This window comes from Astatotilapia calliptera, chromosome 14 (assembly GCF_964374335.1).
Source record: "Astatotilapia calliptera chromosome 14, fAstCal68.1, whole genome shotgun sequence".
Classification (NCBI taxonomy): Eukaryota; Metazoa; Chordata; class Actinopteri; order Cichliformes; family Cichlidae; genus Astatotilapia; species Astatotilapia calliptera.
Window position 1 is genome coordinate 10,180,001 of NC_137435.1, and position 917,500 is coordinate 11,097,500.

At 40.3% G+C, this 917,500-nt stretch overlaps 9 protein-coding genes, 4 long non-coding RNA genes and 1 pseudogene across 36 annotated transcripts in view; 8 read left to right on the plus strand and 6 right to left on the minus strand.

Annotated features, from left to right (window-relative positions):
* LOC145420214 (uncharacterized) overlaps positions 1 to 12,368 on the plus strand; it is a 76,426-nt gene extending 64,058 nt beyond the window's left edge. The window contains exon 3 of the long non-coding RNA XR_013901518.1: positions 11,284 to 12,368. This is a non-coding gene — a long non-coding RNA (uncharacterized LOC145420214). The remainder of the gene's footprint in view (positions 1 to 11,283) is intronic.
* On the plus strand, positions 5,709 to 9,642 carry LOC145419975 (uncharacterized). The gene is made up of 4 exons (XM_080288562.1): positions 5,709 to 5,818; positions 5,938 to 7,987; positions 8,072 to 8,260; positions 9,024 to 9,642. The coding sequence occupies exons 2-4, from the start codon at positions 6,631 to 6,633 to the stop codon at positions 9,248 to 9,250; spliced, it is 1,773 nt and encodes a 590-aa protein (XP_080144688.1). The 5' UTR covers positions 5,709 to 5,818; positions 5,938 to 6,630; the 3' UTR covers positions 9,251 to 9,642.
* A 27,137-nt stretch (positions 12,369 to 39,505) lies between the features above and the next one.
* On the plus strand, positions 39,506 to 331,342 carry robo2 (roundabout, axon guidance receptor, homolog 2 (Drosophila)). 12 transcript variants are annotated; one of them, XM_026191421.2, is made up of 32 exons: positions 178,162 to 178,719; positions 178,857 to 178,958; positions 191,357 to 191,683; positions 271,689 to 271,846; positions 272,146 to 272,266; positions 272,741 to 272,879; positions 283,962 to 284,098; positions 285,293 to 285,304; positions 289,096 to 289,220; positions 290,748 to 290,919; positions 293,598 to 293,803; positions 294,721 to 294,802; positions 294,907 to 295,072; positions 295,169 to 295,335; positions 296,615 to 296,736; positions 298,314 to 298,545; positions 301,364 to 301,488; positions 301,573 to 301,744; positions 302,775 to 302,963; positions 303,832 to 303,858; positions 306,585 to 306,627; positions 310,422 to 310,549; positions 311,329 to 311,601; positions 312,584 to 312,709; positions 317,425 to 317,584; positions 319,809 to 320,072; positions 320,980 to 321,197; positions 325,142 to 325,324; positions 325,808 to 325,966; positions 326,080 to 326,346; positions 327,756 to 327,947; positions 328,381 to 331,342. In XM_026191421.2, coding segments are annotated over exons 2-32 (4,749 nt in total). In that variant the 5' UTR covers positions 178,162 to 178,719; positions 178,857 to 178,903; the 3' UTR covers positions 328,383 to 331,342. The 12 variants fall into 12 exon arrangements, with proteins under 12 accessions (XP_026047204.2, XP_026047207.2, XP_026047212.2 ...); XM_026191419.2 differs by lacking the exons at positions 178,162 to 178,719; positions 178,857 to 178,958 and adding an exon at positions 39,506 to 39,984 and having other exon boundaries at positions 327,811 to 327,947; XM_026191416.2 differs by lacking the exons at positions 178,162 to 178,719; positions 178,857 to 178,958 and adding an exon at positions 39,510 to 39,984.
* Positions 331,343 to 334,437: 3,095 nt separating this feature from the next.
* On the plus strand, positions 334,438 to 376,494 carry LOC145420199 (uncharacterized). Its single transcript, XR_013901500.1, has 3 exons — positions 334,438 to 334,577; positions 369,770 to 369,979; positions 376,347 to 376,494. It is a non-coding gene; the product is annotated as an uncharacterized LOC145420199 (long non-coding RNA).
* On the minus strand, positions 362,017 to 589,916 carry robo1 (roundabout, axon guidance receptor, homolog 1 (Drosophila)). Of its 7 annotated transcripts, XM_026191730.2 has the most exons (32): positions 589,618 to 589,916; positions 565,234 to 565,358; positions 507,554 to 507,643; positions 475,088 to 475,414; positions 404,488 to 404,645; positions 399,989 to 400,109; positions 398,208 to 398,346; positions 397,927 to 398,054; positions 392,835 to 392,959; positions 392,483 to 392,654; positions 390,669 to 390,874; positions 388,796 to 388,877; positions 388,439 to 388,607; positions 388,185 to 388,351; positions 387,951 to 388,072; positions 386,026 to 386,257; positions 385,084 to 385,205; positions 383,400 to 383,571; positions 381,101 to 381,301; positions 378,283 to 378,309; positions 376,340 to 376,382; positions 374,598 to 374,752; positions 372,356 to 372,742; positions 371,525 to 371,641; positions 370,286 to 370,430; positions 369,795 to 370,025; positions 368,544 to 369,037; positions 368,270 to 368,431; positions 365,528 to 365,620; positions 365,117 to 365,392; positions 364,840 to 365,033; positions 362,017 to 363,271 (listed from the first exon to the last, which is right to left on the minus strand). In XM_026191730.2, exons 2-32 carry the CDS (start codon positions 565,319 to 565,321, stop codon positions 363,257 to 363,259), a joined length of 5,160 nt encoding a protein of 1,719 aa, XP_026047515.2. In that variant the 5' UTR covers positions 565,322 to 565,358; positions 589,618 to 589,916; the 3' UTR covers positions 362,017 to 363,256. The 7 variants fall into 7 exon arrangements, with proteins under 7 accessions (XP_026047515.2, XP_080145308.1, XP_080145307.1 ...); XM_080289182.1 differs by lacking the exon at positions 589,618 to 589,916 and having other exon boundaries at positions 381,113 to 381,301; positions 565,234 to 565,445; XM_080289181.1 differs by lacking the exon at positions 589,618 to 589,916 and having other exon boundaries at positions 565,234 to 565,445.
* Positions 589,917 to 711,523: 121,607 nt separating this feature from the next.
* apbb1 (amyloid beta (A4) precursor protein-binding, family B, member 1 (Fe65)) lies at positions 711,524 to 739,168 on the minus strand. Of its 4 annotated transcripts, none has more exons than XM_080289247.1 (15): positions 739,009 to 739,152; positions 737,771 to 738,423; positions 737,028 to 737,233; positions 736,883 to 736,942; positions 735,909 to 735,988; positions 735,767 to 735,833; positions 735,366 to 735,512; positions 734,943 to 735,070; positions 732,521 to 732,635; positions 732,308 to 732,392; positions 732,143 to 732,223; positions 731,913 to 732,028; positions 731,000 to 731,176; positions 730,699 to 730,832; positions 711,524 to 711,542 (listed from the first exon to the last, which is right to left on the minus strand). In XM_080289247.1, exons 2-15 carry the CDS (start codon positions 738,399 to 738,401, stop codon positions 711,539 to 711,541), a joined length of 2,031 nt encoding a protein of 676 aa, XP_080145373.1. In that variant the 5' UTR covers positions 738,402 to 738,423; positions 739,009 to 739,152; the 3' UTR covers positions 711,524 to 711,538. The 4 variants fall into 4 exon arrangements, with proteins under 4 accessions (XP_080145373.1, XP_080145372.1, XP_080145371.1 ...); XM_080289246.1 differs by lacking the exon at positions 711,524 to 711,542 and adding an exon at positions 729,952 to 730,095; XM_080289245.1 differs by lacking the exon at positions 711,524 to 711,542 and having other exon boundaries at positions 730,150 to 730,832; positions 737,771 to 738,418; positions 739,009 to 739,168.
* Positions 739,169 to 741,037: 1,869 nt separating this feature from the next.
* LOC113036077 (scaffold protein ILK) lies at positions 741,038 to 756,434 on the minus strand. Of its 2 annotated transcripts, XM_026192124.2 has the most exons (13): positions 756,281 to 756,434; positions 755,064 to 755,320; positions 749,021 to 749,186; positions 745,832 to 745,927; positions 745,647 to 745,743; positions 745,449 to 745,532; positions 745,137 to 745,222; positions 744,935 to 745,044; positions 744,592 to 744,719; positions 744,265 to 744,386; positions 744,081 to 744,180; positions 742,594 to 742,724; positions 741,038 to 742,474 (listed from the first exon to the last, which is right to left on the minus strand). In XM_026192124.2, exons 2-13 carry the CDS (start codon positions 755,150 to 755,152, stop codon positions 742,325 to 742,327), a joined length of 1,359 nt encoding a protein of 452 aa, XP_026047909.1. In that variant the 5' UTR covers positions 755,153 to 755,320; positions 756,281 to 756,434; the 3' UTR covers positions 741,038 to 742,324. The 2 variants fall into 2 exon arrangements, with proteins under 2 accessions (XP_026047909.1, XP_080145375.1); XM_080289249.1 differs by lacking the exon at positions 756,281 to 756,434 and having other exon boundaries at positions 755,064 to 755,680.
* A 1,759-nt stretch (positions 756,435 to 758,193) lies between these two features.
* rrp8 (ribosomal RNA processing 8) lies at positions 758,194 to 764,238 on the plus strand. Of its 2 annotated transcripts, XM_026192123.2 has the most exons (8): positions 758,197 to 758,392; positions 758,511 to 758,628; positions 758,755 to 759,010; positions 760,467 to 761,271; positions 762,856 to 762,985; positions 763,071 to 763,177; positions 763,262 to 763,358; positions 763,697 to 764,238. In XM_026192123.2, exons 2-8 carry the CDS (start codon positions 758,524 to 758,526, stop codon positions 763,808 to 763,810), a joined length of 1,614 nt encoding a protein of 537 aa, XP_026047908.2. In that variant the 5' UTR covers positions 758,197 to 758,392; positions 758,511 to 758,523; the 3' UTR covers positions 763,811 to 764,238. The 2 variants fall into 2 exon arrangements, with proteins under 2 accessions (XP_080145374.1, XP_026047908.2); XM_080289248.1 differs by having other exon boundaries at positions 758,194 to 758,628.
* Positions 764,239 to 764,578: 340 nt separating this feature from the next.
* On the minus strand, positions 764,579 to 778,028 carry LOC113036975 (uncharacterized). The gene is made up of 14 exons (XM_026193632.2): positions 777,942 to 778,028; positions 775,336 to 775,650; positions 774,822 to 775,130; positions 771,242 to 771,526; positions 771,020 to 771,155; positions 770,060 to 770,223; positions 769,693 to 769,974; positions 769,262 to 769,561; positions 768,880 to 769,164; positions 768,637 to 768,799; positions 767,572 to 767,732; positions 767,338 to 767,413; positions 765,733 to 765,760; positions 764,579 to 765,626 (listed from the first exon to the last, which is right to left on the minus strand). The coding sequence occupies exons 1-14, from the start codon at positions 778,006 to 778,008 to the stop codon at positions 765,480 to 765,482; spliced, it is 2,718 nt and encodes a 905-aa protein (XP_026049417.2). The 5' UTR covers positions 778,009 to 778,028; the 3' UTR covers positions 764,579 to 765,479.
* Positions 778,029 to 798,371: 20,343 nt separating this feature from the next.
* LOC145420153 (uncharacterized) lies at positions 798,372 to 808,862 on the plus strand. Its single transcript, XR_013901454.1, has 3 exons — positions 798,372 to 799,272; positions 799,367 to 799,439; positions 807,309 to 808,862. It is a non-coding gene; the product is annotated as an uncharacterized LOC145420153 (long non-coding RNA).
* A 4,925-nt stretch (positions 808,863 to 813,787) lies between these two features.
* Positions 813,788 to 850,085, minus strand: nectin3a (nectin cell adhesion molecule 3a). Of its 2 annotated transcripts, none has more exons than XM_026192113.2 (6): positions 849,733 to 850,085; positions 827,413 to 827,760; positions 823,529 to 823,828; positions 821,459 to 821,576; positions 820,040 to 820,191; positions 813,788 to 817,736 (listed from the first exon to the last, which is right to left on the minus strand). In XM_026192113.2, exons 1-6 carry the CDS (start codon positions 849,818 to 849,820, stop codon positions 817,081 to 817,083), a joined length of 1,662 nt encoding a protein of 553 aa, XP_026047898.1. In that variant the 5' UTR covers positions 849,821 to 850,085; the 3' UTR covers positions 813,788 to 817,080. The 2 variants fall into 2 exon arrangements, with proteins under 2 accessions (XP_026047898.1, XP_026047897.1); XM_026192112.2 differs by having other exon boundaries at positions 827,413 to 827,763.
* Positions 850,086 to 854,624: 4,539 nt separating this feature from the next.
* LOC113036932 (diablo IAP-binding mitochondrial protein-like) lies at positions 854,625 to 859,228 on the minus strand. Its single transcript, XM_026193547.2, has 6 exons — positions 859,065 to 859,228; positions 858,525 to 858,657; positions 858,299 to 858,421; positions 855,683 to 855,793; positions 855,435 to 855,531; positions 854,625 to 855,096 (listed from the first exon to the last, which is right to left on the minus strand). Exons 1-6 carry the CDS (start codon positions 859,106 to 859,108, stop codon positions 854,891 to 854,893), a joined length of 714 nt encoding a protein of 237 aa, XP_026049332.1. The 5' UTR covers positions 859,109 to 859,228; the 3' UTR covers positions 854,625 to 854,890.
* Positions 859,229 to 881,731: 22,503 nt separating this feature from the next.
* LOC145419907 (uncharacterized) lies at positions 881,732 to 889,203 on the plus strand. The gene is made up of 2 exons (XR_013901165.1): positions 881,732 to 882,161; positions 882,291 to 889,203. It is a non-coding gene; the product is annotated as an uncharacterized LOC145419907 (long non-coding RNA).
* A 7,322-nt stretch (positions 889,204 to 896,525) lies between these two features.
* Positions 896,526 to 897,464, plus strand: LOC113036495 (odorant receptor 131-2 pseudogene; annotated as a pseudogene).
* Positions 897,465 to 917,500: the final 20,036 nt, after the last annotated feature.

The following is a 917,500-nucleotide window of genomic DNA, read 5'->3' on the forward strand; positions in this document are numbered from 1 at the left end:
CTAATGAGTGGCCTTAGTTCAGTTTGCCATTTACTGTCCTCACTTAGGTTAAAGCAGAGTGTATTTGATCCCCTCTATGGTGTGGTGTATAGTAAAGGAGATTCACATGTGTACTACCTCCTGTTACCCTTGTACCATTTTGGGCCCCATTGACTTCCATTATAATCACATATTTTCCATATACTGTAATCCTGACATGTGATAAGGCTTTTCTCGTGGATACCTAATGGATCTAAGCCTCTGCCTTCAAAATAAAGGAAAAATAGGTTTTGGATCAAATGAGCACAATATTAGGCACAGCACCACCATAGACACTCAGTGGTTTTGAATGCAGGACATGGTTATCTTACCTTGCAAAATACATGGTAACAAAACGGCTAATCACCATAAAATAGTCTTGATGTAGTGGAACTGATATAAGAGAGTGGTGTGAATGTGATTGGCCCGTAGAGCCGCCTCCTTGAAGTGAACAACGGCAGCCTGCCCCGTTTTTTTTTTTTCCTTTCTCTAAATCTCTCTAAATGTTTTTTTTTTTTTGCTTCACTCTGGACATGAGGCTTGTGTTTGCTCTGAGCAGTGAGGGGGAGGGGCAGTCGTTACACTCCCAGTGGCACATCAACAGAGCTGGAGGGAGAGAGAGAGAGATCCTTCTTATTGGATTCAAGTGCACATTTGAGTTCTGTGAGAATAGTTTGCAGCCTTGTCTTACTAGTCATTTCTACACAGACGCCATGAAATGCACAGACGCGGGCACGCACAACACGAAGCACATGGTCAATTTAGGGGAGGCTTAGGTTAAAGCAGAGTGTATTTGTGTTAGAAACGTCCCCAAAAGTTACAAGTGTGAGACCTAATGATGACTGTAGTTGGTGATGTTTTTGTAGTTGTAAGTGAAGTCATGTCTCTGTTTTTAGGATAAGTCTACTCTAGAGATCAGCAACCAAACCGGTGATCTTGAACACTGCATTCAGGTAAGTGTTATGTTCTCATCAGTATCTAATGAGTATCTAATGAGTGGCCTTAGTTCAGTTTGGCATTTACTGTCCTCACTTAGGTTAAAGCAGAGTGTATTTGTGTTAGAACCGTCCCCAAAAGTTATAAGTGTGAGGCCTAATGATGACTGTAGTTGGTGATGTTTTTGTTGTTGTTAGTATGGGTGGGTTTTAATAATCGATTCATTGATTAAAATCGGTTCAGGTTTGGATAATGTGATATCGATTCATTAAAATCCGGAATCGATTTTTTTTTTTTTTTTTTTTATATAAATGTATTTTGCCCAAAATCCTTCTCCTTCTTATTGGATTCAAGTGCACATTTGAGTTCTGTGAGAATAGTTTGCAGCCTTGTCTTACTAGTCATTTCTACACAGACGCCATGAAATGCACAGACGCGGGCACGCACAACACGAAGCACATGGTCAATTTAGGGGAGGCTTAGGTTAAAGCAGAGTGTATTTGTGTTAGAAACGTCCCCAAAAGTTACAAGTGTGAGACCTAATGATGACTGTAGTTGGTGATGTTTTTGTAGTTGTAAGTGAAGTCATGTCTCTGTTTTTAGGATAAGTCTACTCTAGAGATCAGCAACCAAACCGGTGATCTTGAACACTGCATTCAGGTAAGTGTTATGTTCTCATCAGTATCTAATGAGTGGCCTTAGTTCAGTTTGCCATTTACTGTCCTCACTTAGGTTAAAGCAGAGTGTATTTGTGTTAGAACCGTCCCCAAAAGTTATAAGTGTGAGGCCTAATGATGACTGTAGTTGGTGATGTTTTTGTTGTTGTTGTTGTTAGTATAGGTGGGTTTTAATAATCGATTCATTGATTAAAATCGATTCAGGTTTGGATAATGTGATATCGATTCATTAAAATCCGGAATCGATTTTTTTTTTTTTTATATAAATGTATTTTGCCCAAAATCCTTCTCCTTCTTATTGGATTCAAGTGCACATTTGAGTTCTGTGAGAATAGTTTGCAGCCTTGTCTTACTAGTCATTTCTACACAGACGCCATGAAATGCACAGACGCGGGCACGCACAACACGAAGCACATGGTCAATTTAGGGGAGGCTTAGGTTAAAGCAGAGTGTATTTGTGTTAGAAACGTCCCCAAAAGTTACAAGTGTGAGACCTAATGATGACTGTAGTTGGTGATGTTTTTGTAGTTGTAAGTGCAGTCATGTCTCTGTTTTCAGGATAAGTCTACTCTAGAGATCAGCAACCAAACCGGTGATCTTGAACACTGCATTCAGGTAAGTGTTATGTTCTCATCAGTATCTAATGAGTATCTAATGAGTGGCCTTAGTTCAGTTTGGCATTTACTGTCCTCACTTAGGTTAAAGCAGAGTGTATTTGATCCCCTCTATGGTGTGGTGTATAGTAAAGGAGATTCACATGTGTACTACCTCCTGTTACCCTTGTACCATTTTGGGCCCCATTGACTTCCATTATAATCACATATTTTCCATATACTGTAATCCTGACATGTGATAAGGCTTTTCTCGTGGATACCTAATGGATCTAAGCCTCTGCCTTCAAAATAAAGGAAAAATAGGTTTTGGATCAAATGAGCACAATATTAGGCACAGCACCACCATAGACACTCAGTGGTTTTGAATGCAGGACATGGTTATCTTACCTTGCAAAATACATGGTAACAAAACGGCTAATCACCATAAAATAGTCTTGATGTAGTGGAACTGATATAAGAGAGTGGTGTGAATGTGATTGAGAATATATATATATATATATATATATATATATATATATATATATACTGTGTGTGTGTCGGTGGCAAACAAAACGGCCCGTAGAGCCGCCTCCTTGAAGTGAACAACGGCAGCCTGCCCCGTTTTTTTTTTCCTTTCTCTAAATCTCTCTAAATGTTTTTTTTTTTTTTGGCTTCACTCTGGACATGAGGCTTGTGTTTGCTCTGAGCAGTGAGGGGGAGGGGCAGTCGTTACACTCCCAGTGGCACATCAACAGAGCTGGAGGGAGAGAGAGAGAGATCCTTCTTATTGGATTCAAGTGCACATTTGAGTTCTGTGAGAACAGTTTGCAGCCTTGTCTTACTAGTCATTTCTACACAGACGCCATGAAATGCACAGACGCGGGCACGCACAACACGAAGCACATGGTCAATTTAGGGGAGGCTTAGGTTAAAGCAGAGTGTATTTGTGTTAGAAACGTCCCCAAAAGTTACAAGTGTGAGGCCTAATGATGACTGTAGTTGGTGATGTTTTTGTAGTTGTAAGTGAAGTCATGTCTCTGTTTTTAGGATAAGTCTACTCTAGAGATCAGCAACCAAACCGGTGATCTTGAACACTGCATTCAGGTAAGTGTTATGTTCTCATCAGTATCTAATGAGTGGCCTTAGTTCAGTTTGCCATTTACTGTCCTCACTTAGGTTAAAGCAGAGTGTATTTGTGTTAGAACCGTCCCCAAAAGTTATAAGTGTGAGACCTAATGATGACTGTTGTTGGTGATGTTTTTGTAGTTGTAAGTGAAGTCATGTCTCTGTTTTTAGGATAAGTCTACTCTAGAGATCAGCAACCAAACCGGTGATCTTGAACACTGCATTCAGGTAAGTGTTATGTTCTCATCAGTATCTAATGAGTATCTAATGAGTGGCCTTAGTTCAGTTTGCCATTTACTGTCCTCACTTAGGTTAAAGCAGAGTGTATTTGTGTTAGAACCGTCCCCAAAAGTTATAAGTGTGAGGCCTAATGATGACTGTAGTTGGTGATGTTTTTGTAGTTGTTAGTATGGGTGGGTTTTAATAATCGATTCATTGATTAAAATCGATTCAGGTTTGGATAATGTGATATCGATTCATTAAAATCCGGAATCGATTTTTTTTTTTTTTTTTTATATAAATGTATTTTGCCCAAAATCCTTCTCCTTCTTATTGGATTCAAGTGCACATTTGAGTTCTGTGAGAACAGTTTGCAGCCTTGTCTTACTAGTCATTTCTACACAGACGCCATGAAATGCACAGACGCGGGCACGCACAACACGAAGCACATGGTCAATTTAGGGGAGGCTTAGGTTAAAGCAGAGTGTATTTGTGTTAGAAACGTCCCCAAAAGTTACAAGTGTGAGACCTAATGATGACTGTAGTTGGTGATGTTTTTGTAGTTGTAAGTGAAGTCATGTCTCTGTTTTCAGGATAAGTCTACTCTAGAGATCAGCAACCAAACCGGTGATCTTGAACACTGCATTCAGGTAAGTGTTATGTTCTCATCAGTATCTAATGAGTATCTAATGAGTGGCCTTAGTTCAGTTTGCCATTTACTGTCCTCACTTAGGTTAAAGCAGAGTGTATTTGATCCCCTCTATGGTGTGGTGTATAGTAAAGGAGATTCACATGTGTACTACCTCCTGTTACCCTTGTACCATTTTGGGCCCCATTGACTTCCATTATAATCACATATTTTCCATATACTGTAATCCTGACATGTGATAAGGCTTTTCTCGTGGATACCTAATGGATCTAAGCCTCTGCCTTCAAAATAAAGGAAAAATAGGTTTTGGATCAAATGAGCACAATATTAGGCACAGCACCACCATAGACACTCAGTGGTTTTGAATGCAGGACATGGTTATCTTACCTTGCAAAATACATGGTAACAAAACAGCTAATCACCATAAAATAGTCTTGATGTAGTGGAACTGATATAAGAGAGTGGTGTGAATGTGATTGAGAATAAATATATATATATATATATATATATATATATTATACTGTGTGTGTGTCGGTGGCAAACAAAACGGCCCGTAGAGCCGCCTCCTTGAAGTGAACAACGGCAGCCTGCCCCGTTTTGTTTTTCCTTTCTCTAAATCTCTCTAAATGTTTTTTTTTTTTTTTTTTTGCTTCACTCTGGACATGAGGCTTGTGTTTGCTCTGAGCAGTGAGGGGGAGGGGCAGTCGTTACACTCCCAGTGGCACATCAACAGAGCTGGAGGGAGAGAGAGAGAGATCCTTCTTATTGGATTCAAGTGCACATTTGAGTTCTGTGAGAACAGTTTGCAGCCTTGTCTTACTAGTCATTTCTACACAGACGCCATGAAATGCACAGACGCGGGCACGCACAACACGAAGCACATGGTCAATTTAGGGGAGGCTTAGGTTAAAGCAGAGTGTATTTGTGTTAGAAACGTCCCCAAAAGTTATAAGTGTGAGGCCTAATAATAATAACAGTTGATGATATTTGTCAAAGCTGAGCCCAGGGCAAACTAAGCTAAATTATTGGTTTTAGCTAATAGCTACAATAAGCATAACAGTTACTGTTAGGCTGTCATTTGTTCGCATGATGCTTTTTCTTATACACGCAATACATTTATTACCCAACTAATTCAACAAAGTTCTGTCCATACAAGTACTGTGTAATTGAAAACACAAAGATTGTTTATTATTGTTAAATATGTCTGCTATATAATGAATTTCACAAGTACACTGCTGTGCAGTTTAGGTTTGTTTTAATATTAATTTTCATATCCCTCTTTAAAAATACCCTATGCAACCTTGTTTTCTAAATGACATATTATTTTTTTTCAAATGTATATCCTCAAACCAGTGATTCCAGTGTTGAATTTTATGCTATAACTAGTATTACTTTTACAGTTTAATATTTCCTTATTTGGTTTTATAGATATCAAAAATATGTTGTAATAATATGATACTTTTAGAAACTCAGTTTTTGTTTTTTGTCCATCCTTTAAGGCTGCAGTTCCTCCTATAGTTGCCACAACATCATTACTTCAACCAGCATCTGATAATTGCTTCGTTGAATACTCAAAAAAGAGGTCCTCAAGACAAAAACAGGTGGAAAATGTTTAATATACATGTTTTATTTATCTTTAAATAGCTCTAACTTTTAATCTGTCACAAAAAATACTTCTATCATGTCTTAAATCTTAAAGAGATGTTATTTTTTCCCCAAGGTCTCGACATATACAGAAACATCTTCTGATGAATCCGATCACACAGACTATAGTGATGCTAATTATGTTCCAGACACTGAAGGAAGTTCCTCTCAGCTAGATGAAGATGAACCTCTTTATCCAACTGCACAGAAGTCTCTGCCTTCTCTGCAATACCCCGATTTATCTCCACAAAAACTAGATAATTATTCAGAAATTTTAAATAAAGGCAATGGTGCCACAACTTTTAAGAAGAGGATCTCAAAAACTCCAAGAAAGAGAAAGCTCTCGTCCCACAGTGCAACAAATAGTAATGAAAGTACACCGAAGAAAAGCAGAACTCAACAGATTTTGGACTCGATCAAAGTGTTACCACCTTCAAAGTCTGGAAGTCGCCGTGTATATGATAAGAGAAACTATTGTTTGTTTTGTCTCCAGCCTACATCAAAAATTGCACGACACCTGGAGACTGTACATAAAAATAAGGAAGAGGTTGCTCGTGCATTTCAATATCCCAAAAATTCAAGAGAGAGGCGCAATAGGTTGAACATCCTTAGAAGACGCGGAAATTTTGCCCATAATGCCAGTGTTGTGAAGAGGGGGGCTGGTGAGCTACAGGCCTGCTATAGACCAAAGAAATCCACAGAGGGCATTGATTACATTCATTGTTATCACTGCCAGGGACTCTATTCTAAGAAAACACTGTGGAAGCACATGAGAATATGCCCAGCAAAGAAAGAAAGTGAAGAAGACTCCCAGAGTGGGAAGCAGCGGGTTCGATCCAAATGTGCACTGAAAACTGCTGTTGTTCGTGACATTGGAGAGGGCTTGAAAACTGTGATTTCCTGCATGAAATATGACGAGGTAACTCAATTAATCCAAAATGACCAACTTCTTCTTCAGTTTGGACAGCACCTTTATGATCTAAATGGTTCAAGAAAGAACAGACATGACTACATAAGGCAAAGGCTTAGGGAACTTGGGCGACTGCTGCTTATAGCTCAGAAGAATACCCCCATTCAAAAGGCAGAGGAACTGATTTATCCTGCAAACTTCAACCATTTGATATCTGCAGTGAAAGAGGTGGCTGGGTACGATCCTGAAAGAAATACGTTCCAGAAACCTACCTTAGCTCTAAAAATTGGCAACAATCTGGGAATTATCTGTGAGCTTGTAGAGACTGACAATTTGTCCTCAGAAGACGGAGACTCAAGCCTTGTGCAATTTGCCAGAGAATTTAAGGCTATCAAAAATTTTAGATGGAAGGGACTGATCACCAGAGGTGCAACAACAACCATGAAGGAGTCTAAGTGGAATGCACCACAGATTTTACCTTTAACAGCTGATGTCAAATGCTTGGATCGCCATATGGAGACTGTTAAAAGCAGTGCTGAAAGAATGCTGAGGTTGACTCCAACTCCATACAGCTATGCAATGCTTGCCAAAGTGACACTAGCTCAAGTGATCATTTTTAACAGAAGAAGAGAAGGAGAGGTATCAAGAATGGAGGTGTCCACCTTTAAAGACAGAAAAAAGTCAGAAATCAATATGGACATGGCTGCTTGTCTGACCTCACTTGAGAAAAAAATGTGTGATTTCTTCACCAGAGTAGAAATCCGTGGAAAACGAGGGAGAGGAGTTCCTATTCTCCTAAAACCATCAATGGTCTCTGCAATGGAGCTCCTTGTGGAAACTCGTGAATCTTGTGGCGTCCCCAAAGAGAACATTTACATGTTTGCTAGACCAGGAGCTTTATCTGCCTATCGAGGAAGAGACTGTATCCAAATGTTGGCAAAGGAGAGTGGAGCAAAACACCCTGAAATCTTAACATCAACAAGGCTCCGAAAACATATCGCAACAATGTCGCAGGTGCTTAATCTTCAAGAAAATGAAGCAGATCAACTAGCAGACTTTCTGGGTCATGACATACGTGTGCACAGGCAGTATTACCGCTTGCCTCAAGGAACACTTCAGCTTGCTAAGATGAGCAAATTACTTTTGGCACTGGAGAACGGAACTGTTTCACATTATAAAGGCCAAACACTTGATGATATTGAAATTGACCCCGAAGGTAAGAGTGTAAATTTTATTAGGATGCTCTAAAATATAATAATTGATTTTTTTTTTAATTATTAAATGCTCTGGAAACCTTTAGAAAAAGTTGATCTGGAAAATTCAGATAACTCAAGCGATGAGAGTGAGCCTCTTCAATCGGCTCTGGAGGCAATAAAAACACCAGAGAATGAGACAACGGATCAGGATGGAGACAGAGGGCCATGGACTTCTTCATCTCCAGGGACGTCTTCATCTCCAAGGACTTCTTTCAGTCCTCCCTTGAAAAAGGGTACTGACCAATTTGTTTTGGCATAAACATAAACTTTATACATTGGCACAGAAAAATAAATATGGTTCAGTGAATTAATGAAGTGAAAAGGTGATAAATAAATGACGGTCACGATCATCAACTCGGCGAACAAATAATTCAGAATTCATCCAATATGCACAATTTTGCTTTTACTTTGAACAGGCTTGTGCCTACCTTTAAATCTTTTTAGACCGGTCTGTTGTCCGCCTCATATCAGATCGTACCTTAAGGTCCAAATTAGACCTCTCAGCCGCAAAAGAATCCAGGTCATGGCACCAATTATTAAATTCATTTCTTTGTATTCTTTTAACAGCGAAGAAAGACACGGCTCAAAGTGGTCTAACTCAAAAAATGATCTTTAATTTTACATTTTCCGGAAAATGGAGACTGAGCACACAGACATCAGCTCAAGTCTGAAGCAGCAGCAGGCAGTCTGGTTATTTATATACTTCCTCTAGACGTCACGCACACTTTTAAGTTTCGATCAAACACTCTACTTAGTTTCACTTTCTGCCTGCAGCTCATATTCTTTGCAAAAGCATGCAGTTTCCTATCAGCCTGCGACCTAGTTTACACTCAACGCTGGCCATCTCTTATACGTAAAAGAATATAATCAGCAAATAAGCACTAATAATATATATATATTAAATACATGACATTATTCATTGAGTAGAGGAGGAAAACATTTGATATTGAAAAAGTTTTAAGCAGTGTATTGATGTCTGTTTTCTTTTCTTCAAAGGCAACCGAAGTAACGCCAAATGTAAGTGGGAAGATCATGAGGTACGTGCAGTTGAAAAACACATGATGCGTTTCATCAACACATGCAAGTTGCCTCAGAAGCTGGACTGCACTCAATGCATCAATGCAGAACCCTATGCACTGAAAGACAGAAACTGGACTGGGGTAAAAAATTATGTTAGAAATCGCATTACTGCCTTAAAAAGAAAAGCTTGTGCAAAGGACTGAGGGCTGTTTGTGATTTCAGTGAGTTAAAATTTCCTGTTTCTCTGGTAAAATGGTTCTGAAGATGTTTTGAAGATGTTGCACTCCAAAAATTTCAGGTTCAGTAAGCAGGTGTAAGTTTGTTTCCTAAAACCTTTTGTCATTCTGAGAGGAAAAAAACAAATCTTTTCAAGTTGACATTTTTTTCTTAACATGGTTTTCATTGTGTCCACTTCGCACTGTATGAGATGTATTTGGAATCAAAGTTTTTTACATTTGCAGGTAGAAGCACTTAATGAATTGTGCAGATATTTTGTTGTTTCTTTGTTGCTGCAAGTTCCTGTGTATACATGAAGTGCATGTAAAGTGCTAAAAACAACACGGTAGAAATAAAAGAAGCAGAATATTTAAATGTTTCTGTGGCACAATAAGTTGTGATTTCTTTCATAATAAGTAATGACCTGACTTTGAAGTTCTGGCAAATCCATTGGATTTTGTCAAGTTAGCAGACCTAATTGCAATGAATATTGTTAGGTTGGGTAGAAAAAGATGGCTTTTAACATTGTGACACTGAGCAGCAGCAGCATCCTAAAACATTTCTAGATGGTTAAATCATAACATTACCTTGTACTTACTTTGATGAAGTAATATCCCCAAAACTGAAGTTATGTGTGTATTGCTGAAGACCCCAAATGGAAGTAACGACCCCAAAAGTGGCATAACATAATTTGTGTATGTGTGTATTGCTGAAGACCCCAAATGGAAGTATGGTCCCCAAAACTGACATAAAATAACTTGTGTATGTGTGTATTGCTGAAGACCCCAAATGGAAGTATGGTCCCCAAAACTGACATAAAATAACTTGTGTATGTGTGTATTGCTGAAGACCCCAAATGGAAGTAAGGTCCCCAAAAGTAGCATAAAATAGTTTGTGTATGTGTGTGTCGCTGAAGACCCCAAATGGAAGTAAGGTCCCCAAAAGTAGCATAAAATAGTTTGTTTATCTGTGTATCGCTGAAGACCCCAAAGAGGACATTAAACATTCCCAGTCCCCAATGTGAAGGTAAAAATACTGTCTGGACAAATGTTGCTTAAAATGAAAATCTCAAGTGATTTTTTATTTCTGTGGTCTTGGAGGAGTAAAACTGAGTTGCCAGCTTGCTTCTAAACCATACAGAAAGTGGTGTCCCCAAAGGGTGGGAGTTAAGATATGCGACCCCAAACGGGACTTAAGCGAGTATGTGTGTGTGTGTGTGTGTGTGTGTGTATAGTAGCTTTTTGAATGTGTACTAAATTTGTGCTAAAATTGCACAGATAGTATCTGACACGGGGTGCTTTGAGTGCAATCTGACCTCAGTTTTCAGTTGGTTAAACTCTGACCAAAGTTTGACTGACAGCTTGTATATCAGCATAAAATAATTGAACTAAACAAGCGGCTGCACCAATTTGATCGATATGCACTGTTAAACTGCACAAATGCAAAGTTAGATGTGAGGCAAATTATTTAAAGCAGCATCAAACATTAACATTGAAGTGTGTGTACTAGAACTTGCCTGTAATTCTCTTGATTGCAGGATCTCAAGTATTTCACATGGCACCATTATGGTGATCTACGCCATACAGAGCAAGACATTTCAATTGGATAGAAAAGCCTCTTCCTTTTCCACATTTCCTCTTTTTAACAGTGACAACTCTAATCATCAGAAATTGATATTTTAAATGCCAAGTCTTGAGCTTCATTAAAGTGGTGTCAGGGGCAATAATAAATATCTTTAAAGTAGAAAGAAATGTGTTTAATAATGACTTTAATCTAATTCATATCAGCATGTTCTCTTGGGGAAACTGTTTAATTTTTATGATTTACACATAGTTCCTTGTCTGGAGGCGAAAATGAGCAATGGCCCATATTTTTGTTAGCATGATATGAAAGCATTAATTTTCACCCACAAACCTGACAGAACAGGGCTCCTAGAGGCAAGTTAATACAAAATGATCACATTTTCACTCATAATCAATATTGGTCAGTGACAGTAGTCTCCTATTTTTCATTCCACCAGTTGTCTGGAGAGAATGATATGTGGCTCTTTCCTGGTAAAGGGCCCTCTCAGCGACTTGGAGATGGAAATGGCGTTTTTAACAAGTGGCCTGGGAAGCTATTGATTATAGTGCCATTTCTGGAGCTGCAGTTTCTACGCCCTGAGAGCCTCTCCAGCCTTCTACGCCGGTTGGTTCTTAACAGTGTGAAAGTAGGAATGTTGAAACTGTTGCCACTGTTGTGTGATGCTTTATTTTCAATATTTGCTGTGCAAGTTGGCTTTGTGGATTTGTCAGTATCTCCAGTATGTTGTTAGTTGAGGTGACCACTTATTCATTTCTTTCATTTTCTGGTTTTTGATTTTCTGTTTTTTTTGTTAGTGGGATGAAAGTCATTTTTAGTGTTTGGAACTATTAAATTGATTTATACTATTTTCCTTAGCTAATTACTAATTACTAATTACTAAGTGACTTTTCTAATGACTTTTACTACCATTGAGCTTCCAGTTGTGTATGTTACTGTGGCATGTACAATCCACATAAATGTTGTCGTAAACCAACCCTAGGCCCCCAGCCCCAAGGGAACAATGGTCCTAAGCAGCAGCCAGCTCCTCTAGCAGAAAATGCTGAGGGCCACCTCAAGGAACAAAACAAAGAGACCTAAACTTTGATGTGCAATCTTACGCTGAGAGGCCACAGACACAGCTCATAACATCCACAGCTACCACTTTTAACAAGGAACCTCAGAGGTGTCATTGTCGTGCTTGATGGGAAAGGCACACGGAGGACCTAAACATTATTAGGTAGATACTGATCAGTATATATGTCAGGATCTTGGCACACCTACTTAGTACAAAACTAATATTGCTAGATTATTTTCATATTTAAAAAAGATAAAAATATCAAAATAAAATGTCATCAGTGATTCAGGATATAAGAGATGGTGATTTTCAGCCCATCCTTGTACATGCATATAGTAAGGCTAAAATAGTTTTTCTCTTGTAACTTGGGCGTAACATGTAAGTAGACCTCAGGGCCTTATTATTGACCATTATTAGCTGTTTGGCATTTATAACAACTGAAAAATGAAAAATAAACTAAAAGGAGACAGGAGAAACATCCTTCAACTGTGTGTGAATATTGATGTTGTAATGTTTGTCCACCAGATGGCACTCTGCAACTTCCCTGTTGGAAACTCATGTGTTGGGAACTGCTGATCCGGGTAAACAATTTTTTAAATGACCAAATAGAATAAGTCTTAAAAATCCTATATCAGCCTGGCTCTGCATGTAACAATACAAGACAACACTTAAGACAGAAATGGATATCACAGTTTGTTGACAAACAAACATAACATAGCAGAAACAAACTTCAAAGTAATAGTACTACTTAGTGATAGATGGGAGGAATAAAGTAATTTGTAAAAGTATATAGTAACTACTGATATGTAAATATACCAGAATATGAAGTGCATCACTAAGAGATGAAAGCATAAAGCTCCTCTTAATTTAAAGCGTAGCTTGTCAGTGTCTTTCTGGACCTCCATCCATTTTTGTCTGCTTGTTCAATTCAGACTCCCAGAGTAAGGGTGGAGCTCATTCCAGCTTTCATAGAGAGGGAGGCAGGATAGACGCTGAACAGGCTAACACAGAAAGACTGACTAAGGCCAGTTTAGAATCACCAACTAAGCTAACGACATGGATGTCCTTGGACTGTGGGAGGAAGCTGGAGGACCTGGAGAGAACCCACGACCTTCTTGCTGTGAGGCAACGGTGGTAACCACTGCACTGCTGTGCCGCCCACAATGCAAACATACCGTACAAGACTGTAAACATGTCTGAGTTAGCTTGTTGAGTCTCTTGATGCAAAGAAGGACCCCCGAGGTGTTGAGGAACCTTAATGCGTGGGAGAAGAAGCTATTGCAGTGTCTCATGGTGGTGGCTGAGATGCTCTGAAACCTTTTTCCAGGCAGCAGAAAAGTGAATGCTTCTCACACACGAGGGGTCTGCAACAATGCTGGTAGCTTAGCGCACAGAGAGTGTTGTTCCTTAGGGGAGCTTAGAGCCATATAAAAAAACAAACACTATCTTCCAAAATTGTTCTCTCATCAATGTCTGGGTACAGGTTTTCTTCGCTTTTGTTAACAGATTAAAATGGTTAGTCTTTTAATATGGGTATTACAAATCTGTTAAGATTGAGTACACACCAGAGGATATGTGAAAACCTCTCCACACGGTTTAGTTGCTGTATCCCAACCTCTCCCAAGCTGTGCATCTTAGGTGACATCAGTGAATTAGATATGGAAGTAAATACATCACATATACTCCTTAGTTTTCTTAGTGATGCATAAATAAATATTTTCATGGACTGGAAATCAAAAAACAGTTTCTATGGGTATCTATGGGTGGTTGACTGTAGGGATGGTTACCGGTATCTGACATAAACGGTAGTAACCAGACCGAAAAGCAGCGCACATTTCGGTGCTTTATTTTGGTGCTTTTTTTTTTCCTGAGATGTCATACACTTTGGATTCCAGCCAATCATTTTACCTTTGCAAGGATAGTAGTCGGGCCCAGGTACGTACGTTCTTTTAGAGCTACAGATTAAAAATGCCCAAGGCGAAGCGGTCAAAAGTCTGGCTGTACTTCACATGCAAACTCAGCAGCCTGCAACAAGTGCTTTAAGGTGATACTGTGATACTGTGCAAAGGAGGTAACACCTCGAATCTGACGACGAACCTGGCGACGCATAGCATTTTTTTAAAAGCCGAGAAATGTACCGAGTTAGCAACATCCCCCAAGAACCCGAAGAGGAGAGTCCTGGCCCCTAGCCCTGTCAGTGTAGCAGAAATGATGATGGCAGCAGCAGCCGTTCTTCTCTGCGTGAGTAGCTTAATGTTGTTCGTGTATAATTTATGTTGAGTAGGCTAACCACGTTATTAAATTAATGCATGTAAGGTGAACTAGCAAACACCGTCGTAGTTACATGCAGCTGTCTTCTTGTTTGATGGCAGATACTCCCTTCACCCTGGCCAAAAAGGCTAAAATGACCAAAGAAAAAGTGGAAAACAGCTAAACATGAGAGGTTTTTGGACAAAGTTTGTGTTTTTTCCATTGTTTAAGCACTGCTTCCAGCCAAGAGTGATACCATATATGCCCTATAGCTGCAGAAAAAGCTAACATTGTTATCTTTTTACAAAAAAACAGCTAAAAATAAGAGGATTTTGGACAAAGTTTGTTTTCTCTATTCTTTAAGCACCGGTTCGAGCACCGTTTAAGCACCGGCACCGTTTCAAAAGTACCAGTTTGGCACCGGTATCGGATAAAACCTAAACGATACCCATCCCTAGTTGGCTGTAGTCTTTTTTCCGCCTTCATCCACCTTGCAGGTGTTCACTGTGTTGGGTGGGTTGGCCAACGCTGGGAAGTCCGTTCCGCACCTTGGAGGCTTGTGGGTGCACCAAAGACCTATGGTGTGGATTGCTGGGTGAAGCTTGTCCCAGACCCAGACCTGTGTGTGTTGTCCCTCTTGTAATAAAAGGATAGCGCACAAATAGAAATGTTCACGCCACTAAATTACATCTTCCTGAATCCCCCCCCCCCCTTTTTTTTTGCCTGTCCTGCCTTAGACATTGTCATACTGTATGCCACATGTAATGTAATAACGTAAATAACACGACTAGAAATGAAGAAATAAGCAGATAAACCCTGAAGAAGAGGAGCCTATAGAGAATTTATACAGCTGATCTTGGAAAAGCAAAATGTATTTAGCACAACAGTGTATTCAGATCATGATACTGATTACAAAAGCTGCCAGATAGGACAGGATTTTTTTTTTTTTTTTTTTTTTAAAGATTGAGTTCACAGAAAACGCTGGTAATAAAAGTTCTTGTGTAAAGTCATTGTTAAGCTGACTTTAGGCACAGCACATTTTTGTATCTTATTTCCTCTGTGACACCTTTACCCCATTGGTCCCAAGCTTACTTGATAATCTTGTAGCAGCTCAATAACAACTTACAATGTGTTTGCAATATCATAACCTGAGCTGAAAGTAGAACTAGAACCTTTGGATACTTAGAAATGTTGGGTCAGGTACTGGTCAAGGTTGGCAACACATAAAATTCAATCCAAAGATAAATTATCTACCCCTTTTATGACTCTGAGCCTCAAGTCCATTTGTTTGTGTTGAAGATTGAAATCTTAAGCCTTAGAGCTTCTTTTCCTCCCTTAATATACTACAGAGACTATACTATATACTACACTCAAGCTACAAAAATAAAATAAATCCATCAGCTTTAGAGGGATCACAAGAAGTAGCCAAATTAACAATTTGGTATATTTTGAGAATAAAGACAGTACTAGTGGGCACACTAGTAACTTAAAACTAAGTCTAAAAATTGTTGTAATTCTTATCAGAATTTTATTACCTTTTTAATGATCATCACTCAATCAAGTTACGTAGGTAAACATGTCCCAGTCTGCTCAGAGCCCACTGTGTTTCTGCAGGTTTAATTACATTCTTGTTGTAGATTTTATTGGCCACACAGAAAGAAAACAAATATTTCAATCATAGATGGGCAGAAAAAATGTGTCATTAGTCTGTCGAGCTTCTCCCAAAGCCTTTTTTTTTTTTTTTTTTTTTACCTTGGAGTCACCTTACCATTGTATAAATTCTTACAGAAGCATCTATTTTCATTGCTCATTAATTGCCTAATTACTCCCCAACTGTCTTTGTTTCAGAGGATGGCTTACTGACCAAGGGGGTAAGTCTTCCAGCTGGTGTCTCAAAACAACCTATTAATCCTGTGTCACAGCAATTCTATGAACTTGTCAGCATTAGCAATTCATTCAACTCTAATCACAACTTGAGCTTTATTTTTAAGAAATTTCAGGTTGCTGAGTTGAGTGGATCTGGTGTTATTATAATGTACCATTGGCTAATCCTCTACCTCTCTAAAATATTTTAAAAACTGAACAAGGAGATTTACTGCAACTTGCTATAGGAAAGACCGTATTTTAATATATACCCAGGTTATAAGAAGGGGAAGTTTTTTTAGTTGCTACAACAGCTTTAATTGTATGCCATAATTAATTGACTTTCCTTGTATCCTTATTTATTACTTGATATTTTCTGCTTGGTCTCTTCATTTCCCTAGAGATTTGGTTTATTGGTGTAGACTATAATTAGGCTGAGTTTTGATTCCTGTGCGTTTCTTTTATTATTCCTGTTTCTTGTATTTTAGAATTGTAGTTACTGTGTAGTGTTTTTGAAGTTTTGGTTTCTTTGGTTTTCTCCTGGTATTTTGTTATTTCTAGCCTTCCCAGTGTTCTCCTGTACCTTGTAAGGCTGACTTTTGTCTCTGTTTGGTTTAGTGTTCTCATTATTTCCTATTTTACTTTGTTTGTTAGTGTCTCTTGTGTCTTGTTTGCTTATACCACCTGTGTGGTGTTCATCTTGATTTTGTTCAGCGGTGTCTCGATCACTTCCTGTTTCCACTTCCCCAACTAGCCCTAGAGTATATAGAGTCCTGTCTTTCCCTTGTTCACTGTCAAATATTTGTTGTGTTTTTGTTGTTCATTCCATTTTCACTTTTTTTGTCTCTCAGCTTGCTTTGTGAAATTTTGTGTGCAGGACTTCAGCTCTCACCCTAAAAAAGGTTATTTTTTTCTTTACTGTGTTTGCCTTGGAGTATTGTGTTTGGATCCACTCTCTGCTGAAAACATAACAGATGAGTGTGTGTAGATCATTAAACTATTGTTAGTAATTTAAAAAAATATATTAATAAATAACACCAACACACTTCCACACAGTTCCGATTGGGGTGAAGAAAATGGATGCATCCCCTGGCTTTTTCTTTTAGGTCTACCAGTCTCCACACTCCATGGAGTGTTGATGAATGATTTGCTTGGCTGAGCGTACTAACAGCAACTAGATTATATTTATCACATAGTGGTTACTCTCATTGGCTCACTGTAAAATTCAGAATAAAATTTAAAAACCTTCTCCTCACATACAAAGTCCTGAGTGATCAGGCATGATTATGTATTTAAGAATGCATGAATTCATAGTAGGATTGTTTCTCAGTAGAAAATATTACTTTCAGAGTGAAGGTTCCTAAAGCTTCCAAAAGTAGAATGGGAGGTAGATCTTTCAGTTTTCTGCCTCATTTCCTGTAGAACCAGGGCCCATTTGAGGTTAGGAAGAACTGTGTGTTAAGGTTCTCAGGAAGAACGTTCTCTTCTTGTCTTAGAACTCATGTTTGTCATAAAGCTTAAAGTCAGGGCTATATCAAATGCCCCTGAAACATCCCTTACTTATGTTGCTGTAAACTACTTTAACTTAGTTCATATTTATATTTAAAGTATTTAATACTTAGTAAACATATGACATACGGTATTTATTTTTAAAAGTTTGACAGTGAAACCATGATAAGATGTTTTGAGCCTTTCTAACTAAATCCATTTGTAGATTGAACTTTAGACTTTGTGTTTGTAATGGACCATGGATAGTCTTGATAACAAAAATACCCCCTCTCTAGACCCCAGATCCCAATTTGATCCAGCAGATGCATGGAGACCTCACATGATGCATTGTGCAGTGTATTTTGCCTCCACTGCTTTCAACATGTGTTGATATGCTACTATTGCATGTTATTGGCTTTGCTCTTCTCATCTGTACATACTTTTGGCCTGGCTGTTTTTCACAGTCTGTCTCAGTCATGTCAGATAGCTGAAGCTCTCCGAGTGTGGTTTTGCCTGAGGTCTCTTCCTGTTAAAGGGAGTTCATCTTCTTCTCTGTTGCCAAGCATTTACTCACAGAGGATCATCACATCTCTATGAAATCGCTGAATATGAAACACCTTCAGATAATTGTTGTTGTAAACTGCTGCTGTATAGATAAAAGTGAATTTATAGCAGCTCATCAGTCTACATTTGATTAGAGAAAGTAGCAATACAGCTATACTATAAGCCATTACAATAAATCCAACTGGCATTTGAGGGGAAATATGGACCCAAAAGCAGATTTACATGCAGACAAGATTAACGAAAGGCCTTTAATAATAGTCCACAAGATGGGAGTTCAGAAATCTGAAGAATAACACAGTCCGACTCTTACTGAAAACTCAAGGGGCAGGGTAACATTGGATGACTAGAAACAGACAGTACAACAAGACAAAGGATAGACTCAAATTGAGGGTTTAAGTACACAAAGATCGATTAGGGGCAAAGGAAACAGGTGGGTGAACAAACAGGCAGAACCAATCAAGGGAAACAAGAGAAAAGCCAGACATGGGTCAAAATACTATCAAAATAAAACAGACAGCGACAAGACAACAACCACCTAACAAAGAGACTGAGACCTGACAATAAGATACAGGCAACACAGGGGAGTCCAGATAAACTGAAACTGAAGAATTCTAACCACAAACAGTTAGTCTGCAAAAAGCTAAGAACAAGAAAACAGAGACAAAACTGAGACGACTAAAAAACAACAACCTGGAATTAATTCTAATCACCATAAAATTAATCTAAAAATAATTAGAGAAGTCTAAACTTGTGCAAAAAACCAGGGACAATTAACACCAAAAAGCCTTGAGGTAAGTTATCTCGATATTTAATGTGATATACACATCACAAATGGATGACTGAGTTTTGTGTCTTGAAAACAATTGTAATTAACTGAGGAGACATAGATTATGTGAATGGGCTGTTTTGTACTGTTGAAGATGAGTGGCAGCTTACAACTGCAGATCTGTTAATTGCCACTGATAATGCTGGTAACATGCCAGAGGCTAAACAACTAAGTAACTTCAAACACATGAACCTAGCTGCTCAGTGAGTTCTGTAGCAGACCTCTGTGTCACCATTACTTGGAAGGATTAAACAAATCTCCACAGCTAATCATACCTTGGTGGTAAAAGCATCAGCTGCAGCATATGCCACTTGCTGTTTAGCTTGAAATTTGAATAGAACCTTTAACATAATGGAGAGGCATTTTTTTTGTTTTGTGCAACAACCTGCCATTTGTGTTGCTCTCTTCTTAGTTGTGAAAAAGCAGAGCTGATATTAACACTAATCCAAATTACCATCAGTGGCTTTTAAGCCACTGAAATTAGTGGGCATCATTGCACCTTTCCATCATCTGAATTATGACACATGAACAGGCTTTGGTGGTACAGCCACATAGGACTTTTGGGAAATTATTCCAGATATATACGTTGGGTTAACTGACTCACATAGCCTTGTTTAACCTGATGTTCATGTCATTGATGTTCAACTGGACATACACTTGGACATTGGTTTTTTTTTTGCCAGTCCCGTTTGGTTCTTCTGCCATCAGAATTGTTGTCTAAAGGCAAAGAAAGATGCCCAACGGATTTACTTTACCAAATGGACCATCCCAGCCTTGCCATATTGGTCTATTTGATTCACCTTTGCTTTTATTGTTTATTTTATTATCATTTGCTGAAGACGGGACAGACTTGACTGGGGAAAAGAAAAGGGAGAAAGAAAGAGGGAAAGAAAAAGAGCGGGGAACATTGTTAAATATCCCAATTCTTTGATCTTTGGGCTGAAGGAAGAACAACACTCAGTGCGCATGCGCCAACCAGCGTGCAGCCTGTTACAGTCGCTCCTGCTTTTCTCTTAGTTTAGCTCTTTTTTCTTACGTATTCTTTTTTTTTCTGACTTGTATTTTCCTCCGTTGTCTATCTCTTACTCAATCATGTGGATTGAGAGAGTTTTTGTTCTTCTGGTGGCCGTGGAACTGTTACTTTTATCATGGAACGGGACCGCGGCACATCTCCTACACGCACGGACTGTTTACTCCAGAGATCAGCTGATCGCCCTGATGCCGGCCGGCTCGCTGGCCAGGCCCGCAGAAGTGCCCGCAGAAGTACCAGCTGAAATTTGGAGGAAAACACATCGGGGATGCAGAGGTCAAGGACAGAAGAGAAGAAAAAAGGTGACGGTGAGACAGCGGAGGCTCGAAGCGAGGAGGAGGTTTAAACCGTGTCTGCCGTCTATCGTGATGGGAAATGTGCGATCGTTGGCAAGTAAAATCGACGAGCTCTCAGCACTGGTACGGAGTCAGAGGGAATACCGAGAGTGTAGCCTGATGTGTTTCACCGAATCATGGCTGCACCAGGTCATTCCCGATGAGAATGCTTCCGTGGAAGGCTTCCACACTGTTCGGGCGGACAGGGACAGCATCGCTAGCGGTAAGCGTAAAGGAGGTGGGCTTGCTGTTTTAGTTAACAACCGGTGGTGTAACCCTGCCAACATAACAATCAAAGAAAGGATTTGTTGCCCGGACACTGAACTGTGTGCTGTTGGACTCAGGCCGTATTATTTACCCAGGGAATTCTCTCACGTCATCTTGGTGGCCGTTTATGTTCCTCCCTCTGCTAACCCCACAGCTGCATGTGACACTATCCACTCTGCCATAGCTCGGCTACAGACTCAGCACCCGAGTGCCTTTATTGTGATCTCGGGTGACTTCAACCATGTATCACTGGACAATACACTACCAACATTCAAACAATATGTGGACTGTCCCACCAGGGGAGAGAAAACTTTAGACTTACTGTATGCTAACGTCAAGGATGCATACAGCTCCTCCTCCCTCCCCCCACTTGGTAGGTCAGATCATAACCTGATTCACCTCACCCCCCGCTATGTGCCAATTGTGAGGAGGGAACCTGTGACCACCAGGACTGTTAGGAGGTGGTCAGAGGAGGCAATAGCGGAACTACAGGGCTGTTTCGAGGTGACCGACTGGGAAACACTCTGTGAGCCTCACGCCGAGGACATCAATGGGCTTACTGAGTGTATCACAGACTACATAACTTTCTGCACCGACTCCATTGTTCCAGCTCAGACTGTTCATTGTTACCCAAATAACAAGCCGTGGGTGACTAAGGACATCAAAGCCCTCCTCAACAACAAGAAGAGGGCTTTCAGAGGGGGCAACAAAGAGGAGGTGAGGAAGGTCCAGGTGTTACTAAAGGACAAGATCAGAGAGGCTAAGGACAATTACAGGAGGAAGCTGGAGTGGAAACTCCAGCAGAACAGCATGAGAGAGGTGTGGAGGGGCATGAAGACCATCACTGGATTCAGGCCAACCAACAGCAGGGGAGCTGAGGGAGGTGAGAATAGAGCCGACGAGTTGAATCTGTTTTTCAATAGATTCGACACCACAGTGTCTGCTCCCACCCCCACAACCTCACCTGTAGTCAGCCTGGAATCCAGAGCCACACCACTGTGCCAGCCTCTCTCTTCACATGTTGCCTCCTGTGAGATTCCTGACACCCCTCCCCCACCCATCACCTTCACTCAATACCAGGTTGAGATGCAAATGAGGAGACTTCACTCAGGCAAGTCTGCTGGACCAGACGGAGTGAGTCCCCTTGTCCTCAAGGCTTGTGCCCCCCAGCTGTGTGGAGTCTTTCATAAACTGTTTATGCTGAGTCTGAGTCTGCAGAGGGTCCCGGTGATGTGGAAGACATCATGCCTCGTCCCTGTACCAAAGACGCCTCGTCTCAGTGGCCCCCAGGATTACAGGCCCGTGGCACTGACCTCCCACATCATGAAGACCCTGGAAAGGCTCATCCTGGACCAGCTGCGACCCATAGTAAGACCACATCTGGATCCCCTTCAGTTCGCTTATCAGCCTCGTCTCGGAACAGAGGACGCCATCATCTACCTGCTCAATCGTGTCTACACCCATCTGGACCAGCCGGCGAGCACTGTGAGGGTCATGTTTTTTGACTTTTCCAGTGCTTTCAACACCATCAGGCCGACCCTCCTGGGTGATAAGTTAGCAGCGATGCAGGTGGATGCTTCTCTGGTGTCCTGGATTGTTGATTACCTGACAGGAAGACCACAATATGTACGTCTCCCACAGTGTGTGTCTGACAAGGTGATTAGCAACACAGGGGCACCACAGGGGACTGTCCTCTCCCCCTTCCTCTTCACCCTCTACACCACAGACTTCAGCCACTGCACAGAGACCTGCCATCTTCAGAAGTTTTCTGATGACTCTGCGGTGGTTGGATGCATCAGCAGGGATGATGAGACAGAGTACCGGGCTGTGGTCGACTCCTTTGTCACGTGGTGTGAGCAGAATCATCTGCAGCTCAACGTGGCAAAGACCAAGGAACTGATCGTGGACTTCAGGAAGACCAGGAACCACTTGACCCCTGTTTCAATCCAGGGGGTCAGTGTTGACATTGTGGAGGACTATAAATACCTTGGAGTACACATTGACAATAAACTGGACTGGGCTAAAAACACCACAGCACTTTACAGGAAGGGCCAGAGTCGTCTCTATTTTTTGAGGCGACTGAGGTCCTTCAACATCTGCCAGAAAATGCTGAGGATTTTCTATGAGTCTGTGGTGGCCAGTGCGATCCTCTATGCTGTTGCATGCTGGGGGAGCAGGCTGAGGGTCGCAGATGCCAACAGACTTAATAAACTGATCCGTAAGGCCAGCAATGTTGTGGGGATGGAGCTGGACTCCCTCAAGGTGGTGTCGGAGAGGCGGATGCTGTCCAAGATAAAGACAATGTTGGATAACACTTCCCACCCACTCCATGACATGTTGGTCAGTCACAGGAGCTCGTTCAGTGAGAGACTGAGATTACCGAAAAGCACCACTGAACGACACAGGAAATCTTTCCTGCCTGTGGCCATCTCCCTGTACAACGCATCCACTTAACACACTGTTTGCTGCTACAACTACACATGTTTCTTTTCCAAATATTTATTTATAAGTGACTTATGTATGTATGTATGTATATATATGTATATATTGTACTATTCTTAGTTAGCGTATTGTCTGTCTTGTCTTAATGTTGGTTTAAAATGGAGCACTGTAACAAAAAATAATTTCCCCCAGGGATCAATAAAGTATTCTGATTCTGATTCTGATTCTGATATAAATGCTCAATCAACAATCTCTTTATTCCATACAACACTTTGAGCTTTAAAAACGTCTAGACGGGAGATGTGGACAGGAGGGTGTCCGCCAGATCTCGAAGTGTCTGACTGTTTCTCACATTCTTATAGCTTCAGCCCCCCTCCAAACTAAGCATTCACATTCTTTCTCTCTTACGGCGCCTAAATGACAGCCTTGGCTTTCTGTTTTATCTCCTGATGAGATGGGGCAGAAAACCTCTGTTCTGTTCTTTCTAATCAGACAAATAAGGCCATGATTCTCTGAAAACAGTGTTTCTTATAAATCCGCAGTATAATGCATCATAAAACAATGTCATTCATTCACAATAAATCAGCAGTCTACTGTAATACAAATCAGTCTAATAAATGTAATAGTTATCACCTTCTTCTAAGTCAGGAGTATAATGCAACCTAAAACTACATAATGATTTCACAATCTTAGAGGTATAACGTGGCATAAGATAATATAATAATCTCACAACATACACTTTATAATGAGAGCTTAGACTGCAACACTGTGCAGTTTCTGCATATTTTGTATTATTTTGTATTTTTGCATTTTCCATTGTCACAGGAGGCGACCAAGGACAGTTCTGAAAAACTAAATCTTTTATGATTATTTGATTAGGTTTAAGATGAAGGGCATGCACCAAAATGAAGAGTATCTTCTGAGATGGATAAAAGTAAAAGATTCAGTGAGGTTGGAGTAACTGCGACTGCCAGCTCCCACTCTTTTTTTTTATTCTTTAGTAAGACTCTTGGGTGGGTGTCTTCAGCACACTTAAAAATACTAGATACTCCTGTGCAAAAACATACAAAGATTTAAGAGATTTAGGAGCTGTTTGCTTTTTAACTCTCAAAATATGAGGTGATGAGGTTTTTCCATTTCTCTCTACATCCTATCTGCTGTTAGAAACATACTATTTATAATTTATTGTTAATATTTTTTTAATCACAGACCTTGCAAATGTCTAAGAGCCTTTCATATTTCAGAACCAGCTAGTTGGAAGTAAATACAGATTTCAGGCAGTTCACATTCAAAGAATTTCTATTCAGCTGTAGCAAACACTTGAACATCGCCATGTGTGTGAGATTATAATCACCTTGTCATTGTGTCCTCTGTTGTTGTTATGTGTTGATCATAAAGGTGCTTAGTGTGGGGCTGGGCTACAGCTATACACATGTGGCCATATGCAGGGATCCTTCTGTCCTCTCTCCTGTTTGACATATAAGCTCTGTTGGTGCCAGATGAGCTCTCACTGAAAACTGGATGTAGGCCGGTCAATCCTCACGGGCTCACCTGTCAGCCTGTGTTTCTCTTTCCCTTCTAAAGCAACGCTGACACTTCCTCTGTCCCTTGTCTCTACTCTTCTGCTGTCACTCTTTCTTCTCTCCTTCACATTCTTACTGACTCAGTGACTAGTGTCACCAGTACAGGGTTAATCATGTACCTGGCACAGGTATTTCCAAGATGCCAGATCCTACCATGTATCAGTCTTGTCTGGGTCTATATCGTTGGTTCTCTTTAATCCATATATGCCGTGATTTTGGGCAGCAAACAAATTTGTACAAATTGATCAGTAGGAAGGTTGCTAACTGGCCTTTTATACTTCTTCTTCTTTCTTTTTTCTTTTTTTTTATCTTGCGCAATATTCTTGTTGTTGGTGGTTGTGGCTGTCTTTTTCTTTAAAACCACATATTTCTAAAAAAAAAAAATCTTAAATACATATTTCAGTACAATCTATCAACAGTGCATACTGAACAACAAATAAAATAGTAGTCAAATAGTATTTCATTTCTGCTGGAAGTACTTAATTGTTTATCCACTAGTCAAGTCAAGTTTATTTATAAAGCACATTTAAAAACAACCGAGGCTGACCAAAGTGCTGTACAATAAAATACAAATATAAAATACAATAAAACAGAGCCTTTCATATTTCAGAACCAGCTAGTTGGAAGTAAATACAGTTTTTAGACAGTTCACATTCAAAGAATTTCTATTCAGCTGTAGCTGTAGTTTGTTTAGGTTGCAGTAGCTCTGGTTTGCATTTGTTTGAGCCTTGCTTCCCTGTAGTGGTGCAATCATATACTCTCCAAGCGCATTTTAAGTTAGTGGGACTCAGTACTTTTTGTCATAGATTCAATCCAATTACACTGTTGGAAATATTCCTTTGAGATTCAGATTCATGCTGACAATTGTGATTGCAATACAATTTTTGCAGATTTGGCTACTGCTTCTTCATCCTGATAATCTCCCATTCTGCCACATCCCATTGGGTTTTATTGGATTCCGATATAACCACTGAAAATCACGAGAGTCACTGTCATGATATAGCTACATAGACATACACATAGCAGACAATAGAATTTGACTTTGGTATTTATGCCGTGATTGATTTGTATTTATTCCATAAAACCTTTGTTTCCACAAATGTGCAGAAGGCTGAACTTTGACACTAAACAGGTTGGGATCAATGGATTCAAGCTGTTGACACTAAAGTCTGACCCTGCCATCTGCATGCTATAGCACAAATTAAGATTAATCAAATCCATGCAACCAGTGCAGTCTGTGTGAGCATTTTAAAGAGTGTGAATTTTGAGTAACTGTGTGCCAAGCTCAAAACAGTCTGGCTATTCTCCTCTGACCTCTTTCATAAACAAGATCTTAGACAGCCGGCTATCTCCAGGTTCTGTTGATTCTTTTGCTTTAGATTGCACACAGATTTCTGTTTCACCCCTTTGCATGTTGAGATGAAGTGCTGCTATTAAGCCAGGCAGACATATTGGAGGAAAAAGGAATGAAGCAGCATCAAAGAATAACGGTAAGATAATACAGTAATAGAGAACAGCCAAACCTGAACAAGCAGGCTATTGGCAAGCAATTATAACTTACTGATCAATGTGCGATATGACACTACACAATGGTTTAATTGCTTGATTAAGCATACGAAACTGTATTACTTATAAAAAAGCTAAAACAAGAGAGTGTATCAGGTTTTTATTTGTTTATTAGTCTAAGTAATTCTTTGGCACATGTTTTGTGAGGTGATCTCATTCATCTCACTTAATTTGTTAATGTTTCATATGACCACTTTGAAAATATTTATTTTTCTGCCAAATCCTGAAATTTTTCAGTTGATTTAATTCATGTAACATAATGTCGTAATAATTAATTGACCTATTTTTTCAGCATAATATGATTAACTGCTCCTCTGCAGAGTTTCTGTGTAAACAAACAACATATGGGCATGTCATTTATCAAAAAAACCTGCTGTGGGTATTAAAGTTCAAAAACAACATGAGGATAATTGATGATATTATGTTTAAAAACCAAGCAATAACAATAAAACTACTGAATGTATTTTACATTTGACTATAAGTACAGTAAATGCATGCATACATACACAAAACTATATTGATTGCATGTAAAATGCAATTATTAAAGCACAGCATATCCAGCTTATTGCTACAAGCTGCAACAACCCCCCCCCCCCCCCCCCCCCAAAAAAGAAAAAAAAAAACCCCAAAAAAAACAAAAACATTATGCAACATGTAAAACTTTACATATGGATTCAGTTAGGAGACTTTGTTACTAGTACTTTTGAAATCCTTACAGGGCTAGAAATTAAATATAAATAGATACTTGAACCTGGTGGAGCAAAAATATTTAATCAGTATATGAGTACACACTTTTTGTATCAGTTAGATAAGAGCTTGTCAAATGATGAGTTTTCCACCTCTCCTATCACTATATCTCAAGTTCATCTTCGATTTCCTAGCTGCAGCCTGGTGTTAATGCTAATGTTATGTGGTATCATTGGAGACACTAAAGTTGATGGCTAGCTTTAGTGGACTTGTGTCCTGTATAAAACCCTGTCTCCAGATATACCAAGAAAGATTTAGTGAAGAGCGAAGGGGTCTTTTAAATGAATAAGTGCTGGAAATGTGGTGACACATCTCTACACCCAGCCATTTGGATTGAAATTGCAAAGAGGTGAGCACTGAGGTCCTGTCCATTTGGAAGACTGACAGCACAATCAGGGACGTCTTAATCACATCTGGTTGTCTCATTAATCAAAGGAAGTACTATTGTTAAATGTTATGCCTGTGTCCATCACTTCACCAGTACATTTCTGGTAATAATTTGGCTAGCATTCAAGGAAAGTTCTTTGAATTGACACAGCATGTAGCTGACCTGCTGTCTGTTTTAATTTTTAGTTTGCAAATATCATATGGCTACATTTTCAACTACTGAGAGAGGGGTAGTAATCAAGTCCACAAAGTATATGTGATTGACATGACACTGGAGGCTCTGTAGCATGAGTATTTTCCAAAAAGGCAAAAGCAAAGTGTGCTTACTGAAATAGTTGCTGGGGTTTTTGCCAAGTAGAATTTCCAAAGTATTTTTATTTGATTGAAAAGAAGTCAACACTCCCTTAAACGTTTAAATGTTGCATAAGCTGTAGAAAGTGAGCAGCCATCAACATGTATTTGACATCTCATTTCAGTATTTTTTACTTGGTCCATCATATAAAACTTACATGATTGATCAGTTTATTAGGTTGTCCTTACTATTATTTTAAAAGTTCAGAAATTGCTAACCAACTACTCCCATTCCCAGAGCAATGCACCACAAGATGGGTAAAATGAATTGCATAGCCAATAGTTCTATTTATCATTAAGTTGACGTAACCCTTGTGGTGTCCTCGGATCAAAAATGGTCCCTAGGTGAATGGCAAACAAGCATATGGGAATCCCGAGGACACCAGTGTCAAGAACTGGAGAGAGAAGTATCATCAAGAAAGCGAGAGCCACGCTGTACAGAACAAGCCTGGCAAAAATATTTCAACTAGTCAAAAATGTATCTAGGAATCTCAGAACAACAAAATCTATCTTAAATTCTGTACTATGTTTAACAGCATTTGGGAGATAATTTAAAAAAAATCATGGAGGCTAATCTGTCCTCTATGGTATGTTTTTTGGTTTACACTTTAGTTTACATATTCCTTTATCTACTCAGTCTAATTGACTTTTATTGATATGCAGTATTGTCTCAGGGTTTTGGCGTAATGGAAATATTTGCTGTGGAGCATGTTATTTATTGCATTGTTTAACGATTCATTTATCAAAGTACATGAATGGCCGCTAACACCACCACCACCCGCCGCTTAATCCACCACAATTAGAATCTAATTGTTCGAAAATCCCTGCACAGTATTATTGAGAAACTCTTTTGTGAATGACAAAGGGTTATTTTTTTGTTTTTAGTTTCTATTTGACCTGCAGAATATATTTGCCATTGCATGTTTATACTTTTATTATGCATGCTGAATACAGACTTTTCAGTGCTGTGAATTGTACAGTGGAGATTTCATGTTTGGTATTTTTTTTGTGTCAGATACCTGTATCAGCACAGCTAATAACATTCTGCCTCCATGCTTGGGGTCGGCCATCTTTCTAATTCACTCCGATGTACTTTCAGTTACAGTATACTCATTTTCACAAACTGCACTAATCTGTCCAACTACTATCCCGTCTCACCTCTGGACAAAGCAGGCGTCTGACTGCCCAGAAGAGTAATTCTTAAAGATCCTGCTGAATGCTTCCCTCTTTTGGCTGAGGTAGCTTAATCATTACAGTTAATGGAGATACTTGACTGTCTGTGGGTTTAATACTGTACTAGATGGAATCCTCAAATTTTTAAAGCAAAATTGACTTGTAGAGTCAGTTGTCGTTGATCCTTTCATTGCAGTGTGGCACAAGAGTCCAGGGTTGTCAGTTTCAGGATCCTCCTCTCCTGCTCTTCTGCTCCCGTTGTGACATAGCATGCTGTTGATATGTTGTAGGAGAAATGTCATTTTTAAAAAAAATATATATATATAACAGGTTGCCTTCAACTAGTGTTGACATTTCGATGTTCAGCTGAGGACAAACACTCCATAAACCCATGATGAGGGTCGACTTGCAGAAAGCTATGACGAGCTAACAAGCAATCTCTTCATATTCAGTCTCGCATCATCACTGCAATGCTTATGATAAATGCATAGCGGTCAGCATTGTTTCAGGCAGGTTACTGCTGCGAATGGGATTTATTGACTAAGACATAGTTGTTTGTATGAATTAAAGAATAATTGTTTTTTCATGTGTAAGGTTTTTGATGAAAACAGTGCAGTAAAATCATAATGTTAAACCCTCTTGAACAGTTTGTAGGCAACGATTGACTGACTTTCTGCAACCTTCAAGTTGGTCTCATAAAAGCTGGCTAACTGTCACCCCTGTCAGCACAGCCCGAGAGGTGGACGAGACATGTCATCCCAACAAAATTTAAAATGTGTTTTGAGGCCCCTTAGTAGAGTGGCTGCCACTCTTTCTCATCCCCAGGCAGATTTAATGCCCAACACTACTCCAGAGAGCAATGTGCCCACCCCAGCACATCATGGGGTGTATTTCTGTCTTTCTCAAACTCTCTCTCTCTCTCTCTCTCTGTCTATGTGAAGGGACCCAGGTGAGGCTGTTATAGAGCTGAACCTTGAATTCCCTCCAGAATGTTTCTGTATATCAGAAGTTTGACCTCTCTGCTGTCCATTGAAGGCATCTGAATAAGAATTATTACTGTAGGAATTTGTTTGCTTTACCTGAAACCATAATAAACTGTGTGTGCCTGTGATGGAAATATCCTCAGAAATGCACATTCATTGCTTAAATAAATGTGAAAATTTTGAAATTGCATCTGTGAAACTTCGTGCATGGAGCAGTTTGCCTTTTACCGTAATTTAGTTTATAGTACAGGCAGGTTTAGCTGAAAAGGCTCTGCTCTTTTTTGGGAGTTCTCTACGAATTTGAATAGGAAAAACTGTTTAGCTTGTGAATCACTTATTTTTATTTGGAATAGTTTCCTCATTTTCTGAATGCTGGAAATGAATTGCCATCTTAATTTGACCAGAAAAGTCTGTTTCTGTCCTCGGAAATCACTTAAAGACGTACTATGTTTGAGAGTATTCTCACCTAATATACTCTTCTCTCTCTTTCTTTAGTCATCCCCCCACCACAGCCAATATTTTGTAATAACATTCTAACAACAGTTTCGTATTCAACAAAGGAACATATCCTGAAATCATAGCTAAATAATTAACTGATTAATCAAAATGTTCTGATTCTTTTATTGATAAAGGAAATTATTGCTATTTTCAGTCATGCTCTAATATGGTCACTGCCAGTAGCAACATTTAAAATTGCGGAAAAGATTGTGCCATTATTAAGAAAGCAGTCCAGAAGCCTTATGTTTTATTTAAACTACCAAATGCAAAACATTAAATATGCCAGCTACGTGCAGCCGTTGAGCTCATGCTGTTGATTTAGATGCATGGCAATACAAGTGTAATTCGAAATGCGTCACTGCCAGTATACCTGCTCTAAGTATTCACAGTAGTCCGTATTATCAACTAGGACAGGTATGATCTGTCAGTTAATCAGCTTTTCAAGTGTCAGAATTTATAGGTGTGATACAAATGTACTAGTACTAGTACACCTTTCATGTGTGACTAAGTGTGTGGTGGTAGACTACACTTTCTTACCATGTGACAAGTGTCCCTTTTTCCTGATGGTGAACATGGAAGTTCAGGGGAAAAAGAATATCATTATGGAAACATCGAACTGAGTCTGAGTGCACCTCTCCACTGCTGATTCTGTGTAGTCATCATTTAAACAGGATAGGGGGATAAATTTCATATTGACTGGCTGATTATACTCATTCAATTTGCAGTGATCAAACGGAAGGATGAGCTGTAGGCTTCGGTGACTGTATGGTTGCTGGGTTGGCAGCTCAAATAAAGCCTGAGGTGCCTCACATCTACCTGGAAGTCTCTGTGAGATGATGTGATTGTTGGTGATGATATGGGGTAATGGATGTGTATAGCTTTCAATCTATTGGCAGTCTTTCTTACTCCTGTGCCTGTTGCGGGCAAACTCATTTTGTAAACACCTCAAGAAAGTTATTCAGAGAGACAGGGGTTCTTACTCCATCCATCTGACTAAATAGCACTCTGACAAAGCTTTGGGTGTGTATTTTTATAATGAGAGCTTCTTTCCATGATCCCAAACCACCTTTTGGCATTTCTGCCACAGTTATTTTGTATTTGATAATAAATAACCCCCACACAGTTACTTTATATTCTTAGAGCAAACAAGCCCATGGACTGTATACACCCGATGATCAATTGGCTACCAGTCTAATAGTCTGCAAATGTACAGTATTCAAATGAATGAGACTGTGCATCAGCCCGAAGCAGAACTGAGCTAATGATTTATGTCTGCTGGCACAGTGACTTCAGTGCAGCCCATTTCTCACCTTTCCATAACATTACCTACTATGGTTCCTCTCTACAACTATATGATAGGCAGTATGAGTAGAAGTACTGTGTTTCTCTATGCAGTAAAATGATAAAAATCCCCACATGAATATTAAAACTTTCACAGAGGGCAAAAGATGTAATGTTTTAATCTGGAAAGGGTCAGAAGCAGTTATTTAGGTATTCATAATTCTGAATGGGCAAGTACTAATAATTAAAATTGTGTTCTGCTTAAAGTAAAATGTCATCCCTAATAAATAAAAAGAAAAAGCTATAATCGAAGCTGAAGGTAACCTTTATCTTCTCTTGATTTTCATGACTACTTAGTTTAGTTTTCTGCAGGGTCAAGTACCAGTTCACCATGATGCTTACTGAGATATTAATATTATCACTCTTTTCACACTTTCCTGGAAACCATTACCTAAATTAACAATTGTCACAAAAATTTAAAAAAGATAAGCGTTTTCTGTATTTCTGCCTTTATTAGTTACTGTAATTTAAATGATAAAGTAGTTCAATAGCCAATGAGACTTATAGCTCTATAATATAGAGCCTGGGAGACAACATTATTGTGATAATGCCATATGTAACTCAACTCAATTTTACTCTTGGAAATAGTTAAAGCTGGCAAACTAGTTATGTATTGATCTGTGGTGCTAAACTGTGCAGGTTAGTTTAGCAGAACTATACAGCTCCATCTAGCATTAGACTATAATTATAATGCAGCATAGGTGTAACAAAACCACAGCAGGAGAGAACTCAAATGCAAACCACCAGTTGGGACAGATATCCAAAATGCTGGTCTTTTAATCCAGGCAGGCAGTGCATGCACAAGTGTTTATTACATCAAACACGTCCAGCAAGGTACCAGACACGGCAGAGACCAGAAACAAGCAAAAGGTTATACACGAAGAAATTGCAGTTTGCACGAGGTAGCACAGAACATTCACTAGGAAAACTACAAACACTGGTGATGATGCACATATGAGGGAAAGAGAATTTTGACAAGGGAAAAGGGCAAGATGAATATGAATTATGAAACTGAATCAAAGGTTGAAATTGAAAAAGGCAGTCTGGCAAGTGGGAGGGGAAGGACATTAGATATACACTGAGAAGACAAATTGGCTAACTAGAAACGGGTAGGAGAAATTAGACACAGGTGAAACTGGTGAGGAGAGGGCAAACAGCTGGAAAGGAAGAAAATCTAAGAGCGACAAGAACCTGAGAGACCAGGGGGTACAAAATAAAACAGGAAATCACTTGAACAAAAAACCCAGAGCCATGCTTAAATTTAAAAATTCCAGTAGTCTGATGGCAGCTTTTGCCCCAGAGTCTTGCCCCAGAGCACCAAAACATGCTCATGTGGTTTTATTGATGTATTTTGCTTCGCTTGGTGTCGCTTGACGCTTTCTCTGTGTGACTGGAAACCAAAGCATGGGAAAAAGGTACAAGTTTGCAGTTGGTGTGAAGACAACCTAAACAAGATTGCAACTCGCATCTTCTTGTCAGCACTTTTAAAAGAAGCATTTACTGTATCAAGATGCCGTTTTGTTTTTAATTGCGCCTAGATTAACATGTCTATGATAATCACCACCTTGATGATATCACCTGGTGATAAAATGTCTTAATTTTACCTAAATTGGTGCTTTACAGTTTTGACTTAACTTTGTCTATTTTTCTCACATAAGGCAGCATACGCTCTAAGCTTTCAGTTATGGCAAGCAAAAATAGTTTAGTTGAGGAGTTTGTTACAGTAAAAGAAATAATTGTAGGTCATATTTTGTTGAGTTTTAGATTTATTCTAAAAAATTATAACACTTGACATCTCTACATAAACTACATTTACCATTATTGGAACTTTGCAGCAATGCAACAGTGGTGGGATTTATTTATTCTACATTATTTGTTTTTTATTTGTTACACTCTGTGCCACCATTGTCTTTATGCCATTCTAATAGCGTCATTGTGTCACTATCTTGCAGGACTTTGTTGTGAACAAGCGAGTAATTGCAAAGTACTCATGTGACATACTGCTAATGGGCCCACTCAACAAAAAAACCAACAAAAAAAAAAACAAGCTGAAATGCTGTGTTGAGCTGTAAGAGGATATAGTGATTTGAAATATGAGTGAGGCAGAGAAAGAGACAGAGAAGGAGAGAAAAACCGTTGAGAACAAGATTGTTGAAACATGTTATTAAATTGATTGTGTGATATAGAGTGCACAGTGCTGTTGGTCTGAGGAGCTTGTGACCTTCAACAATGAGACCATTGATCAGGTGAGTGGAGATAGGAGACTTGACCACATGTACAATAGTCTGTCCTGCTAGTGGAGAACAAAGCACCGATAGACTGATTCATGCCGTTACAGTTTTGTAATTGTTGCCAACTTTTTTGTTGCCCCAGTGGATTAATGCGGGGTACAAATTATTTAGATTTTTACTTTGATACTGTTGACTAACAAAGCTGATGGATATGAATTTAATGCATGCTTTTTCGGTTATGATGTATTTTCTTCATCACATGAAAATAGATTTTGTTAAGTATAAAGCAGTTGTAGCAGTATCATTATTCTTATGACTTTGTATTAGCATTAAAATCAATCTGTACAAATTCACTTGTTGAAAATGTGTTTCCAGTTTCCACCTTTTGTTGGATTACAGATATTAATACAGATGTTACAGACATTTTTAATTGCCATTAAGGTTGTTTCTGTCAAAGTGTAAAAAAATAAATGCAATGGTCCTTGTTAACGATGCGCATATAAGAGAGAGCAAAAACACCAATACCAAAGCAGTTTTAGCTAATAATTCCTATATTAAATAAATGTGAATTTATCTGCTGTTGCAGTTAAAGATAAAGACAGCTCTTTTTAAAATTAATTTAATAAAGAATATGACTCACTTGCTGTTAAATTCAGAAAGTCAGCTTAGCTTCATAAAAATGTTATGCAAAGGGTTTTATTACTACCCATAAAAATCTGATATGTTTAAAAAGTATCAGAACAATAATGTCCCAGTGGCAGACAAAACCTTACAACCACCTGTTGTGCAGGTTATTTCAATGACAATTAACTTAATCTAAAATAAAGTTAGGGTTGAGTGCACCGTAAGTTATGTGTTTTGTTAACCGGTCAGTCCAAAGTTGTTTCTCTTGGACTGCAACAGAAGATATTTTTAATATGTCCCCACCTTCTACTAACACTAAGATGCATGCCAACTTTTTTGCCCATTATTCAAAATCAGCTTTTCTTTCCCCCAGTATAGGCCGATTGAGGATAACACTGCATTAATACTTGATTGTGTTTTTTAATTGAGGATGAGAAAACAAAGGAAGACCTGAGCACGAGGCAGCAGTTTGGGTTGGTCTCAGCTGCATTTTCGAGTCACGCTGCCACCAGTGTTCCATACAAGCATGGAGCTGTTGCTTTTTTTAGCGCCTGCTTTCCAGTTTGCAATGCTCTATTAGACAGAATGTCCATCTGCCAATATATTCAAAATGCACAGCGTAGGGTATTAACATGCCCTTGGAAAAAAGGGTTTGGCTCTGTAGGGCAAGCATTTCCATAAATCGCAGCAGAGGCAGTTTTATTACAGGTTGTAAATAGAAGTCTCTGCCATATTTTATGACAGCCATCACTAACTCATTCTGATTCTTATTACCTCTCTGTTCTTTGACTTGCAGGACCATTCATAGACACATTCTGTGCACAAGTTTATGCGGCATAAAGGATTGATTGTAAAGGAATTTATTCCCAGTGTAATTGCGCCTTTAGCTTGAGCTACACTTTTGTCTTCAGCTGCTGTTTTCACGTGCATTATAACAGGACCAGGCACTTTTTACACATAAAATTTTCATACGGATGCCATATGTACATATGTACTAGGAAATTGATTGAAGAGCCATCAAGTACAATATGTTATGAAGGCAGGGAACACAGTGATTAGATTACAGATTATTAAATCTACATTCGGCTTGAAGGGAAAAGTGACTGTTTGATTTTTACTGAATTGATATTACTATAAAGCACTTTATTGTATAGGGATAATTGTTTGTGTAATTTTGTGATTAAGAATTAGCATGACCTTTAATTAAAATTAAACTACAATATCTAGTCTTGTTAGACACTGTGCCCTTGCATTTATAATTTTTACGCTGATAAGTCATCAGCCAGACCAGCCAGGCTCATACATATGTGCATTGCAAATATATTTGCTAATCGTTTTTTAGAAGCACTCCACTTTTCTAGTCTAGCTTGTTTACTTATTTGAATTGGCTGGCAGAGCCATAATCAGCTTATGATCTTTATCATTTTGTTGCCAGGAGCGATACTGAGATTATTGCTTTATTCAAGTATGGTGATTTGTTGACCATAATCTATACGTTTTAGTGAAAATATTAACAAAAAGAGAGTGGCATGACTTTCTCAGCTTTGCTATCTCAGTACAGTTGAATTTAAAAATTAGGGAAAGGGCAACATTCAGCTGCTCAAAGAAGAACAGCTCTACCACTGATTATTTGATTGTTGTTGCTCTGATTCTAGCGAATTATAATTAGAATGTTGATCATTTCCCAGAAGTTAGCAGTGCAGGGGAAATAATCATTTTAGTGCTGCGTTTCAAGAGAGGAAAACAACAAAATCTCTTCCATTATAGACTTCCAAACTACACCCCTGTTTTGTGCTGGGACACACATGGGTGGAGTGAATGGGGATGGATGGCTGGATTAGGAATGCCGGGAGCGAGTAGATTATCCAGTATCTGGGCAGGCAGATGCGCAGAGAAGAAAATGACTACACAAAGAGCCAGATCTCCATCAGGGGATCAATTCATGTTGCTTGGTCTGTCACTTCCTGTGAAAAAGCAAATTTCATGGTGTGTTTTTCACAAGGCCAGCTCTGAAAATAAACATCACAAAGACAGTTTCTCGCTCTCTGTCTCACTCGTTTCCTCTGTCCTCCTCCCTGTCCCCACTTCAGCTATTTCTGCTCCACACTCACCTACCACATTCTTGGAGTAATAAAATGTGCAATCAAATATGCACACATGCACAGTTACACTTGAGACACATGACCACATGCGTGCTGTCACCTATATTTGCTGAGTATGGTGAATGCCGGTGTGTAAATTTTTTAAGAGGTTTAGCCAGCAAGAGCTGGAATGAGCATTGCTGTTGGCTGAGTTTCTCAGCCTGGGGCCCCTTGCTTTGCTCACCCATTTCGCCCAGTAGAGCTTCGTCCTTATCGCTGTCCTGCACCCCATCACTGCTGAAGCTGGGTTCCTTTCCTGCTTGACCACATTTATCCAGGGGGCTCTTGTCTGGGGGTGATAAGCTGTTAGACTTACCAGTATGGACGTTGGGGTTCCCACATCCTCTCCTTCACTCCACTCTACAACTCTTTACTTCTTTCACAGTAGTGAGGACCGTTTTGGGGACACTACCCAATTCAACAATACTTTCACACTTAATTTTTTTCCTGCTTTGGCTATTACACACTGCACAGGTTCCACTCTCATCCCACTTATCCCATCTCTTTCTTTCCTCGTCTTTCTTGTGCTAATGTGATAAAGCACCTAAAAGTGAATGAAACAAAAACTACTTTCAGTGATTAGTTGTAATGAACACATTGTGATCATATTGTTCAGGTACTCAAATTTGTATCTGTGTGACAACAGATTGCGCAGACCCCACCTTTTTGGGTTCTGAAGGCATGCACAGTTTGTCTTGAGTTATTTTCCTGTGAAGTTTGCATTCAGCACTTTCTCACGTAGTTTAAAGTCTTTGTCAAATTTCTTGTGTGGTTGTGTCACTTTGCTGTGTTTAAAAGGGATTGTGATGGGCAGAAGCCTTGGTTTTATAAATATTTAAAAATAGGGGAAAAAAGACTCCTCGTCTTTGTTGTAGTGTGATGAATCCTTTGCTTAGTATGGGAATGAGAGCTGTAATTATAGCCTTAAAAGTGACAGTCAGAGTTTTCAAGGTTCTTGCTATCCAGCCTTGGGTTAAAAGCAGCAAAGCCATGTGACACAATCTCTAACAAGTTGTCAGTGTAGACCACTTTCTATTTAGCACAAGCCATACCACATCCTTCATGTGTTTTCAGGTTGTCCTCCACTAACCGCTGGCATTGGAGTTACTTGTTGCTTAGGCTTGCCAGCTTCATTTAAATTTGGAGCCCAAGGAACCATCCCAGGCTTTTTATGTGTAAAAAGAATAATCTCTGAGTATTACTGCTTAACAAAAAAAGCTCCAGGCATTTGATGAAAAAGTACTGCTTAGAAGCGTAGACATGCAACTAGATTTATTGTGGTATTACAGTTTGAGTTTGCCTTTTCTAGTCCCGATTTGCTTTTGTAATTTTATATCTCAATTAACAGGAGACTGTCGTACTTTAAATGATGTACTTTAGTTATTGTCTAATAGCCCGTAGAGAGACAAACATTGCACTTGTTTATTTCTCATTGGAAATGTGTATTGCCAACATTGTAACGAGATGTTACAAACACATGCTCCTGCTGGTGTCATCTCTTTTCTCATGTGCAGGGAGCTTAATTATAGTTCTTCGTGTTGTTGCAGGTTGTTATGAAGAGAAAGCGAGATAGCGTGAAGAAATGGGAAAAGGAGAGGGTAAACCATTAAAGACTGTGTGCAGATTCAGAATGTTAATTTGGGCTGTGTATAAAAAAAATTATGGACTTGATCATGGGTTTCCTCAGAAGCTGTAATTAGGACATTAAAGCCATGGTGTGTGTACGACAGCCTGTTCTCACTCCCCACTTGTGAAGTACTTGTTTTATGAACTTGGAAGCATACTGACCTTGGAGCTTTGAGATATCTAATATCTTGATCAGCTACACACCACCAAATATTCAGAATAATCTGTTTATCTACTTAAGATTTTGTATTTTTGTTTTTATCTGTGTGTCTGCTTAATTTAGGCACGTACTGGAGGACCTGCGGTTTTTACAATTCTTTTAACTTAATTGTTAAAAGCTATACTGTAGAATACAGAAACTAGTTTCTTTATCTCAGTGAGCAAAATCGCTAAAATCATCAAGTGTAAGTTGTAGTTTTTGGGCCTATGGAGTCTAAAGCTGATGTGATCAGCTGTTTGCCCAGTCAATAAAAAGACAATCCAGTCACTTAATCTTTATTAGCTGTTTGTGAAGAGAAAATGGCAAATGTCCTCAGGTTTGGGCTTGCTGCTTTTTTCAGTTTTATGCAACACTGAATCAAAATATTTTTGTGTTTCGGACTGTTGATGGGGCTGACCGTACGCTTTGGAGGTGTCACTTTTGCTACTTAGTTTTAAATATTTCAACCCAAAAAAAATGTAAGCATCGCAACAAATAAGAATAAAAATGTAGCTGCTTAGGTTTCAGATTGATTGAAAGATTTAGTTTGACTTCATCAGCAATGTTTCCGGGATGTCTGTCACAGCTTTTCTGAAGAGCTGTCACTAAAGGGGTGGGACAAGAGGTGAAATCCCTACAAATTCCCTACCAGAGTGCTCCTTGGTGATCCCTCCTCTTTTCTATCTGTTCTTTTGCCCTTTAGATCCCTAGACCTTTACATTCTCAACGGAGAAACAGTCTCCATGCAAATTCCCTGCATCTCAACAAATATGGACCTTGTTCCTCTTCTGTCACCTTTTCTCACCATGCTCCTGTGTGCTGTTTACGGTATCAGACAGCCTCAGTCAAACACACCCACGGAAACTCCTTGCCACAGCGCTGAAGGTGGATTGTGCTCCTACCTCTTGTTTTCTCTACAATGTGAAGCTCTAAGCCAAAGACAGAGCTCAGAGGAATGAATTCCTCGTGAAACCCAGAGTGAGGAGAGCAGGAAATAATTCAGCAGCAGCTCCAGCAGCAGCATCAGCATCGATAGTGGTGGCAGCAGTGAGCGTGAGAGAGACGGAGAGAGAGGGAGTGTATGTGTGTGTGAGAGTGTGTGAGCAAGCTTGAGTGAGAGCGAGTTCCTATGCACTGAGCCGAGCGTAGCTGAGCCGTGCCGTCGCATGGCAAGCTGTGTGTTCCCCTTTGGTTCCCGCGCGCTCTGATCAGGCAGAGCTTACAGAAGGGAGAGATGTGGCTTCACTCGGATCTCCAGCGTCAGTGAAGACCAGCACCCAGCCGGGGCATCACACAGCAGCATGGTAGGACTAGAGACCCACTGCTGACACCAGCGTGACTGATGATGACAGCCCACGCGTGGGTTACCATGCGCCACAGCCGCGCCGCTCTAGGAGGAAACACAGCCATGTGAAAGTGACTCGGCTGCCAGCAACTCTTGGACATGTTTTCCAGGGCAAAGTCTGGATTTCTTTCTGTTTTGAACTTGTTTGTTTTTCTCTTGGTGCTGTCTGGCTGCCCCGAACTCACCTATCAGGCAAGGACTAAAGGCAGATGGAACAAGGGGGGTAAGTCATGATGGGCAACCGTGATTTCGATTTATTTTGATTATTAATTGGAAAATTGGAGTAGTGTCATTGAACTGACCTGTACCAGGATATTTTATAAATGAGACATTGGACATTTGACTGTGATCTTGTGTGGGATAGTGTTAAAATCTCATCACAGACTGACGTTGCCTTTAAACACATTTGGAATAATACAACTGTGGATTTAACTGTCATGCTTCTTTTGCAATAACACACTCTGGTAGAAGTGTGTGCAAAGAAAGTTTACCCTTTTTTTTAACACAGCACAAAGTGATGATCGCTTACAACCACAGAATGGTAGCTCCCAACTTTTCAGAGCTAGCCATTGAATCGCTGTCCAACACAGAGGTTAACATTTTTCATAGACGGGATGTTATTTTAACTGTCTAACTGTGATCTTTTAGATTTTTAAAGATCTAGCTTGAAATCCCTTCACATACACGCACACCATTCTGTCTCCGTGTGGCGAAGGTGTGTTGCGTGAGATCACATTTATCTTTGCACCCTGGAATGTTTGGTTGGCAGGACATGCCACCGGTGTCTTAGAACTGTGATTTTTGGTTTAAAGACTTAGATCACTAGTCTTGAGGGGAGGTGTAAATAATTCATCTCAGCCCCTCCGTGGGAGCGGTCCTCTCGCCTCTCTTGTAGCATTTAATCCCCTTTGTCGGATTAAAGGAACCTCTAATCTTAGTGCTAGTGCTCAGCGAGAAGGCTGAGAGATGCTCCCTGCAGCCTATCGGCATTGTTAGCACTCAAGGCTCATGCTCAGTGGGTGTGTGTCTTCAAAGAGGCAGTGTCACCACTGTGATCTATGTAATGATTCCTTGTTACTTTGCTCTTTTTCTGCCTCACCCACTCTCCACTTAAAATTTCTTGAAATCCAGCTCTTTCACACCCACCTTGTACATGAACTTCTCACTGAGATGCATCATTAGCACCCAGCAGTTCTAAATTAATGACTTGGACCAAGCTTTCAGGTCACTAATACACATTTTTAAAAGAATATTAGGTAATGAAAGAATTTCTCTTTCCATTTCCAGTGCCTCTCACGTAAGCCGCTCTACATATTCATCGTTTAATTTTTCATAGTTTCAGCTATTGGTGTATTTTCAGCCCAGTTTTGAATCACTTGAAATGATAAAGTGTGCTTAAGAGTAGAGCTTGATTTTTATTTTTTTTTTGCAAATATGAATTAGCAATCAGTAAACCAAGAGTAAAAGCAGTTACACTATGAAATCCCAGCTATCACTGGCCTCTGGTGAAATGGAGGGCAGTGACCTCCCTCGGTGTAATTAGGCCATAAACTCCATCCCTATCTGTGCACTGTTGAACAAATCATTCCACAGGCTTGCTCTTAATTTTAACCTTGGTGGCTTAAACCGGTAGTTTTGTGACAAAAAAAAAACTAATGTTTCTTCATATTTAAGATAAGATATGTGTGGAGTTAAGAAATGTTTATGGATGCTGTTTCATTCGCTGTAAAGATACTAGTTGTGTGTAATTTGTGTACCATCACAGTGTAGCTGGATTTCTCACATGATCATATAATTTGCCAGAATTATTTAGGTTGTCAACATTTACCCTGCTGTTACTTATAGCTAACAGTCCTTTGGAAAAACGTGTGCACACTGCATAGTTTTATATGTTCAGACTGAGTTTCCTGTTGCAAAAATACAGCATGAGCAAAATATAAAATGATATAAAAAAACATCAAAAAAACATCAAAATGACCCAATACATTGAGGTTATTGGCCACCCAATATCTTATGAATGTCAGACACTCGCCATCCACCTTCCAGAGGAATGAAAGCTGTTTATAGAAATTTGGATTCCACTAGGGGCAAGTTGTCACAGTGGAAAGGTGATCAAAACTCTCATAGAAATATCTCAAAGCACTTCTGCAATCTAAGGAGACTGGCTCCCATATTGTGATATCTCACTCCATGAGCTTTGAAGCTCCGCTGAAACACCACTGCTACTGTTTTTGAGTGAAGGAAAAAAAAAAGACTATAATATTTCTCTGCCTCCTGTGATAAGCGGAAAAAGACTTGCGTTGCGTTGATTTGGGTTGCATTGTACTGTAAAGGTTGGCAACTGAAAGAAATGTACTGATATAAAACTGAAAGTCTGTAAGTTAGAACTTCCAACAAGAAAGTCCATCCATCCATCCATCCGCTTATCCTTTTCAGGGTCACGGGGGGCGCTGGATCCTTTCCCAGCTGTCACTGGGCGAGAGGCGGGGTACACCCTGGACAGGCCACCAGTCTGTCGCAGGGCTAACACACAGAGACAGACAACCATTCGCACTCACATTCACTCCCGCATTCATACCTATCGGCGATTTAGACTAATCAATTAACCTGTCCCCACAAACTGCATGTCTTTGGACAGTGGGAGCAAGCCGGAGTGCCTGGAGGGAACCCACGCAAACACGGGGAGAACATGCAAACTCCACATAGAAAGACCCCGGCCTGATGGTGGAATTGAACTCAGGACCTTCTTTCTGTGCGGCAACAGCACTAACCACCGTGCCACCAAAAGAAAATCCATTTATCTATAAAATTACAGCAGAAAAACTTGCATTGCATATTTTTGCTGTCAAATTTCAAACGGACTCGAGCATCGGGCTTTGCTTTGCAGCTCAGTGTGGCTGTAGTCGATATTAGAGGTGCGAACTTCTTCCCACAGATTGATGTCTTAGTCAGTGGTATTCTTTGGTTGTTGCTTTAATCGTTTATCTTAAAGGTAAGAGTAGTTAACCCTACCTGCTCGCATGCCACTGATGGGTATTTCACTTGTCATTCCTGCAAGTTGCTAAATTTCTTTGTTAATTCATCCATTGATCACCACATGACCTCTAATCTCTTTCTAAAGGTCTATCATATTTTAGACATAGGTACAAGCTAGATATGATAACTTATAAAACAACCTTCATCTTTATCTATATGTTGCGTTGCTTTTATCTGTTCTGACACCTGACTTCAAAGGTAAAAAGAACACAGACTATTCCCGACTGCCAACTAGCATTATGACAGAAGAATGTGACAGAAGTGAAGGCTTTTTGTAGACACATATTACTAGTAACTTTTAGCAGGATTTTGAGATCAAATCAGAACTGGTTGGTCCAACTTGTTAAAAAATCTTAAATCAGTGTTGTCCAATAAAGCTGCAGTCGGAGCATCTTTCATCCATCTTTCCGCAGCCTGGTTTGTGCTGACGGTGTTTAGCCATTTGATTAACACCATGTGTACAAGGTGTGCTGCTGTGTAGGTAAAAATCAATGGTTAAACATTATTTGCTTTCATCCAATCTCAAGAGAGTGCTTGTTCTGAGTGTCTTGTGATCAGGAAAGATTCCACTTACTTCCTATCCATGATGTCTGACACGACACTGGAGAAAATCCAACAAATTACTATTCCTTCATATTCTTACACCACCCTGCAGAGACATCCTCCATAACTAATATCACACAGGCACCCAGATCAGGGACAGTAGAGATTGAACTGAGCCCAGCAGTGGGGGAGAAATCCAATTGAATGTATTACAATCCCACCAAACTACAATAAATGGAAATGTGAAGACAGTACCAGGTGGAGAGAAGCCTGGCTGTGTTAACACAAAGCTATGAAGACAAATGATATTTGGAATACTCCAGGTTTAGAGACGGGGTCACTTTTTGTAATGTTTTCAAAAACTGATTTACTAAATGGGGGGCCTGCTGAGGTGGTCAGCGATGAACACACATTAGAGAAATAACACACACTCCAACAACAGAGTATCTCTGGCGTCTGGGATGATAGTGAGAGTATCAGATTTATAGAGCAAGAGAGGAGATGGGGAATTAATATCATCACTTCCTACTCACACAGGAATAATATGTAGCCTACAGATCAACAGCACAAATTGCTTGCTTTATCACTGTGTTTGCACATGCTCTGCTTCATAACTGTGCAATTAGTAAGTGCCGGTCAAGGCCGATCAGTCCATTAGAAACAATAAAGCGATCATCTGAAAACGTTGCATACAAAACAAAATTAGCCAAACAAAATGACCTTTTTACAGATTTATGTAGGTAGGCACCCTATTTTAACAGACAAGCGCTGTTATGGGATAATTTGTCTGTTTTGCACATATCAAATTCATACATTCAAATTATGAAAATACACGTTCATACCTTACTGACATGACACTGGGATATGGATAAATCAGCTTCTATCAAGAAAAAATGACGCATCACTGCATAGGGATCGTAAATACATTAGAGGGTAAAGTATACAACTGGAGCCTGAAATATCACCTAATGACCAACCACCAGCGACAAAACAGGAAATGATTTCCATTAAAATCGGATAGGTGCATTAGTGTTCTTACTTTTAGAGTAGTTAAATGTCCCAGGAATCCACAGGGTAGAGGCTTCTGGCACAGTTTGACCTGCGTGCAATGTGGATGGAGAAGATTAGAAAGTCTTGCTCCAGCAAGTTACTGCAAGTTTATTGTTTAAAGGATGTGTTGCAGCTTGTGGCCAGACAAAAAAAAAAAAAAGAATTACTCCTCTCTCATATACTTACACTACCTACTCTATAAATCAACCCTTTTCCAGACATTTCCGCTAGAGAAATCAGACACGGGCACATCAGTGGGCTGAGCATAGAGATGCATTTTGTAGTGTTTCCTTTTCCCCCACATCTTTGAAATCACAGCTCATGCAAACTTTGTCTCTGTTGGCTTGCTCACAGTTATGAATAGAGTCAAATCACAAATACTCCCCGAAAGTTTAATAGTTATTCTTTATTTACTACCGACAGCCACCACATTTAACAGCTCAGTTATAAGGCAGAGCTCAGCTGACTATTCAGCAGCAGAGACTGCCCGATGTTGTCGTGTTTATGCTGTTTACCACAGTTCATGACCTCAGTATAGCATTTCCATACGAATTTGATAGAAAGAGAAGCATTTATTTTTGAAGGTAACAAAAGTCAGTAGTATGAATAATAGATGATAGTATTGAAAAAAAAATGCTTTATGTTGGTACTGTAGTAGATTTAGTCTTCCGTTTTCCTCAGAATTGGGTGTATTTTTTGTGAACCAGTCTTTATGTAAAATTGCTATTAATGGATATGCCTGAACCCCCAATGTGCCAGTCATGCTGTGGCCCTAGCAGGAAGTCAGAGCTGGCTGCAGGGATAGAAATATTATACAAACTAATGGGGGGAAAATTAGGCAACAGCCTGACAGGAAAATTAAATCACTGTCATTATTTTTACAATTAATAAGCTTTGACTTGTGTCTTGGGGCAGGGAACACATGAAGGACTCTCACAGAACAAGCAAAAAAAATTAAATAAATAAAAATCACTCACTATCTGTTCCTGTGACGTTTTGCTGACATTCTGTGACTCAGTTTGATTTCATTATAGAGATTTCTCAGAACAGTTTTCACCCTCTCGTGTATGCTAATGTGAAAATGTAGGCCGAATTTTCAGTTCTGCTAAACACTTGATTTTATTTTAGAAAAAAAAAATGCTTACAAGACAGCCAAGCAAGTACATCTGTAATGAGTGAAGTAGCTCTCCTAATTACGCAATCATGAAAAAGGCTCAAAAGGCAAAAAAATATGCCTGCTGTTTCTTGTTCATTCCAATTAGATCATTAAGCTGTGTGCCACTGCAAGTTCAGAAGAATCGTTTTCTCAAATGTACTTGCCTTATGTACGCCTACATGTGGTTAGGAAAAAAAAATGCATTTGTACAAGCTGAAAAGTGTGGGCGAGATTACAGATACAGTGGTAACAGGATTGAGTCAACATTAGGTAAATGTTGTTGCTACCCAGTTTAGAGTGTTAGAGGGTTGATGATAAATGAAAGCAAAGAAAATTATTATTTTATGCGTTCCGACGCTGCTTTCTTTACTGTAATGTATTTTTTTTAAACATAAAGCATACAATGGCAAACATACACACACAAAGGTAAAAAATTCAACATTGTTATTGAAATGCAAATTTTAGAAGTAAATATATAAACACATCTATCGCTGTTTTAATTTGTGATTGTGTGGGTGTCACAATTTGTCGTGCAGTATGTGTTTATTTATATTATCTAACAATCTTTGTGTTGTGACTCATCGGGTTGTAATGAGGGACTGAGGCTATTCATTTATAGATAGGCCAGTGTTTTTTCTCTCTTCTGTGTGAATAGGAGTTTGTCTCACTGTAGTTCGGCCTTCAGACGAACACAGAGCTTGTTTTGAACCTTCACCTTTCTTTCACCATTTTTTTTTTTTATTGATGGGTTTTTATGCCACGAATCTTGTTGCAAGAAAATTGCCCGCTTTTGTCACTGATTTGGCTTTTCTTTTTACACCTATGGGAACAGAAGGATCAGGAAAATTGTAATCTTTTAATGCTTGTATGGGTGTTTTGAAAATGATTTTACAGGTTAAATACAGTTAGGTAAAGACAGAAAATGGTAAGGACATTTGTGGGATAATAGAATTCAATAGTAATATTCAGTTATCTGTCATTCCCATTTTGGTATGGTTTAAATAACATGTATGAAAATGTGCCACTAATTTTGCTAATGTGACTTTGGCTGCCAATCAAAATAATAATCCATCTGTCTGATTAAGTCATCTAAATATTATGCAATTAAATATGTCAGTCCCTGTGTTGTTGTTACCCCTAGCTATCTTAAACTTTTAAGTGAAGGGGTTTATCATTTTTGATAAACCTGAGGAAGATTATTTACTGTGGACAATTACAAAGGAAGAGGCAGTGAAATAACTAATTCTGTAAATGGGTAAAGTGTCATCACTGTACTTATTGCTCTTTTGCCACTTGCCATGTAAACAGCTTAGCTTAATTTCCACATTCTAGTCTTCCAATGAAGCTGACTTCTAATAGCAGAAGAAATTACACAGTACAATAACAGTGTTTGTGAGTAAATTTCACACCGTAAATATGACAGCTTAGCTTGACGGATAGAAGAGGGCACATTTTATAGCTGCAGATCCTTTCACCCTGTCGTTATCTGACTTGGCTACAGCCACGTTGCAGAGTATCTGCTTGATCACATGTGAAGATGGTCCAAGTATAATAGTGTATGCATGATTGCTTTACTGCACACAATATCCTTTCCTCTTGCATCTCGCTCTCTCTCTAGCTTGGTCTCTAGAGATGATGATGGCTATGATGTGATGATTGTGACGAAACGCAAGTTTTGCTGTTTAAACTTTGGATTTAAATATTGTATTGCAGCAGAAAAACTGTGCTAGTCAGCAGAGAGTGTGGAGAGAGTGTAACGCCTTACTGTTCAAGGTAATTGTATTGTAGGGATTCTTTATTATTTCTTTGGAAATGTCAGGAGCTAAGCTCTAACATCAGAGTCTCTGGCCAATTGAATTTTTCTACTGTTGCCAGGAAGATGACGCTGTCACGGTCAGAAACAGGAATCCTTCACAAAGCATGTCAGTAGACAGAACTACATCTCAGTAAGCTTTTCTTTTCTTTCTTTTTCTTTCTTTCTTTCTTTCTTTCTTTCTTTCTTTCTTTTTTTTTTACCTTATCTGTGACTCTCTCCTCCACTCTAACTCACTTTCTTTTGATATACCTCCTTACCGCTCTTTGCTCTCCCCAATAAAACTTTAAAGAGATAAGAAGCTTTTTTCTATTTCAGGGTCACCATTAGCCTGAATAATGCATTGACAAGAGAAGAGCAGTTTGAGTTCTGTGGAGGATAGAAGCACAGCCTTCAATTAAATTATACATCATTATCACAGCTGGCAAGCCTGGTGCGACCGTACCCACTCCATCCTCCTCTAAATGTTCCATGTTACTGCCTTGTCCAATATTGTGTGTCAAGCAACAGCCTCTTCTTGTGCCAGCATAGAGCTGGGATGCAGATAGCACCGCCTGTGTTGGTTAGAGGAGCACATAAAAAATGGGAACAGTCTAATACAGCAACTTAACTGAAAGTACTGTAGTGGTGTTATTCTGACTTTCTGATTACGCCCATCTTTAATGGACCGTGGTATGCAGATTGTTAAGTTGTTCCAGTCAGTCTGTAAAATAATGCAATATGCAGCAATATGTTTAAAAACAACGTTAAAGCAATCTCCTGTTTGTTTGGGTTTTTTCAAAATTTCCTGCAGTGTGTCCTTGAGTAGTGTATTTGAACCTGTGACTGCTAATCAGTAAGGACATTTTAAGAATTGGGTCCATTATTGTTTCTGGTCTGTTTCATTCTCATGTCTGTAAAATCTCTGCCAAAGGAGGGAATTTCTTCAAATTTTGCACAAACAATAAGCTTGTCTAAAAGATAAATTCATTAGAATTTATGGACTATGGTCGACAGTAAGTATTGTTGTGACTTTACAAAACCCATTTTGTCCCACTGTCACATCTCAATGAGTGGCACACATTATCGGCTATCATGTGTGACATAAGCATAAATGACATACTGCGTTTTTGTTTGTTTTTTAACTGTTGTTTTTTGACTGCAGCAAACACAACAGATTTTAATATGATACCAGGCATCTCTTAGCCGTACATTTGTGGCAGCTAATTGCTTCTTTCGTAAAGAAAATGTCAAATGTAAAGATCTTAAATTGTTCGCCAGCATATTAAGAAGTCTGAGCACTCATTTGAACAGCATCTTGGACAATAATCTGTTTGCAGGTACAACAGTGTATATTTTTATTGCAGATTTATTAATGCCAGTGGCTTTTAAAAGCCACTGTTGTATAAAATGATAACTTTCATTGTACATCCTACTTGTAGAAAAACTGAAAGCTGTAGTTGAGAAGGACATTCTCTAGTGTGTTATTACCTGCCCTATATTAGTGCTGCATTATTAACATTGTCCTTAGCCCACTAGTTAATTAACCCCAAAGACCTTAATTTACAGACGAATAATGCATAACAATGGATTACCTTCCTGTTCTCATTACTAAGATTGATTGATTAAAATCACAGTTGTGTTATCGGTCATGCTTAAATATGAACATATTATCAGTGAGTTGCCATTATTGAGCTATTACTAGAAATTAACTCTAGCGTACTGTATTCAGCGTTCTCATATTCTGACAAAGCTGGTACGTTAAGCAGTTTTGACTATACAGACATGACTCCCGCCCTTTGTGAATTATTTCAAGTCAAGCCGTGTTAATACAGTTTAATCTCAGAGTTGTCTTGTGATTAAATATTTGTAAAACACATATGCCGTACCATGGTACTGTAGAATTAGGTGTCATTAAAAATCTACGGAGTGTCATTAAGCAAGGGAACTGAAATTTTAATATTTTCATTAGCAGTCCAAGTTCTAATAACCAATCATGTTTCCTCAGGCTACATGCATAGTGAATAAAACAAACAGAATTTGCCAAATAGCTTTTTTGAAATTGCCAGCTTTAATCTGACTTCAATTTGACCCTAGTGGATAGCTGATGCGTTTCCTGGCTAATGTTAACATTTCAAACTTACAAATTATACAGTCTTATATGCGTTACTACAAGACAAAAATAAATAAGAAAATGCAGCAAATTATTTGTGGAAATTTTTTTTCGTTTCTCTGTTAAAAGGAAAAGCAGCCTTAATAGCAGTCTTGTTAAAAAAAAACAGTCCTTTTTAAATATGTACCAAAGTAAAAAAAAAAATCTATCTGCATGTGCTCATACTCAGTTTTAATACCATATAAAATTGTTAAAATTGTAAAAAACATCCTTCTGAAACAGGACACTGCATTTTTGTTGCATTGAGCTCATATTTAGTGCAGCATTATTTCTCTGTGCACTTTTGTGTCACCGGATTAGTGTGTTTATAGTCCAATTTATCATGTTGGATTTACCTGCCATGAAAAATCTCTTCCTATCTCTGAATATGTAATGGCTCTGCTTTGCAAATACACCGAGATGAATATTAACAAGTGGTCTCTGCAGTCTTCCAGCTGATGCCCTGCAAAGGTTTTAGAGCGTGATGTCTTGCAGAGACTAAAATAACTTGTAGAATATTAACCCAAAGCCAACAAATGTAAAACAAAGTAATTCCCAGGATCTCACTATACCTACCAGAACCCCTTTTCCTTAAGCATATAAAATACAAAAAGTTGGATCACTGGGAGCTGCAATCTTTTGCTTTTTGTCTGCCATAAATGATCCAACAAAGGTTTCTCACCTTTGCTTTCTGACAGAGTGGGTGGCTATGATGCAGTGGATAAAATGAAGTGATATGTGACCATGGATGCTTTGAAAGATGAGGTGGAAGTCTGCACAGTGAGGCTGGATTAAGAGTTTAATGACTGGTAAAATTGTGGCATTTCGTCCAAGGTGACCCCTGTGGAGAGGTGATCACGCCAAAGCTAGATGGAAAGCGAAGGTAATCCTTCCTGCCTCATTTTCAGATAGATGTCACCAGCACAGGCTTTGTCACCAAAGCCCAAGGCATGTAATTACACTTTTATTGGCTTTAGGGAGCCTGCATCATTCATTTAAAGAATAATCTCACTTCTGAGCACAAGCCACAGTACATATAGATCATACCTGCATGAAAGCCTCTTGTTCTTACTTGCTGTGGCTTAATGGACTTCTATGAATATAGGTTGGATTCATTGCTAACAGCACGTAGGGCGTTAATACCTGAGTGTTGCCCAGACGTTAGCCCTCTCGCTTCCTCAGTTGGGTGTTTCGTGAGTTGAAGAGCAAGGCCATATGAGTATGACAGCAGTAGCATGTGAGTGTCTGGATCTACTGCCAACCAGCCTTGACACCATTAGCTCCGGTGACACATTAAGGTTCTGTTTGCCTTGTAATTTGTTTTGTCTGTCAGTTTGATGGATGTCTTGTTTGCCGGCACTTCCTCACACATTGGAAAATGGTGGCTCGAGGACATTGTTAAACGAACTTCAGAAAGGGAGGCAGAAAGCATTTGTTTTCTTCAAACAGGTTTTTTTTGTGCGTGTGTGTTAATGGGTGTGTGCAACAATGTCTCCACTCCATACCGCGTCACACGCTGGGTAATTAAAGGTGAAAAGCTCATTTGAGGGCAAAGGCAGGGTAGGTACAGCGGTATGAGTAAGCTAGAAATGGAGATGGCGGTGACATTCCTTTGAGTAAATTTCCTAGCACTGAGATTTAAGTCATATGCTCAAATATGATTTGTACTCGAGCGTGAAGACTGTAAAACCACAAAAATGTCAATCTGATCCCATTTTATTTCCTATAAATATATGCTGGTAAGCACCGCTTTTAGTAATTCCGCTCTGCTATGCTTTGTTCATACTATTGACCTTACGTCTGTGACTGAGCAGCATGGCAGTATCCGTAAATGCAGTTTAGCACACTTGAGGAAGTGTAGCAGTATGCCAAAGAATGGTTTCACCTCTTTCTGCACAGCAGGTCACGCAAACGGCAGCATAGGACTGTTGAAAATTTCACTGCCTGACCACTCGCCCCCAGCTGTGCAATGTGGGAAGCCATCAGAGCCTTCTACCTCGACCACTCGGCTGTGGAAACATTTCTGCTACAGCACCAGCTCAGCTTAATGAGCCTCTTCGTCATTACCTACAATATATGTAGTGCCCCCAAAGGTGGGTGAATGAATAGATCTACAGTCAACACACTTTATTTGGTGCTCAAGCTTCAAGGATGTTTCAGATATGGGACATGCCATAACATCGTTGATGTTGTTGTTTGTCCTGTCTAAGTGTGGCCAAATATTGGAATCCCATAAATAGCTTAATATGAATGAATTTAGATACATAATTCTTACTGTTTAACACTGCGCTCATATGGTTTGATGTTTACTCAAAGTGGCAGTAAATATTAATATAAATGTAGCTGGTTTCAAACAAGTTTTGGTAGATGGGTCCAGCTTAGATTGATTCAGAATTTGGATTACTGAATTTTATGTCTAGGTTGTTTATAAAGGTGGACGTAGCTACTGTGATACTATGTATTGGTAAGTGAAATCCTGGAGTAAAGTCTCAAAATGAGTTTTTCTTAACTCACAGCTTCCTGTTTATAAATCAGATGTGACAAACGAGGGGCACTGACTGCACATAGACTAGCAAATCAGTAACAAGGTACTCCCACCCTAAAACATAACTTGCTTTATCCTTCTTTTTGACTTTACTGAGGCCTGTAATTTACAAAATGAACATCATGTTGTTTGAATAAGACTTGAAAACAGTGATTTAAAACCACGCAGTTATTAAGAAACTGTTTACCGAGGTCTTAGACAAAGATAGGTGGAGCACCATTTTCAAGAACAACTAAATAACTGGAATCTATTTTGCCAATGTTCCTTATTATGTGAGAATTTTGGTAATTACACTCTAAAGAAACTGCAGTATAGTCACCTGCTCGTCTTCAGTGCACAGTGATGTTAGTATGGAGCAGGTGAGCAGTCTGTGATGAAATGCTGCTCAGGTGCTGCTCTGCTGTTTTCTTCTGTCAGCCCCATTGACAGTGTACTCAGCTCACTCAGTCTCAAAACTTGACTAAAGTTGGTAAGCCCCGTGTGCTATCACTCTTCCCCTCTTTTCCTCGCGTGGTTTCATTTGTTACAACAGACCTTGAAATTTGAGAGACTGTGAGAAGAGCGGTGTAAGACTGTAACAGACATATCACAGTCTGGAAGCCATGGCTTCTCTTCCATTTTTCCTCACACGTGGAGAAGATAATATGTTACAGCTGAATCTCTTCACCACTCTAATCCACGGAGCAGGGGATGAAATCTTATTTGGGGATCAGCACCAGTGCATCACTGCCATGATAGCAACAACATGCAACTCTGCAAGCTCTTTTTTAAGAGCATTAGAGCCTAGGAATGAATCAGTCAGCAAAAAACCCCAAAAAACAACTTTTTGGCTCAATTATTTACTTATTTTTATTTTTTCAATTAGAACTGAAACAGCTGGATGCTGGTTTCTTAAAGTGTGTCACTAAAATAGCCATGCCTTAATCCCTCCATTCATTGAAAGTATCAACTATACTCGCCATTAAATTATGGATGTCTGTTTGAAACGCTATAGCAAAATATTTGAGACAGAGAGCGTTGGATTATTCAAATACAAAGGCTTGGTGAATGAGCTTTCCTTTTGTATGTGTTTGTTTCCTTTTCTGTCCTTTTAAATCTGAAGCCAAGCTTGTCTCAGAAGGATATGCAAATTTAGAAGAATAGCTGTCTGGCTCCCTGAGAAGCTCTTATCCTGCACTGTAGCTTCAATGGTGAATAGAGCTGGAAGATTTTAATGTGCTATAAGGGGCCGTTTTGACAAACTCTTCCTTTTGAACGATGGAATAAGCGTCTGTTCACTGTCTGAGCAACATAACTGGACCCTTTGGTAGAGATTAAAGCATTTCTGTTTCTCTGTTCTGTTGTTGATGGCCTAAATAACTTTGGATTGTCTATAAATAGCTAATATCTGTTATCCAGCATGCTGTCACCAGTTTAAATCTCAAATCTTATTTTAGATTTTGACAAGCTAGTCTTAGTCTGAATAACACCTGCTCACGTAAAAGAAAGGAGGGCACCTTATTTCCTATCATGTTGAATCACTGAGGGCTGAACTTGCTCTCCTCTGTTAAACTTGCATAGCAAATAAGGGTCTCCGAGGAGCTATGAAAAGCTGGAGGAGATTGTCACAGCTCATAAACAGGAGCTCGGGAGAGGTATTACAAAGCAAAAAAAATCGGAGAGGTAAAACTGCAGAACTGCAATTTGACAAGCAGGTTCAATCTTCATTTCACTCAAGTAGCTGCTGACTGTGATTGTTCTCCACAAAAACTCAAATGGTGTCGCTTTTATTTTCTGCTTGTAATGCTTACAGTGTTTCCAACACTTGATTTGCGCAGAGATGTAGTGATGCAGTTATTCAGTTTGTGGATGCAGCCAAAGTGTTTTTGCTGTAAACATTTGTTCGTGATTAAGAAGACACCATTAGCATATTGGAACTCTGTTCCAATTAATAAAGATAATTTCATCCATGCCCACACATGCCCCAAATCTGTGCATGGTGGCAGCCTACAGTAACAGCTGAGAGGATAGATTTTGACTCAAACAGATGAATGAGCAGATGTGAGTTGACAGTTCGCCACCACAGGTGAATCTGATGTTGGGGATATCATAGAAAAAAGCAGCCCACCCCAGAATCATTTTCAACAATGCAATCATTTATTCTAACAGGATTAAAAGCTACTTATGAGCCAAACTATCACTCGATTCCATTTTTTTCTTGGCTGGTTCCTTCTTTCTGCTACGTTTTGTTGCAGTGATGTGTATCAAAGTAAATACGGACCTTTTTATTACAAGAAGGGCTGATTTTGTGTTTTTTAAAAAGCTGTTCACGTGTTAATTTGAGGACCGAGTACAATATATATTCATCATACTTACATAGACTGCTTGTGCTTTAAGTAGATATCAACTATTAGATGATGGCCAAACTTCTCAGTCTCCTCAGCTGGACTGCACTAGGATGAAGAAGGTGTGGTGCTTCTGTGCTTCAGGCCATCGTGATCACATACTGTATGAATATTTTATTGTATGTGCTCTGATGGGTTACTTCAGTAAACCACAAGGACAGACCATTGCTAGCTGTAGATACACTGTAGTTTTGCCCATCGGAAATGATCTTTTATTATTCTCGTGACTCGATGGGTATATAACCATAGCTAATGATGCTTAGAATGTTTGTACCATTACTTTTGCATTAATGACTCCAGTATCTATTGTTTTTTATAGTCTGTAATGGTGTTTTTATGAATAGAGTTTAAAAAGGTTTTTTTTTTTTTAAATAGCAATTTCAGTTGAATAGTAAAACTCCATTACAAAGATTATACACTTATAGTTATGCAACAAAAAAAGCTGTCCCTTTATGAGAGTCACATATCCAGGTATTTCTACGTGTAACTGACTTGTTGGATAGTCTACTTGTGGACTGACCCTAATATATATATGAATTCTTTTCATGTGGATAGCAGTGGTATTTAAATTAAAAATTAGTTAGGAAAGGAAATGTAAAAACATTTAGGTAAGATTTCAAATTTCCCACACTATACTTTTGTTAACTTAAGCCCCCTACTCAGTAAAAAGGACTCAAGAGGCAGAGGGGGTGTTTTTTCTCTTAACTTTGTCCCATTGGGATGACACGCTGTCTTTGTTATCTTATACCCAACATCAAACTCCTGATCCCAATCATAGCCTCTCTTTTTTTTTTATCTGACTGTGCACACTATTCTCCCACGTCACCCCAGCTGCTCCAGCACTGCTCCTCAGATTAGAGAACTCGCCAGCTCTCAGCTTTATCTACCATTGTTCCCCACCAAATAAAATTGGCTCCAGCGGGGAGTGGGAAGGAGAGTCGCTGGGGTTTATCTTAATCAGGAGCAGACATTAAAAAGTTACACAGAATTAGTTTTTTTTCTTGCTCCTCTCTGACAAGGGTCATTAGGGTTAACGCTGTAAAAAAAGGGGTGGGATGAAGTAGAGATTTGTCTCAGCATGTTCTGGCTTGAAGTACAAAGCTTCAAGGACAGTTGTGAATTGAATACACCTGGTAAGACATGGTGGGACAGAATGAAAAAGAATCAGCATGACGCTCGACAGCAGTTTGTATTTTGGATCTGTGTCAGAGGCTTTCAAAGGATGGTTACTGTAAAATGTTGTTGTGTTTTGTCATGAAATATCAATTTCTCAACTTAGCTTGTTTTACTCATGTTTTCAATGTAGATAGTTGCATGGTTGAACAAAGTGTCCTTTATCAAAGTCATCATATCGAAATTCTGCCATACTGAAACTACAAAGCCTTGTATTACTGTACAGTTTATATCTGAGCATGATATCTGGATAGGGAGGATTAAATGTTAAATGCTGATGTAATTAATTACAGCACATTACAATCACAACGTGGGTGGATAGTTCAGACAGGTAAACTTGACCACTAGACAATATTGGACAATTTGACCTAATATTCAAGATAAAAACCTTCTCAACATATTAAAAGGTCAACTACATCATCCACCTGTGAACTTTGTTTTGTATTGATATAAAGACTGAAAGTGATTCAAAACTCAGTCTTTTTTGTAATAGTGGGGCGACCGTGGCTCAGGGGGTTGGAAAGCGCATCTGTAACCGGAAGGTCGCCGGTTCGTTCTCTCTGTCCTGGTCGTTGTGTCCTTGGGCAAGACACTTTACCCTACCGCCTACTGGTGATGGCCAGAGGGGCCGATGGCGCGATATGGCAGCCTCGCTTCTGTCAGTCTGCCCCAGGGCAGCTGTGGCTACAACCGTAGCTTGCCTCCACCAGTGTGTGAATGCGAGAGTGAATGAATAGTGGCATTGTAAAGCGCTTTGGGTGCCTTGAAAAGCGCTATATAAATCCAATCCATTATTATTATTCAGCCACCATCTTAGGGTTATTGAATCCCTCCATTTGAAACCTTTGGCCCATTCAGAGTTTATTAAGTGAAGAGCATGAAAGTCAAAGTAAAATAAACATGTAGTCTGGAGCACTCAAACAGTGCCATGCAAAACTAACAAATTTAAGAGGATGAATATGGGTGGTATTTGTCTGTAGCAAGATTTGAGAAATGTACAATAGGTAGTCTAATGCAAACTCAAATGAAAAAATGGTTATAATGAGCTGTGTATAAGGCGAGACAAAAGAGAATGGACAAAAGGACTTGTAATAACGGGCTCGACGAAGAGATTTTCACTGGAAAGGATGTGCAGTAAGTTAGGTTGAAGGATTGAAATGGATATGTGCTAACAAGTAAGGAGTGTTGAGAAAATGGAAGGAGTACTCTGGGAAGTTGATGAGACAGAAGGAGATGTGACTGTGTCTTTGTGGATCTCTAGAAGGCATTTGATAGGGTGCCAAGAGAGGAACTGAGGTATTGCGGGTTTAAGTCAGGATTGGCAGAGACGTACAGTATGTGAGGCAGTTGAAGGACATTTATGAAGACAAACAGTGGAGAGGTGTGGTAGTACTAACGGATACTTTCAAGGTGGGGATAGGATTACAACAGGGATCAATTCTGATGTTGAGTTGACAATTTTATCTCAATTTTCATATTATTTTCATGACAACACAATACATTGCACTGCATTGAGTTATTTGTCATTGTCGCAAAAGTATTGTTTTTAATTTGAATTTTAATAAAGAAAATGTTTTTCACACTTTTTTTTCAGAGTTTTAGATTAATTTTAGTCCCATGTTCCCTGTGTACCAGAACTGTTGGTACTCAGTGAGCAATTCTGGCTCAAAATATCTTCTCTTCCACACTGGCCCAGTTGGCATTTCCCTGCCTGCACCTGCACTCCTATAATTAGTCATGTCAATGTTTCCTAAAAAGTTCAGGTGTAGACTGAACTATCCGTGTTAATGGCTACCAACTATATATTGTTTGTGTGCATATACACATTTACTGTACAGGTCAGGACAGACTGGATGAATTTGTGAAGAACAAATGCCTTTGTATGCATTCACCCATAGATTGCAAGACATTAGCTCACACAAATGGAAAATTTAACTTGGACATTTACTGATTTACTTTTGTAAATGGTCACATATGCTACAATTCTGGTCACAATCTGGAGCTCTGAATTTAAGTTTAGATTGTTTTAATTGGATGGTGGATGTAGATAGAGGAAGCTAGTTTCTTTAACCTTGACATGGGACCACCAAATCCATCAGATCCAACTAGGCTCATATGATACTGAGATATGACTGTAATGTAGGCAGCACTGATAACGAAAACACTTATTAATACCAAGATGAGGTAGGAACCAATGATCTGATGTCATTATGAGATAAAGCACCCCTGATACAGGTTCATCATTTTTAATTCATAAATTTAGTTGGATGTTTTGTTTTGTTTTTTTTAAACCTGGTGATTTTACCACACACCCATGTCACGTTACAAGTTTCCTGTGAGTGTGGACCTTAAATGGTTCTGATTCTTATCAATTCTCACTATGTCCTGGTTTCAGTCCTGACTCACACAGGGACTAAATGTGATGGAAAAAGTGAGTGAAGGACAGCCTGTATGTCCCTGTGGCCAGTGTCCAGTAAGATGGACTTCAAATATGACAGTGAAGGGCAGGGGTTATGGACAGAACCAAATCCCTCATCAGAATTTTGATTGAAACCATAAGACAGTGACAGATTCACTATGACCCTGACCCAAGCTGACATGGCCATGGTGAACTATTCAAATAGATCAACCACAATGAGCTTTTGGTTTTCTCAAAGAGCTGACCTAACTGGCACGTTTCTCTTTCAGTCTTTGTCAAGACACAGCTTACACTTCCTGTATCTCCTCTACTTATCCTTCATAACTCCATTCTCTGTAACCCCTCACGTCAAACCTCCCATTTGGCCTAATTTTCCCATGAGCTGCGTGTATTAATCAAGCTTAAGGCCTGATTGACAGGAGTTATCACCAGTGAATCAGTTCAGCCCTGCCTATCTAGCCCTTTCTGTCTGACTTGGAGACTATCAGAGCTTCTGCTATCTCTTGCGCCTGCAGCCAGTGTCTACCATGAGGAAGGGCTGCTACATCTGTGGCTCCCGCTTATCGCTTTCATTTTTAAACATCCCACAATCAAAGAGCCTGTAGCATTTCCTAGCTAATTGCCAGAGGATAATAAATTGCAAAATCCCACAACACCCCCGTCCTCTCTGTTAACCTCCATCTATGGTGCTTACAGTAACTGGCAGCAGGTAGCTAATAATCTGCTTCATTGGCGCCTCTCTTGATCGCCTGACTTGAGCATGTCCGCTATTCAGTTACAGGCTGAGTGACCCACTTTAATGGAAATTGTACCTGAATCCCTGGAACTCATCAAAACAAATGGTAAGTTATTCCAAGCGATGTGATGGTATACTGGTACTCTATCTGCCAAGATACAAATATGGAGCACTGTGGCTGAGCTGCAGTTTTCATTTAAAGATATTGGTCTCTGTCATTGCCCCAATTTACAGGATTACTATCTTTTCATTATGAACTGGTTATGTTAAACCAGATTTACTGTATTTAAACAGATGGCATACGAGGGTGTCAATTTTGCATGACAGGATTAGGCTCATCTCGCCATTTGGGGGTCTTTTAAAAAGCAGCAGAATATTAAAACATGAGCGCATTAGGAAAGATGCTTTCATGCAGAGTTGCTGAGTGTAATACTAAGGGGTGATAATTGCTGGGGATACACCCTTGGTCCTAATAATGTAAGGCTTAATTATTCCATGAAAAAGAAATGTTGCCTGATCATCTCGACTCCAGCATTTAATCTAAGCCTTATCTAGATTCCTATAGCCTTTTCTGCATTTGTAAGCATCCTGATATTAAACAACATTGGCCCGTTGAGACTTATCTGGTTCAGGATGTTCTCTCTGATTATCACTTTAACAAGAAGATTCTCAATTTTGAAGCAAATGTGTCAGTTTATTAACTGCATTAACTCCACACATGTATACTCACACAGAACACTGTGGTACACACAAAAGTGCACATTACTCTCTCTTTTTAAAAAATATCTATTTACACATAGAGCATTAAATTATTATCTAATGTTTTGACATGTAAGTGGAGGACTTTTTTATGTTTTTCATAACACAACGAACCTCACATTACCCTGACGTTTGTGTCATACAGTTTTCAGATCTCTAAGATTTGCACAGAAAGTGTTTTGACTTGGGATCAAAGCTGTTGCAAAGTGTCTGATGAATATGTGCATTTAGATTGGTTACAGTGGCGTAAATATGTTTTAGCTGGTGTTTTCTACTCCTGGAAGGTTAAACTTCTAGGAAATTTTACCAATATTTTACCGATAATTTTCCATAGTTATGAAATTTTACGTCACCAACAGATAAAGTGTTTGTGAAGGAAAGTAGGAAACAACCCATAAGTTGGTTTCAGAGATGATTTCATCGTAATTGAGAAGACTTATGGATTAACAAGCTAGTATGTGAGAAATAGAATTTTTGAATATTAAAAAACACCAGCACAGCTAGTCTCAGAGCACTAACTGTAACATGAACATAGGATTATAGAGTGAGAATCTACAGTTTTCTCTGGAGTATCTACTTTGCTGTACCTGTCATTAGGGGATCCCTCTTGGAACCCTCCAGTCATCCTTCTCACCATTCCTGTGTCCCAGTTCCCACTCCTATTTTTCCTCTGGGTACTAATTATTGTGTGGAGGAGGCTGAGAAGTTAACCAGCAGATACATTATAACAGTATCCCTATGTCTCTGTGACTCCTCCCAGGGACACAAGATACTACTTTTGATATCATTTCAAATCAGAAACACATACTGATACTGGTGTTTACATATATTTCTGGTAATTTTTTTTTTACTTACTTTGCATTAAAACCGATGATGACACAATTTCATATAGTTTCATACAATAAAACTTTACCAAGTGCCTGCAGTTCAAAAAAGTGCCCCTCCGACAGCCAAACTCATCTGTTCTCTGATTGGATAGTTGCATTTGTGATTGACATGACATTGGCCAATCAGATGAAAGGAAGAAAAACAGGGTCAAAATTCGTACTTTTAACTTGAAATTTGTGTGCAGAGTTTCCCACGTATTTTTTGACTAAGTTCACACACAAATCGTTTTTACGCACACACAAATTCTTTTTACACATACAAATCTTTTTTTACACACACACAAATTCTTTTTACACATACAAATCCTGATTTACAAGTGCAAAACTGATTTACAAGTACAAAATATGTATGACCACAATTTGAGCCCATAATCAGGTCCTCTACCATAGGCCTAGTTTGAGGGTCCTGCACAGTATTTTTGCACATTTCCTAGTATCTGTTGGAGCCACTCACCTACGTCCAAGTCCACACACAAATCTTTTTTACGCACACACAAATTCTTTTTACACATACAAATCTTTTTTACACTCACACAAATTCTTTTTGCACATACAAAACTGATTTACAAGTACAAAATATTTATGACCACAATTTGAGCCCATACCTGATCTTGAAGGATAAAGGCTGCCAACAGCTGCCCAATCACATGGCAACCTGTCGGTGCATTTAGGCATGTTCACAAGGATGTTAATCCAAGAATGTGTAAGACAGGTGATTTAAGTGACTGAACGTAGCATAGATGGTGGTGGCAGATGGGCTGGTCTGATCAGAAACCTCTGATATACAGGATTTCCTGCACAGCCATCTGCAGGGTTTAAAATACCCATGAGCAGAAACTCTTCTTCAGAAGCTCTTCTGCTGGCAGTGTAATGGTGTGAGGGAGTGTTTTTATATATATTTAGAGAATACTCTCAGTCACTATTAGCACTAACATCTCAGTGTGTTACAGGTTAAAGCGTTAAATCTGAAAAATATTAAAACATACCAAAACCAGCTGACCTTGAAACTATGTTCAGTTACCATATGGGGAAAAATAGCTACTTGAACAAAGATGCTAATACATACATAATCCCAGTAATTCATAAAACATGTAACATTAATGGGCATGCGTAAACAACCTTGTTTATTCCACCAATGTTTTAATGACTCACCTTTGTTTTGACCTTAGTAGGCCATATAATGTGCATTTTTAATGAGGCCATAACATCCATTTTAACATAAGTAAACATATTTTTGATTCATTTAACACGGAGGCTTGTTTGTATGATAATGACCCGGATTTGTGTAATTGATCCGTTGTTATTGTTATTCTAGTTTATCATTAATATAGTCACTTTTATATAGTTTTGTGTGTAAACATTTTTCTGCCACTGGATGCATAAATAACAATAACCATTATATGTTTAAATCACAGTCATGTGGTGTCATGGACAGCACACGATAATAATCACATTTATTATGAATTTTAAATTTGGCGCTTTCATCCAAGTCTATATGGCACATAAAGAATGCAGCCACTTACGAAGCAAGTTGTTTTCTAATCTTGGTGTATAGCAGTTGCTGGATGCATTATTGAAGTTTTACCAATCTGTGTGTAATAAATCCTCTTGACTCCTATTATTCATTGCATAATGGCTTCCATTCATCACTGAAAACATAGGGTAAATTAGCTGCTGGAACCTGGTGTTTGGCTCTAAGGCTTTATTGAAAGAATCTTTCAGACTCTTTGTCTATTAGTTCATGTCTTTAAGAAAAGGAAAACTTTACTTTGTGTAATGAACCCTTTTAAAATATTGCTTTTGAACTTTAACAATAAGATATCCCCATGAAGTGGCAAACTGTTCTTTCGAATATGTTTTTTAAGACCTCACACATTTGAGATAAACTTCATATTTTCTGTTCATGAGCACTCCATGTTTTAGATCATCACATTACACAGTTGTGTCTCCTCCCATTACTTTCAACCCTTCCCCCCCAAATGATAATTAAACAAGGAATGCGTCAGAAAGCACAGAATTAACGCACTTGATTATGCATTCTTCACACATTAATCTTTCATGATTTGGGAATCAACATTCTTAATTATTCAAAACTGCAAAATGTATGAAAAGTTGAATGTGGAATAGGCAAAACACATGAATACAGGAATAAGAAAAACCAAATGCACGTGGAAATGGAGAAGCAAAAGTCTAATACCACATAGTGTGAAGCAAGCTTTCTCTCAATTCTCTCATCATTAAGTCAAAAATGTGCATCAGGGAAGAAGACTGGGTTTAATAATTACCTGATAAAATTTTAATGCAGGGCAGAGAACGGAATGGCCTAAGTGGTGTGGAAGAGATCTTTGACCTGAAACGGCAGTCCTGCAGGGCACATAGACCAGTAGGGATAGAAGGGCCTATTTAGCTATCATGTTGGATCAAAGCGAAGTCAAGTTAAATTAGGTGAATAGAATGTGTCAAGGTACCCATAGTGGTTTTTCTCATCTGTCCAGTTTCAGTTAATCTTATCTAGGAATTAGAGTAAACTTCACAAGGGATTATTTTGTGTATTTTTTACTGGAAATTGTTTAGCTCTAATTAATAGAGAATGAGAAGTGATTAATTTAATCCATTTTAAATGTCTGCAAAAGATGAAAGGCCACGTTTTAATCCACCCATATTTCAACAAATAAACAATCTCTTGCATGTTTGCATAAGGTCACACTAATGCTGTGTATGCTCTTTCAATCTGCTTGTGTGTATATATACTGTGCATTGTGTTTGTTTTTGGCTAACCCCAGTTAAAAAACCAAATCAATTAGTCACTGTGACAGTGAATACATTTCGACCCCGCTCTATTGTGGCCATAAATTGGTTTCAAGTTTATGTAGTCTAAAGGTCCTTCTGAGAACAAAACACTGACCTCTGCCTCTGAAATCTTCTGTAGTCTGACAGTGACTCTGTAAACCACAACCCTAGGAGAGAGTTGTTACTGTGGCTGGAGGTCACCCAGGCAAGTCTGCTGGGATGACACAAGGGCTCCCGGCATGTTTTCTGGCCACTGTTGCTTCCACTCCCGGTCACCAAAACAAAGACAGTCGCTAGAGCCAGCACTTGGCCTCTCTCTCCCCGGCCCTTGAAGGCAGTCACAAACATATGCACTATTGTGCGTGTGCATACACACATAACTGTGCATTGGAGTTGACCAAGGTTCCCCATGAGGGTCTTGGCTTGTCATCTGACAAAGCCTAACAATAGCGGTGAGCAGATGCCTGGGTTCCAGGGCCAAACAGATGGATTGGCCAAGTGGCTTGGATAAAGATCACCTTCCTAACCCATAAAGGCAGCTTGGGGTTCTGACTGTCATGGTGTTGTGTTTTTAGATAAATTAGCACAGTGAGAAGAAAAACAGTGGGGTTTGGGTTTGCAAAGGTCCAGCAACAGCTTGCAGGAAAGCAGGCATAAAAGAGAAGCTTGCTTAGGGCCTAGACTCCTACCAAGTCTAATCCTTCACCCATGGCTTGGAAGTCCAGAAGGGAGGACTGGTATCTCTCAATGAGGGTTTGAATTATTAAAGTAGATTTAAACCATCAGGCTGGCCTGTTCTATGGCTGATGGGCTGGTTTGAAATGACCTTTAGATGTAACATGCTATAGGCAGTGTGTCAGTAACCACGGTTCCCACTACTGCAACTGTGCCTGAGAATTAGGGATTAAATATATATATATATATATTTATTTATTTATTTACTGTGTGTGTGTGTGTGTGTGTGTGTGTGTGTGTGTGTGTGTGTGTGTGTGTGTGTGTGTGTGTGTGTGTGTGTGTGTGTGTGTGTTTTAAACCCTGAACAACATTTTTGGTACCTAAAACATGACCAACAAAAAGTAAAATAAGCAGCTAGTGAAAGGGAATTTTTTTAAACGGTCCAACACTAACTCCAGTCTTTGTGATATATAGTCTAGTTTGTGATATTTCTACCCCATGTACCTCCTAACATGGAATTTGTCACTCTCTAAAAATTTAAACACACTTGTGTATCTTTTATGGAACACATGGGTCTTTTGGGTTGTTCCGTTGTGTTCATTTATATACAGGAGTATTTCTGCACAAAAGATGCAGCAAGAGTTGCACCAGCCACACAGCTCCCTTGTGCCAGCTGTGCCACCCAGTAGGCATTATGGGAGGTGGATAGTGCTCTGTTAAACTAGTGTAAAATAAAAACTAGTTTGGGCTGTTTCCAAGCTGCATTTTTTGCTATTATTAGTATTCATATTATAATTTATACATTTTCTCTTTGATGTTATCCTTGTTTCACTCTATACTCCAAGCCTACTCCAACCTAAAAAAAAAGTTATTAAGAGATTAGTGAAGGAGAGTCTTTGCCTTCAAAGAGCCCCAATGTGCTGCTGATGTTACAGCTTGGCTTGTAATGATGGCTTTGTTGGCTGGCAGCTGTAATTTGAGGAAGAGGAAGTGCTGGTGTCTGACCTCTTGGTTTTCAGGCAGCCCTCACAGCACATATAGTATTAAAACTCTGGCAGTCAAACAGGGAGGGGCAGTCGGTGTAATGGTCCTGAGTAAAGTAGAAGAGGGTGCTTAGCCAGGGTAATTTAAGAGCAGGGCATACGGATGGAATTGGGGGCAGAGAAGAGACTCGGCAGGGCAGCAGTGATTAGACAGAAGGGCTCTCTTAAATGCAGCAATGGATCTTGCCACCATGATAGAAGAGCCACGAGAACAGGGGAACCCTCCTTGTGACGTCATCAAAGGGGTGAAAATGACCATGAGGTTTGGGAATTCTATAATTAAAGGGCTCAGTGAAGTCCTTTTGACAACGCTGATCATGCTGTTTGCTAAAAAGCAAGTAGGACACCGGGTTGCTATGCTCAGTAAAAATGTCCTCGTGGTCAGCAATGTACAACAAAGGTTTTCCCAGAGGATAAGAATACGGGAAGTTAAACGTTCAAAAGCCAAGTACTTTAATGCTACACTGCTGCATCAAGCCTTGTGCACACACAATCAGAAGAATTAGCAAAAAGCACAAGTCATCATGCAGTGGTGCTGCACCCTCAGGTTCAAGAGGTCGCTGTTGATAGGGTAGGTAAGCACTGAAGGCATGCAAATGTATTTCAGATGACTTGATGACAGGATGTTACAGACCTTCCTTGCCAAGCAATGAGTACACAATGCCTGCGGTCCTTATGCTGCCTGGCCCTTATTTATCTGAAGGTAAAACATAAATGGAAAGCTGCAAATGGCACTCAGCACCTGTGTGCATGTCTGCTTGGGCATTTAGTATAATGAAAGCCACATGTCTCCTGTCTGGACAGGTTGGAAATGATGCAGCTCAAATGAACCTGCCTCTCAGTTAAATGTTTTTACACTTCACACTCCATTATAGTGGTGCTGATGTGAGCAGCTCCAGGTGAGTCGCAGGGATGAAAGCTGTCAGTGGAGGAGAGGGGCGGAGGTCCTTGGAGTGGGAGTGGGAGAAAGGAATGAGAATGGAGCACAGCTCATTGGGAACATCAGCCTGCTACAGGGAGGACAGGGAACATGACTCATTAGGTATGGGCCTCTGCACTTTCTATACTGAGCTGCATGCTAATATAGGGAAGACATGGCTGTACTGGGACTTCAGTCATGGATTATTACAATGCTAGAGAGTGGGAAAAGGTTGTGGCTTTTCTTTGGAGCATATGTTAGATATATCACATCACCTTGCAAGAACCAATTGCATGTGATACAGTCAACAATGTTCATATTGTTATAAAAGATCAACTTTTCTGTGAGTTTACTGGAAACATAGTAACAACCACATGATTGATTTGAATAGTTAATGAGAAAAAAAGCCTTGGATCATATACATTATGACCATCGAAAAGCAAGTGAACCCTGATGGAGAATGAAGGAGAGTGAAAACCTTTATCATACTAATGAGGGATATTAGCCATACTTTCAGGCTTCAACGACATTGACAATTTTACACTTGACATTAATTGCCTATCTCAAGTACTGAAAATCTTTTTTAACCTCAAGAGTGCAATTTTATGAGCCCGAGTTAAATATGGAGGGGTTGGTAGTGAATGCAGACAGCCAAAAGTTTCCTATTTGCAACTTTGGGTTGTCAATAAAATGCTTCTGTGATGGAATTAATATATAAAAGTACATATCATCCCTGGGTGTCATATAAAAAAAAGCAAACAACACAGTTCTATTTAAGTCACATTCAATGTGTGAAGCCACCCTGTAAATTATCATTAACCACTAAACACAGCACATGGGGATGGACTGTGTTTAAACACCACAAAACAAATGAGGGTTTATTTGCTCTCTAATTTTCTTCCTTTTCCTGACAAAGACTAATTAGATGCTTGAGGATACATCCAATTAAACAACATGCCGCTCTCACAATTAAATGTCATGTGCAATTACTATGAGAGAAGTGACCATTCCTCATATCTCAGAACCCATTTCCATGAATCCCTCTGTCATTCTACAAGCTCTTCTTTTTAGATTTTGATTTCTCTCCTGCCCTTTGTAAATGCAGTAATTGCATCAGAAATCTGTCTGATTACTCATGATGTAAACTGTGTAAAATGTTCAATAATACTAATAATTTTAAAATACCATATCTTAAAAACAAAATGTTAGTAACTACTTGAATAAGAAGAATAAGCTATTTGTTAGTGGAAAATGTTCATTGTTGGAATTTGTTTTCTCACATGATTTGTTGGCAATGTTAAATATAGAATATCAACACACATATGTTGTATTAAGAAGTAGTACTTTAGATAAGTTTATGTTTTGCCTGTGGTCCTACATTCTTAACAGAGGTGTCCCAGTTTTAAAGAGATTTATGAGAGATTTGGTCCCCAACTAAGGCAGAAAACATCCCCTTTGGGCAAAACTCCCACTCACTCACACCAAAGTGAACAACAACAACTGAAAGCGAAGCCCCTTTGAAAGTTGCCTCGAGACCCGCGAGCTTACCTCTGCATTGTTGTTGTGTTTTGCTTGTTGTTCACCTGCAGTGATTTATGTGTGTATCTGGCGGCGTGTTTGCTACCATATTTTAAGTTCCATTTTTGGGGCATTTCAACTTTATCCTGTCATCATGTAGCACAGGCTAGACTCGAGCCTCAGTGCCCCAAGAAGCAGGTAGAAACCTGACCTTGCTACATGACGGCTATTTCCTAAGTATCAAATCATTCAATCCCATCTGGAGTACTTCTGAAGAGGCAGCTCATAGTGAAGTGTTTTTGATTTGGCTCACATGATGTGACCATTTCCTTTATCAAAGTGCAGGCTGTTTCAGTTAATCTCAAGGGTGCTCCTTTAGAGAACCCTCACCCACCCACACACACACACCCACACACCCATGCTGCTGCACCCCTGTGACAGTCACCTGTTTTCTGTTTCACACAAATCTTGCGTGGGTAGTGCAGTGTTCATCCGCAGTTGCTGCCGTGTCACTGGGAGAGGGTGTATTCTCCAGAGTAATCCAGATCTACTCCTCCGTAGAGCCCGCGCACTGCTGCCTCGATGGCTGTGGAGTTGAAGCACAAAGCTAGTTCCACCATACTCTTCTTCTCTCTTGCGCACTACTCCACCCATCTTACATGTTCCTCATCTGTTTCCATAGGTGAGATTTGGAATCGGGTGGGAGTGTGTCCAATGGCATTAACCCACAGTGGAGGCTGAATCAAAGATTAGAGCAGTGGAGGGACTATGCAGACTGGTGCTGGGTGGGAGGTGATACTGTGGTGAGATGGGGCTTCAGGCGCCTGGGAAGGGTGGACAGCTCTCATCTGGGCCAGCAGGGAAAGAGAAATAATACAGAGATATGGGGCTTGAAATCCAAAAAGGGATAGGCCTAAATCTTATGCTATTGAGATGAAGCTTTGGGGCTAATAAAGGATTCCCTTGAAGAAAGAGTGAGAGCTCGGCAGCTTTCAGAGTTTGTAGTGTCCCTGCTGGCGCCATAGTAGACCAATTTATCATCTGTGTTCCTTTTGAAAGCTGCTGCAGTCATGGAAGAGGCAAATTTTCCTTGATGTCAGTAAAGTTTAGTTAAAAGTTTTACTGACTTGTCAGCATGTTCGGAAATTTGTCTTTTTAAACTGGCTTTCTAGTGCTGGGTTGAGTTATAGAGATATTGAAGCACTTTAAATTCAAGAGCTCATAAAAGAACAATTATTTGTCAGTGTCCTTCCCTTTCCTTTGCTTTCCTTTCCTTTCCTCTTTGCCCTTGCTGGTATAAATCTGTTTGATGGGGCATTAAGCGACGAGACACTACTCAGAGTACCATAATATGTGCAATGAGTAAATCGTCAATTTGAGGGCAGCACTATACCACACCGATTTCACAGGAAAAAATAATCAGGGTTTTTTTGTTTTTTTTTTCAGATTCTTGTAGGTCGTTTGACTTTAACTGAATACCTTTAAACATCATTGGAATTCTTAAAATATTAACAAAATTTGTGAATATTTATCAGTGCCATAGCCACGATACACTCCAGCATTACAGGTAAAAGCATGAAGTACTTTTACTTCCTCTGCTTTTTTACAATATTAATGTCAGTCAGTAGTAAAAAAATTACCTTTACATTTGGGTGAACTTTCAAAATGGTAAATACATCAATCTTGAACGTTCTGCTCTTTCTGTCTCAGTGAGTGTGTGTGTGTGTGTGTGTGTGTGTGTGTGTGTGTGTGTGTGTGAGTTTGCTTGTGTCAAAATTGGGGACTTCTGTCAGCTCACACACCAGTCAATTGGGGACACCTCTACCTTTGGGGACCAAAACCACCGTCCCCAATTAGATTTACCTCTAACAATGTTCAGCATGCTCTAAAACATATTTTAATCCAAAAATCTCGCCTGTCCTCAAAAGTGACATTTTTTAGATTTTTTGTGTATGTGTATGACATTGCCCCCAAAAATTTTTGCAATCTGTGTATAACTCTATGTTGCCCCTAGTGGAAGTGTGTGAAATTGCAAGAATTTCCACTGTCCCCAAAAGTGACATATCTTGGATTTTTTTGTGTGTGTATTACCTCTCCCTAACCCTTATATTATTATACTGTAAGATTTCTTTTAATATACTGATCTTTTTTGAAAATCTTGACATAAATTACTCTAATTTCTTGATACTTTTATTGCAAAATATTTCAGATGTTTCTTGAATTTCTGTTGGATGGTGCAGGGATCCAAAATTTGGTGAAACAGCTGAGCTAAATTTAAATTTCAATGTTAATACCTTTTAGGCAGTATGTAAAATACTGCCTAAAAAGCATAAAAAGTCACAAGCATATGGCATAAAACTTAATTCTCACCAAAGTTTCTTTAAGAGCTGATCAAAAACTGTGTAAGACAATGGTCATTACATATGGATCATGACAGAAAAAAAATTATATCCTGGATACAAGTGGGAAAGATTAGCTTCTGTAGCATGGTTGACTGGGCCTTAGAGATATGTGCAGAGCTTGACTCAAGTCAAGTTCAAAGTCAGCTTTATTGTGAAAACCCACATGTACAGATGATACACAGGAATTTTAAATTGTAATGCTCCCACGGTCTACAGTGTACAGTGAAAACCTTAAAGATAAAAACAAAACAAAAGTCCTATGTACAACATAATACAATGAACACTAGTGTCATACAATCAGAGTGCTTTCGGGAAAGAGTTTGTGTGCAAGTGGGGGTGGGGCAGTAAGTCAAAGAACGATGTTTAGAGTTTTGTATGTCTGTCGGGTGGGGGGGCTCAGAGGAAAGAGATGAATGCAGGTCTGGAGTTCGTGTGTGTGTAAGAGTGAAGAGGGACAGAGCAGGGACAGCCTAAAGATAGGGGAGGTGAGGTAAGACCTCTATGTCACCATAGGCCTTGATCGCAGCCATGGAGGTGTGTGCAAGCAGCAGCATGTAGAGCAGCTTTAAAGGTATGAAAAGTGATTAAAACTTTTTTAGTTTTTTATACCTATATCTTAAGGGTTCTGCTGACAAGTTTCAGCATTTTCTGTTTGAATGTAAGAAAGTTATTTAGTAATAACTGCTAATACTGGTTTGCTAGATGTGCCCTTGATGATTTGGGGAAAAAAAGACTTGAGCTAATTAGCCCGAAAAACCTAGCCACATATAAGTTACACATTCAGAGCCGTCTTGGATTAAACATCAAGGGATGTTTGAATGAACCAAACTTTCAATATTTTAGGGGATTTAATTTTTTTTATGCTTTTATGATTCTAAAATAATAAAGGATGTTTATTAGCATCCTTAAGTTTTTCATGTGCAAGCTAACAATGAGGATTATCTTGTTAATTAAGAGAGGCTAATGAAACGGAAAAAATAAATAAGCTTTATAAAGAGGAATATTATGCTATTTGTTTAATTTATTTATTTATTATTCCGAAACAAAGAAACATAAATAAGCTGCAGGATTTTGAATGTCCCCATTTAGGTTAAAGTGGAGTGTATTTGTGTTAAAAACGTCCCCAAAAGTCATAAGAATATGGCATACTAGTGACTCTAGTTGGATATAGTGTTGTATTATTTTTTTTTGATATCATGTCCCTATTTTCTGTATAAACCTATCCATGAAGTCAGAGAACAATTTATCAATGATTCCCACACTCAAGTAAGGGTTATGTTGTAAAATCCTTCATTATGTCTAAGATTTGAAAATATGGAACAAATACCAATCAGAATGAGGATTAAGATAAAGCAATCCATCCCCCACATCATTAGACATACCTCAACATATGCATATGTTTAATAATCAGAGTTCATTGTATTTCCCAGTTCCAGTTATTTACCAGTTATTGTATTTTTAAAAATAGTGTCATGTCCCTTTTTCAGTATAACTCCATGCATGAAGTTCGAGAACAATTTATCAATGATCCCAACACTCAAGTAAGAGTCATGTTAAAAAAAAACAACCCCTTCATTATGTCTAAGATTTAAAAATACAGAACAAATACCTTAATATATGCGTGTGTTTAATAATCAGAGTTCATTGTATTTACAAGTTCCCTAAGGAAAGTTTCCCATTGAATGTCCCCATTTAGGTTAAAGAGGAGTGTATTTGTGTTAGAAACATCCCCAAAAGTCATAAGTATATGGCATACCTATGACTATAGTCGGATATGTTTTTGTATTGTTTTTTTAAAAATAGTGTCATGTCCCTTTTTCAGTATAACTCCATACATGAAGTTCGAGAACAATTTATCAGTGATCACCACACACAAGAGTTATGTTGTAAAATCCTTCATTTAGGTTAAAGCGGAGTGTATTTGTGTTAGAAACGTCCCCAAAAGTCATAAGTATATGGCATTCTAATGACTATAGTTGGATATGCTTTGGGATTTTTTTTTTATCATGTTCCTTTTTTCTGTATAAATCTACCTATAAAGTCAACAAACAATTTATGAGTGATCTCCTCACTCAAGTAAGGTTTATTGTTGTAAAATCCTTCATTATGTCTAAGATTTGAAAATATGGAACAAATACCAATCAGAATGAGGACTAAGATAAAGAAATCAATCCGAAAAGTAGTTACACATACCTTAACATATGCATGTGTTTAATGATCAGAGTTCATTGTATTTACCAGTTCCCTAAGGAAAGTTTCCCACTGAATGTCCCCATTTAGGTTAAAGAGGAGTGTATTTGTGTTAGAAACATCCCCAAAAGTCATAAGTATACTGTACGGCATACCTATGACTATAGTCAGATATGTTTTTGTATTGTTTTTTACAAATAGTGTCATGTTCCTTTTTCAGTATAACTCCATACATGAAGTTCGAGAACAATTTATCAGTGATCACCACACTCAAGAGTTCTGTTGTAAAATCCTTCATTATGTCAAAGATATGAAAATATGGAACAAATACCGATCAGAAGGAGGATTAAGATAAAGTAATCCATCCCCCAAATCATTACACATACCTCAACATATGCATATGTTTCATTATGAAACATATGCATATGTTGAGGTATGTGTAATGAGTTCGTTGTATTTACCAGTTCCCTAAGGAAAGTTTCTCATTGAATGTCCCCATTTAGGTTAAAGCGGAGTGTATTTGTGTTAGAAACGTCCCCAAAAGTCATAAGTGTATGGCATTCTAATGACTATAGTTGGATATGCTTTGGCATTTTTTAAAAAGATGTTATCATGTTCCTTTTTTCTGTATAAATCTACCTATAAAGTCAACAAACAATTTATCAGTGATCTCCTCACTCAAGTAAGGTTTATTGTTGTAAAATCCTTCATTATGTCTAAGATTTGAAAATATGGAACAAATACCAATCAGAATGAGGACTAAGATAAAGCAATCCATCCCCCAAATCATTACACATATCTTAATATATGCAGATGTTTAATAATCAGAGTTCATTGTATTAACCAGTTCCCTAACGAAAGTCTCCCATTGAATGTCCCCATTTAGGTTAAAGCGGAGTGTATTTGTGTTAGAAACGTCCCCAAAAGTCATAAGCATATGGCATACTAATGACTATAGTTGGATATGTTGCGGGATTTTTTTTCTAAAAATAGTATCATGTCCCTTTTTCAGTATAAATCTATCCATGAAGTCTGTAAACAATTTATCAATGATCCCCACACTCAAGCAAGGGTTATGTTAAAAAAAGAACAACCCCTTCATTATGTCTAAGATTTAAAAATACAGAACAAATACCAATCAGAATGAGGACTAAGATAAAGAAATCAATCCGAAAAGTAGTTACACATACCTTAACATATGCATGTGTTTAATGATCAGAGTTCATTGTATTTACCAGTTCCCTAAGGAAAGTTTCCCACTGAATGTCCCCATTTAGGTTAAAGAGGAGTGTATTTGTTAGAAATATCCCCAAAAGTCATAAGTATACTGTACGGCATACCTATGACTATAGTCAGATATGTTTTTGTATTGTTTTTTACAAATAGTGTCATGTCCCTTTTTCAGTATAACTCAATACATGAAGTTCGAGAACAATTTATCAGTGATCACCACACTCAAGAGTTATGTTGTAAAATCCTTCATTATGTCAAAGATATGAAAATATGGAACAGTTACCAATCAGAATGAGGACTAAGATAAAGCAATCCATCCCCCAAATCATTACACATATCTTAATATATGCAGATGTTTAATAATCAGAGTTCATTGTATTAACCAGTTCCCTAAGGAAAGTTTCCCATTGAATGTCCCCATTTAGGTTAAAGAGGAGTGTATTTGTGTTAGAAATATCCCCAAAAGTCATAAGTATATGGCATACCTATGACTATAGTCGGATATGTTTTTGTATTGTTTTTTAAAAATAGTGTCATGTCCCTTTTTCAGTATAACTCCATACATGAAGTTCGAGAACAATTTATCAGTGATCACCACACTCAAGAGTTATGTTGTAAAATCCTTCATTATGTCAAAGATATGAAAATATGGAACAAATACCAATCAGAAGGAGGATTAAGATAAAGTAATCCATCCCCCAAATCATTACACATACCTCAACATATGCATACTGTATGTTTCATTATGAAACATATGCATATGTTGAGGTATGTGTAATGAGTCTGTTGTATTTACCAGTTCCCTAAGGAAAGTTTCTCATTGAATGTCCCCATTTAGGTTAAAGCGGAGTGTATTTGTGTTAGAAACGTCCCCAAAAGTCATAAGTATATGGCATTCTAATGACTATAGTTGGATATGTTGCGGGATTTTTTTAAAAGATGTTATCATGTTCCTTTTTTCTGTATAAATCTACCTATAAAGTCAACAAACAATTTATCAGTGATCTCCTCACTCAAGTAAGGATTATTGTTGTAAAATCCTTCATTATGTCTAAGATTTGAAAATATGGAACAAATACCAATCAGAATGAGGACTAAGATAAAGCAATCCATCCCCCAAATCATTACACATATCTTAATATATGCAGATGTTTAATAATCAGAGTTCATTGTATTAACCAGTTCCCTAAGGAAAGTTTCCCACTGAATGTCCCCATTTAGGTTAAAGAGGAGTGTATTTGTGTTAGAAACATCCCCAAAAGTCATAAGTATACTGTACGGCATACCTATGACTATAGTCAGATATGTTTTTGTATTGTTTTTTACAAATAGTGTCATGTTCCTTTTTCAGTATAACTCCATACATGAAGTTCGAGAACAATTTATCAGTGATCACCACACTCAAGAGTTCTGTTGTAAAATCCTTCATTATGTCAAAGATATGAAAATATGGAACAAATACCGATCAGAAGGAGGATTAAGATAAAGTAATCCATCCCCCAAATCATTACACATACCTCAACATATGCATATGTTTCATTATGAAACATATGCATATGTTGAGGTATGTGTAATGAGTTCGTTGTATTTACCAGTTCCCTAAGGAAAGTTTCTCATTGAATGTCCCCATTTAGGTTAAAGCGGAGTGTATTTGTGTTAGAAACGTCCCCAAAAGTCATAAGTGTATGGCATTCTAATGACTATAGTTGGATATGCTTTGGCATTTTTTAAAAAGATGTTATCATGTTCCTTTTTTCTGTATAAATCTACCTATAAAGTCAACAAACAATTTATCAGTGATCTCCTCACTCAAGTAAGGTTTATTGTTGTAAAATCCTTCATTATGTCTAAGATTTGAAAATATGGAACAAATACCAATCAGAATGAGGACTAAGATAAAGCAATCCATCCCCCAAATCATTACACATATCTTAATATATGCAGATGTTTAATAATCAGAGTTCATTGTATTAACCAGTTCCCTAACGAAAGTCTCCCATTGAATGTCCCCATTTAGGTTAAAGCGGAGTGTATTTGTGTTAGAAACGTCCCCAAAAGTCATAAGCATATGGCATACTAATGACTATAGTTGGATATGTTGCGGGATTTTTTTTCTAAAAATAGTATCATGTCCCTTTTTCAGTATAAATCTATCCATGAAGTCTGTAAACAATTTATCAATGATCCCCACACTCAAGCAAGAGTTATGTTAAAAAAAAGAACAACCCCTTCATTATGTCTAAGATTTAAAAATACAGAACAAATACCAATCAGAATGAGGACTAAGATAAAGAAATCAATCCGAAAAGTAGTTACACATACCTTAACATATGCATGTGTTTAATGATCAGAGTTCATTGTATTTACCAGTTCCCTAAGGAAAGTTTCCCACTGAATGTCCCCATTTAGGTTAAAGAGGAGTGTATTTGTTAGAAATATCCCCAAAAGTCATAAGTATACTGTACGGCATACCTATGACTATAGTCAGATATGTTTTTGTATTGTTTTTTACAAATAGTGTCATGTCCCTTTTTCAGTATAACTCAATACATGAAGTTCGAGAACAATTTATCAGTGATCACCACACTCAAGAGTTATGTTGTAAAATCCTTCATTATGTCAAAGATATGAAAATATGGAACAGTTACCAATCAGAATGAGGACTAAGATAAAGCAATCCATCCCCCAAATCATTACACATATCTTAATATATGCAGATGTTTAATAATCAGAGTTCATTGTATTAACCAGTTCCCTAAGGAAAGTTTCCCATTGAATGTCCCCATTTAGGTTAAAGAGGAGTGTATTTGTGTTAGAAACATCCCCAAAAGTCATAAGTATACTGTACGGCATACCTATGACTATAGTCGGATATGTTTTTGTATTGTTTTTTACAAATAGTGTCATGTTCCTTTTTCAGTATAACTCCATACATGAAGTTCGAGAACAATTTATCAGTGATCACCACACTCAAGAGTTCTGTTGTAAAATCCTTCATTATGTCAAAGATATGAAAATATGGAACAAATACCGATCAGAAGGAGGATTAAGATAAAGTAATCCATCCCCCAAATCATTACACATACCTCAACATATGCATATGTTTCATTATGAAACATATGCATATGTTGAGGTATGTGTAATGAGTTCGTTGTATTTACCAGTTCCCTAAGGAAAGTTTCTCATTGAATGTCCCCATTTAGGTTAAAGCGGAGTGTATTTGTGTTAGAAACGTCCCCAAAAGTCATAAGTGTATGGCATTCTAATGACTATAGTTGGATATGCTTTGGCATTTTTTAAAAAGATGTTATCATGTTCCTTTTTTCTGTATAAATCTACCTATAAAGTCAACAAACAATTTATCAGTGATCTCCTCACTCAAGTAAGGTTTATTGTTGTAAAATCCTTCATTATGTCTAAGATTTGAAAATATGGAACAAATACCAATCAGAATGAGGACTAAGATAAAGCAATCCATCCCCCAAATCATTACACATATCTTAATATATGCAGATGTTTAATAATCAGAGTTCATTGTATTAACCAGTTCCCTAACGAAAGTCTCCCATTGAATGTCCCCATTTAGGTTAAAGCGGAGTGTATTTGTGTTAGAAACGTCCCCAAAAGTCATAAGCATATGGCATACTAATGACTATAGTTGGATATGTTGCGGGATTTTTTTTCTAAAAATAGTATCATGTCCCTTTTTCAGTATAAATCTATCCATGAAGTCTGTAAACAATTTATCAATGATCCCCACACTCAAGCAAGGGTTATGTTAAAAAAAGAACAACCCCTTCATTATGTCTAAGATTTAAAAATACAGAACAAATACCAATCAGAATGAGGACTAAGATAAAGAAATCAATCCGAAAAGTAGTTACACATACCTTAACATATGCATGTGTTTAATGATCAGAGTTCATTGTATTTACCAGTTCCCTAAGGAAAGTTTCCCACTGAATGTCCCCATTTAGGTTAAAGAGGAGTGTATTTGTTAGAAATATCCCCAAAAGTCATAAGTATACTGTACGGCATACCTATGACTATAGTCAGATATGTTTTTGTATTGTTTTTTACAAATAGTGTCATGTCCCTTTTTCAGTATAACTCAATACATGAAGTTCGAGAACAATTTATCAGTGATCACCACACTCAAGAGTTATGTTGTAAAATCCTTCATTATGTCAAAGATATGAAAATATGGAACAGTTACCAATCAGAATGAGGACTAAGATAAAGCAATCCATCCCCCAAATCATTACACATATCTTAATATATGCAGATGTTTAATAATCAGAGTTCATTGTATTAACCAGTTCCCTAAGGAAAGTTTCCCATTGAATGTCCCCATTTAGGTTAAAGAGGAGTGTATTTGTGTTAGAAATATCCCCAAAAGTCATAAGTATATGGCATACCTATGACTATAGTCGGATATGTTTTTGTATTGTTTTTTAAAAATAGTGTCATGTCCCTTTTTCAGTATAACTCCATACATGAAGTTCGAGAACAATTTATCAGTGATCACCACACTCAAGAGTTATGTTGTAAAATCCTTCATTATGTCAAAGATATGAAAATATGGAACAAATACCAATCAGAAGGAGGATTAAGATAAAGTAATCCATCCCCCAAATCATTACACATACCTCAACATATGCATACTGTATGTTTCATTATGAAACATATGCATATGTTGAGGTATGTGTAATGAGTCTGTTGTATTTACCAGTTCCCTAAGGAAAGTTTCTCATTGAATGTCCCCATTTAGGTTAAAGCGGAGTGTATTTGTGTTAGAAACGTCCCCAAAAGTCATAAGTATATGGCATTCTAATGACTATAGTTGGATATGTTGCGGGATTTTTTTAAAAGATGTTATCATGTTCCTTTTTTCTGTATAAATCTACCTATAAAGTCAACAAACAATTTATCAGTGATCTCCTCACTCAAGTAAGGTTTATTGTTGTAAAATCCTTCATTATGTCTAAGATTTGAAAATATGGAACAAATACCAATCAGAATGAGGACTAAGATAAAGCAATCCATCCCCCAAATCATTACACATATCTTAATATATGCAGATGTTTAATAATCAGAGTTCATTGTATTAACCAGTTCCCTAAGGAAAGTTTCCCACTGAATGTCCCCATTTAGGTTAAAGAGGAGTGTATTTGTGTTAGAAACATCCCCAAAAGTCATAAGTATACTGTACGGCATACCTATGACTATAGTCAGATATGTTTTTGTATTGTTTTTTACAAATAGTGTCATGTTCCTTTTTCAGTATAACTCCATACATGAAGTTCGAGAACAATTTATCAGTGATCACCACACTCAAGAGTTCTGTTGTAAAATCCTTCATTATGTCAAAGATATGAAAATATGGAACAAATACCGATCAGAAGGAGGATTAAGATAAAGTAATCCATCCCCCAAATCATTACACATACCTCAACATATGCATATGTTTCATTATGAAACATATGCATATGTTGAGGTATGTGTAATGAGTTCGTTGTATTTACCAGTTCCCTAAGGAAAGTTTCTCATTGAATGTCCCCATTTAGGTTAAAGCGGAGTGTATTTGTGTTAGAAACGTCCCCAAAAGTCATAAGTGTATGGCATTCTAATGACTATAGTTGGATATGCTTTGGCATTTTTTAAAAAGATGTTATCATGTTCCTTTTTTCTGTATAAATCTACCTATAAAGTCAACAAACAATTTATCAGTGATCTCCTCACTCAAGTAAGGTTTATTGTTGTAAAATCCTTCATTATGTCTAAGATTTGAAAATATGGAACAAATACCAATCAGAATGAGGACTAAGATAAAGCAATCCATCCCCCAAATCATTACACATATCTTAATATATGCAGATGTTTAATAATCAGAGTTCATTGTATTAACCAGTTCCCTAACGAAAGTCTCCCATTGAATGTCCCCATTTAGGTTAAAGCGGAGTGTATTTGTGTTAGAAACGTCCCCAAAAGTCATAAGCATATGGCATACTAATGACTATAGTTGGATATGTTGCGGGATTTTTTTTCTAAAAATAGTATCATGTCCCTTTTTCAGTATAAATCTATCCATGAAGTCTGTAAACAATTTATCAATGATCCCCACACTCAAGCAAGAGTTATGTTAAAAAAAAGAACAACCCCTTCATTATGTCTAAGATTTAAAAATACAGAACAAATACCAATCAGAATGAGGACTAAGATAAAGAAATCAATCCGAAAAGTAGTTACACATACCTTAACATATGCATGTGTTTAATGATCAGAGTTCATTGTATTTACCAGTTCCCTAAGGAAAGTTTCCCACTGAATGTCCCCATTTAGGTTAAAGAGGAGTGTATTTGTTAGAAATATCCCCAAAAGTCATAAGTATACTGTACGGCATACCTATGACTATAGTCAGATATGTTTTTGTATTGTTTTTTACAAATAGTGTCATGTCCCTTTTTCAGTATAACTCAATACATGAAGTTCGAGAACAATTTATCAGTGATCACCACACTCAAGAGTTATGTTGTAAAATCCTTCATTATGTCAAAGATATGAAAATATGGAACAGTTACCAATCAGAATGAGGACTAAGATAAAGCAATCCATCCCCCAAATCATTACACATATCTTAATATATGCAGATGTTTAATAATCAGAGTTCATTGTATTAACCAGTTCCCTAAGGAAAGTTTCCCATTGAATGTCCCCATTTAGGTTAAAGAGGAGTGTATTTGTGTTAGAAACATCCCCAAAAGTCATAAGTATACTGTACGGCATACCTATGACTATAGTCGGATATGTTTTTGTATTGTTTTTTACAAATAGTGTCATGTTCCTTTTTCAGTATAACTCCATACATGAAGTTCGAGAACAATTTATCAGTGATCACCACACTCAAGAGTTCTGTTGTAAAATCCTTCATTATGTCAAAGATATGAAAATATGGAACAAATACCGATCAGAAGGAGGATTAAGATAAAGTAATCCATCCCCCAAATCATTACACATACCTCAACATATGCATATGTTTCATTATGAAACATATGCATATGTTGAGGTATGTGTAATGAGTTCGTTGTATTTACCAGTTCCCTAAGGAAAGTTTCTCATTGAATGTCCCCATTTAGGTTAAAGCGGAGTGTATTTGTGTTAGAAACGTCCCCAAAAGTCATAAGTGTATGGCATTCTAATGACTATAGTTGGATATGCTTTGGCATTTTTTAAAAAGATGTTATCATGTTCCTTTTTTCTGTATAAATCTACCTATAAAGTCAACAAACAATTTATCAGTGATCTCCTCACTCAAGTAAGGTTTATTGTTGTAAAATCCTTCATTATGTCTAAGATTTGAAAATATGGAACAAATACCAATCAGAATGAGGACTAAGATAAAGCAATCCATCCCCCAAATCATTACACATATCTTAATATATGCAGATGTTTAATAATCAGAGTTCATTGTATTAACCAGTTCCCTAACGAAAGTCTCCCATTGAATGTCCCCATTTAGGTTAAAGCGGAGTGTATTTGTGTTAGAAACGTCCCCAAAAGTCATAAGCATATGGCATACTAATGACTATAGTTGGATATGTTGCGGGATTTTTTTTCTAAAAATAGTATCATGTCCCTTTTTCAGTATAAATCTATCCATGAAGTCTGTAAACAATTTATCAATGATCCCCACACTCAAGCAAGGGTTATGTTAAAAAAAGAACAACCCCTTCATTATGTCTAAGATTTAAAAATACAGAACAAATACCAATCAGAATGAGGACTAAGATAAAGAAATCAATCCGAAAAGTAGTTACACATACCTTAACATATGCATGTGTTTAATGATCAGAGTTCATTGTATTTACCAGTTCCCTAAGGAAAGTTTCCCACTGAATGTCCCCATTTAGGTTAAAGAGGAGTGTATTTGTTAGAAATATCCCCAAAAGTCATAAGTATACTGTACGGCATACCTATGACTATAGTCAGATATGTTTTTGTATTGTTTTTTACAAATAGTGTCATGTCCCTTTTTCAGTATAACTCAATACATGAAGTTCGAGAACAATTTATCAGTGATCACCACACTCAAGAGTTATGTTGTAAAATCCTTCATTATGTCAAAGATATGAAAATATGGAACAGTTACCAATCAGAATGAGGACTAAGATAAAGCAATCCATCCCCCAAATCATTACACATATCTTAATATATGCAGATGTTTAATAATCAGAGTTCATTGTATTAACCAGTTCCCTAAGGAAAGTTTCCCATTGAATGTCCCCATTTAGGTTAAAGAGGAGTGTATTTGTGTTAGAAATATCCCCAAAAGTCATAAGTATATGGCATACCTATGACTATAGTCGGATATGTTTTTGTATTGTTTTTTAAAAATAGTGTCATGTCCCTTTTTCAGTATAACTCCATACATGAAGTTCGAGAACAATTTATCAGTGATCACCACACTCAAGAGTTATGTTGTAAAATCCTTCATTATGTCAAAGATATGAAAATATGGAACAAATACCAATCAGAAGGAGGATTAAGATAAAGTAATCCATCCCCCAAATCATTACACATACCTCAACATATGCATACTGTATGTTTCATTATGAAACATATGCATATGTTGAGGTATGTGTAATGAGTCTGTTGTATTTACCAGTTCCCTAAGGAAAGTTTCTCATTGAATGTCCCCATTTAGGTTAAAGCGGAGTGTATTTGTGTTAGAAACGTCCCCAAAAGTCATAAGTATATGGCATTCTAATGACTATAGTTGGATATGTTGCGGGATTTTTTTAAAAGATGTTATCATGTTCCTTTTTTCTGTATAAATCTACCTATAAAGTCAACAAACAATTTATCAGTGATCTCCTCACTCAAGTAAGGTTTATTGTTGTAAAATCCTTCATTATGTCTAAGATTTGAAAATATGGAACAAATACCAATCAGAATGAGGACTAAGATAAAGCAATCCATCCCCCAAATCATTACACATATCTTAATATATGCAGATGTTTAATAATCAGAGTTCATTGTATTAACCAGTTCCCTAAGGAAAGTTTCCCACTGAATGTCCCCATTTAGGTTAAAGAGGAGTGTATTTGTGTTAGAAACATCCCCAAAAGTCATAAGTATACTGTACGGCATACCTATGACTATAGTCAGATATGTTTTTGTATTGTTTTTTACAAATAGTGTCATGTTCCTTTTTCAGTATAACTCCATACATGAAGTTCGAGAACAATTTATCAGTGATCACCACACTCAAGAGTTCTGTTGTAAAATCCTTCATTATGTCAAAGATATGAAAATATGGAACAAATACCGATCAGAAGGAGGATTAAGATAAAGTAATCCATCCCCCAAATCATTACACATACCTCAACATATGCATATGTTTCATTATGAAACATATGCATATGTTGAGGTATGTGTAATGAGTTCGTTGTATTTACCAGTTCCCTAAGGAAAGTTTCTCATTGAATGTCCCCATTTAGGTTAAAGCGGAGTGTATTTGTGTTAGAAACGTCCCCAAAAGTCATAAGTGTATGGCATTCTAATGACTATAGTTGGATATGCTTTGGCATTTTTTAAAAAGATGTTATCATGTTCCTTTTTTCTGTATAAATCTACCTATAAAGTCAACAAACAATTTATCAGTGATCTCCTCACTCAAGTAAGGTTTATTGTTGTAAAATCCTTCATTATGTCTAAGATTTGAAAATATGGAACAAATACCAATCAGAATGAGGACTAAGATAAAGCAATCCATCCCCCAAATCATTACACATATCTTAATATATGCAGATGTTTAATAATCAGAGTTCATTGTATTAACCAGTTCCCTAACGAAAGTCTCCCATTGAATGTCCCCATTTAGGTTAAAGCGGAGTGTATTTGTGTTAGAAACGTCCCCAAAAGTCATAAGCATATGGCATACTAATGACTATAGTTGGATATGTTGCGGGATTTTTTTTCTAAAAATAGTATCATGTCCCTTTTTCAGTATAAATCTATCCATGAAGTCTGTAAACAATTTATCAATGATCCCCACACTCAAGCAAGAGTTATGTTTAAAAAAAAGAACAACCCCTTCATTATGTCTAAGATTTAAAAATACAGAACAAATACCAATCAGAATGAGGACTAAGATAAAGAAATCAATCCGAAAAGTAGTTACACATACCTTAACATATGCATGTGTTTAATGATCAGAGTTCATTGTATTTACCAGTTCCCTAAGGAAAGTTTCCCACTGAATGTCCCCATTTAGGTTAAAGAGGAGTGTATTTGTTAGAAATATCCCCAAAAGTCATAAGTATACTGTACGGCATACCTATGACTATAGTCAGATATGTTTTTGTATTGTTTTTTACAAATAGTGTCATGTCCCTTTTTCAGTATAACTCAATACATGAAGTTCGAGAACAATTTATCAGTGATCACCACACTCAAGAGTTATGTTGTAAAATCCTTCATTATGTCAAAGATATGAAAATATGGAACAGTTACCAATCAGAATGAGGACTAAGATAAAGCAATCCATCCCCCAAATCATTACACATATCTTAATATATGCAGATGTTTAATAATCAGAGTTCATTGTATTAACCAGTTCCCTAACGAAAGTCTCCCATTGAATGTCCCCATTTAGGTTAAAGCGGAGTGTATTTGTGTTAGAAACGTCCCCAAAAGTCATAAGCATATGGCATACTAATGACTATAGTTGGATATGTTGCGGGATTTTTTTTCTAAAAATAGTATCATGTCCCTTTTTCAGTATAAATCTATCCATGAAGTCTGTAAACAATTTATCAATGATCCCCACACTCAAGCAAGAGTTATGTTAAAAAAAAGAACAACCCCTTCATTATGTCTAAGATTTAAAAATACAGAACAAATACCAATCAGAATGAGGACTAAGATAAAGAAATCAATCCGAAAAGTAGTTACACATACCTTAACATATGCATGTGTTTAATGATCAGAGTTCATTGTATTTACCAGTTCCCTAAGGAAAGTTTCCCACTGAATGTCCCCATTTAGGTTAAAGAGGAGTGTATTTGTTAGAAATATCCCCAAAAGTCATAAGTATACTGTACGGCATACCTATGACTATAGTCAGATATGTTTTTGTATTGTTTTTTACAAATAGTGTCATGTCCCTTTTTCAGTATAACTCAATACATGAAGTTCGAGAACAATTTATCAGTGATCACCACACTCAAGAGTTATGTTGTAAAATCCTTCATTATGTCAAAGATATGAAAATATGGAACAGTTACCAATCAGAATGAGGACTAAGATAAAGCAATCCATCCCCCAAATCATTACACATATCTTAATATATGCAGATGTTTAATAATCAGAGTTCATTGTATTAACCAGTTCCCTAAGGAAAGTTTCCCATTGAATGTCCCCATTTAGGTTAAAGAGGAGTGTATTTGTGTTAGAAACATCCCCAAAAGTCATAAGTATACTGTACGGCATACCTATGACTATAGTCAGATATGTTTTTGTATTGTTTTTTACAAATAGTGTCATGTTCCTTTTTCAGTATAACTCCATACATGAAGTTCGAGAACAATTTATCAGTGATCACCACACTCAAGAGTTCTGTTGTAAAATCCTTCATTATGTCAAAGATATGAAAATATGGAACAAATACCGATCAGAAGGAGGATTAAGATAAAGTAATCCATCCCCCAAATCATTACACATACCTCAACATATGCATATGTTTCATTATGAAACATATGCATATGTTGAGGTATGTGTAATGAGTTCGTTGTATTTACCAGTTCCCTAAGGAAAGTTTCTCATTGAATGTCCCCATTTAGGTTAAAGCGGAGTGTATTTGTGTTAGAAACGTCCCCAAAAGTCATAAGTGTATGGCATTCTAATGACTATAGTTGGATATGCTTTGGCATTTTTTAAAAAGATGTTATCATGTTCCTTTTTTCTGTATAAATCTACCTATAAAGTCAACAAACAATTTATCAGTGATCTCCTCACTCAAGTAAGGTTTATTGTTGTAAAATCCTTCATTATGTCTAAGATTTGAAAATATGGAACAAATACCAATCAGAATGAGGACTAAGATAAAGCAATCCATCCCCCAAATCATTACACATATCTTAATATATGCAGATGTTTAATAATCAGAGTTCATTGTATTAACCAGTTCCCTAACGAAAGTCTCCCATTGAATGTCCCCATTTAGGTTAAAGCGGAGTGTATTTGTGTTAGAAACGTCCCCAAAAGTCATAAGCATATGGCATACTAATGACTATAGTTGGATATGTTGCGGGATTTTTTTTCTAAAAATAGTATCATGTCCCTTTTTCAGTATAAATCTATCCATGAAGTCTGTAAACAATTTATCAATGATCCCCACACTCAAGCAAGGGTTATGTTAAAAAAAGAACAACCCCTTCATTATGTCTAAGATTTAAAAATACAGAACAAATACCAATCAGAATGAGGACTAAGATAAAGAAATCAATCCGAAAAGTAGTTACACATACCTTAACATATGCATGTGTTTAATGATCAGAGTTCATTGTATTTACCAGTTCCCTAAGGAAAGTTTCCCACTGAATGTCCCCATTTAGGTTAAAGAGGAGTGTATTTGTTAGAAATATCCCCAAAAGTCATAAGTATACTGTACGGCATACCTATGACTATAGTCAGATATGTTTTTGTATTGTTTTTTACAAATAGTGTCATGTCCCTTTTTCAGTATAACTCAATACATGAAGTTCGAGAACAATTTATCAGTGATCACCACACTCAAGAGTTATGTTGTAAAATCCTTCATTATGTCAAAGATATGAAAATATGGAACAGTTACCAATCAGAATGAGGACTAAGATAAAGCAATCCATCCCCCAAATCATTACACATATCTTAATATATGCAGATGTTTAACAATCAGAGTTCATTGTATTAACCAGTTCCCTAAGGAAAGTTTCCCATTGAATGTCCCCATTTAGGTTAAAGAGGAGTGTATTTGTGTTAGAAATATCCCCAAAAGTCATAAGTATATGGCATACCTATGACTATAGTCGGATATGTTTTTGTATTGTTTTTTAAAAATAGTGTCATGTCCCTTTTTCAGTATAACTCCATACATGAAGTTCGAGAACAATTTATCAGTGATCACCACACTCAAGAGTTATGTTGTAAAATCCTTCATTATGTCAAAGATATGAAAATATGGAACAAATACCAATCAGAAGGAGGATTAAGATAAAGTAATCCATCCCCCAAATCATTACACATACCTCAACATATGCATACTGTATGTTTCATTATGAAACATATGCATATGTTGAGGTATGTGTAATGAGTCTGTTGTATTTACCAGTTCCCTAAGGAAAGTTTCTCATTGAATGTCCCCATTTAGGTTAAAGCGGAGTGTATTTGTGTTAGAAACGTCCCCAAAAGTCATAAGTATATGGCATTCTAATGACTATAGTTGGATATGTTGCGGGATTTTTTTAAAAGATGTTATCATGTTCCTTTTTTCTGTATAAATCTACCTATAAAGTCAACAAACAATTTATCAGTGATCTCCTCACTCAAGTAAGGTTTATTGTTGTAAAATCCTTCATTATGTCTAAGATTTGAAAATATGGAACAAATACCAATCAGAATGAGGACTAAGATAAAGCAATCCATCCCCCAAATCATTACACATATCTTAATATATGCAGATGTTTAATAATCAGAGTTCATTGTATTAACCAGTTCCCTAAGGAAAGTTTCCCACTGAATGTCCCCATTTAGGTTAAAGAGGAGTGTATTTGTGTTAGAAACATCCCCAAAAGTCATAAGTATACTGTACGGCATACCTATGACTATAGTCAGATATGTTTTTGTATTGTTTTTTACAAATAGTGTCATGTTCCTTTTTCAGTATAACTCCATACATGAAGTTCGAGAACAATTTATCAGTGATCACCACACTCAAGAGTTCTGTTGTAAAATCCTTCATTATGTCAAAGATATGAAAATATGGAACAAATACCGATCAGAAGGAGGATTAAGATAAAGTAATCCATCCCCCAAATCATTACACATACCTCAACATATGCATATGTTTCATTATGAAACATATGCATATGTTGAGGTATGTGTAATGAGTTCGTTGTATTTACCAGTTCCCTAAGGAAAGTTTCTCATTGAATGTCCCCATTTAGGTTAAAGCGGAGTGTATTTGTGTTAGAAACGTCCCCAAAAGTCATAAGTGTATGGCATTCTAATGACTATAGTTGGATATGCTTTGGCATTTTTTAAAAAGATGTTATCATGTTCCTTTTTTCTGTATAAATCTACCTATAAAGTCAACAAACAATTTATCAGTGATCTCCTCACTCAAGTAAGGTTTATTGTTGTAAAATCCTTCATTATGTCTAAGATTTGAAAATATGGAACAAATACCAATCAGAATGAGGACTAAGATAAAGCAATCCATCCCCCAAATCATTACACATATCTTAATATATGCAGATGTTTAATAATCAGAGTTCATTGTATTAACCAGTTCCCTAACGAAAGTCTCCCATTGAATGTCCCCATTTAGGTTAAAGCGGAGTGTATTTGTGTTAGAAACGTCCCCAAAAGTCATAAGCATATGGCATACTAATGACTATAGTTGGATATGTTGCGGGATTTTTTTTCTAAAAATAGTATCATGTCCCTTTTTCAGTATAAATCTATCCATGAAGTCTGTAAACAATTTATCAATGATCCCCACACTCAAGCAAGAGTTATGTTAAAAAAAAGAACAACCCCTTCATTATGTCTAAGATTTAAAAATACAGAACAAATACCAATCAGAATGAGGACTAAGATAAAGAAATCAATCCGAAAAGTAGTTACACATACCTTAACATATGCATGTGTTTAATGATCAGAGTTCATTGTATTTACCAGTTCCCTAAGGAAAGTTTCCCACTGAATGTCCCCATTTAGGTTAAAGAGGAGTGTATTTGTTAGAAATATCCCCAAAAGTCATAAGTATACTGTACGGCATACCTATGACTATAGTCAGATATGTTTTTGTATTGTTTTTTACAAATAGTGTCATGTCCCTTTTTCAGTATAACTCAATACATGAAGTTCGAGAACAATTTATCAGTGATCACCACACTCAAGAGTTATGTTGTAAAATCCTTCATTATGTCAAAGATATGAAAATATGGAACAGTTACCAATCAGAATGAGGACTAAGATAAAGCAATCCATCCCCCAAATCATTACACATATCTTAATATATGCAGATGTTTAATAATCAGAGTTCATTGTATTAACCAGTTCCCTAAGGAAAGTTTCCCATTGAATGTCCCCATTTAGGTTAAAGAGGAGTGTATTTGTGTTAGAAACATCCCCAAAAGTCATAAGTATACTGTACGGCATACCTATGACTATAGTCAGATATGTTTTTGTATTGTTTTTTACAAATAGTGTCATGTTCCTTTTTCAGTATAACTCCATACATGAAGTTCGAGAACAATTTATCAGTGATCACCACACTCAAGAGTTCTGTTGTAAAATCCTTCATTATGTCAAAGATATGAAAATATGGAACAAATACCGATCAGAAGGAGGATTAAGATAAAGTAATCCATCCCCCAAATCATTACACATACCTCAACATATGCATATGTTTCATTATGAAACATATGCATATGTTGAGGTATGTGTAATGAGTTCGTTGTATTTACCAGTTCCCTAAGGAAAGTTTCTCATTGAATGTCCCCATTTAGGTTAAAGCGGAGTGTATTTGTGTTAGAAACGTCCCCAAAAGTCATAAGTGTATGGCATTCTAATGACTATAGTTGGATATGCTTTGGCATTTTTTAAAAAGATGTTATCATGTTCCTTTTTTCTGTATAAATCTACCTATAAAGTCAACAAACAATTTATCAGTGATCTCCTCACTCAAGTAAGGTTTATTGTTGTAAAATCCTTCATTATGTCTAAGATTTGAAAATATGGAACAAATACCAATCAGAATGAGGACTAAGATAAAGCAATCCATCCCCCAAATCATTACACATATCTTAATATATGCAGATGTTTAATAATCAGAGTTCATTGTATTAACCAGTTCCCTAACGAAAGTCTCCCATTGAATGTCCCCATTTAGGTTAAAGCGGAGTGTATTTGTGTTAGAAACGTCCCCAAAAGTCATAAGCATATGGCATACTAATGACTATAGTTGGATATGTTGCGGGATTTTTTTTCTAAAAATAGTATCATGTCCCTTTTTCAGTATAAATCTATCCATGAAGTCTGTAAACAATTTATCAATGATCCCCACACTCAAGCAAGGGTTATGTTAAAAAAAGAACAACCCCTTCATTATGTCTAAGATTTAAAAATACAGAACAAATACCAATCAGAATGAGGACTAAGATAAAGAAATCAATCCGAAAAGTAGTTACACATACCTTAACATATGCATGTGTTTAATGATCAGAGTTCATTGTATTTACCAGTTCCCTAAGGAAAGTTTCCCACTGAATGTCCCCATTTAGGTTAAAGAGGAGTGTATTTGTTAGAAATATCCCCAAAAGTCATAAGTATACTGTACGGCATACCTATGACTATAGTCAGATATGTTTTTGTATTGTTTTTTACAAATAGTGTCATGTCCCTTTTTCAGTATAACTCAATACATGAAGTTCGAGAACAATTTATCAGTGATCACCACACTCAAGAGTTATGTTGTAAAATCCTTCATTATGTCAAAGATATGAAAATATGGAACAGTTACCAATCAGAATGAGGACTAAGATAAAGCAATCCATCCCCCAAATCATTACACATATCTTAATATATGCAGATGTTTAATAATCAGAGTTCATTGTATTAACCAGTTCCCTAAGGAAAGTTTCCCATTGAATGTCCCCATTTAGGTTAAAGAGGAGTGTATTTGTGTTAGAAATATCCCCAAAAGTCATAAGTATATGGCATACCTATGACTATAGTCGGATATGTTTTTGTATTGTTTTTTAAAAATAGTGTCATGTCCCTTTTTCAGTATAACTCCATACATGAAGTTCGAGAACAATTTATCAGTGATCACCACACTCAAGAGTTATGTTGTAAAATCCTTCATTATGTCAAAGATATGAAAATATGGAACAAATACCAATCAGAAGGAGGATTAAGATAAAGTAATCCATCCCCCAAATCATTACACATACCTCAACATATGCATACTGTATGTTTCATTATGAAACATATGCATATGTTGAGGTATGTGTAATGAGTCTGTTGTATTTACCAGTTCCCTAAGGAAAGTTTCTCATTGAATGTCCCCATTTAGGTTAAAGCGGAGTGTATTTGTGTTAGAAACGTCCCCAAAAGTCATAAGTATATGGCATTCTAATGACTATAGTTGGATATGTTGCGGGATTTTTTTAAAAGATGTTATCATGTTCCTTTTTTCTGTATAAATCTACCTATAAAGTCAACAAACAATTTATCAGTGATCTCCTCACTCAAGTAAGGTTTATTGTTGTAAAATCCTTCATTATGTCTAAGATTTGAAAATATGGAACAAATACCAATCAGAATGAGGACTAAGATAAAGCAATCCATCCCCCAAATCATTACACATATCTTAATATATGCAGATGTTTAATAATCAGAGTTCATTGTATTAACCAGTTCCCTAAGGAAAGTTTCCCACTGAATGTCCCCATTTAGGTTAAAGAGGAGTGTATTTGTGTTAGAAACATCCCCAAAAGTCATAAGTATACTGTACGGCATACCTATGACTATAGTCAGATATGTTTTTGTATTGTTTTTTACAAATAGTGTCATGTTCCTTTTTCAGTATAACTCCATACATGAAGTTCGAGAACAATTTATCAGTGATCACCACACTCAAGAGTTCTGTTGTAAAATCCTTCATTATGTCAAAGATATGAAAATATGGAACAAATACCGATCAGAAGGAGGATTAAGATAAAGTAATCCATCCCCCAAATCATTACACATACCTCAACATATGCATATGTTTCATTATGAAACATATGCATATGTTGAGGTATGTGTAATGAGTTCGTTGTATTTACCAGTTCCCTAAGGAAAGTTTCTCATTGAATGTCCCCATTTAGGTTAAAGCGGAGTGTATTTGTGTTAGAAACGTCCCCAAAAGTCATAAGTGTATGGCATTCTAATGACTATAGTTGGATATGCTTTGGCATTTTTTAAAAAGATGTTATCATGTTCCTTTTTTCTGTATAAATCTACCTATAAAGTCAACAAACAATTTATCAGTGATCTCCTCACTCAAGTAAGGTTTATTGTTGTAAAATCCTTCATTATGTCTAAGATTTGAAAATATGGAACAAATACCAATCAGAATGAGGACTAAGATAAAGCAATCCATCCCCCAAATCATTACACATATCTTAATATATGCAGATGTTTAATAATCAGAGTTCATTGTATTAACCAGTTCCCTAACGAAAGTCTCCCATTGAATGTCCCCATTTAGGTTAAAGCGGAGTGTATTTGTGTTAGAAACGTCCCCAAAAGTCATAAGCATATGGCATACTAATGACTATAGTTGGATATGTTGCGGGATTTTTTTTCTAAAAATAGTATCATGTCCCTTTTTCAGTATAAATCTATCCATGAAGTCTGTAAACAATTTATCAATGATCCCCACACTCAAGCAAGAGTTATGTTAAAAAAAAGAACAACCCCTTCATTATGTCTAAGATTTAAAAATACAGAACAAATACCAATCAGAATGAGGACTAAGATAAAGAAATCAATCCGAAAAGTAGTTACACATACCTTAACATATGCATGTGTTTAATGATCAGAGTTCATTGTATTTACCAGTTCCCTAAGGAAAGTTTCCCACTGAATGTCCCCATTTAGGTTAAAGAGGAGTGTATTTGTTAGAAATATCCCCAAAAGTCATAAGTATACTGTACGGCATACCTATGACTATAGTCAGATATGTTTTTGTATTGTTTTTTACAAATAGTGTCATGTCCCTTTTTCAGTATAACTCAATACATGAAGTTCGAGAACAATTTATCAGTGATCACCACACTCAAGAGTTATGTTGTAAAATCCTTCATTATGTCAAAGATATGAAAATATGGAACAGTTACCAATCAGAATGAGGACTAAGATAAAGCAATCCATCCCCCAAATCATTACACATATCTTAATATATGCAGATGTTTAATAATCAGAGTTCATTGTATTAACCAGTTCCCTAAGGAAAGTTTCCCATTGAATGTCCCCATTTAGGTTAAAGAGGAGTGTATTTGTGTTAGAAACATCCCCAAAAGTCATAAGTATATGGCATACCTATGACTATAGTCGGATATGTTTTTGTATTGTTTTTTAAAAATAGTGTCATGTCCCTTTTTCAGTATAACTCCATACATGAAGTTCGAGAACAATTTATCAGTGATCACCACACTCAAGAGTTATGTTGTAAAATCCTTCATTATGTCAAAGATATGAAAATATGGAACAAATACCAATCAGAAGGAGGATTAAGATAAAGTAATCCATCCCCCAAATCATTACACATACCTCAACATATGCATACTGTACGTTTCATTATGAAACATATGCATATGTTGAGGTATGTGTAATGAGTCTGTTGTATTTCCCAGTTCCCTAAGGAATGTTTCTCATTGAATGTCCCCATTTAGGTTAAAGCGGAGTGTATTTGTGTTAGAAACGTCCCCAAAAGTCATAAGTATATGGCATTCTAATGACTATAGTTGGATATGCTTTGGGATTTTTTTAAAAGATGTTATCATGTTCCTTTTTTCTGTATAAATCTACCTATAAAGTCAACAAACAATTTATCAGTGATCTCCTCACTCAAATAAGGTTTATTGTTGTAAAATCCTTCATTAAGTCTAAGATTTCAAAATATGGAACAAATACCAATCAGAATGAGGACTAAGATAAAGCAATCCATCCGCCCAAATCATTACACATATCTTAATATATGCAGATGTTTAATAATCCGAGTTCATTGTATTAACCAATTCCCTAAGGAAAGTTTCCCATTGAATGTCCCCATTTAGGTTAAAGCGGAGTGTATTTGTGTTAGAAACATCCCCAAAAGTCATAAGTATATGGCATACCTATGACTATAGTCGGATATGTTTTTGTATTGTTTTTTTAAAAATAGTGTCATGTCCCTTTTTCAGTATAACTCCATACATGAAGTTCGAGAACAATTTATCAGTGATCACCACACTCAAGAGTTATGTTGTAAAATCCTTCATTATGTCAAAGATATGAAAATATGGAACAAATACCAATCAGAAGGAGGATTAAGATAAAGTAATCCATCCCCCAAATCATTACACATACCTCAACATATGCATATGTTTCATTATGAAACATATGCATATGTTGAGGTATGTGTAATGAGTTCGTTGTATTTACCAGTTCCCTAAGGAAAGTTTCTCATTGAATGTCCCCATTTAGGTTAAAGCGGAGTGTATTTGTGTTAGAAACGTCCCCAAAAGTCATAAGTGTATGGCATTCTAATGACTATAGTTGGATATGCTTTGGCATTTTTTAAAAAGATGTTATCATGTTCCTTTTTTCTGTATAAATCTACCTATAAAGTCAACAAACAATTTATCAGTGATCTCCTCACTCAAGTAAGGTTTATTGTTGTAAAATCCTTCATTAAGTCTAAGATTTCAAAATATGGAACAAATACCAATCAGAATGAGGACTAAGATAAAGCAATCCATCCGCCCAAATCATTACACATATCTTAATATATGCAGATGTTTAATAATCCGAGTTCATTGTATTAACCAATTCCCTAAGGAAAGTTTCCCATTGAATGTCCCCATTTAGGTTAAAGCGGAGTGTATTTGTGTTAGAAACATCCCCAAAAGTCATAAGTATATGGCATACCTATGACTATAGTCGGATATGTTTTTGTATTGTTTTTTTAAAAATAGTGTCATGTCCCTTTTTCAGTATAACTCCATACATGAAGTTCGAGAACAATTTATCAGTGATCACCACACTCAAGAGTTATGTTGTAAAATCCTTCATTATGTCAAAGATATGAAAATATGGAACAAATACCAATCAGAAGGAGGATTAAGATAAAGTAATCCATCCCCCAAATCATTACACATACCTCAACATATGCATATGTTTCATTATGAAACATATGCATATGTTGAGGTATGTGTAATGAGTTCGTTGTATTTACCAGTTCCCTAAGGAAAGTTTCTCATTGAATGTCCCCATTTAGGTTAAAGCGGAGTGTATTTGTGTTAGAAACGTCCCCAAAAGTCATAAGTGTATGGCATTCTAATGACTATAGTTGGATATGCTTTGGCATTTTTTAAAAAGATGTCATCATGTTCCTTTTTTCTGTATAAATCTACCTATAAAGTCAACAAACAATTTATCAGTGATCTCCTCACTCAAGTAAGGTTTATTGTTGTAAAATCCTTCATTATGTCTAAGATTTGAAAATATGGAACAAATACCAATCAGAATGAGGACTAAGATAAAGCAATCCATCCCCCAAATCATTACACATATCTTAATATATGCAGCTGTTTAATAATCAGAGTTCATTGTATTAACCAGTTCCCTAACGAAAGTCTGCCATTGAATGTCCCCATTTAGGTTAAAGCGGAGTGTATTTGTGTTAGAAACGTCCCCAAAAGTCATAAGCATATGGCATACTAATGACTATAGTTGGATATGTTGCGGGATTTTTTTTCTAAAAATAGTATCATGTCCCTTTTTCAGTATAAATCTATCCATGAAGTCTGTAAACAATTTATCAATGATCCCCACACTCAAGCAAGGGTTATGTTAAAAAAAAGAACAACCCCTTCATTATGTCTAAGATTTAAAAATACAGAACAAATACCAATCAGAATGAGGACTAAGATAAAGAAATCAATCCGAAAAGTAGTTACACATACCTTAACATATGCATGTGTTTAATGATCAGAGTTCATTGTATTTACCAGTTCCCTAAGGAAAGTTTCCCACTGAATGTCCCCATTTAGGTTAAAGAGGAGTGTATTTGTGTTAGAAACATCCCCAAAAGTCATAAGTATACTGTACGGCATACCTATGACTATAGTCAGATATGTTTTTGTATTGTTTTTTACAAATAGTGTCATGTCCCTTTTTCAGTATAACTCAATACATGAAGTTCGAGAACAATTTATCAGTGATCACCACACTCAAGAGTTATGTTGTAAAATCCTTCATTATGTCAAAGATATGAAAATATGGAACAGTTACCAATCAGAATGAGGACTAAGATAAAGCAATCCATCCCCCAAATCATTACACATATCTTAATATATGCAGATGTTTAATAATCAGAGTTCATTGTATTAACCAGTTCCCTAAGGAAAGTTTCCCATTGAATGTCCCCATTTAGGTTAAAGAGGAGTGTATTTGTGTTAGAAACATCCCCAAAAGTCATAAGTATATGGCATACCTATGACTATAGTCGGATATGTTTTTGTATTGTTTTTTAAAAATAGTGTCATGTCCCTTTTTCAGTATAACTCCATACATGAAGTTCGAGAACAATTTATCAGTGATCACCACACTCAAGAGTTATGTTGTAAAATCCTTCATTATGTCAAAGATATGAAAATATGGAACAAATACCAATCAGAAGGAGGATTAAGATAAAGTAATCCATCCCCCAAATCATTACACATACCTCAACATATGCATACTGTATGTTTCATTATGAAACATATGCATATGTTGAGGTATGTGTAATGAGTCTGTTGTATTTACCAGTTCCCTAAGGAAAGTTTCTCATTGAATGTCCCCATTTAGGTTAAAGCGGAGTGTATTTGTGTTAGAAACGTCCCCAAAAGTCATAAGTATATGGCATTCTAATGACTATAGTTGGATATGTTGCGGGATTTTTTTAAAAGATGTTATCATGTTCCTTTTTTCTGTATAAATCTACCTATAAAGTCAACAAACAATTTATCAGTGATCTCCTCACTCAAGTAAGGTTTATTGTTGTAAAATCCTTCATTAAGTCTAAGATTTCAAAATATGGAACAAATACCAATCAGAATGAGGACTAAGATAAAGCAATCCATCCCCCAAATCATTACACATATCTTAATATATGCAGATGTTTAATAATCCGAGTTCATTGTATTAACCAGTTCCCTAAGGAAAGTTTCCCATTGAATGTCCCCATTTAGGTTAAAGCGGAGTGTATTTGTGTTAGAAACATCCCCAAAAGTCATAAGTATACTGTACGGCATACCTATGACTATAGTCAGATATGTTTTTGTATTGTTTTTTTAAAAATAGTGTCATGTCCCTTTTTCAGTATAACTCCATACATGAAGTTCGAGAACAATTTATCAGTGATCACCACACTCAAGAGTTATGCTGTAAAATCCTTCATTATGTCAAAGATATGAAAATATGGAACAAATACCAATCAGAAGGAGGATTAAGATAAAGTAATACATCCCCCAAATCATTACACATACCTCAACATATGCATATGTTTCATTATGAAACATATGCATATGTTGAGGTATGTGTAATGAGTTCGTTGTATTTACCAGTTACCTAAGGAAAGTTTCTCATTGAATGTCCCCATTTAGGTTAAAGTGGAATGTATTTGTGTTAGAAACGTCCCCAAAAGTCATAAGCATATGGCATACTAATGACTATAGTTGGATATGTTGCGGGATTTTTTTTCTAAAAATAGTATCATGTCCCTTTTTCAGTATAAATCTATCCATGAAGTCTGTAAACAATTTATCAATGATCCCCACACTCAAGCAAGGGTTATGTTAAAAAAAAGAACAACCCCTTCATTATGTCTAAGATTTAAAAATACAGAACAAATACCAATCAGAATGAGGACTAAGATAAAGAAATCAATCCGAAAAGTAGTTACACATACCTTAACATATGCATGTGTTTAATGATCAGAGTTCATTGTATTTACCAGTTCCCTAAGGAAAGTTTCCCACTGAATGTCCCCATTTAGGTTAAAGAGGAGTGTATTTGTGTTAGAAACATCCCCAAAAGTCATAAGTATACTGTACGGCATACCTATGACTATAGTCAGATATGTTTTTGTATTGTTTTTTACAAATAGTGTCATGTTCCTTTTTCAGTATAACTCCATACATGAAGTTCGAGAACAATTTATCAGTGATCACCACACTCAAGAGTTATGTTGTAAAATCCTTCATTATGTCAAAGATATGAAAATATGGAACAAATACCGATCAGAAGGAGGATTAAGATAAAGTAATCCATCCCCCAAATCATTACACATACCTCAACATATGCATATGTTTCATTATGAAACATATGCATATGTTGAGGTATGTGTAATGAGTTCGTTGTATTTACCAGTTACCTAAGGAAAGTTTCTCATTGAATGTCCCCATTTAGGTTAAAGCGGAGTGTATTTGTGTTAGAAACGTCCCCAAAAGTCATAAGCATATGGCATACTAATGACTATAGTTGGATATGTTGCGGGATTTTTTTTCTAAAAATAGTATCATGTCCCTTTTTCAGTATAAATCTATCCATGAAGTCTGTAAACAATTCATCAATGATCCCCACACTCAAGCAAGGGTTATGTTAAAAAAAAGAACAACCCCTTCATTATGTCTAAGATTTAAAAATACAGAACAAATACCAATCAGAATGAGGACTAAGATAAAGAAATCAATCCGAAAAGTAGTTACACATACCTTAACATATGCATGTGTTTAATGATCAGAGTTCATTGTATTTACCAGTTCCCTAAGGAAAGTTTCCCACTGAATGTCCCCATTTAGGTTAAAGAGGAGTGTATTTGTGTTAGAAACATCCCCAAAAGTCATAAGTATACTGTACGGCATACCTATGACTATAGTCAGATATGTTTTTGTATTTTTTTTTAAAAATAGTGTCATGTCCCTTTTTCAGTATAACTCCATACATGAAGTTCGAGAACAATTTATCAGTGATCACCACACTCAAGAGGTATGCTGTAAAATCCTTCATTATGTCAAAGATATGAAAATATGGAACAAATACCAATCAGAATGAGGACTAAGATAAAGCAATCCATCCCCCAAACCATTTGTGTTAAAAACGTCCCCAAAAGTCATAAGCATATGGCATACTAATGACTATAGTTGGATATGCTTTGTAATTTTTTTAAAAATAGTATCATGTCCCTTTTGCAGTATAAATCTATCCATGAAGTCTGTAAACAATTTATCAATGATCCCCACAGTCAAGCAAGCGTTATGTTTTCATTATGAAACATATGCATATGTTGAGGTATGTGTAATGAGTTCGTTGTATTTACCAGTTCCCTAAGGAAAGTTTCTCATTGAATGTCCCCATTTAGGTTAAAGCGGAGTGTATTTGTGTTAGAAACGTCCCCAAAAGTCATAAGTATATGGCATTCTGATGACTATAGTTGGATATGCTTTGGGATTTTTTAAAAGATGTTATCATGTTCCTTTTTTCTGTATAAATCTACCTATAAAGTCAACAAACAATTTATCAGTGATCTCCTCACTCAAGTAAGGGTTATTGTTGTAAAATCCTTCATTATGTCTAAGATTTGAAAATATGGAACAAATACCAATCAGAATGAGGACTAAGATAAAGCAATCCATCCCCCAAATCATTACACATACCTTAATATTATGCAGATGTTTAATAATCAGAGTTCATTGTATTAACCAGTTCCCTAACGAAAGTTTCCCATTGAATGTCCCCATTTAGGTTAAAGCGGAGTGTATTTGTGTTAGAAACGTCCCCAAAAGTCATAAGCATATGGCATACTAATGACTATAGTTGGATATATTGCGGGATTTTTTTTCTAAAAATAGTATCATGTCCCTTTTTCAGTATAAATCTATCCATGAAGTCTGTAAACAATTTGTCAATGATCCCCACACTCAAGCAAGGGTTATGTTAAAAAAAAAGAACAACCCCTTCATTATGTCTAAGATTTAAAAATACAGAACAAATACCAATAAGCATATGGCATACTAATGACTATAGTTGGATATGCCTTGCATTTTTTTTTTTTTAAATGGTATCATGTCCCTATTTTCTGTATAAATCTATGCATGAAGTCGGAGGACAATTTATCAATGATTCCCACACTCAAGTAAGGGTTATGTTGTAAAATCCTTCATTATGTCTAAGATTTGAAAATATGGAACAAATACCAATCAGAATGAGGACTAAGATACAGCAATCCATCCTCAAGATCATTACACATACTTTAACACAGGGGTCCCCAATCCCAGTCCACGAGGGCCGGTGTCCCTGCAGGTTTTAGATGTGTCCTTGATCCATCACAGCTGATTTAAATGGATAAATTACCTTCTCAACATGTCTTGAATTGTGATTCAGGTGTGTTGACTCAGGGTGAGATCTAAAACCTGCAGCGACACCGGCCCTCGTGGACTGGGATTGGGGACCCATGCTTTAACATGAGCAAATATTTAATAATCAGAGTTCATTGTGTTTACCAGTTCCCTAAGGAAAGTTTCCCATTGAATGTCCCCATTTAGGTTAAAGCGGAGTGTATTTGTGTTAACAACGTCCCCAAAAGTCATAAGTATATGGCATACTAATGACTATAGTTGGATATGTTTCATAATTTTTTTCTAAAAATAGTATCATGTTCTTTTTCAGTATAAATCTATCCATGAAGTCTGTAAACAATTTATCAATGATCCCCACACTCAAAGGTTATGTTAATAAAAAAAACCTTCACTATGTCTAAGATTTAAAAATACGGAACCAATACCAATCAGAATGAGGACTAAGATAAAGAAATCCATCCGAAAAGTAGTTACACATACCTTAACATATGCAGATGTTTAATAATCAGAGTTTATTGTATTAACCAGTTCCCTAAGGAAAGTTTCCCATTGAATGTCCCCATTTACGTTAAAGCGGAGTGTTTTTGTGTTAGAAACGTCCCCTCAAAAGTCATAAGAGTCAGGTATACCAATAACTATTGTTGCATATGTTTTTGCAATTTTTAAATGGAGGTATATTTCTGTATTTAGTATTAATCTACCCTTGAGATCAGTGACAAAACCGTTAATGGTCACTGATCGTTAATGACGATCAGTTAATGATCACTGTACTCTGGTACTATATCAATTCAATTTTATTTATGTATATCCTTTTGATTGTCCTCATTCAGGTTAATGCAGTGCATTTTTGTTAGAAATGTCCCCGGAAGTCATAAGAGTCATCTTCTTTGGCAGTTTTTAATTGTCTCTTGTCTATTTGTTATTCATGTTAAATCTACTCGTAACATCAGTGAAAACTAAAATTAAGATATCCATTCTAAAATCGTACAGCTTGTCTTATCACTCACAGATCTTTAATACTGTACTTATTGGTGCCCTGATGTAAAGGATATTTTGATTGCTTCTAATGTAGGTTAAAGTAGTGTGTTTATTAATCATTAAATTAAATCTTTTATGATAGGTTTGGATAGTTTCTAAAAATCAAATGAACTCTTGGTAATTGTGTTCAAATTATCTGTGTTAACAATTCATAGGTGAAATTAGAAATTTCTTTTAGTTTAAATATAATATAAAAACTAGTTTAACTGTCTAATGTTTGCCTTTTTAACTGATGGTTATCTACTCAAGACTAACCAAGCTGAAGCAGCATCATGAGAAATGCCTGAAATGTAAAAAAAAAAATTGATCTGCAAAATCCAGATTCCTCAAGCAATGAGATTGAGTCTCTTCTGTCAGGTATGGAGCCAACAAAAACACAATAGAATAAGAAAACGGATCAAGATGAAGACAGGGGACCAGGGACTTCTTCCCAGTGAACATATTTGGAAGCAAAGTTCTTGCCTTACAATTTGCTGGTAACAAACACTCAATAGTACAGATTATTTTTTTTTATCCAAGTTTCTCTGCATTAATGATGTGCATATAAACTCCCAAAACAACACAGTAGTAATAAATGCAGTCAAAAATTTAAATTGTTCTGTGGCCGAGACATTGGACATAGTTTTGATTTCTTCAAGATAAATAGAGACCTTAATTATTGTTTAGATTATTGTTAGATTGGGTAGTTAACATTACATTGTACTTTGAAGGAATTGCCTTTAAGGGAAGTAATATCCCCAAAACTGACATAAAATAACTTGTGTATGTGTGTATTGCTGAAGACCCAAAAGGGAAGTATGGTCCCCAAAACTGACATAAAATAACTTGTGTATGTGTGTATTGCTGAAGACCCCGAATGGAAGTAAGGTCCCCAAAAGGGGCATAAAATAGTTTGTGTATGTGTGTGTCGCCGAAGACCCCAAATGGAAGTAAGGTCCCCAAAAGTGGCATAAAATAGTTTTTTTTATCTGTGTATCGCTGAAGACCCCAAAGGGGACATTAAACATTCCCAGTCCCCAATGGGAAGGTAAAAATACTGTCTGGACAAAAGTTGCTTAAAATGAAAATCTCAAGTGATTTTTTATTTCTGTGGTCTTGGAGGAGTAAAACTGAGTTGCCAGCTTGCTTCTAAACCATACAGAAAGTGGTGTCCCCAAAGGGGGGGAGTTAAGATATGTGACCCCAAACGGGACTTAAGCGAGTATGTGTGTGTGTGTGTGTGTGTGTGTGTGTGTGTGTGTGTGTGTGTGCAAGGTTGAATGAGTCCATCAGTCTTCTTTGCACTGATTAATAAGGGACACGCTGAGAAATATGAGAACTGGGAGGGGCTGGTGTTTGTATGCCAGTGGTACCTGCATGTTATCAGCACATTACACCAAGTAAAAATGCACTTTTTGTTTATACAAGTTACCGCGCTGTTTACTGAGAATCCCTGGGAGATCTGTCAATGATGAGGACCGGTCTAAGTAAGATAAGTGGCAGGAAGGTGATTCAAAATGTTTTAGTTATTTGAAAGCAGGAGCAAGTTGCGTCAATACAGAGGATGGTTCTGTGAGCATTAGGGTAAAGTGCATGAGCAATAATAATTTGGACTATTTCCTTGGAGGAATGTAGAGATGGTTGGTGATGAGTAGAGGGGTTTGCGTTTATGAAACAGCATTCAGTGATGGTTTGATAAGGTATCTAATCGAAATGTACCACTCACTTATTTCTCCTGCAAATCGATCCCCAGATATTTGGCTGCTATTACATCAAGATCAGCAATTATTTAATCTGATTTTTTCCCCTTTTCAAAAGTTCATAAATGTCTTTAATGTCTTTGTCTTAATATTTCCCCTGGCAGAAAATCCGTATGTATTGATTTACAAATGAGGGGTCAAAGGTGTTGTTAGAACCAGCAAAGATTTAAGATAGTTTGACTGATAACCTTTAAATGACATAAAACTAATATATTTAGTGGTGTTTAATTTAGTCAGTGTTGATGATTAACTGTGCAGTTATTTGAGTACTTATTACCTGTATCAAAGGTGTTCCTCTGTATCACTATAAACTGAGTACACTGCTGATTAGAACCACTGGGCTCGAGGAAATTGTGATCCCTATTACCTACTTCTGTGATTCAAAATCAGCAGATGACTTAATAGGGAAAATAATTACAAGTGGCAGCTGCATTTCGAGTTGGGCCTTCTTCAGATCACCTGGAATCGGTTATACCAACACTGATTCCATAAGGAGCCTAACCTGTCTCCTAACAAGTACTGAAATTAGGACAGTTAGCCTGCACCAGCCAGTTATTTACACTGCACTGAGCCAAGTAGTCATTATTATGCAAATTCATTCAATTGCAAAAGTGGGGAGAGAGTGGTCTTGTGAAGATGAGGAATTGAAGATAATTAGCAAGAAGGCATTTTGTTTGAACCCAGCCACTTCGACTTGGGATGCACTACGAAGATTGGGTGATAAACAAGCAATGAAAACACACAAGGGGAAAGAGAAAAAAGACAACAAGCGCTTTCATCTAAACCCACACAGAGATAAGTCTAAGGAATACTCGGCTGTTGTGTTGCTAAATGTTGCTGGTAGACAGCTTTGGAATTAGCCATCTCCAATCTGATTGTCCCCAGCACTTTAATCTGTAATGCAGATAAATATGGCTCCAAACTCTTTGGGAGAGTGGCTGCCGATGCCCCGGGTCTGGCCATCTAACAGCGTCTCTCTAAATGGCTTTGACTGGCAATGAAACGAGACTGTGGCAGCAGCACTGATGTGATGTTAGCTCGCTCTCTCTGTTTGTCTGTCTGCCTGCTTGTTGTTCGCTATAGGTATCATTGTTTCCATTCCATTTCACAGCAATCGGCCTTGGTGAGAGAAAGTGCTTTTCTATCCTTGAGCTGTGTCTTTGTCATATCAAGGCCTCTAGCTTGAGCTACAGATTTTTTATATAAGCGTAAGAATGTGTGTATTTGTATGCTTATCTAACGTATGTGCCTGTAGTTAGAGCAGTTTAACTTTACAGTACATAGATTTTTAATGTGTGCAAGTGAGTATGTGCAAAAGTGTGTTTGTGAGCACTGAATGGTTAAGAATGCTGATGGATCTATTTTAGGCTAAAGGCTCTCTGTCAAACGAAATTGCATTAGTATGACAACAGACATTCAAGGCTTGTTGAAAGCAGTCACTAGAATAAAGAATCTTTTATCAAATCCAGGCTTGCACATTTTACAAATTGTATGCAAAGACCTTTCTTCTGCTCTTTAATTTTTCAAAACTGACAAAACACATTTTGTGTGGCAATTTCAATCGGCTGTTTTCTCTTTGTGTCTTTTTTGACATATGCATATTTTGGGTACCTACTAACAGTGGCTGGCTTTGATTTAATGAGTGTGTCGTCAGCAAAGCAAAATTTTAAGAAAACACATTTATGCACTGTGCAGCTCTGACAGTGTTAGAAGCCGATTCCTTTCAGTTTTAATTGCGTCCTGATAACATAGGTAGAATGATGCTAGGAGTAATTAATCACGCAACTCTTTTGTAAGTACATTTATAACACACACACACAAGTAGACTCACAGAGACGCACACACACACACACAGGGCTGTGGCAAGGTGATCAATCAACCTACGGCAATGTTCCAAACACACCATCATTCCCTCCATGGCTGCCTTTATCAACAGGCTAATTTGTCTCCCTCTGCACCTCAAACATTATGAGTCCTCACACATTTAGCCCCACACCTTTCCCTTTTATCTTTCTACCCACCACTTAATACAGCAATTAGAGAGCTGTGGAGGTTGCAGCTTCCCATTAACTCATGCCAGCTCAGGGTAGTTGCCACAATCACATACTGTAACCTGTAGCCTGCTGTGACAGCTACAGTGTTCGGAAGACAAGGCAATTGCTACCTCAGCCCAGTTTCCCTCCCTCTACCTTTTCCCTGTCTCTACTTTTCATAACACGTCCCACAGTTACTCTTATTACATTATTTCTTGCATACCAGTCTCATCGATCTTCCTGCTTGCAAATCTTCCGTCTCATATGCAGGCTCACTGGGTTGATAAAGCAATCAGCACTACTGTAGCATTAAGTAGGTAAACATATTATCACTGCCGCGCTGTGCTCTCTCTCCTCCCCCTTTTCATTTCCTTATAGTTGCCCACACCTTGTGTCTCTCCCCTTCACTCTTTCCTTGCTCTCGCATACTTTTCTGCTTTCATGTGCTCCCCCTGCTCTTGTTCTGCCCTCATCCTCCAATCTTTCATGTTGATTTCAAAACTGGCAAGTCCACAGATGAAAAGTGGAATGGAGTCAGTTGAAGAGAGCCAATTTCCTCTTCTCTTGTGAAGATTAGCTGAGGCTCATTGGAACGTATGCTTTGTGTTAAAGAGCCTGCCAAATGACAGAACACGGTTGGGGAATTCATAATTATCTTTTTATTACACTGCATGTATAATGACTGCCCCTATTATAAAGCTCAGGACGATGTACACAATTACATTGCCCCAGACAGTTGTGAAACAGGTGCATCTATTGTACATTATAGCTGATGTCTTTTTGATAGCGAAACCATGTATTTTGGCCATTTTCTATATTTGTTTATTTGCGATGCATGGTTTACTGCGAAATGTGATATTTTGCAAATAACATTACGGAGAATCAAACGGCATTGCCTATTAATGTGGTTAACATCGTCATAATATGTGCGCACACTATTGGAGCTTTGGAGGTGAAATGAATGGAATTTCCTTTATCGAAGCAGCAAAGCTGTTTGCAGTATTTACCATATTATCTGAATTATGTGCAATTTTGAGAAACAGTGAGACCTAGTGGTGAATAAAATATGAGGGCTCATAGAGGGTAGAGCATCTGTTATAGATGTAGCCTGAAGGCATTAAGAATGACTGTGGATTACCATACAGTGCTATACCAAAGTGTTGTCTTCATTCCTGGTTTACGTGCAGCTGCTGTATTATTTAAAGGTGGTATGGGAATATGCACATTTTTCCCGACTAAAGGTTTAAAAGGTTTGAGGGATCACAGGAGAAAAAGAGGACCATTTCAAAAGCAGGAGTGTGTCAGCAATACATTGAGAGCTTTTGCAGTCTTTGCACTTGTCACCTATGCATTTTTATTTATTTTTTTGCACGCAGTTTCAGATTAAATTCCAAGTATTTTTCTTAAAATTGAATTTTTTCCTGGTCCCATTCTTGCAGACCTTGAAAATTAAATTGGAAGGAGAATTCCAAGTTTGTAGTAGTGTTTGCCTGGTTTAGGGAATGTGTATAAATGCAATTGAAGGGATGCTTTGAGTGAATATTTACAAATACCTACACATGGTCTTATCCGTGATGCCAAATGGTACAGAGTTCAGCAAGGGCTGGGTTTATAGGTTTTTAAATGAGAGTGGATCAGAACAAATGGGTGGTTTGGCTGTAGTATTTCTGTCATCCCACCACAAACAGAAAAACAACAGGACTGCAGGCTTGTGAATAGACTCTGTTATTAACCCCATAAATCACAGGACTGCTGATGGATGCCATATATGAAACAATTCATCAGATTTTCTCGCTCTCTTTCTCATTTGCAGTCTCTCACACACACACATAAGCCCATACACACAAGCACATGTACAAACACGCAAGCTCGAAAAGTACTAAATGTTTCAGCTCTTTCCCACAGTGTAGCATGACATTGCATTTTGGTCACGAAGAATGTTTTCTTTTTCTTATTTTTTTCTTCTGCCAACCTAAACAGGAATGGATGATTCCCTAAAAACTGTTCACATCCTAACTGTCCTAACAACTTGTGTTAGACAAGGTATTTGCTGCTTGGCGAGCAAGAGAAAATATCTCTCCACGAATAATCCCGTTGACTCTTGTGGATTGTGTGAAGGAAAAAAAAATAGAGGGTAGATAAGATTATAGGTAATGAAGAGGAATGGATTGAGGCAAAGCAGATGGAAAAATGGAAGGAGTCTTAACTCCATGACCAGCAGCTTTGTGATAGTGATTTAAGAGGTCAGAGAAGAAAGATAAAGGCTTGTGCATTATTAATGCTGAAGGGATCTAACTGATGTGACTGCAAGTTTCTGCTGGTGTTCCTGCTGCAGAAAAACGATAATTCATCAAAGTGTGTTATCACTGCCTCATGCAATAACATGTTTGAATCTGTATCTGCTCTCATTCCTGTTTCTTCATATTGTAAAAATAGAACAAATACCTGCTTTTTTAGCTAGCTGTCACTTTCCTGGGGTGGAAGTATACATGAACTGAACTAAATGCACCAAAATGAATTTTTAAAGTCAGTTCTGCAGGAATTTGACCTCTTTCTCTGTGGAAGTGCTTGAAAAAATATTTCCCTTGGTGTTTGTGAAACTGGAGAATATTTATCTACAAGTGTGGAAAGTTTGTGCAACGCAGGCTGGTGAAACTGCAAACACTGTTACCAGTACACAGTCGGGTCCTTGCGCATGTGGCGTTCTCCTAGAATTGTGTGTTTGTGTCTGTTGCCCGTATTTGTACGTGCATGTTTGCGTGCGAGATTGAGTGTAAGCTTGATGTTTGCTGTCGCTCCCAGTGTAGATTGATGGCTTATGGACAGGTAATTTATGACCTCTTTGTGGCAGGCGGAGAGAATGGTGACATGTGACTTTCCCTGCAGAAAAAATAAATGTTGCTGTGGAGCCCACATCACCTTACCCTCACTTGTTTTTGAAAGAACAGATTTTGTTTTTCTGTCTTCTCAAAAGCTCTGTTTTTATGCAGTAATAGTATACTAATTTCTCTTTCCTAAACTAATAGTTGTTAAAAAATTCACCCTCAGTGATTGATAAATACATGAAATATAGCCAATGGTTTTTTTTCCATATGCTGCTACTAAATGTTTTAAACCATCATATTATAAGACACATGCTGAAACTGAAGAACAAAGAGAACACTACAGGACTTAATCATTATAGAAGTTATATTGCAATGTAATAATAATACTGATGATGATGATGGGGTCAGGGTTGGAACCTTGGTCTTATGTTTGGAGTGGAGGAATGGAACAGGAGAGAAACCAGCTGGGGCTCAGGTGCTAGAGCGGGTCATCTACCAATCGGCAGGTGGATCAAACGACGACTCTTACAGCTCATGTGCCAAATTATACTTGGGCAAGATAGTGAACCCCGATCTTGTCCCCAGTGCATCCATCAGTGTGTGAAAGAGCGTGGGAATGTTGTATGAAAGTGCTTAATTATAGATAAAAGCAACGTGTGTGTGAATGAGATTTGCAGTAGAAAGCGCTCCGAGTGCTCAAAAAGGCGCTATATAAGAAGCACTTCATTTAACATTTAATTATAAGCTATGTTTAAGATTGTGACAAATGAGATACTAACACTATGGCACTGGCACTATGAAATTGATGACCTAAAAATAGGAAAATGCATCAAAAATAGTAAACACCACTAATTTTATTGGTCTCTAAAATCTGACATCAGTAAGTGCTGCCAATACAGTTCATCACTTTATTATTTTTTGCTCTAATTAGAGTTGTGCAAAAGTTGTACTCCACCACTGCTGGCAGATTCTCAATGACTTAGCTAGTTTAGGGTTACTGCATGTCTCTGATAGCTAGCTAAACTGGACAACTGGCTGAGAAACAGCACAAACTGCCACAGTCAACGTAGCCTGAAGGGCCTTACATGTATCACATGTCTTCATCTTATTAAAGTTGAAGAATCTGAACTTGTTGTTGTAGCCAGGAGTGATACCAAATCCACAATGCATTATCTGGCAGTTACACGTGTGTCCTTTGTCCTCTGCAAGATTGGTTGAAATATTTTCGATTAAATAATTTATTAAAGGCAATCGATACACTCTTAAAATTACACTATAGTCCTGAAACCACACAGTTGGACTCATTGATTAATCATTAGCTGCCTTACATTTCACCACAGTTTTTTCTCTGTGCCCATTATTAACCATGTATGTCTGACCCTTACCTCGCTGCTCAGATTCCACCTCTAGCTGTCTTTGTTTTGCCTCTCTCTCAGTAGGGAGCTGGGGACTTTGACATGCCAGCCATCATTTACAGGAATATGGTGTAAAATCGATCTCATGGAGAAGTCTACTGCAACAGTAAATTTGTGAGGGCTGCAGATTAATTTCAAGGTCTTTTTGGGGGAACATATGGTCTGTCTGAAATGGGGAGAACACATGAAGGTGTGATATCATATTGTAATTTATCATGTGGCTATATTCTCTGTTGCCTGTGCGTCTGTGCCAGAGGTTTATTGAAAGGACAAGACAGTTTCATTTGAGCTGAAATAAACATCAAATGGTGGCCCAGCTCAATCAATCGCTTTGTCCGTCCAAGTAATTCTTCCCCAGAGATGAAGGCTGTAGTGAGAGGAGCAAGAGCAGGAAGTAGAATGGCAGAGAGGGAGAGAAATGTGTGAGCAGAGGTTGCCTGATGGATGGGCAAGTTATTACACCATGGGGAGGACGTGTCATTTATTGCCAGTTGCCTGTCTCTTGTTGCCTCTTGTTTCTTTTATGGCAGTGATTACAGAGCGGATGCATGGACAAACAGCTCCCTCAGAGATCCCCATAAGCCATATAAAACACATGCAGACAGAAACACAAGCAAACTGGATTCTAACCTTCCACAGCAAGCCGGTGCACCGCCAGGACAGACAGGGCATGTTGTGGGTAAGAGTTAGATTAGCGAGGTCTACTACAGGATGTGTCTGTCCCTAATATGATGTCTTGCTAAAGCCAGAGTCCAACAGACCTTGAACAACTTCTTTTGTTTCTTGCTACCAGGAACTGTAAACAAATACAAAATCTGCTGCACACAGAAATCGTTAGTGTGTCTGCGTAAGACTGTGGCTCATCCCCAGATCAGTCGAGCAAAATGTCTGTGGTAGAGCTGGAAAAACACAATCACAAAAACAACTGTCTGAAGAATGTAGCTGAAGGAAATGAGTATTTATTTTATTGCATTTTTTTCTTTTTTATGGGTACATTTTAATCTGAATAAAAATGCAGACCAGGCCAGCCTTAAAAAAATATAATTGTATTTGCCCAGACTTAAAGAAACTGATAATAGACTGTATTGTTGAATACCACATTGTCTATTTAAAGGCGATCACTGGAAGATATGAATTGCCTCCTTCTTTACACTTTACATTTCCATTATACAGAATTTGCAAACTTCTACCCATAAAAAAAGACTTAAGTCGCTGCTCGGGAGATTTGTGCCCATGTTCATTGTCTCCTAATCACTCAGCTATCAAGCCAGCCCCACTGCTCCAACTTTTTTATCCAAGGACAGTGGCAATTTAGTGGTGCCTGTTCCTGACACTGTGCCAAGCCATGCTCTTCTTTGTTGTCCTATTTTTCATAACGCCACTTTCTTCCGGGGCTAAACAATAACAGAAGGGAGGGCCTTTAATAAGCCTCCATCTCAGCACTGTGGAGCTCAGGGGCGTGTGGCAACAGTAACTGTGTGTATATATTATTGATGGCTGGCACCTTGGCCCTATGTTTGCAGTGGAGGAACGGAACAGGAGAGAAACCAGGTCATCTACTGCGCTATGGAGAAAGTGCCGGAGGCCCAGCTGACTCACCCAACCAACATTATTGCATTATTATTGCATTTCTTTCATTACTGCTATCACCTGCTTTTTCAGTACCTCTGGCTTGGAGTCACAATTCCCAAAGAGTTTTCCTCATGGCCTTACGGAGAGTCACTTCTCACAAATTTACCTGTTCTGTTACACACACAGATGCTTTACTGTTTCTCTCAATCCTCCCAATCTTAACAGCCCCCTTTCTCTCGTCCGGTGTGTGAAGTGTTTTTCACATCTTTGAAGAAAAGTAACATGATTAGCCTTTGAAAAAACATCACTTCAATTCAATGTTGTTGAGTTGCTGCAAGGGATAATTTGCTGGACCAAAAATGTTTTGCTACAAATATTTAAACAATCTTTTACTCTAGGGTAATATTTTAGCCTAGTAGATGGTTATTTCCCATTTAATAGCCTGGTTTTACACATGCATTTGTGTTATGGGATGCAATTAGGATGGACAGAATGTTGTTGTTCAGAATTATGTTTTGAGGTCAAAAGCACAGTAAACACCTCAGATATATCACATTGACCCCCAGTGTGTTTTTTGTTTTAGAGGGGTGCATTAATTTGTGCTGCCGAAATTATACTGCACTACATGTAACACCCACATGTTTAAAGTGAAGTAATTATAATTTGTGGGTTGAGTAGAATGGTCACAGAGTTTGTAAACATTGATGCAGAGCATTTGTATCCTAGTCATATTGCTCTTTCTGTCTCCAAGAAGGCAACTGTGGGTGTTTGATCTCATTAATGTGGTGATTAAGTGTTCATTGTCTCATATTTCTCTACTAGAAAAGATTCTACTCTCTTTATGTGGCTGTGAATTGTAAATGTAATGGGACTAAATGATACTATCACATCCTGCATGAGCCATTACTGTTTCAGGGTAAATGTGTTTCCCAGAATTAGCAGTAGGTCGGCCCATTGTGTTATCACACGTAGTGATCACGGGCATGAATGCCTCACTGAAATGTTTCCTATTCAAATGGTTAAAATACACAATTAAAAGTGCATAACTGCAACTTTATTCAGTAAAATGTTCCTGTCTGATTTCAGTCACTGATCCATTTGATTGGGCTGATACAACCATGACACAGCCTACCATGATATTTATGTACTTGGTATATTGGTACTATGAACCAGAAATTTAGTAGGTAGTACCAATACCACAGAATTGCATGATTCTCAATACTGGCATAATGTTAGTTTAAGCAGTTATATAATGTTAGCCACTGTAAACATGTTAGCCTATGAAAGGCTATGCATAGTTGATTTTTACAAAGACATTGCCAGCTGCCTTACACAAGATGGTAAGCTGTGTTTCAGGAAAATAATGCTTTGACTGCTGTTGGATGTTGAGCTAAAACTGCACCAATTTCACCTTGAATTATTTGAACACATCTAGGTTTGGTCTTTTAGGTGTTTCTCTGAACTGGAAGCCTTTCCTTTTGGTATAGAAAGATATGACAGTTTCCGTTCTGGTGGCCTCCATGGTTTGTTTAAACCATCACCTGTTGGATTTATGTCATACAATATTATGGAATTTTGATCTTTGTTAAATTCGCAATTATATATTAAATTAGAGCTTTTTAAAGTTTATAATTACGCTGTGTTGTAAGGTGGAAGTAGTTTTGTTGCTTTTCTACTGAGTATGGCGATGTAATCTATAACTCAACAAATTATGTTCATGCTTAGCCACTCACTGTGTATGGCATATTTATTACCTTTATCTAACCAGGATGTTCTATTGATTTCAAATCTCTTTTACTAGGGAGAACTGGTCAGGAGAGCAGCCGTAGAAACTCAAAACATCTAAGAAATCCAAAAAATACGACATGGTTGGAAATGGAAAGAAATTCTGTGCTTAAAACAGAACATTAATACTGAAAATGTATCTGTTTTAAAACACCAGCACTCCAGCTGACTTTGTGTATTGTACATCAAACAAATAAATAGATTAAAGCATTTCTTTTTAATCTAGCATAGAGTGATTTTCCAAAGTATTTCTAGATTTTCTAGATTTTTGATTGATTGGTGGATTGAAAGGAAGTTCAGCAATTCATCACCATCACATTTATTTTGATGGATTTAAAAAACACATGTTTTCAAACATGTACTGAATATCTTCACGATTTGGGGAAAAAATGTATTGCTGGGAATGGTGGGATATTCGCTATTTTCTGATATTTCATGGACTATTATTTTTTACTATACCCTAGTTGTGCTCATGTAGTGGCCGCTTTCTTTTATTTATTTTTAAACTGCGTGTGTTTGTGTGTGTATGTGTGTGTATGTGTGTGCATGCTCTGTCTGACAAACCATCGCTGGCCTTGTTTAATGGAAGGGTCACTAGAGGTCATTCAGGGCCAGAGCCGACCACGGGCCACGCATTCCTTGGGTCACTCATAATTACCCGGCTTGTAGCCTGGGGGGGCGCCATAAAAATGAGATAGGCCATCTCAATCTCCACTCTTCTTGGCCAAGCCTTTTCCTGCGCTAGTTTTAAATGTGTTCAGCGACCCCCAACAAAATACTTCCATATACTACAGTGAAGTGTCCCTGGGTTGTCAGTCATGTTTTTTTGTTTCCCTTTTTTCCCCATCAGATATGATGTAGGAAGTTATATGAGCATATTAGCCAAGACCTTTAATGTTTTTATGGACCACCTCTGAAAATTGTTTGTTTCAGTAGTTGTGTTTTCCTCATCACACAAGTATAAAATATTTCATCCTTATTAGAAACCTGCATAGCTCACTAATAATTGATAGCATGAAGGCAGGGTTCCATCAGAGGAATAGCAATGAGCATTATCTCTTACACCTTTTATGGGGAAGTAAGTGCTCAGGAGTTGTCTTGTTTTGCATTTGATCATTAAGGCTATCATGAGCTCTGCACAACAGATAGGGCGGGGTTTTTTATGGGTTTCATTTATAGCACTCAAACTAAAGGATCTAGTACATTAAATTGGGTAGACAAATAGCTACAACACGTAGATGCAGAGTGTAACTATGTGTTTTACATGTCAGGATATGTAACTGAAGTTGAAATGAATGTCTTTGTTGGTGGTTTGGGGCAGTGAGGCTCCAGAATAATGGTTGACTAATCCACATCCTCAACTTTACATATTTCATGGAACTATAGTTAATTTTTTCCTCAAGTACATCATTTTCTTTTCAAATCTTCAGCTCTTTGTTGTCTCGTTCTGACTTGTTCCCCAAATGTCATTTTCAGCGTGTCTTGTATGCTCATCATTCATCTTCAGGCTCCCATAAAATTGAGACAGTGATTTCTTTTATGGCTATTATTAGGGATGGTGTCTGTCTTCAGAAGCCTGCACAAAAGTGTGAGTGGTCCCTTGTGCACTGTTTCATATCAAGGTTAACTTGTAGTGATTAGAATAAGGAGATGAGTAGTTGCCATGGGGATGAAGGAAATGGTAGTGGAGAGGATGATAAGCCTAAAGTGTCTCAAGTCTGATGTTTGTGTTGCACTGCAAACAAAGCTAATCTAAGCATTGTTCATATGTATCATTTTTTTTTCTCCTTTTGCAGTATGGTGTGATGATGTAACAGATTCCTCTTACATGATTATTACTACAGTTGAACCGTAGTCTAATATTGTAATTACTTACTTGAATACAGTATTTTATTTTTTACTTTTTTATACCTACAGATGATGGAATGTATTCACTTATGTATTTCTTTATTTCTGGTTTAGAGGGATAATTGTAATTATTATGAACGATAATGAGTAATCAAATGTTATTTTATATTATAAATGTTTGCATTCAGCGATTATACAAGCAAGATAATTAAGTACTTTTATTCATTTTTGCTGTGACTCTGTCATTTTGTCTTATGAATCCAACACACACTTTTTCTTTGTTGTAGTCCACTTTTGCACCTCCCTAAAAACAAACAAAAAAACACTCACAGATCTCCTGCTTTGTAGGCGTTGCCCAGCAGGGATCATTGTTTGCCAGTGTAGGACAAAAACATTAAAAAACACCCCCAAGTCATTTAGTTATTTGGTTTTCGGTTAAGCCCTAAGAAAATCAGATGTTTCAAAGAAAATGTCAGAACAAAGATCAATAAATGCATAATGCTTCTAAAACTGAGCAATCTGAATTGTAAACAATCATCATCTCAGTATTTATTATAATATTTGTGATTATGATTTTGGCTATAATCATAATCAAAGCTAGCTTGTAATATTTTCCATTAACCGATGAGTTTTGGTTGGCCGTCTGAACTGTTGCTTTGGGAATTCTGGCATCTGTCTTTGAAAAATATGCATCCACAAATAGTATTCATGTGATATTGAACAATTTTCTCTAACTTAACCTCTTAAACAGCACTTTGTTTACAGTACTGCCAACTATTTCAACAATCTAGGCTCCATCTTGGATGGAATTTCTGTTCTTTGACATATTTTTTAAGTAACTGTTTAAGGCTCTTTATAGAAAATCCCCTTGAAATCATAATCGCAAATTATGTAAAACCCTAATCTCAATCTGTTGTTATCAACTGGGTCATCTTCAGTCATTACAAAAATTGTGTCTTTAGTGAAGGAAATTCTCAAAGTTGTGTTCATTTTGTTACAAAGACTGTATAATTGGTGATTTTGACCATTTCTATAGCTCCATGGCATCCGCTTCTTCTATGGAGTTAAGCCAAAATCCTATTCAGTGTATGTTTCCCTTGGCAGTGCCTTGAACATTCAATCTATAATCCTTGGAGGAAAGGGCTAATGCCCCATGATCGCCCCCGTGAGAGGTACTATCCTCACATCCCTAATGCAGAGCTTCTTCTCCCTGCTGCCGTCCCCAACAACACAATAATTAATGAGCTCGAACAGCCTATCACTGTACAAACCTCCCTGCCCAATCTCAGTTATCCACATCATGGAATGATAATTTGACTTACGTAGGTGCTAATTTCATATAAGTTAAAAGGCAATTAGGAAAATGTGTCTTTTTGACAGGCAGAGGGATTAAGGCTAAGCTGTGATGCCACCAGTCTTCAGAGGCTTCAGGCTTATACTGGGTATGGAGGCCTCTGCTTGGCAACAACATTATCGGTCATCACATTAATAACCCCATATTTCACATCTCCATTTGATGTGCTACATTTAATTAAAGTGTGAGGTTGTGTGACGAATTAATGCCTAATTGGAAAGCACCTCTTGAACAATCTCTTTGCCCTACACCAGATGTGGTTAGTTATGTGGTGAGATAAGTTGCCTTTTCTTGTGTCCAAGGCTAAAATAAATAAAACTGGACACATTTTATGGATGCACATATTTCTTTTGATACATTACTAGAGTATGTCACCTGCAGAACTATGCATTTCAGAAACAAGGCGTCTTCAGTGATGCAGTTTGACACAGCAGTGTTTGTGTGTAGGATAGAAGGTCGTTGCATACAAGAGTATCAACTACACAGGTAAAACTCACCTGCCAGCTAAAATTAAGGGTAAAAGCTCTGAAAATGTGGACAACTGGACCCAATCTTCGGCTTAGAAACCTCAAACATCTGCTATTCCACATTATAGTCATAGTTCAAATCTCATAAAAATGTAAATTTGCCATAAGGTGCAGGAGAGTGCTTAGAAAATGATTTATAAATACCTCTGACATACTGTGTATTTTCTATGCATATATTTCTCTCTTTGAAAGCTAGTGGATGGGAATTTGAGCTAATCTGACATTTCATATACCTCAGACTATTTTGGGAGATACTTAAAGATAGAGGTTTTCTCTCCTACCTCAGCATTCCCTGAGCGTAGAAATGATGATTATTGTGGATTTGCATAGAAGTGTTGTTAACGAGTTTACTCATACCGTTTAGAGCCTAAAAAGCAATTTTCACCTAGGCAGTAACCATGCAGGATATTGAAGTATGATATATGCTCAGTTCCTTGGTTCTGCTTATTCCTGAGGACATTTTGACTGTTGTTTAACTTGCTGTTCTCTCTTTAGATCAGGTTTTCTGGGCCTGATTGTTTGTCTTGTGCGTGTTCTGCTCTAAAGGAGACCTAACAAATTGAATTTGTTTAATAGTGGCAGACAAACTAGCTCCCATTACAAACAGGTTAGCCCCATTTACCCTTTTCCTTGTTTCAAATTAAAGCATCAATGTTACACTTGAGCTTGTCAGTCCACTGAACTCCCTCCTGCTGCACATCAGGCAAGTTTTTATTTTTTCATTGTGTAGCTGTTTATCTCCACTAGATATGTTCTCGTGCCGGCATGTTTTTCATCATTTGTACCTCATGCTGTAGTAATGACTCTCAGGAACTTGATTAATGCGAGTATTGATTTCATTGTTAAATGCATGGACTCCAGTGTAGAATTCATCAAAATACAGTTGCATATAATTAAATTGTCTGTTTATATTTAATGGCTCTACATAATTATAAATTATTAAAACTGACACTGGTATTTTTAACACAGGATAATGATGCTGTCTGTTAATATGTTTATTATGTTAGAAATGAAGGCGAAGGTTCATCCAAATTCAAACACATGGTCTCATTTCAGGTGTACAGTACTACAAGGAGCATTCTGGGCTACATGAATGTAATAAAAAACGGCTGGTAGGACAATGAAAGACCAGTACTGAGAATGCGTATATTAATAAAGACCTTTATTATTGAAATGCATCTTCTTCAGTAATTTTTTCAGGTGGCCTCATGTGGATATCTGTATATAAATGTCCTTTTTGTAACTGGCATTTAAAATACAAGCACTTAAACTGTTTTGACGAAGAGGGGAGGTCACTGGGACTGGATTGAAGCTTAATGTGACATTTCTTTCTTGTATATTAACAAAAAATGTTTCATTAAGACCACAATCTTTAAGAATGTTGAAAAGTAATCAAACCTGAACTGTTAAATAAAAGATAACGGAAACATCCTCAATTTTTAGAGTCAGCTGTGCTTTTTATCTCTAATCGAGTCAATGATCCACTTTCCTATTCTTGGTAGTATTTTCTGCTCTTACTACTCTCTCCGTTGTCCATCATCCCTACTATAGCTATAAAAAAAAATCCTACACATACCCACCCCCACACATACAGACACCATTTTTGGGTAGTGGGATTATGGACTGTGTCCCAATGCATCCATATTTCAGGGTTGTATCTCTAGTGTCACTCTGCATCTTGTCTGTGGAAGCAACAAGAAGGATTCAGCTTGTGTTTAAGCATGTTTATGTTGCTGACCCAGTTACTGGATTCTTGCAGCGTTAGATATGTGGGCAGGGTGGGGCAGAATGTAGACATCATTTATTTCAGTTTAGCTTTGCATTGTAATAGAGATTTACACATTCACACATGAGCACAAATGAACGACAATACATAGGCATTCAGTGGTGCACACACAAACACACACACCTCTCTAAATTATATGTGACGAGCGCTCAATCACTTGACCAATCCTTGAACTTTATGTGATTCTCATAAATGGCATTAGAAAAAGGCACAAGCGTAGAGCTTCTTCAGATGCTTTAGAGTAGCTACATTGTAAAAATACAAATTAGCTCCCAGTGGATGGGTAATGGAATACCTACGCTGAGCAGAGAAAGTGGTTAGATAACCAGGGAGACACAAAACCATGTGGAATGCTTTAGAGTTTCGTTTAAAATCCAAGGTATTCAATAATGTAGAGAGAACTTTGAAAGCTCAGCCGAGTATTCAAGCACAGAGGATGTCAACAGTGTTGGGAAAGTTAAAGGTACAGCTCGTTCTGAGCAGCGACTGCGGTGGGTGTGTGAGCCTGTGTGTGACGAAGATGCAGACGCAGCGCAGAGCGTGTGGGAGCAGGGATGCTGTTATGATATGGTGAAATGACATGAAAACAACAATCTGGTATATTTTCATGTTCAGGTTTTTGGGCATTTCTGTTGCATTGCCTACAGTCAGGTTAAAACTGAACTTTGTGATGTCATGTTTACCAGAATTACTGCAAGACGTCAGCCTGTTATTTGAACATTCAACACATGAAGTAATACAGAGCTCTTATTGAGTCACCACTCTTCATTATTCCCTTTCTCATATTTTTCAATACTCATTTTACATCATCTTTGTATCAGATGATGTGAAATCTGTTTACAGTTCTTGTTGTTCATTGCAATATACACTTACCAGCCACTTTGTTAGGTACACCTGTTCAACTGCTGTTAACGAAACAAACTATTTAATCCTCCAATCACTTGGCAACAGGTCAGTGCATTTAAGCATGTAGGTATGGTCAAGACTTTGAATGTGGAGTGGTTGTTGGTGCGTGATGGAGTGGTCAGAGTGTTTCAGAAACTGCAATCATCTCTAGGCTTTGGAGAATGGTCCAAAAAACACCCAGAAAATATCCAGAGAGCAGAAGAACACTCCTGTCATTCAGGAAACGGAGGCTGCAACTTGCAGAGTCTCACTGAAATTGGTTAATATAAAATAGGAAAAGTGTTCTGCTGCAACTTTTGTTATCCTGTTTAAGTGTCCTGTTTCGCTTCAAGGGTTCAGGCCGATCGAAGTGATGTTTTCGTGTGGGGGATATGTTCTTGGCACACTTTGGGCACTTCAATAAAACCGAGCATCGTTTAAATGCAACATCCTACCTGAGTACTGTTGCTGTCTATAATCATTCCTGTACCACGGTGTGCCCATATTCTGATGGCCGCTTCCAGCAAGATAACAGAGCATGTCACAAAACTCAAATCATCCCAAACTTGTTTTGAAGTGGCCAGTGAGTGCCTCACTTCACAATACCTACCCCGCTGGGTTTTTACATCAACTCATGCACATCTTTTGTGTACTTAGTAAAGGTTAAACCACCATAATTATCTTGCAGCAATTAGGGGATAATAGATACATAAATACATTATCATGGCATCAAATTTAATACAAAACTGTATTTATTCGTTATTCTTTTATCCCTCTTCTTCCTGTTGCATCTGTGTTTTCTGTGGCATAAGCTACTCTAAACTCTACTTGCTGAGTGAGTAGTACTTTCAACTTTTTGTAGACTCCTGATAGACTGCTGGATCCCCCAGTAATGAGCCATGTCACCACCACATGTGAAGAAGCTGCTGTCTGTTCACTGGAGAGATGTTCTGCTGCACACACTAGCACACAAACACACATGCTTCATTCACCATCACTGAGAGTTCTTCTATGACTCTTAAAAGAATGATGCTTCCTCTCAAACAGGTGCAATGTCTCATGTGGAAAAGCTACGTCTGTGAAACCTGTGTATCAGCTTTAAGACACATTTTGCACACATCTAATTATTAAATGATACTAGCTGCATTCTTTACCTCCTTGATCTCACTGACAACACCATCCATCTGTGTGTCCTTCATAACTCTGTTGTCAGTGAACATGTGACACCACTTGTCCTTGTTGCGAAGCTTGTTGCTCTGACAGTGCTGTGAGATTAATGTATTCACAAACCTTTACTGATGTCTCTCTCTCACTCTCTCTCTCTGTATTGGTCCTACAAAGCTGGAGAGCTTGGTCTGTAGGCGTTATGAATGTTAAGAATATTTTTGTCATCACTGGGTTTTGTCTCTGAGGCTATCTTCAGGTTCCTTTAAGTCTCTGCAGTAATTCTCATGATGTTCTTACTCTGAAACTAACCCAGGCAGCAAACATAATTGAGGTGCCCCCTTTTCTCTCTTATGCTGTCAGGATGACACTGTCCATCCTTCCACTCTCAGCTAAGAAGAAGACAAAGGCAGTTATCTGGTCTTGGCATGGTTGGCTGTGAAAGTAATTAGAATGCACACTTCTTAGGTCCTTACATAGATATGCTAATTCACCCTATTAATCTTGTCCCCCTCCATGTAAACATGGGAGCCAGATGCTACACCAGTTGCTCCTTGCTTTCAAAACTCAGCTAATGCTGCTTTACTGAGATAGAGCAATCTGCTGGAAAATAATCAACAGTGCCTGACCAGAACATCGCTCTGGAAACTCCCCATGACCTCACTGGCTAAGTTCAGAGCCCAAATATCGCTGGAATAATTAGGGTGACTATGTATCTTCCCCATTCCCTCAGCCTTTATCAGTAAACTTCATCCTGTTTATTTAGTGACACTTTAATTGGACGGGTTTTTACTTCAAGCGAAGGGCTCTTTACACATTAGATGTTTATGGAAACGTTCATCTAAAGTGAATATGTTAAATCAGTTTTCAAATGCTGTCTATGAAGTAGCTTCTGTGGTGTTCAAAGTGAGCACAGTCTCCTTTTTAAGCACTCTCGTAGTCTTGTCCTTCCATATGGCATAGACATTTATTATTTAATGGTATTTCTTCTTTGTCTCTCCATTTCTTAAAAATATTTAAGTTTTGCAACAGTGGAGTACACAGTACTGGGAAAAAATTACTTGCAGCAGGTGAACTTAAGGAAGGGATTTCACTTATTTATTTCCTTCAATGGCATGTGCTCACACAGTGAAGGGCACAGTTAAGTTGATTATCTTGTTACAAGTGCTGGAGCCTCACTGTATACATTACTGCATACTGTGGATCCTCTACAAAAGAAAGAAAAAACTCAGAGAGATATAAAACAGAGAATGCGTAAGGTGGTAATGTTGTTACTCTAATAAAAAAAGCCCCTGTGCAGCTAGTTCATCTTATTCATCACTCATAGAGGAAAACAGGAAGAACCCTTGTTTTCTAGCACTGTAGCCCCACTTAATAGTCAGAGCTCTGTTGAACCTTTTTCCTTTAGTTGTAAGTAGAAATAACTTCATTATTTATTTTTTTTGAATAAAAATGCAGTTAGAGAAAAGAAAATCATAGCATGGATACATCATTAAGCACAGCAAATGTAATAATTGCTTGTATTTATTAGGTCTGCTTCTCTCCTATTGATCTTCCTGAACTGTCCTCAATACTTACTTCCTCCAAACCATCAACATTACTTTTAGAGCACATTCGCAAACTCTTAAAAGACGTTTTACTACTAATCTCTACTTCAGCTTTACTACTACTTAAAAAAGACCTTGCTAGATCCATCTGTCTCACTTATTTATATACTGATTGCCAAGTTCTTTCCAGAAGGTCTTAATAGAGTGTTCAAACAGTTCTGTGACCATTTCCAAATGGTTTATTTAAAGAGCTTTAGTTAGTATGTAGAGGTGATGGCACAGACACTGCCCTACTGAAGGTTACTTAATATCTTCTTATGGTGTCTGACAGTGGAGAGTGGCCCTTGCAGACTTAATTGTAGCATTCAAAAGCAGTGATTACATTTTACCACATTAGAACTAACCAGTATTAAATGAAATACAGCGATCTGGTTTGAATTATATCAATATGTATCCACAGCGTCCCAAATGGTTATGTAAACGAGGGGTGTTCCTAGCACACAAAGTTCTCTGGCTGATCCTTTTCACATTATAAGTGTTTCCCCATAGATAATGCTTAGATAACAATGCATATATTTTCATTGCTACGCAGACGATACCCAGCTGTGTTTATCAATGAAGCCAGATTAAACAAATCAATTTGTTATGTCTGGATGATTTTTAACTTCTTGCTTCCAAATGCTGATGAAACTGAGGTTTACTATTAAATCCAGAATTTAATTTAAATTCTCATAACATTCTTCTCCCTCATATCCTTTTAAAGTCTTTTTAGTATCATATTACCACCAAAAGTTAAGTTATGTGATCCAGAGTTTTCAGCTGACAGGACTCTGTCCTGTGGAGTCAACTCCTTGCTATCATCTCTGCCTTTACATTTAGGCTTAAACCTTTCCTTTTTTACAAATAAAATATACTATAGTTAGAACTGGATCAGAAAACCCAGAATAACCTCTTAATTGTGACTCTGTAGGCTCAGGCTGCTTGGTGGGCTTTTGATGATGCAGTGAACCCTTTTTAGCTACACCTGATGAATTTGCATGCAACTACTGCATTTCATTAACTTCTTTTTCCTACTTTCTTCCATAGTTTGTGTTTTTCCTTGTCTCTCTGTGCTTCTGTCTTTCCATTGTTCCCTCAACCAAAAACGCAGATGACTGCCACCCCGTGACCCAGATTGTCCTGGAGGTTTCTTCCTGTTAAAAGGGAGTTTTTCTTTCCCATTGTCAACAAGTGCTTGCCCACAGGACATAGTTTGATTGTTGTGGTCTTATTGTAGGGTCTTTACCTCGCTATATAAAGTGCCTTGAGATGACCGTTACAGTAAATTGGGCAATATTAATAAAACTGAATTGAACTCAATTCAACATATAACATACATGATGTTTGTATTGGGTAGAACATTTCATGGTTACAGAAAGAAAAAGTTGTCACTACTCTGGAAAAAAACACAGCATTTATGCTGTTAAATTTCTTCTTATTAATTAACGTGTCATTCAGGAGATGAAATACATGCCAATAAATATATCTCCGATGAATATATTAACTTTAATCATTCAGACTCAAGCAAAGCTGTGTCAAGCAGTACTGCAGTGTTGTCGGATTTGTCGAATTAAGTGTGTGGCAAGTAAAATGAAACTGTAATGAAACTGTCATCAATATCATTAGGAAAATTGGCAACTTTGTTATTCCAAGTACATTTCTTTCAATATTTCAGACTGACATGCTAAAACACACACACACACATCGATACACAATGAATACATGCACAAGGGTGAGAGAAATATGCAAATCTACATTTGCAAATCTTATTCTGAACGATGATGTACCCTACTGCTTTTAGAAATGATATGCCTTTCCGACATATATATCTACTTTACTATAAGGCCTCCTGTTGCTGCTGAAAGTTCCAGATATATCTTTCAAAAGTCTCCTACGTGGCTCTTAAAAGCATTTAATATCTCTGTGGCTGTAGCATTAAATCATATCCACATTTTGCTCTCTCTCCAGTCTCCATGACAATAACTATTTCTAAATACATCTGTAAGATTGCAGGGATTAATGTTTATAAAAATTAAGACCATGGAGTATAAGATTTATTTGGGTAATTACAAGCTGGTTAGTACATAACAAACATTGCCCTGCTGTTTATCCACTGTGTAAATTTGTTATCATCAATAGTTGTGTAATTTGTTTTACCAGATGCAGGTGGAAAGTATATGGAGTGCAGATTTACTTCAGTGAGCCCATCCCCTCTCCGTGGTGTTGTAACCACTCTGGACCACTGACCATCACTGGTAGCTGGTCATGTCACTTTATCAGCTTTATCAGGTGCTATGTCATGTCACTTGTTTGGTGTGGGGAGTGTGTGTGTGTGTGTGTGTGGGGGGGGGGGGGGGGGTTCTTTTTTCACTTCATGCTTTGGTAGGCACGGCTTTGTTGACCAGGGTCTGCCTGCATGTGTACTTTGGGCTTGACATGACGACTGTGCTGGATCAGTGGGAGAATCAGTGGAACAGAACTTGACAAGAGAACACGAAGGTTCCCTCTGGAGGACGTTAGACAGAAAAAGAGTCTTTCTCTGTGGGGGAAACATTTCATTCATTGTTTGGCTGATCCATTGTTTTACCCCAGATAAGTCCTGATGGATGATCACAGACGTCTCAGATGTCACTAAGATGTAGTGGATTGCTAAAGGCTAAGGATAAACTGTCAAAGGAGAACTCCACACATTTAACACATGCTTAATTTACCTGTGTGTGTGTGTGTGTGTGTGTGTGTATGTGTGTGTGTGTGTGTGTGTGTGTGTGTGTGTGTGTGTGTGTGTGTGTGTATCTTTGGTGCATATTTTAGTGAGTTATTCAAATTAGAGATGGACCGATCCGATATTACGTATCGGTATCGGTCCGATACTGACCTAAATTACTGGATCGGATATCGGAGAAAAATAAAAAATGTAATCCGATCCATTAAATATCACGAAAGCACCTCACAAAACTTGCAACACGCCGTAACTCACCTCAGAACGTATGCATCACGTGATAGAGCAGCTGTGGCATGCAGGACCTGTCGGTGGTCTGGATAGCATGTGGAGCTTCGCTAGCAACCTGGCATTTCATCTCCGACAAAGTTATCCCCGAGAGAAGTAAAGCAAGTGTGTAAGTCCATCTCTGAATGTTTGTAAAGCATTCCCACGTTAAGCTTAACAAGCGACTGCCTCTAGCTCTCCGGCTGCTACTTCAATCGTGAAACTGCTTAAATCAGCTGATCGGCTTTTCTGTCACGAGTCTGTCTCTCGTTTGTTTTTGGTCCACTTTGCGCCAGAAAGAGGAAACCAGCGGCTGAACAACAGCAGCACGTTTAAGCTTGATAAGCTGTTGTTAGAATGTATTTAATATTACTTTCTACACCAGGATCTTTTTCTACGTAGCTGACGGCTGGTAACTGTGCAGGGGCGGATCTAGCAAAGTTTAGCCAGGGGGGCCGATAGGGCATTAACTGGGAAAAGGGGGCACAGACATACTTTTCTTTCTTATTCTCATTTAAAATGTCTAGCTTTTAATAAATAATTATCTGACACCCAAAGTTTTAATTTGATGTAAAATGAATAGAAGTCAATTACTGTATATAGTGACTATTAAGTCTAATATATATACCCTAATAAGCTATAGTACTTTTTACTTTGGGAAGGTACCATCTGTGCAGTCTGCAATTTTGTTGAAGAAAGATGTTGAATCTATTTAATATTTCTTGAAAAATAATTGATTTCTGTGCATTTTTTTTCACACTGCATCAAATTAAGGTTGATTACGTCGATTAAGCATCATGAGGTGGCGCGTGAGGGGTGGTTCCCTATTTTTTATTTATTTAATTTTGTTGTTGCTGGGAGTTGGAACCCTATTAGTTAGGTTGCTTAATATTTACGCTAAGTACTCTTTAAAATACCAGAATAGGGAGGATGGTGTAGGTCTAAGTTTATTAGATTGATCAGTATTGCTGAACTATGAAATATTTTTTTTGTATACAGGTATAACAGAATAGCTTTAGTGTAGTTGTTGTTTTAAACTTGAGTATGAACTTGCAGACTTGCAAAATGCAGCAAGATATTTTAAAAAACAGTTTTGTTGATTAAAAAACACTATATCGGATTCATATCGGTATCGGCAGATATCCAAATTTATGATATCGGTATCGGACATAAAAAAGTGGTATCGTGCCATCTCTAATTCAAATGTAAGACATTTTTTTAATTGACATTTGTTAGGTGTTTAGGCTTTCAAGTTTGAACTCAAGCATGAATTCCCCAACCTTGTGGAGTTTCAGGTCCTCATTAGAAAAATTATTTAGGTCCTCTATTTATTTATTTTTTGATTCACCAACAACAATCCAGTAGTTTTGGCTAATTTGATGCTGGTCAAAGGTCAACAACTAAAATCTCTACTCAATCAGCTTTTGTGGTTTCAGTTTTTTTTGACAGTGTTTAGCATCTCAGTAACAGAAGCCCAAAGAAAACATTTATTTCATTTGAGAAAAGTTCAGTAGCAGCAAACTAAACATGAACACAGCACACTTTATTTGTTTTGATGAAATATGTGCTCTTGACATTAATCTGAATACTGTTACTTTAGGCTCTGGAGCTGCATGCAGCTCTTCTTGAGTGGCTTCCTGTGTCTTTAAAAAATTCTGGATGAACACGAATATGGAAACATTTTCTTTTTACATTTAAAATTTTATTTATCATTCATTTTAGTAATTGTATTCTTCAGTTATTAGAATTTTTAGCCTATACCGACACCAGGTTAAAAAAAAAAGTTTAGTTAACTATACTGTGTGTCATACCCTGTCTCTTTAACCTGCTGCCTTATCTTCTGTACTAAACCTCAGTAACATGGACTGTTATCAATATGTACAAATACCTTCACTTCATAATTGGCAATCATTTTTGCTTTAATTTCATAGATGCAACAAAAGAAATGCTTTTTGAAAACACACATTAAAGGCACTAAATATCCCTGAATAGCCCACTTTAGAGTAGTCACATGTTAAAAGATTAATTATAAGGCTCAAGTAGTTTTTTTATGTCTCTACGTTTTTTTGGGTGGAGGTTAAAAATTGCTCAATAATGATTCATTTGATCGTAAAGGTTGCCAAACTCTGGTCTAGTAGAACAGGATCATTACTGGTTTCATATTCAAATGATGATTACCTTTTGAAAGTTTACTGACGTGCTCTGACTACAGAAACACGGAGAACACTGACGTGTGTGTAAATATAATCTGTTCTGCAAACCCAGATTTGTCACTTGGCTGCAGGATCCCTTGTACGGCTGGCAGTGTCACTGTGTGAGATGGCTGCTGTTGTGATGGGTAGTTGATTATGGCTCATCTGCCTGCCAGCACCCTCAATCAACATCCACAACTAAATGGATGAGGAAGAAGGATGTTTATTTGGGCCTGGATTTCGTAAATGCTAGTGTGGAGATATAAGCCCTGTGCCTTATTTCCAAGCTTGACTTTCTCTGCTTTCTCTCTCTCCGACTCTTTCTTTCTTTCACACTTCTCCTCATTCTCCCCCTGTCAGCTTTCTACTCCATTTCCCCCTCCTCAGTCCCTCTGCCACAATCACAGAGAAATGTTTATGAGTCGAGCTTGAAATCGTGACCCAAGCCACCCTGTCCCATGTCTCCGTCACCTGCTGTATTTTTCTCCAATCTCCTGTCTCTATGCCAAAGTCAAATTGGCGAACCCTTAACATCTCCTACAGCCCCACCAGACAACCTCCTCCCTCTCCCCCTAGCCTGGCTCAACCCATTCTGCCAGTCTGCTGTGCTGTTCTGTGCTCTACACGCTCCAGTGCGCTGTCGGCTGGTGACAGGCTATTTGGGATTTACCCACTGCTGCTGTGCCTGTCTCTTCATCTGCAGCCTTTCATGGCAGTAAAAAGCAGTCTCTCCTCCCCCTTATCCTTTTCCTCCCCTCTCTCCCCCCCCTCACCCTTCATCTCAGCTCATTCCAGCCATCCTCCCCCTCCCCTCCATCCATCTCTGCTCGTAATCCCATCCTCCTAAAGACTGTAATTGAGCAGCGTGGCATGCTGGGATTAGGACTGTTATTGGGGGTATTATCATTACAGGAGAAATTTGGGTGAAAGTACAGGCAACCGGAATCTAGTGACACCAAGATGTGAGCAGATGGTTGGGGATTGCAGGGTGTAGGGTGAGAAGGAGGGGGATGCATATTCAAAGGCTGGGTTGGCTGAGGGAACTGCCATCACTGGACCCCAGTTCTGACAAGGTTGATCTCCAGGTCACTGCTGATATCCAACAAGCTGACAGGAAATCCATAAAGCCATCACGCTTAAACAATAAAACATCAGCTCCTACAGACCAAAATGACATCATATCACTGAACAATGATGGTCATACAGTATTCTCCATATAGCATCTAACATTTGGAATTACATTTCACATGAACCATGGGGGCTATTTGAGTGATGGATAGCTTTAATGGCAATTATGAATCCATGTCATACCACCTGATATGCTATGTGAAGAGAAAAACGTGTGACCTGGCACAACTGGCTCTGTGATGGAAATTTACAGCTTTGTGAGAGGAGAGGCTTGTTGTTAAAAATGTGCTTGCCAATTTATATTGGTCAGGTCTTTGGGCCTTGATCCAACCTTGTTTTTAATGTTTTCAAGAGATAAAAGTGAAAGTTACTTCAAGTGGACCGAGGTGGAGTTCATTTTTCCCTCACTTTCCAAGTTAATTGAGGGATTTGCCATGACCCACATGGATATTGATTCCTAATGGAAACTAGATATCAACTGGCAAGTAGGTGAAGCAGGCCACTGAAGCAGTCAATAAAAGATGAAGCTTCAATTTATCTGGTAGCATCCAAAACAATTAATCAGCTTTAGTTTAACAAACGATGGCAGTTTTACATTTGCGATCAAGTGTGCACGATTTTGATCGTGCAAATTGTCGTGTGGACAGCATGAGGTGGGATGTGTATTTAAACTCTTTAGGATTTAAAAAAGTCATGCAAACTGCTGTGGAATCATCAAGTTTATTTCCCTGTACTTTGTAAGCTGCTTAAGTCCTGTGCCAGCTTAGCATTGCCATATTAACATCACCCAGTGAGACAGCTCTGACAAGCTCCCTTCCTCCACAGTTGCCTTCTGCTCCTACTGCCTGACTGGCACTGTTGGAGGAAAAAAATAGTCTTAAAAATGTCTTATGAACTGATACACACACACCTTTTGCTACACATGCAGATCCTGCTTAAATGCGCTTTAAACAGACGCGTCTTTTTACTTCATATTGAAGCTTTACGATTTGATACTAAACAACATTTGTCCGAACTGTAACGTTTGCCAGGATTAGTACCTAAATCATCAAAAAAATACATAGCTGAGGTATGTACATGTGATGATTGACATAGCTTAAAGTCATTTTACCAGATGATCAACACCATTTGCTTACCCTTGTGTTACTGGCTTGGTTCCCTGTTTCTTCACTGTTGAGTTTGTACTCCTGTGCCTGTGTAAAAGTAGGCATGTGGAGAGTGAGGATTATGAAGTCACTGTTAAGGAAAGGCATGAACACAACATAGTTTTGTGCATTAGGCGATTAGTTAATGACATGTCATTAAGTAGTTTGCCTTACATCTTCTTATATGATGAAACCAGCTGCCCTGCGACTTTGATAAGTCTGACTTTTTAAGTCTGGTTAGCTGTTGGATACTCGTTATTACTGTATGACTCTGGTTTGATTACAATTTTGGGAATGATGAATCCTAAGAGAACAATTGCGCTGCCTACCAGATGTAGCTGGGCAGTAGCAGCTTTTTATATAAAGACTTATGTAAAGGAACAAATTTCTTCCTAGGTTTTGGCCCTTGGCACTAAAATTTAGTTCCATATGTGACTGTCCTCGGGCTCTGCTCTATAGTAGTGAGTAAGCATGCATCTACTGTTACTAGTTGTTCACTCTACTTTAGATAAAACTTTCTTTCACTTAGTTTAAGGATAACAAATATCAGGTGTTTAGGGAAGAAGAGCTCAGTTGAATATTTAAAGTTACTGATTGGATTGCTGCCATTTCTTTCAGATGTAGTGTGTCTTTCTCTTTACCAGCTTTTGTTTGCTTTCACATTAAGATGCCTTTACATCTGAAGTTGAGTAAGTCCTCTATCTTTTGACATATTGCGAACATGGCACATGTTTCAGACGGTGACAGGTCCAGCTTTTTGTCAGTGACAAAATTTAACAGCACGCATAAGCCTCTTACTACTGCGGCAGCAAACAGGATGGACCTTTATTGGTTGGTACAAAACAAAGGTATCATTATTATTGTGTGAAGAAATATGCCCGTGAAAATTATGTTCGCCTGTCAGACTGATTTCTGAGGCAGCGCAAAGCAATAAATTTGGAAACTGAAAATGTAATTCTATTCATGACATTCTATATTCCCTGAGTAATGTAACATTTATATTATGTAGCAGTCTGGTTTTTCCCTGGAGTCTCTCTCATATCAAAGCCTTCAGTTTTCATAATAAAGACCTTATAATGGAATAAAGAGTACTCACACATTTTGATGTTGCCTTCTACAAAAGCATTTGCCACTTTTAAGCTATTGCTGTTGGCCACGTTTTAGCATAAAACCAAATATTTACTAGAGAGCGAATGATGTTCGGCACATTGGAGGCCAGGGTTGGTATGCGATTTATAATATGGTATGTATGATTCATCTGGGTAATGAGAACAGAGCTCTTTTCTAAGTCGTTCCACCCACCGTATGCCCTGATTGATTAGGCCCTGGCAAAACAAACTCAGTGGATTCATGTTCCCTTAATGCTCTGGACCCCAAGCTGGAATATTAACCTAGATGCATTACAATAAAATATTCACCTTCTTGGGCCTTATAAATCACAAAGTGGGCAGAGATTACAGTGAATGTGCCGCTGATGTGATCAGGGTCAGTCCATTTTCTCCTTTCTTACTGCGTCTCATCCTTCTCTGTTCGCCTTCCTCACTGCCGAATCAGTAAGAGCATGTCATAGACAGACCACAGGGTGGGGTAGGAGGACACATAAACAGCCATATGTCTTCAATCTGCAACACAGCAGCCCTGGGGGGAAATGGGAACACAGCCCAATGCATCACACAGTTTGTGTAGAAATGGATATAAAGATGCCATTTGTTATTCTTTTTTCTTAAAGCTGTGTTTTATATTTTCTGTCTGCCTTAAATAAGAATTAATAAAATGGGATTGTGCGTTGGAACTTTGGTTAAGAGTCTTCTGGAATAAACAGTAAGATGTCATCAGTCATCAGTACTTATTAGACTTTGATAGGCTTATGCATTCCTTTTATTTAGCAGTATATCCCATCATGTGGGTGCTACATCGCACCCTGTGGCTGTATTGTAGGTGAATAATGAGGGTGTAAATCTAAACGCTGGGTTGGAAAGCAATCGTGGGCACACCTTTAATATTCATCTGAAATTTCAGTTTGGCGGAAACTTTCATAAAATTGACAAGAGAGACATATTAACACAGCCTTTCCCAGTAAGAGAGGGAAAAAAAGAGGGCTGAACAATGCCCAAATACACACACATGCACAGAGAATGAGACAGGAAGACAAACAGTTTCCCCAATGAGCGTGCAACATTAATGCAATTTAGAGATGAGTAACAGCGAGAAACAGACAGCATATTATCAACTAATGGCTTTGGTTTTGCAATCCATCTCGCAGTGAATGTGCATGCTGATATAAATAACATTACTAACCGCGCTTGGAAAAAGAAACGTCTCCACTGCAAAGAAATGATCGTGAAACATCAAATAAAAGAACAGGGCTTTTTTTTTTTTTAATGAAATGAAATGAAGAGTCAAGGTTGTGCCATAATGTTTCTATTAGACCAAGAAAAATGTCAAAGGTGGTTTTAAAAAGCAGCTGCCTTGTGTGTGATGTGGCTTGAGACATCTAACATCAAAACAGCATAATAAGGTTTGTCTGTGAGTGTATATATCTTGACACCAGTCAAATCTATCAGTCAACAGTATAGATCCCCTGAGTTTTCCAGAGTGATGGGTTTTATTGCTGTCTCGCTGTTGTTGCAGTGATGATCTAATAGTTTGTTGTTATTATTAAGTGTAAAAAAAGCTGCAGTTAAAGCTTTGTCATTGTCCTTAAATCCCTCCTTTGTTGGATATTATTAGATTCTTTTTTATAATTATACATCTTCACATTAGGTTCAGTTTTTTTATATTGACAGATTCAAATATTCATTTTGGAACTTTCCTTAGGGGCACACTGTAAAAAGAAAATTGTTTCTCTGTAGGTAGATTTTCTTCTTGGCAGTAGTGTAAAATTGTGCAGCATGTATTTTAGTTTTCTCTCACTCAGGGATCCAGCAATCAGCAGTATTCATTGTAGTGCACTAGACTGCTAGACTTGAAAAGCAAAAGGTAAAAATGCAGAGTTGCATATTAACAAGAAGGAATGAGATGTATGTTTTGCAGGCTGACTTCAAGCCTGCAGCAGTAAGCATCCCTGAAAATGAGTATCTGAGTGTCTCTGGGTTATTATTGTGCCCGTCCTCCCAGGATTGGAGATGGTGGTAGGAGCTGCTCAGAGGTATGAAGAAACTAACAGGATTAACAACTCTATCCCCCATGCACGCACTTTGGTTCATGTAAGTGCATATATGTGGTCATTTATGCAGAAATGTTGTTTTATTAATGGAAACATTTTTCTGGGCCTTTTAGCTGAAAAAGAAACAAAAAATCATGTGGTTTTTCTTTCCCCATCTTCACCAGATTCCTCTCAGCTTTGTTCTGTTTTGCTTTACTTTTGGAAAACAAATTGATTTACACACTCTTGATAACACAGTAAATAACTGGAGTACAATCTTGCCATTATCTCAGGAAGCTCCAACAGCTTTTGTATGTGTTCATATTTCTAGACATGGAAGTCATTATTATTTTGTCCATGTTCGTCTTGGAAACATTATTTTTGTAAATGGTTTTCCAGCACATGTATAGCAGGCCTATTCTTGGTTTTCATTACATGGATGTAATCAACTATAGACACATGTAATGGACCCCAGCGAAAAACCTAGTAGACACTGATGAGCTGGGGCATCACAGAGAAAACATACCAGTGAGGTGCACAGTCCTCGTGGTAAACTCCATTCCAAACAACATATTTAGATTGTTACTGAGACGTGTCTCAAAACTGTCTGTTGTTTTTATTATTTTCTGTTACTATCAAGTAAGAAGGGTTATGGGACAGCTGTGCAAAGAAACATCTTGCACTGCTAACAAGAGATGGGCAGTAACGCGTTACTTGTAATCGGATTACAGTAACGCGTTACTTGTTACTCTGATCAAGTAACGAGTAAAGTAAGGGATTACTATTGCAAAAATTGTAATTATATTACCGTTACTTTCCCGTAGGAACACTGCGTTACTAAAACCTTGAGTTTTTTGCGAGAATGTCTCATGACAATGACGTAAGCGAGTGCGACGTTCGTGACAACAGCTGTCTGCAGATCAACAATGGATAGTATAAGGAGTGCAGGAGAGAGTCCGAGCGTGCAGCGTTTAAAGCGTGGAAGTACTGACCTTACTTTAAGTTTGATTCCATAAAAAGTGACAAAAACATTAGTGTCCGTTGTGCGTGGGAAGAAAACTTCCAAGCAAGCACCGAGTGCACTACCACGTAATGGGAAATTCACAGAGAAACTCGCGGATTCTTCAACTGACCGCTGCGGCACACCTGCACCAGGGTAAACCACCGCCTACCCTACTCCTGCTTTGCAGGTGAAAATAGAGCAACAGGACCGCTGAGTCTTTTACTTTATTTATTTTCTGCTGTGTTTTACTTGCATCTATTTGAAAGAGTGAGTGTAAACACAAAAAAATATTTTATTTTATGTGCTGGAATGTGCAGAAAATAGGTTTAAATGTTAAACAAATTTCTTCCAGTCAGAGAATGTTGCATATAATTACATTTTTGCTTGATGCATAAAGTTAAAAGGTTAAAACTAATAAAACAAGTTTTAAAAAGAGACTTTTCCATTTGATTACATTTTCTATGATGGATTATGCAGAAAAAGTGGAATTGGGCTGAAAGATCTATCACTTTATCACCTATTCAGGTTGTAAATCGTGTTTTTAAAAAGTAACTAAGTAATTAATTACTTTTGAAAATAAGTAATCGGGAAAGTAACAGGATTACTTTTTTGTGGAAGTAATCAGTAATTAGTTACTGATTACTTTTTTCAAGTAACTTGACCAACTGCTGCTAACCATAAACCCTGCTGCCTGACCACATTACTGCTTCACAAACCACAGTGACATTCTGTATCATTTCTTTTTAATTCTTTTGTAATGTTTTAACCCATTTTGATCGTACTATAAATGAGTGAAATGCCTCAGTTGCAGTCTAGACTCTGCATGTTGGTTAAACAACCCCGAGGGCTTAACCAGGTTGGCATCGCTCTAAATGGGGGAAAGACTGGTGAGTTGGCTGCTGTCATGTCTGCTAATAAAGACATCACATCCAGTGGGCACGCATGCTCACGTCCTTGGTTGGCATGACAAATAATACCATTAACCCTGCCTCCCAAAGCAGCCATTTTGATTGATGGCAAGCAAAAGTGAGTGGTGCATGTGTGTATTTGTGTGTAGAATAAACCAGTGCTGGTATTTATTGTTGACCATTCTGTTTTTGTTTTTTTATGAAGCTGGTCAGCATTTCAATTAAAAGCTGAAATGCTGGATGGGCTGATTACCTAGCTGAAACCCCGATCAGATCTTTGTATGATATTCCACAGATTTACCGAGCAGCTTTACTGCAGGCACATGGGGTGCCAGTGATTTATCACCAGGTGGCAGTATTTATGTACAGAATAACTGGGAGCTGCATTGGTTCTGAATTCCTGCACTGTAGACCCCTTTTGCTTGGCAAGGGTATGGTGTATTATTTTGCACATTGCTCACAAGAAATTAAAAATCTAATTTCTGAGGATGAAATACTCCAATGTCTCATAATTAAAAAATGGAGGACATTTAATGTGAATAAAAATTTAATGGCTCATCCATAATTTAGAGAAACAGATGGGCATTCTGGCACATGGGACTGGCTGCATGTGAAATGCTGTCACTTTTCAGGGGGTGCCGTGTGCTTTGTATGATTTGTATGATTATCGAGTGATTGGGTCATTTTGTTTTGTTTACTCTGAACACATCCCCTCTTGCAGGGCCTTTTGAATGTGAAAGTTGAATGTTAGAGTTTCTGAAGGTCACATAAGAACTGTTGAAGTCGATGCACAATCACAGCTGGTCAGATGTATACAGATATGAGAGCAACAGTGCTCTTTTTTTGTCTTTTTGTCTTGATTTCCCTGACCGTTCTCAGGTTCATATTAGCTTAAATTTTCTTATTATCTTATTAAGTCATCGAAAAACACTCTCACTTATAGAAATAAGGATTGCAAATACACAGTTTATCTCATGTATTACTTGTCGCCAGTTCTAAGCCGGTAGTTGCGCATACATTTTATTGTTGTATTTACAAGTAGAATTAGGGAATCATGCTCACTTCCAGATCCTTTTGTGTGCACCAGCAAAACTGTCATGAAAAGGACTGCCAATTAACATCTCCTGAATTTCACTCCCATCATCTCCAACCACCCCCCCTCCCATCCTCCTCGACTGCCCTTCACTCTGTGGATGACCCAGGATCACTGAACAGAACTGAATGTCTGACTGTTTTAATAAAGGAAATTGCAGTCAGAACACTCTGGACCCAAATCAGATTTGAGTGATGATGATTTGAGTTACGGCGGAGCATGCTGAGGACTCTTTGTGTTCCGTGCTGCATGTATGTGTGCGTGGACACTCACTCCCACACACATGGAAACGTATGTGTGATTTCAGGGGCTGATTGCATTAGGTGCTACAAGTTAGTCCCTGTGGAGGAGCCACATGCTCGTTGTACCCCAGCTGTAGCTGAGATCTAATATTCCTCCACCAGCACCATTATGCCCTTGATGGGCCAAACCCAATCTTCTGCTCTTTGTGTCTGCCTGGCAGGGTGGAGGACAGAGTGAAAAATTGTGTGAGGAGGCACACTGTATGCAATATTAAATTGCAATGTAGACTTACAAGACTGACTTTAAGGCAACTCCACCTGAAGAGCCTTTGGTTCTTTATACTGACATTTAGCTTTGTGGGAAAGAAGAGAAGTCAAACACCAGTCTGAAGAGTGACTCTTTAAATGATTCATCTTCAGTATTGCGTTTTGTCTACTGAGGTAGACAGAAAACCTTTCAGTCTGTCCTTTGTTAATTTTCTCAGTTCAGAGGACAAGGGAGCATCCATTTCTGTTTGTAGCTGATATTTAGTTGATGTTTTTTTTCCCTCTCTCTTTTGGCCGCAGTTGATGCAAACACATGCTGTAGTGTGAAGCGGTCAGACAGTGGGCACTCTTGTTACCTCTCTTAAAATGGCCACTGTGAAAGCCTCTATTAGACAGCATTCAACTTGTGCTCAATATGCCAAAACAGCAGCCCTGACAAACAGAGAAGCCTCACTCTCCACTCCAGTATGTGCACATCAGTTTCAGTCGGCCAATTCACTCTTCATTTTAATATGCCCCACCATGCCAGATGGTCTAAGTGCAAGCTATATTCCCCATTTAGGGTTAATTCTACAGCTGTTGTGTTTGTTTAGCATATAATGAAAATCCTGTCTGTTTTAACAGACACAGGCTCCTCTCATTGCTCTGTATGCTTCTGTTATAGAGAAGAAATTGACCTTTTCGGGCTGTAATCTCACTCCATTGTCTCTGCTGATTACCATTATTGTCATCAATTCATAAGCAGTTAGGATGGTGCCATGTTAGATTGACAGTAGCAAGCGGAGAAGCAATTAACACAAACAGCTGGTTAGAGAAAGAGACAGGGACTGTCATTCACGGGGGACAAAAACAAACACCATCATGGCAAACGCTTTGTCATACTGGAGCAGCTTATACAAGTTCCAAGATTACGTTGCACATTATGGCATGTATATTAAAGTGTATACAACTTGTGCGATGAAATTTGGTCTTTGTGTATTCATACTTGAAAAGAAATTCCGCACCAGTATTTCAAAATCTGTATTGTAACGGGCAGAATGACTGGATATTTTCAGTACTGAGACAGCATCTTGGCTGCAGCTTAAATTTAGCCATATTGTGTTTTATTTATATAAGAAGAAAACACCCTGAGTGTTCTGAGCAGGTTTGGTGTATGGGAAGCAAATGTGATGTAGTTATTGTTTATCATAGAGTTAACACAGAGGTATACACGCACAGCTGTACATGTGTGTTTCTTCAACAGCAAAGTCACACTATCCCAGTGTGGGATGGCTGATTGTATGCACAGCTTGTTTTTATGGCTGTGCCATTTTAGATCCAACACTTAACTTTCCCTTTTTAATTTTCGCTGGTCATTTATGTGAGAATTTTTAAATAGGTCTTTATTCACTGACGTGACACAGGCTATTATACTCTATATGAAATATTTAATGGAAATGCTACAGAATAAAACACTGATTCATTTCAATCATGAGTGGTGGGGTGGTGGGCAGTTGAATAATTCCCCCTAATAGTAACTTTGTTGCCATGGTAACACTTCATTCTGGCAGTACGTCAAAGGCTATTGAAGAGAAATTAAGCAACCCATTTGCCACATGTTGCCTCTTTTGCCATATGTGCTCATTTCTGACACCAGATTTATGTGCTCATGTGAGCAGCAGTTAAGATACTATCGTTTTTTTTATTTTGAGGTGCAGATTCATTTCATCAGTGACCTGCTTGTTTACCAACATCTGCTTAATTAACCTCCTGCCTTGGCTGCAGACTAGTGAGTGCTATCTCCCAGTCCAGGACAGCTGCCAACTGGCCGGCAGGTGACTGCATAAACCAATGGACCCAGGACAAGATTGATCACTCCAATAACACCTCCGGATTCAAATGTGGGAGATGATTGCTGTAGTGATTGGATGCCTCTGATAAACAGCAGGCTTTTTTGGGAGCTCTCCTGCTGGGTCGTTTAGAGTCTTCTGGGTCCAACATGGCAGCTCTGTGTCCAGATGTTTGATAAGTGAATGCCCTTCATTAGGAAGTTTTGGAACTTTACTTGTTTGCTTTTGCGGCATTTCTATTGTATGTAGGCTTTTTTGTGTTTTGTTCTTTTTTTTGCATCAGATATTTGCAGATATCAATATCTTGCTGTACACTGTCTTAATGCATTTCATGGATGACACTCCTAGGTAACGTTATGGTATTAGATATAATGAGAAATCGCCTATTGCTTCTAATCATAGTATATTAAAAAGAGCAGAATAATTATTGAGAAATGATCACTCTCAGTATTCACTTCATGTGCAGAAATTCTATAAAAATGATTTAAGTCCCCCTCAGATGTTTTGATCGTTGCTTTAGGACATAGATGTACTCGTACTGATTATAAGAGAAAAGGCAACGAGAACAAAAAGTGGGAAGTAACCTTTGAAGATGATCTTCTTTGTCACCTCTCTTTGCTACCGGCGATGTCTCTATTGAGGCAAAAACTAATTTCATTAAGATGTGGGGGATGGTTTGTGTTTGCCTCACAGTTGAGCCCACATTATATCATTAAAGACTTCATCAGTGTTTCAGATTGAGGAAAAGAACGATCAATACATAGTTCTGAAACAGTGTACCTTGCTGCCCGAAATCAAATCCTACGTACATGATTCAGCCACGAAATCACAGCGAGTGGGGACCTCACCAATTCAAGGTGTTGGTGTGGGCAGTAAAAGTAGTGAGAGGCTCTGCTTTCTTTAATCTACTTTTTGCCTCTCGTGCTTCTATCATTGTGCTTCCAGCACTCTGCTGAGCAGCACGAGGTAGATTGGAAGGGGAAAGCACTCAGAACATGACTTTATCTCTTTTCACCAGCTGCTCTCTGCTCCCATCTATAGAGGGAGCAGGGGAGGAGGGTGAAATGCAGTCTTGTGCTGCTGCTTGCAGGCTAACTCTAAAAAACGACAATGATCGCAAACCAGTCATGGCTTACCTATTCTGTGTGTCGCACTTCCTGTTTTTTTATGTTACTCTGGGACGCTGATCTTACTGTACGCACAAAACGGCTCCAAGTGGGAATAACAATTATAGAAGTTATGTTAGTTAAGTTAGTTAGGTTAATTTGCAGGGTTGGGACATTTATGTAATGAAAACGTTGAGCTGCTACAACAAATTAAAGGGTGATCAATGGTGGAGTTCATATGTAGACACCAACAAATAAAGCCTTCTAATGCACAATTTCATGTCAGTTAAACTTTAAATATTTTAATTACTCTGCTTAAATTTAAATTAAAACTCATATCTTTAAAATAAAAATGTATATTTAATGTTACTGTGGCCTTGTGGTAATTCGTGCATGTGTGTGTAAATGACTATAAGCCTGCAGACTGGCACGGGGGAGGGAATGGTGCCCTCTGCTACTCCTAGTCAACACGTTAATTAAAGAATTATTAGCAGTGTTCCACATGTAGCCAGACATGGGTGATTAAAATGAAGAGAAAAAAAACTATGTTCAGCCTTTTTTGTTCTAATCTATGAAGCCAAGTCTCTGATATATAATTAAAGCCGTGGTATCATTTAGATTAGAATTATGCTGACATTAAAACATCTCATTTAAATAATGCCACTGTCAGAGCCAAGTTTAGTTTAATCAAAATGTACTTTGCTCAGGCTGACCTGTAATATTGCCACACACGGGATAAAGATGGTAAACTCATGACATCAACAGATCAACCTAGCTACGCATGCTTTAGATAAGAGAACTGTGCTGACTGGAATAAAATAAGCAATGGCTACGTTCTTTTCATGTTATTTGATAATGCAACCCTGAATTGGATAAGCGGTTAAGAAAATGGAAAGATGGATGGACGGAAATTAAAAGCAAAGCTAACCTTTACTTTCATGCATTTTAGGACAGACGGCACCCTTCAGCAAGCCTGATTTTTACCCACAGGCCATAAATCGAGGATTACTATACTGTAAGTGAGGCAGATTGTGTTTCGCTAAAGATTCTTTTTCACTTAAAATATGATCAGTGTTAAAAGCGAACACAAGCATAAAGTGTTGAGCATTTTAAAGTTGGGTATTTGTTTGAATGTTTTAGCTTAAAGGCTGATGATCGATATATTTTTGGATCCTTTTTTTCATTCACGGTTAAGAGGAAGAGACTCAGCAGAAATGGGATTGAGTGTTATTAGTGCTTTAACATCACAGGATTTGCTACTTAAAGTAAATGTGGGATTAGTGCAGAGAATTGTCAGTAGCTTGCAGAGATTTTCAGGAATACAAATATTTAAAACAACAACATGTTGTCTGTGTTTATTTCACACGTGTGTGACTGCAGATTTATAAGCTTGAAGATTGTTTGGACGTGGGTATTTTTCTTGTGCATGATCAAGCATCCTCGGTTTTGAAGTTATGACAGGGCAGCCTTTCTGTCGTGGTTGCATGGTCATGGCAGAGCACCAGTCACTTCTCCTCTCTCACACCAGCTACTGTCACACTCTGACTGATTTGCTTTATACCCTTGACTGCTCATAGATCTCTTCGGGCTTTTCACCTCTCTTATGTATTACCAAATTGACATCTCTGAATATGAAGAGGATAAAAGTACATGGCTCATTGTTTTAAGAAGAAGCCATCAATGTTCCGAGCAGTTTAATAAGTCCAGAACTTCATAGCGATCAAACGACAACCTATTTACATATCCAGCAGACAGGAAGTGCTGGATATGTCTCTCAGGAGGTAAAGCAGGTCGTCTAGTAGGGGTCAGTCGTTTGATCCTCATCCCTTCAGTGCACATGTTGGAGTGTCTTTGGCCAAAAACCAATTTGGGCTGAACCCCAGATCCTCATGAATGAATCCATTGTGTCTGTTAAAATTGTATGAAAAGAAAAACATGGATTATAGCTTAAAAGAGCGTATAGTGCTCATGTTAAGGCAGAAAAGTGGTATATAAATATCAGTACAGTTATGATGGGCTTTGGGTTTTCACCGATTTGGAAGTAGACTTTAAGAGAGGATGTTTCTTGCTTGGAAAAAGTTGATGATTGTGGAAAAAATGTCAAAATAAAGTCTTAATGAACGTTACTTTTTAATGTATTGAATATGATATCATATTTAATACATAAAAAAGTATCAAGTAAAACTTTCACTACAGACTAGAGTTAGGTAATATGGCCAAAGATGTTCATATTAATGAATAGGGTATAATTCCTCTCTTAATGGATTCCCTTCATCTCTTGCAACAGATATCTGTTTTTCAGAGTTAGAAATCTCCCCCCAAAAAAATCTGTTGTGTGACTATTCTGCACAACAGTTTCCTTATTTTTTGAGCTAATGTGTGACTTTCCCCTACGGCTCTTAGCTCTCACTTTTCATCATGTTTTCTTTTCTTTCCTGTTTTTGACCTTACAAATAACAGTTATCCAGTAGCAAAAGGTGATTGTACATCAATATGTCAGATTCATATTTTTTTTAAAAAGAGTAGCTAATAAGCTCATGTTTTCTAGGCTTCATTCATTTTGTTTATTTATTTTTTCCATGTGCTTGTACATTTTGTCATCCGGCAATGCTGTGAAGATTCTTTTGAATCTCAGTGACAATATAAGTTGCGTAATAATAATAGTAGATAGCGCACAGAGAAGCAGGATGAGATCGCTTTACCATTCAGTTTTCAATGAATCACATAAACTCCAGTCCATTTTCCATAAAGACAGGAACAAAAAGCTAATATAGATATATTTCTTAATATTGTCTGAGACGCTTTGGGGATTTGGTGAGAATAAGAAGGTTTTATTGGTATAACACAACTTGAGCTGGAGTGCTATAGGTTATTTAAACAAACCCCCTTCAACCAAACACAGCTCCGTTTCTGTTTACCAGCATTAATGCTGTGTTATTTAGTGCCACGGGCCCGTAGGGAACAGGGTTCGTCTACAGGGTGAATATGCATCTGGGACTGACACCTGAGACACACCAGCTTCTTCTTCAGCCCATCCTTATTCTTCATTAGAAATGCAGTGGATGACACATATTGACTACATTGTTTCAGAAACAGCCACTAGAATCAAGACATTAATGTTTATGTAGCTTAGTAGAAGTGTGTGTAGTAATTAAGATATGTTGCATATTGTAGTTAAAAACTAAGGTACAGTAAGACTGATGATGTTATCGTTAGGAAGGGGAAGCTGGAAGAGTGTTTTATCTTACAGTATTTAGATTTAAGAGTATTTCCTTGATGCTAGTGTAATCCAGTGTATTGTGAAGCATAGAATTGCAGACGCCATGCTTTTGAGCTTCCTCAGGCTTCTTTGTGTGCAATATAATGAAGGCATTGAGCGTTTTATGAAATCCATTTCCCTCTAGATCAATCTGGCCTAATGTCATCTGTCTCATTCACATCTAACTGCCAAGGACTGTATTAATAATTGCATCGGCTGTATTGATTTCTATTGACTGTCAGAGCAGCCTGTGTGAAACACTGTAGACTTCAAGCTCCCTGACCCTAAATCAAGTGACATCTCATTAGAAAAGACAGTGGCTTTTAAACAGATCTTTTTCCAGCTATAAAAATGGAAATGGGGCCGGGCCACTAACATAAAAGAGGATTGTTTCTTCATTCTTTGCTTATATGTCATCTCCTGAATGAGTCAATACATCCTCTGAGGCTGACAAAAGCCACCTTGTTCTGTTTTTGTTATTATTATCAAAAAATAAACATTCCCACTGGCAACTTTATTAGGAACATTTGCCTTCTATTTTATAATCACTTTCAGGGTTAGATTTAGGAAACAGCTTTGTTTGCCCCAAATTTTGACAATAAACATGCATTTTTCATATATTTTTGGATACATTTTTACTTGGAATCAAGTATTTTTTAAAGATGTATTTAACTGTTTTATGTAGACTTGCTGCAGAAATTAGAAACTCTAAGAAACATAAATAGCTGAGTGAAATACACACTATAATGTCTGACATTATTTGAAGTCATCATTTGAGATTGATGTTGTTTGAAGTGCAGTTGGGGGTTAATTGGATAACAATTAGAATCACTCTTGCAGTTAATAGTAACATTACAGTCATGCTAATGCACATAGCACACTCATTGCTGAGGTGAATAGAAATTTAGCAAAATTTTGTTTGCAGTGCAAGCCTTCCGAACATTAAGAAATTGTATATGTATTTCTTTAGGTAAACACAGAAAAATAAACATAGAGTATAAACACAGGAAATAATTACCTGAATTTTTTTTTTTTTAATTGTTAACTCTCATGGCACAGTGGTGCAGCAGAACGGTCCATGGATTTGAATCTCCTGGTTGGCTGGAGCCCAGGACTTTGCCTGGATATCGAGCCTCCTCCCAGAGTCCAAAGACATGCATGTAATGTCTAAGTTGGCCATAAGTGTGAATGTGAGCATGAATATTGTCTCTCTGCTACCTGTCCAGGTTGTACTCTACTCAAACAGGCTCTAGCCCTCCCTTGATAAGTGGAAGAGGATGGATGGATAGATGGAAAAAGTATAGTAAACAGAAAGAAAAAGGGTTTTTGGGCGGGACCACACTTGAGTTTCAAAAGCAGGCATTGCTTTGATTATACTGGTGGATAGTATTCATAGTATTTAGCAGGAATGATGTTCTAAACATGTAAATCTTTGCTGTCTCAGCTGTTTCTGTCTCTCCATGTAATCCTACACCGACTCTACAGTCCTGAGACTGGCGTTCTTTCAGATGTATCTGTTTTTTAACTCCTTATTCTTCTGAGAAGACTTCTTCTGGCAAGTCTCATGGCATATTTGAGATCACAGGCTTGAACTGATTAATTAATTTGCACTAAGCTCACTGATGATGTTGCATCTAAGCAAGTTTGTTGTTTAGAATTTCTGGGCCATCACTGTACTATGCAGAGGCTAATTGTTCATTTTCACACACCGATTTGTTTATATTTATGAGGAGTCTGAGGGTTATTGCTCGGTTGGACCTAAAGTTTAGGGCCATTGTTAGTTTATATTGGTCCTTTAATTGTTGCTGAGCATTTCCAGCATAATCACTGACATTCATATCTTTCTTTGTTTTTTCTTTTTTTTTTTCCTGCCTCAATGGACCTCATCCAAAATAGGTAAGTTCAAAAATACATTTGCCACATTGCATTGCCAAAGCTTCGGTTTGTTTTGTTTATGTTTTGTAATCTAATGAGATTCTACGGTTTCATGCAGGCTAGTCTCCATTTTCTAAGCACTGTAAAAATAAACCAAAATAGCTTCAGCTTGTGTGTTCAGCTTTATACCATCTTTGTTGTCATGCATTCTCTAGAGTATTGTTAGCAAGCTAAAATAATCAGAGCAATTAAGAATTTTAGACTTGTGTAATTAGAAAAAATAGTCTAACGCAAGTTCCTCTTTCTTGTCTTAGTGCAAGCAGTCAGGAACATCAGTACACACACAACACATTTAATAATTAAACACAATTTCTGTTTCAGTCTGTGTATAACAGATAAATTAAAACTCTCTACATGTCAGAGTGATTGACAGAATAGGTGTTGACTTGTCAGGATTACCAGTTGGAACAATTATTCATTTTGTACAGTGCTGCCCAGGCCAGTATAGAGGAAAATCTGTTCCTGGTGTTAAATTAGTGTTTTATGATTCAGTGTGGTTCTCCCATGGCTGAGCTGCATTCAGTAATGAGTTAGTAATGAAATTTGGGTTGGTGGGTGCTGGGTAATGTGGCTAAGCAATGCGCTGGAGTCCATGGTGTATGCTCACTTGCTTGTTGGGCCCTGGGCTCTTATGAAACCCCCACAGGTTTTAATATTAGAGCAGAGGCCAGCTCTGTGTAGTTGGACTAACGTGACCTTATTGCCTTCTGATAAAGAATATTGACAAAGACAGGCATTTTCCACATCTCACCGAGGATACACACGAGGAGTGATTAATGAATAACGAGATAAATAACCCATATAATGTCCAAAATAATTCTCTCTGATTTAACATTATGTCCGTTCGGTCTTCTAGCTACCCTTTCTATCACTTCTCCTCGCTTACTTTCCAATCTTTTCCATCAGACCATTCTGCTGAAAGCAGCAAAATGGGAGCCCTCGTTTTCAACTTTAATAGTCATTAGATTTGTAACAGAGTGACAGCTTCATGAATCCACAGCGCTCCTTTATTGTGTTAGTATGCTCAACCTTGTAAATTCCTTTGTGAGTCTTTGTAAATTTAAAGCATCAATTACATTGTGTAGTGACGATCTGTGATAAATCCATGTGGGGAAAGTGGCGCTGTGAGCTCAGAAGGAGATCGCTGTTGTTGCATATATCCTCCAGCTGCCATGCATCCCAAAACAAATCTTACTCTGCTGTCAGTATGTAAATGCATTTGTATTCATGTCACTACTTCCGTGACTGATTAACTATAAAATTTAAATAACTACCTTTGCATAGATTATTCACAGCACAATTTAAAAGTAGTCTTGTATAAAGTTGCATCAAGCCTGAAGTTATTGCATGTGTTTAGTGAACAATACGTTCTCACTCTGTTACCTGTAATTAATGTAATTACCTTGTTGCAGTTTTCAATTTGTTTTGTTGTTGTTGTTTGTTTGTTTTTGTTTTTTTGCTTTGTTGTGTATAAAATTTATTTTGAGAATAAGAAGCTGTTTGTGTCAAAGTCAAGCCAATGTAGGTACTGTTCTCTCTGCAGTCCTTTGCTTAAATTTAAGTCTCTTTCCTGCATTGCCCGAGTCAGTATAGGTACAGTACTGTTTCCAAATTCCACCTAATCCACTGTGGATTTTTACCTGCCTTCCTAGCTTGCTACAGCAGTGACGGTAACACTAGACATATATATACAGCCCAGGGCCAAATAAAGAGCACCTCTACCTAAGGGAAAGAGGAACCTCCATAATAACTAGTTGAGACAGCTGGATGAAAGAAGCACAGCAGAGAAAAGAAAGCAGAGAGCAGAGCGTGGCTGACCTAAGGATCACGCACTGGTTTGGCCCTGTGGGGTTTAGATCATAGCCAATTGTAGTGGCCCCACTGCCCTGGCCTCACATGCAGCATTTCCTGAGCAGGGCCGTTCACAACCTTTCTACAATACTGGCACTGCTTATATAAAGTATTAAAGACGTATTAGACCCTGACTCTTCTTGGAATAAACCTGGTGATATTAATGTGAAAATATATATTTATCACATCATTAGAATCTAATTTATTTTACTATAGTGTTTCAAAAGGTGTAGCTTAGTTAATGTTTTGTTGCATGACACTGTCAGGGCCCAGGCAACTCTGTGCTCCAGCCGTGTTTGGTGCACCTCATTTAAATGGAAATTGTACAGTTATAACTCCCGTGTAACTCTACCGCTGTGATGAGAAAATTGAGACTTTTTTTTGTGTCAAACATGCATTTTTGGTTAGGCAATTACTGATTTAGAGTTTCTTCCTTTTTTCCACAGGAGGGGAAACTGCTTAAGGTGTGGTTTGCCTCTAAATGCACTATAGCAAAGATAATGGCAACTATCAAGCTATCAAGCTTTTTATTACATGGGGCTCACACACAGGGAGCCCATAAGACTGAGTTCTAGTAATCTTCTTTCCTGCGTGACTCCAACCCTTAACTGGGTTTGGCAAGGCCTGCTGGCACAATAGCCTCAACACTTATCATAACCACCTGCCATTTACCTGCAAACACAATTCCATTCTCTGACTAGGTAATTACTCTGTTTGCTTCCACATTGTTGTGCCTCCACCATGCTGATAGTCATGTCTGAAACTGACAGCCACTGCTGGTTCTCCAAAGCCTCTACAGCAATGTGCCGTATGTGCCTAGCCAGCATTGTTTATCTTTTCGTTGAACGTAAAGCACCCTAAAGAGACAAGCATGCATCACATCTTGTTTTTAAACTCTTGTGCAGCCTTTGCACCTCTTTTCGTTTTATTGCTTTTTCTGTAAATCGAGTCAATGAGGCAGAGGGGGTGTGAAGATCTGTGAGCGACCATTTATCCCTTGCAGCACAGTACAATTGACTCAGTGGATAGAGATGGAGTCAGAAGTAATATGAAGGACTTCACAACCTGTCTTTGACCTGGCAGGACAACAGCTGCAAGATGTTGACTTGCACAAATACAAGTCCTCTACACTGGCTGGGATTAGCGGTGTGGAGAGGCGAGGTCGTACAAAAAGGGCTGGGAGTGGAATGTGGTTTTGAGGGGTAAAAAAGCAGCTGTTTGAGGACTGTAAAAGCTTTCATGATGTAGGCCCTGTGTGCTCGATAATGATGACCTTGCATCCTATTACTCCAGAATGAGGGACTCAAACAGTCATTCCCTACCATTTAGGAGCAGGATTCCAGTGTGTAATGAGAGGCCCCTGGTCTGGAAGACATGGAAACAGCCATGTGAAGCAGGAAGTCACCTTGATTCCAGGTCACACAACAAACACACTGACCTTAACACTCTTAAATCTGATAACTAAATACAGTTTATCCATTAAGTGTGTGAATATGATCCTTGTAAAGAATATTTAAGATTACAAAATCACTGCTGCTCATGTTTTAGGATAATCTTACCTTACCTCTAAACCCTACTAGGTTTAATAAATAAACCTAACAAGTATCCATATATTTAAAGATTTAAAGTAAATCACAGAGCATGGTGTTATCAGGATGACAGCCTGTGTTTGTCATCTCGGAAGGAGGGTGTAGGGATGGGGGCTGATAAAATCATTTCAAGGAAGGACAATTGGTCTCTGCTGAATTTTAAAACTCATTTACTGTCTTTTGCCAATTCTTGACAGATGGGAAAGCTGATGTTAAGCTCCCCAAAGACTAAACAAATGAAATCCAGTGAGGTCACTGACGAGTTCCTGTGACTGAATTAACTCAGCCTCTTCATAATTGCTCTAGAATATGTGTTGTGAGTTTCAGGTGATAAACATTGCCTTATTGTGCACATAGATTTAGCTTAGAGCCTGACCCCCTACAGCTGTAATTCACATCAGGATTAGATTTTCCCCACATGCTTCTTCCCTGTTTTTATATATTTGAAACTCCATCTAGGTGCAGGCATCATCCACAGTAAGTTCATAATAGAGTTTATTAAAACCCACCATGGTGGGTTTGGTGGAATGGAGGTCATATAAGAGAGTCTAACCTGTGTCATCTATAATTCATTGTCAGAATATGCTCTTCTTAGTGGGATTAAAGTTTAATAACTTGACAGACTCTGTAAATACCTCTTTGTGCAGAGCTAGTGTCTTGCCTGGTGCAGGGACTGGTGCAGGAGCGAGAGCTTGTGCTGAGTAGGGGGCTGGGAGAGATGGGGAGTATCTGCTTTGGAAGAAGAGGTGCAGTAAGCCCAGGTTAAGCCCTAAGAGCCCACCGTCAGCAGGCCGTTCTCGTGCGTAACGACAGGCCCGGCTGAAATGTGTTTCCCTGCAGATAAGGTCCAGTCCAGAATGGGGGCATGGAAGAGATGTGGCCCCTATCTGTTATGGTTCTTATTGTGTGGGCAAGCGATTAGGTTAGGGGAAATGTAATACCTCTGTGAAAGAGTTTTGCAGCATATCTAAATACTGTAGTAACTTTAGGTGAGGTTAGACAGGGTTGAGCACGTGTGTGTGTGTGTACAGTTGTTAAAGTCATAGAGTTGCAATTTTACAGCCTCATCATCACAGCAACATATTTAGCAAAACTGCAGGTTGTGTATAAAACACACAACACATGGCACACATCTTTGTGGAATAAGTACATGCTTTCTTTTATAATATGTCGTGGCTGTTTCTGATTTTACTGTCTCAGGAGAGTTTGGCTTTGCAGCGAGAGCCTTGATTGCCTTTGGCTGGCTCTATTATTAGTAGATAAGTCTTGTTTATAGCTACATACAGGCTTTGGACTAGGTGGGGTCACAGAAAGCAAAGGAAAAGAAACAAAGTCTATTTGGCTATCACTCAGTTCTTGTTAAAAATTACAGCTCTGGCTCAGCACATAACGCACTTTTCCTAGAGTGCAGTACTGCTAAAGTATCTGTAACTGATCTGTTATATTCCTGCATTTCATAGCACTGCTTCAGTGCAGTGACTTTTCTCATGTATCGAGTTAAGTAGTGTATGTTTTTGATCAGACTTTTGTAAATTAAAGTGCCTGAATGCTAACTGGCATTCATGCTAACTGCTTCTTCACGCCTACAAATAATTTCTTATAGTATGTGCACAGACTTAGCCTTCACTGAATCTGTTTGGCACCAGACCAAGCAATTAACCTCCCTAAATGGCAGTATGGATTGTTTGAAATCCTTTTTGTCACATTTAGACCCCCTGTGGTTTCTATCAAGGAACAACGGGGTAAGGGGTGAAGTCTGAGTGTATTGTGTGTGTTTGTGTGTGTGTTTTTGCATGCTATTATTGAACTGAAAGTGTAAGGCATAGTCTCAGAGCTATTCCCTAGTAATTCCATTTTCTCTTTAATATAGCTTGAACTCTCGTTAAAGCTATGGATATGTACGTATATTTCTGCCATTTCCCCCCTCAGTGGCCCCTCTCTCAGGTTTATGGAGCACATTACAGTCTAATTGCTTTGATTTGGATCCCTCTTGTAAAATCAAACCCGCTGTAGTGCATTTCAGACCGTCTTCTTACTTTAAAGAAGAACCATCTGTCCCTTGCAAATGCCCTGTTTGCTGTGGTGGCAAATAGGTGAGCAGGAGGAAGTGCTTCCCTTCAGACTCATCTCACTGATACATACGAGTCTGCAATTATTTGTAATGGATGAGTTAAAAAAAAAAGCTTTTCTTTTTCCCCAAATTTCACCTCCATCCTGTTTTTGTGTATTTTGTGTGAGTATTGCAAATATGTGCGTTTTTCTGAGTGTGTGTGTACATGCGTGCACACAGTGGTGGTCTTGTGATTTAACCACATAAAACAACCTGTATTCTTGGCCTCTCGGGGGCTGTCCTTTGACACTGAATAAATTAAACAGTGGAGGAGATGGTTTTGTGTGCTCCGTTGGGCAAGTGTTACAATGGTCAGGTAATGCTAGTGTAATGCATTTCCACCACACCTCTTTTACAGGTCTGAGTATATGGCCAACAGCAACACTGCAGCATTGTCTCTAACTATTGTCTTGTGACTTGGCTTGTGTGGAGAATTTACCAGCAGAGTGCTCAGGGAAAACACAACATTTAAGTGAAAATGTCTCAGCCTATTAATATATTTTCAGCTGAAAAAAAACCCTGTCTATATACCTATATATATTGCGTACAAAAAAAAATCGAATCTTAAATTTAAATCAAAGGTTAGGTAAAATAATTTCCAATTAACCTACTTTTGTCCTTTAAAATTGATTTCAGGAGAGTAACTGATATATTTTGATAAGACTGACACTGCAGACACTCATGTATGAGCAGATAATAATCTTTTTTTTTTTTTAGATTAAAATACCTTATTGATTTAAAGAGTGCTTTTGTCTGTATTACAAACTTAAAAGAAGCAAAAGCCCACATAAAGGTGGTTAAAAGTATTAAAGTAAATAGTATTAAAAAGTATGTAATTATGTATGATACATTCACCAAAGGGTATGAATGTTTCATGGACGTTATGGCAGTTAACAATCACAAGACATTAAAATTGCACCACTTTTTCTAAGGTCTGTGACCCTACCTGTTGTACAGCAATATGAACACGTACAAATTAAAAATGCATTGAATATTGATTTCACTGTATTGATTCATTTGCCTTGTCTACACAGATCTTAGCCTTTCCTCGTAGGGAAATACTGAGTCTTACCTTTGTTTTTGAGGTTGATCAAGTGGGATTGCTTTGTCAAAACATGTGGCTGGCTATTTGTCTTCATTCAGTGAACAATTGCAGTGTTACCATGGGGCTTCCTGTCTCTATTGTTTCCTTCAGTTTTATTCATTTTTCTCATCTACAGTCATTTTTTTTACTCAGTGTAGAGACTTTGTGCAGGTATACAAACCCCAGAATGCTTTGAAAAACCTGATTACATACTCTTGCAGGGATAATAAAAAAGAGTAATTCCTTCTGATTGTTCAATGGCGATCTGTTCTGTAGTATACTTTGTGGACATTACTGTCAGAATCCAGTAGAGGGCATGTTTTGCCAGCTGCTTTAAGTTTCAGATCACTTTGTTTTTTAAATTTACCACACTTTATTCTCTCTAATGCTCTGCTGTTACCAAATAGCTAAAAGGAATACTTTTGAACTCACAAAGCAAACATAATTGGGTTGAAGCATGTTTAAACATTTGGGTTTCAGCATTTTGTCTTTAAAAGGTTTCTTTTTCTGACTTTTTTGCAGATGTTTTTCAGTATTTCTCTGAAAAAGAGAAGGTGGGAAGAGGATTGTCTAAAGAGTTTTAAAGTTTTTTCCCTGGATGTCACTGATCGTAAATCAATTCTGGCGTACCAACATTTAGGTTTAAATGTGAGAAGCATAACAACCACCTTGGCCATCATTCTGCACACATGCACACACTAGATTTATGACTGAAGTCATAGAACCCCTGGGAGAAAAGCTCAACATTTTGTCAACACAGAACAGGAAGAATATATAGCACTCCCAGTCACTGAAAGCTCAATACTTGAGTCTTAGGGAGAGATTTTCAGTGCTGAACTTTCACATCCTCAGAATATATGTGTATCTAGCCTCTTGAATAAGATGTGTTCCTGGTTTCTTTTAGTATTGCTGTGTTGCTTTTTTATAGAAGGGAAATGCCACACAGAGTTCATGGCACTCATTAGAGGAGAATCACTGGCCATTTAAAGGGATATTTGTGTGGGTTGAGACTCTTCCTGCTATTGCAGTAGCTTACAAGTACAGCTCTATCTTTCCTTACAGTATGCTTGGCTTGTGGCAGAAAGAAAAAAAATATTTTATTGCATTTACATTAAATTAGTAATATCAGCTACAGCTTCAGAAATGCTTTAACTTTGTTTTTTTGGTGATTTTCTTTCTTTAACATATTAGCACTAAGAATTTAATTCGTGTTCACATTTCCAAGAAGTATAAAAGTACTATACTTCCTACATCTTGTTCTTTCTTTGTTTCTTTATATGGTGGATAAGTGATGTCTGCACTTAAGTGTAGCCTTACTAAACCTGTTCTGCAGATGCTGAATCATCCTTCAACATACAATAAAGACTGTGGTATACCGATGCCTTTTTTTCACCCTTTTTTCTACACAAAGCTGAAAAGCACTTTGAAAAATAAAAAGGGGGCAGGGCGACTGGCTATGTATTATGTAATCTACTCTATTTTAAGGAATAGACTTAAATTATAGTTGGAGAGAGGATTGTTTAGAATTCTGCAGATGAATAGTAAAGATTTGAAAGCCTGTGGCGTTGACATGATTTCTCAAAGCCAGTGTTCAGGAAAGACGGCATGCTGTGAGGATGGGAGAGGGCAGCAGATGAGGTACACTAATAAAAGATAAAGAAATGCTGCCCAAAATACTGCTTGAATAGGATGTAGTTTGTAATAGAAAAGATGCCCAATTCATATTTTATCTAAATGTAGTTTGTTTAACATGTAGAGAACTCATTCTTTGCATGAACATACTGTGAATAATAGTCTTTCTAATGTGCAGTGCTCGGCTAATAATGATTATAATCATAATAAGAATATCATGAGAAAAAAACACTACAGTCTGTTACAGAATGACACCAGGGATCTCTGGTTATGAGAACCATCAGTCAAATGCTAGATTAGACATCGACATTAAGCCAATAAGCTAAACTGTTTCTTCAATATATTTGACATGCTTCTTCACATAGACTGCAATGACAAGCAGGCACCCAACATCAACAACAATACCTCTAACATGCTAACTGCCTCCACTGAACATGTGTATAAGTAGCTAGGAAAACTTCACCTAACAATTGGTGCTCTCCAGCTGTTTGTCACACCTCCAGCACCTATTTTGGCCGATGGGTGGCCCCACTGTTGTGGGAGACCTCCTTCCTAGTGCCACCAGTGACTACATGTCATTGTCATTAACAAAAAATTAAATTAACATTCATAGAATACCCTTCAAATAATTCTCCATTTTGCCTACTAACCAGATGGAGTTGATGACAGTAGCATTATAAACACAGTCTATTGTGCCTACAATCATAGGTCAGGCCAGTGGATGCTGTCAGAATCATTTGATTTGATTTCTCCACTAGCTTTTAACACATTTTAGCCTACACCACTGAGAAAGAAGATGATTGCTATGTAGGCAGCTCTTAGATGCATCAGATGGGAGGATGTGTCAGAGTACCAGAGGGTGGTGCACAGCTTGTGGACTTTAGTGAAGTGAACCATCTGCTGCTTAACATTAGCAAAACACTAAAGCTGTTGATAGACTTCAAGAAATTCAAGATTTCTACTAATTCTTTGTCTACTAGGGAAGAAATCAGAATGGAAAAAGTACAAGAAGAAAAAAGCTCACTTTGACCACAGTCTTAGCCAATGTAAGCTTTTTTTTCCTGGCCTGTCCTCCAAAGTATTGAACCCTCACTGAAGTGTTGAGTCTGTGGTACCTAGTGTTGGTCTGCTGCATGCTCATTGGACCTTTATTTGTATATCAGTTCAACTACTCCTTAAAGCAAATATCTAATAAGCTAATAACATGGCAGTAGATCAATACAGGTGTGTAGATATAGTCAAGATGGACTGCTGAAGTTCAATTTAAGCATCAGAATGGGGAAGAAAGGCGATGTAAGTGACTTTGAATGCCGTTCCAAACAGGCTGGTCTGAGTATTACAGCAACCACTAATCTTCTGGGATTTTCACACACAACCTCTAGATCTAGGCTTTAAAGAAAAGGGTCAGAAAAAAAGAGAAAATATCCAATGAGTGGCAGGTGTCTGGACAAAATTGCCTTGTTGATGCCAGAGTTGTCAGAGGAGAATGGCCAGACTGCTTTGACCTGAGAGGAAGGGAACAGTAAGTCCAATAACATAAGTTCATTACAATCAAGGTATGTAGAAGACCATGTCGGAATGCACAACACATAAAACTTTGAGGCAGCATAAGACCACAACTGGTGTCATTCCTGTCAACTAATAACAGCAAACTGAGGCTGCAGTTTGCACACAGGCTCACTACAATTGGTCAACATAAAAACAGAGGCTCTGCACGACTACAGTGTACCATTTACTAATGGGAGCTTCCAGCAACACACCTTGTCATAAATCTCAAATCATCTCAAAAGAATGTTTCCAGCACTTTGCTAAATCTGTGCCATGAAGAATTAAGGCAGTTCTGGGTTGGACACCTGAAAAAAGGTGTCCAACCCAGCACTCGCAAGGTGTACCTAATGAAGTTTTAAGTGAGTGTATATGTAGCAGAAAAGAAAAACATGTCAAAAACTCGTCTCTGTGTTAGACAACTTCTCCCACCTTCTGGGTGGTGTTCTTGCTGGCCGTAGGAGCTCCTTCAGGAAGTTACTAATATTGACAAAATGTTTCATTGAGCATCGCAGGCGGGTTTTCCTTCTTGTGGACAGGTTTTTCAAATTACACACAGTAATTTTCTGTCTTTTATTTTCAGAATTAATTTATATTTTAGTTTTCCTCCACATTCACTTATGTTTTTTTTGTTATAAAAAACCCTAATAATTCTTATTATTATTATTTAATATTATTTATCAAACTTTTCTAAGAATGTATTTATAGTCTATTATGTTCACTGCTTTGATACTAAATATTTGTAACTTTTCTTAAACAAAGCGTTCTTGGTTAAACAAAATAATTTTCACTTTTTAACACGAAAGTGTGTCAATATTGATTTTTTTTTTCTTTAAAGACTGTTGGTGCTTTATCACGAGTTATTTGTGTTACTTTAATTTTGAAATGGTATAAATATATAAAAAAAATCGTATTGTCTATTCTGGGTTGATCAATCCTTTTGTAGAACTGCAAAAAGTATGTCAAAAGTAAAAATGGAAAAATGTTTTTATTCCTTTGCTGATGTTTGTCTCGAGGCTGCATTGTTGAATTTGTTTGAAGTAGGTCACCAAAGCAGAGCAGTGTACAAGCAAGTTTCTGCATGAAAACCTGTGTCCTACTTTAAATTGGTACTGCAATAATGCATATATTGTAAATTTAAACAGCTGTTTATTTATACAGCGAATCACATTTCTGAATGTTAGTTTAAATATAATTCTGTAAAGTGCTTAATGTATTTAAAGTAAAAGACCGATTCCACCAAAATTATGGCCATGCTCTAAAGAGAATTCAGAGTTCATCAGGTGCAAATAAATTTTATACATATCCCTATATTTGCTTTATCGAGGATGAAATCATTAACGTTATTTGTGCCTCTTAGTGGAGTGTCCAGAGCCCCAAATGACTTATTTGTAAATATGCACTAGTCTTTACAAGCCAAAGCAACAATACGACTTATTTTCACTTTCAGCGATGGTCAAAATCACTACCTCGTATTATTTTTATTACAAAAAGGATTTAGAAGCATTTATCTTCATAATGACCAAGAGCCTCTGTCTTTATGGTGAACACTTTCCCATAATAAGTGGTGTTCACAGGATGACAACTGCTCTTTTTCTGCATCACCGTCCGTAATCACCATCTCCAGTAAAGCATGTATCCCATCATACCGTTACAACCACCCTGCTCACATTACAACTGCAATAATGCCACTTTTTAGTGCTTGATTATATCCTTAGGACAGATCAGACAGTGACCACCTTCCTGCTGCAAACTAATCAGCTCCAAAAAATTACTTATTGATCCCAGGCCAGACCGAGAAAGGGGGATTTAGTGGCGGGGTCAGTAGGAGGGCCGGTAGTGCCTGATTGCCAGCCAGCTTTTCTGAATCACGATAAACATACACTCACATTGATATGCACACACATAAATATACACACATTCATGCAACACATTGAAAATTTTCGTTTCCCCCCAAAATGAATCAGTTACAACCCAAACATGCACTTGTAATGTTTTTCTTTTGCAAAATCACATCATGATAGATGTGACAGTAACTGGAACTGGTTTCAAATAAAATACTCCCCAGGCGTAACATCTCCTCCCTTTAAGATACATAAATTGGAAATGGATTTTTTTATATATATACACTGTGCATGGCATTTAGCTGGGGAGAGTAATACGCTGGGACTGGAATTGAAAAATCATCTCCAGTAGTAATGCTTACTGTATGATCCTCTTGAGTTTTGTAATAGCTCACCGTTGGAGCGCAGACATATATTGAGGCACTGAGGGCTTTGATATTGTTTTTCTGTTAAACCTATTTCTTATTTCTATATATTATTGATGTTACAGAGTATATGGGCTAATACATACCATTGCAGTTCACCAAATTAGTGTTTTGTCAATAATTTCATTCAGCCTAGTTACAGCTTTAACCAACCTGGTCTACATGGTTCTCCTGTACTATTCCCCTGGCATGGCATTCCAGACAGCATTGATCGGATCTTTTAGAGATGAATGGATTAATTACAAGCAGTGAGAGGAGACGAAATATAGTTTGGCATGGGGACGAATGGAATTGAGGACTGGGATTGAGAAAGCCATTAACTCAAATTGAGGGCATTAATGACTGTAGCACTGCCAGGGGCCCCAGTGGCTCACCCTTTTCCTTGGCACTACGGCTGTGTAATGGCTTTCTTGGGTGCTCTTTTCAGGGATTGGTTGAACAGTGGCTCTGTGGTAGTGTGGCTGACATGATGTACTTTTCTACACCTCTAAACCTTTGAGATTTTACAGTGTTCCAAAAAAGCTGCTTCCAGAAACCACATGAACCACCTGCACTGGTCTTTCTTATGTTTATGTTAATATAAATTGTACTTCAAAAAGATAGGGTTAAAGGTTATGTCTTGAAGCAATATGTTTATGTTTAAAAGGGACAGTTCACATTAATTACAGTACTGTGTGAAATTCTTAAAACTCTCCGCATTTCTTTAGATTTTGCTTGCAAGGAGGCTTCTTTGTAATCTTTTTTAGGTCATCTTGAGCTATAGTTCTCCAGGCTTTCTGAAGTTTTTCCTTCAACATTGGCTGATTTTTCACTCACTTTCAGTCCATTCCCTGCACTTAATCATTTTCTATCCACAACTTTGCAAAGAAGCAATAAATGCTCACAAAGAAAACGGCGGCCGTTACAACTTATGTCTAAAAATGTATAGTTTCATGCATCTGTTGAAACACTCGACTCCAGCTACATGACGCGCAGCTGGAAACACTTCCCGCAAGTCGAGCTGCCCAAGATTCATAGAATTTACAGAAAATGTTACATTTTTGTGATTTATATCGTTATCGGGACGATAGAATTCTTATATCGGGATATGAGATTTTGGTCATATCGCACAGTATCTAAAAATCAAGTCCTTAAAAAATCGGAAGAAATCCAACCTTTCACAGGACATGAGAGATACATCTGGCCTTTCGGTTGATCCATCTACCGCTCACTGAAGCCTCGTCAGAAATGGTCTCAGTGGGGGGATGGCTGTCGAGAAGCCGTTCTTAAGGAAGAGAAACAGAGAGAGAAGGCAATGTGTCAATGCAATGGTCTGAAAAGCAATGTCTTATGACTGAGTCCAAATTTGAAAAATGTGGATCAAATCATTGTCAATATATATGGTAAATGGCCTGTATTTGTATAGCGCTTTTCTAGTTCCTAAGGACCCCAAAGCGCTTTACACAACCAGTCACACAAATAAACACACATTCACAGGTGATGGCAAGCTACATTGTAGCCACTGCCACCCTGGGGCGCTCTGACCACCACCAGTAGGCAACGGGTGAAGCGTCTTGCCCAAGGACACAACGACCGAGACTGTCCAAGCCGGGGCTCGAACTGGCAACATTCCGATTACAAGGCGAACTTCCAACTCTTGAACCACGATCGCCCTATATGGAGAATGTCAGGAGAAATGTACAAGAGTGAGTGTCTATAGCCATCTGCAAAACATGTGGAGGCTCTGTTTTGGTTTGGATCTGCATTTCATCTAGTGGTGTTGTGGATATTGTCAAAGTTGATGAAATTTTAAACATAGAAAGTACCCTCAATTTTTGATCCATCATTTAAAACCATCTGGGAAGTGTTTGATTGGTATTTTTCAGCATGTCAATGATCCTAAACATACTGTCAGTGTGATAAAAGCATATCTAGACAGAAAGACACAGTGGGACGCGATCAGTAGTGGACTGCCCTCTTGACAGAGAATAAAACAAAAGGCAGCCAACATCCAAAGAAGAGCTTTGAATGTCCTTCAAGAACCCTAGAGAACTATTCCTGAAGACTACTCATTTCAACAAAGCTAGTCCAGCAAAGTTCAGGTTGTGTTTAATAACAGGAGTGATACCAAATACTGACTTTCCAAGCTTGTTAGATTTATGCAAACCATTTTTGCCTGATATACTGTATTTCCATGTTTCAACAATTCGCCGCACCTCTATTTACCAGCAAAATATAAAGAAATGAGGGGTGTCTCAAGACTTTTGCACATCGTGTTTAGTTCTTTTTGTAAGACTTTTGTAAGTGCTTAGGTCGATCATTTAAATGTACCAGATTTGGCCATACTGGGAATCCCTGGCTGTCTGCTGGAATTTATGGGCTTTACAAGATAACCTACAAAAGCATTCGGACACACATAAAAACAGATGTGCAAATACAAGCTGAAACAGTGACATAACTCTATAACAGATTAAAGAAACATAAGAGAAAACTGAAGCACATACGACTGAAACAAAGGCATTTACTGAAGTACTGATATAACTACTCTATCAAACAGCATGTTTGATTTTCAATTAGTCCGTTTTATAGATTTGGAAAAGCAGCTTTTCTCAATGACATTAAAATGGTAGCTATATTTAGATTTCATTTGAAAATGCACACAATTGAATAGTACAGGAAACACAGGCTCTCTTTTATCTAATTGTTCTTGTTCATATTTTGTGTTTTTTTTAATAAACAGTTGTGTTTTACTTGCAGGCTTTTAACACACCACACAGGTGCATCTAAAATCATTTAACGACAGTTTAGAATTTAGCCACAAGAATAAACATATGTATTAAAAATGCTAGCTGGTGCATTTTGTCACCAAATGTTATGCACATGAGGTCCAAGTACGGACGTAACAATTAATAATAATATGAAGAATAATTATAATAATCATGGCGTTTGTGCTCCTCTTTGTTCTTCCCTTTTAAATTCGTTTCACCCCTTCTCATTGCCTGGGCTGTTTAAATCTAATCTAGCTGAACACATTACTCCATTCGCACGGCCGCCAGCTGAATGTAGCAACTCATAAAAGCCCAATATTTCAGCCATATTGATTCCTCTGGTAAAATTGGTTTGAGCTATGAATGCGCTGCAACACTGTTCACTGAAATGTTTTGCTGCCCGGGGGGGGGGCGAGGGTGACCTTGAATGTTTTTTCCCCCTCCTCTTACTTTCATATCAGTTTTTCTCATTCTGCCTTTGAGCACTGTTTCATGGCTTTTCTGATATCCTTATATACGCTCTAACTGGAGTGACCTGTGGTACGCTATTCACATTCTCTCAACCCTGAATTACACTCTCTATTCATGCCTTCTCAAAAGAAGAAAATATTTGGATTTGTTCCTAAATTTGATTGAGGAAATGACATGGAGCAGCTCTTGTTTGATCTCGGGTTCAGATCATTCGTGTGATGGTTTCTCTGCATCCTTTCATCTTTTTAGCTATTTCAGCAAGAGTTCACTCAGATGGAAAGTATTTTATGTGATCTTTGACCAGTATTTCAATAGCATGCTGCTGCATTACAGCTTACAGCACACTGACTATACAGTATGCATCTGAGATAGGAAATGTTGCATGGTAAGACACCTAATGCCTACAGGTTTTCAGTTATGAATAACCCTAAAGAATATCCTCACACAAGCTCAAGCATGTGTAAACATATTTGTCTGTATTTACTGTAGTTAACAACAGCTCTAGCATCATTTGCACTTTATCTTCCTCTTATCTTGATTAGTGCAGACAATGAATGATCACTGCTACAGCTGGCTGTTTAATTTTTACAATGATCCATTCACTCTTTAACAGCAACAGCTGCAGTCTTATCAGTACTAACGATGGGTCTAGTTAGGATTTTATAGATACTGCCATTTATACAGTCACTGTCAATGCTGCTCTTAGTGCCTTAATGCTAAGGGCAATTGAAGTTCTTTTTCACAAAGGGATCATGGCATACAGTGAAAACAGGTGAATAGGTGAGGGCTTATACATTGAATCAAGTTCGGCACATATGCATGCAGATAGTTTTGGTTAACCAGTTAAAGTAGATTTTATCCATTTAGCATGAATTCAGAAGTCATCTCGAAGCACTTAATACCACGGTTGAATGAGAAAGCAAATAATTTCCTATGAACAAGCACTTAGTGATAATGGGAGGGGAAAAGCCAATTTTACAGGAAGAACTCTTCAGCAGAGCCTGGCTCAGGCAGGACAGCCATCTGGCCCAAATGGCTGGGCTGAGGGAAAAGAATAATAATAAAGAACATCATAGAAAAGCTATAGGCTCACATGCAGCACATCAGATATAGGAAAACAGCTGAAATGCTGTTATTGCATATTAAGGAACAGAGCTGCTTAATGCCATATGAACATCAGACGACATATCATATGCTAAAGTTACTGTTAGCTTTTAAAACCTTTTATTTAGGCCTTTTTGTTTGGAGTTTTTAGGTTCTGGCTGAATGAGTGTATTGAATGGTGTTCCATTGTTCCATCCATCTGTCCATTAAGACTTCCTTCTACAATGCAAAAGATTTGCTTCTTCAACTAAATAATTGGTCAGATTTTAGAGAAGCGTGCATGAAGTGATCACCTAATGGGTTTTTACCCAAACCTTGCTCAAGGACAAACTAGTTGCTTTACAGGCACTTCCCCATTTTCACAAAACTTGCTGCTCCTCCTCGAGTGTTGGTCAAATTATAATGGAAGATTAATTTGTCCTGGGTATGATGGTTGGTGAGCCTCCTTGACCTCTCAGTGCATTTAAATTGTCTTCAATACAGCCAAACAGTAACAAACAAATTATAATTTTCTTTCTGTAATCTACCCTGTGAGCTCTGATGAGTTACATTTGCCAACTGAAACAAGCAGAAGTGATAATATGATTCCTGAGCAGCCACTTTGCACTTGATGGGGGGTTTTTTTTGTTTTTTTTGTTTTTTGTAATTCTGCATACATCATTGTGCAAAAATATACAGTATTGCCCTTTAAATTAATAGTAGGCAGTATTGCTTCATCATGTCATGTCCATCTCACATTGGTATTTTAATGCTGGTATTTTAATGCTTGCTTTCACCTGCAGAGGTCCAGTAGATTTGACAGTAGGCTGTCAGTGGAAACACATGTTCCTCTAACATTTTTGCTAGTTGATTTATGTCCTAAAAAGAGAAAGAAAGAAAACTCCGCTCTTGTTTTCTTGAACATGTGCTCCTCTAGGGCAGACTTGTAAGTATAATGCTGAACTGTAATAAAGCAAAGGGGTAAGACCTAAACTCAGTGGAGGGAGATGGAAGGAAGTAGGAAATTGTGTGCCAGGATCTTCAGCAGCAGGTTCATTGTGGCAAAATTGTGCTGCTCCAGAAAAAAAGTTCTACCTGATGGAAATAAATTGGCTGCGGGAGTCAGTGCTGAGCTGGAGTCTCTAAAGACAGAGCCAGCTTCTAAATGGCTCAATTTAGCCTTTGTGGGAGCCAGGAACCAAAGCAGGTCACGGGCCCACAACCTGACACAGTAAAAATCAATAGGTAGTTTCAGAACAAGGGGCCTTATTAAAACAGGTCCTTTTTCAGTGAGGTCTTACGATGACACCGTCGCACAGAAATCATTAAGCTCAGCTCAAACTACTCACTCGCGTTTAAATTGTTGCAATCCTTTTGACCCACACATCCTCTCGTGTTGTCTCTTATATCCTCTTTTTGATCCTGAAGATAGTGGGAGCACAATTACGATCAACTGTAATTGGATACTAGAAACTGGATCATGAATTTTCCAGTTTATTACCTGGAAACAACAGCAGTAATAACTAAGGGAAAAAATATTTTTAAGGAGAAGAACAACAAGATAACTTCGATAAACTGGTGCAGTTTTTGTTTTTTCGGATTGTTGTTGATTTTTATATATGGCTATGAAAAAGAACAGGTCTCCGAAATAAATAGTGGGACCATGGGAGACTTCACTGAAGCAAAGTAGGTTGTATTGTGTGGTGGTTCAATTATGTTAATAGTAATACCATGTTATCTGAGCCTCCAGAGCCTTTCAAGTGTCCAAAACTCCCAGTAAAGTAAAACATTCATGACAGGACAAACATACCTTAAAAACTCTACCTGTAATGATGTAAAGCTTTATCGGCACACTGGGATTGTAGATGCACAGCTGCTGGAAAAAATCCCAAGGAAAAAGTTGGATCCTTTTCTATTACCTTCTCTTTCTCTCTTTTCCCTGTCTTTCTTTCTCTTGTACATGTAACAATCTCCTGTTTTTAGAGCAGTGATGACCTTTTCGATTTTATGTGTTAGACCTCGATAGCACACTGTAAAGTCTCAAGGGCAGCAGTGCTGCACATCAGAGCTGGTGTAGTAAAAATCCAGATGATGTTGTTGACCAGAGACCATATGCCCGTACACTCTCTGCATCAGCCACAGAAACACAAGCAGTGTTTTGGACATGCAGGAGCTTTCAGATCCATGAAGTTCTGAACTTTTATTTTCCTTGATCATTTTTTAAAGAGATGATTTCAGTCACAGACTCACCGGAGAGCACATTCACTCCCTCACCACATTGTAGTATTATTTCTTTGGTCTACCTTTATTCTGAATTCATGATCTGCCCCAGCAGGAAACCATTTATAATAAATGGCTGTGTAGTGTAACATTCTTGCACATCTGTGTCTGTTGTGTTTTTGTTAGCTGTAATTAAAAAAGAAGAAAATAGATACACCGAAGTAACAACCTAAAGCATTACATCAACCTTATCCCCAATACTAGTGCTTTGTTTGGGGGGTTTTGTGTGTGGACATATATAAAAGTACACGCTGTACATTAATCTGTCCAATAAACCATAATGCTGCCACTAAGCGCATGCCAAGGAATGACAATTTTTCCACCTCTGTAAAGTGGGGAAAAGGGTGTTTTACTCAGTTTCTGCTGTTTCCATGCAGGCACGGTATGGGTAAATATAAGGTTGGGTAAATATAGAAATGAAACACAATCATTAATATTCATAAAACCTCCACTGAATATTAGCCTACTGTCTTGGTTCATGTGCATGCACTTCTTTCTTACTCTGAAATAGACAAAAGTTTAGAAAATGCATCAACTTTCAGCCATGCTATGGGACAGGGAATTTACTTTTTCTTTGGGGGGGGGGAGTCAAACGGTTGTCAAAGTGTCTTTGACACCATAGTTAAGTAAGCATCTATCAGCAGTACGTAAACCTGAAATCATTCCTCGTTCATATTCTCATTGCCAAAAAATCAGCATGCGCCTCAGAAGCTCTTGGAACACAGCAGCTGAGAGTAGCTGTGGGTCAACATTGTGAAGGGAGGGAGATGGGGTTACACAAAGATGGTGCCAGAAACCAAATGGTGCTGAGTTCAGTTTGAGTTGTAACAACAGAGAGTCATGCAGCAAAATCAGCATCTAATTTTATTGTCCAGATGTGTCCGTCTTGTGCTTGGGTGGTAGTACCAGATGTCTATTTTCAATTATTTTCTGGTGGTACTTTATTTTGCTTACACTGCTTAAATAATCTCTACTGTGTGACATGTATACCCATGTCCAATGAATCACTAGCACATTGAATTAATAATCACTGGTACATAATGAAAGGTTTCAATCTTCAGCCGTTGTCCTTTGGACCGTATGCCAAAATATCCAGAAAGCGTGCCGTCATTGTGTGAAAACCTAAACGCCTTCAAATGTGATTTGAAATGGAAAAAATAACTGATGTTTTTACAGCTGGAAATTGCAATGTGACTGTAAACTTCAGTAGTAATATGTGGACTCAGTGTTGTAAAGAACAAGTATTTGAATCAGAATTTGTACCAGGGAGTGATCATCTTTTGTCTGCTCTGCCAGCTTAGAACAGAAGAAAAAGCTATTCTTGGAGGTAGGGATATTATAATACTGTATGAGTTGAAAGTAAGCCAGATTAGACAACAAAGGCAGCAAAAACAGTAATTTATTGGAGCATTAAAGCGGATTATGGAATTTGCAAAAATGTTCTTTGATGATTCCTTGCAACTGAGATGTTTACCAGCTCCAGTTAATGTATAATGTACAGTAGCTGTAAAAAAAAAACATCTTTGATGAATGTTAGATTTTAAGTAGAAATACAGTCTCACTAAGCTGCACATTGTTTGGCCTCATTATATTATCTTTTACTGTGCTGTGCCATAAAAAATAAATTAGAAGAAAAAGCGGCATTGCCTTTTCTTCCTGCCATTTCAGTATGGAAATGAGAAGTTTAACTAACATGCTTTGTTTCCTTTTCTAATTTGGCATCCTGTTTGCTGCATAAAGCAACTAAAGTTCTTGAATATCACTCAGTACACATTCTATAAAATGTTTGGAGAAGATTACAATATTTAAAATACAATAAAACAACATAAATAAAGCGAAATTATGATTAACGTGCCGTGTAACCATAAAACTTTCTGAGTACCAGAGCAGCATTTCTGTATTGATGGCATCGTGGATTTATAGGCTTCCATACAGCCTTTGTGTATTCATAGCTTTCAGGTCTGTTTGGCTTAATGTCCCAGTGCTGCCGACAGTATTTGTGGCACGGTGCGAAATCTGACTTCTTCGGTGCTCAGACTAGGCCTGTAATGGCTCTGCTGGGACAGAGAGAAAGTGCTTCTTCAGCGCTCATTAATGGAGCAAATTGAACAGGTCTCCTGGCCTAGCTATATAATGAGGGCCTCCCTCTTTTCTACCCCCCTTCCTACTATCATCCTGCAGTCTATTGTTCACCTGCAGTTAGGGTCAGAGCTTCCGAACCATAATTGTATCACTCTGACCCTCTTTTGGTTCTTGTTTTGTCACAGATACCTGCTCTTTATTGGATGCTGACTATCCTTCAGGTTGTAAAAGCCAGTGCCCCTCCTCCCATACCTAGGGACAAGGGTGCTGCCTGCCTGCCTGCCTCCCTGTCCGCCTGCCAAGGATCAATATGCCACTGTCGTTAACTGGATTTGTTGCTGTGGCGCTTGCTTATGAGGCAGCAATTAGAGTGTGAAGTGGCAAGGCCAGGGTATGAGGCAGCGACCATGTGAGCGTTGGCCCTGGGGGATGGAAATGTCAGGGGCACAAGCCCAGTTTCATTAGGGCTTGAAGAGAGTATGACGATCCATACTGTCCGTGTAATTCATTCTGCCGAGGGGGGTTTATAATTATTTGTTGGAGACAGTTAGCAAACACAGAAAGAGGTCACAGGTTAGGAGTGGCTGTGGACACTTGCTCACTGTGAAATCCACTTACACCATGTGGAAGCCACTTACATGCCTCCATTGTTTTATTACCAGATCAGTGCTTTGAGGGGAGCTTAGCCTGAATAGTGGAGCTGATCTACAGTCTCTTTTCATGTGTCAATTCAACATCACTCGTTGCCATTTACAAATCAATCTGTCCTCCATTATCCATGTGTTCCAGTGTAAATGTTTCTTAAAGCTTTGGCAGTCATTTCAATCTGATTGTTGATGTATTTTGCTTTTCTGTTCTGTTTTTGCTTATAAATAATTATAGGCCAGCATGGTCATGTCCAGCGTCATTTGTGTCAGACCATCACTCATCTCAAATTGGAGACATCGAAGACTTTATGGTAGATGGGGGCCCCTGTCTGGACATTTTCCTCCCTCAAAAGGGTCACGGTGTCCCTGGTCAACCATGAGGATGGGGTGCCCTAATGTGTCATTTGGGACTACTATGACCTACGGCTCTAAATCACTTTCCTTTTTGGGGGACAATTAAGTTTGAGCCTCTGATGTATATGGCCTTTGGCTGATTCTGTCGATGGCACTCAGGGGTGGGGGTCATTTTTTATTTTTTTGTTTGGTCGATGTTTTTTAAAGTGTCAATGTGCTTTGTTTGCAAGGCGGTCAGATATATTGATGATTGAGTCAAATGCGACAACTGAGCAACATTTTAATTTGGCATTTACACAGCCTAGGTGAATTTATATGTGAGGGTTTTTTTGTAACCCCTTCTTTTTGCTCCATATGAGCTTGCTACTGTAATTACGTCTTCATTCATAACTCCAAAATGCATCTTTGGTAATGCCAGTTGTCTTCATGGAAATGGATTTGTTGTGTCGGGCAACAGATATCTGATTTCTGAAAATTGCCTAGAGCCTAACAGAACTAGCCCAACCAAGAGTTAGCAGATGTGAACAATGTTATTCAATTCTCTTAACATATGTCTCCTGTGTGGTGCAAAGGAGACAGTTTTGTGTGAGGGTTAGGCTGTTTTTCTAGTCCACAGTCAGTTTGCCGAGGTTACGAGGGATGAGGAGAGTGAAAACATCTGAGTAGGGGTGAGAGAGAAGCTGTGAGAGGAGCAGTTTTAATTCTAGGCTCTGTTCCAAAAGTGAGTGCATTGTTGAGAGTGTAATGGGTTACATATTTTAGGCATAGTCTAGACTGTGTCCAAAAAAGTGCAGTCTTTTCACTGATAAAAGCCAAAATTCATCGACATTATTTTCCCTCAAAATGGGCTTCTGGTGAAATAGGTGGATTATTATGTTTACCATTCAAATTAAACCCCAGCATATTGGACTGAGTGCTGAAATGGATAAAATATAACAATTGCAATTTGCTAATTAGAATTAGGACCATTTGGAATGATTGGACGCATCCATAAAAGAAGTGAATGCAGTAGATTTACAGTACCTATCCTTTAATGTATCCTTTAATGTCTTCTTCTTTCTTGTTAGAGTAAATTAGAGTATGCTACATTGCTTAGTATAGTACTAAGTCTAGTGGCATCGCTATCTTCCATTATAGAGCTCTGTGTTGTCAATAAAAAACTTGAATCTAAGACATTTTCAACATTCTGGAATTAAGGGCTAGCTGCAAATTCCCTACATAACTAACTTTAAAATCCCTTTTCTCAGAGCAGCAATCTTTTCCATGTCAAAATACAGTTTTTTAAGTAACTACTTATATAGTATATAGCCACGTCTATTAGTTTTCAGCCCCATTACCACAGGTACAGAGTTGCACAGTGCTATATAAAAGTCTTGTTCTACTGATCAGTTCTTTATATTCTGCTAGGAAAATGGGAAATAGGTGCAGCAGTTTACTGAAGCATGTGCAAACAGAAATGAAAAAATAGTATATATCTTCAGCTCAGCCTGAACTCTATTAGGTAACCTTTTGTCTCTCAGGTACTATGCCAATTCTATGAAGGGTTGTTTCTATTTTGTAAGGGCATTTTTTCAGACACTGTTCATCTGAAATTAAAATGATATGTTTTTGGGACAGGCTGATGGTAAAATGTACCAAAAAATAGAATCTAAAATTGGTTCTTTGTTAAGTTTTCTGTTATGTGTAGACACAACACTAGCCTTTTTTATTCTTGAATGATTGATAAGTCAGTGTTAAGTGGCTGAACAAAAAAAAAAAAAAAATCTGAAAATGGTCATGCACAGGGCTTAAAATAAGTGAAAAGTAACAACAACAACAACAACAACGCAAAGAAAAGAAAAACAAAAAAATGTGCCTCTGAAAATGGTGAAATACAAGGAATGAACTAAAAATTAGTGAAAAAGCAACCAATGTTGAAAAGGGTTTCAACAGCTTTGAAAGAGTTTCAGTATTGCTCAAGACCACTTTGGAAAATTCCAGGAAGGTGTTATAAAAAAAATGTGGGGTGACTCAAGACTTTTGCACAGTATTGGACAGAATCAAGGATCTAGTCATAGTTATAAACAATTGTGAAAGAATGGGTCTTTGTAAAGAACTCACTAGTTTTGAGCATGGTACTGTAATACAATGCTACTAAGCACAACAAGTCAGTTTGTGAAATTTCTTCTTATGAAAGAACCACATCAACAGATTGACTCAATAATTGGTGAGTTCCAAACATCCTCTGGCATTAACAGCACAAAAACTGTGCGCTGGGAGTGTCATGGCATTAGTTTCCATGACCAAGCAGCTCCTGTACAAGTGGTGTGTAGATATAGCCCAGTTCTTTTGTTCATAGAGTGTATGTGGTTTTCTTCATTAGTCATATTCAAATCAAAACTGTTTTAAATATGAACCTCCTGATCTGTAAAGTGCAGGTAGTGAACCATGCATATCTATACATGCTGTGTGCATTTGTACATTGAATGCCAAATATACAATTTAATGTAATTCTAACTTCCAACAACAGGACAGTGCAAAAACCTTAAATACTGTTTATTGATCAGATGTCACCACCACAAAAGGAGGTTTAATGAAACCCATAGTTCATGCTAATACCCACTCTGCTTCCTCTAACAAGGAATAATAAATATTTACAGTACATGTCCATACTATTGTATGGACATGTCTCTTTCATAATAAATAATCAAACTTGCTGCATTTATATATTTACAACTCAAGCTATAACAATGTACAAGTCTTACAACCTGTAATGTGGATGCAATTAGTTACTGGAAGCTCACACATCCATTTAGAGATAAAAAAGAAAATATTAACAGTTGATAGTACGGCATGTATGAGGTAATCATTCTTGCAGAATACTAAATGCTAGCGGTGAGCACCAAAAATAGACTTGACAATCTTCCTCTAAAAGTCTTTTTCTACAAAAAAATACTTCTCCTGTTAAATTACAAGCCAAAACAAACAGTAAAGTAGGAAATATATGCTCTATGTATTTATTGGTTAAATCATGTGAGAAATAAGGGTGTAATTGATTAAATGAGGCATATCAGACATCAGACTTTTAATGTATTATTTCTGTCTTATAGAGTTTATTCTACCCACCAAAATTTGTAAAATGTTATGTCCCAGTTGAGACTTTTCTTTCCAACTTACTGGGAAACTTGACAATTCTTTATAATGATTTTAATGAGCCAAAAGGAAATGACAATGAATACGTTTTTTTGTATATACAGTCAAACTGCGACTGTAAAAGGGACTGGTTTCCTTATGTCAATCATAAAACCTGTCTTCACTTTTTTATAGTCAGGTCCTTTATGTATGGCTAAGGGATTTATGAAGCACAGGAAACAGCGTCTGTTCTGAGCTTTGCTAATGATGGGTATAGCTGTGGAGGAGGACTGGAAAGAGGAAGGACAATGTCCTAACTGATAAGCAGGTTTGAGAGATACTTGAGACCCTCCCTTCCTCTCATTCCCTCCTTTCTTACTCATCAGGGCTCAAGTATTCTCACTCATTAGCCGCTGCTGCCCATCGTTCACTGGACCAAACTGTTTACCCTGCACTGTCATGAAAATAACGTGTACCCTGTTGTCAAGTGCTGCCCTAGGTGGGGAGTGACAGTCATGATGAGTTTCCACAGAGGCAGATTAAGCAGCTGCGTTCAGGAAAAAGTAGGGCAGCTAATTAGCTACAGCGATCAAGACCATGGGAGTGGGCTGTTTTTTCACCTAGACAGGGAAATTCCGTAAATGGCAGGAATGTATTTAAAGAAGTGGGGCTGGAATATCTAATAAGAGTGGGAGGAAAGCAGAAGATGACATAGAATAGAAAAAGTGAAGGAGGGAGGCAGATTGTGCTGGAAAGTTTGCTCCGAAAAGGAACTTATAGTGTCATTTAAGCCTTTTTTTTGCCATGTGTGGGTTTGTTGATAGGGTTAGGGTTATCTTTTGAAATGTGTTTTTCAGAGGAAAAAATGCGTGCATTACAGCGTCTGTTCAGGACTAAATATAAATGTTTCTGTAACTCATTAATTTTTATTTTTGTTCAGTCATTAAATCTGAATTGATAATGTTTTGCTTTTCATTTCACTTGAAAGATAATTGTATTTTGCTAGTCTTTATTTAACTTGTTTGGTGTGGACAGGGCTCGGGATGTGGTGTCACATTTTTGTACGCCACAGTTCAACAACATTTGAATTTAAATGTGATTAGCTCTGAGCATTTTTGCTCAAAATGCTAGACCACTGACAGTTAAAATCTGATCAAACAACACCCCAGAGCCTTGATGAAATGGATAAACTATTAGACCCCATCTAAAAAATATCTAAGAATGTTTATCTTTGATTGCTGCATATTTAGTCATGAATTTTTGATAAAGAAATAAAAATGTGAAATTAAGTTTTATGTTTTTCACACTTTACATGCAGTGCTGTGAAAAGTACTCACCCCCATTCTGATTTTGTTTTTGGCATATTTGTCACACTTATGTGTGATCATCAATCTAAAAAAATCAACAACAAAAAAAAGCAAAAAAAGCAAACACAGTTCTGGAAAAACATGCATTGGACAGATGAAACCAAGATCAACCTCTACCAGAATGATGGCAAGAAAAAGGTATGGAGAAGGTGTGAAACGGCTCATGAGCCAAAGCATACCACATCATCTGTAAAACACGGCGGAGACAGTGTAATGGCTTTGGCATACATGGCTGCCAATGACACTGTGACACTAGTGTTTATTGATGATGTGACACAGGACAGAAGCAGCCAGCTGAATTCTGAGGTGTTCAGAGACATACTGTCTGCCCAAATCCAGCTAAATGCAGTCAAACTGATTGGGCAGCATTTCATAATACAGATGAACTATGAACCAAAACATTCAGCCAAAGTAACCCAGGAGTTAATTATGCCAAAAAGTGGAAAATTCTTGAATGGCCAAGTCAGTCACCTGGTCTGTTGAAGACTAAACTTTGGACAGAAAAACCCACAAGCAAACAACAATTGAAAGTCGCTGCAGTAAAGGCTTGGCAGAGCATTAAAAAAGAGAAAACCCATCACCTGGTAATGTCCATGAGTTCAAGAGCAATTATCCACAAATGGAGACACAGTAGAAGACCTTTCCAAGAGTTGCTGGCCTATAAAAATTTCTTCAAGAGGACATCAATGACACATCCAGAAATTCACAAAAGAACCGAGAACAATATCTAAAGAATTGCAGGCCTGCTATATCTGCCATAAAACTAACACAGCATTTTATAAAAAGAGCATCATACCAGCAGTCAAATATGGTAGTGGTAGTGTGATGATCTTGGACTGCTTCAGAACCTGGACAACTTGCTGTAACTGATGAATTCTGCATCAGGTCGTGCCCTGAAGCTCAAGCATGCTTTCTTTATGCAGAAGTACAATGAAACACACCAACAAGTCCACCTCTGAATGGCTAAAAAGTAAATAAAGGAAAATGAACAAAAACAAAATGAAGGTTTTAGAGTGGCCTAGTTAAAATCTGGAATTAAATTCAATAGCGATGCTTTGGAATGACCCTAAACTGGCAATTATGCAAAGAATAGTGGGCCAAAATTCCTTCACAGTGTTGTGAAAGACTTATCACAAATGTTTGATTGCAGTTCTTGCTGTCAGGGATGGCACAACCAGTTATTAGGTTTAGGGGGCAATTACTTGTTCACACAGAGCCAGGTAGGTTTTGATAACTTTTTTCCCCTTAATAAAAATCATCACTTAAAAACTACATTTTGTATTTTCTTGTGTTATCTTTGTCGGATATTAAAACTACATTGGTGATCTGAAACCTGCAAGTGTGATGTGGATGGATGAATATTGAACAGTTAAAAAAAACAGCAAAAGAAAAACCCCAAGACAAAACATTTTACTACATAAAGTTCGTCCTAAACGAAATCTGTACAAATAATAATCCACTTCACAGCACAGATTTTTTTCACTTCTGTTTTTTTTGTCTCCTCCATGTCTTTCAGTCTTCTGTGCTATTTAATTCTTTCTTTGCGACTTGCCTTTGTTTGATTTACATCATAAGGTTAATTTTTCTTTTTCTCTCTTTCTTTCTGCTCCTCTGCCAGTTCTTTCTGCACTTGATCGGATATTCTTGATCTATCCCTGTCCTGTGTTCTTTTTCTCCTGTTTTTTTTCCTTTACCTCTTCAAGTTCTGCTTATTTTACTTATCCATGACAAATTCCTTATTCTTCTTTATCAGCTCTTTATTTCCATCCTTCAGTTATTTTTTTTTTATTTTTTTTATTTCTCCCGTGTTTTTGATTACCTACTTTTCTTTTTTCTTTACCTTGTTAAGCGCTTTCTTCTCATCCAACCGTTTTTTTCTTATTTTACTTCTCCAAAGTCGCCTTCTCCTCCTATGGTTTTTCCTCTCTGTCACCTCCTTTCTCAGGCTCTTCTCCAGAGCGTTACATTTTGGCCTGCTATTTTTGAAGGTTTTCAGTTAGCCCTGCAGAGAGGCTCTCCATCTCCTTGTTGAGTTCTAGTACTTTACTATCCTTCTCCCTGAGCAGCTCTTTCAGGGTTTTTACCTCTTCCTGGCAGGCACTGGATTGATTCTCAGTCTCTAAACAGTCCTTGTCTTTCTGCTGGTTGTTCGTTAAGTTTTTTTCTTTCTCTGCCTCCAGCAGTGTGCTGAGTCTGTTCAACTCTTGTTGGTGTGACACTGGAAGCTTCTCCAGCTTGTCTGTTTTCAGTTTGTCCTCATGCACATTATGGCACGTAGACAACCTTTCGGCCAGGAGGTATTAGATGAACTATGTGACTCTGTACCCTGTTTCAATTGGTCATTTTAACCCTGGCGGCATCAAAAACCTCAATTAAGTAGCCCATGATATTTTCCTAAGAAATGTTCACAAATCCTCGTTTGCATCATTGATAGTTCGTCTTGGCCACAAATAAAAGGGCAACTGAAAGCAACAATTTCTTGGTATCATAGGTATCTGTAGTTTTTACCACACATGTGTGAAGTATGGGTGTGTAGATATGAATTTTTAAAAAAAAGCTCCAGAGTCCTACGGCAGTCGGTGCTATTGCTCAAATGTGACTTGTTAAGATTTGTATCTCCGTCATTAGTAATTGTAATGTCAGGTGGTGGGGCCGGGGCATTGGCAATATATGCCAATATTAAGTATTGGTATACTGATAAATGAAAATTTAAAAAATAAATGAGAGATAGGAGAAATCTAAAATCATCTAAAAAACAAAACAAAACCCAACAATATTGGCCATTATATTGGATTTTAAAAACACCAAATATCTTTATTGATGTTTGTCACAAAGATATTTGGTTATTGGCAATGGGTTCCATTCACAATAGGCTAATATCCAGTGTTTGCATCATATATATCTCAATTCCTAACACATGTTTGATTGAATGCTTAATTGGATGCTTTTCATTTTTAAGGATAAGTAAATTTTATCCACTTTATACATCTAGGTAGTTTAATTAGAAACAATGTAGTGAAACACATCTCAGCTCGTAATCTAGTAAAATATTTTTAGTAAAATACTTGAAAATAATTAACACATTTACACTTAAAGAGTTTAATTCCCCAAATAATACAGGCAGAGGACAGAATGTGTATATGTTTACTTAGCTGAGATCATAATACATAAATAAAGACATTTTTAGCATAAGTAGATGCTGTAAATGTAGAAGTAGTTGCATTAAATTCAACCAGAATGCACAAAAGTGTGTGTGATGCTCAGCATTTGAGGGAGAGCTTCCTCAGACTCTCCGTTGATGTGTCCGCCTTCTGGTTTTGTTTGTTTGAATCCACTCGTATCCAAAATTTGTAATATGATGTAAATAGCAATGTTCAGATTAAAAAATAAATCACTTCATCTTTTAAATATATATTTTGGCCACAGAACTTGACATGAACTTCAGAGTTAATCACATAGAGATTCCAGTATTTTTTTTTAAATAGAATTTAATAAAAAGTTTATGTATGACTATGAAAAGGTGATTCCCTTGTAAGTACCACATTAAAACTTGCAACCAAAATCACAAACTGATGACCTTTTTAGTCACATGAAAATAAGAAAGTCAGCAAACTGTGGAGCTGAAGTAGATGTTAAAAGAAAGAACGCCTGTACAGTTAATCTTCTACTTCAATTTTCCAACATTTGATAGGGTTCCCCTATCTCGCTTCCTGTACCTTTCAGTGAACACAGAGGAAGAACAGACGATGCATTACATGCAAGGTTTATGTCCTGCTGATGGAAGACTCTCTCTACACTGAGCTCAAGTGTCATATCCTCCATACTCTCTCCATCTGTCTGGCCCCTTACTTAGCTTCTCTCAGGGAGTATCAGAGAGTACAGGTTTTAACTGGTGTCATGCTGACTTCCATTAAACATTTTATTGTCCCGAATAAACCCAAAATTTGGATACCTATAAATGTCTCCCCGGTTCATGTACCTTATTAAAGAAGCAAGTCTAGATTGCAAAAGCAGCCCTAGTTTAGTCTTAGCCAATATTTGAGGGGTATTTGCTTTTAGCTGGCCTCATTTCTAGACAGAGATTTCACAGAATCTGTACTCAGTAGCCATTCAGTGTGACCTTTTTAAAACTGCATGGGTCTTATTCACTGGTGACTAGAGTGATTTGCATTGTTGGACGATACATCATAGTGAAAGGTTTGTCACTTTTTAGGCTTAATGTGATATTGGGCTGTGTGTATTAAAGAGTAGAAGGAGAGGAGGGAAACAGTGATATCTAATAGATCTATGGACTCTTTGTCACGCTGAAACAAAATCAGAAAAAGTTGCTAAAGAAGGAAGTAATATTTCAGCGAATGTTAATGCACATGTGGTGATGTGTTTGCGAGTTCTGCCTGTGCCACACTCTGCCGTGTGTGTTTATGTCTGTCACTGGATTGTATAGGAATGTGTGTGTGTGTGTGTGTTTGTGTGCCCGTGTGGGCGTTATTGCCAAGGCTAGTGCGAAGCGGAGCACAGCTTAATATCTATGTTTGACATAGAGGCCCATTAATAAGGGCCTGATCCGAGCTGGGTGACAGGACTGCTGACAGAGGAGGATCATGGGGAAGAATCATGCCCTGCTGAGGGAGCCTGGGCTGCAGGTAGGCCCATTCTGCCTTCCCCAGGTGTCATTACGGATGCTGGGTAGGGAGCATAGGAGGAAGGGCCACTACTGACATCTACATTAATCACCCCTCCACACATCAAACCCCCCACCCCACCATCCTCTGCACACCACCTCCTCCCACCTCCAGCTCCTAATCATCCCCACGCAGAGACCCAAACCCAGTAAGGGGATACTCAGCCATGAAAGATATCCAGCTAAGAGCTCCCCAAATACCACTCTGATCTGATCATGAGTGATGTTGCTACCTGAACCTCTGACCTGGCGCACAATTAAAAACACTTTTCTTTTTCTCCCTCGGACACGCAGGAGAAGCACTTCTGATGAAACTACACACTTTGTCACTGTCTGCATGTGATTCATAGTTTGCATTTGGATTACGCCACAGTTACATGCAATTAAAGTGTTGCAAATACCTCTGCTGGAACGTGTAGCCTACAAACCCCCAGAGTCCGCAGATGCTGTTGTACACACTCCTGATCATCTCGTAGATATCACTCGGTCCACTTGGGGACCCGCTATTGATTCTCAGCCATGCTTTTATCTGCAGAAAACAACCACACTGTAGCACTTTGTGTTCGCAGCGCTTTAGTATAACCTGAGCCTCATCATGGACAATTCTTAGTGAGAAAAAAACTGCAATAATTAAAGGGTGGAGCATTTCATATGTAGGCTGATCATGTCAGTTGTTGTATTGATTTGCAAACTAATATTTTGAATACTTATATTTGCCATAAAAGTAAGTGGACTTGACCAATTAATGCCATGTCATTTGACAAGTAGACGAGGATGGATGAATGTAGGTCAACCGTCCCAATGAATGGCTCCACCCATGGATCCGTCAATGAGCAGATGTTCTGGGGACATTAATGGGTAATTATCTGATTGATTATTAGTTTTGATTTAATTAAAAACACATAATTGCACACAAAAACATGACAGAAATTAGTTTAGGTCAAAACAAATGATTCATTTCAGCATCTGGTGGTAAATTCATATATATGTTGTCTCTTTGTGGAAAATAAGGTGCACTTGCATGCTTTTAATATATTGGAGTCCTGCGTTTTTAATGCACTCGTTCCAAACCGCTGCTCCTGATTTGCTTTCCCCCCACTGACGTCAGCCTCATTTGTTTGTGGTTACACCTCATCTGCAAGCTTTCAGTTTTTGAAATGAAAGAACTAATCAACCCAAGCAAACCTTGTTTGTCAGTAATATTATAAATGTCACCCTAATGAAAGATTTGTAATGTACTTCCAGCAGTGGAATGAAGCATAATCAGAATCAGAATCAGAATCAGAAAGGGTTTTATTGCCAAATGTTGAGCAGGTTTACAACATTAGGAAATTGCTGCGGTGCTTCAGTGCAAACATACTGTCATAAAAATATAAAAATAAGAATAAGAATTAAAAGTGCTAAGTGGATAGATATATACATGATATATACATGAGTGCAGGTGGTGATCAGTGCCAAACATGGAATGATGCAGTGAACACAGCGTAGGGTCATGTGTTAGTGGTGGGAACAGTCATACGGTTATTGTTCATGTGTCCGACAGCAGAGGGGAAGAAACTGTTCTTATGGCGAGAGGTTCTGGTGCGAATGGACCGGAGCCTCCTGCCTGAGGGGAGCAGGTCAAACAGACTGTGTCCAGGGTGAGAAGGGTCTTGTATCCTGGTGTCCGTGAGTTATCAGTCCGTTGCGTATGCCCCCCAAACTCATTTTTATGTAACATGCCTTGTCCTGAGTAAACACAGCCTCCAGTTTAATTAAAATAAATCCACTTTGAGCTGATATTTAGAAAGCCACAAAATATCACTGCTTGTGCTACAGATAAAGTGATTGAGAGTGGGGAATAAAAGGCTGGGCTTGGGGGAGAATTACACTCTACTTACTTTTCCATCAATGAAGCCATACACTCCATTGTTTATGTTTGAAGTGGGCTTTTCTTTTTCGTAAATGACCTTTCTCCAGTTCCCTTTTTTCTCCCTCTCCTCTCTTTTATTTGCCTTCAACCCTCAGCAACACTGATGACACAATAAATTTCTGTTTGCCTCTTTGTGTGTCTGTTTGTGGCTGCATGCATTTGCTAGAATCTAGGACACTGGAGAGACACTGAGAAGACAGCATTTGCATGCAGCTCACAAACATATTAAAATATGAAGACAAATCACTGTGTCTGGCCAGCTGACAATGCTCCCTGCAACGAGAGCCAGCTAGCAAACTTACAGCATGTCGCAGTTCCCCGTAAGGCCTTTACAGGGCAAGCTTCGACATGTAGCTCAACAAACAAACAGAAGAAAAAAGTGGCCGTGAGCAGTCAAAGCTATCATTAAAGGCGGTGGAAGTGTTTCCTTCTGCCACAGCTATTCGATCATGTGCCTTAGCCTGTATATTGTTTTTAGTGGGAGAGCAGGGCTTTCAAACACATCTTGGGGGCACATATGTTGGGCTTTGTTGTATGGCTGACTTTGATGTAAATCACAAAATGAGAAATCCAAGCCTTTCAGCCCACACTTCTGCTAATGTTGCGTCCATTCAGAGGAGAAACAAAGCACCAACTTGTTAGATTGTGCGTTCCATCTTTTTACACTGGTGTGCCCAGAGCTGTATTCTTTAATTTGCAAGCATGCTTATTTATTGCTTTGTGCCATTTTTGCTTTCTGAAAGTCGTTTGAATTACACAATATACTGACTGGGGAAATGAAATGATAATACTTTGGTACAAATTTTGGAAAACAGTTTGTCAGCGTAATCATAACTTTTTGATGTAAAACAGTGCATTCGGCTTGTTATTTCCTAACATAGAAGATTTGAGATTTGCGTGCTGAAATTGCCCCTTAGGTGTGGCATTTATCAAATCATGTGAATTCATCTACTTGATATAACACAGCAATGCACGCAGTCTCCAAGTTTTCTTATATCCGTCACACTCCTGTTGGGTCTCCATATGCTGTACCATGGCTGTATACGGCTTCGTAGGCCGGTATTAAAAAAAAGAGAGCATGGTAACAAGAAGGTAGCCATAGCTGACACCAGTAGGGGGAGCTCACAGTTCATAGCTCCCCCGTAATAAACCCTGTACGGAAACATGCAGAAGGCTGCTGCGCGGTAGTTCAGACCACATACACGAACCTCCCCTCTATCTCTGACCATCAGCACATCTCTGGTCCTCCTTGTTGTTTCCAATCATGATTTGGCCATGATTAAAATTGGACTGCAATAATGTTGTTCTCTGCATTCCGTGTGTGCGTCTGCATATCTCGCCCTTAAAAAGACATTTGTGTATTTATTTGTTGGTATGCAGAGCTGCTCCTCTCCTCATCCTGGGGCAGGGCCTCGGTCAATCAGTCATTGATTTCTGACAAAGATCATATTTACAATTCTGCTTCAGTATCTCAATGGATTAATATCCTCATGCTATTCAGCTTATAATTTCCCAGCAAGTGTAATTTGCCTGCGTTCAAATATGGAATATATTGATTAGCAGCTTTATCATATGATGAATGAATTCCATTCATAAAATAACGTGATTCTTATGTTATCCTGTTTTCGTTTTCCACCCTTTTACCGCTGTTGCCTGTGCAGATGTAGTTGTTGGCCCCACTAGGAAATGTTTCAGTAAATAAGATGCTTAAACTCCTTGATGTCTTAAGATAACATTGTTCTCCAACATCCAGCCCTGTGGTGAACAATGACTGCACTTGAGGCTGTAAACGTATAAAAAGTTAAACTCCTAATGTGTAAACATTCAAATATGTGTAAAGTGGTTTTATGGCTTTATTATCCTCCCTCTTTCTCTCTCTCTGCTTGAAATGCTTATCTTGATTATCACAACTTAAGAGAGATTCGGGCTGACATCCAAACTCTCCTCGTTCTCAAACCACTAGGCTGCTCTCTCTTCGTCTCGCTCCTGATTTCGCGAACCGATCCTTGTTTTGTGCGAGTGCGTCGAGCTTCAGTGTGGTGGGCTGCGGGCTGTGCGCAGAGACCGTGCGCTCCTAGCGGCCGCGCTGTTGAAACCCAAAGGCAGAAAGAGAGGAGGATGTTGAACTGTAGAATGACTGTACATTTACAGCGCTGAGCACATGGGTCTTTCGGGAGCTGCTTCTCGCTACAATAACACAACTTTCTGGAAATGCATGATAGCTGAAGTTTGGTTTGCTGCCGAGTCGTCTCTCCAACTATGGAGACGTCGCTGAAGATTTGAAAGGTGCCAGAGACGCGTCTCAAGGACCCGATAACGAGCGGAGAAGTATAGATACTATGCTGTGTTTTCCAGTGTGGACTTAAATTACCTTTCTTTCAGACTCTGTTCGTTACAGCGTGTACAGTAGGTCATCTTGTCAAACAGCAGAGACTGCAGAGGAACTCACGGGGCAAGCAGGGATAATATCCAAAGACCGAGAGTTTGGATTCAAGGTTCGCTGTGTATTTACATCCCGCTCTGCTCCGGGTAAACTACTACTTTAAATGGATCCTCTCTGTTTCTGGACCTTAACACTGGCTTTTGTCAGTAAATAGGGCCCATCCATAACTCCTAGAAACACGGAATTGACTTGATTGTCATTTTGGACATCTTTCTTTCTGTAGTGAAATCGAGGATTTACGCGCCCGCCGTGGATGGTTAATATGCTAGTATGGGTCCGCTAGCGTTCATCCTTGTCAGTGGACTACTGTATTTTCAAGTTGATGGTAAGTTACTAAACGCGTTGTTGTGTAAAACTCCTTAAATATATTATAATGTTCTGTTCTTCCCTGACTCCGCAAGTCCCTGCCGTGCAACACCCAGTTTAAAGCCAATTTTGTTTCTCATTTATTTTACAGTTTAATTATTATAATAATAATAAGTCGCCATCAGCATTGGCTTTTGGGTGATAACATGACGAGCTTGTGGAGTTTTTATTTAAATGAATTTACATCTCCTCAGTGCTTATTTTTCATTTTCTTCTCTTTTTTCATCCACTAAAGTCGAAGCAAAAAAAACGAAGAAATGCTTAAAACCAACAAAAAAGCTCCTCCCAAGAGGCTAAAATCGGAGCAAAGATTAGGTGTATTTTCTTTTTATATGCAACAGATGAGAAAAAGCTGTTCAATATAATATAGAACCATAGCTCATACCATGACAGAACACTTTAAATGTGTTTTGAAACACTTCTGACTGTGACACAGGTTTTAGAGAAAGCTGAATATAAATGATTTCCAGGTTCTGTCACAGCGGCTACAGGTATTTCCATTGCAGAGGTGAGAGAGACCCTTTTGGAAAAGGAAAATACAGAACGTATCAAACATATGAGATTCGATGTGGTATAAATGGAAGTAGTGCTGTATAAAACAGACAGTAGCCTAGTTCTGCTCTGTAAATTTGGGGGTCATTGGCCTGCTTCTTATATATGCTATGATTGTACAATACTCAGTGTCTGCACTCTGCACTACATGGCGTGGTTTCTGTGCTTTAGGTTTTCAGAGCTGTGGTTGTGCATTGTGGTGTAAGCTGACCTAAACCAAATCTGGAACAGTGCCACAGTTTATTATTTCCATTTGTTTGATTAATGTTTAATGATGATGTGGATTACAGACAAGATTGATTCATTTCTGCAGCCAAAAGCTCCTGCCCTCTTGATCCAGTCTACCACTGAGTGCCCAGTCAGCATCTTTATATTACATGCTTCTCAGGATTCTCTGGCCTACAAGGGAACTAGTTTAATAGAGGAATTAAAACAGCTTCAGCTAGAGAGTTAATGTAATGACTCACAGCAATCATCAAAATAGGACAGCTTAGGTGACGGAAATCGTGATTGGAATGGGTCCAACCTGTGACTGGCGAAACGATAATCGGTATTAAGATGTATTACCTTCAAATTCCGTGGTCTGCTTTCATTTTAGTGCTTCTTTTGAAAAGGACACACCTTTTTTTCAGTGGTCTTGCACACTGTCTGCACAGACAATCAGAGGCTTATAATCAAAGAATGAGAAAAGAATACTTCTGACGAGTCTCGTGCTGGGTCATTATATTATCATACGTGAGTGATGATTCACACATATGTTTGTATTGCATTGTTTGCTCAGCTTATCCATATGTGAACCAGTTTTTTTTGTTGCCCCTGAATGCAAGAGTCTGTAAGGTCCCATTTTTTCTTTTCTTTTGCCTGTCAACCCACGCTTTTGTTCCTCACAGCTGCAAGTTTTGGTTCTGAAGCGTCTTAGTTCAGTGTCCACGTTTAGTAGTTTGCAAATCAAGTCTCCTTTCTTCTGGGAATTGAATTTTTTTCCCCTTGGCCTTTTTTGGTGTTTTTTACTCTGTTCAGCCACTGGTTGCTAAGCAGTAGCTGATGGCATTGCTAGCTGGACAGAGAGAGAGAGAGCACATCTCCCAGGGAGCAGTGGATCTTCCCAATCATTTGCCTGTCACCCTCCTCCCCCCTCTGTCTTGCTCTCCTATTCCATCCCAGCAGAACTCACCCATCACCCAGCCTTTTAAGAGGTAATCTTAGGGTCCATGGAGAGGGAGGAGCTTCCACTAAGAGTCCACTTGGGCAGACAAAAAGGCCTGGAGTTGCATTCACTGGGCTGCATAGCCAACAAAGCCAAGACTTGTGAATGGCGTCAGTCACTGTTTAGTGTGCTGTGATTAATACTGCTAGTGTGCAGGAGAGGACTGATACTGGGAGGGAATAGGTGGAGAAAGTGGATGTGTGTTGGCTGTTGTTGGCCAGAGTTGGAAGACATTTAGTGACCCGAGACAAGTTGTGCATCTGAAAACAGTTTTTTTTGTATGAAAAGGCCCACTGCAGTAGGATATACTTTCTGGAATACACATGTCTGCAGCTGTTTTTGTTATCTTACAAACTCTGCTGTGTTGCTTTTGAAGCTGGTTTAGAACATGCTTTGCATAGTGGACATGCACTCCTGACCCTTTGCTATTTTGAGATCTCCTGCATGCCTGTGTCTGATGTAGGAGCTGGTGACATCACATTCATCCTGGGTGATACACCAAGAGGTGCTGAAATAAGGACCAACTTAAATATGTCAAGGAGGCTGTTTAGATGGCCGTTTGGGGATGGGGTCGTTTCTGTGGATAGTGTGTAGTTTTTGATTCACCAGCGGGGTTGGGGCTTCACTAATGCTGAGTCAAGAGAAACTCAAACCAGGAGAGCGCGCGTGTGCGTGTGTTATGGAAAGGAGGAGGGACAGAATGGGTGCAATCAAATCTAAAAACTGAGAGAAGAGTGGTTTAACAATACAATCTTTTAAATATAAATTGCAAGGCTGATGCTTTATTACCGAAGAACACTGCAAACTAACAACTCTGTTGATGGTTATGATTAAATGAGAGAGGTTTATAGTGCTGGCCTATAATGGAAAGTAAGCCCAGATTAAAATAGTCTAGGTGAATGATGAGGCAGGCTGAGGTCATTGTGTAAGAGCCATTGCGATTCGTGCCCCAAATGTGATTGTTCTGCTCGAGCTGGCAGTGTTTAGGCAGTGTTATTGTAATTGCGGTTCATTTGCTGGAATGGTGTTGCTGTAATGGTGAACCTTCATCTCAAATGTACAGGAAAGTCCCCTCTCTACTGTCTCCCATAGTCTCATCACTGTCAAGGAAGTCGCCTTGCTCTTCGCCATGAAGCGCTACTGTTTATTCTCTGATTAACATCAAAAATGAGTTAAGACAACAAGACTGAAGCTGGTAATCATAATACAAAGTGACAGAATAGGGAACGAGGAAATGGGATGCGGTGAGCACTTGTCCAGTAAAAATCAGCTTCCTGATCCTTTTGTGCCATTTAAGTGATAAGTGTTACTTGGCCGGTAACGTTGTCATGTCATCTCCTATGATGTTTTAACAGCCAAGTCTGGCTGCTCAGTGGTTCGTGTTTCAACAGCGATCACTTCACACATTCAACACGTGATAGAGTAAAGTTTGAGCTCTCCATAATTCTTTTAAATCACAAAAATAATGCCGTGTGATCACTGAGATATAAGAGGATTCACAGCTGTTTTAAATTCTTGAAACACGATAGGTAGTGTCTTTGCAGTTTCATGGTGCAGATGTGGGAGAGAAAATGTCAGCTTCAGACAATGCACATGGCTGGTTTTCCTCTAAGACCAGCAAAATGGAGGGAAGGTAATGCCACTTTTCCCTGTTTTACCTCCGCTTTATTAAGCCCCAGTCAAGCATACCCCTGACATTTACAGAGCAGAATTGCACAGAGAAAAAGACAAAATAACTGAGAGATTACAACAGGACCAAGTAGAGGTTTAACACTGTTAGGTAGACAGCTAGTGTCTTTCCTCCCACAATATATATTTTCAGATCTTCCCACAGTCTTGCTCTTCCCCTGTATCTCACGTACACACATACTGTCATTGCTCAGGTATCCCATCAGTGGCGGTGTCAATGAGGGTGGAATTCAAACAATGAGGAGTTTATTGTACACCTGTGATAGGAGCATAAAGTGGGAGTGTGTTTAGGTTGGGGTGGGGGAGGAGTGATATGATGACTAGAGATGACTAAAGCAGGTAAAACAAGTGGTAAGGGCCTTCACCTGTCTCACACACCTGTACTTATAGAATACACACCTGTGCTTACCGCCTGGGCCCCAGAGCACAGATATAAGCCTCAGTCTGTTCTGTCATCGTCTTTGTTTCGCAAACAGCAGATTAAAAGTTGTAAGGGGGCCAGCAGTAAATAAAGGTGCCGTTATATAAATCAGGATGTGCAGGATGTGTTACTCATTTACACTGTGGAGTTGATGAGCAGTCCTATCAGGAAAAATGTAACTGTCGTAAGAGCACGGCAAAACAACATGACATAAGGACTGAGTATAACAGAAGCCGGTAGTGATGTGAACATGGAAGGGACTGAGTGTTTGTCTTATCTGTGTTTTCATGTTCCAAGCTGCACTGAAATGTTTTTGGGGAAAGCATTTATTTACTCTGTGTCCCGTTGCCCTCACCCTGCCCTCTGTTTGGCTGTCTCACAGCAACCTTCAGATAGGAGGAAGGGATGTCAAGGTTGAGTGACTCATGGAAGTACATGGAACTGTATAATCCATGCTTTTAGGATAAAGCCCCCTACACAAACAAACACAGATACACAAATCCACCGTAAACTTACAGACCATACAGATCTATACTGGCAAACATAAAGTGATTGCAGGAGGATAAAGCAAGAAGAAATAATGCACAATTACAACATTGGGGGGATGTATGTGTTTTTAATTTTTGACGTTTTAAGCCAAAAAACAAAACATACTCTCTTGTTCTTCATTGTTAAGACTTTGTGTGACAGTTGTGCCTGAGCTGAGTATCTCACCAGTGTTTTAAAGATGAGGTCAGGTCTGGTGATAAAAATGCATGAGCTGTCTCGCAGTGCAAGACATATGAAGATGGACAGCCAGAGTACGACACTCAAGCACACATCCATCACGCGCAGCAGTAGTCCAGCACAGCTGTAATGCTGCTCAGAGTGGTGGAGCCACTGAATAAGTGTCTTGTTCCACCGTCTTCATCTCCTGCTCGGTCTATGGATCACCTAGCCATGACAGCTATCCAGCTTTTCTTACCTGAAGCTAACTGGAGGATAAAAACCTTTAGAAATACAAAGACTCCAGACTATAGACCATCACCTCATTAGAGTAGTGTTTCAGAGCAGAGGCTATCACTTTGATGATGCACAAATGAAAAATGCACGCATCTCTCTCTGTCAGTACTGTAGGAACCTGTTCTTGTCGTGTCCTTGCTGGGAAAAGAAAAAAATGGCACCCCACTGCTTTGTAAACCTAGTCACCATGACCCGGGGCGAGTTGATTTACTGTATATAATGACTCCTGGTGAGACTGGCTTTGTGGTTGAAGTTTCAGTGTGGAACGTGGCATCAGCCAAGTGTCACAACCGTTTCGGTGAAGAGGACAAAAGCCCTAATCACATCCTTGAACATTTGAACTCTCCACTTTCACTTCCAGGATGGTGGTGATTTTTTTTTCTGCATAGCTGCTCCCGGGCATTTGTCACTGAGAGGCTATGCAACACAGAGCCAGCTCCAGAATTATGAACTGCTGTAGGAGTGTGCGGGTAAATGTGTTTTGGAAACACTATTAATAACCATCAAAGTCTTGTTTTGTGTTAGCGTGGATACATGGGCCTCAATAAACTGAATGAGTCCTCTTCCACTTACTGCTGGCACCCTTGACCCTGTATCCCAAAGCAAGACCACACTAAATGTCTTGTGGTATAAAAATTTAATAAATCTTATTCTGACTTGCTTGGCTGCACCTTAAAAAAGGAAGTATCAGAGCCGGTGCTTTGCTTTCTGAGTTTATCGGTTGGATGGTGTGGTTATAGCTCTTATTTTTCATGTTTCCATCTGGAGTTAAGCTTATCTAAGGACCACTGGAGTGCTTGACATGCAGGGAGGACCAATGAGTTTTTATATTTCCTTGCTTTTTTTACAACTTGGGTAAGAAATCCTCTTAAAAACATTTTGGGTTTGACCTCTGTCCTGTGAAATAATATCATTCGTTTTGAGAAAATACTTATTTTTTGTTTGTGCGCTTACATAGGAGGCTCAGGTTAGTTATTTACCTTCTGACTACCTGATGTCTCTGTGTGACATACATATGCTCATCCTGAAGAGGACTCAGCTGAATGAAATGCTTGTGGTTAGATAGCAGAGAGATACTGTTTCTGAACACATCAGTCCTGGTTTTGGCCTTTCTGTTTAGTCTCTTTTTTTTGTTTTCTCCTGAAAAACTCCACAGCTAAATTTAAGTTAAATTAAGGTTTCTATTATTTGAATAGCTTATTATTTTGAGTGCTTTATGAAAAGTGTGTCAGTATCTCCCAGCCTAACTGTAGGCAGCTAAATAAGTCTATTTAGGATTAGTCAGTCCACTTACTGCAAAGTCACACAGTCACAGCTCAACACCATGTGTCACCTACACCCTTCTCTATCCCCCTCCACATTTGATCAAAATCTATATTTTTTAATTTCTGTTAACACCTGAAAGTGATTTTGAGTCAGCTGTCTTTACAATTACACGCACTCTGCACACACGATATACCATGAAAAGATAGATCTAAACACTGCTGCTTTCTTATCTAATTTGTAGAACATTTACAGAGATTAAAATGACCAAAGAAAATTGGACTCTATTACGATTGCTTATTACTGATGATCATTGCATGACTGGAGCAAGTGAACATTACCTTAACTGTAAGGGATTCTTTGTAGTGGAATAGGAAGGGGAGACTGGGCTGGAATTGAAATCGTTGAGTTTCCAAGCACACAACTTTAATATCAAGGTTACTGTCATGGTGCAAAGCAAAGGCCAACAGTCAAATGCTAGAGCAGAGGCTCTTCAAAAGGATCTGCAGGAAAAAAGAGAGGTTTGAAAAAGGTGGGGTGGCGCAGTGAGCTACACGCTTCACTGGCCCAGGAATCGGAAATCATTTAATCTGCATCACGCAGTTTAGTATCCCTACCAGTGGCCTGACAGCCCCACAGAACTAGCACTGTACTCCTTGTACTAATCAGTCCATACAAAGAGAGGAAGCAGCACGCTTGTCAACACTTTTCCCTTTACAATAAAGCAGTCTTAACTGTTTTTACGTTATCCTGCTCTTCCTCCTTTAGTATCTTGTTGCAAGTCAGCGATCTCCGCTCTTTTGAGACGAGGCAAGTGCTGAAAAGTGATAACATCGCCTTTTCTGTGCATGGATACTCATAGTAGGGTGGAGAGTAAGAATGGGGGAAAACAAGGTTGAAACTCCTTGAAATACAAGCAATGTGAATCAGCCCTTTGCAGTAAAATCAGATATTCTGTTTCCCACAGTTATCTATTTATATATTCCATCTGCATGGGGGAGAGAGTAAATACATGGATGCAAAGTCAATTTGACCCCACCTCGACATTGCCTGAAATACACTCAGAATGGAATTCTATCTGATATTTGTTAGAGGCAAGCATGGATACATTGAGGGGTTGGGAGCAGCTCATAGAATTACCCCTGTGTTTGCTTTCAAAGTATGGATCCTAGCAGGAGAAGAGAGGAGCAGTATGCGGAGCACTGAGGTGGAACAGACTCCATCATGTGAGCCAGTTACCTAGTTGAAACCCCTCCCTCTCTTGAAACAGAAGATGAAGCGGAGGAATCTGCTCTGCACCTGTGAACACTCTTCATTTCACTCTGTGTGTCTTCAGTTTGAGGATTCTGCTGTATCGAGTGGCTGGCCGGATGCGCTGGACTGGGCTGGGCTCCAGCAGATACAGCAGGATGTCTCCAGTGACACCTCACTGAGATGGGCTGTTTGTCTGGTATTGGAGTATACTGGCGCTCATGCGCTGTGACGCCACTGACAGCTTGGCATAAAGAAGATGAATTTCGGGTGCAGAACGGGCTGCTTGGAAGTGTCACGGCAGGGCCGGTGCTGAGGCGTAGAGGGCCAGTAACATCCGTCTTTCACCATCACCAGTTTCCCCCTGCTGCTTTATCGTATTTCCCCTTTGATGACATGACGGATATGACTCAGTCACCCTCACAGTGAGGACAGCATGTAACAGGACAGGGAGCAAGTGAAATGGACAGAGGGATATGGGGAGGTAGAGGCGGAGATGCATAGAGAGAAGGAGATCGAGTGGGAGGTTGAAGAGAAGTGGAGAGAGTTGGGAGAAGTGGGAGGCAGAGGGAGGGTATACTTCAGATTGGACAACATGGATCTAATGCATAATTCATTCACTCTGAAAATTCTTTGAGGTTTTCTTTTTTTTTTTTTTTTGGACACTTTTATATTCACTCAGTCCACTGGGTTTCAGCACTTTCTGCCCGAAATACCTCGGCCTTTTCCACATTATAATATTACTGCATTCCTGGCCCGGACCTTGGTTTTTTCTGTTTGATGTTTTATGGCGCTTTGGTGACCAAAACTTTTTGCCTTGGTCTGGGGTTGCCATTGGTTACCTCTGATTAGCATGCATCTGTTGGTAGAATAATTAATATCTCTTTGGGGAGCCCTTCCTTCAGTGCTCTTCCTGTGACTGGTGTGTGTATTGATTTGGTTGGTGGGAGAATTTCTCCTGGGAGCTAATAAAAATAATTACAAAAAGATCATCAAAGGCCTGGCCTTCTGTTGCACACATGAATAAATATGTGACAAAGATAACAGAAAAGACCAGTTCTAGGTGTGTGGTCAGTGGTAATGCAGGAGAATGAGTTGTAGTTAAGCAGCTTTTTATCTCGGATTTAAAGGACAAATGTTACCCATCTTATCTTGTTTAACCTATATGTTTTTCAGTTATATTTCAATGCTAACGTCACATATTGGTTGAAACACTATAGCGGGAGAAAAGCGGGTGCTCAAATACTGCACATTTCTTGGATAACAGCACAGCGAAATTGCATCCATTTCAGTGAAACTGACATAAGTAGACGGGAAGAAAAAAGGCAGAAAAGAATCAGCTTCTGGTTCAGTAATCCCTCTCTGATTTAATTCCCTGTCTGTGTGCTTGTTTGTTTGTTCTGTGGTTCCTACTTTTTTCCAAAAGTGGATGACTGCACAGCAGTGGTGAAAAGTAATGGCGGTATTATTGCAGACAGGGGGAAACACAGCATTTTGATTGGAGCGTGTGCCCTGAGACCCAGTGAAGTGCACTCGCCTCAGCTCAGAGAGCACTTGATTGCACAGCACCAATGATCACATTAAAAGGGCAACAGAAAGCCCATTTACCGTAAAGAGAGTGGGAAAAGGGGCCCAATAGGAAGCTGAAAATTGACTTTCGCTCCTGTGAGGAGTTAGGTCTGATGGCTCAACAGTGGGAATGTATATAAAGTTTTTTAATTTGATATTTTTGGACAGTGCACATTCAGGGACATTCATGGAAGCCACATGAGGGCTGTAGTAGATACACTCGCTTAAGCTTGTGCAAATATTTTCTTTGCACTTTTCAAAGTGAAACTGCTCACAAGGTTTATGTGTTGAAGTTTTTCAGTATTGAGATTAATGGGTCATTTTCAAACCATATTCCACAGCATATGGATGTGCTTTTAACCTCTACACCTGACTCAGGAAGGACACTGACCAGTCACGTCTGGCCTTCTGTGCACCCAGCTTAGCTTTTTTTGGCAGTGAAAGGACAATTGTAGAGGCATCTGCTGTGTTCATTTCCACAGGAAAGAGGAGACCAGATGGAGACTCAAGGTTTAAGTGATTAGAAAGCAGTAGATTGGAATACAAATTGGATTCAAAGAAATTAGACTGATAGAAATCGAATAGAGTCACTGCAGTTTAGTCATGTCCATTGGCCTTAGCGGAAAGCCACTGCACGATTTGTGGATTATTGGGGAAGCAGATGCTCCAATGAGATAAGAATAAATGTGCGTTTGACACTGGATCTGAGGGAGAAGGGGGCCTACATGACTGTCCTTTATCTTGCCCTCCATTTATCAATGTCACAGTGTTAATTACTGCTTAATCTATTAAGTCACTTATTGCCAGAATACAAACTTGCTCTTTGCCCTCTCTGTGACAGGAAAATTGGCTGCTGGCTAGGTTATTGTTCCCTACTTTTGGTGAAAAAGATAGCAAGAAAAATACCTTAGATTTTTGTTCCAAACACCAGCTATACTTCTTCAGTTTTCCACATAATACCAATGAGATTAGATCATGGACTCTGGGGACAGAATATTACCTACCCCTCTACTACAGATCGCTGTCTGTGGCACCAGTTAGTGCAAGACACCAGGCCTGATCACTAATCAATGACAGGGAAATGGAGGGAATTAGCCCAAATTAGGAAGAAGAGAGAACAGACTGCCTCCTGTTCAGGGGTCAATATGTCCCTATCTGATCCCTGATTCCTGACATTTTGTGGACTAGTGCACATTTCCAGACTAAATCTGTGTGTTTTGTGTGTGTTTGTGTGTACATATGCACACACATCCACCACACTTGGTCTTTGAAGTGGATTTTATGCTGACCAGCAGGTTTCTGCTGGCTCGTGTCCCTTTGCCTGTAGACTCATGAGGAGAAAAGACCTCGGTACAGCTTGTCCTGGTTTCCCCTGGGAGGTTGAAGTGTAACGGGTGGTGGGATGTGCAAAACCCAGCCAAACAAAGAGCTGAAACCACCGCTGTTATGCTTGCATCCTGTGTTCAAATTACCCCTTACATAAGCACAAAGGCCTATGTGGTATACTGCACTTCTGTGCAGCAGGCATCATTCTATTACCCCACTGTACTGCCCCCAGGGAAGGGCACAATCATCAACTCTGCTCAATCACATGCACACCTGCAACAGCTCATTTTAAGACAAAGAGCTGAGCTCTTAACTTAAGGCAACACTGAGTGGTTAACATTTAGCTGTCAACTGAAGCAGAGTTATTGATGAGGTATTGAATGGTTCAAAAGAAAAAAGGGTTGTTGGAAAACTGTGCCTCATTCCCCATTCCCTTTGCTGTGTCTTTGATTGCTGGATCAGACTGTTTGATTGTTGCATGGTTCCCATGGCTTCCTTGATATAAGAGTGTGTGCGTGCGTTTGTGTGGCCTACAGCCTCTTATCACCATGGGTAAGACCTGGTCACAGACACACTGCGCACTCTGACTCGGGGAGCATTATCTTAACTGCCAGGCTCCAAAAGCTTACCCACTGTAAGCTCTAATGAAAAGGAGTGGGCCAAGGTTTTCAACCACAGGGGATTAGCATTTGACATTAGTCTGGACCCCAACATTCATATTCACATCACATGCCTGCTTTTTGCATAGTGAACTCCCACTTTTCCTGACTTTTTCTGAAAACCAAATATAGAGGGCAGATAAACAGCATAATGTGGGTCTATGTGTGTAATTCTAATGTAAGCTAACTGTATGCCTTCATTCACTGTTTGCCTGTAAGTTCCATTACTCTCAAGCTCTTGCATGGGCTGAGAAGAGCAGATAGAATTTTTTTTTGACTAACCTGTTATGGTTATTAAAAGCTTTAATAGGCTTTTATTACAAGCTTCCATCCCAAGTCAGATATATAAAGGCACTTACCTCTGCTATTTGGGTCCAGGCAGCAAGAAAAATAGCAAAAACAACTGCTTTTGTCACCTGGTTTTTGAACAATGTGAATCAAAATTGGGGGGGTTTAAATGTGGATACATGTAGCCAGATTAGCTGTTTTGTGTGGGTTTTTTGTATATACCTATTGCTGTTGAGTTGAATTGTAGCTTGATGGTTTTAGATGTCGCTTAGTGAGTAGTAACTGCATTTGTAAATTATGTATAGGCTGCCAAATCAACTCAGTAGAACACAGTGGATCGCAGTGGATATTGGATCATTACACAGAAAGTAGAAGTTCTGTTGTCCTTCTTTTCCAGTATATATTAACTTGAGTTTACTTTTTATTTGAAAAAGTGGATTACCAGAGTTTCTTTTCCTAGTTGTTACTATTTGTTTGTTTTTTATGGGATACTTAACATTGAATTATATATGTCCATCAATTTTCTTAATCGCTTTTCCAATCCAAGGTCACATGGGCACTGGTGCTTATCCCAGCTGTCAGGAGCAAGAGGCAGAATGCATTCTTGACAGGTCGCCAGTCAATATAAATGGCCAGAGCATGGAAGCAGACAATCATTCACGAGACATTCACACTTACAGACAAAATCCCCAGTTAACCTATTATGCATTTCTTTTGACTGTGGGAGGTAAAAGGCAGTAGGTACCCAGTGGGCACTGGGTAAAAACCCCACACATAAAGGCCACAGCTGACCAGTGGGTTCACCCTGGACCCCTTTGCTGAGAAACAACACTGTTTATATGTGCTTTCACTGTGCCACCTGTTTATATGTTTTTCTTCTTTAAGAGTAAAAGTTGTCAATTGATACGTTGGAGACCGCTTCAGAGCCACACCTCATAGCTTTTGCTCTGGGCAGAGGTCGGTCTTCCCGACCCAGACAACTTATTTATTTTGTTGCTATGAGTTGTGTTTATTAATTAAAACCCCATATTCCCACTATTTTTCTATTGTTTGTTATGAAAGAGGTTCTTAACTTTATAAAGCTTATATAATAACATCACTGAACATAAAACATCCTTTTTTTTCCTCAGGATCCCGTCTGCGCCAGGAGGACTCCCCACCCCGGATTGTGGAGCATCCCTCTGACCTGATCGTATCCAAAGGGGAGCCCGCCACTCTCAACTGTAAAGCAGAGGGGCGGCCAACCCCGACAGTGGAGTGGTACAAGGATGGAGAGCGGGTGGAAACAGACAAAGATGACCCACGTTCCCACCGTATGCTGCTGCCCACTGGCTCGCTTTTCTTCCTGCGCATCGTTCATGGACGGCGGAGCAAACCAGATGAGGGAGCCTATGTCTGCGTGGCCCGGAACTACCTGGGAGAAGCTGTGAGCCGCAATGCATCTTTGGAAGTAGCATGTAAGTCAAGAGTCTCTTCTCCTCTTTGCTGGAGTTCAAAATGATTCTGCTCACATTATGTAATTTATAAGGACAGATAAAGAGAAATCCTGATCTCACTGCTTACTGATGGAAAGACTGGATTTGCATTCAGCACATTCAGAATACATTTTTGATCTAATCAAGCGTTGAAACATCGTCTCTACTGTAGGTACTTAAAGTAAACAAGTCAACAATTTCTGGCACTATTTTTAGTTAATTTCATTTTTCTTCTCCATTTACAAACAATACTAATTTCCTGCTGGTCTAAAAGAGCCACTTAAACCCTATTACGACCTCACATTGTGGAATATTGGTCGGAGTTTTGGATAATGAGTTTTTTCTTCCATGCACTTGATAAATGTGATCCAAGCCCAAGGGATATATATTGATGTTGTGTGTATGGGTTGGAGTATGTACGTAAAGCTGCTGGGAGGCTTTATGATGGGAACATGATGGCATGGCTGACATGGCTCTCTCGCAGGTGAGTGGGGGTCGAATGACAAGCACAGTTTGTGATGGACATTTAGCACAGGCCTTCTGAAGTCTGTTGGTGAATGGTGACAGGCATAACCTGAGCTGTGTATCGAATTACCTTTGAAGATGAGCCTACCCCCCAGCAGTCTCAGGATGGGCTTCCTATACAGCCACTCCCAGGCACCTCAAAATGCCCATAAGGTGGAGGGGAAAGTCCCTATGTCCTTATGTTGTGGAAGAGGAGAATTCTTATCATGAAAGTGACAAACTTTAGACAGTCTCTCAAAATGTTGAGCTGGACTCCTTAGACAACATAAAACAAGCAAAAATTGGAAATCAAATGTTTTAGATTTATAGACAAAAGAGAGCAGGAACAACATCCTCTGCCTGTAATTGTATTTCTGAGGTGATGACAGTAAAATTCATAGTTAGTTTTTGATCCTTAGGAAATGGGTTGGAGGGGGTTGGTCTCTGCTTCTGATCCACTGCCCTGCCTTCCCGAGGGCCTTCCAGTGGCCCCCAGGTGCTAACTGTGTGACAGCAGCTTGATCTATCGATTGCTGTAAGAGGCCTCTCCCACTCTAAATGAAAATTCATGAAAAATTGATGAACCCTCTCGATTATTTTATTTTTTTCCTTCTAACACGGTTTCTTAGCCTTTCTTCTTCAGTATTCTCTCTCTCTCTCTCTTTCTCATGGTCTCGCTCTCCCTCTTTCTCATGTAATATGGACTGAGGAGCAGAGGGGGTTGAATAGAGGCATTGACTACTTGAATGGCTTAAAGGTGAAGGGTGAGGGGTCACTAGGGCAGGAGGGAAGAGCAGAGCTAGGTGAAGAAATATGTATAGCGCACATCTGATGGGTATTAACAGTGATGCCAGGTTTGAGAGTAGGGTTCAGCATACAGGCAACAAACAAGTGTACAGAACTGGACATGTTTGTGTAGCTCCATACACTATACAAGGTATAACAAAAGAATGGTGTAAAAGTAATCTATACAATACACCATGGAGCACTGTAACAAAAAATAATTTCCCCCAGGGATCAATAAAGTATTCTGATTCTGATTCTGATTCTGATTCTGACACCATCATAAGACAACACTGCTGGCTAAAAAAACAAATACACTGAGTTTTTCACTCAGTACTTTGAGGTCTTTACTTTTTAAATTACAGTGAAGACTTCTAATTGGAGTTTGGTTTATTTTAGCTCTGCTGTAAAACACTTAACAAGGACCAATTATGAAAACGTGAAATAAGCTGAACACTTCAGTATTCATTATAGTGACAGCATACTGGCCGGAGCCTGTATGAGGCATAGCAGTTTGAGAATGACGGCAATGGTGGCCTGACAAAGATGGAGTGTGGGTGCAGGAAAAGGCTCTGTTTGACAGTCATTCACTGTGCTACTTGATTACAGTGTGATGGTGCACAAATGTGACTTTTTGTTAAAGTAGGGTAATTTTGATTTAAATTATTTTAATAGTAGGAGATCAAAGCCCTCAGAGGCATGTTGAAGAAAATGGAAAAGGTGAGGAGAAGGAAAAAGATGTTTAAATATTCAGGTAATGTGTTATATGGAGACATTAATTATTTGTTTCAATTTTAATAATACTGTAGGTAATCCTGAGCATCTTGAGGAAGAATTTCCTGAAGCTGATTGGCAGCATTTCTTTCTGAGCTAATCAAGTATCTGGCTTAAGGTACCAAAATGGTCCGAAACAGTGCAGAGCTCCAGAGTCTTTTGCTATTGTACTTTTGTCATGGTTAGAGCGCACTATCTTTTTCCGTCTTTTAAATATAGACTATTTTTGGTCTTTTAAATGTGATTAGATGACCAAATAATTATGTTCCTTTCCAGTAAACTTTAGGTATTTGTTGACATCTACAAAGTGATGATTAGAAATTTAACCTCCGTGATAAAAAAAAAAAATGTGCCCATTTTGCAGCGTATTTCCTCTGTGTGTTTCATTTTTACTGAGATAAGGGTATCATAGAGCCTGAAGAAGAGGGAGGGGCACTTTGCGGCACGCTCCATGCCTGGTCTGTTTTGGGCCCTGGGCTTTCTCAGTTTTCTTTCACAGCCAGGTCTTCAGGGGACTGCGGGGGCAGAAGGGGGGGCGATGTGCTAAATCCCTCTGCATTCGCTTTACAGCAGTGATTAGCTTTATCAGGTCCTGACATCCGTCCAGTGATTGTAAAGCCAAAGCTAATCTCACAAGAAAAAGTCTTAAATCTATATCCATGTTGAACTGGATTTGTGTTTATGATATGTCTTGTAACCCCCCCAATCCTCCCCCATCCCCTGCCTCGATCTCCCCCTCCATTGTATTGAACGCACCTTTGCCCCCCTTCCATTCACGAGTGGTTGAACAGGACCCTGGTGAGATAATTGAATTGCAGTTCTGAAACAGATTGAACTCTGTGTCCACTGAACAGAGTGGCGCTGCTGCATGCCAGGCATCAAGCTGGGCCGGACTCACCACTCTCTCTTTTAGAGGAGGAAATGTGGAGTGAAGAGGCAAAGGGGGAAGAGCCCTCCAAGAGGTGCCAATGCATTATTAATGTGGGCCCGAGTGGGCAGGGGCACTTGTGCCTTTACTGGGCTTAGGTCTGCAACCTTGTCTCCTTTAAGTGTTGGATGTTGAGCACAAATAGATGGACAAGAACATGGACTGCTTTGTGTTATCTAGCTCCATGGTGCATGTGCAGAGTGTGGGGATAATGCCCAGACATCACTCTGCTGCATTTGGGAGAGATTTCATTATAGCTGTTGTTCACTGTCCTGTACTTCAGAAGATAAGAGAACTTGTAAATGTGTTGCCTAGAGGGTATCGGAGCAGCCTGCCTTGTAATCTTACTCCTCTTCAAAACTGACTCCAGGCCAGCAATATGGGATATACTGCATATAAGAGAATGTGCCCCTTTTCTCTTTTCAGGATAAACTAGGTCAATGAGCAGGTTCATAAATCATTGTGAAGCCTGTGTCAGAAATGCAAGCTGCAGCCATCGCTGCTGCATAAATTGCTAGCACTGCGAGTATCTGTGTATATGTAAGTGTGACAAGGCACACCTGGGGCAATAGGATCCCAAGGAAAACGTTAACTAGCCCAATCTTTTCAGGTGCTTGACGCAAACTACATCCACCTGAAACTAGCACATATCACTTTTAATTGAGTGCCAACTGTGATATAGGCCCTCTGACATGTCTACTTGTGTATTAACTGTATGTAATCATCAGGGGAAAGGCACCACATATAAATGAAGACAAAAAAAATGAGTTTTAGATGTATACCTTTGCAGCTTTGTTCGGTTTTAACCTTTAAAAATGCAAATGACACTGAAATGAAACAGATGTCTTGGGTTGGTTCTAAATGCCGCTTGGAATGGGATTGGATGACTTTTAAAAAGGTCCTTTGATATCATCTAATGTACCACTTCTGCAATTAAGTGAATCGTTAGGTAGCAGTTGGTACTCGTACAACAAGGTAATTAGCAGGAAAATTGAGTTGGGAAAGGTGCGAGTGTTGAAGAGAGGAGGAGGGTTACCAAGCTGTTGCTGTTGTGTCCAGCATGAGGGGGGGAGCTAATAAAGGGATGGGCCAAAAGGAGCAAGCCAGGTGGGGAGTCAGGATGAGCTGCACTGCTGAGCTCATCTGGACTCATTATTCCAGTTCAGAAATGAGAAAACGGGGTGACAAGTGCACACAAACAACAGACACTCACGCACTTACACACGCGTGTTCACAAACACCTGCCCTCGTGCTTGTATAAACCCCGGTAGACTGAGGTTTAATCTGTGCGGGAGTCCTTGAGAAATAATGAAGGGTAATGAAGAAAACAGCAACAGCGCAACCATTACAGCGCATTAATGATGCATGCTATAGTTAGGAAATACAACACAGTCTCAGAAACTCTCATTTGTAAGTGTAATATCTAAGTGTTTTATTCATACCACACATCTTGACGTGTCTGTTTCTTTATGTTCTTAGATGTGTAAAACACAAATTTCCGGGTCCATCTAAAACAGTTTGTCTGGTTTTTCAATAACTTGCTCAATAAATAAAAGATCAGTTGCTCACACAGATAAAATAAACATAAATCTGCTGCTCACACCACACCAAAGTATTTTCTAGTTTATTACATTTTCATATAAAAAAAGTAAAAAATAATTTAAAAAACCTTCCTGCTGGAGCTCACTGTTGTCTGAGCTGAAACAAGCAGCGATGTGATGGAGGAAAAGCAAAAAGCATACATGCAGAAAAAGTGGGAATGTTGTCCTGTGATAAGAGGGATGGGGAGAGAGGGCAAGCATGTGAAACATATCTTCTCCTGATAGTGTTAGAGAGGAAAAAATCCCTGATTAAATGTGTCAGCTGGAGTTTGCTGACCTCTGTAGAGATCTTCCTGTCTATTCATATGCACACACACATACACACACACATATTCAGATGCACGGCTATAGTGTTTTCCAGCCATATACAGCGTCACGCAGCTTGATCGTATCACCTTTATCAGTCACAGATGGTCACAGTAAATGAGGAGCTCCTACAGATGCCTAACTCCTGTGCCATGCTTGGAAAGAGGCCGGGCTGCAGAAATGGAACAGAAATTTGGAAAGTCTCACAGGAAGATAAATCATAGGGATACACTACGGTCACTAACATCCTCACTGTCTCTCTCTCATACACGCACACGTACACATCCTGAGACTGCACTTTTACTTTCCTCAGCGGGCTTTGTGTCCCAGCTCTGACCTCGCCAGCTCCACCTAGGGAAATAGATTACCTTTAGATGAAGCGACAGCAGTACTCTAGAAGGGAAATACGGTGCACATACATTGTGGCTGAATCACGACAACAGTAATGTAGAGGTGTGACAAAAGCTGCAGACAAAGATGGAAAATGTGGTGAGTAGGTGGCGAAGAGATCGAGTACTTAGATCCAAGTTTGGGATGACCTTTGACCATCTTTCTCAGCCTATTATCAGTCTTTTTGTCTCCTTTTCTTTCAAACTTCACCTCTCTACTTATACCATTATGTCACCTTTGAGTGTACAAACTGGATTAAGTAAGTGCGTGGCGCTCTGTCAAGGATGCCATGGCCTGTCACAGGAGGAGTGAGCCATCAAGCAAAGAGTGCTGAACCAGCCGCTTCTCACGCCCATTAGTGGCCAGCAAGATGAAGCACCAGTCGCACCAGGTTTTGTTGTGTTTCTTTTATATACCCCGCTCTCGCTTCTTCACACTCTCCCTCTTTCTCCCTTCATAGTGACACTTTTATTGATGGCCTCTCCGCTCTGACAATGCAGGTCTATTGCTTTGTCTCTTCTCCCTGCCTGCCTGTGTTTTGCCTCGTCCTCTTTGCTCCACAATGTCTCTCATCACCCATGCTACATACCCCGGATGCTCACTCACCAGAAAAAAAAAGTTAAAAAAGAACCTTTGCATTAACATAGAGTGTATAAATTTTACAAATCGGACAGCACTGTGGAAAGAGAGCCCTTTTAGACAGGTATCAGACAGTTTCACATGTAGACTGAGCTCTAAATTATTGAAACATGTCTGCAGGCTGATTATTGATTAACTTTAAAACACAGACTGGGTGACAAGATCTTGCTTTCTTCACTGTATTGGTCTTTGATTTCTGTTGTCATTTTTTTAAGTGATGGTTCAGGTTTATTTGAATTGTGTACATTTTGCAAATTGTTATGTTTAGCATTAAAACAATAAACCCTTATCACCGTATTAATCTAGTCTTCAGTGTCTATCTGTTAATAACACATGAAGTTTCCAATTTTAAGTCTATTTTAATTTGTTGCACAGGTGTGCCATTTACCAGATTTGGATTAATATGTGTGACACCACTCTATTTTCTGGCAAGTGGGCGAAAGGACAAGTGAGTGATAATAATATTAATCAAAAATGTGACCCTGAGTTAAATCCCTGTAGACCACTGCATTTTGAGGGTGGCTTGCCATTGCGTCCAGCCGGGATTGGATCCTCTGACCCCTGAAAACCCCTTTGCCCTCTCCTATCCACCCCAGATCTCTGTCATACCATAATTCCTTAACCTAGCGCTCCCTTCCGATGAATATGTCCCTGTCGTAACTGACCTCCCCCACCCACCTTCCCTTCTCTCTAAGACCCTCTGAGGCTGCCAGAGATGGTAATCCATCATGCGGAGCCAGGGAGGAGGTGACAGGATGAAGGGCTGAAGTTCAGTCACTAGCTGTTGTGGGTTTGAATCAAATGTTACCGAAATTGATTCAGGCTCTGGTGTGTGAAGTGCCGTGTTTGTTCTGTGTTCAAGTTCCTGGTTCAAATGTCCATTATTCCTTATACTTTCCTACACACCCTTAAAAAACACATTTATTCACATGCATGCATGCCATCACCATACGCTGCAGGGTGCACAATGCTCTTGTGAAAGGGTCAGGACTCAGCCAGGTCCATATTTCAGTGTGTGTATTTTGGGCTGCATATGTCACACTGCACACTGGTGTTCTGATGGATATGTCCTGTTAAATACTGTTGTGCACACAAAAGTACACAGGTACATTTACACAAGTACATAAGCAAACTTAAAAATGCTTAAGGTAAATGGCTTTTGTGGCTGTTTTTCTTGTTGTTCAAACATTAAGGACATTCCCTCCTTAAAGTAGCCCTTGGGGAATGTAGGAGATGCAGCAGTTCAGCTTCATTACATTCTTAACTGAACTGTGGGAGAAAGAAGCGAACCGGGGAAGGGAGGAGGAGAAAACACATACTGCAAACTGACCATAAGAAGCACAGTATTCATAGTATATTGCTTTTCTAGCCTTGTGGTTTTTAGGGGGAAAAACAATCACCAGTGGAATATTCTTCATTATTAATTCATATGTTTATGCAGTTATTTGTTCTCTTTTTTGCACTGAGCTTTGTTTGCCCCTGCATCACGCTCGTTATTGAGGATCCGGATGTGTTATGACTGTGATTTTTTTTCCATGGCGTAGACAGATAATGTGTTTCACTTGGATTACGTTTGCTGTAAGGGACACCTAGAGCCCTCAACAGCTGCAGACCAGCGTTGAAACCTAATCATCCAGTCTCTGCTGTCTCCATCTCTTTCCTTCTCTTTCCCTCTCTCTGTGCTATCTTTCCCTTTTTCCACTCCCCCCCTCGCTCACTTCCTTTCCTGCTGTTTGAAACTGATACTATAAGTATTTTAGTCACTTTCAAAAGTGAGGGGAGACAAGATCAAATGTTTGAGAGGACTTTCTAAAACAGCTGTGGTTCCTTTCCACTTTGCAGCTTGGCCCCTACATGATTGTGCTGCTCCGTCCATTGCACGCCAGCAAAGGAAGTTACATAGATGCTGTGTGTGTTTTGAAGGTGACCTTGTGTGTTCCAGAGCTAATAGCTTCCCATTTTGATGTGGATTGGGTGCTAACTGCTGCCTGTGCCTGTTAGACTGCTGTGGGATCCGTCCCAGACTTGGCCAAGGTGTGGATGAGTCACAAAAATGTGATCCGTTCACTGAGTCACCAATGCACCACAGTAAGCTGCCCATCTACTCCAGTGAGAAATAAATGTCAAAGGTTTTGCGCTTCAGGGACAGACACTTCGTTTAACAGGGGAAAACTATCTTGCTCATTTATATGTAACGCAGTATGACCAGGTGCAGTGAAATGACATCACATGGTGAATGAGACTGGGAGCTGTGGTATGTGTGGCCACCTGCTTCTGCAGCTGCGAGGATGATTAGCAGCTAGCCAGGCTGATTATTAACCGGCCAGACACTGATCCAGCCAAACGGACAGACAGACAGACAGACCGGGACACTGACAGACGTTGCACATTGCCAGATATGAGCCTGCATATTTGCTGGCACGGTGGAGACCAGTCACCAGACAGACTTGCCCAGACCACTTCAGTACTAGCATGGCCAAAGGCCAGCTGAATAGAAATCAGAACTCTCTATTCAAATGCTAAGCAGAATCTTATCTCAGTGCCTCTTGCTGCTGGCCCCTGTGCACTACACTGTACAGGGCAAAGTTATTAGCGAACATGCAGGTGCCGAATGTGTTTGTCTCTGTTTCACTGCGTCTGTGTGTGTGTGTGTGTGTGTGTGTTCAAATGGTTGGACGGTTAGTTGTCTTTTCTTTTTGCTTCCTGATTTAGTAAAAAATGTGGAAAATAAATCATGTCATGTCATACTGGTGGTGTGTTTCGAATGAATCTTGTTAGTGTAACAGTCTAAATTTAATAATACCACACGCAACAGCACCCGCCACCCAGTAAGGATGAAATGAAGGCAGTGAATCATCTGAAGTGTTGCTATGATTGCAGGGATTTGTCTGGGATCTACCAAGATCCTCTTATTCCACAGGAAATGAAATCTAATGACACTAAGTGATCACCAAAGGGTGTGTGTCTAACTGATGAGCACGCTCATTTGACTCCACCGATCTTTAGAAGCCATTAGTGTTCTCCTGTTTCACGCACAAATTAGACCTCCACACACAAAGGCACACAGGAACAACGGTACATAGCTGTTTCTCATACACAAGGCAAGGTTTGTAAAGGCACATATGCACTAGCACACACATGCCTGTGCCCACACACTGTAACAGACTCCAAATTCCCCCTTTGTTGTCCAACTGGCACAGTCAACATTTGCCCATTTGAGCCCTAAATTGCACAGTAAGGGAAAAATGAACCCCAAGACACAGCGTTGTAATGGAGCTGAAAAGAACAGCTTAATTGGCCAACATAAGCCATGCCCAGGCATTAACTGTGAAATTTACATGTTAGCTGTGCTGCCATCTTTCTTTTAAAGGTCCCTGTGGTGTTTGTGCGCAACAGACACATGAATTGCAACTCTGACACTTCATGAATATCGATCTAGGCTTCTGTTGCTGTAGGGGCAGGCTATGGAAAACAATATTATTCAAAACATGCTGAGTGGGATACATCTGCAATTAGTCGGTTGATAATTTATGCAGCTAATGTGTTATTAGTTTAATTGCCTGTTTTTGGCAATTTACTTATCCCCCCCTTACACAAAACTGCACAAAAAAAAAGTCCTAAATGGCAAAAATTAGCTCTGATTTAAAAATATCGTTCGCTTGTTGTTCTCATTTTTTAATTATAAAACATTAGTTTAAAAATGGGGCAAACTGCTCTTCTTATCAGGTTCTCTGACTCGAAGCAGAAGGGAGCTGTCCACATAATTTAGTTCCATTCATAGCAGTTAAGGGGTTGATAGGCCTGTTGTACCTTTGGGTCCAGATAGGCTGACCTTTGGCCAGGTCTGGATGTGACCTCCCATTGATTGACCATCATCTGACCTCATGGCTTGAAAACAGAGCTGCATTCAGGTCCATTTGGCAGTCTGGAGAGCATCTCTAGCATACACTGCTAATACAGTTATGCTAGTGTTATTGGGAGATGTATGAAAGGAGAAATAGCTCAAGAAGGCAGGGTTATTCCTGTGTCAGAGGAGGAAGAGCTCAGATAATTTAATTATAGATTAAGGGATATGAGGATCTGTCAGCTTTTTCATTCTTATAGTACGCCCTACTCAAGTTCTGTTATTAGTGGTATAATCTCGAAAGTAGAATTGTTATTACCAGCTCTATGGCTGACTGGGCTCATGTAGGTATTATGATGTTCTTTAGTAAGTTTTATTTACCCCACAAAGACATTTTGTGAAACTAAACCTAAACAAGTGATTGTTTTTTTTATTTATTTTTTTTGCATTTGCTACGGGCTATACTGGATTTTGTTATCTTTCCCTCAGTATCTTGCAGCTCTTCAACCCACACCCCTCCTCCGGTTCTCCCTTATCCCTTAAATTGATGCTCACTCTGCTCTGAAACCAAAATGCTGATCGCGTTCCCCTTCTTGCTATCACAAACCAAATAGCGACCTTGTGATTGACTGCTAACAAAATTAGCAGAACTTCTCATAAACCTTAATTAGTAATTTGACTCGATAAAGCATGCTGATGAAGGCAGGAGACAGCCATGTAATTGAGAAGAGAAAAAAAGAGGAGGGGTATACTGTATCATTCATGTATCACTCAATAGTGCCAAATGGGGTGTTGACTGTCATAAATGTTCTCAGACCCTAAATTTTCACCAATGTGCCACACCCCCCCACCTTACAAGAGCATCTCACCTCTTCTCACTGTTTCCATGTGCCAAGACACGACACCCTCAGTCGCCTATCTCTGTCTCTCTTTTCTCGCACGCAGCAGGGGGATGGTTGGCCCAAGAATGTGGCATCATTAACTTACTTGAGTGGCAGACGTTAGACGTGCAGAGGGCTGTCCTGTCCCACCCCCCTGCTGGGTGTCCCTCAACCCCCATCACTCCTTCCTGTCATCCTTCATTTCTGCATTTCTTGATTCCTCACCCCCCGAAAAAAAGCCATCCACAGATTTCGTAAACTTGGTGCTCCATCAACCGTAGATGAGTGGACGCATTAAGCCATGCATTTATAATTTCAGCATGATGGGCGTGCCACATGATTATTTATGGGGTTTTTTTAAAATACAATTTTAATACAATTTTGCTATATATGAATGTCAATTTTGATATTCCGCCTATTGTGACTAGCTGTTTTAAAGTGTGACAAGTCCACAATCCCTCAGTGTATGGAGTTTTTGTTGTTGCCACCAGTGCGGCACGTGCTGCTGAGCTCCTTGTGGCGCAATGCCCTGTGTCATTAATCACAAGGCCAATGCTGCCTGGAGCCCTGACAACTCACAACCTGGTGGCCTACCACCTCCCCTCATCTATACTGTGAAGGCTGCGCCATTATCAGCTCACATGATGAAGGTGCCACACTAATGACAGCTGTTGGTGGTCATATGAACCAGCCCCATTTTTCAATTGAAACTCCTCATTCATGTATCCCCCACCAGGCTTTTTGGTTTTCACTTGTCTCGGGTTCACAAGTTTTGAAGCACCAGGGCAAAGGTCAGTGGATTTTCCCTGTCACCACAGCAACTCTCAACACCATCAGATGTCAAGAGAGTTGGTCGACCATAACGGAGCCAGGCAGAGAGCGCTGCTCAGCCAGCCACTTCCTTCTGGAGAGCAGAGGAGGCAGGACAGAAGGGGAGAGAACATCTTTTGTTAAGCATACACTCTCCCTCTCTCTTGGCTTCAGTTCGGGGTGTTGGGGGTTGTCATAGATGGGTATTTAGGCTTTTATGGGTGGAGTGTTAAAGGCTTGTTGGGGTCCAAGTCAGGCTTGTACTGTGGGGTGTGGGGGCTCAGAGCAGTGCTGTGGTCTAGTTGTGTCATGACCATGAAGCTGAGCTGTCACTTGCGTCTAATTGGCTTAGATCAGCCCACGAGTGGCTCAAAGCTCACTGACCCACCCTCTGTCTTTCACTGTCTCCCTCTCGCTCTACTCTCTCATTAGCTATTTTCCTTCTGCTGACCCAAAACAATGGTCTCCACATGGTTCTTACCATCATTCTGCTTGGTCCAAAAGTTCTCTATTGTTCCAGAAGGCCTGGCACTTTCTGTGTGTCCAGTTATGTCTTATTATGAGGAAGAATCCTTGTGATGAGCAAGTTACTAGAATGATGGGGAACGATATAAAGGCTTGATCTAATCTTGATTTGAGACCTCATTGATCTGGAAGCTGGGGTCATCACAAGGTCAACATAAGGAATGATGATAATATTGTTCATCTTTAGGGAATAGGCCTATCATAGCACTTGTACATGCCATTAACTCTCAAATCTGTCCCAACAACAACTTGTCTCTAACAGATTCATCCTGAAAATACTACTGAGTATTCTGTCTGCCTTTCTGAAGCCTGTCAGAGTGGGGGTTCTTTCTTGGGTACTTGGATTTACTATGTGTTACAATGGTTCAGGCAATGACCCTGCGGTGTGCATCCCTGATGATGTTCTAATTGGATGGAGTGACCTTTCTACACTGTAATTTTGAAGCGTCCTTGGTCTTTGGGGGTGGAAACAGATTAAAAAGCAGCAGGAGCGGGATGATTGATGTGTGCTGTGGGTGGTATGGTTGTGGATGGACAGTGGCAGGTAGTGCGACAGTAACATATGAGTCCACAGCTGTTGAACGAGGGTGTCCAGACTGATACATGGGAGGTGGCTACACCCAGCCTGACTGATTGCTGCCTTTTGGTACATCAGCATTTTCTAATGGCCGCAAAGTCTACATCTGCTTTGATTGAAGGTTGGTTATTGTGTTTGCTTATTCGTCTGTGGTGTCTCATTTCATGCAGCACCTTTATAATTTTTAATGTGAGGGATTTTTTGTACTTATTTTGAAGATCAACACGGTGAATAATATTCTAAAGGGTGGAAGTGGTTAAAACCTTGCACATGACTGACATGAACCAGTTGCTTGAATGAACTGCATTTTTTTTCCCTTCATTGTAAGAAGTCAGAGAAGCATGTCCGAATGTTGAAGGAGGAAAAATGTAAGCATTGCTTGGGAAAAGTCAAATGTGGCAATGAGAAAAAATCAGCACGCACAGTACCTATAAGCATAAATATTTGTAATCAAAAGGAGTATGTTTATCCTTGAATTTTGTGTGTGTTTTTGTGTGTGTGTGAATATGACATTTACTCTGCTTTTCTTTGTAGCCAGAATGAAGTGAAGTGTGGTGAATGGGGTTGTTTTGGTGCATTGACTGGTGGATCCTATTTTAACAGCGTGTGAAGCTGGAACTAATTCCTGCATATTTATTTGGCCTGGTCTTAGCAAACTAAGCACTTACCCTACTTGAAATTCTACACAGTACTAACAGGAGCAGACTGTAGGTGATAGCAAAACAGCTTTATAGTGCCTTCGGAAGACTGAGCAGAAACACTTGGAAACCTCAGAATGTAGAAATCATAGAAGTATTTAATAGAACATTTTAAAATTTGCTTTTCCAGCTTTTAATTAGTTTATGTCATTTAGTCCCCAACCTACTCTGAATGCTATGCTAAAATGTAGTGTAGTATTAACTGCTACAATTATTGTCAAAACTTGCTTGATGAGTTCAGTTTGGTCGCTCAAAATAAATGAGATTTTTTTCTGCATTGGTTGTTTCGTCTAGGTTCAGCTAACCCCTTTGTCTTTGTATTTCCAACTCTTCGTCCTACATTAACTGAAGAAATGTAAAAGAAAAAAGATCAGAGTGTGCAAGTCTGATCCTGTTCCCTCAGCCATCTCGACCAAGCTTGAGGTGCTTTTGTTGTGGGCTGCATTTGAAAAGATCAGCTTTAACAACCAAAGCAAATATCCATGGAAAGGCTTGTGAATGGAGGACTTTGAACCTTCTGTAGAACAGGTGTGTTTTATAGCACTGTGTTTCTCCTTTGGTCTTTAATGCTGTACGGTCGCATGTTGTGTGTGTATGTGTGTATTTCTCAGTGGCTGAAGCTCCACTGTAGCGATGAGCCAGTCCCTGCAGGAGGGCCGCAGTCAACCCTGTGCCATGTGAGAGCTGCAGGGAGCGGGGCTAACGAGGTGTCCAGGCAGCTGACAGCTTTGTCCTGCCGCCTGCGAGTGGCGATGGCACAAAGAGGGTCCTGCAGAGAGTACTGTCTGTTCTTTGTGTCTGCCTTTCTCCTCTGCCCAGGACTTGTGTTACAAAAGAAAGCCACGCAAGAAAGCATTATGGCATCAGGTGGATGAGGCACTGTGCCTGTTCTCCATTTCCCTCCTCCCCATTTGCCTCTTCTCTAGACCAGAAAAAAAGAAAAGCATACATTTTAGCCTTGGATTGCTTTCAATGTGTTTCTCGTGTAGCTGTTAGATTTGAACAGTTGTTCTTTTCTAAAGCTTTACCAAATATTTAAATCAACAATTATATAGTTTTATTAGCCTTCCCACATCTTCTCTTGCTGTTTCTAGCTTTTCCTTCTCCCTCTTTTCTGCCACATTCTCTTGAGTTGAGTGACAAGCCAAATGGGAGATAGTTTTCTGTCATGTGTTTGCTGCTTGTATTTGCTCAGTCTCCCTTCTTCCTCTCTTTGCTCATGTCTTTAATTTATGAACTGCTACACTTGAGTGGGCCTAGTGTCTGTTTAAACCAGTACAGTGCCTGTGTTTGTCCTGGCTGTCACAGCTCCACAGGAAGCTCATCTAGAGCCTTCAGTGCTTAATGTCACTGCAGGAGGTGAGCAAGAAACACGCAGACTTCCGTGGATCCTCTGCACACTGGAGGGAGAGGTTTGACGCTTCTTTTAAAAGGCCAAAGTCGTTTGTCTTTGTTGTTTTTTGTCTCCTAGGAATTGTTTAGAGAGAAGAAGACAGCCAGAGAGATAAAGGGTGAAAGGAAGAAAGAGCAAGCAAGAAAACATGTCTTCCTCCCAGGAATTTCTTTGTAGAAGTTGTGAATGTTTCTCATCTGGGCAACAGCTCTAAAGCTAGTTTTTGCTGTGTTCTGTACTCAGGAGCCTCTGATGAGTGTTGCTATCATTATGCATTTTTCTCTCCTTTGGTTGTGTACTGTTTCATCCTCTGAGTTTAAAACATCAGATTCAGAAAGCTGAACAGATTTGGTGTTTATGTATTGAATTTTTTTTTCACATTTCTCACCTTTTAGCTTTATTTACTGCTGTAAAGCAAACTTAGTCAACACCATATGTGTGTTTGGCTCTGCACATCTCTGCATGATTAATGTTTAATCATGTGGACAGTAGCTCTGAATATTGGTTTTTGGATTTATGGTCCATCAGCGCAAACATTCTTAACTTCGGTCTTTTAACCTGTGTGCTACATTGTGAGTGGACCGAGAAATAGTGTTTGCTCTGTGAGTGAGCATCATGAGCTGAATATCCACATCGGAATCAAGGAAGCTCAATTAATGTTGAAGCAGACTTTCATTCTGATAAACAATCCACACCTTTGGCATCGACAAACACCACATTCGTAGTGAATGCACAGTGTTGCTGCTTTGCTTCACATATGAAATTCAGTTGCTTAGCTCATCCGAGTGTTTCCATATTGTAGAAGTAATCGGATTTAAAACAGAGGAACACAGAGGCAGACAACCAAGAGAGAACCACAAAAATCACAGAAAGGTTAGGATGGAATCCCAAAGGACTACAAATCCCTTCTCTGAAATCTCATTGTTTGGAAACCATGAAACCGGATTCCTGTAACAAGTCTCTGATCAGTGGAGCCTCGGCCCAAAGGACTCAATTAGACCAGAACGGCCCTTTCTGACCAGGCCTTTATTTTGCTTCCTTCCCTCTCCCAGCATGCTGTTACCACTGCAGAGGAGCTGCCTAATGCCCTAGACTGGGAGCAAAGCCATACAGCACACCGAGCAATCACATCACTCAGCCTTTGCCCCTCTCATTACACACAAACGGTATAAATCCGTACCAGAATTTGTGCATGCCCGTTTCTGTTGCTTCACAGTGAACCTGTAGCACTCCCCTTGACTTAGTGTTTTAATTGGCGGAACGAGTATAGTAAACATATATTAAAAAAGCTGGCAGAAAATAGCAGTTACTGAAACATCCTTGCGATCGGAGGCTGTAATCCAGAATTTAATTTCAGTCATTTTGCCCTCCTTCACTTATGATTAGAGTGAATTATGATAATTTCTTGATTATGGTTTGGCCCCTGCCTGTGAGGACACCACTTGTCTGAGCTCAACAGAAGAGTGCAACCCACTGGATCTGCAGTATTAACCACTTGCCTCTGAGATGGTATAAACACAAGCTGTACTCGGTTCTGTTTGTCTTCAACTTGCCCTGCAGTTATTGAAGCACATTTAGCTAATGATGCAAGGATATGCTTTTATTCTGATCCATGGTTGCAGAAGTGTTTCACTATCCATCTGTAGTTCAACATCGGTTTTTAAAAGTCTCATCTAAAGGTGCAAACAAAGAACCAAATGAAAGCGGTAGATGAAAGATATGAAAGCGCTTGGCTTAAAGGCGTGAATTAATGTATAGATGACAATGAGGGAGGACATGTGTGACACAGAGGAACATCAGCAGTCGGGCCAGCAATCTTCCATGGTGTGCAAACACAATACCATATCACTAATTCACATTCAATCAGGAATTCAAGTAATACAAGCTGGATCAGCCACATTGCTTTCTCCACACGAAAGTCAATTAGAGCTCCATTTAAAAAGCAAAATTAGTTGTTATAGATTTAATAAGTGACCTGGGCTGTGGCAGACTGGGCAGAGGATAGGAGACAGTGGCTGGAGGTCCATGGGGAAATGAGCACCACATCACCAAAGCCCACTCGTAATGACTTCTGTTGAGTCTTGATAATGTCTACTAATTAGTTAATCAAAGACAATGGCCCTCTACATACACCTCCCACCTTAACAGCTTCTGTCTGCTTCACTGAACAACAGCTCGGCGTCTAAAGCCTTGAAATCCCCATTCACTCTCATCACTGGCGGACACACCTGGTTGGGCTTGGTGTATGCCTGCAGTAAGATGTACAACACATTAATTTGTTGAATTAATGTTAATAGGTGCATGCACACAAAAATATGCAGTGTTCAGTGTTATAAAGCATGTAAGAGGATAATGAAATATAAAGGTAATAACACTTCATCTCATGCCTGGTGTCCATGCTGGTCAGAAGGTCGATACAGACCCTCAGGGCTGGACAGACTGGGAAAACAGTGCATTGACAAAGTGTCTCAGCACCCCTTGGAGCTGCCATCATAGGGTGAGTAATACTCTGTTTTCTCCCTAATCAATTAGTAAGCCTTCATTAGCTAGGCCATTCATTATGTTGCTGTGTCAGGGACGGGACATGGTGCTGTGGTTGCCCCTGGGATGGGCACGTCAGTGGGTGCTGATACATGACAAGGCTCTCACGATTGCTCTTGCATCTAAAGAGGACACAGCTATTACTCTGTTCCACAGTCAAGGATTAACCGTGGACAGCCAAATCAACAACACTTTGTTGTTACACAGCCAGCCAAGTAAACATTATTCATTTTAATCGCAGCCTAGGCAAATATTATTTACTGCTCTTACACAGCCAAATATTCATTACACTGTATTGTTTAAGCCATTTACTCTCATTTATTTTTCAACTAGAAATGCTATTTCTGTCCAACAGCATATGGGAGCTAAAACCTACACTGCATATTTGGGGATTTTTGAAGTAGCAAAGTGCAAGAAGCCCTGTTTTTAGTGTAGTACTACATAGTTACACTTCCTAAACATATCCCAATTACTTTGGTTTCTCATAGCCCTTGTGAATATTACAGTAGCTTGCGAGCTGTGCTACGAATCATTAATATAAAACAGATGTTAGGCACATTCCAGTGCACCAGCCCTCATTGCTGGAGTCAGTATCACCACAGCAGCCTCAGCAGTGCTTGTTTGATGCATAGTTAATAGAAACACAAATTATTGTGCTATACATGGCCAGGAGAAAGAGATCATATGACTGTTCTTTGACTACGTGTGTGTGTTGGTGTGTCAGCGTTTGTTTGTGACCAGTGTAAAATATGCCCATAGCACAATGTGAGCCTTCTCTCCATGTGTAATGACCTGTGCAGTGGAATAATGTTGAGGGGTAGACAGAGATTAAAGGAGTTAGATATTGAATAGTCCTATGATGGATGAGAGCTGTTTGGAGATCAATTAAACAATAAGAAATTAATTCTGCCAGCGACATGCTCATTAGAGACTTGGTGAAAAGAAGGCAAGGGGGGGGTATAAGTGTCATTTTTTAAATTTTGTTCATCTTGACCCAATCTAAGGCTCCTGGAGAATATGGATGGCATTCATTTACAGTTTTATTTCATTTGATTTAAACATTTATTTATTAGCACTGAACCTGATCACATAACAATACCCACAGTCAGTCAGCTACTTGGCAAATGGTATTCTGCTTGCGTGCTGCCACTCTCTGGTGCTATCTTTTATGTTTACCATATTGCTGACCTTGTTTAAAGGCCAACACTTATGGCTTCTCTTCCTTTTTGTGCTGAAAAGAAGCTGTTGTCAACCTTGTGCCCTGCTCTGCAATGTTGCCTTTGTGCTGCCCACTGCTGCTAGAGTAGGCTAAGCACAGAAATAAAGGAAAGTCAGCTAGTTACGATAGCAGCTCATATCAAAGGGCTGCTGTGCATTGCAGATTCGGGAGCCAGCAGATGTGAGTAACAGCTGCCATGTTGAGTGTCAACCTTCTCGCTGCTGTCATTCTCCATTTGCCCCGTGCACGGGTAAATAACGTGTTGTCTTAATTCATTTGCCTCCACTTGCAACAGCCGGAGCGTAATGGATTCTAATATTAAACACGATCCCATTCCAGTGTGCAATTAGTTTATAGCTCCACCTTTTAACACTTACTTATTAATGACGTCTCCCAGGATTTGCTGAATAGATGTTGTGGGCAGGAGTGGGATACAGCTACTGGCAGGTGCCAGTGGTTGGGGATCCTTCAGTCTAGCTGCCAATTGAAGGCACTGTGGAACCTCTGTGGTCCAGTGGCAAAGCCAACCTCTCTCCTCCTCCATGGGGAAGGCTAACCTGATGTGCTGGCTCGGGGGGTGAGCACACAGACGGACAGGCGGAGCTAGTTGCCAAGTCGGGCCAGGCCTGCTTGGTATGTGGGGGGGTTTCAATGTGGATAGACTACTAAGTGGAATTTGAAAAGATGGTGTGGGGGTGTGGCTGCTAAGTAGTCAAGGGTATACTGTACAGATGGGGTATATAAAGTTTGCATGGCGAACAGATGTTTTAGGGGTCTCTGTTTGTCTTGAGGGTGCGACATGGTAAGTGAAGGGCAGTCGAGAGTACTGTACAGAGGACATTTGTTGTAGAGCCTGCTGTTTTTCAGGGGCTATTCAGAAAATGTTTGATAAAGCTTGTGGATTGTACTTTAGCAGTTAATGATGGTGTTACAGTCAGTAGCCCCGCAGACATTTCTTTTCTGTATTCACATGTGTTAACTTGTTGTTTTGTCCTGAAGACGGCAACGCTGGCACTGGGTTAGCAGGGAACTTGCATTTTTGTAGTAAAAGGGCTTGATGATGCACATTCATCATAGCACTCCTTTCATCCCTAGCCTTTTTCTCTGACTGCTTGGCACTCTTTCCTTTGGTGCATGGCAGAAAAAAGCAGATTGGAGTTTTCATTAAGGCAGAAAAATGTCAGATTCTTGACAGCTTTTGGTCTGGACATATGCTCTGTTATAGCAAACACTAAGCCTAGAAAATCTCCCTCTCTCATCTCTATCACTTTTTTCCATCAGCCTGTTGCGCTATGTTTCTGTCTATATTTTTACTTCACCTGCAGTCGAGGAGAAATGCTTGCCTGGATCTGTTTTTCATATTTGCTGGAGCTTTTTTTTTATAATTGGTAGATAGAGATGGGTCTTTGAGTATGGATCATGGCTCTGTAATGACTCTCTCCGTGTGTATGGGTGTGAGTGTAGGGTGTAGACTAGCACTGAATGGGAATGAGATGAATGCTGGGTGGAAATGAATTTCTAAAGGCCATGGTGCTTCATCACTAGCCTACCACTGCCTGTCCCACTCCTGCCTGAATAACACCAGAATTATCACTCAGAGGGAGGAGAGAGCGATGAATACCTCCAGCTACTACACCCTGGGGATTTGGGTACCCCTCACCCTCCCTGTTGCTTTCATTTCTACACATACACACACACACACACACACACACACACACACACACACACACACACACACACACACATTTGGATGTGCTGCACACTCACACAGGTAGAGATTGGGAAGGGGGGCCTAACATTATCCACTAATGGTGTGCTCCATTAATCATACAATGATGAAGGCCATTTCCTTTATTTAATTGGCTCCCAGTATCTCTGTGCCTTTGTTGCATGTCATTTCAGACTCACTGGCAATATGCTTGTGTATGTGGGCCACTTTTAGCTAGCAGAGTGCAGCATCAGGGCGTGGCTGAGAGCTCTGTAGACATATCAAACAAGTGTCTTTTGTATCTGTTCACAGCATATCTCTAATAGACTGAGCAATATTAGGAAAAACAACCCCCCTTTATTCCCTTTTGTGCAGTTTTTCTACACACAGCATTAATATACACTTGTTCTAAAACCATCAAATTTCCTTGAACAAGCAATTTAGAATTTTCATTTATTTTCGCATTAATGGTACATGCTTGCTTTTGTTTAAACGAGATCCTGACAGAGCACCTGCAGTACTGTGCGCTGTGTACTGTTTTTAAATGTTTAGATCTTACCCATCACAGAGTGTCATTAGCAAGCATCTGGTTAAATTCATTCTATAGCATCAGCATCAATTATACAAGTTATGCTCATCAAAAAGAAGTACTCCAACAAAGGGTATGCCATAACAGAGCACTGATCTAAAAATCATCTTTTAAGTCTTGGATTACTTGAACAGACAGAAGTAACTGAGACAGCTTAAATCCATATAAGAAGTTCCTGAAATAACCTCCTCAGTTTTATTTACATAACACCAAATCACAACAACAGTTCCCTCAAGATGCTTTATATTGTAAGGTAAAGACCCTACAGTAATACATACAGAGAAAAACCCAACAATCATATGACCCCCTATGAGCAAGCACTTTAGCGACAGTGGGAAGGAAAAACTCCCTTTTAACAGAAAGAAACCTCCAGCAGAACCAGGCTCAGGGAGGGGCGGGGCGGGGCCATCTGCTGCGACCGGTTGGGGTTAGTGAATAACTTTTTTTTAAAGCATCCTTTCTCTTCTTTAACATTGTCTGAAGTACTGAGTAATATGTTGAATGCTGATATGTAAAATGATTCCTGCTTCAGTGTAAAGTTAAAGTTGGGTTAAAGTTACTGGGCAAATTAACAAAACTGCTCAGAATGAAATATGCTTTGGGGCAAAGCATAGAAACAAAATGCTAGTTGGAGTTCAAATTAACAAGTGATACCAGGCAGATGTAAATGGATCAAATATGTGCTCGGTAAAGTCAAACACCAGGGTCTTGCATTGAACGGGTTTCTTTATTGCTGCCACATGGAAAGCATTTGCTAGAGTGTATCCTGTATTAGATATACACCATAATTACTGTGATGATTTTTAACTTCTGTAATTTATGGCATACTACAATTGATTTTTGGTCAGATTTACAGGCTGACCGTGGTAATTAGGCTTCATTCATTGTTTACTCACCAGAGGAAATGGAAGCATTTGTGTACCGCTGCACAGTTCTGACTTATAGGGATCATATTTACCACTGCTCATCCATTTATGGAGCTTCGACTTAATAAAATGTTATTGTTTGTGAAATGTCTAAATGTGGTTGCACTTTTTTTTTCGATTAGAAGCTTTGACAATATGAAAGTCAAATGTAAAAGGATGATCATTAGTACCAATATTTATTTTCTTTTTGGTCTTTCTTTGATAAAACAATACAATAAAATAGCAAAAATACTTTTCTGTTTTTAGGCCTTAACTACTTAGTCGCAAATATTTGAAGGGTATTGAGTAGAAATGGTACTCCCATGGATCATATTGCTTCAAAAGACAATTAAGACAAATAAAACCATCAGTAAAAGATATTACAAAGTCGAAACTTGTTTAAGAGAATTGCTGTTGTTGTTTATGTTAATTTCTGAAGCTTTCAGTCTACTCAGTCCTTTGTAGTGCTTCTAATTAGACAAGACAATTGCTCTCACATTGCAACAATAAGGGAAACAAAAAAGTATGCCATTGTGTACTGCTTGCAACAGCCTTTTTGATTTACAAAACCCAGCAGCTTTACACAGGCATGTCTATTACCATAATGCCTAGTGCCTGTTCACTGTGCAGAGAGTAGAGCAAGACAGGCAGAATGCTGCGGTTGGCTTGTTTTGCTCTTTGAAGGCTGAAGGAGGGCATGGCAATATTTACTGAGAGAGTGCCCCCCTCTGTCCCACCCTGCTAGCCTTGTGTTTGAGCTTCACAGCCGGGGGATGTGTTTTGCACCAGTACATCACTCCCCCCCTCCAGCTCACCCACCCAAGTCCTCCATGGGCACACTGCACAGGGACACCCGCTTCCTCATTAAAAAACCAACAGCCATTAATGTTAGATGAGGGCAAGAGGAGCTGGAGGAGGTAGAGTCGGGAGAGAGAGGGAGGTGTTTTCCCCTTGATCGACTCCTAAGGATGCATGATGAATCCTCACAGACACAGGCCAACATGCTGAGGAAGGGGAGGAGATGAGAGGCTGTAGACATTTTTCCCAATGATAGACTGACAGACACAATCGAGGTCCTGCAAAGCGACTGCAGAATCTCCTAGACTGACACACAGTTGGACATAGTGGTAAATGCATCAGAGATTCATACAGAAGAATTGTAAATTGCAGGATTTGCATGACTGCAGGAAGCATAATTAATGCCAAATTTGTTAAAAAGCACTGTCTCCCTCCCTGTCTCCCTTACTCTCACATACACAATCAATGTGCCCCCACCCGCTGCCCTTTGAGATGGACTGTTAATACTCAATACATCCCTGCTGTGCAGTCTTAAATTGGTAGGCTCCCTTGGGTGGAAAAAGTGGCAGGGGGCGGAGGGGGCAACACCATCCCAGCCGTAAGTCTTGGGACTCAGCAATAAGATGCAGCTTAGGCTTAGAGCTTAAACATAAACAGGCAAGCTCAAATGCTAAAAAACGAAGGCTTCACAAATGTCTGCCTTTGCCTTTTCATTCTAAGTAGGCTGAAAGTTCCTTTTACCTGCAGCTATCCACCAATGTACGCAATGATCAATTCTCTGAGACCCTCCACTCAATTGCACTTCTACTTGTACAATTTTTATAGACAGTTTGGTCCAGGTAATCAATCCCATCAATCTTGGGATTGACTTCAGCTACATAGACTATGACACAGGCTCAGAAAACAACAGCAGTTTTGGACATTTACATTTCACTAGTTTATGCACATTGTTGAAATTTTCCTTTGCTATGGTCTTTATTCTGCACTGTGTGTCTGTGTGTGTGGTGAAATTTGGGTCATTGTTATTCTGCTGTATTTAGAGAGAACCTCCAAGAAGACGGGATTACCGCCCAAAGCAATGTCGGTGAGTGTTATAGTGGGTGTGTATTTAGTTGCTGTGCGATGTATGTGCGATTATGTGTGCGTGTTCGTCTTTTCTTTCCAAATATTCATCCAGAGTTATTGGGGTTGCGTGGAGAGTTCCAGAGCCCTGATGAGCTGTAGAGCTGTAGCCCTATAGCAAAGGCTGGTCTATGGGGAACCTACTGTGTGTGTGTGCGTTTGTGTGTGAGTGTCTGGAGGCCCTGTCTGTTGCGTAGAGCTGTGGGAGACAGAGATAGAGAGTGCGGGCAACAAGAGCTATCTGACTGGGTAATGAATTTACTCCTGCGGCACTCTTTAAAGAATAATTACACTCATCAAAGCCAGGAAGGTTTCTCTCGCCCACTGACTCTTAGCTAAAACAAAGGCAGAGCAAAAACACCACTGCTTAATGTTCTTTCCATATTAAGGTACCACAGTCATCATTACAAACCGCAATATAATTTTTATGTCTTTATTTTGTCTTTAGGCAGAACACAGACTGGAAGTCGGATTTTTCTGTGTAGCAGTAAATGACCATAGCGATTTGTGGTCAAAGGGCGTAAATACTCCAGAGTTCAGTTTAAAATGTAAACAATACAGACAGTCTTTTTATCCATACCTTTTAACCTCCGCTTTTAGTTAGTCACACATTACATTTTAACCTTAATACTTTATTCCCAATCTCCCTGTTTGACCCTCGTTCTCAAATTCAACCCCACGTTTCTCTTGCGCTCGCTGTCTGCCCCCTCGTCTCCCCTTTGATCTCCCTTTCACCTTCGATTTCTGTGGAAAAAGGTCAAGGTTGTGTGTCCATGCACCCATGGGGTGTGGGGTTCCTGTGTGTGGTTAGAATACAGAGAAACCCTGCAGGGAGTGCATGAGCTCACTTACACCTGTACTAGCTCTGGTGACGAACTGCATGCTTAGTACAGCTTCCAGTTCGGAGACTTGAATACAGACAGTCTGACACTGTTGGGACCAAGTGTGCAAAAGCTAATATTGCTGAATGTTTCATTCATCTGTCTTTGCAATTTTGTTGTGAGATTCTTTAGGACTTAAAATTCTTGATTTTACAAAATGCATAAGTATGCTGTTGTAGCAGTGGCTTCTATTCAATGTTTGGTGTCACTGGGACACTCATGAGCAACCTATCATGATAATGACTACAAACCCACTACACAGCAGCCCACAAAAATTCGCTAGAGGACAGATGTGGCTGACATCTTTGAGAATACTACCATTATACCCCTTCAGATAAGTGTGTCTCTTTGAAGCCTTGCTTGTAGAAGATTTAGGAGAAGAACCACAACTTTGATCAATTTAGAATCAGTGAGTTTATGATTTGAACCACTATGATTCAACATAATAAAAGTCCACATTTGGAGACCGATGAATTAATTACGAGCTGTCGCTTTTCAGCTCACATAGTTGTGGAGAGAATACTGTAGGTTGTATGTGTTTGTGACTGTGAATTACTGCCGAGGAGCAGTCGTGTCTTGGTCATACTGTGTGAGGGGAGACATTAAAAGCAGTAAATACATTATGTGTGCTTTTGTTAGGTGTGTGCACAGGGTGTTTGTTCAGTCTGCATTTAGTCTAATTACCGCGGCCCCTCTGCTTGGTGAGGTGATTTACACATTGTTTTTCCTCCACCAGGTCTTTTGGTAAATTTGAGATAAGCTCTCTCTGTTTTCTTGCCCTCCAACTCAACATAATAAACAGTTTCATTGTCTTGTTTTCCTCTGCAATGCCTTTGTGTCTCTTGGGAATTTATCATCTGCCTACAGTATTTTAGGGGTCTTAATCTCCTACCATTTGATTACTACCAGCTAATTAAAGAGAGGGGATGCCAAGCAGGTGACGGAGCGATGGAACAGTGAGACAGCAGCAGTCGCCGCACAGAAGACAGGGCTCCTCTTTTGTTCTCTGTTCCACTTTCCATGTGCATAATACGACCATACTTGTAGAAAATTTAGTTTGCACAGTGAAGCACAGTATATCTTCAGATCTGTTCCATGAGCTGAGTTGTTTTTCTTTTTGGTTTAGATAGACACAGTCTTTATTTTGCTTTACCCTTGCTACCAGACTGCCAGAGGCCTGTAAGAGGGAGGGGTGCTGGGTTTCAAGGCTCTGTGGCTAGAAGTAAAGAGCTGCTGACATCAGCACCCAAAAGCTATATTAGTGAGAAGAAAAATAGTACAGTGGAAAAAAAAATCTTATAGATTTTTTTTGGTTGTTTTTTTATTTAAAAAAACAACATTTAAATCGCAGGGAAAAAAATCTTTTGTTCCGATTTTCTCCCAAACAAAGTTCCGCGTATTTAAATTTTTAGTCGCTGATGTGGCTCTTTAACTCTGTATCCATTTGCAATGACGCCTTGCCACCCATGAGGTTGCTTTAACTGAGGAGTGAAATGGTGGTTTGCAGATATGAGAAGGACAGTGATAAATGTCACAGATGACAATGAGTTTGTCACAGCGCAGAGATGCCCTTTTCCCCAATCCCTCAGCAGAGATGCTCTCTTCACAGGTCTCAATCCCTTGTCAAGTGGTTGAACCTGGACATACATATGCATGCTGCTACACATGAAACAGAATGCATCTGCTTGTCGTACTCTGCGGCTGCCCTCGTAGACAGGCAGACAGGATGTTCTTAGCCGCAAGGCCAGGGAGACAACACACGATCTGCTGACCAGGAGAAAGGGGCCACGGAGATCCTCAGGGCAGACGGATGCGCTGCTGTGACTGTGGATGAACTACTGTAGCTTGTTGACAAAGTAGACTCTGTCAGCATATCAGCAGAGCGATATTCAAAATGACCTCTTCTGGCGATTCACCAATTTTGCTCTCGTATGGGAATGCACGTTCTTTGAGGGGATAAGGATTGTGGTATTTCTTACTGTAAGCATGCTGAAGAGCCTCTTACGTATTTTGGGATTATATTCTTATAGAAAGCACGGAGCATAAATATATATTTTTATGATTAGATGTAGTCAAACACATTATCCACTGAAGAGATGTCAAGCTGTACAATATGTATTTAATACAGCTTTTTCTGGTGTTAAGTATGAGCAATGAATCGCTGTTGTTTTTTGTAATTAGAACAAAATACTTTTGCTCTCTGCTATTACAGGATGTTGCTTTCTATTTTAATTGTCCAGAAGATATATATTCCATCCGCTTTTGTTTCTTCTGTTTAATCACAACCAGAATCATCTGTCATAGTGTGGATTGGTGCCCATTAATCATAGGAGAAAATGGGATATCTTTTTCATAGGAAGTATCTTGATAATGATGATTTATTGGACAACGGTATAACCTTTTTTTTATTTCCAAGTTTTGTTTAGCTTTCTAAATGAGTTCTTTTTCAATTGTTTTTGTATGGCTCTTTAATGTGATGCTTTACTGATTTGAAACAGTATCTCAAATATGAATTGCCTCAGCGACACTTAATTAATCCTAATTGCTTTGAAACAAGCCAGCCTGCAGAATCACCTCGTTTTTCTAAACGACTCTTCCTTCAACAATATTGCATGCAACCATTTTTCCCCTTCTCTCCTGGTGTGATGAAATGCGCTTTTCTTTGCTATCTATTCCTTATCCACTCTGTTCCGCCACACACTCCTCTCTCCGGCTGAGGAAAAGCTTTCGGAGGCTGCCAGAGCAAACCCGTCATCCGCTGGCAGTCTATTTGCTGTTGTTGGTGGGGGATGAGTAATGGCAGTACCACTGTCCTTATCACCAGTCCACACACCTGCACTTCTGCCTGTGCCACACACTTAATTGCTCCCCATACCCCCACCCCTGCTTCAGGCCCTGATATCTGCTTATGCTCTGCATTCCTGGATAGAGGCCTTATGTCCATTAGTGCCATGGCTGCATAGGATTTATAGCTTTGCTAGAAATCCAGTGCAGCCAGAAAGCTAGAAATCAACATTTGTGGTGTGATGAGGCTGGAAAGGTTTTCATCTTGATGGAAGATTGTTTTTGGTGCGACAGATGGGGAGTCAGCATTAACCATGTTTGCTGTGAATTTGCTGAAGAAAAGCAGTGGTGATATTTGCCTTGATTTTCAGAACTGACAGATCCCTCATGCTCAGGGTCACAGCTGGCGTGCCACTGAGGAAACAATGAGGGACAGAGCATCAAACAAATAATACCAGAATTCCTTGAGGAGCATTGAAGTGATGTCCACATAAAGCCAGGCAGGCTATTCCAAGGTGAGGGTGATAACTAGGTGTATGCAGATATATATGTTTTTATAGCCAAAAAACCATGGAGTTATGAGCCTGACAAAACAAGGCCAACAAGCGGAAGTGCCTATAGGCTATAAGATATATCTAAAGGAACATTACTTTGGGCTGTTGAAAGGTAATTGGAGAGCTATTTGAAGTCCTGTGGTTGTAGATTCCTTAGGCCCACTCCACCACTGACAAGCCTGTAATAGCCTTGTCTCTCAGTAACTGTGAGAATAAGGAGGGGATACCCAGTCATTCTTTCCACGAGGAAAGAACTCTCACAAGAGATCATGATTGTAGCTTAAGAGATTATGTCTGTGTATTATTTGTCTTTCTAAATGTGGAGGACTTGTATGGAGTTATTGGTCTGAAAGGCTTTTTTTTCCTACTGGTAAATGCACTTGAATGCATTTATTCCCCCTATTTTCTTTGTTAAATTGCAAATGTCATATTTAAAAGGAATGAATATTTTTGTGCTCTAGCACTTTGTTTTTTTCTCTTCTCGATGTGTCACTACACAAAGGAGTTGGAGCGAGAACTTGAGACATGCAAATGATTCCTGTTTGTAAAGACTGATAGAAGAGTGCTCATTCAAGCCAGCTGCCTTCTCAAATAGATGCAGTGGCAGCATGGGCTGCAGCTCTGGCCTATAAAAATCAGCAGCAGCAGCAGCTTTAGTATCTATTTAAGAGTATCCATCCTCCTCTGGACGAATACCCCAGAGAGAGTCTCTATTAGGGCTCCAGCTGGATACAGTAGCAGCTATGGTTATACTCTTATCCTGCTACCAGCCTCCCAGGTCAAGGGGGTGCTAAGAGGTTCCTATTGGCAGCTCACCCCTCCCCGGTGATAAATATCCACAAGCCTACTGGATGACACCAAATTTTTCATCATTAATCCGGGCCATTATGAGGCTGTTTCCTCGGCATTGATCCCCAGTCGAGTCCAGCTGACGCAGCCACTCCAGGGTTGATGGGGGGGCTGGGGACTTGTCACCAGTGGAACTGGGACACAGCCAGGCTGCCCAGTCAAGTGCAGGGTGGAAAGCAAGTATAAGCATGAACATGAAGCTTTGTTTGTGCATGCTAATCATGTGCACAAACAAACTCAGGTGAACACCTTCATACACACATACATAAATATAAACACAAAAATGCGCTTGTGAGGACTGGGTTATTATGAATCAGGGCCAGATGTCCAGGTGTTTGCTGATAGTGAAGTCTTAATTATATTCACATGTGCTACAGAGAGGCTGTTGCCTTTATGCATGCACTGTACCCACACACCACTGAGCTCAAGGGGGCAGATGCACAGCTTTTGTCTTAATTTCATTGCAGACTTTTCCTTGATCTGCTCTCCTTTACCCTTCCTGTCTGGCCCAGTTGTGATTGGCCTGCTGTTGCACACTCCCAGTGTTTCAGAAAATGAGATGAGCAGAATGCATTAGATCCCACTGGAGACACACGTAGAACAGGGAGATTCACCTTTTTTTTTTTTTTTTACAAATGATATCGAATCAGGGAAAGGAAAGTCTGTCAGCTGTGAAATTACTGATCATCCGGGTCTTTCTTGTTTCTGTTCACTGAGAGTCACAGAGACTGTAGAGAGAAACAACACAGGAAAAGCGAATGGGAGGTGTTGGGCTCAGCATGTGTTCCTCATCCCTCATTTTTTCTTCTCTTTGTAATTATCTTCTTTTTGTCATTAGTTGTTGAGGACAGTCTTGCCAGGGGTGACACATTCTTTGATGAAGCAAGGCACCGAGATTGTCCTAGAGCCACACAGAGGCTCCGAACTTTACCTCCAGGTTAACAGTGGGGACTGCTGCGAGTCACACCCCTTTAAATATTTCTCTTTTATTGTTCCCGAGGTAATGGCTTCATGTACTTCATGAAAGCTGAAATGAGTGTTGTTTCCGAGGCGGTACCGTCAGCCTTAGTTTATAATTAAAAAAACATGGCGAGTTGATCTTAGGGTGGCCTTTTTAATCGAGTAACCATATTGTCTATATAGCTCTCCCAGACTCTTCATTGCAGTAGTGACAGCCACCTCGGTCAGAGTGGTGTGGAGGTGGTGTTGTGTCTGTGGAGAGAGGGTCAGATGGACGAGGTAATTACTCGGATCAGTGAGCATGAAGGTGGGGCCATGGACCGCTGTCATCACCAGGCTAACAGCTGGAGGCTAAAGCCTCTTCAACAGCTGGGTGATTACATACACACTCCAGCACCAACACACACACAACCACTTGAGCACAGTCCACAGGAATTATCTTCACCTGTACTGAAAAGAGTTTGAAGCTGTGATAATTGAAGGCACGGTCAGCCAACAACTACTCTTTGCTTATTGAGCTGGGCACTCCGCAAAGAAAGCAACGAGCACACAAGGTCCTCCCTCTGTCCTGCTGTTCATATCGTCATTAAGACCGTATGAGAATGTGACCTCCCCCATGCCCTCCCGTTTTCTTGTGTTTTTGAAATGTTGACATCCCTGTCGCTCTCTTTTATCCTCCTACATGTAGAAAATAGAGACATTAATGGAGCAGGCAAGCCTACTGTGTGAGTTATTATACTGCTCTTTCCCTAATGGAGAAAAATTTAATTATCAGCTAATTTGCTGTGTTGTCTCTGGTGACATGAAGTTCCCCGTAGTGTCGGCTCCCATTAACTGCTCTGCCATGACTCCTTTATTCAGACACTGTGAGTGTAGAATACAGGTAGGCATGCTAAAGTGATAAGTTCTTTTGCCTGTTGTAGTACACGCTGTGTGGATGGCCGCATTTCAGGAAAAAGAAATGACTTTCACTGTTTAGTTGAATACCAGTGTCAGCTTCACATCTGATCAGACACATTGTAAAATTAGAAAACATAAAATCAGGATAATTGGATATAAAGTATCGGAATTTCAGGACTGGGACCACGACTCCAAACACGCTCCCTCTGGTTCTTATCGATATATGTTCCCCCAGTTCTACAAGCTGTTCATTCTCGTTTACGTGCCCCACCCTCACTCCCCTTTTCAATTCTTTAACTTCTTCACTTCTATTTAGAAAATGGGGATCTGCTAGGCCCGGGAGCCGCCAGTTTGGCCCTCTCCAAACCGCAGCTCAATTCATGTCCAAGCCATTCACCTTTATCTACTAAAATGCTGTCAAACCTAAGATGAGGACGTGGGCCCAGCTAGTAAACTGTATGTAAAAAAACAGTCAGTTGTGAAGACTATTATTGATAGCCCTCTTTTAAAAATAAGTAACCTGTATTAAACCTTTGCATAGTTTGTCATATTTTTATCTACTAAGTGCGTTCCTCATTTATCTGTCTGTCTCTGCTCATAACCACTGGGTATAATAATAGTCAGCAGTGGAGCCGTCTTGCTTCCATATATATTGTTGATGTCATCCAGTGGGACCATTAAAACAATGTGTTATGATTGGGCGTCTTGAGCAGTGAAAGGGATTGATTTCCATTTACCCCCCATTAAATCCTCAGACATCTGGCATGCCTTTGCCAGCATGTTACCAACTCCTCCTTTTTGTTTTCTGTTGAAATATTCAGGAGTACCTCTTGGTTCTTTGCACTTACTACCTCCCTGTCAAAATACGCTCAGTCTAATTTATTTATATATTTAGTGTTAGGGTGTGAGTGTATACTATGCGGGCTTTGTGCATAATCCGTTGACAGCTGAATTGAAATCAAGTGATATTATGTGATTATACGATGTGACTCCATAATTGCTTTACCCCCCAGTGTGTAAGTGTGGTTTTGTGTACCTGCATGCATGTGGTGTCTGTAAATGAGTGAGTCTGTGTGCAAGTGGTTGTGCCAGTGCTGTAGTGAAGCTCTATAGATGCTGGTATTGTGCTGTTGTATGTTAGCCCTGCAGGTCAAGCGTAAAGACTGAGAATGCACATGAAAAAAACATGATAATCATCCCACCACAGTGCACACAAAAGCTTAATTGGAGAGAGGGACCCCCTCCTTATTTGGGTGTTACTGTCAGTTCATTAGGCTTTAGTTTTTATCTTTATGTCAGATGTATAGCTTTGTTTTGTTTTGCTATCGATAAACATTGCATTTAACACAAGGATTCGGTGCTAAAACAGCAGATAATGAATGTCACAGTACAGTGAGGGTGCAGTTTAACCAACATTATTTATGGTTTTGGCTATGTGTATGTATCTCATTTTATTCAAGAAGCACAATTTTACTAAGGACAGTGCTCCAGTTTCACCATCTTCAATCTGAATATTCTAGTGGCTGTTATTGAATTTGGCTAGAGGCACTGTCAAAAGGGGTATAAATATGTGGGTCAGAAGTGAGAAGTGTTTGGCCACCCCCGTCTTTGCTCTCATAGCCATTAGAACAAACACCACACAGATGTTTATCCATGCGTACCTCGCCTGCAACACAATATCTTATCATCAGAGAATCCGCAGTAACCAAATCAATTAGAGCCTGTGAATATCTATGGATCTGCAGTGCGAAAGCATAAACATCCCCCAGCTCCTCCTGAGAACAGCCAAATTAATAACTCTAAGTGGATAATGCCCTTGCTCCTATCAGCATCAAAATTGAATTTTTGCAAACAGCTGAAATATAGCTAGGGCATGCTGCATTGTGGTAGTCAGCAATACGGGCATTTGCTTTGATAGTTGGGTATCCTAGGGTCCCGATCTGCACATTGAAATTCAAAATGCAAATTCTTAACAGTATCTAATTGGCAGGGGGTGCTTAATGTAAAAGTGTTCCTGGAGCCATTTCTTTCCAGACACTCTCAGTTTAGCATCGATTCTCCACTGAGCGACAAAGAGACTATGAGTACAAATAGTGTGGTGAAATAGTTGTCGTGAGCAGAAATGGGTCAAACGGAAGTCAGGTCTACTGGTTAGCTGTAAAACTGGGGACTCTTGGGGATAGGAAGCAGCACTGTTTTGAAAATGAGTGCAAAGGACAGCGTAAGTGCTTTTTCATAATACATAGTAACATGAGGGCCATCAAAGTCCAACCCCCTCCTTTGTTTTTTTTTGAATGCCCATCGACTGTTGAGATCTCACGGCAATCGGTTATTTTCACTGTTTTATCCACTGTGGACCAACTACAGTACAGTGACAGGAGCAAAATAACACACTTATTTAAAGAGTCCTTGTGCTGGCACCACTTAGACATTCACCATTCACATTGGCTGTGTGGGTATGGTTAGGAAGAATGCATTTGAATAATCAGAGAGATAGAGCTGTTGTACTTGGTAATATCAACCAGTCTTTGAAGCAGCAGTACATCAGCCTGGACTCGCTCAGTTGTTTGTCCCTGGAGTTTGTTAAAGTAAATCTGGCACTGATTAGCTCTTTTAATAAGATAAAGTGTCTGTTCTCTGGAGTGGTTCATTCTTCCTGGAGAACAGGCTTCTATGTGTTTTCCGTGTTGTACTTTCCAAGGACTTTGTCATAATTTACTTCCCATCATAAATTTAAGTCGGTACTGACCCTGATTCACACACATCCTTTCTTATCCTGTTCAGACTGTTCTGCTCGATGGAATTTTGCTCATTTTAAGGCCATTTCAAAGCCTTCACTGATTACTTTTTCTACCTCCTCGTTCTTTTTTCTGCTTTGTCCTCCTGTCCTTTTTGTCCTTCTTCATTTCCTTCATCATTTGACTCTTCTCCATCATGAGTGGATAGTTAGACTAAGTAGTTCTTGTCTGTGTCCAGTACATCATCTACAATGGCCCTTGAAGCAGCCAAGAAAATGGATAAAATGTCAGAAGTAGCAACATGAACACAGAGGGCACTGCCCTCTTTCTTTCAATGTCAAAAGCAAAGCAGTGGCAAATAAGCAGCAAATAACTGAAGTGGAGGCAAATGAGATGCCATTGAGAAAAATGCAAATCTGCGTATCTGACAGGATGCTTTTTAAAGAAAACACTTGAACAATGTATTAAACATTTTCTCAATCAGTATTTCCAAATGTTTTAAATTCACAGAAATACAGCAGTGTTTTGAAAGCGGTCAGTGGAACACATGAAAGGTTACAAAAGCTGCGGTCTATCCTCTCTTTTGTCCTAGCCGTACCGCAATAGTACGTGAAGTTATTGGGGTCCACCGTGATCTGATACAAGGGGAGATAGGGTCAGGTAATCCACTAGCCTCCCCGCAAACACTCTTTCATGGTAGACTGCCTTTCAATAAATAAGAAATGTTGTCTCCTTCTCCAATATAATATTAACCTGATCCCCCCAACGGAGAGTGTGAGGGGTGGGGGTGGGCACCTCCTGGGTTAGTGGCAGGAGAAAGGCCTCCAGGCCACACTGCTAATGGATACACACGTACACAGTGTTTGAGGATTAGATGAAAACCCATCTAGGGGGAATATAGTCCAGGAAAGAAGAGGACGGGCATCTCATTTGTGTTCATTTCCAAAAGAAACCCCATCACATCTTTAACTCGTGGTCATGCAGTTCGCAACGCAGAATCAAGAAGAATTTGTATATAAAACGGCACACTGAAATGTCAGTGTGATATCATCAGGACTTATATATGACTTTCCTGTGCTTGTTTCTTATTGATTATAAGGTTCACTTTTTAAATTCCATCTTTTTGGTCACACTTAATACCACACAGCACAGCTTAGCCCACAGAAGATGAGATCCATTCCAACCAAGTACTACTGGACCCATTGTCATTCAAAGAATACCCCAAATACCAGCACTACAATTCAGCCGATTCAAATGATTTTGAGGATTATACAAGATAAAATATTGTGCCGGAGACACAAAGAATAATTGCTAATGGTGGATTTAGAATGGCCTCATTCTTGAAATGAGAATGAGGCTGACAGATAATATTTCAATTCTTTATCTTGAGCTGCCGTTAATGCAAGTTTAATGGAAAGGATGCTGAGAGAGGAATGTTAATTATCACTATTCATTTTTTGCCAAGCAGAAAGCCCGAGAAGGTTCCACCGGAACAAAGATGATTCAGACGTGATGTTCACATAACCTGTGAATGCATACCGACAGATCCAGCCTGGTTTATTACGTGTTAATGTGACCCACCCTTGGCTTTTGACAAGCATCTGCGTTCATACATTCAACTCTTTATTTTTAGTCCCAAACCAACTTGCACGAGGCTTTTTATGTCTGTAGTCAATCAATAGTTATGTAGAATATTGGACTACTTTTTGAGTAATGAGAGTACAGAGCCTTTAATGTCAATCTTTTATTTATGTTTCCACTGGGTTTTGATATATGTATGTATATTAAAGAAATGTGTGCTTGTGTCTTGGTTTGTAGAGGAATGCAGATGTAGTGGTGAATGCAGAATTGATGCTCCATTGTTCACTGTGTGGAACTCGTCTATAATTTACAGGGTCTCCACCCCTCTATGTCACTAATGGATAGGGGTGTCTTCCTGGAGACTGAGGGGGTTGAAATAGGCTCTAGGATTGCCTCTTAAAGACCTCCATGGACAGAGCAGATAAAGAAAGCCCACTTCAATGTGTTGCATGCCTAGTGGATGCAGTGGGTTACCAAAGACACCGAGACAAATCTTGAATACATCGCTATGGTTTTGAGGTGGGACAGGTGGTAGATATTTGAGGGAGGGATGATGGAGGTACAGAGGGGAGGGGTGCACAATGCGGAGTGTACACAGATCATTACCATCTCCTATAGCTCTGGGGCTTGTCATGCTGAAGGCAGGCAGATTGAAAGAGCTAATGGGAGCTGGGGTGATGCTGTGTGAAGTAATTTAGTGCAGGAGGCGTGGTGGCTGAGAGAAAGGCAGGGGGAGACGGAGCCCCTAATCCTTCCCATAAAAAAGAGATATACCCTTTCACCTTAGCGTAAAATAGCACCTTTGATACATTTGGGACAGGTGCTCAGCTCCAAGAATGAGGGAGGCTACTGTGGCCCCTAGGCTACATTGGAGTGACTTTATACCAAGAGCTGCCTATCTTTCTCTGTGTAGCATCAACTCAAAAGAGGACTTTGTTGTTTGCTTGTTCAGAGCCTTGACACCAGATGTGTGTCACCCTCAGGATGAAGAACAGCTGCTGTGGGGTTGGAATGGTATGGCCTGGGTAAAAATAACTTGCATCTTTGCCTGTGAAGTTCAGTGGCTATATGCTGATAGTATGTGGATGCTGGTATGGCTTAACTGAACAGGCTGGACTAAAATTTGGGCTCAGTTAGATTTGTTAGGGATTTACTGAGCTAGCACATACAGCAAGCGATACAGTGACCAAAGCACTCAAATAGGTTAAATGTTACTATAAACTCATGCTGATTGACATTTGAATTTCTTTCTATTATTCATTTATTTGCTCTGCTCTTAGATGGACTAACCACACTCTTTACTTATTTATAAAGACAGAGAGAGAGACTGAGACATTTCTCTCCTGCTGGCAGAGGATCAAGTAACAGGGGTTCCATCCAGATAGCTTTAGGCAGAATGGTGTGATGAGAGGGCTTGATGAAATCATTGTTTGAATCTGAAGGACACAGAGGAAGCTGTCTGAAACAGATTCAATTTAATTTGAGCACTGGGATCAAAGGCAGGCCTCTGGGCTGCTCAGTATTTTTAGTGCTGCCTTTAAAATCATCAGTCATTTTCAATCCTGATTAACTTATGGAAATCGTACGATATTTTTGAGGTGTTAATTCTCATTAGATTATTGATAAGCTGATGATGACTGATGTATAAGCCATCGCTGTTGACTAAGGTTCCATTGATTTTCTGCTTTTTAATATACACCATGTCACGCGATTCTTTTTCCATTTAGTAAAAAGTTTTCGCAAGCCGTAGGCTCATGTGGTTTTATGTTTAGTAATGGTACCAGTGTGACAAAGCCTTTGCTGTAGTCACTCAGTGATTCATAAGAAATTGCTCTTTAGTCAAACACTGAGTAAAAGCTTTCCTGTTTTAAACACAATGTTCGAGGTATTGTATATAGTATTTTTTAAAAGGTCTATTGTTGTGTCTGACCTATTAAGACGTGGCCTGAGGACACAGTACTTTTCTTGGGAATGACTGCATGGCTTGGACAAAGCGGCTGATATAATCTCCACCATCTTCAGGAAGATCAGAGGTGTCATTGAATGTGTACCTGAAGCCAAATGATGTAGAAGTGTGTTAGCATTCATAAAAGAGAGTAAGCACACTTCAGTGCACCAGGATTAGCTCGTAGGTCCTTGTGGGCAGCCTGCTGTTTTCTGCATCATTTCCAGCCCGGGTGTTTTTAGAGAAAGATTAGGACAAGACCAGATTGTTGAGTAATTGGTGGAGGGAGGCCACAGCTCCCTATGATCCCATCACACCCGTCACACTTCACTGGCGTCCCCCCCGAGACCAGTCCCATACGGATAGCACGAGAGCCATACATGTAGATGTATGTGAATGTGCATTTGTATTCATGTGTGTTCTTGATCGTGTGTGTCCATAATGTTAGAGCACAATGGCACACCAAAGTGCAGATTGCAATATTTAAATAGTGTTTTAATGTTTTTGATGTTGGTCGAGCGATCTTGTGTCAGTGCTGGAAGTCTGTTAACCTGTGTTCCTGTCCCGAGGTTCATGCCTGGATATGCAATCTTTCCTCAGCTATATCCTATTGCCCCCTAAACCCTTTCCCCTTTTGATCTTAGACAGATAAATTCTGCCTGGCTGCCCCTCCGTCAGAGAAAACCCCAGTGGTGGGTTAGCCAAGGTCGTGTGGAAGGAGGGACAGAGAGAGGGGTAAGGGAAAAGGATAGAGCGCAAAGAGACAGAAATAAGCTCAAGGGAAAAAAAGGTGTTACAGAAAGTTTCGCCTGCCTTTTAAAAATATTGCATCATCAGCAGACATTAGTTTCATTACAGATTTAAAGTTAAGACTTTCTTTGCTAACAGTGAACAGGCTCAAATTCCTTGTTAAGCGGATCACACAGATTAGCAAGGATAATACTAATAATGGGCCAAGGGAGTATATACACTTACCGTATCTACTTCAGTTACCTTATCTGCGTTTCTTTTTTCCTCCCTTTTCCCGGCCTGCCTTACCTGCCAGCCCATATTGATTGTCCTTATGTATATTTGCTTAGTGGTTAAAAAGACGCTAAGGCCACTGTCATGCTATCATCCTGCTTTGCTCTGTATTTATTTATTTGGCAAGCTATCCTTTCTGATTCTGCTCATGTCTTCCCTCCGTCCCCGACTCTGTTCCTTTTGAAGTAGGTCATTTTATAGATAGGGAAATGTCATTCCCCTTTTTGCTCTGCCCCTCTGGTTCTCTCTGTCTCCCTCTGTCTATCTATGTTTGTAAGAAAAAAAGCCAACTGGTTTGAGATAGTGGAAGAGAAAGAGGCTGAAGCATAAAATATTATTGGAGAGCAATGCTACCATGTAGACAATGCATATATCACTGTGCAGTAGTCCTGGTGGTGAATGAGTGACTGTCAAGGCTCTGCTTCTCTGACAGGCCTGTTGACAGAGTCTACACACATGTGTGTATGTGCGTGTAAAACAGGGGGCAGCTTAGCTTTGTCACTCTCTCAGCACCCAGCCTTGTGGGTTGGACACATGGCCGCATGCCTGCAATTAGCAGCATACAGACACAAATATATTTTTATCTCCCATGTGCCTGTGTGTGGACACATGCATGCTTTGCTCCTGGCATCCAAGCCATTTGCGTGGATGCACAAAAGCACACAAATTCCTGTGTGTACTGGTAATAAGACATACACAGACAACTTAAACAACCTGGGCTGGCAGGCACGGCGATGCAGTTGTGCTTTGGGATGTGGTTGTATTTTGAATAAATACATTTGAGGAGTATTAGAAAATAGTGTTGAAATTCCACTTAGTTCCAGTGAGTCATTATATTTTATGTTAGGCATCCTATTTTCAACAGATTCTTATAAAGTCTCAAAAGTATTTTCTCTTTAGTTAAGTGTTATTTTCTGTTTTTTAACTAAAAAATACCCCTTTGAAAAATTTTGTTGTCGTTTTTTTTTTTTTGCAACAGATGCAGACATAGATTACCCTCTTATGTCTGTTGTTTATACCAGGAGCATTTGCACAGCTACAGGCAGACAGGAAGACACAATAGGTGTGAGGTTGGAGGTTTGACCCAACCACCAGCAGCTCCATGCCCCCTCCACCTCCCAACACCTGCCCCTCAAGTCCTCCACCATCCTGACTGACATCCCTCTATGGACCTGTACCCCCAGCAGCAATGGTCAATAAATCCCTACCTGATTCCACACTTCAAAAACAACCAGCCCCAGTCCATGCTCAAGCCAACAGCATCATGAATAACAATTAACACCCTCCAAAAACAGCAGTAACCTCCGATAACTCCAGTCTATCTAGCATCTGCGGTGCATTTGCATTAATGATTTCTCTCCCTCCCTTAGTCTCCCTCTCTGGGGCTTGTTCGCTTTGTTTCGCTGTGCCTTTTTGTGTATCTTTTTCCATTTTCTTTTTTTAAACAGTGTATATCGTAATTACAGCTTTAGATGGATAGCAGTGTTGTAGCTACACAAATGCAGTGATATGAGTTGTTGTTTGGAAAACTGCATCTTTTTTTTCCCACCTTTGCTTTGTGTCAAGAAAGACCGAGTAGTAAACAATTTTAAGTATTCCAGATTTTATGCAAATCCAGTCTGTTCCACAGCAGCGGGCGGCATCAGTTACAATGTGAACATAAAATACTTACACTGCGTTTCCAATGCACTGTTTAATTCTCAATCTTGTCTCTCCTCCATGCCACTCTTGCCTGGTGATTTCATCTTCCAAAATCTTCTCATTCAGGTAAGTCATTTAAAAAAAAAATCCAATTAAGTCATTTCAAATTTAATATTTACGTAAATGCTCTTAAAACTAATTGTATTTCATTCTTACTTATTTAAAAAAAGTCCTTACAATGTCATGAGGTTTCCTGTAAGCCACACTAAGCAGGTGTAGTTCTAGTAATGTTTCACCACACAAGCGTGGTATCAAACTCAGAAACACACACACACGGAGTATGTGAACATGCAGACACGCACGCCTCAGTCACACCAGCATCCATAACGGCTTTCTACATAAGCCACTAGAATTGTCTCAAGGGATCCGACTAAAATAACTGTGATATTCCTTTGAAGGCCCCTTTAGAGTACAAAGAAATGAACAATCAGCATGGAGTCTACATGTTGTGCTGTGAAATTGTCATGAATTAAAATGAACAAAAAGGGATTCATACTGGCTTTTCGGTGGAAACAAGAAACGTCTCCACTCCACACCTACTTCACTTTTTGTTTTAACAACTTTGCCAATCTATCTCTGATACCTGTTCTGTCCTCCTCTGTTTCCTCTTTTTCCATCACTCCTCCTGCCTGTAGCGTCTCATTTCTCTCCCCCATCCTCGTTTCCATATACATCTCCCTTTCTTAGTCTTTCTCCTCTCCTCCTCCTCCTCCCCTCCATCCTCGTCTCCATATGCTGTGTCTGGGCTTGTTTACATGGCTGGAGGAAAGGAAAGGAGAGGAGAGGGCTACTTTGAATTATACATGCAGCAACAGTGGTGCACCAATCCAGTTGGGACCCACCAGATGCTTGCCCTCCAGATTCACTGCTTTTGTCTCGGTTGCTTCTCTTTACATGCACTCTGTGTGTCTTCTGTTGTTTGTATTTTTATGTGTAGTCTTAGTAAACAATTTTAGAATAGTTGCAGCATTCAGAGTATGAGGACATCCGTTTTTGGACAAAAAGAACTGATGTCTTCATCACCTTTTGTTTGCTTTTCAGCCTTGCATAGGGCAGCGATTACAATATAATTGCATTTCCTGTCATATAACTCCACTTCTTCATGTTTATCATATGCATTAATCCAGTCTTTCTGCTTTGTCCCGGGGTTAGTGGCTCCCATTTCTCAGGTAAATGTGATTGGGGAACCCGTCACCCCACCTTCTCAGATGTGTCTGCAGCATGTGTGTATGTGCATGTGTGCCTATATGTGTGACAGGGAGATTTACATGCTCTAATGATGAGGGATCAGGGTGAGGACGGGGCCTGTCAGCACCCCTAATGAGAGAGGGCCTGCCTGTAGCCCGGGGCCAGGGTAAAGAATTGGAGGGGAATATGGGTAGAGGCTGGGGGTTGCACTTTGCAGTTGTGGGGGGTCCTAGGTGACAGGCTGGCATCTGTCTTCAGTGTCACTGCCCTCATCTGTAATTCAGAGCACCCTGTCCTGAATACCTCTGTACAGAAGTGATGTGCATACAAGAAGAGGTGTCTCCGCTCTGTTGAGGAGGACTACTGATTGGGGCTGTGTTAGACTCTGCAAGGGTTGAAGGCTTTTCACTCAGGCACACAGTGTCATCCTGCTGTTTCAACTCTGGTAAATGATGCTGCTTATTGATCCAGAATTCAGCTATAACAACCCCATGCTGAATTATTGAATTCAGACTGAAAAATATAAATGAATCAAATTAAGGACCTGGAGTTTGTTCTGCTCTTTATAATTTATTAACACTTACCACTCGTTATTGATTTCAATCAGATGCAGATCCACCGTTTGTAGATGAAGGGTGTTTTTCCTAAATTGTTTTCTAAAGAAGGCAAAATCCCAAAGATTATCCGAGTCTTATAGAAAGCCTCTAAAGATGCCCTGTAGGCCTGAATTGCCTCTCTAGACACACCCTCACCTGAGGGAATTTTCAGCTGCTCAGCTCTGCATTAGTGTGAGGTGCTGCTGTAACATCACACCTATGGTATTTCTCTACTTGAGCTACTTAAGCCAAATGTTTTCAAACCAAAAATGGCAAGACTGACCTCCCACAGGATTCTCTCCCCCAGATAAATCCATATCCACAAAGTGCAAATTCTCACTGTGTTTGTCTGCAGTGTATTTTAGATCAGATTATTACTTTCCAATCATTAATCATATCAGACTGATACTCTGATAGATGCTGATGCATTTGTTTTTCTTTTGTTATCACTTATAATCTCTTTAAGGCTGTCAAAATCACCCTAAAGTCTCTAATGGTATAGCTGACAACACATAGTGCATCAATGCAGGCCATTGACTTGACCTCTGACATCAGAATCGTCCTCAGGGCATGCCCTGGCTGTTTGGAGACCTCCCATGACACGCTGATGCTGTTCTGTGTCCACACGTGTTGGAGTGTGGCTCTGCTAAGTCCATTGATAATTCAGCTAATGAGTGTGACAGGATGACCAGGATTAACCCTCTTTAGCATCCCACTGTCTACCTGCCTATCTGGCTCTGCCTCACTGAGCTGTAGCAAAAAGATAATCAATAGCACAAGATCTGTCACACGGGAACCAAAAGAAGAGGTATTTTTAGGTAAAGAAAGTACATGTTTTCCTAACAAAAAATGACACACATGTATATATTGCCATGCTAGAGTTACAGTCTGCTCTATTGTTGTCCCATAGTTTGGTAAAAGACATAGCGGATAAGCATTAGAGGGCTTTTTGCAGAGAGCAGCCAGGGGTTGCCACATGCAGCAAGCAAGGCCCTGTTCAGGGACATGTTCTGTGCCTGGCTTTACCACATCAGTAGAGGAGTCCTTATTCAGCAGCCCTGCCTCCTCGCTCCTCTCCACCTCCTAACCCATAGACCAAACCCAGGCCCAGCCTCCACTGCTCTAATTATAACGGGAGCTCCACAATCTGTAATTTATAAGTCTAAAACACTGTAATTAACTACAGCTTTTATAGGGAGTCATAAATAATGCCAGACCTTTCTTTTTTTCATAAATCTGACTTCTCTACACTCTTCTTTTTGGCCTGCTCTGGGTTTGTTTCAAGGTAACACGGGGAGACCTAAAATAATTATTCCAGCCTCCTACATCATACAACCCTCTAAAATCCCACTCATGTAGACAGCCTTTTTTCTGTCTGGTATGGGGGATTTTGTGGGGTTACCCAACAACATTGAGTCAGAACATTTTGTCAAGTCCTGCCAGTTTTGGGATGGCTGACTCAGAGTTGGGGAGGTGGGGAGGGCAAGAAGCACAGCTTAATATGTGTTTGGTGTTCCTGGAAATGAAAGTGCGGTGAGGGATCCCTCTGAATGATCCTGATATACTTGTCTTAAGCATAGTGATGTAATTAATGACTCTAACAGAGTAAGACATAAAAGCACCAAGGACAGGAAAATGTTACCATATGGCTGAAGTGAAAGAGTTCTCTGTAACGCTCTGAGAAAAATATAGGATAGAATCACAACACATACAGTTTCCAGGTTGACAGTTAAGCAGCAGCTATAGCTTATGTGGTTGCAATACAGTCTGGTCTCTGTGCAGTTAAAAAACAAATCCCTGCTGCCCTCCCACAGCCGCCTTCTTATGGATGTTTTACTCAGGCAGCAGCAGATTTTCCAAGATAGTTGAGATAGTCAGATATGCAAGGGAGATGATGGTGCATATGGATGATGGTTCCTGCTGTAATCAGTCGCATTGTCTGACGGCTGTTTTCTTTCCCGCTTGTTTGGGTGGCTGGTGATTTATGTGGTGGTCTTTATATTCAGTCCTTAGGGAGGGACTGCCACCAAACAGGCTGGAACAGCTAGACTCAGCATTCGTCTCCTGTCACTACCAGCCTCCTTACTTGTTACTCAGACAACACAAAGCAGCCTACCCAGAGAAAAATGACCCCCACCCCACCCAAAACGAATAAAGAAGAAAAACTCTTTTAAAAGTTAACAAAAGTGAGATACATAGTGAGGCACAAACCAACAGCAAACAAAACAAAGTGTAACAAAGCAAAAGACTGAGGGGAGGCATGGAGGTGAAGTACGGGATAAAAAAATGGGCCACCCTGGGCACAAGGAAAGCTCTTAGCACCCACTCCCCAGGACTCAACAGACAATAGTCCATCTGCTGGAGACACACAGGCGCTTTCAGTCTGCAGAAAAGCCCCCTCGTTTGGATTCAGCCTCCGAGTATCTTCCACTCCCCTCCCTTTCGACCACCCAGACACTGCCGCCACCATCTCCCCACTCTTGCACATCGCACATATGCAGGAGATGATTATAGTCCTCCCTGTCTTACGGCCCTGCCTCCAGTTTTTTTAGTATCCACTAGAGACAGATCCTGCTGATAGTTCAAGGCAGACAGAGGCTCTGTTCTATTGCTGCTTAAACCCTTCTCTTTAGCAGACTATTCAGCTTGGAATCAATTAATCTCAAGCCTGCCTGGTAAAAAGCCTGCAGGTGGGATTTTAGTTGAAACCAGCATTCTGGGTTTTTTCCAAGAAAATTCACAGCAGAGAATTTAGTTTTAGGTGTTATGAAGCGCTAAATAGAATACTGATCAATTCCACAGTGTGTCTCAAGAGATTTTTTTTTAATCTTGTTTTTTTTTCCTCTTTACTTTTGAAGATGCATATAATGAATGTGCACACATATGCCTGTCTGCCTGGCAGTCTGTGATTCTGGCTGTTTATTTGGGCTTTTGTTTGAGCAGTTCTGTGGCTGGAACTGAGTGTAGTCCTCAGCGGAGTAGTTAGGCCTCCTGAGATGTGGCTCTGGGGTTTCCTGTGCTCCCTTGCTATGCCAGGGTCTTTAATGACAATATGGTGGCCCAGGCAGTGGCAGCTCCTCTGAGAGAGAGCGAGAGAGCGAGGGGAGGAGGTAAGGCACGGCAGGGGCTGATTAGCGAAGAAGCCAAAGATGTTTACGAGGCTTTACCGCTCACTGTTTTAACCCCTATCAGGCACTCTGTGGAGATTAGGCATGATTTTGACTCCACTAGAGAATATGCAGATTATCTTAGCTTAGGTTTCTCACCTTTAGTGATCCCTCACATGTTAAGAAATAATGTGATTTCAAAATTATTTTAATTTTAATTAGGCTGAACCATGCCGTTTCTTCCTAATTTACACTTGTCGTATTCAAAGCAGTACTCTATCCACTCTCGGTACAATCCATGAGGCTCCTAAGGAATCCCGGGATGTAGTGGCCTGGATTCCAAATGTTTTAGTGGGTTTACGAAAAGGGTTTTAGTCTTAATGTGGTTGGCAGCTTGCCACTGGTCCCGCACTGATTCGGTTGAGGATAACTAAAGTAATTGTGTGTATGTGTGTGTGCTTGTATGTTCTTGCGGCTGTTACAACCCGAAAGCTCTTGACGTGAAGTAGATTTTAATCCTCCCTCTAACTAAGCTGCCAGCTCTTGGGTATAATTTGAACCCATCCAATCTAAATCTCAGCGTGCCTCTTCACTAAGTGGTAGGTTGTGGACTGCAGCTTCTTTCTGTGCGTGGCAGCTTTTCCTCTGATGACATAATGTGCTGACCCGCCTTCTTGTGTTTTATGCAGTGGGCTGTTGGTTGTACAATCACATAATCCGGAAATAAGTAAGTGGCAGGGAGTGGGGATGTTCTCTTTAAAGCTTAGCTGTCTGCCTAGCAGTGATGAGAGGTTTCAGTGTGAGGATGAGGGGATCTCAGCATATCCCAGTGCTCTTACTCCTGCCGTAGCCACTTTTCAGGGACAGACTGAATGGGTGCTGGCAGGTCTCCCCCTGTTCCTACTTCGCACTAGTTCACCTCGTCTCTCTATGGCAACATACACCTGTGGGAGTAATAGGAGCTGCGTGCTGACTGCTAATATTGTGTTTACCAGAAAGCACAACAAGCTTCTTATCACTGCACTGTATGTTTTATATCTCAGATATAAATGCAAATGTATTCCTTATGGGGTCTAAATAATTCTCTACTCTTTTTATGAAATACCAACCAAACCCCGTAGTGCTTTGATGGATTTGTGTACTACGTTCAGTGATGCTGCAGAGTGGCTCCGTGTATAATAACCATAATCAAATCAGTGCCAGTAAATATGTCTCTTGAGCTGAGCAGGCTTGGCATTAATGTCAAAAGTGTTGAGATGTTGAAGAAACAGACTAGATGATTTATTTGCTGAGGAAATCGCTGTCACAGCAGCCCTGCTCTCAGCTCTTTCCCTAGTGCCCAGTGGGCCAATTAGACCAGCCTCTAATCCAAGGTACAACACCTAACTATGCCACCAGAGAGTAGAAGCATACACAACACAGATCAGCTGCTGTCATGCACATTTCAGTCACTCTCCTGTTTGCCTATTTTGCATTCTTATCCGCCTCCCTTCCATCTTAGTTCCTTCTCTCCACTTTCTCTCCCCTGTGGTATCTGCCACACTGTGGGCCAGTCAGGCAGGATGGCTGCTCGGCCAGTGCCGTATGGTCGCTGCCATGCTCAGGTGATTAGGCCTAATTATGAAGACATTTGTGCTACACTAATTAACGAGCCTGTTGTGTTTCCTCTCAACCTCTTCTCTCCTTCCCTCTTATGTCCCCGCTTAAGTTCAACCTGTGGTCTCTCACCTGCTCCGCAGCCTGACGTATGCCCTTGCACTGTAGCAGCAAACAGATTGTAATCTTCACACTGTGGCTACACTCCCCCGACCAGGTGTTGACAATTAATTTCACTTCACCTTCATCAAGAGCAACAATAAATCTGAAATGCTCTGACAGTCAATCAGCATGCACTGGCAGTGTGTCAGATATGACAGCACTGATGTTTGACTCTGTCTTGTCAGATGTACGTCTGTATGCTTTCATCCAGTGAACCGCCAGTGGTGCATGTACATTTACAAATAGACACTCAAACAGACAGGATTTCCATGTACACGTAAAAAAGAGGCCTGATCTTTTCAATCTAGCCCATAATGTATTAGAATATCCAAAAGAGGCTTCACAGAAAGATCTCAATGTTCTCTTGTTGCTGATGGCTTCCTTGACAGTGGCACTATTAGCAACTGGTGTCAGGCTAAGGGCAAATCTGGGCGGGGATGGATGGTCTCCGGGGAGAAAGCGAAGAGCTATATGGTGGCTAGGGACGAGGGGGATGGGTGTCATATTGCAAGTCATCAAACAAAGCAATGAGATTACTGCCAGTAACTGGTTTTAATATCAGAGCTAGGATATTGCCAGAATCTCCACTGTGGCAACTTAAAAATGTCAGACATGATTTAAAAGGTTATTCCAGTGCCCAATGGGGAGGAAGAGACAGTCTCTCCTTTTCCCTTTTACTCCTTTTCTTTGTCAGCTGTTAGATTTTTATCTGGTGTATTATCTCCACTTTAGCCATCTTGTCTAAATTCTGACAAGTGTACCAACAGTATCATTTCTCAAATGATTGATCTGGGAGAGAAAAAAAAAATCAAACCATTTTAGACTCATTTCATAAAAAAAATCAATGCATCTCCTGTTTCGCTCCAAAACAACTATTTCAACTGGAAGTCTCAAGAAAACTCAACAATATCCTGCATTGATCTCATTGTGTGGTCTTTGTAGTCTCATTTTGGCTCTTGTCGTGATACGAGCCTATTGTGTTCCCTATGAGACTGTGCTATGATCTAAATTCATAGGGAGCCCTCAGTCCTGTTGTCTCCCCATGTTGTTGCCGAGGGGGGCCCTGTTGGAACCAGCTTTTCCAGGGGCAAGCTTTTGATACTCACAGGAACCATTAGATGTCTTGTTCAAGCACATTAGTTCCAGTGTTGACTAGGGAAGACTCAAGAGGATGGGGTGGACTGAATCTTAATGTTGCGCTCCGGAAAACCTTAGTTTGGCTTGTATAACAGGTTTAACTTCCAAAGTTGTGGCTAAGGTCAAAAAGGCTTTAATAACAGTGTCTCAGCTGAGCTTTACATTGCTGTATAAGTCTGATATCTTGCCTAGACAATGTTTTATGAATGCTCATGCACCTGCTCTCTTCTTCCCCACTGCTCCCACACATCTAGGCCCCTCAGGGAGGAACAAAACTGATATTCTTGGCACCCCACCCCACCCTCACCCTTCCACCTATACTGCCAGCCACCCGTCAGTTTCCCTCTCATCGCTCATTTTTCTCCAGTTGGAAAGCAAACAGGATTTGGCAAAATACAAAAATAAAATTAAAACAAATTCATGCATGGTAACAAAACCTCCTGCCATTACGCTACCAGCTAACAATCATCATCTCTTTCTTTTCTTTATAATCAGAGGGTGTCGGGTTTGTTTTTTCTTCCTTAACCCATTTTAAAGAATGTCTCTTCTTTAACACCTGCATTCAGTGAGTAGTGTGCCTTGGCAGCTGTGCCAGGATGTTTTTCTTGTTTAAAGCTTGATTTAATGTCATCTTCTTAATGGAGAAGTGAATGATACGAGGAAGCTTTTTGCTTCCTCGGAGACACAAGTGTATATGTCTGTGATCTGAGCCAGCAAGCTGTACACTGCACTTTCTGCTCTTTTTGTCTCCCATCAGCAGGTTTGTGGTGTGGCAAGCTGAAGTGGTGTATGCTCATTTACAAATTTGTTTGCTTCATAAATCATTGGCTTTCTTCATGGTAGATGTACTATAGAAGGGAAACTGGCAGGGAGTGAAAAAGTGCTCTTTAAGCACCCCCAGCTGCTCAGCTGTCCTACTCATACACAAGTGAAGACTGAGGCAGTGCAAATTGAACCAATCCATCAAATAGGGCGCAATTTGTTTAACCTTCTGATTCAGATATTTAATGGCTTAGTTATTCCATGTAGGAAAAAGGCCGCATATACTGTTCAGTCAACTTAAATAGTTACAGAAATGAATACAGGTACACAGATGCACATTGCATGCACGCACACATTTCGACTAATGCAGCACCATTAAAGGGAATAGAAAAGTGCTCCAGAGAAGAGTGCTAGACGAGAACCAAAGAGAATAGAGGAGAAGATAGTATGCAAAGAAATTGAGAAAAAAACGGTGTAGGAATAATAAAACACTTTCTCTGGCAGGCATCCAGGCAGAGTGTGAGGGCAGGGTTCAGATAAAAAGAGGAATAGGAGACTTGGAAGTAAGCCAGTCAGATTTCACAGTTTTTTACTCCCCCTTCTCCACCCCCCCATTTATTGTCAGTGCCAAGATCTTTTGCCAGAAAGTAATGGAAACTCCCTTGTAGCTGGCGTTCAAATTGTGGAAGAGAAGAGCAGGTCTGCTGAAAGGCCATTTTTGATTCTCTTACATGTTCAGTATATATATGGTTTCCTGCAATAATCAAAGGAGATTCTCCACCATACCCTAAAAACCCTTTGACCAACTTGTTTTTAATGCATGACTCATACTTTAACTGCCCACTTTAGATGTCACCAAGCCCATCCTGTCTCAGTATAACTCAAAGTGACCCAGCAGATTTTAAGATAGGGTTTCTATGCTTTTCACCACATGTAGCCATTTTAAGTCTTAATGCCAAAAAGAATCCAAGGGAAGTGAGCATTGAGCAGGAAGGTCCCCAGTTTTTTGAGTGGGAAAGAAAATAGGCAATATTCAGCAGCAATCGCTGAGATAGAGACTTTCACTCCCAGCTGTGGAAGCTTTTTTTCTATAAAAAAAAACAGCAACAGACTGGGCAGCTTCCATGTGTGAATGTGAAAGTGTGAATGTGCAGCAGAGAGGTCCTGCAAAACAGCACGCTCAGTTGACCTTCCCCGTGTTAATAAAGGATTGAGAGGGGAAAAAATAGTGCATCATGCTTTTCATAACATACACCATTAACATGTAGAGAATTCATGTTGTGAAAATTGCAACCTGCTTGTGTGGTTGACATAATGCCCCCAGAATGACACAATTAAACCCTAACAAGCATGCCCTTGACACCCTGTCTTTTGCCCTCACAGCCTACTTCCAGAGCCCAGAGGTTTGTCTGAGCACCAAGAGGAAAACGCTGACATTGTGGGCTGCTGCTGTTGCTCGTTATAGCAACCTACATCTCAGAGCTGTCAGGAGCTCGCTCATGGTGACACGGGGAAATTGGACTGACTGATTTCTGGAGGGCATTCCCCCCTGCTATGCTCTGACCTGAAATACGAGAGAAAGTGCACTAGTCAGTGGACCATCACCTGCCTTGAGATACAATGGCAATTGTACCTTAACTAAAAGCAGCAGTAGCCAGTATTTGGATTTCAAAGTTTGTTTAAGAAAGAATCATACGGCTAAGCAGTTTTCCCCCTTTGCATTCTCTTCCATTGAGGCTGAAGTGAGAGGATTCTTGAGAGCAAGGGGTATTGAGCAAGACTCACCAGTGGAAAGAATTTATCAGCGATTAGTAGGAGATTGAATGAACTAATCCTTGGGAGCTACTTCAAGACTTCTCAGTCCCCTTTCCTTGGGGATAGAGTCCTGTCTCCACTAATGTGTTACAATCCACATAAACACACATGCTCCCACACACACACAAGAGCTCTTATTAACGGAAATACAAAAGGAAAAGGTGCCATCTTTAAACTCAGCTTTACAATGATGAAAACGTATTCAGATAAACTCATGTTCACGCACATTCACACAATGAATCACACACACTTATGCACTAGCCACAAAATCCTTTCTCCACCACCTGCTAACCCACATCCATAATGTTTTCCTCTCCCCTGCAGCTCATCAGGGATTAGGGAAATTGCCTGGAATGAAAGAAATATGTTCTTTGATGGCCCCCTTTTCATGCATATGGTGGCACAAGACGCAGCTGGAGGTTCTTTCAGGAGCCAAAGAAAAGGTTCAGCTGTGGAAAAGCCAAACAGTGAACGATGAGGCGTCGTGTCCCGCTTCCTCTGTGTTTAAAGATGGGCATTTATAGCTTGTGTTTTCAGTAGCAGTGAATTTACCCACTATTTATATTCTGTAGGGTAGTAATAGTATGGATTATGCATCAGTTGTCTGCTGGTGAAGCTGTGCCATGCTCCTTCAGCAGATGTTAAGTGAATTGGGACATCCTGTAACCACAGTTTTACATTGGTCTAATCTAATTGGCCTCCCAGCCTTCCGAGCTGCTGGAAAATTTTGCTGCGGTGTTGCATGATGCCGTTTACTTTTCACAAAGCGCACATGGCTTCCCCCTCAATTGCACCACATGTAGGCACCTCAGCTCATAACCAACTGGATGCCAGCGGCCTGATGGTGAGGGTAGAGGTAATGACCCCCTGTTCATGCGTGGGTGGGGCTGAGAGGGCAGACAGGAGTGTAGTTGCCTATAATTTACCCAGTGTGACTACATGTTGAGGGTTTCATCTGTACTTGATGGTCTACGAAAGCCGTGCATCCTGTTGGGGGCGTTGAAGGCAGGGGAGTTAATTGACTGGTTTTAGCAAGGACTGCCGTTCTACACACAGAAGTTCAGGTTTATCACTGCAGGAGCATAAAGCATAAGACCTTTATCAGAGGTGTGTGAGGAGCATGTTTGTAACTGAACCTCACAGTCCCCTGAAAAGGATAATTACACAAAGAAATGTAAGTTTTATTTTTTAAGATGATATGCATGTATGTATACTGCCATGGCACATTTATTTCCACTGTGATTCTGCAAGAGTCAGCTTTAGCTTACATCAAGTTACTGTACTAACATTGTGCTGTGGAGTGATATACATTCAAAAAACTACAGAGAGCCTGCTCTCACCCTTTTCTTAAGGAGTTCATGCTATCATAAATTTAATCTGATGCTGTAAGTAAAAGCAGAGAAGAGTACACAGATTGACCAAGTTAAGGTCATCGTGTAAAATTACAGAAATTGATCTATCAGCTTAACCGGTTATGGGTCAAATTCAGTAATATTTGTCCTCAAGTAATTGCTTTTGGGATTACCTTGACTACATATGTGGGTTCAACTGATGAAATATATTTCCTGCTTTTTAGATGTAATTACCAATCAGGTTTCCTTGTGTTTCATTTCAAACTGTTCTTTGCTCTCCTCTCTGTGCCTCCCTTTCTGTGTTTTTCACTTAAGGATAAACATACCACTTTGTGTGTCTTTCTGTGGGAACAACTTCGATTTTGGCTTTGTTTTAACCACAGCAGAGAGGCTTTGATCATTTTGAGATGGACTCTTATTTTAGGACTTGTCTGTTAATGATCAGCACAGCAGCAGATGTGTACAGCACATGCACAAAGAGTGGGGAGAAAGACGCAAGCTGCATGTGTGCAAATACCTTTGTTTTCCCTGTTGGTCCTTTTCTTCATTGTGGAAATTATACAATCGCAGTGGCTCTGTACCCTACAGTGGGGCTGTTTCTTTGCCCCCTCCCTAAAATGAAGGGAAAGCAAGGCTGAATTTGAAATGGACTCCCAGCTTGGGACTCAGGACTTTGTCCAAGAACCACAAGCAAACCGGAGTTACTCCTCTGTGGTCAGCCCAGCCTTGTAGCATCCTGGCACAGACCAGTGGCACAGAAATAACAGCAAAGAAAAGGGAAGTCATTATGGGGCTGTGTTACTGTTCACGTTGAATTATTATGATAGTGTCCAAAATAAACATGCACACCACAGTCCGTTGGTTTATGAGAAAAGGGAAAAATAATCAAAATTGAAAATTGAATGTAATTATAAAAAAGTGGCATCGTGTTTCCTTTGAAGTCTGTCATTTTCTAATTTTGTTTTAATTTCACTCTTTCATCCAGTTGGCACTAGGTCCCTGCATTTCTTGATATGATGATGGAGTGCTGATTATAGAAATGAAATGTGTGGAAGAGAGCTATTACAAGACTTTGACTTAATGGATCTGTGAAGCAATCAGAGAAGAAATGTTATGTAGAGTTTAGCACAGGAGTGCCATCCACATGTCCAGTAAATCATGCCCCAGTTCTGCCTTTTATTCTGAACTTCAGTCTAAGTGGCAGAGGCATAATCCATCAGTAACAGAGAAGCCAAATCCACACCCTACTGTGCTAATGGAGGGATTGTATCTTCTTAGTCCCACAGGGAAGTTGTGCCATATACCTTCCCATTGTGAGGCTAATCTCTGGTTTATGGGCCAGAGAATATCTTTGCAACCACAACAACTACTTTCCAAAATCTCTCTCACAAACCACACAAGGTCATATCTCAAGCAATTAACCGAGTTCAGCCAACACATAAGCTGCCTTCTCCCAGGCATTGAGAAGCGAAAAGCCAGCACTTGCATGGGGTCCTGGGATGGTGACTGCCCTGGGGGCTATTGGAATTGATTGGCTATCCTTACTTAGGAATGACCGAGCTTCTCTAAGCGCTTAGCATTCTGACCTAAGAAAGATGAGGTTAGTGTCCTCTTGGCAATTTCCACACAAATCCACTTCACTTTACTCCGCTGCAGCACTTGACTTCAGTTCACAGGTTCTATTCACTTTAGTTCTCTGTGCTCTGAGAGAGAGAAGATGCATGAAATGAGATTAAGTTGGTGGCTCTCCCTTTTCGTCTATCCTACCCCTCTTTTTGTTGTGGCGTGCCATAATACCCACCTCAGGGTCACAGCAGCAGAGAGCAGTTTGAAGGTAAATAACTATGGAGGGTAATGAAGTAGATGAATAATAAACGTGGGAGTGTGCCATGTGGTGCCAGGATTCAGGGGCAGCCAGGATCAGTGGGTTGTATGAATGCGGGCCCTGGGGTCATAGTCCACACACTTGGGTAGGTGCCAGGCAGCAAGATCACAGCAACAACAGGAACATCTGGATGTTCCTATATTACAGTCAGCATAGATCTTTATCTTCTAGGAGCATATCTTGATCTTCTGCTTAAATATAGTCTCCAAATTAGTGAGGATCAGGTTGGAGTTTGAATCTGTTTACTTTCAAGATTGCATTTACATGGTTTTGGGCATGATAATCATGACAATCACAGCATCTTCATTTCTTCTAGGCAATATAAACCAAAGCTTTCAGCATTTCAAAATCTATTTTATCATCTTTTAGTCAAGTAAATGTGACCCAATGTAGTCATTTTATACTCATGCTGCATTGTGGTGTGTCATTTGATGTTAGAGCTATCTGCTCTTTCCTTAGAGATACAGATGCAGTGCTTTCATCTATGAATTATCTACTCAATGATTGTCTGTGACATTTTTAGGCCATTGACAGCTGTCTAAATTTTGAACTTTAAAACCTCAGTGCAAATCTTTCTTGCCCTTTCTTTTTTACTTGATTTGAGATTTTTGAGTTGTTTTGAAGTTCACACAAAGAAGAGATATAAATCTTTTTTTATTTATGTGATAATGTGGTAAAGAATCCACATGCTGATCCTTGAGCGGCTGGAAAATAACAGCAATATCTAAGCATTTTGTTCTTAGGGGGGCAAAATGTATACACTCTACTAGCTTCCAGCTGGATCATATCTCACAAACACTATCAGCATCATTGGAGCACATCATTTATATGAAAATTCCTGCAGAATGTGGGTATTAGGTAAAATGCAATCCCTGTAAATGTATGGTGGAAGTGTGGAAGATGTCTTTGACAGCCATAAAATATAGAATAAATAGTTGTCTCTGGATAGGTCAAAGGCACAGTACATGCTTATTATTGGGTTTGGTTAAAAAAATCCAATAAATTCACACAGCCTGACTATCACTCCATGGACACAACATCTTTCAGGCCCACATCCAATACACAGCCCCTTTTTCTTTAGCCTGAAAAAGGATGTCAGTTCACAGGAATTTAAATTGTTTTTCTCGGCCTGAGACAATGAAATGATAACGGATAATGGTGATCCACGAGGCATAAAGAGGGAAAAAAGAAGAAAATGGTCAAGGTTGAGAGAGTAAATTTCCTGGGGTCAGAGGTCTAGGGATTAGCAGATGTTAGAAGGAAAGCTGGGAGTATGGGGTGATACAGCCATGGTGGTGGGGAGACGAAGGGGGCAGAGAATATGATAGTGGCCTCAGACATGATCCAGTAGTAACCCGAGGTCACCATTACTTCCTCTTAGACCTACATGAAATGCATTGCTTTCTTTCTTACTGGATGTTACTGTTGCTTTCTATTTGCTTCAAACTAACCAGTTCTTTTCTTTCTTTTTTTTTCCATGTCTGCTCCTTGACCACCCCTTTGTCTTCTGCTGCATCCTGAACTAACTGTACACTCCACAGGTGAGTGAAAATAATTTAACTGAATTAAAATAGACATACTAATTAACAATACAGCCACTGAACTATCAACAACATACACAAAACCAAAACAAAATTAATTAACTGGTAGATGTATAGATCACACCTAGTGAAAGCCTGAGAAGAGCATTTACTAGATTAAGAACTAATGCCATAAAGAGGATTTTCACCATATGATCTTGCTCCTCATTTGACACACTCTAGCAAGGATCCTATGCAATCCTCTAAATCTGAGCTGTTAGTATTTGTTCTGAAGACCCGTCTGTGTGTGTTTAACCCAGCTGGGATCCCACTGAGTGCTGCTGAAGAGAAAATAAAATCGAGAAAATCGGCTTAATTGGCTTAAATTAAAACAGCACAGGAGAAATTGGAGCGGATGTGGTGTGAGGTTATCTGGAACGATGCACTTGTACAAATATGTGTGCGTATGTGTGGGAGGGCACCGCAGCACATTGTAAGTACTGCCTCAGTTCCTTCCTCTGGGTTGCTTGGCACCAGATGGCCTCCCTGAGCGAGGAGCAGCTGAGGAGTCTGACGAGCCCTCACGAGGCCATGTGCAGAGATGTGAAAGAGGCTCCACCTTTCTTACATGTAGCTCTGTTGGAAGGGGTGAAGGTATATGGGCCTTTGGAGACCCGTTAAACTTTCATCTGCAGTCGTCCTCCCACTCTACAGCTGGTTCAGCCCACATCCGTGGTCCCAGATAGGCCACGGCCAGGGTCACAACCTCTCTACAGCCATAAAATATACATCACTCCCACTGAAGGAGTTCCTCCAGTCCATTTTCCCATCCCATTATTCTTGACACGGTTTTCTTTGTACGCAAAATGATCAGGAACAAACTTGTTCCTCTTGATATATTCGTCCTTGTCTGGCTTTGTTCCACCTCTGTTCATTTACAGTGTGAATTCACTCCCACTTTTGCCAGAGAGCAAATGAAGGTCTTCGCTGTCGTTTCCACATGTTGAGTGTCACACTCTGTTTCCCTCTGTATCTCAGTTTCTTAACAGCAAATAGCATTTCTCCTAGCCTGGTGTTATCTCCTCACTCCTCACTGTTGAGGGAGAAAGGGAAGTGATCCAGACTGGCTTGATCTGGTTGAACTTCTCCCTGATAGCAGCAAGTCAGGGCATCCTGGGATAATGTAATTCTCTCTGTACACTATTAGAAACATTGAGAAATAAAGGGAGCTCTTTGTGGGGAGGGGGGGGGGGGTTGCAGTCCTCGAGGTTGACTGATTTACCTTGCATGCCGTTATTACCATGTCTGTGAACTTCACTGGCGTAGGTTGTTCAGCACAGGTGGTTCTAGTCACCAGGCAGCAGTGGAGCATATACTGTATGAAGTGTCTCAATCCAGAACAGCATGCTGGCAGTTAACTGATAAAACTACAGCAGTGTGGTGGTAGAGCTGATGAGTCAGGAGACGTTTCTTCTTCAGCTGAAGTTCAATCTGCAAAAAAAACAAACAAAAAAAAAAACAATAAAAGTGAAAAGTCTAGCAACTATGCTTGACTGCATTCATGTACAACGAACGTGGGGTGGGGGGGATTTATGAAGTCTGGACTTGTTCTTACTTCACCCCAGAGGCTCATGATGACATAACCAGAGCAAGTGAGAAAAAGAGAGAGGAAATGACCATCTATAAACACAGCATGTTTCATCTGTTATGTTTTGTTTATTGGAGAAGGCAGAAGAAGTTGTCTGAAGAACATTTTTAACAGCCGTCTTCACATTTCTGGTCAGGTTGACATGCTGTATCGAAGCTATCCGAGTCTGCCAGCAGGGATTCGTTCAGACTGAATCCTTTGGGTGTGTGTGTCTGTCTGGGTGTGTGAGTGTGTATAGACTTCTATAATATGTGAACAAATTAATATGGATTTATATTAGGTTAATATTGAGGTTTATTGGTCCTAAATTTGACTTGTGTGTATAAATCATAGTTATGCCACACATATATACACACTGAGTAAGTGTGTTACACTGCAGCTGCCCTCACTTACACTCAAAACCAAAGAAAAATTAATGGGTTTTTCACCAGCTATGGCTGACCATGTAAACCTTTTCTGCTGCTACTATTATTAGTAATATAATAATGACATTTACATATTAATATATTTACACCTTTTCCATCTAAATGTGTAGTTAAGTTAATTGGTGACATATTCAGATCTGCACTGAATATGTATTTGCAAACCAATATATCATATACATATATGTGTTTTTATGTTTTTTTTCTCTGTATCTATTATTGTACAATCTACTGTATAATATAAAGCGCCTTGAGGCGACTGTTGTTGTGATTTGGTGCTATATAAATAAAATTGAATTGAATTGAATATTACCATGCATTATGTTTATGTAGCACACAGGAGCAAGAAGGCAAGAGATTGAGTGTCAGCTAGTCGCTTCTCATTTTTGTATTGCTCTTCTGTGTTACACTGCACTCCTTATTGCTTGAAAAAAAGCTTCCTGTTAAGAAGATAGAAGGCAGCTCAACCATATGCTTGTTTGTTATTTCTGCCAACTTATGCCAGCTTTTACTGTTTGAATAAAAGTTGATAGAAGTAAATTGGAACTCCTGGGGTTCCCTTGTCTGTTTCCTGTAGCTCTGATTCCTCATCCGTCTCTGACGGATTGAGAGGGCAGGAAAGAGTCTTAGATGTGAACAGGTTTTCTCACCACAGCCAAGTTGCACTATGTGAACTGTGTGCGAGTGAACCCTGTCGAGACTGGACAGAGCAGGACTCTGTTGGAATGAGACCTGAGGATGACTTGTGCGTCACTGTTGGCTTATTTCCTCTCCCTTTACTGTTTAAAAGCCACAGACTTAGTGATGAGGCATGCTGAAACACACGATGTGGGGAGTAACATTCCTGACATTGTTGCCTCAGCCAGTCAGAGGTAATTGTTTATTTGAATATTCTGGTGCAAGACTGCTTCAGCATGTCAGCTGCTCAGAAACAAATTGATGAGCAGCGCTGTTGTGAGAAATTGGCTGATGAATGGAGCTGCAAGTCCCAGGGTGCAGAACTTGGCAGAAAAACCTACAGTTCATATGCCACAGTTGTATATACAGACTGCGTTTTTCTGTTACATGAACCCAAACTTCGTACTGACTCTACATACTTCCACACTTTGTTTACAGAGTTTAACCTGCAGGGTAAGGAAAGCACACAGAGAGTAATCAGCAAAATAGTCCGAATAAACACCAGAGACCTTGAATTGCCACATTTCTGTAATAGCTAACTACGCTACACCTGGGGAGAGTTGCCCACTGGTCTTTCCTTTGCTCTGACGGTCATGTACACATAGGGCGTCAGTGTCTGGCAAGGATCACATCAAAGACTGTTTACCCATCCAATAGTCAATGCAGACTGGGTGATGTTTATTTGGCCCTGGGCTCTCGTTCAGTTAATAGGCAGGGCTGCACTCTTGATGAATTATCAAAAAGAAAGTGCCACATTCCTCCTCTGATGGCACTTTGAAAGTGTTATAGCTTTTTTATTGCCTTCCTCCCTTAATGAGTAGAAGGGAGCCCAATTACCAGCAGAGGCCATCAGGTTTCATCTCCGTAACACATTTCAACCGGAGAGTATTATTATTGTTCATTAGGTTAGGGCCAGAATCTGCGTAGCTAATGAGAAAGCTCAGTAGCCAAGAACCCTCCTGTACACCAGCAAGACCACAATTCTATTAATCATAACATATTGCCTAATACTGCCTTGAGAAAGAAGCATAATCATCAATTATTATGTCCCTTTTCTTCTTCTTTTAAAGACGCATCATAGTAAGCCACACTGTGAGGAGTGTTTGTTTAAAGAGCAACTCTCAGAAGGAGTTGAGTCCAGTTGAGTACTGTTGAAAGAGACCTCTTTGTGTTTGTTGGCAGTGAGAGGAGATTGGGACTGTAGGAGGCCTGCCAACACTGCTGTTTAAGTACATACAACGTTACTGGGTTACTCCAGAGGGGGTGGGCGTAGACTCGGCAGGCTTGGATTAGCATGGGGCCAGAGAGCGGCAGCTGGGTGTTTCTGGTGGCACAGGATGGGGGTAGGCATGCGTTTATGTGTGTCCCTGAGAGGGAAGCATCGGGGAAGACGGTGAAAGAGAGAGCATAGAGAGAGCATGCACAGCCGCCGCTCAACCATTTTCTTCGCGACATTTACTCCTTTTCCTTTTGGGGCCATTTCTCTTTTATAGTCTGTGGCATAAACAGGGAACTGCTTCCCTGAGTGTAAGAGGGCTTCAGGTGAAAAACAGAAGCTATTGCCTCCATCATCATCCCCAGTGACTCACCTCATCTTCCAGTCTACCAGTCCCAAGTTCCCAATGTCTAATTAGCTCACCGGCACAGAACACAGGCAAAGTAATTGCGCTCAGTGTGGAAACTCAGCCCGTAGCAACCTGGCGTGTGTACACACAAGACTGCTCAAATAACGTGGTGCTGTGGCAGGCGGCCACCGCAATCTTCTCTCCTTTATTTATTCACTTACTCATCCATTGAGTCACTTAGCCCTGCTTGCCATCCTCGCTGTGACGCTTAATCAGATTTACCACGCAGTTAAGACTGTTTCAGTCTTCATGTTGTTCTCTGTGGCTTTACTGCGTTTTTATTTGAACCTGTCAATCGTTCTCGCCTCTCCTCATACTTTCTTGTTGCCACAGGTCTTTTTTTCTACTGTTTTCTTCTTGAGGACTTTTTTATGATAATCTTATAATCTGAGTCAAACATTCAGCTCTCTTTGATCCATTAGATACTCGAGAAAACTTTCTCACTTGATTGTTATACTATGTTTAGAAAGACTGCAGTTTGAGTCACTGAACGGAGGACCCTGGAGGTTGTCAGCCCTTTAAGCAAGGCTCAAAAAGTGAAATCCTATTTCGTACTGGCATGGGTTCACACGAATATTAGCAGATATTTATACAACTCTTTCAGTGTTATCACACAACCTTTTAGGGATTACAAAGAGTGGAAGTGAAGTGTACTTAGGAAATTGCATTGTGGCTTTGACTGTGTTTTGTAGGCTTCAGGGTTATTACAGTTTTTCCAAATAAAAGACCACAAATCCTTCAGACAAAAATATTTTTGTGTGGATTGCAGATTCAGAAGAAGACACAACGTGCAGACTTGTATACTCGCAAACACAAATACATAGGGGCTCAGTAACTCTTCTCTGAAATAAATGGAGAGACTATTCACTTCCCTCTAGACAGCAGTATTTAGTAATGTCACCTGGGGCAAATGGGGAGGGGTCAGGAGTCAGGGGGCTGAAAATGGACCCATCTAACCTGCACCATCGTTCATCATGATGGCTGGGTTAAGGGAGAAAGAAACAAAAGAGGAGGCTAGATCGGAGAGGAAGACAGCTTGAGCATGGGGGTTCTCAGACCAGGTTTCCCACTATGATGGATAGAGGATGTTTAAAGAGTATAGTGCACTTGATGCTTGTGCGGCTGAAGAGCGAGGGAATAAAAAAACGAGGCTGAATGAAATGATTCATCACTAGTGAAAAGGTATTAGTTGAACTGAAGGACCAGTAAAGAGGGTAAAAAATGGGGAGGAGTAGACAAGGGGGGAAAGCGAATGACATAATCTCAGAGGTTTAAAGGTGAAGATTTGGTTAAAGAAGGGAATTAATGCCAGCTAGCAGATGGAGGATCTGCCAGGCAATGTTAAATAATCATGCTGAGTTTAAAGAGGAGTGGGTGGGATGGGTATTGTTTCGTCTTATCCCACCCCTTCAAAGTACAATTTTTTTCCTGCTGTCTGTCTAGTGGTGGGTCTTGGGTGTTACGGGGATTATGAGTTTTGCCAGGCAGGCTGGGGTTAAGATGAATCGTTGTCCTTTTGGATCCAAGATGGTCATTATCATTCCCACATGGTGCCGCCAGATAAAGCCCCCGAAGCCTTTTTGATTCACATGGGTTTGTTGTCCGTCTCATTTTTCTTTTGTTTCTTTGTTTTCTAAGTAAATGCAGCACTGCTTTATTCCACCTCTTGAAGCTGAGTGAGGCCCCCATAGCTCATTTGTAAGTTTAACGCATATTGTTTTTGGAGCTCAGTGAGTGATAGCACTAATAAGGGAAATAACATGCACTTTCCAAAATGCTGCACTTATAGCACTTATATACTTCACTTTTAAGTGAAAACCATGAGTCATAATGATTAAGCAATTACATTGTAACAAACAGCTATTTTTTTAATATCAAAGCATTTGTCATTTGTCAAATAAACACGGCAATTTAGTGTTTAATGTTATCGGATTTACTTTTTTTCCAAATGAATAGAATTACTGCGGGTGGTACTGCTGGTTTAATTGTAAAGTCAGGATATTTGCAAAAAAGAGTTAGTATTCATCATCTTTCTCGTCTGCGGCATAGATGGTCCTTGAACAAGCACTATTTTTGTCCATAGCGAGACACAACAATACATGTGTTTCCATCTGTCGCCTTGGTAGCAAATAACAGGGTTTAAAACCATTTCTCACATGGATTCCCTTAATGGTTGTCTCTGTCTCATTCTTCTCCAATCAGAGGCCAGTGCGATTAGCCATGTCAGTCACGAATAAAAGCCCCTCGTATACAGTGGCTCTGCAGTTTTCAGAATGAAAAGACTTGGGGCGGGGGGACTCTCCAGTGGCAGTCTGAACACTGGAGACATTCAAATTCACATCCGCTTTTGTAGTGTCACTTCAATATTGTAGTATGGAGAAACATGTTGACATTCCTCTCCACAGGATTATTGTCAGTCTTTGTGCTGTCCATTAAGGCCACGCTACACATTATTCTGGGTAAATAATAATCCACCCAGGCTCACTGCATGACTCTCTCAGATGCAAATAGGTTTTAAATGACAAGGAGATTAAATGTCAGCTTGTCTGGTCAGCTCACTAGCAAATTTAGCTAGTCTGGACAATATCAGTTTAGAACAGTTTTGATCGGTATGTGAAAGCTGTCAGCAAGTGTTGGTGATCTGAATATGTGTGCTTATACTAGGTCATGCATGCCGATGCGAGGTGGTGTGTTGATTTTAAGGAGACGTGCTGTCCACTCTGTTATGCACTTTGCTGCAGCAAAGTGTATACACTACCCTCTTCCCATGTGCACCCATGTTTGCACAGCAGTGGACATGAGCCTTGGCTAAGAGCATCTAGGGTGCTATGATTAAGTATTAATTCAGGCATGTGATCGATTTCCTTCCAGCCTCTGAAAAAGCGCTGAGCACGGGGGGGGCAGTGTTCAAACACTGACTCGGATTAGTGTTCAACAACAGATCTTTTTTTTTCTCTTTTGCTCTGGGTGCTATGTAGAGCATTCACTGCTGAACTGACCAGACAGACCACATGCAGTTAAAGAATTATGTTCTCTTTAATCACCATCACGTGATGCTCTTTAATTTTTCCTCTCCAGACACAAAGTTATCAGAAGGGTCACAGAATGTTACTGCTGCACACTCTTCATTTGATTAAAGGGAAAATGTGTTGTTTCTCTTTGATTGTAGGGCGAAACATATCTTTCGCTCTTTGCGAGAGTGGCAAACTAGAGATGCGTCCCTATCCCTTCACATCTCCCCCTAGCAGATCACTTGATCTCTGACCCATGCTCAGGATAGATTGACACTCATGCCACTCTGTCAGTGGAAAGGCCTTTCGAACCCATTTCTAACCCTGCAGGTCACCAATTAGGCTCTACGTCCATCATCCAGCTGGCCATCCCAGACCCCCCTTTTCCTATAGATGATAGCCTGCCACAGGGAGACCATATTGGTCCTGTCCATTTGTCTTCATCAGGAGCTATCGGAGTAGAGGCCTTCCTAACCCCAGAGGGGCCCCAACCTCTGCTCATGTCTCACTCACTGCCTCTAACTTTCCCTGAAAGGTCCATGCATATTCTTATAAACCATACCTTGAGAAGCACTTGATGGTCGGCAGAATGGCACCCTATTACAATGAAGCACTTTGTTTTTAGCATGACAATGAAGAGTGGGAATGGGGCGCAAGCAGCAGACAGCACGCTGAATAACGATAGCTTCAGAGGGGCCATGGTGCACTGAAGCGTTAGTAGGGCTTCGCCAGTATATTTCCCTGGAATTGGACAGGGTGAAACAAGACTGAAATGGCAGTCAGAGGTCAGTTAATGGGTCTGTCAACACAGCCAACATTGCGTTTGAGTTTACTGTTTTAGAAACATTTTCTACGGGGGTGTGTGCATACGTGTGAGAGTACTCGCTGGCCATCTACACCAGTGCACATACAGTTTGTGTGTATGAGGGCCTCCTTCCTCATCACTCAAATCGAATGGACATCAGGCAGCAGTGAAATTAGACTGTCTCTCCTTGAATGGTGGACTGTCACTGCTGAGATGGAAGCAAGGTGAGCAGTCTGGTCCCAGGGCACTTTTAGTGGAGGCCCATTTTGAAGCATTTAATGTTTGACAGACAGTGTCAAAAGCACGATGACCTACAAACAGCCACACTGTCTATAAAACAGGTGTGGCAAGGCCACAGCAGGAAAGTCACACACCCATTAAATCAGGGAAGCAGTTGCTCTTTATTTTGTCTGAGGGTCTGTATTTGGCACCATCTAGCTACCAAGTATCAACTAAGGCAATTGATGTAGTTGTATAACGAAGGGGCCCCTCTTTTTAGAGAAGCTTTGGATAGATAAATGTATATGGCAGTCAGACCTTCATGTTACTAAGATATGACTAAAGCTATGCAGGCATGCACATGAATTTGCACATGAATTTTAAGGTTAATCTCAAGACCACCCCCTCCCTTTACAAGCTCGTGATTATAAGGTTTGGTAATTACTGTGGAGGTAATCTTCATACTTTTCTGTCTCTCTCACTGTTGGCATTTCCCATCACTCTTTATGTTCCCGACATGTAATATATGACTGCTTTACTCCTTGTCTTTTTTTCAGACCTACATACTAAACACGTCTGTAAACATTCCTTGTGTTCATTTTAGTGTGCAGAAAGGCATACATGAGACTTAGAAACAGCTGGCAACACACACAGCATGTTGTGACTTTATGGTGATATTGCTCATGCACTCCCTGAAGCATCTCTTTGTCTGATGGCTAAGTGGAGTGAGGTTACAGTCTCTTATTTTATCAGGCTTTTACCACTCCTCCGCTTCCCTCTCTCCCATTACAGGTCATCCTGCAGCATCTCCCGCCGCTGTGCTTAAATGTTTAAAAGCCTTTTCCCCTTCAGCTTTACTGTTTGTTTACCTATTTATTATTTTACCATTCCCTTTATACGGCCGGTTATAATATTACTCTCGCTTCTTTTTCTCTCTTTGTGTATGACTTGTTTTTTTTCCTCACTTTGTGTCTGCTCTGATAAGTGTCTAGCCAGGTGCTTGGCCTCCCAAGTCAGTCAATGGTCCTAACACTCACAGCAGATCAAATATGTCCACTGAGTGCAGAAACAAAACTGTATCTATATCTTTTCTCATGCCCCGTTCTTAGCATGCCTTGTGATCCCCTAGTTTATACAAGGTCTGGTTGTCCTTGCAGATTTAGCCACTTTAATTTGCGTTTGCCCATAAATGCTGTGTTGATTCACGACCAGTAATTTAGCGTGTGGCCACAAGAGGAGTGGATAAGGCCTGGTTCCTGGCCATTAATACTGGAGCTGCACACGAGTGAGAGTGGAAAGTCCTCCAGACTCCATTGATTCACCGTCTCCATGCTGCATACTGATGCAAGTAGCCCTGCCTAATGCTGTAGTTCAACAACCAGTGGGTGGGCAGGGTGTTAGGGTTGAGAAAAAGATTTTCAAAATTGCCTTGGATTGACACAGATCACAGTCTACACTGAGTAGCCTTGCTGGTTGCAACTCCAGTTAGACCCCTACTCTCCAGAGGAGCGCTGAACTATAGAAAGGCCATGTTTTTTCCTCTTAAGTTTTCACCAGCTGTCGGTGACTCTTAGTCATCTCTCAATTGTCTGTTTAGACAGAAGGCTTCAGAACAAAGTGGTGGGTATAGCAGGTGTCTTCCAGCATGCAGGCTTACCTCTAGTTTATAATGCCTTAGTAGTACATTTGTAATTTCAGTCATGATGAAGATTAATAGCTCATTCCCATCAACTAATCACTGTTGATGTTCAGTGAAAACAGTCATGACCTTGATGGCTCAGTCAGACACCCAGAGGGTTCAAGCAACTTAACCCTGAGGGGTTAAAGGTTGACTAAAATGGTTAACAGAGCATAGAGTAACACCTGATCTAACCTCAGTGTGACCTGAGACCAAAGATTGACCACCAGTTGGAAGCCCAGCTAATTTGTCAGTTGGACTTTCCCACATTGCTTCAGCACACATGTGTAGGTGACAAGGTCATGAACACTATAAAGAGGCAATAGTGGCATCCTGCTGTGAATAGCATGAATAAAAATTGAAAATGCATAATGTTTTCTGGCAAAAAGAAGGGCTGAAGGTGTAGAACTTAAGTAAAAAAGAAAAAAAGGACTTACAAGGAGTTCAAAAGTCAAAGTGTTTCTTGAGTTATATCTTTTGTTGTCTAAAAGAAAAATAGACTTTAACCAGTAAGCTTAACAACAGATTCACTTTAAGCTGAGAAACATGTGCATATGTTTGTTACGGAGGCCCCTTTCTTCTCAAACAAAGAGTCTAATGCTGCCAGCTTTGTTGAACCCCTGTGCTCCAGTATGGTGGCTGTATGTGTAGCTGGCCTATGTGTCAGCGCTGCTGAGGCCCTGTCTCCTCTCTGGGGAGTCTCCTTCCACTTGCTCACTTTATCCTCCTGCTGTTGCTGCCTTGTGGGACACACAGGCACACAGAGCCCAGATTGAGCCACTCTTGCTTGGCCGTGCTCCATTCCTCCAACAACGCTAATTACATCTCAAATGGTAATAGATGAGGCCTCGTTAGCAGCTCTCACTCCCTTGAAAGATTCACAAACATACATCAGAGGGCCACTGATCGGCCTGAGCTGCCTCCTTCAAAGCCGGACTTCTCAGGGAGCTGGGGGCCCGGTTCGCTAATTACTCCTGCAGTTCCACACTGTTGCCCTGCACACCGCCTGCACAGAGAAGACAGCTCTTCTCGCATCACCGGTGCTATTTTCAGTTATGCCTGCCCTCAAACCCAACCCAAACTGCATAGGCGTGTTAAATCTATAATTCAATGATTAAATTAGTTCGCTGTCTATTTTTTTTCTTTTCCGTAAACCAGCTGCTAATGTAATGACATTGCAGAAATCAGTTCTCTCATAGTCACCAACAGTTTTAACCCCAATTATAGAAACTCTGGCATGTTATCAGATAGACAAAGGATAGTTCATGGGGAAATTCTGTCTCATGATCTTACCACACTGTGTGAACAGTTTTGCATAAAACAGATGTAAAATTCTGGTTCTTCCTTCAAGTATCTCATTAAAATACACGTCCATGTTTGCACCGTGTTAATATGCACAGAATATTGCATTTTTGTGTATATTGTTTAGTATTACAAGGCTGTATTTTGCATTTGCTACCATTGCCTTACCTGTTGAAAGCTGCCACTCCACATGATGTATCACCGTGAAGAAAAGCTGCTCTGCAAGCTTGTTAAGCTTGGGTGCATATAAGATATTGATTGGTATATACCCCTATGTGGCTGGATTCTCTTCATTGTTTAAGTGATTTAATTCCACAGAATCCCATTAGATTTCATTATCATTTGTGTTTCATTCGCCGGCTGCTGTGAAGGAGATGAAGTCAACAAGAAGATTACATGCCGCTCTAATTGTGGTGTGGTTTACAGTGTGCCTGTTTGACTGCATCGATCCGCTGCGAGAAATAATAATAAAATGAAAGTAAAGCAACGCAGGGAAGGAAGAGGAGGCAAGCGAGCAGGCCCTTGTTACTGAAGGAATGATGTATTGATCGCGTCTGACAGGGTACTGTGGACTGATCAATTCTGATGGGCAAGAGGAGCCTGTTAGGAGGTCTCCTGGGTCGTTAGGGTCACTCAGGCAACAGGCAATTTGAGAGAAATTAACTCATCAAGGAAAAGAGGTAGGTGGAAAAATGGAGGGTGTGCGTGATTAATCGAGATAAAAATGTGAGGATTATGTTGAAAATGAGGTGAGCATTTTCATTTCTGTATGAATGAATAAGTGGGCCATGAACCTCCTACTCCTTACCTGTTCCACTACGTGAATGGAACCACACCTTATCTTAATTTTCAGGTTTGCAACTGAAAATAGAAAGATGTAGCAATAGTGTCAAATGAAGTATTTGTGTCTGCTGTCCAGCATCCTTCCAAGGATGCTTTTCCCTTGTGTGCACTACGCCTGGTCTTCCGAGCTAATTGATAGCCTGTACATTAATTTAAGTCAGACATGAGTGGCTGCTATTAATGAAGGTAGAATTTGCTGTCCTGACAGTGAAGTGAGGGCTCACGGGAGAGTGATCTACAGCTTGAGGCACAGTCTAGAGGCAGATGCTGGAGTGGTGTAGAGTGAAGCAGCCATTACATTTCAAAAAGGTATTCACTGTGAGCTGCGAATGAATCCATTTTCACACTAAAATTGCCTCTATAAATTGGTCTAGGACCCATTTTCTGCATGTAGAGCAGAAACATGAGCAAAGTTTAACTCCTCAATTGCTTGGACAAAACTCACAGAGGATAATGACGAAGCGAGCAGCGGGGGTCACTCCACAGTGGCAAATGTACGATCGGGTTTGTTTATTGCTTTATATGCTCAGATCGATAGGTCCATCCACACTGGCACCCCATTTGCATTTAGCCTGCGTAATTGCTGGCATTAATAGCACACATTTACAAAGTATTGTCAGCCATGAAGCGATTATGGTAATCAGCAGACGGATTTGAAAAGGCAATTTTAAACTGCATTTTTTTTTCTCAAATGAGTTGATCGACTTCAATCATCTGAGTGCTCTGCGGAAGAGTGGCCATCAATTATCTGTGTTAATGACAGGTTTTTAGCTGGACAGGGGTGTTTGCACAACGATGTGACAACGCAGTTACACACGTGTTGTTTTCTTCATGGGTGTCTGTTATTTGCACAATGCTGGAGGGTTATGTTGACATAAAACATGCAACAGTTACCTGGTGGGATCACACTTTTGTGGGCATGGTGAGGTCAGGGGGTCATCCATAGCAGAGTGCTTACATGTCACCTTTCTGCTATTTAAACTGAGGCACTTTGCCCCATCCCCGCGTCTCCCCCTTGCCCTCATATTTAATTCAGTAGCTGCCCAGAGAGCAGGACCACTGTGTCTGGGTGACTTCTCAAATGTTGTGCTAAAGCAGGGACAAATAATTTTGCCCTCCTTTTGACAGTATCTCTAATAGCTATGGTTTTACCACTGACCAAACACTCCTACTGACTCATTAATAAAGGACAGATATCAGAAGTGGATACTTTAGCCATCATTATTTACTTTTTGTGTTGACTAAGGGGATGAGGTGCAGACGTCCATGCTGAAATTGAGGAAGCAGTCAAGCATAAGCAGAGCTCCTGGCTCTATATTTAACGACCGTTTTTGGAGGAGGAGGATGCCTTCTTGTGGCTTGTTATGCTTCCCCCACATTCAGACCTGCTGTATAAAAATACAGCTCTCCGTCCCTGCTATCGTGGATTCAGATATTCAGTTATTCATAGCTTGAGGCTGAATAATGAAAGACGGTGAAAAAACACTTCAGTCTGTTCCTCCCTCTGCCTGTCTCTCCCCTTCTGTCTCTTGACTGGATTTCTACTTAGTTCTTAAGTCCTATTAAAGAGGTGCACCTCCATCTCCAACTCACTAACATGGCATTTGATATTCAACAGCGTTAATGAAATTTGAAAATTAGTAGCGATCTTTGCTAATCAAAGATTAAGATATAAGACAGTGAATCCTCCTCTGTCGATTCACACAGAAGGCATCCTATATATCTTTTGACATGGTTTTTCAGCCATACAGTATGCTAGGTGGGAGCCTTGGCATTTTGACAGTGATCCATGCCTTCAAAAAGCCCAGAGTGATGCGGCATATGCATACAGAAGTAGCTCTTTTGATGGCTGCGGCGGAGCAGAGGCTTGCACAGCACGGAGGCTGCAATTGCTGCCACTCTGTTCTACTCTTTTATGTGGCTGTGAGAGATGGAGGTGTTAGAAGACATGCATAAGGCTGTGACTGTGACACTGCTTCATTCTTAAGTTGTGGTCACTTATTTGTTTATTTTATTGTATTGTATTTTTTTTGGTCCGACAGCACAGCTACATATTTTGAAGCAAAGAATAGACCTAGTGTTAAAAAACAGCCTTTATTTTTGCTAAACTGCATATAATACACAAGGACACACTTTGCTTACATCTTCTGAAAGCTAAATTTGATTATTTATTAACAGTTTTAAATCATAATTCATTCAGATCTTGTTGTGTAGTGGATCACCTCTGTTTCTCTGTTGACAGTTTGATTCTATACTTATTGGTGTTGATTAAGCCTCCTGTGGAGAGCACATTACCCCAGTAATTTATTCTCCATAGTTCTTATTTTTCCACTTGCACCTGCTTGGTTGTGTGTGTCCAGAAGGGGGCAGACAACCAAAAAGGCAAATCAATGTTTTGCACTGTGTTATCTGTGTGTGTAGCTCGAAGAGAACTGATAAAAGCGCACACACTAATTGGGTTTTACAGCAACCACAATCTCACAATGCTCTTTCATTACCCAGGGGACACAGTGTCTAGTTGTTTCTGTGTTCATACAGGGGGGTTACACCATGTGTGCATGCAAGTTAATGTTTGTATGTGTGGGCTTGTATCATATGTGATGTGCGTCAGCCCCCACTGATCTGAGACTGCAGTGCCTGCGTGCAATCAGGGATATCAGCAGAGGCAAGAAAACAACTCAAGTGGTGTCTTTAGCCGCACTACAGTGAATGTCCACCCCAACAACAGGGGTTCCTCCTAATGGCTCCACAATGTTGTGCTTTGTGGAGTTAGATGAGATTTCAAATGTCATTTTATCATCACAACCTTTCAAGGACCTTTTTAAATTGAAAATTAAATATTGAATTTGAAAATATTTAAAGAAAAAAAAAAGGTTATGTCAACCCCAAATAGTCACCTTTGTATGGCGTATTAGTTGGTGATTTTCAAATGGTTTAAAGTCTGGTGTTTATACTCCAAATGATGCATTTTTTATTGATTGTAATTTCCTAAAAATTTTAGGGAAAAAGTTGTGAATTTCTTTGTAGATATCCACTCCTTAACTGTCTTAACTATAGATACATTTTGAACTTATCAGCTATCGACTAAATGAAAGACAACCAAAGTAATCTTTGCACTTATTTGGAAATAATTACTCAAGTGGGCACAAATTGAACCCTGTCTTGATTTTCCTTAATAATGGCTATCTAATTACATGTTCCACACAGTAAGTAATTAGTGCTTATTGTTCAAAAAGTCTCAACTTAATTATTTTATTTAATTGTAATTTATTTAACTTAAAATAAAAATAAAATAAAGCTGCACTGATATTTCCCCATGTCTAAAATTGGTCTGCAATCTAGTCATTGCCAGCAAGTGTCTTTCAATGCCCTTAATGTTCTTTGTCTCAGAACCAGAGCACAGATTTGCATTTACTTGTTCTTGCTAGACACATCAGTGTCAAACAGTGGCAAGCATCCTACAGAACCTACATATTGTGTTGCCAGACTAAACCTTATTTCGTTCTGTTTTTACCAGTTCTTGCTCAGTGGGTTTACCTCATTTAATCATTTGCTAATTGCCACATTCAGTCAGTGCTGATTGATTACTGCACAGCAGCTCTTGGTTAATAGCATTGTGGGCCTATTGCTGGTCACAAACTGGATTCTCCTGTGTGGTCACATCTCTATAAAAAATGGGGACTGTAAAGATAAAGAGCACTGCATGGGTGAAAGTTGAAATGCATGTCCATGCACGCCCACACAAACACACCACAGTATCTTTTCACTGCTCTGTCTGTGCTGGAGAATGTTTGCCCTGGAGAGCTCTGGGATCACTGTGCTGTGCTGCTGTTGAGCCACTGTCTTGTCCTTGTAGGTCACTGGTGCCCTCCAACGATATCTTATCTCATCTGCAGTGCAGTCGATACTGTTGACAGAACTCCAAATAGCTTCTGATTAGAAGTTCCCTCATTAGCTTTGTTTCTTTGCCTAAATAATTAACCCCACATCCCCAGCCTACAGAGATGTTTATGGTACCAGCGTGGTATGAAGCAGTGCGGTTTTATCTCCCTTTTGATGGAGGAGAGAAATGGAGAGGCTGAGGAAAGGGAGGGTTGAGGGATAGAACGGGAATGGTTTAGACACACTGCTCTGCACTGATCCTGAGCATGGCAGCCAGTGGTGTGTTTCAGATTGTTTTCCATTTGCATGATAATATGAGCATGGATTGACTCACACAAACACACACAGACATTCACACATACACACACACATAAATGCACACCTGGGTTATTACATACAGACTGCTGCTTTATACAGGGCAGATTACCTGAGTGAGCATCCTTGGTTTTACTCCATGCCCTGAAATGAATGAAATTCTCACCATTAGCACACAGGTTACATAAGCCCGGTGTACAGGTATATCCAGCTGCACTAATGCTGTAAGCTGATTACAGATGGAATTAAGACAATTACTCCTCTGTACAACAGTTAATGTGACTGAGACAGTGGAAAAAAAACTAAACTAAACTGTGATATGGATCCTCTCAAAAATCCACAAAATAACACTGAAGAAGCTGTAACTTTATAAATCCTTTAAATGCTCCAGTAAGCTGGTTAATGTCAAACATCTAAGCATTGTTCATGTATTTATAAATGCAATTTCAGATTGCATTCATATGCAATTACATGTCAAGCATAAACATGTCAATTATTATGTGCTTCTTGTTGTGTGATATTTTTGAAATTTCTTTTCATTCGCCCCCTTCTCATGGTGAATATAAGTTTTTTTTTTTAAATTTGGTAAAGATCTTCACTTGTACTCAGGGTTAAAGGGATTAGATGCCAAAAGTTAAGATCGCTTTGTTTGTCTTTTTGTTTTTTACCATACTCAACAAACATGTGAATGTGATCATGTGAGGAAATGTATACCAATGTGTAATAGGATGTAAAGGGATAAGGTGATGTTTTTATATCCAAAAAACTGAAAACAAAACATATACAGGCCCTGACTAATCATTAAGAACAAAGTGAGACTGTGACCTTATTTTACATTGGAGTCTTTGGTGCCCACTTATTAATTCTTTTAAAATCTTCACTGTATGATATAAACAGCTGCTTGACTAGTTGGTCTTATGTCCTCAAGGTGTTAATTCTGGTTTTATCTCAGGAGCTTCAAGGGAATGTGCAGGAGAGCAATTTCTGCCATTTCAGTGAATTATAGAGTGATCATGCTGTTATTAGTGCTGTTGGTGCATAACTCTGCTGCGTGCAGGGCAACTGCTTTCCATACAAACTGACAGACTGCAGCACAGAAACTTCAAATGCAATTTGTATATGTATGAGTATGTGGTACTTAGGTGAGGCTAATGTAGCAGTGATTTGCTGAGCAGGCAGAGGCACTGCTACAATTTATTCCAAGTATTTAGATGTTATGTGCAGCATTCAATCATGCTTCAGCAGACACACATAAAACGTATTGGGGATAATAGTTGCGCTGGTTGTACAAAGGGGAGTTTTCGAATGCGCTGCCTAAGTGGTGAATTGCTTTACTCCCTCCGTCATAAACAGCGTACACATATATACAGTGGAACATGGAAATGATTAAAAAAAATACCTGCCCATGGATGAGGCTGTTGTAAAGGTCATCTCTGTATCCAGTTTAATTTTTGCTCTCCCTCAAGAGTTAAGATCTATAAAGCGATCAATAAATCTCTTTAAATGTCTCTGCATCCAGGCTGTGTGTGTGATTTAACACCCTGCCTCTTCTGCTTTCTGTTCACCTCACTGACAGACCTCAGCCTTCCTCTGCTCACAAATCTAACTGTATCACCTCCTCCCTGAGCCATCCACATAGAAAATGGTCAGACCTTTACATTTGATGGATAACAGACCTGGTTCAAAGTCCTCTGGAAGGTTCTGATTCAGAACCATCAGATGATTCCTGATACAGAAAATGTGTCACCTGTGATCTACAGTGGGGAACAACGTGTCCTTAGGTGTGGGATTCTTACTTTCAGGGAGTATTGATTGAAGGACAGATGATCTGAAGAGGCCATTAGGAGGATTGAGGAGGGGAGAAAAGGCAAGGGAAGACTGTGATGAACATGCACCCCTCTAATCATTATGCCGCGTCCAACACTGCCTACAGCATCAACCTTACATGCCGATCTATACGCCGTAAAGTAGAATTATTTCAGAAGTTACAGCAGCACTGTGAGTGTTCTGTTCAGTTCATTTAAATTCTTGTTTGTAGCCATTTGCTGTTACCATGTTGCAGGGCTGGCTCTGCATCTGCACCAATACACACATGACTGCACACCACTGATGGGTGGGGCTCTGTCACAATGAGCACAAGGAGACACAATAATGGCATACATGCACAAACACACCAAATTTTTTACAATGTCTCCTAGTATCTTCTTAGTCCAGGATGTAGATTGGTGTCAAGGGAGGACAGCTGAGTATAGTAAACTGGGCTATCTACAGCTGTTGCAAACGCCTCCTTTCCTCCTCCAGCTTGTCCTGCAGAATGTTATGAAGCACACTTGCACTTGGGGCTCATCAGGCCAAGCTAGATAAAAGCTGCTCAACTCCAGCAGAGAGCTTAATTAAAACGGGGCTGCCATCGCAGAGTGACACCTTTTACAAGCTCCTAACGGCGTTCTGCTCGCCGTTACTGCCAATCCAATTATAGAGCAAAACAATAAAATAGACACACAAGGAGCTGCAGCAAACAGGCTGGCATAAAGAGGAAGACAGGGATGCTGTTAAAGGTTTTATAAAGATTTGCAGAGTGGACATAGGTCTAGACTGCAGAGGTTTCCTTTTTCACCAGAGATGCCGATGTAAGTATATGCCACACTGGATAAGAAACTACTTCCGTGTGTGTTTCTGTGTGCATGTGCACACTGTGTCTAAGGTAGTTCTGCACTGTTCTTTCAGTAGGGACACAGTTCAGCAGCTTCCTGGGATTATATTTCCCTGTGGAAGGACACTACCTCAATGTCATCAGGCCAGAACTTACACAAATATGCTGAAGAGATGCACACACAGCACCATTATCATCGCACAGTACCCACAAACAGCATATCAGATGTTCGTTTTTTCAGGGCCAGCAATGGAGCTACTCTTTCGGTTCGACAGCGTGTCACAGCTGGACTTGTGACATCTGTTACACTTGAACAGCTACATGGAAAAAAAATCTGTGGGGGGTAATACATATTAACTCTAACCCTGCAGGTAAGAGGGGGTGATGGTGAGGATAAAATGTAATAAGATATTCGGTAGTATAGAAGGAGAAGATGACAGGCAAAAGATGTATGAATTTTAGTATTAGAGCCTGAGCGAACTCTGGAATTCAATTTGTATACTGGGCACCTTGTTTTAGCGAATCGTATCCCTGATAAGAGCTAATGGAGTCAGTCTCAGCTAGTGATTGGGAGCCGCTTAACTAAGTTTGCTTTTCCAATTGTTTCAAAATCCAACTTATGACTCACTCCATGTCATATATACCGAGATAGGGCTGATGCAATAGGAGACTGATTTCTGCTGGAGGAAACATTAACAGGGGCATTTGCCTGCTGCAATACTTCCGCTCTTCCTTTTTAGCTTCTCACTTTACTTCCTCTCTACTCTTGCTTTACCCGATGCAGGAAGCAGACCCACCTGCTCAATCATGATGCCTCACTACCTCTGTCCGTGCTGTCTCTTTGCTGGAATTGGCAGAAAATCAATCCCACTCTCATCTCCAAACCCCCCACCCTTCATCGCGTTCCTCCTTCACGTCTCACTCCCCCTTCTGGCTGCAAAGTGTCCATTCTGGACTGAGCACAACCATCAGCACAACATCATGCCTTATCAGAGCAGGCACAAAGGCCCATGGGCACATTGTTCATCAGTATCAGCCAGCTCCAGTTTCAGCACACTGCCTGCATCTGCCAAGCCCCCCAAACACAGTTATGACCATAAACAAGACAACAGACTGAAAACTGGAGCGGCCACCAAAATCTTTTTGGGGAAAAATGCATCTTTAATTGTAGTGCCTGTTAATTACGGAGTGCTATGAGAATGGGAAAAGATAGAGATGAGGATATAGCCCATCATCATTTATTATGTAAATGTATTCCATTTGAGACACAATTAAGTGATTAGAAGGCTGTCGCTCTCTGCTCTTTCTTCTCCTTGTCCTCACTTGTCTTTTTCTTTGCTTTTCAGCATATTACTGTAATGAAGCCATTACTTCTTCAAGTGAATTTTAATGAGTTTTTAAATAACATTTTAATGAGCTATACATTACCATAAAGCATGGATTAGGCTAAATTGAATTTTGTGTGTGTGCGAGCGTGTGTGTGTGTGTGTGTGTGTTAGTATTGTTAAGGAAAGAGGTTCATTAAGAGTTAATTATATTGTTTCTCAGGAGCCACACCACAGATTTTTCTTGGCCTCAGATTTGCCCACTGTCCTCTTACTGTCATTACTGTGCTGCTCAGGGGCTTGTTAGGCCAAATTAGGGGTGCTGTTTGAAAAATTAGCTTTGATTGGGGCTGCTGTTTAAATAAAGATATTTGTTTCGGCTTATCTACTTAATCAGAGGTCGAAGCTCCATATGAGGCATGAGTGTGATGGAATGCGCTCTCTTCATTTACATTCAGCCCCATCTATTTAGTCCCTTTGTACTCCTCACCACCTCTTCAGTTTGACCTTGATCAGGCATCCTCTCGTTATCCCCTGTTGTTTTGTGTTATGTTCATTCTTTTTTTCTCAGTGCTCTCACCAGGGCACAGGAGCACTGTCTCTTTTATTCCCTCCGAGGCTCTATTAAAGATCCACATTTCATACGGTATCCCCCCAACTATAATATCACTGGCAGCCATATGAGTCTCTTTACTTTCACTATTTTCCATATTCCGCGAATCTTATCTGCGAAAGTGTCAGTGTTATTTACAATCCCTTAGCGCAGGATTTGCAGATAGGGAGAATGGTGGTGATCATATCAGACTTGGCCATGGTCCGTGGAGGATGACTGGGTGTGAATGTATACGGCTTCATCTGCAGAACCTCATCTGCAGTCAGTGCAAAGAGAGAACACTGACAAGTCAGTGAAAGTGAGTGTAGGGGGCAAGATGCAATTCATTGGACAACACTGGGATTGGAAAAAATGATTAACAGAGAACGCAGCAGAGTGACCCCTGATGATGGAGAGAATAAGGCAGACAGAGAGATGGATATTATTTGTGCTAATGATGAGAGTCTCTATCAAGCTCTCAAAGGAGGCACAGCCTTGGGCATGGCCAGACAGTCATATTTTCGCAGCTGTTTCTGTGGTCTGACCTGCAGCCCCTCAGTGGAGGGATATAGGGGATATGTGCAAACCTGCTGTTTGCCTGCCTGCTGAGGGGGTAATTTCTGCATCTGGATGAGGGGCAAAGGTTAGCTCTGGCCGGTGGGAGGGCAAATGAGCGAGTCAAACCTGGAGAAAAAGCTTGCATCCAGACAAATGGAGTATATCTCCTTTCAGTGTGGTATAATATAGTGTGGCATTATCCTTCTCCTGCCTTCAGCATCAACAGCAATACAAAACATCAGTGACAGTACATACAGTAGGTTTGCTTTGTCAAGTGAGATATATATTGTCTATCTTCTCTAAGGGTGGGATTGAAAGTGGTGGCATTGTAAAAGCACTCTACCAGATGAACCGCAAAAACCACTCAAATGAAATGATATTATAGCTTGGAGCTACCTCTCTACAGCTCTCCTAGTTTGTGTGTGCATGGTTTATTTTCTAATCAGAGTGTGGGTGCCGGGGTGTGGCCCCAGGCTTCTAACTGTTGTAATCTCACTGTGCGTTTCTGAGCCCCTGACCCAAGAGAATATCTATGAAAGCACGGAGGGTCTGTTCTACCATTAACGGGGAGGGAAGAGTAATAACAACCACACAAACATACAAAAATATTCATATTTGCAGTATCACAAAGAGATATGAAAGCCGGCGGCTTTTAAGACTGCTTCACAGTTTGTCAGGGTTGGTGTGTAGTTGTTTGTGTATGTGGGGAGCATCTATCAAGGTGATGTGAATGTCAGAAATAGGTCTCAGACGTCTGTGGTGTTGTGGCAGTGAGCACAACCTTTGTGAACCAAACCAAGGTGCGCTCCTGTAGGTGAATGTTTGTCGGCACTTATCTCGGTATGCAGGCTGGACGCTTCAGTCAAGGCTCCCCACTAATCTTTCTGACAAGCAGTGTCACCCTCCAGTGACTAATATCTTAGGTGGAAGAAGAGGGGGCACTGCACAAAATATTTCCCCTCATGCTGTCCTTGCCCTGCCACCCCTGTGCTACGATGCTCGTTGTGTGAGCTGTCATCTATCTGCGTCCAGCTGATTTTTGTGTGCTGAGTCTATCTTAGCTAAAAACACGCCTGCATATAGACCTTTCTAATGGTTGCTGGCATCGGCCTCTCCTGCCAATGTAGCACAGTCTGGCTTACAAAGTAGCTGTGTGGGTGTCTCCTTTGTGTTTTTGTGTTGGCAAAGACCTCCACTCTCAACCCGTTGGCTGTTTTACAGCACAAGTTGCAACCTGACTCCCTCCCCTTTAAGTTGGAGGTGTTGAAACCGTGCCAGCCGAAAGAGCTGCAAATTTGCCATGCTTTGCCCCCTGCCTGATGCTCTTTCATTCAAATCAACCCACTCCTCTGATATTTAGGATATAAATAAATAAATAACACACGAGCGGGAAAGGCATATTAATATTTTTCAGACATGGGTTCTTTTTAGCCCGCAGCCAGATCGACAGATGTAGCACTAGTCAATAGAGGGAAGGGAATGTAAAAATATATAAATATTAATAAGCAAGTAAGCGAGCGAGCAGAGTTTGTGGCTTCCTGGTACTTCATGGGAGGTGAGGTTTTTCGGCTGAAGAAGAGCTGAATGTTTCAGGGGAAGAGAAAGGTAATTACTTCACATCTGTTGGCTGATTCAGGCCTGAATGCCTACAGGGCCTCAGAGTTGGAGCAAAAGTTCAGCTTCTGACGGATACATACAGACCCACCAGTCGATGTTAAGGTACTAATATAAAATCATTCCCTCACAGTAGCAAGCATTGTTCCACCCATTGCATTGCCTCTGGGCAAATGAAGCCATGGTAGAGTTACAGGCTGAAATTGTAATAAAGAAGGGCAAATGTTAAACGGAGAGGATGAAAATCTGAGCTGTAGGTGTTTTTTAACTGTAGGCTGATGACCTTGATGACTGCAGTTAGGATTAGATAGTTTACCAAAGTGTATTTGGGTTGGCCCATCCTCTCATTTACCTAGTAAATGTGTCTGGTGAGTATTTTCTTGGTATCAGCAAGCCCCGAACCTGCACACAAAGCATAATCCTCTCGCCAGTGACATGTCTGTTTATTTGCTCCTAGCTGTTTGTAACCTAATGTTTATCCTGCCTGCAACAAGTGCGTGTGTGTATATCTGTTGTTCTTTGTTTGCTGGAGTGTGTGACTACTCTGTTTTTATTTATTTATTTTCCCATTTCTATTCATCGCATATTTATTTAGATTGCAGTGCAGCGATGCATTTACTGTGACGTACTGTGCCGTATTAGATTAGATTAGATAGCGTGGCACAAGCACCGTAATGATGCACCTAATGCGTGTTTCTTTTGTCACTGTTCTGTTTCAAAGGAAATTGATTCTGACAAAATCCCATGGGTGCTATCAGCAATGAATGGAAAGGAGCAATTAAATCCAATGTGATCTTGAAAACAACAGCCTATGTATGGTCCAAACCAGACTATGATTTTAAACAGCAGGGCATCTGTTTGTAATGCAAATACAGAGAGCCCATTGGTGGTGGCTGTTCTAGCCACACTGGTTAGGGGGACCGGCACACTGGAGCTTGCTAATTACCTTAGCTTTTTAGATTAGAGGTCAGCCCTGCATAAGAGAGAGAAAATCTCTATCTCTGCCTACTCTGTATTCTCTCTTATTACCCCTGTGTAAAGGTTTCATTTGAATTCATGTCACACTAAAGTCCCACTCTATACCCCTGTGCATCCCCAGGATAATTGGGTTGAAAGCTTCCTCTATTCCTCCACTCTCCTTCCCCTTGGTCTAAATAAATAAATAAGAAGACAATAGCTTTGTGGCTTTCTGTAGATAGGGTAAGAAAAGTGAATGAAGAGATGAGAGAAGCCTGGAGTGCAGGGACCAGTTATCCCCTCTTATAATCCTGGCGCTCCCTGCCATTGTCCCTTGTGCCACATGGAATTTACATAAGGACCTGTGGTGCTGCCCTTAATTCAGCCCTCCTGAAGATTCTTCAAATATCTCCCAACAAGCTCAGTGCTTTCATCAGCAAGCTTAGTCAGTCATCAGAGGGATCGTGTCCCTCACCGCTGCACTGATAGTTACACTGCTGATACCAAACTTCCTAAAGTGCTACTCCAATTTATTAGATTTATTAAAGCCTGAATAGGGAAAAATAGTTTCATTTCACACATCAGGGAAGCCCCAGCTATTTTTTGAGTACATTAGGTCTATGTTATTTTCATTCATTCATACGGTAGGTGTGTGTTCTGAATACATCAGTGACTCAGGGTTTAATTTCTCACAGTTAGTTTGGCATGATTGTGCTTTCATGTTTGTACTTCGGTGCTTCTTGGTGTGTTTCACTGTGACAGTGACTCCCCTTGTTTGTTAATGAGCTGCTGTTGTGTGTTTCGCTGAACACTTTAGAGGGGGAGAGGCTATCCCCGCTATGGCGGGCCTACCTGAGGGTGATTAGATGCAAGGCCACAGTTGTTCAATGGACCACCCACTGTTTTTGTGTGTTAGCACATATGTGGCTGTGTGTAAGAGTACATGCCGAAGTGAAGCGCTGTTGCACCCCTGTGAGCTCTCACAAGTGAGTGACACCAGGCTTTAGGGCATTCTGACTCTGTTTGTTCTGCTCCCTCCACAGGGACCTCCATTAGCTCCAATTAGCTTTCACTTGTGCTCTCCCAGTCAGATGAAGCTGTGCATCCCATTTAAATAGCCTAGATAACCAATGCATACGCTCACACTATGTTGTGCAATTAACATAATACGCAGAAAGGCAGTTTCAGAATGGTAAGCTAGATTTCATTCAGGCAAATGAAAAATCCAGCCAAACCGTATCTACTAACACTGTACTCTTACTCAATTGGCTGCTCTTTTTTCCCCTCAGTGCTGAGAGATGACTTTCGACAAAACCCTACGGATGTAGTGGTGGCAGCAGGAGAGCCAGCAATCCTTGAGTGTGTCCCTCCCAGAGGGCATCCTGAACCCACCATCTACTGGAAGAAGGACAAAATTCGAATTGACGATAAGGATGACAGGATCACTGTGAGTATCGTAGCTATTTTTTTTAATAACAGGACAAAATAAGAAGAACTATTATCAGTGTCTACCGTGAATGTTGCTATTAGTGTCTGGGAACACAGGAAAGAGCTTTTGCTTCTGGAAATGTCTGCCACTGAGCACAGTTGGCTGGGCATTCATGTGTTTGAAGCCAGTGAGGGGGAAAAATGCTGCTTTTGTGTTGTCCAATGATTTGACAAGGACAGAATTCAGATGTGTAAAATGTACAAGCTTTTAATTTATGAGTTTTTTAATCTATTTATTTATTCATTTTATTTTTTTAGATTCGAGGAGGGAAACTAATGATCTCCAACACAAGAAAGAGTGATGCAGGCATGTACATCTGTGTGGGCACCAACATGGTCGGCGAAAGGGACAGCGAGACAGCACAAGTCACTGTATTTGGTAAGGATTGCTCCTTCAGGCCTCCTGAAATTTATCTTCTCAGTTATTTGGCAGAGTGACATCCATCCATGTTACTGTATACTCCTGAAAAGAAATACATTGAAGCCAAGTTTTCTCAAAGCTTAATAACAGTGTTTCTTTTGCTACACTCTCCCATCTGAGTTGCATGCAATCTGGAGCACATTTTTGTGTTGCTCATTAAACTGTCATGAGGTTATAAAGAGCCAGAGTGAACGGTAATAAATAGGTTAGTTCAATAAACGCCAGTTCTTATATTTCCAATAAAGTTACAGGTCCATTTAGTGCACTATTGCTGTATATTTGTGCCTCACGGAGGAACAGAAATATCAGATAATGAACAAAATATGAGTAATTAGAGGGATAATTATATAGGAACTGGGCAATGTGAGAAATAAAGCAAAGCCAAATCCTAACATAATGAAATTGTGCTTTTTTTTTGTGCCCATGCTGCAGAGAGACCAACCTTCCTCCGGAGGCCAATCAACCAGGTGGTCCTGGAAGAGGAAACGGTAGAGTTCCGCTGCCAGGTGCAAGGAGACCCCCAACCCAATGTACGCTGGAGGAAAGATGACATTGATGTTCCTCGTGGGAGGTATGTACTTTTACCGGAATATTCTCCAAATGGCAGCGCTTTAAGTAATGAGATGAATATAAGCAAGCAGTTTAAATTGCATGTGTGTGTGTGTCTGTCTGTCTAAATGCCAGCTTATGTGTTAAGTTCTAATGTGACAGACTGCACTTACTGCAAAGGCACTAGTGTCAGTCTAAGTGATTGTTTCAAACTAATGATAACTCACACTGCCAGCTCTCACCTGGTGTGGCTGCCAGGGAGCAATAAATACCCCCATTAGGCTGTACACAATGCACATTAACCATTCTGAGGAAAAAAAAACATTCTACCTGTCGATGCCAAAAAAGTCAGGCAGTGTCTCATGTCATGGACGAGGTCTGCATGAAGACAAACAGATACGGAGCTAAACAATTAAATCTGACTGACAGGTAAGTGGGCACGGGATGCTGAAATGTAGACATTTAGAGAAGCAGAAAAAAAAATCTGCCAGGTTGTGTAACAGACAGGTAGAAACCGATAGAATGACAGGAGATACAAAGAGACAGAGTATAGCAGCTGACGTGACCCTCAAGTGTCTATGTACAGGTGCAGCTGTTCAGGGGAATTCTTGGCATAGACACCAGAAACCTGGAAGATAATCATTACCTCCTATACACGTTTAACCCCGTTCAGTTTGTGTATCATCACAGACATGATGCACATGTTTACTCACACTTGCAGAAATAGAAACCGATGTAAGGAAAAAACAGTAAAAATCTACAATTTGGAGAGAAACTCTAGCACCACTGCCAACTTTAGGCTATCTGACTTCCTGTAAAAAGCCACTGACGATATAGTGATACTGTTCGTTCTGGGTCCTGCGTGTTGGCCTGTTTCTTCCCATGAGTCACTTGACTTACAGTCAAAAGCAGTGTCATTGTTAGAAGTGGACTTCAAAGAAACCGGTATACTGTCCCCAGCCAGCAGGCAAGTCACACACTGCTTGGATCACCTCATAACACGTACACACAGTGGACCTGTCCTCTCTCAAGGCTAGCTGCAGAGCTGAGCGTAGGCGGGTTGTTTGTGTCTGATAAGGATTTGGTTCACTGGGCAGTGGGACATGAGCTCTGTGCCAAAGCAAACACATAAAAGTATTTCACTCATGTCTTTGATAGGGAGTTGGCTCTGGAAATGAGTTCATTTTGTACACTAATTAACAGATTTATAACGGAGTAGGATGAGTGTCATGTGCCTGCGTCCTTGCTAACTGTTCCATCCCTTTGAAGTTTGGCCTTATTTGGATACGATGCACATGAAAAAGATAATGCCAAAATTAATAAGAGATAAATATTGCAGTGTTACTAATTACAATATGTGAACGGTTGTTTTTTCTTGCTATATTTAATTCTCCCAGTTTTGCTTTGAAGCAGAAAAACAACCGTGAAGACAGACGATATTTTAATTCTGACATTTTCTTCTGCCTTTGTTGCCTGCCAAAAAGAAGACTGCATTGTATATTGTTAAGTGACGATCTGTTCCTGCTTTCTCTGCTGCTTATCTTCACTTAATAAACATCAAACAGAACTCCTTTTATTCTAATTAACAGAAGAGTGGTTAACATTCTCACTCAGGACTAGTGCCTAGTTTGCCTTTGGGCCACTCCAGCTGTATCGGTATGGGTTTCCATCACAGGAATGTAGATGACTAAGGATCAAGTAGTTCTATATGCAGTGGGAAGTGGTCTTTGATTGCTCTTTAACCGAAAAGGTTACAGTGTCCTTATTATTATGATAAGCTGTAGAAAGAGGGAGACTTAGCAAGGCCCGTCCTCTTTACCATTAAATTGTTTTAACTTTGCTGGTCCCTTTATGTACCTGCATCTCTATGTGGATGTCTCTGTGTGCTACATTTATACTAGGAAGAAGGGAAATGGAGCTTCAGCTGAGTAAACAGGTTGTTAATATGCTCAGTGGCTCCAGCAGCCTCCCAGGCAGCCACACACACACACACACACACACACACACACACACACACACACACACACATTGGCACATAGACATAAAGCATGCCAGGATGGCGCTGGCTTCGGTCTCTCTGTGGGATAGAAAAGAAGATAGAGACAGAATGGTTTCAATTAGAGGACAAAGACAAATGTGATGCTCGTTTACCACTGTTTGGGTATTTTACTGTGTTTGCAATAGAAAAATAAATAATTAATCACCAAACAGCTACATCTACTCTGGGATACTAGTCAACAGCCCTTGATAGTGCAGTGTAATGAAATAGGTCAACTCTTCTGTTGTCGTGTCATTATACAGTATGATACTGAAACCCTTGTAATCTCCAAGTGAAACCTTTTAATTTACAGTCTGGCATATGTCAGAGGAAATAGCCTGAAACTGTAAATTTAAAGGTCAGAGGACAACAGCTGCAGTATAATGATAAAGAATCCAGATATTCCTTTTTCTTTTAACATTTACACTGAGTCTTGATCTTATTCTAAGTAAGATGAGAATTAGGTAAATTTATACACTTGTTATCTTTGGACTATTTTTTATTTTTTTTCCCGGAAAGTCCAGCTCAGATAGAACTGATATTCCTGATGAACACACAGTTGCACCAATCCTTCTCTGCTGAATCCCAGAGAACCATGATCTGTAAGATGATAGAGTTAAATACATTACATGTGTTTACCACACATTAAATTACTTATAGGATGGTCACTTTATCCAAACAAAAAGACCAAAACAATAAGCTATAGCTAAAATGAGATCAGCCCATCTTTCTCTAGTTATGTTTTTCCTTTTGTTCTTTATCATCTGGGCTCCCAGATAGGAGTGGATTTTGCTGTCAGGTCAGAAAAAAAGAAACACTTCCACTTCCTCTATTGTTACACAGAAATTCAAACAGTGTGCTGAACTAATTAAACTAAATTTCAAGGTCTCTCTTAGGACAAGACCTAAATTATGAGCAAACCATTAGGTGTGCTGAAAAACAGTGGGTAATGGGGACTTTAATTATTACCAGCATAGGAGAAGAAAATTAACTTAGATGTGCTCCAGGTGGGATTAAAACCACTGACCAGTACATGTAATATTACAATTATCCAACTTCCTCTTTTTAAATGTGTTTCAAATTGAACTTTTTTTTTTCTTTTCGTCAACACAAAGCATTTAAGATTCAGCTCAGATGGAAAAGCAGCATGTCCTCTCCAGGAAAAACCTCTTGCAGATGTCTTCAAGCAGCTGGATTTCTGCGCCTAAAATCCACACAGTAGTAGAGTCACCCATAATTTGTCAGAACTGACATAATTCTTATACATTTGTTTACGCTTAAGCAGTTCTTTCCAATTATAAAAATGTCTTGATGTGGATTAAATTAGTATCAGATTAATGTCCATCAGTTGGACGTTGTGCCAAAAGCACACAATAGCTTCTCCCACATCAGAGAGCCTGGAAATGAGTGCTGGCAAGCTTCATTTTTCAAAACAGAAAGGATTCTATTCTAGCACAGTCTATGAACCCCAGTGAAAAGACTTGGGCAGTGTGTATTATCTCCCGCTGCCTACTAGCAAAGTGTGTGGCCCATGTCTTTCCCTGCTTCGGTATAGCTCTCGCTCTTCATTTGCTTTGGAACCTTGTACCCTCTCCTGTGCCTTATCAGAGCCCCTTTGGTCCTGCAATCCATCTGTATTCAAGGCACCTTTCCCTGTTGACCTCCACAGCACAGCCCCTGCAACATTCAGCAGAAAAGCCTTTCTTTCTGACTCAATTCCTTCGTGGTGTGTTCATGTGTGGGGGTTCGTGTATGATAGAGGTGTGTGGGTCATTCTTTTTGAGAGAGCTGTTAAAGCTAGTGTGACAGGAGTGCCTGTGTTATGCTGACCACCCAATTTCAGTGATTTCTCACCTCTGCAACTCAGCAGAATGAAAAGATGACAAGCTATGGTTCCTGTCTCCATTACTTGCCTTGATATATAAGTGGATACATCTAGTATTTATGAGTGGGTCTGTAAGGGGGTGGGTGAATGAAATATTATTCATTTGTTCAGGTGTATTTTCTTTAGGATTTCTTAACAGTAACTGTGTCACCAACTAAGCAAGCTAAATAGATAACTGACTAATAGTTTGTAACAAGAATATGACATTGTTATGCATTATTAAGAACATCTACTGGTAAGCGACCATAAATATGCCATCATATATCAAAAAAGGCCTCCAGGCATTGGTTAGCAAGGTCCAGTTTTATGTTTTTTCCATTAAAGCCATAGTGCCTGCTTTAAATAAAGTTTGAACTGCTTGCTAAGGCAATGGGGAGAAGAACTATTCGAAAAAACATAATAATGGTAAAAGGGTAATTTTTTCCCCACTAAACTGCCAACCTAATCATAAATTTTGGAATCTTGCTTAACCGTTGTGTGATTAAAGTTGGACACAGTGATGAATGTTAGTTGGACTGTTGTGAAGGCCCTTATCCTGCTAACACAAGAGGTGTGCCAGGGACCAAGGATTGGAGCTCTGGCTCAGGGCCTTAGTGAAGCAAGATGAGAAGCAATAGTGGTTAATTGATTCCCTCTTATGGGTGACGAGGCTTGGACAGGTATACTCCGGTTGCTTTGATCAGCATGAGGTATAGTAGCAGTCAGATGGTGTAAAACTGGATCAGACTGTCAGAGCGAAATGGAGCAGAGAGGAGACTGTGTGTTAGAGCAGTGAGGCCAGAGAGCAAGCTGGAATTAGTCCTTTACTGTATCTGGAGTCTGACTCATGTGCTTAGAGTTGGCACACAACCCCTCTCCCTCCTCACAGTTCCATTCACATGCACTCGCAGAGGCGAGGCAGATAAGATCCTCTCCTGTTGAATCATTTTGTAGACACACTCATCCAGTCATACATACAACCAAGATAAGATTCTCTTAATGTGAGTGAATTGGCACAAGACTGAGGGTCGAACATGGGTGACTGTGTTCGTGACAGACAGTTTAAAGGCAAATCCTCTAAGATGATCTGGAGGATTTTTGAGCCGTAATCCTTTTAAATTATGTCCAGTAAAGTTGTCATCTCTGTGCTGCTTTCTACATTCAGCATTCAACACATCAAGTTGACAACTGAAAAATGCCGCTTTGTTTCGCCATTTGCTTACATTCCTATCACTCCTCATCTCCCTTCACGAGTGTGTGTGTGTGTGTCTTCGTATTTCTTCCATCTCTGGTTTAAAAAAAAATGGAGTCCAGCAGGGTGAACTTGGCTCTCCTATCCTTTCCACAGCACTTCTTCATGTGCAATCACATTCCTCCTCTAATAGAGAACAGAACTCTCCCCAAGTTCAGTCACAATAAAGAGCTACTGTTCCCTCGCTGTGCGTACGTACGTGTGCGAGTATGTGTGTGGGTGTGTGTGTGTGGCAACAACTGCCTCTTATCCGTGAGTATTTCCACTCATCTTGTCATTAAGGTTGATATCATATGGGAAGTTGATTACAGATTGATTGTACTCATGTTCCTCTAATAAGTCATGGACGGGCCTAAGGTCCTGTTTTGAGAGTCTGACAGAGATGGGACCAAGAACAATAAGAATGTTGTCCAATATGTGCATACCTGGGTTGTCCACAAGGCAAGGGCTCAGTCAAGACTGTGGGAACCTCTCTAAGCACTTTAGCTGTTACAGTAGCGTCTTTATGGCTGATTACATTGTCTATAATATGCATCAGTGCTCTTAATATATAAAATGAAAAGTGTAAAATCTTGCCGAAGGCATATATAATGTACTTTAGACTTTAAAAGATCACATAATTAGTAAAATTAAATAATTTGCTAAAGTCTAACGATGACTGCTGGGTAAGACCTCAGTCATACTAGTGCAAAAATAGGAGGGCAGCCTCAGTGTGACCAGGGAAAACTGATGGTTGATGAATGATTGCATTTCATTTTTTGGCTTTCTGGGATTTTGAGTAGTTGAAGTGACCAGCTTGCAACCAACAATTTTGATTGGTCCATCACTGTCTGACTTCAGTCCCTCTCAAACAAACTAGTGAAGGTTTCCAAATGATCACCATCAAATTCATAAATGCAGACACATTGCCAACATGTTGTAATCACTCTGAGTAAGTTGGAGTCAGTCTAGACCAATGAGCAAAACTCATCTGCGCTATCAACTAATGAAATGCACAAACCCAATTTGCTAAGGTTTGTGGTGGGCAATTTACTGTAAATTGCACTAAATTTAATACAGAAAAGCATATCTTATTTTGCACACGATATGTGAGAGGGGGAGATGTTATCAGAATGAGTGTGTAATTGACGCCACTAGAAAGCTCAAAACTGTGAGCCCAGTGCCAAAACTTTGGCTTTGCCCTGATGCTCTTTACTTAGTGCTTACTTTGAGTGTTTAGAGAGAAGCTCCACATATTCCTGCTTCACAATGAGATTGGGATATTGTTGAAACAGAGAAGAACTGAACTGTACTTATTGGAGCATCTGAAATGCATACAGTACATACAAATGCATGTCTTCCTTTTTGTGTTTCAGGCTTTTAGTCACATTTGTAAATTTCTAAATTGGTACACAATGAAAACACATCTGAAAGCCTTTTATGAGCAGTTCACATAGAGAAACATCCATGTTTCTGTGTTATTCCATTTAATGTGTTAGTGTGTTAGATTAATGTCTGAATGTAACAGTATGTTAGGGTTAGGGTTTGTTAAATGATATATTTCCAGACTCATGCTTTCCACTTCAGACCTGGCAATCAAGACCAACAAGACAAACGGTAAACCATGCCAGCATTATAGTCCCCATCTACTTTGCACTCTTTGGGAAGCTCTACCACTTAACTGTAATATACAACATAAAATAATGTCAAAATACAACAGCACAAAATGCTGTCGGATTAAAGAATTATTATGACACTACAGTAGATTCCTGAAAAAAAAACAAATTTGCTCTGACAAGAGATTTTTTATTTATTTTTTGCGTTACTGCAGAGCATCGTCTGCAGCGTATCACCTTTATTATTATTATTATTGGGGTTTTTTAACACAGCTATAATTTTCCACATAGATAACTAAGGTTCATCTAGTAAATTAATGTTAATTCTGTAACATACAGCATCAGTGATGCAGTGAATAATCTCACATTAACATTGATGTTTTCACTCAAGAGTGTGTGTCTTCCTCTCTATTAACCCATCACAGCAGCTGTAACATCAGTTGAAAAACAACAAACCGTGTGCGTAACATTTCTTTTGAAAAGCCTTTGTAGCTGCAGGATATGTGACACCAGTGATGGTACGCAACTCCAGGTCATTTTCTCAAAATGCAGAAAAACCAAAGCAGTTTGTGTATTTGGGGACATGGCACAGTAGCGCTAATTTCATTAACACATAGACAGCTTAGGATCTGCCAGTAAAAAATATTTTGTGTTCTTCTACACGTGCATGCCAGCTGTTATACATAGATTCCAGATTTATATAGTTTGTGGTAAAGCAGCTCAGGATAAATCCTGTTCTCCACCTGATTCTCGGTTCTCAGGACTACAACTAGTTCCCTATAATTTTTAACAGAAGAGTTCCCCCTTATGTAATAGACATATTTCTTTGTCTTCAGCCTACTCTTATTTATCATTTATCAGCAAATTTGTGCTGCTCTTGTTAGAATGATGGTCAGTAATGAAATTAATTACCTGCATCTGTTTGTTTCTAAATTTATACATCTGCCCAATTTAGATCTGGCCCAGTCTGTGTGGATTCTGCCAGGTCTAGTAGTAGCACGCTGGTACAGCGCTACACGTTTGACGTAGATGCCAACATATTTGCAACAGTCTGCAACAGATTTGAGTTTCCTCACAGTTAATCATAGTATTATCAGAAACAGATTGTATTTAAATGCCAGCTTGACCCTGTTCAGTCAAAAACTGATAGCAGACTTACTTTGTCTTATTGCCGTTTTATCACATTCTTGATGCACCAATGTGAGTGTGAAGAAACGAACTCATACAGGTGTCGGACCTGGACCCTTCATTCAAAGTGACCATTTAAAAAGCAAGAAGATTGTAAGTTGATTCACACTGTCATAATAATTTTAGTTGCGCAGTGGTCTCTAAACACTATTTCTGTAGTGTAGCTGTAGCCTAACAAATAGAAACTGTAGCTCTGAGTGTGACAACACAGAGAAAAGGGACAGATTTACCATTAACTACTGAACGCTTTTGAATGTGCTAGATAATTATTAGTTATATACTAAGTAACCACTGTTGTGCCACAGACATATATGTATACAACTCCCGTACTTTAGAGATGTGCCTTTGGATCCTATAGTTAAATCTATAATGAATGTATTTTTTTAAACTCATATGAAAGATTCCTACAAATAGCTGAAAGCAACAAACACAGTGCCAGTTGCTTTTAATGTTTTCTCAAATCTATGTTCATTATTGGTGAGTCCTTCTGTGCTGACAAAACCTTTCAGAAACGATTGAGACTGGTCTGGCCAGTGTTAAAATGTGAGAAACAAGGTGAAAGCGCATGTCGTGCAAGAAGTTTGAGAGCCAGCCTCGGTTGAGAGTCGTTTTGCGTAGCTTGATTGAAAACGGTGGAAACTATGTGTTATTCACTTGCTCACCTCTCCTTTTGTTCAGGAGTCGTGTTGTTTTGCATAAGCCCTAACTTGTCCCACCACTCTTTCACCTTTTCTTCCAAGTAAGGAAATCACGTTGATCCTTACCATCCGGAGGGAAGGTACTGGAGGATGCTTTCTTTATTAGCTTGTTTGTTTTTCATCTGACAGCAAGCTTGCCACAGAATGTGCTGCCTCATTCCTCTGGATGCCAGGCACTCGGTTTCAACAATAAATGCTTTATGCACATCCCCCACTCTTACCTGAACTGTACATCACTTCTCTCTAGAACAAAGCAGTCAGTCATGACTCAGTCAAATAATCATTATGGCTCCTTAAATACATGTGTGGAGGGGTGGAACAGGCATAGTTGAGGAATTTACTTCAATAAAGCTGCCATTGAATGCTTGCTGAGGAAATGTCATAACAGCAGGTAAAAAAAAATAGACATGGATAGACAGGATAGATTAGTTTTGCAGCTGCCAGTGGAAAACAGCCATCAGTGCACCTGATGGTTGAGCAGAGAGGTGTTTTCCACTCTCAGGGAAATGGACCATATCATACTCTTACCTTAGTTACAAAGTACTACTGTTAAACACTGTTTGTCCTTATATCCAAACTTCAATTGTGGTATCCAGAGTAAATGTTATCCTCTTTTTTTATAAAAAAACAAACACACTTAAAAGTATAATTTCATTTTTTATTGACGATCAAAAGCCAAACTCAAAACTTTACACCTTTAACTAGTATCATCTGTAAAGCCAAAGCCTTATATGGTGTATTTCTCTGTGTTGTAAAGTTCTATTGTTATCAAAAAACCATTAAAAACACATAAAACAGTCAAACTGTTGGACTGGGTAGTATTTTTCTTCATTACAGAGAACATGACCAGTGTAGTTTGTTCAGAAACAACTCTGCTTTGGCATTTTCAATCTCTGTAGGGTTTGCTCTGTAACGCAGACATTGCGGTTCTTTATGTGTTTTTAATAGTTGTTGGAGTGCAAGTGTGGAGCTTTATAGCACATGGGCATGTGCTATAATAAAAGAGTAATATGATGTCAGGCTTTTTCTTTAAAGCTCCTGTGTGGATTTGAAAAAGTCTGAAAATCTTTTGCAGACTTTGCAGACTTCGACAATGATCCCTCTTCGACAGTGGTGTTGACTTGGTTGGATCTTATGAAATTGTATTTTTTAACTCTTGAAATAATTATTTCATGGTGTGCTGTGAGTTATATTATATGACAGCTAAAACTCTTTCAGGCCCTCATTCATTCTTTTTAAGAAATTACCAGATGTTGCTGATTTGCTCACTTGTAGTAGTTGCTGTCTCTCTCATTTATTATTATTCTTTTTTTTTCAGCCTAATGATGCCCTCCCTTACTGGCACAGGCATTTATATGTGCCTCATACTCAAATTGACAGTGAAAAGCTATTAAATAACAATTCAACACATTGAATCAACTTCACATATTATGTCTGCTTCATTTGTCATGAAATAACAAGGGAACAGGCCTCACCTGACCACAAATCTGCTTGTCAGTTAATTGTCCAGTTAATGCAGATTTTTTTTTGTAAAGCCTGTTTAATTAAAGCTGGAAGTCTGCACTTTAACCAGATACTGGATGTTTAATCCGTTTAATTTGAAGTCCACTGTGGCAGTATACAAAGGCAAAAATACAAAAATTGTGACTTTGTCCAACAAATTATTGAACTAACTGCACTGCATCAGTTCTACCAATATTATTGTTTTCTACATGCTAATCTTTTAAAATATCTGTAATCACATTCTTGTCTAATGCAGATCTAACATTAATCTTTTGAACTGATGCCTGTTTTTGGCCTCTGTGAGTGACAGACTGTGGACAGGGAAGGACTGTCAGCCTGACAGACCACCATCACACAGCACTACCACCCCTCAACTAACATACTACTTACACACTGCCAGAACAGGCACCCTCTTCAATTACAGACTGCAAAAACAAACCATACCAGCATTGCCGGCTTGTCAACTACCATATAATTCACAAAGGTCTGCAGACACACATCAACACAAATATTTGACTACCACAATGAAATTGGAAACAACCTTTCCCTGCTATACTTGATATATTGATTCAGTCAGTTAACATGTCTTACACTAAGAAAGTGTAGTGTCGATAAAAATCATATAGAGCTGAGACACACACACACACACACACACATGTATATATACACACAGTTATTGAAAAACAGCTCATGAATATTGCACAGGTTTTGAGCGTTTCCAATTGAATGAATACGTCTCTGTGTATTGCCGTCATTGTTGAATAATTGATCCTGCTCCTTGCGATCTCCATTTGTCAAAACGACCAGTTTTGCTTCCCTGTACCACTCCAAGAGGGGAAAACCTTTAACATCTATTGTCATACAGTTCTAAAAAGAGTTTTACTTGGTTAATGCTTCTTTTTCATAGCATTTGAATTAAACGATGATCAGGCAACTTGAATATTAGTGTTATGTTTTTGTTAACAGGTATGAGATCAAGTATGACAAGGAGGACTATGTGCTGAGAGTGAAGAAGGCTTCCATTAATGACGAGGGCACATTCACCTGTGTCGCAGAAAACCGTGTGGGCAAGCTGGAGGCCTCCGCCACCCTCACAGTCAGAGGTATGAAACAGATATATATCAATTTAAACAATTAAATCAGTCAGTTAAAAACACACAGAGAAACTGTTGAGCGTATTGTTCTTATTCTTCTTATATACAAAGATGAAGTTTTGGATTGATAATTCACTCGTTACTGTCCCCATTACACAAGTGGAAATGCAGAATGCTGAGTACTATAGCCAAGAGAGATGTAGGCAGTCCATGAATCTGTTTAATTATTTACATTTCCAAGTGCAGCGTCGACACACTCTGCCACCCTCCCCCTGTTGTGGTGGCCTGCAAGCCACACTGCCCTCCATGCTGTAACCACCCAGTCAGCAAAGCCATTTCACAGATTACTGGTGCACACCACACCTGGGGTTTGCAAGGTTAATAAAATCATTCTAACCATTTTTTTTTCTATTTTCACCACTCTTCTTCCCATTAAAGTCGAGTGCTTAACGTCTCTGTGGAGCGCTTTACAGCGACACAGAGGACCAGAGGAGGTAAAACAAGGTCTTGGTTGACTACTTGTTTATGAATCCAGATTCGTGAGAGCACCACCTAAGTTTTTTTGTTTACTTCACCATGAGTACCCATACGGCAATGCAGAGGAAACATTGGGAACAACTACCAACAACTACTTCTCTGTGACACTTTCAGAAGACTCATCCTTTGGATATAACCTACATGCCTGACTTTTTTTTTTTGGTTCTTTTTCCTCCTCTTTCCTTTTTTTGGGTTCTGTTCATCAGCATTTATGGCAAACACATCTTTGCCTCGCTACTACAAACATACACCACCCATAGAATTGTAGATTTCATTATTGCAGAGAAGGTCCAGCAGTGTATTTGTCCCTGAGGAGCAATAATGACTGCCCACACTGAAATTTGAATGCAATTTAAGACTTTTGACTACCAGTGGGTATTCACATCAGACGGCCTCTGTCATTCAGGGGTCTGAGAAACAGATGATGGGAGCTCATCAGCAAAACTGTCCAGTGGGCAGTGGACAAAACCTACTGGATCCTCTCTTTGTAACGCTTACACTGTGCTAGAAGTGTGTTTGCCCAACACAACATGTCATTCATTCTGATTTTGATTTCCCTTGTCTTATTTTATTATGTTCTGTTCCTTTTGTGTTGTTTTATGTTTGTGCGTCTGTGTCTTAATTTGTTTCTTTTGTGTATCCACTCCACCATTGTCGTGTTTCCAGCTCGCCCCGTCGGTAAGTACCCATCCTTCTGATTTGATCCCATGCTGCATGCCTTCTCCATACACCCTGTTGCATTTGACTGCTTGACAATCACTAACCATCGCTTTAACATTCCTGTACTTGACTAACACATTTGTTGCATAAGTTGTCCTTTCCTTTCAGTTGTTTTTTTTTTGTACATCAGATACTTGTGAGATATTTGCAGATTTTAGAGCTGTATCTCTTTTCGTTAACTGGCTCTTGTATGTACTTTAGAGTTCAGAAACTATACTAAAACTTTTCTGTCTATACATCAGATATAGATTTAGACAAATCCTTTTTTTTTGTTCTCTCCACGCTGTGCTCTTTAGCATATCCAGTTTAAAATGAATGAATGAATGAATGAATAAATGATGTTTTCTAGTGGCAGTTCTCAGGTTTAATTTCAGGAGTGTTAGGTACATAGAAATTCCTTGATGCTTTACGACTTTACTAGAAATGCTTTCCCGTGGATAAACAGCTGTCCTAAACTTTGCATTGTCACAAAGTTACTATTCATTTTGTATTTTTATCGCATATACTTGAGCTCTACTCGCAGCTGATGAATATTGCGTATGTTGCTTTATTATTATAGATCAAGGCTTATGTTAGCATTGTTCCTCTAAACTGAAGGTTCTTTAGATTGTAGTCTCTATTCTTTACAGTGAAAGAGTGGGCTAGCAGTGTAATTGACTCAGACATTGTCATCTCATATGGTCCAGAATGTGTTTAACTTGCGAGTCTTGAGGCCATCTGTGGATTTTTGGATCACAGAGCTGAGATCTGTTTAGTTTTGATCAGCTTCTTTCCTTCTGAGCCCAAGAACACCGGTCTGGGAATGTCGTTTTATTTCCCAATAGATTGGTGTAGGTCAACAGAAAACCACATTTGGCACACTTCATATGTGAGATTGTTAGAGGGAGTAAGTGAAAATTGGCATCTTGAGAGAAAGACGTGCTTTTGAGTGCAGAAATGGGAAGAATGCAATAATGAGAAATATGCAGGAGGAGAAAGAAAGGGAAAAGAAGTGTGTGTCAAGACAAGCTTGACTGGTAGAAAAAAACAGACACTGCCTCAATGGCAGGACTTTGGTTGGCAAAACAGCAGTGGCGGTTCTCTGATTGTCAAACTGTCAGTTTCCAAGAAGATGGAGGAAATTACACATTCACTCTGCCTGTGGGAAGAGACAGTAATTGCTGTCAACTTTTGAATAAAATATGATTGAATGTGGGATTTTAAAGGAGGAAGAAATATTTGTGCTTGAGTGTGCTGAATGGATCGCTGTCTCTTTGTCCATTTGTTCTTTTCACCCTGACTGCTGTTTTATGCCGAGCCCTCTCCAAGCCAGGCAGATGTGACTTGTCATGAATTAAATATGGGCCCCTGATCGTGTGTTTCCTTAGGAGGGAACAGGAAGGAGCTTCTCATATGTCATTAAGGGTTTCTGAATAAAAAACAGGGCCAATGTCTGCTAGCCCTGAGCCAAGCTGTGAAACTGTCGCACACTAACTTCCCCTTGATTTGTCGAAAGTTTTGATCTGTTCTTCTCCATTGGACCCTGTCTACCTTTTGGTCATTCTCAATCACATTCCCCATGACTATTTTATTCAAATATAATTTAAAGATAGAAAGAGGGATGAAAAGTTGTGAAATATGTAGTTGACTAATAGAAAAGCAGTAAAGACAAAGCCGAGCCTTTTTGTTTAAATTGCAGTTTTAACTGGAGTCACCAATCACACAACTGAGATAGGATGGATTGGATGTTTTTGGCACTTATTAGTAAATCTAACAGTTTAGCACACTTGCACATTAGGAAGCTTAACCATTAATAAAAAGATATCTCAGAAAATGCCCCCAAGATATCTGTGGGTCATGACAAAACTGGTTTCCAAACAGATTGCTTCCTTTTATTTGGTATGTTAACATTGGCTGTAGATAAAAGAGGGTGTTTTTTGGTCTGCCTTTGGAAACAATGAGTCATACCTGAAAAACAGTTCAAAGCATAAGAATTCAGGCCCATTTAACATGACTTTAAATCATAAATAGTGGGGAAAAAAGGAAGTAAGCATCCTTTTTCTGCTTAAGTGTGTAAACAAAGAGTCATTAATGGGAATTGAGAAAGTGACAAAGGACCATGCTGGGTAGTACAGTGATAGGAGGCATTCTGTAAGGTGTGAAACCACATTTTAGTGAGTTGTTAATAATGCAGTGTGTGGTATGGAATGGAGCAGAGAAGGGAGGGAACTAAGACCTTGCCAGAGCAGGATTTAAGAGCTCTGTATCAGGCCCAGCATTGTGAGAGCCACAAGATATCCAAGCAGCAGAAGGCCAAACGGCAAAGCAGTAAATCTGTTGCCATCTGCACCATTCCCAACTGTGTGTATCTTTGACAAATACACACGCCCAAAAAGGGATTACATGATGAAACCAGCCAAATGGGAAGAGTTTGGCCTTACTGGAACCAGCTGGCTTATCAGAGAAAGGACTTAGAAGAAATCAAAAGAAACAGAAAGAGTGCAAGATGTTGCATTGCAACAATTCTTGTCAGAATTTTGCAGAAGTCTTGGTGTTTCTCATTGTGTTTCTGCAAAGAAAATGGTCCCTCTAATCCACTCTCTGTGCTTATTTGATAGTATGGCAGTGACTCAGGGCCCTTAATGTGTTGACTTTCATTATCTCTGCAGGAGCTGTGTTTCCTCTGTAAGAGTTTTTGATTTTTATCTTGGCAAACATGGCTCTTGTCAACATGACCCTCAATGACATTCACCGAAGAAACAAGTAGAGGCCCTGGGTCAGGCAGTAATTTACTCAGATAATTAAAATGCTTTCTTGCACTTGTACCGATCATCATCTATCAAATGATAGATTATTATGTCTGGATACTAAAGTTTTTCATGCATAAGGACACATGCTATATCCCTTTTTTGTGCCATCTATGCACTTGGATTATGTCAGCTTTTGCTTGTTAAATATCTCATTAAAAAGCAATTGAAATATCTGTGAAACAAAGTTTGGTGTGAAATTCTCCCTCCTTCACCTGGTGTCACGTAACGGTCAGAAAGCAAAAACGGCAGCACTGCACGCCAATAGAAGTTGTATCCAGTCCGCTGTCTTTGTTATTGACCTGCATCTGTCAAGTTGTCAGTCAGAAATGTCTCACTGTTCGTCTAGCTGCTGATAAACGTGTGAATGTTAACTGAGAAAGCTTCACAGTACAGTTTCAGACTTTGATAGCTTTTCAAGTGTTAGCTTGTTGTGTGGTAAACACTGAAGTAGTCTTTTCTTTCTCTCACTCACTTTTGATACAGCTTTGATCAGAAGTTGTATCAAGCTGCTCACAATCTTGACTTTTATATGAGATGCATTCTGATGCAGAGTAAACCCTCCATATGGAAAGTCAGACACAATTAACCCTGTCTATTCCTGTTATAGTTTTCGATGTTTCCAGGGCATGGGTGTGCCTATGTGTTGTCTCAGATCTAAATGCCTTTGTGACTGAGACGCTTCCTTGTGTGAATGCCACTGTGACTGTCATTCATTCAGCTTCAGTCTCACCTGGATGAATGGCCAGCCTTGTTACCATGGCAGTGAGAGTCATGATAGTCACTGGTGTTCAGAGCAAAAGACAGATATGATGCTGCATGGAAGCTCTGTACAGCACTCCCATTTTGATTTTACCATGTGGTATATTGCTTGTTTTTGCTTGAAGTCCTTAAGCCTTAATGTTCGGCTTCACTATGCACCACAGGTCCTCTAACACTGTTGTTCTGGCCCTTTGACTTCAGCTCCTCCCCAGTTTGTCATCCGTCCAAGGGACCAAATCGTGTCACAAGGCCGTACTGCTACCTTCCCATGTGAAACCAAAGGAAATCCACAACCTGCTGTCTTCTGGCAGAAGGAGGGGAGTCAGGTACAAACACAGACTAATCCAGTTTAATGTTGTTTTTTAATTACTTTTTCATTATTATTTTTTACATGTGAAAACATATCACTCTCTTTTTAGGCGGGATTTATTATCTACCGTACATCTGGCGTTATCAGGTTTCGATTCTACCAACTGTACACACAGTCATTGTGTTTTTTGGATTCCCCTGCTTTGCGCACACACACACAGACAGCACTTCTACACTATCTGCGATCGGTATCTTTACCACAGACACATAGATACACCTTTGTTCTCAGGATCCGCCAAATCAAAGTGTGCCTGGCAAAGTGCTAATTGGTTTTCTGTGACCCTGTACTGATAAGAACGATCCTAACCCTCACTCAAGCAGATAACCCATTCAAATACCTGGGTGTCCTCACAACGGTCAACAACAGTGCCAATTAGGAACCTGTTGAGGCTTGTAGATGAGCCACAGATATGATTCAGCTCTCGCTAAGGTTGAAACACGCTCACGCATAGCCTGCAGGCCAACAATTAGAACAGAGTTTTCTGAAAACAGTGAACAGAAGTGAGACGCATGCTTACAACTTTGCACAGGTATGATACTCAAATAACAATATGTTACCTAAAGCATTGTGAGTCAGTGCTATTGAGTAATGTGAACTCAAATTTTGTGTGTGTCTCACTTTGTCATTAAAGTTGAGGCTTTTCAAATGACTGTTCGTTCTTGACATTTCTGCACTTGTTGGCACTTGTCCTTGTGTTTATTAAAGCTTTCTATTCTTTATCCTTACTGTGATGTGATGTGATGGTATTTGTTAAAGCTAATTAAGTATATTAGTTAAATAACATTAATGCATTTCTTCCAGTTGAACATCTCATATGTTCTGGAGACCCATAGAGTCTAATAGAAAAGAAACTGTGCAGTTTGCTACATGTAAGTGATTAGATGTAATTCAATCCAGCTGTTTTTGCTGGTTCCCTCTGGGGATCCTAATAAAAGAGTACAGGAATAGCTGGGACAAGGTGGGAACTACTCAGAAAGAAGTACTTTTTTCTGTGTCATTAGTCGTCTAATTCTGTGTATTTACTCTGAAATGTGTTACGCTGATTATGTCTTCCTTTCTAAATTCAAGATTACATTATATTTAATAAAGTCTAATTTACATGAGGTGGTCTCCTTTTAAAAAAAATACATTTAAAAAAAAATCTCAAAACCACTGTGGAATTGAAACAGAGAGGAAAGTGGTCATGAAGCCAACAAGAGCAAAAAGTTCCCTTCCTAAGAGAGTGGAGCCACTGGCTTGGCCCAAGAATAAGTATGAAACCAAGTCATCAAACATGTTTTGCAGCTCGTGAAGTCGGTTCACATAGTCAAAGAGAGAATTGTTCATGCTGTGATTACACTAATAGTCGGATGTGTTTGCATGTTAGTGTGCACAGTATATGTGTGGATTCAATGGTGATGGATGTGTGAGCATTTTTGTAATTCTTCCAGGTTGAACTGCTTCCATGTTCTCACTAATTGGCTGTTTGTTCCATTTCCTGCAGAATTTGCTCTTTCCCAACCAACCCCAGCAGCCCAACAATCGCTTTTCGGTGTCGCCCAGTGGAGCCCTGACCATCTCATCTGTGCAGCGGGCAGATGCTGGTTACTATATTTGCCAGGCCCTGACCGTTGCAGGCAGTATCCTCGCCAAGGCTCAACTGGAGGTCACAGATGGTGAGGAAAACCTGACGTGTAACTTCTGCCATGCCAGCACACTACTACACACTGACACATTGCTTAGTACCACTGCAGATGGGGTGAGGCAGGTGAACCATCACCAAACAAATTACTTATACTGACACTGATGGCATCTGACTTGAGTTTGTCAGCTTTTAGCTACAACACGGCTATTGCCTGGTTAAGTGCAAGTAGGAATTTGGCCTTCAAGACCTTTGTGTGTGCAGTAGGTGCACAAGTACAAATGAATTTTTTAAACAGTCAAAGTGCAAAGAAAATTCAACTACTGTTGAAGAAATGTCAGTATGTCCATAACCTTCAGTTACTGTGTTTTTGCTCTGTGCACTTATTTCTTTCTTTCCTGATGCAATTTAATTAAAAATGCCTCGTCTTCCTATTGGAAAGAAAATAGAGCATTGCCCTTGAGTTTGTTCAAGTTTAATGGTCAGCGGTTTGGTGAGTGAGGGAGCCACATGTTTGTGTTTGAGGGCGGGAGCAGGAGAAGGAGACTGATAGAGTGACAGTGGCTTTCTATGAAATGAATTATTTTTGTCTTGCTAGGCGCGGGAGCATCTAATCAGCTGTTGTGATGGCAAGATAGACGGCTATCCATATGTCGGCTAAAGTACCTGCTAGCAAAAAGATTAAAAACACAGCATGGGCATTTTTTTGGTTTTGTTTTGCAGTCGGGTGCAGGTACATAATTGAAAGTGCCCTTCAAATTCCTGCTTATCACTTTTTCAGCTGTATTTGTATTTTTATTTAAACAAACATTTTGTACACATGGCATGCGGGTTTAACAGTCACAAGTGTTAGAACTCTGATTGGGCTTTAAATTCTTTATGAGTGTCTCAGACAGACTGAAGAACTCTATCAAAGTCTTACAAAGAAAGATACAGATATCCTTTTTGGATATTAGTGATACTACTTCCAGCTCACAATTGGCAGTACCAGGGCCACAGGGTGATCAACTTAATGGCAGTATAGTGGACAGGTGGTGGCAACAAATAGGATGTCTCCATAACTCAGTGTAGACAGTATGGTGAAAAACACATTCACTTTGGAATGAAATGTGTAGCATTGTTATAGTTAAGGTATTTTAATTCCCACTTTTATTTTTGCCAAGATATGCTATTGAAGACATGTTAGCAAAATGAATAAAATCAGTGGAAAAGGAGGAAAGAGTGTGGTGTGGGTCAGGGTGAGGTCATGGCCACACCTGCTGCAGTCTTCATGTGATTTACTGCCCGGAGTCCCGCCAGCAGTCTGTGGAGTTCAAGGAGATCTGTAATGAGAAATTCCTGATCCAGAGACCCAAGGCCTTAGTCGAGCTTTGCCTCCTCCCTTTGTCACTCCCACATGCCATGGACACATAAATTAAACGCATCAAACCCCTTGACCAAACCATGCCTTCTGTTTGCGCTTTAGCTTCTGTCAAACCGAGTCTTACAGCAGTGTACTGTACTAAGTAAGGACTGCATTAATGTGAGGGACGTTGCTTTAAACATCTTTTAACAAACATGGATGCACATTATAATTTAATGCATCTTAATTTGACAAACTATGCTATCAGAAGACAAACTGTATCTTACTGAGTCCCTGGCTAGAAGCAAATGCTTTGAATCGTCTCTTGGCTGGATTTCAACTTTACATTATTACTTTTGATTCATTTGATCACATTTGCCCTACTTACTTATTATAGAGGCCTAAAAACAAAAAGGTGGAATTAATGTAGTATATTTGGCTGGTGGATAACATATCAGGTTTCTCTCCACCTTCTTGACCCGAAGCATCTACGAAAGTAGAGAGAATAATCTGGAAACACTTCCTTTTATCAGATGTAACTGCGGGACAGAAACTAGGGTTGCAAGCGAGGTGTGATAATGTGTTGAAAGGTTACTGAGGTACTTGGTAATTAGCCCCTGCAGGTCTGACATCATTAATCCATACTTTCTAATTAATGTAGGTTCTGCGAAGCCAGGGGGACTCCACATTATTCAACTCTAAATATATAAACTGCCTTTGTGCTACAGTACTAAATCTCTGAGATCGCCTCTGACACATCCCCTATTTTACAGATGTTACCCAAAGGCTTTTCTGGCACATTAAAACAAATGAATTTGCTCATATAAATGGAATCCATCAAAGTTGTAGCATTTAAATTGAAACTGGAACCAAATAATAAAAAAATTAAGGTTGCCTTCTCTGATTCTTTTGAAATAAAGAGTCCAGTTTCCGTACTTTCTAAAATTCACCTTTTATTGTGCCCCACACTGCACATAATGAAGTATTTATCTGAACCATACTGGCTCAATAGGCCAGTGTCTCACCGCCAAACTGTACCACAGAGTCTAGAGTAGTGTGTAAAAATAAAGCTACCCAGGCAGTAACTGGAAACCGCTTAGCATCCCTCTGCCACATCAATGAAAGAAGAAAACACTACTCAGCTTTTCTTTCCTGGAAATACAGGAATCATTGTTCTGTGGCACAATTACAAGACCTGCAGAGAAAATAGTCTACTTTATGATAGATACCAATATCCGCCCCCCGCTGTGTGTTTTATAACCAGTGCTATCACTCAGTTTATTTTATAGTCATGCGCATTATATGAGCATCATCATTCATCTGAACTACAGAATATGGATAACACTCACATTTTCCTCTTTGTTTCACAGTGCTCACAGATAGACCTCCGCCTATTATTCGCCAAGGCCCATCCAATCAGACCCTGGGGGTTGACAGTATGGCGCTACTGAAGTGTCAGGCTTCAGGAGATCCTATCCCCTCAATCAGCTGGCTGAAGGATGGGGTCAGTCTACTAGGAAAGGACCCCCGCATGTCGCTGCAGGAGCTGGGCAGTCTGCAGATCAAAAACATCAGGGTAAAAGATTTTAGTGTTAAAGTCACAGTTACTACTACTAACTGCTACTATGTGTTAAAAGTTTTGTGCTTTCTTTGTAGCAGAGCTTAAAACCAGCATTAACATAAAATGTTAATGCAGTTATTTGCAACCGCATGGTCATGTTTTCAAGACTCCAGGATACAAGGTTTTTCCAGTGGGCATACAAGAAGTACCAAACCCCCCTGTTTAACCCGCATGATTGTATCACTTAGTGGCATGGTAGCTCCATTTGAGTTCAGCTGTGAAGGGTTGGATGGAATCCAGCTGTGGTTCAGAATATATACACACACATTTATGCACACGCAAATGTATCAAGTAGATTAAATTTAGAAGAATCGCATCTCCCTTTCTGCACTCTGTGGCCTCAGTGGAATACCTATTACGCTTGACAAAACCGGTGACCACTGACATGTTATTTAATAAATGGAAGGAAGGCACAGGGACAGAAACCAACAAACAACCAAAGTTCCTAAGAGGGATGGAGAGACAAGCCAGCTGTCATCGGTCCAGGGGGTTCTTGCAGCCCATCCTAAATTAATTAGCCTGTCTTTGTTGTGGTCGGCAGGACAGTGGGGAAATAAGGAGGGGGAGTGGAAAAGTGATGGAAGGGTGGTGAGTAGAAAATGGAATTCATTAGGAAATTAGCGTCAGCACTTTGAGGCACTCACAAATGACACACGGTTCTTCCAGCGCAGGGCCTAGCCGGAGAAGTCCCCCCATCAGTTTCACTGTGTCAGCGATAGGAGGAAACACGTATTCAGTCACTGCTGCTTTTAGGAGGGGGAACTAAAATGTCCCTTTCGCTAATAGTGTTATTAATGGAATCCTTACTACTGCTTATATTGTTTGCTGCTTGTTTTCATTTATATATATGTCTTTATTCCACTGTGTTCTAGCTTGCAGACTCTGGGATCTACACATGTGTGGCCACCAGCTCCAGTGGCGAAACCTCATGGAGTGCCTTCTTGGAAGTCAAAGGTAGGTCGAGGGAAGATGACATGATATTGACGCGATATTTGTTTTAACTTTACTGTTTATTGATGAAAATGGCTGTTTGTTGTATTCTTCACTGAAACTTTCAGAATCAGGTGGAGTGATTGTAATGAAGAACCATGATGATAATGAGCTTCCAGGCCCACCATCTAAACCTCAAGTTACCGATGTCACCAAGAACAGTGTGTCCCTGTCCTGGCAGCCTGGGCTGGCTGGAGCGTCTCCTGTTTCCTCCTATGTCATTGAAGCGTTCAGGTTTGTTTTACCACTCCCATTAAAGGGCCAGTCACTAGCTATCAGCTTTGGTATGCTATGGATTGCAGATATAACTTTATTTCTCTTGCACTGCAGTCAATCAGTGAGCAACAGTTGGCAAACAGTGGCAGACCACGTCAAAACCACCCAGTTCACTGTCAAAGGTCTCCGTCCGAACACCATCTACCTGTTCATGGTGCGAGCTGTGAACAGCCAGGGCCTGAGCGATCCAAGCCCCATGTCTGATCCTGTCAGAACACAAGGTACCTTACATAACACTAATATAAAGCAACTTCATTACATTCACTGCATGTATGCATAGGTTCTTCATAAGCCACAAGCTGAATTTGATTTTTGTTTCTAAGGATAGATTAAGGTCGCTGTGTTCCACTCCAAACTCTGGTACTTATCAGCCCATCTCAGCAGTCTGCAGTGAACAGTTATACTGACACTAACACTGCACAACTTTCAAGAGGTCAAATTTTTCATTGCAGTTCAGCTCATTAAGGCTGCACTTAAGCAATTATGTAAAATAGCCATGTCTACTTTTGGAAGGCCTAACAGAGTTAGTGCTATGCCTGCTATGTTAATCATCATAACAGAAGAAAATGACTGTCTCCAAACCCAAAGATGATTTGGTTACAGTACTGGACAGTCTGCAGTCAGATTGCATTGATATGATAACACCCTCCCACAAGCAATCCTTTGGCCGTGCTCTGTCAAATGTAAGCTAATACCATCCTAAAAAAGTGAATTTGATTTGCAGCCTATCTCTCTCATGGTGAGATGAAGACCTTCAGATGATATATAGAAGTGTTGATTGACAATAGCATGCACTGATGATAAAGTGATTTTTTACTACTTTTAACTGTGTTTGGCCTGTCTTGCTCCTTTGGTGTGTCCATGTTATTTATCACTGCGCTGGGTTGTGTAAATGAGCCATCTTTTTTTTAAATATAGGAAATGATATTTGTGGCTTTTTTTCCTCCAGTAAATAACTCAAAATGTGGCTCATTTCAGCCACACTCAGTATCTCATATGCTGGATTTTTTTTTATTGCTTATAACTTGAAACACATGCATGGGAGAAATGAGCTGGAACATAGTGTCATGTGTCCATTCATCTTCCATCCAGTATGTCTAAGGGGTCATATATTCAGAGTTCATTCAGTGATGTGGTTTTTCAGTCAGATCCCAGTAAGTGCAGACAAGTCGCACGTCTAAAGAACTTTGCAAACCCAACTCTGCTTTCTTTTCTTTAGATCAGAAAAGTGCTTAATACAAAATGGAATGAGGTCATTTTAATGCAGATGAAGTTGCTCCTTTTTAAATGAAGTCGTGATTACCAAGTGTACACGTCTTTGTTAAATCTGGCTTGTCTATTCATTCTTTCTTTTGTTATTCCACTTCTGATGGTGATGAATCAAGGTTTATTGTGTGGAGCTGAGTGAACAGAGTTTAAGAAGAGTAAGAAACATTTTACTCTCTTTGACTTTACTTTGGGACTTCTCCTTCTCATTTTTACTTTCTTGTTCTCTTGTAGATATAAGCCCTCCAGCTCAGGGTGTGGACCACAGGCACGTACAGAAGGAGCTCGGCGAGGTCATAGTTCGCTTGCACAATCCTGTTGTCCTGAGTCCCACAACCATTCAGGTCACATGGACAGTAAGTATAGCTTAGCATACTCAGACTTTAGCTGAGTATTTTCACTGCAAGAGCATATATTGTGATTCTTTGATTGTGCAAAATTGAGTCACAGTCAAGATAGTTGGCATTAAATATTCCTCTTTGAAGTCAGAAGGTGCTCCTTGAGGCTAGGATTTGTTTTATGCCAGGAAATTTTTGTCAGGTTATTCCCTAAGACTGCAGCTTTGAAATTGTAAATGGGAATTTAAAAGTAACTGAACATCAGATAGCTGTAAAATGGTTTTATTAACCACAGTAACATCAAAAGAGATGTCAGAGACATCTGGTTGTTCATCTATCTTCCATATGTCTTCAGCTGCTTCCTGCTTACATAAAGGACTACCGTACTCAGATAAAAGCAGATTGAAATTAATTTTTGTGTAATACAGTGTAGTAATCTGCAAACAGGAACCTTTGCATCCACTATATCCTATATGCACTTTCTGATGCTTCAAAATAAGAATAAACTTTTGGCCAAGTTTAGAACATTTTGCCAAATGTGAAACACTTTAAAAAAAAATTTATATCTGTTTAATAATAAGAACAGAAACACTACGGTGTTTAGACTGTATAATATGTACATGGTTATTTTGATTGTGGTCCTATAAATCCCTTGGTGGCAAAGGGAGTGCATTTTCAAATGATCCACATTAGCAGTTTTCCTGGTGACATCTTTATTGACCCCTGTGGACTTGTTCGCTAATTTAATGCTAAAGCATTGCTTTATGATTGCAGTGTACAGTCAACACAAAACACGGCTGCCTAATCAATCAGTGGCTGGGACCCTTTAAGTAAACAGAGTGGCCCCTTTCAGAAAGCTTTTATATTCCCAAATCATTCCATTAATAAAATTCGTGCACCAAGAACGGAATCCATTTTGCTGATTTACTCAAGCTACACTGGTGAAAAACAGCTGCTTAACATCCCACTTGAAAGCCCTGCTCACTTCTTCTTCTACTGTTAACAAGCCATTACAGTGAGTTATGCACCCGTTCCTCCTCTGCATAAATTCAGCTTTTTCTGTCTCGCTAAATGGTTCCAAGTTTTAGACGAAGGACCCGTTGTGGATTTCAGGGGGCTACTACAATTGCTGTCTCTCCATCTTTTCTATGGGACATATCTCCTGTTACCATCTCTATTGTGTATCCTCCTTATTTCCCCAGGGTGTATGTATTTGTTGCTGCATGAAATTCTTATATTCATACCACGTCCTAAATATAGTAGGACTTGCTTTATGGTGCCACTATTTAGCATTTATAATACACATGAGACATTCCTATGTCCTTCATGGAATGCCTTTTTAATGTTGGGGGGACCACTTTGTGGTAGGATCTATGGTATGAGATGATGTCAGTGTTAATTCAGAAAAGTGTAGAAGTGCTGGTCATAAAAGCCTCTAAAGTGTTATACATGCAGCCCTGTAAGAATTGCAGAAAAACATCAATGCATATTATCTATCAAATGTCCCAAAGTAGCATCCATTAATCTCCTCTGCACAGTTCTCTTTGAAATAAAAAATAACTAAATGAAAATAATGCCTTCTTTTACCTCTTTAGGTGGATCGTCAGTCCCAGTTCATCCAGGGTTACAGAGTTCTTTACAGACAGACATCGGGACTGCCATCACCAGGACCATGGCAGACCCAGGATGTGAACGTCCCCTCAGAGAGAAGTGTGATCCTCTCTGGTCTCAAGAAAGGCATAGTTTATGAGATCAAGGTCCGGCCTTATTTCAATGAGTTTCAGGGCATGGACAGTGAATCCAGGACTGCAAGGACCACCGAGGAAGGTAAGTGGAAGAACTTGCTGATTATATGTATATTACTGTATGTCAGGAGCAATAAAATCAAACTGTGGCGCAGCCACTCAAATGATGAGTGACACGATCCCATAGGCTGCTTCCGTGCCAGTTTTTGCTGCAATATCATTGGTGCCCCTCTTTAAAACTAAGAACAGTATTTTGTTTAAACATGCTTCCAGGATATGCTCATCTTTTTGACCTTCCAGCTGTTTTGTTTTTTTGATTGGTGGTGTTAGTGCCAACCTTCGTCTAATCCATCACCCAGCAGCCACAGATCTGAGCTGTGATTGGGCACAGCTCACACTTCCTCCTGTGAAGATGATCTGTCACCTAAAGCTTGATTCATACAGGCTCTGACAAGGCCACAGAGCAATGCGGTGCTATATTATAAACAGGCGCACAGACAGATATGTATTTCGATCAAGTTTATTGTAATGAACTAAAACTGAGCGACCAAAGTGAAGCTAAGTGTAAAACTGCTTTTGTTTTAGTGCCTACTACAAACTACATTACAATTAATTACACATTTTTTTAAAAACCTGCAATAACACTGTTTTGCTTTGATATAAACCTGAACACAAATACAACCACCAACCTTGTTTCAACCTTTTAACCATATAACTTTATACCTACAGCAGCACAAAAAGACAAATGCAGACGCTTAATACTGGAGGCGAAGACTGTCTTTCCACTGCATATTCAGGCTGCATGGACAGGAGACAGTTCACATCCTGTTGGGATGACAGGCCCATTTATTTTCCCTTTCTCAGAGGGACCATATCTCCTGTGGTCAGCTAGTGCATTCACTGCAGCAGTCGAACTGCCATCAAGTTACAGCTGTCGCCAACACACACTCTGGCACAAACACACACATACCTTAAAGTCACACATGCCAAGGTACATCTCCCTAAGGTTTCCTAAATCCACATGTCACAGCTATTACCAATGCTGATAATATTCCCTATCTGCATCCAGGTCCTGCACAATCTCAACAACTTTCTGCCATAACTCTGCTGCTGCGCTTGGTCAGAGTTAATGCACTGTCAAACACAGGGCTCTAGGCTCTTCAGAGTCCCTGGGACTACTGAGAAAATGTGGCTAGACAGATAGAGAAATCCGGTTCAGAGTGTGATTAAAACTTAGGTTGCTATTAGCACAATTAAAGAATCCCCAGAGTACGTCCAGGCAGATTCAGGGTTATAGTATGCTCAGCGCGCCAGTGCTGTGTCCATCTTTTTGGTCTCCCTTTGCCTTTTTCACACGTCCTCTCACTCTCCATCTGGACAGCCATATCATGGCTGATAAATGAACTCTGACTGCCATCTGATTCCCACTGCATAATTGTCTAAGAAGTCACCACAGAGGATCATGTTTTATGCAGAGTAATTCTTATTTAAGGAGAAGGGAAATCAGTAATGTTTGTATAAATGTTCATTTCTAGACTAATGATCTACAATACATTGATCTCTAGGGAGATCCCACTCCCAGTCTTTTCAATAGCTATTGGCTCCTTTTTTGTATGGATGACATGTTTGTATTCCTTCATCATCCAGCACAGCATGCCATGTGCATGCGAGACAGAGGGTCACATTCCTGCCTGCCATACATCACTCTGCTAATGGCTCTATTAGCGCAGCCTCTGAGGCCTCTAATGAAAAATGTGTATTGTTTAGCACAAATATGCATGATAATAAGCTGCTAAATCATTCATAACATTAACTTTGAACGACATTGCTTCTGATGACTGCCATGCACAAATCCAGCACTTCGTCACCTGAATGTAATTCGGTGTTGGAGAGCCCAGAGCTTGATGGTTGATCAGATGCTCCCTTGGAAGATTGTTTCTAATCTGGCTAAGGTGTTGGGTTCATCATTGGACCCATTCATCTTCTACCATGCCAGGGCCTTCTGGCTCTCTGGGGGTTGGTGTGGCCAATTGCACTGAGGGATGAGCACAGATTTACAGGGTGACACGTGCCATTTTGGATGGAGGTGAGGTGAGAGAGCGGCAGCACAGGAGTAATTGACCTGTCAGTATTCTGCTGTGGTGCTGCACCCCTGCCAGCCACTGTGGAAATGAGAAAACATTATTTTTAAAACGTTATTTCCAGTTGGGCCAACTGTTATTTATTTTTCCTTTTACCCCTTGTGGGGTCAGAAGATTGTTGCCATCAGAATAACAACAGAGGTTTATGAAAGCTTGGACCTGTCTTGTTTCTATCCACTCCCAGGCTGCCTGTGGATTGTGCAGATTCCACTTAGATGGGCATCACCCCTCTGATCCTCACCTACTGGCTTTAGTTTCATCTCGCTGATCGATGGAATCAGTCAATATGTTTACTGAGACTTTGTTTCCTTTTCCTAAAATTTATTTTTTTCACATTTCCTTCTTGTCTGCACTTCATCCTATAAGCTCATTGACCCGTGTGCCACCCTGGTCAATGCTAGAGTCTTAGTGTGACTGAGAGTGCTTGCCTGACTATGCCAGGCCATTATTCTACAAATCAATACCAGTATTTTCTGTGCAAACCTACCAAGCTGGAGACAAGGATGATATATTAAATCAATGTGATGTATTAAAGACAGGTTATAGCAGTATCGGATGTGCTCTACTTTTTATGTAAATCCCCCTCTAATGAAAGATCATGGCAAGCTTCGGTCACCTGGGTTGTCCTTATAGAATATCATGGCGAACAAAAATCTGTGTCTGGTATGTGCATCCTTGTTTCTGTTTTGATTCTCTTTGCCATAACTGATGGATAGTGTATTTGACTTTTGACATCGATATTTGCACCTCTTCTTTCAGCTCCCAGTGCCCCTCCTCAGCAGGTAACAGTTCTGACCGTTGGAAACCAGAACAGCACTTCCATAAGCATCTCCTGGGACCCCCCGCCACCTGATCACCAGAACGGCATCATCCAAGAGTACAAGGTTGGTCCCAGCACATCAGCATGGATTCTCATTTAAGTCACACAAAGCGAAAGGCATCACTTATTTTTGTCCTTTCCGTTTCAGATCTGGTGTCTTGGGAATGAGACGCGTTTCCATGTTAATAAGACAGTGGATGCAGCCATACGCTCTGTAGTGGTGGGTGGGCTGCAGGTAGGAGTAGTGTACCATGTGGAAGTGGCTGCCAGCACAAGTGCAGGGGTTGGAGTGAAGAGTGAACCCCAGCCTATTATTATTGGTAAGACTGACTTAAAGACATCAAATTTCCCTTTCTTTTTTTAATCCTTAGTGAATGATATTCGGGTATCGAATAATATTGTTGCAATAAAATTGTATTTCAGCATTAGTGTTTAATCTCGGGAATTGAGCAAATATCATTACTTTTTGTCATGAAAGTCTAGGAATTACCAAATGGATGATATTGTTAAAATATTTTGATATGTGGTCTGACTGGATATGATTTATGTGGAGCTATGGCAGATTGTGCCTGATTTGACCCATAACTGATGGCTTGGCCCGCAGCATGCTCTTATTTCCCCAGCGTCACTCACATAATCCATCTCTGAGAGCAGAGCCGTGAGCTTACAGTTATGATATGTTGTGTTTGCCTGTCTGTGGACGTGCAAATAGTTGTGTTCATGTGGTTGGTAATGTAAAGAACACGAGCATTTGAGCATCTTTGCACGTGCATATGCAGACATATGTGTGTTGTTATCCTTACAAGTGTACATTTTTTTTCCTGTCACTGTATGGGAATGTTAATAGCGTGCGGTTTGCACTTTTCCTACCATGCTGCAAGAGATATCGTCAAGCACACTGGTCAGGCTGCAATTGGAGATCAATACAGACCAGGGTCCTCTCATCTCATTTCACAGTGTGTTTTATCAGCTGTGGAGGGAATTGGGGGCTAAACTAAGCAAACAACCTGCTCACCTGGGGATTTGTTATAAGCTTTTAAGCTTTGTCTTTTTCAGTCTGTAAAATATATTTTACTGCACATCCTTTAGATCGACAGTATGTCCTGCTTCTCTGGTCAATACCTCAGCTGAAATGTAACAGACACACTTTCTTTCAGCTTAATCTAGCTAACCTTTATGTTTCTGTTGGTGTGGGGGAAAAGTGAAATATTTCTAAGCTTGTCAGTATTTGTGCATTAACCTTCACCTTGAAAAATCAAATGATACAAAAAGGCATAAATCTTTGTTTTTTCTCAGTAACTATTCAGCCAGCATTATATAAGTGCCGCCTTTGTGTTCCTGCACAAACAGGTAAAGAGTTTCGGGACGTGATTATACATGGAAACCGGAACAACAGCATCACAGAGCAGATCACAGATGTGGTGAAACAACCTGCTTTTATCGCCGGTATTGGGGGGGCCTGCTGGGTCATCCTCATGGGCTTCAGCATCTGGCTGTACTGGAGAAGGAAGAAGAGAAAGGGTCTGAGCAACTATGCAGGTTAGATTGATCACAGTTTCACGCATTCTGGTGCCTTAACACACTCTTCTAACTTTAAAGTGATTTTCTTCCTCTTTCAAAGCAGGAGTATTTTACCACGACTACACTATCGTTCTTCAGTTTTAATGAGTGCAGTCTTGATGAAATATATCAGAACGCTGCGATGAGATTGAGATGGCTACTGTGTTAAAGCTCAAAAGGAAGACAGATGTCAGCATGAAACATTTCCAGAGGGTCACAGTTTTTGACAAATCCACCCACTGTGTTGGTTATTAGCCCAGGGTGATGGAGCTGAGTGGGCAGGCTGGACTCTCTGCTGGTCACTGAAGCTTGGGTTTGTCCAGTTCTCCTCCCACACACTGACCCTGACATCTTACTGAGAGACCCCCCTGTCAATACTAGCAACCACCAAGTCCACATAATCTGCCAGGAGTACAAGATTTAATTAGAGAACAGAAAATGGTAATGAGCTGACAATTTAGTGTCGTATTCTCTGAGTGTTCTCGCGTTATTTCTTTCCTTTTAAATAAGTCTAAATCCTTATGATGTTTTCTGATCAAGTCAAGAAGTGCTACGATATGCTGACTTGGTTAATTTACTCTTCATTTCTGTTTGTTACATTTGTATGTGTGTGTGTGTGCGTGTCTGTTTTATTTTGTTTATGCCACCCTCTTTACACCTCTGTGGCCTCTGAGCTGGCTGCTTTCTGGCTGTCGCTCTGCACACTGGGTGACGTTGTGGTCTCCCATTCTCTGACCCTCAGCACCTCTCAGCTTGACCCAGTTCCTTGTGTGCAGATACCCCCCTAAAGCGCTGCTTACCTCTGCAGGCTTTTAACACACAACTTCTCTGTCTTCTTGTTTTGCAGTTCAGTCCTTCACCTTCACCCCTGCAGGTACTGTTCATTTGTCCCGTCTCCTCCCCCCACCTAAGTACAGCTTCATCTCCTGCCCGCTTCTAGTGCATATGTTTGAACTGTCACACTTACGGTCATGGCTAATGCAAATTGAAACCTCATGCTGGTGAACGCAATGTGTGCCATCAGAGAATCAAAAATAGAAGCGAAAAAACATTTCAGTTTGTTATTGGCCATGATCTGGGCCCTGCAAACTTAAACTCTTTTTTTCCTGCTCAAACCACAACTTTATTCCATGTCGTGTTGTATTTGTGTGTATTTCTATTGAAGCTGTCCGTTTCTGAATGGCGAGTCATTCTGATTTGTGTAGCTTTGTTTGTGGCATTTTTGTGGGGTACGGTTAGACTGTCCATTTCCTTTCTCCTTAAACAAACCCTCTTTGTTTTCTCTTTTTTCGATTTCCGAGCATCTGCTTTCCTTTGATGTCATCTAGTCAGCTGGGTGCCGTTTCCTTTCTGAGTTTTGTGTTCCTTATTTGTGACGATTCCTCTACTACTGTGACAACACATGTTTGCCTTCCTTGAGTGGCATTACATTCTTAATGGGCCAATTTCGTGAGTGTATGTTATCATCTTCCTTTTAGCTAATTCAGCTTAAGAGGAGTCCAAAGTGTATAAATGATTCATCTGAATAAGAAAAGGGAGAGAAGAGTAGCGGTTGGAAGTTTTAAATATTTAAAATATTCTAAAAAATTAATCCTTAAAAAAACTTCAGTAAAACTACAGTTTTTTTCCTTCACTAATTAATTACTTTTGTGAAGTATCACAGCATCCCTTGCAGGACATTTGCTTGGAAAAACTTGGAAAACACTCCTTAGAGATGCTAAAGAGAGAGCAGGTTTTTTCACAAAGAGTGTTGAGTAACAAGAGCAAACAAGGGCAAACACAGCATAAATTGGAGTGCTATATTTTGAATGGGAGTCAAAGTGGTGCTGAAGAGTCTTACAGTGCTCTTGTCTGCATTGACAATTAGTTGATGTGTTGAGCGTGTCCAGTCTCAACCCTCTAAAGCTGTCTCCACAGGAGTGGTAAATCACAACTATGTTAAGGCACGCGGCCAGCAAAAATTAGATTTGATGGAATTTTTATATGCTGATTATGCCACTCCCACCCCCACCTCCACCCACGATCGGTGCTTATTAAAGGGGATTAATCTGTATTCATATTGGGGGGGGAAAAAGTGCTTATCTTGAAGACGGAGGCGAGAAGCACAGCCCTGCCGCCATGTCACTCTGGCTAACATAAAAGTATTCCACAGCAGCCCAGAAATGTGCCCGAGTACAGATAGGGACTTCAGAGGCCTTCCCCGCTGCACAGCCTCCCCCTCACACCCGCCTGTCAGTCCTCACTCAAACAACTGAGTATTCTTTAATGCAAGTTTGGTGGTGGGGAACAAAGAGAAGCGGCTTTGGATTTCACTGAATAAAGACTGCGGTTTCTGTCTTGAGCTCTCTGAGATCTATTTTATTCTAGCAGACTTGCAATGTTGGCTCTATCTGGGTAAAACAAAGTATTTTAATTCCACCTGCTGGTGTTCACTTGCTTAAACCCTAATGTAGTAAATAAACGTTCAACTCTCCAACATGCATGCTTGACAGAATTTAAATTGTCTCGCTCTCATTTGAAAGCCTGGAATTGTGGTTACGAGAGTAAAAATTGGATTAAGTAAGCTTAGGTAATGTTGGTGATACATTAAAGTGTAGCAGTCTCTCTAATCTATTGTGGGAGTTTCCTCTGTCTGTCTTCTGTTACTACGTCACCCACAGAAAAGCCCCCTCTTTTGCCCATGCCTAGGCTTGTTGTGGAACCGACTTGAATGAAACAGAAAAAAAGGGGGAATGTTCAGCCTTCTTCTCTCTTTAATCTCCATCTGTGGAACAAATGAGCCAAATTACTAACAGCTTTCCTTTGCTCTCTTAAGTAAACCAGCTCTCTTATTTCCCCCCCTTTTCATTCCCCCCCCCTCATTGGTACGAGGTGGTTTCCAAAACTCTTGCTGCTTTTCTGTGTTTCCTGTGATCCATTGAAGTTCTTACATGCTTAGAACTCTCACTGCTGCTTTGCCATCACAACAGAGATGAAATGGATCCTTCACAGTCGGCTCTCACTTTCGGCCACGCAGTTTTACCAGCCTCCGACTAAGAGCGGCCCTTGTTATCTGTAGATCGCTGTAATGAAACAGGCCACATGCATACCTTCTGGGGAGCCCTGCCAGCCAAAAAGCATCAGCAACTCAGCCTCTACGCTTGTAGATAGAAAACTCTGTGTGATTAATGAAGCCTCTGCCATTTCTAATCTTTCTTTTTTTTGGTTTGAGATTTAATCACAAATCTGATAATAACACAGCAGCAAAATAAAAAAAAAATGAAATGAGTTTTCCCTCTCATCAGGCATCTTGTCCTTGAGGAACACATGACGTCTCCACTTATGCAAAGCAAAGCAATATGCAGTCCTCTTCATAGCTGTTAAAAAAAGAGAACGACATTGGATGCAGACGGACATCTGCACCCCTTTGTGAATCCATCAACTATCATGTCGTGCATGAAAAAAATGAATACATTGCTATTGAAGCACAAGAGCAAAATGGGCAATGCTAAAAAGACAATATTTCTTTCTTCTTATGGAAACAAACCCTGGTTTGCTTTATGTTATACCTGAAAAACTTAATATCTGGTATTTTTTTCCCTTTTTCTTTCTTCTCTTTAGTGACATTCCAGAGAGTTGATGGGGGGCTGATGAGCAATGGAAGGTGAGTATCGCATGAAAGTGAATCTCACACCCATTCTACACATTTGTGCGCAGTCTCATCTAAAACGAGTAAAAAAAAATCCTTTACTTTATAATTATTTACTTCCCTATGTCATTGGCTTTACTCAGCCTTTCCTCCATAGTTATGCATGAAGTCCTCAGCAAGCTGCTTTTGATCCCAGCACTTCTAAATGTCTAATAGATTGATTGATAACCGATACCTGTTGTGTGCCTACCATGCAAACACGCATAGAAATATACATTTCAACCACATCTCCATTCATGCATCGGTAGATGAACTCATAAATCTCCTCAGCGGAATTAACAGAAACAATTTAAGCATAGAGTGCTTTTATTTTGTCATTTATCTTCCGCTGCTGGCTATAGGCAACCCCAAAGCCCTCTGGAGTGATAAATTTGCCTGTCACCTTGCGTGGGCGGCTGGGATCTGAGCACATGTAATAATGTAAAAATAATTACCCAGGGGAGAGGTGTGTGGAGGTACCCCTTATGCACCCCCATACAGCCTGCTCCATTTCACTCTGTGTTAGAGGGGCTATGGTGACTAGGGCACATCTCAATGACACCAGTTACAGAGCCTTTGTAGGTATTCAAGAGACTCCCTGGAGAATCCCAGGCTTCTGTCTATCTACTGCTTATCACACCTGACTAGGTAGAATCTCCAGATCTCAAACACTCAGTGAGAGTCTGCAACTAAATTTGACCCTGAGTGTATCTGGGCGTTTGGGAACGTGTCTGCTCTGCAGTCTATTTGCAACAATTTGTTTTTTAATATTTATGCTCTTTTTTTTCTCCAAATTTTCCCATTTTCTGTGCATACAACTGGATGCTACTGTGGACAATTTTGTTTGTATTGTTCTGTCAGCTGCCAGCAATCTCTTAATGAATTAGCCACGCCACTTGCCATGCCGTTTCTCATCTACTTTCTGCTGAAGTGTTTTTCCTTCAATTTTCCACATAAGTGGTTCTGATTCTCACTCCAGCGAATGGGATTTGAAATGTCTGTATTTTTGCTGCTTTATATTTGTCATATTTTTAGTCAGAAGCAGTGACTTCCATAATTTTCACAACACTGGGATGCAATCTGGAGCCCTAGCACAAGCCTCTGATCCATTAGTCACTCTATTGTCATCAAATCCCAGATGTTGCTACTTCCCCATCTGCCCTGAGAGTGAAAATGTGGAACAGAATATCTTGGGGAAAAAGTGTTCATGTGTTGCCTGAGATGTTTATTGCATTAATTAGACAATAGCAAATTAAACCACGTCTGTTTCTAGTTTCTCATTGGCTCCTGCCAAATTGTTCTGACTGAACAATTACACTTAATCGATCACAAAATAAATGATTCATGGAAGATGAATAGGCTGCAGATTGGTAGACCTGGACCATTTGACTTTGGCTGCTCAGCTGAAATTGATAAAAGCTGATAAGGGTTCATTTCTTATCCCCCTGCCAATAAGGAGATGGTAATTAGAAGGTAGTAATAACTTCCTATCTCGGCGCTGATCAATATTTTAGCACAGCAGATTTACTCCGATCGGCAGGGAGCATGGGATGAGCACCGCAGTGAACAGGTTTCACTGACACTGTTGCTATGGAGATTCCTTTACATCCCAGAATACTAAATGACAACATGTTCTCTCAGAGTTAATCTAGAAAGTAATCTGTGTTTCCCCTTGTGCTAAGTGTTAGCTAATGTCTAGACTTTTAATCCAAGTTCTATTCACTTGTCTGTGGTACCATAAACGCTTGATTTATGAAGTTGCTTTGGAATTAATCTCTCTCACTTGGCTTATTTATGGGAAGCTCCGTGTCAGGCATCTTAGGCAGTATTTATGGTTTCCTTCCTCCTCATCACAAGTAACTGAAATATCTAACAAGAAGAAGAAATGCTCCAAATCAAATTTCTTCTGCCAAGGTTGCTATCCATTCTAGGATAGGCATGGATTAAGAGTTAGGTGTCAACTTTTCATTAAACGTATGACCCTGTGTCTGTCCTCCAGCCCTTCTCCATTACCCCACCATTGGAATACACACATGCACACACAAACACATATAGCGAGTCCGTGGCAGAAATCAGTCTTATTCTAATTATCCTTAGAAGAAATGCTGCTTTGTGATGAATACAAGGACGATGCAGCCATTTCCTCTGTCAGCTCCTTGTCTTTCAAATGGTCTTCCTCAAGTGGGCTGGGGGAGGACATGCTGGAGCACAAGCCTATAGCTGCATGCATTTCTGTGCTATTGCTGGAGTCAACAAAATGAACAATGTCTCTTCTTTTTCAGCTGTTTGTAGTTTTGCCCCAAAACAGGTGAAAAATAAGGTTAGAGAAAGAGAGTGTGGCGAGAGAAAATAATGGCAATGGAGTAACAAGACAGCCAGAAACAGAGGTAGAAGGACGAGATGGCTTGGAAGATGTATTACCCTATAAAAGTGCATGTGTCTGATGCACAGCCATCAATTTGAATGACTTGTCTCCCCCGAGGGCCTGTTTTGGCATTCAGGAACCACAACGAGGGCTCTTAGCTTGCCAGGGCTGCAGTTCATTTGGACTCCCCCCACTGTGGAATCGGTGTCTCCTCATTAGAACTTGTGGCTTAGGAGAGAGTGACTGCAGCAATGCCATTACCTGCCCTTGTCCTCAGGGCCTGACTCCCTGAGAGCCAACACATCACCCCTCTGGAGCTAAGGCAAAAAAAATCCCATCAGGCAGCTTGACTGGTAACTACTGTGTTACACAGCTTCTCAGAGTGCACACATATCTGCAGTCTGCTGCTAACTGAGGGGTCTGCAGTATACGCTAAATATACCGGCTGAGGATCATTTGTCTAACGAGGTACACTAGTGATTACGCAGTTAGAAATTTTGTTTTGCATTTTAATCAGCTTCACAAGTGGCAAGTGGTGTGGCAGTGAATTGAAAACAAAGGCATTTAACAGCATCTTTCATTCTCATTTTACTCCATCTGTGTTCCTCATGGTAACGAGCCTTAGACGTGATTGTACAGTAAAGTGGCCCTAATGGCCTCCCAGCAGTCACCCATGACAGGTTAAAGTCGTGATGACTGCTTTTATAGCTCTTACACCTCAAGAGGGACACAACACCTGTTAAATGGACCTGCCCTCTCCCTTAGACAGACATCCCACAAGCCGGTTCCAGGACCGAGGTCTCACTCCCTATCAAATAAGATTTAGACTGTCTGGACGTCACCACAAGGGGTTGATGGGAAAACACAGCAGAAGGGGCAAGATATTAATGAATTAGGAAATATATACATGTGGGTGTCAGCATGTACTGCTGCACTTTTATGCAAAGCGCAAATGCATGCATTAGTCTGCCCACGGTGTGCTTTTGCATTAATAACTCAGAAAATGTGACAAAGGCTCAGCAGGAACAGAAATTAAAGGGCCTGGAGGAATTCCAACTTTGCGGGAGAAGAAATGTATCTATATAGCGTTTCCCCCCCATACTGAAGACTTGTTTCATCAGCTTCAGAGGTTTATGGAAAACTTATCTCCCACAAACACACATGCGTGTGGACAGTAACATTTGTTTTAATTTTTTTGATGTCTTCACAACTTCTTGCTGTTGATTGCTGTCATATTTTCTGTATGTGTGTGTTCCAGTAACATAATAAAGAATTAAACAGGGTATAATGTGTAATTGGGGATAATCTTGTATGAAAAAAAAAACAAAACAAAACAAACCTTTTGTAGTAATATAGTTTTATGGCCTGTATCTAATCTGTTGTTTGATCCTTTGTTTCCGCTTAGCCGCCCAGGCTTGCTAAATGCCAGTGATCCAGGCTACCCCTGGTTAGCAGACTCTTGGCCAGCAACCAGCCTGCCTGTCAACAGCAGCTCCGGGGGACCAAATGACCTGAGTAACTTTGGTCGAGGAGGTGAGCGCCCCGGTGCTTTCCCACTTGCTTTGAGAAAAAAGACCATGAGAGATGAAAGATGACTGCTCTGCCTTCCTCGCTGTGACGCACATATATGCATTCAGGATGTATACATGCATGTACATTACATTTGTGTCTGGATATATATTTATCACACCAGAGGACAGCTACAGCATTAACAGCAGGGGCTTCACTGTCACCACGCTGAGTGATGGCATATAGTCCAGCCTGGTGTCAAAGCCCATACCTCAGAGCAAGCGAATGAGAGAGGAGAGACGGGCAGAGGAGCAGGGGGTGGATGGCTGTTTGAAAGGATGGTGTTGAGCAGCCAGTCGTGAAGGACAGGCACAGCTTGACTGGCGCAGATGCGGACACTTCCGCCACGGCTTTACATCATCTCCCCTTCACTGGGCATGCAAACCATGCACTACGGAGAGAGAAGCTGCCTGCTCTCCTCCTAGCTCTCCCTCTTTGACTCTGTTAGTACACACACATGCAGAGCAGCAACATTATGCCTAATGTGTAGGAACACATAGGGAACCTAGTGAGATATCCAGAAGATATGTGGAAGGAGAACAGGAATGTCATAATGCTACAGTAGAATTTATTTTCAACAAATATATTTGTTAAAATGTGCAACTGATGGCAAGATATACCATAGATATTGCAACATTTTTGCTTTTTTTCCATTTTCTTTTGTCAGTAATGCAGAGCTACAGGTGAGGTGGGCATTTTTTAAAAGGAAGCCTTTCATGTAATCTCTCCATACTCTTACCCAGATCTCCCCACTGGACAAGGGGATAAGACGGGCACCATGCTCTCGGACGGAGCCATCTACAGCAGTATAGACTTTACCACAAAAACCAACTACAACAGCCCTGGCCAAACATCCCAGGCCACTCCCTATGCTACCACTCAGATTCTCCACTCCAGCAGCATCCATGAGCTGGCTGTGGACCTGCCTGAGGCCCAGTGGAAGGCCTCGTTGCAGGCCAAGCAGGAGATGGCCAACCTGGGCTACTCCCTGCCCGACAAAAACTCCTGCAACAACAGTAAGTTGCAAAAGTAAATGCAGTCTGTAGGGATTTGTGTGTATGTGGGAGGCTCACCAAGGTTTTTTTTGTTTGTTTGTTTGTGTTGGGGTTTTTTTTATAGAGTATGATAATATGTCAGCCAGAGCTATTGTTCCAGTGACATTAAACTGAAAGCCAGATTACAAGCCACAGGTTTACAGTTGTAACAAGACAGCCTGTTGGTATTGAAACTTTTCCCTCAAAAGTCGTGGAGGTCTTTGTTGCGCCACTGTGGTGGGAAGAGGTTGTCTTAAAAAGAGCGGTTTCTACCTCAGCAGACATCATCTTGGTTTTTCTCCAAGGCTGAATAAACATCTCACAAAGGAATACTGCACTTAAGCGATCCATCTATTTACCCGCTGAGTTTTCTTGACGGTACCGCAGCTCCTTCAGTTTCAAAGTAATTGGCAATCCATTTTAGCTTGACTAATATTTAAGAAAATAATCCAAATTAATTGGATTTGATGCAGGATTTTTCATGGCCGAATGGAGTTTGATAGTTTAAACGTAATGAGAGTTCTTTGGCCTTATTCTAATACGTATTTATGATCTGGTGATTTTCCAACAGTCTAAAATAGATTAATTATAGTTTTTACACATTGCAGTGACTCTTTCAAAATGTTTTGTAATTCTCCCTGAAATTATTTCAAGAAGTATGCTCAAACATGATTATGTGTGATTATACCTCTCTGAAGCAGGACAAATAGTGAAAAAAAATCTCTACCACTGAGTCATTCATCAGTATTGTGAAAGCTTAGCTTGGTGTTTATCAAATCAACAACAAATCAGATTGGTCTGTTGCATACGAATCAAATAGTGTTAAATAATTCAGCTTTTTGAACATATGAGTCCTGATTTTATCCTGCTTGCTTGATGCTCTAACTGCATGTTTGCATGTGCTTGTGCTAACTGCCAATCACCTGATGCCACTGTGATTTTTGCCCTTTAACCCCCACTGTAGCCCTCCTATTCATTCCTGACTACCGATTGGCCGAAGGATTGTCTAATAGAATACCACACAACCAATCACAAGATTTCAGCACCACCAGCTCTCACAACAGCTCAGAGCGAAGCGGCAGTCTCTCAGGTTGGTTTACGCAGCAGAGAATTAAGCAGACTGGGACACGCTGCTCCCCAGCCAACTTTATGATCGACTGATGTCTTAATTGCTTTATTTATTTGTTATTTGCATGTACAAACTTTATATCCAAAACATTCTTAATAACACAATTCCCTCACCATCACCAGTGATACTTGGCTCACACAGCTCTCCCTGCTTCTAATTGATCACATATGAATGGTATGGTGTTATTTTTGTTATGTGGGGTTCTGAGCGCAACTACTGCTGAATGTAAAGATGGATGTGAGTTGAAAAGTCTTTCAAAGCATAATGAAATAGGAAACTTAAGTCAAAAGAAAGAACAGCAATATAATCAACTGACAAATTATGGCTGCAATTGCTAAGGCTGGGTTCATGCCATTACTGCTGGTCTTTGGGAAGGCTTTGTCTCTCACTGTGTGAGTGAGCAGACGGGAGTAGGGGCAGAGGGAGTCTTTCAGACAGAGTGGACTATATACACACACAGACACCATTAGAGATGCTTGGCTGGGTAAAGTGGCAAAAATACCTCCCTTTTTCCCTCTTCCTCTAATGGTGGCCAACTACACTAAAACCCATGTTCAGAGAATTACAATGTCATTTATAGGACACCAGGGCATCCCTCTGACTGTCTCCCTTCCACTCTCCTCTTTTATCTAGTTTCAAGCCACTGCTTTAACTGGTCTCTAATTCAATGCTGAGGCACACTGTGGGTTGAAGAGAAGGATGTGAAATGGTCATGCCTTACAGGCAAATTCCTCCTATAGAACCACAGGTGACTTATGTCCCTGTTTGGGCTTGCCACATAGTAGTATAATTTAATAAGATGAAAAGAAGTAATTAAACGCATAAATTTCTGCTTACACTAAACAAACAGATTGTGCAAATATGCTTTAAAGCAACATTTTGCAATCATTTCGGGAAATATATCTAGACGTAGATGAGAAGATTGATGCAAAGTAATAAAATCCACACAGCAATTAGTCACTCATTAAACCACAACCTGTTGTTCTTTTTCAGTTTTTCAACCTATTAAAGAAATGGAAAATATTGTGTCAAATAATTAACTTTCCATATGCTAATAGACAGATTTTCTCATATATTCAGAGCTTTCTTTACTCTAGGCAAGCTATTGTCTCCTGGCATATGTTTACAGTTACGGTAGACAGATTTAGATAATCTGTTTACCTAATCTCAGCAAATATTTGCATATTAATGCGCAGAGTCTGTGGGCAAGGGGCAAGAAGCTTTCTGGTTTCCACTTGAAGTCTGTTTGTATTCTGTGACCAATATGTCCTCATTTGAGAAGGAAGTACAAAAAAGAAAAAGAGTGCATTCCCCAAAACATAATTTTAAACCATCAGCTCCTATGTAAACCGTGTTTTTTCTTTATCAGCTTTTTAATGGTATCTAAATTAGTAAACGATGGCCAGCAGTTTGAACAGGAAGACTTGGCTAAGATATCCACTGGCTAGACCAGAAGTCCTGAAAGAGCAGAGGTTAAGTCTGAAGACAATAGCAGACAGATATCCAAATCATTTCTACTTCTATCCGATGACTTGAAAGTAAATACAAATAATTAAATCATTAAGAATTAAGTCAAAAAGACGGCAGAGGTGTAACTATATGTGGATTATTTAAAACAAAAATGTTTTAAGAATTCTCCTCATTAAGAATCTTTCAGTTATTTTTAAATAGATGTCTCTTTTTTAATATTGTCTAGTATATACCCAATATAATGTGCAGTGAAATAATTATGCTTACTGATATTAATGATGCTTTAAAAGTGAATTGATCAATAACAGATATTCTGTGAGGTGAAACTTAATGATATTTTGAACCAGCACATGCTAAGCTTTGATTCAGACTTCAACCAAAGTAAACTCAACATATGAGGGGAGGGGGGCTGCTGGAGTTTCTGTGCTTTGCTCTCTCTCTAAGGACATGGAAGGAATAATGAATGTCAGGTCTGAAGGAGGAGAGAGCGGGATAAAAAGAAACCGAAATAGAGCAGCTTTCATGACAGCATGGATCTCCACTGGGACATGAAGCTGCTCATTAAAACCTTTCTTAGTGTAGGGGAGAGGAGGTAACTGGTGTTTTCTGTAGTAGTTAGAGACCCCAAAGACACCTTGCTCTCTTCCTACACTCTCACCCATCCTGTGAAGCTGCAAAGTCTGTGATTATGTGAAGTTCATGGTTGTGCGTTACCTGTTGTGCTCCTGAACTCTCTGTTGTTGCATCTCCATTCATTATGTAACATGTTGCCTTATTTCTTTTTAACCTAAACTAAATATGATGATACAAGACTTTCAGTTATATATTTTCCCCACTCATGAGTTGTATTTGGCTGTATAGTCTTTCTCAAGTCTCTCTGTGGCTTTTCCTCTCAGCACTAAGGCACCCAATGAAAACAAAGCAAGCTCAAGGCTATGCAGCCCTACAGTTATAGAATGGGAGTGCCCAAACCCTGGGTATAAATACCCAAAGCTCCATCTATATTTAGTATCACTTCCCCTTTGAAGAGAGGCCCAGTTTTGTCAGAGGAGATGAGTGCGCTGTGTAATTCTTGTATAGCTCCTAGCCACAGCTTCTCTCTATATTTTTCATATTTGGGTTGAGCTGTTGCAATTCCAGCGCCAGACCATCCTTCCCTGGAAGAGGCTCATTTACAATATTGATGGCTGGTCTTGTGTAGAGGGACTAAGGATGACTGAACAATCACGTCAGCTCACCATTTATTGGTAAAAGTCAAGCGTTGCCCAGAGGTACGATTAGGAAACCCAATTACTTTCAGACTATACTTACACTGTGCTGCCACCTGCCTTGGGCTTACAGTTGTTTCTTTTATTACTTCCATTCTTTATTAATCTTATTCTGACACTTCTTCCATATTCTCATTTTTAATTTGTTCTCTCTAGTGCCAGTATTATTACTTGTTTTGGGTTTGTTTGTTTTTAACCATGCTCACCTTTCATTAAAGTGTTTTTGTCATTCTTGCAGGTAAGTCTTAATAGCAGAAAAATCTATACTTTTTGGATTAAAAACAAACTGCCCACTGTTTCTGATTTTCATGCTGTCTGGTATTCATAAAAAGAGATGGTCAAGATGTACTCTATTGCTTCTGTAAATGTCTTTTGATGACAGATATTTTTTTACCATGTCTGAGCCAAGTTACTTCATTACATTACGTTAGCGTGCGTGATGTTACATTGCATAAAATGCCATACTGGCAGCTTTTTGGGCCAGTGGAAAAAGTGATTACAGGCCTTTGGCAGCAAAGGCTAACCAACAGATGACAAAAACAAATGCGTTTAGCAGAGATTCCCAAAAATAGCTTTCAGTATTGGTGGTGATGTCAGGCTGAGGTTATTTTATGGATTGCAAGGTGTTTACTTGTAGGAAGAGCCTGACATAATCCACAGAAGATTCCAGTCCCCTCGCCCATGCACAATCTGACATTCAAATACTAATATTAATTCCCACATATTGGTTGTGTGCTACAGGGTTGTAAAACTCAGACATATGCATGGTGAACCTTCAGATGAAAAGACATTAAAATGTTCTTTTCTCAGAATAATACAAAGTAATACTAACCACCAATAATGTTATAAAAAACATATTTACTGTGACTATTAAGTATATTTTTATTTTCATTTATTTAAAAATTGAAGCAAATTTAATATGCATGATGGGGTAAATGTGCAGAAGACCTTTAACCACAGTATAATGCAGTTTAGTATCTGCTATAATCTCAATATCATACACGTGGAATTATCATGTTTCTTAAAAGGTGTCTGCAAAACCTGAAAAAGTAGGATTCATGGCAGAGCTGTTGAATTGCCCCTAATGAAGTGGTAGATATAAGATACATTACATATAAATAAAAAATTATTATAGAAACTAGATTAAAAAAAATATTCAAATAGCCATAAAAAAAACAGGAAATCTTTTTCCAGGATATATTTTTGGTGGTTTTGTTTTTAAGATTTGAAGTCAAATATCTTTTAAAGAAAAAAAAAAAAAACAAATAAAGGTTTCTTCCAAAGTGACCAAATCATATAAAACTTGGTATTGAACTGGCTGGCAGATTTATAAAGATGGATGGGACCAGGTAGAATCTGGTGTTGGAGGGATATGAGTGGAAATAGATGGGGTTAGCGGCTCTCCGGTGTAATAAAAGAAATGAAAGTAGTAATAGACTCTCAGTGAATTCCATTAGGGACACATCGACACTACACAAGCCATTCATTATGATGATGCTGTGAAGTGAGATATTTCATTGTGGAACCCAATGCCCGGTGTGAAAGGGGACGCTGAGGGATGGGTGGAGCACAAAGGTCTGCCTCAGCCTCGTTTACTGCAGTTCTCTTCTGTTTCTATGGAGATTTGAGGCTTTTCAGCCAATCAATCAATGAAAGCATGCTTTTCATCAGGCAACCTTGAGGTTTTCTATGGAAGCGCTGATAGGCAGGAGCGCATTGAAATCTTGTGTTTGAAAATGTGTACGACTTTGCAAGGCTGTGTTGAAACAGTCCAAATGGATTTGTAAACCAAGTAGTGTGTTTAGAATAATTTGAGTTTATTTATAATAGACATTTGTCAGATGGCAAATGCTCTCCCAGTTGTTTATTCGTTTTTAATTGGTTATTGTATACAGTGTCGTTTTCATACAGTTTCATACTGTGTCTCATCTTTTCTAGGTGGAAAGGGAGGAAAGAAGAAGAAAACAAAGGCTGGCTCTAAACCTACTAAAGCCAATGGGTCCAATTGGGCCAACGTTCCCCTGCCCCCTCCTCCTGTTCACCCTCTCCCTGGTACTGAGATGGACCATTATCCCAATGATCACCACGACGGGGGAGGGTATGTCTGCTAATATAAAAAAATACACACAAATTATTCCATCTTGAATGGATAATGAAAAACCATTTAAATGCATAGAAACAACATACACACTTTACAGCTCAGTTTTCAGTAGAAAATGAAGCGCGACACAAGTTTTATTTTAACCAAACGATCAGATACAAAATCTTTCAAACTGCTCTCCTTTTTTGTATTTGTCATTATTTTTCATTAACTTTTACAGCCCATTTGACCCAATTATGTTGTTTTCTGGATCACCTCCCATTTCACACTGGGCCTCCTGTTTTTTGGAGCAACCAAATGTAATACGTCATTCTATTTTAGTCTACTAATCCTGTCTATACCCAGACAATTAAGACATTACAACGTTTAAATTATTTTTTGAAAGTCAGCTCAAATACAAGTCATGCTGTCAAGAATTTGTTTAAAAATATTGTGTCCACTGTCATTGAAAATCTGTTGTAGCCAAGTTAAGGCTTTTAGGAAAAATTTAGGAGGCTAAGAAGCCATACACAGAAGCTTTGTAACTGGCAATTCTGATATTGAAGAGAAGAAGCATGAGCTCATGTGGAAGCGCAAGAGGGAGAAAAATAAACCTGTTCCAAGTAATATTTTGTGTGTTTTGTGGGCAGCTAGCTACACACAAAATAAAAATGGCAGTACAAAAGAAATGATCACAGAAAGCAAAACGATATAGATGATGTCCAACAACTTCTTGTATAAGCAACACACTAAATCTGGTTGCATTCTGCATTAATGTCATCTGACTGTACCTCACTGAGTTTATTGACTTAGTACTGCAAATCTGACGAGAAGCAAAGAATCAATGTGTGTATAGTCTCTACAGGCAGCACACGTGCTCTTTTGCACAGGGCTCTTACACAAAAACCCACATACAGATGGGTGCCAATCAAACTATCTGCTGACCCGTTTTTCTATCTATAAAATAAATGAAAATAAAACATGTCTGTCTTTGTGAGTTTGTAGACATACGGGTAGCTTTGGCTTAATCTCGCTGATGAATTCCATAGTGGGGAAAAAACCCCTCCTAATAGTCCTGTTTTATAAAGATAGATTTATGTTATCCACACACACTGAGGCTGAAGTTGATATAAAAAGCTGGATTCTTATAAATGATTAATGCCGTACCAGACATCTGATATTTTTTGTTTAATTTTCATTTAATGTAATGGTGCAGTGGTTTGCACTGTTGCCTCACAGCCTTTCTTTGTAGAGGTTGCCTGTTGCCTTGTTTTTGCGTTAGTTTCCTCTTGAATCAAGCTTCCAGCCACGGTCCAAAGAGATAGTTGTTAGGTTAATTGGGGATTCTACATTAGCTGTGGGGGTGAATGTGATAGTTTACCTGGTAAACATGGATGGAAATGGATTTTGTGTGGTAAATGCAGTAAATCAACACTGTACTTTAAGTGTGAACTAACAGTAACTTGTGTAAGTGATTGTGAGAGTGTCTCTCTTTGGTCCAGTTGGCACCATGTCCTCTTACTCCCATTTCCAATCTGGGAGAGTCATCTGCTTTAATAGGCTATCTGGCAAATGAAGAGTCTCATGCACTGTAAATCTGAGGCTGCTCTTAATGGCAGCAGATTAAAACAGTTATGTCCTATGGAGTGTGCCCTGACAAATTTCTATAATGAACACCTTCTTTATGGCTAGTATTATTTCAGCATGTATAAGCACAGCTATGAGGAATTGAAGCTTGACACCAACTGTAATTCTAATCAGGACTGTTGTATAACAAATTGCTGTCCAATGAAAGTTGGAGAAGGTCACAAAACTGTGTTAGCACATATCAGTTTCTTTTGACATATATTTTTTTATGCTATCTACTTTTCTCAATCGTCTTTTACTTGCAGACACTGACAATATCACACATCTACAGTAATGCCATTACTATGTCTGTCCATACTTTCCAGTTTGATTTCTATAAAACATGCATAGCTTTAAAATCAGCAAGCTGTGCTAAATTAAATTAGTAGATTATCATTTTCGGTTGTGGTGATTAAACCTCCAAGCTCCTTATTTTTTAAGTCCATCAAATGCTTCTGGTATTTTCAGATAAACTCATTGGTTGATAATTGGGAAAATACTAAATAGTAAAAATAAGTCGATATTAATCAGTAACAAAAATAACAGCTTATAGCTCTTGCTCAGGCTATATGTAACCTTAACTACATTTGTGTGGTAAACATGCATTTTCCCTCAGGTATGAGAGCGATGGTTGGGGACCGCCCATGCCTGTGCAGACATATCTCCACCAGGGCATGGAGGATGAGCTGGAGGAAGAGGAAGAAAGGGTTCCCACCCCGCCTATCCGGGGGGTCGCCTCATCCCCCGCTGCTGTGTCCTTTGGACAGCAGTCCACAGCCACCCTGACCCCCTCTCCCCGAGATGAGATGCAGCCCATGCTCCAGGCCCATTTGGATGAGCTGACCAGAGCGTACCAACTGGACATGGCAAAACAAACATGGTAAACACAGCAGCATTAAAAAGCATTGTAAATATTTAAATTAGATACTGCAGTCCTATCAATCTATTTATCTAGACAGATATACTGTTGTAGTCGTACATGCATTGTTTTTATTTTACAGTGCTTACTGTACATTGTGTTCCTGTTTATTGCTTCCAGGATTTATTCTGTTCCTGCAGTATTCCTCATGTCAACTGTGTGTGCAACGGAGATAAACCCATTAATCATTCCATTTTAATGGGCCCATGCTACCACTTAGGCGACTACTGTATTTTGCTCACTCTAAGAGACACAATTTCGTACCCATGGTTGTTTACTCCCCCTACACTTGTACGGTGCATTCCATTGTTGTGCTCATGCAAGTCAGATGAAGACCATGCTTCATTCTGTCAGCAACGCGCAGAGAATGAGAGACTGGCATTCATTCATAATAGTGAAGTGGGTGGTAGTGGGAGAGCTGGGAAGCCCTGTCAGGAAGGAGATGTCATGTTACCCGGTAATGACTCTGTTGGTTAGAGAGCATCTCTGACAACACCAGAGGGCCAGTAATTACAACCAATTCCCACTGCAAACCGCGTCAAAGACTTTGCACTCCTCTAACAAACGTGACTGTCAGCAGAGCAGGCTGCCACTGAGGTGACAGCCATGTGTCGACAGGCCTGGAGAGCATCCCTTTATACCATCCACAGCAGCAATTAGTAGGTCATTGTGTTAGCATACAAGCTGCACTGTGGAATTAGTGAAATTGTCCATATTTATTCAGCGGCCCACATAATACAGGTCTCTGTAATTAGCTCTACATTTCCACATGCAACCACATGTTATACGTTCGATAGTCATCACCGCTCCACATTCCCCAATATCAGATTATATGGAGTATTTATTTATTTAAATTTTTTTTTACCAGGCACATGCAGGGAGGCTCTCTTCCTCCCCAGGCTCCAGCTCCTCCAGTGGGCTACGTGTCGAGCACAATGGTTTCCGACCTGGAGACTGACCTGCCTGATGATGAGGAGGAGGAGGAGGAAGATGAGGAGGAGGATGAAGGCTATGGAGCCAGGCATCCCCGCGGAATTGAGCACACACCAGGGTCTAGCATGGACAACCTGGACAGCTCTTTAACAGGTAAGGCTGTTGGATTTGTATCTGGAGCCGGCGGGGCTTTAACCTAATGTTGTTAACCGCAGTATAATTTATTTTAATGCATAAGTAAATGGGATTTGTTTCTTTTTATTCAAATGTCCATAAGCAGGTAAAATGCATTCAACTCCCATCGTTGTTACATCTTGTTTAACGGCAAATGGATTGTTGTTCATAACGCGTTCTTCATGACTTTGGTGTGTTAATTTTTGGCCCTCAATCAAGTTTTTTAAGCACCTTTGGCAGGCTCTGGGGAATTACAATTATCATTTTCAAAAAAGAAAACAGATAAGAAAGTCCATGAATTTTAAACAGGATAGTGAGAGGGAAATTAAGAGGAGGGAGAGGGTAGGGGAGAGTGACTGTGATTTAACTTGCACACAGCTCCGGAGCCAGAGCCAACCGTATCTTCCCGAGGAGATTTGAAATAAATTTCACGTGCGGCATATTCCATTCCAGACTAGAGGCACCATTTCCATTTTTACAACTCACTGAAAACTTTTACAGCCGTCTGTTGAGGGGACATATGAAGGGCATGACATTGCAGTGGAGGAGCTGGGTTCTGGATTGCTGCTATCATACTGACCAGGCCTGACTATCCATCTGCAATGTAAAGGGGTAAAAGTGCAAAAATGGACTTTTATGATAAAAGTGACATATGGGGAATAGGTTTGGTAGAAAATTCTAGTTTAGTGTTGACCTGTGATACTGTGTATCCATCAGGTTATGTGTGTAAACACTGAAAAATAAAGGCTATATTGAGACATTTATGGGTGGTAAGAATAAGGAAGAGAGCAAAAAATCGAAGGAGCTGGGCTATCTGAGAGAGAAAGCTCAAAAATAAGAAGACAAACAGTGCTGTATATTGGCCTACCCTGTCAGTAGAAACATTAAAGAGTGGTTTTCCAGGGGATGATGGAACAGTGGTTTTGGTAGCACTGACACATGCTGCTGCTGATGTATTTAGAGGAATATAAAGCGGCAACGGGGCCCTAATCTGCTGCATCTCTCCTCCACTGTATTACTCTGAAGACAGCACTATTTCTTTTTATCTCTCTCCAAGTCTGCCTCTCACCCCATCGTTTGACAACACAGACACAGCCCCAGCTCCGGGGTGAGCAGGAGGAAGAGAGGGAAAAGGGGAGACGCTGCTGAGATTTATTGTAGCCACCGTTTTAAGGCTACACAAACAGGGGAGGGGCAGGAGTGAGATTGCTGTCAAGCGTCGCTTGATGGATTTGTCATTGTTTTAATAATATGGAAATAGGTCTGTTTTCATAATGTTACACCAAAGGCCAGTAAATCTAACCTTTCAGTGATGTTCCAGAAAAAAAAAGAAGAAAAGAACCTGCACTCTCCTCAGGGGCATTTTTCACCAGCGGACTGTCTGCACAGGTTTTCCAATGCGTTATTCCATGCTCTGAGTTAAGGCAACTTATTTTTAGCTGATAAATGTAACTCCTCCTGTTGTGGTGGTATTGCAGAGCGATTGCTTGCACAAGCTACAGAGTTGAGGTGAACACGTAGGTATTACTTGGCTCTATATAGGTCATGCACAGCTAAGATGTGGTGGCAGTGAAGCTGTTATGCGTACAATGACTCGAAAGCTTGGCTGTTCTGGGCGATTACTCACCCATAAAGTCTTGCCAGGTTTGCGAGGTGTGGGGTCAGATCTCCTGGTGGCAGGTAGACGCCTGCTCATCAGGGGGAATGATTTTCCTACTTAACGACATGCAGATTAGGGTTCCCGTCAGTGTAAATCAGTTTTAGTGGCAGGAGGGAGGCAGCCTGGGTTTTACTGCCCTCCATCCGCCTAGCGTTTACTGGTCTTGCTCTATCAGTGCATGGAACATGGAGGGTGTCGGCCAGCGTTTTTTCGAGAACACAGTTTGGCCCATTGCTCTTGTTCAAGATGTGATAAAATGGCAGATATGTAGAGCAAACCTTGGTCTGGAGCCAAAAAAAAGTTATATTTCTAGGGCAAAAAGAAAACTAGATTGAATTTTTATCAAATTATGTTAGAATGATCACAGTTTGATTGGATTGCTGTTTCTGAGAATAGAAGTGCTCCAGAGGTTCTGCAGTAGAAAGTGGCAGTTAGAGCAACTGAAAAGTCATTCTGTGATGTGATTTGCTGAGGCAGTGTTCCTTCGCTGAGCCGAAAGGACTTGGAAGCTTCAGTGCTTTGGCTGGCACTGCCTATACTTCATTATCTGCTCTATTCTTTGTGGGAGGATTGGACCCAGTGGAATTGCTGTCTTTCTTTCTTAGTGAAAAACTCTTAGAAAAGAATTTCAAAGAAAATGGCCAGGAAAGATGGAGGGCTCAAACTAGTTGCCTTCGATTTCAGTTTGCTCTGTGAAAATGGGATGTGTAAGGGGGTACTCTACCTTATGCAAGCCTATATTTTATAGAAGTTTCCATTAATCTGAGAGAATTTCCCTGCAATAGGAGTGAAAAGATGTTGCAATCTCTTCTGTTGAAAGTGCAATTCCATAAAGTCACAAACAGTGACTAAGTTACAGTCTCTTTGAGACATCTGGTTACAGACAAAGAGACTCACAGATGGGGAAGTTGGAGAAGCCTTTGAAGGGGATTTCCCAGTGTGTCTGGTAAAATAAACCACAGTGATATTAACAAGTTTTATGTCCAATTGTTAATGTGCTCTATTGTGTTGCAAAGGGAAGTGCCATCTGAGAGAGCACACTCATGTGTTAGTTGTGTTCATTTGAATCACAGCCTGCAATATGCAGCAGTCCTGGGCCAAGAATCTGCTACCCTTTGTATTATCCTGACCTTTTAATGAATCCTGCTGCTAACTTTTGTCCCCACCGTTCTCTAAACAACCTTTAGCCTCACATCTCCCCAATTCTGTGTTACACCAGTTTGTCCAATCACATCGCTCTGTGTGAGGGAAGGATAGTGTGTGTGAGCTGAGTGCTTGGGTTTATGCCACTTTAGCAAAGACTGCCAAACCAGTCCCACTGAAAGCTGTCACATTAGCCGACTGTTCTCTGTGTTTTTGCTTGCCAAAATGGCATATTTTTATTGGCAGAGTGATGCTTTTATATTTAAAGTGCTGGCCTAGCTTTTTATGCGAAGGAAGAAAAATGAAGGCATAAAGAAATATAGTAGCATATAATCCAAAAGCCTGACAATATATACACATTTTATTTATTTGTGCCCCTTTGATCCTGTAAAAATACTCGCTTGTGTTGTTGTAGCTTATTGAGCAGTATATTGATTAATGCTCATAGAATTTTAAATCATTAAAGTGCTGTGCACATAGAAGTTAAAACCTGTAGTTTTCTTAAAACTACTGCACATTTTTAGACAGCGATGGTTGTGCATTTTTAAATGGGACTAAAAAAAAAACTGTGCGCATACCTCCAGGTGTTTGATTCAATACGATGTTTTGTGAGATGTCACCTGAGGCAGTCGTGTAGCTAACTCTGCTCTGCACAGGTGCGCTCATTGTTCTTTATCAAAAGACGTGCAAAATAAGTTGATGACAGTCCTGCTGTTCCACTGTGTATATTCTGGTGTGTGTAAATGTGCACTTTTGTGTGTGTGTATGCAATGTGTGTGTTTATAATAGATGAAAGAGGGCATGCCAGAACAGAATGACTATACAAAGCGCTCACCTGCAAGAACAGAAATGCCCCACAGCAAATTTAATTCATTTAAGTGTACAATATTCATATTGCTTCTTTTTTTTAAGACCACTCAATAAGTTTATTCATCTAAATGTCTAATCAAAGCACAGATGTTCAGAATGTGAGCTCATATATCCATAGAGGCTATAGCTGTTGAATCTGTATGAGCTTGGGATTTCAGCGTGAGTGTTTCAGATAAATAACTATCCATTTACACACATACTCACATAAACACACACAAACATCTATGCTGAAACCTTTGGTGTTCTACAGGGTCCATGGTGAATGGGTGGGGCTCGGCCTCAGAAGATGACCGTAATTTCTCCAGCCATAGGTCCAGTCTGGGCAGTTCATCTGATGGCTCGATTTTTACCCACTGCAGTTTTGCCCAGGCCCTGGTGGCTGCTGCAGACAAGGCAGGCTATCGCCTTGAGGGCACTAGCCTCAGCAAGAGAGGTTGGTGTGTGGGACCAGATATCCATTGCTGGGCTGGACCGTCTGCCACTGACAAATTATCTTTTCATCTCTGTTCTAATTGTTCCTCCTGTCATCCATTGGCTGATGTTTTCCCCATAATGCTGCCTTGTTATTTTCTTTTCTGTTGCTTTTGGATGCTGTGCCCAGGTTGTGCATGGTACCTGCTCTATATGGCTACATTGCGGGTATCTCCTGATCCTTAAATGTGACTTAGCTCTGATCTGTCTCTGCTTTCTTTGGTGCATTGTGTAATATCTGGGTGATATGCTATGCTTAAAACCTTTTAAGGACTTCAACCAAATGCTCTCCCTTCTAATGAAAACATTTACCTTTTTCCCCTATTAGGCTTGCTGGATCTTGATTGATAACTTTTCCTTTTCCTGATGACTGTTTTGACTTCACTGTTGGCTCCGTAATATCTTTACTAACCATCTGGCCTGTGGTCCTTTATCCCTCCTGCAGGTAAAGGCTTGTCCCATAGGCCTCGGCCCAGCAGTCCATTTTCAACAGATGGCAGCACAGTCGGCACACACAGCTTGGGCCACCAGAGGGCCACTAGGCCAACTCGCAAACCCAGAAGTCAGGGCACAACACCCCATCGGAGAGATGCTGGTGCAGACGGTGAGGGAGGAAGCAACCAAAAACACATTTTGAAAATTTAAAAAAAGGGGTTATGGTAATATATACATAACTCATGTATTCAGTTGATTTAGTGTGGTTTTCTCTTGGCACAGACCTACCTCCTCCACCTGAGCCTCCTCCCTGTCAGGGGCAGGGCCGTATCCAGGGGGGCCGCAGTATAAACAGCATGGCGCCCCCAACAGATAGGAAGGCTTCTTCCTTAGAGCGCCCGCCTATTTCAGGATCCCTGTGTGGGCCAGAAGACATGAAGAGCTCTATTGACAGACAGACGCGCACTTCTTTGGAACATCATCGCCAGGTTCAAGACAGGCTGGGCTCTGCAGACCGAGCTGATGATGGCCGCAGGGGCCACAAAACAGGTGCAGATGAAAATATTTAGCCATAAAACGGGAACTGGCATTAATGCATTAAGGCTAACACAGAGATAAAATTTCACTTTAAAGCATAGTATGCAACAATGTGTGCGCTAATGGGTTACAACAATTGCAAAAGCATTAGGCTGAAAGTCAGGTGAGGCTTTCCATGTGGTTGTTAGGACTTAAAGTTTTTTTTATGAATTAATGTAATAACCAATTGGAAATGTTTGTCTTGCTGCTGTTGTTCAGGAAAGCACATTACATTTTGCTCACATAAACAATTCATCCTTTTTATTTGTTAAAAAATGCACTTTGCAACCTAAAACAAAATCTATAAAATAATTATACTCACATAAAACCATTCATTAGCAAGAAAAATAACATTATTTTCAAAGCAAGTGAAGTCAAAAGGGAAGTGGAATATTTCTTGTTAATGACTGAACTATTTATTTTAATACAAAGATAATTCCTTTCATTATGGCCAGAAAACAACAATAACACAGGAGTTTAGCTGCTGCTGTGCCTTTGCGGTTGGGGATTTTTCTCTAAGTGATTGTGTTGAAGTTAGTCATGCTGCTTTGAGACTGGGCTCCCATGAACAGATTGCACTGTCTGCCACTTGCTCTGGTTTCCAGAATGCCCCCCCTCAGCCCTCCCTCAGCCACCGTAATGCCCCTGTAACTGTTGCCAGTACCAGCCTGCTCCACTCCAAGTAAGGCAGGAGGCCCCAGCAACTGAAATGCACTCTAATCGCTTTAGCTTTCTCTTCTCACACAAACAGCAGCTCTCTACACTCCATCTGTGTGTGTGTTCATTAATCTTATGTGTGCACACGCCTGTTTGTTTGTGACCGTTAGAGCTCTTCATGCTGCGCTCCTTGGACTCTTTGTGCCAGGAGTTTCTCAGACAGTTAATCTGAGGCTGTGAGACAAAGACAGGTGTCACAATCAGCATTTTTACGAAAAACACTGTAGGTGAATTCCCTCATGTTTCAGTGCACTGACTGATTTGCAGTAGGCTCCAGTGAGGTCAGGGAAGGCTATATTACAGTCATTAGCAGAGCAGTGGGGAGCAGTTTGATGAGATTTCACGCAATGATGGAGACTACTGAGGGTCAATGTTATGTTGCCCTGCAGCAGGAGGTGCCACAGCAGCCAGTAGTCCCCCTGTTATTGTATTTACCCTCATCGTAAGGGTGGTGGCTGCAAGGCCATGTGCGAAGCTGAGAGTCCTCTCCATGGCACGCCCTGGCATTGCTCGTTGGCACGGCCACTCTGCAGATGTCAAGAGTGTGGGGTGGTGGTTGCAAAGTGTTCTTTGTCTCCATGCATCAGATGCAAGATGTGTAACACTGCAATAATAAAAGTTCAAACTTAAAGTATGCCTCTCGGTTCCTATGTGTGTGTTTTTAGAAGAGGGGTGTTTGCCATATAGTAAACCATCGTTCCCTTCCCCTGGTGGCCACAGTTCTGGCACAGGCTCCTCCAAGGGCTCAACAGGGCCACGCAAGACTGAGGGTCCACGACAACCACAGCAGTGGACCGCCACAGAGCATGCTGAATTTCTGGGGACCAATGGACAAGGACAGTACTCAGGAGAGTTATGTGAGTAATTTAGTACTTTGATGTTTGACAGCAGTGTTTTATGGTATATGGCACGGCACATATACTGCAGTAAAAAAGGGCAAGTTTTGTAGTGCAGCAATGCTTACCATAAAATTACTATAACTGCATCTTGCCAAACAACAGTTTATCCACCCTACTTGTGCACACTTCCTGTGTTAAGTGTGTCTGGCTGTTTCAGTATATATTTCCTGCAAAAGCTTGTCAGTGTTTGTGTAAGTGGATGGATTCAACTTAGATTTTATTATACTGGCAGTTATTGTTTTAACTTGGGAAAGAGTCAGTCCAGCTGTTTCCTTTGAATTCCTGGCAAAAATGCCTCCCAACATGTTTATTAGGTTCTTTACTTAAAGAAAACAATTTTTTTCTCTTTTTTTCCCAATCCTAATGTTTTCTTTTATTCCTCTTCTCACAGAGTGATCTGCCTGCAGTTTAAACTGGAGAGAACCTGTTCTCTCTTTGGAAGAGTGACACCCTCTTTGCCGGGGTAGTGAACTTTGTCCTTACCTGTGTGTTCTCAGAGGGAAGCAGTGCAGCAATGAGAACTACGGAGAAAAACAGTGTCACAGAACTGTAAATGCGATGTATAGACACAGACATACTGTACATCTTACTATGTTTTTTGTCCTCAAGAAAATATTTTCCACCTCCTACCTTACTCCAATTTTCTTTTTGTTAGAAAAAGGCAAGTTAAAAAAGAAAAAAATCAAAACATCTATAAGAGAACAAATTTTCTGGTAACTGCCCTTGAGGAAAAGGGGATTTTGTTTCCTGTAAATATATTCTTTAACTTGTTGTTGCATTGCTATGCAAGCCTGATTCTGTTTGAGCTTTTTATTTCCATATACAGGAACAGTTGGGTTTTATCTGGTTATTTGTATTATATGTGAAATGAGTGGCTGTTGTGCCATAAAATAATTGTTTTATAATCCATTGTTTGTTGATAGCTACCATTAATTATTATCATTATTATTGTTATTATTAATTATTGTTTTTGCACTGCAATTTTTGGTGATAAGCACAAAAAAACATAGCTCCTGCTGACATGAAGAACCGGAAGAATATGTGAAGAGGAGTTTCTGTACTGTAAAGTAGAGAGAAGAAAAATATATGCTAATGTACAGAGAGATATTAAAGAGTAATGCTTTGCTCACAGACAGCAACAAATAAGGCACCCATTTCCACAGTTGAGACAAATTGGGTGGCAGACACACAAGGTTCCTGAGGGTCTGAAGGACAGATACGAGGCCAAAAGAAGTACAGAAAGGATTCTGTATTGCTGTAGTTGGTTATTTAACCCCTAAAATGATAGAAATATCTAGTTTTCGATGTTTGGGGGCAACTCCAAGCATTGGCTCCATTCTAGTACAAGGGTTTCCGAGCATTTCAAATTCTTTTTCTTTTTTTCATTTCTATTAGGTTTTACTACCTAAATAATTCAGTAAAACAGCACACTTAGAATAAAACGGTTAAAAGGGAGGAGTCGCTGAAATCTATCCGCATGCTGCAGTCCGGTCGGAGCACTTACAAAGGCAGATTTGTGATTCTTCTATGGCCTTAATAGGTAGGAAACACAAACAAAGGAGCATTTATTGTTATTAGTTGTAATGTTACTCCTAAATCATGAGTGGAACAACAGCAATTGTTTACATCTTTTGTGTTTTTGTTTGTTTGTTTCATTTTATTGTCTTTTGGTTACTAATATTTTTTTAATTGTTTGATTTTTACAGCACTTACTCTTTGATGTTTGTGATGTTGTCACTGGGTACAGTATGATCCAGGAAAACAACACACCGACCTGCTGGGTTCAGCTGGGTGCTGTTCATTAATGAAATCTACAGAAGCGGCGGTTGGCCTCCAGTATGCTAAGATCAGCACAGTCTTGTGTCAGTGATGTTAAGGGATAAAAATGAGTGCGTATGTTTTACAACGTAGCTGTGAGTGGAGCGAAAATGGAGAAAGGCCTTGTATATTAACTAGTAGGTCTCACTGCCTCCATGTGTGCAACCCGAGTGTGGAGCAGAACACTTTCTGTCTGCCCGACTGCCACAACACACACACACTTATGTTTTGCCGCTTTCAACTTCTCAGCCTCTGATTCTCAATTGTTGTCTTTTTCAATGACTTTTTTTTTCTTTTTTGGTTGTCCTTTTTTTAATGAGAAGCTTGTTTCTTTGTATGCCTTTTATGGACTCCAAAACGCTGCTTAAAACAATGTTTTCAATATTAATGTTCAGGATTTTTGTGGTTTAATGACTGTTTGTTTTGTCTTTTTTTGTACTGCTAATGTTGATAAAGGGGGGGTGGGAAACTAAAGGCCATCAGATGCTGTTGTACTGTTGTCGTCATGCCATGTCATTTTGTTTTTTTTACCATCCACCCAGTGGCCAGTGTTCTGGAAATGAGGTGCAAAGAGTATCTCAGGTTATTTTACATTCTGGTGGTGTTTATGTATGTGTATATATGTGTATATATCCATACGCATCTCCACTTGATTATGCCATTCCATTTCCATTGACAGTTTATCCCTCTCATGTCTGATTCTGTCGTCCCCTCTTTTCTTTTCTGCTGTGGACTTTGAGTATAATGTGCTGGTTCATCCACCTTAAGATGTCAGTAAAAGAACATACCAAATTAAGATTGTCTAATGCGTTTTAGTGTCTCTTTAATACTCATTGTTTTCTTTTAAATCACAGTGTCGTTTTGTATTTATTAAAATGATAATAAAAGTATATTGTGAAATATGCATAAAGATTTGTGAGATATAAAATGTGTTTTTTTTTGTTCCTTGTAAAGTTTGGTGTCAGAGCCGAGCAGCGAGGCCATATTGAGATGAAAGGCACACTGTGCTCACAGCATGGTGAAGTGCCGGGTCAGTAGTCGTCACTCTTCGTCTTGCATGTTCACTGCACTGCTCTTCTCATGTCAAAACTGAAGAAACTTACAATCCTTTCAACACAAGGAGTAAAAATGCTCACAATTTGCTTGTCAGGAGGACAAAGGATAAAAGTGCTTTTCCTCTCCTTTGTTCATTTTCTCAATATTGTTGGTTCTTTGTAGCCTATCTGTGTGTTGCCTTTTTTGCTATAAAAGAGGATTAAAAATGACAAAAAGAGAAAGGTGTTGGGTGAAGTCTTTCTGTACAGTAAAGGGTGAGGTCGACACCCTGATCCAATGCCATTTCTACAGTACAGTACATTCTCCTTTTTTTCCCCTGTAAACCACCTTCTGTATTCACTTGCATGTCCAAGAAGAGAGTGGATCAAGAAAATAAACTTTTACAGCTTCATTCCCACGTCCTGTAAGATAAATCCATGTTCTTTTATTTCCTTGTACCTGGATCAATATCAAATAAAATATTTTTGAAAAATGGAAAATGGCTTTGTCTGTGATAGAAAGACTATAGCGCGGGAGGTCAGATTCGACACAGTATGACAGACAAAATACATACAGTACATACAAAAATACAGTCAAACAAGATTATTTTCAAGGTTAAATATTCAGTTTTTCTTGGATACTTGCACTGCAGCTGCAACATTAAAAATGCAAGTTTGCCTTTTTTCTACAAAACATGGCCCTGCTAATATCTTAATAGTGTTTGACTCAGCAACAGCACAAGTGTAGTTTATTTTGTGCTGTGTGTGTATGCAGTAGAGTTGTTTAGCTCACTGTGTGTTTAAAAGGGTTCCTGACTCAGCTGTGCGTTTTATGTCAAACCAATCCCTGCCTTGATCCTTCCAGAAGAGCAGCTTCAAACACAAACCCAAATCTCCTAAATCACTGAGACAGGCAGCTTGTTTTCAAGCTCTCTTGCACAGAGCTCAAACTAAAATCTGTGAAAATTCTCCAAAAAACTTGTGAAAGAAGTGGTGTAGAACGGGGTGCATAAAATTAGGAACAGCCTCTGTATCGGCATTAACATTCAGGTATAAACAAGCAGGCTGCATGGTGGTACACTGTCAACTAAAGCAAGAAAGTCCAGGGGCTGAATCAGCCAGCCAGAGCCTGGGGCCTTTCTGTGTTGAGTTTGCATGTTTGCATGTCAGGTAATTGGTGATGTTAATCTGGACATAGGTGTGAATGGCTGTTTCTATGTGATAGCCCTGTGGTGGACTGGCAGCTTGCCCAAGGTGTATTCCACCTCTCAAGCTATCACAAATGAGATAAGCTCCTACCGTACTGGGATCCTAAATCACATAAGTGGTTAAGAAAATGGATAAAAATTAATTACATTGCCACCTAAATCTATTAAAAAGCCCAACAAATAATTCTATTCTTACTTTTTTATGAAGGAGTAGTTCACATACCGGCACCGGCAGTACAAACTACCTGCTCTGGTCTCAAATAAGCAATATTTTGGGTATAACGGTGGTTGTTCTGGATTTTCATGAAGGTGCCCATGGAATGAATCATAACCACAAAAAATGAGCTATTTAGACCATTTGAGCCCTTAAAAATGTTCCACGTAGATGTGATATGTTCAGAATGTGTTACCAGCTCCATAGCCTTGGCTTTTAGCCTTGGCTAGCCCCTGACTGGCTGAATCTCAAACAGAAGTGGTTGGCACTTCTATGATCACAACCAGAATGCTATATGTTTGACATGATCATGCTAAGTGTATTAGCAGTCAGTGACCTCACGGACATCCAAGAACAGAAAAAAAAAACCCAGTCTGAAACCTGAACATACAAATATTTATTGCCAGATGCAAATATAACCCACGTGAGGTGGGACCAGACTGTAAGTTTGTAAGTGCAGTAGTCATACTGTATTAATCCTGGTACATATTGTGGTGTGTTGGGAGCGGCTAGTTATCTCCCATCATGCCTTGGGAATACGTGTTGCTGTTTAAGATGTTTATTGTTACGTGACTCTTAACTGTTCTCTTAACTGTTCTTTTAAATGCTGCAGTATAAATTCACCGACAGTTAGTGTTGATGGAAAGAATGCTGTACCATGAGTGAAGTCACCAAGAAAAAGTTCCCACACAGTTATTCCTGACAAAAATATTTGTGAATCTCCTCTTTCAATATTTATAAAATCTCTATAAACACTCACAAACAATGAGCTCACATTTTAATCATTATAGTCCATCACTTACTTCCTAAATGATACCAAATATATGTTATATGTGAGCTTAATAATAAAAAAAGATTATATCTGTATCGATAAATTACATAATGAGGAATAATTCTTTTTGAATGACGTATTAAGCACTTGCTGCATAGAGTTTATAATAAGTCCTGACATTTCTGTCACATCATGATCTGGTCTACTGAGTTTTCTGCATTGACTATGAAGATCCATATAGCTCCTCCAGAGATTGATGAAGCACCCCAAGCATTTTCATCAATACATGTTCAGTAGATAAACTACTATATAAAGTTATGGGGGGAAAAGTAAAGTTTTTTTGGGAGGAAATTTAAAGAATGACCTTGGTGAACTCACAAATTAGAGTTCACTTTGTTCAATCTGCATGGTTATTCCAAACACACAGCTGTGATCTTTTTATTAAACCATGTACTGTGATGTCACTTGTTCTGTGTTATTTTTCTACACCTCAGTTGCACCATTGCGCAGATGTAGATTTCACCATTTAGGCACCAATAACTATGGAATTGTATATAAAATTGTGCTTCCGTTTTTATGCTAACTTTTTACTTATGTTACTCATGTATAAAAAGAACCTGAAAGCATTTTCTTCCATCTTTTTACCAAATTCGGTGTCAGCAGTTTAGCGGCCTAGTGATCGCTGCCTAAAACTGATTTCCAATGTTTCCGTGTATTTTTTATGTGTAATATCTTTACGTATGTTGGTAAATAGACTTCGGTGAAAAGGGTTTACAAAGGGGTTATATATAAAAAAATTAAATTACCTGGTTTTCAAGTATCTTTATAACTCTGTGTTATTGTACTTACCATAACCAATCTGGTCCTTTTTGTTCACTTAGAATATGTTTACAGAACTATTGTTATATTTATTGCAATTTCTGCTGTCCTGTTGTCCAGATTACTCTTAAAAAATACATTTTTAATGTCAACGACATTTTTTTAACTGGATAAATAAAGGATAAATAAAAGTCACTGCCAAAAACTGATTGGCTTCTACCTTGTTACAGGAATGTTGTTTACAGCTCAAGCTGAGTTGATGTCATTCATGAGGGATACACTTGACATATGTTTGACATATTATAGAAGTTATTTATAGCAGTTTAAATACGAGCAATCAGTTTTGGCAAATACCGGAAATCAGGTTTTGGCAGGCGATCGCTTTTTGGCACAACAAGCACGAGACCAAACACTCTCAGTCACGTGCATCTGAGGCTAAGGGGGGGCAAGAGGCCCACATTTCTGGAATTTATGAGTCTAACGTGACGCAAGTGGTCAACAAATACTAAAAGTCAAATGTTTCAAGTTTCAGTTTCAAATGAAAGTAGGACAATTTCTGTAAAGCTGCCAGTGGAGACACGATGTGAAAATACCGAATTTTGCGCATGTTAGCTTAGGACTTCTGAGTTATCAAAACCATGTTCTTGAAAATGCCCAGCGGGTTTCACACAGAAGTCGGATATTATTTCCAGAGCTGGTTGAGCAGAGGACACGTGATTTGAGGTAAGACTATCCACTACGATAATGAGACACTGTTTGTTAAATGGGTACCTGTTGGGTCATCGTCGACAAGTAGAAAGCTTGAGAAGTGGGTGAAGTTTGTAGTCAGTTTTTACGTCATCTAAGATGTTTTCAGTTTAAGTAAAAATTTGGTGTTTAGCCAATGCTAAATTAGTTGGTGCCAAGGACCTTGTGTAATCTATGCTCCATTCTGCCAAAAGTGATGACTCCATTAAACAATTGCTTAATAATACTTATGCAAGAGGAGCTTGATCTGTTTTTTCCTTTCCCACTATTCTTCCGTGGGTTATTATTTACTTAATTGCTAACTGCCAGCCACACGTTGTTTTTTGTTTTTTTTTTAACGTGTAAGATGTGCCAAAATCAATTGAGGCTGTCGCCAGTTATTGAATTAGTGAAATCTGATACTTAAGTTTGAAATCAACCACTTTTGGTTTCATCTTGTAAATCTGGTTGAACATTTGCAGTTGCATCTTTTTTGGACACTGATCTATGCCTCGTGCAGGCTTGTGATACTTCATGCGTGGTTTCTCGCCATGAATGATTATGGCCTATGTAAAGCAGACACTTTTAACAGTTTGAACTTCTTTACTTCCTCAGTTGCTCATAAATGTCAACAATTACTCATATCAGTGTTCTTTTTTTCCCCCGCCTCTCATCTTGCACTCACTTTCTTCTTGCTGCCGGATTTTTCTTGACTCTCCTTCATCTGAAAAACATACTTATGCAGAAAAACAACCAGTTTCTCTCTAATACTGGTTCTTTTTTTTTCTTTAGTGACACTGAAGCCTGAAGAGTTTATTTATGTATTTGTTTGTTTGGTTATCTGTCAGAGCGTTTGGACTCATGGTGCAGTGGGAGATCGAGCCCTGCAGTTTCTCTTTGGTGTGTTGTGGCAGAGGCTTTAAAAATATCAGGCTTTACAGATCATCTTACTTATACTTGCTAACTTAGTTTTTGATATAGCTTTACTTCCATTAATTTAACTCTTACCTTCATTTTCACAGTTGTCGCAGTTATAATCTCCTGTGCACTATTATAGGCATGGCAGGAAACATACATTAATCATGTTTTTCTGGTGTTAAACTGTATTATTTTGGAAAAGCACTGGAAAAAAAAGATTTATTTTATTGACATAAGGTCATAGAACAGATTCATGTAGCGTTGAGATAAAAATTCTTTATGAAATATTGGAACAGCAAGGCATAAAATTTAAAACACCCCCCCACACAGAATCAAAGAATAATGTGTAAATAACCCATTTTCATGATATTTCCTTGGAATGGTTGAGAGGTTTTTGCATTCATATTTATGAAAAAGGTTCACCGATCTATCCTGACCTTTTAAACAAACCCATCAGTGCAGACTGGGAGGCAAGCGCTGCTGTTTCGCAGCTCTTCCTCTCCCTGTGCCTGGGGGGTAGGACGAGTAATGACTGCTCTGTTCCTTGCCAACAAAGCAACTTTCCCCTTCCAGTCCCATTTTTTATTTCCAGCTGCTTACCAGTGTGTACTTCACCTCTTATTCATTCTCTCTTGCAATGGGATGTGTAGCAAATATGCAGTTTATGGTGGAATACCTGTTTTTTCGCGTAATCCCAGAAGCCCTTGGTTTCATATGGTTGTAATTGTTGCATCAGGCATTGGTGGAGACGGTCTGGAGAGAGCGAAAACTGGTTAAGCAGCCAGAAAGAAAAAGGCTTTGCTCAGCAAATACATACTGCAGTAGGATACAAGTTATCAGGGTGTGATAACAGGAGTGAGTGTGCATTTGAATGTGTGTGCGCTTTGATGTTGGTACCAGTGGATTTGTGTGGGGAAAAGGGAGCGTCTGCATGTGTGTGTGCGCACGTTTGTGTGTGAGGTGATGAAAGGAAGCATCTACTGCTTCTGCTGCTTGTGCTGCAGGATGTTCCCCCCCCCCCCCCCCAGCTTTTTTCCTCTTCTTTGTCTCTAGACTGGTGACAATGAGTGGAGGTGAGAGGCCAGCAGTACCAGTGCAACACCATTCATCACACATGTCAAACAGTTAGACCAGCTGTGTGGGACAAGCGGCAAAAATTAGCATTTCATCCCTCTCCCTGTCGCTCTCTTCTGTCTGTCAAGCTGTATCTCTGTTTATTCCCATTGTAGCACCGAATGTGATAAATGACTTCAGAGGCTATATAATATTCCAATTGTTTGAATGAAAACATGGTGTTATTGACCAGCACTTCCACATATTGAGCTTGTTTTACAAAACAGACTATCCCTGCATAGTACTTCTGATAATGGGTGCTGTTTAGATGTGGGTCTGAGGACTTGTAGTCTGTAATGACAGTGTTGGTGAAAATGAAAATGTTGAGGATGGTAAACTGGCCAGGATGTCTCTGACTGTCAGGCAGTAGAAAACTTGATTTTCTGCCCAATTCATTGACAGTTAATTGAAGGGGAAAAAAAACCCAACCTAAAAATGTAGGGAAGAAATAATATAATATTAGATCTGATCTGATTAAAATCTGGATTAGAACTTCATTGTTTATATGGACCCTAAGTAAGGTGATCTGATCCTGATGTGCATCTAACATGTGAACAGAATAAATAATTTTGACATGTGGGAAAACAGTATGTATGGCTGATGTGAAAGACAAGCACAAGTATTTAAAAGCAAATGTTGAAAACAGATTTACCAGGAAATTCCAAAGGATGTGATGTTAATGCATCTCCTGCTCTACTACAGTGACTATTGTGCATTTCTAGCTGACATTAGCTTAAAAACATGCGATGCATCACACCCTCTTCATGGTGAATAGATCTTAGTATCATCAGAATGCAGGTACAGTCTCACACCCAGAGGCTGTTTATACTTGCAACCTCACTCTGTTGAACAAATCCAGATGATATAATATCACTGCAATAACTTTCGCTGCAGTTATTTCTGGTTCTTTAAGTTCTTAACTGTGATGTTTTTATTGTTCTTGTTATATTTGTTCGACAGTTGCAGCAAAACAAACCAGAAATTTCTCATATGGTGATTAAAGAGTGAATACAAACATTAAACAACAACTAGCTTAGCACAACACTACTCTAAACCAGACTTTGAATGGTTTAAAAAAATAAACATGGAAAAAAGGTCAGAATTAAGGAAGTGTGCAAGGATCCTAGGGTTTGCTATAATTTAGCTTGGTTGTATATTAGTTTGTACTGTTTTCTGGTAAACTACCAAATGCCATATTCATATAGAGGAACTAAAATACAGCTAGCTTGCTACCCCTTGCTTTCTCACTACTCTTTTGTGAATGGATATACTGCATAATTCCCACCCACTAATCCCATGGTTTCGCCATCTTTGCATTATGCTATTATCTATTGATTATTAGAATTAGAATTAGAATTCAACTTTATTGTCATTGCACATGCACAGGTACAGAGCAACGAAATGCAGTTTGCATCCATCCAGAAGTGCTTTAGTGATATAGATGTATTACAATATATATTAGCAATAATATAGATATGTGAGTATATTACAGTAGTGCAGTTAAGATAAGTGAGATATAATTCCTACAGAGGTTATATAAAGTGCTAGTGGTTGTGAGTGGTGGTTCAGTCCATGTTATTATTGTGTGTTTGAGGGTACAGTTGTCCATTGTGGGTGTGTGTATGTTCAGTCCATGTGTTAACGTGGGTCAGATGTCAGGAGGCAGAGTTCAGGAGTCTGATGGCTGTGGGGAAGAAGCTGTTCCGGTACCTGGTGGTCTTAGTCCCGAGGCTCCTGTAGCGCCTCCCAGAGGGCAGGAGGGTGAAGAGTCCATGTGATGGGTGACTGGGGTCTTTGATGATTTTCCCAGCCCTTTTCAGACACCGCTTCCTGTAGATGTCTTTTATGGCAGGAAGTGGTGCTCCGGCGATGCGCTGGGCAGTTTTCACGACCCTCTGCAACGCCTTCCGGTCCGAAGCTGTAATAGATAAAGTTGTACCAATGGGTAGTAGCCATGTCACTATCCAGCTAACTGGTAATGTTGGTAATGGTAATGATAATGACAATCTTGATTTTTAGATGCCATGTCACTGTTTTGCCTGACGCCCAGGATCCTTGGTAGGAGGTGTAAACATGGATGGACTTCAGTCTCAAAATTGATGCAGGTTACAATATGTTTACTACAACAACAGCTCTGTCCATTCTGTTGTTATACGTTAATCACAGTCATCATCAGCTTAACAATTGTGTCCCACAGTTAAGCCTCAGTGGGAGCTTGCTACTTGTTTTATGTTGCTTTTACAAATCGCTTATTAGATTGGTAATTACCGAACCTTCTTTTATATTTTAGTGCTGCTAATTAGCAGTCAAGCTAATGGGAATGTTAGTGTTTGCAATTATGCTGCAAGTGTTAAAATTCTCTTTTTGTTTAAGTTGTTTTGAATGTGTCAGTTTAGATTATGAACAGTATTTATTATTTCTCTGTGTTGAATACCCAGAGTTCATCTTTCTATTCAACTCTTCTGGCTAATTTTCCATCCCACACTCTTCTTTATCACATCACCCTTGCCTGCCCACACTTTCCTTTCTCTTCACTTATCTGCTCTCCTTGAGATTTGTGGTTCAGTTAGGTGTGGAGTGGGAGGAGGCGTTACATTTCACCTTGCAGTCTTTTCAAAAAGGACTATTCATACAAGCTTAGAGCAGAGATGTTCATGAAAGCTGGGGGATTTTATTCAATAGAAAAGAAAACTGTTGGCAAAAATAAGCAGCAGTTGGTTGTCATGTATTGTAATGGCATCTAGGGAAGGTAGAAGCAGTTGAAAAGAAACTACTACATGCATTGTTATTACTTTGCTAACTTGAATAGCTTGTGTGGATATGTCTGTCTGCTTACCCCAGGATATTTGAAGCTAAGTACACTTGTAATCGACTGCTAGCACCAGTGTTTCCAAGTAAAGGGCTGTAGATGGAAAGCATCCTATCCTAAGGGTTTTAAATGTGCCAGTGGCTGCTAGTGGGATGACTTGATGAGCAATCTCTTAATCAAAGCTTAATTGTTTAGCATGATCCTGAGTGACCTGCTTAATGGAACCCCCCCTTGATTAATGATGTGTGTTAACAAACACAGTGGGAGACACCCCAAAACCTTGTCTGATTGTTGTTAATTAAAGACAAGGTCCAACAGTATTCGAAAGTAGATTATTTATTATATAACGTAACAAAAGTAAAGACAAAAATAGCCAAGATTCCTCTTGTGCCTGTGTGGCAGTACCAGCATATTAGATTTTTTTAAAAATTTTGTGTAGCATTATATATTTCCTGTGGTGTATATTTAAATGAATCAAGGAATACGCAAAGTAAAACAACAAAACAAAACAGCAACAACATACATTAAGACATCATTTCTATCACTGTGAACCACACTGTGTCCCTCTGTTCAATAAAATTCTGACCACCAAAGAAAGAAGCGTTTCTAAAACCTTCAGCTTGAAAAACACGCTGAAGGAAAACGAAGCAGCTTTGCCAAGGCCAGCTTTTGTCTCTGGTTGAATGAAGTGGGGCAGAAAAATATGCCAAACCATCCTTTTCAGCCCACACATGCACTCAGATAACACATCAGACTAACATTTCATTTCTTTCCCATATCTAGTAACTTCTATGCAAGTTTGCTCACGTTTTTTCACACAGCAGCACTTGAACACATACGATTTCAAGTCTTTGCCAAGAACCTCACCGAAACTCTGACCCTGCCTTTGAATGCTGCAGTAATAATTTCATGCTTGTATATATTAACACTAAGCTTTACAATAGAAAACAGATTAAAGCTGTTTAATTTGTGTTTAAACAAGATGTGAAATAGTTTGATAGATGGTCATTCAATGCAAAATACCTCATTCGATATATGCTCATTGTAGATGTTAAAGAAATCTCACTGCTACATTGCATGTGAGGCTGAAACTCTCTTTTTTTTTTTTTTTTCTTTCCCTGTCTTGCTGATAATGTTCTCTCTTCTTCACCTGCTGCTGTTCCTTTGAAGGAGGACAATTGCTGGCCTCCAAGCATGAATGTCACCACTCTCTGAGGCATAATGAGTTAATCACCCCCAGATGGGCAAGGTCACACACTGCCCCACCACTTATCTTCTATGGCTCAGGCCACGCAGGAGGCAGAAGTAAAGCTGGAAACGAAGAGGAGGAGGAATGACTAATGCCAGAGATTATATTATCCTGCATCTTTAATCTGTTTTGGGTCCTTTAAGCTGAATGTCATCTTTGCTTAATTGCTTAAAAAGCCTCTGTCATACTTATTACACAGATTGGAAAAAAATAAGTGTGGTTTGACCCATCTTGGCACTTTTGCAGGTCCTTGGCGTTTATAAGCCTAAGAATGTATGCATATCGCTACCTTCCCAAAATTCCTCTTAGACCTCTTTTTCCACTCATTACTTTGGTCACGGACAATGGCAGATGGTGCAGCTGCTTGTTTAATTGTCTTTATTACAGAGGCATCTGCTTTCTGTTTTTTTTTAATCCAGAACACCGTGGCATCGTCTAGGCAGTCAAGGCTGTATTTGTGAAATTAGAAAATAAACAGAGACAAAGAAAAACAGTTTCTCCGTCAGGTTGTAGCGATACAACACGTTCTCATGTAATGGTCTGCATATTATAGTAAGTTGTCCTGCATCTCGGTTTGTGTTACTTTAACATAACGCATAACTGAAATAATAAACATTATTGTGTGGGTATGTTTGGAGCTTGCCATCTGCCTCACATGTGTTGCTTATGCTAAAAAGTTTGTAAATGAGAAAAGGAGAATCCCTGTGGCTCTGTTCAGTTATTTTCTTAGCTGCCTAGATGTGTTGTACTGAGCTGAGGCTAAGGGAGACAACAGCAGATGTTGGGCTCCGACAATCTTTCTGCCTTGGATCTGCAACAACAAAGCAGCTAAGGGAAAATGTCATATGCGGATCATCCCTGACGGCCCTGCGTGAATGAATAATTACTTTGACTCAGGTCAGGGAAAAGAAGGTAAAGAAAGCTCTAGCCCCTCTACCTTGAAACCCTTTTAAATGAGAAGCTGTGCATCATGACATGCGATAAGACACTGAGGAGGTTGTGACACACAGATCCTTCAGTAATAAAAAGATTTTTCTTGTGGCAAAACGTTCAGGAAAATGAAATGATTTACCTCAGCACCCCAGTACGTGCTCTTCCTCAAAAAGATGAGATGGGGACATGGGGTTTATCTGTGAAGAGGGTTGGGGGGGGTAGGGAAAATGTCGGAGGATTGGTTAGCTGTGTTGAGTTTACCGCAGTCATGTCAGGAAGCAAGGAAAGCTTTAGAAATGCATCATTTTCACCATTATGCTTAATAATTTGAATGACATCTTAGCGCATGACTCAAAGGCACTTGTACGGGGGCAGGCGGGGTTATTAGAAATGACTCCCCCAATGATGCGTGTCACTGAAGCAGCAAATTAACATGGGGAGATGGAGGCATGTTAAAAGCAGCTGAAAAAAGGAGGGAAAAGCTGAGCCGGAGAGAGGAGCGGGAGTGAGATGTGAAGAGGAACAGTGATAGATGCGGAAAAAGATGTTGCTATTTTCGCCCTCTTTGTTAGCTAAGACGCTCTGGTTGTGGTGTTCCAGCTCCTGCTCTGTTCAAGCTTTTTCTGAACACCAGGTGCTCCTATTGTGATAAATGATTCTCAACTGTGCCGAACAATGGCAGAGGCACCCACACATATCCCTCATCAAACAGTTCCACAGCTCCTCTTCCACAACTACACAATGAGCACACTGGATTGTGCTGGAAGTTGTTTGTCTTGCCACCACACACGACTGAAGGCTATTTTTGCTTCCTGTTTACCATGGTGAACAGGAAGTCACTATTATAAGAGCTGACAGTTAGGGCTGTTCGATATAACGATATATATCGGATGACGATCTAAAAACGTCTATCGTTGCATTTTACGCTATCGTTTGTTTCGTGGTGTCGCAAAATAAACTGTTTACGGCAATATTTTTTTCATTATTTTGGTCACTGTAGTGGCTATATTAATTTCTTAAAGTTCTCTCTTTCTCTTATATTTAATATAACTACACTACAGACAGACAAGCGCTTGTTTTTATGCGTTGTCGTTAGCGTAACGGTAGCATAACGGTAAAACCACCGCGTGTCTGCTTGCTTATTTTCCACATAAACCTTTCACAATAAAGCTCAAGATCCTGTTGAGACTTTTCAAAAATAAACTGAATCACGCGAAAGATGCAGAGTATTTACGGATGAGAAGAAAAAAAGAGCCGCCAGGTGCTAAAAAATAAACCTTAGACTCAAACGTTAGAACAGGCTTTTCCCCTCAGAACGCTGTGTAATAAATACTCACAAAGAAAACTGCGGCCGTTACAACCTATGTCTAGTGTTTAGTTTCATGCAGCAGTTAAAACACTCGACCCCAGGTACGCAACGCTCAGCTGGAAACACTTCACGCAAGTCGAGCTGCCCGAGATTCACAGAATTTACAGAAAATGTAAAATTTTTGTGATTTATATCGTTATCGGACGATAGATGTCTTAATATCGGGATATGAGATTTTGGTCATATTGCACAGCCCTACTGAAAGTCCCTTAAAAGATGCTACTGTATGACTTTTCTACCTATTGGTCAGCCAGTGTTTTGTCCAGCACAACTGGCTGGTCTTCTTATCCCCTCTAACTGCACATTTTACATCCTTGTCTATTTTTTTGCTCAGCCACTGTGGGTTCCTTTGTTTCCCTGTCTGCTGTCTTTGACAGCAGACGAGGGTTGATACATGTTCAGCGCCTTCACCTTTTTCCGCCCAGTAATTTATGCTGTCAGAGGTTTTACTCTATTTGGATGGCCAGGCTTTCATGTGTGTGCAGAACAGTATTGTGGGTTGTTGACACATTCCTTCGTGTTCAGCATGAAGCAGATTGTAGCAGGTAATTGATGGGGGTTTACTGCCACAGGCACAGAGCACAACCAGGGAAGAACCCACCAGTTTTCAACCCCACCAATTAGATTTGCAAAATGTGGTGTGGTGAGCTCAGCAGGGTGCTGATAATGTAAACTTTCAAGTGTTTTAGGTACAGCTCAATTTAAACAATTAGTACTGATAACAATGCTGCCACCTGTAGTATACTGTTTGAGACTCAGAGTGTAATGATTTTCCAAATCTGTGGTTCGGATAGGACCACGATCTTTAGCAGGTTGGTGGTGCGTGTATTGTGGATTTGGTCTTGGTTTCAGAACCATTACATCACTACTATAATCCCTCTGTGACGGTTGTATCTCAGTTTTTGTTGCCTACCACACCAGAGAAGCCTTAATCTTCCAAATCATTAATAATAATGCAGGGCAGTCCAAAAATGACCATGTAGCTGTTAAGAAGAAATATGGGACTTTAAGCTTTAGCACTTGATTTTCCTCTGGAAATGGAGTTCATTTAAATTGTAGATGGTGAAAGTTCTCTTTACATTTTGAGGACTGTTAATATTGAAATGGAGTTCTCTGCTTTTGATCAAGAGTTCACCTTCATGGTTGCTCTTTCCTCACTGTGCTGACCTGCCAGTTTCTGTCTTATTTATTAGTGTGAAGAAACTTGCCTCTTTGTTCTTGTCATGCAGAGGTATGGCAAGAGTGGTGATCAAATTGTAAATACTGAGTGAGCTGCAGTGGAACACAGCCTCCTAGAGAAGATTCAATGGCACCTGGAATCTAAACAAAACTGTAGAACTGAGTTTTTTTGGGATAGTAGTTGTTGCACATTTTCCGGAGTGCCATTTCCCCTCAAACAGCTAGATACCCTTGCTGTTGGGCAGTTGAATGCTTTAGCTATAGAAATACAAGCCCATCCAAACCTGTACTACAGAAATTTATAGACTTTGTTTTTTTGTGATGTACAGTCATTTAATTTAATTTTCTTACTGACTCACATATTGGTATTGTCATTAACCTTCAAAATCCAGTATTGATTTAGCCCTAATTTTAAGATGTGCCGAACGGATTAGTCGATATATCAATTACCTTTTTCCACACTAATTACTTTTCCAACTATCTGAATAATTGATTAATCATTTAAGTAATTTCAGTTTGCAAAAGTGGCAGTTATTTTCTGGTGCCAGTTTCTGAAATGTAAGTATGTGCTCCTTTTTTTTAGTTTTAAAGAATGGCTCTGATAATCATTCTTAATTTCCTTATGTGAAGTTTGTTTATCTTTGACCTGCTTTAATCCAAAATCCACTGTACTGTAGCTAGAGAGGAGCTTACATTCATCTTCATGTTGGCACAACACCTTCGTGCTTAATGGCATCAGTTCCTGCACACCTCCTTGTCCTCAGAGTAAATCATCTTGCCATTCATCCTCACTCCCCATCTACACAATAGTCCTGTTCAGTATTCAGGCAGGCATACTGGCCAAGATTCTGCCGAAGTGATAAAACCCCATTTATCAGCGGGAAGTGTTCACAGACTGCACATATATCCAGTCTCTATGCTTTCTGGTCGCACAAGTATGATTATTACTGCCTTACTGAATCCCCAGTGGTTAACTGCTCAGGCACAAGATCTCATTACCATTTGGTGCTATTTCCTAATGAATCTGTGTCTAATCATGTTATTTGTTAGTTGCCTCACATAACTTTTGGTAAATCATGCAACAGGTCTCCAGGAGCAGGACTGGATATAAGCCGTCCCTCTGGATTTTATAGTTTTTAGAAAACAACTCTGCAATCTGTATTCTCTGTGGTTGATTTGGCACTTTATTTTGGAGTATTTAATAGAAATCCTAACTGGAATGCTCCTGAAACAGTTGAGCGATGAAAATCATTTTCATTTTTATTATTTATTTATGATCCATGGTCATTTATCATAGTGCCAAAGCCGCCATTGTAAACGTAACCTTTTTCCCCAGCTGATGGTAAGCTTCGCATAATACTTACCACCTTCAGGTTGATTACTGGAGCTGTTAACATTCAATCATAAATGTGTGAAAATGTATGTAATAAAGTTTTTTTAAAAATGTGCAGCCGCAGCATTGTTCTAATCGCTTTGCAAACATTGCCTCAGAGGAATAAAAACCGCATCACGCTTAGATCCAATTTGTGCTCCACTCACCAATTACTTTCACGGTCCACTTCCCATCTAATACAGAAAGGCCAGATTATCCGCTGGATGTCTGGGTCCTGCACACCCTAATTACAAACACAAATTGGAAAAACGCAACTTGTGACAAAAAATTTAGCATGCGATTTGTCCTTTTTCCAAGAAAAATATTTGCACTAATTTGCTTCGACTCTGTGTCCTCAAGGAGATACAGAAGGCCTACTTATGTAAAATATGAAGAGTTTTTCATCTTTCCATTGGTCTTGTAATCAGATAAAGCTGTAGCATCGATGTACTGTGTCTAATTGGGTTGATGTATAATTAATCCAAACTGTAGCACCAGTGTCGTTCATTACATGACTGATTAAGAGGATATACAGAAGGAAGAGACGGAACATCAGGTTATCAGATATAGTGCAATTCTTTGAAGAGCCGTGTAACTCTACAAAGCCTGGATGCTGGAAAATTAGGCTTTCAAAAAAGCCTCTGTAACCCAGTATTAACTGACTACCGTGTTTCACTTGCAGCTTGTTTTGCTCTTTCTTGCCGCTGCGCAAACTCATGCAGTTTCTGCTGGCTGCACACATCTCGTCCTTGGACTCACACAGGACTCGACTAGCGAATAAGTCACGGGTGATTGATGGTTGTATAACTGAGGATCCAACCAGTAGCTTTGAGTATAAGATTAATACATGTGAATTTGAAGGGAAATCTAATGATTTGTGTTTAATAAGGAGTCGAACTGAGAGACAGATCCAAACTAAAGAAACCAAAATGATGACACAGTGAACTTAGATGAGTTAGATGATGAACACGTCACAACTTTTCAGCAGTTTTCTTCTCCAAACCTTTAAAGTTGAAATATAAAGTTGATTTGGGACAGTAGCTAAGCACTGTTGCTTGTTTGTTTTTTGTCAACCTCATGTAATCATATGGTAAGACTTGAAGTTATCAGTCTGGTGTTTTTGATTTATTTTTCTTTCTCTTCCTTTTTACAATTTTATCGACAGAGTTTCTAGGTTTAGTCAGAGGTGTACACTGTTGGGTTCGATGGTTTCAGGCTGTCCTCTGTCATCTTTGCTGATCACGTGGTTGTGTTGGCTTCATCGGGTCATGACTTCCGTCTTGTGCTGGGGTAGTTTTCAGCTAACTGTAAGGCAGCTGGCATGAAATTGGCAGCAAGTCTGAGGATATGGTTCTATTTTGGAAAAGACATGAGTCACTTTTAGCTTAGAATGCATTGCTACCCTAAGTACCCTAAGGATTTGGAGGTCTTTTTCAAGAGTGAGGGAAGTGGAGTGGTGGAATGTCAGATCGATTGGCATAGGATCTGCAGCATCTGGTGTGGTATCTTCAGTGATATAAATGCTGTGTTGGTGTGTCGTGGTGAAAAGAGAGCTCAGATCTATGCCCTCACCGATGATCACAAACTCTGGGTATTGACTAAAAAAATTAGATTGAGGCTAGGGCTGTGCGATATGACAAAAATCTAATATCTCGATATAAGACATTTATCGTCCTGACAACGATATAATCACAAAAATGTAATATTTTCTGTAAATTCTGTGAATCTCGGGCAACTCGACTTGCGTGAAGTTTTTACAGCTGGGCGTCGTGTACCTGGAGTCAAGTGTTTTAACCGATGCATGAAACTATACATTTTTAGACATAAGTTGTAACGGCCACCATTTTCTTTCAAAGTTTGAATCTAAGGTTTATTTTTTAGCACGGCTCTTTTTTTTCTTCTCATCTGTAAACTCTCTGCATACTCTTTCACTTGATTCAGTTTATTTTGAAAAGTCTCAACAGGATCTTGAGCTTTACTGTGAAAGGTTTACATGGAAAATAAACAAGCGGACAGCGGAGCCACGCTATGGTTTTACTGTCACTGTTGCTAACGACAACACGTAAAAACAGGCGCTTGTCGTCCATAGTGTGGTTATATTAAATATAAGAGAAAGAGAGAACTTTAAGAAATTAATATAGCCACTACAGTGACCATCAAAACGATGAAAAAATATTGCTGTAAACTGTTTATTTTATGACACCACGAAACAAACGATAGCATAATAGGAAACGATAGACGTTTTTATATCGTCATCCGATATATATCTTTATATTGAACAGCCCTAATTGAGGCTCATAGAGAGGAGCTTGAATTGCTTATCCTCTACATTCAAAGGTTGAGTTGAGGTAATAAAGGCATATGGTTATAGGTTGTCTGCTGGACACTTTTTGCATCTTTAGTGGTCCTTCACCCTTTGTATTTCAACTTTTTAGGCATTATCTTTTGAAACCATAGCTTAATTTTTTATTGTTATGCAGATGATACCCAGCTCTCTCCATGAACCTAGATGACACACACTATTTAGTTAAACTGCAGGAATATCTTGAAGACATAAAGACCTGGATTTCTAGAGTAGAATGGAGGCAGAGCCTTCAGTTTTCAGGCCCCTCTTCTGTGAAAGTTTAGATTTGGGAGACAGACACCCACTTTCCTTTTAAGATTAGGCTTAAAGCTTTCCTTTTTAATTTTTGTAGGGTCTACCTTACAAAATAAAGCACATTGAGGGTGCTGTTGTTGTGATTTGGCGCTGCATAAGTAAAACTGAATTGAAGTTTATAGTGAGATCATATGATGAGATCAGGTGACTGTGAACCCCCTCTTAGTTTTGCTGCAGTAGGCCTGGGATGCTTGGGGCTTCTTCTGATGCTGATGAGTGTTTCTTCTTCACTCACCTTTTTAATTCTCTTTATGTTTATACATCACTTTGAATTTAATGATTAGTTATTGTTAAAGTGTGGCTCTCTTTTGCAATGTGTCTTTTGTCCTGTCTTTCTCCCCTCAACCTCAACTGGTCATGGGAGATGGTCTCCCTGAGTGATTATGAATATATTGTCTAAACAGTGGGTTTTGGAAACATTTTGTGAGGAAAATTTGTGAGATGTTGCAGACATCATGATAGTGATGGTGAGATGAAAGAGGAAAGGTTGTATGCTCGATAGGGTGAGGACCAAAGGGATCATGATTTCAGGTGAAAAATTGGAAAAGGCCAAAGTAATTGTTAAATGTTACATAAAAGGCTTGCTAATGAGAAATACCAATTGTTTTGGAGTAAAAGAAAGAAAAGAAAAGATAGAAATGAGTTAGATTGCGTTAACAAAGAAGCACAAAGGGCGTCAATTCTCCACTTTCTATTACTGAATAAATCTGCTATACGGTGAACAGTGACCATTTATTTAGCAACAACTGTGATCATTACTGCGTTCATAATGACTATGTTGTTAGTTTTTTGTGCCCTGTGTGTGCAGCCCGTCACATGTGAATTGCATCATAAACACTACAGCAACCTCAGAGCTGAACCACGACTGGCTTGAATTCAGAGTAATAAAGGAAAGAGCCACACTGTAGAATAGTAATTACTCAAACAATCAGGCAGGTCTGATAAAATGAATAAAAGCGTATGACTTGGCAAACCAGCTTCATGGTTAATTCAGGACTTCCTGGATGGAGTTGGAAGTTATTGGAGGATTGTTTCCCTGCGGGATAGTAAAGTGATTTGGCCGTACTCTGCAGATGTCGGTCATATAGAAGAAGAGATAACGGCTGTCCGCCGCAGGATGGATGAGATGAGGAAATTAGAGAGACGTAGACCACAGATCAGTCTATGACTAGGATGCGAATGACATTATCAAAGGAACAATGCCAAGACTGGTGAGTAGAGGAAAGATGTAGTGGTTTCATCTCCATTTCTCTTCTAGTTGCAGGAAGTCCAAGATCATATTCAACCATTTTGGAGAATCACCCGCAAAAGACAGAAGATAAAGTGGCATCTTAGTTATTGTCAGAACAGGCAGGAAGTGATCACATGACCCTGGGAGGTCAGTTTGGCCTCTATCATAGAACAGCATCAGCTATTGACACACGGCAGTAATGACCTACCTTAGGGCTGGAAGCTTCACACAGAGTGATGATGACCCATTCCTGCCTGCAAGCTACTGCTTCCCTTCTCATCGATGCAATTACTGCACTGAGGCACGGCTGGTCATGGTCTCTTCATCTTTGCCCCCATGGCAAAGAGGAAGATCAGTTCCCTGCAGTGGCTTTTACCACTGGTCTTACAGCCAGAAATAACACTAAGACAGTGACTGTGTAAAAACTGTAAAGCTAACTGGTTAATCTGTAGCAGTCTGTAGAGGGATATCAGGTGTATTCTGTACACAGGTCGTCATGATGCATTAATTACTGTTGATGTTCATGTGCGTGTTTAGCCCCTCACCAGTGAAAAGTGAGATGACAAAGGAGGTAATTTCCTCTTTCTCTCAAGCTGGTGTTTAATTGTGTGAGCTACAGTATAGGTGATGGGGCGGGGGGTGGTGTGTGTGTGTGTGTGTGTGTGTGTGTGTGTGTGTGTGTGTGTGTGTGTGGTGGGGGGTGGGGGGGGGGGGGGGCTACTGGTAGGAAGGAGTCTGTGTGAGGCTTCTCCCTCCTCATTCCTTCTGACAAAGATTTTAATTCACCGTAATTATACAGATGGATTGAAATATACAGCAAGACAGGGAATCACTCCAATTATGCAGAGTTGATTAAAACTTGGACCCCATGCCAGGGTACTGCAGGAGCATGGGGGGAGTCAAGATGTGCACCACTGAAACACTGAACACATAATACCAGTTAACATCTGCAGAAAAAGTACCAAAACACTGAATATTATTTCTGTAGCTCTTGTAAGACAGATGTGTTTTTTTGTTTTTTTTTTCTCTATACAACAAAGCTGAACATTAACAGTTTGATGGTGTGGCGCATGGACACAAACATTTCTGGTCTGGAATGAAGGCAGAATTCTTATAAAGAAGTCTCTTTACTTTCTAATTAAGATGGATCCATGCTATTCATTTACTGTCAACTGCCCACTCTGTGCAGCACAGCACATCTCTTGCATTGTGTCATTGCATATAGCTGCAGTATTGACAGACAGAAGGGGAGAAAGTCCTTAGCATCTAGAGGCCATGGCCAGCGAAGGAGAACGAGGAGGAGAAAATAGGAGGGAGGAAAAATGGAAGATGGAGAATAAGAAACAAAGAGAATGAGAGGGAGAGAGAGAGAGATCACAAATGGGGAGGGATGGAGTGAAAAGGGCAAGACATTTGTCACCCTCTCCTACAAGACCATAGGAAGAAAGAACAATATCATTAATCTCCTGACATTTCAATATTGTATTAACCTTTCTAGTGGAATTCTGTGTGCTCATTAGTCTTTTTTGAGAGAGAGAAAAATAATAATCGATAGAACAAGCTCTGGACACGATTTAGAAATACACTGCAGTCAAATAACATCTAACCTTAAGCCAGTCACATGCTTTTGCCCTGTCTTTAGCAATCTAGGTCTTTGTCTACATGAAATTAATTGGTTAAAATACAAACATATCAAGTAAAAGATACATTTAGGTGAAAGGTTGCTCTCTCAAGTAGGTTACAGTCATAAAAGAGAAAGAATGGCCTGGCTGTAAAACAACAGCTTAAGATGGCAACATAAGCACTTCAGCCATCTTATGTGAGGAGGAAAAAAAAGCCCCAAGGCCACACAAAGCATGATGTCTCACCTCCACCATGCAGTCTGTCAGCAATGGAGAGAGAGAGAGAGAGAAAGAGAGCGAGGGAGAGAGAGGGCTGATCCTAAAGGTGCCTAAAGCCTTTAAATTCCACCAACATGATCCTCCCCTCCCTGTAACACCTCCACTGCCCACTCACCCTTGTCCTCACCTTCCATCTATCAATGCCTGGAGAACACCCGCCATTCAAGTACCCAACACTCCCTAGGTCATTTGACTAAGAAAACACTCTAATTTATTCACATTATGTGCCCTTGGTGAACATCAAACACTGCCAGACCTTTTGTCTGTCATCATTTACTTTTGGCCTCCATGATTGGTCATGTCAGTGTTTTGCTGAACGTGTTCGGTGATGCTGTTATGGAAACATGTGCCTTTTTGAGCACTGTGATTGTCTGTTTGTGTTGGGCATTCAAAGCCCAGAGGAAAAGTCACACGGGTTCAAGGTTATTTCCAGTACTGTAATTATGGGTCTAACAAACACCTTGACTAACACTAAAGGTCTTTCAGTGGGATTGTTTGACTTCACCGGGAAATGAGTGGGAGGTAAATTCACACGCCTACTATGTATATAAGGATTTTAATCTGTTTACTTTTTCATAATGTTGCAGAAAAGAATCATATTAGTAAAAGTAGTGTATTAGGCAGGAGCCTGAGTTACAATCTATAAAGGACCAAGGAGCACATGTAAAGATTGCTCTACAATCTCTGAGTTATCTCTCTTTAATAATGCAGGTTGTATTATGTCAATGCAGACCCAGTGTTGCAAATCAATTATTTGGACTGCTGTGTGGCAAAATGGGATTTACATGACTGTTGCATCAATGTGATTAAGCACCTTGGCATGTATTTAATTTACTGCATTAGCACAAAATCAGCCATTCTAGTATTATTGTTAAATCCATTTCCAAAGAACAGTGTAATGATGGTAGTGCTAAGGTGATTATTGCATTAGTTAATTCGTCAAATGATGGGCAGCTACCCAAAGATTGGTTTAATCTGTTGTTCAATTGAAAACAAATGTATTCAGTAGATATATTAAAAAAAAAAAAAAATGGAGTTCAGTAGAATGCAGTAATGAAGTGAATTTTCACACTTATCTTTAGTCTTCTAGAAATGCCATATGAAGTATAACGTGATTATTTATTTATTTTTTAATGCATAGCAGTAACTGTACATCATCTCATGTGTTAGAGCAACTTTAAATGTGTTGAATGTTTTTTGTAAAACCAAAAATTTCTGTGTGTGGTCTTGGGTATAGGGGGTTCAAAGTCAGGTGAAAGTGATTGTGGTGGAGTTTTCTGGTGTTATTAAAGTAAGGTTATGTCACCAGCAGCATAGAATGGTCTTTATGCAGTGATCACGGGTAGTCATTATTATCTGAAATGCTGTGTGGGTGCAGGCCATTTCAAATAAAATGACAGTAATCCAAATTATTATTATATAATATTAATAACTAATAATAATATTATCTTTCATTAATATTCTCTAACTTTTTTGAAAAAATGGGTAATGTGTGTGATGCTCTAAGGCACTAATGTTAGTGTTGAGGGAATGGGTTATAAATCATTCACATACTTAAAAAGAAAAAAAAAACTTTCTTTCTCCCTCTCTCATCCACACCACTAGGATTTACAGTAATATCAGAGTGTCATTTGGACTGGAGAAATGTAGTCAGATGGCAATAAGGAGGGAAGATAGTCAGAACTGAGGAAATTGTTGCCTTCTTATTACTTTTAGTACATTGCAGACACTGAGAAATCCCACAGGCAAATGGGAACCATGAAGACATCACTAGGAAAGCTGCAACCACCAAATACCCGGAGAGATGAAGGCCAGTCTTGAGGAGTCAGGTGAATGAAAAGAACAAGAAGAACAATCAACACCTACGTCCTGAGAGTCATTCAATACCCTGCTGGGATAATCAGCTGACCAAAGAATGAAATAGGAGGCAGTGACATCAAGACAAGAAAGTTCATTACTGTGCAGGGTTTTACCCCAAATCCAGCACCCTGAGACTGTATGTTAAGTGGAAGAAAGAAGGCCAATGACTAGCCGGTGTTTCTCAGGATGAAACAAAGATCCATGCACTTCAAGCAACCTGTTCATACAAGAACTTTTTTTATGCTCAAGTGCTAACATTGACACATTTACACTCTTTTGGATGCATCTGAGAGCAACTTGGGGTTAGTATCTTGCCAAAAGGTATATGGCATGCAAACTGGAGCAGCCAGGGATTGAACCACCAACATACCGATTAGATTAGATCAGATCAGATGACCTGCTCTACCTCCTGAACTATAGCCACACATTGTCTGGACCTTGTTTTCTGCATATTGATTAATGGAACTAAAAACAAGTAATTCTACGTCCTCTTTTGACTGATGTGCCTGTAATTGGTTGACCTAGCCTCCTCTTCTAACGTCGCTTCTGTAGAGATATCAAAGTGGTGATTATAAGGCATGTCTTATAGCTCACAAATACTACCAGCTGGCATTCGATCTAAAATAACCCATCTTTGTGCAAGTGTTTGGGTTTTTTTGCTTGAATAACACTTTTTTTTTATCTTCCTTTTTTAAATCTTTATTATATATATATGTAAACATCACTGAGCCAACAACTGTTTAATAATTATAACAAGCACTTTGATAAAGTCCATGATTCACTGGTAGTGTTAAATGCTAGATTTTGAGATCAACTTACGGAAGCAAAGCAGAGAAAAAGCTGAGGGAAGAAAGATTCCAGGGGACAGCATGAGGAGGCTATATTCCTCTGGGTTAATTGTGCAGACCCGTCAGCACTAAATAAGGATGGTTAGAATGACTGGCTAAGTGACAAATGGATGTACAAATCATCCAGATTACTTCTTGGTTATTAAAAAAAAAAAAACCACGCACAACTTGGATTTGGCAGGCTTCCACGGTTCCTCTCTCATTACGCCTGGCAGTCTCTCACACTGACGGCCATCCTTTACAATAACTCTCATCAGTTTAGTTTTCACAAGTTTCACGAGCTTAAGAGTTTAACACTGATTATAAACAACTCTTTTTGTAATGGCATGTAATTGTGATGAGCTGGTTGGTAAGACTGTTAAACCTAAATTAGTTTTGATTGATTGTCTGAAGAGATGGCGTTTGACCTGCAGCTGTAGTGTAAATGGCTGTGGAGAGGTGCTGGTAAGCCATCTAAACGCTGCGCACCTGTGATGATGGGTTCCTCGCTGGTGTTTTCACAGAGGGTAGTGACAGTATAAGATGAGTTGTCAGACAGAGCACAGCTGTTCACTTAATTACCTTCTAGTATGGGAAGGAGGTTAATGAAGCAGTTTTGCGATCAGAAATGAGAGACAGCCTGAATGTGCACAAAAGAAATTAGTTTTTGGCTGCTGGGAAAGCAACAGCAGTTTAAATTATTGATTGCAAAAAGTGAAACACTGAAGGCATAAAGATGGGAATTTAAAGGAGGGGGAGATGTTAGTGTGCTTATATTCCTGTATAGAGTCACAGGAAGCAATGTAATGCATGCAATAGAGTACTGAGAAGGAATTGCCTTCTGCAATTTAATCATTCACTTGTTCTCTTCAAAGTTAGGCAAAGGCAGTGAACCCAATGGCTGGTATTTTGCAATCCTTAGAACTTGTAAAAATTGCTTAGATTTGTTTTGTAATCTCTTCATTGCAGTCACCATAGACTGCTTATAAAAGATGGTTGTAGTCATTATAAAATGACCTAATAGTTAATAGTTCTGTTGTTAAGTTTTGAGCTCAGTGTTTTCGCCTTTACAATGTCGGTGTTTTGAAACCATATGTGTCTCGAGCGAGGGGTGGATCCACACAATCTCTTCTTAATGATATGTGATTGATTAATCATTAGGTAATGACTCTGGGTAATCCTCTTTCTGACTTTCAGAATGACCAATAATTTAGAAAATGTTAAATTTTGATTCATTATGATCTGAAACTACTGACTGACTTAGTAAACCATTATGACTTTATTGAGGCCAAAAAGCAGGCGAGCACAAGAACTCGGACTTCTGAGCAACTTTTTGCAACCAGGGGAGTCGCCACCTGTTGGCAGTTAAAAAGACTGCAGGTTGAGGGGACTGAGGTTGATTTAACTTTTTAAACTCAAAAGTTCTGACCCTCCTCTTTTACTGTTTATGCCTTGAATCCAGTGCCCAACTGCCTTAATACTGTATTTTTTCAATAGATCTTCTGCTCCTCTTACTGGGAAATATTTTGATTGCATAGCAGTATGTGAGAAGTTGAAACTTGTTTACTGGTCCTGTGGTGCAAATTAAGACTTTTGCAGATGAGTTTGAGCTTCTCAGTCACTATCATTTTGTATTTTGTGGTTCCCTTGTCAGCCTTGAATCTCACCAGGTGTGCAGTATGGCGTTATTTTTGTGCCACTATTCTGAGCGCACGTAAAAAAAAGTTTGTAGGTGCAAGTGTTGTATTTTGAGGAGAAATTTATTTTGAGCGAAGACAAGCTGAATTTGAGTGAACAAAAGTCATTCCAGCGTGCAAAAAATGTATTTCAGTGTTTGCTGTTGGTCTCCAATCAGCTCGAAATGACGAAATGCAATATCCCAGAATCCATTTCGTCCAAAACTCAAACGAGGCAGTGGCGGGGGAACACAGAGTGGCGGAGTTTGAAATATTACTCTTTCTGGGTCACAGAATAAACTTTTAAGATATTTTCATGCGAGAATGGTGCTGTGTAAACTTCTAATATCTGCTCGATTCATCAAGACATCACATATTTGCATAAGTGCTCTAACGTTTTCGGAGATGCCTGTTACCCACCAGCTGACCGGGTGGTCACTCGGGTTAAACACAATATATAAGGCTGAACTGACAAAAAGATCATAGACTACACCACCAGGTATTATAGGAAAAACCATAAAGCCTTTGAACTAAAACAAACGCTGTTGTGACAGTGATGTACACTGTCTTGTTGGTATATATGTATGATTTGTATCACCTTCATGTTTCCAAACCGATATCATGAGCAGCAGCTTTTACAGCTGTGGCTCCAGCCAACATCAGCTGATACTAGAAATTAATTTTAAATAAATTATAACAACAGCTTATCAAGCTTGAACGTGCTGCTGTTGTTGTTTAGCGCAACATACGCTGGTTTCCTGTTTCTGGCGCAATGTGGGAGATAAACAAACAAGAGAGATGATCAGCTGATCATTGATCAGTTTCATCATTGAAGTAGCAACAGGAGAGGGAGGGGGAGAGAAAGAGGGGAGAAGAGGCAGCTGTGCAACGTAAAGACAGAATAACTCCAGCGTTGTCTTTTTTTCATTCTAGCTAAAGTACGGGACTCTTTTTCCCTTCAATACGAATGTATTGTAATTGGTCCAGCTCAGAGTTGATCATGACCAATTGGCTAATCCACCACCTTTCATTGTTTATACCGTTACAAAAACAAACAAACATAAAAATGAAAAATCATCATCGGCCCACCGGGCAAATGTCCGGTATGCCCAATGGCCAGTCCAGCTATGCGGTCAGCTGGTGGGTAACAAGGCATCTCCGAAAACGTTAGAGCACTTACAGAAATATGTGATGTCTTGATAAATCGAGCAGGTATTTGAAGTTCTCGCATGAAAATATCTTAAAAGTTTATTTTGTGACCTAGAAAGAGTAATATTTCAAACTCTGCCACTCTGTGTTCCTCCGCCACTGCCTCGATTGAGTTTTGGACAAAATGGATTCTGGGATATTGCATTTCGTCATTTCGAGCTGATTGGAGACCAGAACAGCCAATCAGATTTTTTTGCATCCAAGTCTGTGATTGGCTGGTTTTATGGCACAAATATAACGGTGTAGAGAAAGAGTTGAGCACGCACGGGCAGAAATGTTGAGCGCGCCAGCAACACATTGTGAGCGAGCGCAAATGCAAAAACTGAGCGAGAGGGGCTGCTATTGTGTGTGTGTGTGTGTGTGTGTGTGTGTGTGTGTGTGTGTGTGTGTGTGTGTGTGTGTGTGTGTGTGTGTGTGTGTGTGTGTGTGTGTGTGTGTGTGTGTGTGTGTGGATAATAGCAAACACCGAAATAAATTTTTTGCACGCAGGAATGAATGTTGTTCCCTCAAATTCAGCTTTTCTTCGCTCAAAATAAATTTCTCCTCAAAATACAACACTTGGACCTACAAACTTTTTTTTACGTGCGCTCAGAATAGTGGCACAAAAGTAACGCCGTAGTGCAGCATATTGTTTCGGCTGTGGCGTGCCTGTTGGAGTTGCTTGTGCCCTCTCAAGACAATAATTACAATTCCACTAGATGCACTTCAGTGTCCCAGAAGTGCTTTCCACTCACCAAAAAACACTGGAGCAAGTCTATTTTTGATGGAAGTTGAATTAAGCTGTAGAGAGGAGAAAGTCCGACAAACAATGCAACCGATTTGATTCTGTGGCTGCCTTGTGATTTACAATAGCAAATTAGTTTGGAGCTTCTTAGTCAGATCCATCCTGCCCTTTTGATGTCACAAACTAATAGGTGATCAGCCAGTTAATGGCAGCCCAGGCTCACCTGAAATTTGGTGAAGTCGCCGCTGAATCTGGGAATTACCTACAACCGTTACCTTTTACAGTTTAACCCTATGTGGCTCCATAGTGCAGTGGTTTACACATTTTCCTAACAAGAAGAAATATCCCCGGTTTGTTCCTGGGAGCTACCGGTGCTGTGGTGAACCCTGTGATTGGGGAACAGAAAGTATCTTTCTCTCTTATCAATTGCTACCATGCAAAAGCTTTGATGTCCTCCTAATTATACTTTTATAGTATAGAAATATTTAATTCAGTAATATAGAAATTCTAATGTAGTTATTTTACTGGTAAAACTTTTTATTTTATAAGCTTGGAACTGATTATATTTTTGCAGTCAGTAAAGGCTGCAACTAGCAGTTAAAATATTTTTTATTGTCAACCAATCTGCAACCTGTTTTTGATTAATGGAGTCATTATTTGTTTGTCCAAAAGCTCAATAGGTCCTTTTTGGCCAGACAGTAGAAAGAAATAGGGCCAAAATATACAACATAGAATTATTTCAGATGCACATATATGCACACAGGTTGAGTAACTGTAAGGACCAGACCAGAGACAGTTCACCCTCATTGTGCATATTCATGTCATTATGGGGTGAATAACCCTGGCTGCCCGGGTATCCACTTAAGATCTTTAATCACCTGCACTTCGTTGTGAGAACAGGACACACCTCTGCTCATTAAAATGATGGATGGAGGCATGAGGGGATGCTCTCTCCTGTTCCAAATTTGTTCTTATTTAGAAAGGTGCTTATTAAAGAACACCTGGGGGAATGAGGGGGGAAGGGATCTCCGAGAGCTGAGGTGGTGGAGGAGGTGGTTGAGGAGCGAATCACCTATTCTGAGGGTATAGCTGCAATTATATTGTTGCTAAGTAATACAGATATCTTTCACATTTTAATTTATGTGTAAATGTTAAATGCCAAACAAACTATGTTCTCTTATTTTTAAAGAAAAAAAGTACAATTTTATTTAAAAAAAAAAATTTAAAAATGCAAAAAGAAAAAAAAAATCAACATATTCATAAATGGTAAAAAAAAAAATAATTAAAATTACTCCAATAGTAGATGCAAAATCCTGCTTCTCAGCTAGAGGCATACGTCTCTTGATGGTACAGCATGTTGAGGTGGGCAGCACTACTCATTAGCTTGTAAAAACAGGACTTAATTCCAGTTCTTTGAGGTTCATGAGGGAGTACAAAGGGGAGGAATCATCTCTATTTCTTCATCACTGCTGTTTGAATAAGCCAGTCAGACAGTGCTTGACATTAAAGACTCCCATAGGCCAGGTTATTGCCTCTTTGAGAACAAGCAGTAGGCAGGTTAGATGTAATAAACTGGAACAAATGTATTTCCGTCTCCAATTAGGATAAGTCGCTGTCTAGAGTCCCTCTGTGGTGCCAGTGTCATTTCCTGATTCTTTTTATGGATATTTTGTTTTGTTACATCAGCAGCCACCCATCACCGAGTGAGTGACGAAAAGGGATGAGTACTGTATTCACTCTCTTATGTAACCTCATTGAATTCTCCTTACACCTAATTGGCAGCAATCTAGGCCTGTCAAATTGAATATAATCCCTTCGCTGTTGGTTTTAGCTTCCCTCTATGGTTCCAAATGCCTTTACTGAATGACATGGCATGCTGATATTGTGAGTAATGGAGAACACTAATGGAATTGGCATTAGGTAATACATTTGAATAGCTACAGTACAGAACAGAAATGGCTATTTAGCGACTGAGCCAAGAATATTGATAGTTCCCTCCTTGATGGTGTTGTTGAAGTACATTGTATACTTTTGGTTGAGGTCAGCTCATATTAGTTCTCATTAAAAGTGTTTAATGTAGCTGATGCAATTACACTTGGGTCATTATGATCAATTACATTTATGGTAAATATATCATTAAAATAAATGTGTGCCTTTTATGAATCATTTATTACACCAGCAGAAATAGTTTTGTATACTTCGCACACATTATTGATTAGTCAGAAATGGGAAATTAATAGAAATCCTGTTTATGTTTTTGAAAAGTGCTAAAAACGAATTGAACATCTCATTGCTTATGTTGTGCAATACTCTAGAAAATGCTCTGGAAATCCTGACAACGTTTTGGGGGGTTGGCAGTGGGGGGTGTCAGCTATATGCAACTGAGAGATCAAAGTGGAAAGTGGATCACATTTTGCACATTATTTTAGTTTCTTATTTTGAAAAGTTAAAATGTGGTGTTGGCTGTATTTAGCAGCCTGGGAGTTATCCAGTATTTAGTAATGCAAAAATAATATAAATGATTAAAAGCTGCATATTGTCAACATGCTTTACTCTGTTTATAAGTCTGTGGTATTAGAGTTGCACAACATGTCCTCAAAATTCTGTTCCGATATTTGGAAAAATGTTGGCTCATGTTCCTGATGATGCAGTGAAAAAAAATTGTTTATCTGCATTTATAAGTTATTTTATCTTTTGGTTTTAAGTAAAACCGTAAAGAAACCCTTTAGTTTAACAGTCACTAAAGTAACTTAACCTTTCTAACTTGTCAGGAGCTGCACAATATTGTCACATTATAAGACTGAAAAGTATTTTCCATCTAGGATCTAGTCAAGAACGGTTGCCTCATTGTTTTGTGCACTATAGGAACAATATTGCGATATGATGCAAAAACTTGCAAATGACTCCAAATGATTTGATGTAGCACAGACCTGTTACAGTATAAAAGGCTAAAACTGCCATTTAGATATTTGACCCAATAGTGACAAAATGCTTGCTGCAGACGTGCAGAGAGTATCACAGTTTTTCAGTTCTTACTGCCAGCAGCAGCTCCTTTTGTGCCGTGATGAAAGATGTGTGCGCAGGTGGGCAGATTATAAAAACTTGGTTCTGTGTTCCCTTAACGGTGATGTGTGTTGGTACACAATACTGTTTCTTAGTGTGTTTCTTACTTGCAGACAAGAAAATGGAGGCAGCTTCTTAGTAGTGATGTGCAGATCGATACTGAAATATAGATTCCTCCGATACCAGTCATTTATGTTCTAGAATCGATTCTCATAATAAAATGTAGATATTTTAGTAATTTAGGGTAGATTTGTAGTTTATCATTAACAGGAACACAGTGGAAAGAAACTATATCATTCAGATTGTCTACATTGGAAGGAACTATTTCCTCTTCCGCCTTTCATAATCATATGCGACTGTATAAATGTGTCGCTGCCCCGAGTGCGCACTCACAACAATGACTGATCGTAAATGGAGTCATGTGCGGACGTATTTTACTTCCACAAACAGCCGAGTCGTGGTTTGCGATACAGGTGGCAAGACAGTGAGGTGTTGTGGCAACACCACTAACCTCGTCAAATACCTCAGTAAATCATATCACAGAATATGACGAGCTTATGTTGAGGCGAACTGAAGAGGAGGAGAGGGATGGGTGCTGCTAGGGCGAGACAGACGTCTCTCACGGAGTCCTTTAGTACCGCAGGCAGGAAACGTGTTCAAATAGCACACAGCTTCAGTTTTTGAATTTCTATATGATAATTCTGCATTGTCAAGCGATAAGAACAAGTAGTCTAATGTCCTGTTATCATTATGAAGCTATACAATAGCAATACAATAAATAAAATAATTTTTTGTACTTGGTATCGGATCGGAAAGGAAATCAGTGGAATCGCACATCACTACTTCTTAGGAAAAGAAAACAGGGCAATACATAGGTTGTTGTTTTTTGTTTTTTGTTTCCCCCCCCCCCCCCATTCTTATGCTGAGGGGGCATAATTGCACATAATTGAGTCTATGGTGCGATCATCTGTGTCATTATGACATTGTCTTTTTTTTTTTTTTTCTCCCTGCCTTGTAACGGTTTCGATATGAGTTGTACAAACTTTAGCTTTGTTTGGGGGTTTTCCAAAAACACCAAACTAGGAGGCCTGGGAAAGCCTCAGGATCCCTGCAGGAGTTGGAAAGTGTTCCTGGGAATAAATTCTGGATAAGCGGTAGAAATCTGATGGCTGGAAAGATTCTTCAGTAGGAGTGGGGTTGTGCCAAAAACACCAAAGGAAAATGGATGTTGAGTCATAGAATAACAAATTGTTGGTCTTAACCTTTTTGTGGATTTGAGCTTTTAAAAAAAAAAGGATATAGGCTTATCCTTTCAGAAAATACTGACAAATGACCAAAGGAACATTTATAATTTGAACTTTTTTTTTATTCATCTTTTTTTAAAGTTCTTTTTACTTTTTTGCTTTACGAAACAAATGTTTGCAGATGTCCTATGAATAAACAACAGCACCCTTTCTCCTTAAAACAGGGCTCAATCAGCCCTTTAGTATCAAGAAAAGAGACTCTTCTTGTCCAATTACAACCTCTCCAGATTCCCAAAGTGACATTTTTCCTGTATTTGACATTCATTTAAGTGCATTCGGAGTCAGCATTACCATTTCAATTAATGTGCAATAGCTGAGTTTATGGTCAATGTGAAAAGGTATTTACATTGCAGCTATGACTCACATTAACTGTTGTTGTCATCACTTGTGTCAGAACTGGAGAGGAAGACAATCACAACATAAGGAGTCTCCTTTCAAGCACAGCCTTTGTAAACGGCAATCTTTACCTACAACATCATCATCATCATCATCATCATCATCATCATCAGGATTAACTAGACTCTTTTGTCATACCTGTTTTCCTCCAGTAAGACAAAAAGGTTAATAGATAGAATGGTTTAAAATAAAGTTTAGTGATTGTGCTTTTAAAACCAAAGTAAAACAAACAACAAACATTGATGACAACACAAAACATAACAGTGCATTATAAAAAAAAAAGAAGGAAAAATCCCAAAGTGGCACTTTCTTGGGGAAGCTAAATAATATAGCAATTTACAACATGGATGGAATTGATAAAATAATTATATTTACTGGCATAATAAAATTAGAATTTGCAAAAAATAAAACAAGGAAGACAATTTTGAGGTACCACAATGGGTAAAACAAGAAGACATCATGTATACATGTATATTTACAGACAGTCCACCTCTCTCTGCTTGCAGCTAATTTATTACAGTAACATCTCACTGTATGGGCTTTCCAAAGTTCTTTTCAAGGCAAGCTGAGTCATGTCAATATCTGGAGTAAGAGTTCACTCCATATTGCATTGGAATTATACATAAATATACTACTGTGTATTTTGTTTTGAATGCACCATTTTATTCTTCACTCTTTCGTTTTTTTCAATGGACATATAAAATGATAAGTTAGAAAAAAAACAACATTGGTCTGTTTTCCAGATGTAAAGAAACACTACTGATGTACAGTATGAGGGCAGCCAACATGATGGTGAAATACTAAGATATTTAAAACTGTAAGAGAAACAATGGTGCTCCATTCTTGGACAAAAAATCAGAACAGTCTGTCCTTTTCCTCCTCCTTCAGCTTTCTACCATCTGGGAAAAACAAAAACATTTTGGTTAGCACAAAGGTCAGCCAATATTGACTCACTGTAGATCTGTATCTGTGTATCCCATTGTTGGAGGACAATTTAAACAAAAGTATTTTATATACGAAATTATTGGCTGCAAAGGATTTTGATTCTTTGCAATCAATACCTTATTAAAGTCATAGACATCACCAAAAGCCGTTTTGTTCAGCCAGGCCATCACTGGCCATGTAACATTTTCTGTAAATTCTGTGAATCTCGGGCAGCTCGACTTGGGGGAAGTGTTTCCAGCTGCACGTCCTTTACCTGGAGTCGAGTGTTTTAACTGATGCATGAAACGATACATTTTTAGACATAAGTTGTAACGGCCGCTGTTTTCTTTGTGAGTATTTATTACACTGCGTGCTGCGGGGAAAAGCCTGTTCTAACGTTTGACTCCAAGGTTTATTTTTTTAGCACCTGGTGGCTCTTTTTTACTTCTCATCCGTTAATAATCTGCTCTTTCACGTGATTCAGTTTATTTTGAAAAGTCTCAACAGGATCTTGAGCTTTATTGTGAAAGGTTTATGTGGAACTTAAACAAGCGGACACACGATGCTGTTACTGTCGTTGTTGCTAATGACAACGCATAAAAACAGGCGCTTGTCCGTCCATAATGTGGTTATATTAAATATAAGAGAGAGAGATTTGGACTGTGAAGTGGTGTCTGTTGGCTGAACCTGAGCTGAGAGTATATCCCTGTACAGAATGAATCCATCTACTTCTATCAGCAGTCGCATCATAAATAAACGCTAGCGACCCAGTTTCATTGGCGGCTGTACGTACCCATTTTTGCTGTGTTTTTGATCAGGAACTGTTGCAATCCTACTAATTACTTTCCTTTTCACGCCATTCTGGTACAAGATAATTTTGGTTTTATTTTTTTTTTCTTTTTGTCCAGAAGAACTGTGCTCTTTTATGTGATATGTCTACCTCCTTAAGACTAGCTAACTATTGCATAGGGTTTTTCCTAACCAAGGAAAGAATTTTGTGGTCATTCACTTCAGGTGTTTTCATTGGTCTTTCAGGCCTTTTGGTATTGCTGAGCTGCCTAGTGCATTCCTTGTTTTTAACAAATATGGATTTGGGCCATTACTATAATTTTTGCTTTCTCTCTGATAGGTTTATTTTGGCTTTTAGCCAGTAGTGTCTTTCCCTCTTTTGCATGATGATCTTTTTTTCCTCATGTTAAGACTTCCAGTTATTGAGACTTAACCTGCCTACTACACTATTTGTCAGTCAGTTGTCCAATTCCTTTTCAGCCTCTGAAAATTGCCAAACAACTAATGCAATATGTTTGGTAAAAATACCTTGATTTAAAATATAGAGCCGTTGAAATAAAGTTGGCTCTATGCAGTCTGATGGTGTAGAGAGCCAAAAATGACAAAGATTGTGTCATTGTCCAAAAACTGTATTCAATCTCTTGCCAAAATTAACAGATGCAAACATGGGACATTGTCTTTGACATTACTCAAGTAGAATGCAGATGCCCATCAAGTATATTTCAGAGAAGTAGAGTCTAAGACTACCCTTTACCTCTATCTCTTCATCTCCTGGTTGGAAGGCTCTGGAGGTGTTGAGGCCCATATCTGCAGGGTTCCTTCGCCCTCCTTCTCCTCTCCGCCGGCCCCCTGAGCCCCGGGAGGACATGGAGCTAGAGGAGCTTGGGTCTCGGGGGCTGTTGACTGTAGGGAACTGTGGTCGGCTATACGGCATAATGTCTTCTGAACCTATAAACAGGGAACAATAGTTAAGAATCAAGGTGCTACCCATCGGACTGAAGAATTCCTTTATGCTGTAACTATTGTAGTACCTGCATGCTGGCGTGCTTTGTTGGTAGTGCTACTCTCATGTTTATTCCCTTTCCCTCCGTGAGCAGTCTTTTGTCTATCCTGAGCATCTTTGCGTTCAGATGAGCTGGTTCTGGGGTCCGAGTCCTCTCGGGCTCGATATCCCCCTGTTCCTCCTCTCTTGTCTCGACCTTCACCGGCTTTGGGGGAAATCACTCCCCGGCCCTCCAGAGCTACCTTGGAAGGGTGTGTAGGGGACTTGAGCACTGCTGGAGGGGGGATGGGTGGAGGTGGGAGATCTGAAAAATAAACACAGGAAGCAAAAGCACATTAAAAACAAAATAAAACCCCACAAGAGTTTAGAAAATTGCAACAGACTGGAGAACAAGATCTGTGTACTTATGAAACTTTAGTGTGTATCATCTGTCACTCACTTGTCTCACACCTGCAAGGTGATGCACAAACACAGCTGTGATGTGTGTACATACACCCAGAGCTGCAGACATAGCCATGCTGAACGGAAACTCCTCCAAACAGACAGTAAACAGAACAGATGACATTAGAGAGGCTGAATCTGCCAGAGAGTTATGAGATTTGAGCAAGAGAGGAGGGGAGTGTGACGGTCAGCAGCTGCCTCTCTGGCCTATTCGACTTCTTCTGTCGATGAATCAATGCTGCTTGTCCTTGAGCCATTATTCATATGAGACCAGCCAGTGAGCCGCCTGGCCTCTCACACATCACACGGCTATCTAAACAAAACGCAGAGCAAAAGCCTTGTCTGCTTGCGATCAATGGCATTTCATCTTCTAATCAGCTACCAACCTGGAGGATGGTTTTGTTGGCAGCCAGACCCATAATCCACATTGGATTAGAACGTTATTAAACATAGTGAGCGTCAGCTCTTACACTTAAGATCTCAGTGGCTACCTCACAGACTTTAAGACAAAACTGGATTAGAAGAATCAAAGATTTTTATTCTTTTTTTTTTTTTTTAAACACAACAAGCTAATGGGGCTGGTAATGTCTTTGCTGTGTTGTTTTAGCAGTATAGTGAAGCTTCAATACACTTTCCTGATTATCCTCCACTCCCCTTGAATACAAAAGGGATGGTCAATATCATATAGCAGAGAGGCGTCTGCAGTTTTTTAATATCTGTCTTGCCTCCTGAGTTCTGCCTCAGTCAGAGTCCGATCAATGCCACAGTCTTTGAGCTATAGCTTGCTACAACGGAGGAGCTGAGCGCCTTTTAGATTTACGAGGAAATATCGGCGAGAACAGAGCTCAGATCTGAAACTGTCTCAGAGCTTGCCAAGGAGGATTAATCTGAGGGTCTGGTGGTTAATTAGGCAGGCAAGGCTGAAGCATATCGGAAGAGAAAGGAAAGGGTTAAGTTCGGTGAGGAAGCAGACAAAGGCATCAGAGTCAAACATAATATGAATCATGGAGAGAATATAACTTCACATCAACTGTGCAAACAAAAGAAATGACTAGGTCAAAAAAGGATAAGTAGTAGGGAAGTGAGGCTGCTGAGGTGCAGGGGTAGAGGTGTTGATTTTTTTTTTTTCTGGTTAGCAGTCTTAACCTAAAGAAATTAGGACACCTCAGGGATATATAAACAAATGACAGATATGTGTTTGCCTCTGTAAATGTAATTTGTGCCTAGAAAACAGGGTTTGTGTTTCCTTTCTTTTAAATTTCATTAAATCTTTTTTACCTATCACCTCAGAAGCAGTATTCCAAACCACAGACAGGGTCTGTAGGGTGGGAGGGTGGGTGGTTGGGGGCAGGGGAGGCAATAAACTCTAAATGAAAAACAATCCATTCAGATCAAATGTAATCAGCAGGAGGACTGATAGGCAGACAGAACTGCAGAGCTGTCAGTACGCCCCCTCCTTGCTCAAACAAAGACGGAGCAGAGCAGGAAAGGAGAGGAGAGTGGAGTGGGATGGAGAGATCACGCCAATGGGAGGGGCAGCGGATGGGGAGGAAGCCAGGATATAAGGATGATGGGGGGTTTTTTTTGGGGGGGGGGGGTTCTGCAGTGATATAGCTGGTCTGGCTCCCAGTGAGCTGGATATTAAATCTCCCTGTCAAGTGCTTCCAACACTCAAGGACACCTGACACTAAGAGGAGAGCCAGCTCTGGGACAGCACATACTGTACACACAGGAGTGACAATGTGCACATTCTCAAATACAGATAAATAATAATAATTTAAAAAAAAAGATCTTTCCACAAGATCAAAGCAGAAAGGAAGTGGGGAAAAACAGGTTGGTAGGCTTCTGAGTTTTAAATGATGGTGCTATAAAATGTTAATTGCTCTGTCCCTTAACAAGGTTAAAGCTTTTCCTTCTCTGTGCAGCTGTTCCAGTATTTAGCCTCTTTTTAGTTTATGTTCCACCCCTACTGAGCTAGGTGATGCTTCAGTATGAGCCACAGCACCTTGATCCATTTCATTAGTGGCTAGAGTAGAGAGACATCCTAGTGTCAGCATCTCCAAGCTGGGCAGAGCCCCCGTGAGACAACCCCCCTCAATTTCTTCCCACCATGGCCCTGGCCTCCAGCCCACCACTCGCCCGATCTGTTCAGCCCTGCCGCAGATTAGGAGTGAAGCCACGTATGCATGCGCATAAACACATGAGAGAAGATGATTAAAATTCTGGCTTACAGCACACCCATACTCAGTCATTTACAGACACTCTGTCACAGATAACTGCACTTCTCCCTTCCATATCTTTACAGGAAATATAGGAGCAGCATTGATACAAACTGACCATCTGTGTACTTGTGGGATACAGCTAAACTGCTGCCACTTGTCTGTGTAAATAATGATAAGTGATAAAGAGACTGTGTGTGACCGGATGGAGATGATAAACATTTAATTTTCTTGATAATTGATCATTTTTAGATGCTGCATAACACACACACACACACACACACACACCCACACACACACACACACACACACACACACACCCACCCCATAGGCTTTAAACAAAAAAAGACCTGAAAGAAATATTCGTTAAAACAAGACTTGTAATTCTGGATGACTATTACTTGAACCTGAAATGTTTTTACTTAATTGTCAGAAAGGATTTTTACTATTTTATCTTAGTAATCTACAATATCAAATGAGCCTGTTTTAAATATAACTAGATGTAATTAAAAGATGTGTACCTTCATTGAAAACTTCACGTCTCTGGTTCGCTGGATGACCTACTGGATGTTGTTTCTGCTTTTTAGGAGGCCTCCTGTGTACAGCGGCCATACTCATGTTACTGTCTGTAGACACCGGGCTGCCAGGACGGTGACTTGATGGGTTTATTTGGTATTTTCGTGCTGACAAAAGAAACAGAACAATAGTTTTTTTCCCCTCTTTTTCTTGGACAGCAAGAGAATAAAATTATTGCAATAAAATTAAATTATTTCCTATAAAAGTGGTCTACTTTACCCGACGCTCCCCCAACTTCTTGGCCCTGTGAATTAGGGTACTTTGCCACCCTGAGGCCTGAATACTCTGCAGCTGCAGCAACCGCTTGAGCAAAGTCAGCGTCTGTGAAGAAGGATCCATCTGATGAGCTGACTGCACTGGATCTCCCCGAAGAGACATTATCCTCTTCGGAAGCTGACCCCCATCCGTTGATCATGGAGCCCGTCACTGAGCTCTCCAGGTCCCCCATGCTGGATGCAGGCGTCTGTTCTAGCCCTCGTAGCAGCAACCTCCGTGGATGCATCTGGGGATGGTGAGGGTTTGTGTGGGGGTGGGTGTGGTGGTAGTGCATCTTAGCCACCTCTGCATCTGTCTCATCGCCGTCCTCCTCTTCCTCCAGTATGTCCTCCTCCTCCATACCATCCGTGTCCAAGGCTAACGGGGTGTTGATATACCCATATGTGTGTGAAGGAGACATGGGCCTGGGAGGGGGTGGGGGGCTCACAGCATGGCGCCTATAAAAAATGAGAAGAAACTCATAAACTGTAGAGTTTTTTGCATCATTAAATCATAGTTACCCAGTTATGGAAAAAACAACCTAATCGTCCCATGTTTTAGCCAATTGACTACAAATGAGGTGCTTTACTGTTGATGATGCTGATGATCTTCTGATGTCACATTAGAAGTTAAGTTTTGATCACCCCAATGATGTGAATTTGCTAATTTATTTTAAAATGGCTTCTCTGTGGAAGATGAACTTCAAATTCATTATGGCATCCCCCCCCCCCCCTTCAGGCACAATAACAGGGATGAGTTTTCCAAAACAGTTCTATCTCACAGCTGGATTTCTGCACAATTATAATCACTGACAAAAATACATTTGACTAAATTTACGCTGATGTGCTACCTATTTGAAACACATTTAAAAAAAAAAAAAAACAACCCTAATGTTCTACTGCTTGAATCCCCATACTATACTGAAATGAACTGCAACAAATGACTCCCTAGAAGGTAAGAAATCAGTCTAAAACCTAAGATATGCTTTTGAAAAATGGCCAACGGTGCACACAATATACAGACGATATACATGGAGTTTAATGGGCTCAATCAGGAAAACAGCCATGAATTTCAAATGCAAAGTAAATCATGTTTCTTTATGAGGCTTTAGAGAATAGATACATTTCTTGAGGATTTTTTTTTTCTTTTCAGCAGCTGAGTGCTCTTATTCTGCTACTTTATTCTTGCAGACAGCTTGACATCATGCTGCTGTACCTGCGTTCATGGCTGTCTGGGGCATCCTGGAGCATCGGCTGCATCTCCTCCTGGGGTGAGGGGGTGAGAGTGGCTGTGGACTGGTGACTGTAAGACACGGCAGCAGGGGAAGAAGCTGCCCCACGGATGGGAGGAGTGGGCCCCCTCTCCATCTCTTCTTCCTCCTCCAGCTCATCAGGCTGCAGGTACATGTGAGAGGGGGGCATGGGGCACTGCATGTCTGGATCACAGCTGCCAGCAGAGAGAAACAAGCCTCATTACCTTCATATCGCTCAGCAAAAACATGAATGTTTTTTTTTTTTTTATTGAAGCCAGAAAACATCCTCTAAATATTCATGTCAGCCTTCTATCAGAGTCTGACATGAACCTAGCACTAATGGACAGAAAATGCTCGGGGCAATTGTTTGGAATGAATGTGGAGAAAAGGCAGCCGCAATGAACTAGTATTTAAATATACTGTCAGATCAGATGACCATTTAGACATGTCCCACCTTTCTTCCATCGGTAGAGAGTATTCCTCTGTGTTCCGAGTTGGGGGTGGGTTTGCAGGAGGAGGGGGCAGAAGGTCAGCCCAATTCATTGTGCTTTGTTTGGGTACTTTGGGGGTGCGCACTCCCTTCTTTTGACCCTGACTCCCTGTTCACAAAAGGGAAAACGATCATTCACAGGACCGCTACAGATACACATACTCTCTGTCTCTAAAAATCACATCAATTATTAATGCTGGAGAAATCACAAGGTAACAAAGATACTGACAGCAGAGACAATTGACATTAATAAGGCTGACTGACAAGAAAACGATAATTTTACATGTGAGAGTGAAAAGGCTAATGCAACTCTCCAATTTATGTAAGTATGCCGATACTGCTCAGAAATTAAATGAGGGGAAATACTATAAAACAGCTATTTCCCTGAAGGGGTATAACCCAGTATGAAGAGAAAAGGTAGAAGGAAAACAGCAGAAAAGGGTCCAATTAATAGAAAACTATTAAAATTGTGAACCAATGAGCTGTGATGTGCAGGCAGCACTAAAGGCTGCTCCTTAATGGCTTGAACTTCAAACGCAATATCAGAATGGATACATGGCATTAAGGTGGCAGTGTTGCATGCCGTCTGCAATGTGTTATCATTTGTCCTTGTCCAAAGACAGACATTGAGGCCATGATGAAATTAGGCTGCTCCATACTGGAATTAAAGTAAAGCCAATTAACGGAAGTAATGCAAAATAAGCAAGGACAAACACAGAAATAAAAAGTACAAAGCAGAATAACAAACACAAAATAATTTGAAGATGCATTTCCTTTTATCTAATTTGCTTTAAACATCCTTGGATGATGTTGCATAAAGAAAACAAAAAACAATGGAAACATGCTCTCATGCCTTTGTTTCAAAGTACTGTTGGCACTTGTGTTTTATTCACCATGTTTCCACACTGAAGGCTTTGCTTCAAGATGGGCTAACATGCAAATTAATCAAATTACAATTGAAAGCATATTTTATTAGTGGCTCAAAGTGATTTAAAGCCTTTGAGAAAACTGGGATTTTAAAATGGAGCTTGAGGGTATATGTGATTATAGAATTCATAGTAATAATTTAGCTGGAAAAATAATATTTTGCCTTTTTTTTTTTTTTCTTCCTGCGAACATCGAATGAGAGTCTGTGTTGATTTGTATAACAGCCGACTGCCCGACCTGAAAAAACTCCTGTCCTTGATCCTCTAACCATCTTACCGGAGGTACTACTGCTGCCCCGGTCAGAGCTGTTGTAGGAGCCCCCAGTGTGGCTGTCATGAGTCTGGCTGTAGGGAATTGTGGCTGGCATAGGGCTGTCACCTCCTCTGTAGCGATCTGGTGGTGAGGATAGTGAAGGATATAGTTATTGCAGGGAGGCAGGCAAACAGGGACACCACAAAGACGACTACTTTGTACTAAACAAAGATCACCGCTTTACATTAGAAACGTTAAACAATATATGGAGTGAAATGAGATTACACCGAGAACTATGTATTTAGCTACACATGAGGCATGCAGGTCATGCTTTCATATTCATTCTCATGTGAGTATGTGAACACATGCAACAGCTGCACTGAAATCTTAAAACTATCACACCAGCTGTGGTTCCTTTCTGCAGGTACGACCAGGTGATGATAGCTTCATTCAAAGCATCTTTAAAGATCTTTGAGTTATCTTTCCTTTAGAAATCTGACACCAAGGATAAACTCTCACACCTGCTTTCGTTATAAAACAAGACACCCCAGATACCAAAAGATGATAGCAATTCAAGCCTGGCCCTCATTTAGCAGTAAAGATTCTACTTGATTGCGTGGAGAGGTTGCATGAATGCCATACAGACAGGCAGAAAGACAGTGATGGTGCTTTTGTTGAATGAAAAGGACTGAGACAGAGCCAAGGGATACATGAGCATGAAACTCTTCTACACGTATCCAGAGTGGGGCGAAACAGCCAGGAGAAGAGAGAAGTGAGGGAAAAATCGAGTGGAAGAAGATCATGGCTTGGAGTTGGCCTCTCTAAAGATGGCTGCTGGCTATTCCACACACTCACCCTTGTTCAGCTTGTTTTGCTCCATGATGTTGTACTGCAGCTGGGAGCTTATTTCCTGTTTCTGCTGCTGGACTGAGGGGGGCTTCCAGCAGTGTTTCTCATTCACCTCTCCTCCACCCACGAGTCCACCTCCACTCCCTCCAGTCACTCTGTCTGAGTTCATGTTGTTTCCCATAATGGAGGACTGGATGAGCTGAGTGGTGGCATAAGGTGTCGGCTGGCCCCCTGGACCTACAAAGCGGCCATCTTTAAGGTTTGGGCTGTTGAAGGTCTTCATCTCATTGATCTTGTTGGACAGGTCTACATCTCCATAGACTCCTGACTCAGGCACCATAAGGTTGGTCTGCTTGTTTTCCATCTGGTTGTTATAATTGGCGATACAGTCGGCTGAAGAACATGAGGAGGGCATTTAGTCAGTCTTTTCTACTGCTGATCAGCTTAGCAGCAGTATGCCAGTTTGGCAAAAGATTTCAAACAATAAGGCATCATTTCATCTACTGTCGAGCTGAAAAAATTAAGAAAAGCAACACATTTTTCATCTCAAGCTTTTTGAATGATCCCCACCTTCCAGAGAGACATTTCTACTTATGCTTTAAGTCTCAGTTTTGTTTGCAAAAATGACGATCTGCTCTAGGTGACTGACACAGGTTATGTTACCCCCTTCTCAGTTTCACCCATGACTCAGTGTAGGTGTCATCTGTGTTCTTTTTCTTCTGATGGTTGGGAGCGTCTTTGCTCATTGAGAGGGACGGAGACATGTCTGTATCAAAGACCTGGAATGAGGCGTGCAGTAAAAGCACAGCTTCACTGACAGATCCAATTTTCCCTGGCTCATAAAATATTCAAATCCTCCAGCAGATCTGAGAGCCAGCCTTGCGGTAAATACCAAGGACGGCCATAGGTGCGCGCAGCTCGTGCCACGTAACTCATGTTTCAGCTGCATGGAAAAGCTCAAACACTTCAAAAGGTTGATGTGTGAAAGCGCCCCTATGGCTGAGATAAAGGGACCTTAACTCGTATTTCTTTGCTCTGTCACCTAGTCAGTGATCCTTTTAATGTTCAGAATTTAGGTTTGGCACACACACAAAGCATGCGTCTGGCAAGCTCCTTAGTGTCATACAGCAGGGTGTCATGCGAGTGAGGGCTGCCTCTAGCCTGTTATTCCCTGTTAAACATCTCAGACCATGTTAAGGTAGAGTTAAACACTTCAACCTCAGAGGGGTGATTAGCACAAAGAAAAACTCAACTTGACTATAGTCTACAAAATGAATTATTAATCCTCACTGGAAAGGTTTGAAGTCAGGAGAAACTATTTAGTGGCTGGATGGATATTGGATTGAACAGCTGGACAGGAATTATGTGCTGCCCTTAAAGGCATAGTCCCAAAGTGCATAATTTAGAACATAAAGCATTTCATTGCAATCCAAGTTCCAGAGGATAGAGGTTTTTTGGTCATGGCTGTTAATTATTAATATTACGTCCTACATCATACTCTGTGTGTGTGTGTATGGTTTGGCAGCAATGCATAAGATTCTGAGGCCAAATATGCTTCCCTTTGTTGATAACTGTACTAGTGCTAAATAAACTAGAGGCCACCTGGTGGTGTTCTCTTTTTCCCCCCCTCACCCTACTTATCTTATCTTTGCTCTGTATTTATGCCAATACATCTCACTGTAACATACACTTATTCTTCATCACTACTTTTTCCATCTGTATTTCCAGGTACACCCTTCTCCCTCTATCATTCTCTTTTTCTCTGCTTCTGGCCATCGTCTGCAGTCCAGCCTTGACCCCTTCGCCCGCTGCACATTTCTTAAATAACTGAGCACTTAGGGGAAATTACATTACCGGGTATAACAACTGTATGGAAATCAGCAGAGCAATTTGATTAGCAACAGAGTAGAGCTATGAGCCCTGCTCAGTGTGCTCCTTTTATTTCCTGCCTAAAACAGCTCTACTTTAACCTCAGATAAATCAAACACACAAGCGCACAGCCTCTCTTAATCCTAATATTTCTCTAGGTTTTTCTTGTGGAGACCTACAGAAGGGAGCGATACACAGAATAACTCTCCAGGGAGCTAACCTAGATATCAGATTTTACTTCCTTTTGCACTGCAGATTCCCCCAGCTCCCTACATTTCTTATCTCTACAGTTATTTTGTCAAATGATTGCATTGTTGCCTTCGAGAGGAGGGTTTATTTTGGTTGTTGACTACATACGGCACTGACAAAACATGCATACCTGGTCGGCTGTATGTTGCCAAGTTGCTGTCGCTGTTGCCATTGCCAGCAGTGCAGCAGTTGATGCTGCAGTCATTGTGGTTGGAACATGAGTTGGGCCATGTGTCGGCCAGCCAGGGTTGAGTGGCAGAGTCCCCAATGTTTAGTAAACCAGGCCTGTGGACAAAAAAAAGGAGGAGGGAAAAAAACAAAAAGGGCACCAAATGGTTAACAATAGTAAGAAACCAAGCCAATGCCGCAGTGACATTTATGTGAATGAACTGCAACACCCACAATAACATAATATTTGAAAGAGAAGATTATGTGAGTTTATTTATCCAGCTAAGAAGGGGAAAAGTAGAAATCCGGCTTTAGCACTTTTTGCCTTTCGGCCACACACAGGCCCAGGGAGCACATTAGAAAAAAGCCCAGCTAAATAGATTGTGTGTGCTTGGCTTGGCCATAGCCGATGACACTTTCCCTGAGCCCTCGTGAGCATTAGCGATCCGCCTGGATTAGACAGCTAGATAAAATTCTCTCCCAATGCTGCGAAATCCACGTCCTGAACAGGCAGTGAACCACAAATACTCACAGAGTAGATTCCACAGTGTCACACAATATCTCTATCATTGGAAAGTGTTTTCTTTAAGCTGTACACAAGGAGAACAGACTTGAGCAACGGAAGAAAAATGCATCCTTATCATTGTTTTGCCATCCATCTCTGTCTTGTCTCCTGTTTTTCAGCTTTAATTCAAATTCAAATCAAGCTGGCTCATTTAACAGGATTCTACTGTACTACTGGACCTTAAGCCAAGTAAAGACAGTCTGTTTTTGCTCATTGAACGAATCAATTTAGTATACAAAAAGAATGCAGGAACATATATTGTGTGAGTATCCAAATCTCTATAGAGTGACTCTGGGTTCGCGTATCGAAACAGTGAATTAGCCATGACTTACATTTTCTTATTCCCTCTTAAATGACTCATTTCTTGGATTCGTTTTGGGTAATGAACACATTTGTCTTGTACAGCCAAATACAATCTCACAATGACTCCTCAATCACCCTGGCAGTTATATGTTGATACTGAACAACCATTGTCTTTGTGCAGAGCTGACAATTCAGTCATACAACTGAATAATATAATGATGGCTTCAAGCTAACTGTTCATTAACAGAAGAACAACACACGCATACATTACAGTATTAACTATGTTTTGGACTAGAGTAAAGAGCGCATAATGAATGAATGCATATTTTCCTGTTTTTTCCCTGCTATTTACCAGTTATGTGAACACATGCCAAATGCCATCCAATGGATATACAGGTCCAAGTCCAGACATTCTTGCTGTTTATGCAAAATGCACAATTCCACTACATTAGGCGGCGTGCTGTTGCTGCTGTGTACATGCATGTAGCTCCATTAATGTTTTATGGTGATGCTACGGCACAGCCTGGTGGTTGCATGTGGTTCTCCACCATTTGGGACAAGGATGGGCACTTGGCAGACTATATGGGGCTTTGTTCCTGTAGAATTATTACATACTTAATGCAAGTCCTTACCCCTCTCCTCTGCTCTGTGCTACCTTTGAAAGGCACAGCACTCCCCCTAGTGTTTGTCAAAGAAAAGTACACAAGGCACACCCTACTAATATATTCCGGAGGTTTAAGGATTCTTTGTATTTGAAATTACATTCTTAGCATTCATTCACTTAATGCGCCTGTTTAAAAGATATATTTTTTCAAAGACACTAAACAAACTCTTACCTTCCAGCACTGCTGACACCTTCTCCACCTCTTTGATATGCCACTGAAAGAGAGAAAATGAGTTTGTCGTGATTCCACCAACGTTATGATTGTCGTGATGTCCTTCTTTTCACCACAGCCATGTAAGTTCAACATAAAATTCTTTATTTGAGTTACTTATTTTCTTATTGAATTGTTTATTTATTTTGAATTGCCAATTTTGTGAAAAATGATTGGGAGAAAACTGCTTTTAAGCTAGTGCTGTGTTTTTGTGTTTTGTATCAGAGCAAGTGAGTGTGTGATTGAATGCATGTGTCATCATTTCAGCTGAGTCATAGACACACACGCACACACGAAGCAACAGGAGCAGGAGGATGTGTAAGAGGCTTATGAAGAACAAAGATGCAGAGCTCTTTGGTTGTCTGGCTCGGGTTCAGCGTGTTTGAAGCTCTGTGTGCTGCAAGTTGGACTCTTTCAAGGAGCTCTAAGCTGCCGGTGTGTGTGAAGGCGAGATAAACTTCTAACTTTAATTACAATCTCTTCCCTGAGAGGAGAGAAGGTGGAAGAGGGGTAGGTTGGGCCTTTGCTGTGTTGATTCCATGTCTCTCTTTCAAAACAGGAAGTGTGTGGTTTGGTCTCTGCATGTAGCCAGAGGAGATCTTATGCAAAACTAAATTATCGCAGTCTGGTTAAAGATGAAAATCAGTATAATGCTCAGTAAAATCCTGGTTTCACACAGAGTACCAGGGCAGGGAATTTCTCTCTAAAGAATCGAACCTAAACGCGCAAGCAAGGACTATGTTTCAGCTGAAAGATTTCCATGAAACAAGCCTGCCACTGCAAAATTATTCTACCTGATTGCAAGCCTCAAGGCAGACACAAAGCGCACTGCTACCGTGTAGATACAATCCCTGCACAGACAGGATCAACCAGTAGAACAACAAACACAGAGTGCACTGGATTGTCTCCTTCACTGTTACTTCCTCTTATCTATTCACACGGTTTCACATTTGCCATTTCGCTAAACACCGCCAACACCCTTTTGCACACCTCAAGGGAACAAGGAATTTCCGAGGGATGAAAGTCCACGAGTGAAAGAAGAAGGTGGAGAGAACTGTAAAGACAGACTTGCAGGGACAGAAAGATACAGATATACAAGGAGCTTTTCTTTTATCTGTTTTATGCTGTGTCACTTCAGCTCACAGATAACCTCCTTAGCTCTGCTGCCACTTGCCTGTTTAATTGGTGTGTTGGAGACTCTGGTGGTGTGTCATTCTCCTAAATCCCCTCTGAGGTTGCCAGCAGCCCTTTGATCAAGTTACCACTACTATAAAACAGATTCTTGGTACTGTGGCCTCTCTTTTTTGAGCTTTAAGTTCTGAAACAGCTCAAATATTTGCTGGAATATTTATGTGGAGGTAGACCATTGCTGTGCCAATTAATTGGGCCTTTCTTTGTTTTTTAATCAAGTGTTCCTCACCAACTTCTCTACAGCTGGTAATTTCTCTAATGATTCTATTAGGACTGTGGTTGTTAAAGCCATTAAAGGACGCTTTCCCCAACGGCAGTGAAAATGTTTCTGTTGTTATAAGATATTCTGGTTTGGTTTGTATTTAAAAGGAAACAAAGAGGACAACCTTCCCACTGAAAGAATAACATATTGAAGGACAAACAAGGGATCTTTGAATAGGTTTAGGAATCTTTTTTTGGATTTTATGGGGGATGTGTTTCTGTCATTGTCAGATTCTGATTGTTTTCTTGTGTTGTTTTGTTTGTCCTCCTTTTTTCCTGAATTGGCCTTTTTCTGTTGGGAAACTGGACTGAGATGTGCTTAAGGTTTTGAGCACACTGTTTGGTATTTTTATGTTCCAAGAAGTTTGTGAAAATGGGAAAAGGCCTGTGCTGTAGTACATTGAGTTTATAAAAACATAGATACTGTATGTACTGCAGGAGAAGGTGCTTACCTGTTGGTGTAAAAGTGAAGGATGGCACTGTTGGAAAAGACAGAGAAAGAAAGTTATTGAATTATCAGAACTATCTTTCTAAATATTAACTCCACAAAATGTATAAGTTTCGCAATACACTTCAATAGCCTGTATTCACACGCTGCATGCTAGTCTTTGATCCTCTCAGACATCCCAGAGGGAAAATGAATGTTGAGCCAGCTGCTGGTTCAAGTCGTGGCCCAGACTGTCGGAGGCCTGCTGTTCAGAGGTCTCGCACTGTTGAGATGTCTGTTGCTATCTCAACACTCACATCATCACCCTCACAACTTAATTGCTCGCACAGGCATGGAAGGGGTTCTTTATTAAACATCCATCTACTGTAGTAGGGTGCCTGTTTTTGAAAACTCTTGTAGAAAATAGGATCCTAAGTATCTGATAGTTACTGCAAAAAATTACTGATATCATGCTATAGTTTTTAACTTTAACTTTGTGACTTTTTCAATACAACATGTGGCAGGCAAAGAAATGCATCAAATTCTGTTTTGTTTTTTTTTTTAAGATTATTGCAGCCCAACAAGTAATTATGGCCTGGTCATGAAAGCCTTAGTACAACATTATTTTCACATTTTCATTTTTATTTATTATTACTTTTTTTTTAAAGCATTGGTTTATGAAATGGTTCAGAAACCCAATGAAAGTGGATTAAATTCTTTAATAACTTCTATATTTTTATGGTCTTTAAAATATAGTTGAGTCGTTTCCCTGTTTGAAGAAGTTAAGAATGCTCCAGTAAACACTCCAGTTGATGCAACTTTGCCCCATGCTGGTAGTCATCCAGCACACTGCCTTAAATATGTGCATTTTTTAGAAATGTTGCACTTTGCCTTCAGACTAAAACTGCTTTTGCGAAGAGACATCTAAGAAGCGGATACTACTGCTGCTGTCACATTTTTATTTCCTCAAATAATTACCTCATACAGTACCCCGTGCGAACAGATGTCCTTTAAACATCACAATCATCTTATCACGTTTGAATCTTTCCCCTTGATGCTCAAACAAATCGAAAGATATGAGTGGTTGGAAAAGATTATCTGTTTGATAAGCCTTTGAAGAAGAGACGTACCCAAAACAGTCGTGAGAAATAGAAACGTGACTAACATGCATAAATCAAGAATCAGGTTCCCATTCTCGCAGATGTTTGTTCCCAAGAGCGATGAACCAGTATGTAACCTGTGACTGTATGTAACTGCTGCTTTCTTTTCTTAAAAATGACTTGAGCTAAAAGATGTGAAGGCTTCTGTAGCATCCCATAATAACATTTGTGTTACACAGTGATGTCATTTGTAGTATTTCGAATAATGACAGAGCGCCATGAGGTCATGAGGGAAACAAGAGAAAGCTGTTTAGACTAATTTTGCATTGACAAAATAAATGTAATCTTTTAGAGACGGCGCTAGCATATACTGTCATACACAGTAATGCAAATTCAGCTTAGCGAAGATTGTTGATTCATGTGGTTGCAATTATACTCTTTTCAAAACAAAGACTGTGGTCTGGGAACACCAGGAGGAGAAAAAGGGGAGGTATGTCTGCCTCCTGGTTTTCTAAAGAGCTTCCATCTTCCTTTCTTTCTTTTTTTTTCTTCCAAATTTGACCAAACATCAACATATATGATTCACAGCGGGACATGAGGTAACCTTACGCTACACTGTCTTCTCATCTCTTACCTGACCTCAGATCATGACTGCATTCATTAAATATTGGTCTTCACTTTGTTTTCTCTGTAATCTAAGACATAACAAAAAAAAACCCACAATAGCTCTCACAGACCACACAGGTAAATGTGCAGGAGATCAGGATAAGCTTAGCTGAGGTCTCTTTTACTTTGAGAGACACTGCTCCCACTTTTATCATGGCTGGAGTAAATTGAGAGCACAGATAGCCACAGATTTACAGCTAAAATCATTGTTTGTGTGTGTATCAAGGTTGAAGGGTCTATCTTCTCTAACCTTGGCAATCAGCAGTAAACCTAAACCTGGAAGTGAGGCTGTAGAAGGTAGCACTCACAGGCAACAGCTGCACAGCCCAAGGCCACACATTAAGCCAGCCAACACATAAATGAGACTCTGAAAGAGGGGCTAATGGCTCTCTTTATACTCTAAATATTGCGGGCAGAGGCTGGGGATGTCATGAACCTCATTACTTTAAGTCGGGTAAAAAAAAAAATGAATGAGTTAGGCAGAGGCTATGCCAACATCCTTGAAATACAGTCTTTGAGTTTTTGAAACAAAGGTATGAGGTCCTTATTAACCAGAATGAAATAATTGGCTGCTCTGTATCTGAAGGCCTCTCTCTCAAAAGTACTTTGACCACGTGAGAATGTGTCCTTGAAAAAGCGAGATTACAGCCAGACATTATCCCTTTCCCAGCGCAGTCAGAAGGGAGTTGGTAAAAGGAGGAATTTTGGATGCCAAAATGTACTTGACTGCAAACACTCCTAACACACTCCTGCAAAGACAGCGTGACAGAAGTATGAAAACAAAATAAAAGAGGTGTTTATGCAGTACTCTCAGCAGGAGCTCACACTGCATCTTAAAGTACTCTACGGGAGACCTCACCTCCAGCGCTGCTCTACAAAGAAATCTTTGTGTTTGACAGAGAGAATGTGAGGTAGGTTGGCGTCATTTAGGGTAAAGACGATGGGGAAGACCGAATTGCGTCGCACTCGCTCACTAAATGCAGTGAGAAAACCTCACTGAAGTAAACCGGCGCCTTGAATTTGAAATTCAAGTTGATAGTTCGGTGATTGTTGAATTTGTTACACTCGTGTACTGACCTTTGCGTATACCTGCATAGCTGCTGGACAGGCCATTCCGCTTCTTTCGGTGTCTGTACAACCAGATGCTGAAGACCATGAGGATAATCCAACAAGCAGCTCCTATGCCTGCTATAAATGCCGGCTGTTTGACCACATCTGAGATCTGCTGGGACAGGGGGTTCTCCTGGTTCACTGTGTCGGTCATTCGGCCAGAAGCATCTAGAACAGTGAGAACAAAGTAGAAGTTATTTTTTGTGCTTTTTGCGATTATTAGACAGCATATTAGTAGACAGAAAAGCAGTGAAAGTGTGTGGTGGGACTTGACCCCAGGCCGCTGCATTTCAGCCATGTGGCAATGCTAAAACTGGCACCCACAAAGTAGAAATGATTGAAGAAGCAGTATATTTTGACTTGCAAATTTTGGATGGGACAAGTGAAATAATGTGAGTTGGGAATGTGAAAACAACATTATTCAAAGCTGAAACTAAACCAAGTGGAAAAAGACTGAAATAGAGAAATACATTTAAAATAAATGGAGCCTGCACAATACATAAATAGGGATATTCTTTCTCCTGGTACATAAAAAGATTCTTCATCTCAGCGGGTATGTATGAGGCTGGGGTTGTTGTGGAAAAGGAGTTGTTTCTATAATTCAAAAGGCTTTCATTGCAAATCCCAGTCAACAATAGCAGGTGAGCATATAAAAGCAACCAGAGACATTCAAACAGAGCCTGTGCAGCATAACAGCCTGATGGAAGCGGATAGGAAAAAAGAGAGACATCATTCACACCGAGCAATAGTGGTATCATAATCATATAAATAAATCCAAAGAGATCAAGCTCAAACACAGATACCACAGTAATTAGTCTGTGGAAAAACTGAGGTGTGAATGCCTTGAAGCCTGTTTCACTGTGAAATGCGCTGCTGCAAAGATGCTGGCTGTACAGCTGCTCACAACAACAACCTGCTCTCGGTCTGTTTTTCTCATCGTGACACATGAAAGATTTCTTTGACTTGCCCCAACCCCTGTCACTCTGAAATTTCTTCATGTTCTCGTTACTTTGTCTTCGTCTCTTTTTCTCGCGTCTTTCATGTTGTAGCCACTCTTCTAAACTGGCACTCTTAGCCAGAAGCAAAAACACTTCCCAAAAGAAACCAGCTCGCTGCCTTTACCCCTTCTGTATCTTTCTTTGTCTCAGGCACTGAGGCTACGTCTCCATTTGGCTGCATCCCTTCTTACTTTGCAGTCTTCTCAATTTGTGGCTCTGTCTGGCCGAGGGAACGCAGCATGTCAATGTGACTAAGCAGCCCACAAGGGACTGTACAGGTATCTAGGCCGGGATGACGCATACAAGCTCCGAGTGTGACAAATGCATTTGGGTGAAGCGCTGGTCCCCGAGGCACATTGTTCCAGTGCAGTGTTGGAACATGGCAACAATCACCACAGGAACTCTTCAAGTGAGATAAATTGTATCAGTCACAGCCAATGCTTCTTCATGCCCATCCCAGCCCACTCAATCACACATTTGAAACCAGATGGAGCTCTTTCTCTCTCTGCCTCATCCTGCTATTCATGTGTTTTCCATCTCTCCCGAGTAGGCCAGCTCAGAGCTTTGGGGAATAAAAACTGACAAAATATCTCCAAATATTTGTCCATCTAGACTAAAAGAACAAAAAACAATAAGTAAATTACAACAACTGGCCTCTGAAGCAGGCTCCGCTGTGTGTCTTAGCATTAATAACATGTCATGTCTGAGCCCGGAGTGCACGATTCATTATTGCCTTTGTTGTCTGAAGCGAAGCAGAGGCAGAAAACATTGCATCCTTGACTGGAGAATGGAGCAGGGTGCGGCAGTCAGTTCAACAGCTCTGCCACACAGGAATTTAATGTGCCTGTGTTGATCGTACTGCCAGCTACTGTAAACTAAAGCTATTTCAGACTATGCAAAAGCTGTATAAGACCCCCTGTCATTCAGACCCATCAGACTCCCGTGTGGCAGGTTTGATGATGTTTTTCTAACAATAATCACCCCAATTATAGTTTTAAAACATCGTTGATGATAAAAAAGAGAAGACAGGCAGAGGCTTGCACATGGCTGTTCCCATAAAGAAGGGCATTACATAACTGTCTGTTTACTTGGCATTAAGTCCTTTCTCTCTAAAGCTCTTAATTTAAGATGTCTGGATTAATGCCATAATTATTTGTCAAATATTTGGACTTCACTCAGTTGTGAGGATTGGCAGAAGACAAAGGCACTGAAGTAATGTTTTTAAAAAAGGAAAAGAGGGGAGAGAAGCAACAGTTGTTTCTACTCACCGAGCTGAAAGAAAGTGACATCACTCTTGACCCCTGGACCTGCACCAGTGCTGGCTGCTACCTCCACACTGTAGCGGATCCCCGGGGCCAGACTGGGAATCAGCACGGAGAAGGTTGAGCCATCAACTGTACGGTTGATGTGGTACCTAGTCTCATTCCCCAAGCACCAAATCTGCCATAACAGAGACAAAGATGAAGTGGAGATTGAGGCAATGTTATGAGCGTTTCGTGAGAACATTTAGTTTGGTAGCTGCCACTGGTCTTGTGCTCTTATAATAGGCTGGGGCCATTTTAGCACAATCTGGGTATTGCGTTTCATCTCTGAGGCAGGAAAACATGTTATAACTTACAACATTTTACAGAATATGCTCAACACAGGGTTGTTATTACTTGAGGTAGTCATAACATGTCACGGAGCAGTCTCAAACCAATTAAAAACAGTAATCATCTCCTTAACCCAATTTTAGCAGAAGCTTAGAGCTGCGAGTCCCTAGAAGGGCAGCTGTCTCACAGACAAACTCCAACAGGGTCACAGAAGTATACTTTAACCTGGGATTAGGACTCAGAGACATCTCTGTCAGTCTGTTTTCTTTACCCCTCACCTCCTTCCACCAGTTAACTGTGTTAATATGCTCACTTCATCCAGCGTGTGTGTTTTTGCACTTCTGTGATGAAAACTACAAAGGCTTAAAATTTCCTGTGCATCTTAAAAATTGTGGTGAGAAGCAGTGCCGCTGGGGACTGAGCTCAGTAATGAGCAGGGAACACTCTCGAACTGTACTTAAAAACCATGAAATTACTCTAAAGTCTATCAGCAGAAAACATTTACCTGGAAAATTAACAGTGGCTTAACTTTTTCACAGGCTCTGCCTCATCTCCCTTTTTGCCACTCACCTATATCTCTTCTGACTCATAAAGGCTTTCCAATTAAAATAAAGGACTTCCACAGCATAATGTATGACAGGACAGTGCTGTCCTATATTGGCCATTGTTAAAGTGTGAATATTATCTGGTAAAGAGGTAGGACAGGGGACTAGAGTTGTTACAGAAAGAAAGATACTGAGGTCTTTTGCCAAAAGTTTACTCTCATTCTTATACACACACTACACTGATGTTCTACTACATCTTTATTGACAGCAGGAAATAAAGGCAAGTAGTTTGTTCTTCAAAGGAAACTTCTCATTTTCATTAATACCACTACAATCATATATTATAAAATACATAATCTCCCCTAAACTCCTAAAAAACTAACATTCCATCTCTACTTCACAAACACATCTGTAATCACAGCTTAAAGCCTCACTACAGCCCAGCAAATAATAAAAGATAATAATAACATTTTGGTGAAAAATATACAACACTGATAGATTTTTACTTTTGAAATGCCACAAGATGTGTGAATTTACCACCTCCACCAGATGGCACTGTTTCACAACTGTTTCCACTAGCTTTCCAACTTTCCTGTCTCTGAGCTTTTGTCAGCAGACACAGAGGTGTACAAAGGTATGCCTCATCTAGGAATTCATTACCTTTCCATGTCTATGTATTGTCTGTTTCTCTGTTATTCTTTTATCTGAGCATCTTCACCTCTGTTTTGTCTCCTTTGTGTCTCTTTCTGAACAGTCCTACTTGCTCAGACCTGAGGTAAGTGCTGGCTGTTTGGGTTTTTTTTCTTCCTTGTTACCTTGTACTCCTGGACCACCCCATTCTGCTCCTCTTCTGGAGGGGGTTGCCAGGAGACGATGATGGCAGTCCCATTGTCCCCACTCTCTGTCACTGTAACCTTACGAGGAGGGGCACTGGGGGCTGGGGAGGTAGACAAAAGAAAAAAAATGTTCATATATGATAGGGGGAAAAAAAAGCCTAAGTGCCTACAGTCTCTCCCTGCTTTCTCTGTGCAATTTAGCTGTCAGAATTTCTTCTGTGCGTGACTAAAGCTCATGTGTGAACAAATGACTAATTATCAAATTTATAAGCATTTTTTAAAATCTGAAACATCACTTTGCTAAATGTAAGTGTTTTTTGGGGGGTAAAAGCAAACAACTGTTATTCAGAATAGACAGTTATAGTGCTGGGGCATATGCTGCTGTGTGAGCGCCAACCTGTGATGGTAACTAAGCGCACACAAAAGAAAAAAGAAAAAGTCACAGTGTGCGTGAGTGTTACAAACACACATCATTATGAGAAAACAAACGTTATGTTTAAAACTCCAGAAACAATTATCGACACAATTGGAAACAAAGGAGAATCCAGCAGAAAAAGATCAAAACACTCCCACACATGCAACACAGAAAAACGCACGCACTCCAGTAAACACTCTGCACTACAAATTAAAATTTGCAGTTGGGTTTAAACCAAACCTCACAAGTCTGCCACAACCACACCCTTATGAAAAATGAGTATAACACTTGCAACTGGGGTGTCGTATATTGCTCGCCATACCCAAGCATGCGTGAATATAACACAGTTAGCGATAACATAATCCTGCCTGCTGCCAGCAGCTGTTGTATTCTCTCACACATGCAAGCCGTGCATATAAAACTGTGTAAACATGAAAACATGCATGCACACATGCAAGCACTGAAGCACTCTCGCACACAGCCGTACACATTTACACCCTCCCCACCTTCCTCCAGCGTCTTGCCAATTTTGACATCACTGTCTGTTCCCTGGAATTCATTGAAGAAGGGGCGGACTTTGAATTCGTATGTGACGCCCTTCTGAAGGTGCGGCACGACGGCGCTGCCCTCCCCAGGGGTTCGCACCTCAAACACGGCCCATTCACTCCTCTGTTGCCCCTCTGGTGAAGGCCTGTACATCACCTTGTAGCCCTGGATGTACTGTGACTGCTGCTCCACCTAGTGAACGCAACAGGAACAGAGGCAAAGGTGGTGTCAGCTTAACTGGATCATGCATGTCACAAGTAACAGTGGAAAATGATACGGCAGCGTAATAAACTGTAGCATCACTGGACAGCCATGGATTCATGCAAAGAGGTTCGCCAGACGCAGATGGAATGGGGTGCTAACTCATCACATCACCCCTCTGTTTATCCATCCCCATCTTCTACATTTCTCCTTTCGAAAGTCTGTCTATGCGCCATTTGGAGCAGCAGTGATTTGTGCAAACCACACTATGAGGTCATTGGCCAAAGGTTCCTCCAAGTCTGGAGCTGCTTAAATAGGGCCCAGACTCCCAGAACTGCCTGTCTCATCCTGTCCTGCTCTCTACTGACTGCTAAAGTCAGGAAAGAGAATAAAAAGTGCACCTTTATACACGAAGTAGTAGTAGTAGTAGTAAAAAACAAAACAAAAATACAAACAAACAAAAAAATGGTGTGTAGCTGAATAAAGACATTTGTTTAAATCATAGTGATAATTAATGTTACTTCCAACATGGAAAAGAAAAGAATAACTGCTAACCAGTATGCTAATATCCCTATGAGTCCCTGTGGAAGGCAGGCAGCACTGGCTTGTAAAGATTTTAGTGATTTCTTTATCCCTCCCCCATAAAATATGCTGCTGGCTCAGGTGGTCTTCATTAAGCTGAAAACTGTGCAAGCATTTACCACAACACAAAGGAAAATGTAAAACCAAGAAACTGCACATTGAGAATAGATTTAACCCCACAAAACAAGGAAGTTGTGGTGCTCCCTCCTGTCATGTCTTTTACTGGAACATTCCAGCGAGACAGAGCAACTGGGCAGTAATGGTTTAAATCAGTCTTGACATGTCAGTATCCTTTTTACATTTCCTAAGCCCCATTTATCACTCACTATGGCACTTCATAATACCTGGGAATGCTGGGGTGGCCTTGTGTCAAAAGACAGAACTGGGATTGTTTTTGCCCCTTGGTGACCCCCATCCTATAGTCTAATATCTACTATGCAAGGAAGTCGGTGGAGCACAAAAGCGTATTTGCATTGTTCCAAAAACATACATTTGCCAGATTAGTTATAGAAGGCCATTGGTACTTGTTATTTAGCTTGTACCAGAAAAGAAAAATCACCATGAGCTGCCGTTTCTACTTCTTCCTCACCCACCTATCCATTTTAACATCTGTAAGCCATTTCTACTTTAGAGCATGAGTTGGCAGCTTCTTCCTTCTCACTCGTATTATTTTAACAGCCGTCAACTGTTTTCAATCTTAGATGGCACAGTCTGGCATGGCACACACTGCTATATAGCACTACATGGCCTGTTGCAAGAGGTTGTGCTCTGAAGTCTAGCTTTTGGGTGGATGAGTGGTCCGCTATAGACAGAACTGCAAATCTTTGGTTTCTGGCCAGCTGACCAGTTCAGACTGATGCCAGATGGACACTAAGAAAACTTGGATTGTGTTCCAGGCTGCTTTCTGCAGTGTCCTTTCTCTGTACGATGCTAGGATGTTAGTGCATCTGCTCGGCTGAGTGGTCTGACAAATTGACCATAGGCCTATAACTAAACTAACCTTGAAGCTCTAGTGACGAGCTATACCAGCGATCCACTCTGCAATCTGATCCTGAGAAAAAACAAACTACAACAGTCCATTCATTGCTAAAATTATACTCACTGTCCACTGAACCCTGACAGATGAGGAGGAGAGAATAGTGGGGTTGTGCAGGTGGATGACAGCATCTCCTAGCTCCCTCTGAATCTGACGATGGTCCACACCCTGACTGGTGGGAGGGATATCTGTGTGGAGGCGAACAAAAATGAAAAATAGTGGTCATATTTTAAAACTCCAAATGTGACATTATTATATTTTTAAATTTACATCAATAAGAATTTATTATATAGTTCTCACCTTGTGTTTTCACAGCATCAGTGATTGGACTGGGATCGCTCAGCCCATAGGCATTGGCTGCCCGTACTAAGAAGAGGTAGACTGCACTGGGCTTCAAGCCCTTCAGTACAAATGACTCAGGTTTCACATGCTCTGCCAAGGTCTGCCAGCTGCTTCCTGATGCATGACTGTGGACACACCACAAAGAGAATTAAGATTTAAAAAGCTTTAAATGAAGCCCTCCAGTTATTAGTTTGTTCTTGGCCAAGCTTTACCTGAAGGCTTCTATGATATAGGAAGTGGGCGTGGCTCCAGCATTAAGGTTTGGTTTCCAGGAAAGCGTGACAGAGCTACGGGTAACATCAGTGACCTCAGGTTTGGAAGGAGCGCTGGGGATCAGGTTTGGGTCAGTAGGTCTGTTTGGCTGGAATTGGGCCCCAGATTCTAAATGCAGATCAGAGAAAGGCAAATAATAAGGAAAACATAGTCTACTGCTGTTTTCCAACAACCAGGGGAATGTGGAACATCTCCAAGGCTTATGTCTCGTGTTCGCCTTCAGTTTAAATAAACACAATCACCAAAATAAACGAGAAAAAAAAGAATACACTTGTTAGTAAAGTGGTTAGGCTTACCTTGGACCTCTAAATAGGCTTTCCAAGAGGCCTCTCCACTGGGTGTGGAGGCAGTGCAGGTGTAGGTGCCAGTGTCACTGAGCTGAAAGAGGAGGAGGAGAAGGGAGGATGTTTGTTTAAATGGAAATTATTTAAATGTGTCCCACGGTTTCCTGAACTGGGCTCTGCCTCTTGTTATCTTCACCCTACCATCATTGCTTTTGCTTATTGACATGCCGAAGGAGTCTGTAGCAGGCAGCTGTCATTGCCTGATAATCTCAATATCATCTCCTTTTGAGCAGAAACTGGGGGAAAGCAGCTGGAAAGGCCAAAAGTGGCGGAGCATTCCTAGTCAAATGGAAAAGATTTTCACAGGATCATACACTAATTGGAGACCTTTTCTCCCTTTGCCATCCACCTGAATGCCAAACATGAAAGTGACTGCTCTGTGCAACACATGTGGTATATGTTTAAACCTTGATTCATGATTCATGTGCTTGTAGATGTACTGTAACTTTGCCAGACAAAGACAAGGTTCACTTGCATTTTGGAAAATGTGAACCATTGTGCAGCAAATGGGTAATTAAGTATATTTGTGGAACTGGGCATAACTGGAAAAGGGCTTATTTGTCTTTCTTTCTGACTAGTTTGTTTTGAATAAAAATAAAATTTTAATAAAATTCTATTAATGCATTAGATTCAGGGGAAAGAGTTCTTTCAGTTAAAATGCAGCAGTTTAAGAAAAACTGAAGAAACACATGTTCTCTTTAAAAAATAAAGTCAAAGTTCCAGACATCTGGATCTGGATCCAACCAAAAACAAATCAGAATTTCTTGGCTTGTAGCCTGAATTTCCTCCTAATTTAACTGAGATTTGTTGACAAGTTTCTAAGATGCTAATAAGCCAAACATGAAACATAAACATAATGGCACAGATTACAAAAAGGTACATTTTTAAAACTGTCTGTTCTGTCAGCTGGAGTCTATGCCTCTGCTTGATACTAATGACTCTGTTACGGTTTGTTAGTGATTGATGCTATTCTGACACTACTGTGCTTATGTTTAGACAGTAAAACAGAAAAAATGAAAAAGATAAATGTTTGAATCATGAAGTATAAGGATATCCTGTCAACAGACCTCTGTTTTCCCCCCACCCAAATAAGAATAAAATTCATTAAAAAAGTAACACCCGCAAAACAATATGAATAAAATATATCATCCCAAACATCTTCATTAAAATATTGTCTGGTATAAATGACAAGTTCATTAATGTAAAGTGCCTGCAGAGTTTACTCTTCTACAGCAGGGGAAGGGTTCAAATGCATCTCCTTTCCTGCCTGGCGGCCCAGTCGCACTGCAATCTTGTCACCACAAGACGTGCCGGCATTCATCAGAACGCCGCAAAATGACGTGACCTCTGACCCTGTGACGCCTCCATCTGGAAGACACGTCGTTACCCCCTCCTTGTCTCTACCTAGAAGTGTGTTCAGCATCACACAGCTTGCCATGACACATAGACGTGTGCGCGCACACACACACACGCAGCCCACAGCGCCTGCTGACTGACAAGAACTACAGACTGTTCAACTTCACAGACTCCATTTCAGATCCGCGGCAACTGACTGACAGCCTGCTGAGGGTTGGCTGCTGGCAGGCAACACATGCTTTATTTACCAACCAGCAGGGGTTTGCCAAGCACATTATGCATGTGATATGGGTAACCTTGAAGTCTATTTTAAATGGATTGAAATCATGTATTATATATAGTGTATATAAATACATGGCAATTTAGCAGATTTTGAGTGAAATTATGAACAGCAGTGGGTACTACGCTGTCCTTTAACTTTGCTTGACACTAAAAACAGACTTTTTTTAAATGTGTCCAGGTGTCTCACCTTTGCATAGCGTATCTGCAGTGCACCTGTGTCCAGTTGCTTGACCCTGGAGTCATGTGTGGACACTAAGACGCCGTCCTTCCTCCACAGGATGGTGGGTGTAGGGTTACCAGATGTCACACAGTTAAGAACAACCGTGCCATCCACAGCCACCGTCTGATTGGTTGGGCCTTGGCGGATGACTGGTGGCGGGCGGTCTGACACAACTGTGGAAGCAGGAAGGAAAATGGGCAATTATGTGGATGGCGCTAATCTGTGAAGGTTTCATGTGGTGTAGCGGGGAAAGAAAAGACACGGGATTCAGTCAGTTATATCCAGCTTGTGGGAGTAAACACACAAAAGGTATAGAACGGTGAGAATTGGGTAAACAAGCTTGTAACAATGAAAGAATGGGAAAACTGCAATGGTAGCAGGAGAGGAATTCAATTCAATTTTAAGAACTGGAAGCAATTTTCTAATCATTCAACAGCAGGAGTCCAACTTAGCCAAATAAAAACAGTGTAATTAAAATGAAAGCAGCTCAGATACTTCAGTCCTCTCGCTGCAGATCCACCATAAGACTAGCAGTATACATAAAAACGCTTGCAGCCAACAATTCCCTGGCCCATCCCCCTGCCATAAAACACCAAACAGGGAAAAAAGGCTTAAAAAAAAAAACATCTAGCCAGAACAGACAAAGGTATTAGCATGAGGATGTTTAAACTCCTCCCTGTCTCACAGCCTGTGAACCCCGGGTGTTCAACACAAATCAAACAAAGACAGAGTAAAAGCGTGTGTTTGACAGAAAAAGGATGTAATGCACAAAAACGGCGGAAGACTTTAAATAATTTCTGCCGTTTGCGATTCATCATATTCCTACTATAGGTTTTCTGCCTCCCCCAGATTATCATTATTATTCATAGCACTATTGATGACCACTGCTGTCAGCCCCACTGATTTACTAGCAAGTTGCATTCAGTGAGAAGAACTCAAATTAATATCTAACACAGTGTAAAAGCAACACATAATGATATATGTATGTGTGCGTAGATCTTCAGAACCATGCTGTGGTGTAATCTGTGGGCTGCTTTGTCTTTGCTTTTGTGCCGGGGATGGTGCAATTACTAAAACACTGTCAGCATGACCTGTAATTACCAAATCTGCCTGCGGAGAAGTAGTGGCCTCAGAGCGGCCTGCTCACTTTAATAACTGTTATTATTATCCAGAGAGCACGACAGAATGAGAGAGAGAGGAGGACGTAGATTTGGAGCACGCCATTGTAGGTCTTAAATGAAGAAGGACATTTGTTAAATGAAGGGATGAATCTAGGTGTGTCATAGACAAACTAATAGCTGCCCAGATTACTGTGGGAATGGTGGAAGTGAAGCCAAGGTTAGTCCACCAGGCTTGTCAGGGATTGGCTAGAAGGGTAATTAGAGGACCCAATCCAGACCTCACCACATGGCTACAGTCTTCCAACAGTAGACAGCAGCAAGCCAGCCATGGAATACTGAAGGAGACTTTAGCCAGTGTGAAGCCAGCGAAGCCAAGTACTGCGCCACGGTCTGGGTGCACAGGCACCAGAGAGTCTCTACCTCTGACAGGAACACAACGAACTGGCCAGACCAGACCTCACAAACCTCACTTTGGATATTAATATGCTCTGAAGCAAAGCCACAGCATTACATTTGAACAGCATTATACCAATAAACCAAAGATTATCTGAAATTCCGAAGTATTATCCGACATATTCCTCTAAATGTCCTCCTAGTGTTCCTAATTCTCTCTCAGGCTTTGTTATATGCAAAAAGGGTGTTTAAAAAAAGTTTGCCTACCATCTGTGACCTCTAGCAGAGCCTTGGTGATCACACTGCCAGCAATGTTGAGGGCCTGGCAGCTGTAGTATCCCCCATCTGAGCGCACAGCATCAGTGATGGTCAGATCCCCAGTCTGAGACACTGAAAACCGACTGGAGGGTTGAGGAGGTTGATAGGAGAACAGCAGGTTCTAGAATGGATGAAAAAGGATTACATGTGGTCACCATTTTAGTATTTCCTTGAGCAAATCAACTGGACAGATGGAAGATTTCATTCTAAAATGATAGCCAATCATGTGAAATAAGCTTACAAATAGTTATTTACAAAGCTTTTTGAGATGAAAACTTTTACTGCAGTTTATTTTATTTACCTGACTGCCTTCCCGCTGCCAGAAAATGGCCGGTTGTGGGTTTCCAGTGGCCTCACACTGGAAGGTGACAGTTCTGCCAACTCCAACCACCTGGTTCTTCGGTCTTACCACAAATGCTGGCGGTACTGGAGGACAGCCATGAAAATGGTTAGCCAATGAATAGACAAACACACTACTGCCTATTACATTTATCACAGTATTATAGTTACAAGAGGGTCTGAGTTCTATGAATAGAAGACAAAGGAAATGTAAGCGCAGGCCAATGTGCTTGTATTTAATCTGTTATTGAATCCGGCTCGTTTTCAAAACTTTACATGATGTGTGCACAGCAGATCAAACAGTATGCTGATCAAATGCAAAAATGCAAGCATATTATTGTTGTAATGAATAGAAAAAACAAGGCTCACTCCTGTGCCCCTCATTTGCATGGGCAAGGGCATGGACCATTAAAATTTACATGGAAATGGGGAATAAATTTAAGCCATCTGTCCATGCTGACACCCTCCAGTAGTGCAGACCTCAACCACAATGCCATATCCATGCATGTTAATGACAAAGTCCATCTCAGACAAAGTGTGGTGACACAGACCAATGTCACATGGTGACACTAGTCTCAGTCTGTGAGGACAAATAACCTGTATGTAGAGGTCGAGAGGCAGCCCAGTTTACGCTTTTAATATCAAAAGTGCTGTGGATATGCCCTCAAATGATACAACTCTGCACACATTTTCATATTTTTTACACAGTGGCTGTATAATACATAAGAAAAGCAATCTGAAAACTGTCACTTGAAATACAGAAATAATTTGTCCATGAATAAGATGGGGTTTGGTAATGCATAAAAGGGGGAAATAATAGAATGAAATGGTGCAGCTTTACCTTGGAGGCCCAAGCTGAGTGTACTTTTTTTTTTTTTTTTTACCCATTAATGTCCTTTTGCCACTGTTGCCCGTGACAACTGAAACATGAGTGCTGATTGGATGGTGGAGAGGTGATGTGAGGAGAATGGAGGGGGGTTGTGACAGCTTCCTGTCTCTGTCAGGGCGGTGAATAGGTGACGGGTGACATTTCAACTTACCAGACACAACTAAAAAGGAAACAAAAACACAACAACAACCCAAAGGTGAATAAATAAATATTAAACAGCATGACACAAAGAGGAGAGACAAGGAAAACAATGTGATGTCCACATGTACAAATAATCATGCCATCATCAGTAAAACATGTCATATTTCATACTTCACTCAAACCCTAGGGACCACACGATAACATGCAAAGAATAATTCCTGTGAATGAGTCAGAAAGGCATTGAAATGCATCTGATTCAATGTGATTTTAATTTGGGAAGGTGTTCAAGGACAGGAAAAATGGCAGACTAAGTGAAATAAAAAGGCACAGCGATATGAAGCACACAGAGCAGATGTTTTATGCTCAGCAACATCAAGCTTTGTTTATCCTTTTTCCTCTTGTTCCAGGTGTTGTGTGAAGGTGAACATCCCTACACCCTTAATGAGGTTTAGAGCACCCTTAGGAATGGCTACACCAGTCTCTTAAATGTAGCCTTGCAAATGTACCCCGGGACTATAAAAACACAAGGTGAATGTTAACTGTCACTCTCCGGTCATAAATCTCCCCCAGCCAATCACTCACCTTATCTAATCTGTCTGCTTCAACGGCTCCCTCGGAAACATAAACGCTGTCAGTCAGAGTAATGACCAACCTCTTCCTCCTCCCCCTGCCTATCGCTGGCCTTTAAAATGCAAATAGCACGCACATCAAACAAACCTAGAAGACGCTCAGCACTATCCATGTGCGAGATGCTCCAGGAACACACAGTAATGTGAACATACACAACACCCCCTTCACCTTGCAACGCTTCCACACACCCATTCATGTGTGTCTAAGCCTTTAATTAGGTAACCCTACCTCTCCCATGCTGCTGTGATCACAATTGTGGACCTGGTGGGAGAGGAGATCTTTAAACCTGACCTGGCTACTTTGTTGTGAGCTTTCTTCTGGCTCACAGAGCAGAGGTTAGTCTATCGATAAGCTGATCAGAGCAGCCGAGGAAAACACACCGAGCACTGTGGCATCCAGCCCAATAGGAGGCAGACTATGTACCGAAGACCACAGCAGAGATATTTATAGGGGTTTGATCGAGGCTGCTGTTCAGTGGGCCTGTCATCAACACAAGACTCAGGCTGCATGCAGAGGATTTGGCCTGATTAATAGCAGCTCCCACTGGGAGATGTACATCATACTTTATTCTGTCCCTCGCTGAGATTTTGCATTCTGTACATGAGCCGAAGTGGAGATCTCACAACAACAGGCAAATATTTATTATCACAGGTTTTGGTATTTATTATAACTCGAACTGCACACACAAAGCCGGCGGGAAAGTTCCTCTCATTCACTCTGTTTTGGCACCAGTTCCAAGTCTCCTTCCAGACCCTTTACATGGGTTATTAGCAGCGCTGCTCTAGGGACCACCATTGCATTCATGACCTTTCTGCACATAAATCATGGCTAAGGACAAACTTAACCAGCTCAGAAATAATAACACATCGACTTTTTTAAAATTCTGTGCACTACAATGTGAAACAATGTTTAAATTCCATACTGCATAAACATTGTCCCCATGCCCACTGTAGTGTGTTTTTTTCTAATTCTTAAACCTTATAGATTTTGTATTTTCATAACTTAATGAATAGCTGAACAAACTATCTCAGGACTACATTCTCAAGTGGCTTAGATTAGCTATTTTACAATCAATGTATAAATAGAGCTGGTGACTTGGCCAATTCTGTGTTTCTTCCATCAATCAAATGAATATTTCACTTGACATATTTATAAGACCAGAGGAGCTGTAGCAGACTGACAAACACATGTGTAAGACAATAATTCACTGATTAAGTTAGTAATGAGAGCAGAGCGCATTGAAAGAAAAATAGCCCCAGGCGCCACTTTCACAATGTCGTCATTGTTCGCTGACAATCCCACCACAGAAAGCGTGAAAATCTCCCCGTCCATACAGAACAGCATTCTTCTCAGAAACTGTCCCGCTCTATAATAGATTAGCTTTGAAGGCCAGTATCTTTAATACTGCGTGTCTCGTTATAGTTCTAATATTTTTTTTGTTCAATCAGCTGCAATGATAAAGACATTTCATAATGACATTGTAGGAAATGACTTCTACATTGAACCGTTTTTTAAATCCAGTTTTAATTAAACTGGTTTTATCTTACATTTACACATGACCACACAATTAGAAGAAAAACTTCAATTCAAAGAATATTTATATTCATTTCATTTCAGCCTTATATGCCCCTTTACTTTTCAGGCTTAGCAATATTGCCCTACTTTGAGTTTTGATTCAGGGCAACAGCAATGCCCACTGAACCCACAGGCTAAACGACTGCCCCCCATAATGCTGTTGTCTTCAGTACTATAGCGGCATCTTACTACCTATACATCATTTACTCTACTTTGGCCTGCTCAGACCTACAATTACCCAGCTTTTCTTTCCATTCCTGTGCCCACATCTGTAATTAGAAGCATGTCATTTCCGGGCGTGGGACTGTGGCCTGCTAGTCTTTAATTAGCTGGACTACTCAGTGGCCACAACCTCGATGGCCTCCTCGTGTCCTGGTCTGAATAAAAGTCATGAAATTCAAGGATAAATGGAAATGATTCTTAGAACTTGGGTTTAGGCATCAGCCATCGTTGGATTTAACCATAGCATTAGCTCAAGGAGTCATATGATTCAAATTACATGCTATTCACCTGGTGTTACACTTGGAGAGAAAAAATTGGTTTCTAACTCTGTGGAGGTGGTTTTTCTTTGTAGTTTAAGTGTTTTTTTGTACCTTTCTAACTCTTATAATATGTGGGCAAACAGTAATGTATTAAAAGAGGGTCAGGGCTTTGCTTCTCTCCTTCTCCACACAGCAGGGAACTGGCCCGAGGTTAAGACATTTAATTTCCACTCAGGACAGGAGAGGTTTTAGAATTTCAAATATGACCCTTGCTCAGGAGAACAGCTTATTGAACTGGTGCATCAATGCTGTTCCCTTTCATTAACTAAGCTTTCATCAGGGAGAGAGAAAGAATGAAAAAAGGCAATAAGAGAAGTAGATTTATTGACGGGTTTATTGGCAGGTGTGCCTAATCTTGCTCCTCAAACCAATCTAAAGATCGCTGTCTTGTGGAGAAAAGCAAGAAATAATTGCAAAGGGTAGCCATGTGAGGATGAAGTATCTTTTTTTAAACATGTGGGGGTTGGCAGAGGAATAGAATTGCCTTGTCTCCTTAAATCTCGGCTGTGCAGACTGCTGGTAGTGACATTAATATGACTGACCTCACTGGAGAATTCTTTCTCCCCCTCTATCCTCTTCACCACAATTGCCCCCAGCCCCAAATCCCAACCTGTTCTGCATCATTGGTGAGGCACCTCCATGACCAACATACTCACTGCCCTTCCATCCAACACCACTAAGCTCCCCCCTCCTTCCCACCCGTCTTGTCTCACCCGACTCTCAGCATTCCCCCTTAGTTTGCCGTTAAATGGTCTCTGTGTTCCTCTGGTTCTCAGGAGGGTTTGGGGGGTGATCCCAGCCCCCAATTCCTCTGAATGGTTTCTTTCTGAATGTTCATACTCTGTGACCAGCTGCTTTATATTCCAACTGTGTTAATAAGACATCCAGTAGAGACGGCTACTGGAGGCACTGAGATATTCCATATTTTCACAAATACTATTGTACATCTTAAAATGTGAAGGAAGACAGGCCTCCGGAGTAATGCCACTTGTATAGGGCAAATGAAATCGATTACAGCCGAGCTCCCATGTGCTCTCTACAGCTGTTATGGATTTTTGCGTTTTGTTTTATTAGAAATCAATCAGCTAATTGAGAGAGAATAGCTGAAAGTGATGACCATGTGGCGCTAAAGCTGAAGACCATTATTGCACCGTAGCTGGGCTAAACTGCATTTAAATCAGGCAGCACAATAACCCAAAATGGAAATGAATTCAGAATAGCTGTCCAAGGGGCCATGAATAACATATTTGTAGGACTACAGGAGTATTTTGTCTTACCGTGGACAGTGAGCGTAGCTGATGCCTCCGCCTTGCCCACCATATTTTCTGCCACACATGTGTAGGAGCCCACATCAGCAGAGACCAGACGACGGATCTTCAGGGTGTGGTCCTCGCGAATTTCATACCTAGATTAAAACAGGTACTCATATATCACATGTTGTCAAAGACAAAAACAGTTGCAGACAAAGACAAAAGCGAGGGTGGATCAAACAAAGACAGGGAGTGTGTGACTTAGGCAGGTATTGTGGGATGAAAGGGGACCAGTTGATGAGTCAGACCTTCCTTTCGGCAGATCACCATCATCTTTCCTCCAGCGAACAGTGGGAACTGGATCGCCACGGGCCTCACACCTGAACTCTACGCTTTGGTCCACTAACACCACCTGGCTACTCGGGCGACGGACAAAGCTGGGACGCTCTGCAGAGATGAAAAAGAGCACGTAAATGAACACACAGCAGTCCTTCAATCATGTTTTTTTAATAGAGCTGAAGCTTTGATTCCATAAAAAAAACATAAAAAAATCTCAGATCCGTCCAAAAAAAAAAAAAAAACCAACTAAAAATAAATCACAGTGGAGAAAGTTTAAAAACAAAAAAGAAAAGAAAAGGCAAAAACAGTCGTTTTGTATTTATTTAAACCAAGGTGTCAGTGTTCATGCTAATATAATCTCTCATTATTATTCAGTTTCTAGTACGTGTCAGTTCAGTAAATGAGTTTTCTGATTTGCCTTCCTCTGCTGTTCACCATTTTCTCTCTTTTTAGTGCAACTTCCCTTTACTTTGCCCTACTTTACCAGATAAGCGCCACCACAAAGATTCAATGTAAGCTCATTGAATCTTTGTGGTGGCGCTTATCTGGTAAAGTAGGGCAAAAAGTAAAGGGAACTTGACTTGACTTTTGAAAGTCAAATTGCTTGGGAAATCAATTTAGAGCACCTGCATGTGCCCAAATATTGATGTTTGGTGCTAGAGTATTTTTATTTGTAAATCCATCATGGATCCAAGCTATAGCAATATTTGAATCCCACCCCAACAAAGATAGACACCTATAAGACAAAATCCAGTATACTATAGAAGCCAGATGGTATATACCACTCTCGGTCCGACTCTCTCTGCTCAACAAGTCACAAAAGTTAAAAAAAAAAAAAAAAAAATTATATTAGTAATTTATAATATTGAAAAATAAGAAATTCATATCTCTTAGTCTTAACACATTCCATCAGATGGGACATGGTGAATGGACTGGTTCTTATATAGTGCTCTTCTACTCGAGCAGGCAATGCACTTTTTATATAGGTCTCATTCAGCTTCTATCTAACATTCACATACACACCCGATTAATGCATTTGAGTAACTCTGGGTTCATTATCCTGCCCAAGGATACTTTGGCAAACAGACTGGAACATCCAGGGATGAAACCACCAACATTCCAATTAGTAGATGACCTGCTGTACCTCCTGAACCACAGCCACATACCATGGTTAGTTGTTGTTGTTGTTGTTTTTTAATTTATTTAGAAAGAGGGGCAATACATATTAATGAACATTTAAACAAATGTAAGTTGTAAGGACAACTAAGAACTTAAATGAAGAATTTCTTGATTATGACACTCAGAAAAGTAGAAGGAGTAGGTAGCCCTTATGTATTCTGAGTTTATTTCACTGTAATTTTCTTATCTTGACAAGGTTTCTGGGGAAAGAAAATAAAGGAAGTGAAGAAGATGATGCTAAAAATCAGGAGTCTGGACATGTTCTGTGCTTAGGCCAGAGAGAGTCAGGGTCAGAGGTCAGTGACGGTGAAACAAGATGCAGCTGGTTTGCAGGGAAGCTGCAGAGAACAGCCTGAGATTCATAATGAAGTGTGAGATTGGAGGTAATCTCACACTTCATCTGATAAAGGTCAGTGACACCATTTAGTAACCTGGGAGGGAGACGATCATAGCTTAACATCTGGACCTTTGTTTTTATTCTGCAGGCCAAAAAAAGAAAAGTGTGTGGCTGTTGCATGTTTTGGGGGTAGCATTAGAAGCAGAAAAATAGACAAAAATCTGAGGTACATACCAAGCACTGTAAGTTCAGCTATTTCGCTTTCACGTTCTCCAACCATATTTGTGCCGACGCACACATACTTCCCAGCATCGCTTTTCCGGGCATTTGTAATCATCAATTTCCCTCCACGTATCTGTGAAAGCAGAAGAGAAGGTGATAGGCTTTGTATGGAGAGAAAAATGGCAATATTAGTCTGAGAGACACTTGGGACTTGTTGTTGACACACAGAAAACAGCAAAGCCCAAACATTAGGAAACATTTCCTGATTGCACTCAAGAATTCCAGCGAGCATTTATGCACCAAAAGCCCATTACAACACCGTGATAAAATGCACTCACAAACATATAATGGCTTGATGGGAAAGAGGCTTTTCACTGGGTTTTTGCTTTGAGCTTACGGAGACACAGTCCAACCGGATGACTTTAGTCTTTAGTTGTTTTATGCCGTTTGCAGTCATATTGAACTTGACTCTAAGCCACTATCAGCTGACCTGTTTCTCGCCAAGCTAAAGAATACTTTTCAAATCCAGCAGAACCACAGCTCACTGAGGCACCTGAGGCATTTTTTTTATTATTTTTTATGTACGTTCATACAACTACAAGTGAGAGCAAGTGGACGTTCATTCAAGCACACATGAACTACATACACGTATACACACCCACACACAGAGGAGAAAATGTGTGTTTGTCCAGGTGAATGTCATGTCTGTTATTTCCCAGGGCTTTGATTACAGGCCAGAGGAGATGCTTTGTTCTCAGGCAGTCGGAAAAGCAGTCCTGGTCCCAGCACAGGCCCCTCAGCCCTTCTCTCTGCTGACAACCGTGCCAGTCAGCAGAGATGCACACAATAGCACGGTGCACGGTGATCTCTGTGCCCTGATAAAGCTTAAGGTTTTAAATGCACACATCAGCCTGCAAGACCAGGACCACCCTCTGCAAGCATGTAATGGATAGCTTCATTAGGGAACACCTGACAGAGAACTTGACACACAATATTGCAACAATCTGCTTCAGCCATGACCACCGTGTTAAGCCCAGTTACACATGTAGTCACATGCGTGCTAGGGCATCTCATCTATACCTCAAACAGCGTGTTTTCATCTGTTTTTGTAAAGTAGTTGCAATAAGTTTAACTTTCTTGAAGGACAACTTTGGACAGCAGACACATTCTTCTGGTTCTGCGGCATTCCTCGGCCCTTCACCCCTGATTAATATTCATGGTAAAGCAGGAGGCAGAGGGACTTGAAGAGGCTTGGAAGCCTGGCTTATTTAGGGCACCCTGTGGTGCTGGAGGGGTTTGAAGTATCATTATGTTACTGTTTGTTTGAGGAAAGGCTTAACAGCTAAAACACTGTGACACTCACAAAGGCCCAAGGTCAGGGCAGACCATGCAGCAGAGAAAGAGGGGGTGTACTGTTGGTTCCACAGGGCTTTGACATGAGGAACCACTTAAGGCCCCTGTTCCCTCTATCCATATCCTTACCTCTGTGAGTCTGTGGCAGTTTCCCATTCTCTGCAGGCATATTTGGAGTGCCAGAGCAGCAGGGACTCTGAGAGCTGGCTAAAGTAAATGAATGTAGCAGCGGCCCTCTTTTTTTTCCTGCATGCATATCCTCTCAACACAACACAGTGCAGCACACTGGCTGCTGAAAGCCCCAACAATCTGACCATTATCCCTGCAGTAGAGGGAGATGGCACTATCCTGTTGCCTTTTGTCTCATGTCATTTGGCAATGCTGATAATGCAAAAGCCCCCCATTCAGCACCAACTCTGTTGGTATTCACACAGCAGTTCATTTTCCAGGCCGATAATTAGCCACAACTACAGCACAAAACGAGAAGGACAATGTGCTGCATTTTGGCCATTTATGATGCTGCCGGCAGACTCTCTCTCTAACGAGACAATGGTCTAGGCTTAAATACTGGCATTTTCTCTTTTTCTATTTAGTTGTCCCTCCCTTATTGTTCCTGGAAGACCATTTAGACAGAGTTGAGAGGGATGTGGCCAGCTGCTGCTAGTGGCACAGCAGCAGGGTAACTTACTTTTTATGGCTGTGGGAAACCTTTTGCATGAAGTCATGAATATATGTGAAATGGCGCACAAAGTAGGGACGTATACAATATCAGGCAGGTGGTTTTAATGCCGTGCTGGATCCATGTGTGTCACGGCACGCAGTGTGCAGTAGGTGTTTACGTATAGCTGGCTAAAATAGATAGCACACAGAAGAATTCCGTGCGCTCTCTCTTCCTTTCTGGAGTTAATTCCCTCCTTTTTAAGCTATATCCAGTAAATCCAAGCCATCCCAAACCCAGTATAAAGTGCAGTGCAGAGAGAAAATCCCCACTGCAGGTGGTTTGGGACCTTGCTCTGATCAACAATGATCACCAAGGAGACTGCACGTTTAAGCATGCTGCATGGTGGGAGAAGTGGATTGAAACAAACATAACAATGCAGACTAGATGGGGTGGGGTTTGACGAGCTCAGCTGTTCATTACATTAAAAAGACCTCTGCTTCTCCCTCTATGGTCATTCATTGCAACCAAATTTACTATACCATAAACAAGCTTGCCGTATGATTTTTCTATTTCTAATACAACTTGATCTGTTAACATCTGTCACCACAGTTGATTACACATATTCCGATTGCCATTCATGACGTCTGGCGCTACTTTTAAAATGGTCATTTGGGAACACTCAATCTGTACGGTTTTGTACTTGACAGGAAGTTTACAGTGAGCAACACCAGCTGGTCCAGACTGTTTTTAGTTCCTCAGAAGGCCCAACATTGCTCCAAGCTACAAGGACACAACTGAGTCATCAAGCAGCAGCATTGAAAACGTTTACTCAGAGAATTTCATCCAACAGCAGACAAAAGTCATAGCTTCCACTATTCTGGGTGTAAAATCAGTATTATTGCAGAAACAGGAACAGTTTATCCGTGTTGTTCTTAAATAGGCACAAACATGATTAGGTGGAAGAACGTGTGTGTGAGGCATGCATGACACGGAGATGAAACAGGACTGCTTTATCTTCAAAGTATGAGGTAGTCCAGTAGATAATAACCAAAACTGAAAGGGTAAAGGATGACAGAGATTAACATTCCTTTTATTTTACAGAAGATCAAATGCTGAACATGAATAGTTTTGATGTCAGTTTAAGGAGAGAACACTATCTGTGATGCAACAGCGGGCAAAGATAGCTGCTGTGCATACAATGGCCAGATATGCACTATTTGAATGAGCAAATACTACACTAAATTCCTCCAGTCAACAAGGTCCACTGTGTAGTGAAATTTTTGTGCTCCTCAGTGACAACTGACTAAACTCAGAGACAGATATGATTTAATTCTCTTTAAACCAGATTATGCGCTTGTTTCTTTCAATTATGCTGTGCAGCGTCCAGATTTCCTGAATGTGCGGCTTAGGAAAAAAAACTGAGAAAGAACAGCTACACTGTTAAAGAGCTTGGGACTCAATATATCCAACCTCAACTCACCCTCGCTGTGCAAAACTGTGTTCAGTCATGAACAGCTCTCCGCTAAAGATAGCCAGCAGCGATAAATCACAATTCTGACCTGCCCAGAAAGTTTTATTTTATTGTGCACAAGTAGCCCAGGCTGGTTTTTCAGCGACAGACTGCAGACATACTGAGTGGAACATCTTTATTAGTAGCTTATATTTATTATCTGGGCAAGATTAGATTTTCCACGACTGTACAGTGAAGTTCAGCACTTTGTCAGCACTTGGGGGGCCAAATTCTTTGATTGCCTAAAAATTGTACAATGTGCAGCCAGAATCTTAAAATCCATCTAGTCAGATTGTTAAAATGTGATCCAGGCGCACTACTAACTACTGCCTACTCACTGCCTGCTTATGTTAGCCAACTGCTGAGTTTGACTTACTTCTAACGAGCGCAGTATAATTAAACCCAAGTAAAAATCTCCTGCTCAAGAACAATTACTACAGACACAAACTTGTGTTTGCCACAAAGTGTTTAAGCTAGGGATAATCAAGAAACATCTTCAGTAAGCAAGCATGTAGAGCTGACTGATACTGTTGTGCTGGCCTGGGTGCTATTTTAATTAAACTGAATAATTGGTGGTTTGGTTGTAAATGCAGATAGTTGTTGTTTTGATTCTGCAGTCAGTCCTGCTGCTGCTGAGTGCAACTTTCTTCGATTCCAGTCAGCTCATTTCTCCCCTCCTGATCTACACTTCTCCTGGTTGATTTCACCAGTAGGCCATCCCTAATCAATGCAATGCTGCCAGCTAATGGAGCAAGACTAATTCCATACCTCAGTTATTAAGTGCAGAAGGCATCAAGATTGGGTATTTTGGGTTTGGGAATTGCTATTTGAGAATAATGAGCCGAACAAATCAATCTTTCAACAAACGCTGAGGTGGTGGTAATGACTTGACCTAGAGTACTAGGTCATTCTCTCTCATAGATTTAAACAGACATATACAAAGCAGTCTCTAAGCTTCAGCACATGTCAGCGATAACAGTTACTTACAGTGATTCTCTCATCTCTGTCATCAATATTCACTCCATCTTTTTTCCATGATATGGTGGGTTCAGGATGTCCACGAGGAGGTTGACACTCCAGGACTGCCGGCTCCCCCGCAGCCACAATCACATCTGCAGGATTTTGTCTGAAGTCGTCACGTAGAACTACGAGAAAACACACAAAAAAGGGAAACATTTAATGAAATACTAAAATGTTTCCCTCTGGGGATGGTATGAAAAAGAAAGAACGAAAGAAGCACGCTATTGAGGTGTGTGTTTTTTTTTTTAAAAACAACAACAACAACAAAAAAACAACACTTTAAGTCAAGTTGTCTTAACACACAAAACTGGCTCTGCATCAAATGACAAAATGTTGAGCATATCTTGCTTCTGATTTACTCCATGCAGAGGATCATTGTGTACTAAAGAGTGTGTCTGTTATTGCATCTTCATCTCTCCTTGACCTTTCATATTTAGATATTCTGAATTCATGCACCCATTCTATTTTAACATGCTTGAAAGCCTGCCGTAGATCACTGCCACTCCTGTCTTTTTGATTTCCCCTGCTGGAGTGCTTTAAAATAGATGACACAGCCATGGATTTTGATTTTTTTTGGATACACGAGTTCCACTGTTTGTCATTTAATTATTTCTTGTGGAGAGTAATTTGATAACGAATAGATGTGGAGGTTTTAAAATATGAACTGAGTAGTTCTGTATACGTGGCTGCACCTAAAAATCATTAGTCTTTGCCTCCCTGCCTAATCAGACTAGTAGATTAATATCATTAATAAGTGGACGTCGCAACAAAGTAGATCAATGCAAATCCACTTTCTGAGAGGCAGACAAACTTCATATCAATGAGCTCATAATGTGCAGTGTTAAAGATAAACTGGAGGTTTATTGAGCGGAGAGAAGGTTATGAAAAAGCAACAAGCTCCTTTTGGCAGACAGTGTGTGCCAGTAATCATGTTTCCAGCTCCAATGCATATATACATATAAAATATATAAAAACAGTGTCTGTATCCTGAAATTCAGGCCACACACAGAGTAGGGAAGATCAAGGCACTGTGTGCGTGTGCATTGCTATCTGTAGGTAAAACCTGAAAATTATGTGCAAGTTGTTCTGTCTGCATTTTGAGGATAAAAGTTGCACTTTAGCTATCTTTTTGTCTCAGGCTCCTTAGCTTGCTCTCAAGTCACCGAAGGACCCCTCACCTACTGACAGCCTACAAATTCCTGACTAAACCCTTTAAGCACTTAATTGGTCATTGGCAAGCCCAGATACTGCTCTCTGTTTCTTGTAACACTGAGTATTCAGTCCATTAAAAGGAACTTTGTTTTAGAGGAAGATGGCCTGTAATGGCTTCCACAGTCCTGTTGCCTAATCACACCCACGCCTCCCCAGAAGCATCTAAATTCCAAAGCATGCGGCAGCATTTATCAGAAACAAAGCAAAAGGATTCACTGGATATTTTGTGAGTTATTTGCCATTGCACCATCAAGAGAAGGCATGGGTCCGCAGATCTATACACACTGTGCTGTATACAGTTGAAAGGCAATTACGTGTGTAACTCCCTAACTTTTCAGCCTCTCACTCTAATTCATCTCACACTCAGCAGTGCAGCTGTGGGCCGAGTTCATGCTGTATGGTTAATAGCAGATCGAGTCATTCAGGAATGTAAACACCAAACATCCGATCCATTAGAGCACCAGCTCCATCTGAAGAAACTGTCTCTGTTTGTATCAGCAAATCCAGCTTGTCCTTAAGAGGATTATTGTAAAAGTCAACCTAATGTACCAAGGTATAAATATGCTGCATCAGTTGGAGACAGTGATTGATACTGATCAAGAATCTGTACATTGAAGATATGAGGGAAATCATATTTTTCCTTTGAGGTAAATACAGTCTTTCAGTGCCAGGGAGCTAATATTCACAGGCATCTGTCCCTCTGGAAAATAAAGAATGATATGCTCGGAGGAAAAGAGGGAAAAACGATGCTATATTGACTTGTTGGAGGCCCGAGGGAGAGCTGGCATCATTCAGTGTTTACACCAACAGTGCAGTGAACCCCCCCCCCCCCCCCCCCAACGGCACTCACTCCCCCACCTCACGGCCTTTCTCCACCTCCAAACCAACACCTCTTTGTTATAAACACAGCTGAGTGCAGCACAGCAGACAACGCTGAACATCTGCGTAGTGGAAAACAAAATCCTCTGGGATTGAGGAGGAGTGAGCAAGAGGGAGACAGAGGCAGCCAGACAGTCTGTGAGATCGACAGACAGACCGAAATCTGGATGGGGTACAAAGCCCCAACTCTATCCCCAGAAGCCCCATCAGATCTGGATCTGGGGCTGTGGCAGAATCATTTTGCCTGCCCCCTCCAACTCATGTAAATAAAAGATCCAGTATTGCTCCTTCCTGTATTCACATATATCTCTGCTCGCCCCTTACAGCTCCTGTTTTGGGACCCAGAATTCTGGTGGGGGGAAGTGATGCAAGGCGCTCACACTACGTGCTGTCCTGTAAGTGTGTGCGGTGCAGTCTGTATCTGTGTTTGGGATAATGAGCCTACTCTACCATTCTGTCTCTCTAGTGAGCCTGCAGCTGTCCCCTTGCAGATAATATTTCCTGGGCTATTAACAGAGGGGCCAAACTTGGTGTGTGTGTGTGTGTGTGAGAGAGAGAGAGAGAGGAGTGTATGCGTGTACATAGAGATTTTCAGTTTGTAGCTTAATATGTGGAAATGAGCCAAAGTCACAGGTCCCAGCATGAAGACGCCTCTTTGTCCGTCCTGGATTTGCACAAATATGCTGATGATGGGATGGAACAGAGTGGATATCCGGACCTGGACAGATATCAATACGCTTTGTCAAGGTAAAGGGATGCATTCTGCCCTGCATTTCCTCTTTTCAGGAGTGGAAGAACAAAACATGTTTTACCTCACCTGGCTGACATGGCTTGCTGCAAGACAAATTGCTGACTATGCATAAAAAAGGGGGAAAAAATCATTCATCAAAGCAGAGTCTTAGCTTGTAGTGGCAAACATCTGTTGGGCTATATTGTACTGTATAATAAAGCTGTCTCCAGGTCCACAGTAGCAAATTGGAGCTGTGTTGAAGCTAATGCAATTAGCTGCCATCATTTCTTGCATTCAAACCCTCCTTTAAAGGTCAGCTGAGATGGCTGCTCTCAGTTCTGAAAACTAACAGGTTCATCACCCCCATAAGCTATCCCCTGTCCACACACACACACACACACACACACACACACACACACACACACACACACACACACGCTCATTCACACACATAAACACACACTCTTTTCCTCAGGAAATTGAAAACAGATGTTTAAATGTCAAATTAAAATGAGATTCCCGTGCTGCCCTCCAACATTAATGAAAATGAAGACTTAATGCCACACACCAGTCTGGGTGGGAAGATCAGATGAGCTTTGTTCTGAGGAAATTAAACCAAGTAAAACAAGCTCTTCACAAATCTTTAGAGGGATACAAAAAACAGACCCACCAGGGAATTAAAGGTTTATCAGAAGGCACCCGCACTCAATCCCACAGAGACACACAGCACAGCGTGGGTCTCGCCTTTGGCTTTTTCCTCAAAACAGAATGGACATGGCTATCTCCACAACGGAAGCAGCGGGAATGACAGGAGAGGAGAAAGTGAATTAATGAGAGGAAGAAGAAAAGTAGAAACAAAAGGAAGAAGAGACTCTGCTCGATGTATAATGCAGGACCGCTTCCTTTTTATCCATCCTGGTTTCCTCAAGGTAGTTCAAGTTCACAAGCGGCAACATTGTCGGGCTATCAGGGGCCAAATATCATCAAATACTACCTGAGGATAGTAGACAGAGATGAATGTGCAGCGCAGCGAACACCAAGAAAAATATCAAATGGCTAAGCAGCCCCAGATGTTCCTGGTTATAGGTGACTGCTTAAATCCTCAGCTGTAGCAGAAATCCATTCTTTTTTTTATTTTGCACTGCAGGAGTATTTACTATTAAAGTGTCTCTATGATTCAACATGATTGAGATGTTAAAGTCTTTGTACACGCAAAATATGTACATAAGAAATGTTTAAAAAAATGGAAATATTGAATAATAGTTTACAAAGAAAGAAAACATCCACTAAATCTCTCCTTTTCTGGTCAAATAACGGATTTATGTGCATTAAACTAAAGCTTACAGTGGATGAGCTCCCCTCCAGTCCATTTCTACTGACTATTCAACATAAATCCTCTGCCCCATCATGAGTGTTGTTTACGCCATAAGCACAAACCTGGCCTAATCACAGTGTGGCTCTGTTGTATGCTTCCGTACTGATGCTCTTCACCTTGCCTCCAGCACTGTCCTGCGATACAGACAGCGCTCATTCGCTCACTCAATGCATCTCCAACTTTGTCTTTAAATTTCTCTCCCCCCTCTCAGCATTTGACCCCCTTATCTTACCTCTCTTTCGGCTCACACACATTGAGCGGCTTATATCAAAGACAGGCTTATAGCAATGGTGTGTTAACCCATGGCACTCCACTGCAAAGGCTGTTGCAGGTGGATAATTTGCCAGAGGCGTGCATACTGTGTGTCTCTGCTTGCACTGTATAAATCTGTTTTTTTGCTGGTGGGTGTGAAGATATAACAGGACTCCTGGTGCACTCTGGAGAATCACTGCCTCCCGCCTCCTTCTTGTTTCTTGCTCCCCTCTGACCCCACCACCAGAGAGTAGAGACTGGACACAGCAGACGCGCCTCTCTTTCTGGATCTGACTGGCGTTCTTCTGCTCTGAGCTTATTTCCTCTTGCCCACTGTGCAGAAAGTCTTATCCGTCTGTCCAACAGCAGGCAGATAATGCTGTCTAGGACAGATGATTGCAGATACAAACTTCCAACTCATGAATATATATCCAAATACAGAGATAAAAACTGACAAACAGGGCAGCTGAAAAAAAGAGCTGACATCATCGTGAAGCCATCACAGATTTTCCACTTGTAAATGTTTTGTTCTTTAAAGAATTGATTCATAGCTTTCGCATTTATATTTAAAGTCTGGGTTTATAAATCACATAGAAACCAATCAAAGCTCCCCAGACAACCGTGACATTCAGTATGAGGTCACATCTGCAGAGTCACGTCAGTAAAAATGCTTGACAGCCTATGTGCATGGTTGACCATAAGATATCTCATGCACACCCGTAAATATGTCAACAAGAGCAGAAGGACTATTACCCCACTGGCCTTTAGGGTTTGCACCTGCACGCCCCGAACATCATGAGGTCATCCTACAGAATGTGATGTCATGTCACGGAGCAGAGACAGGATGTCCCGATTACTCCTACAAACAGAACTAGCTTGAACAATAAAGTATGGGAGTCCTTTTGTAAACAAAGAAAACTCAGGCACAGCCCTCAACATGTATTCACAGCTTGTCTTACTTGTCTTTGGTATCAAGATACAAAGGAGGAATCACTGCGGTTTAACATTACTGGAAGATTTCTCAACAACTGGTTTGTTGAGGGTGACACACAGACACATAAATACAAACCAAGCCATGTAGGGAAATATGCCAGCTTAGCCGATGTGTTTGCGCGTGTTGGATAAAGGCATTTTTATTACACTAGGCCAAGTGATTTCAGTAACTGACACTGGCAGGCAGGGCAGATGGCTTTGCGAACCCTTAGGTGACATACCAGAGGGCTTGTCCGAGCTTGCTCTGGCCCAGCGAAGCTGCCAATGCAGAGGGTTCAATCTCGGCACCTCACCCTCTACACACTTTAACACGCACATGTAGGCCTCATGTGCAGCAGTATCCAACAGTAATTATGTCCGTACATAAAGAACACAAACATGTGCTCACACACAGGCGCGCACACATGCACCACATAAAGGAAATTCTGCCCCACAGCCGCACAGACAGAGAGGCCATTGAGTGCCTGTGTTTGTTTAAATGGTCATAAGTCTTCTCGTCAGGCTTGGAGAGCGAGATGGCGTTTGGCGAACATGGCAAAAGGCACAGAGGGCAGCGGGGAAGCAGGTTTATGTGAGTGACTGAGTGAGTGAGTGACTTGGCACCTCATAGTTCAATAAACAGTGCCTGTTTGATTGGAGTGCTGGGTGAGCATGAGTTGGACTAAAATAAAGAGTGTTTCAAGTGCCGGGGCAGTAAAGCCAGGAATGTCAGAGGAAAAAAAAGAAAAGAAAACTCGAGAACAACTCTTTCGGTCCAAAAAAGTTGTGAAAAAGGAAAAAAAAATACAAATCCAATAAAATCCAGATAAGAACACCCACTGCCACAATGCAAGCTGTGCAATAAACATCTGTGTAGGATTATCGCATTTTCATTTAATGACTGAAAAACATTGACAAGCTCCTTGTGGATTTGTGAGCTGACAGATCACTCACTGTCTACATATGAAAGTAATCAAGGCTGTTTGGATTCTCAGGGAGAGCCTGTTACCTGTTGTGGAAACTGCATCAGATATTGTGGGTATTAAATGCACTCAAATCAGTATCAGTACTGGTCAGGCTTAAAAAAAATCCAAAACACTTTTCCAAAGCATTATGCTGCTTCTATTGGAATTCATACTTTTTCCACTCTTGCTGGTTTAGAAGTTTCACTATGCACTAAAACAATAATGAGGGAGAAAGATGGGAGAAACAAGTAAATGAATACACTTTATGAGCAGTGATTTACCTTCACTTTTGACAATAGATCACTTAATTACCACTACAGCAATTCTGCGCACACCTAACTGGTGGGTTCGGGATTTGTCCAGCCTCACTGGACTGTGCTCTACTTTTAAATGTACGTCATCTGAGTAAAACTTCTACTTTGTATTCATAATGGTGTCTATAGGTGGAGCTTTGCATCCAGAGGAAGACGAGGAACTGAGAGCTGGTGTAACTTAACTCTCACCACTCACTGTATAGCCCCGAGCCTGCAGCTCTCTGCACACAGATAAAAAAAAAGAACAGGTGTAACACTATCGTCCACACAAGCAGGTACACCTGTACTGTGTGCTCGCTCATTCTTTGGCTCTTTCTCCCTCTCAAACACAACAGAGAGACATATTGCAGCCCTGCTTGTCATTTCTCTGAATTGAAGTTTTACTGTGGCTTCCAAATGCTTTCTATTAAAACTGCATAATGTAGATCCTAAAAGAATTCTCTAGATTTATTATTATTTATTATTATGGAAAAGACATTGAAAAGACATTAAGCTTTTAAATTTTTTAAATGTAATTCTTCAGCACTGTGAGCACCAAAAAACAAAATTCGGTTACTTTGTACTCACGGGTAGAGGCAGAAATCTCAAAGATGGATCTCAAAACCTCAAACCACATATACGCACAATGAGATACTAGTTGAAGTAAGTGAGAAAATGTGTTATTTTGCTGCTTGGGTGAACCTGATCCTTTATGAACTCTTTTCTCCCTCTCGTTGCGTTTATAGTTTCACTCGCTGCTGTTCTTTCTTCTCACCCTGTGCTCAAGCTAGACTGTGCTAGTCTGAGTCTTCACAGTGTAATAGGATTTTACACAACACACAACTGGTGAGGATATGCAGATCACACATTTGTCACCACAGAATGCTCATTATAGTAAATCCCTTTACTTCGAGAAAAGCAGGCGTAAACATGCCAAGAGCCATGGAATATCTCTATCCACAAGTGCCTAAATCCCACTATGTGTCTAACACGGCTTAGTTCACATTGTGTCAGTTATGTTTTCTGACAATATCGCGCTGTGAGCTGCCCTCCTGTCTGTGTGGCCCCAGCAGCTAACCCTCTCCCAGCATCTGCAAAGATGAGAACCTTATTAAAACAATCTTCCCAATTAACATTCCTGGCACTTGGAGCCCCATCCCCCAAGGAGCAGGACCTCCTCAGCCTCTCCTCCAAACCTGACCCCTCCTCATCTCTGTGATGACAAAGAAGCTGTGTAGGACCAAGACCAGCCATGAGACCCTTGAGCATGAGTGGTGAGAAAGGGGATGTGAGGCAACTTGTTTTCCTTCCTGCTGCAGAACAGAGATCCGTGTGCTTGTCTGTTTTTACACGTGCATTTGTTTACGTCTTCATCTGTGTACCGTGCGTGTCAAAACGAGAGGGAAAATACAGTTACGCATAAGCGAATTACTACCAATCAGGACAGCACGGTCATCGCAAATAATCCTGATTTGATGTGACGTGCAATGACACGGGCTTATTTGCACAGGGTGGAAAACTCATGATCCTGGGCTCAAAGAGGTACTGTAAGATCAGGCTGTCCACTGCAGCTAGCACACATCAGAGAAATTACATCCATAAACACAGCATGCTTTCCCGTAGAGTGCCATCTGACCCTTTGTGACCCTGTCAGAGATTTTAAAACACAAACATCTGCTGCAAATCTTTTCACTTCTCTATTATCCTGAGATCTCACAACCAGATAATCATACTCGTTCCAATCTCTTGCCCATCTTCCCAAAACAAAGCTATATCAGCTATAACAGCAGAGACTAATGGACACGGAGCAGAGGTATTCTATAGCAGTGCTGTGCAAACAGCACCGTGGTGAGGGGAATGAGATCCTGATGTTAAAAGAGGGATGTGATGTTTACAGTGACTGAGATTCTGGCTATGCTTCATGTGAGTGTTAATGGAAATCACAAATATTAAACAGCTCCTGCTCACCATACGTTGGCTGAACCTCCCATTGTCTTATATACTGAAGCATCTAGTGTGTTTATATGAGTGCTCATGTGCAGGTAGGTGTGTTTGCTTGGGTTTTAGTTCTCCTGACTCACTTTGCTGCCAGTCTGTTTGGACTACTCCTTATTAATGCATGCTTAATGAGATCCAGCATACACACAACTTCACCGATGCCTTTGTAGCATATGTCAAACACACTAATTCAAAGCTGAAAAGTTAGAATTCAGCCTTTCATCTTAAATTGGTGTAATGGAAATCTTAGCCTAATACCCTTAGTTTCCAATGAAAGTCTAATTTGTTGGAGGTTTAGGAAACAGTAGGAGTGAGCGATTGTTGCAGTGTCTTGGTCGGTCTGAACTATAAACTGGAATTACATCAGTTGGTGTTGCAGAGGTGACTGGGGAGGAGTAATGTGATAGTGGCTGCGTCGAGGGAAACAGGCGCTGAGGAAAATGGTGAAAGAAAAAAAAAAAAAAACGCTAGGGAGTCCAATGTAATGTTACAGCAGATCTCTTAGCCTTTCGTCATGGCCACTTTCATTTCCACTATCCCGTTCCCTCACCAATCACTTTACCAGGCACAGAGGAGATGGGAAAAGAGGAAAGGAAGAGCGACAAAGACAGGAAGAGTTTGTAGAGGTCAAGTAAAAGTTGGGAAGTGGGGATAAGGGGATAGAGATATAGGGCACAGGAATGTTAAAGAGGGTGAGACAAAGCAAATGAGGGTACTGGTATCCAAACATGTGTTGCAGCTCCAGAGGGGCACATCTTTGTCTGATCAGTTGCCGTCCCCATTTCAATGGTTTCCACATGGACCCTAAACTTTCCCAGATGAACCCTGAGAAGATGAAAAGCTGTCCACATCATATCTAAGAGGAGATCTGTTACAGTGGGAAGTGTTGCCGAAAGGAATGGAATGAGGGAATGCTGTCAGATACGGTGTGCCAAACAGAAACAGAGAGTTGAAATTTCATCTTTAGCACTTGCCTACTAAGTGCGTACTCCTATGTGATCGCTGCCAGATACTTTGGCGCTATAGCTTTTCACTACGCTTGTCAACTTGTCCAACATGCAATATCGAGCTTTGCTGATACCAAAAGGTGGTTTTGTAAATGTGCCAGAAATTAACCTGATCTCTGTGAAATTGACAGTGTGTAAGGTTTCAAGACTGATAAGTCCCCCATTTTCCAAATTTCAATTTTCACAGGATTGAGCGTGCAGACAAAAGAAATGTTTTGTCATAGTTTTTCTTCTTTGTTTTATGGGATACTTTGCTACTGTTAACATGCCTGAAACATCCTACTGAGCTGATTTATGATAGTCTCCCCAGGGTACAAAGCCAAGCCCCGTAGAAGTGGAAATTTAAGGCTACTGCACTCACAGAGTTGGCGCAGTAGCCTTACAGTAGATTTATAGAGGTGGGAGCAGAATCTTTTCCACCTCTGTGGCAATGCATGCCTGTTGCATAGACTGAATTTTCAAGCTTGGTACCCTGAGACTAGAACAAAGCTGAGTGTCGCAGTGTTTTCCACCTAAACAAATTTTATGTGGGGAGTTTGATTTTGTTAATTATATTTTAACTGAGGTCATTCAGAGTTAGTCATCTTCATCTTTTTATCACAGACAATGCTGTCGTGAAGCTCATTTTTCATAAAGAAGATTTGTTTGACTTTTTCTTAAATATAATTTTCAAGAAAAATATATCTGATTAAAGAAAACAATAAGTGTCTATTAAAATCACATGGTTTAACATCATGTCTGTCCTGTAAAATTGTTACACCTACGTGATGTGACACAAAGTTATAAAACCACATGCGATAAAGCTATTAAGTGATTCGTAATTGGAAATTCTCGAAATAGAAAATATAAGAGGGAAAATTGCTCAGAGATGATAGACATATCCTGGCCTCATTGGGTGACAGCAAAGGATAATACTAAATACTGGTCTCATATCTTTTGAGCCCCATTCCCTGCAGGCTTTCTTTGCAATACAGTTGGAGATGAGTCTTCAAAACACAGACGTGAAAAATTCATCTATGAACATCTAATCACACTAAAGAAATTTCCTCTGGCAGTTAATCCTTTTGGGAAGAAGAAAAGCAGTGACAAGGATGGTGTAAAACCCATCAACTGTACAATGTAATGGACTTATTAAAGATCAGGGACGTTTCAATTGTCTTTTAATAAGGGCAGCTTATCCTGCTGGTTCTTCTTTCTGTTGTTTTTGTCATTTTTCTTTTTGTTTTCTAAATTGTTTCTTTGACTTTCTGTCTTTATTAATCATTTAAGAGTATTTTATTTATTCCTTTAATTTGAAACACTGAGAGCCTTTCTTCTCTTTCCTCATCTTCTGAACTATTTTGCTGACAGACAACAGAAGTGCAACCTCTCTTTCACCTCTTTCATTAAAAAAAAAAATCCTACTCAACACGGATGCCATTCCCAACATCCAAAGGCATGTGGTCAGCCCAAAGCCCCCATGCATCATAGACAAATTATCCTGAAAGCAAGAGAGGAGCCCATCTGGTGCAGAGGAGGGGCAATGAGCAAGAGGAAAGGAAATTTAAGAAATGAAGGAGAAAGAACTGGTCGGCCGATAAGAAGGATAAGGGAATGGAAGGCAGAAAGGCAGAGGAGTGTTTGGGGGGGGGGGGGGGGGGGGTGGCAGATGTTTGAATTTTCTGCCAAAAGGGAGAAGCAAAGATCCATGAGCTGGGTAGCTAAAGCACTAACTGGGGTGTGTTGTACAAATGAGTCTGTGAGAGGCAAGAACTGGTGAAATAAGAGTTCGTGTGAACACCATTTAAAGCTTGGCAGTCTGGATTATTTAAGAGGGGAATAAACACTCTGCTATAGGTGAAATATAACTAAAAGACATTCAGCATGGTGGCAAACTGTGTATTGCCGGCTGCTAGATGAGGAGCGCATTTGAGGTCAGAAGCCACGTGTACACACACAACGTTGTGTTCAAAGCTGTCAGGTTGCGTGGTCAGTAATACAACTCATTAGCACTTGCTAACCCAACTGCTTCAGTGTACTAATAGAGCAGTGGAGCTGCGGTGTAAAACAAGCAAACATGAAAACTCTGAAACTGTCCCTTGGCAAAACAGAGCATGTGATTGTGAAATCAACAAGCAAGACAAGAAGCCCCCACAACCATCATCCGCTCCCTCAGCATCTCTCCAACAAACTAACAATCTCATTTGCAGAGGTAAAGACTCAGCGAGCAGATAAACTACCTCCATTCCTCCCAGTTCTCCTGAGATAAGACCTAACATCTAACATGCCTCACAAAATACTGCCGCCGCCTCCCCGCGGAGGTAATCACAGAATAAACTATGTTTGGTTTCTACCAGGTACAAAAAAATGCCAACAAATCTTTGATAAGAGACCGTACTACTAAAAAGCTACATTGTGCAAAAAAAAAAAAAAAAGGGAAAAAAAAGAAAGAAAAAAAAATCTGAGTCAGGATGTGAAAGGGCTTGTTGCCCTCTGGAGCGCCAGATGAGGGCAGTTTGTTGTGGAGAAAAGCAAAATAATTCAGAGTTCATATTATGTGGGTTAGACCAGCCTGGAGGCAGAAGCCATAAGGGTGACATCAATAAAACATTCCTTCACCATTTTTCTTGAGCACAGGGATTTTGGCATAGTGCAGCTCAAATGCAATATGCAACACTGGAATTGGAAAATACAATATCAGCCTGACAAAGCTTGACGGTTACTTTTATCTTGGTATATTGGTGTTACGTTGCTACAACAAGCAGCATCTGGGTGACATTATGATTCTGTCCCAACAAGAAAAGTTAACATGCGACGTTTTATGATACTGGCCAATTGGAGCTTCCTTTGAAACACGGTGACTCAAAAGAAGTATGGCCCCCTAGCACCTAGTTTCAGATCAACTACAAAAAACACGATGAGAAAGATGATATTACACATCTGGTGTTCAACAGCACAAAATACTGTGCAGTTTGATCCTGATACAGCACAGCCAGAGCTGCAAAAGCAAATTGGGAGTCTTCCTTCCCTGTAATTTGCATCTTTTTGAAATGTAGGATGAAACAAGCAAACCTGGGTCACATTATGCTGGGAGAAAAACTCAGCTAAACACTGCACATATTTTAACTTAGCTAAAAACAAAACATTACATTCCCTTGCAAACAACTGGATCTGTCTGCAATTTTTGAAGTGATTGCAAACACACAACCCTCCTGCAGTACCAGAGACCACATGCCTTCTATTGTTTGAGTCCCCACCATGTTGTCTGTATCTGGGAGAGATAGCATCTCTGTAGAGCACTGTGGCGTTCAGAGCCTGTGGGAGGCAGCACACCTGCACAACAGAGAATAGCAAACGCTTCTATGGATACTGGGAGTCTTTGAAGTGGAGATGGATTCTAGTTCAATACCCAAGACCCTCTTTTATCACACAAATCACTCTGTGGTTTCAGTGCGCATTCTTTGTCATGAGAAATGGCTTTGAGACAAGTCAACTGGAGCTTTTAGGGATGTTGAAGTGTTTGGCTGACCAGCTACTGAGACATGAGAGAACGCGTTCACACGGAGCATACACAAAAAGTCAAAAACACTAAGATCTCTGAACACCAAGGTCGGCTTACTCAAATTTTTATTGCACAGTTAATTTGCAAAGGTTCAGGTATCAAAACAGAGACAGTGTAAATACACACATTGGGTAGAGACTAATTAATGGAAGATGAACTGAGAGTTACAGTATGTTTGGGTTGGAGAGGGAAAATACCACACACACACCGTATCAAAGTATCACAGCTACATCTCCAATATCTACCTTCAGTCTCTGGGCTTTTACGGGCATCCTGAGTATAAACTAGCTGTGAAATATGACATCATAAAAAGCAGTCAGTTTTTCAATTGTGAAGAACCTATGAATTATTCAGAGGCAACTACTGGCAATATATTTCCCCTCTATCTAGCTGCTTCCATCCTTATTGCATAGCTCTCTCTGCTTTTCATCTCTGCCGCTCTTTTTAACTTTTGTATATGTGTCAGTTTTTGTCTTATTTGTTCATCTCTCTCAATCCCCGTATACTGAAATGACTAGCGTAACTGCGGAGTGACGATGACAGAAGAAAAATGGAGCAGAGTCTGGAAAACATGAGAACACCGCATTGTGAATGACTGGTGTTAAAGTGGACACCTCACCCTTTGACAGATCTACAACAAAGTTAAGTGAGTGGAAACCCCGACTAGTAAACAGAGACATCAGAGCACGCAGAGACGATGTTCCAGTGTCAGCTCTGTCATCATGTGGCTAAAAACCCAGCCAGTGTTGTCCTTGCAATCCCAGTGTCTGACCCTCCATCTGTCACCATCTATTTTACCATACCTCCTTAACTACACACCATGAGCACGAGGCCCTAGAAGTAACCCTCTTACTGTACATCACAGTGGTTTACTGTGCTTGCTTAAGCATGATACAGTAGGAGTCTCTGGGGAGTGAACCAGTCACATGACAGCACCTTCCCTCTGTGGTGACAGATAAGGCCATACTGTATGTCTGTATGCACAGTGATGAGTTATGATCTCACCGGGGCTCTTTGTCTCGTATCCTATTTTCTATCTATACAATTCTGCATAAAAAGATGAAGCACATTTCCCGTTAATGGTCCACCATCAAAGCGTGCTGCTGATATCACTAATTAAAACCATTAAATCTCAAAACTACCATATAACGTTTGAGGGTAAGAGAGTGCTTGGGCTAAAGGTCAGAATTTTTAGATTTTTTTTTACTCATATTTAGACAAAACCTTATTAGTTGTCCGTGGCTGGTGGTGGGTGTTTCGTGCAAAATCATTGGGGTGGGGGGAGGGGATTTATTTTAATTCAAATTTGGACGCCGCTCACGACTCAGGATTCAGGAAGTGGGAACAAAAAGGAATAACAGCGATTTGTACAGTAATGAAAGATGGCCATTTGATGAGTTTCCAAGATTTAAAAGATCGGTATAGTCTAGAGAAAACCGATTTTTACCGGTACCTGCGACTCAGAGACTACTTTTCAAAGAAAGTACGAAGTTCGCGTACGTCTTATGGCATCCTGAATTGCGTAATTAAATCATACAGGGGCCTCCAATTCAAGGAAATTTCTGTACTATATAAAAATCTAAGAGAGAACACGACAACATCAACTGAATACATAAAAAAGAAATGGGAGCAGGAAATAAAAACTGATATCTCAACTGAGGAATGGTTAGATATGTGTGAAACCCAGAACACAACGACTAAATCAAGATGCTGGAAAGAATTTGGATGGAAACACCTTACTCGATTCTTTATTACACCAAAAATCAAAAGTAAACAGACCCAAGACAGTTTGCCATGCTGGAGAAGATGTGGTAACATGGAAACACACCATACGCACGTGTTTTGGGAGTGCCTGAAACTGCATAATTTTTGGAAGAACGTGACTCTTGTAATAGGCAATATCTTGGGCTATCAATTTCCACACAATTTTAAAACTGTATATCTTGGGAATATTAGAGAGTATGTTATGTACGACGACTTGTATTTGACAAAAATCCTATTGATAGCTGCAAAGAAAGCTATAACAAGAAACTGGTACAAACTGGATCCGCCTTCTTCAAAAGACTGGTTAAATATTGTTGGAGAAATCTATGCAATGGAAAAAATGACTTACATTCTCAGATTAAAGGAAGATATTTTCGTTGCTAAGTGGGAGAAGTGGTGGTGGTCAGAGGGCCCGGTGGCGCCTGTGTCCGGCAGCCTCGCCTCTGTCAGTGCGCCCCAGGGCAGCTGTGGCTACAATGTAGCTTGCTATCGCCAGTGTGTGAATGTGTGTGTGAATGGGTGAATGACTGAATGTAGTGTAAAGTGCTTTGGGGTCCTATGGACTAGAAAAGCGCTATACAAATGCAGGCCATTTACCATTTACATTATATGGCACCAAGGAAAATTAATGAACGAACAAAACATTTAAGGTCTATAACTCTGTATATCTATTGATGCATGCCCGTATAAAAGTACGTATATAAGCTGGAGTATGTATGCTGCGGAGTAAAGGCAGGCATGCATACGGTAGTTGATTAGAATTGGCACCCACACCTTTTGTTCGCTTTAGTTCTGTTTGTTTTGACTGTGTGCTTGCATGGTTATTTCTCCTGTAATGCAATACATGTTTGTGTTTAAACTGTGACAAAACTATCAATAAAAATTTGAGTGTCAAAAAAAAAAAATTTGGACACCACTCAGATTTTTCTTGTTTGCATTCTGACACCAGCTTGAACTTTACACTGAAATGAGTGAATATTTTCTTGGCTCATTTGCAGTTACACATTTTGGACTGAAGTCAGGGTTGCTAAGGAAATGTTTATTATGTGTGTTTGTTATGCATTTATGTTTCCGGATTTTCACTAATTGCTCCCTCATTTAATAAGAAATGATTACTGGGCCAGATGTTGAGTATGTTGGACAGTAATGAAGATTATACAGATACAGTCTATGAAAACTTAACTTCCTGATCCAAAATACATTACCTTTATATAATAACAATAATAATGATAATAAAAAACCCAACTTGTAGGAATAGATGAGCCATGACATCCATTTCAACTGGCTACACAGTCCGATTCTTCCATTGTTTCACTACAGATGCCACATGCACATGCAAGCACACATACTGCATTACATATACCACACGTGTAACTTTAACACCGCTGTGAAAACGCAGCTGTGTGCACCACTAATGTACTCCAAATTATGTCCTTGAAAGAGTTACCACCACTAACAAAAGCCATTGTTTAGAATGGCTGGAGTAAGGACTGGCAGTGATCAACTTGAATGATGTAGTAAGAGCAATCCATGGCCACTCCACAGGAGATAGAAGAGCACTGCCCAGGCTGAAGAGGCCCTCCACCTTCTCATCTGTCCACTAAAAGCCCTCTGTCACTGCTTCGTGCATGTATCCTCATCCACCCACGCCCTGTATGAGGCCATAATGAGCCCTGGGCTAATGCATAGAAAAACACAATTAAAGTCAAAATGGATACTTCCCCACTCAGTCCATGCATGAGCATGCAAGAGAGCACTCTCTGTGTTGATGTGTTTATGTAGCTTACAATGTGAGCTTGACCACTTGTGTACTGTCCGTGTGTGCGTTTGCTGTAAGAAGCTAACAGAGCCGACAGCTCCAGCCAGCAGGCCTTTGAACTGTGGCCTGAAGGCCCAGCAGAAGACAGCAGCACTCGCTTGTAGTTAGTCCCTTCTTTTGGCGCGGAATCCTTGGCAGGTCACTATAAAAGGCCATGTGCACATGGACCTGATCCAATATGCATCGCTTTGTTTGATCTCTCACTTGGCACACACACACACAGAGGGAGAAAAGTCCCTGTAGAAGATCCATGAAAGTGACCTGAGGGAGAGTCCAGCAGTGTGCTTCACTGTAGTCAAAGAAATCCAAGTCCAAGATTTCCACTCTGAAAGGCCAACTCCAGCTCCCAATAATAGTTTGACAGAAGCAATATTTGCTTCCAACTGCACTGTATGCAAGTTAAACTGCCTACACAATGGTACATTTATTATAGCCCTGATATATTTGTTTCGTCTTTCTCTTTTTCTGTGAGCCAAGAAGAAAAATCATTCTTGGTTTCTCTGCTTCCTTGCCTTTTCCCATTTCTGTCACAGCTATTATTTCATGAAATCTGACTCCTGGTATTCAGTTTCTTTTCAATTTCCTTTTCAGCAAAGCCCGACTGTTCTCTCCTCCCATGTCAACCATGTCTTAGTGCACATTACAATGTGCCAAAAATATCTCCGTACCAAGAAGCAATCTTAAAACTACATTCAGCTACATTTGTCATTTCATTTCAGGAATGAGCTTTCATGGAAATACAAAAAACAACTCATCTGAAGAATTCAACTTGCCTTTGTTCTACATCTCATGTTGCTGTTTGTTTACTCATCTGAGTGTGTTTGACCACTTGTTTTGGACAGTCAACAAGAGCTCCACAGACTTCTACTGAGTCCCAGACAGCCATCCTTTCCCCAAGGATAATATACACTCTTATGTAGAAGTAAAAAGCAACTAATTGACCAGAAATCAAAGCTAATTGGCTCTGTTTAGCCTCTTCCTGTCCCATAGCAGTATGGACACTGGGGAAATACAATCTGACCCTATTCACAGACTACCACCAACAAAGAAGCAGTAATGAGTAGTGGAAGTGTGATACTGGATTGTATTGGTACCTGCAGGGTGTGGTGGCCCCTGGCTGAGCTGTTGGCCACTTTTGACTTGCTGACCTGTGTCTGCCAAAAGCTGCCTGGGAGGATATTTCTATCAGCTTCCAACATGAGAGACATTTAAACGTCTGTAAGTTCCGTGGATCTTTTTCTTGATTTCTCTCAGGAATCATGCTGTAACACATCTTTAGTGTGTGCATTATGATTTGAATTTGGTGCATTTACTAATCTTTATCAACAGTAAGATTTACACGAAGCAAGCAGACTTCTCTGCTTCTAATATGTTCATGCCGTGTATTTTAGTGTACTGGGCAACGTACAAGCTAATTACATGATTATATTTCCACCGGCTGTGACAACCGCAGTGGAAATAAGCAGTGAGCAGACGAAAGTACCTTCATCCGATAGCCACATTAGCTGTCTGTTAAGTTATCATTAAGGTAGCGCCTAGCGGCTATGGCTAATAATAAAATGGTAATGTTAATGTGGAGGCTAGACACCAAGCGCCATCAATCCTGCTGTCTGTAATGTTATAATAGAGAGTGTTCATTTACGAGGATAACACAATTATTGTGCCCCAAAACTATTATGTTTCTCTTAAATCCCACATGAGCTGAGAAAAGTCTACCAGCAAGAGGACAGCAACAAACATGTGGAGCCAAGTTACCAGAAGCACAGCACTGCTTCAGACAACTTGAACATTATAAAGACGTTATAAAAAATGGTTCTTGATTTTTTTTTCCATTTTTGTCCCACATGGTAATGAAAATGGTACAGAATATTTTCTTGGGTATCAGTATCGAGATTGAAATTCTAATATCGTGACAACCTGACTTGATATTAGAAAATAAATTATCAAAAAGGTGGAAATACAATATTATGTGTCAAGCAGTGTTGACTCCCTGTGAAGATGTTTATAATACATTCTTGAAAAGTTACTTAAAGGGGGACACTCCTGTTCAAAAATCTATTGTGTAAATGAACACCGTGTTAACTTTTCCAGAGATTTCACACCAACAATCTCACCAGGTCAGTCCTTGTGAGATTCATGAATCACATGAAAACATGACAAAAGTCTGACAGGGAGACAGAGAAAGAGAGAGATCCAGCTTTTAGCAGCAACAAGATCACTAAACCTTTGAAAATATGGTTAAACTTAAGTTGGTACGTGCAACAGCTGCCTCAATTGCAACAAGTCTTTTGTGCATAAGGCAAAATCTCACATGCACACCGCGGTGCTCTCAGTCATGCTCATTTACTCTGTTCAATTGACGTCTCGAGGAACATTAACTAAAATTTAACGTCCCCACACTTCTAATAGCAAACACAGAATATTCTCTATTGTAAATTTGTTTTAGGGAATTATGTATGCATTTCCCAAACACAATAATGTGGTTTTATCTCAGCCAAGTGGAAGAAAAAGAGGCGCAATGTACTCAATTTCATCTATGAGGTAGAGGGGCAGATAATCCACAATAAACAGTGATGGGTCATAAAACAAATGAAGCAAGCCTCAAATGCTGCTTGCACTGCTGTGGCTACATGACCTACATCTGTAAAGTGGAGGAATGCCGATCCTTATCTAATGTAGGATAGAGCTGGAGGGCAGTTCATCTTGGCACAAAAACCTCACTGTTATTCACCGTAAACTTTCTATTCACAGTGTGTTGAACTACAAGAGAAAACCCTCAGAGTTGGTGAGTGTACTTTAAGTATTGCAGTGATAAAGATTGATTTGTGTTACATCCTATAAGGAGAGCCATGGAGTATCCGATGAGAGCCCTGGCAAGGTTACATTAAAGGCATTCCAGTGAACCCTCAGCTCTCCACAGCACAAGATCCCAGTTTCTGTTTCTCCCTTCCAGACAAATGCCAAAGTCATTGTTTTTTCTGAGCCTGCTTTTCGGAGGGAAAACTCAATCCTACTGGCTGCCGGTGTCACCAGTGGCCCCTTGTCCTCCCCTGTCATTCAATCCCATCTCTCCTCCTTTCAGGAATGCACTTCAGTCATTCTTTTGTACTCGCCTTCCCTTTTTCTCCAGACCACTGTGCCCTAGGCAGTCTGGGGGCAGTGTGTGTGTTTGGTTGCCCCAGATCTATTCATCCTCTCTGGTGAAACAGGATACAGTGACCTCCTCTGTGTCCGGTGGTCCCCATCCCAGGCTCCTGTCTGCTAAGTGTCAGAGACCGGGAACTTGTGAGAGGAGACGAGGTAACTCAATGGCTGATCAGGAGGAAAGCCAAGAACGCACGCCTGTTGGGCATCACAGATAGATGATACTGGATCAGAGTGAATAGACCAAAAGTAATATCAGTTTATGTTAACACTCTGGACCGAATTCTCAGAGCCATCTGGTGTGCTGTCCTGTTCTGACTCCCTTGGAGAAAGCCATATATCTAGGTTCCAAACCGTGACTCATAAATGATGCAGAGTGATGGAATATGCCATACTGTACCTCAGCAGGGGATATACACATAGATGTGTTGATTTCAATGCCATTTTACAACACTGTGTCATACGTCAATGCTACTAGCAAACCCCTCCCTTCCCATTATGGAACAAAAGTGGGAGCATTTTAGGAAAGGTTCCTTCATTATACAGGGGAATACATGACACCCCCACCTCACGAGACATGACAACCTCTCTGCACCTCACATTAGCATAATCGACTTTTACCACGTGAGCTGCAATTTGTCTGGAAAATCTTTCCCCTACAGGTTCATTATTGAGAGTGTGTCCATTAAAAATAACTGAATTACCATCACAATTGGTTCACCATAAGGTACAGTGTTGGCAGTCTTTGAAAGAGTAATTGGATCCATTAAGGCAGGAAAAAATCCTGCCGCAAGAGCCAGTAAGATGCATGTTCTTTTGTGTTCAGTGTGTGCAAATGTGTGCGTCAGTGTCTCTGTAAATGCCACTGCATGGCAGTTCCTCTCGGCTCTCTTCTTCTGCTACTTCTTCTCCGCAAAGGTAGATTGGGACCAATTAAGATTAAGTTTCATAATTAAATTTAGTATTCTTTAGAGCATATAATGTAGGCAACGATTTATTATAATGACAATTTGCAACAAGAGATCCTCCGAACAGAAATTTGAATGTCACTCCACTAGTCACAAGGATGTTTCTGGCAGTATAAACAGCCACACGGAAGAGTCCCGCTGTATTGATTTTTATGCAAAATAACTTTAAAAATGGAATGGAAATGTAATTTCTATTGCAAATTTCATTACACATAAATGCGATATGCTTTACTTAACAATAGAAATAAAAGCATAACCATAATAAAACAAGTGACAGGCAAAATAAACGTAAGCATGGTCGAAAGTCTGAAGAAAAATCTAGAAAAAAATCAAATGTACACCATCACAAACTTGTGAAAGGAGAAACCATTATGAAGTGCTGGCCTGTTACATACTGTCAGCGCAACTTCAAAGCCCCTTTGTATTGATTCTCCAAGTCTCTCGAACTCTACTGGAGGGATGGAAGACTATCCTTACAGAAGATTTTCCTTCATTTGGTGCTTTAATGATGGTGCTGGAAAGCCCTAACATCTAAGATCTCCATCCAAAGTCTCCCAGAAGTATTCGCTTGGGTTCATGTTTGATGACTCTGAAGGCCATAGCATATGATTCACATTACTTTCTTATTCAAACTATCGAGTGAGTGGGCTTGACCTTTTAAAGGACACTTTTCCGTCAGTATAGAAATATTTAACCACATGATAAAGGTGATAACACTGAAATTTGCATATACCCATCCCTCATAGACTATGCCAGCAAATGCACTGCACAGCATAATAAACACCTAAAATCTGGGACTCTCAACCAGTAGCTCTTAGAACTGAAGAAGCTTCTCAGATGAGAGGTGAAACATCTTCAAGAAACTTAAAGAAGTCTAGTTGCTTTTCTTTCCAAGCTCCTTAGATTACCAAGACCTGGATGACAGAGTACCTTCACAAACAACAGCCTAATTCCTTTACTATAAAGGTAAATGTTTTTCCATTAGTCTGTCACTCATCTGTACATCCCGAGCCTTCATTTATTTTTATTTATTTGTTATATAAACTTGAGGATACAGGCTGAATTCATACAATTTTTGATGAATATTGCATTGCTTCTGCAGAAACACCTGTGTTGTCTGCTGACTCACAGAGGATAGCGTGTACAAATAAGAGCAGGCAAGCAGGATGATCCATGAGAAAACTGCTCTCCCGTGTAAAGCACCTCAGTCATGCGAATCCATTTACAGTTTAGCCTTAATAAAAGGCTCTTTAACTTTGCCGCACCCAGTATGCTGGACAACTTATCTAGCTAATGTTAACAAGCTGAGCGGGAGTTGTGCTCCGTGATAAATCTGGCCACAGCCAGGGAAAAGCTCCACCAAACAGCCTCTACCTTATGATGAATGAACAAACCAGCAATAGTCCTTGAAACATGAGGGTAACTAGAAAGTGCCACAAACTAATCTGTCTCAATTGTGTTCAGCTGCCTGTGATTTCTATGGGTCTACGCAGGAATGTGTGTGTGCGTCTGTGTGTGTGCCCAGAATAAAATGCTGTAACGCCATTACCTGTCCGAAATGGTGGCCCAATTATGACAGTCTCCTTCAGCATGCAGCCTTGCAAAACCAGCCTCCATGAAATTGATTACCTGCACACCTGGACCTCATTTGAGACTATTTTTCCCTCACCCCCCCCCCCCCCGTCTCTGCTGGGACCCTGTTCATTTCCAACAACAGGGGAAAAAATGTTTTTTAAGGATGCATGCATAAAAAAGTATTTGTATATTAATCGACCAATGCAATCTCATGTTGGAAGAGAGAAAGTGCAAAAGGGAATTAATTTTTGCTGAGATGTGAGAAAAAACCAATTTAAGACAAATTGGGAGAGAAAATGAGAGGGTGAGGAGGAGTGATACAGGGCAAGGAATGAATTTAGAGATACTGAATAATCACCTGACTCCCAGTGTTGCCCTCCCTGCTGCTATCATTAGCAACCGCAGGTCTTTTATTCCCTCATTCTATTTTGTAATTCTCTTTTAAAAGAGTACCCGCTCTGATTCAAATTGACCTCCTCCATTGGGCTCAAGGTTACTGGGGTAGGCACAAGGACAGCGCTGTGAGAGAAACAGCAATGCTTGGCTGCCATTGAATAAATAGAGACGTTTTATGAGTGCTGGTGACAGTAAAACTGAATGAGATGACAAATCTGCCAATTGGGTTATTCTGAAATGTATTTTATTGCTGAAGTAAAGATGAATGTTTAGAGGTTTTACAACAGTTAATAATTTTTTCCCAGATATACAAGTGTATCATGCTCTTATTCTATGAGATAATATTATATATATCTGCCATATTGAGAAATAAATTCAATGGTTGTTAGTGATGGCACTTCACTGCGGCTGCTGTTCTCATTTTGGTTCACTTTTATTTGGTCTTTGCACCTCTGCCGTGCTTATTTGAGGTCTGCTATAAGGAGGCCTCAGTTCTCATTGACCGATAAGGTTGGGAGGTGGAGGTAAAAGGGGTGGGAGCTAGTTGGTGATGCTGTCTTACTCCCTTACGGCTCCTGGTAAAAAAAGCCCATTTGTGTTCTGCTGTTGACCTCAGTCTCTCAGTGGGAAAATCTCTGGGGACTCCCTCTGCTCTCCATCTCTCCATTTCTCCATCTTTTTAGCTATCCATTCTTCTCTTTATCATCCACTGCCCAGTAGCAATGCATTTCTGCTGATAATGTTACAAGGCTTTTCCCCTCACAGGGATACCTTTATGGGGAAGTGGGATGACAACCTAGTCAAGTAAAATTGCAGACATATGGCTTATATCATTGGCAGTTTTAAAGCAACCACAAATGTCGAGTTACTTTTTTTCTTCTTCTGGGTCCCAGTTTCTAGCCTGATCTTAGTTTTTTCTTAGATGTACTCCAGGGATTGTCTGAACTCCCACTCAATGAGCTCAAATGTGGGTGGATTTAGTCTTGCCTGCTGGCTGCAGTTAGAGCAATGCTTGGTTGCATGGTGCTACAACCACAATACAGGGCTGTCAGGTTTGTGCAATGGCTATGTTAATACTCAAACAACCAAGAACACAAAGCAGTGTTAGTTTCAAAACAGGATGGAAGAGGAAAAGTTCTGAAATCTGAGGTGGTGAATGTAGCGAAGCAGTCACGCTGTGGTGGGTCCCGCATATCTGTAGCTGGTGAGCAAGCCCGGCGTACGGATGACTGCGAGGCAACCTCTCCTGTCTCTCTTGACTGTTGTTTTGCATTCTTCATAATTAGAAGTGCCCAAGCATGCGAGACATTCCTAATAGAGGTGTTTTACTCTTGTGGCTGACACCATCACTCAATCTGAAGCCAGTGGTCCTTTCCCAAAAGGTCAACAGCGCAGTCTTCCCCTCTTTCAAGCTGCCTCCTTCCAAGAGATGGGAGGCCCACGCGTCAGAGGGACAAAACCGCACGCCGCCTTCTTTTGTTCCAGTGCTCCTGTTCTACCTCTGTGAACCCCAGGGCTGGATACTAGTTAAACCTAGCTTCCCTATAGTGACAGATGACTCCGCTGCTCTCTATACCAATGAAGACGAATGCTACGCATGAATTATTAAGGGCCGGAGCAGTTCAGAATATTTTTATATTGAACGTCTCATGAATAATTCCAGCAAGGCTACACCAAAATGAATTACCTTGTTCTTAATGTACTGCAAGGAGGTGCTACTCTTTGTCTCCAGGTAGTGGAAAAAGATGCTGGATGTAATATCTCGGACATAAAAATTCATCTCATACTGGTATTTGGTATTGGGAGTGAGGCGAGAGCAACCTGGGCTGTGATGTGTTTGGACAGTGCGGGATTGTATATTCCCTTTGATCTAGTGGTTGAAGATGGGTCCACCGAGAGACTCACACTGGGATGCGAAGTATATGGAATGCAGAGGGGGCTAGAGAGAGGCAGTGATTGGGAGGGGAGGGATGGGGTTGCATGTCCAATTATCTAGCAGCCAAGGAGAGAGGGAAGCTGGCCAATTAGAGGAAAAGGGGAGAGACCTCTGCCAAAGACCCCAGATATACCCCACCGAGAGAAAGGCCGACAACCAGACAGAAAAACACAGCCTACAGAGACAGAAGCAGAAACTGAAAAGTTAAAAAACTAATAAAAAGAAAAAACAGAGCAGGGTAGATAAAATACATTTCTATTATACTGTCTTGGGAGGTGAAGGAAAGGCAAGCTGAAGATGAAATGATTTATTCCCTCATTGCTGCAAGAGTATTGTTGCATGGTTCCTGCTTAGGTTTACAGTACTGAATACTTTATTATGATAAGCTCAGTTCGGCTTGTGTTACATGAATTCACTGAATTTGGATAAAATCAGATTTCACTTGTTTTTCATTTTCCAGAAGCATTTCAGGAATTTGTTATTTTGTTCACCGGTGGTAGTGCTCGTATATGATGAATACTGTAAAATAATTACTATTTAGTACACTGTGCTGCTGTCAGTTCGGGTAAAATGATGATTTACAACCCTATAGAAACTGCAGCCAGCCAAATCCCCAACTGAAAAACACTTAACGGGATTATAACTTAATAAAAAAATGTCACACATCCACCCTTATAAACCTCTGAAATGTGCGTGCTGCTGTGTTTCCTATAATTTACAGTGAGGCTGACTATTAATCATCTTCTGTCTTAAAGAAACTTCTCAAAGTGACTTGGAACTAAATCCAGGTGTAAACAAAGAGAAAGTCAAAGTCTGTTTTTTTACTAAGACAATGCCACCTTGTCTTTCTAAAGATGCAATTCCCTGTCAAGACAAGAAAGGTGCTTGGAAGAAAAACCCTCGAGCACATGGAGCAGAGATAAATGGAACAATTAAGGATCATCCATTATCACCTTCTTATTAGGGAGGTCGATGACTTTTTGAGTCTCAGAACATGATTAATTGTTCACTTTACCAGCACTTAAACTCTTTGAAGGGCTTCCATTTTGAAATAATTTAATATTTCTTGTTATTTCAAGTTTTGCTCAATTACAAATCCATGCTGGATTTTTTAATGATTAATTGTAGCAGAGGATTAACTCAGTTAACATGTTGTGCACTGTGCAAGCAAAAACATGACAAGTGAGGATCAAGGATTGCTCAACTAACTTAGTCACGCACTGAAAACAAGCATGATAAAACTCACCTCAAAACCACAACACTTAAAAGTCCTCAGAGCTCAGAAACTTCATCTTACAGTTAAGACTACCAGTATTTGTGGCAACTCATAAACCGCTTAGCCACCTTCAAACTCAGTCAGTTACAATTGCTTTCTTTGTCTCTCATCTCTGTGCCACTGAAATACAGAATGATTGCTCACTCACTTCAGGAATGTCTGGTGACTTCTCAATGTCTCATTTAAGTCTAAGCAAATTGAGGGGTTTTGAGCTAAACAGCACGGCGCTCCGCGGCCAAGTCAAGTCCAAACAGCGGATCCTGTCGTTTCAGACCAACTGTATAATTTCTGACACCACAGGAATGGAGCCACAACTCTAAACTGAGACAATGGCTGTTTGCTTTGAAAGGCGCGCAACGCTGCCCAGAAGTCTGACTGCCGTTCTACGATCACACTCTTTGATAGCAGGAAATCGTCTTCACTGCAATCAAGAACATGGCATTCTCTCTTTAGGCACCTGTGCTTCTGATTGTCATCTGTTTCCAAGACTAAAAGGACATGCTCAATCATCTTCAAAGCAGCAGCCTCCATTTCTGTCGTGCTCCTCTGATACAGAGAAACATTTAGGAGCTGCAAACAGGATATTAAAGATCTTAGTCATCTAGTCTTACAGCTGGCTCCAAGTACAAAGACTGCAGTGAGTTAATAATTAACCACAGGTCCACTTTACACGCTTGCCTTGACCTCTGACCTTTTTTACTCACCACTACTTCCTGTGAGCATATTTAGGGTCCTATTGTAAATGGCCCTTTGATCATGAAGCAGGGCAGATGTTTAATACATACAAAGCCATTAGTAGTCCTTTGTGCTTTAATACATCATAATTTGGAGTTAAGCAGACAAAGGTCAAGAGGTCACTGTGGTCTGACCTGGGAAGGCCCTTAGTGCTTGATCACTGGTCAGTCTTTAACAAGCCTCCTCACGGAGAGACAGTGTGCCGGCTTAAAGAGCAGTTAGTGGGGGCTGCTTGGTAATGTGCAAAGCAATACAATTTACATGAGACGAGAAGAGAAATTAGAAGTAAATGAGAGGAGGACTGGCTCATCATTCTTTCAGTCCTCAAGCTCACTCCCCCTTCTTTCTCGTAAAATTTCAAAATAGAAATGAAACAGGAAAATAACATAAAACATCTTGTGAGTCTGTCCTTATATTGTATGAACAAAGACAAAAATTCAGACATGATGGGTAATCAGGGTGTAGAAAGGTTTCTGAATACTTTTGGGAAAAACTATTGAGAAACAGACACAAACACTGAACCTTACTAGTGAAACCTAGTAACTCATTGCACATCAGTCATACCCACGGGCAATTTTAAAGCCGATTTTCTTCTTTCCAAATTCTGTCCTTCGGTCTTGGGCCTTTTACATTTTGCCAGTCCTCCTCAGTGTTTTCCAACTTTTACTGGAACTCTATCTATCTCTGAAGTCCTTTTATACCTTGGTTCTGAAAAATCACATAAGTCACATCCCAGGTATTTAATATGTTTTGATATAAATTAGGCTATAATGTGAATTGTTAATTAGCCCTTCCATTGTAAGTCACTACACTAAAGACACGACTTATCGCATACATGCTGATAATACCAAAATGACCAAAGAAGAAGCAATTTGTTCAATGTGCTGATGTTAGTAGAAGCATCAATAAAAACTGTTTTTAATAAATCAGTATATGTCTATGCTGTGTCAAACCGGCTCTCTTTCTGTCAGCAGTTACAAAAGTGCACAGAGCCATTCATCAAATTCTACCAGATTTATTAAGAACCAAATAGCTCTAATAATTTTAGCCCCTTCCCTGGCAGTCAAAGGACACTAAAATTTTGAGCCCGATGAAACACGATTTATTAGCAGACTAAGGAAGAACGCAAGAAAATTGGAAGTTGGCATCTGGACAGATTAAGATAGAGAAATTTTACAGTGCCGCATCTGTCTTCAGTGTCCCTGGGCTAGAAGAAGAGCTCAGACTGATTATAACCTGTGGCTGACGACAATCAATAAAGTCCTGCCTGCAAATCAATGGCTGACAATGGTAGATGATATGGAGTGAATGCTTGTGTGTCTCTGTGTGTGCGTTACATAATCAAAATACATTTGTATGCATGGAAACAGTAGAACAGCTAATCCCCCACACCCACCCTACCCTTATTACAACTCATCTATCTCAATGAGAGAAGTAAGGGATGACTGGCATTTGGCCCTCTCACTGAAGACACTCAGGAACACTCATGCAAACACACAAACAAATGTACTGGGGGGAAAAAAAAGACTTTTGTTATTAGCATATTTCCAGGTTAGCTGTTTTTCAAGAGAATGAAATCATGTTTTTCATTGATGTATCTGTGCTGCATGTGCAAACTAATTTGAAATCTTAACCCTGAATACCTGGAGCTACAACCACTTTATTTTATTTATTTATTTTTTTTTGCAAATGAAGATGAACAACCAAAACAACTGTTAAAATTTAAATTAAAAAAAGAAAGACATGCAGGAAGAGAATGTATGTCACAAATCCTATCAGTTTTAGGCCTGCACATGGCTATCTCCTCTTTTTCTTTGACTTACTTATAGCACATTTTAGCAAAAAATATGGCTTATTAGAATTTGTATAAGCGCAGTTCTTTATGTCATTACATTTCTACACACATAGCTGTACGCAAACATGCTTGCACTGAAACATGCCAAAGATGACAATGAATGCTCTATAATTAGTATAATAAACATGTGTGGAAAGTACCATACAAAAAAAGCTGTCGATGATTTACCAAGATAATTCATCCCAGGGAATATGGTGGGTGCAGTAGAATGTGCATAAACACTACTTAGATGCACTAACCTCCCTTTTAACACCTGTCTAAATAAAGAACAACGTTGAAATGCCTGTTTATACTCAGCTGTAATGTCACTGACCTTGCTTTTATCCTTGGGAGATTTTTAAAATAGAAAACTTCAAACAGTTTACGCATATGTTTAACACCAGTGCATGCTGACCCAATGTCAAAGGCAAGTGGATTTTAGATACAGCTGTTTTAAAAGTCGCTTTAATGGCAAAAATGTGGAAACTGGCACCAAACTGCAGAAGTAAAACACTTGATCCATCTTATAATTAATAAATCATCATTAATCAAGTACAAAGTACATCCGACGGCTCCATATGTACGCTAACCATGCCTGTATCAGATGTAGACCATCTTTAAGTGAGCAACAGAATGCTCTTCCAGTCTGCAGAGCACTGGCTGCTTCTTTCATGTAATGAGGGTATGCTATGGAACTAGTCATGACGAACAGCGCACAGATGAGAGTAAATACCACTCGCTCACAGCTGCGTTTGCTTGCTTCTCTGAGGGTGCAGTGGAGAGAAGACAGAATGCTAACATGAGAGCAGGGAGCATAATGCGAAACAGCGCTCATCTAGCCTGACAGTTATTTGCATGCAGGGTAAATAGGAGAGGAAGGAAGGCAAACTACAGACTGCAAAATACACCATGAACCCACCTCCGACTCAGGTAATGATAGAGCAGAGCTTCAAAATGAGTAGGCGCACAGAAGTGTGTGGAAAGACAAGCGAGTTAAATAGGGAGAAAGGAGGAAGGAATAACTCACAGGCAGATATTTTGTCATCAAAATCAGTCTTTTAATCTCAAGAGGCAAAGTTACCTAAAGTTTCCCTTGAAAAGAAACGTTCAAAAGGAGGATATCCTCATATGTCTGCTGCTCTTTTATTGTAAACCTAATTATCACCAACGCATCTGACAAAGAACGAGTCCTCAAAGAAGCGTTTTGTCAGAGAAAATACATAAAAGATTAAAAGCCCGGGGAAGAAGGGAAATATTCACTTTGATAAAAACACACTTATGGTGGTAATGGACGTCTCCGCCTGTGCTGTTTTCATTGCCCTCCCTCATGTTTGGTGAAATTTTATGGTCTCCTGGAATCTCCCAAATCTCTGTTGGTAGGAGGGCTCCTTTGAGAGCAACCACATCCCAGGGGAGAAATGTATGACGAGAATGCTTTTATCCTTCCCAGAACTGTCTTTTTGTACAAAATTCATCATAATAAGTGCTACTTTGAACATAGACACTCCGATTCTGCCTCTGAAAAGATGGTAGATTTCATTTCTTTACAAATGGATCAACTAGTTTCCAAGAGGTGAGCATTTACAAGTTCGAAAGGGATTCATAATGAAGGCTGTTCCCCGTGAAAGTCATTACTACTGATGAGAGCACGGGGCTTATTAACAGTAAGAGAATCACCCGAGGTGTCTGGCATGATCTTCTTTACATGTGTGATCACTCTCGCGCTCTCTTCCTTGCTTTTCTGAAAGGTTAAGAGGGAGGTAATATGTTATAAAGAGAGGATTAATCCAGCTGTCTGACTACCACTTGGCTGCGTGACTGTGCTGATAACAGGTGCCGAAGACATCATGGACAAATTAACAGTAACTACATACATCGATTTATTTACTGTTGTAAAGTCCAATAGGAGAAAGGCATTCTTGTGCACCGAGTTAAAAATGAAGAATAGAATTGTATAAAAAAACAGATCAGCTGCATAAATAAGCCAACATTTGCTGTCACACTAAACCAAACAGGCCAAACATGTTCATACAATGCTCACAAACAGGCAAACAAAACCCCGATGCACCTGTACTGCTGCATATAGCTCTAATCAGGTCAGAGACTGTGACATAGAATGCGTTCACTATCTCACTTTATATGATAATGTGCCACGGTTGACACGCTGGAACCTAGATAAGCCATATCAGGCTGGGAAGATAAATGTGACAGGACTTGCAAAGGACCACTGCTAAATCGGCTACAGTATATAGAGTTTATTTGGTGACTGCCTGGCGTGAAAGTGAGGATATGGCCCAATGATCTTGCTTGTTCCAGGTGAGGGCCTTCGCTATTACATTCGCTTTCACGACAGGAGCAGCTGACGTCCTCCCACAGGGAGTCACAGTAAAGGTCAGAAGCACCCTGAAACAGGTGATGGAGAGAGAATCGCACTTGAGCTTTGGATTTAATGTTTTTAAATAAAAACCCAAGAAGCCGTGTTTATCGTGAAAAAGTTGAGTGGGCACACATGTTCGTGCTGAGCAATGCAGGGCTTCACATTTACACCCAGGACCCACCGACAGCCTGTGACTGCTGGCAACTGACCAGACCCACAAGTGTAGCTGGCATCAAGTGTACCTCGACAGCAGCTGCTGAGAAAGCATAGAGTGTGAAAGCAGCAGTGCAGTGGAAACAACATTGAAATTAATGTGGATGTAGAGGCAAAATAGCCCGTTTCCCTGTGGAAAAGCCGAGGAACTGAGGAAATCAACCTTGGCGTGGCAGTGACACATCCTCAAGCGGACGATGATGGGTCAGCAATTCCCCTCACCCTCTGGAAGCAAACCGTGTCAATGTAATTTATGTGAGTGAATCTGTACAGTTTGTCACCTACTGTAGCAAAAAGTGAGTTATAGCCCATTATGTATAACTGATTCTTATATGTACTCCAGTAAATATAAATCCTCCATCGCTCTATCCATGGAGAGCTCATAAGGTGTGCAAGTCTGCTGCACCCTGGCTGGGAGGCTGCTGGTGCTTGTGGCAAAAAACATCCTCTAGTCTTAGCCTCTCTACAGACCAAAGCATGTCCCAGGCTGCCTTGATTTAACCAAATGCAAGATTTTACACTTGAGAGTAATGACTTGACTAGAGCACAAGCAGGAAGAGAATCTCAAGGACCTTCTGCCGAAGGAAACAAGGAGACTGAGAATTCTGTAGCATGCAGCTAAATGCAACCAATGGGGACCAATTAGTTATTAGAAAGTACAATTCTCCACACTTACTCGAAGTCATCGATTAAGTATCTGCCAACCCAATACTCAATTCAATACTCCCTTTTTTTTTCTTTTTTAAGACTCTGTATGTGTACACAATTGTGTGTGTAAGGAGAGAGAGGTGACACACATATCCCTTCAAACATTGAGGTATGGTGATGAAGTATGGCAAACATCTCCACCTAAACACAACGCAACAAACACGGTGACCCCGCTTTAACCCCGGCTCTGTCCATCCATCACCCAGCAGCACACACCAGTGAAACCCATATCTCTCTCCTTTGTCGACATCAGGCCTACCCCGTGGAGAGATTCATGCGGCTTCACTCCATTAACGGTTCCAGCGCGCACACACACAGAGCCGGACAGTTTAACAATCTAACAGACATTTTATATATGAAGTTATAGTGAAAATGCTTGGGCATTGACAGCAAGCTGTTTAAATCAAAGAGCACAGTTTAGACTTTAGGTTTAATGACTTTCCACCTGTCCCTTTACAGAGTTGGAACAGAAAATGTGCGCTGGCTAAAGAAATATAGCTCCAGAACAAGTTTTTTTTGGGTTTCTGGAACATATTTTCACTGTGAAAATGTACTTTCCCCACATTAGTCATAATGAAGAGAAAATTACAGAAAAACTTCTGACAACCACTCTGATTGCCAGTGTTTTTTGGAATGCTTTCAGTTTATGTTTATTACATTTATAAATGATTGGATATCAAGCCTTTCAGTTAAATGGCACCGCCACTCCTCAAAACACCAGACAGATAGAAGATAAGAGCTTAGACAGTCAGACGTGGTCAGAAAGGCAGAGGAAATCCCTATCATTTGTCTCAGGCCCTGCAGACGTATGTTCAAGCTCAAGTCTCAACCCCCCTATCTCTCCTCGCTTCTCTCTCAATAGTTTAAGGTTCATGTGGAGGTGAGGGTTCCTACCTCCCCTTCCTCCACAGTGACCCCTTGCTCTCTGCGTGTCTCAGTGGAACAGAGCCCCTCAGGGATCAACCTCTTCCCCTACAAACAAACAACACACACATCCACACGTGTTGCTTTTATGGTCTCTGCAGGTGCTGCTACACACAGTGAAGCATACAAAGTCCCAAGATGCACACTACGCAAGCCAAGAAAGGGCATGGTTCTTTTTCTCCAAAGAAAAAGATTTCGATATTGTTGTTTTGCGGTGGTAAGACCAAACTGGGAGGGGGAGGGGGGGGGGGGGGGGGAATCTTTCAAAAGACCTGGACTCTTGTTTCAAAAGGCAGGTACGGTCTGTACTTTATTGTTCGCAACTGGAGTTAGAAGATTTAGACAGCGCTCGATGTGCTAGAAGTTTCAGAGCAGGTAATTATTGTAATTTAATCTTGAGTGAAGGAACAACAGAAGAAAAACTAGTATTACTGCTCAGCGTGAGGGTGTTTCAGGGCGAGAAGCAAAGGGAACTCGGATGACCGTGTGCTGCATAGAGAGCACTGCCAGTCAAAATTACTTTAAATAACTAAAAATGTTACTGCAACGCTTGTAACATATGTGATGGAGGATTTTTCACAGCGTGACACACTGTCCAGGTGATGCAGCTGTTCCCACTTGCCAATCACATCTTCCCCCCCCCGGACCTTCAGGTCTTTCTAAACAGCAAATTTAGTCTGACTAAATTACGAGGCACATAAGCCGAATTCAACAATCATGTGTGACTGTGTTTATCTCCCTAGAGGAACCATGCACTACCACTGACTGACTGAAAAATGTGGGGATCCTGCAGCTGATCTTGACCACCCAGTCCTGAAACTGGAGAACACAGCGCTACGCTTGAGGTGCACAGAAATGCATTAGAACTGTTATCCTGAACTATTTAGATATTTGTTTTCTAGGCATACGGCAGAATTTCTCTTTTAGGATTTTGTTTTTTTAAATATCCATTTGCTTATTTTGGGTACCTGATATCCCCTCACATTCAGCAGTGACCATCCCTTTTCACTACACCCTACTGGTGCCAGCATGCTGACTATGTGTCTAAATTAGGAGTCTTTTTTTTAAAGCCCTTCAGCTATTTTCTTCATAAAAGCACCCAGGAAAAAAATATCTGTGGACAGTGCAGCTTCAAACGAGCTACACTTTAAGAGAAAGGAAAAAAACTCTCTCTTGTATCATTCAGCAAATGAGTATTGAGACTGGGCACTCTGTGAGGAAAAAGTAAAAGAGGCTTCCATTTTTCTCTAAGTGATCATTTTACTTGAAAATACAATGGAATCTAAAGTAGAGTCATCATTGTTAACTCATATGCATGATGACTTTATCAAATTATAAAATCCCATGCCAAATGGCAGCTGAAGCTTTACATGTTCCCTGTTAATTATTAGCAAAGCTCCAGAGCACAAACATTGGTATTCAGGACAGCCTTAGATTGCGGTTACATTCTGGATACACCGATAATGATATGCAGGTCAGAGAAGCTCCACCATCCATAATCAATAACACACAGTATTAGGTCTGCTCATCCATGGAAATGTGATGTGCAATTTTAGACCGCATACATGTTGCTGGAGGCAGAGGCAGCATTGTTCCCTGACCCACATGCTTCACCTCTTAGTGCCTTGGCAGCACCCCTGGGCTTGTGGCGGTAATGAGAGGGCAAGGGGACAGGCAGCCTGGGTTCACACATAGAGCATAGGCCAGGGGGGGGCAAGCAAAAGAGGCCAAAGGATATACAAGCCTGAGATGCATACTAAAAAGGCATCAAGCACAAATTCCATTGGCAGCAATCTTTGTCAGGTCCATCACAGCTAATATAATTACCCTGTGATCCAAAAACCCTGCTGAGCACAGAAAACCTAGAGGGAGGGTTGTGCATATCTTAATCCCTCTGTCAAAGACAGCATCTCTCAACATTAACTGCTCTCGTCACCTTTTGCGAGGGTAAGTTGATAGGAGGAGGGAATTTCTTTTGTATCGCAGTGGCGGAGAGGAGATGATCAGAAACTCCTTGGAATATTTTAACATAACACAATGAATTCTTAAGTAGACTGACATTTAACCCTAACATTAGGTTGCCTGGGATTGAGCGAAAAAGAAGGACAGTGTGTGTTGCGTCTTCTTTTTTTCCTGCAGCGGCGGTTCATTCCCCCACAGGACTGTGGCATGACAGCTTGGGCCCATCACTAAGATGAATGGTTCTGTCCTACACAAGGCCTTTTAATTAGCTCCACAAGCTGCCTTTTATAAAAAGCGCACACAGAAACGCACCCGCACACACGTCATGCTACGCACATGTTCACAAAACATAAAACCCACAAGCAAAGAAGAAACCATATCAAAACTACACTAGGGAAAGTTTTTGAATAGAGCAATATTTCTGTTGGGGAAAAAAATATGCCAACATTAATTACCTTTGATGAACTTCAGCCCCCATCTATGCTTAACCCAAAAATGTGGGAGGGCTAGTAAAAAGCAATTTCTGCTCGGTGTTATCAATCTATCATCATTTTACTGGCAAAAAAAGGGGGTAGGGATTAGAGCAAGCACTGAAAGGGGTAAGCATGCTGGCGACCAGACATGCACCATCAAGACTGGGACAGGAAGCAAGAAATCACACTCTTCCTCCTCTGGCTCCCTTTCATTGCCTTCTTTTCTCCATCTCTTCCTCCTCCTCCTCCTCCGCCAAGACTCTTCCTCCACACATGGTTGGGAATGTGGAGTCCCATCCACTATTAGAGCGTGGGTGGGGTTATAACAGGGCCTGGGAAGGCTACAATGAACCACCAGGGCTGTTCCAATTACAGAGTGACTGATACCAGATGATGAAGCTTGCGGCATCTCACATTAACATCCACCATAGCCACAGCATCTGCCCAGATGAAGGGCCATAGCAGGACATTGAGCTGCACACACATACTGCACTATCCAATTAGTGGAACTGCCAGCTATGCAGCATGTTGGTGGGTGGAATAAAAGGAAGGCTGCCTGAGTGGACTCAAACCTGTGCTGCAAAGCAAAAATGCTGTAATTGTGCTACACGCTCTCATTAGCTAAAGGTCCTAAGTTGGGTTGTGCGTGGGTGAGTGTGTGTGTGTGTGTGTGTGTGTGTGTCTTCGAGTGTGTTAAGATAAAAAGAAAAAGTGAAAATAATGGAGAAAGAGAATCATAGACGTAGACAGAGACATATTTCTGATTTGACAACAGCAAGATGGTCAGTGAAGTACAGATAATGGTTTGATCTGTCAAACTCTGCCTTCACAATGTTCCACTGCTCTTCCTCCTCGCTAGGCTTGTTCAGCCACTTGGACAGACGCACACACGCTTGCGCGTGCACACGCTGATAATAAAAGCAGCAAAGGGCTTTACAGTACATCTGCCACACTGCTGAAGCAAACACTGTGGCCTCTCAACACAACACCAGCTGTTCTGGAGCTAGGACTCAATGTTTGTTTATGGCCCATTGTTTTCTCTGCCCTGTCTTTCACTCCTCAATTTCAATTTACTCAAATACACACGAACACAAAGGAGGGCAGTGTGTCAACGCCCACAGGCCTTTGAAGTGCAGACTGAGTGTTAGTTTAGACATCCGAGAGCAGTTATAATGTGAGCGTGCACCCATTGCACCCATTCATTGCACACGTTTGGTAATATATGGGGGCACTCAGAGGATGTAGAATAGATGGAAAAAAACTCTAGCACTTTCTGCCCATTCTGACCCTCAGCTACACCGGGCTGTATCATTTGTATAGTTAAAGAGGTGCAACAAGAGCCGTCTGGTGCGGAAGAAAAGTTAATGATCATAAGTCACTAAAATAAGATAGATATCGAACATCTTACACGTTTGCACGACTGATTTCCTGACCTGCCCCTGGTGGTAATAAAATAATTTGTTATCAGATCTACTTTAATAACTGACAGCCCTATAAATCTGTCAAGTGCACCATGAATTACTGCATTCCATTCACTCAATCCTGATATTCTCTGTCTGCATGGAAAATGGCCGTAGCTGCCAGGCAAGTCAAACAGATTTGATTTCACTCATATCTAGTAACAGTACGTTTTTCTTTCTCCTGCACTGCCTGTAACAGAATATGCCTTGTTCTTCTTGGCCTCAGGAGAAATCTTCTGCCTAGCAGGGCTAGAGATGGACGGAGAGAACCCTGACTGACTGTGCCTGGCGGCGGGTCTGTGGGGAGCAAGCTCATCAGCAGTCTACTGGAGAGGGAAAGAGGGAGGAATGGGTTGAGGGAAGGGGTGAAAGAAATAGGGAAGAGGAAAGGGAGATCAATAAGCCAACCAAGAGTATCCTTTTTCTTGTATGAGAGAAATTTCCCTTTTTTCCCCTCTTTTCTCTCTTTCGCATGAAGGGTTGGTCCACAGCACCCCAATCACACTCACTGAGAAATAAAAAGGATATATATATATAGAGCGACTGATATTACAGACAGTCTTAGCAGGACAAAGAATCCAATCATACACCCAATATGTACTGAACTTTTCTTAGTTTTGGAGAAAACTACCCAAAACTTATTACTGTAGGAGGTTATAGTGCTGGATATATCTACAGGCACAAACATATACGGAAACCAATATAACTGAAAGTGCCACGGGGTGCTTCTTTGAACACATTCACACACAGTATTGTCCCAAGAGGAATTTATTTGATTTCATTAAAACACACAGAAGATGTCTATTTTCTTCTTCCCCCCACATCTAATCCTGTTGTCTCTGAGTTGTCAGCATAAAGTCCTGATTATGATGAAACATAAAGATGATAGACTCCTGAGGGTTAACAGTAAAAGGCAGTATCCCCTGAGAAGTGCCCTGACGACTTGCTGGAAACAGCTAGGGAACACATATAGGGAAGAGAAAAGTTCCTCCTCCAAATGAAGTACATTTATTCTCCATCTTCAGCTGGAGAGAAAAGTATATCATGCAACAGTGCAGCCATGTCTGACAGATTCGTCATTGTAACCCAACTCGTTAGTCACCCTTTCAAAGGCCATCTTTGTTACTACCGTCATTAAGAGGGAACAGATTAGTCAAGCAGGCATATGAACATTTAACCTCTGTCCACTGAGTCAGCATGGCCTGATCGATTCCTTCAGATCAGCAAAGGATGACAAACAATAGCAAACAGTCATTGTAAGCTCAGTACTGAGAGCAAGACCGAAAGCCTCTCCCGCAAGGTCAATACTGGAACCTCTTTACCTTGATAAGGAAGCAATGGGTGATAAAAAGAGGGCAGAGTTGACAGTGTTGTACATTCTAGTCGACATTCATAAAGAAGATGACCTCATATCCTTTTTTATCATCGTCTATCTAACATGGTTCAAAGTCCTCAATAGGTACATAGAGAGTTCGGCTCAACTTAAAAGAGCTTTGACTTCGATTTGATTAAAACAGAGGGGGATCGCAGGAGGGCCCTGACGCTGCCTAGCACAAACTAGAGCTCCAGCTAAAATCATTCATCCTGAATATTGCCAACAAAGCTATGTCACTGTTATTCAGGCTTCATCTGAAAAGGCCATGTTTGATGAAAGGACAGCTGTCATAGCGGGGACCGGAGTAAGTACTATGATGACAGAGTGATGCCGAGAGAAAAGGAGGTCATGTAGCTGAGAGTCACTTAGGAGACATGGACCAGGGGAGGCCAGGATATTGTTCGTCAACACGACTAACCTCACAGGGCTCACAGAAAACAGTCTGGCTCTCATTTAGTCTACCTCCGTCTCACCAACTGGAATCACAGTACAACAAACATACCAGCATTTAAAAAAACTGGTGTTCAACATAAAGATTCATTGATGTCGTATAGGAAATTTACATCTAGTCTGCTTATTGAAGCAAAATTCATGTTTGAATTATCTGGTAAAATGAGTCATCTAATAAAAACATTTTTTTCCTCTTTCCCTCCTTTTTTAAAAACAAAAAAAACAAAAAACAAAAACAAAAAACAGAACAAAACACAGAACAGAGGCATTAGAAGCACTAGAGCCAGAAAAAAAAGAATGAAAAAAATTCACTCACCAGATCCCAATAGCACCTCGGAGAGGCGGAGCTGTTAAACATAAGCGTCCTATCTGCATTTCACTGACATTTTCCTGGCAATATTTCTGGGAATATATGCAGTTTTCCACTTTTCACTTACTGCTATTTGAATCCACCAGTGTGAGCTGGCCATCATACCCCTAAGTCTATAAATAAAGGAAATGTTCAACAAGCCAAGACATTAAAATTAAACCGAGACAGTAGCAAAAGAAAACGCAAAAAGCACTGGCATGTGTCTTGTTGGTTTAGAGTAACATGCAATCAAATTGTTTTCTTCCTTCCATCCTTTCCCCTGTCAAGGGCCTGCAAACAAAACCGCCTCGTTTGAACAATAGAGCCATGATTGTTGTGGGCATAAAGTGAAACTTATCTGACATGTAGCACCCTTTGAATATACAGCACTGAAGCCTTGAGAGGGAAAAGAAAAGCCAAAAAATGTCCCTCCGGTACAATGGCAGCCTTTGTCAGAGTGCAGGCTGATACATAGCAAACTAAATGGTAAATGTTTGAGCAATGAAACTGAATCCATGTTTCACTGCTCAAAGCAGGGTCTAACCTGTTCAGGACTTTGGCAGGCTATTTATGTGTCTGGGGAAGAAGGAAAGAAAAGAAAAGCAATAGAAGGCAGAAAAAGCTCAGTGCTTAACAAAATACCACACTTTAACCAGTTTAAACTCTCTGTTCTCCAGTCTGCCTTTCATTTAGTCTGAGGCTTTGCTTGTAGTCTGCATTTTTTACTGCTGACCAGATGAACCTACAGTATTTCCACATTTGTGCCTCTGATGACAAACCTATGTTTGACTTTTTGGTTAAGGTCACGTGCTCTGTTTGGTTTTGGGCCCCTGATCTCAGACTGCCAACACATACAATACAAATCCACAAGTCACTCGACTGGCTCAGTTAAGAACCCAAGCTTAAGTTAATGAGTGTTTCTTTAGCCCCAAATTAAGAAAAAGCTGAGATGATGGAGCTTTCACATAGGACAGATGATGACAACTTTCTTTGGTTGCTGAATCTATCAGAAGACCCTCTAGATCTGGATTAGGGCTCCCCAACAAAAGTGAACTTCAGTATCCACATGAGGAAAGCCAGACCATTCCTCCTACCTCAAGGGACAATGCTGTGGTAGAAGTCTTTGGCATACATGGCCATAATCAGCTGTGGCCATGTTCACTCACCTACTGAGAAAACCCAGATTGATCCCCTTTCACAAAAAATCTCAGGGAGGGATACAAATCACATGTGACACCACAATGTAAAGACACTGAACAGAACTGCAGCACGGAAGGAGACATGGACAAGAGGAAGGAGAGGATGAAAGGAGGCACCAGAATGTCACAGTGAGTCTATTGTGGATTTTTAAAGACTGAATGTGTTCTTCTGTAGGGAGAACTCAAGCATGCCTTCCTCTGCACATCTGATAATGAGGGTATCCACACACACACACACACACACACACACACACACACACACACACACACACACACACACACACACACACACACACACACACACACACACACACACACACACCTTAAAAAATATATTGTCAAGACATCTTACTATTGAAAGAAGCTTTGCTTAGTCTACCTATTCCCATTGTATAGCCCTGCTCCATAAATAGATGAAGCCAAATGGTATAACATAAACTCAAGACTGACTTGTGTCCCTTAGTAGCATCTGCCATGGAGTAAATCTGCCCACAGCCTGCAGCTGTCAACAGGAAGCCCAGAATGACCTCCATATACACACACGCACTCAGTCAAACAGTCACACAGAGCTGCACGCACACACACACGCATAGGCTTTCATCTGTCAATGATTGGCTTACATCCAGCAGTGTATATCTGTTCCACTCAGTTTTAATAAAACTTCATACTCAGGCTTACTCAAGACCAGTCTTGAATATTAAAAACTGCTCTTTAACTTTGTCTGTGTATTAAAGGGAAATGGAATTAGTAAGACAAACTGTGTCAAAGAACTGTTAGAATAAATAAAAAAAAGTGCTCTTGGAAGGTTGGAAACACTTCCTATATTTAACTGGAGTGGCAGCACATATACCTTGTAGCAGAGTGCCGACAACCACGTTCTCGAAGGAGGGAAGGGCTTCTGGTTTTTGTCAGCGCAATAGCTCCCAGCACCTCAAGTGCTGCGCCTCGATTGCCAGTTTGCTCATATTTTCCCCCAGCCCCTTGGCAGAAAATTTACAAGAACGTTTTTAACAGTTTGTTATTTCATGGGCTGGCAGAGTCAGTTTTGCTGAGAGCCTTGTAAATGTCTTTTAGGACCTTGGATAATCAGCGGGACTATCAGCTGCAGAGACTAGAGTGCATGAAAATAACAGTTTCCAACAATCCATCATGAAGAGACAAAGGTAAAGCAGACAATAATTGCTGCATATACATATGTGGGATTGCCCTGTTTTCAGGCTGTATCAGAAAATGTCACAATGGCATTTTTTTTTCATTTCTCACAGCTTGTCATTAAGATCAGATGGAGCTGCTGTTTTAAAATTGTACAGATGGGCTTTTACAAAAGATGTTTTTCAAGTGACAGCTGATTCAACCGTCCTGCAAACATCTAAACTCTCACCAGTCTTTGTAGACAGCTGGACTAAACTGCGATAAACATCATCAATGGAACAACAGAGAGGATGCGCACACACATGCGCAAACACGCACACAAGCAAAGCATCATATGCAACAAAACAGACCAACAGCAATCCCTTAGCGATAATGGCCATATACCAGTGAGGGTGTGACTGTGGTAGAAAGATAGGGGGTGTGCACCCTGTTTCAGTGCCAATGTGCCATCTGCACCCAGTACTGGCTGAACTAATGAGAGGATTAGGCCCACATGCACAGCCCTGGGACAAGGCCCCTACCCTAACACCAGCAGGAACCCACCACACCAGCACTTTAATATGGAAAAAAATGACAGAATCAAGGTGTGCACATGCTGAGCAGAAACCCCGCTGACTGACAATGTGCAAGGGCATGTGGGTTGTCTGTTTGGCCATTCATGGATGAGACTCAGTTTAGGTGTGTAGAAAAATACCAGTGTGCACTTGTGTGACTACATTGCATGGGCATACTAATAAAGGACAAAGCAATGTGAACATGAAGGAAACCAGAATCAAAAGCTCAGCAAAGGGAATAGTGGGGATCACAGGGAGTCTTTTCCTCATCTCTCACAGACAAAAGATCTGCTTGATAAAATAAAACAAAGAGAGAAAATAAATCTGTTCACCTATGAAAAAAAAAAATCTGGATTAAAAAAAACATGAATATGTTAGCTGTTCAGATAGCATCGACTCTATGAGTACACTGTTTATACCAAACATACCATCAACACCAACACCAGAGACTGCATATCCTAAGGCAGCCAGCCCTTTTACACGGCCCACAAGGAGTAAAAGCTCCCTTAGGCATTCCCAGCTAGTAGTGAAGCCTTTATGGGGCACTGGCTTCCTACTCAAGGCCATCATCACCTCCAGCGAGGTGTTTTGTTGCAGAGGGAAACACGAAAGGAGGGGTACAGACCTAAATGACAGCAACGGATATAAAAATACCACCAGAAAGGATGATTACTAAACAAATGAACAGATAAATGAATAAATCCACTGACCTTGGGTGCAATTAGTCGTTAATTACTGCACACCATGTGCTCTGGGAGACACATTAATTAAAAGGGGATAATGGAAGGCAACAAGGGAAGCTTCATGTGAAAATGGTTGCCGGCAAAGAAGATCCACCAAAGGCACCAAAATGAATTTTTCATTTGAAGACTGGTGCTCATCTATACTGCATGATAGTGTAGCACGACGATGGTGTGAAAATGACCACAAAGTAAAGATACACCATGAGAAAAAAAACAAAATACAACAACAACAAAAAAAATAGTTGGTCAAACAAGTGCTCAGATTTCTTGAAGCTCGAAATTTATTATTATGGCTTTGGGAAGTAATGAAATGTGAAATCACACAAAATACTAATCTGCCACAGAAAATGCCATTATAGGTATTATAGCAAATATCTACTAGCATTCATGCTGGACATTTTAATTTAAACCTTTCATGTCCAATACTGCCTCCTGACCACAGTGAGGAAACTTTAATGACCAGTCAAATTGGGTCTTGGCAAAAGAGGTAATTTGCCTTGTCCCCCTTTTAACTCCATCTGTGTCTGAGCATATTTCTGTTCATAGTCTGCTTATGGTTCTGTTCCCACAACTGAGATGGACATTCTTTCCTTTTTCTTTTCTTTATGGCTGTGGAAACCATCATTACCCTGGCCACCACCTACACTAAAGCACTCCTCTGAGGGCAAGAACAGAGACAAAATGAGTTTGCATCCACATTCAAGGGTCAAACAAAACCTAACCTTTATCATTTGGGCCACAGTCTTCCTTTCTCATTTTGTGCCACATGAAGCAACAGTAGTAAGGGCTGAATACCAAAGGACAATTATGTTTATGTCTTGACTGTCTCCTTCCTGCTCTCTGTTGCCCGTCTCTCCACACTGGCTGATCAAGGCCCTGAGAGTCCTGTAGTAACACTGAGTTTAGACACTCACTGACTGTCAATTAGAGTCTCTGTCTCTTGTGACCCCCCACACAGAGACTTTAAGGATCTGTTGACAGAGTCAGTCATCTCTACCTGGTTAGTCACAGTACTATTTAAGGATAACGTCACCTTAAAACACTGACGTACTGCTGAGTGTCTGCAGTGTGTCCAAGACAAATGGACACAGCTTCAAACAGTATAAGATGACAACTAAGAAAAAATAGTGTACAAAGCTGGAGTCTAACAGCTTGATAAAATATGTGCTCATAAATTAATAAAATAAAATCACTGGCATGCTCAGAAATGGAATGACTCACCGCTTGTTCACGCAAAGCTAATAGAGAAAAACAGACCCAAGAATAGACTTAAATAGAATGAAGGGCATGACTCTCCTGTGCCTCACATACAGGGCCAATAGCAGAGCTGGCAGAACATTGTCCAGCGGTTCTGTTTTATTGAAGTCTTGTATTTGTTAATGTGTCTGGGCTCCTGCACTGCTGAGAGAGACAGCCTCACAGAGAGGCTGTTGTGTTCGGGTCTGGCTGAACTCCACTGTCCCCTCCAACCAAACTGCCATATTCACACTTTTTTATAAACCCTTATGAACTGGGGGCACTATGTGTGGGTGAATAGTCACTCTACCTATTCACACACAGAACACTGTTTTTAGAGTTCACAGAGTCAGCTGAGCTGAGAGCAATTGTTCCAAGAGTGTGTTTATGCTTTATTTCCATCACTTTTTCTTGTTCAGTCTTCCTCTGTGCCTTTCCAGGCTGCTGAATAGTCTACACCCTCTCTTTCATGGTGCCCTCTCTGTTGCTGGAGCAGTGACGCCTAGGCAGGACTTGGGTCTTAAATAAGGCCTTGAGGCCTGACACATGTGGCCTGTGAACTGACAGCAGCTTTGTGGCAGAGGCAAGAGGCGTGGGAGTTGGAGGCCAGGGGCCAGGGACACTCGGGGAAGAGAGACAAGCTAAAGGAGCCCCTTGAGAAAAAGCCTGAGCCAATAACCACAACAACACCTCAACAAGGGCTCCAGTCATCCAGTGGAGTCGAGCTGGAAGAAAAGTAAGGAATGGTACCACTGCTAAGTGCCAATGAGAATCAAGAAATCCAGTGGCAGAGGGAGATGAGGAACAGGCGTGCTGTGGAAAACCAAAAAGGCAAAGTGAACAGATGATAGAGTGCTGGAGAGAGGAAAAGGGAAGAAGAATGAAAAGGAAAGCAGACTTTACGGGTGGGCTACTGATGGCAGACAAAGGCATGTGGAAAAAACTGTGAGGAAGCCAACCTGTATAAAGGCACAGTAAATGTGAAGAACAGGAACAGGCAGGTGAGAGAAGAGAGGAGCTTGAAAGTGTGTTGTGTGTCACAACACATTGCTGCACATGGTGTGGTACTTGTGAACAGGCCAGCAGGGAGGTAAACAACTTCAGAAAGCATATTACAGAAAAAAGCAGCCAGAAATAGTTTGACAGCGGAAGAAAACCTGCAAATATTTAAGAGTGTCTCTATCAAATTAGATAGGGAACAGGCCTAAAACAAAAACTCTTAATGATTAGTATTATTGTTTGCCACCTATAGATTTCAACAAAGTATGAAGGAAACTCACAGCCAGGGAAAGAAACATTAAGAATAAAAGAAAGGAGGGAGTCGGTGCTTTTCCAGAACAGCAGACAAAGAGAAAGACAATTACAGAGGCTCTAAAAATCTATTCAGTGCATTTTGCTGGGAACAGTTCCTCCTCCATTTCAGTCACTGTGCACTTCTCTGGCTCAATCCCAGCTTAATCCTTCAATTTACCTCCATCTCAAGTGATTTCACAGTTGTCACCGAACACTGAATTTCCTTTTTCCCCTCTTTCCACAACTGTTATGGGGTACATGCCAAGATGGCGCCAAGATAGAAAACTGGCGTGGGGGGTTGAGGTGGAGGTGTTTGTGAGTGTGCGTGTGTGTGTTTGGTGGCTGCAAACCTTTCCTTCACGGATGTTAACATTCTCGAAACAGCAAGTTTAAACACTTGACTGTCATTTAGCAGGTGAAAGCGTTCAGGCTGGACCTGCTGTCGTTAAGACTTTAGAGAGCTGGAAGAGCCGTCGCAGCAGCTAATGTCCCTCACTTAACATTGGAACCATCGACATTTCACTAACGAGACAAGAGGCCCTCTGAGAAGTCAGCAATCCAAGTCAATGAGTTCCTGAGGCACAAATAGACACACACATACACACACATATACACGCAGACACATACTGAAGGTCAAAATGTTATCCTCACCTGTCCCCAACCAATCAACTGATGTCCACACATCATGATGAAAGTCGTGTCTGTGGCTGGTCTCCAAAGCACCGAACTGGAGTTGTCTAATTACAGTTGGAGAGGTCACTGTCCTTCCTGCAGCTAATGTGGATTTACTGACACTAAATCCTGCCTTAACAAGGCATGGAATCTATCAGACACATAGAAAAAAAACAACATACAGCTGTGCAACATGGGCATTTTGGATAACAAGACAAGAGACGGTAGCTAATGGTTTAAAATCCTGCTGAACACTAAATCTCCTCTGTCATGTCCACAATTGTGCCCATTGATTCCCTCCTACAGCTGCAATACTGTTTTGTTTTCTACACTTCAGATCTCTTGAGCTTTGTGCCATGAAGCTATGCCACTGGTATGCGACGACTCTGGGCAGCGGAGTGAATTAGGTTTGAAATGGGGTCAAAATAAATACACTGGGGCAATGTTCTTGGCATTGACAGCACCATGTGTTACCCAGGCTGGTTACCGCTACACAGAGAAGTGAGGTGTGGTAATAGTAAACAGCCCAGACACAAGAATGCACAGTGCAGTAAAACGCTATACAGCACCATTCATCACAGCACCCCGAGCGCAGCAAGGGCACAAATATCAACATTTCCTCCTCACGCCCTGTTCTACAAACAGATTTCAGCATACTTTTAGTCTCCTGCTGTCTATAATTCTCCCCCATGTGCCCCACTGTCTATAACTGACTGACATTCTTGCTGTCTGTTACTGATGTGCTTGTCACTGAGGTTTTCATTAATAGCTCTGTGAGTAAACCATTTGAGGTTTAGCGTTATGCCACATAGGCTGTGGTGAATGCCAGACGGGTCACCTCTGGGACAGAATCTCAGAAAAAAAAAGGCTCTGTAGTGCAAAGTGGTGTAGCAGTCTAATGCACAAGGTTGGAATACTGTTATTTTTTTAAATTTATTTTAGGTGGGAGGACAAGATTAAGCACATTAAATAACACTGCACCGTGCTGATTTGATGATAAAATACGAGTCAACATTTGTACGAGCTAACAATAAAAAGCAAGTGTCTGTGACCAGTAAGAGGAGGTGCAGTCCATATACACCGCTATGGATCATTTAGTGCACCATCAACAGAGCAGGGCTGCAGAAGTAGAAGCATGTGTGACATTCAGGCGTTGGAGGTGTCTTTGCGCGAGTGTGTTCAAACGCTGAGTGTAGGAGTTCCTCTAAACCCTTTTGGTGATAAATTCAAGCTTTTCCGGCCAACTTAAACACAGCATAAATCTGTCCTCAGAGCCAGTCAGCAACAAACAGCCTCAGAGGCAGATTTGTAAGGAAGAAAAATCCAAGAGTGACAGCCGGCAATCTATTCTCTGCTCAACGTGTCCTTTTTCATGTTGAACACCATCAGCATTTATCTCACTAAAGCTTTTCAAGTTTCAGTCTTCATTTTCTTCAATTTACTGTATGTAAAAATATACTTATATATATATAAATGTTGCAAGCAAGCAATTCAGATAGTAATAATACATATACCGCACGCTTCCTTTTGTTTTTTTCTTTCTCAAAGATTCCCAAGGATATTGGATAGGCAAAATGATTTAACAAAGAGCTGGGAGTAGAACAAGGTGCTTGAAGCAGAAAACAAAAAAAGGAAACAATGAGCGATAAGGAAGACTGCACAGAGAAGATAATTAATGAATAGCTGCGTCAAATAATACAAGCTGTAACAGTGGGACCTCTTGTCCTACTTCTTGCTGTGTGTTATGCACTCACAAAGACACGCACGCTCAAATAAGGGGGAGGAGGAGGAATTAAGACGTGGTTCCGAAAGGAATTTACGAGTGATTTACTAACGGACTTTCCCATTAAAATAAAATATGGAACAGTATGGGTCATTGAGAAAGACAATGAAAACAGAGAAAAGCTGGCAAACACAAACAGTCTTATAGCAGTGACACGACTGCACTGCATTAGTTGGTTCAGTAAAAAAGAAAAAAACCCCACAGAATTTTAGGTGGAAGCAGCAGCAGTGTGGGGGGGACTCATGAATTTTGTTCTGTGGACGGGGTGTTGGAGTTCACTTTCTTTGTTAGGCTGTTCAGCTGGTCAAGGCCACGGGAGAAACAGACATGCCCACCAAAAAAAAAAAAAAAAACTGGACAGAGCCAAATGGTGTGGAGAATGGGGAACTATTTTATATGGAAATCCCAAAGGTGCACTTGCATTAAAAATAGAAGTCAGTCTAGGAAAAAAATATACCGGTCAGATAATGAAACCGGTTTCCAGATGTGCATATTCACCACAAACTGTGACTTGTAAATTAATATTAAAATATATTCAGTTCACGGGTCCTGCTTCGAATTATGTGAGGCAATTTTGCCAGTGTTGAGAAAGTGCCTGATTTCTGTGGCAGGTAATTGAGAGCAGTGATGTGAATAGTGTCGGATATGGTGAAGACCTGACTCTCCCCTCAGCGTCAATGTCTCTCGGAGGCCCAGGAAAGAACCATTGTTCCATCAAGGGACACAAAAAAGGGATTAATTTGAATTTGGTTTACAATGCCATGCCTTTCAAGTTAATCCATCTGGCCTGTGCCCCGGAGTTGCCAGTTACTCCCTCCATTCCTCATTCACTCTGCCAGTGCTCTTTGTCTACAGGAGGGCTAAATGTCAACTCTACCACTGCTTGCAGACTAAGAGCCCTGAGAGATGCTGAGAGACAGAAACAGAAAATGAAGACAGAAAGAAAAGAGCGTGCTTTACAGATACATGTTTATACTGAAATTTAATTATCCTTTCACTCCTGTTTTGTGCCAGCAAAAGCTACAGTATTGACAGAGAGATGCATTAAATGATAAACTTTTAAAATCTCTCTAAATGCAAAGGAATTTTGCAGTGCTGTACTTAACAGATGGAGATTTGGCATTCTGATTCAGTAAACAGCTGCCTGTGTGGAAAATAAATAAGAAATATAGTCACGTCCTTTCTTCCTTCCTGTGTAGTTGTTAAGTGGCCCACATTATCTGGCACCCCTGCTGAGAGTGGTAAGATGAACCTTCCCATACATCCATCATGTCTGCTTCCTCTCTTTCTCTTGCAATAAAACCAGCTTCTACCAAATTACTATAATGGACTAGGACATTTCAGTCATTCTTTGGTTCTCTATATTAGTTCTTAATATTTTCTGCCATTTAAACTTTCACATTTTCCAAATGTTGTGGCTTTAAAGGTTTAAAACATAAATCTGGTACATTTTTTCTCTTTAAATGGAACAAAACTAATTGGGGAAAGAGTACAATACTTGATGCTGTCACTTCTACACTCAGTACTTAACATTTTGTGTTTGTTTCAGCAATTTTAAAAAAAATACACATTAATGGTATCTGAAGAACTGCAATAATTCATAGTCATTGCTGCTCTATAGTATATGAGCATGGTTTGGAGAACAAAGTGAGCCAGTGACTGTGAGCCACCAATGGGTGAAGCATCTAAAGGGAAAATGTATGGCGCTTTAGGGTACGGAGTGAAAGATGATTTAAAAACACTTTGCTAGCATCACTGGCTGAGATAATAGCAGCACTTCTCCTTCACTTTCTCCCTTATGCTATATCTGCTGCCAGAGGGACGGTCACATTACTGACCTGTGTTTTTTATCTTTTGTATTCTTTTTCTGCACAACTCCCATCAGACTCCTAATACACTCCTGTAGTACTCACATCTCAGCAGATCAACACAGGAGGACACTAAACAGTTGCGGTAGACATCTGCAGGGTGAGTGCGAAGTGGAGAAATACAGATGGGGTTTTTGAAGTCTCTTGGCTGTTTCCTCGCTAACAAGCCTTTCAATTAGGAAGTGCGGCAATTTATGGCAGCAAATATATCTAAATGCATGAAGATGATTCATTTGGAGCCGAACTTGATGAAAATTATTTTGGTCCCAAGAGAACAGAGCAAAACCCAGATAATAAAAAGAACAAATAAGAAAGAACACTGATTTTAATTAGAGATGTTTTGTCAATGCTACTGTCTCAGCTGATGTCCTCACCCATTCAAATACTCGTCAGTATTAAGCAGACAGCTCGCTGAGTAGATTATGCATAGAGAAAGGTCTATAATTCTCCACAGATGGAGAAAAATGGGATCAATTTTCGACTTTTTCTTCCCTCAAAATCAGGCCCAGTAACACTACTTCATACTTTCCTTTTTTTTTTAGCAAAACGTTTCAAAAGCCTAACACAGGAGGATGACTAACCCAGTGCACAATACAAATTAACAAACCTGCCTGTGATATTTTATTTATAATCATGCACAGAGCTTTTCAAAGACTAGGTGCTAATGATACCAAATGATGTCTGCAGCTATCAGATTCATCTAACTTAAAAGCTGGTGTGAAATGGAAAAGAAAAGAGATCTAAACAAGGAATCATCAAAATACATACACAATCGACGCTCCGCTGTGGTTGGTACTAGACTTGAGGTAATCGCTGACAAACATAATAACAAAGAGATGATGATCTAATTAACTTAAGATAAACACAATGGTAGAAGCCCAACTGTGATGCCTGAAGTGGGCACAGTACTCCAATTACACATTTGGGCTTTTTAGGTCAACGCTCAGTAGTATGGCAAGGATTTAACTAATATTCAATTACACAGTGGCTTAGTTTTTCATATAAGCCTGCAGATTTAGCTGTCACTCAGAGTTTATTTCCAGCACGTAAAACTGGAAATAAACGGACACAGTGTTTTGACCAGGTCAGATGTGTTTAGCCTACAAAGATCCTGCATCCTGCTTGCATTTCCTGGTACACAAGCGTGCCATCAAACCTGTTTACAAGAGGTATTTTCCCACAAATATCAAAATATCTGTTTTACTGCCAAAGTGTCAAAAAGACAGAATCAAGTTGCGGATTTGGTAAACAGCACTATGAGTTCTACAATGCAGCCATTCTTAAGTAATGAATTTGAAACTTTATACTTGAGTTAGAAGTGCAAAACATTGTGGGACTGATGACTGGAGACACAGTTAAAGAGGTGTATTGAGGTAGACAGCTTGTACCACCCCCTTCTCATACACCATTAGCCCTGGCAGTGGTGGGGTGGGGCCCCACAACTGTGGGTCCATCTAAAGAGTGCTAATCCACTGCTGGGCCATGCAAAACAGGGGACGACCAAACATAAATAAATAAGAGAGAGCTGAATCTCCGTCGACTTTTCCCATTTCAATCAAGTGCAGGGATGGAAGCCAGACGGCACGGTCACATTCAGGGGTCAGTTCAGGCCATAGCTGGACTGGCCATCGGGCATACCGGGCATTTGCCCGATGGGCCGCTGGCGATTTTTTGTTTTTATGGGCCGATGTTTTTTTTTTTTTTGTTTTTTTTTTAGGAAGGGTATATATAATGAAAGGTGTTGGATTGGCCAATTGGTCATGATCGACTCTGGGCTGGACCAATTACAGCCGAGGAGGCTGGCTGCACCCTCCCCCTTCTTTAGCAATCACGTGATTTTCGCGCATTGCATGCCGGGAACTCGTGGCAAAACAATCCAAGTACCGCATCAAATGCAAACATTTGCAGCACCGCAAAACGTTCATTCTCCGGTTCCAATACCTTCTTTTTTTTTCTTTGCCGCACAAAAAAGGAATGTACAAAACAAAAGGAGAACAATGCCGGTCCGTACAAAGACAGTCTCGACGAAAAGACAAAGAAAAGATACGAGGAAAAAATCAAAGGAGTGAAAGAGTGGACAAAAGACGTCAGCGTGCTGCCCAACTTTCACCACGCGCAGATTTATAATTACACGGTTCTTGGAGTGAGTGCATACACTCATGAACTTTAGTAACTTCAGGTCACTGCAACAAGCCCAGGTACAGTTTACCGACGGATGGGTACAGGACCTTGAAATGCACCGTGTAGAACGAAAGACTATTGCACATATCATAAGTTTACCAGTCTCACAAATCGTCTTCATAAATACACATTCATTAACAGTTTAGGACCTTTGAGCTCAACGGTAATTAATTAGTAGTGGAAATAATTTCTGGTAGTGTAACAGTGTTTATGTGGTATTATTCCACTTGCCACAAATATCAGTGTAATGGGGAAACAGCGCCCCCCTCTCGGTGTGGCTGGCTGCAGTAATCGCTGCCAGTCTGCCGTACGAGCCATACGAGAGGTGAGTTGTATTGTTCCGCACACAATATAGCTAAGTAGTACAGACACATAAAACATGTTTGATTAGCTGACGAGCATCGAGTGTAATAAGTGCTTAGTGGACACATGTCCAACACCAGTTTTATGTACTTTTCATTTGTTTATTAATGTGTGAAACTGTATGCTAAAGCGGAATGCTAATGAGATGTTCTGCCGTAGTGTGCTGTGCGGAGTGGTGTGTGGCGAGCCTGTGCACTGATAATACACTGTTGTTTCCATTCAGGTACATCATTTGTTGTTGCTGTTATTTTATTGTATATTAGAAATTGTAATATTGCTGCAGTAATCGCTGCCAGTCTGCCGTAGCCATACGAGAGTGTGCTGTGCGGAGTGGTGTATGGCGAGCCTGTGCACTGATAATACACCGTTGTTTCCATTTAGGAAATAAAGTGGCAACGATCGATCAGAGACTCCTTGTCTTTTTAAAAACACTACACAACGCAGAGTCGAGGAGTCTGTTTGGGCCGAACTGTTGCAGCGGGATGAAGCAGAAACCGGTTACAGTAGCATTACAGAAATGTAGCAGTGACAATAATATTGTATATTGTAATCGCACTGGACAATTAGTGATACAAAACAACTGTTTTATCCTGTGAATAAAAGTATATGTTTTTGTCAGTGTACCATGGTTATAACGGAAGCGAAACGCAATATTGTGTCAGGACAATTCACTATTTATGCACAATAAACAAAGGAGCATAGCGCGACAATTTCTGTTCAGCGCCAGACTTGCTTGTAACCTATATCACCAATTATGTTAAGAAAAATGACGTATTAACTACTACAAAACTCTGACCTTTGTGGGAATGCTTGGAGCAGACTAACCTGTGAGCTGGAGTGTTCTGAGACGTTATATTTGGTATATCCAGACCATCCATCGGCTCTTACTTCGGAAACATGGCTTAAAAAAATTTCACTTCAACGACGTAATCCGATAAAAAAAAAAAAACGATCTCTTTACCCGTTGGCTTCCTGTGGCTGTCATGCGACCGGCTATTGCAGTTAATAATAATACAACAGCTTCTTGCCATTTTTTGGGTTTCTTTTTATCGCTGTGTAACTGAGTTCAATTGAAAGCCTGCGTGCGCTAGTACCTCTTGCCACAAGTTCCCAGAATCCTTTGCGGTTTTATCCCTGAATGACGTCACATTTTCAATCTTTATCCTGGTGGGCCGGTCTCTAGTCAAAATGCCCGGGCCGATTTTTTGTCCCAGTCCAGCCTTGGTTCAGGCCCAATTAGAAAGCCCTCCATTGAAAACGGGAGTGATTATTTTTAAACCTTTCGAGTGTCTCTGCCTACTGGCAGACAAGTGGGGAACTTAGGCTAAGGAAGGAAGGGGGAGAAAAAAAAACCTTTGCCCCCCCCAAACCTGCCTTTCTCCCCACACTGCCTGTCAAAATGCACAAGGTTTATAAACAGAGACAGACAGGATTAAAGGTGTAAAGAGGGAGGTCAAAGAGAGAGAAAGGACCTCCAACACTCTCACTGACACATACCAGTCGCAGGCAAGCTGAGGATCATCACCAAGACCACACTGCTATTGAAAAAAAAAAAAAAATACAGCTGAGCCAGTAATGTCTGGGAGCTGGAACAGACTTTATTAATTATTATCACTCATTAAGAATTCAGGTAAAATGATAGGCACCACACTGGGGTGGAAAAAAAGAGTGGGAAGGTGTAGAATGGGCTTGTGTTAGTGCTTCATATACCAAGGGAAGATTATCATGTAAATGGTATACTGTACAGTAAAAACCCTGCTTTTATAAATGATAGCAGCTGGGCCTCAGAGAGGGAGGGATGGATCCGAGCATAAGTGCTCTTCAGGGATACTATCCCTGCATTTTGTCTGCTACATCAAAGAGATGCAGCTGAAGAGCTTCCATTTCCATAGTTCAACACTGTGAGCTTCCTCTATGACATGTCCATAATGCTTTCTCCCTGACAACAGTCATGTGCATGTATGACAGCTGCACATGTTTGTGAAAGTGAATGGTCCTCTCCATTTTATATTGCCTTTCATTTCAGACATTCACAATTATTCTATTTGTGACCTGGGGAACACTTGGGAGGATTTCATTAAAACTCTGCTTGATAACACAATTCGTTTGATTAACTTAATGGCATCCAGCTAGTTTTATGCTCTACTGTTAAACACTTATTAACACCGTAACTTCCCTCATCATCCAAAGTGTAATTCCACATGGAGAAGTATGCATACCACAACAAAATTTCAATATTTTGGTGCCAATCCCTGTCATTTTCTCAAATGTGTGTTGACACTTATTTGGATTAGGATCAAAGGAATAACAGCAACAAAAACACAGCTGGGTGGCAACTGTTGTAGTTCAGCATGCAGCATGCATGATTGGTGAAATTACATCCAAGTCAATTTATTCTCTTTCTACTTTAAACACTGTAGAGGTAATACGGTCGTCACTCGCAGGTCACATTGTGCAACTGTCCACATCAGACTACTTGTCTTCTGCTTGTCTAGTGCAGAGATGTTTAATTCTGTCAGCCAATTACAGGCCAGTGCTGTCAGCAGATTGGTGCTGAAGCTTCCTGATGAATGCACGCATGTCAGGGATATGGATGGGTTTCATCTGGAGTCTCTCCACACGTCCAAAGTGCACATACAAACACACGCATCCACACACTTCCACACCCTCAGACACACATCCTTGCTGAAAAATGTCCCCTTGGGACTCATACATCTCACTTTGTTCCACAAACTCACTTGGGCTCGTTTGCAGAAAAAAGCCTTCAGTGAGCATCTGCTGAACACAGTTGTGCAGGAGTACAGTCTTTTAGCTTGACATCAAAGTTGACCAGTGAGTGCAGTACTTAGCAAGTATGAGAACTCACTACAGATCAAATGGAGAAATTGTATGAATAAAAAAATACTGCATGGAAAAAACAGGCAAAAGTGGACTATAATATGCTAAAACTGGTTCCCACCATCGCTTGGATAAAATATTCCATGACATTCATAACTAGGATGAAGTGTTTGTATAACCCAAATAACTGTATTTTATCCTGCTTTCTAGGTGCTGTAGCTCAGGAAAGCCCTGCAGGGATGAACAGTCTCATTCTGCTACGTACAGGCCTGCTAAGAAGAAATATGGCTACAAACTACCACCAAGTTGGAAAAACAGTTCCTAGTTCTCCCGGAAATGTATCAAATCCCTTGACCGTCTCTGCCTCCTTGAAGATATTCTTAAAATTCCACTGCCAATGAGAACCCCGTTGAGATTAAATATTTTCCTATTCCTCCACTAAATTCCTCAGAAAGGGGAGATAGCCTAGATAATACAATTGTGCATTTAATGTGTAGTCTAACATTTCCATGCAGCAAACCTTTTCTGTAAAAGCTAGATTGATGCTCATTCTCCATCTGTAGTAGAGAGGATTAGCAGACGGGCTGAGGGAGTGTCTTATCTCACCTTGCACAGATAAATCAGACAGGGAAACAGCTCTGTTCATGCACTGCTCTGGAGAGCAGTAGAGAGGAGACACAGGCATTTGAACAGAAATGCCACACACAGCCTCGACACCAGACTGTTTGTTTAAAACCTGCTTTAAGGGTTTATGCTCTGCTCTGGCTGCCCCAAGGAGCGAGTGGGCAACGGCCGTAAGCTCTGAGGTTGTTTGGAATGAGCAGAATAGTCACCTTGATCTCATCTCTTCTGACAGTTTCCACACAACACGACAAAGAAAGCTTCCTGCTGAGAACTTGGCCTAGTTTTTCTATACCTGACCTGTTTCAGATATTTATTCTTTCTGTGGAATATCCTGGCACTCATTTGCATAAACAAAATCAGAATCTTTTACCCAAACAAGAAAATACCAAACTGACACGTGAAGCTTAGCGATGAAAGTCACACATAAACATCAGACAACACTGGGTTTACGTGCTCCTCAAGGTTGCACTAACATGTACCAGGCAACAAGAATTTCCATAGTACTGTGACTGTTATTCACACTGGAGCATGCATACTGTTGTAACACCTGCAAAGACTTTAATGTATGATTCGGTATCACAGAAAAATTGAATGCTGACATTTCTATTGTGTCCTGCATGCCACAGTGAAAAGCTACAGGATTCCTACAACTTTATGGCCAAAAAGGAAAACAGTTGATGTTCAGAATGAATATATTTCTAGTTATGAGGACAGCTATAAAAACATGTGTGTGTCTGGAAGACAAAGATGGCTTTATGTGGACTTGCCTCAAGGGGAAATAGCTGGACCCTTGTGCAGGATGAAGGGAAACTATATTTCAGATGCCATTCAACCTTGGAAAGCAGTGCTGCAGAAGTTCTTGTGGCAAAGCGAATGTAAGGAATTGACCATGTCTGAATGCAAGCAGTGTGTGATCTAATCACTGCAGCAATTTTTCATGTAGCATTTTCCACAGTCACTGCCGAGACAAGCCTGTGCTGCTCATTTGTCTCAAGACTAGGAGACACTAAATGGTGAATCTCAAAGCTAGCTGTTCTGTTAGTGTGTTAGCTGAACAAAAAGATCATTTCCACTCACAATATCTATTAAGCAGTGGGCGTGTATTTGAAAGCTCCCAAGCAAATTAAAATCATTGATCTGCAGAATTATCTCCACGACTGTTAATTAGATATTTAGTCAAAATTAAGAGATACACACGAAGGTACCAGGAACCTTGAAGGAGTCATTCTGCATAAATGATGAAATATGTGTCCCCATTGGCCTGAATGCAAGTGTCATTATGGTCTTTAAACGATTTTAAATTTCATTATGAGTCTGCTTTAACAGCTGATTAGATTTGGAATGTAACCATGATTCATATATGGTGAAATGTTTAGATTCTAATCAAGACTGATAGGGAAAATAAATTGAGCGTGGATGCAGAAAGTGCTGATAGTGCTTTCATCTAAAAAAATCACCATCATTAATTTTTGCATATGAAAAAGTTCTTTGCCACAAAGAAGGCACCCTCATCAAGATGACCTCTGGGGCGTGAAACATCAATGAATCAGGTGCAAGCCAACTGTTCTATTGAAGGTGGGAAGTTGAAAGGAACTTCAAAGAAACCATTAACAAGAACAGAGAAAAAAAGAACACTCATAAGAGTTGACACCAATCAATAGCGGTCTAGGAAATTGATTCCTATTCGGTTGACCAAAAGCAGTGCTGGAGGGGAATCTGTTTTCTGAGCCTCCACCAGAGCACGATGGCCACGCAGAGCATGAATTACATTTAAGAGCAACTTGCATTGTGAACAAACTTTGTGGCGCTCAGGGATGAAAGCCAGCTGTCAGGCCACTGTGGCAACTGAGTGCTTCACCACTGAGGACAGTGCTTGTTTGCCAACAGCAAATAAGCGCCTCTGGACCATTTAGTGCCATCTCTTTTTCTTTTCTGCAAACAAAAGCAGTCTGCCACTGAGATGACACAAGCTCTTCTCAGTGGCCGCTACACTGCCAGATCAAACACAGCGCTGTATGTGGAACGAGCCCAAAGCCAACACAGTAAAGAACTCCGAACTAACCACAGTACACGCATGCTACATACTGCCAGGCCAGCACAGAGGAATTTTAAGTCCCTTCTGTTTTGGCTCATTTGTCAACCCAGCATTTGCTTTGCATGGAAAAGTCTTCATTGGTCATGAAATAAAGTTCATGAGGCACCGCAGGGTGGTACCATATTGATGCAGAATCCTGCCTACAGTAAAAAGCCTAACAACAACAACAACAACAAAAATCTGTCAATTTTGTTGCTGTTCTCACATTAAGGGTGTAGGTTAAAAAAAAGGCAACAGTTCAACTGGTCATTCATACCTCAAAATGAGCACAAACACAATTGGTTGTGCAACTTTTTGTCATATAGAAAACTGAAAAACATTCACTTCTTTAAGCAGGGTTTGTTAAATTCTACTAACTAGCAACCTATCATTTCTCTCTATCCTCCCTGGTTTTTGGCTGCTAATTCTTTCCCCAAGCACTGTGCACTGTTGTGCACTGTTGACCATGACTGTAGTGGAGGCACAGATAAAGGTAAATGTACGACCCCAGTACGCCCCCAAAAGTTGGGACACTGCATAAAATGTAATCAAAAAGAAAATGCAATGATTTCAAATTCATAAACCCAAATTTTATGGGTTGTAGTAAATGTCAAAAATGTGCACCTTCCATTGCTCTTCTACACACAGAATCTACAGATTATTGACACGTTTAATCCTCAACATGCATGAATAAAAATAGTCTAATAAAATATTTACAGGCATAAAATCGTCAAAAGCTGCTGTGTTTCCAGAGAGAAGAAAAACAAAAACAACTATAAAAAATAAAAAATATGACTCGAGAGTGACATCAGCAACATATCTTAGCTGCCAAGTGTTTAAACAACTTTCCAAATGCAGACACATGTAGCTATAAACACACAAGAACTTATAAACAAATGTCACACAAACATGCATACACGCGCTCTCGGAGACATGCACACATTGTATGGCAGCATGCTTATAGGCAGAGAGTTGCCAGCTGTCTGAGATCTTGGAGAGAACAGAACACCACCTGTCCCCTTATCTTCCCCTCACAAGCCAAAAGAGACTCTCTGTCCAACTGGAGCCACCTTCTTCTACTCTCTCATCCCACGCTTAATGGCAGCCTGTCCGCAATTTTCTCCTCAATAGTTTATCTCTCTTTGTTGTTCCTTCCTATCTCTCCTTTTGCATGTTTGATCTCAAAGCACCAGATACTGCGCAATTATTTAAAATCGCATCAAGGCTTCTTTTTTTAAGTGGACAAGAGAGTAATTTAAATGTTGTACCTGGTGGAGATGGAACCTGATGACGTTTAGATTTGGGCTTAGGTGGACAGTTTTGCCAGATGTTTCTCCTATTGTTGCCAGATAGGAATTCGGCCATCAGGTCAGTGTCGGTGTGTGTGTGAGACAGGGTGTGAGGTCAACATTTTTCTGCCTCTGTGTTTACATTATCTCACTCCTTCACCTCTCTCCTCGCTGTGCCATTGTTTTGCTTTTGCTTTTGGTTAGCTGAGTCTTTGGGTGCAGACAGATTGATAAAAGGCAGACTAAAGCATGGGCAAAGTCCAACCACAGCTAAACCAAGTTTTGCTGCTTTCTGTGTAAATAGCAGCCAATATGATGTCCTGAAAGAACACAAAAAGTAAATGTGATGAGCAACAGATTTTAGTCCCAAAATCAACCTTAATTGGGAAAGATGGGGTTGGGGGGAAAAAAAAGGGAAAAAAAGAAAGCGCTACAGAGCTCTTCCATAGTCTAAGTATTGATCTAGAGCACACTTTTAGTAGCAGCTTTGCTTGGAGCTTTTAAACAAGAGAGATTGTGTCAGTCTGTTTTGGTAGCTAGACGGCAGCCAGTCAAATAAAAGCAAAATGTGCAGTCTCCAGGTAACCAGCCATAGTAAGAATGTGCATATGACGGCAGCGCTAATGGGCCAGAGTTCCTCCAAGGAACACACACACACACACACACACACACACACACACACACACACACACACACACACACACACACACACACCTTAAAAAATATATTGTCAAGACATCTTACTATTGAAAGAAGCTTTGCTTAGTCTACCTATTCCCATTGTATAGCCCTGCTCCATAAATAGATGAAGCCAAATGGTATAACATAAACTCAAGACTGACTTGTGTCCCTTAGTAGCATCTGCCATGGAGTAAATCTGCCCACAGCCTGCAGCTGTCAACAGGAAGCCCAGAATGACCTCCATATACACACACGCACTCAGTCAAACAGTCACACAGAGCTGCACGCACACACTGAGTGATGATTAACTTATTCTCTCCCCTCTCCATGCCCTTCCATGTTGCTTTTTGCATCTCTGTAAGACAATCAATAAGCTATTATAGCTCCAAACAGTGGGGTAAATTAACTTAGGCTTCCACCTGCAGAGTCGGCACTCTGGACTAATCCCATTGGCAGGGGAAAAACGCTACTGGATGCACAGGCCTGGTCTCAAGATCATGCGCTTCCACACTGCGATTACTGACATGACTCAGACAGCAAAGTAGCTTCTAAAGCCCAAACATTAAATAAGTTGCACTATAAAAGCAATGGAGTAAAGGTAAGGTGTGGTATAGTGCCTCTTAAAAGTTTTCCTTTCTCAAGAACAAGAAAGGAATAATGAAAGTGTTGAAAACTAGAATCAGTAAGCGTCCAATCCCGAGGTATTTTTAGGGGTTAAGGGAAGAAACCAGCTAGATCCCAACTGGTTATTGACAGCCTGTCTATCCGATCCATCAGATGTGAGCCAATCTGCTAAAGAGAACTAAGGCACCATTGACAGATTTGAATCTGATACTAGTGTAAGGTGGACAGAGAAAGAAACATAGAGAAGGCGGTGGGAGAGGGGGTGGTAGGGTAGGTAGAATAGAAATGTCACCCCTAAGCTTAACAACATCACTATGGTCATACAATACCATGCCTCAGTGAGTCACATGTCAGCTATTTCAAACTTACCCACAGCAACACTGACTACTGTTTGAATTTTGAATGGATCCTCTCTACTTTTCTCCTTTTACACATGACGTCTCCCGTCTGTCTTTTATCCAACTCTTTGCCTGTATATGGTTACACGGAGCTCCCTTTGTGTTGCTGCCACACCCTGTTTAGAAAGGTCAAAGGGGCACAAAGAAGAGGTGAGGGTGTTTCTGTTCTGTTCACTGCTCAAGCAAGCCACCCTCTTCTTCACTGTCCAAATTAGACTGTTAGATGTATATGTTTACATACCCTCCATCGAGGATTATTATGATCACTGCACATGTAATTAACCCCAAGCTGCACAAACAACATTCGCTGTGAAGCTAGTGAGCCAGATGCTTAAACATGTCAAATAAAAGCTTTCAGATACAACCTGCATAGCATTAGTTTGTTGCTGTTCCAGTTCATCCATTTCTTTTCATTTGCTTCATCATTAGTACACAATCACTGTGGTAATGGAGCCAATCCCTTCATTTGTAACATGACCTAGCATGTTGAATATCTGGGGCTTAGAAATGAACTGTTAGAATTACAGAAAGGTCAGAAGAAAAGAAAGCTTGTGGAAGAACTACATTGTGATAATGAGCATCAACTTTCATTCATACTGGTCCTATTCTTGGACACGCTCTTGTCTATGTAACATGACAAGGAGAAACTAATTTTCTCCCAATTTGTGCCTTAATGATCAGAGTAGCTACCACAGCGACCAAGGGCGATTAAATGACAAATGAATGCCATCATATATCTCCTGTTTGTTTGTCACTGAGTGATTGCAGGGCTCTGGCTTTCCATAATCAGTAGCAAGAAGACTGCATTTCATTGGCAGTCAGATAGCACAAGGCAGATTATTATCACTGTTTGGGTCGACTGCTTAGTTCTCCAGCTTTTCCTGCCTGTCACGCTCCAGGCTCAGCAACATGCTACATTTTTGATAAAATTTCAGATGTCTTTTTTTCCCCCACTTTCCCCTCCCTTTCCTTCGCAGAGGTCGTGGAAATACACATCGGTACTTCAATCTTTCTCTTCTTATCAAGTCACAGGAGACAGAGCGAGAGAAAGCAAAACAGTGAGGAAAAAGGGGAAGGCGAGAAACACAGTGGGCAGGAAAAGAGGAGATAGCAGTTTAAGAGGGAATACATATCACATAAAGGCTCGTATCACACGAGTGTGGCATAAACACTGTTTTCTGTGCTATCAGTCCACTGAAGCTGAGCAGAATCAGCCCATCTGTGCTTATACTGCCAGACAACCACCTAACTGCCTCTCAACAGCCCAACAGAAGCTAGAAATCCACAAATTACACAACCAGTTCACATATTTGTGTGCTGTCCACTTGCCACAGTTTCCTGTCACTATAATTTATATTTAATATTTTTTAACCATTTCTAAAGTTTGTGAACATTACAGTTCAATATAAAGGAAAAGAACTAGCAAAAAAAAAAACCCTAACCCAAAACTTACAACTAAAAGTTCTTAAAGACTTATCAGTCTCATGTTATTTGCTTGATACATGATTCATTTGTATTTAACAGTGTATATATTATATTAGAAATATGCTTATTGTTGTTATTGAGGTTTATATATATCTTTTCTTTTCCTAAATGACCTTCTGTGTATTGTTTACATGATATAAATAAATGCTAGAAAAAGTCTGAACAGTCTGTCACGTGCAAAATTGGTGTCTGTCTTCATGAGTAAATCACAGTATGAGACATTAGTCTTTTAAGATAAACACAAAAAATATTTACTATACTTTTTGATTTTTGGTGAAATTTTACTGGTTGTGTTTTTTACCCTAATTGTAAAACAAGCAATAAGTTTCATTCTCCCATTCATGAGAGAGTGAGAGTAGAGCTGAGGCTATCAATAGATGGTATGTTACACAGCGAAAATCCCTGGATCCTGACCTTATAGACTAATGCCTGTGCAATTTTAAAAACATTTTTCTCCATGCACGCTAGCCTTTCAACTAAATGCGAACACAGTTTTGGGTCAGTAAAAACTGACCCTTTGCAAAACTTGTTTAAGGCTGAAGAGATTCAGAAACTGTTTGCAATGCAGACAGGGAAATCTGAACTATCAGTGCTTCTGACTGGTCAACATAGCTTTGATGTTAGGTTTATATTGCCAGTGATTGGTTCCCAAATCTCTTAACAGCATGCTCTTGACACAGCTTAAGTTTTGAGTTATCGTATAGACAGAGAGCACTTGTGTGGGCAAGATTACATTTTAGAATAAAAATATTCGTGTACACTGGGGCAGAATGTGCCTCTTGAGCACACTTTCAAAACTTTGGCAAAAACCCCTAAAGTTCTGGTCTCCAAACCCCTTAATCCTCCCCAACGCCATCGTCTCGGATCGAGAAGCATGATAGAAGGTTTCAAGTGAGGGCTTAACCCAGGTTTAATAACCAGAGTGTGTCTGCAGAGCAGAACACCTCATCATATGACCAGACACCAGAATGCAGGCACGTATGAATGCGCAAGCCTCAAAGACATATGAACACTCATACGCAGAGACTCTCTGGCCAAAGGAGGGGCTCAGACCAACAAGAGATTACACCTACCAACAAGAGTAATACCCGACTCACAGCAGAAGAAGGGGAGATTAGATCTAGCAGCATGCATTCATCTAGTTCTCACCAGCACTGACGCAAGCTTTACCACCATATGGAATATAACTCAAAAAATATGGACACATTTTCATTAAAAAAAAAAAAAAGAGCACAGTAAAATACACTTGCTGGACACAACTCAGTTTTTAAGAGTAGAGGAAGGGAAACTACTCTGTTATCAGTGCTGCTCCTAAGTGGTAGTACAGGACCACTGGTCTCAAGAGCTCACACACTTTATCTTATCTGTCCTAGACTAGCACTTCATAATGTTAATATCATACTTCACTATCCTGGGATCCAGCAGCTGTCCTACAAAACCTCCTGTTCTGCACTACAGCCAAAGGCGAGGATTACATCAAGATGAATAAGCAGTCACTGTGGCGACCGGGGGGTGAAAAAAAAAAAAAAAGATCTGACGCACAAGAGTTTGGGGAAGTGTCCAAACACTCAGACAGACATAGCTGTGAGGTAGTTTTGCCTTTTCCCAAGAAATCCAGAGATATCTGGGCAATGTCATCATATGTAAATGGACGGATTGCAAAAGCCATCACAGAAACAGAGAAAAGTGCTTGACGTGGACTCGGTAAGTCTGGGCTAGCTACCTCGTTAACAGAGACAAGTTATTTACTGCATGAATGCACACTGAGAGATCTGTAAGGCAGAAAGCGCCTCGTGTCAGTGTGTAACAGCTGTGTTTAGCACATCTAATGCGCTACACTCATTCTGTCTTTGTATATAGGGAGATCAAAGAGGCCAATATCTATCACACTAAAAAGACTAACCTAATATAAAGGAGTATATCGTCACCATTACAAAGTGCCTTACTCACCCAGGCTCTGTGTCTATCGTTTAATGGCGAAATTCTACTTGTGACAATCAGATAATATAGGTGATAGATACAGAGTGGGAATCAAATGGACTCTGGGTTCTCAGGTACTTTTGGAGGACACGTCCTGCTTGTCTCACCTGTCCCACATTGCTGTCAGAGATGGGTGGAGCATAAAGGGATTGATGGCACATTGAGCTTTACCCATCCCTATACACCTGCACCTCTAGTCTCTTTCACAGAATACATCACTAGACATTGTTCAGTAGAGCAGTGTACACAGACTGATGGAATTAAACATGAACACACACGCATACACACACACAGGAAATCTCGCTCTGTCGAAAGCATCATTCTTGTGTAAACCAATCCATTCATTCGAGTTTCTCTCACTCTGCAGGATGTGTGTTTCTCTTTAGGCTCTGTGCCCGTGTTCACTGTAAAACACCACAAAGCGCCTAAAACTCTGTCAAAAAGCTGCTCTGGCTCTTATCTGCTGCTACTCTACTGTTTCCCATGGTGAGCAATTTCAGCGCTTGGCCTCCGATCGTGCCAGCAGTATTAGTTTTGGTGGGGGAGGGCTGTGTGGGCGAGGTTACGCTTGCATGGTTGCGAAAACCATGTTCCAAAAATCCCCAAATCACTGTGGCATTTGACACATTTTCACATGACTGAAAGAGACACTAGCATCTTCTCTCCTTCACCCCAGGTTGCCATCACTGCTCAGAGTGACAACTCCATTTTAGGGCAGTTATGTCAGCCAATATCTGCCAGGATGCTTCTTATGAATATTTAGTGAACGTGGTCAAAGTTTTAAGGTACATATCCAAGTCACTAACAAGAACTGCATGCTAGTTCCGGGCTTGCTTGTGTATCACAGAAAATATCATCTCAAAAGGGGACTTGGGTATCGACCAAGCATAGCAAATGGATACTCCAGGTTTAATTAAATGGAATGCATTGATTTATGCAAACAGCCTGAAGCGGCAAAGACGCTAAGTTCAACAGACCACACGTAACATGCATGATAAAAATTGCTCTATGCATATATGGCTATACAGACGACTAATTGAAATGCATGTGTTGAGCATATCTCCCCTGCAGAGGTTTCACAAAGACTAAGCTGACAGTTATGTGCTGTGGGGAGTGTAATTAGACAGTAACCAGTTGCTACCCATGTACTGCAATTTCAAAATTAACAACAGCGGACTGAAATAGGTTTGAACAGCAGTACACACCCTGGAACTATTTAGAACAAAATAAAAAAATAAACATGAATAATGAATCCAACATTTCATAGGCAACATGAATATTTTACTCTAATAGGAAATGGAGACTTTCTTTTTTTGAGGCAGCTTTGACAGCTACACATGCACACGCCATCGGGCTCAGAGATTGTGGACCGGGTCTGCATTCCAACATGAAACAGATTGGAGTGAAGGCCAAGGAGCGTCTGTGGTGTGGAGCCCACGCCTCAGCTGCATGTTGACTCACGAAGCAGACCCTGGCTGTGCCGTTTGCACCAATTTGCTCTGAACCTCCCTGAGACAAATAACTGCCACAGAGCTGTAACGCACTGCCTCCAGTCCACTGGCAGCTTGCCAGCACACTCACTGGTGCTACTGGTGGAGTAAGCTATCCTGTTTTTTTTTTTCTTTTTCAAAATCAGTCAGCTCTTTCACCCTTATTCCTTTCTTTCTTCACCTCACAGTCTCATTTTGCTTCTCAAAGTTCTTAATATTTGCTGAGCTGAAAAAGGGGATTAAAAGAAGCGCAATACCCAGGCAGGGATAGCTCAGTAGGTAAAGTGGTCGCCCCATGATCGGAAGGTCGGCGGTTCGAATCCACTTAACGGCTACCCTGAGGTACCCCTGAGCAAGGTACCGTCCCTACACACTGCTCCCCGGGCGCCTGCTTAGTGGGCTGCCCACTGCTTCACTGAGTGAATGGGTCAAATGCAGAGAAAAACAAGTAATTTCCCCATGGGGATCAATAAAGTATCCATTATTATTATTATACCCCGAAAATGATAATAAAAAAAGATGGATGTGAACAAGAAGTTGATGAAATTTATAAACCCAGACCTTCTGCACTATATTGCTCCTCTCGTAATAAGTTAATGAAAGGCAAAGACCATGACAAATAAATAATTACTCTGCCATCAGGCAGTGAAAGAAGCTGTTTCAGTCACAGAGCGTGTTCCATTTCAGTGGGCAGCAGTGGAAAAATAATCACAAGAGAAGAGATGAGGAGATGGGTAAGGGCAGCGGAGAAAGAAATGTTTGACAAAGTCAACTGGAATGTTTATGTTGTGTGTCAGGTGGAGAGGATTAGTCTGAAACGTTTACAATACAAAGACCCCAACTTTTCGATATTCAACAGATGTAGTACAAGAGATGTCCTGCAAAAGAGACAGGAGGGTCTTAAGATCAGTGGGAGGTGGCTTCTTTGCCTTTGGACTGCTGCATGCCAGCCAACTGTCCTCCACTCTGCAGATGACCCTCAGGCATGGCCCAGAATCTGTCAGGATCAACTGAGCCGCCTTCAACACATCTGACGCCCTGACCTACCCCTACTAATCAGAGAGTCGGCGAAGCCAGCTGGCTGCACATGGTGACAGAGATTTCACAGCAGCATTGAGATCAATGCGATTCTGGGGTAAACTTGGCTGAAAAGAGTTATATGCTGTGGACCGAATTCAAGTAAACATCCCTTTGCTTCTGTTGTTAGTGGCTGTAAAAAGTAAACCCTGCCTCTGGAGAAAGGAATCTGTGTGTGGATATGAAGCCTGCAGCCAACCCTGTGCGGTCAGCACTGTGCAGTCAGCCAGGCCACTACACAGCAGGCCCTGAGGTTATCGCCTACTCAAGTGGAGCAGTGTGCCGTCCATTACCTCACTGTACTATCTGCACAACCAGGAAAAGGGAAATAGCTATTCATAGAGCCTCTCAGGGACTCGTACACAGCATGGGTAAAACAATCTACTCTGACAGATCACAGGGTATATCGACGATTATCATTTTGTGCCTGTCTGGAAGTGATTACTTGAAAAATTATAACCATTATAAATGATTCTCTTACTTAATATATAAAAATTAATAAAGGTATTCATTTCCATTTTAGTGGAACAGTGGTAAGAAGATTCAAATAATTAACTTAACCCTTTAAAGCACGCTCTGTTCTGCATAACTATTTTTAAATCCCGGTAGCTCTGCAACCACGTAAGCTAGGGTAATAAGTTTTTTTTGCATATGAAACCGGAGGAGTTGTACTTACATCTTATGCCATCAGCCTGTCCTAGGTCAGTTTCCTTCCACATATAGCTTTGCAAAAACTGCATAAAAAGCACTTGCAGCAACAAAAACATAATATTCCAGAAACACGCTTTGCCGATCTGATCAGCTGTTTGTAACACTTCAGCTCGAACTATCCCGTGTCTGCCATGACCTGCCCGAAACCGGAAGTGACATAATGTTGAGGAAATGTAGTTTTTTTTGTTTGTTTTTTTTTACCATCAGGGCCTTATGAGCCTATACTGGTGTTTTTAAAAGTTATGTTTGACTTTATGACTTTCTGTGTCGTTTCTGGGATGCTTGGAACTAAAATTGCACTGCTGGAAATGGTTTATTTTGATGCATATGCTGGTTTTTTTGCAAATTTACATTATAATATTTATTTTTCGTTTTTCCTGCACTATATAAAAATTGGTGTATTTCAAAAATAAAACTATGAAGACACTTAAATTTCCTGTGGTGGGAAACTATTTTGTGCAACTTTTTTGTATTTACAGTTTTGAGGGACAGGCATCTTAAATTTCTCTAACTAGAAATATATATTAAAAAAACTAAAACGATTTTCAATTTTTTTATGGTTTATTGCACTTTTTTGCAATTTATGTAATTACTATGCACTTAATGCATACATATTATTAAAATTTGGGCTATAATGGTTGTATTGATGTATATCAACTTAAAATGCTCCCAAAAATGGCTCTACAGCATGTAAAAATATAATATAAGCTCTGGCGGACTTGGTTCTATGGTAGGTCTTAAAGGGTTAAGAAAAAAAAATCAGTTCTGCTTCTTCTGTTCACTCACATTAAAGTAATCTCAGAAACACTTTTTACTTTTACTTTCCCCTGCTGAGTTCAGAGTCTTGTTTGCTCAGTGTTTTGCAAAGAAAAAAAAAGAAGAATGGCATTTGAAGATTTATATCATGGAAAAATAATCATAATGTTTGAAATACTTTTAGTTACAATCTTGAACAAATGGTCTTTATCACCTGGCTGTTCTCAAGCACAAAGGCATTTCATTATTTGTCGCTGACATCTCTAAAGCAAAGAAAACAATAACACAATAGGCAAAGAATTCTATCTTAAGCTTGTCTCAATGCACCAAGCAAACATGATTCATGGTAAATGGCTTTGGGTTAAGAGGCTGAGATAGAGAGATTGTGGGCTGTACTGTACATGTGGTTAATGATAAACCAAACAAACTGGGCTAGCTCTCCTAGCTGGCAAAACAGGACTTGTTGAAATGTGGATTACGTTGACAATCACTGGTGAGCACAGGAAACTGTCAAAGCCAGGGTCTTAGAATAACATCACAAAAAAATTCATGTTTTCAGCTTTTAAAGTGCTTTTAAAGCAAAAATGTTAGAGAGGGAGAACGAGGCAAAGTAAACACAATTAAACCCATGACTTCCTTCTTTGGAGTTTCATTGGAAATTAAAAGTCTGGCTAATCCCTCAACTTAACCTGAGTGAAAAATTCTATCTACTATATTGAACTCATAACAGTATCATTATGACAAGCATCTGTAATGACAACAAGGGGTAAAAAAGGGTTTATAACTTTCCTAAACCCTCATAAGTCAGATATACGTCTCAAAGTTTATTTACTCGGGAGTTTAAATGTAGCCTCGAAAAGAAATCTCAGAGTTTCTGAACTTTTTCTTTTGCTTTTCTTTTTAATCTCCAGGGTTCCATCCTGGTTGCTCCAACAACATAATTACATGTAGTTAAGCATGAACTGTGGAGAGGGGTGAGCGAGAGACACCAGCTAAGCGAGAAGGAGAGAGAGTGCTGGAGCACAGTGGCTTGTCATTATGCATCTGTTTGAACCTTATACAGCATAGACCTAAACTTGAGACTGAGCCAGTAGTGCTCTGGTCCTCGTGTTTCCCGCCAAGTATCTTGTTTTTCTACTTGAAGAATCCACCTCTGAAACAAACACAGCATATTGCCTACTACAAGGGAAAGTTATTTTTAGCACTCTGGCCTATGGAAACTTGTAAGTATACCAAACTTAAATGGTCTTCCACTTTTATTAAATTGTGCAGAATTGTAATTTTTATGTTAGAAGTTAGTTGGGAATATATATATATGATACTGATTCTCTGCAGCTCTTTGTCATTATCCTTACTTCTAAAGGAAGACCTTGACTCTCAGCTCTAAATCAGAGCATAGACAATACACTATAAAAACTTATAGTCTGATCAGCAGGCCTCGAAATGTCTTGGATCTATTGCGTCTGCTTTACATTTCAGCTGACAGTTGGGATAGAAAATATTAAAAAAGCAATCAGAGTGGGGAAGTTTTGTTACATTTGTATATTCCAGATATTCCACTAATTCAGCTTAAACTACACAGCAATCCCTTGACTGACACCTCATACCCAGTACCACAACAGCAGCCCATGCCCAATGCAGCAATGGCTCACATTCATTCACACATGCTCACATTCAAGCGCACACACCATTCTTTCTTTCCCCATCTTGATTAGATTACAGTGAGTGAGGTTGGTGACAGCCTCTGGGCACGCTGGAGGAGCGGTTGATATCTGAGCTCCTCAGCCTTCACTCTCAGCCAGTCAAGAGCGCAACGAGATAATATATCTGAAGAGCTGACCTCACCAACAAAATCAGTCTTTTAAAGAATCATGGGAACAATTTTGTCAACACCAGTCACAACTCTTAGAAAACACTTAAGGTTTTAGAAAGACTTTTTTATTATTTGTCCTGCATTGCAAGCACACTGACAGCCAAATATTAGCCTTGTTAATGTGTCACAAAGGCCTCTTGTTGACCCTACAGATGCTTAATCCACTCTACATCAAAGCTCAACTGTCATAGCACAAGCAAAGCAGACAATAAAAAGACATCGCCGATTCTTCAATGAAATGAGTAGGAAGGCTCTTTATTAAAAGATGACTAAACACAGATGCAGCAATTGCATTCCTTTTGCTATAAAACCTCATATCTATCTCTTTGACAAAAAGCAGAGGTAGGATGAAAACAGAAAGGACATTGTTCCTATTGTAGCTCATGACCACCTACCAAGGGCCCTTTAGAGAAGCATTCACCCTGGAATGATCAGGCCACTCTCCCCCCCCAAGGCTCTCCAGGCCTACAGAGACGGCTGGGCCAAACACATCCTGCCCATCGCCCGAGAGATTATTCAACTCAATGAACACATTGAGCGCAGAAACACAGGAAGAAACTGGAGCCTGCTATTCAGCAACATCTGAACCCAAACTACTCTATTCACACCCCACACCAGAAAGTGGCGTGGGTGTGAAAGTGGGAAGACATGCTGCACTTACTGGCTACTTCCAGCGAGGCGTTGTGGCTCACTGCCTCTCCCAGGTAGTTGCGAGCAACACAGACGTAAGAACCTTCATCCGGTTTACTCCGCCGTCCGTGGACGATGCGCAGGAAGAAGAGAGAGCCACTGGGAAGAAGCATGCGCTGAGAACGGGGATTGTCCCTGTCCGTTTCCACCCGCTCTCCATCCTTGTACCACTCCACTGTTGGGGTTGGACGGCCCTCTGCTTTACAGTTGAGAGTTGCGGGCTCCCCTTTGGAAACAATCAGGTCAGAGGGGTGCTCCACAATCCGGGGTGGGGTGTCCTCTTGGCGCAGACGGGATCCTGAGAAGAAATTACAAAAGTGACGATTTACATCTGCGAGTCCTTATTTAAGCTATTTAAAGGAATGATAGGCTTGTTGTGGACTTTGTCTTATTTGATTGAAAAGTTTTAAAGGGTTAGTGCAATGTGGCTACAGTAGATGCATGTAAATTTTAGCAGCTGATGGTAGGCCACTTTAAAATACTTTTTTCAGTATAAATTTTAAACAGTTAAATTAATTCTACTTTACATATATAGCAATAATCAGTTCTTAAGTATTAAACATGCTGATTATTTTTAAATACAGACAAAATTTGATAGTAATAGATGTATTTAAGGTACTATTTGAGGTTGTGGTGATGAAAGAAGTAAAGAACACGTCTTCCCCCCCCCAATAGCAGCTCCTGTGGTAAAGGTTAACATTGCTGCACCTTTGTGAGTGTCATTTCACAGATTGAAGAGCAGAAAAGGCAACGAAGGGAAAGGTAAACAAAAATATGACACACCTTGAAGGTTAAAAAGGAAATTAAGAGATAAAAGATAAGATAAAGGTGCCATGTGTAGCTTCATGACAGAAAAGGAGCAACAGCAGAAATTGCACTTTTGAAGAAAGACAGATGAGCCACAGCAGAGCCAACAGCAGTGCCAAGGGGGTTAACACCCCAGTGCTATCTCTGGTCATTAATATTGCTCTCTGACCAGTCAGCTGTAGCTATCAAACCTGCTTTACATGCAAATTAGCTTCCTGTTGTTAATTCCTGAAGGGCGGGACTGGATGGCTGTGAATGCATTGTGTGGCTACACACAAAAGTGTGTTGTGTGTGTGTCTGTGTTACCAAGAGAAAGAGCTCTTCCCCTCTCACCATATCTCCCAGCATAGGCCTTTGGAGCCCATTCAGCACCAATTAAAGAGAGTCGGGTATAATTGGAGGCGCAGGCCTGCAATTAATTTACCCAGCATCCCGTGAACTTGCCACACTACCTCATTTATGTGCCATACACCCACCCATGTTACCCAAGAGAACTGGTGCTGAGAAGGCATCTTCTTGTGGTCGCCACATATTTTTGGTAAAGTCAGCATAATTAGTGACAGCTTTGTGGAAAGATAAATCACTTCAAGGCAAATGTGTACTTTGGTCAATGAGATATAATTAATCCAGTATCCCAGTGAAGGACATCACGATCCCAAGTCTTTTGAAATATCCCAATAGTAATGATTTTGACAGGTAAGGGCTGTGCGGACTTTTTGAAAATTGCTTGATTGATGAAAGAGACACTGTTAAAGAAATGGAGTTTTTATCTCAGAGGGTTGAGGCTTCTTCTGCACCTCATCATTCTTACATGAACCCTACACAAACACTGAAATGTGGCGTCAGCTCCTCCATTGGGACCCTGTTTGATGTTCATATGATTCTGCACACTTTTTTTTAAAATTATCGGTCACAAACTGCAGTGCTTGATTGCGGTGCTTGTGGGGAAAAATATCACAAAAGCAAACGAGTTGACTGTTTGCAGATTGCAAGGTTGCTGATTATTTTCTTCTCAGGTAATTTAAATTCAATGTTATTATTTTATTTAAAGCGCTTAATCTGGTGGAGGACAAAAAGAAAATCCTCCAATAACTTTTCCAAAAATGAAACACTTGGTGACACTTAACGTGAGCATTTGTTTAAAAACTGGAATTAAAATAATGATAATTAAATGAAATTCTGCGATTAAGATGGTAGCATATTAATGGTGCAGTGCAATAATTGTACACCACAGAGAACTGCAGTCAAAATGTACCCGTAATCAGTACTGTATCTGAAATTATTACACTAACGCCAGCAAAGCTGAAGTTTTATTATTTTGTGGCCACATGACACATAAGATAAAGTCACACACAGAAATCCCCACAATTCTGAAACTGTTTTGGTCCTGCACGTCAGACGCTCCGTGGGTATAAAAAACACATTTGTAGATTAAAGCATTTCTGAGAGTCGAACAGAAACAGATGGAGAATTAGAGAGCGATATATCAAGCCTTTAGCAAGAATGAATTAGTCCTCTATCTGGCACTGAATAAAGTTTATAAAAAATACATATCTCTGCTTTCTGGCTATTGAAACCGTCTCAACCAGTACTAGGCTAATTAACCCCCATTTGTAACCTGCTCTCAAAACAGACCTTTTAACTTAAAGTCCATATGCTAATAAAGACCCAGCCCTTTGGTCAGACAGCATGGAGCTGCACTAACTTTGCTAGCATACACAGGCTGATTACTACTGTAGCAACTGTACCACTACCACCCCTCAGCAGACAAGGCAGGCTAATATGTTTTATTAAAGAGGACTTTGAAGAGCTCAGCCGCTATCTGCTCTGCCCGTTCCCTTCCTGATTTAGATAGCTTCTCTCTAATTTGAAATGGTCTGAAGTTTGGGGCCTTATGGGGGAACCATTAACTATTTAGATGTAGCACACTGTGAAGAGAGCTGTGCAGCAGGCGGAACTGTGTTTGATCATTGACTGTTTACTGTAGATGATTATGGCCGATCTGCATGATGAACATGCAGACTGATGATACAATATGAAGTGGGCCACTGTGTCCTGTAACAGAGAAGCTGGTGAGAATAATTGTATTAATAAATATTCAGCAGTTGAACTACTGAAGTACACTAATAAGTGTTTTGTGTGCGTTTGCTGAGAGGGTGTGCGTTTTGAGCCGTGACTGGGTGCACGGGATGTATCAGTTACACAATGCTATCATCCCTTCCTCGTCACGACTGAATTCTTTCTAGGCATATTTTGCTTGTGTGTGCGTATGTAGGCTTTGCCGTGCTGATCCCCGCAGACACTTTGAGTGACCTCTGTTACTTCAGCTCCATTACCCCTCACCAGGGGAAAGAGAATTATCCTGTCAAGGAACAAACACTCCCGTGCTCCCTTCTACAGGTGCAAGCTTTTAGGAAATGGAAGCTCACTTCACTCCTTCGATGCAGCACACACAGACGACCAAATTTGAGACCGAAATAAGAGATGAACAGAGTGCGTACTTTCACCATTGCTTTCTCGCATTACTTTAAGTTGCACTCCCCTTTATTTCAAAGCGCTGCCCTTCCTTCTCCACTGCCGCTTTCAACCATCCTCTCCCCTGTTTTCTATCCCCCTCGTCACCCCCCCCCTCTTTGCTTCCAGACAGAGAATGCAAGATGAGCTAATGCAATACACAGCTTCACCAAAGGGAAGCTGGGACTTCTACTGCAAGGATCTGATCGATTGGTGCCTGAGGCAAAATTCTACTTCTCCCTTAACCGTCTCACTTGCTAGAGAGCTTTGTGCATCTGTCTTCTCATTTACTCACATAGGGAGACTCACACTACACAGTGTTAAACTATGCTTGAGGGAGTCTTTGCTCACTGGAGGTAATTAAAAAACAACAACAATGGAGTCAGAGTTTTCTCACTCATGAAAGTAATCTTAGTAACAAACAACAATCCCAATAGCAAAAGCGAACACAATGAATTGGAAAGGCTCATGCCAAACCACATTGCCACAAGGGTGCAGACCTAGACATTGACCCATATACTGTACGCATGCAAGGATTCATGAAGACCTCCAGGCGTTTGCTCACTCTAAAACCCAGACTCTTCCCCCCACTCTAAACATGGATAGACATGGCATAAGAATGAGATTTATGATGGTTCTCATGAAGCAAATGGCCATTATATCACTAGGAATATTTATGTGTATTGAGATTATGGCTACTAGCTTCACATGGATTCATCTATATGTCTTGGGGCTAAACTTCATTTTCACCATGCAACATGAGATGATATACTCTGACTTTATATTCCAAAAGATAATCATGCTTCCTCAATCGGATTAAAGAAATATGCTAAAAAGAGACAGACTACTTCCAATGAAAACAACATAGTGAAACCTCAGGAGGGGACTATTTTTGCACTGGACTTGTAAAACTATCATGAGAGATGATATAATCAAATAAAGTCTCTTTAACTTTGCAGTGTAAGAATTTATTTGTTAATGTTTACTGCCAGTGTTAATCGCCCAGGTATCAACATGAAGAAGCAATAGAGTGCAACTGTACGGTAACAAGTTACAACTATTCCTAAGTCTGGGATGTGGCAATCAATCGAGCTAACTATTCTGACTTAAAATAGAGAAGAAGGCCCTCCATCGACCTTAACTCTCAGCAGCCTGAGGACAAGAAACCCCCCCAAAAAACACAAGGTTAGCTTTCGTAGAGACACGGGCCATTTCGTTAACACTTTTGCACTTTGAATTTAAAATGCAGTTGGAAGAAATCTAGAAAAGAGAAAAATAAATGAATAGGAAATAATAATAGAAATAAACAAAGAAAAAGAGACAGAATTAAAGAATTAAAAAATACTCTTTACTTCATAGCCTCAAGGATATACTTCTAATGCACTTGAAATAATTCAGTGTATATTTTTGGATTAAAACCATTGCTGACCAGATGAAAGTCCTCTGCTTTGCTAGTTATGTCCTTAAGCCTTTTTTAAATGTTTTTTTTTTTTTAATTTCATGTCATTTTATTAATTTTTTGGCTCTTTATTCTGCTTCATAGTAGTTACCTTCTTTGCGCTGAAAAGCTCTATGATTGACTAAAACAGAACCTAGAGGAGGAACATGAATCCAGTTCCTTGTGAGACCAACTCAATACCAAAAATATTAAAATGTTAATATGATTTTTTTCTGTCCATTGACACCAGTCCATCAGTGGGGAAGACAACTGCATTTATTTATTTATTTATATATATATATATATATATATATATATATATATATATATATATATATATATATATATAATTTTTTTAACTAATCATGCACCACTGACTAAATCCCTATATGAAGGACTGAAGGAAAGAAGAAAGACAAGCTAAAAAGACGTAAAACAATTACCTAGCTTCAGCAATCAGTTCTGGTCCAGTGATTTCCCTAACTTCAAAAATGAATGTGCCTTTGTCCCTCACAGCTGTTTTCCATGGCTACTATCTTCACAGAGTGTGAGGAAGAGGAAGGGAGCCAGGCACCTGCCCTTTACCCCAGAGTACTCACGGGGGAGAAGGACAGTGAAGCAATTTAGATCCGTTGTCAGTCTGGTCCCCTGAGGTAGGGAGACAGGATAATGTGTCTACTTCCTTGACTGATAAAACAACTTCACAATGCCGGGTCATTTGACTGTCACAGAACAAAGGATCCCAGCGACAAATTTCATTTGATTATATGAGTGAAGTTGCTGCAAGTTTAATTTCCCCCATCAAAATGGGCAAGGTCACAGAATATCATAAAGAGAGGCAGTAAAATTGAAAGCTATTGCAGGAGCCTTAGCCGTATCATCACAAGCCATATCAGATGTCCAGCTGAGCAATGGTAAGAGATATGGAATATGGATCTGTGATAAGGAAGGCCAAGCACAGTAGGGCACTTTTTATCTACAGCCCCATTAATCTGTGATTAGGGGACTTAAGAGGGATTTATGGCAGAGATAAGAGCAAAGGGTGTGTCCCTCGGGGTAGCCAGGCGTACACAGGAGCCACGCCTGCTCGGGACAGGGCTGGCCAATAAATGACTTAACACAAAAGAAAAGGCACCCTTTTCTGTTGAATTAGAGACGATAAGGGAGAGAGGGGCAGAGATAAGCGGGAGAGACGGACACAGAGAGAAAAGACGAGGTACTGTACTCCTGCTGATCAGATGACATTAACAGGAAAGTGAAACTGAATCTTTTACCGTTTCAGCCTCAGAATCCCACCCTGGAATGTGCTGCATGAATGACTTTGCCAGTTGCATCAGATCAGACCTGTTTTTAATGTTACACAAGGCTATCGCTTACACTCCTAAGAGGCAGGATTAGAGCCCTGTGTGTGAGTCTGTATGGAGCTCCAGAGGTTGGGTGATGGAGGGGGTTGATGGATATCTTTATGGCCTCTTTTCCTCCTCATCTCTTTGTCTCCATTTACCAAACACAACAGGGTATGGTTACCTCGCTTATACTACATCAGCACTTGAGAATAGTTATCAATTTCCAAAAAATGGTATCTCTGTCCAAATGCTTTTTTAACACAAGCAAACCAGAAGATTGTTATCTATGAGTTTATACACAACAGTACACTATTGGGTTGGCTGTATTTGTTGTTATAGAAACGAACACTCTCACAGATTACAATGCTCCCATTGATATTTGAGCAAAATATGGCTGTGGCAAACTGGCAATTTGCATACACATCACAACACCCCTTGATAAAAAAACAAAACAACCCCCCTCCACCCTGCTTACTATTGTGCGTTTCAGCAGAGCCCACTACAATTTATCCAATCAATTCTTATAATTTTCACAATATGATAAACATAGAAGAAGAAAAAGTAAGCCCAATTACTTGTTATCTTCCACCATACTTGCTCCAATTTCCAACTTGTGCAAACACAACCTAACTATTAAGATCTGTCAGAGTCCCTTTATCACTGTTGTTGCCTTTGATCATCCTGTTGCTTGTTCTCACCTGCAATAAAATCGTGACAAATCAGCTGATGATACCATAAACAAGGCGTTCTACTTCCTTTACTCGGGGCCAAGGGTTACTAGCATAACTTCCAACGCTCTAGGATATTCACACTTATCGCTCATCAGGACAAGAGCCAGCAGAGGTCTCAAGGCCTGAAGCACCAGCCCGAGTTCCTGGCTGTGTCAGCTGGGAAACGCATCCTGGCGCATCCCTCTGCAATGCGAGCCAGGTTGAGAGTAAGACAGCATAGCAAAGTACTCCTTTGGGAGGCTGGAGCTCATCCTGCTCTGGGGCCCCCATCTGAATCTAAGACAATAGTAGCAGGATTTTAACTTCTGCACCAGGCTGTAGATACAAGGCACAGGAACAAGTATGATGAATGCAAAAATATTTGTTTCGTGTGTCTTTGAAAGAAAATGTGAGCACAAACGTATTTATAAATAATGTTACACACTGAGGTTTACCCCCACAGTTTAAACAATCCAACATAATTTCACATACACTGTCAGCAACATACCAAGCAGGAGTAAATGTGAAAAGATGTGGCAAGAGAAACACACACACTAAAAATAATGAATTTTCAACAGGCACCCATGGGACACAATTGTGAATGAATTGCAGTTCTTCCTGATACCAATCTGCTACAGTCAGTGTCATTAGACACAAACAAAAGCTGTCAAACTCTGCAGAAGGCCATCAGGGCAGATTTCATTCCTACAGGATAAGTATAATAGCTATTCTTTATTATATCAATTCACTGGGAAGAGGAGGAAATCTGCAGTGGAAAAGACTGGAATGCTTGTTAGGATGCAGCCTGTCAAATTGGCTCTGGAGACCGCAGGCAGATGGGATGAACAGAGCAGCGTGGATGCAAGTACAGAGTCCGTCTGTCTGCATGCATGTGTGTCAGTCTGTCTGGTATCTATCTATCAATCTATTCACAATGTGTGTGTTTGTGTGTCTTTGAGCAGACTTGCAGACTCCTCAAGTTGACCCTGTATATTCACAGTGATGACCTGAGAAGAAAACCTAGCTCAGACTTCTCATGAATGCCGGTGTCAAAGATGTCATTCCATCAGCAGTGCAGATACCCCAGGAAAAGAGTTGTAATTAATATGGAGTGCAGATGACAGGCTTGGACCTTCTATTAAGGAGCTTCATGCAGCACAGTCAAGGCTTCAAGTAAGAGTGGGGAGGGGATGGGGGGGATTACTGAAAAGAAGCACAAGGGAGCAAGACTGGGCAATTACTTCTTGTTTTTGTTTTCCAGCATTGCCGGTTTTTAATGAGGTTTGACCAGTGTGATCTCTGGGATACATCAAAGCTTTCTACAACAGCAGGATAGGAGAAGCAGAGGTAATTGAATACACTGGTACATTTATTTCCCAACAGGGGACAGTGAGTATCTCACTGCTGACTTACGCAAGCTGCTAGACTTGAAATCCTCAAGTGATTAATACAACTGTATTTCAGCAAAATTAAGTGTTTACTGTTTTTGAAAAAATAAAAAAAAGCATTCAAGCAAGAATTATGAGCATATTTCGATGGGAATGGCACAGTAGAGTAAATGTAAATAAAACAGTTTGCTTAATTTAATTTCGAAAAGTGCTGCCTGCTTAGTTTTGTGTCAGTAACAATATGATCAGGTGATTCTCTCCTCCCAAGGTCGCTCTCTGGGCTAACTGCAGTATTTCTGTCCAGCCACTAGACATGTGGGGACTGAAGGCAGGGGAGGGGCTGAAAGAGCAGTGAGGAGGAAGAGGGACCAGCACACTCAGCTGGCACAGCCCAGTCGTGGGGAGTAGGGCATGTGGGCTTAATGCCAAGAAAGAGAACTGCTCTGAAGAGATGCCAATGTGAATTGAGGCAGGCATGGCCAAAAGCACCTAATGCTTTTTTAAATGTTATTTATTTGATGGCAACAGTGATACAAGTCTACTTTGGACCAGCGTTACATTACAGTTGCTTAGTGCAAAGCTGAGGACCTTAACTTCTTATGTGGGCTATTCTAAACACTCAGCCAAAAACATTCTGTAGTAAATCTCAGACAGCTGCATGCAGAAAGGGAATTTCATTTATTGCATTCAGTCGAGGGCACAGTGGTAACATCTGAATGTAGAAACCCGGCACATTTCCTTCTGGTGCCCTTTAGGTTAAAAGGGCAAATACAGAGCACATAGTATTGATGTGTCAATGTGTGCAAGCTTAGGTATTGGCATATGCAACAGCGGTTCACATACTGTTGGCTATGATGGTATTCTTAAAGTAAAACGTGGCTCCCACAGCATAGGTTAAGACTCTGTGGAGCCATGTGGCAAAATCCCAGATACACCAGCATGGGCCTGCTGAGTGGGACATGGCCCAAGTCCAGCCAAATGGAACACAAATTGCCCCAAACTGTTCAAAACCTTGCCTGGAAAAAATTTAAGTGGGATGTAAGGTTTGCCATGTGATGCACAGTAAATATTTGGTCAAAATTAATGAAGGGGCAAAGTCTGCCAAGAAGCCTTTTTCTAGACGTCCACAGAGGGGAGACTGTGCCCAGTCTGGCATTAAAAAGAAATTTCCTTTTGCAGACAACTGCTCACTGGCCTGAATGCTTTCCAGCACCCACTTACCACGTCTCTTCCTCAAAACATACACACCAACTGTCCAGGTACACAATGTAATGAACCAAATACTGCTTCCTTTGATGCTTCAAAGTGAAAACAACTTGATCGCAAATTTAGTTACTCCCCATCTGTCAGTTTTCCACATTTGACAGCAGAAGCACTGCTCAGACTAAAGCTGTGAGAAATGCTAGTTTGGAAATATTGATTTAGGATGATTTAAAAAAAAAAAGAAAAGAAAAGAGAAAGTATATCTGAGTATATCTTAACATCATGCCCTGCCACTGGTCTACTCAACATCCTCTTTTAAAAGTGACCTGTTGAACTGCCAAAATAATGATTTTCAGACAGTACTTCATCATATATGCAGTGCAATACATTATGGTGTGAAAGTCCTTTGTTAGGATAACGGGAAATATGACCATATGTGGAAACGTGTGGAAATATACATGAAAATACAGCACACAAAACAAAAACTGAGTTTGTAAAATTTAACAAGCTTGTAAGTCAATATTTGGTATGACCAATGCCAACGTATTCTTCAATACACTCCAAGTCTTTTAGGCAAACTTTCTTGTAATTTCTTTAAAAAGTCTTCAGGAATAGTTATTCAGGACATTCAAAGTTCTCCTTTGGATGTTGGCTGCCTTTTGTGCCATCATCTATCAGGATGCCACACTGGTTCAACGTTAGTTAGATTCCTTTTTATGCTGAATGCTCCACAGGTCACTGTTAAGTCATTTAACGAACAACAACAAACCAAAAAAAGAAAGAAAGGAAAATGGTCAGGTTCAAGGACTGTAATTAAAATGAATGAAAAAGCAGCCAATGGCCAAACTTTAAAAGATCTTCAGAAAGCCTGACCAGACCAGAGAATTATAAGTCTGGCTCGTTGAAAGAAAAAATAAAGAAATAAGGGGTCGCTCAAGACTTTTGCACAGTACTGCAGCTAAATTGAACATTAGTTAGATTTAGAAGCTACGAATGGAAGAAGAGTTCTGAATTATTTTGGTCTTGTCTAAGATGCTCAACGTATTCCCATCATTGTCACTGTACGCTGTGTAGAGGTGAAGAAAGAACTGTAGTATTTTCTGGCTAGACAACCTGTCAAGACTACATTTTAGCAGGAAGTAAAGCCTTTCTACATTAATGACTTCTAAGACAGGAAAGGTGAATCTGTCAAGGCAAAGTGCAAACAGGGAAATGGGGATGAGGCCCTAAACCTACAATGAACCTGTTTTAAGTCAGAAGTATGAAGCTCACCATTGAGAGTTGCTGACTGACAAATACCAAAGCAATCTTATGTTTAAACGCTGAGGAAGCTGTCTTTCACAGAGTACCTACAATTGTTATTCAATTAGAGCTTTCATGGTTTAAGCAAAAGACGGCACATCAGAAGGAAAGACGGGAGGTGACTGCAAAACAATCACACAGTTGAAGGACTCTGAACTCTTTACAGAAGAACTGAAGCAGATTTGCAAGTCTCTCGAAACTGAGAAGTAAAAGCTTTCTGAAAGAGGGGAAATTCGGAGCCTTTACACATAATTAAAAGGCGTTATTCTTGTTCAAAGAGTTCAATAGCATTTGGACATTTTAGAGACTGTGGCACTTCACACATTATCAACCAAGAAAATAAGAGGAAAAAACAGTTTGGGGTTTTTGTGTGAGATTCAATGGTGACATCAGGTTTCAGAAAAAATAATGTCACCAATTCCCAGAAAATATGTGAGGCTGATAATGGGCTGGGATTAAAGTTAATCTCTTAACTCAGAGCAACAGTGTATTTACATGATGGGAAAAAAAAAAAAATCACCCAGTTATTTGAAGCCTCCTCACCATGGTTACTGCTGAATGGTAGAACAGGCTCCAAAAGCAGTCCTGTAATAGTAAGTTTCAAGGTCACCTTCCCATTAATTATGTTTTTCAGTGCTTCCCCTTAAATAAAGTGCACCCCTCCTACTTCTATCACTGTCTTTTGTGTGACAGAATTAGCCCCCAGGAACCAGTAGATTTAGCTGCTGACAGAACTCACAATAAGAGTGGCTTTTAATCATGAATCTGCACTGCATAAATAGATAACAAATGTTTCAAAACATAAAATAAACAGAATAATAATAAAAAAATGTTTGATATAGGAAGACAACCTTGTCACCAAAGGGAATCTTGAATCTTAACAGTGGCAGCATAGCTGAGAGGGGGAGGAACCAAATACATTAATCAACTAATTAGCAGTCTCTCTTTTAACTGCTAATTTAATCTATTCCTCTCAGCCTCTTTAATGGTATTTTCCCCTGTCAGTTATAACCAAAGGGAGGTTTAGCATTTCAAAAGTGTATCCAGGCCTTGAAATGAGAGGGTAATAGAATGGTCACAGAGGCTGGGAGGAGGCCTGAGCTCTGGGAGTGAGAAAGAAAAGACGGATACAGGGAAAGGCTGTCCTCAATGCCATCTCTCAGTCTCCCCAGTGGAGAAAATGAAAGGGAGGGAGGTCTGAACCTTTTTAAAATGCACAAGGCAGAGCACCCCACGGTAGCACAGCTTCACCGCCACAGCAAACGGTAGGCCCAGGGCAAGCCCTGTGAGAGTTCCTGAGCATGCAAATGTTAGACACGTGAGGGATGTTGGCCATGCAGCCCGAAAACCAAACCAAACCCTCACCGCACCACTGAAGCTTTGTTCCAGGATCTTTAATTTACTCAGCACTTCTAAAAATCAACTTCACCTGTCCCCACATGTCCTCCTCTAAAAAACCCAACTCACAGTTTACCACCTCTATCACCCTAATCAGCACATTCAGCAGTGCCATGAGGGAACAGTAAGAATATGCAATGTGCGCACAGGGAGCCATATCAAGAGTATTCCCACAAGCTGGCGTATCGTGGTATGTTTGACTGCTCCATCCTCCCCTTCGTCCTCTGTTCTTCCTCCCTCCATCCCCCTTCAACACCCTAGGGTAGCCTTTGTGTGTAGCTGCACTCCTCTCTTCACACACCCTCAGTCTCTGGTGAACTATTCTCTTCCCCTCCTCCATGCCTTACAATCGCCCCGTTAAGGCAATACAATACGGCCTCCTCGTCCCTTCCCCACAGGCTTTTTCTGCGTGTCGGCCTGCTTTATTTAAGAAAGACTCTGCACTGACCAGTCACAAAAAAGGCAAGTCTTAAAAAAATTGGGCCAAAACAAAAAAAGAAAAGAAAAAAAAGTGGGGGATGGGTAAAAGGATGAAGAGATTTCTTAAGCCCCTTTTGCCACCCCACACAAACACAAGCCCCATGTGCCTGTCTTTTATTCTTGATCACATCTATATTACTGAAATGATCAGGACACCAGTAATACATTCAGGATAGATCAAAAAAAGCATGCATGTGTGATACAGAATCAAATGTAACTTGTAGGGCTCTGTAGGAAACAAAAAAGGTCTTTATATTTTTTTAATAACAGAAAGCTGTGGGAATTCTAAGGGTGCCATTTGTGAAATGGGACGGAAACCAGACAACACCGTTCATCCTATAAGGACACAACATTCATCACTTTTAGACCGAGTGGCAAGAGGGAATGTTTGTCCTCCACGTCAACCGACAGAACAAGATGCATTAACTATATTGGCCCAGGAGTCTAATAGCCTAGACATGCCTGCTGCCTTCAAATATCAGCCAGCTGCAGACTAAAATGCTTATATGACTTATATGAAGTTATGTTCCAGAGTATTCTTAGTGTAGACAGCTTATCTCTGTCTGGCTATACGTTTTTGGGGCTTAGACCGACAGACAACTTGACAGACAAAGTGATACTTGCTAAGTAAGTCATGACAACATTATCAGCATGGAGCGAGCAATACTCTACGAAACTCACACCGTCTAAACTGAATCCTGGTGAGACACAGCCGTTAATTCCTGTGGTACTTAAAATACCAAGAAGTTGACACAAAGGACATTGAGAAGTATCTTCCTCAGGTTTTTTTTTTTTTAATCTAAATCCTCCATTTCTCCTTGCAGACATCCGTATCAGTTGAGCTGCAGCCACGGCAAATTACAAACTATTGACGTCAGATGGATTTGTTAATTAATCCAATTAAGCAGTCCTTTGAGGTCATTAAAAGAAGAGCAGCCGAGGGAAGGCAGATCATCAAGAGTCACTGCCTAATTTATCTGCCCTCAAACAAACTGTTTTGAAATGTTTATCTTGTCGGTCATTAATGAGTTAGCCACAGTTCTCATGGACAGGAAGAGCACACTCGCTGGCCTCCCACATTCCTCCATGTGTTTTCACTAAGCCAAAGTCTACCTAATCCCGGATCTTAGGGTGTAAAACCCAGTTTGATTCGGATTAGGATCAGATTAAAGTGTATTAGTGGAAGTTATGGAGCTACAGCTTTATGGACACCATCATCTCACGCAGGTGTGAGATTTTTAGAGGTGACACGACAGACTCGAGACTCAAATTTCTTAAGAAATCTGCTTTGCTTACCCAAAATCAGTTCAGAAGGTTAAACGCTCAGATAAATCATTATTTCATCATCATCAAATTTTCATCATATTTTATTCGCCACATGCAGTAAACTGCAGTGAAATGATTATTTGTATTTTGGGGCCATTTGAAGCAACTCCTAAACACTATTTCACAGAACTGATAAAGAGAAATGGGTAAGGGAAAGACTGGCTTTAATGAGCATGTTTCCAGGCCATGTGGTAAGAAGCCAGGAGACAGAGATACGTCTCACCTGTGGTCTCTGGCCATTAATTGGCTCTGGAACCTGCTGTGTCCTGTCATATGAAATGTTGTGATGTAGCAGGTGGAAGTGCTCCACGATTTATCAGCACTTATGGGTCAATTTGTCAAGACCTCCACAGCTTGAATGTGCCGGGGCTGGAGATGCTTACCGAGGTGGTACCACTCCCACTGTCTATGTTTTTATCAGCATGACTACACATTCACACTTAGGCACTCTGTTGGGCTGGATGTAATCACTCCAAGGGTTTATAACAGCATAGAAGCCAACTTTTAGAGGAAAGTCTGATATGTGCCTTAAAGGTAGAGCCTCCCTGTTAATATATATATATCATTCTAACAACCCTTATTTCCTCAGAGTAATCCATAGCATCTTTCTGTGTGTGAGAAGCAGAGCCACCTCTTGCCCTCATCTGAATGGCACCTCTGAGGCGAGTGCAAGGTTTGATGAGCACTTGGAAGAGAGATAACAACCATTTAGTGTATAGCAGGAGGACAGATCATTCTGATAACAGGGCAAGACAAGACAGAAGGAGGTATCAATTTACACCCTTCACACACAGCAAAGCGGCAATAAGCAAGTCATCACAAGTCTGTCAGGGCAAAGGTCATTTTATCTCTTACTTGCTATTTCACAGATACAAGAAGTATTAAAAATATATTCTCTCACCCAGGCTAAATCTTGAACGTTTAGAATAGGATACAAAGACATGTTACTAAATGCCACTGAGAGTTTGCTTAAGGGATCCGATATATTCCCTACTCCAGAATAAAGTTCTCAGCCATGCAATTAGTGGCAAATGTGAAATATTTTTTCCTGGGAAGTGGCATGAAATCTAATTTTCCTGACACTTGTGTCTAAACCAGGGCTAGTCATTATAGTATTTCTTGTCCAGTCCATCTCTCCCCAGAAAACATCCCGAGACATTCACAGACGGGAGTAATTGGAAACTCTGCTCTCCTACAGGACGGGACCATTACTGGCTTAGGAGCCAGCTTAGGGCGGAGCAGATTCAGTTCTCAGCCCTCACCTCTGACCTGACTTCCTGTTTAGGTGCTACAATATTTTCTTGTAGGTTCACAAGCTCTCCCCATCACCATACAATAAACAATGGCCAAACTTGCATGAAACAAGTCAGAGGTTCAAATAACTCAATGCAGAAACACTGAATCAAAAAATGGATGAATATGGGCTGCCAGACCTTATAGGGAATGAACTGGATATTTTATTGGGGATAGGTCACTTTAAGGCTTCATAAAAGTCATTTAAGTGTGAGTATGAGTTTTGCTGACTATTACTTAGGTAATGAGGTGTGCAGTAGCAACAGTAAACTGCAGTAAAGGGTTCAAATGTCACTGCTATTTCTCTGACACAGTAGTTTCTTTACAAATATAATGTATATTGAGCATCTTCCTGTATAGAAGTTCTGATAACTAGTTTTTTTTGTTTTGTTGTGCAGTTCTTTGTCTACAAAATGTCCCCATTCCAAACCCTCTCCTCTTAATGTCCTAAAATGAGGTGGTAAGCATTTCTTCTCAACTCTGAAGCAGCTGACCTGGAAACCCCAGCTAGCACGGTCCAGAAACTCTATAAAGAGATCCATGTGATGGGTGAGAAGAAACAAAATGTGAAAGATAATGGGAGGGGGGTAATGCAGGATTAGGCAACAAAGACACCTAAAACTGTTGTAGTTCTACATGAGTTGCATACATTTGTATTACAAAACAACCGATGTAAAAAGAAAGAAAGAAAAGAGAATAATCTCTGTGATTTGATTTTAATTTTATAAGCATAAAAATAGTGTTGCACTCAGCAATAATCGTGGTCCAGGGGGAGAATCTTGACATACACAGAAACATGTTCCCCATAGGGGCATGTGCTGTCTGTATGACCGATGATAGCTGCTCTTTCCACTCATCCCATACGGCCTCAGCACTTTATGTGTGACTTTATGTGTGCTCAGCTTTTAAAAGTTAAGACAACCCCTTTACCCTGGATGTTGACTTTTGTGGTGAAAGAAAAAAAAAAAATCACCGTTTCGTGTACTTTTCTCATTTCAAAGCATGAAAGTGAAAGAAAATACATTAATAAAATAGGATCATCTTACAAAGGGCAGAGCAATGACTACAACACACTTCCTAACAAAACTCCAGCTCTCAAAATGTGTTTACTTATTTCTGGTAAAGTTTGTAACTACATTAGTGCAGAAACCATTCTGCACGGAGTGCTCCTAAATCAAATACGTTTGTGTATCCACTGTCACTTAAATCATTTTAAAATGGCCTTTATAAAATTAAAGATTAAAACTTGAATTTAATTCTTCCCCGAATTTTTCATTTCAGCTAGTAAAACCCCAGTTAAAGGCTAGCAGATTACTTTGAATCATTACCAACGACTTACCTGAGCACACATGGAGAATTCCTAACAGAAATACAAATCCAATTAAAGTTGGAGACATCATTCAACGTCTCTCTTGTGAGAAATGTTCTCGTATAATCCAAATTATATAAATAAAAATTGAGGCATCCGCTTCTTCATGTCAAACTTCACTCAAAGGGAAAAAGCTTAAAATCCACAGTTTAAAAACAAACACACTGATTTTCGTTTGTGAGTCCCAAACGCAAATGATAAAAGTCCAAGATCAGTCCAACACGAGCCTGATATGGCTTCTTGGTGTAGGTGAAATTGGGGAGTTGAGATGGGAAAGAATAAAACAGAAACAGTCCGAGATTTCAACACATGTTCTGTTCCAGTAGTCCAGTTCAACTGAATGATAGCATGTGTTAAATGTGTGCTAGAATCTCTCAGCGCAGAAGTGGCAGAGCTTTATCCTTTCTTTGGATTCATCCCGTTGCTGCTTTCACTGATCAACCAGGATGTGTTGTTTAAATCGTTTAGTTCCTTTGTGCAAAAAAAGTAGCAAAGTAATAATTCCAGCGCAAAGCAAAACTTAAGTCCAAAAGTGCGTGAAATCACGCCAGCGGTCGCCAGAGTCCACGCTAAACTGCTTGCAGTCACATTATTTCATTCCAGTTCTGAATGTGTCACTTGAGATCGGAAACTTTGCGAGTTAGTCCTATCCTCTCTCATCCACCGGATCCGGACACAAGATCACTGCAACTTTTCCATCACTTTCCCCCCCGTTTCTCCTCCGCTGCAACTCCTATCACTTGTGCGCGTCGCAGACACCGAACCTCAGGCGAGTGGGGGGGAATACGGATTCATATTCACAGGATTTCATTCAAGGAAAGCGGAATGCCTCGTCAGTTGGTATGCGCCTTTCTACCCCCTCCATAGACCCGAATCTTTCGCAGAGAGGAAATTTAACCTCTTCCTGCCTGGATCCCACCGAGCAGCAAAGTTTCACAGAGACAACTGGCAGTCTACTGTAATTTCTTTCAGTATGTCCAGTCATGAGACAAACCCTAGAAAGCTAGTCTATCCGGATATGTGTTTTATTATTTCTGTGGCTCCTGACCACGAACATGCAACAGCCGATTCCAGTGCTATTCCTACAGGGATTTAATATAATGTTTTCACAACTCATAGTTAGTAGTCCCTGTAATGGGTTTAACATACTTTAAGGTTTTGTTTTCCCTCCGATGGTTTCTTAGACCAGTGATTATGCAACTTTATAAACTACTTTAGGTATAAAATTTTGTTATTTTAATCATTTTAAGCATTAGGCTAGAGTTGGATGAAATATCTCTTCTTTAAATATCCAATACTGTTTTTAAAACTCCCTTTGTTTTACAGTACATGTAAAACAGTAGTCCTCCAGTCCAAGCAGCTAAATGCTGAGACTGGGAGCTGAACTCATAACATGTTTTTCCAAATACCCCCAGCCTTTCCACCGTTTCAGAGAAACAGTATGAATACATTTTAATATAAACCCAAAGAAAACAGCTCACAGTTATTGCGACAAAGTGCACCGTCCATGACCACAGATAGTTAATTGAATTCTGACAGTATTTATATTCTAGCTTATCATTTCCTTAAAACAAAAAAAAAAACAACAACAACAACAACAACAACAACAGAATAACCTATATAAAATGTGTCGTCCCGCTCCCCCTTTTTTGTGAGATTTCTCCGCTATGGTCAAATCAGTGCAGTTTATAGATCCCAACTTCTGAGGCGCAATAGTAGGCATGACGACTTTAGACAGCGAGTAGCTGTCTAACATGTATAAATTACAACTCAGCAGGATATACTATATACTTTATTAGAAGACCCAAAATGTGGAAAGAAAAAAAAAAGGAATAGCAAAAAAAGAGCCACTGAAAGACACATTGCCTCACATTAGATCAGAGCGTCTGTGTCGGATCAATTGAGCATTTGTTACCACACAGCGCCCTCCAGTGAACACTATGTGAAATAATCCAACAACGACTGCTTTGTCTGCTTTCGTGAAAGAAGGTGTGGCAGTATTACCACCTGGCACTGAAATATGTGCCCCAGCTTTTTTCAGACAACAAGGAAGTGTTCACACTGTGAAACCTGAGCACACTGGCTTGCTGTGATTACTGTTATAAGGCGTTCATCTTCATTAGAGGGAAGGAAACAGAGTATAACAAGCCCTAACAATCCTTTCTGTTTTACCATGACAGCATTTTGGATGGTAAAAATATTATTATGAATACATAAATTAAAAATATTTCTAACACGCATGGTTTAGAACACCTCTTTCTGCATTCTTAAATTTAAAAAAATATTCTTAGATCTACTTTAAGCCTTCGCTGCTTTGATTGTTTCCTTCTCTGTGCCCCAGTTTTCACTCCTGCTGATGAACAATTCCACATGACTGACATATTAAGAGAGCAGTCTGTTTTTGTTTCTCATTCATCCATGTGTGCATTACATTACACTTTTACACACTCCATTCTCACTCCATCCTTGTGCCAGGTTTTCCTAAAAGCTTTTGCAGCCCTGGATCTCTAAAGTGGCTGTTCAGTTGATCACTACCAGTTGAATAGTAAAATTTCCTCTAGCCAGCAGCAGATGACAGTAACATAGAAGCAATTATCAGCTAAGTTCATGGTTGGCTCCATCAACACAGGAGGGTGTATGAAAATGCTGACTGCTACAAGAGGACGTGAGTATTTTAATGGCTAGATGTTGCCCAGCAAAGACTAAAATGTAGGTATAAAACTGAATTTCACATAGCAGACACAGTTATCTGTGTCACAGATCACTCATAGGGCTGTCTTATGTCTTTTTTCACATTAGCTACAAAAAAGGAGACCCCCCCCTCCCAAGATGACACAAGAGAGGCCGAAAATTCTTCCCAACAATAAAATGCTGTTATGCTTTTATGCCATTCTTGGACTCTAACCAGGACCAGGACAATAACTAAATATGGTCAAATTACATTAAAGTCTTTTGTAATCTGTCTTCTTGTAGTTTATTTTCTTCTTTCTTCACTCTTCTTCAATGGTTGTTAAGAAAAGAAAAGAAAAGACAAGAAAAGACAAGAAAAGAAAAGAGCCAGTACAAGTTATGATGACTGAGCTCTGTAAATGGAGGTTCTTTGTCCTCACACTTCCTTCTATAACCTTGATTAGACTAGCAAAGGGAAAAAAAGTGACACAATATCAAGGCTGTGATGGCAAGAGCCAAGCTGAGAGCTTTTAACACTACAGCCTAACGTTTCCTACAAAACATCTTCCAAGAATTTGTGAGGTAAAAAAGGACACAAAAACACCCGCTCCCAGACTGCAAAGTGCTCCAAATAATGTTTTAACAGTTGTTAACTAAAATTACTTTTTGATCCTGTCAAAAATTTCAACTGGTAGTTACATGGCATTGCAGTTTTGTACTTACTGTGAAAGATCTGGCTACACTTGTGGAATCGCCTCAAAGTCTGATGTTTTCTGTGAAGTTCAGGATTGTTTGGCATCTGTTTGCACCAATGGGACTTCTGTAATCCAGATAGGCGATGGGTCGCGTGTGGACCCTTATGGTCTTTAGGGACTCCCAGCATGACCAACATTGCAAACACCATCACCAGCAAACCAACAATCTGCATGGCGATGAGTCTACACAACACAGAGCCAGGGTAATGTAGATGTGCATATAAAAACACACCTTTCAAACAATCTACTGAAGTAAGGAAATTTCACAAACACTCCTTAATTCATCCCTGCTCCAATTAGATAAAAGACACTCCTTAAAATGTAGCAAATAATAAAAATGCAATCCAAATTCTCCAAAGCAACAACTTGCAAACACTGCCGCACTTCCCACCAGTCCTTCATGCTGCTACTCCTGAGATCTGCCAAAATACATAAACCCCTGCAGTCTTGGCTACCCTCCTAAATCCAGGGACAATGTTTCGCCCCAGAGTACGATGGGATCCTAATGAGGGCAAGTCTATGTACAATATGCGTGGTGAAATTCGCTCCCTTCTCCATCTCTTCATCCCAATGCTCAAAGGAGAGACTCTCTCTCATCTTCCCAGTCTTTTCTTTCTCTGATAATTCTTTTTAATATTCAAAAGGAGTTTGTGGACATTCTGTCTTTTCTTATGATGTTTCTATGCATGCAGCAGCACAGGGGATCCTGTTGACTACATGCTGGGCGTCTTTTCAATTCTGCTGGCCTCCTCACAAAACCTAGGCCCCCTCAGCACAGAGGTGATGGGGTGAAACACAGGCAGGCTATAGCAAGGGAGCCTACATCCCCCTTTTTTCTGACTAAGACTATTTAATGGCTTTCATTCCCATCTCGCCAGCACACCAAACAAGATCGCATAAGACAAAAACTTTCCCCCTCAAAAAGATGCTCCCTATTGAGAGGCAAACACAACACTCTTTCCCAGAAGACAGAAAAGTGATGCAGTATGGGATTTAACGTTCCACAGGCTAGCGTTGTTACTCCTAAATCCATTGAGGCATAAACAGAGACAGACTTGCAATTGGAGTCACCTTGGAACCACAGGTACAGTATGTTTGAGTTTCATTCACAGGCATTTCGGCTGGACTGTTACCATACTTTACTCGCCTCACATTCACTACAGTCAGCTTCTTCTCATTCATGTCGTGTCCTTGCAGAGCCATCCTTTTATTTATTCATTGTGCTACTTTTATAACACAACAATTCAAATTTACAGTCTCCTTGAGTTAGCAGTGGACAGCACAACCCCAAGGTGTTTTCAAAAGATAAAGACAAACAACTTGAAGAAAAAAGGACTTGTTTAAATGGATTCTCATAGCATTTTACAAGACAATCAGCAAACACCTCCAGGGAAACTTTGTCCTGCTCCTGATTTTGACTGTAATGCATTTTACAGTTGCACAAGTAGCCCATCACAAATCAAAGAGAATATCTGAGATGTCAGGAGAGAAATGTCCTTTGACAAGCAAGGTCAAGTCTCTCTGGGCTTTATGCTCAGATCCAGACCTGAAGCTCCATGAAATAAACAAAAGAAGACCAGAAAAAAGCCATGTCCTCTAGTCACCACAAAGCAAAAGATGGACTTAAAACAGATTCAATTAAAGATATGAAATTGGACTTCATAAAACTCCTGTGCCAGTTTGCAGAAATACCCCTTTTTTTAACAACGTAAAACAAAGTAAGTGTTGCATATGTGCTGGATTGAACCTGCAGAATATATCATGTTGAATAAAGATTGCTTCATCATACATGGATCCTACAATGAGAACTTCTTCTTTGTCAGGTCTCTCTTGAGACAACTTGATTTTTAGGAGGCATGACAGACTCAGTGGAAGGAGTGGGAGACAAGAACTGATGTGAGGTGGAAAGAAGAGGTGACTTAGGGTCCTGAAGAAGTTGGATGATATTATTGTTACTGTGTCACTGTGGCAACAAATCATTTCTGATTGGTTGGTGAGGGGGTGATAAAGCTTCAGGAGCACCAACCACACTATAACTAGGTGTACAATCATAAGAATTTCACTACAGTTACCGTAAAGAGAATTACTGCAGTGTTTAACCACAGAACAGTCAAAAACATTAACATATCAATGAAATGGGGGAGGCTCATCAACCAGTGTGGACAAGAGTTTAGTGCACACATCTTCAGGAGTTAGACTGCCACGGTGCCAAACAATGAATCAAATTAAAAACACAGCTGTCTAGTTAGTCTCAAATCAGCCATATTTAGACCCTGACACTATTCAGTGTGCAGTAAGTGCAGTCATGTCATATTTCTGGAACATCTATGACAGAAACCTCAGCAGCTGTCAGGCCATTTCGTGATGCCTCTCCACTATGCACAATTACACTGGAACATCAGCTCTACAAGAGAGCCCAAGAATGTATCATTCTGGGCTCTGTCCCAGGATAAATACAGTTAATCCACTAACGTGCAGCCAAGGAACAAGGCAAAAGCCAAAAAGCCTTTTAAAACTGGACATGACCAAAATGTTTTTGCTATTCTCTACTGACAGAAATATCACAGAATCAAAAAAAGGACAGGCAAAACAAAAAAGCAAGATGCAAAGCTGCATGTAACAAAAGCTGAAGAAAAGAGTAAGAGTTTTTGTCTTCTTACTATAGAATCTTTGTTCAGGCATTTAAAAAAAAAAAAGTAAGAGATCCACTAAAAGAAAATCACAGAACAAATGTGTTTCTGTTCAGGGAATGTCCTCATGCATGACACTGCTGCAAGAAATGCGAGGCCGGGGTGGGCACTGACGACAAGAAAGAAGGGGTGCTTTGCAGGATGCCACAACGAGGTTTGGAACACAAAACAGGATGAGGCGATAAACAGGCTGTTGCTTTTCCGCTTGCCTGCGCACACTGAATCCCTCTTTCCCTGTGTCTTTTAATGGGCCTCACATTAGCATCTGTTTAGCGTCAGCCTCGACATGGCCTGTGGAGTCTGATTAAAATAACCCAGCTATCACGTAACACGCTGGCAGCGACATCAAAATACAGTCAGACATTGGAATATGTGCAGCAACAGACATTGGGGAAGTTAACATGAATGTTCTCTACTTCTGTTGTCCGAACATTTTTGATTAGTCGCTTCTGTTCAGACTCTCGTCTTGCGAGACCACATTCCGTATGGAAAGACATCAAGCGTTCAGATTACTGTGCAGCGCTCACTATGGTATCTGATTGGTTTTTTTTTTTATTCATGACTGTGCTTGCATCACGTGGAGATAAGATTTGAACAGTACAGGCCTCTCTGGCTGTCCTTGGATGCTCTTATTTTCCTTGAATGCAGCTTGTTCAGTGACCAAAACTTCACTCCTTCCCTCATAAAAATGCACAACGGAAGAAAGAAGCAGCATTGTGTTTCATGCTTAATTGGCTTAATTGCTTTAGAGACACAGGAGCTTTAATGACTGACAGTAGGACTCAGTAACTGAGCCAAGAGATTCTTTTGTTCTTATCACTGCTGGACCTCAGCCAATCACATGGCAGTGAGATTGAAAACAAGAGCCAGAGTGGAGCAGCAATCTGACTTTAATTTAGGTGGAAACATAAACAATCATTTCCTGGTCAGATTCATTTTATGCAAGTCACACACTGCAGCTGTCTGATACAGTATATTTAGGTTTTGACTCTTATGTCCAACTGAGTCAACTCTGTAGGTACTGGTTTGCAGATACGGCATACCTGTACAAAGAAAGTCACATATAAGGAAAAGTATTGCTATAGGCAATCATATATTCAGAATGTTCTGGAGTGCGTCTATGTCAAGAGCAGTTGCTCATTTTACCCACATTCAGGTAATTTTCTTTAAAAAAAATAGTCAAGTTTTAACTGAGAAAAGCAGTAGTTCAGCTAAGATGGAAGTACTGTCAGATAGGCAAAGTCAAAGTTATTTATATAGCACATTGAAAACAACAACTGTTGACCAAAGAGCTATGCATTTAAAAAAATCAAGAGATAAAATAGAGAAAAGAAAATCTGATTAAGAAATAAGACAAATAATAGTAGTAAGAAAAAAGTAAGTAAGAAAAAATCTAAAAGCTCCTTTACTTCCCAGAATTCATAGAAAGTCTGAGGCACCACTTAGAGGTAAAAACAGAAATAAAAATTTTCACCTCCAAAAAGTGAGTAGCATGGCTGCTCTCTCACCTGTTAAAACAGGTGTTACCTGTTTTAACAACCAGGCATCTAAGAAAAATAGGCTTTATAAGATTTAGCCAAGCTAGAAGTTAGCAGGAAGTTAGAAAGATAGTTTCCACCTAAACATGATATACCATATCCCAAATGAATTATTTCTAAAAAAAAAAAGAAGTACAGCTCTGTTAGCAATGTTTGGAGGGGAAGTGAAGTTGTGCTAAGTGGGGTATGAGGATGTCCTCGCTACAGAGGTATGGTTAGTTTAATATAAACGCATTAGCACAGAAAAGGTTGGGAGGGGGGATAGATTGTTCTTGACAGTTCTTGAAGTTCATATTGAGGGTTCCTGCTGGGCAGAGATAAATACCATTATATGGCAGGAAGAAGATGCTGAAAATAGATCCGATTTTATCCAAGAGAAAATCTGAGATGATCCCTTTCACTACAAGGTTTGTCATTAATATGTTGCTATGTGGTTTGGATTACTTGCTGTGAAAAACTCCTGATCCTATACTCAATATTCACACTGAAGTCTTAGTTTGCCTGACTGGGGATTTAGACTTCAGCAGGAAATCTACAGCATAGGTTCGTCGTACCCACAAACCTCTCTGAAACCCTGTAACATAGCCTGATGTGCAGCCCCCTGGAAATGTAACTGCACGACCACAAAGTAATTAACACAAGCATAAGTACTGGCGATGACATCAGCCACTTACATCGGTTACATTGTTGGCTCTACAAAGATGCACTGCTGAAGTCTAAGACATTCTAATATTTGGTGTCCAGAATCCATGAGCTGTAATGTACATTTGTTTTTAAAACTTAGTTTAAAGACATGTTGCACATACAAATAAATAGTGCTTATAAAACGCTGGAGGGGCACAGAATGACTACTGATTATTTTTGGGGGGCTTGTTTTTTTATTAAATAAAACAACACACACAGCATTACCACATGTTAAAAACATGACAGCCTTAATCACTCAGACACTGGAAACAGGGTTGATCTGTCACTTAACAAGTGGATTTTCTAACAGTTTTGAGCGTACACTATTGTGAAATTACTACAATACTACCAGCTCTCTGAGACTGTAGCACAGTAGCATTTAAGGCTAAATGCTAACACACTCCACATCCTGACCTGAGTTTGGTAAGTGTAAAGGACAATTGTAGTTTAGAATATTAGAATACAAATATTTCTGACTAATAATGCATAAGGCTTGTTGTGATGCCATTAATTTTACAGCTATATTTCCTAATTTACTAATGACGGCCGGAGACGATCACTATTTACAGTTTTAATAATGAAGAAGCCATAATTTTGTATCTGCAAAACCTTGACAAGCTATCCAGTTGTAGTTTAGTGTTTTCACTAAGCTACATTGTGGTGGTAGGTAAGAAGTCAGAGAAAACTAAAGCTCTCAAGGTAAACCTTCTAGGACCACATTTTATGCCAGTCCAGTGATTCAGCTAGCCAACAGGCCCACACTGCCATTGTCAGAGTCTTACAGCTACTTTTATTATAGCCGGTTACTGCTTAACATTCCTAATTCAAAATGGTTTGGTTTGTAAAATCTTTCTTTTATATTTTGAAAAGAAATTGATCAGTGAAGCAACAACACAAACAGTTGTTTCAATAATCCACACAAACCTAAAGTGGCACAAAGCTGAGAATTGATGGGGCATTAATATTTTTCCTGTGAGGTAGTTCTTATAGTAACTTTCCAAGTGTATTTAGAATATCATTCTAGTTGCGGTTACAGTGGATGCTTTGAGCCAACATCAGCGATTGATCTTCTAAGATCCCGAGCAAGGAAAGACGCTGCTCATGCTAAAAGCATTCACATCCCTCAAATAAAAAGCCTATTCTTTCTTTTTCTTTCCCTGGTGCGATCAGCTGCCAAAACAAACTGGTGCTGTGATGAATGCAATAAATATGATCGATGGGATATCTGGGTGCTGCTGACCTCACACCACGCGCCAGAGTAGAGGGAGCAGGTGCTGCTCAGATTTACAGCCCACCTCCTCGTGATATTCCCCTCTCTCACACACACAGACAGCGAGCCCTTCTGAGACACAGTCACACTGTTGAGTTTCCACAGCACCCCTGCAGCTCACGCCGACTCTCAGAGAAACAGGCTTATTATTGTCTCTGGCTATACTTCATGTCCAACATGACTATGCATGAATCATATCACCACTAATAAAACCAGCAATGATTTTACAGATCATCAACCAGTCAGTCCGGCTGACAGTTATTACAGTAATTTCTACTGGGAGGAGCACATGGGGTTGTCGGCGAGGTCGAAGAACTCCTTATGCGTTGGCTCGTAAAGATAGCTAATTGATCTGAGGGCAAAGGCAACTCTGGAAGTGAACATATAAACTACAGAGTTTTGCCAGGAATAATAAACACCAGTGCTTTGGATGGGTCATTACAAACAATAAATCTGGGAGGCATACAACAGGTTCAAAAGAGCCACTGATGAGTCACAAGATTAAAACCAACGGCAAAATTTCTTTGGTCCCCCTTGTGCTGCTTATGCATCAGGGTTTTTATACTTTGGTGGTTGTTTTGGAATCCTAGATGTAGTTATGGGACACTTAGACATTTTAGTACACTTTAGTAAATGGATCAGGGCTTTATTGAACTGTAGCTTAAGTGAAAAAATTACCCTTGCTCTTAGATCCTGATCAATCCTGCCTTTGTGCCAGGCTGATTGAGGATAGGTAATTAATGTGCATTTGTGGATAAATAACTAAACTCAAATGCTCTCTCCCTTTCAAAAAGCTTGTGAATAGATTGTAGTGCTGTGTAATGCTTCAAGTACATAATGAACTGACAACAAACTACCTTCAGCTCCAGTTAATGTTTTGTCAAACTCAGCTTAATGATGAGTCTAGTTTGACCAGTCCTACTTTGTCTTTAACAGTCTTTAACAGAGGTTACTTTTTTGAAAACAAATGAGTTTCACTTGGAACAAGAAATTGAGTGTAGTGTGTTGTACCTCTGCTCTCAAGTCAATGTTTTGATTGTAAATCCACCGAATTTCATCACATAACTAACTAACTCCACATATCTGTACCAAATGTTGCTGTGCTGAACAGATTCAATTCTGATTTTGCAAAAAGCCATTCTGCTCACAGCTGCCTCTTTTGTAAAGGAAAATTGTTTGGGGACTTGTGCGCACAACACTGTTACTGCATTGTTGTACCAGAATTATAGTAGCCTCTCTGTGTGTTGAGCAAAGAGATCCAAACAGGTCAATAAAATGAGGTAAAGATTTCTTCCTGAAATTATTTTATTGGCAGGATCCTCACCCTGACATGTGACAGGTTTGCCTTTCTGAGCTTTCATTTGAGGTCCCTGTTATAGAAACTTTGTGAACCACCAACTTATGTATGGCTGGACAAACCAAACCAGTTCGACCACTACCATTTAGGAATGGAAAATTTTGACCCATTTACACTCTAAAATACCTCCAAAACATTTATTATCCTTTCATTTGGAAACAAAGCATATTTGACAGGACAAGAGCAGAAGATTATTAGCACTTAGCAAAACCCCATCCAATTTTCTTCCCAATTATCATGAGGACACTAGAAACGTGAATCTGAATATTCTAATTTAATTCTCACCTCATAGTCTTTGTGTTTTGACCCCTTTGCACTCATGCTAACTCCCATCTCCAATCTTACTGCCACTCCAGTGCCTCTTGACCACATTACTACACTTGCTATCCTGACAAGAATGGCTAATAGACCTATTTTTTTGGACAGGGCTAAGCTAAGCTGTGCAGATCAGGGAGATGAAAAGAGATTGGATGGGGAACAAAAAAACCTCCAGCAGCAAAGAGACTACGGGGAAGCTGTATATAGGGCATTAGTGCTTGGTTATAACTAATTATATCTCAAGTGAATCGCTCCTCCAGGCGTGGCAAGGGATATCTCTCTATTGTTGCACTGTTATGAAATGAGTGCTGTTGCCATACTGGGGATAATGTGTGTGAGTGCAGCAAGCTGAATGTGTACAATTCTCTTTGCTTCCTGTATCATGATTATCAGGGCACTACGTCTGATGAACATAAATGAGTGTCATGGAGATGTGACACGATGATGCTGTGGGGACTCTTGGGTAATATATGTGAAGGTGATGGTGTCAAGGAAATTGGTTTTCAGGGTGGGGACTCAAGGCCAGCGCAAGAGCCCAGTAATGAAAAGAAAGGATGAACAGGGAATAGAGTTCTCCATCTCTATCATGATAACGCTGTCTGTGCCATGTATCCAGGCACAGTCCACTTCAGCTCCACATCAATAAGGTGAAAACAAGCGCCAAGATCATAAAGACATCGAGTAAGCATTAACTCCATCCACTCCAGTTAAATAGAGGTATTATTTCTTTTCCTAGAGGTTAAATTGCTTTTTGTACAGTTTGGTAGCAGCAGCTGATTTTTAAAATTCCTTTTCTGCTAAATTTGTTTGATTGTGCAGTTTGATAGATCATGGATTAAAATGATTTTATTATTAGTTTATGGACCAAAATCAATACTTGGTAAAACTGAGTGTAAATGATTAGATATTGAGACTTTATTTAGTTAAATATGCTGGATTTGAACATACAATAACTACTGCAACATTAGCATGAATATAAAAAAATACCTTCTCCCTCCAAAAAATTAAATTTGTGTTTGCTTTTATCATCATGGTAAAATAAAAATGTGCCATGTGACAAAATGACACCTGACAGAACTGTGTCACACAATGTATGCTTTTACTACAGTATAGGCAAGAAGCTAGGCTCAGCTCAGTGTTGCCTATATTCTTTTGAAAGTACCAGCATGGTTCAGCATGAATAGGGTACACACTAAATGTTTTTCTACATTCATGCTGCACTTGGTATATGCATCAGTCTGGTGGATGTTTCGGGTAGAATACTGTTTATTCTTAGGTAGACATCAGGTGACTGCTGTTTGACAAATACAGTATTTTAGAGTGTGAGACATCATCAGAAATGACTCGACTACAGTATATACTACAATGTGACAACCAGTGCTTATTGCTTACATACAATTTAGAGATAGAAGTATGCATATGAGTAAGTCAGTAGAAGTGACTGTAAAGACAAAAAGGAGCAACAGCCTAGAGAATGAATATCTTACATGGTGTATATACAGTCATCATCTTTATCACTCGCACTACACCTTTTTTCATTTCACTACAGAAATGTGGACTAACAGCCTGCATTGCACTATGTGAACGCCCTGATGGATAATTTCTATTTGATCACATCTTCAGCAATATTAACCTTGATGCCTCCGCAGCTCTCGGCTAGACACGGCTTTGTTCTCCCATCACCTGTCTGCACATCCATCAGTGTCGTGAATGGTTTCTTGGAGACATTGAGGGGTGACTGCTTTGAGAGAAGATAAAATGCTGCATTTTGACATGCCTGGACCCCTCTATTCTGAAGCCAATCAGTGATGACAGCGTGGCAACCTTCAGTTCCCTCTATTCCTCCCTATTTCTATTTCCATAACCTTACAAATAGAGCAGCTCTCTGAAGTTGCCGTCCTTTGTGATCTGTGACAAACGCAATGGTAGCTGTCAGCGGAGAGGGAGGATATGAGTGCTGATGTGCTCTCTGAAGTAATGCTCAGCCTTTCATGTTGAGGCAGAAGAACCAAAGACCTGTCTCCTCTGTGTGTGTAGGCCTGCCAAGCACTGGCTAGCAAAGTGTAAGTGCAGGAGTTTTAGCGTGCCTTTCTAATCCACTGCTTTCACACAGGTCAGTCTCATTTATTATGAATGTGAAGTTCTGTGCAAAGCTCTTTGATATCGGGAAACAATTTAGAGCTGGCTGAGAGTCAATATCATAAGGGACCAATAAAAAACATTTTTAATGTGTTACAAACTTCAGGTCAGCTTGTGTTTCCTTATAAAATTCACAGTAGGCTGTATTAGTCCCGGGTGACCATAATATAAAACATTACTGAGTCAGTGCCTGGACATGTGGCAGTTGTTTTTAGTTTCACCTAAACTAAAGAAGGTCAGGTTAAAGTAATGATGATATTGGTAGTGATTTCAGACATGTTATAAAAGGACATGGATGACAAGGACATAGGATCCTTGAATCGCGTGCATAGAGTGTGATTAGTTAATCAGTGAAACTTACACAGAAATCAATGAACTTTGTTTCTGGATGAAGGTCACAGAGATCGAATGAAAAACACTCATAATTAAACAAACCCAGGCACCTAAAAGGTTCTTCACCTTAACAATTAATGGAGCAGTCTTTTTTTTTTTTTTTTTTTTTAGCTCAGACTGGCAGCTGTCAAGATTATCCTCACGTTTCATCCAGAGAGTCACGCTCCTTGTAAATGGAGTCTTTGGCAGCAGCCCACTTTGTTCTATCAGGGGCAGAATGAGGTATTAGGGCACATTAGTCTCATTTCCAATTCACTGACTGGGCCAGATCGATTTCCTTCATTTTCATGCACAGATGGGATTAAATGGCCAGATTAAAGATGAACTCTTGGCACTGTCCAAAAGGTAGATTTATCATTCTAAAGATGAACACAAATGCAGTGAAGCAGACACAACATGATTTTCCTCTTTAAACCTGCATTCAAAGTCTTCAAGGCCTGTTAGCTAGGTCATTAGCTGCCATTTTCTAGGAGATATCTGTAATGTCTCAGACCTTTTCCCTTGGCATTACTGATGAAGGCCACACTATGGTGTTTCTGATGGTTTTGTTATAGTTTTGCTGGTTATCTTTTAGAAGTCCAAGTATAAAAACAAGCTACCAGGCTACAACACATTGTGATGGACCACATAAAGATTTTGGCAGTCAATTTGGATTTCCCTTTTCTTCACAATATTTCCTGAAGATGTGTGAGGTCCGGTAAATCACCTAGTGAGGTAGGCCTTCTTGCTACAACAACACAGGGGGAACACTATTCACCCGCACTCTGGGAAAAGAGCCCAAAACTCAAACAAAACACATGCATCATCAATAATTTTTTCCAGACTTGTTTCCTTTTTGAGTTTGTGCGTATGTGTGTCTGTTAGTCTCTTGGGCTCAGAAGCTGCTTCTGGCTTCTCATTTCCCTACAGAGCACTCATTTATTGAAGACATCCAACTACAAATGCTATTCAGTTTGGTGCCTCATTTTCCCACAATTCTCCTCTTTCAGAAGCGGCTTCCACTGAAACACATATGGAACATGGTGTCTAAACTAAGTGCTTATTTATTCTGTGAAAATACTTTCTGATTGAAAAATATAAACAACTGGCTGTTCTGAAAGCATTCTGAACTCCTTTTGACTGCCAATCTTAGTAAAGGATTAGGTACAGTATAATTGGCTGGTGTGCCTTGCTGTGACAGTCAGCTCACTTTTTCTGATTTTAAATTGAATTCCAAGTCTAAGTATAACCTGTTTTGCAGAAGAGAGGCCTAATGTTTGCTTGTTCATTGCAGATCAATAAAAAAAAAAAAAGATGAAAATTGAACTTGAAAATTCTCTCGAAAAGTGAACCTGGAAAATATTTCGATTTTTTTCACATCCCCCAAGAAAGTTATGTTTTTGGTACCACTGACATGCATGTCATTCTGTCTGTCAACATGATAAGTATCATATTCCTTTGGACTTCTGACCTCTTCTTTAGAGTAAAATAAGGTCAAACATTCACAAAATGCAATTTATCTTTAAAATTATACTTAAAATTCTGCTGCCTTTGTTTGTGTTGGCAACATTTAGGAAATGATACTAATATACGGGGGTTCTAAATACCACACTTTAGTTTGCATCCAAATATCATATCACATTTGACCTCTGATCTATAACCTTGATTTATGTTCAGTTATTTACAAATCAATGCCTCTTATCTATTATTATCCTCTTGCATGTTTATGTAATCAAAGTAAACATCTATCATGCACGATTAACCTTAAAAAACATTTACAACATAAACAAACAAAAATCAAAAATGAATGTGTACTGCTCTCTGGGCAGGTACCTTGGTTGACATAGAGTTCCTGTTTTGTTTGTTCTAAAGTTTACTGCTGGACACAAGGCCGGTCTTACTTTACTAAAAGTTTGCACAGAGGACTCAGTGGCTTCAAAACTGATTGGCAACAATTTAAGGTGAGCACTGAGACATATTTCCACTAAAAACAGCCAAAAGTAGTGTTGTGTAACCAATAAACACAGAACATATGTGAGTGGACTTTTAAGTTAAAAGCAGCAGCAGTACCTGTGTAGCCCAAAGAGTTGTCATCCTCATGCTCAGTGGTAGGAGCTGGTGTTGCCCCTTCGCTGGCACCATCTTGAGCGACTCCCATCTCTGTCAACAATAACACCAAAGGGACTGAGAAACTAGATGCATTCTGCCCACTTTCCACACCCACGGTCCAGACCTCCAGCCCTCTGCCTCCCTGACACAGGCAGACTGTAAATATGCTCAGAAGTGCCAGGCTCCATCCCTGTAAACGCTGTCTCTTGCAGAGGAGTCCAAACACCCACATCACGCAAACATCAAATAATCCAAACACTTGTTTAAATTCCTTTTTATGTGCCTAAAACAAAGCAACCAAAAACTTTTGAAGTTTCAATCAGCCGGTAGGTGAGAACAGATCCATCAGAATGATCGGTTGATGCAATCTTCAGCTTTTCTTTGGGCTCAGCAGGAGGCTGTTCTGCTACCCTGTGTTGGGATTGAATGTGAGCATGTGTGCGCACAACAGAGTCATCCCTACAATATCAATAGCCATAAGTGGCTGCACCCCTATAGGAGCACATGTGGTGGACAGAAGAGGGAGGGCCAGGGCACACTCTGCATGACTGACAACATCACTCTATATGCACACACATACACCGTGCACGCAGTCCTGATGCAAATACAATGATGCACCATTAATCGCTAATCAGTTTCTTTTGATTTGTGCCCGTCTTTGTGCCTGTCTCTCTTTTTGGATTGACAGATTGAGTATGTGTGACAGACTGCATGAGGGCGGGACAGCACGGGGAAGAGAGTAAAAAGAAAGGCCAACGGGGCCCTGGTGTATCTGGCTTATCGAGGAGCCGAGAGGCCCGCTGTGCCCTTATGATGACTCTGTGTGAAATAAATCAGGCTCAGCCATGCCCATTCTTTTTGTGTACCACTGACAGGGGGTTAATGTGGGCTGGGCAGTTGGGGTGGGTGGTGGTGGGGGTAAACTGAATCTTAATCATCTAACCCCTTTAGCTAAGTGAGTGGCAGTCTGTCGGAAGTATCTGTTTCCTCAATGAGATCTGGCATCACTTCAGATAAATAGCAGACGGGCAGACGGAATTGTTCATTGGAGAGTACTTTAAGCCATTAGAGTGAGAAGAAGAAGGTGACCTACAATATCGTCTGCCACTCCCACCATTAGAAAATTGACAGTCCAAATTTATGCAAACTTTTCATACACAGCAATGACCTGAAATCACATTTAACAACAGCACTGGACACATTAATGATGGTAACCACAAAGAAGACATTCAAAATGCAGCGATTACGCACCCCTGCTGTGCTCGCAGTGATGCAATTAGCGTGGCAGTAAAAGGGCTTCATGCTGGCCCGAACGTATTATCTGGCACTTTTCTGCCTGTGTGTTTGTCTAAGCAACAGGATCCGACTGACACAACAGGAGAGCAGAGCCACTGAGTCACACATTAATAACCATGTAGGTTACTCAGTATCGTGCATGCGAATGAAGTGTGATGACACATGTAACGAATGAGATGAAAATGTGCATGGCATGAAGAAACACAGACATCAACAGCAGGTCTGATGCACTGTCTGACAATTATAGCCTGACACCGGCAGTCAGAGATTGTTTTTAATTTGTTCACAACAGACAGATTAAACACAAACATCTGCTACTGGAAAAAAATGTAGCTTGACACTGGCAGCAATTATAGCCTGAAAGCAAGGACAAAAATATAAATGTGTGTTTTTGCAAAAAAATAAAAGAAAAAAAATAGTATACATAATTCCACAACCAGGCATATATAAACTAAATCAAATACACCGACTTAAAGGCTTTTTTCTCATTCTAGTGGAAAAGGATGAAATTAAAAAAAATGTTGTTAAGTTTATAAACTGAGTCCAAAGGTCCATTAATAGCAAATAACACTAACAAATATTGTGGAAAGTATTTTCAGCTTTACTTAGCTTTAATTGAACATCTTCCTTACAAGCATAAGGAAAAATATCAATCTGCCAATTTTAAATAAAATAATATCCTGAATTTGTTTACTTTTTGGATGATTATGACTTACTAGTTTATTTCAGAGCTTTCAACATCATCTTACAGTTTTTAATCAGCAGATGATCTTTGCTCAGTTGTGAAAATGGCCTTTACCATCTATTTCTGCTGGTGAAAACAGTTTGATATGACTGACAACCATTGAGCTAACCTTTGAGTTAAGATAATTGTGTCAAAGACATATCAGCAGAAGCATGTTATTATATAAAAAAAAAAAGCATAAGATCAGATAGTCTTAGACTTTGTGTTTCTCCATCTCCACTAGCTTCGAGTCTTGTCTGCAGTATCTGCCCTTTACATCTTTATGCTGTATTTCCTGGGTGGTCCATAAGCGGAGGTCCTATTAGAGACCACTTCAGAGTTCATTAACAGGTGGTGTACACAGATCCCCCTGGGGCATCAAGACAGATATCCAGACCCACAGTCTGGATCTCCCTTTCCTTTTAGCCCAAACACAGCACACAACATCAGATCCCATGCTAACTAATAAACATGGTCCATGTGGAGTGAACTAACTACTTATTTAAAGATACAAAAGCATACATTCTGTCTCTTAAACCACTCCCTTGTTACTCACGGGCCCCTGGTTATAAGCCCTGGCCTCGGAGTCAAACAGAACAGCACGTTGCTTTTTCTCCACCACAGCTGTTTCTTCATGTCCACAGGTTAGGAACTGTTAGTATCTTGGCAACAACGCGAAGTCAATCAGCACTTCAGCTGCTGTCCAGTCTGACTTATGCAGTTATTGCTAAGTGACAAACGCTGGGAGCTTGTAATAAATGTGAATGAAGAAGCTGAGAGACTTGCTGTTGTCTCATTGTTATCTTGTCACTGGCACCCTGGCAGTCTGCAAAAGTGATGGATGGGCTTAAAATGATTAGTTTGGGGAGTCTGACTGTGGAGCTTGTTAAGAGGACTGACTGATTATTTGCTGTAGGACATGTTCCTTCACACAGGCTGATCAGAGAAGCAGCATATTTCTGTAAGGGACCTCAAGCCATTTCACTTATTAAATTGGTTTCTTTGAGAATGTTCTCCACTAACATCTGTTTACTTTTTTTGTCTGATGACAGAGGGGAAAAGTATGAACAGCCAACAAGAATGCTAATTATTAAGCACAGTCAACAAGATTCCCACTGCTTTCATTTGTAGCAGTCATTCTCAAAGCTGCAAATTTAAATAAAATCTTTGCTGCTGATAGTCAAACGCATGACATCATCTTAAAACTTCATTTTTTTGTCGTTGAGGAGCTGAATTCAATGGCCTTCACTATAACAAAACGGTAAAGAAAGAAAGTACAAAAAGCTCCTTCAAAAGAGCCCTTTTCAGCAGAATCTACTCTGTCTGCTTCATCTGTTTCCACAGCACCATTACATTCATTTCCATTTTGATTACTCTTTCTTTGTTTTCTGCATGACTAATGGAGTTTTAATTAGGCCTTGAGATAATACATACGTACGCATTAAGGACAGAAAGCTGGAGAGAAGTACAAAGTCAAAGTGGAGAGGCAGTTTTGTCACATACAGTGTAAAGAAGAATGGTGGAGGGTGAGCTTAAAGAATAAAAAAAATCAACTTGTGCCAGACAGTGGACGAACTGAATGGCCACACAATCCCCAGTATATAGTAAATAAGTATTTTTTTTTAAACTGTGAATCATGGAAATCTGTTTTAGTAGAGTCTGAGAATAAAACCATGATCGTCAAAATGAGCATATTAGGACCTGTTTAAATGAGAAGTTTGACTTTAATTAAAAAAAATGCATAGTTTCTTTCCCCTTGAAGATTAGAGATGATCAATACTACTCACATTATCTTATAGTTGGGGTCAGCAGACTTAGTTTAGTACAAACACTAAGAAAATCTGCCTACTGCTGCTCACAGTTTTTTTTTCCTTGGAGTCCACACTCATGGCAAATAAATAATCCAACACAATTGCCAATAAAATCCCTATTTTTCATTTTTACATTTCAGTTTTTGTACAGATTAAACTACTGATATAATATAATATATATAATATATACTCATTTGTGACTTTAGAGATGCTGGTAGGCAGATTTTATAGCTTTAACACAAAGCCAAGCTGGGTATCACCCTTCACACTAATCTAAGCTAGCCAGCTGTAGCTACATACCATATAGACCACATTTCACATTTTATTTTCAAAACTGGTAAACTATTGTTTAAAGACAAGATTAAAACGGTGCGTTGACAGCATAAAATACCATGTCACAAATCATTAAGTTGTGCAGCAGCTGTCGTGAGAAAGTGGAGCAAATGGCTCACACTCACACATGCACACTTCAGCTGTGCCGAAAGGCTGGCTCTTAACGTTCATGTATGAAACCATACCCCTGCAAACACGGTAAAGTACATTAATAGCTAGCTGATAATACCTTTAGCTCCAAGCATGAACTAATTATTATACCAGAGCAGTTTAATTCATGATAAATGAGAGGAAACCAATATATACAATCCACAAGCTGTTACTGTTTGTATTTTATGTTGCTCTGCCAAGCCCTGTGCATATTAGTTGTCTATAACCTGATCTGTGAAGGATTAAAGTATATTTAACCAGCTAAAACTGCCCCATTAGAAAGAACAAACATGACTTAGAAACTGAAAAAGATATTTTATGTGTTTTTCAATAGTTTCTGTAAGAACAGGGGGAGCGCTTGAGTATGTTTAAGACTCTATTTAATTTCCCACACAACTATTATGTTCTCAACAGATATTTAAGAATCAAGCCATGATATTGACAATGACAAACTACAATAATCAGGCCTGTATTAGTTCCCATGAGTGAACTGCGGGGAAAGGCTGACTGAATGACTTTGCAGCTTTTCCACCAAACCCTCTGATGTCCTTAACAGCCACAGGTTCATTGCACCAGCTGGAGAAAATAAAACGAGTATAACGACAAAGTGTTCTGATCAGACATGTTAGTTTGTGCATGAATGCCTGCAAACAGGATTTTGCTATTGACAATTTCACTGCGGTTGTGCGAACTGTATCCTTTCCCCCCTCATGGTTTCGTTGGTTACAAAACTGCCACACACCTCAAAGTTGGAATGTGACTCACCTCTGAATACATGATTGGTTGATTGTTATTAAATAGAAGCGCAAACGTCAAGGAAGAAATATGTGCCAATTTGCTCACTGATAGATTTGCTCGGAGGGCATCGGCAACCAACCACAGAAAGAAAAACAGTGAGACAGATCCAGGACAAAGAGTGCTGATTGGCTTGAAGGGTGCTAAATATTGCATGGTCACTCTGCTGAGCTGCAATCGGTGAGTGCCAAGTAGAATCCCACTGAGCGAGCAGCTCACGCTGAAGCTCTCATAGCTGCTTTCAGGGCACCTTTATCCCTGAAAAGCTAACTTTTGCAAAACACTTTTTTATGGACATCTTATTCCCATACCTTTACGTTATGTAAAATAGATATTATCATGCTCACTTAAAATGTTGCCTCTCAGATTTGTTTAACCACACTGATGTCAAATAAGTTCAAAGCCTGCAAGGAGTCTGAACTTGCTTTGACATCCCAGTGGAGCTGAGGCAAGCATACTCCAAGCTGCCAAAAGCCCAGATGTCCATTTCTGTGACACTGGAACACTTTTTCTGCTCAGAGAGAGACAAATTGGAGGATGGAGAAAAGAGAATGATAGAGAGGGAGAGACTTCTCATAGGTGAGAAAAATATGATCTTTCTAGAATTTAAAGTTCTGTAGCCAAGGTGAACAGCTCATGGTCATGACTCAGAAGCAGCTTGTCAACATCCGCACCATCGCTGCCGACAGACTAGTGACCTTCTCTGACTTCCCGGTATAAAATCTGCTTCATGCAGCTGCTCTACCCTGCACTTCACTCAAATACCATAAGATTTCTTTGTATGTGGGGGTGGTTTGTGTGAGTAATGACAGCTAATACTAGTGTTCAGATTCTCTTTCTTGGTCTATATAAGACAGAGGATGGTATAGGGGAAAAAGTAATCTATAAGAGAAACTGGAGGCTCGTGATGATAGAAAATGAGTTTAGAGGGCAGCAGAGCAAATAAATTAGACCTCACTTCAAAGCAGCGGCAAATTACTGACAAAATACAATGATGGCATATTGTCCTGCTCATTGATTCACTTAATCAGGCAGTGTGCTCTAAACATACAAACACACATGCATGAACACACACAGGGAAAAAACACCCTCTAACTCAGTTCACATGTGTTTTTTAATAATCTCTGAAAATTCCATCAATATGTTAATGTGAACAATTCTTTCCCAAACCAAGAGACCAAAAAGCAAGCCTCTAATCCGTCATTCCTCCCAGTAACATTTTCTGGAGCTGCTCCATCGCCGAAGTCTGACTTTCCAGGGACAAGGAAAATTTCTTGGGTTTTTATGCTTAAATGAGATTTGGTGGTTACTGACCAAAATTCTTGACATGTGACCCCAAAACTTGTTGGTGTATTTAAACTCGAACTCTTCTCATGCAAATTATGCAGGACAGAGATGTAAAGACTTGATAGTTGTTTATCATTTCCAGTTCACCTGTGCCCTCAATGCCCAGCAAAGTTTCCTGGTAAACGCCTCGAGGTTGTTTGTGGCATTAACGTAAGCCAAGGGGAATTCTGCGACTTTTTAATTAAAGCTCATGAGAGGGGAAAAGATCCACAGCTGATGTAAAACCTTGTCAGTCTTTGATGTTATGACACCCGGCTTTCAGTTCACACTAGGCACACCTCTTAATCTCTTTCTTCTCTCAAGCTGTGTTGTGGTCAAAACAAATGAGCAAATATGAAATGCATCTTGGTTTGGCAGTGTTTGCTGAATCGCTTCAATGACATGCAATTATTCCTTCACATAATACCTTTTTCCCCCTGACCTCTACTTAGAAAAAAAGACCAGCTGTTAAAGGATGTGTGCATACATAAAGACAACATGACAAATTAAAGGAAAAAGCCTTGACCCATAATAAACTAGTCTCTCTGTTGTACTACGGAAGAAACCGCATTATGAAGGAAAGATCTGGCACTTAAAGAATTTAAGGAAATAGAAGGACTCCATAACCAAAGCTGGTTGTTGTCCTTCCCTGTCAACTAAAGAGCTAATCATCTGTTTAGTAACTGTGGGATCAGGAAACATATAAAGCCAAACATGTTGTTACACAGTTGCTGTTCACGGCAGCTTCTGACTTATGGTAGCAAGGATATTTCCTCATTAGAGATGTACGCTTATAAGTGTGCTTTTCATTTTTCCTTGCATATTATGTTCTGGTGAGATGAGCCAGAGTCACTAATTATGGTGACACTCTGGAGTGAACTGTAAATGATGTTGTAAATTTGCATATGTAGCAGAAGTAAGCAAACCATATTTTGCGGCAAACAACAACAAACTTTTGAGGGATGTTTTTCTTTAATCTAATTTCTATATTTATCATATACACTGGTCAATGCCCATGCCCTGCTCTATTATAGAAATATAATTGTAGTAGTTATTAGGTGGTTGCCAAGCAATGTGATGGCTTAATAATATAAATCATACTATTCAAGTTTTGCTTTTAAAGTGGAAGTTAATTGTGGTGATATGAAAAATGTCTATAGGTACAAATGCTAAAATATGAGGAATTTTAGTCTATTTGTAGGTGGTTGCCAGGCAACACAACAATGTCGTAATATCTGATATAGATAAGAAAACTCAGGAGCCTAAGATGTACCTGTGTGCTCGCTTTTGTTGCTCAACTTTTGATCATGTAGAAGGAGTTGGCAGACAAAGGAACAAGCACACAGACAGAAGGAAAGAGATTTACTGTAATGACTCAAGGGAATGATTCTGTCAATGTACGATATTTAGATTAAGATTTTATATACCATTGAAATTAAAGTTACAGATCTCTCCCCATTTATTTAGGTGGGGCCTTGTTTAACCAGAAATAACGATGCAGAAGGTTAGCCCAGAAGCTTTTAGAAGGACTGGGGGAGCATTTTGCTGCCATAGTTTTGGTCCAGTTCTTCTCTTAGAGGACAGATGCAATGCCAACAAGTACAAAGTTGCTCTAAGCAATCCTGTTAGAAAACATAAAACATGCGATAAAACATTTCCATAAGGTAGTGGTGTCAGTACACTCAATTACCAGTATCAAAACATCAAATATGGGATCATTACATTGTATCACATTTTATTATTTATACAAATAATTAGTTTGCAGTTTTACAAACCTGAGTTTCCATGCTTCAGCTTTAGTTTGATGTATAAGACAACACTTACTGGCCTTTACTCTGAGATACAGGTATTTTGCACATAGCAGTTTTGTAATGATTCTGTTCATTTGCCCATGTCACAGTTCAGTCACGATCTGATCTGAAGTCAAGCAAACTGAACAAACAGCGAGCGCTATCTCTCTTTCCCAGCCTATCTCCCTCTCTTTCTGCCTACACAAACACTCTCATTCCACCACGGACTGGTGCTTGTCAGGGAGAAACATGTGTATGCTAATTTACTGGAGCACACACTAACCATTCACAGTCCAATGAGAGAGGGCAGATAAACCAACTCATGCTCTGAGTATGCCACTTTCTGATTAGAAGAGATGAAAATGAGGACTTGAGACGATGTGCGGTAAGAATGTTGCAGGCATGCAGCCAGTTTCTCAGCACTCATAAAACTAACAATCTCAGTAGACAGCCAGATCAAGTTGGTAAGACCACAAGGGGACTGTAAGGATTGTTTAAATCTACAGGTCAACTTGAAAAACCCACCTCTTTTTCTGATGTTTAAGTTACAGTGTAGTTTACAGCTGCCAGCACGGATCAAATGTCAGGAAACCTGCGGCACGGCTGTGATTTTGGTCTATATCACACACAGGCACGTCTCAAGTTTGTCATACAGTCTTGCACATCTGTGATGCCATTTTTAGTATAACAAACCAAAATCACTGTTTCAAACTTCAACTAACTCAGTGGACAAGAATGTGGATGCTGTTGGTAGGCCAGCTCAGATTAAACCCATTTGTGCTCTTGTTAAAAGAAAGCCTTTCTAAAGACAACAAAGACAGTAAGAAAAAAAGAAAGAAAAGAAAGCAAATGTAGTGTCTCACCTGAGGCAGTTTTTAAGCAAAATTCTTAAGGATGAAGACTGGATCAAGTTTTACAATGTGAGACCTCAACATCTGCTTTCTCTGACAGCTTAAGCCATTCATTGTATGTTCACAAAAGCAGTTTTAAAGCAGTATAGTGTATTTATGCTTTTTTAATGTCCAGCAGGTTTAAGGAAGCTATCAACCCAGTCACTTTACCAACGTAAGAAATACACTAAAATTGAGCAACATATGGCTTTTGACAATATGACCTCAAACATACCCTTGAAACAATATTCTTCCATGCAATTCATCTAACTGTCATCTCATTAAATCAAAGCTTGTTTCCACCTGAAATTCTGCCTCTGCCACGGGGTGTTTAGATGACGACATAATTATAGGCCATAAAACAAATCACAATATTTCATTCACCAGTTTCCATAAGTCATTTCAGTCCAAAATCTTTTCTTAAAGATTTACAACCTTAAATGTATCTACTAACCTCCCACTTTATATCTCCTTTAATATGATTCTCAGCTGTCTAAGAAAAACTGTATTTGTGTGTAGAATAGGAGCCACATACAAAAAGGGACGATCTGTGATATCCAACCTTATACCTGATATGGAAAATAATAGCTGACTGGCCTCATATAGGACCATATGAAGACTTTTTTCCTATCACATTCCAATATATACCAAGAGCAAATTCATTATTTAACCTCTTATTCAGTCACTGTATTAGGCAGATAATAATAATTTGCATGGGCATATACAATGTTTTCCTTAGACCCTTACTTTAAAAGCTAAAACTTTAAAAGTTATACATATAATAAATAACTTAATATTATTATTAGCTTTGGCAGTGTTAAAAAAAGCCCACAAGCAGCTTCCCAGGCATGGCCTCTGATGATTTTTGCTAGCTGTAAAGCAGAGGTGTCACATGACACATGGGAGAGCCGAAGCACCGGAGGGCCGGAGGCTGTGAGAAGCACATCGTAAATCCAAGAAAGGCAGGAAATGCAACAAAAGGACAAAGTGCAACCCTCCAGTCCTCCTGTAAAGGCATAACAGCTCTCCCTTCTGTCACCCCTTCACCAAATGAAATCAGCAAAATTTATTAGTGACAGGTGAATTTCTGGATTGCAGCTAGATTATGGAGTGATGTGTTACAGGCAGGGTATTGCATTACCATCTGCTTGTGTTGAGTACTTTAAAAAAAAGGGTGAATTTCTATCCAAGGAAACTTGGCACACTGTCTATGAAAGATGAGAACGTAAGGTGGCTGCACACAATGGAATGGGTGATGTTTTTAGTTAATGCTTTATTGCAGTACATCTGAAGAAATATAAAACGTGCAAGAGACCAACAACATTTTTGTTACATTCAAAGGGGTTACAGAGGGTGAAACAAATCACATGGTGTCAGACATCTGGTGGTAATATGTCCAATAGCGCCTTTATGTGGCTAGGGACTATTTCTGTGCTCATTCCCTTTTATCCCACCGTTTTCTGAATGATGTGTAAGGCTGCTTCCAGCATCTAGTACAAAATGAAGTGAGCATCTAAATATAATACCTATAACATTAATCAAACTCAGTTATTAATTGTATTCCAGCTGCTTTTTCTACTTACAGTCTTCTCAAAATTAAGTTACAACAAGACAGTTCAATATAAGAACACCAACCTTGTATTGTTCCAGATTTCCAATTAGCAAATTAATTAGACAGGTTCATTTTAGGTCTTATGACGTGAGACTCCACAGCCAGTCTTCATTAGTGCTGATTAGTGTCGCTGCCACAATAGGCCTCTCACTGAATCATAAGTAGTGGGTGATTCCCTACTGTTCCATTGCTCACGCTGCACTTAAAAAAGATGTTACAGCAAGACATCAATATTTCATTCATGCAGTAATGTGACATCATTTGAAAATGTTAAAAGCACAAAACCAGAATACCTCTTTGAATTAAAATCGTTTTAATTTTTTATGCAGTTTTATTAGAGATGCTCCGTGTGGTGGCAGTAAAGAGCAATTTAACGTCAGGAGTCTACCCACTAATCAGCCTTGGATTCTGCATTCACTTTGTAAGCCACGATCATCGTAGCTCAAGAGTTGGCAGTTCATCTTGTAATCGGAAGGTTGCCGGTTTGAGCCCTGGCTTGGACAGTCTCAGTCGTTGTGTCCTTGGGCAAGACAATTCACCTGCTGCCTACTGGTGATGGCCAGAGGGGCCAATGGTGCGATATGGCAGCCTCGCTTCTGTCTGTCTGCCCCAGGGCAGCTGTGGCTACAACTGTAGCTTGTCTCCACCAGTGTGTGAATGTGAGAGTGAATGAATAGTGGAATTGTAAAGCGCTTTGAGGGTCTCGAAAACCGCTATATAAAGGTCCAGATCATCAAGTGGCATTATTATTAATGCCACTTGATGATCTGGACCTGGACCAAGAGAAAATCTCTTGTATGCCTGGGTTGTGGAAACAGATGGCTTGAATATCTCCACACAAATGCAAATCATGAGCTCACAAGTTAACCAGTGTCTGAGGAATGGATTTCCATTATGACAGTGCTGATACTGTAAGATGGAGCAGGGGATTGTTGTGAGTAAATGGGGTGTGTGAATGCTGTGGAATGCTGATACATAGACCCTCTCCCACGATGGACGCCCAACCACTGGCACAGCTGGATTGTGCTTAAACCGATGTGTGTTTGCCACTATTGAGGACATGCAGACAGCAGAGGTGGATTAGTTATTGAGCTTTCCAAAAGAAAAAAACAACAACAAAACTGTGGGGGAAAATATGTTTTTGTTTATACAGGGCAGCTCCAATGGTTCTTTAAAAAGATAGGAAAAGCATAAAAAAATAAATATAATCGTTCAAATGGAGTGAAAACAATTAGTTGCAACTCAAATATTTTTTGTTCCATTTGATAAGAACTTAAATTTATGTTAAATTTGTGTAAACCATGAATCAGAAATCTCGAAGCACAGGCCGAGGGGGCGGTGTGGCAGCAATTTTTCACACCAGCCTATTAATTAATGAAAGACCAAGACAGACTTTTAATTCATTTGAAAGCCTGATGCTTAACATTGTCCACCCCAGCAGTGAAACTCAGAAACCAGTCTTACTTGTTATCATCTATCGTCCACCTGGGCCTTACACAGAGTTTCTGTCTGATTTCTCAGACCTTTTATCTGATTTAGTTCTGAGCTCAGATAAAATAATTATTGTGGGTGATTTTAACATCCATGTAGATGCTAAAAATGACAGCCTCAACATGGCATTTAATCTGTTATTAGACTCAATTGGTTTCTCTCAAAATGTAAAAGAACCCACCCACCACTTTAATCACACTCTAGATCTTGTTTTAACATATGGCATCGAACCTGAACATTTAACAGTGTTTCCTGAAAACCCTCTCCTGTCTGATCATTTCCTGATAACATTTACTTTTACAATAATTGATTACACAGCGGTGAAGAGTAGACTTTATCAAAGTAGATGTCTTTCTGAAAGTGCTGTAACTAAGTTTAAGAATATAATCCACCCACTGTTATCATCTCCAATGCCCTGTACCAACACAGAGCAAAGCAGCTATCTGAACGCTACCCCAACAGAGGTCGATTATCTTGTTAATAATTTCACCTCCTCACTACGTACGACTCTGGATACTGTAGCTCCTGTGAAAACTAAGGCCTCAAATCAGAAGTACCTGACTCCGTGGTATAATTCTGAAACACGTACCCTAAAGCAGATGACTCGTAATCTGGAGAGGAAATGGCGTGTCACAAATCTAGAGGATCATCATTTAGCCTGGAGAAATAGTTTGCTGCTTTATAAGAAAGCCCTCCGCAAAGCCAGAACATCTTACTATTCATCACTGATTGAAGAAAATAAGAACAACCCTAGGTTTCTCTTCAGCACTGTAGCCAGGCTGACAAAAAGTCAGAGCTCTTTTGAGCCAACCATCCCTTTAACGTTAACTAGTAATGACTTCATGAACTTCTTCACAAATAAAATTTTTATCATTAGAGAAAAAATTACCAATAATCATCCCACAGATGTAATATTATCTACAGCTACTCTTAGTACCATTGATATTAAGTTAGATCTTTCTGAGTTAACTTCAATAATTACTTCCTCCAAACCATCAACGTGTCTTTTAGACCCCATTCCTACAAAACTGCTCAAAGAAGTCCTGCCATTAATTAATTCTTCGATCTTAAATATGATCAACCTATCTCTAATAATCGGCTATGTACCACAGGCCTTCAAGCTGGCTGTAGTTAAACCTTTACTCAAAAAGCCATCTCTAGACCCAGCAGTCTTAGCTAATTATAGGCCAATCTCCAACCTTCCTTTCATATCAAAAATCCTTGAAAGAGTAGTTGTCAAACAGCTAACAGATCATCTGCAGAGGAATGGTTTATTTGAAGAGTTTCAGTCAGGTTTCAGAGCTCAGCACAGCACAGAAACAGCTTTAGTGAAGGTTACAAATGATCTTCTTATGGCCTCTGACAGTGGACTCATCTCTGTGCTTGTCCTGCTAGACCTCAGTGCAGCGTTCGATACTGTTGATCATAATATCCTATTAGAGCGATTAGAACATGCTGTAGGTATTACAAGTACTGCGCTGCAGTGGTTTGTATCATATCTATCTAATAGACTCCAATTCGTGCATGTAAATGGAGAGTCCTCTTCACACACTGAGGTTAATTATGGAGTTCCACAGGGTTCAGTGCTAGGACCAATTCTGTTTACATTATACATGCTTCCCTTAGGCAGTATCATTAGAAGACATAGCATACATTTTCACTGCTATGCAGATGACACCCAGCTCTATCTGTCCATGAAGCCAGATAACACACACCAATTAGTTAAACTGCAGGAATGTCTTAAAGACATAAAGACCTGGATGGCCGCTAACTTTCTGCTTCTTAATTCAGATAAAACTGAGGTTATTGTACTCGGCCCTGAAAATCTTAGAAATATGGTATCTAATCAGATTCTTACTCTGGATGGCATTACCTTGGCCTCCAGTAACGCGGTGAGGAACCTTGGAGTCATTTTTGACCAGGACATGTCCTTCAACGCACATATTAAACAAATATGTAAGACTGCTTTCTTCCATTTGCGCAACATCTCTAAAATTAGAAATATCCTGTCTCAGAGTGACGCGGAAAAACTAGTTCATGCATTTATTACTTCCAGGCTGGACTACTGTAATTCATTATTATCAGGATGTCCAAAAAACTCACTGAAAAGCCTTCAGCTAATCCAAAATGCTGCAGCAAGAGTCCTGACAGGGACTAGAAAGAGAGAGCATATTTCTCCTGTTTTGGCTTCCCTTCATTGGCTTCCTGTTAAATCCAGAATTGAATTCAAAATCCTGCTCCTCACATACAAGGTCTTAAATAATCAGGCCCCATCTTATCTTAATGACCTTGTAGTACCATATCACCCTATTAGAGCGCTCCGCTCTCGCTCTGCAGGCCTACTTGTTGTTCCTAGAGTATTTAAAAGTAGAATGGGAGGGAGAGCCTTCAGTTTTCAGGCCCCTCTTCTGTGGAACCAGCTTCCAGTTTGGATTCGGGAGACAGACACTATCTCTACTTTTAAGATTAGGCTTAAAACTTTCCTTTTTTCTAAAGCATATAGTTAGGGCTGGACCAGGTGACCCTGAATCCTCCCTTTGTTATGCTGCAATAGATGTAGGCTGCCGGGGGATTCCCATGATGCATTGAGTTTTTCCTTTCCAGTCACCTTTCTCACTCACTATGTATTAATAGACCTCTCTGCATTGAATCATATCTGTTATTAACCTCTGTCTCTCTTCCACAGCATGTCTTTATCCTGTCTTCCTTCTCTCACCCCAACCGGTCGCAGCAGATGGCCGCCCCTCCCTGAGCCTGGTTCTGCCGGAGGTTTCTTCCTGTTAAAAGGGAGTTTTTCCTTCCCACTGTCGCCAAAGTGCTTGCTCATAGGGGGTCATATGATTGTTGGGTTTTTCTCTGTATCTATGAAGCGCCTTGAGGCGACTTTTGTTGTGATTTGGCGCTATATAAATAAAATTGAATTGAATTGAATTGAATCAGCAGAAACAGTAACAAAACACTGCAACAGCCACAAACCTCCACTAGCCACGTTGCCTCTGGTTCACAGTGTGACCAAAATGTGTTACAGACAGGCATAACACCACAGCGACTTAAGATTGTGCGCTCTCTGGAGGTGTGAGACCTCTATAATTACCACTTCATCAGTGAAGTGAGGGGAACGAGAGCCTCAGCAGATTTTCATCTGGGCTGGTAAACAGCTTGCTCTGTCTTTGCTGTGGTTGGACGGTGTGGGTTTGCTGCTGTCTGGCAGACAGACTGCCTGTCCTATATATGCACAGTTATGTCTGAATGCCCTACAGCATGTAGTTCAGAAAATCAAAGCAAACCTGTCTCATCAGCAGAAAAGTTAATGGAGTCGACAAATGTACCTTAAATTGAACTCGCTCTATCAAACGTGAATATTTAATGTTCATGCAAGAATGTGCAGTCATCAGTATTTCTCTTCAACAATAGCATAGACTTGCAAAACCTCAACATTAATTTCTGTTAAACCAAGAAGGCAAAGACATGAAAAGTGTGATTTTTTTAACTTTTACCGCAACCTCAATATACTGTGCAACACAGACTTAGTAGTACTATAGTGAGAGCATAAACACAACCATGTTTCCCTTCTAATAAACACTGGATTGACAATTTCCGCAGACTGCAAATAAAACAGAAGGGCTACTATGATGTCACCCATGACTTGTTAGTTTTTTGCAGCCAGAAGTTGCCATAATTGGTTGAGCAGCTGGAATGCTAACTAAGATTAGCAAGCTATCTCCATGAATGTGCAATGCACAACATGCATATCTGTTCATTTGCACAGACCAATAAACTAACAAGACAGAGTGCACCACCATGTTATTTCTCAGATAATTTAATTAAAAATGGCAAAAGGCACAAACATGAGAGGTCCAGTATAGTGTTTGCTGGCAGCCAGCTGCTATAGCTACCAGTATATCAAAGCAGAAACATAGTTTTTAAAGCTATACAGCTGGGCATATAATAATGTGACTTGCTTTAAGAGCTAGTCAGAAGTGATGTCAGTGACTTTGCTGAGCGCAAGTCCTGAAAGCTGAAGTTCTGATAGGTGAATATTTTGTGTCTTTTTAAAGGACGAAACACTGGCACCAGTTACGTGTTCAGAAAATTAGAATTAGAAATAGAATTAGAAGCGCTTTTTGTCATCATAGAATGTGTAATAAATTTGCAGATTGGCTATGCCTCAGGTGCAATGAAAAAGACAAACATACAGTCATATACAAAGAAAATGTAGAGATAAAAGTAGTAGAAATGTTAATAGGGCTAAATAAATAAGGTAAATACAAGGTATGGTGAGGTTATTCAAGGTTTGATGTATATGTACTCAGACTATAATATGTGTTACATATCTGGAAGATATATGGGTGTCCAGACTAAAACAGAATAAGAAAGTGAAGTAAGAGCATGTGCTTTCCCCCCCATTTTATATATCTCACATCCAGATGTACAAAAGAAAAGCATCTGCGTGTGCAAACATTTCCCTATAAAATGGCTAAAGTGAAAGTGGCGTGAAAAAAGGAGGAATAAAACATCAAGGAGTGGTACCATTTGAATTTTAGCCTTTAAAGACATGCCTCAGTACTTAATGACCCTTGACCCTGAATGTTCTCAGAATCCTGTGATTTCCCTCTGGCTCATGCTCCTCTGAGCCCCATATTTATGGGCCATGTCTGATCACAGTATCCACCTGTTTTTTTGACATCTCTCTGCTGAAAAGTTTAAATTCTTCTCACATGAAGCTGTTTTTGTGAACGCATTAGAAATTCAAGGATTGGATTACTACAATAAGAAAACATTTATTTAATTATTTATTTATTTATTGTGCAGGCTTGTTTGGAAAGCAAAAGAATAGCCACTGAACAGGCATAGAAAACACACGCATGATTATCATGTGTGCCATGTCTTGCTATAGATCCTGTTTTTACAAATACTGAGTGAATCAGGTTCATTGCATTTTAGGAACTGTAACAAGATAAATGATCCAATATCAGTGACACTGAGATTCCATTTGCACCCTCTTCCCTTTTGCCATCCCACTGTGCCATAAACTGACCTTCCATCGCTTTGTTTCTGACCTTGTGTATGGCGTGCGGTAATTGAGATTCCCAGCTCACGGTTATCTAATTAAAAAATGTCTGTACCTCTTAGAGCCTTGGGCAGGGAGAGAAATGGGAAAGGTGTGATGAAGAGCACAGCTTAGAGGAAGCAATGCATAGAATGACCAAAAAACCTGGGAAAAAAAAAAAGAGAGAACACATCTGGGCTCCGGTACTCATTAGCACATCTAATAGTGAATTAATTAGAGTGTGAGTGTGAATAATGAAGAGTTGTTTCTTATTTGGTTCCAAATATGGAAAAAGTAAGTGATGAGGGTTGAGGAAGGTTTCTAATATTACAGCAAAGAAAAGATTTGGATCTGGTGCTCATACCATGAGATTCACTTTATTCCTTACACACAGTGAGACATCTACAATAATTGTTCCACATATTTACAAGCTTCTACTGCTTTGGGCTTTGTTTCTGATGACTGTGTGTCTGTGGTTAAGACTGTCTGGACTCCATCTGGCCTCTGACCCAAACCACATGATACAGTCCACTGCTCTTTATCACTCATTATTTCCCTCAAACTCAAACCAGCCCAGCATGTCGCTGTTGCCATCTATTGGATGTATCAGTTTATATCTTTGCATATGCAGCTCCAACAAAAAATCATTTATGCTAGCCACAAACTCCCACAGAAAATCATTTATGCTAGCCACAACTAAATTTGATATTTACAATGTAGCGTAAAGCTGCACACAACGAGGTTTCATAAGTTCAGGCAAATGAAACCAGAGAATTATACCAGAGACTTATATAGGCCACATACTTTAAACTACATACAGCTAGATAATTTATCATGACAATATTGCAGGCAGTAGTATTTTTTGTCACACAAATCGACCATGTAATGGAAAAATATGGCGATAAATCAGTCAGTTTATTTACTTTTTTTGCAGAATAAACTGGAATGGTTATAAACCGTTTGCATGGAAAAGATTTAGTATATCTGAAATAAATAAGGCACTTTGATCAAATTTTGAGAGGCAGCCAGCTAGATTTCTGTGGATTCTGTTAGCATCCAGAGCAGAGTAAATCAGCCATAAATCCTATAATCTGCCTCATAAATCACAAGGATGAGGCTGTGACAGAAGCAGAACCGAAACCTCAGCAAACAGCATAAAGCTGGTGGTCCATTTGTGGACTTGTTCATGTAAGGGTTCACCAAAGCTCATGTTTATCCATGAATACTGTAAATATACTGTATCAGTTATAAATAATTATGTCATATCTGCTTGGAACAATAGAGCTAACACACTCCTGAGTTGTCTTCTTGACAAGCAGAATGTTGTAAAAACTAAAAGTTACACATAGAGATGGTGCATCTGAGGTGTGTGGAGACAACTTGATGCTAAAAACAGAAAATGTAATATTTTATTTATTAACTGCATGCACTCATACCTGCACACCAGTTTTATGGATTCTGCTTCGAGTTCATGCACTGGCCAACGTGTAAGATCATGAGAGGGTGTGACATGAAAATACAAAAAACCCACTGTGTGCTGACATTAGCTGTAAAAGTACACGTTACTCTTCCAGCGAGAGGAGCTCTGCCTGCACACTCTTAGCAGAGATTTAGTCTCGGATAGCAAATATTAGCTAGTGACATTATTACTTATATCGTCAGAATTCACTTATGCATATCTCTTTATGCTTTGTGTGCTGCTAAATGAAACTTGCATGCAGCAGTCTGCATGCCACATTCAGTATCCAGGAGATGAGTCGGATAAACCCATGAACATTTTATGAGTAACATTTCCCCATTTTCGTGGTTTTTAGAGATTAAACAATTTTTTTCTGTAGAGTGGATAAGGTGACAAGATAAGGCGACTCTAAGGTGACAGCCTGCCACAACAGAAAGGTTAAATGATTATATCACCACATGGGCTTGGATGGAATACAGATGAATATTATTGTGGAGACATAAACCCCAGCATTAGCTCATTTGTTGACCATTTTCACTGGCAGCAAGCTATAAACACTAAAAAACTGATGTGTTATCACTGGCAAACAGCTGTGTATTTACATATCTAGCAGACATAGAGGAACATCTGTGTTCATTTTGATTTGTAATACAAAAACCTTTTAGACATCTGTTAATGCAAAATATGAGGAAAATGCATTAAAAGAAAAACACATAAAATTTGATCACGTCCTATTGCATTGATAAAACTACATTAACACTTTAAGTAGTCCTTAGAATGCAAATAAAACAAGAAAAATATAAAAATGTAGCATATTGTCCATCATTATAACCCGTTATTGCTATGTTTTGAGTCATGTTTTATTGTAATAACCACACATCCTGTTAAATAGATAATTAAGTGGTTAACCAGCTTGGTTCACACAGGGGGCTAGAGCCTAACTCACCCAGCATTGGAGTGACACAGACATGACACAGACGTCTATGTCACAGACATCTTGGAGTTTGTGAGGCTTCACTCAGAACTAACAGAACCATACACTGCATATAAAACATGAATATGACTTATTAGTTTGTGAAGTTTTTGCTGGAAAGTTTGCCTGGCTTCTTTTTAAGGTCTCATTATACCTGCTGTGTGGGATCTGATGAAGAGCACTGTATGACAAAGATGATGTCAAACTGACATCACAATCTGCTGTCACGAGCTGCCCTTCCTGCTTGTGCTGTACCTCTTGATTTTTGTGAGCTGGCTTGTTGTGCCCCCGCTGCTCAAGCTGGGTTGAAGCACAGATGTATGACTGTGTCCATTTTTACTGTTGTTTTAATGGCGTATCAGAAGCTTAGAGATTCACAGATTATACGGAGAGATATATTTCAACCATTTCCAAAGATGAAATTTTGCAGGGACAAAAAGTAATTTTGAGATTACAATAATAAAGACTATCACTGCCAGGGTACATTTACTATACACCCTCCACAATTCTCACTGTGTTGCCCAAACACAAAAAACACATCAGCACTACTGCTGTTGGTCAGACAGATACACATATTAAGGAGTTAATTTCCCACATTTGTAGACTGAGCATATACAAAGTTGTTCAGTTTATATGTTTTAAATGGTTCAACAGTCTTTTCCCCACTCTTTATCATTCTCTCCAAACACACAGGGACATCTTTCAGTGACAAACAAATACACAAAAAAAACCCCAAGGAGTTGTGATCAACCAACATCTGTGCAACCACACAGTTTCATTAACTCTAATTTAAAACTCAAAACCAACAGACATAAATACCTCACTCGACCCTCTCCTTTTTTCTCTCATTTTGAGATGAAGATGGATTGCAATAGCTGAGTCTCACATGTACATTCAACTTTTCAAAAACAGCTTGCCTGCAAGCTTGAACCTGTGTACACTTCCACCTGGGCATGTCCTTTTTGTCCATTATGTTCACAAATGTCAACATGAAACTGTAGCGAGATATATTAAATTTAACATGAACTGCCCCCTGCAGGCCATTAGAAAAAATGCGGGTTCAAAACACTGCCGGGGTGATTTCTTTGTTCAGACCCAAAAGCTATGTCCATCTTTTGTGTACAGTCTGTGGTTGGAGATGATGATTGACAGCAGGTGACAAAAGAGTAACAAGTCTGAGTGGATGCTGCAAGTTTGTTTGATAAACACTGAAGCATGGAAACATTTCTTATCTCTTATTATATCTAAAATAGAATTATGAACATGGGCATGAGCAACCAGCTTAAATAACAACCTAGAAACTCTGAACTAAAATTACTTGAAATTTGAAAGTGAAAATGTATTCTAGTCATAAACCAGTCAGACAATACACACCTGTATTTCCCTGCGGATGTTAACTGAGTGAAACTGCATAACTGCATATTAATGTGTATGAGCGTGCTTCTGTCTCTAGATACACAGAAGTTGTTTCGAGCTTAAAAAAAGCACAGCTTTAGAGCACAAACTTGCTGTGGCTGCTGTAAAAAGGCAAATTATCAGTAAATTTGATTGACAGGGAGACTGCATAACAGAAACAAGGCTTAAGCAATAATTTGTACAATTTGCAGAAACAGTCTTTTCTATATTTTCTGGGTAAAAATGTTTCACTTATTCAAGATGATATATTTTATAGAGAGCACACTGTGTGCAGAAGTGCTTCCCAGAGTGGTGTAGGTTTTTGAGAGTCTCGTACCTTTTTGTATTTACATTTCACTTCCAACGTTTAGTCTCAGTGTAGGTTTCCAAACCAAAAGCCAAACATTTCTTTCAGTTTGCCATTCACTAAAAAAGAAAGAGGGTTCTTGTAAAAAATACTCTAGTGATCTGGTGACTGAGACTACTAATGCACTTTACAGGATTTCCAATTCCTTTGTCAAGTAACTAAATATAACACCAAACGCAACACTTCCAGTGTCATTGCCATCTAAAACTGTTAACAATATCAATTTTCATGCCAACTTGAGACCAGCTCTGTCTCCTTGGGAAGGCAGTGACCTCCTCTAGGCTGACTTAGTGTCTTTTCCATCCCATTCCAGTCATTTAATCTTGGAACAGTATCAAGATAGCGATCTCCCTTTAACCTCCACAGAGGGGACAGACACAGACACAAAGGGACATACCCTGCACTTCATCACTCAGAGTCAAGCAGTGGTGGCATGCCAAACAATCCTATTAGCCAGCAGCCAAAAGCCAGGGACAGCAGCAATGTCCTGAAACAACCGCAGCTCTCATTTGAACATTCTCTCTCCTCCCAACATCCATGCACTCATGTGTCAGCATATATAATGAAGTCGGAGCTACTCTCAGCTTTTACTCTGAGGAAATAGGCAGCTCTATCACTCTGAGTAGCTTTTTACAACTCCACACTGATCAATTAATGACTACGAATGAGACCCGGAGAGATATTCATACAGGAATATTAGAGTAATGCTGAGCGAAAGAAGGACACATGGAACAGGATAATAAACTATGGATTGCAACTCATAGTAAATTCAAAAGCAGAAAGGCACTTTGCAGTCACGTACATATTGATACCTCTTAAAGCTGGCAACACATGCCAAGCTTGCTGGACTCATATAAGTGAGTTATTTCACTCTCATATCCAGGTGCCTGTCACAGAGAAATGAGCTGAGACTCAAACAGCAACCAGAGCAATCAAAGTGGCACACAGTGCTTAGTGCTTCCCAGCTCGTATGTCACAAGTCCCAACAGTGAAAAGAGCAGTAAAAAAACAGCCAGAAAAGAAATGCTGTTGGACACTCTTGCAAAAGAGGAAAAGGAAAGACAAGAAAGAACAAGTAGAGAAAATCTGATGCAGTAAAGGAAGGAGGAGTTACTCACGGCTCCTGTCACCTTTCCACCTCCAGCTTCCTTTGTACTTCCCTGAGCCATCTGCTGGTGCACAGACTCCACTCAACACCTCCACCAGCACCACCAACAAGAGAAGAGGCAGCTGCCCGGTGGCCATGCGCGTCTCTGAAGCTTGCATCAGGGCTACAGCAAAGAGTCAAGGGCCATGGGGAGTGCTGTCCCACTCTCAGACATATTTCACACAGCTGTTTGGTTTGAGAACACCTCCTCCCCGGCTTCCCCTGGAGCGTTATTCTCAGGTCACAACAGTGAAGCCCCAGAAAGGGTCACACAATCACAGCAGAAACCACTCCTCCTCCTTTCCTTGGAAAGATCCTTTTGAAAGAAATAGCCTCGCAGACTGACTGTAATCCCAGCATTGATAGGAAGTGAAAGTAAGCCTAGAATTTTGGAACTTTGTAAGTTTTTTCTGTCTTTGCACTATTTTTCTGTGCCTCACAGAGTTAAGAAGCTATCTGTTGCAGTCCTGGTCAAAGCAGAAGAATGAGCTAGAAACTGTTGAAACAGCAATAAATCCCCTTCATAAACATACATAGCACAAGAAAAAGCAAATGTTTCACCCTCTTGCAAAGCTGAAGTTGTCACACTGATGGTGACACATCCGACAGCAGCTCACGCTTGTCACCCACACCAGGTAGTAGCTGAGTGAGTCCAGGACTGTGTGCAAATGCATGTGTGTCCTCCCCCTCTCTCTTCATCCACCAACCACAGGTCTCAGATCACAAGAGGTAGTGTTGATATAAAAAAAAAAAGAATAAATCACAGAGATAGTCACTTCAGAGCAGCCTTGACTTTGTAAACAGAGCGTCTGAGAGAGGGAGAGAGAGCACATCCACAGAGCAAGTGAGGAGGGAGGGCAATGGAAGGAGAGAGAGAAGCTGAGTGAGGGGGGGTGTTAATAGCAATTTCACAAGTGCAATGGCACTCTTGTATCCATATCCATGATGCTCATTCATGAGCGGATTTTCAACGTGGCCAGAATGATTGAGCTAACTGGTTATAACATGTGGCATACATGTTACTAGAACAAGATCACAGAAGACTAATGCCTTGCAACAAACAAGACAAACTCTAGGACCTGTATGCAAATAATCAACCGACACGGCTGTTTAAATAAGTAAACAAACCTGCATGACAGCCTGTGTTAGTGCGTGTGACAGTAAGTCTATAATTCAAATTATTACAAAAGTCTGGAAAGGAAGTCAGAACAATATCACTCCTGTGAAACAGATTAAAAAGTTATTATGACACAATAAACGTAAGCTTGTTTCACTGTCAAAGAATCATTTCCCATCATTGAATCAAACTGATGAGTTGTTCAAGTTTAAACAAGTTTAGGCTGGTTTGGATATATATTAACACTAGGAAGGCCCAGAGCCCAGCCATTTGGCTTTTCTACCTTTAAAACCCGGAGAGCAGCCAAATGGCTGGTAGGCTTTTAGCTAAGCTTTAGCTTCAGGCAAGTGGAAGCTAAATTGGCTAGTCATTCATATGTAAATTGGGTTGTTACCTGGGAATTCTGGAGGGAGGGGAGTGGGGGTGTGTGGATGAGGGGGTGGGGGAGCTGCTAAAAGCGGTGAGCTTCCTTTTGTTTCATCTTGATGCATTCTCAATCATCCAGGGAAACAAATCTCCAAAAGTCACCAACTTGGAGTGTTTCAGTTTGCCATCTTAGGGAGAAATCAACACACATGGGTGTATGTCCTTTGTTGCTGAGATTTATTGATAAAAACAGTACAAAAAATCAACCATTTGTACACATTTTTACAAATAATTATAAAAAGTGAGTGAGTACATTTCAACATTTTCAGCAATCACTCACAATCCTGGCACTGCCATGGTATCTGTAGTCTGCATTTACCACATGTGTATCTGTTGCAGTGAACACATCGCACAGTGGCATGATTGTTCTTGCAATTGTGTTTGACCTGACACATGGCTCTTTTTCCAGGGCTCGGTGTGGAGGGTTGTGTCAAAGGCAACTGTTCTTTTCTTGCCTTCTTCGCAGCTACATGAGAGTGAGCTAACTCCCTTGCAAGCTCCACCAGGAAGTCCACCCGTCTTTCCTTCGTCCCGGAGCATGCTTGATACAGCACATGTGCATTCAGTGCTGCCATGTCAATCATGTTATAAAACACGGCAACTGGCCAGCGCCGTGTTCCTCTGCGGACAGTGTACTCCCGAACCATCTGGTCCATCACATCCACGCCACACTTTGTTTTGTTGTAAAGGGTGACAGTGTTTGGCTTCCTTTTGGTAGTGTTATCAGTCTGAACCACGCCGTGCATGCTGCTAAGAATATAGACTGTCTTCTTCCGTTTGGCCGCATACGCCGTCAGCGTGGCAGCAGAGGTTGAAGGAATGGAGAGTTTAAATGTTAGTTGTAAACAGCTATATCATATAATAACTGCAGCTGTAGCTGTGATCAGACATCCCCCTGCAGGCCCTGAAGCTGAGCTCTGAGGTCCTCACAAACCTGCTGGAGCCAGCTTCCATCCTGGGGAGCACGTTTTTGTGTTTCAGCGCGGGGCGAGGCACAAAACCCAGATGGTCCAGATGGACCAGATGGTTCGGGAGTACACTGTCCGCAGAGGAACACGGCGCTGGCCAGTTGCCGTGTTTTATAACATGATTGACATGGCAGCACTGAATGCACATGTGCTGTATCAAGCATGCTCCGGGACGAAGGAAAGACGGGTGGACTTCCTGGTGGAGCTTGCAAGGGAGTTAGCTCACTCTCATGTAGCTGCGAAGAAGGCAAGAAAAGAACAGTTGCCTTTGACACAACCCTCCACACCGAGCCCTGGAAAAAGAGCCATGTGTCAGGTCAAACACAATTGCAAGAACAATCATGCCACTGTGCGATGTGTTCACTGCAACAGATACACATGTGGTAAATGCAGACTACAGATACCATGGCAGTGCCAGGATTGTGAGTGATTGCTGAAAATGTTGAAATGTACTCACTCACTTTTTATAATTATTTGTAAAAATGTGTACAAATGGTTGATTTTTTGTACTGTTTTTATCAATAAATCTCAGCAACAAAGGACATACACCCATGTGTGTTGATTTCTCCCTAAGATGGCAAACTGAAACACTCCAAGTTGGTGACTTTTGGAGATTTGTTTCCCTGGATGATTGAGAATGCATCAAGATGAAACAAAAGGAAGCTCACCGCTTTTAGCAGCTCCCCCACCCCCTCATCCACACACCCCCACTCCCCTCCCTCCAGAATTCCCAGGTAACAACCCAATTTACATATGAATGACTAGCCAATTTAGCTTCCACTTGCCTGAAGCTAAAGCTTAGCTAAAAGCCTACCAGCCATTTGGCTGGTGGCGGGTTTTAAAGGTAGAAAGGTAGAAGCCTGGGACTGCCAGTGTTAATAGACCTAATAATTTAAGATGAATTTTGTATGAAAAAAGCAATTACAGTTATAGAAGCTTGTTTTGCAAGATGTTTGTACCTCTAAAGTCTTCATTCAGGAAAAAAGAACAACATTATTCCACTAAATTACCATGCTTCTTTATTTGAAGTGTAGTAAATACCCCATATTTTGTATATCTTATTAAAAATATATGCAATACACCACACACATACACACATTTGCAAACACATACACGCATTGCAAAAGACTATTTTTATAAAACACAAGCTCAGCAAGTCTGAGTTTCAAGTTACATTGCCCGTTTCCTCCCGCTGCCCCAGCTGTCAGGAGGCAGGTGAACACAGGTTAACGTGGGAATCTGGAAGTGTCAGCAGCACCTCCCCCTCTGCCCACTCCCCACATCTCTTTCACATGCCCTTCATTACTGCTGTGTAATTGCCAAGTGTAAAATACTACACAAAAGCAGCCAAGTCCAAAGTATTTCAAGTATGGGAGGTGAATCTAAAGATAATAACAAATGTGTATACTGACTTTACTATAAAATTTATTCTACATATTGAGTTCCTAATTTAAGTCTAGTCACTTGATGTTCTAACCTAATTGAATAGTATGGACAATGCCTTACAAAACCATGCCTATTTGTCAGTCATGTAATCCTGATGTAGTGGTCCTTAAGGATCACGCTGCTGGAGATGTAATTAATCACGTTCCATTGGGCACTGATGGAAGTCTGATTAAAACAGCTCTCTAATGATTAGGCCTCTGGAATAATTATCACTGCAGTGACGACAGGCCACTTCAACCCCTCGGGGTGCCAATCTAGCTCTCCCACTACCTGCGAAATGTCACTGCTAATGCCAACAGCACAGACGCTTAGACAATGCAATGCTAATTCTACTCATGAAGAATAAATGGTGTGACAAGTTACAACAGAGGCAGCATTTGCAAACTGTCCGCCTGGTTGCCTAACATGTATAAGGTGTATCTTTGTTTATATGCAGTGTGAAAAAAACTGTTTCGCCTTATGTTTACTCAGAGTATGCCTAATGAAAACATATAAATAACCCTCTCTGACAGGTTTTAAAGAACGGATTTATTAATAAAAGATTCTAATGCAAACTCTTAGCATGGCTATTATGGACTCCAGTCATTTTTCTTTTCATGTGTGCTATGAAAATGTGACAAACAAAGGGGCTAAAAATTAGTGTTCGCACAAAGAGGGAGAGAGATGAGGAGATTTATTGTACTGTCTTAAGCAACTCCTTGTTTCTTTAGATCTTGCTTTGAAGGACCCACACTTTATTGTAATTTTTTTTTAAGTGTGTCTTCCTGTCTTCCAAACAGTTCTCCCGGTGTTTCAAAGCTTTTCTTTGGATATTGGCTGGTTTTTCATTCATTTTCAGTCCAGTTCTTGTACCTGATTATGTTTAAAGGATTTGTTTGTTTGTTTCTTTGTTAATTTTGTTAACTTAACACTGACCCGTGAATTGGAAATGAATTACTATTGTGTGTACATATAAAAAAAAACAACTTAGCAATGCAGTGTGGACAGCACGGTGGCATGGTGGTTAGCACTGTTGCCTCACTGCAAGAAGGTCCTGAGTTCAGTCTATCATCAGGCCGTGGCCTTTCTGTGTGGAGTTTGCATGTTCTCCCCATGTTTGAGTGGGTTCTCTCTGGATACTCCGGCTTCCTCCCACAGTCAAAAGACATGCAGTTCGTTGGGTTAGGTGAATTGGTAACTGTAAACTGTCCATAGGTGTGAATGTAAGTGCGAATGGTTGTATGTCTCTCTTGTTAGGCCTGCGGCAGACTGGCCAGGGTATACCCTGCTTTTCGCCCTGTGACAGACTGGGATACGCTCCTGCGACCCTGAAAGGATAAGCGTAAGAGAATGGATGGATGGGGTCTTGAGGCATTGTGTTACTGCTTTTTGCACATCATTAGTTCCATCATTTTTTCTTTAGCTGAATCTACAAAAAAGAGAAGACAGTTTGACCAAGGCGATTCACTATTAGCCAAGAATTTGTCGGAATTTAGCAATTAATGTGCCATGTCCTTAAAAAATCTGAAGAAACTGTACAAGTGGAGAACAAAAGAAGTAGTATCAGGCCTGAAAGACAATCTACAGCAGATCAACAGTATCTGATGAGTCCTGATGTGTCCTTACACAATCAAAATATCTTTTCTATCTCTTAAAGAATGCTGTTTTAAAGAAAGAGCTTAAAGATGTAAGACTCAGCACAGTAATAAACAGTTAGGTCAACATATATTTGAACACTGACACAAGTTTTGTTTTGTTTTTTTGGTTTTTTTATCTGTTTACTGAAAGATATTGTAATTATAGTGTTGTGGACATGGACATAGTGTGTAGTGTCTTAGTTTTCATTAGTGGGTAACCACATTCAAATTGGGTGTAGGGCTTAGAAGTTTCAGCTCCTTAACATGTGCCACCCTCTTTTTAAAGGCAACAAAAGTAATTTTGGACAATTGACTAAAAGGCTATTTCATGGCTGTGAAGAAACAACATGGGGTCAAAGGAGCTCTCCATGCAGGTGAAACAAGCTATCCTTAAACTGTGAAAACAGAAAAAAAAACATCTGAGAAATTGCTACAGTATTAGGAGTGGCAAAATCTACAGTGTGGTACTTCCTGAGAAAGAAAGAAAGCCCTGGTGAACTCAGCTACGCAAAACGATACAGAAGTCCATGGAAAACAACGGTGGTGGATGCTCAAAAAAAAAAAAAAAAAGATATGCATATCACATCACCAGCATAGCTGTACCAGGAAATCTAACCTGGTTTGTGAAAATTTAGCTGTAATACCATTGAAGTTGACTGTTGTAGTATATTGTTTGTTAACTTGTTTGTAGATTTTTATTTGATTTTCTTTATAATTAGAATGAACTGTAAGATAAAGCAAAATCATCTACGCATTATTATGTAGCTTTTGGTTTAAAATAAAAAATGTGCAGCTTTCAAAATAACTTTAAAAAAAGACAAATAAACACTTCAGTTCTCGCAAAGAAACTGACAGATTATTGTGCAAGGTTACACCATCTGCTATTTTGTTTTATTTAAACTTTTGTCTCACCTCCACATGCTATTATATCTCTCAGGTTTCACATGCTCTGTGTGTACTTCTTCCTTTTTTAAATGCTGGTTTATGTGTAGGAAAAGGTATACCCATTGTTTTTGCCTGTGTATGTTGTTTATACATAAAATTCTACATCTCTTAATGCTGTATGGTACAAAACAACCTTTCTTGTGCCTCCACAATACAATAAGACTGTTATGTATTGGATCTTTCAAAATTTACCTCCATTTTCTTACTGCCTGAGGTCAGAGGTCATACATATTTGCATGTGTGGGTTCTAACAGAGAAAAACCTTTGCCTATAGGGAGTTACAAAAGCTGCCATATACAAAGTCACAACCATAAAGTGTCTATAAAAGTCCAGGGCCAACAGCGCTATGTAACACTGATAAAAAAAACCCCAAAACATTTATCTCTCTTTTCTACCTCCACTGCAAGTCTGCACATAAGGTTTGGATGGACAATTAAACTGAGAGCTATTACATCAACAACCTAAGACCTCGGTCCTAGGCAACAACATCAGACTCCACCCCACCATAAGCTGAGATGAAGAGGAGATGAGAGGAGCCACAGAGTGATTTAGCTTCAAGGTTAAACCACTGCAATGTACTCTTTACTGGGACCTTTTCCAGAAATCTCCAGAGACTTCATTCAGTGCAGCAGACTACACTCAAATCACACCTCAGATTAAATAGCTACCCCCAGGACTAGGGAGGGTGAAAAAAGTATTAAATGTTTCATTAGTTAGGAGTTGTTTTTTCTTTTAAGACAGTGGGGTTTTTTCAGCCAGAATCATAAGCTGAATGCACTATGCCCAACATATTTGATTTTCCATTGGTTTACTCACTATTTTCTTGATAAATGTCGGATATAACAAGATTATTGGATGGCACTATTCAAAGCATGCATCACATGCCCACAGCTCAGCCTCTATAAAATATAGTCTTGAAAATTAGATCGCCATCTTGTGCCTCCCCCCTTGTGCAAGTAGGGTGTTTATGATGCTTCCTTTCTGGCTCCTCTTAGTTCTGGCAATGTGATGTGACAGCAGGGTTGATGGGTGGTACAAAGACTCCCACCAGAGATGAACAGACAAATGACTGGACATTAGCACACAGCTTGGAACACAGCAAGATACTGATTGGGAGGTGGGCGGGGAAAGCGACTCTCTCCCTCTTTTACCAGCATGTAGCCTCAACCATTGTGAAGTGAATGCCTGCAGGGGTGATTACAGGGCCGGTTTTCCCTGCTATCTTAGTGTGGACTTTTAGAAGTTAAAAACAAATAGATAAATATACATGGACAACATGGACAGTGGAAAAAGCCCAGAGATCAGAAAAACAGGCTAAGTAGAAAAACCTTTGGGCAACTGCAAGCTTACATCTATTTTTTTTTAACATTTTGGCTGACTAAGAAGAGGTTATACAGGATTGATTTGGGAAACTTTTAAAGGGTATTTCTCTGCCTGTCATAAATATTGCAAAGATAGTCTACAAGCTATGAGTCAAGCTAGGGTAAAGATAACCTGGCTTACACACAGACACACTTGTTTAAAGTATGGTTTGGTGTGGGGTGATACAAACATTCATTCAGACACTGGCTGCTGATAATCCAGATGCCAACGTGCATTTGAGTGCACCAAGAAAAGCTTGCCTACCCAACAGCCACTTAGCTTAGCGCAAAGCCTCAAAATAAAAGAATGTCACTGGCTCAAAATGAAATACAATGTGCTAATACTGTATGTGAGATTAAAAGATGGTGGTAAATGGATTACTTTAAACTGAATTTTTCTCCAAACTTTAAGCAGAAGTTGAATATTGGCTGTTCCATATCAACGTTTTGTCTTCAAGAGTGATATCAGTTTTTTACCCAGCACGGGGAAACACAGCAAACAATGAAATTCCCAAAATGTGAAACCATTACTAGTGAGTGAGTAGCTAAAATGTAACACCTTTACCAAACTTACCAAACAAACTTGACTATTTAATAACTGCTTCATCTAAAGTATATACTAAGCTCATCAAAGTAATAACATTCAACTTTATAAACTAAAGAATAATTTTAATAATTTTTCTTTCACAACTTTAAAATATAATAACTTAAATAGAACTTTTTTTCCCCAAAACTTGATTAGGATTTTAATTACAGTGGAGGATGGCAGCTGGAGCTTAAATTAGCCATCGTGATGCTGTACAGTAATACTGTATGATGACAGAAGGGTTCCTAGTGATTCATGTTTCATTAGTGTCTCAACCTCAAGAATAAAAAAATCAGTACCCATCCACATTTAAAGGAAGGGAGTGTCGACCCAAGGTAAGAGTTACAGCACAGCACAGGCTGTAAATATAGTTCACAACCTGGATGTGCTGTGGTGTTCCAGTATGTAGGCACGCTCTTTGGAAGACTGCAGCAATACTGTACTGCTGTTGGAAACACATGTGCTGCACAGCAAAGCCCTGATGTTTCTCAGTGATTTATGTCAACCATGTATGGAGGATGATAAACAGGACCACACCCAGCATTCCCTGCATGATCATGATGATGGCCCCACTCAATCAACACCACTGTCCCACCCACACCTCCATCCTTCAATCTGTCTTCTCCAATACAAATATATCACCTGCCTCTCCAGTGCAACTCTCCAATCAATGAGAAGTCACAAGAGGAACCTGGCTGAAGGTTAATGTGTGCAGGGGAAAACACACGTGATTACTTACAAAGATGCAAAGGGGAAGAAACTGCTTCTAGACAGTTGCTTAGTTACAAAACTCAAGTTTTACAAAATGTTTTCAGTCTTTAATGTTCATTTGTTCATTTTTTCTCACCTGTACGCTTCCCATGTTACCATTCAAATAATGCAGTGTGTAAGTTGAAATCATGTCTGAATGCGTTACTATCATTCAATCTCTAAATGTAATCAATTAAAAATGATTAAATATGATTAATGATTGCAGCAGTCAAACTAAAGAAAAGAAAACAGTACAACAATTTTCTCAAATTGTGTGTTAAATGAAGCTGGCTGACATTAGCATTCAAGAAGAAGGCAGAATGAATGAGTTCAAAATACTTCTGTTTATGTCAGATGATTTTATGGTGCCACACTGCTCCACTAACATCTGCCATTTTATAGAGACAAATAGGGTGAATGTCATTTGCCTCCCCTACCTCCACCCAAGTGTCCTGGTTTCATTTCCTGTAATGGCCGTTGTCAGCAGTCTCACCTTGCAGAGAGATTCCAGCCCGCAGCACTATCGTCCAGATCGTAGAACACACTGTGATTTACAGCTGCTGTGGCTGCAGGGCCATCTGGACCATAACCACTCCTGAACACTCAGCATTAGGCTCTACATCTCTCTCTCCTTAGCGCTCTCTTGGTGCATGCTGCGTGCTTTCGGTATAAATCTTCTTCTCTTGCATATATACATATTCCCTGCTCTTTCTTCATCCAGATGCAAACTTTCTACCTGGACACCCTCTCTCTTTCATCTTTGGATGACATACATGCGTACATCTGCTCCATATAGACGCATTCATGCTTGCTTTCTCCAATGTCACTGGGTTTTGAGGCATCTCAAATTATAAATTGCTACTGTTAAAATGAAAACAACCAGGAAAACGGCATGCAACACCTTTTATTATCATTATAGAAGACCAAAAAAGCAGTGTAGATTATATTACTGAGTAGAACACCCTATACCATCTAATCTAATCTAGTCTTTTTCTCTTTACTGTAAACATGTTCACAGGAACAGGTTCACAATTACAGCAAGGGTAAAAATGTGCTTTTGCTTGCAAAAAATCAGCTAACAGGTGCCTGCATTGCATTTAATGATGTCTAATTAAGAAAAACACACACAATATCAATGCTGAAGCTGCACTTAAGGTTTGCTGGCTTCCTCCCAAGTGCATAGGTGATAATCGCAAAACCTACAGCGTAAATGTGCACCATTCATGATTATGGGGTTGTCATAAATGTGTACCTGCATCTTTTACTGCCCTGTTCCTCTGATTCGGTGTCTCTCAAAGGGCTCCTGCAGCAGTATGCGCTCGCTGAGCTGTGTGATGAGACCCAGTTGAAACATCTGGTGTCATATAAAAGGTGTTAGAGCATTAAGAGCATAGGCATACCAGCTTCAAAATAGCTGCAGATGTAAGAAGGTGCAGCTGAGGTCAGCTGCTGCAATGTACCTATTGTCCAGGAGGAGGCAGTGTTGGGTTTGACATCAATATCAATCTGAGCCACCACTGAAAGTGATTCCACCCCAGGGAGGTCAGGGACACCTGAGGAAAATCAGGGTTTTGGTGTTGATGTGACACCTAGCAGCCAGGCCTGAATTAGAACCATTTAGAAAACATTTCTCATTCAGCCACCCTCAATCTAAACGATAACTTACACCACAGACTGATTGGAATAAATAATTGTCAGTTAATTTATTTAACCTTATATCCTTTCAAGGACAAGCCCTTGTACTGCTCAGGCTGATGGGAAAATCATGTGACATCCAGAGGAGTGATCTGATTTTGGTAGTTTACTCAAGGAATGTGACATTTTTCATCTAGTCGAAAAAGGAAATGGGTTTAACAGAAAATATGCAAATTTCTTTTCTGTGGGCTACATAATATACCTGATAGAGTAATTTTAAAATGCCAGCTAATTTTAAAGTCTATTTTCAGTATAAATTCTTTTTCTGCTTATAAAGAGCCCTTGATTACTTTGGGTCCTACGTGGGTTTAAATTTCATTCTCAGCTCTCAATATCAGCAGAAAATATGTGTGTGTATTCCTGTAACTCGGTGCAGGACGTATACCCTATCCCATAAGTGTGCATCGTTTATATTAAATTTGTGCATCACAGAGGAGCACTGCAAATCAAGTGGGATCTCACTCTGTTTTGTGCTAAAAACCAATCTCTGCAGAAGCTGTGCACATAAAACATTTACCCTTTAAAACGGCACAGAAGAGTCTCGGATATAAAGTAAAATTCTAAAGTTATATTTATTTGTGAATCAAATTTTAGTACCTGCTGTTGTGTGAAGCAGAAGATAATGGGAGAGATATGAGAAATACAGCCTCTGACCACAAGGTGGCACTCTAAACCAAGATAAACTTGGAATCATGACTGGAGGCTCTGAACGGATCTGTTCATGCTGTGGAGATATTTCTTATATCAAACAGCGCTTTTTGTGGACCTCAGTTCACACTAAGACGACTTTAAATCTTTCAGTTTAATACACAGATCGATGTTCTACAAAAAAATCAAATAGACCTACAATTAAAAACATTTTTGTTAATGGTACCACAGCCCGACACTGAGGAAAATTATGATAACAACAGATGCAGAAAGTATAAATGTATATGCATCTTTGACTTGTTCCTTGCAGTTTCATATCACTATATTTGTGTTCTCTTCTCTTTGGAAAGTTTGATGTTTTTTATTTAACTTTCTTCCCCCATTTTTATTTACGTTCTTCTAAAATCCAAAGTCCTTTACTTTTAGATTGCTGTGTTTTGTGTGACGTTTTCTTTTCTTCCAAAAGAGGGCAGTAGAGTCTCATATTGTGAGACTGACAGGGCCAGCACTTAAAGCTCTGATTGTTCATGCTATAGTTTCCTCGAGCCTATGCTCGTCACGCTGTTTCATCGGGACTAATTAAAGTGTCCTTCATCAAAAGCAAAATGTTAATGATTTGCTCCCAAATTGGTACTAAAATGGCTGCACTGGGTAAGTGTTCACTAATTGTTCAAAGTACACACACACACCTACCTGAAGTATATGCTGACATACTGCTCACATTAAATACTCAAGTTTCTCTCTCATTTCTCTTTCCCCTTGAGAGCCCACTATAGGGTTTATTTTTCCACTCTTGCACTGTTCCCCCTTTCTATCTGGATGAATTGACACACCAATAAGCCTTTAATCTCTTTAATATAAACTTAACAGAATGATTTCTTGTGGCATAAAATAAACAGAGAGTGTGTAAACAGATCTTCTCCCAGGATACGTTTAGTTCGGCTGCATACAGCGGATTAACTTGAGAAGTAAGCCTGCAAGTTATTTTAAGAGAAAAAAAAAGAATGGAAGTGTGGAGAATAGCACTGAATGTCACAATAAGTCCTGTGCAGAAAGGAGTTAGGCAACACATGAGGAGAATAATCATATGGAGATGATGGTGGTGGTGGCTCTGTGATTAATGGGCCCATTTTCTTTGCACAGCTTGGATAGTGGGCCTACTTGGCCCCATTAGGAAGAAGCCTAAAGCCACCCGGTTCTGCTGTATGCCATTCATCAGAAAAATATGAGCAACAGAAATGGTTTTGCCCCAAAACCCATGAAATATGCACTGTAAAATTCCCAGAAACACATTCCTAAATTCCTTTTATCCTATTTTGGGTTATGATCTATATAGGAGAATACCTGTGTCAGAGGTCTTCAGTAGTCAGTGAGATGCGCCAAGAGAGGCATTTTTTCTTTTCTGCTGTGCAGAATTGGAGGCAGAAACTAGTCCTTGTGTATTTTCTTTCTTATTTGATGGACTACAGGGAGCAAAAGTGCCAAATACTGGCCATACAAGCACAGAGACATGCCAGTCCCCCCTTTTAGAGCAATATGCAAATCCACTGTTAAATTTCATTTTTCTAATCCCTTTAATCAGAAACGGGGGAATAAAGCCAGCTGGTAGGAACCCATGTTAAGATGTAATTAAGCATCTGATTGAATTTCAGTGCATACCAGAGTGTGTGTGCCAAGGCGAGAGCAGGAGTAGGAGGAGGGGGTAGAAGATGGACGGGGGGGAGGGATGGGCACTTGTACACCAGATTGAGTGTGCGGGCTGGTGGGGGGGACACATTGCCCAGCGACAGGGGACCTAGAGCTCGTGGTGGGCTTGGTATTTTCCAGCACGCTCCACTGCATGAGTGAACAGTGATCAGAGGCACATTTTTATACATTACTACAACGGCTCCCATGTCAATCATCTCCCTGCTGGCACTGGAATGGTTTTCTCCTGCTTGAAAGTCAACAAAGTTTCCAGAAAACAGACACAAACTGCATCGCAACATGTCGTTCCCATTAGCAAATATGTGAAGGAAAGTAGCGCACGGGTTATTTGCCTGTTAAGTAAACTTCAACACGGCCTTTTACTCTTCCATCTCATTCGGTCTGGTTTTGTTATCGCCACACAGTATTCTTTTGGGGTCAAAGATAATCCATGCTTACCTTGGTAGCAACCAAATATGTGACCCAATTCACGTGCAGTCAATAAAGGCAAATGTAGGAGTGAAGAGAAAAGAAAAGAAAAGAAAAAACATGTGAGCATACACACACACGAGAGCCTCTAATGAAATTCATTCACTCAAAATGTATTCGCTCCCAGACAGAGACAATATAAAGTCTGGAATGGGGAGAGGGAAGAGCTGTCACTCTAGTTTAGTTAAGCTTGGATATAGAAAAGATCCATTACTGAGACCTTTCATCACCAAATGATGCATAATACCTGTGGGGCTCTGAGGCAGACCCTGACAAGGGGAGGGTGGTGGGCCACGAAGAACAAAAAAGCAGACAGAGACAGGTGACAGAAGTTGACAGGTCATCATGTGTGTGCCCTCCCACTGTCCTTTCCCAGTCCTCCTTCACCCCTGCTCCGTACTATGGCTGTCAGCACCCAAGGCCCATCTGCCGAACAAGCTGCCTCTGACAAACAGAGTTAAATGAGACCCAGACTACACCACCCTGACCTCTGCTACCCCAATTACACATAACTAGTCAACAATATTATGCAGATATTATGCAGGCATCATTTGCCAGCAGATAACCAATTTTAAACTGATACACGAGCTTAAGAAGTCCAGATTGATCTCAAATGTCCCCGAATAATGGCTAAGTGCCTAAAAGCATTCATTCAAACTACATTGTCTCAGTCTACAGCACAACAGCATCACCCTCATCTGGTATGGACTCTGTGAAATGAACAAGTTCCAATATTCAGTCTCTTATTCATTCTTCCACTTGGATTTTTCACAGCAGTTCAACAACATCTCGGAGTAATTTCCTTTGTAGTAATGTGTGTAACATTCAAAGCTGACAGGGGAAATCCTTTTTTTTTCTTCTGTTGTCAAGCTTCACTCAGACAGATTTAATGCTGCATTCTCACAACCAGTTACAGTGTGTATACATAACTATAGATAGCTCTTTGTCTACAAGCCACAAAAAGAAGTAGAACTGTTATGTGTTTGTTTACAATTCATTGTTAGAGATCCACGGTTTCTTTCAGGGAGACAAAAGGACAGAGGTAAGCACTAGTTCAGTGAAAGGTGATGTATGATCAAACGTGAAAGCAGTATTGATTTTCCTGAATTGTGTTTGCTCCGTTTGCCACTATTAAATATGGATTCTGCGTGACTGCCAACTTGACTTTGTCTTGAAATTGACACTCTCTCTATAAAGGGCTATAGCTTTTTCAACAAAGTGTGTGTCAAGAGAGACAGAGCCAGAGATTCCACGTTGGACTTGATTCAATGCCACAGCTGGGCTCAGGTTTAAAACAGCCCAACCAATGGTAAGACAGGGAGCAGCCACATAAGAAAGCGACTGATGTTGGATGCTCCTCTAAAAACAGTACTGTCTAAAATTTGATACTGATTTCAATGCATTGCATTTATTGCCCAGGTGCACATGTTATTTATTTTCACAGAGGTTCTAGATGTAACAGCTCCAAAAACAACCACACAGGGCCATGTAACAAACTGAAGAAGACCAAGCTTCGTAAAGCTGTGCCATGATGCTGCCCTGGTTCCCCTAGGGTGGTGAAACTGTGTCTCCATTTCCCACCCACTCCATAGTTACTGTAGCTAAACTTCAGTGTTCAAGATGGTTATGTGCTGTCAAAGGAGAGCAGGAAAATGATTATGAAGTTGATTGGGCAGTTGTGTTTTTATAGCATACTAATTATTATTTTAAAAAAGAAATAACTTGCATAAAAAAAGATAACAGAACCTTTATAGTAAAATAACAATATACTTTACATTGTTAAAAACAAAAACGAGTAACACATGAACATGTCTGAGAGACGAAGTATCTGTAGCTTGAAATGAGGACAGTCTTTGAATTGTGACAGTGAACACAGAACAATCTTTCTTTGCAGCATCGATTATGGTCAAACATTTCATTCAGTGCTGTTCCTGCTTTTGTCTGGAGATGAATAAATCCAGGCTGATGCCCATCTAATGCAGTGTTTACAGCCATCGCTTGTGACAAATTGCACATTACCCTGGATGCCATGTCCTTGTGAGGCCGTTCCTGCATTGTAGCATCTATTAGACACATTTTGTTTGAGTTTTTCCTGACCATTACAACCCCTTCAAAGAAACCAATGCTGCTCAGCATCACACTGAGGAAGTAGAAAGCGTGCGTCACTCTGGCTTTCACAGTTCTTTAAACTGAGAAGGTGAAGCTATGAATAATTGTCCGTTTAAAGCACATATGTAGACACAGGTCTGTTTTGAATATATATATATATATATATATATATATATATATATTCTGATATAGAGTTGGTTTTCAAGATACTGGCTCACATCTGCGTATATTAAAAAAAATATTAATGCTACAGTTAACAATGGACCAGAGAATGAATCCTATTGCAACAGCCAGAGTTTGATAATGAGATATTCATCATCATGTATAGTTATAATAGCAGTATAACTTGATTGCCTAACATTACAAAGTAATTAACTTAAAATCTATAGAGACCAGTAGCTATAACTGTGACTCCAGAGATTAAATTAAGGATATATAAAATAAGCGCAATAGTCCAGAAGATCTCAACACAAATGAACACCAATGGGAAATTGTTGAATAGTGTCTTTGACAGTGCTCTCCAACACTTTCATCAAAACAACAAATGAAAAAATATATTTTTCCAGGAACAGCTTTATGCCTCCAGCAAAGGCTCACTACCAAAGTACAGTGAAACTGCTCTGGTAGCACATGGCGTAGCCTTTACATTGTTTTTTCCTTCAATTTGTATTGTGCCTTTATGTGCGAGTGCACATAGTCAAAGTTAAGTAAAAAATATGCTGATTTGGCTTTTAATATCTCCTGCAGCAGTGTCTGCCAAGGGTTGTAATCTTATTATGAAACCATATTAAAGAGCACACATTTTGACCTTCACATTAGAGTCACCACTGATACTGGCAAGCCTATAGCCATTGTGTGTCTGCATATTGCAGAATCACAATGGCTAGCATGTGCTCATATAGGTATGTTATCCCTACAAAGCCACTCTCATTATTCCGTGCCCCTGATATTTCAGAACCGCGGACAGCTCCCATATTAATCTTGAACTGTGTATTGCCTGTTCCCCACACATTCCTGCCCCTAATGACAGTTTTATCATAACTTATTATTGCTGCCCCAACCCTGAGCTGAAATTATGTAAATGTTGTATGTTTGGTGGGGGAAACATCTTTATGTTTTGCTCAATGGTCGCTCAAGCAGGAATCTAATTCTGCTCACCGACAGCCTAAATGAATCGTCTTGTTACGGTTTGAATAATGGCCTAAGCAATGGGAGACGGGGTCGGGCTAACTGAAGGTTGAGAAGGAGAGACCCACTTAGTTAGATGCCGCCTTATCGGATTGTACCCCCGCCTCATTCATTACCTTCCATCACTTCCCTCATTTGCAATGAGCAATATCATTACAGGATGATTTGCCTCAAACGTGGGGTTGAAGTAACATCTCCAGGCAGGAATAACTGCTCCAAGATTTGTAATTTGGGGTGCAATATAGGCCAGTAATAAAGCTTCAAATTTACTCTGAGACACACACACACCCACCCTGCTCTCTTTGTTTTCCCTTTGTCTTTTTCACTTTTTCACACACACACCTACACACACACACACACACACACACGCACACACACAGCGAGGCAATAACACAGAGAACACCACTTTAGCTTTAATAGGATTTTCTTGAATGCACATCTTAATTGGCCATAAAAGCTTCACAGATGTCCAAAAAGTATCTACTCCTATCTACATTTCTGTCTGTGTTGCTATCAATTTGTCCATTTCTGACGCTTTGTCTTTCTCTCTCTTTCTGTCTCTTGAATTCTCTCCCCTTCTCATTTGCAGTCAGCAACATCAGACTCCAGCCATATTATTCATTAAGGTAGTTAAGTTAGCAGCCTCACAAGCAGCAAGCCTGATTTCCAATTACACTCCATTTTTCTTCCTATGAGAACATCTTAAGCTTTAGGAAGTTTGTGCTGCTGTTAGTGCCGGACTTAATTTATGTGAGTTTACAACTTTCCAAAGCCCCACCAAGATTATAAATCCACCATGATTGATATCTATACAGAAAATGGGTCTATACATTAGAAAATTTCTTCCTTCCACTCAATGCACATGACAGTCCATAAAGTCTAAAAGTAGACTCAGATAAAACAAAATAGGCACTGGTTTTGAGTACTCTTAATTCAATCTCATTTTGACAACTCACGCTGGCTTAGCAACAGCATCTGAATCCCTCAACCACTCCTGCCACCATGTGGTAAAGCACCAGTGGGCACGTCTAGCGTCTTACTGGTGATGGAATCCCATCCTCCGTAATTAGATAAATGTCCCCTAACCACCCTTTCAGTGCACACTAACATGACTAAGTATATGAGTCCTAATAAATTAGCAGCTTGTGAAAATGAAATTAAAAGGATCACGGACCTATTTTGAAAACTAAGCCTCCACCCCTACGATCCATCACTCATGTAGCATGAATTAAGCACACCCAGGGAGCAAAATAAATTCAGAGAAGAATATAAAGTATAACTTGTGATATGCGTTTATGGTTGACATTTAGAGTCTCACACTTCATTTTCTGTCTGGAAATGTCACACAAAGAATATAGACGTTCCTAAATCCGTGCCCTTTGCTGTAAAGCAGATGCTAAAAAACACAGGTGTCTTTTAGGGATAAATTGAGGAAAGACAAAGAAGAAAACAACATGATCGTAATCAGTGGGTAACAATGGGTCCCTGACAGGAAAACAAACCAGAGATAAAAAAGAACGTTTGCAGCTGCAGGGTTCAGCTGCTAACGCTAATGATGAAGCTGTACAGTTGCCTTTAGGATCGTAATTACTATTGCAAACAGCCTCACTGCTTCATGTTTTCCACAAGGTTTGTGTAATGGGTGATGGGGTTCGATAGCACTGGGTGTGAGTCACAGACAACAAACAGAGGGATATAAAAAGAAAGACAGCCTTCTTGAGAGTAAACACACCACACCTGCAAACTGGTCAGAGTTGGAGTTGGAGGAACATTTCTCCCTTCGCCTGTATGGTCATTGATTATGAGACTGCTGAATATCGACAACACAGCCTGCAGGCAGGGACAGATGGGCCGGTGCTGCTGGAGCACACCGACAGCACCGAGTCTATCTCTGCTGTTGGGGCCAGCTGATCCCAGATGGCTGGCTGGACAGGGGACAATGAATTATGAGTGATGCAAAACCACTGGGTAAGTGCACTGGAGCATTTTTCATGGTTTGTGTAGCTGTATGGCTAAGGGAATGGCTTCTCGGTGCAGGACAAAGTAACAGAAATAAACAAGTATGTAGCAACAGCAGAAGACAAAGAATTATTAAATTACTGAAACAGCATTTCAAGTTGTGTTGGAGTATTTTTGGTTTTTATGTTTGCTTGTTACAGTCTGTTATCGTCTTCTTCTTGTTTTTAAGGTCTGTCTCAGACACACTGTTCTCTTAAAATAAACAAAGAGTGGCCTTTCACCTTTCTTGGCACACACACAAACATACACGCACGCACACAGCTTTCTCCATCTCTACTGAACTGGAGGCAACTTCTTATTCTGTACTTATGTCTGTATATTTAGGGGAGTGGAGCTGGAGTGCTTCTCCTTGGCTCTAGGTCAGGGGTTTTGTCCGCCAGGGACTCTGGCTTCTACCAACTTCTCAGTGCTCTAATGGGGCATCGAGGGAGAGGGGGTGTCAGCCGGGATCGTCTACCTCCTGTGGAAAGCTTAATTGGGTATAAAGAGGTAGCCCTCTCTGCGCCCTCCACCTCAGGGTAAATCATATGATATGTTTAAGGAAAGGCTCTAGACGTGGTGTGCAGGTTAAAGCTTTCTTTGCCTGGAAGGGAAAGACAGCATCTGCCTGAGCCTTTGTATTCTTAGATGTGTGCAGGACATTACCCTCAGCTGAACAGTTTTCATTTTTTCTGATGACCACAGTGGTTCACTTAGTGCTCTGTTGGAATTGCCTGTGTTTCAGGAGAAAACTGCCCTTTACATTGATTAATGGGCCAGACTGTCACTTCTCTGCAGCTCTCGTCAATTTCTTCTTAAAACTGATAAATCAAGTCAGAAGCTATTGAATGCTCTGTAGCATGGGGGCATTTACGGTGGTAGAAATGAACATGAAACCTCTCAAAGAAAAAAAAAACATTTTGAATACAAAGGTGGATAAATCACCGTGCAGGTCAATATTATTGAACAATATACTTTTTTTTTTTTTTTACCTTTCTTTTATTAGTGATCAAAGAAAGGCTGGCAACACAGGTACAGTGGGGGTTGGTTCAGCATTGAAGGAACTGTTAATGTGTGCCAATACACTAAAAGCCATGGGGCCTTTTCTAGGTGATGGATGGTCACTACTAAATTAGTGAGCATGACAGCTCTAGTGCTGCACTATAGGTCAAAGGAAAGCTGTGGTAGTGATGAAGGTAGCGATGGATAGGCTGAGGTACAAGTGAAAGACAGTGGGTTAGAAATTGAGTGCCAATGGCAGGCAGTTAGCTTCAAGTCATAAACGAACAAAATATCCAAAACATGCTGATAGCAATACTTGTGCTTCACATGTAGAAAAAAAATGTTGGAATAGATGTTTCTGACATTAAAAAAACTTGATAAAACTATAGATTTCCTGAATAAGTTACCTACTCTATTAAAACAGATACAAACATGTTGTCTCGCTCAGAAAAAGTGCAGATATATAAACCAAAGATACACATAGCAGAGAACCATGTTACGAAATACATAGTTGGATCATTTTGATGATATTTATCCACTAATGATATAGTATATTCCATTTATCCATTCTATTACCAATAAAGTATTGGTCAGGGTTGGACCATGCATAAGCCCATGACTGATGGCTAATCAATATCAAGCGGCACAGGTCTTATTGAACAAATGGCTATAGATAGAGAAACATCTGGAAATGCTAAGCCTTCTGAAAGCTCTGGTAATGGAAGACAGCAACACATTCACAAGAAAACTGGTGAGCACAAATACATGTCTGTAGTGAAAGTTGGAGTATACTGTGCACATCTTTAAAAACCTGACCTGTCAAAATCCCAACACGCAAAGCAATAAAACTATTAAACCACGCAGATCTGTCCCGAAGACCCACGTAATGCTGGTGAGGTGGAGCACAGTGGGGAGGGTCAGTGTTTGACAGCAAATGTCAGATCTGGTGTGAACATGTCAGGTAGGAGTGAAACAAGCCCTGTCAGGTCCTCACTCACACTCCAGCCTAGAGCGCTGTGTCAGCTATCTTGCTATTGATTTGTACGCTTCTTTGGGGAATTTTGCTTCATCCATTGTCACAGGAACAGCAAAACCAATTGAAAAGAGAAATCAGATGTATAAATAAGCAATGTTCTGCATGAGGGCGCCCAGGAATGACACACTGACATAGTCACCTTGACATAAACCTGCAGCCCCCCTCCCAGAGCAATCAGTGCTGACCAGTGCTGTAAAGCCTTTACACAATGACACACTCACATCCCCTAATGACTCTATATGTGCTTTTAAGTAGATAGAGTCCGTGTCTTTCACTGTCATCAGTAGAAGATTCTTTTTTTTTTCAAAGTGGAAGAGAGATTTCTCCATCGATTTTTATTGCTACTATAAAATTATAAGACAAGTTTTAAATCTGCCGTTAAAGGGATCATTAAAGACTGTTATAGCTATGCTTGATACTGTCCTGTCATTCGTAATTATTACTATCACAGGATATCTTAAGAGTGTGTATAGTACTGTGCCACAAGACTGTCTGACCTGCTCTTTGTGATTGACTATAAAGATCTAAAAAGTAAATATTTAAGCAAACTAATATTTGATATGTGAGGGTGGGTATGATGAGGTCAAATTATGCTCTTTGTCTGCTCCTTCATAGGTTTGGACAAAAGAAGACTGATCAAAGAATGAAATGTACCATTTATTTATTCACCCTAGAGTTGGCGATATGCACTTTTAGGATATTTAAGCAACTTGTGTGTAGAGGGCAAGAAAACATCTCTATTTTGTTATTCATTTCACTCTGTGGGTAAATTACACTTTATCACAGTTCATAAATAACTGTCTCTTGCAATTGCATTTTTCATCTCTCTGGCATGATAAGCAGAAGACTCTTTTTCTAAAGCAGCCACACTCACAAAATCACACAAATGAAGCATTAAAGGGGATTGTCTAAAATGGGCACAGCTCACACAGTCATCTTACTACTGTTAAGTGAGAGTTGAGTGCTTCTCTTCTCTTTTCTATGCTTTGCTTCCTGCTGTTGCTGGGTCAGGAAACATGAGCTTAGCCCCTTAGCTTCTCCCTCAGACATGCAAAGAATGGTCATGTCAGCAGACACTAAGGGCAGTTTTCACTATGGTCCACTTATTCACCATGCAAAGATGTTTACTGTGCAGCTGCACAGAAGCTGAAAATCATTTTGCGGTGTGATTTGCAATGCACAGAGGGCCTTTGGAAAGTAACAGGAAAGCTCATTCTGCAGTGTAGTTTAGTTCCATCATAGTTCTACTTCCAATGAGAAGTAGGTAAAGATGAGCCACCCCATGGGTCTCTTCTGCCCACCTCCACTCAGCACACTCATCATCAAATACAGCTCTGATCAAGTGATTGCATGAGTGGTAAATGGGTGGAAGCCTAAGAGGGATGGGACACGCTTTCTTTTGCTTTTACAACTCCGGGCGGTCAGGAAAAAGAAGAAGAAGGGTGAGGACGAGGTAAAAGATACTTTGAAAGACAGTTCACTGACAGCAAGATTAATCACCCAACACAGAGAGGTCTGGGGCAGTGTAGCCATTTGATATGGAACTCTGTACCCCCTCCACACCTGGCCACAATCCATATGAGTCCTGTAGATTTCAGCACCCATTAGCAGCAGCCTTGGCAAATGATACTGTCCCTCACATCCCGTCCCTGCCAGCATCTACTCTAGATAATAAAATACCGCATAACAGACAAAAAGAAAAAGGACCTGTCAAAGATTGTGAAGGGCAGTTATATGGTAATCTGGGATATGTGTGTGTAACTGTGTGTGTATTAGCGTTGTGCAATTTATAAGCACAGTAGAGGTAAGTGGGCAGGTTGAAGACCTCTTCACCACTGTTGTTCATATGGAAATGAGCAATAATGAAGTCAACACTGTCAACTTCACATCTCTCTGTATTGTCACAGTGATAAAGGGCACTAGAGGCAATTAATTTCAGTCAAAATAGTGAATACAGAAGGCCGGGGAAAGGATGTCACAGAGGCTGAAGAGGCTGTATTGTGCCATTGTCAAGTTTCATGTCCTCACAAATCTGTCACAGCACTTCACACAGTTTCACAACAGGCCTCTTTAAACACTAATAACTACCTATTTACACATTAATTTATGTAATTTATGAAAAAAGGAAAACCAGGGCTACACCCCCCCCCCCCCCCCCACCCCCACCCTCTTTTTCCCCTGTTCGGTTGAAATATGCAAAAGCACTCTTTGTCCAAAAGAGTGCAATCCATTGCATGCATGGTGCGACACATAATGTGTAGATGTGATGTATTATGCAGCTCAGTCAACACTGTTGGACATAAATTTATTTCTTCCTTCATCTTTGGGGTAACTGTGGCTCAGGTAGAGCAGGTCATATACTAATTGGAAGGTTGGTGGTTTGATCCCAGGCTGCTACAGTCTGCATGCAAAAGTATTCTTGGGCAAGCTTCTGAACCCCGAGTTTATCCAGGAGGGAATATTAGATAGAAAGCACTTATACACAAAAAAGGAGTAGAAAGGTGCTACAGAAAATCAGTCCTCTTACCAATTTAAAGGAACATCTTCTAAAACAACTTAATCTTTTTGTCTTTGAACAAAGCTAATGCAGTGGAATGCAACAGCACATTGAAGTCGCAACAGCATATTGATTGAAAACATGAACATGACATGAATACATCACCGGTGCTCTTATTTCAGAAATGACTGATCTGACGTCATATAAACCCGTTTAACTGTGGCAAAACACAATCAAACGTTTAAATATCAGATGTTAATTATATTATAATGCATCTGAAAGGCTGCCAATAAAATACATAACTCTGTAATTTGCTACAGTACATTGGTGCATTTTCATCACCTCAGCTCAGTCAGTAAACTCAAAAGTATATCTTTAAAAATTACAGAAAGAACATACGTAAACATAACATTAGCCAAAACGTGTTTTTATTTAAGTTACTGACTTTTATACAAAATTCCCTCTTGGTCTCACAACAAGTAAACTCTATCCAGAGACACACAGAGAGAAGCTTCCATACTGTGAGAACTAACTTTAAAAGGTAATATAATTGTGGCATTAATTATAGCTTCTGTTTACCTTCAGAATATATTTTTGCACAGAGCGGTGCACAGCTGCGGATTTTATCACCAACCGCTTAAATCCGAATCGATTCTTTCACAGTCCGTATAAACCGGAGAAACAATTACACACAGCATTATCTCTTTCAGTGTACATACAAGTATGAGAGTGTTATATCAAGAACACATCTCAGAAGTCATCTCTTGATGAAGGCTGTTGGCTAATGAGGCTAATAATGTGAGTGAATCTTGAACAAACAAAAGAACAAGCTGGTACCTGTATTACACAGGTCAGAAATTCTCAAATAATGATCATTAACTTGCTATTAAAGCCTTCAGGCATAAAAAACCTGTGACTAATACTAATGTTATAGCACTAAAATGATCGTGAAGGATATATCAATACATTGTTTTGAATTGCTGCTACTCGTGGGGCACTGTAACCTTCAAGCTATGCCTCCTGCAATCAACTCCATGCAGCCGATAAAAGTGAATGTCGAGTACACAGCTGCACTTTTGTGCAGCAAAGCCTGAAGGTGTGACAGACACAGGCAATAAAACTGCGCAAAGAAAAGCAAGATGGTAGAGGAAGCTCGGTTTCCCCTTACCTTTACTCGAAGAAACTTGACATTAATATGACAGGGAGAGATGTAGAGTGGGGGGAGTGCATCATATGGATTCAAGGAGAGGGAAGCAGGGAAAGAAAAAGAACAAGGTAGAAAAGCTGACACTTGACATCAGTCAAGTGAATGTAGTTGGTGGTTCTATCACCATCAGTACCATCATTATCACCACGAAGCTGTCTCTACAAACAAATGTGTACTTAAAGTATGCGCAGGTGTGTGAGAATATTTACTGTGAGCATATCTGGACTCTTGTGTCTGACTGCATGCGGAAAGATTCCCTTTTCTTTGATGCTGCGGCCTAGCTGTGTACGTTTAACCCCCCACACACTTGGCTCTGCCATAGGTCTTCTCATCCAGGCAATCACATGACAAAGGCCAACGTCCTCTCAGCATCCTTGAGTGCCTGTGATGGGCACCCAGCCAGTGACTGATCACCCGCTCGTTCCCTCTTGTCAGCACTTTCGCTCATCCAGCTCGTCATCAGTGCTCCGGGGTAATAAAACCAATGTCAACCTGCTCCTTGTGAAGTTCACATGGAGAGATAAGGGGAAAAAACCTTCCACTGGCTTTTTGTTCCAAATTAATTTCCCGCAGTCTTTGTGCACACCGTTTCCTGGGTGGCATTTAGTGCTGACAGAATGCTAATCTGATGTTTTCCTGCCTGATTTAAGTGTTCATTAGGAAATTCTGCTGTTTTAAAGCCATTTTCCATTTGACTTTTATAGTCAAGTGTGTGTTTCTAAATGGAAATAACTGATCAGGTGAGGCTGTTCTAGAGCAACAGGGACACCTCTTTCGTTAATTAAAGCTGCATGGGGCTGCTGTAAACATCAGGAAAATAGGGCTGTATATCAGGCTTATTACCTAGATATGATCATCAGCATGGGGACTTTGTCCAGGGAAATCTCTTTTAGTCCGTCAAACAAAGGCTTTGCTCCCCCTAAGGCCACCTGTTCTATATACACACATCATGAGATCCAGAAGAAATTGTAGTCATAGAGAAGGTTAACAGCAAGAGAAATGGAGCAAAAGTTTTGGTAGATCTGCTATAACTCCAACTGGGACTTGGAATGTGCCTTTTTTAAATTTCTGCCTATTTACTATTATATAAAAAGTGGAACATTCCCTTTGTACAGTAAAGAATCCTATCTCCCAATGTCCCCTAACAGTTTTTACCCAAATCATTACTTGGAATTGCAACAGACAGCAGTATGTTGGAAGCAAGAGGACCTGTAGGGATTATGAGGGTACAGGTGGGACAACATTAAGAGGAGATAAGGGAAAAACAGAAATATTCTTCCCTAAAACCACAATAGATGCTAAGGCAGTCTTACAGACCGTTATCAGGCCATCATCATAGCTTGGTTATCGTCCCACTGAATGGAAAGGTGGACCGAGACCATCTCAGCACTGTTTACTAGAATGTAGGCATGCAGGCAAACATTTTCTGATTAGTGAGCTTACATTCATAATGACTTGACAACCTAAAAATGTGATAGAGGAACTTTTTGTCACAATAATAACTGAATTTTTACTATAAATGAATTCAATATATAAAATATGCTTATTTTTTTGGAAAAATATACACCTTCTAATTAAATTAACTTTTAGAAACATTATGGAAAATTCAATTACAAAGTCTACTGTTACATGCAATATGTGTTGTCTCAATTGGAAGTGCTTCCAAGCAAGCCACTGCGGTTGTTTTCCACTCTCAGCCATGATATATAACATCCAGTTAAGTCTTCAATGTTAGACTCGATATGAGCAAATACACTAAACACATTATATTTGTGGTAGAATACTATTAAAAATTACTGTATAACACTGAAATCCTTTTTACATACTGAAATAATGGATCAGATGCATCTTTCAGCTGTGGTTTATTGATGTGGTTGGAAATTTTATTGTAAAGAAAAATATATAACACTGTCCACAGAAGGAGTTGTTTTTTTTTTAATGATTTTTGGTGTACACCGTTTTTCAGCTCCAACATTTCCAACAAGTTGTGATCTTTTTTTTTTTTTATTTTTTTTTAATAAAAGTCTATTAAAATCAGCAAAATCATTGTGCTACTCCACTATATATAGGCAATGAGGGCAGCTTCTACAGGTGGATCCAAATCCCTAAATATTGCAATTTTCACTCAGAAAGAGCCTTAAAAATGGAGACAGGAAGCCTTCATCCTGCTCGCTTTTTCCTCATCGATTGTCTGCATGTCTGTGCCATTGTGCCTCACGGTGGCAGAAGCTAAAGTGATGGAGACAAAAGGCAGTTTGAGTATTAATTCAGCACTCACGTCTTCTTTCAGGATCTTTTCACATGCAAAGCACCGGGCTGCGCATTGGGCAGAAGGGGACGCTGACAATTACAGCCTCACATTGAGCCACCGTCAGAGACTCACTCTTCAGCCTGATTGACAAATGAAAGAGCTGAAATAGCTTCCATTTAAAATGGCCACTTGCCAGAATAGGGGGATCATCTCCAATATCTTGTCTCAAATGGGAAAGGGAAACGATGAGCGTGCATAGGAAATTGAGCTCACAATTCAGTACTTTACAAAGGCCATTCAGGCTACATGCACAGAATACCCAGTGGTACTGCAGAGGCTTTAAAGCTCAAATTCAATGGAACATCAATTAAGACAGAGCAGCGACTTTAAGAGAGGATTTGCATCCAACTGTTCTTTCCCGCAAAACCAAAACATTTTCATACTTTTCCAACTCACCCACCCCCTGACAGATGCACAGATGAACATATACAAGGAGTGCATGTGGAACATAAACATACACTGATGAGTGAAAATTGCCTTTTCTATATGCCTGGAAATCCCTGAAATCCCTGCATGTGATTTCAGCAGGAACAAATAAGATGCTCATTGTCCCAAAAAGCACGTAGGCAGGCACATGGATTTCCAATCATGGGTGATGCTCAATTTGTCTGCCAGTCCTTCAATACATCTCCACAACTGAGTTCAGAATCCAAATCAACAGTTTGTAGAGACGGATGCCTATTGAGCTCCTCATCAAAAGTGAAACTGGAACGACATGACTCCTGTGTGAGTGAGAAATGACAATGTTTTCCTGTTGTGGCAGTGTTATATTTTACTGACCTTGAAAACGTTAATATCCTGTCATTACTGCATGCAACTATGCTAGATCCAAAAGAATAAAGCAAAAAAGCCAAGAGGAGTTTTCAATAGGCTGGACATTCAATGTAATCTAAACCAAAATCATAAAACGATAGCTGTGACTACATAGGAAACAAGGAAGCATGTGATTTTTGTAGTTTGTCTGCTTTCTTGATCATGACATTAAATTTAAAGACCACCCTTTGCAAGAATGCAATAATGTCTTCACACTGACTTAACAAATTCAACAACCTTGATGGGAAAAACTAGTAAAACAATGAGAAGCACACATGAACAAAAGCACATGAGAAATGCAATATGGCAAGAAAGAGTCTCACTGCTGAGTGCATGAGATGCAGGTAGCCGGAGCACAAACAACACAGGTATATAAAGAACAAGTACTTGTGTCTGAGAGCACAAACAGCTGCAGGGGAGTTCTGCGTGCTGCTGTAGGAGCACAAACAGGTTCTTTAATGGAGAGCGGGATGTGAGGAGAAATTCATTTGTGAGATGACACTCTCCCGTAGCCCCACAGCACAAACCCCATGAGAGGGATGTTTCAGCTCGGAGAATCAGGAGGGCGGGGGGGGGGAAAGCAGTGGGGTCGTGCATGTATGTATGTATGCATGTGAGAGAGGGCCAAACTTGAGGTATGAGGTGAAAAGATACAAAGGTGCCTGTGTCATGTCTCTGTGGAAATCAATAAAGTCTGCTGTATGCATAGCACACCATATCACGCGTGCATACAAGTGTACACACATTCGCAACTGGGGAGAAATAATGTATGAAGGAGCTGCATGTGAAAAATATGTGCAGCTACACTGGTATTGTACCATCTGGTACTATATTGCCAATTATATTTTATTTAAAACTCCTATAGGAGCCTAATAAAGAATAGACAGGAATATGATTTTTTCTCTCTCAAATGTGTCCACTGGAATGTTTCTGAATGAAATCATTAAGCCACAAGCTGAGTCATACTGTATGAATATTCAAGTGAAACACGTAGTGCTGCTTGAAGGATGTTCAAAATTAGATTAACAAATGCCTTAAACAAGGTTTCCCAACATTCAGTTAAAATGCCTGTGAGGTTGCTGATGTATGCGTGGCTGGTAATGGTTATAATTAGTCAGCATATTTTATGATGACATTACAGCTTCAGCCATTTCTGTTTATCTTGCTTAAAGTGCCGGAAATGGCTTGCACACACTTGGCAAAGCATGTGATATTAAAGTTTTTTGTAGTCTCATCATAGTTCACCTCTGCGCCTCTGTGGTATTTTATCTTTTGTTGCCTTAGAGGAAGTGTGACCTGAGCTAAATCTTACCTTCCCCTTGGACTAACTTTGTTACAGACCCATTCTTAATGGTAGGGAGCTGAGGTTCAAGATAAAGTCACACTTCATACGTGAGAAGCTATAGCAGAGGGTGTGAAATACAGAGAGCACTACTTCTAAGCTCAGAATATCAAATTTCAAGCCTGCGAGCAAAATATATTGCCAAAAATATGCTGGTTGTGTACAAAAACACCCTCCTTTCATTCACAGACACACAGCTCGATGGCAAAAAGAGAAAAGAATGATAATAAAACAAATGCCCAAATCTCCCACAGCAGATTTTTCATCATTAAATGATGGCCTGAGGGTGGAGGGAGTGTGATGAGGAAACACTGGCTTCTGCTCTGCTCTGTAATTAAATGGTGGCCGAATGAAGTGAGAGGCAGGGAGATGATAAGCACAGGGCTCTGTGCCCCAGGACAGAGGAAATGTGTCAGATGCTCCCAACAATATGGTTATCTGTGACCGAAAATGCTGTTTTGCAAAAAGAAAGATGGCAGACAGATTGCCGCCATTTCCTAATGGAACACTGGAGGCTCTTACACAGAAGTGCAAAAAAAAAGGCATATTTACATGAAAAACAGAAAAAAAACCCCTCCGTCAACAATATATGATTTTAAATCCTCTCAATAAGACAATCAATAATAACATCAGATACATTTGGTTCAATTTTTACTCCCCGGGAAGCATAAAAGCAAAGACTTTGTTTTTCTGAACACAATTATTGCCATGTATCATTCTTAATGTTGCAACAGATTAAAAACACATGAATGTGAATGCACTAAAGACAAAAAAAAACATGGGATAGAAAGTGCAAAGGAAAATAACGCATGGCCACAGCACCACAATTTCAGATGACAAGACTGGGATCGGTTCGCTGAAATCAGTATGGACAGAGTTCAGAGGGAAAAATGAGCACTGGTGTCTTTGACAAAGCTTTTTAATATGTCTTAATGGAATGAATAGTGTCACTAAACTGTATTGTTTTAAAAAACATTCTATCACAAGAATTTCATTATATTAAATGCCAAGCGTTCAATCCTTCCTCTTCCTCCAATAACGCCATACTCTCTCTTGAGAAAGAAAAATGAAACAGTGGTGGTGAAACGAGGATTTTTCATCTAAATACAATTACTGAGCATTTTGCAAAGTGCTGTGAAAAGCAATCAGGAATTACTCTTGAAACTTGGCTAGGAGAGAAACAGACCTGGTTTTTAATGTCTGGGTATTTTATTCTGACTTTTTCATTGCTAAAAAGCTTTTCCTGCCCTTTGCCAAGCAGAGTGTTGTATCGCTGCCAGTCAGGTTTAGAATTCTTTTGATGGGGATTGAAGATGAACACAGTCATCCCTGAAAAAATGGCTGTGACTCCAAGAAGTCACGTGACTGATGCTGAAACTGGCGGCTTCATTTTTTTGGCGTTAGCCTCAAATTAAATCAGACATCAGAAACGACCTTCAAATATCTGCAAAGCCAATGTGCTGACTAGGATGCATCGGAGAAAAAGGCCAGTGATCAAGATTTATGGAGTGAGGCTACTCTGTGCGTCAAGAGTGATACATGTCTCATCAACGGTGAAATGAAATGTCAAATTAGTTTGTGTATGCAGGACAGCTGTTTCAGCTCATCTACGCGGATGCTCTAACAGTAAACAAGATACAGAAACAAAACGACCAAAAACTGCAGTCAAATGAGATCCAGAGTGAGAGAAAGGAAGGAAAGAATGAGTGTCAAATAGGGTGCTTATAGCGCAGAACACTAATAAGGAGAGCGTCAGCAGGACAGTGGCAGCAGATCCATTCTCCTCCAGGCTTCATCTTGGCAGTACCTGTTATAAACTTCCTCTGCCGTCTCGCACAATTGGTTCTGTAATTTAAAAAGGTCAGCATGGCTCCTGTGTAATTCAGTACTCTCATGGTGCTGTATTAACCACATATTTAATCACCCTCGGGGTGGTGTGCAAGCTGAATATTGAATGTAAAGGGAAAGAGTGGGACCCACAATACACCACAGGGTCTGGCTCTCTCACCTGACAGAAAGCACTCACACTATGTGGTGGCGCAGTTTAACCATGAACTTTGCTTAGTGTTTCAATTTTTTAATAGAAAAGCATTGGAAACCTGAATGTTTTAAGAAAAAATAGAAGGTCTCTGCAGGAAAGTTTGTTTCTAGTCACACAATGGATGAGTAAATTGAATCAGTATCTGTTGCACTTTGAGTGTAACAGATGTAATATCGTTTGTTATGGATTTCATTTGTCTAGAGAATCACATCAAAGAGCAGATTCACCAAAAACTGCTGTATGAAGAAAAGAAAATTCTCCTTTATGGGACATGCAGAGCCACACATACTATATATTGAATGTTTGCTACAGTACAATGTTAAAAAATCAATATAAAGAAGAAATTTAAAGTCAAACTGCCGATAAAACAGAGAAAAGCCTGTATCTGTATCTGCAGTAAATGGACTACACTAGATTCAAACCCTGGCCTGTACAAAAACTTTACGCCATATGGTTGCCTGATCAACCAAAACTGTAACTTTATTCAGTTGATATATAAGATACCCTGGAAATGGATTTGGCCTTTAACATGTCAAAGCTGTACCGTTAAAATTGTATTCTGTAGGTAATATTAAATAATAAAAGAAAAAAACCTACATCAATGTCTGAAGCCATATTTGACACAAATATATTTGCTTGTATGGTTATATCACACATTTTGCAATGGCCAACTGTGAGGTTACTAAAATTATCCTCCAACCCTTTCACCAGACACAGACAAGCTCATTATTTGTAACGTATGCAAAAAAACCCTCCAGATCATGTTCAGCAACAACTTTGTGTGAATTTGTGCTCGCTGAAACATCTGTGGATGGCAGCTACAGTACAGTAAAGATTACAGCATGTTTACACAAGTCAACTTTCTGTTGCATGCCAGTCAAATGTAACTTTTTTCATTAAAAAAATAACTTTATCCATTAACTGTATCGGTCTTTGAACACTTTCAAAACATGAGTGCCCTATACTCAGTCCTCCAACTGAATGCAGCCTCTCAGATCACAGATGGAGGACTGAAGATCATGCTAACAAGCTGTTCAAGCTATGCAGTCTGAAACAGTCGAGATCTGGGAACGTGAGATACACTGACACCCACCACCATGATATCCCCATCCACAGTGTTACAAAGAGTACTTCTTCCTGCACTGGCCCCGAACAATGTCACTGAGTGCAAATTACTAGCTGTAGAATCTTTTAGAGCAAACAAAATTTTTTTATGGTGTCCTATTTTTTCCGCCAAAGTTAGATAGTACACATAATAATGGTGCATTACTCATGAATCAGACATGGTTAACAAAGAAGCTCTGAAAACCCAAATGATGAAAGTGCCCTAAATAAAGGAAACAGGGAGTCACTGCTTTCGGGAACAGCTGATATTTACATTAAAGCAAGGAAAATAATAGCACTGTCAGTCATGAAGTATGTAAAGATAAAAAAAAATAAAGCGGCGCTTTGACATTTCTCTCTCATTGAGAAACACGGTCCTGGTGGAATTCAGCTTTCCTAAATCTAGACATTACTGAGAGCTGCCTTCCTTTGCTGACACATGTACAGAAGGTACAACCCATGACTTAGATCTTAGGTTAAGGTGAATTGCCACTGAAGCTAAACAACAGGTGCCTTACATAAGAAAGAATGTCTTTTTTCATATCTTTGTTCCTGACACAATTTTGACTTACAGATACTTCACCCGCCACTTAGAATTCTTGTGGGTATCACCTTGCATCTCTTCAGTGATAAGCTATAGAGATAAGTAAAAGCCCTTGGTATAGCACTCTGATGCCATCAGATTGTTAAGCAAAAATGTTTCGATTCAATCTTAATATAGCTCCTACTGCTGCCAGTCAGAGATCGTGCTCCAAGAGTGTGATTGAAAGCATTTCTGCCAAGGTAGCGATCCCTCATACACACACACGCACGGACACCATCACATCGGAGACCAGGGAGCTGCATACTGCCCTCTGCTTGACAAGTAAATTGCTTCCTAGATAGTGCTGGCGAAAGAAAATACAAAGAGAAGAAGGTGGTGGCGTGAGCATGGTTAAAGAAAATGAATGAGAGGTGAAAGGCAATAGAAAGAAGCAGAGTAGCCAGAATGAGAAGGTAACAGCAAGCAGTGAATGTGAAATGCTCTGCTAAGCAGGACTGCAAGGGCCTGTTGTCTTGCTGGATGAGAGCTGGGTGGAAAAAAGAGAAATCAGCATGGTGGAACTGAAATGACTGTCAATTGCGGTGACAAAAGCACATAGTGTGGGTGGTTCACTTATCTCAAACAGGGAGACATTTCAGTAAAATGTCACAGGTTAGAAAATCAGTCATGTAAAAACAACCATATCTTAAAGTCTTAAAGCAAACAAGACATGGAACAATTTTGATTATTTATCTCATAGACAGATAAGAAGAGAAATCTGTAAAAGTCAACAGACCAACTTTCAGATATTGATGGCAGAAGCCAGTGAAGTATTCATTTAGCAATCTGTGGGTTATTTCAATCTATTTCCCACTGTAAAAAATGAAATAAAAAATAAAAAATCAATTTTTAATAACTTGCAATTTTCAAAGGATGTGAAATCCTTTGGTGACCTTGTGAACTTGAACTTTTTATCAGAAACTACAGAGTAATTCACTTACTCAGTCAAAACTAAGACTTGAAAAAGTTCACCCTCAAATCGCATACACTACAAAAACAACTCCTAATACTTGAATTCATGTGCTTTCCAACCATGCAGCTTCATGGCATCCATTTCCATGCAAGAAGATCCTGCAAATGTAACATGTTGCTGGTCTGGTACTTTTGTCCATATAGTGCATGTATTCAATATATGTACATATATGTTGTCAGGGATCTTCAAAATAACGTCATCAAACATGTAGAGGACTCCTAAAGAAGTTGATAATAATGATCAGCGGAAGGATAAAGTGTTAGTAACATCTACAGTATACTTTGAACACATATAATGAACATAACTGAATGGTGGCTGGATGTGCAGCCCCCACCACAGCTGGTTTTTCTTTAATTCCTATGATTCCTATGACTCTGCTTTATTTCATGTACTTTACTTGTACATCAAATTCCCAAACAAGTTCAAGAAAAATTGTTTAAAACAAGATCATCTTACTGGCATAACTTTAGAATCTCTATGTCTGTTTTACTGTCCATCTAAGGTTTCTGTGTATTTTGTGTCTTTGTAACCCTTCCATTCTGTATTGTATTGTTTTACAAACCCAAGAAGAGGGAAGAGGTGGGTAAGGTGTAAGTTATTTTCATACTGACAAGCCAAATTAAGTTCATAGCAGTGCAAAATTAAAATTTTCTGAATATTAGTGTGCTCAAGCCACGGAGGGCCGTTACAAAGTAGTGTACTTCTTTATTTTGTTGTTTGGAAAATCAGGGACTTTTCTAAATATTCCACAAGTACAAGTACCTTTCAGTGAATCAGGAACAGTTGTGCAAATAACTTGAGGTTTAGAGCTGCAAACGCTTTTACTTGTTGTAAAAAATGTCACCAAGAAAATTACTTTGTGCCAAAAAAAAGTTGGCAAAAAAAAAGTTATCTTAGCTCCAAATGATTCAGGATTTAAGTCCCATGTCAACAGTAAGTCACTAAAGCTACAAGAGCGGTGTCAAGCATACAATAAGTCAGACAGCCATTGACTGACAGACAGACACAGACAAACCATGACGATGGAGGCAGACCATGAAGTCTTGATCACTGATGAGCTGACAAGCACGTGCTGAGAAACATGTCATGTCTTACCTGGGATTAAAGGAACCTCTTGACCCCAAGCTAGCCTGAGGAGGACCATAATGAAGAGGGGCGTGGCCCCTGACCATGTGCCACGCATAATGATGCTCACTGTCCTGGCATCACTTAAGGTCAAACTGAAAAAACAGATTAAAAACAAACCGTTAAACATCGGTTATATAGCTGGGAATTCTCTCACACATGTAAATACCAACCGGAAAGAAAAAAAAAGTTGTGTAATGCATAAAATTTCCTACTTCTTACTTTCAAGAATCATAATACACAACGCAGCTCTCACAATCTTTTAATGAGTTCCTTCACGTTGTAATTCAGTGTCATTCCATAATTTTTTGTCAGAAGAGAGTTCAGTCTTGCTAACAATGCCAAGAAGGCTACAAATCAACTTTCCTTGTTGCAAAACTCTGACCTAGCATCTTATTTTGTTCACAACACAACAGAAGTCGGTGTCAAATTGATTTCAGACGCGGGAGCCAAGATGTCAGAGTTTAGTGGTGTGTGTGTGTGTCTGAGAGAGAGAGAGAGAGAATGCTGCCCTACTGAAATCACCTGCACATAGTGACAAGGACCGTCTGTGGCATGGAAATAAATCGGAGGATTCTCCAGATCAGCCATCTGTGGAACAACCTGGTCACCCTTGTTTGATTACATCCAGCAGGCCAGGCAGCCTTGACTGCTTCGTTTCTTGGTCTTTCAGACTTCCCTCCCTGCGCTGTGAGGCAGTATGATTTTCTCTTTACAGCCTTTTTTCCAGGCATGACATACTCCTTGAGTTGGATATGCTTCAACAAAAACATGATGGACATGCTTTATCAAATATTTCAAGGCACCACAGCAGTGACTGAGTCTCTACAAGCATTGGATCATTTATAATGATGATTTACATTACCATTCCACAACAACCAGTGGAATTCAACATATGTTGCAATGACAGTGAATTTGGCACTGCTATGAAAACTTTCTGGTTTCATATTACTTAATTCTTCCAGACTTGCATGTCTTTTAATAACGCACTAAATGGACCATGTATTTGCCACTTATCATGGAAGCTTTTATGTCATTCTTTTCCTCACAGCTGCATCGATTTAGTCTTGCACCTCTTTTATTTCCTGGCTTTTGAATGAGATAAGTCACTGAAAAGTCTCTCTGTTAGATCTCAACGTTGGGGTTGCACCAACATGTGTTTTCATTACTTTATTCCTTCAGTGTCACAGCAAACTCTAAGAATTATTTGTTGTATTTGCACATTTGTTTCCATATGACAATCATTTTCCTGCCTAAATGTCTTATAAAGTCCCAGTTGTTGCATTCACTACTCATGGCCATGTGAATCCATACCATACTAACAGTTTCCTTGAAGACTAGCAGGCTAGCATCCCCCATTATTGTTGATAATTGTGTCAGATAAACACTGCATCTTCCTCTTGCAGGCAATCTGATAAATACCCAATTACCAGTAAGGAGATGGCTGTGACAAGTCAGCATCAGAGGTCTTTGGTTTGGGAATGGCATTGGGAGGACCCCCTCAACCCTCCATCAAGTAGGGAGCTGGATTCATAATTCAACTCATCACAGTGTTCCATTTGATTGATGAATGGACAAATTGGAGATAAAAGAAGATTTATTTGAGCCCTACCTCCTGGAAACTACAAACACACATAAGGATGCATCACAGTCCAATCATTGACTATTGCTCAGGACTCATTATTAAACCTGCTTCCATCAAAGGGAATGCACATGTTTCGCTAGACTTGTTTCAGCGCCTTCGACTTTGTTCACTACAGATTCAGTTCGGGAGGAATGAAAGGACTTTATTGTCTCTTTTTATCTGACTCAATGACTGCTGAATGGATTCAAGCCAATTAATCAGGCACTGACAAGCAGCATTGCTGCTGGCTCAGTGACCAACTCCAACAAAAGACGGGAACCATCAGCAGAACAGTCGCTGCCCACAAATTGATTTCTGTAGGCCTACAAAACCGAGGCAATGCCAACTCAACAGGAATCACAACCTGTGGGTGAAATATTATCGAACATTAAGGAACAAAGACATATGTTTTTCTCAACTTGCAAGTATTTCGTGATGAATTAAGAAAACACAAAATCCATGTGAACTATCCATGAACCTGGAAATTCTCAGGTGAAATGTTTAAATACAGGACTGGCAAATAACTTTCGGGAAAGCTAAGTGGAGACCTCTGGTTATAAGAATGAACTTCATTTTACCTCTGACTGGGACTTCTACTTTTCATTGCTTAATCCTTTTTTTTCTTTCATCTTCTACTTCTGATACTAACTGCACACTAACCAACAGTAAAGCAGCTTGGGAAGCAAAAGCACCGAGGGACAGCATTGGGGATGTATTGGCTGAAAAGGCTGAAACTGCCGTTGTCGAGTGCAATCAGCATAACAACAGACAAATAAGCTGACAATTACTAAAGGCAGTTATTTGCCAATGTTTGTTTATTGTAATGCATCAGTTTTATGCTTATGCTTAAAGATAGTGTAATAAAAAGCCGAAAGACTTCAAGATTTCAAAGAATCAGCCCAACTGGTATGACATAAACAAATACAATAAATGCAAAACATAAAGTTAAACTGTGACATAAATGCATGGTATCATTTTGCAATAACTATTTGAAAGATTAAATTGCAAAGACTTCTTGTAAAGTACTGGTTTGAGTGTACAAGCAGAAATTAGTTTTCTGTTCGCATTTTCTCTTCAACACTTGTTGATCACGTGATATAGTTTGGGAAATGTCACTAACCATAAAGATGCCCCATTCCACACTTTTTTAGCTCATGGATCACTTTATGCCAACTACCATAATTTCATCCATTCTTAGAGATTAGATGACATAAAGCACAAAAACATTAACACAAAAACATTGTGGTTGATGGTTCGATCTCTGGCTGCTCTAGTCTGTATGTCAAGTATCCTTGGGCAAAGCACTAACACCAGTGCATTCATTGGCATCTGAATTTGTGTGAATGTTAGATAGAAAGCATTTGAGAACAGAAAAAAGTGCTTGTATGAATGGCATGTTGTATAAAGCACTTTGAGTACTCAGGTAGAGTATTTAATTTAATAGTTAATATTTAAATCTGACGTTTTCTTGTTATTTTCTATCCAGAATAAAGTTTATTGCTAAATACTCTACCGACGTGCTTCTTTACCGTCTTTCTTACAAACAAACACTGCTGATATGCTCACGCTGTTTTAAATATCTGGTCACAATTTGTCCCCAGTTTGAAGAGAACCTAAAATTTCAAATACTGACAAGCAATATTATCTTGGTGACTTTGATCAGAAAGCTCTTAGTCTTTAACCACAGGGTTAGCAGTTCCATTATAGACCCTGGCCTCTCCAATATTAATGAGTATTTCTATTTGCCACTGACCCTACTTCTGAAATGCATCCGATGCCCTTCACAGCCTCATCTTAGCTGAGTGTGAGTGGAATATTGCTGAAAGTTAGCCAAATAAAACTGGATATTTTCCAACATTAAGGTATTTTTAGGATTAAATCGGTACCTTTGTTTCTTCCGTGTTCCTTTGCCTTGCAGGACCAGAAAGATGATAGTCACATGCAGGTTTGTTTTTTAGAACACAGCAATAACAATTACCCACCACTGGGACAAAAATATCCACAGGGTTTGTTAACTCAGACTGCTATAGCTTCAGCAGTTAGAAATAAAATAGATAGAAATGCCTTTTTGCATGAAATATTGACTGTAGATGTCATTTATTTCTGAAATGTATTCCTCACTATTTAAAGAAATCATATTTTCTTTTCTTTTATCACTTTCTCTGAATATTTTGGCACACCTGGAAATGGTCAAACAGATTTGAGAGTAGGTCAAACAGTATTATAAGTATTAAATAAATCTTATATTATAAAAGTTCTGTGCTTTTTCCTGCTCAATAATAAAAAAAACTGCTTTAGCGATTCATTGACTACATTTTTTCTTAGATTCAGATTCCAGAGTTAAGGATTAGTGCGCCATGTGCTATATATATCTATAAAAGACTTGAATCATATGTACAGTAACTGGTACAACAATAGCGACCCAAACAAAAGCGCATGGGAATCACACTTTAATGAACAATGAGCTTCAGTTCATAGCAGTCCATTTCTGATTTGGTGAAATGTGCATAAACTGATAAAACCTACTGTATCGGAACAGGTTACAATGAATGAGTGAAAAAAGAATACATTTACAGTACATGTGCAGTGGTCATCAATACCATTAAGGGGATTTGCTGCTTCTGTACATACACCTGCAAATCTCATTAGGTGTGGTTTATCATGCTGTGCCATGTCAGCACTGTATTTTGATGAATAGTCCCTGTGCCTCTCATGCACTCCGTTCTCTGTGTCACCATGTCTTCTCCTTTCTCATAAAAATGCCAACACTGGATTAAGGATCTCACATTCACATTATGCTCCTTCACTTCATTACAATAAACGGATTAACCTGCCTGGGTGGTGGAAAGTGATCGGTAGGGAGGGTGGATGACACGTGGCTGACCTGTCCTTCCTTCTTTGTGTAAATCATATCTCTCATGCTCCTCCAAGACCTACTACCAATCTTCCACACTGCTGTGGGAACCACAGTGCAGACAGTGGCAACATTCAGGGACGAGAAACAAATCTGCAGCCATTAAGACGCCCTGCAGTTGACTTACATAACAGCATATGCTCCATCCATTCCACCGGGAGAGACCCGTCTTCACTGTCCCACTTTCTGTTCATTGCTACTGTATGTCATGTAGTGAATGATCATTTGGATTTGTTTTAATGGTGGAAGCTACTAGCCTAGATGGAGGTTTTTATTCTGGTATAGAAAAATTAGACAATAAGCAGATCCAATTTAATAAGCATCTCTTTGTCTAGAACCGGGAAGTTGATGCAGATAGAAGAAAAAATAAAACTCAAATCACAGCTGAAGCCACTCCAGTATCTCTCCGGAGATGAGCTTGGTAACTTGGCTTCCTTATAGTGACCTGTCTTCTCATGAATGTGATCTTTAAAAAATTAAAAGCTTATTATTTCCTGGAGTGAGAAGCCAAGCGCACGGCCCCCAGCCCCTTCACTAGTGATGATGGATTAGTCCATAGCCTGCACTATGGACCTGTCCCCACTGACTGCACAGCGAGTGACGCCACAGGCCTAAGTGCCTGCTATCAAGATGCCATCTTTGACAACTCTTAATTTATTTGAATAAAGGCTCCACCATTTCTTTAAAGGACAATTCCATTATTTCAGGATACAGATGGGTGGTTCTTTGATTTTTTCGAAGTAGTATTACCATAAAAACATCCAATCCTATTTAGTCCTATTACTCCATGTGGACATATTTTTAAAAGCTGGGCAAAGTGCTTCTTTCTGTAAACAGAAAACATACATTTGTTTTCTAATATCAATAAAACAGGCCTTTAGTTAATACAAACTTAACTTTATTCCTTTTGAGTGACTTTAGACCATGATTGGGAGATTCCAAAAGCTGTTACTCGGTGAGAAATGTCTCTCAGTGAAACAGTATTATTGAAGTCAGAGAGCACCAGGGAGCTATAGGTTCTGTGCTCAGGTTCAGTGTCCACAAGCTTAAAGTAGCCGAGGTTTTCGCATTATGGGCCCGTTCTTATGTGTCTGAACCATTTTCCCAGGGTCAGCATCATTTGGACGACTTACAGCGCAATTTGTCTGCAGTGATTGGGTCTGCCTGGGTTTGAACAAAAGCAGTCAGCCTGGCTATTGTGTCCTTTTGTGTCCCATATGTCAGAAGTCTGCTACACAAACAATGCAGCAACTGCCAAGAGCACAACAGTCATTATCGGCTGCAGAATCGCTGTCATTATCCTGCTGCAATCATAACTCTAATTACAAAAGTTGCTATGTAAGCAGGTAGATTATGCAATGTTAATTACGCGTGCACAATGCGGCAAGCGTATGTTCAAATGCCACTCTCTATTATGCCCCGCACAAAAGCAGCACACGTTTTACCCTCTGCCACATGCAAAGCAACACCGAGTCCCTTGATGGCCGGTTTAAGCACTCACAGTAGAGTCGCAGACCTCTGGTCATTAACAATATCTTATTAATAGTTGCTATTAATCATCCCTAACTATATTTTCTGTAAGAAACTAAAAATGATTAATTGATGGTCTTCATCCCACAAACTGGTCCATCTCATTACTCAGACTCACCTACATTGGATATCAGCTGGATGAAGATGAGCTGCAGGCATTTTCCAATTTAATTCACAACCAGTTCCCACATACTGCATACAGATTTGTAATTAACCTCTCACCAAACACTCTCAGATTTAACATCTGTCACATCCACCATATGACAGGCACAGAAACAAACTGTTAGATATAGAAATATACATATAAAACTGATTAAAATGTCACACAGGCAGGTTTACAACTGCACTAAGCTTACTTTTCAATTCCAGGCTAAACACGGTTGAAAAATGTGTGTTAATAAAATCTCAGAGATTTTATAGACAAAAGCTAGACAGTGGACGGTTTTCCTAAAGCAGAGCACAGGGTTTTTTGCATTAATCATCATGAGGGTGCACTTTCCCAACCCACTCTGGCAAATTAAATCCTCAGAATAATATCTCCATCATTGCTGTATTTCTATGCTCTGTCACAAGCATCTATCTGGGTTTGGAAAGGAGTGCAGCAGAGCCTGCCAACTCAGAAAAACCTGAAACCAAGGGGCAATAAAAAGTGACATCAGCAATGGGAAAGTTAATAGTGTGTTTCAGATGCACTTTCTGGAGGACAGGAGTAGCAGAGGTTTCATTTACTGTAAGTGACAGTGGCTGACAATCTCCTTCTGCCTTCCATATGCCCTTATGAATCTCAACCCGCTCTGTGTAATAACCTATAAATAGATAAGGCTTCTGGGGGGAGGGGGGGTTCTTTGACAGTTTATAATGTCTGGACATATACTGCATTTACAGTTTGTGTACAGATCATAGTAACACCTTGTTTTTTCTATTCATCTATTCACTGTGATGTCTGATTGAAACCGGGCTGCAGTTCCCTGTGGGGTTGTATGGTGTAAGAAGTGTCACAATGGTGGTTGTGTAAGACTACTTTTTTTTAACTTCAGAGGTCTGTTTCTAACTTTACAGAGCTCATTTCAGCACAGCTGTCAGAGAATGCCTCAAGCTGAATAAACAGAATACAGAACCACGAAGGCAGACTGAAGACAACATGACTCCAGGCGTCTGTTTGAAATTGGGCCACAGGCACATTTTCTTCTGTTTCCTCCATGCTACATGTTCTCTTTCTCATTTATTAGCCAACATAACTCTTGCTGCCTCTGTAGTGAATTATCATGTATCATTTATCTTTACAGACCTAGTTAAGCTTTTTGTCATAACAGTATGATGTAAGACAGTTAATCCTGAAAATAAATAGGGTTCTTGTATACAACACAGCAATCTCTAATACAGCTTTATGGACTCCATTTTGCAATACTGCTCTAGGCCTGTATTTATCAAACTGTTAAGAAAACTTTATAATGTTTTACTGAGCAAAAGAAATAAATAAAATTGAAGAATAAGAAGCATTTATCAAATGACTTGATAAAGCGTAAGAGGAGCAATTATGGAATGCATGCTCAGTAAGTGTCGGAAAAAATAATGATACAGCAGTATCTTCTACAGGTTTCTGTTATGATACGTTGTCTTTCAGTATTTGACTTACCAGAGTCACTATTCCTTATCTCTATTATCAAATGAATGAGGTAAAGTAAACAAAAAGTAACTAACTAAGAGAAGAAGAAACACAGACTAAGACAAATCAGACAGCAAATTAACTAAATTATGTGCCAATTTAATGACAATAAATAATACAGTACACAATTCATGCACGTTTAGGGTATTTTTTTCTCTTACATATTGGATAAATCTTAGATGACTGTTGTATATGGGGTATGGTATAAAAATGTCCTGCCCTGTTATTGTCATTATTGTGAGCAGAATATTGTAGCAGCATTGTATTATATGTAACTGAATCCCACCCCATTGTACAGAGCAGAAAAAGAGGAATTTATGCTTCTAATTATACTTTACTTATTATACTTATTATTCTAGTTTATTTAATTTATTCTCCAGTTGAGTAAAAAGTAGCTCTTTGAAGGACACCCTCTGCCTGCTATGCAATTTTATTTTGTAAACTTAAATCATAATTCTAGCATATGTACTCATCTTGAACATCTGTTTCATAGAACACAGGAAGAGAAACAAAGGGATTTTTTTTTAAATCTCTCTTTGCTGGGACCTAGATTTTAAATAGGTGACTTACACCTATACAGTTAAGGTAGGATTTGGCAGATGTGGGAATCCTAACTCTCCAGCAGAGTTGGAGCTGAGCTGTGCTGCTGCTCTTTGTGTTAGCCAACTAAATTTAACAACCTATAAGTAGATGGTGTGCAGTCATCATAGCTAATTTGCTACTCAGTGTAACCCTAACATTGACCATGAACATCATAGTCACTTCGCACCAGTGGAACATTGTGCATTACTGTAAACTTCACCAAAATTTTGCAAATTAATCATTATATCCTGTCTTAAACGTCGCAGCACTGCCAGTCACCCAAATAGCATAGTTCAGTTTGTTTTGCAGGACTTTTCACAATATGAAATAAATAAATAAATAAAATTTTACTTCAGCAACACATCATGAATTCAATAACATTCTCGGATAAATAAGGACATTCTTAGCAAGCTTTATAATCCCAGTTTATTAAATGTCACTGAGCAGTCCCTATCTCTCTTCTTCCTCTCCTGCTTTCTTTCATCCTTCTCCATCTCTAAGTAAAGCTATCCCACATTCCTTTCTCTCCCTGAGAAATACAGCAGCTGTACCTTTAGCTGGCAGACACATGTGACAAATTGCATGGATACAATTTGCGTGTGTGATTAAATTTGCTAAGCGTTTCAAAATGTTGCATTTGAAATTGCCTGCCACTTAAAAAAAAGTTACTCTCTTTATACTGGCTTTTTCTCTGTAGTGCTACCTAGATGCTGAAATACTGTGAGTCCTCATTGTTCCAGATCATTCTGGCACAGTCTATCCTCAGAGTATAGTGCAATGATGCATGAATTATATAATCTTTGCCATTTTCATCGCTTCATTTGCATTTAGCAGTAATGGATACACCAATGGAATTGCATTTCATGTTTTATTTTTGCCTCCATTTAGCTCCAAACCAGTTTGATTTGACTTACAGCTAAGACAATAAGCATGTTATGAAAATGTAAGTACAGAAATTAGTACTGAGAAAGTACCTAAATTTGTGTTAAAATGTAGATAATAAAAGTTAAAAGTTGAGAAAAAAGCAAATATTCAAGTATAGCTACTGAAAATTCTGCTTAAAGTAAGAAAGTATTTGCACTTCATTACTATCAGTTTCTATGTTTATCCAATCACATGGCAGCAACATAGTGGTTTTAGGGATGTAAACTTGAGTACGATGATCTGCTGAATTAAAAACTGAGCATATTGTGGAAATCTGAAATAAATCGAGCTACACAAACTTTGTAGGTCTTTGTAGGTTTTTAATTCGCCTTAATAAAAGGTCTCTAATGACGATACAGGGTAACAGTAGTTTGCTTGGCTTTTGACGGACAATAAAGATAATCACAGATTCATTTATAGCAACATATTATCCACGCACCGTTGTCACAGAATACAGTCAGAAGATTCCATGCAAATTATAGCTTGAACAGTCGAGTATGTCTTTTATTAAAAGATTACATAAAGACAAAACATGGTGCTATGGAACCTTCATTCATCCAGGTCAGCTTATCACAGTAAAGGGCAGAATGTTGGGGGAGAAAGATGATTTAAGTGACTTTAAATGTAGCATATTTTTGATGCCAGAATGACTGGTTGGAATATTACAGGAACTGCTGATTTACTGGAATTCAATGACACAACCACCTAGGGTTTACAGAAAATGGTCTGAAAAAGAGAAAATATCCAACTGGCAGCAATTCTCTTGGCAAAAATATCTTGTTGAGGTGAGAGGTCAGATAAGATTTGATTAATGGGAAGACAACAGTAACACTTGTTGCAAACAGAGTATGCAGAAAAGCATCTCTGACATTGACATTGAGTCTCAATGGGACTACCCGTATAAATAAAGGTTAAATGAATTACATAAAAAAAACAGCAGCACAAACCTTGAAACAGCTGGGCTACACCAACCACACCAGGCGCCATTCCTACCAGCTAAGCACAGGAAAATGAGAATACAATTTAAATGCGCTCCCCCACAAATTGGGCAATAGAAGATTGGAAAAGTGTTTCCTGTTCTGACAAGACTCCATTTATAGTGCCACATTTTGATCACAGGGTCTGAATCTGGTGTAAAAGACATGAAAGTATGGACACGTCCTACCATCTATAAAGGGCTAAGGCTGGAGTTAGTGGTATAACAGTATGAGGGATATTTTTGGCACATTTTGATTCCTTAGTATTAGTGACAACAGACCACCCATCCCTCAATGATCATAGTGAACCCATATTCTGATGGCTGTTTCCAGCAGGATAACATGTCATGTCACAAAACTCAGACCATCTTAAACTGCTTTCTTAAATGTGACATTTAGTTCATTGTATACTATGGAACCTTTCATCTATACAGGTCGGTGTGAGGTTGTTACTGTACATGCTGTAATGTTTCCAGCACCTTGTTGAATCTATGCTATGGAGAATTAAAGCAGTTTTGAAGGCAAAACAGATGATTCTAATGTTTATAAGTCATAATGATTACAAGACGGCCCCGATCTCAAGAAACTGATACTGTAAATCCATCTTTAAAATGGACCAGCTGTGAAATGGATACAGTTCATTCCTCCCCTTTCAACATTCAAACCACTGGCCCTGACAATTCATAGTGGTAGACTTTCATGCTCCAGCAAACAGCAGACAAAGATCAAATGTGTGATATGAGACATGAAAACTATACAGGGATAAACAGCAGCAGCTGCAACGACTGCCACAGAGCAGGAAAGAGAGGAAAAATCAGGTAGATAATGAGAACACAGTGGGTTTGCACTGCCTTGTTGCTGACAGACAGGAGCAGTGGTCCTGAACATGTACGTGGTTCAACAAGGCTCCGACATGGTGAGCCTTTCTCCTTGGGACTGTCAGCCTTCAGCCGAGCACATCATCTCTCCATGAGGATTTCAACACATTAGCCTAAGCCGGGTGCACAGATAGTAACAACAGAGAGTGTATCGTCGACAGGCAGGCACACAGTACCCAATTAGAGCTATCACACACACTGTAATTAGCAAGACTGACTGATTTCAGTTTGTGTAAAATGTATTCATATTATCCAGATTACAAATAAGCACATTCATCTAATTAGCTCACGTAGCTCACAAGCTTAATTAAAGTTAATGCATTATGATACTCCAAAATCCAGAGATTACAATGCTCCAAGGTTCTAGTTAATTAGAGTATTCACACACTGACAGGCAGTGATCCCAGCCTCCTTTTCCCTTAGCCAATTAAAACAGAGGGTCAAAGTGGACAAAAACTTTGTTTCTCTTGTTTTTGAGGTTTTTCCACAAGCATCTGGTAAATGTAATGTGCTCAGAGAAATGCTTAACAGACTCTTCTTTTGTCAAAATATGCTTTTTCTGTTTCAAACTTTTTGTCTTTTTCTCCACAAAGTGACACTACCAGGTAAATCAAACTGGCAATTACAGAGTCCTACCTTAGAGTCAGGTTATGAAAATAACTGACAAAATCAGATTCATGCCTCTTCATTTATCTTTACAGTGGCAGTCAAATAGAAAGAAGACTGAGCTGAATATTCATTGACTTTCCCACTACTCAGAGTTCACTTTGCACTTACATGCTCTGCAAAGCTGCATTAACATAAAGTCTCTTATAACAGTATTGCAATGTTAGCAGGCCTGCTTTGTTACGGATGGTACTTTAAATTTGAAAGAAAAGTGCCAGTGTTAATTTGTTGATAGGGCAGGGTATTAAATCTGAAAGTGCTAAAAACACAAGCTCTTTAAATGTTGCCCTTGTTAGTATTAGCCTCGTCCTCTCAAGTGTAGGTATCACCTGCTCTACTAAATCAGACACCTACAGAAACACATGCTGGCACACACCTACATCTCCAGTGTATTTTATCATTTGAGTGCATACAAGGACAGAGACATCAAAAGAATTCATTTAAAATGCATCTCAAGTTCCATTAATAGGCTGTCAAGAGAGAATTACGATATGGACAGAACATGGGTTTTTAAAAGTAGTAAAAACTCTTTCTTGGTCAACTTTTTTAAAAGTTTTCTTTCTGAAGGCAATTGGGAAGATCAATATCACCTCAGATCTGGGGTGTTAAACATATACTGACTATGGTTGTGATCTAAACAGTCAGTCCTTAAATCTCCTTTCTCTGTCACACAAAGCCATTTAGCTCTCATTGTTCATGTGTGTCCCCCCCACATTCTTTCCTAACCTAAACTGTTTGAGGTACACTGTCTTCAAGTCCCTGCTCAAGGGTGAATTATTGTGTTAATGTTATTCTATGAAGTGCCAGAAGATGACTCATGATTTGGCACTTTCTTTTTTTTAAAGATGAATTAAACTGAATGAAAAGTGAGAAATATGAGACTCTTTAAAATTGTCTCCTGCAGAAAGTGAATGCTTCCTGATGAATTATACGTAATTAAAAATACGTAACAATACAAAAAAAATAATCTCCACTTAACTCCACAATGCCATCAACAAATGAACAAGTTTTCACCCCTTTCTATCAGCAGGTCATTTTTCTAAAACCAGGTCCCACACATTAAATTTAAATTGGTTGCCAGCTGCTAATCTTAGACACTGGGGAAATGTATTAGTTACACCTCACCTTGTAAGTATTGGTTTGGACCACCTTTTGTGACATGGCACATTATTTCGCTGGAAGCAGCCACGAGTTGATGGGTACAGTGCTGTCATAAAGGGATGGACAATATTCAGCAACAATACTCAGGTAGGTTGTGGTGTTTAAATGATGCTCATTTGGTACTCAGGGGCTCAAAGTCTGCCAAGAAAATATCCCCCACTCATTACAAGCTGAGGAAGAAACATTGATACAAGGCAGCGTGAATCCATTCTTTCATGCTGCTTACACCAAAGTCTGACCCTACCAGTGGGATGTGGCACCTGAAATTGAGACGCATCAGATCAGGCAGCCTTTTTCAATCTTCTGTTGCCCAATTTTGGTGAGCCTGTGTTAACTGTAGCCTGAAGTAGACATCTGTGTCAAGGTTTGTTACAAGTTACAATTGCCTTCATGTCAGTTGTATCTAATATATTGGACATAAGTTCTGTTTAGTGTAGCATGTGTATTTCTTTTGTTATCTTCAGACAGAATCAGGCTAATTGTTTCCGGCATTAAATGCTAAAAACAAACATATTTATCTGCCAAAACAGGCTTACTTATAAAATTACTCATTTAGAATGTATTTATGTAACTGCAGGCAAGGAGGGCAATTGGCCAATAGGTGCGAGACGGTTTTCAGATGTGGAGCAGAAAAAAAAGATTTGCAGAGAAAGGGCAGGGGTTGAGTGTCTCTTTATTTTATGGCTTGACTCTCTATTAACTTATATATTTATTTCCTATAGGAACAATGGACTTACATCATTGTAAATGTTCCAGTGTAGTGGAAACAGTGCAGGTAGTTAAAGCATCAAACATGACTTTTAAACACTACACTATCATCTCCCAGACTTAATCTGAAAAAAGAAGGTGATAAAATATTTACACTTTGGTGAAATACTGCCTGCTCTAACCCACCTTACAATTATGACTATTTATTAAAAGAACGTTTATAATATGCTTTATAGAAGCCTGGCATAAAGAATGTGAAATATAGTTTGGGGAATCTTGACTGAACAATGTCCTTAAATTTTGGATGAGGAGAGTTATATAAAAGATGTGATCAAAATGTTCTGAGGACAGAACCATAAAAATATAAAACCTTACCTGATTTAGATTTTGCTGTTGGCGATCAGTTGTCTCATGCGCTTGGTAACTGTTTTCACTGAGTTATTTATTTTTGTCCCCTTGAACTTGTCCTTCTGCAATGGGCATTGGATCCTCTCCAGTGTACCAAAACAGCAATCTTTCAACTTGATTTTGATTTTCAGGAAGTGGGCGAGGCTGTGGGGCTGCCAAATCTGGAGAGTGGTCCAGGTGTTCAGGAAAGATTGTGTTTGTTTGAGCAAAAAATTCAAGAGCAAAAAATGCGTTTTCAATGCATTCTGAGCTGGCATGAGATGGGACGCACTGCTGTTCTGATCGTTTCCTCTGAATGTTCTCCCTCAGGCACCACAGTATGTTATTGTACAAGTCAGCTCTGCCAGTCTTACCTTCGGGGACGAATTCACAGTGTACAACCTGATGAATCTTTAAAAAAAATAAAATAAATTGAGCATGCTTCTGGTTTTGCTCTTCACCTGACATGTTGCCTTTAGGCTAGAAAACTGTGGACTCTTCAAATAAAAAACTACAGAAAATTGCTCAGTCAAAGCCGGAGACATGCCTTTCATCACCAGAGATGATCCTTCACTTGAAATTTGGATATAAAAAAGAATTAACTGTTTGCCCTTTGCACAAGTTATAGGTTTGTTGTAAAGTCATAGAGCACACAGGTTGGAACAGAACTTCCAGGGAGCGGTGTAAAAGTGATAGCCATGCTAAATGTGACATTGACCAAGTTTCAGAATTAAAAAATTTAAGTCTGTTAAAGATAAAGTGATAAGAAGAAGTCAGAAGTCACGTGTGAATGCTAAACTTCTTAAAAGGATAAATCATCACTTAAATCATAGCTAGAAAATGTTCATAAACTTTCAGGGTAAAAACATTCATAACCTATAATCCCCTTATGCAATGGGAGATGCCAAAAACTAATTATTATTTAATGTTTAATAGATAACGTTAAATAGAATAGAAGTTGCGTCCAGCTGCAGCAGCTGATTCAAAATTCATGATCAATAATAAAATAGTACTCTACTGAACTATAGTCTTTTTCTTAAAATTGGCAGATATTTGACATTCAGTTTTAGCAGTAAAAGGTAATGCAGCACAAAAGCCTAGCGCATAGAAAGTGTCTTCTAAAATACCCAACTGCATTACTCTTGGATTGAGGCATTCGGGCATACTCAGTAGCTAAACATTATATGTTCACAATATCATAAATATCTCCAACAAATATTAAAAGAAGAACTTAAAAGTTTTACGACCAAAACAAGAGGCCATTGTTGCATTCAGGTGGTGTAAGTGGTAACTGAGAAGAGCAAGAGACTGAATAACTTAATAAAAAAAAATAGCTCATTTTCACGCCAGTCAAAGTGAAAGTATGCTTATCTTGCGCTGTGCAACTCTGGTGCTAGAACACATTAGGTGGATCAAAATGAACCCTTCCAAAAGGCTCACAATACCTCAAACTAATGGTTTGAGACATCTGTAGATGAGCAACTCCATTGTTCTTCTAGGTGAAATTACTATTCTTGTCAATGGATTCTGGTGGCTTTGAAGAAAGCGACTTAACAGCTTTGAGTCCTCTGTTGGAAAAGAATGTTTGACTGCTGGGTAAAAACCCCAACTGAGTAAAATCAGTATACCCAGTGAAACAGTTACATTTAAAATATTATAACAGAATATGAAAAATGATCTTATTAAGTTTCTCAAAAATGTGCATTGGCTCCTGACTGCTTTTAAGTATGTCATCACATTTTTTTTCTAAATCACAGTTTTTGGTTGTAATAGATGTGCTTCTGACATCTCACATAATGCTTTGACTTGCAAATGAACAGCTAGCCCACTCTGTGGAAAATATCATCTAGCACCATTCAGTGTAAAAACTCCAGTAGGAATTTTATGCCCATATCTCCTAGACCTAGTTCAGGAACAAAAACGCTGTTCTTATGTGAACAGACATGAAGGGACAAACATAAACACACACACACACACACTCAAGCTCGCAGACAGACTTGGAGGGTATTCCTGTCTCCTGCACCCTGATGTAGATGGATGTCCCGGGCTGCTGATTCTGAATCTACATCAGGTCATTACAATAAGCTGTGAGGCCCCAGTGAAACCTGAAAAGTGGAGGGAGCGGAGCAGCTTGGGAGGAGAACTACTCTCCCAGCCCTGTGGGGAAACAACCTTGACATAGTCATCTGTCTTAGTTACATCGGAGTTAGACCTACTGACACATACACAGTGGAGCTGCACCAGCCCATGCAATCTGTGCCATGTTGTTATGATACTGCATTAAAGGAACTAATAGAGTGCACCTAAAAATATTGAAAATGTGTTGAATATCATAGATGACAAAGGTATTAGGCTGTTTGGGGTGGGGGTTGTTTCATGGTCAGCTGGTGGAAAGGGTGCAGCAAGGTTAGCAATAAACTCGCCTCAACACAGGTGGCTTCTGACCCTGAGCGTCAGGTGAGGGTAATGGGAAGAGGTGGAGTAGGGAGGCCGAGGGTGGACCAGGTCATGACAGATAGACACACAGAGATGAGAAGTCTGGAGAAAGAGAGAGAGGAAGAGGAAGAGGGAGAGAGGCGGGACGCTGGTGTCGCTGCAGTGAGCTCTCACTCAGTCACCCCAGGGCTGTGTTTACGGAACTGTCAGTCACGTGGTGACGCGTCTCCCAGGGGACATAGGCCACCAGGGCGATGAGAAAATAATAGCTCCTTCTGTCAGAGCTTCGAGGGACAGGGGTCTGATGGACACCACAGGGAATTAGAGCCAGCCTTTGGGACATATCCAGCCCAACACTTAAATACAAGCGGGATAGAGACTCACACACAAGACAAGGAGGAAGAAATATCTACCAGCCTTCCCAATAATATGAATATTCAAATGAACAGTATTCATATCCAAAACTGGAGTGCCCAAATGAGCCTTGTTGATAATATTCAGATAATGAAGTAAATAGAGGTAAAAGGTATAAACTGTGCTTTGTAGCGGTATATAATAGACGATGTAGTTGTTACCCTCATTTTCAGTCCAGATTACCTAATTGTGTCGGAAACCTGAGTGACATCAGCTATCCAAATCCAAGAAATCATCAAATTTGCTGGAACGCTACAAAATTTTGTTTCCTGGGGTTGCTTTAAGGGCATCAGAGTCTGTCAGTGCAGTATTAGCCAACTCTAAAGTCCAAAATGTCTTTCCATCCTTGCATGCAACAACAAACCGAGTTCTCAAAGTGCAATTGAGCCTAACAATAAGAGATGGCATATAGCTGAAAAATGTAATTGATTACCTATCGCAGAATAATTTTGAGTCTCTGCAAGTTAATTTTCACATTGCACTAAAATGAACAGTGATCAATGGCTGTCTGGCTGAAAGAAGATCGAGGTAGACACGGCTCGCAGTGAATGGGACAAATTTGCTGGTTTGCCTCAAAAACAAGCAGTACCAGATCTGACATAAAGCTGTCTTTACATCAACCTCTAAAGGACAAGGCAAAGTAAAAAAAAATACAGTATCGCTGTCTAAAAGCTGCAGCGCAGCCCTTGGTTATGAGAAAGACTAGAAACTACTGCTCCATCCATAAAATCTGACTTTAAATCAAGCTGAACCTCCATTAAAGGGTTGAAAGATAGACTAGTGATGCTCATCATTAGTACAAACACTCAGAAATCATGGGGTAGCATCTGTTTTCTGCACATCCTCCCACATCAATGCTCAGAGCAGCAGGCCTCAGGGAGGGGGGGCGTACAGACAACTATTCCCCCGTCCCTTACCATGAATAACAATCTCTACCTCCAGGTAATTAAAGGGGACAAACGATGTCCACAGGGCCACACCAACCCATCATTAAGCAAAGAAACTATTGCAAAATGTGTACACAGACAGGGAGAAAGGGACTCTTTACACATGTATCCAAGTAGCATAATGGCCATTGATCGGAGTCGGCTACGAGAGAGAACATTTCAATATATCTATTGCGCTGATTAATCCATATATCTTTTTTTAATCTACCTGCATTAATGCAAGTCTGCACATTTAGTGCTTTGTTCCCAGCTGCTACAAAGGGGGTATCTACTGCCTTTGTCTCTGTGGGGAGCTGAGACAAGATGATGTGCTCCTTACTGATGACCTGGCCTACGTTATGGGTTACCACTAATCCCAGTGGCTGCATACACCTCAGCCGGCACATGCACACATTAAAAACAAAAAAGCTGTGCACATTTGCACTGCTAACTGATTATTCAGATTCATATTTGGGAGTGGATGTTATTACACACAAATAATGCAAATGAATGTGCACACATACACAGGGTACATTTGACTTTGTTGCAAATTTAGAGCAGCACAGACAACTGAGAGACTGACAGACAATACACACCAGGCAACTGTGTACTCTTTCTCATCCCATTTGGAATTGGGTATTGACATCAAACAATGAGCCACTGCTGAGTATGCAGAACTTGGCCACTATGTTTAAAGAAACTGCGTGAGACAAACAAATGCATGCAAATAACAGCTGGCATTCAGAATTTGAGTTAACAAGAACACACTGCAGAAGTGACCTTGCCTTGGTTTTTGTGCTCTCCACTCAGTCCAATGTCGCACAGTAAAAGGCACTTTATTCATTAAGTGTGCTTTGGGTAATATGGAGATTGAGGGACTGAGGCATTCTCATCCCAAGAAGCAGTGGAGCAGTTACTGCAGCTGACCGTGATATCAGAGGCACATGAAAGGAAGAAGGTAGAGCTAAGGCAGAAAAGGAAAAAAAAAGGGGGAGGACAACCTTCTGATAAGAAAAAAAATGTGATATTCAGCAGCCCCTTTCTGCCTCCACCCCACATTTCAAACTGTGTCCAGGCACAGGACAGTCCCCCAAAATCAAAAGACGCTTTAAAAATCCCCAGAAATGAAAAAACACCCCAAGTACAGCTCAGTGCCTCCCGCTGGGACCCAAGCTGTTTTATGACTTTAAAACCTGTTAAATAATGCAGCACATTATAGCAAGAAAAACACAAAATAATAAACCACAGATATCCTGCCAGATACTGGCTAGTGTGGGTGCCAGTGATGTAGGAGATGTCAAGACACTAATATTGAGTTTTATCGCAAAGTAGGCATACTCCAATGAGCTAGAGGAGAAAAATCAAGATATAAGATATGGCAGGGAAGAAAACTGAATTCTTATTCCTAACCCTTGGGTAAAAGCTGAATATGTAAGTGCAGTAATTCAAAGGTAACACTTAAAAAAAATTTTTTTCAGAGGCAGATGATAGGCCTTGGGAAATGAAAGAAGGAGAAGAATAAGACTTAAAACTATTTTTTTCACATTTCATTTGAATTCTTCACAAGAAAACATAAACTGAGATGACACTAGAACTATTGTGTACATTTTCCTGAGAAGGATAATGTCAGCAGTTGACTGACATTTGTGCACTAGTATTGTTAGTAAATGTCATAGCGCTAAGTATCTGACTGTACATCCTCTGTATGGTCTTTAAGCAGTAATAGAGTGAGTTTTCAAGCGTTGCAACAACACATAGCTGCTTATTTGACATTTCCAACCTTCAGCATATGGGGGACTTGTGCTATTCTAGGAACGTGTTCCTCTCAGAAATAGCAGCCAGCATGGTAGACTTCTCGATAGCTAACCCTCACTATGAAGAAAGGATTGAGAACTGGATAAGTTAGCTTTCTAACATTAGCATTAATTCCCTCCTGCTGTGTCAGCAACTCCAGCGCCCTTAAGTTGGTCCCAGATTATAAAAAGGAGAAGCATCCTGTTTCTGTTGGAAGGGTATAGTCACGAGGATGGAAAATGAGAAAGTTGCTGTCAAAACCCACAGCGAGGAGTAGGTTTGTGTTGACCTCAGATCCGTGTAGACTCCAAGATGTAAACCATTACACTGACAGACTGCACAGATCTGCCAATCTAGTTAGAAGTACTAACAGGGGGTGCTGTCATGACAACAGCAATCTAAAAAACTGGTAATATTATCCCATTTTAAATGGTACTACCTTAATACGAACTTTAATCTTTAAATATGATTATTGTACTTTTTTAACTTTTGGACAGAAGAAAAAAAGCTCTTATGTGGCCTGTGAATGCAAAAATGCACAACTTCATTCACTTTTGATGTTAAACAACAGAGAACAACAACTTTTCTGTTCAACACTTCTAAACTGAAGAAGAACTAACAAAGCACTTGTCAACATTTTAACAATTAAACTTTTTTGAATATAAGCAACACCAGAAACCACATGACATTTAACAACATAAGCCACCACTGAACACTACAAAAAAGAGCATTTTTTGTCTCTCTTTCTACCCACAGTATATTATGGATTTTATTAATAAACTTCTTTTGTTTTTACTTTAACCTTTTTGTCTAAAAATCAGATGTCTTGTTAGGGATCTTGAGGCTGACAGTGAATAGTGAGGGTTTTTTTTTTTTGCATTCACAGAAAGCTTTTCTCAGCATTTACATTTCTCTGTTAGCTTTACTATGTAGGGAAACTTGTGCATGCTGAGGAGGCTGACGGGCCAGGAGCTTATCACCTGATGCAGGGGCATGAAGCAGCTTACAGCAGCTGCACAACACAAACCCAGGGATAGGACAGCAGTCTATCGCAAAGGCTTACCCCCAATACATTTGGTTTGATACTAAGTGGCAAGCAGCTAAACATTTTTTTAAAACTTTTTTCTGTACTGAGGTGTGCAACAGGGCGTCTTAGAGCCAGCTACTGCTGATCGAGATCACACTTTATGTGGCCCATTTTACTCAGAGTTTTAGAGCAGCAAATGCACAGTTATCTTGAGACAAATCATGGAATACACTCTCAGCCACATTTTCAATCGTTTCCATTTCACACTTTATGGAGCTGTACATTGCTTTGACATTACAGATTTGGGCACAGAACAAATTCCTCTTCTGTGACAGTATGTTCATAGAAAAATACAACTACTGGCCTGGCAAAGACAAATATATTAAAGCTGAAAAACTATAATAGCCCTCATCAAAGAAAATATTGATGTGGTTTGAGAATCCTGTATTTTGACCAAGATGAAAAAGTGGAAAAAAATAGAAAGTGAGTCATTCATGAGACATCTGCAAACAAGCAACCTCTGTTAAAAATACACACATACAGAGTAAAGACAGACTTAAGAAAAAAGCAATCATCCAGGTACTTAACAGCATAAATCTCCATGTGGTGCTGCAAATTCTGTTTGATTCACACAACACTGAATCTCCTTGAGAGGCAAGCATAGACACCTTAAACCACAACTTTGATCACAATCTCCTGCATCCCATTTCTGACTTTTCTAGAAAGCCTTCATCTTTTTCTCATTCTGTTGTTTTTGTTAGTCATTTATTCTTAACTTTGGTCTTATAACATGTTTTCTTAACAATTACTTGAGGAACATTTGATGAATTAAGATAAAAATGTGAGTCCTTAATTGTTTTGTGGCATACAGTAAGTTAACTGATTGTGATGGGAAAATTGTAATCCCTTTCCAGCGTGTCCTCCACGTGCAGATGAATGACAAAATCCAACAAGCAAACATACCCTAACTCCCTTAAGACGTGACTAATTGACTTGCCACCATAGGTGACTGACATGCCATCCAGGGGGCACCATAATGGCCGTGTCATGGGGGAATGATGAGACCTGCCGACAGCGAGCAGCCCTCGACCTTTTGCATGTGAGGTCGGGTGTCAGAGGGAACGGGATCTCCCCGTTGATGGAGCCACAGCCTCGGGGCTCTGAGGGGGATGAGCTAAACTGAACTGGAGTTTTTCAATCAAGCAACCTTGCAGGACAGCAATTTCATCCGGTATGACAGAGAAATGAAAAATAAAAACAATAAAATAGAAATCAATCGTCAGAAGCCTCAGGGTATTCAAACATCTTCAGGGTGGAAAGTAGATGAAGAAGAGTAATGGTTACTTCCTCTATCATTTTCACCTAACAATGGGTTATCGTTGTGGTTTTTTCTTTTTTGTCATTTTCTATTGCAGAAATGTTTCGAATACATGAAATACCTGCAATTTTGAATGATGGTTTCTTGTACTCTTTGGAAATCTTTCAATCTTCTTAACCAGTGAATACTAATAAGTGAGAACAGGTCTTTTTATAAACAGTGAAAGTGAAAGTGTGTAAACACAATCAAAATATTGTAATGCAATTCTGGAGATTTGTGACAGGAAAACCTTTCAAAGAATCTTTACTGATTTTATTAGTTACTGTTGTTGGTTTTACTCACAATGTATTAATGTTTTATTCATTACCCGCTTTGCTGTCTTATTTCCAAATATCCCTAATCCTGTTAGATGAGATCTCTTCATGTCCCGCTCTGACTGCCACGCACAAAATTTCAAGTCTGCTGATAAGCCCCAAATTTGCCATGACGGCATATATGATCCGCCTCTCTGGATTAGAGAGATTTACTGAAGCAACCATAGACGTGTGACCAGCAGTTCACAGTGGGCAAAGTCACCCATTCAACAAACAAAAGCAAGAGTAAGCTGCAAATAAAATGATTTTAAATTCTGCTATTATTCTCTCTGAATAAGTCCCTAATATCTCATTCTTTGTTTTGTCCCTGATCTCAATTTTTGAACCTAATTATTATCAATTTGATGCAGTGTGATATGGAATATCCAGCATGTTTAATATGCATGTAATATCATTTTCTTTGTCACGACAAAGAAAATGGTAATATACCGACATGTGAACTGGAAGTGCAGTGAAGAGGGAGAGATAAGATTACAGCAAAAATGGGATTTGGGAAAAATGAATTGTCTTTGTAATGTAACAAATGCTAAATGCACACAAAAGAATAATTGATAACATAATTAAATGTCAGTAACACAGTAGGATTGGGTATTATAAAAAGACTGATAAAATTATTACAACAGGAGAGTCGAATTTGCATGAGAAATATGTAATCTTATTATTTCCAATAATAATGTGTGTTTTTACATTAAAAAAAAAAGTCTTAAGAGAAGTTCCAGAAATTCTTACTTGCCTTCAAAAATGCTCAAGGAGGGACTTATATTATAGCAAAAAAGCCATTCATTGGTTTTAAAATCCAGCCAGCCCAATTCATCACCACCATCACTAAAACCAAAAATAGGAAAAAGATAAAGAAAAAGAAAAAGAAAAGAAAACGCTGGTCAGCTCTCTGAGAAAGTGAATCAGTCTGTAAAGTGCCACTGTGCCAAATGCTGCCAAGACTATTAAGACTCACACAGTATTACAAAGGGCAGTCTGCTCTGGAGCTTGAGCTGAGATAGAAAATACTGTATGAAGCAATGCCATGGCAGCAGCATCAACGGCACTCCACCTGTCTACAGAAATCCTCACAGCCATATTGTAAATCTCAGATGTGAAGAGCTTCAGATTAGTGATAACAGCAATCACAGACAGGAGCTCCTCACAGTGAATCTGAGTTCACATAGCTGCAAGCCTTCAGCCAAGCAAAGTCCATAAATAGACCAAAAACTGTTCAAAACTGACTATAATGCATAACCATAACTCTTAATGCTTTAAATCTTAATATATAGCATAAAGTAGATCGTTTTACAATTTTAATTAAATTCCGTTTTTTTTTTAAATTCCCTTTGTGTTCATTCAAATGATGCCTGTTCCATCCCTCTCACTTTTTACTGTAGTCCCTGTTGAGATTTCAGTGCTGTAAGTCAGTGCCGTGGGAGTTACACGCATCACTCTGTACGAACCATGTTGCAGGTAGACCGGTAAAGAGCTTAGTTGTGTTTACCTTTCAAATCCTAAATGTCAGTCCCTGGAAATAACAAAAATACACGAGTACATTGCTTGATTCCTGTCACTGCTCTCCTGTGATGCGACAAGCCACGCGGCCAGTTGGGAAAGTTTCAGCACCACAGAAAAGGGACAGCTCCGCCGGCGGAGTATGACAGCCCATCAGTCAACAGGGTGCTTTGACAAGTAACAGACACACTTGTCAAATCACAAGACGACATGACACTAGCTGTGGAAATGGCTTTAAAATAAAATGTTAATTTTTACGACACAATTTTATGTACCCGAATACATCAAATTTGCTGTAAAAGTAGATCACCGTGTTTTATGCGCTATAAAGAAAAATCTACCAAAAGGCACCAGTTTTACGCATAGAAAACCAGTGTGTCTGTGCAATGTGTTTAGTCAGAAGAACTGCAGACTAGCCTCCATGAATCACACAGACAATAGTCCACAGCAAGCCTCCGCACCGACAGAAAGAGCACCATTTTTCACCAAACTGCGCTTGTCATCGCACTTTTCGCAGCACTATTCACTAACAACAGCGAAATTCAACTTACCTCTCCAAAATGACGCGACGGGCTGCTGCACGTGTGTGTGTTTCACTTAAAAGCCGAGGTGATCCATGCCGGCTGGTCCGTAAAACTTTTATTTGCTGTGCACGTAGCTGTGAACAAAACCCAGGGACATGGACAGCCTACAACTAGTAACTGAGCGACTTGAGTGGAAGCGGGTTATCCTGCTTCCTAGAAACAAACCATTGGAAACTGGAACCAATGCAGAGTCCTTTGATAAACCTTATCCTTCAGGGTGAAAATGAGAAATTCCGGTCCGTTATGTACAGTGGTGTTAGGGTAGCGGTGGAGAGCCAGCGCATTCAAATCTGTTCATGCTTCTTCTGCAGGGAGCAGCCGCGTCAGCCTCTCTGGGTCCTAAAGCTGCGCTAAACTAACGGCACCGATATCTGCCTGCGTGTCTGTCAGAAGACTGCAACCAAACAGCCTCCTAAAAAAATGCCTGCTTTATAGATGGTTCTCGAGGTACTCGTGGCCACATCTTCTAAAACAAACGAAATTCAAGACATTTTTGAATAATAACCTATTGTTGTTTTTTTCCCTTATAGAATCATTTTGAGAACAGTTGTCTTTTTTATATGAAACACTGGGAAGAACTTAACCTAGCTGTGTTTTGAAAACTGAAGCTTTGGTCGGGGTAAAACTGAGATTTGATAGTGAATTCATCAGGTAAAAAGTGTTTGAAAATTCACAGCTACTTTTTCAGCTCAGTAACAAGTGCAGGTAACAGCAAAGTCAGCTCTGGAAGGACGAGTACCCCACTTGAAAAATCACTTGTATGTTCAATCAGCTGCTCAAAACCCGGATACGATTCAGTTTAATGAGCTGCCAATCAAACATATTTATCTCACAAAACTGTGTCCCTGAAACGCATCATTCAGTGGTGGCGGCTTCGGGATGACTGTTCGGTTTGCTTTCCCCAGGTAGTAAAGGTCCATGTTTGCGCAGCTGGACAGTGCCAGCAGCCTTAATTTATGCGCCCACGACGTCACATGCGCCAAGGCGTTGGGTAAAGTAGAATATAAATAGGAGGGTGTGGCAATTAATTATAGTCTTCGCAGGTGCGTCACTCATCTCATACATTTTAAATGGCTTTGAAAAACACAAAAGGGCAAACTGCAAGCTGAGTTCAAACCCGATTCTTACTGTTGTCTGGCACAGACTGATATATTCACACATTCTGAATAGTTAAGATATATGATATTGTCAAGGCAAGAAATGTATGCACTAACTCATTAGCACTCACCTCAAGCTGTATTTGGATAATGATACAATGATAAATTCTGCTCTCTACTAGCAGCCCGACTGGCTGGAGATCCCAAAATTTAGCTGTGTAGCGGGCATTTGTCTCCAACTATAAGTGTATTTAATATTTCTGAAGAAAAAAACAGCCTACAAATCTTCAGATTTGCATCTGTTTGTAATCTGTGCTTAAAGAGGAACTTTCTCCCACTGCCTTCTTTAAAAAGAAAACCAGCATGGACAAAAGATTCTATTTGGCTTTAAAATTGAATTTCTATATTGATGCATTTATGTATTCCATCATCCTTTTGAATCAGTCCATCAATTCATGCATTATGCCTCCCATTTCTTTTTTCCTCCTGTCCAGCTATTCACTTGCCAAGCAATTTTGCAGTACAGTATTTGTATTCCTCTTATTTATTTACTTATTTTTTTACAGTCTCATGTATTTCTATAAGGGTAAACATGAACACAACCTCTCCTGTCAATCAGCGCAGAAGCTGACTTTCTGAGTTGGACTGAACATTCAGACTGCTCCTGCTCTCTTTGCATCTTAACAAGTCTGCCTGGTGTGTCCAACGAGGGACAGAGGTTATGTCCACTGGGAATGAAGATCCACATCACAAACTTCTTATCTAGCAATGGACCTGCAGTCTGACTTACAAGTTACACGTGTATGTCAGACAGAGAGACCGTGTGTGGTGTCTAAATTGATCTAAATGCATCAATGAGATAAAATGCATTGTCTTGGAGTTGTTTAATAACAATTATGTGTCATTATATTTTAAGCTTATTAATTTCAAGGTCCTTGCATAGAGGTTAACATGACAAATGGCTGCCAATATTGAATAAGACAACTGCATACTGCTAGTTTCTGAGCTGCTTCATAACCAGTCTCTTAACTATGGGCACCATAGTAAATGAAACTGCTGCCATCTGCTATGAGCACTGCGCTGAGTCAAAATCCATTGTTCCATAATGATTATAATGTAAATATTCCTGTTGATTGACTATGTTTACTTGACCTGTTTTAATGCAAAAGGTTTCAATCTAAAATGTACTCTAATGCCATTAATCACTAAACCATACTGATCTGAAGACCTGAGCTGAAATATTTTAGTTGAAAGCTTGAATTATTATTCTATTCTTTTTGTCAAATAATCAGACCAAATCCTGGAGAAAGTATTAGGAGAATATTTGAGAAAGAAGTGAAAATATTTAGGTTCCCTCTGCATATCAGTCACAAAGGGTGGCAAGTTCAGGTGTCATGTTCTAGGTGTATGTTTGGTGGTCTGACATTATCTCAAAATCAGTTAAATTGGCAAATTTATTGACAAACAGTAGTTAGCTTGCACCTCATTACCTTAAAAAGTTATTACGCACCTACGTGGAATGAATATCTACTCAAGTTTCTGGTGCTTTGATGAATAAAAGGACGGTATTAATAGGTTTAGGCTTGTTTTCGATCACTATTAACTTTAAGAAAAAATCCTGCTCTTTATCTTCAGCAGCTTGTTGATCATCTTGTCTATAGCTTGAGATTGGTAAGGTACTGTACACAGCAATTGGCCTCTCTGGGGACAACAGCAATACATGTTAATATGCTCTATATTTGACCCCCTTAAATTTAACACAGATATTTGATCCATTGTTAAAAAATATTACTAACGCTGCTTCAATACTGAAGGTACTGCAGCAATGATTAGATGGAAGACAATATGCTTTATTAAATAAAACTCCCATATGTCATGCACATATTTTCATTGCAGTTTGATTTAATTTCATTGATTATACACTGTTGTTTCTTTAGCGGATGAGGTGCCATTGGAGGTCCTGCAATATGTCAGAATGTGATGTTGAAAGGCAGCTAAAGTTCAGATCCATTTATATTCACTCGGTGTTCGTGGATGGAGAAGAAATCTGAAGAGTCAGCTGCTGAGACTATGCTTGATATGCAGGATAACCGGCTGCATCTGCAACTTGTTAATCATATAAAAACAAGAAAGCAATGACACACAGTGAGGTCAGGCATCAGTCTTGAATAAAAGAATAACAAGAGATAATCTTTTATTCATTATTTGTTGAAGCACACAGGTGCAGCTGCAGAGAGAAGCCGTTCACGATGCAGGTATTAACAATGAATAAATATAAAGAGAACGGTGATCAAATACACTGGTGTGTTCATACAACGCCTGGTCATGAAAACAACCTGCATTAGTAAGTGTGATAACTTATGCAAACCACTGTCTCACATATTGCCTTGAGCTTGTGGTTTGGCAGCTGGTAGGTGGGAGAGTGTGAGATTAATTCTTTCACTCATTCTAACAAGACTTTTACCGAACATCTCATCAAACATTTATTCTTTTATGCTGCTTGCACCATAAGCCGTAATTGCCACCAGCATGCAAAGGTGCAAATATCCCAGGTACTTGATGGAATGATGCGTGTGTGCGTGAGCATGTGTGTGTCAGCAGCAGTGAGACGAACAGATGGAGAGAAAACAGAAGCAGTTGCAGATGGGCATTGATGGACTTGAACATTAACTTGTAGACAGACCGACAGGTCAGCTTTCCAGGAGGACTGCCACATGTTCAGCATAACCAGCCAAAAATACCATGCTGCTATTCTAAAACAAAAATACTTCAGTCTACACACACACACACACACACCACACACACACTGAATAATGAAAGCAAAGCACATCTGTACCTCACTGTTACACTGGTATAACAAGTCTGACAAACAGCACTTTGATATCTGCTCTCATACTATGAATAGTGATTAAAGCAAAGAGAAGTCTGTCAGAAAAAAAACTTGTCTTGTTTAAACACTGGGTGCATTCACAGCTGCTCAAAGGGCCCTAAGAGAAAAGTCAGACGAGGTAAACTTTGAAAAAAGAAACTAACTTTTAAGTACTTGGAATGTAAACTCTTTGAGGAGTAAAAAGCTGAAACTTACACAGTTAAAAGTACCAGTCAGAAAGCTGGACTTGCTTTTGATCAACTCACAATATTAGATCATCGGTCTCCTTGTTTTTGAAGGTAGCAAGACTATTTGTGTTGAGGAAAAGACACCATATGGTCATTACATTTTGTGAATTGTGCCATCTATCACTTTTTTATCCTAAGATAATATTGTATTAAATGGAATTCTACAATACAGAAAATATGTGAGAATACCCTGCAGTATGGTAAATTATATTTATGGAAAATATAGAAATGCCCCAGCAAATAACAACACAACCATCATGAATTAATTCAATGTATTATGAAGATCTTCTAATATTGAGTTTTTCACAGATTAAATCGTAAGCACCCGTCTATAGAGTTATATTAAATCAAACAGTCATAAACTGGCCACACTTGGAGCTTCAAGACAGCAAAACAGCAGAGAAATTAATTATGAGCAGGGAAGAAAGGAACTACACAACTGATAAAATATTGTATAAAAGAAATAACATACTGAAAGACACCATACGTGGTTGCAGTTGGGAGAGTGCTGAAAACATTTTGAAATACACTGAAAACGTATGCAAACATTCTCCAGTGTGAATTTTGAACATCAGGTTTGAGCAGAATATAAGATCAGATACCAGCAGAGGTGTGACAGATGTTCTGCAATCAGCATATCACTTAAATTTGTGCTTAACTTGGTTTTTGGTACTTCTTATGAACTCTGTAAAGGTTTGCAAGACTGATCCTCATACTGGTAGGTAAAATAGGTAGGTAAAAACATTATTTAAATATTACAGGTAATTGGGAAGACAGAGACACTACTGATAATGCTTTGTAGTTCACAGATTTTTTTATGACCTGAGTAATTTTTAAGCTTTCATCTGCTAAGAACAGGCTTTACTCATTAGTAAAGTAAAGTAAGACCATAAACGTAGTGTGAATCAGATAACTTGGAATACTTGAACTGCTTATAGTGAAAACCAAAGGACGTGTACTAGTCTGGCAGCTAATACTCCCTCATACACAATGGTGAGTTTTTGCATCGACTTTTTGCATGACTCAACAAATATAAGCAGTAAAGACTACTTGAAAACTACATTGAAGTACATTCAAAGTGGTTCAGGCGCTGTTTTGTTGTAATATCTGAGGCATGCTTGCTGGGTACAGACCTCAGGGCAGGCATATGGTTTCATGGATTCCAGTAGATTTCCCCTCTGTTTTGTGAGGCACTGAGCTCTTATGGTAAAAGGAAGTTCACCCTGCTTTGTTTGTCCCAGAGGCACTGCAACCCTTACTGGGATAACTATCAAGATAATTGAAGCAAAACTGCAAACAGATCCTCAGCTCCTCTAAGACAGGCAGAGGATGTGTTTGCAGGTTATCTTGTTTCTATTAGTCTGTTAAATCAGTTAAGCTGGTTCACATCAGTCCCATTTCACTCTCAGCTAACCATTGTTGAAAAGGGGGCATCATATCTGTTGTTGACATAACTGGACAACACCTCTGTTAGAAAAACCCATGCCTTGCCAATTTTCCCCTTGTCGCTGCTATTCCTGGAAGAGTTGTGTCTGTAAATTTAACACTATACCAGATTTCTGTCAGTGCCCTTTACAGCATCCTTGAGCTTCAGAAAGGACACAGCTCAAATAAAAAGGGAGCTGTTTGAATGCCTGGTGGCTTGGTACTCAGTGGGATAAAGACATGAAATACACCATGTGTCATCTGCCATCCACTCTTTTTTAAGCAATGTGTAGTTGCCAAGAATCCCATCCTGGGGTGTTCTTCTCTTCTATCAAAGTGGGGTGGATAGAAAAGAGCAAGTCATGCTCTGTCCTGGTCTTCAGCCACACATGGTTTTCTGTCACAAATGGAAAGCATCTGAACTGATTTCAAACTCCCTCACATATTCCTACAGTCCTAATTGCTTGCCCTACTTGTGATTAGGATGCTGTCATTTTACTTCACCACAGTTTCCAGTGTGATGACATAGCATGACAAAAACACTTTTCCCTCCACTGCCATACTACAAATAAAGACTTGGCCTCCAATACCAGTGCCACGTTTACAGAGGAACAGAGGTAGTTGTCACAAATTGGTCATGGAGTTGACAGCGTATTGTGTTTGTGTTATTTCCACTTTCTCCTGCCATCTATAAGTCTGAAGCCCTGCAGTATAGCTGCTGTCTTGTTTGTTCAATAAATGCTGTGGCTTTTCACACTGTGTGCCATATGCCACAGTTAACAAACATCCTACAATACCGAACAAAGAAACAACTTATTACAGCTATTCCTTATGTGTACATACATTTGAGATTGCGCTACGGTTTAGAGTTATGCATTATAAAGTGCATGGGCATTTGTAGTGACAGGTGGGGATCTACACACATGTTTGTACACCTAGCAATTAGCATTGGTAGAGGTTAAAAAAAGATACACACATGCTCCATATTTTCCTCATGCCTGCACAGGAACTAACATCAGGTGACTGCAGCCAAGTCAAAGAAATCTTTTGTCTCTCAATCCACTCATTAATAAGCAGCAACATTATTGTGAATGTAATGTGATTATTGAATTTAATACAATTATGTTTTATGTGATTCTGATAACAAGTGATGGCATGGTGGTTATGTCTTTTTTTATACAGCCTACAGCATTTTGTTATAAAATATCGTAACTTTTTTGTGTTAATGAGAGTGACATAAATGATAAATGCTCTGTACTTATAGGCCCCTGCAGTGATCATTTATCCATTCACACACATTCCATGCAAAGGACTAAACTGGTGGTCTTACTCAAGGACATTTTAGCATTTGAAGGAAAGAAGGGTCAAACCTCTAACCCTATCATTACTGGGCAATCTGGTCTACCACCTGAAATCCATCTATTTTCACAAGGAGGGGGTTGAGGCCTGTCCCAGCTGTCATAGGGCAAAAGTCTGGGCTCACCCTGGACAGGTTGCCAGTCTATTGCAGGGCTAACACGGAAAGATAAACAACCATACACATCAAAGGCAAATTTAGAATCATTACATGTAAACTCCACATAGAAAGGTCTCAGCCAGCCTCAAATGCAAAACAACCCTCCCTGATAAAAGTGTTAAGGAATTACAAAATGAATTGCAGTTTATTTAGATTGTAGACTGAATATCTGCACCAAATGATAGTCCACTCAATGACTGTTGAGGCATTTTGTTCAAAACCCCACTGGTGAACCTCACAGTGGCACTAAAAAAAGTAAGACTATCACCAAAACCATCAGGTTTTATCCATAAAAGTTTGTACAAATATAAAAATCAACATAATATAATTGCTATGAGATCAAGAAGATGGACTATAAATGAAATGGATAAAACTTCCATGAGAAAGAGCCTCTGCAACTATGTAGTAAAACAAAAAAAGAACGGAGGCAGATACAAGAGACACAGAACAGAGTAAGGATTTCTGGCACATCATCACTCACTGCCAAGGTGCATGGCGAAAAAGAAAAGTCTGAGGAGGTCAAAACTCTTGCAAAACTTGGAGCTTAAAAAATACAATAAAGTGGACGGTGCCTAAATAGCTTCTGACTTCATGTTCTTTTCTTTGCAGATATTTTGCCTCACCAAACAGGGGAAGCCAATAACATTAATAGTAGCTGTATTAGTTGCTCCAGTAGCAGGATCCCGTCACATGACAACACTGGCTCACTGTGGCACCAAAATAAAAGGCGAGGCATCACATTTTTACTTGTTACATCAAAGCAAAATGTGTGCAACATAAATATCCATTTTGTTCTGCAATATTGTTAGATCTAGGTTCAGTTAAGTCTGACTATTAAGTACTATGGGGCTTCCATTCCATTAGCAGGAAAGGCAGCAGAGCATAGCACATGACAGGAGAGGGAATTGTACTCCATTCTGTTGTGATAGATTCTCCTCAAAAGTCGAGATTGCATTTTTATTGTGGTTTCCACGGAGCACAAAATCCATAGGCACTGGGTATTTTATAGGCAAACCTCAAAGTTTTACCATTCACCTGGGATGGCCACGGCAGTACTTTACCGATCAGCAGCTCCCCAGTTAATAGCTTCATGTATTGGGAGTTAATACAGCAATGGAATTAAATTATAAACCATGTCCAAATAATTTAACATCAAGCCACAAGCAGGTGCATTTTTTGGACAGGCTGAGAGCATTAGCAATCTAACGCACATGCCTTCTCTCCTCTTAGCTGTGGGGCCCCAGCTTCCAAGTAATACACCTGCTGCCCTCCCACTTTCCCCACAATTTCCCATTTCAGAGGCCATTTGGTGTAGAGGCACATGGGGGTGAGAAGTACTACATAGCAGCAAGCTAGATTAATGTGTCATCTGAATGTGGATCTATAAAGAATGGGCTTCATCTCTGTCCAAAAAGTCAAAGGAGGAAATATTATCAAACATCTCATTGGGGGATTTACCTGTTAAAACATTCATTCTCACTTTCAATTACTATTTGGCTTCTCATCACAGAGAAGAAAATTACCACGTATGACATTCCCATGGGATATAGAGATAAATTGAGACTGAAATCCACTTTGATATTGCTATGCAAATAATCCGATGTGAGTAAAAGTGTTCCCCTTCTACATTTGTAGTGCTGAGTTTGAGTTCTTTGTGAGAAAACAGAAGGTGAATGTAGTCTGATAGCAGTGATTTTTTTTTGTTAGAGTTCAGGGACAGAAAAATTGTTGGTCCCTGTGCCTGTTCTTTTGGGACATCAAGCTCTGTAGATGCTAAAATACAACATGCTTTTATCTTAATAGCTCTCAGGGTTCTTAATGTGTTAACTACTTAACCAATGCTTTGATAACAGTGCCAGATATTTAACCACTGCATTCTGCTTGGAGATTAACACTTTTGTATACTCAACATGGTTTTACCAGTGTGGTATTTTCTTCTAATTTTATGAGAATTTAATTTAGATTAAACACGTTGAACAGTCAAAGTGTGTTTCTGTCTTAATTTATTCATCATAAATCTCTATGTGTGATGAATTTTGGGTAAAATAAAAACAAAACTTTGCTAGTTAAACAGTTTGAAATTATGTAACTTTTCTCAAATGTGTAAGCGCAGTTTTTGGCAAAAGGCTGGTTTATCATTTTATAACAAATTGGGTTTTTTAATGAGGTCTAACGAGGTAGGGGGGAGGCTGGGTGTTTCTATCACTGCCATTATTTTTGAACATACACGGGTGAAGTCTGCAGGATCCCAAGCAATGAGGAAGAAAAGCCAGTGTCAAGAGCACATGACTTAAAGTGCATCCTTATCTTCTGCATTTCATCCGAGTCATGCCAGCAGAATGGAGTGTTGCATCACCTCACTAATGAACCTTTTCTTTGCAGAGGAATTTTCACAAAATAGATCATGCCATGTGGTCATGTGGGATTTCATTAGAAAAATCCCAACTATTGCTCCACTCGTCATACTGTCATATAGTGTTGAGAATACTGAATGTTTCCCTCTATTGGATCTGCACAATGAAAAAACCTCTTTCTCTCTCTAGAAAAATATAGATATACACACACGTGTATATCTATCGATCGATAGAGAGAGAGAGAGAGAGAGAGAGAGAGAGAGAGAGAGAGAGAGAGAGAGAGAGAGAGATAGAGAGAGAGAGAGAGAGAGAGAGAGAGAGAGAGAGAGAGAGAGAGATACAGGGAGTGCAGAATTATTAGGCAAGTTGTATTTTTGAGGAATAATTTTATTATTGAACAACAACCATGTTCTCATTGAACCCAAAAAACTCATAAATATCAAAGCTGAATGTTTTTGGAAGTAGTTTTTGGTTTGTTTTTAGTTTTAGCTATTTTAGGGGGATATCTGTGTGTGCAGGTGACTATTACTGTGCATAATTATTAGGCAACTTAACAAAAAACAAATATATACCCATTTCAATTATTTATTTTTACCAGTGACACCAATATAACATCTCCACATTCACAAATATACATTTCTGGCATTCAAAAACAAAACAAAAACAAATCAGCGACCAATATAGCCACCTTTCTTTGCAAGGACACTCAAAAGCCTGCCATCCATGGATTCTGTCAGTGTTTTGATCTGTTCACCATCAACATTGCGTGCAGCAGCAACCACAGCCTCCCAGACACTGTTCAGAGAGGTGTACTGTTTTCCCTCCTTGTAACTCTCACATTTGATGATGGACCACAGGTTCTCAATGGGGTTCAGATCAGGTGAACAAGGAGGCCATGTCATTAGTTTTTCTTCTTTTATACCCTTTCTTGCCAGCCACGCTGTGGAGTACTTGGACGCGTGTGATGGAGCATTGTCCTGCATGGAAATCATGTTTTTCTTGAAGGATGCAGACTTCTTCCTGTACCACTGCTTGAAGAAGGTGTCTTCCAGAAACTGGCAGTAGGACTGGGAGTTGAGCTTGACTCCATCCTCAACCCGAAAAGGCCCCACAAGCTCATCTTTGATGATACCAGCCCAAACCAGTACTCCACCTCCACCTTGCTGACGTCTGAGTCGGACTGGAGCTCTCTGCCCTTTACCAATCCAGCCACGGGCCCATCCATCTGGCCCATCAAGACTCACTCTCATTTCATCAGTCCATAAAACCTTAGAAAAATCAGTCTTGAGATATTTCTTGGCTCAGTCTTGACGTTTCAGCTTGTGTGTCTTGTTCAGTGGTGGTCGTCTTTCAGCCTTTCTTACCTTGGCCATGTCTCTGAGTATTGCACACCTTGTGCTTTTGGGCACTCCAGTAATGTTGCAGCTCTGAAATATGGCCAAACTGGTGGCAAGTGGCATCTTGGCAGCTGCACGCTTGACTTTTCTCAGTTCATGGGCAGTTATTTTGCGCCTTGGTTTTTCCACACGCTTCTTGCGACCCTGTTGACTATTTTGAATGAAACGCTTGATTGTTCGATGATCACGCTTCAGAAGCTTTGCAATTTTGAGACTGCTGCATCCCTCTGCAAGATATCTCACTATTTTTGACTTTTCTGAGCCTGTCAAGTCCTTCTTTTGACCCATTTTGCCAAAGGAAAGGGAGTTGCCTAATAATTATGCACACCTGATATAGGGTGTTGATGTCATTAGACCACACCCCTTCTCATTACAGAGTTGCACATCACCTAATATGCTTAATTGGTAGTAGGCTTTCAAGCCTATACAGCTTGAAGTAAGACAACATGCATGAAGAGGATGATGTGGACAAAATACTCATTTGCCTAATAATTCTGCACTCCCTGTGTATGTATGTATATATATATATATATATATATATATATATATATATATATATATAGTAGATCAGCTTGTTAGTGTCGGTAATCGTGGTTGTAGGTATTGTCCGTAGTGCTGCATTAACATCATCTAGCAGACCTTCTGAAGGTACTTCACGTAATCTTGGTAACCGGCTACGGGGGATCCAGGTTTCAAGCTTGGCCATGATCCTATTTTTCAGGTCAGTTCCTCTCGCACTCAACGATCCTTCTCCTATCGCACTTGGGGCTATGTACCCAGTGAGATCATTAACAAGACTGGCTATGGATACCGACTACGGAACAGAGTAGTTGTCAGCCACCTCCTGTACATGGATGACATCAAGCTGTATGCCAAGAGTGAACGAGACATCGATTCACTGATCCACACTACCAGGCTATACAGCAATGACATTGGAATGTCGTTCGGACTGGAGAAGTGTAGTCGGATGGTAACAAAGAGAGGGAAGGTAGTCAGAACTGAGGGGATTGAACTACCAGAAGGCAACATTGCAGTCATAGAGGACAGTTACAAGTACTTGGGGATCCCGCAGGCGAATGGGAACCATGAAGAGGCCGCTAGAAAAGCTGCAACCACCAAGTACCTGCAGAGGGTCAGGCAAGTCCTGAGGAGTCAGCTGAATGGTAAGAACAAGATCCGGGCCATCAACACCCGTGATCAGGTACCCTGCTGGGGTAATAGGCTGGCCAAAGGAGGAGATAGAAGCCACTGACATCAAGACAAGCAAGCTCCTTACCATGCATGGAGGGTTTCACCCCAAGTCCAGCACCCTGAGGCTGTACGCTAAGCGGAAGGAAGGGGGCCGGGGACTGGTGAGTGTCAGCACCACAGTCCAGGATGAGACAACGAACATCCAAGAATACATTGGGAAGATGGCCCCAACTGACCGAGTGCTCAGTGAATACCTCAGGCAGCAGAAACCCAAGAAAGAGGAGGGAGACGAGGAACCATCATGGAAGGACAGGCCCCTGCACGGTATGTACCACCGGCAGATAGAGGAGGTGGCTGATATCCAGAAATCCTACCAGTGGCTGGACAAAGCTGGACTGAAAGACAGCACAGAGGCACTAATCATGGCAGCACAAGAACAAGCTCTGAGTACAAGATCCATAGAGGCTGGGGTCTATCACACCAGGCAAGACCCCAGGTGCAGGCTGTGTAAAGATGCCCCAGAGACAATCCAGCACATAACAGCAGGGTGCAAGATGCTAGCAGGCAAGGCATACATGGAACGCCATAACCAAGTGGCCGGCATAGTGTACAGGAACATCTGTGCCGAGTATAACCTGGAAGTCCCGAGGTCAAAATGGGAGATGCCCCCAAGGGTGGTGGAGAATGACCGAGCTAAGATCCTGTGGGACTTCCAGATACAGACGGACAAAATGGTGGTGGCTAACCAACCGGACATAGTGGTGGTAGACAAACAGAGGAAGACGGCCGTAGTGATCGATGTAGCGGTTCAGAATGACAGCAATATCAGGAAGAAGGAACACGAGAAGCTGGAGAAATACCAAGGGCTCAGAGAAGAGCTCGAGAGGATGTGGAGGGTGAAGGTAATGGTGGTCCCCGTGGTAATCGGAGCACTAGGTGCGGTGACTCCCAAGCTAGGCGAGTGGCTCCAGCAGATCCCGGGAATAACATCGGAGATCTCTGTCCAGAAGAGCGCAGTCCTGGGAACAGCTAAGATACTGCGCAGGACCCTCAAGCCCCCAGGCCTCTGGTAGAGGACCCGAGCTTGAAGGATAAACCGCTCGCAGGGGCGTGCTGGGTGTTTTTTTTTAATATCTCTCTCTCTCTCTCTCTCTCTCTCTCTCTCTCTCTCTCTCTATCCATCTATATATATCAGTTTTCACAGGACTCCATGAAAAACTACGTATACCTCTACAGCTGCCATAGAAATTAAAGGGTAAATAGCAGTCAGGTGTTGCTAATCAAATGATTAATTGACTTTCATCACCTCTAAAAAAGCAGAGATTTTCTGAGTTTGCTTGTCTGGAGCGTTTGCCACAATCCTCCCAGGACTGGGCTTCCCTGAAAATTCACCATAAGGTCAGACAGTGCAATGCCTAAGTTACATCTCAGATTCTTCAGGCCTCAGTTAGCATGTTAGATGTTCAAATTCATGACAGTACAATTAGAAAAAGATTGAACAAGAATGGTTTGGTTTGAAGGATTACCAGGAGAAAGCTTCTCTTCTCTAAGAAAAGAAAAATGGCAGGAATAATTTAAATGATTTTCTTCACTTAAAATCCCATTTTTGTTCATCAACTTATTTATTTTCGGTTACTGTAAACATTGTTTACCAATAAGCAAAATGTGAGAACAGATGACCAATAAGTCATGTAACTGAGGTACAACTCACTTGTTTAGTGGCAATGACTCAGCAGCCTCTCCCATTCTCTCTTCACCTTCTCATTGACCCAACAAACCCCTCAATAACTCTGCTGTGTCTCATTAAACTGTTTGCCATTTATTGTGGGCATATCTCTTCAGTCATATCAATTTTCCAGCCAGTCCTGTTATTATAACACAGCTTTAAAAGCCCGGCGGACATAAAAGGAACTTTTAAGTCGCATGTCTGAGAAAACATGTCAACTACCAAATTAATCTGTGCAGTGAAGGATTAAACATGACTGAATATTTTTGTGTAAAGAACAAGTCACCACAAATTAAACATTCCTGAATGCCACACCACAAGCCACTGCAGTAACTGAAAAACAAACTCTCTAAATAAAGGAAATATAAAACTGAAGCTTGCATTTCTGAAAATACTGTCTATGTGATTAAACAGCTCACTTAAAAAAAGTTTTCTTTTAATTATGAAGATTTTTTTTTTTGTAGTGTACTTTTCACTGGCATGCAAAAGGCCAGATGTAAAGACTGCTAAAAGCAGTTCCTGTTAAAATGGTACTTTGAGGATGTGGAAGAGGTCAGTGAGGGTTTTTCAATTATGATGATCAAAGCACAGCTTCCTCAGTAAATAAAACATAATGAACACAGAAACAGGGGATTCCTTCATGTCCTAGTGGAGGTTTGACTACATTACATCTCTACTCTTGGTGAGTTTAAATAGTTTTGTCACACTAATTAGTCTACTTTGTAAAAGTTTTCAGACAAAACGCATTAGCAGTCAGCCCTTATGTGGGGGTTAGATGAAATTTAAAATGTCTCTTGTCATTCTAAACATGTTTTATTTGGTATTCCTCAGCGCTCAGTTCCCTTCTTCAAACAAAAGCGACATGTTTGCTCTTCCACACTGTGATCTTCCATGTAAATATCATTGTCAGCTAAGCTTGAGCACATTTGCATTCTCACATCCCTCTCACAGAAGGCCCACACCAAATACAAGAACCCTGAGTAGACTTTGAACATCACACAGATGCTCATGCAGACAGTTGCCGAAGAGACTGAGACAGAAAAAAAATCAAAAACAAAGAAGCAGAGAGTCCATAATAAACATGATCCCTGTGCCCTCCCACTGAGTGAGTGGTAGGCTGGCAGACATAATGTGCACTCAGAGGCTGGTTGGCAGTAAACAGTGCAGAAAGGGACAGATCGAATGAGGGCCTGAGCATGTGGTTATCTGTGGCAGAATCACGTGTGAAAGGAGCTTTTGCCCTTTGATAGAGAAAAGATGAAGGGTGAGGATAAGAAATGGCTATTGATCGATAGTCGCTTTATCTGCCTCAACCCTGATAACCAGACAATGCAATCTAACTTGGCCCAGAAAGGTGCAAAGGTGCTGATGGTTTTTCAGACTACATTAGTTTCACTCTTAGAGTTCATACAGTCTCATTATAGCTCTATTAAATTCAACACATTTCACTTTTTTTTCCTCTCTCACAAAAATATCAGTTCAAATTTCATGGAATATCAAAGCTGAACTTAATATTTTAATATTACCAGTAGCGAGAAGAACACATCATAGCAAGTGATTGCTTTTCATCTTTTCTATGTAGGCCACAGGTGACAAAAATTGGTGCAAACTAACTATTTTTATTTTCTATTACTTCTTATAACCATTTGTGGCTGGAGAAACAATCTAAAAGTGCAACACTGCCCTAAATAATATTGGTAGCGTGTCCAACATTCATACTCTTTTTACTGTATGTTAACCCTTGAAGGAAATATCTGGCTTTAACTGCTAAAATCACCATCATGTTAGTTAAACACTGTTAGTCAGTCTGGCTATTATGTGGTATTGCAATAGTAAACTGCAATAGAATTTCAACTACTTTCCCCTATCCTCCAGACCATGATAACTCTGGTAACATTGAACCAAAACACCAAAATGATCTGTCAATCCATCCACTTCTGCTTGACCTTGTCAGGGTCGCAGGGCACCGAAACTAATGTTTTGCAGATCTCAAGGGTAATGTAGTCAACTAATGGCTCTTTTTCATGCAAGAGGCGATACTGTGCAATGTGTTATTACTGGAAAAATATCAATCAGAGATTCTTTAATATCATGGATCTCCTTCTTTCATTGCACCACTCTGATCATGTTGTGAAATCTGGTGCATTCACATTTTCTGTTTCAGGAATTTATTCTGGTTATCTCCAATGATCCAACCTGAATCAAAAACATTCATTTTGCCTGGCTGCATCCAGCCATAGCTTATTAAGTGTGATTGCTTGAACAAAATGCACGAGGCAGATTGCATTTGCATTCCCTAACACATTACCATTCAATAAACAGAACGCATTGGTATCATGGGAGATGTGTGCTTTATAATGAGGAGCCACACTGCTATTCTCAAATGTCCCTTAAACCACAAAATGCACAAATCCAGATATATACAATCAAGCAGAGTACACACACACACACACACACACACACACACACACACACACGCAGCATAAAGTCAATGGGTGCGCTTCAATAAAAAGGCTCCACTTCTCTCCACAAGCAAAGATCATTTTGGGAGCACTGATGGAATATGGTGAGCCCATGTGGCCCGAGGTGGATATCAATTAAAATGATGTATAGCCCCAGTGTTTTCTAATTGGGACATGGTGATGTATTTAATAACACACATTAGAAGCCTAATTAGAAGTAAATTGAGCTGCATCCTATTGTCTGCTAATCAACATAGTGGACTGGGTAGATAAATAACCTTAGTTGGAGGGTCTCTGTGGTTTAAGGCATTTACCTTTCCAAAAACATCTATTTGTTTCTTCCATTTGTGGGTTTCAGCGGTGCATTTTCTTTTGAGGAATTAGGTGGTGTTCAAAACAACGTGTAAAAACCCTCAGTTTCACGAGCCGCTAAAACATTTTCTCCTCACCCATTTAGAAGTAAATCATATTTTTTAACGGATGCTGAAACAGATAAATCACAGTTAATCATAACGCTCCGTCAGTAATGAAGCTTAAACATAGTTCTCCTCTAATGAGTTGTCATGATGGATTTTCCGGCTGCATAAGGATCAGGGAAAAGAAAAGACAAAGAAGCACTCTTGATTATTATCATCCTTTCCTTTAAAATCATTCGCCCTTGTGTAACTAAATGACTTCATCTCAGACTGAGAGACAAAGAAGTCAAATCAATCACATTATTAGTTCCAATAAAGCAACAAAACCTTTTTTTTTGTTACTTGGCAGGAGGTGCTTTCCATCACGGATAATTGGGATTTGCATGAAAAGGACCTGAAGTAAAAAGAACTTTACTCATGAATTATTGTCATTTGTACTGTTTGAACAAAAGGCAGTATTCTAGACTTAATATTGAAAACTGAAGTACATTTTACATACTTGTGCCATGAAGAACGGTTTAGAAAAGAAAAACGTCCAATAAAGGTAACGATCTATGTAGCAGGAAGTTTGGTGTTTTGCTACAGCATGACTGTTTTTCCAGGAGGTCAGCATACTGTAAATAGTAGTCATACATCCTTACTCCAGCGTAAAAAACCCCTGTGAGCACATTTTATGGATTGCAGAAACGTTTGACAAGCTCTCTGCAATCGGATGTGTCAGTATAAAGGATTATGTGTTTTATGGAGCTTGGTCTTAGGAGCAGATCTGCTCCAATAAACATGCACTACAATTTAGCCCAAGGTGTGCACTGGAAAGGTTATCCAATCACCCCTTTGAAAGTGCCTCTCAAAATGAGTGAAAGCCTTGGCCGGTGCAACACAGTCATGCTGTAGCACTGCAAAACACGGAAGTATTCTATCAAGTGGCTGAGATAGAGAGCAGCACTAAAACAAATGCAGCTTCTGCTTTCTATCAGTATGTTCGATCATTCCTTATTTCTCTGTCCGCTTCCTGTTTTGTGTTTTTTTTCTCAGAACTAAAACAGCTTTCTCTGTATTTCACACTACACAGGAGCAAACACGCCCACGTATTGATCGCAAACTCACTTGTACTGTATTGGTTATCTATATGGTAATGCAGGATTGCGCTTCTCATTTTATTATTGCATCTTTCTCTGTCTCCTCATTACAACGGTGCAGAGCTGTGAACACCTCCTGTGTATCTAGATAAGGCTATTTGAATGGATAACACATTCTGCTTTACATACAAAGGGTTATCTCTCAAAGAGCAAGCCCACCTTCTCCAACAAAGCCATTAATCATTGTAGTGCCGTATTCCTTCACTTTGGTAGATAATGAACATAACTTTGCCAAAGGATTGCTTATTTAAGGGCAAAAAAAGATGTATAGATGGATATTATCTGAGGGATGAGTTAAAATGTCAGGAACTTTACACTGTCATCGTTAGATATGTTTAGAGAGTTACTTTCACAAGAAATCACCTAAATGGCCTTTTTTATTTTGGCACAGTATTCACTCCCACTTATGCCGAAACCCTGAATTCGTCATATAGTGACCTAACATATTGCAGATGAATCAGAGCAATAGTATTCACTAGATGTCTTCTCCCACCTCCCATCACCTTACAGACCCCCTTGTTTTGTGCAAATGAATATATCTGGAGCACAGCAAAAGAAGGGAACCGTAAAGCCTCATACAAACAGATCTGTGGGTTATAAAAGTTTGTAGCTTATTGCAAAGCAGAGGCTGTGGTCAGTGAAGTTTTGATAAGAGTTCACAGTGATATAAACTCAAATGTTCAGAATGTTCTTCACAAACAGCTCCTGCAGCATAATCTACTTCTTTGCTATCCATCTGTGTGCCCGGTATTTTCCAAACTGTCAGATTTTTACAAAATGCCTTGGCTAATAACTCTGCTTCTGTCTCAAGTCCTCTGCTTTCTTTTTCCTCTTAGCAAGTCTCTAGTCTCTCAGTGGAATATTTTTCATGATACCAGTTATCAAATAATTTAATTAAAGGTTTTGATTGGATATGTTTATGTAAAGGAAATCAGTTTGGGTAACTGGAACTTAACCACAGGTTAAGATAGAGCAGCCTAATACTGGCAGGACAGATGACATAACAATGATACTAGCAGATAAACATGACTTCAAGAAGAAAGGTATGCAAATTAACGAACATGTGCAAATGCCAATCTTAATGCATTACACACAGTTACTGTAATTAATATTTTTCAGTAACACAGTAATGTAATGCATTACTTTACAAAATCCAGCAATTAGATTACAGTTATAATTCAATGATTACTTGCGTTACAAAGATTCTTCAGTTCTTTAGAAAAACAAACAAACAAACAAAGATTTTTTTTCTTTCTATCCTCTTGCACTACAATTTGCTGATTTCAGGTTGCATAGCGAAAATGATGGAGTGGTACAGGACTACAGATCTGCACATTACTTTTATAATTATTGCCCAACATGAAATCTGTTTGATGATAAAGAGGAAATTGCATCCAGGACAGAAACAACCACATGATACTCCTAACCTTTTTTGGCTGTTTTATGAGTATGTCTTAATTTTGGCCCCTTCACATGATAATTACTTCCTAAGGTAGGCTTAACACCAGAGAAGTTTGAGAAATGCTTTTGTTTTTGACCATTTATAACGCCTTTATAGCTCTAATCCACTATAACAATCATGAAAGAAACTGAATATGTCTTTCATTTTCTGTGAGGAGGCAAACTACAAGCTTTATTTCAATGCTTTTCTGTAAAACAATGGCAGCATTTCTCTATTCATGAAGAGTAAAATCATGAATTTCCGTGCATATCTCTGTGTCAGAATAGATGACAGTGATTTTTTTTTTGTCCCACTGCTGATTTCTGGATTTTTTTTTATTTAGCTTTAGATTCACTCATGGTCAGATGAACCTAATGAGGAGGCAGGTGCAATTACCAAGTTGTGAAACAGTCAGTCTTTCTGTGCTTCAGGCCCTGTGCTGGCGGCAGTAAATATAGCTAATTACATCTTCCGCTCCACAGCCTCTTTATCTAAACTCAGCAAGACATAGACCTGCCCACCCAGCACTTCATTAATGTGCACCAACCTAATAGGGACTTGATGTTTTTGACCGCCCTAACAAATTGCTTTGTAACAGTCAGCAGCATGCAACAAAATGCACCAAAAATGACCATCTTAGGGCAATCGTGGCTCAAGAGTTGGCAGTTCGTTTTGCGATCGGCAGGTTGCCGGTTCAAGCTTCGGCTCAGACAGTCTCGGTCGTTGTGTCCTTGGGCAAGACACTTCACCTACCACCTACTGGTGTTGGCCAGAGGGGAAGATGGCGCGATATGGCAGCCTCGCTTCTGTCAGTCTACCCCAGGGCAACTGTAGCTACAACTGTAGCTGCCTCCACCAGTGTGTGAATGTGAGAGTGAATGAATAGTGGAATTGTAAAGCGCTTTGAGGGTCTCGAAAAGCGCTATATAAATGCAATCCATTATTATTATTATTATTATTATTATTATTATTATTATTATTATTATTATTATTATCATCATCTTTTTTTTTTAAATCAGCCTTATTATAGTCTGAAATATCAAAGTCTAACTTTAGATAAAATTATTTCTTTATCTCATATTATAAGGACCTTACTATAACAAGTTACCAAAATGTACATTTGAATATATCTGTATATAATGATCATGTTCCATGCCTTTACAGTTTGGCTCAGGTTGGCAAACATAGTATAGACATTAATAAATGTCTATACTAAATTTGAAACTACAACTCTATTTAGAATCTGGCATGAATAAAAGGATGATTAACTTTTAATTAATGTTTCAGAGAGTATGAAGAGTGTATTTTTAGGTTTTACAACACTTTAAAAATAGATATTTGTAGGTAGGAATGAGTATACAGTATGACTGTAGATCATGTAGAACTAATGACTAAATCCAGAGTGATATATAAACAAACAGCGAGGGAGTGAAAAAAATCCCACAATGCATGTTGGGAGTCCCCCAGCAGCCTAGGCCTATTACAAAGTAACAAAGTGAGGATTCAGAGGTCACCTGAATCAGATCTAACTATATACTTAATTACAACAAAAGGTTTTAAGCCTAGTCTTAAAACTAGAGTGGGTGTCTGCCTCCCAAAAACTGGGACCTAGTTCCACAGTAGAGAGGCCTTAAATCTGAAGGCTCTGCCTCCCATTCTACTCTTAAATACTCTAGGAACCAAAGTAAGCCAGCAGTCTGACAGCAAAATGCCCTTTTGGGGTGATATGGTTCTATGAGGTGCAATAAATGCAATCATCCAATAGAAGCCTCACATATCTAAGTGCATGCAGTTTTAAATGGTCAAACTATCCTACTCCTACTTGAACTTAACAGAGTCGTGAAATGATTATAATAACAGTTTATAATAGATTATAATAAATTTCATTTCTTTGGTTAATGAATGTTTTGGCTGACCTTACTGGACTCAAGAAAAAAAAAGGGGGGGGGGGGGGGGGCGACGGGCTCTTGAGTGGCAGACAGGAAATGAACGAAAGGGAAAAGTCATGTCTGCCGTCAGCTCTTTTACAGTCAGTCCCAAGGTCAATAGTTCTGCACCCGGGGGAGAGCGAGAATGAGAGGGAGCAAGCGAGAAGGACTTAACTTCACACAGACCAACTTTTTCATTTTCAGTCAAATTACAGTGAATGAAAGAGGATCATCAAGATGACATGGAATTCATTCCATGTAATTCCTCTGTCATATCTGTGATAGAGAACATCTCATTTACAGTAGCTGTGAGAATTAATTTCCGGCTTGATTCAAACCCGCCGCTGCCTATTTCACACACTTGACTCTTCACCTGAGTCTGAATCTGCACACTCGGCCGTTCAATTAAATGGCCATCCAGCACATATGAATTTGTAATGTACATTCAAATTAATCATAAAATTCCCACACACTTTATTTTCTATTACGCAGGCTGAGCAACCATTAATCACATTATTACAGGAATATGATTACATGTGACAGGGGCAGGCAATGTGTAAGATCAGCAGCTCTGAGGTGTTTGTGTTTAAAGGTCAGGTGTAATTCCAGCGCCAGCCAGAAACCACCTTGCACGCTTAAAATGTGCAGCCCATTACATTCTGTGAGGCGACTCAAACATGCACTCGTGCTGTGTTTATGTCATCACGTTCGACAGATCTTGTTGTACTGACTGAAGAGCTCATTGATCACACTGCAAACACATCTGTGCTGAGTGGTCCACAGATGTGAGGGATGAGAGGGCATTAGACAAGAAAGCAGGTCCACACACAAACAGCCCTCGCTGAGAAAATGGAAGAAGTTAAACAATAATGAATGGGCACATTTGTAGTCATTGTGTGAAACATCACACCCAGTATCATGCTCATTCACATTCCTGCCACGCACACCAACACACACCGCTGTATCCCAGCTCTTCTCTTTCTCATTTTCCCCCTCAGCCCTGCCCGATTCCCCGTGGAAACTCGAGGTCATCGGTGTTAGTAGGGGCAGCTCCAGGTTTTAGTGTAGCAGAAAGAAGGAGGAAGGCAGAGAAAGAATCAGGGAGATGCAGGTGCTAACCTCTGAGAATCTTAGATTGCTTCTGACTTTATAGCCTTCACATCACCACACACCTTGTTGTGTTTGACACGTGTCGGCTGAAACACAGAGGAAAAGTCATTCATCATCAATGATTGGGCATTGCTTAATTTCCAACTTGATGATATTTACTGATATCATTTGAAAGAAGTCAATGTAAAGAAACTCTGGAAAACAACAAGAATAGAAGTTTTTATTCCCTTGAACCAACGTCTGAGTCTGTGGATGGACTACTAACATCAGACTTGTAATTGTAGCAGTTTTATTGTGGTGTAATTCGGCTTACTGTATGCTTGCTTATCTTTAGAAAAGGACAATTAAAAAGATTTATGTATACTGGTTATTACAAAAAAAACAGTCAATAACAAAACAAAATCTTACCTGATCATAGTGTACCCATACTCCACCTCAAGGTCGCATTCATGAGCACCTCTGCACCCCCTTCAGTGGTACTACTATTTTTTAAATTGTGTTCCGTTCTGACCTCATGTACATCTTTTCCACTGCATCCAGACAGCGATTCTTCAACTTGATTTATGTTTTGAGGAAGCGGACAAAGTTGTAAGGTGCCAAATCTGAAAAGCAGGGAGTGACCACTGTACATTTGAGCTATGAGCAAACACATGATGTCACATAAGTCATTTTTATGAGCATAGTTGTAGAAGGTTTCGGTTTGCACGTTATTTATCATGTCAGTGTTAAGCAGCATATGAAGCTGCTCTGCAGACACAACAACTCCTACAATACATACCAGCGCTGTGGGAAAGAGGGGGTCTTGGTAAATAGTAGGGTTGTTCAGAGCACTTTGAGAAACAATACTGGTATTTTTTTTTTCCTTCAGAGAAACATTTTACAGCATCCTGTTTAAGGCTTTGGGTGAGTGGAGTTACTTTCTCTACAGTTTTAAACTACATGCTTTAAGTTTTTGAAATAAAACTAACTATGATTTATATGCCAGGAGATATTGGGGTTTTTTGGGTTTTTTAAAGAAAATAATTAAATACAGGCAATACACAGAGAACATTTTGTAGTCAGCGTAATTATTAACATTTCCCACTGGAAATTAGCAACTACACTCATAATAAATATATACATTATATCATTAAAATATATTTTGCAACATCACATATTTGGTAAGCTAAGTTACCACATATGATGCTTACCAAATAGAAGACACATGAAGAATAACTTTCCTGCATCCTTTTCCAAAATAAAATTGAGGAAGAAGACAAAACTTTGTCTTCTCCCTTATTTCCCAAGGGTTTGCCACAGCTGATGGATCCACATGTTTGACTGGGCAGATTTTTACACCAGATGTCTTTCCCAGTGCTCTTTTCCCAGCCTCCCCCCATTTATCCAGGACCAACGCTAGGTGTACACTAATTTGTGACTTCCTGAACTTGGTTTTGTGTATCCTCCTAATCTCTAACTGGGGATCGTTTGAGTCTGAGGCAAATATTTTAGCAATTACACCATGTAGCCACCTTCATGAAACAGTATACGACAAACTAGAGTGTCAAATTTCTCAAACCAAAATGTTAAGAAGCCAGTAGTATGCACCAAAAAATCTGTAATTTATCTGAATATCTTACTGACAACAAAACCAGAATCTCCATCTCATTTCATAGTCATAGTTCTACATAATTTTATGCTGCGAAGTTGCAGTCAAGCAGCACAATGACTTTGCCTTTCACTCAAGCAAACAGAAAGTAGCCTCCCTCCCCATTTATGGTGTTTTCACTCTGCTTTTCCTCCTCGCTTTCTCGCTCTTTCCATCTCTCCAGACAGCCGCAGTGGTCCCTGCCTCATCTCCATTTGGATCTCTCTGTTTGGAAATAAATCACATTCATACAACACCTGAGCTGCTTACGGGAGCCGGATGGGATCAGGGTCCCAGGTGGACCATTTCAAATAGTATTCAATTCTTGCAGTGGACACGCACACACACAGACACACACACAAACCACAAAGGTTATGGTCAATCAAACCTCCCGTACTCATGGGTCACACATACAAACTATAAGCCAATGCACACACCTACATATTCTTTGTTTCTTTGTGTTGTTTCTTCTCTTCTTTTCTCATTGTCTCTTATTGACACACGCACACATGCACCGGCACATGCACATGCACAAACACACACACTTAGTTTCTCTTTGCCATTCATTAACTGACAGCTAGAGACTCTCCCAGGTGGAACTGTTGGGAGGCAGAGGATTTGCATTTGTATTTTTCCAATATCTCCTCTGGACAGAGGATCATGAGCTTACCAAGGGAGAGAAAAGAAGCTGGTTTGGCTGCACCGGCTTGACATTTGTTAAAGGCATTCATCTCCTCTCATCTTGTTCTTTTTTTATCATTTGAGAGAGGACTCAAACCTGTTGTCTCTGGCTGTGGGGAAGGGCATTGTTGTTAAGGGAATGATAGGGTTACTCTTCCCATTACATACTGGGCGGACGAACATGGAGTTCAAACCTGAGGTGATACAGCTGTCCTTAGCCGGATTGTTCTGGTTCTCACCAGAGACAAAGAGCTGCTGCTATCAGTGTGTTACTACCTAAAACAGAATCTTATGCATGCTTTAAATTCTGATTTAAGAATTAATATACCTGAATGGGAATTAACTTATTTCTTCTAATACTCTGTAAAGCAAGCTAACAAAGCAAAATTTAAAATAGGCGATACACAGGAAGGGAATCTTAATTATTCAAATACTCCAGTGATTTCAAGTAGCAAAAATGAAACTTCACATGACCATGTGAATAAAACAATGTGAATCATATTAGTGCTTCCACTACTGCTCAACAAAGGGCACGCCGCAGAAGATGGACATAGTCACTGTGATATCCAGTTTGTGGAATTTCTTTTACCGTTTTTTAAATTCTGTCATATTGGTTTTCTTTGAACTTGAAGTGACCACATATGGATAACAGTCATGCATATTATTTGTTAACACCAGCTAGCTTGTTTTGCAAGATGCACCCATAGCATCCAGAAGCTGTTGGTGCACATACATAAAATATCACAATTTTATATTTACCCAAATACAGGCTTCTTAAGCAGTTTGTTAGTACATTTTATATACAACTAATAATAATATTTGCTTAAAAATCTATTTTTAAAAAAGGCAACACCACAAGTCGGAGCTCAAAGGTTGGATTCAGGGACTTAAGTTAGTTGAAATGACACTTAAGAGATAGTTAATGATACACCCACCTATTTTGGCTCACCTGTAATTGTGTATGTCATTAGGCTTAAGACAAAAACAGTTTCATAAGTTATGAATTTTAACACTGGTTTCCATGGAGACTCTCTTTGGATAAATTTCACACATTGTCTTCAACCAAGCCCGTGAGTTGCTACAAACGGCATGGTGGTGTTTTGCTTTGTTTGTTGCTTGTTTAGAGCCCAAGGAGCTACTTTGATTATGCACTTTTATCTAAAGTAATAAAATCATCAGTTGTGATGAGACTAAGTATTGATAATAAGTCAACAACAGTGTGAATATAGCACTCAACAACTAGAATTTGAACTAGAACAGCTACAGATACAGCTACACATATATTAAAGTGTGTTTCATCTTCTGCCATGGATGATTAGATAGCATTGGTTAACCTTGCCACTCATAAGCATTACTAATGACTGGTGGCTAAATTGTTTATTTTTATCACTTGAAATTTTGGTTAAAGTTTTGTTATGGTATAGGAATAAAGTTAAAATGATGGTTCCGTTTAAGTTAGATCCCAGTCAGTGAGACCTAGAGATCATTTGGTGACCTCCCGGCACTGCCACAAAACATGTGTTCCCCAGTGGGTTACTGGCAGTTGTTGGCAAATTAAACTATTTTCAAATAGTTGCAAATAATATAGGTTGCCAGTCAAAAATTATTCTTGACATTGCTTTGCTTGCTAACAGACTATGTCATCCATAGTTTGCATGGCAGATGTTGACTTGACTGAAAACACTTATTTTTCATTGAGCAGTAGTAAAACTGTGAAATGTTAATAATCACGTGGTGATTTTTGGAGCAGTACTCTGTCTGGGACCAGTTCCACTTTTTGATAGCCAGCAGGAACCATTTGCCAACCAGCAAGGGAATACATATTTTTCCTTAGTGACCAGTGGTCACAAAGGGGCTTTAGAGAACCCTCTTTAATGGTGACAGTTATACCAAAAGGTTGTGTTTATTGCTGTGTTGGTCTTAATGGTTAGCAATCATCATTTATCCAATTTTTACTGTTAGCTAAAACTAATGACTAACAGGAGATTTCAGTGTTTAAAGTCATCTATTATCCTAATAAAAACAATTACTAAGGACCATAGCTGTCAATTGCATATAATGACTCAGTTTCACAAGAGTAAAAACAGAATGACTGGCTAGTGGTAACATGCTAAATATTTGGGTAGTCAAAGACTAATGTGCAGTGGTTGCTTTCACCACTGTCTTTCCTGGTGGAATGCAGCTCCTCTTGAAACTGACAGCAATCACTGGCAAACAGATTGATGAAAGTTTGCAAGTAGTTGCCATCTAATTCATACATATAGAAAGATGAACACACTGCCATTAAACTGAGTCAGTCAATGGAAGCAACTTCTTTGCATCATGTATCTTTGTAATAGGTTATATTCCTATGTAAAAGCAAGGCTGCAAAGTAAATATGTTATTTTGTAGTTAAATTGCTCTTCTGCAGTAACTAAATCACTATTTGTTTTTGTTTCAAATCTATGAGGTTCTAGCTGGACTCTGAAAGTGAGCGCTTAATGTCGGTTTCTGTTTAATGTAAATTTCTGCAAGTATATTGCAACAAATTGCAATTTTTCCTGATTTAGCACAGTCCTATTATCATAGACTGAATGCAATTGCCTGCTTGACACCAGTCAACTGCAAACTGATAGCAGACTGATTTTTTTCTTCTTCATGACACTCCAAAATTGCTTTGGAGATGACTGTAAGTAGTTGCAGACATGATCCTTTTCTTCAAAGTAATGAGATCACAAGCTTATTACACAAAGAAGCAATAATTTTGGTCATGCTGTCATCTCCAAACACTGTTGACTCTGTGACTATAGCATAAATGCATGTTGTTTTGGGTATTTAATCAACTTCAATCATAGTAGATATGATAAGTATGAAAGAAAAATCAGGTTTCATCCAAATAGGTGTCTGAAGACGCAGGTAAAGATAAAAACATTATCAAATACTTTAATGACAAAAACTCTCGGCTAAAAAATAATTAAGGGTGATTTTCCAGTCATGTTTGTGCACTGAATTGTTTTGATACTTGTGGTATCGCAAGAAATAAGTGGTTATATAAATATATGAGTATACATAATAGTTATTATTCATAGATACCTACATCCTAAGTTCCTGTTATTCTTCTGAAAGAAACAGAATGAATGTGTTGTTACAATGGTAATGCCAGGAGAGGCAGTATTAGTTCTGTGTTACATTAATGTGTAAGGAAGTGGAAGAAGAGTGTGTCCTGTAGGAGGCAGTAGAAAATGGATGCTCATGTTCTGTACATGCCCTGAAAGAAAGGTTCAGTAAACCAGTGCAACGATACTCCGGTGTGAGGCTCAGTTATTGTATTTTTATTTTTTGAAGATGCGACATCTTTTTGGCGACGAGGACGTTTAGGGGGAAGGAGTTTGGGCGATCGGACTGAAAGAAAAGAGAAGAAAATAAAGTGATGGAGTCGGCTACAGGTTTGGCTAGCTTTTCAAAGAATGCAAAAGTTTTCGGCTGGAAATAGAAGGCAGTGACCTCGAAGCGGAAATGGCTACAATTGGTATGCTAGTAGCGTTCGATCCAAAGAATCAGACTTGGGATGAGTACACGGAAATACTCGAGCAGTTTTTCGCAGCTAACGGGATCGACGATGCAGAGAAACAAAGAGCGATATTAATAAGTGTCGTCGGAGCAGCGACGTACAGCTTGATGCGAAACCTTCTCAGCCCGGCCAAGCCCAAAGACAAAACTAGAGATGGACCGATCCGATATTACGTATCGGTATCGGTCCGATACTGACCTAAATTACTGGATCGGATATCGGAGAAAAATAAAAAATGTAATCCGATCCATTAAATATCACGAAAGCACCTCACAAAACTTGCAACACGCCGTAACTCACCTCAGAACGTTAGCACGTCGGAGCAGTATGCATCACGTGATAGAGCGGCTGTGGCATGCGGGACCTGTCGGTGGTCTGGATAGCATTTGGAGCTTCGCTAGCAACCCGGCATTTCATCTCCGACAAAGTTATCCCCGAGAGAAGTAAAGCAAGTGTGTAAGTCCATCTCTGAATGTTTGTAAAGCATTCCTGCGTTAAGCTTAACGAGCGACTGCCTCTCGCTCTCCGGCTGCTACTTCAATCATGAAACTGCTTAATGATCAGCTGATCGGCTTTTCTGTCGCGAGTCCGTGTCTCTTGTTTGTTTTTGGCCCACTTTGCACCAGAAAGAGGAAACCAGCGGCTGAACAACAGCAGCACGTTTAAGCTTGATCAGCTGTTGTTAGAATGTATTTAATATTACTTTCTACTCGAGGATCTTTTTCTACGTAGCTGACGGCTGTAACTGTGCAGGGGCGCATCTAGCAAAGTTTAGCCAGGGGGGCCGATAGGGCATGAACAGGGAAAAGGGACATACTTTTCTTTCTTATTCTCATTTAAGATGTCTCGCTTTTAATTATTTAATATTTATCTGAATCTTACACCCAAAGTTTTAATCTGATGTAAAATGTATAGAAGTCCATTACTGTATATAGTGACTATTAAGTCTAATATATATACCCTAGTAAGCTATAGTACTTTTTCCTTTGGGAAGGTACCATCTGTGCAGTCTGCAATTTTGTTGAAGAAAGATGTTGAATCTATTTAATATTTCTTGAAAAAGAATTGATTTCCGTGCATTTTTTTTCACACTGCATCAAATTAAGGTTGATTACGTCGATTAAGCATCATGAGGTGGAGCGTGAGGGGTGGTTCCCTATTTTTTATTTATTTATTTTTGTTGTTGCTGGGAGTTGGAACCCTATTAGTTAGGTTGCTTAATATTTATGCTAAGTACTCTTTAAAATACCAGAATAGGGAGGATGGTGTAGGTTTAAGTTTATTAGATTGATCAGTATTGCTGAACTATGAAATATTTTTTTTTGCATACAGGTATAACAGAATAGCTTTAGTGTAGTTGTTGTTTTAAACTTGAGTATGAACTTATACAAAATGCAGCAAGATATTTAAAAAACAGTTTTGTTGATTAAAAAACACTATATCGGATTCATATCGGTATCGGCAGATATCCAAATTTATGATATCGGTATCGGTATCGGACATAAAAAAGTGGTATCGTGCCATCTCTAGACAAAACCTTCCAAGAGCTGGTGCTTCTGATGAAAAATCACTTCGATCCGAAGCCCAGTGAAATTGTGCAAAGGTATAAGTTCGACTCTCGCTCCCGCAAGCCGAATGAAACCGTCATGGAATATGTAGCGGAGCTGCGTCGCCTGGCACAGGATTGTAACTATGGCAACACGTTACAACAGATGTTGAGAGATAGGATCGTCTGCGGAATTAAGGATGACCGAATTCAGAGACGTCTCTTGCCAGAAATAGATCTCACTTTTGACAAAGCTCTGTCAATTGCAGTAGCAATGGAGACTGCAAATAAAAATGCACAGGATCTGCAGACCTCAGGGGCGTCAGCAAAATGTTTCAGTCTCGCTAGAGGACAACAGGAGAGTCGTACCTTTAAAGCAGAAAATAAAGAGTGTTATCGTTGCAAAGGAACCAAGCACACAGCAGCAGACTGTAAGTACAAACAAGAAAAATGTCATGCTTGTGGTAAAATGGGACACATAGCTAGAGCTTGTAAAAGCAAGACTAAACTGAACCAGAAAAAGTATGGATCGACATATGTAAAGAAAGAAAAAAAGCAGAGTTCACACTACAGTACTCACAATGTGGGCGAGAAAGCAGATAACAACAAAACTGATAGCTCTGAAGATGACTCTTTTATGTTGAACTATGTCAAGTGCAGTCAAGGGCACAACAGAAAACTGTTCAAGTTAGGGCGTGGCAGTGCGGTACACTTAAGAAGAGTAGACCCCTACACTGTGGATATGCAAATTGATGGGAAAAAGGTGAACTTTGAAATAGACACTGGATGTTGCCTAACAGTCATGAACGAAGCAACATTCAGAGAAACAGGGAAAGACAGTAAGCCCCCCAGCCTGCAGCCCATCAAAATCAAGCTTGAAACTTATACAGGGGATCCTGTTAAGGTGATTGGTGCAACACGAGTCAGCGTCAAATACAAGCAGCAGAAAAAACATCTGCCCCTGGTGGTGGTCGAAGGCGACGGCCCCAGCTTGCTAGGTCGAGCTTGGCTCGAGGAAATTAAATTGGACTGGGGTGAAGTGAAAAACAGTCCTAACAACAGAAAGCTGCACCAAGTCAAAACAACAGAGAAAACACTTCAGCAAGTGTTAAGTAAACATGAAAATTTGTTCAAAGAGGAGTTGGGCACCCTGAAAGGAATGAAAGCTGCTATTCATGTGAAAAGTGATGCCACCCCACGCTTCTTCCGTCCGCGTTCTGTCCCCTTTGCTATGCGAGCAAAAGTCGACGAGGAAATAGACCGACTGTTGAAAGAAGGCATCATCTCGCCAGTGAAATATGCTGAATGGGCGGCACCAGTAGTGCCACTCCTGAAGCCCACAGGGACAATAAGACTGTGTGGGGATTACAAGCTTACTGTAAATACCGTAGCTTCACTGGAGCAGTACCCCATACCCAGAATGGAGGACTTGTTTGCCACACTGTCCGGGGGTAAGCAGTTCTCAAAATTAGACATGAGCCACGCTTACCAGCAAATCCTCTTGGATGACGAATCGAAAAAGTACGTGACAGTAAACACATCTCGGGGGCTGTTCACATATAACAGATTGCCTTTTGGAGTGGCCTCTGCTCCAGCAATATTCCAGAGGACCATGGAAAGTCTTTTGAAGGGGATACCTCATGTAGCAGTGTATTTAGATGACATCTTAGTGACTGGAGTGGATGAAGTAAGCCATCTACAGAACCTGGATGAGGTGTTGACCCGGTTGGAGGAAGCTGGGTTGAGGTTAAAGAGGTGCAAGTGTGCCTTCATGCAAGAGAAAGTGGAGTACTTGGGGCACATAGTGGACGCCCAGGGGCTTCACCCAGTGGAAAAGAAAGTTAAAGCAATCATGGACGCACCTACCCCCACAAATGTCACTGAACTGAAAGCATACTTAGGTTTGCTAAATTACTACAACAAATTCCTTCCAAACCTGGCAACCCTGTTGGCACCCTTACATGAACTTTTGAGACACGAGGTACGGTGGACATGGCAAAAGAGACAAGAGGAAGCATTCCAGAAATCTAAGATCCTGTTGAACTCAGCAGAGGTGTTAGTTCATTATTCTGCTGACCGTGAGTTGGTTCTCTCATGTGATGCATCCCCATATGGCGTAGGCGCCGTATTGTCACATAAGATGGAGGATGGAAGCGAGAGACCTTTGGGGTTCATGTCACGCACACTCTCTCCTGCTGAGAAAAAGTATTCTCAGCTTGACAAAGAAGGTCTAGCTGTGATATTTGGCATCAAGAAATTTCACAAATACTTGTATGGCCGAGTTTTCACGATTTACACAGATCATAAACCCCTAATCTCACTGTTCAATGAAAAGAAGCCTATACCTCAGATGGGCTCACCAAGAGTACAAAGATGGGCCGTGACATTGAGTGCTTACGAGTACAACATCAGGTACAAGCCAGGAAAACATCATGAAAACGCGGATGCGCTCAGCCGGTTGCCGGTACCAGACTCAGCACCTGAGCAAGAGATGGCTGAGCAGGTTTTGATGATGGATGTACTGGATGACACATTAGTGGACACTGCACAGATCAAACGATGGACAGCTAAGGATGTCTTGTTGTCGCAAGTCCACGAGTACACCTTAAAAGGCTGGCCAACTGAGACCGACACCTGTTTAAAGCCGTATCGACAGAGAAAGCTGGAACTGAGTGTGAGGGATGGTTGCGTGCTCTGGGGAGCCCGAGTAATTATTCCCACCAAAGGCCGAGACAAAATATTGAAACTCCTGCACCAGACTCATACAGGCATGTCGAAGATGAAAGGCTTGGCAAGGTCGTATGTATGGTGGCCAGGGATGGATGAGAACATTGAAAGAGAAGTGCAGGCATGTGAGGAGTGTCAGAAACACTCCAAGTCACCACCTACTGCACCATTACACCCTTGGGAGTGGCCGGAGTCACCATGGTCCAGAATCCATGTGGACTATGCAGGGCCTTTCCTCGGGGAGATGTTTCTAATCATTGTGGATGCTCATTCCAAGTGGATGGACATTTACCCTGTGAAATCCTCTACATCACAGGTAACTATAGAGAAACTGCGCCAGAGTTTCAGTGTGTTTGGACTACCTAAAATGTTAGTTTCAGACAACGGAACATGTTTCACAAGTGCTGAATTTGAGTCATTCATGAAGCAGAATGGAATTGACCATGTAAGATCAGCACCTTTCCACCCTTCTTCAAATGGGCTGGCTGAGAGGGCGGTCCAGACCTTTAAGGAGGGGATGAAGAAAGTCAAGGGTGATACCTTGCAAACCAGACTGTCCCGATTTCTGTTCAGTTATCGCATCACACCGCATGCCACTACTGGTTTATCACCTGCAGAGTTGATGATGTCACGGAGACTCAGATCAGTTTTGGACTTGCTCATGCCTGATGTGAAAACAAAAGTGCAGCACAAACAATTGAAACAGAAAGAAAATCATGACACCAAGAAAAGACTGAGAAGTTTCACACCAGGAGACAAGGTCTTCATCAGAAACTACTCCTATGGCCCGAAGTGGATTCCCGCAGTCATTGTGAGAGCATCGGGTCCAGTGTCTTACATTGTTACCATTGGATCAGGTCAAACTGTGAAGCGGCATGTGGATCAGGTGAGAGCAAGAGTGGCTGACACTGTTCCCAGTACACCAGACAGGGAGGTGGAGCCATTGCTTGACAAAGAATCAGTGCCTGAGTGCTGCTTGCCATCAGAGTTGGACACATCGCCACAACCTCCGGCAATGGAGTTGCCTTATGCTCCAGAGACTCCAGCTCCCGGAGACTCCTCAGGGACACCCGTGTTGCGACGTTCCCAGAGAGAGAGACGTCCACCAGAGACTTTAAAGGACTTTGTTAGGTAGTGTGAGATCTTCCAGAAATAGAGCAACAATGCGCTCTGATCTCACAGGAAGGACGTACCTTCCTAGTTAGAAAAAAAAAAAAAGAGAAACATGGAAACCTATGTACAGTTGTATGGTTGTATGGTTACCTTAATTACATGTTGATTGTTTGTTAAGCATTCTTTAGATAAACAGTTATTTTGTAAGTCAAGGGAGTTGTTGACTTAAGGGGGGAGGAGATGTGGTATCGCAAGAAATAAGTGGTTATATAAATATATGAGTATACATAATAGTTATTATTCATAGATACCTACATCCTAAGTTCCTGTTATTCTTCTGAAAGAAACAGAATGAATGTGTTGTTACAATGGTAATGCCAGGAGAGGCAGTATTAGTTCTGTGTTACATTAATGTGTAAGGAAGTGGAAGAAGAGTGTGTCCTGTAGGAGGCAGTAGAAAATGGATGCTCATGTTCTGTACATGCCCTGAAAGAAAGGTTCAGTAAACCAGTGCAACGATACTCCGGTGTAAGGCTCAGTTATTGTATTTTTATTTTTTGAAGATGCGACAATACTCTAAGTTTTAAAACAGAAACTAGTGCATCGGTGCTAAAAGCTAAAACTTTGAACAAAATCCATTATCCACCTATTATGGCTTTCCTAAGGAAAATTAAACATAATGTAAGAATATACTATACATTTACTGCTGTAAGTTAGAGGCGGTATTATGTGCAAGCAAACACACATCATTTATGTCCACATCTGCAAGGCTCTAAACAATAAAATGCAATTTACAAGGCCTGGCAGGTAAATTTGCATTTGCTATGTGTGCATACTAAATAAAAACAATCAGTGCTACAGAAACAGTATCTTTGTTACACAGTCCAGCTATATAAAATTATTCATACTGTTCATGCTATCCCTTGGCTTTCCTCCACCACAAATCCATCATAACTTGTGGCTACCTACTATGAATCCTGACGTGATCCAAAAAACAAACAAAAAACATACAAAACCCCTCAGATAACTGTTAATAGTGAATTTAGGAGCAAAGGCTTTGAAATATACTTCAGAAATGTTTTTCTACTCAAAACAGAACAATGCAAAAATAAATTGCCTGTGGTTAAGAAATGTGCAAAGAGCAGCCAGGAGTTAAGGAGGAATTTTGCCCTTAGGGAATCTGTTTTTTAATATTACCTCGGGCTGTGCTGGACAGGACTAATGTATTCTGCCTGGCAGAACCAGAGTGGCTCAGATCCTCCGTGTCAGACAGCTCAGTTATAGCTGTACTTAGTGCTGATGTCCACTCAATTAAGTGACTGGTGTCAGTGTATAGTAAGATAGTTTATTAATCCAGTAAGACCAATATAGTAATTTTATTGAGGGGTGCATATTAGTAAGTCACGCTGGGAGACATTCACTGTCCCCTCGAGTCGTCTTGTCTATTAAATTAACTACAAGGAGCTGAAATTCAGAGTCTGTATTTTCACAACATAAATACATTTGAATACATAAATCCTTCAGTATGAGACAGACATTTTTGATAGTATTCTCAACCAACCTTTGAAAGCATCTGTTAAAAAAATGAAAAGAAAAAAAAAGCTTAACAGCTGGTGGTGCTAATTATCCATTTTGGAGCCAATAAACTGCTGCAAAAAATGGAAATATGACATTTATGCTTTTGTTTTTTTTGTTTTTTGCTCAAATTAATTATTAACTGCTCCACATAGATCTGATGTTTTCATTGGCTGGCATTTTCCTTTAGCTCAACACTGAGTGAATGTGGATGTGGATGCTACTGATACACTCAGGTCTTATTATGAACAAATTTATAATGTAAATGAAGGAGTTGGAGGGAAACATACTATGGTATAATGGTATCATAAAACTGAAAACTGAGATTTAATTCACAACCAAAAACAAAACTCCTGGTCAGAAACATAGTTTTATACTGTAGTATATTAAACGCTAATATAAAAACCTGATTGCAATAAAGGACCTCTGTACTTATCCCACTTTTTAGACACATTTTAAGCAATGAATTAGAGTACAGATATAGTATGTGATTTTGTGAACTTAAAGTGTGCACATGGTTCTCTTTTATCGTTGTTACTATTTTTTTTGTCTCTGAGACACCAACGCAGTCATCCTGATACTGAGGGAAAACATCAATAATCACACCCCAGAATAGCACAACGCTATCAACATCGAGGTATTGTTGTGTGATACTTGATTCTGTTTTTATCATGCAACTCTGACACTTTCACATTCTCTTTCTACAAAGATTCAAACCTAATCTGGACTTTTTTGAGCGCTGCATAAATAATGTATTTGCATTTCGTTCAGCTCATCATTCACATAGTGGAATAATTTTGAGGCTAAGAACATAAGAGGATAGATGTTGCACTATTTAATTCAATACACAAACTTAAAAAAAAAAAAGCACTGAGGGCAAACTTGTTCACAGTGTGAGGATATCATGTGCTTTATAGAAAGTCAATTTAAAGCCTATTGGGACCCGCCCATGCACGTTAATAACGTGTTAGGTAATATTTTCTAACCACAAAACTATATGTTCTGTGCTAAAGTATCGAATATGTTTTTCACAGTTTTCAGGACATAGTTTTGTTTCACTTAAGTCTTGTGTAGTGCATTGAAATCCTCACTAGGGCTGCAGCAAAAAAGGAGCAGTAATAACAGCAAAGACTACACCACAGGATTACAGCAAAGTTACTGAAAATCGTAATTTTGAAGAAGAGTGGTAAGGTTATAAAACTTTTTCAAGGACAGGACTCTTTGATTTCAATCTCTAAACACTTCAGAAATGTCAATCAGCCGCAGCACTGCATTCGCACGTATAGAGCGTGCGCAACATTTGTTCTGGAAAGGCGGACAAGTTCATTTCCAGGCTTCTTCCAGCACACATCAATGAGAATACAACATCCACAAATAAACTGTGGAATAACTGTACCACAAATAGATTTCAGTACCCCCATACAAAGATAACCAGAAATGTGTGCCCCCTCTGGTTTATTGGAATATTTTCTAATTTCAGGGACCCTGTGAAGTGGGAACTCTCAGGGATGGATTTTTGGAGACACAAACAAAACAATCTGCTTCAATCCAGTATGATTACTGCCCTTTTCACCATTATTTTTAGTTGTACTTTGCTTCAATAAGTTCAAAGTTGTATTGAGTTGTGAAGGGGAATATACAGCCATCCGCATTGACAATACCAGCATGAAGAAGAAGCTGGGAGGGGAGAGGCTATTGATTGTGTCACCTTTCCATGAGCCTGAGGCTGTGAGGGCTCTTTGTGGGTCCGGCTCTCAGTGGAGGACTCGGGCACTTGTACATAAAAAGACTCAGTGTATAAAGCAGCTGGGGCTGAAGGGGAAAGCTGCACAGTGCTACAAACTCCTCTTTCATGTCCTGCTGTCTCTCCGTCTCCCTGTCTCTATCACTCTCTCTTACTCATTCTCCTCTGCTCGATTCCTCCTCCTCCTCTGTGGGGTTTTTTTCAGTGTGTGTTGTTGTTTTTTTATTAAGTAAACTAATAATATCTTACACTTAGAGCAGAACAGATAGACTGTTTTTGGCAATAATGCTTGAAGGTACTGACTGTATTCTTTCTGGGAAGTGTTCAGATATGAAGTTAGTGGCTGGCGCCGGTTTCTGTGGCAACAAGAGGGCAGCTGTTACTGGCCAGATGGCTTCAATAGAGCTATTTTAGTGTGAACAGCGGTGTCTAAGTGGTGCTCTCTCACTTTAATTTGCTTTCGAACTGGGCATGTATTGGAAAAAGAATTCCTATTGTCTATTTCCCTATTATGCTGTTGTCAGAGAGGCTTATTAGCTCTCTTGAAAATGTTTTACAGAACTCAGGCAGGTGCTTTTGGAAAGAATTAGATGAAACCTGTAAGGGCCATGTTTATCCCGCTGAGGCTTGAGGCATCTGCATTAAAGGCCAGCAATCAGCCTGCAATTACCATGTAACCTTAGCTAATGGTTCTGAAGAGTCCACTCAAACTGTGTTTACACATTCTCAATCAGATGCTGTAATGTCCAGGTCAAGTTTAGCTTTGATAGAGAAAATAGAAATACCTAAAAGTACACTTGGACCCCGCTGGGTAAACTTTTCACCGATGTTTTCACAAATGGATGCAACACCTTGTAGTTAGAAAAGCTAAGCAGCGAATACAGAGTGAGGGGTAAACATTTTCACACAGTGATGAGGTAAATTGGGTATTTTGATGAAAATTATAGCTTTAGCTGCATAAAAACCACCAATTTGTTGGTCAGTTTCTGAAAAACATACAAAAGAAAAGTTTAGACACACCTAACTTTTAAAACCTTCAGTGGAAGTTTTAAAGGCTGAAATTTGGTGTAATGTGTCTATAATAATGCAAATCACACTGAAGATTTGTTTCAGGGGGGACTTATTATGCTTATTTCCAGCTGCATTGTTTTATTCTTGGGCTAGAGTAGTTGTGCATTATTCATGATTCAAAATATTGTTTATTGTGGACCTTGGTTTAGTCTTTCCTGCTACACCTAGATCTGCCCCAAGGGGTTTCTGAGCTTCCTGCTCAAAAATGTAATGCCCAAATTTAATTGATTATTTCTCTGCAATTACAAACTCTGTCCTTACAATCTTGGCATCAAAATAAAGCTAACACTTGTGAGATTTCATCAGAGGTGTAAATATTGAAGCAGATATTACCGTGTCAAAGTTACTGAGACTGGAACACAGAAAAAGTAGGTCGATTTTATCCCCGCCGAATTTTATTTAATTTAATTTATTTTTTTTAGCATATAACCCTTTTAAAAATATGCCTCAGTTCACATTTCATTCCAGAAATTCAGTAACCAACATATAAACATCATGTATGCAAAGATTTATGTTTCTAAAGTGAAACAGTGAAAAAATTACAGCCCTGTCAATACATGAATATCCGCATGTTGTACAAAAATGTCCAATTTTGGCACACAATTGGACACCATGCCAGTTGAATTTTTAGGTATTAAAGAGCAGAAATTAATAAATTTTATTAACAGACCTAAAATGCTTTTTTTAAAAATATATTTTTGAAGAAATAACCACACATTTACATGGCAGTGGGCCTTTTCTGCCGTGCGCATGGAGCGTTTAATTGGTCTCTGGCCCTTTAAACTCCGAGAGGCTGTAACTTTGGTTTCTTTTGGTCTATTTGCATGATTGATACCTCTCTTTAATTGTTTTAGCCAATAGAATCACAGTAATGATGCCACGTTCACGTCACTTCAACCAATCAGACATTGCAAAGCCAAGTGGTTAAGTGGTTAAACCCTTTGTTTTGTACAAGGGAATACGGCCTCCGGTCTGCAGCTAAACACCCCAGTAGTTTTTGTAATAGCTTTAGCCTGGTCGGATTGGGGATCAAAGGGCTACTTAAATACCGCAAACTCCTCTGCTCCTCCACTTGGACCGCTAGCACTGGCCATAACTATCGCTGGCCATAACTATCGCTTGACAGACTGACCACGCGCACCATACACATACTTTTTTTCCTTCTTTTTCGAATCTTCGGATCACGTGCGTGCCGAACCGTGGAGTGGGATCGGTTCGGATTACGGATCAACCGTGATCCGTTGCACCACTAGTGTGTACTATAGGTAGAAAGAGTTTTTGTAATCTTTTGGGGTTTTTTGGCCTTTTTCAGCTTTATTGACAGATTCAGTGAAGAAATGACAGGAAAGGAGAGAGAGAGAGAAAGACAGGGGAGGACATGCGGCAAAGGGCCACAGGTCAGACTCAAACCCCGGCCGACTGCTCTCAGCCATATGGCACGTGGTCACCTGCTCAAAGCACTGAGCTAAACCAGGTAGGAAGAGTTGGAACATTTAGACCAAAGCTCTGAATGTGTGTGTGAATATGGTTTGCAGTACAAAGTACTTTAAGTGCACAGAGTAGAAAAGCACCATATAGAGAGCCAGTCCATTTCCATTTATCAAAAGTAAAAGGCTAAACTAAGAGGGGAAAAGTACCATTGCATTTGTAGCAGCAGTATAAAGTCTGAGCTTTGGGTCATGGAGATTACTCGTACTGCATATTATGCTGATCTCATTATTTGAAGCTTTGACCATGTTTAATATGAGCACCCATGACCACACTGCTGAGAAATGTTAAGCTGATACTTAAATTACGCGTCTTCACCAATGAAATATTCAAGCTGAAAATGTTGATATACTGATATACTCAACAGTCAGTGGAAACCAACAATCTGAGGGCTCGAATTAAAATTAAAGTAAAAATCTAAGTTAAAATTGCTTGAGTGTTCCTTTAAATTCTTTGAGTGAGATAGAGGTTGTATCATTTTTAAAAGGTTGCCCATAAGAATTCTACAGCACTAAATCTCAATATTATGTCTTCTAAACAGATTCAAGGTCAGAGAAGGCTTATCAGGAGTTTTGTCTTTTTTCCACTATTTAAAGGGAAAACTAAATTTAAAAAGTAATCATTCTTTACAGTTGTTACTCATGCAAAAAAGAAAAAAAGCACTGGATTAGCAGTGGAAGCTGCTGAGCAAAAGATTATGTCTGCTTGCTAACAAGGAGAAACATGTTAATCCTAGGTTGCCTTTGTTTGATTTCTGATGAACTAATTAGAAATGTTCTAGTAACATCACAGACAGATGATCAAGGCCATCTGCAATGTTTATTCTGAGCATTACCATAAGCACAGTTCAATTACTAAGTACCTCACAGTCTGCTGTACTCTAACAGTGTTTACACTTTTTCCCCATACTTCAGCTAAAGCAGTTTCTGGATCAGACAGTGTCTAAGCAACTTTGACTCCTGCCCTGCTGATAAGGATCATATTTATCACAGCAATGGATAGCTCATTAATTTCTCCAGAAATACCATCTGGGGACAATATCGTGCCACAGTGCTACTTGAACAAGGCCAACACACCATAAACTTTCTCATCAACCCACAGTATACATTCCCACAAACTGTGCTCATGCTTATGTCTGAGTGACGCCGTGAACTGGCAAAGCCACTTAATGTCACAAAGGAAAAGGTCAAGTTGATTGAAGGGAAAACGACCTCACTCAACGGTACGTAGCTGCAGTAACAAGAGCATAGGGCTGCCTTCTGAGCATGCTGAATTGTATTAACCACCTTGTCAGGTAGAAGACACAGTCAGTCCACCCGCTGACCTGTTGTGTGAGATGTAATTATCCGCTGCAGTTCTTCTGCTGCGTTACAGGTAATTAATGCTTATTTCCTCAGGAAGGGTTAAAATCTGTATTGATTGTCAACTTAAGCAGGCCAAGTTTATCACCTGGCTCCCTTCCTCCTCACTGAAGAATCAATACAAATTTCACCCAACAACCTCCTTCACCCATCTTCACCATGCTAAGAACTGAAGGCCTCTCTCGTGCTTATCTACTCTCTAATTCGCAATGCCTTCATAGCACAGTGCTGCTCCACAAAGCTCTGCTTAGCCTCTTAACTCGCTGCTCATGAAATCTAATTACACCCTCGCTCACTAATCTGGAATTAATTCACTTTAGATGAAGGTGATTGATAACAGCCTATGGAAAAGTCACCTAGGTCACCCATCAACAGTCTGACTTCACAATGAATAAAGGAGTTGAACTTGACAGATCAAAGCTATTTTAAAGGACAGTGTAAAGTGCAATATAAAGACTGCTGTAAATGCTACACTTCACACTGTTCATAGCAGAGTCTGATGTTTTTTCTAACAGATATCACCAATAGATAACCAACTTCCTTTGTCGAGTTCGGACTAAGAGCATAGAGACTGGTTAGTAGCCACTGGTTGATAGGGACAATGTAGATTCTTTGGCAACAGATTGCTGGAGTTCCTAACTGAAAGTGAGTAGAAAGAACCTGTCATGGTCGGGTGAGTTTCCACCTTTGGGCAGAGCTACCTCATTCTACCCACGATCAGCACCCGTTGGTAATTTGGACTGCCAGTACTTGAGACCAGCTCAACGAGTCTTCCCCAGATCTTCTTCTAGCCTGTGTGAGGCCACCAAGTCCGTTTGTGTTTATCACAGTCGCTGTTTATACTTACCTGGTGTGTTTTTCACTGTTTCACTCAGCATGTCTCAAAGGTACAACGTTTACTTTGAAGGCAAAAAGGTTTTATGTCCTGATTATGTTGACTTTTCACAGTTTCGCTACTTCTTGAAGAGAAACAACTTCGTCAGGGAATGCAGGGGATACCCTCTTGACCTGTGCTTGCCAGTGGGGTCACTTAACAGTCTCTAGGCCTGTGTGAACAGGACATTACCAATCAGTTTCACAGTGACTGACATCAGTGTCCAGCAACCATTTGCCAACTTCTTGAGAAGATTTCTTTTTTTTTTTCCCCTAAGAACCAGTGGTTTTCAGATGTTGCCAACTTCTCTCTAGGTCTATGTGACCGTGGGCTAAAGTAAAGTGGTGATTGATACGCTAGTAAGACAGATTCACCCAGATCCTCCAGGAGGTCAGCCTCCAGTGGTTTATGTCTTTGTCTCTAGCTCTCTAGCAACATCCATTTTACATACAGTACACAAAGTGTTAGTTAGCTTTGTACTGTAGAAGTAACAAGATTTTGACTTTTACACAGAACCACCTAGCTGTTCCCACCAATTTGAAGTTTTTATTCTTAGCTTAAGTGAGCCCTTGTTTTGTTACTTACATACCGCAAGAAGGCAAATAAGAAGTTTTCCCAAAATATCATCATTGCCCATAAAAACCATCTAACATGCTTTAGTTTTCTTTTAACAGTATTTGATTAATTCAGCCATTGCAATACAGCAGCTTTCACTTGATTTTAGCAGCTCTCCCATCAGTGACGGATAGTGACAGAGATACAGTGGAACACACTGCACAATGATATGGGTCGTATCCTTCCATACAGCTGACAACAATCTAAGATGGAGTCCCTGGCTGATGAACACCTCCTCCCCTGGAGAGTAATAACGTGCACTGAGCCAGAACCTCAGAGAAAAAGAAAAAAAAACAGCAGGAGCAGAGGGCTGAGCTTCACTGTCTGTCTCTAGTATGGAGCCCTAAGAATAAGCTCCAGGGGACAGACGGAGAGCTAAATTATGAGGTGAGCGAAGCTGGTCTCTTCATTACTCTGCCCTCTAACACATGATGCTCCCTTTCAATGGTGAGTTCATCAATCTCTAAAACTTTTGCAAAAGATTTCTGCCTCTATTGCTCGAGTGAGTAATGTAGATGACAAAGTTGTCTATAATTGCAAAATTAAAATAACAAACTTTGACTCGCTGGGTAAAAACAAAACACTTTAAACAGTTTGTCTAAGGAAATAACTGCCTGGAGTGACACTGGTTTGTCACCAAAGACAAATGAAATTTTTACATGTAATTTTCTGATCTTAATCCCCATATTGACAGCACAATATAATTTGTCAGTTGTACAGTCCTTATTGTTAAAATTTGACTCAAAAAATAACCTGACATACAAAAAAGTAAATGAACTTTTTTGCTCTATAACAACTTCAACTTACTGTGTTATAACCAACTGACAAGATCTATAATTACTGTTGCTGCTAGATGGTAATATTTTTTATAAGAACAGACTAAAAAAAGACACTATGTCAAGGTTTTATTTGATATTATAGGGATCACAGGTACAAATTCCTTGGTGGGAATCTCAGTGAAGGCTCTTTAAAACCCAGAGAAGAAAGACAAAATGATCTGGGTAAGCCGAAGCAACTGAGATGAGGACCCTCAACGAATAAGGTATTTTTTTCCTACATAGGAGACACATGTTTTGACTTCGTGTCATTAAGTTTGGATACCACTGTTAAATTACTTTCCCGTTACATACCTCCTTGTGTGAAAATCAACAGGGTAGTGATGTCTCAAAGTGAACAAGGCATCTTGTGTACTTTGGGTTTGATTGATTCTGACAATATATCTTCCTCCTAGTGCCTGAAAAGGGTTTGGTGGTCCCTTAAGCTCCGTAGAGGCTGTGAATTGTACTGATGCTGACCAAGCTAACTTATTTTATGACAGAACCATTCGGAGGTTTTACTCTTACTTATAATATCAGTTCTCAGTGTGAAAGTAGTTAAGCACTGAAATTACCTGTTTTAAATATGGAAGCAGAGAATTTCAAACATAGGTGAAAAACGCATGTCGTCTGACTCTGAACCTGAAAGCTGGTATGCAGACAATGATAAATTAGGACATAACTTACCATAGAGTAAGATTTACCCCTGGAGGCTAAACAACAAAAACATGAACTCTATTTTTTTTTTTTTTTTTAGCTTTTTCTTGTTTTAACTGTGCCAATGGCTACAGACCAGTTTTACACTATAGAGCTGTAATAGAATATTACATCCAGATGACCATGCTCTTCAGTCAAAATCAGCTCAGGCGAAGACAATAGGAGAGAAAAAAATGCTACCCATAGAAAGGCAATGGGCAAAAGGCAAAGCATCACACTTCAGATTTAATGGACTCTAATGACTCCATCTAGACACTTCATTTTGCCTCGTTGAATGAATAAAACACAAACTATTTGGTAAGAGCTTCGAGTAAAGGAGACAAAGCCCAATTATAGCCAATAACAGAGCAGTAACTTGATGACAGTTGAATTACTTTAAAGAGGGTAATGACACTAAAGCAGATGCTGCTGAGGCTGATTTTTCTGTACCAGTGTCGTTGAGCAGAAACACAAGCATCTAGTCCACTTTTCTAAATGAGTGTATTAATGTGGATCAGCAATAAAGTTATTTTGTCTAGACTTTTCTTATTAGGTTGTCAAGATGATATAGATAATAGATGGATCTTTTTAATTAAACACTATAGGATGAAAGCTGCAGTGTTGGCACGCTCAGGTTACTTTCAGCTGTTCATTCCTGCTTGACACACTTGTATTTTTCATGTTCGAAACAAAGCTGCGCGCTATGTCTCGGGTGTCCTGGGTGGGAATGACTCACTATACCTCTTTGTCTACTGTGGCAGTGGAAGAAAAGACTGAAGGGATGAGAACAAAGGCAGGAGTCGGGTTTTGCCTGCAAAGAATTCATACATCTGTGAGATAACAGCGATGTGGAGGCATTTCTAGAATGACTTCAGGGGTCTCAAATTACTGTCATGTAACTTTGTAGAAAATTAATGAATTATGAAGAATGCACACAAAGGAAACCTCTTTGCAAACTCATACAGAAACTCATGCTGAGTGGTGCCACCATGTCTTACATGCTTCCCTATTCATGTGAATGTGATGAATATGCCTCTTTTTGCCTTTTTTCTTCCCTGCAAAGAGTGTCAAGGGGATCTCTTTGTCATAAATAAATCGTGTCTGCCTGATTATTCATCCATGAAACGTTTTGTTCTCAATCAGCAGACAGTCTGCCCTCTTTCTGTTGAACCTCATTTGGCAAATCTATGTAGATTTGCACACTCTCGGGGAAAAAAGTAGCTAAAAGAGATCATTTTAAAACACATATTGGACATCTGAGCAGTTCTTACTGCCAGAGAGGAATTCCTTGTGTTGAGTTGGTGATTTGGCTTCTGGGTGCAGCAGCCATTTTTTAAATGGGTTTAATGTAGCCAGTGGATATCCAGGCCACAATTCCCATTTCAGTCCTCAGGTCTTTGTAAATTTGAATCATTTTTTTAAAGCTGCATCATCACAAGAGGTTGGTCAAGGTTTATGGTCACCACAGGGACCGTTTGCACAACTCGAACTACAAACAGAAAACTCGCAATTTCCAGTATTGAAAATGATCTCCACTGATTGTGCGTATTCATATCGTATGGAAATTAAAATAAATTATTAAAATGCTGAAAACAAAGCAGTACATGACTGGAAGAGTATCTTCAGTTTTCTATAGTACATTGTAAGTACTTTGCAGTGCATCTGAATATAAATCAACTTTACTGGTGGGAAGTGGTTTGTGGCTGCGAAGGGTTGGAGCAGTGGATTCTGAGTGTGGTGTCAGGGGAGGCTGACTCACAAAGCTCACCTGCATCATCTGATCATGTCTCCCCTTTTGAGTACATCGCCAGGATCAGAAATCAAAACTGTGTGTGGTGTGAAGGAGAATGAGAAGACCAGCTGGAAAGCTGCTGCAGTAACCGTTCAAAAATGAAAAACGAACATGCAAACAATACAAACGTAACAACATGTAACACTGTGTGCATTAGGGATGGGTATTGATAAGATTTTCACGATTCCGATTCCATTTTCGATTCTGTTTAACGATTCGATTCTTTATCGATTTTCTTATCGATTCTTTTTAAAAAAGGAGAACACTAAGGTCGATTAGCTTAGAACTTTGTTTTATAACTTCTCTTTGAACAAGATAGAAATTTAGGAGTAACATGGCCTTACAAACCCAGCAGTGAGATCTTAAGAGATCCAGCCTACAGCTCTTCAATGGGTCACAGGGCCCCCGGGAAAAAAATTGTAAATGTAAAATAATAAAAATAAATATTCTTCTGTAGCAATAACAAAGTATAACATAAATTATTCTGTAGCAATTACACAAGAATATCCAGTAATGTCCCTGCCTACAATTAAACACATTCATTTACCAAAAATTGGGGGCATCTGCTGTGGCAAATGGGTGCAAGCCTTTGACCACAAACTTAGTCACTGCTCGGTGACATTCGTCTATCCTGGCCTGAAAGGAGACACTACCGGCAGACTGCAGCGAGAACTGCCAGCGTCTGAGCCAGCCAGACTCTGTCTGTCTCTCTCATCATGGTCACCTAAATGCACAGTAATGGCAGGTTTTGTAATAAGGCAGATCGCGCTAACATAATATGCACTGTTAGTTGATTATTTACCTGCCGCATTAACGGGAGAGGACGTGCAAACGTTACCGCTGCTGCTGGGTTGAGATTCACGAGTCCAGAGCGGAATTAAAAACACGACATTCATTTAAGGTTATCACGTGTTTTATCACTTCTGGGTTAGCTTTGTGGGTGACTATGAAGTGGTATGGTCAGAGAAGGGAGGAGTCACACAGATATATCACCTTAACGTCCTTAAAGCATAGAGACAGGCTGAAACTGTGTCCCTGGTGAGTCTGGTTAAGGAAGTTAAGGAGATGAGTTGAGACCAGAGGTGCAAAATTCCACCATTCCAGCCTCCTTTCATTGTGATGACCACCTCACATAGGCCCAGAGAGCAGATGTTGCAGTGTTTAAACAGTGTTTTGCAGATGTGTTCTCCCCCTACCTGGCCGTACTGATCTCATAGAGCACCATTTTGAAATGCGCAGCTAGCGTGACAGTGCATTCATGAACCTATAGGTTACCTGAGTATAAAAGACAAACTATTCAGAGAGAATTGGCAAAATGCTAAAAATGGGAGCAATAGAAGAGTCACATTCTGGTTTAGCCCCAGAGTTCTTAAGGTGAAGAAAGATGGGTCTATAGGGCTCTGTGTCAACTACCAAAAGGTGAAAGAGGTGTCACAGTTTGACAATTATCCCATAAACTGGATCGACAAGTTCCTTGACCAGTTGGCAGTGTAGCAATGCACAGCTCTCAGAAGACGGTGTTAATTATGCAGTTAGAAAAGAACTGAACCGGTAGGAAGATATCATCACATACAAGCAGGTGAATAGATACTGGCATAGAAACATGTATATATACAGTAGGTGTTACAACACATGGCTGACCAAACATGTTATGGGTCTGTCCTTCACTGATGCTAATTGCTGTCTGCACTAATACACTTCTGGGTTAGCTGTTTTGTGCCTCTGGGTAAAAAAACCCACTGGGTCTCCAATATCACCTTAGACCAGAGGCAGATGTCGTGTCATTTCTTTCATTGCTGTTGAATTGTTTAGCTGAAATACAGCATGTTAGCAAAACCTTATAATATAGTATAAACTGAATATACATAAACAAGGCAGAAGTTGTGCTGTACTGGAGTTTATTTTTATCTGTTTGACTAAATCTGTAAAATAACCACAAGGTTGGCCTTGTTGAATTTACGCAGTGCACTGTGAATTGGAGGTTTCTGCCTTGGGGCTTTAGGGTGGCTGGATGATTGAGGAGCTCCTTGCTTTTGCCTCTTTTTTTGTCAGTAATGAGGCGAGGGACTCATAGAGCTGGCAGCCCACTTAGGGTGTGCTGGTGGGCAGGCGCCCTTTGATGGCTGCTGATGAGTGGGGAGCGTCCCGAGCCACTGGGGTGAGAGTTGGCAGGATGTGGGGTCTGTCCAGATGGGTTCTCATCTGGCCCATGCTTCTTCCCCCTCCCTTTGCAGATCAGCTAGTCTCACACAATGGGACAGAACAGCAACAGACTCAGAATCTCAGAAGACTCCAAATGAGGAAAAGAGGTATGTGGTACATCAAAAGTACCCCTGATTGCCAGGCATCTCAGATAGAGATCCATCACTGACATTTAGAGATTGTCTGATGGCCAGAGAAGGAAAGGTTAGATTTTAGATGTTTGAAGCTGAACTGCACAGCAGGGATGCAGCACACAAGGGAAGGGAAGCGGAATATGAACTGTTGAATATCAATGGAGAAATAAACAGGGCAAACAAAATTAAATAGTTAAAAGTTATATAGAATGAAATGCTAATAGAATATTTATTTTCCCCTCTCTGCACCGAGTATGTCCGTTTCCTTATCACTACCACTTAAATCCCAGAGCTAAAGGTTGAGTTTAAATGTTGGCCAGAAAAAAGGAAAATGAAACTCCACAACTATAGCCAGCAGCAAGCAATTTTCCTCATCTGGCTGAAGAATAATAAACTACAGAAAAAAATAAACCTCATTTGTAAATCTCTCCTCTCTCTGGGCTCATATTTTTGCACATGATAACATCACCAAACAATGGCTGCAGCAAACTGTTTATCAAATTGAGTTTTCTTCACTCACAATAAGGGGGGAAGCACCTTCTTCCTGTGGACACTATTATTTCAGAATACGTGGTTGGACAAAATGCAATTATTGATATGGAAATGCTTTGAGCCGTCAGATGATTGAAATCATAATTCACAGCTGCTGTTTTTCCTTGCATTATTTACTGTTTTATAAGCACATAACTCCTACTTTTAACTGCTGCGAGAGTGAAGTAAATATAAAGAATGAACATTTAATTTCACAACTTCATGACCCAAGCGAAAAAGACAACACACAAATGTTAAATGACATATGCACAAATGAAAATTTTAAATGAAGAAAAGCACAGTGTAAATCTTTATGACACGCTCCATCCGTGTCTTTCCACACCCACTATGTTTACAAATCAGTACTGCTCGTGTCTACTGGGAACCACCGGCGGCAATGATTTCCGATACATAGAAGATCCCTCCTCCATCCCTCCTTTGAAAGCCCACACTAATTCCCCTTCCCTGTGCACACTGAGCTAAGCAGGGTTCCCTGTGGGCCAAGTCTGTGTAGAGAGGGGTTACAGCTGAGCTGACTGGCCAAGCATGGGAGTCAACTGATGCAAATCACTGTGGAATCAACACAAGCTACAGGAGGGGAAATCTGATCACGACAGAAGTATTCGCTTCACTTTTGTTTCCATAAATTTCAACCAGTTTTCCCTCCCAAACCTCAATTTTCATAGGACACAACACAATCTGAAAGATTCTTTAAAATATTGAAAGAATGCAAAACACCACCTTAGCTGTCATGATGCAGCACCAAAGCAGTGAATGTGTCGCTCCGGGATAAAACAACCTCATTATATTATTCACACAAGTAATAACACAAGTCCACAGTGTTGCGGAACTGAGATCACACAATTAACCTGCTGCCAGAGAATGAAAGTAATCAACCCCGGTGAATCAAAATGTATAATTAAAATGCAAATCCTCTGGGCTCTCTACAAATCTAAACGGATTATTTCAAATCACCTGTCATAAAAAAAGTGCCATTAATATTACATCCACTGCAAAAACTTCAGTGACTCTTTAATATCAGACTCTGTGAAAGAACTGTGGATTTGCGGAAACCATGTTTGTGTTGGATATACATGTACTTCCTGAGTATTTGGGCTTATTTGTCTCCATTCTGAGTCACCTGTTAACCCTCTCTTATTAAAACATGTAGCACTTGAAGCCTATTAAAAACTATTTTACACAAAATCATATCACTTATTAGTAGGTGAGAACTATCATATAAGAGACAAAAGTACCAATGTAGTTTTTGGGGGGTTTTTTCGCTGAAGAGAAAACATCCAGCCTTGTCTGGTTTTTGCCCCACTTTTTCTAAAGCAGAGGGGGGGGGGAATCAGGGTACAACAGGTGAATCGCCTGCAGAGAGAATATTATTGGTTTGTCATATCAGGCAGGCAGTGATTGCTAATAACAGAGAAAAACACTTTCAGTGTTGAGCAATAACAAAGCAAAAATTTCATCCTCTCCAGAGTAACATCTGCTTGTTGTTCTTCTGTTTTCCATAAAAAAGGCACAAGGCCTAGGTCAGTCTGCCCAGAAGCATACTGTATGCAACTACAAATTGCTGTGTTCCTTGTGGTCACGTTCCATCTCTTCAGATCATTTAAATGTTCTGTGTGTGTCTTTCCTTCCTGTTGCATTAGTCACATTTTGTTGTTTTTAACCCTTTTACTATTTTTTGCTCTTCTTTAGTCTTGTGCAGCAGAGTTGTGCAGCATGTCTTTGTGTTTCTCTTCATGGTCTCCTTGTCACATGGCTTCGTGAATCTTTTGTTTGCAATTATTTTGTACATGTAGTCGTGCCTGTGTCTCTTTGCTGGGCCATTTAATTAACATTGACACGTCGCCTCAAACAATGCCACACGGGCTACGGAAAAGTGTTGAATATTAATCGTGTATGGTAGTCAATGTAAAGGTAATTCACCTGGAATTGGTGCTTTTTCTAAAAACACAAAGCTTCAAAAAGCAAACTGACTTTCTTCCATCCAAATCATTGATCATTCCACATTTTATGTCAGCTCACATAATGAAAACTAAATAGCACATTAACTCGCTAGCGGACTTTTCAGCCATCTGCTGGTGCCATAGATGAATCTCTAGTTTAAACACAGCAGCGTAGTAGAGCCCATGTGTCTGTTGTTTCACTGTCTCATGATGAGGATGGGGGAGGGCTGTCTTATGTCTCATCACTGTCACCGCCAAATTGAAATGAAGCGTGCCTCGGCTTTTGAGGAGGTGGCTGAAAGATCGGGGCATTGCTCATTTTGCAGATTACGGTGGGGAGGGGGTGTTGGTGGGGGAGCTTGGAAGGTATTATGAAGAGTGATGAGCAGAAGTAGGAGGATCACTAAGATGTAAAGTGCTTCATCTTGTGCCTCACTGAGCAGTGAAGAGGTGTGGGCCAAACAGGTGGCAGAACTCTCCATCAAAGACTTCACAGAGTCTGAGCATCTTGACTCAAGGCACTCAATTCAAACTGTGTGGGCAAGCGTGTATCCGCTGATTAGTTCCACTTGTACTGAACATGGGATCTTGGATAAATATTGTTGATATTGCTCAGTTAAATTATTATCTTAAATTAGGAAGCGGATGGCTCCTTTACAGCAAAGATCCCAATTTCACATTTCATTAAAATTAACTTTTTTGTTTTATTAATTTTTTTTATCAGTTGACAAATGTTTGTTTTTGGTATCAATTAATACAAGTTTTAAATTAGAAATAAGAAAATAAGTCAGTCTGCCTAGAATCTAATTAACTTGGATTTTTATTAGAAATTTGTAGACCTACTGACTACTTTTGACTACCAGTCACATTTAGACCAAACATTCATACTTTATAATACACTTCATCCGTTTCATATCCATGCCAATTTAGAATCACCAATTAACAAAATGTATGTTTTTGGACTATGGGAGAAATCCAGAAGAAACCCACGCAGGCACAGACAGAACATGCAAACGCCACACAGAAAGGCCCCAGCCAGGATTTGAGCCACATCCTTCATGCTGTGAGGAGAAAGTGCTAACCACTCCACCACTGTGCTGCCAGATTACTGTCAGATTACTTAAAAAGTTAGACAGGTTTGCATTAACCCTTTGCCAAAGATGGGTCTGCAGTCAACCTAACATTTTCTAGAATATCCTCACAAAAGCGTATTTTCAGGTTGTTTATTAGGCTGAGAAATCAAAATAAGCACATCAGAGAACTAGCAAAAACTCATAGAAAAAAGGAATGCACTTCCCTTTAAGATAAGAATAATGCCACACAATCCTTTTCTTGGTTAAGAAAAACCCCTTCTTAACATCTATCCAGGTCAAAAACACAAGATCAAGTAAGTGTATCATAGCTGCAATCAAGAGATGTCTTCATGAACAGAAATAGAGAGGGTTTACAACAAGGTGAAACTCATTGGTTACATTCAAGAAGTGAAAGGCCAGATTATGTTTTATGAGAAGATTATTTTAAATAGTCCCAGGAAAAACATCCTTGCACAGATGAAAATGAGATTAACTTGTTCCAGAATGATGGGAAGTGAAACAATAAAGGAAAGAAGCAGCTCATGATCTAAAACATACCATATTATCTGTCAAACATGGATCGGGCAATGTTATGACGGTGGGTCACTAGTGTTTGTTGATGATGTGATGGCTGATAGAAGTAGCTGAAGTGTACAGAGCTATATTCACTGCTCATATTCAGCCAAATGCAGGAAAACTGATCACAGTGGAAATGGATAATGACTCAGAGTGCACTGAAAACCAAACCAAGAGTTTCTCAAGGTAAAGAAACTAAAAATTCTTCAATGGCCACCCACGTCAGACATCTGATCTCAACCAGCTGGCACGCTTTTCAGCAACTGCTGGCCTTTAAATACGCTCAATCAACATGGGATCTGGTAATTCCCACAAAAATGCAACTTGTAAATACATTTTATTTCAGTTTTTTAATTGATGCCCAAGTGAAGACCTTATTGTGAATTTTTATATCTATTTAAAACACTCTTAACTTGTTACACTACTTAATTTGTAAATGCAATTAATGTGTATGGTTCTGGCATTGTAGCCCATTGCCTGTGTCTCACAGCACTACAGGACACTTTGGGCATTTTTGTGCAGCACCCGTAGCATCTGACAGAACGGAACGAGGATGCATTGAACTTTCTCTGGGCAGCAGTGTAAAAAAGGAAAAATTATGAAAACACTATAGCAGATGGTGAGATGTGAGTAACAAATGTTTCCACAAGTATGCCATCAGGATAATTTGGAAGATGGTGTAATTACATTAAAAATCTACATGTAGGTTCTTGATGAGAAAAGTCCTTCGGAAAACTGCCTCAAGAAGTTAAGGGTGTTATCAGGATGCAGTTTGAGCAAGTAATTTGTGGACTCCCACAGTCTCTGCAGTGTAGCATGAGAGATGTCTTCTGATGTCTTCTTCCCGAGTTCCATACAATAATCTCCTGCCCTCTTCAATTACTAACCCATCAGGTACAGCAGAGTCTAAACTATTTCTCTTGCCAATCATTATTTCTACCTAAACCCACTGCCATTTTATAAGTGCCAACAGTAATTGCCAGGCTTTTGAAGTGGAAAGAATAAATATAGCAGGTGTATAAAGACAACCTGTGAAAGTCGCAGGCTGACAGTCTGTGAAACTCTGTAACCATTTTTCTTTTTTCACATTGACAGTTGAGTCACACTAACAATTCAACATCCCTAGGAAAATTGGAATGACTGAAAGAATGACTTATCTTTGTACGAGCATGACTTTCTTACCTTAGGGAAGTGATTCTGCATTAAATTGCTTGTTGTGATTGAAAATAATGCAGTGGCTGCAGGACGTCTCACTCTGGACAGATGGCTTTTTCTTAACCCATGGCTACAAGCCACTGCCAAGCACAAAAAAAAAAACCCCAGGGGTATTGTGTGTTGTTTGTTTTGCAGTGTGTTATATCTTGTGGAACTGAAAGAGCGCATTTTGCGTAAGAGGAGGCAGACATGTGTACAGATAAACACTCAGGAACGGGTACTAAAATTAGTCTCCTCCAGGCTTCCTAGTATGGATTAAAAGTGGGAATTTTATCTTCCTGATGTCTAGACAGGTGGCAAGCAAAGCCCAAGGTAACATGGGCAGCCACCTCTCAGCCTCCTACTTTCTGTGCTCTTACAGCCTGAGGCAGACTGGAGGACAATGGGCACTTAAGAACACGAGTAACCTGCAGCTCCATAAGAAGACAGCAATGAAGCAAAAGCAAACAACAACCTCAAGGTCAGTGGCCTTATCTTTCCAAGAGCAGAGCTGTCCACCTAGGCCTGGCTGGGATATTATTTGTCTGTATTTACAGCTGCTCATGTTATACCAATCTGTGCACATATGTTTCATCAATTCCCATCCTCCACACACTGTCCTTTATCCACCCACACCGCTTATGCTGAATTCATTGGTATTTTACATTGCTTTTACAGGAATATGAAAGCAGTGTAAAATACCAGAGTTTCAGTGCTGACATTGAATTAGTTCACTGAACAGATTGCCTGAACGTCATCACTGAAACACCCTGCAGTTAGTGACTGCTTCAAGTTTTGTTTTGTTTTTCCCAGAATTTTTTTCCATTGAAATTTGTCTCCATGCTGTTACCTATTTCTGGTTCAAATAGGCTTTAAACAGCAATAATGCAGGTCCTGGGGGACAGTTGGGATTTGACCGTCTGTTGGGTAATATATGCAGAAGATCAGTCAGCCAGACTAAAGCGAGGTAGGGGGCAGCCTGTGTGTGCAGCTCATGTCTTCATGACACACTGATAGACTGGCCTCCAGCTGAAGCACTTCCATGGCACTGCTGACATGAAAGTGCTTGCTGCCAGGGTTGCAGTGAAGATTATGTTGTTACACTGTGTTGATCATTAGTAATGGAGGAGGTAAGATTAATTAACTACTGTACATAGTGCAAAACAGATTCAGCATGCTGCTGTATAATGAAATATGTATGCAATATTTTATAGAGTTAAATAGATGTAACTATAACTATTATATATTAAGTTATATTAAGTTAAGGATAATAACAAAACATATATTTACAGCATCAAAAACAGTTAGTACAGTCTATTCCCTGCACTAACATTCACTCTGTTTTATGGAAAGACTAAAAGGCAAGATCTGATACTTCTGTATTGGTGTTGTCCTCATATCATTATAACAATGTTGGTCCAGGATCAGTGCAATTGATAAGTCAAGTTGTCTGAGCTTTCAATTAGCATTAGCCAAAAAGTTAGCTAATGCTATTGAAAACTCTTACAACCAAACCAAGATAGTTAATCTAAATCCAGCTAATAGCAAACTTACATTAACTTGATATTTTATTTATAATATTGCAAAAATTAATGAAGAAAACAGTTCCAGGAGAGATTGGGGCTTTCACATTCTGAAGTCCAAACCACAACAATGTGATTGGTCAGTTGCAGTGTGAATCATGGGCAAACATTATTGTGACCATACAGGAACAACACCAACACAGGGATATCAGATGCACCAAGTCCCCTTTGTACAAGCTAGAATACGTATAATTAAATGCTACAATCTCTTAGCTTTTCTCACAAATTCCTTTCTAAAAGCAAAATATTCTTGTAGTTTCTGCCTTTGTTGTATTTTCTATTATTTTCAAAGCAAACTTTGTAATTTTTTTCTATTTTTCAAAGCAAGTAATCACCCTTAAATTTTGAAACATATGTATGTGTAATTTTAACAAAGTTAGGCAGTTTTTGTATATCACACAAATATATAAGAAAAATATATCACAAACACTGCTCACCTCCTATACACACTCACAGCCAGTGTTGGGAAGGTTACTTTTAAAATGTATTCCACTACAGATTACAGAATACATGCCCCACAATGTATTTTGTAAAGTATTTCGTTACGTTACTCAATAAGAGTAACGTAACGTCCTTTTTCTCCCTCCCTTGCTCTCACTCAATGAGAGTAACGTATTCTGAATACTTTGGATTACTTAATATATTATCATGCTTTTTACAACTACATGAATGTACTATTGCTGTGTGGTTTATTGAGGGTTACTCGCCATACCAATACCAACTGGATGCTTAAATCTTAATCTAAAATGAGTAACAGTCAGGTGGACATTAGGTAAGGCTGCAGTTTTTGCAGCGATCTCGTACAGAAAACTATTTCGCACGTATATAAAACACGTCCGCGACTCCGAACCGTAGTAAAGGGACCTCTGGCTAATACGTCGGGTTCCTTGTTGGGCTCGTAGCCGAAAACTAGCTTTACTTTGTTGTGTGGGTCAACTTTGCTAGCGAGAGACAGAGAGAGGCATTGAAAGGCTGCTCCAACAGAACTTGTTGTTTCAGAGGAAAACACGAACACAGTGTACAGTCGAGTCTTAATAGCTTACTTACAACTGGGCTCGTCAGGCACTCTTCTTGGCTGCAGTGGTTATTATTATATTTACATGCTTCCAGCGCCTGTTTCTGCTCAGTGACAGCTCATACTTTTCTCCTTTTTCTCCCTCCCTTGCTCACACATAACGGGTATGACAGTCCATTGTTCCTGCAGCACAGACTATGCTGCCCATGAGGCTACATTCTTTAGGGCAATGCCTGTAACACTCTGCTATTGCCTTCATATTAAATCATTTTTAAAAATATTTCTTCACGTCATTATGCGGGCCGCAAGTAGAGGTGACATAAGCCGCGAGATTGAGACACAGGCATTTGAACCTCTTAATGCGTGTTTTGTTTGGGTTTCCGTGGAATTACCAAAAATAGAGAGAGCATAGCCTGACATATGAAACTAGAAAAGACCGCCGTGTAATCGCTTTATTTCAACAAAGTAACTGTATGCTGAATACCACCTTTTTAAACGGTAACTGTAATGGACTACAGTTACTCATATTTTGTATTTTAAATACGCAACGGCGGTACATGTACTCCGTTACTCCCCACCACTGCTCACAGCATTAGCTGAAAACCTTTGACTCTCATATAAAGAGATCTTGACCTTTCAGGCTGCTTGTGGCCATATGTTAACTAGTTTCCATTATATACATATGTCACTGTAACTGCAAAATTAACACAAGGTCAAAGTCCTAGTCTTTCTTTCTGTATAAAAGAAATAAAATGGTATAACTCTTTTATTTCAGCTTCAATTGTTGTCGGTGACTAGCTCTTAACCATGGGAAAATAAATTGCCAGAGGTAATATTAAATGGAGAGAAGCCTGCAAGCCACTTCAGGCTGACAATTTGAGCTGTTCTTTTATACTAATGCATGACACACTCTACTTACCACTGTGCATTCATCTCTACTCTCTACTCTACTTCAGGCTCTACTCTACATGTAGAGATTATTATAGTCACAACCTTGATGTCAATATAAACTCTGTGCATGACCTGTATTCACTTTCACTAAGTCAGTTCACACTGAAAAAGTCCTCTTTATAAAGAATTATTACTTTTAATTTGTGTTGTAGCCATGAATTGCAGCAATGATGATGCCCTTGAAGTAAAAAGTTAGAGCAGACAGAACTTTTTAATAAACTCATTGCTTTTCATTTTACAGCTACACCACCACATAAAAAGATGTGTAAAGCAGATGTGAAGAGACGAGGACAGACATTTGTATTTGTTGCACCATTATAGCAACCTGCAGGTGACTTTATAATACCAATGCTCTTCAGCAGTGGATCAGTGAAGATCAAAGGGAAATCTATTAGAATGAGAGTCTAAGAGCAGCAGAAAAAGACCCAGATCAGGACCAGGATCAGAATTATCTTCTCTTGATGAGTATATTTACACTGGAAAGAGCTCTCTTATCTCAGGGGGTCACCTTTATTCTTGTAGAATGTTAAGTTGCTGTGTACAGAGAGAAAGCAGTTTGGCAATTCAGTTCCAATATAATTTCAAAAAGATAAAATAATATTCAGGCTACAGCAAGGATGTAAAACATGTATAAAAAATGACTTGTTAAAAATTTTTCCTGAGGTGGGTGAGGACCCTACCAATCAGTGCCTGTTGTGTTTACTCTGCTGTAGTGGTGTTACTGCTGTATGTGACATGTATATCCAAAACAAAGATGGTGTAAAACAACTGTGGTAATGTGTTCAATAAATAAAAAGTGAGGATGGCAGGATTTCACTTGGAATTGTTTGACTAAGTATGGAAATTTTGGGGTTTATTGGGAAATCAACCCAAAGAAGTTCAGGTATATAATAAAAACATATAATGCTAATATAAATTATGCAGACTAAGAGCCTTGTTAAATGGTGATAACCAGCAGCATTTGGATTATTTGTTTGTGCCAGTAAAAGTCTAGTCAAGACTGAAGAACCACTATGATGAGTAGGAGTCAAGTCTCAACACTATCCAGTGATTTTTTTTTCCTTACTGGTAAAAATGTACTAGAGATATTTTGGGTATAAAAGGTTTGATTTGATTTGATTTGATTTTGTGGAAATTTTTGGTTATAAATGTGAAGTTTTCAACTCATGATGAAATCATGTCAGTTCTTTTGTGAAATTTTAAAACAAACCAATGAACCAATGAACAAAAGAAGAAGTTTTTACAAGTGTTATTCAAAGCATACCACATGGTTTAAAGGTTCAGATGGAAAACAAAAAATCTAAATCAGGTAAGAAGAAATTGTATGGCCTCTTAAGCCTTTGGAAAATAAATATTTCAGTTCTAGAGTGTTACTGGAGGATATCAAATAGCTTCATTTTATGTTCCAAATCAAGGTCAATCAAGTTATTGTACAGTATAATTCACCATACGACGGTTTGGGTTGGAGGGATGGGGGGTATGGAAATATTTTTCTTAAATTTTGGGGTTAGCTATCAAATACCAAACAGCTCTTTAAGTTGTAACTTTAAATTGCTGTTATATAAAATTACACCAACCTGATGCTCTCTTTGTTGGATGATGAGGCGCCTGAGGTCGCTGTCTGTCATTTGAAAACTGCACTTAAATATAGAATGAAGAGACAGATTTAGGCCAATGCTCTGCAGACTACTCACTCTATTTCCTTTCTCAAGTTAGAGCAACGTGTTTATGTCTACTTCCCTGAAGTTTAGAGTCTGTGTGAACACAGAGAATAACAGCAGAACCACAATGGTTTCAAAACAATGAGTTCTTTTACAAAATTCAAAGTATATAAATAAATCATAACCACTGTTTTGTACTACTGTTTCACTAAATAAGTGGCTATCAAACCATGAAAGGACCAAAACATAGGCAGCGTCTGAGCTACAGAAAGATGTCTGCCAAAACATGACATCAAGTCCAACTTTTCAAAAGGATAAAAACCTCAAGGGGCTACACAGGAAAACTACAGTACCACAGACATGAAACCAAACACAGCTGCTTGTCTTTAGATGACATGTTAACATTGAAAGAATAGACTCTGACACATCAGTGTTTGCCATGATTCAGATCCAACAAAATGTGCGACTTGCTTTTCCCTGCATGCAGTTAGTTTCTTCCTATTATTATTATTATCATTATTATCATCGTTATTATCATTATTATTATTAAAAAAGCTGTAACCCAAAACAAAAGAAGTGACACTATCAGGTCTTTGTTAGAATATTTAAAGTTTGGATCATTTAGCAGAGTAAGTTGAAAACATAAATACTAGTGGTCATATTCTGAAGGGTCTTTTAAGGCAGCACATTTTTTTAAAGATCCTCTCCAGGCATGTTTGGATATGTACAAAAACACATACAATTTTTAACAGACCTATTATGCTTATTTCCAGCTCCATATTTTTATTCTTGGACTCTACTAGAGTAGCTTTGTAACATCCACAGCTCAAGGTAACGCTTAGCAAATGCGTGGCCTTGGTGCAGTGGCTCAGTTTATCCACTGCATGTTAACTTGTTTCCCTTTAAAGACACAATCCTATTCTACTGGATTTATATATGCATAAGGTTTGTGGGGCAGCCAGCCCCACAAACCTTATGCATATATAAATCCAGTTCACAGCTGCAGTGTTGTTCCTGCTCACATTTACACCTATATGGTCATTTAAGAATCAACAATTAACCAGACAGATGCCAGTGCTTGCACTGTGGGAGGAACTGGGGTACCTGGAGCAAACCCATGCAAGCAAGCTGACTGACACGTTCTGTCTAAAAGCACTCTTGCTGTGAGGCAGAAGTGCTAACCACTGCACCACCACACATATACGGTATATGAATAAAATATACTATGGATGTATGCAACTAGTCAACTAGACATGTAAACTTTACCCTTGTTAGATGTATTATTCTTATAATATTAGTGCAGAACAGCAGTTACTGGTTCAAAGATGTTACACCAGGACCAACGGACTTCTCCAGCCCTGGCAGACAGCTGTTCTGCTCTCTAGTTCTCTCTGTGAAGGGAAGTTGTAAAAGAGCGAGTGCGAGAGTAAAGAGATGACAGCTGTGCTAAACAGCCCTGCTCATCATTACTTTCATGTCAAAAATGAGCGGCTGTATGTCAGCTTTCTCAGAATAAACTGGAATATAACCAAGCAACCGAAGCAATGTGTAACCACATTCTGCAGTGGGATGTTAATGCTAACATGAAAAAAAACGAGGTCAGATTTACTAAGAAGGGCAAAAAAACATGTGAGCGTTAAAAAAGCATGTGAGCGTTATCCCCAAATATTCTAACCGGCGAAAATAAAAATTGGTGAATTTGTAAATCAAACCAGTGAAGCCAGCAAAGGACAAGTGAAAAGCATGCAAAAAAAAACTTGAGGAGACAGAAAAAAACGAAATACACAAGCAGGGAGTGGATAATAGGGCACAGGTGAACTCATTGCAATAACAAATGGTGCAATAAAATGAATCATGACAGTCTGAAATGTAGGCTTCAAACACCTTTTGAGTAATTGAACCAGAAATGACTCCTTTAAAACATGTTTACAAAATCTTCATGCTTTTTCAACAGAAGAACTAGAAAGCCTTCTAGTGTTCATCTCAAAGGATACATAAATTTTGTTTGGACGTTCTTGACGAAGAAGTGCTCAACTTCTTTTAACTTTAAATTATTATTTTTTCAGAAAGTCGTAGTGGAAACAGCTTTGTCAAGATCGACAGAAATATGTAGCAGATAATTGTGGAACTAGCCGTTATCAAGAAAACATATAATGTTTGAAATAAAGAATCACAAAACAAAAGTGAGTAAGTCGTGCAAAATGTAAGATGATTATTTGTGTATTAAAGATGCATTCGTAATGTAAGCGACCGTGAATCGATCAGAATAACTGAGAGTGGCATTTTTATTTATAACTCATGCTGCCGCGGAGCTTCAACAGATTAGGCCTCATAAACAAATCTGTCATTATAATGGAGAGCTTCATGTGCTAATTGTTATCAGGTTAGTGATACGAACGTAAGTTACGGCGGTGTGGTAATGAATGGATATTTCTCTTTACAGGTTTAATTTAGCCTCCCTAAAACTAGAAGGGCCATTAAGTCTGAGATCAGGGCAGCGGTCATTAAAGTCATGGGAGCCATTAAAGACCAGAAAAGGGGGGAAAAAACCCCTTGATCAGAATTTCCTTCTCTGCCCTCCCTCTTTTTGCTGCATGCTCAATGCAGCATGAAGGGAAAACATTGCTTTATGTGACCAGCAAGGGCGGCATCATGCATCCTTCCTTCCACGGATCTTTTACTGCAACTCCCCCAATTAACTTTAATGGCCAATAATATCATTTTATGTTTTTCACTTCATTCTCTCTATTTGAACTCCTCCATGAATCCATATTATCCTCCTCCATGCCCTCAGCCTTCCGTCCTGAACAGCCGGCTCCTCTGCTCCCGTTCTTCTCCTTCTTTTTCACCTCACCAGACCTGCAGTGTCAATGGTTTAAACAGATTGCTCGTGCAGCCAGTTAACCTTCTCATCCCATAAAAAGTATAATTGGTTTACCATAGAAAGAAGCCTTTTCCATGCTAGGGATAATCCCTCAGCTTGATTAATGTTTCTCTAATCAATTGGTGTCTGGGAGACCCGCCTCTTCAGTCACATCCTATAAAGGGGAACAGCTGGCCTTTCTAAAGGTCACACAGTAGGGGGTCACCTGGGGTCGGAGAGGCTGATGGATCAAGCAGGGGGTGTCAAACCACTTATAAACATTAACAAAACTCATCGCATTATTTTTCAGGAGTTGTCAAAGTGGGTAGAAAACAAACACACTGTATTTGTTACCAGTGTGTGTGCGCACACGTTTTTTTCTATGTATGACTCAAAACTGATAAGTAAAAAGGAACGAGTTTGCCAAAGGATTATGATTACAATAAAAACTGTGATATTTTTAAGCTGCATGGATTTAAAAGGCTCAGAATTAGAAAATGGCTCATGCGGGATAAAGGTTAAGTTTAGGTATAGCGCCATGGGTGAAGGTTAAGGTCACATGGGTCAAGGATGGTAATAAGATCCTCCCAAATGTGAATTGCAAGCATGCATCTCTATCTTAATGTTTAAGGTCCAGGATCTCCCATGTGAATTCATGCACATTTGTCAAGCTGCATGAATCTGGTCCGTGCATATATGCTGCACAGAAAAAACAAAGGAACACGAAAATACTTCTCTCGGAAAAAAATTGCTGCATGATGTCTGTATACTGACATCATACGGAATGAGAAAGGATTCCCGGGTGTATTGCTCTTGTAATTTTCTCTTCAAACAGGACGGGCTATCATCCTCACAGCCAACACTGCTGAAGGGTTTGTGCTCCATTCAGAGCAGATTTGAATAAGACTGGGAAATTGACACAGAGCCTGCTGCGATGTATGAATATCAATGTCACCTCTGACAGAGTAGAATGACAGACTGGAAATATCGATTCATTATGAGTTCTCGGTCGGGACAAACTATTTCCGTTTGAACGTACCTGATGTTTTTCCCAATATGAGCATGAATGGTCTACATATTCTCCTAGGAGCTAGCCTGGAGACAGAGAAGTTATCTTCCCCTAACACTGTAATCAATACACAATAATACCACTGACAGACACTTAAAGATGACCAGGCTGAACAAGATATCACTCCTGAGGACTTGACTAGCAAATAACGAATCACTACATTAGTACAATGTCTGTTGTATACATTAGCATTCAAAGTGGACATCTAAATTACTTTGAATCTATAAGTGTCACCTGTCACGCCAGGAAGATGAATGCTTCTGTCTTTGCAAGAGCTCTGACATGATCCGTGGTACTCAAAACAGACAAAAAACTGCCCTCAGTTACTGTATGTGAGCACAGATAGACTGCTAGGTAAACCTGGAAATGAATGGTGCATTAATCTCTGCGATACGGTGATGCTAATAACAGTAGACTCCTGATGTAACAGGAGCAGTGATGAATTATCTCGCTCGTCTTTGCTGGAGATCATTCACAGCTAGGCCTATCGCTTTACTACCGTGCACTTATTCTTTGGCATTCCCTTTCTTTCAGCCTTCCAACTTTCCACCGGTTGTCACAGCTGATCGGCTGGTGATTTAGTTAAACTTGTGAACAACAGCAGCCATCTGTCTCCATCAACTTTAATAACAGCTCAATGCTTATTCCCTTATTTATAACAATCCGGAGCGCAGGCAGCAGGCGCTCACTGTTGGCATAGGGGGAAATCGCAGCACAGCCCGTGTTAGTATGCACATACATGCTTCTCTCCTACACACAGACTCACTGCGACAACACTGCAGTCAGACATGGGGGGAAATGGTGAAAAAGGAGTGGGGGATGGATGAAGGGGTAGGGGTGGGGGAAGGGGATAGGAGGGGAGATCTGTTTCTGAATACTTTCAGCATCTCCTGGAGGTCAGTGGTTTGGACTTACATACAAAGAAAGACGCCAACAGGCTTAAATAAACAGAGAGATCTTTAAATGAGGTGCAGCAAGGTGAGCAGAATTAATATTTTACACAGACACACTCACATACAAGAAAATATAATGGATTTGCAACGGATCTGCAGTGAAGTAGTACCTGAGCCCTCTCATCGTGTTGTTTTATTATTAATACTCTTGAGCCAATGGGCTGTGGAATATGCATCGGGTGACCTGCCCTTCCCTCTTCTTATGCTAATCATCATTGACATTTCCTGCACACAGCACACCCGCTTTGGCCCCTCTGCAGTGGACCAGAAAACCACCAAACATTAGCAACAATGAAATCCCTCAAATGGTGCAATAACTTGCCTTGAGACATTACCATAGTGCAATTACAGCTATCCATAGGCCACAATGTCACCCCAATATCTTAGAAACGATTTTGGTGTCTTCTTGAAGGTTCGACCATCCAATATTTTCTGTATGCGAAAGGCTATAGCACTCATCTTCTGCCCATTTATCATTCCTGTCTACTTTTCTCCAGACCACCATTCATCCATCAGTCCATTCATCTTTCCAGCCATCAGTTCATATAGCCTTTGTTGCACATTTGGATTCATCTGTCATGGACTATGTGATGCCCTGTGCTTTTATATATAGACATCTCATTCCAACTGTCCACCTTTTTGAAATTGCTTAAAATGAACAGTTTTGGAGCAGAAGCTTTATTTTAAAAGAAAATGTTAGGGTAGAGAAAAGCCTTTATAAATTTGTCCATCACTTTGACAAAAAACAAGCTGAAAGCAATTTATGCTCCATGATGTGCAATTCATGTACTTCGTTTAAGAATATATGCAGTACACTTTGGTGACTCTTTTAGAACCTCATTATAACCTTCCAATGCACTCTTCTTAGGGAGAGAAATAGTTTTATTCTGTTAGAAGCAACTGGCAAAGCACAGATAGATATCCTTTAGCGTCAGTACCTTGACACATAGGCAAGAGCAATGCTGAGTGATAACAGTCCAACTTTAAAGAATGACATTAAGAGGTTGAAGGAATGGTGATGGAATTCGGACCCAGTCACACGGGCCCAGAGACCAGTTGACAAACCCCTTCTTGCTAGCGAGAAATGTGTATTTTCTGAGCATTTGGCAAATGGTTGCTGAAAGTCAGTGTGAAATTGTTTTCTAAAGTCATAGTCATCCAGAACTAGAGATGGTCAGTGACTACCTAGCAGGTACATAGAGAAAAATGTCTATTCCACAACCAGTAGGTTGGCAAGTAGTTGCTGCCAGTTGCTATGTCAAATTGATGGCCAAAAGGTATATGGTGATGGAGCTGAAACTTAATTTAATTGCTTTACTAGCTAGCATATAGTCACCATGTCCATTCACCCATAGTTTGCATGGACTTTTGTCCTTTGTCTGACTTTTGTGAAAACATTTTCCAACTTCTTGCAGAGCATTAGTGAAATTGTGAAAAGTAAACGTTGCAGCTTTTGAAACATGTTGACTGCTGCGGTGATGCGCAACTTTAAGTTTTTTTGAAGGCAAACATTCTCCCTTGCCAGTTTGCTTTGCACTTGTTCAAGTTCTACTACTGCTCAGAGAGTAGGGATGAGCAACACAAAATTAAAATTATATCATGATATTTGTAGAGATAATGATATTTCTAATGATGAAAAACAACATTTTATCAATGCTGTTGTAAGTTGCAGCATTTTGTAAGCGTAAAAAGTGGTGAAAAAAGTTTGAAAAACATGCAAAGATGAAAATGAAAGTATTGTGCTTTGCTGGAGGTTGTTGAACTAGCAATTTTTTAGGTGCTAAATCATCAGGCTGACACATAGCGCTCCCTGTCAAACAAGCCTAGGCTTTAGTTGTCGTGGCTACTAGGGAATGTAAATGCATGGCATTGCTATAGCAGTAATATCACAATATGACATCAGTATTATGGTGCACAATGTGATAGGCACAGCCCTAGAAGTTAGAAAACGTCTATAGACATGTCAGCCTTTCCTATGCAAACTACAGGTGACTACTGGAATCTATTAGTGAAGAAAGCAATTACAAGGTGTTTGATACAGTAGCCAGTAAATTCTAACAAACACGTCCTGGTCATAGAGTACACATTTTTTCCCCATTGACCAAGACAGTCACTAAATCACCTTTAGGCCTGAAGTGTTTTTTGCTTGTTTCTGATTAGGGAGCTTTTGCACGTTTTGTACTTTTTATTGTCATTTTTACTCACTGGTTAAATTAAGACATCAAAAACTTTTAGGTTAGGTTTGGTTATAGCTAAAAGTTTTGGTTAAAATAGAGACCATGAACATGAAAATAGACACATTTGCAGAAGTTGCAGTAACAGCAAAGTCAGATATTTTATTTCAAGCCAGCATGAAAAAAAACAAAAATCACGAGAAACAAACATTAACATATTTACATGTCTATACTTATTAGCCGCCTAGCTTACTTGTTTCTGGCGATTAAGGACCCTGGAATGCACTTCATAGGTTTTTTGCTCACTAGCGGCTTCACAGCTTGAAATATATTATCTCCCCTGCTGTTAATGCAACTTCTGCATGCAAGAATGCAACTTCTGCATGCAAGAATGCAACTTCTGCATGGTGTCCATTTCACACTTTGGAGAGGCAAAGCATTAAATGGACAATGTGGACCGGCGTGTCTATTACAAGTTTTGGTTTTGGTTCATCCTTCAGATTGTGCATGGTGTAACTTCTCCAATATTCGTTTTTATCTGCGATTTGAGAAAAAAAAAAAAAACAGTAATAAGGGGACTTTTAAATCCAAGGTGCTAAAGCAATATAATGTGCTCCACTACTGTGTCAAGGGTTGTGAGCACCAAGTAATACAGCTGCTACATCCACTGTGTCTCTCTTGATCTAATTTGTAAAAACTATTATTTTGTGATCAAAACAAGTGAATCAATGAGTTGATGGAGATGGAATAACAACCAAGCTAATTGGATTTCCTGGCTCCAATACAAGCCAATTAACCTTACACTGAGGCAATTAACGGTGAATGGAGTGGTTCAATATCACAAAAGTGAGGCCCCCAGAAGTTATTTGCAGAATAGTTTGTCTCTATTGAACTGCATGGTGCCAGCCTTACAGGACGCAATCCACTCAGCTTATGCTGTAACCACCTCTGCACTAGCCGGTAGATGTGACCCTGCGCCATGTCATCTTTTAATGATGATTCATGCCCGCTTTCTGCCCCTGTAGCTGGATACTCCTCACCTCTCTGCATGTTAATGATGACTTTCCTTCTGAATGGGTGCTGTAGGTTCATCCAGTGCAAGGGTTTATACATGGCTCACTAGAGACCCTCGGCAGACCTCAGTGTGATAAACACATGATTAGAGAGACAAATGAGATTAGGGCCAATCATCTCCCGCCTACTGTGACCATTAAAACAACACGTAGCAACAATAGATCAGTACTAATTGGATGCAGAATATGACCGTAACAACACATTGCTTCCATCAGTCACTGAGACTGTCTTTGAGGGGAACTTGAGTTGACCTAATAATTTACATCATTGTTGTTTCAATTTTTTAACAGCAGTAACTTTAAAAGTCAGAGGGTCAGTTGTAAAGATTGCTTCTGTTTTGCTCATCTGGTTGTTTCCACAGCATTACAGTAAATCTGGATGAGCTCCACCGACACATGACATTTCTATACTAAACCATGCAACATGAAAATAAAATAAAACTATGTAAAAGCAAATATTTTGTGTATTCTGGTTTTGTTTTGTCTTCTTAACCACATTTGTATACACATAGATACTGCTTTAATCTCTGCTGTTTATTGAAATGTCCCAACTCAATGCAAATCTATGCCAACAGGAGATCTATCTACAATTAAAAATCATCATAGCCTGCTGCGTTTTCAAGTCATTTTCAAGCATTTTAGTTTGTTACAAATGCAAAAAAATAAAAATGTTTAATTGAAAATACTGGCTTTCATACTTTTAATAGGCCTATAATATCAGAGTTAACAGGAAACTGCTGCTGCTTTTGTGAAGGCCAACCATAAAAATTGATTGCAAGATGTAAAGACTGCAGGGATTACTCCCATCATTTAAACGAGCGGTCTGTCGAGTCAGTCTGACTGAAATGAGAGCTGCACACTAAGGGCTCAGCTCAGTTTGCTCTGTCTCTTCTCCTCACTCCTACTGTAGGTGCCTGCCTTTATGTTTTGGGAAGCTACACATAAAATAAATATTAAAAAAGAAAATCTAAAAAGAAATCAAAAAATACAGTACAGTCCTGTGAAAAAGGATGTTTTCGCAGTCATGTGAAAGATGAATTCATTTGCTATTGAGTTTTATACATTTTTATTGTTTTTTATCAGCTTTGAATGCTCCATTGTTTTAAATGTATACCTTTTTTATAGTTGTCTGAATGACAGCTTGATTGTCTATACAGTATGTTGGAGTTATAATGTTGTTTTTACTGCTACATAAACAAGCTTTATTATAATCATCAGTATTAATGTTATTATCATTACTATCAAACTGTCAACTACTATCATATTAAACGGAGTCATATCTTGGTTAGTTTTACTGTCCCTGTTTTCAATATTATGAAGACAACCTCAATATTATTATTTGCTGAACTTTTCCGTTCCAAAACACTGCAGCATCTACCTAATTAGTTTCATTTTGTCTATTTTCATTTAATATTCGACTGTACGCATTCTGACACGTTCGTATCATTTTAACGGCGCTTTCGTGAATTATTACTCTGATAACTGTCTTGGGTGTTTCAGATTTGACTCTCCTTTTTGACAGGCTAGTTACAGCCTGTGGGTTATCATAAAAATGTGTTGTTTCACATTGTGAATTTAATGACTGCAAAGGCTCTTAAATGAGACAGACTGTCTCCAACAAACTTGCCGCTGACAGCAAGACAGAAACCCAACCTTTTCTTTCCCATGACATGAAACCCTAAAACATTTAAAAATATACAATGTTGGCCTTTCCAAAAGGATTTAAGTATGTAGGTGCCTCTGGCAAATCCCAACTGAAATCTCTTTCACAATGCTCTGCCTCTTATTAATAACATATCACTTAACTCAACATCTGTGTTCAACATGAGATGTATTCCTTTTGGACCAAGAAGAGAAATTCAGTCTGCTTCATCTACCTTCTTGGAAAATCAGTTTAGCCATGCTTGTCACAATCCGAGCCAAATGCTGGTGTAAACAGCAATAACAAAGTTATATTAATAGCACTGTTTGTATTATCCAGAGATCATAAGCTGCTAAACCGTCCAACCTTATAATCGGTTATTACAATTGCATATACTCTGAGAGGATGTTCCTGGGAAGCGATCATCATCAGTTCTGCAGTAAAACTCACATTTTCAGACATTTTGTGTAATGAAGAGACACAGATAGCTTTCCCAGGATTTATCAATTAATGGGATGGGCAGTTTCTAATCTCATTTTTCTCACAAACGGTCAACAGAGCGAGAGCTGCGGTGTTTTACATCCTCTGCTTTCTCCACAGAAGCTTTCATCGGGTCACAAGTACAGACCAATCATCTGTCAAATGGAATTGACCAGTGCAGAAAGTATGGGAATCTAATGGCAACGGATTGTAATGATGCTTTCACACTTCTGTCAAAAACATGACAGTCAGTTGGGCAGAATCTAATAAAGGTTGAGTCTAGGTTGCAATAGCTGTACTGGTTCAGGGATCAAATAAGAAGTTAAAGGTCCAAAGCAGAGACATTTTAAAGCTCCGTTTGTGTGAAGTAGAAACAAATTGACATCAGATTATCGACAGGAAAGAGTTTTTGTGTGATTGCTTTGGTGATGGAAGCTCTATTCAGCCTCGACACTTCTAAGTAAAAAGAAATGTCAGCAAACAAACCAGCAGGAGAGAGGGGGAGGGGAGAGCTGGCTATTGCCAACATGTAGAAAACACACGTGACGCAATTTCAGAATGTATGAAACATGGAAATAATGGTTGCGAGTTTTTAAATCAGTGCTAACTATAATGTGGCACTTGTACACTTTGTTCAATAACATTGCTGCCATTTATGGCACCAGCATACATCTGCTTGCCTCACTGTTTATGGAGCTCTTTTGTGTATTTATCTATCTATCATTTTATAAGCGTCTCAAAGAATTTACTTCAACATATACACGTCACCAAACATGAGTTATGAGTCTAAACCAGTCATTAATTCTAACGCTAACACATACATTTGGTTCACCAAATGATTAATATGTTTTCTTACGGGAAAAAAATAAGAACAGTGTTTGAGTTGGAAAGTGCCACGCTGAAGGCATCCAGATTGAAAAGCCGGAGTGTGGAACGACTCCTAGTGCAAACAGAATGACGTATAGCACCTCTGAAGGTATGAGGGTGAAATTAGATTCGAAGTGTCCATTAATTTGTGTGACAGAAGGCTCTCCTGGATTGTCAGTGTGATATCACTTGTTAGATGACCCACATGAAAAGGCCTGGCAGGGACCGGCTCTCTCGTCTATTAACAACTGTGTCATAATGCTCAAGTGTGTTTACTGTCAAACTCTCGTGCAGGGTATCACTCGGAGCTCATATGCTCACCAAATCTTCTGTTGATTTTTAAAAGCCCTAAACATGCTGGCTTCCACAAGTGCTGATCTGTGTTCAGCGACTGCTGCCAAATACAAAGCTGCAAGCTGAAGGCAAACTTAAAAACCAAAAAAAGCCTGCTGCAGTTTACATGTGTAGTTGGTTATCTATAAAATCAATATTATTGCAGACATTTTCCAAAAAGCTGGATATTAAGATTTTAAGTTTTATTGCTTTTCTTTTTTTGGCAGTGCAACTCAAAATCCACTGATTTCAGGCAGATTAACACAACAATAAACATTCTCGAGCTGTAAGCTAAATTTCTGGGATCTTTCAAAGATTTTTTTTCTGGATTTTTGCTATGTGGCTTTTTTCTTTAAAATTGTGAAATTGAAAGTATTTATTTGCACTATTTGTTTTCTTACATGGGACAAAAAAAAAAATCATGTAAGATATTTCAGTCATCAGCTCCTGCCCTCTTGTGCGACCCTGAATTAGATACATAGCTAATAAAACACAATAACAGTTCCCTCCTGTAAACCACCGCGAAGGATGTAAAATCCAATAATCAAGATGTAATTGAAATGCAGACTTTCAGCTTTAATTCAAGAGGATTAAGTATTGCATTATCTTTTTAGGTATTCTACCCATGTTTATCCAAAGTGCTCCATTTTCAGGGGCCTTAAAGTAATTTGACACACTAAGATAATTTTAAATAAGGATTGTTTTTGATACTTGGATACTTACCAATCAATAACTGCCTTAAGTCTAGAACCCCTAGACATCCACAAATACTTGTTTTCCTCCCTTGAGATGCTCTATTGGGTCTTTACTACAGCCTCCTTCATTTTCTGCTTCTTTGTGGGCCTTTCTATTTTGTCTTCAGTAACTGAGAAGCATGCTCTATTGGGTTGAGACCATGTGGCAGACTTAGCCATTGAAGAAGGTTTTTTCAGCTTAATGATGGCCTCCTTCACGCGCACCGACATCTCTTTGGACCTCATATTGACGGTTCCAGTGAAAAGATACCAAATAGTTCAACACTTGGAATACACTCCAAACATTTTCTGCTTAATTTTTCATGGAATAACAAGCAAACACGCCTCACATGGCCACTTGTAAGTCAGATGTCTAATTACTTTTGAGTCTCTGAAAATGGGCAAAATATGTCTGAATGTCAAATATGTCAAATATGTCTGAAAGAAAAGGTATGGATTGACTGATATGTATTTAGAATTGCTTTTCATTGTGTTGCATTTTGCAATATTCTTGTTTAAATTTTCAGTCATTCAGTTTTTAGTGCTACTACACAGGTATAGTCAGACAGGTATAGTCTCCAAGTGAGCTCCTGCAATCAACACTCCCAAGAGAGGCTGCCGTGTCACTGGTGACAACGTTATCAAATCCCTGGTGATTTATTACAGCCATTTGTGATATGGAACAGTAAAATCTTTCTTAATGCACCCTTAAAGGTACAACAGAGCTGTAAAAACACCTTAGGGTGATGTTAAATCTTTCATTTGTGGGACTGGGGCACATCTAGCACCTGCTTTTTCACTTTGCTTCCTTCTGTCTTACCCTCTGCAGCTATGATTGTGCTGACGGTTGTTGAAGGGCACTCTGGATGAGTTTATTAAAAAGTATCAGCACTCAGCTCCAGCACCTGACAACTCACAGGTGAGTAACTCCCTTTAAAATAATAGTTTGCCCTTCAAAAACTAATGCCATAGGCAGCGATATAGTGCATTACAGTCCAGTAGCATAAAATGTTTTAGTACCCTTCATAAAACAGCACTTTCTTCTGTGTCCCCCTGTGAAAGATCTATTTTTCTTTGGGATCTAATGGGTCTCGTTGGAACTCCTAATTGGCAGTCACTGTACACACTGTCCTTTGAGCTGCAGTTGCTATGGGGGAGAATTCAGTGTTCAAACTGGCTTTGAAGTCCTTAAAAGTGAATTCAGTCTTCACTGCTGTGGCAGCAGAAATAGCTGTGACCAGACGAGCTAGCAACCGAACACGAGCGTTTTAAATTTAAGCAGTGTCACCGGCCTACCACACCATACCAAGAGTGCACTTAAAATGGCAAAACTAGCAGCAGCTTTCAAAAAGACCTACCAGGTTCTCTCTGTAAAAAGGTGTGAGCTTTAGCAAAGTATTTTTAAGTATAGAGAGAGAGAGAGACATTCACAGACACAGAGAGTAAGAAGTCTTTCATGTCTACCCTTCCCATGTACTTTAAGCACACTGAAGACACTAATTGCTTCTTTTTAAAATCCCTACTGGACCACCTTCACACATGCACACATTTCCCTTGACCTTCCAGAATCCATGAGTGCATATCAACAACCAAATGAGCCAGTGTGTCAAGGTGAAGTGTGCTTTTTATGAATTTATTTTAGTGATGAGATTAAGGGAAATCAAATCTATAAATAAGACCTGTTTGTATCATGCAGTTATCCAAAAGCTGCTGTCAGCATCTGTGCAGCGCTTCATCTCCAGAAAATAATTACAATACACTGCATATAATTTCATTTAAGCTAGTCTGTGTTGATGCTCTATCATATGCAGTAAGTCACTTCCCTTTGTTTAAGCACAGTTGCAATATGCTGTGTTGTTCACCTGTTAGCTGATATCCTAATTACATTTAAAAATGCATCTCTCTACAATTTTTAAAATCTATTAGTCTGTTTTCCCAACAATTTCATATTTAAAATATGATTAATAGGTTTATTTCAGGTGTGGTGGGAATTAAATAAATAAACTTTAATGCTTATTTCTTAAGCTAACTGAGCAGTGTTGTTAGTATGTTAGGTTCAATTCAATTCAAGCTTATTCATATAGGACCTCAAGGTGATTTAAATGATATGATCAAGATTCAATAAAATTATAGAGAAAATTATCCAAATATCCTCTACAAGCAAGACTTTGGTGGATGTGGAGATTAGTATAAAGGGAGCGTCTGGAAACAAATGTCTTTGGAAAGTTGCAATTAGATCCAGACACAAACTGATCCCGGCATGCATCTGAAGAAGACCAAAACGTTTTAGATTACAGTGCTTTCTGAATCTCTAACTGAGAGAGTAAAAATAATTAGAATAAAATAGACTGAATGGAAACAACAGAAACATCCATAGTTCCTGGAGGGTTCAGACACACGCTGAGCTGAATACAGACACACGTAATTATTTCCACAGACACTGCAGGATTCCAGCTAACCTCTATATGTGGGCTGTGTGAGGGTTAAAGAAACACAACAAGTCCAGCAGTCAAAATAAGCTCAAGGCAAAAAATTAGTTTTGCTATCTGCCTGACTCGGAATATATCTTAGATGGTATTAGTTTCAGCAAGATCTACCCAAAGCATACAGGATTACTTTGTATATCGCATACTTCCTTCACAAGAAAATCATGAGAAAATTACATAGAGGAAAAACTGCAGACAGAATATAGTGAAAACTCAAAGTGGCTGCTCTGCTGTTCATATTTTCTCAGAGCATGAGCAAAATAAGCTCAGGATTACTGTTATTATCAAGGGTCAATGTGTAAACAAAGCATATTCAGTTGTAAATGTTCTGTTTAATGCTATCAACAAAAACCTTGACATTCCTCAGCACTCTACAAGATGAATCCATTGACCCTCTCTGCACCTCCTGCAGGAATAGGTCTTATAGTCTGAGAAACAAAAGCTGAGGCATAGATGGCAGTTCAGCAGATAGGATTAGGCTGTAAGTCTTCAAAGAAGTCCCTCTCTGCCAGAGCTGCTCACTTCAGTCATGCTAATGCTGTTTATTTTTTTTCCTCATCCATTTTTTTAGCCCCTCTCTGTCTCTCTCTTTTCTGCCAACAGACAGCTAAAACATCATCTCATCACTTCACTGAAAATACACTGACAGGTGAATATTTTCAGAGGGAGTGTTTAATACTGGCCCTGAGAGCAGGCAAGCTTTCATGCAGAATTTTTGCCTGAGGCAAGGCCAAGGGACTCTCATACTGACAGCGAACCCTGTCTGCAATAAGGATTTTTTTTCTCTATTTCATTTGGGCTTTTATGCTGAAAAACGACCTCCTCCCCCCCCTTCTCTGCTCTTGACTGCCTGTAATATGAACACGCACTCATACAGGACTCCGGGGAAAATAAACATTAATTCAAAACCTTTTTTTAATGCTACTTTATGCTTGTGGTGCTTAATAAATTGTTCCGGGAGCTTTTGTCATTCAGTCAGTTGTACCCTCTGAGCAGTTGTACGTGAAATATTTTCTTTGTGTGTGCGCTTGACGACTAACAGTACACCTGTACTTCAACATGTATGTGACTGATTTTTTATCTCGGTGCTGAGCATTTTTAACAAGTTAATCAACTACAGTAATCCACTCACGCTCTTTCAGCGCAGTTTGGGCAGTGGAGTTTCCAGTTAGTCCACAGAGCAGTCAAGCATTGAGAATTGAATGCAAGGCAGCTGACAAGCAATTAATATCAATTACAGATGGAAGCTGTGTGAATGTGACTTCACTAGATGCTTGTAGTTTCCACTTCTATATGTTAAAAACACACACACACACACACACACACACACACACACACACACACACACACACACACACACACACACACACACACACACAGGCTCTCTAGCAAAAAGAAATGGTATATATCTAATCAAGCCCAATGCACTGTATTTCACACTCCACTAAAGGTGCTTAGAAGGAGGATTTAAGAGTTTCTAAGCCATGAGTCTGGGCACAAAAAGTCATCTTATGGTTACCACTGCTATTGCTTCCCTCATAATTGCACTAGCGGACTTTTCTCTTTCACAGTCAGTGGTAAAAGTGACTAGCTTTGTGCACACCGTCTGATAATGGCAACAAAGAGGGAAGCAGTTGAGTGAACAAAGCATTATGTAATCAATAGCGCTGGTCAGTCAGAACAGGAGGGTGTTGATCTGTTGACTGAAGTACTGTTTACATAGATTTTCTTTTCTCACGCTGCAGATGTCAAAGGAAAAACTAAGCCAGGAGGAAAACGAGAAGCATTTTAACATCACAAATATTGAAAACAAAAACAAAAAAAATTAACTATAGTCCGAAGAAAATGAATTGATTGAAGGCACCTTGAGGGGCAGTGATCTATGTCAGAGCAGGGCAAGGTCAAGGCCACTCGTGCTTATCTCTGTAAATTAAAACCATCTCGAACAATGGAAGGATGATTTCAATTAAATTGTTCAGTGAAAGATCTCAGGAGTCACTGAAGAACAAACACTATAGCTTTATTGCTTTCACTGTGCTCCCTGCTGTGACCAAAACCTCTGACAGCCCCACAGGTCAGGCTAATACCTCCTAGTAAAATGCAAGTTAGGAGTCTCTGGGGAAAAAACACATTACATGTTATTTTGCCAATATCTCTGGCTTATATAATTTTATATTCACATATAATTGGTGTCCAACAAGAAGAGGACAAGCTAACATTTGATACTGTTAAATATTCCCTAAATGGGCAGTAAGGGGTGATTTAATGTGTCCATGTTAAGCAATTGCTGATTGCATATCAGAGTAGCTATTAGATTAATGACTGTATCAGGGTTTAGACTGGTTCTCTGTAAGCCTTTCACGTTGGAGCTCCAGTCTGCTCTCACCCCCATGTGATCAAAGACTGCCACACTGTGAAAGCTACTGCCATCAGGTAGAAATGCACAAAGGGACTTCCTTCCAGCTTGACAAATATGAAGTCTTGTTTACAATCCCTGTATTGCACATGTTAAATGCCACAGGGAGTCTTAAGTGTTTTTTTTTTCAAACATGCAACAGGTAATAATATTATTTGAGGAGGATATTTTAAGTACCAGTATTTTCCTGCACTTAACCAAGTTGTTCTGGTACCAAAATCTAGCTAAGCTGAAAGTGAAAACAAAACAAAATGGGAAAAGAAAACTTTTAAACTGGACACAAACTGTTGAGAAACCTCTGAATGTTAAGACTCACATGTGTTAAGACAGCTTTTGCTTTCTAATATTTGTGGGGCTGGAGCATCAAGGCACCGATGCCAAAGGACATCTTGCCCACATCTCTTTGATGCCAATGGTTTATGACAAAGACAGCATTCAATGCCATGGCATGAAAATGATTTAACAATTCTGTCTGCCGCTGGGTTCTGTGCAACAGAAAAAAAAAGAGCTTTTGTTTTAGCTGGTAGCTAAAACCAGCAAAAACAATATATATATGTTGTAATGAGGCCTAAGAGCCATTTGTTGTCAGAAGGAAAGAGAGCCAAGAGAAGGGTGATAACAGCCAAAGAAAAACATTTTTTAAAGAGTGAAGGAGAGCGCTCCAGGATGTGCGAGTGTTCAAAAAGCAATGTTCAACAGGCATTTTAACCAGATCAGCAAGTAGCAAACCTTTTAATTATTAGCCTAAGACAAGATTGGCCTTTTTTTCCTTCTTTCTTTTAAGGGACAGGGTGTCCTTTTAATAACAATATTCCACTTTACACGCTGCTTTCATTGAAGTGTTTGTGTTTTTGTCATTACTTGCAAAATAGTTATGTACTGTATAGCTCATTATGTCATGTAAAAGAAGAACCTACATGAAAAGACTTCCAAAATATTCTCCAGAATTTGCTTTCCTGTGAAGAGTGATAAGGCAATTAATTTCTGAAAACAAGGAACACTAAAGTCCAAAAGAGGTGTCCTTATTAATTCAGGACACCTTCCAGCAGTGTCCCTGCTACGTTGACACTACATTAATAACCTCTGTGATTGATAGCAACACTTTTTGTCTTCATGCTATGAGGGAGATATCCATATTGACACGCAGAGATACTGAAAAATGTGTCAACAGAATGTCCTTTTTTCCATTTTGGCAGTAATGATGTGGTTTGCAAACATTTGGAGATGAAAATGAACTTTGGATTGCTGAATTTGAAAGTTGTCATATATTATTTGCACAAACGTGGGGGATGAAATTGCAGTTTGATTAACAATTTCAGTGAGTTACTGTCAGCTTTTGGATTAGACTTTAATAGTTGAAGTTAGAATAAGTAAAGATATAAAAGTAATTGTGATTCAAGCATTTAGACAGACTAATTTTCATAACTGAAAAGCCATCCATTTTCTTCTGCTTTTCCAATTCAGCATCAAGGGGAAGCCTACCCCAGCTGGTATAGGACAAGAGGGTATAACCAATTAGCCTAATTAGGTGCATGTCATGGGAGGAAGTAGGAATACCAACACAGACACAGAAAAATGGCCCCACCCAGATTTTGGATTCAAACCCAGGAACTTTTTGTTCTGACGCTAACCCCCACACCACCCTGCTGTCCTTAACTGAGGATTTGTATCAAAAACCAAACCCTTGAAACATTCAGTGTGAGCATACATATTTATATAACTTGTGTACAATTATTGCTAGTGGTATATAAGGGCTGAGATGTGAGGGTGTGATCTGACAGATTGACCTTTGTCAGAAAAGTGGCAGCTGCCACTCTGTCTAACCGTCATCAACAGCCTGACCTTCACCATATGTCAGCTGCTTTACCAACAGTCCACTGTTTCCAGGTCTTTTCATTTTAAGGTGTGCTCTGAAAATTTCAGTTTTGTTTCCCATTTTTGTGACTTTTTAAAAAAAACTACAAGTCCCTGTAAAACGTGATTGCTTTGTTTTCGTCCCTTTTCGGGCCCAGTGTGCTTGGAGATGCTGGTGAATTGTCAGTTGGCCTAATTAAAGCGATTTCATGGTTCCCACACTTTGGGGGATTTTAATCTGAAATGCTCCAGCGTGCTTATGCAAACGTTCAAAATTAAAAGCATATCCCTTAAAATTAGCTTCATTCTGTTTCTCTCCCCCAAGTTTGAAAGCCTTGCCTTAGGTAAACTGATGGGCCACCCTCTAGTGGAGCTGAACGTTAGCATTTATTCTTCATAATCACATTCAGTTAAAACCTAATTGGCAGAGGCAAGGAGGCATAAATTGAAGGACAACAAAAGCTACAACAAATATAAATTAAACCAATGCTGCCTAAATTGGTTGGCGGTATCAGAAACACATTTAAAAGAAGAAAGAAGAAAGTACATAAACTGGTTTAAAATCAGCAATAAACAACTAGGCAAAGAGAAAAGACTCTCTAATGTGTCCCCCCTTTAAGTTATGTGGAATAGTATACTATATGCCAAGATGAGAAGCAGCTCCCATGAAGCATTGCACTTCAGGCTCCTTTCCTCCCATCGCAATTAGAGAGAAGCACATCAGTTAACCTGCATACATATTCATGTCCCATCATGAGGCAGATCCATGACTGGGTGCAGCTCTGCAGTCAGAGCTTCTCCATTGGAGAGCAGCGGGGTCTCACACCCTGCAGCCAACAGCCAAACTGAAGAGAAACAGAGTGTAGGAGGTGCTTGAGGCTAAGACTCATTTAAGACATCCCAGCCGTCTGACGGATGTCACCCCTCTCTCTATCCAACACCACTAAGGCCCTTTTTAATGAAACCGGACTGCTTGCTCTGCACAGCAAGCTCTTTGATATTGTCCACGGGAGCCTTATACAATAGCTTGATGTTAATTGTGACTAATAAATCCAGCCTACCTCCTTCTCCTTCTCCTCCTCCTACTAGATCAGCCATCTCACACCCAGTGCCTGGACCGCCTTGGACTGCTGCCAGGGAACAGAGACGCAGCAGTGTAATGAAAAAGCGCAGTGGCGGGCACACACACACTCATGTTAATTATTTGTTTAATAAATATGCAATAACTATAACTCCTGGGGCAATAACAGCTCAGTGCTGCATGTCTCCACAAGGAAGTGGGATTCAGTGATGCATTCCATGAAACTTCTGCAGCAGTTAGTCTCACATTGACTGGATGGTCACATTTATACAGACTCTTTTTCTATATTGTTCTGTGGGCTAGCCTAATCCTGATTATCCCCAAATAGCACTGGAGACAAGTCACACACACCCGCTCCTCAAATAGCTTCATTTTTTTAGCACCAAAGACTTTAATCACCCACCACAGCTCAGATCAAGGATTTTACAAGGGTGATTATGAAAGTTAGTGAGCAAAAGCAAACCAGAGATGACAGAGATAAACTTTATCCATGATCCTCTATTACAGGGGTACAAGACTATTGAGCTCATTTTCTGTTCTGTTGGAGGATGACACTGCAACTCATGTACAAACACAAGTGAATGACTTTGTGGAACAATGTGACACTATCCATCATCACAGTTGTTCTTCAATGTTTGTAGTTTAAATGCAGAAAGTGTTGCTGGATCGTTGGGTACTGATATTGGCTAATGCAAGTGATTTAAATGGACACCAATTTGGAAATTGCATAACACAGCCAGTAAAAGTCATTGCATTGTGCTGTGCACAGGCATTGAAAGCATATGATGGCTCTAGGATGTATCCAGATATTCATGTCACTCTCTTCCTACACTTTCAGCAGTCATGGGTGTAGAAACTTAAGGATGCTGAGTAGCTCATTCCTTGAATAAGTAAATAAGAGTTTGGGGTTTTTCCCCCCTTAACAAAACGGAGGAGATAGTTACTTCCTCCTAATTTCTCCAAAAAGTTTTGAAACACTTTCTTACCACTTCCTACAAATACAAAAAAGTGTGTGTGCTAGTGTGATGTTTCCTTGCCCCTTTTTGTGTCCCTGGTGTATTAGTATTGCAAAGAAATGTTTAGTTACCAAGATTTAGGCATCAAAGGCGTAGTTGTAAGTGGCAGGTGTACATGTAGTACATGTACACCTTTCAGTTAAATAAAATGCTTTGGCACAACTATTCTATTTTTCCGAAGCCTTCTGTAGGAACAAAAGTCTTTCAGGTATCACCCCTTGGTGAATGCAGGTTTAAAGCATTTCTACCTTGGCTTTACTCTTCAGACCAGGAAGCTACATCCATCTTTTATACCGTCTTCTCCAAAACTCACCAAAGAACAGTTGCTCTTATTGTGCCATTTCAGAGTCAGCTTGGAGAATGCAGTTGGTGCGTAGTGTTCTCACAACAAACTGTAGACTTAACCCTCTGATCACAGAATTTATATAACTCTAATCCAAGCAGAGTTTGTCTCCTAGATGCAGTAGTGATGTACAAGCCCTGAAATTAATAAACTTATAGACTTTTTTTATCCTTAAGAAATGAATTGATGTATTTTCACATATTAAATACCATGACAACTTGTGTTTTTTCATTATGCTCATCAGATTTAAGCATAAATTAAAAATTTATTCAATACCTGCTTGCTGTAAATGGCTCACAGATAAAAGCTACTCCACTGGTTTATTTAGGATTTGGCCCCAACTCCAAGACTCACTATGAAGAACTAAGCAGATGAGACATTATGCAAACTAAATAATTTCAAGTGTACAGAAACCTTAACCTCGCCGCATACTACAGGCTCACTGAGGTTGTGGAGGCTCACTGCTCCTTCTGCTCACAAGTTCATGAGCAGATAGAAAGGTTGCGCCTTTCAAATGTCAATACTGCATCTGAATTCGGTTTCTTGACTCACAGGTCACATACTAATACACTGCAACACAGCTCTGAGCATGTTTGAAATACACTCGGTATAGACTCCACCATCTAGCTTCTTTTTTTCCACAATCCCTGAATTATATTCAGCCTCACAGTCCCCATCTTCAAATGGGAACCCTGTGGGTTTGTATTTTCTGCTGTCAGCCGCTGCCTAAGGTGACTGTTTGCCCTCTGTCTTAGAAGATCCTACACCATAAACCTTCATCCAGTTCTTTGTCACAGCATGATCGAAGACAATATTTGGGATCTCTCACTCATTCTTCTCTCAGTTGTAGTGTTTTTTTTTCCTTTTGGCTGTCCACCTCTGTCCAATAACTCCCTATTTTTTGTGAAGTTCAAACAACCTGAGACTGAGTGCCTGGAGCGCTGAGTCATCTGGAGTCTGGCCAGAGAGAAGCTGAAAGACAAAGAGAAAGGCGGAGGAGACAGAAAGCCAGAGAGAAAGATTCAGAGAGGTAGTCAGATGAGAAAGATTTTTGGTCCATTCCTGTTCAGATGAGTGACTGGGTCTGAACCAACTCATTTCAGTCTTTGTCTGTTACAATTTTGCAGTGCCACCTAGTGCAGAAAAAGAAAAAAGTTAGTTACAATAACTTCAAAAATAAGTTAAGCTTGTGTTTAACTTAGTATACAGCCTGTAACACTACAGCTAATCATGAGATTTGCTGTGTATTAAGCTTCGTGAGAATGGTCTGAGTATTGGTCTTTCCTTTTTTTCCAGAGTAGTCTCAAAGCACATTACCTGCGTTCAGGCTTTATTCAAAACAACAACATCTACTATATCTCTACAAGCTCTTCCATTTTTATTTTTGCACGTGTGTAAATTCAGTCAGGTTATTGTCGCTCAGGTCATAGCTAAAGGTGGCATTTACTGGACTGCATTACAGCTGGAGGCCAATAAATTTCCAATAAATATAATATGAAATAATATAACATAATAGCTCAGTCAAAAAAAAAAAAAAAAAAACAAAAAAAAAAACAACAGGCGTATAAAAGTGATACAACAGCTGATCGCGTGGTAAACTCTTTTGGTTATATAGCTTTATAAGTAAACTCTGATGGGCCAAGTATACACTCGCATGTATGCATTTGAGTAATCACTCCATAAATTGTTCCTCTAACCCTGGCACCGCATGAGCCGAGTTGTCAGATTCTCAGATCGTCTGAGCAACACAAGAAACAGCGAGATTATATGAAAGAGATACCAGCAAACTGTGAGGAAAAAAAAAAACAAACAAGAGTTTTTGCGAGACCCCCAAATATTTTCCTCATACATGCTGTGACAGAAAGCTGCATGAGGGTCAGCAGTGCAGCAGCGTCTAAGGCAGAGGGTGAACAGAAACTCGCAGCAACCTTGGGCAGCATCTGACACAAGAAAACACAAACCACAGGGCATCTGTTTGAAGCTGGAGGAAAGTCAGGACAAATACCAATCTCCAAGAAGCCAAAAGCTGAAGCTCATTATTTTGGACTGTGGTTGGCTCAGCTGTGGGAAGAGTTGCAATCTGAGCTCAAACTTTAGAGGAAATGTCAGTATATTACCAGGTGTCACACTGATTAGGTGGACCTGTCAGCTAATTTTGAAACATCACAAAGTTAGTGGCTTTGAAAGGCATTTATAGTCTAATTATTTTCTCCATTTATATCCCTTCCCTGTCACCAGTACAAAAGAAAAATATCTGAGTTTAGATATAGTATTAACCATTAGAGTTCTATAAAATAATTAGAAATGCAAACTAGACCAAAATGGATCCAAAGAAAGCCTTTACACTGGTAATTTGACTAAAACAGAAGGCTGCATTTCGAGAGCCTTTGCTCCTGCTAGCCTTTCTAAAAATCTGTCTTTGAGGAAATAATATGAAAAGCAAATTTTACTGGAATTTTTCCTCTTAATGACAACTTACTGTTGGAAAGATTTTGTTTCAAATTGGTAGAATTTATCCATCCACAATCTCTATTCTGCCTGCAGTGGCACGGCTCTTCAACTTTTGCCTGGGCTTAATTGCTGATTGCCTACACCCGATCAGGTGCAGATAAAGGCCTGCCTGAAATGAGCTTGGAGGGGAGACACCTCTTCACTTCAGACATTGGCGTGGTTTCGTGGCTGTCATTAGCTGAGATTATAAAGCAATTTAAAATGAAAATAATGTTTCAACAAACTCTGGTGTCAGTGACTATGACATCACCCATTTGATTCTGAAGCTGCATCAACAATCAGGCTTGCCAGTGCAACTGCTCGGAGCAGTTTACTCACAAATAGACATACCTACTACTTACTGCTAAGTAACAGGAGAGAAAAAAATAAAGCTGGAGCACACTTTTCTTGGATGGCCATATTATTTTTCAGATACTTCCATTAGAAATGCCCCAAATACATCACAAATGCAAACAAGAAGTCCAGTACAATGACTCCGTAAGTAGTGTCTTCAAATATAATCAGCCGCAGCCTATACTTTTAGTCTAAAATTCAAATGGATAAGTTATAAAAACTAAAAAAAATAAATAAATAATCAAGCCCTGTATTTGTTTTGAAGGCTGAACTGAGCTACAGAGGCCAAAACGCTACAAGGCTCCAAATATGAGAAATTCATTGCTGAAATTGGATATGTTAACATGGGAGTCTGTGGGGATCAACCCAGTTTTGGAGCAAGCTTCAAGTTGCCATTGGAGAAACTGCAGTTTTTGGCACTCACACTTTGCTTTGGAGCCCTGGAGGTTGCCACTTGTGCAATCTGTGGTTATATCTGCTTCTAACAAAGCCTCCATGTTGGTATTTTCACAGACATGCATATTTATCAGCCAAGTAGACGGTTGGAATTGTGGAGCCGTCTGCTAATTTTCAATCCAGACAAAGTCAGTGGCTTTAAAAAGCATTTATTTTTGTTAATTCTCTGTCATTAGTGAAAAAGAAAAACACATCGACGAGGTTTGATATTATATTTCTATAAAAAGCTTACAAAAGCAATACTTTAACAAAAGGACATTAGTCATTGTGTGCAAGATGCATAAAAGACCAAGTCTATTCATTTAGTACATTTTGCGTTATTTAATTAACATTGTGATCGTCTATTATTGTAAATACAATTTGCAGGGGACGGAGAAAAACAACGTATCCTCCATAAAAATTAGCACTGAATAATTTTAATTAAGGCGCAGCAATTATTTCATTTATTTGACTGGCAGACTCTCATTAAACAGCACTTAGGACCAACCATTTCATCTGCAAGGCAAGAATACTTTCTGTCTTTCCGTCCCTCCCCACACACAGCAGTTCTTGTTCTCTCTCATTCCCGTAAGTGATCACAGCGTGCAGTCATTCACTGACACGAGGCACAGAGCCAGTCTCACTGACAAACTGCACCGCAACCTTTTACCTCTGTATGTAATTAGGACTCTGGACATACAACACATTCACTTAGCCTAATTAAAGAATGACAAAGACATATTGTACCACTTTTCAGCGGACATCTCGTTAGCTACCAGTAGATTCGAAGATATTTTCCCACTGATATTATAAAGCGAGTTCAAGTGTAAAAGTAGCTGTTTTTCTTTGCTCCATTGTTACATTCCTCAGACTTGTAGCGTCAGCTAATCCTCCTCAGTGTCTCAGACGCTGTCAGCACAAGAATGAACTAGGAGGCATTTCTGTCTGCTCCTAAAGCTGGATTACAGAAACAAGAAGATTACCCGTCCAACAACTTGAACAAGCAAAAAAACAAAAAAAAAAAAACAAAGCTATCACAATGCTTCACAGTGTGTAGTGATTAACTGTATTCTCTGCTCGCATTTATTAATATAGTCTTGTAGCTGACAAGCTCAAAGAATCCCTACGGTGCAAATTAAGTGTAACGCTCAGAATGCTGTTGCGGTTTGCTTCCCTAAAAACCTCTGGACAATCATTTGTTTTTCATCTGCTTTTACCATCTCTGAATCATTGTGTGGTGTTAAACAAACAGGGTGTTGGTGGCGGCAAAGGATTGAACACACAGAGGTTTCTCTCCTGTCTGGATGAAGTCCTCCTAAGTGGTGAGAATGATCAGCGGCTGTTTTTTTTTATTCCTCCAGCCTCTCATAAATCCAATAATTACATTATGGTTCTTGAGGGAAGAGAAAGGTTTTCCCATTAACTAGTGCTCATTAACCCACTTCCAAAATGTATAAATGACTAACTTGAGGGAGTTGCGCAGTAATTCCTTATCACATATTTAAATGCAAAATTCACCAAAACCTTGATTCACATGCAGAACACGTGATCCTGCTCACCGTGAGCAGTAAGTGATCGTTTTGTTATCAATATTTTATGATGTACATTAATTAACCTTGAACTGTCTGCGAACGGCAGACAAACACTCCCCAGTGACTGTGTCAGACATACACCAACATACACTGTCCTGCTGTGACTGACAGCATTTTAAGAGCTGCTTTTGAGAGAGGGATCCTTTTCTTCTGCAGAAAAGCCAAACATCACTCACTTAAAGATGTGTGCAGTCTGTAATCCAGGCTTCAGAGGCTCTTACCAAACCACTGGCAGTGATTTGCAGTCAGGCTCAAAGATCTGTCATGTAATAATAATGATTAGTGCTCGGTGGCAGTATTTGTTTGCTTTCTATGTTATGATTTTGTTCACAGCATATGGCTTTAAGGCTATCTTTTAAGTAAAAGCTTGTGCATATTGAAAAACCCAATATTAAAATGGGATCTGGATGTAAATTCCTGGGGCAAATAGGGTTGAGTTACTTAATCATTCATCCTCTTCATCTGAAAGACATTCCTAAGGAAGGCCAGAGGGTATGAGATGGATGACGTGGTCGCTTGTAGGTATAACTCCTCAATTTCAAAGTTAAATATCAAGCCGGGACAAAGCCCCCGTCTCTGCCCTACCATCACAGGACTGTCAGAAATGACAGAAGGAATACTTTGGTCCTGTATGACATGAGACGAGGACAGGACAGGCGGGTGTCTCTGATCACATCACACTGCTGATTACTGAGGAAGGCAGAGGGATAAGAGCAAAGCCAAGGGTCCTATTGATCACACAGATGCATTATGGTAAGAGATGGTAAGAGCAAACAGGGACAGTAAAGTGCCTTTATCTGACATTAAATGTGTGCAGGACAGCCTTGTCATATGCACTGCCTGAAGGCTGCACCAGGGAAACCACAATGACTCAAGTCTCACCAAAGATAAAATACTGTCATGTTCAATCAGTGTTAAATCAGTCTTCTGATTTTATCTCAGCGTTAATTTCCTAGCATAATAAAAACACTGACCTTCCTCTCATTTCAGTAAAATATACAACTGAAAAGTACGATTTAAGATCAACATCTTTCCCACATCTGTTGGCAAATAGTCAACTGGAATCAGCTGCTGACACACTAGCTTGAGAGATCTGGCTGGTGTTTGGGTTTTGTCTGTTTTGTCTTTCCTGAAAAAACTACAACCTGTTGACTGGTTCAGAACTTTTGCAAGCCACAAATATTAGATCAGTAAATAGGACTTGGATCATCATCTCACTTGTGCCAGGATGAATGTCTGTATTATCACTCTTAATGGGCCAATATTTTTTTATTAGTCCTTTATTTATCCAGGCAAAAAATGTCACTGAGATTAAAAATCTCGTTTCCAAGATAGACCTGGCAATAATAATGCTCTTGGGGGAAAAAAATAACTTTGAAAGTAGGATACTGTCAAAGCAACCTATGCTTAGGCAAATTAATCAAAACTGATTTGATAATAAATAGAACAAAGAAGCCTAATAGCTTAAAAAACGGCTCCAGGTCAGCAGAATTCACAGGGAAACCAAACAAATCTGTCCATAAACTCTTAAATTCTCTATTTTCCATCTTAACATTTGTTTTTTGAAGGACTGGGAATCCATAACAAGGGGAATTGAGACTGGTCATTTACATATTTTTTAAGTTCAGTGTACAGGTTACACTTTTTTACAATTAATACAAATTTACATAGAAAAATACAGAATCAATAAAAATACAAAAAAAAATTAAAACCACTACCTTTTTCCATATTTAAATTTATGCTTATGTTTGTTTGTTTCATTTATTTATTTATTTTTTCTCAGAGCCACAAGGAAACCAAAGGAGATGGACAAAAGAACTATATGCAACTCCAGAATGTGGGTTTGAGACCCACGATTTAGGTAGTAAATGTGCTTTGTTTAACTCATTCACTGCCAGCCATTGGCAGTGAATGAGTTAAACCCATTGACTCATTCACTGCCATTGACGGCTATAGACGTCAATGGCAGTGAATTAGTTAATTTTTAGGGAATGATCCTGTTAGACTGCATTAGAGTGCCGTACAAATGGCTAAGCAGGTATACTTATCAAACAGAATTTCTTCTGTTTGATACCACAGAACTTCATCTGTTTGCCATTACAGTAAATTACAGTCGAGGTTTCTTTAATGATGTAAGGTATGTTGAGAAGTAGCCCCATACCTTGGAGACACAGTTGTCCTAATTAATCTTCAGGGCACATTTTTGTCAAAATTAACTTTTTCGATTGTTTGTATATTTATTTTATTCAGAAGAGCAAACATAAAATGCTTTCGAGTCGAGCTTTAACCTCTTCGGACTTTAAAGGTGTGTCTTTGTCTACAAAGTAACTACAGTTCTGACAGTTTGCTAGTGTTTTTTATTCCTCCTTCACATTCTATCAGATCATTTTGAAACGTAAAAAAATATGCAGTTGCGTCATCTCAAAATAATATAATGCATCAAGTCAGATGTGAATAATGACTCTGCATTTTTTATGATCTCTAAAGCAAAAAACAAACAACAAAAGCACCCCAACAGCTTGATTTATGTGTTCACAAAACTCCCGTTTCAGTGAATCAGCAAAGATCTGGAGAGAAGAACTGAGTGGCTACTTTTTAGTACATCCGACTGAACAACTACCCAGCATTCTGGCTAAACAAACTTGGGGAAAATAGCTTTGTGTTGCCTTCTGTATAATCAGCCATCAATTCCACACTTGTATCTAAGATTAAGTTGACGGAGGAAAAAAAAAACGTTTGGGTAATATTTTGTATTTTTAGATTCTGTCAGATGATTTGTAAGTATAAAAAAAGAAATATTGCTGCTTCTTCTCAATATGAGGACCTAATGCATCAAGTAAGATGTAGTGAAAAGGAAAGCAGAAACAGAACAAAAAAGCACCCCGATAGCTTGATTAATGTGGCCACAAAACTTTAGTTTCAGAGTCAGCTTCAGTCTGGGGAGAAAAACAATGTAATTTTTGGGGTGCAGAAAAAAAATAATAAAACACCAGCTAAGGGAAGTGATATTTGTTAAAGCCCTGAACCCTTTCCAACAGAACTGGATTCATGTGACCTTTTCTAGTCAGGGAACGGTTTACCAGTCATTCCCACGGATTAAGCACAAAATCATTAAAATGGCCGTGCTAGCAGGCAGACCGGACGCATCAGAATGAGAGCCAAATGTTATAGCACCTTATGGAGTGTGAAAGGTTAACTGGGAAAGGAGAGCAGACACAGAGGAACTCAAGCCTGAAAGCAAAGGACTGGGAAATGTATTCAGTGTTATCACACTTCTATTATTACATTTTTTAGACTTAAATTGTGACGCTAATGCGTGTTCCACAATAGTGATTCAAACAGTATAGAACAGCCTCCAGATTCGACTTTGCTTATTACTTATACCTTTATGTTGATTAATCATAATTATTTAGAAGCACATAAACACATTAACATTTCGCAGGCATAACATCCCACTAAATCTTCTGCCTTCTGCCATCTTCACCTGACTCCTCCGCAGACGTGTGGTCTTGAATTGTATTCAGAATGTGGAGAAGGGACCGGGTCCAGATGGTGGCTCCATTAGTCAGAGCAGACGAACCACCCTGCCAATGCAAATGCCCATGTCCAATAACTGATATGGATGATTGTAAACTCCATTTGCAAGGATAAGAATTAGGAATTCTCCTAATTGTCAGTAAAAGATGCAAACTGGCTCCACATCAGTTTGAGCATTGCCCTTTTGGAGATCCAAAAGACCCACTTAACTGAAGAAAGTGTACTGATGCGGACAGCACACAGCATCACTATCTATTTTTCAAATAGAATGACTGACAAAGAGCACAAACCTCAGCTGTATCCTAGTGTTAAGCAGAGATCTTCGATTAGAGCAGAAAAATCATTAACCCTCCACTTATCTACTGCAGAAATATTTCACAGAAAGATGTGCGAGTGCAATGAAAAAGGACCAAAGCATATTGAGTACAACTTTTTATTGCTGAGTTGGAGCTGAGTGACCGTATACATATATTGCTCCCCCATTATGATGCTTGTGCAGGCATTATAGTGAAATTCATAAACAGGCACACTTAGCCCACTGTCAGGACTTTAATGTATACAAATTTGTCCAGGAAAAAAGCAAAACTAATGCACGTACACATCTCCTTCCTCTGTCTCTGTTCTTTTTGTGCCTGTATGTCACCTGCATGACCGTTACTTATCCTTTACACGAGTCATCTGGACACTGAACGCCTCCCACTAACGTAACTTGAAGTAGGTAATGATGGTAGACAGCCATGCTATTTAACTTTGGCGTGCTGTAGATTATGTAAGTTTCACTAGAACCATGAGTACTTCTTAACAGACAAAATTTAAGCTGATGACTCATGCAACTACAACCAAAAGGGCTCTCACTATGTGCAGTTAGTATTTTCAAGATGACATTTCGTGGTTCCACACTGTGGTGGCAGTGGTGGTGGTGGGGGTTCGAACCTTCTGGCCGCCTGGGGACTTTCTGGATTTTGTTTTGGCCTCCTCTGTCTGCTTGGGTTTCCTTCCACCGTATAAAACATACATTTTAGGTCAACTGGTGATTCTAACTCTTGCAAGCGTAAATGGTTGTCTGATTGTGCTCTGATAGGTGTGCCACGCCTCTCCCCAAATATTACCTGGAATACGCTTTCATATAAAAGAGGACATTTGGCACATTATTTGACTCTTCTGCTGAGCAAAATGGATCAGTTCATCGTCTACTCCAGTCAGAAGCATTATCAGAAAAATGGCCATGCAGAAAAAAAAAATTATCTTTAGTTATAGCCTATTTTATCGCTCAGTACACTGTGTGCAGCTGTACATTAGAGGTCTGAAACTTCTGATGCATTTATTAAATTATTCACTGTGTTCACGTCTGACATTTCCGTAAGATTAAAAAGGAGTGTTGTTGTAACACTTGTTTGTGTATTCACGTTACATGTGTTAGCAATGCAGTTATGTAACATATTACTGCAGTAAATTCAGAAATCACATTATAGTAATCTATGATGTTACTCGGACTACAAAGGTTCGCTAATCATCTGCTCTACAGTCAGTTAATTTCGGGTTGTGTGTGCAGAAGAGGAAAATAGTGGAGCACTCTGGAAGTTTTGAAGACTGGCAATATGGACATGATGGTAAACTACAAACTACATTCAGGACAGAAACAGCTGCATTATACTGTTAACACAACAGCAGCTCTTTGCAAACTTCACAGACGGCATGCTAACACAAAGCTAGCAAAGTGCTGAGTGTAATGCTGCATGATGAGCCAGAGACTGTTCTTCAACCGATATAGTGATGGGCCTGTAGCTTTGTATCTTCCATTTCTACCTGTGCTTCATCCTAAAGTAGAATGACTGTGATGTTTACGTGCAAGTCTCCTTGGACCATTTTTCAGCTGCTTTGTGTTGTCGTCATGCTCTGACTGGTCTCCACAGGTGACCACTCAGAGCAGGATGACTGTGATGATGATAAATTCATTTCAGAAAGTTTTACATTGCCACTTTTACATTGCCAATACATGTAAATTTTAGTAACACATACAGTTTACATAGTTTTAACTTTACAGCCCAGCTTCATTTGGTGATGTCATCAAGTATTAGTTGATAAGGCGCATATATCAAAAGTTTTCTGACACTCAATGGACACTTTGATAATTTGAGCTTTGTGGCATGGTGTCCCAGAAAATGGGGACACTGTCATAAAGGGATGCATATATTAGCAACAATACTCAAGCAGGCTGTAGATTTAAAGTATGCTTAGCTGGTATTGGTATACTTTTAGAATAATCAGAATCAGAAGTAAATTTTCAGCTGCTGCAAACAGCTCTGTTTTTTTGTTCAAACACCAATTCTCTGCTAAAAAAAAGTACAGTCTGATTATGTGCATAAAACACGTTTCACATGACTATCAAATCAGCTTTTGATCTTCTCATAACACATATGGTCATTGGCCATCAATGTGAAGCTTCAGCATAAGGCCCAAAATATAATTTTCATTCCTAACATGCAGCCTGAAGATTGCTCATCACACACACAATTATGCAGGCTTAGTGATGGTATTCAAAACATAATTTAAAATCAATGTTTAATACATCTGCCAAATACACTGATGAAATACTTAGCTTACTTATTCTTCTTCCTCTACAGATGCTTGCCAGCTTTAACCTGCCATCTTCATATGTACTGCACATTTATATGCAAAGTTTTCAACCTTTGGTATGCCAGTTTATATTCTGATGTTTGTGGTATGCTCCATCTGTTTACAATTATTGCTGTATTGGATCTGTGATGGTTGGTTGTCTTGTTTGTTAAACTGTCAGTTATTTCCCTTCATGCCTTCAGCTGATTGTTTGCATAATCATCTCTTTGATGGTTGTAATTGATGGATGAATGAATTGAGCAGCTGTAAATTAGATTCACATACACATTTTCAGTGAGCTGTATGTACGATTTCATAAATAGCATCACAAATTGGGCCTAAAGGATAAAACACTCTTTCTGAAATTCTGAAATCGATCAAGACATTTTCATGCTTGTTGGAATAAGTTAGTTTAAACTTTTCCTTTTTCCCAAAGTTTTTAATCTTGGGTCAAATGGTTGTTTTATGAAGCATAAAAATAAGCCGTTTATTCAAGCTAAATGAGTTGCTTTTCCATAAGTTCTTATCATTTGGCATGTTTGTGGCTCCGTTAGCAGTGAAAATCCAGGAATCCTGCATATTGCTGATGTATTGAGGACAAGGGGCTATTAATCCTAACTGAACCTGTCGAGATAAAGCAGAGCTCTAGGGGATTGTTGAGTTTGCTCCTAAAACTAGAAATTTATTGTTATAGCAATGACTGCTCCCCATGAATCTATCTCCACATTACTTTGAAAGCCAGTTTATGCAGTTGTGCCAACTTTGCAGTCAGTGCACTAAAAGCTAGGACAGTAAAAATACATTTTATCTCCTTAAGTCTCCGAGCAAATATTGAATGCCAAGATAACATTGTCTCCAAAGGTCAGATTCATGATGAGAGATTGTGACACATACATTATGAAGGTCCTTAGTACAATCTGGGGATAAATCACTGCAGTAGCACAAGGGGGGATTAGGACAACAATAATTAATTATTATTGATAAGAATCTATCTGCATTAGTATTAAGAACTGAAAATATTACAGCAAAACACCAAACCCCACTGGATACTATCACCCCATTCAAACAGCTAGTGTTCACAGATAGTTGACACTTTCGGATAGATTGTATTATATTAATGATAACAATAATATAAAAGTGTGTTTAAGACAAGACACTGCTGCATCATAAGTTGCAATAATCCCATATGGAAAAGATATATATAAATCTTATAAAGTTTGTATCTGTCTTGTGTGAAACTTGTATGAAAAGCATATAAGAGTGAAAACAGATATAAGATCCCTTGAAAAATTATATAATGAAACTTGTATGTTTTGGATACTTACTAAAACAATGTATGAAAGTAATGAGAAAGTGGCCACTTTCATGAGTAAATCATATATAAGTTTTTACTATTTCTTTTCCATATGGGATGTAACAGAGGAAATAAGGGATTCACTTATATTATTTGGGAGTACTGGTCTGACCTTTGCAATATTTCTCATCTGCACAAAGCAATACTGGACTAGACTTTTGACATGCTGGTGGAAACTGATGTTGAAAGCTAATGTCCTGTTTTCTACAAGGATGGCTTTTGTAATGATTCGCTGTGTGGCAGGCAGGATAAAGGACCCAAAAGCAGGACTTGAAACATGGAGGGATGAACTGAAAGAGGCAGCTTTATTGTACTGTACAAACTCAGATGGCAAAATGCAGGGAAACAGAACATATAAACTGGGAACTAGGAAACTAACTTGGAAATGGAAACCTAAGAGATTAAAGACTAAGAAACTAACAAATTATACTTACACGGGCACACAGGGGAAAAAACACAGCCGAGTAAGGGTACAACACGACACAGGACATTGAAAACACAGAGCTTAAATACACACTGGAGTAATCAGGGACCGGTGGACAGGAGGGAAACACAGCTGGGAGAACTCAGACTTAACGAGACAAGGGAAGCAAAACTAGACACACTGACATGAGACACAGACTTTCACACGGGAAACACAGCAGGCACAGACCTGACACTAAACTAAACCTACACTAACACGAAGATAACAATAAAAATAATAATAATAATAATAATAGTAATGATGATAATAATAATCAGAACAGCACAACTAAGGAATCAGAACCTAAACAATAATACAGAATAATACAAAAGCACAAGAAACAGAAGATGCTACAATTGTGCACAGTGACTATACTCTAATAAGTAGGACGAGAACCATCTGAGTGCCTGTCTGCTAAGGCCAGCTTCATTTCTAAGTCTTTTGAGGAGAATGGTATGGCAGTAAAATAATCAAAATAGGCTCTCATTAAAATGTAGCCATACATATGCAGCCAATAGCCATAACTAAAGAAGTTCTTTACTATGTTTCTTCTACAGAAAGACCGAAATGTATCAAAGGTTGTTGGTTCACCTCTAAAGGCTGCCTACTGACCACTTCTTCAACAATTAGTTTTTTAGTTTTGAGATAGTTATGAAGTTTTGTTTTGTCTGAATGTGATTGGTTCAAATAAAACAGAACCTCAAACGTCTAAAATAGTCTTTGGCGTGGTCAGATAAAACAGACTCCTTTAAACTTCTGATGATCTATGACGTTACATGAATAGAATGCTAGTTTCCATAAATTTATAATATTTAAATGGGACACAGTGTAATGGAGTAAATGCATCTAACTGCCTGGTGGAGTGAGAGATAGAAATGAACAAATTGAGGCAAATGATGCTAGGAACTTCTCACAATTACAAATACTGAAGGCTTCATGTGTATGTATATATATATATATATATATATGTATATATATATATATATATATATATATATATATATATATATATATATGTATATGTGTGTGTGTGTGTGTGTGTGTGTATATATTAGGGGTGCAACGATATTCGTATCGATATTGAACCGTTCGATACAGTGCTTTCGGTTCGGTACGCATATGTATCGAACAATACAACATTTGTAATTTATTTTATCAATTTTCCTTCTGACGATGCTGTCTGTGTTGAGCGCTCAGTGAATCTGCGTTCGACTACTCCGCCTAGGCTGCACTGTCCAGCGCAGATCCACTGAGCGCTCAACACAGACAGCATCGTCAGAAGGAAGAGGGCAGGGCACCTCCCCCACCCTCATTCAGATCTGGCGTTTGGAATTATTTTGGTTTTCATGTGACGTATGACCCTGAAGGTAAGCGAGTCATGGACTAAAGTAAAACAGTATGTTGGATGTGCCACGCAATGCTCAATTACATGGGTGGGAGCTAGTGTGTTAGCGCAGTTAGCTCGTTAACGTGTTGGCCGTCTAGCCCCATGCACGGAGCTATCGGCGGTAGCTCGTTAACGGAGATTTGCCGTGTTGTGGCGTTAAGGTCATTTCAACGAGATTAACCTGAAAGCACTAGTGGGAACACAACGAATATGACTGCACATTTACGCCGACATCATCCTAGTGCAAAGACAAGTGGAAGCAGACAAAAAAAAGCAAGCATGCTACTAACTTTAGCCGAGTCATTTAGACAGCTGTTAGCACATGATTCTCCTTATGCTGCTGAGAATATAGCCCAGAAGAAGCGGATAGTATAGCTTTTATTTTGGAAAGAGCCATTTCTCTGTAATAAACTCTCTTTTCCAAAGATGAGTTATTCCTCAATCAGATACAGGGCTTGCAATATCGCTAGCCCGACGTCCCGGAGCTAGCGATTTTTTTCAGTCGGGCTACCAAAATCTATCTCTTCCCTGCCCGTCGGGCTATTGTAGGAAAAATATATGTCAATGTTTTTGCATTCTTTCAGAAATGTAGCTGGGTAATTATGTCATTGGCATCGGTGAGCCACTGTCAATATGTGACATATTGAAGTCGCGTTTGAATTTGCGCTTGTTTTTTTGCTTTCACTTTGCAATCGTGCGAACTGTGTATAGAGAGCGACAGCACTGATCTGTGAGTGATGATAATTTGTGCACCAATTCCTCTGACATCGTCTTATTAATCGTTAGCTTACTATGCAAACATGACGCAGCAAGCTTAAACATGTGAGAGGTTGATCGCGCAGAGAATCGCTGAGCTTATGTGAGTGCATGTGTAAAAGCATTTCAGTTCTGCTGAGCCAAATAAGACAGGTCAGGGTGAAGAAGTGACAGCCAAAGAAAAGCTTACCACAAAACGGAGAAGTTATGACAAATCAGACTATGAGGCAAAAAGAAAGTGCAGCTTTATGGTTTCATGGACAAAAGAATTTCTGTGGCTGCAATATGATGAGCTAAATAACCAGGGCTGCACATAAGTGGTCCGCAGGTGCGCATTCGCTGTCAAAATAAAAAACACGCACAAGGGTTAGGGTTAAATTTAAAAACTGTACTTTTGAGTTAAAATATATATTTATAATTTTAATAAATGACAAATTAAAAATGCATGAACATTTTTTGTATCGAAAAAATATCGAACCGTGACACCAAAGTATCGAACCGAACCGAACCGTGAATTTTGTGTATCGTTGCACCCCTAGTGTGTATATATATATATATATATATATATATATATATATATATATATATATATATATATATATATATATATATATATATATATATATTAGTACCACAACATCATACCCCAAAGGTAAAACTGCTTCTTTTCTATAGTTACTGTATTTGGTACAGATAAATCTGGGTTAAGGATCTATAGCCCTGTATCTCATAAACAACCAGTTTATGAGATATAGGGCTATATAACATGCAGATTGCAGACCCATAGGCAGACTTCTGAAGTCAAGTTCTTGAACAGAAAACAAATTATTTATGAGGTTTATGAGGTCCAGGTATGCCAAGAGCTAACAGATGGAGATAAAGAAAATCAGGACTATAAACTAAGGATTCTAATCAATGAAACTCTAGGAGCAAAACTAAATAAATCATATAGAATAAACAGGAATTAAAAAAAAAAAAAACAATTCTGGGTTTAACTCTACTGGATCAGTAGAAGCATTTAATGCATTTAATGCAGAGGGGGAAAAAAGTCTGACTGCATTTTAAAAGTAAGAAAGATCACAAGAATTTAATTTAAGAGATAGCTAGTATTGATACCTTCAAGTGACTGTTGTGCAAAGTTTTAGAGATTCCCTGGAAACACTCAGAGATTTTAACTGATGAAGGAGACGGCGAGCCATTACCTTTTAAACCAACAAGTTAAGGCAAGATTACCTCCCCCATCATCTTCAAGTGAGACTGTCCGGGCTCTACATTTTACTACTTGACTGACAGCACGAGCTGAAGCTGACTGGACACTAACCTTTCTGACTGTTAGCTAAACACACTATAACCACACATCCTTTCAGGAACAAGTGTCACAACTGAGCAACCATTTTTAAAAGCCTCCAAGCACTTATTTTGAAGTATTGTTAATATTAAACCTTAATTTTAATGCTCTCTGTGGCATTTAAACTACATGTATAGAATCACCAGTCAAATAAAAATGACTTTAAAAGTCTGCAGACTTTGCTCGAAAATAAGGAAAAAGTTTTTAAAAGCTTTTCCCCCTGGAGGTTGTACTTCTACCACAATCTTTAATGTTGAAGAATTGTCGTATAGATTTCAATTCTAGATTTTCTGAGTGCTATTTCTATCTTATAATGGGTCTACAGCAGCGAAGAAGGGAAGTTGAAGCTATTACACTCATTTCCAGCTCCATATTTCTATTCTTAGAGTCTGCTAAAGTAGCTTTGCATGTTTGCATAATTCACATTTAATATGAGTTTGTTTCTCAGCAGGGTTAACACAGAGAAAGATAATCAGATACCTAGATTCAATTTAGAATAACCAATTAGCTGTATATGCATGCGGACTGTGGGAAGGCACGGATGCACTCAAAGAAAACCAATGAAGGTAAGTACATGCAAACTCCACACAGAAGGGTCCAGCTGGGAGCCATGTTGGAAACCAGACACAACCATCATCCCTGAAAGATGATGAGTTAATTAAAAATGGACAAAGAAGAGAACTGGACCCACAATCTGAGTTAAAGGTTCACTATTTTTTGATCTATGTTACACTGCTAAGAAAAAGCCAATAAAATGTAGCACCTTTTCTCAGAGTTCACATCTTGTGTCAGTGTTAAACCACCTGAACATGAATACAGGAGTCTGGTCCTGGAAAAAGGATTAATTCAATTTGCCCTTTTCAAGACAGTAGTGAGCAATCCTGCTGCATGACCCCAGCTTACAAAAAGATCCCTGTATGTTTGTTAGCGTGGATACCGGAGCACATGTATTAGAACCTCTTCCTGCTGTAAACATTTAGTGTTGTGCAACATGTAGTATGCCATGATGTAGGTTGTCTTTGCTGTTTATACTGGAACGCAGATTCAGTCTGGTGTAATATAATAATACAATTTTGTTTACATGATTATCTTTCACACTTTTTCTTGATTCTTAAACCTATTTGTGATCAGTGTGGTGAATTATTTTGTACCTCTGAGGCTGATCCTTCTTTGTTCTGCACATCTCTGTCTGAATCCGTGCTCCTTGTCCCTGATACCTCTCACAGTCAATGACTCCATCAAAGGACTGACAAAATCCAGACAGGCCCCTCTCCATCACTCGCTGCTCCAATGAAATGAGCTCTGGATCTGTTTGTTCAAGGCGAAGGGGCCTCATGGGCTCTGATGGGACACAACAGTCAGCCTGTCCCCAGGAACAAATGGCTCACAACACACCTCATTTTCTTGTCTTTTTTAGTGTTATTGAGATTTCTTACACAGAAGGCAGCTATCAGTCATTGTCGATGCTGCACACATTTTCTTTAGACCTGTCAGTATCACAGTCCAAAGTAGCTGTCAGTCCAATGACTCTCAGTATTTTAATGATAAGTGAAGAGTGTCCTCGAAGGGAAAGCCATGCCAGTTTTCTTCAAGAGATCCCAACAACAGCATGTTTACAATCAACTGATATAGTGCTGATGTCATGAAAGTAGCGCTGTTGGACAAAACACTGCTGTGTTCACATTTTTTACTGTCATCACCTTTTGGTTTTTATAGTATTGACCACTATTTTTCCATAAATTTTACGGAGTTAGAATCAATGTTTCTAATTTTGCAATGGAATAAATGAGCGTCACTCATAGTGACGAAACAATGCAGCCATAACGTGACTTCCCTCAGCTTTATGGAGCTTTTTAGCAGCTTCCAGCTCACAGTTTTACCTTTCCAACCCAAAGCTTTGATGTTTTAATGCATTTTCATTTTTCTTTTCTGCATTTCTGCATTGTTTTCAGCAACAAACTGGCATCGTGTGTGACTAACATAACAATTTTCAGACACTTTTTTTTTTGTGGCAGTTCAGTCTGTTTTTCCCACTAACACTTTGACTTCAGGAATTGACATGGAACCACTGACCTACTGATTAGTAGGTGACCTGCTCTGCTTCCTGAGCCACAGCTGCCCTATTTTATACCATGTAAGGGCAGCATAGCCTTGACCCCGACCCCAGCACAAAACATGCCTGAAGCAACTCCCTATAAACATGTAGTGCAGTGGTGTTCATGACGTTAAAGTCACGTAAAACCCTCAGGAGTTGAGAAAAAAAAAAGGCAACTAAAAACTGGATTTACCTTCATGATGTGGACACCAGCAGTACTTCAAATGAATATTAATGAACCTCCATATCAACTGTGTGTAATTAAGCATATATTTTCTAATTAGTTACTAAATTATTAAGGCTGTAGCTCAATTTTTATTTACTGCAAGTATTTTCAGGTCCATCCTTAAAATAATTTCAACTTTATGTTTCCATTATCAAACTGTTTTGGTGCTCATACCTAACAATCCTTAACCTGAATCATAGCAACAATTTGTAATCATTTCTGAAGACAAATTATGACATCCTACCATTAGAGGTATCGGTTCAGCAAACTTTTGTAGGACTTGCTGGACTTCTGGTAAATGTCGCCGAACTAAATGGGCACTCTCCTTCATTTAGAAGAGCTTATCATTTGTCCAATGCCATCATGTTTTCATCTTCTTATTGCAAAGATGTACGCTTACATAAGTTATTGATGCTCTCCAAATAAATGCCGAAAAGCCTTCAGTCTCAGCATGTCATCCTCCTACTGTGAGCTCTCAAACATCTCTACACCAACTCAGTAAAGATTTTTCCCTGGTCTGAACCACTTACATTATTCTGTTTGTTTGGCATATTGTGTGCATGGTTGAGCAGTCAGCCTGAAAAAAAGGGGAAAAGAAAGAAAAAAACAGCTCCTGCTGTGGTCCAGATAATGGATTATCAACATTTCCCCAGAAAGACAGTTATTTCTCACTCGAACAGAATTACCTATAGAGACTCCAATTTGTGGAAGAGGCTGCAACAAAACAAAGCGACTTCAAAAATACTGATAGTGTATTTACCTGCGCGCGGCCGTTTCTCTTGCATTTCATTTCTCTTGGTGAAAATGTAAAATCCACTAATGTTTACTTACCCAATTACAATAGCCACAACTCCAAGCAATCACACTTAAACTGGAAAGTGTGATGTTAATTGCCATTTAAAAGGCTCCCTTTACCTGCTAAATTGCTCGATTGCTTATATTCTCTTTAACAAGATTGGTAAGATTGGAAGGAGAAATGACTGGACCAGAGATGCTGCTGAAAGAGAAAAGGGCACAATTAGTTTCCCAATCAATTTGCAAAGAAGGGGGGGGACGAGAGAGATCGATACTCTGATTATGCATAAGGACGTCATATGCTTACACTGAGATCAAAGCACCAGTGACCTTAGCAGAAGCAAATGGAGATGCATCTATACGTGATCCATAACGTAAATGTGGAGAGGAGAGGTAGATGGTGAGCAGACACAAAAGGATACATTACAGAACGACATGTAAATGGAGACGTGTTATCTTCACCCAAGAGTCTTTGAAATGATGTTGGCTTTTATTATCTCATTTGTAATCAATAATGTGAAAATTCTCTGTGGAAGTACTTAGAGGTGTCCTTCGGGAGTTTTTGTGTTTGAAAAGCAAACAGGGAAAAAAAAGAGGGAGTAGTCAGGTTTTATCTGAACGGCTCGGAGCTAATAGCAGCATCAGAGGCTGGACAGCTGAAAATGCAAGTGAACTTGAGATATATTTACTGCACCATCAGACTGGATTCAGACTATTAGTGAAAGTTACACAAGTCAAACATTTACACTTAGAATCGCAAAAAAAAGAGTAACCGGTCAAAGGCAGAAATAGACATTAAATGATTTGAGTTTAAAGTGTCAAGTATGTTTTTCCTCTCCACTGTGGAGCTATATATATATATCCAAGTAGACTGATCTGGTGTTAATTGGCGAACTGAAAAAACTCGGCAGCTATTTCTGTTTTTTCTACAAATTGTGGCCCTGTTACTGGAAAAATAAATAAATAAAAATCCAGCAGGAACTATTTTCTTTCAGCCAAACTGCTTCCACCATCCAAAGGAAGCATGCATTAAGGTTTAGATCCTGTTACACTGTCACAAGCACAAGCCTGTTGTCACAGTTAGATGCACACTTGCTTTTCTACAGTGATACGGTCGGCAAGTGGAGTTTGGGTGGAGTATTTTTTTTCCATGCTTTGAGCACTACAAGTTGGGTATATTTAGTTCTATTACATTCAAGACATGGTAGACACTTGTTCAGACGATATCCCCAAATCTTGGAAACAAAAACAACCTAGACTGATAGATAACACGACGTGCTAAAGGAAGACAATGTAAATTTCATTTTGGAGTGAAGAAACTTCTGGTCTGTTTTTGAGGTCAAAAGCTTGAGACAGAGCCCAAACATTTTGTGTTTTTAAAATGATAAGCAAGTAAACACATAACATGCACACACAAAAAATGTGAAAATTGCGTGAAAACTAGTTTTAATTAGTCAGAGCATCCTGAATGCACAGTTTGAAATTAAGTGACTTTTATTGGTATGAATCCTGTTCTGTGTCTGAATGGAAGACATTGTTCTGTGCCTTAACAGAGAATAGGAAGCAGCAGACAGATAAGTAAGCGAGATGAAAGAACAGTACACCTGGTCGGTCCGCGCTCAAACATCTTTGATCCGGTGAGGCAAACATCAAAGACTCTGTTGGGGGCTTTGTGTGGACTCCAGCCTATGAAGCATTCACCACTTTAAGTGCCAATCTAGCATAAAGTGCAACTCAACTCAACGAGAGGCTTAAGAACGATGATTTTTTGCTGTCTGAAATTACAACAATTGTGCAATCTCCAAAGCAAAAGTAGGCCTGATGTGATCAATCCACAGATAATAGGAGTGAAATTTCAGTGCAATCACTGTCAGAGGAAACATTTGTGGGAACATAAAAAAAAACATCAAGGGTGTATGATGGGTTTACAGTTTGCTGAAGCCCTGTATAAACTAAAAATGTACTGTTAGATAAGAATGCACACATAGACATTTTCTCACACTGTAAATAAGCTCCAGCTTTTATCAGCTTTTATTGTTTATGGCAAAATAAGTAACATTCAGAGGAAAGGCTCATCCAGTATAATGAGTCTCTCATCTACTTCATCGGTACTTTTTGTGCACTTGAGCAAAGAGAACCCTCTATGTAAATAAATACCAAAACAAACCACTTGAAAAGTGGGTGAAAATTTAGCAAGTTAACGTAATATTAATTAAACATATATTAAGCGATGTTCCTTAATATGGCAGTATGGTCAGGTTAGAACTATTTTCACAATATGTTTCAGTACTTATTACTAAATTATTTGATATATTTAGAATAAGACATTAATGGAACAAAACTTTTTTTCTCCAGAAAGGAGTCTGGACCCTTGGAGCCACGTCACTGTGTTTAAAGCCCTCCATAAGGACTTTATCAGCATTCACATATTTGAGTGGCAAAACACTGGACAAGACAAAAACTTTTACTGCTGGGCAATGTTAGTCAACTTACTGGGCTACAGCTGTGTTGGGTAATGGGACTGAAAGAGACTATCAACCGGTACGAGATAGCAAAGCTTTTAGGTTTTCCAGTGGCTGAGTCAAACAAAGAGCAAGGTACCACATGATAAGGAGCATCTTTTCAATTACTACTCAGTGCTGGAGAGAGCAACAACATGCCAGAGCTAAGGGTTTCAGATAAGTCTCAAAAGACCGGTTCAAAATAGCTTGTGTTGAGTAGATGGGTGCCAATTCAAAAAAATGAACAGATATAAGCACCGATCGCCTTGGACACCAAACAGCTCTCACAAAAGGGTTTAATTAGTTGTGTATTGTTTTGATTAAAAAGTGCCTGAGGAAATTTTTAATGAAAGTGGGACCTGCTATCACATGAGCAAGCATATTTTAGTATTCACATAGGAGGGCAGGAAAACAGCTAAAACTATAAAACTATATAAAAGCAGGCATATATTAAAAAGATACAGGATATGAAATGGGGAGATGAGGAAGAAAAGAAAGTTTCCAAATGCAGTCCTGTGAAAAACTAAGTACACCCTTACTGCTTCCAGAGGGATTAAGAGGGTAAGCAGCTGATAATTGGATGTATTTGTATAAACAGAAGTTTTTGACAGCTCGCTGGTCAGACAACCCGACTGAAATGCTGAACAGGGCCTTAAGAGAGCTGTGCATAAATGAAGAATAATAATGCATTGCATTTATATAGCGCTTTTCGGGACCCCTCAAAGCGCTTTACAATACCACTATTCATTCACTCTCACATTCATATACTGGTGAAGGCAAGCTACAGTTGTAGCCACAGCTGCCCTGGGGCAGACTGACAGAGGCGAGGCTGCCATATCGCGCCATCGGCCCCTCTGGCCATCACCAGTAGGTGAAGTGTCTTGCCCAAGGACACAACGACCGAGACTGTCCGCGCCGGGGCTCGAACCGGCAACCTTCCGATTACAATACGAACACCAAACTCTTGAGCCACGATCGGCCATAACCACAAACATCAATGAACTGAAGCAATGTTGTAAAGATGAGTGGGCCAATGTTCCTCCACCATAACATAAGAGACTGATAAAATCATATAGACAAAGATTACTTCTAGCAGTTATTGCTGCTAAAAATGCTTCTATAAGCTACTTAATCATGGTGCACGCTTAGATTTTCACAGGACAGCACAGAGTCCTATGAAAACCTTCAGTTTCACATCGCTGTTGGAAATGTATGAAGCTGCAGGCAGATGTAGTCAGGCTGTTGCCAGGTGTAAGCGCTTCAAGCCCTTCCAATTAATTGTAGATTATTATGCTTTTATAATATACTTCTTTTTTGTCTCACATGTTAAACTTTGGACTAATCATGAAGAGGTGAATGAATAAAACTTTCTCTTTACCTTCTTTGCTTTTCCCTGAAATCCCCTCCACAGTGGGAATAACAATATAATAATAACAGCATATTTTTTAAGCTGAAGAAAGACCGCGCAGCTTTACTTGTGAATCTCCTCAAGTCTGATTAAGACAGCTGTTAGAAAAAAACAAACAAAAAAATAAACCTTGAGAACTTTGATGGAAGAATAAAAATATAAACCGATTAGAATAAAAATTCACATCAGTACAAACCATGAAATAACCTGCCAGGAACAGCAGTGATACAACAAGCAGGTAAATGTCCAGGGCAAGAAAAATGTTCGTGTGCTCTTTAAAACTATGAAACAAGCCTCAGCCTGACGAGGTGAATAAGCAATACCTTGTTTACTTTCCCCTCTAATTCCCTCCACAGAGGGAACCTTTTAATAACAATATTTAAAAAACAAAGCTGGAGAAAAACTGTGCAACTTTTTCAGGTGCCAATCTCATCAAGTCTGATTAAGACCAGAAAAAAAGCACAAAAACCTTGAGAACTTTGATGAAAACATGAGGGTATACATGCATCAGTATAAACCATGAAATAACCCATCAGGAGCAGCAGGTAACCCAGAGGGCAAGAAAAATGTCAGTCTGTAATGTCGGCTCTTTAAAACTATAAAACAGGACATGCGTTAAAAAATGACTGGCTCTGTTTCCCAGTGCAGTTTATTCCAGAGAAACAGATGCACCTGTAGCAGCTTGAGCCTTTTTATTGTGCAGTGAGCAGCTGCCCATATGAGAGACAGATGTAGTTTATCAAAAGAAACATGGTGAATCAGAACAGACTGGAAAGATGTTTCAGCAGAGATGTTCCTATTTTTTAAGTTTTAACATTCACGTCTGCAAATTTGTTATCCTAAAATTAAATCCATACAAATAGATGAGAATTGAGCAGTTTTCTTGTGCATTTTCCAACAACTGCATCTATTCATGGCATTATCGTGACCACTGAGCAGATAATGAGGTACCTGAAGTTTATCTCACTTGTTCTTTTTTAAATTACTCACATGGTTTTGTTCAATTTGTTTGTAATTTTTCATTGTTTTCCCACCGCTGTGATTTAATTAGCTGTAGGATAACAATAGGCTAGTTTATTCAGGGCATGGCTGGTATACTAGCAGTGTTGGGGGAGAAGTTTGACTAGATGTAATTAAAGTAGTAAATATGCATTGAATTTTACATTCCTCTTGTGGCTGTTCAACGAAATTCAAATTTAAATTGTGTTAATATATTAGCAATTTTTTTGTCTTGTTGACCCTGGAAGCATTGTTAATTAGTGTTACACATGCAATTACTGCCTACAAGAAAGGAAAACACACTTTCGCTTTTAATCAGATTGATTCAGCTAATTATAAAGACAGATTCATATTGTATGTACATAGTGCAAATGACAAACCATGTCCTTAAGTGGTGAAGATAGAGATCCTATTCAGGCATATTGTATATAAGTACAATCAATACTGGGGTCTTAAAACTGCAAGACATTGATCGGACAAAGGCACAGAAGGCCTTTTTTTTAACTTAGAAGTCTGACAAGAGTTGAAACAATCCTCTTTTTTTAAAATAAATTAAGAAATAAATCTGATCTAATCTGCAGACTAGAAATTAGTGCTTTAAATATACAATTCCCCACAATATTAGAATTCCACATAATAATAATTTCAGCACTCTGTGGATCCAAGTAAGTGTAGTGCTTTGTGCCTGAAGCTGTTGGGATGAGGAGCCTGGGGCAGCTATGGGGATGCACACAATAAAGGTTAGACTTTTTTCTGCCTATAGAAAAATACCAGTAATGCTTCTGTCTTCTGATTGGATGGTATGCTTAGTAGCATACAATAGCTTACACAATTGTTTTCTTGCTTTGCATAGCTATGAAATTAACAGAGACAATTGTACCTCACAAAATTAGTTTGGTAATTGTGATTTTGTGGCAGCATAGTGGAGAAAGAGGCGTAAGGGACAGACTTTATTATGAGCTCATCCTGTGAGTTGAACAGAATAAACCACAGTAAAATAGGATGCTTTTACATCTTTGTCTATTCGCCTTATTTTATTTATTTATTTTTTATTATGGATTATGTACAAAAAGCAAGCATTATTTCAAAAAAGGAGGAACTATCGTGTGTGGCAAGAACCCAGCCATTGTTATTCTACATTCACAATGTCTGTCAGCCTCTGTCCTACTCCACACATTTTTTGACTAGCTGTGGACTCCTAAAATTTCTCTTGTGACCACTTTTGTCAGGTCATTTATATTCAGCACCTAACATCAAGGGCTCATGGGATAAGGTGTTCTTTAAAGGCCACTGTGAATTGAATGAAAGTATGGATTTTCAGCTATCAGTGATCATAAATGTCTCTTTCACTTTTGCTTTATGAACCTTTGCTTACAATCAAAGTGTTAATCTTAGATTAGAAGTTATCAGCCATTTTCTGAATAAGCCCATATACAGTGCTCTGCAAAAGTCTTCAGCCATCTGTAATTTATGTTTTGCTTTTGAAGAGCCAGACTTTCTCTTAATGCTCAAGTGGTGTTGAGCAATAGTTCTCAAGGCTTTCCGAAGGTCCTTCATAGTTTTTCTTTGGACTTCCTTTTCTTACTCGTTATTGGTCCAGTCCTTGCTCCTGACCTTTATAATTTAAATAATTTAATAATTTAAAAATCATAACTTTTAAACATTTTGGAGCCATCTGCAAAACACAACTGTCTTGATTTGGGACTGTACTTTGGCCACTGATTTAAGGGATCTTGTCAAAATTGATGGACTTATGAACACAGAAAAGTATAGTCAGATTTTGATCCACCAACCACCATTTGGAAAGAATCTGATTGGCACAGCTTCATTTTTAAGCAGGACACTGATCCCAAACTCCCCGCCAAAGCGTCAGTCATGGATTGGCCTCCCCCAGAGCCTGGACCGTAATATTACTGAAGAAGTGTGGGATCATCATAACAGAGAATGTAACAACAGGAAGCCAAAGCCTAAAGAACTAAATAGGCGTGGCTCAAATCTTTTGTACAGTACTACTGATAATCAGTATATCAATGGTAAACAATTTGTGATGTCGAAATTTACTGATACTTGGAAAACCTGGAAAATAACAAAACAAAAAATATGTTATAATTTTTTAAGCGTCTATTCCTGTTGGAAATGCATTTTTTTGTTTTTTGTTTTTTTTTAATCTACTGTTTGTTTTTTTGGGCAGATAGTATTTTCTTTCTACACAGACAAATCCCCAGGTCAGATTAGTAATCCATCCCATCAGTGATGTAAATCAGAGGTGGGCGGACAGTCGGCTTATTGTTCCTCCTGAGGATGCACCACTGATGGGCTGCTTATTGAGCTGCAAAGTAAAAAGGGCTGACGACTGTCTCCAGTATAATTGGACAAATGCATCAATTACATCAATAGCAAATTACAACATTCGTAATTGATCCCTGGACAACTGCAGTATAGATCACTGGACTGCTCGATAGCTATACCACGATATTCATGTTGCACGGAGCATATTCAGGAACTAATTAAATCTCAGAGGAGTGGATCGATGTTTGAAGAAGCATGGGAGAAATATTGATCGTACAACAGAGATCACTTATACCAGTGATTTAAAGTGCATGACAAGTTACAAAGGATTTCTTATGATTCATTTGTTAAAAGATTTTAAATTATGATTTTTAGATAGATGTCTTTTTTCAAGTATTGAGAAGTTCATGCGCAATTGACTTTGGCCCATTTGCTGTCTCACTTGCTTTTACAGCTCACACATATTGTGAAAACAAAATTTCTCTTGAATGAATATAAAATATATCCCGTAGACCATCTATTGCATCTTTATTGTACAACCTGCATTAACTACAAGATTTAATTTAGATAGTGAGCTGGTGCTAAGCACAGTGCTCAGGCATTTCAAGAGTCTTCACAGCACTTGCAAAACGAAGGTGACTATCAGCATGAGATTTCACTTGATGAATCAATACCCCAGACAGCAGGATAAATGCTAATGTCTGGATGCAAGGACACGGTATTACTGTCTAAAATGCTCAGTAGTTATGAGGGTGTGTGTGAAGCTCTGGTTAAACTTCCTTTTATCATAATAAAAGGTTTTTTGTTGCATCTAAAGAAGGACACTGAAATGACTCATCTTACTGCAGCGTATGCTGTACAGCAAGCTATTCATACTTGAAAAACAATACCCAATGCTCTAACAATCCATCAAGCAGTGCAGCTTCGTAGCTTACCAAAACCTTTTTTGAAAGGTTTCTGAGCGCTGTGTACCACATAAAATCAGTTCGCGTTCAGTAAGCATAACCAGAATTCATACATAAAGGCACACTGTCGATTTTTGAGAAAATGAAAGAATTTCAGGCGTCAACGCATTAGCCCGGTTAGCTCGTTAACGCGTTGATGCCGTCCAGCCCCACGCACAGGCGAACCGCGGTAAATTGTTAACAGAGATTTGCACCGTTAATGCAGTTATGGCATTAAAGTCACGGTGACAGCACTAAAATAGTAATCTCCAAATGTTTTCTTTTTACCAACCAGCTCCTCTTTGATAGCGTCCTGTCGTTGCCTGCAGGTGAAGCGATGGGGGAGGGGGAGTTGTGTTCAGTGAAGGAGAGAGGCGAGGCAGAGTAACGCAGCGTAGAGACAAAAGTGGACGAAAGAGAGGCAAACTTGCGGCTCCACAAGTATAATTATAACGATAATTATAACGATAACGATACAATCGATATAAACAATATTATCACATCTCATATCTCGTATAAAAATATATCGATATATTTAAAAACTCGATATATCGCCCAGCCCTACTAGAGAGGGATGTACAGGGAAATCAAATCAGATCATTACAATGAGAGGTGGTTCCAAGCAGATTCTGAAATGCTCTGCTAATGCTAATCTGGCACCAACAACATTGTTCTGTTCAAAGTCACTTAGACTGCCTTTCTTCCCCATTCTGATGCTTAGGTTAAACTTCAGCAGGTGATCCTAACCGTGTCTACGTGGATTGAGTTGCTGCCATGTGAGTGACTAGATATGAGCAGTTGAGCAGGTTTACACGTGTCCAGTGAGCATATATTTTATATCAGAATGGTTACAGGTTTAGATAACAAATGAAGTGTCAGCTAAATGGTCATAATCACTTTGTTTAGTAATCATAACAATAAAAAAAATGTGAAAATGTGTTATACTCGTATATTGCTTTGCAAATGGATACTGCCAAATATCTTATAGTGAATTAATCAGTTTTACATTATGTTAAAATTAAGCTTCCAGTTGGCAATGCAGTTCCACCAAAACATTTATGTGAATTATGTGATTTCTAAAAAGAGAGAGCAGCGTCTGCCAGTTTTTACCATTTCTCACATAACTTGCTATTTATATTTTTTATAGATTAGATCATGTGTAGAATAAATAGAGAAAATACATTTTCAACTTTTATTGTGTCTTATAAGACTCACTTGTCTAATACTGTCATTTATGTTTTATTAGATAAATAGAATAACTCACGAGTAATATATATAAAGCATCAACTATCAAAGAAAATGGGAACAATTTGTAGTTGGCTCTATTTCTTTTCTTTATAAGCATACAAATATGGGCTAGTCAAAAAGTCTCATTCTATTACCACATATTAAACAAATAGTTTGCCTTTTCCGAGTGTGGGTGGGTGTGTGTGGTGGTGGGGGTGTGGGGGGGCATGATAGTTCATAGAAAAAGGTTAAAATGCATTTGCAGCTGAAATATTGGTTGTGTCATTTAAAACTGGCCTTCTCTTCCATTCTCCTCTCTGTCGATGACCTTTTTCTACTGTCCACGTCTCAGCGCCAGAGAAGAGAGAATTTTGGCCACACTCCATCTCTTCCCAAATGAGGCCAACTGAGGAAGTGAATCACTGTGTTTTTCCCCTAGTCATAGGAAACAGCTGTCATGCCGTCGTCTGAGCTGCCTTAATGCCAGAGCCGGCTGGGAGAGTCAGCAGGGAGGAGAGAGCTCCCACTCCATATCCGCTCACACTAAACCCATCACCTGAGTGAATTCAACTTGCCATGCCTCCCAGCTACACTCAAAGCACAGGGATATAAACAAAGAACCAGCTATGCTACAGCAGAGTAGCTCTCTGGCACTGCTGCAGTATTTCAGAGTACTGGTTCTAATTAACTTAGCATCACTTTTATACGTCCTTGGATGATTTTAAATGTCATTCAAGCAAATGTTGAAGGTTATGGTTGCAGGTGAATGATCTGATATGATTAAATGCTGCCAGTCAAGCTATTCATATAAATGCAAAGACAGGAGGTGCGGATGATATTGAAGTAATATCAGGGAGGGAATGAAATGCTTCAAAATAAAAAATGAGAAGTTGAAAGGGGAGGTTTCCATACAAACCTTTAGCATGTGTTTCATTAGCAGAATGTGACCTTATCTCCCAGGACCAAACCTTATCTCTCACAGATACCACCAGCATGCATAATAGGAGTAGGCCCTTTGTGCCAAATGCTGCAGGGCAGAGCCCACATCGCTCTCTTGGTACAGACTTACCCTCCTTTTTCTCTTTCAAGCCACAGCTGTACACACATGCATACAGACACTCAGGGATGCAGAAAAGCACACACAGAAAGACACTCACCTCCCCTGTGTTCATTGCCTTCTTCATGTTGCTTCCCCCCACCCAGAAGCTGCCTTTGTATGAGTCAGGAGGTGATGTCCAAGATTATAACCGGACTCCTGCACCAGAGACCCAATAAGGTTTTATTTTACTGGGAACCAATAACAGATAACAGCCAAATCTCTCTGTCACTCATGAAAATGTATGCATGTACCCAACCTGCTTTGATAGTTTTGATTAGAAGAAAAGGAGCGTGCACGTGCGTGCGTGTACATGTCCCTGAGCTCAGTCTCTGTATGTACAGTATGTGTGTGAGCGCACATGTGTATGTGTGCAGAATTCACGATGAGCATCTGTGCACAGCTCAGAGACGAGTGCAGGCTACCTGCTCCATATTCATGTGTTTCCCCATATGTGACCCAGCTCTGTAAACAAAGAATATTAAACACGGATACTCAGAGGCAGCCTAATGAACACATACACATATTACTCACAGTGTAATGAATCGATAGAACTTCCTCTTTCATCAAATATTTATTGTAGTAATATTCCTGAGCCGTTCAAACTGAAACAACAGTGCTGTTTGGAGTTTAACAGCAGACCTTTGTGGCCTCAGAGCTAGGCTAAAAACAGCAACTCGTTACATGAAAAATATAAATCCTCACCTTAATTAAATCCATCCGTCAAATCACTACAAAAGTAACACTTAGACAAAGTACCTTTTAACATTTGTTATAAAGATCTTTCCAATATTATTTAAATATAGATACTGTAGATATTGCCTATAAAACCTGCTTCCCATAACGGATAAAATAGAGTGTCATCACCTCCAAATCGCCTGTGACAACAGCATACAGTGTCAGTAATCTTTAGAGCATGTTTAAAGAGTCACCTTCTGACTTCTGTGTACTGGAGTCGAGGACATCAGCAGAGCATGACGGCATTGTGGGATAACCACTGCTGCAAAGGCTGTGAAGTAATAGAAAAGCGTGTTGGCCCCCTGAGACACTCGGTCTCTTTTTCTGGCGCTGAAGCAAACCAGCTGACAGGTTCTTATAGCTGACTGAAAACCTCTTGAAACTCTGAAACCTGAAACACCTTGAAAAAAAAAAATGACAGATCACAGCTGTGTCAGACTCCACGCCTCTCATCACCCATCTGCTGGAACAGGTTTTTCAAAGCTCTCCACTCGGATTTGGTTCCTCAATGCAAAGTCCACCAAACAGTTCGTTTATTTGAGCCTTAATTGTATAAATCACTTCTGAAAAGCTAGACTTGACCATCTATGAGCTCCTACCCTCATCTTATTTTTTATTAATTACGCTTCTATTAATTAATTAAACATTTTGCACGTAAACAAAGTGCAGTGGTGCCCACTTGTTTTGTCTCAGCAGGAGGACAAATAGCTATTGGGCTCCCTCTATTGGCCTTTATGCGTCCTTTTTATGCATCCATCTGCATTCTGTCCAGCAGCAGGTTCAGAGGCGATACATGTTTGAGCTCCCTGTAAGAAAACACTGGGAAGTTGTTTTCATATCTGTATCTCACGAAGATGTGGCCTAACCTACACATTACTACTCTATTACTTAATTTAAAATTTAATCCCTGAAATTTAAAGTGAGTTTTAAAAAAAGTGGTAGTCATGGTTTCCTAGAGCTCTATATAAACAATAAAAGACCCAAATGCATTAATTATACAGTCATACTGAAACAAACACAGAAAAAAATTAGTAGACACAGTTAATTAAATACAGTTGTTCAGAAATTGTGCTGGACAAATGAAAATCAGGCTAAAAAGCTGTCACATTACAAGCGTCAGTTAAACTGCTTATATGATTTATATACCTCAAAGCCATGCAAGGTGTGACCTTGTCAGTCTTATAAATCAATGTTTGGTTGACTGGAGCAGCTCTTTGCACTGGCCTGAAAACACATGCACTGCATTTGGCTGATTATTATTGCTTGAACAACCACCTGCACTGACCACAGCGTCTGAGTCTAATTAGATAACACTATATTCCCCACAATGTCCCAAGCCATTATTGTTGCAAAGGAGCCAACTTCTGAAATCAACTCTCATTGTAATGAATTATTCATAGACTAAAGCAGCAAAGCCCCAATCATCCATCTACATCAGGGGAAAATACATAAACAAAATCACTCACATAAAGTCAGCTTTAAGTCTTAGTTTGGGCATTTAGTGTGTAGCCACAGGATATTTATTATTCCAGCTTCGAAGAGGTTGTGGAGCAACTGATATGGATTTAGCCAATTTACCTGGGGCTCGAGTAACTTAATTTATTTTCTGGACAAGTGCAGGAATCGTAACAAAGTGGCAGCATTGAATGGGGCTCTTATTGGATGTCACTTATAAAATCTGTCAAGGCAGAAAGATTGTGTAATTGCTGCATCAGCAGATTCTAACTTTCTAAGTAGGAAAGCGAAGGAGAGGTTCACCTAATAATAACACTATTCTTGTGCTGCATGTCCAGCCTATGGACACCATGAGAGAGACACATGATTATTTTTCTCATTCTCTGTCTTTGACCCCAGATACATCCCCATGAAGCAAAAAGTGAAGCAAAAGTGTGGTTACCAGTCTCCACTCTCTCAAGCTGTCACTTCACATAAGATTATTTGTGTTCCCCAAAGACCCAAAGGAAAAATTCAAGCGGCTCCTTCGCAAATTGATACAAAATCTATGGAGTCCAGATTATGAGTAGACTGGACATCAAGCTGAGTATTTGATATTTATGACTGGTTATGTGGTCATTCTCTATCCAGGACTGAAATATCTTTTTTCTCTCTATCGCTCAAGTACAAGCAATGCCTGCATGAGTGAACTGATCCTTTGTGCCTACATATGCAGAGCCGACTATCTGACTGCTCTGTCAATAGCAGACTCGCTGCACTGAAGGTGTCACTAACATTTCAGATAGGACATGTGTTACCCCTCGACATCCGTCCTCTGCAATATTTATAAAAAAAATGTGTATGTGGGAGGAAATTATGAGAAAGGAGGCAAGAAATAAATTGCTGTCTGAAAGGTTACATTTAGCATGAGGAGCTAGACAGAGAAAGACATGCAGATTGCAAACTCTGAAAATGGATATGACACATTTGTAACCAAATAAGAAAATAATAATATCCATACTGGTGCACAAGCGTTCATGCTTTCTCGCAGTAACTCACATATTTGCAAAGGATTTACTAGAGCAGTGTACTGATCATTGTAAGCCAACATTTTCAAGGTGTGAACTTTTTTAAAATTAGAAAATGCAACATTTTTTTTCCATGTGGTAATGAAGACATCTTATTTTAAAAAACAAAAAGTCAGTTTATCATTGTATATGTCAAATATTTAATATGTATAAAATGCCAAAAACAACTTCTAAAAATGTCATATTAAAACCCATACGCCTGAGTTATCTTATTATGCATCAGAGATAGTGTTAGCTGTGAGTTAATTATTTTACTATACTCTGAGCACTGACCAAAGCTCCTTGGGAACCTTTTGCTCAACTAGCCTCATTTATAAGCAGCTCAAACCTGGCTCATTTATCTGCTGAAATTATTCAATGGTGCATGCCTCATTAATACAAAAAAGGAGGAAAAAAAAGCAGCACACCGCTCAACAATCTTTCCAGCACTACTGTTCTGTGTATTATCCTGCCAAGCAGTTCATTTTATTACCAATGGTAGCAATGTCTGGGCTAGTTGCCGCCATTTGGTCTATATGCAGCTACATTGTTTTACTTGTTTACAGGTTGTATGATCAATAAGAACAAAATGCTCACCAAAAACAAAAAAGGAAATTATGTGCAGCCTTATAGCTGAACTAGACAGAAATCAATGACAGGGGTAAAACAAAAATGTGCAGTGTTCCTCCTGCAGCTCTCTTCTTTCCAATCCATGCACACACCTAAAAATAGTTCATACTGAGATCTGGTTTCACGCAAGATTTCAAACTGCTCGCCCAGGTTACTTACAAATCGCACCAGATCTCTTACTTCCTGAATGAACCTCTTTACTCCAAACAAATTGGGCATTTAAATATTATTTAAATTTTTGACAAAGATGGCACACGTAAACATAAAATAGAGCTTCTAAATGAACATCTTTATGATTATGGAGAAAACAACTTCAAACCTACATGGGTCTGCATGAAAAAGTGATTGCCCCCTAAACCTAACTGGTTGGGCCACCCTTAGAAGCAACAACTGCAGTCAAGTATTTGTGATAACTGGCAATTAGTATTTATAGCAGTATTTTTACAGCCCACTCATCTTTGCAGAATTGCTGTAATTTGGCCACACTGGAGGGTTTTTTAGGTCATGCCACAGCATCTCAATTGGATTGATGGGAGTACTTTGACTGGGACACTCCAAAGTCTTCATTTTGTTTTTCTTAAACCATTTGGAGATGGACTTGCTGATGTTGTGGATTATTGGCCTGCAGCAGAACCCACGTGCGCTTCAGTTTGAGGTCATGAACAGATTCCTTGAGGATGTTTTGGTAGACAGCAGAATTCCTGGTTCCATTTACCACAACAAGTCTTCAAGGTCCTGAGGCAGCAAAAACAGCCCCAGACCATCACAGTACCACCACCATGTTTACTGTTGGTGTGATTTTCCTTTTCTGAAATGCTGTGTTACTTTTACACCAGATGTAATGGGACGCACACCTTTCAAAGAGTTCAACTTTTGTCTTGTTAGTCCAGAGTATTTTCCCAGTAAGTCTTCGGGATTGTCAAGATGTTTTCTGGCAAAACTGAGACGAACATTTGAGTTCCCTTTGTTCAGCAGTGGTTTATGTCTTGGAAGTCTGCCTTGCAGGCCATTTTTGCCCAGTCTCTTTCTTATGGTAGAGTCATGAACACTGACCTTCCCTGAAGCAAGTGGGGCCTTTTTTAAATTCTTTGGCTGTTGTTCTGGGGTCTTTTGTGATCTCTTGGATGAGTCGTCACTAAGCTCTTGAGGTAATTTTGGTCCGCCAGCCTCGCCTGGTGAAGTTCACCACTGTTCAATGTTTTCAACATTTGTGAATAATACCTCTCAATGTGGTTCACTGGAGTTCCACAGCTTTAGAAATGGTTCTATAACCTTTTCTAGACTGAGACACTTACTTTGTTTGTCATTTGTTCCTGAATTTCCTTAGAACGCAGCATGTCTGGCTTTTGAGAATCTTTTGGTCTACTCCACTTTGTCAGTTAGGTCCTGTTTACGTCATTTCTTGATTGAGACCAGGTTTGCCATTAATCAGGCCTGGGTGTGGCTAGAGAAATTAAACTCAGCTTTCCAAAGGTGTGATACAACCAGAGATGGGCAATAACGTGAGTAAAGTAAGGGATTACTATTGCGAAAAAGGTAATTAGATTACTGTTGCTTTCCCGTAAGCACGCTACATTACTGCGTTACTAAAACCGTGATTTTTTTTGCAAGAGTGTCTCATGACAATGACATAAGTGAGTGCAACGTTCGTGGTAACAGCTGTGTGCAGATCAAAAATGAAAATCAAAAATGGATAATATAACGAGTGCGTGAGAGAGTATGACCGTGCAGCGTTTAAAGCGTGGAAGTACTGGCCATGTAAGTTTGGATTTTTTCCCCCTTAATAATAAACACCTGTATTTAAAAAACTGCATTCTGTGTTTACTTGTGTTATACTTTTGTTTGATTATCTCAAACATTTAAGTGTGACACAAATACAAAAAAATAGGAAATCAAGAAGGGGACAACACGGTATCTTAGCCACTCTTAGCTTGACACTTAGCATGACTACTGCTGCCCAAGCAGTTAGCTGGCTAAACAGTATTGATTCAGCTTACTTCCATGTCACCCCATAATATTAGCAAATTTATATCTATCTATAAACAGATTAAAAGGGACTGCTATACCACCTTGTGTTACACAATGACAAGCAAGGGAATCTTAACTTTTACGCTACGCAGCCAAATATTAGATTCAACTTTCAAGACTGTTTATTGACATCGCTATTTTATTATTTACAGGCTGTGTGTATGCATATGTAATGTATATACCTGAGGGTTGGAGTTGTGTGGAACTGAACTGTAGAAAAATACACTTTACATGAGTTAGTTACATATAAACAAAATTATAAAATATGCATAAGGAGGTTTTTCCCGAGGGATGTGAAATTGGACAGAAGAGCAGCCACTGCTTGATTGACCACTGTCAGACTAAACCTTTTATGCTGCTGTTGATGGTAACAAAGTCCTCTCTTTTAATATTCTTAATGCACTTCTAACAAACATCTCAGTGCTTTACTTCTGTGTAAAAGGTATGATGTCAGAGTTCCTTGTGAAGAAAGTATTTTGAATTTAGGTTTGAATTTTTTTTTTTTCAAAGTTGAAATTTGACACTATTTTTAGAACAGCTGACAAGTGCACTGGTTCCCCAGCCATCATTGTAAAAAAAAAAAAAAAAACTGTTATATGTAAGAAGCATAGCAAAGGTAGAAAGCTTTCAACTTCTTAGAACTGCTTGGGTTTATGCATAATCTATAATACTCACCTGATCGTGCCTGAAAAGACCTGTGATCGGCCAAAGTCTCCCATTACTGATTAGATTTTATCCACCTAAAAGAAGGTGCAGGAGTCTAGTTCACTCTCAGACCACTTAAATTATAATATGCTAAGAGGTCATTATATATTTTGTGTGTTTCCTACCCCAGCTTTAGGTCTATAAAGTGATAAAATAACTCATCTAATTTAGTCTGAATGCCAGGAAGAATGCCAGGATAGAATAGACAACTGTGTCCAACTTATCGGTCTGACCTTTCCTGCCAGGATGAGGAGTGCCTTTTAAAAGAAATGGAGAGGCAGGAGCTGATGGAGCAATGTCTTTAATGAGGTATGCTGGGGCTGTTGTCTCACCATTTAATTAGACAATTATGCACCCTCCTACGGAAGAGGGAGCATTCAGGGTCACAGGGGAGGGGTAGGCGATGCCACAATGCCACCCTGTCACATACAAAAGTAAGGAGGCTAAATCACAGGTTAGTCCCTCTGGGGCAAGCACAGACCCTGCTCCCCTTTTGGGAGCCATTATAGGCGCATCCTATTTAAATTCAGTCCAACTGTCTTCGTCAGTATTCATTCTGTTTTTGATTAGGCAGGTAATTACCATTCCACGAAGACACTGTCACCAGCATCAACATTGCTACAGTCGGATGGTATTAAAGGACCTTTCATCAACGTTTTAACTCTACAGCAGTCATTAATGACAAGAAACCTGTATCTTAAAGGACGACCGCTCAGCCATTTCCAAAGAAAGATTTTTGCAAGTAGGATATTTGTAGCTGCTGTGAGCTTTCATTCCACCAGTGAATTATAATTACAGATTCACTACCATCTGGTCTCCATGCTTGTCACTGCCCATTCTTCAGCATTGCCAAAGCAGGCTCCAGTTTTCATCGATGCTGAATTGCTTTAACCTCATGTCTGTTGTCCCAATGGATGTGTCAGTACACCACACGCTCAGGCGCGCAAAACCAAAAGTGCATGGTAGGTTTAAGACACACAAGTGAGGTTAAGGTTTAGGTGGCAGAGATCCGCATCTAGAGGCCATAACTCACACAGATGAATGGTTGGAAATTTCTGCTGCTGATGAGACAAAATTCATTTTGGTGATGTATGAAGTGCTTTTTGGAGCGATATTATTTGAACATAAGTCAGCAAAACTGAAAGCAGCACGGGTTCGTTCATTTCTTTGTTCTCTACAGACAAGGTGAGAGCAGAGATCAGGTGATCATCGGTAATGCTCAGCTGCATTACAACAGTGATATACTGAAAGGAGGGGTTTCACATCTTTTGAAATTAAAGCAAAAAGAAAGAAAAACACATTTTTTCAGCTGCTGTGAAGTGCAGGTGAAGTTTAGCCTATAAAAAGCTGGACTTTGTCCACATTTAAAAAATATTCCTACTGGTACGTCTGACTCCCAATTAAAATTGTTTAATTTGAAGAAAAACAAAACTCTTTACATGGAGTTATGTTCTACACCATTTCTTGGCCAAGAGCAGCAACTCCCTGAAGCCTCAATAAGGCTGTTTGAACAAACCTTAGCTTGATATTTTTCCATTTCCAGTCTGTCTGCTAAGCTTACCATTTGCTGGCTGCAGCTTTGTACTCAGCAGACAGATGTGAGTGTGAATCTATTTTCATTCAGGTCTCATATGTGCATGTCTTACTAAAAACTTCTACTCTGAGGACTTCATAGCAGTTTGAAATTAATTATACTGCATGCCACCACTTTGATAACTACAAAGATAGCATTACAGAGATAAAAATCACAGGAAGAGAGTTTAGAGTCATTATGCACATAAGTGCAAAGTCAATGTGGGAATCTGTTGCATCTTCATATACTTTCTTGCATGTGTAGTTTCACAGCTGCAGCTTCCCAGCTGACCATAAATCATCATCAACCTCCAATTGTCTCTGCACATATATTCATAAGCAATTCAGCAAATGAGCAGCATTTCCCAGGAAAGTGGTCACCCTGCAGAGAGCCTGACTGAACGTCATTTCTCACTGCTACGAGTGTAGTTAGAGAATAACAGAGGAAGGAAAAAAACACGCACTCAATCTGCGATGACTGGAAGCTGCTCTTTAAGACAATATATCCATCATTACCACTGGTTCAGCCTCAAGAAGACTGATGTATAATCTCACTGCGGCCTATCCACAAGTGAGCAGCGACTGCCTGCACGGCTTGGCTCTTCTGAGTTAAAACATATGCTACTGTAGGGAATTTGCTCTATGTGCCACAGCATGAGCCAACTCGCACTGTAGACACATATTTAGATAGAAACAGTGCTGTTGATGTCAGCTAAAGTATTATTGGTGGCAAAATATACGAGACTGCAAATCAGTGCACCCACACACCAGCCTTCCATTTCCATTACTACAACAGCAAACAGTGATCAATAATAATCAAATCAGGAAAATGCTTTAACTGTAAAAGGTGGTGATTAATTTTGAAGGTGGTTTTTCCCAATTGTTCCTTTTGCACTTTAGAGAACTTCTTGTAGAAGAATAAATATTTTGTCTAGAGGCAGTAATATTATTTTATGCTTAACCTTCTAACCTAAATGTTTGCTAAAAATGTTAACTCATGGTGTAATTAACACAATTCTAAAAGGCAGACTTCAACCATATAGGTGAAACCTCAGCTGAAAGAATAATACAATCAATTGGTTCCGGGCAGGCAGGCAGGCAGGCAGGCAGGCGGGCGGGCGGGCGGGCGGACGGACGGACGGACGGACGGACGGACGGATGGATGGACGGACGGACGGACGGATGGATGGATGGATGGATGGATGGATGGATAGATAGATAGATAGATAGATAGATAGATAGGTCGATCGATCCCAGGTAGTTGCACAATATGGTGCTTTATAAGGGTTAGTCGGTTTCCCTGATTTCTAATTGAGATTTAAAACATGTGAGGAGAGTAGCAGGTGACCACCCTTCAGTGAATATTTCATTGAAGATAAAAAAAACATAAAATCTTTTTTTATAGTTAACAGTGTTAGCTGACATATACCATTACCTTTAATTAAACATTGAAATAAATGTATTTTATTCTGATGTTACTGATTTTTGGGGCTTCTCTGTATTATTGTAGGTTCTTTACAGAACAATATAAAGACCTGTGAGGCAACTGAGGCAATGTTTGTTGTGAAAATATCTTAAATTCACTTCACTGCAAATAACACCAATTTCTGATGCAAATCCCCAGATGGGAAAATGAAACTCAGGGGAAGCAACCAGGTGTGAGGGTTGTAAACAGGTACAATAGACACTAGGGGGGGTGAAGAGAAAAAAATTCCAATCAACACCAAACCACTCTTCCATGACAGCATCCCCTGGGAGTTGGTCACTATTAAGCTCCCAAAGGACAGAAACTGACTGTAGACATGAAAACCTCCTATTAGGTGTTGTTTTTATGGCACGTTTTTGTTATATGTCTTTTCACTTGTATTATTATTGTATTATTTATGTTCAAGTGAATTACTTTGCTGCATTTTTGTCATTATTTTCTAACATGAATTTAAAATTGGAACAGTAAAGTGAAGTGGAAGTTCAGAAGGTGAAACATCATTTCCCATTAGGTTTGGCTGTGTTATAAAAGGCTCTTCTGGTGACAGATTTGCAATAATTCAAACAAGATTCAGCTGGAGTGTGATAACACATTATGGCAACGTCTTCCACAGTTTTTACATGTTCACCATGGGGTGCATACGTGTTCCAGGACAGACTGCACCAAATGACATAGTTATTTGTCATCCATAAAATAACAGAATTCACTAGCTTCACATTTCAACCTGTTATCGACAGGTGTGAACCTTGGCATTTGACTAGAATTTTAAATAGAGTTATGTGGGTGTTGATCATCACCCAGTGTAAAGTTTAACATGCCAAGAGCTTTGTGGGGGATAGAAAATATTCATTTTTTTGGATGAGCTTTAAAGGAGCTATTTCTTCTTTAAAAAAAAGAAGAAGAACGAGAAGAAGAGTGCAGGGCCATTTAATATGCGCACCCACTCTGTAAACACAGTTCAAGAGTTTCCTCTATAAACACCCAGTTCTATGTCAGTTAAAACAGGGGGGGTTACAACAGAGCCAAGTTTTTTCCCAGGTTGGCATTGGTGTCAGTTCAATATTTAGAATCACATATATTTAAACTAGTTTCCTCTGATGTACAATGCGAAGATTCATGTCCCACAGGCTTTGTGTTGGATATTTCCTGTAATTTTATCATTTGCTATGTTATTCAGAGCATTTATATGAGATACACACGTACCATTCACCTGCAGTTCATTCTGCTGCAGGATAAAACTAAATATTATGGATCCCAATGTGCTCGAATTAATCATGAATAAAAGCAGGAGTTCACTGGATGGCTTTGCAGAAATTAATAATCAATATTCAAGCCAAACCTTTTGTTGCGAGCAAAATGTGGCACTCATGAATATCAATAAAAGGCAGACATGATAAAAACACTAATTTGTTTATCTCTCAGTGGTGCACTGCAATAAAAAGGCCTTTCATAATAATTCATGAGGGGTTCTGTCTAATCCATTTTGAGCAAAATACCATATGCCTATGTGTGCACACATTTGGAGGGCAGGAAGGCCTGCGTTTCTGTGTCAGACTCGATGGATTTGAGTCAATTTCTTCTCTGCTCACGGCTCAAGGTCACGGTTCTCTGTGACTCTGCACGGCCTCGCGATTCTTGCTGCACGCTGTGTTCTCACTGAAGGCCGTGCTGTCTCAGCTTTCTGTCCCACAATCTGCAAATGCTGCCCTTGCTCTCCTGACCTCCCAGAGCTCAACCTGTCAACCCACACACCCTCATAACCCGTGCACCGTGGAGGGAGCTGAGATGGAGAAGATAAAAAAAAAAAATGGAAGAAAAGCAGAGAAAGATTCCGAAAAAAGAGACAGAGGCAGGGAATGGGCTGTGGAGCAAAAGACAGAAAACAATTTGGAGCGGTAAGAATAGAAAAAGCCAAAGTGCTCAAGATCAAAAGGCCTCTTCCTCTAATTTGCACCATATTCATCACCTCAGAGGGCAGACACTCTCATATCGCTTTCCATTCACTTCCTCACCCTTGGCTGCAGGTCAGAGAAAAAGGCAATTTCCCCCCAGCCTGTGTACAAGCTTCTCCATTCCTCATGGATAAACTCGACTTTTGAAATGCGTAATAGTGAGGGCATTCATCACCAAGCCAGGTCTCCTTCGTCCTCCACCTCCTCCTCCTCCTTCTCCTCTGCAGGAAAAGCTGGAAGAAGCAGACATGTCTGATTAATAACTTTCTCCTTGTGCAGTTAAAGACTGCTCGGCAGGGCCGCTGTCAGTCAAGAGGGGCAGTGTTGGGCATACTGCCCACCTAATTCGCTTACTGAGCACTGGGCAGCATGCCCGCCTACTGAAGACGCAGAGCAGGCTGTCCCAGGCTGTCAGACTTTTATCTGGAAGATCCACCATGCTGGGCCTGCCAATGAAGACACCAGGAGTCTGTTGCAAATCCACTCTGAACACTCCCACACATCTTCAGCTGGGAAAGAGAAGAAATTAGGGCAAATAAAAGTCAACAGAGCCAGGCAATACAGGCCTGGGTTTTCAAACCAGATGTCTGTGCATAAGGACACAGTAACATTTATGAAGGAAAGTTGCCAAAAGGTGAGCGCTGTTTCACTTTATTTTCCTGTTAATAAAAGAAAATATGTTGTTAAAATTACTCAGTAGGATTCCTGTCAAAGTGGCAAAAAAAGCAAAACATAGACATGTATGTGTGAACATGCATGCAGCCATTCTTCTCCCCTATTGCATCAAATTTCCATCATCACTTCCACTTCCACTTCAGAGAGGCAGAAGAGTGAGAGAGAGCTGGAAGTAGATGGATGATGATTATTCAGACACACTCTCTTCTCTTTCACCTCTCACCATTGATCCCATCCCATCAGAGAGGCTATAAATATTAATAAGTAGGCTTTGTTTTAGCAACCTGTGTGAAGATCAGAGCACAGAACAATGGAAGTATCTGGACATGTTTTTTTCGTTTTTTTCAGACAGGCAGTCAACCTGCAGAGAGTCCATGGGGGAGGGGAGCCTGAGGGGAGCCCAGCCCAGCGCCTCAGGCTCAGTGTGTTCATGTCAAGGTCGGCTCAAGGGGAGCTGATAATGTGGAAGACCGGAATCCTCTTTAAAATTAGCCTTTACACAGGCTGATCCAAACATGCCAACAAAACACGTGTAATAGATACAAAACATTTATGGACAGTAGTTTTGTCAGATTTGTAAGTATTTTTCAGAAAACTACAAAAGCATTTCTAACACTGACAAAGAGGTTTTATTTTTTCCTGCACAGGAGAAAAGCCAAAGACAGAAAGACAGAAAAATTACCTGCTTTGGATTTAGACTCTTTTTTTTCTGTTTAACATTTTATTATTTGTTTTGGGGTTTTTTGTTTTTTGTTTTTTTTTTGGGGGGGGGGTTGGCTTCTTGTTTTTGTAATCAAATACAAAATATATTTGGGTTTATCAAAGGTTCAGAAAACAGAAACATTTCCAGAATTTCTTTAAAAAGATAACACAACTTGTAGCATTTGCAACAATCTTTAGTTTAATCTTCAGTATGTAAAAGTCCCCCGACTCCCACCCACTAAACCAGCGGCCCCCAAGCCCCGGGCCACGGACCGGTACTGGTCCGTGAGTTGTTTGGTACCAGGCCGTGAGAGTTGAGGCTGGGATGTGAAATCTATAGTTTTCAGGTTTTTTATCGTTAACTCGGTTTCCCTGGGTCTTTTCCCGTGTTGTAGTTGTGTGTCTTATTTTGAAAGAAATATTTATGTGTTACCATAGCGACCAGAGAGCATTAAGGCTTCAGAGAGGAGGATGTTGCTCTCATCGTTGTTGGACAAAGTCACTGTAACCTCACCCAGTTTTTTTTTACTCTGCATTTTGACGCGTCAGCACAAGCATCAGCATCGAGATCCTGACTTTGAATCCATCGGACAGCTGGTAGGGCCTTTCTGTGAGGAGTTTGCATGTTCTCCCCATGCGTACGCAGCTCCTCTCTGGGTGCTCTGGTTTGCTAAGTTAACTGGTTATTCTAAATTGGCCATAGGTGTAAATGTGAGTGTGAAATGTTGTCTGTCTCTCTGTGTTGGCCCTGCAATACACTGGCCACCTGTCCAGGGTATACACTGCCTCTTTCCCTATGACAGCTAGGACCCTGAATTGGATAAGTGCAAAAAAATCAATGGCTGGATGAATGTTAGCATTTTAAGCCAGAAGTTACCTTATATGGATAAAAAGGTAGAGTGCTATGGATACAACATGCAGACCCGTATATTGGCTAATTAATGCCAAATCACATTTTAATGAAGCAATATGATTTGTTTCAGCACAAACTCCTATACCACACAGCAGGCTATAATATTAGTCATGCACCCCATTAAGCAGTGGATGATCAGTGTTGGGGAGTAACGGAATACATGTACCGCCGTTACGTATTTAAAACACAAAATATGAGTAACTGTTTTCCGTTACAGTTACCGTTTAAAAGGGTGGTATTCAGAATACAGTTACTTTGCTAAAATAAAGCGATTACACGGCGGTCTTTTCTAGTTTCATATGTTAGGCTATGCCCTCTCTATTTTTGGTAATTCCACGCCGGTGGAAACCCAAACAAAACACGCATTAAGAGGCTCAAATGCCCGCGTCTCAATCTCGTGTCTCATAATGACGTGAAGAAATATTTTTTTAAATGATTTAATATGAAGGCAATAGAAGAGTGTTACAGGCATTGCTCTAAAAAATGTAGCCTCACGGGCAGCGTAGTCCGTGCTGCAGGGAGAATGCACTGCCATACCCGTTATGTGTCTGTGAGCGAGGGAGGGAGAAAAAGGAGAGTGGAAAAGTACGACTTGTCATCGAGCAGAAACAGGAGCTGGAAGCATGTAAATATAATAATAACCACTGCAGCCAAGAAGAGTGCCTGACGAGCCCAGTTGTAAGTAAGCTATTAAGACTCGACTGTACGCTGTGTTCGTGTTTTCCTCCGAAACAATAAATTCCGCTGGAGCAGCCTTTAAATGCCTCTCTCTGTCTCTCGCTAGCAAAGTTCACCCAGACAACAAAGTAAAACTAGTTTTCGGCTACGAGCCCGTATTAGCCAGAGGTCCCTTTACTATGGTTCGGAGCCGCAGACCTGTTTTATATATGTGGAATAGTTTTCTATATGAGATGACTGCAAAAAGTGCAGCCTTATAATGTCCACCCTACTGTTACTCATTTTATATTAAGATTTAAAAATCTAGTTGCTATTGGTATGGCGAGTAGCCTTCAGTAATAGTAATAAATCACACAGCAATAGTACATTCATGTAGTTGTAAAAAAGCATGATCATATATTAAGTAATCCAAAGTATTCAGAATACGTTGCTCTCATTGAGTAACGTAACGGAATACGTTACAGAATACATTTTGGGGCATGTATTCTGTAATCTGTAGTGGAATACATTTTAAAAGTGACCTTCCCAACACTGTGGATGAGGTCTATCAGACTCCAGCTCCTTATGTACGGACACCTGTCAGTTACCCTCACTCAATTATCCAGGCGGATGATCTATAAAAAAATTGTACATTCATAAAGGCAAAAGCCAGGACTCACTCACTGAAAACCTAAGAAAAAGGAAAGGCATCGGAAAAGTTGTAGATTGCCATGGAAACCCGATCTAATTTCAGATAAACTAATTAATGTCCAATTTTTTTTAAAAATGTCAATTAAATTAAGGACATCCACTCAAAGATATAAATTAAAGATTTATATACATTACATCTAACTTGATGTACTGCATTGCATTGTGAGATATTTATGAAGCTATAGTGTTGAGTCCTTACATAATCTTGTATTTTCTCAGACATTTTTAACACTTTTCTTTTGTGGTTTTAAAAAAAATACACTGAATGATGCCTTGCAGTGCTGGAAGGCAGATTTTATTCCTGTTTACCAGTGTCAGACTGCTTATGCTGTTTAACAGCTACTAAAAGAGTTTAGCAGCATTGTCACTTCACTGATTCATTTATTTATCTGGAACATTTAACTCAGTGGGTGTTTTTTATTATGTGATTTCTGCATTCATATGAGTCCATTTTATTTTCCTTCCTAATAGCGACCCAGATAAACACCACTAATAATAATAAAAATATGTCAACAAATATATTTCATTGTGAATAAATCAGAAGTGAAACATTATTTCTAGCTGTAAGTGAAAAGATAAGATTTTATTTGGAATGGGTGAAGTGACCCTTTAAACCAATTAAAGAGAAAACATAAAGAGGTTAAATATAAGCCTAGTTGGGTCTGACGCTCCCTCCTCCATGGCATCATTTAGTGTCTTAAAACAGTATGTGTTTGTGTTTTATGTGACCTCCATTTTCTCATCCTGACCTCGCTAAGCTTGCAAGCGAGTGAGGTCAGGGTGCCCCTCCACTTGGTTAAACGTTTTAATGTTGTACCTGACATCTTTGTGTTTACAAACTAGAGTCATCCCTCTCACGGGGAAGACAGTGATGGAGGACCTAGGGTTAGGGAAAAAAATCCTAAAAATGAAGCCGAGACAGTGGCTTTACCCAGAACAAAGAGAGGGGGAGAAAGGAGGAGGCAGACTAGATCCCTCTGGTTAATGGGAGTGCATGATTTACAGCAGATGTTGGCCAACTCCTGTTCAATCTAGAAACAATACGTGTGACATGGGGTTCATTTCTAGATGGGAAACGAATCGATGACACAGAATGGCGTGGACTTTATGACAACCTGGGTTGGCCAGGCTGTGGGGGTGTGACAGATGCAAGTCATCCAAAACGATTCACAGCACGCATGTGACACCTGGAAGAAAAGTGAAGCAGAAGGCTGCGTTCGATACAGCCACAATCTGTCTCTCATGGATTACCATTAGACTGAAGTATAGGAATTCACAACCTGGAATTCCCGTTTTTTGTTTGTTTTTTCTTCTTTAACCACACTAAAAAATGGAAAGATTTCCTGGAAAAATTAAATATAATCCACTGAGTGTTTAAAAAAATGCATAGGGTCATTTAGAATAGGAGTGTCCAGTTAACACGAAAACATAACCAGACAGCAATGCCAAAAATCAAACATCATATTTTGCGTTTGCTAACATAATTTGAGATACACAGAAGAATAAAAGAAATCAGGAGGGGAAACAGCACTTTATATCAACACATGTATACAGTTTTGGTTTACGTTGCACAAGCTCAAATACGATATACCATTCATAGCCAATGACTGTAGGTGTGGTGAATGGCCATGGATAATTAATGGATCTTGATCATCCTGCACCACTTTTTGGATAAGCAGCTGAAAAGTTCTTTAACAAATTGTTTAGTTTTGCTTCCATAAGCACAGACATAGAGAGTCTTTTCCACTTCATATCATAATTGCTGCATTAATTTTAGATTCCTCATTGATTTATTGAATTACTTGTTCATGTTTATGACTGCTGTAACACAGGGATTTCCCAGCAGTCGGAATCATCCAAATCAGAATACTTTAATAATCCCTGAGGAAATTATGTATGTATGAATACTTCTGCTGCTGCTGATTTCTTGCTGTTTTTTATGCTTCCAGCTGATGACAGGCATGACTAGAGGTATTGTGTGTTCAGGACATAACTTGGCACAAATGTTCACTTTGGCCCAAGAATGAGCTGAATGAATGAAATAAATATGACAAAAGATTAGATTTTAGGAATAAAGGTGCAAATTAGAAAAGGTTCACATTATTATTATTATTTTTTGATACAACAGAATAACTATATAGCTTTGACATTAAACCATCAGATCCTCTGTGACTTGAATGTGAAGTAAAACTGAAGGCGAGTTAATCTCTTTAAATGGGGTTGTGTGTTTTTGTGCAGCAGTGTCTTCTGGGGAGTTTTATTCTGTGTTTCAAAGCTGCTTATCAGTTGCAACAGCTGACGAAAGATTGCATTAGTCCTAATTCTCAGCCTTTTCTTAGGTGGAATCAATTTCAATTCGAAGGCTCCCCAGTAAATGCTGCTTTAAAACCTTCTTCTTCTTTTTAAAGTCTATTCACCGGTTGCTATAGGGAACCCAATGAAGGTCAAAAATCTGATTTTGTAGGGATCACAAAAGTCTAAACCATCACTGGAATAAATTCATAATTGTAGAGACCCTTCTTTTACTTATGCAAGCTTTTAAATCACAAAGAGAGTGGTTGACCTGAAAGTTAGAAAAGGGAAAAGAAAAAGGAGTCCTGTGGTTTGATGAATTCAGCCTCTTATATTGAACAAAGTTTGTTTTAATGTATTAAATCATCGGTATGCCTCATATAATGAAAGACGATGAATTCACATCTTAGAAATCAAATGCACTGCTGTGATTTTATACTATATTAAAAAAAAACAAAAAACAAAGATGTGCAACACAATAGCAGAAGGAGGAAATAATCAAGGCTCATTAGAGCCTGCGATGTTTTAAGAGAGGAGGAAACTGAAGGCTTAAATCAAAAGATGAAATTAAAAACAGTGGGGCGTTCTGTTGACGGTGAACCTGCCCAATTGCTTGAGAAGTTTTGTGGCATGTACCCTGCAGGGCAGCGACATCTTGGCAACAAAAGTTTGATTTTAGAGGAGCACAGGTCTCGGGGAATCACCAGCCAGCAGACAAAGAAAGAAATCAGGAGCGCCATGTTGTCGTCTATTGTTCAAGTGACAACAGGAGCCCAGGCCAAAAGGAGACTGGCTATGCAGCGGGGTATCTTGACCGGTCTGACAGTATGAGTGTTATTCCTCTGCTATCTCTTAATGCCTTATTGAGAGAACCAGCAAGGTGTTTGCATGCATTTCATTTGTTGCGAGTCGCTTGAGAGTCTCCAGTCTGACCTGCGAGCAGGTTTCTCTGCAGCCAGCTTTGCGATGTTGTCGCCTGCCTGCGACAGTGCAGAGCCAAACGTTGGCCGTGTCACGCTCCGATAGCTCAATTTAAATGGAAATTGGATGAACTGCTTGGAAGTGATCCAGCCATCCAGAACAATTAACCCATATTACCGGCAGGCCTTGAAGGAGTAATTTGACTTTGAATGAGAATGGTGAGGATGGCCTGTGGTTTTTAACACAACTGCAAACAAAATAGCCCACAGAAAAGATGACGTTGTCAGATTTTGGTAACGAAACCAGTGTTTATGTCAAACATAAATCCTATTTGGGCATTTAAAGTGACGCCGCAATACATTGTTCAAGCTTCATTTTCACTCCTCACTCCTGAGAGTTCACATCCTTAGCTGCTGAAGCCACTAAGACTGTGTTGTATTAAAGCTGCAATTAAATATGATTCAGCACTAGAAGCTCACCAGCTAACAGAGCTCTCAATGACTAGAATAGAACAGAATAGAATAGAATAGAATAGAATAGAATAGAATAGAATAGAATAGAGTCAAATGGTGGACACCAGAGGTGAAGGGAGCCACCAGGCTGAAGAAGGAGTCCTATCGGGCTTGGTTAGCCTGTGGGACTCCGGAGGCAGCCGACAGGTATCGACAGGCCAAGCGGAATGCGGCTCGGGCAGTGGCTGAAGCAAAAACTCGGGTGTGGGAGGAGTTCGGAGAGGCCATGGAAAAAGACTTTCGGACTGTCTCGAAGAGATTCTGGCAAACCGTCAGACGTCTCAGGAGGGGAAAGCGGTGCTCTACCTGCACTGTATAGTGCTGGCGGAGCGCTGCTGACGTCGACTGAGAAAATTGTCAGGCGGTGAAAAGAATACTTCGAGGACCTCCTTAATCCCACTGACACGTCTTCCGAGGAGGAAGGAGAGTCTGGGGATGAGGGGAATGGCCCGCCAATTTCCGGGGGCGAGGTCACTGAGGCAGTTAAACAACTCCTTGGTGGCAGAGCCCCTGGTGTTGATGAGGTCCGCCCCGAGTTCCTGAAGGCTCTGGACGTTGTAGGGCTGTCCTGGTTGACACGCCTCTGCAATGTTGCATGGAGATCAGGGGCAGTACCTGTGGACTGGCAGACCGGGGTGGTGGTCCCCATCTTTAAGAAAGGGGACCGGAGGGTGTGTTCCAACTACAGGGGGATCACACTCCTCAGCCTCCCTGGGAAAGTCTATGCCAGGGTGCTGGAAAGGAGAGTTCGTCCGTTAGTCGAACCTCGGATACAGGAGGAACAATGCGGTTTTCGTCCTGGTCGTGGAACACTGGACCAGCTCTTTATCCTCTCCAGGATACTTGAGGGTGCATGGGAGTTTGCCCAACCAGTCTACATGTGTTTTGTGGACTTGGAGAAGGCATTCGACCATGTCCCTCGGGGTGTCCTGTGGGAGGTGTTGCGGGAATATGGGGTGTCTGGCCCATTGCTACGGGCCATTCGATCCCTATACAACCGTTGCAAGAGCTTGGTTCGCATTGCCGGCAATAAGTCGGACTCGTTCCTGGTGGGTGATGGGCTCCGCCAGGGCTGCCCTTTGTCTCCGGTTCTGTTCATAATTTTTATGAACAGGATTTCTAGGCGCAGCCAAGTGGCGGAGGGCTTTCGCTTTGGTGGCCTCAGAATCTCATCTCTGATTTTTGCAGATGATGTGGTTCTGTTGGCTTCATCGGGTGAGGGCCTCCAGCTCGCACTGGAACGGTTCGCAGCCGAGTGTGAAGCAGCGGGAATGAGGATCAGCACCTCCAAATCTGAGGCCATGGTTCTCAGCCGGAAAAGGGTGGAGTGCCCACTCCGGGTCGGGGATGAGTTCCTGCCCCAAGTGGAGGAGTTCAAGTATCTCGGGGTCTTGTTCGCGAGTGATGGGAGAAGGGAGCCGGAGATTGACAGACGGATTGGGGCTGCAGCTGCAGTAATGCGGACGCTGCACCGGTCCGTCGTGGTGAAGAGGGAGCTGAGTGTAAAAGCGAAGCTCTCAATTTACCGGTCGATCTACGTCCCTACCCTCACCTATGGCCACGAGCTGTGGGTAGTGACCGAAAGAACGAGATCGCGGATACAAGCGGCAGAAATGAGCTTCCTCCGAAGGGTGGCTGGCCTCTCCCTTAGAGATAGGGTGAGAAGTTCGGCCATCCGGGAGGGGCTCAGAGTAGAGCAGCTGCTGCTCCACATCGAAAGGAGCCAGCTGAGGTGGTTCGGGCATCTGACAAGGATGCCCCCTGGGCGCCTCCTGGGTGAGGTGTTCCAGGCATGTCCCACCGGGAGGAGGCCCCGGGGCAGACCCAGGACACGCTGGAGAGATTATATCTCTCGGCTGGCCTGGGAACGCCTTGGTATTCCCCCGGATAAGCTGGAGGAGGTGGCTGGGGAGAGGGAGGTCTGGGCCTCTTTGCTTAGGCTGCTGCCCCCGCGACCCGGCCCCGGACAAAGCGGATGAAGATGGATAGATAGAATAGAATAGAATAGAATAGAATAGAATAGAATTCAACTTTATTGCCATTGCACATACACAGGTACAGGGCAACGAAATCCAGTTTGCATCTATCCAGAAGTGCTTTAGTGATATAGATATATTACAATATATATTAACAATAATATAGATATGTAAGTATATTACAGAAATGGGTCTATTATGGTATGTTATAATGTACACGGTATGAAGTATGTTGTGAATATTCTATAACTATAAGTATGTACAGGCTGTAGTGAGTACAGACCTTCTCTATACTAGATGTATTAGTTGATCTCCTCTATATACTAAAAAATGTAAGTAGCTGGACACTATAGCCTTTAGAAAAAGATGGATGCTTTTAATTGAGAGTATTTTGTTCTATGATGAAATAAAAATTGAGTGTTATTAAATTATTGTTGGCCCTTTCAAAGAATCAACTAAGATTTATATAGCTTGCTACAGTATGTGTAAGAATTACATGCGCATCTACCTTTAAAAAGTCAAGCAATCAGAAAATCAGTAAATATATTTAAAGAAGGAACATCCAATCAGTACTTTTAGATGCATAGATTAAGAGAGAAGGTTAATACATGGAGGCTAGAGACCGTAATACTACCTCGTCTAGGTGAGAGACTTTAGCAATTGCAGAAGTGTCACCCTTACTTTATTGGGGTGGCAACAGATAACTAAGAGGTTGCCATCTTACAACCCGGCCAAATAAAACTCAAACTGTCTGTGAGACGAGATACCACTAGGAGCGAGCAAGAAAAGATGATTTTTATGGTCTGAGTGGACCCGACCTTTCAACTCTACTAGGAGGAGAAAATAGAGTTGCTCTTAGAAGAAGAAAAAATCTTTCTGCACAAATAATGCTGTACATAAAAACTAAAGCACATCTCCTGCTTTATCCCTTTTATATCCTCATCTTGCCACACGTGGAAAGAAAACATTCATTTTCAATCTGCTAAATTTGGGCCTGCATGACCTTTTCCTTTTTCATTACATTGCATATTTATAAAGCGTGGTCAGGTTGCTTCCAGATTACAAAAAAAAACAAAACAAAAAAAACATTGAAATGTGAGCACGACCATCTGCAGACTGGAAACTAATGTAACATTAGCAACATGTCATTTGTGTAGTCTGACTTTCAGACCATTTGGCATTGAATGGATAATAGCTGTCACGCTAACGCTGTAATTAAAACCAGTGTGGTGAAATTCTCTGATTTAAGAGTAAACACACAGCCACAGTAAACAGAAGACTTGGCTGGGGGAATAATTATCACACAAAGCACATCTCTGTTTTATAGACAAGTATTTAAAAGTAGAGAGTTACTATGCCCCCCAGTGGTGCTCACTAAAAGAAGTTGGGGCGGGAAGCAAAGGGAGGAGAAAGAATGGTTAAAGCAGCTGAAATCATGGTACTTTGTATGCAGGGGACTGAAGCGTGCTGGACTTTTGAGTCAGTCAGGTAATGGGTGAAATTGTGTCTGCTGCACAGCTTATAAATCGCAGTGCTGGCAGTATTTATCTATGTCTCAGACAATCCTGCTGGGAGATGGGAACGGTGAAATGAGAATCAACAGCCTACTTCTCCTCCCCTCAGCTCCCATCAGGTCATTTCACCCCCACAACCCTCTTCTTGAAAGCAACGTGTGAAGAGAAACTGATAAATATAAAGCAAGCTGGGAGCCGCCTGCATCTGCCCTCTGCCTTTTCGCCACAATTCTTCAGGTCATTTTAATGTATTTTGTCCACTTCTGCAGGGAACCTGACAAAACCGCCTCGCTTACCTAAAATTCCTTGTAAAGTATTAGCTATGATGAAGTATTTATCCCTGTCTACCACTGCCATCATGTCTGGCCTAATGTTGCATTTTCCCTCAAACTTTGCATATTTCATCTCCCAAATCAGAGGGTTTTACACTTAGACGATACCCACTCTGCTTTGTAATAAAACACGCATCTGGGCTATTTCTAGCTTCCCATCCAAAACAATTGCCCTTTGGCTTTGTCTCTAATAGTCACACACAGTTAGAGAAAGATGCAATGAAAGGGACAGACGTGGGCATGAGAAAAAGGGTGGAGGCAGAGGAGAGGACAGGAACACGGGGAGGCAACAATAACACGCAATTTCAGGCCTTCTTGTAATTCCTCTCTCATCTCGGTCCCAAGTGACGAGCAGTGAAGCCGCCCAGGATTCCAATCATTCCTGTTGTCAGATTGGTACCCCAAGTGAGACTGAGTTGATTGCTTGAACAAATTTGCAAACTAACAATGCAATTTGATGTCTTTGGAGGGTTTTAGGCATCAGATTTGTGGCATCAGTGGAGAGAGTCGCGGGAGACCACGCTGGAAAGTTGTTGCCTTCTCAGAGAAAATTGTCGGCAACTAAATTTATCTCACTGTTCATGATTACACCCATAAGGCACCGAGCTGTTTGATATCTGTGTTTGTGTGGTCTGTGTGGGTTTTTCTGGTGCTAAAGGAAGTTTTTTGAGAAATATCCACGTTTGCTTTATTAAGACAGGAAGACCGGATGAATACGATGCTTTAACTCTCTTCTTTTGTACAGTGAACACAAAGCTGAGCGGAGTCAGCAGCAGCAGCAGCAAGCTTGGCTGTATCAAAGGGGAGCAAAACTCACCTGCCTGCACCTTTAATGTTTCATTTATACTTGTGTGTTAAAACTTGACTGTGGCAGTTATGTGTTCAGCTTCTGTGCACCTCCTCACAAATGTAATACTTGTGTGAAGGCTGAAAAATGTTTCTTATCTTCTCTTTAATACAAAACTTGAAAAGCCATTTGCACTGCAAACTTTCTGCAGAGTGCAACCCCTGCAGTGAATGGAAGAACGGAAATGTGCCAGCTGCAAGTTTTGTATTCGGTAAAGCGATAAGGGAGGCCATCCAATTGGATCTTTATAGTACGCATGAGATCGGTTCAAAAACTAAAGAGATGACATTTCAACATAATGTTTGCTTTTGTAATTTAGTGTTTTATGTATCAAAGCACGTATTATTTGGTGAGATTTATGGGGTGGAAGCTTTGGTTTGTGAGTCGTTTTGGCCTCTTTTAGCCCTCTCAGTTCTTGGAAACCAGATGTCAAGAGCAAAGGCTAGTATGTCATGCTTTATCATCTATTTAACTCTAAATGAAGCCATCATTTAGCAAATTAATATCATGCTGTTAACTAAGACTCGGGACTAGCTATTGAGACCACAAACACATAAGGAAATTAGTTATTGAGGGCATAAATCAAGTGAACAGCAGAGTAATTTTTTCATAGACATCTGGACTCTGGACCTCTTTTATTCCAGAGAAGTTGCCCCCTGCTGGTCAGTAGAGAAAATGCAGGTTTAACACACTTCCACAATGGCTGTGTGATCATAGGCATTTTTCAAAAATTAAAAAAAGGACCACACTAGTTCCTCCCGCTCATTTCGGGTCCTTATCCTAAGCTCAACCAATCAGCTTCTCACTGTAGCTTCAAACAGTATTTATGAGAAATCTGATATAAGATCAATATTGATTTTCTCATTTAATTCTTATTAAGGAAGCAAATAATCGGGAAATGAGGAAGCATTCAAACCATTGTGTCCTCTAACACATCAGGGATGTTTCATCCTTATGTATAATGAGACATGTCATTTTCCACTATCTTCGATCAATGGACGTCACAGCCTGAGGAACCCCAATCATAGACAATATGAATATGAATTGGTTGCTGTTACAGATCATTACAGATTCCACCGACATGTTAGTGCACCAAATATAAAGACCGTTCATTTCCAGTGTGACACTCACCATTCTTCATGGCAATTACTCTTTTATGAAGTTTGACATATTTTAATAGATATGACAGATCGGTGGACCAAGGTGTGCCAGAAAAGTATATTTGTCTTGGAATGAAATGATTTGTCAGTGAGATCTTGGTGAAAGATTTAAAGGCAGTTTCATGTATGTAGTCCTATGCAAATGAAGAAACCGATGGAAAGATCAGCCAAATATTTGCTTATGAAAAATCGCATGACAGATATAAAACTAAATAAAGATCTGTATGTCAAAAAGAAATGGGGTTGCTAAACTATATAACTTCAACTGTTTAGATCTCAAGAGTGTAATAAACTCACATTCCAGTATTTCCAGCATCAAAAAGTTCATCTTAAGTCTCAAATCAAGAGTTACATTTCCCATTTAAAAATCACATTAATCTGATAGTCGGGGCTTTTACACAGATATGTTTCCTGCTGGGTTTTTAACTAGCAACCAGCATTACGTTAGATATTTTAGTGTCTGTGTACAATTTATAAACTGCAGCAGAATCTTACTGAAATATATAATGAAGTAATTTTTTTATTTAAATACCTAGTTGTCTGTTAAGTGACAACCACTTAACCAGACTCAGATTAATACATCAATATCAGTCATTTGTTAGCTCTCAGACTTTTTGTTTATGATCGTCCATAATTTTGACCTTATTGCTTAAACTGTTTATTCTGACTCTGTCTCGTGTACAGGAGCAAAAACGTCTACTTTTACTCATGTAGGCTTTGATGGTGACATTTGTCAATCTCAGAAACTAGGTACATTTTGAGCCCTACTCGTTGGCTTAGTCCAGGTTAACATTGTCATGCAACATGTGCTGCACAGCCAGTGAAGGCAGTGGTTCCTGTTAGATTGCTGTGTAGTGAACTGTTACTGAGCGACCGCTGAGCTGCTGGAATCGCTGGAGGACCACTGGAAAAACGATTATCCAGACACCAATGGGCGCCTGGCTGCTCCCACTGGCAAAGCAATCACTGTGTTATTTGGTAGAGAATGAATTACTGAACATTTTGAGATTTGATGCTTAATCCCCAAATGAATGGCTCAGAGTATTAACGTGCTGCACTACTGTTTGTGTGTTGCACCTTTTTTGTCTGTCATTTATTCTCCCCAACCTCCCATTCTGTGTTTTTTTAATCTTATATTATATGGATTTTATAGGTACAAGCAGGAACTGTTTGTTATAACAGTCCCTACAGTGGTGGCATCAAAGGATTGTCGTCTCCTTGGCTTTGTTCTTTGTAGTTGATCCAACTCTATGCTTTTACTCATCTCCTGTGGCCATGTTTGATTTGCTGTAGCCTTGACCAAGGCTCGGTACTCAGCATTGTCACCCCAGATTACCAAGAAGCACAGATCTCTACAGAGCCCTGCAGAGGGCAAAAAAAAAAAAAAAAAAAAAAAGCATCAGAGATTGCAATGGGTAATCACGGTTTTTTTTAAAAAAAGGGCTGCAAAGGATATGAGAATCTTTGTACAAAGAGGTGTACTCTAGCAATATGAATGAGTTGGAAAGGCTGTGCCCTGCAGGGATTTCTATCATCTCTCTCAGAACTTGATACCAGGTTGAAGACGAAGCTTGCACCAGCTCCTTTTATCTAGCCTGAGATTGGTGATTAGATTGAGGAGCCCGGCAGAGGAGACGCAAGTCCTCTCCTCCACACCAAGAGGAAAAGCAATGTTCCACAAGACTACACATTCATTACTCAAAATAAATCTCCATTAAACAAATGCCACAAGCATAATTAGGCTATAGGAATAATTATAATTGTGATTAGTTTCTCCATGGGCCGACCTATGTAAATTGTGATTGACACTCTGCAAATAGGGAATGCATAAATCTGGCATTGGAGATACACAGACACATATGGCAGCAGAATACTGAGGAGACAAAGGGATTGAGGGCATGGGTGGCTGTAAACATGCCTCCGCTGCACATTCACAATCCAAGCTTTACAAGGCTACACAACCAGCATGTGTTTTGTATAAGAAATAAATCCTCAAAGAAAGGATTACATGCACTCGGCTGCAAAGGCATCGTACCACAGCAGTCCAGCAACAAATCCAGCCATTATGAGGGTGATAATCTTTACATTTTATTTAGCTGTAGGCCTCTATTGAAATAAACACTCCATTTGAAATGATACAAAACAACAGCACCACAATGTACAGTCCCATATAGCAGTGGCATAATATTCAGATTGTATGCCTGCGTGTGTGTGTGTGTGTGTCTGTATTTTTGTTTTTGTCCTTTTTTTTTTTTTAGATAAAACAGGAAAAATTATTAGTTTAGTGCAAGTAAATTTGACATATGATGCCGAATAAGTTATTTTGGGTCTATTAGAAAAACAACGTAAGATTAAATTATGAGCTAATTATGGCATACAGTATGTAAGGCATAACCGTGTCCTGTCATTTAATAACAAAGGGACGACTTAATTAAAATGGCGAGATTCAAAACAGACTTGAACTGTGTCTCAGTTCCATAGTGAGACATCATAGGAAGGACTTTGTTTATAACACAAGAAATCAAAAAAATTAAAGGAGAAGTCTGTCACTAAAATAAAAGACATGGATTTGTTTGGGAACAGCACTATCCTATGGCAGTAGTCTCTCCCAGCAGGACAAGATGCCCCAAAAAATGCTCAGAAACTCAAAGTATGAACCCCAAAGTCTGGCCTTCAAGTTTACCAAACCCAGTCAGATCCAGTGTCCACCGAGGGTGACCACGTCGCAAGAAACTAAATGAGAGGCTAAGAGTAAGTTTGTCAACTAGTAAACTCAGTGCATTTTACAAAAATAATAATAATAATAATAATACACATATGCAAAACTACACTGTTCAAAGATTTAGCATTGATCACACAAAGAACCTTAATTGACTAATTAAACTTAACTAATTAAATACATTACTTGAGCACCATTTCCTGACCAGCTTAAACAGAAGCTTAAATTTATTTATTTTTTATGGTCTGAAGCAAAAGTCTATGTAGACTTGAGTATTTCTATTTCTAGCACAATGTAATATAAACTGTAATTCCACTGCTGCTGTCTGGTAACTGTCTTTGTTTCCCCCCTTGGGATGCGACCATACATTTGCACATTTTGTTTCAAGTTGACCTTTGTAAACTGGAGCCAATCAAAATTTAAGACTTCATCAAAACCCAAACCAAAAGATCTGTTACCAACATTCTGGTGCTAGACAACATTACCCCCAGAGGTCGCACCATTACAAAGTGCTCCCAAGCACTAGGCAGATGGTTCTACTGTCCAGGCTACCTGTGGTTAAATTTTATTTAACAAATTCAGTATAAAACTATTACCTTTATAAAGCCAGACGAGTTTAGAAAGATGGTTCTAGTCCGCATGCACACTGACCATAAAAGCAGCCATCGTTTGTGTTTTTACAGACACGTTTAACACCTGATGCAATAGGACAGAGGATGCCTGTAAACTTTGATATGCTTAATCTCCACAAACAGCAGTCAATCAGTCACATAGCACAGAGTCCCCGTCTAGCTCTTCAAAAGGAAATGATTACAGCCTGGGCCTTGATCCGTCCAAACTGCTGCAGGATCCCGCTGGCGGAGCAGTCCAGATATTTGTGTGGAGATAGCAGAGCCTATTATTACCAGGCTGCGGTTGCTGCTGAGGTTCCACTTTATGCGCACCTTTGATCTCCAAAGATATCTTTTAGAGAAACAATACCCAGCCCAACCCATCCTTTTGAACTCACCAGGTGGGGGCAGCAGTGCTGATATCAACTGAACAGGTGACTGGTGGAGGGAGGTGGTGTCTAGTGTTTTGTATCTTATCTGCTAATACACTGTGTGACTGCTTTGTCAATACATATGGTAACACTAGTGTCAGCAGCTTTGCAATATATTCAAAAAAGGGCCACCCAGCTTGCACTTGGTTCTTTCCATTTTAATGGACCAGCTAACAATAGCAGATAAAGGCATTGATAGAGAAAGAAAACCATCCAACGCTTCTACAACCACAAGGAGACATTTTCAGGCTATAGGATCTAATCCTGCCCTTTGGAAACCAATTTCCCCAGAGACACTTGGATTCACACAACCAGAAAAATGACATTAAAAGACCACAAGATAATCAGTTATGATATGTTCACATTTATTGTGCAGTGACTTTTATATACATACATTTTATACACCTAATTTACATGAACAGAAATAAATTAATCTGCTAATGTTCTTTAACTCATCTGGCTTTAGTGTTGCCATTGACTGGACACAGCAATCGTTGAAGGAGAAAAAGCACAATAATTCCAAGTGACACATGAGTGACAAGGCAGTAATATGAGTCAATGTAGTCTAAGTTTCAGTAGTGTTATATTTTTTACGCACATAAAAGAAGCAGTTGGTAAGAGTTTTAGTGTTGTGAGTTTGAACGAATGGAGAGGCCAGCGTGGAGCTTTGCTTCCACAACTGGATGGACAAAACGACACTGTCACACTTGTCTGAAGCACCAACATTTGGTTTTATCTTTTAAATATAGATTAAACACTTTCCATAGTGCTGGTCCTCTGATTTTAGCTTTTAACTATATCAAAGTGTTATTTAAGAGACTAAGTCAGAAAACTAATTACGTCAGTCGTTAGCTTAAATCATTTTTTAAAAATGGCTTTATCTTAGAGAAAAGATGTGCATTATTTTGCACCAATGCATTTAAGGGGGTTTAATGTTCCATAAAATATATTTATCTTTTATATATTAATGAATTAAAGATATTTCAGACACAATTTTAACTCTGGATTCCTTTTACATTATTATGTGTTGTCATTTACTTGTGGCGATGCATTTGATGTGAAACTATCTTTTATACAACATGGTCAAACAGACGCCCCCTAGTGTCCAAAACATCTCACAAACTGCATCTTTAACATTAGATGACTTACTATTGTGCTACATACAGTATTGTTCACTGACAGACACAAAGATAAAATACAACTCGGCTTAGTAGTGTGTTCTTTATAAAAACTAAATCTAAACGAGCTAATGTGAAAATCGTCTTAAATGTGTACACTGTAGTGTGTGAAAACGATAAAAAAATACATTAACTGGAGCGGCCAGGTACCCACACACATTAAAGTCTGGCATAGGAAAAGAATAAAAATGTAAACCACTTAGAGATCATCTCTAGGTTTCCCTGTGACAAACTAAATACAGACATCAATTTGCTCTCAACTTTTCAGTGTTGAAGAACCTGACAGGAAGTCTAACTTTCTACTGCTAGCTTATGATAAACACTGACACTACCTAGAGTGACATGCCTATGTAACACGAAACAACACATCAGCTCCAGCCTCCTCTTTTACCATACAGAAACACAGAAAGAATTTACAGGATACACTGATGGCTCTTAAGCACTACAATGCTGCAAGCAGCAAAAACTCTAAGCTATCAAAACATGCAGCCTGTGGTGAGTTTCTACAGTACTATTCAGAAGTTGTTGGTGGTAAATGTCTTTGAGAAAACCCAGAGTTTGTAGATTGTTTTTATTACTATTATATCTATCATAATATAATGATTTTAAACATGGCTCTGTTGTTCCATTAGCCTCACTCAAAATCTTTTCAGACTCTCTCAAATAAAGTGAACAAATAATCGCATGGCAACCGCACTAGAACATCTGATTATTGCACACTAGCACTGAACTTGCAAATGTTCATGCAGAATGAATGAGAAACACACTCCACTCAAATCAGTGTTTGCTCACTATGTGACAGATGACCGTAGAGTTCTTTGGAAGACTGAAAATACATTGTTTGAGTCGGGGAGCGGGGTACATGACTACGTGGCACATCACCGAGACATCTAAAACTCTTTTGTTACAACCTAAGGTGAGAGAGAGAGAGAGAGAGAGAGAGATGCTGTGATGTTTTAGAAAATCAGTTTGGGGATCTGACACCAACCGACCACAAGTGGTTTACAGTACGGTCTTTAAAACAGTAGAAAAGGAGGCGTGCCGGAGATGATAATTGCACTGAGGGGTACGAGGGGACGAGAGCATATGTGTGAGGGAATTTATCAACCTCTTTTTCAAGCAAAATCTAGCATTGCATTTAAAATATAATACATCCATATTCAACATTCATGGCATTGTTTCTGTTAAAACACAAAAATATTAAAGACTCACAGGAGGAGTCCCGGCAAAGACAACATTTGATGCCAGGGGCTCATCTGTTTGGAGATGAGAGTTTAAAATTCTTGTATAAAGTAAAAGCCGAAAAAAATATATAAATAAATGCAATCTTTTCAGACACACATTTTCCCCACAAACTACTCTGCACACTGTAGACTAAGTGACGAGACAAGTCGTAAGGCAGAAGGATGAAGAGAAGGACAAGTGAGAGTGAAACGGGGGCTGTTGTGATGGGTCCTGTGTTTAAAGGACAGTGTATCATCTGCACTCGAGCTCACGGGGACTGAGATCCTGACCTGTAGCTCTTGAAGCTGCCGAGCAGACTCTGCATGCCTTTCTTGACGCGGCGAGCCACAGAGTCGGCGGGAGGCGTGGGCAGGCAGGAGGCGAGGCTGGGCGGACGTGCATCCAAACATTTCTGGTAGCGAAGCTTGAAAGAGAACAAAACCACAAACATGGATGACTAAGGTGACAAAGACAAGACTCAACACTGGATTCCACAACTGTGGCAAATTATCTTCCCACTTAAGGACAAACAGGAACTCTTATTTAGTTTAGTCTCATGCTGACTCATGGTGAGTGTTTCATGTGACTCACCATGCAGGCAGCCTGCACGGCCTCACTCAGACTGGCCGCATTGGGTTCACACCAAAACATGTGACAGGTGAAATCGTGGGGACCTTCCGCCATGATGAACGCAAAGGTGTGGACGTCCTTCCCCACACCCATGAAAGACAGGAAACGCACCCTGCACTCTGACAGCACCTCCTCATCCTAGAGTTTTAAAAAAATAAAAAATACAAAGGTTGTCCAGTCAAAAAAATTTGTTAAAATGTGGAAATCTTCTGCAGTCCACCCTAACCCTCAGACACAACTCTAGATCATCACACGAGGAAAACCAAGTACCTTATAAGTTCTTTTCAACTACCAGCAATATACAAGATGAGTTCAGGAAAACAAATAGGTCAGAAAACAAAGTACCACTTGGTAACACTTGGTATGTGGCTTTGCTTCATCTGTTCAGTTTCTCCTTACAATCTAAATATTTCATGGTAATTTTAGAGTAAATCGCAAAATCCTAGTCATAGAAAAATCATTTGATTTTCAAAGCAATTCCAAAAGAAAAACATTTAAGTTTATCCTCTAGGATGGTTACTGCAAGTGATAAATATCAGAGTCCAGACTATGAGAATCACTGCTATTTCTCACAAAACTTTAAAAAGAAAAGAAAAGCGGACAAAAGCAAAAAGGACTGTTCTTACAAATATCTCTTGTGTGTGTAGCTTAATGCCCCCAAATTAATTAAATTACTTTTAATTAAAGTAAAACGTAAATAAAATGACTTATTCCCACAGAATAGAGTTAGGTTTAGGGTTATCACTGATGATGACTTCATCGCACATTTTAAACATACTGATGACAACTCAGAAAAGGACCAGTGAAGATGACAATCAGTCACTGACTTTAATTCCCCATACTGTTCTGTCATGTTCAGACTGTTTTCCAATACCTGTCGTGAAAGTATTGTGAGGGTGGCTGGTGCAACATTCACAAAGACAGGAGTCCAGTCATTTTTATCTCTGCCATTCATTGCTGTCTCTAGTGTTTCATTGACTATGTCCATACCTGAAAAGAACACACACAGAATATATGATCAGCACATCACAAACACGGTCAGCATGACAAAGTACAATAGAAGTATTTAGCACAGCAGTTACACACTTTAAGGCGTTTTCTTACCAACGGGTTTAGCCACAGGCTGATTGCCCAGGTAATAAACACGGAAGCGCTGGAAGAGTTCATTTTTTGGAGCTGGAAACTCTGTTAAGAAGTGAGGAAACATTATGCAACTTGTTCCTATGCTTTCAGAAATTAGGACATTCAAAGTGTCTAACTTTGCTTTACCTTCAACAGGGATGACCACAGGTTTGCCTGGGTCAGAGTTGAGCCTGCTCACCCCTGGCTTGGAGGCCTTTCTCTCCATCATTATCTGAAGTTAAATAAGGGAAAAACTGTGAATTTTAATTAAATTTAAAAATAAAAAAAAAATAAAAAAAACCACCTCAAAATCAGCGGAGACTCTTTGAATTCATAATGACAAATCTAATAAGGGCTAACCTTTGAACACATCTCATGTAAGCTGGTGGCAATGTTCTTGGCGGGCGAGTCGCAGCGGAAAACGTGACACTTCAGAACTTGGGTCAGGTTGTCTCGTGCGACATAAGCAAAATCCCTGCAGGAGAAAGATTATATACACATACAGAGTGGCTTATTAAATAATAATAATAATAATAATGATAATAATAATGAATCTGCATAATAATAAATAAATAAATAATAATAAATCTGCAGTTTTTAAAAATACGGTTTTAAAAATACAAGCTTATGAGAACATAAAACACAGACAGACATAGGGCTGGGCCATATCATGCCGGCCACGGTAATACCGGTATAATGTTGGGCAAGGATAAGAAAATGAAATATCGTGATAGAATATGGGTAAAACGTGCATGCGCAGTGCCTTTGTTTTCATACACACATGGCAGAAAAAGCATGCCGGCGGCAGAGAATGAGAAGGGCGAAAGAGGGAACGCTGAATGAAACAGATAAACCAGAATTGGTTTGTAAAGCACAAAGCACTATTTTTGGTAGAGCATGCTACCGTGTTTTTTGGAAAATACGGCACACTTAAAATCAATCCTTTGATTTTTCTGAAAATCTACAGTGCCCCTTATAATCCCGTGTGCCTTATGTATGAATTCTGGTTGTGTTTACTGAGCTCGAAACGATTTTATGCGGCACACGGCACAAATCTGTCAAATGTTTTAGTACGACTTTGCTAAGCTATGAACCCGCACCGCTTGATGGATTGTCAAAGCATTACGGCTATTGTAGGTAGGAGCCTCACGGAGTGATACGTACTGTGCTTCAACATAATATTACCGTATTGTGTGTTTATAACCTCTTTTTAGGTTTTGTGGATATTATACATGGTTATGCTGAGGATATTTCAGCCAAATGCAAATTCCTTGCTGGAAGGAATTTGCATTAGCACTGTTACATTTTTATATAACTTTAATGCACATAAAAAACAGCTGCTGTTTAAGTGAAAATACATTGATTGTATTTTGTCTAGTGTCAATTATATCACCAGTTATATGGTAAATGGCCTGTATTTGTATAGTGTTTTTACTAGTCCCTAAGGACCCCAAAGCGCTTTACACATCCAGTCATCCACCCATTCACACACTGGTGATGGCAAGCTACATTGTAGCCACAGCCACCCTGGGGCGCACTGACAGAGGCGAGGCTGCCGGACACTGGCGCCACCGGGCCCTCTGACCACCACCAGTAGGCAACGGGTGAAGTGTCTTGCCCAAGGACACAACGACCGAGACTGTCCAAGCCGGGGCTCGAACGGGCAACCATCCGATTACAAGGCGAACTCCCAACTCTTGAGCCACGATCGCCCCTATATCGTTATTGCAAATTTTCAAATGTATAGCGTGATAAATATTTTGGGTCACATCGCCCTGCTCTAGACAGACACACACGAAAATAACAACAAAATGGCACACAACAAGAATTATATACAGTTTTTAGAATAGTAATCATTAATGGATACCTTTCCCTGCTCATGATTGAAAATGCAGCATGAAAGAAAAGAAAGAAATACACAATTATTAAGAAATCAGCAACAGGAGGCAATGTTATTAAAAATCCAGCAGAGGGCAGCAGCATGCTGCAAAATAAAGACTAACACAGCCACCATGCCAGATCTCAGAACTGCAGCACATCATTTTAAGTCACTGAGTAAGGACCCAATACAAAAACAGCAAAAAAAAAAAAAAACCCATTCAAATATGGAAAATAAAGCAGCTTATTCAGTCAGAAGTTATGAAGAATATTCAGGAACTCAACTAAACTAAATTTCACTCAATGCAAAAATTCATCACAGCAAACTTCAGTTAACCTTAAACCGAGTAGGATTTCCGCTCCATTTAAACATTTTGGCATCCATCAGGATAGTTATCAAGATTGTGATATGCAAGATATGATCTGCCCCCCTCCATTTATAAAGTGGAGTTAAATTTACTTAAGCTTAAAATACATTGTGCTTGTCACTATTCAAAGTAACTCAAAAATTGGGAAATGCAAAAAAAATTTTAAAATTTTTTTTTAAAAAAAATCCAATCAGGTTTACATGCCCTCCAAAGGTAGATTTTAACCTAGGAAAAAGCCTGGAGATATATTTAATTTGAGATTTAAATAGCCTCATTAGAAACATGCTGTCACTGAGCACCTCAAACAAATTACAAATGCGAGCTACATTTTAATAGAAAGAAGAAAAAAATGCATGTCCAATTAAAAAAAAAAAAAATTATATGAGCTTAAAGTTAAAAATTATATTTTTTAAGTATCATAAAAAACAGCAGAGCCAATGACATTACATTTGTTTTCAAAACTGACTGAAGAAGGCAGTTAAATACATTTTATAGTTCTGCCATTTTCAATTTGCCCTTGTGCTGTGGATACTGACCTGCCGTTGTCTCTGCCGACACCCCAGACCCGGATGCTGCCAATCGGCTGAGCATGAAGCAAAGTCTGGCCCAGTGGGTCGATCAACTTCATGGTGTCATTCTCCAGGACCATTAGCATGTCTTTACCCTGTCACAACACACGTTTCAGTTTGAGAAGTCAGACTAAGCACACATTTCTACAAAATGTTGTTACCCACAGTACTTTAAGTATTTCTCTTGAATTCAAAACACTATTTTAGAAATGGAAATGGAGCATTATCAATCATTTTCAATCAAATCATCAAAGACGAATTGTGGTTGGAACCAACCACTAAATGAAACATGTTTCTGCCCTGCACATTCAAAGAAATTCTTATTAAAAAGAACATTACATAAAATGTCATGAACATATCTGTGTGCGTGTGTCATTACAATCATCTTACCTCTCCCCAGATCCCAGCGGTGTCATGAAGGTTGTGTTTGTGATAAGAGAGCTGCCTGATGCAGTTGTTGACAGCGACACTACTCTTGCCAGGTGCCATGTCGTCCTCAGACATCTCAACCCAGCCCAGAGAGCGCACTGCGAAACACTGACAGTACAAAAGTGCTGCATATTAGTATAAACTAGGACACAAAAAACTCTTTCATGTGCAGAAAACTATTAATCTTTGGTAGATAGGTAAATAAATAGATAAATAATCAACGCCCCTACACATTTCATATGTCCTACATCTCTGAGACCCATTCCAATGCCAGTTTTCTGTGACAGCATTTCTAAAATGAAAACTGAGACCCAACTACTCTGAACATATTGAAAAAATCTAAAATTAAGCAGATGATTTACCTTAGTTTCTAAGTCTGTGCAGAGTGGAGCAAGCTTCTCTTCATCCTCAGATTGGGAGCAATTATAGCTACAATGACAGAAAATAAAGTTAAACATCTCCAAAATTAACACTGACTAATTAGAAAGTTTTAACACCACATACTTCAGGTTGATAGATGCATAGCGTAAAGTTGCTCCTTCAAACTCCTTCAGACTTTGATCAGATGCAACTTCTCCCTCCTCCTAAAGACAAACATTTATGTGCAGATGGAGCCATTTGATCACAGAGCACATATGCATGAAAGGTATGTAAATTCTGTCATATTGTCCAAAATACTATAAGGCTTAGGGTTGTTCCTGGTGACTAACTTACTAGTCTTAAATGGGAGAATGCAAAAACTTTAACTAGTGAGCTAGTCTTAAAGTTCAGGAAAAAAAATCAAGTTCTAATTCATTCTAATGAATTAGGGTAAATAGTCTCCATCAAAAAAAAACTGTCTGTTTGTATTTAGGGTGTTTTTAATCCATGAATCATATTCTTTAATAGTCAGATCTTATTTTAAATGTCTGAAATGTGTGGCATAACACTGCACACCCTCTCTGTGAGAGGCCTGCTGCTACCTAATGTGATTGTTTACACCTGAGTTTACCAAGTGTCTTGGCAACCTGCTGCTTGATTGTTAGATACTGTGTTGTTATTTTTTTTATTGATTATTGCACTGTAGAGGCTGGTGAGAAACAACATTTCAGCCTGTGTATTTCTGCAAATACCATCCAAAATTACAATAAACTATCTTGAATCTAGGAACTACCTAGGTTTGTTAGCAGATTCTGAATAACATTAAATGTGCTAACCAACAGCTTTCATTCTTCAGGGATGTAAGCATCCCACCTAGCGAATGCAGTTAAGCATTGATTTATTTGAGTATTACATACAACTATCCTTGTTCTAGATCAAAGTACTGTAGAACATCTGTCTTACCTTCCACCTTATAGATTGATAAACTGAAAAATTTTTCTAACTAAGCAATGACAGCAACATTTAATCTTCTAGGACTCGTTACGCACAACCCTACTAAATATACTCAAAAGACATTTCAAAGAGGTGAGTTGAATAAAACTCTAGCCATGATTTACCTTCCACAGTTCCCCTTCACCAGCACCTTCATCAGTGCTGGACAGTTGGGCCCAAGATTCCTGGAAAAATGTGACAAGACTTACCGTTAACAACAGTTTTACTTGTCAGTGCCTCTGTCAAATTAGGATGCTGGTTAGACCTCACCTCAGGTTCCTCGCAGGGCGTAGTCTCCAGGGACATCGTGGAGGACATCATGGAGTCCCCAACTTTACCCAGGGGTGAAGGAGGCTCCCACTGAGTGGTGCCTGTGGGAATGTGCCAGTAGTACGTGCCCGATGTATCTCGCACCCTCATCCATCCCGAGGGCAGGTCTGTGTCCGTCTCAAAAGCGCTGGAATCCCAGAAAGACTCTGAAGGGCGGGAAGTAGGAGACCAAGGTTACTATAGGTAACTTCATCTCAACTAAATGCATGGAAATGCATATTAATTATCTAATTAACAAAGTAAAAAAACATTTTACTTTTTTTGATTTGGTCAACACAACCAGCCTTTGGAAGCGTTGGTGAAGATGTAATAGCTGTTCTGCTTTCTAAATTTTGCCCCTGAGAAAAAACACCCCCCTAATATTGCAGTATTTAAAAGGGGGGAAAAAAAGGAAAGGTTTAAACTAATAATAACTAAAAATAATGAGTTATTTAAGTAATAAAGTATAGCATCTGTAATTTAAATAAAGAGATGATAATTCACTATTTCCAGGAGTCTCTTTTTTACTGATATGTTTAGCAGCCAAATCATCCTGTGTTGCTTCTATTTTGACCGTTTTGGCTTTTCTTGTTAGCTGCAGTATGATGCTAATAAACAGAGTGTATTCTTCAGATTTTTTAATATCTGCACAAGCTACAACATAAAGTTGTCTAAACACCTTGTATGTTTTGTTTAGTTTTTACCTCTGTTGCCATTTGGAGAGCTGTCAGCTGTGTTGTCCTGAGACAGAGCAGGCCAGCTGGACTCTTCATCACTTGGTGTCCCGTTCATGTTGGAAAAAAGCAGGCAAGCGTTCCTCCCCACTCTCTGAGACTCCACATTACTCTCTTCTTCTGCCAGTTTCTCTCCTCTGGTGTCACCTGATGTTTCTTCATCGTCTTCCAATTTACTTTCCTTCTCTTTGTCATCCTCTTCTCTCTCTTTATCTTTCTCTTCTGTGGATTCCAGGGTGTCAATGAGAAGCGGCTCATTAAGGATGTTCTTTGACTCCTCCTGACTGAGACCAGGGGTCATTGCGATTTTGGGAGACTTGGTCTGCTCCTCGTTACCCTGTTGATCTTCCTGAGTGGTGTTCTGGTGAGGGAAGTCTTCCCTGTTCCCATTCTGATTGATATTGCAGTTGTGGTCTTGGTCCTGCTGGTTCTCCGCTACTTTCCGCAGCTGGTTTTGGCCTTCCTTGACCCACTTGGCATTGTTGCCGGTGGACTCCTGGTCGCACCAGTGGCTGCCGTCATTCAGTTTGTTCTTTAGCTCTTCGTCTTGCTTCTGTTTATTCACAACATATGTCATATCTTCATCATCATGACCACCCATGGTAACTGTCCATGTAGCTGCTCTGACAGAGAGAGGAAAAAATACATTAGCATTGCCTTTAGCATACTAGTTAGCAGTGATTTTAGCAAAGATTCTCATCAAGGTTTCTCAAATATAGAACGACCACTTGATACAAATACATTCAAATATTTCACAGTGGCCGTTAAATGTTGAATCAGCGAAGTAATAATGTTTAAAAATATGAAGGATGAAGTCCGTTTCTTGTTCGTGTATTCCGGGTTGGTCATTTTACTGGCAACTTTCACTGTTTGGTTTCAGGCGAATACAAAACGCACTTCAGCAGCTTCACCTTCCATTTGCCAACACGACCTTTTTCATTTTTAGATAAACGGGCGCTGTAAAGAGCCTGTATAAACCTGGGTCATTATTTAGGTTCACTCACATGATTGTTTAATAAAACCTAGGTAAATACCGTGGTTTTACTTGTTAGATAACATCGCCGCAATTGGAAATAACGGGCACCGTCCGCCATCACCGACATCTTTGCTAGGCTAATGTTAGCTTCTCGGTTGGCTAGCTAACATTTCCAAACTGCAGAAGCAAAGTGACTGCAGCAGCACTGTTTTTATTAAAAATTTTGACTCACCAGCTCACCAAACTCCTTTGTCGTCGAAATGCGCTAAAATGTGTAGCGTAACTACATATTTCCAAAGATCGTGAGGGCTCTCGCTCGGTTTCTAGGTGGTGTTTTCTGTCTGTGGGCTCGGCTAGTGATGGAGGGCGAACCTGCGTCACGGATTAACGTCACGGCCAGAGCCCACTGCTGCCACTCAGGCACAGAGCAGGAGGCAGACCCAATGAAGGAAAACCGGTCCTTCACACTTCACACACAAATATTGATTAGACGCTGAGCGGGAGGGGGCATACAGGTCGCAGGGTAAGCAGCTCCCGGTCTAACCAAGAAAGAAACCATAACGAGTAAAATAACAAAAGAAGGCATGCAAAATAATCACAGGGAGATGAAGATGACATCAAAAAGAAGCAAAAGTTGGCCAAAAACAGGCTCAAATTGAATTTAACAACCACAGAGAGATGCAAAAGTGACCACAAAACACCTGAAATTAATAAAAATGACCAATGTTAGACGCAATAAAAGAATCAATAAAGAGCTGCAAAATCGCACCACAAGGAGACGGAAGGGTTCCAAAAAGGTGGAAAAATACAAAAAAAAAGAAGAGGTTTTTTTTTTTTTGGGGGGGGGGGGGGGGGGTTGCATCTGTGTGTGTTGATTCTTGGGGCCTTTTACATTTTTGTTGTCTCTGCATTATATGGGTTGATCCCAAATGCGTTAAATGTTCATATTCATATTAGCAGACCACTTTTTAATAAGCCCAGCTTTTATCTATACTAACGTCTTTGGCCAAAAAAGTGCTAATGCAACACTATAAAATACTTTGCTGAGTAGTAGCAGTAGTAAAAGCTTGAAACATATATTTAAAAAAAAAAAGTCAATTGTATTTCGGTGCCTCAACTCCACTTATATCATTGAAACTAATAATGTACTGCTACATGTCACTGGACACGTTTGGAAGAAAAACTGCCCTTAAATGAAGAAAGTACTGAAAACATTTCTCAGTGATTTTGGTCCATACTGACATCACACTGACATCACACACTTGTTGCAGGTTTGTCAGTTGCACATCCATGATGCAAATCTCCTTCCACCACATTCATAAGGTGCTCTTTTCCACTGACATCTGGTGACTGTGGAGGACATTTTGAGAACTCATTTTTGCATTCAAGAAACCAGTTTGAGCGTTTGTGACATGACATTCTATCCTGCTAGATGCACTGCGGTGATAAAGGGATGAACATGGTCAGTAACAAGACTCAGGCAGGTAGTAATTGGCTTGAATATTGCAACAGAAATCAAGACTCATCAGAACTGTTATTGTCTAATTTTGGTTAGCCCAAACCCCCCGTTGCTTGTTCTTAGCTGACAATAGTGGCACCAGATACGATCTTCTGCTGCTTTAGCCCATCTACTTCAAGGTTTGCTGTGCAATCACAAACCCTCTTCTGCACAATCACAAACCCTCTTCTGCACATCTTGCAGTGAATGGTTATTTCAGTTACTACTGCCTCCCTATCAGCTCCAAGCCATTGTCGTCTGACCTCATCAACAAGGCATTCTTGCCCAGAGAACTGCTGCTCTTTTTTTTCCAGACCATGCACAACTACACCAAATTCAAAGCGACTTAAATCATTTTTCTCCTGCATTCTGATGCTCAGGTTTATCTAAGCAACATGTTCATATGCCTAAATGCACTGGATGATAGCAGATATATGCATTAGCAAGCAGTTAACCTGGAGAGTATGTCCGATATTGGGAAAGTATGCTTTCTAAAATAGTGATAAACCCATAACTCTATTATTGTCTCATACTACTCAATCATGTTTTACATTTCTGATCAAATTTGTATGTCAACACTGACTGAGATAATGAGACTCAATACTACAGAAAGCTCAGAAAGCCCTGTTCCTCATAAGATAAATGTTACGTTTAAATGTCAATACAATGACACTTATGTCGCCTCTCTTGAAGAGATCTGCAATCTTTATGCATTTCCCACAACAATCCTGTCATGTCCAGTTCCCTCCAGAAAACGCACACATTCAAGTTGTCCATATGTTTTATTTTTTAATATACTCATATATAAATACATACATTTGCATATGTCATTCTTGATTTTGGCTTCAGCACAAACAAGCAAGCTGGTGGAGGCACAGAAAAGACAAAAAAACCTTGAGTGGGATATAAAGCAAGAAGTAATCCAGTGGATCAAATAATAAATGAGAGAACACAAACACATGTTAAGTCAAACCCTTGATGAAAACCAAAGAACTGGGTGAAGTGTCCCTGACAACACCTAATTTTGACTGCATCCATCTTATGCTTTAATAAATTACATAATAGGGTGCAGCTTTCATGTTGGTTCACAAAGAAATGATGCCAGCATTGAGCTGACATTTCTTTGTGAACATTTTTCATATTTCATCATTTCTTTCATACATGATGACACAGGCTGACTGACGTTTTTGTTCAACAGTAGAGCAAACAGGATTCAAATAATGTATCAGGGGGAAAAATAATTACTGAAAGATTAAGCAAATAAGTAATGCCGATTACATTAACACAATTACCAAGAATTCCATTCCATTCTGGGTGAATTTTTCCCAAAAACTCCAAGCTTTTATGGCCAGTTTTAAATCATTGTGAGGTTGCACAAGATATAGTCGGTCCACGAAAAGGCCAAGCTCATCATTACCACTATGCAGCCCAGCTAAAAGGCACAACGCTGCTTTTTGTACATGCGCTCAAGGGCACTGCTCATTCATATTGTTTTATTATCTAATACGTTTAAATGTTCAGCTTCAAACATTTGATGATATTAATACAACATATTCCCACAAGCTTTTGGTTAATATGTTATCCATTTGTTATGGACCATCATTGCAAAAGGAGCAGTCACCTTAGAGGGAGACTTTTTAATACAGCGAGGATCAGCATGGCAGGCCCACCACTGAAGGAATTCAACAGAATGTCATGCTGACCTCCACGGGTTATTTTGTCACTTGAGATTTTACTCAGTTCAATATGATTGCAGTTTATACAGTGAACAGTAAATACTATGCTTCTGCAGACAGTGTCAGCAGATCAGTAACAAAACTTTGATATCACTTTAACAGAAGAGGAAAAAAAAACAGAATATAAAAAGGAGTGATTTCTGCTGAATTCATCTCACAAGCAGAAGGTACAGTGGTGTTGAAAACAGCGGCAGAGTGTGAGAATGAGACTTTAAGGCAATATTGGTAAGCACCACACCAACATCTCAGAGTCAAATCTGGGTTAAGATATCCTGTTGTTCATCAGTTAGGTAAAGAAGGTCAGAAGACGTTTTTCACTTGTCCTGCATTTTTTCCAGAATTGGCACAATCATGTCAAATTTAGGCCTCTTTGCTGGATCTTCGTTCATGCATATCTTCATGAGCTTGCAAATGTGGGGAGAGATGCCAGGGGGGATAGTGGGCCTCAACCCCTCCAAAGAAACCTTTAAACCAGAACATATAGACACCTTAAATCCATTAAACTAACAGGTAATAACTGTGAGGTCTGTCTGCAAGCTGCTGATATCCATTTGTTAATCTAATAAGCAACAGTGCTGCTAACCTTCATGCCTATCTCCATGTTGGACAGGTCAGCAAATGGCACTTCCCTGGTTACCAACTCCCACAACAGGATAGCAAAGCTCCACATGTCTGCTGACCGGCGGTTGATCTCTTCTGGCTTCTTCTGAAGGGCTGAGCAATGCCAAGAAAAATAAAGAAGGTTATAGAGTAACGTAACGACATGCCACATCCTCAGACTACTGTGGAGAAATGAAAAGTTATTGCAACGAGTGAGGCTGTTCCTTCCTTAGGATGTGCCTAATTTGATAACATCATGAATAGCTGATCAAAATCACCACCTTGTGTCACTTGCGGTGTATTGTCAATGAGTCTGCAGAACTCAGGTACAAAATATAGTAGTCAATGGTCTACTAATCTGCAGCAAATAACATCCAAAAAAAACCCTGCATTATAAAACAAAATTGAGGCAATTTCTGTTTCCATTCTTGCAAACTAGTGTCTGCCTGCAAACAGCAGCAGACAAGCAGAAATATATACAGTATAAAGTGGGGAATCCCAAGGAATGCATTTTGCACGACAGTTCAGTATTTATCTTAAAAAAAAAGCTTGAACAACATGGAGCTCTGTGGGCTTTTTGCCTGTGATCTAGCATCGTATAGTATATGTTGCTATGGAAACCAAATCTTGTAGATGAAGAGAAACTGAAGACATTTGAGCAGCCGATTTCACAAAGGAAGGTAGCAGGTTACAGATACAAAGCGCAGCACAAACCTAATGTCAGATTAAATACATTTACTTCAACAACAGTGTGTTGTGCCATCTGTTTAGTCTCACTGTAAGGTTAGTACATGTACATCAGCTTGGATTCCAGGCTAAAGTAAAATCTAACTAAACTAATGCCTCTGTAAGTGGCCATGTTTCTTTGAAGATTAAACAGCCTGTTTAAAACCAATTGCCAACCAGCCATTAAACCAAATTCCATAATCCTTTAGAAATTACTGAAATGTAAATATCATCATGTTGCAAAAGCAGTAGAAACATATTGTTGCAATTCTTCTACAAAATGATACAATAAGCAAACTTGCTAATATAAGGAAAATTCGAAGCAGTAGTGCATTTCTATTATTACATATTACAAACAATTCTTGAATATAAGGCATATTATTAAAATCTGTTACCATGCCAACTATGTGAATTTGTTTTAAACACAAGAAACACTCCCTTGCATATCACAGCATACATACATGTTGTTTCTATGTAACTGGTGGTGATAAATCCCCTTCATCCCATCCCCCACACGCTGTTTCTGTTTGCTTCTCTGTTGCAAATGTTCCCTGGTTATTTTCACATTTTGTAATCAGTTTACGTTTCGAGCTAACTTTGATTTCAATCTATCTCCTGGGGAAATCAGCTGCAAATTACATTTGGCTCAGAGACAGTCTAGAGTTTCCTGCATCCATCATTCAAGTGCAAGCTTGTGTGGCTTCAGCTGTCACTTTGGATCTGTGCTGTATGACTGATGCCTACCCTCAGGGGCTACCCATGCTGGCGAGTACATCCTGCCAGGACACTGGAAGGAAAACTTGACGTCTGCCATGCTGATCCTTGCCGTCATGTCCTCATCTATCTGTGAAAACGGAAAACAGAGTTGACTTAGACGCCTCAAAAAACTGTACCACACATCTCTTATTCATAGTTTTCTTCTTCTTACCATTACACTCTTGCTGTTGAGGTAATGGCGAGGGATCATGGGTTCAAGTGTGTGTAGGAACGCCATTCCATTAGCAATGTCAAGGGCAAACTTGACCGCCTGTGTCTGATCCACCACAAAATCTGACAGCATGATGAAGAACAAGTAATAACAGGTTTAAGCCATGTCTTTCACTACATTACTGGATGACAGTGAAATCACTACTGTAGAAAAAGTGATGACAACTTAATGACCAAAACAAATACTTAACTCCAATAAATCACAAATCCCTACAAATCACCCAAACTGGTCACAAGTATGGCCTGTGACCAGAGTAGAGGTACTCACTGGTGCCTTCATGCAGCACGTTGTAGAGGGAGCCATAAGGCATCCAGTGTGCGATGATGATGGGGTGAGGGGCGGGAGGAGACTGACATGCTCCCAACATGGGTAGGACATTCGGATGGGAAAATATCCTGGGATTCAGCCCAAGAGGGAAGGACAGGGGAGACAGACAGACAAAAACAGGCAAATCCACAAAGGATTTGACATAAAAAGTATGAGATGCACCTCCCCACGAAATAAAATTATACACAGAATTTGGCTCAAGACAGTGCAAACAGACAAATGAGTGACTGTGAAGGCAAAAAACAAAAAAGTCTGCAGAGAAAAGTCAGGATTATATAAGAACCTGAGTTTGGGATACTCCTCATTGAAGTCTCTGCCTTTCCTAGTGGTCCAGTCACGAACTTTTAGCAGTTTAATGGCAATTTCATTTCCCTGCCAGCGCCCTTGCCAGAGCTATAGAAGAGAAACAAAAAAAGTGAATCTTTAATTCATCATTAGCAGCTCTGCATTAACATTGAGCACAATGAAAAACAAGAAGAAATTACCTCTCCAGACTGGTTCTCGTTTACTTTATGGGCTAGAGAAAGCTGTCTGTAGTCAATGCCTGCCTGTTTATTCAATGTTCCATTGCCTAAAAACACAAGACAGAGACATAACTCAGGACGCGAGTTAAAGCTCAGACAAAAAGCTCATTATTTATATGAAATCTGAAAAATCTGTGGAAATTTCAAAAGCCACATTAAGATTAATCTGGAGACTAGCACAGAACATTTTTCCATTTCATGCAGCACTCTGTGCAAAACTGTGGGTGGAAAGTGGTCAGCTAATAAATTGGTTTTTGGGTTGCTGGGACTCACGGGGACGGGTTCTGGTGGTGCCTTTCCAGAAACTGTCCTTGAAGGGAATTTTAGTCAAGTTCTGTCCCATTTTCTCAGCCTTTTCTGTATTGATAGTAAAATGAGAAAGTCAGTACAGAGCAACAAATCTGAAAGATGTATGACTGACGCTGACATTTTTTTTTTTTTAAAAACCAAACAGTCAAACCACAGGCATACCTCTGAGGAGTTCACGGAGGTGAGGTTTCCCTTTGTCCAATGGAGTTTCCCCATACTTGTTACAGATGCTCACTAGAGCTCCATTAGTCACAAGGTCCTGAGAAAAAACAAACGTTATCAACACTTTAAAAATACTTTAAAACACACAGGTTTTTAGCTTCATCGCCACCAGGAGGCACACTAACCTCAGCTACTTGGTCTTGTCCCCAGAAGCAAGCATAATGCAGTGGTGTGTTCCCGTGTTCATTGACGGCATTGGTGTCTGCTTTGCACTGGATCAGCTAAAAGAAGGAAAAACAACGGATTACATGCAGAGAAAGGCTGGTCAGATCTTGTTTAGGCTGTACACAGAGATGATCCCAATGCTGCCAAGAAAAATCATGCACGGTTGTTTTGCCTGTAGACACATACCAGAGGTATTGAGACGTGTCTAATATTAAACTCAGTAGCTGCTTTACAGCCATTTTAAAATCGACATCGTGGAGCAGAAGCCCGCCATTATATCAACAGGACTGTGTACAGGATAATACAAAATACCTTTCTTTCTTTTATGGACAAACATCAACAACTTACAGCAAATACACTTACTGCCACAATGTGTTTGCTGCACTTTGAAAACCTAGCTGTGTTTCCTATAAAGAAAAACACTGCAGGTTTAATATGCTGCATTGAAGTCCCTGCCGTTTGCTTTGCAGCTCCAATTTTGTCTGTGCATTTATATGTAGCAGTAAGCACATTTTATATTCATGCTTCAGTTTTGTCTGTTACAAAAGGTGCAAGTACAAGAACAGACAAGACATGTTTCAGCTGTTCAGATGATATCATTTTAGCTTTCACAATATCCTGTGCTAATGAACCAAACTTGCAGGGAGAGCATCATTTTGAAACTTGTATATTAAGATCTTGCATTTGCTCGCTCTCACTGCTCCGTCTCCAACCGATAACACAACCAATTTGTATAGAAAACCATTTTGATCCCCACTGCTCATTTCAAACTAACAACTGCAGGGATGATATTTTTGTTTTGTTCTTTTATATATAATCAGCTCATATAGAGAATAAGGCTTAAAGTTAGGTGCGTGACTGCTTTGCTACACAGATGTGCAGACACAGACAACTGTATCCAGAAGTTATCTGCTAGGCTTCACTTCTGCAAACTAGGGCTGCTCAATTAATCGAATTTTAATCACGATTACGATCTGGGCTTTCAACGATCATTAAAAATGACTGAGCCGATTATTAGCCCCTCCCTCATGCTTTACTCTCGCGCTGCTCCATGTGGCAAATCAAGCGCACTGCTCTGCATTTCGAACACGCGTCACAACAATTAAGAGGACCCGAGGGAAGCTCGGAAAGCTAAGCAGAAGTTATTTGGAGAGGAGTGGACTGCCGTTGGTTGAAAAGAGAGGTAAAAAAAAAAAACTTCAGTGGTGTGGAAACATTATGGGTTCGCGGAGTCAGACGTGGATCAAGTAGACACAGTGTGTAAACTTTGCTATGGTGTCGTAGCTGCACCACAGAGCAACACTGCAAAGTTCACATTTTTCATTTATTTCTTATATTGCAAACATTTGCACTGTTATCAGTATTTGCACACTATTTTATATTATTTTTTAAAGTCATTATTCAATACATTGTTATTGTTAAACCTTTAAAGCCGGTCAGAGCAGCATGCTCGTTCTGTGTAACTATTTTTAAATCCCTGTAGAACCTGAACGCTAAGCTAGCACAATAAATTTTTTTCCATATGAAACCAGAGGAGTTGTACTTACATCTTATGCCATCAGCTTGTCCTCGGTCACGGTTTCGTTCCACATAAAGCTTTGCAAAAATTGCATAAAAAGCGCTTGCAGGAACAAAAACATAATATTCCAGAAACACGCTTTGCCGATCCGATCAGCTGTTCTTAACACTTCCCACATTGAAAAAGACGTCAACGTGAACTATCGCAAGTGACGTCATTTTTGCGGAAAATGTAGTTTTTTACTTGTAGGCCTTAGAACTCGAATTGCACTGCTGGAAATAGTTTATTTTGATGCACATGCACATTCTTTGCAAATTTGCATCATAGGATTGTTTTTTTGTTTTTCCTGCAGTATATACAAATTGCTGTATCTCCAAAAATAAAACTATGAAGACACTCAAAATAAATTTCCTGTTGCTGTAAACTATTTTTTGCAACTTTTTTGTATTTAAAGTTTTGAGGGATAAACCTCTTCAATTTCTCCAAGTAGAAATATATGTAAAAACAAAAACGATTTTCAATTTTTTTGTAGTTTATTGCACTTTTTTGCAATTAATGTAGTTACTATGGACTTAATGCATACACATTTTTAAAATATGGGCTATAACAGTTGTATTGATGTATAGCAACTTGAAATGCTCCCACAAATGGCACTACAGCATGTAAAAAAATAATATAAGCTCTGGCGGACGAAATAAATATCGTCAAATAATCGTGATCTCAATTTCAGTGAAAATAATCGTGATTATCATTTTTGCCATAATCGAGCAGCCCTACTGCAAACTCTAGTCTGGTCCTCTTGACCATGTTTGTATTGCTGATACATAATGAGCCTGAAGTTTATGCTGGCTACAGTTCTAGTATTTAATAATCTGTTAATTACCACTCTTAAACAGACCTATAGACAGTATTAAACACAGATATTGCTTTTGAGTCAGAAAAAGAAAGCCAATGCCTTAAATCTGTAATCTATGTGAAAGCTGCCAGATGGCTTATGACCCTATAGAAGTCTGTGGGAAAATGGCTTTCTGTCTTCACCTCTGCAAACATTTTCCTGCTAAGTTTATGGTCTCAGTCACTCAGTTTGGGCCATACTGAATTTTAAAAAAAAATGAGTCTAATTTGGAAATCTCAGTCATATTATGTTTCAACATAGAGGATTATCTGTGGTATAAAACTGCACGCTCAACGGCAAATGACTTGTCAATCATGATTCATTAACCAATTAGCATGTAGTTTCAGTAGAGTCAGGTCTGCCCAGCCTCTGGGGTTTTTTTGCAACCAAGACAGCAACAACAGAAACAGTCAGCTCATGGCTTCAAAACAGGAAGCCAGAAACCAGTGGGTGATGAGGGCACAACAGTTGCATCCATCTTTTATACCACCTATTGTTACGTCCATTCAATCTATGAATGCAGCTTGCTCACCAAGCACTACTATCACTCCATACATAAAGAAAGCGGCAGTAGCCAGAAAGCCAAGGGTGAGTCCATAAACTAATGGGTGATGTCTGTCTTTTATACACAATCCATGACACGTTTATGATACATTTTATGTTATAGCCACAGTGGAATTCATCCAAGAGACTCTAGACAGAGTTACTGTGCTCCAGTGTTTACAAGAACTCTACCTTTCCCACAATGTCGCGATGTCCATGGCTGGCAGCCAGGTGCAGGGGTGTGTCGTCTCCCCGGTTCATGACATTAATGCGCGCTCCTCGCATGATGAGCATGTCCACCACATTGGAGCGACCCTCTCTGCAAGCCCAGTGGAGAGGGCTGAAGCCATGGTCATCTCTACAGGGGCAGAAGCAATACAAGCTGAGCATGTTTTTTTATACAAAAACCTGCTTAGCATAACCTGAGGGACAAAACATCAGCAATTTTCCACACAAACACCTCTGTGGTATAAATGGTAAAAACTACAGCTGTTTTGGGAAATGGGTTTTTGGTTTGACAAGAAAACTTCATAAAAAAAAGAAAAACCCAGATCCTCAATGTAAAGATATACATGTTAAGTGAGATTACCAGTGCCTCCGTTCATGCTTAATTACCAGTGCAATGAGAAAACTGAGCTAAAAAATCTAATAAAATACATTTACACAACTGTTGCTTTAATGTAGATAACACAGCTCCAAAGCAATGCTATGAGTGAGTTCTATGAAAAAAATTGAATGATTAATCCTTCACAAAGCCTGAATTTACTGCAAAAATACTTATTATATTTGTTCCCAATAATCTGTTATGCCAGTGATGTGAAGCTGAGTTATGTATGCATGATAAGTTTATTCATTTTTACAGTCATTTTCTGCTTCTGTAAAAAAGGAAGCTCATGCGACTCAGTGACAAAAGCTAATAAGCCTCTGGCACTCATCATTCCTGTCTCGGTGACAGCAGCAATGCCACATGTCGCACAGTGGCCTCGATTATATGACAGACACACTGATGGAACACAGAGATTAAGACACAGGAAGAGCGCAGTGACAGAGTCGATCACGAAAAAGACTGGACAAAAAAACAGCAGCGCTGAAGTCCTTAAAAGGCTCAGTGAGCCGCGAGTATGACTCTGTCTCATCACTCCACTCACTTCTACCAGATCATCTGGACTACTATGATGGATTTTACTTTCCATGAGCACAGTGCTCTTTTTAATATCTTTTTCACTTCTTCCAAAATTATAAGTAGACAGACAGCATAATAATAAGATCTGAGAACTGAGGGAGTATTATGATTCTGCAGGAATTTGAACCGTCTGCCCCAGCACTCAATTCACTGGCTTGTATTCACACAAAACAGCATCAAGAGTCCCACAGAGACCCTCAGTCCCACAACACACATCTAACTGTGTGACCTGCTGTGGATCAACTCAGAGAGTAATTTCCTCTCAGACCAAAAGGCCAAATCCTGAAAACTAATTAGCTTCAGTTTAGGAGAGAAAAACTACCCACACACTTTTCTAATCTGATTAGCTTTCAGTGCCAAGCAAGTCTGTTTGGGGGAGGAAGTGGAGCATCAAGGTTCATGTACATCTTCTGTAAAATCAAGAAATTACAAAATAAGCAAGATTGTGCTCTGTATGGGCTTAAATGTTCTGTTTAACAACAGCTGCCATGGATGGATTAGCTTTAAAACATATTACTCCTCATCTGTCCTGAGAGTTTTACATTTGAATTCTCTTACAAATCAAAAGCTTCTCCAATGATACAATGTGCTGCATTTTTCAGTTTTATGTCACTGAACAACTTTGAGTTGTGGCTTTAAATAAGAAAAATAATAATAATTCCCTATAGCTTTTGACAGTGTGATTTTCTTTTAGAGTTTCCTGAGTTGATGCACAACTTGTTCAAATATGACTTGTGCAAAACATTTTAACAAAATAAAGATTTTAGATGAAGTTATTTCCCTTTATTTTTCAAGATATATCTTGAAAAATCTAAGTTCAGTTAACTCATTTTTATTCAAATATTTATATAAAGCAATTTTATTCTAAAAAAGTACACAATAATAGCTCAGGTCCACATATAAATGCTGAAAATGTACTGTGGTTACATCAAGTAAGCCTCAACACTGGTCTCTGTGTGTATTTTTGTTACAGGATGGATTTTCCCTTTAAGCTACCTTCATCCCACAAACCCATGAGGACTTGAGTGCCAGGGTTTCCTCTTGCTCACTCCCTCCTCACTGACTGCAGTAATTTATTTCAGGCACTTTCACCTGCCAGCAGAACTCATCCGGGCAGACTGAAGAGCCAGAGGAAGCGTCCCTGTCTGCACCTTGTATGTCTGCACTGACATCTCCACTGGCTCATATAACAAGCCTCGGCTAAAGAAAAACAAATCCACTGAAATATCTAAAAAGCAGCTACGGGAATAGTAAATTAGTGTTTTTACTCTTGAAAAACTCATTTTTCTAGTATTCATTTTATTCATTCAAATATCCAATGACAAGAAGGATCATTCTAAAATAAAAGGTACATAAACTACAGTAGAACTACCACAGCCAAATCACAGTGCATTTCTACCTAATACTTTATATTCTGATAGATGGGAAATTTTATCTCTTAGTGTTACAATTAACCTGATCATGTTAAATCCCTTTTGCAGTAGCTGCATACAAGAATAACAACCTGATACTAGCTACACTAAAAACAGCTAATCCGGGACTACAGCTACATATTTTTATTCAAATGTGCAGAGCATTTTCAAATTGATTGTTTAACATATCATACAATGTATTCTCTACCATTAAAAGTTAGAGAGGGGAATTTAAAAGAAAGTATAATTTATTGTTTCTTTACTCAATTAATTTGTGTTTGTTTTACTTCAGTTCAGACACATGGAGCAGAGCACAGGAGACACAGTGAAAGTAAAGATCACATTACTTGAGTTAAAGCTTCTCTTCACTGCAGAATTGATCTTTAAATCCTCATTCTCGTCCACAGTCCTGAATAAGCAAGCTCCATCACATCTTAAAGATCTCAGTCTCACATTGACCCAACAGAGCACTTTGCTCTCAGACTGCAGGTTTTGAGCCTTCAGCTATGAGGCTGCTCTTCTGCAGAACCAGCCTCCAGTTTGGGTTCAGGAGCCAGACATCATCTCTACTTTTAAAATTAAACTAAAAAAAAATCTGTTTTGATGAAGCTTACAGTTAAGGCTAGATCAGGTGCCTCTGAACACTCCCTTAATTATACTGCTATATGCTTGGGCTGCTGGAGGACGTTCCATGATGCACAGAGCGTTTCTTCTCCACAATCCTATTTTCCCTCCTGTTGAACTGACATACAGCTGTTTACTGTCATTAACTTCTTTCCACTCACTCCCACAGTCTGTTTTGTTCTTGGATTTCTATGCTCCTTTTTTCTTTTCGTCTTCCTGTTAACCTAACAACCAGTTGCAGCAGATGGCAGCCCCTCTTTTTTTAGATGGAAATAATAATAATAGTAATTATTATTATAATAATAACCCAATAACATAAGACCTGAATCAAACCTTATGATCTCTGTCAATGCTTAGCACTGCTTGTTCTGAATCCATTACTACCCATTTGAACAAGAATTTAGACCACTGTGTTTCCAATTACCCACCATCAATCAACCACAGCAGTCATACTGGTCAATGGAGCTCTATGTTAGAGGTAAAAAATGCTTGGACATGGTACAGATACCTTACTAGGAGTCAAACCAAAGAGCAAAACTAAATATTATTATAGTACTATCACTTAATCTGTCAACGGTCTGACTTCAAGCTTTCCCAGAAGTTGAAGACACTATGGATTTAGGGAGAATAGGGAATAGGGAGAAAACACACATGTGAAAAAGTCTTTGCCTCCTTCCTGTTTTCCTAGTGTTTTTCATATTTGTCACACTTACATGTTTCAGATTATCAAACAAATTTTAATATTAGACACAGATAACCCAATTAAATACAAAATGCAGTTTTCAAATGATGATTTCATTGATTAAGGGAGCAAAGTTATTTAAACCTACCTGATTCTGTGTGAAAAAGTAATTGCCCCTCTTGTTAAATCTTGAATTAGCTGTGATTAACCCCCTTTTTTTGGAGAGCTAAGCTTAAAAAAGGCGGTTCTGAAAAGACGAGGAGGTCAGATTTCCTCCACAGTACTGTGAAAGACTCATTACCAGTTATCGCAAAGTTATCGCAGTTGTTGATGCTCAGGCTGGCCCAACCAGTTATTAGGTTTACAGGGAATTTACTTTTTCACACAAGGCCATGTAGGTCTTTAATAATAAACACCTGCATTTTGTGTTAATAATAATGATCCACCAACCAGTAAAATGGTACTGTAAAAAATACTGAGAGACAACATCAGAACATAATGACCACATTACAAATATTTAGGAGAATATGTTTTAAACTTTGCAATTAGAGTCTTCTAAACTTGGCGGCAGCAGTAAGGGGAAATGAGTGGAGCTATCTAATACCACAGGGAGACATACAGGAAACATATCAGTAGAGAAGGGGGAAGGTGATGTGGGCTGCTATGGCTTAACTATGCATTCCTCTTTTGAAAAATTCACTATACAGCCCCACATACACAAAGATTTTCTGTCTGTCTTTTCAGCCCTGCCCACAATAATAAACTCCTCCCCTTAGCCCTCAGTTCTGGTAGGTGGTAAAAGCTTCCCTTGAGGCCCATGTGTTGCTCCTTGTAAGGAGATTCTGCATTCCACTACTACTGTTCATGTGGGAGTTACATCAGTGTAAACACATCGTCATTGTAGAGCATAGAAAATATCTCAGGGAGGGTTCTGTCAGGCAAGAGCACAGTAAGTTTACTAAAACACAGAAAAGGAAGGCTTGAGGCTCTGTAGTGTCTTATACACTGGAGGACACACATCAGCCGGAAAAGGGAACTAGACGTGTAATCAACTAATGGGCGAGTCGCATGCATGAATCCACACTGGCTCAATGCAATCAGATAGACTCACAAGAAGTGGAAAAAACAAAGCAAACAGGAAGCCAAAGAAAAGGAAAAAAATATAACTTTCTGAATAAAGTGTATGTATAGACAGACATATCTTGTTTGCATCTATTTTTAGAATACAGCTATATTTTCAAGTTATGATGTATATTCTCAAGTTCCTCTTTTATATTTAGAGCAAACACGTCCCAAATAAGAAAAAAAAAAAGATGCTGACCAAATAGCAATTTTAACAACATTAAAATATTTCTTGAAACATCCCTGTGCCTCTGACGTTACCAGTTATCTTTTCTGTCAGTTAACAAATGTTTTCTTGGTTACAACCATGTCAAAAAAAAAGAGGACGACCACTAATCCAAAAAAAGCTCTTTCGTTTTCATAGTACTAGCAACATAATGAAAGCTTGACAACTATGTCATTTGCAAATGAATAACTGTCAGTAAAAAAAAACCCTACCACAAGTCCACTAAAACAGAGAGAAATGGAGAAGGAAAGAGAACAGCTACCACTTACACAAGGAACATAATTAAATTGACTCATTTATTATTTCTTTGTTTGCTTTGAACACAAACACCGGTAGTCTAAATCTTAAACAGAGCTCTCTAAAAAGACAAGATTCGTGGGTGGCCATCCAGACTGGACTGCCAAGTTTTTCCCAATGTAGCCAGCTTAGGATAAAAACAGCAGCCCAGGACTCTTAATCTGGAACTATTAGACAGAAAATGCTGTGTACTAAATGTGTCATGTCAGAAGTAAAGTACAATATTTTCTGCATCCAAATCCATCCAAAACCAAGTTGTATCCAGAGCATGCAGAGCCTGATTTTGACTGCTGTGACTAACTATACCATCACAGCATGCTTCCTGTCCAACATCATGCTTTTGATTTACTGTGCTGGCATTCTAAACATAAACATGCGCACACAAGGAAATGGGTTCAACGGCAGTCCACAATCTCACAGAGGATTGAAAAGGCGGGCTTTCAGACTGCACCAGAGAAGAACTTTAAGAATAAAACATTTTAAATAAAACACAAGATCACATTTGAAATTTTGAGCCACGCTATTTGGAATCACAAATTCATGTTTTAGCAAGTCACAAGCAAGCAGGCACAGCTGCTTGGGGATATAAATGAAATTCTTAATTAGGATTCCAGTATCCAACTTTCATTTGAAATAATATGGACAGAAGTGACTGATAAATTCTGGCTATGAAAAAAACTGCAGCTCACCCTTGATTGAGATCATTCTCTGTGTTGTCCAGCCATAAACGAACTGCCACTGCATTGCCTTCCCGGCACTGAGTGAATATATCATCCATTTTGGCTGGTGTATTGTTTTTCTTCTAGGACGCACCCGTGGGAGCAGATGCAGAACTAAACTGGGACAGACAAGAGTTGCAACCCGATGGGTTCAGGCACGTCCTGGCCAGCATCAGTCCCTCATTTGGGACAGTATGAACCACAATCAGAGCAGCACCAACACGACCCTAAAGAAATTGATTTAAAGAAAAATGGTCACTCAGTTAAAATTATTTCTTAAAAAACAAAAAAACAAAAACAAACAAACAAACTGCTGTACAAACCTAAAAAGGAGAAAGCCTACAGACAAGACAACCTAGTGTTGAGTAATCTCCAACTGAGTAATACAGGGTGGGTATCCCGTTTACAACACAGTGACTCACAAAATGTAGCTGTATGAAAAAATAGCCCTGGACACCATGGACACCAGAATAGATAAATATAATCATCCAGAGTCAAACTGAAGTCTGTACTCCTTTAATACACCGGCAACAGACTAATATATTATACTGATTATACTAATATATTGATAATAAATCAATCACTTCATGGCCCTATCAAGTTTACAGTCTGGATTTGCTGCTCTTCTTTGTAGAAAGAAAGTGGTTGATTTTTTATTATCTTCGTATTGGTTTTGCAGCTCTAATTGATTGTGAGACTGGTATTAGCCAATAAGTGGGACGGTATAATATGATAATACAATATTTTTTTAAATTTTTTTTCAGTATGGTCACAACCTAAGTTTCACGCGCCATTGATCCACGCAGTTTATACCATTTACACTCCCAACAATGTTGTCACTGCCTGACTAGCTGCTTTGCTATCCGGCTAACACAGTGAGGGGAAAGCTCACTTAAGTCAGCCGCCTAGTTCTTCTACTCGTGGCAGCACCACCGACTGCTTTTACTCCACCATATGGAAGATATATATCTTGGTTAGCTCCTCACTATAAACTTGCATCTTCTACGTCGTGAAATAAAATCCATTTGGGTCTGTGCTAACAAGCTAACTATCTATCCTGCCGCGGGGGCTGTCCGTGTTTCTCTCATTTAACGGTGACCGACTGAGGATTTCACTCGAACCATCATTTAATAGTTTAAACAGGTCAAATTAAAAAAAATTATTTACCTCCATGCCTTTAAACTTACCGGATATATTAGCTTGTTGCGGTGTATTGTAGCTGTACAGAGGAAAAGTTACAAGCCTTGCTGTGTTACCTTCAGCATTCAGCATTCAGAGAGCTGTGCGTCCACACCCGTACGTACGTGGAGGAAGAAGAGAGAGAGAGCCGCCTATAGGTTGCAAGGAGAATTGCAACGATTTCAAATTCACCCCCTGAGGTCATGATTTTTTTTCTTGAAATAATTACATTTTATGTGTACAAAAATCTAAAATACGAAGCTCAGCTCAGGATTACAATAAATGCCACCATGTCACTACATGTAGTCTATAACATGTTGCTCTGAGACCTAATGTTACACACTACAGACTCAGACAGCTGATGTCAGACCTCCAACTAGAGCATATATTGAATTAAAATCAAATTCAAATTTTATTTGTCACACACTTAAGGGAGCGGAAGCGCTTCCCAGACCTCAACAGTGGGAAGAGTCCATTGTTGGGATGGGAAAGGTCCATCATAATCTTCCTAGCTTTAGTCTTGCACCGCTTGGTTTAGATGAACAGCAGGTCAGGAAGCTCTGATCGAATGATGCGTTCGGCCGAGCGCACCACTCTTTGCAGATCTTGTCTGTCCTGCTTGGTGCTGTTACCAAACCAGGTGCAGTTTCCCTTCAGGACGCTCTCGATGGTGCAGGAATAAAAGTTCTTGAGCACCCTCAGTGGCAGATGGAAATCTCTAAGCCTTCTGAGGAAGAAGAGACACTGTCGGGTTTTCTTAACCAGGGTTCTAATGTGGCAGGACCATGACAGGTCCTGAGTGATGTGGACATCCAGGTACCGGAAACTGTCCACTCTCTCCGCTGGCATGCCATTGATGATCACGGGCTCATAATTCCTCACCTGCTTTTTAGTGAAGTCCACGATCAGCTCCTTAGTCTTGCTGACATTTAGGAGGAGGTTGTTCTCCTGGCACCAGGTCTCCAGGTTCCTAATCTCCTCCAGGTAGGCCTTCATGAAGGACACACACACACACGCACCGTTTTGAACCTTGTAAAGGATCTGAGTTTTACAGAGGGTCAGTTTAAATTGTCATATCTTCCTTCTGAAGTGACATAGGGCTTTCTACTTATTTCATTTAAAAGCAAACAAATGAACAAGGAAGGAGCTTTCCTAGTGGGTCCACTTAAGCGGTAAACATGTAAATAAAACTGTCTGTTGTTTGTAGTGTCTGCAGATTAAGTTTAAATTCTCCATTCTTCTGTCTCTAATCATAAGCACAAAGACATGTTACAGACACATTTTGGGGTCTGTAAAGGGGAAAATCCATCCTTAAACACAACATTTCTTGTCATATTGCATGGTATGTAATATGATGTTTAAGAAAGTTTTTTTTATTACAGGTGATTAAGAACATACATATGGCCTCAGTGGTCTGGAAATCATTCCCTCCGTCTAATTTACTAGTTTTAAGTAAACAAATAATTTCAAGTAAAGTAAGTTTCAAATTTCAAGTAAAAAGGAAAAATGTTTTTTTTAATTTTATTTATTAAACCCAGTGTGTCCTTTTGCGTGTCCCTAATTACAGAATATAACAATTATGCAACAAATATATTGTGTATTTGATATGTAGGTTTACTTAAGTCAGTCCGTCTGTTTATTGTTGTTTAGATTGGATCTTACAAATATCTATAAGATCCTAACAAAAACACTGTTAATTTTGATTATTCAGAGACATGTTTGGTGAGAGAAATCTTTGTAAAACTATATTTTCTTGAAAATCGTTGGAGCCACTGAAGAGTTGCATTTTTATTTTAACTATTTTTAAGTTGTTTTTATTAATACAACTTAAAATCCTTAAAATTAAGAGAAGCTGAATGTTTATCCACGTCATCACGGAAAACGCCATTTCCCAGATATCTCCGGTGTGCTTACGTCAGTTATGTGCGCCCGTAACTCTGTTTTGCTCCCCTGACGCGCATGACACTGAACCAACGTGGCTTTTGCTTGAGAATAACTTTATTTCTTTTAGGTATTACGTGTAGTTACACGTTCATTAGATAAAAAGGTTTCATGCAAACAGCGGGAAGAGTTCCTCTGACACGTAAATCAACTCGTTTTGCTGCCTGAGAAACAAACTCGTGAGTAGTTCAGACATCATATAGGACTATAGGTTAGCTCTCTGATAGCAAAGAAGTGCGCTCGAAAGAGTTTTTCATCTCCAGTAGCGGTTTACAAAGGTGTGCGTTTTTCTAAAAGGACACACAGAAACATGTTTAACGAGGATGAAGACTGGAATGATGAAGAAGAGGGTCAGATCTTGAGTAAACCTGCCCTCAGTAACACCAAGAAGACAAGCAGTGGCATCAATGTGAAGGTACGTGTTCCTTTTGCGCTTACGGAAAACTTTTTATTCTCGCAAAGCATTACTATGTTTCTACTTATGGTAGTCGCTACTCGTTTTAAAAATATATTATTCAACCTGCTGTGATCCTCTGATCAGCCCAGGGTTGTGGGTAAAAGCAGCCTGATGCGGACACTGAAGACTCTGGGGTCAGTACCAGAGTGGAAGAGCGACAACCATAAACAGGACAGTGATGAAGACTCCGAAGAAGCTCCATCAAACATTAGGACAAAGAAGAAGAGAAGAAAAAAGAGAAAACTTGCAGAAAAAACAGAGGAGCAGCAAGAGAACACAGACCAGATCTTAAAGGAGGAGAAACCTGCACCAAAAAAGAGGAAGAAAAACAATAAAGCTGGTGAGTAATTAGCTGGTTATAAGCTTAGAAATCTGACACAGTGGTTTGCCACATTAGAGTTTTTAATCCAGCATCTGTAATTGGAGTGTTTGGATGTACAGTATTGTGCAAAGTCTTGAATCACATCTCATTTCTTTGTATTTTTTTAAGAAAATGAGAAATTAGTTCATCTATTTAGAGGTCGCCACTGCAGGCCATTTGTTTCCATCTCACCCTGTCCCTAGCATCTTCCACTGTCAACCAACCCTCTGCATGTCCTCTGAGTTCTTCCTCTTTTTCTCCTGCCTGGGAGTTCCATCTTCAGCATCATTTGTCCAGTATGTCCAGCATCCCTCCTCTGCACATGTCCAAACCATCTCAGCCTTGCCTTGCCTCTCTAACTCTATCTCTAAACTGCTCAGCATGCTCATATCTAATCCTGTCTAACTTTGTCACTCCCAGTGAAAATCTTAGCATCTTCAACTCTGCCACATCCAGGTATGCCTCTTATGTTTTTGTCTTAAAACTCTACATCACAGCAGGTCTCACTACCATCTTAAAAAATTTCCCTTTCACGTTTCAGGCTGTCCTTCTGTCACTCGTCTCTACCCAGCCTGCACTCTCTGCTAATTATCTGTTGTTTTTGATGATCTTGCCCTGGTCTTTTAACTTGTCCACCTTCATGACCTCTATTTCTTGCATCTTCACTGTTACACATGTCCCCCTCTCATTCACACACATGTATTCTGTCCTCCACCTCTCCGGGCTCTCTTCCACACACTCTCACTACAGATCACAGTGTTATCTGAAAACACCATTGTCCATGAGAATCCTGCCTAAACTCATCTTTCACCACTGGAAACAAAAAGGGAGTCAGATGTAATCCAGTCACCACATTAAACCTATCTGTGCCTCTTACCGCACACCCCACCACAGTCTCTGTGTCCTCATTCATGTCCTGGACATCTTCATATACTTCTGTCCATATGTCCATACTATATGCTTTCTCTAGAGCCAAATAGACACAGTGCAACACCTTCTGACCTTCTCAATGCTTCTCCATTGTGGTGCAAAAATACTATTTTATATCTGTCAATCTGTGTTATCTTTGGCATTTCTTTGTAGATTCAATTCAATAAATGGGGATAAATTATGCTCTTGCAACAGGCTGCAAGTAACAATTCAAAATTAGTTGTGTTAGATGTCTTTCTTTGCCCTGAAAAAGGTCAGGTGGAAGGATAGAAATGAGTGAAGAAGCAGCCAATGTCCAAAGAAAAACTTAAGACTTAAGTCTTTCAGAAAGCCTGGAGAACTATTGCTCAAGATCACTACATCATTGCAAAAGTCTGGCTCCTTGGAAGAAAAACTTAAAGAAATTAGGGGTCACTGAAGACTTTTGCATAGTACGTAGTACCAGCCTCAATCTTTCCTGAGTGTAAAATATTGACTAAACTGTTTTTTTGTTTTCTTCCAAAAGGATCTTCAAAGGCAAATGGCACATCTTCAGGGGAGGAGAAGAATAAAGAAATGACTGAATTGCTGATGAATGTAAACAATCCACAGAACACAGAAAAGATTGGCAGAAAACAGTGGAAAAACAAAATGAAGAACAAGAGGAAATGTAAAAATAAATACCGCCAGAAACAGCCTGAGGAGGAAGTAAATAAAGTAAAGTCTGTGGGTAAACATGAACTAAAGGAAGTAGTTAAACCTGATTCACATAGCAACAGCAACATTGGCAAAAACAATCAAAAAAAGAAAAATGAGAAACACCCTGAGGAGGCGAGTAATGAGAAGGAAACAAAGTGTGTCCCAGTTCAGAAATGTGTGCCTGAATCTTCTGCTGATGGATCAGAACAGAAAACACGTGAACCTGCAGTGGAGATTAAAGTTAATCAGCAGCAGTTCCCCATGAAAAGACTGAAACCTGAGCAGAGCAAAGCTCAGAGTCTGAAAAGACAGAAGCTGCAGAGGATGCTGCACAGCGAGGAGACAGAGCACCACGAGACTCCTGCAGAGCAGGAAGATAAGCCAGCAGAGTCAGAGGAAGAGGTGAAACAAGACCGCTCTGCCTCCCTCAGGTCCCGGATGGAGCAGCGGTTGGAGGCCGCTCGTTTCCGCTACATTAACGAAGTTTTGTACAGCACGTCCAGCGGCGAGGCGAAGCGTATGTTCAAGCAGGACCCACAGGCTTTCTGGATCTACCACAAAGGTTACACGGCTCAGGTTCAGAGGTGGCCTGCCAATCCAGTGGACGCCATCATCTCTTATATTCAGAAAAAGTGAGAAGCCTTCAATTTTCTGTGATGTTAATGCATGAAATAGAATTTTGCCCACAACCAAGGAATCTTCATGATTACAAATTTATAAAATTGTGCCAAATTTTTCAAATGTGTATGCCTATAGCTGGCATACACATTTACACCAGCAACACAAACAAGCACATTGTGTTCTTTACTCCCACCCTTTTAACCTTTGGGCCAGTAGAAGCTGTGATATGACTGTGAAACAATCAGGTAATATATCCATGAAGTATAAACACTGAAATGTTTTAGAATACAAATAGTTCCAAAGAGCACAGCTGGGAATATCCATTTATTTAAACTGCTTTAGCATTAATTGAATAGGGGGTTGGAGCACAGACCACTTAAAGTGCTCTCTGGTCAAGAAAGTGTGAGACCGCCTGATAATGGCTTTGCTATAACAATCCTTGGGCAGCGTTTCAAACAGAAACAATTAACCTGATGATAACAAAGCCCACCTCTTTAAGACAAGTTCATGTGATGAAAAAGTCCCTTGGAGGCAGGGAAAAGCTCCAGAAAGCTGAACAGGACCTCTGAGCACAAAAGGTTTAAAATGAAATCTTAAATGTCTGCACTGCAGTGTGTTGTCTGACCGAATAGGTTGGTTTGTCAAACTGTGCACTGATGGAATTGTGCTTTAAGATCTTTTCATCACAGGATGATCTTTAAAGTGGGTCTTTGATGCTCATTTCCACCTCCATACTTTTTCTTGGACTTTACTAGAGTTGCTTTGCCTGATTCACCCTTCAAAATAATACTTTTGATTTAAGCCCCTCTGTTCGTCACCTGTCTAAACAAACTATTTTATCTCCTTTCCCTTTAAAACATCTTTCTTCTGAATTGCAAACCATCTTAAGCACAAGGACTGGACAGCAAGGCTGCGATTTTCACAGAGCTGTGTGCCATTAAACAATGTGACATTGTGCATATATAAAAAAGAGAATAGGGAGGGGTTTCTGTCATTATTAGGCATCATATTCACACTAATGGAAATCCTCAGTTGGGTTCCTGTCTGCATAGAGCATGCAGTGGGGTTGGGACACCCACTGGCTCACCATAAATTCACCTGCTTCATTTGCTTCAAACGTTTGTGTTCTCACACGCACTTGTGTTTGGTAATGTCTGGAAAAAGTTCAATGTTTGCAGTGCATGTGTAAAACTGCTTAAGACAGGAGATTCTTAATCACCTCAGCTCAACATCTGAACGATTCATCATATTTTGAGCAGAAAGCACGGTGTGCTGTGTACACTGTTACTTTCAGACTTTTCCCAAAACATTTCCAGACCGTCTCTGCTCATCTCAAGAGTAAGAAGGAATTCTTCATGTAGAACTCCGGATGCTGACATCATTTATCTGCTGTAAACGGTAAACAGAAGACATTACTCTGCTGCACACTCTCGACAGCGAGGACTCACGCAGCTGATAATTTTGCACTGTGGGTGTTTAATCGATGCCTGGTTTTGCTGCTGTGAGAAGTTTGCCTCGTTAACATCAGCGGTTTGTCAGAAGACAACAGTTCTAACTAAAAGAAACACATCTACTGTACTGTTTTCTTTTTGCAGACCTTCCTCTCTCGTGGTTGCCGACTTTGGTTGTGGTGACTGTAAAATAGCGCGCAGCGTGAAGAACAAAGTTCATAGCTTTGACCTGGCAGCCACCTGTGAGCTGGTTACGGTCTGTGACATGGCCCACGTGAGTGTCTTTCTGCAAAATACAGACACAATTGCACTGCGATTGTCGTAAAATGGAACTAAAATGAAACGCCCCGTGTCTGCAGGTGCCTCTTAATGACGCCTCTGTGGACCTCGCTGTGTTTTGCCTGTCCCTCATGGGGACCAATCTGGCGGACTTTTTAGCAGAGGCCAATCGAGTGCTAAAAAAGAGGTGTGACAAGGATTCTGCATATGCATGTGTTTAATGTCGTGCACACACTGTGTTTCTCATTATTTTTTGGCACCTTTGTTGCAGAGGAGTCCTTAAAATAGCAGAAGTGGCAAGCAGATTCGACAACGTGCGAAACTTCATCACTGCACTGTCAAGTCTTGGATTCAAGATGGTGTCGAAGGTGAGAAAAAGGGGTGATGCTTGCGACCATGTTTACAGGAAAACAAGTACTTCTTCCTTCTTTAAAAAATTAAAGCATGTCACAGTTATAAGATGAAAGTCTGAATTAAACATGTAAATATATAATATTTACTGTGTTCAGGTGTATTTTCTTTCTTTTGTCGTCGTCCTTTTTAAGAGCCTGTTGCTGAAAAATGCTTAATAAATTTGTCACAAGTAGATCAATGTCGTCTAAACAACTGAGTCTGAAGAACACTTGGACCACGTGATGAGTAATAGCTTAAACATTCATGTTTGTCTGCTAGAATTACTGTTATTTTGTCTTTTTCTTCCTTTCAGGACACAGAAAATAGTCATTTCTACTCCTTTGAATTTGCGAAGACGGGAAAGGCTCCAGAAAATCTGAAGAAAGTTGGACTACAGTTGAAGCCTTGTCTTTACAAGAAGAGATGAAGATGTAATAGGAATTCATAAACTTCTCTGTGCATCAGTACATAACTGGACAATGCTTCACGGGGTCACAGTTAATATACACTTAAATGTATCATATTTTTTGGTATATTTTTGATTATTCCTTTTGCATTTTGTTATAGATACGTGATTTTTTTTTCATGTAACAGAGGTCTGTTAGTCTTTATCATCAGTATCAACATGGACGCACATTTTCTCATCACACAATGCACAGATCATTGATTGTATTGTTTACTCAAATACTGTAAATAAGAAATGTTTTTACAGTCCTGGAGTAAGTCACTGCGTTGGGTACAAAATCAAAAATGAAACTCGAGGCTGCTTGGTGACAGAAAGACAACTCTGTAAGTGCTACAATTGCTGTGGGAAAACCTTTAAAAGTCTTTAAAAATATAAACTTTTAAAAATAACTGTGTGATGTCTGTGATGCTTCAGACCCAACATGTCGTTCCCTAACCCTATTACAATTACTCTATATGAACAAACAACTGACTCCATAATTATTTTCCACAACAGTGCTGCAGAGAAGCTGCAGTTCAGTCTATTTACATCTGAATCACACATAGTACAGAAATGTATTTATAGCTTCACTCCTTTTGTCGTAGCAGATGGTCCTGACTAATTAAGCATTGCAAAGACACTAGAAGGACTTTTTTCATGTTGGAGCAGTGTGACAGTCATCAGTATGTGGGACTGTTTGCTGTGCTTGTAATGAGTTTGTTAAAACTAAGAAGTTAAAGATGAAAGATATTTACTTTGGAATCACTTTATTGACAGATCAAAAAAAATATACATCTGAAAAGAAACTGTAATAATGAAAAATTCAAGTAAGATTTAGTTTTTTTCTAAAAGTGCAAATTTTATGCATTTGAATAAAAAAGCCGGCAGGTGCCCCAAACTGCAGTTCCTAAGTGCTTCAAAAGTGAGTGACTCATGTTGAAATATTTACAGGATGGTGAAAAAGAAAAACAGTTTTGATTTCTATGGATGCTTTTCCCTTTCATAACAACTCAAGGGTGGATGCATTTTGTATTTAATTTGGTATTTAATCATTTTAAATAAGTCATCCATCTTATTACGTTGTGTGGGTCTGCAGACATAGTTGTAACCTGTTCTGTCACAGAACTGGACTTTTTGTGCTGTCTAGTATTATGGCCTGATAAAAAGATACTATTAGCTGCCCCCTTGTTCTCTAGGGCAGGTGCTTTAATTTTCCCATAGGGGTTTGTGTCTCCTGCAGGAGTCTAGTATTATGGCCTAATGAGTATTTTATTAGTCTGTGACTTACTGCTAATTACCAGATATATTACAATTTATGAATATGAATAGTTTGTTAGCACTCCACCCTCTAGTACAAATATGTGAGGTCATGGCTCAAAAAGCACAGAGGCTTCAGAATGTGGAGTCTAGTATCAAGGGGTGACTACGTACATCCTTTATACAGTCTTTAGTTTAAACAGTAAAGTCATCAATGCTAATCTGCTCAAAATCTCACATTATTCAGGATATATACATACACAGTTTTTTACTTCAATGCTACAGAAAACCAAAACACTTGGAAAAAAAGAGTGCTACAGTTCCACTAAGATGCCACACCTAGTTTGTGCACAACTGGATGTGGTTTAAAAAGCCCCACAAAGCATTGTTGTCTTCACACTGTACTCTTGACGTCAATGACTATGGAGTAATTGACCATAGGAGTGCCCTCTTTGCTGTCTTTTTCTGTTACTGCTGGCTTTTTCACCTCAGGGGAGCCGGGGTCCTGCATGAGGGATGTCAAGGCTGAGAGATACTCCTCCTGAATTATACGGAGACAGATGGAGATACGGAGGAAAAGAGTTCAATTTAGTTTTGGATTTGAGACACTTAGCAAAGCTGGAGAAAATTATCATATTTAAATGTACCTTGTGCTCTTTCCTGCTGTTTCTTTGACTATAAAACAAAAAACAGAGGTTGATGGTGAATTATCTCAGTCTGGTATGGCAACCTGACTGTGGCAAACAGGAACAAACTGGACAAGATTGTCAGAACAGCTGGAAAAATCTCATTAGATAAACTGTATCACACTACTGCCTTACAGAGAGCTCAGTCTATTGCTGACTAAGAACGCCCTCTTTAATCAGATTTGATCAAATGGCCCCAGGACAACATTATAGGATGCATTTTGTGCCAAATCCAATTAGTATAGTGAATAACAAGATGCTGTGATGTGATTTCTGTAGTTTTGCTAATGTTTTATGTATGTATATGAATGAATGACTCTCGATGACTATCAGTATTTTTTTATATAAATTGATTTGTGACTTGGTGAACCAAAGACAATTATTCAGTTCAATTTAAATAAACCCGTTTTAAATTTTTTTTGAGAGATTTCACCACTAGATGGCACTGTGACATAACTGGCCACACCGAGTCAATTCAAATAAGCAAGCTGCAGAGGTGAATGCATTATATGTGACGGGAATATCAATGAATACGAGTGGTGACCCAAGCCTTCATCATTGATCTCTGGTGTCAAAAGCAGACGCTCACTTTGTACACTGCGACCTCAGTGACACAAACCCAGTGATGTCCTGCTGCTGACAAAAAAAATGTCCTCATGCAGCACTGGAGATGAGGGAAAGAGGAGTGGGGGGTTGACATTAGTCCCAAAATAACTTTCCTCTGTGGGGAGTCATGTTTTCTTGTTGTTCACTGGGTGCCTGACCTTCCCAAATTAACTTGACAGGACCCTCCCACTGGAGCATGCGAAAACGTGCCTAGACTCCGTCAGCCAATGGCACCTTCACCAAATGTTCCGGTCAGAGTGACAGGCGTATTGAAATAACCTGTAAACCACTCTTGTGCAGCTCTATTCACAGCGGGGCTTGATCTGATCCTGACAGACATTCTTGTGAGAAGTTAGATTTGGCAGTGAATGTGGAAATGTGGAAGCTTCTGGAGGCAGAAACCATTAACAGTTCTAGGACTGTGAAAGATATCCCACATCAGTACTAAAAGATGTGACTCTTTCTCCAACAGCAACAGGATTAAGAGATGAATTTGTGGATTTTTTTCCACTGGTGAATGGCAACTTGAATTTTATTATACTAATAACTTCCGAACATGTGGACCTTCTGCACATTTCACCTTCCCTTTTGCAAAGTGTCGGTGATGATAATTGGCCAGCGAACAGCAGTCTGCTGCACAAATTGCCAGAAGTAACACCGCTAAAAGCCAGAACAGGAAACTGGAAAATAAATCTGTTTTTCTGACTGCCTAACAGCCTCTACCTGTCTGCAAGCAGGGCTGTGGTGGCAGAGGCACCTGTCTGCTTCAGCCACATTACTTCCTGTTTGTGAATAACAGCTTGGTACTGGGGTTTTGGTTAGTTGGGTTAACGATCCACACATCCTGTTTGTCTAGTACTCTCTGTACACTCTGTGCCATCGGCAACATTGCCCTCATTTGCCCGTCAGCGTATCACCTGCCGAGTTGCTGTTTGTCACCTGTGGAAGCGCTTAACTCACCAGCACACACAGAGGATGATGACAGAGATAAGAACGAGGGCTAATGCTGAAGAGATGCAAATCATGGATGTGAGAGCTGCAACACAAAGCACACAAAGAAACTGATATCAGCTAAACATCTCAGAAAACCTCACAGTGAAACTGGTTACGCACGTAAGCATGCCGATATTATCAGGAGCTCTCTGTTGTGTCATGTTCCTCTGAGTGCAAAAGCCCATCATGGCAGACACGTACCGAGCTGTTCAAGCCTAGTTGTGACTTCCACCTGAAAGCTGACTGTAGCAGTGTGGTGACAGAAGGATGCCCAGCAGGTGTACAGGCCTTTGTTCAGCTCTGCAAGCTCTGACTGGAAGATCATCGCAGATCCCTCCGTTTGCACAAATGAGCCATCACTCCTGAAATACCAGGGATTTACAACTGAGTTTCTCTTTAAGTGACATTTTTGGGGAAATATAGCCATGTGCTGTATTTCTGAGGGTTAAAAATAAAACTCTAATCACTCTAATGTCTGTACAGTAAATAGGAGGCTGTAGGTAACTGGCTTAACTTTGCTTACAGAGTGGAAGCAGGGAAAGAGCTAAGCTGGCTCTGCACCACTATCCCTAAAGCTCACTTTAACGCTTCACATTGTGCCAAAAACCCCAAAACAAAACCAAAAGTGTAGAAGTTTCCATTATAGACATTACATGCCAGATCATTTCTTAGCTGGTAAAATCATCTGAAAGACTGAAAACAGGTGGAAAGTTGGTTAAGAAATCTCTGCACATTACTCTGCATTACAAAAGTTGTTCACACGTGGTTACAAAAAATCAACAAAAAGTGTACAAATGGACAGAACCAGGGTAATTATTTGCCTTTATTTAAACGGTAAAATACCCCCTAATAAATCGTGCTCTATGACAATGTGTTGCTTCTTCTACTTCCTCTACTACTGTGGGAACACTCAATTTTGTGTGTTCACAGGAACTTCCTGATCATGATTAGGTGGTAGATAACAGATATACCTCCTGCCAGCTGAGACTATAATTGGACAGGCTACTGTTTTTTTGACAACAGTAGGAAAGTTAATGCACCTGGTACTAAAGGTGCTGTTTTTAGTTGTTTGCCTGCTCCCAGATAAAGCAAAGTTAAACTGTCTCCTTGCTGTTGTTGGCTATTGCACTAAGCTCTTTATGTAAATAACTCAACTGATATTTTCAGAGAGCTACTTCTTAATTGTGGGAGCACAGATTTTTGTGCAGTGCACTATGTTCAGCTTCCTCATTGTGAACAGGTGGTTTGAAACACCGGATACAGCACCTCTTACAGCTGAGCTCGTACTCTGGCACGTTGCCTTCAATTTCGAGCAGTATTTTCTGGTTGTGACGATTCTTGTCGAGGGACAGTCTGTATACAACAGGTTGATCGCTGTAGCGGCTTTGCAGAGGAGTCGTGAAGTTCAGGACTCTCAGAGAAGAGATATCTGGCAAAAAAACAGTAGAAATATTTAAGATGAACTTTGTGCGTTAGTGTTCAATCGAGTATTGTTTCTGTTGCTCTTACAGTATCTGGGCATATGAACAGTCCTTCTCTGTGTGACCCCTGGTTCAAAATGGTACACACAAGTCAGGTTTTGCCCCTCATGACGGTTCAGCGGAAATTCATAAGTCGCCCTGAGATTCATTGAGTTTCTTTCATATTCTGAGTGCACAGAGGTTTGCCTTTCATTTTTTTCGGGAAGGTCCCATGCAAGGTTTGTCTCAAAACACTCCCCTGTGCACTCGCACACTGCCAGCCAGAGATGAGAGTCTTGTTGTCTCACCACAGATGCGCTCAGCAGGGGGGCTTCTGAAAAAGAAAAGGGGGGTGTCAGGAAGGGGATGAGCAACCGCGTGAGGTTGTCTGTGTCATAGAAGGTAATATTTCTAAGAAATGACTAGCGTACTGTGCATGGGGATGTTTATTATTCTTTCCTCTTCTGCCTCCAGGCTCGGATGCTTTACTATGCAAGTCAAATTCTGACCGGCATAGAGAGAGGACAGGAAGTGCACAGAGCTGCGAGCAAATACCAGACCATCAGCCTGCTGTTTGGTCTCCACCAGGCTATCGATGCTGTTGTTGGTGTTCCTTACGTGCCAGGTTATAACTGCTGCCGGAGGGGCGCTGTCCACAGAGCATTGCACCTTTGTGTACTTCAGACCTTGTCTCCACTCAGTGCTGGTGTTGACGGTGATGTTAGGGTGAGCTGTGCAGGAAAGAGAAGTTAAACAACAGGAAGTGGAGGGCTTCCACTTGATGAAAAAAATTTAATCTATGGCCACATGTATCCACTACTGATAAGAAATTAGGGTTGGTTGGTTGATTTGCTGAACATACCACAAAGAGGGAGTGTTATGCTTCTGTTCTCTGGTTTTTCAAATGCTGGGTGATTTATCATACACTCTGCAGTGAGCTCCCAAGGCAAGCAGGGAGGGAGGAGTACAAACCCCCTGACAGAGTGGCTTCCATTATGAGAAGTGGAGTTGAACCAAAAGTCTTCAGACACACCCTCTGGTAGAAGCCAGGACATGTTGGCTGCAGGAACAGCATCATCTGCTGAGCACTCAATCACTCTGTGTCCATCTTCAGTCCGCAAATCAACTCGTATTGTAGGAGGAACTGATGGGAAACGTATAGAGAGAAGAGTTCACATCAATATTTCATAGTCAGATGATAGAGAAGGTCAAAGCAGAGTTTCACCTACCTTGTTGTATAGGTTTAACAGTGACATTGAACCGCAGCACTGCTGTAAGGTGCTGATAAGAGAAGGTGCATTTGTAAAGACCAGCGTGTTGAAGATCCACAGGGCCCTGGAGTCTCAGGCTCTTGTCCACCAGCTTCACACTCTCAGGCAAGGGGCCATCATCTCTGGAGGGCAAATATGCAAAATATGCAGGAATTCAGAAATGTTTTCATTTGTCTTAATATAAGAATAGAAAAGGAAAACAAAGCTTGAATAAATAAACATTTGAATCAGAAAATGTATCTAAATATGGTTCCTGCTTACAGTCACTTGTGGTTTTTATGCCACCAAATATGCCACCACTGAAACTACCTACATATCCTGTGGAGGATGTGTATATTCTTTCTCTGTATATATACATGAAAAAAGTGTGACTGAAGCTTGTTTTTAGTTTTGTAAAAGCATATTATTTTTGCAGGTACTGTTCATTTTTGCTCCTTTTCTTTTGGTTATGTGGTTAGTTTCCCAAATATCTGAACCAGCCCATCCAGCACCAACAAATGTTTCTTTGCAGGTTACTCGACCATGACCTAAATTCACTCAGTTGCTGATTAGATATTTGCACTGATTCACAGTTGAACAACTGCACCTAATACGGTAAAATAGGGAAATCAAACACAGTACGAGCACTTACTGATGAATATACTTTTTATTTTGTCATTAATGGGCAATTTCCCCATACTTTTTTAATAAGTCATTTTTATCTGTCTTGCACATTATTTTCCATTATTTGTGCACAATAATGGAGTGGACTTACTTTGTATCAGATTCTCAACCTTAACCTTCCCTAACATGATGAATTTCATCATCATGCCAGCTCATAACGCAGTCTGTCTGTTATAATTATCATTTTTAGAGTTCGAACGCTTCTATAATATATGAAATTGATGTAGTAGTCCTTTGACACCAAATATTTCCTACTTTTTGCAGGTAACATTGTAGCGTGGCACGTTCCCTTCGACCTCGAGTCTGATAACAGCTTCAGTCTCCTCTTCCTGCAGCTCCACGTCATTGCTGTTCCCTTCCAAGTCTGAGTACAACTGACCTGGAGCCAAATCTGTAGATTTAAAAAAACAAAAACAAACTCTGTTCCTCTGTTACCTCTTGAGCATTAGCAGTTTATTCAACACTGATTGTACTCACAGAAAACTGGCAGTGTTAGGGCTTGTGACTCCTTTTGTGTAAATTTAGGATGGTCAAACACACAAGTGATGTTGTGACCCCCGTATTCTGTTACGGGGAGGCGGACTGAGACTCTCTGTATGTCTGAGTCTGTGTCGTTCTCTCTCGCCAGCTCTTCAGCCATGTTCAAAGCCAAAGAGATGTCAGTGTCAGGTCTCCCTCCAGATGAAATGCAAGAGACCACCCAGAAATCATTTCCGTCTTCTTGGTGTACCATCTCTGCTTTAATAGTCACATTTGGCCTTGCTGCAGAGCAGGAAGAAGGGCGAGAAGAGTTATTTTTCACAAGCTCTAATGTTTTTTCCAGCAAATTAAAAAGTCAGATAGCAAGTAGAGGCTCAGGGTGTTTTGGTTAAATAGGAAGCTGGGGCCGGATGAGCTGAATGTTAGCTAAACACACGCCATGAGGAGCTTCTGCTTGGGTTTGGAGAGTGCTGACTTAGGCTTATCACCTGTCCCATCTGTTGGCTGAGCTGCAGCTGAGAGCAGATGTCTGGCCCAGCTGCTACCCAACCAAAGCTGAGAGAACCGCAGGCTTTAATACGAGGAATCAGCATAGATCAGAGTCTATTATCAAATACGTAAAAGTTTTGGTGTTACGCAACAGTCAAATGCCTCTAATGAGCAAGTGGGTTAACACCTCATAATAAATTGGGTGCTGGACAGGGGTGTGCACACATTTGGAGTGAGTTAATGCTCTTTGGCTTTAAAAAAAGTTCAATCTGTTTACACATAAAGTTATGTCTGCATTTAACCACTGCAGTTTGAAAATTACCTAAGCTGCTGTGCTTCAGTGAAGTGGAAATGTATTATGGACAAATGAACTGGGTGGTGTGGCTTACGTTAATAGGACTGTTACTAGGTCTGCCACTGAAAGAGCAGTAAGAGGCTGTAATGCTGTACATATTAGTATGATTGTATGAAGAGAGCATTTAAAGCTTTATTACCAAACATATACAGTGGTGTAAAAAAGTGCTTGGCCCCTGATTCCCGATCGCCTACTTTTTGTATGTTTTTCACACTTCAGTCAGATCATCAAACAAAAATAATACAAGTAAACACAAAATGCAGTTTCTAAATGAAGTTTTTATTATTAAGGGGAAAAACAATCCAGAACTACACGTCCATGTGTGAAAAACTAATTACCCCCTAAACCTAAACCTAACTGATTGGGCCACACTTAACAGCAACAACTAAGATCAAGCATTTGTCATAACTGGCAATGAGTCTTTTACAGCCATGTGCAGGAAATTTGACCCTCCCATCATTGCAAAATTGTTCTAATTCAGCCACGTTGGAGGGTTTTCAAGCATGAACTGCCTTTTTAAGATCATGCCAAGGCATCTCAATCGGATTCAGGTCAGGACTTTGACTAGGCCACTCCAAAGTCTTCATTTTGTTTTTCTTAAGATCTTCAGAGGTGGACCTCGTTTGTTTTGAATCATTGTCCTACTGCAGAACCCAAGTGCACTTCAGCTTGAGGTCACAAGCAGATGGCCCGACATTCTGTGGTGAATGAATGTGGTCATTTACCACAGCAAGTTCCAGATTCTGACGCAGCAAAACAGCCCCAGATCATCACACTACCACCACCATATTATACTGACTGTTTTCTTGTGTTTTCACTTTAAATTTGTGTGATTCATTTTTGAATTTGCATCTTCGGTGAGTGAAATTCATGGACTACATGGTGTTTTAAATAGCCAGCAAGGGCCACTAATATAGATGCAAAAATATGCTGATCGACATACAGCTTCATTTAGACTTCTGTGTTCATATGTAGTAATCAGAAACTCATTTTATCTCTACACCACAACCTGCTGTGTAATTCAAGTTGTTGTGACGGAGTTCTGGTTATGGGATAAGTTATGAAGTAGGACGTAGTTATGACGTAGTTATGAAGTTATGACGTAGATCTGATTTGGGTGTAAAAGTCAGGCAAAAATGGCCCACAGCTCCCCTGCTCTATGACCACATGAAAATCTGTCATTTTAAGTCTTACTGAATAAAAATTAAATGCATTTAGCTTTTATCTTTCTATGTTAGGATTTGAAGTGGAAAAAGCAGGTTTAGGTTGCTTCGAGCTTGTCATGTCTCTGATCAGTGTGATCACCACCATCATTGTAAACAGATGGATGGCAGATCATCGGATTCAGCAGCTGTTCCTACACTACATATGACGACAGTCCATGTACTAAGGGTATTTATTTGCTGGGAAGAGCGCAAGGAGCTAAGATTTATTAAGTTAGCAATGACATGTACATGACATGGTGAAATTTTTCATCCTGAGTGAAAGAAAACTTTTATAGTATGAGAAATCTTTCCTGCTTTGGTCCAATACCAGTAGAGCTAAAGCATCTAGGTGTAGTTAATGATCCGACGTCCTGCCTTTGCCTGTGAATACTGACAGTGTGAGGGGTCTCGTCATGGTAACCACGCTTTCATGACAGTCAGTGCAAAGTTGCTGAGGTATAATGTTTGTTTGCTTTGTGGTTGCTCATTATCATTACTGACTCTATAACAGTGTCAATGAGGGTTGTGCTAAAGAGTGAGTCTTTGCAGGTGCACTAAATTACAGTGTGGATGGTTTTATATTGATGTTTGCTGTATTAATCTGTCTTTCCTGTGAGCTCGGGGTTTCTGTACGTGTGTTTAGCCTATATTTTCATCAGAAATGTTTTTTTTTATTATTATGCTTTCATAGACCAAGATTATATTTTATATATATATTTTTTAAATATATTTTTTAAAGTTTTTAACTTACAATCATGAAAAACTAACTTATCATTTTATCAGCTCTGTAATAACTCAGAGTGCTGCTCTGCTCGTATTGGTCATCCGCACTGCACCCTCTAAATGCAACATGTTCCTGCAGCTCTGCAGTGCTGTGGATAAAACAGAAAGGTGCTGCCCTAAAAAAAACAACAACAAAAAAAACCCCATATCATGACCCAAATGCTAAAATGCTCAGTGGACCTGGGAAGAACTGCAGAGTCAGGTAAAGTACGGACTCGTTATTTTGACCCCCCGTCCTGCGCTTTTTATATCAAGATATTGGTTATAGCAGCTTTAACGATTTGATGAAATCTATGAAACAAAATATCGTGATTAACTGGGATGCTGGATTTTTAGCTTTAATGTTATGCAGTCGGATTTTCATCAGGTCAACAGATGCAGGTGCGCATCTTTTGACCTGCTAGACTTGAGCCATTAAACTGTACACTGCACCATATTACAGTACTGTTATTAATTAGTTACTGGGTCGTTGCTTCATTTTTGCTTCCATATACTCAGCTTCAATGGAAGAGCGCATTCCCACATGAATGCATAGCACTGTGCAACGTGATTTATGGTCTGTCACTGTGCATGTGGAGCAGAGTGAGAAGGAACAGGCTGCGTAAAAACTCAGCAGGAGAAAGTTATTGTGTTGCAAGATGCTGAGTCATGATGCATGATTGCAAAAGTATGAGTGGTAATGCAACACAATATGTCACCACCTAGCAACAGGGACATAAAAACACAACAACTCTGATGCTCTTACTGTAGGTTTCCACCCTAACTGTGGTGACCGCGGGCTGTGGGAGGGTCCGGTGTTCAACCACACAGGTCACGTTGTCCTCCTCCTGCAAGTGGGTGGGAAAGCGGAGGACGCTGCTGACGGTGAAGGTGTCATTTGAAGGAAGGGTGTTATTCACAACCTCGATGAAGGGGAAATCTGAAGGAGGATACCCATTCACCAACCAGCTGATCTGGGGCTCAGGCCTGCCATTGATGGCAGAGCATAACACAGACTGATAGTGAGTCCCATTTATGGTCTCTGCATTCAGAGTGATGTTGATTTCTGGTTGAACTGTGAACAAATTGAAAAATAAACACGTTGAGTGACATAGGCATGTCTCAGGATAATAATGCATCTGTTTAATTAAAATCTGGTGGTGCATCAGTTAACACCTTTTAATTTTAGAACTGTTTGTGGCAACTTCATCGGGCTTATTTGTTCTCACAGAGGTGAGTCGATTATAGAAAAGAAATCACATGTTATTGGCGTAGCTTACCTACTACAGTGACGATTACAGTGCCAGTGTAAGTATCTTCAAGTGATTCAAACTCACAGGTGTATTGTCCTTCTACTTCCACACCGGTCACCCTAATCTGAATTGTGAGGTTGGTGAGAGAAACTGGGAGTGAAAAGTTATCTCTTTGAAATGGTCTCCCATTGATAAATCCTGCCAGTCGCTTTTTTTTTTTTGAACTGATCTGTTGTTTCCACTCGCTGCTGTCAACAGGATCGTCACCCAGATAGATACAGCTCAGATACATGTCCTTTCCCAGGACTGCTGTGATGCTCTCAAAAGGCTCTTCACTCGAACCTAATGAGAGATCAGAAAACATTGAGAAAGCAGAAATGCCTTGAGGGGGAATGGGTTTGATGAGAGGACTGGGCACAGGGTGATAGATGCTACTTGTTGTGTTGACTCAGCCTATTGTCTGTCGCTAGTTAAGTAAAACTGTGATCAAAGAGGTAGACTAACTAGGTCAGTAGTGATAAACTCCTCAGTCATTTCTCAATTAAAAAAAGACATAAAATCGTATAAAAATAAGGCTAAAACAGACAAACAGACTATATTTAATTTGTTACAAGTAAAAGTAACTGAAAAGAAAACTGGATGAAAATGAAAAGTTTAAGGCTCAGTTTGAAACAGAGAAGGCAGACTGCGTCGACAACGAGCAAGCTTCCTTTTTTTAATCCACAAAGTAACACAATCCAACAGGAAAATCCAAAAATACAAGGAGTGAGGAAACAGGAGAACACGAAGAGTTTCAGAGGGCAACACACAGGGAAGCATACACAGGGAATGTGACGATGATGAAGACGGGACTACTTATACACCGAGGGCTGACGGCAGAATGAAAAACAGGATGAGAATGAGACACAGGTAAAAGTAATTAACACAGGTGAAGACAGTCAGAGACGGGAAGTGAAACTAATACATCACATGAAAGATAACCAGACCTCAAAGGAAGTAGCCAAAAGAGAAAGAATAACAGGGAGGAGAAGACTCTCAGGCACAGAAAGATGACAGAGGAAACTATAAGTCACCCATAAAATAAACACAGAAATTAAAGACTCATTCATAATAATATCACCAGAAGCAAAGCTCACAGTCTAGAATAATAAAGAAATTAAAACAGTATTCCCAGAATTTAACAGGCCCTAAACTGAAACCCCAAACCCTAGGATCATAATATTTTTTAAAATAAAAGATCAATAAAAGATTAAGCGAATTAATTGTCTTCACTTTGTAAAATTCTGGTAAATTATTTGTTTTTACAGAGAAAAAGCAAAAGACAAGAGGTTAACTTGCACACAGTGACAGTAATAAATAAATGCAGCCTTGTCTCCTGCCTGTGTATCTGATGGAGGACTCCATTATGTTAATGAAATGAAAACCATCCAAAATAAGATCCACACCCAGATCTTATAGAAATCAGCCACAGTTAGGGCATTTCACAGGAGAGGGCATTTAATATAGGCTGGCAGGTTTTAGCACTCTCAGAGAGGACAGTGTGCAGACTTTAATGCATACCAAGTCCCCTTCTCTCTCTGCTTCCTCCCCAGACTTCATCAAAGTGCACTTAAGGACACAGCTTGCTCTACCAGTCAGCTGGAGCCAAGAACCTCTATTCAGCTTAAGGTACATGATGAGTAAAATGACGACAGCTTACTGCTGCACTACTTCATTGAAAACCTCTTAATATGCAGCCGGCTGCTGCAGTCTAAACTGTTTGCATCAAGCACTGTTAATGCTGTTGGTCTTACTATACATCACAGCAAATGGAAACAATGTGGAGAGGCTCCAGAGCCTTTTAAGAGGAAGAGAAAGCAAGAAAGAGAAATAAATATGCTATATCAGTTCAATTATGCCTGGTGGGCTTGTAATTCATTTGCCCTTGCAGGTTAGTGCCAAAATAAATGTCAGCCAAGAATGGAGAAGGCACACCTTAAGGATACAAACTAAGTAATAACTGTGAAAGAAAAATCACACATTCTTCTACTGCATCATATTTCCTGAGTCCCAGGGGCTTCTTTTTCTCACCAGACAGCAACAATGCACCAGTGGCACAAAGCACACCTTCCTCTGCAGACTAGGGATGTGGTAAACAAATAAAGACTTTCGACTTTAGAAAATGAAGCTCTTTCACACGTTTAAACTTTCATCTCCAGCTGGAAGTCTCGGTGACTCTGCAGAATGAAGGACTGCACCAAATCAAAGGGAAGAATCTTTAAATAAGTACAGCCAGGAGAGGGTTTTCCCCAAATGTTAAAGACCTCATATATTAGTTTTAAAAGCCTGTAAAAAAATGCAATGGTCACACCGAGGAAGCGCATATGATTCCTAATAAAGAGTTGCCTGCCAGGTTGACATTACAAACATACAATCAGGAATGTGCTGCTGAAAAATGTATTATTTAGAACTTTGTGATGCATCCAGTGTGTAGTTTTATTGCTCATTTGTAATTATAGTTGGACTAATCAGTAAGGAAAGCCAGTAGCACTGCTGGGTATAAATGCCTCAGGTTAAACAAGAGCTTAAGGTCCAGTAAAATGAACACATAAACAGCTGATTGCAACAGATGGATTGTAACTCTGCAGACTTACCCAGAATTTCCAAAGAATGAGCAACATGTAAGAGAAGACCCAAAATCAACAGCCATGAGCATCCCATGGTGGTGTCATTGACTGAAGCAGAACTATAGACCAGCTGCATGCAGGGCACATGGTATTTAAAGGGTGTGTGTATTATGTGGTTTATGGTTTATGGCACACACCCTCTACAGCTGATATTCAGTTGTGTGAGCCACACACACACACACACACACACACACACACACACACACACACACACACACACTTAAAAGCAACTTCTTCAGTTTGCAACAGTAGGTGTTCTCTTGTGTGTTTTGCACATGTCTTACAGTTCTGTTTTTGTCAGCATCGCTATACAGGATGCGTCTGTTCAGTTACTCAGCCACCTCATATAGCACAGTATCTTGGGAAGTGGTAAAGCTATGCATCCCATCCCGCCTGGGGCCTGCAGAGACTGCCTGTCTGCGAAACAGCTCGCTATCATTCATGCCCTGCAGTTTGTGAAATCACTCACTTCTGGTCATTGTTTCGTGGCATAATGCTCCTCTAATTCACTTTGACTCTGTGTGTTTTATGTTTCTTCTTTCTTCTCTTTCTCAGCATAATTTACCACCCTACGAGGAAAAATAAAAACCAAACAATTGTGGTAGAGAACAGCGAATCTTGCAGAGGCTCAGCAGTGCACAGCTTGTCAGAGGTTGCCATCTTTCTCTAAAGTTGATTCACTTTGGCACTGACTCATGTGGACCACAAGAGGAAGACAGTGAATGAAATGACCTAACCGAAAAATTTCTGTCAACACATTTTTTTTTTTTGATCGTGTGGTTTGTAACGGCTGTTTTTGAATTATCCGGTATGAAACTGCCACCCATAGTGAGAGCTTTTGTAGGCTATGAAACTGGCTTTACAACAAAGAAAATGGTAGATATCTCATCCCTTTTCGCTCTCAACCTCACATACTCACACACCCATACAGAGTAGTGTTTCCATTACTTCACAGGACTTTACATTTCCTGAAGACTCCACCATAGCTACTACTTGTCTAACCTGACGCTTACTCTGACCTTAAATCAAGTCCCCACCCTAAAATGGACATATTTACATTATGTAGAGGAGCTTTTAACCCCAAAAGGGAGGCAGCTCCCTGAACTATAACAGTGTAAACAGATTTATGGCAAATGAGTTAAGCTGGTTTTATGGTCCTGACTTTGTGTCTTTTTATGTAGCGCTAAGACTACTCAGAGAGAAAAAATATTGGAAATTAACCAACAGCAAAGTTATGGAGAAGAACGTCCTTGCAGTTCTATAAAGATCCCTTCACGATACGTCTTAGCTCTTAGTATTATTCTAGCTCATACTGTCTCTTAGTATTTAGTTTTGACTCACGTCTCTGTTTGCATTTGAGTCCATTTTCCTGATTCAACCTTTGGCCGTGACAACGAGAAACCCCTTCACAACTGCCAACCAAGTGAACAACACTTTCCAGGATGTAGGCATATCAATATCAGTGTCTACACTAAAGAAGACTGCATTAAAGTAAATACAGGGGGTTTACTGCAAGGTGCAAGCCACACATAAGCCTCAGGAATAAAGAGGTAGTGTCACTACTGTGACACTACTGTTTATTGCCTGGCAGAACATTAAAAATGAGGAAGCCCAGCATCTGGTGACGTTCTTTTTTTTTTTTTTGCCTGTCCCGTTTGGCTCTTTTGCCATCAGAATTGTTGTCTAAAGGCGAAGAAAGATGCCCAACGGATTTACTTTACCAAATTGACCATCCCAGCCTTGCCATAATGGTCCATTTGATTCACCTTTTATTGTTTATTTTATTTTCACTTACTGAATACGGGACAGACTTGACTGGGGGAAAGAAGGGGAGAAAGAAAGAGGGAAAGAAAAACAGCTGAGAAGAGGGACGGGGGAGAAGGGCAAAAGACAAAAACCAACAGAATGAGCAGAGAAAAATTAAATGCATATATCGATCACCTGGATCACCTGTTGAGAAAGAAAAAAGAAAACAAGCAGAAGAGAACAAGAGTAATAGAATAAACAACATCACAATGATATATGGGAATATGACAGTAAATACTAAATATTAAACATAGATCAACAGAACACAGTGTGCTTTGAGGTAGGAGCCAAAAAGGGTGTAGTTTGTGGGTGTGATCACCCGTGTGTACACCTGTGAGCATGGACGTGCTTGTTTTTTTTAAAAGGTTCCTTCATGTAATGATCTGCTAGAGGGTGTGGGGGGGGCCACTGCCCCGTCCTCCAGGGCATGAAGCAGGTATGGAGGAGATCAAAACTCCAGACATCCAGAGGCCCCCAGAACACAAGAGACCAAGGAAGACCAACAGAGGGGCAACCGCGCCACTGTCCCGGAAAGAGCTGAGGAGAGTCCCAGATGAGGGCTCACTCAGCAGCCGCGGAGCAGAAGCCAGGGGGGGTTGCAGTGACGCACCCGTGAGCTCCGCCGGCAGCCAGCCGTGCCTGAGTGACCGAGCCCCAGGCCGAGAGGCCGGGGGCACCCCACCTCCGAAGTGGCCCGAGCGAGCCCCAGGCTCCAGGCCCCGATAAGCGGCCGCCAAGGAGTGAGCCGGTGTGTACCTGGTGACGTTCTTGAGTTCAAGGCTCATGGGTTTTCAACAAGGTATGAGAAATGAACATTTTTTTTCAGTTATTTATTTTGTCCAATTAGTTCTGATCCCCTGAAATGAAGGGGTTGTGTTAAAAAATTCTTTAGTTCCTCACACTTTCTTTTTGTTCAACCCACCGAATTAAAGCTGAACATCTGCACTTCAACTGCATTTGAATTGTTTTATTTAAAATTCAGATGCAGACTTTTTTCACTTAATACAAGATATTTTAGCTTGAAATAAGTGAAAAATCTGCCAATGGAACAAGTGAAAGTTTTCTAGTTTCAAGATTCACAGTCTTGAAACAAGTTCATACATCTCATTGACATGTCGCTCTGTAGCTGATTGTGTCTTATTTTAAGTGTAATGAGATAATATTAACTAGAAATATGACAAATATACTTAGTAAGATTTTGAGTTTTTGCAGTGAAATTAGAAAAAAGTTGTCTCTGTCCAGATATTTATGGACTTAACTGTACATGCGATTAAATTCCGATACTCTGATTAGTGATAGAATTGAAATCGGATAATCATAAATAGACATAAAAGCAGAACTGTGAACTTGGATAAAAAGTCATATGCTAAAGTAGAGGTGAATGGTGATTGGTTGAAAAAATGACTTGAACAAATGCTGCAGTACAGTGGCTTGCAAAAGTATTCGGCCCCCTTTTGTCACATTACAGCCACAAACATGAATCAGTTTTATTGGAATTCCACATGAAAGACCAACACAAAGTGGTGTACATGTGAGAAGTGGAATGGAAATCATACATGATTCCAAACATTTTTACAAATAAATAACTGAAAAGTGGGGTGTGCGTAATTATTCAGCCCCCTGACTCAATACTTTGTAGAACCACCTTTTGCTGCAATTACAGCTGCCAGTCTTTTAGGGTATGTCTCTACCAGCTTTGCACATCTAGAAACTGAAATCCTTGCCCATTCTTCTTTGCAAAACAGTTCCACAACTGCTCTGTGACGGCCTCAGAGGTTGTCTAAGAGAATATTGGGAGCAACAACACCATGAAGTCCAAAGAACACACCAGACAGGTCAGGGACAAAGTTATTGAGAAATTTAAAGCAGGCTTAGGCTACAAAAAGATTTCCCAAGCCTTGAACATCCCACGGAGCACTGTTTAAGCGATCATTCAGAAATGGAAGGAGTATGGCACAACTGTAAACCTACCAAGACAAGGCCGTCCACCTAAACTCACAGGTCGAACAAGGAGAGCGCTGATCAGAAATGCAGCCAAGAGGCCCATGGTGACTCTGGACGAGCTGCAGAGATCTACAGCTCAGGTGGGGGAATCTGTCCATAGGACAACTATTAGTCGTGTACTGCACAAAGTTGGCCTTTATGGAAGAGTGGCAAGAAGAAAGCCATTGTTAACAGAAAACCATAAGAAGTCCCATTTGCAGTTTGCCACAAGCCATGTGGGGGACACAGCAAACATGTGGAAGAAGGTGCTCTGGTCAGATGAGACCAAAATGGAACTTTTTGGCCAAAATGCAAAACGCTATGTGTGGCGGAAAACTAACACTGCACATCACTCTGTTCACCACCATATTTGACACCTGTCAGATATGGTGGTGGCAGCATCGTGCTCTGGGGGTGCTCCTCTTCAGCAGGGACAGGGAAGCTGGTCAGAGTTGATGGGAAGATGGATGGAGCCAAATACAGGGCAATCTTGGAAGAAAACCTCTTGGAGTCTGCAAAAGACTTGAGACTGGGGCGGAGGTTCACCTTCCAGCAGGACAACGACCCTGAACATAAAGCCAGGGCAACAATGGAATGGTTTAAAACAAAACATATCCATGTGTTAGAATGGCCCAGTCAAAGTCCAGATCTAAATCCAGTCAAGAATCTGTGGCAAGATCTGAAAACTGCTGTTCACAAACGCTGTCCATCTAATCTGACTGAGCTGGAGCTGTTTTGCAAAGAAGAATGGGCAAAGATTTCAGTCTCTAGATGTGCAAAGCTGGTAGAGACTGGCAGCTGTAATTGCAGCAAAAGGTGGTTCTACAAAGTATTGAGTCAGGGGGCTGAATAATTACGCACACCCCACTTTTCAGTTATTTATTTGTAAAAAATGTTTGGAATCATGTATGATTTCCATTCCACTTCTCACATGTACACCACTTTGTGTTGGTCTTTCACGTGGAATTCCAATAAAATTGATTCATGTTTGTGGCTGTAATGTGACAAAATGTGGAAAAGTTCAAGGGGGGCGAATACTTTTGCAAGCCACTGTATACACTTGTTATTATTACACAATTTCATTATAAGCAGAGAAAAGATACCAGCAGCAAAAATAAAAAAATAAATGCTACAACAGTTTTCCTGTTTTTTTGGACACTGCACCCCGGTGTGAGTATGGTGTGAGTATGGTGTGATTATGTAAATACAACTTGTAGACGCAGAGCATTCATTAGGCTCTGGATATGATAAGTATGCATCACTCTCTGGACTATGCATCTTAAAGTATGATCTAGAATCAAGAATCTTTGCAAATATGTGGGGAATATACTGAACCACTGTAGAGGCATAAAGTGAACTTTTGAGGTGGAAAACATCCATTCAAATGCTATTTTATTAAATATTGACATTGTGTGTACTTTGGTTCCAGTTCAAGATCAAATTCACGTGTTTAATCCTTCAAGTGTAACAATCTCATTCACATTTCATGCTAACTGGCAAATTTCAAGCACTGTATCATTTGTTTTTGAATTTCTTTTTAATTATTTTGAACACAGATGAAGGGAAACTGCATTGTGATGTGTAAGATTTACTATCTGTAATCAGGCAAACCAGATTATGAACCACACAGACAGATGAGAGACATTTTGTCAGTGGGATCTAAAGAAGATTACGGCTCTCATTACTTCCAGTTTTGCTCTCTGACTTGATTCTGACTGTGGACGATCATATCTCCGGAAGGTAAAACTCAGTTCAGTCTATTACCTAAATTACATGCAACATTTGGTTTTGAGGGCAAACACTTGACACGAAGTTGAGTTTTTCTCTTAATACCTGCTGGAATCACATGGTCATGGATGCTAATTAAATTACCTGAAGCAGTTTTTCCAGAAAGATGGAAGGAGGCGGAGGGAAATTTGGAGAAGGAGCCTGGAAACCTTCAGTCTTTTGCGGGTGTGCCCTTTGCTGTCTGCGAGCCTATGCATTTTACTGACAATGAATTGTCAACATTTCACAGACGGGGTATTTATTGATTTCACAGCTGTACAGCTGGCATCCTTTTCCAGTGGCTGTCTTTCTCTTTATCGCTTTCTTTATGGACACATATGTGGAAATTCAGCTGGATAAAAGGTAGTTGGTGATCAGCCAGTAATAACGTGTGTGCAGTAAAGCATCAGGAAGCCTGCCTGTGAAGGGCTGCGTGGTAACCCACTTAACTCAGTGGAACCTTATCATCAATTTCTGGAGAGGAGGAAAGTAACTGATCATCTGCAACGTCTCCTCCTGCTGTTCTTCATTTACAGATGAACTATGACCAGGCCCTCCAGCCCTCCCACACACACAAAGGCACTTTAACAGATTCTAGCCTGACATGCAACTTGATTGATATGCCGCTATCAATCCGAGTTGCATACCAGCATTGGCATTCACGTAAAGGAGAAAATTAAAGTCACCCTATATATACGATAAGCATGCATCATTCTCTAGACTATGCATCTTAAAGTATGATCTAGTATCAAGAAGTTTTGCAAACATGTGGGGCATATACAAATAGAAAGTGAGAGGGGAAAAAAGAACTCAAGTCAGTCAAATAAAAAAAGAAAAACTGCGTTTTGCTTCAATGAATATCAGCTTTAAATGTAAATAAACATGGCCTGTTATTAAAAAAATAGGCTAACATTTTGGGTTTTATGCTTACTCATTTCTTTTTCCAAAGAGATAAAGGAGATTACAACCAATTTCTAATAGTAAGGTTAGCTTGACACAGACTGGAACCAGTGGTAACAAAGGCAGCCTACCAGCACTAAACCTCACTAATTGTGTCTTATGCATCCTGACTTTTAGTCCATACAGAAAGAGAATTGCTTGCCGGTAACTAGAACAAGATTAGCCAGATTGCATGTAACACCTTATTAATGCAATGTCTCACTCTTGGCTAGATGAGACATGCATACTTCTCTATTTCCATCACATTTTTGGCTGCCTTGTCTGCTGAACACAAAATAGTGACACACCCTAATCAGCATCTGTTAAGTGTAGGCTGTGTGCAGGCAGGAGTGGTAGTAGGAGGACCCAATGTGCAGACACTCGGAGGCGGAACGTGAACTCAAAACAGCTTTAATGCTGAACTCAAAAGGGACAGAACAGAAAACAAAAGCAGGACACAGGAAACACCAGAGCCCAAGAAAGTATCCCAAACACAGTGCAGTTCAGGGGGCCGACCGTGTGGACGGCAACGAGGTGGAAACAGTTCAGGGGGCCGACTGTGCGCACGGCAACGGCGGCGACCCAGGCGAAGGGGGGTCCGGAGGCCGGCCAAGAAAACAGTTCCGAAAAAGTTTAGGGGGGCCAGCCCAGAGGCTGATAGCCCAAGAGTCCAGAACCAGGCAGTTCAGGGGGCAACAAAACTAGGAATACAAAATAAAATTACACAGACAGAACACACAGCTAGATAAGTGTAGATCGCAACACAGAGGAAAAACAGGGCTTAAATACATAGAGGGAGCAATCAGGGAATGAGTAACAGGAGGGAAACACAGCTGGGGCAAATCAGGCCTAACGAGACAAAGGAAGCACAACCAGACGCATTTACATGAGACACGGACTTTCAAAGTAAAACAGGAAACATAACACAGACTGAACTTACAGACTCACAGGGAGGCACTACAGAGGGAACAGAGACGTGGTGCCAGGGCAGACACTGACACAGAGATATAGCCGTCAGGGGAGACAGCAACTAAGGATTACACAGAGACATAAACCATAAGACAGAACTCTAACAAATTAACCAAAGACTAGAAATTATAAATAATATAATAAACTCAAAAACCCTGGGTCAACGACCCAGGCATCCTAACAGCATCAGCATTAAAACCACCTGCCAAATACTGTTTGCGCCAGCAAAACAGCACTGAGCCATTAGAGCAGGGGTGCCCAATCCCGGTCCCCGAGAGCTACCGTCCTGCAGCTTTTAGATGCACCCTTGTTCCCACACACCCGAATCAAATGAATGGCTTGTTATCAGGCCTTTGCCAAACACGATGGCATGCTGAAGAGGTAATCAAACCATTTGATTCAGCTGTGTTGGAGTAGGGATGCATCTAAAAGCTGCAGGATAGTAGCTCTCGAGGACTGGGATTGGGCAGCCCTGCATTAGAGCATGGACATACACACCAAGACCTTGGCATGGATCTTTGGGGTCCTGTGGGTCTCAGGGCCAGTTTTGAATGAGGGGTTTTGAAGGCCAATTTAAAGCTTGACTAATAGTTCCTCAAGTTGGTCCTGAGCTGCTTTTCTTTTGTGACAGGGTGCTGGAGAAGGCCATTGGCACTGAGGAGTGTTGTTTTTCATTTCACTTGTAAGTGGTTTTAATTTTGTGGATCAGTGAATAACTGCAAATATTATTTAATTTATTATATTTAGTTATTGTCAAAAATATTTTCAACAAGATATAGCAAGATAATGTATGGGTCAGGGCAGGTCTGGTACTTCGGGCCCTCAGGTTAAGAGGAATCAGGGGAAAAGGGTGTTTTAGCAATGTCAATCAAGAATAAGAGTAGGAGTGGGCAGGAATCAGGACTGGGGGCCATAGCTGGTAGACTACCTGTAAGGAAGAAGGACAACAAATGCTAGACAGGAAACGAACAGCTAGAATGAGTCTGACAGACTACAGCACACCGGGTATGATGACTGCGACGAGTGAAGGTTGGGGTCAAAGCTTTAAACTGCAGGTAAGTGGAAATGGAAACAGGTGCACTGGCCGAGGAAGCGCGGGAAACCTCTGCACACCACGCCCCCAGGAAGAACGTCATGCATACTCGCATTCACGAGAGAGTGAGAGAGAAAGAAAGAGATACTACTGTCAGTATCACAAGTTGTTCGAATGCTGCCAGGCAGGTGTACAGTGGAAACTGTGTTGCTAAGAGTAGCAACGGTGAAAAAAAGCATGCAATGTAGACAATCCATAGAGCATGGTTTTATCATCTAAATGTACCCAACATAAAAACAGTTATAATGCATAATATCCCCTTCTATAAAATTAAACTAGTTCCCTGATGTTCATTTTCTCTACTGAATTATACTACAGATGTTTGTGCTACATAGTCCACCTTAAATCACAATATAACACCTGTCTAAATATGTAAGTCTTCTCTAAAAGAAGTTCAATACACATTTTGTATTATGACTTTCACGATGTGAGGATTTATTACAAGAGTGTAAGTTCCTCATAAACCCTCGTAGGATTAGGGGGTTGTTTCCCGTGCATTCTGTTGCAGCAATGCGTCATATTTTCTCAAGTCGCAATTTTTGTTGTCATGCATTTTCATGCATCCTAATTCATGGGTTTCAGTCATCTCTAAATCTAAAGGGCGGCTCGCGGGAGTTTGATGGGGGTACATGGTGCACTCCGCTGTTGAGGAGGTGCTGACCACAAAAGCAACTGTGCACTCGTAACCACGAAAAGATAAACACATTTAAAGCAGAACAGAAGCCAACATTGTAACGGCACCTTCAAAGGTCTGCTAAACATTAAACATAAAATTCTTCTTAAAGCATATATCAGGGCACTCATGACTTCAATTCATTCACATAACTTCCTGACCTTGTTGTGAGGAGCACATAATGGTCGCTGATGCATTTTATCAGCTCCTATAAAACAGTACACATCGACAATGAATCATAGGCATCTCAGGGATGTTTATGACTTGTTGTCTGACAACCTTCTAAAGTCACTTTAATGCTTTGTAAATCCATCACTCAGCAGCATGACATTATACACTGACTACACACGGACACGCTGGCTTCAGGCACTTTGTTGTGCGCCTACAGCGTAAGATGACTCATTCTGAGACACTGATTTTGGTAGAATCATTTCTAAATCTGAAAGGTCATTAAATATAAACGGACGGTACTTATCACAGAGTAGAAAGTTTTGTGCAGGTGCATGCTTATAGAGTTGAAAACTTTCAAATGTTTGAAACATTCTCTGCCATTTCTTTGTTCCTTTTCCTCTTTGACTCATAACGTCTCTGATCAATCTCTTCTTCTTTGATGCCCAAGAGTGTTTTAATTGTTGAGGGGAGGTGGTTGCTGAGTGCTTAATGGTTATTTAGTTCGTGGAAATTACTCAAACAGTGATGCGGGCTGTTCTAAAGATGATGCATCTTAATGTTCAGGTCATGAACCATTTATGAACTTCAAGAGTTGAGGCTGGACAGTTGAGTGCTTTATGGTTATTTAGTTGATGGAAATTACTCAAACACACTCAAGTAGAGTGAGGAGGCATATCTGGTCATTACAGTAAGTAGTGGAAGTGGAAGTGAGGAAAGAGGGTTAGTAATAAATGATGTGCTTTGAAACATGTTTCAGGGAAGTATAGCTTTTTGTTTTCTGCCAGCTGAACCCAAAGCTTTTGGTGGCTCGTGTGTAGATGGGAGGATTGTTCTCGTTCCAGGGGTGAAAAAGCGAGCTGCTGGCTGAGCATCAAGTGAGAATGTAAGCGAAATGGACAGCAGATGGTTCTGGTTCATGCACCGGTTGTTTGGGATGTGCTGAGCATGACTGGGCCGGTGCACCCCTTCAGACCTGGCACCGGTCCTGGCTTTCCCCGCCACAGCACCAGCAGGCTGAGTCTGTGCTAATGCAACCTACAATACTCCCATTAGAGGAGGAGGTGAGTTACAAGGTGCATCTAGAGAGACAATGAATTTTGGGCCTAAATAAAGCAATCACAAAGTCCCAAATAAACAATAATAAAAAATCAATCTGAGTGGCTGTATTTTTATCTTGTTACAAATCACTAAACTGTAGCTGCTGCTGCTGCTGTTGTTGTTTTTGTTGCGGCTAAGAAATTATTGTTACAGAACCCAAAGGACACGCCTCAGTAACCACTTCCCTTAGCCGCCCTGTGAAAAGGTCAGTCACTGGTCACCTTGCAGGGTTTGTACATATTTAAAGCCAAATTCAAGACGTTTGAGCTGACATTCATATGACTCAGCAGCTATAAATTGACATCATTAGCTATATGCAAATAATCACAAACACAAGGAACCATGATGCATGTACTGATTGTAACACTGATAATAGGTTTTGACAGAATGTGATGTGAAAAGTTGAATCACTACAGAGCGCCAAGGCATGCTTATGAAACTGAAGTCAGTTCTCTGTTTTATTTCAAAACCTGAGCGTCAGCGTCACATTCTGGTCCCAGAAACATACCACCCAACTACAACAGTGTTGGTTCAAATCTCACAGGAAACCTTTGTAACATTTGATCCCCTCTCTCTTCTTTCTGCTTCTCTGCTGTATACTTTTGAATAATGTTTCCTAAATACAGTCAAATATCAACAGCAGGTGAAATTGTTATGAGCAATGTGAAACTGCTCATTCATATTAACAACTACAAAGAGATTTTTCACAGACTAAGCTGTTCCAGTTGTCACTGTGGAAGATTTAGGTGTTTTTCTGCCCATTAACTTGTTTTTTTGTGATACAAAGTGTCACAGTTTTCCTTGTCTCTCAGTTTTTCGGCATTGTTTTTTTTAGCAGCTGCATGCAGATGTTTTCAACTCTCTGCTCAGCATCAAGCAACAGACAGACACGATTAACAAATAGGTGGTGAACATACTGTAGCATTTAAAGTCCAATAGCTCCTTTGGGAGTTTAGACGATGAAAACAGAGCTGGAAGGAGAGTAAAGATGGGACACATGTCTACAGATGGATGTAAATCTGCAGATTCATGTCATTAGTGATGGTGAAAATGAAGCTTTCTGAAGCGCTCAATCACTATGGAGCAATTGCATTTTTTTCCCGTCCTCCACATGGATTCATTCATGCCATTTGGGCTGCACAGGGTTCTTTCCTTTTCTTTCTTTCTTTTTTACACTTGAAAATTAGCCAGATGCTCTGTGCCGTTCCTGTCTGACTTCCTGCCCCAATCATCTGCTGTGAAGCCTGCCTGACTGATGCACTTTCATTAAAAACAGGCACATTCTTCAGCAGTGAGTTGCTTCTGGGTGGCTTACCTGGTGGAATCACAACTAATGTCATGAGTGAGTGCTATGAACTCCAGTTCCTGGTGACATCTGCTGGTCACATTCTTAATCAGGCCCCTCATCATGTGACCACCATACTCCAAAACCTCCACAGTTGTATTTTAATTCAATTCAGTTTTATTTATATAGCACCAAATCATAACGACAGTTGCCTCAAGGTGCTTTACATTGTAAAATAAAGACACTATAGTAATACAAACAAAACAGAAAACCCCAACAATCATATGACCCCATTTGAGGAAGCAGTTTGGCGTCAGTGGGAAGGAAAAACTCCATTTTAACAGGAACAAATCTCCAGCAGAAAGACATAAACTGTGAAACTTATCCAGAGTGTGCCCACTTGATGACAGCTCCCCCACCCTGACCCTGAATGTATAAGCAGCTAAGAAAATGAATGAACTGATGGGTTGGTAGCTTGCTCTGTCATTATGTCTGGCTTCGTGACATCTAGGTTGGATTATTGCAACTCCCTTTACTTTGGTCTTAACTCTACTCTTCTCCATAGATTGCAAACTCAGAATGCTCCCGCTCGTCTCCTTACTGGTAGTGGGCGGTGTGTCTCTATTACCCCTGTCCTTGCCCACCTGCATTGGCTTCCCATTAAGTATCGCATTCAATTCAAAATCCTGCTGCTCACCTTCCGAATTATTAGCAATATAGCTCCAAGCTACCTCATTGAGTTACTTAGATTATACACCCCTACTAGAGCACTAAGATAATCTTCTCAGTCACTTTTGGTGCAGCCGAGATCCCGGCAGAAGACTAGAGGTGACTGAGCGTTTGCATTGGCTGCACCCGATCTATGGAGTAACCTCCCCATCACTATCTGCAAGTCTGATTCTATTCAATCCTTAAAATCGGGGTTAAAACCCACTTATTCAGCCTCGCCTTTTCTACCACTTAATGATTGTTTGTTAGTTAGTTTAATGCTTATTTCTATCTTCGGTCTACTCTTAACTACTTTTAATCATTTTTAAAATTTTTTGACTGTTTTATCCCTTACACATATTGTTCTTTCATGCTTTTATATGCATTTCTTTTGCTTCTGTGTTTTTAATGCTATTTAACATGCTAGCATGTTTGTACTTTGCCATAGCCTTCATCCTCCCTGTTACCTCATCTTACCCTCTTGTATGTCAAGAACTTTGGTGCACCACTGGTTTTTAAACGTTCTATATAAATAAAGTTTGTTGTTGTTGTTTACAATAAATGACACATGAACTATAAAACTTCAGATTTGTTGGCCCTCATAGACTGTATATACAGGGAGTGCAGAATTATTAGGCAAATGAGTATTTTGTCCACATCATCCTCTTCATGCATGTTGTCTTACTCCAAGCTGTATAGGCTCGAAAGCCTACTACCAATTAAGCATATTAGGTGATGTGCATCTCTGTAATGAGAAGGGGTGTGGTCTAATGACATCAACACCCTATATCAGGTGTACATAATTATTAGGCAACGTCCTTTCCTTTGGCAAAATGGGTCAAAAGAAGGACTTGACAGGCACAGAAAAGTCAAAAATAGTGAGATATCTTGCAGAGGGATGCAGCAGTCTCAAAATTGCAAAGCTTCTGAAGCGTGATCATCGAACAATCAAGCGTTTCATTCAAAATAGTCAACAGGGTCGCAAGAAGCGTGTGGAAAAACCAAGGCGCAAAATAACTGCCCATGAACTGAGAAAAGTCAAGCGTGCAGCTGCCAAGATGCCACTTGCCACCAGTTTGGCCATATTTCAGAGCTGCAACATCACTGGAGTGCCCAAAAGCACAAGGTGTGCAATACTCAGAGACGTGGCCAAGGTAAGAAAGGCTGAAAGACGACCACCACTGAACAAGACACACAAGCTGAAACGTCAAGACTGGGCCAAGAAATATCTCAAGACTGGTTTTTCTAAGGTTTTATGGACTGATGAAATGAGAGTGAGTCTTGATGGGCCAGATGGATGGGCCCGTGGCTGGATTGGTAAAGGGCAGAGAGCTCCAGTCCGACTCAGACGCCAGCAAGGTGCAGGTGGAGTACTGGTTTGGGCTGGTATCATCAAAGATGAGCTTGTGGGGCCTTTTCGGGTTGAGGATGGAGTCAAGCTCAACTCCCAGTCCTACTGCCAGTTTCTGGAAGACACCTTCTTCCAGCAGTGGTACAGGAAGAAGTCTGCATCCTTCAAGAAAAACATGATTTTCATGCAGGACAATGCTCCATCACACGCGTCCAAGTACTCCACAGCGTGGCTGGCAAGAAAGGGTATAAAAGAAGAAAAACTAATGACATGGCCTCCTTGTTCACCTGATCTGAACCCCATTGAGAACCTGTGGTCCATCATCAAATGTGAGATTTACAAGGAGGGAAAACAGTACACCTCTCTGAACAGTGTCTGTGAGGCTGTGGTTGCTGCTGCACGCAATGTTGATGGTGAACAGATCAAAACACTGACAGAATCCATGGATGGCAGGCTTTTGAGTGTCCTTGCAAAGAAAGGTGGCTATATTGGTCGCTGATTTGTTTTTGTTTTGTTTTTGAATGTCAGAAATGTATATTTGTGAATGTGGAGATGTTATATTGGTTTCACTGGTAAAAATAAATAATTGAAATGGGTATATATTTGTTTTTTGTTAAGTTGCCTAATAATTGTGCACAGTAATAGTCACCTGCACACACAGATATCCCCCTAAAATAGCTCAAACTAAAAACAAACTACAAACTACTTCCAGAAACATTCAGCTTTGATATTAATGAGTTTTTTGGGTTCATTGAGAACATGGTTGTTGTTCAATAATAAAATTATTCCTCAAAAATACAACTTGCCTAATAATTCTGCACTCCCTGTAAAGATGGACGTACCCACAGTTGTCATGATCCGGGTGAGTGCAGGGTTTTTCCCATGGTTCCACACCTGTTGTCAATCTCCAGCTAACCTCTGTTAGTGTAGGCCACCACAGCTCTTGTGATTTTGTTCACAGTGCTTTCTCTGCTCACCCTGTGCTTTGTCTGCTTGCAGTGATCCACCCGGTCTCCACGCTCAAATGCTGACAATACTAGCCTTCATTTGGACGATGGTCTTCTCAGCAGCTCTTTCAGTCCCAGCTCATGCTCACTTCTCTCCCCTGGCTGCCTCCCTGCCTCAGCTCCTGGATATCTTGGATCATCATCTTGCTTTATCTCTGTCTCACTCGGACCACTTACCCCTTCCACGCCAGCCCTCCATCTGCAACAAGTAAGACAATTCATGTCCACGTTTTGCTCTTACCTGAACTGCACCAGAACACCTTCTGAACTTCCTCCTTGTGTTACAGGGACTCTGGGGCGCCCCAGAGTTCATGTTAATATTGTTTCCTAGTGTTTCATGTGTATTGCACAATTCACGTTTGCTACATTACTTCATAGAATTTCACGTGCATGTCATAGTTCACGTAAACTTCATAGTTCACATGGTTGCTTCACAGTTATCTTTCTCAGTTTGCAAATAAAGCCTTGTTTTCACGTTACCAGTGCCTCCATCTGTATCTGCAGTTGAGTCTGTTTACCTGGTTTGGCCTTTGGCCATGACAACAGTGACTTCACCCACTGACATCTGTAAGACTTCTTTAAGAGACAAGTGGAGTCGCCTTCTGCTGGCTAGCTGTCTTTGTCCCACTGCAAATCATAACTTTATTTATATATAGCGGCAGTAAATATAAGGTTTTATACAAATATACGATTATTTCTTTTTAAAAATGTGCTTACTGCCCTTTAACAGTTTCCATATACTGGTTTGTGTTAAATCAAACGCAAATTTCCTGTTGAATTTATGTGTTTGTGACAAAGTAAAGCATGCTCTTTTATTGAAGATGAAATATTGCCTTTTGCAGTGTGAGGATGCCTTCTGCAGGAGGTAATAAATGAGTTAAAGCTGTTGCTTTCGTTGACAGCAAGCTCTTAATTAAAGCAGTATGGGATAATGAGAGTTCACCTCCATTCAGGCATGCTCTGCACTAAACTCAGCTGACACAACAGAAAATTCACATGCAACCTTAGACCTAGGGGACAAATTACTCTGGCACCAGCCAGGCAGGGACTGTGCAGGAAGGCGAGCATCAAATCAATAGAGTTTTATAGACCTGAATCCCATCTAAGTGTTCCTCCTTAGCTCTGTTACTTTCATTCATCTTTCTGTCTTAGCCTGTTCAGTAGAGGAGTGAAATGACACATTTTCAGACAGCTGTGATGGATATTATGTTTTTTACTCTCTGTTAGTTGATGTGATGTCTCTGTTCTTACTATTACACCTGTTTTTATGCTTGATACGATGCCACTTCACGTTTCTCTGCATAGTTTCACGTTACAGACAAAGTCATTGGTGGAAAGTTTATGTGAGAAGTCTGTTTAAAATTTTGGCTGAACAAAACTAATGGCTGCCACCTGTAGGTAGAATTGATAACTTGTGATTTCTGGTAAAAAGTACTCAACATAGTAGAAGGAAGCTTGCATACAATATCTAAAATGTTGCAAAACATCAGAAATGAAAAATAAGTCTAAACCCAGTCCCAAGATCATTTGTAAAGAGCATTTCTAGCATATGTGAGAATGGCTTTAAGATGTACATGGATGACATTTTTCATCATTTACTGTTTTTCTATACTGTACAATATTTATTTAAGGTAATATACTACACACCTGTAGATGCCATGACAATTAATTACAATTATATATTTGACTTAACATGATGTGCAGAAATCTGAACACTGAGTAAAGCTAATTTCCTTTTCCACAGATGAGTCTCTGGAATTATGTTCTGATCCTTCTCAAGACAAATTGGATATAAAGTGTATTATTATTATTATTATTATTATTATTATTATTATTATTATTATTATTATTATTATTATTATTATATGTCATCAGCTCAGTGAGTTTAGGCACGTCATGGTCAAGATTTCCATGATTTAAGTGACTTTAAACGTGGAATGGCTGTTAGTGCCAGACAGACTGGTATTTCAGAAATGATGATTTAGTGGGATTTTCACATCAGAACAAATTCTCTGGGGTTTACAAAGAATGGTCTGAAAACAAGGAAATATCCAGTGAGTGGGATAAAAATATCTTGTTGATGCCAGAGGTCGGAGTAGAATGACCAGAGTTCTGCAGTGTGATAGGAAGGCAAAAATAACTCAAATTCAGTTTTATCATATATTTATAGCACTAAACTGGAACAGCAGTCACTTCACTCATTACAACCAAGGTATGAAGAGCATCTCAGAATGCACAATATATCGAACCTTGAACCAGATCAGCCACTCCTGTCACCAAAGGCTCACCAAAGTTGGACAATGAAAAACAGAAATATAATTTCCTGGTCCAGTAACTCAATATCTGCTGGAACATTTGGCCAGTATGGTCAGAATTTGGTTTAAACGACATGAAAACACGGATCCTGCCTTGTATCAATGTTTTCAACTATCAGCTATCTCAAGCTAGAGTCTTGAACATAACATTGATTGCACTCAAATGTCTGCCCCAGTCACCATATTTGAATAGAGATCTTGTGGGTATGGTTTAATGGGAGATTTACAGATTGGCTGGCTACACGGATGTCCAGATTAAAAACCTGCAAAAAATGTTTGATGCTATTAAGTGTATATGAACAAACTTTGAGGAATGTTTCGAGCACCTTGTTGAGTCTAGGCCATGAAACATTAGGGCAGCTCTGATCCAGTTCTGACCAGGTCCTACCTGGTCCTAACAAAGTGGACCTAGTAATTTGCCTGGGGACTGTAAACATGCCTTCCAGCAGCAACAAATGACATAATATTGTACCAGTAATCATAGTTCGACTATACTTATTTACAACTAGAGTATTCCTACATATCTCTGCTTCTATCTCTATCATTTTGGTTATATTACCACTGTTAATAAGTATTTATATCTGGTTGTAATGGTAGTTGTAGTTAAGAGTATTTCTTTCATCATTAGCCACTACCTGACAGAGAGCGCACAGCTGTAACACACAATTATACCCTAAAGTATAGACAACATGATTCCTGCCTCTCTAGAGTTCGCATCATTTCTGTTGTCAGTAAAATTGACCCTAAATCAACAAACAGTTTTGTATGTAGACTTAAAAGCACTTGGTCATGATAAATAATCCTCTGCTGAGGTGGTTTGCAGTCCATCAGCAAGTGTGAAAAACCATTAAGCACACACATAGACGATGCAGACCCTCAAAAATCTCTTTGGCGCCTCTTTTCCACGCAATGAGTCCTCAGGCAGTGCATTCTTGCAGCACACTGTACTGCAGGGTCACCAGCGTTCACACGCAATTTAACAAAGCAATGACAAAATCTAAAAGAGAATCCAAACCTTTGACCTCTGATGGCTGGAATTACATATCCCAAACCTTATCAGCGGAAACCATTTCAAACAAGACTTTTCAGGAAGGATCTTCATTGTACCCAAGTGATCGCTCTCTATGAATCTGGCTGCAGCTGACCTTCATCTTACCTACACTGACTCAGCATTTCCTGCTTAATGTTAAGTGATTATCCTGCTGATGATGCCCTGTGGGGATAAGAGACATTTGTCAAGAATCAGTCCAGCATTTTCCTAACCACGCAAGCCTCAGGAGTCTGAGGCCATAAATTCCAGCTATCTGGTATCCACAGTAAGCTTCAAATTGTTTCTTTTAATTCAGTGTCATTATATATGTGTACTGTGAAACATTAAGTGTATGTCAAATGGTGAAGTCTCGGTTTAAGACATAAGTCATTATCGTTAATATATATGCCAAACAAGAAATAAAAGGAGTAATAAAAGTCCCATATTCTGATTATTACTGCCTCATAAGCTATGGCACCATGTCATAAATTATTAGCAGTATAATGGCAGCCACTAAAACTCCTCTGCTAAATTGTGTTCATGAGTTAAACACTGTCACCGTGTTGAGTGTAATGCATTACTTTTTAACAGGTTAGCGTCACCTGATTACTTTTTTTGTTAGGCTGTCTAGGTCTCAGTCGCACAGGCCTACAGACTGATCAGTGACACCCATCCATCCAGTTACAGGACTAACACAGTGACAAATTATTCACACTCTCATTCAAGCCTCTAGCCAATACTTAGAGTCACTAATTAACCTGTGAAACATGTGAGTGGTTGCTTTGGCCGGTGAGAGGAATCCTAGAGAGAACCCATGCAGACATTGGGAGAACATGAAAACTCCAAACTCCAGTCTGGCAGTGGATTCAAACCCCAGACCTTCTTACTGTGAGGCAATAGTGCTACCCACTACACCACTGTATGGGCCCATTTCGAGAATCACTGTCCTAAAAGTTCACATTCTTTTTAATATGTCTGGTTCACATGTAGAGCGAGGAAGTCATTTTTTACAGATCAGATAAGTGATGCATGTGCTATTTGATACATAAAGTTTGTATTTCAGTGTCACGAGGCTGCACTGCATGAAATGGATCTGTTTGAGGGAAACTGAGGTCATCAGTAAGTTTCATATTTTCTGTATTGAGTGGCAGCACTCAGTTTAGAGACGGTCTGTCACTGCAGTGCAAGAGTTTTTTGTGTGTGATGAATGTGTTTCTGCTCATGTACTGAGTTCAGCCTCATATACTCCGTTTCCAGTCATACATCAATAAAAGCCTTATTGCCCCAGTTTGTTCTTGTACTCATTTCTATGCCTGTTTCTCTCAGTTTGTAACACTTCCTCAGTGGCATCAGGCCCTGTGAAATGCTGCTGATCTCCAGTGAGGCCCCAAGCTGCATTCTCAGGAAGAGATTAGTGCTTACCACCCATCGATTATCATCTTTCAATATACGTCAACTTATTATGATTGAGTTTATGGTCCTTGGTAGTGAATATTGGATGACCGGGGAATTTTGCTCTTGGTTTCTTTGTTTGTTTTTGCTGTAATTTTTGGTCTGTCAAACATTTTGTTCCCAAAAGAAATATATTAACAAATACCAAACTGATTAGCACAAACTATGGTAAATTCATGACTCCCAGAGGATGATTCATGATTCAGGCGTCGCCCTTTCTCCTCAAACTTTGCTCGGGCATCACTAGAAGGGTAGCATGAAAACCAACACATTTCAAAAAGTGTATATCTTACTTTGAAGGCAAATGAGTAGTTGGTAGTGTTGGGTGTAATTCATTCCTCGGTTAACCTTTTAAGGAGTTTCTGCATTAAATTTAATAATCAAATTGCTGTTATAGTTTCCTAAGATTTCCTGAAGATTCTTCAGTTATCTGGATGACAGCCAGATATAAAGACAAAAAACATCAGCCGTGCCTTTTAATCATCTGATTTTGGTTTTCGTCTATGGAGGAGGAGAATGGCGGGGGGATTTATATCTTTTGAGGAGTGGAAATATGGAAATTACTTGTATTTTTATTGAACAAAAGGACAAGAACATCATGGTAAAGTGCAACAAGGACATAAACAGGTATATTATATGCTAACACAACTTCAGCTCTTTGGAAACATCTGCACAAACGTGCTAACGCAGAACAAGAACCAGAGAAGCCAGAGTGGTGGCAAAAACAAGTTGCAGCCCAACAGCCAGAGCCTGATCTTCAACAAGTAAAAGGCAGTGATGGGGACTCAAGCTGTTAGCACTGTAGGATCTAGTTCTACCTGCACGGTACTGTTGCTACAGAAGAATCAATGTCACCATAGCGCTGAAGTCTCTTTGGGGTGGTTTTCAACATTGAACACAAAACCAACAACCAACAGCAAACTTAAAAACACTGAGGATTTAGCAGTTGAGTGAGTTTGTAGTCACTGTGAGTGTTTTGTTGTCGCTCAATAATTTATTGATCATAGCACAAGTCGTATGCTTTGAAAGGGTCATACATTTTATTCACATTATGGCATCTCTAAAGTTGAAGAACTGGAAAGAATTTCACATAATTTAATTAATTATTAATTTTCTTTTCTTTTTTTTCTCAAGCTGTTTCACTTTTCTACAAAGATGACATGCAGGGCAGGGGCAGAAAATCCAATAACTTGTTTGTTTTGAAAATTCTAGCAAACCCAGCTGTGAGATAATGCCTCAACACAGAGACCCACTTTTTGCACAAAGCTGCAGCTTCTCTGCCAACCCAAACACAGCTTGACCACACTGCAGTGACCTCTGTCCTTGCTGGTGTCTTGGTTTGGTTTGACATGCACTCCCTCATTATAACACACGACCTATATATGATTACTGTCTCTCCATCTCCTGGCAAATAGCTTTTTTGTAATGACATGTAACCTTTAGAGGAAAAAGGAGATCTAAACATGTATTTTGGGATTTACATTCCACTTAATAATATCGAGGGGGGAGGGCTGGGACATTTTTTTGAGTAAAGCTGGTCTGACTGGAGCCAGACGCAGAGGCCAGACAGTTTTATTGCGCTGTGGGATTACTGGCTGAAATGAAAGTGTATCATCACGGCTGCTGACGGGCCAATTCATGACCTCCAAAGGTAACAAAGCCCGGGGAGATTTTTACACAAGAACATACACGTACATCAGCCAAAAGAAGAATGCCCTGTGACATTTGTTCTGATACCACCACAGGAGACACCCGGACGTTCAGCTAATTAGGGAAGGAAAGAGTCCCGACTGTGCTGTGATGGGGAGTTCAAGTCAGGTGAGATTTTATTTACATTCCTACTTAATGAAACAAATAAAATTGCTGCTAATAATTTGAGAAATACAAATACTGAAAATACCAAATTATACACTAATTCTCTTGAGAAACATTATGTATTTAACAAGAGCAACATGGCCATTAGGCAGTTAGCACACAAAATTAGCTTGTAGTATTCATAAGTAAGCATAAAACAGGACCTGGGAACCATGACTAAGAGAAGCTTAAAGGTAAACACTGGGAGACAGCATTTGAATGCATCATTTAAACTCCTGCGATGTGGAAGGAAATGCTCAATATACAGAAATCAGAAAAAAGTAGCAGAACAGTGAAAGTCTTTGAGCTTTGCACACTTTGATGTGATAGATTCGAATGCATTCATGTGTAAGTACCATTCAAATTACTCAGTTTAGAGGTATTTTTAATCTGGTGATTATGGGAATTTTCATGCATCACATGACAATAATAATGTAACAGCTCATATCACGTTTTAACTTTAAGAAAAATGTAGTGAAGTGGTACCGCAAGCTCTAATAGATGCAGTTACACTTCACTAGTCATCTCCACATCTAGTAATTGGGTAAATTAACAGTCCCTGCATGCAAAATGCAACAATGGAGTTTTACTAGAAGTGAACCAAGGGGAACTGGAGAGGAATCCTCTGAAGTGATGAGGGGGAAACGTTTCACAGTAAGAAGCTTACGCTCAGCACCTTCAATATTTTTTTGCAGACTCCTAATTGCTCCAGTATTTTTCCATGTTCTAAATCATGGATGCCTATTACACTTAACTATAGCTGCAGTTTCCATAGTTTCATGAATAAAATTCTGTTGAGAACATGCTGAAGCCTAATCTTTTTTAAAAAAATAAGGCATCCGTACTACTCCGATACTGGAGTTTGGGATGTAGCTACATTGATGGAAAGATGTCCAATACAGGCAGCTGAAGCTGACTCTAGTCACTAAACTGAGCTTCTTCACTCTGGGTTTGTGCTGTTGGAGCCTTTTGGAGAATTTTGAATTAATTATCTGACTAATATTATGTTTTGCTGTGTGGTACAGACCATCCCAGAAGTTTGTGATTCAGTTGTGTTGGCTTCTGTGAGACCAACAGGCAGATAGTGAATACAAATTGTTCTTCTTAAAACAGGAACAGCGATAATATTGGTTATTGTTCATCATCCAACCATATTCACCTCTATGTAGAACAATGTTTTTTTTTCTAGATTTGGCTAATTTTTAAAGCATTTAGGCAAATCAGTGACCACCCACAAATTAACATCTCAGTATGTAGAAAGTCTTCTTTGCTGAATCTTCCACTGCTCTTTATAAAAACAGAAAACAGTTGCTATTATAGGACCTTGTTGTAAACCTAAAGTCTGTTTGCTCTGCCTGTGTGATTTATTTTATAATATTAAATATGGATTCTATCCGTTGTGAAGAGCATTAAAGAGATAAAGACACATGTGAACCCTGTCATCCCAGGCGGAATGAACACATGTGTATCCCTGTTCTCATTTGCACTCTTACCAGTGCTTGCAGAGCTTCGGACACAGTATATTTCCAAATAAGTGACCCCACCCACCTCAATCTGAACAAACAGTATTAACACGATTAATCAGCAGGGAGTAACCTGCGATCATTACCGCCAATAAACTCCAGTGTGCATGAAGGTTCATTCTGACAGGAGGATAAAAGGTGGAGAGAAAGTGTAATTTGTTAGAAACACATCTCATCCTGACACCGAGTGGCAAACAGGATCAGGCCTTTTATCTAAAAATCCAAGAATGGAATTAAGTTTAACCAGCCTTTATTATATCCCCCACCTGCTGATAAAAACAGTGAATATGTTCTGCTCAGGCTTCATTTTTTAGTCTTCTCTCCTTCCTCTGAAACCATGGGGGCAGCAGCCTCCAACTCCTGACCATCGCAGCGTGAGCGGAGCACTGGCCAGTGTTAAGTCTCAGTAATTAAGACTTCATGCTGTTCAACTTTAAAAGCTCCTAAATGGGCCTCCTGCTGCACCCCCCGAACCTCTCTGTTTCAAGTAATTTATCCATTTTGACATGAGTTGTGCTTTGCTTCATTCTCAGGTCTCCTGCTACACACGCTTGTGTTGTGGTTAGCACAAAAGAGTTCTTCTCCTCCTTTTGTCTCTGCTGCTTTGTCATCCCTGGTTCTGTATATGATCATGGTTGTGTTTAATTAAGTCAAAAGTGCCCTAATTTAAAGTAGAGGGGAAGTAAGTCATGTGGTCAATCGGGAAATGATTCTGAGGAGATTCTGATTCTGTATCTCATTCATCTTGTACAGATTTTGGTTGTATGGCTGGTGAGTTTTGATCTATTATACAACCACTGATGCAGCCTCTTGATTTTATAACTCAGCTAACTTGAGGCCCTCAGGTTAACTGGACAGCAGCACAATTTGCTCTGGATTACCACTGGCACTATGTACAGTCATGAAAAAAGCACTCTGTGCTCTTTGTACAGGACACTAAAAAGTCCTCTGAAAAACTAATTACACGCTATAGCAGCACTAACATGAAGCAATCATCTTCTCTATAACTTTATGAGTTTTTCATGTTGTTGTTTTTTTAAGAATTTTTGGTCCACTCTTCTTTACAACATTGCTTCAATTCACTAAGATTTGTAGTTTATGTACTTCTCTTAAAGTCTCACTGAAGTATTTCAATCAGGTTGAGATCTGGACCTTAACTGGGTGACAGCAACACCTGGATTCTTTTCTTTTTCAGCCACTGTTTTGTAGATTTGATGGTGTGCTTGGGATCATTGTCTTGTTTAGTGACACAGTTTATGCCAAACTTTAGCTCTCAGGTTGCTTTCCATTTGATTTTAGAATGCTTTGTTATACAGAGGAATTCATGGTCAACTCAATTACTGCAAAGTTCCAAAACAGTTGTTACAGAAGTTGCAAAACAAGGCCAAATCATCAACCCTCTCCCACCATGCTTGACAGCTGGCTTGAGATGTTTGTGCTGACGTGCTGGTTCTGTGCATTCTGGCCGAAAATCTTCACTTTGGTCTTATCTGTGCAAAGGACATTGTTCCATAAGTCTTTCTTATAGATGTGGTCACGCTCACTGATGATTAATTAATCAAGCATTTGATTAGCAGCATCTGACTGCTATTTACTCTCTTAATTCTTGGGGACGCAGTAAGAATGTATTTAGAGTCCAATGAAAGCATTCTTTTTCACCATAGGCAAGGCAAGGCAAGTTTATTTGTATAGCACAATTCAACAACAAGGTGATTCAAAGTGCTTTACAGAGACATTAGAAACAAAAACTACAGGCTACATTTCACTGTGTGTTATACTTGTATAACTATGCATGTGACAAATAAAGAACCTTGAACCTTGAACCTTGAAAACAAATAAAAAGCATGATTTAAAATTGATTAAAACAAGCTAACTAATTAACAAACAAACAAACAAACAAACAAAACAGTATATAAAATCAAAACAGATAAAATCAGAACAGTAGATAAAATCAGTAGTTAAATGTAAGTTTTGAAATTTAAGCTTAAAAGTGTGGATTTGGTGCTTTATTCAAATGCAGCTGAGAATGGGTGAGGCTTCAACCTGGATTTAAATAAACTGAGTGTTTCAGCTGATCTGAGGCTTTCTGGGAGTTTGTTCCAGATATAAAGAGCATAAAAGCTGAATGCAGCTTCTCCGTGTCTGGTTCTGACTCTGGGAACTGATAAAAAACCGGATCCAGATGACCTGAGGGATCTGGAAGGTTCATACTGGGTCAGGAGGTCACTGATGTATTTTGGTCCTAAACCATTCAGAGCTTTATAGACCAGCATCAGGACTTTAAAGTCTATCCTCTATCCTATCCTAGGATATGCAAGTGGAAAGGAATTTGTGGAGATTTGTTATTATTGCAGTTATTTTTGCTTCACACAGTTAAGAATGATGAAAGAAGGAGATAGGCTTCAAAATATGATATTACTGCGGTAAATTACCAAAGCCTCTCAACAAAAGTGAAACTGAATGATAATTTTAAGAAAAAGAGGAAAATATGGACGTGCTTAAAATAACATAAGCGGAGAATGGGAGAACTGTATATAGATATGAGCACGCAGCAACGACAGATGTAGTTAAAATATCCAAACCAAAATGACACAACGACATGAGTCATGAAATGACAACATGACTCAAGTTATAATGATGCTGGCTGCTTTGAATTGTGACTGCTCTGTCTGACCCTGCACTAAATCACAGCTATAATTCAGATATGTTAAAGTCTCGCCGATGTTGTTCTAACAAAAAAGCACATGTCCTGACTGCAAGCCCAAGTGCTGGTGATACATCATCCAGAGGAACAGCTGAGTGTGACAAGCTCATCTGTCCCAGCCAGGAATCACGTCAGGAAACAGGGAAACAGCTTGACAAAAGACTCAAGGCGAAGGCTGGAAAATGAAGACGGCCAACACAAATCAGAGTTAAACAGATAATAAAAGATAAAAGCCAAACTAGCAGACCGATTCAGAATAAGGTGAGTTGGCAGGGGCTTTGAGGTGAAGTTTTATGACCACTGATCTGCTCTGAGAACTAGGAACAAACATCTACAGCCTCTGCTGGTGGTCTGCTGGCTGATAAGCTCTGACACCGAAGCAGTGAACCGGGCAGAAGTCACATGACGAGCGCCGTCACATGCACAAATGCACAGAGTCGGTGGGATCAGAGCGGAGTGTGGACTGCCGGTCCGGCTGTCAGACTGCAGGTCCAGCTGTTCACAGGAAGCGTGCAGCAGGAGCGGTGGGTGTCCGCTCAGTCACATTAGATACTGCTTATTGGGCCTTGTAGAAGTAGCAGACTGACAGACGCAGGCAGGTGAAGGAGACAGAGATTGAACACTAAAAATAACAACAGAGGATCCAGAGAACAACAGAAAGACAGATGGAAATGCAGACAGATAATGATCGATGGTAGTGGAGAGGTCTTTTTTTAGGCAGGCCAGCAGCATGGCCCTGAGGATGACAATGTTTATCGGGTGATCAGGTGATCTTTGGTCAAGACTAAAACAATGGACAGATATTCATTGTGGCTGGAGGATGTATTCCATTGACTTTAGTGATCCTGTGACTATTTCTCTCCCACAATTGTTCTCAGACAAAGAAGTTAAAGCCCCACAAATCCCATTTTCCCTCATTAATTAACAATAATGAAAAATACTCCAAGATCATTTTTTATTTAATAAATTATGAATGAACTATGTTTAACTATATTTTTTTGGAAAGCTGAGTTCAGTTTCACTATCCCATTTAGACGTGAAACAGAGTAAAAATGTCAAAAAGCATATCATGTTACAAACTACAGAAACAGCTGAGAAACAAGTCATTGACATCTGTCAGTCTGCAAAGGGTTCCAGCTTTGGAACTCCAGTGAACCACATTATCCAGAAATGGAAAATAACTGGAAAGAACAGTGGCAATTCTTGCCAGGAATGGCTTGCCTACCAAAATTACTCCAAGAGCCCATCAACAGCTCATTCAGGAGGTCACAAAAGAACCCAGGACAACATCTAAAGAGCCGCAGGCCTCACTTACCTCAGTTAAGGTCAGAGTTCAGGATTGAACAATAAGAAAGAGACTGGAAGAGTTCAAAGGTGAAACTCAATTCTGACCAAAAGAACACGAAGGCTTGTCTCATATTTGCCAAAAAAAACCCCCAAAACTTCTTGATGATCCCCAAAACTTTTGGGAAAATATTCAGTGGACTGATGGAACAAAAGTTCCGATTTTGGAATGTTTGCATCCCATCACATCTGGCATAAAAGTAACACTCCATTTCATGAAAAGAATAGTCAACAGTCACAGATTGTGGTGCTAGTGTGGTGGTCTTGGGCTGCTTTGCTACTTCAGGGCCTGGACAATTGATGGAACCATGAATTCTGCTCAAGCACACTTTGGCTGGATCCACCTCTGAAACAAAATGAAGGTTTTGGAGTGGCCTATTTAAAATTCACACTTAAATGCAATTGAGATGATTTGGTATAACCTTAACAGGCTAATCATAGTCAAAAATCCTTCAGAGTGGCTGAATGAAAACAATTATGCAAAGATGAGTGGACCAAAATTCTTACAAACAATAATCACAAACACTTCTTTATAGTTCTTGCTGCCAAAAGTCTAACAAGCAGCTATTAGGTTTAGTTTAAAAAAAATTCTACATAGGCCCATAGTGTAATGGTTACAACTGCTTGGGAAGTACAAGGTCACTTTTTGTGCTTGCCAGGGTCACTTTAGTTTTGTATAATATTAAAATTTAATTGATGATCTGAAAAACAAGAAATCGGGAAGCGGCAAATACTTTTTACACTTTAACTATACAATGTTAAATAATGTAATAATATACACTTAAAGCTTCTGTGATAATCATAGATGAAATATGGTGTATTCTGCTCCACAGTGGTTTAATCTACTACCCACAATTCCCTAATTTCTTTACTTTGCAAAGGTGAACCTGAAACAAAAGACGTGTGAGACAGCGTTCTTTTACTACTTTTTGATAAAATAGATTAATGGTTATAATCACACTGCATTTTGTTAACTCCATTATCTTGTGGTTGAATGTTGTGTCTCAGTGCCAAGGGAAGGCACCTCTCCTAATACATGTATATGGAGGAAGGAGGTCTGGTATCTGGTTGAACTGTCATGCAGTTTTAAAGTGGTTTTGTTCTATATTCATTTCTGATAGAATGTGGTTATTTTCCATGGGCTGTCCCACCCTCACGGGCCAGTTTTTAGGCTTCCTGTGCAACCCCATTTAAAAAATCCTGGAAATGCCCGCAGTTCTTGTGGTTCACCAAGCAGCAGCAAGGCCTCAAACATGCTCAACTCAAATATGCAAATGGAAATGACAATGTCTGGCCCAGCTGGTGTAAACATGCAACCCCAGTGAACAAACAAAAAAGTGCCCTTTAAATGCACTGTTGGAGGTCCTCAATCTCAGTCTTAGAGGAGGCCATATAGACTAGTTAAAGATATGCAGAGTGTTTCCATGACCACACTAGTTAACAATCACAGCGACCTTGGGTGATTGTGTGCTTACTGTACTGAAGAAAAAAGGCAGAAAATACAATGTTCGACCAGAGGAAGAGAGCAAATTCTCATCTGAATTAAGAGGGTCACCCTTCCTTTTTTTGTTTCATGTTACTTAAACTGCAGCTTGGACTTGTTTGGCTTTGAAAATATTCCGGGTGGCACACATCAGAATGTGCAGCTTTCTGAGAGCAGCTCAAATCACTGTGTACTTAAATTGACCCATCTCTGGAGTTTCAAAGTTCTCACGGTGAAATATCTTAGCATCTCCAAAATGGCTATTCGTAGTTCCCGGATGACGTATTCTAATGACTTTTGGGATCCTCTGACTTGTCCTCCAGCGTCACCAGCAGTTTGACATTTTTGCGTTTTATTGAACTATCCTGACAGTTACTGGACAGATGCCCTAAAATGATAAAACAAGCAGTTTCTCCAGGCACCTCATATATCTTTCACAAATAAATATGCAGGTGCAGCTGACTCCTAACGGCATTTCAGTCTGCTCCAAATGTGTGTTGTTGTTACCTTTTATATACCCTACGGTGACTTCCCAGGGACCACTGCATTGTTTTGGAGGGATTAAAATTCACTGAAGATTATATCTGCTTCAGCACTGCAGAACAATGGAGGGGGATATGGGGGTCTTTCTGTCGCCGCCCAGTAACATGGCTGCCCACCCATTCTGATCAGAGGTTGTAGCATGCCCGGAGCCCAATTAGAAGCTGGTTTATATAAAAACCACACAGTTAACTGTCTGCTCCTTTCACCCTGACATGAGTGCTTTTTTGTCTTTAAAGGTGGCTGCAGTGATAGCTGTTCTCCTCGACAAATGATCTGATGGATATTTTCTCACTGCTACACTCCCCCAACCTGCATGTTTATACTATATTTAATGGACTCCTGAGAAAACCACTCTGTCTTCCCCATTTAACTTTATATTGTACAACACGATATGCTGCTCCAAGTACTTTTCCTTAAAGTGTCTCTGGAAAACTTTCTGAGTCAGCAGAGAGAAACGCAGCCTCACAGCAGCAAGCTTTTCCATGGCAGCAGAGCGGGCTGGGAACCGCACACGGGATCTGATCTGTGAATGGCCCTCAGTGCAATCCAGAGTAACAATGCGGCTCATCGATGAAAACCTTCATTGTCTTTGCTCTCAGTCTCTGAGGACTCACTGCACAAAGGGGGTTTTGTCACAGTGCCCAGCCTCTCTCCTTTGTCGGAAGTACAGCAAACCAGTCAAATCTACTGCTTAAAGGTGATGCAGCAGGGTTTCTAAACATGCCCTGCTTCAGATAAGAACCCCTTGTCTCCTGGAAGCTTTTGTATAGGCAAAATTTGTATGCTCTTTTCTTTCTACACTGCAGTAGAAAGTGGATAATGAAGACGGTTTCCATTGCGGCAGTCATGTCGGTGATATACGGCATCATTTAAATTCTCCATTGTAACAATGAAAACCTACACTTATGGCATGTAAATCACCAAAAGGCAGAGTGGAACAGCAGCCCTCTTAGCAGACAGCACCACTTTTCCATCCATAGGGTGAAGGAAAACTTAAGGACAGAATGGAGTTTTTTGTCATTTGTTTATGGACAATAGACTTTCTCAAGTTAACGACTAGTTGTGTAAAGAGTTACTTCACTAACTTCCTTACTCCTTAATTTGTTGTGGGATCCTTTAAAAATAAATAGCAAGAATAAAAAAACAAAATGTGGCCTGAAATTTGTGTCATAATCGAAACAAAAACAAAATCTCTGGGCAGGGTCCTTTCAGTAGTTGTATTTCCCCAGGTGAACTTTAAATGTTTTCTGAGGTCTTTAAGGACCAAAGTTGATAACTTTTGAGCATTTTGGGACAGCAGAAAATAGATTGTCACGTTTTACATTTACACATTCAGCTTATGTAAATCAAAATGACTCATTTGTTGTCACTTTGAGAGTCAAAATGTTTTTTGGCTCAAGAGTGAATCCTGTTTAAAGCTGCCCTTCCATAAACGGCTACTTGAGTTTGACTCCAAAATCACCCATGCTGTGTTAAAATGCCCAACTTTACAGCATCTGTTTACACTAAAAGTTGCTGAAAGGATTGTTGTTTTGGTTTCTGTGTTTCATTTTTTAAACCTGAATCACAATGAATTTTGCGGTTTGCTACCGGAGCTAGCTGGTTAACACTAGTTCTAGGTGGTCATAGCTCAGTTCAGCTGTCTAGCCTGAAAAAACAAGATTGCAATGACCAAAACCAATGGGTGACGCCTATGAGTCAAATATTTAACTGCACCCTCTAAATGACCAGTGGATGGATGCTTGCCTTGAGATACCATATGTTTCATCTCAGCAATGCCTGGCATCATGTTCCTGGTCAAAACTCAACTACAAACAGACAGATGTTGATGTTGTTTCCATGCAGAACAAAGGTCTAGTCTCTTACAAAGTGAGAAGTATTGCTCTAATCAAATTACTGAAATGAATAAAAAAAACAAAAGCGCGTCTGTGTTTGTTTTTGTTTAAACAGTTAATATGGTTAGCACATGGTTGCAAACAGACGGCCTCAGTGTCTTCGCCACGTAAACAGACTTTGATTACTTGAGCCAACACTTTGAAACCGTTTACATTTATGCACCTCTAGACTTCTCTCTCATTTGTTTGCATTATGAACTTAATCTGTAACACTTCACTGCTTTAGACTTCTGCTGTGAATCTTTGTAGAACCAGCAATGTAACCTGCATAATATCACTGCTGACATTTATTGTGCATTGTCTGCTAATTACCTTATGGTTATGTCCTATGTTCTATTTGCAAAGCCAGCAGATGGAAACAAATAAAATGCTGGGACTTTTCTAAAGGCTCTCCTTGCCTTTCTGGGGAGGTCCAAGTAAGATGGCGCACATGTAATTTATTTTATTTTATCATAGCTGATTAAGAAATAGCTGAAAACAATCATTTAACACAAACTTTCTCTTGCTAGGAAGTGTAAGAAGGACACTGAAGAACAAACATTGGTTCGGTCACTACTGAACCATGACTAGACATGGAGAGAAAAAATTGCCAGCCAACAGAGCAGGCACAAACAATCCTATGAGAGCTTTAAAATGAGCCAAAACAGTAAAGATTTTTGGTGGAAAACCAAAACAAAGAGCTGAACCACAGTGTTAAGGTCAATAAACCTGAGAGGGGCTGCGGAGGCGGATTCATTGCTGCATGCGACACCTTTTACACACAAGCTGCCAATGATCCACTGTTGAAATCTGAACATCTGCATTTCCATGTCATCTTATGTACTGGGAAACAACTACAGCGAAATCAAGGTTCAATATCAAAACATTAAGTAAAATGTGAACACTCTAAAGAAAAACAAGTGTAGCTGTTTATGTCAAACACGTTTTTTTTTCTGTTCCCAGTATTTGCCGTTACAGTTGGCCCCTGCCCCGAAGCCTCACACGCTTCACACCGAGACAAGGCCGGTGAGACCGCGGGCCATGTGACAACATTTTTGTTGTAACTGCTCCACACTCTCCCACCCTCTGCAGTAGTTCATTATTTCCAAATCCATGCGTTCAAACAATTTGTCTGTTCAGCTCAGTCAGCTGTGGCCTTTGATGTGAGCTCCCCGGGGCTGCGGTCGTGTTCATTAGCTAAAACCTCTGTTTTCGAAGAAGAAGAATAGGGTCACAGAACTAAATACACGTGGCTACCTCTCACTTCAACGAAATGTACAACATAAAGTTAATGCTGATACTAACAAGGAGGGAGAAAACTTGAAAACTTGACTTGTTGAAGTCTGATGGAGAATCCCCATTTTGGTGTGAACTTCTTTGGGTGGGGTCTGTAAGGAATGCTGAAGGAACCCGCTGTGGTTTACGAGGTAACAAAACTAAACACATTTGCTGACTGATTCATTATGTGTGAAAAAATGCCCCTTGCAGCCATCTGCCAAAAACTTAAGAAAGGAAAAACAAGAAGTAACCCAAGCCCACCAACACGGCGTTATTTACCCACCCTGCCTGCACAAACATGCAGATGGTAGCAGTGATGGATTAGGCTGGGGTTATCCCAGTCAGGCAACACTGTGATAATAGAGTGAGTGCTTTTGGTTCTGGCAGACGTGGACCCTGAGGTGATGAAAGTGAAGTCCAAGAAGGGAGTTTTCTTTCCATGCCACAAAGGATTAAGTATCTGGTTTCTCCTTCTCCGCTTAATCTGGACCAGAGGGAGCGATTGTCACTTTGCTAAACAACACATATTGATAGTGAGCGGCACTCCCAAAGCCAGGTTAACACTGGGGATTAAACGCAGGCACTTAGAGTAGGAGGGCCTGGATTAGGGATGCCATTGTAAATTCCTTTGTAAATGTTTTCAGGGCATAATTTCAGTGTGAGAAGTTCACAGTATTTAAAGAGAAACAACTTATTCTTTGAGGACTGATGGGTGACGGGGGGAGTTGTGGGTGGTCAGTAGCCCTGAATTTGGTGCGGGTGTGACAAAAACGCAGCGGCATCGCTCTCTTCTCTCTGTGAACCAGTGATGAAGAGGGTGGTGAGTTGGACAGGATGGAGAGCCTTGTGAGATGGGTCAGTTAGTAACTACACAGGTGTGGATAGTGGAAGAGGAGGAAGGTGACAGAGATTAATGGTTTCTGGCTTCAATGACCTCTTCACTTCATGTGTGGAAGAATTCCATCCATCCATCCATCCATGATCAGACATCCAATGGACACAAGTCTGTAATGTCCCCCAATCAGCAATATCCGCTGACAGATGATCTGCATAACACTGACCAGAAAATTTTGGGTCTTGGCAACCCCTTCAGATTAAACTTTGGCATGTACCACATACCTAAACATTGCTGAAGACAAGCACACACACCTAACAAAGGTCCCCAATGCCAATGGTTTTCCCCAGCAGGACAATGTGCTGCACCGCACTGCACATGTGGTTAGTAATGGGCTCAAGGAAAACCACAAAGACCCCAAGATGGAAATTGACTAACCCCCATTGATCCTAATCTGACTGGAATCAATGACATTCACCGCCACAATTTGGCTATATTTAAAATCATATCTGCACTGGGACTAGAGAATTAAACAAGTTCAATCACATACAAAAAAATATTCTCTCTCTAATAGAGCGAAGCTGAAAATGAAACTAGCTGTTCTTTGGGGCTAGTGTTAGGATGGTGGACCTTTAAACCTGAACACAACTATTGTTTGTCAAATCTTGTTTCCAAGATTAAGAATTAACTTTCCACCACAAGTGAAACATTACACAAAGAAACATGAAGACTTGTCAACACTGACTGAAACACTTTCTTCACCAAAACTGACCCCTGACTTTACATTTAACAAGTGTGTGTGGAGATGAATGACAATAAATGTTTTTGCAATTTTGCCTCTGTACACCACCACGATGGATTTTATATCAAATAATAATAATAACGAACAATCACATTGTATTACAACTTACACTATAGGAGGACAGCAATGTCCTTGGTACTAGAAATAAACTGCTGGTTGCCTGATAATTGCATGTAGTATTTTTGCTGTCAGCAACAGAATGTAAGTAGTTGCGGCAATCAACATCCAACAGCCTCAGTCTCTCAGCAACCACTTGCAATTGCAAGGCAGTTGCGCCGGTTGTCTGTTAGGACCTGTTTCCAAACAGCTCCAGTCTGACTCACACTGACTGCAATCACACAGACAGACCGATTGCAAAGGTTGCTGTTTAATTTATAAGCACAGGCATATTTCAATCAATCAGTCAGTCCGAATCTAAGAAGTGAGTGTGAATTCTGTGTCTGTAGCCAGCAGTGGATTTACAAATTTCTGATTCATTGCAAACAGATTGCATGCAATTGACCGCTTAACCTCAACTGACTGCAAGTGGTCGCAGACCTCGTCCCTATTCTTAAAGGAGCTATTTCAAAGGCAATGAATGAGATCACAAGCTCACTGGACCCGTACTTTCAGATCAGAATTAATTGGACAGTTTATTGACATGTAGTTACATAATCAGGTGAACACTGTTAGCACTTTATTTTATGACAGATTAAGAAGAACGAAAAGGTTGATTCTGTTCATCTGGACGTAGCGTTTTCAATGGGAGAAACGTTTCGTCACTCATCCAAGTGACTTCTTCAGTCTCAGCTGACTGCAGGTTTCCCCAACCTTGTAAACAGTACATTTGCACAATAATTGAAACCAGCCCACTGAATGAGCAATGGCCTGTGAGGTCAGTTCCTTGATCATTACTATGCTTTTCAGAGATGGTCTTTCCCTTTTCACGTAAATGGCCTCCTTAACTCCGCGCTCAAACTAGCGATCCTCTCTGTCCTCTGTGTACATCCTCATCATTGAAAGAGGGTCCACTGGCCTGTAGGTGTAAATAGACTGCAGAGTCCTGGTCTGATGAGGTAGCTCTTCTGTGTTGTGCCATCCGCTTCACGAGAGATTGTTTGGTTTCCCTGATGTATAAATCCTGGCAATCCTCCTGGCACTTAACGGCGTACACTATGTTACTCTGATTGTGTCTGGGGACCCGATCCTTGGGGTGGACGACTTTTTGGGCCCAGCCTGTTTTGGGGTTTAAAAGCCACAGAGACTGTGTTTAGAAAAAATGCGTCTCAGCTGTTCCGATATTCCTGACACATAGGTGATCACTATGGATTTTTGCTTAGGCAGCAGTTGTTCTTCTCTCCTGGATCGGCTGGAGGTTTCTTTAGGTGCCTTCCCAGCTTTGACAATGTCCAGCTGGGACAACCACATTTACTCAGGGCCTTCTTGTTGGGGAAACCTGCAGTCAGCTGAGACTGAAGAAGTCACTTGGATGAGTGACGAAGCGTTTCTCCCATTGAGAACACTACGTCCAGATGGACAGAATCAACCTTTTGGGATTTACGTACCTGGATGATTGAGCATGCATCAAGACATTAAGAACTGTTGAACTTGCATTTGTTATCTTTTAACAAGAATTTTCAATATGAGCTCCAAACTTGATGCAAGTGAAATAAGCCATAATTAGACTAAAAAAAGCTAAAGAAACCTTTAAACTTTTGGTGTAGCCAACATACTGCAACATTTTTGTGAAACTACTGAATTAAAGCTGAAAGTCTGCATGCCCATCACATCTCAATCGGACTTAACTGTAAGGTTTGCAAGGCTATTGTACTAGTCTTGTGTCTTACTGACAGGCTTTAATTTGATAAGGGAAACCTCTATGCAAGATAATTAAAGTAAAAGAATTTAAAATCCTTTGCAAAAACAGAATCCCAGGACACAACTGAGTGCAATAATGGTGGTTTTTATTGCAAACAAAGGAACATAATACAATCTATCAAACTTCCATCTCCGATTCATGTGAGACATCAATCATTCAAATGACAATGTACAAAATAATTGGTCACAAACTCTCAAGAACAAATACAAAATGCAGTGAAAACAGGATCGCCGCCTATGTTATCATGAGACAAGCTCCTCAATGCTCGAAAGATAAACTAATACTCAGAAAATTACAGACCTCATACAAAAAATAAGATTCTTCAATAATAATAATAATAATGATAAAAAAAGCCAGCATATTTACAGGACAATAATATTTTCTATGAATCTGGCTTGACTAAATTCCCAGTGAAACTTTGCTTATTGCAATTCTCTCAGTAACCAACTTGTTACATGTGTCCTTCTTTTAAAACGTATAAGGCATGACAATCAACCTTTTGTCAACTCTAATGCTTTGATAACAGCAAATCTTAAATATGGAGATGAAATACATATTAAAGAACCAGTCGGTCCTCCTCTTTAATGATATTAATAGTTTTAAGTTCCTAAGCTTGTGCATTGCTCAGCCCATTTAAGGCACCAACTATTCAGTAGGGGAATCCAGAACAAACTGTACACCAACATTTAAACCGAACCGAGAGAACAGCTAATCCTAAACGAAACCTAATCCCAATATGTACACGTATAGAAACATTTGTGATGAGAAATAAAAAGCAAATAGTTTCATTTACATGCAAACAACTACAAAAACAAACAAAAAAAACATTCATCACTCCAGCTCATTTTTGTCTTTCTGAGATGTAGCTGAGACTGAATAAGAAACTGAAGCAGACAGCTATGAATCATCGGCCATAGAAAAAAAAAAAGAAACAAAACGCACATGCAGACATGGACGTGCTATATATCAGAGAGCCCGGGCACTTCTGTCGCCGAGTGTGATGACGGGGGGAAAAAAATAAAAGTTAATTAAAAAGCCTGAAGTCTGAGGCAAGGACTGCTCCTTGAATGTGGGCTGCAGTGGCAGATGCGTGGCGGGCGGGTGTGTGTGTTTTGGCGATGAGAGTGAGAGCGAGCTGAAGAGATTAAAGTAGTTTATTCTCAGCTTCTAAACCTTCAACCAAAGCTCTGGCATGAGAAATCAAGGGCGGAGAAATATTTTTGGTTTTTTTAAGTGCGTCCAAAATCTATTAAACCTCATAATAATAAATACACCTGACCTCCTGTCCTGATCTGACTTTAATACATATTCATAGACTTTTCTCTAGCTGTAACACACAAGCTGACTAAAGTGGTGCGTTTCCAAAAGGGTACGTTTTCCCATTCATGCGAGACTTAGCATAGGTCACTTTGATTCATGTATCATTCCTGAGGAAACAAATGGCTGAGGTCAAATCAAGCAGGAACAGATGAGATCACTGATGATGTCGACTTTTTAGCTTTAACTTAATATTCCTGGGGTTTGTTCCAAGTTTTTTGTTGTTTGTAGGAAAAAAGAAGAAAATATATATATTTCCCTTGGGGAGCCATTGCAGAGACAGCTTTAACCTACATGGTTCTGATTTTTTCATTCATGGATTAAGTTTCCCGTTTCCATGATTGCTGCGTATCCTCGGAGGAGCCAAACCCCAGCATTAGGGCCTGTACAGTAGTGACGTCAACTGCTCGCGACGTTTCCAAGCTACTCAAACAATCACACTTTAAACAAACACATCCAATCTGAAACTGAAGGATCAGTTTATTAGTACTCCTTCTCCATTTGTTGCTTATTTACAATAATGAATCACGACACTAGAGTGTCGAGCGGGAGCAGTGAAACTGTTGGTGGTTTATGGAGCCGCGTAATGTTAGATGATGACAGCCGTTACAGTCACATCTGGTATTTATAACACATTACTTTGAAGTGAAGTTTAAAAAAAAAAAACCCTATTGGTGTTGGTCTTACCGACAGAAATCCGAGGATAGTGAGGAGGGAAAATGGAAAAGACAGCATCACAGCCTGTTATCATGGCTAAGTGGGGAAGGCCAAGGCCCGGGTGGCTTCTTTTGATGTTTGCTCACAACTGTAATAACAGAGTTGTGCTTTTCACTGCATGAATGTGACTGAATTAACACATTTCTCCACTGAGTAAAATGAGTAAGTTAATATCAAAGCAAATGTTTTAATTCTACTTAGGGTCTGCGCTTTTTCTGGATTAGCCATTCGAAGTAGCTACATTCACTGATTATAGTTTTTAATTAGTCTGCTATTACTGTGCTGCTAACCTAAAGTGTCAAACATTTTCTGCTGTCTCACATTTAAAGAAATCGTCTTCCAAAAAACCATGGCAGATAGCAATGACTGATTTTTTTTTTTCCATTCGCAGTTTTATCAGATCAGGTGTTGAGTTGAGCGGTTTACTAGCCCCTTTTGCTTTGTACATAGCTGCTGTGACTTCAAATCCATGGGTGTTTTCAAATCAACCAGGCCTGGCATTTTACAAACAACAACTATATAACAAAATAAAATAATTGGAGCTGAAAGTAAAACTATATCCACAAAGTGTGACTGCGCTCAGGTTTTCCATAGTATAACAAAGTTCCAGGAGATGCTGTGAAATGACAAAAGCCACAGAAGAGCTGTGCACGGGGGCAGCGTCTATGTAAAGTCAGCTTTCTTTCCTTTGGTACAATGCCTGTGTAATTCTCCCTTTTAAACACGACTTTCCCTTTCACTTACAAACATACTTTGGAAAACAAAAAACCCAAAACAAAACCATGCAATATAATTTGCTAGAAATACTGATCGCGGTCATGATAAACAGCTCGCCTGTACGAAAAGGCTGTAAGCAATCATGAGATCATTTTTTTTAATGCCACAGAATTTAATGGGAGCAGAGCTCAGTCAGTCAGGGCAATAAATACTTCACTGACAAGGCTTTGAACACCTGACATGTGACCTGCGACAAAGACAGGTAGCAAACACGAGAACGAAAAACCTCATTCACATCAGATGAAACGTCACTGTACGCTGAAGCCTCTTAAACCTACACAGATAATATCACCGAGGCGCTCCAGCATATTTGCAGCTCCTTGAAATGCCACAAAAGTGAAACGCAATCCATGTCCATGTCCTTAAGGTTTAAGTGGTTAAAATCAAGGCAGAGCAGTATTGTTCAAAGAGCTCATTGTGAGACTGAGCTGAGAAATGTTCTTTTATCCTTTAACTGAAATGACACAGCTTTTAATGATATTTAAATCTGTCATTTGTCAAATTATTCTCAGTCAGCTGTCCATTTCTCCCCCTCCATTTGCTTGTTTCTTCAAACATACCACTCCCTGCGTGAAATCACAGATCCGTCCATGTGGGACACGTAGTCGCTGTCTGTACCATTGTCATAGCAGTCCTCCGGGAGATAGGGGGAGCCGTTGTTGACTATGGGGCTGTGCACAGGAGGCCCGCAGGGGTGCATGTTTTGGCTGTTGTAGTGATCTGGGTAGTAGTTTCCCTCCTTGAAACCCCTGTTGGCATCTCCCCTGTCGACCCAGTCGTCCCTGTCTTTGCGCTCAGGTGTGTAGTCGGGGTAAATGATATCCCCACCCAATTTGGGTTTCAGATCCTGGCTACCTTTGCTCGTTTTGTCCCCGTAGACCTCTTGCAGCTCGTGCGGCTGCAGCACGTCCAGCTGAGATTCCTTCTGCATGTCGGAGGGTCCCAAATACTGTTTGGTGTAGTAGTCCCCTCTGAAGGTTCGACGTTGGTGCATATAGCAAGCCCCGCCAAGGATCAGCAAGAGGATCAGGAAGAGAACTCCTCCCACTGCCCCACCAACTATAGTACCCAGGCTGCTGTCGTGTAAGGACGCCAAGGTGGGGGAGGTGAACGGGGATCTCCGCCGGTCCACAGCAGTGCCGGTTCCAGGGGTGTCGTGGAGGACAGAGGCAGTGGTGCTGGCGGCTGCGGTGGTGGGGGGAGGATCTGCAGAGCAAATGTGATGAAATGATTTAAACCAGAGAGGAAAGACAGCAGATGGAGAGACAAATCATAAAACTGAAAGGAAGAAAGACTACACTTTATGTTCTGTAACAAAGCAAGTGCGAATGGTTTTTAGATCAATTTATACCAACACTGCACAGACACATGCCTCTCTTGAGAGAGAGAGAGAGAGAGAGAGAGAGAGAGCCTGCTGAAAGCTGTGCTGTAGAGCAAAACGGGGGGAAATAAGCAGGGCAGAAAGAGGTTAAGTGTTAAATGTCAATGTGTGCGTGAACATGACAGTGAGACGGAGAGGGATCGGAGCACGTGCACTCCTACGCATCAGAGAAAGTGTGATTAGCTCTCCCCTCTTTTTTCCCCTCTAAACTCTGCTGTGGGGAAGTCATGTGAGAAGCTGAAACACTGATCGATGTGCGGTTCCTGCATCTGATTTGCTCTCTGCTACAGCTGCAGAGGAAAGGGCTGCCTGGAGCTCAAGGTCAGGATAAGTGCTTCCATGATGACCTCCAGCTTCTGAAACGAAGAGCAGTCTGACACTCCTTGTCGATCAGTGCGCAGGCAGATCAAAGGCCCGACTACAAAGCAATATGACTCGCACTAATAAAAGGTCTGCATCACCAGGAGGTTCTTAAGTACTAGTTATCAAAATCTGAATCCCCATAGAGCTATAATGATTTCCATGATTTGGTAACTGAGTAAGAATCTAATTACCTACAATTACACACAGTGTGTGAGCCTGAAGGATCAGGAGTAAAGCAAAAGCAGGAGAGAGGAAAAGGAAGACAGATCAAGGTTGGAGAACCGATATACTGGCAATCACTTCCTTCATCAGTCATCATCAATCCCACCCTGCAGCGGCACATTTTAACCCCACGCAGATTACAAGCGTCTGCAACTATGTAGCTGATCATTTGAGAGACGAGCGGCCAAAAACCACAAGGCTGCGTACGCAACTGGGAATGTGAAACAGCTACACCAAACAGCTCCGGGGAGGGTGAGGGTGTGGGGAGGAAATATCACTGAGCTCAACCCAACTATCTCTACAGGACAGAGAGGCAAGGGGCCGCATGTCCAAGTTGTAATATCTGACAAGAGAAGCAAGATAATTGCTCAGCGCAAGTCCATCTCGGACAGGATGTCAGCTGTGCTTTTGTTTGGAGCGGGACTCCAAACCAGGACTGTACGCAGATGGAGCTTGACAGACTTTTTTGGGACATCTCCAGCTCACTCCTTTCGACAATGGGAAACCAAAAAGACTGCGTGTGTTAGAGGAATACGTGGCCAAAAGCAGCAGTAGCTTTGTTTGGAATAGGATTAAAAGAAGGAGAGGAGAAATGAAAATAAAATGATGTAGAGTTCTCAGGATCCGCACCCTGATGGCAGACGGGGGCAGTTCAGTGAGCTGCATGTTTTATGACAAGAATTGTATCAATGGATCTACAACATTCAACAAATCCAACTGCAGGGAAACCCCAGTATACAATTAAGAGGTTTTCTCTACTTGATAGTCTCATTTCTGAAGTGCTCAATTAAACTAATTCGATCATAATTTGTGCAACTGCAGCTGTAAAAAAAACAACAACTCCTCAATAACATATTTCATGGTGTACAAAAACAAACTTGTGTGTACTGCAAATCTGCAAGCACAATTCACTAGGTCCTGCTGTGAAACTTGACCTCAAACAAAACACAGAGAAAGGCTACATGAGTGCGTACTCTGCTGAGCAAGCAGGGGTAAACACCCGCTTCCTTATCTGAAACATCTAATGTTGCCAAAGCCACAACACTGGAAACGTTTGGTACTGATACTCTATCTGCACCCCGTGCTCCTCTGTTGCCAGGAATGTGTGGAAGTGGATCAGGGCAGGGGCATTTATACGTATATAAAGACCTAGCTCTGCTAAAAGTGTTGATATGGGCCCTGATTTTAAAAAGAATTTAATCCTACATGAGAAAAGCATGAAAAATGCAAAAAGGCAGTTATTCATTTTAGTTTCAGAGTGAGTAAGCTCTCAAGATTTCCTGAGATGACATCAGGATTTTCACTCTAATCTGATTGCAGGGGCTAAGCTGACCCCTCTTGGTTTTAATACAATGGCTGTTTTGATTTATTTTTAGGGACCTTCCTGGCAACTAATTTACTAGTTGTCTAAATTAGTCAAACAACTTTTCTTGTGAAAACCCTGGAGATGGTTAAACAACAAAACCAAAAAAAGAAAAAAAAAAACAACAACAACAAGAGAGCTGTTAAATAGCTAGAGAGAGAGAAAAGGGAGAAAAAATACCTTGTACCCAGATGTTCACAACCTGACTGCTGGTACCGATGTCATTCGTCACTTCGCAGTGATAGACTCCAGAATCATTGCGCTCCAATGGCCGAGTGAAAGCAAGGCTATTGTTTGAGATCTCAACACCCTCAGGCATCAAGCCATCCAACCTGTACACAAATTAAACATGACAGACAGACATTTCAGCGTGCTGTACAACAGAGAAAAAAGCCTGCAGGACTGGAAAAAAAAACATCACTACTTCATATTTAAGATAAATCATTTTCGATGTACAACTGAAAAAGGCTATTCAAGACTTGCGATGACATCACTGCGCTGTTGGTCCAGTTTTCCTGGTGCAACTATTATAAGATCACATGATAATCTGAGCTGCCTGCTCTGCCATCAGTTGAGAGGAAAAAGCTTTCTGCATGAACACAAGGTCTGGCCCAAAAGAGGTTGGCTGTCTAGACTTTACTGAGGCTGTCAGCCCAAATGAGAGCATAGTCCTTGTTTTCAAAGCAAGATGATGACAAAGAGCTGCCAATAGGCCAGCGCTGCTCTGATGCATGAACTGTTTGGAATCTTTTTATTTATAGCAGGGAGTCTTCCCGATGGGCGCAGCAGTGCATTCGACAGCTCCAGTGTCCAGGCCCGAAAGTTATGCTGGAGGTAATTTATAGACTGAGGCTTCTTCACTTCATTGCTTCACTGAGGTTTGTTTAAACCCATCTTAGATATATGCAAATGAACCAAACAACAGCTGATCAGTCCCGTCGTAATTGCTAATGAAGCGTCCCTTGAGCCCAGTATTGGACGAGCTACTGATCAACTAAGCTAACACACAAGTTTCAGGGTACTTCCGTGTGAGTGAGATTTTACTTGATGACCCATAGAGAGTATTTACCCCTGGCTTCTATTATTTACATTTTTCAGTAGTGCAGATCATGAATATAAACTCCCGACTGCTTTAAGACAACAAAAGATTTTTCTCGGGTTTATGAGTTGACAAGTGCGTCGCTTTTACAGCACTCAAACTCTACTCAGCGCTGCAAAGGTTACAACAGCTGAGTCTAAGCAGTACCTGGCCTTGAATTCCTTAAGTCCAAATTTAGATCTATAGCTGGTGGTGCTGTGCAAACAAGATAACTCAGATGAAATGATTAATGCATTCTGTTTTGCAATAATGCTCTTGGATTGCCTTCAGCACTTTCCTTTCCAAATTAATCCCCTGCATGGGTACTGCAGTTTAGTTTATTCCACATTTAGTCAGTTTATCCATTTGAATTACAACTGAAAGAACTTGTAAGCTTTTCACAGTTTGCAAGTAACTGTGTTAATTATTGAGCTATTTGACTGACCAGTATAATAATGTGTGTGAGAGATATAATGCATTTTTTGTATTTCACATATCAGAGACTGTTGAGGCATACTGACCTGGTCCATGTGAACTGACGCGCAGCTGGGTTGGCCTTGGCTTCACAGTTTAATTTCACATTTGCTTGGCCAGCGTACCAATTTTTGCTAATTCCCATGATGGATACCGCTGGTGCAACTGTAAAACAAAATACAATAAAAAATCTTTAAAAATCACAATTTTACTGTACTTTTTTTTAACCTCCTCCTGCAGTCGGGTTGGTCACACTGACCATCATTTATTCTCTTTTTTTCTTTTTCAAGTTAAAAGACTTGGACTTCACAATCAGTCATTGTGATCCCTGCAGCTTGATGACAAATGAGCTTTTCCGGAGGAAACAAAGCACGTATTATAAAGCACAGCAGCACACGACGACAAAGAAAAGGCTTTACAGGACTGTAACAGGGCACAGGATCTGTTGGTGAAAGCGAGCCAAGCGAACAAACAAATGATCCTGGGTTGGTGGAAAGTTCGAAAATGACAGACTCAGACAGCAGATGAACTGCAGCTAATAATACACTCTACTGCGTCGCCACGACAAAGGGGAAAAAAAAAAAATCAAGAAAGACGGGAGGATGCCTAAATGAAGCCCAGCACATGCCACTGTAATAAAACATGGCAAACACTGTCTTAGATATCCAATTTTTCATTTTGATTTCTCTGGAGGATAAATGAGGAACTCATTATTTCACACAAGAAGATGTCTTGGCCCACAATGTCCGCTGACCCTTTTCACACGGTTCAACGTTGAAATTGTGCTTCTTTTGCACTTAGAATCCCTTGCCTCTGCACTTGGTGTGATTTATTGAGCTGGGAAGCTCCTTTCTTCCCATATTAACCTTGATTTTTCTGCGTCTCCATCCGCTGCCCCCAGCAGCCCGAGTCTGCTACTTGAATTCCTGCTGAGGTCTGATCAATATTTCATAAAACACCTTCATTAGCCTGCACTCACACAGTCCAAACACAGAGTAACGTTACTGCTCGCCAAGGAAGTATGCATCAATGATTAGAACATTAAGACGACTCCTAAATTGCTCTTTTATAGGCGAGGAAGAAACATTTACTGAGCATGCTCATTGCAAATCAAGGCAGCAGCACGGGTTAATATTGATAAAATACACTGGTTGTTTTAGGGCTAAAAATATAGTGTTATAATAATGATGATTATTTTGTTCTATATTGTAAAAGCATTTCAGTGCAGTGGCTGCAGGATTATATTTGACACTTTTACCTCTACATACATTTTCAGCTGTGTTTGAGACTTTTGTTTTGTTTTAAAGACAGCTGATTTTTTAAAGTGATGATTAATAATTTTATTTATCTGTATTAGCAGCCTCAGTGTTGACATTAAAAACAAGGATGCAAAGATTTGATATGTGCATGCCAGATCAAAGTGGTAGATGTATCTCAGTATCAGCAACTAGTGTGAGAGATAACATAGCACGAAGGAAGCTATCAGCACTTTGGAGGGATTTCACACAGCTATACCAGCAGCTTTTCTTTATGTGTTGGGAGAATTTTTTTTTACTTAACTGAAATCTATGGTCATGTGAGTTGACACAACAGTGTTTTAGCGCCTCTTCCTCTTCCTTTAAACGTATTATGTTGAGTGATAGAGAAATTACACAAGGAGGACATTGGCTGAGTGTAATGCTTGTTCAGTAGATTTTATCGCTTTTATGGTAACATAATGTGTTGTACACAACTTTACTAATATTATTTCACTTCAGCTGACTCTTGGAAGCTCATGACATGTGTATGGTTTTGTGGCTGTAAATGACAGCAGCCTAAACATTCTCTCAGAGCTAAGACAAGACTATGATAATGTGCTTTAAATTTACCTTGAGCCTGTTTTTATCTGTTATTTTACTAATTAATACAGAATCAGTACATTTTATTAACTGCTACATTTTATTTAAACAAAGTTAGAAAACCAATGTTAATTTAAGCCTGCAAGGATGATTCCTTGGCTCTTCCTCAGCAGGAATACAGCCAATTAATTCAACACTGGTATTACAGCCACACTGTGTATCTGCAGTTAGCCAAAACTAAGGTATCTATATTGGAAGGTCTTATGTTTCATTACTTACACTGGACATTTAGCATGTAGGGTATACGAAACTCTGTCTGCAGGGCTGGGTGTCTCACCACACAGGTGAGTGTCTTCCCCTGGGCGGAGCTCCGTGGCTGCCACATGTAGCGCACATGTACGGTGGTGATGCCGTTTGCCTCATTCTGACTCTGCTTCTCAGATCGCCCGTACAGCTCCGTCTCCCAGAAAACCTCGGCTTCAGGAAGACCACGCTCTGCAATGCAGGTGGCCACCAGTGACTCATTGCCACCGTCCAGCAGAGCTGTGGGGCCTGCGGACACGTACACTTTTGGCTCCACTGTGTAAAGGGAGAGTGAAGAGAAGGAGGAGGGGGAAGAAATGACAGAACGGGGGAAAGATTACAAAATGAATATCGATCCCGTTGTGAACGAATATGAATAAATAATGCCCGGAGGCTTCAGTGTACTTAACTGCCAAAAGAGCACAGATTGACTTCTTCCATTTCACCTATATGCTTTAAAAATTAATGAACCACGCCATTCAATTATATGTACACATTTCTGTGGAGACTTCTTTATTGCTGTGTGTCAAAAATAAAGTATGTCTGAGTGAAGGTAATACAAAGCAGTAACCTCCATTAGTCCTGTTCTGTGAAAAGTGCATCAATACCTGAAGCAGGCATGGGACTTTGAAGAAAAACACTGTGCAGCCAACACTGTGCTGTGTTTATATTTGACTTTGTTGTACTGGAAGACGAGGAGCTGAGTTACCGTACTCTTCTCAGCACTTTAGAGGTGAAGTAATGATACACCACCTTCTTGAGAACGACTCAATGTTTAAACGCAACAAGGATTTTCTCAACAGAGAAACAAAACAGATCCATGTGAAGGGGACATGACTAGAATTCAACTCTCTACCTGTTGTGTAAAGCAGTAAAAACTGTTTGTCTTATTCTAATCTATCACAAAATAAACATATCACAAACCATTGCCTTATTCTTTGTCCCGCAGTGCACAATCTGAACCGTCTCCCCCCTAGCTGCCTCTTTTAAATGAAGACTAACAGCTGTTCCACTTACTACAGTGGTGACAGTTTTAAAGGTGGTGCACGGGGGCAAGCACTGCAAGGCGAGACCATCATCTTTAAGACACCTCAGACAGGCAGGAGTTCCAACAACAAATTCAAATAACTACCGGCACCGCCTTTTTCCAAAAATAACCTAGCGTCTCCTGTCCCGGGGTGGGGACGCTGCTCTTAGTCCTCTACCTCACATTATTCACTCCCTCCTCCCTGCCCCTCCTTGCAGGCCTCTGACTATAAACAGTAGCAGCTCTGTGTTCGGACGCGAGCTGGCTGAAGCATCAGAATACCTAAATCAGTCAGGGGTGTTAATTTGAAGTTGCTGTCAAAAAGGGAGGGGGACGCTTTGGATGAGTTGAAATCTGTTGGGGGAAAGGGTAACGATTTCCCTTCAGCAATCTGGCTGCTCTGGCTCTTTCCTGTCCACAAATGCAGACTAAACGCTGAGTGGAAAGCTCTATAAAGAAAAGGTTTAAAAGCATGGTCAATGGCCATGCACTTAAACACTGGAACATTTTTACGGTAAAATCTAGCATAAAAAAATAATAATTAGAAATATTAACTGTTTGAAGCAGTAGTTCGGGTATGGCAACAGACTGGAAAAAGCCATCTCTTTGCTGGGCTCTTTTCTCAAGAACAGAGTTGCAATTTGGGCCATATGAACAGTCAGAGGAGCTTAAACCTCTAAAGAGTTATCAGCAGGACCATTTATTAGTACACACTTACATCTTGCCAGTAATTTAGTGTGTTTTGTTTAAAAGACAGCCAATTATTTTTTCAGTAGTTTTCCTTTTGCCCTGCAAGTATCTGAAAACAATGGGTCATGTGTCAAAATTTCCTCCTTTGGTTCTTTCCGATTGTTTAATGTCGAGGACTTTTGGCTCACATAGCAAAGAACATTTCCTGTTGAACTGTTCCTTAAAAGCTTTGGCCCTTTTTATGAGTTGCTGTTGACACAAAGATAAAATGAAAGAACGTGAGAAAGCTAATACAATTATTGAGATTGTGCCTCACAGTACTGATACTATTCATAGCAAGTTTTGCATCACGATTGTGTGAGGTTTGAAATTAACCTGACGTCTCTTGCACCTGTTGATCATTATGAAGTTTGTCGTGACTTTGGTGCATTATTCATGGGCTTGAAAGTATCATTGATTTACTTTAGTCCACTTGAAAGGAACGAAAACGCAGTCATCTGTCTTCGCATAAACCTCAGAGTATAAACAGGAATCAAAACTGGGAATCTTAAGTTAACTTACAAACTGAAGCTGAAACTAAAACAACTTTGATTTACACTGGAAAACCAATATTATGTACACAATCGTATGCTGGATTAACCATGACGTTTTCTCCAGAAACCTTTGTTTTATTCAGAAATTCTTGTTTGCTGTGGTTGTTGTTCACATTGGACTTGTGACAGTGGGGCTGCATGATCAAAAGAGTGGCGGAGGAAACTGTAAAAGTCACCTCTAAACAAAGCAGAGATGAGGAAGGCACTCCTCTCTGAACCTGCTGACATTTGGTGTTGTAATCGTGATGTGCCTTCTCACAGAGAAATACCCTGTGAGATAATCTACATTCCACTTGACATGTATCATACTGCAAAGAATATACACCACACCCTAATTACGTCTGAAATGTAAAGTAGGACTAAGGATGTGCTTTTGTGTTTGAGTGTGGATATATGCATCCATATAAGACCCACCCACCCCCCCAAAAAACAAAAACAAAATATGCAAGAAGGTGTTCAGGGAAGACAGAAAGCTGTAACTGAACCCTGTGAGGTTCTAGACACCGTGGCTGTCACAGCAGCACTTAATGTACCGCTCATTAGACATCAGAGTCTCCTTCAGTCTCTGGAGGATGATGAGAACCTGCTGCTGCCTACACTGCAATCTCCTCCTCTCAGCAACGGCACCAATTTAGGGCTTGAAACATACGCTGACCAGAGGGAAAGTTCAGTGTTTCTGCTCCTCTGGAAAGTGAGGCTACAGTGAGAAACTTCTATGTAAAGGAACGTATGCTGCTTTCAATGTATGCTTTGTGTTTGGATAAAATAAGAACATACTAATGGGAAAACCCATTAAAATATAATACGGCTTTGTTTTGTTTATTTTATTTGGAAGCTCAGAAGGGATCCACAGGTAGTTTTCATTTTTAGTTTAGTGACCTGGCAAATAACCTTGCTTTGATTATCACTTAAGGACATAATGGACAAATGGTTAAAGGAGAGAAAACTATCAACAATCGTCACAGCCTTGAGGGAAAGAGGTGCAGACTGTAGTTGTAATCCAGCTTAGCAAAACGCAACTAAATGTCATGAGAGTCACCCTGTGTCACACCCTACAATTAAACTGTTGTTGCAAGCAACTAAGTTGCATTGAGCTGGGACACTCTGAACTTGCTGCATTATATTTATGTGCTTGCTGAATGAGAAGGTTTCCGTTTTGTGTCTTGCATGTAGGGCCTAAGTGACTTTACAGAGGATGCCATGGAAACTCTGTGAAACATTTGGATATAATGTTGTGAATATAAAAACAGTTACATTGGCTTTTCTTTTAAAGTAACAGTGGGGGAGGGAGATAGGTGGGACCACACCAAAGCAGCCTTTATGCAGCTTCAGATTCCTGCAGGGATTTAAATGTACATGGCATGTGTCCAGGCTGTAATTTAAATGTTAGGTTGCTTCAGGGAGCCGCTGTTTCCTCCAGGGCAGACACTGAGTGCTCACCTAGGCTTTGCTAAATCACAACAAACAATGACCTTCATTAAAAAGTGAGATTTAAGGACAATATGAAGAACCACTCAGTGAGGAAGTGAAGTGAGGAAGCAGTACTTTACCTAAAACATTAACATGGGTGGATGCTTGTGTATTGCCCAAAGGAAATGTAGCCACTTTGCAGGTGTAGGACCCGATATCCGTAAAGTCAACTCCTTCAAGGGTAATGGTGGCATCTCGTATTGAAGGGGAAACAAATGAGATACGTTTTTCATATTGTGAAGAATATGAGGTTCCAAACTCGGGATTAAATACCGCCAGGGTAATAGTGCCTGAAGGAAGACGACGCTCCCAGGAGCTCTGTGTGAAGCTGAGGCTGGGACCCACTTCTATTCGGCAGCCCAGTGTGATGTTCTTTCCCAGCACTGCATTCACTTTTTCAGGAACAACTACCTGGTTACTGCTCACACCTGCTGAGAGAAAAAACAGAGTTGGGATTCAGAAATACAAAAGACAGAGTTTCAGCTTATAATTAAAATGGGAAAAATGAATTTCTCATGACAATGTCACTTCATTGGATTAAGAGATTTTTTTTTAATTCTCTGGTGTGTAGCAGTGGAAGAAAATTGTCTGGGAAGTCACATAGATTCAATTTGCGTCTCCTCATCCAGTTTTTCAGTTGTAACAACACTGATATAGATGTACTATCACCACCAGACGATATTAAATTTGAAAAACAGTAGCTGAGATGAGCTAATTCAGGAAGATTTTTTTCTGGAGGATTGTGTCAACTCTCGGAAACAGAACATCAGCATATACTCACAAGGCATGTGGTATCTAACTGCACTACAACACATTTTTTTCCCCCACTTATGTGAGATGTTGGACCAATTTTCTAATGTTAGCAGTGTGCACCAAACATAATGGAGCAATATATCAGAACATTCTGAGTAGTTTTCCCAAGGTTACACTAACAGCCATTTGTTTCATTCATGTTTCTTCCTGTGGTTGAAAAGCAGAACAAATATCTTCTGGGTTCTGGGTTGCTCTTAACAAGCAACACACTCTCACCACAGGACACTCAGCCTGTCCCTTTTGCTAATTATCAGAGTACCTTTTAAACAAGCAAGAAAACAATTTACTGGAAGGAGATGAAACAAAGCAAGCCAGAGGATGGCTTCATTGCCTATTTTTATGAGGCCCTTAATTTGAATTAAGGCCCACCACAGTTTTTTTTTTTTAAATGCAACCCGTAAACTTGGCTTTGAACATTAATGACCATCTGAATACTGTAGACAGAAAAACGAATACAGTACCACAGCAAAAAGTTACAGTTTGGTGAAATGAATGGTTGTGTCTTCACATTTGTATCATATCTGTATGTGTCAAAAGATTTATCTTGAAAAAAAGATAGATTTGACAACCTTTTAACACATATGAGGACCAATATCTATTAAAAGAGGCGTATGCTAGGATTAGCCTAGTTGTACATCACAAACCAACCATAAGTGTGTAACCACTGCCTTATGCTGATGACACCATTGTGTTTCTTACAAAATAATAGACACAAACTTTACAACAAAAAACTAACAATATACTATTTATAAGCTACATAAAAATAACCTAAACAAATAAGTTTTACAGAAGGAGCTTTCTCTGCATTTGTCTGTAATTGGTGTTACTAATAGTATGTAGTTACTGCATCTGCAAGAGTGATAGAGTTCACCAGGCTCTAGTTAACGGTAATTTCAGAAATTGGTGGGCACGAGGCTCGTTGTGTGTCACAATGAGCCTCGTGCCCACCAACATTTTCTGTCATTTTCTGTAAACACGCCTTAATCAGAAAATGACATAATCAGCACTACTTAACACTCAGCTAAGTTTCATTTGCAGCTCAGCAGGCAAATGATAGGAGTCAAAAGTTTGGCACATTGTATACAAGTGTTTTACTGATGGGTGCCCCACACATTGTGCATTGTGCGTGGAGGGATAATGATAATACAATGGGTGCATGCAAGAATACTATGCTGCCCCAAAGAAGAACATCAGCCTATGGAGTACAGAGTACATGTGCCAACCCTACTGTGTACAGAACTAAGAACCAAAACAAAGAAATCCTCTTTCTCCTTTTTGAATTGATCAAACCATGACACCAACAATCAGAACTGGATATTTTTATTGCCAAAGATTCTCATCCCTATCACTTTACAGATCACTGCTGACAGGCATGCGGCTGTGTTTAAACAAAACAAACAAAAACATCTAGTTTGGTGGGAATGAATGCTGTATCTTGGAAAGGTAACCTGAAATAAGTCTTAAATTGCAGGTTTCTGGCTAGTGCTCTAAATGGAAAAAAATCCTTCCTGGTTTTTTTTTTTTTTCTAGAACAATCTCACCAATGAGTGATTGATTGACGCACGTTTACTCATTTTTCAGAGTCGTACAAAGACTTACAGCCCTGCTTCAGGTTGAAAAGCAGAATACATCCACCTTAAACTTTGTGAAAAAGTTGCATACATCAAACATAAAAAGGTGATTTTATTCAAAATAATCAAACAGTGTTTCTTGGGTTTCTTGACATGCTTGCAGAGTAAGTTATATTTGGGAGCCATAAAGTTCCACTTTGTCCGTTGTCTCGGATGTGTATGGAGTAAAGCTTATAAAAGTGGTCCACTGGCTGGTATTTTGAGTTGCTGGCATGAATGTGAGTGGTAAGCCACAGCAATGCTATCTTGGTTTCTGAGGAATACAGCCAATGAGGCTGAGGCTCCCCGTGCTCCATTACGTCCCCTGTAATTTCAGTGACTACACACATACACACACGGACAAACAGACACTGAGTTTCTCTCTTCCAAAATAAGAAATAAGTGTGTGAACATGTGTGCGAGTCGGGCATATACTTTGAATGGCTGCTCAGTCTTAAATGTATGTTGCATTGTGTTGTGAAGGTTCGTGCTGTACTGTCACATTTGGGCTTTCCTGAGTTTTTTTCTTCTTCCTCACACACATTTTCAAACCTTTCTGTGTGTGCAGACTGACCCAATACAGCTCTGCACTGCATCTAAACTTTTAACCTGAATTGTTTAGTCCAGGTGGCCTTATTTGCCATCTGCCTGAAAATGACATTTGGAAAAGTCACTCTGGGTCATTACTTCATTTCCCCACAAAAAAATTTCCCCTATAATGTGCTTTGCAGTGCATTTGTTGCCCTGTGTTTGCATTATTTCTATAGGAGTCCTCTGGATGCACTGGTGTGGGGGAGAATCAGGGTCAGAGCCACATTCTCCACTCCACAGTCATCTGAGCCATCACAACAGCTGTTTTCTTTTTTGTCACCTTACTAGTGCAACTCATTTGTTTGGCTTGACGAAAGAAAAAAAGACAAATGCTTGACAGAGAGATCAAGACCTACAACGTATCTATGACAGAAACAAGAATGTAGATGGCAGGCTGATAAAACCCCCTCCTGCAGCACACTTACATACTTGGCATGCGTGACATTGTACTGATGTATGCAGACACGTGTCTCTAACCCAACTTCTCTTCAACATGCTCCACATTCTGCTGCTACCTGACACGACACCCCAACTGCTACTGTAGGTAGTTTATCTGACTCGTGTCAGTTTTCAGGCCAGTCAAAGCACACAAAGAAACTAAACTCCATCTATGCCATGCTCTGTTTGTTTTGCAGTAGGCATTTGAAAATAAGAGGGAACGGGGTGGTGGTGGCAGTGCGTGTGTGGGGGAGGTGTTTAAAGAGGACTCCACCCTTACCATTAGGGGAGTAGAGACAGATGGCCTCTGCATGGGATACCTACAGCCAGGAGGAGAGTGGGGAAACTTGGCACTGCTAGCTGCAACCATGAAAAACACAACCAATGCTCACAAACTAGAGCGCTGTGATAAATTGTCTAAAATACGGCAGGCAACTAAATGTAAGCAATGTGTTAAAAAACAGTGTTATACAGTTTAAATCAAGAAAATAGAACGCAGAGCTGAGGCACAGCTCAGATGTGTCACTAAGTTTATTATTGGTTATCCATCTAAAAAGTACGGCTTATGAAATAAACATACAAACAAAACTTATCATGCCGTCCAACTTTATATGTTGTCACTGTTTTTGACGCTTTATAATCCAGTTGGTTCAGTTTAAATGTGACACCTTAGCCTGCAGATCACGAAGACCTGCAAAACCTAACTTGGCCAAAGAGAAACAGGCTGCACTTTTGCCCCCTTTTCTCTTCAGAAACCCGAGGAAAGAATGAACTCATGGGAAGAGTACGCTTGCTCTTTGAAGAAATGCCTCATATTTGTTTCTTTCCCTGCTGACATCACTAATTGCGACAAGCTGCTCGGAAGACGCGATGGTAAATCAAAACCTTCCTTTTTGCCTGGCAACACTCAAACAGTCCAAGTCGGCCACTAGACGAGCCAAAATCTCCACCTATCAGAGACCCGACCCAGCTCAGCCTTGACCTCCCCTGAGGAAGCAGTCTCGTGGCTTGAGATCCTCCCAATGAACCCTGCAGTCCGTTTCAGAGCAGTGTGAAACAAGAGGGATCCACAGCCAGCAACATTCATGAGCAGCAACAAAACAGACAATATGTCAGGTTCATGTAGACAAACTCCATGCATAGATTATCGTGTCAAACAGCACTCATGAGGAACTGATCTGAAGACCTCACAGGAGAAGAATGCAGACATAGGATCTGTGCAAGAGGGAGTGTGGTTTAAGACTAAAAGCAAGAGGAAACTGAGTTAAGCAGAGAATGAATACAACACAAAGCAAGAAAATAGGACAGCTATTCAGTAGAAGTTCAGCAGTGAAAACAGAAGAGTGAACAAACATCCTGATCTATGTCAGGTCATGAAAATGAATCTGAGCTGGGTCATTTTAACTTTTGACATGAGCTGATACTGGGTTTCTCTAAGTTGACATCTCACACTTATGATACTGATAAAGTAATGTTAGGCTGGCCTCCCCATTGCTTATTTTTAAAAATACTTTTTATTCCCTGGCTTACATCCTGGAGTGAGAGCTTAGATATTTAGTCTGCTGTACGGGAGATCGTGGCTCAAGAGTTGGGAGTTCGCCTTGTAATCGGAAGGTTGCTGGTTCGAGCCCCGGCTTGGACACTTCACCCGTTGCCTGCTGGTGGTGGTCAGAGGGCCTGGTGGCGCTAGTGTCCGGCAGCCTTTCCTCTGTCAGTGCGCCCCAGGGTGGCTGTGGCTGCAATGTAGCTTGCCATCACCAGTGTGTGAATGGGTGGATGACTGGATGTGTAAAGCGCTTTGGGGTCCTTAGGGGCTAGTAAAAGCACTATACAAATACAGGCCATTTACCATGTATTTTTCGCAATCCTGTAAATATATTTACTCTTGTGAGCTGGCATGTATATGAGTGTATATCTTATTTTATTGTTCATGTCCTGTACTTTGGTCAATGTTGTTGTTTTAAATGTGCTTTGTTTATTGTATTTAACCTTTATTTATACAGGTGGTTTTATTAAAACCTAATGTTTCATTTACAACAGAGCCCTGTTTCAATATGTTTGTACATATTGCAATTACAACAATAAAAGAAACAATAACATGGCTAAAAATTGTCTAATGTTTACATAGTTTATAAACATAAAGGAACATGACAAAATTCAACAAGTTCACATAATTGATCAAACCTGCAGTTTTATATACAGTCCAAAGACTGCGCATAAAAGATGGATGTTGCCATCTTAATTTTTATAAGACACAAGGCAATCTCAAGTTGAGCCTTTCCATCCTCACTTATGTGGTTTTTTGAAAGTGAACACAACTGGTAATGTGGAGATCTGACTGAAACAAAGTTACACAGTGGGCCTTCTTTTATCATCCTTTTTGACTCCAATGGAGATCATGAAATACAAAATTCAGTAAGCCTTGAAAGTAGTTACTGAGGTCATTAACTCATCAGGAAAATATTTACTGAGGTCAGAGAGCAAGGAAGCTGAGTGCAGGTTTGTGCTGAGTTGCCTACTGTTGCTTGCTCCTTGCCATTTGTAACATTTTCAGCTAAATTTAGGGATTCGGTCATTTTTGTGTTCTGTTTGTTGTGTTCTGTTTTTAATTAATATTTAACAAGCATCAAACTTTAAGGCATGTTTAGAACTACATATGAAACATCCATCCATCCATCCATCGTCATCCGCTTTATCCGAGGCCGGGTCGCGGGGGCAGCAGCCTAAGCAAAGAGGCCCAGACCTCCTTCTCCCCAGCCACCTCCTCCAGCTTATCCGGGGGAATACCAAGGCGTTCCCAGGCCAGCCGAGAGATATAATCTCTCCAGCGTGTCCTGGGTCTGCCCCGGGGCCTCCTCCTGGTGGGACATGCCTGGAACACCTCACCCAGGAGGCGCCCAGGGGGCATCCTTGTCAGCTGGCTCCTTTCGATGTGGAGGAGCAGCGGCTCTACTCTGAGCCCCTCCCGGATGGCCGAACCTCTCACCCTATCTCTAAGGGAGAGGCCAGCCACCCTTCGGAGGAAGCTCATTTCTGCCGCTTGTATCCGCGATCTCGTTCTTTCGGTCACTACCCACAGCTCGTGGCCATAGGTGAGGGTAGGGACGTAGATCGACCGGTAAATTGAGAGCTTCGCTTTTACACTCAGCTCCCTCTTCACCACAACGGACCGGTGCAGCGTCCGCATTACTGCAGCTGCAGCCCCAATCCGTCTGTCGATCTCCGGCTCCCTTCTCCCATCACTCGCGAACAAGACCCCGAGATACTTGAACTCCTCCACTTGGGGCAGGAACTCATCCCCGACCCGAAGTGGGCACTCCACCCTTTTCCGGCTGAGAACCATGGCCTCAGATTTGGAGGTGCTGATCCTCATTCCCGCTGCTTCACACTCGGCTGCGAACCGTTCCAGTGCGAGCTGGAGGCCCTCACCCGATGAAGCCAACAGAACCACATCATCCGCAAAAATCAGAGATGAGATTCTGAGGCCACCAAAGCGAAAGCCCTCCGCCACTTGGCCTGTCGATACCTGTCGGCTGCCTCCGGAGTCCCACAGGCTAACCAAGCCCGATAGGACTCCTTCTTCAGCCTGGTGGCTCCCTTTACCTCTGGTGTCCACCATTTGGTTCGGGGATTACCACCACGGCAGGCACCAACCACCTTGCGGCCGCAGCTCAATGCAGCAGCTTCGGCAATGGAGACGCTGAACATGGTCCATTCGGACTCAATGTCCCCAGTCTCCCTCGGAATGCTGTTGAAGCTCTGCCGGAGGTGTGCGTTGAAGATCTCGCGGACTGGGGCCTCTGCTAGACGTTCCCAGCACACCCTCACTACGCGTTTAGGTGCACCAGGTCTGTCCAGCGTCCTCCCCCGCCACCTGATCCAACTCACCACCAGGTGGTGATCAGTTGACAGCTCAGCCCCTCTCTTTACCCGAGTGTCCAGAACATATGGTCGCAGGTCTGGTGATACGATTACAAAATCGATCATCGACCTACGGCCTAGAGCGTCCTGGTGCCACGTGCACTTATGGACACTCTTATGTTCGAACAGGGTGTTCGTTATGGCCAAACTGTGATTAGCACAGAAGTCCAATAACAAAGCACCGCTCGGGTTCAGATCAGGGAGGCCGTTCCTCCCAATCACGCCCCTCCAGGTTTCGCTGTCGTTACCCACGTGAGCATTGAAGTCTCCCAGCAGGACAACAGAGTCTCCAGGTGGAGCACCTTCCAGCACCCCCCCCAGGGACTCTAAGAAGGCTGGGTACTCTGAACTGCCACTCGGCACATAAGCGCAGATGACAGTCAGGACCCGTTCCCCGACCCTAAGGCGCAGGGAACAAACCCTCTCGTCCACCGGGAAAAACCCCAACTTACCGGCAGCAAGCCGAGGGGATATTAGAATACCCACCCCAGCCCGCCGCCTCTCACCAGGGGCAACTCCAGACTGAGACAGAGTCCAGCCCCTCTCCAGGAGACTGGTTCCAGAGCCCAAGCCATGCGTAGAGGTGAGCCCGACTATATCTAGCCGGTACCTCTCAACCTCACGCACTAACTCAGGCTCCTTCCCCACCAGAGAGGTGACATTCCATGTCCCTATTGCCAGTCTTGGCAGCCGGGGGTCAGTCCGCCAGGGCCTCCGCTCCTGGCCGCCACCCGGCACACAATGCACCCGACCCCTATGGCGCCTCCTGCGGGTGGTGGGCCTGCGGGAGGATGGGCCCATGTCTCCTCTTCGGGCTGTGCCCAGCCGGGCCCCATGGGCTAAGGCCCAGCCACCAGACGCTCGGGCACCCTCGCCGGGCCTGGCTCCAGGGCGGGGCCCCGGTAACCCTATCCCGGGCAGGGTAAACTGTTCCCTCGATATCCTTTTCATAAGGGTCTTCTGAATCGCTCTTTGTCTGGTCCCTCACCCAGGACCAATTTGCCATGGGAGACCCTACCAGGGGACAAAAGCCCCCAGACAACATAGCCCCTGGGATCCCTGGGACAAACCCCTCCACCACGATAAGGTAGCGATTCAAGGAGGAGCATATGAAACATGTCAATGGAAAACCCTCAGAATACCAGGTCTAAGAAAAAATCTTATCGAACTTATCGAACAAATCAGTTTGGCTTATAAATGAAAATATGTCTGTGAACCTGACTACACTCTAATAACATCACAGTAGATATCTGAAGCTGTTCTGAACGAAGTGGGAAAAATGATCATTCTGAAGGTAAAGGTTATCCCTGTCATGCTCCTCTCCAGTTTGTTAGCCTACAGCTTGCTCCCTTTCCTGGTTCAGTGATTTTTAAGTGAGTGTAGGAGGTAGGTGGGTTGAAGGGCAGTGTTTCATTACCGTTTAATGAGTGCAGTAATTTATACTCCTTACAGACACTCTCTCCCTCTCGTATAAGCCAACAGAACCATTGGCCTACTATTAAAACTTCCTTCTGATGATCAAGGTCACATTGTAAAAATGTTCATTAACATTCATTTGATAATTTCATTTGCACACACTGCCAATATCACACAAAAAGCAGGTCAGAATATAATTCAGAAAATAATTATCCGCTAATATTTAAGTGGACATGGGAATTGTTTTCGCAGACATTGTACCAGGTCCTCTATTTGAGAGACATCTATGACTTTAAACACCGCTAATATAATAAAGTGAACTGGCAGTGCAGAACCACTTAGTATTGTTAGCTTCTAAAGTAGTAGCAAGGAAAAATAAATCATTAGACAATGCCTATATGCCAAACACAGGCCCCCACATCTTTTCTTCATTCTTGCGGCACCTATAACTCTTCCTTAATCAGTTAGAAACAGGATCGGCCAAGTGGCGCATTGGTGAATAGTATGCTTTTATTGTTAGAAATATTTGTGCAGTGTGAACCCCCCCCTCTTCCTTCCTTCCGAGTATTATATCCTGTGAGGGTGTGAGTTTTTTTCAGGGGTCTAATTCATGACATAGACAAATACAGGCTGACAGGCCTTTAAAAAAGGGGCAGGTCAGGCCTCTTTCACATGTCACTGTCCTCTTAAAAACCTCTTTCTCTTTGCTCCCCCATAGCAATGCAGACTTGTGTGTCCTTCACATCTGAGTCACATTTGATTAAAGATCGGAGCTTAAAAGAAAAAAGATCAATAATGTAGGCATACAGAGTGTCATGACAGAAAGCAAACTCTCATCAGAGTCAACTATAGCTGTGCCGTAGGACCTGTGAAGGGCATTGTGTTGCTTGGTACATAGTGGAAGATAAACATTCCTACAGTGTCCTGTCCTACTGTGTGGGATTTGTTATTGTTTGCTGTGGGGGTTTGCGGTACTTTAGTATGTGCGTGCAAATTTGCTAGATGACCCAAAGATGGGTGGAAATGTTATTTTTCCATGCATGTGGAAAAGAACAGAGAAGGCTATTTACAAAAGTCACAGCTGATCTAAGAAGGCAAAAAAGACATGTGAGTTAAATTAGAAAAAAAAATGCTTTCCATTTAAACCGGTCTATATTTTTATACAACTTCAGTACATTTAACAAATCCTTTGTCAGTTAAAGACCTTTAAAGTACAATGGCATGGGTCACAACTTTGCACTTTTTAATTTGTGTTATTTTCTTCCAATATTTTTGCCACCAAATCAATTTTCACCCAATCCATATGTCACAATTTGAAGTAAAATCTTGTTTTAGTTGTCTGTGATTTTCTCTACAACCAACTTCCAGAAACCTGCCTCAATAGCATGGGATACAACATAGTTTCACTGCAAAACTACACCAATCTAATACCTACGATGCAGAGAAACATAAACATGTTTTATCTACTTTCAGATTAGATAAAATCTGTTCATTTAGTATAAATTATCTGATTCTGGGGGGGATCAGATGGAATTTCTTCCCAGATTAAAATGATTTGGCATGGGATGAGGCATAAAGAAAAAGACGAAGAAGAATATGCCTTTGTGCTGTGAGAATAAGCAACTTAATTTTGAAGGTCTCTTTTTTTAAAACAGAGAGGCAACAATTTGAGAATTTCTTAATTAGAGCTTAAGTGTATGAAATCCCTGACAAGTAAGTGCTAACATAGACCACTGTCACTATACAACACAGTGACGAAAATTACACTTAGGCTGCAGGTCATCTCTTTCCAAATGGATTACTCAATAGATTAGAAAGATAATTTGAAAAGAAATAATACCTTCTGGAATCTGGTAAATTTTTAGGGGAGTTGAGTAATTGGATGTAATGAACATATCATTACATCTTTAAAAAAAACATTATTCAAGTGAATATATTTAGACTTCAAGAAAGGGAAAAGGTGCATCTTGCTTGAGATCAAGTTGGAATGTATTTGGCCGATGACTTGACCAAAATGAGTTTGACACGTCCTGTATAAACATTTCACAGCAATCCATTGCTTTAGTAACTGTTGACTTGTCTGGGCAGACATTGCACCAGTGAAGTGTCTACAAAACAACAAGGTGCGCTTCATGGGTGGCTTAGTATCCGATTAACTAATCCCAGTAAATCATTCACAGCATTTGTTAAAATCCCAAACAGGCCAAGCAAGGACAGTATACTATGGCTACAAGGATAACCCTCCACTCCAGGCTCTGTGCTAATAAAAGAAGTTGGGTGAAAACAACAGCCTCCTAAACTATGTTAACCTTGCAATGACCTTAGAGGCACACTTTGTTTTTAGGTACCTGCTGTTGCCTCCACATTTACATGTCATTATTCCCTTAAAATTACTGTAATTTCCTGATGAAGAAATTAGGACAGAAATAGATCCCGCCCTTGTTGGGTGGTGCTGAGGGCTTTACAGCGAAGAAAAAATGAGTTCTCTACTGATCACAGACTCCACTGCCTTTCGCTGAGTCTAAATGGGCTACTGTACTTTCATTAAGCCAATCAAACATAATGGAAACATACTTTCCCACAGCCCCCAGAGGGAATTACAATGTTTTGCTTTCAAATGATTCTCATGATTGTCTAATTCTGGATTTCTTGCATGATGCCAATTTCTGCTAACAAACAGTATTTAAAATTATCATCTCCAAGGCCTATGAATGTCAAAAACAATGCTACTCCGTGGACATCATCTGTGTATATACAAAGAGCTGTGTTCATTAACTCCAACAAAGATGGAACAATAATGTGGCTGGATATGAAAAAATACTCAATTATGCCATTTTATCTTCTAATCAGCTAAACACTTAACTTGAATGTTGATTACAAGCATATTTAAATACATTTGTGGTCATGCTAATAAGCTTAAATATTGATATGAAATGAATGAAAAGCAGAAGAAAGTGACTCTAAGTTGCTTGGACTACAAAAGTACTTGATCAACTTCATACTTTCTTTTACTTTACAATTAGTCATTGGTGAGCCACACCAAACCACAACCTTGAAGCACATACAACATAAGCACAATGTCAAGATTATGACCAATGGCTGAGGGTGTGTACTGCAGTCATATTTTCTGTTGCAAAAAGTTCCCCAAATAATAATTTCACATTATGATATTAATTTAAATATGAGTATGAAGCAAAATACTTCATGCTGCAAAGTCAGCAGGCTAGAGTTGGCAAAATATTATACAGTTTTAATTCCAGTCAAATGCCCAGTACTAATACATTATGCCTGGTGTTGTTTGGACTAGAGAAGCTAATATGATCCCTTCTGATGGGATCTGAGTTTTTTAAAAACATGACCACGAAAATCCTGATACATTTTAGTATATTGTATAACCATGCTGGATAATTTATCAGATTATAGCTCCAACTATTACAGAGTCAAGCACAACCTTTCTCCTTTCGGTGATTTGCATTTGTCCTAACTTAAAGCTGTGATTATGCTTGATGCATTGGCCATTGCTCGTGTAAACTTTAACCTCAGCAAAGCCCCATGACCACTGGTGCTTAAAGCGTACTGGCCTCAGTATGCTTTTTCATCCCCAGTTTTCTTACGAACATATCATCTTTTTTCAACTGCTGCAGCATCTTCATCTAAGTTTCTATGCTGACATGTAATTGAATTGCTGGTAAAGACCAATCTGTTCCAAGCTGGATGTGCCGGCTGTGTGTCAGACAAAAAACAGTGCTGCTGCCAGTATTTCTGATATCACTCTTGGCATGCGCCAAATTTCGCAAGGGCAACAAATGGGCATAAACTAAGTGTGAAAGCCAAAACACAGTCACAGTTTACCTTAACTTGAGCAATGACGGAAAGAGTCTTTGATCAACAAGATCTATCCAGGGCAAAAGTTGTAAAAGGTTTCTGAGGATGAACCTGCAGCTGCCTTTGTTTGGTGTTCAGTGGCATGCAACCAAGGTAACAGCTGGTTTTTGGCTTCAGCTCTTCACTGTCCCTGTGGCTACTGAGATGATCTCTCTTAAGGTGCACGAGTCCCGTGGCACAAGGACCTCTTGCTGTCCCTGCAAACACCCAGGTGGAGGCTATAGGCTCCGAGCCTATAGCCTAGCATAGGCTAGCATAGACCAGCAGTTAACCGAAGTGTTAAACAAACCAGATTTCAATTACTGATTAAAGTAATCCCCTTTATGATTTCTACCACAATCAAACAGACAAATCATACAAAATATTATCCAGACACCTGGAATAACTTAAAGACAGACTCAGATATCACTCAGATAGGCTTACACCTGTGGGTTTTAATTAGTGCAATTAGTATATTATGATTTCTATGCACGTATAGAGCAATATTGGCTGTTTTACAAAAGCGGGAGGAAGTAAAGCAAACCAGCAAAATCCTATCCTGTTTATATAAGTAGTAAGTAGTTTGGTCAGTGTGGCATTGCCCCAGCATTATCCTGCTAAGAGGAAGTTTGTTTTTCCGGCACACCCACTCACATACTCTCACCATTTTTCTGCAGCAGATTAAGGCGCTTCTCTCTATTCAGATGTGCCACCCACTTTGAACAGAGAGAACAAGGAGATAATATGTAGGTGTCTGGGTCACTCAGGTCTTTTGTTAAAACACAAAATGCAAAGCTGATTGAAGCTTGTATCCACAGGGACCTCAGAGAAACAGGCAAATGCATAAGTACGTTCTACACACTCTCCACATTCACCTGCATTTGTTCAAATCAAAAGAGATTCAAACTTTTAACAAATAGATTTAACAAATTTAGGTTACACAAGCCACATGTACAAAACAAAGATTTCTGTTATTGCTTGCCTAACACATTTAGGATGTAGAGTATGTGCCTTGCTTTCTCAAAAATCTGATATTGTTCCACTCTTTTAAGACCTAAAAGGAACCGGTCTGTCCATTTGTTTTGTTGATTATTCTTTCCAAGGCAAAAACAACAACAACCATGAAGTTTCTCAGAGATTAGCACTGATTTATGACTCATCCCCTCAGTGACAGAGTAACTTAATGTGGGGAAAAAAAGTGTACAGATATGGTCCACTTCCCTTCATCAATATTAAAAAGTAATAAAACCTGCAGTCTGTTTGTTCTTCTTTGCTTCTGCTTTAATCAAGGTGGGGAAATGTATTCAGCTGAAAGGAAGAAGGGATCAGAAACTAAAACGGAAGCAGAGAGACTGAAGAATGGAGAAGGGGGCTGCATGGACATGGGTAGTGTAGCGGTGATTCTCAGGGGAACAGAACAATCTGTCTGAAAACCAGCAAGAGTACGGCTGTGCAGTATTGTGTTGAAGCTTTTACTGCAACAAATCTGCATTCTGGACCATGCTCAGAAAGACAAATTAGCAAAGTGTGAATTAGGAGACAGGTTTTCCTTCCCTGGGTTTGAGTGTCTGAAAACCTGGACCACAGTAGATAAAACAGTAACTGTGAAATCCAAAAAGTGTCACGGCATTGATTTTCTTAAAGACAAACAAGCTGTTTCAGATAAATGTTAAATTCCGCAGTCAGATGTTTAAACTACCCTTGGTAATGCAAGAAATAATTTAAGGCTGTCACTCATGAGAAAATATATTATTGTAAATAACGCATGCAGTGAACATTTCCTTCTCACTTCTGGGTTTGGATCACAGTTCAACCGTAAACGGCAAGTGAACTGGTATTTATATATGACTTTTCTTTTTCCACATGTCTTTAAGTGCTTTTTACCCATCTCACACTCACACAGAGATGGATGCAACTGGGGCCATTTGAAGCTCAGTACCTTGCCCAAGCACACATGAGGACAGGAGGAACAAGGAACTGAACTTTTCAACCTCCAATTAGCCAAATATTTCTGTGCTTTCACTGCTTAATTCAGGTGTATGTCAATGATTATCCCCACAAAAAAGAACCATACAATGAGAATCAGATGAAGGAGGGTAAATAAGGTCTTTGATAAAAGCCAGAATTGCGACTGACTGACGGAGGTGAAAACATCTTTCAATAAAATGTCTGTTTTCTTTCTCTGTGCATATCACATGTCTTATTACTAAATAAACATCATGCTAGAGAACTTAGAGCACACATGGGTAAAACATGGCTGGTGCTAAAAGGAAAACTAAACAACCTCTAAAAATAAACAAAAGATGGAGTTTGAGGAGAGAGTTTGAGCCTATGCACATGAAAGGAGGTGTACTCATGACTTCTTAAATATGTAAAAAAAAAAAAAATCCCACTTTACATCCATCCATCCATCCATTCGCTTCCGCTTATCCTTTTCAGGGTCGCGGGGGGCGCTGGAGCCTATCCCAGCTGTCATAGGGCGAGAGGCAGGGTACACCCTGGACAGGTCGCCAGTCTGTCGCAGGGCCCCACTTTACATACCTTTTTAAAAAATAAATAAATAAATAAATAACTGAGGTCTCAGTCACACGGTTAATGATCCCCTTCCCTCCTGGAGTGTCAAGTAGTTTCTGGAGGTTGCTGGATCTTGCGCGATGAAATCAAGTACAAAGAGGGCACGTCACAAAAACCTCCTTGCAATCACGTTCATTACTAACGGGTTGCCACAGTAGTCTGTATAAAAGATCTGCAAACACTCTCAAAACTGCTCTCCAACTAGTAGCAAAACTGTGTACGATGCAAACTGGGAATAAAGAACAGTTACTTTCAAGAAAAAAAAAAAATTGTCTTAACGCTGTGGCCAACACATTTTGTGAAACTTTCAAGTGCAGTATGTGTGTTAGAAGTCTTGACTGTAATTACCTACATAGGTAAAAATGTCACTCACTCAGGCACACAGTCAGAACACAACAGGAGATTATTTGATGCGGTTGAGCAGATGAGTAATATGAAGGTGCGCTTATTCTTATTCAATTTAATGCACCTTACTCACCATACTTTGTGGGCACGAGACCACGCTGCAGATAGCTTCCCCTCTACGACCAACACTGCCCAGTATTTGACTGGTGGGTGTTAATCTCCCACCTGGGTGGCAGGGGGTGTGTCAGTGCACACAACTGACTGCGTGCTCATCCCACACTTGAAAAGAGTGAAACAAATGAGACGGAGCGGATGAAGCTCAGCCGCCACACCTGTTTCCCATAACCTCTGTGCTCCTCTCCTGGGGAACTGGATTGCTGACTGTGGACATACTGTATGTATAGCTTTTTAATATGGACTGTAAAGCAACAGTGTGCTCATGTGACCCTAACAGCCACACAATGTGATCTACTCTTTCTGTTTTTCTGGGAAAAACCCTGGACTCCTGAAAACAGTAGACAAAAAACACTGTTTAAAAAGTTTCCCTCTGTTCATTCACGGTAGGTAATTAACCATGGAAATATCTGGAAGACATTTATACAGCACCGTTTCCTATGACTCAGTAATTGAAACATTTGATTCCTGTCTATCCAAGATTTATTCAGTAGGCAAGACACACTAGTAAAAATAGTACTGCTAATATTAGCATTTTTTGTGTATTTTTCTATATTTTCCCCTTTCCTTCCAATTCTGTATTGGCTAAGCACTCAGGCACTGCAGTCATAATGACTGGTAACTACTAAAGTTGGTACAGACATAAAACAACAAATACCACCAGAAGTCAGTGACTGACAAAATGAGACAGTGGGGTTAAAAATTACTTTTAGATGGATTCTATATAGTCACCCCTCATTTCTTTATATTTTATTTCACTAGCTGGGCCCACGTCCTCGTTTTAGGTTTGACAGCGTTTTAGTGGGTAAAGGTGAATGCTTGGACATGAATTGAGCTGTGGTTTGGGGAAGGCCTCGAAGAGGACTGGCGACGGTTCCCGGGTCTGGCAGATCCCCATATACTAAATAGGAGTGAAGAAGTTAAAGAATTGAGAACAAGGAGGGAGGGTGGGGCATGTAAACAAGAATGAACAGTTTGCAGAACTTGGGGGAACCTATATAGATGACAACCGGAAGGAGCGTGTTTGGAGGCGTGGTCCCGCTCCTGAAATTCCGATACATAATCTCCAATAGAACAATGGGAAATTGGGTTGTATACAGTATATAAGTAAAAAAGTAGAGCTTTTACGATTCTAAAAATTCTTGAAAGTCAATATTTGATAAGATTACCTTTATTCTTTAACACAGCCAAGCTTACTTAGACTTTCTTGCATTACTTGCACATTTGTGTGAAATGTGCTTTATTGCAAAATGTGCAAAAGCACAGCAGTTCATCCCTTGAATTAGGTGCCTCCTTTTTGATCTTTGAAAGATTCATATGTCAATGACAAGTGGTTCAACAAACAACAAAATGCTTTGGAACACATTGGTGGAATGTTGCAGTCAATACCAAAGCGTACTGGTGCATTAGCCCACTCAAGAAGAAAGAACACAAAAAGAGAGCTATTCACACTGGAATGAATGGAAAGTGGTGCCATCTTCTATGCCCCACTTACAAGGTATAACAAACAGCAACTTTAGTGTCACTGACGATGATGTGTTTTAAATTACAAACAAATTTGCTGAAGAGGTAAAACTGCGGTTTACAGCTCAGCTTTCACTAAAGGACCACCAGGAAGCTGCTTGCAATTCAGAGCCTCTGACAGTCAGTCACATCTGTCATGGAAGAGGAAGCAAAGGGTGGAGTCAACAGGAGCCGGTGACCACAGACTGCTCCCTGAACTCCCCACACAGCCTACACACCAGCCTACACAACAAAGCCACACACTCATCTGCTGATGGCCTTCCTTCAAAAAGAAAACCCTGTGTGCATTTAATGTGATTAGGGGTGTTCAGTCAGCTGCTTCTCAACTGAGATCAAATAAGGAGGCTCAGATGGATGTGACAGCTGTGACCCACACATGTGAATCCAAATGCTAAAATGCTCTTTCAAAGCCATTTTTCTTGCTCATAATTCTGATAACAAATAACAACTGTGGATAATTAACATCAGCAATGAAGAGAAATGGTTGAATCTACTGACAAATAAATCAATAGGTCATGCTAAATTATCACTATCACTGTTTGGAAGAGACTAGCTGAAATATGCAGAAGCATCAAGTGAGTGGTGCAAAATTTATCATGACAAAGGGTGTTTTTTTTAAGCATTAGCTATGGATAGGCTGATTATTGGGGTCATTATTCTGTGTTTTTGCATGCTGATTTGTCACAATACAAAACTGCCTCTCTCTGTATGACTTTCTGTGATATAGGGTCCTACCCACATAATGTTCTGATTGTTTACATGCTATGGACAAAAGCCTATCACCACTGAGCACAGAGCAGAACACAGTCTGAAGCAGCTCCCGTAGTGGAGCTGTGGTTTGGACTGCATATCGCAGATATAGCTGACCTTGCAATAAATGCTGCAATTCTTTCTGCTGTACGACCACACAACCATGACAAGCATGCACAGTTTCCCAGATGCATTAATGATCAAATGCAATATTTTGCAGTGACATCCAATGAAGGCAAGGATAGCAGGCTTGCTATCAGGCCAGCTGGAGGGGTGAAAGTAAGACAATGCTGTCAAAACTGAAGAAAACCAAGACATATTGGGAATAGATAAGGAAAAAGGATTACAGTGGCGAAAGCTACACTAAAACAGCAAAAGGGCAAAGGGTTATGCTAGTGGTTAAGTTAGCAGGCAGCTTCAGACTACACTGAATATTCATCCATCAGTTTTCTACTGCTTATCCAATTTAGGGTAGCTGGAGCTTATCCCAGCTGCCACAGGGTGAGAGGCAGAGTACACCATGGACAAGTCACCAGTCTGTCGCAGGGCTAACACAGAGAGACAGGTAAACATCTGCAGTCGGTGTACCCGTATAGAAAGGCCTTGGCCAGATGGTGGATTTAAACCAAGGACCTTCTTGCTGTGAGGCAACAGTGCTAACCCCAATAGTGCATAAGGCTTAAACAGACACTAAAACACCATAACAGCTAATACTTAAAACATAAAAAAAATAAGCATTAAAATAGCAGAATAAAAACATGACAACATGCTATTTTTAAAAATATATTAAAATATTGGTTATCCTATAATTACTAATGTCTGTAATCAGTCCTGAAAAAGTTAAATCACTCGATCCAAGGTATTAACGCTGTAATTGCTCAGAAAAGCCAGTAAGACTGGGATGTAACTTTATATTAAGTTATCCAATCTCCTCCCCCAACAAAAGGGTCTTGACCTGATCTGCCCTATACCATGTGGTGGCAAAGCCACGGTTGTTTTAATTATATTCCTAATGACAAAGTAACTTTCTTGGCTACATCATGCTGTCAATTAATGAGTCCAGAATCATATTAAGCTTAAGGACCAAATCTGCTCAGTCGCTGCACTGCTTTTTCAAATCTATTTCTGAGTCTGTAATTTGGGGTGGCTCCATTACTACATTATTTATTTAGATTGTGAATCATGTGGCCCCAAGAGAAGGAACCACAAAACTATGGTCTTCAATTACAGTCCTCACAGCCAGTGGCCACGCCTTTTAACAAATCCCCTCCTCAAAAATCCTGTCCACACGCTACAGCGAAGTGAAGAAAACTAACTTCAAAAGTGTTTACATCACAATGTCCCCTAGGACCACATGGCTGCTAACAATGTTTTTACGAGTCAAAAACCTGTACACATTTTTATCCAAACACAAAACCGAAAAAAAAAACCCCTAAAACTAAAAATGCTGGCTACGTTATCGTATGTGTTCATGCTAAGAAAATCTGGCTGTAGAGGTACCATGTTGGACTGGAAAATCAACAAACACACTTGAACACGCCTTTGAGGCTAATCAGCTTAGATTGCAACATTGCATTGTTTATCGGTTTGCTGTGATGATTTATGAACCAGTGTTTTGTGGGAACAGACACAAAAAGAAAGGCACGAAGAGGCTTCTTTAAAAACATTTGTTGAAAGCAACTGAAATGAAACTGACTGTAGCAGGAGGACAGGCGCAAAAGACAAGTGCTCAACCGATTAATCAGTTTACTATAAGAGCAGATATTATACAATTTAAGACAAGACATGGCTTCTCGGAGAGTTTTTGCTCAGTCTTCTAGGGTTTTAAAGCAAAAATATCTGCTCTTTAATTACAGATCTGACAAAACATGGCATCTCTGTACATCAGCTTAAGCTCTGGAAAACTGTAACACATATTGTTTGGATCAAGCATTTAAGCAAGAATATAATTAGAGATAAATCAATAGTAATTCTAAGTGTCTAGGCAAAAAGCACAGCTTTTAAAAGGCCATTAGTTACTGTTATATTGGGAGCCACACTTGTGCTGGGCAGCATCCTGAGCTTAATTTCATGCATGTTTGAATTTTGAAAATAATGGTGAACAGGCGAAATGCTCGCTCAGGTTTTCCAAGTGGTTTACATGCACTATATTGCCACTAGGAGCGCAGAAGAGTGTACTGAGATGATACCCATATTAACTCAGTTCCAATCATACACAATATTAACAATCCACAACCTGTGGGGAAAAAAAAATCATGGTACGGAATAATTAATGATAAAACCACTTAAAGCATTAATAACAGTACATTTACATGACTAAAACAGAAAGGTGCCAAGAAATATCAGTGTTGTGACATAAATCACAAAGTTTGACCTTGCATTAGTCTTATGAACATAGTCAAGTTAGAAACAAACAAATATTTGCCCTTAAAAGAGGGCAGAGACAAAATAAACACAATAGTTGGATCACGTATTTTGAGACCTTACTTGAATCACCTTGTTGCTGAATTGCGCTATATAAATAAACTTGCCTTGCCTTACTATGATTTCACTCGCTTTTCTCCGAGCTTTGTTCTTTATTTTTTGCCTCTATTGTAGAGTGAAGTGGATTTTTTTGTGTGTCACAAGTTGAGCAAACAGCTTCATCCCAACTCCTGTAGCGCAACGTTCTGTCAATTCGCCTCACTCTGTATGTAATCACACCGCATGAAAACTTCTGTTGGCATATGGTTTGAACACATCATAACAATGTGTCAACAGCTAGGGAAGTAAGGGTGGGCTTCCCTCATTACATTCAAGAACAGTGAAGCCATATGGGGGATGAAAAAAACAAGACTGGGGATGAACCCAAATGACTTGAGACCCAGAGAGGAGCTGGGTTTGTCGATTGTTGATTTTTCAATTGTAAAGAAATGAGACTCGCTTTGTGTCATGCTGTCTCTGTGCTGGACTTTCACTGGAGGCAAGTCTAAGGGAACTCTACTCGCACACAGCAAAAGGGAATCAGGTAGGGCAACGATATGAGGTTAGTCAAGGCTTTTTCAGACCCAGCTCTGCTGTGGAAATATTAATGCTAAGGAGCCAGTTTGACATCTAACCTAAAAGCAGAACAAGCAGTCTATTAAGGACCGAGTCTACTGAACACATGAGCACTACTGATAAGAGTCTAAGTGTGGTTTACTTATTATTTTGATTGTTTTTTTTTCTTTTAAATGGTTTAAAAGAGAAGTGTTTTTTTTGTATAAACCTTACAGATGGCCATGAAAAAGTTAATAGTAATAATAATAGATCTATTATGAACCATCCAGAATCTTAAAAAAATACCATCATGCAGTTGGTTTTTTTCCATACCGCCCAACACTATGTTACACATTACAATGAGCAATACAGTAAAAGTTGTTCTTTCGTGTATTGCTCTTGGATTCAGAAAAGAAAAGAACACTGGTGTATTTCTGGGTAGTATTTACTTAAGCATCCATCTGTGTTTGTGTCTGAGACACAGCAAAGCTCTCCAGCTGCTCTCCTCGGGACAGTGAGGGGGCTGGAAGGTGCTTCAGCTGGCATGCAGCCCAACTGCAGGTCAATACTTCTACAGACTCTGCGACTGCAGTGCATGCACTCAAATATGTCTTCATTTCCCCTGCCACCCCTTACCCCAAAGCTGAAGACTGCACTGACTCTCCTTCTGTCGTGTATCACATAACCTACAATCCATCTGTAACCAACCACTTGGCAAACTTTTCACAAAGGAGCCTCTTTTTTTTCCTAGCCATACGTGACACCCGGATTGTTCCATTTCTTGTCTATTTCTGTGCACCTCTAATCACTGCTTCTCCTCAGTTTGTAACCATGTGGGTGGGAGACAAACTAGCCGGTAAATCCCCCAAACGCCCTGAATGATGTTAGCCAAGTCATGATGTGACATACTGTAAGTAACCTCAGCTTGAAGGTCTGCCCATTATCACCATAACACCAATCAGTGCCGTGTCTGAGTTATGTCTCCTGGAATAAGCTGAAAATCTTAACACAGTTAGCTTGTGTGTAACAGTCGCTCCGATGTAAAGAAGTTAACTGATGTTAACGGAGTTGAATTCAAATGGGGGGAGGAGAGTGAGTTTTAGCTAACGGTCAACTGACGCAGCAGCTACTTTCCCATCAGTGTTAACGTAAAGATAACTGTCCACAGGCAACAACTAGCCTGCTTAAGCTTAGCTTAAATGCAGCAGGACGAGCCCACCACAAAACAACAAAAACTAGCCAGCCGGTTTGGGTAGTGGACTGTATCCGTGAGGACCCTCTCCGAGCAATCCTACTGCAACAACTTCTTTCAATGGCCTCAAAAGTATTATGGGAGGGATGATACAGAAACCGTTAACTCACCGGTAAGTCCGTATACGGTGAGGAGGGATATTAAAAGTCGCAGTCCGTTAGATGGCAAAGTCCTCCTGAGCGGTAATCTTTTCTCCATGATTCCTGTGTGTCTGTGCGCCTCGGCACTCCCGGATCCGTTCTCCTCGCTCCTCGCTCGTCCCTGCTCTCTCTCTCTCTCACTCTCACTCTCTCTCTCTCTCTCTGGCTCGTGCTCCTGGGGAGCCTCTCTCCATAGCTACAGAACCGCGTGGGCTGTACCATTCTGCAAGTCAACAAAAAACAACAACAAAAAAAAAACACACACATGAAACTTAAGAACGCACGCGCGCTGACCCACTCGTCTCCGTGTGTATACACTTTTAGCGCAGTTCTGAAATGCTTGTCATTGAGCCGTTTGTCTTTTTGTTTGTTGGTTTTCTTGTGGGATTTTTTTTTTTTTTGGTACTTTATATACAGATTCGGGCAACATAAATATAGGTAGCAGGGCTATCACGATCAGCACTCTAAATTATGTTTAATTGTTATTTTATTACGTTTAATTTCAGTTAGTTTCTCGTGTGGAGCCAGTTGTCGATGTTTGATTGTTAAGAAAAATTTTTAAATTTATATATCAAATCCATTTAGTTATTTATTCTTATTTTCGCTCATTTCTTTGTCTTCTTCTTCTCATTGTTATTATTATTATTATTATTATTATTATTATTAGTAGTAGTAGTAGTAGTAGTAGTAGTTGTTGTTCTAGTAGTAGATTTTCTCTCATTATAATTTCATTGGTATATGTCAGGGGGCTTCAAAGCCTAGAGCAGATACTACAATGTAAGCACTGACTCTTAGTAGACAACCCAGTCTTAAGAAAAAAAATCTATCGTGGCTTGCTTGTATTGATTGTGTTGGGAAAACTTGCCCCAAACTGACGTTTCAGATAGCTTTGAGCTTTTTTAGATGTCACAGTATAGTTCAAGTATGCAATAGGCTAACTGCCAAACTGAAGTGACTTTATCCAGTCATAAAATAGACGACTTAGTCTAGTTTTACAGCAAAGAAAGGATGCTTTCAGAAATAAGTGATTCTTGTTTTTAATTTAATTTAAAAAGCGGCTAAAAGTAGAACTTTTTGGTATAAGCACTCTTTATCTTTTAAACAGTGTCAGTTCTTCCTGTCAAAGAAAATGAGGTTGTCTAAACATCTTGGATAACTTGCCATAGTGCTTCAGTGGATTTAGGCTGTCTTGGTATCGTCTGCCTGTTCACGCAATCCCAGACTGACTGCATGATTTGAAATCGGGTCTCCGTGGGGCCATATAAACCATCTGTTGCTGTATGTTTGGGCTGTAAAATATGGGACCGATCAAAAACCTCCCGGGTGATGAAAAAAAAGTAGAAACATCTAAACTGCTTAATTATTTTCACATGAAATATTACAACCTTAGCAATAGCAGTCATTGTTGTTGTTATTGTAGGGACAGCAGGATTAGCAAGAGGGAGTCGAAAACATTTTCATACGCAAGATTGATGAAATAGTACTACATTTATTAAGAGGCACAGTTTCATAAGACTATCTTGATACATCTGAAAGGACTTTTGCAGTTAGAAAGGATCAAATTTTGACTATGACTAGGCTCAAAAAAAGATATTGATTTCACCCCCAAGTTAATATAAACCTATCTGATAAGGATCATAAACAGTTTTATAAGAAAGAAGTACTAAAACCTCACATATAATGAAGTTTTGTTTGTTTATTTGTTTGTTTTTTTCTTCTTCTTTTTTGTGGAACGAGTGAGGAATTTCCTTGTTTTAAGGTCTCACTTGTGCAAACAGACATTAAATGTGAACAGAACTATTTATAGCACAAATAACCATTTGCTTTTTAATCATGATTATCGTCTTCAGTGCAGCAACTGAACAGGCAAAGGTTCATCAAGTTGCTTAAGAATATACTAAAGATGCTTTTAGTGGGTCCACGGGTTTTGTGGGGATTAAAAACAGCAACCTACTGGTTACCCTTCAGTCCCTCTAATGACCAAACCAGAATCTATTTTACATCACATTTTCATAAGCAGGTGTTGAGGAGATTGTAAGATGATATAAGTGCTGCTTTCACTTTAGCAAGTCCAGTCAATCACTTTATGCCCCTTCTAACCTCCTTAATTACAGTAAAATACACAAAATACGCATCATGAGCCATTCTCCCTCAGTCCTTTAGCACGTAAAAAAGGAAACTGACAATAACCCCTACACACACCAGAAATGCTAACATTGCTGTACCATTAACCAAGCCTCAGTGCACACAGTGCACACAAAGGTTTTGTTTTTTTTAAATCAGCTTATTAATGTTAACTCAGTCACAGATATGCTGAACTATCCTAAAACTGTAGTGGAAACAAGGAAGTGAATGTGAAAGTTAATATAAACCCCAGGAGATCAGTCACTGAAGGACAAAGCAATCACATGCAGGTACAGTGCTGGGGGGAAAAAAGTGTGCACTCATCAGCGTGAATGCAGACACACTTCGACTACTCTGTCCTAAAACAAAGTGGTAATGAAACACTCTTGCATTGTTCTTTTCTTTGAGATAATTACAGCTTTTACACATTCAGGAATCCGACGCTGTGTGCAGCACTGTGTTATTATCATGCACTGAAGCTTGAGCTGATAAACTTGCTCGCTCAGCAATTTTAGGCGAACATCATATTTATTCACTGAAGATAAGCAAAAATGCTTGTTTCGATGTGCCTCCCTCGCGTTGAGCCACCAGTTTCATTCTGCAGTGATGTCTTTATAGACTCTATTAGCTCCGAGTCCTCATCAGGGCAATGTGAACTCTGCAGGGAACCTCCATCTCCTGCAGAACTGAACTCACTCCCTCTCAGTGCTATAGCTCAGCTTTACAGTGATTAAAGCATGACCCGGGATGTGTCACCACACTGTACCCCCTACCTTCATACCCTCTGGTGGTTTATTTATATCCTCAAAGAGCTATAAATCCCCAGGTGAAAGTGATGGCCTTTTCACTAATCAATCTCCCCTCCTGGGGCACTTTGCATTGAAACGATAGAGTTAGTGCAGCAGGCAACCTCTTGTCTTTATGAGATGATAATTCACATCTTATTTTCGATTATCCAACTCTTAATGTGTTAATTATATCAACAATTTGGGCAAAAACTGCTTCAGCAAGGCTTATTCCACACCACTGGCATAAATGCATACTGCTGCATAAATACTTAAACCCCCCTCAGTAGCACTAAATAGTTTATGAGCATTTATGGCCCATGACCTTTGTAATTGTGGTTACCTCATTGAGGTTTTATGCAGCAAAAATACTTTTCACTAAGTGTTATTACATTTTCTTCCAGGCAAGCAATGCTGCACTGGCACCACCTCCCCTGTGACCAGTGGCTGCACATCCACACAGGCTGTCTGGGAAATTTGGTTTTACAGTCTGTGAAAACAGCCTTTGTTAAACACAACATTCCTTACTAGTCGCACTGGTCAGCTGGCCCTTGCACACCTCAAAACCTCCCACCCATTCCTCCCCCATTGTAGCCACACTTTCAGTCCAATCTCCTGCCAAGGTTTGACCATCTACAACGAGGAGAGGTCACCTCACTGCTGACGCTACACACTTGTGCTTGCACCTCCACACAGGTCTTTCCCATAATGAGCTCTGTATGAAATGGCCTCTGTAGTACACACCGACCTTAAGAAAGTACATGTGAAATTAAGATAGAGTACCTGTTACAGAGGACATACTATGGATAAGGCCGATAACTGTGCACAGCTTTAAAATGTTATTTAAAATTACTCAGTATTCAATCAACTTTTAAGAGATGCATAAAAGTAACAACTGAAGAAATAAATTACAGTGTTCGGAATTCAAACTAATTAAAATTCATACAGAGTCTCACTGTACTTTATGTGCAGACACCAGTTCAGGGACAAAATGCCATATGTAAATGTAGGTATGCAGTACAATCTGGGGCTCCTGTTTAATCACAACTATTAATTCAAAACAAATCAATACTGGCTGCATGTGCTGGAGTAAAATATGAGTTGCATTTTGCATATATAAAATACATGTGGCATGATATGAAAATGTAAATGCAATGCATCCCACTGAAGCAGAGGGCAAAGATGTGTAGTGGAGTGGACTTAGATCGCCATCTGCTGGAATAAGCATAAATAAACTAAGACAAATTTCTCTGCTTCATCACATTTTTAACTTTCCTGGGAACAAAGACATTATATCCAATTATGAATAACTCTTGTTTTCCATGTTTTAAATTTTTCCTTAAAGCATCATAATTCATACATTTTTAATGTTTTTCCAGAGGTTGAGTCTTCACTTTTTTCCTGTTCAGTGGCGGTGTGGAAAGACTGCTGCTGTGGATGAAGTGACGACAGGAAAGCAAAGGAGGGGTTTTGAAACCTGCCTAAAAGCTCTATTGAACTCAATCAGGACATGGGTAATTAGCAGTGAAGGTAAAGCTGCTGAGTGAAAACAAGAGATACAAATAACAAGCAAGCTAACGCCGTTTTTAAAAGACTTCTTCAGAGGGACATACGGGTGGGAATCTGTAGACATTTCAACTGCAACAACAAAACAAAACATGCAAGAATTATTGTAATGCGCAAAGAAGGTGCTTGACAGTCAGTCATCTGGGCAAACTTACTGTGTTTACAAAGTGTCTTCTGGTCATTTTAGAAAACAGAACATTTTCACAATGACCACAGGGGATATTTTGTTCGCATAGTTGGCACTCGTGCATCTCATTTGAAACACTAACAATTGAGTTTGGCAACAATGTAAAGTGGACACACGGTCTCCTGTCCAATTTTAGCAGAAATTAAAAACGCATTTTCTGTGGATCAACACCATAACAACAACACGAAAAACAGTTTGCATTTTGTTTACACAGGATGTTTGTATTTATTGCAATAAATCTTGACATAATACAAATGATTTGTGTTCGTTCACTGTTGGTAACCCAAAAAAAAACCCCATTAAAGAAACACTCTTCCAAGAAGCTCTGAATTATAGATACCCTTTTGTTGATGTTGTTGATGTAAGCACATCAGTTTGACCAAACCAAATATATTACACATCATAAAAGAAGACAGTGTTAGAATAATGAGAAGTTATTGTTTTCTGATACTCGTGGCTGTTTGTTTCAGTCCTCTCTTAGATAAGCCTCAGGCACCTCTTCCTCCTCATTCTCCTCTAAGGAGGCGGCATACTGTGCCATCCTTTGAACCTCCATTACTTTAGTCTCGGCTAACTTCTTATCTGCATCTAGTGAGAGTTTTCGTGCCTCCTCCACTTGCGCCTGGGCCAACTGAATGTTCGTCCTTGCAGTTACAGACGCATGCTCAGCCCCTGAAAAAAAACAAATGCAAACAGTGTTCAAAGACTCACACAACAACCCTATCCAGTTCAGACATTAGCTAAAGTCATTAGGCAGCCTTCCTTGTCCATCATCTCCATTCTGTTTAAATGCAAAAACCTGTCCGTCTGCAGAGTGACAGCAAATGATCCATACACCGATCAAGGTGCAACACTGTCAGCACCTGAATAGAAACCACCACAAATGGCAATGTAGAAAGCTTAAAAAAGATGAACCCTAGGAGAACTTGCCTCAACACTACAACCTGACTGTTGTACCACACAGGCCAAATAGCTCATGTTTTTTTTTTTTTTTTTTTAAAACAACACACCTGATGTGTATGCGGCCTCAGCTGCTGCTTCACAGAGCTTCATTGCACTGAACCAGGTTGACTCGAAATGCTTGCAGTCTTCCTGTCTGTCATTAACCTGTCAGGACAAAATCAGAATAAGACCCAAACAGATCTACAGCAACCTGTTTGTAAATCTGTGGTCACATTTACAAAGAATGACGAAAAAAAAACAAAACGAGATGTTTTTCTTTAAATACTTCTAACCGAAGAGAGCAATGAAGACTGACCTTTGCACGCTGGCCAATGATCACCTGCCAGACTGAATCCTCCTCTGCTGGGGTCAGTTTTCCCAGTGAATCCAGATATCGTTTTTGTAGGGCAATGAGTGTGTGCACAGCCTGGAATAAGGACAAGGAGCTTATTAAAGAACAACTTAGTAGTACTTTGGAAACAGTAGGAACACTTCAGGGGTCACCACAGCAGAACATCTATCCCCACTTCACCTTATCCTTTACATTATCTTAAGTCACACCAACAATTTCCCTGTCTTTTTCTTCACTTCATCCCTAAACAGCTCCATGGTCACCATTTACTGTTGGCCATTTCTCCACTGCACATGTTCAAACAAATTAAACTTTATTTTAATGGTTTTAACTGCAAGATTAAACAGTTGCTAGATTTATGATGCAATCTGAGAGCATGAAAGTGTTGGAACAAAGTGATATTTGGAGGCATTTTCACATGCAGTTTAATGTGTTGCACTGAGCAGGATAAGCACTGCAGTCTGCAAACTCGTGATTTTATAAACCTTTATTTATCAAGCTAATAAGCAGATTTTTGAACAGGCATGATGTGTACTCACTGGGAATGGGAAACTCGATACTGGCCTTACATGATATTCTGTACACTGGTCTGAAACATGGTTCAAAATAGCCACATCATATGACCACAGCTAACTGATGTTTTGGTTCGTTTCATGCCATTTTTGACAAAGTGGCTTTTCTGGTGCTTCTATGTTTGATCAGCAGACTGCTGAACAAACCTGATGACACTAAATACCCAAAAAACATATGTCATTATGATCATCATCAGTGTCAGCAGCAACCACAGCAAAAGAATCAGCAAATAGTTTGTGGGAACTCTTTGACAGTGAAACCCAGCTATACCCACCGTGCAAGCATTGATGCCACTGCAGAGGTCAAAAAAATACTTCACTGATGTATTTGTTCCAGACATGACACATGATCCACAGGTCGTTTACTGACATTTATTTACAGGGACACTGTGTTGTTTTTATAATAAATAAAAACAAGTGTGCTGTGTGAACAATTTTTTCATGGGGATGTGACAAAAAAGAAACTAACTCCCCCAAAATGCTGAAAAACTAATTTTTGAAAGAACATTTTTTTTGTTACACATGACAAATTTAGACATTGTTACTTGTTTTTCTCTCACTGAACTGTACTAAGCAACTGAAACAGCCTCGGTTATGTTAACGAAAATAGTATTTGCTGAAACACACAGTTCATAACAGTCACAGCATGCTGTTTTTATACCAGTTTTTCTTGATATGTTTTGAGGATTTCGTGAACACATGTATTGATCGTAGTTACTGATAGTCTACTAATTCTTATTTAGAACTGTGCAACGCTTGATGATAGGTATAGCTGCCAGTGGGTGTCATCAGCAGTAATAATCTTTACAAGATGTTAGACTGAGGAGTCTGTGGACCAGGTGTTTATATACTGAATTATGTGATTGTCTGCTTTGCTGATGACAGAGTGATGATGTTACTGCTTTGAGCAAGGCATGATCGGGCTACTGTTTCCCACAGACAGGAAAGGCATTCTGTCAGAAAAAGAACAAGCAGCTACTTTGGCTACTGCCTTTTCACAGAGGCTCATTACAGCAAGTAGGCAGGTAGTGATTTGGCTGAATTTTACGCCAGATGTCCCTCCTCTCACAACCCCAAAGGGGAATTCCTCAAATGGAATTGAACCAGCATCCTTTAATCTGCTAAATCAAATGTGTTATACTAAGTACTACATTATGGAGCCACAAACTGAATTATGTTTAATTAATGCAAAATCAAGGGGCACACACAAGAAACCAAATAAATAAACATTAGCAAAAACACAATATAATGCCTCCAAACCCCTACGATCACAGTATAATCTTTAGGTGATGGGCCAGAACGTTCTGATCTATGGAGCCCACACCACCCTGCAGAACACAGGATCCAAAGGATCTGCTGCCAAGATTTGAGCATGGGCACAGAACGACCATGTCATAACAGGTGAAAACTGTTTGGGCAGGTACTACTCAACTTTGTGGCTGATCAGTATATACTTTAGTAGAAAAATGTAGTACTAGTTTTCACATAACCTGTTCAATGTTCTCCCATCAGGCAAAAGATACAAGAGTAATAGTAGCAGAATATCAGACTTCAGGAGTACTACCTACCCCCAAGCTTAATACGCACTGAACCTTTTATTAATTCAGTTTATTTACATCCAGCTGTGATGATATAATCTGAACGTATTATGCACTGAAATTTATACTATTATCTTTATTATAATAACACAAAAAATTATAATAATTAAAAGTTATATATTAAGCTGTATATTAAATGATCCTCTTGCACTGTGGACTGTTGTTCCACTAAAGCCATTTTAAAGAAAACTGATCCAGTGGAGTTTTTTTATGGGGTGATCTATAGCATGAACTTGTATTTTTATACCATGTTGTGCAGAGTTGTGTGTTGTTGGATGTTTCTTGCAGTATATGTGAGCCCATCGAGATAAATTCCCATCAACTGTGATGGTAAAAATGCTACAATAAACATGAACTTGGACTAGATTTTACTAATTGGACAGAAAGTTTCCCATAAGAGCCAGACTTACTTTGGCGTACTCTGTGATGGCATCTATTAGTGCTAGACTGGTCTGAGAGAGAAAAGTGCTTGAGCTGTCGGTCGCCAGAGAGGCTGCTCTTTTGATTAGGGAGTCATGAGAAAGGGGTTCAACCTGCAGCAAAGACACAGAACATAAACATGTAAAGTAGGTCAGGTAGCGGATATATACTGCTGTGAAGTTTGTAACAACTGCTGGGGCAGGGAGGCCGACTCACCTGTTTGAAAGGTACAGCACACAGCCCACCGCCCACAGCTAACGACGCTACACCTGTGTATAGAATATTTCTCCATTTTCCCAGTTTACTAACTGCAGGCTTTCTGCTGCTCAACAGGACACTACCGGAACTCCTGATAAAACAAAAACAAAAAAATACTTTCAGTTTCAGGCTGCGAATTCCAGTGAAATCCATGACGTTTTTACCAGTCGATCAGGTACCAAAGCTCAAAAAGCCCAACGAGGGAAAAACAAACAAACAAAAACCAAATAAAACATTAAAACAAAAGTGAAGCTGGTTTACAAATGAATGTAATTTTGAACATTTTTATTGAGTCACAAAAACAACGCTCATTTAAGCGTAGCTGAGTTATGACTTTTTAGACTCATAACTTCCCGTTGCCATTGTTAACCGCGATATCAAACAAAAAAATCATTTTCCTACACTAAAGGATTTTCTTTTCAAAAGTCAGTTCAGCCTAGGATAAATCGACCTGATGACAAAATCAGTACGTATGTTTATTCAACCTTAATGCCTTACCTGACGAAACGGAGATACACTGCTCCCTTCCTAAGCGCGGCCATATTGATCGGCCGCAATTACAACACATCGAGCAAAGGGCTCCAACGGAAGCCGAGGAGGGACATACAATACAGGGTGCATTTCTATATCCATTTAACCTTTTCTAACGCTGTTCTTTTTAAATGACATCTAATAAAACGGAAAACATTTTCTATCAGTATAATGACTAGACTACTTACTGCTGTGAGAATACAAATCATTTCTGTACTCACTCATTCGAAATATGCCAGCAGGATCCAAACTACAAGGGTGCAACAAAGCACTGGGAGCATATTTATGCATTTTTAAAATTTATATCTTCATTATCTTACACTTTGCGTAACATTAGGCTGTTATTGCATTGGGGTTGCCACAGTATAAAAACTAATAATAAAAATGAATATATGATGATGAAGATATGATGTTAGGATGTATGACTGTTGGATATGGAAATTCTTCAGTAAAATCAAAAAATACAAAGAGACTTGTTCTTCTAGGAGTTTAATATATACAATACTCATGACGTTTACTCTTGATATTACTCTTGACTTCCTTAGACGCAGGTATTCATGGAAATATCACATTCCTATGTGTCAAGTGCTCCAAATATCCAGTTCTGTATGATCAGGTCTGCTTAAACCCTGTCCCTGCCCTTTTATAGATTTTGATTTAAAGAAGAAAAGAAAAGAAAATATCTTTGTTCTATTGAAAGGCCTTTCTATTGAAAGACTGATCCTTTACACACACACACACCCCCCCCCCCCCCCCCCCCCCCATGTTTAAACCCTGAAATAGTGTATTACAGCTTTCTGATTTCTGACTACATGGTATTAATGGCTGCTGCTAATACTGAAATTGGAGTGTTCACCCATGGTATTTCTGTGTAACTGTCAAAGCTTTCATATTAATTTCTACAAGGGCTGAATGTGCCTTGTGTTGGACAATCTTGTAATCTTCATCTAACAATGAAGTGAAAGCTCTGCAAAATACACACAAGGTCGCCCCCCTGTGGTTAAAGAGCTACATGCACTGTCTATCTATCTATCTATCTATCTATCTATCTATCTATCTATCTATCTATCTATCTATCTATCTATCTATCTATCTATCTATCTATCTATCGAAATCAAATAGACAGACAGGCAGACAAGTTGAAGGCCCTTAGAAAAAGACACCCAAACTAAAAGCAGAAAAAAAACCCAGAAGTGTTATGGTCTTTTTGGCACATTTCTGCACCTCATGCATGCATTTGAAATTTCTTCCTGTGTGTCTTTTTTTCTAAATATTCATGTGTGTTGCCCTGACATGCCCATGGCAAAGGGCATTTTAAACCTTATCGATTCTTTTAATTTGGTGCAATGTGTGACCGGTCCCACACATGAACGTGGACACACTGGATCTTGTTTTATCTCATGGTTTTTCTGTTTTTAACATAGAGATTTGTGATCCTGTGTTTTCTGACCATAGTAGTGTGATGTTTGTAGTTTCTCTTCCCTGTACCTCAGTTAAACCTCGTACTGCTGCTCAGCACTGTCACATTTTTAACTCCTCCACTGCTGAGCAGTTTTCATGAGTTTTTAACCAGAGCTATAAAATCCTGGAGTTTTTATGCACCCAGACTGAGGAACTGAGCTCTTGGTTTTATTCCACCTGCGGGACTGCTTTGGACACTGTGGCTCCATTAAAAACCAGGCTGCCTAAAACTAAATCTGAGCCCTGGCTGAACAACATGACCCGAGCTGTCAGATGCGAGTGCTGTGAGCTGAGCGCATATGGAGAAAGGACAAACTACAAGTGTCATTACAGATGCTAAAGGACTGTTGGAGTCAGTATCAAAAAAGTGTAAAAGGTACCAAAAGTAAGCACTTCTCTGACTTTAATCTATCAAAATGTCACAACTCGCATGTTTTATTAACAGACCATTAACTCTGTTCTTAGTGCACCACATACTGACTGTATCGAGCCCTTGCCTGTAAAAATCTTTTTATACATTTTTATTGAGAAGGTCTCCTCCACCATGGTTGAAATCTCTCCTTCTGCTCATGACCCCACAGTCTCTGCTTCCTGCTCTGCTGTCTTTGACAGGTTTGAGCCGGTGACACTGACTATGCACACTAGCCTGGATAGATTTGAAAACTGTGTTTTTCGTCTGAAAACGCTCCGTGTCCACACATGCGTCCACATTGAAACGGCCCAAAATGCTTACATTCCAGTCATGCGTATGCGCATAAGAATTAAAGAATTTGAAGAAAAGCCATCTGGAGCATGTACAAACTGATATTAATCTTTTTAGGGCTGTCAAAATCGAGAACAATCAAAACAACTGCTGTAACGCCCTTCGCTATCTTTGTTTAATTGGTCACGTGACTGCATCACATGACTAAAATGCGTCATTGTTTTAGAAAGTTTGCGTTTTCGAGTGTCCACACTGTGATGGGACAGCTCCATTTTAAATGTATGCGTTTTCGAGAGCGTTTTCAAAATGCTGCATTTTTCCTTGAGGAAAACGCCGTCTCAGTGTGGACGGGAGACCAAAACAGAGAAAACGATGCGTTAGTGTGGACATGGCCTCTGTTCTCTTTAAAGGAGAGTCATTTGAAGCCTGCGGGGTCTCCAGATGATGCTGTCCCTCCCCGACTCTTAAAAGAGGTGTTACCAACAGTTGGTTCTTGAGCTGGTAAACCACAGTATGTTGTCAGGTGTAGTCCCTAATGATTTTAAACATGCTGTTGTCAAACCCCTGACTAAAAAACCTGCTCTTGATTCTAGGTTCTTGCAAATTACAGGCCTATCTCCAAACTATCTTTTCTAGAAAATTCTTGAAAAGATAGTTCACAGCCAATTAATGACCTTTCTGGAAAAGCAAAATGTTTTAGAGGTTTTCCAATCTGGTTTTAAATCCTTACATATCACTGAATCAGCCCTTTTAAAAGTTTTTAATGATTTTTTTTTAGCTACTGACGCTAGCCACTGTGTTGTTCTTGTGCTTTTAGGTTTGACAGCTGCGTTTGATACACTGGATCATGCCATTTTACTCTCTAGTTTGGAACAGTAGGAACAGCATTAGGGGCACAGCACTGGAGTGGTTCAGGTCCTAAACTTTTTGTGTCAGTCTCTGTGACCATGTGTCGTCCCCCGCTCCTCTCTTTTGTGGTGTCCCACAGGGCTCAGTTCTAGGCACCCTCCTCTTTTCTTTGTATCTGCTCCCTCTTAGTTTTATACTGAGAAAACACGGCATTGCATTTCACATTTATGCTGATGACTGTCAGATCTATGTCCCTCTAAAGAAAAAAGGCACTTATTCCATAAAGCCATTACTTCAGTGACTTGATGACATTCAGGCTTGGATGTCTCTTATCTTTTTAAAATTCATTGACAAAATGACTCAGGTGATGGTTTTTGGTAGTCCCACTGAGACCCCCAATGTGTATTTAGATTCCTTGGCCCAATATAATAAGCCAACTGTCACAAACCTGGGGGTCAAAGTGGATTCTGAACTGAAGCTTCACATTCAGATTAAGGCAATCGTAAAATCAATTGTTAGCACTCGGCTGGATTACTATGATGCACTTTATATAAGGGTCAGTGCGTCATACATTGCTTATCTACAGAGGGTGCAAAATGCTGCGGCCCGTCTTTTAACTGGCACTCGAACGTTTGAGCACATTTCCCCTGTGAAGCTTCACTTCACTAGCTGCCCATTCCTTTTAGGATTCATTTTAAAATTCTTTGCTTTTAAAGCCCTCCATGGCCTAGCCCCATCTTATCTCTCTGACCTGCTACAGCCTTATACACCCACCTGCTCTCTCAGGTCAGCTGTTTCCTGAATGTACCCAGGACTGAGCGTAAACTTAGAAGAGATCGTGCTTTTACTGTAGCAGCTCCAAAACTGTGGAATTATCTGCCTTTATAGATTAGACAGGCCTCTTCTCTGCCTGTGTTTAAATCACTTCTGAAAACCCATCTCTTCACCATGACCTTTGACACCATGTGAGATGTTGTTGTTGTTGTTTTTTTTTAATTGGTTGTAGTGAGCTGATGATGCTGATTTTAGTGAGATGCTGGCCTTTGACACCTTGTGAGATGTTGTTTTTTAGTTTATTTTTTATTAGTTTATTCTATGTTGTTTTATGTTGTTTTTTTTAAATATAGGGCTGTTTCAAATGTAATTTTATGTATTTGTGTTTTATTTTTTGGCTGTTCTTAACTTACTTACTGTACGTGCTGTGCTGGCTATTTTAAAGTGCTTTATAAATAAAGTTGGATTGGATTGTCTTTTTTTTAATAGAAAGCTGAATTATTTTTATTTTTAATTGTAGATTGTGTAAATAACAAAGTGAGTGTTGTGCAAAGCCATGCTCTTAGATGGCTCTTGCAAATTTCACTGTTCCAACATACTGAAGAATTACAAGAATGCTTTGACCAGCCACCTATCCCAAATGGTGATATGACCATTTAAAGTTTTGCCAAAATCCAGTTTCTGAATTTTTCTTAAGTGACTTTTCAGAAATCAGGTAAACTCAGGTTATGAATGATTGTTCTTCTGCACAGAGATGTTAAATTAGCGGATTTTTCTTATTGAAACTATGACATATCACAATATAATGCTACGATGCTGAAAGCTAGATTAAAAAAGTTATGGTGAACAAAAAGAAAAAAATTCTTTGATTATAGCTCTTGGGGTGGGTATAAAAAATGTTTGACTGCATTTTTAAATACCACTTATTTACTTTTCTGCACTGGAAGTTTAATGTAACTAACTTTTGTACTTCACAAATGATCAGGGTCCACGAATGCAAATTAAACAAATTAAAAGGTCATATGAAGATAGCAAGGTGTGAAAGATTTTGCACACCTACATTTTGCAATAGATCCTGTCATATAAGCATTATTTCTCCACACCTTCAAACTCATTTAGCAGTCAGGAATATATCTTAACATTAATATAAGTAATTTCAATTTAAGTTTTGTTGACTATTTTTCCCCAGTAACTTTAACCTTCTGTTGTTTACCTGCTATTGCATGTGTTGTCATTAACCGCCAGTCAACAGAGCAGTCTTTAAATAATTAATGATCCCGTTAATGATCACTTTTAATTAGTTTCAGTGGAGGTTATTATTATTACACAAAGGGATAAAGTCAACTGGCTAATTATCATCATTATGACTGCATTAAAGAAAACATCAACTGATGACAAACAACCTGGAACTCCCCCATGACATCAAACTGATGAGCAGGTCAAACTTTGAGCAGTAATTTGGCAATGTTTTAAAACCAAGCAAAGTTTCATTTTCCTGACATACGTCTAATTTTCCTGACATGGATATAATGATTCCAACACTGAAATGTCATAAAAAAAAAAAAGAATCTGCTGTTTCATATTTAAACTGTTTCATGTATGAATTATGAAATCATGAAACAAGATTTCTGTCAAGATTTGTGATTGTGATTTCTGAGAGTTTTTATTTTTCTTTAGAGAAGAAAAATAAAAACAAACAAACAGTGTAATTGAAATGTTACCAACTCATTTTTCATGGTGTTTGCAAACATGTTTACTCACCTGGACACTTTTTTGACTTTGAAAAAAAGTTATGTATTCAACAAACCAATAACAGAAAATGACTATAATATATATATATTTTTATACTGTTATGTTTTTTCCTCATATTTTAACATTTTTAATACTTTTCAAAGCAATGCAAAAATGTTGACCCTGACCCTGACCAACAAGCTGTGGACTTTTAAACGTTTTCTACAAAAGTACTACTGCCACTCAAAATAATGCAGTTCAGTCTGACTTAAAGGAAATTTGACAAAACATCCAGGGTAAAAAATACAAAGTAACACATTTGCATCAATTAACAGAAACTATTTCAGGGACAAACCTGGAACACTTCACCGAGGAGGCCTCCTAGTCAAATGCCAGCCACCCTTTGGAGGAAGCTCATTTCCGCTTCTTGCATCTGCAATCTCGTTCTTTTAGTCACTACCCAAATGGGAGAATAAAGGATGTAGACCAACTTTTAAATTGAGAGCTTTGCTCGCATCGAGGCTCAAGAGTTGGGAGTTCGCCTTGTAATCGGAAGGTTGCCGGTTCAAGCCCTGGCTCCGACAGTCTCAGTCATTGTGTCCTTGGGCAAGACACTTCACCCGTTGCCTACTGGTGGTGGTCAGAGGGCTTGGTGGCGCCAGTGTCCGGCAGCCTTGCCTCTGTCAGTGCGCCCCAGGGTGGCTGTGGCTACAATGTAGCTTGCCATCAGCAGTGTGTGAATGGGTGGATGACTGAATGTAGTGTAAAGTGCTTTGGAGTCCTTAGGGACTAAGTAAAGCGCTATACAAATACAGGCCATTTACCATTTTACACTCAGCTGTCTCTTCACCAAGAGGGACTGGTACAGCGTCTGGATCACTGCAGCTGCAGCACCAATTCATCTGTCTATCTCCAGTAGGGTGTACATTTTAGGACATCCTCAGGTCTCAGGAAAAAAAGCTGTCAGGTCTCAGGTGTCAATTGTCAGGTCTCATGTGTCAGTTGTCAGGTCTCATGTGTCAGTTGTCAGGTATCATGTGTCATGTCTCAGGTGTCAGGTCTCAAAAGTCAGGTCTCAGGTGTCAGAACACAAGCTATCAGAGAGAGAGAAGCGTCCTTCAGGTGCTGCTGTTGTGAGGTCTCAGCCAATGACTGTAGAAAACATGGACGACACTACAGCACTTCATCCCATTGTACAAGTTGCAAGAACTTCGCTGCAAAGGAGGTGAATCTTTGTCCAGGTCGAGATTTTTCAAGTCTTTTGCATGATCTGTTGATGGGAAAGCCTGCATGACAGTTAGGCAATTGAATGCTATTTTATGAAGTCTCAAGTTGGAGATGGCAAGCATGCCTTGGGCTGCCTTGAGAAGACTGATAGCTGCTGTTGCAGATGGCAGTGACTTGAGTGCATCATCAACGTAGAAGTTCCTGTGTATGAACTCCTTTGCCCCCTCCCCAAACTCGCCCTCTCCATGTAAAGCTGCTCTCCGAAGCCCATAAGTAGCCACAGCTGGAGAGGGGCGGTTGCCAAACACATGGACTCTCATACGATATTCCACAACTTCCTTCGTGATGTCATTGTCTTTAAACCACAGAAATCTGAGGAAGTTCCTGTGGTCTTCCCTGACAACAAAGCTGTGAAACATCTGCTCAATATCTGCTGTGATGGCTACCTGTTCATGCCTAAACCGCATTAGGACTCCCAGCAGAGTGTTATTTAAGTCTGGCCCTGTCAACAGCACATCGTTCAAGGAGATGCCAAGATAAGGAGCGCTTGAATCAAACACAACTCGGATCTGGCCAGGCTTGCGTGGATGATAGATGCCAAAACTGGGAAGGTACCAGCATTCATCTCCATCGTTGAGTGCTGGAGCTGGTTCAGCATGATCTCGATCAAAGATATTCTGCATGAAAGCCAGAAAATGTCTCCTCATCTCAGGTTTCCTTTCTAGAGTTTTGCAGAGACTGGTGAAACGAGTCAGAGCTTGTCCTCTGTTGTTAGGCAGCCGTGGTCTTGGCATGCGAAAGGGAAGGGGAGCTACCCAACTGTTAGCATCATCTATGAACATCTCATTATTCATCAACTGAATGAACCGTTTGTCCTCAATAGATGGGGCAACTTCATTGTCATTCTCGACCGAGGAGGCCTCCTAGTCAAATGCCAGCCACCCTTTGGAGGAAGCTCATTTCCGCTTCTTGCATCTGCAATCTCGTTCTTTTAGTCACTACCCAAATGGGAGAATAAAGGATGTAGACCAACTTTTAAATTGAGAGCTTTGCTCGCATCGAGGCTCAAGAGTTGGGAGTTCGCCTTGTAATCGGAAGGTTGCCGGTTCAAGCCCTGGCTCCGACAATCTCAGTCATTGTGTCCTTGGGCAAGACACTTCACCCGTTGCCTACTGGTGGTGGTCAGAGGGCCTGGTGGCGCCAGTGTCCGGCAGCCTTGCCTCTGTCAGTGCGCCCCAGGGTGGCTGTGGCTACAATGTAGCTTGCCATCAGCAGTGTGTGAATGGGTGGATGACTGAATGTAGTGTAAAGTGCTTTGGAGTCCTTAGGGACTAAGTAAAGCGCTATACAAATACAGGCCATTTACCATTTTACACTCAGCTGTCTCTTCACCAAGAGGGACTGGTACAGCGTCTGGATCACTGCAGCTGCAACACCAATTCATCTGTCTATCTCCAGTAGGGTGTACATTTTAGGACATCCTCAGGTCTCAGGAAAAAAAGCTGTCAGGTCTCAGGTGTCAATTGTCAGGTCTCATGTGTCAGTTGTCAGGTATCATGTGTCATGTCTCAGGTGTCAGGTCTCAAAAGTCAGGTCTCAGGTGTCAGAACACAAGCTATCAGAGAGAGAGAAGCGTCCTTCAGGTGCTGCTGTTGTGAGGTCCCAGCCAATGACTGTAGAAAACATGGACGACACTACAGCACTTCATCCCATTGTACAAGTTGCAAGAACTTCGCTGCAAAGGAGGTGAATCTTTGTCCAGGTCGAGATTTTTCAAGTCTTTTGCATGATCTGTTGATGGGAAAGCCTGCATGACAGTTAGGCAATTGGATGCTATTTTATGAAGTCTCAAGTTGGAGATGGCAAGCATGCCTTGGGCTGCCTTGAGAAGACTGATAGCTGCTGTTGCAGATGGCAGTGACTTGAGTGCATCATCAACGTAGAAGTTCCTGTGTATGAACTCCTTTGCCCCCTCCCCAAACTCGCCCTCTCCATGTAAAGCTGCTCTCCGAAGCCCATAAGTAGCCACAGCTGGAGAGGGGCGGTTGCCAAACACATGGACTCTCATACGATATTCCACAACTTCCTTCGTGATGTCATTGTCTTTAAACCACAGAAATCTGAGGAAGTTCCTGTGGTCTTCCCTGACAACAAAGCTGTGAAACATCTGCTCAATATCTGCTGTGATGGCTACCTGTTCATGCCTAAACCGCATTAGGACTCCCAGCAGAGTGTTATTTAAGTCTGGCCCTGTCAACAGCACATCGTTCAAGGAGATGCCAAGATAAGGAGCGCTTGAATCAAACACAACTCGGATCTGGCCAGGCTTGCGTGGATGATAGATGCCAAAACTGGGAAGGTACCAGCATTCATCTCCATCGTTGAGTGCTGGAGCTGGTTCAGCATGATCTCGATCAAAGATATTCTGCATGAAAGCCAGAAAATGTCTCCTCATCTCAGGTTTCCTTTCTAGAGTTTTGCAGAGACTGGTGAAACGAGTCAGAGCTTGTCCTCTGTTGTTAGGCAGCCGTGGTCTTGGCATGTGAAAGGGAAGGGGAGCTACCCAACTGTTAGCATCATCTATGAACATCTCATTATTCATCAACTGAATGAACCGTTTGTCCTCAATAGATGGGGCAACTTCATTGTCATTCTCGACCGAGGAGGCCTCCTAGTCAAATGCCAGCCACCCTTTGGAGGAAGCTCATTTCCGCTTCTTGCATCTGCAATCTCGTTCTTTTAGTCACTACCCAAATGGGAGAATAAAGGATGTAGACCAACTTTTAAATTGAGAGCTTTGCTCGCATCGAGGCTCAAGAGTTGGGAGTTCGCCTTGTAATCGGAAGGTTGCCGGTTCAAGCCCTGGCTCCGACAGTCTCAGTCATTGTGTCCTTGGGCAAGACACTTCACCCGTTGCCTACTGGTGGTGGTCAGAGGGCCTGGTGGCGCCAGTGTCCGGCAGCCTTGCCTCTGTCAGTGCGCCCCAGGGTGGCTGTGGCTACAATGTAGCTTGCCATCAGCAGTGTGTGAATGGGTGGATGACTGAATGTAGTGTAAAGTGCTTTGGAGTCCTTAGGGACTAAGTAAAGCGCTATACAAATACAGGCCATTTACCATTTTACACTCAGCTGTCTCTTCACCAAGAGGGACTGGTACAGCGTCTGGATCACTGCAGCTGCAGCACCAATTCATCTGTCTATCTCCAGTAGGGTGTACATTTTAGGACATCCTCAGGTCTCAGGAAAAAAAGCTGTCAGGTCTCAGGTGTCAATTGTCAGGTCTCATGTGTCAGTTGTCAGGTATCATGTGTCATGTCTCAGGTGTCAGGTCTCAAAAGTCAGGTCTCAGGTGTCAGAACACAAGCTATCAGAGAGAGAGAAGCGTCCTTCAGGTGCTGCTGTTGTGAGGTCTCAGCCAATGACTGTAGAAAACATGGACGACACTACAGCACTTCATCCCATTGTACAAGTTGCAAGAACTTCGCTGCAAAGGAGGTGAATCTTTGTCCAGGTCGAGATTTTTCAAGTCTTTTGCATGATCTGTTGATGGGAAAGCCTGCATGACAGTTAGGCAATTGGATGCTATTTTATGAAGTCTCAAGTTGGAGATGGCAAGCATGCCTTGGGCTGCCTTGAGAAGACTGATAGCTGCTGTTGCAGATGGCAGTGACTTGAGTGCATCATCAACGTAGAAGTTCCTGTGTATGAACTCCTTTGCCCCCTCCCCAAACTCGCCCTCTCCATGTAAAGCTGCTCTCCGAAGCCCATAAGTAGCCACAGCTGGAGAGGGGCGGTTGCCAAACACATGGACTCTCATACGATATTCCACAACTTCCTTCGTGATGTCATTGTCTTTAAACCACAGAAATCTGAGGAAGTTCCTGTGGTCTTCCCTGACAACAAAGCTGTGAAACATCTGCTCAATATCTGCTGTGATGGCTACCTGTTCATGCCCAAACCGCATTAGGACTCCCAGCAGAGTGTTATTTAAGTCTGGCCCTGTCAACAGCACATCGTTCAAGGAGATGCCAAGATAAGGAGCGCTTGAATCAAACACAACTCGGATCTGGCCAGGCTTGCGTGGATGATAGATGCCAAAACTGGGAAGGTACCAGCATTCATCTCCATCGTTGAGTGCTGGAGCTGGTTCAGCATGATCTCGATCAAAGATATTCTGCATGAAAGCCAGAAAATGTCTCCTCATCTCAGGTTTCCTTTCTAGAGTTTTGCAGAGACTGGTGAAACGAGTCAGAGCTTGTCCTCTGTTGTTAGGCAGCCGTGGTCTTGGCATGCGAAAGGGAAGGGGAGCTACCCAACTGTTAGCATCATCTATGAACATCTCATTATTCATCAACTGAATGAACCGTTTGTCCTCAATAGATGGGGCAACTTCATTGTCATTCTCGACCGAGGAGGCCTCCTAGTCAAATGCCAGCCACCCTTTGGAGGAAGCTCATTTCCGCTTCTTGCATCTGCAATCTCGTTCTTTTAGTCACTACCCAAATGGGAGAATAAAGGATGTAGACCAACTTTTAAATTGAGAGCTTTGCTCGCATCGAGGCTCAAGAGTTGGGAGTTCGCCTTGTAATCGGAAGGTTGCCGGTTCAAGCCCTGGCTCCGACAGTCTCAGTCATTGTGTCCTTGGGCAAGACACTTCACCCGTTGCCTACTGGTGGTGGTCAGAGGGCCTGGTGGCGCCAGTGTCCGGCAGCCTTGCCTCTGTCAGTGCGCCCCAGGGTGGCTGTGGCTACAATGTAGCTTGCCATCAGCAGTGTGTGAATGGGTGGATGACTGAATGTAGTGTAAAGTGCTTTGGAGTCCTTAGGGACTAAGTAAAGCGCTATACAAATACAGGCCATTTACCATTTTACACTCAGCTGTCTCTTCACCAAGAGGGACTGGTACAGCGTCTGGATCACTGCAGCTGCAGCACCAATTCATCTGTCTATCTCCAGTAGGGTGTACATTTTAGGACATCCTCAGGTCTCAGGAAAAAAAGCTGTCAGGTCTCAGGTGTCAATTGTCAGGTCTCATGTGTCAGTTGTCAGGTATCATGTGTCATGTCTCAGGTGTCAGGTCTCAAAAGTCAGGTCTCAGGTGTCAGAACACAAGCTATCAGAGAGAGAGAAGCGTCCTTCAGGTGCTGCTGTTGTGAGGTCCCAGCCAATGACTGTAGAAAACATGGACGACACTACAGCACTTCATCCCATTGTACAAAAATGAAGCCAAAATATCCCGCATGTCGACGCTGCCATGTTGCACTTTTGGAGCCAGAGTTTGCACAGTAGCGACTTGAGGTGGAGCGTCTGCGTGACGCTCCCGTCCACACACACCCGCTGGACGTGACCTCGAACACGTCCCCTACACTTTTTACGTAGTCCGGCTGCTCCTTTATCTGCTGATGGGTTTACCACGACTGACGACTCATTCAATTAAGGTAAATACAGCCATGTCACAATTATAAAAAAAACCCCCAAAAAACCACACAGCTTATCATCTTATAGTTCTACAACATCTAAAATCACTCTGTTGTTAATAGATTAGCCGCTAGCATATACAATGTATTGGAGGTTTGTTGCTAGCTAGTTAGCGATGCTACACACCTGTTACTCTAATAGTCTGTATTAATGAATGATTTAGCACTCTTTAGTTTTTGTTATCCAGTTTTAGACAGAGATTAGATCAGCTGCCCAATCCACAGAGGCCCAGAGTTACTGTTAATATAAAAATGTAATGCTGTCCTTTGAGATTTTAACATAAGACTGAAGACTTAAACACTTTTAGATCAATTACACTGACAGAGCACTCCACAGCCTGCTAACATGGAAACTTTAAATAAAGACAGCAGCAGAAGGTTTCATAGTAGTGTAATTTTAATTTGTTCTTTTCATTTAATAACAGATTCCACATTATTATCAACAGCTTCATTCACGCTGGGGAGAAACTAGTGAGGGAGACCATGAGGACCAAACCGGGTTTCCTGGGTCCAAAGATTTGGAGAAACATCTTCCCTTTCTTTCATCACAGCTGTCCTGTGCCAGGTGTTCTGTTTACTGACTGAGAGAGGCATCATTTAACACTAGGAAGATTGAAGCTCATCGCACTGATCAAGCAGGACTCATGATCTTCACCAGCAGCTCCTTCACAGGAAAATCTTCAGCACTCCTCCGTAGGCCCGCCCCAGAAGATGGATACACCCAGCATTTCATGAACACTGTAATGGAGACCTTTGGTTTGTGTGATGTTATAAATACCCGAATAATCCTCAGAGGCTCTGGATTTTTACATTATACTCAGTCCTGTAGAAAGTTAAATATTTAATAATATGCTCTCTGGTTACTCTGGTATGATTGACTCTGAATTACTTTATGATAAATAACACACTATTGGCAGAAAACTTAAATAATTCCAGATCAGAAGTTTTTAGTTCAACATACAAGTGACGACCTTTGACCTTCATCAGGTTTTATTTAATTGTGTCAGCGAAAATCTCATGTGGTCTTCATGCATGAGTACATTCAGTGTTTAAAACAGAACCTATTCTGTCCCCTGCGTGCGTGGTTCTGGTACACGAAGTGACAGATAGCTAAACATATGCCGTAAGCACTGAAAGCGTTGAATGATGAGTCAGGCATGAAAGTAAAGTTGAGGGCTGTTTACTTGTTTGTCTTCATCAACGTACAACTTACAGTGATTTCCCAGAACTTGTGAAACTACAAAAAATACAAAAAGAAATATGCTCAATAAAGAATTATGCATTTGCTTCACATGGCGAACAGATCTAGGCATTTATATATACATCTCTCCAAATATGCATAAAATCAATAAAATATACAACACTCACTACTTATAAAGATGAAATACAATTCAAACTTACAAACAAAGCTTCTCCATGGCATAACACAGGTGGATGCTTAAGGATTAAACAGGGAGACTTCTGGTACGCCTCATTGTGCAAATCCCAATACTAAAATGGCTTCCTGTATCACCCCACTCATGTGACTCTAAACATCCAATAGGAATACAAGCCAAACCACATAAAAATTCACTTGACCGCAGTCTCCAAGCTAACCACTAGGAGATGCTAAAATTCTCAATGTGCACATAACATTACAGAACCTGTGCAGGTCTGAGATCAGCAGCTTTCTGAAACACTAAACTAAGGTACTGTTAATGCTGATATTTAGTGACACAGTTACATGGGTGATTAATCCTTTGACTTTTTGTCTTTAAATGTATCAATGAAAACAGCTGCAGCTTTCACTGACAGCACATGTGGTACTTGAACCTTTGTACTGTTTTCATCTGTTTTTGCAGTTAACATGTTGGATGATCTGTCTGCTGTCACTGGATGGTGCTGAGTAGTGATGTGACGTTCTGTATAGAGGCTTCAAAGCTTGTGTCGAGTAATTGAGAGGGCATTTCCGCGATGCGCGTAACGAGGCTTGCTTCATTTATGGGAGGAGCTGAAAATGATGACATCCGAAGCCTCGCTGCCCGGCTGTACCACATCACTGGTTCAGGAAGCTATGACAGCGATATAAACCCCTCAGACTTCATTCAAAATGTGGGTGTTTGATGGAGAGTTGCGGTTAGTGAGAGTTTGGAGACAGTTTGGAGAGAGTTTGGAGGTTTAGGAGAGAAAGTCAGGAGAGAATGGAGCCAGCTAAGAAGAGGAGGATGTCCTCCCCTGTGTGGGAACATTTTGATCTTATTCCTCCCAACAAGGTATGTAAATTTCTACAGAAGATGTATTTTCATAATACTGATGGTGCAATAAAACCTATGTTAAGCTGTCTTTACTTTTGTACAAGGTGAAGTGTTTGCTATGTGCCAGAGAGCTGAGATATAACAACAACACCTCATCCATGCTTAGGCACTACAGAGCTTTGCATGAGAATAAGGTGAACACCAATTGTGGAGCAAGACCAGGGGCCCGTTCTTCGTACGTCGCTTACTACATCCAAGATCAAATGACACATCCAAGATCAAATCATCGCGCTAACCGTGAGCTCGCTAATCCGGTTCCCCGAACACACCTGCTGTTGACGATTACTACAGCTGGATGAAGTAATGCGCGATCACTGGGTGCCGTAAAAGGGGCTACGCATCGATAGCAGAAACAGTGATCGGCAAGCCTCTGATTGGTCGGCGAAAATGTCGAAGGAGCGCGCACAGTACTTCACCGCAGCGGAGCAAGAACTCCTGATTGAGGGATTTCAGGAGTACCAGAGTGAAATTAAAACGCAAGGTAACAGTGCGAAGGCTGCAAAAGCAAGGAGAGAGGGCTGGCAGAAAGTTGCTGACAAATTAAACGCGTAAGTAATGCAACATATTACATGGCACCATACCATATCATATTTTATCATATCAAATCATACCACATGATATCCTCTTACACATTAGAGCCACAACCGGACCCACCAGAACATGGGAACAAGTAAGAGTGAAATACAAGAACATACTACAGAATGGCAATATCCAACACTCATATTGCTGTCAGTCACTTGAAAAGACACCCCTGAAACAATCCCTGTGTTTGTGTATAACAGCAACCAAGAAAAGGGCAGAGCAACAAAAGACAGGTGGTGGTCCTGCACCCCCTCGTCACACCCCAGCAGAGGAGCTGGCCCTAAGGTTGAATGCCACCAGACCCATTGTTGAGGGCATCCCTGGGGGCAGCTCTTCCGGAGACCAGAAGCCGGGGTGCAGTAGCAGCAGCACCTACATAACTGGTGAATGGGCTCATGATTCCATGTGCACAATGTCAAATATGTGGTTGTTGCCTAAATGAAAATGCTATTCGAACTGTGACATTCATTCATTGGCACTGTGGGTTTTCTCTGTGTGTAGTGTTACATGACACACCATCACTTTTACCTGTTCCCATGGAAGGGGTGACTGGAACATGCACAGTAAGTTGGGAGATATACATATATCTGTCCCCACCCAATTGTACAGACCTATAGGCTGTACCACACCCCTTAGTAACACCATTGTGTTACCATTGCACAGGACAGTGACGCAACCCTGTCAGATGGCTGTGGTGTGGCGGAAGACCCTGTGAGTACATGCATGAATTGGCCTGAAATACCATCTACTTGTGTACTGCCATGTGTGTCTGACTGCAGTATGATTTGCAGGCCAAGAGGCCGGCAGAGAGGCCTGCTGATGCAGAGGTGGGCAGTGTTGTGATCAATTATACTGCCTATATGACATGTATTCCCCGTTAAATGTTGTCACCACAATTGACACAGGGTGACATACGTCTGCTCTACAAGAGAAGTCTCCAGCAAAAAATGGAGTATACTGAGCTGAAGAAACAAAAGCTCCTAGGTGAGATCGAACTACAAGCCCTAATGAGGCATAAACTACAATTGGAAATCGAGGTGCTTCAAAAGGAACTCCAGAGTAAGTAGGAATACATGTTCATACGGAGCACTATTGCTGACCCTGCGTGACGCAGTATACATGCTCTGTTTTCCCAGGCAACTGATGACTGGCCTGTGTGTGGTGGGACAGACAACGATGCTCAAATAAACGTCAATAGAAAATGTGTCATGTCATGTTTTTATTATGCGAAATTGTGTTGCACAATCCTGTCCCGTGCAGCTCTGCCACTAGGTTGGTCCAGGTGCACTGGCTGGAGGTCATCATCAGGCTGCACCTCCACCACGGGGGTCCTCTCTCTTCTGATGGTGGCAATGTTGTGCAGTACGGCACATGCAACAATAATGTCACATGCCCTGTCAGGTGCAACCCTCAGGCGTTTTAGACACTGGAATCGTTCCTTCAGTTGCCCAAAGGTCATTTCAATGCGTGCCCTTGTCCTGGCTAGGGCTGCATTGTAGCGGGTTTGTGGCCCAGGGTTGGGGTCAGGGAACGGTGTCATGAAGTACTGCCTGCATGCATAACCTCTATCTCCGAGGAGGATCCCATCGTAGGCCCCTGTGTAATGAAGAAATGCTGTTATGTTAGGCCCGACATGAGTATGTAGCATCAACATAAGCCTCTTTTACTTACCACGCTCAAATGATGTGCATAACCCTGACTCTCTGAAGATCCGTGAGTCATGCACTGATCCGGGCCATTTTGCTTCCACATTTGTGATATGGCACATCGAGTCACACACCATCTGTGGGATTCCATTATGTATGACCACACTCCTCCCATCGTATATTGCCATCTGGAGTGTTAGTATTGCTCACCTGCACATTTATACTGTGGCCCCCCTTTCGGTTGACAAAGTCCCCTTCAGTGGGGCCTGGGGGGGCCTTGATCGCAATGTGTGTGCAGTCTATGGTGCCAATCACATTCGGGAAGCCTGCGGACGTTGGAGCTACAGTTACCGACATAGGTCATGATTGCATCACATTCACTATCCAATTTACTGTACCTGCAATGGCGAAAAAGCCCTGTTTGACGACCTGTGGTCTTAAGTGGCTTGGAAAAACCACAAACACACCCAGGAAATGCTTGAGTGCCAGGTACACTTTGCGAATGGCCCGGCAGACGGCACTTTTCCCAACGTTCTCTGCGTCTCCACAAGTGTACAGGAACGTGCCACTCGCAAAGTAGCGCAAGGCAATGCACACAGTTTGTGCAGTTGTTAATGCCCGACTACGGTGGGTGGTACTCTTAACATGGGGATCCAGCAAGTTGGTTAGGTAGATGATACCCTCACGGGAAAATCGGTATCTCTCTATGAGCACACTGTCGCGCTGTGCTAAAGGATCCTGTCTATCCCGCAATATACGTTGGATTCTGAACACTCTCCTTATCACTCTTGCACCTTCCGCAATGGGTGGCTCGCGTAGAAACGGACAGGACATGGCTGCGACAAACTTCCCACTTCCACCTTCGCTTTTATAGCCGTGGTCTGTCATCTTGATTACACGACGTAATTTGCTATTCCTCTACTGTGGAATGTGTGTTGCATCTGGCGTGATCACCTACATGCCATAGCGTGATTACTCGTACATTTCCCTTTTTTTAGGGACTGACCTGTATGTATCTGTGTGGAATCAATAAAAGGATCAAGTGCTGCATTATCTTTAGTTACATTGATGTTATTTATTTGTGGTGAAACGGTGGCGGAATGTCGCTGTTGCTTTCGTATGATGACGCGGACATACCTGCGTGGCCGCGATCTAATCCTGTTTACATAAAGTAAACCTGCTCCCGAGCAGGTTTACGCTTACGGCTCTGTTGCTATGACAGCAAGTCCCGGATGAGCTTCGGGGAACCGGCTGATCCAGGATCACGCGAAATCGTCAACAATCTAATCCGGCTAACCTACTTAGCGAGGTACGAAGAACGGGCCCCAGGTGAGCCATCAAATGCCATGATAATATAGCATGCCGTAATGTTACTAAACTATATAACAATATTATACAACTGTAATAAGTTAAGTGTGTGATATTTTTTATTTGTGCTCAAATAGATGAAGACCTGGTTAGCATGGTGATTGAGTACTCCCAGCCATTTAGCATTGTGGAGGACAAAGGATTTAAAAGATTTGTTAAATCATTAAATCCTAGCTATGTTCTCCCCACTAAAAAGGTCATAACAGCAGTGAAAATTTAGTTTTTACAGAATAAAATGTGAACAGGCAGGACTGAGGCTCAAAGCCTAGCTACACGCTACTTCACAGCCATGTCGTACTTTTAAACAACATGTTTTTTCTTTCCTTTAGGCCCTGAAAGTCATGGTGGAGGCCAGGTACCAGGAGATGAAGGAAAGCTAAGGCCAGCATTGAGAAGGCAGCAGCTGTGAGTCTGACATCAGATATGTGGACCTCCATCAACACAGAGGCCTATCTTGCAGTCACCTGCCATTTTGCTGATGAGTCCAGCACATTGTTTTAGGAGTGCAATATTTTCCCAATGCACACACTGCAGAAAATATTGCACAAGTGAAAGGCTCACTCATGACAGAATGGGCTATTACTGACAAAGTCACATGCCTAGTAACAGATGGAGCTGCCAATATGGAGGCTTGTGCAAGGGAGCTATAACCCAAACATGCCATATGCATAGCTCACACCCTGAACTTGAAGTGGTGAAGAAGGCCCTTGACCAGACCCCTGAGGTCTCTGACATCCGCGCCAAGTCCAGGAAGATCGTGGAATATTTCAGGAGCAGTACCACTGCAAAGGTAAGTTCTTAAGTGGCTTAATTACAGTTTCTTAAATGCTACTTAAGTGTATAGTTCTGCTCCCTTGACAATCTAATGTATGCTTCTTTAATTGTATTTTGTAAGGAGAGGCTTTCAGTGGTGCAGGAACAACTAAGGAAGCCTCAACTCAGGTGGGATGTCTGTTGTGAGACATCCCACCTGTTTCATCTGAGGAATTTGGTATAATTTCAGAGTGTCTGATTGTCCTAGCACCATTTAACGATATAACCACTGAGCACAGGTTGCCCTGAACGACTAGTGGGTGGTGGGATCTGAGTCTGTGACCCCCCCCCCCCCCCCCCCCCCCAGTACAGTTGACCCTGATACTTACTTCTGTAAGAATGGTTTTAGCTGTCTGGCTGATACGGGCACAGAAGAGGGGCTCCAGGATTCAATCTTGAGAAACGATGCCTGCCTGGAGTATACTATACTATCAGACACAAACACAGCCTAGCCTACCTTTCCTCTGATTTTCTGTACCCCAACCAGATAGCTTGGGTGCCCCTACTCCAAGGCAACTTGGGTTAGACAAAAACATGAAACGGTCTCTTCTAAGCAATGTTAAACTTTAATTTGCTCAGATGGCCCTTTGAACTTTACCATCCATCAGTTATGATGGGCCCTGAAATCATGGATGGCAAGAAACAAAAATGCAAAAGAAATAAAAAGAAATCAGGTTCAACGAATGAAACAGGCAATTGTGATCCCACTGTTGTAAAACCCTGGGTTTACACTAGCCACAGACGGGGATCCAAAAAAAAAAAAAAAAAAAAATCACGATACAAATAAAATAATGAAACAAAGAAATTCTCTTCTCCAGAATTATTAACACTGTATCACAAACATGACACAATTTACAATGTTCACAGGGTAATAGTCCCAGTTCCTACGAGTCAGTCCCAACAAAATGTCCTTTGAACATGCAACCATATACAGTCTTTTTTGAGGTGTAACTGTAGTGAACAGGAGCTGACTGCAGGGTCCCAGTCCATTAAGCTGACCAAAGTTACAGCAGTGGGAGTGAGCAGTCCAGTCTCAGGTTCACGAAAGCAAGGAAAATAGAAACCATACCTTTGTCTCTCGGCGACAGTGCGTGGGAAAAGCACTGGGCTACCAAAGGGCTACACTTTCACATACAGCGTAACCAAGGACGTCGTCTGGATGGCAGGGTAACCTATTCCTCGGGGACCCACTTTGTCCTTGATGTCGGGTCCGTAGAATACATCCAACCTCAGGCTAGCAACGGGCAACATTAAGTGTTGTGACTAAACAATATTTCAAATTAATACAGGCAATCCATCATAAAGCAATCATAGATCTAGCCATTACAAATAAAAATCCACCAAGAGGGATGGCAAAACAAGTGATTAAACTCACGAGCTTCATTAAACCAGCCTCACCTTCTGAGGAGGTTCAAAGAGCAGTAGAGAGGAATACAGAACAGTGGTTAGAGAACAACCTGCTGGCGCTGCAAGAACATTACATCAGCGTGATTACAAACTACGCTAACCTTTCTTTTAATGAAAATGCTCTCCGAATAGCAATTGCTTGGGCAGGAAAAAGATATAAGGCTAGATTCTCTCAATCTACTGTGGAAACCATACAGAACTTCTTTTCAGGGGAGGGAGAATCACCTGATAGGTCAGTTTATGTAGAATCATCCCCCGAGATATCACTGGAGGGAACATCGACATCAGATTTTGACATAGACAGTGAAGGAGATTTTCCACCATTGCAAAGATCAGAACAAGAACATCACCCATCCCTCTACCCCAAAGTGATAGTTGGGAAGCAGACCAGATCAATGGCTGCGGCCTTAAATGACAGAGGGAGGAATAGCCACGGCCCAGAGAGGGTCCATCCACCCCCACGGGACTCTCAATCCACTCCGTTTGGAGAGGAATTAACAATAGACCCTCATATGAATAGACCACTAGAGGGGACCCGTAATCGGACCCTCTCCCCTATAACACCAATACCCACATTTGTGGAAAATAACTCGGCTGCACCCACTCAGGTCCATTTGGGGACACGTGAAGCTAATGTAAGTCAAAAGGGGTCTGCCTCTCCGCCCCACAGCCTTCACAACAAGGATGTGCGGGCGAGGGAGACCGACAACATAGGGAGAAAGAAAACAGACCCCCCTTTCGAACATCTGAAGGTGACTTCACAGAAGGTAATGTTAATCGGATCGAAACAGCTGGCAAATTTAACAAAAGTGAGGGCAGTTTAAGAACAAATAAACATTATTCTAGACCCACAAAATTGACCAGTGTATCTCTTCACCAGCCTACACAGGCAAGGAGCAATGTGGCGGTCTCTCAGAATGACCTGGGCTTACAAATTCATGGCTTTGAACAGGAGAATAACACTCATCTCTTATTCTACTGCTACGGCAGCAAAATACAGGTTGCAAGCTGAAGGGAGTGCCGCTGTAATGGACACAAGAACAGGGGAGCGAGACACAGCTAAAAGAGTAGCGGGAAATAACAGCATGATGATGCAGGGCCCGGTCAAGCGCAATAATGCCGACTGTGGGACGCAGACGACCTCATCTGACCCTAAAATTACTCCCTAAATGTGTCAGCGGCAACCTCACATCAAAAACGAAATAACTCAAAACAAATGACAGAGAGAGAGAAAGACAAATATGTACATTTTCCCAATACCCATAAGGGGAGAAAGATTATGGACTGGCAATTCAGATGTAACAAACCAATTTGGTTCCTGGGGGACTCTAATCTGTATCGTATGTCGCCACATTGCTCAGGTGAGATTCAGGTCGACAGTTATCCAGGAGCGTCGTTTTATCATTTTAACCAGATCCTGGAAAAAACCCCTCCGCGTGCACTGGTGAAGCTGGTGGTGGTGTCGGTAGGTATCAATAACAGAGACCAGGACCCTCATAAAACGTCCATAAAACAGCTTAGAATGCTCTACAGGAAGGCTCAGTCTGTCTTCCCCAATGCAAACATTTACTTCCCATTGATTAATTATTCACACTTCTTACCTCGGGAACAGAAACAGTATTTAGACATTGTGAATGAGTTTGCGCTAAAGCGCTTGCCTGTGATAAGCCATATAGCCGAGAACCAATTCCATACGGTCACAGATAACATCCACTGGACTCAGGAAACGGCGGGGCGAATATTCAAGCAGTGGTGCAGCGAGTTGCAATTGGATTTTTAACTCATACTGAACCTAATATAGGGGATCTCCCTTCAGATTCTACTCGGGATCACTGTAAGGAGAAGCAGGCCTCCATCTTCCATTTACAGTCTCTCACTGATCCACTTAATAGAATTCAATTGGATTTTCATTTGCCCACAGATGGGTTGCATGATTTGAAATCCTCTAGACACACTTGGCGTGCTGAGGAGAGTAATATATTAAATTGATCAACTCTATTCCAACCCACTATGAGACAAATAGAATTTTAGAGAAAGGGCTTTCTTATATTCCAGCCCCAAGTACGCTAGACAGGGAGGATTTATGGAGGGATATTTCCTTATATCATAGGAGGATTAAACTCTTGGATTACTTTGGGGAGGATAAAAAGGATGGGGACTATGGGGCTTTTCTTGCGCTACCATCTAATTGGGAACCTACTTGGGGCCAGTTGGATGAGAGAGTGAGGAAGCTAATTGAAGCCGATTCGCGTGACTCTGCAGGATTCCGACAGTGGACAAGGCGTACAGACGGTGCTGGAAGAGAGTGAAGAAAATATAATCTGATCAAACATTATTCAGCTTTAAATATTGTTCAGCTTTAAAGTTACTGTGCAACTGTGTAATAAAAATGTGCTCACAGCTTTAAAGTTACTGTGCAACTGTGTGCTCACGACTTTGGCCTTGAGAGCGATAAGAAGCGATCGCCTCATCCTGCAGGCGAAAGATATCTGCAAGCGAAGAGACTAGAACACTCAAGGCCGCTTTCCTTTTATGGAGTTGTTTTTCTGCTAATGCAGCACTTTCCTCACAACCCCCTCCTTAGGTTTTAGAGAATATATACCCATCCTCACAGAAAATATTAGGAATCTCTTGATGTGAGCTGTTTTTGAGAGGTTGTCTCTGTCTCAATAAAAGTTCACTGATTCCCCCATCTGCTGCAGGTGTCCGGTTGTCTTCATTCTCCGCCAGCCTGGTTAAGTCAATTCCTCCTTAACATCTAAAAGAACCTATTTAATGAAGGAAGACGGGTTCACTTTGTGTTTAATATTATTCTATTGCTGTTGTTGTTTTTTTTATATCCTTCAATTGGCGTCACGAACAGGATCCGCTCCAGGCCAAACTGGAACGGGTGGGAGGACATCGGCCGTGGTCTGAGTGAACGGAGTTTGGACAAAAGCTGTGTGCACACAAAAACAAGGTAAGCAGACCTTTTATTTCTGCTATATTGAACATTATAAAAATACTTAGTGTCCAAACTCCTAGTAATTCATAACCAAAATTGTCTGGCTTACTTAAGGCTTGCTGAGAATCAGACAAGTGAATAAGAGATAAGTGAATAAGAAATAAGTGAATAAGTGAATAAAGATAAGAGTGAACTGAGGTCTGACCACGGTTGCGGCCGACGGGTCGCTCTCCGGTGTCGGATAAATACCTCAGCAGGTCTGGGACCTTGAAAGGGTTTATTAGTAACGCCTTTCTAAACAAATTAAAAGGTTAAAGGCCTTGAGAATATTTTTTAGTAATATTCTCTAAACTACAGAAGGGTTAGGAAGGCCCAGAGGACTTTATTAGAAAAGATCCTCTAAAACTTAAAAAAGAGAAGTACTGGTTGGAGTCCATAGGAGGGGTCCCTTTGATCAATAGGAGAAAACGGATCTCTTCTTAAAACCCCGATGATTTTAGTGTTTTAAATGTTTTGATGTTCTGTTTGATATTGGACACACATAAATACACGCTGAATGCTTGCTGTGGAACACTGGGCAGGACAGTTTGGTTCTCCGTGTTCACAGATTACACAATTAAAGGAACTAGGTTCCTCTTTTGGTTAAAATAATACACCACACATAGAATTTTTTTACACATTTATTACATACATAAGGAGGGTAATGAGTGACTGCAGGTAATGTATGAAGTGTGAATGAGACGTGTGAACAAGGTGACAACCAACTAGCACCCCTATCAGGAAGCTCTAGGCAAGGTTACCCGCCAGACTCCGGTTTGGTAGAAGCTTGGTAACACCTGAAGGGATATTTCAGTGCTGACTCACCTTTAAAGCAGCGCCCCAGCTGATTAGTGCCTAACAGAGGCAGAAACCCAGCTGGCCCAAATTCTCCTTTAAAATCAATAAATAGAACATAAATTACCGGTGTGTGTAAATAAGTTGTATAAATCTGTTAGATCTGAAACTCCTGCTAAAAAACTTCCTCTCTACAACTCTTTTCTCTTCTCTCCCTCTTTCTCTCAGTTGGGATTCTGTGTGTGTATGTGTGCTGGAGAAATAAAAAAAAAGGAAAAGGGTCTCTCTCTGTCTCTGTGAGAGGAAAAAGGTGGGGGCCGAGTGAGCCCGCGGGGCCGAGCGGGTCCGCGGGAGCGAGCGTGTATGCTGTATGAGGAAGAAGGGAGTGAGAGGGAGCGAGTGAAAAGAGTAATCGAGTATTTGGTGATTTTTTATTATTTCAGAGGCACTGGGTAAGAGTTTTGACTTTAGCTGTGAGAGTTGTGAAAAGAGCAGGTTTTTCTTTTGTTGTAGACTGTGAGTAATCGGTGTTTTTCTGCCTATTGTGCTGCGTGGAAGACACAGAAGTGTAGAAATGTTTGTGGTTTATCTTTGTTTGACGTTTTATATAGAGTTGGTTGATTCAGGGTGATTTCTCCCGTTTAAGGGAGGAGTTGCATTGTGGTTATGTTAAAGCTTTGCTGTAGGGGTATGTGTGTGATTTTGTGCTGGCTTCGCATGTTTAAATGGATGCATAGAAGTTTGTCAGTGAGAAATTGTTATGGTGGGGTTTTAAAGTTAGTAAAGAGTCAAACAACGCCCACTGTTTTAAAAAGGCCCAAAACATCATAAAAGACACCTCACATCCTGGCCACTCCCTGTTCGAACTGTTGCCCTAAGGCAGACGGTACAGGGCAATCAGAGCAAGGACTAATAGACTCAAACACAGCTGTTATCCAACTGCAATAACACATCTGAATACTACAAAAATGTCCACCATGCCACTCTTGTGTTAATCTATGCACGGTCTGAAGCATGACGGTGGGAATACTTAGTATTTTAAGTATTCTATCTATTTTATTGATTGAATTTTATTGTTTTTTTATATTACTAGGGATGATGCAATGATCAGGGACCATTCTTAATGTCGTCGGTCTCATGACAATGACAATAAAGTTTTTGATTTTGATTCTGATTCTGAAATACACCCTCCTCAAGAGTTCAATGATTTAGGTAGTTATGTTTACACAAATACTAAATGTATGTTTAGTGTCTTCATACAGGTGTTTTTTCTTAACCTGGAAGCCTGAGTACGGCAGCAGAAGACAGGCCAAGCTTTGGCTAAAATTCACGGCTGGACACCAGAGTTGTCCTCACCCCTCCCGGTAAAACAAAAAAGAGAGAATGTAGTTTGAGGCAGGTTTTTCTCGCTGACCTGCTCTGGGTGCTGTGTCCCTGAATCTCACCAGGGTTAACCTCTGGCGGAAGACATGGAGAAAAGGAAAAGATGTTCCTGGTAAATCACTGAAACAAATAAAACAACACACAACCAGAGAAAGATATGAGAAGGGTGAGGAACAGACACATGTGCGTGTTAGAGAAATGCCTCGTTTGAGAAAAAGTTAAAGTAACCCATATACAGACGCACCCATACATGCAATGAAGAAACAGCTTACATACATGTGCACGTACATGCAAGGTTAAAGTAGCGACACTTAACATACACCTGTTTTTAAATGATATAGTTCATACATTACTGACAATTAAACGCTTTGGGTTGCAGGACAACAACGTAACGTCAAAAGACAAAGACACTGGTCTGAGGATTAAGTGAGGACACGACAAATTTAGTGGTTAAAAGGGTCGACTTGGGACATGTTTTTGTTGATTGTTTAAGACAAATGACTACTGAATGATAGGAAATTCCTTTTTAGGTTTCTAAACAGGATCTTAAGAATTTTAACACGTACCTGTGTTGTCCTGTCAACTTGAGGGGTTATGAGTTGATTATATGGAGAAAAAAAAAAAAAAAAAAAAAAAAAAAAAAAAAAGGGGGAGACGAGATCTCGTTGTTTCTCCCCTCTCGGGATAACACAGCCAACACAGCACAGCCAACACAACATCATTTTCCTGTTCGCCTGTTTTGTTTTGTTTTTGTTTTTTCTGAGAGCCGAAGCTGACCTGGACTCCTACCCTCCCCTCTACCATCGTTGCCCTCTCCGCGACCATCTTTGACCCTTTGACCCCTGAAGGCCACAGCAGCTGGACTCACAACAACAACTTGAGGATGTCAACAGTGCTGCAAAAGAGTGATCTCATGCAGCAGAGACGGAGAGCACTAAACCTAAAGCCCGTTTCACTACACGGGGGAAATTCCCAGGCTGCGTCAGCTGACAGAGCTGTGACGAGACGCGCATTAAGCCCGGAGGAAAAGGGACGGTGAGCAGAAGGATGCTGACCTCTGAGAAGAGCCGAACAGCAGAGCTGCAGAAGGCCGTGGAGCAAAGTAAGGAAGATGCAGGCAGCTGCAACAACGGATGAAAACAGACCCAAAGAGGAGGGGAGGACCCTAGGCCATGCGTCAGGCCGCTGGTTTACCTAAACTACAGAACAGGAAGGTGATGAACACAAACATATACCAACACACGAACACACACTTCTGCATGCGCCTACTTAGAATGAAGGGAAACACACACATGAACACTTATGCACTTGTTGAGGGAGTAAAAACTGATACATACCCATGCACTAAAATCAAAATGTTGATTTAATTTACTAAGAAGTGACACACAATGCTCTAGCTGCTGCAATGAAGAATGCTTTACTGACAAAGGCTCAATGCTGCACACAACAAAGTCAAATACAGAATTTGCTATAATAATAAGCCCAGAGGGCATTTGTGTGGTCTGGGGAGCAGAGTCCGGAGCGGTTTGGTTATGAAAATGATGCCCGTGCGAGATATCTGGGGCTTAAGGCCTCGACTTAATTGTTTACTCTACACTAAAAAGAAAAGAAAACACTCTGAGCAGTGGTGCAGAGTGAAAACGAGGAATTAACAGTGTGAGTTTTATTTCAGAGCGCCACGTCATTGTGATGGAGATTTAATAAAGGAGGAACACACGGACAAAGAAGAAGAGAAGGGGGGGCAGCCCTTGAACGCGATTGCCTGAGGCATTAAAGTTCTGTACTAAATTCTGGTTTCCAGTGTGAGAAAAGTCACGCAGTGCCAGTAGTAGAGCTAGGTTGAGTGATGATTCTAAATTACTGTAAGTAAATCATCGTACACCGTTCAAGTTTCATGATAACGGGGATCTAGACTTTGTTGAACCCTAGGCAATTTGAACAGGTAAAAGTCGAGTGACCAAGTAGCAGTTGAATAAAAGTCATTGAATAAGTGTTGAAATAAACTGGCAGAATTAAGAGAATTAAAACATTTCAAGAGCTCAACTTACTTAATGGTTCAATTTTGTTTCACGAACGCAAAACATATAGGTTTATGAATATGAAAAGGTTGAGGTGGTGTTGATTTGACTCTGTGTAGGTTTAGGTTGGTATTTTTATTGATGGGAAGAATATTCAGTGACAAGTCCTAAGACCCGGGCGTCTGCATTTTGTTTTTGTTATTTTTCATTTTATTTTGTTTTATATTTACTGATTTTTGTTTGTGAATCTTTTCTTTAAGCAGATCTGCACATCGGAAGTTACAAGCATTACACGTCGGCGAGAAAATTGTTGTAAGTGAGTTTCTCCGCATTGAAATGGGTTCTGGAGGAAACACTTGTGGGGACAATTAGAAACGAGAGTCCCTGTTTAAAAAAGGATTCAGCGAGGTAATCCAAACTCAAGTTCTTGTTTCTTTTTGAGATGACGTCATTTTGCTGAGTGTGGAAACTAGATGCGACGACAGGTTTCACTATCAGCAAAGAACGGATGAATGGATGAAAGACTGGGAATAAAAACAAACGGACTGACTGGTAAAAGATGACAAGACTTGACCATGACTCAAGGTTAACCACCTCCACCTAGATAGGATAAAAGGGTGGATGAATTTATGTGGGTTTCTTTTACAGGAGTAGAAGGATGACAAAATATTCGAGGATGAGTGAACCTGTAAATGCCATTTTTGTGTCTTGTGTTGCTTACAGAGATAACTGCGCAGCGTTACCATTTACATTTTCTTCCCTACAGGGTTACAGTTTTAATGTTTTTCTATTACAGGATTTCTGGGCGGATGTGTGAAGAAACGGTGTTTATGGGTTAGGAGTTGGGGATGCTATTACACTGTATTTACAGGAAATGTTTTATAGCACCTATGGAATGAGGATGCCTGACTACGGTCAATGTGCTGCTAATGTTTGCTTTGCTTTGGTGAGAGGGGTGCAGTAGAAAACAGACAAGTGACATGAAAACAAGTAATAATAACAAATAACAAATTTGGGGACAGTTTGACCTAGAGCCCACTAACTGGCCATTAGGGGCTCTCTCTCTCTCTCTCTCTCTCTCTCTCTCTCTCTCGCTCTCTCTCTCTCTCTCTCTCTCTCTCTCTCTCTCTCTCTTGGAATAACATTGCCCAAAGGGTGAATAAAGCAAATTGTGGCAATAATAGTGATTTAATGATTGGAGAAACCTGAACATGATACTTGTCTGTTGAGCTGAATCGTTTATTACTCTTATGATTTTCCGGTGGGACTATGAAGATTTTTTGGTACAGATTGCAGGTTGTTGCTCTTTAACTCCTAGAACACGCCCTTGGCGAGGTGGGGGGAACTGGACCACCTTTCTGTGCCCCATCATCCTCTATTAGACGACATCCAAGCTAAGTAAACATGTCTTGGCCCTTTCCCCCTGAAATGACAGGCAGGCAAAGATGTTGCGTCTTTGTTTGCTTCCTGGCCCTGGGTCTCATTCCCATTGGCATAATCCTGATCGTGAGGGCGACGAACATTATCGTCTTTCTCTTGTTTAAATTCTTCTAGAATGGTTGTTTCTCTGTGGTGTTTTGTATTAGGTTTGTTATTAATTGTTTCCCTCACCCACTTCCTCTTGAAGGATATATCTGGTTGAACTGTGTCTGGTCGGGTTGTGAGGGTTAAGCGATGTTCTCAGGGTCTCCGGACTTAAGCCTGAGCGAATGTGTACTCCCACCAATGGATATGAATTGTTTTATTCCACACCCCTTCCTCACGTTTTACCATATTCACTTTTGAATGTCCGTAGCAGTTACCGTTCTGAGTTTATTTTACGGTTGATTTATTCTTTCACATTTTCACGTTTATATCTCTCATTTTTATAGTATACTCTGTACTCTCCACATTTTTATCATTACTTATGCTTTTTGGTTGCTGAGTTACAGGAACTGTTGATTTTGTGTCACTACCCTGGTTGCACTAACTCGTTGTATCCGTGTGTGCAGGACAGCTGTTACTGCTTTCATCGGGAACCGAGACTGCTTGCAGCCGACCCCTGGGCAGGGTGGTGCCTGGACTCTTTTCTCCTCATCTGCAATGACAGATAAAGACAAATGAAAAGACCCGAGGAGTTTTTCGAGCCAGGCTTCGACACGTCTCTGTGTTCCTTTGATTGTTACTTATTTTTGTGTGTTGACCCATTTAAGATGGGTCAAAAGGGGGATTTGAAGAAAATATAATCTGATCAAACATTATTCAGCTTTAAATATTGTTCAGCTTTAAAGTTACTGTGCAACTGTGTAATAAAAATGTGCTCACAGCTTTAAAGTTACTGTGCAACTGTGTGCTCACGACTTTGGCCTTGAGAGCGATAAGAAGCGATCGCCTCATCCTGCAGGCGAAAGATATCTGCAAGCGAAGAGACTAGAACACTCAAGGCCGCTTTCCTTTTATGGAGTTGTTTTTCTGCTAATGCAGCACTTTCCTCACAACCCCCTCCTTAGGTTTTAGAGAATATATACCCATCCTCACAGAAAATATTAGGAATCTCTTGATGTGAGCTGTTTTTGAGAGGTTGTCTCTGTCTCAATAAAAGTTCACTGATTCCCCCATCTGCTGCAGGTGTCCGGTTGTCTTCATTCTCCGCCAGCCTGGTTAAGTCAATTCCTCCTTAACATCTAAAAGAACCTATTTAATGAAGGAAGACGGGTTCACTTTGTGTTTAATATTATTCTATTGCTGTTGTTGTTTTTTTTATATCCTTCAATTTGAAGAAAATATAATCTGATCAAACATTATTCAGCTTTAAATATTGTTCAGCTTTAAAGTTACTGTGCAACTGTGTAATAAAAATGTGCTCACAGCTTTAAAGTTACTGTGCAACTGTGTGCTCACGACTTTGGCCTTGAGAGCGATAAGAAGCGATCGCCTCATCCTGCAGGCGAAAGATATCTGCAAGCGAAGAGACTAGAACACTCAAGGCCGCTTTCCTTTTATGGAGTTGTTTTTCTGCTAATGCAGCACTTTCCTCACAACCCCCTCCTTAGGTTTTAGAGAATATATACCCATCCTCACAGAAAATATTAGGAATCTCTTGATGTGAGCTGTTTTTGAGAGGTTGTCTCTGTCTCAATAAAAGTTCACTGATTCCCCCATCTGCTGCAGGTGTCCGGTTGTCTTCATTCTCCGCCAGCCTGGTTAAGTCAATTCCTCCTTAACATCTAAAAGAACCTATTTAATGAAGGAAGACGGGTTCACTTTGTGTTTAATATTATTCTATTGCTGTTGTTGTTTTTTTTATATCCTTCAAGAGGAGATGGAACTGATTAGGGAACTTCAACAAAATAAAAACATTATCTTTAAACCAGCGGATAAGGGCTCAAAGATTGTGATTTTGGACAAACATCAATATATTTTGGAAGCTAATAGACAGTTAGCTAATGCAAAATATTACAGATCTATTGAGAATAGCATTCAGCAAAATACACAAATTCAGGTCCGCAGTATTGTGAGTAAATTATATAGTAGAAAATACATTACTGCAAAACAAAGAGACTTCTTATATGGCCCGGATGAACCCCAAAATAGGCAGTTTTACCTCCCTTCTACCTCCCGAAGATCCACAAAGACCGCAGATGTGGACAGTACCAAATGTGATCCCGCCGAGAAGGCCCATTGTATCGGAGTGTAGCAGCGCGACTTATAATATCTCCCTCTATATAGATCGATTTTTGGGACCTCTCTTTTGTAAACATCCTAGCTATCTGAAAGATACATATCACTTTTTGGAACTTATTAAACCAATACGATTACCGATAAATACGCAATTGTTCACAATTGATATTGAAAGTCTCTACACGAATATCAATACAGAATTAGGCCGAAGAACAATAAAAAACATTTTGGAACAGCATCCGGACCCTAAGAGACCGGATGAAGAACTTTTGCAGTTGTTGGAAATCTGTTTAAGATGCAATGACTTTGAATTTGCGGGGAGACAGTACTTACAGGTTCAGGGTACAGCTATGGGGCACAGATATGCCCCTTCCTATGGTCCCATGGTGAGAAAAAATTCACTGAATTTATTGACATCCTCAACAATCACCACCCCTCTATCAAAGTCAAATATGAAATGCATCCGGTACAGGTGAACTTCCTGGACACAACAGTGTTCTTGGAACAATTGGACCAAAATCTGAAAAAAAATTTCTACTAAGGTTTACTTTAAACCTACAGACTGTCATGCTCTTCTACACAAGAGTAGCTATCATCCTAAACACACCTTCAAGGGCATCATAAAATCGCAAATCATCAGATTCTATAGAATATCCTCAAAGGAGTCAGATCTTCAGGACTCAATTAGTGTATTATTCCGGAGCCTCAGAAAGAGGCTTACTCTAGTAGGTTTCTCAGAGCAATTAAAAGTAGCACACTTGCAGGACTCAATCCTAACATAATGAATATAGGTGAAGTCTCAAATGATTCAGGGGGAAATCGGACTCAAAATCAGGTACAACTGGGGGAACCGAACAGACTTATGCCACTGGTAACCACTTACTCGCACTCCTACCTACCATTGCATCATCAACTCAAAACAAACTTTAAGAAACACACCTCCGGTTTGACACAATTCCAAAACTGTAGAGTAATCTCAGCCCATTAGTGATGGGATTTCCGGCTCTTTTTAGAGATCCGGCTCTTTCGGTTCGGCTCACTAAAAAGAGCCGGCTCTTTCGGCTCCGAACCGGCTCTTCAGGTTGTTTTGTTGCTTTAATTAATTTATTATTAACAATAATATAAAATTATGCACAAAAGGAATTACTAACGTAAAAACAAGTGGTTTTATTTATATATGTTTATATATAAATATATGCGGTGGCCCCTAGAGACAAAACACGTACAAACTCCAAAATACATTTCTAGCATTAACTGAACTTCCAAAGCAGAGCTACTAGATCACTTAAATTACACAATTGAAAGCATGTGTGTATTGTTTGTGTATTTATACACAGGCACTCATATATATATTCAAATAATTTTTAAAAAAGTTCATTTACCTGTTATTACCACACACCAAATCCGGTCGTTGGTACTTGCTGGCTTGTGTAGCCACAAGATAACAAAGGCTCAACACTGCGCCCAGCATCCTGGAGCACTTCTGTTGTCTTTTGTACGTGTTTTGAGTTTTTATGTGCTTCTGAGTTTTTATATGCTTCTGAGTTTTTACGTGCTTCGGAGTTTGTACGTGTTTTTACGTGTTTTGGAGTTTTTACGTGTTTTGGAGTTTGTACGTGTTTTTACGTGTTTTGGAGTTTGTACATGCTTCAGAGTTCGTACGTGATTTGAAGTTTGTATGTGCTTTGTCTCTAGGGGCCACCGTAAATATACTTTTATTTATTCACTCCACATAAAATGTAATAAATAAATCATATAATACAAAAATCAACTATTCACATTTCAACTTTTAACTATTTAAATTTTCAGCTTTTTCCTTTCACAAATTTAAAGTGAAAAGAACACAAAACACTGCAAACCACAACACAATTAAATATAAATTATAATATGAAAACTAAAAGAACATGCATATTCTCTGTCATATGGACCTGCATGAATAAACTTTCTCAATCCTTTATCATCTGCAACTGAAAATAGTTGTGGATGATTACTATACCTTTCTAATGTTGTTGTCCCTGCCTCTCTTTCTCTCTCTCTGGCTCTGTTCCTGTGCTACTGAGTGTAACTACCGCCCCTCCCCCCTCTGCCCAGCGTAAAGCACAAGGCTCGCGTGCAGAGTGAAACGGAAAAAAAGTGCGAGAGAGAGGCTGAGAGAAAGAAAAAAAAAAAAACCCACGTGACGGCTCGCGATAAGGAGCCGGCTCGCGTCGTTCACGTCAAAGAGCCGGCTCTAAGAGCCATTTCGTTCGCGAACGACCCATCACTACAGCCCATAGGAGAAATAAGAATCTAAGAGACATGCTTGTCAGGGCCAAATTACCAGAACAGATGAGGCGAATAAGATCAGCGAAACCCGACCATTGGGCCTTTAAGCTGAGACTGTTTTGTGTACAATCCTCGTGGAAAAATAGGGGCACCCATTCTGCAGAGAATGACCCTTAATATGAGGAATATCATTTATTGCATCTGGTGCGAAAAATGCCGTCTACTCTATGTGGGTGAAACAGGTCAAACTTTGTTGGAGAGGTTAAAACAACATATCTATAGCATTGAGAGGAACAGACTGGGCACCCCGTTAGTGTTGCATTTTCAAACACACACATTACAACATCTGAGCATAATGGGACTTCAAACCTGTGTGACGTGGACGGAGGGCCAGAGGAAGAGATATGAAAGGATATGGATCTCCAGACTGCGAACTCAACATCCACAGAGCCTGAAGGCAGCCTGAAGCGCTCCTTTTAAATTGTACTGACAATTATTGCTGTCTTTATGCAACGCTTGCCATGACAATAAAAGCTGGAGAGGTACCTTCTGGGGATATATATATATCTATCTATATATATATATATATATATATATATATATATATATATATATATATATATATATATATATATATATATATATATATATACACACAGTGGGGCAAAAAAGTATTTAGTCAGCCACCGATTGTGCAAGTTCCCCCACTTAAAATGATGACAGAGGTCAGTAATTTGCACCAGAGGTACACTTCAACTGTGAGAGACAGAATGTGAAAAAAAAATCCATGAATCCACATGGTAGGATTTGTAAAGAATTTATTCGTAAATCAGGGTGGAAAATAAGTATTTGGTCAATAACAAAAATACAACTCAATACTTTGTAACATAACCTTTGTTGGCAATAACAGAGGTCAAACGTTTACTATAGGTCTTTACCAGGTTTGCACACACAGTAGCTGGTATTTTGGCCCATTCCTCCATGCAGCTCTTCTCGAGAGCAGTGATGTTTTGGGGCTGTCGCCGAGCAACACGGACTTTCAACTCCCGCCACAGATTTTCTATGGGGCTGAGGTCTGGAGACTGGCTAGGCCACTCCAGGACTTTCAAATGCTTCTTACGGAGCCACTCCTTTGTTGCCCGGGCGGTGTGTTTTGGATCATTGTCATGTTGGAAGACCCAGCCTCGTTTCATCTTCAAAGTTTAGTATTTAGTATTTTAGTATTTATTTATTTATTGTCATTGTCAAGAACAATGAAATTGCGTTTGGGGCTTCCATACAACCCCAAAAAAAGAAGAAAATAATAAATACCCCTTAAAACCCAAGTGTACATATTTAACCCAGTGTGACTCCAATGCAATAAGACAATCCTTAGCAATAATGTTCGTAGAAATTCAGACAAAGACCTGAGAAACATGACAAAATACAACAATGCAACCCATTCAATATTATTGTACTGTGAGATATGATATCAGATATGATAGTTATCTATTTAAGAAAGAGGGGGGGGGGCAGGAGGGGGAAGAGAATAAAGATATGATGCACCAATGCAGACCAGTTCATTGCTATTAAGAAGTTGGATATGGTTATTGTCCGTGAGAGGGGGGCAGAGAGTTCAGGAGCCTCACAGCCTGTGGATACAGGCTGTTGGCCAGTCTGGATGTTCTGGCCTGTATAGACCTGTACCTTCTCCCTGAGGGCAGCAGATGGAAAAGGTGGCGCGCAGGGTGATGTTGGTCCCGCAGGATACTGTGCACCCTCCTCAGACAGCGAGTGGGGAAGATATTACTGATCTCTGGCAGACTTGTTCCAATAATTCTGCCAGCTTCTTTCACCACCCGCTGGAGTGCTTGCTGATCGGCCTTGGTGCAGCTGGGGAACCACTCACTGATGGAAGGAGGTTTTGGCTCAAAATCTCACGATACATGGCCCCATTCATTCTGTCCTTAACACGGATCAGTCGTCCTGTCCCCTTGACAGAAAAACAGCCCCATAGCATGATGTTTCCACCCCCATGCTTCACAGTAGGTATGGTGTTCTTGGGATGCAACTCAGTATTCTTCTTCCTCCAAACACGACGAGTTGAGTTTATACCAAAAAGTTCTACTTTGGTTTCATCTGACCACATGACATTCTCCCAATCCTCTGCTGTATCATCCATGTGCTCTCTGGCAAACTTCAGACGGGCCTGGACATGCACTGGCTTCAGCAGCGGAACACGTCTGGCACTGCGGGATTTGATTCCCTGCCGTTGTAGTGTGTTACTGATGGTGACCTTTGTTACTTTGGTCCCAGCTCTCTGCAGGTCATTCACCAGGTCCCCCCGTGTGGTTCTGGGATCTTTGCTCACCGTTCTCATGATCATTTTGACCCCACGGGATGAGATCTTGCGTGGAGCCCCAGATCGAGGGAGATTATCAGTGGTCTTGCATGTCTTCCATTTTCTGATGATTGCTCCCACAGTTGATTTTTTCACACCAAGCTGCTTGCCTATTGTAGATTCACTCTTCCCAGTCTGGTGCAGGTCTACAATACTTTTCCTGGTGTCCTTCGAAAGCTCTTTGGTCTTGGCCATGGCGGCGTTTGGAGTCTGACTGTTTGAGGCTGTGGACAGGTGTCTTTTATACAGATGATGAGTTCAAACAGGTGCCATTCATACAGGTAACGAGTGGGGGACAGAAAAGCTTCTTACAGAAGACGTTACAGGTCTGTGAGAGCCAGAGATTTTCCTTGTTTGAGGTGACCAAATACTTATTTTCCACCCTAATTTACGAATAAATTCTTTACCAATCCTACCATGTGAATTCATGGATTTTTTTTTCACATTCTGTCTCTCACAGTTGAAGTGTACCTCTGGTGCAAATTACTGACCTCTGTCATCATTTTAAGTGGGGGAACTTGCACAATCGGTGGCTGACTAAATACTTTTTTGACACACAGTGTGTGTGTGTGTGTGTGTGTGTGTGTGTGTGTGTGTGTGTGTGTGTGTGTGTGTATATATATATATATATATGTATATATAAAAAACAAAAAAAAACAAAAAACAAACACCCAGCACGCCCCTGCGGGCGGTTTATCCTTCAAGCTCGGGTCCTCTACCAGAAGGGGAGCCTGGGAGTTTGAGGGTCCTGCGCAGTATCTTAGCTGTTCCCAGGACTGCGCTCTTCTGGACAGAGATCTCCGATGTTGTTCCCGGGATCTGCTGGAGCCACTCGCCTAGCTTGGGAGTCACCGCACCTAGTGCTCCGATTACCACGGGGACCACCGTTACCTTCACCCTCCACATCCTCTCGAGCTCTTCTGTGAGCCCTTGGTATTTCTCCAGCTTCTCGTGTTCCTTCTATCTATCTATCTATCTATCTATCTATCTATGCTGAAAAATGGCATGAAGCTTTATGACAGTGTTGTCTGAGATGAAAGGAGAGTAATCACTTTAGTGTGTTGAATGTGTACAAATTAAAATACAGACAGGCACAGCTAAAACCTTATAATTTGGACAAAAGTGAGGTCATAGTATTGGACCTAAACTCAGAAACAATGGCCACATATTTAAACAGAGACTTACTCTGGAAGGAAATATTTTAGGTACCAGACGAAAAACATAACAGAAGCCACAATTCCCGAGTTGAACATGAACTTTCCCCATCATTTACAGTATTGAATCCAACAGGGATTAGCAGTAACAGATGTGTGCTGTGGTAATGACATTGTGGGAATATTTACTTCGGAGTGACATGCACAAATAACCCTATCTAAAGACAGAGCTCAGCATAAAGCAGTTTTGTGGTTGAATGGTTTGGCAACTACCTTTATGTCTCTCAGTCTGTTTGATTTATAATGACAATACAGCAGATGTGCATATGTGTGCTTTTTAGAGTGAATTTTACTATTTGCAGATGTTATGAATGTTTCTAAATGGGGCACTTTAGACAAAGATAAATTATTCCTGGATGGCTCTCTGTCTTCAGAGGCAGAAAAAAGTGTTTTTAAACGTATGGTTGACAACAGCTCATTCATTGGTGTTGAATCCTCAATGCAACAACTCAATGACCAAGTCATCATTGTTCAGGTTTTGGTAGGAGTTTTCCTTTGCATCAACACTATGTTGATCATAACCTTTTTTATGAAGGACACCTTTTACAGAACTATGCGCTACATCTTATTTGCTGTCACATTACTGTCTGATTGTCTCATTTTAATTCTGACAGATTTGTTGCTGATCTTGAGCTATTTTCGTTTATCTATACAGGTGTCATTGTGCCTTATTATGTTTGCAGTGTCATCCGTGTGTAACTTTGTCACACCATTTACTTTGACAGCAATGACCCTGGAACGCTATGTGGCCATTTGTATGCCCCTGCGTCATGGAGAGCTTTGCTCCACACGCAGCGCTCCGCATTGCATCCTCATCATTCACGGCCTCAGCTCTGTGCCCTGTATTTTGATTCTGTCTGTCTTCTTTGCATCTGTATCCTTAAGCTTCTTCACACAGTACCGGGTTTGCTCTGTGGAGATGTTCATTTTACGTAGTTGGCAGGGTCATCTCAGGTCAGCTATAAGTCAGTTTTACTTCTTGATTATGTGCATTATCATTGTTTTCTCTTATATTCAAATAATGAAAGTGGCCAAAGCTGCATCAGGAGAGAACAAAAAGTCAACACATAAAGGGCTCAGAACAGTGGCTCTTCATGCTTTCCAGCTGTTGCTATGTCTCATCCAGCTGTGGTGCCCATTCATTGAAGCTGCTGTCCTTCAGATTGATTTCATGTTGTATGTTAATGTACGGTACTTCAACTATATAATGTTTAGTCTTACTCCTAGATGTCTGAGTCCTCTCATTTATGGCCTCAGAGATGACAAATTTTTCCTTGCACTAAGATATCATGTCCTCTGTCACTTACACAGGAAAAAATCTGTTGGGGTTTCTAACTAACACCACATGATTCTACTAAAGAACAAGATAGGAACTGAGCTTTAATGTAATGATAAGGAACTAAGCAAGCAGTATATGCTCTATCAATTTTGTCTCCCAGCACTTGGAACTTATTATCATGACACTCGGTAATTCTTCTATGCAGAATACATTGTTTAACTATTAACGTGTAACTAGTCCACTGTAGTAAGAAAACCAGTTGATTAATTGAAGCTTTAGTAACATCAAGGCCTCTGGTACCTTAATTTTGTAACTTTTAAAATGTTGCCCAGGATCATTTAATGATGATTTCAACATTAATATTTCAGCATTTAGAACACATTCAGACTGTTTGTAGCCTGCATTTAAAAAGCTCTTTGGACTACATTTCATCCTGTTTAGAATTATTTTGGCCACATCTTCACTCCAACAAGATTCTGTGACATCTGTCTGACAACATGATGAATGACTGATCACGTTGTGTTTTAGCTTATAACTAGATTAACACATGGCAAATGCTTCATTGCAGGGGAGCTGGCTGACAACCTGACTTACTATCGACAGAGTCATAGAGTTAGAAGGATGTAGCTGATAAATTTTATTTAGAGATCATAATTATGATTTTCCAATAGTCATTGTCTGTATCCTTACACTGATGACTTTTTTATTGTTAAAATGCAAATGTTAAATAGAATAACAGCTTAACATCTATCTGGGACTTTAGTTTCTACAAACATAAACTTCTGCAAATTAATGTGTTCCAACATTTGCTTTAATAATGAATACAAATATAAAGAAAGGTGAGTGTCCATCAGCTGGTTCAGGAGGGTTGAGCCTTCTTTTGTTAAAGAAAACATTTCTAGCAAGTAGGCTAGGTTACCATGGCAACATGTCTTATCTATCAGTCATGGAATTAATAAGCAACATTTTCTTAATTTTTCCTTCAGTGTATCAGTTCTAATCAGCTGTTTTGCCTTATTAAGCTATGTGTTTTTTTGTTGATGAAATTTAATCCCACGTGTGTGAAATTTAATCTGTTGTCATGTTTTTATTCTGACAGCAGCAGTTAACAACAACAACAACAATATTTCACAAGGGGTTATAGCAGTTTGTTTTTCTCTAAAGGGATTTAGACTCAAAACAGAAATGTGTTGATAATTAGCTGATCGTGTGATGATTAAGTGGTTCATCAATTATTTATACAGTTCCCCTGTGTTGGGTTCTAGAAGTTATACTATTGAACTATTGCTTCATTTTTATATTTTCTTAAGATGTCAACATAGTTTTAAAAACTATTATTGGCATGCACGTTATAGTTTATTAATTTGAGACTCTTAGAAAATTGTACCAATAAAATTAAGTTCACTGTATTTGTGCAACCAGAATGAAACAAATAATTTCTTTACATTCTTATCAATCTTGCAGTAAGTTATGTTTTTAGTAGCATTTGCATGTGTGTGTGTCATTCTGCCTGTAATTATGATAGCTTGAAAACTTTTGAGTGAACCTTGATTTAACTTTGAAGCGTGTAGAGTGGGATCATGTTAACAATTCAATAAAATTTGGACTACATCCAACAAGGTCTTCAATGTCAACTTAATGATATCTTGGTCAACATTTGAAAAAAAAAAAATGCCTTATAACTTAGAAACTATGATTGTTACAAGTGTTGTATGTATTGTCAACATAAAGAAAGTACTGTATAAAGATTTAAAAGGTCAAATGAGAATAATGCTATATAGAGCTATTTAAAACAATGTTTCTTACTGCCATTGTTTGTATTTACAACATAAAAAGACATAGGAATTATAGCTGGGGGATACCAAATATCTCACTATTTTGGACCTTTGAGCTCTTCGTCGTGGTTAAATAAGGTCAAACTTTCACGTGGTCACACTTTTATACAATGTCTTTTGTCTTTAAAACTATGTTCAAGTTCTGCTACCTTTATTTAAAGGTAGCAGAACATTTAGAAAATGATACTGGTATACAAGGATTTTTTTTCTGTATTTCCTAAAACTGGGAACCCTGTATTTCCTTTATAGTTTATGAGCTGAGTGCACTATTACTATGTATTCTAGAAATTATACTCAAGTCCCTCATTTGGATTTTTCAATTCATCTTGTGGTCTTTTTTCATGTCGAGCCATGAGACACACTGAGAAAGAGATACATCAACTAATAAATGTACTAGTGAATGGTCATTCTAAATGATTACATTTTCAATAAACAGAAATGAGTAATTGATTGGATTTATTGTGAATTTAATTTTTTAAAAAGATTTTTGCATTTTTATATGTCTTTGTAATCTGTGATGATGTCAGGAATGATAATACAGGACCCCAAAACCAGCAGGTAAAAATGAAGTCCAGGGTTAGGCTAACCATAACCCTAAGCATTCATTCATTGCAAGCAAGCGCAAATGTAAAAACTGAGCGAGAGGGGCTGCTATTGTGTGTGTGTGTATATGGATAATAGCAAACACTGAAATAATTTTTTTGCACGCAGCAATGAATTTTGTTCACTCAAATTTAGCTTTTCTTCGCTCAAAATAAATTTCTCCTCAAAATGCAACACTTGCACCTGCAAATTCTCTTTACGTGCGCTCAATTTTTTTTTACGTGTACTCAGAATAGTGGCACAAAAATAACGCCATATTAACATGCTTAGGGTGAAAATTCTCCTTGTCACAAACCCACTGTTACGAGCAAGTCATACTGAATAATAAATTGGCTGAAAGAAAGAAAAATAACTTCATGTGAGTGCAGGCAGAGGCCAGCACGAATTCCATTTACATCGTACATGCTTCCTTTAGCCAGTAATATAAAAAGGCAAAACATACATTTTCATTGCTATGCAGATGATATAGAGCTTTATCTATCCATGAAGCCAGATGACACTCACCAATTACTTTGTCTTTTACATGTGTGTTAAAGACATAAAGGCCTGGATGACCTATATTTTCCTCCCTCTAGATTCAGATAAAACTGATTTTATTGTAATCTGTCCTAAAAATCTTAACAACATGGTGTCTAATCAGATACTCACTTTAGATGACATAACCTTGGCCTGTTTGAGCAGGATATGTCCTTCGGTGCACATATTAAACAAATATGTACAACTGCTTTATTGCATTTGCACAATATTTCTAAAATTAGAAACATCCTGTATTAGTGTGATGCTCATAGTAACTAGTTCATACGTTTATTACTTCTAGGCTAGACTATTGGAATTTTCTATTATTAGGTTTTCCTAAAATCTCCCTAAAAATCCATAATCCAAAATGCTGCAGTGAGAGTAATGATAGGGAACAGAAAGAGAGGGCATATTTATCCTATATTGGCTTTTCTTTATTGGCTCGCTGGTATATCCAGAATCATATTTAAAATCCTTCTACTCTCATGTAGGGTCAAAAATAAATTATGCCCCATCTTTTCTTAAAGACATCTTAGTGCACTAGCCCCTGAATAGAGCACTTTGCTCTGAGACTGCTGGTTTACTTTTGGTTCCTAGGCTATTAAAAAGTAGAATGGGAGCCTTCAGCTCTCAGGCCCCTCTTCTGTGGAATGAGCTTCCAGTTTGGATTTGGGAGAAAAGACACTCTCTTTAAGTTTAGGCTTAAAACTTTTCTTTTGATAAAGCTTATAGTTAGGGATTGATCAGGTGAACATGTACCCACATGTAGCTACTCTGCAATAGGCCTAGGCTGTTGGGGGGCTTTCCAATGTTGCTTTTTCATTCACAACTTTTCACTCTCTATGTAGACTGCTTTGCATTCAGTCATAGTTATTTTCATATCTGCCTCTCTTCCACATCATGTTTTTTGTCCCTCTTCCTCTCCCAACCCTATGGCAGATGGCTACCATTTCTTGAGCCACAATCGCTCATAAAGTGCTTCAAGCTGACTGTTGTGGTGGCATATAAATAAAATCAAATTGAGTGAGGTTTCACTTCATTAGCTCCATTGTTAAATCCAGAATTGAACTTAAAACCCCTTTACCCATTTACAAGTAATATGAGTTAGTTAAAATGCATGCTTAATCATCCAGGTAATGAAATCCCCCCCCAAAATTGCTGTCAGGGTCAGGGTTCCTGGGTTGACTCAGTGTTTTCAGTTCGTTTATGTTCCCTGTTCCACTCCTTGTGTGTGATTAGTCAGATTCAGTTCAGCTGTGTTCTCACATCTCTCATCATTATCACTCTTGTGTATTTAAGTCCTTAGTTTCTCTCTCAGTTCATCTTGTCATCATTGATTCCACATGTGTTTTTCAGTCAGTCAGTCAGTCATGTTCTGTTCATCCTGCCTATATAATAAACATCATCCTTCAGCAACCCATGAGTCCTGCGGTTGGGTCACCTCTTCCGTCTCTCCACACTGCGATGCCCTGATAATTGCAGGTTTGGGGAAACCTGGAGTCAGCTGACACAGAGGAAGTAACTTGGAGGAGTGATTAAATATTTTTCCCACCAAAAACACAATATCCAGATGAACAGAATGTTGTTGTTTTTTTGGGGGTTTTTTTGCGATATCAGTTAGTTACCCCAAAGAAGGCACATTACAAAAATTTCAATGCAGATAAGTATATTAATGACGTAAAAGAAATTCACTGGACTGACATCTGCATCGAGAATGACCCTGATAGGGCATTATCTATGTTTATTGAAAACTTTTGCTACCTGGCTGATAAACATGCCCCCTTAAAAAGATTTACTGTTAAAAAGAACTATGCACCTTGGTTAGATAACGAACTTAAGGTTGCAATGTCAGAGAGGGATATAGCAAAAGCAAAAGCACATAAGTCTATCAGTCCACAAGAGTGGGCAAGATATCGCGAGTTAAGAAATCAAGTAACTAAATTGAATAGGCGTAAAAAGAAAGAATATTATCAACTTAAGCTCAAAGAGGCCAATAAGGACAGCAAAAAGGTGTGGAAAGTTTTAAATAATATAATGGGTAGAGATCTTGCTCCGGTGATGCCTCACATCCACACGGGTGGTACGTTTATAAGTAAAGCCAAGGATATTGCCAATTATTTTGTGAATTATTACAGCAATAAAATAACAAATTTAAAATCTAATATGAGCAAAGGCGATCCCACCTTATCATGTCGTCTTATACAGGATGTTATCATGAATAATAAACTATGCCAATTTAAGTTTGAGGCAGTGAACGTGCAGATGGTAGAGCGCTTATTGACATCACTTCCTGACGATACATCCTCCGGTTCTGATAACATAGACAGTAAACTGCTCAAAGTCGCAGCCAAGTTTGTGTCCCTTCCTATATGTCACATATTTAATAAATCTCTGGCATGCAGCTTATTTCCATCGCAGTGGAGAGAATCGAAAATAATTCCGATTCCTAAAAACAAGAATGACATTTTTAATGGTGTCAACAGCAGACCTATCAGTCAATCATGGAAGGGATTGTCTACGAACAAATTCAACATTATCTAATAGAAAATCAGTTACTCACTCAGTTTCAACATGCCTACAAACCTGGTTATTCCACCAGTTCAGCTCTCATTCACATGACAGATAACTGGTACAAATACCTAGATAAAGGGAATTTGGCCGGGGTGGTATTTCTGGATTTTAGTGCTGCATTTGATTTAATAAATCATGATCTACTGATAGATAAACTAAAATGTTATGGATTTTCACCAGCTGCTTTGTGCTGGATGGAAAGTTATCTGTCTGGAAGAAGGCAAAAGGTTTATTATAATGGTTATTTCTCGGAGGGCCGCGAAATGAACTGTGGTCTACCCCAAGGCAGCTGCCTCGGTCCACTTCTCTACTCAGTTTTTACAAATGATTTGCCGTATGTCCTGGATAAATCTCATCTTGTAATGTACGCTGATGATTCCACCATGTTTTATTCAGCCAGTAGCCACTCTGAATTGACAAGCGTATTACAACTAGATTTGCTGAATGTGTTTGATTGGATAAGTAAAAACAACATGATTATAAATGTGACTAAATCCAAATCCATGTTAATAGGAAGTAGAGCACGTTTAATCAACAGTCCACAACTAAATCTTTCCATAGCTGGATCGGCATTAGAACAGGTCACCCAGATTAAATTACTTGGTGTTACCATAAACCACCACCTTTCATGGTCTCAGCACATCAATTCTGTTATTAAGAAAATGGGACAGGGCATAGCTATAGCTAGGAAATGCTCCTTTTATATTACTTCTTCAGTTATGAAAGATGTCATTAACGCATTAGTATTATCTCATCTAGAGTACTGCTCAATCATCTGGTCTGCAGCTAATAAGACAGATCTGAATAGACTTCAGTTAGTCCAAAATAGGGCGGCCAGATTAGTGTTAAGGTGTTCATACTATACAAGTATTGACAAAATGCATGATAAACTTTCTTGGCTTTCTGTACAAGCTAAATTATACTATGGCTTACTTGTATTTTTAAAGAAAACAATACTGTTAAACACACCACACTTTTGTGCTCAGTTGCAGTATCCAGATGAAATTCATAATCATGCCACACGATTCTCAACCAACCACAATTTAGTAATTCCTCGTGTTAAAAGTAACTTTTTGAAAAACTCTGTTATATTCAGAGCATCGTTTCAGTGGAATAAGTTGCCTGAGGCAATAGGAGAATTGGCTTCAATTCATAATTTTAAAAATCACCTAAAAGCCTATTTAGGCAGTTTTTAATGTATTTGTAAAAATTGTAGAGGGTAATATCACTTGTAATGGAAATTGTGTATTTTGTTTGAGTGTTTTGTTTTGGTTTTCTGCTTTTATATAATTTTTAATATTCACATGTTTACATTTCAGTATTGTAAAACTTTACTGTAGATCTAATTGTTGTAACATTTTATTTGGAGATATTAGATGGCTTGGGCCCCAGGAAGACTAGCAACCACTGTTGTGGAAGCTAATGGGGTTCCTTATAAATAAACAAATAAACATTTCCAAAAGTAGAATGAGAAGCAGAGGGTTCAGCTATCAGGCTTCTCCCCAGTTCATAAGTCTGGCTTTAGACGACAAATGGTTTCTCTAATTTTATAATTAGGCTTAAAAATTACACTTTTGATAAAGCTTAAAGTTACACCTAGATTACATTGGCTTGCAAAAGTATTCGGCCCCCTTGAACTTTTCCACATTTTGTCACATTACAGCCACAAACATGAATCGATTTTATTGGAATTTCATGTCCCAATACGGCTGTGTGCAGGCAAGAGTAGGACCCAAACGCAAACTCGCAGAGACGAAAAGCAAACTCAGAAAATACAGCTTTATTGCTGGCGTGGAAGGGAAACAGAGAACAAAACTAAACTGGGAAAACTAATACCAACTCATACATGGAAACACAGGGAGAATCACACAGCTACGATGGAAGACGCGACACTGACTAAGCGAAACATGGGGCTTAAATACACTGAGGGATAACGAGGGGGAATGAGCCACAGGAGGAGAGCACAGCTGGGAGTAATTAGGCAGGACGAGACAAGGGAAGCAAAACTAGAAACATTAACATAGGACACAGACTGTGAAAGTAAAACAGGAAGCACACTGACTGAACTCAAGACATGTAAACTTAACAGACTGGGGAGACAGAACATAGGGACCTGAAACATGGGACAGAAAGACACAGTAGACACAACATGAACATAACGACGCCACAGGGGAAGAGTAAAACAAAACGCAGGAACACAGAACCTCTTTCAAAATAAAACAGGAAATATAATGAAACACAGACATGACTACATGAACTTGACAACATAAGAAACACAGACATGAAACACATGAAGGACAAGGGTGACTTAACAGGGGTTGAAAACACAAGGGGAATCTAATAAACAAATTAACTTAGATAACCTAATGAACTTAAACATAAACCATAAACATCAAAAATAAACTAAAACTTAAAACGCTGGGTCAAAAGACCCAGGATCGTGACATTCCACGTGAAAGACCAATATAAAGTGGTGTACACGTGAGAAGTGGAATGGAAATCATACATGATTCCAAACATTTTTTTCCAAATAAATAACTGAAAAGTGGGGTGTGCGTAATTATTCAGCCCCCTGACTCAATACTTTGTAGAACCACCTTTTGCTACAATTACAGCTGCCAGTCTTTTAGGGTTTGTCTCTACCAGCTTTGCCCATTCTTCTTTGCAAAACAGCTCCAGCTCAGTCAGATTAGATGGACAGTGTTTGTGAACAGCAGTTTTCAGATCTTGCCACAGATTCTCGATTGGATTTAGATCTGGACTTTGACTGGGCCATTTTAACACATGGAGATGTTTTGTTTTAAACCATTCCATTGTTGCTCTGGCTTCATGTTTAGGGTCGTTGTCCTGCTGGAAGGTGAACCTCCACCCCAGTCTCAAGTCTTTTGTAACTCCAAGAGGTTTTCTTCCAAAATTTGGCTCCATCCATCTTCCCATCAACTCTGACCAGCTTCCCTGTCCCTGCTGAAGAGAAGCACCCCCAGAGCATGATGCTGCCACCATCATATTTGACAGTGGGGATGGTGTGTTCAGAGTGATGTGCAGTGTTAGTTTTCCGCCACACATAGCGTTTTGCATTTTGGCGAAAAAGTTCCATTTTGGTCTCATCTGACCAGAGCACCTTCTTCTAGTGATGTGTCGGTTGTGAACGAAATGGCTCTTAGAGCCGGATCTTTGAAGTGAACAACGCGAGCCCTTTCTCTCACCCTCTTTCTCGCACTTTTTTCTGCTTCACTCCGCACGCGAGCCATATATATATGTATACATATACATATATATACTAGGGGTGCAACGATACACAAAATTCACGGTTCGGTTCGGTTCGATACTTTGGTGTCACGGTTCGATATTTTTTCGATACAAAAAAAATGTTCATGCCTTTTTAATTTGTCATTTATTAAAATTATAAATATATATTTTAACTCAAAAGTACAGTTTCTTTTTCCTCAGATATTTTTATTAAAGTTTCTGCATCCATTTTTACAAAAGACAAATTGAACAATATGCCGCCAGTTTTTAAATTTAACCCTAACCCTAACCCTTGTGCGTGTTTTTTATTTTGACAGCGAATGCGCACCCGCGGACCACTTATGTGCAGCCCTGGTTATTTAGCTCGTCATATTGCAGCCACAGAAATTCTTTTGTCCATGAAACCATAAAGCTGCACTTTCTTTTTGCCTTATCTACACTTATTTGTCATAACTTTTCCGTTTTGTGGTAAGCTTTTTGATAGGTTTGTAGCTTGAACCTATTCGCTGGAACGTTGAGGACAATATAATTACACAGCAAGCAAGACACGAAGTAGGCAAAGTTCTTCATGTTTCTCGTGCACGGGAGAGAACCGGACAAACGCCGTTCCTTCGCTTGAACCCAGTTGCTCTCGTCCGTTCTCCTGTAACACTGCTCTTTTATTGAGGTGACATGAATATGCATAGGTTCATTAACATATGACGTCTACATACACACAAAGAGTACCTTAGATAAGATAAGATAAGATAAGATAAGATAAGATAAGATAAGATAGAACTTTATTAATCCCTCAGGTGGGTTCCTCTGGGAAATTCGATTTCCAAAAAAGCACAGCACCGACAGAAGTTACAGAGTTACAGAATATTATATACAGTTGTGGTCAAAAGTTTACATACACTTGTAAAGAATATAACATAATGGATCTACTGAGTGTCCCATTATTTCTAAAACTCTGATTTTCCTCTGATAGAGTGATTGGAACAGATACTTCTTTGTCACAAAAAACATTCATGAAGTTTGGTTCTTTAATGACTTTATTATGGGTTAACAGAAAAAAGTGATCACATCTGCTGGGTCAAAAATATACATACAGTAACATGAATTAGCAATTTTGGTGACTTAGAAAGTTGTCAGTGAACTGAGCTTCATAGCATGGCCTCTTAACTTCTTCTGAGTGATTATGAGTGACTACAGCTGGTGTCTTCTCTTAGACAGGTTAAATAGGGCTCATTGGATACAAACGCCCACAAATGCTACAATGGGAAAGTCAAAGGAGCTCAGCATGGATCTGAAAAAGCGAATTATTGACTTGAACAAGTCAGGAAAGTCACTTGGGGGCATTTCAAAGCAGCTGCATGTCCCAAGAGCAACAGTGCAAACAATTTTTTGTAAGTATAAAGTGCATGGCACTGTTTCATCACTGCCAAGATCAGGAAGAGAATGCAAGCTATCACCTCCTGCTGAGAGAAAATTGGTCAGGAGGGTAAAGAGTCAACCAAGAATCACCAAAAGGCAGATCTGCCAAGAATTAGAAGCTGCTGGAACACAGGTGTCATTGTCCACAGTTAAACGTGTTTTGCGTCTCCATGGACTGAGAGGCTGCCGTGCAAGAAGGAAGCCCTTGCTCCAAAAGCGGCACCTTAAGGCTCGACTGAAGTTTGCTGCTGATCACATGGACAAAGATAAGACCTTCTGGAGGAAAGTTCTGTGGTCAGACTAAACAAAAATCGAGCTTTTTGGCCACAATGCCCAGCGATATGTTTGGAGGAGAAAAGGTGAGGCCTTTGACCCCAAGAACACCGTGCCTACAATCAAGCATGGTGGTGGGAGTATTATGCTGTGGGGCTGTTTTGCTGCCAATGGAACTGGTGCTTTACAGAGAGTAAATGGGACAATGAAGAAGGAGGATTACCTTCACATTCTTCAACATAGCCTAAAATCATCAGCATGAAGGTTGGGTCTTGGGCGCAGTTGGGTGTTCCAACAGGACAATGACCCCAAACACACATCAAAAGTGGTAAAGGAATGGCTAAATCAGGCTAGAATAAGGGTTTTAGAATGGCCTTCTCAAAGTCCTGACTTAAACCCCATTGAAAACATGTGGACAATGCTGAAGAAACAAGTCCATGTCAGAAAGCCATTAAATTTAACTGAACTGCACCAATTCTGTCAAGAGGAGTGGTCAAAGATTCAACCAGAAGCTTGTGGATGGCTACCAAAAGCGCCTAATTGAAGTGAAAATGGCTAAGGGACATGTAACCAAATATTAGCACTGCTGTATGTATATTTTTGACCCAGCAGATGTGATCACTTTTTTCTGTTAACCCATAATAAAGTCATTAAAGAACCAAACTTCATGAATGTTTTTTGTGACAAAGAAGTATCTGTTCCAATCACTCTATCAGAGGAAAATCAGAGTTTTAGAAATAATGGGACACTCAGTAGATCCATTATGTTATATTCTTTACAAGTGTATGTAAACTTTTGACCACAACTGTATATATATATATATACACACACACACACACACACACACACACACACACACACACACACACACACACACACACACACACACACACACACACACACACACATATATATATAAATACAGAGACAAATATAAATAAAATATACGAAGGGGATAAATAGAATAAATAGGAATAAAAAATAAAAATACAAGTGAATTGCACATTTCAAGTATTGAGGTCTATTGCACTGTTGACTATTTACAAAAAGTATTGCACAAAAGGTATTGCACAGTGAGGTGAAGAGGCACTACAGCTTAGTTGTTCCCCCCTCCTTTGTCCTCCTGTCTCCCCTCCCTCTCCCCTCCAGAGAGGAGTTAAACAGTTTGATGGCGTGTGGGACAAAGGAGTTTTTAAGTCTGTTAGTTCTTGTCTTGGGGAGAAGCAACCTGTCACTGAACAGACTCTTCTGGTTGTTAATGGCCGTGTGCAGAGGATGCCTGGCATTGTCCATAATGTTCATCAGTTTCTTTAATGTCCTTTTCTCTGCCACTGTCACCAGAGTGTCCAGCTTCATGCCGACCACAGAGCTAGCCTTCCTGATCAGTTTCTCCAGCCTGGATGAGTCCTTCTTTGCTGTGCTGCTCCCCCAGCACACCACAGCATAGAAAAGTACTCCAGCAACCACCGACTGGTAAAACATCCTCAGGAGCTTCCTGCAGATGTTAAAAGACCTCAGCCTCCTGAGGAAGTACAGTCGGCTTTGTGCTTTTTTATACAGGTGCTCTGTGTTGCATGACCAGTCCAGTTTATTGTCCACCCACAGCCCGAGGTACTTGTACTTGTTGACCACCTCCACCTCCTCCCCCTCTATCTGAACCGGCAGTGGACCTGCTCTAGACCTCCCGAAGTCCACAACCAGTTCCTTAGTCTTTGAGGTGTTGAGTTGCAGGTGGTTTGTGTGACTCCATGCGACAAAGTTCCTCACCAGACTTCTGTACTCCTCTTCCTGATCATCCCAGATACACCCCATGATGGCTGTGTCGTCTGCAAACTTCTGAATGTGGCATAATTCAGAGTTGTAGCAGAAGTCAGAGGTGTACAGGGTGAAGAGAAGAGGGGACAGCACAGTTCCCTGTGGTGCTCCTGTGCTGCTGACCACTGTGTCAGACGTGATGTCCTTCAGCCTGACGTACTGTGGTCTGTCGGTGAGGTAGTCGGAGATCCAAGCGACCAGGTAGGGGTCCACCTCCATCCTGTTCAGTTTTTCCTGAAGCATACAGGGCCGGATGGTATTAAAGGCACTGGAAAAGTCAAGAAACAGGATCCTGACCGTGCCTTTTCCCCCATCCAGGTGTGAGTGGGCTCTGTGTAGGAGGTACAGGATGGCATCCTCCACTCCGACACCTGCCTTGTATGCAAACTGTAGTGGGTCCTGGGCATGTTGTACCTGTGGTCGGAGGAGGTTGAGGAAGAGCCGCTCTAGAGTTTTCATAAGATGTGACGTCAGTGCCACCGGTCGGAAGTCATTCAGCTCATTGGGCCGGTTCTTTTTGGGGACCGGGACGATGCAGGATGTCTTCCATAGGGCGGGCACTCTCCCCAGTCGCAGACTGAGGTTGAAGACTCGTTGTAGCGGCTCCCCAAGTTCAGCAGCACACGCCTTTAGCATCCTAGGACACACCTTGTCTGGGCCTGCTGCCTTTCTGGGGCAAAGCTTCCTCAGTTGTCTCCTGACCTGATCCACTGTGACACTGGGAGATGTTTGGGAGGAGGGGAGGGGGGGAGATGTCTTGCTGCTGAGAGAGGGATTGGAGGGGGGTGTCATGGTGTCAGGAAGGGGGGGAAGCGAGGGAGGTAGGAGAGTGGGGATTGGACTCTGTAGTGAAGGTGAGGGTGAGGGTGGGGGGGGTTGTGGGCTGGTCAAACCTGTTGAAGAAGTTGTTGAGTTCGTTTGCCTTCTCCACAGTCCCCCCCACTGTGCTTTTCTTGGTGTTGTGGCCTGTGATGGTTTTCACACCATTCCAGACCTCCCTCATATTGTTCCTCTCCAACTTCTGTTCCACCTTCCTCCTGTAGGTGTCCTTTGCTTCCCTCAGGCAGCGTTTCACCTCCCGCTGTGCTGCTTTCATCTCCTCCTTCACTTTGCTCCTGAAAGCCTTCTTCTTCATGTTGAGGACAGCTTTGACTTCCTGTGTTACCCACGGTTTGTTATTAGGATAACACCGTACCGTCTTGGCAGGGGCGACCGTGTCCACACAAAAGTTGAGGTAGTCTGTAAGACAGTGTGTCGCCCCCTCTATGTCCTACCTTGGCTTTGTGTGTGTGTGTGTGTGTGTGTGTGTGTGTGTGTGTGTGTGTGTGATCTGTGTGAGGTCAAGATGTGACCCTGTGAAGACTTCCCCAAAGCTGGTGCCAGGAGTCTAGCGGGTCCATCTGAACAAAAGGCTCTTATACTTAAACAGATATACGTGTGTTTGCTATGCCATATATCAACAAGAGAAGATACGGATCTATGCCAGAACACTCTGTAGATGAGTGAACGCACCCCCCTCTTCATGCTACACAGAGTTGTTACAGACCTCCTAGGATGAGACATTCTTTTAATCTACAAATGATTATATACTTCTAAGCATATATGAGTAAATATTTCTAAGCATAAATGACAATGAACAATACAAAACCTAACACTTTTCTTTGGCTGTCACTTCTTCACCCTGACCTGTCTTATTTGGCTCAGCAGAACTAAAATATATATCCTGCTGCTTTTACACACGCACTCACATAACGCTCAGCGATTCTCTGCGCGATCAACCTCTCACATGTTTAAGCTTGCTGCCGGAGATTTCACTTGTCATGTTTGCGTAGTAAGCTAACGATTAATAAGACGATGTCAGAGGAATTGGTGCACAAATTATCATCACTCACAGATCAGTGCTGTCGCTCTCTATACACAGTTCGCGCGATTGCAAAGTGAAAGCAAAAAAACAAGCGCAAATTCAAACACGATTTCAATATGTCACATATTGACAGTGGCTCACCGATGCCAATGACATAATTACCCAGCTACATTTCCGAAAGAATGCAAAAGCATTGACATATATTTTTCCTTCCTACAATAGCCGGACGGGCAGGGCAGAGATAGATTTTGGTAGCCCGACTGGAAAAATCGCTAGCCCCGGGACGTCGGGCTAGCAATATTGCGAGCCCTGTATCTGATTGAGGAATCACTCATCTTTGGAAAAGAGAGTTTATTACAGAGAAATGTCTCTTTCAAAAATAAAAGCTATACTATACGCTTCTTCTGGGCTATATTCTCAGCAGCATATTAAACATATCAGGTCCCCATAAGGAGAATCATGTGCTAACGGCTGTCTAAATGACTCGGCTAAAGTTTGTAGCATGCTTGCTTGTTGTTTTTGTTTGCTTCCACTTGTCTTTGCACTAGGATGATGTCGGCGTAAATGTGCAGTTATATTCGTTGTGTTCCCACTAGTACTTTCAGGTTAATCTCGTTGAAATGACCTTAACGCCACAACACGCAAATCTCCGTTAACAAGCTACCCCTGATCGCCCCGTGCATGGGGCTGGACGGCCAACACGTTAACGAGCAAACTGCGCTAACGCACTAGTTCCCACCAATGTAATTGAGCATTGCGTGGCACATCCGACATACTGTTTTACTTTTGTCCATGACGCGCTTACCTTCAGGGTCATACGTCACATGAAAACCAAAATAGTTCCAAATGCCAGATCTGAATTAGGGTGGGGGAGGTTCAATTTGCCATGTTGCAAGGAGAGCTTAACTTCTGTCTAGCTAGCTTGACCTGCACTCAGTGGATCTGCGTTCGACTACTCCGCCTAGGCTGCACTGTCGAGCGCAGATCCACTGAGCGCTCAACACAGACAGCATCGTCAGAAGGAAAGTTGATAAAATAAATTAAAAATTTTGTATTGTTTGATACATATGCGTACCGAACCGAAAGCACTGTATCGAACGGTTCAATATCGATACGAGTATTGTTGCACCCCTAATATAAATATAAATATATATATATTTATATATATATAGATAGCAGCTGGATAGCGATAGCAGCTGGATAGCGTAGTGGTTAGACTACACGCCTTTGGAACAGAGGATCGCAAGTTCGATTCCTGCCTGGGGCGTCTGTATCCAGTAAGGGTCCTAAGGCTAGACCCCCTATGCTAAGCAAGCCTACCGCAGACATGAGCGAGACAGATAAATATGAAGGCATGCCGGCTCGGACGTCGCCCGGATCAACAAGGTCCGCGTCAGGTGTTGAGGAACCAGGGCACCCTGACGAAAAGTGGGCTACTGGAACAAGAAGGCATCAGTGGGCAAGGGACGAAAACAGGGCGTTGTTGGAATGCTACTACGCAAGTAACCCCGGCGGAAGGGGCTACATGAATAGGATGAGGGACCTATGGATTCTTCGATACCCAACATCCACAATGACGGCGAAACAACTAGTAGCTCAGTGTTCCAACATTCGAAAGAAGGGACTGCTCTCACAGCTAGAGATTGACGAGGTACAACACAAATGCTACGGCAAGGAGGAGTCAGGACGCCAGGTCAGGGGGGAGATATCATCACCCCCACCCGAGATTGGGTACATAGCCCCAAGTACGATAGGAGAAGGATCGTTGAGTGCCAGAGGAACTGACCTGAAAAATAGGATCATGGCCAAGCTTGAAACCTGGATCCCCCGTAGCTGGTTACCAAGATTACGTGAAGTACCCTCAGAAGGTCTGCTAGATGATGTTAATGCAGCACTACGGGCAATACCTACAACCACGATTACCGACACTAACAAGCTGATCTACAATACGGCAGCAGTGATCAGTGAGATGCTTGGCTACAAGTTGAACAGCCACAAGGGGCAGTACCCTCCATGGAGAAGGAGGCTAGAGGGCAAGATCAAAGTAGCACGGAGGGAAGTTAGCCAACTAACGGAGTTGCAGAAAGGTGCGACAAATAAGGTGCCTAAGAAATACAGCAAGCTGTCCATACCTGAGGCCTTGGAAACTGCCAAGCAAAGACTCACAGCCTTGGCCAGCCGCTTGAGGAGGTACACCAGAGAGATAGAAGGCAGGAGAATAAACCAGCTGTTCTCCACAGAACCAGCAAAGGTGTACTCTCAGTGGCAAGGGAACAATAAGAGAATAGCACCACCAAGGCTGGAGACGGAGCAATACTGGAAGAGCATATGGGAGAAGGATGCAACCCATAACGGCAATGCTCAGTGGCTAGAGGATCTGAGGGCAGACCACAGTGACCTCCCTGAACAGGGTCCAGTAACCATCACAGTGGCAGATATCCAAGAAAGGGTCTCCAGTATGAAGAGTTGGACAGCACCAGGGCCCGACATGGTTCACGCCTACTGGCTGAAGAAGCTGACTGCACTCCACGAGCGTCTGGCAGCACAAATGAACCAGCTACTAGTTAACGAAAGACACCCGGAATGGCTAACTGAAGGCCGGAAGGTCCTGATCCCCAAGGACCCCAAGAAGGGACCGGTCCCCTCCAACTACCGACCAATAACCTGCCTCAGTACTACATGGAAGCTCCTGTCAGGCATCATATCGGCTAAGATGAACAGGCACATGGGTCAATACATGAGCGGGACACAGAAAGGAATTGGCAAGAATACCAGAGGTGCAAAACACCAGCTACTGGTAGACAGAACAATCAGCCGAGACTGCAAGACCAGACTGACCAACCTGTGCACTGCCTGGATTGATTACAAGAAGGCCTATGACTCAATGCCCCACAGCTGGATACTGGAATGCCTAGAATTGTACAAGATCAATGGGACCCTAAGAGCCTTCATCAGGAACTCAATGGGGATGTGGCGTACAACACTAGAGGCCAAGCCCATAGCACAAGTTACCATCAAGTGCGGGATCTACCAAGGAGATGCTCTGTCCCCACTGCTGTTCTGCATAGGCCTGAACCCCCTCAGTGAGATCATTAACAAGACTGGCTACGGATACCGACTACGGAACGGAGCAGTTGTCAGCCACCTCCTGTACATGGATGACATCAAGCTGTATGCCAAGAGTGAACGAGACATCGATTCACTGATCCACACTACCAGGCTATACAGCAATGACATTGGAATGTCGTTCGGACTGGAGAAGTGTAGTCGGATGGTAACAAAGAGAGGGAAGGTAGTCAGAACTGAGGGGCTTGAACTACCAGAAGGCAACATTGCAGACATAGAGGACAGTTACAAGTACCTGGGGATCCCGCAGGCAAATGGGAACCATGAAGAGGCCGCTAGAAAGGCTGCAACCACCAAGTACCTGCAGAGGGTCAGGCAAGTCCTGAGGAGTCAGCTGAATGGTAAGAACAAGATTCGGGCCATCAACACATACGCCCTGCCCGTGATCAGGTACCCTGCTGGGGTAATAAGCTGGCCAAAGGAGGAGATAGAAGCCACTGACATAAAGACAAGAAAGCTCCTTACCATGCATGGAGGGTTTCACCCCAAGTCCAGCACCCTGAGGCTGTACGCTAAGCGCAAGGAAGGGGGCCGGGGACTGGTGAGTGTCAGCACCACAGTCCAGGATGAGACAACGAACATCCAAGAATACATTGGGAAGATGGCCCCAACTGACCGAGTGCTCAGTGAATACCTCAGGCAGCAGAAACCCAAGAAAGAGGAGGGAGACGAGGAACCATCATGGAAGGACAGGCCCCTGCACGGTATGTACCACCGGCAGATAGAGGAGGTGGCTGATATCCAGAAATCCTACCAGTGGCTGGACAAAGCTGGACTGAAAGACAGCACAGAGGCACTAATCATGGCAGCACAAGAACAAGCTCTGAGTACAAGATCCATAGAGGCTGGGGTCTATCACACCAGGCGAGACCCCAGGTGCAGGCTGTGTAAAGATGCCCCAGAGACAATCCAGCACATAACAGCAGGGTGCAAGATGCTAGCAGGCAAGGCATACATGGAACGCCATAACCAAGTGGCCGGCATAGTGTACAGGAACATCTGTGCCGAGTATAACCTAGAAGTCCCGAGGTCAAAATGGGAGATGCCCCCAAGGGTGGTGGAGAATGACCGAGCTAAGATCCTGTGGGACTTCCAGATACAGACGGACAAAATGGTGGTGGCTAACCAACCGGACATAGTGGTGGTAGACAAACAGAAGAAGACGGCCGTAGTGATCGATGTAGCGGTTCCGAATGACAGCAATATCAGGAAGAAGGAACACGAGAAGCTGGAGAAATACCAAGGGCTCAGAGAAGAGCTCGAGAGGATGTGGAGGGTGAAGGTAACGGTGGTCCCCGTGGTAATCGGAGCACTAGGTGCGGTGACTCCCAAGCTAGGCGAGTGGCTCCAGCAGATCCCGGGAAAAACATCGGAGATCTCTGTCCAGAAGAGTGCAGTCCTGGGAACAGCTAAGATACTGCGCAGGACCCTCAAGCTCCCAGGCCTCTGGTAGAGGACCCGAGCTTGAAGGATAAACCGCCCGCGGGGGGCGTGCTGGGTGTTTTTATATATATATATATATATATATATATATATATATATATATATACTAGGGCTGGGCGATATATCAAAAATTTATCGTTACCAAAATTTATGACTCTCATCGACGACATTTTGCCCATGTCGGTAAATTCGGTATCTAAAAAAAAAAGAAAAGGCATGTGCAGGTTGGCGATGTTCATGTCCCTTTAAGACGCTGTGCTACGTTACAGACTTGACGGGGTGGAGTCACATGACTCTACTACCTGTAACAAGACGAGACACGGGTGAACAAATGGAGGACGATTTAAATGTTGAAGCAGCAGCGACGGAGGTAGAGCTGGTGGAGGAGGAAGAGGAGATGCTTGTTAACAAAAAAAATGCATCATCAATCGTTTGGCAACATTTTGGATTCAACAAGGATGATATTGATCAAAAAATTGTTAAATGTAAACTCTGCAAAAAGACTGTTGCGTCAAGTCAAGGTAACACAACCAACCTCTTCCACCACCTGCAGCACAACCATGTGATTCAATTTGAAGACATAAAAAAAGCTCAAAGCGAGAAGAGAGTAGGAGGACCAGCAAAAACGTCTTCCTCCACCAGGCAGCGGTCAATAACCGAAGCATTTGCTAGTACTCAACTATATGAACTTCCAAAAGATGGCAAGAAATCACAAATGCTATAGGCTACCGCATAGCAAAAGACATGGCTCCTATTGCTACAGTGGAACGCAACGGGTTCAGACACTTCATGAAAATAATTGACAAGAGATATGAACTCCATCACGAAAATATTTTTCAAAAACTATCATTCCCAGCATGTACAGCACAGAGAGGGAAAAGGTTGCTGCTGAATTGAGAAACGTTAAGCACGTTGCAGCCACATCCGATCTCTGGTCCAGCTGTACAATGGAGCCGTATATTAGTCTCACAGTTCATTACATCGACAACAAATGGGAGCTGCGTACCAGAGTGCTCGAGACGGCCTATTTTCCATCTGATCACACGGGGGAGATGGTTGGACAGGGGTTGAGAGCGATGCTGTCTGCATGGGACATCGGTGAAGAGGACCTTGTTGCTATATCAACTGACAACGGCCCAAATATTGTGAAAGCTGTCAAGCTCAATAAATGGACACGGGTGCAATGTTTTGGGCACAGGCTGCACCTGGCAATCGGTAAGTGTACATCTTAATATATTTGGGTGGTGACATCTGGTGTGTTTTAAAGTGACTTTAATTCTGTGTGTCATATTCAAAATTGAAAGTATTAATGTTTGAATAATGTTTATATAAGCATAAAAATACTTAAGACTGCTGAGCAGCAGTGTATCCAGAAAGTTTTTACA

Excerpts from the sequence above, each read along its gene's own strand:
- LOC145419975 (XM_080288562.1), top strand. The coding sequence starts at position 6,631 with ATGAGAATATGCCCAGCAAAGAAAGAAAGTGAAGAAGACTCCCAGAGT. Across the intron at positions 7,988-8,071 it reads TATTGAAATTGACCCCGAAG|AAAAAGTTGATCTGGAAAAT; the intron begins GTAAGAGTGTAA and ends GGAAACCTTTAG. Across the intron at positions 8,261-9,023 it reads CAGTCCTCCCTTGAAAAAGG|GCAACCGAAGTAACGCCAAA; the intron begins GTACTGACCAAT and ends TTTTCTTCAAAG.
- robo2 (XM_026191416.2), top strand. The coding sequence starts at position 39,861 with ATGTTTTCCAGGGCAAAGTCTGGATTTCTTTCTGTTTTGAACTTGTTT. Across the intron at positions 271,847-272,145 it reads ATAAGGATGACAGGATCACT|ATTCGAGGAGGGAAACTAAT; the intron begins GTGAGTATCGTA and ends TTATTTTTTTAG. Across the intron at positions 312,710-317,424 it reads GCGAAGCGGCAGTCTCTCAG|GTGGAAAGGGAGGAAAGAAG; the intron begins GTTGGTTTACGC and ends CATCTTTTCTAG.
- robo1 (XM_080289181.1), bottom strand. The coding sequence starts at position 565,393 with ATGTTTAACGGTTTGTTTTTAATCTGTTTTTTCAGTTTGACCTTAAGT. Across the intron at positions 374,753-376,339 it reads GGTGTCAGCAGTGCTGGAAG|GCCTGGTTTACTAAACATTG; the intron begins GTAAGAGTTTGT and ends TTTTGTCCACAG. Across the intron at positions 371,642-372,355 it reads GCAAAACAAGCTGAACAAGG|ATCGCTACAGAGGAGGTGAC; the intron begins GTGAGTGTGTGG and ends CCTCACCACCAG.
- apbb1 (XM_080289245.1), bottom strand. The coding sequence starts at position 738,401 with ATGGGTGGTCATGATGATGAAGATATGACATATGTTGTGAATAAACAG. Across the intron at positions 737,234-737,770 it reads CTCTCCAAATGGCAACAGAG|AGTCTTTCTGGGATTCCAGC; the intron begins GTAAAAACTAAA and ends CCCGCCCTTCAG. Across the intron at positions 732,029-732,142 it reads GCCTGTGGCTAAACCCGTTG|GTATGGACATAGTCAATGAA; the intron begins GTAAGAAAACGC and ends TGTTCTTTTCAG.
- LOC113036077 (XM_026192124.2), bottom strand. The coding sequence starts at position 755,152 with ATGGATGATATATTCACTCAGTGCCGGGAAGGCAATGCAGTGGCAGTT. Across the intron at positions 745,928-749,020 it reads ATCGCGACATTGTGGGAAAG|CTGATCCAGTGCAAAGCAGA; the intron begins GTAGAGTTCTTG and ends TCCTTCTTTTAG. Across the intron at positions 745,533-745,646 it reads CCTCCGTGAACTCCTCAGAG|AAAAGGCTGAGAAAATGGGA; the intron begins GTATGCCTGTGG and ends CTATCAATACAG.
- rrp8 (XM_080289248.1), top strand. The coding sequence starts at position 758,524 with ATGTTTAACGAGGATGAAGACTGGAATGATGAAGAAGAGGGTCAGATC. Across the intron at positions 762,986-763,070 it reads CGGTCTGTGACATGGCCCAC|GTGCCTCTTAATGACGCCTC; the intron begins GTGAGTGTCTTT and ends CCGTGTCTGCAG. Across the intron at positions 763,359-763,696 it reads GATTCAAGATGGTGTCGAAG|GACACAGAAAATAGTCATTT; the intron begins GTGAGAAAAAGG and ends TCTTCCTTTCAG.
- LOC113036975 (XM_026193632.2), bottom strand. The coding sequence starts at position 778,008 with ATGGGATGCTCATGGCTGTTGATTTTGGGTCTTCTCTTACATGTTGCT. Across the intron at positions 769,562-769,692 it reads CATAACACTCCCTCTTTGTG|CTCACCCTAACATCACCGTC; the intron begins GTATGTTCAGCA and ends TTTCCTGCACAG. Across the intron at positions 765,761-767,337 it reads ATCATCCTCTGTGTGTGCTG|TCAAAGAAACAGCAGGAAAG; the intron begins GTGAGTTAAGCG and ends TTTGTTTTATAG.
- nectin3a (XM_026192112.2), bottom strand. The coding sequence starts at position 849,820 with ATGGAGAAAAGATTACCGCTCAGGAGGACTTTGCCATCTAACGGACTG. Across the intron at positions 823,829-827,412 it reads CACCCATGTTAATGTTTTAG|TGGAGCCAAAAGTGTACGTG; the intron begins GTAAAGTACTGC and ends CCCTTTACACAG. Across the intron at positions 821,577-823,528 it reads CTACATGCTAAATGTCCAGT|TTGCACCAGCGGTATCCATC; the intron begins GTAAGTAATGAA and ends TTTGTTTTACAG.
- LOC113036932 (XM_026193547.2), bottom strand. The coding sequence starts at position 859,108 with ATGGCCGCGCTTAGGAAGGGAGCAGTGTATCTCCGTTTCGTCAG. Across the intron at positions 855,794-858,298 it reads CCATCACAGAGTACGCCAAA|GCTGTGCACACACTCATTGC; the intron begins GTAAGTCTGGCT and ends TCCTTATTCCAG. Across the intron at positions 855,532-855,682 it reads TCATTGGCCAGCGTGCAAAG|GTTAATGACAGACAGGAAGA; the intron begins GTCAGTCTTCAT and ends TTGTCCTGACAG.